Genomic DNA, 1,043,083 nt, shown 5'->3' on the forward strand with positions numbered 1-1,043,083 from the left:
CCATGTTCTCTCGCTGGGATGATGTCTCCCCTGGCTCCGCTTCACCAGACCACAGCACCTGCCTGCTTCAGACTTTGCCAGTCAGATTAACAAGCACCAAGGAGACCAAGAGGACCAGGGCACTGCCTTTACCCTGCCACTCTTTCTACAGTGTGGACTGCAGCCCTCCTCTGGCTCCATGCTGACAGGGCTATGGGAGGCTCAGCCTGTCTTTACCTAACCAGTGCTTGCCTCTCCCTGAGTGCACCTGCAATTCCCTTTGCCTAGAATGACCCCCAACATGGCCTTCAAGGCCCTGCACTATCTGTCCTTTATCCATCTCTCATTTATTTATTCAATCAACAAACACAGCTTGGGAAGACTGTGTGGCAGGCATTGTTCTAGGCACTGTCTACCAAGAGACAGCAGTGAACAAAACACAGACAGAAATCCCTGCCTTCATGGGACTTACAGCCTGGTGGCAGAGATAGAAAATAAAGCGTGTACGTAAGAGAAATACATAGCATATTAAGTGATAAGAAGTGCGATGGGGAAAAATAAAGCAGGGATGAGGGGTGGGGACACACCCTGGCCCCATCTAGCCTTACTCTCTCCCATTCCCACCATTCTGGCCTTCTTCTTTTTTTTTTTTTTTTTTTGAGACGGAGTCTCGCTCTGTCGCCCAGGCTGGACTGCAGTGGCCGGATCTCGGCTCACTGCAAGCTCCGCCTTCCGGGTTCCCGCCATTCTCCTGCCTCAGCCTCCCGAGTAGCTGGGACCACAGGCGCCGCCACCTCGCCCGGCTAATTTTTTGTGTTTTTAGTAGAGACGGGGTTTCGCCGTGTTAGCCAGGATGGTCTCGATCTCCTGACCTTGTGATCCGCCCGTCTCGGCCTCCCAAAGTGCTGGGATTACAGGCTTGAGCCACCGCGCCCGGCCCCTTCTTCTTGTCTCAAGGAGCACCAAGCTCCTTCCCACCTTGGGGTCTTTGTGCTTCTAGTTCCTCCATCTAGGAAAGTCTCCTCCTTCCCCTTCCCTAATGCAAAGATTGTTGCATGGCCGGATTCTTCTTACCATTGGGGTCTCAGCTAAAGTGACACTCCAGGGAGGCCCTGCTGGATCATCCAGTCCAGTGCCTTTTCCCAGTTACTCTTTATCCCATTACCTTGTTACACTGGTATGTTTTCTCCACGTCACCACTCTGAGAAATCCTTCTCTGTACTTTATGTGTTTACATGCTCAGTGCTTCTCCCCCTAGAATTTCAGCACCATGAGAGCGGAGGACTTTGTTTGTCTGGTTTGCTGCTGCCCCTCCAATGCCTGGAACATAGTAGGTGCTCAGTGAGTAGATATTGAGTTACTGATACAATTATTGCTCTTTTGTCCTCCCGCTACCCCCACCCCAAGTTCATTTTCTTTCACCTAAAGAACTCCTACTTTTCCTTTAAGACTAGTCTAGCAAGAGACTGGGCGCGGCGGCTCATGCCTGTGATCCCAGTACTTTGGGAGGCCGGGTGGGCAGATCGCAACATAGCAAAACCCCATTTCTACAAAAAATACAAAAGTTAGCCAGGCGTGGTGGCACATGCCTGTAATTCCAGCTGCTAAGGAGGCTGAGGTGGGAGGATGATTTGAGGCTGGGAGACAGAGGTAGCAGTGAGCCAAGAACATGCCACTTCTCCACTCCAGCCTAGGCGATAGAGCCAGACCTTGCCTCAGAAACAAAAACAAACAAAAAGACTACCTAGTGGAGAGACACCAGTAAACACTACAATACTGTATTAATTAAGGTAACCCTAGCTGCTATAACAAATAGGCCTTCAAAGGAATTATGTCTCAGACATAATCGAAGCAGGTGGCTTTCCTCTATACATTGATCCTGGGCGCTGGGCTCTGTCCACCTTGTGGCAGCACCATTCCTAAGAATCTTGTCATTGCCTAAATACAGCTGGTAGCAGGACATTGACGGTGTGTAGATGACACACCTGCTCCTTAAAGGCCTTGATGTGGAAGTGACACATATGGGTTCTATTCACATTCCTTTGACAAGAGCCAGTAGTATGACCATACCTAGATGTAAGAGGTGGTTGGAAATGGGGTGTCAGCTGGACAGCTGCTTTCCAGCAATATCCACATGCTGTAGAAGAGGAAGAATAAACTGTGCTTCAGAAACTGTATTTCTGGGCCAGTTGTGGTGGCTCACACCTGTAATCCCTGCACTTTGGGAGGCCCAGGTGGGCGGATCACTTGAGATCAGGAGTTGGAGACCAGCCTGGCCAACGTGGTGAAACCCCATCTCTACTAAAAATACAAAAAATTAGCCGTGCATGGTGGCAGGCACCTGTAATCTCAGCTTTTCAGGAGGCTGAGGCAGGAGAATCACTTGAACCTGGGAGGTGGAGGTTGCAGTGAGCAGAGATCACACCACTGGACTCCAGCTTGAGTGACAGAGCAAGACTCTGTTTCAGGAAAAAAAAGAAATCGTATTTCTGCCTCTGCCACAAATACAGCGTCTCTGCCACAAATACAGCGTGGTAAAGGAAGCAAAGGATCTAGGGTGGCCCAGAAGAGGCACTTAACATAGCCAGAGTCAGAGGAGTCAAGGAGGGCTTTCCTGAGGAGACAGTGCTGAGGCAGCTTGTGAAGGGTAAGAGTCTGTTGGGCAAAGGAAAAGGAAGGTTGTTGCCAGCTAAGGGACCACCATGTGCAGAGGTTTGGTGAAAAGAGAGCATGTCACAAATCGTCCCAGAAAGTGCTGATATATTCATTGTCAAAGGGACAGAGAGTGAAGGAAGCAGGAACAGCAAAGAAACCCAGACTTTTCCTGTTTTCCTGGTATTGACAATGGAGATCCAAAATTGATGACAAATAGTGCTGTGGACCTCACGCTTAAGGATGATTCAAAGCCTCTGTTGAGATTGAGGCAAGAACATGCCCCAGGTATGTACAAAGAGGTGGCAGAACCGGCCCTACTACCATCACTCATCCCTCCCCACCCTCAATGTGAACACAAGTGTGAGAAGAAGTGACAGAGGGAATCCATGCTAGTCACTGCCCACTGGGGAATGCTGGGGGTTTCTTTCCTTCCTCACTATTGCCACAATGAGGGGATTCTAGAAGACTTATTCTTAAAGCCTGGGGGGCAGTGCCATCAGCAGGGGAGATGGGCATCTCATTCCCCAGTGGAACCTCCAATGAGGCAGCAGATGGGTCAATCCTGCCCTCTGCCTCCCTGGAGAGGGAAGGGAGAGTGAGGCAGCTGGAGGGAGGGTAGAAGGGGGGTTACAGGGGGTGCATGGGGGGGCACGGGGGGTGACATGGTGGTGTGGAAGGAGACTGCAGGGGAGCTACCTGCAAAGCCTCAAGCTTCGGGGAAGTGAACAAGGAGGACTTTCCCAGAGTGTTGCACTGAGCTTCAGCCATTGTATTAGTTATCTATTACTGCAGTACAAAACACCTCAAAACTTAGTGCGTAAAACAATAGTCATTTATTATCTCGTGATTTCTGTGGGCTAGGAATTCCCACAGGGCACGGTGTGAATGACTTAACTCTACTACATGATGCTTGGGGCCTCAGCTGAAAATCTCAAGGGCTGGGGCCTAGAGCCATCTGAAGCCTTGTCTGGGGCTGGAGGGCCTGCTTCCAAGGTGGCTTGCTGGCATGGCTGGCAAACTGGTGCTGACAACTGGGCTTCTCTCCACAGGGTTGCTTGAATGTCCTCAAGGTAGGGCAGCTGACTTCATCCCAAAAGAACAAGCCAAAGGCCCAAGGTAACACCGCAGGGTCTCATATGACCAAGCTTCAGAAGTCATGTACTGTCCCTCTGACAGAATGCTGCTTGTCACCCAGGCTAGCTTTGATTCAGTGTGACAGGAGACTACAAATGGACATGGACAACGGTGGGTATGGACCTTTAGGGTCAACCCAGAGGCTGAAGATCACATGCATCTTGCTGGCTTCTCACCCAGGAGGACTGGCCCAGGAATGGGGAGCCCTGGAGAGGAGGTGAGGGAGCAAGAAGACATCAAACCCGAGGCAGATCTCTCTCTTTATGGCCCTGAGCTGGGGGAAGGCCCTGCAGAGTTCTGTGGATAATGTGCAGGTGCCCTGCGTGAGACTCCTGGGCACACAGAGGGTGCTGATGGCCAGTGAGCATAGCCAGAGAAGCAGAAATGACCCCGTATCATCTATGAAGAAGACCTCCTGGCCGGGCATGGTGACTCAGACCCATAATCCCAGCACTTTGGGAGGACAAGGTGGCCAGATGGCTTGAGCCCAGGAGTTTGAGACCAGCCTAGGCAACATGGTGAAACCTCATTTCTACAAGAAGTACAAAAACTAGCTGGATGTGGTGGCATGTGCCTGTGGTCCCAGCTACTCAATAGACTGAGGCAGGAGGATCACTTGAGCCCAGGAGGTTGAGGGTGCAGTGAGCTGTGATCATGCCATTCTACTCCAGCCTGGGTGACAGAGCAAGACTCTGTCTAACAAAATAAAAATAAAAAATTAGCTGACCATGGTGCCATGTGCCTGTGGTCCCAGCTACTCAGGAGGCTATGGTGAGAGGATCGCTTGAGCCCAGGAGTTTGAGGCTACAGTGAGCTATGATTGCACCACTGCACTTCAGTCTGGGCAAGAGTGAGACCTTGTCTAAAAAAAACAAAAACAAAAACACTCCTTTCCCAACTGCTGTCACCTTTGTCATAAATCAGATGACAGTATGTTAATGCGTCTATTTCTAGATTCTGTCCTGTTCTATTGATCTGTTTGCCTGTCCTTATGCCAATATCACACTGTACTATATTTACATAATATGTGTATTATGTTTACATAATAGATTCTAATATCTGGTGGTATAAGTCCTCCAACTTTTCTTCCTCTGACAGATTGCCTTGGCAGTCTGAGGTCATCTCCAGCCCTGACTGGGGAGGGATCCACTTTGAAGCTCAGCAGCTCATCCCCTGTCTCCTGGTTGGTATCTGGAGACATCAGTTCCTTGCCATATGGACCTCTCCACAGGGCTGCTCATGCTCACGACATGGCAACCGGCTTCCCTGGGGGGGGAGGATGCAAGTGACAGAGAGAAGGAGGGACCCAGAATCTCCATCATGGGAGCCATCGTGTCTTTTCACAACTTAATATCAGAAGTGACGTTCTATCATTTCTGCTGTATTCTGTTTGTTAGAAGTAAGGAACCAAATCTGGCCCACACCAGAGGGGAGAGGTTTACACAAGAGTGTGACTATCACAAGGTGAGAATTACTGGGGGTCATCTTACAGGCTGCTGACCTACCACATGTACAAAACAGATTGCTTCGTAAACTACTTTTTTTTTATTATTATTAAGATATAATTCAGCCAGGCGCAGTGGCTCACGCATGTAACCCCTGCACTTTGGGAGGCCGAGGTGGGCAGATCACCTGAGGTCAGGAGTTCGAGACCAGCCTGGCCAACATGATGAAATCCCATCTCTACTAAAAATACAAAAATTAGCTGGGTGTGCTGGTGGCTCCTGTAATCCCAGCTACTCAGGAGGCTGAGGCAGGAGAATCACTTGAACTAGGGAGGCATAGGTTGCAGTGAGCTGGGATCACGCCATTGCACTTCAGCCTGGGTGACAGAGCAAGACTCTGTCTCAAAAAAGAAAAAAAAAAAAAAAAGAGGAAGAAGATATAATTCACACTTTAAAGCATGCAATTCAGTGGTTTTTGGTATATTCGTAAGGCTGTGGAAATACCACCATTATGTTATTCCAGAATATTGTCGTTATCCCATAAAGAAACTGTGTCTGGGGCCAGGCATGGTGGCTCATGCCCACAGTCCCACCACTTTGGGAGGCTGAGGCAGGCAGATCACTTGAGGTCAGCTTGCCCAACATGATGAAACTTGGTCTCTATTAAAAATAAAAAATCAGCTGGACTCTGTGGCACACGCCTATAATCCCAGCTACGGGGGAGGCTGAGGCATGAGAATTGCTTGAACCTGGGAGGCAGAGGTTGCAGTGAGCCGAGATCATGCCTCTGGACTCCAGCCTGGGCAACAGAGTAAGACTCTGTCTGAAAACAAAACAAAACAGAACAAAACAACAAAACTGTGTCCGCTTTAGCAATCACTGCCCCATTCCCTTCTTCCCCTGCTCCTGGCAATCACTAATCTACTTTCATTCTGCGTGGATTTGCCTATTCTGGACATGGAATATAAATAGAATCATACATTACGTGGCCTTTTGTTTCCAGCTTCCTAGCAAAATGCTTTCAAGGTTCCTCTGTGTTGTATGATGTATTCATGTTAAATGATGTATCAATACATCATTCCTTTTAATGGCCAAAAAAAATTATATTGTTGGGACATACCACATTTTATTTATCAGTATCAGTAGATGGACATTTAAACTGTTTCTCCTTTTTGACTGTCATAAATCATGTTGCTAGGAACATCCATGTACAGGTATTTAGTGAATATATGTTTTCAGTTCTCTTGGGTTTAAACCTGAATGCTCATATGGAAACTCCACATTTAACTTTTTGAGGAACTGCCAAATTATTTTCCAAAGCTACTGCACTATTTTACATTCCCACTAGCAATATATAACAATTCTGATTTATCTGGCCAGGCGCAGTGGCTCACATCTGTAATCTCAGCACTTTGGGAGGCTGAGTTCAAGACCAGCCTGGGCAATATGGCAAAACCCCATCTCTACAAACAAAGAAAAAATTAGGCGTGGTCTACCGTTTGGCCGGGCGCAATGGCTCACGCCTGTAATCCCAGCACTTTGGGAGGTCGAGGAGGGTGGATCACCTGAGGTCAGGAGTTCGAGACCAGCCTGGCCAACATGGCAAAACCCTGTCTCTATTAAAAATTAGCCAGGCATGGTGGTGCGCGTGCCTGTAATCCCAGCTACTCGGGAGGCTGAGGCAGGAGACTCACTTGAACCTGGGAGGCGGCAGTTGCAGGAGCCAAGATCATGCCATTGCACTACAGCCTGGGCAACAGAGCAAGACTCTGTCTCAAAAAGAAAAAAAAAAAGAAAGGCCGGGCGCGGTGGCTCAAGCCTGTAATCCCAGCACTTTGGGAGGCCGAGACGGGCGGATCACAAGGTCAGGAGATCGAGACCATCCTGGTGAACCCAGTGAAACCCCGTCTCTACTAAAAAATACAAAAAAAAAACTAGCCGGGCGAGGTGGCGGGCGCCTGTAGTCCCAGCTACTCGGGAGGCTGAGGCAGGAGAATGGCGTGAACCTGGGAGGCGGAGCTTGCAGTGAGCTGAGATCCGGCCACTGCACTCCAGCCTGGGTGACAGAGTGAGACCCCGTCTCAAAAAAAAAAAAAAAAAAAAAAAAAGACTTTAAAAAAAAAAAAAAGGAAAGAAAGAAAAAGAAAAGAAAAGAATTCTGATTTCTCAGCATTCTGGCCAACACTTGTTATTGTCTGTTCGTTTTTTACTGTAGTCATCCTAGTGGGTATGAAGTAGTATCCGACAGTAGTTTTGATCTGTATTTCCCTAATGACTAATGAAGTAGAATAATGTGCTTATTGGCCTTTTTTATACCTTCTTATGAGAAATACCTATTCAAATCCTTTGTCCATTTTTAAAAATTTAATTATTTATTTTTTGAGACCAAGTCTTCCTCTGTCACCCAGGCTTGAGTACAGTAGTGCAATCATAGCTCACTGCAGCCTCAAACTCCTGGGCTCAAGTGATCCTCCCACCTCATTCTCCTTAAGTTTTGGGACTATAGGCATGAGTCACCTTGTGGACCAGTCTATTTTTAAGTTGGGTTGTTTATCTTTCAATTGTTGAATTGTAAGTGTTCTTTGTATATTCTGGTTAACAGACTTCTCTCAAATAAAGAATTTGTGCCGGGTGTGGTGGCTCAAGCCTGTAATCCCAGGACTTTGGGAGGCCGAGGTTGGTGGATCATGAGGTCAGGAGATTGAGACCAACCTGGCCAACATAGTGAAACTCTGTCTCTACTAAAAATATTAAAAAATTAGCTAGGTGTGGTGGCATGTGCCTGTAATCCCAGCTACTTGAGAGACTGAGCAGGAGAATCGCTTGAAGCCGGGAGGCGGAGGTTGCAGTGAGCCGAGATCTCCAGCCTGGCAACAGAGCGAGACTCTGTCTCAAAAAAAAAAAAAAAAAAAAAAAAAATGCCGGGGGCGGTGGCTCAAGCCTGTAATCCCAGCACTTTGGGAGGCCGAGACGGGCAGATCACGAGGTCAGGAGATCGAGACCATCCTGGCTAACACGGTGAAACCCCGTCTCTACTGAAAAATACAAAAAACTAGCCGGGTGAGGTGGCGGGCGCCTGTAGTCCCAGCTACTCGGGAGGCTGAGGCAGGAGAATGGCGTAAACCCGGGTGGTGGAGCTTACAGTGAGCTGAGATCCGGCCACTGCACTCCAGCCTGGGCGACAGAGAGAGACTCCGTCTCAAAAAAAAAAAAAAAAAAAAAAGAATTTGCAAGTATTGTCTTCCATACTATGGATTGTCTTTTCACTATTTTTATTTATTTATTTATTTATTTATTTATTTACTTATTTATTTTTTGAGATGGAGTCTCACTCTATTGCTAGGCTGGACTACAGTGGCACAGTCTCGGCTCACTGCAACCTCCACCTTATGGGTTCAAGCGATTCTCTTCCCTCAGACTCCCGAGTAGCTGGGATTATAGGCGCCTTCCACCACACCTGGCTGATTTTATTTTATTTATTTATTTATTTTTGTAGTAGAGACAGAGTTCCACCATGTTGGCCAGGTTGGGCTCGAACTCCTGACCTCAGGTGATCCACCCACCTCAGCCTCCCGAAGTGCTAAGATTACAGTCGTGAGCCACTATGCCTGGCCAAATAATTATTTTTTTATATGCTGCTGGATTCAGTTTGCTAGTATTCTGTTTGTCAGGATTTTCACTTACACCATCATAAAAAATACTAGTTTGTAATTTTCTTTCGATGTCTTTATCTGGTTTAGATATGAGGGTAATACTGGCCTCTTAGAATGAGTTGGGAAGTTTTCTCATTTTTTTGTTGGAAATTGAACTTTTTTTTTTTTTTTTTTTTTTTTTTTGAGACGGAGTCTCGCTTTGTCGCCCAGGCTGGAGCGCAGTGGCGCGATCTCAGCTCACTGCAGGCTCCGCCTCCCGGGTTCACGCCATTCTCCTGCCTCAGCCTCCAAGTAGCTGGGTCTACAGGCGTGCGCCACCACGCCCGGCTAATTTTTTGTATTTTTAGTAGAGACGGGGTTTCACCGTGTTAGCCAGGATGGTCTCAATCTCCTGACCTCGTGATCCCCCGCCTTGGCCTCCCAAAGTGCTGGGATTACAGGCATGGGCCACTGCGCCCGGCCAGAAATTGAACATTTTAATTTAATTGTAATTATAATGTGGCAGTTCTAAGATTTGTTGTCTTTACTGCTTGTAGTAGTGGTTTTGTTTGTTTAGTGACTTCCTGAACTAATTCTGTAAAGTTTGTATTATTTGTCATGTGAGACCACTGAAGTCTCTACTTGGTAGGTTAGCTTAGTGATGAGCTAATGATGGGACAGAGATGTCTTTAAACGCCTGGAACCATAGATCCCTCAGTCTTTGCGGAGGGGCTGTGCGTGCATGTTAGGACATGCTTTCAAAGTGTAGGTAGGCTGTTTACAACCCCACCTTAGCCTTACACTTCCTGCTTGTGCAATGCTTCAAATTCAACCAGAGATGAATTTAGGGACTTCTGAATGTTTTCCTGAGCACATGCACATCCGTGGGCTTGCACACTGACCTATGATGTGCTTGGCCTTTTGGATGCCCAGGAATCTGCCAGATATATATATATATATATATATATCTTTAAGATTAAGTCTTGCTCTGTTGCCCAAGCTGGAGTGCAGTGGCACAATCTTGGGTCACCGCAACCTCCGCCTCCTGGGTTCAAGTAATTCTCCTGTCTCAGCCTCCTGAATAGCTGGGATTACAGGCGCAAGCCACCATGCCTGGTAATTTTTGGTGATCTTTGTTTTTTTTTTTTTTTTTTTGAGACGGAGTCTCGCTGTGTCTCCCAGGCTGGAGTGCAGTGGCGTGATCTCGGCTCACTGCAAGCTCCGCCTCCCGGGTTCACGCCATTCTCCCGCCTCAGCCTCCCAAGTAGCTGAGACTACAGGCGCCCGCCACCACGCCCGGCTAGTTTTTTGTATTTTTTAGTAGAGACGGGGTTTCACCATGTTAGCCAGGATAGTCTCGATCTCCTGACCTCGTGATCCACCCGCCTCGGCCTCCCAAAGTGCTGGGATTACAGGCTTGAGCCACCGCGCCCGGCCGTTTTTTTTTTGAGTTGGAGTCTTGCTGTATCACCTACGCTGGAGTGCGGTGGTGCAATCTTGGCTCACTGCAACCTCCATCTCCCAGGTTCAAGTGATTCTTCTGCCTCAGCCTCCCAAGTAGCTGGAATTACAGGCACCTGCCACCATGCCAGGCTAATTTTTGTATTTATTTATTTATTTATTTATTTTTGAGATGCAGTCTTGCTCTGTCGCCAGAGTGGAGCGCAGTGGTGCGATCTCAGCTCACTGCAGCCTCCTCTTCCCGGGTTCAAGCGATTGTCCTGCCTCAGCCTCCCGAGTAGCTGAGACTACAGGCATGCACTACCACGCCCAGCAAATTTTTGTGTTTTTAGTACAGACAGGGTTTCACCATGTTGGCCAGGATGGTCTCAATCTCGTGACCTCGTGATCCGCCCACCTTGGCCTCCCAAAGTGTTGGGATTATAGGCGTGAGCCACCGTGCCCGGCCTAATTTTTGTATTTTTAGTAGAGACCGGATTTCACCATGTTGCCAAGCTGGTCTTGAATTCCTACCTCAGGTGATCTGCCCGCTTCGGCCTTCCAGAATGCTGGGATTACAGGTGTGAGCCACCGTGTCTGGCTTTGCCAGAGTTTTCAAAGCCCTTATGGACATCTATTCCCTAACTTTTAAGCTTTAAAAAAAATTTTTTTATTTTTAGTCTATTGCTTGATCCAACTGTTATCCACTGCCTCAGGCAGTCACAAAGTTAAAACTCTTGCCTATAATTGTTTAAAAAAAAATCCCCAGAGAAGACAAGTTTTCACACTGGATGAGCTCCAAGTCAGGCTAAATACAGACAGCCTTGCAACTGACATATTCCAGGGAACCACCAGACAGGTGAAATAATGACAATCACTTGTGAATGAGTCTTTGAAAAGGTTCCAGCTCCACTCTTCTTCCTGCAGCGGCTGCTGAGCTGCACCATGGATGCAGGTTATTATTTTTGAAGGCTACTGTGGGCCTGGAGGACAGAGGATGGATTTAGGGCAAGTTAAAATGTCACAGAGTTGGCCAGGTGTGGTGGCTCATGCTTGTCATCCCAGCACTTTGAGAGGCCGAGGTGGATGGATCACTTGAGCTCAGGAATTCAAGACCAGCCTGGCCAGCATGGTAAAACCCTGTCTCTATAAAAAATAAATAAATAAATAAAAAGAAAAAAGTGTGTCACAAAGCTTTCTCATTTTACTGAGATTCATCCACATTCTTGAATAATGTTCTCCAGGTTGTTGCCAGCCTTTTTTTATTTTGAAGATTAGTCTCACTATGTTGCTCAGCATGGAGTGCAGTGGCTTTTCACAGGTGCGATCCCATTAGTGATCAGCACCGCAGTTTTGACCTGCTCGGTTTCCTGTGTGAAACTGTTCACCTCTCCTTAGGCAGCCTGGCAGTCCTCCACTCCCAAGAGGTCACCATACCGACGCTGAACTTAGTGCGGACACCCGATGAACATAGTCCATCACAGCCCACCACAGCTCGAGTAGCCAAGACTATAGAAGTGTATCACCCTGCCAGGCTGCAAGACTTCGACTGATTTCCATAGTCACAGTCTTCAGAATGTGGATTCTGACAATTTTGGCCATTTTTCTGTTTGGTTTTCCGAGAAGACAGTTTTTAGAACCTTTACACTTCTTTACTTTTAATTTTCACTGACCTCACTCACTGCCACCACTGGCTTTTTTTTTTTTTTCCTGGTTTGAGACAGGGTCTTGCTTTGTCACCCAGGCTGGAGTATAGTGGCGCGAACATAGCTCACTAGAGCCTTGACCTCCCCGGCCCAAGGCAATCTTCCCACCTCAGCACCCCCAGGTAGCTGGGACTACAAGCGGGTGCCACAACACCTGGCTAATTTTGTATTTGTATTTGTAATTTGTGTGGAGATAGGGTTTTGCTATGCTGCCCAGGCTGGTCTTGAACCCCTCAGCTTAGGAGATCCACCTACCCTGGCCTCCCCAAATGCTGGAATTATAGGCGTGAACCACCAAGGCCATCTGCCACTTGCTTTTTAAGCTTGGAAATAAATTCTGAACTTTCCCCTCTCTCTCTCTGTTTTTGTTTGTTTGTTTGTTTGTTTGTTTGTTTTTGAGACGGAGTCTCACTCTGTCGCCCAGGCTGGAGTGCAATGATGTGATCTCGGCTCACTGGAACCTCCACCTCCCCGGTTCAAGCAATTCTGCTGCCTTAGCCTCCTGGCAAAAATGTTTACATCACAGAAATTGCACCAACACGCCCAGCTAATTTTTGTATTTTTAGTAGAGACGGGGTTTCACCATGTTGGCAGGATGGTCTTGAACTCCTGACCTCATGGTCCACCCGCCTTGGCCTCCCAAAGTGCTGGGATTACAGGCGTGAGACACCACACCCAGCCCTCTTTTTTTTTTGAATGGCATTATAACTAGATGAACTTCTTCAAATATGACTAATTATTCTACAGTATGATATTTTCATGGCTGATTAGGATTCCATGCTATGAATAAATTATTGCTTATTTAGCAACCACCTCCCCAATGTGCTGCTGAAGCTAGTTTGCACTGACTCTCAAGAGCTGCTTATGTATCTCTTTCCAACACTGTGTTAGTGAAATTCCATCGGTATCTTGAAATCAGCCTGGCGAAAATGTTTACATCACAGAAATTGGCAAAAACTCTAGGACGTTCATCCCCACCCACAACCAACAGGCAGCTATCAAATATTCAACTTGCTTTGTCATAGGAGGTTCCTGGTAAGAGTTCTAGGGGCAGGCACCACAACAGAGAGTCACATCAAGACCACACTTTATTCATTGTGTATCGCTGAGACTCAGCAGAAGGCCTACCACATATTAGGTGATAAGGACATTTTCTTCTTCTTGTGTATGTGTCTCTTGACATAGTTGGATTCCCAATCTGAGTACCATTTTATAATCTTTCTTGATTTAGTATTACTTCAAAGCTTCATATACATTGACACATAGTTGTCATTATTTTAATGACTGTAATTTTCCTTTGAATGAATAAGTCATTAGTTCTTTAACCCCTTCCATGTTGACTTACTCTTAGGTTGTTTCCAGTGTTTCACAGTGATGGACAACTCTACATAATGAGCTTCCTGAGTCTTGTTGAACTTCCTTAATTATTTTTAGAGATAGGGTTTCACCCTCTCGCCCAGGCTGGAGTACAATGGTGAGATCATAGCTCACTGGATCCTTGAACTGCTGGGCTCAGGGGCTCTTCCCACCTCAGGCTCCCAAGTAGATGGGATTACAGGCATACATGCCACCATACCCAGCTAATTTTTTTTTTTTTTCTTTTTGAGACGGAGTCTTGCTCTATCACCCAGGCTGGAATGCAATGGCGTGATCTCGGTTCATTGCAACTTCTGGCTCCCAGGTTCAAGCAATTCTCCTGCCTCAGCGGTCTGAGTAGCTGGAATTATAGACGTGTGCCACCACACCTGGCTAATTTTTGTGTTTTTAGTAGAGATGGGGTTTCACCATCTCTACTACTGTAGGCTAAGCTGGTCCCAAACTCCTGACCTCAGGTGATCCACTCACCTCGGCCTCCCAAAGTGCTGGGATTACCGGCGTGAGCCACTGCACCCAGCCTAATTTTATTTATTTATTTATTTATTTATTTATTTATTTATTTATTATTTTTATAGAGACGGGATCTCACTATGTTGCCTAGGCTGGTCTCGAACTCCTGGACTCACACAGTGCTCCTGCCTTGACCTTCCAAAGTGCTGGGATTACAGGCATAAGCCACCATGCCTGGCTGGAGCTCCTTTAAAGTTGGGAACAGGCTACTTTGCCAAAAGAGCAGTTGAGACAGTGTGAAAAATACATATGACCTCCTAAATCATTAATTCCTTCATATAGTGAGAGTCTGTTTTATGACTGAGTCTAGCATCTGCTTTAGGGCTCCAAGAAAAACATGGGCCTGGATCTCACAATCACAAAAAAGGTCCTACATTTGAAAGTTTAATGCTGTCTCCAAATGAGATTATACCTGCAAGACATGAGTGCTTATCATATCACTCCATAGTCCTGAACCAGGATCAATCAAATATATATTTGGCTGCTGTAACAGAGAATCAAAATACATGTGCAGGTGGACAGTCACTGGCACGTGTAATCCCAGCTACTTGGAGGCTGAGGCAGAAGGATCACCTAAGCTCAGGAGTTGTTTGGTCTTTTGGTTGTTTTGTTTTTGTTTTTTTTTTAAACAAGATCTCACTCTGTCACCCAGGCTAGAGTGCAGTGGCCCAATTGCAGTTCACTGCAGCCTTGACCTCCTGGGCTCAAGTGATCCTCCTGCCTCAGCCTCCTGAGTAGCTGGGACTATGTATGAGCCACAGCACCTGCATCATCATTTTTGTGTTAAAAGCATTAACCTGGCAAACTTAAACCTTTAGACTGTTCTAGAAACTTTAAAACCCTATTTCAATCTCCTTTTTTTGTTTTTTAATAATAAGCCAGGAGTTAAAAGGAATTGGTTCAGACTTTCCTCAGCCGTGATACCAAAGAGATGATCTCTGCCCTCTTAGTCAAGTGTGGGAGACACACATGTAAATATATCATTTAAAAAGGTACACACGAAAAGCTATAGGGGGCTAGAATATGACTTCTTCCCCATAAGGTAAGAAAAAGCTTGTAAGAAGAGGCAATTCATTCATCTGGTGGAAAAAGCAAGAAAGAACATTCTAGACAAAGGGAACAGCTTGGGCTGGGTGTGGTGGCTCATGCCTGTAATCCCAGCATTGTGGGAGGCAGAGATGGAAGGATCGAGTGAGGTCAGGAGTTCAAGACCAGCCTGGCCAACCTGACGAAACCCCATCTCTACTAAAAAATACAAAAATTAGCCAGTCGCAATGGTGCGTGCCTGTAATTCCAGCTACTCGGGACGCTGAGGCAGGAGACTCTCTTGAACCTGGGAAGCAAAGTGCCACTGCACTCCAGCTTGGGTGACAATCCAAGACTCTGTCTCAAAAAAAAAAAAAGGGAACAGCTTGAGCAAAGGTACTGAGTGTTGGAGGTACCCCAGTGTCTTGATCTATTTTGTGCTGCTATAGCAAAATACCTGAGATTGGGTAACTTATAAGGAACAGAAATTTATTTCTCAAAGATCTGGAGGCTGAGAAGTCCAAGCTTAAGGCTCCAGCAGATCCGGTTGTCTGGTGAGGGCTGCTGTCTGCCTCCAAAGTGATGCCTTGTTGCAGTGAGTGTCCTCTGGAGGGAAGGAACACGGTGGCCTCACATAGAGGAAGGCAGAAGGGCAAGAGAGCTGGAGGCTGCTGCACCAAGCCTCTTTTATAAAGGCCTTAATCCCATCCATGAAGGAGGAGCCTTTACAATCTAATCATCTCCTTAAGCTCCCTCCTCTTACTATCACTTCAGTAGCCATCAAGTTTCAACACTTAAATTATGGATGGGACACATTCAAACCATAGTACCTGACAATTCACCTGAACACAGAGTACATGTGGGTTGGATGAGTGGCTAGAGACCAGGCTGAAGAGGTAGGCTGGGCCCAAGTGTTGGAGATGAAGACTTTTTTTTTTTTTTGAGATGGAATTTCGCTCTTGTCCAGGCTGGAGTGCCACGGCACAATCTTGGCTTACCACAACTGCCGCCTCCCGGGTTCAAGTGACTGTCCTACCTTAGCCTCCCAAGTAGCTGGGATTACAGGCACCCACCACCACACCTGGCTAAATTTTTTTGTATTTTTAGTAGAGAGAGGGGTTTGTCCATGTTGGTCAGGCTGGTCTCGAACTCCTGACCGCAGGTGACCCACCCGCCTCAGCCTCCCAAAGTGCTGGGATTACAGGCGTGAGCCACCGCGCCTGGCTGAGGAAGATGTTTTATTTGTTAAATGGTGTATGTTACATTGGTTTTTATCATCTATGTCAGCCTCTTAGTGTGACTTTTTAAGCTGCAGAGATTAGAGAGCTTAAAAAAAAAAAATTCACAGCCAGGCGTGGTGGCTCACACCTGTATTGCCAGCACTTTGGGAGGCCGAGGAGGGCAGATCACGAGGTCAGGAGATCGAGACCATTCTGGCTAACACGGTGAAATCCCATCTCTACTTAAAAAATACAAAAAATTAGCTGGGCATGGTGGCGGGTGCCTGTAGTCCCAGTTACTTGGGAGACTGAGGCAGGAGAATGGCGTGAACCTGGGAGGTGGAGCTTGCAGTGAGCTGAGATCGCACCACTGTACTCCAGCCTGGGCGACAGAGCAAGACTCTGTCTCAAAAAACAAACAAACAAACAAACAAAAATTCACATTTCCCAAACTTTCTTGCAGTTAGAATTCTGGGTAAGAGTTAGCTTTATTCCTTAAATGCACTAGTGCATAACATAACAGCTAGGAGTGAGATGGGGGCCATTGTTCTGCTGCCCAAGTCCTCACTGCTTGCCAGCATAGACAGGGAGACACTAGGTTTCAGCATAGACCAGTTCTTCTGTTTAGTTTTGGGCACATTCTTTTTTTTTTTTGAGATGGAGTTTCACTCTTGTTGCCCAGGCTAGAGTGCAATGGCGCAATCTCGGTTCACCGCAACCTCCGCCTCCTGAGTTCAAGCGATTCTCCTGCCTCAGCCTCCTGAGTAGCTGAGATTACAGGCATGCACCACCACGCCGGGCTAATTTTATATTTTTAGTAGAGACAGGGTTTCTCCATGTTGGTCAGGCTGGTCTCGAACTCCTGACCTCAGGTGATCCACCTGCCTCGGTGTCCCAAAGTGCTGGGATTACAGGCGTGAGCCACCACGTCCGGCCTCTTTTTTCTTTTTGAGCCAGAGCCTCGCTCTGTCACCCAGGCTGGGATGCAGTAGTGTGATCTCAGCTCACTGCAGCCTCTACCTCCTGGGTTCGAGTGATTCTCCTGCCTCAGCCTCTTGAGTAGCTAGGATTACAGGTGAGCGCGCCATTGCAGCCAGCTAATTTTTGTGTTGTTAGTAGAGACGGAGTTTCACCGTGTTGGCCAGGCTGGTCTCGAACTCCTGACCTCAGGTGATCCTCCCATCTCGGCCTCCCAAAGTGCTGGGATTACAGGTGTGAGCCACCACGCCCGTCCAAGTTCTGGGCAATCTTGGAGGTCCACCAGAGCCCATTTCTTTAGGACCTCCAAGATTTTGTAAGCATCTAATCGCCTGTATTAAATCCCTTTCTGATGAAAATGGCTAGAATGGCATGTCTTCTGTAACTGAACCCTGATTAATGCAGAAGGTATGTGATTTGACTGCCCAGCTGCATTCCAGCTAAAACATGGCTCGAATTCAGGCTCTGGCCCACATTTTGGAGAGCCTGTTATGTCCACAAGGCAATGTGGACACCCCCATTAGAAAATTCTTCTGACCTGGTCTGCTGCAGTTGAAGACTAGACCATTCCTGAGGGCAAGTTAGGGCAAATATAAAAGCCTTCTCTGTAGGTATCTTGCTTCTGTGACACCATTGGTCCTGTCTTCCACACTTAAAGGTGAGGATTGTACAATCCTGTTCATGACCAGGGTCAAATGTCTGCAACAGTATACTAAACGAGTTAAAACGCCTGTCATCACTGAGATTTTGAATCTATTTCCCTATAAACAAAGCTGGAGACTGGAGGAGAGGAAGGGTAGTGGTAGAGGATTCAGAAAAAAGAGGAGGAAGTGAATATAGATGAACACTTTTAAAAATTATTTTAGCAATCATCTATTTTAAATAGAATAGGAAACAATAACCTGCAAAATAAACCCTATTTTTCAAGCAGCTTTGCTTCGGGACATGCCCATGTTTAAAAAGCAAAACAGTTAGAGGAAATCTTAGATAAACAATAGTATAATAGAACTGGCATGAAGGAATAGCACAGATTTGTGCAGATATTCCAATTTCTGACATTTGGAAAGCCCGCTGCAGGATTACATTAGTCATCATGACAACCTAGGAGCTGCTTATTTTGCCCCTACTTTAGAATGGAAACAGGGTTAAAGGTTGAAATGACCTGTCAGGATCACATGACAAGGTTGGGATTTGATCCTGGCCAATGTCTTCTTCACTGCCCTCCCACCCCCCACCTCCTTTGTCTTATATATAGACCCTGGAGCTACCAGGAACAATATCTTTGGAGAAGTGAAAAACTCTTCCAGGCCACTTCCTGGTGGCTGTGGTCATTTGCCAGATCCCAGTTCCCCTCTGGTGGAACTGGTCTGTTGCAGAGAGCACTCAGGAAATCTGCCAGGCCCTCTGCCTGGGCCCCCAACCTGGCCGCTTCCTCAATGGTGCAGGTTGGAGGAAAGCAGCTGCATTCAGGTTCCAGGGCACAGAGGAGAGATGGGCTGGCTGGGTCTCTGCTGCTTTTCCTTGTGCAGTCTCTGGCCTACAGTCTGCATTCCAGGAAGACAGTACAGAAAGAGCAGCAGGGATGGTGCAGGGGGATAGGATGCTGCCTGATGACAGGCCAAGAGTTTTTTCTCAAAAGCCAGTGGCCCCAGGACTCAGGCCAATGTTGTATGAAGCAGCAAACAAGAGATGGGTAAGGTCCAAGCCAGCCTTCCTGAGGAGCTAGAGGCCACTGGTGTGTCTGATAAGCCAGAGGTTTCCATACTTTCCCAGGATGTGGAATGGGGTCCTTCAGAAGCCAGCCAGGTGGGGAGAAGGTCTTCTGGGGGTGGCTGCAGCTCACTGCTCTTACTCCCACCAAAACAACTTTCCTTTTATCTGTTTTAGATCCTAAAACCTTTTTGAGAACCATTGCCCTTGCATCTTTTAGGCCCTAGGTTTGAAGAAATGCTCCTTAAGGCCTCATTCAGCTACTGGTTCTGAAGATATCCAGGGCAGAAATGGATGGGCTGGAGGAGAGCAATGGTAAGTATGACAGAGGGATCTGGGAACTAGGTGAGTGAGAGGAGAGTGGATCCCAGAAGCAAACTTTTACCAAACCCTCTTCCAAGGTGCCTCCTTTTCATTCCCCTACCTAGTTAAAAAACAACAACAGTCCGGGTGTGATAGCTCATGCCTGTTATCCCAGCACTTTAGGAGGCTGAGGTGGGCTGATCACGAGGTCAAGAGATCAAGACCATCCTGGCTAACATGGTGAAACACCATCTCTACTAAAAATACAAAAAAATTAGCCGGGCGTGGTGGCGGGCGCCTGTAGTCCCAGCTATTCGGGAGGCTGAGGCAGGAGAATGGCGTGAACCCAGGAGGTGGAGCTTGCAGTAAGCTGAGATCCCACCACTGCACTCCAGCCTGGGCGACAGAGTGAGACTCCGGCTCAAAAGAACAAGAGCAACCAACACCAACAACAAAAAACACAACAACAAAGTATGTTGGAGGCCAGGTGACGTGGCTCACGCCTGTAATTCTAGCACTTTGGGAGGCTGAGGCAGGTGGATCACCTGAGGTCAGGAGTTCGAGATCACTCTGGCCAACACTGTGAAACCCCATCTCTATGATAAATACAAAAATCAGCCGGGCCTGGTGGCATGTGCCTGTAGTCCCAGCTACTTGGGAGGCAGAGGCAGGAAAATTGCTTGAACCTGGGAGGCGGAGGCTGCAGTGAGCCAAGATCACGCCACTGCACTCCAACCTGGGCGACAGAGGGAGACTCTGTCTCAAAAAAAAAAAAAAAAAACCACGTTGGTCTCAAAGTATGTGTGTACGATTGTTAATTATAAAATAATAACTTGGCTGGGCGCGGTGGCTCACACCTGTAATCCCAGCACTTTGGGAGGCCGAGATGGGTGGATCACCTGAGGTCAGGAGTTCAAGACCAGCCTGACCAACAAGGTAAAACCCTATCTTTACTAAAAATACAAAAATTAGCTGGCCATGGTGGCGAGTGCCTGTAGTCCCAGCTACTCAGGAGGCTGAGACAGAAGAGTCACTTGAACCCCGGAGTGGGAGGTTGAAATGAGCTGAGACTGCGCCACTACACTCCAGCCTGTGCAACAGAGCGAGACTCCATCTCAAAAAACCAGTAAAATAAAATAAAATAAAATAAAATAAAAATAATAACTTTAGAGTGGAAAAATCTGGTAGACCCCACCTTAACCAAATGATCACATTTAACATTCTTAATATTGTGCTAAAGTACAATCATGAAGCCTGCAGGAGGGTCACATGCTTATAGTCCCAGCTCATTGGGAGGCGGAGGAAGGAAGTGTGCTTGAGGATAGGGGTTCGAGGCAGTAGTGTACGATAGCCACTGCACTCCAGCCTGGGTAGCACAGTGAGACCCTGTCTGGGATACTGAATGTTCTCAACACCAAGCTATAATCCCAGCTACTCGGGAGGCTGAGGCAGCAGAATCATTTGAACCTGGGAGGCAGAGGTTGCAGTGAGCCATTGCACTCCAGCCTGGGCAACAAGAGCGAAACTCCGTCTCAAAATAATAATAATGATAATAATAATAATAAATAAAATACAAATTTAAAAATCAAGATTAGAAAAGACAAAGGCTGATAAACTCTTCCAGATTAAGAGACTAAAGAGGTGTGACAACAAAATGCAATGCACCTTAATGGATCTTGGATGGACTAGGCTGTGAAAAGCCACGAAGGATGTTGTTGGGACAATTGAACAACCTGAACACGGATTGTGAATTAGGTAACCGTATTGTGTCTTTTTTTCTTTTCTTTTTTTTCTTTTGAGACAGAGTCTCACTCTGTCACCCAGGCTGGAGTACAGTGGCCTGATCTCGGCTCACTGCAACCTCCGCCTCCCGGGTTCAAGCGATTCTACTGCTTCAGCCTCCAGAGTGGCTGGGATTACAGACGCGCGCCACCACGCCCTGCTAATTTTTGTATTTTTAGTAGAGACGGGGTTTCACCATGTTGGTCAGGCTGGTCTGGAACTCCCGACCTCAGGTGATCCGCCTGCCTGGGCCTCCCAAAGTGCTGGGACTACAGGTGTGAGCCATTGCGCCCGGCCTGTACCGGGTTTTCTAACAGAATGCCTTTGTTCTTAGGAAATAAACCTTGAAGGTAGGGGTTCAGCAAAAAGATGTCTTTAACCTATCCTCAAGTGGTTCCGGGAGAAAGGGAAAGGTAAAGAAAAAACCTGAGGGGTGTGAGCTGCCCGGGGCTGGAGAGGGGAGGGCGCTGGGAGAAGCTTCTGCAGGTACCCTTAGGCGGCTGGAACAGCCTCCACCCCGCGGGCCCCTGTTGTCGGGGAAACGGCGCGGCGCTGTGGCGGCTCCCAGGGACCAGGCTGGGCCCTGGTGAGACAGGCGGGTGATTGTGGAGGGCAGAGGCTGGGAGCACGACCCCTGAGGAAAAAGAGACAGCTGGTTGGGGTGGGGAGAGGTGGTACCGCGCTTAGATCCTGGGCGAGGAGGGGGCCAGAACCCCGGATCAGAAGGAGGCGGCCGGAGATCAGGACCGTGGGTTCAGCCGAAGGAGGAAAGCCGCCAGCCCAGCGTTCCCCTCTTCATTTCTCCCCGCCAAGCATGCCGCTCCGCAGGAGGAGGATCCCGGGCATGTGGCAGTGGCTGAGCCGGTGGGGAGCCGAGCGGGGCCCGCGTGAGACACGCAGTTCTAGGTGCCCCGGGAGGCCTGTGGGAGGACAAGGCGGGAAGGCTGCAGTAGCGGACGGCTAAGCGGTCCCGAATGGAAGTCGCTCACGCGGGAGTGCAGGGGCCAGGGTGGCGGCGTCTGCGTACAGCATTCTGGGCGCTGGAAAGCCTGTCACTGAGGCAGCAGTGGGGAAGGGCGTGCTTCCAGCAATTTTTTAAAATGTGATTCGCGGCCGGGAGCAGTGGCTTACGCCTGTAATACCAGCACTTTGGGAAGCCGAGGCAGGCTAATCACGAGGTCAGGAGTTCGAGACCAGCCTGGCCAATATGGTGAAACCCCATCTCTACTAAAAATATAAAATTAGCCAGGCATGGTGGCGCGCGCCTGTAGTCCCAGGTACTCGGGAGGCTGAGGCAGAAGAATTGTTTGAACCCGGGAGGTGGAGGTTGCAGTGAGCCGAGATCGCACACTCCAGCCTGGGTGACGGAGTGAGACTCTGTCTCAAAAATAATAATAATAATAATAATAAAAAGGCCGGGCACGGTGGCTCACTCCTATAATCCCAGCACTTTGGGAGGCCAAGGTGGGCGGATCACGGGGTCAGGAGATAGAGACCATCTTGGCCAACATGGTGAAACCCCATCTCTACTAAAAATACAAAAATTACCCGGGCCTGGTGGCACGTACCTGTAGTCCCAGCTACTCGGGAGGCTGAGGCAGGAGACTTTCTTTTCTTTTTTTTTTTTTTTTTTTTGAGACGGAGTCTCGCTCTGTTGCCCAGGCTGGAGTGCAGTGGTGTGATCTTGGCTTACTGCAACCTCCGCCTCCCGGGTTCACACCATTCTCTTGGCTCAGCCTACCGAGTAGCTGGGACTACCGGCACCCGCCATCTCGCCCGGCTAATTTTTTGTATTTTTTTTTTTTTTTTTTTTTTTAGTAGAGACGGGGTTTCACCGTGTTAGCCAGGATGATCTCGATCTCCTGACCTCGTGACCTGCCCGCCTCGGCCTCCCAAAGTGCTGGGATTACAGGTGTGAGCCACAGCGCCCCGCAAGGAGAATTTCTTGAACCCCTGAGGCGGAGGTTGCAGTGAGCCGAGATTGGGCCATTGCACTCCAGCCTGGCGACAGAGCAAGACTCTGTCTCAAAAAGAAAAAAAAAAAAAAAAAGATTTGCTTCAGAATAAATGAGGACACAGGAAGTCCTATGTCCTCATAGGCAGCGAAGAAACAAGATTGGCCACTAGTTTATATTATAGAAGCTGGCGATGTGTACTTGGAGATTCAGTATTCTATCGTGGTTACTTTTTGTATTTTTTAAAATTTTTATTTTATTTTTAAATTGTATGTAGAGATGGAGTCTCACTTTATTGCCCGGACTGGTCTGTATCTTTAATTTTTTTTTTTTTTTTTTTTTTTTTTTAGACAGTCTCGCTCTGTTGCCCAGGCTGGAGTGTAGTGGCACTATCTCCACTCACTGCAACCGCCGCCAGGAATGGTTCAAGCGATTCTCCTGCCTCAGCCTCCCAAGTAGCTGGGACTCCAAGAGCGTGCCACCACGCCCAGCTAATTTTTTGTATTTTTAGTAGAGAGGGTGTTTCACCGCATTAACCAGGATGGTCTCAATCCCCTGATCTTGTGATCCGCCCGCCTCGGCCTCCCAAAGTGCTGGGATTACAGGCGTGAGCCACTGCACCTGGCTAAAATTTTAATTAAAAAAAAAATTTTTTTTTTTTGAGACAGGATATGGCTCTTTCCCCCAGACTGGAATGCAGAGGCCTGATCAGAGTTCACTGCAGCTTCACCCTCCTGGGCTCAAGGGATCCCTCCACCTCAGCCCCCCATGTCGCTGGGACCACAGGCATGCTCGACCACGCCCCATTAATTTTTCTTTTATTTTATAGAGATAGGGGCTCCCTATGTTGCCTAAGCTAGTCTTGAACACCTGGGCTCAAGCAATCCTCCTGCCTCGGTCTCCCAAAGTGCTGGAATTACAGGTGTGAGCCACTGCACCCGGCCTGTTTTGTTTTGTTTTGTTTTTTGAGACGGAATCTTGCTCTGTTGCCCAGGCTGGAGTGCAATGGCATGATCCTGACTCACTGCAACCTTTGCCTCCAGGATTCAAGCAATTCTCCTGCCTCAGCCTCCCGAGTAGCTAGGATTACAGGCACCCACCATCATGCCTGGCTAATGTTTGTATTATTGTAGAGACGGGGTTTCACCATGTTGGACAGACTGGTCTTGAACTCCTGACCTCAAGTGATCTGCCTGCCTTGGCCTCCCAAAGTGCTGGGATTACAGGCGTGAGCCACCGCACCTGGCCTGTTTTGTGATTTTTTGGTAACAGTCATCCCAATTGGTGTGAGGTGATACTTCATTGTGGTTTTGGTTTGCATTTCCCTAATGATTAGTGATATTGAGTATCTTCTCATGAGCTTTTGGCTATTTGTATTTCTTTTTTTTTTTTTTTTTTTTTTTTGAGACGGAGTCTCACTCTGTCACCCAGGCTGGAGTGCAGTGGCCGGATCTCAGCTCACTGCAAGCTCCGCCTCCCGGGTTCACGCCATTCTCCTGCCTCAGCCTCCCGAGTAGCTGGGACTACAGGCGCCCGCCACCTCGCCCGGCTAGTTTTTTGTATTTTTTAGTAGAGACGGGGTTTCACCGTGTTAACCAGGATGGTCTCGATCTCCCGACCTTGTGATCTGCCCGTCTCGGCCTCCCAAAGTGCTGGGATTACAGGCTTGAGCCACCGCGCCCGGCCTGTATTTCTTTTTGGAAGAAATATCTATTCAAGTACTTTGCCTGTTCTTTAAAAAAGATCTAAAAATTGTAGTAAAATATGCATAACAAAATTTGTAATTTAAACTTTTGTGTGTGGTTTTCTTTTCTTTTCTTTTTTTTTTTTTTTTTTTTGAGATGGAGTTTTGCTCTTGTTGCCAAGCTGGTGTGCAATGGTGCAATCTCGGCTCACTGCAACCTCTGCCTCCTGGGTTCAAGCAATTCTCCTGCCTCAGCCTCCCGAGTAGCTGGAATTACAGGAGCACGCCACCACGCCTGGCTAATTTTTTGTTTTTTTAGTAGAAACAGGGTTTCACCGTGTTAGCCAGGCTGCTCTCAAACTCCTGACCTCAGGTGATCAGTGCAATAGCTATTGCACTCCAGCCTGGGCAACAGAGCGAGACTCCATCTCCAAAATACATAAATAAATAATATATATGTACACACACATATATGTACACATACATATATACATATATACACATATATATACACACAGGTATATATATATATACACACACACACGTATATATATATACACACACACACACACACATTGGTCTCTGCCTTAGTTGCTGGCACAGACCCCCTAATACTCGTATAATTTTCTAAGCAGTAGGGGTGCTAAGACAATCTTTTGTTCTAACATTTGGTCTTTGACCCTGGTTGCTGACACAGAGCTCCTAGATCTGTTGGAATTTCCTGGGTGACAGGAGCGGAGCCCTTTTGTTCTAATGAGGGAACTCATGGCAGATCCCTGATATCCTCAGGATGGGGGCTGGTTGACAAGGGAACCAACCTGTGATTAGAGGGTTGGAACTTTCAGCAGCCCCCTGATTTGGGGGAGGAGAGAGAAGCTGAAGGTTGAGTTAATCACCAAAGGCCAATGATTTAGTCAATTGTGTGGGTCATGAAGCCGCCCTAAAAACCCAAAAGGACAGGGTTCAGAAGAGCTTCCCAACAGCTGAGCACAGGTAGATTCCTGGAGAGGGGCATGCCTAGAGAAGGCATAGAAGCTCTGTGCATCTTCCCCACACCTCATCCTGGGCATCTCGTCCATCTGTCTGTTCATCTGTTTTTTGTTTGTTTGTTTGCGACAGAGTCTCACTCTGTCACCCAGGCTGCAGTGCAGTGGCACAATTTTGCCTCACCACAACCCCTACCTCCCAGGTTCAAGCGATTCTCGTGCCTCAGCCTCCTGAATAGCTGGGACTACAGGCACACACCACCATGCCCAGCTAATTTTTATGTTTTTAGTAGAGACGGGGTTTTGCCATGCTGGCCAGGCTGATCTTGAACTCCTGACCTCAGGTGATCTGCCTGCCTTGCTCGGCCTCCCAAAGTGCTGGGATTACAGCGTTCATCTGTATTCTTTGTAATATCCTTTATAAGAAGCCAGTACACATCAGTAAGTGTTTCCCTGAGTTTTGTGAGCCACACTAGCCCATTAAATGAATCCTGGGAACCCCAATTTACAGCCAATTGGTCAGAAGCACAGACCACAATCCATGCTTGCAGCATCTGAAGTGGGGGGCAGTCTTGTGGGACTGAGCCCTCAACCTGTGGGATCTGATGCTATTTCCAGGTAGATGGTGTCAGAATTGAACTGGAGAACACCCAGATGGTGTCTACTGGGGAATCCACAGAATCGATGTTTGGTGTGCGGGGAAATAACCCCCACGTATCTGCTGTTGGCACTGTTGAGTGACTGGGTAAGAGTAGGAAAAATCACTTAGGTTTGTTCCTCTATCTCACACATATATTAAGTATGCTCACATTGCTGTGCAACTCTTGCTTATTCTGAAAGTGGGTTTTCTGTTGTTGAGTTTTAGGAGTTCTGCATGCATTATGGATATTAATCTCTTATCAGATATATGATTCACAAATATTTTCTCATAATATGTGGGTTGTGTCAAATAACACAATTTCAACACATTGAGTTTTAAAGATTTGGCTAGATGTGGTGTCTCATGCTTGTAATCTCCTCACTTTGGGAGGCCGGGGTGGGGGGATCACTGGAGCCTAGGAGTTCAAGGTTACAGTGAGCTAGGATTGCACTACTGCACAGTAGCCTGGATGACAGAGCAAGACCCTGTCTGTAAAAAAAATAAAGATCTAATTAGCTTTTATTGGTGATTCATGAACTGAGCAACATCCAGCCTACAAAATAGGCAAGAGCTCTACCAGGTATGGCAGAGCAGTAGGTTTTTCGAAGGCAGGCAGCTTGACAGGGAACAAGAAAACAGCATAGTGCAAAAAGGGGATTGGTTAACATTAGGTTCCTTCGGGTTACTTTTCTTGTATAGCTTAAAGAAGAGGGGACTTCCTTATCAAGTAGTTTAGGTTACATGGGCCCCTTTTGATCGGTTGCTGTGAATCTATTTTTTGTAAAACTGACCTATTGGGGATTTGACTATTGCCTCTCTCCTGATTTCTCAGGTCAGATTTTTTGGCTTTTTTTTTAGACAAGAGTTTTGCTCTGTTGCCCAGGCTGGAGTCCAATGGCATGATCTCAGCTCACTGCAACCTTTGCCTCCTGGGTTCATGCAATTCTCCTGCCTCAGTCTCCCAAGTAGCTGGGATTACAGACACGCACCACCACACCCAGCCAATTTTTGTATTTTCAGTAGAGATGGGGTTTCACCATGTTGGTCAGGCTGGTCTCGAACTCCTGACTTCAAGTGATCCACCTGCCTCAGCCTCCCAAAGTGCTGGGATTACAGGCGTGAGCCACTGTGCCCAGCCCTAAGGTCAGATCTTATAAGCAAACAGCTTATGTTTCAGTTTGGTGACATGGAACCTTAGCATGAGTGACTCTATTTTGGGTTGGCCTGTGGGGTCCTAGTGTAGGAGGAGCTTAGTACAAATCAACGGCCTCCATTTGGCCAGGCACTGTGGCTCACACCTATAATTCTAGCACTTTCAGGGGCCGAGGCGGGAGGATCCCTTGAGCTCAGGAGTTCAGCACTAGCCTGGGCAGTATGATGAGACCTCTTCTCTACAAAAAAAAATAGTAGTCCCAATTACCGGGGAGGATAAAGTGGGAAGATCGCTTGAGGCCAGGAGGTCAAGACTGCAATAAGCCATGATGGCATCGCTGCATGCCAGCCTGGGCAACAGAGTGAGATTGTGTCTAATAAAACAAACAAACAAAAAAACCCAAATCAGTGGCCTCCCATAAATACAGCAAAACCTTTTGTTTTTCTTTGACGCTGCTCAGGCTCAGAAAATGATACCCCAAAGTATGCTGCTTTGGCATGCTGAGTGCTTTGAACTAAAGGAGACTGAAAGGTTCCAGAAGCAAAGTCTCTCTCTGACCTTCTCCTGCCCTCCTATCTCCCATCCCTCTTTCTCCACTGAAGTGAGACTCAGAACCCTTCTTCCCAAGGCAGATCATAGTAACTAGAATCCCACTCCCCCAGAGCTAGCCACAAAATCTAGAAAAGTTACTCTGTGTAGGCTGGGCGCGGCGGCTCATTCCTGTAATCCCAGCACTTTGGGTGGCCGAGGCTGGCAGATCACTTGAAGTCAGGAGTTCGAAACCACCCTGGCCAACATGGTGAAACCCTGTCTCTACTAAATATACCAAAAAAAAAAAAAAAATACCTGGGCGTGGTGGCATACGCCTGTAGTCCCAGCTACTCGGGAGGCTGAGGCAGGGGAGGCTGAGGCAGGGGAGGTTGAGGCAGGAGAATCGTTTGAACCCAGGAGGCAGAGGTTGCAGTGAGCTGAGATTATGCCACTGTACTCCAGCCTAGATAACAGAACAAGACTCTGTCTCAAAAAAAAAAAAAAATTAGAAAAGAGAGGTTACTCTCCTCTTCTCCCTTGAGGACCCTCATTCCAGAAGAGTCCTGCCCATACCCCAGGGTGAAGAAATGCTACACTGACAGACCAAGAAGAATTTGAACCTTACTGGGTTTATTTCCCCCAGTGTATTACTATAAGATCACACCATTTTTGTCCAATCACATTTCTATGTGGCTGTCCATTCTTCATTCAACCTAAGCATACAAATAGTTTCCCCTTGGTCTTTGGGTCTTCATTTCCAGAAGCTCCTGTATTGTGTAAAATGTTGTAAATAAGTTTGTTATTATTTTCTCTTGTAATTCTGTCTTTTGTCATAGGCATGTTGGCCATGACCCTTATGATTGGTGAGGAAATGTATCACACCTTTCCACCCCTCCAATGCAAAAAGTTAATTTCAATGAAGTCTAATTTGTCTTTCTTTTCCCTCCCTCCCTCCCTCCCTCCCTCCCTCTTTCCTTCCTTCCTTCCTTTTTCTTTCTTTTCTTTCTCTCTTTCCTTCTTTTTTTTGAGACAGAGTCTCACTCTGTAGCCCAAGCTGGAGTGCAGTGACGCGATCTTGGCTCACTGCAACCTCCTCCTCCGGGGCTCAAGTGATTCTGGCCTTGGTCTCCTAAGTAGCTGGGACTACAGGAGTGCGCCACCATCCCCAGCTAATTTTTTTGTATTTTTAGTAGAGATGGGGTTTCACCATGTTGCCCTGGGTGGTCTTGAACTCCTGAGCCCAGGCGATCCACCTGCCTCAGCCTCCCAAAGTGTGTGAGCCACCACACCCTGCCCCAATTTGTCTATTTTTCTTTTGTTGCCCGTGCCTGTGGTGTCATAGCCACGAAATCATTGCCAAATTCAAAATCATGAAGCTTTCCCCCTATGCTTGCTTCTAAGAGTTTTATAGTTTTAGTTCTTTTTTTTTTTTTTTTTTTTTTTTTTTCAGGCGGAGTCTTGTTCTGCTGCCCAGACTGGAGTGCAGTGGTGCGATTTTGGCTCAATGCAACCTTGGCCTCCTGGGTTCGAGCGATTCGCCTCAGCCTCCTGAGTAGCTGGGATTATAGGCACAGACCACAACACCTGGCTATTTTTTTTTCAGTAGAGACAGAGTTTCACTATGTTGGCCAGGCTGGTCTCGAACTCCTGACCTCAGGTGATCCACCGGCCTCGGTCTCCCAAAGTGTTGGGATTACAGGTGTGAACCACCACGCCCAGCCAGCTCTTACTTTTATGTCTTTGAGAGTATATTGTGTAGCACAAACGCCCTGTAAACCACATCTTTCTCTACTGTCACATGACAATAATCATCAAGACTTCTGTGAGCAAATGTGTGGGGGAGTTTTCCCCACACACCAAGCAGTGGACACAAGGTAGGTGTCCTCTAATTCAGTTCTGACACTATCTGATAGTGTGAGATCTCACAGGTTAATTGCTCATTCTCCAAGACCACCTTCTCCCCCAACACCAGTGGCAAGTCCAGATCTCCAGAACCTTTTTTTTTTTTTTTTTGAGATGGAGTCTCGCTCTGTCACCCAGGCTGGAGTGCAGTGGCATGATCTTGGCTCACTGCAAGCTCCGCCTCCCGGGTTCACGCCATTCTCCTGCCTCAGCCTCCCAAGTAGCTGAGATTACAGGCGCCTGCCACCATGCCTGGCTAATTTTTGTATTTTTAGTAGAGATGGGGTTTCGCCATGTTGACCAGGCTGGTCTTGATCTCCTGACCTCGTGATCCACCCGCCTCAGCCTCCCAAAGTGCTGGGATTACAGGCATGAGCCACCGTGCCCGGCCTCTCTTGGATTTTTATGGAAGCTTCTCGCCATCAGCATTCCTTCCTCCTACAGAGTATAAGATGGGACCTTCTCATGGGAGGGTCTGACGACCCACAATCAGAGAGGTGGGGAATACTGGAGAACATTAAAGTGGAAGGAGGGCAGGGCAGGAGGTCAGAGGCCTGCCGTGAGGCCTAACATACCCAGCATTGTAACAAAAGACTGTAGCAAAGGCTATAGAGTATGGGCCAGGAACCGTGGACCAGTGTATATCAAAACATCACATATGTAGATTTTATAACTTATTAGAATGGTCTTTAAGAAACCTAAATCCAGATATGTCACTCTCTGCTCAGAAGTCTGAAGTTTCTCATCTTCTAAAAATCACTATCCAGGCCAGGCGCAGTGGCTCACGCCTGTAATTCCAGTGATTTAGGAGGCTGAGGTGGGAAGACTGCGTGAGCCCAGGAGTTGGAGACCAGCCTGGGCAACATAGTATGATGTCATCTCTAAAAAAAATTAAAACTAAATTAAAAAAAATCACTATCTTGGCCAGGCCCAGTGGCTCATGCCTGTAATCCCAGCACTCTGGGAGGCCGAGTGGGGCAGATTGCTTAAGCTGAGTTTGAGACCAGCCTGGGCAACATGGTGAAACCCCATCTCTTACTAAAAATACAGGCCGGGCGCGGTGGCTCATGCCTGTAATCCCAGCACTTTGGGAGGCCGAGGCGGGCGGATCACAAGGTCAGGAGTTCGAGACCAGCCTGGCCAACATGGTGAAACTGTCTCTACTAAAAAATACAAAAATTAGCTCGGTGTGGTGGTGTGCACCTCTAGTCCCAGCTACTTGGGAGGCTGAGGCAGAAGAATCATTTGAACTCGGGAGGCGGAGGCTGCAGTGAGCCGAGATCGCGCCATGGCATTCCAGCCTGGGTGACAGAGCGAGAATCTGTCTCAAACAACAACAATAAAAGAGAATTATCTGGGTATGGTGGCACACGACTTCCTAGGCTCCAGCAATCCTTCCACCACAGCCTCCTGAGTAGCTGGGACTACATGCATGCACCACTGCAGCCAGCTAATTTTTTTTCTCTTGTTTTTTGAGACGGCTCGCTGTGTCCCCAGGCTGGAGTGCAGTGGCGCTATCTTGGCTCACTGCTACCTCCACCTCCTGGGCTCCCCTGCCTCAGGCTACCAAGTAGCTGGGACTATAGGTGCGCACCACCACGCCCAGCTAATTTTTGTATTTTGTTGTTGTTGTTGAGACAGAGTCTCGCTCTGTCGCCTAGACTGGAGTGCAGTAGCACAATCTCTGCTCACTGCAAGCTCTGCCTCCCGGGTTCACGCCCTTCTCCTGCCTCAGTCTCCTGAGTAGCTGGGACTACAGGTGCCCACCACCACGCCCGGCTAATTTTTTTTTTTTTTTTGTATTTTTAGTAGAGACAGCGTTTCACCGTGTTAGCCAGGATGGTCTTGATCTCCTGACCTCGTGATTCGCCCATCTCGGCCTCCCAAGTGCTGGGATGACAGGCGTGAGCCACCGTGCCTGGCCTAACTTTTGTATTTTTAGGAGAGACGGGGTTTCGCCATGTTGGCCAGGATGGCCTCAATCTCTTGACCTCGTGATCCGCCCGCCTCAGCCTCCCAAAGTGCAAGGATTACAGGCTTGAGCCACCATGCCCAGCAATTTTTTTTCTTTGTAAAAAAATATGATAGAGATGGGGTCTCACTCTGTTTCCCAGGCTAAAGTGCAGTGATGCAATCATAGCTTACTGCAGGCTCAAACTCCTGGTCTCAAGGATCCACCTGGCTCAGCCAGTAGCAGGGTAGCAGGGACCACAGGTATGTGCCACCATGCCTGGATTTTTTTTTTTCTTTTTTTTGGTAGAGATGCATCTTGCCATGTTGTCCAGGCAGGTCTCTAACTCCTGGACTCAAAAAAATCCTCCCACCTCCCAAAGTTCTGGGATTACAGGTGTGAGCCACCATAGCTGCTAAGGCAAAGGTTTTGACCTCTCTTACTGTAGTAAGACCTTCAATTTATATCTGAATATATGAATGCATAGAATAAAGCCTTACATGCTGGCCAGTGGACCAGTAACTTCTTGGTTATACTTTTAAAAATGAGGCAGATGTGGCCGGGCACGGTGCCTCACGCCTATAATCCCAGCACTTTGGGAGGCCGAGGCGGGCAGATCCCCTGAGGTTGGGAATTCAAGATCAGCCTGATCAATTTGGAGAAATCCCAGTCCCTACTAAAATACAAAATCAGCCAGGTGTGGTGGCACATGCCTGTAATCCCAGCTACTCGGGAGGCTGAGGCAGGAGAATCGCTTGAACCTAGGAGGCAGAGATTGCAGTGAGCTGAGATCTCGCCATTGCACTCCAGCCTGGGCAACAAGAGTGAAACTCCAGGGCCAGGCGTGGTGGCTCACGCCTGTAATCCCAGCACTGTGGGAGGCTGAGGCAGGAGGATCATGAGGTCAAAAGTTCAAGACCAGCCTGACCACGATGGTGAAACCCCCTGTCTCTACTAAAAGTACAAAAATTAGCCAGGCATAGTGGTGGGTGCCTGGAAGCCCAGCTACTTAGTAGGGTGAGGCAGAGAACTGCTTGAACCCGGGAGGTGGAGGCTGCAGTGAGCTGAGATCACACCACTGCACTCCAGCCTGGGCAACAGAGCAAGACTCCATCTCAAAAAAAAAAAAAAAAGAGGGGCATGCCTTTTTTCTTCTCTTCCAGTTTCGCACTGGCTGGGATTGGATGTGGTAGTAACCAAATTTTAGACTATTTAGGTGACGGCAACTCCTTAGAGGTTACAAAGCAAAAGACAGATGGAACCTGGGTGCCCCATGATTTCTCAGAACAGAGCTGTCAAGAAAGCTTGCGGCAGTGTGCGGTGGGTCACGCCTGTAATCCCAGCACTTTGGAAGGCCGAGGCAGGCAAATCACCCGCAGTTAGGAAACATGAATAATGTTGCTTAATGAAGTTTTACTGTATGCTCACCTATCTACTCTACAATTTGTTCTTCTAACAGAACCCTGATTTGTTCAGGACAACAATGTGCCCAGATAAAGAACTTCATTTCTCAGTGTTCCTTGGAAGGAGAAGTGGCCAAGTAATACAATATGGTTCTAAGTAATGAAGTGTAGGTGGAAGTTGCTGGGTGGGGCTTCCTGAAAAGTTCATAAAAACCAGGGCTGACTGAGCTGGCAAATATGGTTTGCTATTTTTTCTTCCCTTCTACCCTGTCTGAAATGCGGATGTGATAGAGGAGGTAGCAGCCATTAATGACCCTGAGGTGACAAAAATGAGGATGATATCCACAGGGTAAGGATGACTGAGCAAAAGTACAGAAGTAACATTGGCCCAATGGCTCCATGATGTGATTTTACCACTCTGGACTTCTCGATCATGAGAAAATTGAACTCTATGCTTGGCTAAGGCATTTTATGTTGAATTTTAATTTTTTAAATTTTCATTTATTTGCTTTTTTGAGACAGTCTCGCTCTGTCGCCCAGGCTGGAGTGCGGTGTTGTGATCTCGGCTCACTGCAACCTCCACCTCCTGGGTTCACGCCATTCTCCTGCCTCAGCTTCCCAAGTAACTGGCACTACAGGCGCCCGCCATGGCACCCAGCTAATTTTTTGTATTTTTAGTAGAGACGGGGTTTCTTTTTTTTCTTTTTTTTTTTTTTTGAGACGGAGTCATGCTCTGTCGCCCAGGCTGGAGTGCAGTGGCCGGATCTCAGCTCACTGCAAGCTCCGCCTCCCGGGTTTACGCCATTCTCCTGCCTCAGCCTCCCAAGTAGCTGGGACTACAGGCGCCCGCCACTTCGCCCGGCTAGGTTTTTGTATTTTTTAGTAGAGACGGGGTTTCACCGTGTTAGCCAGGATGGTCTCGATCTCCTGACCTCGTGATCCGCCCGTCTCAGCCTCCCAAAGTGCTGGAATTACAGGCGTGAGCCACCGTGCCCGGTCTTATGTTGAATTTTCTATCAAAAGACAGAAGGGCTGACCGAGTGCAGTGGCTCGTGCATATAATCCAAGCACTCCGGGAGGCCGAAGTGGGCCCAGGAGTTTGAGACCAGCCTAGCCAACATGGCGAAACCCCAACTCTACCAAAAATACAAAATTGGCTGGGTGTAGGGGGACATGCCTGTAGTCCCAGCTACTTGAGAGGCTGAGACTAGGGAGGGTGGCTTGAGCCCAGGAGGCCAAGGCTGCAGTGAGCCATGATTGTTCCACTGTACTCCAGCCTAGGTGACAGAGCAAGACCTTGTCTTAAAAAAAAAAAATGCAGTAGCCACTTCACATTAAAGTATGAAGATGAGCCTCAGAAACAGTGGTTTATAGGCAACTGTGAAATGAAACAGTGCAGGTGGCTGTTGGCAAAGAGGCATCTCTGCAATAGCCTGCAGACCATATCCGCCTCCTGTGGAGGCCTTGCCTTTTCCCCAACAGAGACAGGAAGCCTGAGGCCCGAGGCTCTGAGGCCCATGGACCTGCCATCCCTTCAACTTCTCACTGTAGGCTTCCTGTGTTAACTGTCATCCTGCAGCAACCCACTCCTGCCTCTTTTTTTTTTTTTTTTTTTTTTTGAGACGGAGTCTCGCTCTGTCACCCAGGCTGGAGTGCAGTGGCGCGATCTCAGCTCACTGCAAGCTCCACCTCCTGGGTTCACGCCATTCTCCTGCCTCAGCCTCCCGAGTAGCTGGGACTACAGGCACCCGCCACCTCGCCCGGCTAGTTTTTGTATTTTTTTAGTAGAGACGGGGTTTCACCATGTTAGCCAGGATGGTCTCGATCTCCTGACCTCATGATCCGCCCGTCTCGGCCTCCCAAAGTGCTGGGATTACAGGCTTGAGCCACCGCGCCCGGCCTACACTCCTGCCTCTTGACCAGGGAAACTCTTCTGCCTGAGAGCAGTATTAATTAGTTCTTTACCTCTGAGGTTGAGATATTACAGAATTAAACACCACTTATTGAGTGCCTACTGCATACCTTGCACAAAGTGCTTTACATATATTATTTATAATTATTCTCACAGTGACCCTATAAAACAGGTTTTGTGATTCTCACCTTAGTTATATGGAGACTGAAACCAAGAAAGGTTAAGTATGACCAGGTGCGGTGGCTTACACCTGTAATCCCAGCACTCTGGGAGGCCAAGGCAGGTGGATCACCTGAGGTCAGGAGCTAAAGACCAGCCTGGTTAACATGGTGAAACTCCATCTCTACTAAACATACAAAAATCAGCTGGGCGTGGTGGCACACACCTGTAATCCCAGCTATTCGGGAGGCTGAGGCAGGAGAATTGCTCCAACCCAGGAGGCAGTTGAGCCAAGGTTGCAGTGAGCCAAGATTGAGCCACTGCACTCCAGCCTGGGCAACAGAGTGAGACTCCGTCTCATTAAAAAAAAAAAAAAGTTAATTAACTTACTGTAGGTTCCACAATAAGAATCTAAATTCTTTCCACGTGGCCTCTAAAATTATGAAAATAGTAAGAGCTCTACACAACTAGCATACTTTCAAGTCCCCATAAAGTCTCAGAGGCAAAAATGTACTTTATCAAGCAACTGAGGGATTCCCCAAAACAATTATAGCTAATATTTACTGAACATTTAGTACAGGTAAGTAACTTGGCTAAACTCTTATTAGCATATTTAATGCCTTCAACAACCCACAGTGCTATGTGTAATTATCCCATGTAAGAATGCCCTCTTGGCCTGGCGCAGTGGCTCACACCTGTAATCCCAGCACTTTGGGAGGCTGAGGAGGGCAGATCACCTGAGGTCAGGAATTCCAGACCAGCCTGGCCAACATGGCAAAACCCCGTCTCCACTAAAAATACAAAAATGAAGCTGGTGCGGTGGTTCACGCCTGTAATCTAGTACTTTGGGAGGCTGAGGCGGGCAGATCACCTGAGGTCAGGAGTTCGAGACCAGCCTGACCAACACGGAGAAACTCCTGTCTCTACTAAAAATACAAAATTAGCCAGCCGTGCTGGAGCATGCCTGTAATCCCAGCTACTCGGGAAGGTGTGGCAAGAGAATCGCTTGAACCTGGGAGGTGGAGGTTGTGGTGAGCCAAGATCGTGACATTGCACCCCAGTCTGAGCAACAAGAGCGAAACTCCATCTAAAAAAGAAAAAATTAGCTGGGCGTGGCAGGCGGATCACGAGGTTGGGAGTTCGAGACCAGGCTGGCCAATATGATGAGACCCCGTCTCTATTAAAAATACAAAAATTTGCTGGGCATGGTGGCGCGCACCTGTAGTCCTAGCTACTAGGGAGGCTGAGGCAGAAGAATCGCTTGAATCTGAGAGGTGGAGGTTGCAGGGAGCCATGATCATGCCACTACACTCCAGCCTGGGCAACGGCGAGATTCCATCTCAAAAAAAAAAAAAAAAAGAAAGAAAGAAAGAAAGAAAGAAAGAAAGAAATTAGCTGGGTGTGGTGGCACACACCTGTAATCCCAGATACTCGGGAGACTGAGGCAGGAGAATCACTTGAAGCCAGGAGACGGAGGCTGCAGTGAGCCAAGATCACACCACTGCACCCCAGCCTGGGCAACAGGAGTGAAGCTCTGTCTCAGGAAAAAAAAAAAAAAAAAAAAAAAAGGGCCGGGCGCGGTGGCTCAAGCCTGTAATCCCAGCATTTTGGGAGGCCGAGACGGGCGGATCACTAGGTCAGGAAATCGAGACCATCCTGGCTAACATGGTGAAACCCCGTCTCTACTAAAAATACAAAAAACTAGCGGAGCGAGGTGGCGGGCGCCTGTAGTCCCAGCTACTCGAGAGGCTGAGGCAGGAGAATGGCGGGAACCCGGGAGGGGGAGCTTGCAGTGAGCTGAGATCCGGCCACTGCACTCCAGCCTGGGTGACAGAGCGAGACTCCGTCTCAAAAAAAAAAAAAGAAAAAAAAAAAAAGAATACCCTCTTCTCCAGTGCCTGGCACACTAGTAAAGGGTCAGTATGGTTGTTGCTTTAGGATGGAGGACTAAAACTTCTTTCAAGTTCAAATAGGTGATTTCCAAAATCAATGCCAATTCTGAAACTGCTACTACTTATTTTTCAGGCAGTGAAAACCCCTTTCTGGATGATTCTAAGGCAGAACTTGGCTCACACTCTCAATGTTGCCACTGATATTAACCCGAAAAGCCTAAGATAAAACAAAATCAGAAGCCACTGAGTCTATGTATGCTCATAGTAGAAAGGCATTCATTCGTTCTATCAGCAAACAGGTCGAGTGCCTCCTGCTTCCAGGTCAAATTTTCTGACCCTCCTCCAACAAAAACTAGCTTTCAAGAGGGCTCAGGCTGTCACAGGGATTGACATTCTTTGCAGTAAGTACTACAGTATCGACCCTGAAATTTTTATCCTTGCAAGTTGAGTTTCATGAATGTTTATCAAATGTCTTGGTTCTAGGTGAAAAAAGTCTATTTTTTTTCTATGTGCTAGTCTGCCCTTATGATACCCTTATAAAAGAACTTGTCTTTAAGTCATAATTTAAATGTTTACCAAAAATTTAAAATTAACACCTGTCCATAGTACAATACTCAGAAGACTCAATGGTCTCAGATGAAAACTGTCTCCCCCCATCCCCGTTCCCTCTCTCTCCATTCCCTTCCTTAGGCTGGGTGATCGCTATTACGATTACCACTATACTATGCTTACACATTCATATCTTCATTTATGTGGGTCTTCTTGTTTAAAAACACAAAGGCATGTCTATACACATTTTCCTGGGCTTTGCTTTATTTCACTTATCTCAGAGCTGGTACATAAATTGCAGCTTTGCTCTTTTTAACGGTGGCAGGCCATTCCTCTGAAAGATGGCCTCTAATTTATTTCACCAGCCCCTGGTTTTGCGGCTCAGGATGGGAAAAAGGAAGTCTGAGTGAGTCGCATTGATGTTACTAGGAATTCCCACGCTGCCCATCTCCCGAAGTGTTAGGCGGTAACGTCGCCTCATCGCGCTTCAATGGATTGTCGCGAAGTTGCAATTCGGCCCCAAGGCGACCCGCACTTCCACCCGCACACAAAGGCGGGTCGCAGCCCCGCAGGCGGGGACAGGGCCAGCAAGGGGCGTGGACCCTCGGTGCCACCGCCTCTGGCAGCCCCGCGTGTGGGAGCCTCGGGTCGGGCCGCCATCTTGTGCTGCGGCCACCGCCCCCGCCAGGAGACACCTGGCAACTCCGCCCGGCCATCTTTTACGATAAACCTTCGCTGCAACCGCTGCGTCACATCACTGCGTCTCCGAGGGACAGGAAAGCCTCTCCGCGTTTGGTGAAGCTTTAGGGGAAGCAGTCATCCTGTCGTCTAGTACGGCAAAATCCTCCATTGCCGTAGCCGTTCGGCTGACGTGACGAGGGAGGCGCAGGCCAACACGGCGACTCCGCGCCCTCTGGCGGCAGTGCCGGAGCAGCGGCGCTGTCTTTGACCTATTGGTGATTCGGCTTCCGGGACCGCTCGGCGGCTGTGAAAGCAGACCTGGGGCGAGGTGGGGTCGCTTCCTGGGACTGGGTCTGAGCTTGCGCAGTGAGCGATGTGGGGGGTCATGGCCTGGCGTGGGTGCGTGGACGGGTGGGGCTGCTGGATTTGGTGCTGGAAAGCTGGGGAAATAAGCATGCATTTAAGAAGGGTGGGCTGGGTTCGCTGCCTAAAGCCGGTAATTCCAGCACTTTAGGAGGCCGAGGCAGGCAGATCACGAGGTCAGGGGTTCGAGACTAGCCTGGCCAACATGGCGAAACCCCGTCTCTAGTAAAAATACAAAAATTAGCCTGCGTGGTGGCATATGTAATCCCAGCTACATGGGAGGCTGAGGCAAGAGAATTTCTTGAACCCAGGAGGCAGAGGTTGCAGTGAGCCGAGATTGTGCCACTGCACTCCAGCCTGTGCGACAACGCGACATTCCGCCCCCTGCCCAAAAAAAAAAGCCGGGCTCGGTGACTTACTCCCGTAATCCCAGTACTTTGGGAGGCCGAGGCAAGGCGGATCACCTGAGGTCGGGAGTTTGAGAACAGCTTCACCAACGTGGAGAACCCCCACCCCATCTCTACTAAAAATACAAAATTAGCCGTGCATGGTGGCGCATGCCTGTAATCCCAGCTACTCAGGAGGCTGAGGCAGGAGAATTGCTTGAACCCAGGAGGCGGAGGTTGCAGTGAGCCGAGATCGCGCCATTGCACTCCAGCCTGGGCAACAAGAGCGAAACTTTGTCTCTCTCTCTCTCTGACACACACACACACACACACACACACACACACACACACACACACGCCTCCTGTGGTCTCACTTGGTCCTTTTTGTGACAGTGCCATTGTTACCATTTACAGGGGAGGAATGGAAGCTCACCGTTGAGCCTCTCACTTGCCCACTTTGCCAAACCCTGGTACGGATGGGATTAGAGCCCCTTGTCTTTCGTGAAATGAGACAAAAACGCTTACTCTGGGGGATTGTTGGAAGGATTAAAATGAGTATTCAAATTACAATGCTGGATTCTTAATAGTGTCCTCTGTTAATAAGAATAATAATAATAATATAGTAGCAACAGTCACGTAGTCTTTACAGTCACAGGCGCGTATGTGTAGATGGGTTCTCTGTATTAGTCAGGTTGGTCTCCAACTCCTGGCCTCAGGCTATCCTCGCATCTCTTCTTCCCTTAGTGCTGGGATTACAGATGTGAACCACTGCACCCGCCTGCAGTTTTTACTGCAACTCTGTGAGGTGGTTGGTACTAGCATTCCCTTTTGACAAATAAGGACACTGAGGAAAGCAGAAGTAACTTGGTTTGGCTGAGGTCACAGAACAGCTGTAGCAATTCCTGGGTGATGTGGAGTGGAAGGCTCTGGCCTTTAACTGCTACACATTGTCTTTGGTAACAAGGCCCTGCCTGAAGTATATTCTGGCTTCTAGAGGTTGCAAGGAAATGGACCACTCGTCAGTTCTTGCAGCCTCCTTATAATCTACAGTGGGACGTCGCAAAGGAAGGCCTAGTAGGAAAACAAAGAGAAGAGGGTTGGAAGAAGAGAAGGATTGGGACTCAGAAGTTATGAGGGAATGGACTAGAAAGGATAGAAACAAAGCTCTTGGCCAGGTGCAGTGGCTCACACCTGTAATCCCAGCAGTTTGAGAGGGCGAGATGGGTGAATCAACTGAGGTCAGAAGTTCTAGGCCAGCCTGGCCAACATGGCGAAACCCCATCTCTACTAAAAATACAAAAAAAAAAAAAAAAAAAAGAGAGAGAGAAAAAATGGGCAGGGAGCAGTGGCTCACGCCTGTAATCCCAGCATTTTGGGAGGCTGAGGTGGGCGGATCACCTGAGGTCAGGAGTTTGAGACCAGCCTGGCCAACATGGAGAAACCCCATCTCTACTAAAAATACAAAATTAGCCGGACATGGTGGTGCATGCCCGTAATCCCAGCTACTCGGGAGGCTGCGTCATGAGAATCACCTGAACCCAGGAGGCGGAGGTCGCAATGAGCTGAGATTGCGCCGTTGCACTCTAGCCTGGACAACAAAAGTGAAAGTCCATCTTAAAAAAAAAAAAAATTATTTGTGCTTAGTGGCACACTCCTGTAATCCCAGTTACTCAGGAGGCTGAGACAGGAGAATCGCTTGAACTTGGGGGGTGGGGTTGCAGTGAGCTGAGATTGTGCTACCGCACTCCAGCCTGGGTGACAGAGTCAGACTCTGTGTCAAAAAACAAAACAAAACAGAACAAAACTTAACCAGGGATTCACCGTGTTGCCCAGGCTGGTCTTGAACTCCTGACCTCAGGTGATTGGCCCGCCTCAGCCTCCCAAAGTGCTGGGATTACTGGCGTGAGCCAACGCGCCAGGCTCAATGGAAAACATTTTTCTAAAAAGAAGTGTTCTTATTTTATAAAGAAAAATAATTTTTGTGTAATTCAAAGTTTATTTAAAGATTATTTATGAAATGAAGTAAAAGAAATGAGTAAATAAGGGACATATAAAGTATGAATCAAAAAGTATTTGAGTCAAGTATCAATCAGTTTGGAAGTTTATTTTGCCAAGGTTAAGGACACACCTGGGAGACAGGTCTGTGTATTTCTCCAAAGATGAGTTTGGATTCCAAGTCTGGCATACTTTAAGTGTTATATCAGGAGCGTCTAACAACAAAGCCTGATATTTCAATAAGTGTCCTCCTGTCATCCACTGGTGTCCTTTAGCTTCTAAGGACTCCTTGTACTTGATGTGGGGTTAAAACCTCCAGATATTGTCCTAAAGCCAGTTTATTGGCTTCATCTACTAAAAGAGCAGTTGCTGCAACTGTCCTGAAGCATAAGAAAGTTGTGTGAGGAAACCAAAGTCCCTGAAGAACACCTTAGAGGATAGGTAAAATGCCCTCTGTGGGCTTGTCCATCTACCCTGTGACCATACAGTTTTGGGGTGACAGAGGCCCATTATAATGGGCCAAAACAGAATAAGCAGCCCAGAAGGAAGTTTGACCTGCCACAGTCAAGGGTTACCTGAGGCTCCTCCAGAGATATGGGTAGTTGTCTGATGGGAGCTGTGGTGGAAGGTCTTGGCCCTGTCACTCTTGGGCTTGCCTGGCTATTTTGTGGTTCTTTTTCTTTTTCTTTTTCTTTTTTTTGAGCCAGATTCTCACTCTGTTGCCCAGGCTGGAGTGCAGTGGCGTGATCTCAGCTCACTGCAACCTCCGCCTCCTGGGTTCAAGTGATTCTACTGCCTCAGCCCCTGGAGTAGCTGGGATTACAGATGCGTGCCACCACGCTGGGCTAATTTTTGTGTTTTTAGTAGAGACGGGGTTTTGCCATGTTGGCCAGGCTGGTCTCGAACTCTTGACCTCAGGTGATCCACCCACCTTGGCCTCCCAAAGTGCTGGGATTACAGGCATGAGCCACCATGACTGGCCTTGCCTGGCTATTTCAGCCATCACTGGTTCGAGTGCGGATGGCTCCATCTGGTGCACTGGGCAGTCCCTCTTCCAATGGCCAGTTTTCTTACGACGTGCACACTGATTCATGCCCAAGGCACGGTGACTGGAACACCCAGCTTTGGGCTTCCTGCCTTTCCACTTCCCTTGTTCAGTCCAAGAGCAAGGAGGGCAACCCCATATGGGAGGTGAGCTTAAGCCTGCAGCCAAGAGCTGCACCTTGTGGGAGGTCCTTCTTGCTCTTTCCGCTTCCTCTGCTTTGTCCCTATTATTAAAAACTAAAAATGCCGTATCCAAAGCTGTTCCATAGGAGTTTGGGGACCCATAACTGCTTTTTGTAGTTTCCTACGGGTATCAGGGGCAGACTGGGTTATAAAATGTACTCCCAAAAGGGTTTGTCCTTCCCTTGAGGCAGGATCAGTGTTACTGTAGTTTCTGATAGCCTCAACGAAACACTCTTGAAACAAAACTGGATTCTCATCTTTACCCTGAGAAACTTCCTTAACCTTTTCAGAGTTAACAGGCTTTTTCATCCCTTCCAACAAACAAGTGACCATATGATCTCTCCTCCCCAAGTCCTCACTGCCCCTTTGATAGTTCCACTCTGGGTCTTGATCTGGAACTGCTATACCTCCTGCCTGATATATATAATGGTTTGGGTTGTGAGCCAATACCTCGTCTGCATGGGTCCTAGCTGTCCCCAAAATGTGTTCTTTCTCTTCCACTGTACAAAGCAGAGACAACAAGACATGCAGATCCTGCCAAGTTAAACTATAGGTTGGAGTTAATTTCTCCAACTCATCTATGAATTTTCCTGGATCTTCAGAAAAAGACCAAACTTCTCTTTATATAGAGCCACATTAGGCAGAAAAGGGAACGTGTACTCTCACAGTGCCTTCTTCCCCATTTGCCACCTCTTTAAGTGGACAAAGGTTTCCTGTTGGAGGTTGATAGGAGGCTCCACTATGAGTGGTACTTGCTGGGCTAAGTTCCTCAGGGAGTGGTGGGTACAGAGTGGGACTAGACGGGTAAGAAGGAGGGAATGAAGGGTTCTCAGTACAGCTTTCGGGTGGACTAGAAAGAGAAATGACCAATGCATTGAACCTTCATAGCTGACAGAAGGAAGTTCTGCTCCACCCAGAAATGCCTGCTGTCCTTCATGGTCACCAGAAATATGTTACAGGACAGGAGTCCCCATCCAGGCCCCAAGAGAGGGTTCTTGGATCTTGTGAAAGAAAGAATTCAGGGCGAGTCCGTAGTGCAAAGTAAAAGCAAGTTTATTAAGAAAGTAGCCGGGCGCGGTGGCTCACGCCTGTAATCCCAGCACTTTGGGAGGCCGAGGCGGGCGGATCACAAGGTCAGGAGATCGAGACCACGGTGAAACCCCGTCTCTACTAAAAATACAAAAAATTAGCCGGGCGCGGTTGTGGGCGCCTGTAGTCCCAGCTACTCGGGAGGCTGAGGCAGGAGAATGGTGTGAACCCGGGAGGCGGAGCTTGCAGTGAGCCGAGATCGCACCACTGCACTCCAGCCTGGGCGACAGAGCGAGACTCCGTCTCAAAAAAAAAAAAAAAAAAAAAAAAAAGAAAGTAGTGAGCCCAGTGGCAGTGGCTCACACCTGTAATCCCAGCACTTTGGGAGGCCAAGGTGGGTAGATCACATGAGGTTGGGAGTTTGAGACCAGCCTGACCAACATGGAGAAACCCCGTCTCTACTAAAAATAAAAAATTAGCCGGGCATGGTGGTGCATGCCTGCAATCCCAGCTACTAGGGAGGTTGAAGCAGGAGAATCGCTTGAACCCAGGAAGTGGAGGTTGTGGTGAGCTGAGATCGTGACATTGCACTCCAGCCTGGGCAACAAGAGTGAAACTGTGCCTTAAATTAAAAAAAAAAAAAAAAAAAAAGGAGTCACTCTGGTTTGAACGCCTCTGACACTATCACTAAGTAAAGGAGAATTTATAATAAAGGAAAATTTACATCCTGTCTTTAAAGTGGCAAAGGAAGGAGGAGGATAGAAAGACCTTTTTTCTTTGTCCTGCTCTAGGCCAAGAGGGAAGGCAGAGAGCTCCCCTACATGTTCCTTATCTTTAATTCAAAATCCTTTATGTTTCGGGGAAAAATATTCTGGCTTCCTTCAATGACCATGCTAATAATGTCTATTTTGTAGCCTTTTTCTGATAAATTCAACTTCTGTCACTCTCCCAGGCAATTTCCTCCTCGTTTGTTTTCTTCCAGTGGATCATGAATACATTCCTGTTTCTTTGTATACCTTGTATTTCCTCAGAAATTGGACATTTTGGATAATATGTTGTAGGAATTCTGGGTCTTGACCTGCCTCCCCTTTAGGGTTTAATTATTTTCTTTTGTATTTGTTTAGTGACTTACTGGATTTTTTTTTTTTTTTGTCTGAGACAGAGTCTTGCTCTGTCCCCCAGGCTGGAGTGCAGTTATGCAATCTCAGTTTACTGCAACGTCCGCCTCCTGGTTTCTCCTGCCTCAGGCTCCCAAGTTGCTAGGATTACAGGCGCCTGCCATTACACCTGGCTAATTTTTGTAGTTTTAATGTAGCAGGACTAGCTGCAGACAAAACCTCTCAGACACTGAGTTGTAGAAGGAAGGGCTTTATTCAGCTGGGAGCATCAGCAAGCTACTGTCTTAAAATCTGAGCTCCTGGAGTGCACAATTTCTGTCCCTTTCAAGGGCTCACAACACTAAAGATTTCACATGAAAGGATTGTGATTGATTTGAGTGAGCAGCAGTACGTGACGGGGGCTGCATGCGCCGGTGGTCAGAGTGAAACAGAACAGAGCAGGGAATTTCACAGTGTTCTTTTATACAATGCTGGGAATCTATGGATAACATTGGTTTCAACCCAGTCATGAGTTGGTTTTTAACTACTAGGTTTAGGCCAGGTTTTGGGTCTGGCACCAGGCTGCCTATCTTTGGTTTCACTTCCTTGTTTTTTCTTAAAACAGGTACTGAGTATCAAACAGTATAAAACAATATGAGAGGATCTCTCTCTTCCCCATTTCCCCCCTTTGAGACTCTCACTTTTTGTTAGTGGGAGTTCTCACTCTTATTTTTGCTACTTGTGTCTTTTTGTGCAATAGATTGATAGTGATCCATATAGTACACTTGCGCTGAAGCATTTTGGTAAACTAAGGTAGCGATGAAGCTTTTTTTAAAAAATCATTTGAAGAAGTACAGGTAGCAAACAAGGGAACAGTAAGCAGGTTCTTATTACTATTATAACTTTTATTATAAGAGTTTTGAATCCTCCTGGTGCTGGGAACTAATTTTTAAACATGGCTTCAGGGTGGAATTCGTGCTACACTTATACGGGCACATGCATCAGTTTTGCCATATTTTTAATTCTGTCTTTAACTACTTGCCTTTGATTATCTATGTGTAGACAGTAATTAGTAAGGTTAAATTTCTTATAGATCTCTCTTTCAGCTGCTAGCAAGTAGTCGAGAGCCAATCTATTTTGATAGATAGCATTTTTTTTTTTTTTTTTTGCCGGTCTCAGTCTTTAATCGTGGCAGGGCCTCAGGCACGCGCGCGCACACACTCAGGCTTCAGATCTTGTTGAAAGCTGCGATATCGACACTCTGCACGTGCTCCTCAAACTTGGTGATCTCCTCCTCCAGCAAGTCTGTCCCCACCTTGTCGTCCTCCACCACACACTGAATCTGTAGCTTCCAGATACCGTAGCCCACGGGCACCAGCTTGGAAGCCCCCCAGACCAGCCCGTCCAGCTGGATAGATTGCACACAGGCCTCCAGCTGGGCCATGTCCGTCTCATCGTCCCAAGGCTTGACATCCAGCAGGATGGAGGACTTGGCCACCAGTGCAGGCTTCTTGGCCTTCTTCTCCGCGTACTGCCGCAGCCGTTCCTCCCGCAGCTGTGCCGCCTCCTTGTCCTCCTCCTCATTGTCGCTGCCAAACAGGTCAGTGTCATCATCCTCGTCATCCTCTGCTGGTGTGGCTGGCTTCTTGGCCGGGGGCTCCACTTGGCGCATGGGAGACACGTGCTGGGTCTGCGGGGCCGTGGCCTGGTGGCCAGGCGAGCTCTTCTCCAGCACGTTCAGCCGGGCCTCCAGCTTGGAGATGGCCTGCTGCAGCTCCTGTACCACGCCACGCAGGCTCTGGTTCTCCACTTCCAAACTGGCAATCCGGACGACAAGCTCGCTGTGGTCTCCGCTGGGGCCGCTGGAGGCCCCGGGGCCTGAGGTCTGGCGGGAGGCACCGGCCACAGGCCCGTTCATCTGCTCGTAGAATCTCCTTTCTGCATCGTCATATTTGAAGTTGTCAAACCAGATCTTCTCATGTACTAGGAAGTTTGTAGCCATTTTTACGCCAGCCAAGGATGCGGCGACCAGGGAGGAGGAATCGGCGGACACGGGATGCCTGAGGAAAGGGCGATAGATAGCATTTCTTATCTGAGTTTCTTGCCGGGCCAGAATAGTCAAGGCTTGACCGGTTTTATTAGTGATGATTTTTAAACCAGTTTGTAACCATATGATTTGGTTGAGCATGTAAATGGGGGTCCAGTATCCCCATGAGCCATCTTATGTCTAAGTGGCAGGCCTATAGTACTGTATAATTTTTTAGGAGGTCATTTATCATCTTTTTAATTACCTATGGCTATGCTTCGTTTTCCACAGGAAGCATAGACTGGGAAGCCCAGGAGTTTGCCTGTTTTTTACGGGCAGTAGGAATAAAGATGGTTTAATAGTGCCAATAACATAACTACCTGTGCACTGGTCAGGCAGCTTAGCGTAGGCTCTATGTCTACATATCTAGTATAACCTGGTGGGGGCAGTCCAGTCCCAGTGGAATTCTGGGCCCAGAATTGGAAATTTACTGAATGGATCTCTTTCTGTGTAATTGGAACTCCACCATGTAACTGTTTTCTTTGGTACCATTGTACAGTTTTTGCCCCAGATAACTAAGTCATCTTACAGAATGAGTGAATTTTTTCCTTTTTCTAGCTATACGATATTGTCCAATAATTGAGAGTTTTAGAACCTGGAGATGATTAGGGTGATTCTTTTGGGCCAGGAATTAATCAGGAACTGGGTTTGTAGGCACTAATTCTCGGGCTTCTTATGGCCATTGATCTCTGATTATAGTTTCTCCACAAACATAACATGAAGTGACATTTAGAGACTGGGCTACATGCTCGGCTAATTGCAAAAACAAATTTCTGGTTTTTCCTGTAGTCTCTGGTACTGGCACATTTAGTTTATCATAGAAAGTCTGAAATACTGGTTCCGGAGAGAGTTTATGAACCTCCTCTTTTACTAAGATGTTTGTTCTAGGACCTAGTCCTTTCCTATTGATGCCCAGAGATACGTGTTCTCCTTTTTTTACCTTGGGTTTAAGGGATTTGTAATTGTTAATTTTAAGGGGTTGCAGCTTCCACTCGTACAGGAGGGGCTGTCTTCCCCTTTTTGGAGCTAAACAGGATCTTTTTTTTTTTTTTTTTTTTTTTTTTTTTTTTTTTTTTTTTTTTGAGATGGAGTCTCGCTCTGTCGCCCGAGTTGGAGTGCAGTGGCCGGATCTCAGCTCACTGCAAGCTCCGCCTCCCGGGTTTACGCCATTCTCCTGCCTCAGCCTCCTGAGTAGCTGGGACTACAGGCGCCCGCCACCTCGCCCGGCTAGTTTTTTGTATTTTTTTTTAGTAGAGACGGGGTTTCACCGTATTAGCCAGGATGGTCTTGATCTCCTGACCTCGTGATCCGCCCGTCTCGGCCTCCCAGAGTGCTGGGATTACAGGCTTGAGCCACCGCGCCCGGCCTAAACAGGATCTTTTTCATCCTTTTTCTAAGTAGTCTACATGACACAAGACCAGTAATTACACACATTTGTACATTAGCTTAATTCATGGCAGATATACTTATTTCCTGCTGTGTAAACTTTCTTTTTTTATTTAAAGAACTGCATTTTATTCTATGCTGATTGCTATTGATAGTGCTACAAGCATTATATTTTAGGGTTATGTGCTTGGAGACCCTTCTTTCTTTTGTCCTAGCTATTACTTTACTTGTGTCGCCTAGAAAAGGACCAGTCCTTGATTTTATTTTAAAAACTTTGATCATGGGCGGCTTAAAATGGGTCATAACACACATCAGGTTGGTTATTTCCTGGGCTACGTACCTTGGATAGAATAGCATTATACAAACATGTTTCTTTTAGAGTCCTGGTACACTTATAACAACCATAAAATAATAGGACTGTAGCAATCTTTTGTCCTACCTCAGTGACCTGATGTATACACTGGGAACAGCCCTCAGTCTGAGGAAGGTCAGTTGAAGTACTTAGTGTACAAGTCCAAATTTTAAGGAAAATGAGTCCTGCAATGAGTTCCTCACGTTTCAGCCATGCATGGACCAGTCAGCTTCCGGGTGTGACTGGAGCAGGGCTTGTCGTCTTCTTCAGAGGCACTTTGCAGGGGTTGGCGAAGCTGCTCCCACCCACGTACAGCGCTCAGTCTACTGATGTTTAAGGATGGTCTTGGAGGTTGGGCCGACTAGAATAAACTGAGTCCAATGCTTTTACACAGTTATGTTTAACTGGGCTCTCTGATACCAGGAGCAAGGTGGTGGGGTTTAGGGTGTTGCAAACTTCAGTGGTTATGTGGGGATTTTCACGGAGCAAGCTTTGGTATCTAGTTAGTCTAGCATTCATTAGCTAATGGTGTCCTTTGGTATTTATTAAAATTACCACAGCATGGGGGGACTTTATGTTTAGGTTTTGCCTAAGAGTTAGCTTATCTACTTCTTGTGCTAATAGGGCTGTTGCTGCCAGGGCTCTTGGACATGGGGGCCAGCCTTTGGAAACCCTGTCTAGTTGTTTTGAGAGATAGGCCACTGGCCTTGGCCAGGGACCTACAGTCTGGGTTAGAACTCCAACTGCTATTTTTTCGCTTTCTGACACATAGAGTGTAAAGAGTTTTGTCAGGTCAGGTAGCCTCAGGGCTGGGGCAGACATGAGTTTTTCTTTTTAACTCATGAAAAGCTTGTTGCTGTTGGTTGTAATAGATGTAGTTTAATCTACATTTTTATTGACTGTCATCTACCAAAATATTGACTTAAATCCTGTAACTATTTGATTTCAAGCTTTAAATTGATCTGGTATTCCTTGCAGGGCTCCAATTGCATCTAAATAGATGTGAGAGTTGAAAGACCTATAAGGGGCTTCTCTCGCTTTACGATGTCTTATTATTTTATTTTATTTTTTCCTGTGGTTGATGAAATGCCAGGGTGAAAGGGATAGCCAAATGGACTAAAGCACAAGTGCCACTGTAGTTATTCGGCAGAGTGCCAAGTAAAGGTCCACCGCAATACCACCACACATCCTCTCGGGGATGAACAAGGGCTGACTGATTGAAAAGCTCTTGAAAATTCTTAAGCTCACTTCATCCCTTCAGGTCTCCAAGGAATGCTAAGTTTCCTCTCTGCTGTGAGAGACACAAAACGAACTTAGTGTTGGGAGATGGAAGCTGGATGGCCCTCGGGGGCTGACCCGCAGGGACTTTGGGATATAGCAGAGAGAGCCTGGCATGACTTATTACTCCAGGCTGTAGAATCCTGGAAAAAAGCTACCATGCAGCCTACGCCTGGTTAACTGGAGGACCACCTTAGTGGAAGGGGGACAATCAGGGCCTCTGGCCTGCCATGGGCACAAACATAACAATTGCTTTTGTTTAACATGCAGATGGAATATTTGATCCATTTTAACCAGGCATTTGCATCTGGTATGCTTTTTTTTTTTTTTTTTTTTTTTAAGATGGAGTCTCGCTCTGTCCCCCTGGCTGGAGTGCAGTGGCGCGATCTCGGCTCACTGCAAGCTCCGCCTCCTGGGTTCCCGCCATTCTCCTGCCTCAGCCTCCCGAGTAGCTGGGACTACAGGCACCTGCAACCGCGCCCAGCTAATTTTTTGTATTTTTAGTAGAGATGGGGTTTCACTGTGGTCTCGATCTCCTGACCTTGTGATCCGCCTGCCTCGGCCTCCCAAAGTACTGGGATTACAGGTGTGAGCCACCGTGCCCAGCCTGGTATGCTGTCTTAATTGCCAAAGTTTGTTTTAAGTTCTTAACTTCTATGATCCTCTAGTAAAATAAATGTTTCCTTTAGCACCTATCTTTATTAGTTTTTAGACCAAAGAAAGCTAAACACCATTTTATATTTAATAATGCTTCTTGTATGATTTTTTTTACCAGATAAGCTAAATTTTACCTTTATATTGGTGTGTTATTAATGTTAAACTTAATTTTAATAAAACCTTGTAGACATATTTATCCAATTTTTCATGTTTGACTATAAGATTTTATAGACTCTTTTTAACCTTTTATAATTTTTATTAAAGAGCAGGTTGATGCTTTAAGAAAAACCTGCTGCATTTTTTTTGTTTTTGTTTTTGTTTTTTTGTTTTGTTTTGATTTTTGTTTTTGAGACGGAGTCTCGCTCTGTCGCCCAGGCTGGAGTGCAGTGGCCGGATCTCAGCTCACTGCAAGCTCCACCTCCCAGGTTCATGCCATTCTCCTGCCTCAGCCTCCCAAGTAGCTGGGACTACAGGCGCCCGCCACCTCGCCCGGCTAGTTTTTTGTATTTTTTAGTAGAGACGGGGTTTCACCGGGTTAGCCAGGATGGTCTCGATCTCCTGACCTTGTGATCCACCCGTCTCGGCCTCCCAAAGTGCTGGGATTACAGGCTTGAGCCACCGCGCCCGGCCTGCCTGTCTTTCCTCTCGAAGTGTAAATCTCCCTTCCTTTCCCTTCCCTTCCCTTCCCTTCCCTTCCCTTCCCTTCCCTTCCCTCCCCTCCCCTCCCCTCCCCTCCCCTCCCCTTCCGTTCCCTCCTTTCTTTTTTGCTTGCTTGCCTTTCTTTTTTTCTTTCTCTGTCTCTCTTTTTCTTTCTTTCTTTCTTTTTCTTTTTTTTCTTTCTTTCTTTCTTTCTTTCTCTTTCTTTCCTTCCTTCCTTCCTTCCTTCCTTCCTTCCTTCCTTCCTTCCTTCCTTCCTTCCTTCCTTTCCTTTCCTTTCTTTCTTTCCTTTCTTTCTTTTCTTCTCTTTTTCTTTTTTGACAGTCTTGCTCTGTCGCCCAGGCTATAGTGTAATGGTGTGATGTCGGTTCACTGCAATCTCTGACTCCTGGGTTCAAGCAATTCTCATGCCTCAGCCTCCTGAGTAGCTGGAATTATAGGCGACCGCCACCATGTCCACTAATTTTTGTATTTTTGGTAGAGACAGGGTTTTGCCATGTTGGCCAGGCTGGTCTCAAACTCCTGACCTCAAGTTGTAGCAGGACGGGCCGCAGACAAAACCTCACAGACACCAAGTTGTAGAAGGAAGGGCTTTATTCAGCTGGGAGCATCGGCAAGCTACCGTCTCAAAATCTGAGCTTCCCGAGTGCACAATTTCTGTCCTTTTTAAGTGCTCACAACACTAAAGATATCACATGAAAGGGTCATGATTGATTTGAACAAGCAAGGGGTACATGACAGGGGCTGCATGCACCGGTGGTCAGAGAGAAACAGAACAGGGTCAGGAGTTTCACAATGTTCTTCTATACAATGTTAGGAACATTGGTTTCTAAGTCATGAGTTGATTTTTGACTACTGGGTTTAGGCCAGGCAGATCCGGGCCTGGTTCCGGGCCTGGTGCTCGGCTGCCTGTCTTTGGTTTTGCTTCATTGTTCTTCTTCTTCTTCTTATTATTTTCTAAGAACAGGTACTGAGGATAAAACAATATAAAACAATGTGAGAGGGTCTTTCTTTTTCCTCATTTCTCCTCTTTGAGACTTTCACTCATTTTGTTAGTGGGAGCCCTCACTCTCATTTTCATTATTTATGTTTTCTTGTGCAATAGATTGATAGTGACTTACGTAGTGTGCTTGTGCTGAAGCATTTTGGTGAACTAAAGTAGCGACAAATCTTTTTATCATCTGGAGAAGTACAGGTATCAGACAAGGGAGCAGTAAGCAGGTTCTTATTATTATTATTACTCCTATTATAAGAGTTTTAAATCATCTTATTGCAGGGAACTAATTTCTAAACATGGCTCTTGGATTAAGTCCGTGCCACACTTGCATGGGTACATGTGCCAGTTGTGTTATATCTTGATCACCTATGTGTAGACAACAATTAGTAAGGTTGAATTTTCTACAAACTCTTCCTTCAGCTGCTAGCAAGTAGTCAAGAGCTAGTCTATTTTGATAGATAGCATTTCTTTTTTTTTTTTTTGAGAGGGAGTCTCGCTCTGTCACCCGGGCTGGAGTGCAGTGGCGCGATCTCGGCTCACTGCAAGCTCCGCCTCCCGCGTTCCCGCCATTCTCCTGCCTCAGCCTCCCGAGTAGCTGGGACTACAGGCACCCGCCACCTCGCCCGACTAATTTTTTTGTATTTTTTTAGTAGAGATGGGGTTTCACCATGTTAGCCAGGATGGTCTCGATCTCCTGACCTCGTGATCCACCCGTCTCGGCCTCCCAAAGTGCTGGGATTACAGGCTTGAGCCACCGCGCCCGGCCTGATAGATAGCATTTCTCATCAGCGTTTCTCGCCGGGCAAGAACAGTCAGGGCTTGACCAGTTTTATTAGTAGTAATTTCTAAAACAGCTTGCAACCGTATGATTCGGTTGAGCATGTAGATGGGGGTCCCATATCCTCATGAGCCATCTTGTGCCTAAGTGGCGGGTCTATAGTATTGTATGATTCTTTCTGGGGGCCATTCATCATCTTTCTAATCACCTATGGCTATGCTTCATTTTTCGCAGGAAGCATAAAATGGGAAGCCTAGAAATTCACTTGTTTTTATGGCAGTAAGAAGAAAGATGGCTTAACGGTGCCAATTACACAGCTACCTGTCCACTGAGCAGGCAGCTTAGCATAAGCTCTGTGTCCACATATCCAATATAACCTGGTGGGGGCCGTCCAGTCCTGGTGGAATTCTGGGTGGGCCTAAACAGTCTGCAACTTTCGAAATTTACTGAATGGATTTCTTTCTGTGTAATTGGAACTCTACCATGTAACTGTTTTTGCGGTACCATTATACAGCTTTTGCCTAAGACAACTAAGCTGCCTTACAGGATGAGTGAATCCTTTTCCTTCTCTAACTATGCAATACTGTCTAATAATTGAGGTTTTTAGAAGTTAAAAATTGTCAGGGTGGTTGTTTTGGGCTGGGAACTTGTCAGGAACTGGGTCTGTAGGAACTAATTCTCAGGCTTCCTATGGCCAGTGCTCTTCTGTTATGGTTCCTCCACAAACATAACATGAAGTGACTTTTAGAGACTGGGCTACATGATCGGCTAATTGCAAAAACAAATTTTTAGTTTTTCCTGGAATCTCAGGTACTGGCACATTTAGTTCATCATAGAAAGTCTGAAATACTGGTCTGGGGAGCGTCTTTGAGCATCTCTTTCTATTAGGAGGCTTACGCTAGGATCTAGTCCTTTTCTATCAATGCCTAATGTTACATATTTTTCTTTATTCTATTTTGGGTCTGTGGGGTTTGTGATTACTAATTCTGAAGGGTTGCAGCTCCTACTCATGCAAGAGGGACTGGCTTCTCTTTTTTGGAGCCAAACAGGATCTTTTTCATCTTCTTTCCAGGTAGCCTAAATGACACAAGACCAATACTGACATATGTCACATGAATAGGATTCTTGACAGATATACTTATTTTCTGCTGTGTAACTTTTTTCTTAATCTAGAGAACTGCATCCTATCCTATGCCGCTTACTATTAATAGTGGCACAGGCATCAAATTTTAAGGTTACATTTTTGGGACCCCCCTTTCTTCTGTTTTAGCTATTACTTTACTTGTGTCTTTTAGGAAAGGACCAGTCTTTAGTCTTATTTCAAAGACTGTGATCTTTGATGGAAGGTTCAGAGGAGTCATAGCTGGTCATCGGGCTGGTCACTTCCTGGATCACATACCTTGTACTGGGTGTTATTATACAGACAGGTTCCTTTTGGAGTTTTTAGGCATTCATAATAGCTATAAAATAAAAAGATTGTCTTAACTTGTCCTACCTCAGTGACCTGATGTATACACTGAAGGCAGTCCTCTGTGTGGGAAGAAGCAGTGGAAGCTTTTACTACACAAGTCCATGTTATAAGGAAAATAAGTCCTACGATGATTTTCCTCATGCTTCGGCCATACATAGACCAGTCAGCTTCCAGGTGTGACTGGAGCAGGGCTTGTCGTTTTTCTCAGGGTTGTCCAGGCTTTGCAGGGATTATCCAGGCTTGGTTTGGCCTCCTAGGTCTCAGCAGCTGCAGGCTTCACGTGGCTATGGTGAATCCAGGCTGGGATTCCTCCCACCTTTACCGCTGTGGGACTGGTCAGGATAATGGTCTGGAGTCCCCTCCACTGTGGCCACAATGAAGCCACGTTCCAGTCCTTGATCCACACACGGTCACCTGGATCAAAAGGGTGAACTGGGGAGAAGAAGCTAACTGGGTACCTCTTATTAAGTTGAGATAGTCTGGGCAATTTTCTCTAAGGCCCGTAGCTGCCGCTGTAATTCAATCTCACCTAACTCTTGGGGAGTACCTGGAAGTCTTCACAGTATAGGAGGAGGCCTATGATACAGAATTTCATAGGGGGAGTATCCTGTTTTCTTAGAGGGGGTACACTTAATTTTAAACAATACTATAGGAAAGGCTTGCATCTATTTAAATCTTGTTTCCTGGCATACTTTCTTTAGACTATTTTTGATAGTTCAATTCATTCACTCCACCTTTCCGAAATTCTGAGGTCGATAAGCGGCATGTAACTTTCATGTGATTCTTAATACTTTTGCTGTCTTCTGTGCCGAGTCAGCCACAAATGCCGGCCTATTATCTGAGCTAACTCGTAGGGGCAGTCTAAACCTAGGGATGAGATCTTGAAGAAGCACACGGGTTACTTCACGAGCTTTTTCAGTTCGTGTTGGATAAGCCTCCACCCACCTAGAGTAAGTACACACTAGAACCAGTAAATACTTGTTACCTCCGCATTTAGGCATCTCTGTGAAGTCCACCTGAAGATCTTCAAAGGAGCTGCTCCATAGGCTTGTATGCCAGGAGGCACAGAGGGTCCTTGCTTTGCATTGTGCTGTTGACAGGTAACGCATCTCGCTGCGCTACTGTTTTAGCAAGTAGCTAACAGCTTTTCGAGTGATTCTTGGCCTAAATGGGTAGTTTCATGTACAGCCAGCACGACTGTGGCTCCTAGCAGCTGTGGCACAACTATTCTTCCATCTGATAACTTTATCTATCTTTCCTTTATTGTTTGTCCTCCCTCTGTTTGAAGAAAATCTTTTTCCTCTTTAGAATAAGTTGGCACCAGATCAAGCGTTTGAGGGAGTAGTGGGGCTGTGACTGATGCCCGGTAGGGAATGGATGCTGCTTTTCGTGCCTTGGTGTCCGCTCGGGAGTTTCCTTGGCTACCGAGGTGGAAACTCGCTGGTGTCCCCAGCAATGCATGACTGCCACCCTTTGTGGTTTCTACACTGCTTCTAATAATTGTAGAATTTCTTGTTGATATTTTATGTCTTTTCCTTCAGAATTTAACAGGTCTTTTTCTTTATACAATGTTCTATGTACTTGAAGGATTAGAAAGGCATATCGATGGCCGGGCGCGGTGGCTCAAGCCTGTAATCCCAGCACTTTGGGAGGCCGAGATGGGCGGATCACGAGGTCAGGAGATCGAGAGACGATCCCGGCTAACACGGTGAAACCCCATCTCTACTAAAAAATACAAAAAAATAGCCGGGCGAGGTGGCGGGCGCCTGTAGTCCCAGCTACTCGGGAGGCTGAGGCAGGAGAATGGCGTAAACCTGGGAGGCGGAGCTTGCAGTGAGCTGAGATCCGGCCACTGCACTACAGCCTAGGTGACAGAGCAAGACTCCGTCTCAAAAAAAAAAAAAAAGAAAGGCATATCGATAATCTGTATAGATGTTTACAGTATTACCTTCACTGAGTTCCAGAGCCCGAGTTAGAGCAATGAGTTCTGCTTTTTGGGCCGAAGTGCCCTGGGGCAATGGCTTAGGTTCAACAACATCATCTAAAGTTACTACCGCATATCCTGCACACCTTTCCCCTTGCGAGTTGATGAAGCTGCTCCTGTCCACGTATAACTCCTAATCTACCGATGCCCATGGCTGGTCTCGAAGATCTGGTCGGCTAGAATAGACAGAGTCTAACACCTCTACACAGTTATGTTCAACAGGGCTGTCAGATACTGGGAGCAAGGTGGCAGGGTTTAAAGGGTTACAGACTTCAGTGGTTATGCGGGGGTTTTCACATAACAAGCCTTGGTATTTAGTTAATCTGACATTTGTTAGCCAATGGTGTCCTTTGGTATTCATCAGAGTTACCACCGTATGGGAGGCTTTTATATTTAAATTCTGTCCAAGGGTTAGCTTATCTTCTTCTTGTGCTGAGAAGGCCGTTGCCGCCAAGGCTCTCAGACATGGAGGCCAGCCTTTAGAAACTCTATCTAGTTGTTTTGAGAGGTAGGCCACTGGTCTTGGCCAGAGCCTTACAGTTTGAGTTAAAACTCCTACTGCCATTTTTTCCTTTTCTGACACATAGAGTGTGAAAGGCTTTGTCAAATCTGGTAACCTTAAAGCTGGGGCCAACATAAGTTTTTCTTTTAACTTATAAAAGGCTTGCTGTTGTAGAGTCCCCTATTCAAAGGGCTCTTTGTCGCCCCCTTTTGTAACCCTGTGAAATGGTTTGGCTAGCACCACAAAGTTTGGAATCCATAATCTGCAAAACTTCACACGTAGAAAAAAATTCTCTTTCTTGCCTCCTGGTTTTAGGTTCCGGTAGGCTGCAGATGACCTGCTTTCTTTCTGACCTTAGGCTGTGCTCCCCTTTTCGAATAGTGAATCCTAGGTAACGTACCTGCTGTCTGCAGATCTGAGCTTTCTTCTTGGACACTTTATACTCACAGTCCTCCAGGTGCCGAAGCAGGGCATCCATCCTTTTTGCACACTCGACTGCCGTGGAGTGTCCTAGCAGAAGGTCGTCTACATACTGGAGCAGGATGTAGCCTAGGTCTTTAGCAGGAAACTTCTGGAGGGCTCCAGCCAACGCCTCCTTGAAGATGATGGGGGAATTTTTGAACCCCTGGGGAAGCCGAGTCCAAGTGTACTGAATGGTGACACCTGACCTCGGATCTTCTCACTGAAAGGCAAACAGCTTTTGGCTCTCAGGAGCTAGCCTGATGCTAAAGAAGGCATCTTTCAAGTCCAGGCAAGTAAACCAGCCGTCCTCAGCTGGCAACAATCCTAACAACGTGTAAGGGTTAGGAACTATTGGGTGCAGAGTCACTGTAGCTTGGTTTACCAAGCGTAAGTCTTGTACAAGTTGATAGTCTTTGGTCGCTGGTTTAGGGACAGGTAGAAGGAGGGTGTTCCATGGAGACTGGCAAGGAACTATAATTCCAAAGACTTTTAAGCTTTTAAGATGAGTCTGTATTCTTTTAAGGGCTTCCCTGGGAACTGGATACTGCTTTTGTCTGATTGGCTGGGCCCCAGGCTTAACTTCTCTGTGTATGGGGGCTTGATTGATTGCCAGCCCCGGAGGATTGTCTTCCGCCTATACTCGGGGCCATTGCTTAGCTAGAGCCGGTGTTACTTCCTGACCTGGCTCAGTTAGGAAAAGTCTCCACTCTTCTTCCCAGGGGACTGTAAGGGCCATGATGACTCCCGTTTCAGGTAACTCCAGCTGTAAAGAGCCTTGTGTTGTAAAGGAAATAGTGGCTGTCAGCTTGCTAAGCAAGTCTCTTCCTAACAAAGGCAAAGGGCAGTCAGAAATATACAGAAATTGATGAGTCACTTTATGTCATCCTACCGAGCAGGTCCACGGTAGGCAGAAAGCCTGCTTGGTGGAGACTCTTGTTGCTCTAATTATATCAATGGTCTTTTTAGATAAGGGGGCCACTGGAGTGGTTACTACCGAGTGTTCAGCTCTGGTATCGACCAAAAACTTGATGTCCTTGCCCCCTATTATTATCCTGACCATGGGCTCTTTGGGAGCATTTGAGCCCGGTCCTCTTCAGTCTAGCAGCCTTTCAGCTAGATTGAACAAAGTTCCTTCATCTTTCTTTGAGGTCTTTCGTTCTGCATCACTCTGTTTTTCTCTTAGTTGGGGACATTCGCCTTTCTAATGATGTCCTATTTCTTTACAATAGGTACATTGGTCATGTTGCAGACGTGAGTGATTGGACTGAGCATTCTTTCCGGAACCCCCTTTTCCTTCCCTTTCTGGGGGATTCTTTTAATTGCCGCAGCCAGCAAATCTTTTAATTCTTTTAATTGCCGCAGCCAGCAAATCAGTGTTTTGCCTGGCCTGGCGTTCGCCCTCCTTACGGCTTTCTCGGCGGCTTGTTGCATCTTTATTTACAAATACTTGATTAGCTATTTCCAGTAACTGCGAGGTATTCATTCCTGCAAACCTAGCCTGTTTTTGCAATTTTCTCCGGATATCTTCTGCGCTCTGACTAACTAAAGCCATATTAATCATACTCTGATTTTCAGGACTATCCAGATCAAAAGGAGTGTACATACGATAAGCTTCACACAGTCTTTCATAGAACTGGGCTGGGCTTTCTTCCTTTCCTTGGATGACTTCAGAAACATTATTTACATTGGTAACCTTTTGAGCCTCTTTTTTAAACTTTTCAATTAATGCCTCTCAGTACCATCTTAGCCTCTCCATATCTGGTCCTTCATTTGGGTCCTATTGAGGGTCCGTTCGTGGCAGCTGAATTTTTATATATTCCCGGGGATTTTGATAATCGGCTGGGATGTGCTCCTCTAGCCTTTAGCTGCCACCTGCAGCACCCTTCGCCTTTCATCTGTGTTAAAGAGGTACATGAGGCCGGGCGCGGTGGCTCAAGCCTGTAATCCCAGCACTTTGGGAGGCCGAGACGGGCGGATCACGTGGTCAGGAGATCGAGACCATCCTGGCTAATATGGTGAAACCCCGTCTCTACTAAAAATACAAAAAAAAACTAGCCGGGCGAGGTGGTGGGCGCCTGTAGTCCCAGCTACTCGGGAGGCTGAGGCAGGAGAATGGCGTAAACCCGGGAGGCGGAGCTTGCAGTGAGCTGAGATCCGGCCACTGCACTCCAGCCTGGGCGACAAAGCGAGACTCCGTCTCAAAAAAAAAAAAAAAAAAAAAAAAAAAAAAAAAAAAAAAAAAAAAAGAGGTACATGAGTAGCTGGTGGCAATCAGCCTAAGTGGCATTATGAGTCTGGATAATTGTTTGGAGCAAGTCAATTAGAGCTTGAGGCTATTCAGTGCAAGATGGAGTGTTATTTTTCCAATTGAGGAGGTCAGCAGAGGTGAAAGGGTGATACACAAAGGCACGCCTTTCCACCATGTGTCCGTCCTTATCTACCCTAGTATATCACTGCTCTCTTAGGGGCATTTGGATTCCAGTCTTGGGCCGTAAGCGGGCTGCCAAGGGAGGAGTTTTTCCTGCAGCTTCACTTTCTTTCTTGTCTACTCTGGGTGGTCTAGGGGCTTCAGGCTCAGGAGAAGGGGGCCTCCCTGCTTGATAAGGGGTGGGGGGTACTGTTGGTGCCATCTCCTGCCATGAGTCCTTGGGCTCTGGGTCAGATAGAACTTTAGGTGCCGGCTTCCCTTGTCTGGTGGAGCGAGGACTTTCCTTAACTAACTGTCCTTTTGCTACTAGTACTTCTGCTGCCTGTCCCCTTCACCGCTGCGGGGGATCTAAAACTAGCTGTAACCAGGAATCTGTATATGAAATTGATCTGGGTGTCCGGGCTTGCCTGTTACTTTGTGCCATACCTTTGAAACTACAGACCTGTCTAAGCTTCCTTCTGATGGCCAACCTACATCTAATGCTGGCCAGTCTATTTCACATAAAGTTCTAAGTTTTCCTGGAGTCATAGTGACTCCATAGTCTCTATTAAGTCTTTTCTTGAAATTTTTTAGCATAGTTCCTAAGGGGGTGGGCTTACTTTGCGCCTGACCTATGTTTTCCTAATACCACGCTCTCACCACACACACTCACTACAAAAACAAAGAACGGGTAAAGAGGGCACACACACACTTTTATCATTTATACTAAACTAAAATCAGAATACCACAAAATCCAAAATCCAACTACCAAGAACTTTAAGCCAAGTCAAAACCAAAACCAAAGTATCCAGCAATTCAAGTCAAGTCAAAACCAGAACAAAAGTGCCAATACAGGCACACCATGGGTGATCAGGCCACACTTCCACTCAGATGGAGTGGGCAAGTTCTAAAGACTAGTCTTACCAAGTCAAGTCAAAACCAGAACAAAAGTGCCAATACAGGCACACCGTGGGTGAGCAGGCCACGCTTCCACTCAGATGGAGTGGGGCAAGTTCTAAAGACTAGTCTTACCAAGTTTCAGATTTCCAGACTTCAAGTGCCAGTTCCTTCCCTGTGTTCAGCCACTGGGTTAATCCTCCGCCGGGGCCTGCTACGCGCTGCTCTGGTGAGGCGTTCCACCCGGGCAGTTGCCTACCCTGGAGCGCTCTTTGGATCGCATCACTCAGGCTGGCCGGAGTACCCCGCAGGGGGACTTAAGCCGCCTAAGCGGCTGCCTTGGCCATCCGTCAATTACCTCGCTTCCCGGTCAGGGAACCAAGAAATGTAGCAGGACGGGCCGCAGACAAAACCTCTCAGACACTGAGTTGTAGAAGGAAGGGCTTTATTCAGCTGGGAGCATCGGCAAACTACGGTCTCAAAATCCGAGCTTCCCGAGTGCACAATTTCTGTCCCTTTTAAGGGCTCACAACACTAAAGATTTCACATGAAAGGGTCGTGATTGATTTGAGCAAGCAAGGGGTACATGACAGGGGCTGCATGCACCAGTGGTCAGAGAGAAACAGAACAGGGCCAGGAGTTTCACAATGTTCTTCTATACAATGTTAGGAACATTGGTTTCTAAGTCATGAGTTGATTTTTAACTACTGGGTTTAGGCCAGGCAGATCTGGGCCTGGTTCCGGGCCTGGCACTGGGCTGCCTATCTTTGGTTTTACTTCATTGTTCTTCTTCTTCTTTTTTTTCTTCTAAGAACAGGTACTGAGGATAAAACAATATAAAACAATGTGAGAGGGTCTTTCTCTTTCCTCAAAGTGATGCACCTGCCTTGGCCTCTCAAAGTGCTGGTGAGAAAGGAGACCACCTCTCATATTGTCTTATGCCCAATTTCTGCCTCCAAAAAAAGAAGAAGTAAAAACTAAAAGGCAGAAATGAAATCCACATGCAGACAGCCAGGTGCCACACCCTGGGCCTGGTAGTTAAAGATCGACCCCTGACCTAATCGGTTATTTGCATATGAAAAGCACTGTGAAGATCCCTGTCCTATTGTTCTAATTACCGTTGTATGCAACCCCCAGTGAGGTACCGCTGCTTGCTCAATCGATCACTACCCTCTCACGTGGACTCCCTTAGAGTTGTGAGCCCTTAAAAGGGACAGGAATTGCTCACTCGGGAGCTCGGCTCTTGAGACAGGAGTCTTGCTGATGCTCCCTTCCTTCTTTTTTTTTTTTTTTTTTTTTTTTTTTGAGACGGAGTCTCGCTCTGTCGCCCAGGCTGGAGTGCAGTGGCGCGATCTCGGCTCACTGCAAGCTCCGCCTCCCGGGTTCACGCCATTCTCCTGCCTCAGCCTCCCGAGTAGCTGGGACTACAGGCGCCCACAACCGCGCCCGGCTAATTTTTTGTATTTTTTTTAGTAGAGACGGGGTTTCACCGTGGTCTCGATCTCCTGACCTTGTGATCCGCCCGCCTCGGCCTCCCAAAGTGCTGGGATTACAGGCGTGAGCCACCGCGCCCGGCCAGCCCTTCCTTCTTTAACTCGGTGTCTGAGGGGTTTTGTCTGCGGCTCTTCCTGCTACACTGGGATTGCAGGCGTGAGCCACCATGCTTGGCCAATCCTCCCTTTTTCTTTTTTTTTTTTTTGAGACAAAGTCTCGCTGTGTCACCCAGGCTGGAGTGTAGTGGTCAGATCTCAGCTCACTGTAAGCTCTGCCTCCTGGGTTTACGCCATTCTCCTGCCTCAGCCTCCCAAGTAGCTGGGACTACAGGCACCCGCCACCTCGCCCGGCTAGTTTTTTTGTATTTTTTAGTAGAGACGGGGTTTCACTGTGTTAGCCAGGATGGTCTCGATCTCCTGACCTCGCGATCCGCCTGTCTCGGCCTCCCAAAGTGCTGGGATTACAGGCTTGAACCACCGCGCCCGGCCTAATCCTCCCTTTTTCTTAAGGAGGTGCAGCTATGGGTAAATCCATAGTTGTCTTGAGATGGCAGTTGCCTTGAGAGAGGTATTGTCCTGTCTTTCCCTGACAACACCCTGCAGTTTAATTTAATTAAATTAAGCAGCTGACTGCTCAAGAGTTTTCAACAAGGCCAGGCGCGGTGACTCATGCCTGTAATCCCAGCACTTTGGGAGGCCAAGGCAGGCGGATCATGAGGTCAAGAGATGGAGACCAGCCTGGCCCAACATGGCAAAACCCTCTCTCTACTAAAAATACAAAAATTAGCCAGGCGTGGTTGCAGGCACCTGTAGTCCCAGCTACTCGGGAGGCTGAGGCAGGAGAATCACTTGAACCCAGGAGGCGGAGGTTGCGGTGAGCAACCTGCATTCCAGCCTGGTGACAGAGCAAGACTCTGTCTCAAAAAAAAAAAAAAGAGTTTTCAACAATGCCTGGGGCAGGGTGGGGGGGTGCATAAATTGCTCTTCAAAGTAATCCAATCAAATGTGCTCCTTTGAAGGAATAGTTTCTGATCTCAGTGTTTTGCATTTGTGCTAACCCTAGGAGGCCTCTTCGCACCTGTCTTGGTCACCATTCCCTCTTATAAACTAGCGGTCTTCCGGTTCTGCCTTTCACTTTAATTTTCATTGTTTGCACTCCATTGAGAGCACCCATGATCTTGCAAATGGGAGGAGATTAGAAGCTACCTATTTTACTGCCTGCTTCTCTTCCCAGGCAAAATCTCGGAGAACAGGGTAAAGACAATGGCAAGTTCTTGCTGAGTGACACCTGGACTCTAAGACCTAATCTCTCAGTGGGTGGGGAAGTATGGGAGGAGCCAAATATCTCTCCACTGGCCTCTCTTGAAATGCAAAGTGCTGGGACAAGGGTGACCAGGGCTCCAGTCTCCTCAGTGCACTATGCCTAAGGTAGCACCTTCATCCTGCAAGTTGGGACTGAATAGCAGAAGAGAAACTCCTACTCTCAGCTGTGCTTGCCTACTATCTTAGATTAAACAACAGGTAGCTGGGGGCAGGATGAGAAACGCTGACCTTTCCCTCATCCCGAAGATAGAGCCTTCTTTTTTATTTTTATTTTTTAATTTTGAGACGGAGTCTCACTCTGTCACCCAGGCTGGAGTGCAGTGGCACGATCTCGGCTCACTGCAACCTCCACCTTCCGGGTTCAAGCGATTCTTCTGCCTCAGCCTCCCGAGTAGCTGGGACTACAGGTGCGCACAACCATGCCCGGCTAATTTTTGTGTTTTTAGAGATGGGGTTTCACCATATTGCCCAGGCTGGTCTCAAGCTCCTGACCTCGTGATCTGCCCGCCTTGGCCTCCCAAAGTGTTGGGATTACAGGCGTGAGCCACCACACCTGGCCAGATAAAGCCTTCTGACTAGGAGCTGCAGGGAGAGGGAGCGCTGTCTGGCAGCAGCAATCTGAGGCAGATTCTCTGCCTTGTTGATCTGATAGGGAGGAGAGTGATGGCAGTTTTGGTTCACATACCTGAGACGCTTGCTTTTCCTGCAGAATATTCGTAGATTTTGTTGAATATGTTTCTGCATTTTCCTGAGGCCCTTATGACCATTTCTAGAGTTTTTGTTTGTTTTTGAGACAGGCTCTGCAGCCTTGACCTCCCAGGCTCAGGCAATCCTCTTGCCTCAGCCTCTTGAGTAGCTGGGACCACAGGTGCATGCTACCATGCCCAGTTATTTTTTAAATTATCTGTAGAGACAGGGTCTCCCTATATTGTCCTAGCTGGTCTCAAACTCCTGAGCTCAAGCAATCCTCCTGATTCAGCCTCCTAGAAAATTTTTTTTCTTTATCCTTTTGAGATGGAGTCTTGCTGTGTCGCCAGGCCAGAGTGCAGTGGCGCCATCTCGGCAAACTGCAACCTCTGCCTCCTGGGTTCAAGTGATTCTCCTGCCTCAGCCTCCGGAGTAGCTGGGATTACAGGCATGTGGCACCACGTCCAGCTAATTTTTGTACTTTTAGTAGAGATGGGTTTCACCATGTTGGCCAGGATGGTCTCGATCTCCTGACCTCGTGATCTGCTTGCCTCGGCCTCCCAAAGTGCTCGGATTACAGGCGTGAGCCACCACGCCCAGCCCAGAGAAGTTTTAAATGAAAAAATGGGCCTGGCACAGTGGCTTACACCTATAATCCCAGCACTTTGGGCGGCTAAGGTGAGTGGATCACTTGAGGTCAGGAATTCCAAACCAGCCTGACCAATGTAGTAAAACCCCATCTCTACTAAAAATACAAAAATTAGCCAGGCATGTTGGAGGGTGCCTTTAGTCTTAGCTACTCAGGAGGCTGAGGCAGGAGAATCGCTTGAACCTGGGAGGCAAATGTTGCAGTGAGCCGAGATCATACCACTGTACTCTAGCCTGGGCAATAAAGCAAGGCTCTGTCTTACTAAAAAAATAAAAATAAATAAAAAAGAGGGCAGGCTTAGTGGCTCGCTCCTGTAATTCCAGCATTTTGGGAGGCTGCAGCGGGTGGATCACCTGAGATCAGGAGTTCAAGACCAGCCTAGCCAATATGGTGAAACCCTGTCTCTACTAAAAATACAAAAATAGCCGGGCATGGTGGTGGGCACCTGTAATCCCAGGTACTTGGCAGGCTGAGGCAGGAGAATCCCTTGAACCCGGGAGGCAGAGGTTGCAGTGAGTAGGGATCACGCCACTGCACTCCAGCCTGGCGACAGAGCGAGCGAGACTCCATCTAAAAAAAAATAAAAAAATAAAGAAAGAAAGAAAAGAGAAGGGGCTGGGTGCTGTGGCTCACCCCTGTAATTCCAGCACTTTGGGAGGCTGAGGCAGGTGGATCACGAGGTCAGTAGTTCGAGACCAGCCTGGCCAACATGGTAAAACCCCGTCTCTACTAAAAATACAAAAATTAGCTGGGTGTGGTGGCATGTGCCTGTAATCTCAGTTACTCAGGATGCTGAGGCAGGGGAATCGCTTCAACCTGGGAGGTGGAGGTTGCAGTGAACTGAGATCTCGCCACTGCACTCCAGCCTAGGCGACAGAGTGAGACATGGTGTCAAAAAAAAAAAAAAAAAAGATTCAAGACAAAGTCCAAAATATTGAAGATGGGCAAAACCCAACAGTAAAATAAGAGGAATCCCCAAAAAAGACGATTTTCAAAAAGGTTTGAAACTACAAGCTGAAAGAACATAATGCATGCCCAGAACTATCACTGCTAAGATATATTCTAATAAAACGTTAAGACTTTAGGCCGGGTGAGGTGGCTCACACCTTTAATCCCAGCACTTTGGGAGGCTGAGGCCGGCGGATCACCTGAGGTCAGGAATTCGAGACCAGCTTGGCCAACATGGTGAAACTCCATCTCTACTAAAAATACAAAAATTAGCTGGGCGTGGTGGCGCATGCCTATAATCCCAGCTGCTCAGGAGGCTGAGGCAGAACTGCTTGAACCCAGGAGGTGGATGTTGCAGTGAGCCAAGATTGCAACTCTGCACTCCAGCCTGGGCAACAGAGCGAGATGCCATCTCAAAAAAACAAAACAAAAAAAACACACAAAAAAAGTTATTTACAGAAATTTGTGGCTTGCCTGCACATGGTAATTTGCAGACTCCTGCTCTGTAGGGAAGGAACATGCCCTCCTGCTTCCCTACTTCTCTTCTCATTAGATGGTGCTCTGATTTGCATGTTTTTGTACCCTCCAAAAATTCATATTGGAATTTATTCCCTAATGCCACAGAATTGGAAGGAGTGACCTTTGGGAGATGATTGAGTAATGAGGGCTTTGCCTTTGTGAATTGCGTTAAGTTCCCTTATAAAATGGCTTGATGGGAGGGAGTTCACTGCTTTTTTGCCCTTCTGCCATATGAACACCCAGCATTCCTTTCCCTGGAAGATGCAGCATCCAGCCACCCTCTTTTTTTTTTTTTTTTTTTTTGAGACAGAGTCTTGCTCTGTCGCCCAGGCTGGAGTGCAGTGGTGCAAGCTCAGCTCACTGCAACCTCCGCCTCCCGGGTTCCAGCGATTTCCTGCCTCAGCCTCCCGAGTACTGGGATTACAGTCACCTACCACCACACCCTGCTAATTTTTTGTATTTTTAGTAGAGACAGGGTTTCACTATGTTGGCCAGGCTGGTCTCGAACTCCTGACCTCAAGTAATCCACCAGTCTTGGCCTCCCAAAGTGCTGGGATTACAGGCGTGAGCCCAAGCCACCCTCTTAAAAGCAGAGAGCAGCCCTCACCAGACAGCCAGTCCTGCTGGTGTCTTTTTTTTTTTTTTTTTTTGAGACAGAGTTTCGCTCTGTCACCCAGGCTGGAGTGCAGTGGCACAATCTCGGCTCACTACAACCTCTGCCTCCAGGGTTCAGGGGTTTCTCTTGCCTCAGCCTCCTGAGTAGCTGGGATTAGAGATGTACACCACTATGCCCAGCTAATTTTTTGTATTTTTAGTAGAGACTGGGTTTCACCATATTATTCAGGATGGTCTCGATTTCTGGACCTTGTGATCCACCTGCCTCAGCCTCCCAAGGTGCTGGGATTACAGGCGTGAGCCACTGTACCTGGCCGAGTTTTGACTAATACAGATAATAACAGAAATTTGGAGTGTGAAGGAACTGTTCTGAACATTCTTCCATGTGCATTTGGTGGGCTCAGTGTTTTTGTTTCCTGTGATATCTGGTTAGTTCTATCTTTCCAAAATTAGAGAATAAGGACTTTCGCTAATCTGCTGATGTGCAGTGTGGTACTTCTCATGTTTACTTGACTATGTGGAAACACTTTTCTACAACTTTTTATTGAGACTTGCAACACCCCAGTCACTCTGGAAGTCATCAATGGGGAAGAAATGGATGGAGCCTCGGTGTTCTCCTTTCCCACAAAGAAAATCAGGTGCACATACAACCTATGAAGAGACATGGAGATAAGAAGGATTAATACTTGAAGAGTCAGTTATTTTGTAGAATTTTCTTCAATTTTGGTTTGTCTGATTTTATCTATTTTTTTTTTTTAATTATTACTATTTTTTGAGATGGAGTCTTGCTCTGTCACCCAGGCTAGAGTGCAGTGGCATGATCTTGGCTCACTGCAACCTTGCCACCACACCTGGCTAATTTTTTGTATTTTTAGTAGACACGGGGTTTCACCATGTTGGCCGGGCTGGTCTCGAACTCCTGACCTCAGGTGATCTGCCTGCCACAGCCTCCCAAAGTTTTGCGATTACAGGTGTGAGCCACTGCACCCGACCTCCTTCTTCTTCTTTTTTTTTTTTTTGAGACAAAGTCTCACTTTGTCATCCAGGGTGGAGTGCAGTGTCATGATCACAGCTCACTGTAGCTACGACCTCCCAGGCCCAAGTGATCCTCCCACTTCAGCCTCTTGAGTAGCTGGGACTACAGGTGCATGCCACCACACTAGGCTAACTTAAAATATTTTTTGTAAAGATGGAATGTCGCTATGTTGTCTAGACTGGTCTCAAACTCCTGGGGTCAAGCAATCCTCTTGCCTCGGCCTTCCAAAGTGCTGTGGTTACAAGCATGAGCCACCATGCCCAGCCTTGTTGGTTTTGTTTTTTTGGTTTTTGAGACAGGGTCTTGCTCTGTCACCCAGGCTGGAGTGACACGAACATGGCTTACTGAAGCCAAGATCTGTTGCGCTCAAGTGATCCTCCTGCTTCAGCCTCTCAAGTAGTTGAGACTACAGGTGTTGGAGGCATGTGAACCACAACAACTCCATCCTGAATAGGAGCTGGGTAAAATGAGGCTGAAACCTATGAGCTGCATTCCCATACAGTTAAGGCATACTAAGTCACAGCATAAGATAGGAGGTTGGCACAAAATACTGGTCATAAAGACCTTGCTGATAAAACAGGTTGTAGTAAAGGAATTGGCCAAAACCCACCAAAACCAAAATGGCAATGAGTCCTCACTACTACTCTCCCACCAGCGCTATGACAGTTTACAAATGCCATGGCAACGTCATGAAGTTACGCTATATGGTCTAAAAAGGGGAGGCATGAGTAATCCACCCCTTGTTCAGCATATCATCAAGAAATAACCATAAAGATGGGCAACCAGCAGTCCTTGGGTTGTTCTGTCTATGGAGTAGCCATTCTTTTATGCTTTTACTTTCTTAATAAACTTGCTGGCTGGGGGCGGTGGCTCTTGCCTGTAATCCCAGCACTTTGGGAGGCTGAGGCAGGTGGATCACGAGGTCAGGAGTTCAAGACCAGCCTGGCCAAGATGTTTAAACCCCATCTCTACTAAAAATACAAAAATTAGCCAGGTGTGGTGGTGGGCGCCAGTAATCCCAGCTACTGGGGAGGCTAAGGCAGAGAATTGCTTGAACCAGGGAGGCACAGGTTGCCGTGAGCCAAGATTGCGCCACTGCACTCCACCCTGGGCAACACAGTGAGACTCCATCTCAAAAAAAAAAAAAAAGAATAAATAAAATAAAAAATAGTAAACTTGCTTTCACTTTGCATTGCAGACTCACCCTGAATTCTTTCTTGTGTGAGATCCAGGAACCCTCTCTTGGGGTCAGGATCCAGACCTGGGATTGGTGGTATGAGCCACTGTGCCTGGCCTTGTCTATATTTATGACTAGATTGAAGTGATGGATTTTCTGTAATTTTGTGGCAATACCACAGAAGTGATGTGCCTTTCTCAAAGGATCCTATCAGTAGATACCTAATGTTACTATATTTTACACGTGGTGATGTTAACTTTGATCACGTGTTTAAAGTGGTGCCTGCCAGGATTCTCCACTGTAGACTATTTTTTCCTTTGTAATTACTAAACATTTTATTTTTATTTTATTTCTTTTTGAGAGGGAGTCTCGCTTAGTCGCCTAGGCTGCAGTGCAGTGGTATGATCTTGGCTCACTGCAACTTCCGCCTCCCGGGTTCAAACGATTCTCGTGCCTCAGCCTCCAGAGTAGCTGGGATTACAGGCGTGCGCCACCACGCCCGTCTAATTTTTTTTTTTTTTTTTGAGACGGAGTCTTACCCTGTCACCTAGGCTGGAGTGCGATGGCGCTATCTTGGCTCACTGCAACCTACGCCTCCGGGGTTCAAGCGATTCTCCTGCCTCAGCCTCCCGAGTAGCTGGGATTACAGGCGCCCGCCACCACGCCCGGCTAATTTTTTGTATCTTCAGTATAGATGGGGTTTCACCATGTTGGCCAGGCTGGTCTTCAACTCATGACCTCAGGTGATCCGCCCGCCTTGGCCTCCTAAAGTACAGGAATTACAGGCGTGAGCCATAGTGCCCGGCCTAATTACTAAACATTTTAGTAGAGATGTTTTGAAACTGCATATGTTTCGGCTTCAAGTTCTGCCTACTAATTTTAGCATCCATCGGTGGATGAAGAAGGCCGACTTTTACTTTCTCAGTCTGAGCAAAATTTCACTGCTTTAAGGAGCAAAACGAGCAGAATTATTGGACAGGAAGAATGGTAGGAGAGAGTAGAGACCTAGGCAAGTGCCGCTCCTGTAAAAATTAGGTAAGTGAAATCTAATAATAATAAGTGCACTGGCACTACAAACAGAAGGATAGCCCGGGCAGCTCTGAGAGGGGTTTGCAATCAGGCGCCGGGTCGACTTCCCGGTTGCCCTGGAGACAGGGTCCTTCCTTGTTGGGCGCCTCCATCTTGTGTCACCAGCCCTTGCCCAATGAGCGGCTGCTCAGTGGCGGGAGGGCGGGCTACCGCGGCGGGGCTCTGCCCGCCTTGGCCCTCTGCTCTTCTCGGTCATGGAGGCGCCAGTCGCCCGCTTATTTCTGCTCCTGTTGCTCGGGTCCTGGACCCCGGCGCCAGGCAGTGCCTCCTCCGAGGCACCGCCGCTGATCAACGAGGACGTGAAGCGCACAGTGGACCTAAGCAGCCACCTGGCTAAGGTGACGGCTGAGGTGGTCCTGGCGCACCTGGGCGGCAGCTCCACGTCCCGAGCTACCTCTTTCCTTCTGGCTTTGGAGCCTGAGCTCGAGGCTCGGCTGGCGCACCTGGGCGTGCAGGTGAGTGTGGGCCACCCCTCGCCGCCGCTCCCGGGGCCCTTCCCGCCTCCCTTCCTGCCGGTCCCCCGACTCCGCCCGCGCCCCTCTAGGCCTCAGGAAATGCGGAGACCTGGGCGGCGGGCGAGGCGCAGGGGTCGGTGGGATTGCCTCGGGGCCCCTGCGCCTCCGCGGCCGGTGCACGCGCACCCTCATGCCTGGGCCACGTCAGCACTGGCCTGCCCCCGCGCGGGTCGCTGCTCGCGTGGGCAGCTGCTGGGATTCGCAGCGGACCCGCCTCGGAGCTTGCCCTTGCGGGGGCCGTTCTCGGCACCGCTCGGGCGACCTCTGGCCGATAGAACGCATCTCCCTTCCGTAAGGCGAGCGCGGCAGCCACTCGGCCCGGTGCCAGCGGGCGCCGGACTTCATTTCTCACGGCCTGACGCCGTGGCCCAAGTGGAGGACAAATAACTGAATTAAAATGAATTTCATTCTCTTAATTCAGTATCTGGTCCGTTGTAGGTGCTTCTTTCTAGACATAGAGAACCATCAGAAATGTAACAGGTTTGGCATCTTTAAGTCAGTAATCACTTGAAATCCCTATTCATGTGACGCATTTCTTAAGGTTGCTAATGAACACTTTCTAAATGTTAAAACTCTTCTTAAAGTTAATTTTGAAATTCCTGCACGTAATATAAGTTTTCTTATGCCGTACAGAAAAGGAAAGTCCAGTTTTCTCCCGTCCCCCTACTGCTTCTCATTCTTAACCTCGGCAATAAATGGCTGTGTTTGGCTTAAGTGTTTCCAGGTATTTCAGTGATCACCAAAGAAAATGTTGGGTTTGGGAGTAGAGAGAATATACTTACACAGAGGTTTGTTTTTTATTACTATTGTTGTTAAACAATTTCATTAAATGATTACCTAATTATTTGTTGAGAGAATAGTCATTACAGTGTCACATTTCCCTCTAAGCAAACTTCGTTCTCTGACTGAATATGGAGCTATAAAGCTGGGTTTATAGAGATTACGTTTCTGAAATGACTCCTATTTTCTTTCATGCCTTGTCCGTGATGAAATAAAGTTTTACTCAAAGGCTTGTGGAAAGATAGATCAAAACTTCATGTAAATTTGCCTTGCCACCTTTGAATGTCTTGAATGTTAAATCCTATTCTTTATAGAAGCCAGTTGTGATTTAATGAGCTTGTTACAGTATAAGTGAACCACAGCAGGAGCTCGGCTATCCTGCCATCATGCCTGCGAGCTAGGTTAATGTGCTTATTTTATGTTGTTTTTATTTTTTCTCCCAACTTTATTGAGGTATAATTGGTATACAAAAAACTGCCTATTGTTAATATATTCAAAATACATATACACTGGTGTTACCATTACCACAATCCGGGTAATAAACATATCTATCACCTCCAGAAGTTTCCTTTTGTTCTTTGTTTTTGTGGTAAGATACTTTCTTACTGGGACTCTACTTTGTGTCAGATATTATGGTGGGTATTTTAAATATATTTTAATTTAGCCCTCATAGCAACCATTTAAGGGATAAGTCCTCATATAGCAGGCAAGGAGGCTGTAGTCTGGCAGATTAAGTTATTTAGCCCCCTACATGTGGTCTTACAGTGCAGAGTAAGTCAGGGCTCCAGCTTATTCCATAATTTGTGTATTCTCACACTGTATAATGTTGCCTCTTCTGGCTTTGATGGCTGTGAGGTAGGGTTGTATTGGGTATAAGACCTGCAGTCACATCAACAGATTTATTTAAAATCATTTTAAATTTTGTAGTCCAAGACACTAGTTAAATGGATATATGTGCTATTTTGTACTCTTATCCCAGTGGGAAACAACTGGATGATGAACTTAACAAGGAGGTGCGGCCGGGCGCGGTGGCTCAAGCCTGTAATCCCAGCACTTTGGGAGGCCGAGACGGGCGAATCACGAGGTCAGGAGATCGAGACCATCCTGGCTAACATGGTGAAACCCCGTCTCTACTAAAAAAATACAAAAAACTAGCCAGGTGAGGTGGCGGGCGCCTGTAGTCCCAGCTACTCGGGAGGCTGAGGCAGGAGAATGGCGTAAACCCGGGAGGCGGAGCTTGCAGTGAGCTGAGATCCGGCCACTGCACTCCCGCCTGGATGACAGAGCCAGACTCCGTCTAAAAAAAAAAAAAAAAAAAAAAAACAAGGAGGTGCATATTTTCCAACAGTTGTGTTGGAAACTGATGAGGTTGTTGAAATGTTTTTCAGTGGGTTCTTTTCTTTCTTTCTTTTTTGTTTTGAGACGGAGTTTCACTCTTGTTGCCCAAGCTGGAGTGCAATGGCCCTATCTTGGCTCACTGCAACCTCTGCCTCCTGGGTTCAAGCGATTCTCCTGTCTCAGCCTCTGGAGTAACTGGCCCATGCCACCATGCCCGGCTAATTTTTGTTATTATTATTTTTTTTTGAGATGGAGTCTCGCTCTGTCGCCAGGCTGGAGTGCAGTGGTGCGGTCTCAGCTCAGTGCAACCTCTGCCTCCCGGGTTCAAGTGATTCTCCTGCCTCAGCCTCCTGAGTAGCTGGGACTAAAGACGCGTGCCACCATGGCCAGATAATTTTTGTGTTTTTTTCATAGAGACAAGGTTTCACCATGTTGGCCAGGATGGTTTTGATCTCTTGACTTCGTGATCCGCCTGACTTGGCCTCCCAAAGTGCTGGGATTACAGGTGTGAGCCACTGCACTTGGCCTGGCTGGTTCCCATTGTGATAAGATTCTAGTCAAAGTCATGAAACTTGTTGTTTGTGTTAGACTGTACAGCTTTATTGAGGATGATTGTATGATTGTTTTAGACTTTTTGATATAATATTTTAAAAGTTCACCATTACAGCTTTTTGTATCCTACTGGGAATCACTACTTAAGTCCTAAAAGATAGCCTAATTTTTGTTTTTTTCAGTTGAGGGTGGGTTGGCAGAGAGATCAGTGGGGTATGTATACACTTCTCCCTTGCAGCCTGCTCCAGAGTCTTATGATTGGAGATAACTCCTCTTTCTCAGAAAACCCCTGCAGCCTGCTGGAGTGAACGTCCTTTTCCTGGTTACATAGCTTGTTGCTGTGAGGTACCCCAAACAGTGGTCATTGGCTCCTCCCCAAGGGATTTTTGCCAATGTTAACTTTTTTTTTTTTTTTTTTTGAGAGGGAGTCTCACTCTGTCGCCCAGGCTGGAGTGAGTGCAGTGGCACGATCTCGGCTCACTGCAACCTCTGCCTTCCAGATTCAAGCGATTCTTCTGCTTTAGCCTCCCAAGTAGCTGGGCTTACAGGTGCCCGCCACCACGCCTGGCTAATTTTTGTATTTTTAGTAGAGATGGGGTTTCACCATGTTGGCCAGGATGGTCTCGATCTCCTGACCTCACGTGATCTGCCTGCCTCGGCCTCTCAAAATGTGAATCACCGCGCCCGACCAACTTTTTTTTTTTTTTTTGAGATGGAGTTTCACTCTTGTTGCCCAGGCTGGAGTACAGTGGCATGGTCACAGCTCACTGCAACCTCCGCCTCCTGGGTTCAAGCAATTCTCCTGCCTCAGCCTCCTAAGTAACTGGGATTACAGGCGCCCACGACCACGTCCAGCTAATTTGTATTTTTAGTAGAGACGAAGTTTCACCATGTTGGCCAGGTTGGTCTCGAACTCCTGACCTCAGGTGATCCACCCCCCTCTGCCTCCCAAAGTGCTGGGATTACAGGCGTGAGCCACTGTGCCTGGCCAGTTTTAACTCTTATATTAGTGAAAAAACAGTTTTAAGCTGGGCATTGTATCTCATGCCTGTAATCTGTGGGAGGATTGCTTGAGCCCAAGAATTCAAAACCAGTCTGGGCAATATAGGGAGACCCTGTCTGTACAAAAATAAAAACCCCTGAGACTTTTTTTTTTTGAGACGGAGTCTTGCACTGTCGCCTGGGCTGGAGTGCAATGGCATGATTTCAGCTCACTGCAGCCTCTGCCTCCCAGGTTCACGAAATTCTCCTGCCTCAGCCTCCCGAGTAGCTGGGATTACAGGCACACACCACCATACCCAGCTAATTTTTTGTATTTTTAGTAGAGACGGGGTTTCACTATATTGGCCAGACTGGTCTTGAACTCCTGACCTGGTGATCCACCCGCCTTGGCCTCCCAAAGTGCTGGGATTACAGGCGTGAGCCACCACGCCCGGCCCCGAGACTTTTCTGTTACATCACTAATACATTTCTTTGAGTATGCTTATTTGAATATAAATGAGGAAGAAAAGCATCAAGAAAGAGGCCTTTGAGAAGTATATTTGGAAGTGTAATCTTTCTGTGTATATGTGTATTTCATCATTCAGGAAAATATGCATTTATAGAAGTTTTATGCCACTTTTATTTATTTATTTATTTATTTTGAGGCGAAGTTTTGCTCTTGTTGCCCAGGCTGGAGTGTGATGGTGCCATCTCAGCTCACTGCAATCTCCACCTCCCGGGTTCAAGCGATTCTCCTGCCTCAGCCTCCTGAGCAGCTGGGATTACAGGCATGTGCCACCATGCCTCGCTAATTTTGTATTTTTAGTAGAGATGGGGTTTCTCCATGTTGGTCAGGCTGGTCTCGAACTCCTGACCTCAGGTGATCCGCCTGCCTCAGACTCCCAAAGTGCTGGGATTACAGGTGTGAGCCACTGCGTCTGGCCATATGCCACTTTGTAAAAGTAAGTCTTTGACAATATTCTTGTGTTTCAGAGAAAAAAAATTGTTACTGAAAAGAAAATTCAATCTCTAAAAAGTTCTGGTAGTTTGACTACTTTAATGGGGATGTACTGAAGCACTTGGTTAATTATTGACTCAAAATTTAGAAGCCAAAAGACGTGAAGAACAAACTATCTTTTTCTGTTCTAGGTGAAGGGAGAAGATGAGGAAGACAACAATTTGGAAGTACGTGAAACCAAAATTAAGGGTAAAAGGTAAGCTGACAAACAATATACCTTGTCTCTTGTTCAAGGTTATGTCAGGGTTGGGCTCATACGGGATCATAAACTAGGCAAGTTGCTCAGGAAGTGCCTGCTGTATTACACATTTTTTTCTTTTCTTTTTTTCTTTTCTTTTTTTTGTAGAGAGGAGGTCTAGCTATGTTGCCCAGGCTGATCTTGACCTCCTGAGCTCAAGCCATCCTCCTGCCTTGGCCTCTCAAAGTGCTGGGATTACAGGTGTGAACCACTGCATCTGTCCTAGAGGATTTTTTTTTTTTTTTCTTGAGACAGGGTCTGGCTTTGTTGCCCAGGCTGCATTACTGTGGTGCCATGTTGACTCACTGCAACCTCCACCTCCAGGGCTCAAACCATCCTTCCACCTCAGCCTCCTGAGTAGCTGGGACTAGAGGTGTGTACCACCACACACAGCTAGTGTGTGTGTGTGTGTGTGTGTGTGTGTGTGTGTATGCATTTTTAGTAGACACAGGGTTTTGCCATGTTACCTAGGCTGGTCTTGAACTCCTGGCCTCAGGTGATCTGCCTGACTCGGCCTCCCAAAGTGCTGGGATTACAGGCGTGAGCCCCCACACCTGGCCAAGAGATCACCTTTAATGTAATAATTTAAGTCTTTTATTAACCGGACACGGTGGCAGGTGCCTGTAGTCCCAGCCACTCGGGAGGCTGAGGCAAGAGAATCGTTTGAACCTGGGAGGTGGAAGTTGCAGTGAGCTGAGATCGCATAACTGCACTCCAGCCTGGGTGACAGAGCAAGACTCCATCTCAGAAGAAGAAAAAAAATAATTTAAGTCTTTTAAGACAAATATCTAGCTGTTTCTTTCAGGGCTGTTTATAAATAGCAAGAGTGTAAAACAACATAAATGTTCAACAATGGAACAAAAGTTAAAAACATTCTAATAGGTAATCCCCAGCTACTTGGGAGGTTGAGGCAGTAGAATCTCTTGAACCCAGTAGGTAGAGGTTGCAGTGAGCCGAGATCGCACCATTGCACTGCAACCTGAGTGATAGAGCCAGACTCCATCTCAAAAAGAAAAAGGTGATCTCTTAAAGATAATTGCTTTTGTTTTGGGTTCAAAATTTTATTCTGAGTTTGAACTGCTACTAGTGTTTTCAGTATCCTCAGTCTCTCTTATTTCTCTTGCCTTGTTCTTCCTTTAGTGGGAGATTCTTCATAGTCAAGCTCCCAGTTGCTCTTGATCCTGGGGCCAAGATTTCAGTCATTGTGGAAACAGTCTACACCCATGTGCTTCAGCCGTATCCAACCCAGATCACCCAGTCAGAGAAACAGTTTGTGGTGTTTGAGGGGAACCATTATTTCTACTCTCCCTATCCAACGAAGACACAAACCATGCGTGTGAAGCTTGCCTCTCGAAATGTGGAGAGCTACACCAAACTGGGGAACCCCACGCGCTCCGAGGACCTACTGGATTATGGGCCTTTCAGAGATGTCCCTGCCTATAGTCAGGTAGGCTCAGGTGGAGTCCAGCCCATCCCTGTCTGCTTCAGAGAATGTCTTGCAGAGTGACTACTGGTTGATAGGCTTGGGTGGTGTGGGGTGGATGGAATCTGCAGTCATTTCTAAGGTCATTCCAAAAGTGTTTAACCTGCAGTGAAATGATTCCATGGGGGTCTTGTTTCTCCTTTGGGGATCACAGGTAGAGGCTGGGGGTAGCATTCGGAGAGGTGGAATGGGTGTTGGGGGAGATGGAAGCAAGACATTCCATGCAGAGGCAGTAAGGACTTGAGATAGTGTGGCTGGGCAGATACTGGGGTAGCAAAGCTGTCCGAGTGGTTGAAGGCCTTCCTTGAATGTTGGGCCTCGGTTGGAACTTGAAGGGAGAGGGCGAAATTAAGGCTTACAAAGATTTTGTTACTATGGCAAATTGCAAACATGCCAAAGTACAAAGACTAGTATAAACTCCCACACACATCACTTAGATTCAGTGGTTATCAGGTTACCATAATTAACCCACCTCTTTTTTTCTTTGGTGGAGTACTTTAAAAAAATTTTTTTTTTTTTTAAGAGACAGGATCCAGCTCTGTTGCCCAGCCTGGAGTACAGTGGCATAATCATAGCTCACTGTAACCTCAAACTTCTGGGCTCAGTCCATCTTCCCAGCTCAGCCTCCCATGTAGCTGGAATGACAGGCGTGTGTCACCATGCCCATTTAATTTTTTATTTTTGTTGTAGAGACATGATCTTGCTTTGTTGCTCAGGCTAGTCTCAAACTCCTGGGCCCAAGTGATTTTCCTGCCTTGACCTCCCAAAGTGCTGGGATTATAGGCATGAGCCGTGGTCCCTGGCCTCTTTGCTAGAGGAATTTTTTTTTTTTTTTTTGAGGCAGAGTCTCACTCTGTCGCCCAGGCTGGAGTGCAGTGGCACAATCTTGGCTCACTGCAAGCCCTGCATCCTGGATTCATGCTATTCTCCTGCCTCAGCCTCCTGAGTAGCTGGGACTACAGGCACCCGCCACCACACCAGGCTAATTTTTTGTATTTTTAGTAGAGACAGGGTTTCACCGTGTTAGCCAGGATGGTCTCGATCTCCTGACCTCGTGATCTGCCCGCCTTGGCCTCCCAAAGTGCTGGGATTACAGGTGTGAGCCACTGTGCCCGGCTGCTAGAGGATTTTAAAGGAAATCTCAGGAGTCATGTCTTTTTACTCTACCTACTTCCTTACCATTTCTAAAAAATGTGGATATTTTAGACGTTTAACATTTCTTTGCACTGGGTGCAGTGGCTCATGCCTATAATCCTAGCACTTTGGGAGGCCGATACAGGAGGATCATTTGTGACCAGGAATTCAAGACCAGTCTGGGCAACATAGTGAGACCTCATTTTTACAAAAAACATTAAGCTGGGCGTGGTGACACACTCCTGTCGTCCCATCTACTTGGGAGGCGGTGGGAGGATTACTTGAGCCCAGGAGGTTAAGGCTAGAGTTATCTATGATTGCACCACCCCACTCTTAAAAAAAAAAGATTGCTTTGCATCTCTCTGTGTGTTTAGAACATGTGTCACTAAGGATGTGCAACCAAAATACTTTGTTCTAATGCTACATGAAATAATAGTTTGTTTTTTTTGTCTTTTTTTGTTCTTTCTTTTTTTCTTTTTCTTTTTTTTTTTTTTTTTTTTTTTTTGAGGAGTCTTGATCTGTCACTCAGGCTGGAATGCAGTGGGGCGATCTTGGCTCACTGCAACCTCTGCCTCCTGGGTTCAAGCAGTTCTCCTGCCTCAGCCTCCCAAGTAGCTGGGATTACAGGTGCCCGCTACCACGCCTGGCTAATTTTTGTATTTTTAGTAGAGACGGGGTTTCTCCATGTTGGCCAGGCTGGTCTCGAACTCTTGACCTCAGGTAATCCGCCTGCCTCGGCCTCCCAAAGTGCTGGGATTACAGTTGTGAGTCACTGCGCCTGGTCTGTTTTTTTATGTTTCAAATGTCAGTTTGATACATAGTTAGGGCTGTTCATTTTGGGTTGTTTTAAACTTTTAAGAACTTTTTATTAACTTAATTTTTTGAATGTGAAAACAACATGATTTCATAGTCAAAATTATATAAAACAAGTTATACATAACAAAATTATATATAACAAGTTATATATAACAAGTTAAAAGGCCAGGTGCATATATATATATATATATATATATATATATGGCCTTATATATATAAGTGCACTTACATAAGGTGCATATATATACACACACACATATATACATACATACATAAGGCCAAGTGTACCATTTTAAGTTATATATATATCTCTCTCACAACTTATAAAGCCAGGTGCACTGGCTCATGCCTGTAATCCCAGCACTTTGGGAGACTGAGGTGGGGCAGATCACTTGAAGCTAGGAGTTCAAGACCAGCCTGGCCAACATGGTGAAACCCCATCTCTACTAAAAATACAAAAATTAGCTGGGTGTAGTTGCACTCAACTGTAGTCCCACCTACTAGGGAGGTTGAGGCACGAGAACTGCTTGAACCCAGGAGGTAGGGGTTGCAGTAGCCAAGATCATGTCACTGCACTCCAGCCTGGGCAACAGAGCAAGAGTCTGTCTCCAAAAAAACAGGCAAGTTATAGTCAGAGAATTCTTGCTTCCAATTTTCCCGTTCATTTGTTCTCCTTGGTAACCATTTATGTTAGCTTTTGGTTTATTCTTCTAGTGTTTCTTTCTAAATATATGCAGATTTGTAGTAAACATACTCATATTCCTCCATGTCTCAAAACATAGCTCCCTATGTATATTGTTGCTCTGTGGGGTTGTTTTTGGGGAGGGGGAGGGTCTCTGTGCCTCCTGTTGTGGTTGTAGAGTGCCCAGGGCCCATGTGCCCACTGTGAAGATGACAGCCTTGCCACTCTGAGCTGTGCTTTCTCTAACTGCATGATTTCTTTTACTTACTTAAAACTGAATGAGAGTTCATATTGGGACACTGATTTGATTTTCCTCTATGCAGGCTTTTAAAAATATAAAGGTTTTGGGTTTTCAAACTTGCCTCCATTTTAAGTTAATAGAACGTACTTGAGAGGCTGGGCGCGGTGGCTCACGCCTGTAATCCTGGTACTTTGGGAGACCGAGGTTGGCAGATCACGAGGTCAGGAGTTTGAGACCAGCCTGGCCAGCATGGTGAAACCCCATCTCTACTAAAGATACAAAAAATTAGCCAGGCATGGTGGCATGCGCCTGTAATTCCAACTACTCGAGAGGCTGAGGCAGGAGAATCACTTGAACCTGGGAGGTGGAGGTTGCAGTGAACTGAGATCACGCCATTGCATTCCAGTCTGGGCAACAGGGTGACACTTTGTCTCAAAAAAAAAAAATTAAAAAAAACGTTCATGAGAGACCATTTGGCAAATATAAAGGAAGATTTGAAGTCAGTTCACCACCACTATCGACACTATTGACATTTTAGTAACTGAGTCATTTCTAAGCATAGGGCTTTTTAATATATGTATTATGTTTAATGTCATATTATGTAAAAGTATTGTGTAATACCTTTGACACTTAGAATATTCTCTAAACATTTTACATGTTACTACATTACCTTTGTCAACCTTTTTTTTGTTTTTTGAGACAGGGTCTTACTCTTGTCGCCCAGGCTAGAGTGCAGTGGTGCAATCTCAGTTCACTGCAACCTCTGCCTCTTGAGTTTAAGTGATTCTCCCACCTCAACCTTCCCAGTAGCTGGGACTTACAGGCATGTGCCACCACGCCTGGCTAAGTTTTGTATTTTTCGGTAGAGACAGGGTTTCACTGTGTTGGCCAGGCTAGTCTCAAACTCCTGACCTCAAATGATCTACCCACTCTGGCCTCCCAAAGTGCTGGGATTACAAGTGTGAGCCACTGTGCCCGGACGGCCTGTAAACCGTGTTTTTTTTTCTTTTTTTTTTTTTTGAGACAGAGTCTTGCTCCGTCACCCAAGCTGGAGTGCAGTGGCTCAATCTCAGCTCACTGCAACCTCCACCTCCTGGGTTCAAGCAATTCTCCTGCCTCAGCCTCCCGAGTAGCTGGGACTACAGGCGCCTGCCAACCTGCCCGGCTAGTTTTTTTTGCATTTTTTTAGTAGAGACGGGGTTTCACTGTGGTAGCCAGGATGGTCTCGATCTCCTGACCTTGTGATCCGCCCGTCTCGGCCTCCCAAAGTGCTGGGATTACAGGCTTGAGCCACCGTGCCCGGCCTTTTTTATGTTTTTTTAAATTTTTTAAAATTTTTTTATTTTTGAGACAGAGTCTCGCTCTGTCGCCCAGGCTGTAGTGCAGTGGTGTGATCTTGGCTGACTGCAAGCTCCGCCTCTCAGGTTCACGCCATTCTCCTGCCTCAGCCTCCCGAGTAGCTGGGACTATAGGCGCCCACCACCAGGCTGGCTAATTTTTTTGTATTTTTAGTAGAGACGGGGTTTCACCGTGTTAGCCAGGATGGTCTCAATCTCCTGACCTCGTGATCTGCCTCCCGGGTTCACGCCATTCTCCTGCCTCAGCCTCCCGAGTAGCTGGGACTACAGGCACCCGCCACCAGGCCGGCTAATTTTTTTGTATTTTTAGTAGAGACGGGGTTTCACTGTGTTAGCCAGGATAGTCTCAATCTCCTGACCTCGTGATCCATCTGTCTCGGCCTCCCAAAGTGCTGGGATTACAGGCATGAGCCACCGCGCCCGGCCACGCCTGACTAATTTTTCTATTTTTAGTAGAGATGAGGTTTCACCATATTGGCCAGGCTGGTCTCAAACTTCTGACCTTGTGATCTGCCCGCCTTGGCCTCCCAAAGTTTACAGGCGTGAGCCACCGTGCCCAGCTGCTACACCATTTTTAAGTGGCTAACTCACTGATTTGATGTCCTAGAGCTCATTTGCCAAGTTTCTATAGTTAAACAGTTAGTTTTTTTTTTCTATTTAATATTATAATATACATCTCTGCACATAACTTTGTATTCTCAGAATTTTCTGAAGTAATGTTTTTCAAATTGAAGGATATGAACATTTAAAAATCTCTTGCTGGTTGGGCACAGTGGCTCATGCTTGTAATCCCAGCACTTTGGGAGGACAAGGTAGGTAGATTGCTTGAGACCACCTTGGGCAACGTGGTGAAATTCTGTCTCTACAAAAAATACAAAAAATTAGCTGGGCATGGTGGCATGCACCTGGAATCCCAGCTACTCATAGGGCTTGAGGTGGGAGGATTGCTTGAGCCCAGGAAGTTGAGACTGCATTGAGCCAAGATTGTGCCACTGCACTCCAGCCTGGGTGACAGAATGAAACCCTGTTCATTACAAAAAAAAAAAAGAGAGAAAAACCTCTTGCTGTAGTTTGCCAAGTAGTTTTTCAAAAGATTTAATCAATTTTTTAGGATTCCAGCTGTGTGAAACTGCTGGTTTCCCTATGCCCTTGCTTGTACTGGCATTAAATGCTATCAAATATGATTATGAGTGAATTGTACTTTTAAAAATCTAGTCATAGAATGAGTAAATAAACTAGTGAATAAACTAGCTGTAAGAGCTAACAAAATAGATTGTCTTTTTCATGGACTTTTCGGAAGCAAGGTGTGTTGGGCCTTATTGAGAGGTGATGTTTAACATATAGAAGAGTGAAATCAGGCTGGGCATGATAGCTGGCTGGGCGGTGTGATACCTCACGCCTGTAATCCCAGCACTTTGGTAGGCCAAGGTGGGCGGATCACCTGAGGTCAGGAGTTCGAGACCAGCTTGGCCAACATGGTGAAACCCCGTCTCTGCTAAAAATACAAAAATTAGCCAGATGTGGTGGTGCATTCCTGTAATCCCAGTTACTTGGGAGGCTGAGGCAAGAGAATCGCTTGAACCCAGGAGGCAGAGGTTGCAGTGAGCTGAGGTTGTATCACTGTACTGCAGCCTGGGTGACAGAGCAAGACTGTCTCGTCTCAAAAAGAAAAAAAAAAAAAAAAAAAAGCGAAGTCAGAATTTAGCAGACCTTGTATTGCTACTTAGGTTTATGACCTTGAACAAGGTAATGGAAACTGCTAGGCCTTGAGATTTTTATTTGTCAAATGGGGATAAGTAGTTCTTACTTCATCATATTGTCTTGAGAATGAAATGAGATAATGCACTTATTTAGAACTCATAAAACTGCCTAATACATACAATCAGCTCCAAACACATTAGTTGTTGTTTTGTGTCCTATTTTTTGAATAATATATCATGAACATTTTTTCCCATATGTTAGCAAGAAGTCCTAGTAAACATCATTTTAAAATGTTGCATACGTTGGATACATCATAATTTACCCATTCTGTTGCTGATACATAGGTTGTCTCCAATCAATTTGATTTAAACTAATGGTGATTTCTCTGTTGCCAAAATTTGGACTGTTTCCTTCCTTCCAGGATACTTTTAAAGTACATTATGAGAACAACAGCCCTTTCCTGACCATCACCAGCATGACCCGAGTCATTGAAGTCTCTCACTGGGGTAATATTGCTGTGGAAGAAAATGTGGACTTGAAGCACACAGGAGCTGTGCTTAAGGGGCCTTTCTCACGTTATGATTACCAGAGACAGCCAGATAGTGGAATATCCTCCATCCGTTCTTTTAAGGTATGGAATGTTCAACTTGGACATGTGAGAAACGAGGACTTCATCATAGCTACTTACTCTTTGCTTTTTGAAACTAGCTAAATATATAGGCAGTTGTTTAGGGTTGACTGATGTTCATGTTGTTGATTGGGAGTGTTAGAAACCAACAGAATCTTTAAAAATACCCCCCCCATGACCAGGTGCGGTGGCTCACGCCTGTAATCCCAGCACTTTGGGAGGCCGAGGCGGGTGGATCTCGATCAGATCGAGACCATCCTGGCTAACACGGTGAAACCCCGTCTCTACTAAAAGTACAAAAAATTAGTCGGGCGTGGTGGCGGGTGCCTGTAGTCCCAGCTACTCGGGAGGCTGAGGCAGGAGAAATGACCTGAACCCAGGAGGTGGTTTTTATTTATTTATTTATTTATTTATTTTTGAGACGGAGTCTCGCTCTGTCGCCCAGGCTAGAGTGCGGTGGCGCGATCTCGGCTCACTGCCAGCGCCGCCTCCCTGGTTCATGCCATTCTCCTGCCTCAGCCTCCTGAGTAGCTGGGACTACAGGCACCCGCCACCACGCCTGACTAATTTTTGTACTTTTAGTAGAGACGGGGTTTCACCGTGTTAGCCAGGATGGTCTTGATCTCCTGACCTCGTGATCTGCCTGCCTCGGCCTCCCAAAGTGCCGGGATTACAGGCGTGAGCCACTGTGCCCAGACTAATTTTTGTATTTTTAGTAGAGACGGGGTTTCACCATGTTGGCCAGGCTAGTCTTGAACTCCTGGCCTCAAGTGACCTGCCTGCCTTACCCTCCCAAAGTGCTGCGATTACAGGCGTGAGCCACTATGTCCAGCCTAAACCATATTTTTTAAATGAAAATTTGAATAGAAAAAGGAAAAGCATACTCAGTACCACGCCACCCAAACACAGCTGACATTTTGACCTATTTCTTTGTTCTTTTCTTTTTTTTTTGAGATGGAGTTTTCACTATTGTTGCCCAGGGCTAGAGTGCAATGGCCCGATCTTGGCTCATTGCAACTTCTTCCTCCCGGGTTCAAGCAATTCTCCTGTCTCAGCCTCCTGAGTAACTGGGATTACAGGCGCATGCCCCCATGCCCGGCTAATTTTTGTGTTTATAGTAGAGGTGAGGTTTCATCACATTGTTCAGGCTGGTCTCGAACTGCTGACCTCAGGTGATTCACCCGCCTCGGCCTCCCAAAGTGCTGGGATTACAGGCTGCTGGGATTACATGCGTGAGCCACTGTGCCCGGCCCTTTTGTAATGTTTTTAAAAAACATTTTTTCATATTGCATATAGTTTCTAAATCTTTTTTGTCTTATAAATGAAATCTGATAAACTTTTTTTTTTAACTTATGTATGATAGAAGGGGTCAGTATGTGAAGAAAGGTGTTATCCCTTCCTCCCATGATCAAAATACACTGACAGATTTGGAAGATACAATGAAGAATATCAAGTAGAAAAACCCTTTCTGTAACCCTACCACCTAGTAATTTGATGAAATTTCTTCCATATTCCATCTTTATTTGCAAAATAACTTGAAAGATTATTTTTACCTTTGTATCAAGTCTTCAGTGTTCACAAAGGTATTTGCAATTCCCTTAATTATTTACTGTTTAGAAGAATTTGGGTAGTTAGCACCCTTGATTGAGAGGTTGACGCAATTTCTAGAAATTCTGAAACCTTTGTGGGAAAGTTAGACTTTTTTAGGTTGTGTTTGGGGACTGTTTTAATTAAGTAGTACCATGTGAGGATCTTGGTGCAGAAAGTCTTCTGTGTTTAGGATCATTTCCTCTTTGAGCTGACTCCTGGAGTTATAGAAGGGCATATCTACTCTCTTGCAGACCATCCTCCCTGCTGCTGCCCAGGATGTTTATTACAGGGATGAGATTGGCAATGTTTCCACCAGCCACCTCCTTATTTTGGATGACTCTGTAGAGATGGAAATCCGGCCTCGCTTCCCTCTCTTTGGCGGGTGGAAGACTCATTACATCGTTGGCTACAACCTCCCAAGCTATGAGTACCTCTATAATTTGGGTCAGTCTTCAATAGCAAGGGAGGAACTAACCTTTTCTTTAATTTTGTGCATTTTTTTTCTTTCAATTACCAGTCTTTATAGATAGGGAGTGTTCATTTGTCATTCTTAGGAAGACTGGTTTATCAGGAACTTTTATTAAGTGGGTACAAGTTACTATTGTAAAAGTAATACATGCATTTGATAGTCAATTCGAACAGCATGTAAAAGTCCTCTCCTTGTAGTTCTGTCATCAGATGGAACTGCTTAAATTCCTTTAAATAGTTTTTGAGTTATTTAAAAAATAAAATTCAGAGAATAATAAAACACACTTTTATATGAGCACCCAGAACTAATGATTGTAAACATTTTGTCGTATTTTCTTCAAGTCTTTCTTTTTTTTGAGACAGAGTCTCACTCTTGCCACCCATGTTGGAGTGGAATGGTGCGGTCTTGGCTCACTGCAACCTCAACCTCCCGGTTGAAGTGATTCTCTTGCTTCACTCTCCCGAGTAGTTGGGATTATAGGCGCCCACCACCACGCTCAGCTAATTTTTTGTATTTTTAGTAGAGACACGGTTTCACCATGTTGGCTAGGCTGGTCTTGAACTCCTGACCTCAGGTGATCCACCTGCCTTGGACTCCCAAAGTGCTGGGATTATAGGTGAGAGCCACCATGCCCAGCCAAGTCTTTTTTTTTAAACCTTTTTATTGAAAAATAAGATATAGAAAACCACACAAAAATATATATAGTTCAGTGAATTATTATAAGAGGAACACCTTGTGCCACTCTCCACCCCCTCCCGTCAATAAACCAAAATTTGCTAGTTACTCAAAAAGTGTTCCATGCACCTCTTCCTTCTCCATAAAGTAATCACTTCCCTGACTTTGAGTAATCACTTTCTTGAATTTCTTTGTAGTTTTAACACCCAAGTATATGTCTCTATATACTATACCTTAGTTTTGCCCTTTTCAATCTCTTCAATTTGTCTTATCTATTAATCTTTTTTTTTTTTTTTTTTTTTGTTTTGAGACGGAGTCTCGTTCTGTTGCTCAGGCTGGAGTGCAGTGGCGCCATCTCGGCTCACTACAAGCTCCGTCTCCCGGATTCACGCCATTCTCCTGCCTCAGCCTCCCGAGCAGCTGGGACTACAGGCGCCCACCACCACGCCCAGCTAATTTTTTTTTGTATTTTTTAGTAGAGACAGGGTTTCACCATATTAGCCAGGATGGTCTCGATCTCCTGACCTTGTGGTCCACCTGCCTCAGCCTCCCAAAGTGCTGGGATTACAGACGTGAGCCACCGCGCCTGGCCTGTCTTATCTATTAATCTGCAGTTAACTCCTACATCTATTTTTCTTGGCGCGATCTCCGCTCACTGCAACCTCCGCTTCCTAGGTTCAGGCGATTCTCCTGCCTCAGCCTCCCGAGTAGCTGAGACTACAGGCACCTGCCATCATGCCTGGCTATTTATTGTATTTTTAGTAGAGATGGGGTTTCACTACGTTGGTCAGGCAGGTTTTGAACTGACCTCAAGTGATCCACTTGCCTTGGCCTCCCAAAGTGCTGGGATTATAGGTTGAAGCTACTGTGCCAGGCCCGTTTTTTCATTTAAAACTTTTCTGGGAGGCTGAGGCAGGAGAATTGCTTAAGCTCAGGAGTTTGAGACCAGCCAGGGCAACATTGTGAAAATGGGTTTCTACAAAAAAATTTTTTTAAGTGAAAAATTATCTGGCTCACACCTGTAGTTTTAGCTACTCGGGAGGCTGAGGCCAGAGTAACACTTGAGCCCAGGAAGTTGCCCTCTATCCTGGGTGACAGAGCAAGACTCTGTCTCTAAAAAATAATTAAAGTTGCTTTTCTTCGCATTTATCTTAAAGCATTATTGTTTGTTGTTATTCACTTTAATCCATCTATATTCACTCTATCTAGCTTAGCCTTAATTCCTAAAATGCTTTTTATTTCTAATTTATTTACTTATTTACTTATTTTTTTGAGATGGAGTCTCACTCTGTCACCCAGGCTGGAGTGCAGTGGTGCAATCTCAGCTGACTGTAACCTCCCAGGCTGGAGTGCAGTGGCGCGATCTCAGCTCACTGCAACCTCCGCCTGCCAGGTTCAAGAGAGTCTCCTGCCTCAGTTTCCCGAGTAGCTGGGACTACAGGCGCGTGCCACCATGCCCAGCTAATTTTTTATTCTTAGTAGAGATGGGATTTCACTGTGTTGGCCAGGCTGGTCTCGAACTCCCGACCTCAGGTGATCCACCTACCTCGGCCTCCTAAAGTGCTTGGGATTACAGACATGAACCAGCACGCCCAGCCTGAATTTTTCTAATTGTTTACATTGTTCTTGCATCACTTGTGTCATTTTTTAAATACCTTTAGCTTGTTTTGGAATAGCAGGAGCAGTCTCCTGGTTCATTTTTATGGACGTCTTTCTGGCATGTTTTCATTTTTCTTATAGGGATGTTCTCATTTCCATCCCATTTTTCTTATATAACTTATTGTTTTCTTCTTCCTTTTTTTTTTTTTTTGAGATGGAGTCTCGCACTGTCGCCCAGGCTGGAGTACAGTGGCACAATCTCAGCTTACTACAACCTCCACCTCCTGGGTTCAAGCAATTTTCTTACCTCAGCTTCCCAAGTTGCTGGAATTACAGGCATGTGCCACCACACCTGGCTAATTTTTGTAGTAGAGACAGGGTTTCACCATGTTGGCCAGGCTGGTCTTGAACTCCTGACCTTAGGTGATCTGCCAGCCTCTGCCTCCCAAAGTGCTGGGATTACAGGCATGAGCCACTGTCTGTTGATCATTTTTAATGTGACCTTTCCAAAGGAGGGATGGTGTAGGGTGGCTTTTGTACCTTCCCAGATCTCTGCTATTTTAGTGTGGTATACTGCAAAAACACGTGACTTGATTTCTGAGCTTTCACCTGCGCGGTTTTTGAGTTCCATTGTCCCTGTCATGCTCAATTTTGATTGTGTTGAGCGGTTTCTTATTGTAGGGCACTGTCCCAGAAGGGGAGTTCTGCTCTCAGGGACTAGACTGCTGCAGACTCGTGACCTTCTGCAGGCCTGTTTCACTCACCATTAGGCAGGGCATGAGTGCTCCGAGTTTCAGCCACTCCTCACATTGGCCTTCTGTGCTCTCTAGGGAATCCCGGTTGTGTGTTTTGGGGTTCTGCTGTTCTCAAGCACACCAGTTGCCCTGTTGCTTCTCTCTGCTTTCTCCTTTACAGACACTGATAACGTGAAGGTCTTGTGGCTGTCGGTGTTTTGACCCCCATCCCTGTCTCTGTGTTGTGTGGTTCAGTAGAGATACTTTGTTGCCTGGTTTTGTGGCCGTCGGTGTTTTGACCCCCATCCCTGTCTCTGTGTTGTGTGGTTCAGTAGAGATACTTTGTTGCCTGGTTTTGTGGCTGTCGGTGTTTTGACCCCCATCCCTGTCTCTGTGTTGTGTGGTTCAGTAGAGATACTTTGTTGCCTGGTTTTGTTGTAAACATGGTCCGTGGGTTTTTGGTTTTGCTGTCTAGTTGCTTTGTCTTTATGTGAGCCCCTGTACTTCTTTCTCTCCTGCCCATTTGATCTGTTTTCCACATCATTGCTTATGCTTGCTTGATCCTTCAGGTGACCAGTATGCACTGAAGATGAGGTTTGTAGACCATGTGTTTGATGAACAAGTGATAGATTCTCTGACTGTGAAGATCATCCTGCCTGAAGGAGCCAAGTGAGTGTGACTGTTCCTTTCCTTTGCACCTGATTTTTCTGGTTGTACCCTTGTGGTACTCTAATGGGAGCGTATGTTCTAGGGGCACAGTCTTTGTGTCACTTTGCTCTAGATTTACTTTATCAGGGAACATCTACTTGGCCTCTCTTGAGTGACATGTCCACTCTGACTGACAGAATGAGAGACCCCTTGATTTTCTTCCTGTGGAGAACATTCCATAGGGGAAGGATAGTTCCTCACGTAAATCCAGGTTGTGCTGTTTACCAGGAGAAGGGACAGTGGGCCTGGGGAGACAAAAGCAGGACATGTCCCCTGCCCCGTAAGAAGCTCTTATTCATGTGAAGAGAAAGAACATTCAGAACAGCCCGTGAGGCATCTGTTCAAGCCCCCGAGGGACTCACTGGGTCGGATGTACAGGAGAGCTGTGTCAGCTTTGTGACTCCAAGGAGTGGGGCCAGTATCTGTGAGAACTTGGGAGTGGAAGATTCAGAGGGACAGTTGTTGTCCCAGCAGACAAGGGCTTTAAAACAGAGGGCTCTGTGGCACTGGCTCCCCTGTCTCAAGAGAGTGGGTGTTCTCCATAGCTGGGAAGGGAGCAGAGTGGAGGAGTGTAAACTTAGTGACCTTGAAAGGCCCCTTAGCCTTGGAATTCTCTGATTCTAAACCTGGTTTATTGGAGTAGTTAGTTGGAGGCTATGTTTTATTCCCATCTTCTTCCAGGAACATTGAAATTGATAGTCCCTATGAAATCAGCCGTGCCCCAGATGAGCTGCACTACACCTATCTGGACACATTCGGCCGCCCTGTGATTGTTGCCTACAAGAAAAATCTGGTGGAACAGCACATTCAGGACATTGTGGTGAGTGGCTCCACTGTTTGCCTTCCATGTCATCTTCCCCAGACAGTGAGCTCTGGGGCCAAGAACTCACTCCCCATCCTTCCTTGGGCTGGAGTCATTTGAGCTCACAGCGTCTTCTGGTCTTAGGGTGGGGCAGCAGGTCAAGTGGGCCAGCCTGGGTGAGTCTAGGCTCCCGTGTCCCTGCAGCTCCAATGAAGCTGTCCTCTTGCTTCTCCCAGGTCCACTACACGTTCAACAAGGTGCTCATGCTGCAGGAGCCCCTGCTGGTGGTGGCGGCCTTCTACATCCTGTTCTTCACCGTCATCATCTATGTTCGGCTGGACTTCTCCATCACTAAGGTACCCTCTCAGCCTTCTTCCTACTTGTCATTTGTGTCCTTGGTAATATTTTGCCAGCTTGAGCACTGATCCTCACAGTGAGCCCAGGGCAAGACGCCATGGCCAGAAGACCTCTGCCTGTGCTCATCCTTGCCAGAAGGGTACTTTGTTTTTGTTGCTTGTGGTCACCAGCACAGGAGGTTAAGTCCCTGCTTCTGTCTTGTTTTGTCTCTGGAGACAGAGTAACTTGGATGCTCAGGTGAGGTAGGAAAAACGAAAAGATTGGTGCTTGTTGTTTAGCTGTTTTGCTTCTTGTTATTCAGTGGAACTTGGGAGGTGGAACTCCCCTCTTAGTCCCCTTGCCAGTGTCCCCTCTCCCTTCCCCTGTGGTGATCCCTTGTTGGGAGCAGAAACCACTAACCTGGCCCCATCAGCACCCTTCTCCCCACCCCCACTCTCTGCTCCCTGACAGACAGGCTCTGTGACTCCTTGGTCCTCCCCAGGCTGCACTGCCATTATCCTCAGGTCATCCTCTTGGTCTTTTCTTCCTTCTTTCCTCCATTTCTCATTCTCTCATTGTTCCTTAGGGCTCTTGGCACCATGCCCCAGGGTAGGTGCTAGTACCAGGCACTTATTGTAGTCAGGTGGGTGAGGCCTGGGGGAGGAGATGAGCATAGCTGGTGCTTGAGGACTGTGGGAATGTGATGACAGGCACAGGGTGTGCTTTTTTCTATTTTTTTTTTTTTGAGATGGAGTCTCGCTCTGTCTCCAGGCTGGAGTGCAGTGGCGCTATCTCCGCTGACTGCAACCTCTGCCTCCTGGGTTTGAGCGATTCTTCTGCCTCAGCCTCCTGAGTAGCTGGGACTACAGGTGTGCACCAAGGGTGTGCTTTGAATGGGGCAACCTGGCAGGCCCCAAGGCTACCCTGAGGAGGTGACAGGCAAAGAAGGTGGGGAAGGGCATTCAGCTGGAGGGGCTGATGTTTTTGAGACAGCAGGGAGGGGTTTTGGTGGGACCTGTGAGCAAAGATGTTGATCCAGCTGAACTGTGTGGGTCCACTTATATGTAGATGTTTTTATGTTTTTCTTTTCTTTTTTTTTTGAGACGGAGTCTTGCTCTGTTGCCCAGGCTGGAGTGCAGTGGTGTGCTGTCGGCTTGCTGCAACCTCCGCCTCCTGGGTTCAAGCAATTCTCCTGCCTCAGCCTCCTGAGTAGCTGGGACTACAGGTATGTGCCACCACACCCGGCTAATTTTTTGTATTTTTAGTAGAGACAGGGGTTTCACAGTGTTAGCCAGGATGGTCTCAAATCTCGTGACCTTGTGATCCGTCCGCCTCGGCCTCCCAAAGTGCTGGGATTGCAGGTGTGAGCCACTGCGCCTGGCCAGATTTTTTTCAATCAAATGCAGATAGGAAATACAATACCCAATACAGTGTTTGAGGGATCTGAAACCAAATATGTGGAGGGCTGACTTTTTGTATGCTTGGGTTTTGCAGGGCTGACTACAGGACTTGAGTATGTGCAGATAGTCGGAGAGTGGGGGACCTGGAGGAATAACTCTGTGTGTGTGTGTGTGCGCGCGTGTGTGCGTGCGTGCATGCATGCGTGTGGATGTGTGTTTAATTATTTTTGCTGAATCATTGGAGGTTAAGTTGTAGACATTGTGCCCCTTTACCCTTGAATAGTTGAGCATGTGTGTAGCCTGAGAGCAAGGGTATTCTCTTACATAATCACAATATAATGATCAAATTCAGGAAATGTAATGTTGCTAAAAATCTGGTAGAACAGCACGTTCAGAACTTTGTGGTAAGTGGCTCCACTGTTCTGCCTTCTGTGCCTTCTTCCTCAAAGAATGGATAGTGTAATTAATTAGTTAATTAATACTATTAATTGGCCAGTTAATTAGTACTGTTGACCAACATGGAGTCCATAATTTTGCTGACTGTCCCCTGATCAATCACAGCTCACTGCAGCCTGGAACTCCTGGGTTCAAGCCATCCTCCCACCTCATCCTCCCAGGTAGTTTGGGAGCATGCCATCATGCCCAGCTAATTAAAAAAAAGTTGTTGTCTTTTTTTTTTTCGAGACAGAGTCTCACTCGGTTACCCAGGCTGGAGTATAGTGGCACGATCAGGGCTCACTGCAGCCTTGACCTCCTGGGATACAGTGATCCTCCCATCTCAGCTCCCTGAGTAGCTGGGACTACAAGCATGCACCACCATGCCTAGCTAATTTTTTGTATTTTTATTAGAGACAGGGTTTTGTCATGTTGGCTAGGCTGGTCTCGAACTCGTGGACTCAAGCAATCTGCCTGCCTTGGCCTCCCAAAATGTTGGGATTACAGGTGTGAGCCACTGCACCTGGCCAACATTTTTTTTTGTAGAGATGGAGTCTCCTTATGTTACCCAGGCTGGTCTTGAACCCCTGACCTCAAGTGATCCTCCTGCCTCAGCTGCCCAAAGTGTGGGGATTATAGGTGTGACCCACCATTCATTCCTGGTCCTTTCTTTGTGTTTAATAACCTTGACATTTGTAGTGTAGAGACCAGTTTTATAGAATGTCCCTTAATTTTGGTTTATCTAATATTTCCTGCTGATTAAATGGGCAAGACTGCTGTAATGTATATGCAGGGCACACTGACATTATCATCCTTGTTCACATCTATCTGCCTGCCTTACTGGACTGTGAAGTAAAAAGTCTGCTTCATCTTTTTTTTTTTTTTTTTTTTTTTTTTTTTTTTTGAGATAGAGTTCACTCAGTCGCCCAGGCTGGAGTGTAGTGGCACAATCTTGGCTCACTACAACCTCCACCTCCCGGGTTCAGGTGATTCTCCTGCCTCAGCCCCCTGAGTAGCTGAGATTACAGGCGCCTGCCACCATGCCCGGCTAATTTTTTTTTTTTTTTTTTTTTAGTAGAGATGGGGTTTCACCATATTGGTCAGGCTGGTCTTGAACTCCTGACCTCGTGATCCGCTTGCCTTGGCCTCCCAAAGTACTGGGATTACAGGCATGAGCCACCAGGCCCGGCCGGTCGGCTTCATCTTTATGGCCCTAGTTTTGCCCATTGCTGAACCTGGTCCAGATTAGGTGTCAGTAGGGGTTTGACTCTGACTTTCCAAGAAGGTGGCATTTCTTTTTTGGATGGCTGGTGGTGGCAGATGTTCTTTGGGAGATAAGATCGGAGTGGACCCAAGCCTGGATGTTGTCACACATGGTGCCTCTCCTTCCTTCAGGATCCGGCCGCAGAAGCCAGGATGAAGGTAGCCTGCATCACAGAGCAGGTCTTGACCTTGGTCAACAAGAGAATAGGCCTTTACCGTCACTTTGACGAGACTGTCAATAGGTACAAGCAATCCCGGGACATCTCCACCCTCAACAGTGGCAAGAAGAGCCTGGAGACCGAACACAAGGCCTTGACCAGTGAGATTGCACTGCTGCAGTCCAGGCTGAAGACAGAGGGCTCTGATCTGTGTGACAGAGTAAGTGTCGGGCATCACTGAGTTGCTTGGCTTGGGGCTCTCCATGCCTCACTGCTCTGTCTAGGGCAGACACTAGGCAACTCTCTTGCTTACCTGCATGCTTGTGGGATGAGACTGCATCTGGCCATAGCTTTTCATGTGGTGCCAATCCTTGTGGAGGAACAAGGGATTTTGGGGTCCTGGTTGTGAGCTGGGTGTGGAGGAAGCTCTGCCAGCCTCCTCAGCACTGTGTGCCCATATGGCCAGTATTGAGAGTAGCTGCATCCTCTCCTGGAGGCCAGACTGTTGTAGGTCCCAGGCCGCTTATGTCATGGTAAAATGAACCTAGACTTTAGAATCAATAGGTTCGAATCCAGGCTCTGATTCAGAGTTCGTAAACCTGGCCAAGTCACCTAACTTCTGTGCCTCAGTTTCCTCATCTGTAAAATGGGAATGCTTTTAGCCCCTCATAGGGGTTGTGAGTGTAAAATGAGTTAATGCAAAATATTCAGAACCCTGCCTGATACAAGCTATGTAAAGGAGTTATCTGTAAATGAGGATAGTAACCTTTTCGCAGAGGTGCCCCTCAGAGTCACTGACTCCCTGTGCACTTCCTGGCATTCCCTCTCCTCACCCTATGTGAATTTCCTCATAGCGCTTACCACTTTTTTCTCTCTATCACCCAGGCTGGAGTGCAGTGGTGCGATCTCGGCTCACTGCAAACTCCGCCTCCTGGGTTCACGCCATTCTCCTGCCTTAGCCTCCCCAGCAGCTGGGACTATAGGCGCCTGCCACCACGCCCGGCTAATTTTTTTGTATTTTTAGTAGAGACAGGGTTTCACCGTGTTAGCCAGGATGGTCTCGATCTCCTGACCTTGTGATCTGCCCGCCTTGGCCTCCCAAAGTGCTGGGATTACAGGCGTGAGCCACTGCGCCCGGCCTCACTTTTTTTTTTGTTGTTTTTGAGACAGGGTTTCACTCTGTTGCCCATGCTGGAGTGTAGTGGCGCAATCTCAGCTCACTGCAAGCCCCACCTCTAGGCTCAAGCAATCCTACCTCAGCCTCCCAAGTAGCTGGGCTCACAGGTGCACACCACCATGCCCAGCTAATTTTTTGTATTTTTTGTAGAGGTGGGGTTTTGCTATGTTGCCCAGGCTGGTCTTGAACTCCTGAGCTCAAGTGTTCTGCCTGCCGTGGCCTTCAAAGTGCTGGAATTACAGATGTGAGCCACCATGCCTGGCCCACACCTACCACTTTCTGAAACAATTTATTCTTCTACTTAAGTGTGAATTATATGTCAGCATCTAAGGGCAAGATCCCTTATCTGTCCTTAGTGCTGTTTTCTGGAACCTAGAATTGTGCCTTGCGCCATGGCTTACTAATTTGTTGAATGTTGAATGAATGTGACTATACCAGTCCTCAATGTGACATACAGTAGGTGACAATGGCTGTCACCCCCCCTTCCCTTGCCATTGATCTTTTGCCTAATTGAATCCCTGGACCTAATTTGGCAAGCTGCAGGGAGAGAAGTGACGTTCATAGAGGAGCTGCTATGTGCCAGGGCGCGTGCCAGGTGCTGCCAAGTACTTTCACACTCAGTTCTCAGAGTCCTGGAACGTAGATGAGGCCCAGGGATGGTGCAGGGCTTGTTCACAAGGGCGTAAGAACAGGGCTTGTGGGTGGTGAAGTTGGCATTTGAAGCCAGGCCTATCTTCCTCCATAGCCAGCCCTGCTGCCCTGGGACACTGTGCTGTTGGCTGCATTTGTGGCTGATCCCTGTGGAGCTCTGGGGTCTATAAGCCTGGGAGATGGTGGGACCTGCCGAGTGGGGTGGGAGGATCGCTCACAAGTCCTGCCCTGCTCTTACCTCGGCCAGGTGAGCGAAATGCAGAAGCTGGATGCACAGGTCAAGGAGCTGGTGCTGAAGTCGGCGGTGGAGGCTGAGCGCCTGGTGGCTGGCAAGCTCAAGAAAGACACGTACATTGAGAATGAGAAGCTCATCTCAGGAAAGCGCCAGGAGCTGGTCACCAAGATCGACCACATCCTGGATGCCCTGTAGCCCCTGCCCGCATCCTCAGGGGGGCCCAGGGTGCCTGCACTTTGCAGTGGCAGGCAGAATGGGTGGTAGTGGGAGGTTGTGCATGGAGGCCAGTGAAGGCTGACATCTGTAAAAGGCCTTCAAGGAAGAGAAACCAGGCCCTGCCTCAGGCAGTGTGAGAAGCTTGCTGTTTGTCCTTAAATCTTTCCTTTTTTTAAAAAAAAAGAAAAAAAAACTCCAATTAAAAACAAAACATCTTTGTGTTTTGAACAAAGGAATTTTCAATATTTGATTGGTGTTCTGTTCTGAAGCTAGGGTATTTTTTCAGCCTATAAAGCCCCCTGTTTTATGCCCTTCTAATTCCTGATGTTTGGGTATTTTGTGAGTGCATGTGTTTTTTTTTTTTTTTTTTTTTTTTAAAGTGTGTGTGAACAAATGGAAATAAAGCAGGGACTGTGAACATTTGTTTTTGGTCTGTTGAAGATCTCTCATAATTCTTAATTTTGGGAATAGTGCTTTTATCAAGTGCTTTTTATTTACTAAATAATGGATTTGCTTCTCAGCAGGTTTGTAAGGCAAGTATTTACATTTTACTTATTAGAACACTGAGGTATTCTAGTACCAGAGTGTTGAAAGAGGTACCAGAGTGTTGAAAGAGGTGAAGTGGCTTAGGTCACAGAATGGAGTAGTGGAGTAAGGCCTCCGTTTTTGTAGTTTTTGCATCCTTCCTGTGAGTCATGTTTTACTCAGCATCAAGGCAACAGTGATGAGCAAAGCAGAGAGAGTTCCTCTCAAGGGGCAAGGGATTGAAAGGTCAGGTGGAGAATCAACAGTGCCAGTGAGTGCCAGGCTTTCTGCCCCTCTTTCCTCTCTGCAGGGGTTCACTCCCTGTCTCCACCTAATGAATTCCTGCTCAGCCTCATGCAACATCTTAAGGTTACTGTGTCAGGAAGCCATCCACAGCCTGCCACACTCAGTCGACTCCTGTGGTACCCTCTTGTTTTCCTTTGTACCTCTTCTCCACCTCATATACCACAGTTGGAATGTGTGTGATTACTGAACTAGCTTCAATAGGGCAGGAGTTTTATCTGATGTGCTCATCTTTATGTTAACAGCTAGGTGTTCAGACCAATCTATGACACGTAGTTGGGTTACTGAATGTTTGCATGAGTGGCTTACAAACAGCCTAAATATTGACAGGTGGGTTGAGGGATTACTGGGGAAGTCTGTAGAAGACCAGTTGTGAGGAACTGATACTGAATTCTGTTTCAGACATGGCAAAATGGAGGTGCTTGGGACATCCAAGTGGGAATGTCCCTGGGCAGGTGGATACTCAGGCCTGGAACTCTAAGGTCTGGTGTGACAGTGGTAAATGTGGGGTTGCTGGGCCTAGACAAGGTTATGGAAAAGGTGAGAAAGAGGCTGTGGCAGGGGACAGTGCCTAGGAAGGGTGTAGAATAAGAAGAGATCCAGAACTGAACATTAGGATGACGAAGTAATAGTGGCCACTTGGGTTGACAAAGACCAGGACTGTCCTCACCTGGGACGAGAAAGACCAGGACTACGTAGTGTCATGAAGCCAAGTGGAAAAATGTTTCCAGGAGTGAACCATCAGCGAATGCTGAAGAGACCGAGCAGTGCCTTTTGGCTATAGGGGTGGATCACTGAAGCCTTTTACGCATTGGTGACTTGAGAACTGTGTTGGTGTGGGGATGGGAATTGGACCGATGTGAGGCTTTCTTTGAATCCTGACAATGCATTTCGCAAACAGGCTGGGAATGGGATGAGTGAGGGCCTACAGAAGGATGTGCAGCTTGAATGTTCTATTCTAAGGTGGGAGACACCAAGTGTGTTGAATGCCACTGGGAAGGATCCAGTTGAAAATGAGAAGCTGAACATAGGGATTAAGAGATTGTGCAGGGGAAAATGGGGGATCCAAGGACAGTGGAAGAATGGGAGGAGCAAGAAGGAAGAACCTCCAGAATGGGGCTCTGCAGTAGGATCCCTGGATGGAAATCCCACGCCTGCCATTCCCTGTGACCTTAGGCAAGCCTTTCCGTGCAAAATGAAGCAGGGCTGTTACCTGCTTCCTAGGATGGCTGTATGCGTCACGTGCAGTCATAATGCAAGATGGCCTATAGCAAATGCTTGTTAAACAGTGACGGTCTCACCGAGCTCTGGCCCGAAAGCTGGGGGCGGAGGGTTGGTTCTGTCCTGGGGGTTGGAAGCCGTGGAGGCCACGTTTAACCAGTGTTCACAATGGTGTGCCCATGGACCTGGCCGCACGCACGCCCGGCCTCGGGAGCCCCTGCTGGAAGGTGCATACCCTGACCTGCCCGAGAGGCGTCCGCCGCAGCCCCTGCTTCCCTAGGGAACCCCTGGGCGGCTGCGCCTCACGGAGGGGGCCCTGTTTTACTGCGACTGCATACCACCTCGGGCCATTTGCCCAGCTGCTTCACCAGCTCTCTTCATCCTCTTACTCTCTCTGAAACTTTCTCTCCGTTTTTAGGAGCCGTCAGAAAGCTTGGCCGAAACCAAGAGAACTCGCTGGGCCCGCGTGCAGATTGGTGGGCGCCCTCTGCTGGGCCGGCGGGCCTCTCGCAGGCCTGAGGAGCCAGCTGCGCCTGCGCCCTGGTGTCCCTTCGTAACACTGCAGCGCGTCACTAGGGGTCGCCAGGGAGTATGGGCGAGCACGCAGGCGCAGACGGCGGGCTCTGGCTAGAAAAGTCGCGCATGCGTGGGGCTGCTCCTAATTTAAAGGCAGCGCGGCTCCAACATAACCAAAGCCAATTCTCCGGCTGTGGCGCCACCTACGGGTGTGGGCTCGTAAACGGCCGCCTCTGCCTGGACTAAGACTGGGTCTGGGGTCGGTGGGCTCAGGACCACTGGGCTGCTGAGGGGCTTAGCCATGGGGATCTGGGCTCTCAGCTGCCCTGGAAGGCCGCAGGGCTAGCTGGGTTGGCCAAGGCCGGTGGCTCCCCCAGCATCCTGTGCTGGGTGCATCCCTGGGCCCAGTGGGGCATCCAGCGCTGCCCTCCCCGCCTATGGCCTCACATCCGTTGCTTGCTGGGACGGAGCGCCCTAGGCCACGCGCAGCCCTGCGCTTCCCTGATCCTCGGTTTCCCCAGTTGTAAACAGGGCCTCAGTTTCCCCCTTGTAAATCTCAGAGAGGAGGTCAAGTGGGGCCCTAGGTGTAAAGCCAGGTTCAGGCCGGGCATCCCTTGGCTCAAGGTGACATGCCCCAGACACCTGACACCTCTCACTTAGTCTCAGACCCAGCGTACCTTCTCTGTGGCTCTCATGTGGCCGTATAGGAGTGACCCACCCACTGCCACTCCCATTCAGATCCCCAGGCCACAGTGCCTGTTGTCCAGCATTGGCCAAGATGCCTGACCCTAGTGGCCTGGTCCTGGCAGCCTCCATGGCTGCAGCTTTGGGATGTCCCTGTAGCCATAGGTGGCCGCATGGCAGGCCCCCAGCCTTGAACCTGAACCCTGGCTCAGGGAGGGGAAAACACGGCTGAAGAAGGGCTGGGTGTCACTTTCTCTCTTCCATTTGTCTTGGAGGCTGTCATGGGAGAAAACCCCAAAGGACTCAGCGCACCCTCACAGTTTCACCACAAGTATCCTGACCGGGCGTCTGGTGCCGAGCTGATAGTGCAGGCCCCGGCCGCAGCCCCGCCGGAAGCCCATGCTGCCAGCGGTTGGGGGCCGCAGGCTCAGACAGGAAATGCCCCCAAGTGTACCCCAGGGCCCTCTGCAAAGGCCTGATGCTTTGGATGAGGCCCGGCGCCATTTTGAAGCTGGGCCTGACTCTGGGACCCTGGCCTGGTTCTGGGGCTGGTGACCTGAGATCTGGGGACTGCTTTGTCACCTGCCTGGACAGGTATGGGAGATGACAGGGAAGGAAGAGAGAATATTCAAACTCGGCTAGCCCTGAAGCGAAAGCTGAATGATGCAGCCTGTCGCCTACCATGGCCAAACCCTTCATGGTGCCCCCAGCCCAGCCCTTTATAGTCTCAGCTTCCGTCAGGCCCTTGGTTCCATATGTGGTGTGACAGGTCCAGGACTAAATGCAGGGAACACAAAAGGGAGCAGACAGCAGAAGTGCTGGGCATCAGGAAAGGCAGGCCGGAGGGGAGGGTCATCAGGAGGGGCCATCACCACATCTGAAGGGTTTGCCTGTGGGGGATGGTGGGGAGGGAGGAGCCCAGACTCCTTTTTTGACTTCCACTCAAGAGATAGCATCCGGAAAGACTTAAGACGAGTGTCTCAGTCTGTTAGGGCTGCTGTAACAAAATACCATATTCTGGGTAGCTATAAATAGAAATTTGCTTCTTACAATTCTGGAGGCTGGGAAGTCCAAGATCAAGGCACTGGCAGATTTGGTGTTGAGAGGTCCTGCTGCTTGGTTCAAAGATGGCACCTTCTTGTGTCCTCACATGGTGGCAGAGATGAGGGAACTCTTGAAGGTATCTTATAAGGGCACTAATGTCCATTCATGAAGGCTCTACCCTCATGGCCTAATCACCTCACAAAGGTGCCACCCTCTAATGCTTCACATTGGGGGTTAGGTTTCAACATAAGAATTTTGGGGGGATGCAGACATTCAGTCTGTAGCAGTGGGAAGGACAGGAGCCTGTTCAAATGCTGATGGGAAGGAGGGAGGTAACAGGGACATAAAGGCAGAAGATCCAGGATACAAGGGGCCAGTGAATAGGTCCCAGTAGAGCAGGATTGGGTGGGACTGAGGACTTAAGGGAGAGATCTCATAGGAGAGCCCTGAGCGATCGTGCCTTTGTTAGTACTGAGGAGGAGATCAGCAAAGACCTGTTTAAGCTTTGCCTCCTGGGCGGCCTTCCCTATTCCCCAGGTGGGCTGAGATGTCCCTACCTTACACTACTGGACACCGCTCTCTGAAGTGGAATGGACTGTTTGCCTCCCTAGACTGGGTGCTGTATTCCAGCAGAGTTTAAACAGAGGCAGTGCATCAATTCATTCAACAAATATCTTCAACTGAGTGCAGTGGACTTCATAAATGTCCTCCAAACACTTTGGGAGGCTGAGTTGGGAGGATCATTTGAACCCAGGAGGTTGAGGCTTCAGTGAGCTATGATTACACCACTGTGCTCCAGCCTGGGTGACAGAGTGAGACCCTGTCTTGAAAAGAAAAACAATTTTTGTATTTTTTGTAGAGACATGGTTTTGCCACGTTGCTCAGGCTTGTCTCGAACTCCTAGGCTCAAGTGATCCTCCTGCCTTTGCCTCCTGAAGTGCTGAGATTACAGGCATGAGCCACCGTGCCTGGCCTATTTGCCATTTTTAAATAATGGATGAGGTTGGTCATTTTTCTTTGTGAATTTGCCCTCTTATGTGCGGTTTATGTATTGTTGAGGTTTTTGCCCTTTTCAAAGTTGAGTAGGAAAGCTAGTAACAGAAAAATGGGTGCTCTTTGTGATTTCTTTTTCTTTTCTTTTCTTTCTTTTTTTTTTTTTTTCTGAGACAGTCCCGCTCAGCCACCCAGGCTGGAGTGCAGTGGCGTGATCTCGGCTCACTGCAACCACCGTCTCCCAGATTCAAGGAATTCTCTCATCTCAGCCTCCCAAGTAGCTGGGATTACAGGCACCCGCCATCATGCCCGGCTAATTTTTGTATTTTTAGTAGAGACGGGGTTTTACCATGTTGGCCAGGCTGGTCTTGAACTCCTGACCTCAGGTGATCCACTCACCTTGGCCTCCCAAAGTGCTGGGATTGCAGGCATGAGCCACCGCACCCGGCCTCTTTGTGATTTCTAAAAGTCGGCAACTCAGAGGGTAGACAGGAGTATTCTAGAAAGGGCCCTGCCCTGGAAGGGACAGGAACTGGAAGACCAGAGGGAGGGCTGCTTCGTATTTTTACAAATAATGCAATTTGAATGGCTAAAAACAAACCAACCGACCATACAAACATCCACCAAAGAGAAATCCACTTTGTAGTGGGCACTGTTTTGGGCACCAGCAATATAATAGTGATCAATGCTATGAAGGAAATAAAATGAGTGATGTGATAAATGGATGTAGTCTGAGGGGTCAGGAGGCCATTCCTTGGAGGAGACTCCTGAGCTGAGATCCAGGACAGCTGAGAGCTGGGCAGGGTGATGTAGTAGGGTGTGGGCTGGCGGCCATAAATCCTGCAGCCTCTTCTCCTGGCCTCTTCCTCACCCCATCTGGGCCTCTGGTGGCTGCAGGACTTCTTGCCTCCAAATCAGGTCTCGTGCATACCTGCCCTCTAGAGCGCTCCGGCTTCTCAGCTTCCAGCTTCCTCTCCCCTAGACCTGGGTCCTAGTGCCTGCAATGGCCCCAGCACTCACGCCCCCTAGACTTTGCATCAAGGAGCAGTCATACCCATGCCAGGCTCCTGATGGGTGTCTGACCCACTCAAGGCTCCCAGCTTTCTGTTTCTCTTCTCTGAGCCTCACATTGCTCACCTGGAGAGTGGGGACCATAACGATATCAGGACTGGAAGGAGCTCAGAGCTATGCTGCCCGGGAAAGCCCCTGGCGCAGCACCGGCTCAAGGAGCAGGAGTCTATTCCTTTGACAGATACCAGGATGACAAGTATAACACTTTGATTTGAACTGAGCGTAGCTGTTTACAAAGTGCTTTCTTTATAAATGTCCCTTTATTCATTGGTTCAGACTGCAGATCGAGGTCTCAGCACACATTGGGTTGGAGCCCTAGGTGTGGAGGGAGAAGCCAGCCCTTGCCGAGACAGACAGACCTGGGACAGGTCCCTCTCTGCAGCCAGCACCTGTGTGAGCTTGGGCAAGTCCCTGACCTCTCTGGCCCTCAAGTCTTACTGCACAATGACAGATGTCCGAGGGCCTTCTAGCATTGATGAGTTGGGATTCTGGGGCCAGTTAGTGCAGGCGGAGTCCCAGAAGCAGCCTCAGTGGAGCGGGGGAGGAGGCACAGGTTTTTGTTTTTATTTTATTTTTCCAAATTCCTGTTTCTCCACAGTGCTGGGATGAGGCAGGTGTGAGGTTCCCACGGCGGGTCTCCTGGTTGTCTTGTCAGTGAATGCTGGGGGTGCTGTGATGCAATGTGGATCCTGATCCCTGTGACCTGTGCTAGCATGGTGGGCCTTTCTCTCTGTCTCCCTGTCATGTTTACCCTCATGGGGAGTGCGCAGAAGGCACATGGGCATGCACATGCAGCCCTTCCAATGCTCAGGTGTGCACCTGCCACTCTCACACCTGTGACTGTCACCGAGGCTCACAGACATGCACACACGAGTGAACACACGCAGGTGCACACCCGGCGCTAGGCAGATTCACACATGCCAGATATGTGCACTCGCCATGTCCCTGGCCCTGGGGATACAGTAGGGAGTGGGCAGAGTCCCCGCCACAGGGACCTTGTGCAGCCCATGGACATGCCTGCAGAGTGGAAATGATAAGGAGCTCACTCACGCTCTGCCAGGTACTGCTCTGGCCACCACCCTTGTCACTGAAGGAACTTGCACAGCATGTGAGCGTGGCGTGCCGGTCTCAGAGCCTGTGTTCTCACCCTCTGTCCTTTCCCACAGACTCTCCCCTTCATGCACACGTGCACAGACTCCCAGAGGCACGCAGAGGCACACAGGCTGCTCTGGGGCACATGTGTGTGCAGAAACACTTCGCATGGTTTGCTCACACGGTGAGTGCACCCTGCCGTTGTGTGCTACCACGCGCCTGTCTCTGGAGAGCACCTGTCTCTTCTTTAAAAAAATTTTAAATATAGGCTAGGCGCGGTGGCTCATGCCTGTAATCCCAGCACTTTGGGAGGCCAGGGCGGGCGGATCACAAGGTCAGGGGATCGAAACTATCCTGGCTAACATGGTGAAACACCCTCTCTACTAAAAATACAAAAATTAGCTGGGTGTGGTGGCATGCGCCCATAGTCCCAGCTACTTGGGAGGCTGAGACAGGAGAATTGCTTGAACCTGGGAGGCAGAGGTTGCAGTGAACTGACATTGTGCCACTGCCCTCCAGCCTGGGTGACAGAGCAAGACTCTGTCTCGAAAAAAAAGACAAAAAAAAATTATATACATATTTTTAAAATTGTAGAAATGGGGTCTTGCTATGTTGTCCAGGCTGGTCTTGAACTCCTGGTCTCAAGCGATCTGCCCACCTCAGCCTCTCAAAGTGCTGGAATTACAGCCATGAGCCATCATGCTGGCCACCTGTCACATTCCTAAGTCTCAGCCCCAGGTCCTGTCACTGTCCCCTCTGCCCCTTGAAGCCCTGAGGCCTGCCCACTTTCCTGACCACTTCTCTCCATCAGGATGGGGCCCTGGGCCTGGAGCTTGTGCATGGCACAAAGGCCTGGAGGAGAGGGGATGGGGTCCAGGCACACAGGGAGTACGTGTTGGATGGACATGGATGAAGGCACAGCCTCCCATCACCAACACCCACAGCTCTACCCGAGAGCCCAGGGTTTCCCTCTCCACCAGCAGAGAGGTGTGGTCTGTAGCCGAGCCACTGGGCCAGGTACTGGGAACCCTGGGGGAGCAGGACCAGAGGATGGGGTGGGGGGGATTTGTCAGAGATGGAGGCTGGCCTGAGGAGGAGACACTTCTAAACCTGACAGTACTAGAGAGGGGTGATTTGGGGAGGGAGGCTTGGGCTGGGGGAATCCATACACACTCGGGGTGAGGGGGAAGGAGAGGCGTTAGATCCAGGAAGGTGTTATTTTGGGCTATGGCCCTTGTGTGTGTATCCGTACGTCTCTGTGTGTGCATGTGTGTGTCTGTGTATATATATGTGTGTGTCCTTGTGCATGTTCATGTGGCTGTGCATGTGCACGTATGTGTGCATATGTGTGTGGGTTGTGTGTGGTGGGAGATAGCCTGGGGCTGTCAGAAGAGGGCAGGAGGTGGGATCAGGCCTAGCTGGACCTGGACCCTGCTTGTGCCAGCTGGGTGACTTTGAGGCAAGTCACTTAAGTTCTTTCTGCCTGTTTTCCCATTCAAAAAATGGACCAAATATTACCTGTGTTGTGAGGATGACAAATATGTGTGTAAAATCCGGGCACACACGATGTGCTTAGGACACAGCAGTTGTGATTGATTTGTGTGTTGTGTTTGTGGGGTGGGGGGAGGATTTGGAGTCTTTTAAGGACTTGGGAATTTCAGGTCTTGACAGAGCCAGTCTGGAAGGCCCATCTGGTGTGGCTGCTCTGAGGGACTGGGGACACTGTCCCCGTGTTTACAGAGACCCATAGTCAGACATCCATGGGCCAGGCACAGAGGCAACACAGCAGTCCTGCCCGCAGGGCCCCCAGCTGACCGACAGAGGCACAGATAACACAGTGACTGTCCTAGGGTCCACAGCTAGGTGTGGGGGCACTGAGGGTTAGAACTGGCCAGGCCCTGTGTGGGGCATTTGATTTTAGTCCATTCTATTTTTATCTTTTTCATCAGATCAGGGCACTCTGCCCTCTAGGCTCACTGCTTCTTCCTGCTTCCCAGTCCCAACTTCCCTCCCCTTTCCCACCGCCAGCGCATCTTGTGTGAGACGCATGGGGACAGGTATGTGTACACCCTCGGGAACATGTGTGGGTTTTCATGTACTTGTGTCCATGTGGATCAAGAGCACACACTTATGCTGGTGTCTTAGTCTGTTCAGGTTGTGATAACAAATAACAACAATCGGGGTACTTAGACCAACACACATTCCTTTCTCACAGTTCAGGAGGGTGGCAACTCCAAGATGAGGGTGGCAGCAGGGGCGAGCTCTGCAGAGGGCTGTCTTCCGGGATGCAGCCTGCCGGTGTCCTCACTGTGTCCTTGCAGGCAGAAGTTGGCACGCCAAGTGAGGGCTCTGCTCTCAGGGTCTGGAGCCCAATTATGAGCACTCCTCCTTTATGGCCTAGTCGCCCCAAAAGGCCCCACATCCTGATACCATCACTATGGAATTAGGACATCAACAAGTACATTTTGGGGGGATAACAGCATTCAGACCATGGCACCAGTTTCAGTTGTCATCTAAGTCACCACTCATATATCAAGGCTAACCCATGACCCTAGTTCTACGTGGGGTCTGCCCTCTACCTCACAGCAGAGATGGACACCCACACCACCATCTTCCCCGTGTCTCACCACCTGCACCCCAATGATGGACACCCATGCCTCTGTCTTCCCTGCATCTCTCAGCACTCTCCAGTGAGTGACACACACACCTTCGTCTTTCTTCCTTGCTTCGTGTTGCACTGGAGAGGCTGGGGGTTGGGAGGAGGTGCTGCTGGGGTGTGGGGAGTGAGATCTGTGCCGCAGTGGGGTGGGATTCAGGAGAAAACCAGGTAGTGCCTCAACAGTTCACTTGCTTGTAACACAGAAACCTCTTCAATGGAAATGGAGCCCTGTCTAGGATGCCAGGCTGTCTGCTGACCGTTCTCTATCTAGCCAAAACTGGATCACTTTATTTGATGTACATTGTATTTGATTGATTTTTTTGTTTGTTTGTTTGTTTTTGAGACGGAGTCTCGCTCTGTCGCCCGGGCTGGAGTGCGGTGGCGCGATCTCCACTCACTGCAAGCTCCGTCTCCCGGGTTCACGCCATTCTCCTGCCTCAGCCTCCCGTGTGGCTGGGACTACAGGCGCCCGCCACCGCGCCCGGCTAATTTTTGTATTTTTAGTAGAGACGGCGTTTCACCGTGTTAGTCAGGATGGTCTCGATCTCCTGACCTCGTGATCCGCCTGTCTCGGCCTCCCAAAGTGCTGGGATTACAGGCGTGAGCCACCACGCCCAGCCGATTTTTTTTCTTTTTTTAAGAGATGAAGTCTCACTATGTTGCCCAGGCTGGTCTCAAACTCCTGGGCTCAAGTGGTCCTTCTGCCTCAGCCTCCCAAAGTGCTGGGATTACAGGTGTGAGCCACCGCACTGGCCATAAATTGTATTTGATTTTTACAGCTACCTGTATTTAGCCATGTGAAAGTGATTTTTCACTTACGTCAGAGATACAAAGTTTCATTTAAGGATAAATTGTAAAAAAGAATATAGGCCTGGGTGGTGGCTCATGCTTTTAATTCCCGTACTCTGCTTGAGTACGGAACCAAGACTAGTCCAGGCAACATACTGAACCCCATTTCTTAAAAAAAAAAAAAAAAAAAAAAAAAAAAAAAAAAAAGAATGGCTTGAGCAGAGTAGAGCTGGGTTAGCTGGAAGCTCCACCTCGCAGATGCCGGGAGCTGGTGGCCTGAGTTGGGTTGCTGGATTTGATGCTGCCTGGCTGTGTGACTGTGGAAAGGTGCTCAGCTGCTCTGAGCCTCCATTTTCCATTCATAAAACGGGGTCATATTAATTTCTAACAAGAGTGTGGTTGTTGGTGTGATCCTCAGATGAGCTGACAGCGGTCAGGTGGTGCCCATGGTCAGCACTGCGTAGGCCTGGCGTTAGGATGTGAATATGAACGTGGGTGATAGGTGCGTCCTGCACACACTGCAAGGTGGACTTGAACGCTGGCAAAACACTGATCTAGTTCAGCTCAGGTTTCAGAGGGAAAATGGTCCCGTTTGCCTCATGCCACACTCTGCTGGCTCCAGTGGAACCCAGTGGCTGTTAAGGGGCTGTCTGGGGTCAGTCGAAATGGGTGGCTTTAGAGTCCGATGGGTCTCTGAGCCTCAGGGTCTCATCTATAGAATGAGATAACCCCTGTGGGAGGCTGAGGCAGGTGGATCATGAGGTTAGGAGTTCGAGACCAGCCTGACCAACATGGTGGAACCCCGTCTCTACTAAAAATACAAAAATTAGCTGGGCACGGTGGTGCATGCCTGTAATTCCAGCTACTCAGGAGGCTGAGGCAAGAGAATCGCTTGAACCTGGGAGGCGGGGAGTTGCAGTTAGCCGAGATCGCGCTACTGCACTCCAGCCTGGGCGACAAAGCGATTCCATCTAAAAAAAAAAAAAAAAGGGATAACCCTATGCTGGCGGTAGGAGGGGTCGTGGGACCATACCTGCAGAGCACACAGCAGGCGCTCCATAAATGCTGGAGTCATACCCCATGTCCGATGTGCCATCTACCTAGCAGCAAGTCTGGTCTCCTCCTCCAGTTCTCCCGTGGACGTGTTCCATAGTCCTGAACAAAGTCACCGCTCTAGGGACAGCCTTGGTTTCTCCATGGCAAAGTGGGGCTCTGGGTCCTGGCTAGAGCGCGGCTGTCCTGCCCCACGCCTGCGAGGCCGGCGGGGATCGGAGCCCGTGGCCGCCAGAGGGCGCCCCCGCCTAGGCCACGCGCGCATCCCGGCGGGCAGAGGGGCCGGTCCCCAGCGCGGTGGCAGTCTGAGCGCCCGCCCGCCACTCCCAGACTGTGGCACCTTGCCTGCCTCAGTTTCCTCAGCTGTGGCATGGGATTCTCCCCGGGATCGCCTCGCAGGGCTGCTGAGAGGCTCGATGAACGCCAGCGGTTGTTGCGGCGTTGCTGTTCCAAGCCTGGGGTGACGGGAACCCACGTCCTCGCGCCCTGGCTCCTCCCGGCTGCCCCGCGCGCCGGCAACTTCCCGTTCAGGAAACCGAACCTCGGGAAGGGCAGCGAAAGGTCCCGCGGCTGCGAGGAGCCCAGCGGGGCCTGGCGCCTGATGACCGGCTCCGGAACCGGCTGTCACCCTGCATATCTCGGCCTCTGCAGCGGCCAAAGCCGCCCGCTGACCTGGAGCACCTGCAGGCCCTGGGCAGAGGAGCCGGGGCTGTTCCCGCAGCTCTGGCCTGGGAGCTCCGGGCTTCTAGTGGTGGCTCCGGGTCAGGTCCTGTGGGGTCCCAGGGACATTTCCAGGCCGAGGTTCCTGCTCAGAGGCCATCCTTTGGTACCAGAACCATCCAGCGCGGCCTGCGATTCAGGGCCAGACGAGACAGCAGATACTGAGAGGCTGTCTGGCCCCAGCTTTGCAGAGCCTTTGCTTAGGGGGGAGAATGGATGCCCATTGGAGAGCCATGGCTCTTCCCAGCCTGTGTGGCAGTGGTGGGTGGGGCGGCCCCTCTCCTGGGCTGACTCTGCGCCAGGCAGTGAGGATCGGTGCCAACTCCTCACAGCCTGTGGGCAGTTCATTAGCTGTTCTCAGGTGCTTCTCATACACTCTTTCAGTAGGGCACAAGTTCCATGCTCCCATTTATTTATTTAGAGATGTGGTTTGGCTATGTTGCTCAGTGTGGCCTCAAACTCCTAGGCTCAAGCCTTCCTCCTGCCTCAGCCTCCTGAGTAGCTGGGACTACAGGCACACGCCATTGCGCCCTACTACACATCCCCGATTTAACAGGCATGCGAACGGGGCATGGAAAGGGCAAATTCAAGGCTTCACGCCAAGTAAGTGGCAGAACCTGGACTTGAACCCCGGTCCTCACCCCTCCCTGCCATCAGGGAGATAGCCTTCCTGGAGCCACAGCCAGATCCCACTGTCCCTGGCATTGTTCTGTGTCCATGCCTGTGCTACACTCCCCATCCTAACCCCCATCTCACTCCGATTCTCCCCTCCTTCAAGGCTTAACACCTCCACAAATGCCACAAAACATTCCCCGGTGATCCCCACAGCTACTGATGTCCTGGGTCTTCGAAGTGTTCCTTCTTGTCTGCCTGGAAAAACTCCTATTCATTCTCTAAAGCCCACCTCCAGTGTTACCCCCCGGGAAAGCTTAAGTGCTACTTTCCTTCTCCCTCTCATAGACATGGTTACCGCCTTGCTGGGCTCTCTGTGCACTGGGGTTACAATGTTGTGATGGTATCACCACATCTGTTTATATCCAGATTCATTAAAAAATGTTTCTGTGTTTTAAAAATTGTAAAAGTGGTGTGGGCCTATAGTCCTAGCTACTTGGGAGGCTGAGGAGGGAGGATCGCTCTAGCTCAGGAGTCTGAGGCAAGCCTGGGTGACATAGCAAGACCCTGTTTGTAACAACAAAAAGAGATTTTAAACATTGTAAAAGGCCAGGCATGCTGGCTCATGCCTGTAATCCCAGCACTTTGGGAAGCTGAGGTGGGCAGATCGCTCAAGTTCAGGAGTTCGAGATCAGCCTGCCCAACATGATGAAACCCCATCTCTACTAAAAATGCAAAATTTAGCCGGGCATGGAGTTGAGTACTTGTAGTCCCAGCTACTCAGGGGGCTGAAGTGGGAGGATTACTTGAGCCTATGAGGTTGAGGTTGCAGTGAGCTGAGATCACACCACTGCACTCCAGCCTGGGTGACAGAGTGAGATCTTATCTCAGAAAACAAAACAAAACAAAAACAAAAAACAAAAAAAACCCAACCAAGGCCGGGCGTGGTGGCTCAAGCCTGTAATCCCAGCACTTTGGGAGGCCGAGACGGGCGGATCACGAGGTCAGGAGATCGAGACCATCCTGGCTAACACAATGAAACCCCGTCTCCACTAAAAATACAAAAAAAAAAAATTAGCCGGGCGTGGTGGCGGCGCCTGTAGTCCCAGCTACTCGGGAGGCTGAGGCAGGAGAATGGCGGGAACCCGGGAGGCGGAGCTTGCAGTGAGCCGAGATCGCGCCACTGCAGCCTGGGTGACAGAGCGAGACTCTGCCTCAAAAAAAAAAAAAAAAAAAAAAAAAAAAACCCAACCAAATTGTAAGAGTTAACACATGTTCATAGTAAGGATCCAGACAGATCAGAAGGGTATACAGAGGCAAGCAGAATCTCCGGCTTCCTACCAGCTTCCCTTCCAGAGAAACACGGTGTTAGCAATTTCTTGTGAATTCCTCTGGAAAGTCTCCATTCATGTACGGGATGTCATACTATCTCTTTCTTTAATTATCCTTCTCTGTCCACTGCTCCATGCCTAGTTCCCCGAGGACCGGCTAGGATCTGACTTAGGTAGGTGCTGGGAAGCAGTCCTGGGCTGGGCTGGAAAAGATGATCAGAAAACTTTGCATAGGATAGCTTTATTCCCACCTGACACCAACTGACTAATAGCATGGGATCTGGTGAACCTTCTTGCTCCTGATTGGAGGCTGCATCTCCTAGCTGGCAGATGTATTTTCTTTTCCTTATAGAATATTATTATTATTATCATTCCTAAAGGGTGAATTCATTTTCAACGTTTAAAACACGAGAGATATTACTTAAAAAAATATAATTTTCCCATCTGGCACAGTGGTTCATGCCTATAATCCCAGAACTTTCAGAGGCCGAGGTGGGAGGATCGCTTGAGCCCAGGAGTTCAAGACTAGCCTGGCCAACAGACTAGCTTGAGCCCAGGAGTTCAAGACTAGCCTGGCCAACAGAGGGAGACCTCATCTCTACAAAAAATGTTAATAATTAGCCAGATGTGTGGTGTGTGCCTGTAGTTCCAGCTATTCGTGAGGCCAAGGCCAAGGTGCGATCGCTTGAGCCCAGGAGGTCGAGGTTACAGTGAGCTGATTGTACCACTGCACTGTAGCCTGGGCAACAGAGCAAAACCACTTAATAAAAAAAAAAAAAAGCACAATCGAATTTTCCAGATCTGTTGAAAAGGTTCAGAGGGTTCACCTGAGCACTCAGGTCTGTGCAGCCTCATGTGCGTCCACCCTCACTCCTGGTCCACAAGCCCCGGGGCCCCTAAGCCTCTGTCCCCTGTCCTTGGCAACCTAATGAGGAAGATGGACTTGCATGAAAATAGTCCATGAGATTTGTGATTGCAGCAGTTGAGTGACCCAGCAGAGGTGGGAGAATGATTGAGACCGACCCCAGGCCAGGGACCCTGCAGAAGCGTGAACCCCAGTGCTGTCCTGTGTGACACATACTCCTCCCGATCTGTGGGGTTCACACTGTGGATCCTGACTGTTCTGTTCACTACAGAGAGGAGCAGGGGCGGGAAGTGGGTGGGCCTGTTTCAGGGTGGCCCCTGCTCAGCTCCAGGCATGGGGCTGTGAAGGAATGTTGGCTCAGAGTGGCCAGAGCTTCCAAAGCAAAGCAGAAAATACAACCTGAAAGAATGGACTTAAAGAAAATAAAAACCTGGTAACCCATGCAGCAAGCTCAGTATGCTAGTGGCCCTCAGTTTGTGTCTCTGATTTGCTGGTACCTTCATTGCTTTAGAGAAAAGTTTCCCCCACCTAAGAAATAGGAAGTTCCTAATGGCAGAGCCCAGGACAGCCCTTTCAATGGCTGCATTTTGCTTTATAGAAAACCCAGCTTCTGGTTGTCCCATGAGGAGAGGGAGCTTCATCGGCTTGAGCCTGTCGACCATGTGTGGTCCTGCATGTGATGACCCCAGAGCAACCCCCAGCCTCCCCCTGCAGTCCTACTGTGCTCTGCCAAGTCCAGTCCTGGAGTCCCTGCCTGGCTGCGGAAACACAGGGACACTCCGCAGCACTGAGAGAGGTGCCTGCCAAGGAGAAACACATGTTTCCCTCCAGGGCAGCCACCCTGGGGGCTGGCAGGACCAGGGACTGGAGTGCAGGGTCCTGGGCTGGGAGGTTTGGAGTCAGCCCCGGCTTTGGGGAGCTTCCAGGCTGTGGGGGCTCAGCAAGCAGCAGCTCCCTCCCACCCTCCTGCACAGCCAGGGCCTTCTTGGGCATCAGACTGGCCCATGATACCAGCCTGGCCTCACACCTTGGCCTCTTCCCGCCCCAGGTGCCCAGAGCCTGGCCGGTGCAGGTGGGGCAGCCAGGATGAGGCTGCAGGGCAGGGCTGTGCTGTCCTCTTGCCTGTCTCGGGGTGAGGCCTCCTCTGTCCTTCCTTTCCCAGTGCCCACCCCACCCTGCTCCTCTGTGGGGGTGCAGCATGGGGAGGTTGTTGACAATTTGTGCATTAATCTCTCTGCCGGGGGCCTCCTGGTCAGGTGGTGCTTATCAGGGCCCTGCTCCTGTCAGATGGGCCTTCCGGAGCCCGTGGGCGAGGGGGGGTGGCAGAAGCCCCTGCTGCAGGGCCTGGAGGCTGCCTCACCATCCCTGGGCCTTCACATCCCCTTGCGCCCCCGCGGGCAGCCTGCTTTACCACATCAGGATACAGAACATTGCATGAATTCCGGTCTCAATGGAATTATTTCAGAATTCTGGTCAACCGCAAGCTCAGGGTATTTCACAAACTATCTATCACTGCTGTGCGGTGGGCAGAGTCTGGGCGGGGGGCAAGTAACGGATGCAGGGAGGCCCCGTCCACTGCCTGTGGGGGTGGTGTGTCCCCCCCAGTGGCACCCCTGCCTCTGCAGACAGATGGCGTGTCCCCTGCCCCCCATCAGCAGGGGAGCTCAGGCCCGGGGTGGGGGCTCAGGAGAGGCAGCGGGAGGCCAGGCTCTGGCTTTGAGGGTGCCTTCGAGAGAGCACCTAGGTTTGGGGCCCACTCCTACCAGCGTGGGGCCTTGGCAGGTGCTTGGAGTCTCAGTTGCCTCAGCTGTAAAATGGGATAATGATGCCCAGCCCCCATTTAGTAAATGTTCAGAGATCGGCAAGATCTGTGTGCCCTTGCTGATTCTCTCAGCATTTCAGGATTGCTACAGGGCAGCATCTATGAAGTGCCTGGCTAACAGTGGGTGCTCCATGACTGGGAGCTGTACCGTAATGAATCATTCCCCTGATAACACCTCCCCACCCCTCTCTACTTGGGATCATGCATAGAACTTGGGGGAAAGAAAGGCCCTACCTCCAGGGTGGCAGACATCTGCACACTGCCCGTCCTCCACTGTGGCGAACGTGGCAACATCTCCGAGGAGCTCCTTCCTTCAAGCGTGGATGGTGCCTCAGAATCCTCCTCATCACATTACCGACCCCTCAGAGTAGGCGCCAGAGGAAGCCGCTTAGTTATTCTGGCCCCAACTCGTGAGAGTGGTCTGAATTGGCAGGGCAAGGGGTCCCCCTCTGCTTCCTAAACTTTCCTGGAAGCTCCAGGTCCTTCCTCCAGAACCTGGCACCAGCCAGCTTTCCCAGAGGCAGGGATTGGAGGGCCAATCTCGTCTCTCCCTCTGCAGGCCTCCTGCTGGCCACGAGTGATTAGGCCCCGCACTGGGAGGAAGGAGATTGGGGCACACAGGCTGGCACAGGCTCCACTTCCCACAAGGGTCTAGGCCTCCAGGCCGTCTGTTCAGCAAGACGCTCTCAGGCAGCATGGCCAAAGTGGGGCTGGAGCACCTGGGGGCTCTGCTGGCCCAAGCCAAGCTCAGACTGCCCAGCCAGTGGTGATGGGCTCTAGGGCCTGAGTCTGGGATAGCAGCCCTGTCCCTCTTGGGCAGAGGGTAGGGGAGGACAAGGCCCTCACCCAAACATTTTTCAAGCCCACTTTGGGATCCCCAGCTGGCTGAGGGTATCAACAAGGGTAGGGGAGGGAACTTTTGAAATCAGGAGTCCTGAGAAACCCAGGGCTCCTGTCCTTGTGGTAAGACTGTGAGGGATACAGAGCTTGCGGGGGTTCCCCAGGACCACTTAAATCGTTCTCCACCCCAATGATGGCTTTTTCTTGTCCCTTTAATGAGATGCACCCCCTGCCCCCATGGCCATTTTGCAAGCTTTCCTGGGGTCTTCCGCACCTGTGGGCTGAGATCCGCGGCTGTGTGAATTCTTCCATAGATAGGACCAGAGTGCACAGCCATTCAGCCTGCGGTACCTGGGCTTCATCTGTTGTTTTGGAGATTGCATATATTGGTTATGTTTTTCTGCCTCATTCTTTTTTTTACTTTTAAACTTTTGGCCAGGCAGGGTAGCTCACATCCACAGTCCCAGCACTTTGGGAGGCTGAGGCGTGGGCAGATCACTTGAGCTCAGGAGTTTGAGACCGGCCTGGGAAGCATGGCGAAACCCCGTCTATACAAAAATCAACCAGGCGTGGTGACTTGTGCCTGCAATCCCAGCTACTTGGGAGGCTGAGGCAGGAGAATTGCTTGAACCTGGGAATTGGAAGTTGTAGTGAGCCAAGATCGCGCCATTGCACTCCAGCCTGGGTAACAAGAGTGAAACTCCATCTTAAAAAAAAAAAAAAAAAGCACTTTGGGAGGCTGAGGTGGGCAGACCACGACGTCAGGAGATCGAGACCATCCTGGCTAACATGGGGAAACCCCATCTCTACTAAAACTATAAAAAATTAGCCGGGTGTGGTGGCAGGCGCCTGTAGTCCAAGCTACTTGGAAGGCTGAGGCAGGAGAATGGCGTGAACCAGGGAGGTGGAGCTTGCAGTGAGCAGAGATCGCGCCACTGGACTCCAGCCTGGGCGATAGAGCGAGACTCCGTCTCAAAAAAAAAGAAAAAACAAAAAAACCCGGCTGAGTGCAGTGGCTCACGCCTGTAATCTCAGCACTTTGGGAGGCTGAGGCAGGTGGATCATCTGAGGTCAGAAGTTCAAGACCAGCCTGGCGAACATGGTGAAACCCTGTCTCTACTGAAAATACAAAAATTAGCCGGGTGGCAGTGGCACGTGTCTATAATCCCAGCTATCGAGGAGGCTGAGGCAGGAGAATGGCTTGAGCCTGGGAGGCGGAGGTTGTGGTGAGCCGAGATCATGCCACTGGGCTCGCTCTAGTCTGGGTGACAGAATGAGACCCAGTCTCAAAAAAAAAAAATTACAATTTTTAAATGTTGCCTGTCAGTTTGCCTGTGAACCAGCTATTAGACAGAATTGATTAATTATTTTGTCAGCGATGATAATGTGTTTTGACTATATAGAAAAAGTATTTTTTTAAACTTGTGCACTGGAGTATATAAAGGTGCATGAAGACATGATGACTGTGATCTACTGAGAAATATGTCAACATTAAACATAAAATGAATTAATATTTTCTTCTGCATAAAATGAATTAAGTTTAACTTCAGATCGGAGCTTCACATCAGCGTTCCAGAGATAAAGGTCATAAAGTTGAGGACTGGCTGAGAAAGAGGGTGGCTCTAGGGCAGGCCTGGGGAAGCTGAGGAGGTGAGGGGCTCGGGGAGGGAGGGGCCCAGGCGCTGGCAGGGGGCAGCAGGTGGAGGAGGGTGACTGGGGCTTCAGAAGGACTTGTAAACTGGGTGCTGTTCTAAGCACTTCTGCATGAACTAACTCATTTGATCCAAGCAATGGCCCGACGTGGTCGGAACTGTTATTATGCCCATTTTAAAAATAAGGAAACTGGCCAGGTGTGGTGGCTCACGCCTGTGATCCCAGCACTTTAGGAGGCTGAGGTGGTCAGATCATCTGAGGTCGGGAGTTCGAGACCAGCCTGGCCAACATAGTGAAACCCTATCTCTACTAAGAAGACAAAAACATTCAGCTGAATGTGGTGGTGGGCACTTGTAATCCCAGCTACTCGGGAGGCTGAGGCAGGAGAATCACTTGAACCCTGGAGGCAGAGGTTGCAGTGAGCTGAGATTGCACCACTGCACTCCAGCCTGGGTAATAGAGTGAGACTTTGTCTCAAAAAAAAAAAAAAAAAAGGAAACTGAGCCAAAAAGAGGGGATAGGACCCTGCCACAGACACTGGCAGGGGACTGCAGGAGTTGGGACAGGAGCCCAGGAAGCCTGTCTTTGCTGTTAACCACCACCTTCACGTGGAGTGACCACAGGTGGCCCGAAAGTTTTAAAGTTGCATTTATTTATTTATTTTCAAGGAGTTTTGCTCTCGTTGCCCAGACTGGTGGCGTGATCTCGGCTCACTGCAACCTCTGCCTCAAAATGATTCTCCTGCCTCAGCCTCCCTAGTAACTGGGATTACAGGCCCCCACCACCACGCCCACCAATTTTTTTTTTTTTTTTTTTTGTATTTTTAGTAGAGATGCGGTTTCACTATGTTGGCCAGGCTGGTCTCAAACTCCTGACCTCAGGTGATCCACCCGCCTCGGCCTCCCAAAGTGCTGGGATTACAGACATGAACCACCATGCCCAGCTCGCATTTATTTATTATTTTATTTTCTGAGTTAAAATCTCGCTCTGTTGCCCAAGTTGGAGTGCAGTGGCATGATAACACCTCACTGCAGCCCCAACCTCCTGGGCTCAAGCAATCCTCCTATCTCAGCCCCCGCCCCTCTGCCCCAGTAGCTGGGACTACAGGTGTGTGCCACCATGCCCAGCTAAGTTTTTTTTAAAAGATGGGTTCTCACTATGTTGCCCAGGCTGGTCTTGAACTCCTGGACTCAAGTGATCCTCCTGCCTTGACTTCCCAAAGTGTCGGGATTATAGGCATGAGTCACTGCTCCCGTCCTGTATCTATTTATTCTGAGAAGTGATATATCATTGCAGAAGTTTTAAAAATAACAAAACCAAAGTGAACAAACAAAACATTTCCTCACAAAACCGCATTCCCACCATGATCATTTGGGTGTGTCCTTGCCCGCTGGACATTTTCACGAACATAACTTTTTCTTTTTTCTTCCCCTCCCTTTATCTGTTTTTTTTTTTTTTTTTTTTTAATGACTTTCTAAGACTAGATTTCCAGAAATAAATGAACAGGGCAAGGGGGATAGGTTAAAAACTATATTTTAATGGTTCCTGGCAGCGATTATGTGAGGCCCAAACTGAAACTAGGGGACTCTCATTCGTGGACGTTCACAGATCAGAAGATGCATCTCAGATCACTTTCGGGAAGCTTCTGGGCAGTGCCGTTTGTCGGCGTCATCATTGTCCTTATTGCTGACGGCCATCTTTGCTGCATTATCTGCAGCCCTTTCGGGAAGTGCCGGGGGCTTGGTAGAGAGGACCCAGCCCCAGGCCTGGTCTGCCTTGGGGCAGATGCACACCACAATCGTGGAGCCCACGGAAGGGCACCCTCAAACCCAGGCAGTCCTATGTGCACGGCATGGGGAGCAGGGCTGAGGGCCTTGAGATCTGAGATCGCAGATGCCAAGCCTCCTAGGGCCCCTGCTGTGTAGGGGGTGGACGGCGGAGGTGCCATTCTCAAAGACCTGGCTGAACATTGTCCCCTGGAGAGGAGCAGTATGCAGCCGTTACCACGTTGAGAGGGGCCTCTGGCCCAGCGGCGCCGCGCATAGTAAACAGGACAGGTGTCTGCAGATGGACTGCACCTGAACATTCTGCATGTCCACAGAGGAAAACTTGAGGCCCTTCCATTTATTTTCTATTTTCCAATTTTTGATGGAGACATGGGTACCAAGAACTATGCCTCCACCATGAGCAGACCAACAGCATAAGGGCCCTTGAAAATGAAAACAGTAGGGTTGGTGTGGTGACTCACACCTGTAATCCTAGTACCTTGGGAGGCCTGAGCTCGGAAGTTCGAGACCAGCCTGGGCAACATGGTGAAACCCCATCTCTTCTTTTTTTTTTTTTTTTTTTTTTTGAGACTGAGTCTCGCTCTGTCGCCCAGGCTGGAGTGCAGTGGCCGGATCTCAGCTCACTGCAAGCTCTGCCTCCCGGGTTTATGCCATTCTCCTGCCTCAGCCTCCCGAGTAGCTGGGACTACAGGCGCCCGCCACCTCGCCCGGCTAGTTTTTTGTATTTTTAGTAGAGACGGGGTTTCACCATGTTAGCCAGGATGGTCTCGATCTCTTGACCTTGTGATCCGCCCGTCTCGGCCTCCCAAAGTGCTGGGATTACAGGCTTGAGCCACCGCGCCCGGCCCCATCTCTTCTAAAATACAAAAAATTAGCTGGGCATGGTGGCACGTACCTGTAATCCCAGCTACTTGGGAGGCTGAGGCAGAAGAATTGCTTGAACCCGGGAGGCGGAGGTTGCAGTGAGCTGAGATCGCACTGCTGCACTCCAGCTTGGGTGACAGAGCAAGACTCTGCCTCCAAAAAAGAAAGAAAACAGTAGTTCGGCTTCAGGTGGTGGGGACTGGGGCAAACTGATGCTCACATGTTTCACGCAAAGAGGTAGCTGCTGCTCAGCACCAGCTGACTGGGGCTCTGTGAGGGTATAGGCCTAGGGCTGGTCGATCTACTTTTTTTCCTAGAGAAATTTGAAATTTGGATTTAAAAAGTGCAATCCTTTGATATTTACATGTTGACTTAGATGTGTTTGAATTACCACATGGGCCTGACAAAACTTGCTGGAGGGCTGCACCAGGCGTGGAGAAGCAGCTGGGATAGCAACATCTGTCCCTGTTGGTAGGGCAAGGGCTGGGCACTCACAGGGGCCTGAGAAACAGCAGTGTCCACCCTGCCCACTTTGGTTGTGGGGGCTGGAAGAAGCAGCAGAGCCCTGCCCTCACCCATGAGTCTCAAACACGGCCCTTGTTTTGGAGCAGGGGACCTAGTGAACTGCTGGCTTTCTAGAATGTCCGCCCAGGGCCAAGGCCGCCACCCCCTGCTGGGCATCAGGCACCAGTGCCCAGGGCATGGAGGGGGCTGAGAGGACAGCACCAGCAGGGTGATGTTGTCTTCTCTCTCCAGGGCTTAGGCCCTGCAGCCAGGCAGACGGGCTCTTGCCTTAGCCCTGCACTCAATCCTGTGCGTGGGTCTCTGTAAACACTAGTCTCCCCCTTGTCACTCCTCAGTCCCAACTCGGTGAGCAGAGCTCTCCCTGGCCAACCTCCTGGCTCAATGATCTTTGGCAGGTGACTTACCCTCTGTGTGCCTCAGCTTTTCCGTCTGTGGAGTGGGAGGACTCATAGCAACTACCTTGTCAGGAGTAACGGGACAGTAGACCTAAGACCCTGCAAGCAGGACCACTGCCTCTGCTCCTCAGTGCTTCCTTTGATTTGCCATCTCAGTGAAGCCACTTATATGTAGGGATTAGGTGTTAGACTTCAGCTTTCTCTTTCTTTTCTCCTTTCCTTTCCTTTCCTTTCCTTTCCTTTCCTTTCCTTTCCTTTCCTTTCCTTTCCTTTCCTTTCCTTTCCTTTCCCTTCCCTTCCTTTCCTTTCTTTCTTTCTCTCTCTCTCTCTCTCTCTCTCTCTCTCTCTCTCTCTTTCTCTCTTTCTCTCTTTCCCTCTCTCTCTTTCTCTGTCTCTCTCTTTCTTTCTCTTTGTCTCTCTCTCTCTCTCTCTTTCTTGATAGAGTTTCACTCTGTCACCCAGGCTGGAGTGCAGTGGTGCGATCTTGGCTCACTGCAATCTCTGCCTCCTGGACTCAAGCGTTTCTCCTGCCTCAGCCTCCTGAGTAGCTGGGGTTACAGGCACCTGCCACCATGGCTGGCTAATTTTTGTATTTTTAGTAGAGATGGGGTTTCACCTTGTTGGCCAGGCTGGTCTCGAACTCCCGATCTCAGATGATCTTCCCACCTCGGGATTCCAGACATGAGCTACTGTGCCCGGCCTTATTTTCTTTTTAGATAAGATATCTGTCACCCAGGCTGGAGTGCAGTGGCACAATCTTGGCTCACTGCAACCTCCGCCTCCCAGGCTCAAGCAATCCTCCCACCTCAGCCTTCCAAGTAGCTGGGACCACAGGTACACACCAGCACACTGGCTAATTTTTGTATTTTTTGTAGAGACAGTGTTTTGCTATGCTGGCCAGGCTGTTCTCGAACACCTGGGCTCAAGGTATCTGCCCACCTCGGCCTCCCAAAATTTTGGGATTACAGGCATGAGCCACTGTGCCCGGCCCAGCTTTTCTTTTCTGTTTTTCTTTTCGTCTTCTGTGACTTGGGGACCAAATATTTCAGCTTTTCTGAATTGATTTTTTGTTTAGACAGAGTCTCACTCTGTGGCCCAGGTTGGAGTGCAGTGGTGCAATCTTGGCTCACTGCAAACTCCACCTCCCAGGTTCAAGCGATTCTCCTGCCTCAGCCTCCCGAGTAGCTGGGGTTTCAGGGACAGGTCACCATGCCTGGCTAATTTTTATATTTTTTAGTAAAGAAGAGGTGTCTCCATGTTGACCAGGCTGGTCTCCAACTCCTGACCTCAAGTGATCCTCCCGCCTCGGCCTCCTAAAGTACTGGAGTTACAGGTGTGAGCCACAGCACCCGGGCAGCTTTTCTGATTTTTGAAAGAGGAGAGGGCACTCCTGGGCACAGATAAATAACTCTTAAAAAAAAGGAATTGAGGTGAGTGTGCACGGTCAGAGGGCTGTCATCCACCACATCATGTTGACACTGGCCTCCGCCTTCCCAGTGGTCCCGCTAAGGCCCCAGAAGTGCAAACCTGGCACCAGATCAAGCTGCCACACTGCACAACTCAGGAATGCCAGGCCTGTTTGCGTCTTCATGAAAGGCGCCGCCCTGGCCTGTGTGTTCACATTAATCTCCTTAAACCAGACAGTGTGAATTTGGAACAAGAAACGGTGCCTCCACCACATGAAGAGCAACAGCGTAAGGGCCTTTAAGAAGGAAAACAGTATCTCAGCTTCCATGTCAGGTGGCAATAGGAAGTGGTGGGGACTTGGGCGAACTGGTGCACATGTGTTCCACGCAGGAAGGTGGCTGCTGCTTGTGCCTGCTGACTGGGGCTATGTGGAAAGTTTTTTTTTTTTTTTTGAGATGGAGTCTCACTCTGTCACCCAGGCTGGAGTGCAATGGCACGATCTTGGCTCACTGCAACCTCTGCCTCCCGGGTTCAAGCAATTCTCCTGCCTCAGCCTCCTGAGAAGCTGGGACTACAGGCGCTCGTGACCACGCCCAGCTAATTTTTGGTAGAGATGGAGTTTCACCATATTGGCTAGTCTGGTTTCGAACTCCTGACCTTGTGATCCGCCCACCTCGCTCTCCCAAAGTGCTGGGATTACAGGCATGAGCCACCACGCCCGGCTGGGAAGTTTAAACCATGTCAGTGACTTGATCTCTCTGTGCTTCATTTTCCTCACCTGAAAGTGGGGATCACCCCAGTAACCGCACAGTTGTTGTGAGAATCAGTTAAGCCCAGCACTTGAAGCTGTGCCCTGCTATGTAAATGTTACTATGACCATTTAATCTTCCCTCCACTGGAATATCGGTCTGTGCCCATAGGCGACAGTGGAGGGGAGATGTGTCCTGTAACCAAATGGATGGATAATAATACTATAATAGCAAGTAACTTGCTGTGTGCAAGGCCCTTTCATCTATATTATCTCATTTAATCTTCACACTCATCCTGGGAGTTCTCGACCCTAGGTTACAAAGAGGAAACAGGCACAGGGGGGTTGCAGAGGCCTGCCTGGAGGTGGCAGAGGCCGAGTCAGAGACTTGGAGCCAAGGCCCCCTGCCCAAAGGCATGCTGGGCTTTGAGCCAGGCCTGCCTCACAAATGGGAGACCCTGATATTTCTGCCGCACTTCACGGGGGTGGAGAGAGACCTCCTTGGCCAGTGCGCTTCTCCTGTGTGCTCCTGTTCCATGGGACTCGCCTCCCCGGATGAAGTCTTCCTTCTCAGGCCCAACTCCCCGTGCGCTGCAGGGAGGGCCCTGTGCTGGTTCCCTTTGGGGGACCCAGGAAGCAGCACCCAAGGACACATGTGGATCCTGAGTCTCCCTCACCCTCTTGCAGGGGCTCATCTCCTTTCCCCCGTCTCTGCTGTGGCCTCAACTCTTGAAACGCCTCATCTGATCGTGGCAAAGTTCATGAGGCTGCAAGTTGCTTCTATATTTTTAAAAACTGAAATCTTGATTGAGATGGTTGTAGATTCACATGCAGTTGTAAGAAATAATACTGAGAAATCCCATGTACCCTTCACCCAGTTTCCCCTGACAGTAACATCTCATAAAACTGCAGTGCAACACACAGCCAGGATATTGACATTAATGCAATCCTCCTATCTTCTGCAGGTTTCACTAGCTGTGTCTGCACACCCATGGTGCACCCGTGTGTGCGTGTGTATGTGCTGTGTATTTAGTTCTCTGCAATTCTATCGTCTGTGCCGCTGTGCATATCCCACTGCAGTGAGATTACGAGCACTTCCCACACCACAGCCTCCCTCCTGTTACCCTTGCCCATGAGACCTCAGTGCTGGGCTCCATGCTGGAGCTGCTCACACCAACCTCTTTATATGAGATTTATGGCAGCCCTGGAGGTTGGCACAGCTGCCCCATTGAGGGTTAGTTTGCCCACCATTGTGCTGTCTATCAGGGATGGCTGGGGCAGCAAGAGCCAGTATCATCTCAGGACCATGTGACAGCCACCAGGTCTTTCCTTTTAACTGCACCATTTCTGTATTACTATTATTAGAACAGTAATACATGCTTCTTAAAAAAAATGAAATATGACAGAAGAGGTTAAAAAAGTAAAAGATCTGTATTTTTCCATCTTCCCCAGCAGGGTCCTCTGTTTCTTAGTGTAATCTTCAAGTCTTTTTCTATATATTTACAAGTATATATGTGAATATCCTATTATCTCTTTCTGTGTTTTTTTAAACACATCGAAGTGTACTAGACACACTGTTATTCAACTCACTTTTCGTTGAATCACAGATCCTGTACATCTTTCCATGTCTCTAAGTAGAGATCTTTTTCATCCCTTTCCTTTTAAAATTTAAATCTATGTTAAAAGATTTATGTTAAATTCACGGGATTTAATATTCACAAGGCACAAAAGAGCATGTAATGCAAGCCGCCTCATCCCATGGCCTGACCCCGCCCCCAGTTATGTTCTGTAGAGAAAAGCATAGTCAGTTCCTCGTGGATTCTTACAGAGAGAGGTTTTGTATACACAAGCAGATATGTAGATACATCCTCCCCTTCCTTCTCATGCCCAGGGTTCTGCACCTTGATTTATTTTCATGGAACAGTGTTTCTTGGAGACCCATTGGTAAGAGTTTCTTCCCTCTTTTTAATTTAATTTTTTTTGAGACGGAGTCTCGCTCTGTCGCCTAGGATGGAGTGCAGTAGGGCAATCTCGGCTTGTTGAAACCTCCTCCCAGGTTCAAGCGATTCTCCTGCCTCAGCCTCCTGAGTAGCTGGGACTATGGCGTGCGCCACTGCACTGGTTAATTTTTGTATTTTTAGTAGAGATGGGGTTTTACCGTGGCTGCCAGGCTGGTCTCGAACTCCTGACCTCAAGTAATCCACCTGTCTCAGCCTCCCAAAGTGCTGGGATTACAGGCATGAGCCACCATGCCCAGCTTCCTCCGTCTTTTTCTTTTTTTTTTCACAGCTGTGTATGTTCCATTGTAAGTGTGTATCATAGATTATTTAAGCAGTCCCTCATTTATGCACATTTGGGCTGATTCCAGTTTTTTTTTTTTTTTTTTTTTTTAATTGTGTGTGCTCCAGGAGACAGACTCTTTCATGGTGGAATTCCAGACACGGACGAAGTATTTGGGATCAGGGGCTTCTGGGTGCTCTTAGGAGCACCTGTGTCCACCTCGAGGTCAGGAGTCCTTAAGACAGAAGGAGCCCTTGCCGGGTTGTCACGGGGCAGACCCCGTGCATGTGTGTGTCAGCGTGCTTCCTTCCCGTGGCGCCACAGGCCTCCTTGTGACATTTGCAGGTTGGTGACTCAGAATGCTGTTCAACATTGATCTCTGCCCTCACTTTTTCCTCTTCTCTTCTCCCTACACCCCTCCACCTGACCAATGGTGCCCAGTTGGACCTCCAGTGAGAATCTCTTGGCTTTAATGAGCTAAAAAGGTGGTCTTGAGCCAGGACAGTTAAAGCTTAGGTTCCTTATTTGGTTTATTTGTAGATAGACGGGGAGCTGAGAAGTCTGGCTAAGGTTTTCACTGCGATCTTACAGTCAGGGCACAGTGACAGCTCCTGTTCTTCCAGAACTGCAGTTCTGCTTTGACAGTTGACAAATTTTTGTGAAATTGGCAACATCTCAGGCCGAAAGAGACATTTGTAGGTTGGGCTCCTGCCTGATTTTATGTTTACCTCCTTGATTATTTTTGGTGTGTGGGGTTTGAAAAGGGAAATCAAATGCAAACAATCTCATGGATGTATCCTTAAAACGACTTCTTTTGTCAAGTCAGGAATTTTTTTATTTTTTGAGATGGAGTCTCACTCTGTCGCCCAGGCTGGAGTGCAGTGGCGCTATCTCAGCTCACTGCAACCTCTGTCACCTGGGTTCAAGTGATTCGCCTGCCTCAGCCTCCCCGAGTAGCTGGGATTACAGGCACCTGCCACCACTCCTGGCTAATTTTTGTAGTTTTAGTGGAGATGGGCTTTCACCATGTTGGCCAGGCTGGTCTTGAACTCCTGCCCTCGTGATCCACCCGCCTTGGCCTCCCAAAGTGCTGGGTTTACAGGCGTGAGCCACTGTGCCTGGCCAAGTCATGAAATGTTTAAGTGAAGGTTCTCTCTGGAATGTGACTTCCACAGGCTGGGCCCGAGGAATGGCTTAAAGTTGGATTGTAGATTTGAAAGGTCTTGATTTTCCAGCATGTGTGGCACAGGTGAGCACAGTGAAACCCGACATTCCCATTTGACCACTGGCCCTCTTAGGGCCTGACTGTCCCAAGTGTCAGGAACAACGGCATGTCCCACTTAGTGTTCCTTTGAGGGCTGGGCTGTAGGAGCAGCTCAAGAGGGACCCCTAGTGACCGCATGGAGCGCTGTCGCCTCTGCACCCTAGGCCAGGCTGGCTCTAGCATCTGCCTGTCCTGGCAAAGGAAGGTCCTCGGGGCTTGGGCCCACAGGACTTGCCAGCAGTGTCACCCCTGCCTCGGGGACAATGGCTTCACATGGCCTCCTCTTCCTAACGGGGCTCCTTTTCCCAGACAAGCTTTCTGCAACAGCCTCAGCTTCCTACACCCCTAAACGCCCCTTCCTCACACTTTTTTCCTCAGGGGGCCGGACTTTCCCCTCCGCAACTTCTCCGCAGAGGGAGGAGCCTCCACACAGGTTCTGGCCTGGCCTCCCTCCTGAGGAGGTCCGCCTCTTTCCTTCACAGGCCCCGTCTCTCTCCTTGGGGCACAGGACAGTGGAGGCCTGATCCATATTGCATGTGGTGAGTCTCAACTCAAGCCTTCAACATCCTCCTTGAAAGAGGGGGATATCAAGAGAATGAAAACATGGGCCGCAGAATGAGAGGAAATATTTGCAAAAGACATAGCTGATAAAGAACTGTTATCCAAAATATAAAAGAATGCTTAAGACAACAATAAGAAAACAGGTAGGTGCTGTAGCTCACACCTGTAATCCCAGCACTTTGGGAGGCCGAGATGGGAGGAATGCTTGAGCCATGAGTTCAAGACCAGCCTAGGCAACATGGTGAGAACTTGTCTCTACAGAAAATACAGGAATTAACTGGCATAGTAGTGCACACCTGTAGTTCCAGCTACTCAGGAGGCTGAGGTGAGAGGATTGCTTGAGCCTGAGAGATTGAGGCTGCAGTGAGCCATAAGTATACTGCTGCACTCTAGCCTGAGTGACAGAGTGAGACACTGTCTCAAAAAGAAAAAAAGAAAAGAAAAGAAAAAATCCCCAAATATCCAAATTTAAAAATGGGCAAAAGATCTGAACAGACACATCAACAAAGAAGATACACAGATGATGGCTAAGTGCATGTAAAAACATGTTCAACATCATATACCATCAGGGAAATGCAAATTAAGACAACAATTAAATACTACCACACACCTACAAGAATGGCCCAAATCCAGAACATTGACAACACCAAATGCTGGCAAGGATGTGGAGCAACAGGAACTCTCATTCATTGCTGTGGGAATGCAAAATGGCACAGCCACTTCAGAAGACAGTTTGGCAGTTTCTTACAAAACTAAACATACCCTTACCATACAATCCGGCAATCCCACTCTTTGGTATTTACCCAAATGAATTGAAAATTTATGTTCACACAGAAACCTGCACACATATGTTTAGAGCAGTTTTATTCATAATGCCAAAACTTGAAAGCAACTAAAATGTCCTTCAGTAGGTGAATGGATAAACTGGAGGTCATCCAGACAATGAAATATCATTCAGTGCTAAAGAGAAATGAGCTCTCTCAACCATGACAAGTCGTAGAGGAAGAATGCCTGTTACTAAGTGAATCTGAAAAGGTTACATACTAGATGATTCCTATTCTGTGACATTCTGGAAAAGGCAAAACTATGGAGACAGGAAAAGGATTAGTGGCTGCCAGGGGCTAGAAGGGGATGGTGGGGATAATGGATGAATAGTCAGAACATGGGGGAATTTTTAGGGCAGTGATAACATTCTATGTGATTCTAACAATGGTGGTTATGTGCCATTATACATTTGCCCAACCCCATAGAATGCACAATACCAAGAGTGAGCCCTCATGGGAATGAGGGACACTGGATGGTGATGATGGGTCCAGGCAGGTTCACTGATTGCGCTAAATGTACCACGCCGGTGGGGATGGTGATAGTGTGTGTGTGGGGAGGCTGGGCATGTGTGGGGCAGGGGGCACACAGGAACTCTGTACTTTCTGCTCCATTTTACTACGAAAATAAAACTGCTCTAAAAAATAAAGTTTATTTTAAAAACTGAAAATGAAAATGAAACAAAAGAAACAAAAGGTTGTATTTTGAACATACAAAGAGATTCACTAACAGAGCTGAAAGAAGAGGACATTTCTTATTCAGTGTAAATTCATGCTTCACTACTGTTCTCACTCCTTACAGTGACTCCAGATTAATATATGCACATGTTTATAGATCTTCTAATGATCTGGGTGAGTATAACTACATTGCAGTATTTTTTTTTCTTATAACAGCTTTAAGGTGTTAAACAGAAACACTTAAAACCTCCTGTAATTTGGGATTTAAAAAATTTTTAAATATTCTGCTGGGCATGGTGGCTCAAGCCTGTAATCCCAGTACTTTGGGAGGCCGAGGCGGGCAGATCACCTGAGGTTAGGAGTTTGAGACCAGCCTGGCCAACCTGGCGAAACCGCATCTCTACTAAAAATACAAAAATTAACTGGATGCGGTGGCAGGCACCTGTAGTCACAGCTACTTGGGAGGCTGAGGCAGGAGAATCACTTGAACCCTGGAGGTGGAGGTTGCAGTTTGAGTCGAGATTGCGCCATTGCACCCCAGCGTGGGTGACAAGAGCAAAACTTTGTCTCAAAAATTTTTATTTTTTTATTTTTTTTTATTTTTAATATTCTGGTGGCCCCACAAATGGAAGTAGTTATGGCCCCTCTCCAATGTGAAGAGCCCCACCCTTAATCCCTTTCACAGGCCAGAGATGTCTCACCCCTCAGGCCCTTCTTTACCCTCCAGGCCCTTCTTCACCCCTCACATGGTCTCCTACTCAATCCCAAGGTGGGACTCCTCCTGTTGTTCCCCTTGGTGACACTTCACGTTGCTTCATCTCAACTCAGCTGGCTCTGTTGGCCCTGAGGCCCCCGGCAGAGCCGCAGCCAGTGTGCAGAGCTTCCTCCTCAGGCACTCCAGGAAGCCCTGGAGTTTCTTTCGTGCAGCTTCTCTGTCACACCCTACGACAGCTCACAGGTCTGAGCTCACCAAGCCGGGGAAGACAAATGAGCAGATCTGGGCTATTGCAACTCGAGCACTCCTGATGTCATTGTGAACCTAGGTTTGTGGCATGAGAGAAAGGGGATACACCATGTGAGATGCAAAAGGTTAAATTAAAAATCCCAGGGTAGTGAATGTGATTTTTTTGTGTTTTTTTGACAGTCTCACTCTGTCACCCAGGCTGGAATGCAGTGGCACAATCTCGGCTCACTGCGGCCTCTGCCTCCTGGGTTCAAGCAGTTCTCCTGTCTCAGCCTCCCAAGTAGCTGGGACTACAAGCGTGTGCCACCACACCTGGCTAATTTTTGTATTTTTAGCAGAGACGGGGTTTTGCCATGTTGGCCAGGCTGGTCTCGAATTCCTGACCTCAGGTGGTCTACCCACCTCAGACTCCCAAAGTGCTGGGATTACAGGTGTGAGCCACTGTGCCTGGCTGAACTTGTGTATTTTGTGTTAAGACATTATGCGTATTTTTTCCTGGCTGTTCAATGAGAGGCCTGAAAACAAGGCCAAAGGTAAGCACCCTTATGTTTTGATTATGTTCTCTAAACACCATTCCCCACTGAAAGAAACCAGGGTTGGCAGAGAAATGGCTGACTCCAGGTCTGGGGCAGAAGAGGAACAAGATGAGGACATCTAGTAGTACTAGAAAGCAAGGACAGTATCCAGGTGATATAGGTTGGATGTCTGTCCCTGCCCAAATCTCATGTTGCAATGTAATTCCCAGTGTTGGAGGGGGGGCCTGGAGGGAGGTGTCTGAATCATGAGGCTGGATCCCTCATGAATGGCTTGGGCCATCCTCTTCGTAATAAGTGAGCTCTTCCCCTGAGTTTATACATGATCTGGTTGTTTAAAAGTGTGTAGTACCTCCTCCCCCATTCTCTCTCTTTCTCTCTCTCTCGCTCTCGCTCTTGCTCTCTCTCTTGCCTGCTTTCCTTCTCCTTCCACTATGACTGGAAGGATCCTGAGGCCTCCCCAGAAGCCAAGCAGATGTTGGCACCATGCTTCTTGTATAGAATTGTGAGCCAGTTAAAAACCCTTTTCTTTTCTTTCAATGTATTTGTTGAATACATTTTCTTTTCTTTTCTTTTATTATTATTATTTTTTTGAGACGGAGTTTTACTCTGTCGCCCAGGCTGGAGTGCAGTGGTGAGATCTTGGCTCACTGCAACCTCCACCTTCCAGGTTCAAGCGATTCTCCTGCCTCAGCCTCCCAAGTAGCTGGGATTATAGGCACCCGCCACCATGCCGGGCTGGTTTTTGTATTTTTAGTAGAGACAAGGTTTCACCATGTTGGCCAGGCTGGTCTCGAACTCCTGACTTCAGGTGATCCACCTGGCTCAGCCTCCCAAAGTGCTGAGATTACAGGTGTGAGCCACCATGCCCGGCAAAACCCTTTTCTTAATAAACTACCCAGTCTCAGGTAATTCTTTTTTTTTTTTTTTTTTTTGAGATGGATTCTCTCTCTTTTGCCCAGGCTAAAGTGCAGTGGTGTAATCTCGGCTCACTGCAATTTCTGCCTCCCAGGTTCAAATGATTCTCCCTGCCTTGGCCTCCTGAGTAGCTGAGATTACAGGCATGCACCACCATACCCAGTTAATTTTTTGTATTTTTAGTAGACCTGGGGTTTCGCCATGCTGGCTAGGCTGCTCTTGAACTCCTGACCTCAGGTGATCCACCTGCCTCGGCCTCCCAAAGTGCTGCGATTACAGGTGTGAGCCACGGCGTCCAGCCAATTGCTGCTAATATTATAAAAAGAGAGACAGGCAGCCATGATATGCCTTCCGATGAAAGAATGATTGCCACCTAGACAGAATCTTGCCACAAAAAAAATCAGATCTGACTCTAATCAAGCATCTATAGATCTAACTACCGATTTCAGGAAATACGAAGGAGAAGGAATGTGGGGCCCTGTTACTCTCAGATTTCCGTGTGGGTATGAGTCCCTGGTGGGCTTGCCGGGTGAAGAGTCTGGTCCAGCAGGTCTGGGTGGGGCTTGAGACATTCTGCATTGCTGGCAGGCTCCCTGGGGAGACCATGCTGCTGGCCCACAGACCTACTCGCCCTGAATCATGAGTTGTTAGATGATGCCATCATGGTGCAAATGGCAAAACCACACCAGGATAAACTCTAGGGGATGAACAACATGGTTTTCTTCAACAAATACATTGAAAGAAAGGAAGGAGACTGGGCACAGTGGCTCATGCCTGTCATCCCATCACTTGTGAGGCTGAGACAGGCAGATCACTTGAGCTCAGTAAGTAGTTCACGACCAGCCTAGGCAACATTGCAAAACCGTGCCTGTTATCTAAGCTACTGGGGAGCCTGAGGCATGAGAATCACTTGAACCTGGGAGGTGGAGGTTGCAGTGAGCCGAGGTCACATCATTGCACTCCAGCCTGGATGACAGAGTGAGACTTTGTCTCAAAAAAAAAAAAAAAAGAATGAAGGAAAGAAAGGAAGGAGATTAAAACAGTCTTAAGATACTTTAACCAGTTGCAGTGGGGGTCCTTGTTTGAATCATGATTCCAAAAAAAGTGACACAAAAAGTGACCAAAAAAAGTGAGATAATTGGAAATTTGAATACTGACCAGGTTAGTTAGCTAGGGCAAGGTACCATGAACTGCGTGGCTTGGAATAACAAAAATTTATTTTCTCCCTGTTCTGGGGGCCAGAAGTTAGATATCAGCTGTTGGCAGGGCCACACTTCCTCAGAAGACGCTTGGGAAGGTCCCTCCTTGCCTCCCCAGCTTCTGGTGGCCGCAGACGTCCCCTAGCATGTGGCAGCATCGCTTCTCATGTCACTTTGCTAGTCTTCCCTCTGTGCGTGTCTGTTTCTGTCTAAATTTCTCTTTTTGATAAGGACATTAATCATATTGCATCAGGGCCCACCCTAATGACCTCATTTAAACTTGATTACCTCTGTACAGACCCTTTCTCCAAATAAGGTCACATTCTGAGGTCCGGGGGGTGGGACTGCAGCATCGCTTTCTGGTGGGGGGTGGGGGGTGGGGAGTGTGGGGGACACAATTTAACCCATTACACCAGATTTCTGAGACTGTCAAGGAGATAGCACTAATTTTCTAAGGTGTCATAATGGTATTATGGTTATGTTTAAAAAGTGTCTTTTTTCTTTTAGATAAACATCCAAAAAACTTACAAATGAAATGTTATGATATATGCAGTTTGCTGTAGAATGATATGGGGGCGGCAAATGTGCAGCAGTAATAGATGAAGTGACCCTGCCTCGTGCCCGTAATTGTTGAACCCAGGGGAACCTGGTATATGGGGTCAGTATATTATTCTGTTTACTTTTATAAAAGTTTGATGTTTTTTCTAAAGAAGGTTAAAAAAAAAAGAAAAAATGAACAGCAAACAACAAAAATAAGAAACTTTCCACATAACTGACTTGGCCTCTCCCTTGACCCCCTTGTACCCCTGGAGAGGGTCCCCACGGGCCTCCCCTTTGCACAGCAGCCTGGCTGGGGCTTCCCTCCTAAGTCCCCCACCCCAGGCTTCCTTGTGCCCAGAAACTTCCCCTGCGCCCCGTTGCCACCAGAACTCCCTCCACGTGGTGTCCCCGCTCCCAGCCCACTCTCTCCTGCACAGGAAGAGCCAGCGCAGTCTTTGCCCTCATGGGGGCAGCCACCGCTCAGGGAAGAGATGCCCAGCCCCAGCACAGCAGCAGGCTGGAGCTCTGCCCCGGTGGGTACTGCCGTGAGCCACTCTGCTATGTCCTTGGCCAGCCTCATGGCCTTTGAAGGGACAGTGACTGGGATGTGCTTCTCTTGAGAGGGAAAATTCAGCCTGACTCCACTTTGGTCAGCTCTCCTCTCCTGGCTCTTCGAGGGGCTCTGGGCCAGGCCTCTGAGGCACGGCATTAAGGCCCAGAGATCCCCTGGGAGGAAGGCCCCATCAGCAGAGGGAAGGAGACTACCAGCCGAGTGCCCCCTAAGAACCCCTGTGATCTCTGTCCAAGGGCTCTTCCCCCCAGGGGGAGAGAGCCTTCTAGAACCATACACAATGAGGACAAGACAAACAGCCTTGTGACCAATGATGGGAGCTTGCAAGCGTTTACACTGCATAGATCAACACCTTTAAGAGAAAAACTTAACAATGAAGCAAGTCTTTGGTAAAATGTTCCCCTGACCTCTTTCGGGTCACACACGGCATCTCCTAGGCCTTTCTCCAAGGGCATCCTCCAAGGCTGACCCCTTCCCCACCATGATTCTACAGGGCTGGAAGGGTGGAGGGGAAGAAGTGTGGGGAAAAAGGATATAGCAAGGGTCTCATGCACTCCATCCATCGATGTGAATACCCCCACCTCCCTGTCCTCCATAAATAGGAAACCGTCCAGGCAGATGTTTTTTCTGCAAGTGTAGACTTTGAACTGCATGCTGCGGCCTGAAGAGTCCCACCAGCTAGTGACGCCCCGAGCACACCCTGTTCTCTCACCAGGGGTTACCACTCTGTCTACACCCTGGAATCACCTCAGAGAGTTTCCAAATGCCCCTCCCCAGCCGGAGGAGATCAGAATCACTTTCTAGTGTCCCCAGGTGACAGCAAGTTGCGGCCAGGGTGGGCAATCAGGAAGGTCTCTGCCCAGCGTGAGATGAGGTGCCAGAAAGTGATGGAAGGCAGGTGCCAAGGCACGTTTCCGGTGGATGGAGACTAGTAATAAAATGACAGGGCCAACGTTGGGGTAAAGGATCTTGGATTGGGGGAGGATGAAACCAGGGTGGAGAACTTGAATAATGGATGACATTCAAAAAGCACCCACTCTGCAGGGGCCTCTTTCAGGCCGCTCTTTGTTGGTGTGACTTCGGCTCCAAAATGGCCCAGGCGAGAGACACAGGGATGCGGAGGCCACTGCAACCTGCAAGGTGGGCGTTTCCAGGCAGAGGAAGCAAGAACAGTTAGTGGGTGGGCCAACAAGGACCTTGCATCCCGTCTCAGCGTCTGTGGACTTTGCCTCATTTATGAATTTTAAGCAGGATCAGACTTGTGCTTTAAAAAAATTGCTGCCATCTGAAGCGGGGATGGGTTGGGGAGAGACTGGAGTCAGGAAAACCATGTGAGGAGGCTGTTGCCTTGTCAGGAAATAACACCAGCATGCACTGCAGCAGGGGCTGGAGGTTTGGCACGGAGTGGCTAAGGTGGGGAGTGTGGATGGGATGCAGAGATGGGGAGATCCCCCTTCCCGGGAAGGCATCTGGATGTCCCCACAGCTCTACAGCTCTGGCAAGGAAGGTCAGCCCCTTTTTCTGAGATGGTCCTCGCTCCCAGCCTCTTTCTTCAAGGCTCGGTGCCGCCAGGCTGCTTGCCACCATTCATGCTGGTGGAGGAGGCTGCTTGTGGGTTGCTCTGAATATGTCAGCTCTTCCTAGGGGAGGTGAGAAACCTCCCGCACACAGGCTATGTTGCCGCCACTTTGTGTCACCAGAAACCACATCAGAAAATTCCCAAGATTTGATCAACATCAAATTGATAACACTTTGACCTGCAATCTGCCTTGGTATGTAAATATATCTGTTCTTTCAGATCAGATCGACAGGCTTCTATTTCTCCTGCACAATCACATTGGTTTGATTTGCTGTTTCAGAAACCATGTTCTTTACACCTGAGCCCCACACATCTAGTAATCCCTGTGCTTAAGAGAGAAAGCAAGAGTCCGGAGACATGAGTAAAGCCCAGATGGCCAAAGCCAGGATTCCTCTTAGGCAGGGAACCCCCATTACTCAAGAAACCACCTTCCTGAAGTATGCTGGAAGGGGATGAGTTGTGGTTTGGAAGGAGACGGGAAAACAGAGCTGAGCTGTCACGTGAAGAAATAAGCTGTGATTTGATAGCAGGGCGCCGTGGCTCACACTTGTAATCCCAGCTGCTTGGGAGGCTGAGGCAGGCGGATCGCTTGAGCCCAGGAGTTCAAGACCAGCCTGGGCAACAGGGCAAAACCCCATCTCTACAAAAAACACAAAAATTAGCCAGGTGTGGTGGTGCGCGCCTGTAATCCCATCTGCTCAGGACGCTGAAGCAGGAGTATTGCTTGAGCCCGGGAGGCGGAGGTTGCAGTGAACTGAGATCGTGCCACTGAACTCCAGCCTGGGCAACAGAGTAAGTCTCTGTCTTTAAAAAAAAAATAGTAAAAAACAAAGAAGCTGTGATTTGGTAAGGCAGAGAGCTGAAGAGAGGGGGAGACGAGGGAGGAAGGGGGCGCCAGGCCATGGAAAAGGGAGCCACGAAGGAATCTTGGTGATGGGGTTATTGCTGGGCTCCTAATTACTTTTGTGAAAAGAAAATAAAAACTTGGAATCCCAATTCTCTCCGCCAAAAGAAAAAAAATTAAGCTGAAAGCTGAGTTATGCAAGAAGCTGCCTTTCCTTTTGTTCCTAAGCAGATAGTGACAGATAAAAAGTTGAAGATCTCCACAGGTAGCTCCTCTCCATTCACCTTATCTTATAGTGAGCACCAGGCCAATTCGTTATTGACTATGCCCCTAACTGCTTCTTTTCTCTTGCAACATTTGGACCCAGTAAAGAGACCACACCTTCCCTCTGTCCCCTCCAGCCGGCTTTTCCTCTTTAAATATTGAAGCCCTCAAAATCATCTTTGGAAAAAGGCACAGATTTGTCTCCCTGGCACACATCCTTAACCCTGGCAAAATAAACTTCTAAACTGATTGAGACCTGACCCGGATCCTTTCTGGTTTACACTTTATAAATCCTTGTGAGTTAGGGTGTTCCTATTTGATGAAGGTTTACACTGCTGTCATTAAAGTGCCCCAAATCAGCAGTAAAATCCACTCAGGTGTCTTAGGTGAACCATCTTGGGAGCACAGGGTGGATTAAGGAGAAGTGGTGCAGTTCTACCTTCACGTTGGTGCAGAGACGAAGGACACGGTGGATGAGCAAGAACGTGGGTCCAGACGGAGTCACAGGTGATCAGAAGAGCAGCCACCAGGGCACCAGGAGAAATCTTGGAGAGAACCCTGGACAGGATGAAGGCTCGGTGGCATGGCCCAATATTGAGCTTCCAAGGTCAGGGCGATCCCAAGGAACACCTGGGTTTTATGTAGATATATGCAGAAGCCACCACATACACCTGCTGACCAGGATAAAACTACCCTGTTTCAAGGTACATATTAAATAAACTCAGCTCAAAGATAATTTCTGTAGTAGGACTCAGGACTTTCTTTTTGGTTTTAAGAGACTGACTCAACCCAAACTGACATAAGGAGGGAAAAATAATTTATTGGTTCTTTCATTTAGAAAGTCAGGGGTAGGCCGGGCGCGGTGGCTCAAGCCTGTAATCCCAGCACTTTGGGAGGCCGAGACGGGCGGATCACGAGGTCAGGAGATGGAGACCATCCTGGCTAACATGGTGAAACCCCGTCTCTACTAAAAAATACAAAAAAAACTAGCCGGGCGAGGTGGCGGGCGCCTGTAGTCCCAGCTACTCGGGAGGCTGAGGCAGGAGAATGGCGTAAACCCAGGAGGCGGAGCTTGCAGTGAGCTGAGATCCGGCCACTGCACTCCAGCCTGGGAGACAGAGCGAAACTCCGCCTCAAAAAAAAAAAAAAAAAAAAAGAAAGTCAGGGGTAGTTGCAGGTATGGCAGACTTAGGGGCTCATTGGGTCAGCAGGACTCCATGTTTCTCAGATCTGGGCTTCCTTCTGAATTCTTTCCTGTTGGCTCCATTTTTAGGCAGCCTGTCCCCTCCTAGTGGCAGGTAGTGACAATGAAATGCAGAATTTTGATGTGTCCAGAGGAAATTAAGCCACACATATGCACACACTTGCATGTGCATGCATGCCCACACACACACACACATACAGAAATATTGCTGAATAATGCCAACAGAAACTTGTTCACAGGGTGTAACTGGAGAGAGTTTCCATGAACAGAAATGGGGCCTGCCTTTGGAGAGAGTTCTCTTGTTTTAAGAGAAAACAAAAACTGGCAGTAGACTCGAAACAAGAGGAAATGTAAGCAGGTGGGAGGTCCTTTGGGTCAGAGTCTTCCTGGTCTAAGTCTGGCAGGACAACCTGCTTGCTTCCCAGCCTCCCTTGCAGCTAGGTTGGTCATGTGACCCTGTTCTGGCCAATGAGGCACAAGCAGAAGCCAACTTGGATGAATCCAGGCAGACTTTTTGCTGTCCTTGGAAAGGAGGACAGTAGCTGAGGCCTGGGCCGAACCTTCCCCTCTTGTCCTTGAGCACTTGAGCTAGGTTCACCAATGCTGCTTCTCTCCTCCTGGACCAAAGCCATGCCACAGAGTCCCAGCTTAGGAAAAGGTTTAGTTCTTGCTAAACCACGCCTATCTATCATCTATCTATCTATCTATCTATCTATCTATCTATCTATCTATCGAGTTAGAGATGTAGATATATAATAGATATACACAACATATACATATATACACACATATATTCATGTATTCTTAATTCTTAATTGATGTGGTTTAGCAAGAACTAAACCTATATATGCAACTCTCTCTCTCATATGTATATATATGCAACACACACACACACACACACACACACACACACATATATATATATATATGCAGAGAGAGAAAGTCTTGCTCTGTTGCTCAGGCTGGAGGGCAGTGGTGCCATCATAGCTCACTGCAGCCTCAAACTCCTGGGCTTAAGCAATCCTCTTTTTTTTTTTTGAGATGGAGTTTTGCCCTTGTTGCTCAGGCTGGAGTCCAATGGCATGATCTCGGCTCACTGCAACCTCCACCTCCTGGGTTCAAGTGATTCTCCTGCCTCAGACTCTCGAGTAGCTGGGATTACAGGCACCCGCCACCATGCCCAGCTAATTTTTGTATTTCTAGTAGAGACGGGATTTTACCATGTTGGCCAGGCTGATCTCAAACTCCTGACCTCAGGTGATTCACCTGCCTTGGCCTCCCAAAGTGTTGGAATTACAGGCGTAAGCCACCGTGCCTGGCGTCAAGCAATCCTCTTGCTCAGCCTCCCAAAGCACTGAGATTAGAGGTGTGATCCACCACAGCCAGCCAAGAATATATATATATTCTTCAATTACAAAAGCAATATGTACTCAATGTAAAAAGTTAAAATAATACCAAAGTATGTATAATAAGTGCAGTTCCCTCACCTCCCCTTGTCTCCCTAAATCCTGACATAGTAGCCACAGTTCATGCAGAGGTAGCCACTCTTCATGGTTTTGGGAGAATCCTCCAGACCTTTCCCTGTGCTATATACAAACATATATATATATATATATATATATATCCACATATGTATATATGCATATGTACGCGCCATCCTGCAGCTTTCCCCACTGAAGTCCGTGATGTCCACCCACATGAACGTATCTAGATCGGCCTCATTCTTTTGTGTGGCTCCAGATGGCCCCATGCTGGGTAGGTATTCCTCTGTGAGTGGACACTGAGGGCATAATTTCTTCCACGAGAATACTAGTATTTGTAACTTCATTGTCTGATTTTTCCAAGAAAAAAGAAGCCACTGTGATTGTTCTCATCAATGACATGTAGTGCATGGCCGCTGTGTACAGGACACTGTAGTTTACTTAGGGGTGTGGGACAGAACGGGATGGGATGCCCACTCCTGAGGGCCTGGCTGAGTGGTGGGGAGAAGTATGTCAAAAGGTAAGGTCACTGCCTGAGGACTGAGTGAGGTTGCCTGGGAGGAGAGGTGTTTGCTGGGGTGGGCCTCACGGCAGGAGAGGCCTTCAGTGTTGGCTCTGGAACCCTGGGGAGGAGTCCGTGGAGGGAGGGGTGGTGGGGTAGGGGTGCCCCGGGCCGGGGAACAGGGTGGCCAGAGATGCCCAGGCAGGAAGAATGAGCAGACCTGCTCTTCAGGTGTACCTAGGAAGCACCGTTTTTTCTGACAACGGTGAAATTAAGGTGCCAGAATTCATTATCTGGCCTTTCTCCGTGCTGCGAGGCCCATGCTTGCTTGTGTGATGGCATTCTCTCTCTCTCTCTCTCTCTCTTTTTTTTTAATAAAAATAACTATGAAGGGTTCAAGGCGCCTTTCTTTCACGACATCCCAGCTCTTAGGTCCCAGCGGTGCATCGGTGGCAAAGAATGTCCCCTGTCACCACGGCTGCTTGCCTTTATTTGAAGTGTCTGGCAGAGCTATCTCCCTGTGACATGCTTCTTTCAGAGCGAATTATTCATCCCCCCGCGGCCCCCACCTCTCCCGGCCTTGGGCTCTGTTCATCCCCGCAGGTGTGAAGACAGGCCCGGCCTTTGTGTGTGAGGAGCTTGCCCCCTCCTTGGCTCCCCTCTTGGATCCCCTCCAGGCCTGTCAAGGCTTTCCTCGCTTGCTCCGGGCCCTGCGGTGTGTGCGGGGCTGATGTCTCCTGTCATCCAGGGAGGGCTGCGCAGCCTCCAGCCCTCCTCTAATCTCCCCCTCTACAAAGGGCAGCCCTGTCACTCAGGGGGACAGCGGGGAACCTGGATCCGGGGCCACACAGTGAAGCATCCACCCTGCCTGAGTAGGAGGAAGCAGCCTAGCAGAGGTGGCTGTTGAGGCAGAGGGCAGGTGGGCAAGGGCCTGGGTAGAGAGAGTGAGAGCTCAGCTATCTTAAGCCACTGAAGTCAGGTAGCCAAGCTTATTTTAGTGGAGTACGCAAGTGGCAAGGGCCAGGCACAGTGGCTCACATCTGTAATCCCAGCACTTTGGGAGGCTGAGGCGGGAGGATGGCTTGAGGCCAGAATTTCAAGACTAGCCTGGGGAACATGGCGAGACCCTGTCTCTACAAAAAATAAAAAAAAACAAGCCAGATGTGGTGGCGCCCACCTATAGCCCCAGCTGCTCAGGAGGCTGAGGTGGGAGGATCACTTGAGGCCAGGAGGTGGAAGCTGCAGTGAGCTATGATTGCACCTCTGCACTCCAGTCTGGGTGACAGAGTGAGACCCTGTCTCCAGCAAACAAATAAATAAAACAAATGGCACAGAGCAAGCTGGCCAATCCTGGTAGTGCTGGCTAATGGTTAGTGCAGAGGGGGCAGTCTCAGTGGCTGTCTTGGGGCCATCCTACAAAAATGAAGGAGGCACCTACAGAAATAGGGTCAGCTTCCCCATCCTCCACCAGACTCCAGAATTCTTCCTCGGCCTCCTGCATCAGTAGTGATGAAAAACTGATGCAGTGAGGTGGGGTGGAGTGAGCAAGCCAAGACCAGCCTGGTGCCCAGGGCCAGGAGCCTGCTCTTTTGAGCCTCTGTCCCCTGTGTGTCCACAGGAAGCACAGTGCCTGCTGCCCGGGGGGGCTAAAGACACAGGATGGGTCCCGGTGGTGGAGGTGCCCGGGCAGCACCTGCATACAGCAGGTGTTCACTGTTGGTGTTGGATGGTGGCACAGAGCAGAGGCAAAGCAATGTGCTGCCTGCAGACAGGCTTTTGTGACCTACCCCGTGTCTAGAAATGTATCTTCTGAGTTACTAACAAGGAAAAATGTGGCCACGCAGGGCCCACCTTACTTCAAGGCAATAGCAGGCTGGGTAGAGCAGCGCTGCCCCTGGAGATGGCACAGGGTCCCCTCTGCCTGCACCCCAGGGTTCTCCTCCACCTCCCACCGCTCCCCCTCTGTACACCTCACTCGGTCACATGCTTTTGCTGGCTTCTGAGACATTGGAGGTTGAGAGCTCTGGGACCTGGAGCAGACTTGGGTTTGCATCCCACTACTTCATTCGCGACCTGTGTAGCCAGCCTTGCTGAGCCTCAGTGACTTCTTCTGTAAAATGGGACTCACGATCCTCACCAAATGAAAAGAGCAAGCATACATCACCTGCCCTTGAACCTGAAACAGAGAGCGGATTCCCAACCACAGAGAAGACACTGTGGCTGCCTTGCCATGGCTCACCGCTGACAGCACAGTGTGCACCCCACAGGGCTCAGCTTCCCGCGGGTGGGCAGTGTGACCCAGGCAAGCAGGCAGGGCTGCCAGGGCCTTGGCCAGCAGGGAGCTGGCCCAGCAGGGAGCAGGCAGGAGCTGTGGCCAAGGGTCTCTGGAGGAGGCTGCGTCTCTGCAGAGGGGACCCCTCCTGAAACACCCTCCAAGCTGGAAGCTGGCTCCTCAGAGGGGAAAACAGGTGCTGCGGGCGACTCTGAGCTCCCCACTGTAAATTAATCCACCCGAGCAATTGGGAACAGAAAGTGCTTCCTGTCCCGGCCTGAGACAATGGACAATAAACGCAGCCAGCCTGCTGGGCCCCGGCCCCTGACCCCAAGGCTTCAGGAAGAGGCTCCCACACACACACACCTGCGGTGTGCGAAGCTCGCATTGTTCTGGGCTCACAGCCCGAGCAGGGGCCCTTGCTCTCAGGAGCCTCCAGCTCTTTCTGGACCTGAGCCCCGGGAGCCTTCACTACGCCCAGATGTGCTTCCTGTGGAAGGAGACCCACAGATGACACAGGTGAGCAAGCGTCCTTGGGTTCGGGTTCATTTAATGCATATTCTTGAAGCCCCTACCACACACGGAGCCTGCACACCAGCGGCACATTACAAAGCCTTTCCAGAAAGGCTGTGGTCTCACACCGAGCACCAGACAGTGCCCGGACCTGCCCCTCTCCACCGAGCACACAGACAGGGCCACATACATCCTGCTGGGGAAGGCCCAGTTGAGGCGGCTCCTTGGAGTGAAAGGCCCGGAGATACCAGAGGCTCCTGGGACGTGAGGCTCCTTCTGAATTTCTGAGGCTGATAACCGAATACTCTTGACTTGAGTAGATGATGAGCTTGTGGAACATGGTATGCATGTGCACTCCACCATGAAGTTAGTAATCATTCTTGCTTGCTGGGGCCATGTGTGTGTCCACATTTTGTCTTTTAATTTTTTTTTTTTGAGACGGAGTCTTGCTCTGTTGCCCAGGCTGGGGTGCAGTGGCGTGATCTTGGCTCACTGCAACCTCTGCCTTCCGGGTTCAAGCAATTCTCCTGCCTCAGCCTCCTGAGTAGCTGGGATTACAGGCATGCGCCTCCACGCCTGGCTAATTTTTGTATTTTTAGTAGAGACGGGGTTTCACCATGTTGGCCAGGCTGGTGTCGAACTACTGACATGATTAGCTCGCCTCGGCCTCCTAAAGTGCTGGGATTACAGGTGTGAGCCACTGCACCTAGCCTCTCGTCTTTTAATTAATTTTTTGAGTTGGGGTCTCACTCTGCCACTCCGGTTGGAGTGCAGTGGTGCTGTCATAGCTCACTGCAGCCTCAACCTCCTGGGCTAAAGCAATCCTCCCACCTCAGCCTCCCAAGTAACTGGGACTACAGGCATGCACCGCTATTCCTGGCTAGGTTTTAAAAACTTTTGAAGAGATGGGGTCTTGGTATATTGCCCAGGCTGGTCTGAAACTCCTGGGCTCAAGCGATCCTCGTACCTCAGCCTCCCAAAGTGCTGGGATTACAGGCATGAGCCACCATACCCGCCTCAACGTCTTTTAATGTCATTAAAAGACACTCATTTTGCCTTTTTTTTTGAGATGGAGTCTTGCTCTGTTGCCCAGGCTGGAGTGCAGTGGCGTGATCTTGGTTCACTGCAAGCTCTGCCTCCCGGGTTCACGCCATTCTCCTGCCTCAGCCTCCTGAGTAGCTGGGACTACAGGCACCCGCCACCATGCCCATCTAATTTTGTTTTTGTATTTTTTAGTAGAGACAGGGTTTCACCGTGTGAGCTAGGATGGTCTCGATCTCCTGACCTCATGATCTTCCCGCCTTGGCCTCCCAAAGTGCTGGGATTACAGGCGTGAGCCACCGCCCCCAGCCTCATTTTGTCTTTTTTTTTTTTTTTTTTTTTTGAGACGGAGTCTCGCTCTGTCGCCCAGGCTGGAGTACAGTGGCGTGATCTCAGCTCACTGCAAGCTCCACCTCCCGGGTTCACGCCATTCTCCTGCCTCAGCCTCCCAAGTAGCTGGGACTACAGGCGCTGCCACCACGCCCGGCTAGTTTTTTGTATTTTTAGTAGAGACGGGGTTTCACCGTGTTAGCCAGGATGGTCTCGATCTCCTGACCTCGTGATCCGCCCACCTCGGCCTCCCAAAGTGCTGGGATTACAGGAGTGAGCCACCGCGCCCGGCATCATTTTGTCTTTTAATGATTAATGGACTAGCACAGTCTTAGAGAAGGAAAGAGCAGAGGTTCTATGTCCAGTCAGTGGGGAACTGGGAGATTCATTCAGAAAGGCTTTGGGCAGGAACCGGGTCCGGGTCACTCTTTGAAAGGGTGGATCTCCCATTTTCCTGCAGAAAATCTGAGCAGCAGGTGAATCCGAAGGACTGCCCGGAACCCCAGAGCATGGCAGTGGGTGAGCAGACCTCCCTGTCCTGGGCATCCCTGTGGCCATGGAGCTCCTGGGTGAGCAGCTGCTCTGAAACAAGTCTGGTGAAGAACACAGCAGGACTCCTGAACATCCTTCATTAAAATAAACATTTATCTATGGAAACCAGAACTGTCCTTGGCGCGTGGCTCGTGGACGTGCTGGGCAGCTGGGTGGGGAGGGTGCACGGGTGGAGCCTCAGCTCGGTTTCTTTCTCTGGGTGGTGTCCCCACTGCCGGGCTTCTCCCGCTCTCAGCTCTCTGGGGAGGTCCCCTGTGAAGGGCCTGTCTTTCCTGTCCCCTCCCTCGGATCATTAATGAACCACTCTCTCTCTCTTTTTCCTTTTCAGCGATTGGGCTGTTGGAATCAAAGAGGCCCTCCGGTGACTCAGGCGTTTCCCATTGCCCTATTCTAGCATCCTCTACTCTTAGCACTGAGAGTTTTTCACGTCCTATTTGGAACTGATAGGAAACCCTTTCATTGTTTCGCTACATGGATATTAGCACTGATGAAGGAAGCGCTCCATCAGATAGTCGTCCGCTGCAGTGAGCTGGTTTCCAGCACGAGCCTGCCTAGACTCAGCGTCTCCCGCCTCCAGGGACCCCCAGAATCTCAGCCCCTAGGAACCCTGGGCCAGGGTGGACGGAGGCTTCTAGGTATTGTGGGGTCTCTGGCACCAGAGACACTCAGGGGTCTGGGGACCGAGTTTGGCCCCTGTACCCACCCACTACCATTTGACATGGTGAGACAGAGATGACGAGCTCAGGCAGGGGATGGCTTCTGCAGTGCCCACAATGTGCCAGGACTCTGCTCTGCCACTGTGGACCTTTCCTCACCCCTCGCTCCCAGGCATCAAGCTGTGGTTTCCAGTTGTGCTCCTTGAAGCCCTCGGGCTCCCTGGTGACAGTCACAGAGCCTCTGAGCAACTTCCCTTTCAGCTATTTTCCATGACCTATTCCTGGGTAAGGCTTCATTTGAACGAAGGGTTCTGCTGCTAAAAAAAAAAAAAAAAAAAAAAAAAAAAAAAAAGTTGGAAAAGCCATCACCTGATCACAACTTTCTAAGGTAGATATTTTGTTTTGCAATGAGATATTTGCAGTGGTTTCACTAAAGCCTGATCTTCCCACCCGACTGTTTGCCTGTGAGGATGAGGACGTGTCTATCACAATCAGTATGCCCTGAATGAACCAGCGTCACCCTCCTCCCACTAGTGAGAGATAAGGACCTCAGGCTCAGAGAGGTTATGTGATTTTTCTCAAAGCCACACAGCAAAATTTGGAACCGCAGGTGAGCCTTACTTCTCTTCCTGGGCGAGCCTGCGGTCAGGGGCAAGGCTTTTTGATGATAAGAGTGAGGTGGAGCCAGCTCTAGATTGGGGGTGGCAGAGGGAAAAGGAGGAGGGGGGTTCCCGAAGCACCATTCTGCTTTCTGTGAGAAGGGGTTTCCCCTCAACAACTTCTGTCCCATTTTTCAGAGCTAAAGTGACAAGCCACATCCACGTCCCTGGGTAAAGGTGCTCCCCTTGCAGGAAACACATGTGCACTTGGGATGGAGCCCTCTGTGCGGGAGCGGCTTGCTCACCTCTCATCAGGCGCCAGCTGGGTGGGTCTCTCCCAGCTCTCGAATCCTAACTGCAACCACCATTTATTCAGCACCTGTTATGCACCAGGCACTCTATGTATGTTGTTGCTAACCCTCAAAACAAGCCCTTCCCAACATAACCGTTTTTGTGCCCAACAAAATGGTCTGAAACTGACACCCAGAGAGGCTGAATGACTTGCTCATAGTCACACAGCAGGCAGTAGCAGGCAGTGGGGAAGTCGGCTCTATGGATTATACACCTGGGCTCCTCCAGGCCTCTGTGCTGCCAGGCCTGACACCCTAGCATGTTGGGTGTTCAGAGGTGCCTGGGAAGCTTGTTAGAAGTGTAGATTCCAGGCCTCCTTACCCTTAAAGATTGTGACTCAGTAGCCCGGGGCAGGGCCCAGGCATCTTCATTTTGACAGGCCGTCCTGGTGGCTGCCATGCACAGGCAGGTTTTGGGAACATCATGGGTCGATGATTCCTGGTCTCCCCAGCCCTCTTGGCCTGGCCACAGAGAGCTGCCTTTCCAGCGAGGTCAGCCGAGATGATGCTGCTGGGAGAGCAGTCTCCTCTGCCGTCTCAGGACGGGACTCCTTGGAAGAAGGATGAGTCTGAGGGCTCCGGTTGTCTTGGCCTGAGACAACCCAAGGTCTTTTAACAGGAAAAAACCTCACCTATTCCCAGTGTTGATTTCATACCTTTATTTTATATATCTATTTTTATTGTGGTGAAATACCTATAACAATAAAATTGCCGGGTGCGGTGGCTCATGCCTGTAATCCCAGCACTTTGGGAGGCCAAGGTGGGTGGATCATGAGGTCAGGAGATCCAGACCAACCTGGCTAACATGGTGAAACCCCGTCTCTACTAAAAACACAAAAAATTAGCCGGATGTGGTGGCGCACACCTGTAGTCCCAGCTACTCAGGAGGCAGGAGAATCGGTTGAACCTGGGAGGTGGAGGCTGCAGTGAGCCGGTATTGCACCACTGCACTCCAGCCTGGGCGACAGAGTGAGACTCTGTCTCAAACAAAACAAAACAGAACAACAAAACAAAACAAAACAAAACAAAACAATACCATTTACCACCATAACCATTTAAGGTGTAGAGTTCATTGGCATGAAATATAATCACATTGCTGTGCAACACTCACCACTATTCATCTCCAGAATGTTTTTCATTGTCCCAAACTGAAATTCTGTACCCATTGTACACTGACTCCCCATTCTCCCTCTTCCAGCCCCCTTCTACTTCTCTGTGTCTGTGAATGTGACTGCTGGGGATCTCATATGAATAGAATCGCATAGGACTTGACTTTGTGTGCCTGGCTTATTTCACTCAGCATCATGTCCTCCGAGGTCACCGATGTGGCAGCACAGTTCAGAACCTCCTTCCTTTTTAAGGCTGAGTCCATTGTGGGACAGGCCGCATTCATTTGTCTATTCATCTGTAGATAGACACTTGAGGTCTCCCGCCTTTTGGCTATTATGACTTTGGCTTATTTTAACATTATATAAATATGAGGCCAGGCATGGTAGCTCACACCTGTAATTCCAGCACTTTGGGAGGCTGAGGTGGGAGGATCGTTTGAGCCTAGGAGGTTGAGGCCGCAGTAAGCTGAGATCAAGTCACTGCACTCCAGCCTGGGCCACAGAGAAAGACCCTGTCTCTAAAAAGTCAATCAACCAATCAATCAATCAATCAATCAATCATTCAATCAATCTGTGCTCACCTAAAACTAAACATTGGTACTTTCTACTTCTTCAACAAGATGAAAATGAAAGATAAGTTAAATCCAATCAAAATTACAAGACGAATAAAATTCAAGTGAATGGTATTAGTTTGTGCCAATGGATGATGTTGTCTTGCTTGAAACAGGAATGTGGTGCTGATGGCCTCAGTGCAGCTTCTGTGGAATCTGGCACATTCTCTAACCACTGTGACAACTCAATTTCCTCCTCCTTGTCTCTATTTGAACTACTGCAAAGCCTCAGTGTTTTAAAACACATCCAAGTGCCATTGCCCTTCTCTTGTCATGAGCATGTCATTTCCATCTGACATCCACCTTTCTTTCCTTAGTATCCTGTGGACATTAAAGTTTGATCAGGCCATGATCAAACTGAACATTGGGACTGGAATTTTGCAGATGTCCTTGGTTAAAAGGTCACTATGCAAATAATCATGGGAAATGACGTCCTAAAGTTAAAAACTCTTGGTGAACTAGCAGTCTGAAGACCATGACCACTGGCCCCAGCTTCAGAGGCGGTGGTCCAACCTCCTCTTCAGGTCGCTTCCACCTGCCTGTGGAGTTCTCTGTTGTCTGAAGTTACTCTATGGGCGCCCAGGGTATCAGGAGGCTTCAAGGCTGTGCTGACTGACTGCAGATAGCCTCTCAACCTATTTCCAAATCCGAGTCCCCATAAGGCACCTGTTGGTTTCTTCTCCACTTTTATTTATTTATTTAAAGACAGGGTCTTGATCTGCCCCTAGGCTGGAGTGTAGTGGTGCAATCACGGCTTGCTGCAGCCTCAACTTCCTGGGCTCAAGCCATCCTCCCGCCTCAGCCTTCTGAGTCGCTGGAGGCCACAGGTGTGCACCACCATGCCTGACTATTTATTTATTTATTTTTGTAGAGATGGGGTCTCACTTTATTGCCTACGCTGGCCAACTCGTGCCCTCAATCGATCCTGTCACCTCAGCTCCCCAAAGTGTTGGGATGACAAGCATGAGTCACCGCACTCTGTGGCTTTTTCACTTTTAATTCCCAATGCATCGCCATGCAGAGAGGCTGAGCAAGATCTGAGATCGGAAAAAGGAAAAATCCCCTCCCCAGATTATGGACCCTGCACCATGCCTTTGGCATTTGGGACCTCTCTTTCCCCATTTCTTTCTTCTTTTCTCCCCCAGGCATGGGCCTTGCAGAACTTTTATTATTATTTATTTATTTACTTTGAGATGGAGTCTCGCTCTGTTGTCCAGGCCGGAGTGCGATGTCATGATCTTGGCTCACTGCAACCTCTGTCTCCCGGGTTGAAGCGATTCTCCTGCCGCAGTCTCCCAAGTAGCTGGGATTATAGGCGCCCGCCACCACGCCCAGATAATTTTTTGTATTTTTAGTAGAGATGGGGTTTCACTATGTTGGCCAGGTTAGTCTCAAACTCCTGACCTCATGATCTGCCCTCTTCGGCCTCCCAAAGTGCTAGGACTACAGATGTGAACCACCGTGCTGGCTTGAACTTTTATTATTTTTAACAATACGAGTCACCATTATTGAGCACCAACTATATGCCAGAGACTGTGCTAAGTTGTTAGAACAATTTTTTTAGAGATGGGGTCTTGCTATGTTGTCCAGGCTGGTCTCAAACTCCTAGCCTCAAGTGATCCCTCTGCCTCAGCCTCCCACAGTATTGGGATTACAGGCGTGAGCCACGCTTCTGGCCTATACTAAGTTCTTGACGCCCACTATCTCTGTGTCCTCAGTGGGCCCCAGGAAGGACCGTAGTGCTTCTGCTCCCCACATGGGGACCTTCAGAGAAGTCCAGTAGCTCTCCTGGGACCAGACATGCAGGAAGCGGCAAGTCCAGGTCTGGCTCACCCCTCTGAGGCTCCACACCGTCCCAACATAGGGTTCATTCTTTGGGTAAAATCTTGGGTCGGGTGCTGTCTGGTTCTATCAGTGGGAGAGACTGGCTTTGAAGCTGTTCCCAGGCTGCCCCTGCCCCAGCGCGGGAAGTTGGCCATTCTCTTCTGGGCTGGCGCTTCCTGAGGCAGCCAGCGCTGGAGACAACAAACATCTTTCTCCCAACATCAGTTTTTCCCTTCATTGTTTAATGACTGTGGTTCTAACCTGACTCTGTTCTGTTCTCTTTCATTGTAAATGTGTGGGGGCCCTTCAGGTGGGATGGGCAAACCAGGCTTCGGGGGGCTAGTGGGGACACCCACAGCCATTTATAACATTGTTTATGTGGGAAAGCGGTTTAGTCATCCAAACAACAGCCTTACAAAAGAATGTTAGGAACACAATTAGTTTGTAAATTGGCCACTTCCTGTCTTTGTTGGGGTGGAGTGAGGATGGGCACAGTAGTTAGTTTTAAATACTAAATGAGATAGTACATGAACAAAAAAGCCCAAAACACAGTGATTAGGGCACTGGACCCTCTCAAAAAATATGTAGTTGCCATGGCATTCTTATTATTGTTATCATCGTTTCACATGAGGGTAAAATCTGTGTGGCTCAGGAAGGCAGAGCAGAGACCAGTGAGTTGCAGGTGGTGAACTTCTCCTCGAGTAAAGGGCTTCCTAATCCATCAAGTCCATTCACAGTGGAGCAGACTGGCAGTGAGCACCCCCATCCCTGAGGGTGTTTAAGCAGAGGCTTGGCCTGGGCAACAGCACCCTTGAAACTTCTATCCAAATGTCGAGTTCTAGCTTCTCTCCCTCCCTCAGCAAGCCCTCAGCTGGGGCCATGCTGCCCCCCGCCCCCCACAGCCAGCACACATCGCTGCTTTGGTTCTGCAAAATGGACCAAGCACCTGCAGTGGACTTGCCGGAGAGCAGAGTACAATTGCCAAGGGCAAGGACTCTGGAGCCTGGAGGTCCTGGGTTCAAATTTTGACTTTGCCGCTGCCCAGGAGTTTAAACATAAGCAGGGGGCTAACAGTTTCTGGGCCTGTCAAATGGAGCGAGTAGCACTGATCAGCTGGGTTCTCAGGAGGATTAAATTAGGTAAAATATGTAAAGTGCCTAGTTTGGAACAAGACTCTAGTTCCATCACTTGCCAGCAGGGCAACTCACTCAGTTTCTCTGAGTGTCACTAACTCCAGCTCTGAAGCCGGGTGGTGACATCTTCTGAGCACAAGGTCATGGTCATCGTGACGCTGGCAGCCACTCTGGGAAATACCAGGCACGGGGTGGACCCTTGGCAGGTGGCGATTATCCCAGCCTTAGCTAAATCCATCCCATGTGCCATGAAGCCTTCCTCAGTTTTTCTTTCTGGTAACAGCTAACACTGAGCATGTGCCATGGGCCAGGCATGGTGCTAAGCAATTTGAATACAGTAACTCACATCATTCTCAGTACAGCCTTGTGGAATGGGCAGTGTCACCACAGCCACAGCACAGAACAGGCAGGGGAGGAGTGCAGAAGTGTGCGAAGGGACTCACTCAGATTCACACAACCTGAGGTGAGAGGATCGATTGAGGCCAGGAGTTGGCCAGCCTAGGCAACAAAGTGAGACCCCATCTCTACAAAAATAAATAAATAAATAGTCAGGCATGGTGGTGCACACCTGTGGCCTCCAGCGACTGGGGAGGCTGAGGCTGGAGGATGACAGGGCCAGGGTCTGACTGCAAAAGTCTTACTCAGGACAGGATCAATCTGCAGACCCACCAGGCTGGCCAGCTAAGTGCCCTGTGTCCAGCTGTGTCCCCTTGCCGCATTGGAGGCGGCCCCAGCATGCCCTACTATAGTCTGGTTGGGAATGTAAGGTGCTCACGGGCTCAGGGAGGGCTTGGAACCTCCCTTTGTACTCACCAGCACCACACTCTGAGCCTCCGCAGATCCCATGTAGATAGTCTCTGGGAATTCAGTTCCTCAATGTCGACACCCCCGGCCCCGACACAGCTCAGGCTGCAAAAGCCCTGGCCTGGGACAAGATGGTGTGGCCAAGAGGCAATGTGGAGAGGGTCAGTAAGTCAGGAGGTGGCTGCTGTACCCAGGCCCTACAACCAAAGTTGTGACTTTGTGCGATTTAGCCGAGGTTCTCTGAATTTCCTTTCCTCTTCTTTCTTATTGAATATATATATTTAATACAGAATATATGTATTTAATACAATCTTGCCATGTTGCCAAGGCTGTTCTTGAACTCCTAAGCTTAAATGATCCTCCCACCTTGGCCTCCCAAAGTGCTAAGATGACAGGTGTGAGCCAGCACGCCCAGCCCCTTCCTCCTCTTTTAACATGAAGAGTCACTAGAGATTTCCCAATAGCAATTCCAACACAAAATTTCTCTCAGTTAGGACACGAGCTAGAAATACTATTTATGTTGATGGGAAAGTAGGTTAGGACAATACAATCAAGAAGAGAGACCTTGAGCAAGGCTGAATGTAGGAAGTGGCTAAAATATTGACCAAAATTCCTCCTGAGACCTTAGAGTTCCCCTTGTAAATAAGCTGTTCCCTACTGTGAGAACTAGGGGTGGGGAAAATGAGCAGATGGGCTGAGCTGGGGCCTAGGGCAGAAGGAAGAAAGGACCAGGGGCTGTACTGTACTCAGTCTCTCTTTTCCAGAATGTCTCCAGAATCTGTCTTCTAGACTGTACCTTCCCTGTCAGATTTTGAGGCAGAGGCTTGGCTCTCAAACCTCTGGTGGTGATGCTGTTTTAATCAGTGACTTGCTTTCGGGCCTTTGTTTCCCATTCCCTACAATTAAAGCACACTGTCACCAAGCGGCAGTGGTGTTTCTATCTTGTCTATGTGCTCGGAAGATTTAATGGTAGCTGTGAATTCAACCAAAACTGAAGACATTGGCTTAAATTTTATTTTATTTTATTTTTTTTGCGACAAGGCTTGGTGTATTACTCAGGCTGGAGTGCAGTGGTGTCATCATGGCTCACTGCAGCCTTGACCTCCCAGGCTCAAGCAACCCTCCTGTCTCAGCCTCCCAAGTAGCTGGGACTACAGGTGTGTACCACTATACTCAGTTAATTGTTAATTTTTTTAATAGAGATGAGGTCTCACTATATTGCCCATGTTAGTCTCGAATTCCTGAGCTCAAGAGATCCTCCTGCCTCAGCCCCCTAATATATTGGGATTACAGGCGTGAATCACCATGTCTGGCTTTTTTTTTTTTTGGTGGAAACAGAATTCTGTATTAGCATTTTGGCTGCTGTGAGTTGCCAGCTCTGTTCTTAATACTGCCTACCTTTAGGAGTCCACAGTCACACCCTTTCCCTCAGATTCTCATCACATTCCTGATGTAATATCATGGTAGAGATCTCTTTAGGAATTGAAAGGGGAGACTCCTGTGGAGTGAAAAGTTTGTCTTTTTCCTTTGAAAAACGAGGTGAGAGTTTTGATTTTTGCAAAGGCGCTAGGTGGTTTGTAGCAACCCCTCCACTGAGGACGCCCAGAGGAGCTGCACAAAACACATGCAATGGAAACGCGGGGAAAGGTGAACTCAGCATTTGGGATAACTTTTTCCTTGAGGGCGCTTGCCAGCATCAGAAGAAGTGGCTGAGGGCTGAGCGGGGCTTTCGCAGATTGTGAGGGTAATGGAGAGAAGGTGGTGGGAGCTGGTTCCTAGCTTGCATTTTTGGTTGGGACCATGCAGCAGGACACCTGGGCATATGGGTGGACTGGAGGAGACCTACATCAGTCCTGGCGAGACCTGCTTGCTCAGTTTCAGATAATATCAAACTCTACAGCTGGATTTAGGATTGCTCGTGCCCTCGGCACCTGGAAGAAGCCATTTGAATACCTTTCTGGAGGAAGATAGCAGCATTCTAGGTCTCATTATTTCTATTAACAAGGTTTAAAATTTTAATGTCAAGCACACAATAATAGTAGCTAGGCACAAGCAGAAACAAGAGTACACAAATGAACGCCAGGAGAGACAACAGGTAACAGAAAACAGAAAAGAAGAAACGGATGCTTCTCATTTTGGAAAACTGAAAAAGAAAAAAAAAGAGTGAGAAATGGACAAATCCACAATTATAGTAGGAGGTTTTTATATACTTCTTGCCTCTCTCACTAACTCATAGAACAAGCAGAAATACATCAGTAGGATATACAGATTTAAATAACATGATCAGCCAACTTCAGACAGATACAACAACTACTTAGGTTACACATTTTTTTTCAAGCCCACATTCGAAATTTACCAAAATGGATTCATACTGGGAAACAAGTCTCAAAAATGTTTCAAAGAATTGAAATTATACAAAATATATTCTCTGGCCATGATATAATTAAGTTAGAAATACTCATTAAAAAGATAACCAAGTCTTCAAATGTTTGGAAAGTAAACAGTATTCTTTTTTTCTTTCTTTTTTTTTTTTTTTTGATATGTAGTTTCACTCTCGTTACCCAGGCTGGAGCACAATGGTGCAATCTCGGCTCACTGCAACCTCTGCCTCCTGGGTTCAAGTGATTTTCCTGCCTCAGCCTCCTGAGTAGCTGGGATTACAGGCATGTGCCACCATGCCCGGCTAATTTTGTATTTTTAGTAGAGACGGGTTTTCTCCATGTTGGTCAGGCTGGTCTCGAACTCCCAACCTCAGGTGATCTGCCTGCCTCGGCCTCCCAAAGTGCTGGGATTACACGCATGAGCCACCACGCCCGGCCAAACAGTATTCTTAAAAAAACTCTCAGGCCTGAGAAAAAGCATGATGGCAATTAAAATTATGTTTTGAACAAACAATAACTAAAATATTAAATGTACAAATGTTGGAATGCAGTTAAAGCCATGCTTAGAGGGACAGTTATAGCCTGAATGCATATGTTAGAATTGAGGAGAGATGAAAAATAAATGAGCCAGGCAGTTGTTTCTCTCTTTATTGCTCTGGTTTGAAAGTTGTACTCGGGATCCTGACTTTACAGAGTGTGAAGTTATGCTATTTTTTGCATCTTGCCTGATCTACGTTTAACATTTTTGTGTGGCAAAATGTTACATCCATCACTGCAGAAGTCCTCAGCTAATTTGACATGTCAACAGCATTTAACATGGTTGGTCACTTTTCATGCTTGTAATTCTTTTTTTGTAACTCACTGTTTGCTTGGTTTCCAGGCAGTGGGGAGCAGGACAAACTCATAATAGTTTGCAAGAATTGACTATGTGCAAAGCTCCTGACTCCCTGTTCAGTGACGTCATGTTGGTAGCCTGAAATGGACCACAGTGAGAGTATTTACACCATGGAAATTGGCAAACTCGACAAATCAGTGCGTTTATTTCTTTATTTTCAGAGGGCAGGTTTACCAGCACACTCTGTATCTCCTCTCCTTTGCTGGTGTCTCTGAATCTGCCTTCAGTGTTGGTTCTTTCTCATCTCTGGGCTGCTGGAGTTTGGAGGGCCCTGGGACTCAGTCCTCCAACCTTTTCTATCTGCCCACTCCCTTGGTGACCTCACTCAGTCTCATGTCTTTAAGCACCGTCTTCACACTGATGACTTCCAAATGGATTATCTTCAGCCCCAATTTCTCCCTTGACTCCAGGCTCATAAATCCAACTGTCGACTCCAGCATTGTCAGGTTATATTTGCAGTGCCTGTTAGAAACCCAGGTGGACATGGGATGTGAAAGAGAACGCTCAGGGTGACTCTGAGGCTTTGGCCTGAATGATGGGAAGGATGGAGTTCCTGTCAACCAAGGTAGGAGATCTGAGGGAGGAGCAGGTTGGGAAGGTTGGGGAGAGAAGCAGCTGTCTCCCCAAGAGATGTCAAAATACACAGAAGCAGTGAGGTTTAAGTATATGATTTGAAGTTGAAAGTGTGGGAGGGGTGCTTACAAGGGTTTCAGGTGGGATACCAGTGGTCAGGGATACTAGTTTAAATGTGTCTTAGCATAAGATTTAAAGAATGATAGTGAAGTAAATGCTTTCTTTTAAAGTACTTTCATTTAAAAAAGCAAATCAATTAAAAGAATAAGTAGTAAGTAAACGGTAATACAGGTAGGCACTAGATGGATGAAGCAAAAATTGCAAAGGTGGCACGAGAAAGACTGAGGTTTGATGACTCTGAAATGGAGGAACTAAATACATTAAATAAAACTGAAGGAGGTGCAGGTACGGCAGCTAGGTTTTAGCTGACTGTCCAGCTCGGCTGTCCTGGTAGGCAGTCAACAGAGCATGATTTAAGTTGATACATGAAATAATGGTAGTTTTAGGCTTAGTATTTAAATGTATGGAGATGACTATAATAAAAAACTAAAATCAGAACTAATTAAGGTTGTCAGCTCCCAGGGAGAGGGATCGGGGCCAATGCTTTTTATTATAAACCCTGTGCTACTTGGTACTTTAAAAATTATTATTAATATACTTTATTGTTTAGAACAGTTTTAGATTGATGGAAAAATTGAGCACTTGGTACAGGGAGTTACCTTATACCTCCTCCCCTTACCCTACTATCAACCAGGTAACTCTGAGAAACTGTCACAGCCCAGAGGAGCCTCAAGCACGACTAATCGTAATGTGTATCCTGGAGGCAGTCCCAGGACAGAAGAAGGACACTAGGTGAAAACTAAGGAAAACTAAATAAAGTATGGATTTTAGTTAATAGCTCATTAATAGTAACAAATGCACCATGCTAACATAAAATATTAATAACAGAGGGCGCTGGCTGTATATCTCCTGGCTGTGGGATATACAGGAGCTCTGTGTACGAGCTTTGCAGTTTTTCTGTAAGATGTTAATAAGTGCTGGGGAGGAAGCCCACAGAGGTAAGCGTCCTTCTCATCACATCGTATCCGAGGTGGGCACTGGCACATGACTTACCACTGTGATGCTGGCCTTGACCGCCTGGCATAGGTCGTATCTGTCAGGTTGCTGTCCTGAAAGATTACCCCTTCCCCCTTTCCATCCTGAACACTTTCAAGGATGTCACTCTGGGTAGCCCACACTCAAGGGGTGGGGTTCTATCCTTGCTTTAGAATGGAGTAGCTTCATAATTTATTTGAAATTATTCCCTATAAGAGATTTTTTCTTATTTATGAATGTATTCAATCATTTATTGATATCAGTGTGGACTCAGACTCTCACCTGGGCTGGAGTGCAGTGATGCAATCATAGGTCGCTTCGTCCTTGAACTCCTGGGCTCAAGTGAGCCTCCCACCTCAGTCTCCTGAGTGGCTGGGACTACAGGTGCCTGCCACAATGCCCGGCTAGATATTTATTTTATACTTTGGGCTACTTGACAGTTTTTTATTGTGGTAAAATGTATGGAACACATTTATGATTTTAACCATTTATTATTTCATTTTAATTAATAAATTAGTTTTTTAATAGACATGGGGTCTTGCTATGTTTTCCAGGCTGATCTCAAACTCCTGGGCTCAAGTGATCCTACTGCCTCAGCCTCCAAAAGTGCTAGGATTACAAGCATCAGCTGCCATGCCCGGCCTGATTTTAACCAGTTCAGAGGCATTTAGTGAACTCACAGTGTTGCATTACCATGCCCACCATCTACCCACAGAACTGTTTCATCTTCCCAAACTGAAACTCTGTCCCCAGTCAACTCTAACTCCCCATTCCCTCCCCAACTCCTAGTGACCACTTGTCTACTTTCTAGGCTTCTGGACTTTTGAATCATGTAACTACATTAATGAAGATCTTGATGTCGGTTGAATTTTCCAGAAAACAAACTCTAGGGTGTGTCCTGGGGTGTCTTCTTGGGGACAGTGCCTCTGAGGAAGCAAAGGTAGCAGCATGGGCACAGACCTCAGTGGATCCTGGGGGAACTCTGGAGCTGGGCTTTTGGGTCCCCACTGGGACCAGTCATTCCATGCCAGCTGCACCCACAGGGAAGGGGGGAGAGGCAGCTGCATTCAGCTGACAGCAGTTCCTGGAGAGGGACACAGCCGAGAGTCAGGCCACCAGCCCTGCTGCCGCTGGGGACCAGGCCTCCATCCTGGGGGGCTCCGGGTGCCGCAGTGTGTGCCACACTTCTCTCTGTGTGTGGTGTTCTGCAGTTTCGCTGCGACGCATCCAGGTGTTGCTTTAGTTTTATTTATCGGGTTTGAGATTTTTGCTTCTCCATTTGGAGAATTTATATTTTCAATAGAGTCTGACTGGACAGTCTTAGCCATCGTTTTTTCAAACATATACTCTCCCCCGGCCTCTCAGTTCCCCCAAACGGGAATCCTGGTCACTGAGGGGGGAGCATTTTCCTTTTGCTGTCTGACGTGGGGTCTCTTTTCCATAGTTTCCATCTCCTCATCACGCTGGGCCTGTTTCTGTGTGCTGCACTTGGAGTTTTCAGCTGCCCTTCACTTATGTTTAGATAAACTTCTTATTTTAGAGCAATTCTAGATTTACAGAAAAGTTGCCGACATGGTACAGAGAGTTCCCATAGGTGCCACACTCAGTTTCCCCTGGTGTTAACGTCTTTTCTTACTGTGGTGCGGTTGTCACCGTTAGCCAGCCAAGGCTGATGCAGTGTAACTGAAGCCCATGCCTCATTCAGGCTTCTCCATTTTACTCAGTGGCCCCAGGATCCTGTGCAGGACTCCCCATCACATTTAGTCTTCCTCTTAGGCTCCTCTCTTGGCTGTGACAGTTTCTCAGACTTTCCATGTTTTGGATGGCCTTGACAGTTTGGGGCAGTGCAGTCAGGCATTCTGTAGTATGTCCCTCTGTCGGGATTTGGTGTTTTTCTCCTGGTTAGACCCGGATTGTTTGTTGGGGGAGGATGCCCACAGAGGTAAGTGCACTGCCCATCACATCCTAGCAAGGGCACCTGCTGTCAACATGACTCAGCGGCACGGGTGAGCCCGCCTTGGTCAGGTTTCTTGTTTACAAAGTTGCTCTTTTCTCTGTTTCCGTGCTGTGCTCCCTGGAAGGAAGTCTCCATGTGCAGATCACACTGAGGGGAGGTGGGGAGACGGAGGATGGGGTTGGGCTCCACCTTCTTGATGCCTCTGCCACTTTTGGCTCTAATGAATTTTTGTTTCTTTTCTTCTTTTTTTTTTTTTTGCAAGCCCTGCTGTATATTTAAAAAGATACTTAATATACTTTAACTATTTCTAGAAAATACAAGGCCACTCATGACTGTGTGACCTGGGCAGGCTACTTAACCTCTGTGTCTCAGTTTCATTATCTGGGAAATAGGGAGGCTGATATTCCCACCACACAGGGCTATCGCTGGCAGGCACATAGAATGTTCAGAACGGTGTCTGGTTGTAGTAAGTGCTACGTAAATGGCAGCTGTCATTAGAACGATGACTGCATATTGCCCACTATCCTTTTGCCGGAAATGGAATTCCCATATACTTTTTTGATTTAACATTATTTATTTATTTATTTGAGACGGAGTCTCACTCTGTCACCTGGGCTAGAGTGCAGTGGCACGATCTCGGCTCACTGCAACTTCCGCCTCCCGGGTTCAAGTGATTGTCCTGCCTCAGCCTCCTAAGTAACTGGGATTACAGGTGCCTGCCACTACGCCCAACTAATTTTAAAAATATTTTTAGTAGAGACAGGATTTCACCATGTTGGCCAGGTTGGTCTCGGACTCCTGACCTCATGATTCGCCCACCTCGGCCTCCCAATGTGCTGGGATTATAGGCGTGAGCCATGGGGCCTGGTCAATTTAACATTATTTTTAAAAGGATGGTGACGGCTGGTGCGGTGGCTCATGCCTGTAATCCGAGCACTTTGGGAGGCTGAAGCAGGTGGATCACGAGGTCAGGAGGTCAAGACCATCCTGGCTAACATGGCGAAACCCTGTCTTTACTAAAAATACAAAAAATTAGCTGGGCATGGTGGCGGGCACCTGTAGTCCCAGCTACTAGGGAGGCTGAGGCAGGAGAATGGTGTGAACCTGGGCGGGGGGAGTTTGCAGTGAGCCGAGATTGCGCCACCGCACTCCAGCCTGGGTGACAGAGCGAGACTCCATCTCAAAAAAAAAAAAAAAAAAAAAAAGGATGGTGACACCCCAGGGTTGTGTGCCTACACACAGAAGCCTGTGGCAACAGCAACACGGCAGCAGCCATGGTGAGGCAGAGGAGTCAACGCCAGCCCAGGAAGCATCAGGAAGTCCACCCATATCAGGGGAGTGAGATGGACAGGTTGGGCAGGTGGTCAAACAGCAGCCCGTTAGCCAGGTGCAGCCCAGATGGGCATGCTAGACAGGATCCCATGCCAGGAGGGGGCCAGCGGGAACCAGTGGGTCTCTTGAACACCGGACTGGACTTCTTTTGGGTGCCAGAGATCAAGGCAGGTGGAACATTCTAGAGGCCTGAGACCTAGTTGGCTGCTCTCACACTGGACAGACAAGGAAGTTGCCCTGTAACCCTCACCAGAAACCTGGAGATAATTTTTGAGGCCTGCCTGGAGTTTGAAGAACGCTCCTGGTATTGTGGGCTGAGCTCTCATTGGTTCTAGCACTGAGCACAGCTGTGTGCGGGCAGCTGGGGGCTCATTGCGCAGTGGAGCCAGGTGGGGCAGGGCCTTGGGTGACCCACAGCATCAATGCCAGATAGCTGCTGTGTAGGTTGTCCCAGCATCTCTCCCCAGCCTTCTGCTCCCTTGCTGCCTTTCACTGTACAGGCTGACAGCCAAATACTTCCCAGACTTCACTATAGCTGGGGGTAGCATGTGACTCATTTTTGGCCCATGATATATTAGCAGATATCTTCTGGGCATAACTTTTAAAAAGCCTTTCTTTCCTGACAGAAAGAGAGGGACTCAGCTGGTGCAACTCCTCCCCTTTCCTCTTTCTCTTTGCTTTGAACATGGATCTAATGGTGGGAGCTAAGGCAGTCATCTTGTGACCATGAGGAAAGAGACTGACAGCAATTTCAGTCGGGCATGCCTCAGCCATTGAACAGCACCTTAGATTTTTCACGTGAGAAAAATAAATTCCTGTTTGTTTAAATCACTAAAGTAGTTTTTTGGTTATTTTTTTTGACTGAAAACTATCTTAACTGTACCCTAGTCTGTAGTCAACCTGGCCACCATGATGACCCTCCTAACATACAGATAGGCATGATGTGCTCCCTCTTCTGCTCAAAATCCTTCCTTTGGAAGATGTCATTGTCCTCCATCAGACTGGCAAGGATACTCCCTGCTTGTAGAAGGTATAGAGAAGCAATTCCTAGCATTCACAGCTGGTGGTGCAACCCTTTGGGGAAGTAACTGGCAATAGCTTTGCAAATTAAGGATGCTCATAACCTTCTTGCCACTAACCCCATGGAATTGGCAGAGCAAAGGCTTCCTCACATGGGGCCCCAGCCCAGGGCTGCACCTCACATCGACTGGGGAAGCTGTGGGCCTGTGCCCACCAAGGTCTGCACTGTTGTGACCGGTGGCCATGGGTTTCCACCCAGCTGGACGGGGCTGCAGCTGGGCCCTCCTGACGGTAATAAAGAGCCTGGCGACCTGCTCACTGCCACAGCCCCGCGGCAGGAAGCATTCCAGGAGCACCTGTTTCCTGAGGACCCTGTCAGGGGCTCCCGGGCACCATCTGGGCCCTGCCCCACATGTTGTTTGCATTAGGACTTTAGAAAAACAATTCAACTTTGACTAATGGCGCTTTAAGTTTTTCAGGCGCATCCCAGTCTCACCCCTGCCCCACTCTCTAGTTCCTCGCCAGCTTTTCTCAGGAGGTTTCTAGACTGTCACACACACAAGACACACTCTCATACACACACACACAATCTACACACCGACACAGTCTTATAACTCACACACCACATGCACACACACTCAGTACACACTCAGATGCACATTCACACAGACACACTCTCATACTCTAACACACATGCACACCACACCGGCACGCAGTTTTGGGGAACAATCTACTTTCCTCTAAAAAGTGGGTCTTAAGAATGTGTGTGGTTCAGTGTCTGTGATCGTCGGCCCTGGGCCAAGATGCCAGGGTCTCACCCGGTTGTCAGTGACCTGGCTCTGGGCACCGTGTCCACCTCTCCCTGCTGCCTTCGCCCTCTTGTTGGAGAGGGCAAGGCGGCTGCTGCTGGCACTTGCATGTAGGTGAGGAGTTAGAGCAGTGCCCAGTGCAGATTAAGTGCTGGATGTGGTTGTTTTCAAAAATTCCAACCAAAGTAATAGCACAAGGCAGTACTGAAATTAATGTGCTTTCCCTTCAGATTGTTCTGGTTCCATCATTCCGCTTGGAGACAAAGATGAAAGGCTCTTTTCTCAGGGATGTTTTACTTTACTGCACTGAAGTGGGAGTCTCTGGCCTTCTTTAGAGCTGGCAGCTGAAGCCCAGAGAGGTTAAGCGGCTCTCCTGATGTCGCATGGTCTGCCAGGGCTGGGGCAGGGGCTGGGGTAGGGGCAGGTCTTCAGAGTGTCCATTGGGGGCCATCCAGGGACCACTCCCGCTCAGTGTCCAGTAGGTTGCCATTGAGGGCTGGGTGGGAGGGAGAGCGGGACTTGGTGGGGTGGTCTCTGCCGCAGACACAGCCCGCACGGCTGCAGGAAATGGGTGGCTTCCGCGAAGCCCCCCAGTTGGAGTTGACACAGCCTGTCCAGCTGGACCTGGCCCAGTTTCCAGGCGGCTCCAGGGGCGGGGGGCGCTGGGGGGGCTGTGGCGCCGGTGGGTGGGGGGTGCCCGGGGGAGGGTGGCAGGCATGTGGGGCAATGCCCAGCGCCGCAGCCGCTGCGAGCTTCCTGAGGCCTGGCTCTGGCCTGCCCCTGGGCCCCCCGCCCCCCCACCCGCACAGGTCCGATGGCTCTAGCAGCGCTGCCATCTGAGAACAAAGCGTCCTGCAGGAATTCCGGCCTGGTAAGGCGATGCATTGTGGAGCCGGGCGCCCTGCCCGGCCACTCCCCACCCCCACCCGGGGGCTTGGAGTCACCCCTAGCGCTGAGGATGGCAAGAAACCCCGTCCTCAGCCCGTCCCCGAATGCCACAGCTGCGTGGATGATCAGGTCACCTCTCCCCTTCCTGTCCTCAAAAGTGCCTGCCGCGGACGCGCCCCAAGGGGGCGGACGGGGCGCTTCCTGGTGGGGCGGCCGCGGGCCAGGCCGAGCCCCAGCCTGTTACAGGAGCGAAGGCTTCCTTCCTGAAAAACACGCCGGGTGCCCCAGCCTGCGCCGGTCTCTCCGCAGAGCCCGCGGCCGCCGCTCTCACTCCCTGCCGTCCGAGGCAGGGCGCACAGGATCGAGGTGGGGTACCGCCCGGCCCGCGTCCTGGGACGGCAGCCCCGCCTCGGCTCTAGACCCCCAGCTCTTTCCCATGCCCCTTCTGAGGCTGGCTCTGCGCTGAAAGCATCCTGAATCCGGCCCCTGAGCCCAATACCCTGACCTCCGGGTCCCCGTCCCCGCTGCCCGTCCGGGGTCTTCTGTCTTCAGCCCAGGCCACAGCCTCCCCTCCACACGCAGCCGACAGGGTCCCGTTCACACCACGCCTCCCCTCTACGCGAGCCCTCCCAAGGGTGCCAGCCCTCCCCTCCCGTGACCGCACTCCCTCACCGGCCACGGTGCCCCTAACCCCGAGGCTCCTCAAACCCGCAGGCCCTCTAGCTGTGCAAGGCTGCGTCCCCAGGAGTGATTCCTGGGTCCTTAAGTGCTGCCTCTAATTAAACCTTCCCCTGTCCTCCGCGGTCTCGGGCTCTTGGGAGGCACTCTCTGCCTTCACACCGTGGCTTATTTTGCCTGCTTCACTGGGGACGCCGGGACACTTAGAACAAGGGCCAGCGCTCAGAAGGTGCTTGATACACAGTCGTTGCCCGCATGGATGAGGAGTGCCCGTCCTGCAGTTGTCGGTATGGGCTGAGGGGCCACGAGTAAAGTGCTCAGTCCGACAGGAGCTCGGGGCCTCCGTGGCTGCTAATTCTTAGCAGCAGTGGCGCTGTGGTGTAGATGCCCCTTTGCTGTAAGTCTCTGGTGGACCAGCATCCACTCCCTCTTCTTTTGACATTCACCTTCATTCACTCACCCACTCTTAGCCTGTGTGATTTGACTGCGGCTGACCCCATCATGCCCTAGTGTGGGTGACCTCAGCCACATCTAGTCAATCCTTGCATTCCTTTGCCCACAGCAGCTGACTTGGAGATGGTATGACCATAGTCAACCAGAGGCATTCCCTGTTTCTCCATGGCCTCAGGGCTGAGCAGAGGTAAGGCCTGAACTGCTGCAGCCATCCTGCCACCAGGAGGAGAGTGCGGTCGTCTGAGGAGGTGGGCTGAGCTCCAAGACAGAAACCAGTGCTGGTTGACCAGTTGTGTTTAGGCCCCAGTGACTTGGGGCCTACCCGTGTCTGGGTTTTTCGGCTACCTATGTCAATACTGCTAATTTCAGTTAAGACAGTTCTGTTAGGTCACTGCCGCCTGCCACCAGAAATGTCCTGTTTGACCTAGAATCTGACCTAGAATCCTTACCTTCTCTCCGTCTTATCTGGGTGGACCTGCTTGGTCTCCTCTGGTCTGGTGTTTGGAAACCAGTGGTTCCCTCTGGTTCCCTCTCCTGTGACTCGCTTTTCATGCTTTTTGCCTGGTCCCTGGTGGTTGGTGTGTATAGTTCCTTCCTTTTTGGAAAACCAGAACTTAGGACATTTGAGTTTTAACACATTATTTACTCGTTTGCCAAATTAGAGGCAAGGCCTTGTTAGTGGACACAAGGTGTTCCACTGGAGTGCTCTGGCTGAACAGAGGCTCTGGTCATCAGGGAGCTTCTGTGACCTCTCCAGCTCCTCTGGGAGCCTGTTCCTCCCTTCCTCTCTTGTTTACTCAGCTTCAAGCCACACAGCCACACTGGGGCATGTAGCTGTGTCTGCTCCCTGGACAAAGCGAGTTCCTTACCACACCAAGGGCTTTGCCCTCTGTTCCCTCTGCCTAGACTGTGCTCTCAGTTGCCCACAGTGGTCTTCTTTTGCTCTTCATTCACTTCTTTTTTTTTTTTTTTTTTTGAGACAGAGTTTCACCCTTGTCACCCAATCTGGAGTGCAGTGTCTCGATCTCTGCTCCCTGCAACCTCTGCCTCCCGGTTCAAGCAATTCTCCTGCCTCAGCCTCCTGAGTAGCTGGGATTACAGGTGCCTGTCACCACGCCCTGCTAATTTTTAAAATTTATTTTCTATTTTTAGTAGAGACGGGGTTTCGCCATATTGGCCAGGCTGGTCTTGAACTCCTGACCTTAGGTGACCCACCCACCTTGGCCTCCCAAAGTGGTGGGATTACAGGCGTGAACCACTGTGCCCAACCTCTTCATTCACTTCTGAACTTCGTTGTCCCTTCTTCTGAGAGGCCTTCTCTGACCATTCATCCCTTTCTATTCCACTCTTCCTCGGATCTTTCTGCAGTAGTTGTTCCAAATAATTTTGGAAATTATTTTATCCGCTGGGTCATCCGTCTCCCTTGCTGGAATAGAAGTCCTATGAGGCCTGGGGGTGTGTCTGTCTTCCCCTTGCATGCCTGATGCCCAGGTCCCCCTACATACTCACATGCATGGCCTTATTTACCTCCTTAGATACATGGAATCTCCTTGGTCCCATCCACCTGGGTTGAGACCTCAAGGTCATTCTTCATGGCCTCAGGCAGGCAGTGGCCGAGTCTGGCTTATTCCTCAACCCCATCCTTCCTGCTGCTCCATCCAGTGTCCTTGCCCTAGTTCCTGCTCTCGTCACATCATGCAGTAACTCTGAACTAGGCCCTCACCCCTGCCTCTACCCCGCCCTCCTCCATCTTCGGTTAGGTGATTATACTCATGCCAGTGGCTTCATCTGGAACATTCTTTGGTGCCCTCTTTGTCTGATGTATTGGTTGTAGGAAACAGAAGTCACTCTAGGTGTTTTAAGTGGGAGGAGATTTAATACAGGGATTTGGGTGCTTCAATACCTGTGGAGAGGCTGGTGGACTGTGTCGAGGCTGAAGATGGTCCTAGAAAAACACTGCGGAACTGGCTTGTCAGGGGAGCTGCCGCCAGACCTCTGCTGTAGTTGGGGAGTAAGGAGTCTTGAGATCATTGTGGGAACTGCTGGTTTGAGGACGTAGCATCTGAGGCTATGCAGTGGCTCAGGCCTGTAATCCCAGCACTTTGAGAGGCTGAGGTGGGAAGATCCCTTGAGCCCAGGAGTTTGAGACCTGTGTGGGCAATGTAGTGAAACCCTGTTTCTACAGAAAATTAAAAAAAGAAAAAAATTAGCCAGGTGTGGTGACACATACACCTGTGGTCCCAGCTACTTGGGAGGCTGAGGCAGGAGGATTTCTTGAGCCTGAGAGGTCAAAGCTGCTGTGAGCTGTGATTGCACCACTGCACTCCAGCCTGGGTGACAGAGCAAGATACTATCTCGAAAAAGAAAAGAAAAAAAAGAATGTAGCATCTCAGCTGTGATCCAGGGATTAGAAGCCACTTCAACTGCTGCAGCTGCTGTTGGACACCCAAGAAGCTGAAGCCAGGATCCTGGATTGTCTTTGCAGAGAGACCCACCAACTCCATGCCTCACTTACCAGCAGAAAATCCCCCAAAGTCACGTGGAGATGGTGTCTTTGTTCTGTTTGCCTTCCAAATCACACAAGGGCACGTTATTGGCAGAACCTAACTTGAACTCAGTTGTGAAGGAGGCTGGGGAATGTAGTTTGTTAGTTTCCCAGCCTCTGCATTAGGGTCTGGGACACAGAAGGAGGTGGGGGCGGATGCTGAGGGCCGGCCACGTGGCTGAGCCCTGACCCTCGTCCTGCAGGTCCAGCCAGGGGAAGCCTTTCCTGGCCCCAGTGGAGGGATTGCCCGATGAGCTCCGTCTTCTCCACAGACTGCTTGCTCTGTGAAGAGGGGACCACACCATGTCTTCTTGTTCCCCTGTGCTGGGAAGGACCCACAGGGGAACAGTCTTCAAGCCCACACTGCTGCAGCAGCCCTCCCCTCCGTCCTGGGGCGTTTGCTGCCTGCTTTGCCTTCCAACAGCTCCCACAGGCTATCCTGGAGTCTTCCTGCCTCAGCAACAGTTGTCCTTTCTCCTGGGGCTCTTGTGGTCTCGACTTTTATCCCTGGTCTCTTCAGGTGCCTGCTAGGTTGCAGTAAGTCCATCCTACACAGATTTTTAAGGAAGAGCTTTTAAAAAATATTTTGAATCAGGTCAGGCGCGGTAGCTCATGCCTGTAATCCCAGCACTTTGGGAGGCCAAGGTGGGTGGATCACCTGAGGTTGAGACCAGCCTGACCAACATGGAGAAACCCCATCTCTACTAAAAATACAAAAAAATTACCCGGGCGTGGTGGCACATGCTTGTAATCTCAACTTTAGCTACTCGGGAGGCTGAAGCAGGAGAATCACTTGAACCCGGGAGGCGCAGGTTGCAGTGAGCCGAGATCGCGCCATTGTACTCCAGCCTGGGCAACAAGAGTGAAACCTTGTATTAAAAAAAAAAAAACAAAAAACCTATCTATCTATCTATCTTGAATCTTTCATAAGGCTGAGGGGGAGGATGCCCACTGGAGGGGAGAGCTTGGCTTAAACTCCAAGGAGGACGGGTGAGGAGGGAGACTTCTCAGGGCGCCAGCTGAAGAGACCTGAGCAGCGGCCAGAGCAGCAAGGACCCTGCCTTGTGTCCCATGTCAGACATGCTGGCCTCTGTGCTTGTGGTTGCTGAACTGGATGTGATCACTAAGCACGGATGATGCCCCGTATTGGTGGGCAGGGACCCCCACACACACCCACCACATGCTTCTTCCAGGGTCAGTTAGAAACGACACGGCCTCCACCTGCCTCTCTGATCAGCCCTGGCTGGCCAGATAGATCTAACAGATGGATCTTTTGGCCTGAGGTCGAGGAGTTCCTGTTTCCCACTGTGATGATGTCAGCGAGTTGGGTCCTGGTGAGATGGAGGAAGGGGCTGTGGGGGTGGGGCGGAGGCTGCCCCTACGGCAGGGCCAGTGCCCTCCCCCGCCCCCTCTGTGGCTTACCCCACTCTCCCTCTCACTCACCCAGTCCTGGTGGTGCTGTGTGCCTGCGCACCCTCAACTCATCCCTATCAGCCAGCATTCTTGGGTTGTAGACAACAGAACACCAGCTTCAAACTGGCTTCAGTGGACCTTGTTTTCTGGGTGTAGCACTTGCTTCAGGTGCAGGTGAATCCAGGCACTCAGACAGATCCAAGGAGCCAGTCTCTCCCCGTCTGTTGGTCTGCTCTCTTCTCTGTTGGATCCATTCTCAGTACAGTTCTTCCTGCAGGGGGACAAGTGGCCTCCAGCTGCTTTAGGGCCCTCATTCTCCCAGGTGTAAATCTTTGTCCAGGTATTGCCTGCCAGAGTCCTGATATTTGCCCCAATTGGGCCAACTGGGATGGCATTTCTACCCTAGGCCAGTCACTGTGGGGTGGGGCACAGGATCTGAAGGTGGCAGGACCTTCATGAATAAGGAGTGGGCAGCCTGGAGCTTACCAGTGGTTTTGGAGTGAACGCGCGCACGGACGAGTGGATGAATGAGTGAATCAACCACTCCACCATGAGAGAGAAACACTTCTACGCTGCTTATCCCACTTGCACTCTGGATTTCTGTCCTGTGAGTTCACTTGTGTGGGGAGGGAGCCCCTCCTGGCTAGATGCCATGGGAGCTACAGAAGTCTGAGAGAGGGCCCCCCATGGAGCAGCTCCGTCCCCACCCATCAGTGGGATTCTCTGCCCAGCGACCTCTTTAAACTGCCCCCCTCCTTTGTCCCCTCCTATTCCAAGTATCCTTCTGACTGAAAGTACAGGTCATACAGTGAGACCCCCAGCCCCAAGCACAGGCTGTAGGTGCGGCGGCCAGGCTCAAAGGAGTCCCTAGGGTACCTCCTCCAAGTTCATCCCACCCTCCCCTCTTTGTCCACAGCCACCCACCCTAGAGGCCTGTTGAGGAGCGGCCGACACCTCCTTCCCTGGCCTCCCGCCCCCACCCCCATGCCCTGGCATGTGCCAGGAAGTGCCAAGGATTCCCCATCTGTGAGAGGGGAGGCCAGTGCCCTGCCCTGAGAGGTCCACTGGCCTCCCCAGGCCCCTCCGCGCTGCCTTTCCAGAAACTCCCCAGCCTCTTCCTGCCTGGCTTCCTGCCCAAGCCCTTCCTGGAAACCAGGCCCACCCTGCCCCCAGCCCAGGGCGCCAGTATTTCCATGGGGTGATTCACACAGCCCTCCCCAGGCAGGGCGCCTCCTTCTACTCACGATACTGAAAGTTTGGAAAACAACCTGGGGGTGGGAAGGAGAGTCCGTCCAGCCACGGCCCCAACCCCACCAGACGACCCTGCAGTCACCATAGAGTGTGAAAGACAAGAAAATGGAAATAACAGGGTGTGAAAAGCAAGAAAACAGGAGATTTTCTATTGAAACATTCATCTAAAAAAATAAATGAATGCAGCTTTATTAAGACATGAAATGCAAATAGTGTTGCAAAGTATGTCATTTATAAAGAAATGGATGGTTATGGAGGTGCTTCCCTGTTTTTTTCCTGATAGGGCGCATGGTCCACAAAGGCCATCAGCCTGAGGCTGCTCTGCTCAGCCCCACCCCTGGAGCCTGTGTCCCCTGTGGGGAGTCCTGGGCCACCTTGGAGGGAGGATGGACCAGAGGACCAGACTGTGGGTGTTGAGGAAGCAGGGAGGTGTGGCCTCGGCTGCTGAGGAACTGCCATGTTATGTGTGGGTTGGGAGGGTGGTCAGATAAGGAGGTGATTGGACAGGCCTGGCAGGGAGACAGCAGATGACTGAAGTGATGGGTTGGGTGTGGAGGATTTTATTTCTTACTCGATGAGAAATGGGCATAGTTTATGCCTTGCAAAAAGTGATCCTGTTGGATACAATAAATTGTAAAAGTGAAGTCAGGGTTCCACTTGAGTGTATGTGGCAGAAACCCAACTCACCTTCAGGATACAAGAGAAATTATTGGTTTATGTACTTCAAAGCTCTACCAGCTTCAGGAATGGCTGGCTCTAGGGCTTCTGTGTTGGCTTCTTTCTCTGGAAACTTTCTCCTTGTGCTAACAGGATAGTTCCCAAAGGCTTCAGGCTCATAATTAACCAGCTCAATAATTCCAGTGGAAAGAAAACTTCCCTTTCCCATATGGGCCAGAAAAAATCACCAGACTGGCTGACTATTGGCTCAAACTGGGTCATATGCCCATCCCTGAAATAATCACAATGACTGTGATTGGCCCTGCATAGGCCACAGGTTGGATTCTGGTGCCTCTGTGAGAGGTGACGCCAACCCTCGTAAAATAGCCTAAGGAATTTCCCTTAGGAAAAGTCTGTTCTTCAGGGAAGGGGAAATATAATCAGGGCAGCTGGTGTCCCCCACATTAATATAGCCGATTCCAGGGACATCCAGTTGGAAATACAGGGTCATCTTTCAAGTGATCACACACTTGTTTTTCCTCTAGGATTGAAGGGAAGAATGCATCCCTCTTACCCAGTGACATGTTTGTGGGCAGCAGGACAGGGTGTGGGTAGGACCTCCGCAGAGAGCCAGGTACAGGCTCGGGGGCAGCTCTCCATGGTGTGGAGTGAAGTGAAGGGCAGAGAACACCTTGGGTGCCTAGGGAGCAGGGCAGAATGGTCCTCCCTTGACAACCACTGAGACTGGAAGATGACAGGCAGAGCAGCTGTGCAACCCAAAGGGAAGGTTTCCTTACTATTTAGATCTGTATTCAACCCCCAGCTCGGTCACTATTACAGGTGATGTTGGTAAGTGATGTCACCTCTCTGAGCATTGCTTTTTATCCCAAGTGGAATGGAACTACCCCTCTCTGCCCTGGTGGTTTTGAGGATTAAACAAGATGGTCTCTCTAACTGCAGAACACTATCCCTGGCTCCTGGTGGGACTGGTGACAATTGTGATTATTGTAGGCTCTGGGTCTGCACAATGTGTGCCAGGAAGGGTCTGGCCGGCCATGGGGGCCACTTTGCTCCTGTTGAGACTGATTCGGGCCTTAGTCATGGCTGGCCTGAGTCAGCAGGTGGGAGGTCCCTGCTGACATGGCTTAAATTAGCTGGAGTTTGAGGCCTCTAGATAGGAGCAGGCAACATGGAAGTCCTGCCTGTCTCCTTCCTTGTTGCTGCAGGGCTCACCTCCCTCCTTATGAAGCTCCTCAGCATGGGCGGACATGTTGGACTGGTGCTCAGCATCCATGTCACCACCTTTTGGGGTCCTTCCTGTACTGCAGAGGCTGGAAGGATACAAAGTACCTTTGCTGGACTCCCTTGCAGCTAGGGCTCTGGAAATTATTGAGATTTGAGCAATCAAATACTCATCTACCATCTAACCATAAGTCCCTGGGGTGAGGAGTTCAGACGATGTTTTCTGGACCAGAGCTTTGGGTAACACATTGGTGAGGGAAGCATGGGCATCTTGAAAGGCTGTGCCATGACTATTCTTTGCAGGCCAGTGATGATAGTGGGAGATGTCCCCATTGAAATGCACTCCCTGAAAAAATTGTAACAATGGCCATGCATACTTCTCTCATCCACTGCACTCTGCAGCTCTTCCCAAGTGGACTCTATTGCTCCACACCTTGTCTCTGGGTTTGAACATGTGACCTACTTTGGAACAATGGAACAGTAGGAAAGGTGATGCAGGGCAAAGCTTGGAAAGTCCTTGTGCATTGGGGTTTGCTTGCCTTTCCCTTTCCTTCTGCCTTTGGAGCCCAGCCCCAGTGAAGTCTGGCTAGACTGCTGGATGATGAGAGGCATGTGTGTCCAGTGCCCCTGCACTCTGGCCAGCAGCCAGCCAATTGCCAGATATGTGAGTGAGGTTGTCCTAGGTTGTTCAGCCACCAGCTGACTACAGGCACATGAAAGAGCTCAGAAGGAATCAGCCCAGGTTACCCAGAACACAAGAACTGTTCAGCACAGTTCTTGTGTCCACAGAACTGTGAGAAAAGATGAAAGTTTAGTGTTTAAGCCACTAAGTTTTGGGAAACTTAACCGATTTGAGGAAGCAGGAGAGTATGGGAGGCAGCCCCTTACTGCCAGAGATAAGGTGGACTGGAGCAATAATCAGGATGGCTTGGCCCGCAGAGATCTTCAGTGGTGGCTAATTGATCATGATGTCCTTGAACTAAGTACATGGCAGCCTACTAAAGTCTGACCTGATCTGCATGCCTCACAATTTGCTATGCCATATTTTCATTTGCATTTGTTCAAATGTTTTCTAATTTCACTTGCAGTTTTTCTCTTTGACTCATGGGTTATTTAGAAGTGTGTTATTTAGTTGGGGATTGACTTCCAATTTAATTCTGTTGTTGTCAGAAGAGATACTTTGTATGACTTTCACCCTTTAAAATATATTAACACTTGCATTATGGTGCAGAATACTGTCTGTTTTGGTCAACGCTCTCTGTATACTTGAAAGATAATGTATTCAGATGTTGGGTGGAGTGTTCTATAAATAGTAATTAGGTTAAGTTGATTGATAATGTTGTTTATGTTTTCTATACCAGAGATTGGCAGGCTGGGGGTGGTGGTTCATGCCTGTAATTCCAGCATTTTGGTAGGCCGAGGCAGGCGGATCACCTGAGGTCGGGAGTTCGAGACTACCCTGACCAACATGGTAAAACCTTGTTTCTACTAAAAATACAAAAATCAGCTGGGCATGGTGGTGCACACTTGTAGTCCCAGCTACTCAGGAGGCTGAGGCAGGAGAATCACTTGAACCCGGCAGGCGGAGGTTGCAATGAGCCAAGATTGTGCCACTGCACTCACACCTGGGTGGCAGCACAAGACTCTGTCTCAAAAAAAAAAAAAGAAAAAAAGATTGACAAACTTTTTTCTGAAGAGCCAGATTATAAATATTTCTGTCAGTGGAGGCCATACCATCTCTGTTGCAACTCAACTACTCAACTCTGCCATTATAGCATGAAGGCAGTCACCAACAGTACGTAAAAAAGTGTTTGTGGTTGTTTTCCAATAAAACTTTGTTTACAAAAACAGGGCTAATCTGTTTTCAGACCTCTGTTCTATAAGTTTATTGATTTTCTGTCTTCTTGTTCTATCAGTTATTGAGAGAATGTGTTGAAATCTCCAGCCATAACTGTGGATTTGTCTGTTTTTCCTTTTAGTTTTTGCTTCATGTATTTTGAAGCTATGTTATTAGGTGCATTAATACTTAGGATTTTTATGTTTTCTTGACCAAGTAACTCTTTATCATTATGAAATGTCCTCTTTATTCCTGGCAATAGTTCTTGTTCTGAAATCTATTTTATATGATATTAGTATAGTATCCCAGCTTTTCAAAAAGAGTGACTTCATGGTGTGTGTGTGTGTATTATATATGGAATATATATTATATATGGAATATATATAATATGGAATAGATAATATATGGAATATAGTATATATGGAATAGATAATATATGGAATAGATAATATATGGAATATGTACATTATATATAGAATATATAATATATGAAATTATATATAATGAAATACATATTATATATTATGTAAATATATAATATATAATAATATATACAAATGAAATATATATGTATTTACACTCCACTTAAAAAATTTTAACCGATCTGTAGCTTTTATATTTAAAATGGGTTTCTTGTAGACCGCATATAGTTAGGTCTTATTTAAAAAAGATGTGGCTGTGCGTGGTGGCTCACGTCTGTAATCCCAGCACTCTGGGGGGCCCGAGGCAGGTGGATCACCTGAGGTCAGGATTTCGAGACCAGCCTGGCCAACATGGTGAAACCCCATCTGTACTAAAAATACAAAAAAATTAGCCAAGCATAATGGTGGATGCCTGTAATTTCAGCTACTTGGGAGGTTGAGGCAGGAGAATCTCTTGAACCCAGGAGGCAGAGGTTGCAGAGAGCTGAGATCGAGCCATTGCACTCCAGCCTGGGCAACAAGAGCGAAACTCCATGTCAAAAAAAAAAAAAAATTCCATCTGATAATCTGTGCCTTTTAGTTAGAATGTTAGGGCATTTACATTTACTGTGATGATTGATATGGCTGAATTTAAATCTAGCATATTGCTAGTTGCTTTCTATGCCATCTGTTCTTTGTTTTTCCTTCTTTTCCTGCTTTATTTTTCTTCTGCAATGTCTAATATGCTGTTAATCCCATCCATTGTAGTTTTTATTTGTAGAAAGTTAAGTTTTGACTTTTTTATATGTTCAATTTCTCTTTTCACAATGTTCATGTTTTCTTCTCCCTTCTTGAATATGTTGAGCATTTTTATAATAGTTGTCTTAATGCCATAATCTAATAAATCTATCATTTGCATCATTTGTTGATCTGTTTCTATTGATTAATTTTTGTCCTTATATTTTCCTGTTTCTTTGCATGCCTGATAATTTTTGATTGAACGGCAGACATTGTAAGTGTTTCAATCCTGGGTGCTGGATTTTATCTGTTTGTGCTTTGTTCTGGGATAGCGTTTGATTCTTTTGTGACTTGCTTTTAAGCATTGACCCAGAATAGCCTTTAATCCAGGACTAATTTGGCCCTGTTGTTGAGTTAAGGGAACTTTCCATTCTGGCCAGTGGGAACATGAATGCTTCCTGGCCCTATGTCAACCCTAGGGATTGTTCTATCTGCTACTTGTCAGTGGTTCTTTACCTAGCCTCACAAGTTTCTTCACATACATGCAATGATCAATATTCCACTGACTAACTGAGGAGAGCCCTGTGCAGAATTTCAGTACCACCTACCCCCTCTCTGAAGCTCTCTTTCTGGTACTCTGCCCTGTTAATTCTATCTACCTTGTATTTTCTGAACACTATCTCTGTAAACCAGGGAGACCACAAGAGTCTGTTTAAGCCCCCCAGCACTGCAGCCTGAAACTCCCTCCAGGGATGAGACAGCACAGCAATGGGGCTCACCTCATTCGTTTTCATTCCCTCAGAGATCATCATCCTGCACTGTCAGTAAAATCTGAAAGCCATTGTTTTGCATATTTTGTTTTGTTTTGTTTAGTTGTTTAAGATGGGAGGGTAAGTCTACTCCCTGTTATACCATCATGACCAGAAGCAGAAGTCATATAATTTGATCTGTCTAAACACCAACAAAAAAGGTTCTTTAGGTCAGGTGACTAGAGCCCTGAATTGAATTGCCATAATAGAGAGTCACAGTCCCTTATCCAGTTCCCAGACCAGAGCTAGTTCCCAGATGGGTATCCCTTGAATAAAGGGGGCGCTGGAATCCCTGAGGAATTACCTTGTGACGCTGCCCCCAAGCCAGACCCAAGAGACTCAGGCATGGTATTCCTTTTAGAAGTGCTGAGAAAAGTTACTCTTTGTCTGCTGGGATTGCTCAGCTAGGAAGAGGTAAGGATAGAGATACTGTGGCCATTGTGAGGTGGGTCAAGACATATGGAGGAAATAAGAACCAAGAAATGGACACAGCCTGGTTCCTGAAGCCATCTTTTGAGCCCCCACACCAGCCTTGCGGGTCATGGTTGTTCAGTCTCATGAGCCAATGTATTGCCTGTTTTGCTTAAGTCGCTTTGAGGTGGGTTTCTGTGTTGGGTTGAGACCTGAGAAATTTGTATCAGGGCATGAGAGGAACTTCTTGAGAGAGGAAGCACTCCCAGGGTCTGGATCACATGAAATAGCCCAGGGAAAATCCAGGCAATGTGAGTCTGCAGATTCCAATTGGGAATACCAACTAGGGATACCAAGGAGCTCACCTAGCCCCAAGAAGATGAGGGGGGCAAACCAGGCATCCCAATTCCAGAGCTCAATCCTTGCCAGGATCCTAGCTGCAGCCCCTCTGGGACTTTCATGTCCTCTTTCTTGTCTCTACAAGCATATGTGACATCTGACTTGTGACAGGTCTGGGGCTAGTGCTCCAGTGGGGAGGTATATTTAGCTTTTCTTGCATTGCTGTAAAGAAATACCTGAGACTGGGTCATTTATAAAGAAAAGAGGTTTAATTGGTTCATGGTTCTGCAGGCTGTACAAGCATGGTGCCAGCATCTGCTTGGCTTCCGGGGAGGCCTCAAGAAGCTTACAGTCATCGTGGAAGGTGAAGCAGGATCAAGTACCTCATATAGCAAAAGCAGGAGCAAAAGAGAGTGGGAGCAGGGAGGTGCCACACACTTAAACAACTCGATCTTGTGAGAACTTACTATAGCGAGGACAGCACCAAGCCATGAGGGGTCCACCCCCATGACCCAAACTCCTTCCACCAGGCCCCATCTCCAACATTGGGATTACAATTCAACATGAGATTGAATTGTAAAACTATATCAGGAAGGGAAAGGGATGCACAGAGGGTTCTGCATTCCTTGAGGGTAAGGTCCAACCAGGAGGCTGGGAGCTGATTTTCTACACAGGCTACCCTGCCTCTTCTCCACCCTGTCATACTCTGGGTGGTGTCCTTAGATATGTGCATCTCCCCTCCCAGCCCCCAGACTTCTTCTCAGATATCACTGAGCCCCAGTTGCACTGAATCCAGTATCCCCCTCACCATGTACCTCCCTCACCCAGCCCTCTATCCATCCAGGAGCCATTCAGGGATGCATCCTTAGTTCTAGGCCCTGGACCAAGCTCTGGGGCTACAGTATTGCCAGATACGTCCTTTCTTTCTACAAGTGGAGGTGAAATTCAGTCAGTCCTGGAAAGCCCCAGCATGGCTCCACGTGGATGCATTGCCAAGAAGCAGCAGAAATGTGTGTGAGTTCTTACCCACTAGAATGGCTACAGTAAATTAGACAGACCAAAATTATTGTTGAGGGTGTAGAGAGATGGGAATGCTATACACTGCTGGTGGGAATGTAAGGTGGTGTAGCTGCTTTGGAAAATAATTCAGTGGTTGGCCGGGTGTGTAAAGGTGGCATACTTCACGCCTATAATCCCAGCGCTTTGAGATGCTGAGGTAGGAGGATCGGTCGAGGCCAGGAGTTCAAGACCAGCCTGGGCAACATAGCGAGACCTTATCTTAAAAAGAAAGCAAAAATAATTTGGTGGTTTCTCAAACAGTTAAACATAACACAACCATGTGACCCAGCAATTCCACTCCTACGTGGAATAAAATGAAAATAAGAGAAATGAAAGCATATGTCCACACAGAAACTTGTACATGAATGTTCTTAGCAGCATTATTAATAATAGCAAAAGAGTAGAAACAACCCAAATGCTCATCAACTGACAAATGGATAAACAGTATGTGGCATAATGGAACATTATGCAGTTATGAAAAGGAATGAAGCCCGTTTACATGCTCCAACATGATGAACCTTGAAAACATTAAACTAAGTGAAAGAAGTCAGTCACAAAAGGCCACATATTATATCTGTTACCACAAATTGTTGATTCTATACTTGAAATGGGTGAGTTTTATGACATGTAAAATACACCTCAGTAGTTTTTTCTTTTTTAAAAAAGTGTGTTAGGAGACTGAGGAGGAGTAAGGTGGGTGGACAGTGGAGATGAAAGACTCTCATTCCTGAGGTTTGTCTTTCTTAATAATTCTGAAATCTGCCCAATTCTCTCCATCCCTACTGCCACTACCCTGGACCAAGCTGCCATCATCTGTCTGTCTGTTTCTCTGACCACTGCCACAGTGTCCTCACTGACCTCCCCATACCTGCTCCTTTGCCCTCTCCATTTACTGGCCACACCACAGTCAGGTGGGGGTCTTTTTTGCAATGTGGCTTTGATTGGGTCACTGCTGCTTAGAAAAAAGCATAGGCACAAATCTCTGAGCTAGGCAAGGATTCGTAGATATGACACCAAAAGCACAAGCAACCAAAGGGGAGGAAAGCTAGATAAACTGTACTTCGTCAGCATTTAAAACTTTGTGTTTCAAAAACACTATCAATAAAATGAAAAGACAAGCCATGGAATGGGAGAAAATATTTGCAAGTCATATCTCTGATGATGGTCTAGTGTCTAGAATATATAAAGGATTCCTTAAACTCAACAATAAGAAGACAAATAATCCAATTTTTTAAATGGACAAAAGATTTGAATGGGCGTTTCTCCAAAGAAGATAGACAAATGGCAACAGACACATGAAATAATGCCCAGCATCAGTAAAATTATGTGCATCAGAAAATGCACATCAAAGCCACAGTGAGACACCACTTTACACCTGCTAGGGTGGCTGTAATAAAGATGAATGATAGCAATGGCGAGGATGTTGAAGCACTGGAACCCTCTCGCATTGCTTCTGGGGAATGTAAGATGGTGCAGCCATTTTTGGAAACAAGTAGACAGTTTCTCAAAAAGTTAAACATAAAACTACCAAATGATCTCTCTTCTGCTCCTAGGTATATATCCAAGAGAACTGAAAACAAATGTTCAAAGGAAATCTTATGTTCAAAGCAGCATTATTCCTAATAGCTAAAGGCTATAAACAGCCCAAATGTCCACCAACTGATGAATGGATGGGCAAAGTATGGAATGTCGATGCCATGTAATTATATTTAGCCATAAAAAGAGTGAAAAAATGATATGTAAATTATATATTTTCAGAGCACAAATATTTTAATTTTCTAAAATGATATTTTCTTTAAGAGTCATCTTCAATTCAAAGCTCACTTTTTCAAGTGTCACATCCGTCAACCTTTTAAGAGACATAAAAGTATGAGAAGATATCACCAGAAGCTACGTAAACATTTCAGCTAAAGGCAAAGAGAAAGTTAAGGGTGCTTTCACAAGGAAACCCAAAGAGGACAACCGGAAGGAAACAAGTTCAGCATGGTCATACCAATCTGGGTAAAAGAACTAGAGTGGAAACCCAAGCTGCCGAGAAGGCGGGAGAAGGAAAGAAAACTTGGTTCAAACAGATCGCACAAAGAAACCCAGTACAAATCCTGGCTTTGACGTTATCTCGGTAACCCTTATTTTTTGTCATAGGTGACTCTAATACTAGACCTATTGTTGCAAAACCAGTCCAAATCCTACCAGCTAAAAAGAAATCTCTCACTGACTTGTTGGGTAGGTGGTAACCATGTCCTCCCACACCAAGAGATCATTTCTGGCAAGAGGGCTCCATTGCATCTTGATGGTGCTGTTGGTAGGATGCCCAGTGATGTTCTGCTGCCTGAGATACAAGGTGGGAGGAGAGTGCACTTCATTCATTACTCAATCAACATCTTGGCGTTGAAGAAGCAACACGGGTAGAAAACCTGTCAGGTCGCTAGTCCAATGAAGCAGAACATTAAAGAGATACTGAAGTACAGGGCTCAAGTGTTTGTTGATTCATTGGTATCACACATCTCTCTTCTTCATGCAGCAAAATCATTAACAATAGATTCTGAGAGGTCTTCTAGGCATTGCAGTTCCACCTATAATGGCTTAAGCTTCTCGACTTTTGTAATCTCCTTGTAATTTTTTTTTTTTTTTGCCTCTACTCCATGCTTCATGTCTAGGATTATGAATTGATCAAGTATCTTCCCTGTTTCTTCACTCTCATATCATACTTCAAACATGTCATAATCTTCCAGGGTAAAGGTGAATTTCCCTTTGGTTGCATCCTCTTTGGAGTAGAGAATGTGGCCAGCAGAATCTGTGATCCTGAGGTGGCTGTGCAGGCTACCTGCACCCCTGGACTGGTTGGAGATTTCGTACACACCCATCACTAGCAGGTCCTTGTGGATCTCCTCACGGAGGCACTTTCAGGAGTTAATGGGCAGGTGGAAGGAGATGGTGAGGACCAAGCTGGGGTTAAGTGGAAACAAAAACAGCCATGCCAACATTGTTACTGAAAAAAAAAAAAAAGGAGTGAAGAGTGAAGAACTGATGTTTTCTATGCCATAGATAAACCACAAAATATGTTACATGAAAGAAGCCAGACACAGAAGGCTCCATGTGTAATTGCATTTACATGCAATGTCCAGCAAAGGCAAACCCATAGAGACAGAATGTAGATGAGAGCTTTCCAGAGGCTGGGGGATAGGGTGAGTGAGGAGTGACTGCTAAGGGGCACAGATATTCTTTACGGGGTGATAAATTATTCTGAAATTAGAACAGTGGTATTAGATAGGAGTGATGGTTGCAAAACTCTGGATATACTCAAAATGACTGAATCACGGAAGTTTTTAAGGTGAATTTATGGTAAGCGAATTATACCCCAACAAAAAATATTAACAAGTAATAAGACACTCCAAATTTTAGATATGTACATGGCCACCCATTTAGTGACCACATTTCCCAGACTGTTTGTAATCAACATGGTCATGTGATTAAGCTCGGGCCAATGAGACTCCAGGAGAAGTGATGAGCCCCAACAAGCTGCCGTCTCTGGAGTCCTCATTCTCCTTCTCCTGGGCTGGAAGGCAAACATGGAGGTGACCATTGTGCCACCAGGGGCTAAACAGAGGCAAAACCCAAGGATGGCAGAGCAACAAGATGGAAGGATCTCTGGATACGGGGTCTCCAGATATTGTTGTGGAGAAGAGCTGCCCTGCCAGCCCTGGGCTGCTCCTCAGCAGACTGCTTCCTGAGGGGGGAACAAGTCAAAGCCATGAAGAGACTCATTTTTCCCCTCTCTTTCCTGCTTTGACATGTCCCTCCCTGAGGCAATGAGTATAGAAACGACCTGATGACCTGAATGGGGAGGAGGTAAAAGAGGGCTTGAAGGAAGTCTGTGGGAAAAAAATTGATAATTTAAAAAACATCTTCCCACAGCAGTACTTCTCATGGCTCTTAGGATGAAGCTCAGAATACTAAATATGCCCCTTCCAACTTAGCGCAGGTTCTCCAGGTACTTGCATGGAATGGCTACTTCAGAACACTTTCCACTTTGTCTAATTATACGTTAATTTGTGTTTCCTCTTGGTTGATGTCTGTATTCTCCATGAGGCTGTGAATCTGAGGAAGTCAGAGACTGTGTCTGTTTAATAGACCATGGCTAGCACTTGGTGCATGATAAATGCATCATACCATTTGTTGAAAAAAAAATGAACAAGGGAAGGTGTTGTAAATTAGGGGCTTTTGTTAGTCTGAACTATTGACTTCAAGTGACAGAATTGCAACTCAAATACACAGGCAAGAACAAATTGGTATGGCTGATGTAACTGAGAATTATAAGGCACTAGACAGAGACAATAAAACCAGTCTCTCTCCATTACTGTCTCTACTCTCCTCTATGTGGGCTTCTTACAAGGTGGCACAGAAGTCCTTGGTACTCTCAGGCTCTTGAGCTACTTTGTGGGAAAAAAGGACTTTTAAATTTCCCAGTGATTCCAGCAAAAATCCCAGAATTTACTCTAATTGGTTGAATGTATGTCATGTGATCACCAATGATCCAATCACCAAGGCCAAGGACATCTGGTACTCTCTTATTTTTGAAGTGATGTTTGTGCCCATACTGACTCAGGATAGAGGAGATTTGTGAAAGTGGAGATGAGGAAAGGGTTTTTCTCGGCAATGTTTGAGGATAGGCACAGCGAGAGGGGCAAAAATAAAGCCTATATTAGGGGCATAGGTTCATGAGAAAGGCAGCCTAGAGTCCTGACTAGAACTCAAGATGTGGTGTTAACAGGCCTAGGTGAAGTGAGCAGAGGCTCTGCCACTTACTAGTTGGGGCATCTTGGTTGAGTCTTAACTTTGCCTTGACTTGATTTTCCCATCCATAAAATGGGGATTAAAAAAAATCCTAAGTGAGAGGGGTCTTGTGAGAATTTCATGAGACAAAGTACATGAAAGAACTTTGTAGTCAGGAAAGTGGACAAAGATAGAAGCCAACATGAAGCTGCAAAGGTGGGGGAATCAGATGGTGAAGTCCTTGAGTGCCATGAGAAGGTGTTAGGAGAAGGAATGTGTTCATTGGTTTCTGTCCATCACATGTGACAGATGATCAACTATAAGTCTCTTTGTCAATGATAATTATTTTTTCATATAACGTGAAGTCCAGAGGATCAGGCAGCTCCAAGTTTGGATAAGTTAGTGGCTCACAAATGCCAGCAGGAATGGAACCACATGGAACCAGGTGCCATTCATCTTCCTCTTACAATCCTCAGCATGTTCGTGGTCATGAGTTGACTGCTTTGGATCCATTTGCCGAGAGCAGACAAGACCACATTTGATGAAGAAGATGTGCACCTTCTCCATGTTCACAGGAAAGCTTTCAATTGGGGTTCTTGTTTGCAAGCAGTGCAAACTGATTCCATGTAACTTAAGCTTTTATCATCACCCTCAAAGGAATCTTTGCAATGATATATTAGTTAAAATTAGATTTTCTGCAAGTAATAGACAATCTCAAAATAATGGTGGTTTAAATAAGATGGGAATGTATTTCTTGTTTTTGAGAAGTCCATGGGTGGACAATCCCGGCTGCTGTGGATTTGCATAGCGCTAAGGACCCAGGCTCTTCCCAGCTCAACACTCTACCATCCTGGAGGAAGGTCTTCGTCCCATGGCTCAAGATGGCAGCTAGAGTTCTGCCATCATATCTGCATGTCAGGCAACAGGATGGGGAAAAGGAGAAAGAAGAGAGGGCAAATTCCAAATGAAAATGTACGTCCACACAAAGACCTATATGAGAACAGTTAGAGCTGCTTTATTCACACTGCCTAAGACTGAAAGCAACACAATTGTCTGTCAACTGGTGAATGGATGAACACATTGTGCTTTATCCATGCAATGGAATACTACACAGCAATAAAAGGGATAGAGTTATTGATACATGCAACAGTACAAATGAATTAGAAAGCATCATGCAAGGCAGAAGCTGCATGACCTTTATGACCTAGCCTTGAATGTCACAGCATAATTTCAACCACCATGATAGAACTGGTCAAAAATCTGTCCAGACTCAACGGGAGGGATGAAAGAGAGACAGTGTCAAGGAATTTGCATGTATGTTTAAAAATTACCACAGTGTTATCTTGGACCAGAGGTACAGATGGCTGGTTAATGGTGTTCAGTGATGCTGAGTGGACAAATAGATTGAGGCAAAGGGAGAAATTACTAGATTCAACAACTAATCCATCCCCATGGAATTCTCTCAAGAGCTTAAGTGGGAGGTGGGAAAGCCAAGACAACCAGTGTAGGCTGCAGAAATGCAGCACACCTAAGGTAGATGGCCTAGCAGAATAGAGATCTCCTGCAGACTCCTCTTAGGAACTTCTGAAAAGAGTTGTCTACACTCCTGTCTTCTCCTTCTTTAACTGCCTGCTCACTCCCTCAGCCTTGACCACCTGGATTCTGCTCCCACTGCCACTGAAACTTCTCTGGAAGGTACTCCTCTCCTCTGCTTGGGCCACCTGAAGCACTCGATGTGTGGATCCCACCCTTCTCCTTTGATTTCTTCTACTGGTTGTACTCTCCTAAATTCCTCCTGATTTCATGCCCACTCCTTCTCTGATGCCAACTGTCTCTTCTATCACCTCGAAGTCAGTATTTTCCAATGATCTTCTCTGGTTCCTCTTCTCTCTCGGCCTTCTCTTGTCCATCCCCTGGCTTTAGTCTTTACCTCTTTGTTGATAATTTTCAAATCTTGGTCTGAAGTGCCAGAGATAAGCCTTTGTTGATAATTTTCAGATCTTGGTCTGAAGTGTAGGCTCCTCTCCTGTACTTCAGACCTTGATACTGCATTATTTCCTGAACAGTATAATGCCACACAGGCATCTCAAATTTGGAATACCCAGAGTTGAACTCATGATCTCTCCTCATCATGCTTGCTTCCTCTTTCCGGGTCCCTGTCTCTGTGAAGGTTCCCACCAACCATGAAACTATCAGATAAAAATCTTCACATCATGCTGTTATCTTTCTTCTTCCTATATCCAATCAATCACTAGGGTCTCTTGGTTTCACCTCCTAAGTGTTTCTTCTGCTCATCTCCCTCTCCATCTTCACTGTTAGCCACTTCAGTTCTTACTTCCATCAATGGTAGATTATGTTTTCCAGACCAACCTTCCTCTGAGAATAACTAGAAAATCTGGACTAAATATTTTTTTAAATCTCTTTGAAGAGCTACTATAGCAATGAGAGATTGCAGGGCTAAGATAATTGGAGTTAAGTTAGTAAAAATCTGTGTAGTTCCAGCTACTCAGGAGGCTGAGGCAGGAGAATTGCTTGAACCCGGGAGGCGGAGGTTGCAGTGAGCCAAGATGGTGCCACTGCACTCCAGCCTGGCAACAGAGCGAGATCTGAAGTTGACGGTAAGCCAGATCAACCACTAAGGAGAGAAGGGACACCCAGAGATGGGTGTCTGGCAGATGGGTGTCTGGCATTTGGTACCATTTCCCTCTCAAGGCTGATTCTGAAAGGCTGAAAAGTTAAGAAGTAAACTGAACCCTTTTTTTTTTTTTTGAGACAGTTTGGCTCTGCACCCAGGCTGGAGTACAGTGGCATGATCTCGGCTCACTGCAACCTTCGCGTCCCGAGTTCAAGTAATTCTCCTGCCTCAGCCTCCCAAGTAGCTTGGGTTACAGGCACACGCCACCATGCTTGGTTAATTTTTTTATTTTTTCAGTAGAGATGGGGTTTCACCATGTTGGCCAGGCTGATCTCGAACTCCTGACCTCAAGTGATCAGCCTGCCTGGGCCTCCCAAAGTGCTGGAATTACAGGCGTGAGCCACTGCTCCCGGCCGTAAACTGAACTCTTGATAGACTCACGGGCCTGAGAATATAAGAAAAGGAGGTCGGAAACTTCCCAGAAGCAGGGGCCTTGATAAAATCCCCAGGTTAAGACCCCAAAGGGCACTGTACCCTGGAAACAAGTTTGTACTTCTGGCCTGACAGCATGAGGAGCTCTATGGACCCAGCCGCATTCAAAACTGGTAAAAAGTTATTCTAAAACAATCATTCTGTAAATGGTCCCAAGAACATACACAAATGAAGAAATATTTATTCAAGCAAATCTCCTAAAACTCAGTGATAGTTTGTGGTATTTGGACCAAGACCCTCTTTCCCATTGCTCCCAGCTCAGTGAGATAGTGAAACCCTGCACCGTGCTAGTACAGTCAAGGACACAGGACTCCTTTCCCCGCCACTCTGCAGCTTTCTGTTGAAGGGCTATCCTCCTGGGAGGGGCAGATCTTCAGATTTTTCTCATTCTGCCCATAGCTACCTGTTGCTGAGGCTAAATTCTGGGCAAGTGCATCTCAGAAGTAGAGGCTCCCTTGTGCCCAGCACTCCCAACTTGTAGGACAAAGGCTCAGTACAGGGCACAGTACCACCGAGAATCCTGGGTCCCCTACTGCTCACCGCCTGTCCTGTGGGATGAAGGATCCACGCTGGGAAAGGTAAGCTGAGGAGACCTGGGGCTGTGCCGTCCCCTCTCCACTGAGTGCTCAGCTCCTCAAACTGGGGTGTCACTCAGAGGACAGCATGCCATTGTTCCTGCCCCAAGCACCAGAGCCATGGCTCAGAAATTTTGCCCAAAGAGAGAAGCAAGCCATAAAATAGAAAACTCCAAATCTCTCCCCAGAGGAACTGACTTTACATGCAACAGAGTTTGGAGAAATTCAAGCCTAAGAGCACTCTGAAAATCAGTGGAGGTTGTGGTGAAAGGCTATGAGGGGGATGTTGCTAGATTCAGTGGAGAAACAGGCTAAACTGCAAGCTGGCTAGTTTGCCAAATAGAAATGGGGAAGAGATAACTGGGAGGGGCCCTCTTGGGAGTTAGAACAAGTTTCAAACACTAACCTTGGGAATTATTTGTGCAGTTTAGGCCAAGTGCAAAGTCAGAGGAGAACACAGTCCACATGAGACTGCCCTTACTTTTGATATTAATGGGAAGTTTGGGGGGTCCCCAAGTTTTGACAGTTCACTGGAAAGACTCACAGAACTCACTAAAAGCTGTCAAATTCACAGTTACAGTTTATTACAGGGAAAGGATACAGATTAAGATTAGTCAAAGAAAGAGGTAAAGAGGGCATAGTCCAGGAAAAGTACCAAAGCAGAACTTCAATTGTTTTTTTGAATCCACAGACACAAATTAAGAGAACCAGGAATGACAAATAACAGGGCTAATATAATAAAAACTATAAATATATAGTTGCTCTCCTTTCTCCTCAGTTTCTTTGAGACCTGAAGTTATATAAAGTAATAATTATAACACTGTAATGTTGGGTTTATAGCGTTCATAAATGTAATATATAAAAATAACAGTAATCCTATAAAAAGGGGGAAAAGTGAATAGAGCTATTAGGAGTAACATCTCATTGGAGTTAAGTTAGTAAAAATCTGAAGTTGATGGTAAGCCCTAGATCAATCACTAAGGAAATACCTCAAAAGGATATATTGAAAATAACATTACATAAATTTAAAGACTACATTAGAAAACATTTAATGCAAAGGGAAGGAGTAGAGTAGGAATAGAGGAACAAAAAAGACAGTAGACAGAGAAAAAAGTAAAATAGCAGATGTAAATCCAATTATATGAATAATAACATTACATGTAAATGGATTAAACAATCTAGTCAAAAGTCAGAGATTGTCACATGGGAAAAACAAACAAGACCCAACTATACATTGTCTAAAGGAGCCACACTTTAGCATCACAGATATAAATAGACTGAAAAAAAGAACTGGAAAAAAGCATATTATGCAAACAGCAAACACAAAAGGGCTGGACTGGTTATCCTAATGTCATGCAATTTAGACTTTTAGCTGGACTGAATAAGTAAAAGAGAGAAAAGACTCATATCTAGAATCGGGAATGAATGAGGGAATATTACTACTGATCTTACAGAAATAAAAATGATTATAAAAGAAAACTATGATCAATTCTGTGCCAATAAATTAGGTAACCTAGATGAAATGGGCAAATTCCTAGAAAGGCACAAACTACCAAAACTAATTCAAGAAGAAACAAACAATCTGAATAGACCTGTAACAAGCAAAAAGATTGAGTTAGTAAACAACAACAACAGAACTACTCCCAAAGAAAAACCCAGGGCCAGATGACTTCTGGTGAATTTTACCAAACACTTAAAGAATTTCACAACTTTTTCTCCAAAAAAAAAAAAGAAGATGAGAGAACAATTCCCAACTCTTTCTATGATGCCAGCAGTACACTGATACCAAAACCAGACAAAAAAAATTACATGAAAAGAAAGCTACAGAACAATATCTCATGATTATGAATGCAAAACTCCTACACAAAAACTGGCAGACTCAATCCAGCAACATATATAAAAATTATACACTATAATCAAGGGGGATTTATTCAAGAATGTAAGGTTAGTTAACATTTGAAAATCAATCAGTGCAATACACCGTATCAACAGAGTGACAGAGAAAACCAAATGATCATCTCAATAGATGCAGAAAAAAGCATTTGACAAAATCCAACATTTCATAATAAAAACATTCATCAAACCTGTAGTAGAAGGGAACTTCCTTTGTAGGTAAAGGACATCTACAAAACACCTACTGCTAACATCATACTGAATCGTGAAAGACTGGATACTTTTTCTCTAAGATCAGGAACAAGACAAGGATACCCACTCTTGCCACTTCTATTCAACATTATACTAGAGGTTCTAGCAGGCTAGTTGGTCAATTAAAAGAAATATACTGCATTCATATTGATAAGAAAGAAGTAAAATTATCTCTATTCACGGAAGACATAATATTATAAACAGAAAATCCTAAGGAACTCACTAGAGAAAGTATTAGAGCTAATAAATGAATTAAGCATGTTTGCAAAATACAAGATCAATATATAAAAGTCAGTTGTATTGCTGGGTGCAGTGGCTCATGCCTGTAATCCGAGCACTTTGGGAGGCCAAGGAGGGCAGATCACAAGGTCAGGAGATCGAGACCTTCTTGGCCAACATGATGAAATCCCGTCTCTACTAAAAATACAAAAATTAGCTGGGCGTGGTGGCAGGTGCCTGTAATCCCAGCTACTCGGGAGGCTGAGGCAGATGAATCACTTAAACTAGGGAGGCAGAGGTTGCAGTGAATGGAGATTGTGCCATTGCACTCTAGCCAGGCAACAAAGTGAGACTCTGTCTCAAAAAAAAAAAAAAAAAAAAAAATTCAAAAGCTAGCAGAAGGCAAGAAATAACTAAGATCAGAGCAGAACTGAAGGAGATAGAGACACAAAAAACCCTTCGAAAAATCAATGAATCCAGGAGCTGGTTTTTTGAAAAGATCAACAAAATTGATAGACTGCTAGCAAGACTAATAAAGAAGAAAAGAGAGAAGAATCAAATAGATGCAATAAAAAATGATAAAGGGGATATCACCACCGACCCCACAGAAATACAAACTACCATCAGAGAATACTATAAACACCTCTATGCAAATAAACTAAAAAACCTAGAAGAAATGGATAAATTCCTGGACACATACACTCTCCCAAGACTAAACCAGGAAGAAGTTGAATCCCTGAATAGACCAATAGCAGGCTCTGAAATTGAGGCAATAATTAATAGCCTACCAACCAAAAAAAGTCCAGGACCAGATGGATTCACAGCTGAATTCTACCAGAGGTACAAGGAGGAGCTGGTACCATTCCTTCTGAAAATATTCCAATCAACAGATAAAGAGGGAACCCTCCCTAACTCATTTTATGAGGCTAACATCATCCTGATACCAAAGCCTGGCAGAGACACAACAAAAAAAAGAGAATTTTAGACCAATATCCCTGATGAATATCGATGCAAAAATCCTCAGTAAAATACTGGCAAACCGAATCCAGCAGCACATCAAAAAGCTTATCCACCATGATGAAGTGGACTTCATCCCTGGGATGCAAGGCTGGTTTAACATACACAAATCAATAAACATAATCCAGCATATAAACAGAATCAAAGACAAAAATGATTTTCTCAGATATGATTATCTCAATAGATGCAGAAAAGGCCTTTGACAAAATTCAACAGCCCTTCATGCTAAAAACTCTCAATAAATTTGGTATTGATGGAACGTTTCTCAAAATAATAAGAGTTATTTATGACAAACCCACAGCCAATATCATACTGAATGGGCGAAAACTGGAAGTATTCCTCTTAAAAACCGGCACAAGACAAGGATGCCCTCTTTCACCACTCCTATTCAACATAGTGTTGGAAGTTCTGGCCAGGGCAATCAGGCAAGAGAAATAAATAAAGGGTATTCAATTAGGAAAAGAAGAAGTCAAATTGTCCCTGTTTGCAGATGACATGATTGTCTATTTAGAAAACCCCATCGTCTCAGCCCAAAATCTCCTCAAGCTGATAAGCAACTTCAGCAAAGTCTCAGGATACAAAATCAATGTGCAAAAATCACAAGCATTCTTATACACCAATAACAGATAAACAGAGAGCCAAATCATGAATGAACTCCCATTCACAATTGCTTCAAAGAGAATAAAATACCTAGGAATCCAACTTATAAGGGATGTGAAGGACCTCTTCAAGGAGAACTACAAACCACTGCTCAAAGAAATAAGAGGACACAAACAAATGGAAGAACATTCCATGCTTATGGATAGGAAGAATCAATATCATGAAAATGGCTATACTGCCCAAGGTAATTTATAGATTAAATGCCATCCCCATTAAGCTACCAATGACTTTCTTCACAGAATTGGAAAAAACTACTTTAAAGTTCATATGGAACCAAAAAAGAGCCCGCATTGCTAAGACAATCCTAAGTCAAAAGAACAAAGCTGGAGGCATCACACTACCTGACTATACTCAAGGCTACAGTAACCAAAACAGCATGGTACTGGTACCAAAACAGAGATATAAACTAATGGAACAGAACAGAGCCCTCAGAAATAATGCCACACATCTACAACCATCTGATCTTTGACAAACATGACAAAAACAAGAAATGGGGAAAGGATTCCCTATTTAATAAATAGTGCTGGGAAAACTGGCTAGCCATAAGTAGAAAGCTGAAACTGGATCCCTTCCTTACTCCTTATACAAAAATTAATTCAAGATGGATTAGAGACTTAAATGTTACACCTAAAACCATAAAAACCCTAGAAGAAAACCTAGGCAATACCATTCAGGACATAGGCATGGGCAAGGACTTCATGTCTAAAACACCAAAAGCAATGGCAACAAAAGCCAAAATTGACAAATGGGATCTAATTAAACTAAAGAGCTTCGGCACAGCAAAAGAAACTACCATCAGAGTGAACAGGCAGAATGGGAGAAAATTTTTGCAATCTACTCATCTGACAAAGGGCTAATATCCAGAACCTACAAAGAACTCAAACAAATTTGCAAGAAAAAAACAAACAACCCCATCAAAAAGTAGGCAAAGGATATGAACAGACACTTCTCAAATGAAGACATTTATGCAGCCAACAGACACATGAAAAAATGCTCAGCATCACTAGCCATCAGAGAAATGCAAATCAAAACCACAATGAGATACCATCTCATACCAGTTAGAATGGCAATCATTATAAAGTCAGGAAACAACAGGTGCTGGAGAAGATGTGGAGAAATAGGAACACTTTTACACTGTTGGTGGGACTGTAAACTAGTTCAATCATTGTGGAAGACAGTGTGGCGATTCCTCAAGAATCTAGAACTAGAAATACCATTTGGCCCAGCCATCCAGTTACTGGGTATATACCCAAAGGATTATAAATCATGCTGCTATAAAGACACATGCATACGTATGTTTATTGCGGCACTATTCACAATAGCAAAGACTTGGAACCAACCCAAATGTCCATCAATGACAGACTGGATTAAGAAAATGTGGCACATATACACCATGGAATTCTATGCAGCCATAAAAAAGATGAGTTTGTGTCCTTTGTAGGAACATGGATGCAGCTGGAAACCATCATTCTCAGCAAACTATCGCAAGAACAGAAAACCAAATGCTGCATGTTCTCACTCATAGGTGGGAATTGAACAATGAGATCACTTGGACACAGGAAGGGGAACATCACACACCGGGGCCTGTTGTGAGGTGGGGGAGGGGGGAAGGATAGCATTAGGAGATATACCTAATGTAAATGAAGAGTTAATGGGTGCAGCACACCAACATGGCACATGTATACATATGTAACAAACTGGCACGTTGTGCACATGTACCCTAGAACATAAAGTATAATAATAAAAAAACTCAATTGTATTTCTATACACTTGCAATGAACAATCTAAAAATGAAAGAAAACAGTTCATTAGCAAATAGCACCAAAACCCTAAAATCCTTAGTGATAAATTTAACAAAAGCAGTGTAAAACATATAATCTGAAAGCCACAAAACATTTCTATTAATCAATCTAAAGAAAATAGAAATAATTAGCCAGGCCTGGTGGTGCATGCCTGTAATCTCAGGTACTTGGGAGGCTGAGGCAGGAGAATTACTTGAACCCAAGAGACAGAGGTTGTAGTGAGCCGAGATCGAGCCATTGCACTCCAGCCTGGGCAACAAGAGCAAAGCTACGTCTCAAACAACAACAACAACAACAACAACAACAACAACAACAACAACAAAACGGTGGCTCACGCCTGTAATCCCAGCACTTTGGGAGGCCGAGGCGGGCAGATCACGAGGTCAGGAGATCGAGACCATCCTGGCTAACACGGTGAAACACCGTCTCTCCTGAAAATACAAAAAAAAAAAGAAAAAAAAAAAAAAAGCTGGGTGTGGTGGTGAGCGCCTGTAGTCCCAGTTAAGCGGGAGGCTGAGGCAGAAGAATGGTGTGAACCTGGGAGGCAGAGCTTGCAGTGAGCTAAGATTGGGCCACTGCACTCTAGCCTGGGCAACAAAGCGAGACTCCGTCTCCAAAAAAAAAAGGGAAATAGAAATAAATGGAAGAACATCCCATATTCATGGATCAGAAGTCTTAATATTGTTAAAATGACAATACTCCCGAAATTGATCTACAGATTCAACAAAATCCCTGTCAGAATCACAGCTGAATTCTACTAATGGTAAAAGAGAAAATCTGGTTCTAAAATTCATATGGAATTGCAGGGGATCAAGAATAGTCAAAAACAATTCTGAAAATGAAGAACAAAGTAGGAGGACTTACATGTCCTGATTTTAAAACTCACTACAGGCTGGGCGCGGTGGCTTACACATGTAATCCTAGCACTGTGGGAGGCCTAGGCAGGTGAATCACAAGGTCAAGAGATCGAGACCATCCTGGCCAACATGATGAAACTCCGTCTCTACTAAAAATACAAAAATTAGCTGGGCATGCTGGCCCGTGCCTGTAGTTCTAGCTACTTAGGAGGCTAAGGCAGGAGAATTGCTTGAACCCGGGAGGTGGAGGTTGCAGTGAGCCGAGATCGTGCTACTGCACTCCAGCCTGGTGACAGAATGAGACTCCATCTAAAAAAAAAAATTACTACAAAGCAACAGTAATCAAGACAGTGTGACATTAGCATAAGGATAGGTATAAAGACCAATGGAATAGAATAAAAACCTAGAATTAAACCCATGCATTGGTGGCAAACTGATTTTTCACAATGTTGCCAAGATGGGGAAAGAATAGTTTTTTCAACCAGTGGTACTGGGACAACTGGATAGCCATATGCAAAGGAAAGGAGTTGTACCCTTACCTTACACCATATAAAAAATTAACTCAAAATGGATCAAAGACCTAAATATTCACTTCTATACAGTTTATCCATATAACCAAAATCCGCTTGTACCCCTAAAGCTGTCAAAGAAAAAATAGGCCTAAAACTATAAAACTATTAGAAGAAACATAGGAATAAATCTTCAATACCTCAGATATGGCAATGATTCTTAGACTGAACACCAAAAACATGAGCAACAAAAGAAATAAATAGATAAATTAGAAATTTATCGAAATTAAAAACTTTTTGCTTCAAAGGATACCATCAAGAAAGTAAAAACAACCCACAGAATGGAATAAAATATTTGCAAATTATGTATCTGATAAAGGACTTGTATCTAAAAATATTTTTAAAAATCTTACAACTCAATAATTTTTTAAAAAACCAAATAAACGGCTGGGCGTGGTGGCTCATGCCTGTAATCTCAGCACTTTGGGAGGCCAATGAGGGTGGATCACGACGTCAGGAGTTCAAGACCAGCCTGGCCAAGATGGTGAAACCCCATCTCTACTAAAAATACAAAAATTAGCCAGGCGTGGTGACGGGCACCTGTAATCCCAGCTACTCAGGAGGCTGAGGCAGAGAATTTCTTGAATTGGGGAGCCGGAGCTTGCAGTGAGCCGAGATTGTGCCACTGCACTCCAGCCTGGGCGATAGAGTGAGACTCCATCTCAAAAACAAAAACAAAAACAAAGACAAAAACCAAATAAACAAATTCAAGTCCTTTGGCCATTTCAAAATGACCAAAGGCCTTGAACAGGCATTTCTCCAAAGAAGATACACCAATGTCCAATAAACATGTGAAAAAGTGCTCAACATTGTTAGTTATCAGGGAAATGCAAATCAAAAACAGGAGACACTGATTCACATCCACTAGGATAGCTATAATAAAAAGTCAAATAACAAGTGTTGATGAGGATATGGAGAAATTGGGACCCTCATACACTGCTGGTGGGAATACAAAATGGTACAGTCACTTTGGAAAACAGTCTGGCAGTTCTTCAAATGGTCAAGCGTGGAGTTACCCTATGACTTAGCAATTTTATTCTTGGGTATCTACCCAAGAGAAATAGAAACACATGTTTACACTAAAACTTGTACACAAATGTTCATAGAAGCACTATTCATAATATCCAAAAGGTAGAAACAACCCAAATGTCCATCAACTGATAAATGGGTAAATAAAATGTTATATAGCCATAGACTAGAATATTATTCAGTCATAAAGAGAAAGGAATACTGGCACATGTTACTACTTGGATAAAACTCGAAAACATTATGCTAAGTGAAAGAGCTAGTCACAAAAAGACCACGAAAAGAGCTCGTCACAAAAAGAATATAATCCCATTTTTATTGAATGTACAGAATAGGCAAATTATAGGGACAGAAAGTAGATTAGTGGTTGCATAGAGGTAGGGCATATAGGGGTGATAGTTAAAGGATGTGAGTTTTTTTTGAGCTATGAAAATATTCTAAAATTGATTTAGAAATGCTTGCATAAATCCATGCATATATTAAACACCACTGAATTTTGCGCTTTGAATGGGTGAATTGTATCGTGTGTGAATCATATCTCAATAGAACTGTTATTAAAAACCAAGCAAAAGTGAATCAGAAATAGGCCACCTCTCATCGGGATTGATGCTTAGTTTTGAATTAACTCCATGATTGGATTGAGATGATCGAAGACTGGTAATGTTTCTACCCTGGTTGTGCTCTAGAAGCAAATGTAAATCCTTTCTAAAGAAAGATACTATCATTCAGTACTTTATATTATCTCTATAGGTTTTCATAGACAATGTCTGGCATGCAATTAAAAATCACCAGGCAAATGAGAAGATGGGGTGTGATTGAAAACACAAGAAAAATGACAGAAGAAACAGCCTTCATTATTTTTTAGGTTTCAGCTTAAACATTAGTTCCTCAGGAAAGTTTTTCTGAACTCCCTGGAATTATAAATCCCTAAGTACATTTAGTTCCATTCCACCCTATGCTTCCCCTAGTTACTTGTTTAACGTCTATGAGAAAACTGTATAACCATGTTCAGTATATACGTTTCGCACAAATTAGAATTTAACTTGTTCTATTCACAATAGGAAAGACATCAGATCAACTTAGGTGCCCATCAACAGTGGATTGGATAAAGAAAATGTGGCACATGTACACCATGGAATATTATGAAGCCATTAAAAAAGAACAAAATCATGTCCTTTGCAGCAACATGGCTGCAGCTAGAAGCTATTATCGTAAATGAATTAATGCAGAAACAGAAAACCAAATGCCTCATGTTCTCACTTATAAGTGGAAGCTAAATCTTGGGTACATATGGACATGAAAATGAGAACAGACACTGGGGACTCCAAAAGGAGGGAGGGAGGGAGAAGGGCAAGGACTAAAAATCTCCCTATTGAGTACTATGTTCACTCTCTGGGTGACAGGATCAGTAGAAGCCCTAACTCCAGCATCATGAAATATATCCGCCCCTCTTTTTTTTTTTTTTTTTTTTTTTTGAGACAAGGTCTTGCTTCGTTGCCCAGGCTGGAGTACAGTGGCACAATCATGGTTCATTGCTGTTTTGACCACCTGGGCTCATGCAATCCTCCCACCTCAGCCTCCAGGTGCACACCACCATGCCTGGCTATTTTTTTTTTCTTTTTTGGTAGAAATGGGGTTTTACCATGTTGCCCAAGCTGGTCTTGAACTGCAGGCCTCAAGGGATCTTCCCACCTCAGTCTCCCAAAGTGCCAGGATTACAGGTGTGGGCCATAGCACCCAGCCAAAATATACCTTGAAACAAAACTGCACATGTACCCCCTGAAACTAAAATTAAAATAAAAAAGAATTTAACTTGTTATAGAGCTTCAGTCATCTCTCACATTTCCTCTGAAAAACATATATATATATATTTTTCTCACACATTAAAGTAAAATTTTACATGTAACATACATATAGAAAAGTAACATACATACAGAAAAGTAAAATACATATAGAAAAACGCACAACTCACAACTGGTGAATTTTCAGTAACAGAACACACTCTTGTAACCAGAACCAGAACATTCCTAGGGTCTTAGAGACCCTCTAGGGCCCCTTCCCAGTCACCAGCTTTTCCCCAAAAGATAGCAAATTTCTGTCTTCTAACACTTGTCTGTCAACATTTCCTGGATTAGTTTTGTTTGCTTTAGTTCAATGTATTTTCAAAGCTTACAAAGATGCATGTACAAGAACGCTCACTGCAATTTCATTTATGATAGCAAAAGATGGAAAAGAATGAAAATGTCTATCAACAAGAGACTGAGTAAATTTATTATAGTCCTTCTTATAATAGAATTCTATGTAACCATTAAAAGTAAAGATCCAGATATGAATCTACTAACATGGAAAGATGTCCAAGATATGTCAATAAAGTAGGAAATCAAGTTTTACATCTGTCTGTCTATATCTCATTTATGTAAAAAAATTCGTATTGATTTGTGTGTTTGCAAATACATAGCAAATATGTGTACACTGTTCACAGTTGGGAGAAGGGAATGGGCTAGGAAGGGAGAGAATTGTGCTTAAAAAGTATGGGTGTCTATTTTTTACAAGGAGCATGCATTCATTTTGCAATTTTAAAGGCAACTTAACAGTTAAGAAAAAAACCCACAACACCTGAAACTTGCCCTTGGTGTTAACGCGACTGAATTGAAAATTGTATTTATTTACTAATGAATTTTCACTGGCCTGTATCTATTAAAATGACAAATGTGCATCCTGTCTGACACAGAGATTCCCCTTCTTTGGGTATTCTCAAAGTAGCCTTTGTGTATACACACCAGAAGGCATCAGTGAAGATAGCCATTGTTTGTAAGAGTGAAACAATAGAAATAACGTCAGTGTCCAATCATAGAGGAAGAGCTAAGTAAACCATGATGTAGCCATTCACTAAATAATGCAGTAGTTAAGGAGAATGAGTGGCTCTATTTATTACCATGAATAGGTCTCTAAGATAAATCTTTGAGTGCAAAAAGCAAGGTGCCGAGTACCGTGCAAAGCATCATAACCCTCCTCTGGCTATGCATACATATGAAAACGTCTGGAAGGATGCATTCCAACCTGATGTCCATTTTATCAGCCCAGGAGGTGGTGAGTCTAATGTGTAAGGTTTCAGTGTGAGGGCTGAAGGCAGCCAGGTGTGAGCTTGAAATAAAATGAACTTTCCTTCTCCTGAGCATGGACTTCCTGTCCGTTATGGCATATAATCCTCAGAGGAGAAATCAGAGGCTCAGAGAAGGGAAGGGACTTGTGCAGGGCCACACAGAGGGTAGGTGGCAGAGCTGGGATCAGCCCCAGGTGGATTTGGTTTCTAAGCCCATGCTCAGCCCACTTCTCCCTGGGGGAGGTGCCATGGAGGCTCAGGGGAAGCTGGAGGGACTCAGTGGGGAGGGGAGGGGCCTCCTCCTCATGGGGTTCCCTGCTTGGTCTCCGAATTCCTCTCCTCACTCTGCTGAGCAGCCTGATGGGTGCAGGGCACTTTCAGGCCAGGGGCACAGACATGCCCGGGGTTCCCTTTAGGACATTCCTCTTGGCATTCCATCCCATCTGCGGAAGCTCTGGGCAGGAAGAAGTTCTTGTTGATATGGAGCTGGGATCTGCCTCTGTGGGACTTCCTCACAAGCCCCAGTGTTGCCATCTGGGCCCTGAAGGCCGCCTGCTTCCTTAGAGGGATGGTGACTGGGTCCCCAGCACTGCCCTTCTCCAGGCTGAGCCACCTCAGCTCCTCAAAGGGCGGGCCTCCAGCCACCTCCCTTTGCAGTTGTCTCCTCGAGACCCTTGCCCCAGGTTGGGCCTGTCCCCTCTGAGGTGGGCCTCCTAGGGAGCACTGGCTGCTGATCACCAGATGAGGCTGTCTTCTGGATTCTGTAGAATGGGAAGGAGATCCTTGGAGGAGAAGATGCCAGCACTGCCGGGGTCTCGTGGGTCATGTGCTCCCAGGGTGACTTCAGGGAAGACCTGTCATGGTTCTTGACACCCCACAGCCTGGGCCACTCTTCACACTGCCAACACAGAACCAGAGCCTGTGGCCAGCGTGGCCAAGCCAGCCACCTCTGCTAGCAAGGCACATCGCTTGGTGGTTTCCGTAAGTTGGTGGTGGTTGCATAACTCCTTCACCAACTGCCATGCCAGATATATTTTGCAACCCAGCCCGCTGTGCCACACACGTCGCGGGCACGGCCAGGCCTCCCACAGCGGCGGGAGGAAGTCTGAGAGTGAGACCCTGACAGCGCCTCCCAGGAGCCTTCCGCAGGACACCGCCTCTCCCCAGGCCCTGCATGCACCCCTGGCCGGGCAGCGCAGGAGGCTCCCGGGGCCCCGCTGTCCTCCGAGAGGCCACCTTCCTCTTGGGGATCAGGTGGAGATAGGCCCCAAAGTTCCACTGGAGGGAGACAGCCACCCTCAGTCCACAGGCTGGATCCCACACAGGCCACAAGCCTGGAGAGGACCCGCAGGCACATGGGGAAGCTCGGCATCGTTCCGGGAGGCATGGGAGGGGGGCTCCAGAGCGAGTCCCGAGGACAGGTGGACCCATGGCCACCCGAGAGGAGAGAAGTAGAGTTCACCCCGATGCAGGAAGAGACAGGAAACTGTGCCAGCCTGTGCGTCTCTCGCCACAGAGAGCTGTGAATGGCTGACCAGCGCTCAGGGCTTGGCTGTCTCCAGAGAACGTCCGAGCCCGGGGGGCATTTGTCCACACATTTGTCCACAGGCATTTGGGCCCCATCGTTCCAGGGATGAGGGTGATCCACATGGCTTCGTGGTGTTCCCAACCAGAAGTGAGGAATCCCTGGGGAAAAGGAGCCAAAGGCAGAGAGAGGACTGGGGACACTCCCATTCCTGCAAAGGTTGCTGTTGGAGTTGGGAGTATAGTGAGCACTGTGGTGAGTCTCACAGGTTCCCTGCTCAGCCCACCTGCTTTCTTGATGAGGTCTCAGAAATCATTGTCAGCTAAAGACAGCTGCTTTCACCAAGGACACTTAAAGGTTCAGTTCCTTGCTCTGACTCCAGAGAACCCCGAGGGCCATCTCAGCCCCCATCCCTCATGAGATTGGCTGAGCCTCGTGGTGGCCACAGCCCAACTCCTCCCTCTGCCCAATCCTGCCTCTTTGTTCCTGAATCAGATGCTGATTTTGAGGGCTCTTCAATAGACCTCGTGGAGCCTGCTCCAGAGGGAGCCCACTTAGCAAGTACTCGGACCACAGGGACACAGAGGGGCCCAACAAAACACAAGCAAATGCGTAGGATTCCAACCGGCAGATCCTCTGTTCCCCGATGCCAGTCTCTTCCAGCTTCTCCCGTTCCAGCATCTCCCATCTGGCTGCTGGTGTTGGAGCACTGTTTGCACTGCCTTAAACCAAGAAAGGCACCATCGGGCTGAAGGAGAGAGTGGCTGGCCATTACAGACAAGTGTGAAAGACTAGCGTCCAACTGAGGCTTTCTGGCCAGGACATTCCCACTCAGGTTTATACCAAAGGTGGATGGAGAGTTCACCTTTGGTATAAACACTTGTGAATTACTCTACTTTGGAAGATGTCTAGGTCATTTTTGGAAAGAAGAAACTTTCTGATTGCCTTATAACTCCCATAGCAAAGGTGAGCCTTTACCACACCATGTCTAGGCAGAGCAAAACTGGGACTAGCTGTCAGCAGTTTTGCTCACCTTTCCGGCAGGAGTGATTTCAAACACATGTCTAGGGTTGAACCATTTACCAAACGCCCTTCTGTTACTCATTGCAGCAGTAGGGATCCAAATTCTCTTAAAAAAAAAAATAGGGGCCGGGCAAGGTGGCTCACGCCTGTAATCCCAGCACTTTGGGAGGCCGAGGCGGGCGGATCATTTGAGGTCAGGAGTTCGAGACCAGTCTGACCAACATGATGAAACCCCGTCTCTACTAAAAATACAAAAAAAAATCAGCCGGGCCTGGTGGTGCATGCCTGTAATCCCAGCTACTCGGGAGACTGAGGCAGGGGAATCGCTTGAACCCGGGAGGAGGAGGTTGTAGTGAACCGAGATCGTGCCACTGTACTCCACACTGGGTGACAGAGCGACACTGTCCCCCGCAAAAAAAAAAAAAAAAAAAAAAAAAAAAAAAAAAATAGGGAAAAGAGGTGTGGCTGCATGTAACAGAAAAAAAATCTAAGGGTGGTCTTTAGGTATGGTTTGATCCAGGGGCTTAAATGATGCCGTGAAAACCTTGTTTGCTTTCTGTCTGTCTCTGGGGTCTGCTTCGTCTGCATGACTCCATTCTTAGGAAGCCTCTCCTCTGGTGTGGCAAATCAACTGAAGCAGTTCTGGCTTCATACCCCGCACTGTTAGAGGTGCGTGGGAAAATTAATATCTTTTCCAGCTGTTTGAGCAAAAGTCCTGGGACTCACTTTAATTGGCTTGAGTGACTTGGCTTTGGCCATCTCTGAACCAATCGCTGTGCCTTGAGAGAACTGCAGTGCCCTGATTGGTCATGCCTAACATTCCCCTGTAAACATTTCCTGAATATCTGGCTGGTGTGAGGCCATGCCACAGGTCTGTGGATTATATAGATATGATGGCCATTCATTTGCCCTCAAGAAATCACTCTTCTAGTAGGGTAAACTGACATACAACAAGCTTAGAAAATAATCCATTATCTGATTTGATTCACACAAAGATCTTGTAAGAGAGACTGTTATATGCATGAACTTAATCTGCAGATAAGGAAACAGAGGCTTGGAGAATTGAGTCCACATACAGCCTAACAGATGCCTGATGAATCCTGATGTTGGGAGGAGTAGAGCTTTCCCAGCTCTCAGCATGCCTGATTGCTGAGAGACGTGATGAGAACTGGCGGTCCCAGAAGGGTCCCGGCTCCTCGCACCAAGGCAGGAAGAATCCAAGTCCTGAAGCTCCCTTCCGCATTCAGCCCAGGGCAATTTTTGTTGAGGATGCATAAGCTCCTGAGGAGGCTCCCGAAATATTCTGTTACTTCTGCTGCAAGTAACAGAAAGCCTGGCGACTTCTGGCTTATGCATCAAAGAGTGGTTCTGTCCTGTCACAGGGAGTCTGGAGGCATGCATTCTCGGGCTGGTTTACACAGTGGACCAGGGACATCATCCAGAACCCCTTGGCTGTCCATCTTCCCCTCTGCCAACCTTGGCAGCTTAACCTTCCTCCCTAGGATTGGCTCTTCAAGGTCAGAAGGTGGTTGCATCAACTCCAGGATTCATATCACAACCATGTCCAAAAGCCAGATGAAGGCAGGGTCCCTTCCTGTGCACCTTTAGGAAGAGGAAAAAGTTCCCCCAAAGCTCACCAGAAGACCACCTCCCGTGTCCAGTGGCCAGAATTGTGGCACATGTTCATGCCTACTCAATATAGGACTCAAGTTCAGTGGCTATGACAAACATCCAGAAATGACAGTGGCTTAAACAAAAACAATGTCTATGTCTCTATCAAGGAAAAGCCCAACTTGGTGGTCCTAGACTGATTTGTGTGTCCACAATAAACAGGGACCCAGGTTCTTCCTATCTTGTGCCTCTGCCCCTTTCATCTGAGGCTTTTATCTTGTAACCCAAGGTGGCTGCACCAGCTCCTGTCATCACATCTTCATTCCAGCCAGTAGGAAGGGGAGAAGGGATGGAGACATGGAGACACACCACTCTTTAAAGGTATGACCTGGAGGTTCAGATGTAACTTTTGCTTATTTCCCCTTAGTTCAACTGAATCTTGTGTCCACTCTGAAGTGCAAGAGGCTGGGCATGTAGGCTTTGTCCTGCTACTAAGGAAAGAAGAAGGAAATGGATATTGAGGAAGAGTAAGCAGCCTCTGCCAAAGCATTGAACCATGAGGAGGATTAATCTAGGCTAGACTGAGCTTCTCCCTACCCGGCTGGGAGCAGGAGCCAGTTCTCAGTGTCACAATGACCATCATTTATGAGGCCTACCCTGTGCCGGGCACCGCAAAACACACGTTTTCACCTGGATCTCCGCCACTCAGCAGGGAGCAGATATTATTTGAGTGACCCACCCAAAGTCATGTGGTTACGAAGGGGTGAAGATGGGATTTGAACCCAGGTCTGTCTGATGTTGACGTCCAACTGTTTGTCCCCACACCACCCAGCTCCCCACAGCCACAGGAAGATCCTCTGGGGATGGGAGCTGGAGGAGGGGCAATAGACTTAAAAGCTCTATTCACAATGGTAGCTATTCCTTATCCAGGACCTTCTCGGTGCCAGGGACTTGCTATTATAGTTTGCATTATACACAGATTTTCTGTAAATTAATAGTATCCCATCTTACAGAGGTGGACACTGAAGTTCAGAGCAATTATTTGTCTTGTGGAAAAATCACATGGCCAATAAATGACAGTGTCAGAATCTGAACCCAGATTTGTCTGACTTCAAAATAATTGATCTCTCTGTGGCACCAGGAAATTAATGAAATTGCTGCGGCTGAGAGGGTCGAGGTGTCCAACATGAGAGTCACCAAAACTGCGAGCCCCTGCAGGTCCTAATCTCCACCTTATCCAGCCCCATCTTCCCAGTACGCAGCACTGGGTCTGGCACAAACATCTCCTCCCCACCCCCACACCCGTTTCAGTTTGCAAAAGTTTCAAAATACAGAAAAATAAGGAGAGCAATCTCATAAATACAGAATCCCCACAATGCACATTTTACCACATTTTCTTCAGTTCTTTTTTTAAAGAAACAAAATATTCCAGATGAAGCTGAAAAATCTTTTGTCCCATTCTTTTCTCCTCCGTACACTTTTTCCTTGTTATAAGACCATACTGCAAGGAGCATCCTTATATTCAGGGGAAACAGAATGGCTGGGTGGACGGGTGTCCCAATTACCACCCTCCTGGATGTTGTCAAGTGGCTCACCCAAAGGGTTCCATGGGTCTTCTGTTTTTCTTTCTTTAGTATTAAAATGCTAAATCAAAGCTTTACATATATAGATTGAAAAAGGGCCAATGGTTCTGCAAGCCTTTTTTAAAAAAATAGCATCCTCCTGCCCTGTGTGACTGTTTCCCCCTTCCCTTCCAAGTTGTCTTTCAAACTTCTTGGCTCTGTCTTGTACTGTTTACCCCATATCTCTCACCAGCATACCTGTCATGCTACTTTGGGATTTTCAGCTTCAAATCATTTTTAAGGGAGAGGAGGTGTCCCTGTGTGTCCCCACCCATGCTCTCTGTCTCCCACTCCAGCTAGGGCATTGCTCTGGTTAGATTCCTTCCAGCCAAAGTTGTGAGTCTTTGGATTATTCTCTCTCTTTCTTTTTCCCACTTAGCCTCAACTTGAAACTCAGTGTGCATCTCTGAATTAAAAGTCTCTACATTCTCAACCAGGATCACTACCAGGGGAAGTGCTCTGTGGATTCCAGGAGCTGGAATGTAGACCCCAACAATCTGCCTGCAGAGATGGCTCATAGGCGGGGAGCAGGCCTGTCCTTTTGGGAGGCTGACCAGGGACGGGAGGGTGGGGAGCGTTGGCCTTCAGCCTTCCTGAGCACAATGAAGACAATAGCACTGGCCCAGCGCTCCTGAAGTCCAGCAGGTGTGGCCAACTTTTCCAGCTTTTCCAAAGATCAGTTCACTAAAGGCCACATTTCTGTTATGTGTAAAGTACAGTTATAAAAAGAATACAGCTCATAAACATAGCCCTTAGAACAGTTTCCACTTCAATCTCTGCTACTCAGCAGGGAGCAGATATTATTTGAGTGAGACACCCAAAGTCACATGGTTCCTAAGGGGTGAAGATGGGATTTGAACCCATCTTCATTGGGTTCATAGATAAACTGGGAAAGTAATTGGCTTTCCAAAAATTGCCTTTTTTAGGTGGCTGATTGGCCTGTGCTGAGGGAGCATCGCCCTGGAAGAGGCCACCAGGGCAATCCTCTTCCCTGTCCTGACAGAGGCCCCACCTCCTTCCCTAGTCGGGGAGAGAAATGCCAGCTCAGTGGTTTCATGACCACGTCCACGCCTGGGCACATCTTGCCTCCTGGTGACAGGGAAGGATGCAGGTGGCTTCCTGATCCCTCTCCAGCCCAGGCCTCTCTCCTGAGCTCCTGCAAGTCCAGCAGCCTCACGGAACTCCACCACCAGCTGTCACAGGAACCACAGACCCTGCTCTTCCATCTCTCGTGGGGTTCCCCAGAAGCAGAGCCTGAGACGGGATTATTGTGGATGTGGCTGGTTGCGGGGGACCCTCAGGAGAGCCATGAAAGGGCCTGAGGGGAGAGGCTGGCAGCACAGAGCTAAACACATCTCACTATGTGCTCGCACTTGGAGTGGTGCCTCGGCCTGGTCTGGGAAGCTGGGGAGGAGTCATGGCACCACAGAGTCCAGCCGTCTTGAGGCTGGGGATTTGGCCTTTTGTACTGTGTCAGGTAGTCATTTGCACTGCACTGCCTAAGAGGGAGGGATGTAATCAGAGGAGGGTAATTCTGCAGAGAAGAGGCAGTGGGAGCAGTTAGCAGCCAGCACTCACAGCAGCAGGGTGCACTGGTTCAGGAAAAGGGGACTGTGGCGGGGCCCACGAAGCATCGGTGCAGCATCTAGCACTGAGCTAGGCTCCTTCCCTTCGGACGGACCTCCCTGCATCCCTGATGGTGCTGGCACCATCTTCAGGTGCCAGCAGGCCCCAGCTCCTCTCCCGTCACTCCCAACATGCTTCGGTGAGGCCTTCCTGCAGCAGAGGGCAATTCCCAGGGGGACTCAGCAGCCTACTCTCTCAGCAGCTGCAGGGATGAGGGCCTGGTCTCAGGGGGATCTAGGTGTACCCCAGTACCCACTGCATGTAGGTGTTGCTCCAATTATATAGAAACTGAGTCAGGGGAGGTTAGAGGACACATCCAAGGCCACACAGTTAGTATAATAAATATAATATAATATAATATAATATAATATAATATAATATAGTATAATAGTAAACAGTAGAGCCATGTGAGACACCAAAAAGTAGAGTTTCTGAGTCATATGCAGCAATGTGGTGATAGATGTTTAACAACTGATTCTCTGGGGAAATAAGAAGCCCGAGTTTGTAGTGAGCACCAATTTCTAAAGCTGATTCAAACTTCCCACGTGATGTCGCAGAGCACAGAGCTGGGAAGAGACGCTCAGTGCTGTGTAGTATTATTTCCCTCACACAGACATGCCAGGCACAACTCATACCAGGAGCATAGGTGACAGCAAACGACACAAAACAAGTCAAAAGGGATGCATTTGGAGTACTTACTACCTTGTTGTTAATATGTTATTTTATTATAAGTTTACATAATTTAAATTTTTTTGAGATAGGGTCTCATGCTGTCACCCAGGCTTGAGTGCAGTGGTGTGATCATAGTTCACTGCAGCCTCTTGCTCCTGGGCTCCAGTGATCCTCCCACCACAGCTTTCTGAGTAGCTGGGACTATAAGTGTGCACCACCACGCCCAGCTAATTTAAAAAATATTTTGTAGAGATGGGTTCCTGATATGTTGCCCAGGCTGGTCTTGAATTCCTGGCCTCAAGCAATCCTCCTGCCTCAGCCTCCCAAAGCACTGGGATTACAGGCATGAGCCATCATGCCTAGCCTATAATTTCCTGAAAATTTAACAGTAAATTCTGGTGAGTTGGTAAGAGCCAGCCCAGCCCAGCACTGGGCAGTTGAAGTTTTATTGGGAAGCGATCCTAATAAAAAGACAAATCTAATCATGCATTTCCCTCATTGAGTTACTGCCGGTGGCTCCCATTCCCTCAGGATCAAGTCAGAATCAACCTACTTTTCTAACCTCATGTCTACACCTTTGACTCCCCTGGTTCTCCCCGTGCTAGTCTGTGACCTGAAGCCCATCCCTTTGTTCACTCTGTTCCTCCCACCCTGCTTTCTATGTATTTACTTCTCCTCTTATTCATCCTGTGAGGTCCAGAGTGGACCCCCTCCCCTGAGCGTGCCTCTGAACTGCCTTGCAGGGACCACTGCCCTCTCTGAACACCTGCAGGCTGTCTATCTCCCAACACCATTGATCTCTGATTGGTGATGGTCACACTAGCTTCTCTTGGCTAGTGAAATGAAAGATGAAAGGTGAAATGAAAAGGTGAAAGGTGAAATTTCAGTTGCTTAGCATGATAGAAGTGTATGGTTTCCAATTGAATCAGTGGGAATTAGTCCAGACCTTTTTTTTTTTTTTTTTTTTTTTTTTTTTTTTTTTAATATCAACTATGTGGCAACTTTTGTTCTAGGCACTGGGAATGGAGCTTACATCAAATATATGAGTACATAGTGATACTCAAACAACAACAACCTCAATGTCACCATTGGAGAGCAGTAGGGAACGAACTCGTTATTTTGCAAAGTGGTAAATAAAGGGAAAGAAGCATTTATCCTGCCTTTCCCATGTGAACTTCCCCTTGGGACAATCAAATAGTTGGTGAATGAAAGTGTACATTAGCTAATGAAGGGGAGCGAATGACTGAATTAGAATACGGCAATTATGCAACCACTAATGAGACCATAGATCTTGGAGCTCTCATCAAGGTTGCTAACTTCACAAAAAGAGAGACAGCCAACCTCATCCGCAGGTGATGTGCCTCTTGATTGAGCAAGGTAGACACCATCACCCGTGAAAGGCTCTTGCCAAAATAGCCTCGAATCTCATCAGGATGTAATAGGAAATGGAGGACAGGGGAACTCGTTAAAAAGCACCACAGGGCTGCAAATCAGCAGAATCCAGAGTGTAGGATACTCTACAGATAGATAACCTGACTCTTTCAACAAGTAAATTGTAAGGAACAAAACAAGGGGTGGCATGGATTCAAAAAAACTTAGGAGACTTATCAACCCACTGCAGTAAGTGGACCTTATCTGGATCTGGTTCAGACAGAAAAGCTGTGGAATAACAGCCAGGAGCCATCAGGGAGATTCAAGCTATGAGTAAATCATTTATATTAAGGAATTATTGTTAACGTTTTAAAGTGTGATAACTTTATTGCGGTAATGTTTTTAAAAAACCTTTATGCTGGGCGTGGTGGCTCACGCCTGTAATCCCAGTACTTTGGGAGGTCGAGGCCAGTGAATCGCCTGAGGTCAGGAGTTTGAGACCAGCCTGGTCAATATGGTGAAACCCTGTTTATACTAAAAGTACAAAAAATTAGCCGGGCTTTGTGGTGCATGCCTGTAATCCCAGCTGCTCAGGAGGCTGAGGCAGGAGAAGTGCTTGAACCAGGGAGATGGAGGTTGCAGTGAGCTGAGATCATGCCACATCACTCTTTCACTCCAACCTGGGTGACAGAGAGAGACTCCATCTCAAAACAAAACAAAACAAAACAAAATAAAAAAGTCTTTACCTTCTAGAAATACATATTTAAATCTTTACAGATAATAGATGATACAATGCCTGGATTTGCTTCAGAATAATCCAGGGGGCTGGGTGCCTGTAATCCCAGCACTTTGGGAGGCTAAGGCAGGAAGATCCCTTGGCCCCAGGAGTTTAAGACCAGCCTGGGTAACATACGGAGACCCCCATCTCTACAGAAAAAAAAAAAAATTAGCCAGGTGTGGTGGCACATGCCTGTAGTCCAAGCTAGTTGGGAAGCTGAGATGGGGGGATTGCTTGAGCCCAGGAGATCAGGGCTGCAGTGAGCTGAGATGATGCCAATACACACCAGCCTAGGTGACAGAGTGAGACCCTGTCTCAAAAACTAAAACTAAAACTTAATAATGCAGAGGAGATCTAGGCTGGTGGGAGGTTCGTCCTGGTTGAGTTGATTGCCATTGAAGCTGAGCCAGGGGTGCAGTGGTGTGCATTCATTGCCTGGTGCTGCTGTAATGAATTACTGCAAACTTAGTGGCTTCAAACCACACACATTTATTATTTTTTTGCTTTGTAGGTTAAGAGTTCGACCTGGGTCTCACTGGGCTGAAATTGAGGTGTCAGCTGGGCAGCGTTCCTTGCCAGAGGCTCCAGGAGGAGAATCCATTTTCTGGCCTTTTCCAGCCTCTAGAAACCACTTGCAACCGCTGGCTCCTGCCCCTTCCTCCACCTTCAAAGCCAGCAACCTTGCATCTCTCAGACCTTCTGCCATTGTCACAGCTCTCTCTGACCACAGCCAGGAAAGGTTCTCTGCTTAGGATTTTTGTGATGACACTGGACCCATCTGGATAACCCAGGATCACCTCCCATCTCAAGGTTCTTAACCTTAATCACACCAGCAAAGTCCCTTTTGCCATGTAAAGTGACGTATTCCCAGGTTCTAGGATTAGGACGTGGACACCTTTGAGGGGGCATTATTCTGTCTACTGTCTCGGAGGGCACGGTAGGGAGTATCTCATTCTCTCTACTTTTGTGTAGGTTTGAAATTTTTCACAGTAATAAGTTAAAAGTGAGTTTGTATCATGCTATGCCCTGGGGGCTGTGATTCTAGGAAGGGTGGTTGGGCAGGTCTCTCTGAAGAGGTGACATCCAAGCTAAGATACGATGCACACTGGGTGCTCCATGAGTGGCCCCTGCAGCACAAGGAGGAGAAGCAGGGAGCAGGGACAGGTGGGAGGACTGTGAGGGCCCTGTTTCCTGGCTGTCTCAGCTGGGGTTAAGGGGCAGCCTGGAGCCCTGGACAGCCCTTGTGCTCTGAGAAATGGGGCACAGGAAGCTTCTTGCAGCTGGAAGCTCCTCAGCTCACTTTATTAGTACTCCCGGGGTCGCTGCCAGGATGGAGCTGCCTGAGGGAGCTGTGTTCTCCACCCCGCTGGAGCCGGCCTGCTGTGGTGCTGGTGGGACAGAGCAGAGCCTGGCCTGGCCACCAAGGTCATTATAAAATATGTTTTGTAGCCATTTTGTTCTGTAATGGTTATTTGGAGCTCACTTTGTACCAGGCATGATTTTAAACACCTTATTTATATGAGCACATTTCATCTTCGCTGCCATCCTATGGCGTAGGCCGTAGTGTCCACCACTTTCAGACAGTCTCTCGGCCAGGGTTCAACCAGAGAAGCAGAACCAGTGGGACATCTACAGCAAGATGTTTGTCGCAAGAAATTGGCTTTAGGGAGGGGTGGCACGAAGTTGCTGTCCACAGGCAGAACTTCTGGAAAGCCTCAGCTCTACCCTTAAAGCTTTCCAACTGATGAAGTCCAGCCCACCCCAGTGATCTAGGCCAATCTGCCTTACTTAAAAGCCAACAGATTATAAACTACTTTAATCCCACCTGTGAAATACCTTCACAGCAACACTTAGACTTATATTTGATTGAAGAACTGAGACTGTAGCCTAGCCGCATTGACACATAAAACCACCATCACTGCTGGGGAAACTGAGGCACGAGGCAGTGAGACCATCTGGCTGAGGTCTTGCAGTGGGTAAATGGCAGTACCAGGACTTGAACCTAAGGATCCTCAGTCCTCTTCCACACTGCCTGTCTCAGTTGCTTGCTGGTCAGGAAGTTAACCTTGTCCCTGGCTGCCTTCCGCTGTCTTGTCATATGGGGTGTGATGGATGTGCTGGAGCTGGAAGCGCGTCAGACCTAAAACGTGGGGGCTTCAGGCAGGCGGATGTCGTGGCTGGGAGCACCTGCTCTGCAGCTGGATTCATGTTCTGGCTCTGCTTATGATAGTTGTGTGATATTATTGGGCAAGTTATTCGACCTCTCTGTGCCTCGGTTTCCTCATATGTAAAATGTGCATAAAATAGTACCGGATTCATTTTGTGGGGATTACATGAGATCATAGACACTCAAAATAGTAAGAAGCCAATGAATATCAGTTTTAAAATTCTGGTCCAATAGCCCACTGCCCCCTCCCTCAACTGCCTGGGCTCAGCCCCAGGGCTTCTCCAGCGCTGGCTGCCTCTTTGCCCTGCAACCCCCCGGCCCATCAGGAAACTGCTGATCATGTTCCTTGGGAAGCTGCCCTCCTGAGGGTGGATGGGTGGAGGCAGCTCCTCCAGTCGCGGCAGCCCCCAGAGACATATGGTTTTGGCACTGCACTGCGTAGGGCTGTGCACTGCCAAGGAGCGGGCACAGAAACCTGGCCCAGCCTGGCCCCCCTTGGGCTCAGCAGGTGCTCCAGGCATGAGGGGAGGCTGAGATGGAGGAGGAAATCTACCGCAGGAGAAGGCAGGCTCTCAGGAGGCAGGACTGGCCAGGGAACCCTGGGGAGCATCAGGGATGGAGTGTGGCCCAGTTGGGTGGAGGCAACTGGGCAAGTACTCCAGGACAGAGATTCTGGCAACAGAGAGAGTGCCCCCTTGCAACCTTTGCTAAGGGAAGAAGGACCAGCCTGGCTCCCATCCTATCCTACTCCCGAGCCTCAGTCACTCTCACTGCCTCTGCTCCTGCAACCTTCTCTTCAAAGTTGGTCTCAACACCGAGCCCCTGGCACCACTGCAGGACTTCCTCCCTGCTGTATCAGTTAGCTACTGCTGCATAAGAAACCACTCCAAGGCTTGGTGGCCTAAAGTGACAACCATCTGTTATTGCTAATGAATTCATAGGAGCACCTGAGTGGTTCTACTGACCTGGGATGGGCCTAGATAATCTTGTCCCTGTCTCTGTAGTTTTGCCAGAATGTCATATAAACAGAACCACACAGTACGTGACCTTTGAGCCTGGCTTCCTTCACGCGTACAATTGAGGTGCATCCATGTTGTTGCATGTATCAGTAGTTCATTCCCTTTTATTGCTGTGTTAGTTTCCTCCTCCTACTTTAACAAATTACCATGGTGGCTTAAAACAATGCAAATTTATTATCTTACAGTTTTGGAGGCCAGAAGTCCTAAAGTCAATGTGTCGGGGTCGGGGGCAGGGCTGGTTCCTTCTGCAGGCTCTGAAAGGAAGATTGACTCCTTGCCTTTTTCAGCTTCTAGTAGCTGCCTGTCTGCCTGGCTCATGCCCTCTTCCTCTATCTTCTCTCCAGTCTCTGCTTCCAGCCTCACATGGCTTTCTCCTCTGACCCCACTTGTGCCTCCTTCTTATGGGAACGCTTGTGATTGCATGGTGCCCATCTGGGTAACTCACGATCATCTCCCCATATCAAGATCCTTAACTTGATCACATCTGCAAAGTCCCTTTGCCATGTGAGGTGACATAGTCACAGGTTCTGGTGATACGACATGAGCATCTGTGGGGCAACCATTATTCTGCCTGCTGCAATTACTGCTAGTAGCTCAACATGAGCTTGCAGCAGTGGGAGGACAAGAACATGCATTGAGATTCTCCAGTCAACCAACTTTTCTCCCAGCAAAAACTGGGAAAGCATACTGCACTGTAAGGTGAACTGAAAAGATTGAAAAAATATATTTTAAAAAGAAAAATAAAAACTCCTTTATTGGGTTTTAAAAATATTTATTTTTTAAAAATAACTTTATTGAGATATAATTTACATATGATAAAATTATAGTGTTGGATGAATTTTGATGATTGCTATACTTTTACATTTTCTAGAATTTCATTAAAAAGAATCATACAATATATGATCTTTTGTGTTTGACTTCTTTTCCTTAGCAGGTTTTTGAAATTGATTCTTGTCATTGTGTGATTTAATATTTCATTCCTTTTTATTGCTGAATAAGAATTCATACTATGGATATACCACAAATTTGTTTATTCATTCCCCCAGCTGGGGGCCATATGGGCTACTTCCTGTTTGGGGCTACTTTGAATAATGCTGCCATAAACACTTGTATACAAGTCTTTGCATAGATATGTTTTCATTCTCCTTATGTATCTACAGTTAGGAGTGGATTTGCTGAGTAACATGATATACTATGGTTAATATTATAAAACACTGCCATACTGTTTTCCAAAGTAGCTATACCAGTTTGCATTCCCACAGTATATGAAAGTTACAGTTGCTCCATGTTGTCTTCAACACTTGTTGTTGTCAGTCTTTTTAACTTTAGCCATTTTTTTTGTTAGTATCTAGTGCCTTTAATTTGCATTTCCTTAAAGACAAGTGATGTTGAGTATCTTGTCATGTTCTTCTTTTTTTTTTTTTTTTTTTTTTTTTTTTTTTGAGACAGTCTCGCTCAGTCACCCAGGCTAGACTACAGTGGTGCGATCTCTGCTCACTACAAGCTCTGCCTCCCGGGTTCACACCATTCTCCTGCCTCAGCCTCCTGAGTAGCTGGGACTACAGACGCCCACCACCACGCCTGGCTAATTTTTTTTTTTTTTTTGTATTTTTAGTAGAGATGGGGTTTCACCATGTTAGCCAGGATGGTCTTGATCTCCTGACTTCAGGTGATCCACCCACCTCGGCCTCCCAAAGTGCTGGGATTATAGGTGTGAGCCACCATGCCCCGCCAAGTATCTTGTCATGTTCTTACTGATCATTCATACATCTTCTTTTATGAAGTGGCTGTTCAAATAATCTGTCCACTAAAGAAAAAATCAGATAGCATGTCCTGTTATTGAATTGTAGGAGATTCATTTTTAGAAAAACTAAATTCTGGATATAAGCCCTTACCAGATATCTATTTTTTTCAAGTATTTTTTTCCAAGTTTGAGGCTTGGTCTGAATTCCAACATTAAGAATTCAGAAAAAAAGAACAAAATAAGTTGAAAAAAAGATGTAAAATTAACAGAAATCTATGAAATAGACAATAGAGAAATCATAGACGAAATCAGGGAATCCAAAATCTGGTTCTTCAAAATGAACAGTAAAATTGGTAAGCCTATAACTTGATTGCTCAAGAAAAAAAGATACAAATTACCAATATCAAGAATGAAAGAGGAGACATCATTAGAGATCCTGCAGGCATTTAAAGGATTATAAGAAATTGTGAACAAATTTGTGCCAATAAATTTGACTACGTAGATAAAATGGACAATTGCCTTGAAAGACATGAATTGCCAAAACTGGTCCAGAAGTAACAGAACTTTTGAATAGTTCTATATCAATTAAAGAAACTGATTTTGTCATTTAAAACGTTTCCACAAGAAAACATTCAGGAAAAAATAATATAAATCCTGGCCAAGTGCGGTGGCTCACACCTGTAATCCCAGCACTCTGGGAGGCTGAAGTTGGGAGGATCACTTGAGCCTAGGAGCTTGAGACCAGCCTGGGCCACATGTTGAAATCCCATCTCTAAAAAAAATACAAAAATTAGCCAGACTTGGTGGTGTGCACCTGCAGTCCCAGCTACTTGGGAGGCTGGGGCAGGGAAATTGCTTGCACCCGGGCTGCAGTGAGCCGTGTTCATGACGCTGTACTCCAACCTGGGTGACAGAGTGGAACACTGTCTCATAGTAATAATAATCATCATCATCATCATCATCATCATCACCATCCTACATGAACTATTTCAGGAAATGGAAGAGGAAGAAATACCTTTCAACCAACTTTATGAGGTAAGTATTATCCTGATAGCAAAAACAGACAAGAGCATCACAAGAAAAGAAAACTAGGAACCTAAATCCCTCATGAACATAGATGAAAAAGTCTTCAACAAAACATTAACAAATTGAATACAGCAATATGTGAAAAGGATAATATCATTACCGGGTAGGGCTTATTCTAGGGAGGGAAAGTTGATTCAATATCCCAAAATCAAAGAAATTCATTCCATTAATAGAATAAGATGGGGAAACCATACGATTATTTTGAAAGATGCAGATAAAGCATTTAACTAGATTTAACACTGATTCCCAGTAAGAATTCTCAGCAAAAGAGGAACAGAAGAGAGTGTCCTCAGTGTAATGAAGGATGTCCATGAAGAACCTACAGCTAACATCATCCTCAATGATGAAAGGCTCAATGCTAAGATTAGGAACAAGGTGCAGACATCTGCTCTCACAGCTTCTAGGGAACATTTATACTGAAGGTCCTAGCCAATGCAATAAGGCAAGAAAAAGAAATAAATGGCATAAATATAGAAAAGAAAGATGTAAAATTGTCTTTATTTTTAGACAGCATGATTGCATGCACAGAAAACTCTAAGGAATGGGGGCTAGGGAAAACTAGAACTATTAAGTGAATATACCAAGTTTTTAGGATTAAAAAACCAATATATAGAAATCTAGAAATCCATCATATTTCTATATACTATCAATGAGCAATTGGAAAATGGAATTTAAAGAATAACTCAGTTTACAATATCACTAAAGATAAAACACTTAGGAATAAATTGAGCAAAAGATGTGCAAGATCTGTACACTCAAAACTATGAAAACTTACAAAGAGAAATTTGAGATCTAACTAAATGGAGAGATATACCCACATGCATGAACTGGAAGCCTCAATATTGTTAAAGTGACAATTATCCTCAAATTGATCTATACATTCAAAGCAATCCCAATCAAAATCTTACATCTTTATTAAGAAGAGAAATGGACAGCTTAATTTAAAAATTTATATTGAATGGCAAAGGACCTAGAAGAGCCAAAACAATCTTGGAAAAAGATGAAGCTCAGAAGGATTACACAATCTGCTTTCAAACCTTTCTAGAAAGCTATAGTAATTGAGATGTGGTATTGGTGTAAGGATAAACCTTAAATCAGGCTGGTCTCAAACTCCTGATCAATGAAGAAGAAACCAAAAATAGGCTCACATTTATATGGCCAACTGATTTTTTACAAAGGTACCAAGGTACTACTGAGTTTTTACAAAGGTACCAAGGTACCAAGGTACAAGCAATGGGGAAAATATTGCTATTTAGGTATATGGTGCTCAAACAATTAAATATCATTATGGTAAAAAAAAAAATCTAACCTTTACCTTGCAACATTCTAAAAAAATTAACCAAAAAAGCTTATATATCTAAACACAAGTGCTAAAACTCTCAAAGTCTAGGAGAAAACATAGGAAAAAAATCTTAGTGACATTGGGTTAAGCAAAGATTTTAAAAATAAGACACAAAAGGCACAATCTATAAAATAATTATAAAATAGACTTCATTTTTATTATTTTAATCACATATTTATTTATTAATTATTTTTTTTATTTCGAGATGGAGTCTCACTCTGTCACCCAGGCTGGAATTCAGTGGCATGATCTTGGCTCACTGCAACCTCCACCCCATCGAGTTCAAGTGATTCTCCTGCCTCAGCCTCCTGAGTAATTGGGATTACAGGCGTCTGCCACTGTGCCCGGCTAATTTTTTTGTATTTTTAGTAGAGATGGGGTTTCACCATCTTGGACAGGCTGGTCTTGAACTCCTGAGCTCATTATCCACCCTCCTGGGCCTCCCAAAGTGCTGGGATTACAGGCGTGAACCACCGCGCCCAGCTCACATATTTATAATACATTCTTTTTCTGTTGTTGTTTTTAGACAAAGTCTCTCTCTGTTGCCCAGGCTGGAGTGTAATGGCACTATCTCAGCTTACTACAACCTCCGCCTCCTGGGTTCAAGGAATTCTTTTGCCTCAGCCTACCGAGTAGCTGGGATTATAGGCGTGCACCACCACATCTGGCTAATTTTTATTTTTTTAGTAGAGATGAGATTTTGCCATGTTGGCCAGGCTTGTCTTGGACTCCTGACCTCAAGTGATCTGCCCGCCTCGGCCTCCCAAACTGCTGGGATTACAGGGGGGAGCCACTGCGCCCAACCTTATAATACATTCTTTATTAGATTTTTAAGGTGTTTTTTAGATTATAAAATAATTATAATGTTTGTTATTACAATTCAAACAATGCCACTTTTAGACAAACAGGTAACCCTTAAAAATGGACATGTGTGTGTGTGTGTGTATATATATATATAATCATATACGGTTTTAAAATATGAATGGGGCCATAATATGTCTATTATTCTAAAATTTGATTTTAAAGACTTAATTTTTTTTAGAGCGGTTTTAGGTTCTCTGCAAAATTGGGAAGAAGGTCCAGAGAGTTCCCATATATACACCCACTGTCCCCCTACAGACATAGCTGTGGAGTGACTTGAAAAGAAATTGTGGAAAATATTCCCTATCAGCACATAAATGAATCAATTATTTAAAAAGGTGGATGAAAAGCCACGTTATGGTTATATCAAAATCTATTTAATCAGTCCATATTTATGGACTTAAAGATGTTCCTGATGCTTTTGCTATAACAAGTGATGTCTGTACATTTATTTTCTTATGTGCTAGTATTTCTGAACTGTATATTACTAAGGCTGTGATTGTACAATTTATATTAAGATAGATTCTAGGCAATTGCTCCCCCAAAAAGTTGCTTCAATTTATATTCCTGCCAATAGTGTAGAAGAATGCTTACTTTCCTGCAGGCTTGCCATTGGATGGATATTATTGCTCTTGTTATTTGCGTGAATTTTTTTTTTTGCCAGTCTGCTAACTGAAAAATGGTATCTCATCATTGTTTTAAGTTTTCATTTATTTGATTATGAATAAGGGTATACTTTTCATATCTTAATTGACCACTATATTTCTTCCTCTGTGAATTGCCTATTTTCCTATTGGTTTTTTGTCTTTTTCTTATTGTTGTTTTGGAACACTTTGCATATTGTAGATATTGAGTCCCTGTATATATTGCAAATAATCTCTCAATCTATTTATCTTTTAAGTTTGTTTATGGTATCTTCACTAGGCAGAAGTCGAAATTTTTACATAGTCCAAAGAATCCAACAAAGCATTCATTTTTTACAGCTTCTGCTTTCTGTGCAATGCTCAGAAAATCATCTCCCACCCCAAAGTCATAAGAAAGTTGTACATTCTATCTAGTATGTAGCAAATTTCAGTTACAACTATAGTTGTATTTTAACTACAATTTCAATTTCAATTGTATTCCTGCTTCAACTGTATTGTTGACATTTTAATACTTAATATGTAAGCTAGGTGTTGGGTATATAGGTGTTTTTTATATTATTCGATCTAATCTTTCGTGTGCCTGAAATATACACATGTATATACACACATCTACATATATATATATATATATATATATATATATATATATACACACACACACACACACACACACATATATATTTTTTGAGACAGTGTTTGGCTCTGTTGCCCAGACTGGAGTGCAGTGGTGTACTCATAGCTCATTGCAATCTTGAACTCCTGGGCTCAAGCAATCCTCCTGCCTCAGCCTCCTGAGTAGCTAGGACTATAGGCATGTACCACCTAGCCTCGCTAATTTTTTTTAATTTTTATTTTTAGTAGAGATGAGATCTTGCTGTTGCCCAGGCTGGTCTTGAACTCCTAGGCTCAAGCAAGTCTCTCTCTTCAGCCTTCCAAAGTGCTAGGATTACAGGTGTGGTGTGAACACGTCCAGCCTACAATGTGTATATATTTAAAAATAAAGACAGGGAAATGCCTAATAAATTTTTGATGGAGGCTGGGTGTGGTGGCTCATGCTTATAATCCCAGCACTCTGGGAGGCGGAAGTGGGCAGATCACTTGAGGTCAAAATTTTTTTTGATGGAGCTGCACTGCCCCAAAACTTCAAGTCTGGTCAGAAAACAAAAAACAAAGACAAAAAATTGTTTTCAAAAAGCCTGTGTGACATTATTTCCAAGCCCAAGTAATCTCTGCGGTCTGGAATCTGCACCATTAGGAATTGGCCACTAGAGAACTGAGATCCCCAATGCTCACCTCAGATGTGGGAGTGAAGAAGGGTAGGCAGGGGGCACTCCTTCCCCTCCCAGAGGGCAGGGCTGGGCAGTTGAACTGGCTGCCCAAGAAACTCAACATGGCATTTTTAAAAAAACATCTTTATTGATGTTAAACAAATCTTTTACATCTTTATATAATTCACATACTATAAAATTCACCCATTTAAGGTGAACAATTCAATGCCATTCAATGCTTTTTGGTATATTCACATAGTTGTACATCCATCATCACATCTAAGTTTAGAACATTTTCATTGTCTCCAAATAAACCGTGTTCCTATTAGCAGACACTTCCCATTCCTCCCTCCCCGCAGCCTGTAGCAACTACTAATCTCCTTTCTGTCTGGAAATGGAATCACACAAAGCCTTTTGTGTCTGACTTTTTCATTCCTTTTTAGGGCCATATAATATTCCATTTTATAGATATGCCATATTTTGTTTATCTAATCATCAGCTGATGGGCATTTGGGCTATTCTCACTTCTCAGTTATTATAAATAATGCTGCTATGAACATTGTGTGCAATTTTTTCTGGTGACACATGTTTAATTTGCCTTGGGTAGATACCCAGGAGTTGTAATCCTGGGTCCTGTGGTAGCTCAATGTCTAATGTTTCTCAGTATTTTTCTAGCAGGGCTTTGGATGTGCTGCAGGCTAGGGGTCTCCCATCCTCTGCCACCAGCCATGGAAAGTTCTCTGCTTTTAAGGGCCTGTGTGATCCACTGAGCCCACGTGGATGATCCAAGACACTCTCCCTATTTTAAGGTCAACTGATGAGCGGCCTTAATTACATCTGCAAAGTCTCTTTTGCTATGTGAGGTAACAAATTCATGGGTACTGACAGTTTCCAAGGATGAGGGTGGCATCTGTGGGAGATGTGCACACATCTGTGCTGCCTAGCGCACCTCCCCCAAAGGGAGCTCAGGAAGAAGCATGTGCATGGATATTGGATGGGCAAGGGCATAGGCTGGGGTGGGTTTCTGCAGTTTTGCCACCCAGCATCCATTTCCATCCTTCTGAAACTGCATCTCGATTTTCCACTGGGGGCACCGCTCTGCCCTAGCCAGTTGTGCTTTGTGAAGAGGTTGGACTTGAGGCTTGGGGCTCAGTCCTGGCCAGTCTGACCATGGTGCCTTCCTGGCCCCAGAGGCCAGGTCAGGGACGACACATGACCCAGCTGAAGCTAATGAGAATCTGCAGAAGCTTCTGGAAGAAGACCTCACATTCTTCCCACTGGACTTGGCCACAAAAGGGTCAAGCAGGGGCTGGAGCTGCTGCCACCACCTTGCAGCCACGAGGGCAGAATCTGTTGGAGAATGTCACCTCCGTGGCAGGGAGAGAAGCCTGTGTGCTCGTCTGGACATTGTCAGCACCCTGATTAAAGCTGCCTGAGGCAGTCCACCATGGAGTGTTCAGTTTTGTGTGCCCAAGAATTTTCTTTTTCCATAAACATGTATAGTCACATGAATGGCTCAAGTGTGTGTTTAGCCTTGAGGGTACACATCTGTGAAAATATATGACCTTTGGGTGTGGGTGCTAAGTGGGACTAAGACCCAGAGAGACAAGAACCAGAGCACGGATGCTGGGTGCCCCACGTGTGGGGACAGGTTGTGCTGGAGGGAGAGGTTGGAGGCTGTTTTTATAGAAGAACTGGGTTTTCTCCCCCATTTTCATAACTTTTAATTTTGATGCAATTTCTCATATACCCTTTACCTAGATTCACCAATTGCTTACAACTTGTCCCAAGGCTGTACCATCCTCCTATATTAATATATACAGAGACACATGCATATTTCTCCTGAACCATCTGAAAGTATGGTGGAGATGCCTCTCTACTATTGTATATTTCAGTGTTTGTCCCCTAAAAACAAGGACATTCTCTTACATAAACACATATGCTTATCTGAGCGAGGACAATTTGCATTGATATGATACTGTGATTGAACCCCACAATCCATATCTAAAAGTCATCAATTGTCCCAAGAATGTCTTTTATAGCTATTTCTGTCCTGCTCTAGGATCCAGTTCAGGACCCCACATTGTACTTAGTGTTCATGTCCCTTTAGTCAAGGAGGTGACATTTGAACATGGCTTGGAAACTCTAGTGGGTCCTTGACATCCTCAGGAGTGAAATCCAGAAGAGCTATTTGGCCTCATACACACTGTTCTTTGGTGACTTGCTTTTTTCCCTCACAGTATGGTTGGGAGGTGCATCTGCGTTGATGTGTGACACTGTTGTTCATCTTCATTGCTGTCGAGTATTCTATTGTGTGGGCATGATATGGTTCATTTATCCTTTCTCCTGTGAATGGACCTGAGTGACTCCCAGGCATTGTTACTGTGGTTGTGTTTATATCAATGGATGCTGGTGAGACTTTACCTGTTCAGGGAACTGCTAAACTGACCTGTGCACATCTCCTCATTAGTGTTGCCAAATTCTCTCACAAAGTGCACTTTCCAAAAAACACTCCCACCAGTGGCATGCAGAGCTCCTGTTGCCCCACCTGTCCACTCACATTTGGACCTGTCAATTAATTGAATTTCTTCCCGCAGGATGTGGATGAAGCCATACCCATGCATTTGTCAGACCACAGGAATATGCTTCCTATTCCTTTGCCAGTGGTTGGTAGCATCCATATACTTTGCACAGGTTTTGCCACAGTTAAGAGTGCACAGAGGGCAATGGCAGGCAGAGTCCCAGCCCTGGCTGCATGGCTGTTTCTGTCTTCCTGTCTCTCTGTCTCTGTCTTTTCTCTCCCCGGTGAGGACATGCCCACTCTCTGCCCTGGCAGGATAGGAGCTCATCATGGAGGATTCTGGGTGTTGATGGAGGCCGAGAGAGAGGCCAGGCTCCACTGGACAGGGAATGAAGCAACTTGGGCTAAATCCTCCAATTGGGAGGCTCTCTCGGATCCCGGTCAAGCAGAATGCTGTGGCCATAACGTACCTCCCTTTGTTGGCCTAGCACCTAGGAGCCCTCATAGGCACAAGAGTTGTTTCGTGGACTCTAAACAGCTTCTGCAGGTGCTAAGGTGAGTTGAGAACCCCAGTCTATTCATCCACTGTTTATGGAGGTCCTACTGTGTGCCAGGCTGTGCTTTTGAAGCTCCAGATGCAGAGGATAACAAGACAGATGAAGTCACCCGTGCCAGTCCCAAGCTAGTTTGCCCTCAGCTCTTGTTACCCCATCCCTTGGCTCTGTTACCCATCAGGGAGGGGAGCTTAGCCCCAAGGTGTGAGGCCAGCTGAATTCCTGCTGGATTCAGCCAATGAGAGGCCCTGGAGTGAACAAGGGAGGAGCCAGGATATTCTCCCCCTTCCTCTTCATCTCAGATGGCATTTCTGGTGTGGCTGTCTTTCCTACAGCTACAGCTCCCACCGGACAGGCCTGCTGAGCCTTCCTGCATCACCCAGGCCCTGGGCTCTGGTAATACCATCTCCTCCCATTGCCCCTCCAGCCCTGGGGAGGTAATAGCTTCTTGCTCCTAATTTCTGTGCTGCCTCACTGTCCCCTGTTCTTAGCAATTTCATCACCTGCACAATCACATCCCTGAATTTTAACTTTTAAATTAAGCTTTACACTTTTTAAGTGACTTCTATTTCCCTGGTGGGATCCTAGAGATACCCTCCCTCTCTTTGTGGTGTGTATATTAGAGTGTAGAGAGATGGATGATGAACAAATTAAGAAACAAATAGTTATGGTAAATGATGTGAAGAAAATGAAACAGGGTGTCCTCCTGGGGAGGGAACTCATCCTTGGAGGGTTGGGGCAGAGAAACGCCATTGAGGAGGGCAGCAAGGTGTACAGCTAGAAGAGCAAAGAAGGATGCCTTGTGTATTGGGTGCCTACTCTGTGTCAGCCCCTCTGCCATGTCCTTTACAAAAGACCTGATTATGTCTTTTGTAGTTAGTTTTGTGGGAACTGGCATGCAGCAGGGGTTCAAAACAAAAGCTCTTCAATCTTGTGTCAGTCATTACATAAACTCTTGACATAGATACTTGTTGCAGAGACTGTCAGGTATCTTCCAAAAGCTATTCTTCCTCCATAGAATTTTAGCTGAGCACATGTTTTCCCAGAGCAAGACTACATTGCCCAGCTTCCTTTGCAGCTAGATATGGTCATGTGACTGTGCTCTAGCCAATGGGATACAAGTGGATGTGTCAGCTTTCAGGGGACTTCCTTAAGAGACAACTGATGTGCACCTTTTGTTCTTTTATTCACTTCTTCCTTCCTGCTCCCTGGAATGTAGATACAATGGTGAGAGTGTGACAGCCATCTTGGAACGTGGGGCAATGAAAGCCAACTTTGGTCTCTGACGCCAGGGAGTGATATAGTAGCCCTGGATTGCCTACCTATGAATTTTCACATGACAGAAGAAAAAAAATTATATCTCCTTGTTATGTACAGTTGAATCTCATCCCAGCAACATAGTACTAATGTTTTTATTTGACAGGTGAAGAAACTGAGGCTCGAGGAGGGGAAATAACATAGCCCTGGGACTCAGAGCTGGTCTTACAGCAGAGCAGGGACTCAAATTCAAGGCTATCTGCTATCAAGACCCTTTTGGCTCCACTATCCTATTCATGCATCCTGCACTCATACGGGTGTGTGTAAGAATTCCCAAGGAGGTGAGTCCATCCTGCGCACGTTGGCAGCCCCATCTCTGTCTTGCTTCCCAATCCAATAGGTATATGTGGCCCTTTGCTCATTACTGTTGTTCCATCTATCTATTGCTGCTTTAAAAATGACCCCAAAAACAAATCTCACAAACTGGGTAAAGAATCTGGACAGGCCGTGCAGGGATAGCTTGTATCTGGTCTGTGATATCTGTGTCCTCAGTGGGGATGACTCAGAGAGCTGGGGGCTGGGGCAATGGAAACTGGTCGGGCAGCTCTTTCGCCACCGTGGCCTCCCCACCTGGCTCCGGCCTCCTCACATCATGGTGGCCTCAGGGCAGTTGGATTTTTAACATAGCAGCCCAGGACTCCCAAGGAGAGACTTTCAAGAAGCAAGAAGTGGGCGTTAATCTCTTCAGGCCTGGGCTGGAAACTTCAGTGTCACTGCTACCGTAATCTCCTGGTCGAGTCATCTCAGAGCACACCCACATTCAAGGCCCCAAGTATATGAGGGTGTAGCAAAGACCTGGTGGGCATCTTTAATCGGTCATGCCTATGACCGCCAGTACTCTTTCAGTTGTAAGAGGCAGACCGACTGGAGGGAGAGAATTGGGAGTTTTCGTTGGCTCATGTCACTGAAAAGGCCAGGGCTCTAGCTGGCTTCTGGGGCTGAGACGCTTGGGAGCCAGTCTGTCTCTATCTCTGCTGCTCTGTGCTGGCCTCACTCTCGGGCAGGCTCTCCTAGGTGGCAGTAAAGATGGCCACCCGCAGCTCCCAGTGCCACATGATCAGCCCATGACCCCAGCAGGAGGGCAGTCCCCGAGAATTCTTGCCAAGTTTCCAGGTTGGACTCTCCATGGATCCTCCTGAGTCATGTGCCCAGAATCAATCAGCCAGGATGGCTCTGATTGACTGGGCCAGAGGTGGGCGCTCCACATAGACCACCTTGAACTGAGAGTGGGAGGGGGTGGTCCCTCGAGGGAAAATCTAGGTGCGGCTATCTGGATGGACACACAGATGCTGCTGCAGTGACCCGCTGGGTGCCCAGTTCTGGGCCCCTGCCATGTCCCATGCAGGTGGCCTGGACAGGCACAGGGCTGACCTGTGGTCCTTGTATAGAGTCCCGAGATCCTCTCCTCTAACATCCCAGGCCTTGGCTCCGGATGGCCCCATGTTCCAAGCCTCAAGCATTCATCTCTGGAAGGGCAAGACTTCTGGGACCTCTTGCCGGGAGCTGCAAAGCCTGGAGACTGGCCTCTCAGGCTTGCCTGCTGGCCCTGGGTAGTCTTCACCCTGACCCCAGTCTGCAGGGCTTCCAGAACCCACCTGCACCCCAGCTGTCATCCACAGTTCATCGGGAGGTGGTCCAGGAAGGTGACCAGGCCTAAAGTATGAGGAAGCCATGTGGTATCTGGGTACAGGGACAGCTAGTAGCAATGTTCCGGGGTGGACACGTGCCAGCTGTTTGAGAAACAAGAAGGAAGCCAGTGGGGTTGGAGTGGAGCAAGCAAAGGGAATAAGACCAAAGAGGCCAAGAGGGACCCGGGTGCTGTGGGAGGGTATGGTGCAGATGGGACAGGTTTGACTTACATCTTTTTTTGTTTTTGTTTTTGTTTTTTTTGAGACAGGGTCTCACTCTGTTGCCCAGGATGGAGTGCAGTGACGCAATCACGCCTCACTGAAGCCGTGACCTTCTGGGTTCAGGTGATCTTCCCGCCTCAGTCTCCCAAGTAGCTGGGACTACAGGCATGCGCCACCACGCCTAGCTAACTTTAGAGTTATCTATCTTCTGTAGAGATGGGGTTTAGCCATGTTGCCTAGGCTGGTCTTGAACTCTTGGGCTCAAGCAATCCACCCACCTTGGCCTCTTCAAGTGCTGGGACTACAGGCGTGAGCCCCTGCGCCTGGCCTGACTTCTATCTTCACCGGCCCCCGCCGGCCACTGTACTCTGAACAGACAGTGGGGAAGTTGGGGACTTCCAGCAAGCAGGCTATTCCAATAGTCCAGGCGAGAGACACAAGCAGCTAGGACCAGGCCAGCTGCTTGTTGAGGTGGGAAGTGGTCAGGTTCTAGAATGACAGACGGGAGGCTGGTGTTTGAGGAGGGGGCAGGCAGGGCCCTAGGCCTGGACCCTGGCTTCCACCTCCTCATTTTCTAAGGAATAGACTTTCTGGTCACCTTCATGCTCACTCCGACTCCCTACCCATCCAGTCCCTCCTGCCCACAAGGTGGCAGGGCAACTTCCAAAATGCACATTGAGCCCAGCACACTAAGGTAGCTAATGCCAGACACTGTTTCCTTCTTCATGGTCGATGCATTTATTGCCATGTGATTCAGAAAATACATAACTAGCTCGCTGACCCTTGATTTTGGCAGTAATATAAATTTGCCTTTTCGAAATAATTTGGTTTATAAAGATGCGGACCGATTTAAAAAAAATGATTAAGGAATTGGGGGAGGAAGAGATGCAGCAGAAAGACCTGGGCAGAAACCCATGAAGATGGTGCTGGGAATGACTGGGCTTTGGGGGCTTGGGCCTGTGGCAGAGCACCAGCCCCTCTCTGTGCATTCCTGGCCCATGGGCCCCCACCCCTGTGCTCCCACACACCCAGGTCTCCGCCATCATCCCAGCCTTGGTGAGCCCTACCTTTTCCAGAACATGCTGGGCTGCTCCACCCCCTGGCCTTTGCATGTGCTCTTCCCACTCTCCAGATGGCACAGGTCGTCTCCAAGATTTTTTGCAGGACTGTTAGTCATTTATATTTTTTACATTCAAAGTTTTAATCCATCTGAAGTTGATTTGGATCTCTAAGGGGAGTGCAATTTTATTTTATCCCAGATGGATAGTCAGTTGTGGCTGGCACCACTTACTTCAAAATCTGCCCTTCTCCCACCGAATCAAAATACTACCTTTGGCATATATCTCATTCTGATATATCTTGAAATTTATTTTTGTATTCTACATTCCTTTCTATTGTCTCTGCCAATGCCATATTGATCTGATTGCAGTGACTTTGTAGTATGTTCTTATTTCCAGGAAGGCAAAACCCCCACAGCAGTCTTTTTCTAGTCTTCCCTGGTAATTCTTGGGCATTTATTCTGCCACATAATCTTTGAGGTCATTTTATCTAGTTTTTAAAAAAATCACCCTGTTGGTAATGAAATTGGAATTACATTAAATTTATATGGAGAAAATGGGAAAATTGACGTTTTTCTGGTATTAAGTTTCCACATCCAAGAACATGGCATGTCTTGCTCTTTTTTAGATCTTATTTTAAAATCTGTCAGAAGATTTAATTCCATCTCTGTTTCCAAACTTTTACTTCATATGCTTCATTTTCATAAACGATAGACAGTGCCCTTTTGTGATGAAAATCCTGACACTTCTTTCTTCAGCTGAAACACTGTGTGCCTTGTGAATATCAGCATGGATGCCTGCAAAGGAAGGGTCATGTGGCGTCCACCTGAAAAAGGTCCCAGCATCTGCTATCTGGTACGCTCAGGATGGGCCGTCTGCTGTGTCCAAAGTTTATTTCTGTTTCTTTTCCCTTCCTTCCTTCCTTCCTTCCTTCCCTCCCTCCCTCCCTCCCTCCCTCCCTCCCTCCCTCCCTCCCTCCCTCCCTCCTTCCTTCCTTCCTTCCTTCCTTCCTTCCTTCCTTCCTTCCTTCCTTCCTTCCTTATTTGAGACAGGGTCCTACTCTCTGTCACCCAGGCTGGTGTGCAGTGACACGATCACAACTGATTGCAAGCTTCTATCTTCTGAGCTCAAGTGATCCTCCTGCCTTAGCCTCCCAAGTAGCTGGGACCACAGGTGTGTATCACCATGCCCGGCTAGTTTTTAAGATTTTTATTTTTAGTAGAGACAGGGTCTCTCTATGTTGCCCAGGCTGGGCATTTCTTAATTTCTTTTTTTTTTTGTTTCAACAAATAGGGCTTCATGAATGTCTTTGGCCACATCTCTTTTTTGCTCATGTGTGAGGGCTTCTCATATGCCTGGAAGAGGAATGGCTGGGCCGTGTGGCATTCCAATCTTCAGCTTTGCCAGAAACAGCCAAATTATTCTGCAAAATTGTTGGAACAATTTACATTCCTGGTAATAGGGCAAGGGAATTCTTGCTTCTTTATGTTTTAGCCAGCGGCTGGAATTTTCCCCCGGCTTTTCTTCCTCGCAAACTTCTTTTTTTCCGTCTTTACTTTGTAGTCAAAAGTTTTCACTTTGCATTTTAATCTCATTTTCCTGTATAGGATATATGTAGATGTCAACCATTGTTAACAGCTTCTTTTGTTTTCCATCCAGAGAAATTCTGTAAATATGTAAGCAAATGTATATATTTTCTCTCCTTACCCCAGCTCTTAATCAAGTGGCAACACATTGGTGTTCTGTACCTTTATTTTCACACTAATTCTATCTTGGGATTATGCCATATCAGTATGCAAAGAGCTACTCTTTCCTTTTTCTCATCCTTTCTTTCTCTTTCTCTTTTTCTTTTTTTTGACAATGGCAAAACATTTCACCTGTAGACAAACATCTTTTGTTTCCAAACTTTTGCCATAATCTATGAGGCTCTGGTGAATTTCCTTATACATTTTACAGATGAAAATAATATCTATCAGATAAAGTCCTATGAGTGGAATTCTCAGCTCAAAGGGTAAATGTATTTGTAAGTTTGACAGCGTCCTGTTGACCACCCCAACCAGAGAGTGCATCAGTGGACGCTTGCCCCAGGCTGTCTCCCCCATGCCCTTAGGAACATAATGCATTATCCAGTGTTTTGACATTTGCTAATACCAACAGGTATAAAATGGTATCTCAAAGTGTTTTTATTTTTAAAATAGCCTTATTGCGATATAACTGACATACTATAAAGTTCATTTGTTTTAAATGTACACTTCAATAAGTTTTAGTAAATTTATAGAGTTATAACCATCACCACAATGTAATTTTAGAACACTTCCTTCACCCCAAGTATCTTGACATGGGTTAAATTTTCATTTCTCTGAGTGAGGGTATGTTTTCTTTCATTTAAGAGAGCCATTTCTATTTCCTTTCCATTGAATTTTCTGTTCATATGCTTTGCTCATTTTTTTCTATTTTATTTTTTATTGATTTGTAGGTACTCTTTATATATTATGCTTCCTGATAGTGTAAGTGCCTCTCCTCCAAAATTCACCTTGTGGTTCCAATTCTCACAGGCTGGAATTCATAGAACCTGTTGATGGGGCTGCTCCTTTACCATACAGTGAGCTGCCTGCACACAGTGACCATATTTGATTTTATTCCGCGTCCTCCGCTGCCTAGCACAGGGCCTAGCCAGCATAGATCTCTGCAAGTAAGCCTGGACTCAGCAGCAGTCCATCTATGTTCTTTCTTCCCTCAGCATTCTTCTCATAATTTGTGGAGAGTTTTCGATCAGTATGGTGAGTCATATCTGACTCCTCCACTGGACTGACTGCTCCCTGAGGGAAGGCACCATGGTTGTTTTGTTTGCTGCTGTATATCTGGGGTCCATGACAGTGTGGCGTAGCACGTTATTTAAAAGTGCTGATGAGATGAATTTATTAACTAATTAATTACTAAGTGGTTTACAGTACCTGGAAGGAGAAAGATATTGGAAAGCTACAGAGATGGAAAGCCAAAACCAGCAGAGCCACAGCACCTGGTATTTCCATGAGTGGCACATCCCTTACCCAAGGACCTGAAGCGGTTGGGAGGGAACCCTGGTGCACAAGTCCACAGGCAGTAATACTGCAGGACTCCACCATTATATTGCCATTCAGGAATACAGTCCCAGGGTAGCTCATCTTACAACTTTTCAAGAGAAGCTCGAAATGACGCTCTTTATGTGAAATCTCTCACTTTGAAATGTTGGCAATGATTAGTCACTGCACAGGCCCCTGAGACTTGGGCTGCCAATTTACAAAGCCTGGGTTTACAAAACAGAACTCTTTTTAAATGCATGCTCACACGTAATTCTGCCAGTAATCCTGGGGGGAAGTGGACAGAGGAAGACCCTGAGGCTCAGAGTAGAAAAATGACTTGCATATAGCCACCCAGCTGGTAGGGGTATGTGTGTGCGGAGGAGATGGAGGCAGTCCTGACCCCCTGGCCTGAGCTGTCACACAGCTCCTCTTCCAGGAGGGAATTAGGGCATTTCTGAGGGAAGTGAAGCTAATCCTTAGAGCTCCTGGCCAAGGAGTTTGTCACAAGCCTGCCTGGGCAGGTGAACCTTGGTCTGACACCTCTGAGTCCCTTCCATGGCAGAGATAGGCAGGTCGAGCTCCCACCTGGAAGCCCATTTGGGCTGTGGCCTTCTCTCCACTCTCTATACCTCGCTGTTTGTCGGTGCCCCACGCACAGCAATTAATCATCACTGCCTCATGACAACTCTGGTATAATTATCTTGTATTATGAGTGAAGTCTCACCAGCAGGCCAGCCCTCCCTAAAGAGGCCACGGCTCCCTGAGAGCCGGGTGAGAAGTGTTCTCTGCCCCCATGGGTACGACGGGTGCAGGGATGTGGAGGGGCCTCAGTGGTTCTCTCCCTCCATCCCAGACCCCTCTGGGATGGGAGCAGGTCGGTGGAGCTGGAGTGGCTGCTGAATGACTTACAAAAGTCATAGGGGAAAGGAGGAGTTACTGTAGTGATAAAGAGAAATGACAATGAAGAAGGCAGGTGGCTGGGCCCGTCCAGCCCCCTCTAGTCCTCATTCCCTCATTCCCAAAGTTGCGACTGATGCCAACCAATTGTCAGATATGATTCCAGTTGCTGAGCTGTAGCCACAAACAAAACAGATCCTGCCCCCTCCCCCGCAAGGATCCTGGCATTCTAGAGGGAGAGTCAGACAACACACACACAGGGGCAAGACTATTTCAGACTGTGTTAAGCACTATAAAAGAAATGCATAGACAGAGAAGAGTGGGGGACAGGGGAGCAACTTGGCTTTCGGAGAGTGACACTTGAATGGAGGCGGAATGCATTCGGGGTGGAGGGGACAGTAGACTGAAAGGCCCTGGGGTGGGGACACTCTGGAACAGGAAGAGAGTCACTGTGGCTGCAGTGAGGAAGAAGGAAATCAGGTCTGAGAGGTCAGTAAGGGCGACTACATAGGTTCTAAGAGTTTGGCTTTTATTCTAAATTCAGTGGGATGCATTCTCAGAATGCTGCCAACTAAACTGTAGCCTTTGGCAGTTTGCCCCCGTCTATAATTTCCTGCCCATCCATCCATCCATCCATCCATCCATCCATTCGTTCAACAAACACTTATGGAGCACCTACTGTGTGTTAGTCTGGCCCTGGGGAACAGTAGTGACAAAGCAAAGCCCCTGCTCCCAGAGAGCCCGCCTTCTGGAGGAAGACCCTCACCCCACTTCTGCACGGGAACCGGCTCCGCGGACCCCACCCGAGATCTCGCCGCCGCCAGGTGGCGCTCTGCGCCTGCGCTTGGGCAGCGGCCGGGGGTCGCTGGGCCGGGGCCGGGGCCGGGGACAGGGACGGGGCGGGGGAGGGGCGGCCGGGGAGTGGGGGCGGGGCCCGCGTCGCAGGTTGTGTGACTTTGGGTTTGACCTGCCTGGAGATGAGCTAATCCCGCCGTATAATAGACTCCGGGGAGATAGGGAAAATGGCTGCGGCGCTATCTGCGTCGCCATGGGGACCATCGCGCGCGCGCGGGCGGGACGCGAGCCTGGAAAAATACAGCCTTTGTCGGCGGCGCGTGTCACTCACGGCGCGGGGACCTCAGGCGGCGGGCTCGGGCTTCCTTGTCCCAGCTGCAGAGGCTCTGAGGCTCGGATGCCCGGGTGTCCCCAAACTCCACGGACGGCCCCTCTTCCTTCCACACTCGCACTTTCCGTTTTGGTCAAGAAAGTCTTCCGTGACACAGCATGTTCCACCCCATCGCTCTGGCGTCTGTCACCCCCGCACACACCATTCCCTGTCGCTTCCCCAGCCCGGAGTCCACCCACGCTGGCACATAGACAGGCCCCGACAACTGCCCTTCCCCCGTGCCCCTCTCGCAGCTCACCTGGGCACACCTGGGCAGAGATACAGCAGGACACACACAGCCTCACACAGACCCGAGCACACCCCAAAGGCACGCCGGGCGGGAGCGGTGACACTTGCACGCTCATGCCCGGCAGGCACAGGAAGCTTGTGTGCCCCGAAACACAACGTAGGGTGGGCAACTGCATGCACACAGCACATCCACCCTAGTGGCCTCCGGCGTGCGACCCTAAACAGCCACCTCCAGAGCAGACACAGTGAGGCACTCGCGGGATGCTTATCCGCTGCCCTCAGACACACGGGCTTGCACTCCCATTCCTCCACCACGTGTCCAGCCACCCTGGGCCGCATGCCTGCCCACAAGCTTAGTGTGGCACCGCCTCCTGTGTGGACCCTCCAACCGCCTCATCGGCCGCCTCTGGGCACTTAGCACACACGCATGAGTGTCTGAAACATGCATTTCAAAGATGTAGTCATATATGCAGTTGCCCACAACCCAGATACCCAGACACAAACACCCACTGCAACACACATCAATTCATACATGGAGCTGTACATAGACATGCAGACACACTCGGATACATCTCCTCCGGGCGCTCAGCACACACGCCTCCCATGCGTGTGCATGGATGGGCTCACGTACTTGCACTTTTTTGTGGTACACTTGTTTGGCACACCCGCACACTTGCATCGGCGTTAGCCCATGCACTGGCACACCCGCGTGTCCATCCAAACACGCCGGGCACACCGGGGCGCGCACTCAGTGGTCCTGGCAGGCAGGCGGGTGGTGCGGGCACGGGGAGCCCGCGTGCCCCCAGCGGACGGCTATCTGCCTGCCCATCAGCGCGCGGATCTGCGGTGGTAAATGATGCATTCGATGGCGGGCGCATTTGTTGTGCGCTCTCTGAAAGGGCTGCGATAATCTGGAAGGCAGAGATAAGGAACACCATTTATTCCGCGGCACTTTGGAAACAATTCCCAGCCCTGTACAACCCCATTCTCCGGCAGCCTTCGGGAGCCGGGCAGATAACGATTGGCTATTCATTATCTTCGCCGGGAACAAAGATTAGCCGGCCGAGATGAAAAATTACCCCGGACAGCGGCGCAGCCCCGCGCGGAGCCCCCTGCCCGCTGCCACCACCCGTGCCTTGGTGTCCCGCCCTGCCCGCGGCCCGCAGCTCATGCCCAGCCCGGCCTCGCCCGGCTCCCGGCCTCCGGCGCGTTCTTCGAGCTTGGTGGCTAAGCCCTGTCGGTCTTTCCATCTCAGTCTGTCCATCTCATCCTGCCCATCTTTCCTTTGTGTCCCCACTCTTCTCTCTGGGGCCCTTCCCATCCCTGTCCCTCTTCTAGCATTGGCTCTTTGAGCCTCTCTGGGGTTCTCTTCCCATCTCTCTATTTTTGTCGTATCTCTCTGTCCTCTCTTATCTCTCTCATGTCTCTGTCCATGTCTCTCTGGTTATCATCTTCTCTGCTTTTATTCCCATCTTTCTGACCCTTTCTGCCACTTTTTAGTTGTTTATTTCTGTCTGTCTCCGAGTGTCCGAAGTCCCAGGCCTGTCCCCACCAGTGCCTCTTCCTCATTGTTTTTAAAACATCTGTCCTTGGGCCTCCCATCTCTTTCCCCGCTCCTTGTCTCTCTGGATCTTTCTGTCACCGAATCTCCATTTCTCTTCATCCACCCCACCCTGAGGGCCCCACATCTCCAGGCCTCATACCTCCCGCCCTCTCAAGGCTGTGAACCTGGCCACAGACCAGAGACTGGAAGGCTCCAGCCAGCTCTGGCCTGGCCAGCCCAGCCCCGCCCAGTAGGCAGGAGGCAGGTGGGGTGGGGAGGTGCAAGGCCTGGAACCCCCTTTCCAAGGAAACAAGACAAGTAGAAAAGGCCCCATAGGCACCCAGGCCCTGCTCCTGTGCTTCAGACAAGCTCTCCCATGCCCCTCCCCAATGAGGCCCGGGGCCTTGGGATCCGGTGGTCCCAATGAGGACACCTCATTAGAGCAGTTATTCAGCATGGCGCTGGCGACAGCAGATAAGCCTTATCATCTCATCTCCCCTCCCACAGACAGACAGAAAGTGCCCGAGCAAATGGTACCCTGGAGCTCCACTGGCGGCCTGCCCTGCTGGTTAAGGAAGGTCTGGATGGTGGGTGATCCTGCAGGATGCACACCCTGCATGTCACAGAGGACACACTTTTCCACAGTCCACAGAACAAGGCAGTGCTGGCCACAGAAACATGCATTTCAAAGATATAGTCATATATACAGTTACTCACAACCCAGATACACAGACACAAACACCCACTGCAACACACATCAATTCATACATGGAGCTGTACATAGACATGCAGACACACTCGGATACATCTCCTCCTCCCCACCATCAGTTCAAAGATACAATGATATACAATGATACCTATGCTGTTAAAGACAGATGCACACACACACAGCCAAATGCATGTTCAAATACACAAACACAGGCCCCAACAGCCATCAATTAATAAACAGAATTATACATGGACATCCAGACACATGCAACATACCACACACACACCTACACATACACCAGTTCAAGGACACATGCAGATACCCAGGTACAAACTATTAAAGACACACACAGGCCAGGCACAGTGGCTCATTCCTATAATCCCAGAAGTTTGGGAGGTCGAGGTGGGAGGATTGCTTGAGTCCGGGAGTTTGAGACCAGTCTGGGCAACATAGTGAGATCATGTTTCTACAAAAATAAAAATAAAAAAATTAGCCAGGCATGGTGGCACATGCCTGTGGTCCCAGATACTCAGGAGGCTGAGGTGGGAGAACGGCTTGAGCCTGGGAGGTTAAGGCTGCAGTGAGCGGTGATTGAACCACTGCACTTCAGTCTGGGTAACAGATCAAGACCAGGTCTCAAGAAACAAAACAAAACAACAACAACAAAAATACATACAGTTTAACACATGCCTGGATACATGCACATACACAAACACACACTCCAAAACACGCCAGTTCATAGACATGCCACACACTGCTACAGACACACAGGCAAACACTTGGAAATCCCCACCCCTCTTTACACGAGTCTCTGACATGATGACCCCACAGACACAGAGCCAAAGGGACACACAACCATTTCCACAGACACACTCTCTTGTGCCAGCTTCCAGGGTCATGCTCTGAAATAGCCACATTGTGACCTACTGCCCAATACACAAACTCTCAGGAACCCACAAGAAGAAATGGACATACTAATACATCCAGTTTTGCAGACACTCCTGTGTGCTCATAAGTGTGCACAGACACACCTGGGCACACAGGACATAGACTGTGAGCCACACGCATAGAACACACAAACAATGCAATAGTCACCACCAGATTTGGAGAAAGACCTATAGACAGCAGGTGTCACAAAGACCAGGGGACAGAAACACTCCTCTGGGGCACACCTGGGCACAGAAGCACAGATTTCCCAGTCCTTCCAAGCCCAAGCATTTTCTCTCCGGGCCTAAGGTCCCCAGGTCACTCTTTGATCTGCTGGGATGGGAATCAGGGTCGGAGTGGGGGGACACTGACTGGCTGAATCCCTTAGTAAGAACTTTGGCAGCACAAGAACTGAACTCTCTTTGCCCACAAACCCAGGGGCCTTCTGGGGATGAGGACTCCCACACTCCCTTTCTCCCCTCCTCCTGCCCCCCACTTCTGTGAACAAGCCCTCTGCACCCTTCCTTGCTTCCCCCATTGTGAGAGTCTGCCCCAAGGAGATGGGCCAGGGGGACACCAGACAGTGGACCTCTAAAGTGCTCAGGGTCCCCCAGAGTTAGGAACTGGAGTGGGGGTGGGACAGGGAGAGGGGCTGCCCCTGCACTTAGCTAAACCAGCCTGGCAGTGAGGGCGTCCAGAGTGTGAGCCAGAGTGCCGAGTTGCATCTGATTGTGTGACCGTGTGTGTGCACATGTGTGTGTGCACACACCGTGTGTGTGCACAGCTGCGTGCACATGTGCAGGGATGTGTGCGTGTCCGTGTGAGCACTCCTGGAAGTGGGTTGAAGACAGAGGAGCGGGCGTCTGTGTACCATTGTCAGTGAGTGCGTGTGCCCACAGCTCCTGAGGGTCCCCAGGGAGAGTCTCCGTAAAGACGTGTCCCAAGCTTTCTGAGCGAGCATCCCTGAGGTCAGGGGCGCGCGTGTGCGCTCCGGAGAGGGCGGGAGCGGCCTGGAGTGTGGATGCGCAGGGTGTGCACGCCCTGAGTGCCTAGCGGCCCTTGGCTGGCCAGGCGGCTGGACCTGGTAGGCCGGGTGCAGAGCCCCGGGCACCCTCCTGCCCCCTGCGGCGCTCCCGCCCCCGTCGCCACCCCCTGCCCCCCCGCAAAGTGATGTCGAAATAAAAAGCCGCGTTGCGGCCGGTGGGGGAAGAGAGAGGCAGCGTGAGCACAAGGAAGGTAGGGAGGCCAGCGCCGCCGCCGGGGCTCGGTGCTCAAGTCTGTCCATTGCCTGCCGCCACCTCCATCCTAGCAGGGCCCCATCGCCCACCAGGCGGATAAAAGCAGTCCGCTGAACACCATGCGGCCGCTCGGCGTGCCGCCCAGGCTCTGCTGGTGAGCGCCGCCACCCCGCGCCCAGGTCCCTCGAGCCCGCCTGCCGCGCACCTCGCCCTGCTCCCAGCTCTGCTCCGGCCCCGTCCGCCCGGGGGCGCCGCCCACCGCGCCTCGCTCGGTGAGTTCCCTTCACTTCCATCTGCCCGGGCCGGGCCCTTTCCGCCCCTGGCCCGGCCCGGCCCGCCTGGCACCCGAATCTCTTGGTCCGTTTGCCCTGTGGCCCCTACCTTTGGGGCTCGCCTTGGCCCTGCCAGAGGCCGGAAACCCTGGTTATAGGGACTTCAACCAGAGGGAGTATTTGGTGACCTGGGCACAACAGGCCCGCCTCGGGCCTCCTGTCTTCCCATTTCTCCGAGCCACAGGCCACGAGACCCCGGCATTCCCAAAGCCTGGCAAAGCACCCCCGCCTCCTGGTCCCCGAACTGGGGGCCTTTGTCTCGGTCGCCCCCAACCCCCAGGCCGCGGCGGCGGATGCGTCCGAGCCGGGCCGCCGAGCGACGGCTGCACCTGCCGGCTGGTCCCGTGCGCCGGCTTTTCGCGGCTTAACCCAGCTCGCTCCTGTTTGCGCCCCCGCGCGCTGCGCCCCGCAGACCTTTATCCTGTGTGACTGGGGTGCGTGTGGGGGAGAGCGCCGGGTCTGGAAGTCTCCCCCCACCCCAAGCCGGAGTCTGAATCCGTTTAGTGGGATTTCAATAAGAATGGGGCCGCCGCGGGCTCGAAGATCTGCCGCTGGTAGGCGTAGACGGCGTTCTGGATCTGTCTCAAAACCGAGCATTTAAAATTATTCGGTGGCGGCCAGGCTTGAACTCCGGGTTGCTCCAACTCCGAGGGGAAAGGCCCCGCGTTCAGGGCCCCCATGTGTGGCGGCCGCTTCTTTACCGGAAAACAAGGAAGGAAATTCGTTGTTTTGGAAAAAGCCTCCTCTCCCGAGGTTGGGAACATCTGGTGGTGAGCTCCAGGTCTACGCAGGCACCCCGTACTGGGATTCGTTTATGAGCAGGCAGGATTCGAGAACCAGGTAGGGCTCGTGCGGCAGCCGAGGCGTCTGGAGAGCGTTTCCCAGGCGGGTTGACAAATTGCAGACAAATTGTGTCTAACGAAACGGATTTACCAGTTGTCAGGCCGCCGGCCCCTGTCGCTCCGAGTAAACCCTCCGAGTAAACCGTGGCTGTTCGTGGAGGAGGGAGAAGCATGGCCCGATTGTCTCCGGGTCTCAGCAGGGTCCCGCGGGAAGCCTGCCAGGCTTGAAGGTAGGGGTCAGAAGCCAGAAGCGATATCGAATCTCGGAGGCGCCTGGGTCCAGGGTGCCGAGACACCTAGGACGTGGGGGCCACAGACTCTACGATTCCCAAAGACGCAGAACAGGAATGGGGTGGGAGAGCCTGCACTGAGGCCGAGGGAGGGAGCCTTCTGCTTTGAGGGTCTGGAATTGAACCCCAAAGAGCAGGAGGGGCCGTTATAGCCGTAGTCCCTCCTTGGGCACACCCCCCCCCCCAGGGATGGCTGCTGGCCTGAGATCTAATGCCTCGGCTTTAAGGGAACTTCTGAACCCATCTGCTAAGGCATCCCACTTCCTCCCCGTACCTCTCAAGGTTTATTGCCAATGTGGGACTGGGAGGCTGCTGGGCTGCGAATTAAATTTCTCTATGGAAGGTAATCCCATAGCAAATGGGTTTCCTTGACACCCCACCCCCAGCCCCACACTGCGGGCCAATTAGCTGCCCATAAGGAAAAGGCGAGAAGAATTAGGTTACAAAGGGAGGGCAAACTTATGGTCCCAAAGGGGCCACCTCGGATGAGCTAAGTTTAAACAAAGGGCTCAGAGGGGAGGGGAGACCTGGGCAGCTCTGTGTCCCACCTGGGACCAGCGGCTTAGTAGAGGCCTGAGAAGCACTCTAGAACCGGATACCAGATCTGCTACCTCCCCAGCTCCCAGGCAGAAGCACCCAGGTCAAATTGTGGCGATCACCGCTGTGAGTTCTCGGGCCACTTGAAAAGGGTCCTTAGAAAATTCTGTTTCCAGACTGACCTTCTCCATTCCTCGGAGAAATCTTGTTCCCAAGTAAGGAAAGTGACAGCTTCTTAATGTGATCAAAGGCAGCGCCAGCATTTCCAGCTATGCTCCCGAACAAACAAAATACTGAAAAAGGGAACGTGTCCCTCTGAAGGTGTTCTGGGGACCCCAAAGTTCCAGCCCATAAACTGGAGTAAATCTGCTCTCACCAGGCCTGTAACAGCGCCGCAAGACCCCAGCCGATTCTGGGGGCTGCGTTGCCCCTCCCCGGGAGTTTGTTTGGGGCCCGAGGTGGGAGGACCATGTCTTCGGCCTAGTGGGGAGGGGCCCAGGTGGTGTCCCTCGGTCTGCCTGACCCACACAGATATTGACGAGCGCGGGTCCCCCTTTACTGTCCATCTGGGCGCCCTGCTACCTGGCGCCGCATTTCTCTTTCCCAGGCGGGTTCGTTTCCGCCAGAGAATGCAGCAGTCCCGCATCCTACGCAGGACCTGCAACCGATGTGGAGGCTTCGGTCAAGCCGTCCCCTGCCTGCGTTGTCGAGGACGGCAACCCCAAGGCCTGAAGGGACCTGGCAGAACTCCTCTTTCCTTTTTTTCCTCTACACCCGGATTGCGGGCGAGGAGGCAGGTTCAGGTCTCCCGAGGCCCCCGCTCAAGCACTCCTTAGCCGTCCTGCTAAGCCCCTCCGTGCGCCGATTTTCTGAGCTGCCGAGCGGGGTAATTAAATCCCCTCCCTCGCTCCGCTCTGTGCCAAGGCAGGCGGCAGTGCAGGGCTGACGTTTGGGCAGGGGACTCAGCCACGCTGGCCACCTCCACTACCGCAGTGGCCGGGACCCTGCCGCGAAGGGGTTAGACGTGGAGCTCGCTGCGCTGAAACTGGGGATACACACAGAACGGGGGAGGGGGTAGTTTTTACCGCGCCGGTGGGAGAAAAAGGAGAATTACCTGCTTTCTCGAGGGCCGCGCGTAGCCACTTCCCTGAGAGCCGAGGCACCGATCGCGGCCGGGCGGGAAGCTTCCGCTCGGCCCTGGCGTTCACAGCCCAGCGGCCAGCTGCCGGTCTGCCTTCCGCGCTGGGTCCCAGGGTTCGCGCTCGAGCAGGGTAGCTTTGCTGGACACGGGGAATTTTCCCTGGGGACGCGGTGTCTTTCAGAGGGTCTTGCTAGTCTCCGGAGACGCCAAATAGGCTCGAACTCCGCGGCGATCTCATTTTACGCATTGATGAAGAATCGTAAGCTAAAGGATGGGAAAAGTTGAGAGACAGACGGACGGAGAGACAGTGGGTCCCGGCGGGACCGCACGCGTTGAGGGGAGCACGAACTGGGAGACACGGAGACCGCTCACCTGCCCGGCCTGGCCGCGGAGGTCCGGCGCCAAGGGCCTTGCGCTCGGCCTCCCGCCCCGGGCGCGCCTTTCCGGGCTGGCGCCAGCCTCCGCTCCCGCGGAGTGGAGTTCCGAGCAGACTGGGCTCCACGCGCTCCAGAGTGGAGGGGAGCGGGAGGCTCAGCAGGCGGCTCGGGCAGGCGGGTTCCCCAAGGGCACGAGACGCGCTGGTTCCCAGCCCAATGGAGCTCTGCGCCCCCCAGCCCCGCGCTTTACCTGCGCTGGGGCCTTGGACAGACAAACGGACGCCAGACGCCTAGGCAGGAGGAGGCCTCAGCCTGAGCCCGCGCCCCCTTGGCGCTGCCCTGAGCTGGCCTGGGAGGGGGTGACGGGGGCGCGCCCGCGGAGCTGGGCCCAGCCGGGCGCCCCCGGAGCTGAGGGGACCGAGGGCTTTCCTCCCTCCTCGGATTATTAAAAAGTTCATTTCCTGGCGAATCGGGTGACGTCAGGGGCTCGGCGTCGCGGTGGCGGGGCCGCCCGGCCGGAGAAGCCGCCTCCAGTTACCCAATTACGGACTGTCAATCCCGCCGCCCCTCCCCCACTCTCCCGGGGGTGGCCGGGACCCCAGCCCTCCTCCTGCCCCCGACCCACCCAGGGGCCCTCTGGACATCTACCCCGGGAGCCTCGGGGCCAACAGGGAAGAGGGCTGGAGGACGCTGTTGAGTCCCCTCAGTACTCGGCACCTGTCTAGGTCCCCCCAAATGCCTTTGTCCTGGAACCCCTCCTCGGTCCGGGGCCCCCTTCGAGCCTTCGTCTCCCCAGTCTGTACAATGGGAGGGAGCAAGACTTGTGCGCCCGGCCCACTCGACTCATAGAGCCGATCTCCGGGCTGGAAGTGAGTGGGAAGCAGTTTCAGGTGACTTAGAAGACTGAGACCTCAGACCACCTCTTCCCCCTCACCAGAGGCCACCTCGGGGACCCCCGGAGGAAAAAATGCCACCTCCTGCCCGGGGGCGTCTCCCTCCAGCTGGCGCCGGCGCCAGTCCGGGTCTCCATGGCCTCGCCCCAGGCAATTGGGCCCGTTGGCCTGCGAAGGCCACGCCTGGGGAGGGGATGCCCCCTCCCCCTCTCTGGAGCCACCGGCCCGGCCACCTCCACTGGATCAAGCACAGCCCTGAGCGGCCGCGTGTCCGAGGCCCAGGTGCCCTCTAGAGCCCTGTAGTTCCTGCCCCTCTCTGCCCCTCCCGGCTCCCGCTGTTCCGCTGCTGTACTCCGAGCCCTCCCAACCCCCAGTCCACTCAGACACCGCCCGAGCTAGGGGAGGGAACGGTCTGGGTAGGTAACTGCGCTCTGACTGACCACGTTCAGCGGTGAAGGAGCGTGGCGGGGTTAGGGTCTCGGGGACAGGCAATCCAGAGGGTGCGCGGCCCGGGCTCCTGGGGAGGGGGCAGTTGGTTAGTTACTGCTAGTTACGCCCAGAGCGTCGAGGGATCTCGGAGTGTTCGCAAGAGGGGCTGCAGGGATCGGGCCTTGGGGTGAGGGTCCCTTAGTGGTGAGGCGCGTTGGCAGCAGGGGCCTCCAGGAGCGCACAGGGAGGGGATCCGCCGGCGGAGGGGGGGCTGGCCTGCGGGTCAGTCCAGGAGTCCAGCGGTTCGGGAATTGCGGACGCAGCCAATGGGAGGCGGAGGCTGGGAGGCGCGCGGCGCTGATTGGCTGGCGTGGGCTTCTTAGGCGTGCGCGGCCCCCGCTTCATGTCTGTGCAGGAGTCGGCAGCTGGCGCCAGGGCGGCCGGAGGATGCCGAGGGGCCGGAGCCGGGAGGGCCCGAGGCCGAGGCGCAAGCTACCCCCTGCTCCTACCCTGTAAGCCCCGCCAGCCTCTGGACGTGCTGTCCCTGGGCCCGTCGCCCCCGGGGCTCCCGCCGGAGCTCCTTCACTCTGAGGCCGAGTCCCTACCCTCCCCACGGCTGCGTGTGTAAGTTTGGGGTTCGAGAGCCGGCTGGGGGCCTGGGGCGCTCCTAGCTTTGAGGGGACTCTAGGGGGACTTAGGGCGGGGTGACCAGGCTGCGGGCTACTGCTTTGGTGTGCCTTGTTGAGCGGTCCTGATTGTGCCGCTTAGGACTGCACTCAGGGGGCTGCGTGTGCATGTTTTGGGGACTGAGGTCAGTATCTGGCGCCAAGCGTGGGTGTGTGGGTGTTGCTGGGATCAAGTGCCCCACTGGGTGCCCGGGTGCCTGTCTGCAACTTTTGAGTCTGTGTTCATGTGTTTGTCTACCGGGCGGGGGGGGCCTCAGTGTGAGTGTCCGACTGAAGTGCTGCTCTGTGCGTTTGTTGGGGTCACTGGTGTCGGGACCCGTCCCCGGGTGTGACCCCATGTGCACGGGTGTGTGATTCTGCATCCGCGGGTCACCACGTGAGTGTGCGTGGCTGAACCCCCTCCCCCGCCTTCCTTTCGTTTTGAGCCTTGGGCTTTCCTCCCACCCGGGACTGGTGCTCTTTCTCATCGGAGCTGGGCTGGGGCTCCGCGGCGCGCGGGACACCTCGTGGTGGGCTTTGGGGGTGTCAGACGCTGGCGGCACGCCTCACGCCCCCTTCCTCGCGCAGGGCCGTTGCCGCCTCCACCCAGACCCCGAGCCGCCGCCGCCGGCCATGGAGGTGGCGCCGGAGCAGCCGCGCTGGATGGCGCACCCGGCCGTGCTGAATGCGCAGCACCCCGACTCGCACCACCCGGGCCTGGCGCACAACTACATGGAACCCGCGCAGCTGCTGCCTCCAGACGAGGTGGACGTCTTCTTCAATCACCTGGACTCGCAGGGCAACCCCTACTACGCCAACCCGGCTCACGCGCGGGCGCGCGTCTCCTACAGCCCCGCGCACGGTGAGCGCTGGGCCGGTGGTGATGGGAACCCAGGCGCCGCGCGCCAGGCTAGGGAGGGGAGGAGGGCCCGGCTACTTGCTTCCCGGATGTGGGATCCGCAGGAATCGAGCTGCTGAAAAATCGGGGCGGGAGAGGTGGGGGCAGCGGCCGATTGGGGAGGGTCTGGGACCCACAGGGTTTCTGCCCACTTCCAGCTGGCCCGTGAGGGTTCCCTGTAGGGCCCGTCCGGTGGGGTTCCTTCTATGCCACTTGTCCTTCAGCTCGGACTGACATTCCTGATTATTATCGGTGGGGTTATGTTTCTGGTTTTTTTTGGGAGGCGATGACTGCTGGTTCTGGGAGTCGTGATCTCATGAGTCTGTCAGGGGCGTCCCTACCTCTGCCTACCCTGGTCTTTCTGCCCACCCTGACCCTCTCTCTCTTTGCCCGCAGCCCGCCTGACTGGAGGCCAGATGTGCCGCCCACACTTGTTGCACAGCCCGGGTTTGCCCTGGCTGGACGGGGGCAAAGCAGCCCTCTCTGCCGCTGCGGCCCACCACCACAACCCGTGGACCGTGAGCCCCTTCTCCAAGACGCCACTGCACCCCTCAGCTGCTGGAGGCCCTGGAGGCCCACTCTCTGTGTACCCAGGGGCTGGGGGTGGGAGCGGGGGAGGCAGCGGGAGCTCAGTGGCCTCCCTCACCCCCACAGCAGCCCACTCTGGCTCCCACCTTTTCGGCTTCCCACCCACGCCACCGAAAGAAGTGTCTCCTGACCCCAGTACCACGGGGGCTGCTTCTCCAGGCTCATCTTCCGCGGGGGGTAGCGCAGCCCGAGGAGAGGACAAGGACGGCGTCAAGTACCAGGTGTCACTGACGGAGAGCATGAAGATGGAAAGTGGCAGTCCCCTGCGCCCAGGCCTCGCCACTATGGGCACCCAGCCTGCTACACACCACCCCATCCCCACCTACCCCTCTTATGTGCCGGCGGCGGCCCACGACTACAGCAGCGGACTCTTCCACCCCGGGGGCTTCCTGGGGGGACCGGCCTCCAGCTTCACCCCTAAGCAGCGCAGCAAGGCGCGTTCCTGTTCAGGTAAAGGCAGGTGCTGGGGACTTTCGTGGAACAGGGGAGCATTTGCGTTTTTGTGGTGGAGGGCTGTGACTTGGGAGAGGGGCAATGTCGGTTTCCCAGATCTGGGAATGGGTGATGTCCTCTCTAATAGTCCCCAATAGATGTTTGAGACCCCTGGGTCGGGGAGAGGAGACTCTAAAACTTTTGCCATTTTCTTAAGTGTTTCCGGTGGACCCCCAAAGTTCAGTTCCTTGACCCAGGGTTGGTCACTGCTTGACCAGAACACAGAATGGGAATTCCCCCTTCCCCTTCCTGAATCCTAAGTGAAAATTCAAGCCACCTCAGGACTTAGCATGTGAAGCGAGGGAAGTGAGTCTGTATGTGCATGTGTTTGGGAGCATGCGTGCATGTGTGTACGTGTGTCTCTGTGCATGTTGTGTGTGCATGTTTCAGGCATTCTGGAGGTTCCAGACCCTTAAGGAATCTGGGTCTCCAACTCAATCAGTCTGATCTTGGGATTTCGATGGATCCCCCATCTCCTTGGGAGATTTCCCCCAAAGCAAAATTCCCAGGACCTGCTCCTGCTCCCTGCCCTGGCCAGGCCCTTCCCTCTCCCTCCCTGAGGGCTGGAGTGAGGGGATGAAGCTGCAGTGCGCCCGCCCCTTTTCCCGCAGCTGGCCAAACTGGGTTTGTCCAAGAATCTGGCCACAGAGCATAAACCCAGAAACTGGTGGCTAGTGTGGAGTTCCTGCTGTCCATGTCTCTTTACCTGGTCTCTTTGAGCCACAGAGCAGGAAGGTTTTTAAAACAGTTACTCCTGAGTGCAAGAACCACCTTCTTTTGCCAGTCTGTACTGCTCATTTAGTTTAAACTAAATCAAGAACAACTTCCTGGGGAACACGATGCCAGGCAGCGATCCTGCTCAACTTCGTCCCCAACCCCAGCCCCTGCTGGTCCCAGCCCCCGCTGAGCCCCGGCTCAGGATCCTAGTTCTGCTCAGGCCCTTCAGCTTGCGTTTTCTTGGTCCTTTTTCCCAAGTTTGTTTTGCATTTTATTTGAATTCCAGATGGCCTTTTAACTGGGAAAAAAAAAATTACAAACAAAAAACCGAGGCCACTTATCTAAAAAAGAAAGAGCTTATTATTTATTTTATTTTAAAGAACAACAACTTCAATCCATTTTTTCCAGGTCTCAGAAAAATTCTAGGGTTCGGTGGAAGAGGAGAAAAGTTGGGGAGAAAGAGGGAAATGATTCTGGACTTAGAGCAGAAAGATGGGGTGGGGCGGACACAGTTGGGTAGAAAGGAGAGGGACAAAAGAGGAGAGGGAAAGAGGCGCGCCGGAGCGGGAAGGAGAGAGCCTCCTGGGCCCAGCCAGGTTGAGCTGGGTGACTCCTGCCACCGCCCTACCCTCGGCAAAGTTTGCAGTAAATAGCTCCTGGTTGCTCCAGAACGCCTGGGGCCCTGGGCCCCTCCTCCCCTCCTCCTTCGTTTCCATCCCTCCTCGGGAGGATTGGAAGCAGGGGATTTGGCCTTAAAGGACTCTGGACCTGGGCCCCATCCCATGTAGGAAACCCTCTGGGTCCCTCTTCCTGCCCAGGCTGTCGCAGCCAGGCCCAGGCCAACCGCGTGCCTGAGAGGCACCGGCACTGCTTGGCCGGTGCTCGCGTGCCCTGGGTTCCCTCCAGAGACCTTGCCGGTTAAGCAGGCCCTGTGTCTCTCCCTGTCCCCCTGCAGAAGGCCGGGAGTGCGTCAACTGCGGGGCCACAGCCACCCCTCTCTGGCGGCGGGACGGCACTGGCCACTACCTGTGCAATGCCTGTGGCCTCTACCACAAAATGAACGGGCAGAACCGGCCACTCATCAAGCCCAAGCGAAGACTGGTAGGAGTGGGCACAGGTGGCTGGGAGGGGGCTTCTGGGCAGGAGCTGGCGGTTAATTAAGGAGAAAAAACTCCTTCAAATGCAGACACTTTGCCGCTTGAAATCCTCTTTTATCATGAAAAGCACTGGGATATCAGTTGGGTCATCCCTCTTTCTGGCCAGATTCTTTTGGGCCAGATTTCCTCCTCGGGTATAGGGAGCCCACCGGGTACCCTCGCGCCACGCCACTGTGCTCCGGGATCCCCAAAGTTGAGTGTCCACGGGCTGGACTCCTGTCCTCTGGCCTCTGCTTAGCTCTTTTTTAAAAATAGGGCCATGAAGTATTTTTCCTTGTGGCTCAGCCCTCCCCGACAGCCCCACTCACAAGCTCCTCGTGCTTATTTAAATAAAACACAAACTCACACCGGCCACTAAAAAAACCTGCCCTTTATTATTTTTCCATGGAGTCACCTATACTGTGTATTTTCATTTGAGTGATTTTAAAAAAATGCCCTTTCGGATCTCCTGCCGGAGTTTCCTATCCGGACATCTGCAGCCTGAAGATAAGGAAACTTCGTGTATCTGTTTCCGGACTCTGCGAGTTTTTAGAGTCTCCTCAGCTCAGTCCTGCCTCTTGCTGGGCTGTTTTGAAATTTCTAATAACCTCCACTCTGCAAATAATGCGTAAAATGCTAAGAATAATAAATATATTTTTTCAGGGCGAAGTGATTTATGAGGCTTAAATCGTTCCCTGCTTTGGGGGCCTTTTTTTTCCCCTGGAGCGAGGGCGGGGTGAGGCCCGGGTGGGGGTAGAGGTGGAGGACGCGGCGTTGGCCCCTGAGTCAGAATTCCAGCTTCAGGCTGCTTACTCACCCCTCCCTGCCCCCGCGGCTGCAGTCCCTCTGTCCCTTCTGTGACCAGGCTCGGGCCTGGGGCCGTTCCAGGCTCTGCAGGCCTCAGCCTCCAGCTCCCAACACTCGCCACCTGGTGCACTCCTGCCTGCGGTTCTCTGGGAAGTGTTGGGGGACCCCTTCTGTCACTGTGGGGTTGGCATTGGTGGAACCGGGAGAGGGGATCTGCTTTCTTGGGTAAAGCCTCCCTCTGGCTTCTCTCTCCAGGGACCAGGCGCTCATTTCCAGACCCTGCCTCTGCCAGGCGTTTCCTGAGGGACTAGGACTCAGAGGGGCTGGGGGTGTTAAAGCTCTAAGGGTTGGGGTATGGGTGGCTGCATAGATGGGGATCAGCATTCGGGTCAGCTGAAGAGATGGAAAAGTTCTGTGTCTGCACTGCCCACTGTGGTGGCCCCTGGCCACATGTGAATATTGATCACTTGAAATGTGGTTAGTGCAATTGAGGGAACTGGATTTTTAATTCTGTTAATTTGTAGTTAGATCTTATTTAAATGGCTCCCTGTGGCCAGCTGCTACGGTGTGAGACGGTGCAGCTCTGCACTCTGTAAACCTGTGCTGGCCTCAGCTACACTGGCTCACCCAGGATTATGGATTTTGAGCAAAGTTGTGCTAGAGGAGACACAGAATCAGCCCCAGATCCAGGGGCTCGAGGGGGACCAAGCCAGCTCGGCCTCAGGATGCCTGTGCTACTAGAGAGGCCCTTCTCAGGGCCTCAGTTTCCCCATTTATGGAGTTAGAGTGCAGGGTAGTTGGGGGAGGTAGCTAATGCTGCCCTCTAGCTCTTGCAATCCCATTGATTCTAACATCAGGCTTCTGAGAGTTCTTTATTCCAAAGTTCTGTGAGTCTTGACTTATTTCATTCTCAAATTCTGAAATTCCATGGTTCTGAGATGCTTTGATTCCCCTGTGAGATTTAGCCCTCCTTGACTGAGTGGGTGGGGACTGGGGCTGGAGCGAGGGTCAGGGAGGGAGGTCGAGGTGGGCGTGGGAGCCCAGCCTGCTGACGCTGCCTTGCCCTCCCAGTCGGCCGCCAGAAGAGCCGGCACCTGTTGTGCAAATTGTCAGACGACAACCACCACCTTATGGCGCCGAAACGCCAACGGGGACCCTGTCTGCAACGCCTGTGGCCTCTACTACAAGCTGCACAATGTGAGTGTGCCCCGCCCCGGCCGCCCCACCCCTCCCCGGGGACCTCTGCGCTTTGTGCTGCCAGGCAAGAGGCCCCAGCCACAATATCCAGCTTGGCTTGGCTTGGGAAGCCGCTGCCCTGAGCGAGCGCCAGAAGGGCTTCCCGTAAGAGGGGGCGCCTTGCCTCTGTTCAGGAGATGGAGCTGGCTAGGACAGGGTCTCGGAGGGTAAGGAAGTGGTTTTTCTACTTAAAAAAGGTCAGGGTGGAGGGGAGGACTTCAGTTGGCTGGGCAGTGCTGGTATGCGGTGGGCAAAGCCAGGGAGGGTGTGGATCAACCCCATACGCCAGAACCTGCCCTTCCTGGAATTGTAGCCATCTGGTGATGGGACTGTGAAGGTCGGGCACAATTCCTGGCTTCCTGGGACCCTCAGCTTGACCTGCCTCTGGTCCACGCTGTGGCAGGGGTGGGACATGTTGCTGGAGGAAAGAATTGGCCCTCTGAAAGCTGATGGTTGCCTCTAGGTTAACAGGCCACTGACCATGAAGAAGGAAGGGATCCAGACTCGGAACCGGAAGATGTCCAACAAGTCCAAGAAGAGCAAGAAAGGGGCGGAGTGCTTTGAGGAGCTGTCAAAGTGCATGCAGGAGAAGTCATCCCCCTTCAGTGCAGCTGCCCTGGCTGGACACATGGCACCTGTGGGCCACCTCCCGCCCTTCAGCCACTCCGGACACATCCTGCCCACTCCGACGCCCATACACCCCTCCTCGAGCCTCTCCTTCGGCCACCCCCACCCATCCAGCATGGTGACCGCTATGGGCTAGAGAACAGATGGACGTCGAGGACTGGGCACTCCCAGGATGGGTGGACCAAACCCTTAGCTGCCCAGCATTTCCCGAAGACCGACACCACTCCTGCCAGCCTGGCTCGGTCCAGCACCCCTTCTCCTGGAGGGTGCCCAGCAGCCTGCCAGCAGTTACTGTGAATGTTCCCCACCGCTGAGAGACTGCCTCTGCACCCGGCCGCTGCCCAGGTGGGGTTTCCTGCATGGACAGTTGTTTGGAGAACAACAAGGACAACTTTATGGAGAGAAAAGGAGGGGACGGGACAGACGAAGGCAACCATTTTTAGAAGGAAAAAGGATTAGGCAAAAATAATTTATTTTGCTCTTGTTTCTAACAAGGACTTGGAGACTTGGTGGTCTGAGCTGTCCCAAGTCCTCCGGTTCTTCCTCGGGACTTGGCGGGTCCACTTGCCAGGGCTCTGGGGGGCAGATTTGTGGGGACCTCAGCCTGTACCCCCTTCTCCTCTGGCTTCCCTCTCAGAAACAGCCGAACTCCAGGCTGGGCTGAGCCAAAGCCAGAAGGGCCACGGGCCCGGGAGGGTGAGCTGGTGCCTGCTTTGACGGGCCAGGCCCTGGAGGGCAGAGACAATCACGGGCGGTCCTGCACAGATTCCCAGGCCAGGGCTGGGTCACAGGAAGGAAACAACATTTTCTTGAAAGGGGAAACGTCTCCCAGATCGCTCCCTTGGCTTTGAGGCCGATGCTGGTGTAACTGTGTCCCCTTAGCGCAAGCCACAGCCCGTCTTGTTTGTCAGGTGGACCCTGTAAATACATCCTTTTTCTGCTAACCCTTCAACCCCCTCCCCTCCTACTCTGAGACAAAAGAAAAAATATTAAAAAAAAATGCATAAGCTTAACTCGCTGATGAGTTAATTGTTTTATTTTTAAACTCTTTTTGGGTCCAGTCGATTGTACATAGCCACAGAAGCCCTGCTATGAAAGGAGTAAACCCTACACACAAGGTTGGAGATTTGCAATTGTTTTTGGAAAAGAGCTGGGATTCCACAGCCCTAGTATGAAAGCTGGGAATGGGGAGGGGCCTTTACTGCCCTTGGTTTCCGGGGGCTGGTTGGCATTTGCTGGCCTGGCAGGGGGTGAAGGCAGGAGTCGGGGGTAGGTCAGGACCAGGACCCAGGGAGAGGCTGTGTCCCTGCTGGGGTCCCAGGTCCAGCTTTGCTGTGGCTGTCTGGATCCTTCCTAAGGTACAGCTGTATATAAATGTGTCCCGAGCTTAGATTCTGTATGCGGTGATGGCGGGGTGTGATGGCCTGCGAGGGGCCCCTGGCCCAGGAGGAGGATTGTGCTGATGTAGTGACCAAGTGCAATATGGATGGGCAGTCGCTGCGGGGAGCACCAAGGCCAGAAGTAACTTATTCTGTACTAGTGTCCGCATAAGAAAAAGAATCGGCAGTATTTTCTGTTTTTATGTTTTATTTGGCTTGTTTTATTTTGGATTAGTGAACTAAGTTATTGTTAATTATGTACAACATTTATATATTGTCTGTAAAAAATGTATGCTATCCTCTTATTCCTTTAAAGCGAGTACTGTTAAGAATAATAAAATACTTTTTGTGAATGCCCCTGGCCTGTCTTGTGGGCTCCCAGGGTGCCGAGTCCCAGGTGCGAATTTGGGCAGCCAGATTGCATTGCTCTTGTCGGCGGGGTGGCTGCGACGGGAAGGCCCCTGGAATCCAGGATGGGGCCCTGTTGGGCCTGGGTCTGATTTTGCCACTGACGTCCTGATGCTCCTCCCCTGAATTGCTCCCATCTGGATTTCCTGTCACTGCACCAGGGGTCCTAGTGAATGGGAAGATACTGGGGAGGCGCAGGGAGGCTGTGGTTTCTCCAGCCTGTGGTCCACCCCTGAGGGCTCAACGAGGCTCCTACAAACTCCATCTCCATTTGCTTCCTTCCAGGTGCTGAGCTTCCTCTCAGCTCTGGTTTCTGAGATATTTGGTCATCAATATTCCTGTTCATTGACTGACTTGACCAGCAGTGTCTGTGATCACTGATGTCATTGATTGCTGTCATCTTTGATCAGTGATGTTGGTCATCAATGATAGGCACCAGGACTGATATTCCAGATCAATGACATGTCTGATCATGAGAGCCTGCCATCAGAGACACCTGATGACTAACAACTGATCACCAATATTTCATCAATGCCTCTGCTCAACCATGAATTTGATCACTGACACCCACAAAATGTGATCACGAATGTCTCCAGTGACTGTCTTTGCTCACCAGTAGTATGCCTGATCATAGTATCTCTTCTCACCAATGTGTTGATCGTCAATGTGCTTTGTCACTAATGTTCTAGGCCATCAATAAGTATGACCACCAATGTAATTGATCAGTGTTTTTTTCTAGTGATAGATCAATCACTCACATGTGATCTCCAGTATCTCTGATCACACTGTTTCTTATCACCAGTGTTTCTTTAACAATGTCCTTGGTCAGTTGTTTCTGATCACCATTATTTCTAACCAGCGATGTGCCTGACAACCAATGTCCCTGATCATAGGATCCTCTCCCCATCAAATTTCCTATCAATGTAGTCACTAGTGTTTCTGGTTCCCAATACCCCTGAATGCTCAACACTGATCATCAAGATCTCTTATCACCAATGTCTCTGATGCCCAACATCAGTGATTGCTGAATCTTCTTCAAAGTCTCTGCTGACCAATGCCCCCATTTTCCAAAGTCCCTTATACCTCTGATCACTGACCTCCCTGATCATCAATATCCCTGGTCATCAGAATACCCAGTCACCAATGTCTCTGATCACCAAATTCTCTAATCATTGATGCCTCTGCTCACCAGTGCCCTTGATCCCTAATGGTCTGCATTTGGTTCTCTTCACCAAGATCTCTGGACCCCATGTCTCCAGTCATTGAATCTGGTCACTAATATCTCGTGTATCTTTGGCCACCAACGACATGGACACCCAATGCTTTCCCCGCTAATGCTCCCAGTTACTCACAGCTGAAGCCACCCATGGCCCTGATCAATGATTGATGACATATTTGATCAATGATAATTCTGGTTACCAAGACCCCTGAACACTGGCTCCTGATGGCCAGTGTGTTACACACCCCTCCCTGACCAGGTTGTGTTTGACAGACATCTTCTCTGGCTGACTCCACCATCCCTAATGACAAGTCACTCTGATTGTACATCCCTGGTCAGCCATGGCTTCTCTTCACCTTAGTTGTCATCATCTTTGACCAACAGGATCTTTATTCACCAGGGGCCCTGAGGACAGGTATTTCTGATTGCCACCATCCTTGTTTCTTGACAGCCCTGCTGTGCACCTGGTCCAGGAGATTTTCCTTTAATTTTTTCCAATACCAGGCTGCTGACACCTTCCTCGCTTAGAGCTGGGTGGGCCAAAGCACCGGAATGGTCAGCACCTTGTCCCAGCTGCTGCAGTCCATCAGGATAGACTCTGACCTCCAGACTCTGCCCTGGTGTGCCACCAGTACCCCCTCCTGTCTTTCCCTGTGAAGTTGGCACTGAGTACAGACAGGAGCCAGCCCGGGGTTTGGCAGGGTAGGCACGTGCTTCCTTCCTACCTGATGCAGAGTGGCCCTGGGCCCCCCTGGCCTCCACCCCCTACAACTCTAGGGCAGGAGGCCTCCTCTCTTCTTGCCAGCTGTTGCCACAGTGAGGGCAGGGTTGGTTCTCTCTCCTATGCCCCTAGATCGTGACAGCAGGATTGTGTGTTTCTGCGATGGGGTGTTCACGTGTGCACATCCTGTTGAACATCTCCTGTATGCCACGCACGGTTGTAGGCATGGGGCTACAGCAGGGAAAAAAACAAACAAGAATCTGTCCTCAAGGAGCTTACATTCCAGGCATGAAGCATAAATAATAACTCTACTTGGCCTCTGGCGAACCATCCTACTTGCTTGGCCCAGAGTCCATCCAGAACCCAGAGCCAGCCCTGGACTCCAGAGTTTAGAGTTGAGAACCTGCAGCCTAGATCCCCAAACCAGGAACGATAGCTCTAGGCCCCAGAACTCAGGAACCAGAGCCCAGAACATACAGCCCAGAGCTTGGACCCTTCAACCCAGAATTGGCAGCTTGGGGCTGAGAGCTCAGAACTTACAAAGACCTCTAAGACCGGGACCCAGAGCCCAGACCTCAGAATTGAGTTCTCAGAACACAAAGCCCAGAACCTGGGGCCCCGAATGTGGAAACCCAAATCTACAACCTAGAGCTTGGAGCTCAGAACCCATAACTTGGCATTAAGGACATGCAGCCTTGGGCCTAGAATCTAGGTCCCAGAACCTAGAACCATATCCGAACCTAGAACTTGGCTCAGGACTTAAAGGCCAGAATCCAGACCCATAATCCAGAACAGCCATCAAAAGAGGCCTCCTTGTTTCTCTGTTGCGCCCCGGCTTATTTCCTTCCTTCTGTCAACCAGCATTTTGGAGCACACAGTGCCAGGCGCTCTCATGAGTGCTGGGAGGTGGCCAGCCGGCAGAAACAAGCGGAGAAGATCCCCTCGTCCCGTGATGTCAGCTGCAAGAGAGCAGGGGCTGTGTCTAGTCACTCTTGTGTCCCCGATGCCCCCAGTGGCTGGTGTTAGGCTCTCCCCAGTCATCTGTAGACTAGATCCATTCACTTTCCCATAAATGTTCATCAGCCTTGTTTGTTCTTGGTGTTGGGTGGGGGGAATAACACACACAGAGACTCTTGCTACTATGACAAGCTCTCTCCACTCACTACCAGGAAACTCTCGGAAAGCACGAGCTGTTTCTTTTTTCTTTCTTCCTTTTTGGAGACAGGGTCTCACTCTGTCACCCAGGCTGGAGCGCAGAGGTGCTATCGTAGCTCACTGCAGCCTCAAATTTCTGGGCTCAAGCCATCCTCCCACACACCTAAGACTTTAGGTATGTACCACCAGGCCCAGTTAATTTAAAAAAGAATTTTTTTTTTTGGTAGAGACAGGATCTTGCTACGTTGACCCAGCTAGTCTCGAACTCCTGGGCTCAAGTGAACCGCCTGCCTTGGCCTCCTAAAGTGCTGGGATTACAGGCGTGAGCCACCGCATCTGAATTGCAGGGGCTGTTTCTCACAAGGAGGCAGCAGCCAGAGCTGGGGGAGGCTGGGGGGTGGTGTTGAGTAGAGATGGGGGTGAGAGCCTCAGATTCAAGTCCCAGCAAGTCACTTTAGAGCAAAGAACCGAGGCTCAGGGGCTACAGTTTACAGCTTCTCTTCCCTCCTTCATAAAACAATTCACTTCTAACAGTGACTCCTGCCTCCTCGAGTCACTGTGTATGGTAAACAGTTTGAATTTTGTGGCCACAAAGTGCCCAGGTATGGCCAGACACGCAGGCCAGGAGCTGCAAGTGACTGTCTTGAGTGGGTCAGGGTGGCCTTGATGATTCCCCAGGGCCTGGTGCCAGGGTGGCCGGGTGGGTCGGCCTTCTTCCCTCTGTTTGCACCCCGGTGGGGCTGGTGGGCCATGGACTTAGCTCGACTTGCCCGGCCCCTTCCTCCCTGCCTTGCACAGAGACACTTCCAGGCCTGGCTTTGATGCCCATTTGTAGGAAGAAACCAAGTGCCCTTTGTAACTCTTAGGGAGCAGTGCTGTTCTTCCCACAGCACCTCCTGCCCCCCTGGTGACCCAGTGCTAGGATGGGGAAGGGCCCTCAGGGCCACAGAAATGGACACTGCCCTTGGGGAATGCCTGCCATCCGTTTGACACAGGGACAGAATCACCTGAGCAGCGGGAAAGATGAGGGGCAGCAGGGGAGGAGGTGGGTAGATCCTAAATGAGTTATCATACAGGACGGTTTGATCAAAGCTCTGCTGGGTTTTTTTAAAGGCAAAATGGCAAATGATTCCAAACTTTATCTGGAAAAACTAACAAGATCAGCAGAAGTCAAAAATTAGGAAAAATAAACTGAGGGTGTGTGTGTGGGGGTGTGTGTGTGTGTGGGGGGAATGCTTTCTGATATTAAACAAGATTCTATTATCACGATCGTTCAAACCTTGTGGTTCCGCTATAAGAATAAACAGATCAATGGCACAGATTCAGTAAACCTGCAACAGACCCTATTGTTTACAAGATAATGGGTGATAAAGGAGGCATCCTGAATCAATGCAAAAGTGGAGGGTTACCCAATCCAGTGGTGTTGGAACAACTAGCTGGTTAGCATCTCACTTGGTGAATACTGACTGTTCTGTCCAGACAGCAGGCAAGTGTGTTTGGGCAGCGTGAGGCTTTACAAAGTTTGAATGAGTTGCAGATGATTTCAAATTAGGAGATTCACATAACACACTGTGGAAGGAAACAGGCAGAAGGATACACAAGAGGTCATCCTCAATAGCAATGTGAATCCACAGCCACCAGACATCCCGACAGGTGCTGAGTCTCACAAATGATCAGATCCATGCCCATTCCACATGGGGCACCACTTCCCTCTCTCAGCAGAAATGGAAGAGACTGGGCAGGTGTAGAGAAGCAGCCTGGAGATACCTGTATGGGCAGAAATGATCTAGGTTTTGCACGCTCTCTGGCCCAGCAAGCCTCTTCCCGTACATCTCACAGAAACACTAGGATACGTGAAAATAAGCAAGCTGGAAAACAACATGTAAAGCAGACTCTGTTTTTGTTTTTAAAATATTTGTGTAGAGGTAGAAAAACACCTGGGGAGACATGTACCTGGATGACGATAGTTGTGAGTTCTGAGAAGTGTGCTGCAGACCCAGGGTGTGGAGGCGTTACTTTTCCCTTTATAACTGTGGGCTGTTGTTTTGATACGTTCTGAGTATATGCCACTTGTGTAATTTAAAACATAGTCATTCACAAAAACCTGTCTTCTCTGCCTTGTTCCTAGCTGGTCTCTCTCCCTGGGATGTTCTGTGCTTCAGATCAGCCTGGAGAATTTCTCTTCACGCTTCAAAACCCTGATCAAGGATCGTAGGGAAGCTTTATTTGAGTTCTTTCCCTGGGGCCCTTCAGGGCCTCCCTGGTCCCTAACCAAGGTTGCTCACGGTAAAGCCCCGTCTGAAGGACAGACCTGACTCCCCCTTGCTGTGCAGCTTCGAGCAAGTGGCTTGGGCTCTCTGAACCCCAGCTCCTCATCAGTCAAGACCACATTTTTCAGGGTTGTTGGAAGGATCATATGAGGAAGACGGAGGTTTCTTGGAGAGGCCACCCAGCGAGGAGACACTTCTAACGCCATTTTATTCGTCCAATCTAGGCTCATCCTGGGTAGCCCAATGGGCTTCAGACTGAGCCCCCAAGCCCACCTCCACTCTTAGAAGACCAGGGTGTTTGGGGACCCTGGGCAAACTGCCTGCCTTTTCTGTTCCTCCTTCTCCCACAGAACCAAAGGCTGCCAGGGCCGGCGGGAGTGCCAGTGGGGTGCCCTAGGCTATTTGTAGGTGTTCTCATGTCTTTCTCTATCCCACCCAACTCAGGGGGGTCCTCACAGATCGTCTGTCCAGTATCACTAGGGAAACTGAGGACTGGTGGGAGCAAGGATAGGGGGAGGGTCTCACGATCTCTCCCACTGGTATGCGGGCTGGAGTTGGGGAGCGGGCATCCCTGGAGAGGGGAGCGGCAGCTGCTCCCTCCCACAGCCCCATCTGTCCTCCTCGCCTGGCCCCAGCCTATACTGCCAGGCTCCCCAGGGGACCCTGGGAAAATACTGCCTCTGCTCCTTCTCCCTGGCCCCTCCCCTGCCAGGTCTGGCTGTTCCGATGTTCTGATGCTGTGAGGCCGGGATCCAGGTTTCCCAGGTTTTGAGGGGATGCTGGCATGGCCCCCCCCCCTTTCCTCGGAATCTAGGGATGAAGGGGACTTTCTACACACACACACACACACACACACACACACACACACACACACACACCCCACCAGCCCTGACACCAGCCCATCCTGCTTCCTCACCTTGGACGGCATGGCCTGTCCCCTCTCCATTGTGCCAGCCTCCTCCTGGGCCTCCCAGCCTCCAGACCCATGCCCTGCACTCTGTCTCTTCTTCCTATAGGTGAGGCCACCACAGGGGCCTTTCTTAACCTCTTAATTATGAAATATTTCAGTTATCTAAAAATATAGCTAATAATATAAGCAACACCATGGTAGCCTTGGTATTGATTTTCTATGCTACATCACAAACCACCACACACCTAGCCCCTTGAAACCACACGTGTTTGGTATCCCACGGTTTCCATGGGTCAGGATCCCAGGCATAGCTCAGTCGCAGCCTCTGCCCAGGGCCTCGCCAGGCTGCAGTCCACCTGCCGACCAGGGCTGGCTTCTCATCAGAGGCTCAATTAGGAAGGGATCTGCAACCCAGCCCCTCCAGGTTACTGGCAGAGCTCATCTCCCTGCAGCTGTAGGGGTCTCGGCAGCTCACTCCTGCACAGAGCACAGCTGACGGAGGCGTCGAGAACTGGTGAAGCACGGCCCGATAACATTCCCCCGCCTTGCGTATGCTGTTGGCTGCACACAGGTCACGCTCCTGCTCACTCTCCAGGGCACAAACTCCAGGAGTTAGGACAGTGGAGGCAGCGTCAAGTCCCTTTGACACCCTCCCCAGCCCAGCTTAAGAGGGAAACACCACGGAGATCATAGAACTCTCCTGACCTTGTTGTCCCCTTTCCCCGCCTCCAGAGATAGCCAGGGCTTCATTTTCCCATGCATGTTGTTATACTTTTACTCTAGGTGTATAAATCCTTAATGCATTATTCTGCATGTTTGTATGTTTTTTATAAACGGTGTCACAATGATGCTTTCAATGACTGGCTTGTGTTGCTCACTGCTGTGCTGGGGCTGCTCCTCCATGCTCACATATGGAGTCGGTTCCTTCGTTCTCACTGTAGTGTCATAGTCCGCTGTGCAGCTGTAACACAATGTATTTGCTCATTCTGCTTAAGATGGATATTTCAGTCATGCCTGCCTGTTGCCACCATAAACAGTGCAGCAGTGAGTGTTCTTGTCTCTATTCCCACGTGTGAGGGTTTCCCTGGGGATATAAGCCTTAGAAGTGCAATTACTGGGACAAGAGACTTCACATTCACGTCTACAAGAGGAGGCCAAAAGGCCAGGCCTTGTGGCTCACGCCTGTAATCCTAGCACTTTGGGAGGCCGAGGTGTGAGGATGACTTGAGGCCAGGAATTCGGGACCAACCTGGGTAACATAGTGAAACCCCATCTCTCCAAAAAAATACAAAAAATTAGCCAGGCATGGTGGTGCACACCTGTAGTCCCAGCTACCCAGGAGGCAGAGGTGGGAGGATCACCTGAGCCTGGGAGGTCGAGGCTGTAGTGAGCTGTGATTATGCCACTGCCCTCCAGCCTAGGTGACAGAGTGAGACCCCATCTAAAAAATGAAAAAAAAAAAAAAAAAAAAAAGAAGGCCAAAGGATTTTCCAAATTGGTTGTTCCAATGTATGTTCCCACCAGCAGGGTGTGGGAATTTCAGTTGCTCCATTTCCTTGTCAACACTTGGCAATGTCAAACTGACATTTTTACCAATTTCTTGGGTATAAAACTGAATCTCATTGCTGCTGAGGGATCTTTCTAGAACATACTACAGATTCCATCCTCCCCTTGCTTTAAATCTTCTCAAGGTCTCCCCCTCCCAGGACACAATCCATGCTCTGTGGCCTGGCGTCTGAGCCCTGCCTGGTGTAGCCCCTGCCCCTCTCTGGGCTCTATTCCCATCATCCCTTCAGTCCCAGCTGCAGTCGACTACAGATGCCTGCTCTTTCCACTGAGCCACAGAGCCTGGTGCATGCTGTTCCCTTTGCATGGAACCACTCCCATGTTACAAGGCTTCTGCTTTATTAAGAAATAAATCACCAAACAGGTCACCTGTGTGTTTTAAATATTCACATTAAAGACATTAATGCCTTTGGTGCATCAAAAAGACATTGCATTATAATTGTGCTTGTCAAATGATAATTTCAGGGTTTAGAACAGAGTTCTCAACCTTGCTGCTGTTGACATTTGGGGCTGCATGATTCTTTGTGGTGGAGGCTGTCCTGTGCACTAGACAGGGATGCTCAGCAGAAGCCCTGCCTGGCCTCCACCCAGGAGATGCCAGTAGCAACTCCTCCAGTCATTGCCAAATGTCCCCTGGGGAGGGAGGACTGTCCCTGTTGAGAACCACTGATTTAGGAGATGAAATCCTCATGCGCCCAGGACAGGGTGGTCTGCAAATGGGCACATGATCATAGCCATGTGATGAACACCTTCTTCCCACCTTGAAATGTTCCATGACTGAACGAACTACCTCCCTGGGGAAGGATGTCCAGTGTCGACATCCAAGAGCCTTCATGTGTGTGAGGCTGACCCTGCTGGAACCTCCCTCTCCAAGTGCTGCCAAGGTGTCACCTCCTCTGACCAGCCTTCCCAGACACCCCAGACAGTGTCACCTCTCCTTCCAGCGAGTGTTGCAGCTGCATTCGCACATTGGTGTGTGTCTGCTCCTTCTCCCAGAGCCTGGGGTTGGGAGCTCCCTGCGTGGGAGGACAGGGGTGATGCTGCTGAATTCAACTGTTTCCAGCCCCCACTCAGACCAGCGCAGGGAAGAATTGTGAATCTGAATTGTTGGCTACATAAGAGCTGCCCAGGCCCTTTGCTAGCTGACCTAGTAAAACCCAGATGTGCCCTGGGCTCCAGGAAGCAGGCCTGACTTGGGTCATGGGAGGGCCCAGGCTGAGAGAGGCATGAGGCAGCCAGATCTCCCAGTGAGGGACAGCAGGGCCCACACTTTTGGAGACACAGCAGGGCTACAGGCCTCATGGAGGGCCTGTGTGCACATGTGGGACCATGTGTACAGGTGTGCTCACATGCATAGGGGCATGGGTGTCTCAGCATGCCTGTGGAGGTGTGGGGCACCCAATCTGACCTCCCTAAGAGCCCCAGCTTCCTGTAAGCCCCCATCTTGCTTTGTTTTCCCTCATGGCATCTATGACACCTGCCATCATGCTAAATGTTCATGCATTATCACTTTCTCCTATCTCCCCAACTGCATGTCAGTATCATAAGGGCAAGGCTCTGTCTAGTGCCTTCACTGACATATGGACCCCCAGACCCAGGGGAGCGCCTGGCACACGGCATGTGTGTGGACGAGTGCTCAGGAAACATGTGTGGGTGGCTGGCTGGCTGGGTGTGTGAGTGACTGGGTGTGTGGGTGGCTGGGTGGCTGAGTGGGTGGGTGGCTGGGTGGTCAGGCGGGTGGGCGGCCGGGCGTGTAGGTGGCCGGGTGGCTGGGTGGCTGGGCGTGTGGGTGGCTGGGTGGCTGGGTGGCTGGGCGTGTGGGTGGCTGGGTGGCTGGGTGGCTAGGTGGGTGGGTAGGTGGGTGGATTGATGGGTAGGTGCATGAGGAGATGGGTGGCTATCTGCTGGTGTAGATGTGTTCATATGCATGCACGCCTTTACTCTGGAAGATACTTCAGGCTTTTTTGTCCTACAAAAAAGACCCAGGAAACTCCACACCCCAGAAACTGCAGAGCCCTGTGGGTGAATGGAGAGGCTCTGGGGTTTGGATCCTCCTGGAGGCTTCGAGTAACTGAGAAACTCAGGGTCACAGCCCTGCCTAGGGTTGCTCCATGCCAGGGGAACTGGGAGCTGGGACCCTTGAGGAGGGGAGCTACCCTAACTGGTTGAAGCAACTTGGAACTCAGAAGGCCCCACAAATGATGCCTTCACTTAGGCAGTAAATCCCTACTTGGGGCTAGATCTGAGCCTCCAGAGACCACATGGGCCACCACCAGGAAGGGTATACTTGGGTTGGGATGGCAGGGAAGGAATCTGGGGAACCCACTGGGCACCTGTCATCACTGGCTTGGAGGACTGGGCAGGAAGGCTGCCTGAAGAGGTCTGAGAGCTGAGCTGAGATCGCCCTGGCACCACTGGGGAGGATGTGAGCTCACTGACCCTTCTATGGTTGCGTAGCCCACTACCTTCCCACCCCATCGGCCACCAATCTGCATGTGAGCCTGCATGTAAGCCTGACCATGGGGCTGTCTGCCTATCATACCTTCCAATGGCTCACCAGGCAGGCTGCCCTTTCATCTGTCTCTGCCCACCCATTATCAACACTGCCAGGATGCCAACACATGCACACACAGCTCCTTCTCCATTCTGACCTCCCCACAGTAACCCTGTGAGAGGGGACCATCATTACTTCCCTTTTACAGATGAGATGAGGATGCTGGGGCACAGCCAGGTTATATGACTTCCCCAAGGACACATGGCTGGGGAGTGGCAGTGCTGGGGTTGGAGCCCAGGCTGTGTCACCTGACAGGCTGAGCTCTTCCCCACTGTGGGATCTGCCTCTTAGCCCGTCTGTCTGTCCATCCGCCCATCCACTCTGTGGCTGCCCACTATTCAGCCCCTTCACTCACCTGCCACTCTGTCCATCCAGCCGCCCGTCCATCCATCCATCGCTGTCGCCCATCCATCCTGGAGCTAATGCAGTTAGAGGACCAGGGGCCCTGAGGGGAGAGAAGGCCCCAAACTGCCCATCTGGCCGGGCCAGGGTGGCCGGGGGTGGGGTGGGCTGCCCAGGCCAGGCAGGGCTGCAGGGGGCTGGAGGGAATTAGCTGAGTGACTGCCAGGATCATCTAATTAGGAACTCTAGTGATAAGCAGATAGGATCGGGGGTGATTAGAATCCTTTTAAAAAGCCACTCCATTAATTACAGAGACAGAGAGGGGCCTCTGGCTGCTCTGAATACCAATTGGCTGCTTAATCGGCTCCATCAGCTCGCCCCGGGGAGACCTTCCTGGTACTGCTGTGTGACCTTGGGTATGCTCTGCCCTCTCTGGGCCTCGCTTGGTTGCTGAAGGTCCTTCTCTCCCTGGCCATGGCTCGGGGTTGGCTTTAGGGTGGGCCTGAGATGAGGGACATGGGACATCAGAGGCCAGGAAGGCTAGGATGGCTCCCCGGAGAGGGTAAAGCCCTAAAAGCATCCCCTGGTGAATGGGGACAGAGAGGCTTGAAGAGGGAAGGTGGCCTGACAGCATCGAGGGTGGACCATGTGGGGCCTGAGTGTGCACTCACACCTGTGTGTCCCTGTCCCTCCAGCAGGCCCCATGGAGGCCTCAGAGCCCCTGCTGCTCCCCCTTGGCTCCCCAAACGCTGGCGTGGAAGGAGACTAGCCTGAACCCTTTGTAGAAGGGAAATTCCTCTGCACGCTGCCCAGCTCCACGGTCCACAGCAGCCTTCATGGGGAGCTCCCCACAGGGGCCTCCATCTCAGGATGGCATTGATGGTGAGGGGCGGGATCTGTTCCCAGGTGACACACCTGTTCCTGTAAGTCCTAACAAGTGGTCTGTTCTGTGTGCCCTAAGACAGCCCTGAATGGGCAGCAGTGAGGGGGTCTCTAGGCCTGTCTCCATCCTGGCTGACTCCCACAGACCCATCCCAGGAACAGGGGTCGGAGCAGGGCAGTGGCTGGAAGAAAGTTCCCCTGGGAGTACAGTGCAGACCAGAGCCAGAGTCTCCAACAGGGCAGGGAGGGCCGGGACAGGGAGGCGGCCACAGGATTCTCAGATGCCTTGTTATGCTAGGTCCCTTGTCTCTTAACATTGTTGTCACCACCCCCTCCCCCACTGTCCTGATTCCATCATCATGGAAACTTCAGGCTTCACCTTTGCAATGTCAGGCCACCAATACCCTCAGCAGTGTCACCATCACCATCAACACCGCAGTGTCCCGTCCCCATCTCCTCTACCACCGCCACCATCCCCACTATCACTATCATCTCCGTCACCGTCACCATGGTGCTGTCCACCCGTGTCAGCGTTGTGTCACCACCACATCACTGTCACCACACTTCCTCCACCTCCATCTCCACCCACCATCCCACCTGCGACATCACCTTATCAGCACTGCCATCTCTACCGCCGCCAGTACCACCACTCCCACCGCCTTCGCCATCACCACCGTCATCGCCTCCTCTATCACCACCACTGGGTCTGCCTCAGCCAGACCCACCACTGTCTCTAATTAGACTGCCACCACCACCACCGCCACCACCACTGCCCCTCCAATGCCTCCCTGATGCCACCATCTGCTTCCTCACTGGTATCCTCACACCCACCTCCACCACTACCACCAACTTCATCTGAGCTGCCATCACCCTCACAGTACAAAGCCCTCAAATGCGTACCAAGGAGGAGGACATTTACTACAAGCTGCACCCTGAACAGTCTGGGACCAGCGGTCAGGGAACAAGGAATTGAGATGGTCACCTGCAGCTTCCAGGTGAGCAGCTCTCTAGAGCTTGCCTGGGAGCTGCTGAGGAGCTCATGGTATTCCAGGAAGCCCCCCATCCATGCCTCAGCCTGTGGCTTGGAAGCAGGGGCTTCGCAGAAGATTGCCCTGAGCTGTTGCAAAGCTCTCCATTGTCACCTGCCTGCAACGGCCTCTCTTTTCCACTCTCCAAATCTCGTGTAATGGCAGGCTCTAACCTGGAACTATACTGGTGACAGGATTCTGGAAAATCCCTCAGATTTCTCCAGGATGCAAGGAGACCATAGAAGAGGTTGGTGTAATGCCAAGTTAGCAACAGAAAATACAGAGCCCCACACGTCAGTGCCATTACCATCGCCATCGGCATTCACATCAGTATTTCCACCACTGCGTCCTTCTCACCACTCAGCACCCCCCTCTACCATTGCCTCTTCCACAACCACCCTCACCACCATCCTCCATTAATAGCACAATTCCTGCCTCCTACCCCATCACCACCACTGGTGACCCCGGCACCAGCAGCACCGACACTGCTCCCAGCAAAGCCATCGTTACCATCCCCGGTCAGTCCCGCCATTAGCATCTGGCATATGTTGGAGAACTGCTCACTCCCTCTTCCCCATGGGAATCTCAGGCCTCTCTCCTTATTGCCCTGAGATTTGCAGAACCTTCCTGAAGGAAACATTCTTTGCCCCACAGATGCTGGCCTTGACCATGGGATGCAGCAAGAGTGCCACACATCATGGACCAACAGAAGCTTTCAGAGGCAGCACGTTCCTGCTGGCTCTGAGTGGCACCCTCATGAGAGAAGAGTGTGTGGGTCAGAGCTGCTCCTCCAGCCTGGGACCCGTAGTGAGAAGCTACGGGAGGCGGGGCCCTGGCAACTGCCTGCAGGCACCAGCGAGCGAAGTCGGGGGAACCAGATGCTTGTCGTGAACGTCGTGAACCACTGAGAGGTGAAAGCTGTCACTGTGGCAGAGCCAAAAAGATACAACCTCTGCTACTTCCACCATCTTCACCTTCATCGTCACCATTATTGTCACCACTGCCAACCACACCAAGGGCTCACTAGGAGCCATTCCCATCACCTCCTCATCATACCTGCACCATCACTGCCAACCACAACACAGGCTCACTATTACCATCTCCTCTGGCATGACCATCCCCACCACCACTACCATCATCAGTTACTCTCCAGCACAAATCTTGCTGCTGTCTCCACCAGCATCACCATCACCATGACCAAGTCCAGCATCACCCATAATTACTCTCCCCCTCACCCCCACCATGACCACTACCTCCACACCAACACTGCTACCATGGTCACCTCTACTATTTAATGACACCTTATCCATCTCCATGGACACCCACCGTGCCTCTCCCCACGGGCACCACAGTCAACAGCAGCGCCTCTCCCACTGCCACCGCCATCATGGAGAACTGGGCAGGGCAAGCATCTTTCTCCTGCCCCAGTGGACAAGCCTGCAAGGGACAGCAGGTGCTAACTAGTAACAGAGACATAGTGACAAAAATCCAGCCACAGAGATAAAGAACCAGGTTCATCTGTAGCTACATCCAGTAGAGAAGTTCTGCTCTTCAACTCCTCTGCCAAGCCACATGTGTCAGCAGGTGTAGGTGGGTGGATGCCCGGCACGGGGGGTGAGTCATGCTCTCGATAAGCTGCATGGAGAGACAGCGATGGTCACTGGAGGCTGGGTTTGCAAAGTGTCTCTACAGTCTGTCTCCATCCCTCCTGGCATTTGGGATTGGTTAGAACATACTATCCCCTGCTAGGAGCCTGAAACCTAGCACCCATGAGCATTGGAAGAAAAGAGAAAGAGAGAGGGAGGATAATAGAAAGGGATAAAGACTAGAAAAAGGAAGAGGAGAAAGAAGGGAGGAATGAAGGAAGGAAGGAGGAAGGAAAAATGCCAGGAGTGAAGAAGGGAGGGAAGGGAGAAGGGGGAAGGGAGGGAGGGAAGAAGGAAGGAAAGAAGGAAGGAAGGAAGAGGAAAGAAGGAAGGAAAAAAGGGAGGTAGGGAGGAAGAAAGGAGGGAAGGAGTGGGAAAGGGAGGAAGGGAGGAGGGAAGGAAGGAAGGGAAGGGAAGGGAAAGGAAGAGGGAGGGAGGAAGGAAAGAAGGAAGGAAGGAAGGAAGGGAGGAAGGAAGGAAGGAAGGAAAGAAAGCAGGCAGGTTATCTTTAGTTAAGACTTGGTGACCCCAAACATCTAGGCTCTTTATTGGTGTGGTTAGTAGGTGGTTTAGCATGGTTTTGATCTTAACCGGAGTGGGGTGAGGTGAAGGTAGGAACAGATATTAATCAGTATTGTGAATTGCTGTTTTTATATATGATCCAACACCAGAACAAGAATTAAAGGAATATAAATGCCTAAGAATATTTGGTTACCTCACTCACCTGATTCGTTTTCTAGGGCTGTTACAAATTATTACAAACTGGGTAGCTTAAAACAAAATAAATCTCTTCCCCCCAGTTCTGGAGGCCAGGGATCTGAAATCGAGGTGTTAGCAGGGCTGCACTCCCTCTGGAGGCTGCAGAGAGAGCCCCCCCTGGCCCCCAGCTTCTGGCTGCATCAGTGTCCACCTCCTATAAGGACATGTGTCACTGGATTTAGGGCCACTTAGATAATCCAAGATGATCTCATCTCAACATCCTTAATTTAATTACATCCGAAAAGATCCTTTTTCCAAATAAGCTCACATTCAGAGGTTCCAAGGATTAGGACAGGAACGTATCTTTTTGGGGGCCACCATTCAACCTGCTACACTCAGTAATCGATATTTATCATCAATCCCTATTTTTCTTACCAGAATTGAGCGGAACGCTTCTTTGGATTTGCTGTCCGCTGCAGCCTTGGCCCTGGTTTCACATCCCCTCCCTCACTGACTCGCTGTGTTACCTTGAGCACTGCGTGTCTCTGAGCCTCGTTCATCCAAGTGTTTACCGATGGCCCTCGTATGCCAGCCACTGTCCTAGACAGGGACAGACTTTCCTGCCTTTGTGGAGCTTACCGCGGAAGACCTGGCCAGATAATGGGCACGAGAAAAGCAGACTCTTTTCCCCACCCCAGCCTGCCTGAATCCCACCTTGGCCTCCTCTTGCCTTAGCCGCTGCCTAGCCATCGGCAGAGTGGACATACCCAGAAGGCCCTCGCCCACCTCCCCCACCACGGCCACGGACCTTTGTCACCCACCAAGGCTAGAATCTCATGGCCAATCCTGCCTCTGCCCTTTGGCTCCTGGGGCTCAGCTCACACCACCTGAGTCACAGAGCATCCCGTTCCCACCCACCGCTATGGCCGCCTCAGTGACAGGGGCAGGCCCATATGCCCAGCTTTGCCTGGTGCAGAGCTGGGGGCGGGGGTAGGCCACGCCCTGAGAGCTGATGTCATAAAGGGAGCTCTGGAGGGCAGCCCACCCTGACCTGGCCCCACAGCGGCAGTGTCCCTCCCCTCCCCCCACCCCTCTCAGTGGGGGCCCCTCCAGTCCCTGAGAACTGGTACTATGAAAAGGTGAACTCCCCAGCAGAATCTTGCCTGGAGCCTGAGGAGTCCAGCCAGGCCCCTGCTGAAGGGCCCCAGACCACCGGCCACCTCTCTCCACCGTCCATCTGACCAGCTGGGCCCCTGAGCCCACCTGGCCTCCACGTCCCCTCTCCTCTCACCCACACCCCTGGCCATGGCTAACTACTACGAAGTGCTGGGCGTGCAGGCCAGCGCTTCCCCGGAGGACATCAAGAAAGCCTACCGCAAGCTGGCCCTTCGCTGGCACCCCGACAAGAACCCCGACAACAAGGAGGAAGCTGAGAAGAAGTTCAAGCAGGTGTCTGAGGCCTACGAGGTCCTGTCCGACTCCAAGAAGCGCTCCCTGTACGACCGCGCGGGCTGTGACAGCTGGCGGGCTGGCGGCGGGGCCAGCACGCCCTACGGCAGCCCCTTTGACACCGGCTACACCTTCCGTAACCCTGAGGACATCTTCCGGGAGTTTTTCGGTGGCCTGGACCCCTTCTCCTTTGAGTTCTGGGACAGCCCATTCAACAGTGACCGTGGTGGCCGGGGCCATGGCCTGCGGGGGGCCTTCTCGGCGGGCTTTGGAGAGTTCCCAGCCTTCATGGAGGCCTTCTCATCCTTCAACACGTTGGGCCGCAGCGGGGGCAGCCACACCACCTTCTCATCCACTTCCTTCGGGGGCTCCGGCTCTGGCAGCTCGGGGTTCAAGTCGGTGATGTCGTCCACCGAGATGATCAATGGCCACAAGGTCACCACCAAGCGCATCGTGGAGAACGGGCAGGAGCGTGTGGAGGTGGAGGAAGATGGGCAGCTCAAGTCGGTGACTGTGAATGGCAAGGAGCAGCTCAAATGGATGGATAGCAAGTAGGCGCCGGCCACCTGGCTCTGCCTTCCTTCTGTCACCACCATGAACGGGGCAGCAAACACATGGGGCCGCAGACATAGCCCGATGGTTAATAAATGTGCCAAGTGAGTTCATGGAACAGCTTGCCCAGCTTTGTGGGGATGTGGGGCCAGCTCCAGCCTAGTGGACATGAAGGAGGGTGTGGATGCTGCCTCCAGGGCCTGCGCTGTTTCCATCAGGAAGCCAGGGGTGGTTCTGCATGGGGGTCTGTCATCTCTCCTGTGCCCACCATCTGGGTTGACAAATAACGTGGCTGCCCTGTCCTGATTACCTCAAACCCAACCCTGACCTGTATCCATTCTCTACTGCTGGCCCCTGCCATCTGCACAGGCCTTGCTGTTCCAGTTCTCAGGCTTCCCCTTTCTACCCACCCACATAGGTTCTTCCTGGGACAGCTGTGCCAAACTCACGTTCAATTGCATTGCCTGGTGGCTTTAAACCAGGCTCCCCCGCTCTAAGCATAAGGACTGCATGTCTCATCCTCACCATGAGGGCCTGGTGGCCTGGGCCCACCCATCTGCCTCTGGCCCTCTGCCTCTGACCTCCCACCGTGCTGGCTTCCCCAGTTGTTCCACTGCTCCACACACCCTGCAGCCCCAGGGCCTTTCTACAGGCTGCGCTCCCTGGTGAGTGCCCACTCATCTTCAGGCCTGGCATCCATGGGTGGGGGCAGGATCCCAGGGAGCAGATCTCAGCCATGTGGAGCCAGAGCTTTCCCCAAGTCAGAGCCAGGCTGACCCCCTCAGAGGGTGAGTGAGCTCCACATCATGGGAGGGTGCCTGTGCTAAAAAGGAAAGGGGACTCTGTTCTGATGACCTGAGTCCTACCGAGTGCCAATCTTTAAAAAGTATGCATTTTTAAAATAACATTTTACTTTGAGGCTGGGTGCGGGTGGCTCACGCCTGTAATCCCAGCACTTCGGGAGGCTGAGGCGGGCGGATCACGAGGTCAGGAGTTTGAGACCAGCCTGGCCAACATGGTGAAACCCCATCTGTACTAAAAATAAAAATATATATATATATAAATTAGCTGGGCATAGTGGCGAGTGCCTGTAACCACAGCTACTCCAGAGGCTGAGGCAGGAGAATTGTTTAAACCCAGGAGGCGGAGGTTGCAGTGAGCTGAGATTATGCTACTGTACTCCAGCCTGGGCAACAGAGCAAGACTCTGCCTCAAAAAAAGTAACATTTTACTTTGAAACAATCTCAAACTCACAGATGTGTCAGGCACTATTAATTGGATGCAATTCAAGAAATATTGATTGAGCACCTGTTAGATACTGGAGATACAGCTAGGAACAAAACAGGCAGACCCCTACCCTCATGCGGTTAGTATTCTAGTTGAGGGAGACAGATGAGAAACAGGTGTGCAGAACATGGTCCCCACTAGCAATGAATGCCGGAGAGGAAATGGGCAGGTGAGCTGACTGAGAAGGGGGCTCAGGGAGTGGGCAGGGGAGTGCTGAGTCACTCAACACCCAACAGAGTGGCCTCGCCGGACACGGTGGCTCACGCCTGTAATCCCAACACTTTGGGAGGCCAAGGCGGGTGGATCACGAGGTCAGGAGATCGAGACCGTCCTGGCTAACATGGTAAAACCCCGTCTCTACTAAAAATACAAAAAAATTAGCCGGGCGTGGTGGCGGGCACCTGTAGTCCCAGCTACTCGGGAGGCTGAGGCAGGAGAATGGCGTGAACCCGGGAGGCGGAGCTTGCAGTGAGTCGAGATCATGCCACTGCACTCCAGCCTGGGCGACACAGCGAGACTCTGTCTCAAAAACAAAACAAAACAAAACAAAACAAAACAACACACACAAAAAAAACAGAGTGGCCTCCATTTCTGAGGGGGTGACATCTATCAGGAACTGGAATGAAGGTGAGGCACTGGACCATGAGGCTATCTGGGGAAAAAGCGTTCTGGGCAGAGGGAACAGCAAGTGCAAAAGCCTGGGGCAGGAACAGGGCTGCCCCTGTTTGGAGAACAGCAAGAAGGCCAGGAAGGTGGCTATGCATGGTTCCATTCAATGCCCACAACTGTCCACAACCCTCCCAGACAGGGGTCATTGACCCCACATTATCCAAGAGGAAACTAAGGTCTGGAGAGGAGAGAGTCACACAGCTGGCAAGTGGCTGTGCTAGAATATCACCCCAGGTGTTGACTCCAAAGGACCTGCCTTTAAAATGGTGGTGATGATGATGATGCTGGCAGTGACAGCCCAGGGAGACGCGCTTAAGTGCTTGAGTGCGTCTATATAAAGGACCAGCAGGTGGCAATTCCTTGTTCCTTGGGGTTGGAATAGAAGCCAAAAAGGAGGTGATTCCAGGTTTGAGGGTTAAAGGATGGTCAGTGACAGGGTCTCTGGCTCCCTGGCTGCGGCAGGGAGGTGTGGCATGGCCACAGAAGGTGTCCTGAGCACCAACTGGACTAGGCTCTGGTCAGATTTTGCTCACTTCTGCATCCCAACTCCCAGCCCAGCTCATGGCATCTAGTAGGTGCCCAATAAATGATATATAATGAAAGAAGGTAGGAGCACTGTGCCAGGGAAGAGTGGGAACCAAGGACCATGCTCAGAGGACACTCTCTGGAGCTCAGGACAGGAGAAGACACTGGGAGGCCTTTAACCTAGAGGGGAGGGTGAGGCTCGATTGAATAAGGGGAACACCCAGTGAAGAACTCATCCCATTTCCAGATGCAGAGTTGGTCTGAGGGGCACTCACGAGGGATGCAGAGGCGGGGAGGTGGCCTGCTGCTTTTCTCCAAGGGGAGCCTGCTGAAGGCCTCTTCCAGGAAGCCAAGGGGCATCACCCCAAGATCTTTAGGGCTTGAAAAGCCTCCTTGGCTTCTGCATGTGTCTTGGCTTAGAGGACACAGTCGGCAACTTAGCGCTGTGGCTGTATCTTGAGGCTCAGGCCAAGCTGCAGCTCCCTGGGTTCTGCCTCTGAGAGCCCTGGGACAAGCCGGCAGCTGGAGGTCCCCTAACCACGTTACAGGCAGGGCAGGAGAGCCCCGTGACACACAGAAGGTCAAACCCCAGCTTCCAGTCCTTCCCTGGGACTAACTTCATCAAAGCCCCCACTACAGCATTAACCACCTGACCTCTGTCCCCGCCGACTTGCTAATTTCACCAATTACTGGCCAGCTGTGGCTGCGTCAAGTGGGCCTGCTTAGCACAGGCAGCTGCTGAGCAAATCCAGTTACAGCCCGGCAGCCCAGGAGGCCACAGTCCTGGCGCTGGGTGCACAGCAGAAACCTGGGTGCTGGCACGGCACTGGTCCCCAAACACCCCAGGACTCCTGGCTCTCTGCTTCCTTCTTGTCACCCAGCCTCACACCTGGAGCTGGCACCTGCTCTCTCCAACGCAAATCCAACACGGCATCCCCTGCTCAAATGCCTGCGGGGCCCCAGTCACTGACCCGCCCAGCCAAGCATGTGACACCTGGCGGAATCCCTGTGTCCACCCTTAGCCCCACTTTACAGACAGAGAAGCTGAAGCCTGGCAGCTTGAGTGACTTCCTCAGGAGCACATCTGGGGTAGAGTCCAACCCCCAGGCGGCACTCACTGCCTGGGGCCTGCCCCACAGCACTGCCGGCTCCGGGCCCTTTCTGCTGCGGCATCACACTGTTGCCCCTGCCTGGGCCGCCCTTCCCATCTCCTTCGGCTTGTTAAAGTCATCCCTGGAGGCCCCTACTCTGTGTCACTTTCTTGAGGAGGCCTTGCTAAGCTGGGCTGCTGCAGCAGGCCATTCTGGCCTTTCCCAGAGCCTCTTCTAGGCTGGGCTGTGTGTCTAGAGGCCAAGTCTGAAGCAGCGAGGTGTCCTGGGAGCCATTTTCAGAGCCAGATGGGGCAGTGAGAGGTCCGGGAGCCACTTTCAGAGCTGCACAGGGCAGCCAGGGGTCTGGGAGCCACTTTCAGAGCTGGGCTGAGGCTGGCCGCGCCCTGTGCAGTGGCATGCTGAGCCGAGTCTGCTGAGGTTCCTCTGCTGCCCCAGGGTTCAGCAGGGGGGCAGGGGACACCGCAGAGGGTAGCTCCCCACGAAGATGACGGCCGTGTCCCAGTTGGGTCATTGTCGTCCACTGGACATCACGCCAGCCTCCTCCCCGGCCTCCTCCCTTCCCTCTTTCATCCCATTTTTATCCCAGCAGCCAGAAGGGTCCTGTGAAAGCCTGAGTTTTTCGGAACACTCAGGAGTGGAGGCTGCAGTCCCCATGGCGGCCCTCAGGACCTTCCCCAGCCGGCACAGTGACGGCCCCGGCTTCCCCATCATTCTTTGCTCCAGCCCCCTGGCCTCCTCCCCTTCCTACTCACACTGGCTTGTTCCTGCCCGGGGCCTCTGAGCTGGCCGTGACCTCTACCCAGAGTCCTCCTCCGGATCTCACGCAGCCCTCCCTCGCCTCAGATCCAGGCGCACCTCCCTGCTCTCTCCTGCTCTCTGTGCTCTGGCCCCACCCTGCCTCCCACCTCCAGCTTTCGAACATGCTGACCCCATTGCCTGGGACCCACAGCCCACCCAGCGAACACCACCAGATGCTGCTTCCTTGGGAGGTCTCATACTGGAGCAGGTCTCCACCTTCTCCACCCTCCATTCCTGGGTCCGCACATTCTGTGAGGGCCCTGGCTGTCTGAAGGGACCAAAAGGCTGTGGGGGAGGGAGTGGATGAGATGGTATCTAAGCTGGAGCATTTTGCAAGTTAGGGTGTCAAGGCCCTGGGAGATGCACTGGGCTTGCAGAGCAGGTGGGGAGCCAGGTCTGTGGCCTCTCAGCCACGAAGAGCTGGTTTACTCAAATGGCCTTGGTCCCTAAGGCCTGGCCGGTCAGGGATTGCCCACCGGGGCTTAGGCTTCTGCATGGACTGGGTGGGCAGGTACAGTGTTCTCAGCCTACTGCAGAACCTCACCCACGCCTTGCACCTAGCCAAGCAAGAGATATGGCTGTTCACCCCCATTTTGCAGATGCAGAAACTGAGGCTCAGAGGACGAGAGATGTGGTCAAGGTCACAGGGCCACAGTGGGAACCAGTTCTGCCCCCCTCTTCCTCTCCCTCTGCACTGGGCCTGGGGCGGGTGGGTGGGGCGCAGGCAGCCTCCTGCCCGCCTTCCCTCCCTCTGGCCGGTCGATGTTATCGCAGCTGATTTAATTTCAAAGACGGATTGAGCTGCGGAGGGAGGGAGAGTGGCTAATCGCAGCCGCCATCTGCCCCGTTGTCATGGGGATGGGCTCCCAGCAATTGTGCGGGGCAGACCCAGATAAGGGCACCAAGTGGGCTGGAGGGGATTGTGGTGGGCGGGACGGGGAGGGCAGGAGAACTGGGAGCAATGAGACACGGTGACAGAGACAGGGAGAGACACAGAAGGAAGGGGAGATTGGGATTCCGGGGACCCAGGGACCATAGAGACACAGAGATGCCAAGGAGCCAGGGAGATAGCTTGAGGTGCCCAGGTGAGGGGTGGAGACAGAGCCCCTGGAGGGGGCTGGGGGAGGGTGTGAGACGGCTGCCTTCCCGCCTCACTGCCCACCCGGCCCCAGGTGGCCCGCCTGCCCCCTCTCCCCCGGCAGCCTGCCACTGAGTGGGAGATTCTCCTCTTGTCTGCTGGGGAAGGGTCTTGGTAGGGAGTTCAGGCCTCCCCAGTCTGCCCACTCTGCCATGCCAGGGTCACAGACCTCACGGCCCCTCCCTGGCTGGACAGGGTCCCAAGCTCCGCTCAGAGCTGGGGTGTCTGCTGCTTCCAATGACAACTCCCAGGGTCCTTGATCTGGCTTTTACAACAATCATGCCATCAAGATCTGCCAATACAGACTTCATCTTGTGGATGGAGGGTGGCACTGAGCACCTGCATTGGGCTTTGTCCACCCACTGTCATCTGTCTTCCAGGCAGCCCTACCCGGTGGGCATCCTTATGCCCATTTCACAGGACAGAGTCGTCTGACCCCTCCCAGAACAGGTGCCCGGAACAAGAGCCCCCATCTAACTTATGCCAGCAAGCATTTATCATCACCTCTGTGTGCTGGGACTTGGGAAGCTGCCAGGAGACAGCAGAGAAGGAGGCAAGACGTCTGGTCTCTGCTCTGCCAGCCACCACTACTCAGAACCCTTCACCAGGCTGGGGCTGGCAGGCCTCAGCCCTGCCCTTCCACCTTTGCAGATGCTGTTTCTCCCTGGAGCGACTCCCTGCCACCTACACTAACCTCACTGCCACCCTGCCTATTCCCCCCTACAGCCTGGTTCTGCCCGCCTTGCACCCACCAGGAGCTAGCTTGAGGCCCTGGGAGGTGGGCTCTGCTCACGGCTCTGTTCCCAGCTCACAACGTGGGCCTCAAAATACAGGCTATTAATCAGGGCTACACCTCTACTGGCAACCTCAGCATACGACTGGGACTCAGACTTCAGGTCTGCACAGCATCGTCCACTGGATGCCTCCCTGGTGGCCCCCGGGCTCTGCAGATGCTCAGTTTCCAACGCACCCGATCCCTGCCCCAGCCTCCTCCCTGGGCCCTGGGCACCAGCACCAGCCTGCCAGAGGCGGCCTTCCAGGGCCCGAGCCATCCTCTGACCTGGGCACATCCCCACCAGCCTTCAGAAAATGCCAAGGTGCTCTGCTTCTTGCTGAGGGCATGGATCATTCATCATTATGAGTCTGAAGTCCAAATTCCACAGAGTGGCTCGCAGGGAAATATTAAAATCCCCTCCAAGGCCTTCAGTACAAATTCAGACTGCCCACTGTGTCCGCAGGTGGACGCCTCCACACTCCTCACCAAGATCCTGGACAAAGTCCAAACCCCAGTTGGGACCCACAGGCTCGCATGGGGTCCAACCTCTTCTCCAGCCTCGTCGTTTACAACCTCCCACCTCTCTTTTACCGTGAATGGGCTATTTTTGTGTTTGTTTAATTGTGGTAAAATACCCACAATATGATTTCCCATTTCACCGTTTTGATGTGGACAACTAAGAGGCATGAAGCACATTGGCACGGCTCTGTTGCCCTCACCGTCATTCGTCTCAGGACTCTCCTCTTCCCAAATGGAAACAGTCCTCACTCAACTCTAACTCCGCACCCCCCAGCTCCTGGTGCCCCCCGTTCCACTCTCTGTCTCTGTGAAGCGGACTACTCCAGGGACCTCAGGGGCCTAGGGGCTGGGACAAGGGTGGGGGCAGCCCCCCTGCTTCCTGCTGCCTCTGAGGCCATGCTTGGGCTTTGCTTGGGTCCCTCCTCACCCCAGCATGTCCTCTCTTTTGCAATTCTCTTTCACTGTCTTTTGGGTTTTTCAGAAAAGGAGCCTGCAATCATCTTCTATTGCTTCTGTGGAAAATTACTACAAACTTTGTGATTTAAAGCAACCCAAATTTACTGTCCTACAGTTCTAGAAGCCAGAAGTCCCAAATGTGTCTCCTTGGGCTAAAATCAAGGTGTCTTCCTCCTGAGGTCTCCAAGGGAAGACCCGTCTCCTGGCCTTTTCCAACCCAGAGGCCACCTGCATTCCTTGGCTGGTGGTCCCTTCCCTCATCTTCAAAGCCAGAGGCACAGCATCCTCCAGTCTCCCTTCCTGACTCCGACCCTTCTCTTTCCTCTTGTAAGTGCCCTTGGGATTACATCTAGGGCCCACCTGGATGATCATGTATAGTCTTCTTGTCTCAAGATCCTTCACTCAGTCGCATCTGCAAAGTCCCTTTTGCAATCTAAGGGAACACGCAGGTTCTGGGGATGAGGACGAAGACATCTTTGTGGGGAGGGGACATTGTTCCACCCACCACAGAGCCTGCAGAGAGGAGAGGTGGTCTCCTCACAGGGCTGGACAGAGGGGCCGTTGAGAGTCCAGCTCAAGGCCACCTACTCCTCAAATGGCCTCCTGCCTGGGGGACCTATATTCCAGGTTGCTCAGGGAGGGGCACTCGAATGCCTGGACCCCTGGGCAGGACCTGCTCCTAGGGCCCGTCCCTGAAGGGGAGCCTCCTGGGGAGGAGGTAGATTGTGTCTGGGATGCAGAGCAAAGAAGTAGAGACCAGGAGGCTAGGGCTGAGAGGCAGGGCTGGGAGGAGGCCCGTGTGGCAGGAGCTTGGCAGCAGGACCTGGGAGGTGGGATATGGGGTCAGGGCTGTGGGTTCCTGAGCAGAGGAGCCAGTGCCTTCATGTGGCCAAGGCTGGGAGGGTGCAGGACCTGCTCAGCCCCCTTGCTGGAGACCTCAGGTTTGTCCCTGCCTCTCTCTGGGACTGGCTTTCTCTGTCTGTCAAAGCCCTCTCTCTCCCCTGGCTCTGGGGACACTCCCAGCTGTTCCTCCCCAAGGCTGTGTCCCTTGTCCCAGAGCCCTGGCTGTGGCATCTCGTCCATCTAGAGGCATTAGTCACCCTTCAGTTTAACCCTGGGAATGGTCTGGGTCTGGGTCCCCAGGAGGGCCCAGGATCACAGCTCAGAGCAGAGGAGGCAGAGGGGCAGCTGGCTCCTGGGGACCCAGGATGCAGACAGAGATGTGGGTCCACAGGTGGTTTTGTTTTGTTTTAAGAAAAGATATGATCACAGCCTCCATCAGCATCTCAGAGGGGTCCGGGACTCACCAAAGGTCGAGTATGACCTCAGGCGACATTGCTGAGCGTCCCTCCCCATCCCTGGGGCCATGTCCCCGGGCCCGACACTCCCTGGCTCGGTGGGGTGTGGCCTGGGGACAGGCCTGCCCTTCATGGGGCTTGGGAGCACGGGTGCTGGGCAGCGCGGGGCTGGGGCCGCCTGCCCGCCAACCACACTGCGCTGTCACACCCCAAAGCAGGAACCTGGCACCGCCAGCCACTCAAGCCCCCGGGCGCCGTGGTTATGCCTGCGGTCACCCGAGCAGCCGGTCAGGAAACCCCTGGGGTCGTGGGGTTCTGGGGTGGTGGTGAGGGCACGAGTCTCCTTCAGGTTCCTGGGTCGCTGCTGGCTTTGGCCACCTCCCACCACTTTGAGCCTCGCCATACTGACGCAGCCATCCCCCAGCCACTCGGCTTCCATCCCAGGAGCGTCCCTTCAACGCTTCCCTGTCAAGGCCGACTGGAGCTGGGTGTTTTCTGCAGCCTGTGGTTCCCCTGTTTCTCCCTCCCTGGGATCCCAGAAACAAGTCCTTCTCCACCTGCAGGTTCCTGAATATCTTCATCTGGCATTCAAGTTGCCTGGGTCTGGGTCCAGCTCTTGAGGGCAGGGACAGTTTCTGATCTGCCCCTAGTTTGCCCAGCAGAGAGCGGGGCTCAGATGAGCACTGGAGAAAGCTCTGCCCTTTGCGGCTAAAGGAGATCCGGCCGGTGGCCCCAGAATTCCTGTGGCCATAGGAGAGGGAGGAGCCAGTCCAGCATGGCCCTGCTGTGCTGCCGAGTCCCCCCGGCTCTCCCACAGCGTGGCTGTGGCATGGCCCCCCACCTGTGTGGCTCTGGAGCTGGGCCCTTCCATGCATCCCTCTAGGAAAGGCAGGCGGGAGCCGTAATTGCAAGAGACTGATTCTCATACTTGCTGTACATTTATATTTGATTAAAAAGGTAATCAGTAATTGGGCTTATTGATCCACTGTCAGCTGCCAGCTAGGCAGGGCTGGCTGTGGAACTGTCCCCCAGGAGAGTGGCCATGCTTCTCTCTGAACTGGGTCAGTGGTGCCAGCTCTGCTCACACCAGCTCGGCCACTGATTTTGCGGCCTACCATGGGCTGGATTCCCTAGCAGCTGGCAGATACTAGTGGAGTGTCACTACTGCTCACTGCAGGGGCTGCCCCAGGGGGTGGGGTGGGGGTCAGCCCTCTCCAGGCAGCCGCCGCCAGGTGGGGCATTGCCTCCCAGTCTGGTCTCTGCCTTGGGCTCCATGCGATGGATATACCAGGCAGTGTCCTGCATGCTCCGCCCTGGATGGCCCCTCTCTCCCTATGCCTCACACGCACTTGGCATCTTCCTCTCCAAAGCCAATCCCATCTCATGTCCCTTCCCAGGTGCCTGGGAGTCATCCTGAATGCCCCCTCTCAGACACCACATCCTGTGGGGTCTCCCTCCAGGCCCTCTGCCCCTGCCCTGCTCAGAGCCTCCATCACTGCCCACCTGAAGGCAGTGAGGAAGCAGGAGCAGCTCGGGGCAGCATTCCCTGTGGGGAGCACAGCTAGTTGCAAAGGCCCTGGGGCAGAAGTGCTCCTGAAAAGAAAAGCATCCCCTGAGCCAAACAGGTGAGGAGGTGTAGAAGAGGTGGTAGGGGCTAGACCATGTCAGAAGACTCATGGGTCCTTTGAAGGGCTGTGTTCCTTGTGGAGGAGATGGGCAGCCATTGGAAGGTTGAGGGTGGAGGAGGAGCTGGCCTCTGGTCTTTCTGGACTGCTCTGGCTGCTGCATGGAGGAGACTCCTGGGGTCCAGGAGGAGGCTGCAGTTGCTCTCCTGGGGCTAGAGGATGGCGGCGTGGGGAGGCACAGCAGTGCAGGTGGAGATTGGGAGGCTCCATCTGGAAGGTGAACTGATGAGGCTTGCTGGTGGATCGGATGTAGGGGCGAGGGACAGGAGTCAAGGATGGCCCCAAGGTTGCTGGTAGGACATGTTGTGGTTGCTGCTCACAGGGGTTGCAGAAGATCGTGCAGGGAGCAGGTGCCTGGAGGGAAGTCCCATGCATCACAGGGCAGGCTGAGTTTGAGATGTGACAGGCAGCCATGTAAGAAATGCCCTGTGAATTTGGCTTCGGGAGAAAAGTCAGAACCAGAAACATGTACTCGAGATTTATCAGCTTATAGCATGGTATTAAGGGGATGAGAATGGACAAGATCACCCAGAGAGTGAACAGAGACAAGGAAAGATCCAAGGACATTCGGAGGCCAAAGAGAGGAGGAGAGGCCAGCAGGAGGCGGGAAGGAATGGGCCCCCATCTCAGCTCACCCCACCATTCCTCATCCCATCGGTACCAGTTAGCTTTCTCTGGCTACAAGGGACAGACTTCAACCCCAGCCAGATTCAGTTAAAAGGGAGGAGGAACGCTATTGAATGGGTACAAGCTGAGCCAAAGGAAGAAGAAATCACAGGGGTATGGTGAGGCCAGGAGCCCAGGCAGTCCTGGATTGAAGGATGGTCTCCTTAGGTTGCTGCCATTGGAACAGATCAGCCCCCCATTTCCCTTCCTTACATAAATCTGCTCAACGGTCTGTCAGCCATGCTGGTGTGGAGGAAGGTGACCACCGTCACTAGCATCACCACCATCATCCGTGTCATCACCACCGTCATCCCCTCAGCCACCTCCCACACCACTGTTTCCACTGCCCTTGCATGTCGCCACCACCACCGTCACCTCCACCTCCACCAACACACCCTCATGGTTCATAACCATGCCAACACTACCCCTGCCCTGCCATCACCATCACTACTGTCACCAACACTCCAGACACCATCACCGAGCAAGATTTGAGTGTCCACTACATGACTGGCAAAACGTTAGATTTTGTTGACACCATAATGAAGATCGCTCCTACCTTCAAGTGGGTTACAGTCTAGTGAAGGAAATAGATTTGACTCAAATAGTCACAACAATAGTTGTGAAACTATGACTCAAATATGACCACAGGAGGCAGAGGGGAAGATGAGAAGAACTGCCCTGAGAACAAGCTGTCAAGATCTGAAAGGGAGCAGGGGTGATCCTGGAGAGGAGCATGTGGCAGGCAGAGGGCCCGCACCTGCACAGTCCCCACAGCAGGAGGGACAGGTGACGCCAGGGCTGGAGAAGGCCACTGTGGTTGGTGGGTGGTGGCAGGCACTGGGCTGTCAGGGACCAGATGGTGCAGAGGCTGTAGGAGTGTTGTCACCTGGATGCCAGGAGCAATGGGAAATTATGGGCTTGAAGCAAGGTGGCACTATTGGATTTGCACTGTGAAAAGATCATTCCGGCAGCCATGTGGAGAAAGGATGACAAGGTCAGCATGGCAGCAGGGACCAGTTAGGAGGAGTTCCATTCATGCAGGAAGGTGGCTATGGGGGAGATAGACAGAAGAGGATGGACTCAACACTTCTTTGAGAAGTGAGATCCCAGAGGTTGTGGTGATAGGTCAGAATCTGACTAAAGGGAAGGGACAGTTGAGGCAGACTGCCAGGTATTTGGTCCGAGCATCAGAATGAATAGTGGGGCTGTCCACTGAGATAGGGAAGGAGAAAAAGGACTGTGTTTGGAGAAAGAGCATGAGCTCAGGTTTGGACCTGCTAGGAACAAGGTGCCCTTGAGACCCCCAGGATATTTCAACGGGCAGTTGGAGCAGTGGTCCGGGCTCAGAGAGGAGCTCAGGTTTGAGAACACATTTCAGGGTCATTTGCATATAAGGAGTCAGTGACAGCTGGAGTGCACAAGGCCACTTAGGAATAGCCAGGCAACAGGGCCGGGAATCCTGTCCTTAGAGCCCAGCCGGGGAGGAGGGCCCTTCAGAGGAGACAGAGCAGGGGTCTCTGGAGGTTGGGACCGCCGGGAAGAAAACTAGCTTGGGGGGTACACCTGGGAGCCAGGAGGGGAGGGTGTTTCAAGAAGAAGGGAGTGTTAAACCACGCTGACCACTGCAAAGAGGGTCAGGAGTGACAGATGAGGCTTCAAGAACATTAGTTGGTTCTGGCAACACAGAGGACGTTGTTGACCATTGTGGAAGCTGCTTTTGTGGAGTGAGGTGGCAGCGATCAGACTGGGGTGGGAGTGGGGGTCCAAGGGAATGGGACTGCAAACATGGACAGCCCTGTCCAAGTGCTGGGAGAGGGAGCTGAGAAGTGCAGACAGGTGGGCCAGAAGCGGCCATGGCACCAGTCGGGCTGAGCTGAGCTGAGCTGTGCTGTGGTGCCAGCCTCGGGCCACACGCTCCTCTGTGTCCTGCACTTTCTGTGGACACACAGGCTTGATCCGATTCAGGCGTTAGGCCTTGGCAGGAACCTGCATAGGCAGATGTGCCTCCCGCAGCGGCACTCAGGGACACCTCGGGTCCACCCGCACCCTTTTGGTGAGGTCGAGAATGACCAGTGGTTCAGGGCTTCCAAGCCAGGCCCATCTGTGATAAAGTCCCCATCAGCTTCTCACTGATGACTTTGGTGGTCAGTGGTGATTATGCCTAGTTCATCATGAGGGGTTGTGACGTGGTGACATCATCCCTCCTTTCTTTTTTATTCATGAGCTGGCATTTTCCTAAAGAGAGCTTCCCTTGTTAATTAGTTACTCTGAGAAATAGTTCGTACAAGAAATGCATGATCGCTGGCCATTCTTTCCTTTTGTTTTACCATTTCTGGAATGATGAGGTGGTTTCCAGCATACCCAATGTTGATCAATGAGGTCTGAGCTCCATTGGGAACACATGGGTTTTTAGCATCTTTGCTCTCTTTCCATCTATTGACATTTTCTGACATTCAAGGTATCTGCTCTCTGGCCTGAGTGGAAGCCCCTACAAGCAGCTCCCACATTCTCTTTTCGTGGTTCCATGGTCTCTGATGGCTGCCCTTGTGTCTATAAGATGCTCCAGGTTCGTGTTGAATATGTCCTGACTCAGACCTGGTGCCTTTGAGTGGGACATGGTATTTAGAGACCATAGGAGTGGAGAACTGAGAGGGGCCTGGGAATGGAGAGGAGGAAAAGGAAGATGTGAACACTGCCGTCTGCTGTGGGAGTCTGGAGAAAGCAGCCAAAGAATAATGGGGCCGAGGGCACTGCAGATCCACTGGGAAGAACACAGTTGTGTGGAAGAGGAGGGCTATGTGTGGGAGAGAGAAGGGGCATGCATCATGTAAGGTCCTCGGAAAGGAGAGGGGCTGGGGCCACACACAGGTGAGCTCAGTATTGGAGGAAGCAGCAATCAATTCCTCTAGCAACAGCAGGGAGGAAAGAGAGAGAGATGTGTGCTCATGGCTTGGTCACAGGAAGATGAAGGACTTCCTGTAGCTTCTATTTTTTTCTGTAAAATTGGAGGTGAGGTCATTTTTCTGAGAATAAAGTAACAGAGGAGAGCAGGGGAGAGGTTAGAGATTTGGGGAGCGAGACGTTTCTTAATGTCTCTTTAGAGAGTGGGAGGGTTGAGTTGGGCGCGGTGGCTCACGCCTATAATCCCAGCACTTTAGGGGGACAAGGCAGGAAGATGATGAGGTCAGCAGTTCAAGATCAGCCTGAACAACATGGTGAAATCCCGTCTCTGCTAAAAATATAAAAATTAGCCGGGTTTGGTGGCACACACCTGTAATCCCAGTGAGTACAGGCAGAAGAAGGCAGCGGCCTCCTGGTGTCTATGCCCTGTAGAGCCCCTGCCCACACTATGTGGGGCAGACACAGATAACCAACAAGATGTTTTGGAAATGACAGACTGTAACTTTTGAAGCTCAGTCATCAAAGACACTGTGGGTTTCACTTTCTGCTCACTTGGGTTATTTTCTGTGGGGGAAGGCAGCTGCCATGTCATGAGGACTCTCAGATGGCTCTGTGGAGATGTCCCTGTGGTGAGGAACCAAGTCTCCTGTCAACAGCCAGCATCAGCTTGCCAGCCCCATGTGTACACCATCTTGGAAGCAGGTCCCCATCCCCAGTCAAGCCTTCAGATGATGATGGTCAATATCTTGACTGAGTCAGAACCACCCACCCATGCTGCTCTGGGATTCCCCACCCACAAAAGTGGCATGAGACCATAGTGTCTGCTGTTGTTGAAACTGCTGACTTTTGGGATAATCTGTTACATAGCAATAGGTAACTAACACTGATTGTGACCACAGAAAGACAGTGGGGCATGCAGTGGAGGGTGCTAGCAAGCATGCTATTACAATGCAGTCTCCAAGCTATTGCAACACAGACCCCAGGCTCTGACCGGTGGGGTTGGGGGACTGAAGGAAGTGAGGAGGCTGATGGAGTGAGGGAAGCAGAGGGGTGCACTGCAGGAGGGAGCCAGTGAAGGGGAGAGTGGCTGAACTAGGGGATGGCTGAACAAGGCAAGCTGGGCAGAGATAGAGGTTAGGATGTGGGGAGAAGGGTATCTGAGAGCACAGTAGGAGAAGGTCACTGAGGATGAGCCAGTCAGGAAACCAAAAGGCCAGGAATTGGACAGATTGTCTGAGTGGACATGAAACTCCTCCAGGAAGATGAGAGAGCTGGGATCAATGGGGAAGCCTGGGAGTCTCTTCAAATTCTTCAGTGAATGAGGAAGAGTGGCTAGGAGGTCAGGAGATGCAGCAACAAGGGTGGGAGTGGTGGGATGGCCTACTGGTGTAAGCCTCAAAGGGGAAGGCTGGACTTAGGGAATTTGCTTTTGCATAAGGAGGAAAAGGACAAGTCAGAAAGAAAATTAAAGAACAAGTAGACCGATTCAATTTCCTGACTCTGGGGTAAGGAGGATGGAGAAATTAAAGCCATTATCAGCACCACTGCCACCACCACCACCATGCCCATTGCCATTACCACTAACATTACTGTGTTAGGCCGTTCTTATGTTGCTATAAAGAAATACGTGAGGCTGGGTAATTTATAAATAAAAGAGGTTTAATTGGGTCATGGTTCTTGCAGGCTCTACAAGCATGGTACCAACATCTGCTCGGTTTCCAGGGAGGCCTCAGGAAGTTTACAATCATAGCAGAAAGCGAAGGGGGAGCAGGCACATCACATGGTGAAAGCAGGAATGAGAGAGTGTGGGGGAGGTGCCACACATTTTTTAAGCAACCAGATATTGTGGGAACTCTTTTACTATCACAAGGACGGCACCAAGTGGAGAGTGCTATAAGCCATTCGTGAGAAATCTGCTCCCATGATCCAGTCACCTCCCACCAGGCCCCACCTCCAACACTGAGAATTACATTTTAATATGAGATTTGGAGGGACAAATATCCAAACTATATCAGTTACCATCACCATTACAGCCATACACATTATACTGGTGTCAGCAAAAGCATTACCCTTATCATGAACATCAGCTTTACCACTAGCACAAGCACTACCAGCACCACCACTACCACCACCATCACCATCACCATCACCATGACTACCACCATCACTATCATCACCATGACCACCACCTCCATCATCATTACCACCGCCACCATCGTCACCACCATGATCACCACTATCACCATCACCATCATCATCACCACCTCCATTGCCACTACCACCACCACCACCACCTCCATCACCATCACCACCATGACCACCACCATCACCACCACCACCACGATCACCATTACCATCTCCATCACCACCATGACCAACACACCACCATGACTATCACCTTTACCACCACCACTGTCACCATAAACACCACCACTTCCATCATCACCAGCCCCACCACCTCCAGCACCACCACAACCACCATCGCCACCATCACCACCACCACCAGCACCACCATCATCATCATTACCACCACCACCACTATCATCACCACCACCATCATCGCCATCACCATCACCACCACTATCATCATCACCACTACCACCACCACCATCACCATTGCTACTATCACCATCACCACCACCATTGCCATCCCCACCACCATCACCACCACCACCATCACTAACATCATACCACAACCACCACCTCCATCACCATCCCCACCACCTCCAGCACCACCACCACCATCACCATCACCACCACAACCATCATCACTATCACCACCACCACCACCATCACCATACCCATCACCTCCAGCACCACCACTACTACCACCATCACCACCACCACCATCGTCACCACCACCACCACCATCATCATCACCACTACCACCGCCACCATCACCATTGCTACTATCACCATCACCACCGCCATCAGCATCCCCACCACCATCATCATCACCACCACCACCACTAACATCATACCACAACCACCACCTCCATCACCATCCCCACCACCTCCAGCACCACCACCACCATCACCATCACCACCACCACAACCACTACTATCATCACTACCACCATCATCACCATCACCACCACCACCATCACTAACATCATACCACAACCACCACCTCCATCACCATCCCCACCACCTCCAGCACCACCACCACCATCACCATCACCACCACCACAACCACTACCATCATCACTACAACCATCATCACCACCACCACCACCACCACCATCCCCATCACCTCCAGCACCACCACTACTACCACCATCACCACCACCACCATCATCATCACCACTACCACTGCCACCGTCACTATTGCTACTATCACCATCACCACTGCCATCAGCATCCCCACCACCATCATCACCACCACCACCACCACTAACATCATACCACAACCACTACCTCCATCACCATCCCCACCACCTCCAGCACCACCACCACCATCACCATCACCACCACCACAACCACTACTATCATCACTACCACCATCATCACCATCACCACCACCACCATCACCACCATCACCATTCCTACCATCTCCAGCACCTCCAGCGGCACCACCACCACCATCACCACCACCATCACCATCCCCATCACCTCCAGCAGCACCACTACTATCACCATCACCACCACCACCACCACCACCACCATCATCATCACCACCATCATCACCACTACCACCATCACCACCACCATCACCATCACTATCATCACCGGCACCACTATAATCATCATCACCACCACCATCACCATCACCACCACCTCCACCACCACCATCATCACTATCCCCACCATTATCACCATCGCCACCACCACCACTATCATTATCACCACTACCACCACCACTATCATCACCACCACCACCATCATCACCATCAACACATATATCAGCCTCACCACCATCATCCCAAATGTTATTATCACCTTTAGTGTTAGCAACATCATCACCACTGCTACAGGCTTCACTATCATTACTAACACAAACCCACACCACCACTGCCACTGTCACCTTCTATATCAGCAATATCAACATTGTTGCCATACACATCAGTATCACCAGCATCACCTCACACATCACCATGACCATGACCATCACCATCAATGAGACACTACCATCACCTCCACCACCACCACCTTCACCACCACCACCTTCTCTATCACCTCACATGCACCACCAGTAAATGGACCCCCCACCTTGCCAGCCATCATTGCTCTCACCTTCAGGAAGCCACCATGGTCATCACAAACATCCTCATTGCCACCCCTAGTGCCAGCATTGCCACTTCATTCCTACCACCACCTGTGACCTAACCTCTATCACTTCCAGCCTCATTGGCACCATCACCACCACCAAGTCTGAATCACAGTGGCAGATTGTCAACCGCACCTCAACCAAGCGGGGGAAAAATTATGGCATATCCCTGAAAAAATAAAAGAAAATGAAATCACACTGGCAGAGCCTCTAGATATCTGCTGCAATATCCATCCCCCTTTTCTTCCCTAGAAACAGAATGCCAGAGTCTTCCATGGCACAGGGGTGCTGGGAATAAAGATCACATTTCTTAGGCTCCCTTGCAGTTGGGTGTGGCCATGGGACTAAGTTCTAGCTGGAGGGCTATAAGTGAGAGTGTGAGGGACTTGCAAGAAATCTTAAGGAGGGCAGCCCCTTCCCTGCTGCGGCCCAGGCAACCACCCCCTCTTGCCCATGTTACCATGATCACCTCCTAGCGTGTCTTCCTGCTTTCTCCTTTGCCTCCTGACTCTATGCAGCAGCCAGTGTTCTGTGAAAATGTCAATTAGACCAGCTACTGCCCTCCTCAAAACCATCCTGCCAAGAATGAAATCCTTATCCTAGCCACAAGGTTCTGCCACCTTTTCATTCCCATCTCCCACCAGACTCCCTCTTGCTTGCTAAGCCCTATGTGGCACCGCTTTTGAAGCCCCTAATGAATGACTCTCCTGCTTACCACAGGGCCCTTGCACACACTGTTCCCTCTGCCCAGAATGTTCTTCAACCCCTAACTTCTATGGATTCTTTCAGCCTCTGCTAAATTTTTTTTTTTTTTTTTTTTTTTTTTTGAGACGGAGTCTCGCTCTGTCACCCGGGCTGGAGTGCAGTGGCACGATCTTGGCTCACTGCAAGCTCCGCCTCCCGGGTTTATGCCATTCTCCTGCCTCAGCCTCCCAAGTAGCTGGGACTATAGCCTGCCACCACGCCCGGCTAATTTTTTTTTGTGTGTTTTAGTAGAGATGGGGTTTCACCACGTTAGCCAGCATGGTCTCGATCTCCTGACCTTGTGATCTGCCCGTCTCGGCCTCCCAAAGTGCTGGGATTACAGGCTTGAGCCACCGCGCCCGGCCTTCTGCTAAAATGTTATTTGTTCCAGGAACCCTGCCCTGACCCCTAGTCAGGTGAGCATCTTGTATACTCTTGCTTCAAGGCCCTGTCCTTGTTTGTAACAATAGATCTGTGTGTTTCCATATTGCATTCATCCTCCCTACCAGGTGGGGCTGCCCTGGGGGCAGGTTATGTTGGGGGGCAGTTGGTGCACTTCTGTCTTCTCAGTACCAGAAACAGCACCAGGCACATGGAAATATTTGTTGAAAACATTGCATGGGTGAGGGAATTAAAGCTGACCCCATGTCCAGATCTAGACTCCTGCCTCAGTTTCCTTCAGGTAAGTATTAAAGTTTTCCTTGCCTCAGTTTCCACATTTGTAAAATGGGAATAACTATAGACCCTACTTATTGTGGTCGTTTGGAAGATACGAATAAGTGTTTAGAGCACTGTACGGCTGAAGGATCACATGAGTGTTTTCGATACTGTTTTTGTTCTCCTGTCCACTGGCCTTTCTCGCCTCCAGCCTGCTGGAATAGACATCGTCCCTGTCTCATCGTGTCAGCGCCTTTCCTGGGGTCTAGACCTGCTTCTGACTTCTAAGCTCCTGGAAGGTCCGGATGGTCTCCAACACCCTCCCTACCAGATCATGCCCTTTGTTGTGAACCTGGGCCTGGAGCACAGCCAGGTTTGCCTTCAGTCCACCTCCAGGGAGTCTCCCACCTATCTCCAGAGGAGCCCGGCTTCTAGTTCCCCCACTGTTCTGTTAGGTTGACCCTGGTTCCCATCGAAACTCACCCGACTCCAGCATTTTGGCTGAAATGATACATTCAGTAATTTTTACTGAATGTTTAAATGTTATTTAATGACAACTAAACTAGGTTACTCTAAAACTTAAATAATACAGAGAAATTTAAAAACAAAATTAAATCATTGCTCCCAAACCCCACTACCCAAAATAATCATCATGAACCTGAAAGAGTGTAATTCTATGTCCCTCTGGACCCCTAGATACCCAAGACCAAGAGAGGCCAAAAAATATGTAGCTGGAATCACTGGTGTAATAATGCATCACAGCATATGTGCAGTTTAGCAGTGTGAAAAGATTCCATTTAATCAGAGTTTAAAAAGCTTAATGTGCCACAGGAGGAACTAATGTGCCATGGAATGTCATGCTGGTCCACTCTGCTGACGAAGCTGTGCTAAGGAGGACTGGGAAGCAGTGTGGCATGCACCCTGGTTACCTTGGTAAGATGCATGGGACTTGCTGTATCTGTAGGGACCTGAGGGATCCCAAGCTCTGGGGAAGGCTGTGAAATCTCTTTTGGGGAAAAGGAGAAGCTATTACCCTTCACACCTCTTACCACAAAGAAAGAGGTACAGCATTTAGTGGGCCTTCTGGGACTGGGATGCAGCAGCTATCAGCTTTGGGGATACTGCTCTGTATTCATCAGGTGGCTCAAAGGCTACACGTTTTGAGTGGGGCCCAGAGCAAGATAGGCCCCTGCAGAAGGCTCTGACTGTGGTCAATCTGCCCTGAGGCCCGGCCACACAATGTGATGGCAACAGACACGCCTTCCTGCGGGGTCTCCGGCCAGTTCTGGTAGGAAGTTGCTTAGAGTCCTGCAGCGAGGGCGTGCCGTCCTAGAAGGAGCTCCTGGAATGCTGCTGGGCCCTGCAGAGCCCAGGACATCCAATGACCCTGTGACAGCAGCTGGCTGTGGTCAGATCCACTGAGTCCTGAGGTGGCTGGATGGCTGGCACAGTGGCCACCCATTGTGTGACAGAAGGCGGGGGTGTTCAGGTCCAGACCTGAGCAGGTCTGCGGAGGAGGCCCAGACTCCCTGTCACCCATCTCTGTTGCACTGACACCTATTCCTGGGATCACCTATGGCTTCATAGGAGGGTCCCCTAAGGCCACCTAATAGAAGAAAAAACAAAGGCCTGGCTCACAGAAGGGTCTGCAACCAAATATGGATCCCCATGCTGTTCTACAGTCCTCAGGAGCACCCCTGCAGAGGAGCAGTGCTTCGGGTAGCCCCATAAGCATTGCCCTCCATGGCTCCTGCTGTAGGGAGAGACCCTGCCCTGAGGAGGGGGTGGCATGAACTTGTGCAGCCAGGCTGGCTGGTCATGGACCCAGAAGGAGTGAGCATGGGAGATCTGAGGCCAGGAGGTCTGGGGTTAAAGGACAGGTTGGGCACAAAGTGTGTGCATCTACCACAGACAGATGTGACAACCGGGGGAGCCTGACCTGTCCCGTGGCTGCCAGTCAGCCTGTGTCCTTGGCCACTCCAGCGCTTGCACAAGGGGTTTATGGACAGAGGCATCAGGAGGGCAGGAGTGGAGCCATCGGTCTCTGCTACTGTTGCTGGGAAATAAGCAACCGCAGCGGCAGAGACAGATGCTGAGCTGGCAATTGGGGACATCCCTTGAGACTGACAGCTACTCACTGGTAGGTTGGTTACTTTGGACCCTGTCCCCCATGGAGGGGCAGCAGCTCACATGTGCACCCACCCTGGTTTGCCTTCTGGCTGCAGAACCTCCACTGACATCACCATCCCAGGGCTCACGGGGATCTGGTGGCAACATTTCTCCAGCAGGGCAGGAGGCTTCTCAATCAGTTTCCCATCTGAACCGAACACACAGAAAATGATTTGAGTGATGACTTTCTCAGTGTACCCCAGGATGATACAGAATTGGTACCATTCTTGATACCCAGGAGAGAAGTTAGTCCGTTATGTACAATGCAATCCTTGAGTTTAAAAGCTTACTTCTCAGGGAACCCTGGCATCCTACACAATTGCCTTGGACTAGGGGACTGAGCTACTATAAGGAGAGGGCAACAGGAATATAAGAATGGGTGCCCTGACCTCACTTTACTTCACATCACTTAGAAGCAGCTGGTCTAAGAGGAGTGGCCCATCAGAGACTCAGCTCAGGTGCCTGCCTGACTAGCAGCCCGAGGGCTGGGGTCTTGTCCTGCTGGCAGCAGTGTGTGCAGTGAGCCCAGGCTGGGCCCTGGAACCAGAATACACACCCGGAGTGTGGGGAGGAGGCCCACTCACCATCATTCCCTTTTGCAGAACACAGACTTCCTGCCCCACAATGTTTGGTTCTGCCAAATTGGAAGTCCTGGCTTGGTGGTGGGATGGGACACATGTCAAATATGCCACTGAACCTGAAGCCACAACCACAGCCCAGCGGTGAGCCTGCTGGTGACAGTGACCAACTTGGCCACCGTGAGAAGACTACTGCTGCTGCCCAGGGTGGACATCTAAAACTCAGGGAAGGCTCTGGGGCTTCTCCTGGTCCTTCCGTATGAGGGGATAATGACCAGTGGGCACCTGCAGCAACCTCGGCTGGACAAGGGCAAGCCAACTGAGGTCTCAGATCCCCCGAAGAAGAGCCGGCCACCCCACCAGACAAACACCCCAGAGCAGCTGACATGCGGGCCAAGGCAGGGGCTTCCAGAACAGGCAGTGAGGTGGGGGTGCTGCTGAGCATCAGTTCCAGCCCTGAGACCAGGTGCAGCAGGAGGGACTGTGACCCATCCATGACTTGTGTATCAACACTGAACAAAGATCCAGGCTGGCTGCCACCTTGATTTAAGCTCTGGACACACAGGACTCAGTGATGCCACAAGCAGGGCCAAGCTGGTCAGGGGTGGCGGGTGGCCTTGAGCAACCACCTCCTTCAGTGTCTTTGTTCTGATGCTTTGATACCTGGGGCCTTGCTGAGCCTGGAGGGACCACCTCTCTCAGGGTCGGCCAATCCATGGTGATAAGACATGACTCGCTCTGAGCTTACCTTTCAAAGTCAAAACCACCCAACCCAGTGTCCACACCCCAGCTACCTTCTTTTTTGTAATCTCACACTCCAGACCACCATCCCTCTCCCCTATCCCCCCAAGGGCCAGGACCAGACAACCAGGGGCAGCCCTGTGCCCCAGAGCCCTGAAATTATTCAAACAAATCAGCCCTACACCTGCTTACCCACTTCACCATTAATTCCATGATGGCGGCTCCTGCCCTCTGGTCCGCCCTCCCTCTGCCTCCTGGCCCACCCAGTGCCTCCCAGGCGGCCCCCTCCTCTAAAGAACTGTGAGTAATAAACTATCTTTTCAGCGGCAGTCGCTGTGTGATCTGTTGGCCTTGCTATACTTCAGATTTTCTATTTCACAACCATTATTTTCAACTGTGAACTGCATCAGATACCCCTGTGCCCACTTCATGTCCTCTTGACCTCCTGCTTGTCCCAGCCACAGTGCTATCATGGTCTCTTCCATGTGGTCTTTGCACAGCTTTGCAACTTGCCACTTGCCAGAGCTGGCATGCTGTGAGGACCGCCTGTGGGAACTGCTTGGCACTCACACGGTGCAACCCAGAAGCACAAGGTCACTGGGTGGCCCGATGGATGGATGGGAGCCTATGGCTGTGTGCCCCTCTGCCATCCCTGGGCCAGACAGGATTCAGCACCTCCCACAGGTTTCCATGGATATCCTCTTGGGGTGGAGTGCAGAACCCCACAGAGGTGGCTGGGTTGGCGGTGCCTCCTGCTGCTTTTCCTCCTTCCCTTCCTGGCTCTCCTGTGGCTCACTCACTCCTATCCCCTGCCATTGCTTCCCACCAAAACTTCCTGCACACAGACTCCTTTCTTCCAGACAGTCCTTTCAGGGGAGCTCAGGCTAAGGTGAGCCTTGGGTTGCCTTTCCTAAGGTCTGTGCTGAGAATGAAGGGAGATGGTGACCAGGTGAGCTAAGGGCTCCTTCCACTAGCATCCCTAGCTGGGGGTTGAGGGGGGCTTCTCCCTTGGTGAAGGGGAGAGGCATCTATAGAAAGAGAATGGAAGGCTGGCCACTGCCGGCTGTCTTCCATCCCTGGTCCAAATCTCGGAGCAGCCCTGGGGCAGGGGAGCGAGAGCCTCTGGGTGGATTGCAGATACCCACACCCTGCCGCTGCCCCTGCTGGAGGTGTGACCTGAGGCTGAAGTGAGAAGGCAGGGGAAAGGGCAAGCCACCAGTCTCCTCCTGCCCCACAGAGGCCTCATGCCCATTCTGGAGGCCAGAGCCCAGCTATAGAGACACCTGCTCCCCACCCGCCTGCAGTGTTCCAGGCACACAGTTGCAATCCTCTTAGCCTCTAGGGGGCTCTAGACTCCCTACCACCCCTTCCCCATCATTTCCTTGGGCCCTGAAGCTGAGGGGCCTTCTTCAGGGTTGAACAGCAGATCCGGTCAGGAAGGGCCCAAGTTTCAGTACAGAACCACTGGTCCTGAGCGCTGATGTGTGCCTCAGTTTCCCCACCTGAATAATGGAAATGACAAGGAGCAGTTCACAGGATGGGAAGGATGGCAGCAGAGAGTATAAGCTGGCTCGCGGGATGAGGCCTGGAGCCTGTCCCCTGGCCAGGGGTGTCTCCCTGCAGACGACAGATCATGGGCTGCCTTTCCTTGCATGGAAGTCAGCACTGGGATCAGGCTGGGCTGCAGCTGGGGGAACCCGGATGCCCCTGGGCGCTGAGGGGGCACCTCAGCTCTGAGCTGGGCCAAGGGCTGGGTCAGAGGCCTGCAGCAGGCCCCATGGTAGCCCGAATGCCAGGCTTTTTGGGGAGGTCATTCGTGGTTCAGCTCTTGGGTCTCATAAAGGAGGGCCCTGTGGGGAAGCGAGCTCTCTCTGAGCCTCAGTTTCTTTCTTTACTTTTCTTTTTCTAATTTTATTTTTAAGTTTTTTTAATTCAATAGGTTTTTGGGGGAACAGGTGGTGATTGGTTACATGAACAAGTTATTTAGCAGTGATTTCTGAGATTTTGGTGCACCCATCAGCTGAGCGGTGTACACTGTACCCAATGTGTAATCTTTTATCCCTCACCCTTTCCCCTGCGTCGCCAAAGTCCAATGGATCATTCTTATGCCTTTGCGTCCTCCTAGCTTATCACCCACATATGAGTGAGAACATACGATGTTTGATTTTTCCATTGCTGAGTTGCTTCACTTAGAATAATGGTCTCCAATCCCACCCAGGATGCTAAGAATGTCATTATTTTGTTACTTTTTATGGCTGAGTAGTAGTCCATGGTATATATATATACACCACATTTTCTTTATCCACTTGTTGACTGATGGGCATTTAGGCTGGTTCCATATTTTTGCAATTACAAATTGTGCTGTTATAAACATGTGTGTGCAAGTATATTTTTTGTATAATGACTTCTTTTCCTCTGGGTAGATACCTAGGAGGGGGATTGCTGGATCAAATGGTAGATCTACTTTCAGTTCTTTAACGAATTTCCACACTGTTTTTCATAGTGGTTGTACTGGTTTATATTCCCACCAAGAGTGTAAAGAAGTACTCCCTTTTTACCACATCCATGCCAACATCTATTATTTTTTGATTTTTTGATTATGGCCATTCTTGTAGGAGTGAGGTCGTATCTCATTGTGGTTTTGATTTGCATTTTCCTGACAATGTGTGATGTGGAGCATTTTTCCATATGTTTGTTGGTCATTGTATATCTTATTTTGAGAATCATCTGTTCATATCCTTAGCCCACTTTTTGATGGGATTGTTTATTTTTTCTTGCTGATTTGTTTGAGTTCTTTGTAGATTCTGGATGTTAGTCCTTTGTCAGATATATAGATTGTGAAGATTTTCTCCCACTCTGTGGGTTGTCTGTTAACTCTACTGATTATATTATTTCTTTTTTTCTTTTCTTTTCTTTTTTTTTTTTTTTGAGATGAAGTCTCGCTCTCTCGCCCAGGCTGGAGTGCAGTGGCGCAATCTTGGCTCACTACAAGCTCCGCCTCCCGGGTTCATGCCATTCTCCTGCCTCAGCCTCACAAGTAGCTGGGACTACAGGCGCACACCACTACGCCCAGATAATTTTTGTTGTATTTTTTAGTAGAGATAGGGTTTCACCATGTTAGCCAGGATGGTCGCGATCTCCTGACCTCATGATCCACCCACCTCAGCCTCCCAAAGTGCTGGGATTACAGGCGTGAGCCACCGCACCCAGCCTGATTATTTCTTTTGCTGTGCAGAAGCTTTTTAGTTTAATTAAATCTCATCTATTTATCTTTGTTTTCGTTGCATTTGCTTTTGGGTTCTTGGTCATGAAGTCTTTGCCTAAGCCAATGTCTAGAACGGTTTTTCCGATGTTATCTTCTGGAATCTTTATGGTATCAGGTCTTAGATTTAAGTATTTGAGCCATCTTGAGTTGATTTTTGTATAAGGTGAGAGATGAGGATCCAGTTTCATTCTACATGTGGCTTGCCAATTATCCCAGCACCATTTATTGAATAGGGTTTCCTTTGGCTTTATTTCTGGGTTCTCTATTCTGTTCCATTGGTCTATGTGACTATTTTTTATACCAGTACCATGCTGTTTTGGTGACTATGACCTTATAGTATAGTTTGAAGTTGAGTAATGTGATGGCTCTGGATTTGTTGTTTTTGATTCTGAGTCAGTTTCTTCATCTGTAAATGGGATGCCTCCAGCTGCCCTGTAGGGCTGTGAGAGTCCTGAGGTTTACTGATCAGATCCTGGCAGGAGAGGTAGCCTGTAAATTAGGGGAAAGGGCTTAATGAGCTGGCCATTTACCAGTGCTGTATAGAGGATGGTGACAGTACAGACAGCAGGAAGCTGCCATTCTTGCCTCTGGGGAATGGGAGCAGGGCTGTTACTGGAGCTCTCCCAAGCAGCAGACCGGGAGAGGGCCACCCTCCCACCACAGTGGTGGCTGTGGCTCTTAGTCAGGACATGGCCAGCCTCGACCCAGGAGGAGCTGGATGAGTAATTCTGGCCACTCTCTCCTTCCACCCTTCCAGTCTTCAGCTGGTGTCCCCATTGGTGAACCAGACCAGAGGCGACGGCAAGGGGACCGTGGCGGCAGAGCACACAGGGCACGGAGAGGGAGAGCTGTGGTGGTGGAGGAGGAAACAGAATGTTCAGTATAGAAAGTGAATTGCTGGCAGCCTGGGAGACTGAGCTGTGCTCTGCCCTGGGTCCCTGGGGCTACAGCACCTATGAGAGAGACTTGCTCTCTGAACCCCTGGCCTGAGGCTGGCAGGAACCACCAGGCAGAGGGCACCCCACTGATGAGGGACGGAAGTGGTACAGGCCTGAGGCTGTACTGATGGCTGGCAGCATGGCTTTTGTGATTGCGTGTGTGAGAACCAAACCCATCAGGGGAGCTGGCCCAGCCAGGCCCTGGGAGCTTCTGGAATGTCAGACAGAGACAGAGAAACCAAGATGGTGCCTACCTGCAATCCAGAATCCTGAACAACCTCACACCCAGGCAGCCCCAGGTCATGCTGTCTCTGGGCTTTAGAGCCTCATCATCTTCCTTGCAGCGCCCCCAGTGCTGGGTCACCTCGGACCTGTACCACCTCTCCCCAGGATCACCTCCTTCTGTGCCACCTCACTGCAGGCAGCGAAGGGAGGTTCTGAGAGGATACCTGGGTGCCTGGCCCCCAAAAGCTGGTGACAGAGGCTGGGACAAGGCAGGGGCAGCTCCTCACTCCACCTGTGAATCAGGCTGGGCCAGGGCTCTCCTGTCTTTGTCCTGCTTGAGTCTCCTGCCCAACCTGGCCAACCTGCACAGACCTTATCTCAGCCATCCATCGAGGCCACCTGGGCTAACCAGTCCTGCCAGAAACTGGATCTGGCCACAAATGCCCCTCCCTGGGGGAGAGGGTGGCGAGACAAGCCCCCCACCTTCCACTGGCCTTTCCTGCCGGCTGAGCCAGAGGGGCAGGGCCCAGGGGTAGAGGAGTTGGGCCTCTGGGCTCCCCTCCCCTCCCCCGCCCTCTCCTGTGACAGGCAAGGCTGGGTCTAAGCTGAGACTGATGCATGGCCCAACAGACAGACTGAGCCATGTCCCTCTCCTACCCAGCTACTCAGCTGCCAGGGAGTCACAGCCATGGCCAGGAAGGGAGGGGTCACTGCAGAGAGTCGAGGAGCCACCTAGTGAGCTCCCAAGACCAATTTTTCTTTGTTCAAGAGGGAAACTGAGGCCCAGAGAGGCTCTCCTTTATTTGTAAAGCTGTTTAATAATTCATCATATGGGACCACCAACTTTTTCCTTTATATAAATTTATTGTCTCTTGTGTGCCTAAAGGTAAGCATTCTACCCATGCAGCCTTATGCCCTCCTCAGATGACCCTGGAGGGGATGGGTATTGCCATGATTCCCACCTAACAGATGAGGAAACTGAAGTTCAGAGAGGTTAGGACAGTTGCCCAGAATCACACAGCTGGGCTGAGATTGGAACTCTCATCAGCTTGCAAAGCTGTGCTCTTAGGGTGGCTTCCAGGTTTCCCCATGACGTGACTAGGTCTTCTTTGTCCATTCATCTTATTCGTGCCCTTTAAAGACAAATTCAGCATGGGCAACATAGTGAGACCCCATCTTTCCAAAAAAATTTCAAAAGTAGCTGGGTGTGTTGGTGCACGCCTGTGGTTGCACTACTTGAGGGATGCTGAGGCAGGAGGATTGCTTGAATCCAGAGGTCGAGACTGCAGTGAGCTGCGATCAAGCTACTGCACTCCAGCCTGGGAGGCAGAGAGAGACCCTGTCTCAATAAATACATAAATTTAAAAATGAAGATAAATTATTTGAGGTAAGTCACTGGATCAAAGCTCCCGCAGAATTTTGAGTGTCATATTGACAAACTGCACACCAGAAGCAGGGTCCATGGGAGCTCCACCTGTCCCACAGCTGCCCGGCACTGCTTGTTGTCAGTATTCTTGCCTTTTACTCTAGAAATGAGGAATGATACCATGTGATTCCGTGCGCATAACCTAGACTTGAGGCATCTCGTCTGTGTTGGCCATTTCTGTACCTTCTGGCGTGAATCCCAGTCCTACGTTCTTTGCAGGAGAAGACAAGGGCAGGGAGGCCACAGGTTCCCACTGCTCTCTGGCCTCAGGCTGCTCACCTGCAAAATAAGGAGAGAGGGTGCTTCTGGGATGATACTAGCAGGTGACCCTGGCAGGGGACACCAGCTCCTCCGGCCTGATTCCAGTTGCAGGAATGTTTCTCCTCTCAGGTCTGGCCCCGGGCCTGACTCCTGACACCAGGCAGTAAATAACTTTCCATTTGATCACCCCTATTTTGGAGAATCTTTTGCTCTGGGGAAAGTGGGCATGTGCCCCAGTCAAGCCCCACCCCAGTTACCTAGGAGGAGCCAGGACCTTAGGGTTGGGTCAGGATGGGTGGGAGAGGGGTAGGCCTGGGAGGGTGGGGATCCTGGCATCCTAAGCATGAGTGTCATTGCCCACGGCCCTGAGCTGCGGGCATCCACATCCCCGGGCCAAATCCCTGCATGTGAGGCCAGATGTATCATCCTAAGGCCACCACGCCAGGTGGCTGCAAGACCAGGCAGACAAACCTGGCTCCTGCCTCCTCCTAAGCCCACCAGTCCTCTGTGCCCTGGAGCAGCCCTCATAGTACACATGGGAAGACTGGGGCAGGAATGGGCAGTGACTGGGTCCCAGCCACCCACAGTGGGCAGAGGTCTGGCTGGCCTAGGACCAGTTGGGAGGGATGGGGCTGCCCCCCACATGTGCCCCACACTTTTGGCAATGGCAAATCCCAGCCCCTGCCCCAGGGCTCCAGGTGTGTGGATAGCAGGTTCCTTTGCAGGGAGTGCGAGCGAGAACACAGGCCAGGGATCCCCAGCGACTTGAGTGGGTCACCTGGCGCCGGGGGAGGGAGGAGCTGGTGCCAGGGCAAGGACGACGCGGTCTTCACGGGAGCCTCGGCATGATGTGGGAGCGGAGTTGTCCCCCACCCCCCAGGTCAGCTGCCCCAGCGCCGCCGAGCGAGGCCGGCCGCCAGCGGGCCATCTGCATGACAAAGGCGCGTCCCGGCGGTGTGAGCGGGAGAGGGGCGCCCCGAGCTCCACCCGCCCGCAGGCCCGCAGCTGCCCTGCTAAGCCTCCACCCCGCGGCCTGGAGATTTGGGGGGCGGGAGCGGCACGCGAGCCCGAGCGCTCAGCTGTGTTTGCTCGGGGGGAGCCACGCGGGGCGGCGGGGCTGGGGCGCTGGACAAAGGCCCGGATCTGACCGACCCCGCAGGTGGCGCGGGGGAGGGGGCGGACGCTCCGGGAGAGGGCGATGGGGGAGGGGCGGCCTCCCGGCTGCCCAACCCGAGTGCCCAGAACCTGAGACCCCCTCCGGCGGCCGCAGTCCCCGAAACCTGGCCTGGGGATCATCTGGGTCTTCCTCCGGGTCCCCCGCCCTTTCCTGGAATTCCAAATGTTCAGCAAACGTGGCCACTGTCTGGGCGGGCTGCTTGATTTGTCCTCAGCTCCAACAACACTTTCTCCCTGGTGCCTCCTCCAGTGCCAGCAGGAGTGCCCAACGCCATGTCCCCGGACCACCCTATCCTGGGAGCCTCTCTCTTCACTTTCCTGCATGTCCAGGGAGCCAGCTGGCCTTTCCAGCCTCACATTCACTGCAACCAGCCCCTTCGCTTTTCCCACTCCAGGAAACAGTCCTTCCATACTCCCGCTGCCCAGGCCAAACCCGCGGCACCAGCCTCCACGCCTCTCTTTCTCCCCGCTGACTCCACCTTGGACGTCTCCCCAGAGACGTCTCCCCCTCCCAGTTCCGGCCGCTGGTCCCTGGACGAGTCAGCACCCCCTGTACCCGGCTCACCTGGATGAGTGATGTACCCGGCTCTATCCCGCTGCAGCCCATTCTCCTGCAGCAGCCGGAGGGTCGTTAAAGCCAAGTCAGAGATCCTCCCTCCTTTGCTCCACAGTCTCCCGTAGCTCCCACCTCACTCACGGGAAAAGCTCACCCCGCAGTGGGTTCCAGGCCCACCCGATCCCCCGACTGCCACCTCCCCCATCTCTGACCTGTGTTTCCACTCAGCCTCCCCGGTCTCCTTGGTTTCCCTTGGGCGGCCAGGCCTCCAGGCCTTTGCATGGCCGCTACCTCTGTTTGGAACAGGCCTCACCGGACATCTGTGTGCCTCACTCCTGCACTTGCTTCAGGTCTTTACTCAAATGCCTCCTCCTCAGTGAGGCCGTCCTTGGTTTAAAATGTCAGCACTCCTTCTTCAGCTCCTCTTGCTTTGCTCTCTGCCCTAGTTTTTCTCCTGGGCACTTCTTGCTATTGGCATTTCTGCACGTGGTGCTCATTCCCATTGCTCACTTTGTTTTTCTCTCCCATTGACTGTAAGATGCACCAGGGTGGAGACTGTCTCCTGTTGGCTGTTGTGACCCCCAAACCTAGCATGGAACACAGTAGATGCTCAGTAAATACGTGCTGGATAAATGAGTAAATCCTTTACTCCTCCGCAGCACCCTGTCAGGTAGGCCCTCTGTAAGGTAGACACCCTCCTCCCCTTTCTACAGATGACAGTGCTGAGGCACAGAGAGCAAGTAACTTGCCCAGGTCTCATGGCTAGAAAGTGTGGGAGGCAGGATTTGAATCCAGGGCCTCACTTCCCAGAAAGGTCTCACAATAGTGGCCCACACACTGTTTTTGCCTCTCAGAAAGGTTTTGTGTGGCTCGAACAGTTTCAGAAAAAATTGAATCAGCTGTGGCCATTTAAAAATCAGGAGGCCAGGCATGGTGCCTCACACCTGCAATCCCAGCACTTTGAGAGGCTAAGGCAGGAGGATTGCTTGAAGCCAGGAGTTTGAAACCTGGGCAACATAATGAGACCCCCCCGCCCGCTATCCACTCCCATCTTTACAAGAAATAAATATAAGCCTGGCATGATGGTACATGTCTGTAGTCTCAGCTACTTGGGAGACTGAGGCAGGAGGATCACTTGGGCCCAGTTTGAGGCTGCACTGAGCTACGATTGCACCACTGCACTCCAGCCTGGGCAACAGAGTGAGACTTCATTTCTAAAACACAATAAAACAAAAAAATCAGGATGCTTTGTGCAAAATTTCAGACCTCCAGCTTTTCTTGCAAAATTGGAACCTCTGGCCACACTGTGTCCCCAGTCCCACAAGGCAGCCACTGGCAGGGGCTGAGTGGCACTGCTCCTCAGGACTGGCATGGACTGCCCTCATGCCCAGTCTCCACCCCACTGCTCCTGCCCCTGCCCCAGGCCTCCCTCCCGTGAGCATGAGAGTTCTGTGCCTCTGCTCTTGCTGTTCCCTCCACCTGGAATCCTCTCCCCACAGTTCTTGGCCTGGCTGTCCCCGTCTTGTCACTCAAGGCCTAGCTCCTCAGGAAGCCCTCCCTGACCACTCTGGCTAAGGATCATGATCTGAAGTCACTTCATGAATGTATTTGGTTCCTGCACACTGTCTGTCTCCCCAAGGAGGATAGCAGCTCCAGTCGGCAGGAGCCAGTTCAGCCCGTCGCTCCCGTCCAGGGCAGCACCTGTGCCCACATCTGGCTGCATGCTTGTTGACTGACACAATGAATGAGCAGATGAATGAATGCAGGGCTCGCGGGTGGCAGCCGCTGTTCTGAGCGCTTCCCATGCATAGAGCACTGTCCTCTGTGCACAGCAGGCTTCTGTGCGAGCTGGGGCTGGGTCACACGCAGATCCCTTGCTGGGGGTTCAAGCTGTAGTGGCTTCTGTCTTCCCAGCCAGGGCCTCAGACTCTGTGACAACCTTGAGAGACATGGGGAACCCTGTACCCCACTCCAGTGCCCAGCTCCCCGGGGGCTCACTGCAGACCTGGAGCTCTGAGTCTTCTGGGTCAGCTGAGCTGTGCCACATGAGGGTCACCCTCCTGGTGTTGCAGGGGCAGTCCTGCCCCCTACTTGCCCAGAACTTCCCCCAGGTTTCAGAAGGAGACAGCTGTGTGAACTGGCTGTGTGCAGGCTGATTCCAGGCCCAGATCCTTTTGCTTCTTGCTGTGTGACCTTGATCAATTTATCTCACCTCTTTGAGCCAGTTTCCCTTTCTATACAGCGGGACCACTGCCCCTGCTTGAGACTTACTGTGAGAGCTCCTGGAGCCTGTGCACGGCCCCCAGCGCCAGTGCCCAGCAGGCACTCAGCACACAGGACGTGATCTGGCCTCCCCTCTGGCTGCCTGGGTGGAAGGCCCCCCATGCCGTCACTCCTGCACAGGGGCACCAGCAGCCAAGGGCCTGGGGTCTGTACCAGCCAGCTGGTGGTGGCCCTGTGTGCTCACTCGTGTGCGTGGTCTTGGGTAAGGGTATGACCGTGTGGATTGTATGTGTGCATGTGGCTATGACTGTGTGTCAGTGCCCACACATAGGACCACGTGTGTTGTGTGAGCCTGTGGTTGGGGATGACTGCTGCCCAAGCACTGGCTCTGTGTCATGGCTTGTCCGTGACTTTGTGTCCCGGTGTGTGACGGTGATGGTGTGGTTGTGGGTGAGACACTGGGCGAGGGCAGGGCGAGGTACCTGAGTGGCCCAGCCAGTCCTCGGCAGCTGGGTGGGCTGGGTGGGGACAGGCTTGCCTGGCTCTCCAGGCAGCCCTCAGGTGGGGAGTGCACTGGGCCCCAGCTGATCCGGGCTGGCTGGGCAGTCTGAGCCAGAAGGGGCCGGTTGACGGGGTTTCGGGAGGCCACTGCACCCTGGGCCATTTGTTCTCAGGACCTGCTCTGCTGGTCATGCTCTGGGTCCCGGGACCCGGGATGGGGGTAGGAGGCTGCCTTGCTCACTGCAGCCCTGGGAGCCCCTCCTCTGACTATGTGTCAGATACGGCCTCCTGCATGTGGCCTCCCTACTCACCCTGCCTCCACTGTGTGCCCTCATTGCCTGCCCAGCCTCCTCCCAGTAGCACCGTGTTCTGCACCCATCTGGCTGTGAGGTGAGGGCATGGACCCCCTCACCACTCACACCACGTGGCCACAGGGCCCAATATGTTCATCCAGCACAGACCCAGCTCCCTGGGGTTTGTTGATGGAATGAGTCAGCTGGAGGTGGTGGCTTCTTCCATCCCTGGCAGGGTTGGCCTCACTGCTGGCCCCTGTCGCTGGGGGAATTGACAGCTCCATGCCCCCAGCTTTCCAAGGAGCTCAGGGGGCTGTACGGCCCCTCCCAGGGACCTCCACTTTTCCCTGCCACGACTCCCGGCTCTGTGGTGGGGTCTGGCATGTACCCCCTCCCACACAGTTCCCCAGGGCCTCAGGCTCCCCAAGTGGAGAGACACCTGGCGACCTGGACCTGTCGGAGAAAACTAAGCCTCCATAGGGGCTCAGTTTCCCCGCTGGACTGGCTGGGGCTGCTTGCCTGAGAAAGTTTCCCTAGGTCTATCTCGGGTTCAGAGGAGGGCCTGGTTTGCCAGGGTGGGGGCAAAGCAGAAGCCCCCAAGAGAAGGCTGTCCACCTCTGCCTGCTCCCCAGGACCAGGAGGAAACCTACGGGTGAAAGCAGACTCAGTGGGGAAACACACCCAGCCCCAGGAGTTTGCCCGCCTGGTGGTGCCTCGGGGTCCTGAGCCTGGGACGGAGGTGCAGAGACAGAACCAACAGGTTAGGACAGGGAGAGAGAGAAGCAACAGACACGCACATCACTCACTCTGGGGCAGGGGTCACGCACCGGGGCCAGGCAGCTCCGGGGCTTCTTGGATCTGGACTTAGAATGCCAACTGTTGATGCCAAGCCCAGAATGGCTCCGGTTGTCAATTCCCAAATGGTAGGTATGTGACTGTGACTTTGTGTGTATGCACATGCATGCGTGAAGGTGCGTGAGCCTCTGCATGGGTTTTTGGGTCTGGTGGACATGTTCGCAGAGCCTGGCTGGTGTGTGTTATGGATGAGGGATGGAGGTTGCTACCTGCCTCTAGCGTGTGTCAGAATGCATGGGAGGCAGCCTGCTGGTCTCTGTGACCGTGTCCCAGTGTCCCTGGGCAAAAGTGTGTGTGATGTGTGGCCTCCCTCAGTGGCACTGCCAGAGCCAGGCTGGGGGCTTCAGTGGAGGACCTGCCCTCAGGGCCCCTAAGTACCCCCCGACCCTGGCCTCAGACCTGGACCCGAGTGGGAGCTCTGGCTGGCCCACATGGGGGCTTTTGTCCATTTCTGAAGTGACAAGAGACACACAAAAGGGCTTTTAATTAAATCAAAGGAGGGGGAAACGGGCCAGCCGGGCTGCTATTATGTTACCAAACGCAAAAATGAAAACTTATTTTTAAAGCTCTGGTATTAATTTGAGATTATTCAGATAGTTAATTAAAAGTGCAGCATGTGTTAAATATTATTTCAACAAAGATTATCATCAGGCCTCCATGTAATGTGATCCTCGGGCTTGGGAGCTTTATGCAAATGGCTGCAGCCAGGAGGAAGGGCCCTCAGCATCGGGGTGGCAGGCAGGAGCAGGGAGGGCAGGAGCTCCGGGTAGGCCCACGCCCCTTGAGTCTGGCTCCCCCAGACACAGATGAAGTCTCAGCCAGGTCCACCTCTCCAAGCCCTGGGTGAGTAGGGGACTGTCTGGCGGGTCCTGAGCCCACCAGCTAGTCAGCAGCAGGGCCCCATACAGTCTTCTGGATGGCTGTGTGGGCCATGAGGGAGGCTGGCCACACTGCCTGCCTCGAAAACCAGCACACCTGTAGGTGTGTGTGCATGGGTGTGAGCAGGGGGTCTGGGAACAGCAGTGTGGATGTGTGTGCTCCTGGCGCCATCACAAGACTGGGTGTGCACAGGTGATGCTTGTGCATGAGCTGGGAGGCTGGCAGCGTGTTTGTGTTCAGGGTGTCTCCATCTTACACGTGGACTCTGGCACTGACAATTTGGGCACCTGCCTGTGTTATGAATATTTGTGTGTGGCACACGTGGGCATGGGGTGGGCACTGCTGGGTGTGTGCCCATAATCCACCCTGGGCAAGTCACGTCACTGCTCAGCGCCTCAGTTTCCCCATCTGTAGAATGGGATGGGTAATAACAGTAAACGCCTCATTGGGAGAGTTGGACAGGATTACATGGGATAACACAGACAATCAACTTAGGCACTGTCCTGCAGAGACAGAATGCAAGTCGCAGGTGAGAGCCATCTACTTAATTTTATATCTTAGCCACAATTTTAAAAAGTGAAATTAATTTTCGTATTTTATTTAACCCAGTATATCCAAAATATTACGATTTCAGCTCAATACAAAAAGTGGTAAGTATGATTGTTTAGTCTTTGTCACAGGAGGCGTTTGGAAGCCACCGTATACTGGGCCCTGGGTACATCTCATCTTGGACGGCCACATTACGGGTGCTCAGAGCCACGTGGGGACGTGACGGCCTCTGAGCCTCAGGCCCTGCCCCCCCAGGCCAACTCTCCGCAAACCCAGGGCCAGCGCTCTCCTGGAGAGACCCCCGGGGCGCCGCGCAGGGCGGCAGGGACGGGCAGGGTAGGAGTGGGGTAGCCTGGAGGCGGGTGGGCCCAGGACCCCTCGCTAACCCCCTCCCCGACACCGTGCACTAGGTCCGTGTCCCTAGGTCGTGCGTCCCAGACAGTCCGACAGGTGTTTGCCGCCGTCCTGAAATCACATTCGGGCCCCCGCCCGCGCTGCGCCCCGCCGGGGCCGCCCCTGTCGGCCCTGCGGTGCGCTCTCGGGTCGCTGGGCGCGCTCCGCTCCTGCCCTCTGTCGGCGCCTGGCGGCAGCGCAGCCCCGCGACGGGCCGGGGAGGGGGCCTGGCTGGCTGCGGCCCTACGGGGCGGAATGGGTGTGTGTCCACTCCACCGTACCAGACCCCACCGTTCCAAGACATTTCCACACCTTATCCCACAGGATGCTTACGGCGGGCTGCAAGGCCAGCAGCGCCAGCCCGATTTTACAGGTGGGAAAGCAGAAGCTCAGAGAGGACCTGTGACCTGCCCAGGGCTACACAGCAGGACTGTAGGCAGGGATTGGGGAGCTGAGGTGGGAATCTAGGTATTCAGCGCACTTCCATGAGTCCCACTGGGTTCAAGTGCTGGCTCTGCCCCGCGTGACCTGTGCAGCGAGACAGGTGACAACCTCTCTGAACCTGAGTGACTCTGCTGTAAGCTGGGGGCGACAGTACCCCTCCTGCGTAGGACTGCTGTGAGGATTGAACAGAGGATGACTCTAAGGTTTCTAGCAGGTCCCTGGAACTCAGTAGTCATCCAAAAAGTCTCTGAGTCACAGCATAATAACCCGATTTGCCTACTTCAGGGCCTTGGCACCTGCTGGGCCCCCGCCTGGAAACCTTTCACCGGGATCTTGGATGGGATGGCCCCTCTGCCTTAATCTCGGTTCAAACCCACCTCAGCAAGGCCTGCCCCAGTCACCCTGTTAGCATTGCCCTAATTCATGCCCTTGGAGCCCTTGCCAACAGCAGGATGGTCCCTCGTGTCCCCAGGCTACCTGGTTTCTTCCCTGCTGCCCACAGGACAGGCGGGCCCAGGAGGTCGCTTATCCTGGCCATTTCTGTCGCTGGGAGCACCGCGCCTGGCCTGGGTGGGTGCCCGATGGGAATGTGTTGAGTGAAAGGTAAAACGCTCCATCAGGTGGGAATGCAGACCGCAGCTGGGGTGGGAAACTGCGTGGCAGTAAAACACACGCCACACAACACAGACCTTCCACGGTGAGGTGTTTCCTTACGGGAGAGAAGCACCAATGCTCACGCAAAACCACACAAAGAGTGTTGGGAGCAGCTTTAGTCACAGTCACCCAAACTGGAAGCAGCCCGAGTATCCTGCGGGTGAATCTGTCCGCCCGCCCACAGCCACACCTCGGGGCCCTGCACAGTGACCTGAGGAGCTGCTGGGAGGTGCAGCCACAAGCATGAATCCCAAGGCAAGGAAGCCTTGCTGGAAAGGCCACACACAGTGTGATCCCACTCATGTGACATTCTAGAAAGTGTAAAACAACAGTGATGGAAAAGAGATGAGTGAATGCTGGGGTTGGGCGTGCGAGGGGTGCTTATACAGGGGCATGAAGTGTGGGGGTGCACCTGTTCTCTCTTTGACTCAGGTAGGGGTTACACAACTGACTGTGTTTTTCAAAACGCGCAGAGCTACATATTTAAAGGGGTGATTTTTGTTGTATGTGACAAACAACAAATTTAAAAGCCAGTCACAGAGTTGCAGACTCTCTGAATCATGGAGTTGACCAGTCCTACCTGCTTGATAAGAGGCCCCGACCACCCCGCCACTGCCTCCCTGAGAAGGGCCACTTCTGCCACAGTCTCCACCTTAGACTGAACGAGCTCCAAAAGTGGCCCACAGACGATGAGAGGAGTCGGGGAGGAGATTGGGGTGAGGCGGGAGACACGGGCCTGGAGTTTTTACTTCCATTCATTTTGTTGTGTGCGTCAGTAGTTTGTTGTGGTGGGTGTGGACACATGGGGTGCACTGTATTATACCCCATGCACTTTTCATATGTTTGAACTATTTCCTTAATAAAAATGATAAATGGCTGGGTGCCGTGGCTCATGCCTGTAATCTCAGCACTTTGAGACGCCAAGGCAGGAAGATCACTTGAGGACAGGAGTTCACAAGCAGCCTGGGGAACATAGTGAGACCATGTCTCTACCAACAAAGAAAAAAAAAAAAAGCTACTATGGTGGTGCATGCCTGTGTAGTCTTAGTTACTCAGGAGGCTGAGGCAGGAAGATCATGAGAGCCCAGGAGTTCGAGGCTGCAGTGAACCATGATCACGCCACTGCACTCCAACCTGGGTGACAGAGTGAGACTGCCTAAAACAAAACAAAACCCCAAAACAACCCCAAGTCAGATAAGTAATACAATAATTTAAAAACAACAATAAAGTGAATTCCACCATAGAACCCCACTGGCCTCCTCTGCAGCCCTGGGAAGCAGGTTACTTTCTGCCCATTGAGAAGAGCAGACTGAGGCTTGGGGTCTCGGCACCCAGCCTGCTGGCGTAGGGAGCAGCCAGCAGCAGAAGCCAGGAGGCTGGTGGGTGCTTCCTGCAGCCTGCCAGAGGTGACTCTTGGGGCCAGGTGTCTTTGGGAAAGGCTGCATTTCATCCCCCAGGAAGTGTGCGTGTGTGCAAGTGCATGCATTTTGTGTGCGTGTGTGTGTATGTGTGGTGTTTCTGGATGTCACTTCTGTGTCTCCTGGGGCTCCAGGTCACACTCTCCCCAACACCCCCCAGGCAAAGGGCCTCTGTTCCCTACCCACCAAGGCTCTGGTGCGGAACCACCTGCTGCAAGGGTTGCCCCCAGGCATTGGCTGCAGGGCAGAGAGAATGGCTATGGAGCATTGACCAATTTTTAAAAACAACTTTATTGAGCTTACATGCTATAAAGCTCCCCCACTTAAAGTGTACAATTCCAAACTTCTGTATGTTTACAGAGTTGTACAACCATCACTACAATCTAAGTTTAGAACACTCTGTCTCCTGAAAAGAAACTGCCTCCACTGGCAGTCACTCCCCACTTCCTGCTCCCCCAGGCCCTGGTGAATCTACTTTGTGCATCTATAGGTTTGCCTCTTCTGGACATTTCACATAAATGGACTCACACACTATGTGGCCTTTCACGATTGGTTTCTTTCACTTAGCACAGTGCCTTCATGGTCCATCCATGCTGCAGTGCATAGCAGTACTTCATTCCTCTTATTATTTATTTATTGAGACAGGGTCTTGCTGTGTCACCCAGGCTGGAGTGCAGTGGTGCAATCATAGCTCACTGGGGCCTCTAGCTCCTGGCCTTAGGCGATCCTTTCACCTCTGCCTCCCATAGTGCTAGGATTTCAGACGTGAGCCACTGCACCTGGCCTTCATTCCTTTTTAATTTTTATTAGATTGTTGCCAAATACTATTCCATTGCTTGGGTAGATAGATATTTTGCGTATCCATCCATCAGTTGATAAACAGGTTGCTTCCACTTTTTGGCAGTAATTCTATAGTAAACTTTTGAAGAAACATCCAAGCTGTTTTCCCAAGTGACTGCCGTGAAGCATTTAATGAGCACCTGCTGTGTGCTGGATTCCCTCTGACCGCTACTCCATGAGAAGGAGGTCCTAATATTAATTTCATTTTGCTGAGGCACAGACAGGGTGAGACCCTTGCTGCAGGTCTCACTGGATCCCAGATCTGTTTGGGCTACTAAAAGCAAAGCTGCCATGGTTGGTGTGGCCCTGGGAACAGTCCTCTTGGTCACATGACCTCTGGGGGACTGGTAGCCTGCAGGTGGGGGCAGCATGACCTCCTCATTACCCAGTGCCCCCAGCAGGTCAGGCGGGCACAGAAGGGGGTCCTGAAGGAAGGCTCTGGTGACTGTCTGGGGCCAGCCTGGGACGGCTCTCCCTGGGGTGGGCAGGGACATCTGGGCCTCTGGTCGGAGTAGCAACTCTTCCACCCTCCCGGGCGCCCCCTTGTCAGGGGACAGGATGTTTCAAGCTTCCTCTGGGCCCTGGCCTGGATCTGGCCCAAGCAAGGGTTCAGGAAACTTTGGTTCAATGATGGGTCAAAGGGATCAATAAACCAATGGGCCAGGGCCAGCCGCCGAGAGCAGCCAGGGGGCCTCAGGGCCCGAGGAGTGAGAACGAGGTTCTCAAGGTTTGACCCCTGTGTCTGAGGCGTGGTCCTGCACACTTCCCTGCCTTCCTCTTGGGACCCCAACCCCCTGTACAAGGGCCCATCTGGGAGACCATCCCCCAGGCCAGGACCGGCATTTCCAGCTGCCCTCGAGCCTTTCTGGACAGAAGCGTTGCCCTCCATCCCCCTGACCCTGGGGAGCCTCAGAGAAACCGAGGCTCCATTCACTCCTGAATGTATGCAGGAGCCACCCCATGCCAGGCTACCCAAGGCCTGCACCCAGCTTTCCAGGGATGACAGTCCTGCACTGTTGGCTCTGCTAGAGTTCTAGGGATCCAGGGTTGGGGCTGAGACGCCAGCCTCGGAGCACTGGCCCAGGCTCTGCAGTTGCCCCAGGGCCATAGGGACAGGCAGTTCTGTAGGTCTGCAGGCTGAACTGGGACCCCCCAGAGGGTTCAGAGATGGCTCTGGCTGAGCGCCCGGCACCGTGCTGGGCAACTTGGTCTTCATGAATGCCCCAGAGCTGCTGTTTTTTTCCACAAACCATCTATGAGAGAATTCTTGCGCCATCTGAAATGGAGTTATCAGTCGGCGGGGGTAGTGTGGAGGGAGCTCCCTGTCCCTGGAGGAATAAGCGGAGGCTGTACTGGAGACACACGGCAGCCACTGGGCCCAGCCCAGCTCCAGGGTAACCAGGGCTGAGACCCCAATGTGGTCCCCTGGTCCTGGCCTCCTGGTGCCCACAGGTCAGCCAGGTCAGAGGTGGGCCGAGGCTCGGGGGGCCCCTCAGTCCTGTGGCAATGGTGAGATAGGCCCAGGCCACCAGGCTGACCTGAGGAATGTGCCCCGCCAGCTCATAAACCTGCTCTTCCTCCTCCCGGTGTGCACCAGGAGGTCGTCCAGAGGTCACCCTCGGGAAAAGTCGGCACAAGAGGCTGAATGGGCAGCTCCAGGCACTCACAACTGTGGGGCTGTGGCGCCGGCAGCTGACTTGGGAAGGCCACAGGTGAGGGACAGGCCCAGAGGCGGGTCTCAGAGACTGTGCACAGCCCAGAGCCCAAATCCCTGTTGTTGGGACCCCGAAGGCCCCGCTCTGAGGTTGCACAGGCAAGATCCGAGGAGACTGCAGGCGGGAGGTGCCGCTTCCTCCTGACCCCCCTGTTCACACTGGGACCCCAGGGCGAGTGCAGGGTCACCCCAGCTGGAGACGCAGAGCCTCTGCTGCTGTGGACAGGTTCACCTTGCTCAAAGGTTGTGCAGGCTCCAGGCCTCTGAGCCCAGACTGGTAACCCTGCCCTGCCAGGGCCTCAGCAGAGTGTGGGCCTGGAAGGGTGGCTGGCGAGGGGCCTTTGGCACACTTTGCTGGGGACAAGGCCCCGGGGACAAGGTGGGCGCTAGAAATGCCACAGGACAAAGCCGCCACGCTGGCTCCTGGGGCCCAGGAGAGGGTAGGCTCATGGTCCCGCCTGGCCCTGGCCGGCCCTCCGATGCTCCCAGGCTGGGCAGACCTCTGTGAGGCCTGAGAGCCTGCTTGTCCTGAGAGGTGGTGGGTCCGGATGGCAGGTCCTGGGCAGGTGCCAGGGCCGCTGATTCCGAAACCTGCATATGTTTCCGAGCCTGAGGCACCCCCAGAGGAGGGGGCACAGCGGGGCCTGGGCTGGAGAGGAGCACCCTGCTAGACTCCAGTGTGTACTTCCCAGCTCAGGGAGCCCAGCCAGGGTGGCAGGAGTAGGGGGCCCTGGAGGGAGGGAAGGGAAGTGTTGGGGTCCCCACTTCTCCCCTCCGGTACTGTCCTGTCATCTTCCACTGGGGCTCTGCATGTCAGACTGCTTCGGGAACTGGGGAGTCCTTCCTAGGAAAAGGAGCTGATGAGGCCTGCGAGGAAAGAAGGATGCAGAGGGCTTGTCAAAGGTGGTGGAGGCCTGATGGGCCCCGTCTCTCACAGTCCCATCCAACTGCAGGGACCCTGGGCTTGGAGGCCCGTGTCTGAGCAGGGCGCCCACACCTCTGTGCCAGCCAAGGAGGCAGGTGGTCCTGGGCCGTGCCCTCTCCTGGGAGGCTGTGGCCTCAGGTCCTGAGGCCCCCCCACCCCCAGCCCACCTGCCAGGGCTGAGCTTTCTTCCCAGCAGGGACCATTCTCACATGTGCAGTGAGGAAGGAAATTGCAAATTAATCTTTATTTCCATCTTGGAAGAAAACCTTAATTCTCTGCATTGAAATGATCCTCGTCATCCAAGGGAATCAATTATGGGCTTTAATTGCAGTCATTTCTGACCAATCCAAGCAGGCGGAGCCACGCGCCTGTGCGACAGCCTCCCACTCCTGCTCTGCCTGGGGCCTCTCTGACTGTCTGTGTCTGTTTTCTCTGTTTCTCCCCCTCTACTTCTTTTTCTCTCTGTCTCTCTTTGTGTCTGTCCCTTTCACTCTTTCTTCCCGTCTCCATGTCTCTGCCCCTCTCACTGTCTCTGGCTCTCCTGGCCTTTCTCTGTGTATCTGTTTCTCTCCCTTTCTCTCACTGTCTCTGGGTCTTGGCTGTCCCTGCTCCCCCCGCAGCTAGTACAGGGCTCAGGAATGAACTCTTAGGCATGACAAACCCCATGGGGGTGTCTGAACCCCAGGCTTCCTTGTGTCTCTGGCCCCAGAGCTACGGCTTTTGAGGGTGGGATCGAGGGCAGCCACAGAGACCGGGGCCTCACCACACAGGGCTAGTCTTTCATTAACTGACTAGAGACCTGGTCTCCAGGAAACAAGGGCTGGGTGGCTGTGAGCAAGCAGGCGCCGGTGTGGCTCTTATTCCTGCACACCTCTGGACTGCACAGAACCTTTCCCTCGCTCACCTCTAGTTTGTGAATAATGCACAGATACAGTCTCTGAACAAAATGAAAACATAAGGCTGGAGTGCCCTTTGCCCACCACTGCCCTTCCTAACTCCCCATGCTGGCAGCTCCTGGTGGTCAGTTTGAAGCACATCCTTGCATGCCCTTCTCCATGTGGTTAAATATCCATGCCTGCATTCACAGAGCACACAGTATCACTTTGTGAAGTTTTGGCTGTCAATGTAAACAGCATCATTCTGCATGTATCCTTTTGCAACTTTTTTCACCTGTTTTCAGGATTTATCCACAGGACACTCAGACTTCATTCCTTTACCTCTTGTTGAGTATTTCACTCTATGGCCACACAGCACTGTTTTGCTGTCCACACCACTACTGATGAACATGTCATTTTTTTCCCGTTTCAGGCAGGACTGCCACCAGCAGCCCTGCTCCTCTTCTCTGTGCACACATGTGAGTGTGTGCTTGTGCCCATGGGGCCCGTGCATTTTTAATTTAATAGACGTGGTAGCTGGCTCTCCAGAATGTTGTGCGATGTCCATTCCTAAAAGCATCAAATTCCCACTGCTCTTGCTCTTCTCCAACACTTGATATTATCAATCTGTAAAAATTTTTACCAGTTTGACCAATGCAAAATGGCACTTCCTAGTTGCTTTAATTTGTATGGGGATGAAGAGCATTACTGACTGGGATGGAGTCGGGAGGGACATGTGATGTCCCCTGGTCTTGAGGGGATGGCACAGAGGGGCCCAGAGAGCAGGGGCAGAGGCAGAGGTCTAGAGACAGGGTGAGGAATAGCAACTGATAAGTTGAGGGGTGACCAACCCCAACTCAGTCCCTGTACGTGCCTCATTCCAAATCATGGTAGCAGTGCTAGTCAGAGGTGCATAGGCATAGCTACTCTGGGGTGCAGAGTCAGGGCGAGGGCTGGCCACAGGGGTGCTGGGCAGTATCAGGGGTGCTCAGCACAGTCAGGGATACCGGGCAAAGTTGGGGGGTGGTGGGCAGAGTCGGGGCAGGGAATGGCCATCACTGACAGGCTCTCCGTAGCTGTGTGCGGACAGTCTGTGGGGCGCTGGGGGGATGCTAGGGTGTGTTCCCAGGGAGTGGCCTCGCCTGGGGTGGTGCAGCAGAATGGGGGAAGATCAGATTGGGATGTGTTGGAAGAAGGCCTGGGCCTTGCTGGTGTGGGCATGGGGTGGTGGGGCAGGAGAGGAGTCAGGCAGAGCCGCCTGCTGTTGGGAGCACAGAGGAGGCACAGGTGGGTGCGTGGAGTCCTGGGGAAACAGCCGGGCTGGAAAGGCAGATGTGAGCCTTGGCACAGACACTGTGTCTGGGCTGTAGATTTGGAGCAGGAGGTGAAAACTGCACTTCCCGAGGGGCCACGAGCTGGGTCGTGAGAGGGTGCAGACAGGTGAGGATGGGGTGCTGAGGGAGCAGGACTGGATGAGGGCACAGTGTAGGCAGAGGGAGGTGCAGGCTCAGTCTGGTCTAGGGACCCTAGTGGTGGGCACATGGTGGGGTTGGGAGGTTCCGGCCACATCCTAGAGTCCTGGAATGCCGAGCTGAGGGCTTGGATTTCACCCTTTGGGGTGCAGAGAAGTGACCCAATCAGATGGGAAGGCCCCTGGGGCCACAGGATGGGCTGGCAAGACTGGGGAAGGTTGGGAAGGCCCCTGGGGGCCTGGCTGGGGGCTGAGATGGGGCTGCTGCCTCTGTTAGGTCAGCAGGGAGCACCGAGCACAGGAGCTGGGGTGCAGCCTGGCACCTCAGCACGTGTGAACTGGAGTACACTTGCCCTGTCGCTGTTGATGAAGGTCACCGTGACAGTGTGGCCAGAAACAGTGACAGCAATAATGAGATCAGCTCCATTCATGGGGACTCTGCATGGACCAACTCACTTAATCCCCACTGGCCCCTGAGTGCTCCTGCGTGTGGAGTGCCAGGCATGTGCTGGGTGCTCTACCTGGCACTGGGACACAGCAGTGAGCAAAAGGACAGAAACCCCTGTCCCTAGAGCCCCCTTCCTGTGGGAACACTGACGGTAAATGAGGTCAATGGGCGAATGCTGAGAGTGGGAGAGCCCAGCTAGAAAGAAGGATGAAACAGAGGAGGGTGAGAATGTGGATTTTTACTGAGGGGCTGGGGGCAATGGAGCTGCTCAATGCAGAATGCGTGGGGAGCAAGCTGGGGGCAGCTGGAGCTTCATGCAGAGGCCCTGAGGCAGGAGGGAGTGCCTGGGGCATCCAGGAGCAGGGGCTCCCTCTCCCGAGGCTGGAGACCGGGGCAGAGCGGGGAGATGGGAGAGGAGGTCAGGGAGGTCGTGCAGGGCCTGGGGGTCATGGTGAGGACTCTGGCAATTGCCCTGGGGAAGGTGCGGGCCAGAAGGTTTACAACAGAGAAGAGGGGCCCTGACACGTTTCAACAGGATTCTCTGGCTGCAGCCGGCAGAGCAGAAGACCAGGGTGAGGCAATTGTGATGGTCCAAGCGGGAGGTGACTGGGTCTGGCTGGGCTGGAGGCTGTGGGGTGGGGGCTGACTGATTCGGGACAGGCTTTGAAGGTGAAGCAACAAGACCTGCTGCTGGTCAGGAACCCTGCTGGGTCGGTGAGAGGCACGGCTGACCGCACCCACCAGGATTACTCTCTGAGTCACAAAGCAGGACCCCGAGGCACCAGGCTTCTGCAACCAAGGGAATGTGTGGCCTCCATGACACGGGGGTGGGCTCCAGGCATAGCTGGATCCAGGGCTCAGATGGGACTAGCAGGAACCCATCTCTTCATTTCTCCATTGGCCTTTCTCGGCATGGCCATCACCCCTTTGTGCTGTGAACCTCATTCCCTTCGTGGGGACAAGATGGCTGCAGTGGCTTCAAGTTCATGCTCTCCAGCTCTGCAACCCCAGCAAGAAGAGAGAGCCCCAATGTCTCCAGCAAAAGAACCCCATGACATGCTGGGCCCCTTCCACAGGGACACGCCCACCTGCCCTGTGTGTCACCTGCCACCCCACTCCAACTCTGTCACAGCCCCAACTTCCCAGAACCCTCTCTCCTCGCTGGCAGTTCATTCTTTCAGGGAAAAGCTGTTGCGCCTGGAAGAAGGGGCAGGAGATGGGCATGGCATGGGGGTGCTCCAGGCAGGGGCACAGCTGCACAGAGGTGGAGGGGGACAGGGCCTGGTGTGCGAGGGAACCCTGAGGAGCCTGCATGTGGAGCTGGGCAGGGCTGAGGTGGGATTGGAGCTAGGCAAGGCCGCTGTTGGGAGGCCCTGCAGGGTGGGCCAGGCCAGGGCCCTGCTGCACTGTGTTGGCAGCTGCCCAGATGCCTTGGGGAGGGCTGTTGTGCCCCTGGGGGCAGGGTGGGCCCTGCCCAGAACCAGCAGCCTCCGTGTTCCCACCCAAGATGTGGGTGCTCCCCCGGTGGGCCCCTCCCCTACCTTCCGGCCACCGGGAGATGCTTGTCTGTCTTATCATTGGGGCCTGGTGACTCTGCAACCGTCTCTCCTTATCGGCAGCCCACCCAGCTGTCCATGGTGGGAGGCAGGGGTGGGTCCCAGCCCGGTCAATGTGTCCACACAGGCACCCAGACCCTGGTCCCCAAGTCCTGCTCTGTGCCGGGACCTGGCGGGCTTGAGCTGGTCCTTTCCACAGGCATCAGCTGGCAACAGCCACTTCCCCCCAAAGGTGCTGGGGGGCTGGGCAGAGGACCAACCCCTCCCCTGCCTCAGTTTCCCCTCTGTGAGGAACTCCAGGAAGCAGGGGTCCTAAAGCCACTCCTCTCCTTCCCACCCATCCATCAGAGGCCGGCCAGGAGACCTTCCTTGGAGCAGCACTGTCCTTCGGGCAGCACAGGGACCAGAACCTGCTTCTCTTCCTCCCACTCTGCCCATTGGGAGACATCTGTGCGAGAGCCCTGAGGTCAAGGGAGATGCGGGCTTGAGTGGAGTGTGGACCCTGGCGGGGAGAGCAGCATCGCCAACCAAGGCTTGGAGACAGAGCGGGGCAAGGTGGCAGGGAGACCTGGGGAGGCCTGGCCAGTGTGGGGGTGGATCCCTCCACGGTGAGCACTGGGGCAGTGAGGTGCTGCTGACTGTTGGCTATCTTCCACCCTATCGTCCGCTCTGCATCTGATTAGGAAGCAGGTTGCTTCATCTCACACCACACCCATCGCACAACAGTCCCGCCTGGTGCCCACCCACGGCCACCAGCCACCCAGAAGTGCCCTGCTCACTTCCGTAGGAAGCTCCACCCCACTGCCCTCTTCCCTGGGCCTGGCACCCATGGCTCATGGGCATCTCAAGCAATGCCCACCTTCCCCTTCCCCTGCCCTGCGTGTCCCCTTGTGCCCTGGCACCGTAGAGTGCTCCCTGGGCCCATCTCTTCTCTAGCTCTATCCCTCCCTGTGGCCTCAGGATCCCACATCCTTGCTGTACCTGTGTGCCAATGACCTATCTTTGTGTCCACCCAGACCCAAGACACAGCTGTCCAGGAAGAGGCTTTCCAAGCCAAATTCCCCAAGGGTATCCGAGTTTTGGACTCAGGAATTTTGCAGCAAAGCTTGCCAAGGCGTCTTGCCCACCCCCTCCTTTGCAGGGTTCCCATCTCTTGTGCCCAGCAACTCTGGGCAAAGGCTGGCCAGGGACTCTAGATCCTCTAAGTCTGGCCTCCCCTCGCTTGCCCAGTCAGTGCCAAGGCCAGCTGATGTAACTCTGGGATCATCTTCAAATCTGCCTCCTTCTCCTCCTCTTTACTGACTCCAGCCATGGCCCCACTCACACCCCATTCCCTCTTGCCTGAGCCTGGGCATGACATCTCCCTCCTGGCCAACTGCGTCACGCTCCTCCTTGTCGGCCTCCGGACAGGTCTTCCCCAAACCAATGTGAGAAGGTAGCTGGTGATGCTGATGATGATGGTGGTGAGGTTAGTTACGCTATGAGGTGATGATGGCATTGGTGTTAGTAGTGACGTTAAAGGATGGAGTGATGGTGAAGTTAGTGATGGTGGTGGTGCTGATGACAGTCTGGGGATGGTGTGGGTAACTGGCTTGGGAGAATCTTGGTTGGTAATTGACTGGGACAGGATAGGGAAGGGTCAGGAACTTGGCCTCTGTAGCCTGGTCTGAGCCCCAGCTCCAGAGTGTGGGAAATTTTCAGGGCCTCTCCCTGGGGTTCTGAGGAGCCTGGCTCCGCCCCGCATCTGCCTTTCTCTACTCCCAGTCCGAGGTCCTTTGGGTCCCTGGGTCCTCAGGTCCCCATAGAAGGAGTTGAAGAGCTGGGAGCAGGGAGGGCCCAGCAGAGAGTGGCTGCCATGGGGGCAGGCCCAGGGTGGAAGCTTGGGAGTGAGTGTGTGGGAGGAGAAAGCTAAAGAGACCCCCGGGGTCTGTCTGCAGGTAACCACACCTCACAGACCCTACCCTCCAGCCTGCCTCTACCTTGGCAGGTTGCCCAGGGGTCCTTGATAGACATCACTCAAGGGCTGGGGCCCCAAGCCTCAGGGCGTGGACAGGAAAGAGGTGAACTAGACCTTGGCAGGAGGCAGGGTTGTCCATAAAGGACCAGAGAGAGGCAGGGGAAGTGATGGGAGATGGCAGTGAAGACACAGGCGTGTCGGAGCTGGAGGGCCAAGCGGCTTACTGGAGACTCTGCCTTGGGCCAGTGGCCCCTCAGCGGCCCCTCTGCTGGGACACACTGTGCTGGCCACAGCTCTGTTGCCTCTGTGCCTCTTCAGGTGGCTCCACAGAACTGGCCCTGCTAACGGGGTCTCCTCCCACAGGTGATGTTGGGCTGTGCAAGCCTTGCAGGGGAAACAGATGCTAGGGCCTGCCAGGTGGTGGCTATGTGGGATGCTGGAGGCTTGGGGCTGAGGCTATAGAGTGACCTTGAGGGGTGAGGCCTGGCTGCGCCTGGCACCGTGCCCCAGGTCCGGGTCAGCCTGGGCTCCCAGCTGGGCCTTGACCTAGAGGCCCGCTGTGGCTGTGGGATGTGGCTGTTTCTCTCTGCTGCACTGTCTCCCTCATGAGGGCCAGTCATAATGTGGGGGGAGCACGTGGGGACTGAGCAACACCTCAGTCAGGGCTCCAGGGGTGTGGCCATGTGACCTTCAACTTGCTGGCCTGGGTGGGCCAGGGAGGCAGAGCCGGCCCGACAGCCTCCTTTGCAGAGGGGGCTGCAGGCCACACTGTGAGGTGGGAGGTAAGGATCTAGGCCAGGCTGTCCCTCCCACCGCCCTCTGAGGTCCCTGCACTGGCCCTGCCCCAGGGAGCAATGGGCTGGGATGTGGGCAGGGTCTCCATTTCCCCAACTGCTGCCCCCAGCACAGTGGCAGGGCCTGTACACAGGAGGCCTTGTAAATATTCAAGCACTCAGCTTGGGGCCTCTTCCCAAATGTACCTCTCCTCTCAAGTTTCACCTCCCTGTTTTCAATCCCGAGACTTCCCAAACGTCCTCTTCCTCCCAGGCCTCAGCTCGGACTGTCCCCGCCCCTCGGCTGCCACATCCAATCACCAACCACTGGTCCCAGGTCCTCTCCAACCCACATGGCCTCTGCCCCGTTTGTGTTGGGGGTGGGGGAGCCCTGATCTCCAGGCCCTGCTATTGGCTCCCTCAGGAGGCCAGAGGGGTCTCTTGAAATCCCAACTGGACACCACGCCCCACCCCCTGCCTATGCCCTTTCAGGGCTCCAAGGCCTCCCCACACCCAGCAGACAGCCTTCTAGGCCTCCCTGGCTGCCCGAGGTCTAGCCACATTGTTCATAGCGCCCCCAACACCTCCCTCACCATCACCAGCACTCAGCAAGGGGAGTGGAGCCCCCGTAGAGCTTTTCGAGCCCCACTCCCAGCACTCCCTGCTGCCTCCGCCCCAACTCCCAGCACCCTCTCTGCCTCCGCCCTACTCCCAGCACTCCCTCTGCCTCTGCCCCAACTCCCAGCAGCCCAGCCTGGTGCCGGCTGAGCAGGCTAATTAATGGCTCAAACCCGTTATCAGCCAAATGCTAATTACTTTTTAATCTGGGCTGCTTGTGTGGAGGCTCCTGGAGGTGCAGCAGGGGCTGGGGGGTCCGGAGCCATGACCTCATCCCTCCTCAGCAAGCAGGCACATGGGCCCCAGTGAGCGCTCCCTCAACACAGCCCTCACTCTGCTGTTCCCTCTGGTGAGTGCCACCCTTCCTTGCTCTGGCAAACTCCTACTCTCCCTTCAAGACCTTGCCCATGCAGCCCCTTGGCAGGAGGCCTCCCCAGTCTCAGCCTCAGAGGACAGACAAGGCTGAACTAGGAGCTGGGAGGCTGTCAGGGGACTGGCCTTGGTCTCTGGAAGGGAATCTGGAAATGCTAACCCCCACATGGAGGCTGCTCGGCAGAGGAGGCCAGGCCTGGGACCAACCCCAGAGTGAGCTCGGACCGACAGTCTCCTGTGTTCCCTAGACAGGGGTCTGGCCCTGGCATGCTTCCTGTAGAATGGAGTGATCAGCCTCCCTCGAATCCTACCCAGTCCTGGAGAAGAGGCCCCATCAACCTGCATGCCCTTTGCCCATGGGGCAAACTGGCACTGGATACACACATGCCACCACCCTGTGCATACTGGACTCGATCCTCCTTCACCCCACTCCCACACCCAAAGAGACACACACTGACAAACACCAACACCCAAAACACACACGGAGCACATGCAGACATGTCCGAGACATTGTGGATCCATATGCACAGACGCACACCCGGACGTCAGCACAGGCTCAGAGATGCCTGGTGCACCGATGCCCGTGTGCGCACATGCACATGCATGGCCAGGGCAGGAGGCCTGGGAACGCAGAAGCTGCCCCTTCTCCTGCCCCAGGCCCCCAGGGCTTCCCGTTTACGAGACATTATCTATCAAAAATATATTAACCCAGAAGCCTGTTTCCATCAGAGTCTCGATTCCAGGGACATTTCCAGATAAGCCTTATCTCCTCACTTGTGCATTAGCCCTGCTGGTCGGGGGCCTGCCAATCACTGCTGCCCCTCCTGCCCCAGCCCATGGCAGGATGCCGGTCCATGACCTCACTCCATGTGGGCAGGCAGGTGAGGAGACCTGGGGCACTGCTGTCCCATGCCCCACCCCACCCATCAGCCCACAGAGGGCACCTCTTTTCCAAGGACACGCCTGAAGCACTGGGGCAGCTGCAGGCAGCCAAGCCCTGCCCTGCCTGCACCCCTGTGAAACCGGCATGCTGCTGCCACACCACCGCTGTGGGTAGATGAGTAGATTCACTGAGTTTACCTGTGTCAGTGGCTGCAGTGAGTTTGGCCTACTGGAACCCTCTCCTTCATAAAACACGGGGACCTGGGGTTGCCCAAGGCACCCTGCGGGGCAGGGGAGCCAGGGAAGGGTACGTGCATGCCCACACCTTGGCCTCAGCCAGAACCGGGTGCTGGCTCTGGCTCCTGCCCACCGTCCCAGCTAGGCTGCACCTTCAAAGGCTGCGCGCCCTGGCCCGACCCCACTAATGGACGCTCGGGTTTCCACCGATGCCGGGCCTGATAGAGGCCTCTCCTGGGGCAGTCGGCTGGGCGTTTTCAGGCCACACAGAGCAGATCCGCCTCATTACACACTCAGGGGGCTCAGAGGCTCCTGGGAGTCGCCCTGGGCTGCCCCTCCTCCCTTCTGTGCCCCAATTCCTCCACCTGAGCCCCCTCCTTCCTGGGGCTTTGAGGAGCATGGTCTTCAGACCAGTGGGGAGGGGACAGGTGGGGTGGAGGTGGACACCCGCACAGAGTTCCTGGAAAAACGGCTGATTTGGGGATGGTATCACTTCCTGAGGGGTTCTGGGCCTTTTGCCTCTCAGTGGGAGATGTGTGGGGCCCACCCTAGGGCCGCAGGTAATGCGGGGTCAGCAATGTGCCTGACAAGTCTCCTAGCCCTCTGGCATGGCTGCTTTTCTTCTTCCATTTTATACATGGGGACACTGAGGCATGAGGTTAGGGAACTTGTCCAAGCTCACACCGCAGGCAGGGAGAGGCCCGAATCTGTGCCCTGGCGGCAGCAGCCATGTTCGCCCTGTGTGCCCAGCTTTCCTCCACATCTGATCTGGCCCCAGAGCCAGCTCCCATGGACTAAGTGCCCCCCATGCCTGGCACAGTGGGGGCTCCACTGGGTCACATGACCCCTCATTAGAGAGAGGCAGTGACACACCCAAGGTCACTCTGCCCATGCAGGCCAGGACCTGGGGCCGAGCTCAGAGCTTTCTGTCCCAATGTGCAGGGACCCTGAGGGAGCTGGGGAGGGAGGGGTCAGGGAGGGTGTGGCCTGGCCCCCAGTTCAGCCCCACACTGAGGAGGAGGGAGGTTTCCTCGCCTCAGAGGTGAGTCCTCAGAGCTGGGTTCGGACCCAGTGCTGGCCCTCACCAGCAGCTCCCAGATCTGCTGGGAGGTGACCAGCCTGGACAACACTGGCAGGTGCTCAGAGGGGCCTCTCCTGCCCCCGGGGACTGACAGGCTGGTGGCTGCGAGCCCAGCTCGGTGCTGACTGAAGCCCTCCCAGAGATCTGCTCCATTTTTGGGCTGCTCTCCTGAGGGACCAGCCGGCTAGCAGGGAGCCTGGTGTGGGCTCAAGGCCGCTGCCAGTTTCCTGGGCAGAGTGGCTTCAGCGAAGTGGTACTGCCTTTCTGGTGAAACAGTCTGCAGGGCCGGGTAGGGTGAGGAGGCCGTGGGGCACAGCACACAGTGGGGTGAGGCCCCAGGGAGAGGGGCCACTGCAGTCCCAGGAGGTGTCTGCTCAGGCAGCAGCAGTTGAGGGGGAGCCGGCTCCTAGGCAGAGGGCTGTCCTGATTCACGATGCAGACAAGCCGCCCTGGCACCCGCAGCCTGCAGCAGTGGAGGCCACGCTCACTGGGGCCACACTCTATCTCACTTTCCTACAGGGCCAGTCCCCTCAGGGGACTGAACTGGGAACCCCACTTCCCCATGGCTCTCAGCTGTTGCCCTTGACTGCTGCTCTAGCCCTGCTGCCTGGGTCTGGGCCAAGGTTGACCAAGGGTGGCTGGGCCATTCGCCATCGCTGGCATCCTTGCAGCACGGGGGCTTTGCTCTGCTGCTGGTGTATTTAATTAACTGCTTTCTCCCCAGCCACCACATGCACACGGGACACACACACACACAGACACACACACACACACACACAGACACACACATACACACACACACGGCTCTGGGGCTTAACAGCCCCAAGTCATTTGATCGAAACCTGCCCCTGTTAATATTTTTAATGCCATTTGCAAATTAAAGCATAATGCACCGATTACTGGGATAAAAGGAAGGCCTCTGCGTCTGTCTGGAGACCAAATAAAGGAACGTTTGAACATCTGTTCATGCTACAAATGTCTCTAAAAGCTTTGATTTCCCCTCAGTTGACTCCACCATCTCACCCTTTCCTGAGTATCCCACAGCCCGGGGCTACAGGGAAGGGTGGTCTGTGGGTGCAGGGGACGGCAGATGGTGCTGCACAGGGCACCCTCACCATGCTACCCTCCACTTTCTGGGAAGTGTGTGGTTCTCAAACTTGAGGGCAGGGGCTTAGGGACTCCTGGTGTTGGGGTGGAAGAGCAAGCCTCCACCTGCTCTGCCCGATGCCCTGGCCAGGCACCCTGCTATTCTCCAACTCCCCTGTGGGTGCCCTCCCTGGACCCAGCTGCCCAGAGAATCCCCATTCTCCCTCAAGGCCCAGAGTGTCCCAGGAGCTACCCAGTGGGGTTGAGAAGCGCAGACACTGCAGACTCCCATAGCCTACGGACTCTGAGTTTGGGTCCCTCCCCTGGCCCCTACCTGGGCAGGAACTCTTGGGATTCCTCTGAGATTCCCCTTGGAACACAGTTGGGGAGGGCGGGGGCCCTAGTGAAGTCAAAGAGAGAGACACCAGTAGAGTGGGCTGGGGCCATGGGACATTTATTTGTAGCCGTCAAGTGTCTGCCCACCTGGGGGAGGGGTGAGACAGGCCTGCAGGTGGCCAACAAATGGGGCAGTGGAAGACACTGGCTACCAGCCCTCTGCCCAAGGCCCTTTCCTAGTTGGGCTGGTGGCTGTCCTGGGTGGGAGTGTGCAGGGGCTGGAGGACAGACCCTCCTGGCCCCAGCAACACATCCCCCTCAGCTCCTCACCAGGGCTGAGCACCAATCCTGGGGGTGGGGGCTGCTGCTGCAGGACTGCAGGGAGAGACTGGGAGAGGTTGAAGCATGACTGGTTGGGATTTGGCACAGCACCCTGGACTGGGCCGGGCAAGGAGGCCCTGGGGGAGGTCACTGGACACTCAGGGAGACTGGACCATGCGCTTGTGGGTGTCGAAGACGTAACGCTTGAAAGTCAGGCTGAGTGCTACATGCTGTAAGGGCTCGCTCCGCTCAGCGCTCTCCTCCTGCCTGGTAGCCTCCCCGCGGCCGGCCCGGGCCCGCTTCTTGAGGGCGGGTGTCAGGATCTTCTTGGACTCAGGGCTGAGGCCACCTGCAAGGCACAGAAGACAGCCTGACACTCTGTCATACCCCAAGCACCTGTGGGCTCTTTGCCTGCCCACCTGCCACCTAGACTCACCCCTCTTTTGCCTCCCTCCGCAGCCAAGCAGCCCTGAGGCCTGTGGTCCATTCTGACATTTTGGTCCCTCTGGCGCCCATCAGATAGGTGTACAGCAGGGCACTGTGCCTCTTGGGGCCTCGGCTCACTGCCCCTGTGCTCAGGCCCTGGAGGGACTGCTGCCCTGTGCCGAGTGGTCCATTGCTTTCCAGTGTACTCATGCCAAGTCCACATCTGGAAACTAGGCATCTGAGGCTCCCTGGGTGGGGTGCTCCCTGATTGTCCCTGGAGACACATTATTCTCCACCCTCTTGTGTGCCTGAGAGGCTGACCCCTGCAGACAGCATGACCAGGTTTAGCAGTGGGAGCCCCAGCAGGCCAGAGTATGGGAAGAGAGGGTAGTCAGGGTGTGTATCTCTGGCTGCCTTCACTCCCACCTGCCCTCAGTGGGATATGCAGGCTGCATACCCAGCTGCCCCAGTAGCAGTCGCAGGAGCCACCACCCACTGGGGCTCCCTGCCCCATGCCATTCTTACAGTGTCCCCTCGGCTCAGTTTGCCACAGCCCTGAGAACTTGCTCCCGTCAGGACACCCCAGTGAGGCCATGGGGCTCACAGAGTCAGTGGCTCATCCCAGGATCCTCTGCCAGGGGTAGATGCTGCCCCACCCCCAGGCTTGGGTTGGTGCAGCCCCCACCGCTTTCCAGCCACCTCTATGAGCTGCTTTAACCAGCTCATGCCTCCCTAAAGACCTCCCTCCAGCTGAACGTCTGAGTGGAAATCTGTCTCCTGCTGATGCCCCGACTCGCGCTCACTCCAACTCCTCCATCTTCGCCATGCTCTGCAGCCCTGCTGATCACGGTCCATTCCTGGGCTCCTCATCGCACATGCAAGCCTCTCACATGCTGTTCCCTCTGCCTGGAACACCCTTCCCATCCTAGGCAATGGAAGTCCCACTCATCCTTAAACATGCTGCTGCAACTGCCCTTTCTCTGGGGCTTGTCTTTTTATTTTTAAATTGACAAATGACAAACTGTGTATATTTAGTGTTTTATATATATATATATATATAAAATATATATATAGTGTGTGTGTGTGTGACAGGGTCTCACTCTGTTGCCTAGGCTGGAGTGCAGTGGTGTGATCCTGGCTCACTGCAACCTCTGCCTCCCACCTCAGCCTCCTGAGTAGCTGGGACCACAGGCTCGTGCCACCACGCCTAGCTGAGTTTTTGCATTTTTTTGTGGAGATGGGGTTTTGCCATGTTGCCCAGTCTAACATGATGTTTTAATATATGCATACATTTTAGAATGATTAAATCAAACTAATTAACATATCCATCACCTCACATACTTATTTTGGTGATGAGAACATTTAAAATCTATTCTCTTAGAAATTTCATTGAATATTATACATTGTTATTAATTACAGTCACCATTCTGCACAGCGGATCTCCTGAATCGACTTCTCTGGTCTAACTGAAACTGTGAACCCTTTGACCAAGATCTCTCCATTCCCGCCCCAGCCTCCACCCCCAGACCCCTGCAACCACCCTTCTACCCTCTGCTTCTATGAGTTTGGGTTTCGAGATACCATGTATAAGTGAGATCATCAGCATCTGTCTTTCTGTGCTGTGGGGCTTGTATTCATGAGGAATCTCCTGGTGGCAGCATGCTGCAGCCTTCACGCGGGCCACTGGCCACGGTGAGGCCACTCAGCATGCTCCTCGGCATCTGCAGGAGTGGGTGGCCCAGGGCTTGGAGCAGTTCCGCCCCTAGCAGAGCACCCCAGTGTGAGCACTCGCTCTGTGAGCCTCATGGCCCCACTGGGGGGTTCGGGTGGGAGCAAGCTCATGGGGCACTGTGAGAATGGCATGGGACAGGGAGCCCCAGTGGGTGGCGGCTCCTGAGACTGCTACTAGGGGCAGCTGGGTATGAAGGCACTGAGGGCAGGTGGGGGTGAAGGCAGCCCATACCCTGCCTGCCAAGGAGGTGTCCCACCAGGATCCCCTCCCCATGTGCACAAAGGGCCTGTACAGGCTGGGGGCCTAGAGGTCCAGAGCTGGGGGGAAGCTGGGCAGAGGGCTCAGCTTCCTACATGCCGTGGGCACTTGTGCCACTGTACCTACTGGCAACTGAAGAATTTTTCCTCTTTCCCAGTCCTGCCCAGTACTAGCTTCCTTCCTGAGAAGACAAGGCAGCCACGAGGCTCACGCATCAAGCTTCAGTCCAGAAGGCCCTGGCCTGTCATCTCAGACTGGGAGAGCTGGCTAGTGGGGCTGTGCGGGTTATTTCTGGCTCAGTTTCCTGAAGATGTTGGCCACCCACTTTTTTATATGGATAAGAAAATGAAGGTCTAAGACGGCAGTGACTTATTGGAAGCCCCACAGTGAGCTCAGAAGAGCCAGGATTTGAGCTCCAGCCCTTACCCAATGGCAAAGCCAGCTTCTGCTCTCCACTCAGAGCGATGGGTGGGGGATCCAGCTTTCAGTGGGCTTCTGACAATGGTTCTCAAGGCTGTGAGAGTGTCATGTACTGGCCCTACAGCTCTAGATGTTTAAAAAGGTGACAAGGGCTCACACCTGTAATCCCAGCACTTTGGGAGGCCGAGGCGGGCAGATCATGAGGTCAGGAGATCGAGACCATCCTGACTAACATGGTGAAACCCTGTCTCCATTAAAAATATAAAAAATTAGCCGGGCGTGGTGGCAGGTGCCTGTAGTCTCAGTTACTCAGGAGGCTGAGGTAGTAAAATGGCATGAACCAGGGAGGTGGAGCTTGCAGTGAGCCGAGATCGCGCCACTGCACTCCAGCCTGGTCAACAGAGTGGGACTCAGTCTAAAAAAAAAAAAGTGACAAGGGTGCTGGATAAAAAGGCCATCTGTAGAGTCAGTCAGGGACAGCCTGCCCCACTGCACAAAGGGTCAGGTCTCCCTCTGGCAGGCGGAAGTGAGATTACTGGCCATCTAAAGCCTGAGTCCTCTGGGAAGACTGGGGACATGCAGCTGATATGAACGGGGCTCCAGGAGCCAGGCTGGCCATTGCACGCCTGCCTGAGGGACATGTGATACTGTGGCTGTGGGGACCTGTATTAAGGAAGTGCCCCCTGTGAGCAGCACACCTTACGTGGAGCCTGAGTGGTGTCTGCTCTGCAGGTTCCGTATGTAGGTGGTCTGCCCCAGCTTGGGATGGGGCACAGGGTGTGGGCATGGGGAGGACCCTGGCCAGCCCCCTCAAGTGAGCACCAGGCCTGTAGGTATCTGAATCCCTGAATCAGAGCCTGGCCTTCCTTCTGCAAACAGAGCAGGTAGCTGGCAGCAGACCCCGACAAATGGCATCGGCAGCCCGTCTCCCTCTGGTGCCAGGAGGTCTGGAGGCTGAGGAGGCGTGGGGCTCCCCGGCGTCGGTGCTGGGCTGGGGAGACAGGCGTGGCCCAATCGGCAGTCCATCTCGCCCGTGATGGCTCTCGTTACACACAATGCCGACCTTGCACTGCCTGGCGCAGGCAGAGCCGGAAAGTCTATCTGGCACTGGTGAAGATGTGGCCATTTATTTGCTCTTCTGAGATGGTCAGGCTCGTTTACCTCTGCTCTATTATGGACTGGCCGGGAAGCCACACCTGGAAAGCCTGACCAAAGGGAGACCCGGACATGGAGCTGCATGGATTTGTGGCAAATGTCACCAGGAGCTGCTTTGTTTTCCCAGTGGCCTTTTTAACATTTTATTTATTTTTTTTATTCTTAGCCATGTGGCAAACAGAGGGAGGTGAAGAGCACCCCAGGGTGTCACATGGTGAGAGCTGCTGCCCACCCAGCCAGACTCTGGGGGTCCCACCCTGTGCTTCTCCCAACCTGCCTCTGTGTCTTTTCACTTAAAAATATTCAGGGAACATGCCAGGACAGGGAGACAAATGGCGGTGAACACGCAGACCAGGGCCCGGCTCCCATGCAGTTCACTCATCTAAGAAGGCACAGCCAATGAACAAGGCAGTTAGATCTCCAGACAGCAGAAGGGTGGCCAAGGAAACAGCACCATGGTCACTGTGTGGGGACAGGGCTACTTCAGCGTGTTCCAAGGGAAGAGGAGGAGGAGGAGGAGGAATGCTGGACCCAAGGCCAGATGACAGGAACCAGTCATAGATATTGCTGGCACAGATCCACAGGCAAAGGGAATTTGAGTGACAATTCCTGGGGGTGGGTATGTGAGAGGCACTGAGGGCAGATGAAGGCATGTGCCATGCGTGGTGCAGTATGAGGGCCTGGCTCCAGGGTGACCACAGCTCACCATGTCCACACGGTGCCCTGTGTGCCAGGCCCCCCGCCCTGTGCACTGACTTGGGGTCAGAGTGTGTGGGAACGTGGTGACAAGACCATGTGCTGAGTGCTGACTGCCCATCTGCCTGGTGTCTACCTCCTGCAGGCCCTGGTGTCTCCAAGGCAGGCAGGACAGGGCCTGCTTTGCCACCAGCTCTGCTAGGACCTACGCTGTCAGGGAGGTGCAGCCCTGCCCCCATCTTCCTTCCTGCACTGGGGGCTGCTCTGGACCTCTGGTCTCTGCTTGCCCCTGGCTCACGGCCCTGCCCCTGTGTCAGCCTCCTCGCTGCCCTCCTGCACACCTGGCCCGTCTCTGCCTCAGGGCCACTGTCATTGCCAATCCCTCCGCCTGGAGACTCACCTGGGAGGCACACCTGGCCCGTCTCTGCCTCAGGGCCCCTGTCTTTGCCAATCCCTCCGCCTGGAGACTTGGGAGCTCCGGCAGCTGCAAGTTTACTTTCTTCGAGTCACTGTACAACTGTCACCTCTTGGTGAGGCCTTTGTGACCACCTTGTTTAAAACCACAACCCCCTCATGCTGCCCTGACCCCCTTTTACCCCACTATTTTTCCTATAGCTTTTATCACCTTCTAACATCCTCTATAATGTCCTTGTTTTGGTGTTTGTTGTCTGCCTCTGCTGAAGTGACAAGCTCCACCCTGACAGGGAGTTTTGTCTATTCACTGTCGTAACCCTAACACCAGCAGTGATTGCTGGTGAGTGGCGGATACTCAGAGAACACTCTCCGAATAAGTGTTGGAGGAGACCCTGCTGGGGCTGAGGGGCAAACTGCTCTGGTTTTCCAAGAACCTGAAGGGCAGCTGTTTAAGCACTGGCTGGTGACAACCTGGGAGGGACAAGGTCCCCAGATGGTCACAGTGTGAATTAAGAAAGGCACTTCTAGGAATTCAATCCAAACAAGTGGTTTGAGATACGGCAGAAGATGTCGACACAAAGATGTCACCACAGCATGGAGGTACTTAATCCTTGTAACACCGTGTTGAGGAAACAGGCACAGAAGAGTTAGTAGCTTGCCCAAGGTCACACGGCTATTTACAGGCAGAGCAGGAACACTGGGCTATCTGATTCCCAAGCCTGTGTGCTTACCCACTAAGGGAGCGGCACGTTTTTGAGAACTACAAAGGGCCTCTAAGACCAAGGGAGGCCAGTCCAGACCCATCCAGCATCTATTAGCCGCAGCAAAATGTTCTGTGGGACTAAAAGTGATACCTGAGAAGAGTTTAAAGTTACACAAAGAAAGACTTCTGTTATAATGTTGATTCAAAAAAAATGCAGCAATCAAAATTTTTGGAAGAGTTCTGCTGCAGTCCTGGGATGAAGGGAAAGAGACCGGAAGACTGCCCATTTGGCTGTCAGGGGTCGGGAGTGGGTTGCAAGCACTGTTCCTTCTTTCTTCTTTTATGTATTTCCCAAGGCTTCTACTGTGACCCTGGGTTCCTCATAGGGGGACGTCTGTCACAGGCCCCCCCTCACTGTGGCGTCCGGCATCCAGCTGGGAGCCCAGAGAAGGCACGGTGTCTACCAGTGCAATCTGGCTGGAACCTGCTCAATCCATGGCACACAGGGGCCAGGGAGGGGAGAGAGGGCCAGGAAGCTCGCTGATATCTCTAGGCCCATGGTGTCGTCTCTGCCACGCTCTGGGCTCTGCCCAAGAAGGATAGGGACAAGAGGTACGGTAGGGGTGGTGATGCTCATGACTCCTCCATGGCTGCTGGAAGTTCAAGGTCCCCACGCTGCTGCTCTGCTGCTTGCATCAAGAGCAATGACTGGGAGGTGTGGGCGCAGGAGTCCACCCTCCTCCAGCTCTGCCTCGCTGCCTCCTTCCTCATCCCACCTGGCTGTCCCAAGGATTGCTCTGGGGCCCGGGTCAGACATCTAGACCTGGCTCCACCAACAGAAGCGTCATTCTCTTTTTGGCCTCTCTCTCAGCCTCACCCCTCCTCCCTCTCTGACCCCATCATGTACCACGCTTCAGCTATGAGAAGCCAAGCAGGGCCTTGGAACTTGCGGTTCCCTCTGCCTGCCATGCTCACAGTCTGCTGCTGCCCCTTCGGAAAGCACCCCTCAGCTGCCCGGCTGAGTGAGATCCTCCTGGGTGCCCGGCCCAGCACCACTGTGGCTGTCATTGCCTTATGTGCCTGCCTCCCCCAGTGGCCTGGGAGGGGGGCACCTCTCCAGGATTGCGTGCAGGGCCTAGCACACGGGGCTCAGGAAGGTTTGATGAAAACAAAGGGAATGAGTATGGATTCATCCTCACAAGCACTCACAGCAGGGGTGCAGGACAGTGGAAGGAAGAAAAATGTCCCAGCAGGGCAGGACCCCTGCCTGCAGGACCAGAAAACACCTGTCTGCACTCAAGTGACCCAAGGGAGAAAGAAATCCAGGCTCAGGTGCCAGGCTGGCCTGGCCCCCTCTCCCATGTGCTGGAGGGTGGCTCTCTACCTGGCAGGGCGGGCTAGGGTGTGTGTGTGCTACACGTATGTCTGTAATTCAATAGGGCCTCCTTTTTCCCAAACCTCAGGATTCTCGGAGCCTAGGGCCCTGCTCCACCCCCTGACGAACCCAAACCCCAGGATGCAGTGGGGGCAGGCGGCCATGACCCTGGGGGCAACACTGCTCCTCATGGCTTCCCGTGGGGACACTCTCCCAGGGCCAGGCTGGCCCTTTCTCACCAAGCGCCAGCTCCACACAAAGGCACAATGGGCTGCAGGCTGCTGGGTCCTGGCTCGGGCTGGGGTAATCAGAGAAGAATGCGGGAAGCACAACTGTTTCCCAAGCCCTGGCCACGGTGCCGCCCTGACATGGCCATCAAAGGCCGGCAAATTGCCTCCAATTGCTGGCGTTGCTTTCATGTTGGGGGCCAGACTGGAAGAGGGGTCTCCACGCTGGTGGGTGGCTTGCATGCCCTAGTGGGAACGGAACCCTTGCAAGCAGCTTGGGGTCACTGGCCCCCTTTGTGGCCCTGTGGGGTTGGGGCCGCTCCAGTCACTTCAGCACTACCCACTGCTATAAACAAGCAGCTTTGGAGAGAGTTGGAAGAGAGCCAGAGTCAGGGGCAGGGGCTTTCTTTGGGGTCAGCATCCTGGTGATAACTGACAGCTGGGAGCCTAAATGGCAGGTGGGGCTGATATATGGGATGGCCAGGCTGGACAGCCACAGAGGGCCTTGGATTCAGCCAGGCTCGGGTCTGGACTAGATACTGGATCCTAGGAATAGGAGGGGCTGCCTAGCAAGGCCACCCCCCTCAGCAGGAGCCACGGGGCAGCTGGTACAGAGAGCCTGGTCCCTCAAGAGGGTGCTGGTGGGCTCCAATGTCAAGTTCCTTCCACCCCAAGGTAGGAAGCTGCCCTGCACAGGCCACAGGTGGTCATGGAGGTGTGTGGGTGGCACAGTGCTCCGATGAGACCTCTAAGTCAGGGCAGAGCTGGAGGCAGCCCTGGCCAAGAAGGAGCTGCCCCCAAGGCCAGCGGTGGGGAGACAGAAAGAAGGGGGAACCTGGCAAGGGCAGAAGTGGCCCTAACATGGGACCTGGCGGTCATGTCTGAAACGCATGGAGCTATGGTTGACATCAACACCCCCACATATCGGCGGCCAGCCAGGCTCATGGAGGTGCAATGACTTTCCCTGGCTTCCTGGCAGTTGTGGTGCAGCTGAGTCTGAATGCACACCCCTCTGCCTGCTGGCAGGGCAGGGTAGCCTGGGCCCGGAGGACAGGCAGAGGGGATGAGGGCTTAGCTCTAACACAGACCTGGCTGGGGACAGACAGGCCCAGAAGGACAGGCCTGGCAGGGCTGGGGAGAGCCAGGTGGGCAGAGAGAGCCAGTGTGAGCACAACCTGAGGGGGGACAGCCCTGACATCAGTCTCCTCTGTGAGCAGTGACAGTGACTCTGGAATTCTCCAGCCACCTCTTTGTCAGGCTGGGCTCTTCTGTTTTCCCAGGGAGCTAAAGCCTTTAACGTTGCTGGCTGGGGCGGGCCGGCTCCTTGGTTTTCTCTCCTTCCCTCCCTGCTATGGATCCCGTATGTAAACAAAGATGCAATTTGCTTTAAAAAGATAAGGTGATTAAGTTTTTATCAGACCTGTACTCCGCTGTCCCTGCAACAAAAGGAATTAGGGGGAGGCGGGCGGCAGAGCGGGCCCTTCGCTGGAGCCTCGCTCTTTCTGAGGCTCTCAAGCTCACACTTGACGGGCTCATGCGCCCCTTTGATTGGGCGGAAGCGGAGGCAACCAGCGCCCCGCACCCCCATTTTGATGTCTTAATGTTGCCTAATTCCTCCTTTAATTTATATTAAGCTTCTTAGCAGCAATGATGAATTCTTCAAAAACAAAAAAGGGCCCTTTGCAGAAATCTTTCCCACACCATGTAAATTGAAATTATAATGCAGTCAAAGCTGGGGAGATTGGGGTGTGTGGGGAGGGAACACCGGCGTATTATGCGGAAGGAAGCTTTTTTTTTTTTAAGGCAAAAAACAAATCCATTCTGAAATAGGCAGAAAATGACTTGGCCCTGAATCTCAATTACACAGGGAGGGGCAGCCTCTGCAGAGGAAAGTTTGTTGTCCTAAATTCTCAGTCCCTCTGGGACCGGCTGGACCAGCTGCCTCCTGGAGGGGCTGCTGCAGGGATGGCCCCCGTCCCTCATCAGTGGAGTCCCAGTCTACCCTTCTAGAACGGGATCCCCCACCCTGCAGAGTGGCCATGAGGCCTCCGTGAGGTGTGTTCATAGAGCAGCCAGCCCTGCCCCAAGGGTTACCCTCCTTGCTGTGCAGGCCAGAAGCTCAGGCTGGGGCTCACACAGCTGCGAGTGGGGCGCCTGCCCAGCCTCTTGGGACAGCTCAGAGGGTGGTTTGCCACAGGCTCCTTGGAGGCTCCTGCTCTAGGTGTCCCTGCAGGCCCAGCAGGAGCAGGTCCCTGCTCCAGGGCACGGGCATGGGGCTCCTGCACATGAGCAGCCAGGACCCTCTCCCACCGGCCTGTCCTTAATGCTGTTGCCAGAGATTCTTCTAGGACAAAAACCCAACATTCCTCTCAGTTCAGCTGTTCACTGAAGACCTCCTCAGCCCCTCACAACCACTCAGGCAGGGCCTCGATTCCTCTAAGGAGTCACTCAGAAGCTGCCCCCACAGCCCTGCACGTCCTTACCACACACTCCTCTCCCATCTCAGCACTGCTCCAGCCTCGAGACTGGCGCTCCCGCAGCCTGGGGAACCCATGACACTTGTCTACCTTGCCTGCTTCTGTCTCCCTTGGCTCCTTTGGCTCCCTCGGCACAAGGCTCTGTAGCATCTTGGCTTGGCCTTCTCTGATGCCTGCCCAGCCTTCCCCTAGGGCCAAGGCCCCCCACACTCTACCCTGAGTACAGATCCAACGCCCCCAGATATAGTCAGGGCCTGCAGCAGCCCAGCAATGCCAGGAAAGGGCAGTATTGGTGACCTCAGCCCGTGTGCACTCCACCTCAACTGCCAGTGGGGTCAGAGCTCCCCCACCCACCTCCAGGGCTGCTCATCACCCTCCTCCAGCCTGACAGCCTCCACAGGGTCCTGTCAGTGCACAGAGGCTGGGGGGTGAGCAGGTCTGCCGACCACCTGCCAGCTGGGCCGGTGGCAGAGGTGGGAGAACTGGACCGCACAGACTTTCCTGTCTGCCCGCCCAGAACTGGGAAGAGGAATCAGTGGGGAGGCCTGGGCCTGGCCCCTTCCCCTGGGGCTCATGTCCCCCACCCATGGGCCAGGGCAGTTGGGTGGATGCCCAACTCCTCCGTCCAGAGAGAATAAGACATGCACTTGATGAGTTGGGGCCAGCTGGGCCACAGCTGAGCTGCTTCAGTGGCAGAGTTTCCAGAAGGTGAGTCTGGGCAGCTGTGCTTCTGGGGACCCTTTTGGCTGGCCCTGGGTGGGGCTGAGGTTTGACAAGTGTCTGGATGGGAAGGACACTGGACTGCAGCCCTGGGCAAGCTGGGCTCTGCAGGTCAGCAGCTGGGATGTGGCTTGGCCAAAGGACCCTCTGCTGCTACCATTGCCACCCTCACAGTGACTGCCTTTCTAGTAGCCAAATGCCTCCCACCCAGCCAGGGGCTGCACAGACATCATTTTATTCCAGCCTCAGGACATCCTATAAGTCACTTTACTAAAGGCAGGCGCAATGGCTGCCTGGGGTCACACAGCCGGTAAGCCAGGAAGCAGCGATTCCCATCCAGGCCCCAGGTTCACAAAGCTGTCCACCATGCCACAGGCCTGGGAGTCTGGCTGCAGGGAATACAGCAGCCTGGATGGCAGTGCCATGGGTGGGAGGCGGCAGGGGGCTGCAGCCATCTCCTGTGGAAGGAGGGAGGATGGCAAGAGACAAGGGTGTGGGATCACCTGGGGACTTCCCCAACCAGACTGATGTTTCTTCCCACCCGGCATCTCCCAGGCCCAGGACAGTGGGGCTGGGCCAGGTGGGGCCTTGTCTCCAGACACTTCCAGGGCGGAGGCCCAGGGTGCCTCTGTGTTGTGGGTACCAGTCAGGGGACCACTGGCCACCAGGACTGGGGGCTGCGGGGCCTTACCACTGTGGAGACTGGCACTGAAAGCAGCCCAGATGGCCGAGAGGGGGCCTGACAGAAAAGACCATCTTGTGTGAGGGAGGTCTCGCCCAAAATGCCCCAAAATGGGCACCAGCCAGTTCTCATCACAGAAAGAACCCCAGTAGCAACCACAGCTCATGTTCACTGCACCTTTACAGGCTAGGCACCACTCCACATGCTCCACAGACAACAGCAAACCTCAGTTCACAATCATGCTATTCACACACACCAGGAAACTGAGGCACAGAGCACTCAGCAACTTGCCCAAGGTAACACAGCAAGAACATGGTGGGCCTGAGCTCAAACCCACCACAGCCCCATGCCCAGTAGGCCATCCACCCTCAGGAACCAGTCCCAACCCTCAGCAGTTGTGTGCCCAACTCCTGCACGGATGGGGGCTTTGGGAGGGCAGAGACTGGATCCCATTTGACAGCATGTCCCAGTGCCTGGCATAGGGCTTGGGGTAGGAAGGATCAGAAAAGTGCTTTCTGTGCCTCAACTCATGTGAGGAGGGTACATTATCCACTCCATCATTCAGAGGTAGAAATGGACGCCCAGGGACACAAATTGATGTGCCCAAGGTCACACAGTCAGTGGCAGAGAAGTGATCACATGTCCTCATCAGTAGTTGGAGAAGCCCAGGTTCCTCTCTAGCTGGAGCTAGAGGAAGGGGCTGTCTCTCTTCTCCACTAGCACCACCAGCTGCCACCCTCTCCCTGTACTGTTGGTAAGCCAGGCCTGGTCCATGACATACACACACACAACCCACACATAGATACACATGTGCCTCTAGAATGAGGGGGCCCCCTAGAGGGCAGGGCCATTCCTTCAGCAGGTTTTGTTTGGTTGGAATGGTGGCTGTCCAGGCTATCTCAGGTCACTGCAGAGGACAGTGACCATGCCTAGGGCCCTTCCTGAAGGCAGACCTCGACACCTGAAGGGCAGGCAGGGATGACAGTGGTGCTGTCGGAGCCTGAGCTCTATGCTTATGGCTGGGGTTTGGACACCAGGTTTGGTGACACAGCAGCTTGACTGGCCCGCTCTGAGCTTTGGTTTCGTCCTCAGTTGGGGTGAGGGATGGTGGGAACAAGACACATGGCCTGGCTCTCTCCAGGAAGCACTTGGTAAAGAGAGGCCACTGCCATTCTGATCATGGCTGTGGCTGAGGGTACCATATCATTGTGTCTCCATCAACTTGGGGCTAACCTGAGGCTGAGCCCTCCACTGGGCCCCGTTCCTGGCTGCTGCCTGGCCTGGGTGTGCTGGGCCGTGTGCTGGACAGACACTACCTCATTGCACGACCACGATCCCCTGTGAGGGAGGCCCAGCAGGAGTCCCACTCTGCTGGGAGGAAGCTGGGCCTGATGAAGAACAGGGGCCTCTGGTCAAATGCAGAGCTAGTTTTGTCCTCTTTTTGTTCTCTCACAGGCATCTTGAGGCAGAGGGAGACTTGGATGCAAACCACCTGTGACAGCAGTGAAAAGCCCTGGGAAGAAAGGGAGGGAGCCGCAGACAGACAGTCGCACCCAGGCATTCAGAGGAGGAGGAGGAAGGAAGCTGGGGTCAGGAAGACTGTGGTGGAAAAGGTGACATTTCCCTGGGCAGGTCTGAGTGAGGCAGCACGGCCTCAATGGAGCAGTGGGTCAGGCAGGAGTGGGCCACTGATAGCTGCCCTGCTGAGGCCCTGGCTGAGGCCCTAGGAGCTGACCCACTCCCATGGCTCCCGTTCCTCCTTCTGGCCTGGAGGCCTCACACACATGCTGAAACCTCCTGTCTGCTTGTGACGCAGGGATAACAGGCGCCTGACCTCCTGATGCTGTGAGGATGCTGAGGACGTGTCTAATGAGGGGAACAAGGCCTGCCTGGGGACATAGATGCTCTAGGGACATAAGGCCCCACACTGCCAGCAGCACAGGGAGGACACTCCCCCTGCTCAGGGCCGTGGAGACCACCGCTGCATGCAGAAGCCCTGGCGCACAGTGTGCTCGGTTAGTGGGCCTTTCCTTCTCTCCTTCTTTGTGCCCAAAACCCAATGGCTGGCCAAGGGGAAGGGCCTGCTTCAACCAAGGGTGCAAAGGCCGGGCCAGGATGCCCTTCTGACCACACAGCCATATGCTCTCAGGCCGTCCTCTGCTCCCCTGTGGGGCTAGGACTCACGCCAGCCTGCCCCTTCCAATGAAAGAAAAGGCTGTGTGGCCAGATGCAAGGATGGGCCCCTCCTGCAGGCGGCCCTCCTCCTCAGACAACCCCCCAAGTCTGGCCATTGCAGGAGCACGGTTCCTGGTGGCCTCCCACGGAGCTCCATCCCCACCAAGGGAGCTGAATTTTAATACTCCAAACATTCACTCCCTAAATGTGTATACTCTTTAACAGCAGTTAATCTTCAATTAAAATACCTAGAGCAGAAACTAAGATAACTGGTTTAAAAGGTAGAGCTTATTGACAATAAAAGTCTTCTTCATATTGCCTTTCTTTAAAAAAATCCACATATTAAAAATGTCATTTTTATGACTTGGTGGGAGAAAAAACCCATCTAGAATAATGAAGGCGAACAAAGGCCCAGGGAGCAGTCATTTTCCAGAGCCCATATGTAGCACCCTGATTACTATATCAGCCCTGTTCCCAGAGCAGAATGAGAGGCCGTGGGCAGGTGGCGGCCCTGGCTGTCCCCTCACTGACAGGGGAAGGGCAGGGGTGGCGCGGCATCTCTGGTCCCCATCCACCCTCCTGATTTGAAAGCTGCAGACTCCAACAGTCTATCCCTCCCTGACCTGCAGGGGCTGAGGCCCAGGGTGAGCATGGGTACAGGGGCTGGGGCCTGGCACCCTGTGTCTGTGCTGATGGCCATGTGCCCATACACTGTCCCTCGGAGGCAGATCCCAGAGGTAGCCTGTGGCTGCAAGGCCCAGGGGAGGCAGGTATGCCCATGGGCTGACCTCCCCCTCACTGCCGCCCACTGAAATGCCCACATGCTTTCTGATGCTGGCTGCACTCCTGCTGCACACATGTCACCCGCTGGCCATGTGTCCACCTCAGCTCTCAGGCCTATGTGACCAAATGGGTCCCTAACGCCCAGCACAGGGCCAGGTACAAAGCAGGTGCCCACAAGTGGCCACATCCTGGTCCCTGGCCCTGTACCTACCTCACAGCTCTCAGTACCTCCCACCGCAACTGCCTCTTGGCTCACCGGCCATGGCCTCGGGCTCTCTGCAGTAGCCCCCTGGCCCAGTACTGTCTGGCATTGCTGCTGAGGGGCTGAAGGGCCTTGTCTAGTGGCACTGTGTGTCCTTTCTTCCAAAACACAGTCTGTGCCTCTGCCCTGGGCAGGTTACATCTCTTAGTGGCCATGGGCTCAGATCCTGCATTGTGGCTGGGTGGGGGCTGTTTTACACCTGGGAGATGGTTCCCCTAGGTCTTGGAGTGCATAGGCCTCAGCTTGGAGCACCTCCAGCCAGGTGTCCCTCTACCCTCAGAAGCCTGGGCTCCAAGGGCTGGTGAGAATGGGTCTTGGGGACAGGGCCAACACCAGTGAAACAGAGCTGGTGTTTGTGTTTCTGCAGCAGTGTGAACGCCAGGACTCCCATCTGAGACATACCAGCGTGTGTACCAAAAGGACAGCTGTCAGGCCTCTTTCCCAGGTCTGGCCCTGCAGCAGCCAGGCCAGTACCCTGGGAAGGTGCTTGGCTCTGCAGGTGCCTGGCGGGTGGTGCACTGAACTTCAGTCTCCTTGTCTGTGAAATGGGTCCTGCTGTTATGATGGGGAGTGGGGAAGCCCTAAGAGAGGGCCTGAGATAGGGAGGGCCCTGGAAAGAAAGCCTCTTCTTTGTTTTTTAAAAAAAGTATGTGGAAGCCTTAAAGGCCAGGTGCCTGGGCGCTGGGAAAAGCTGCCGCCTCCTGCTCCTTCCCACGGACACCCGGCTGCCACATGTGGGCCTCTGATAGCAGGGCTAGGCTCAGAGGAAGCCACTGTCCTCTGAAGACCCTGAAAGGCCAAGGGAAACCAGGGCCACAGGAGACAGCAAGCACCAGAGGAGATCTGGGGAGGGGGCTGGACCCACCACGCCCTTCCCGGCTCATGGTGCCCCACACCAGCCCGAGGGTACATGGAGCTGGCAGACAGCGAGCCTAAGGCAGCACCCGAGCAGCCTGTGTGTGCTAGGCCCGGCCTCTGTCTTCCCTCACACACTCTCTCAGGTGGGCACAGGTGGGCTCAGAGGTGAGGTGGGAGCTGATGTGCACAGTGGCCTGGGCAGGATGCTGGGAAGGGAGCTTGGCGTGAGGGGCAGCCTTCTGTCACCTGCCTGGCTCTGCGTGGGGCCAGGGATGCTCTGGGTCAGGGCAGCAGTAATGGCACTGAGTGCCCATGGCTGCTGGGCCCTGAGCGAGATGCCACGTGCCTCAGCCCATGGAGGCAGACCCTGTCTAGAATACAGGTGGATGGCAGGTTCTGTCATGGGTGAGCTGAGGCACCCTGGGTCCCCTTGCCTATGATGAGGGGACAATGACCCTGCTTCCCTGGGCAGGCCCCATCTGTGCAAGACTGCGTGCCTGGTGGGCAGGGCCCACATGTGGAACCCTGCTCCCTGGTGAGGAGCAACCAAATGACACGGCATGAATGACTTGCGTCAATTCCCACAGCCAGGGCATGGGGGGCTGGGCTTTGAACCTAGGCGGCCGGCTCCAGAACCTGCATCTGCAGTGTCTGCTGCCCTTACTGGGGGCTGGTGCGGGTCTCTTCTTCCTAACTCCCACTCTGGGTCCCACATGCCCTGGCTCAGAGCCAAGAGGCTGACACTGGGCATGAGGGCTGCCAGAAGGCTGTTAGGAGCTGCAGATCCCTACCCCAGAGCACACAGCTCTGCCCTCAGCTGGCCACCTCACCCTTGCAAACTGGGTGAGGAGGAGCAAAGGATCACCACGCACAAAGAGAGGACCCAGGGAAGCCATGGCTGGGGCACACTCAGGCACTCGCCCTTCTGGAAGCGCTTGCCGACTCCTTCCCATGGCCTCCACAGGGTGTCCATGGTGCCGGGCACCTCCCTCTGGCACGGCACAAGCAGAACCTCACTCCTGCATTTGTTGCTTGTCTGTCCGCCCATTATTGCCTTCCGAGCACCCGTTGGGCACCAGGTGCTGTCCCAGGATCTAAGGACCGCCTGAGTGGGCCAGGTGGGGCCGCTGTGCTGGTGGAGTCCACAGTCCAGGGGGTGTAAGACCCACACACATGTGTAGATAAATTGCAAAGGAATGAGAGAGCACCTGATAGGAACGGGTGTCAGTAACCAAACTTTACAAATGTGCCGAGAGAAGAGCCCATCAGTGAGGGGCAGAGAACTGGGAGCACTGGTTGGCTTCAAAGCGCTTGCTCTATCACTCACTCCTGCCATGCCTGGGCTCCCCCACACCCTGAGCAGGCCTGGAGGGCACTACCATGACAGTTGTGGCCATGTCCTCCCTGCCTTCCCCAGATGGGCTTCCCCACTTGGTCACCAGCCAGGGCCTAGTACCTCAAAGTTGGAAACACCTTTGGGGGTTATCTGGGAGGTCACCCCAACCCAGGAGGTGTGGGGTTCTTCTGTCTGTGGGGAAACAGATGGGAGGCTGGTGTCCTGAAGAACTCTCCATAGCTCGGGGCGGGAGACCATTTCATTTCTTGCCTTTTGGAAGTAATGAGCACAGCACCAGTCACTGCTTTAGAGGGCAAGGAACTGTGGTTTGGAGAATGCCATGGCTGACCCAGGCCAGGGAGTCTGTGCATTCATTTAATCAAGAATGCCAGCAAGCGCCTACTCTGTGCAGGCATGCACTGGAGGCAGGGCTGCAGAGGTGAGGGAAACACGCAGGCCCAGTGTGGGTGTTCTGGCGGGAGACAGGCGATGCCAACACATCCATGTGTCGTACGACAGGTGGTGCCAGCTGCTTGGGAGAGGGGAGTGTCAAGAGGGTGTTTTGCTCCTTTAGACAGTGATCAGCAAAGGGCCCAGGGTGGGATGACATCTGAACAGGGACTTGTGAGGGATGAGGACACTGGGAGGGAATAACACCCAGCCCGAGGGCACCGAGTAAAGGCCCCAAGGGCCAGCGCTGGGGCCAGCATGTGGGGAGAGCAGGAGATGGAGCTGGGGTGATCATGGGTTATGCAGGTGTGTTTATGTGGGTGCCTGAGTGGTGTAGAAAGTGGGGGCCCCTGCTAGATCTGCAGAGGGGCTGGGTCTGGCTCCTGAGAGCAGGGGCCCTCTGGCTGCCTCAGGCCCTGGGCGCAGACCACAGCACGGAGCAGGGAGAAGAGCTAGATTGTGGCCACTGTGTCCTGCATAGCTTCCAGCCCAGGCCTGCAGGACCCACTCCAGCATGACCGTCTGTAGAGAACAGCAAGCAAGGGCCTCGCTCTTTCAGACACAGAAGCTCAAAGCAACCAACATTCTGGGTTAGGTTTTTTCATTTGGCAAAGCTGATTCACATCTGTTTCACCCCCTTCTATGGTGGTCAAAGCTCTAACCCCCTCTACCTCCCAAAATACAGTGGCAAAGAGGCAAAAAGGTCCCTTCCCCACACGTACCCCTCCTGAGCCTGGCTGTGCTTGTTCCTGGGCCCATGCCCATCTCACAGCAAGCTCTCCCCGGCAAACGCCACCTCCTCTAGAGAGTACACATTAGCTGAGCAGACAGGTGAGAGGATGAACGGGGAGAAGTGACTGCACAGATCACTCCACCGAGTGACTCCAAGTCCCACTTTTGTGTTAATCATGACTTTGAATTGTCACAACAACGTAAATTATATCCAGGAGGAACAGTCCCAACTATGGGACCGTTCATGAGTCAAAGCACTTTGACAAGACGCAGATACATGTGATGATACGATAAAAATTTAGGGCCAGTGCCTTCTATTTTAAAATAGGTTGTGTGGCGGTAGCATACCCATGACACGGGCCTCCCTGCCTCCAGGACCCAAATCCAAATCCATAGCATCTTACGGGTGCCACCAACACAGCCACCCCTGCAACCAGACTCCCACTTTCTGCTACCAACATGGAAAGAAGGTGGGACTGGATCCATGTGGGCTAGGCTTGACCGGCTAGGTGCTTTCTCAAGCTAGTTAGTTCACATCTGGGGCCTGCCCTGCCCGTTCCGTGGGAGCAGCCTCAGTCCACACCGTTGTCACTCTGCTGGCAGACGAGGCTCTCGGGGTTAAGCCAAGGTCTTCCTTTCCCAGGGTTGAGCATGCCATGCTCCCTGTTGGGGTGGGTCCGTGAAACAATCGTGTCCAGTGAAAACCAAAAACCCTCCCGATCTTCCTGTAACTGGACTTGTTTATAAATCAGACTTCTTGCAGCCAGGCCGCCAGCCCCACCTAGCAGTGTGGGCTCAAGGATGGTCGGGGGCTGTTCCCAAGTGCCCAAGGTGGGCCTCTTCTGGGGGATGGCCAGAAACCTGGGCTCTAGGCCTGGCTTTACCACCAATCACTGTGTGACTTAGGAGGCTGTGTGGGCCCTCTGGGTGGAGTCCTCATCTGGCAACCAAGGCTGAACAGAAAATCTGTGTCTGAGATGGCTGAGACGGTGCCAGGCAGGACCACGCTGTGGGGGGGGAACGTGGAATCAGATGACCTCCTGTGTTCTGTTATGCCCGCCCATCCCCAACCAAAATGCCTACCAGAGTGGCGGCGGCCTGACTTGTCTTCCTCCTCTGCAGGGCTGTGAGGTCCTCGGGTGAGTGTCAGCACCCTTGCTGTTCCAGGCATCAGCACTCTCTCCTTAGCTGGGTTAAGATGCCTTGCCGCAGTGCCTCTGCCTGCCTGCCTCTCTCCAGCCTCCATCCCCATGGCTCCGGCCATAGGGATACCGCAGGCTGCCTCAACCCAGGGCATGCTGGCTCCCTTGCCTGGAAGTCCTGCCCCACAGACTGCCCTTCAGGTGGCAGCCCCAGTTGACTAACTCTTGTGGCTCCTGGGTCCCAGCACCGCATGAGGCACAGGGACAGTCCAGGCAGTTCCTCAAGCTCCTAACCCAGAAATCAAGAGTGGGTGTCAGGTGAACTAGAGAGGCCCTGAAGACCTGCTGCTTGGGGACCCTCCACCTCTAGTCAGGAAAGCAAGACAGACAGCCCTTCTCCATTTCACAATTTCTGGACTGAGTTTCAAAGAACACCCCTGCAAGGGTTCAGGGGCTAGAGGCAGCAGTTGGCCTCTCTGCTGGACGCTCTGGCTGGCACCACTGAAAGCACACAGTTGACCAGGAGAAGGCCTCGAAGAGGCAGAGGGATGAGGGGTGCAGGCAGACTACATCAGGGAATGGGCCTCACACAGCAGTGGTCTCACTCAGCAAACTCAGGAGGCCCGGACCAGGCCAGTCCCTCACTGGAGAGCAGTGGGTGCTGTAGTGGAGACACAGCCCACCTGGGCAGACATATCACAGGCAGCCGGAGGCTCAGAGCCCACCTAAAGGGCAGTTACAGAGCGTGGACCCTGGCCAAGCCCGCTGCTGGTGGCTGGGGACTCGTGGCAGGCAGATTGTTCCCTGTTCCCCACCTTGGAGGAGCTCGAAGGCAGAGATGGACTGCAGACAAATTGAGGGGCCCGAGAAATGTTGTTGGGAAGCACTGGAGGGGGACTTAGCATGCAGGCGGCTAGCTGGAGTCAGAGGAGGTGGCGCTGGAGGCGAGGTAGTGGAGGCGGGGGCAAGAGGCTGCCAATAGGGCTGGGCCCCTTCTGTGGCTGTCCCCAAGGAAGGCGACCAAACTGGATATTTAAAAAGGGAAGATGACCCAGCCATCCCATTACTGGGTATATACCCAAAGGATTATAAATCATGCTGCTATAAAGACACGACACATGCACACGTATGTTTATTGCGGCACTATTCACAATAGCAAAGACTTGGAATCAACCCAAATGTCCATCAGTGACAGACTGGATTAAGAAAATGTGGCACATATACACCATGGAATACTATGCAGCCATAAAAAAGGATGAGTTTGTGTCCTTTGTAGGGACATGGATGCAGCTGGAAACCATCATTCTTAGCAAACTATCACAAGAACAGAAAACCAAACACCGCATGTTCTCACTCATAGGTGGGAACTGAACAATGAGATCACTTGGACTCGGGAAGGGGAACATCACACACCGGGGCCTATCATGGGGAGGGGGGAGGGGGGAGGGATTGCACTGGGAGTTATACCTGATGTAAATGACGAGTTGATGGGTGCTGACGAGTTGATGGGTGCAGCACACCAACATGGCACAAGTATATATATGTAACAAACCTGCACGTTATACACATGTACCCTAGAACTTAAAGTATAATAATAATAAATAAATAAATAAATAAATAAATAAGGGAAGATGCTATGAGCTGGAGCAATGGAAAGAGGAACAGAGCTCAGAGAAAGGACTTTTTCCTCAGGTCGTGGTTCTGCCACTGCCAGTTCAGAGGACCTGGTGGGTGTAGGCTCCGGACAGGGCTTCCCAGGGGCTGGCCGGGCCGCTAGGCCTCCTTCTCCCAGCACCCTCATGGCTGCACCTTACTTGAGTTTCCAGGTCTCTGCTGATGGCACCCTCATGCCTAAATAGCCATCCAGTGCCTCCCCACGCCCATCTAGAAAAGGCTGGCTGAGACCCACTTGCTCCAGGAAGCGTTCCATGCTGCCTGAGGCAGGCACATCAGGTGGGGGCTGCCAGGGCTCCAAACATGCAAGCGGGGCTCCACACACTTGCAGGGCTTGAGTGGGCCTCCATATGCACACAGGACTCCATAGGTGCGCATTCCTTTCCCCAGCCCCAGTGAAGCCCACAGGGAGGGGTTTTGGTGGTGCCACAGGGGCCGGCCCAGCCTGGCACTGCCATCCGATGCTGAGCACACGTGACAAAGACCCTTCTTCATGCCAGTCCATAGCCTCCTCTCCCATTCTGGGCTGAGCTGAGGAGAGGCCAGCAGCTGACTCAATCCAGGCTAGCATCTGTTCTCCCTGGGGTAGATTTCTTGCACCCTCAGAAGGCCCACCCGAGCCCCACTTCACGCATCAAAACTCTCCAACACCCCCTGGACTTCCCAGATCTTTCTCGGCATCATGACTTTTGCCAGCCTGGACTCATGCACCTTTGTGTCTCGCCACACAGCACCTTCATTTCTGAACTTTGAAGAAGGTGTGTACTTATCTTTCTTAAATAGTCAGAACTATTGAGAACTGCCAGGACATGTGGATATTTTTATGAAAGCAAAACTCAAGCATATGCTGGGCAGATGGGTCCGACCAGAAGGGACAGAACACTGCCTCTGTCCTCAGGAGCCAGTTCTTGAGCCAAAGCCCCCCTCAGTCCATGGCTCCCATACCCCTGTGACTCCTGCAGCCCCTGCGGCCAGATGCAGTACCAGTGGAGGAGCACAGGGCCGAGGAGGGTGGCTGGTGTTGCCAGTCCTGAGGGAGCTGCCCACGTGCCACCAGGCAAGTTGTCCATCCTCCTCACCTGGGCCCTGTGGCAATTCACAGAGCCAGGCCTATGAAGGCTGAGCACTCGGCAGCCCTGCCTAGGAGGAGGCTGCAGAGGCCAGCATATGATGTGGTTTGGATGTCTGTCCCCTCCAAATGTCATGTTGAAATATGACCCCCAATGTTGGAGGTGGGCCTGGGGGGAGGTATTAGGTCATGGGCACAGATCCCTCGTGAGTGGCTTGGTGCCCTCACCACAGTGATGAGTGAGTTCTTGCTCTGTGAGTTCATGTGAGAGCTGGTTGTTTAAAGGAGCCTGGCACCTCCTTCTCGCTGTCTTGCTCCTTCTCTTGTCATGTGATGCTTCTGCTCCCCCTTTGCCTTCCACTATGATTGTAAGCTTCCTGAGGCCTCATCAGAAGCAGATATGGGTGCCATACTTCCTGTACAGTCTATAGAACTGTGAGTCAAATAAGCCTGTTTTATATGTATATAAATTATCCAGTCTCAGGTGTTCCTTTATAGCAATGCGGACTCACACAGCATCCATGGGGCCTGGCTTTGCCACCATGAGGGCCTGGTCTCACTACCCTCAGCTGTGGTGTCACTTGTCACCGCATACCCCCACCACCTGTCTCAGCTGATACCACATCACACAGGGCTGGGGGCCCTGGGGAACTGGAGGGGATGTGCTCAGCATGGACAGAACACCCTGCTTTTCAAGAGAAACTGGAAATCTGGATTTTTACATGAAAAGTCCTGATTTTTGAGACAATTTTCAGGGCATAGGTAGCCTGCAGCCTGCTAGGGTACGGCCCCAGCTTGTAGGACATTCTTTCTCTCCCTGGGGTAGATTTTGTGCACCCTTGGAAGGCCCACCTGAACCCTACTTCACCCACAAAAACTCTTGAATCTCCCCCAGGACTTCCCAAATCTTTCTCAGCATCACTACTTCTGCCATGCCCATTGCCACCACTTCGACTACTTACTAAAGATTTCTTCAGGTCAACTGGTCAACTCATCTAACTCAATTAGAGAACATTCTATGCTGCCATAATCAACATGTAACTGTGAACATTCTTTGTGGGCTTGTTTGTGGACTACCTAGAGTCATCCTGCACACGCCCAGGGTGGATGTGAGCAGCCCACTTGGGGAACTGCTGCCCATGCTCCACCGTGGGACGTTCCCTCCCTTAGAACCAGGCCCCCTAGGACTGTTCTGGGCTGACCTGCCTGTCGGTGTTGTGCCCCAGGCCTCAGCCTCCTGCCTCTTGCTCCTCTGCCCAGATTCAGGCTAGGGAGCTGAGGGCTGTGGGCAGAGGCCCAGCCTCATGAGCCTGATTGTGAGTCTGGGTGAGGCCCTTGCACTCTCCAAGCTTAGCCAATGAGTGGTGGAATGGAACTCATAAGTCAATGAGGCAACTCATATGAAACAGTCAGCACGTGCCGGGCACGTAGTAAATGTTAGTGGCCACTGTTGTTCCCATCGGGGCTGGTGCATGGCACAGCTCACTGAGCTGTGTGTGGCAGGACACCCTGCAAGCCACAGCCGCACTCACAATCTGCTGCCTGTGGGTCAAAGTTGACCCTTAGGTATGTTTGGTTTGGCCTCTTCATGTGCTTTAAAAATTGTGGACTAGTTGTCAACATTTTAAAATGTGGGCCTGCATTCCCAGGCAGCAGGCAGCTTGAGGTGAGCACAGGCTGCCCCTTCAGACAGGACATGTGGTCCCCATACACCACACCCTGCTCCCCACTGCAGTCCCCCAGTCGGGCTACTCTCCTGCGCTGCCTGCCTGACCCCTGTGGCCAGCTCTGACACCTACAGGGTTGGGTATTATTGTAGGTCTGAGCTGTAGCAGCCACTGGGACTGCTCTGGAGAGCCTGGAGGCGTCCAGACTGCATGCCACACCTTGGGGTGGCCCAGGGACTTTCTCTGGAGGAGGAGGGAGCTGGGCTAGGACAAGGTGCCTGGCAGTTGTGCCTCTGCCACTCCTTGTCCTGGGCCAGGAAGCCTGACACCTATGGGCTTCGGTAAAATCATAATGGTAGGACAGTCTGCCTGTATTGCTCTTCCCACATTCAAACAAAACCCAGTATGGGCTTCCAGGAAGATAGCAGGGGGCAGCTGGGGGGTCTGGGACCTGTCCCACCACTGTTGCTTTTATGGGGGCAACCCGGGGCCAGCCCTGCACCACTTTGGTCCTCAGTAATTTCCTCTGTAGAAGGGGGATAGATAATACCACCTCCCTTGGCAGACAGTGAGGAGGAGTTAGTGAGGAAACCCCCATGCACTAGCCCAGCAAATGCCTGGGAAACAGCAGCTGAATGAAGTTAAAGCTCTGTTCCTCTGATGTGGTCCCTCAACGAGTTCTTGACCTTGGACATGTTCCCTCTCCAGCCTCAGCTGCATTCCCTGGGGGCTCAGGGGTACAGCTGCCTCAGGCTCTGTACCCTCCACTCCATCCCCAGCAACAGGCATGCTTGTGCATGCGTGCATGTGAGAATGCTGGGAGAGATGGGTGCCTGCCTACAGGGCTCTGGTGAGGCCCCCACAAGCTAGCAATGCCACCTGTGCAGGTTGAGTCCTGAGCACTTCACCCCCACACCCACTCTGCTCTGGTCTGCTCATCTCCATCCTGGGTCACCCCATTCTCCTGGCAGCTGGACCCCACAAATCACCTCTGAACCAGTCCACTCATAACATGGCCCATGAGGTCTTCTGGAGGCTCCATTAGGCTGCTGCAGGGGAAACCCTGACCTCTTCCAGCATTTAGGTATCTGGTTCCCTTGTGTAGCCCTCTACAGCCCAGGCACTCTGGGCAGCAGTGGCACCTTCTCTCCTGGGCAGAGCCATGGACCCTTCTGCCTGGAACAGCTCTACCCAGGCCGTCTCTCCACCCTCCTCCAAGATGGAACTCAGTACTGCCTCCTCTAAAAAGGCCTCTTCCTTAGCTAGGCTCTGTGCCTGTGCTTCCTGGGGCTCACCACTTTCACCAGAGATCAAAAAGAACTATATTAGCTTGGGAGTAGAATCTAGCTTCCATGGCATTTTTGAAATATTTGAACTACTAACTCACCTTTAAAATCAGGACATTTGACATACAGTTCTGAACTTCTAGTTTGTCTTGAAAAGCTAGAAGACCTCTCTTTGGATTCCTACCCTGCAACAGTGGGCTGGCGTGGGCCTGTGCTGCGCCCTGGGCATGCCAGCTACTCTCTGCCACCGCTCATGTGCTGCTTCTTGTACCCGAGACTGGCTCCCCCCTCATTTCTGTCACCTGCCTGTCCCTTGAAGGCATCTGTATCTGAGTCTGAGCCCCTCCTGTCCCAGCCCTATGGCCCCAGCACCTCTGACTCAGGGCCTGGCACGAGGCCAGGAAGGGGGTGGTGCCTGCCAAGTGCTGGCTGATGCCTGCCAGGCCAGGGCACAGCCACCTTGCTCTCTTCCTCCAGGAAACCCAGTGTAACACACAGCCAGGAGCTCAGGCTCTGAACCCAGACTGCCAAGATCCCGACCCCAGTCCAGGCACAGATCAGCTGTATGGCTTCATGAAAGACATATGACTTCTCTGCACCTTAGCCTCCTCGTCTGAAACATGGGAACAGGTTTGATGTAAGGTCCAAGTGAGTTCACATAACAGAAAGTGCTTAGAACAGCGGTTGGCATAAAGTGAGGTCTAAAGAATGTTCACTATTTTTATTCCTTACCCGAATCACCCCACCCCATTCACTGAGCACACCTTCCCCATATTCACGGAGCACTTATTGTGCCCTGGGCCCTGTTCCAGGGGTGGGGGTCCAGCATGGTGTGAGTTACATCTGCAACGGGGACAGGCTTGTAATAGATGAATACAGGAGAAAGTTTCCGAGAGCGCTAGATGCTAGGAAGGCAGTACAGCAAAGAGACAGAGGGACGGTGCTGGGTTCGGGGGTGCTCTTTTGGAAGGGGTGTTCAGAGGGGCCCAAGGAGGCAGTGTGGGAACTGGAGCCTCAAAGGCAATGAGATCTGAGGACCAGGGGGCAGGGCTCCACTCAGGTCTTCCAGGAGGCAGGGAGGGGCCAGGGGAATGGGGGCACCTCCAGCCAAGGCAGCCTGACATCTCAGGGAGGCAGCAGGTGACCGCCCAGCACAGACTCCTCTGCCCGCCCCCTTGTGTGGACAAATGAGCTGGGTTGAATTTCCCTCCAGGGTCGGGGGAGTCAGGGAACCTGGAGAGAGAAGAGTAGGGGTTACTTTTTCTTCTCTCTCTCCCTGTTTTTTTTCGGGCTCATCCTAGTATGGCTCTGAGACTACAGAGGGGAAAAGGGCAAGAGTTGAGAGTGGCAGGAATTTATGAGCTCAGAGTTCAGGCTGCCTTTGGCAGGGGTGGGGGGAAGAGGGCTCCTTTTGCCAAAACAATATTTAATTTTTTTAAGGCAGCTACAAAGCCATGATTAAGCTCGGGGTCCTGAAACAAGCCCATAAAATCGAAAAATATTTATCTGGAAGGGTGGCAAGTCCAATAAAAGTTTATGAATGTTTTACAACTGCCCTGTCAGGAAGCTGGCCTCTCACTCACCTCCCCCCCTGTCAAAAACACACCACACACACAAATGTGTGCACATGCACACACATACATGGACACACACAGACGCAGGCGCACCTGCATGGAGCTGAGCCCACACAGCTCCTGCTGGTGCCGCATCCGCTGGGCGCACACAGCCTGCTCTGAGACAAGGGCATAGGGCTGCCTCTCCCTGCATGCTCCCTGCTCTGCTGAATCCTGGCACAGCATGTCTACCCTGGGCTGGCTGGCACCCAATTTCCCATGACACTTGCCTCAAGGCCCAGGAGTCTGAAGGAAGCGTTTCTGATTTGAGGCCTTGGATTTCTCTCCACAAGCAGCCCAGAGGGGCTTACAGAGAGGCCATGATGGGCCCGGCTTTCTTCTTCATAACAACCCCAGGAGCTGGGCGTCATAGTCCCCATTCCAGAGAGGAGGAGACTCAGAGAGGAGAGAGCCTTGCCTGGGGCCACCTGGGAAGTGGCTTCACAGAACCACATTTGGGCTTGTCTCCAGGGTCTCCTCCCATCCCGAGGTAGTGGATGGCGTCCTCACGTGGCCCAGAGTACTTGCACTCCACTGTTCTTCCCCCTGCTCCCTCAGCCACAGGCCCTTCGGCTCTTTCCTTTCCCATCTCAGGGAAAGGAACATCTTTGTGAAGATCCCTCCCAGAATGCCCTCCCTGTTGCCCTGTAGACTCTAAACTCTGGGCCAGGTCTCCTGGCTGCTGCTTCCTTAGAAGTGCCCTGCATTTCCTGCAGGCCCTACAAAGATGCCCCTTCTGTGTCAGACCTGCCCTCTTCCTCCGTGGCATGCAGCTGCACGGAAGCTCATGCTCCTGAGCCTGACCAACTACCCCTTCTGTGGAAGCTCCAGGAAGCAGGCCCAAAGCTGTCTCTCTTGCCGCTGAGTCCTAGCCTGAGCTGAGGGTTGGCACGCACAGGCGATCGACACATGAATGCACAGACCTGGGGCTCCAGAGCCTGGTGCTGCAGACGGCCGCTCTGGCACTGTTCAGGCCGAATGGAACTCATCCTGGCCTTGACCCAAAGCCTGTTCTTGCCTCATGAGACATCATCCCACTCATGGGGCAAGGCCCAGTCCCCAAAGCCAGTTTCCAAATCTTTGACCTGATCATTTATTTCAAGCAATCGGCAATCATCCCTTTTTAACAACAATAAAGATGACCACTCAGGGAGAGGGCCAACTACACACCAGCCACCCAACCCATTCATCTCCACCTGCTTCCCATTTCCTCTTCACAGGCTGCAGAGCTATCAACAAACTGCCCGGGGGCACTTAACCCATGGTCCATTCAAACCCAAGGGTGTCTGACTCCAAGTCATGGACAGGAGGTGGTCTGCAGCAGGAAATCACATGGAGCAAGCCAGGGGTCTGGCTTTCCAACTAAATGCCCAAGTTTCCCTTCGCCCCACAGCAAAAGCCAATCAGAAATCCCAGTTCCACTCTGCTCAGGGGAGGCCCGAAGATTCCCTGTCAAGGCCTGATATTTTGGGTTGATCCTAGGCCTCCAAGAAACCAGGCTGAGCTTGAGCTTCTGGGGAGAAAGTGGCTCTGATAATCAGATGGCTGCATCCGTCACCCGGCGGGAAAGGCGAGTCAGGTAACACAGTGCTGGTGGTGGAGGGGCCGGTACCATGGCCTGGCAGGGCCCCTCCGCCCACAGGTGCACGTGTCCCAGCACCAGGCGACCCTACTTGCCTAGAGAAACCCTCTTATTCTTCTCTGCATTGTGGAGACGTGGACTCAACCCACCCGACAGGCCACAGGTGTACAAATTGGTTGATTTGGACTACGGGATAACATATAGCAGTCAAACGGAGTCAACCAGAACCGCTGACTAGAACGGCAAGTTCCACAAAGAAAACAGCAGTGTTCTAATAACACCTGGGTCAGTGTGAAACCAAGTGTGTAAAACGTAAAGCATGCACGAACCCTCCAGGCTTCTCGGGAGGCCACCCTGTGTAAGGAAAGTGTGAAAGCTGCGCATGTGTGTGAGTCCACCAGCCGAGGACAGCAGGGTGGAGGGCTTGAGCTGTACATTTCACATCCCCCAAACAAGATAGGGGAAGGGTGTGAAGAGAGATGAAGAGAGATAGAAGGATGTGCCAGAAAGTTCACATCTGTTTGATCTTGCTGGTTACAGGGCTGTCTACTGTACTCTGCATGGTGAAAGTTTTTCACAGTTCAAAACAAATTTTATTTTTTTAGAAAATCAAATAGTGATGAAAAGGGGATGGGAGAACAGGGGAGGTAAGATATAAAAGCCCCAGGTGTGCTCCTGGGCAGTCTCTGTCTAAGCATGAGGCTCTTGGGGCCTCGACTCTTGTCCAGTGGGGATCGGGACACCCACCTCAGGCAGTCATCACGAGAACTGGCACCAAGCACCTTGTACCCAAACCACCTAGAGTCCAGCTGGGGCTCTGTGGTCAGGCCCTGCTGTAGATACCCACTAACGACACGAGACCAATGATCACAACTTGCTCCCTATACCTCACATGCCGGCCTCAGAAGCCATAGGTCAGTCACCCAACACACAGGGACCGAGCCCCTACTATGTGCCGACACGAGGTGGAGCAGGGCCTGCAGTGTGGGCCCAGAGAGGCTGGCCACACAACTCATTTACCGGAGTCCCTGGGCATTCATCCACCTCTGTGATGGAAAAGCAGTTGGTGTGTGGGGACAGCTGACAGGACCCGACCTCATCTGGGGTGAAGGAGGGGCTCCTGGGAAAGCTCTGTGACCCCATGAAGACACTCCTTGGAAAGTCCTCAGTTTCCCTTTTGTTTCTGTACTTCCTTCTCAATCATTCCCAGATCACAGGGCCTCCGATTGCTGCAAGGAAAGATACCCCTAGACAGCCTCTTTCTAGGGGCCCCAGAGACATGACAGCCACAGTGAAGGCCCTGGCACTGCCCTGTGTGACATGGGACCATACCCAGGGAGAGGCCAGCCAGCAGATGGTTTCTGTCCATTAGGCTGTGTTTATGTTAATTGCAGATATTTTTAACGTATTGTGTTACTCCATCCATCTTTGTGAACGGTCCGTCTTGTAAAATTCTTTTAATTATGTTATTTTTTCTTGCCTATCTTTATCATCTACAATTATTTATAATATCATTGTCTTTGTTTCAAATGCTGGGTATAAACACTGTTGTAACAGTTCTTCGATGGGGTTCATATAATTTTTACAATTGCTTTGAAATACTTCAATGGCCAAAGGGGGAGGAGGCTGGCTATTCATCTGGGGAAAAAAGGACACCCCGAAGTGCTCTCTGAGCTTGGTAAAGGTACTCCTCTGTCAGGACGGCTTCCAGGAGAGGCTGGCCCTGTCAGGGCGTTCCTGCGCTGGGTGGGGGTTGGCAGCAGCTAGCTGGCTGCTGGATTAGGTTTCAGAGCTGCCATCCCTACAGACATTGGGGCAAGATCCACAAAGGGCAGTGGCGGGCTAAGACGCCCAGGAGAAAGATGGATGGTTTGTTTTCATTTTTATAGGGATTTTCTGAAACCTCAACTTTCACCCCTCACCTCTCTTCAACTCTTTTCTCCCAACCAAGCTGTTTTCCAGAGTCTCCCTGGCTGACCAGCCAGCCACATGGGACAGAACCCAGTGGAATGCCCAGGATTGCCTGTGGAGAGTTTGCCCTCATCTCGGGGGTCACAAGTACATCCACGCTGCCCTGACAAAGTTGGCTTCAGGCCTCCCTGTGGGGCGGGAGTGGGATGAGCTGTCTGGGAACAGCCAGCAACTTGGAGAAGTCAGCTGTCAGAGTCAGGATGGCCTGCAGCTGGGGCCAGCAGCCAGCCTGGGGGTGTCAGGCACAGGAGAGAGGGCTGCCTGAGTCCTGTGCCAGCTTTCCCACACTTGTCATGAATTCTCAGGGGCTCCTACGAGCAGCTCACCAGGCCCCCAGACCACTAGTACTACCACTGTCCACAAACACCCCTCCATCCTAGTTTCCTCAGGTCAAACACTCTCAGTGGCTCCCTGCTGCCTGGAGGTGGGCTCATCTCCCTCCTTGGTTGGGGTGATAGGCCCTGGGGATGCAGTGGCGCACAGATCCAACATGATTCCTGTCCCAGGCAGGAGGTCACAGGCTGCCCTTGGATCGAACAAAGACTGACTCTTCTTTTAAGGCTCCAAGAAACCTCCCCTACTCTTCTGGGTGGTGGCTCCCTCCTGCAGGGCCTCAGATGGAGGAGGACTGTTGGAGTGCCCACGCATGACAGGCCCTGGGTCTGGGCTCTGGGTTTGTGACTCAGCATAGGGCCAGGCACACAGGGCATCTGGATGAGAGATGCAGGTGCTGTGGAGGACAAAAGCCATCTTGGTAGAGATGTCTCTGGATTGCACAGGGTTGGGGTGACAATTATACACTATGGAGATCTGCAGGTCAGAATCCAAGAGGTACTCTAGTCCCCAGTGTAGGAGCTTGAAGTGGGAAATTTTGGCAGACAGTCATAAAGATGCCAGGCTGTGAACTGCACCCTTTTCTCCACTTACGTTCTTCTTCTGAATCTCTTTAAAGCAACTTGGATATGGCAAAATGGTTGACTTTACCAGTTATCAAAGAAATGCAAATTAAAGACACTGAGATGTCATTTGCCACGTAGGAAATTAGCAAAGATAAATAACACAGGGGTGCCTATGCTGGTGAGGGGTAGAGAATAGATACCTTCACTCACTGCTGACGGAAGTATAAAATGGCGCTGTACTTTTGGGAATCACTTTGCCAGGAACTCTCAATAACTTTTTAAATGTGATGTTTTCATTTTAAAAATTAGAACACTTCAGCTTCTGAGACTCCATCTTAAGAAAATACCCTACATATTAAAACAGAGATTTATAAACAGAGACGTTCTCACCAATGTTATTTACAAGAGATGGAACATCCACAGATGCTTAAGTAGCCCAATAAGGCCTTGGCAAGGTTGGTTACTGTTACGCTGCATTGAAAACAATGGCCGTATGACTGAACACAGCTCTCGCTATGTGCTGAGCATGTGCTGAGTGTTGCGTGTGGTTTTACATTTTACTGGACATTTTGACCTTGGAGCATCCCCACCTAGGGCACCTCCAGTATCCATTTTACAGGTGAGGAAACTAAGGCTCAGCGAGGTCTGGTTGGTTATCTGGGTTGCAGACCCGGTAACTAATAGTGCTGAGATTTAGATCAAGCTCTGTCCGAGCCCAGAGCCCAGGCTCTTAATCACTACATGGTTCAACTTCCGTTGAAGACCACAGAGTAAAACAGTAAAAGAAAAAAAAATCAGTTTGTGTAATAAATATTGATTGAAAAGAATCAGACACAAAATTGTATACACCATATAATCTCAATTACATAAAAAGATGGCTTTGCAGAGAAAAGACAGAAGAAACTAAGTCAAAATATTAATAAAGGGACTATGGGAGACTTCTTTTTATTTTTCTTTAATATGCAAATCTCCTTGAATGAGTATTACTATTATACATTTAGGTTATTAAAAAAACAGTTTGTGAGGTTTTTTCAAACAAGTTTGGATGGAAATAAACGTCTGGGGCCAGGCCCTGACTCCTGAGTGGGAGATTGTGCCGCTGCTGGGCACGAAGAAGCCATGGGGCCTTCTGAGGCCAGAGGCCTTCTTCCCCCAGGTGACAGAGGGAAATTAGCCCACAGGGTGAGGGTTCCCCAAACCCTTGGGTGCAGAACAATAACCTATTCCTGCCCTAGGTTCTGACATTAAATCTTTCCGCTTTCACAAGGATCATGACATACTGCTGACTCTGCTGAGACTTCTGAGTCCCAGTTAGGCACTGGTGAATCCTGATATGCTCAATGCTTGGCCAGAAGGATCATCTTTCCACCACACAAGTCAGTGTGCCAAGGCTGATGAGGATGAGTGACGTATTTGCAACTGGGATGGTCACTGCTACTGGGGAGAGGAACAGTTTCCAATGGCTAAAGGGACAGGGGTCCTTCAAATCCCACCATGAACATACCTGAGAAAACACAGTTTACTTGGGGCCTGACAGCCGATGGGTGGGTCCCTGGAGACACTGGGAGACTCAGTCCAGCCCTCAACCTAGAGAAGCTCACCTCTGGGGAAGAAGCCCCAGCAGTCCAGAGTGCTCAGGGAATGAAGCTGGTCCAGGATGCTGCGGGGCCCTGGGGAGGGCTGTGGCTGAGCAGGTTAGGGTGATGATGATGGTAAGGCCATGTCAGTGGTGAGGAAAGCCCGAACACAGTGCCTGGGCATTCCTGCTTGCAGCAAACACCTGCTGTTTCCACGTACTTCTAGTAACAGCCCCTGGTTTTCCTTGGGGATGCAGGGTTGCAAAAGGGTGAATCCTTGGTGCCAAGAGGAGCACATGACCCAGGCTGGCCAGAGAACTGTGCATGCCCCAGGCTCCCATGCTGGTTTGGGGATGGTGTGGGGCTCTAGGACTTTGGTGGGGTTGCTGGGAAAGAGGCACCCTACTCCACTGGACTTGTAGCTGGAAGACCACCTATGGAGAAGCCTGCCTGGGACAGCTGCCTGGAGGAGGGCAGGGCTGAGTCCTGGGATCAAGCACCCACCTCTGAACTTCAGGCACACGGGTCAATTGAGGTAAGGTTCTGTCACCTGCAACTGAGGCTTCAACTACCCCATTTCTCAGTCCCACCCAGCTTAAATAAAGGGTGGTGTTTATATAAAGGGTGTGTGGTGGAGATCACAGGAGTTTGCCCACTCACTCACTCATCCAACAGTGAGCAGTGAGCATGTGCAGGCCACAGACTAACACAGCAAAGACCTTCCCCTGGAGCACCTCCCAGCCCAGTCATGGAATGAGCGTGGACCCACCTGGGATTCAGAGCTCTCTGTGCAGGGAGTGGAGAGGCCAATGTGGCACTGGAAGAGGTGCACAGAGGAGGAGAACGTTGAGGACCTGCTCTGTTTGAGAAGGGCAGGGAGCCTTCCTGGAGGTGGCATCTGAGCTGAGGTCAGAGTACCCAGTGCAAGCGGCAGAATGAAGGAAAGCTACTGTGGGCTGCTACAGGGCTGGAGGGTGGCCTGCGGCACAGAGGGACAGAGGGAGTGAAGGCAGAGAAGGCTGGCCAACTGTGAAACGTGCCAAATGCCATACTAAGAGGGCACTGTCATGGCAGTTTCTGAGCGTAGTGCCTGGTGTGGATTTGTGCCCATGGCGAGGGTGGGCAGGAGGTAAGGGGCTAGTAAGCAACAGCCACAAGAAGTGAAGTACTCACCAGACAGACAGGTGCTGGAAGATGGCACGTGAAGAGGCAGTGCCTTTACCAATCCCCAGACAGATACAAATCCTCACTACCAGACCTTAGCCTATGCCTGATCGATTGGATTGCTCAGGCACTAAATAAACACCAGGTCACAGGAGCCCCAGTTAGAGGTTGCTCACCAACCAGAGGCTCGCTGCTGCTGTAGGTCCCTGGCTAACTACCTGGCAGCAGTGAAACACTCTGGCCCAGGGCTAGGTCCTGTGCGGGCCATAGAGGCTTCCTGGAGACAGGTTCCAGGAGTGGCCCTGGGTGCCTGAGCAATCCAATGGTTACCTGTAGCTCATCAAGTGCCATTCTAAACTCAGCTGGCTCTGTGGCCAGGTGAGAGAGCCCAGCTGGAGGAGACAGGCAAGAGCAAGTTGGGCCCAACATCCACACAGTGGGTGCCAGTTTCTCTCACTCATCCCTGCCTGCCTGGCTCCACATCGCACAGAACTCCACACTCCACTGGCTCCCAGTTCTCTTTCAGCGTAAAGTGCTGGGGCTCTGCAGTCAGACAAAATGGGGTAAAATCCTGGCTCCTCCTCCCTTTCTCAGCTGTGCGACCTCATGCAAGTCATTTTGCTTCTCAGGGCCTCATCTTGACATTTGTACAGGGGAGATCAGTGAGATGCTGTTCAGGAAACACTCAGCCTTGGGACTGCTCTGTACATGGTTCCTATAGGTACAATTACAGGTGTTATTGTTATTATTACTCCCCCGCCTCCTCCTCAGACAGGAAGGAAGCCAGGAACAACTCAGAGGTTTCACGGAGGTGACATCTACAGCAGCAGAGGCTGGTGAGCACCGACCCTTGCTAGGCACAGCTCTAAGCACTGCCGTGAATACCTTGTTTACATACACTCAGGGGCCCCGCACCCTTCACCCTAACCTGTTTGTCCCAGGGAGGGCTGCTGCGCTGTGGTCACCAAAGGCAGTGTGGTCTGACTGTCAGACCTTGGGTGAGTTACGACCTACTAATAGTGCCCACCTCAGAGGGTGCTGAAGGAACAAAACAGTGGATTTCTACACTGTAGTGGATTTCAGCAAAGCATGTCAGATAGTCTGGCACATAGAAGGAGCTAAATGAACATCAGCAGCAACAGTGGTAGTAGTGGCAGAACATGCTGGAGTACCCTGTCCTGCCCCAGGCCCTCTGCACCCCCAGCGCCTAGCCAGGAAGGGGTTTTCCTCCCCTTCCTAGTGACTGTGATGACCAAGGCTCTCTGAACACATAGTAAGTGTTGTGGTGAATCCAAATCATGGGGGAATTTGGGGCAGGGAGTTTCCTGCTGCTGGCACATGTCTTTGAAGGCTTCAGGGTTTTAGGCCCCTTGACCAGCTGCCATGGCAGTCCAGGGCATGGAGTATCAGACACAAGATCCACAGAGTTGCCCGAGCCAATATTATCCACGATAGAACATGGGCTGGCCTCTGATTTCTGGAACTTTCTCTCAGGTATCTAAGATTGATGGTGGTTTGCTAAGTCAAGACTTTCTGGAGAGACAGTACTTAGCCAAGCACAAGTTCCACTTTCCACTGCCTAAAATGTTAGTCGTTTTATCAGTTTACTCTGCTGACTTTAGGTAGGATAACAGCATATGGAAAAATACAAATTTTCCCTAAAACTACAAACTGGCAAATCTGGAAAGTTTTAGAGATTCCTAAGCAAAGAGAAATAATTCCCAAAGAAAAGTTGCATTCACTGTGTAAGGACCAGTAAAGATCCTGCACTTCTGGTCCACACCAGGTGGCTGGACAGAGCCACCTTCCTCTTAAGGCTGCTGGGCCCAGAGCTCAGGGCCCCCCACCACCAAGCACACAGAGGCCTCAGGATGGATGAGGTACTGCCCCCAGGCCTTGACCCCGGCAGGGCCACTCTGTCTTCTCTTTCCCCATGGCCCTGTAGGGCCCCTACCATGGGGCTGGGACTCTGGGGGCATGCCTAGGCCCTCCTTGTTGGCCAGAGACTGCCCACGAGGCCTGAGGTGGAATCTATTCTGGACATCATGCTCCTCATTCTGTACCCCAACAGGCTCTGGGGTACATCCTGCCCCTCTGCCCTCCTCCCCATGCACCCACTGCCCAGCCTCAGGCCTCGGCTTGCCCTCTCCAACCAGCTGCCAGACAGAGCTTTCTGACTGTGTTCCTCCCTGCACATCAACTACCAATTCCTCCTGCCACTTGCTTAGACCAGTGGTTCTCAATTGGGGGATATTTTGGTCCCCAGGGGACATTTGGGAACATCTAGAGAAGTTTTTCATTGCTGCAACTTCGGCAAGGCTGTACCTAGTGAGAAGAAGCCAGGGATACCCACAAACACCCTGTAGGGCACAGGGCAGCCCCACTGTAGAGGATGGTCCAGCCCCAGTGTCAGCAGTGTCGATGGGAACCTGTCTAGACAAGGGCCAGATACAAATGTGGAGGCCAAGGCCTTTCAGGAGTAAGCTGCTCCTCCCCTCCTCCCCACCCATCCGAGGATGAGCCTCAGGGCTGGAATTGAGGTGAACAGCAAGGAGGCTCCCGGGGGCCTCAGCTGGATTCCATGTAAGACTTTGGGTGAGAAAACAAAGAATTCCATTGCTTTTAAAAAAAACTGCTCCAAAACCATCATTTTAAATACATCAAATGAGTTAATAACATGTACAACACTGAGAACAATGTCCTACTCATTATAACAAGCAATGAATATTAGTTTCTATTCCATATTCCCAGAATATGCCACTCTTTCCATCCTCTGTGCCCTTGCACACTCTGTTCCTTCTGTCCTGAACACCTTTCCTCCCTTTTCTCCCTGGGGAAACCTCCTCACCTTCAAGACAAGCTCAAGCCTCACTGCATCAGTGAAACTTCCCACCTTCACTCTGGAAGGGAGGAGTCACTCCATCCTCTTTCCCCAAAGCCCTGCAGGGCCCCTACTATAGTGCTTGCTCCTTTCTGTAATCATCTCCACCCAAACAGTACCCCCTGGGATGGGCCTAGAGCTAGTCCTCTGTGCTCAGGTCTGATGCTGGTCACAGGGAGAGGGCAATAGCTGAAACAGAGCTGGGCTGGGGAGAGAGGGTGGGCGGTCAGGGAGTGGGAGAAAGAGAAGGCTTTGGGGGAAGTAGCAGCTCCTCTCCTCCCTCCACAGGCCCTGGTTTAGCTCCATGGGGATATGGGAGAGGGGTAGGATAGCCCTAGATCCGGCTCCAGAGAGTCAGCTCTGCCTCACGGCTGTCAGACCGGGGCCTTTACCATAACTTCCCAAGGGACCTGCTGGTGTCCCTCCTCCCAGGCCACAGAGGCATCCTGCATGGGGCACAGCTGCTGAGCTATGATATGGGTGGTGAGTGTGGGCCGCTGTACTCCCTCCACACAGCTATCTCTGGGCCTGGGCTCTGTTTTCATCACCTCATTGAACCTCCTAACAACCACCATTCACCAGTGGTCAAACCTAGCATTGCCTATGAAGGGCAGACATCCGGATGGGACACACTAAGGCCCCGAAATCATCTCTATAGAATTCCTTCCAAAAATGCACAGTCTGAACCCAGTCATGAAGAAATATCAGACAGACCCAAAGAGTGCACTGGGAAACAACCGACCTGGCCTCTTCAAAAATATCAGTGTCGTAAAACTACTGGTGACAGCACTGAGCACAAGTGCCACCTTTCACTGACTCCCCAGTCACGGAAAACTTCCTAAGACACTATTGGGACAGTTGGGGAATCTGAAAATGGACTGTATCCTAGACAATGTGGCATCAATGTCACATTTCTCCAGTTGTAACTGTGTTGTGGTTCTGCAGGAGAATGTCCTTGTTCCTCGGGGACATGTGCTGAGGGTGCAGGCACAGCAGCAGCACCAGGAGGAACCCTCAGCCAGCTCGGCGCACACACACAAAGCAGACAAGACAACACGGAACAACTGTTGAAGCCAAGGGAGCAACACTGCTCAATAAGCTTTCCACTCTTCTGTATGTTTGAAGTTATTTAAAAAGTTGGGAGGGAAAGTCCTCAAAATAACCCATCTTACCGATGAGGAAACTGGGATTCAGAAAGGGTAGCACTCTAGCCAGGATTCCAACACAGGTCTGGCTGCCTCCGAAGCTCTTGTTCTTTGAAGGTACCCTGCTCCCCACATCCCAGTGTGGGCCGAAAATGCCAAGTGTGCAAAATACCAGCCCTGCCAATGTCTCTCAGTAAAAGTTAATTTGGTCCTGGCAGGGGCTACTTTCCAGGCAGCTGGCTGGTGGTGCTAATGAAATCCCAAGGACAGGTTATTGGGGTTGCCCCAGAATCTGCTCCAAACAGAGCCTCTAGTTACAGCTGGGTGGTTGGAGAGAATACATTTTAAATAAGAAAACCAGCTTCATTTCAAACCCCAGAGGTACACACAGCCTCACAGCCCATTGTCTGAGGGCCTGTTATTTATGGGAACATAACAATACCCACAACCTCAGGGCTCATCGTGTCCTGTCCCTTTGGCACCAGGATGTGTTTTCACTTTTGCTCTATGCTGAGTTTCCAGAAGCTTCCCAGCTAAGTGGAACCATGAGTGATGTCCACTTCTATCGGGGACTCCAGGGTCTGGTGGGCCAGTCATCTAGCTCCTCTGAGCCTCACAGTACCTTTGGGAGAAACAGGGTGATGGCCTCCTCTTGAAGGCTGCAGCAGGAGGAAGAGGACCTGGTGCCAACACAGAGACCACACACTATGGCCCAACTGAGAATGGGAAGATTTCATGTAAAAATACAGATATCCAGGCTTTCTTGAAAAACTAGAAGTGCTAATGCCACCATGACTATAGCCCAGCAATACTGGCGTGGAGCTGAGCAGGCCCAGCCCCTTGAGTTTTCAGGCCTGGACTCCGGCATGTGTCAGGCTCACATGGTGCAGGGAGATGAGGGAAAGGGCTGGCAGCCCACTCCCAGAGCCTGCAACATGCTGGACATCCTTGCACACTGGTTTACTCCTCACAGTCCTTCAAGACAGGATTGTTACCCACCCCCACCCATTTTATCAGATGAAAACCAAGGGCTCCAAAGGCCCTTCAGAAGGATCAGCAACAGTGAGAAAGCTTCCGGGAAAGTGGCCCTGACCAGCAAGGCTCTCGGCTGAGCTACCACATCCAGGGAGTGATTTTAACATGCGCAGCTGTCATTGTTGTTTTATTGTTTTTTAAAACTCCTCTTTCTTAAAACAACACAGAAAACTTCATTTCTTGTTTGTGTTGTGGACTGTACTTTTTTTGTTGTTCTGTTTTTTTTTGTTTTTTTGGAGATGGAGTCTCGCTCTGTCACCCAGGCTAGAGTGCAGTGGCACAATCTGCTCACTGCAACCTCCATCTCCTGGGTTCAAGCGATTCTCCTGCCTCAGTCTCCCAAGTAGCTGGGACTACAGGCATGTAACCACCATGCCCAGCTAATTTTTAAATTTTTATTAGAGATGGGGTTTTGCCAGTCTGGTCTCCAACTCCTGACCTCAGGTGATCCGCTTGCCTCAGCCTCCCCAAGTACGGGGATTACAGGTGTGAGGCACCGCACCTGGCCTGTGGACTGTACTTCTGTGCCAAATGCAACCGCCATTTGCTATGACCAACTGCAGCTGGAGACAGGACATGCTCCAGCTGATCTTGTGCAAGGGGCTATACCCAGGATCTACGCTGTGGCAACACCATCCTGGTCCAGCCCAAGGGCATCAGGCTATGTGGCTGGCTCCGTGGAAGTCCTGAGGCACAGCTCTCCCAGTGGGTGGTGGGAGGAAGAATCATTAGGCAAGTGATTGCAGGAGGCAGCTTTTCAGCAGAGCCCTAGCCTGAGCTGGAGTCAGCACGTGTCACCAGTGCAGAGCTGCTTGGCATTCCAGATGAAATGGGTGACAGGAAAAGGCAGTTTTATTGTAGAGCTGGTTTCTTTAGAGGCCTGATGGAGCTAGTGATATGGCCAGGCAGGCAATGGGGCCACAGCACCAACTGTGGTGCTTCACTCATCTCTGGGTCTGGTTTCAAGGCTGTCTCCCTCCCTGTAAGGTGAGAGGGGGGCATAAGTCCATAATTGGCAGCCTAAGGATGGGTGCAGTAATGTTGCAGTCTCATGGCATCCCTGAGGTAGGCCTTGTGGAAACAGGATGTGGCTCTTGCTTATAGGCACAGGAGTCCACACAGCAGGTGGCTGGTTCAATGTGGAGGTGATACTCAGGGCCAGCAGGAATAGCCTGAGCAGCACCGCTGTGGCACCCTCACCTCCAGGGGCACTGAGACTCCAACTCATTCTCAGACTCCAGTGCAATGCCACTTCCGAGGGAAGCCTTCCCAAGCCCAGACTTGGTTGGGGTCCTACTGTAAGATCTCATGACATTGTGCACCTTCTGTGCGCAGCATGCATGTGGCTGCCAATACACAAATGCTCAGGAGAGTCTGCCAGTGCCAGTGTCCTAATTGTTACAGGCTGAACTGTGTCCCTTCAAATTTATACACTGGAATCCTAACCCCCAGACCTTGGAATGGGACTGTATCTGGAGGCAGGGCTTTTAAAGGTGTAATTAAGATGAAATGAGATCTTTAGGTTGGGTTCTAAACCAATCTGACTGATGTCCTCCAAAATACAGATTAGGACACAGACACGCACAGAGGGACAGCCATGTGAGGACATAGGGAGAAGGCAGCCACCTGCAAGCCAAGAGAGAAGCTGCAGGAGAAACCCACCCTGCAGACACCTTGATCTTGGACTTCCAGGCTCCAGAACTGACAGGAAATGAATGCCTATTGTTTAAGCCACCCCGTCTGTGGTATTCTGTTACGACAGCCCAAGTTGACTAGTACACCAACCCAACAGCCCCATGAGCACAGGGGTCATGTGGGCTGTGGCTCACTGTGGTCTTTCTAGAACCCAACACAAGGATGACATATAACAGGGGCTCAAAAGCACACTGTTGAACAGAGGAGTGATCAGCTGTGAATTGCCAGGGTGCAGGGACTGTGTCTTGTTTGAGCCATGTGCCCAGAACCTAACACTACGTCTGATACCGGGAAAACACTTGCCACACACAAGAGTCGGTGCTTGGTAAAGAAGAGTTAGCTAAAGTCAGGGTGACTGTGCGAGGCCAGAGCCCTCCTGTCTCTGACCTTGAAAATCAGGACCCCAGCTCCTCCTCCTCCTCTGTGCCCTCAGGCTGGCTGCCAGGGCACTGGGGTTGGTCTGATTTTCTTCTCTGCAGAACTGGGGTGATGACAGCCTGGCTTCCCTGGGTTGCTGGCAGGATTGAGTAGTCAGACTACACAAGGGTGTGCTGCCTGGCACAGGGCATGGGCTCAGGGGCAGCAGCTGGTTGTACTGCTGACATTGTCTCAGCTTCAGGCCCTGCCTGCTACCCCCGGGATGGCTATAGGCCCTCATGCTACAAGTCACCCAGGCCAATTCCATTCCTTCTGGTTGCCAGCCCATATGGATGGACCAATGTCCCTGGCCATTTCTTAGAACCAGAGTTTCTATTCCTAGAGTTACTTCTGGGACCTCACCAACACACTGGTCCCCCAAAACCACTGAAGGGGTGTGTCCCCAACTCCTGCAGGCCCGGCCCAGTCCACACTAAATGACCCATATTTCTAGCAAATAGAGCTTCTGGGACTTAGGCCCTGACAAATCTGCCACCTCGTGAACCTGGATCTGAGAGCCCCTGACGATCTGTTGCCTGGTCAGCAGAGAGGTGCGTCAGTTTCTGGGCTGAGCTGAAGCACTTGCTGCTCTGCTTTGTACTGGTCCCAGGAGAGACGTTGGCCATCCACCAGCTCAGGCAAAGCGGGGCATCTGGGGGATGCCTCTACAATTTGGCTTCTGTTTTCAATCAGGAGGGAAAGGTATAATTCTTGTTTTTGACCAAATGTAAAGTGCTTTCCAGGGTCAATAAATTGGAGGGGTCCTGGTGGCACAGCCAATCCCTGCTTGAAAGGTGGCTGGTTAATCTCCCGTGAAGCAGCCTGGCGTGAATGCAGCACTTGCGCTCCTACAGGCATCGTTCCCCAGTGCTCTGTGGTGGGGACAGTGCATGGGTGGGAGAATAACGTGGGGCCCTCAGTGGATATGTGAGCTACCCCACCAAGAGGAAGGGCCGACAGGTGAGGGGTGGGTGCACACAGAACAATTCCAGCCACCACTTAGGGAGCCCCTGCCACAAGTCAGATACTATAGGCAGTCCTCTCCAGGGATTCTATGATTACATTTTCAGCCTTCCTGGAAATCAGAATGACTAGCTCTGGGTTAGCACTGAAGAAGTTGAAGCGCAGAGTGGAAAGTGGCTGGTCCCAATCAGAAGGGAGCCTGGGATGCCCCAGGAGACCCTCCAGGTAACTGGCCCAGAGGCCCCTGCAACCCTGGCCTCGTCTGGCCCGTCCCCTCTCCTAAACCAGAGAGTGGTTTGCAGGAGTGCTGTCCCACTGGGTGTTGGCCCAGAGCTCTCCATCACTCAGGGAGCCCCCTCCCCACTCAGGCTGTTTTACCTTTGACCCCCTCCAGTACCTAGACAGGTCTGTACACAGAGGGCTCAATACACTGTGATGAGGGACAGAGGAGGATGGGATGGGATACCATGCTGAGCCCTGAGACACCTGATTCAGCACAGGGGCCACGGGCTACCAGCTGGAACCCCAGAGTCCTGGGAGAGGGCTGCAGGGCTAAGAGAGCAGAGCCAGCTGGCAGGGCTGGCACTGCCCTCAACAGCAGGTATGCTGTGCCCACTTACTCCTGCTGACCCCTCTGCTTGGTCTCCCTGGGGCAGACAGAGAACTCTTGGCCCATTCACTTACTAACAGTGTAGCTGTGAGCAAACGGCCTGTTTCCTCTCCTGTGGGATGGGGCCATGCTGCCATGCAGGCTGTGGAGGGCTAGACTAAATGGCAGCTCTGGGCCAGGGTTTGGGAGGTGCTCCTGGCCTTCCCAGCCCCTGCTTCCTGCCAGTGCACCCCCACAACAGTGCTGCAGGGCCTGGGGGTCAGGTGCACTCCACAGAGGAGGTACTTGAGCACTGGCAGAGTCAGCAGGAGATGAATGAGGCTGGAAGAGGCCCTGGAGGGGCAGCCTGAGAATTCACATGCCCACTGTATAGGTGAAGGAACTGGAGCTCAGTGCAGGTACCAGGGCCAGGTTCCTGACTCCCCATACCATGGCCTTTCCACTGTCCTGGCCTTTTCCTGACCCTGGTCATGAGGCTGGACCGACCACTGGCCACAGGGTTCTAGCGAAATCACACATCTGATTCTAGCTCTCTATACAGCCTTCTGCTCACTGCTCGCCCTTCTGCTCAGAAGGCTTCTCTTCCAGGAAGCTTGCTCTGGCTCTCCCCTCAGGATGGCCACTTTCCCCCATTCTCGGCCACATGTCCCAGTGGCCACTTGCCATGCTCACTGCGAATGGCTGCTCATGTCTCTGCCTGTCCCACAGGGAAAGCACCCTGGGACAGGACTCTGAGAAGGATCTCAGTATCCCCAGCCTGAGCCCTAAGTCTCAACTAGGTTTGCCGAGCTAAATCGACCGGCAAACCCTGGATTGATTAATTTATTTACTTTTTTGTAGGGATGGGGTCTCGCTTTGCTGCCCAGGCTGGTCTTAAACTTCTGGCTTCAAGCAATTCTCTTGCCTCGGCCTCCCAGAGTGCTGAGATTACAGAGGTGAGCCACTGTGCCTGGTCCCCTTGTTTTAAAGACCAGGAAACTCGAGCCCTCCCCCAAGCTCTGTTCCTAGGCAGCAGCTTTTGAGGGAGTCTGATGAGATTGGTATCTGCCCTCATTGCTGAGGTTCTGGGGAAGCCTGTGGCACATAAAGCACCAGGCTGTTTGGCCTCCACTGTGAGGCTGCAGAAAACAGAGCTGAGTGGCCCTCGTGAGCCTGGGTACTTCATTTGTTCATTCCAGTCCAGTCTATTCCACCAAACTCCTTCATTTATTCATTCATGCAAGCAACACTTCCTATCCCATGTAAATCCATCCCCTTCTGCATGGCACACTGATGGGCATAATTCAGTCATAGCCCCTGCAGCCCTGGGGGTGGGTACAGGGGCAGCGCTGGAGGCAGGATGGCCCAGGAGCCCTCCTCAGGACCCCCTTCAGAGGTGAGCAGCAGTGGCTTTCCTGACTTCCTCTCCCCAGGGGCCACACAGTAGTCATTTCAGGCCCTCTGTCCAAGGGCCCACTGAGCTGAATGACCAACCCTTCCCTTCTCCCACACACCCTGAGGAAGGGAGCTGCACTTCAGTGCCTCACCCCTAGCCTTGCCTATAAGGCACCATGGTGTGGGAAGTCTCGAGCAGAGTAGTTGAGGTGCTCTGGGTTCAAATCTCAGTGCGGATGTTTGCTACCTTTGCCCACGTGTCTGCTTTGTTCTGGCTTTCTTGCGCTGAGTGCCCACCTCTGTGGCTTCACACCTCACTGGGCACAGACTATCCTCACCCTGGCACACAGCAGAGCGGTTTGAAATGGTCTGCTTGTGCAGTGAAACGCGGCGCTTGTTGCAATGGGAACACCAACAACTGCACTGCCCATCCTGCCAGCCCCAGTCTCCTTAGCTGTACCATGGGCAGCCTGACTGCCATGTAGACATCATAGCCCACATTTTGGGGGCTTACTGTTTCTCCTCCTCCTGAGTGCTGGCTCCCCCTGATAATCAGTAAACAGAAGCTCCTTCTGGGGTCTTACCTGTAAGTATAGTTCTCCAAATTTTTTTTCTTTTTCTCATCTGGAATACATTAATTTGTGATTTGTAATAATCAAAAGGTTATTAAAGATCACCGAAAGTAAGATCTCTATTTTAGGGTTTGAATGAGAATTCCAGCTACTCACAAGACCAAGTGCCTGAGACGTGAGCACACTTTTGAGCTCCTGGCACATGGGCAGCACCCACTGCTAGGATGAGGCCACGGTTGTGGCCTTGAGTGGGCTATGTTCTCAATCATGGCTCTCTGGCTAGTATGAGGTAAGCACTTGCAGCTCTGTTCCATGGTCAGTGGTTACCTGGTGAGAATCAGTGACACACGTGCACGCGAGTGGTGATAGGGGCCTGGGGCTTTCCAGTAACAAGGCTTTAAGCTCCACGTGCCCCCAGTGCTAAAGCAGACACACACATGAACTGTCTCAAATCAGCTGGTTCAGGAGCACCCTGTGGGAGAGGGGCCACCTATCATGAATTTGGGCCATTCAAAAAGCTTGCCACATCTTGGCAGGTACACAAAACAACAGCCCTGGGAGATTTTAGATTTACAGAGCATTGTTTCAGGAGATAAGATCATGGGCACATGTGTACCCTTTCCTGTCCTGGAGTAAATGCCCAGTGACTCAGAGCTGTCATTAGGAACAAGTCTGTCTATTCAGCTTCTCACATGATTCTTCTCTAGTTGGGAGTCATTGAGGTGTTCTTTTCTCCCTGCAAAGTGGGAACAGGAGGGGCTGTGGAAGCTGTTGTCCCACCCCCTATCCAGCCTGCCTCTGTGAGTGAGTGCTGATGCCTGGCACACTGAGGCAGAGGGGAGGGTGGCAGCAATGGGACAGATGGCTTGCCAAGATGAGCTTTGGGAGCGTAGCCTCCCAAGCACAGTGCTTCTCCAAGCACCACACGGGCCTCCCAGCTCCAAACTCTTTGAAGACATGACCGCTCTCTAGGGGCATGAACAGAGCTGATGGAGAGGGGCGGGGTGACACAGACTGACCGTGGGCAAAGCCCTCAGGCTCTCCGCTACCCGGCTCCCACCTGTGAGATGGAGATAACAAGACCCACTCCACCCTGCGACCCTTGGGATTTACAAGTGATGCTATGACATGGACAGGAACCTCCTCCATGTCCAGCTCCTTCCTCCAACTATTCTCTCTCCACCAGCACAACTCCCCAGTAGGCTCCTACTGGCATCTTGCTAGGCCTTCTATCCTCCCAGGAAGTACAATTCTGCAAATGGCAAGGTCTTTGAAGGAAGATGTTTTGTAAATATGGGGCTTTCCAATCTTGAGATCCCCCAGGACTCTCTGGGAAGGCTCCTTGGGTATCAGGAAGGATGGGGCCGTTCCCCAGCCCTCTGATTTCCCATAGTACATTCTGGGAGTCAACAGCCCTAGCGTCAGGACCCTTGTCTCTGAGGCAAGAGTCTGTGGCTCCTTAAAACATACTGTTTGCATATTATGGTTCGGCTTCACCTCGTGAACCTGAGGGCCAAGTGTCCTTTCTAAAATTCAAACAGGAGTTATGAGTCGCTAGGGGTCAAACCAGGCCAAAGGCATGCTTTGCTTAGTACAGACAGTTGTAGTTTTTAATCAGGAGATATTACATAAAAATAAAATTAGATAAAATGAGACCCCAGGCCTACATTCCCATGTAGTGAAGAGTTGGCAGGACCCACACAGCAGCTCTCCAGGTCACCACAGTCCCCACCACTCCCTATCACTTGCCACCTGGCCTCTTCAACACCTGCTTGGCCTTGCTGGCATCTGACCTTGCAACCCAAGGTGAGAGACTGATGGGAGGAAACTCAGGGGACTCTTCATTCTGCCTTTCCCAGCCTGGATGCCCTGTAGAGCTGGCAGTGAGGCCCATGAGGTGCATTTGAACCCAGCCCTCTCCACGAACTGTAGGCCGGGAGCCTTACCTTGCCTGGCACCAAAACCCGGGCTTCCCCACCCTGCATGTCCAGGCTACAGCTAGCAATGCACTCTCTCTCCCTTCACCTGGCACTGGATGGCTCAGGCTTCCTGAAGATTCTTTCACAATTAAGGCACTTCAAAAAGGTTAAAAGGGAGGAATCAGCAGGGAGTGGGGGTGGGAGGGATGGAAGGTGGTGGGTGGGATGGAGGAATCTGACCAGTGATATTTAATAAAAAGCTTAAAAGTCACAAACAGGAAGCAGGCAGACTAAAACGTCAACATTGACCTGATGAAGGAATGTGAACTACAGTGGACTGAGGCAGTGCCCCTACACCCCTCCTCCCTCCATTCCCACCCCAGCACCCCGAGAGGCTCCCTCCACTCCCACCCCAGCACCCCAAGAGGCTCCCTCCACTCCCACCCCAGCACCCCGAGAGGCTCCCTCCATTCCCACCCCAGCACCCCAAGAGGCTCCCTTCACTCCCACCCCAGCACCCCAAACAAGACGACTCTTGGTTCTTGCCTGCCCTGGGAATACCCCAGCTCTTACTTTGCCTTGGCCTACAGGAAGAGAGCTCAGGGGAGGTCAGCATGATCCTAGCAGTCCCCAAAGGAGGAGACCATGAGCTCTTCCCTCCGCCTGGTCCAGCAGGGCCTCAGAGCTGTTTAGGGGAAGGATGAGTGCTCTGCAGTATGGCTCCCGACCCAGCTGAAGGAATCCCGGGATCCCTCCCTCCCAGAAAGCTCACAATAGCCGGGGCAGACACGAGGCCTTCGGGGACTGAGGTCTGGATGCTGGCCTGTCTGGCTCATGCCCCCTGCATGCGCCCTGGAGTCCAGAGAGGGGCCCTGTGGGCTCCAGTTTCTGAGGACAACCCACAACCAAACTGAAGGGATGCACAAAGACTCCTGTTTGGCTGAGGTGAGAACGCACAGCCACTGTGGAGCAGTGGGGAGGACAGGACAGAATTTTAGAGCTTCACCGCTGGAGGCCTCCCATGGCTGGGTACCTCTGCCTCCCCTGCCCCAGCCCCACCTTGACAGAGGCCTTAGGGGCTGCAAACAGGGAGTAAAGTGCCCTGGAGAAGCACAGCCTCTGTGACCACTGTCCTCACTCATGAGAAGGCAGATGCTATCTTTGGGCAGTGGAAGGATTTTGGAAGGAAAGGGTTCCCTGGCAAGGCTGTCAGGAGAGGGAAGGGTGATCATGCCACCTGTGAGCACCGAGGCAGCTCGGGTCTCTGTTTTCCAGCGGGAGCCACGGCACTACCTTCTCTCTAGGAGATCTGACACAAAATGCCATAAACCAACCTTGGTTGCTCCCCTGATCCAAACCTCCCCATGGCTTTCCATCCTCACAGGATCAACCTTGAGCCCTGGAGTTATGTAGAGGACAGTAACATGTCAATATAAAATCAGGAGTGGGTAAAGGTGTTCCCCGTAAAATTCTTCAACTTTGCTGTATGTTTGAAAATTTTCGTAATTTTTACTGTATTATGAAATACAACAGAATTGTACTGGGTTAGTTGTATCTGGTACAATTGTATAGGGGATAAAGGATAGTGGGGAGCTGGGGGTGGTGGCACACAACTGAGTCCCAGCTATTCAGGAGGCTGAAGCAGGAGGATGGTTTGAGACTGGGAGGTCAAGGCTTTAGTGAGCCTTGATTGCATCACTGCATTCTATTCCAGAGACAGAGTGAGACTGTCTCTAAAAAAAAGGTAGTGGCTCATGGCGCATTCGTAGGAACACAGGCTTCCGTCCTTCCCATGGCTCCCGGTGCACAGTATGAGCCCTGGCCTGTGTCCTGCACACCTCTCTGCTCAGTGCACTTCTGCCAAACAACTGACCTGCAAATGCACTTGGAGCTCACTGTCACCCCAGGGCCTTTGCCTTCACTTCCCCCTTTCTGTGGCATGCTCTCCCTGACTACCCATGTGGCTCCTTCCCTCCCTCTGTCCTTCCCTGATCACCCTATCCAAAGCAGCATGCTCAGCAATTCCATCCCATCCCTGCTTTATCTTTCTACGCGGTGCCTACTGCCATCTGACAGGGATTTCTTTAGTATGTTTATTGTTTGTACCTTCCTACAACTGTAAGCTCCATATCCCCAGCACCAAGCACAATGCCTGTGACTCAGAAGAACACGATGCATTGTAGGCTGAATAAATGCACAAGTGATTGAAGGATGAGTTCACTGACAAAATCCAAGGGCTCTCCAGCAGCAAACACACACCCTCTGACCCAGCCCGTGGACAGGCCCCAGCACAAACTCAGTGGGCAGTGCTGAGTCTGGGGGTCTGTGCTGGGCAAAGGAGGGTGACAATTCACATCCCTGGAAACCCTACCAGGTGCCAGGATGGTATGCTAGGCCCCCAGCGGTCTCCCTCAACTGCTCTCCTCCAAACTGCCTGTAAGCTCAGTCTTATTCCTGCCTCCACAGAGAAACCGAGGAGCAGGCCCAAGTCCCCCTCAGATGGTAAATGGTGCAGTGGGAACTCAGACTCCAATCTTGACCCTGCTCAGACCAGATCTTCACTCCACATCCAGGCTCTTCTCAGAACCCATACTGGCTTCCCAGCCAGAGGCCATGCCGCCATGCAGGCCAAGTCACCCCGTGTCTCGGTAAAGGCAGGATTAGGAACCTGAGCCGAGGAGCGCCGCCTTGGCACTGCCTCTGCCATCTCTCTGTGCCCCGCACGGTGTCCCTAAACTGGGAGGAAGTGGCTGCACTTACCTGGGATGTGGATCTTGAACTTGCCGCTCTGGCCGAAGGCACTGTCGATGATGCCCAGTTCTCCAGTGGACAGGTGCACCTTGAGCCCCACGAAGAGCTGGATGTTGGTCTCCTTTTTAAACAGGGAGCGGCCGATCACACTGTAGTCATCCATCGCCTGTCCCCACACACCCAGCCACAGACAGAGGGCGTTAGTGGTGCACACTGAAAGAGCTGTGACTGTGTGCCTAGCCCCAGCTCTCCCGGGCCCTGGGCATGGCTGGCTGCTGCCTGCTCTAGGAACCCTGGGGGTAGCAGGGCAATGAGCCCACCTAACAGATAACGAAATGCATGGGAGCAGGGCAGAAACCTGGGACTGACAACTGCCACTGTAACAATGGGCCCTTCAAAACTGGCACGCTGTGAGCACTTTCCACAGAGAGCACCTCAGTCCCCACAGCAGCTCTGTGGCGGCACTTTACAGATGAGGAAATGGAGGCATGGCACAGTTCTGTCATCTATCCAAGGTCACAGAGCACAGGGGGTAGAAGTAGCTTTGAATTCAAGCCCCTGTTGCAGGCCCCCCCACCCCCAGGGGGCCACAATGACCCAGCCTGTCCCCAGGGCACCTGCCTAGATAGCCAGCAGCACTCTCCTTGAAGCTGTCACAGTCACCCAGGCCACTCCTGAGCCTGCATCCGAGGCCTTCTAGAACTGGCCTCCTCATTCCAGTTTCCCCTCCCACAGGAGCCCTGGAAAGCCTGGCCTTTGTCTCCCACCCGCTGCACACACCCCTATGCACGTTGGCCCGAGGCTTTACTTTTGCTCACTCTAGCTGTGCGTGGAAGCCCGTCTTGGCCTGGCCCACTTTTCCTCCACAGGCCTACCTCCTTTCCTCCATGACACCCTCCCTCAGTTCAGGCAGAATTGCTTGTTTCCCCTAGCCCCTGTTGGCCATGGCCAGGCCTTTGCAGAGCTCGTATCTCCTGCTGGCCACGTTGGCCACTGCTGTCACTTTGTGGGTGCCCAGGCTGAGAGGAGGGACACACATGTCTGTGGAAAATGTCAGCTTGGTGTAGCCCTGATTTCACCATGAGCTATGTTCATCCTGAACCTTCTCCCCAGAGGCTCGATCAGCAACTGGTAGTGTCACTCCCTCCCTTCTGAGTCTCTGGCAGCTCCAGCCCAGGTACCGCTTTTGGGATGGCAGCATGGCCAGGTGGCCTTGCCTGCCCTGCCCAGCTCCTCACCCCACCCCTGCTCTGTAGATCCTGCCTCCAGTAGCAAACTTGGGCCCCATGATAAGAAAAGCCCACCAGTCTGACAGCTGCTATGGAAATGAGCAATGCACATACAATCTGCACCATCAATTTCACTTCTAGGAATGCAACCCACTGATGTGCTTGCTGGAGAAGATGTCAGGATAGGAGATCCACCCAAGGTCACTCACTGCAGCAGTGTTTACAGCAGCAAAAGTTGACAATGACTTAGAAGTCCAGCCTGAGTTCAACAAGTGGAGCACAGCCTCCAGAGGTGATGATGTGACCACAGAGAAGAGCAGGCAGCATGTACGGACAGATACAAAAACTCCTAGAGTATTGTGTTTCACGTTAAAAAGCAGAGTTCGAGGCATAGGGCATGTTGCAGGCTGTGTATGGATGGGGGCAGGGCAGGGGTGCATACACAGAAGTAATCAGGAGAAACTGATGTCTCCAGGAAAGGGAGCAGGGTGCCTGGGGACTTTTCACCATATACCTTTTCTATCTTTGGCTACTGAAATACATGAATGCATCACCTATTCACAAATAAATTAATAGAATTTAAAAATGTAAAAACAAACCAAGAAGTGCATTTCTTCTACCCACACCAGTCGGACCTCCCATCCTCTCCTGACATCTCCAAAGACAGAACATTTTCCTTTGATGGCCTCCGGTCTAGCAAGGGTGACAATTGCAACCCCTCGTCCCCACCCAGGCAGCTTTCATTGGTTCTCATGCATTGTGGTCACCCCAGAGAGCTACTACTCGGGCCTCTGCATAGCTAGGCCCTGGGGTTACATCTGACTGAGATATAAGACCTGCCCTCCAGCATTGCAGTGGCCAAGAAACAAAAAAGGCACAGTCCCTGGACTAAGAGCTTACAACTTTCTCAGAGAAACAGCTTGTAAGAGGCCCCACCAGGACCAAAGGGATAATACAGGCAGGTGTCCTTAGCAGAGCAGAAAGTTCTCAATAAGTCGATATTAACGTTCTTGTTTTACTCCTACAAGAGCCTACCATGAAACAGGCCTGTAGCTGTGAACAATCACATGTGCTAGAGGAACATAACAGAATTCTCCCTCCACCCCACAGCCCACAGCCTTTGCACTTCTCAGCGACAGATCCTATGAGTGCCTCATCTCTGTGCAGCCCCTGGTGCCCAGCAGCACCCGGCCCAGAGCAGGCTCAAATCAAGGCCTGGTGCCTACAGCATCCTCTGTGGCCCACGGCTCCCTCTTCCTATACTCCAGCCCCCACTCCTCTCCAATCTTCATCCTGCCCTGTCTCTCTTCAGAGCACAGATCGCCACCTGACGTTATGCCATTGATCTTATCTGTTTACTTGTTTATTGCTTCCAACCAGAGCACAAGCTCCAGGCAGAAATATGTCCCTCTCCTTCACAGCTACCTTCCCTGCACATGAAACAGGCGCTTACTATCTATTCCTTGAATGTGTGAGTAAATGTTGAAAGAATACATGGCTGTAGTTGTTGGTACATTTGCAAGGCTCACTCATGCCTGTAGGCTTTTTTTTTTTTTAACAGCTTCATTCAGCTATAACTGATATACAATAACATGAACATATTAAAAGTAAATAATTGGATAAGTCTAAATTTGTGTATACATATACATGCCTGTGAAACCATCATCATGATCAAGCTAATGGACGTATTTATCACCCCCCGGTCCTCATATCCCTCTGTTACGCCTCCCTCCCTGCCTGTGTGGCGCTCCTGTAATGCTAGTCCCAGCTTGTCCACTGGGGACTCTACTCCCACCTAAGGCCCACCTTGGGCATTTCCTCCTTCAGACAGCTTCCCGACATTGCAGGCACCTCCTCTCCCCTTGGCCCCCAGGACTGAGGCCAAGACCCCTCTGTTCTGAGAGCCTGGCCACTATGTCTTATCCCTGACAGCTGACCTGTCTGTCTCCCTCCTCAGACTGGGAGTTCTGCGGGGAAAGGGTTCCATGTACCTCACGTGGCCCCGACCCACCACAGGCTTGGTGAATGGGCGCTCACTGAGTGTGAGGAGGCCAACTGCACTAGTCCCATGCATGACATCAAGAAGAAGACGCCGGGGGGTAGAAATACATTACTCAAGTGGCTATCCCAAGGATATGTCCTTGGGAGACACGATTCATCTGAGAGTGAGCCAATAGCCCAGCCTGGGCTAGTTTCCTCCTGTCTACCTGGGAGAACACAGTGACAGATCACTGTGCTGGCACAGTGACAGTCCCCAGTGCTGGTTCCCTCATGCTAAACACAGCAGGCCCACTGCTCAGCCTCCCAGTGGGCCTAGAGGCCTGGCTCCAGGGTAATCAGAGCCTGGGATGGCAGGCATGCTACCTATTAGCCTTCCAGAAGACGTTTACTACATCTTCTCCCCTGCCCCCTCCTTTCTTTTGGTTATAAAATATTAACTTTAAAAAGCTAAATGCCACAAAGACAGCAGAGGATCCATCTTTCCCCAAGCCAGGGTCTTGCAATGAGGGCAGACTAATTTTATTAACTTCAGGGGAACTTCAAAAAGCTCCAGGGCTTTCATGCCAGACAGAGACGACCCCAAAGTTAGTTTAAGTGCTACATAAACAAAAGACTAGGGCCAGGGGAAGCTGAGGGCTCCAAGCGTTCCTTGTTTATGTTCTCATCTGACCTAGTGGGCCAGTGCACAGGCTGGTTGGCCCCCGGAATCCTGCTGGTGTGTGGTGCAGCTCGGTTCACTGACCTACATTCCCACAATATTGTTTTAAGCATCCGGGATAAGGTAAGGAGTGAGTGGGCTTTTTCTGACCTTCTGAGGAGGGCCTCTGGGGCTGGAGTGGCAGTTTAGAAAGGATTTCAAGTTCAAAGGGAGTGTCTCTGTCGCTCCTGCTCTCTTGTTTTATGGCTTGGCTAGAAGACACAATAGTGCTGAGTGGGTGAAGCATACTCTCCTGCGAACTTCTGTGTCTGCAATTCCATTTGTTGGGGGAGGCACTGTGAGGGCAGGAGCTGGACGTCTGCACAGTCAGGAACCCCGTGTGGTCTCGAGAGTGCTGGCAAGACTGCCTGCTAGTGGCCCCACACTGTCATTTCACAGCAGCTGGGTGGATCTTTGCATTTGTGTCGGTCCCACAGAGGACACTGGCACTCTGGGCATGGCCGCCCCAGGGGAGGGGAGGCTGGGGAAGCAGAGAAAAGTCAGCCATGTCATGGGTGAGGTGTCCCCATATCGTTATTTAATCTTTAGGAAAGCCCTGACAGGAACAGGAGGCTCAGTAAAGTGAAATGATTTGCTCAAAGTCATGCAGGTAGTGAGTGTGGCAATGCCCCATTCCACCTCAGACTATCTAGATCCAGAGGCTGGTGCTTTTCCTGCCGCAGGAAGGGCTAGGCTCTGTCTGCCGGGAGATGCCACAGCAGCAAATGGGCCCAGACGACTTTCTCCATCCTTTGGCTCACCAGAGCCATGCCATGACTGGCTGGACACAAATGGGCCTAGAAATCTGGCCCAGGGACACTGGGCAGCCCCATCCCTGCCAGTCCCAGCTATGGGAAACCCCAAGTCACTGCAGAAGACAATCCCCAAGTTCAGGGACCCCAGCCCCTCCCAGGTTATTTGGAAGGGAGGAGGAGAGGAGGGAAAGAGGGCAGATCCTGGCCCTCAAGATGCAGCACTTATAGTAGGGCCCAAATACGTCACTGTCACAAGAAGATGTTCCAGCCCAGTCAGCCCCTGCCGCACTGAGAAGGACTACACTGCTGTTGGAGGAAGGCTAAACTTTCCCCACCTATGGTTATAGGGGCCAAGAGGCAAACTGCCCTTCCCATGAAATCCAAATAGTCAATTTCCAGTAAAGCAAGTCCTTACTTCATGTCATCGAAAGTTCTTAGAAACTGTTACTTTAAACAAAATAATGCACAGCAGGCCCTTAAATAATGTTGCTTTATTCCAAGTTATTTGAATATATATCAAAGTTATTTTGTTATAACATTAATGAAAAAAATAAACTGGTTTTGTTATACATCCTTTCCCTTAAACTCATGGTTTCCAAGAAGCTAGTGACAATGTTAAGTGAGGATTTACCGTACAGGTCTCCATAACTGGAAAAAAAATGGGCACACTGGAGACAACAGAAGAAGAGAAAAGGCACGGCACTGCTAGCACCACAGGTTAGAACCTGGACTCTGGAGCCAGACCACCTGCATTCAAATCCCAAGTCTGGGTGCCTAGGGACTCTGGCCAGAGGCCTAACCTCTGTGGGTGCGGGCATCTTCATCTATAATATGGGGAAACAGAATTGCTGGAGGTTTAAATGGGTGCAGGGGAGTACTTGTAAACAGTTGTTTTTGGTCTGGCCTCTGCCTGCCCCATCCCTGGGCAGAGCACTCTCCCTCCCTTAGGACTCCCTCAGACACACCACACAGAACTACAGAGGCAGCAGATGTAGGGCCTAGACTCAATGGCCGCCACCTGCAGATCTGAGAAGACATCGCTGACTAATGGAAGGCCCCCTCCAAGAGACTGCTGGCCTCAGAATCGGACAGAGGGTTGCACTGGGAATTGGCTACAGAGAAGCCTGTGTGCCTGTCTCTCAGCACAGCAGTGGCTTATCTATACCAGCCTCACCAGCTGGATGCGGGGAGGGGAGGAAGGCAGTCCTGGAAGGCAGAAGCTGGGCTGACCACATTTTTGCATCTCCAAAACCTATACCTCCAGAAACTACCACTGTGTGTACTGGGGGCGAGGACTCAGTGATTGTCAGCTGCATGAAACCTCATTTAATCAGAAGGAAGTCTGGCTAGAAAGGGGGAGACAGCCCTTCCTACAGGATGCTGTGAGGCCTACATCTCTGGAGAACTTCAGGAAGACCAGGGGTCATGATCTGTCCTGGGGGTCAGGAGGTGAGGACGGGGAAACATGGCTTGGTCTGTCCTGTCCATCACTAGAAGGTGTGTGCATGCGTGTGTTATGGTTGGGTTCTTCACCAAATTATAGACTCTTCCAGCTAAAGGAGAGAGACCTCAGAGATCAGACACAAGCACATCCAATAAGGAAAGACCTTCAGAGAACAGTTGGAGGGTTTTCATTTTGAAATCAATCATTGTGACATCAAACCAAAGGCAATGCATGTGGGATCTGCTCAGTAGGCCTTGCTTCTAGGGAACAATGCTGAATCCAGGTCAGCACAGTTACAACAATGGCGCTAAGTGGGGATTCTCACTGTCTGCATGAATAATTTGCTCTATTTATTAGCCTTCAGTCACTGGAGGGACTGAGCTCCTAAGGAGCAGTCACTGTGCACATGGAAGTCCAGGTCTTTGCTTACACGCCAGGTGAGTCCCCATTGTCCCTGGCCTTTGAGCAGGGACTTGGCTGCCGGTGCACATAATTATGTCATTACATGTGTGTGTCTTTCTCTTTCAGGGCTTGGCTCCCATGATGAGGATTGGGAATTGCCCAACCTGTGAAGTGACCATTCTAATTCAAATTGTAGAAGTGATATGAAGGAAGGCAGGAAAACCTGCCATGAAATGGAGGCCTGTGCCGACTCCAGGTATGCAGTGAGGAGAACCACGTGCGCAGGACAGGAATGGCTTGGGAGGCCTGACTTCTGACTCTGCCTCTTACAGCTCTACGACCTTGAGCAAGGGATTTCTCTGAAACTCAGTTTCTTCCTTGAAAAAGGCTATTGTTAGGATCGGGGTGTTGATGTTGATGATAACACCTAAGACTTGACAGAGAATGATGACCCAGAGGAAAGAATCTCAATTAGTGGATGTCAAATTGTGGGACAAGCTGAAGAATAAGACAGCATTTGGTGCAGGAGATCTCAGATGCACAGAAATCACAAGATCCAGTTATCTAATCTGCCCGAGAAGCCAGAAGAACAGAACATGTACTCAACACCAACCACATGCTTGGAGCTGCCCACAGCTCTCTGCTTCTCTCCCTCTTACCCGCCCCACCAGCAAAGTCCTCTCGGAAGACAGAAGCCAGCAGTCCTTGGATCCAATGAGGAAGGGGAAGAACTCAGAGGCTGCCTGATTATGGATGAGTCCCTTAAAAATGAGGTGTTAACTCTTCTAAGCCACTTGAAAGCCACCAGGATTGACAAATTCTGGAAGGGGCCTTAGGATGATGGTGTTATTCCAGTATCATCAGAAAACTTTCCCCACGGATAGTGCCTCCTCCTCAGTGCAGGCCACGGTCTGGTGTGTTGGGAAGAGCAGAGGCCCTAAAGTAGCCCAGGTCTCATCAATGCCTGACCAGCTCTTAAAGAAGAAACAGGTTCTGGGGGAGAGTGAGTTGCCCACAGCCACACTGAGCTTGTGCCCAGCTCAGTCCATCAGTTTCTAGAACTGGCTCTTTCCAGCATGTCAAGTTGTCCTGCTCCTGTGTCTCTATACGGGCAAAAAAGCAATTTTCAAGGGGAGGTGAACAAGCACTCCAGCAGCCAAGCACGATGCTTAGTTATCACACTCTGACACTGGAAGTCAGAAGAAAGGCTGAGGATTTGGGTTGGGACCAGAATACGAGGGCAGCCATTTGATCATCTCCCTGGGAAAAGAGCTTCTCAACCTCTGTTTCAGGGGAACCTCTGTTTTCTCAAGTAGGCTGGGAGCCAGTGTGGCCTTCAACCCTCTGGCAGGGACCCAGGGGGTTGAGGGCCAACCTCAGGGGGCTGAGGGCCAACAGAACAGGTTGAGTGGCCAGCTAGACCACAGCATGGCTTCTGGCAAGGGCAAGGGGCCCTGCAGCTGATCCGCTAGGGCCCACCAAGCCTGCCAGACCATCCCTGCTCAGAATGATGGGCCCAAGTTGTGCCAGAGGCAGGTCATAAGCCAGCCTGCACCCCAGGCCAGCACGCTCCCTGGTGCCCTGGGCACATTTAACAAGCCGTCGGCAGTGGAGTGGGGCAGAGCCAGGAGCCAGGAGGCAGCGCCGCTTCAGACTTCAAAGCTGGTGAGTGCTCCTGATGGCATCTGCGTGTTTACACTTGGTTGGGCTGATGCTGCCAGCTCCTGTGGCCCAGCCCTAAGGCCTTCCCTGACCGGCGCCAGTGGGTGCCAGACCCAGGATGGCTGGCACACCTGGCCTTACCCCACCTCTGTGGGAGGGGGACAGCGTCTGCTATCACCCTAGCTGGGAACCCAGGCATCTGCATTTCCAGAGGAAAGGCCAAATAAATAGTACCGATAATACCCACTGTTTACTCAGGACCCATTCTGTGCCAGGTGGAGTACTCAGCATGTTACATATAGCACATATACCTGCCATGCCCTGGGACCCAACTGCCAGCCAGCTAACATGCTAAGGTTGGGTATTGTCTTTGTCCTACAGGTGGTGTAGACCTAAAACAGATTTCTGAGTAAGAGCTGGCAGGACCCCATTTGTTTTGCAGAAAATTACTGGGGTGGAGCTGTGCACGCTGCCAGGTGTAGGGAGGGCTGTGGTGAGACCCCCGAGAAGGTGGTACCTTGGGGAGGTGAGGAGGGCATCCTGGGGCGTGGTAACAGTGAGAAGTCTGCTGTGGAAGCCGGCAGGTATTGCAGAGCACTCACTGTCCTAAGCACCAGACCCTCACCTGCCCCACCTCCTTCATGTTCACACAGTCCTGAGAAGTCGTGATTGTTGCTAGTGGAGAAGCCTGGCTCCATAAGGTGAGTGGCTGCCAGACCATTGAGCTCTGCGGCTCCAGACAGACCAGATGCCCAGAGCCTCAGGGCGAGACTAGGATACAGAAGGGTAGGTGAGAGAGGCTGAGCCTCCCCTTTCCAGGCTGCCCGGGCTGGCCCTGCTCCAAGGATTTCTCTAGCACAGGTGACCTAGAACACCCCCCATAGCCCCCAACCTGCATCACTCCCCCTGCTGGGTGAAGGGCCTAGCTTCGATGGCTGGTCCTGCCTGTCTCTTTAAGCTCCTTGCTCCTGCCTTCCCAGATGCCCAGGGCTAGGCATTGCTTGGCCTCTATGCTTTACAGAAGCAGTCCCTGGACCTGGAATGCCCCTCCTCCACCTTCCTGTTTCCCCCCACGGTCCCTAGTGTCTGAGCAGTGAACCTTGCAGTCTTATAAGATACACTTAAAAGGTCACCACTTTGTGCTTTTCCCTCACCAGCCTACTTCCTCCCACCTTGGCAGAGTTCCTTGTTTCCTCTCCTAGCCCTTTGCATATTCCTCTGATGCAGGCATGAGTCTCTGTCCTTGACTAGAAAGACCCAGTTTTCTATGAGGCTTTGGATCACCAGAGGAGGAGCAGCTGGTCTGAATCTGCATGTGGCTGAGATGCAAGTGACCTCCTGGGGACATGGCCCAGTGGTTCCAGCCTCAGCTTTTATACATCCTTCACCCCACATCATTTTTGCTAGATCTTTGCATACCTGACCTACTATTTACCTAATATTTTTCTTTACATCTGCCTAGAAAGGAGACTTTATATAGTACCCTAAAGAAAAGAGTCACTAGCCATAAACAGAGGAAGCTAATGGTAAAAGTACATACAATACAAAAAAAAAACCTCAAAGAATAATCCTAGTTACATACTATTGCTACTATAAGGCTCTGGAATCTTGGCCTTGTTTTCTATTTGTTAAAAAGCAGGTTAGATGTAATAGAGGAGTGTTCAAGACACCTTTGAACAAATCTAAAGCTTTCTCTGCAAAGTAATCAAAAGATTGAAAGAACACTGAAAAAGAGAAAAATGTTATTACTAAGAGACTCAACATTCTATGATAGTATGAGAAACAGCCTTAACCAAATGAGGAGCAATTTACTGCTTGTTAATTCCCAAACCTAGAATATGTGAAAGAATGAACACACACACAGGCATACGCACACCTTGTATCTCTCTCTCTCTCCATATGTGCCTATATCTACATATAACTGCTTTATTTCTAATTTTAGTGGTTCATGATTTTACTTTTTAAAATCTATTAGGGTTTTTTTCTCTGTGGCCACAAATACAACTACAATCTAAGTTCCATGTGGGCAGAGATTTTTGTCTTTTTTCATTCACTGTTACATCCCTAGCCCTTAAGACAACACACAGTAGATGTTCTACAAATATTTGTTTAATGTCAACTGTTGAATATTCAGTTTTTGTAAATGTTCCATAGGCATAGAAAAAAAAGTGTATACTCTATTCAAGAAGTGTAAGAGTTTACATTTATCTAAAAATCAAGCTTATTGATTATATTCTGCCTCTTTGTCCTTATGTCTAGTAGGCCTGATTTTAAAATATGGACTCTGAAGTGCCACCCTATCATTATAATTCTATTTTTTATCAAGCTGTCCTTAGGTTTCCACTGTTTTGTTTTTATGTTTGGTGTGTACAAGCTTATAACTGAGCCTTTTGTCGTTACATGATGTCCTTCTTTACCTTTGTCAGTATTTTTAGTCTTAAATTTCACCTTGTCTGAATTTAATACTACCATTCATACTTACTTTTTGCCCATCTTCTTATTCTTAACCTTTGCTTTCCACTTTAAGTATATTTCTTATAAACAGCATATAACTAGATTTTGCACTTTAACCCAATCTCTCAGCCTCAGCATTTAAATAGAATTTGGCCATTCACATTTAGTGTAAAGACTAATACTTAATGTTGTTCCTTCTGTTATTATTATTATTTATTAACATTGTTCTTTTTTCCTTATTTTTTATTGGTTTAATCAAATTCATTCCAGTTTCTCCTCCGTGAATGTGAAAGTGCTATTACATTGTCATTGCATTCTTACAGTTTCTTTCCCTTTCTCTGTACTCAAAATCTTGCACATATTTCTATATTTTTACTTTGAAACAGGATACCAGCTATTTTCCTTAACACCATATGTTCTAGTAGTCTTTCCTAAACCCTCTCCCCAGAAAGATTAGCCATTTAGAACACTTTCACGTCTTTTCTTCTCTCGCTCAGGTGAGACCTCTGGATGTCTCTACCAATCTAAGCTCCCTCCTCTTCTTCTTTTTTTCTTCATTAACCCTTTATTACAAGTCACACTCTTACAGAAGTACATGTGGACTTATGTGAAAAAATCAAATGTATCCAAGAATAAAAAACACAGCACATAAAGTAGTATATGCATCCCAGTGTTAGCACCAGAGGCAGCGGGCGCCCAAGAAAAAGCCTAATTCCTAAGGACGCTGAGAGAGTTTAATGCTTTCAGCTGCAGATAATTATTAGGATTTTCCTTGCAGGATGCTCATTCTATTTCAAGAGCCCTATTAACCATTTATATCAGGGGCTGGACAACCGTAGCCAAAGGGTCAAATTTTTCCTGCTAAGTTTTTGTATGGCCTGTGAGCTAAAAAGGGTTTTTATATTTTCTAATGGGTTGGAGAATATCAAAAGAATATTATTTTGTTACATGTGAAAACTATATAAAATTTCAATTCCAATGTTCACAACAAAAGGTTTTATGGGAACACAGTCATGCCCATTTGTTTACATATTGTCTACGGCTGCCTTTGTGTCACAGTGGCAGAGTTGAGTACTTGGGTCTGAGACCTGATGAGGTGCTCAGTAAACTACAGATGGTGGTAACATAGTTATAACTTGCAGTACCTCACCCAGTGACACATTTTATTTATTTATTGTTTTATTACTGGTGCATATCCATCACATGAAAACAAGAAAAGTGGACTTCAAATGTCACACTTTTAAGGCTCAGTGGGTATGGATTATTATTTTATCAAATTACATGGCAAAGTACTGTGTTTGTTATTAGTTGTGTTAACAGAATACGAGATACACTGACATCACAATATTCCCAACTCACAGAAAAACAACGTCAAAAAAGAGAAAACTTAAAACAGTATATTTCATCATAGCAGATACGCAAAACAACAAAAAATGAGAATGAGGCTGCAACCAAACTAGGTTTCCGGGTGGCTCATTTGTCAGCCAAGCAAGGAAAGCCATTTACCAATGGTAAGTTAATTAAATTGTGTTTGATCGAAGCAGCTGAAAGAAGAATCCAGAGAAAATAGGCTTGTTTAAGATTATTAGATTTGGGGCAAGAGCAGTTGCTTAGGTTTGGCCCATGGGCCCTAGTTTGCTCTATGTAATATTAATGAGTTAAGCCACAACTGGTAGGGTACCTGACTACCTTCCAGTGTGAGCCAGTGATAAAGAGCACAGGAAATAAAAACACAGTCTGGAGAGGCTTGGAAATTAGCATCTTCTGTTTTCCAATAACTGTCCTCAGCATCACATATTTACATCATGCTGTTATTTTCTTTCTAGACCATATTACAAAGTGTCTAATTTACTGTTCACTACCAACCTCCCCTACGAAGACAAGAACTTTGTCTATCTTGTTGTATGCCCAGTGCCTGGCACAAACAAAGGAACTCAGTAAACATCTGAATATATGAATGAAGGATGCCTTTATGGGAAATGGGCTCAGAAGGCCTATATGCCTTAAGCCTCCCCAGTGGAAAGTGCTCACTCAGCACATAGGTATAGTGCCAGGGTCTCCCTTCGTGATGAACTGAGATAGCTCAGAGGCCCAAGCCCAGGTTCTAAGAAGGCTAACTGTGCTTGAGGAGTAATGTGCTGGCCTTGCCCCGAATCACAGAGCAAAGGCTGGGTGCTGGCTCACCATGGTGGTGGAGATTCTGTCCAAGAGACTAGATTTTACCTTTTCAAGATTCTCTGATCTCCCAGAAACTTCTTTGAATAGAGACATGACCAGGAAGCTGACTGGTAGCTGTGATGTGCCCAGGAATTTTTAGTTAGCCAAGCACGGTGGGGAAAGAAGAGCACAGGGCACTTCTCTGGCCCCTGCACTGGATAACCACACCCATGAGCCTGCCTGACTCTTACCCCTCCTCTTCAACCAATACTGGGTGGCTCCTGATAGGGACCAGGGGGATTGGCTCCTGTGCTTCAAACAGAAATAATGGAGTCCCAGGGAAAAGAGTGGACCCACGCTCCAGGCATTATTATTTTGACTCTAAGAGCTTAAACATGAATAATGATAAAACAATAAGGATGCAGTAGGAGACAAGCACTGATGTGAGAACCTTATGTGCAATCCCCCATCTCACCTTCATCTAACCCTGGTGCAGCACTGTGAAAATTCCCACTTAACATGGAAGTCTCACAGCCTGCCCAACTTTTCACACTAGCAGGTGGTAAGGCTGGGAGTAAAGCCCAGGCCTGCACATTGGACCAGTCTGTCAGATGGCTGAGCCCCTGGTCAAGCAAGATGATCTGAAAATCTCTGGGTGATCTGGGGCCTACTCAAAGCAAACAGGGCTGCCCCTTTGGAACAAGCCCAGCCGATCACTCATGAGCTGCACTAGCAACACTACCTTATTGCTTCACCTGATGAGAGTCGGCTCTTACATATGAAGCCACAAGCTATGATGTGGCTTTTCAAAACAACCTGATGAGGTCAAGACCATCCTTCGAAGGAATGAGCGATTGAGATTAAAAGGCTGCCCAAGGTGTACAGCTGTTTTGTGGTGCAGCAAGGGCTTGAGCCTACTCTGTGTGATCTCCAAGTTCAACCTCACCAGGAAGGAAAGTCTGCCATCAAGGAGATTCCAGCTTTTCAAGAGAACGCAGACTCTTTTGACACACTGGGCAAGAATCTGTCTGACAAAGTGAAACTTTCATGACTCAGAGACCAGCTAGTCCTGAATTCAAACTCCAGCTTTACTACCCTGTGACCTTGGGCAGGTCACTTCACATTTCTCAGGCTGGTTTCCAGTCTGGCTGCCTTTGGGGAGGGGGACCTGGGTTTGCAGGAAGAAAACTTCCTTACACTGAATAATTATTGCCTTGTTAGAAATTTTTTACCATGTGCACATATTACTTTTCCTAAATATTTGCACACAATTTAATTGATTTAATTGGGGAAAAATGAACATAGGAAAAATAATGACCTCTTCCTTAGGGTTATTAAAAGGTTTCAAAATAAAGTATGTAGCTAGTAAAGGCGCATCGTATATGCTTAATCAATAGAGTGGTGACAGGGTGGAGGGAGGTGGGAGGCAGGCTCATTCCTGCCCTGGGGCCCAGAGGAGAATATGTGGCACAGAAGTCCCAGCCTACAGCCAGCTCCTAGCATTAAGGCAGGTGCCCATTCAGCTAGAGCCTCAGGGGGGTGCGAGTTGAGGGAGCTGCTCCTAGCCTGGTCACCCATGCCCTTTCCTCTGTTGTGGAGCCTTAGGAAGCCCCTCTTCTCTGACCAAAGCCCTGGGCTCACAGGATCTCACCTCTGCACATATCCACAGTCACCCGGTGCAGCTGTCCCTAGTTGGAGGAAGCCTGTCTCTGCTCAGGGTTGTCTATGTGGGATTTGGACTCAGCTTCTGTGGACTGCCTGCAGTTCTTGTGCTTCCACTTCCAGGCTCCCTGGACTGAGCAGGAAAATGCTGGTGGTCCCAGGGATGCCCCAGGTTGGGGGCAGGACATAGGTCAGCATGTCTCCTGGCCCCTCCCTCAGCCCTTCAGGAGGCATGAGTCACTGTGGCCATATGTTTACTTGCTCCTCACAGACTCTCCCTCCCAGTTCTCAAAGGAAGTGACCGCTGCACCGCTGTTGACAGGCCTGAGTGGGAGCAATTAGACCCAGGAGCCACACCAATTGGGATATTACTCTCTCATAGATATTTTACTATAGAATAATTATACTCCAAACACTGCTAATAAATCAGGCTAGACAAACGAGTGACACACACTTTATCACCTTCATCTCCAATCAGCATCTCAGGGCTGGCCTAAGGCTGATGGAGCCCTGAGCAGGCCCCAGCGGCCCCACAGAGCTAAGGGTCCAAGCTCTGGGTCTGGGGAAGGGAGAGGAAGGGGTTGCTCCTCAATCCCCTACTTCAGGGCAGGTCTAGGTACAGGGGCAGGAAAAGAAGAGGGCCAGGGTGGAGCACCCAAGAAGAACCTAAGAAAAGGAGAAAGGGAGGGGAAGGGGCTGCAGTTACAGAATCCCAGACGAGAAAACCCGTGGATTTTTCTCCCAGAGGAGAAAAACCGTGGACGGAGACCTGGAGTGGAGGGTGGGCGATGGAAGCCCACCACATGTGACACTGTGGATGGGCCAGATTTGTGCTGGCACTTGCACTAAGCCTGGGGGACCTCATTAGGTTCCTGTGAGGAACTGAGGTGCTTGCTGAAAGCCTCAGGGCAGACCCTGAGGCTCCTGCTAGGAGCCTGAGCCCCCGACAGTGGGGTTGCCAGCACTCTGTGCTCTTCGAGCCAGTCAAAACTCAGTCATGTCCCAGTACAGCTACTGCTGATCCGCTCGGGCCCACAGCCAGGGAGCCAGCCAAAAGAGACGGTGAGGTTTGGCTGTCCATCCATCCCGCCTTCAAGGCCCGATGGGCATGGATTCCCACTCAGTGCTGTGTAGACAGCTGCTGGGGATGGATGCCCCATGGGAGGAGGTGATTCCACCACTTTGGGGGAGACCACCATGTTCTGTCCACCCTAGTGGCAGGCCCATCCCACCCAGCACCGGGCCCAGGTGCTGATGCACCACAGGACCAGCCAAGGGAGGCCTGGGGCCCAGTCTGAGTCTCCTGGGACAGAGCAGGCACCACCCTGAAAGCACAAGGCCAAGGGCCACCCAGCAAGGCACAGCCAGGGCCTCATCCTACCTCAACTAGACTGGCTCACTTACATACCTAAAGCCTGCATCCAGCGATGGTGAACTTCAGACACCCTAGGTAGCCAGGGCTGGACCTCCCACTGTGTCAGCTTCCTGTACCTTCCTTCCTTTTGCTCTCTGGCATCCTTAGCCCCTTCCCCTCAGTCCACAGGTGAGGAAAGACCTGGCCACCATTAGCCCCTTCCCCTCAGTCCACAGGTGAGGAAAGACCTGGCCTGGCACCACTGATGGGCAGTGTTTTCCCCCTGGACATGAGCAGCTTGTAGGGGCATGTGGGCAGAGCCCAGCAGGATGGAGGTACAGTGCCCACCAAGGGCAAGAGAGTGGGGCCTGGTCAGGGCAGCAGGCCAGGGAGGCCAGTGCTAACTGCTGCCATCTGGCACTGGCTGTGGGGGAGCCCAGACTTGCTCAGACCCATGGGGGCCACATCTATCACATAAATAAGCAGGGGTGGGAGAACCAGGTGGGGTTGGGTACAGTGGAGGTCCCCCTGCCTAGGTGTTGGCACTGGCTCTGTGACTGACCAGCTGAGAGAACTGTGGCCACTTGACCATTCTGGGCGTCAGATGCCTTGTCCAGAAACTAGAGGTTGGCACCAGAAGGTCTCTGAGGGCCTTTCTGGCTCTAATCACAGATGTCAGGCCATGGATCCCGGCTGCCCGAGCAAGAAGGAAAGGGGTGTGGGGCCAAGCAAAGGCATGCTCACCCGCTCCACGAGGCCATGCTTGTGCTTCAGCTTGTACACCTTCAGCCTGGGCAGGAAGCTGTCAGCATAGTTCCTGTCCTCCAGCCCATGGAGCAGGATGCCATGGAAGGCTAGCCGGCACGTGTTGGTGTGAATGTCCGCATCTAGCCTGGAGCCAATCACCAGGCACAGCCGAGGGCAGGTGACAGGCTTCTCAAACTCCACCAGGGCCCACTGCTGCCGAGGACAATGGCCCTCTGTGGCCTGGCCGGCCTTCTTGTCGGCCTCATCATTGTTTGTCACTGCTGGTGCCAAATCCTTGGATAGGTACTGCTCCTGGAAGAGGTATTCTTGAGAGAAGTCGAAAGAGTCCAGTATAGGCTCCTGGTCAAAGTTATCTGGAGCAGGGCTGAAGAACATCAACCGGCCCATGACTGTTTCATGGCCCACTGTAATGTGGAACTTGGCCTTGGTTTGCAGGGGCCCCCGGAAATATGGTATCTTTTCCACAGAGATGAGGGCCGCATGGACAGTATGCAGGGACTCAGGGGCACACACCAACCCGCGCTCCAGCAGCTTGGGGTCAAACTGGGTGACGCAGATGCCCAGCCGGTCTCCTTGCATGGCTGAAGTGATGGGCATGTGAAACATCTGCATGGACTTCACCTTCTTCACCACCTGATGGGGAGCAAGCAAGAGAGCACATGAAACCAACAAGCCTTGGGGCTGTGGGGAGGAGAGGGGAGCTGCAGCTAGAGAATCCTGTGCTTACCACCACCTGCAGGCACCATGAGGACCAGCCAAGGTGGGTCTGGGGCCCAGGTACCCTCTCCTGGATCAGAGCAGGTACCACACTGGAAGCACAAGGCTGAGGGCCGCCAGCAAAGGAGGGCCAGGGCCCCACTCTCCAAGTCTCACTGTTCTCCCGGGAGGAAGGCAGGGTTCACAGCAGCCAAATCTCTGAATACCTTAGTTCCCTTCACCCCGGCTCCAATCCAGGCTCCAGTCCCTCCAAGTTCCTCCCTTCCATCAATCACGCCAGCATTTTCCAGCCCTCTGTCCAGGTTTGCCTGCCTCCTCCCCCGAGAATGGCCTCCCCAGCTGCTTAGCCGGCCAAGCTGTGCCCATCTGCCCTCTAAAGCCCAGGACAAACACCACTGCTCTGGAAAGCCTGCCCCAACTCCCAGTGGCAGAACTTGTCCCTGACTCCTTAGTGGTAACCCAGCCCTTCTGAACCCCACAGCCTGCTACACGGTCACTGTCTATTGTGTATCTGCTGCCTGCTGGCCTGTGGGTAGCCTAGGGCAGGAACTCTCTTCATTCATTCAACACACATTCCCAGAGTGCCTATTGTGTGCCAGGCACTGTTCTAGGGGAAGAAATACAGTGATCTTTGTTTCCAAAGAGCTTAATATCTAGAAACAACAGCAACAACAAAATTACCTATATAGGAAAATTTATACATATTAATTCAATTCATATCAATATAAAATTAATATATAAATTACATGCATGTAATATATATTTATATATATATATATATATTTTACAGACAACATATGCTGTAAAGAAAACAATGCAGGGTGATGTGATAGAGAAGGCCTGGGTGGGGTGAAGGTCTCGCAGAAGTGAGTTTGAGCTAAGACCTTAGCATAAGAAGCAGGTGGCTGTGTGAAGACCCAAAGAAAGACAGCTCTAAATGGGGGAACTGATAAGTGCAAGCCCTAAGAGGGCAGTAGCTTGGTGAGTCTGGGAATACACAGAGGCAGGAGGGCTGCAGCAAGCATTGGGAGGGAGACAGCAGGGAGGGAAGTTGATACGGTTTGGCTGTGTCCCCACCCAAATCTCATCTTGAATTGTAGCTTTCTTAATTCCCACGTGTTGTGGGAGGGACCTAGTGGGAGATAATTGAATTGTGGGGATGCTTTCCCCCTTACTGGTAGTGAATGAGTCTCACTAGATCTGATGGTTTTATAAGGGGAAACCCCTTTAACTTGGCTCTCATTCTCTCTCTTGCCTGGTGCCATGTAAGACATGCCTTTTGCCTTCCACCATGATTGTGAAGCCTCCTCAGCCATGTGGAACTGTGAGTCCATTAAACCTCTTTTTTTCTTAAAATAAATTACCTAGTTTCGGGTATGTCTTTATCAGCAGCGTGAAAATGGACTAATACAGAGGTCAAGGCTTGGGCCCCACAGTAGAGTGCAAGGCCCGGAAGTCACTGGAGGAGTTTAGGCAAAGGAGTAACCTGATCTTATCTCTGTTTCTAAAATATCACTGACTACTATACTGGGCAGATTCCTGCATTCACAGTTTGTAAATCAGGAACAGACATAGAAAAGTCTCCAATAAAAGTTCCTGAAATGAACGAACATTCCTACCTATGATCCACTCTCTCTGAGATGACAGGAAACTGTATTCATGGATTTTTAATGAAGCAGAGAAATATGTAATGTATTTCAGAAAACCTGCCATCAAAAATAGTTAAACTAAAGAGAACGTTGAGACTTAGGTCGCAAGCATCCCTGTCTACCAAGTCGGGGTGTGCGAACACTCATTTTCTCCCTGGATAAAGGGAGAGTGTGTTGCTAATGGCCCATGAGCCCAGGACCTTTCCTGGAGAGCCATAATACTCAAGTGTTTGTTTAAAGATCATTAACTACCTAACCAGAGGTCAGGGGGCAGAGAAAGTGAGACGCACAGTGTCAAAAGCCACAGCCAAGATCAATCACAAAGAAACAGAAAACATCTCTGAAATGGTCTGAAAAGGCAATGGGAGAATGAGATTTTTGGGAACATTACTCAGAGTCACTGGAGAGTATCATCTTACACTAAGCGTCGTCTGCCCAGTGAGGTGGGGCCCAGGTCACAACTCTTCCCTCCCAGGCGCCTGCAGCAGCCTGTGCGGCTTTCTAAAACGTTTCTCTGATAAAGCAATTATTTGTCACCAGCTCCTCTGTGGGCTCCCATCGTCTACCTCATGGCTTTCAAAGCTTGTCATGGTTCTGCCATGAGCAGGAAGATCCTCTGGTCAGCTGGAATTCTATGGGGACTCCCTGTGATGGGCGGGGGTCTCCAGGTAACCCTGTCACCGCCCCACAAGGCAATGTGCTGAAAAGCCTCACTCACAGGGCTGAGCCCCCACTCCTTAGCCCAGCCACCAGGAAGCCTCCACCACACAGCCCAACTCCACAGCCTTTTCGGCCCCACATTCTCCCCAACCCTGAAACCGTAGCCAAGGGACTCTTGAACGATTCCTTGTAAACGCTGTGCTTCTGAATGTCTCTGTGCTTTGCCCCTGTGGCTGCTCCCTGGGATTTCTTCCACTGGCAAATTCCCATTCATCCATAACCCCTGCTCCCACAGACCTCCTAGAAGAGCTTCCCTGATAACTCCAGACACAGCTGACCACCGGAACCTGACTCACTGTTTGGTCACCACTACTTTACAGGTCAGCCCCTGCCTCTGTGTGCCGACAGATTTCAATCATATACTTAACACGCATGAGCTCACTGCCCCCTCTGCCCCTGAACTACATTATCGATAACTCATATCTACCTGTGGGGTCCTCCCCACCCAGCTCTCCCACTTGCGCCAGCGGGAGGGAGCCGTTGCCTTGAATTTGGCGCACAGTACCCTTTCTTTTTATACACACGTGTGTATGATTGTGTAGCGGCTCACTACATATGTAGTACACATTCCTAATCAGTAATTTGCTTTGTTGTATAAGTTTCTAAACTGTATGAATGAGGCATCGTGCCAGTTATGATACTAAAAATCTGTGCACACGGTGCGTGCACCTGCAGCTCATTTGCTGCCGATGCCATCTGCTGCACCCTGTGTATTTAGCACAACCTGGGCTCCTATTGATGTGCACTGGGGGTGTTTCCAGTTCTTTGCTGGAAAATGCTGCAATGAATTTCTTCTGTTACAAGGATCCTGCATGGGCACATGTGCAAGGGTTTCTCAAGGACACACTTCCTGAAGTTGAACTGCTGGATTGCAGGGTGAGTGGGTGTTCAACTTTGCTAGGTAGATAAATCAACTTCTACCAACAAGGCCCAAGACACCCCATTGATACACATCTGCTCCAACATTTGGCACTGCCAGATTTCTTAATTTTGGCCTATCAAATGTGTATCTCTTCCCTTCTAAATCCCAAAACAAGGACTGTGCTCTCCCTATGCTGCATCCTCAGTGCCCAGCACAGGGGCTGCTGAGAAACCTGGTTGTGACAGGTCTAGATAAATGCCCAGCCCCTCTGAAGAGAATGACTGCATCAGGTTCTGAAAGAGAAATGCCCCTTGTGGCAAAACCATACCTGGCAAAGCACCGAGCTGAGATTCCAGACCTGCCGGGGCTTGAGCGAGATCCTTGTGTTTATGAGCCTTCCTGTGAGAGAGGGCGGCCAGGGGCCTCATGCTGCCCTGACACCCCTCCCGCTCCTCCTCCCTATCAAGCTGAACGCCAAGCCGGCTTCATTCAAAGCATGTTCTCTTTTCAACAGGGCTTGTGTTCTCAGGACTGAAATCATAAAGAATGCCTTACCAGGGCACCATGAAGAGCACAAAGATAAATAACTGTGCAAATCAAGATTTTAAGGGCCTAGACAGGAAATTGTGAAGCAGATAAAGATGGGGACAGGGCGGCGTGGCACTCCCGTGGGTTCTCACAGGCGCATGCAGACAGCATCGCCACACGGGGTGGTCAGCAAGCCTACGCTCATTGAGGGATGCTTCAGAACAGAAGACCCATTTAGAACACCAGAGATAAAGAAAAGTAGATAATTTTACCAACCTAAGAATGAGAAAAACAGACTTTCCTTTCAGTCATTTATCTTCTAGCCAACTTTGAGGGCCTCTCTCCATCTACTGAATAACTCACTCCTCAGACATTCGCTAATGTCCACAGAGCGCAGCTGAGGTGGCACACACACATTCTCTCAACACGTGGGTAGCAACCTTCTCTCAGGTACCAGGCCCAGGCCCTGGAATGCCAGCAGGATGAGCAAAACAGTTTTAGACAGTTGGGTTCTATAAAGTCTGCTGGCGGCTAAGGAAGAAAGATGATAATTAGATCACCACTGAATACATGAGGAATTACAAAACTGTGGGAGGTACTATGAGAAAAAAGGACGAGGTTCCATGAGAGCGAACAACTGGGAGACCTAATTCATTGTGGGTAGTCAGGGAGGACTTCCCTGAGGAGGTGACATTGGGGCCAAGAGCAGATGGGTAACGAACCACCCACAGGGATTCCAGGCAGAGAGAAGAGCAGAGCAGGCCTAAGGCCCTGGGCAGGGAAAGAACCAGGCCCCCAATGGAACTGCGGGTGGCAGGGCTGGCTGGGGTGGGGTGGCCCAGGGAGACAGCAGGTTGGAGACATGGGCCAGCCACCATTGCCATGGGACAAAGCACCAGGAAGACACCAGTGGTGGGGCGCGGGGGATGGCAGAAGAATGACACTGCCAGTTTGCGATTTTAAAAGATGCAAAGTAGCTACACAGTTTGGGGAACAGATTCAGGGGAGGTGGAGAAATAAGAAAGGAAACATGGAAATTAGCAAGGAAGATACTCAGAGTTCAAGACATATTTTGGTGGTGACAGACTAGATGTGGGGACGAGGAGAGACTGGTGTGAAAACAGCTGGTGTGTAAAGAACAGCTAATGTGTAAAGAACAGCTCCCAGGTTTCTAGTTTGAGGATCTGCCTCATGCTAGGTGGGAGCAGGGAGGAGCCAGCTTCAGGGGAGGGGAGATGGGAGCTCTGCAAGTGGGAGCTATCTCTGAGGCTGCCGGAGAGACACAGATGTCTGAGTTCCAGGGGAGGTGAAGACTGGAGCTGGGAGCATACAGACTAACACCCAGCTGCCTCCTGGAATGGCTGATAGGCATCCCAGCTTACTACGCCCAGAACCTAAAGTCTCCTTCAGTCTTCTCTTTCTCCACGGCAACGCTACGATGTGAGGGGAAAAACCGGGGCTTCCACCCACCCAGACTCTCCTTGTCCTCTCGTAGCCGTAACCAGCCATCGGGAGATAGGGTCGGCTCTATCATCCAAGCAGGTCCAGTGCCTGACCCCTTCCTGTCCCTGCACTGCCTGCCCTGATCCCAGCCTCACCTGGCTTGGACTGTTGCCCTCTCCCCCGCAGCCTGTTCTTCCAAGAGCCTGTTCTCTGTAGCCTGTTCTTCCTGTTCTTGGAAGAACACAGATGATGTGACCCTGGGGTTTGCCTCCAGGCTCTCCACTGGCCTCCCATCTCACTCTGTAAAAGCTGAAGTCCTTTCCAGGACTCACAAGGCCACACAACCCAGACCCCATGATGTCTCTGACTTTATTTGCTGTGACCCCCGACCCACTGTTCACATCCCTTCAGTCATGTGGGCCTTGCTTCCCATTCCCTGAATGTGCCAGGCATGCTCCCGCCTCAGGGCCTCTGCACCTGCAGTTCCTCTCTTCCTTACTTCCTTCCCATCCCTGCTTGGATGCCACTGTATCAGAGCCCCTCCTCAGTCACCCAGCGAGAGATAGGCACTGGCCTATCCCTGCCACTCTGTAGCACCTTGCCCACTTGGTTTTTCATCATAGAGCTTTCCACCACTTGGCATCCCTTTGTTCACTGGCTGTCATTCCCGCACTGGAATGGAACCTCCATGAGGACCAGGCTTTGCTTTGTTTTTTTCCATTTCTATCTGCAGTGCCCAGCGCTATGCCTGGAATGTGGGAGGCCTCAATGCAAGTGGGAAGAGTAGCTGAAAGGAGCCAAGCCACATGGGTCCTCTCTTGGGGAGCTCCTCCTGGGCCTGAGCTCCACATCCACAGTTGCAGGAACAGGGTGGGCCTGGAGCTGGCCAGGCCCTTGGAGGCTCCACAAAACCCCAAGGGTAAAGAGTCTACCAAATGGGAGGATAGCGCTGGGGCCTGCTGCCCAGGGGCCCCCAGTGTCCCAGGCAGGGTACACAGTGAGAAGGGCAGCAGAGAAGGCTGGGAGGCGGAATGGGGAGAGGCGTTGCTGTCCTATACCACCAGGGTGGCCCCTAGGAGGCCTGTTCCCTGAGCCCAGCTCCCCAGAGGGCATGGGTGGTTGCAGAGGCTCTCCCTCACATCCTTCCCATCCCTCCAGCACCAAGCACTTCTGAGGAAGGAGGGAGGGAGGAACACATCAAACAAGCAAACACTTTTTAAAACTCAAGTTCATGCTTGCTAAGCAGTTTGGTCCTTTCTGATTAACAAAGAAGCTTTGCCATCCTCTGGGTCAGTTATTCTTCATAAAAAACCCCACAGGCGGGTCAGTATTTTGACATTCAATTTTATGGATGAAGAAACAGAGGTTTTTGATGTCTCCAAGGTCACAAAACAAATAGGCTGAGACTTGGGACAATAAACGCTGGGACTGCAAGGCAGGCCTGATGTTCCATGTCCTCGGCTCCGACAGTCGAGCAGAACCACACCTGCCCTGCCAGGCTCGGGGCTCAGCCAGTCAGGGTGCTGGCAGCAGGCAGCTGTGGCTCCTGAGTGATCGACCGTGTAGAGCCCACACAGCCTGTGCCCAAAAAGATGGCTCCTGGGGAAGGAGCAGAGAGGGAAGACTCAAGACAGGGGACTCCACGCCACCACCATGACTCCCACATCAATGCCAATGGGCAAGTGAGATGAGCCCCCTTTCTCAGGTGAGGAAGCAAAGCCCAGGAGAGTGAGTCCTGCCTTGAGACTCAGGTGTGGCAGAGGCAGGTTCAGTCTAGGCTGTCTCACCTGGAAGCTCAGGCTGGCAGCTGCCCTGGGGAAGGTCAGCAGCAGCCCTCTCCCTGCTGGACCAGCCCACGGAGTTTTCAGAGCTAACTCTCAGCTGCATCCCTCCCTCCCAGCCTTTCATGTTTCCTGTTTTTGGGTAGCACAATATGCCCAGTTTGCTGATCAAGTGGATGAGAGAACAAATGAACATCCCCTTCTGACTGCTCCCAGGCCCGATGAGCTCGATACTCCTTCTGGCTTTTCGACTGTCTGCAACTTAGTTTTCTGGTGTTTTGAGGATTCTGCATGGTAGTGTGCCCAGCATGATCTGGTCTCCCTCTACCATGCACTTTCTGAGGCTACCGAAAGCGTCCAGCAGGAACAGTTTGAGGTAGAGTCATCCTGTGCTCATCTCTGTTCTCCACAGCATCTTGCATGAAATAGTAAGCACTCACCTGACATGCACACGAGCTGCATTATGTTACCACAGGGCCGATACGGAAGACTGAGAAAGAGCTGGATACCTATGATGGGGAAAATCTTTACACACCTGATTCCATTCACTTCTAATGACAGTGGCTAATGATGATCTCACGTTACAGACAAGGAAATTGAAGCCCCCAGAGGTTAAGACATTTATTCAAAGCGTGCAATCTGCCTGTCATTGAAGCACATATTCTCTTACTACATCACACCACAAAAACACACTCACTCCACCACAGAAGTCCAAGATGAAACACAATTCAGCACAGCGATGTCACTAACATGGGCACTCCTTCTGTCAGGTAAGAAATGGACAGCCCACACCATCACAACAAACTGTAAAGGAACAGCAGTGTTGGGGGGGCGTCCCTCCAGCATTTTACAGAATCAACAGATGCTTGAGTGAAGCAGGTAACAGACTTGTGCTTAGCAGCCTTTCCGACGTGCAGAGATTTTGTAATAATGTACCAACTATAATAAGATTGGACCTCTATTATCCATTTTGTTCCACTAATGAGCCTGGAAGCTCCTGGTTGTGCCAAGGGCTAGGGTTGGGACCTTGCAACTTCATCATTGTAAATCGGACAGGAAAAGAAACACACAAGGTTTGACACTAATAAGCTTACAGCAGGATCAGTTACTTCAATTCAAAGAGGTTCAGACTGGAGGGGAAAAATGAAATAAGCTTTTAAAGATCAGTCTAGGTTTGGCTCCATCAGACCTAACCAATTTTGTTTAATAAGGTTTCAATTTGGCTGCTCTTATTTCTCCCTCTTCTTCCACCTAGGCTGGGTAAAGATAAGACATTTTCCCCTGCCTAATGCATTTAATCACATCTCACACACAAGAAGTCAAACCTAGGGCTGTGCATGAGGACAGAGCAGTGCCGCCCCTGCAGGTTGAGATCCCAGCTCCCCAGTACCACCTCTGGGGCTGCGAGAGGGAACCTCAGGTCACCTGTTCAAGACCAGCCTGGCCAACATGGTGAAATCCCATCTCTACAAAAGTATAAAAATTAGCCAGGCATTATGGTGGGTGCCTGTAATCCCAGCTACTCGGGACGCCAGGGTGGGAGAATCACTTGAACCCAGGAGGCGGAGGTTGCAGTGACCCGATATTGTGCCATTGCACTCCTGCCTGGGTGACAGAGCAAGACTCCGTCTCAAAAATAAAAAATGCTCAATGGAGCACTTTGGATTTTGGATTTCTGGATTTCAGATGCTCAATCTGTTAAGTATATCATGCTAATATTCCAAAATCCAAAACAATCTGAAATTGAAACACTTCTGGTCCCAAGCATTTTGGATAAGGGACATTCAACTTGTATAGACTTATTAGCGTATACAGTGGCATCATGTTTGTGGTTAACTTACTACTTGCCTCCCTCCTGCAGCAATATATTGGTGACATCTATTCATATTTGTGTGTATATACCTATGTATACTACCATACACATGTATGTGTATATAACATGTGCATATATATACACACACATATATACAGCTGTCAAAAAACATACAATAACATATATATGGTATTCTTTTTTTGACAGTTGTATAGTATTTCTTTATATAAAAGCTCTACCTGTAATTTATCCATACCCTTAATGGACATGTGAGTTGCTATTTATACTACTAGAATGATTTCACAGTGGTCATTTCTTTATGCATCAAATCGTATATATACATAGGGGTTTTCTAGCATGGATATCTGGATGAGAAACTGTAGTGCTGTGGGACACAGTTTCGGTTTTACTAGGTCTTGTAGATTTTTCTCTAAAGTGGCTGGTTACACTTCCACCAGCAGTACAAGAAATAACCTCTTCTCCACACCCTCCCCAGCACCTGAGGCTGTAGGCTTTAAAATTTTTGCAGTCTGATAGATAAGGCGTGCTGACCCATTGCTATCTTAGTGGGCAGTTTCAAATGACCAGGAACAAGCCCCTCCTAGAAGGGGGTCTCTGGAGTCTCTCCAACATCTAGTGTTCCACCCACAACTCCTAGGGGTGGCAAAGTGCATGTACCTCAGCCACTATGTGAGCCAGGTGCTCAGTGACGCAATTCTGAACCCCACACAACTCTTTAGGAAGGGGACATGCATGGAGGAGAAGGGAAGAAAGGAAGGGGGATGCATTGAGGAAGGGGAGGGAAGAGGGGAGATGTATTGAGGAAGTGGGGGAAGAGGGGAGATGCACTGAGGAAAGGGAGGGAAGAGGGGAGATGCATTGAAGAAGGAGCGGGAAGAGGGGAGATGCACTGAGGAAGGGGGAAGAGGGGAGATGCATTGAGGAAGGGGGGAAGAGGGGAGATGCATTGACGAAGGGGGAAGAGGGGAGATGCATTGAGGAAGGGGGAAGAGGGGAGATGCATTGAGGAAGGGGGAAGAGGGGAGATGCATTGAGGAAGGGGAGAAGAGGGGAGATGCATTGAGGAAGGGGAGAAGAGGGGAGATGCATTGAGGAAGGGGGAAGAGGAGAGATGCATTGAGGAAGGGGAGAAGAGGAGAGATGCATTGAGGAAGGGGAGAAGAGGGGAGATATATTGAGGAAGGGGGAAGAGGGGAGATGAACTGAGGAAGGGGAGAAGAGGGAAGATGCATTGAGGAAGGGGGAAGAGGGGAGATGCATTGAGGAAGGGGGGAAGAGGGGAGATGCACTGAGGAAGGGGGAAGAGGGGAGATGCATTGAGGAAGGGGGAAGAGGGGAGATGCACTGAGGAAGGGGGAAGAGGGGAGATGCATTGAGGAAGGGGAGAAGAGGGGAGATGCATTGAGAAAGGGGAGAAGAGGGGAGATGTATTGAGGAAGGGGGAAGAGGGGAGATGCACTGAGGAAGGGGAGAAGAGGGGAGATGCATTGAGGAAGGAGGAAGAGGGGAGATGTATTGAGGAAGCGGGGAAGAGGGGAGATGCATTGAGGAAGGGGGAAGAGGGGAGATGCATTGAGGAAGGGGGGAAGAGGGGAGATGCATTGAGGAAGGGGGGAAGGGGGAGATGCATTGAGGAAGGGGGAAGGGGGAGATGCATTTAGGAAGGGGGAAGAGGGGAGATGCATTGAGGAAGGGGGGAAGGGGGAGATGCATTGAGGAAGGGGGAAGAGGGGAGATGCATTGAGGAAGGGGAGAAGAGGGGAGATGCATTGAGGAAGGGGGAAGGGGGAGATGCATTTAGGAAGGGGGAAGAGGGGAGATGCATTGAGGAAGTGGAGAAGGGGGAGATGCACTGGGGAAGGGGGGAAGAGGGGAGATGTACTGGGGAAGGGGGGAATGCACTGGGGAAGGGGGGAAGAGGGGAGATGTATTGGGGAAGGGTGGAAAGAGGGGAGATGCATTGGGGAAGGGGTGGAAGAGGGGAGAGGCATTGAGGAAAGGGGGAAGAGGGGAGATGCACTGAGGAAGGGGGGAAAAGGGGAGAAGTATTGGGGAAGGGGGGAAGAGGGGAGATGTATTGGGGAAGAGAAGAAGAAGAAGAAGAGATGCACTGGGGAAGAGGGGAGATGCACTGAGGAAGGGGAGGGAAGGGGGAGATGCATTGAGGAAGAGAGGAAGAGGGGAGATGTATTGGGGAAGGGGGGAAGAGGGGAGATGCACTGGGGAAGGGGGAAGAGGGGAGATGCACTGGGGAAGTGGGAAAGAGGGGAGACGCACTGAGGAAGGGGGAAGAGGGGAGATGCACTGGGGAAGGGGGGAAGAGGGGAGATGTACTGGGGAAGGGGGGAAGTGGGGAGATGAACTGAGGACGGGGGAAGAGGGGAGATTCCTGAGGAAGCCGGGAAGAGGGGAGATGCACTGAGGAAGGGGGAAGAGGGGAGATGCACTGAGGAAGGGGGAAGAGGGGAGATGCACTGGGAAAGGGGGGAAGAGGGGAATTGAACTGAGGAAGGGGGAAGAGGGGAGATTTCTGAGGAAGGGGAGAAGAGGGGAGATGCACAGAGGAAGGGGGGAAGAGGGGAGATGCACAGAGGAAGAGGGGAAGAGGTGAGATGCACTGAGGAAGGAGGAAGAGGGGAGATGCGCTGAGGAAGGGGGGAAGAGGGCAGATGCGCTGAGGAAGCGGGGAAGAAGTGAGATGCACTGGGGAAGGGGGAAAGAGGGGAGATGCACTGGGGAAGGGGGGAAGAGGGGAGATGCACTGGGGAAGGGGGGAAGAGGGGAGATGCACTGGGGAAGGGGGAAAGAGGGGAGATGCACTGGGGAAGGGGGGAAGAGGGGAGATGCACTGAGAAAGCGGGGAAGAGGGGAGATGCACTGAGGAAGGGGGAAAGAGAGGAAATGCACTAAGGAAGCAGGGAAGGGGTGGAGGAGGTCTAGGCACCCTGCTATTCCTGCTCATCGGGCTCTCCTCCTGGGCTCTGCTGCCTTTGGAACCCTACCAAACATGGGTTCCTGGCAGCCCCTGAGACACTGCTCTGTCCACCTGGCCTGGTCCTTCAGGGCCCCTCCACATGATGGGGAGTTGTGCTGGGCAGGAGTCTCTTCTATCCAAAAATCCCATGAGGCCTCAGACAAAACACCAATTGTCCACTGGGGTGGGCACCAGGAAGACCAGTGTGCAGGTATTCTTGCATAGCCATGAGAAAGGCTGCTGGGCACAGTCACCTACAGATCAGAGATGACTGTCTGTCCATCTGATCCCTGCCCCTACCCCCTTGTGCCCAGGCTGGGCTTGGATTCCCAAGTGTCAGTAAGGCCCTTGCACACAGCATGGCTAGCGTTACCCAGAGTCCCATGGGAACACTGCTACCCTGCCCAGCTCTCCTCACCCCTGTGGCACTCTGTACCCAGCTGAATCCCACCCACTCTGAGACCTCAGGGGTCTCCCGACCAGCTCACGACACCTGCTCTAGAGTCTCCAGGCAGACCAGGATGTTCCTCAAGCCCTGTAACCCGTTAGCATCTGTCCAGCGTGTGCCTATGAGCTCTGTTGTTCCCTGGATGTCTCCCCCGCTGGGCAGACAGCCCTGGATAGACAGGCTGGGTTTATTTTGCTCACCACTGATCCCCAGCACAGTGCCTGCCACATGGGGTGCACTCTGGGAGGAAGAGAATGATCTGGCTTTCTACCATGTGGCCCAGCAAAGGCCCCTGCCCATCCGTGGTGATGTTACAAACAAACCCTCGTGATTAACCTCCCAGTCGCTGCAACAATGGAAAACCACAAAAGTGACAAGGGGCCTACCAAGGAGCTTCACCAGGGAGCTTTACGCTCCTCCTCCCAGCCACCCCATGTATTTGTCATCCCATAAAACTTTAAATGAATTACAGCAACGCTGGATTCTTCTGTTTTCTATACAACTGAGACTTTGTTTTTAATGACATCCCTGGGCTTTTTAGGGGGTAAGGAATCCTTAGGAGGTAAGCCAAGGGATCTAGCTCTGTTTTCAGGGCTGAGCCAGAAAAGCCATCACTGCCATGGAGTAGCGAACAGGACCTCACCTGTGGGCCCTGGACCTGAGTAAAGAGCCCAGGTGGGTCTGGGTCTTAAGGGAATGGATCCAAGGTGGACAGAAAGATCTCCACAATTCCAGGGCTACCCCGTCCTTCAGCCAGGTTTATGAAAGCCCAGCATTGGCCATATCCCTCCTATGTGTGGCTCCCACAGCTCCCACCCCTCAGGGCAGGCTGCTGGATGGTCACATAGGCCTGTGGCCATCTGGCTGGCTCCTGAGCACTCTTCAGCACTGCCCTCAGCACCCTATGCTTGGGCCAAGTCCAACTCATGGCCTAGATGCCTGATGGTGCCTCCCAGCCCTGTGCCTGGGCAGAGCTGGCTTCCTGACTGCCAGGCCCCTCCTTGTCCTTCCAGCCTTACTCCCGCTAGAGCAGGCCATGCTGCCCACCCACCTCAGCCCCCACAGTCCCCACCACTTGACCCCCACTTTACCTCTGACATTTGCTATGTAGCCATCCCTTTAGCTCCTGCCTCCTGTCCAGACTGAGAGCATCAGCGGGGGTGGGGGTGGGGGCTGAGTGGCACTAATCTCTTTCCTTGGCACAGAGGAGCATGCTCAGGAACGTACGTCAGACTCAACTGATGATCCCCTGCACCCCAGTGCAGCTGTGCAGGGGCAATATCACTTGGACTCACACCCTACAGGAGCACCAGCCTGTGGCTGCTGACACCAGAGCATCAGCAAGGCCAGACAAGGTGTGACCAGCAAGCTAAGGGCAGAGACAGGGGCCCCAGGGAAGCTGCCCAGCAGCTGAGCCTGGGCCTTACTCTCCCTCCGTTGGTGCTGAAGGGGGAGCAGTTGAAGGCATTCAGGCCCATGACAGCAATGATAAGAAGAAATAGGGAAGAAGAAAACAGAATGACCACTGTGACAGTGAGCGAGGAGGGTAAGAGGGGGGTGCCAAGGATCACACTGGGACTCAGTCACCCAATTGAGCTGAGTTGCCACTGCGAGCTTCCTGAGACACAGGTTATCCCATTCCAAGCCCAAATCCCAGGGACTGAGGTGGCTGCAAAAGGGGGCTGCTAGGTCTGGGATGTATTTCCAAATTCAACCTGCCACTATTTCTTGAGGTAGATCAAAGAAAAAAAGAATGCCATCTACATTGTCAATCCCTGTAAAATGGTGAGGCACTCTCACCTGGCACGGTGCTGTGGGGCCTCAATGGACACTGGATATAAGGCTCGGAGCCCCCACAAGGCCAGCCCCACCCCCGAGGGGCAGTTCCCTACGTGCCACCAATATGGCATAAAAAGCCCTTGTAATCCAAGGGATGTAAAGCAGTGGTGGCCCTAAGAACTGACTTTCTCTCTAGGTTTATTCTTTTGCTTATAATTTCTGTTTATTACAACTTTAGCCTTACGGACAAGAAACTACAACAGCTTTATGACATTCCATTGTTATCCTTATAAGTTGCTGGAAGGGCAGGCATGCAATGGGTTTACGGCCCGTTCCTTGGTCCTGGGGTGTACCAGGGCATCTAATTTGCACCCCACACCCCATCCCATGGTCTGGACCTTGCCCACCTGCATTCTGACATCTGGCTGGCACATGTGGCTTGAGGCTTGGGCTCCTTCTACTCTACAAGATGGCTGTTAGACTGTGATTCTGTTTAGAGCCAGAATCACCCCTGCACTCACCTCCCACCCCACTTAGGCCTGCCCCACTTCTGCGGGTGCCCACTCTCAGCAGTGAGCATGCTGGACTTGGGGCCAGATTCACTGAGGTTGGAGCTGTGGCTCCAGCTCTGAGCTGTGGGCAAGTTCTGTAACTTCTAGACTTAGTGTCTTCACCAGTAGACTGGGGATACCAGGCCCTAGCCACAGGGATTCTGTGAAAATTGAAGGAGGCAGTATGTGCCCAGGGTCTCCCTGAGCCCTGGTAAGTACCAGGTCCTCAGTGAACTGTGGTGGCCCCCAGCCCTCATTCATGGTTCAAGCCTCAGCCTTTAGCTCCTTCCTCATGGGCGACATTCTCATAGCCCATGAGCCAACAAATCCCGGAGTTCGCCTCCCTCGCACCCACAGTCTCTTTCTGGTCACCGGGCCTCACTTCTTGCTCAGATACCCATAGCAGCCACCCCCTCCTCCATGTACTGCCAGGTCACTTCCCTGGTATACAGCCCGGGTCAGGCTAGGTCCTCAATGAAACCTGCCAGGGCTCCAGGTGCCCTGGTGCTCACTGCCCTAGCTGGTGCTCACCCCTGGCCTTCCTCCTGCATCTGTGCAGTGCTCTCCGAGCTCACGGCTGGTCTCCCAGCACACTTCCTGCCTCTGTCCTGCTGTTTATCTTTGTGGAATGTCCTCCTGCTCATCTTTCCCAGAACTCAGTCTTCAAGGCCCATCTCCCTTATTCCTTCCATTGGCTTTAATTCAACATGCTCATGTAGCACCTACTCCATGGCAGGCCATGTGCTGGCCTTGGGATGTGGGGGAAGCCATGCCCTTGTCCTCTGAACTCCAGACTCACTGGGGAGACAGATGTATAAAGCATATTTAGAATACGATGTGTTGAGTACTATGAGGGAGCCAGCAGAGAGGAGGACATCTGAATTGGGTCTGGAATGACAATGACATACAAACGAGATTGGGAGAGAGGGGGACAACCTTGGGGGGGAATGGGAAAAGTGCAGAGAGGTGCCAGGGCAGGCCTGAGGCAGAGTTCTTGATACCTCCTAGGAGAGCCCTGTGCAGGTGTACACAAGAAGATTGTCAGTACAGCACAGGGAATACTCACAAAGACAGGGCAGCAGTCTGAAAGTCCATCAGTGGGGACATGGCAATGTGTGACATGAGGTGTCCACACTGACAAGCGCACATTGGGGGCAGGCAGTGTGGGAGCTCTGTGTGTAGTAATGAGGCAAGGTCTCTGAGAATCCATGTGGGGCATGGCCAGAAAGTGCAAACACTGCTCAGAATATGATGCCACACATTTACACAACAGTGCTGTGCATTTCTGTGAGCACAGTGCATAGAAAAGGGTTTGGAAGGATAAACCCAAAAGAATTAACAGGATCTCCTCTAGATGGGAGGCCGGGATGGGGTGTGATGCAACAGACCTCCATTTCCCTTAACTGAAAGGTTTCACTTTTGCTACAGGAAATTCATGAATTGGTTGTGTGATTAAAACTTAACTATTTAAGAATAAAAAGACAGATTTTCTAGTCAATTAAATGTAATAGAATCCAGTTCCAATCAGTTTACTCAATACAGACTGACAGTCTACTCTGAGGCAGACTCTGGGGGAGGCCAGCCCTGGGCTGAGAGGAGGAAATGGAGGGGTCAGGTGCTGTGAGGAAGAGAAGCACTTCTAAGTCTCCAGGCTGGGTCTGTCACACTGCTGGTTTGAGTCTCGCCTTCCCCAGCAACACCTGGAAGCCACCACCATAGGATGAGGAGCCAGAATGCCCAACCCACATGAGAAAATCGAGGTGCCCCTAGCTGAAGTCACTGGCCCAAGATGGGAGACTCTCTTTTCCCTCCACCTACAGAAACAGCTGTACTACCTGCCAAGACGGGTGGGCAAAAGAGATGGTGGGAGTCTCTCAGTTCTCCACAAAATAAAAAGGGCAAAGCAGTAAAGTGTGAGGTGCAATCCAAGCTTTACGCGGTGCCTGGCCCAGCAGCCAGAGAGCAGGAGGACACCCCAGGCTGGGCCCAGGAGCTAGGCACTCTGAAGACACCAATATGTTTTGTACTAAACTTGAGGGTACCAGCCCTAACTCTGAGGTGCCTGGGGGCAAGCATCTGTTCCTCACTGCAGTTGTCTGAAGACAATGACAAACCCCTCATGCTTCTATCCCTCAACACCCCCTCCAGATGCTCCCCCAGCACCAACCACTCAAGATCACACTGGTCCAGCCTTTCTGGAATGCTCTCATCATTTCTACATTTCTTGTCCAAGAATTCCACCTCTAGGAAACTCTCCAAAAGTCAAAGGTGGATCACTGAAATATTCACCTTAGTATGATAAAATATTCACCTTATTTAGGATAGCCGAAAGATGGAGACAATCTAGTTGCCCAACAATGGAGGAATGGCTAAATAAAACAGCAGGCAAGGTGTTACATAATAAAATAAATGAAGCACTTTTATGAGCATGAAAATGCTTTCTCTGTAATATTGAACCAATAATCAAGGTATAAAAATGTATTTAAAATACAGTCTTAACTATAGTTAAGGGGGAGGTTTTTTCTCAGTTTCTTTATACTCCACAAAAATGTCTAAAGTAATCATACACTGTTTTGATACATGAAGAAAAGGTTCAAAAAGAAATACCTAAACTAAAAGAGAAAGACTATCTCACCAGGTTGTAGCTCGGTATTGTGCCTGGCTCCTAAGGCTGCAGACTCTTAGGAATTCCTCCCCATGCAAACATCCTTCCTGGAGAGCCTGCTGCAGAACAGGCCTTCTACAGGGCACCTGAGACCACTCTCTCCAACCCTCACCACCACCTGACACCTGAGGAAACCGAGAGTCAGTAGCCTGCCCAAGGCCCCTCAGCTGGTAAATGGTGAAACTCGGACTCAAGCCCAGCAAGGCCTGACTGAAGTGGGAGCTCATTTGGCCACAGCACTGGCTGGGCCTGAGGCACAGAGGCTTGAGTCCAAATCTGGAGCAAAGTGAGGAAGCTGTCACAAAAGACAACTTGGATGTCCTCAGCAAGGCTCAAGAGGGGGATCACTCCCCTCTTCCCCCTTCCCCAGGAACAGAAGCCTGGCTGAGTCTGCAGAGACTGTATGGCACGGGCAGCAGTGACAGCTCTGGGCCCCAGGCCCGTCGGGGATGATGCGTCCCACCTTCAGGCAGAGAGTAGGCCAGCGAGGGATGCTGGGGGCCTGCCCTGCCTGTGTGAAGAACAAGTGCACGGACTGGCCGTTCTCTCTCTTTGTTATGAAGCTTCTTTCTAACCATGAAATAGAGGTCAAGGTACAGTCTGTCTGGGACGGAGAGGCAGCCTTGAGTTTGAGGTCTAGATACAGCAACAGGAAGGTCACCCTGTGCTAAGGATGTTTTTCTCCTATTTTTCTATTTCTTCTTCATTTTCGAAGTTTAGCCTTTAGTATTAGCATATTTAAAACTTAAAGGAAATATTCAACGTCTCCATTTTAAACTCAAACAAATCACCTGGTATTAACTGCACCAAACAGAATTGAGGGCCTGGTACAGCCAGACCATGCAAAGCCCCAGGCCTACAGCTGTGCCCCACAGGCGGGCAGAGCAGCTGGTAGAAAGTGCACTCTTCCGTCGTGCAGGATGGAATGGGTTGGAAGTTGGCTATCAAAAAATAAAAGAGCAACCAACTTTCCCCTCTTGGATCTCTCTCCCTCTTCCCTGGGATCTCTCAGGGAAAGGACTTAGCAACTCCATGGAGTAAGGCACCCACTGAACCACATGAAATCTGTATTTTCCATGGGACCTGGAATCCTCGAGTGCAAACAGTGTGCTGACATCCCAATACATGGAGGGCCAGGAAGTCCTGAAAGACAGCATGATGTGTTTCTCTTTCCCACAGAGAAGCCTCCCACTCCATGGCAGAGGCGAATAAATCCCTGAAGCTAACTGCTAGAAGCACAGAAATTCTTTGAAATACCAAGTTTTGGACTTTAAGATTCATGGAAACTTTGCATTCTATGCCATAATAGATTCATGTTTGTTTTAACATAAAAGTGGAGTTTGGAATTAACTGTCCTTGGGAAAACTGACACTGTAGAAAACTCATCTGCTGGCCCTTCGGCATTCAGTCCTGGGCACATGATAGCATTCACCCCACTCCCAGCCCCAGAACAAAGAGAATGCAAGGTGAGGATGAATTCAGCTGAAGGAACCCAGGCCGTGAGAGGTCTGTGTCCATGGCTACACATGCCTCCTTCCCCAGAGGGCATGGAGGCCAGTGGGGAGCCCACTGCCCCTTCAACGGTCTGGTTTCTGCAGCAAGCCTCTGCTGCACGGAGGGAGGCGCTCAGACTCAGAGATACACCCATACCTTCTGATCCTGCATCCTCACTCTGCTGAAGGAACACCAGGCTGCTCCAACACAGGCTGACCCTACTGAGAGAATGGGCTGGCATTCAACATGGCAGCTACCCAAGTGATTTTCCAGGGTCATGTTTACTCTCCATGATCTGCCCTGGGGGCTGGCTCCTTCAGGGGAGGAAGTGCTGCAGCTCTGGAATGAATCATGCTGGCTGGTTCTACTGCCTCCTGGCCAGCCAACTTTGGGCTCTTCACCCCTGAGTCTCAGCTTCCTTGTTAGTAAAAAGGGGATAATAACACCCGTGGGGCTATGGTGAGAAGTCAAGGCCAAGCACAGCACCTAACACTCAGGTAAGAGTAATTCTTGTTAGGATTGACAGAGTGAAATTAAAAGACTAGGGCTGGGAGGGCAGGGAAGCACTGCACCTGTGAGGTGAGGTGTGCTGTTTCCAGCACTTCAAATAACAAAGGTCAGTTCCAGGCCAGAGTCGACAGAATGGCATGGGCTCCACCACAGCCCAAGGAGGCTCCCTTCATTCCACTGTGTCTGACCCTCAAGGAATCCGCCTGGAGAAGATGGCTCCAAGAACTTGGGTGACCAGATGGACTCAAAAGGAGGCTCAGCTTCTGCCAGCAGTTCCCATTTCCCATATGCAAGAGATTCCTCCAAAGGTACAAGCAAAGCTCAGGACTGACAAGTGTTTTCCTGCTTATCTGGAGAGATTTAGTTAACTAAGTGTGTGAACTACCCCTAAGTGCAGAAATCAATATACACCACTTATGTGACAGCTCTTCCCAAAAGCTGTCATGCATTTAGCAGTCATTACCCTGAGGTTGGGGTGTCAATATTAAATATCTTAAAACTTTATCAGTTGTAGCTAAGGTTAATGGAAATACTTTAAACATATTAAGCAAATACTCTGAATGGGAAAATGCAAGGAAATACTCTGCCCCGGGGTGGGGTGGAAAAGCAGCCTCCATCAACCTGCAGAGTCAGAGGAAACTTCCCATCAAAGTGACAGCTGATGTCAGCCAAGCAAAGGAAGACCAGAGGACCAGCAGAGGCAAAGGTGGGGGCGGGTGGCAGCGAGGTCCAAACCACCCCTGTGCTTCGGGCTGCAGACCCCAGCTCTCCCACAGCTCCCACTGCCCCTGTGGCACCTCCTGCTCCAGATCCAAAGCCTTAAAGGGCCCAGGGAAGGTGACCAACCATTAAGGACCACTCTGAGTCTCTGCCCCATCAGCTCAGCTGCTACTCTCATGTCTGAACAGCTCATGATCTCACATGTTCTGGCAATGCATTAACAGATGGAACTTTTGGCCAAGGTGGGCCCATTCAGGCCACAGATGCCACAGGAAGCTGATGAGTGACCTTTAGAGTCTTTAGGTTCCCAAGGCCCAAGAGTAAAGCCTCGACACCCCACCAGCTGTCAGCCTTGCTTCCTTTGGGAGCAACACTTTCCCTGGAGGGAGTTGGTGACAATTGTGATGATTGTGATGATGATGTCAGGAGTAGTAATGACAGCTGCTCACACTGACTGAGCACTTGCCCCATGTGGGCACCACACTGAGGGGCTCCCAGGTAGGGACACGGTCCCTCCACAAGCTGTAAGGCACAGCCATGCTGGCTTTGGTCACTTGCCTGCCGTCACCCAGCCAGCAGGTGGCAGAGCTGGGATTTGAACCTGGACCGGCCATCATGGCAACAGCCCCAGGAGAGAAGAATGCAAGCTCCTTCCTTGACACATGTGGCCCAAGCTGGGCACTGAGGATTCTCAATTCATGGGGAAACTGCTCCTGCTATAGAGGGGTTCCAGCCTGGGGAAAGGCAAAGTAGCCCTAGAGTACCAGAATGGAAACTCAGTGAGGGGACAGAGAGGAGCGGTGCTGCTGTGTGAACGAGCACTGCCGCCCCCTCCCCCCCATGCTGGCCCTCACTCACTGCTTCTCCCCTCACTGCTAATCTGGACGTCCTCAGTTCCCAGCTCACTGCCTCGGGAGGCTCTCCGGCCTCCTCTAAATCCCTGCTGTCTTCTCACAGAGGCTGTTCCTCAGGGCAGCCTCACCACTTGTAGTGCCAGGGCCCACTGTTGTTTAAAGTCTGTCTTCCACATGGCACTGGACATTCCATCAGGGCAAGGATGGGACACCAGTGCAGACCCAGCAGGTAGCCCAGTGCTGGCACCTTATCTTACTGAATGGAATACATGCTCCTGGGAAGGCCCTTCCTGGGTGGAAGGTGGACGGGGGGCACAGTAGGCAGGGGAAAGCCAGTGCAGGGACAGGCGGGGGCCCATAGTGAAAGGCTAGGAGTGCCATGGCCTGGGCAGGCAGCAGGGGCCTCTCCGGCCTGTCAGGACAGTGTCCTAGCTAGCAGGATGAACCCCGTGTGGTCTGCCCAGAGACTGTCCTGGGGGCGTGTAGCCTGGGATGGAGGCCTGAACAGGAAGGGAGAGGGACATGTCATAGAGTCCTTGCCTGGGTCCTTCCCCCTCTCCACCCACTGTGACTGCCTCCTGAGGGCCAGCTCATGGAGGCAGAACTTAGCAGCAGCTGAGGCAGCTCTTCTTCCCTCTTAGAAAATGTGAGTCCAGCACATGAGAGCAATTATAAATCCAAAAACACACAAGCAGAAAGTCAGTTCCAAGCCAGCTCTGCCAGGGCCCCAGCTCAGCTCCTTGCCCCAACCCATCCCGGGAGCACAGCTCTCTCCCCTAGAGTTTCTCACCCGTCTCCCACCTTGGCCTGCCTGACCCTGCCTCTCCCAGTCTCTCTGAAGCTCCACTGCCTCTTAGCAGCCTTCCAAGGCTACCTGGTATCCCCAGGGCCTCCCACACCAATTTGTGCCATCCCTACTTTTGTCACCACCTCCACTCAGGCCATCAGCACTGGGCAGTGTTCTATAAGCTCACATGGATTAACCTACTGAATCATCACAGCAAGCCTAAGAGGTAGGTCCCGTTATGTCCTGCATTGTACAGGTGACCAAACTGGGGCCCAGAGGTTGGGTGAACAGCCAGAGGCCACTAGTCCAGCAGTGACAGAATGGTGCATGAGCCCAGGAAGCTCCCGTCCAGGAGTCTGCAAACCTCCCATCTTCCTCATAGGGCCAAGCCAGTTCTAACACTTACACAGGTGGAGTGGCTACCGCCTCGCTTGTTTGTCCTACAGGGACCTCCTCGAGAAAATGGTCACTCTAATTCATCTTTGCATCTGCCACACCCAGAAGGGGGCCTGGTACGCTGCCAGTGCTAACAACAGTTCAGGAAATGAATGAGCAATTGATGGCAAGCAACCTTTTCTCCTCATAACACAGTGGTTAGGAAGGCAGGTTTTCAAGTCAGACTTCTTGGGTTCAAATCCTTCATATTAGCTATGTGACCCCAGGCCAGGGATGTCACCTAAGTTCCCTTAAATGGAAAATGTACCTAACTCATTGGGCATTTGTGAGTTTACATTGAGATAATCCAGGTGAAACGATTAGCATGGTATCTTTAAAAATTAGAAGTTGTCCAATATTAATTAGTGATTAAAACTACTACAACTATTATTTTATCATCAATAAAATGGAGATGAGCATCCCAACTTCATTTGGATTATGGTGACAATAAAAGTAAAAGAGATAAACTGTGTGCTGCACTGGCATCAAGAAAAAACTCAGAGGAGTGGTGCTCTGCCCCAGTGCCCTTGAAGCCTACAGACCAGGGGCAACAAGCTCTCCTATAGAAGGTGACAGTAAGCAGTTTAGGCTTTGGAGGCCACACAGCCTCTGTTGCAACTACTTGACTCTGCCATTGAAGCGCTTTATCAAAACAGGTGGCAGGCTGCAGTGTGCTGACTTCTGCTGTGCACTGAGGCAGGACCCTGTAAACAATGTCCTATGTACAGGAACACTGACCTACCGCTGTTGAAGCCAGACACCCAGCCAATCAGCAGGGCCAAACCTGTGCTGCCAGCAGCAGGTGCCGTGCACATGCTGGGGGCCAGCGGCAGAGCTGAGTGTGTCTGCAGAGCAGGCCTGTAAGAGGGGCTACTCCCTTGGCAGCCATTTCATGAGCACCTATTATGTTCTGGGCACACAGGACAGAATGAGACACCATTCCTGCATTTGAGAGGATGGCAGCACAGTGCGGGCACAGCCACATAAACAGAACACGGTGTGGCATTCAGATCGTCTCCTCCTCTGTGACCTGGACGTAAGAATAGTGCCCACAGCTTGTAAGGCAGAGAGAGGAGTGCATGGAAATCCCTGGTTGGTCACTGGTGTGCTTATTATGCTGACCTGTTTCCTAGGAGGCAGAAGGCGAGGGGCAAGCCACTTGAGATGACTTTCAGAAGCTTAAGGGCATACGCTTTGTGCAAAGTCTGTTTAGGGTAGAACCTGTAACACACAGGCCAACGTGAGTCACGTTATATCGCAAATAAAAATCGGCCCATGAATATACATAATCCCCCAGGTAATTCTCTCAATCTCAGAACGGTAATGGAGCCACCCTCGCTCACTGAGGCATGAATATTTACCGTCCTCTGGCTTTACTGCTCTCGATCTGGCTTCAATTTTGCAAATTAAAATGAGGGCTGTGTGGATAGAGAGATTACAGGAGAGCCTCTGAAGCCTGCTGTCCCCTGGTGAGGCAGCAGGCAGGGTAAGCTGGCTCCTGCCCGCTGGCCTGCTACTTCTGCCTTGAGGGTCAGGAGCCACAGAAAGTGGGACAAGGGGTTGGAGGGGGGTCAGGACCTTGGAAAAACACAGTGGGGAAAGGAATGGCACTTAACATGAAACACGTTCCAGGCGGGACAGGTGTGAAAATCCCCAGGCTTTCTCTTTCTGATGGTTGAGAAGAATTCCCAAGTAGCCAAAAGGGCAGAAACTTCATGTGTTGCACCCTGTCTGAACCTAGATTCAGACCCTGTCCAGGATTTGCACATCGGCAAGTCATTTCTCCTCTCTGGGCCTCTGAGTCTTCATGGTACAATGAGGTAAGAACCGCCTTACTCCCACGGGTGATGTGAGGATAAGGAGCTGCTATATATGCAGGTGCCTGGCCCAGGTGCTCCCTCAGTGGCAGAGCCAAGCATCAACCGCTGCTCGTCTATACATCTGCCATCTGTTACCTGTTGGTACACGGCCACTCAGGAAGAGGAGTGGGATACTGCCTGTGACACTCCAGGCAAGACCAGAATGGCTTGCCAGGGGCAGCTATGCTGGCAAATAGGTGATGTCGACTTTGTTACAAAGGGAGCTGCTTGCAACCAGGGCCACCGGGGCAGCAGTCTGCAGTCTCGCTGGACTTACAAATGGCTGTGGAGAGGTCAGGGAGGGGCCTGCCATTTCTAACTGGGTCTCTGCCATTAATTAGAAGGAGAGAGAACTAAGCATCCTGTACCTTCTGCTGTCCTGGGAGGAGGGTGCAGGGAGAAGAGCATCAAGTGCTGGAGCAGGAATGGGTGGGACAGGGAGCTAATGGCTGCTGGCTGCTGGCAGACTAGGACATCTGTCCCCACCATACAACCTGGCTCCCTGGAAACCAAAAGCCAGAGACGGGAAAGATCACTCAGTCCACCTCAGTTAAAAAACCAACTGGAACACAGTCTATGAGAAAGTTGTCCCAGCAAACCTTTGCAAAGGACGGCACTTGCCACTAGTTGAGCAACAACCATGTTCCTGTCATTGGCTGAACCCTTGCTAACCCTTGTTGCCTCACAGCAGTCTATCACGGGAGGGCGCCATGCCAGCTTCATGCAGTCTCACAACCACCAAGTGCTGAGCCAGGGCGGGCGGACGGCCTGGCACTCCCCACTGTGCCAGATGGGCTCCTGTCCATGGAGCCTGTTGTATGCCCTGCACTATGCCATGTCTAGAGAAACAGGGGACCAGGCACAACTCCACCCTGCCTCTGCCTGGAGCGCACAGTCACCTAACAACCAGTTCCCATGGTCTATGTGGCATGGGCTGCCCCAGTGTGGCAAGGAGGACGGGGGAACTCTGAGAAAGGAACCATGGTTACCACCTGGCAGGGAACTGGGAGGAAACCTCACAGAGGAGAGGACATCTGTGCCGGGCCTGTGGATGGATGGAGCAGCTCGAGCAGAAGGCTGAAGGGGGCACAGGCCCTGAGGCCTGCAGAGGTCCCAACTGGTCAGCAGCCAGTGACAGTAGGGTACATGAGCACAAATGGCTATAGCTGAGGCAGGAACCAGGCAGTGCAAAGCCCGAGGGTCAGGCCAAGGAGCTGGAACTCTCCTCTGCCGGCAGATGAATACCATGAGATGCCACACAGGGGTGAGGACTGATGAAGTGAAAAGGTCAGAACAACCCCAGTGGTAGCCCGGGTGGAGAGAGAACTGATGGGGAAAAAGACTCTGGGCACAGAGCAAATTGGGGCAAACTGCAACGGCAGGAAGAGGGCGCCAGCCCCAGAGGGGCCCTTGCTGATCCCTGAGCATGTCCACAGTTCCTACAGTGTGCGTGGCATGCAGCAGCACCAAGCACACGCTGAGGGAAGGAAAGGCCAGAGTGAGCGTCTGAGCTCCAGCAGCAGGGCAGAGAACAGGCCAGGCTTACAAGTCTGGGGACACACTGCACATCAGCACACCATGTGTATGAAGGAAGAAAACGCATGGTTTCTCCTGGCCTGGCAGCAGACAGCCACTGACCTCCTGGGAATGTTGGCTCTCGTCCCCCAGCCAGCGGCACGCACTGCTTCTGCGGGGCCCTTGCTGCCCTATCAAGGCCTGGTACCAAAGGGTTACTGGCTCCCCTTGGAAAACTCTAACCCCCAGTCTGCCAGAACGTCTTCTATTTTTCTTTCTGCTTTCTTTAAGACCCCAGATGTGCTCTTGCACATCAAAAGAGAGCAACTTATAAAGTTAAACTAAATCAAGGGCTTTTGTTCTGAGGCATCGTGGCTGAACTAATTATTCCTGTATGTTGTTTAATGAAATAGTGGTGCCATATATTAAACCAGTTAACAGGATGAGCACATGAGTTACAAGGAAGGTCGGGGCTGGGATTATAAATTTAACTTTTTCTTAAGAAGAGATGAAACAAACCACTCAACTCCCTGCTGTCGTATGTCATGGGAGGGAAAAATGATGGCACTGAGCAGCACAGAGGGAGGGCTGTGCCCTGGTTCACGGTGCTGGCGGCACCGAGCTGGGCGGTAACCCCAGGCTGCTGGCTCACCGCCCCAGGTCCTCTGTGCTGAGCTCCAGGCAGGCTCAGGGCTCGCTCCTCATCCCCCGTGTGCCCTTGGTCCCCAGACCTTCAGCCCACGTGATAGTCCTCCGGAAATTCAGAAACAGCCCTAAACCACGTCATACATGCTGAGATGCTGTGCAGCACACTTTTCCATAGCCAAAAACACCAGAAACCACATGCCTGTCGATCACAAGAGGATGGGGTAAGAGTGCAGGAGTGCGCTTCTGTGGACCAGGACGCAGTGAGTGAAGAGAGGGGGAGAGCGGTAGGCATCGGTATGAGACGGTTCCACTACATGCTAAGTGAAAACACTGACATAACAAACAGTGCCCATGAGAGAAGCCTGTTGTGCTTTTTATTCCTAAGTGTGTATATTAGGGTGTGGTATATTTGTGTGCATTGTAAAAGGGTAAAAGGACACAGAGCATGCTCTTAACACTGGCTTTCTCTGGGAAGTAGAATTTTAGGAAACTTTAACTTTACCTGATAGTGAATTAATTATTCATAGCAAGCATGTATTTCTATTATGACTGAATAAAGCAATAAATAAATATCATACTCTTTGAAAAATAAATCCACAAACAAGCAGCAACACCTCTGCACCATAGACTAGAATTAGAAGGGTGATCAAAAAGGACTTGGTCTTTTATGGCAGTGCATAAAGTATCACAATAAAAATATATTTCATTTTTTTGCATATATATACTTGCATAATATATATAATACTTGCATAATAATTAAGAAAACATTTAATATTATGCAACCAATAAAATAGCAACAAGCTAAGAGCTTTCAAAGATATGAGGACATATGAAACAGTGGTACCAGAATGCATCAGAAATAGTGACATTGGCCGGGCACAGTGGCTCAAGCCTGTAATCCCAGCACTTTGGGAGGCCGAGACGGGCGGATCACGAGGTCAGGAGATCGAGACCATCCTGGCTAACACGGAGAAACCCCGTCTCTACTAAAAAATACAAAAAACTAGCCGGGCGAGGTGGCGGGCGCCTGTAGTCCCAGCTACTCGGGAGGCTGAGGCAGGAGAATGGCGGGAACCCGGGAGGCGGAGCTTGCAGTGAGCCGAGATCGCGCCACTGCACTCCAGCCTGGGTGACAGAGCCAGACTCCGTCTCAAAAAAAAAAAAAAAAAAAAAAAAAAAAGAAATAGTGACATTACATTTAGTAACAATTAAACATGGTGATCTCCACTACACAAATATATAACATATAATATAGGAAGGTGAAATAAAGGAAATTCATATAAAAGTTATCACTAGAATTATGATCAATTTCTTTCCTTATAAACCCTGCCAAGGTGACCTTGATGAGTATATAGGTTTCAAGAAATGGAGCCTCACCTTCCACACCACTGACAGTGTGCAGGGACTTCAGGCCCAAGGACAGCTTCTGACAAATAACTAACTGGCTATAACACAAGGTATCAATGGTAGACTCCCTCCCTCCCTCCTGGGCTTCCCCAGGAGCTCAGGCCCTGGCTTCTGGCAGAGGCCATAGCAGCCTCAGCATGGCCCTCAGGCACAGACGCTGCTCAATACACCTTATTGGCCATGTGGCCCTGAGCAAGGGCCTTACTCTCTCTGAGCCTCCATTTCCTGAGTATAAAGGCATGGAGAGTCCTACTGCCCATGATTACAAGCAAACTCAACTGCGGTCATCAATTCAAAGATCCTGGCCCACAGAGAGGGCTCAGCAGTCATTTTATTGTTCTGCTGATAATAATAGTGATATCTGACATGCATGGAGCACGTACCACATACCTCGCCCTGGGTCTAAGTGCTTTACATGTATTAACCCATTAATCTCCACTACCAATGAGGTAGGTACCCTTATTATCCCCCACTTTACTGCTGAGAAAAGTGCCAGCAGACATAAATATCTTACCCCAAGTCACATAGCTAGGAAGTGGTAGCATTGGGAAGTCTGGCTTCACAACCCATCCATAATACACCACACTATATTGCCTCTTTGATGTAAGTGTGGGCTCCTGTGTGTGTGTGTCAGGGAGAGACATCAGCTTCCCAAAGGCACACTAGAAAGCAGCCCTGAAGGGTAGGTGGTATGGATGTTGATGGCTCCAGGCGACCCCCACTCCTGCCTTCTCAGCCACAGGTCTGCCCCAGGACTAAGCTCCAGAACTACACATTTGTGCACAGCACTGCTCAGCTCTTCCAAATCCCACTGGAGCAGTGGTTCTCAACCTGGGTTGATTCCCCTACTTCTGGGAAAGTTGGCAATGTCTGGACCTGGACACATTTTTCGTGGTCACATGGCAGGTAGGGTGTTAATGACATCTACTGGGTACAGCCAGGGATGTTTCTAAACATCCTACAATGCCTTCATAGCAAAAAATTATCAGGTAGAAAAATGTCAACAGGCTGGGTGCGAAGGCTGATGCCTGTAATATTAGCACTTTGGGAGGTCCAGGTGGAAGGATCACTTGAGTTCAGGAGTTTAAGACCAGCCTGGCCAACATGGCAAAACCCTTTCTCTACAAAAATGACAAAAATGAGCCAGGTGTGGTGGTGCACACCTGTAATCCCAGCTACTCAGGAGGCTGAGGCACAAGAATAGCTTGAACCTGGGAGGCGGAGGTTGCAGTGAGCAGAGATCGTACCATGGCACTCCAGCCTGGGTGATGGAGTGAGATTCTGTCTCAAAAAATAAAATAAAATAAATATAAATAATAAAATAAAATAAAATAAAATGTCAACAATGTTGAGCTTCAGAAATCTTGCACCAGAGGGAAAAAAGAAAGAGTTCCTTATTTGCTAAACATTTTCTGGATAACTCCCTAAAAACTGCTCTCAAGGACACTGAGCCATTGAAACCTCAAAGCAGACAGGATACACACAGCTGTTCTTACCAACAGTTGGTTAACATGCTCACCAAATAACTACTCTATGCCTTAGTGGGAGGGAGAGAGAGCAGCATGTCCTTATGGTAGATTCCTAGGCAGAGGCTAAACAGACATCCACATGTACAGATGTAGAACCACCTTGCATCTAGAGTGGAGGAAATAAAAGCAAGGGGTAGTACACTGGGTAAGGCCTGGTGTAAGAAAGAAGGGGAGATACATAAGCTCCCACATGCAGAGGTGTCACCAGAATGGCAGCAGCAGTGGCTGCCTAGGAGGGAGGGACCAGGGACCCAAGACAGGGGGGTGTCAGGGAGACTTAACTCTAATCACTGCATAACTTCGGAATCTTTTGCCTTTTGAACCATCTGCCAGTATTACCTTTTCAAAGTAAACTAACAAAAATGTACTACATTCATATACGTCCACATGAGGGACCTTCTTACACAGCATCTCATGAGAGCCTGGGAACAGTTCTCTGCTATGCTCATGAAGATGCCCCGGTTACAAGTGCTCTGTTAAAAATGGAGACGACAAGAACCTGACTTGCCAAAGCCCCGTTACCAGGCAGCGGTGAAGTCAGGTTCCCAAAGTGGACCTCCTCATGCCTAGTCCTGGGTGTGGCATCCACAGACTCTAGGAGTAGAAGACCTACCTGCCAGACCTGGCTGGCTGACCACCTAGCTTAGATGGTGACAGGGATGCCTGGGCTCCGAAGATGCAGCCTGGTCACTAACTGAATGCAACATGCCACCTGTGGCTCCCGTATGGCATGGAAAGGCAAGAAGCACAAAGCTTCATCGATCAGAAACATGAGCGCAACCCTGTTGCCAGGAGGATAAACCCTTCCTTGCATCTCCATTTTGCCCTGTCCTTGGCTTTCACAAATGGTTACCCAGACAACTGCCCTTTTCCTGGACTCCCCCAGTTGGATGTTGGCAGGAGACATCAATTTCTCTTTGAGGGAGAGGCACACTATCAACTGGCTGGGAGGGCCAGGATGTAGCCTTTCCCAGAGCTGGCAGGAATAGGAAAAACCAGTTTCTACCCAGATGCTACAACATCCCAGGTGCTTCCCATGGTCATCCTCATCACAATGCTGTGGCATGGAAATAACTCACAGACAACGGGGCTGAGACCTACGGAGGCTACTTGACTTGACCAAGTTCACACGACCAAGAAATGGTAACCCTAGACTTTAACCAAGGGCTGTATGAGCCCAAAGTTAATACTCACCCTCAAACCAGACCATCTTCCCAGGGAACTATCTCTTTCCAGAGGTTTAGAATTTTCTATATATGGCAGTGCAGAAAAACTGTCTTCTGGGTACTCTTTTACTAAAAGATACAGCTAAATGGTTAAGGAAAAGAAAAGGGAAGAGAAAAGAAAAATTGCAAGGGGCCTTCTCCCTCCTCCCCACAGCCTGGCCCTGGTCCCTTCGCCAATCTAGCTAGAGGAAGCCACACCTGCTATACCCCTGCCTGTCATCTGTACCTTGACAAGCAGGTCAGGACACAGGGCCTGCCACAAGGATGGTGGCCCACCCATCTCTCAACTGTTTCTCATTAGCTGGAACATTCCGTTTTTCAACAACCATGGACGCCTCTGTCCTTCCTTGGAGGGTGAAGGCGGAGCCTCTTCTAAACACTGGTATTCTGAACCCTGGTGGGTGCTCACACCAAACAAAGGCTCCCCTATTCCAGCGCAGTCTGGTGACACAAAGGTGGTGGGATCCTGCTACTCCATCCTCTGCGCAAGGAAGTAGCTAGCAGTTGGACAGGGCCAAAACTCCAGGAGAGACAGCTGGCCTAGGTCCAGGTGCCTGGGGCAGCGGGGGGGGGGGGGGGGACCCCGCCTGTCTGAGGCCCAGCACTGTCCACTTCTGTTTAACTCAAGAGCTCTGGTTTTCTCATCTCAGAGAGAGATGATAATAGTCCCTATTTCACAGGGTTGTCTAGGGTTAAATCAGAAGAAAAGGCATGTAAAATGCTTGGCTTTGCATCTGCCACATAGTGGGGTCTTTCCCTTTCTCAAGTTCTGTCTCAGAATCTTCTCAACACGAAACTCTTGATGGTACAGCCAATGCATCAGAGGTGGAAATGGGATGAAGCTTTTCTTATCCTTCATGTGAATTCAGGGACAAATCAACATTGATGAGCACTGACTGTGGGCCAGGCACGGTACTAGGTGCTGGGGATTCCAACATAGAGAGATTGGGAGCCTTCTCTTAAGCAGCACAGAGTCAAGTGGGAAGAGGGGTGACTGGGCTACAAGGAGCAGAGCCCAACTCCATCCTCAGGACAGACGCAGCGCCCAGGAAGAGGCAGGACATAAGAGCTGGATTTTGAAGGATTTCTAAGAGTGTTTCAAATGGTCAGGGCTGGAAAGGGCATCCCTTGCTAAACAACAAGGAACACTCCTGAGTGCCCACTCCAAGCACATGAATAGTCAATGTATGCTCAGAAGCACTCTGAAAAGAGATGGAGGCACAGAAAGGTGAAGTCCTTGGCCCCAGGTCACAAAAGAAAGAGTGCTACCAAAGCCGGAAGGGACAAGGCAGCTGCTGGACAGGGAACCAAACTAGCTCCGTGGGCCTGAAGCTCCCCATGCCATGGCTGCAGAGGAAGACAGGCTGCCAGCTACACACTTGAGGTTTGCAGCTGTACCCTGAAGGTCATGGGACCATGCAGGCTTTCAGTGGGATGTAGAGGGCTAGCCCCATTAGCTGGCACTCAGAACACAACTGTGGAGCTAAAATTCTTCCCTCCTTCCCTACAGGAATCTGGTTTCCAAATCTTTAACATGTTCATGCTTCTTCTGACTACCTTTCAAATTCTCTCCTCTGTAGTAAAATGGCAGACCCAGAATGGGGCTCAGCGTTACTGAAGAGGAAGGTGAATGCTGTGAAAGGAAAATTAGTTACACTTCAGTTGGGTCCACAGTTGAAAACTGCGGAAAGGTCAACGTTCTGTAAAAATAACTACATTTTCAATGAATGAGGAGACCATGCAATTAGAGGGAATCTCATGGTTAGTCCTTTTCTAAAACACATTGGTCTAAATCTGAATTTTAATTTTAAATATTTTCTTAGAGGGATATCACCTGCATTAACTTTTTTTACTTTTCCAGTTCATTCATATTGTTATGTAGCTTGTTTCCTCAACTACACTCCTTTTAAGTAAAACCAAATGGTTTTATCAAGTGGGCCTTTCCCCACACAGAATGTTGCATCAATAGAAGGCCTCCCCAGCCACTGCCACTGTAATAGTCACCTGCAGCCAGTACTGCTGAGACCAGCTGCTGGGCAGAGGCCTCCAGACCTGCTTGTCAGGTGGGCAGGGTGCGGTAGCAGAGCACAGGGGCCTGACCTCCAGAGCCTGAGCTCTACTGCAGATTTCCAAACTTAGATGGCAGTGCAGTGCATTAAAAAAGACCAATGGTTTTTAAGTGAAAAGGAAGAGAAAAAATTGGAGTAGAATGCAATGCAATGGAAGTCAGGAAGTAAAGATACTGTTTTGTAAAGCCTTTCACTTTCTCCACCTGCATGTGCATTGGGTCACGATATAGTCTATCTGTAGAGTGGATTATGAGGAAAAGGTTGGAAAACAGTTTTGTTGTATACCTACAAAGAAAACAGCAGCATAACTCTCTCTGTGGGCCTCCTGTAAGTGTGGGAGACTGGGGGATAGGCACAAGGCCACTGGCACGAGGTTGCTAAGAGGCAATCTCTTGGCTGTGATCTTGTACAATTTTACAAACTCTCAAGAAGCCAAAGTGAAAGAGCGAGTAGAAGCCACAACCCCCAGGAGTAAAGATTACAGAGCAGGAGCAGTCCTGCCAGTGGTCTCCAGGGCAGGCCTAGCATCTGCAAGCACAGGCGGAGCTGTCAGAGCTGAAAGACACAGGAGATGGTTGTATGCAGCCCCTTGCTTCCAGAGGGAAAGGAGAGAAAAAGGAATTCCTGTGACTTTCTCCCTAACCTTAATTAAATACACAACTAACCTTGCCAAAAGGCTCATCACTAAGCCACAGGAAGATTCTCGGCAGTGCCTCAGATGGTCTAAAAATGCTGTGGCCAAAGGGCATCCAGATGCTAATGGTGACACCTGCTTTTCTCCCTGAAAAGCACAGATACCGCACCTGCCTTTGGTTCTGTTATGACTTCATTAAGCTGCACAAGGTGTATGTGACTGGAAAAGCAACTGTTCCTTTGTTTTGTTTTTCGATTTCCTTCTCCAAATGTGTCTATTTTAAACGGGTCAATGGATGTTAATGCTAGGAAAAGCTGACATTTGAACAAGATTGCAGCACCTCAGTAGGCCAAGCCAGGCTAGGTCAGGAGAGTGGGGAACTCTGAGGCCCCAGAATGGGTGCCAAGCATCGGTGTGTCCAGGTCCTTCCTGGGAAGCACCTCCACCCTTCTTGAGTAGAGAAGGGTTTCCAGAAGCTCTACACCTGAAGGAGTAGGGGTTTCTCTGGCTGGGCACAAAACTCCCAAGTGATTCTGACTTACGTCTTATTCCCTAGGCATTAGCCTTTCTCAGCTTGCTTCCACCCTCTGCCAGCATCCTCTAATTTGAATCTTCACAGCTAAAGTCACCATGACCTATAGCCAGAACCGATGGTCTTTTACTTACTGGTGTTATGATCCTGAGCAAGTTTCTCCTTTGAACCTCAGTCTCCCCATCTGAAAATAAAGGCTTAGGTACTACTCAGCGGGTACATGGTTATGTACACAGTCCCAGTAAGCGTTCAGCAGACAGTAGGGTCCTCTCTCCTCTCTCCAGCCTCTGTGCGTTGACCCCTCTCCTCCAGAAAGGACATTATCCTTGATTTTCCCGCTCTAGGCTTCCTTCTTTCCCATTTCTTCCTCTAACTCCAAACTCCAGCTGGCCCTCTCTCAGCTATCGCCTCCCCTCTGCCCTCTTTGCACCTGCTCAGTCTCCACCAGGTGCTGACAGTTGTTCAGGGCAGAGTCTCTGTCAGCTCTTCCTCTCCACTTCCACAGCCACCCACCGGAATTCAGGTCCTCTCCAAGCCATGTGCCAGGACTACATCTACAGTTTGTGACAAGCTGTTCCATCACCCTCTCATAAACAAATAAACCTTCACTTTCATACTCTTGCTCACAGGCAAAGGCAGTCTTTCCGAATGAGATCATGTGTACAAGCATCTAGTTGACTATCTGGCAGCCAGTAGGTTCTCAACCAATACTATTAATAGTTGAAACACCTCAATTTTCAGGTCAAAAGAACAAAACACAAAACAAAACAAACTCACCTCACTGACTCTGTTTAGCAGCCTGCAAGACAGGGATCAGTAGCTCCATTTCACAGATGGGGAAGCTAAGGCTCCGGCTCTATGCACCTGCAGACAGCAGGGGCCGTGTCTTGAGCTCTCCCATCCATGGTTCTAGGGCACAGGAATCATTTCCAAACTGGATTCCAAGGAGCCTTGTGTTCCCAGGGAGTCCTGGGGCTGCCACAGGTGTGAGGAGGGGCAGGAACAGAAGGGTCCAAGCCACCCATTTGCATTTCAGCCAGACTGGCTCCCTTTCTATAGGTTGTATTTGTGGGGGTTCTTCATAAAATTTGATATTCAAGTTCTTTAGCTAAAAATGTTTAAAAGCTATTGGCATGAGAGGTAAAGCTTAGGTTTTGGGGGGACTGGCTTACTGGTTCTCACACTCAATAGCTGTGCGATTAAATGGCATTTGGCTTCAGTTTTTCCAGCTGCAAAGAGGGGTAAATGTCCCAGCTTTGGAAGATACTTGAGAGGATTAGAAATTAGTACTTGGAAAGCCTAGCTCAGCACGTGGCACAGTAGGTACTCAAGGAAAGCTATGTCTTCTCCCAATTCCCCCTCCCCTGATACATCCTATCCAGCCTGGCACACACACTAAACTGGCACCCAGAAGGACTAAGGTCAGAGCCTTGGCCCCTGCCAGGATGACTTGGTTCTTCCAGTCTGAGTGGGCAGGAACCTGGGCCACTGGGCACCATATAACAAGAGCAGAGCTATGACCAAGCTTGGCCTCCAGCCTCTTCTCCTGAGGCCAGCTCCCAGGTTTGAAAGGCAGAGACCTGAGCTCACTGCTGAGAGCACCACTTTTCCAACTATACTTATCTGTGGGCACAGAGCACACGTACAAGTCGCTGTGAGTTCCAACTACTTAGTCTTTCACACTTAGCCACACAGTTCAACTGGCAAGATGGGCCCTGTTATGCCCAGGGGACCCCAGGGAATCATGCATTGCCTGGGCCTCACAGAGCTCCAACAAGCATGTGCTCTTGCCTGCCACAAAGCCCAGGAGAGGCCTACAGGGAGAGGGCACAATCAAAACCATCTTCATCATCCTTGGAAATGGCACAAGGTCAGGGCCAACTCCACAGTCAGCATCATCTCCAATTTACAGAGAAGACCCTAGGAGACTTAGTGATGGCCCCGCTCACACAGTTGAAAGTATTGTAGCTGGACTGATACCCTGCCCAATGTGTGCACAGGCTGAGCACTATTTTTCTTAATGCCCAGTGCCAGATGCTGCAGGACTTAGTCTAAATACACTTTCCTGTCTGTTCTTGTTGCGAATAAAGCAGCTCAGTCAATACTTTGCCCAGTTCATCCAGCCAATATTCACTGAACCCCTACTGGAACCACAGGCCTGGAGGAACAGAGACCAAGTAGACAAAGGGTATGCCTCTGGATATTTTATAAAGGCTCATCAGGCACCCTGTGGGAGCCAAGCCTTAACTTCCAGGAAGTTCTCATGCTAGCTGGGCCCCCCGGGTCCCTCTTCCTTACTGATACCTAGACACAATCACCGCAGGGAGAGGGTACAAGAAAAGCCCCTGCTAATTTCCACCCCTAACAATAAACCAAGCCCTTTCCTCCACATTCAACACTGGGATCTGGGCCCCAGGAAACATGGACTCTGAACTGGGTGTCATTTTTCTCCAAGTCTTTGGCTCCATCTGCTGTCTCTGACTGTCACATGGAGCTGAGGCTAGAAACAGTGCTCAGAGGGTGCCTGCCAGCCTTGGGAAAAGCTCGGAGAGGGCAGGGGCAGGCAAGGCCCCATGTAGGGCCAGGCCCCACACCCAGCAGCAGAGCTGCTGTCATTCTGGGAAGGTGGGGCAGGTAGGATACTGATGAGAAGACTGCTAGCCTGACCCTTGAGCCCCCTGCAGTCTGGTTCCAATTAAGTCCAAAAAAGTGAGCCTAGTTACCAGGTTTCCCTGCTTGCTACAACTTGTCTTAAAAGCTAGGAATCATTTCATGCAGGGTGACCTGGGGTTTCACCCATGGTGCGATGCTGCTGTATGAGCTAAGCAGAAAGATTTTAGATTTTAGAAAGCCTTGGATTGAGGATGAATCACAGCTCAACCAATTAGCAGTTGAGTGACCTTGGAAAAGTCACCTTACTAAGTCACTTTTCTCATCTGACAAAAAAATAAGAAGTACCTTGAAAGGATAGCTTTATGTGAATTAAATGAGATAATGTATGTAAAGTGAGTAGCAGAAATCTTGTCTTATCCAATAGGTACTTTCAACTACCCATTTTACAGATGGGGAAACTGAGGTTCAAAGAGTTTTTTAGAACTTTAAAAAATGATTTTGATTTAAAAAAGCTACTATGTATTGTAAACAAGAATCACATCTAAATTAACAAAATGACTCAGAAAGGTGAAAAGTAAAAAAAAGATAGATTACGTTAACAAATAGAAAACTGAATTGCCAAATTTAAATCTAACAAGCCTGAATTCTAGGCAGAGGAAGTTAAATGAGTCAAAGGGGCCGCTAATGGTTAATGAAGGGCTTAATTTACAGGGAGGATATGAATAGTAAATATTTATATATCAAAAGGCAGAGCAACAAAATATGTAAAGCACAAATTGTAGGTAATGCAAAAACAATTTATAAAATAAGTGATTAGTCTGAACTAAGACCTACATTATAAGTTGGGGGGTTTATCTCAAACTTTATATTCTTATAACAGAATAACTCTTCTTTTTAAGAGCTGTTGGATCATTTACAAAATCATATATTAGGCCACAAGGAAAACTCCATAAACTCCAAACAGCTGACATGACACAGACCATATTCTCCCCTTACAGGGCAATAAAAACTTTAAATGCATGACAAAACAAAGAGGGGAAAAAAACCAAACAACTTGGAAATGATGAAGATTTTCTCGTTAAATAACTCCTGAGTCAAAGAAGGATGCAAAAGAGAAACTGCAGGACATCTAGAAAGTAACATATAGTGATATAGTGAAATGCAACTAAAATGGTGCCCAAAGGACATTCACAACCTCAAAGGACATTCACAACCTTAAACACCTAGGTAACTATTATATGATCAATGTATTTAGTCTTTAAGTCAAGATACTAGCAAAAAGACAAATTACCCAATGAAAGAAATACGTAGCAAAGATAAAAGCACAAACTATTCTATTAGAAAATATGGAATAATAGAATTGATAGATAAATGCAATTGCAAGTTCTTAAAAACCAGTAAAGCCCAAATACACAAAGTTAGAAATTTTAAAAAAGAAAATTACTACATATAAAAAAAGTTTACTTTGCAAAACTCGATGCAAATGAATTTGAAGATATAACTTAATAGATAATTTTATAGGAAAATGTAATGCCAAAATTATCCCTGGCAGAGACTGAAACAAAAAAGACTAATAATACAAAGGGAAACAGTTTAAGTTATTGAAGTGCTACCCCCAAAAAGTATCAAATGCAGATGGTTTGAGAGACAAATTTCTTCAATCTTCTAAGGAATAAATAACTATTTTAACTGTTTAAAAAGAATAAAGGAGAAAACCTTCCAAGTCCTTTTTGTGAGGCTAGTGTACTAATACCAAGATTTGACATGATGAAAATTGCCAACCAGACATTTCAACTATGACATAAATATTACTGAAAGAATAATATAAATATTATTGAAAGACTGGAATACAACTAAGTAGGATACCTTCCAGGATGCAATATTAGAAAACATATTAATATAAACACAGCATAGTAAAAGGTCAAAAGACAAAAACCATAAATCACTCCAAAATATGCCATAAAGGTTTTTCCAAATTTAAAAATAATTCTTGATTAAAAAAATAAAAATAAATGAGTATTTCCTTATGACGAAAGAAAAGATAAGTGAGATTGAAAAGCCATCACCTTACTTAATGATAAAACATTCGCCACATTCTCATTAAAATTACACACAACAGGCTGGCATGGTGGCTCACGCCTGCAATCCCAGCACTTTTGGAGGTCAAGCCAGGTGGGTCACTCGAGCTCAAGAGTTTGAGACCAGCCTGGGCAACATGGCGAAACCTTGTTTCTACAAAAAATACAAAACCTAGCCAGATGTGGTGGTATACGCCTGTGGCCCCAGCTACTTGGGAAGCTGAGGTGGGAGGACCATCTGAGCCCGGGAGGTCAAGGTTTCAGTGAGTCCTGATCGCACCATTGCACTCCAATCTGGGCAACAGAGTGAGACCCTGTCTTGGGGGAAAAAAAAAAAATTACAAACAACAAAAAGATGCCATTTAACACTGTTCTGGAACTACTAAGCAATGTAATAAGATAAGCGAATAAAATTGAAGGTCTAAACATTTAAAAGGAAGAATGGAAATTGTCACTGTTTGCCAATGATATAATTATATACCTAGAAAACTCAAGAGAATCAGTGGAAAAGACAATAAAAACAATACTGAAGTCTGTTTTGGAAAGGTGGCAGGTTACAGGATTATATTTTAAAATCAACAGCTATTCTAAACAAAGAAAATTTTTAAACTATAATGAAAATAAAAATCCCATTAATAATAGCAACCAAAATGCCTAGATATAAACTTAAGTAATGTACAGGATCTATTTGAAAAAAACTCAGAAACTCTAAGTAAGTGGAAAGAAAGACAATGCTCTCAGGAAAATTAGATATTATAACGATGTAAACTCTCTTTATATTACATCTATATTCAACTCAATTCCAATTATAATACCAAAAATTATTTTTTGGGAATTAAAAGTAATATTAAAGTTCGTCTGAAAAATAAATATGCATCAGTAGCTACAAACACACTCAGAAAAAAACAAAAGGAGAAATAGGGAGGGTTGAGAGGCAGGGACTAGCCTTTCCAGAAAAAAAAAAAATACCCATTATGAAACTATAATAATCAAAAAGAAAAGAAATAGTGGCATGGGAGAAAAAATGTGAACAGATAAGACAACAATAAAAAAAGCTCAGAGATGGATTTAAATTCTTAACAAAGGTAGCATTTTAAATCGGGAGTAAAAGAAGGATTACCAACAAGTGGTGCTGGTGCTACTGGTTAACATGGGAAAATAAAGTTAGATACCATGTTTTCTCCTTGTAACAAAATAAAGGTAGGCTACATGCAAAAGAATGAAAACAATTTCAGAAGAACGTATGGATGAAATTATAATCTTAGAAGCCAGTTTAAGCAGGACAGAAAACACAGAGGTCATAAAAGAATGACAAATTAGTCTCTGTAAGTATGTAAAACTTCTACACGGATTAAAAAAAAAAAAAAAAGCCAAAAGTTTAATGAGAGAAGGTACAGTAGTTATTTACCACACAACTGACACAGAGCTCATTTCCTCACTCACAGAATTTATATTAATTAATGAGAAAGAAACAGCCTAGTATAAAAATGGGCAAAGACCATAAACAGGTAATTTATAGACAATGAAATGCAAATGAACAATAAACATATGCAAATATAATCTCATTCAAAAATTAAATGCAAATGGAGTAGCAAGGAAATACTACCTTGTTTGACCTATCAGGTCAGGTAAAAATTGAAATGACTGATAATCCTTAATTTGGGCAGAAGTCTGGGGACATGGGCCATCCTACATATTGTTGTAGGAATGTAACTTGATACCACCTTTCTGAAGGGAAATTAGGCAATATTTATCGACATTATAAATGCAAAGCAGTCGGGCGCAGTGGCTCATGCCTATAATCCCAACACTTTGGTAGGTGGGAGGATTGCTCCTGTTGTCCAGGAGTTTGAGACTAGCCTGGACAAAATAGTGAGACCTCCGTCTCTACAAAATAATAATAGTAATAATAACAATAATGTTTACAAAAATGCAAAGCAATAGATCATTTGATGCAGTAACCACAATTGCTAAGGATTTACCCATGGATATACTCATACAAGTTCATCAAATTATATACAATGGGATGTTTATGCAGCATCAACTGCATAAACTTTTTTTAAGAGGCAAGAGTCCATCAATGGCACTAAAATACCGGTTAAATAATATGGTACAGCCAAATAACAGGGTACTTGTGAAACACTGAAAAGTGAGACAGATGTAAATATACATGCTGAGAAATATTTGTAAGATCACAATGATAAAACCATTTCTTGTGAGTATAATTTTTTAAAAATAGCTTTATACAGTTACATACGTGAGTATATGCATAAAATTATTTCCGGGAAAATTCAGAAAAATTGTTAATAATGGTTATAAAGAATGGGTTTGGGGTAGAGGAGGAAAGGCTCTCACTCTTCATTTTGTGACTTTTGTGCTTTTAGAATTTCCTAACCATATATATGATTTACCTCCCTAAAAAAAAAAAAAAAAAAAAAGATTATCTGATTATTTTTTCCTTTACTGTATAAAAATTAAGAAATGTTTTTAGATATGTTGCTTATAAGCCAAACTTTTTTAAAAAAACTGTTTTAGGATATTTATTTCTTACATTTTATGACTGGCATATGAAACCTAAGCCAGAAATCAGGACATTAAATCAGTCTGCCTGCATGATCAACCTCTCCTACTATCTGAAGCACCAGACAAGGGGCATTAACCCAGCTCTTCCCTTCACCATCCTTTATTAATATGGTCATGGGTTTTGTCCTGCTTTGAAACCAGGCGCAGTTACAGCAAACTGCACACTAACGTTATAAGTGATATTAAAAATTAAACATTATTAAAATAGCATCTTTCTACCACAAGAGGAACAGGCACATCACTCCGTGCATTACATTCTTGCCCTCTCCCCAACCCCACACCCCTGACTGCCTTTGGACCAAGATGATAAATGTCATGCCAAGAAAGTTATCATTATAACCAATCCACTAGGAAGTGGAGGAAAATGATTTAATTTTGACAACTAAATGAGCTTTGACAAATGGCTTAACTAACACTCTAACCAATTTGCCCTGATAAAAATCAGCAGTTTTTCCACTTCAATGAGAAAAATTCATCTTCACTCCATTATGTAACTTTGAGCAGCACCCCAGGACCCTTCTGCGTGGCCTGACCACACTGGTCTGCCACCTTTCCAGTGGCGTCTTCTGCTGAGCCTCATTTCCTGACCCCCATGGGAATTCTTTCTCCCAGGAACTGCTGCTCTATCCCTCCTCGTTAAATATTGGGACATGTGTAAGTCCCTTCCGCACACCAGTCTCTTTCCTCCTACCCCATTCCCAGGCCCACTAAGGACTTCTCCCCTCCAATCTGTCAAGAGTAACTCTACAGTTCCAGGAGAGAAACAACATTGCCACCCAGGAAAAGGAGAGAGGGAAGAGGCGCCTAAGGAGGATACTGGACAGGTAGGGGGTGAACAGGATGGAGGGAGGGAGTTCCGAGTCTCTGAGAGTACATTTAGCAGGCCTGGAGTCCAACACCTGCCTCCCCTTGACATCCTGATGGCCTCCTGGGAACAACTTCCTGAGGGCCAGCTGAACTTACTGCACCAGTAAAGTCCCTGACCGGTTCACCACATTTCAGTTCTGCAGCCGACCCTGTGTCCCGCCCATGTGCAGAGTCCCAGGACCAGGAGAAGTTCACAGCCTAGGCGTGATCAGGCTTCGCAGGGGAAATGAGATGTACATTAATCCTTTACATACGGGTAGGAGCTCCCCAGGTAGAGGGAAGAGCTGGAACAAGCATGCACACTGGAGGAGCTGCTTGGGTACAGTTGGGGGCCTCCCAGCTATGTAACATTTCACCACCACTGGCAAGTCTCCACAGCTTCCCTGGCTGCTTCAACTCAGCAAAGACCCCTTTAAAGCATGATCCCCCCAGGACAGAGTGTTGCACATATTACACGCTCTAGACTGGGGCTGGTGAGTGCAAATAACCACATTACCATTTGTGCTGATAGGTTCTTCTCCATCCATGGAGCTTGTTTGAGGATAAAGAATTTTACATGTATCCCTATTTAACTACAATGATCAAGTGCAAAAACCTGAAATCAGCTTAAATAGACAATAAGAGAAAACAATTCAGGCATATGCAGGAAACATGCAAAAAAATACCCAGGCATAGAATAATAAGCACAGTATAGTCCTACTTGTTTAAAAAACACTATGTATCTATTTATGCTTATATATGCACAGGAATTATCCAGAAGAGTAAATTTTCAAATTGTCAAACTTCTTGGAAAAGGGTACTGAAAGGTATGAAAGTTTTATTTTTCATATTGCATTAGGATTATTTCTTCAATGCACATAGTCTATACATATGTATGTGTTGTTTTAAGCTACTAAATTAGTGGTACCAAAAAGTGGTAATTTATTATAGAAGCCATGGGAACAGAAATAAAAATACAAAATTAACATGATTGCCATTAATAATATATTAATAGTATATTATTTCATTGCATTGGTTTTTTTTTTTTTTTTTTTTTTAAGACAAGAGTCTTGCTCTGTCGCCAGGCTGGAGTGCAGTAGCGCAATCTTGGCTCACTGCAATCTCTGCCTCCTGAGTTCAAGTGATTCTCCTGCCTCAGCCTCCTGAGTAGCTGGGACTACAGGCACTCGCCACCACGCTCAGCTAATTTTTGTATTTTTAGTAGAGACAGGGTTTCACCATGTTGGCCTCCATCTCTTGACCTCGTGATCCACCCACCTCAGCCTCTCTAAGTGCTGGGATTACAGGCGTATACCACCGCGCCCGGCCCGCATTGGCTTTTTACCATCATTCCAGCCTATCAAGATCCAAGAATGAGATAAAAGGCCAGATTCCTGCTTACAGTGTTGGAGTCAAGAATGGGAGATTAAAGAAAAAAGTTAAGATGGAGGAAATTCTGGGACAAAGAGAAAGGCAGCTGAGGAGGTGGCCAGAACATCTGTTCCAGAATCTCTAGGCCAGTTCTAGCATACCCAGACTCAGGGAGACCACACACTCCTTTTCCAAGCTGGGGGTCTGCTCTGCTGGGGAGCTGACTACCACCAGTGAGCATCACCTGGGGAAGAAAACCCCTGACCAGGCCCAGACCCCAAACCAAAGAAAGCCACAGGGTTTGCATGCTGGGAAAGGGGCAGAGCCACAGTCAGGGCCACAATCAGGACACACAGGAACCACCCCAGGACTTGGATCACACCTCAAGAGTGCATGAGGTGCTCCTGACATTTTTGCCTTTTCTGATTTAATCCTCACAGTAACTCTATGAAAGCAAGGAAGAAGAAGGCTAAGGTTTATGAAATACGTGGTCATCTCTGAGGAGCAGGCATTACTTATAATCCTCATGCTGGGGCTGAGGGAAGAGCTGAACAGGACCAAGAAGACACAAGTGAGTCAGCTGTTGGCCTGGACCTGAACCCAGGTCTGTGCTCTGGGCTTCCCATGCCTTCCTCTGGGCCTTCCCCATGTGTCAGGTGGTCATGGACATCACAACAACATTTTTGTCTTCACAGAGCACTCAACACGTAGTTCCTGAGCACATGCTACGAGCCAGAAAACAGTGGTGCCTAGAAAACATTTGCAGGCTATCCATCTGACAAGGGATTAATAACCAGACTATATAAGGAACTCAACTCAACAGCAAAAAAACACAAATAATCCGATTGAATAATGGGCAAAAGACCTGAATAAACTTCTCTAAAGGAAGCACACAAATGGCCATCCAGGTATGTGAAAAAATGCTCAACATGACGGATCATCAGGGAAATGCAAATCCAAACCACAATGAGTTACCACCTCACCCTAGTTAAAATGGCTTTAATCAAAAAGACAAAAAGTAATGGATACTGCCGAGGATGTGGAGAAAGGGGAATGCTAGTATACTGTTGGTGGGAATTTAGATACGGCCACTATGGAAAACAGTAAGGAGGTTCCTCAAAAAAGTAAAAATAGAAGTACTATATGACCCAGCAATCCCACTGCTGGGAATATACCCAAAAGAAAGGAAATAAGTATATCAAACAGATATCTGCACTTCCATGTTTACTGCAGCACTATTCACAACATCCAAGATATGGAATCAACCTAAGTACCTGTTGAGAGATAAACGAATAAAGAAAACGTGCTATACATACTCAATGGAATACTATTCAGCCATAAAAAAGAATGAAATCTTGTCATTTGCAGCATCATGGATGGAACTGGAGGTCATTATGTTAAATGAAATTAGCCAAGCACCAGAAGACAAATACCATATGTTCTCACTCAAATATGGGGAAGTGGGTCTCATGGAGGTAGAGAGTTGATTGGTGGTTACCAAAGGCTGGTGGGCAGAGGGATGGGATAAAGAGAGGTTGGTTAATGGATACAAATACAGAGTTACACAGAAGGAATAAGATCTAGTGTTCTAACGTAGAGTAGGCTGACTATATAGTTAACAATAATGTATTGTATAGTTCAAAATAGCTAGAAGAACTGGAATGCTCCCAATATAAAGAAAAGATAAATGTTTGAGGTGATGGGTACCCCAATTACCTTAATTTGATCATTACACATTGCATAAATGTATCAAAATATTGTATGTGCCCCCAAATATGTACAACTATTATGTATCTACTTTAAAAAATGGCCAGGTGTGGCAGCTCACACCTGTAATCCTAGCACTTTGGGAGGCTGAGGCAGAAGGATTGCTTGAGCCTAAGAGATTGAGACCAGCCTGGGCAACATATGCAGACTCCATCTCTACAAAAAACTTTAAAATTAGCTGGGCATGGTGGTGCATGCCTGTGGTTCCAGCTACTCAGGAGGCTGAGGTAGGAAGATCGCTTGAGCTGGGGAGGTTGAGGCTGATGGCGCCACTGCATTCCAGCCTGAGTGAGAGACCCTGTCTCAGAAAAGAAAAAAACAAAAACAGTGGTGTCATAGATTGGTACAAGGGAGTAAGAGAAGGTGATCCAGGCATATGCTCCCATTTGTTCCAAGGGGAAAAGGTGATTTCTTCAAGCCTGTATCAGCTTATCTGGCAAAATATTGCTGTAAACTGGGAGGATTCCCACTCCCTGCCTGAGGGCACATGTGATGCACCCTCCTTGGCTATCCCAGGCCTACTGACTGGCTCCAGCTCCTGGACTGCAGCAATGTGTGTCCCAGAGGCATCCAGGAAGTACTTGGAAAAGTCAGCAGGATTGGCCAGGAGCCAACAGACTATTTCAGCAAAATTGAGACAACTACCTAGTTTTAACCTAAGATTTAGGAGTGTGGTGAGAGTAGCTTAGGCAAAAAAGCACCTAATCAACATAACATGTTGATATTTTCAATTTTTCAAAGAATGTCTAATTTTTAGCATGGGAGAGCCAGTAGGAATAAGGCATGCAACCGGAGTTCAGAATCAAGGGCAGGCTGCACAAGACTCAAAGTTCTGCTGGAGCCCTCCCATGAGGCTATGCGAGACACCAGAAAGAGGCAGGAAGCTCTGGGACACGTGGAGTAATGCAGAACTCAGCATGACCATGGGGTCCACAGAAGGGTGGGTGCCAGAGTTCCACAACCAGACACTGCTCTCATAGCCGGGATCAGGCTGGGCTTTCCCACACCAGCTCTTTTCCTCCTGATGGCATCTTGACCCACAGGAAGTTTGGAAGGTTCTTTAATCGCTCCTTCCACAAAGGAAACTACAGCAGTGAGGTTCAGGGGCTCAATCCACAAATAAACAAAGGGGCACTGGTAGAGCCAGTTCTCTAAAAGTTATCATCACACTTGATGGTAATCAAGAGAAGGGTAAGCATAAATCCTGGGCTAGACTTCTCCTGTGTTCCTTCGGCGAGCCCTCACAAGCTGTCCTCCCTTGGGGGACCAGGAGCCTTCACTTGGTGTTCTCTGTACACATCCCTGACCACCCCTCCCTGTCAGGCCCAAGTTGGCACCCCTGATTCTTACATGCTGTTCATCCCTGGTACGTGCCCATGGTCTCCCAGGAGGACAGAGGCCAGCTCTATGCTGCTAACTCATCAGTGGATTGTCACCACCTCAGATATTATGCTTCTTTATTTACTCTTAACAGAAAAGACTGCAGGGAGCTTTGCCAAACCTCTGGGACTCCAGGAGGTCCCTCCCTGTGTGACGCAGAGCATGAGGTGCAGCTCTGGTGTTCGCCAGCATTGGAGTAGCATTGACTACAATTCCCCCACCCCACTCCAAGGTCATAACCGTTTGACCGCCACCGGGGGCCTTCTGGCCAACACACGCAGAGTACTGACTGTAAACCACACCTATGCCGACTGGGACAAATCCAAACCGTGTCTTTCAGGCTATCTCAGGGGCACAAAGGCCAAAGGATAATTGCAGCAAGGTCACAGTGGTAGTCACATGCCAGAGAGACAGACAGAGGTGCATATGTGTAGGGTGGAGGGGCAGGAAGGTCAGTGAGGAGGTGACCTTCGAGCTGCTTCCTGAGGTGCCCACATGGATACACCCCTGTGTAGATGACGAGGAGACACAGGCCCTGCAGGTCTGTATATGGCCATGAAGGTGAGTATGCTGAGAAAACAGGAGAACTACAGTTTGCTTTATCAGTGGAAGATAAAGTTGAGGCTACAGAGGAAAGCCGGGGTCAGCACCAGGATGGCTTGCAAATGCCGGACTTGGTAGGAAGGGAAAGAGGAGACAAGAAAGGCTTATGGGTGGCCAGAACAAGGACAGAGTGGCATTGGACTGTGTTAGCTGCACGGGATGGCCAGCTCAGACACCGTCCTTCCTCCTGCCTCTACTCACCCTTTCTGCATACCAGGGGCATGAAGCCCTATCCTGCTGGTCATATTTCAAGATCCTATATGGATTACATTTTCCAGGAGAAGAGCTTTTAGGGTATTCCAAAATCGGGACATCCCAGTGTGGGCTCAGGATGATGAAATCTCATGCTCTACCAGGGCTCTCTCCCACCAAAGGCAGCCAAGCAAGCTCAGCTCCTAGTACCAGTGCCTGCATAATCTCTCACTCTCTATCCTTCCATCTCTTCTGGGATGAGTGGGTGATTTCTGGACCATGGCAACATGTGCTTTCTCAGGGGAAAGGTTAAACCTGCCCTGTAGGTCACTCAGTCACAAGAGCTGAGGCTGGGGCTGGGGACCAAACCCACCACATTACACTGGAAAGCATCCCTTTTTTGCTTTCCTGCTAGTGACTATGTACATACTTCCCATGAGGACTCTGGGCAGGAGGATGAATGGGCTGAGGAAGGTTCAAGAATTTCCTGGGTTCCCACCACTCCACTGAGACCCTCACATAAATGAGGAGAGCAGGGTCCAGGCCATGCTGGGGTGTCTGTCTCCCCAGCTGACTGCTGGGTCACCTACTTGGGACTCTGGCAGGAAGCAGGCATGGAACCACGTGACTTCTCCCAAGCTTGGGTCCTTCTCCATCTTCCCACCACAGTTCCAGCCCCAAGGAAGATTAAAAAAAAAAAGGAGCCTCAACTGTTGGAAGGCCCTGGAATTGTTTATTTTGTAAACAAACCAATGGCAATAAATTATGTTGAACTTTTAATAAGACACACATATTATACTAGGTCTGTATATTTGCCAGTAAAAAAAAAAAAAAAAAAAAAAAAAAAGGTAGGGGGAAGTAGAGAGAGAAAAATGCCTTGAAGTAAAGATCACAAAAGGGGTTTCCTGTTATGAGATACGGATGCATTTCCTTGACCAAAAACAGACTGATCAAAATGCCAAATCAAAAATGATGAAAACTACAAACAGGTGACAGATTTGAACTTGCTTCCTTTGCTTCCCAGGCCCCAAGAGACAGCCAGAGGGCCATCCCAGCTCCTGTAGTTGGACACCACCAAAGGCCAGGCTGAGGGGACATTGCACTGTGGTCAGTGTTAAGTAGAAAGCATTTTGGGGGTGCCTGGAATAAGTTGCAGCTTTTTGCATTGGCCTTTTTTGTTTCACCTGAACCTGGATGACCAAATGAAATAACTCCCCCAAACTGAGCACATTCCAGCGATAGACAAACACCACACATGGTGCAGCCAGTGAAATGTCCCATGCTGGTCTGTGGCTGGCACAGACATAGCCATTCTCCCAGGCATCGTGGGGACAGCCCTCCCTGACAGGCACAGCAGAGGCCTGGAGGTACACGCAAGAGATTGATTCTTCATCAAAATGGCAGCAACACACATTGGAGGTATAGTGTGTTTCTGCTTTTGTTTCATGACAATTATAATTCAAACAAAAATCTCAAATATCAGAACAGTCTGCCATTCCAACTGTCTGGAATGGCATCTTCCAATCTTGGCATATGCTGTTTCCTCTGATGGGAATGCCCTCCCCTTACCTTTTCCACTTAGTAAACCTGTTTCTTTCTTCTCAAAGCCCTCCATGTCTCCAAGAAAGTCAACCAGACCCTCCCTTGGGGTCCCTCCCTATCTCAAGTGCCCCCAATGAACAGGTGTTCTACTTCCTTGGCTCTGTCTGTCCCACAAGATCACAAGCTCTGATGGTGGAGCTAGTGTCTGATTTAGGTCTGGGTCCCTGCTTCTCAGTCCAGAGGGGGCACTTGGCACAACTTCTGAAACTCTCCTTTACCTGTTGTGCCTAGCAGAGAATTTATGTGTCATTTCTAGAGGTTCAATAGCTGACATTTTAAAAACACTCAGATATGACAGAACTTAATTCACTTTTCCACTCTAAATTTCCCTTCCCAGAACAAACTTTCAGGAAGAGGCGAGGCGGGTCTTCCTGTATGTACTTCAACTGTCAGCCCCTAACAGGGTCAGCAAACTCTATTCCTGGCAATCTTCAGGGGTAGGAAGGACAGAAGGTCCTCCTCCCTAGCCCTAGGGGACCCTATGGGAAGGAGGGATATCTGAGTCTCACCAGGCATCTGGCCTAAGGCACCCCAGTGAGGACCCCTAATGGCTCCCACCCACAATACCCCTGCAAGAGCATCAGCATGCCAGTCTACAGAAGCGCTGCTCTGAGCTGGCTGTCTCCTCTGGATCTCTGAGGGGCCAAGGGCACAGCTGTAGGTAGGGAGCAGCCTTCTCACCAAGAGTAGAACAAGTGCCTCTGACTACAGTCCAAAGGGGAGAAGCAGCCACCTTTGTGTTGAAGCTTCCCTAACTTCTTTGAGTACTGCTACTACTAAAAATATTTACCATTTACAAAGTCAAGAACTGTGAAAGGCATTTTGTAAAATTTCATTTAATTCTCCCAACAACTCCACAGAGAAGATATTCCCATTACCCTTTTAGAAAAATTAACTAAGGCTCAGAAAGGTGAAGTCATTCACCCAAGGCCACAAGCCAGAAAGTGACAGAGGGCATTCTAAGGCAGCACTTTCTGACTCTGCAGCTCGGGTTATTAATGTGATCCTGTAAGGGAAGTTTTGTTGTTTTTTTTTGAGAGGGAGTCTTGCTTTGTCACCCAGGCTGGAGTGCAGTAGCGTGATCTCAGCTCACTGCATCCTCCACCTCCCGGGTTCAAGTGATTCTCCTGCCTCAGCCTTCCGAGTAGCTGGGACTACAGGCACATGCCACCCTGCCCGGTTAATTTTTTGTATTTTTAGTAGAGATAGGGTTTCACTGTGTTACCGAGGATGGTCTCGATCTCCTGAACTCATGATCTACCTGCCTCAGCCTCCCAAGGGAAGTTTTTAAAGGCATTAGCAAATATAAATATCTACTACGAGAGGCAGCCAGAAAATTAGCAAAAGAAGGACAGGATGTCCTCAAAGGAAGCTTCTCTACTCTGAACTGATTCTCTATGCATCCACAACTGCCTTCACCTAGGCCAACACCTGCTATCATCTGCCTATACACATTTTCAGATTCATCTTATAGGTCTGTATTTTTGACAAAATCCATAGGCTAGACTATAAAATAACTGTCAACAAACTTCAGAGGACAGAAAACATAAAATGTGTATTCTCTGACCACCATGGAATGAGAGTATAAATCAACAACAAGTTAACTGGAAAATCCCCAAACATTTGCAAAGTAACAAGAACATTTATAAATAACCCATGGGTCAAAGGAGAAAGTCTATAAAAATTTTTGAAATACTTTTAACCAAATGATTAAAAAATGGCATATTAATGAAATAAAGCTAAAGCAGTACTTACAGGAAAATTCATAGTTCTAAATCTTATATTAGAAAAGAAGGCTGATAATTAAGGATCTCAGCTCTCATCTTAGAAGCTAAAGAACAGCAGAGTAAACCCAAAGAAGGTAGAAAAAAGGAAATAATAAAGAGGAGAAATCAATGGAATAGAAAACAAGAAACAAAAGAAAAAATCAACAAAACCAAAAACTGGCTATTTGCAAAGATTAATAAAATAAACAAACATCTAGCAAGACTGATCAAAATAAAGAGAGAAATTACAAATATTAGAAATAAAATGAAGATATCACTACAGATTCAAAAAACATTAAAAGATAACAAGAGTATATTACAATTAACTCTATGCCAATAAATAGACAAAATAGGCTAATTCCTTATAGAAACACAACAAAACACACACAAGAATAAAAATCTGAATAATCATATATAATATATAGCATATATATATATATTTAAATATATAAAAGACTCCTCTTAAAGAAAACTATATGCCCTCATGGCTTCATTGGTGAATTATTCCAAACTTTTAAGCAAGAATTGATATCAACTCTAAACATATCATTTCAGATAACAAAAAAAGAGTAAAAACTTCTCTTTTTATGAGGCCAGAATAATATTGATACTAAAACATGACACAGACATTGTAAGAAAGGACAATTAAGAGAAATATACCTCATGAATTCAAAATGAATTCAAAAATGCTAAAATGTTAAATCAAAATCCAGCAATATATAAAAAGGATAATATTTCATAACAAAATAGGATTAACCTTAGGAATGTAAGGTGGGTCTAACATTCAAAAATCAATAAATGTAACTTACTTAACAATAAATGTAACCTACGTAACAATAAGTGTAACTTAATTAACAGAATAAAGGAGAAAAACTATGTAATCATTTAATAGAAGCAGAAGAAGCATTTTAAAAAAATTCAATGCCCATTTATGATAAAAGCTTTCAGCAAACCAGAAACAGAAAAGAACTTCTTCAATCTGATAAACAATATGCACAAAAAATCCACAGCTAACATATTTAATAGTGAAATAGTAAACATTTTGCTCCTAACATCAGCAACAAGGTAAAGATATCTGTTCTCACCACCTATACTGAACATTGTACTGTACTTCCTAGCAAGTGAATTAAAGCAAGTGGGAAAAAGGGCAAAAAGTGTAGAAAGGAATTATTTCCAGATATCATGACTGTTTGCAAATTCACATCTATAAGCAATTTTAACAAGGATCTAGTAAGCAATTTAGCAGGAAAAGATTTTGCAGCATATATGTCTTAGTTCACTTTGTGCTGCTATAACAGAACACTTGAGACTGGGTAATTTATAATGAGCAGAAATTTGTTGCCTCACAACTCTGGAGGCTGAGAATTCTAATATCAAGGTGCTGGCATCTTGCAAGGGCCTTCTTGCTGTGTCAGAACCTAGCAGAAGGCTTCAAGTGGCAGAAGGGCAAAGAAAAGGTGAGAGCAAGAGCAAGAAAGGGGTAACAGCATTAGTCTATTCATGAGGGTGAAGCCCACAAGACCTAAACATCTCTTAAAGGTTGTACCTCTTATTATTGTTACAATGGCAACTAAATTTAAACATGAGTTTTGAAAGGGACAAACATTCAAACCATAGACAGCAACATGTGATCAAAATACATAAATCAATTGTATTTCTATATACTAGCAGTAAATAATTGGAAAATAAAAAATATTTTCAATAGTGTCAAATAATAAAATATACAGCCTGGGTGACAGAGCAAGACTCTGTCTCAAAAAAGTAAAATAAAATAAAATGCTTAGAAATACCTAGAAATAGGTTTAATAAAAGAAGTATAAAACCACACTTAAAACTATAAAACAGGCTGGGAGCGGTGGTTCATGCCTGTAATCCCAGCACTTTGGGAGGCTGAGGTGGTTGGATCACTTGAGGTCAGGAGTTCGAGACCAGCCATAGCCAACATGGCAAAGCCCCGTCTCTACTAAAAATACAAAAAAATAGCCAGGTGTGGTGGTGGGCACCTGTAATCCCAGCTTCTTGGGAGGCTGAGGTCACGCCACTGCACTCCAGCCTGGGCAACAGAACGAAACTCTGTCAAAAAACAAACAAACAACACAACCCCCAAAAATGATAAAACATTACTGAGAAAAACTAAAGACCTAAATCAATAGGAAGATATACCATGTCCATGGACTGAAATACTCAATACTGATATTAATAGTTTCCAATTGCAATCTACAGATTCCATGCAAAGCCAACCAAATTCCAATACTTAAAAAAAAAAAGAATTTAAGTTGATTTGGAAATTTATATAGATGCAAAGGACCGAGAAGAGCTGAAACAAAAGAACAAAGTTGAAAGATTCATAATACTTCATTTCAAAAATTATAAAACTACAGCAATCAAGATAGCATGAGAAGATAATAAAAGTAAACAGAGCACTAGCACAGAAGCAGACCCACACATATTCAGTCACTTGATTTTTTTTAAGAGATGCTAAGGCAATTCAAAGGGGAAAGACAAATTTTTTCAATAAGTAGTGCTGAAACATGCATACATATATGAGGAAAAGAAACCCTTCAATCCTTTCTTCACACCATACAAAAAAATTTATTTGGAATTGAACACAGACCTGAACATAAAAGCTAAAACTTTAATGCTTCCAGAAGGAAACATTAGCGACTACCGTCACAATTCTGGGATAAGCAAAGGCAAAGATTTCCTACAGAGGACACAAAAGGCATAAGCCACAAAAGAAAAAAATAATAAATTGAAGTTCACCAAAATTAAAAGCCTTCAAAAGACACCATTAACAAAATGAAAAGGCAATTTACAGACCAGGAGAAATCATCTCAGGATGTGTTATCTGACAAAGGACATGTTTCCTAAATGTACAAGAACTCTTACAAATCAACAATAAGACAAACAACCTAACATAAAAATCTGTAAAAGAATTTAGCAATCATTTCACAAAAGAAGATTATGGGATGGCCAATCCACAATTTAAAGGTGAGCAACATATTTCCATTCTACCATATTGGTGGCCCCCAGAGCAATGAGACAGATGTCCACCATCCTGCCTAGAGGAAAATCCTGAGACAGGACAGCAAGCCTCTGCAGAAAGATGGCTGGAAGGGCAGTGCAGAGAAGTGAGCAAAGGTCCCAAAGGTAGCCCAAAGGCAAGATCCAGGCTACAGACATGTTTTGTTTGACCCATACTGTGTGACAAAAAACCTCAAGCCTATATTTTAAAATGGGACATTTCACTTGAAAATCCAGATTTCCAGCTTCTCCTTAAAAATGGCAAAATCTAGGCATTCCAGTTTTGCATTCCCATGCACACTTGGAATGAGTGGTGGGTCTTCAGTGTGCCCAGGTCTCTGTTACTCACATAGTGTAAAGAAGTACAATTCTTCCCATGTGCTGCTTCCCTCCATCTGCCTCCTCCCAGCTCCTAAAAGGCACCTGAATTTGTGATATGGCTCTAGAACTTGCATCTTGGCAAGAGTCTGGAAGGTACTGAGAATGTGCAGGATGCAGAAAGAAAGGCATGAGACATGGTGGTGGCCTCCAGGTCTTGGTAAATTGGTTCCTATAAAGTAGGGGTGGGAAACCTATATTTGGAACTGTCCCAGGAATCAGCATTTAGGCCACTGGGGAGAAGCTCCACAGAGCTGAGTGGTGGTGTTGCTCTGTATTAGCAGTATTTCTCAGAGGGGCCCAACTGGCTAAGGCACAGCTGCCTCAGGAGGGAAAATGTGCAGATATGAATTGAAAAGCGTGTGCCCTATGCTGGGCAAGGAAGCTGGCACATATCCCTGTAGCTCCTTAGCAGTGCCAGACTCTGATCAGAGACAGTGATACTCTTAACTTCTGCAGAACATTACTCCAACTGCAAAGACCACCATTTCAAGGACAATCACAATAACCTCTGAATAGCCCTATATCTCCAGGTACCAACGGACCCATGATAAGCTGCAAATGTTTTCAAATAGGAAATGCCTTGACCAAAAATAACTTAACTGAAACTGGAAAATGCCTGTGGTGTCTTCATTGGCCCAGTCCAATAGCACAGGTCTTCGGGTCTGCCATCCAAGCTGTACTTCTTAAAGGAACACCACTTAAACTATAGTGATGAGGCAAGACATTTCCATTTGGAGACTTCTGGTGGTTAAGTCAACACTTCCACCTGCGAAGTATAAAGTACAGGTTCTCTACTCCAACCAAGGTACCAGCAGCTTACCATATCCTAGGAGCACTCCCTGAAGTCAATGGCCACTGTGAGCCCCAAATCTCAGGGCCCAGGGTGCACATTTGTTCAACAAGGGATTCCTGACTCCTGCTCTGGGCCCGGCCCTATCTTGGGGTCCCAGAGACAAGTCACAAAACGGAAAATCCCACTCAACAGACCCTGATTTGTAGATCACTGGTAAAGAAAGGCAGGAACACAGTCTTTTGCTGTGGCACATATGACTTATATGTGGATTTATATATTCTTTCTTCTTCTGGTCTAGAATACAGTGAAAGGGGCACTGGAAGTGCAGTAAGGAGACCTAAACTCAAGTTCCCATTTGGCAACTCTATGACCTTTACCAAACACATCATCCCTCAGAGCCCTGAGTTTTGTCTGCCAAAGCCATCTCCTAGGGATCCTGTGAAAACCAAAATCGCTTACTCGAAATAACTGAAAAAAGTACCTGTGCCAAACATTTACACTTTAAAAGAAGAAATACAGAAGTCAAGCAAAAGACTGGATGCAGCAGAAGTGTTCATCACTGGAAGACCAGTACAAATGAATGATGGTGTACCCGTACTACCACTAATGCAGCAGTGAAAAAGAAAGAAAGGCAAAGTCTATCTGTTCTCATACAGGAGTATCTTCTAAGACAGAGTTTTTTTAGGGGGGGCTGGGGGAAACAAGGTACAAAACAATGTGTATACTATTTTATCATTAATATACAGGAAAAAAAGGAGATAACGATATACACGAATATGCCTGAATACACATAGACTATTTCCAGAAAGAAACCAGAAATGGTAATAGGGTAGGAACTACACATCTTTTACAGAGTTTGATTTTTTTCCCCTATCTTGAGAATCCATTACCTATTTTTTTTAACAATTAAAAATTTAAGTTAAAGATAAATGCTGTAGTTATTGCATCCTCAACTGATGGTAACCCAAGGGGAACCCTACACTTACCGGCACTTTGATGTCTCTGGCCTACGGGCTTTCCCAAAGAGCAAGTCTCCCAGTCTAACTCCAGGAGACTCAGTCTCTGGGGTTTTCTCAAACTACAGCTCATCATATCACCACCTCATTCCTCCCTTTCTCTACAGCTAACCTTGCTTTGCATATTTAGAATCCAGTGCTTGTTGAGGCCTTAAGGAAGCCAAGGCTAGTAGGAAGAAAAGTGTAGCTGTTAAATATTTTCCATCCCCTCCCCAGCCTCCTCACTCTCTCCCATTTAGTGCAGTTTGTCATGCTGGGGCCCCAACTTCCCAGGGCCCCCAGATTCCATTCTTGATCTCATTCCTTCCTCGCCCCATGGCTGCACAAGCCCACCTTACCCCTCGGAGCTGCATCACTGTGAGTTCTTTCTGAGCCCATCTCCACCTCAGCCTGACAGCAGGAAGGGTTTCATGCTTCAAGATAAAGGGGGACATTTCACCACTTTATTTGCCAAATTGGCCCTCAGGGTTCACTCTTCCAAATAATCTGTCTGAACACCAACATTCCTGCTTCCATAGATCAGGGGCTCAGGGACCTGTGGACAACCACAGTAAAAAACCACCCTTGTTCACAGGCTTCACAATCCTGTGACAGTGGTAAGGGTGAACTGTGATGAAACAAATAAGTGAGTGAATGCTGGTGACAGGAGCCAAGCATCATACTGTTGGAGGGAGGTCACAGACAAGCAAGGAGGCAAGCCTAGAATGAGCCCTGTGTACTTGATTAGAGTCAGAGACAGAGCATGAGCTCATGTTCAGCCTGATGTAAATGCAGATAGGTAGATGCCTCTGTATCTATAATGATAGATATGCATGTATGGGTTGCTATATATACATTTATTTCCTAGCTCTATCTGCTAAAAGGACTTAGAAGCAATGATGCCCCAGGAGAAAGGCGTGTACACCCTGTGCTCAGATGTTGGTCTCTAATACCATTCTCCTATAGAAGGTGTCAGGTTCCTTGGACAAGTAGTTGATTCCAGATCTGGGGCAGGAAATAGGACGAGTCTGGAACATCTTATAGTGCCAGAAAGTGCTCAGAAAACAAAAGGATGGGCCATGTCAAGAGGACACAGGAGCTGGCCTCATAGAGCTCCCTGGTCAAGGCTGGAACCATTTGAGTAGCAAAATAATGTAGCATTGGATTATAACCCAAAGTATAAAATACATATCAAAAGTCCACCCTGATAAAAATACATGACTGAGTTAATAAATTGGGAGAAGAGACAAGTCTCCTGTAAGGAAGAATTCCAAATATTTACATAGATACTCCTTTCTCAAGGTGGTAGAGTTTAACTCCCTCCCACTTCCCACCTGGATCAAGCTCTGTGTGCAAGGAGACTCTAGTGAGGGAGGGGTAGTGGAGACAGATACTAAATAGATGACCAGTACGTGTGCCAGAGTCACAAAGGGAAGGGTGCAAAATGCTCTGGGAATGTCCCTCATGAATGGTAGTCAAGTCATGTAACAGGACCCAATACAGCAGTAAAAATTCATGAACTGAGACTGTACATATCAGCAAAGAGAAACCTGAAAATCACAGTGCTGAATGCGAAGAGTAAGCTTGGGGTAGGGCACACACAGAGTGTCACCATTTATATATAAGACAGAGCAAACAATGCTGTACACACATGCATGACTACAAACCCATGTGGGAGATGTACTTACATCAAATTCCAGATAGAAAAAATATAACTAGCAAACTCATGAGTTCGCAGATATTATCAAGTCCTCTTTTCACATAAATTTGAAAATGTTTTAAAGAATGATGGTTAAACTCCTAAGGTGAAGCACGCACAGCGTAGGTAACGCACAAGAGTGCAGCATAGACCTGGGGATGGCTGTGAAGGGGCGGGGAGTGGCAGGGTGCTGATGGCTCCAGGAATGTGGGACTGGCCTGACACTGGACAGGAATGGGCTAAGGGAGCGTGGGCCAGGGGAGCTGGGTTGGTGTCCATGATGGCTGTGCAAGGGAGGAAACCATGGCTAAACTTTTGAAAACAACTACAGATTGGGGAGGAGTAGGGAAGCACAGAGGGTAGACCCAAACACAGAGGATCCTGCAGGCTGGACAGAGGAAGCGGACATGCTATAGGTGGTGAGGAGGATGGGATACGGCAGTGCTCCAGCCCTGGCCCTCCTCACTGCCCTCTACCTCGCAGGTCCGGCCATCTCTTTCACAGGCCTGTCCCTGCTGCCCAGCCATTATGTGCTACAGTTCTCCAAGAGCAAGGCCTACTCCCAAGCTGATGTTCTCCAGCCCCACAGTGTCAGCACCTGGGGGCCACTCTCGACTCTGGCTCTGACAGCGCTGGGCTCTCCACCCCATGCCTCCCAGGCTCTGCAGCACCATGGCTCCCATGCCAGAGGTACCTTCTTCCCCACACATGATTTTCTGCATCCACAGCACCATCACCCATCTCATCATGTGAGCCAGAAATCCAGAAGTACCCACGACCCCGCCTCTGCATCTTGCCCTGTGCTCAAGGCATCATGAAGACTTGAGGCACCCTAGGTACCTCTCAAGCCCAGCCTATTCTGTCCCACTCTCCCAATACCTCCCTAGACCAAGCTGTCATCAACCCTCACCTGGACCCAGCCAGCTTCCCACACCCACTCTGGACTCCTCCAACCAGACTCCCGCCTGGCCAGGGGTCCTTATTCCCTACCTTCTTCCCCTGCTTAAAATCCTTCAGTGGCTTCTCTTTACATATTGCATTAAAAAAAAACCTGTTAAAACATGCTGGTTAAACGCTTAAGGTTAAGCACACACAACTCAGGTAAAGCACAGGGGTGTGGTGCAGACATGGGAACAGCTGTGTAGACAAGGGGGAGTGGCAGGGTGCCGGCAGCTCCAGAAGCATCCCCAGCGACATGTACAGTCTTAGTGCATGAATTTGTACAGCTGTATGGGGTCCTATCAAATGACTCGACTATAGTTCATGATGGACATTCCCAGAGGATATTTTACCCTTCCCTTTGTGGCTTTTGCACATAGCCCGGTCATTTGTTTAGTGTCTCTCAGGGGAAGGGCAAGTGGGCAGAGGCTTTCCCCTCATCACGTAACCCTGAGTGCCCAAAAGCCCACTCCGACCCTCTGCTTGCATCTTGGCCTCGCTGAGGCTCCAGTAACTGGGGAAGGAGCCTTGGTGGCCTGCACAGTGCCAGGAGCCCCGTCCCCCACCCCCAATCCCCAGCACTGGGCAGGTCCCCAAGGCCCTACAGCTTGCACAAAGCCGTTTAGTGGAGAAGCAAACAAATCATGCATTTCTATAGCTCCAATCCTATAAAATCAACTGGTTCATCAAGACAAGCTTTAGTCATCAAGAAAAGATGGAATTATATGCAGTATTCTAGGAAGAATTGTGTAGTTCGAGGAAATGGGGGAGTATGAAATATGTTTTAGAAAGATTCCCAAACTAAGATAAAACATAATTACTTTTGTGCTTTACAGTCAGCTTCATGACTATAGGATCTTCATTATTGAAAGAGGAGAAATATCCAGGTTGTGTGGGGGTGGAGGGCTGGAGATGCCACAGCAGCATGGTGGTGTGACTCTACGCTTATGCCATGGTGTAGCCGTGTCTGTTACCCATAGGAACTGCTGGAGGGAGGCTGATACATGGCAGTGTCTGTGCTCTCCAGCAAATGGGTAAGGGTACATGTACCTCTTTCTTAGTAGTGTTGAAGTTTTGAGAAGTATTTATCATTTTCTAAATCTGAAGAAAATGTTAAGATGTTAGATCTCCCTCTCCCATTTGGGCGGGGGTGGATTTAGCTTCCCCCAATTCCCCAGTGTGGATGCCTTTGTTGCTCTAAGAATGGAAACAGAACAGAGGTTCCTCCTGCAGGCCAGGAGTAAGGGCAGCTTCACACAAATGTCACCAGCCACAAGGGCACCCAGTTCTGCCAAGGTGTGGACTGTCCTATGAGCCAGCAGGGCTGGGGCTTGCACCTGCCAGGATACTAACAGTGACACCTGACTCCTAGGGGAGACAGTGCTGAGTGTCTATACCAATTCGGCCCCAGGACAAGGCTGGATCTCAGCACTTGCGCAGCATTGCTGGGCAGGAGGAGCTGGATGGAAGCACAGAGAAGGCCAGTCTGGAGTTGCCTAGGGTTCCACAGAAGGTGGGCTGCCTGGGGGATGGAGCCACACAGAACAAAGTAAGTGCATGGAAGGAGACAGTCCTGACAGCTTCCGAGCCCCAGACTATCATACTTGGAGCATGAGTACCCTGACTTTTCAATTGTGGAAGCAAGTAAATTTCCTTTCCTTCCTTATGCTCATCTGAGTTGGTTACTATCACTAGTAATAATCAAACGAACGAACATAACCACCCCTCTGGACACAGTGTCCTCCCTTCAATGAGACCTGGAGCTGAATCAGTACCCTCAAGCTTTCTGCTGGGCTGTCCTGGGATGGGAAAGAGGGAGAGCCTTAACCGCCTAGTCCCTTTGTGTGTTTCCAGGTACCACAGGGCCCCAAAGGGGCAAGGGAGCAATGCCCAAAGCCAGCGCCTGAAAGGGCTCCTCTGAGCAGCCTGCTTATACACAGCAGGTCCTGATGGGGAGGAAAAGCTGTGTTTTCAGAAGAAATCCACTGCAGGCCTCCTGGCAGGAAGCACCCAACCGTGTTCCCAAGAAAAGGCCACTCACTTAAAAGGGAGGCACAGCTGTATGGAGCCCAGCGCTCTAGTCCCTCGCTCTGGCTGACTTCCGGCCAGCCCTGCTTGCTTCCAGAAGGCCGTCAGCCACAGCCTGGCACAAAGCCTGTGAAGTTGGGAGATCAGTCACAGAGAAGGAAGCCAGGCCAGAGCAGGGAAGGCCCACGGGCAACCAGCAGCAGAGCCAGCCTAACCCCAAGGCACTCAGACTCACCAGGTTGCCTCTCCCAGGAGGTAACAGTCCCTAGTTTTTCCCCACCTGAAGTCTGTCAGTGCTGGCACCTAGATGATGAAAATCTTCACATACCAAGTCCCCGGTGAAATGGGCAGCTTTCCCAGTCCCCCTTCCTAAGCTGTGTACACTCTAGGGCTCACGATGAGATGCCTGCCACATATTCTGCATGTGCGCGTGTGCACATGTGCGCGTGCCCTGGCAAGCAGCTCCAGTGCGTGTCAACATGTGGGTCTGCTTTCAATTGCGCTGGAACAATTCTACCTGATAAACAAAAACAGATCCAAAATAACCTTTGGCAAGCAGCATATTTTTAAAAGAAAGAGAAGGTCCGAATGAACTGGCAAGAGCAATGCTTAAGCAAACAAATTTGGTCAAGCCAAACATCCATGGTGCACATCAAAAAGCCCCTCAAAGGGCTCCCTGTGAACCGAGGCCGGCAGCGGGGAAGGAGGCTGGAGCTGATGCACTCCTGGCCTGGAAGAGACCAGCCACCACTTCCCGCCACTAGTGGCTGGCATTTCATGTGGGTCACAGGGTTAGACTAAGTCGGGTCAAGAGGTCAGAACTCTGCTCACAGCAGGAGAGGACAGAGGCCCAGGCCAGGCACCCTTGCTCCAGGCAGCCCCTCCTCTGGGCCCTGGTGGGCAGGTAACTGCAAGGGCATGTGGGGAGCACAGGACCTGTGGGAGAGTCTCAAAGCTCCCACTTGGTGAAGCAGCCAAGTTCCCAAGGCAGGCTGGACAGCCTCAGCTTCTCCTGTCAGAAATCCATTCAGGCTCCAGAGCCAAAGCAGGATCAGGTCTGCAACTGCCTGCTCAGATCCCACGACCACCACTAACTCAGCAGAACGCCCCAGCTTCCCACACACTCTCAACTACAAAACAGCTGAGAACCAGAGAGTGCAAGTCGCCAGGCCCCCATCAGCCATAAGGCTCAAAACCCCCACATGGGGCCCAGAGGAGGACCCCTGAGTGCCTGCCTCAGAGGTTCCTCCCCTATCCGTCCTTAGGACATGCTTTAACCAGCCAGGCCCTGGAGCGGATCCCAGAGGTGGCATGCTAGTTCTGTCTTCCCCGGTCCATCCAGGAAGACAGTGAGACCCAGCCAAACCCCATCCTGGTGAAACTCTCCAGGAACTTCGTGGAGCCAGGCCCAAACCCCATACTGCCTGTTGTTTTGGGATTCTGGAACCTCCAAGAAGCTGTTATCTTCATGTCTCACATCCTTATCCACCCCACCCCCAACTTACCCAGGTTACCTCTGCATACAAAGTCGAGTTTCTAGAACATACTCTTACCAGAAGTGGGCTGGAGGCTGCCACACCACACCAGGCCCCTTCTCTCTGAAGGTCCCAAATCTCAGCAAAAATGGAAGGTGACCCTGGAGGGGCTGCAATCACTCCCAGGGACCCCAAGCAGCTGCATGTAGAAAGCTGGGCCATGGAGGAGCCAAATTAGGGGCCAGCTCCAGGGATGTTTTAAACCATTACTGCTCACAGGACAGGCACAGAAGTATGCTCAGAAGGAGGGTCCAATCCACGTTTAAAATATGTGACTTAACTTCTCTGGGCCTTGGATTCCCCTCACCTGTTAAAGGGAAGAAGATCCTGCTATGGTGCTGGGGGAAAAGCAGGCTTCCCATGGACAGGAAATTATCACTGTCATCACCTGCAGAGACCTGTTTGCCTAGGCTGAAGCAGAGGGGGTAATGAGAGTCAGAAAAGATGGCAGCTGCTGTGAAAGGAACGAAAGTATTTGTATATGATAATGTGCAGGCAGCCTGGGACAGCAGGGAAGGTCACCAAACAATGTGGCCTCAGCCTCAGGCTGCATCTCAGAGGAGGGGAGTGTGGAGGGAAAAAAACAGTGAGTAGGAGAAAAAGGGCTGAAAACTTCAGAGAAATGAGCAGAAACAGCTGGGAGGGGAATCAGGCAGGGCGGCTAATGAAGGAGAAGAGGGTGAGGGTTGGTGGCCAGAGATTCCCCAGTAGAGTAGAGGCTACCGCTTGCTGCGCGAACCCCTGCTTGGGGCCCCAGAGGGAAGAACGTACAGAGGCAAGGAGGGCACTGCCATGTGGAGGGCGAACGCCAACTGGTGCCAGGGAGCTGCTGGAGGGCTCAAGGAGGCCGGGGAAGCCCGGTAGTGGCATCCACGCACAGGGGCCGGGAGGAGGGGCCCATTGCAGCTTTCTGAAAAGGAGGTGGCCCTCAGCAGAACAGTGCCAGGCCAGACCCCTGGGCTCCCTACACAGAGGCCTCTCTAGCAGAGAACGACTTTCCAGGCCAAAGCGGAGTGAGGGCACAAGGGAGGTGAGAGAGAACAGGGAAGGACAGAACAAAAGTTGCTCTTTTCCAGTTCTTTATATTTTTTCTTTCATAAAAGCCACACAAGAAACAGATGAATACCAGCTCGTTGTAAAAGATTTAAACACCAATTAAATAGACTGAAACATGAAAGCTCTCTTTCAGCCCTCTAAATTCCACTTTCCCTCACTCCTCCAAGATGCAGCCACTGTTCTGTTTGCTGTCTCCTTCCAGATTTTTTGATGCATTTGTATACAAACATATGCAGAGAGTTTTCCTACATAATGGGACCAAATCATACATATTGTTTTGAGATTTGCTTTTGCAATTAGTATTTTATTTATTCACAAGACAACTTATTAAGTGCCTAGGAAGATGACTGACAAAAGTCTCTGTCCTCGCGGATCTGACGATTCTAGTGGTGGTCTTTCCACATAGATCTGTGCCATTGTGTTCAATGGGCACGTGGTATCACACGGTTTAAAGAACCAGACCCACTGCTGGACACTGAGCTCATGTGCGCTGACTCACGGTATAAGAACACTGTGGTTGACACCCGTGCCATGTTCCCCTGGGCAACTGCACGTTGAATAGGCAGAGAAGGTTGGCATAGGAATTAGTCCCCCCAGGAAGCCAGTCAGGGGCAGGCTGCACACCTCCCACTTAAAACCACAGAAACTGATGGGGGCCATGCCAGGGAGCAGAGGGACACGGAGGGTGTGGAGCAACACCAATCCTGGACCCTGGCTCCTACTGGCATAAAACTCTGGGTAGGTCTCATCTCCCCTCCGACCCTATGGCTGCCTGCTTCATGGGAAAACGACCGTCACATGCTCATCCCTGGGCAGCACTCTAAACATGGATGTGGTGTGTCTGGGGCAGGGCCCCTGAAGGGTGCAGGCCCATCAGAGTCCAGGCAGGCCCAGCAGCTGAGGGGGCTGCCTGTTCTAGGCCACCGGTTCTCCGCCAGGGATAATTTCCCCCAGGAGGCATTTAGAATGTCTGCAGACACTTGTGGTCATCACAGCTGGGAAAGGGTGCTATTGGCATCTAGTGGGTAGAGGTCAGGGATGCTGCTAAACATCTACAGTGCCCAGGACAGAGGATTATTGGCTGAAACATCAATGTGCTGAGGTGGAGGAGCCCTGCTTGTAGCTCAGCACCGGAAGGGTTAAGTGGCCGCAAAGCCCGAGCTGCCTTCCTGCCTGCCTGCACCCCTGCCCGCAGTAAGGGTTGTACTAAGCTGGGCGGGAGATGGCCGCCACTGCCCAACGTCACCGTATGGTTCGCATTAGCTGCGCTCTGCTTGGCAGCGTTCCCTCTGGCGGCCAGCCTTCCCTCCCTGCCCCACCACTCTCCTCCCCAACTCAAAAGAAAATACCAGGATCCACACTGAAAACCAGCTCACTCCCCTCCTGTCTTTTACCCTAGTCTTGAATCAAACAAGCTCTTAAACTCCTGACCTTCCGCCCAGTCACCCTGGTTTGTTTCGCAGCAGCAGCAGCAGCTGCAGCAGCAGCATTGGAGGCTGCAGGGGGGTGGGCAGAGGGCTGCCCTCTCTGTTACCTGGAGATTTTGCAGACTGGCACTAGCACCATGCAGGCTGGGCAGCTTCTCCCAGAGTGTCCCTAGAAATACCCTCCCTGGCACCCTAATATGCCAAAGCTGGAGCCACTCAGACCCTTACCTTTCACAACTAGAAAGGCTCCCCCACCATGAACAAGAGGGTTGGGAGCCTTTAAAATATCGGAATTATAACTTTAGATGAAACAGCTGAAGGTTGCTTTTTAACTTTTCTAGCCAGAGGCCCCAACTACCAAGGTTGGATCCACCACCAACTCACAAATATATATCCTACCCAAAACTTCGCTGAGCTTCAGACCTTATGTCAGCTTGCTTCCTAGACCTTTCCAAGTGGGTTCCCCAAACACCCCCAACTTAGTGAAGCCCAAACCATGCTCCTGGCTCTGTGTTCACTCTGCCCTCCAGATTGTTCCAGGTTTTCTCTCACCAACGGCTCCTCCACCTGGCCTGTCACTGAAGCCAGAGATCTGGGGTCCATCGGTAATACACCACTCCCCTTCACTGTCCCTGTATCTAGTCCATCACAAACTCTTGTTATTTCCATCTCCTGAATGCCTTTAATGCCCATTGGATTGCTGCCAGCTTGATCCAAGCCACCTCAATCTGCCTGGACTATGGCAATGGCCTCCCCACTAGTCCTCAGAAAGGTCCTGGCTCCCCTCAAATCTGTTGTCTCTCCCTTAAACAGACAAATAAATTGCACACACACTACACCACCCACCCTGCAAAACCAGCTGCGTCATGAGAATAGACAGAACTTGAACTGGCCTTGCATGGTCTGGTGCCATCTACCTCTACAGCACCTCTCACCCCACCTCTGTCTCTGAGCTCCAGTCCAGATGCCAAATGCCTTCCTTTTAGGTTTTCAAACACACTAGGCTATCTCCCACCATGGGGCCTTCGCATTTGCCGAGAATCCTCTCTACCCACACCTTGCTCATCTTCTCCTAGTAAGTCTTCCCCCTCCTTGGGCCCTGAGAAGCCTTCCCTGACTTCAGCCCAGGTTGGTTCCCTTGCTATCTGCCCTCAGAGATCTCTCTCCTGTACTGAGAAGGCCCCACCTCCGGCCATATGTGCACATGTGCTCATGTGCAGAGCTGTCTGCCAGGCAGTAAGTTCAGCAGGCAGGAAAATGCGAACACACCAATTGGATTCACCCTAATCTACACATCCACGATTGATATCTTCACAAACACCATAGCTGACAGCAAGCTACGGTGGCTGTGCTGCCCCAGGAGGGCAGGGGAGCCACAGCTGTCACTCACAGACAGCTCTGGTTGGCTCACTCTGTGAATCACCCTCATCTAGAATCATCTCATTTAAATACTTTTGAAAAGAAAAAAAAAAAAAAACACCCAAACTTTGAAAGGCTGGAATTTATTAATAAACAAGAACATATTATAATGAAGCATTTTAGCAAAACTTCAAACAAAAGCAGGCAAGTGCCTTTTTTAAATAAGGTATCTCATTGGCCCTTTCCCCGTGATGATTACAAGTTGATGCCTGTGAATAATTAAAGCAAGGTTTATGGTATTTTTATTATTGTTTTAGTTCTTAAAAGAAAGAATTATAAATACTCAATTTAAGTAGTACATTGGCTTTAAGCACACTCAGGAAACACTCAACTTTCCTTTAAAAACAAACAAGAAATCCCAGCAGAGCCCCAGAGTGATGCCAGGGCAGTGAGGGGCCCAACACAGACTGCAGGTGTGGTCTGCCCTCCCTGAGGTGCCAGATCAGAGGGTGAGAGGGGGCAGGCAGAGCCACTCTGGCCAGTAGGGTACTTGCTGTGCTTAGCCTGGACGCATGTCCTGGCCCCCGGACCTACTGACCTCCTGCCTGTCCCACAGTGTCTCCCCTTCTCTCCTGGTGGCAGAATGTCCCCAGCATTCCCACACTCTTCTCCCAGGCCTCTGAATGGCTGTACCCCTTTGTTGCTCAAGATTTTCATATCTCCACCTCCAAGAGAGCTCTCTTGACCTACAGAACCCCTCCCATTCTCAATAGCCTCACTGTAAGGTAAATAAGGTGATTCACCAACTCAGGTGAACTGTAAGAACAGAAATGGGACCTGCCTTACTCACTCTCTACTCCTATGACCTAGCCTAGCATCTGGCTCATAGTAGGTGCTCAGGACTATGTGCTGAATGAATATGTTGGACACTGATGTAAAATCATTATTTCCTTTTCCTTTCCACAATAACTCTACAAAGCAGACTCTGTTATTAACATTTCCATGTTTTGCGGATAAGAAAGCTGAGGCTCAGAGAGGTTAAGTCACTCACGTTGCACAGCACGTGACAAATCAGGGGCAGGATGTGAGCCAGGTTTGTCTAACTCCAGAGTCCAACCTCTGGCCCATGGTTTCCTCAAATTGCCGATAAAGGGGAATCCCTTTGGATGATTTCATTGTCACAAATGTTAATTCCTTGTTTCCTGCTGACTGGAATTCAGGGACCGAGGTGGACCAAGAATGTTTAACAAGAATCTCAAGCAACCCACCCTAACCCCCAGCTGAGTGTGAGAAACAATGAATTAGACCCTGCTAGGCAGCCCTAACTTCCACTGTCAAGGGCAGAGGCTGCCTACAGGATTTATTCCCATCCTGCGCAAGAGGCTGATCCTGGGACTGAGCCCAGGAGGGCGAGGAGGGCCAAGAAGGGGCCTGGGGAAAAGCTGGAGTGAAAACACAGGGTACTGGGACTTACAGGCTGGCAGGGCATGACGGGGAGGAGGGGGGAGCATCAGCGCCCGGGAGCCTCAAGACCCTGTGGGCCCCTGGAGGGGCTCTCTCACCTGATTCCAGGGTGCAGCTGTGCTTCCCCAACATGTGGCATGGCCTACAGGACCTGACTCCAGCTGGAACATCCTCTTCTAGATTTGGCCTTCCAAACATCCTTCCTACTTCCCTTTCAGAGATGACCACAACCACCTACCAACTACCCCACTTCTCAGACTCTCTGCAAGGAGCTCCATGTTTACCTCAGTCATGCCAGACACTCTCTCACCTCTGGGCTTTAGCACATGCTGTTCCTTCCGCTCAGAATGCCCGGGCAAAGCCCTCTGTCCTCTCTGAGACTCCGCTTCAGTCGCCTCTCCTGGGAAGCAGGGTTGGAGGCCCTTCCAGTGCCCCCACCACACTCTGGAAGCCATGTTCACCCAGCGCCTTCCCCATACGAAGGAACAGCTGCCTGCCTGACCACCCCAGCCCCACTGAGGGCTCCCCCAGGGCCAGCTTGGGCTCTGATACCTCTCAGGGACTCCAGTCCCCAACATGACACACATCAACAGTATCTGGAAAGGTTGTGGGCAAGGCTGGTTTCATGGGTGTGCAAGCTGAGGTCACACAGCCTCACATGGCCACACTTTCATCTGAACCAGAGCTTGCTTCCAACCTAGAAAGGCAGTGGTCTTCAGACAGCCAAAGACCAGATACTCTTCTGTGGACCAGACAGCACCCATGCTTGCATTGGGCACAACCTGGCACTGTCAATTGCCATTTACACAGCATTTTCTGCACCAAGGCCACTCCCAGCTGGGGCTCTGACCCTGGCTGGGCACCTATTTCACAGGAGAGGAAACTGCTGTGGGTCCCAGTGTCTAGATCCTGCCAGTCATCAGGTCACTGCTAGACCCCTTGATGACATGTACATCCTATTCCAAAGGCACCGCAGCCCACAGCTAAAGGGAGGAAATGACTGCACCCCCAGAGGCCTACAGGCATACAAGTTTCGGTAAGCCCAGCAAGCCCGCATCCATCTCACCCCCTGGTTCTGCATCTGACAATTCCACTGGCCTGAGTCACAGTTTTCCCTTGAAGCTTAACTGACCACTGAAGGTAAACAAGATTGTGAAAGCAAATGGCCCTCGGGAAGAACCATTCCCACCTGAAGGCTGTTCTTACTTATTTAAGAGGGTGGCCTGGCCATACAGAGGGGCGTGTCTTGCCACAGTCACACAGTTGGCCGTTTACGCCTGGGACCCAAGACGCTGTGTTTCTGCAGGGCACAGTGGATGGGAACCAGCCCTGGCATTCCATAGATATTGTTTCTAATCAAATCCCTATATTGTCCTAGGAAAAATAAAACTCATTTAATTCCACCCAAAAGCATGTATAAGTTAGAGTGGTTTTTCATATGACAACTTGTAGGGTGCGACAGCTGCCCTGGGAGTGTCCCACGGCCACCTGGGCCAGGGTCCACACCAACCTGGGCTCCCTCAACATGCGGCTTCTACAGGGGATGTCCAGAGGCCAGCCACACTCCCTACCTGCGCCACATTTGCCACCTCCACACCTGCTCCCCCAGCAGCCACTGAGTGCTGCCTGACCACCAGGGTGCCACCTAGAGGGTGCAGGGGCTGAGGCTTCCTGTGGTGATGGCGCCCATATGTGTGCGTGCTCTAGCAGCCTGCCTCTTTCCTCCTCCCCTTCGCTGTGACTTGGAGGAAGGCAGCGTGGTCATCCCCACGGATAGACAAGGACACTGAAGCTCAGTGCACTCAGGGAACTTGCTTGAGCTCACAGGGCCAGTATGCGGGTACAAACCCAAGCCCAATCGCTCTCGAAGCCCTGCTGTCACTTCTTTGTAATGCTGCCCCTCAGCTGGAAAGGGCAGGGTACGCTTAAGTAGTGGCTGCACTCAGGCTTTGGGGTGAGCAGGGGAGAGGCTGAATCCTAAGATATCTACCCGGCCTATGAGCAGGAAGCTGCAGTTGGGGAGCCTGGTTGGGCTGGGGCAGGGCTTAATTTGTGCTCTTGGGCACTAGAGCCCCATCAAAGGGTTGGGAGGCTACAGGTCAACCTGGGCCCAAGTGAGACTCCAGATGCTTACACCAGGCTTGAAACACACCAAGCAGGACCAGACTGAGCTGGCATCTCTATAAAGGGGGCCTACCTCAGCAGTGGGGCAGCACCACTCCTGCCTGTCCCCTTCCTTAAGAAAACACCACTTGGTTTACAGCCGCCATTTCTCCCCTGCTCCAGCCATGCCTGGGCCACCCAGTGCCATCCTTGCAGAAGACTGTGAAATGCTTAGGCCTATCAGGAGTGCAGACAGACCCACTGTCACAGGTCCAGGCCCCTCTCAGCACAAGAAGCTGGCTGTACCCTCTGCCTGGACAGCCGACTGTAGGTCAGGACTCTAGCCAGCCCTTAAATGAGGCTCCCTGGAAGCCATGAAGGATAAGGCAGCATAAAGCAGCAACTCTAAAAGCAGCTCCAGCAACCTTGAGTTGGAGGTGCCCTGGGCCATCTCCACAGCTGCTTCATTTCATGTCACACGGGCAGGTCCCAGGGACCTGCAGCCTCCTCACACCCACCCAGGGAGCTCAGGCAGGATCAAGAGCACATGCCTTGGACTCTGGCTGCCAGAGCTTGAATCCGGGTTCCTTCACTGATTAGCTTGAAGAAAACTTTTAACATCTTTGTGTTCCTGGGTCATCCCCTATAAAACGGGACAATCACACCTTCCGCAGAATGTTGTTGAAAGTCCAGAATGAACATACGTAACAGAGCAGAACCTGGCACACGCAAGAAAATGGCTAATAGACACTCCCCCAGCTACTGTCCATTCTGGGGCTCACTCCCTATGCCATGCAATCCCTGACTCCAATTCAGAATTCACTGCTCCTACAAACCATCAAATGCTAAACTAAGAGAATACTTGACCTCAACTAAGCCAGACATGGCAGCCTTCTTTATCCACCAGCATCTGAGAAATCAGGCCCCTTGGGCCCAGTGTGTGCAGTGGGTATCGGCACCATCTCTACAGATAGACACTCAGCATAAACAGCCATTCTCAGAAATTAAAGGAGACCCACACATGAAAGAACTAAAGGGAAACAGGTCTTCTGGAAGCACATGCTGGTAGCAGTTCGTCTAGCTGCAGCAGATTCTCAGGGGCCTGATGGAAAAGGGCATGCCATTCATTTGGGGTTTGGGGGTTAAGAACAAGCTCCAAGCTTCCACAGGAAAAAGGCCTGCAGAGCCAGCATCCTCCAACCTGCCAGAGCTTTAGAACACTGAGCATTGATCTCTGACAATAGCACCTACAGAGAGAAGCCTTCCTGAGTTCCCTGCCTCCTGTGAGGTCAACCTTCCATTCTCACCTGTCGAATGTCCTTCCTCAGCCGTGCCTCCTTAAGGAGACAACAGGATATTATAACTTGACTGCAGGTGTGATTCAAATCCTCAAGCCAGGAGAAAGGCAAGACCTCACAGAGGCTCTTCGGGTCCTGGGTGCGGGCAGGAAATGCACAGCTCAGACCACCTCACCCCGAATCTCTGCATTCCTTGGGCCAAGTAAAAAGGCCCATTAAAGAAAAGATGAGATGCAGAGTTGTACAGGGTGGTGATAAAGACAGCGAAGCCTACTTCAAGCCCTGCTACAAGCATGCTATGTGGCTCTTGTCAAATCCTCATGACAATCTCTGGAGAAAGCCAGGGGAGGTAACTGCCCCATGAGTGATGGGACAGGACTCAAACACAGTCTATCAGCGTCCAGCACCTGAGCTGTGATGGTGTGGACACCGGGAAGCACCAAGCCAGTGGATATTTCTCAGTTTTGCCTGCCTGACATCTATTCTGCGTTTCCTAGGAGTAACCCAACTTACTTAGTGAACCATCCCTCCCACCTTGTCCCTTCCAGCTCCAGGGGTGGATGTGTAACCCAGCCAGCCCAGTCAGAACACTGTACTCATTCACAGTGATGAGCTCCCGTCCAACCACGCCAGGGGCAGCCTGTTCCTTAACTGTGTTCCTAACAACTAGGAAAGAGATGCCATTTCACTTCTCTTATCATAAATGATACTTTGGTCCAAAAGTAACAGATAGCCCTGACTAGAACCATGTGGAGATAGAGCTATCACAAAACATGAAGTTCTGAGGTGGGATAGACACACAGCAACCTTCAGGTGCAGGCTCTGCTTCTGGGCAGCTCTCCTGCCTCCCAGCCTCTGCAAACCTCCAGGCTGGGAGTAAGGTGGCCGTTGAGCCCCCGAGTCCAGGTGTCATATCCTTCCTCCCTTCAACGTCCAGTGAAGGAGAAAAGCTGTCTTTTCCTGTTGAGTTCCAAAAAGCAGAAAAGCTTTTCCCCAAAACCCTAGGAGACGCCCCTTCACATATCATTGGCCAGAGGTAACAAGCCGCTGCCAGGGGAAGAGTGTTCCACTGCCAGAACAGATCCTTCGATAGTGTGATGTTCAGGAGTCAACCACAAGCAGCACTGTATCTTGGATTTGAAGGAGAAAATGGGAAGCCAGAGTTGTGAGGATTACGCCAGAGAAGGTGCCACCTGAGCGTGTAGCCCACACACAACAGGGCAGAGCCAGTTCTGGAGCCAGCCAGCACTCCTGATGACATCCAGACGTCTCCAGCCCTGAGCCTGTTTCCTATCCTGCTTAAGGCAATTGAAGTTGGGTTTCTGTCCTTTGAAACCAGAGTACTGCCTGATACACAGAGAGCAGTGGGAGATTTTATGAGGCTTTAAGACAAGAAACTGAGGCTGGAGAGGTGATAATGAAGAGCTATGCTCTGTTTTCCATGCCATGCACTTTTTAGTTTATCCTGGAGATAATGAGGACCCAAAGACAGATGAGCAGGACAGCAATGAGGCTTTTCTGTCAGCAGGGCTGGGCTGGACTCAAGAGGAAGACCTGGGAGGCAAGGGGAGGAGCAGCATGCCATAGGAGCGGCCCTGCAGGGCCTGAGAGGTTGAACTTGAGCAGTGGCCACGGGGCTGCAGAGGAAGGGCCTGATCTGCAAGGTCCCTCCTTAGGGTGACGACCAAGGGTGGGCTGGTCTGCTCAAAGGGCCTAGCATGGCTTCCTCTGGCTTTCCCAAAACCCTCCTGGTTTCCTTCTCTGCCTTCTCTCCTTCCCAGGGAGCTCCGACCCTGTGCATCTGGTGTACAGGCACATGTGGGCACAGAGAGCAGAATCCCGTAAGCTTCCAATGCCAAAAGCCAGACAACCATGAAACACCAAATGCACAGAAACTGCCTTTTTTTATGTATCTTCTGGAACAGAAAATACTTCAGGATAAAGGTCACTCAACATTTTCCAGATAAAAGCACAAGGCAGCAGAGGGAGCTCAGCCTTGAGAGCCGATGTTCACAGGTGTTGGAAAACCAGCTCTGCAGCCTCGGGCACCTGATTCACAGTGACTGCTCCCAGAATGAGGCAGCACAGGGACACAGGGAGCATCTCCACTGCTGCTTACTGATGGAGCATCAGGACACAGCCTAGAAGACAGGGGCACAGCCCCAGAAGGGAGTGGCGGGCTGCCCAGCTCTGGGTTTCTGCAACTGGGCCCAGGGTGGCAGTGACTCTAAACACAGCCCTCTCAGGTCACTCATTACCTAGTTCCAATCAAAATCATACTGAAAAACAACTTGTTTACTTGTTTTATTGGCTTTTTCCTACTATTTCTTTCACCAAATATTTTCTGGGGCCTACCTGGGCTGAGCCCAGGATGGATGCCGAGAATATAAAGATGGAGAAGACTCAGCCTCTGCCCGCAGGGAGACCAGGGTCCACAGGAGATGCAGGCACAAAGACAAATACAGCAGCAGGCAGCACAGAGGATGGGGCGCACCTCTACCCAAAGGATGTGAGCCCTGAGCTGTGCTGGAAAGTGAGCATACTGCAGGTAGGGGACAGCCCGGAAGGGCTCCAGGGAGAGAAGCAATGCAGCATTCCTCTGGGAAGGGGAATGCCAGGGTTGCTGGAGGTGGGGGAAGGGTAGATTTGGAAGAGTCAAGACTGCAGGCTTGTTTGAGCAAGAAAATGGATTCTTTCCAGATGTCATAATCTTATCTCACCCTTGTGATTAGCTTCAAAGACCAGAGGCAAAGTTTGTAAAAGTAAAAACACCTACCAGTATTTAAGATTTTCTTCTCCCTTTCTGGGGGTTTTCAATGAAGAAGAAAATAAATCTGAATATAGACTTGATTTGGGAGGAATATGCTATCAAATTCTGAACTCTTCCCTAAAAGCTTTATCAACTAAATAGGTATCCAAATATATCTAATAATGTTTGCCATCATTATCAGAACATTGATTGGATTCACAGTGGACCAGAGTGGGGTCCGCAAAGCATATTTGCATTTCAGTAACTCACTTAGTAGCCCTGAACAGGACCTTACACCCAGGAAGGTGCCCTGCCACTTACTACTTGTGGAACCCACAACAAAACTTCTACATGAGAATAATATCAAATGGCAACAATAAACATGACAAGAGTATCAGCTAATGCTTGTGTGTCTCCTAGATGCCAGGAAACTTACATACATTATCCCTAGTCCACACCACACCACCCTGACCCATCTTCCAGAGGTCCTGGACAGAGCCAAGCACACAGGGGTCATCCCAAGTTTGAGCTGAACCAGTGAAACATGAAGAGGTTGAGTGACTTGCCTGTGGCCACAGAGCGAAACATGAAGAGGCTGAGTGACTTGCCTGTGGCCACAGAGCTGGTACATGCCTGCCTTGAGTCCCTCTGCACTCCCAGCCCCTGCTCTCTTTCTCCACGCTCTGTGGCTTCAACAGTTTCTGATGTTACAGCCCCGATAGCCAATCACCACCAGAAACATCACTAGCCTGAACCCCCAATATCAAATCTTATTAGAGGAATTTCTCAGGCTGAAGATCAAGAGAGCCAAAATGCCTGAGCAGAAAGCTGGTGACTCTTAGGATGAGTGGCCTTTAAACTGTTCTAGGGACTAAATGGAATTTTTTTCTCCTTCACTCCCTGTTCCCCAACATTTTCTTGCTCAGCTAATTGGCCCCAGCTGGGAACAGACCTGGTCAACAGAAATGGGGGCCAGGGTATGGCAGGCTCCGCAGGCCAGCCCAGGCCGGGAGGGGAATGTGACTGTTTATTTGGAATGGCTGTGCCCTGCCTCCAAGGGAGTTCAAGCGGTCAGATGTGTCCAAGTCTATTAGTGAAATCTGACAGGGATGTCACTGTGTTTGGAAAGAGGGCCATGGCCCCCCATGTCCTGGTGCCCAATAGGCACTGGCCACCAATCATGGTTGGTAGAGGGCAGGGGTGAGAAAAGGTCAGGAGTTCTGAACCTCAGGCTCTGCTGTAATGGGCTCTCATACATGTCGCAGCCCAGGCAAGGCCTCAGCAAAGCACAGCAGCATGGCCACAGAACTGCCATGGGGCCTGCAGGCCCTGCTCTGGAGTAGAGGCACCACTATCAGCCCAGGCATCTCCTCTGGGGCTCCCGTGGCAGTAGGGCACACGGCCAGGGCTGGGTCTTCAGAGCTGGATGAATGACTTCAAGTCCTAGCTCTGCTGTCCAGTTAAGTTCCCTGGGTCTAGGTTCTCTCACTTGTGGGATGGGCATGCCAGGAAATAAAGGAATGGGCAGTGCTGGCCATCAGTATGCAACGGTTCTGACATGTCACCCCCAGAAGCCCAAGATGGTGAGCAGGGGCAGCATTTCCCTGCGGGGAAGCCAAAGCTCAGAGCTAAGGGACCTGACAGGATCAGAAAGGACTAAAGCCTTTTTCTGATTTCAGTCCTTTCCATGCAAAATTCATAAGTTTCCTAGGGCTGCCATAACAAATTACCACAAATTTGATATCTTAAAACAACAAAATATTTCTTCTCTCACAGTTCTGGAGCCAGAAGTCCAAATCAACGTGCCAGCAGGACTGGTTCCCATGGAGGCACTGAGGCAGACTCATCTCTATGCCTCTCTCCTGGCTTCTGGGGGCTTCCGGCAACCATGGGCACCCCTTGGCTTGGAACAACACAGCTCCAATCTCTGCCTTGGTTTTTATATGGACTTCTCTCTGTGACTCTCCATGTCTTCTCCTTGTCTGTCTCTTATAAGGACGCTGGTCATTGGACTTAGGGCCCACCCTAATCCAGGGTGATTTCTTCTTAAGATCCTTACCTTAATTACATCTGCAAGACCCTTATTCCAAAATGGTCATATTCTGAGGTTCTGGGTAGACATATTTTAGGGGATCACAATTTAACCCACTATAGTCTACCCTCTGGTACCCAAAATTTACATCCATCCCACATGCAAAATACATTCACCTCTTCAAACATCCCCCAAACTCTCAGTCCATTAAATTATTAACTCTAAGTCCAAAATCTCATCTAAATTATCATCAGCTCAAATAGTTCCTAATCTCATCATGTAAGTCATCTAATCAGGTAGGGGTGAGACCCTAGATATGGTCTATCCTGGGGCAAAATGCCTCTCCATCTGTGGACCTAGAAAACAATTTACCTACTTCTAACATTCCAAAAGGGAGATGATGGAAAAAATACAAGGGTCATTGGTCCCAAGCAAGTTTAAAACACAGCAGGGCAAATTCCATGAGGTTTCAATATCTGAGACTGACCTCTGTGGCTACTCCCCTAGCCTCTGCTTCTGTGTCCACAGCCCTGCTCTCAGAGTCATTCTTCCTTTTTTAGTTTTTGAAGGATAACATGTGTTTGTAGCTGAGTTGTTCTATCAGTCTGTTTCATGCCTGTAGAATCCCAGAAGTCTGACAGCTTTTTATTCATTTGTCAAGTCTCTCTCCCTTTCGGTTCAGTGTTTTTGCTGGTATAACATTCTCAAAATCCTTGAGGGTCTCTTATATACATCAAAGGGTCCATGCCATTAGCCAAGATGGCTCTCCACATATCCTTGCTATAGAAGTCCGTCTCTATTCCTGGCTGCTGCTAAGTTGCTTGGATCTGTGAGTCACACACCTCCTCTCTTCAACAGAAGGTTGTCCAGGCTCACCTTTGGCCTTCTCTCCAACGTATGCTTTCTCAGCAGTGAATTTCCTAATCTAAACATCCTTTGCAATCTAGAGGGACTGAGAACCTCCCAAATCATCAAGCGCTGGTTCCTGTTTGCTAACAGTTCCTTCCTCAATTCATTCCTTTTCCCTCGTGTTTTACTATAAGCATCAGTGGAGAAACAAGGCAGTATCTTTCACACTTTGCTTAGAAATTTCCTTAACAAATGTCTCAGTACATTCTTACAAGTTTTGCTTTTCCTGACTAGTAAATTAGATCATCAGGCAGTAGATACCAAAAGTGTTAAAAAGTAGGCTGGGGAAAAACAGGTGCACAAAAGTAAAAGGAGAATTAAATTTGTTATCTGTCAAGCACCTGCCATGTGCCCAAGTACTAGAGATCAGTAACTGGCATCCTGATAGGCAAGTTCCACCTTTATAAGGACAAAGAGGGTGGCCAAAAAGCCCAGAACAGAACCCCACTCGAACATCCCTGCCTCCTTACCACTGCTGACTTCTCTGCCTCAGCCCTTCTCCATGCCCTCGGCCCTAACATTGCAGCCACTGACTCTTATCAAAAACTGTTTTCTCCCTCTAGAACCTCAGGTACCCCCAATTCAGTCTATCCCGCCCCCCAGAGAGCCCTCTTTTGACATCTCTTTCATACTCCCAGCTCCTCTCCCAAGCTGCAAGCATGTCTTCTCCCAGAGTGGAAGGGATGCCAGGTCAGGGTGGCCCCCAGAGGTCTGACTTAGGAAGCAAAGAGACTGGAAAGAAATTTAGTACTGATTCATTTTCTGTTCTAGCAAAGAATCTGCAAACAGTCACCAAAGTAATCGTAATTTTGTTAATACAAACTGAGTCTACTTTTACACTTTTGTGCTTTATTTTTTAAGATTTGCACTTTTAGTCCCTGGCTTAAAGTAGATTTCATTCAAGTGGTCTTTTTCTGGGACCGATGGTCTTCAGAGGAGGATATGACAGCAGGTAGAGGAGGGGACTGTGAGTCACAGTGTCCAGGGGACATCCTAACACCCAGGGCTGGCCAAGTTCCAGGGCTCCTTGGATATGGTGGGGTCCTGCCATCCAACTCCTCCCACTAGATCCAAGGAGCTCTGAAAGCTGGCCAGAGCCGAGTCATTTCTTTTGTTTGGTCCTTTTTGGTCAGGAGACTCTTCCCTAATACCCCTGGCCCCTGTAGGAGGAAGTAATAGCCACACTGCTGTAAAATGAGCTGGGGGGTTGAAACCTCAGGTTGCCTTCACTTGGGAGAACCCTGTTCATGCCTACCCTCCATGAAATGCCCCTTCCCTATATCCGACCATGCTGCTCTAGACCAGGGATGGCACACACAAGGCATGGGTGCCAGCAGGGCCCCTCTCCACTTCCCTCACTCAGGCCAGGTGCTGCTATTACGGCCCTCTCACCCGGAGGGCAACGTGGTTCATTTTATGTGTCAACTTAGCTGGGCCACGGTGCTCCAACGTTATTCTGGGTGTTTCTGTGAAGGTGTTTTCAGATGAGATTAATATTTAAATTGGTAGATGTTGAGTAAAGCAGATGACCCCTATAATGTAGGTGGGCTTCATCCAATCAGTTGAAGGCCTTAAGAGCAAAAGGATTAACCTCCTCAGAGAAGAGGGGATTCTGCCAGCAAATGACCTTCAAGCTGCAGCTCTTCCCTAGGCCTCAATCCTGCCAGCCTACCCTGTAGATTTTGGACTTGCCAGGATTTATAATAGTATAAGCAAATTCCTTAAAAAAAAAAATTATCTATCTATTATCTATCTATTTATCTATCTGCATTTATCTATTTATCTATCTAGGTGCATTAGTTGGTGTTCTCCAGCAAAACAAAACTAACAGGAGATACAGATATCTAAATATTTACATCTATGTATCTCTATCTATGTATCTATAGATACCTAGATATCTGTATCTCCCATTGGCTCTGTTTCTCTGGAGAACCCTAACCAACACACCTAGTGAGCCAGACAACCTTAAAATGCCTCAACATAGCCTCCAGGTAGCCACTCCCAATTAACATGCAAATTGAAATCATGCAAATCCAAGCCTCTCTAGCAGCTAGCTGAGTCCACAGGGCTGAGACCCTCCACTTCCCTGTACTCTAGGCTCCTTCAAGGATTAGAGAACTGCCCTGGACCCCAGCATTCCCGGCAAGATCTCACACGAATTCTAATAGCCTGTGTTCCCCACCTTTATTCTTGTTGAAGGGGAGGGCAGTCAATGAGGCTGTAAGTTTCTCTTGTCGCATAAAGTAAAACTATTAAAAATGCCTTCTGAATAAGGGGAATATCAAGGCACTAGACATCTTTTAAATCAGAACCAGGCCATCGTAGTAGAAAGGAGGGGTGATGGGGAGGCACCAGCCATTCATCCTTCTCACAGGTCTTCAGAAGGATAATGCGGCATCTGCCGACGGCCACCAGGAGTGCAAAACCAACCTGGGTTTCTTCCAGATTCTATGACTGAGCACCACAAGATTCACATCGTGTTTAATTTGAAATTACTGTGGTTAAGAATAAGTACCCAGAAATAACTCCACATATATTTGTCACCCTGACGTACAGCCAGTGTCCAGAAAGGGAAGTTTCCCCTCCAGCAGCCCCACTTGTTAACCATGTGATCTCAAGCCCACCTCACCTTCTGGAGCCTCAGTTTCTTTATCTACACAGAACACCTACTTGGGAACACCTCCTTGTGGCACAACATAGGCCTCCAATAAACAGGTGCTATGAGAATTAGGGAGAGCAGCAGTCCTAGAATCCGAGGTGAGAGACTTGGAGCCGGGCGGGGCCAGGCAGCCACAGGGTGAGAGCGCAGGAGGGGAGGTGGGGCAGAGCGGGCAGTGGGAGTCACAGGGCAGGCACAGCAGGCTCAGCAGCTGAACAAAGGGACAGTCCCCCTCCCTTGCTGCCAGGGAGGAGGCCAGAAGGGAGGACAAGGTAAGACTGACCTTGAGGGCAGGGATCTCCACACTGTCACCGAGGCTGATGGAGCCTGAGAGGATGGTCCCTGTCATCACAGTGCCTTGGCCTTTGATGGAGAAACAGTGGTCCACAGACATGAGGAACGGTCCCGAGGGGTCTCTCGTTGGGATAGAAATCTGGGACGTCAGGAGCTAGAAAAGAGAAACTGGTGCCACAGTCTGTGGGGAGAGGAGCCAGATGGGGCAGGGGAGAGGAAGGCAGAGGATGTGGCTGACCAGCAGTTCATCAAGGCTGCCAAGGTGGACTCAGCTCAGAGGTCCATGCCTCAGCAAGGTGGCCAGAAGATCAAAACCACCAACTCTCTGACTGCATTCCAAGCCTCTGCCATGCTCTCAGCTCTTTCCACTCAGTCTGAAGGAAAGGGCACCTGCAGAACCCTCTTCTGTCTTCTCCCGTGGAACTGCTACAATGGTCTGTCCTGCCAGGCCCTCCACACTGCAGCAGAGTAGCCACTAAAGGACACCCTGTCCCATTGCTCCCTGGCCTCATGCATTTCCCCAGCCTCCTGATGCCTTCAGAATTTAAAACTCCTCATCATCTAGTCCCTAGGTACCTTTTAGGCCTCATCTTCCACCACTCCCCGACGTATGCCAGAAGCCAGCCACCAGCAGGCCTAGAGTTTTACCAGCTGGCTCAGCCTCACCTGTACTGCAGCAATACCTCCTCTGGACAGGCTTCTCTCTATGGCCACATTTCCCCTACCCCCATCACCACAGCTAACACTCTCCTGTGATCTTCTCTTTATTGTCTCCCCCATAGGGCTATGAGGGCCAGGTATCTCCAGTAGCTGGCATCGTGCCTGCGAGAATGACAAGTGAAAGAAGAAACAAGGGGATGTGGGGAGAGGGAGGAGGAAAGGGTGGTTCCCAGCGGCCTTCCTTCTCTGCAGATTCCACATGCCTCAGCCTCACCGGCCGATTTTCCTCATGCCACCTGTGTGCCAGGAGATGCTGTCAGGGCTCATCACCAATAAACAAATGAAAACAAAGACTAGGATTACTTGTGTTTGCTACTTTTTCACTTTGTAAGGGAACAGGCTGTCAAAAAAGTATTCAGTGGTGAATGTTCCAAAGTCTTAGTCTTGAGATAGCAATTCTTTTGGAAAAAGACTAGAGATTCAAACAAAACAGGCTTGGTCTGAGATTTATATAGAGGCTTCTTAAAGGAGTATACAAACATCTTTCATAGCAGCATTTTTGAGGATTTTGCTTTAACAAAAACAACTGTCCCAGGCTCCCAGACAAATGGTTTCAGAAGCCTGATGAAAAAGTAACAAAAGCCTCACCCAGAAAACATTTGTTTGGCTAAGCTGACAAGATCAGCATGTGTGAGTCACAGAAATGGTGGCAGTGCATGTACGTGGTCACACCTCATCTTGGCTCTGCAGAGCCAGATGCAGGTGGGCCGTGAAGCTGACTGCAACAATCAACCCGGGTCTGAATCCCAGCTCCACCGTGTAACTTGCTGTGAGATATGGGTCAAGTTATTTAACCTCTTTGAATCTCAGACTCTTCGTTGGTATATGGGGATAAATAATTTCAGCCTCCCTGAGTTTTTGTGAATGTCAATGATCCTGTACGTAAAGAACTTAGTACAGTGCCTGGCCTGTAAACATCAACATCACTGTAATAGGAAGCACTGACATGGCACTGTTCCAAGCACGTCATACACATTAACTCATTTAACCCTCACAACAACTCCATGAGGTATGTGCTATTATCTTCCAAGTGAAGGAACTGAGGCAAGAAAGAGTAGATCATTTGCCTGAGGTCAGAAAGAGTGGTGGTGGAGCTAGCACCTGAACCACAGTCCAGCCCCAGAGCCATGCACGTTGCTACTCCACCCCTCTGAACGGCCTGAGCACTCTGTGGAGGAACTCTGTGGCCCCATTCTCACTGCTACCTTCCTTAGTACCAGCACCACCAGCAGCCACACACACCCTTCCTGATGGATGACTGGGCTCCCTCCCTGACTACCAGCACAAGTTAGGAAGAACAACCTGGGCCTCAGCCCCACAGCTTCTGAAGATAAGCCTCCCATCTTTGGTGGAGGTGCCCAGGATGGAAGCTGCACTGTCCCTGCTGCTGGGCTCACGTCCTTCACCCCTGCCTTGCTGGCACCCAGCCCAGGTGGTGTACTGGAGGAGTTGATACAGTCTGAAGGACTGGAATGGATGTCATGGTCCCAGGGTTCCAGACAGGTAGGAGCTGCTTTGTCTGAGTGGAGGTATAACAAGAGAAAGGAAAAAGCGAGGCACAGCAAGGTGTGACGAGCTCTGCAGAGTCTCTGGCTGGAGCGTGAGTCATGGGCTTCAGGGAACCTTAGGAGCCCTAGTTTGGGTTTACCTTTTTGAGGGAAGTGGGGGAGTTGTACTAAGGTGTGAGCAGTTAGATTAATGGAACCAACTGAGTCCTCTTGCTAGGGCTGCCTCTCTTTCTCTCCCAGGGGAGAGAGGGACATAAAGCGGTCTGCCTGAGCAGCGCTGGGGCTAAAGGGCAACCTGGATTCAAGCTGACAGTACCTCAATGAGCTCTGGAATGCCCTGTGGAGCTTCAGTTTCAGGGGCCTCTGGTCCCCCTGGCTTGGCCGCCACGGGTATAATCGGTGCACCTCGGAACCTGAAATGGAAAATAAGTCCCATCACAGTTACAGAGATCAGCAACATGGACACAAAGCACATCCATGAAGCACCTGGCACAGTACCAAGTGCGATGAGCGTCCTCTTCTCTCCCCCCATCAACCGAGCCTAGAAGACAGCACCACTGTACTCACATGTGGCAGATGATGCAATGGAGGCCCCAAATTTCCCCCTTTGGGTGAAATGTCCCTGCAATGGACATCAGAATTTTAAAGGGCTCTCTTAGATATTAAGCTCCACTTTCAGAGCTCTCCCTAAGGAGGCAGCAGTGATCCTGGTTCCTAGGCTTCTGAATAAAAGACCTCCTTGAAGAGGACCAATAAATACATCTCAGCCTTCTGAAGAGATGCAAGAAATAATAGTGACCAAAAAGTCCTTGCAGATGTACCTGGAAGCACATCTCTATAATCTCAGTTTCTAAGGAGGAGCAATCCTGCCTAAACTCTACTGGGAAAGCCCCTGTATCTTTAAGAAGACATACTTAATCTGTGTGGACATTTATCTTTCCCATTTAAAAAAAGGAACACTGTTACGGAAAAAAAAAAAAAAAAAGAGGGAAAGAGAAAATAAATAACCCATAATTCCATCATTGTGGTGTATTTTCTTCCAACCATGGTTTTCCCATGCTTTGCCAATGGATTATTTTTTTCAGATTTTGGTTATAGTATGCATACAATTTCATATCCTGCTAATTTATTTATCATTATATCACAAATAACTTTCTGTTGAATAAGAGCAACAACAATAACAACTTACATGGCTGAGCCAACCTTATAATGTGAGGTTTAAACGAAAGCATCTACAACACATGATGGAGTTGTCACCATCTTATAGATGAGAAAATGAGGCTTAGGGAGGCTAACTGATTTGCTTCAAGTTGTTGGCTATGAACCTTAGAGCCAAATTTGAACCCAGCCCATCTGAGTCTGAAGCCAGGGCTCTCAGTCTCTTTGTAACACTTCTCCCTGCCTGGGCCTGTTCTTTCATTGTTGACACCTGGACAATGGTATGACCCAGAATTTACATGCTTGTACATGCTTTCCTCCATTACTTATTTGTGATATTTCAAATTTTTCACTACTATAAATTACACTGTGATAAACATGTCAGTGGGCATGAATGACTTTTTTTTTTTGCCTTGGCTTTGGGGTAAATTCATGGGGTACACATCTAAGAGTGAATACACACTAAAAGATCAGCAAAATGATAAAGCAAGGACATCTGAAAAGCCCTCTTCCATGGAAGCAAAGAACACTGGCAAAAAAGACCAGAATCAACTTGTTCAGAACTCTGGAATTAACCAAAGGCTTGAGCAAACTGTGGAGTGTTTACTCAAGAAGAGTCTCAGTAAAACCAAGTGAGTTTTTGATGTTTTAACTTTCCCTCTTCTTATGCTAACTCTGCAGCAGTCCTGAAAACCAATCGGTAGCCTGCCAGGCACTGAAAGGGGCAGAATGGGTTTGAGTTCCTTCAAAGCCCTTCTCCCAGAGAACGATCATGATTTTCCAGTCTGGTGGTTCCCTGGAAGGCCCTACTCACAATGCTATATTTATTTGATCTGCCTTGGAGCTTGCTCAGTGCAAATAGCCTTTACCCTGTGGGAGTTTGTTGAAAATAATCAGAGGCAATTGTTTAACACCACAGCTGCCTGAGGGAAGCTGTGATGTTTAATAACCAAAAACTTCTCAAATTTCATGGAAAATATGAATCTACACTTTCAAGAATCTCAATAAACTCTAAGTAGGGTAAACTCAAAGGCACCCACACCTGGCACATTACAATCTAACTGTTGAAGGCCAAAGACAAAGAGAATCTTGAAGCTATCAAGAAAGAAGCGACTTAACTCATGTACAAGGAATCCATAATAAGATTAGCAGCTGGTTTCTCTGGAAAAACCATGGAGGCCAAAAGGTATCAGGATAATATATTCAAAGAAGTGAAAGTTAAAAAAAAACAAAAACAAAAAACTACCAACCAAGAATTTTATATGCAGTAAAAAAATGCTACAAAAATGAAGGGAAACATGGGATCACCATATGATTCAGCTATTCCACTCCTAGATACATATCCAAAAAGAACAGAAAACAAATAAAGAAATACATATCCATACATGTCCAGAGTAGCACTATTCACAATAGCCAAAAAGTAGAAACATCTCAAATGTCTATCAACAGATGAATGGATACACAAACTATGGTGTGTATATATACACAAACTATGGTATATATATATATGCAACAGAATATTATTCAGACATTAAAAGACATGAAGCATCAATACATACTTCAGTGTGGTGAACCACAAAAACACTGTGCTAGGTGAAAGAAGTCAGACAAAAAAGGTTGCATATTGTACAATTCCATTTATATGAAATACCAGAATAGGTTTAAGTCCATAAAACAGAATGTCGGTTAGTAGTTCCCAGGCTGGTGGGGCATAGAGAATGAGGAGCAAAGGGCTTAATGAATACGGTTTCCTGTTGGGGTAATGAAAATGTTCTGGAATTAGACACTGGTGATGATGTACAATTATTTCCACACTGAAAGTATGAATTTCATGGTATGTGAATTCTATCTCAATTACAAAGAAAATAGATGGAAAGGTATGCTACTTTTTCCACTATGACAATGAACATCTAAGATGCCTATTTCACTGTACGCATAACAAAACAGTCTTTTAAAAATTATTTTTAATATATACTTCATTTTAATTTGTATTTCCTTATAAGTAATCCATACAATGTTGAACCACTTTCAACTGTTTGTACACCCAATGTATTTTCAGGAGACATTTCTGTAGCACTTCTAGTTCTGGAGTTTGTTTCCTCCAGGAAGAGCCACCCTTACCTTCCCGATACTGAGGGCTGCTCTAAGTGCTTCTCTGTATATACTCTAGCATGCAACACAGTGAGAGTGACAGAAAGAGACAGGACCCTTTACTGAGCACCAACGGTACAAGCAATTGTGCTAGAAGCTTTCCAATCCCCATCTCCTCATCACAATCCTGTAAGGTGGGTATTATTCTTCTTCCCCCTATTTCGTAGAAGAGGGTCCTAAAAGTTTGGCCAGCTTTGGTAGCTTGTTCCAGGCCACAGGCTAATGAGTGGTGGGGCTGTGATTTAAAGCCAACTCTGAGTTTACTTTCCACCTGAGACTACCATGAGAACAATCCTCCATCAGCCTAGGCTGGAGGCAGGGGCATGTGTCTCTTCTCAAATCCATATGAGAATTTGGAAAGTAGCTGATCTTCAAGGATCAGGGAACATATATTTAATTCCTGTAGCCAGATTAACAAAACCCTTGCCCTTAATTACATACATTAAATATATGTAATTTTAGTTCTCAAACCAGTGAAAAAATGATGATAGCTATAATTATAGTATCCAATATTATGATAGTTTGCTATCACTTTCAAATTGCAGACATAAATTTATTGAATCCTTAACAACCCTCTGAGGTAGGAAGAACTGCTGTCATCATTCCCACATTCAGAGTCATACATTCATTCTCCAAATAATGGTGAAGCACCCACCATGCACACAGCACCTGGCTAGATGCTTTCACATGACTCCATTTAATCCTCACAGCAATGATGTCAGGTATAACATTATCATTTTAGAGATGAGGAAACTGAGGCACAGAGGGTCAAATGATTGCTAAAGGGTCACTGGTGAAGCAAATGGCAGAAGCAAGGAGGAATCCAGAGCTCAGCACTTTGGACCCAAAAGCCCTATTCCAGAGCCCTGTCCTTCCCACAGTGCTGGGATCCCCAGAACGACCTCCAGCATCTCCTCCCCAGGGATACTGACCTGGAAGATGGCATCAATGGTCTTTCAAAACACGAGACCAGAAGACTGAGCCCAGTGCCAGCCTGGGCACAAAGAGGGGATGACAAAACGTCAAGGTCGCTCTGCTCCCTCCCCTCCTCCTCCTCTCTCAGGGCTGACCTGCACATAGACCAATTGTCCCACATCCTCTTCACAAGCTTTGTCAAATTTGTGTGCCACCTGAGCTATTCTTTACTCATTTATTTTCCTTAAAAGAATTAACGTTCTTACTTAAATATATTTATCTTAAAATGCAATTTCATGTCGCTATCTAAATGGAAAACCACCACATGCCACAAATAAAAGGTAGAGTAGAAGCCCTCCCACCACTGGCCCCTTTAAGGACATCCATGAGGCAATGCTCTGCACTCCCTCTGCAAAACCTGCTCCTGGCTCCTGGCACGCCAAACCCCCATGCTGGGGAGACAGCATGATGTGCACAGGTCACGCTCAAGAGGTGAGTACTTCCTGCACTTCTGCCTCCTGACCTTTATGCTGAAACTGGTTATGCTGTAAAGTTGGTAATGCCCATTATAAGTTTCACTGAAACAACATAATTTAATTTAGTATCATGAAACAACAGTGTGAAAATAGCTGTTTCTGTGAAAACTAAATTGAATGCTCTGGAAAGGTGTGATAAAGACAAATCTCCTTAAAATCTAGTGTTAAATTAGGTGTGGATAAGAAAACCAGAGAAGACTTGCAGGGAGGTTGTGTGAAAACAGAAAAATTCTGTACTCAGACTTTGTAAATCTTGCTTCACTGAAATTGTGGGCAGTGCACTGCATTCGGGAGTGATTTATAGATGAAAGGTGACTTGGAGCTCTAGTTAGTGGGCTCATCCTGGAAGAAAAGACGGGCTGGGCAGTACATATCCCAGCAAGTGACAGGTGGAACAAAGCTGTGGAGCCCCTCTGGAGAGCATCTGAGCAAAGAGAAGGAAACTGCTGCTCAAACACTCACAACAGAATTAAAGTCAGTCACTGAGGCTTTCTCTGGGAAATCTTACTAGAGAGCACCTCCACAACACTGAGAAAACCGCACAAACCTAGAAGATGTGACCAAGAGAAACAATCACATGCAAAGAAAAGTATGCCACACTTGGATAGAAAAAGCCAGAATGATCACAGTTGCTGCCCACAGTGATGCGACTGGAGACTGCACGCTACAACTTTTCCTTATTGCCAAATCAGCAAACTCTAAAGCTTTCAAAAACATAAATTCTGGGCCAGGTATGGTGGCTCACACCTGTAATACCAGCACTTTGGGAGGCAGAGGCAGAAGGATCACTTGAGGCCAGGAGTTCTACATCAGCCTGGGCAACACAGAGAGAACCCATCTATAAAACAAGTGTTAAAAATTAGCCAGGTGTGGTAGCGCATGCCTATAGTCCCAGCTTCTTAAGAGGCTGAAGCAGAAGGATCGCTTGAGCCCAGGAGTTCAAAGTTATAGTGAGATCCAGACTGAGCAACACTGTGAGACTGTGTCTCAAAAATAAATAAATAAATTACATACATACATACATATATACATACATACATACTGGCAAAGAAGAACATACAGAATATAGCTTACTTAACTGTACTCAGACCAAATGAATTAAAGATAACACATAGATTATAAGTGATCATGCATGGAAAATTGAAATTATAAATGACACAAAAACCAAACATTCTTCAAAAGCACAGCCTGAAGAAGAGGAGTCAGGCCCAAATTCAGAACTCAAATCCACATGCAGCCAAGAAGCCCCAGACCAGCCTGGCCTGGCTGCCAGTGTCTTGGTGCTGATGAGGAAAGGGAGGCACGATGCTGAGAATGCTGTATTTCTCCTGTTATAGCTTTTATTGTTGATTTTATTAAATAAATATGCATGTACATGTTTTAAGTTAAAATACTATGTTTAAGGCATGAATGTGTCATTTTTTATGATTCTCTGCTCTAAGGGACTTTTTTGATTAACCAACCACAACCCAATCTCAGGGGACAAGAAATCTTCTACTACTGTAGCTACAAAAATAAACACAAAGAAAACAAAATAGAGCTATTACATTCTAGCTAGATACTATTACCTGCTGAAGGCGCTGAGGCTGGTTAAAAAGTTAGGGAAATCTTTAAGACACAACAGTACCAATTTGAGACTTTTTTCTGACTTAATAAAAGAGATTTAAAGATAACTGAAGAAAGATTAACTTTCATTGCAATTTTGCCACATCCAAGCACAGTCCCAGATGGATCTTGTGTGACATGTGGTGCACATCCCTCACTCTGAGTAATACTGCCTTCGTCTTCCTCAGACCCTCGGCCACCCCTCACATTCCCCCACTGTGGCCCTAAGCAGAAGCCAGGCAAAGGATCCAGCCCAAGAAGAAGCACCTGAAGGGAAGAGCCCAAGCTTGCTGCCAGGTCTGTGGGGGCCTTCCAGGAACCCATGCGGACACCCCAGCCGCAGCCCCGCTCCCCAGCCCCTCCATGCTCTTCCCTGAACTCATATCTAGAGCCTCCTACAGCCCCAGATTTCTCTCCTCTTGGGACAAAAGCCCCCTTGCTTGACACCCCCACCCTGCCACTTTCAATCAATATCCAATTTCTCCTTCTTCTCATATTTCAAAACAAATCCCACTTCTGTTTACCCACCAGAGCTTATGGCTGATTTTCTTACAAGGTCACTTCTGTCTCCTTCTCTTTTAAGTGCAGGACGTTTACTAAGCACTTCCTCTGCGCCATTCTTCTTCATCACTCATGCGCCCACTGCAGGCTCTTCTTCATCACTCATGCGCCCACTGCAGGCCTCCCCAAAGAGTGGCCCGAGAGCCCAGCTCTTCCCCTGCATGCTGACCATGGGGACCACAGCCCCTCTGTGGACCATTCCCAAACCAGCATCTCCAGCCAAGCCCCCTTCCCAGCACTCTAGCTCTACCCTGCCATCTGCCATCAGGCTGCCTCCCGGACTCTAATTCCTGGCCTCTGATATAGGATAGTATTGCCCTGGCCTCTGAATTAGTCCTCTCTGACTGCATGGTCACCAATGTCTCTCATCAGTCACTGCATCTAATCGGTTCTCCTCTTAGGATCTTGCTCCAATCCATCCTGATTTTCATTCTTAATGGGTTCCACTCTGGGTCAGGCTCTTCTCACCCCAGGCCTCCCAACTGCTCTCCAAAGTGTGTGCACAGACCACAGCTGTGAGAACCTTCCAGCAGCACCACAGCTGTGAGAACCTTCCAGCAGCACCACTCTGAGGTGCTGGTCTTCTCCCCTCCCCACTCTCAGGACTCTGTGACTGTCCCGGGATGAAGCCTGGGCCTAGGGTGGTGCACAAGGCCCTCTGGGGTCTGCTCCAGTCTCTCCACACTGACTCATCACAGCAAAACCCCTGGGTATCTGGATTTTTAAAACTCAAGCTCACACTGTTGCCCTCACCTCCTTCCCTTCCTCTCTTAGGCAAACCTCACCCAGGCAATGGCAGCCTGACCTGAGGCAGGATTCCAGCAAGAAACCTAGGACTAATTTCCATTCCACAGCCGGTTTATGCGATTTCACCTCACTCAGCCCCCATTTCCCTGTCCAACAGGAGATGGTATGACCTAGATCACAGGGTTGTCTCCCAGACTGAATCGGTTAACATGTATAAAAGTGCCGTCTGGAACTCACGAGGAACCCTGGGAACTACTGCAACCACCAGCCGTCTGTACCCGCACACCAGTCACAGATGACGGCACCTCTTCCCAGTGACCAGTTCTGGCCTATGCTCCATATTTTGAACCTCACCCCTGCTTAGTTATCACATGCCCTTCTAGAGTTAGTCCTCATTCCTGACTCCCCAGCCAGAAGCAAACTTGCCTTCCTCAGAATCCCCTTGCTACTCTGAGGAGCCACTTCAGCTCTGGCATTTAACGCTGACACAAAGCAAATTCCCTAGCCTACCTCCACCATCGTCCAGGTACTCAGGATCTCCTGCCCAACTGCATGGGAGGCTCCGCAGTTGGGAGGAGCTTAATTCAACTGGCCTTTGAAACCTCACCCCACTGCCCTGGCCTGATTGGGAGCAAACCCTTGAAGAAAATCAGATTTTTTTCTTTTTTAAAGACAAGAGAAGTAACTTTGAGGAGGCTGGAGTTCCCAAAAGAGCAACTTAAACAATCTCAGGGGTCACTCATTGCTCCAAAGGTCGGTGTGACAAGATGACTTCAGTTCAGTAAGGAGATTCCAAACAGGGCCAGAGACCCACCGTCAATCAGTTCTAGAGTAGCTCAGACATGACGCACTGCCCCCACAGAAGTAGCAGGGCTTAGGTCTTTGCCTTGAGAAAAGCAATACCCAGGAGAAAAGAGAGCTTGCAGAAGGAACGAGGGAGGGAAAAATAATTCACAAAGGAAGGAACAGTGAGGAAAGGGAAGGAAAGAGGAAAAGGAGAAAATAACACTGAGGAACAGAGACAGAGAAGAAGAAAAGAAACACAGAAGAGAAAACAGGAAAGGCAGGAAAAGAACTCAGACTTCTCTGAGACCTGCTCTGTACCAGGCACCAGGCTTGGTGCTGTCCATACCATCTCAATAGTCCATGGGCAGGGGCTCAGGTACTATATTCAGAGAAGCTATGACTTGCCCAGGGAGTAAGTGGCTGGTCTGCAGGAGCCCAGAGTCCAGGCCTCTCCCATAGGAGAAAGAGACAGGTAGGACAAAAATCTATTCTTAGCACTAAACAGAGCTGATGGAGCCAAGACCCAGCCACGTACACTGGCTCTGCTTCCACGCCCTGAGCCAGAGGCTCAGAGGGACAGAGTCGTAGGAACGTGCATGGGGAATTCCAGAGATTACCCATAAAGCTTTTGGAAATTCAATTATCTTTATCCAAACCTTTTTGGGCAATGTATAGTAATAGAATATAACAGTGTGTTGGGCCAGGTGTCTGGCCCTTTCCCAGATTCAAGAGAAGCTGGCCTTCCTGACACCCTGAACATGCTACACACTAGGGCACCCTGGCTTCTGGCTGTACAAGGGAGACCCAGCCCCATGAAGCCCTGGGGAGTAGAGTTTAGCAGCCACTGGATTGGTGTCTGGGAGTACAAGGGGCTCCAGCCAGAGACAGCAGCTGCACAGTTCTGTAGTGCGGGCAGGAGCTGACCCAGAGCTCATTTAAGGACTTCTGTCTCTGTCATCCCACTGTCTCCTCCAGACTTCCCTGGCAGCTACAGTATGTTGCGGTGCTTGCTGGGCCTAGATGTGCTGACTGTGCATGCAGGCTGACGTTCATTAGCACACAAAAAAAGTTTCAGATAAATATATATGTGTATGTATGTGTGTGTATATATATGTGTATATATATGAATTTATAATCCATATAAAGATATATAAACAAATAGAATATAAACAAATTTTAGCTTTGGGATAGATTTCAAAGCAGCCAACATTTATCAAGTCTCACTTGATAGTCAAGTAGTCAAGCCAGACACAAAATCTACCTCTGAGGAAACTGTAAGGATCCGACTGATTCCATGAACTATGTATGGGAAACCCCTAGGACAGTGCCAAGTACACAGCAGTTGCTCCACATGTTACAGCTATTATTCTTACACATCCAGGTGTGCCAGGCTCCATGTCAAATGCTCCCTCATATTAAACGCTATAAGACTGAACTTTTCAGCGCCCCTTTTACAAAGGAAGAAATAGCAGCTCAGAGAGATGGAGTGAGTTGCCCAAGCACACACAGTTAGTCAGCCACAAAGCTAGTATGGAAAACACATCTAGTCAAAGTCCACACAGTAGCAGAGAAATTCCTTGAGATTGGCATTCAACCCATTCACAGGGAGGGAGGCAGGATCAATGGAGTCCCTGGTGGGCTCCAGACAGAGGGCTCTGGCTAAAACACAGAGAAGGAAATAGAAAGTATTTAAAAAGCAGGAAGAAACACAAAGGGAGTCTAGGGGAATGATGTATCAAGGATGCTGTCAGATGATAACATTTAGTGGAAAAATAAACAGAAAAGTCTAGAACACAGAACAGTGTCAATGTTGTGATAACAACTACCTCAAATTATGTACACGCAGGAAAGACTGACAGGGATCCTGGGGGAAAAACACTTTAATTTGATGCATTGAGAAGATTGTGGGTACATTTTTATCTTCTATTTTGATTTCTGTTAACATTGATAAATGCTTATGCAAGAGTAATTTTAAATACTTTCAGAGATAAAGAAGCACACAGAAAAACAATCAAAGAGTTTGACTACATAAAAATTAGAAACTTCTGTATGTCAAAAAAAGCAACTAAAATGGAAAGACAACAAATGCCAAAGACTTATGATAGGAGAAGGGTTAACAGCAATATCTTTACTAATATTAAACACTCTCAAAAATTAAAAAAAAAAAAAAACATTAAAATTGCAAGAGGCAAACAGACAAAATTTTTACATGGGCATAATTCACACATAGAAAAGCACAACTGTTCAAAACACTTAAGGAAATAAAGAACCACATATTAAAACAAGAATAAAATACCATTTCTACTAAGTTACCATTTCTACTAAAACACCATCTTCTACTAAGTTTCAAGTATACTTTAAAATTATAAACCAAAGTAATCTGCTGACACCTGTGTAAAATGGTAGAACACTTCCAGAAAATAATACGTCAATGCACAGCAAAAAGTTTAGAAATGTTCAGACCCTTTGATCTAGTAATCTCACACCTGCAAATCTATCATGAGGAAAAAAGTGAAAATACAGTTTAATAATGTACAAAGATGTTCACCTCAAGGCTTTACTTTTAAGAACAGAAACTTAAGCCAGTCTAGTAGGTCAACAGAGTGGTGGTTACATGAGCAAATGCTATATAAAATGTTAAGTAATAAAAGCAGAAATAAAAATGTACATGCCTCATGACTACAATTATATGTTAAGAAAAGGTGGGGGGAGGATTCAGCAAAGTTGCAGGGTACAAGTTCAAAAATCAGGTGTGTTTCTATCCACCAGCCATGAACTATCCAAAATAAATTAAGAAAATAATTCCTTTACAAGGGCCTCAAAAAGAATCCAGTACTTAGGAATAAATCTAAGAGACAAAAGCCTTGTATGCTAAAAACTACAAAACATTGCTAAAAAATAAAATTAAAGATGACCTAAACAAAAACATATCCTATGTTCAAGGATTAGAAGATTTAATGCTGTTAAGATGTCAATACTACCCAAAGAGATCTACAGATGCAATGCAATACCTATCAAAATCCCAACAACCTTTACACAGAAATGTTGAAAAGCAGATTCTCAAATTAATGTGGAACTGCAAGGAGCCCCAAATAGCCAAAACAATCTTGAAAAAGAACAAAGATAGAAGAGTCATACTTTCTGACTTTGAAACTTACTACAAAGCTATAGTCATCAAAGCAGTGTGGCACTAGCCTAAGGACAGCCATATAGACCAATGGAATAGAAGGGAAAGCCTATAAATAAACCCACACATATATGGTCAGTTGATTTTTTACAAAGTTAAAAAGGGAAAAGACAATCTTTTCAACAAATAGTGCTTGGAAAACTGGATATCCACATGCAAAATAATGAAGTTGAACCCTTAACTTACATTGTATACAAAAATTAACTCAAAATGGGTCAAAGACCTAAACTTAAGAGCTAAAGCTACAAAATTCTTAGAAAAAAACACTGGAGAAAAATCTTTATGACACAGGATTTGGCAACAGTTTCATGGATATGACTCCAAAAGCACAGGCAATTTAAAAAAATAGATAAATTAGACTTCATCCAAATTAGGAAGTTCTGTGTATCAAAGGACACTATCAACGAAGTAAAAAGACAATCTACAAAATAAGAGAAAATATTTGCAAATCATATCTCTGACAAGGGATTAATGTCCAGAATACATAAATAACTACTACAATTCAACAACAACAACAACAACAGAAAACAACCAACCTAAAAATGTGCAAAGGACTTGAATAGACATTTCTCAAAAAAAAGATACACAAATGGTCATTAAACCATGAAAAGATGCTCAATATCATTAGTCACTAGGGAAATGCAAATGAAAACTATGATGATATACCACTTCATACCTCCTAGGATATAGTGAGAGGAACTGAAAGCAGAAAATTGAACAAATATCTATACATCCATGTTCATAGCAGCATTATTCACAATAGCCAGGAAGCAACCCAAGTGTCTACCAACAGAAGAATGGATAAATAAAATGTGGTATATAGACATAATAAAACACTACGCAGCCACAAAAAGGAGTGAAATTCTGACACATGTTACAGTATGGATGGACCTTAAAAATATTATGCTAAGTGAAATAATCCAGACACAAAAGGCCAAATAGTATATTATTCCACTGATAAAAGGTACCTAGAACAGGCAAATTCATAGAGATGAGAAGCAGAATAGAGGTTCCTGGGGTGGTGGGAAAGGAAGAAAGGGGAGTTATTGCTTAATGGATATAGAGTTTATGTTGGGGGTCATGAAAAAGTTTGGGGTATATATAGTGGGGATAGGTACACAGCACTGTGAATGTGTTTGATAGCTCTGAATTATACACTTACATGTGGTTAAAATGATAAACATTATGTTATATGTATTTTACCACAATAAAAAAATGTGGAAGAAAAAGTGGGGGCAATACTACATATAGTAAAAAAAAAAAAAAAAAAAAGAAATGAAAAAACCCAAAAATGCCAGCAACTGCCATTTGAGAAAAGAAATCTTTGGGTGGGCTCTTCTTTCTTTTAACTACTTTTCTCTATTTTCCAAGTTTTCTTTCAATTACTCTTTGGACAGGAAAAAAATACATTTAATATTTTGAACACTTTTTGGGTTTTGATAGGTACATGGCTCACCAGTCCACATTTTCCCTTTATAGACAGAAAGTTTCTTTACATCTGGGCTGGCATTTATGAAGGGTTTACTTAACAAGGGACCATAAGAAAAGGAAATAGTCACTTAAAATAATTTAAAGTTCTTTGCTTCATGGAGGTAAAAGCTAATGTTCAGTAGGTCACATGCCCACTGATTACAACCCCTCAGGATAACAGTCCTCTCCTTTCCCTATCAGCCTGCTGGTGCTGGATGAGGGCAGGAGGGGCTTCTAAGGACCCTCGGATGGACAATTGCCTTTGGATGTGTGATAAAGTCCATAATTTGACCTTCAACCAATAAACTAAAATAGAAATCGTAATTTACACTAGCAAATGAGAATTTTCCTTAAATTTAATTAATCAAAACTGTTACTATTAATTAACCCTTAAACGTACCCTAAGCCCTTCCCTGAAGGTCCCATTTCTGTAGTAAATGATACTGAGGTTGTATCTGAGTACTGAAGTTGTACTGGGTTTTTATACGGGAGTCCAAAAGACCTGCTCTTCCTTTTCTGACAAGCAAATAAAACGACAGGGAGATCAAATAACTCACTAAAAAGAAGATATAATTTTTTATCTTCCTTTTTACAGTCTCATATCCACTTCCGTTGGGGATAACAAAGTCTGAATTCTTATGCAACACTTATCTAAATGTGTCGATTTTATCGGATTGATGAATTTTGCTAACAAAAGGCAGCGCTAGGAAATCTTTTATGACATATTTGGCCCATTCACAGGACTGGAGCTTTAATTTAACCAACTTGAGAATTCTGAGGGAGAGCTGCAGGTGTTGGATCTGAAAAAAAAAAAACATCATAAATGGGAAGGCATATCAATCTTTATGACAGGGAAACAAAAACGCTCTCTACTTGCTTGCCCTCCACGGGCAGAAGAAGGAGAGGTGGAAGTGGCAGGATATTGTCTCAGGCTGCATAGCAAAGAGGAAGCATCCCTGTCTCCCAGTGACCGCTATTTAGTATTGATCAAAAGGGACTGGCCCAGAGAGGAAGAGAGAAATTGATAAAACAATGAGGTCTGTCAACACTGTGCTCAACAAGGACATTTTCTCATTTTCTTGACCACATCAGAATTAGTCATTCCTGTGGCTGCTTGAGCAACCAGGTGGCTTTCTGTCTTATAGTCCCCCTGTGCCTCCCGCTCCCCTGCCCTTCTCAGTAGCACTGTCAGTTTTCTTCCACACTTACTGTGATCCTGGCCAATTACTTCACCAGGGCTGTGGATTCTCCTGCTAGGGATCTCCCCAAGCTACCTCCTCCCTCCATGCTCTGCCTCATCTCAGAGTAACAGCTTCTCTCCCTGGTAAAACCACTATAGTTCAGTAGCCTCTGCTGCCAACACCCCCTTCTCCTCTCTGCTGCCTCCTGGGTCCTCCTCACGCCAGCCTTCCACCTGCAGCCAGTGATCTCCTAATGAAAACCTCATCTAGCCACCCCCGGTATAAAATTCCTTAATAACTTCCTACTTTCCACAAGATCAAACTATAAACTACTCGGCAGGAGATGCTAAAAAGGTCCTTTGTGATTTGGTGTTCCCTAATCTGGCCACCAGCAGCAACAACTATCTGTCTGTCTATCCACCCAATTTTATAAGGTTCTGTAACAGAAACAACCAGTCATCCACCAAAATTCACCTTCCCCTTTTGACAATCAAGTTGTAGAGAAGCAGATAGCAAGAAAACACAGTCCTAGCCTCTCTTGCACCAAAGTATGGCCAATATATGTAGGCAGGACTAAGTTTTCACCAAGACAATCTAAGTAGAAAGGATCTGAACCCTTCCTGGTTCAGGCCTTGCACACTGGGCACAGAGTCCCTATGTTCCTTCTCCTTCCTGTGAGCTGTGCCTCATCAAATTCTAGTTTCTTTATGTTCCTGTGGTTTTTGGCCTCTTAAAAAGATGTTAGCCTTTACCTGATTTAATGCAGCCCTTATGTGAGCAAACGCCAGGTTGAGATTCCACTTACTAGGACGGGAGGCTGACACCTGCCTGTCCAATTCATGTTTGTGAAATGAACATGGGAGGCCCCAGAAGCCTTCTTATGCAGTGAACATTGCTCTCATGAGCAGACCTACTTGGTGTTCTCTAGGGTCTTCTGCATTTTCTTGGTCATTTTATCAACTGCTGCCTGTCTCTTTCCTTCAGCTAAGAGGTCTATTTTGTTCAGCACCACAACCAGCTTCTGGCAGGCAATCTGGCCGATCACAAGGCATTCCGCTGACTGGGTCTGCATCCCCTTGGTCACATCGATGACCAGCATCATCAGATCAATGATCTGGGCCCCTGGGATAAGAGAAGAGAAAGTTAGAAAGGGAAAAGGGGTGGTGAGCCCCACAGAAAGTTGCCCAATGCCCCAGGTCAAAACCCTGCAGTAAAAGTGAGCAAAGTGGAATAAATGGTGACTACACAGCTCCCAGCTGCAAGCCCTGTGCTAGGCACTTGGACCCGAAGCTTCAGAACTGCCATGACAGATGAGGAAACTGAGGCCCACAAAACACAGACAGCTTGCCCAGGGTCACACTGCTAACATGCAGCAGGGCTGGGTTTAGGTATGGGCTTGTCTAACTCCAAAACCCATGCCTTTCTATTGCACCAATCCTATCACTTTCATTCCATTTGACAGAGGAAGAAATGTCTCAGCAAGAAAGAAAAAAAAAAAAAAAGTTTCATGCTAGGCTTGGCAAATGGTTAAATACTTGCCCTTGCTAAGAAATGAGAGAAGGACTGAGAAAGTAGAGAGCGTGGAAGAGGGAGGATTAGGGAGTGGACAGTATCTTTTCCTCACAGTGCTATGGCTCACTCCTGTTCCTTCTGGGGTATTAGGAGCATCTAAGGTTCTGTGTCATAATCACTAAGTACTGAATGTGTGTGTGTGTGTGCGCTTATGAGCATCATCCTACCGTACAGCACACCTGAGCTGAACAACAGCAGGTAGACAGACAAGTTACAGAAAGTGAACGAAGGGAAACTGCTATAAATCATGTCAGGAACATAACATTAGCCAGTGAAGTGACTGTTTCCTTTTTAATGGGATTTGGAGTCATTTCAACAAGAAAGGTGTAACTTCGTACTGCAGGAATATACAAACATTTTCCCTATTAAAATGAAGAATAATTACATTTTGAGTTTATAAGAATGCCCATGAAGCATTTTTCAGGATCGGATTATGGTCATTGGCAATGCAGAGGAGACTGCTCTGTCAATGATTCTGATGATGCTGATTCTACCCCACTACTGGGGACAGAGGGAAGGCATGGAGGAGGGAGGACCTTTCTTTTTCAGGCACTCTGACTATGCACACTAGGTCAGCTTACTTAATCTCCAGTAAGCTTATGTTTCAGATGAAGAAAGGGAGACTCAGAGACATGGGTCTAGATCATGTGCTCTAGATCACACAGCCAACTAGTATTGAAGACACTAGAAATCAGGGCTCCTGACGCCACTGCTGAAGAATTCTTCCCACTGTTCCAAGAGGCCTCTTGGTCACCCCTGTCCTGTGATGCTCCTCTGGGCTCCCCCAGGAGAACGGTGTGTCTCTCTGACTTCAGGTGGGCCTAGGCATGCCCCAACCCTCCTGTCTCCCCCTCTGCTTCTCCCTGTCCAGCCTTCTCTCTCATCCTGCCAGCTGGGGCCACAGGACTAGGCCCAGATGCATGCAGCAGCAGCAGCAGCAGCAGCATCTCCCCTGCCAGGTCACGGGCAGGAGGGCCCAGGTCTCTGCTACAGCCCCAGAGAGGATGGACACAGACTCTATCATCTACCATGAACAGGATAGACTATTAAAAACAGACTCAACTCATCTGATAGACTCCCTCTCATAGCGATTGAATTACCAGCTCACCTCTGGACTCCTTCTCTGTTCCAGCTCCAGTTCCCATAGCCCACGGCAGGCTCATGTTGGCTAGTCTCTAATGGGCTGCTGCAGCTCAGATGTGGCCCTCCAAACTCCATTCTCCAAATAGCCTCTCCAAAGGCACTTTCTAAAAATATATAACTGATTCATATACTGCTGGGCAGGAGCAGGGGTCGGGGGTTAACTGGTATAACCTCTGCAGAGGCACATAATCATTGACCCAGCCAAGCTCACGAAATATCCCTGCAGCATGTTTGTAACAGCTAATGTTGGAAACCAAGTAAATGTCCATCAGCAGGGGACAGGTTGAAAATAAGTATATAATGCTATAATGCCATGATAGAATACTATATACAAATTTAAATGAATGAAGAAGCTCTTTATCTACCACTATGGAATGATATCCAAGGTGGAGTGAGTGAGAAAGGCAAGGCACAATGTGCAGAGTGTGATTTGTGTTGAAAAGGGGATAAGGTATGAGTGTGTGTGTGTGTGTATGTGTGTGTGTGCACGTGTGTGGGTGTCACATATTGAATAAGTATTGGCTTCCACACACATAAAATATTTCTGAGGGAATGCAAAATAAACTAATGACTTGGTTGTCTGCTGGGAGACAGAAGACGAGTAGGAAGGAAATTATCTGTATATTAGTCAGTTCCTTTTCATTTTAAACAGGGGTGTGCAGTATCTGTCCTAAAATAAAATTATAATTTTAAGTGCATAAATAAATAAATAATACAATAAAACACAGACCTGACCATGCCCTTCTCATGCTAAGAGCCCCACTGTCCCCTGAAAAAAAAAAAAAGACTCCCCAGTGTGGCTTTGGAGGATCCCTGTTTTTTAACTACCAGTTGCTTCCCACTCACCTTGTGCCAAGCACCATGCTATATGCTCCATAAACCCTTTCCTGGGCTTTTCACCCTCTCCCCACAGCCCCATGACACTCACGCCTCCCTCACACAAGCTGAGCCCAAGCCTTCCCTACCTGGAAGATACACCCAACTGTCTTCCGGCTTCTAACTGTCAGTAAATCTGGGAACCGGCCACAGGGCTGTGAGACTGGGTCTTGAGGCAGGATGAGATAAAGCCCAGCAGGGAACAAGGAGGGAGGAACACGTTGGGGGCCCAGCCTGTTTTCCAGCCTCCACCTTCATAGCAGAATGGATCCTGCACCGGCCCCAGAGGCCTACCTCTCTGGTGGGCGAAGCTGTGCCCACAGAACCAAGGCCACTCAGCCTCATGGGTTCCTTAAGGACTTCTCCAGAGTAATTCTGACTATCCAAGTTCCCTCTAGAACTTAAACACCCCCTACTACTTAGCCCCTACTTTACAGATGAGGAGGTCAAGGCTTTAGGGAAGTCTGTTGACTGCTCATGGTTATACAGCAGGCAGGTGGCAGAGAAGAGACCTGAACCCTGGTGCTCAGGCTCTTAACTCCCATGCCACACAGCCTGCCCTGCTCAGTGGGGACCCAGTCCACAATCTCCCCGCCTCCCCCCATCAACTCTCCCATTTCCCATCTAAAGATCAAGGTAGGACCCAGATAGACTCTTGCCCCTTTCCCTGCCTTGCTTTTGCCCCTGCTCCTGTTTTGCCCAGAACACCTGCCCCAGGTTCACTTGCCCCTGATCCTTGATGCCCCACCCAGCTCCACGCTGAGGGTTCATAACCAAGGCCTGGGTTTTCAATCTGTATTCACAGCACAAGACCCAGCTTGGGCACAGCTTAATACATTGTTGTTGGACTAATGCAGCAAATGTCCGTATCCCTGCATCTTCCACTTTATTCACCAGGAATCTGTTCCTCTTCTCCAACAGTCGATTTCCTATTGGTATACACAACTATCCAGTAGGGGAATGACTCATGTGCTCCACGCATCAGGCCCTCTTGCTTCTCACGCCTATTGAGATCCTGTGGATGGGAAATGAAACTGATTGACAGACCCAGAAAACTAAGCACAGATAGGACCCAAACACTCAGGAGCCAGTTGGGATTTCATCCGCAGCCTGATCCGGCATCCACAAGCTGTCTTTGTTCCAAAAGGCCAGACTCTTGAGCAGACCCTCTGCAGGGCAGCCAGCACCAGGGACTTCTAAGGAGCCCAGAGGTCAGAGGGACTTGACTGGCCACACTGAGAACCAGAGTAGCACTGGAAACCCGGCGTCATCACCAGGCAACTGCCTGCTGCCTGGCAGCAGCTCTCAGTTACTTTCTTTTCTTCATCAAACTTTTGATCAGACGACAGGAAGTGACACAACTGGCCCGTCTTGCCTTTTTCAAAATCCCTAGTATTTTCATAGAATGAATCAAACAGTGTCCTTCCCAATTCCCATGAACCCAGGGTAGGAAATCGCTCTGAGACTGGAGGGACATAGCAAGCGAGTGGGTGGGAAACACAGGACAAAAAAATTGAGGCTTATAAATGATCCTCTATATTTCCCAATCTATCAGAGTTTTTCATCTAGTTGTACTGACTACAGTATCCTTAAAAGATTTGCAGAATAATTATAATAGGGTTAAAGTTTCTCAGTACTTTTAAAAATTACAATTTCCAATTCTGCAAATTATATATCTTAATCATTTCAAAAATAATGAAAAACTTCCAAGGGTCAGCATTTAACAAAGTATAAGTTATCTGTAAGGTGTAATTTTCCTTTTGGGACTGAAGGAATAAAATATGTTCAGAAAAGAAATATTTCAGCTGGAGAAACTTAACATTATACTTTGAACATATTTTAGCAACCTCAAAATCAGATTTTTTAAAAAAATCAAAGCTTTGGGCATTATAAGAAGGAGAAATAATATTAAATTTAAAATAAATTTAAAAAATTTTTATTTCCAACTTATATTTTAAGTTCAGGGGTACATGTGCAGGATGACCAGGTTTGTTACGTAGGTAAATCTGTGCCATTATTTGTTATTTTTTTATTTTTATTTTTTTAATTTTAGAGGCACAATCTTATTGTTGCCCAGGCTGGAGTACAGTGGTGCAATCATAGCTCACTGCAGCCTTGAATTCCTGGGTTCAAACGATCCTCCTGCCCTAGTCTCCCAAGTAGCTGGTACCACAAGTGCATGCCACCATATCCAGCTTACTTTTTAAATCTTTTTGTAGAGGTGGGGTCTTGCTGTGTTGCCCAGGCTGGTCTCGAACTCCTGGCCTCAAGAGATCCTCCCACCTCAGCCTCCCAAAGTGCTACTAGGATTACAGGCATGAGCCACTGTGCCTGGCCAAAATTTGTTTCCAACTGGTGACTTTTTAAATATTTATTGAACAATGTAAATACATTTTATCAACAATATAAAACTGCAGTGGCAATTAATATCCTACTATTATTATGACCATTTGCCAAATACATCAACTCTCTCTGTGCCTTAGCCTGCTCATCTTATATGAGGACGATGATACTGCCTATGTTATTGGATTGCACTGAAGACTCAATGAGATCACATATATAAGGGGTTTAGAACAGTGCCTAGACATATGAAATCCTCAATTATATTAGCTGTTACCATAGTTTTTACTTCTACATCTGCTATTAAGACATGCACAGTGGTAGTCTACATGTCTTCATCTCCTCTTACCTGTATCTCAACACCAACTCTACAATATGGGCATTACAAATGGGAAAACAGACTGGGCCTGTAATCCCAGCACTTTGGGAGGCTAAAGTAGGCAGATCACTTGAACTCAGGAGTTCAAGACCAGCCTGGGCAACACAGTGAACCCCGTCTCTACAAAAATACAAAAATTGGCTTAGCGTGGTGGCATACGTCTGTAATCCCAGCACTCTGGGAGGCTGAGGTGGGTGAATCGCTTGAGCTCAGGAGTTTGAGACCAGCATGGGGCAACATGGAAACCCTGTCTCTACAAAAAAAAAATACAAAAATTAGCTGGGCGTGGTGGCACATGCCTGTAATCCCAGCTACTTGGGAGGCTGAGGTCAAGGTTGCAGGTCAAGGCCTGATTACACCACTGTACTCCAGCCTGGGTGACAGAGTGAGACCCTGTCTAAAAAAGAGAAAGAGAGAAAACAAAGGCTCAGAGAGGTGAAGTAACCAAGTCAGGTCAAGGAGCAAGGGTTCAGAGGGATTTACACTCAGTCTACTGATTTTGCTCTATGACAGTATCCTGAAACTCTGAGCAGCAAGATCTTATGTCCAGAACAAAACAAATGCTCTCTACAAGCCCCCTGTGAGTGTTCCAGGACAAAATGGGCAGGTTTCAGACATTCCCACCTCAGAACACAGCTCCTCAGACTCCAGGGTGAGAGCCTTATAATCACAAGATGATACCATTATTGCAGCTGTTTTTATTCATTTATTCAGTGTATTGCCTATCTCCCCATTGTATAGGTAAGAAGACTAAGGCTGAGGCAGGTTAAATAACTTGCCCAAAGTCACCCAACTAGGGACAAGAACCCAGGATTGATCAGGCTCCATCCAACACAGGTTGCAGCTGTCCCAACCCTGACTCTCTGCCAAGGGCAGGGGATGGGAGGGCAGCAAGATTTCAGCCACGTTGTAGCCCATTTTCTGAGAGAGCAAGGAGAAAATCAGTTTTAAGGAGAATTAGTTTTCCTCCTTCTGCAATTTTCCTGAAACAGGGTAAGCCTGGACTTTACTTCTCAAATTCCCACTGGTACCAGGAAGGTGTGGGACTAGCCTGTCCTCCTCAGCACAGGCTCAGAGGATTTGGAAATGGAAGGGGTTTAGACAAGAGGGTCATTTTACAGACCAAGGAAACGAGGGCCACAAACAAGAGGAAGTGGGGAAGAGCAGGGCTTGGAGGTCCCCAAGCTTGGGTATGTTCAAATCACAACCTTACCAGGAGCTTCAATTTCCTCATCCACAATCAGGACCTAAACAAAGATGCCTCCTGCAGAAGATTGGGAAAGACGGGCCGGGCGCGGTGGCTCAAGCCTGTAATCCCAGTACTTTGGGAGGCCGAGACGGGCGGATCACGAGGTCAGGAGATCGAGACCATCCTGGTTAATACGGTGAAACCCCGTCTCTACTAAAAAGTACAAAAAACTAGCCGGGCGAGGTGGCGGGCGCCTGTAGTCCCAGCTACTTGGGAGGCTGAGGCAGGAGAATGGCGTGAACCCGGGAGGCGGAGCTTGCAGTGAGCTGAGATCCGGCCACTGCACTCCAGCCTGGGCGACAGAGCGAGACTCCGTCTCAAAAAAATAAAAATAAAAAATAAAAAAAAATAATAAAAAAAAAAAGAAGATTGGGAAAGACTCAGCCCTAAGCACTCTCAGTAAGCAGGAGCTGGTACTAACAGCTGTGAGCACTGAACCTGGGCCCCACTACGCTTGGTCGAACTGTAACAAGGCCTGCTGTCCCCACTAGTCCAGGCAGACCCCAGGCAAACACAAGTGGACAAAGCCTGCTGATGGAGTTGGGGAAGGGGAAAGGGGAGGAGAGGAGGTCGGTGGTCACGACCAGGCCCCCCACAGTGCCTGTGACCTAGCACCCACCTGGGCACAGGGCAGCATGCCACACTCGTGCACTCTCTCTCAGCCTTTCTGCTCAGCCCTCTCCCTGAAGCCAAACATTCATGCTGCCCATGCTGCTAACAACCACCAGGTTACTCCATCGACTGCAGGAGGTGCTAGAAGTCTAACAGGCTGGAGGCTCCTGGCCAGGCCCAGACCCTCCAGTGGGGACCGGGAGGCCAAAGGAGGCCCCAGTCACAGGAGAAGGCTCCAGGGACCCTGGTCCTTGTTATCACCAGATAACCATTTTCATGAACAGTTTCAGACGGAGGGGAGTTTTGTAAAGCTATTCATCCTCTCTGTGCTCCATCTCCACATCTGTAAAACATAAATAATAACTGCATTTCTGTTTTCTACTGACAGTGGTGTCTACCACCCTAGTTGGAAACTCAGGTTCCTATAGAGGAGACAGCCCAGAGGGAGGGCATGTTTTGATCTGAGGCATGTGATCAAGGAATTCATGGAGAGGGATGCTGCCTGTGGGCAGGAGGAATGGGGCAGCAGCTTGGAAGCCCACCTCAAGTTTTGAGGCAGGTGGGGGCAGAGGGTAAGCATCTCACCCTGCCAGCTGCACAGCCTCAGGCAAGTACACCTCTTGACCTCTTGGAGCCTGGGATTCCTCCTTTGAAGATGCTGATGCCAGAGACAACACTGTAAGGTGGAGGAGGGCACCTCGCCCAGCACCTGCCACATGCTCCGGACTCACTAAATGTAAGCTGCTGTGAGTATCACGATGCCCAGCACAGCAAGAGCTCAAGAACTGGCCTCCTACTTCCTTTACGACTCACATATACCCAAAGGCCTTGTGCCCTCCAGAGGAGGAAGAGGAAGAGTATTAACAGCAGCATGGAGCGAATACAAACAGTGCCTCCACCAATTCCTGTGGACCCAGCAGCTGGCCCCTCATGGAGTTTCTTGGTAAGTGCCAGCCAACAGCCTGGAGCACTGTGTCCACAACTAGGCAGGACATCCTTACTGTTTGAACTGCCCTGCAAAGGTGGGCTCCTCCACAAACATCCTGGCCAAATCCCACCAGACTTGCAGGGAGACCCCCGAGCAGGAGAAGCTGACCCAGCAGAACTAGACATTGCTGTCCTGGTCCCATGAAGCATTAACAGTCAAACCCCGGCTCCTTGGTCTCCAGGTAAAGGATATGCCCTACCAAGTGGACCATAAGAAGTTTAAGGAACTCCAAGTACCGGAAGTAACAAGTGGGAACAGAGTTGACCCAGCATCCAGCAGGGACGCTGCAGTGTGCTGCCTGACTGACAAGAAACCCAAAAGCAGCAGCCACAATACAAATAACAGCCATTACACACTTTGGGAGGCCGAGGCGGGCAGATTGCCTGAGCTCAGGGGTTTGAGAACAGCATGGGCTAGCATAGTGAAACCCTGTCTCTACTAAAATACAAAAAATTAGCAGGGTGTGGTGGTACACACGGAGGCTGAGACACAAGAATTACTTGAACCCAGGAGGTGGAGGTTGCAGTGAGCCGAGACTATGCCACTGCACTCTAGCCTGCACAACAGAGCAAGCTCAAAAAAACCCCCAAAAAACCCCGAATAACAGCCACTGTGGATTGACAGCTGAATTGGAGCCAAGGACTTCACATCACTGGCTGCAAACTGACAACTTAAAGATGCCTGAGGATCTGGAATGGGCATTGTCTAGCCTGTGCAGTGCCTGTTAGAATATGCATGCGCTGCCAACATTTACAACTTGAGAAATGTCACATGAAAATCTCCATGAATTAGCAAATGTAGTTAGACCGGGCCTTTGTCTGATGTGGCTGAGGAGCAGCTGTCTCCTGGAGAACAGTCATGCACTCCCAACTTTACCCTGGTTCCTGCAATTCCCTGTTGCCTCACACCCCAGTATTTATACTACCAGCCTGGCTCCCAACAGGCACTTGAGCTTGTGACTTCTGCATTAGTTCTAATCCTCGCCACTATCCCTAGAAGAGGAGACCTCCCCTTTCCATAAAGAGAAATCTGAGGTCTAATTGCCCAACAGTTAACAGCAGAGGCAGCGCTAGAACCAAGGGCTGTTTGACTTCAAAATTTCTGCTTTTTCTATTACTGGCTGCCTCTTGGCCAGAATCATGCATTCCTGAGTGTTCTGGGAACCCTAAGGCATCCCAAAGAGCAGGTGGGCAAGGCCCTGAGGATAGAGAGGAAGGAGAACAAAGTACACAACCTGAGGCATAGTCGTGCAGGCGGGAACCAAAGGAGACATTCATCACCACCTGAAGAAAGGCCAGGGTGAACAATGAGAGCATGTCAGCAGTGGAGGAACAGGAGGAACAACAAAGAGAGTCCATGTAAGACATCAAGGCAAAAAATAAACAGCCCTGGACAAGACAGCAGACAAATAGAGGTGCTGGACCCCTGCCAAAAGGAAAGAAAGCCAAAAAAACAAGAAATGTTAGAGACTCGTGGCAAAACACCCACAGAGCTGGGAGAGGGGAGCAGGGCAGGATGCAAGTCCGTTTGCTGGCTGCACAATCTTGAGTGAGGAGCTTTCCCTCTCTGAGCCCCAAGGTGCACATCTGGAAACAGGGACAATCACATAATTGTGATAAAGGGACAATGGGTAGTCATCTAGATAAAAATAAAATTGGATGTCTACCATACACATGACACCAGAATAAATTCCAAATGGATCAAAGTTTCAAACGTAAGAACAGAAAACCAAGAAAGTACTGAAAGAAAGGGTGAGAAAAAATTTTTTTATAATCTTAAAAGTAAAAAGATACCTAGGTAAGAAACAAAACCCATAGAATAAACATAGAAGAAAGAAAAAAAGGAAACACTGACAAATTCAACAACATAATAACCAAATATCTCTATATAGGAAAATATGATAAAGTCCAGTGACAAGGGAGAGAAGCTTAAAATGCATACTACACACAAAGGACTGTTTTCCTTAATATCAAATTGGAAATACTGAAATTGATTTTTTAAAGAGAGCAACAGTCCAATCAAAAATGTAAATGGTATCAACAGCTAGTTCACATGCAGCACTTTTACTGAGCACTCCCTCATGCCAGACGTAGAGTTGGTGGCTGGCACATTTGAAAGGCCAGACAGACAACAGTCCCTACCCCTTGCAATTGGGAACTCACAGTCCAGTAGGGTAAAGCAAAAGCAAACATTAAAACACAGTAAGTGAATTTCACAGTAGGGTCAGAGAGGCTATGCATCCTGGGGAGAAAGAGTAGAAGTAGGCTCTGTCTGGGAAGCAGGTGGCCTGCAATTTTAAATCAGGTTGTCAGGAGAGTCCTCACTGAGAAGGAGCTATCTGGGCACAGACTCAGAGGAGGAGGAGTTGGTAGGCAACACAGGGAGGAGCCAGTGCAAAGCCTCCACATGTGTTTGAGGAAGAGGAAGGAGATGAAGTCAGAGAAATAAGCAGGGGCATAAAGAAATAAAAATAGCTCAAACATGATAAGACAACCCACCTCACCAGTAACAAAAAAAATGCAAATTAAAACCACTGTACACTGAAATTCTGTTTTTCACCTACTGGACTGACCAAATAATACTGATGATAATACAAAGAGCTAACATGTGTTGAGTGTTCAGCCTGCCTAGACCTGGCATTCTGGGAGCCTGCTGACACTGCGTCACTGCCGCCCCCCCACCCACCCCGACCATTTACAGATGAGGAAATTAAGTCACAGGTTGCAGAACTAGAAAGACAGGGAGCTAGAATTCAAAATCAGGCTATGTGGCTCCAGAACCCAAGTTTTACCTAGGAGGCCAAGTCACCTTAAACATTTGGTAACACTCTTGGCCAGGCACAGTGGCTCATGCCTATAATCCCAGAAATTTGGGAGGCCAAGGCAGGCGGATCATTTGAAGTTGGAAGTTTGAGGCCAGCCTAGCCCATGTGTTGAAACCCCATCTCTACAAAGAATACAAAAATTAGCCAGATTCGGTGTTGCGTGCCTGGTGTTGCTGCATAATCCCAGCTACTAAGAAGGTTGAGACAGGAGAAACACTTGAACCCAGGAGGCGGAGGTTGCAGTGAGGCGAGATTGTGCCACTGAACTCCAGCCTGGGCGACAGAGTGAGACTCCATCTCAAAACAAACAAACGAACGAACGAGCAACAAACAACACTTTGCCCCTCCACGCAGGGGAGACAGATAATCCTGCCTGTCACTGGGGTGGGGTTGGCGGTGGGAGCAGCACATGCTGGCAAATGGCCATCAGACACTTCTGGGGACTAGCAGTGACCCACATGCACACGGGGCACATATGTGGACACTCACTGCCACGTGTCTAGAAGAGCAAAAACTCAGAACCAGCCTGAGTGCCTGTTGGAAGGGAAGTTAACTAAACTATGATATATAACTAAAACAGAACATGACACAGCTATTTAAAAACACCAAGGTAACTATTCACCGAACAGAGCTCTAGCGGAGCTGGTGTGTTCACTGTGTGCACACTATATTGCCACTTCTAGAGAATCCATGGAAGAAAGAACATGCTTAAAAATCATGAAGTGTCTCTGGAATCTTTAGAAGAAACTGGTTATAGGCCGGGCGCGGTGGCTCAAGCCTGTAATCCCAGCACTTTGGGAGGCCGAGGCGGGTGGATCTCGTGGTCAGGAGATCGAGACTATCCTGGCTAACACGGTGAAACCCCGTCTCTACTAAAAATACAAAAAAAAAAAAAAAAAAAACTAGCCGGGCGTGGTGGCGGGCGCCTGTAGTCTCAGCTACTCGGGAGGCTGAGGCGGGAGAATGGCATGAACCCGAGAGGCGGAGCTTGCAGTGAGCCGAGATCATGCCACTGCACTCCAGCCTGGGAGACACAGCGAGACTCCGTCTCAAAAAAAAAAAAAAAAAAAAAAAGAAGAAACTGGTTATAGCAGTTTGCTTCCAGGAAGTAAACTAGGTAAGCAGGGGAATAAGAGGAAGATTTACTTTTTACTGTGTACATTTTTGTGCCTTTAAGATTTTGAACTACGTACATACATTACTGACTCAACAGCAATTTATTTTTAAAAGTAAAGCTTCAGGCTGGGCGTGGTGGCTCAGGCCTATAATCCCAGCACTTTGGGAGGCTGAGATGGGGGGACTGCTTGAGCCCAGGAGTTCGAGACCAGCCTGGGCAACATGAAGAGACCCCATCTCTACGAAAAAAAAAAAAAAAAAAATTAGCTGGGTGTGGTGGTGCGCACCTGTGGTCCCAGACATATGGGAGGCTGAAGCAGGAGAATCACTTGAACTCGGGAGGCAGAGGTTGCAGTGAGCCGAGATCACACCACTGCACTCCAACCTGGGCAACAGAATGAGACCCTGTCTCAAAAAAAAAAATAAAATAAAATAGTAAGTAAAAGTAAAGCTTCGTATCACTGGAAAACCAGCATAATTTACCATAAGTGAAAGGTTTAAAAAAAGAAGTACAATAAAAATAAAACACTCTTATTAAGTTCTAGCCAGACATGGTTACAGTAATAGGCACTGAGCTTGCAATGTTAAGAGAAGTATAAGAGCTCCCAGCACAAATCTGAGACCTCCTTAAAGTCATCAGAAGGACTTAAAGAATCTTGAAGTGGGAATAACTTTCTTACTGGGATCGACGTTCCTTAACACCATGTCTGTGCACACATGAAGTCATCTCAGACACAACTCTAGGTATATACCTGTCCTATCAGGAAACTTGTTAAGAGGCTGGCTTTGATCTACAAGTTAGACGATCCACCTAAGTCAGGGTGGGAGGGTAGAAGAGAGAAGAAGACACCCAGTTATGTCTGCTTAGTGGTCATAAAAATTTTCTGTTAATGAGGTTTCAGCCTTCTGCAAGACCAGTGAAGAAACCATGGCAATGTCCTCACGCCACAGTCAGCCATGTCAGCCTTGCTAGAGAGCAACCCCTAAGTCTCTGTCTGGCTGGACCAAAACCATGCTGTTGTATGCAAGCATGGTCACAAAGATGACTCAAGGTTGATGGGCATACGGGAGTCCTCTGTACTATTCTTAGAGCCTTTCTCTAAGTTTGAAATGACTTTGAAATAAAAAGTTTAAAAATGAAAAAAATGGGCTGGGAGCAGTAGCTCATGCCTGTAATCTCAACTCTTTGGGAGGCTGAGGTAGGCGGATCACTTGAGGTCAGGAGTTCAACACCAGCCTGGCCAACATGATGAAATGCCATCTCTACTAAAAATACAAAAATTAGCCAGGTGTGGTGGTGCGTGCCTGTAATCCCAGCTACTCAGGAGGCTGAGGCAAGAGAATTGCTCGAATCCAGGAGGCAGAGGTTGCAGTGAGCCGAGATCATGCCACTGCACTCCAGCCTGGGCAACAGAGCAAGACTCTACCTCAAATAAATAAATTAAATAAATAAATAAATAAATAAATAAAAAGATGACTACAGGTCAGGGAGTTGGGGACAGGAAGAAAGAGAATGAACACATATTGCAGGCCTAAGAATGCACCAGGCACATTATTTCAATTAATCTTAACAGCTCAGGAAGGAAACATTTATTATTATTCACAGGTGCAGAAGCTAAGACCTGAAGAGATTTGAAGGATCTGATGTGACTTGCCCTCAGTCACACAGCTAACAAACTGGAGGACTGGATTAGAACCCAAACTTCTAACTCAAGAGGAGAACTTGTACCATGATACAAAGCAGTATCGCCTGTCCGCCAGAGTCTAACAGCCTGCATGCCCACCATGAGGCTGAGGAAAGAGGAAGTTAAGGAGATGCTCAAGGTCAGAGGTAGGGACCTATCTAATGAAGGGTGTTCCCTATCTAATGAAAATACAAAATAAAGTGATCTTCAACAGAAGCACGAAGGAGCTCAGGTAGATCTGTAAGAGAACTTCCTGAGAGCAAGGGCTGGTAAAGATGTGGATGGATAACTGGAGACATGATTAAAGAGCTCTGTGGCTAAAAGTTTTCAAGACGGCTGATCCACATCAGGGAAGAAGTATGAATTAAGCCAGGGTTCTCCATCCATGAGCCATCTTCATGATTTCTGCCAGGCCCATGGATACTACCTCTACTATTATTTACTCACATGTATGTTTAAATCACATCATTTTACAAAATTCAAATGCACTTATATTAAAAACAACTTTACATGACCTAAGTACAATACTATTAAACTTGCATTAAGGAGAAATTAACTGTAAAGATAAATGAAACGTTATTAGATGTTAACTGGACAACACGGCCTGCTGAAGCACTGAGCCTAGAACTCACTCTCTGCTGAAAAGGGGTCAGCAAGAGGTAGGGAAAGGCATGCTGGCACTAAATTCAGGGACTGGAAGAGAACTGGAAAATGCATGACCTTCAGTCCTGCTAAGCCAGAGCATTAATGATGTGCCAGGCATCAGCTCATAGCATCCCCTTATCGTCAGCCAGGAGCGGCCCACCCCTAGGGAGGCAGTGAAGTAGACACCCATCACCGGGAGGACAAGAGGCAGAGTCAGCATCATACAGGGAGACACACAAAGAGCAGAGGTTTCCAAGTTCCTGTCAGGGCCAAGGAGTCCACGGGGTGATGGCTGCTTATGCCGCCTTTCCAGATGCAAGCAGACATGAGGGCTCTGTAGGGCCACAGGGCTCCCAACCTAACCAGAGAGTTTTGCCTTTTTGCTTCTTTAAGCTACTGTGTCTATCTGGGGTAATCTTTTTAGCTGACTTTGCACAACAGTACAACTCCTCTTCAAGAGCAGTGAAAAAGAGCAGAAAATGGAATTTGAAATGTAGAAATAAAATAATTGTGGGCCATAAGCTATAATTTGATTTCATGCTTTACAAGGAAATGAAAGAAGGCTTCCTTAAAATGTACAGTTTCTGCTCTCTCCCGCCTCAATCCCCTTCCCCCCTTTTTAACCATTTTAGGATTTCCTCTAGCACCGAAGAGAAAATAGGATTGTGGAAAATGTTCAGTTCTCAAGTGTCACTACCACTCAGGGCAAGCTCGATTTTAATGTGAACTTCCCATTCCGGGTAAGAGGAAATTCTTCAATTAATAAACCGGGTGTGCGGAGGCCAGTCTTTAAGGTTTAATCAATTTCATCTGTACTTAGGATAAAAAGACTGACTATTCTACTTTTTCTCCCTCGTTTTCCTTCTTTAAAAAAATAATAATATGAATGTTTTATTTTAAATTCTTTGAGGTTCGTATCTCCTGTTTCAGGAAATATTGTCTATTTCATGCAGTGAGTATGAAAACTTCCCCCTACCCCCTGCCCAACTTTTTTACTTTTCCTCCAAATCTTTATTCAAAAATAACTAAATTATCCTTTGCCCTTATATACTATAACAGCTTGGGAGATGATATGAGTTATACAGGATTTTGGCAGACACCTTGAGGGGAGCTTGGGGGTGGGGGTGGGAACAGACAGACGAATCACCAAATATGGATACAAGAACTTCTGGACAAAACAGTAAGAGGTAGACACAGGAATGTGAATTACGAAGAAAACCCTGAGCACACTTCACCATCAGCGACGCCTGAAATCTAAACAGAAACCTCGCCCACAGAAGAGCCCCTGCGCTGTGTGTCCTCATGTCTCTCCCAGTTCTCTCAGCTGGGGAGCAGGGGGAGATGCAAAAGGATGGCTTGGAATCTCAGAATTAAACCCAGGAGCTTTCCCAGCAGTGCTGAATAAACACTCAGACTTGCCAACCAACCAGGAACAAGAGGCCCTAACAGGGCACCGAGAACCCCTGACTCTTTCGTTACGTGACATGGACACTGAGTCTACCTCGGATCCTGGGGCAGGGTTGGGAATCAGGCCCCACAGCAAAGGGCTCAGGGCACAATCCCTGGAGAGGGCCAGCTTGAGTTGGAGCCCCTGCTCCACTTACCAGCGGTATGATCTTTCACAAAATGCCTGGGTTCTCCAGGCCTGTTTCTTCACCTATCATATGGAGATGAAACCATTACTAACCTTTTAGAAAGGTATATGATGTGCCTAGCAGACTGCTTAGAACAAAGAAGGTACCTGATCCATGAGACGGGAGAGCCAGAGTTATAAAGATCTGTGCAATTCAGTGTCATCTCAATTCTTCCCACAAGGTGCCTTAGGGAAAAGGCTATTTTTTTAAAGTCAATAAGTTTCACAAAAATTCTGGAACTCTGGGGCCCTGTCAATGTGATTTCCATTGTGAAACTGAGTGGAGGGCCTCATCATTCATAACAATGGCTACCAATTATCAAGGTCTTAACTGGGCTGGCCACAGTGCCAAGCAACAGCCCATCCAGGTATGAGAAATCTGAGGCTTGGAAAGTTAGACACAGAGCCCAGTCCACAATGAGGGCTCACTAAAATGAGGGGAAGGAGGCGAGGGAACACAGGAGAGAGGGGATGGAGGGGATGAAAGGGAGGAGAGGAGTGGGGGGACAGTGCAGTCCTATAACTAGAACATGGTGGAGCCAGGAGCCAACGCTAGCTCTGCCTGATCTGAAGCAACATAAATTAGTTCCACTGGCCACCTCCCTGAAGGTCAACAAAGAGGATTTCTCTTGAAGACAGCACCCAGTGATCTCCAAGGGAAACTGAAGGAAACTTCCTGGAGTCCTCCATCTCTAGATTTCAGGGCATGCCTATTGATGCACGGGCCACCTTGAGAGGGAGGGCAGGGTGTGTGGGGAGACAGACAGACTTTGCAGGGAACATTCTGGATTCTACTTCAGCTTCCCCAATCTGCTTGCTAAGTGAGAACTGTCTAAATGCCCTTACCTATTTAAGCCTCAGTCTCTCCTACCTGTAAAATGGGGATCATATACTATAAACAGAGCAGTGTGAGGCTCATGGATACTTGCTAACCAACCTCACTTGGGTCTGGGAGACAGCAGGTGCTTCATCATGAAAATGATCATTATGAGCGCTCTTGAGCCTGAGTTCCCATTCTCCCTAACAAATGCTATCATCTCACAAAGGCCTGTTCTAAAGTAAAGGAAGTGGAGAGCAGTTGTCCCAAATATAAAAGCCTCCAGTGGCCAAGTACAGTGGCTCACACCTGTAATCTCAGCAATTTGGGAGGCTGAGGAGGGAGGACGGTTTGAGGCAAGAGTTTGAGACCTGTCTGAGCAACATAGTGAGACCTCCATCTTTATAAAAAAATTTAAAAAACAAAAATTAGCCACGTGCAGTGGCACATGCCTGTAGTTCTGGCTACTCTGAAAGTTGAAGGAGAGATGGCTTCAGCCCAGGAGCTCAAGGTTGTAGTGAGTTATGATCGTGCCACTGTATTCCAGCCTGGGCCACAGAGCACGATCTTATCTCGAAAGAAAAGAAAGAAAAGGAAGGAAGGAAGGGAGGGAGGGAGGGAAAGAATGAATGAATGAAAAAACAAAACAACGAAAGAATGAAAGAAAGCGAGCGAGAAAAAAAAGAAAGGAAAGGAAAGGAAAATAAAAGAAAGAGAAAGAAAAGAAAAGAGAAAAGAGAAAAGAAAGAGAAGGAAAAGGAAAGGAAAGGAAAGGGAAAGGGAAAGGGAAAGGGAAAGGGAAGGAAACCCTCCAGGGCTGGTGGGCACCTCACACGAGCAACATGGGCTAGGCATAAGTCAAGGTGTGAGACCAAAGGGAACAGAAACTCCTGCACCCCATTTGGAGGGGACCGTTTCTCCTCAGCTCCAGTACACCATGGTCAGACAGGAATGTAGGCCTCAAGTTGCCAGATCCTCCGATTTTTTAAGAGATGCCAAAAATCTGGAATATTATATGAAATTCGCCAATGTTTAAATGTTGACAACCAATTGAAAAAAATGTTTAAACAGCATGGCCCAAACAAAACATGTTCATGGGCCAAGACTGGCCTGTAACTCCCTAGTGTGAGAACTCTGGAGTTTTCGTTAGAAAGGAAAGTTCGAAGAAACAGAATAAATATCCAGCCTCTTTGGCCTGTAACTATTGGAGTCAGAAAAGCACTCAGGAATCAGTCCGCTGCACCTGGGGTAGGGCAGATTTGACAGTCCAATCCTTCTTTCTCCCATGAGACATGTTTTGCCCTTGGTGGGCCTAGGGAAGGTAGATGCCAGGAGGGTCATCCTGGAGGAAAGGACAGTGGGCTCTCTGGGGTCCAAATGAGACCAGATGAATCTCACTCAGCCCCTGCCCCTCCAGCAGGGCCACGAGGGGAGAGCACTTCGCTCTCTGGCCTTGGCTTCTTCCAAAGCTGATGAAAAGGCCATGCGGAGTCTGCCAAACACTCGCTCCCTAACACTCTGGACCAAGGCCCCACAGCTAGTATCACAGCCACACTATACATATGCTGTGTCAAAACAGGGCCCACTTCGTAGACTGTTAGGACTGAAGGAGTTAACGCATGTGAAAGTTCCAAACAGTCTCCGACATTATTTTCTCTCTAGTGGGGATTTTCCCTAGAATTTCACACATAGGTTTTCATACTGAGTCTCAATATAGCCCCAGGAGGTAGAAAGCCCAGGAATAACCTAAGACAATTATTTCCCTGGATGATGAAGCAGGAAAACCTCAGAGATACCAGGCTGGAATTTCCTCTGGGACAGAAGTTATTCTTATCAAGCCCCTTCCACAAGAAATGAGCACTGTCTTTATAGGTGACATTTAATGTAGTGTTTACTATAACTAGGTTCTGATCTAAGTGCACTGCATACATCAGCTCACTGAACTCAGTCCTTGGATATAGGTACTATTACCAACACCCTCATTTTGCAGATGATCACATCAAGGCACAGAGAGTTTGCACTGCCTGCTTGCCCAAGGTAAAATTGTCAGGTAAGTGCAGGGACAGGATCAAACCCCACTCAGGCCGGGGACCTGGTATCTAATATTGCTATGTTGCCCTTTGTGCAGAAGAGAGTGAGGGTCACAGGAGGTCAAGGTGAGAGACTGACTCCCCAACCCTGACCCTCCTTCCTGGTTGGGCCCCTACCTGCACCACCTGACAGCCTCACGCCCACCACCCCCATCTCCTCACACTCCATGCTTCAGCTCCTCACTCAGCCATGCTCTCTATCACCCCAGGACTGTGACCCACGCACATGAGACTGGAGCATTCTGTCCACTTTGTCCTTTCTCTGGCAATCCAGCCTTCAAGTTTTGGCTAGATGTCACCTCCCAGGTATTTTCCAGGCTCCCCCTCATCTGGAGGTGACAGCCCCTCCTCAGAGTCCCACAATCCCACACTGCCCCAGGATAGTGCTGTTTGTGACTCCCAGGTTCCTCTGCAGCCTCACCCACTGGGACAGGGACCTGGGCAGCCTTATCCCACAGAATCCCTTGCACACGGCAGCAAAGAATAGGTGTTCAACAAATATGTATGAAGTAAATGAAAAGCACCAAAAGGTCAGAGACGACCGGGTCTGTTCAATTACTTAGAACACTCCCTCCAGCAACAATTAATCAACTCTTCTCTAGTCCTCAGTGGTGGCATCCTAGTAACACTTAAAAAGGTTATGTATGCTTGTTTAGAAACAGAAAAAAGGGGAGAAAAGCTGAACAACTGAAGTGGCCGTGCCAAGACAAAATCAAATACTATAAAGATCCGGTGGCCCAGGGCCAATACAGAGAGGACTCGGGCTGCAAGGACTGCGTCCACTTGGAGAAGACCCCAGGAATCTGAATGAGGGGAGGACGGGCCCTCACATATCCGCTTTACAGATTAAGAAAGTGAGACTCAGGTCAAGGAACTCTCATCCAAGGCCCTACTGGCAGCAAAGGCAAGAACTGGGACTGAACCCGGGCTCAATCCACCCACGGACCCAGACTCCTCCTCCCCTATCATGGAAGCAGGGTCTGTCCTCAGAAGGCCCTGAGGCAATGCCTCTCTCACCACCTCTCACTGTGGGTTCCAAAAAACAACAGTTGTCTTAGACACAAACATACCCTTGTAGAAATGAGTCCCCAAGCCCCAGAGAGCCCCTCCTCTGAAGCAGAGAAACCAAGGCAGGACATTCTTGACTAACCCTAAGTTGAAGGTGCTGGAAGGGCTTGGGCCAGTGCTCAGGGCCCTGACTCAAACCCATCAGGAGCTTCACCCCATGAAGCGTCCTGAGGGCACTGGGTCACTGAGCCTGCGAGAGTGGACCTAAGAAACTGTTTACTGGGGAGCAGGAGACCAAAAAAAGAAGAACGGAGTAGGGGGTAGGGAGAGGAGTCTGTCATAAAAAGTAAGTAAAATCAGCAGAATTCCTTCATGTAAAGGGTGGAATTAGCATATGGGCTCAGCTGCCAAGTGAGGCCATTGAAGCAAGCAATGTAAATGAGTTCAAGATACAATTAGACATTTTTCTGGATGGAGACAGAGGTACTGAAGAAGGCATGGCAGGTCACATTTCAGAAGGAGCAGCAGGAACACACTGCACTGTGAAGCAGGCTGCAGAGCCCACCATGTCCTGCAAGCCCCAAGCAAGCAACCAGAGGGACAGGATACAATGGCCCAAGAGGGGCCGGGGCAGCAGGGCCCCCCAGTGGAGGCAACAGGCAGGCCAGGCTAGCGGGCTCTCCTTCCCCACTATTAATTTCTCAAGATGCCTCATGCTGTACCTGCAAACCAGCTACCCTCTGTGCACCACACAACCCTCTGTGTACCACCATATCTGGGCACAGAAATAAAAGTTTGCTTCTGTTCCATTCTGTATGGCTGTCCCTAGGCTGAGTTCTGAACTTCAGAAATTAATCCAACCCAGTCTCTGCCCTCGAGGATCTTCAAGAGTCTTCTGGGGGAGACACACACACACATACAGACAACATCAACACAGCGAAGTATATAAAAGTTAAATGAGAAGTTTCGCTAAGATAGCATAGAAGAGGGGAATTTAGCAATTGGAGGGAGGGAGCAGGCTGGAAAGCTAAGGAAAGAGGCCGTTGAGGGCACAGGACACAGCAGGGGGCTACAGAAGCCCCAGCTGCCAGTGCTGCACAGAGGATGCTGAGCATGCATTTCCCTGGGATCTTTGGGGAGACGGCCAGATCACCTCAAGCTTTGTTAGAAAAGGACGGAATGACCAGAGGAGCCAACCGCTGGCCCCTGGACCAGATATGACTCAATGGCAACAACTCAGTACAGCTGTTCCCAATCTTCTCAAGAGCACAGCACATGTGGCCCACCCAAGGAACAGAAAATGCTGGGTCCTTGTGAGGGACACAATTTATTAGGCCCTCTCTAACCCAATTGGTTCTGATGTCCTCCTTTATGTGGCTCACGGCATGGGCTGTCTAGCTTCGTCAAGCTCCTGGGCCTCTTCCTGAAACATTCGTTTCCTTTAAGGTGAAATAAATGTTTACTCCCAGTCACTCTAAAAGGATCACAAGCATTTCCTTTGTGTTCTCAGCACACTTGCTGGCAACGAGTGTTTCCACAGCCCCTGAGCTCCTGCCCCGATTCTTACTGGGGTTCTGTTCTCCGGCATATCCTGAGAGTCAATCTCTTGCGTCAATGAACTGAGTGTCTTCAATTGAAACTAGAAATAACTGGTAACACTCTGAGAAGACAATAAGGCACATCTGCCTCTGTGCCCAGTACCTTGGTCTGTAAAGCAGCATGAAACCAGACCACCTGAGGAGTGATAGGACACTGAGCAAGTGCTCGGCAGTGTCCTTCCCTTCATCTCTCCGAAGCCGGCAGGTGCTCAGAGCTGGTGTCCTCTCAGCTCCAGCGCCCTGCCCCATAAAGCCTGGGTGCCTAACCATGCAGACCAGAGGAGAGAGGAAGGGGATGCAGAAGAGGTCTTGGGGCCAGGGGACAGTGCAGTAGAGATGGAGAGGTGGCTGGTGCTCTGTCCTCCTCCCTGGCAGAGAAAGACAACATTAAGTTTGCATTTATAAACAGCTACTACATGCCAGGCACGGTGCTAGGGATGCTTACACCTGCATTCACGTCATCTTCACAACAACCCTGCAAAGTAAGCACTCTAATTCCATCTTCCAAAGGTAGAAACTCAGTCAAAGAGGTCAAGTCCCAGGCTCAAAACACACAGTGAGTGCATGGCAGAGCGAAGATCCCAAAGGCCATATAGTATTCCATAACCTTCAGAACTCCCTGTAGCCAAGTAGCCTCATTGTAGGGGGCCTTGGCACTGCCTGTGTACCAGAAGCAGCTCCTTAAGAATAGACACAAAACCAAAAAAAGACACTGACGCAGGGCTGGGGCTGGACTTGCCTCACTGTGGCATCCAGCCCTGTCTTCCAGAAAAGAGCTCTTCTGTACTGGTGGGAGGCTTCCTGGAGCAGTGCTCATCTTCCTGTCTACTTCAGCCCCTATATCTTGGGCGAAACTTTAGGTTGAGGTTAGATGCTTCATCCTACTTGGGGTAAGCATGCCTGGGCAGTCAGATGTAGTACATAAAATGTAAAGCTCACTAAGAGGGGTGGGGATTCAAATCCTAATACTAGGGTCTGACCTGAGGAAGCCAATCTACCTCTCTGAGCCTCGGGCTCCTCATTGACATGAAGGACTTGGGGATGTATATGTTCTTATATCCTTTTGTGGAGGGAGGAGGTGAGGAACCATATTTGAAGAACAGTTTTTCAAGAAAATCAGGAAAATTCTAAATATAGATAGGGTATTGGACACCAAAGAATAGTTATTATTAGCTGTGTTAATGACATTGATTTATGCAAGAAAAAGTCTGTATTTTTTAAAGATATATACATAAGTATTCAGGGGTAAAATGACTCAAGATCTCATAAATTTGTTTAAAAATACTTCAGCAAGGAAAGCAGGGGAGAGAGATGAAACAAGCACGGTGAAATCTTAGTAACTGTTCAGTCTACCTGATGGGTACATGAAGGTTTGTTCATGTACTGTTGTACATGAACTGTTCAGTCTGCCTGAAGGGTACATGAAGGTTTGTTCTCTTTGTCCTGTGTATGTTTGAAACCTTTCACTTTTCACATAAAACTTCTTGAAGGCAGATCTAACAGGAACATGATAAATGTAAGTGAGAACCTGGGGATGAGGACACATGCATGAAAAGACCCAAGGGTGACCACAGGAACCATTTAAATACAGAATTAAGTCTGAAGAACTGTGACGTTTATTCTTCCAATAAAATGATGTGCCTCTTATATACCAATTGCATTTACTATCATTCTTGAAAGAAGAAATACATACTATGAAAATTATTTCACTAATGCTGACTAAAAAAAGTCCTGAAGCAGAACCTCCAAAAACAGGACAAGAGGAGGTGTCACAGAGTGGTGCTTCATTTCTCAAGGTGATAGCTTGGGAAATCCAGGCTTAAGCAGGTTCATTGAAGATTTAAAAGTAACACTTTGTAGAACCATTTTTAGCTCTAAGGCAAAAACAAAAACTGTAGACCTACACAAATGAAAAGAGAATGCGAAACAGAAGATCACATAGAAAATAACAAAAAGAGCGAAAAAGGATAGAAAATGTTTTTTTTTAATGGAACATGATGACAAAAGACCAAATATATAATAATAAATGTAAAAGGGATAAGCCAACCTATTTAAACAATGAGGTTTCCAAAATACAAAATATAATCCTGTTTTTATATCTTTGATGTCATTTCAAATGATTTCTTTTTTTGTTGTTTTCTTCGCTTTGTTTTCTGGTTTTCCTGCAATGCTCACACAACATGCATGCACATGTGCACGTGCTCATGGACATCCTATGACTGCTTTCTATGCACCAGGTACTGGTCCAAGGCACTTTACAAAGATGATCATACAACATCCCTGTGTTGTTGTCACTAAATTTCCCATTTCATAGATGAGGATACTGAAGCCCAGCAGTGTCAAGGTTACTTAAACGTTCACTCTTTTGTAATTTTGTATATAAACTTTACAACACAATTGGAAATACGTATCACAAGTTGTATACCATAATTCAATAGTGACACAAACCACCTAAAGTCAATGGTCAGACCCCATAGCTTAAGGGTACAGTCCCCAACAAGACTGCTTTCACTTCAGATACCAGCCACCAGTTCAGGGGTCCCTAGGCCACCCACACTTCTGACCAGCTGGCTGCAAATACAGGGGGTTCCCATGACCTCCTCAGGTTAGATAATTAACTAGAACAACTCACAGAACTCACAAAAGCACTATTCTTACGATTACAGTTTTATTATAAGGCTAAGAATCAGGAGCAGCCAAATGAAGAGATGCATGGGGTGAAGCCTGGGAGGGCCCTAGATTCAGAGCTTTGGTGCCCTCTCCCTGTGCAGCCAGGGAACATCACCCTCTGGGCATATCAATGTGTTTACCAATCAGGAAGCTCCCTGAACCTCAGTGTCCAGAGTTTTTGCTGGGGTTTCATTACATGGGTATGATTGATTGAATTACTGGCCATGAGACTGAACTAAATTTCCAGTCCCCCAAAGGTCAGGAGGTCAGCCTGATATCATACGGCCCATAGGCCTAACCCTCTAATGACATGGTTGGTCTTTCAGGCATGACCAGTCCCTATCCTGAGTCATCTCCTTAGCATAAACTCAGGTGTGCCCCAAAGGTCCACTATGAGTAACAGAGACACTGTTGTCACTCTGGAAATTCCAAGGGTTTTAGAAGCTCCAGGAACCTGGGACAAAGACCAGACAAATTCTTTATTATATAATAATAGTAAAGCTAAAAAATGTTCATATATTCCTGTCCCTTCCTTCCCTTACAAAATATAAGGCCCCACCCATAAATCAAGCCATCTCATTTTTGGTAATCTGCTCCGGGCGCGGTGGCTCAAGCCTGTAATCCCAGCACTTTGGGAGGCTGAGACAGGAGGATCACGAGGTCAGGAGATCGAGCCCTTCCTGGCTAACACGGTGAAACCCCGTCTCTACTAAAAAATACAAAAAACTAGCCAGGCGAGGTGGCGGGCGCCTGTAGTCCCAGCTACACGGGAGGCTGAGACAGGAGAATGGCGTAAACCCGGGAGGTGGAGCTTGCAGTGAGCTGAGATCCGGCCACTGCACTCCAGCCCGGGCGACAGAGCAAGACTCCGTCTCAAAAAAAAAAAAAAAGAATAATCTAAAGAATAATCTGAAATGCAAACAAATGTTCAACATGTTGTGGTTAAAGTAGGTAATATTGTACACAGTGCATACATTCATCAAGAGTAGACAGATAAAGTATGGCAGAGCAGGACAATAAAATACTACAGAGCAATTAAACATATTTTCAGAGAAAATTTAATTATGATATAGAAGAAGGCTCACGTTTCAAAACTTTGTTTAAATAAGGATCTAAAATTTTATACCCAGTAGAATCCCTACTAGGAAAAAAATGCCAAAATAGTTAACTCAAGAAACAGGTTAACAAATTATTCTTATTTCTTTCCTATAATTTGCTTTATTTTCCAGATTTTCAACATACATGAGTACTTCTATAGTAAAAAACAAACAAACAAACAAACAAACAAAAAAACTTTAAGCTGGGCACAGTGGCTCACATTTGTAATCCCAGCCCTTTGGGAAGCCGAGGCAGGCAGATCATTTGAGGTCAGGAGTTCGAGACTAGCCTAGCCAACATGGCAAAACCTCGTCTCTACTAATACACAAAAATTAGCTGGCTGTGGTGGTGTGCACCTGTAGTCCCAGCTACTAGGGAGGCTGGGGCATGAGAATTGCTTGAACCCAGGAGGGGCAGGTTGCAGTAAGCTGAGATCCAGCCTGGGTGACAGACTGAGATTCTGTCTCCAAAAAAAAAACTTTGAAGAAACACACAAAGAATAAAACTACCTACCCTAACTTCCATGAAGCATTAATAAGATAATTAATCTGAAAGCACATGGCAATGACTACATTTTTAATACTTAGAATTTCTTTTTGGTTTGTTTTCAAATTTACCTACTCTTTTTTCATAATGTCCTAATCTTGCTATAATTTCTATTCAGTTATTTGCATGTCAAATATTCTTATTTTAAATTCTCTTTCAGATTGTTTTATGGTTTCTAGTTTCTAGGACCTGAGTTTTCCCACTTGAGAATCTATAGATTCTCTTTCTCAAGGTGGTAATTTTCCCTGCATGCCTTGTAATTTTGTCTGTAAACTCATCTTCAGCAAAGGTTGTTTTCTATGGGGGCTCGCACATGTGTGCAACTGTAAAGGTGCCCCTATAGGGAGACCAGGGGCTATGGCAGCCCAGGGTCATAAGGTGTCACCGGTTTCTATGTTAATTTCTTGGCTCAGGATTTCCATTAGCACCAGTGATGCAGATATGAGGCCTGCATCTGAATCCACGCAATCTCAGGAATTCTGTCCTCTCCTGGGTGAGGGAAACTTTCTCAGCTCACCTCGCAAGGCAAGCAATTTAATCTCCACCAGTTAGAGGCAACTTCTTGGTCTTTTTTCTTAATTTACCAGGTGAACCTCACATATCCAATCTGGATACCCCTGCGAACAAACGGGCTTCCATTCATATTCTCTGCTGAGAATTTGACCTCCTTTTCTAGTCTAGCTCTTGAAGATACTCCTTTCTTGCTTCTCAACCTAGCTGCATATTTTTTCTTCTCTTACTGTTTCCTCACTTTATCCAGCATTTCAATGTGTTTGGGACACAAGGCAGCAGCATGGCCCACCATGTTAACTGGAAGTCTGAAAGAACATGGTAAATTGCAAGGTGCAAGTGTGGCACACCTGTGATGTTTCTCAAGTTCTCCTGTGAGGGATATGTACCATCATGTTATTTTCAGCACTCAAAACACTGATGGAAACCAAATGTACTGAGAGTAACTAGAATTCATTTTGGTGAACAGAGAAATATAAACAGAGTTCTGTTGTAGACTCTACATCAAAAAGACTTGGACTTGAACCCTGGCACTGCCAGCTGTGCCATCTGGGGCTACTCATCTGTCCCACCGCCCAGCCACAGGAATAGCATGAGAACTGACAGCAATGCACATACAGCACTGCAGAAGAAACACAGGCTTGAAGCAGGGTCTGCTGCAGGATGCTCCGGGAGGTTGGCCCTTCGTCGCCTGATCTGACAGCACACATTCAAGGACAGGCTGGCATCATTCTGTACCCGTTCCCTCAGGCAGGCACATAGTCAGGGCCTTAGAACAGTGAGTTAGAAGCGGGGAGCAGAAGGGCATAGCATCTCTACGGGATTGGCATGGGGGGGTTCTTGCATGTGGAGTAATCTTCAGACTGCATGGCGGGTAACATCCATAGCCATACTTCACCAGGGAATGGGGGAAGCTGGCCAGCCACACCTCTGAGAGTATATTGTGTTGTCTCTTGTTTCCTGTGACTGTCTCTGTGAAGCCCCATCATTTGACAGTAAAGACACTTTATGGTCTCTACATCTGCTGGGGCTTTGGTGTCAGTGATGGCACTGTCCACAATGAACAGCCACATAAACACCATGACAGAGCACTCAAGAGTGAGAGTAATTGAGATTATTCCTGGTTCCACCTCTAGAGAAGCAACGCGTTCAATTCATTTAACTCCAAAGATATTTCCTGAAAAGAACTCAGGCACCTTTGCTTGGGAGCACAGACTCTGGAGCCAGAATGACTGGGTTCGAGTCTCTGCTCCACCACTTACAAAGCTAATGATTTTGTTAAGTTACTCACTCTCTCTATCCCTCAGTTCCCTCATCTCCAGGAGTTGTAATCCTACAACTAGGCCTAGATTTGTAGTCCTTTCCACATAGAGTTGTGGTCAGAATTATCTGTTACTGCATTAAAGTGCAGAGAACAGAGCTGCCACCACAAGTGCAAAGTAAGAGTTTACCATTTTTATTACTGCTACTCATTCTTTCTGCTCATACATGATATTTAGGAACAATACTGTATTCCTTGGACACAACTGTAAGTATAAAAGGGATAATTTTTTCACTAATGACTTCAGACAGTAGGGTAGCACTGGGTCCCAGGGACACACTAGAAGGGCACTCTTTCAAGATTCATTTAGCCAAGAGTTTTGTTTGTTTTTTTTTTCCTAGTGTCTATTACATGTCAAGCACTATTCTAAGGGAATGCAGCCATTTAACAAAACAAATAAGGTCCCTGTCCTCACGGAGTTTACATTCTAGTGTGAGATACTGATAATGAATAAATATTTTCTTCATAGCTTTTACAGAGAGATAAAAGCTGCACAGAAAATAAAACAGGATTATGGGATAAAGTGGCGGGATGTGATGAGGGTATTATTCCAAAAAGGGTAGTCAAGAAGGTTCCCTTGGAAGAAAAAACAGATGAGGAAACAGCAAGAAGAAGGCCCAAGTGAGGAGCAGGTCTGAGGGAGAGAAGAAAGACCCAAGTGGCTGCAGACAGCAAGCCGAGTGGGAGTGACAGGAGTGGGCTGGCTCACCAGGAGCCTTGAAGGCTGCAGTATGGAGTCAGGATTGTATTTACTGATAACAGAAGGCCAAGGACAGTTTTTCAAGTGGGGGAGTGATATAACCTGATGGATGTTTTAAAAGGTCACTCTGTGCTATATGGACAATGTATATCAAAGGCCAGAAAGGCAACAGGGAGGCCAGAGGGCAGTTGCTGCCATCACTCCAGTGGGAGAGGTGGTGGCTGGGGCCAGGATAGCACTGGGGAAATGGTACCACTGCACCAAAGCACACTGCCTGAATGAGTCCGCTCAGCCAGAGAGGGAGGCAAAGGCTGAGCAGAGGCATCCAGCACAGAATGTCCACTCCTCTGCTCAGGCCTCAGCATAGCCTCCTCTCGTGGTATCTTCCAACGTCCATCTCCCCACTACACTGTGAGCTTTCCGACAGCAGGCGCTGGATATTATGTACAGACGTACATAATATTTCAATAATATTTCAGCACGTATTTCAATACGTGCTGCCCATGTATTGAAAGTTCTGAGGGAATGCCTAACTGAAGAAGGACATAAGAAAGAGAAGAATTCTTATGTTCCTTAGCAGGAAGTCTACAGATAATGTCTAAAGTCGAACAAAAAGTAGCACAATAAACATTGTGTAAAGATTATATAAAAATAATAAGCTAAGAGCTGCAAATGGTTGCCTTTGGGGCAGGGGAGGCTCTGTTCTTATTCACTTGCTTGTCCAGCTTCTTTACTAGCCCGTCAGCTCCAGGAGGGCCGAGACCCTGCTCCTGACGCATGCAGTACACGTAAATGCCGAAACAATGAACGAGCAAACCAACGGCCAGTCCAGAATCACTCCTTCAAACCCCAAACCCAAGCCTCTGGAAACATACCAAAGGAATGCCTGAATGGACACATCTAAAGCAAGAATTAAACATAAATCAAGACAGTTGAGCAGCTTGAGTAGTCCACTCTAAGACATGGACACTGCACTTGGCCCAGAAAGCTAGCCACATCTGTTTGCTTAAAGCAACTAAAACAAAAATTGTTTTAAGTTACAGCTGGTGTCTGGCCACTCTATCAAGCACTTAAGATATAGAGCTGATTATTTTCTGGCAACAATGAAGAAAGAAAGGCTGAAAGTACGGTGTCCTGTTACCAGCTGTTTCCGGAGTAGTTCTTACAGTCTATGTCTGTGTCAGGGTCAGAGCCAAATGAAGAGGCCTATACATGAAGTTTGTTGTGGTTTGTCTCTTTTTTTCTTTCATTTTTCCCCTTATTCACTTCACTTACTTGAATTGCAAAGAGTATAACCCTTTGGAGAGCACCTCCGTATACTCTCACTCCTAGTTAAAAAGCCCCTTAAAAGGGGACTTGAAAAACCAAGAAAAGAAATGTATCCACTGTGGTCTCTTGGTCTTTACCCATTTACTTGGATCTAGATTCCAACACACACTGTCCACTGACCTGCTGTCTGGCCTTGAGCAAACCTCTTAACCCCCTGAGCCTGTTTCCTCTTCTATAAAGCTAGGATGATGAAATGTACCTGAAAGAGTTGTGCAGCCAAGTGGAAAAATGTTCCCATAGTTCCAGGCACAAACCCTGAAATATAGAAGATGTTCCCTAATTAATATTTGATTCTTTCTCATGACTCACACCTCCCTACTGCCCACGATGCTGAGGTTTCCCCTGAGGCCTGTCCCCAAGACAATAATCACAGCAAGTGTGGAAAAGAAGACCACAGCCAAGGCAAGTTATGTACATGGGCAGTGGGGGACCAGAGGGAGCTGGTGCTATGCCCCAGGTGCTCATGTATTCCTTTAATTCAAACATGTCAAATTAATTTGAACATGTTCAGGCAGGCCCTGGGGAAGGGAGCAGGCCCAGAGGGTCTACGCCTTGGGTCCTGAGAGCCAAACCAATGGCCAAGGTGCATGTGAACACATTAAAGGGTCACGGGTCCTTAAGTTCTTCTGCTGGGAGGGTGAGGGAGGCAGGATCCTGTCTTTGCTGTCTTTGGTTCTGCTACGGTAGCCTAGGGTGAATGAACAGGACACCACTACTACCCAACCCCACTTCACCCTGGGATGTCCACCAGTGAGCACATGGTGGACCCTTGGGTGACATTGACCCAGGGCTTTATGGCAGCCCCATGCAGGCTAGGTATCACTTCATCCCTCCCCACCACTACCACTACAGACCTTACCTCTGTCCCACAGTGAGGGATGGGGATTACATTACTCTCCATCCTATTTCGCCCTGTTGCTGTAAGGATCAACAAGTACGCATAGAAGGCCCTTAGAAGGGTGACTGGCACAAAGCAAAAGCTATCAGCTCTCATCACCAGCATCTATAGAGGTGGGACTAAAGGGTAACTTTTATTTTCTTCTTTCTATGTTATTTTCCAAAATTGGGATAACAAAATTCACTTCATGATAAATATAAATACTTTTAATAAAAATTATTATCTACTATAACACTAACGTATGAATACTTGAGCTACATGTCCAGCCCAGGCAGCCAGAGTCTTCGTCTACAAGGTCAAGTATCTGAAAAGGTTTCAGGATCACTGCCAAAGCCAGGGAATGAAGACTGTCCCTGACTGCATCCCTTCCCAAAGTATTCTGTCCTACCTATAGCCCACTGCCCTCAATCAGTCACAACTATGGGGACCACATAGAGCTCTGTCCCAAGAGTGCTCTAGTCAGAAACTGACCAATGTCCTGTGACCTCTGTGAACGGGGCCAACAGAGCTCCCCTGAGGCTCTTGAAAGCAATTCACTGGGAAACAGGGCCAGTGAGCTGGGCACTGAGGCTGAGGGTGTGACAGAGACCCCATGTATGGGCAGCCATCAGAGGCCAGTACAGGCATGAGTGGGCTGGTCGAGGGGCAGAGGGGCATGTGGGTGGGCAGGTAACCTGGCTGAGGCAGGTGGAAGGCCTAGCAGGGACATCACTGTGGCTGACCAGTATGGACAACCACCTGCTCCAGCTTGGCCTTAGCATGCCCAGCCCAGGCACAGCTCTGCTGCTCCCAACAAATCCTTTTACTAGAGCCACCTTGAGCTAGTTTCGGCTTTCTACAACGAATCAAGCCTAAACTGCAGCTCCAGATCTGCAGACTGGTTCGTGGACATGAAGCCACCCCAGTGGAAACTGAGTTTGGTGACTGGCCAAGCTTTGATGTTCCTCCATCCCACAACTGGCCCGAGTCTCAGATTTGTTTATTTTTCCTGCATAACTTTTGCAGTGTTTCAACTAAACGGGACAGTTTTTATCAACAGTTTCCCGAGCAAGAAAAATAGCAGAATGCTTGGTTTGAAATGAAGACTGGTGGATCTGCTGGGCTGTGTGATGTATGAGAAATGCTCCTCCTCTGAGAGATTTGGAAACCCATGCAAGAACTATGCAACCCCCATTGTTATGGAGACCTAGCACTCCCCTGGCACAGGGTCTCTTTCTCTTTAGGATCGTCTCTCTCCCCTTCTCAGTCTCTAATGTTTAGACAGTAGGAACTCTAGTCCCAGCTCCAGGGATAGGCGTGGTACCTAGAGCTGGCCACTCAGTCTCTCCTGTGCTTTTTGCTGGAACTCCTAGGAAATATCTTTCTGTGAGAGGCGCAAACTTGGCAGAAAGCAAGCAGAATGAATGGCAGCTCTGCAATCTCACAGGAGCCGGGTGGCCTAAGAATTAATTAAGCCAGCATGAGGGAAGCAATCTGGAAAATGGGGCAGTGTCCTAACAATATCATTTGAGGCCCTGGATCCAGCTGTTTTTAAAGCTAGTCCTCATGAACTTCCTGGTTTTAAGAATCAGTTTGGGGTGGATTTTTGTCCTTTATAACCACAGATTACAGACTAATACAGTGTATTAGCCCATGTTTTAACAATGTAGTTCAACTCAAGCATCTTTATTTTAATAACTTTATAGCATGTTCCATGCCAGTGAACTGACTACTCACATCATCATCTCATGTGATCCATCAACGCTGTCCAAGGTGCACTATGACTACCCTTACTTCACAGACAGGGTCCTATGAAGTAGTTAACTTCTGCCATCACCATCATAATCATCATCATTTTATCCAAAGTCACACAGATACTAGGGAGTGGAGCCAGGATCCAAACCCATGTCCTCTGAATTCAAACCCATGTTCCTTCCCCCAGGGAAGGCCATGCTGCCTCTGTGTGCTCAATCTCATCCTAAATGCAGATAGAGAGACACAAAAGGAGCTTCACTCCCTAACATTCAAGTGCATGTAATCACCTTCAAATAAGACATATGTCCATGAACCAATTAGGGTTGCTGAAAGCCATAATATAATTGAGATCCCAAATGTGTGGATTCAGGTACTATTAACATGGCAGAAAGGCGAGGAGGTGAAGAGACTACACTTCAGGGCTAGATGTTGGTGTATAATCTCACCAACATTATCACAACCACAATAATGAAACCTACATCTTCTAATTCAATTCCTCACCAGCCACCTCAACTTTCCCACATCTATCTTCAACAAAGGTTTCTGATATTACATGATTCTGCTGTTTCCTCCTCCTCCTCAGGAAAAGCATTCCCTGGTATCAGTACACACAGAGGAATACCAGATTGCAGCTGTAAGTGCTGCCCACCACCATCTTCAAAGAGCCTTCCTTATAGCTTTCAGGTGGCCCAGAGCAAGATAATTTCCAGTTTCCCTCCGGAAATGAAGAGATCCCAGGTAATTCTATAATCCTATCATACATCATTAATATTCTAGTGTTAACTGATGGCCTCCAGGCCTGTACTAGGTCATTTTCTATTGAATACATATCTTAACTGGTGGCCGCCAATGGTTACTCAATGATTTCTGCCTCATTGAGACAAAAATTTCAGTTTAGCCATCTCATTTTATATAACGGAGAAAACTGAATTTTTTGATCTCATATCATATTCTAACTAAGTTACATTATATTAGTATGTGTCACTGAATGATTTCTCTTAGGTCAAAAATTTTTCTTATCAAATTATAATATAAAATTAAAGATATGTTCCAGAAATGAAAAGTCAGCAAGGACTTCAAAAGGACTTGAAGGAAAGTTCCAAAGCATAACAGTTCTCAAATGTTCATCATTCCTGGGCCACCATTACAAAATCAGCTGAAAGAAACAGAATGCTGAACACAGCACAGTCCTTGCCTCGCTACTGCCAGCTGTTAGCAGTATGCTACATTTGTGTGCATTCTTGCATGTTCTCATTCTCTTTCCATATACATATATGTGAATATATATAATGCTGATATATAAAAAGGATTCCCAAACCATTTTAAAGCAGGTTACAGTCACGATGACACTTGATTCCTTACCATCTGTCTTCTAAGAATTAGGACATTCCCCTACCCAACAAATTTAACGCTGACTTACACCATAATATTACTTAATCTATTGCCTATATTCAGATTTCTCTCAATTGTCCCCATTCTGTCTTTCAGAGGGATTTTTTATATCTTCCAGATTTGTTGTCTTTAGCTTCCTTTAATCTAGAAGCATCACCTGCTCTTTACTTGGCTGAGGTTGGGGCAGGGGGGTTAGTTCTTTTGTGACTCTGACACTGTTGGAGAGTCTTATCTGGTTTATTACTTACTTAATATTTTTCTTTAAATTGACTTTTTTTAAAATACTCAAACTATAAAACCAAAAAGAAAGCAAAAATATCCATAAAAAGTTCAGGTTTGATGTACTACTTATTTGATTTTTTTCTAACATACATTAAAATAAGTATGTGAGTTTAAAACATAATGTACCTGTCTGCTGGTCTTCCCTCACATGGCCCTGCACTCCCTGTGAGACATGACCTCAGCCCTGCTGGGTCCTGCCCAGCCTCACCTGACTCCCCCACAAGCAGGAGCTCAACACCCCCAAGCAGAAGCTGCACTGTGTAGGGCAGCTCCCAGGCTATAGAGCCCCTTCTTCCTCTGGATCATTTAGGACCTACCTGCTTGTGACCTCTACCATGTCTTGAATGGCACTGGGCCAGGTGTCTGAAGTGTCACATTCTTCATGTACAGACAAGAAAACAGGCTCATAAAGATTAAGCAGCTTGCCCACACTCTCCAAATCAGCTGGACTGCATTTCCTACTATGCCAACTACATGCCAAGGACATGCCAAGCACTTTCCTCCTGTCACAGCTAAGGCTCCCCAGACCCTTCACCTCTTATCACCAATCAGGGGTATCACCAACCCCATGCTCCAGGTGAGGAGCCTAACATACGGAAGACAAAAGGTTTGCCCAGGCCACACGGCCTGTAAGTAATGCAGCAACTGCCACAACCCAGGTCTCAGACATAGCGTGCTTGCTCTCCCTCCCACTCACCCTAGCCAAGGCTTCCCTTGGGAGAAATACCACCCACAAGGCAATGGAGAAGGTGTGGTGGGCAGCCAACCCCCACTCAGGGTCAATGAGAATTTGTCAGATTTGCTATTAAAACATGAGACCAAGGATGGAAGCTGGTGCTGCAGATGTGTGCTAGCAGAGGACTGTTGCTCCCTCGGGTGTGGCTGCTGTGCTCCTGGGAAGGCAGCCCTGGAAGGAGCTGGCTGATGTGGCAGCACCGGCCCATCACTGCCTGGGGAGGCTGGTGGCCAGCCTGAACTCCCAACACTCCTCCTGTTTATGCTTGCTTCATTTCATCATGTTGGCTTTGGCTCACTGTCCAAGCCCACAGAGGCTATCTGAATTTTGATTCTGCTATCTCAAAGAGGGTAGAAACTATACCTCCAAACATGCTTTTACTCTTCTTGAAAGTCATTTTTTAAAACATTGAACAGAAGGCCAAAGCAAAAGCCCTATTTCTAAACCAGATCTTCTCCATGTCGACATAGGGCTTTTAACCAATGTTCTTAGGATGTGACTGCTCAATCGGCTTTAAATCCTTCTCCTGGGTGGCCCTAACTCCATTACTTTATGCACTCAATATCAGGGAGAGGTACCAGCAGCTTTCCTGAGGTGAAGATCAAAAGCAGGGCTCTGAGTCCAACAAGAGCCCTCTGGGGCCCTTCCAGCCCAGAGCATTTCTATGAAGCTGAAGCCCAGAGGCTCGCAGGCCAGCAGAAGCAAGGCAGCTGGGCTCTAAGGAGCAACACATGAAGTTCACTCTGGTACTGAAGGCAGTGGCAGGAACACCTCTGATGAGGGTCAGCCCCTGTCCAGATACGAGCTGGGGCAGCTCCCCAGCCTCCCAGGGGCTCCCACAACCTTCAAAGAAATCATAGACATTTCCAAAGTCCCATTTCACACCAACATTCTCTGAGTGATAAGAAGTATATGTATTTCTTGCCAGGTGTGGTGGCTCACGCCTGCAATCCTAGCACTTTGGGAGGCTGAGGTGGGCAAATTGCCTGAGCTCAGGAATTCGAGACCACCCTGGGCAACATGGTGAAACCTAGTCTCTACAAAAAATACAAAAATTAGCTGGGTGTGATGGCATGCACCTGTAGTCTCAGCTACTTGGGAGGCTGAGACATGAGAATCACTTGAACCAGGGAGGCAGAGGTTGCAGTGAGCCTAGATCACACCACTGCACTCCAGCTTGGGTGACAGAGCAAGACTCTGTCTCCAGAAAAAAAAAAAAAAAAGAAGTATATGTATTTCTCTTTTGGTCTAAATTTTTACATGTTGTATTATCAAGTAACAGAATGTTATCTCTAGATACCTCATATTCATAACCGTCTTCCTAGAGCTTGGTGGGGTGGCTCACACCTATAGTCCCAGCCACTCAAGAGGCTGAGTTGAGAGGATCCCTTGAACCCAGGACTTCGAGGTTTCAAGGAGCTGTGATCATGCCACTGCACTCCAGCCTGGACAACAGAGCAAGGCCCTGTCTCTAAAATAAATAAAATAATAATAATAGCCTTCCTACATTTCTCTAGAGGTGAGAGGAGGTTAACACACAACAACTAAGGGCAATAGCACCCATATTTTAAGCATATAGTATACCTTGGGCTAAGGCAACTCCTTATGATCTCTAGTCCTCCCAATCACTCTGCAAAATGGATATTATTAACCCTGCTTTGCAAATGATAACATAGAGACTTAAGGACGTGCCACTGTACAGGCTTAAACAGCCAATAAGCAACAGAGGATGTCTGACCACCAAGCTCTGGCTTTCCCACTACTCCTTTCAAGGCCATTTGGCAGTTGGCGAAGTCAGTCTAACAGATTGGCAGGACACTTTGATTTCTGCTGCCTAGAAAGCAGACAGAAATGGGCAGGAAAGAATGTCAGTGATGCCCAGCTGGCCTGATGCCTAAGCCTCTGAACCCTGACAGCAGGAGCTCTTCTGCAGAAGACAAAAGGTCAGCAATCAGCACTTTCCATACCAAAATTCCCACCAAACACAAGAATGCCCAATGTCATGACACGTGTGAATCAAGGCTTCTTTCACTCCAGGGGAAATCCATAGGAATCGGCTGAATCCGAGGCTAGCTTTCTCCAAAAAATTCAGAGATGTAACTGGGAAGCTAGAAGGAACTTAAAATAAACATTGCTGATTCTGGGCTTTGCTCTGTGTCACAGCTATCCCAGGCACTCTACCTACTAGTAACCTTCCCAATCATCCGTAAGGCTGGGGTTTACAATTTTTCACCGTCCAAAAAGGAAACCAAGATCCTAGATGTGAGGGGCGAAGCCATGGATCACGCACAGATTTACCTGGCTCTAAACTCAATTCTCTTTCCACCCACCAGATCTGGAGTTACATACACATATTCCCCTGCTCCCATGGACACCTCCACACTGACTTCCTACAGAAGCCTAAAGTCAGCGTGCCTCTCTGCCAACTACTCAACCTGCCTCTCCGCCAACTACCAACCTCAGTTTGAGCCACTATGACCTCTCCAGGAGACCAAGCCAAGTCATTTTTGGGACCCCCTTCTCTGTTTGTCCCCCAGTCCTGGCATTCTCTCTACTAAATAATCAAACAGTCTTTCCTGCCATTCTATGGCCATTGCCCCAAAGCCCAGACCTCTGCATTTTTCCCCTGGCTTCTTTTTTTCTTAAACAATGGATTTCCTGCCTTCAGTCTTACCCATTCCGAACCACCACCATCCATAAAAGTGCACAAACTGGCTTTCTAAAGCAAAGAAAGGTGCTCCTGTTTACAAGCCTTCAGCCCCACTGCCCAGAGGAAAGTTTCCCAAAGTGGGAGATGTTTTTGATGGTACACACATCTGGCATTATTATTATTTTTTTTTTTTTTTTGAGACGGAGTCTTGCTCTGTCACCCAGGCTGGAGTGCTGTGGCCGGATCTCAGCTCACTGCAAGCTCCGCCTCCCGGGTTCCCGCCATTCTCCTGCCTCAGCCTCCCGAGTAGCCGGGACTACAGGCGCCCGCCACCTCGCCCGGCTAGTTTTTTTTTGTATTTTTTAGTAGAGACGGGGTTTCACCGTGTTAGCCAGGATGGTCTCGATCTCCTGACCTCGTGATCCGCCCGTCTCGGCCTCCCAAAGTGCTGGGATTACAGGCTTGAGCCACCGCGCCCGGCTCCCTTACGAGAACATAGGATATAAAATTAAATACCAGCAGGAATTGTGGACGCATTTATCCCCTACATCTTAGCAGAGATTCTGAAATCAACATTACATTGCATTGTAAAATACTTAAAGAGTCATTATTTTAACTTGAAAAAGGAGGACACAGACATGTTCCAAATGGGTTGCTACACTTGGGACACCCCACTCCCAAAATGCTGTACTGTCAATAATTCTTTACAAGAAGAGTTTTTTAAAGGCATATGATTGTAATGCACTAAAGAATTCCTTAGCAGGCCAGGGCCTCCTGAAGTTATCTAGCCCATCTCTTGGCTCCAGGAAAGCCCTCCCTTTCAGACAACTATCCCAGTCACACAAAGCAAGCCAGATCTGTGGGATGAGGATTCAAGATAAATTAGGTCAAAGAATAAACCTCTGGAAAAGCAAGAGTTTTCATAAAAATGGAAGCCTATGCTCAGCCTGCTCAGGCATTAGTAAATGTGGGAGAGGCTGACGGCAACTTAATGGTCTAATAAAGTGTTTACACAGGGCGAAGGATTCTTATAGACAAACATTGCCTGAGATCAGCAGACCATTTGCTGGGGTCTGGAGATCCTATTATTAGGCAGATTTCACTGTGATGGCATTAATTGTAGGAGGGAACACACCCTCACTCTCAAAGGCCTGGGACTCTTCCTCAAAGGCACGCCCACAGCAGGAGTCCAGCCTTGCTCTTCCCCCCACTAGGCTCAGCTTGGCACCCTCTTTCCCTCCCTCCATCTCTGCACTGCTCAGAGGCACTGAAAAGGGGGCTTCTGTGTTTGTCTCCCCAGTAGACTGGGCAGGGATCTTCCCAGATACATCTGAGTCCCTGAGCTCCACACAGGGCCTACCTGGCCCAGAGGAGGGGTCCAATAATGTTCAGGTGACCAGATGAGTGAGCACACAAATGAACAAATCAATACATAATTAAACAAGGGGATAACTGAATGAAGGAAGGGTACCTATCCCTCATTTTAATTAATTTTAACTAGTTCCTTCTACTAGTTAAAATTCCTTTAACTTTTTGAGCACCAACCTTTTATCAAGTCACACAGAATTAGGAAACAGTGAATCAAATCTGCCTTATAACCTACAACTTTACAACTTCAAGCTGAACAACTCTTCTAGGGAAGCCTGTCGTGCAGCAGACAAAAGTACTTAAAGGGGAAGTGTAACAACTCCTTTCTTTTTTTTTTTTTTTTTTTTTTTTGAGACGGAGTTTTGCTCTTGTTGCCCAGGCTGGAGTACAATGACGCGATCTCGGCTCACTGCAACCTCCGCCCACTGGGTTCAAGCAATTCTCCTGCCTTAGCCTCCCAAGTAGCTGGGATTACAGTCATGCACCACCACGCCCGGCTCGTTTTGTATTTTTTTAGTAGAGATGGGGTTTCTCCATGTCAGTCAAGTTAGTCCCGAACTCCCAACCTCAGGTGATCTGCCTGTCTCGGCCTCCCAAAGTGCTGGGATTACAGGTGAGAGCCACCGTGCCGGACCAAGGGCTCCTTTCTTTTGCATTATCATCCAGGTAAATACATCTTTTATAATTAAGTTTTGATCCATTCTGTCATTTGATCAAGCAAAAATGGCTGGGTGGGTCTCAGTGAAGCATCAACTTGGGAGGGTCTCACTGAGCTCGGGAGGGCCTCACTGACGCACCGACTGCTCAGCACACTTACCATGCCCTAGGGAAGGTGGCACTCCAGGAGGGAGCCAACACACATCCTGCTGCTGTCCTGGCGCTGTGCAACCTGGCTTTGAACGTGGAGATGCTCCCAGGGAAGAAGTGGCTGGGAGCGGTGTATTTGTTAACAAGAGATACTGATTCTTAAGAGCAACTCTAGGGAGGCCACCTGAACACAGAGTAGTTAGACGCTGTGACAAACAGCAAAACTCTGAAAGAACCCTACCTCAGACACAAGGAGAGGTAGGGAAACACCCAATCTTACAGCAAGCTAAAACGAGCGAGGAAATTCTGCCAAAAATTAATGCCATAATTAAAGCAATACAAATATTAGTAACCATAGCAATAATAACAGTTAATATTTATTGAGAGTTGACTATGCAACAGGCTTTGTGTTAAGTACTTTACATACTAATTCATTAATCCTTACAATGACTGTCATAAGTACATACAATATTATAATCCTTATTTTACAGATAAGAAGCTGAGGTAAAAAGTGGGTAAGTCACCAGCTCAAGATCCCAAAACAAGCAAGTGATGGAGCCAGGATTCCAGTAGTATGGTGCTAGAATCTGTGCTCTTAATATTTTTATTCCATGACACTGTCCAGAATCTTCTATGTTCCTTCCTTATAAAAGTTAACCACTGTTTACAAAGGTCTTGTTCCTTGGGAATGTATCACTTAATCTTAGAATATAAAAGTCACTGAGAAAATAGGACTCACTTCACAGAGCTGCTTTGCAGCCCACTTAGAGAACTATCTCTCTAATACAACACTCCTACAAATAACTCTAGTGTTTCATTTGCATTTGGTAACCATGTTGCCTGCTAAGGAACATGGTAATCCTGCTAATCTGGGATTACATCAATAATTCCTGCTGGGATAATTGATGTATTCCAAAATCAGGTTTCCTATCTAATGGAGTGCCAAGCTTGATATTCAACTGGCTAAGTATAACAGTGGCTCAATTATTAAATCAATAAGATAGGTGGTATCAATTAATAGATTATCCTAGAAACTTCTGTTACAACTTTATCCTCAAAGCTCACACTCACTCCAAAATGTAGATATCCTCATGTTGCATGATATAAAAAGGTAGATACTGCCTGGGAAAAGTCCACCAGCTTTGAGGGCTAGGAGACCTGGCTCCAGCCTCGTTTCTGCCCCTACTCACGTCACCTGCAGCAGATGATGTACTTCCTACAGATCACCATCTCCTCAGTGCTCTTGACTCACACCTAACACATGCAGGGGATCCAGGTCAGTGCCCGCACACAAGGGATGCAGCTGATAGTGCTGGTTGACATTCACCTTCCTTATTCCTGGACTTATGTCCATCCACTTACTATGCCATTGCCAACACTCATCATCTTCCTCTGCCCAGGTGGAAACAACAACATCACTTTAAGGAAATAGCCTATCATGATTTAAGATCATGAATTAGAACATACCTGAAGGGAAATGTGAATGTCTTGGACTTTGCCATAATATAAGCATCACTAAATGGCTAAAAATCAAATCACTTCCATCAACATATTCCATTAGGAAGTCATCGATGAAACAAAGACTTTGCCTTTCCTGCTGTTTCACAAATTGTCTCAAATTTCCAACATTTGGGTGTAACCATTCATTAATACTATCTACAATCGGTATTCTACCAACTGGTTGATCCATAGGCCAATTAATCCACTCCTGGAAAATAAAAATCTACATGAACATGTTAAAACCATGTTAAAAAATATACTGTCTGAGGATAAGGCAATGTTTAGAGGGAAATGTATAGCTTTTTATGTTTAATATTAAAAAAACTCAGTATAATTCCCTACACTAATGGAATGAAGAAGAAAAACTATAAAATTATTTCAGTGGATGCAGAAAAAGCACTTGATAAATTTAACAACCACTCCTCATAAAACATTCACCACACTAGGAACAGGAGGAATTTCCTCAATACAGTAAAGGATGTGTATGGAAAAACCCACAGCTAACACCATACTTACTAGAGAAACATGAAATGATTTGTCACCATGATCAGAACGAAGCAAGGATGTCCACTCTCATCACTTCTACTCAACATTTTACTGGAAGTTGTAGCCAGTGTAATAAGTCAAGAAAAGGTATAAAGAGTAGAAAGAAAGAAGTAAAACTATCTTTATTCATAGGTGACATGATTATTTATGTAGGAAATCCTAAGGAATCTATAAAACAACCACTAGAACTAACAAGGTTTAGCAAGGTTGCAAGATACAAGATGAATATACATAAACTAATTATGTTAATATATTAGCAACAAATTAAAAATATCATTTATGATAGCATCAAAATACATAAAATATTTAGAAATAAATTTAACAAAATATTTATAAGACCTCTACACTAAACACTTAAAAATACGTAAGTGAAGAGATGTGCTAAGTTCATAGATTGGAAAACTCAATATTGTTAAGAGTCAGTTTTCCCTCAATTGAGCTATAGTATAGATTCAATGTAATCCCAATCATAACCCCAGGATTTTTTTTTTTTGTAAAAATTGAAAAGTTGCTTCTAAAATTTACATGGAACTACAAAGGACCAAGAATATCCAAAGCAATATTGGAAAAGAACAAAGTTGGAGGACTTACACTACTTGACTTCAAAACTTACTTTATAAAGCTACAAAACTTACTTTATAAAGACAGTGTGATACTGGTATGAAGACAGACAAACAAATCAAAGTACAATAGAGTCGAGAAATAGACCTACACTTAAATGGTTATGTGATTTTTCACAAAGGCAACAAAACAATCCAAAAAACTTTTCAAGAAATGATGAACTGGAATAAATGAATAACCATATGGAAGAAAATCTATTTTGACCCCCATCTTGCACCACATACAAAAATTAATTCAAGATAGATTACAGGACTAAATGCAAATGCTAATGCCATAGAGCTTTTTAGAAGGAAACAGAGTAGAATGTCTTCATAACTTGGTGGTAAGGTTACGTAGAACATAGAAAGCAGTAACTACAACAGAAAAAAAATGATAAATTAGACTTCATCAAAACTTTTGCTTATCAAAAGACACCATTAAGAAAACAAATAGGTGAGCCATAAATTGTCAGAAGGTATTGACAACACATATATCTGACAAAGGACTGATAAGCAGGTTAAAGAACTCCTATAACTCAATAACAAAATAATGTTTTTAAATCTAATAAAAAATAGGCAAAATATTTGAAAGCTGCTTCACAAAAGAAGATCTACAGATAGCCAACAAACACATTAAAAAGTATTCAATGTTATTAGTCATCAGGGAAATGCAAAATAAAACCACAACTGGATACCACCACAGGATCTCTGCTATGAGATTCTTTTTTTTTTAAGCACACCCAGAACTCTGGGTCAGAGATGCCTCACTTCCCATCTCCTATCCCTGTCCCCTCCTGTACATGTACTCATCCCCTAGTACCCTGGCAAGAAAGTGGGTGTAGAGCAATTAGATAGAGCATGGTGTTGCCCAAAGTATAGGACATACCCTGCCAGATTTTAGGTGACACACACTTTTTTTATTGTGGTAGTTAGGTGTTTATTTTAATATGCACTGAAGGAAAATGGAATAACTATTTTAAACTCATACTTACGAGAAGGTTACATAAAGAAATTGATCTGTTTAAAGTAGTAATAGTAATAATAATAATAATAAAGGTGGTGCATGGATAAGATGAAAATTGCAAAGGTGGGGACTGTGACCAACTCAAGTCCGGGATCACCAGCAGCACAGATCACCAGCAGTTAACCACATAATCAACAGCAAACTGTCCCATCCCAGAGCTGTGGGGAACTTTAACTTCTCTCTTCATTGAGCCCTCCACTTGACCCTCTACAGTGTCACATTCACACAAGTGACCACAGATGTCCTGAAAAAAAGACATCCTAATGAGACAATCTGGGTGGTGTAAAACCAGCACTCTGACTGCAAAGAAAAAAGGCTTATTCCATAACAGTCTCACGATTGTTCTGTGGGAAACCTGCATCAAATTCATTTTTGCCCAATTCCATACTGCCAGACATAATTCTCCCCACCATTTCATTCTTTCCTTACCTGCCCAAGGCATGGCTGGGGATCAGTAAAATCATGGCCATAAAGAGATTCATGTTAGAGTTTGGAGAAAGATTTCCTTGTGTTACCGCCACAGAACTGGAGGTCTGGCTCATAGCAGACAGACAATAAATATATGATGAGTGAAAGCTGACTGATCTTGAAGCTGGACTTTTCAAATTCAAGTTTATAAGCCCAGGTGTGTATGATGGTGTCAGGCACAGAAAGTCATTAGATAAATGAAGCCCTGAGATTTTAGACAAAGCTTTACTTTTCCTCAGTGGTAACTCACTTAAAATAATATTTTTAGGCTGGGCACAGTGGCTCACACCTGTAATCCCAGCAATTTGGGAGGCCGAGATGGGTGGATCACCTGAGGTCAGGAGTTCAAAGCCAGCCTGGCCAACCTGCCGAAACCCTGTCTCTACTAAAAATACAAAAATGAGCAGGGCGTGGTGGCGCACGCCTGTAATCTCAGCTACTTGGGAGGCTGAGGCAGGAGAATCACTTGAACCTGGGAGGCAGAGGCTGCAGTGAACCAAGATCTTGCCACTGCACTCCAGCCTGGGCAACAGAGTGAGATCCCATCTCAAAAAAAAAAATTATTTTGATAAAACAGACAACCAGTATGACCTTTTGGCGTGAAGGGGCAATTTGACAATACTTATTAAAATGCAACTGCCCCAACAATTTCCAATTCTAAGACAGAAACTTGCAGAAACACTTCTACAAAGTGCAAAGAGATTATGTTCACCTAGCAAAAGACTGGAGACACCAAAAATATCCACCATTAAAAGACTGGTCAAATGGTAAATAGGCACAAGGGAATATCCTACAGCCACTAAACAGAGTGAATTTGAACTCTCTGAACTCATGCTCCAAGACATTGCTAAGCAGAGGGAAAGCAAAATGCAAAAAATAGCAGATGTAGTATAGCCCCACACTTAACTTTAAAAACAAATTTTAAAGTGACAATACTAATAGACTAACATATGCACAAATATACATATGTGTGGACAAAGTCAGATGAATAGGTACCAACCCTCTGTTAACACCACTGTAAAGGGGTGAGGAGGCTCTTGCATTTTCTGAAGGCATTTATAAAATGCTGGAGTCATGGAAGCTTTGTAGTGAGAAAAAGGGCTTAAAAACAAACAGGGTGTGTTCACATGTAAAAATGCACACATTAAAAAAAAACACACAGGCCGGGTGCGGTAGCTCAAGCCTGTAATCCTAGCACTTTGGGAGACTAAGGCAGGAGGGTCACCTGCGGTCAGGAGATGGAGACCAGCCTGGTCAACACCGTGAAACCCTGTCTCTACTAAAAATACAAAAATTAGCTGGGCATGGTGGCGCATGCCTATAGTCCCTGGTATTCGGGGGGCTGAGGCAAGAAAATCACTTGAACCTGGGAGGTGGAGGTTGCAGTGAGCCAAGATAGTGCCACTGCACTCCAGCGTGACAGGGTGAGACTCCGCCTCAAAAAAAGAAAAAAAAAAGTCTCCAAGAAAGAAAACACACATGTGAAAAAATGTCTCCTTCCTGGCCTTCAGATCTGCACCTCCACATCCAAGTGATAGGTTCCCTCCCTCTGCATTGTGTGACTCTTCACAGAAAGGTGCCAGCAGCACTCTTAAAGAACACTCTTTGTATGCAAGGAGCCTTCTTCAGAAAGCCATGTCCCCAGTGTCCCTGCAAAAGACAGGATGGTTTCCCAATGCTCCCTGCCAGCCAAGCTCATGGCCCTGTCACTGGTTTTTACATCCAGCATTCTCTGGCTGGCCTTTTGCAAGAAGACACTGAGAACCACATGTGCTGCCGGAAGAGTGCCCTTTCTGAACTGGAAGACGTTGTTGTGTTCTGAGCTTTCTGGTTGTGTTTTAAGGCGGCTGGGGTGAAGATCCTTTCTTGGGACTTTTGCTTTTATTTAGACACACATATACATAATTCAACCACAAGAACTACTTCTCAGGAAGAAATGCTAAGAGGCCACTGTAAGATGTAACCTTATTAAGCCTAAGCAACTCAGAAGCAGAATAAGTCTACCAAATTTGAAAATGGGGAGAGAATGGAACGGAGGCACTCCACTCCAGAGCTATGTAAAAATAGTTTTGGCAAAGTTCAAATGATTGCTGGAGGCAAGAAGAGCTGACCTCTCTTCTACTTCCCTTTCATCCCCCCCTTGCCTACCCTGAAACAACATCACTCAGGGCTACAACCATCTGTAGCTGTCAGGGGAAGCCACAGTACATTCAGAAAGTCTTGGACCCACATATCCCTGAGCTCGGAACTGCACAAACAAAAGGTTAAGGGAAGGGGGATGGGGTAAAGGGAATAAAGGCTTAAAGATTAAAGTCACAGGCAGAGACAGACGGCTCAGTTTTTTAATAACTGAAAACACGAGTCGGGTCTGAATGTGTCCATTGTTTAGCAGAGAGGGCAATCTATGCAGGCAGGACTGGCTGGCGACAGGACTGCCTTCCCATCAGAAATAAGATTTACCAAAACCAGGGGGCCTGGGGCAGATCTCAACCCTGAGCTCCATTTACTGATGATGATGTAGAACACAGCAGCCAGGTGAGAATCAGATTGTTGCTACCCTGGGCCATGGCAAGAAGCGGGGCTTGAAAGAGGCCAGTCATGCCCTGGGCCATGGCAAGAAGCGGGGCTTGAAAGAGGCCAGTCATGGAGTCAGTGGCACTGGTCTTCTCGTATAGGTGCTGGTGGAAGTGTAGATTGGTTGGTACAGCCTTCTGAGAAGCAATTGGATCAGAGATGTAAAAATGCATATTTCCGGCCAGGTGTGGTGGCTGATACCTATAATCCTAGCACTTTGGGTGGCTAAGATGGCTGGATCACTTGAGGTCAGGAGTTCGAAACCAGTCTGGCCAATATGGTGAAACCCCATCTCTACTAAAAATACAAAAAAATTAGCTGGGCGTGATGGCATGTGCCTGTAATCCCAGCTACTTGGGAGGCTGAGGCAGGAGAATTGCTGGAACCCAGAAGGCAGAGGTTGAAGTGAGCCGAGATCGCACCACTGCACTACAGCCTGGCGACAGAGCAAGACTCCGTCTCAAAAAAAGAAAAAAGAAATGCATATTTCCACCTCCAGGATTCTAGCCCCAGCAAATAATCCAACCTAGGACAGAACCTGATGCACTAAGATATTCTGTACAGCATGATTCACAATAGCAAGAAATCAGAAACAACCTAAACGTCCAACACTAGAGGGAATAGTTATTGTTTATTTATTAAAATCTGCCTTACTGCAAAAAGGATGTAAAGCAGCTTACAAAAGTACACAGAACGAAGAGGAAAAACGCAAAAGAAGAAATCACAGCAATAAGAGAAAAAGAAAGTATTCATTTAAAAAACGAGGCCAGAGTTTGGCTGCAAATTCTTAACATACTGTGAGCATCCAAACTCTTTCTAGAGGGACCACAAGACAAAGCTGCCACTGCCGTCACCAATAATAATAATGGCAACTATTTGCTGAGTGCGTGCCCCACACTGTGTGAGGCTCTTTGAAGCCTCTCAGTAACCCAAGGTACTGTCATTCAGTCTCCCTTCTGCAGACAAGGAGACTGAGGCTCCAGAGGCCATCCAGTGCCAGTAAGTGACAGACACAGGTTTGGGACACATTTCTCCAAGTCAGAGCTTATATGCTTTCCACACAACCACACACTTAAATTGTGTATTCATACAATGGAACTCCTGAAGGCATGAAAAAATGATGTTTACAGAAAGTGATTAATGGCATGGGAAAAATGTTTAGGATATAATGTTAAATTTAAAAGCAGCCAAAAAATTACATGAAATGTATAATTTCCATCAAGTAAACCAGATGATTATTATTTTCTTCCTGATACTGTTACTATCCAAAGTTTCCAAAATAGGTCTGTATTAGTTTTATAATCAGAAAAAAGTGACTTTGTATTTAAATATATATAAAGGGCCACTGTGTGTGTATCACAGTACACATCCCATGCTATGGCACTTATTCATTAAATAAAAATCTTACATACATAGCAGAATCAGAAAATACACATTCCAAATCTTGAGCAAAGGAAAATCTTGTGTTTCTTGTGTTCATGTCCATCATTCAATTGATCATAAACGAATAATTTCATTTGGCTCAGAATCTTGTCTTTGCACAGTTGTTTGGAGTTATATATGTCAGAAGACAATTATTATAAATTTGTTTCATTTCCTTTTTATTTTCCTCTTCACATACAGACTTTCACACAATCAAACAGCAGAGAGTCACAGACACACTGTTTCAGGCCTTCCTCCTGGCTACAGCACAGACCCACACACGTGGACAAGGGCCCTGTTTTCCAGGCCCTCGCAGAAGGGTGGTGGGGGCAATACCCACAGGGTCATGCCATTGCCCAAGTCTAGCCAGGCCATGGTTGCTCCTTGAAGAGCAGTTCTTCACCTTGGGTCCACACACTTCCTGAAACAGTTATATGTGTTCTGCTTGGGAGAAGGGCCAGAGCTCTCCCCAGTTTCTCAAAGAGTTCTCTAATCACTAATCTAGACATGCCAGTCTCACTCCTGCCATGAAGTCTGGGACAAATCCCTTGTCTCTACCATCTTGACCTCAAGCCCAAGCCCCAACCTATCTTCCAAGGATATTATATACGAAGGTTTAGCCATTGAAAACTATCAGAGGGAAACACTTATTTGATAACTACACGTGTGAATGGGAGACGCCTTCATGTCCATCACGGAGAGAGGAGACGAAGCTCAGCAGAGGCTCACAGAGCCTGGATTCCCCTGTGTCTGTCAGGTCCCACACACTCCACCAGATAAAATGCATCTCGTAGATGACAGTGGCTCCAAGTTTGGCTTTGGAGTATCCTTTTATCTGCTGATCACCAAATGCTGTGCTCAGCTGCAGACACAGGCCTGGTTTTCTATTATGAGACAAAAGAATAATGATTTTCGAAGACTTATTTAATTATTTCTTTAAAACTTGCCCCCTCCATTGCCATGGTGTTAATCACCCACATTGAGAGCTAGCTTTCAGCACTGCACAGCAATGGCAAGTCAACTGTGTTTTGGTTATCTGAAAGAAGAAAAAAATATTTTAAATCCTTGAATATTTAAACAAATAGAAAGGAGGCAGATTTCTTTCATGTTTCCTCAACTCCAAAAGCCATAGAACAGCCTGGGCCCTAAATTTCAAAATGAGTTTAGACTAAAAGAAGTATCTCAAACTACCACCAGACTTTAGGCGAAGATCGTGTAAAATATTAATTGTACTGCTGCTACTGGGAACCAGCCTCAGTGCTCAGGTGGGAGAAGGGGAGGGGGGGGGAGGAAAAGAAAAGCAGCACTGGCTGACCAGTTCCAAGAAGGAGGAGTGAGGAGGGAGGAGGGTAACTATTAAACTAATAATGTTCATTGTAGAAACTTTAGAAAATAACATTGGGAAAGAAAAAGCCTTGGGAAAAAAAAAATTCTTTGTAAACGGAAATTAAAAGTCACCTAGATTCCAGCCCCTAATGTTAGCTACTGTTAACATTTAACGTCTTTCTTTCTAGTCTTTTTCTTGTGCTTATGTATTTTGTATATTATTGAATTGAACTCAAAAAGAATTCCGTGCCCTGCTTTTTTTCACTTAACATATATAGTATGACTTTTCACATTTTTAAATTTTCTTCATAAATATTTTAAAGAAGGGTGCACAAAGTATCTTATTTTGCTTCATTTGGGTGGCTCCCAATTTTTTGCTCTTATAAATAATGCTGTGAAGAACATTTTTGTGCATAAAGCTCTGGCTCATTTCAGATTATTCCCTGAAAGAGGAATTATGAAATCACAAACCAGAACTTATTTCAGGATCCAGATAGATTTCCCAGAATTAGTTTCCTGAAAGGCAGGGCCAAGCTGAAGTTCTCTAATAACTTACTGTTAAAACAACCATCCCATTCTCACCCATCCACTGCTGCACCCTGCCACCCCAAAGGCATCTAACCTGCAGATGCCTCCCAGAGGAGCCTTTCCGTCCTGTGCTGGGAAAAACAGTGGCCTCAGGACAGCACAGATCCTCAATACAGGTGGGAGCTCAGCACCCTCCGGCTGGGAAGGCTATGGTGTCCAAGCTCTCTAGAAGCCCTGAGAGGCTCAGACACCTCCCAGCCTTATTGTCTCTTAAAAACACCATGTGGGCACCCTGTCTTTTTCATGAGCTGAAAGGACTTCATGTCCCAAGAAGGAAGAGAGGGGAAATTGGGGTGCAAAACTTACCCCCACACCAGGAATATCGGGTAAGTGCAGCCTTTGTGGCGACTTAGCTTTATGTCATTTTTGGTTGGGTTTTTTCTTCTTCACTCAAGTTGGGAGATGGGGGAAAGGTGCTCTTCCCCCTACCCACCAAGATAAGATTTTACTTGCACAGAAAACCACTACTCAGTCTTCATGGCTCATTCTCACTTAGATAACTGTACTGCTTCTCTTCCCTTCTGTCCTCCCATGCCAGAGGAAAAACACATCTGCTGATTAATTAGAGTCCCTCTTCCTCTGGAGGAAGGAAGGCAAAGAGAGGGACAGCAGAGCAACTAGGAGAAATGGCTTTGGAATTGTACAAGCTATGTCCAAATCCTGGCCTGTGGATTAGTGTGTGACCCTAGGCAAGTCACTTCTCCTTGCTGAGGCTCAGTAATAGGAACCGATGATGTGGTCCTTACAGGGTCATGGTAAGGATCACAGAAGGTGATGTTTGTAAAACACATAGGCATGGTGGCTGGTACAGAGCAAATAAGTCAATTCATTTTAAAATAATATTTTAGAATCATTATTACCACCCAAATGACCAGGCAAATGATCATCTGAAGGGAAAAAATTATGTAACTGGATAAATGAATGAATGCAGAAAAATGGGCCCTTGCCAATAGCCAGGCTACAGGCAGAGGGCAGCCCCCGCTTGAAGTGCCAGCAGGTTAGCTCTGTCACAGCCTCAGGAGCCTGATCTGTAGAGAGTAACACCCTCTCAGATGCACCCTGCTGGAAAACAATGCTGAGCCCTCGCCTCCTCTCCCTCCCTTGGAGGCTGGTCTGGAGGACACTTTCTTTCTGGGGTATGTGGCTATACAATAGGACCTATGTCTGGGCCCACTGGTTTAGAGCATCCCAATTCCCCCAAGTCCTGAGAGGGGAACTTCAGTGACACATAAGGACAGCATAAATGAGGTCTGGGGAGACCCACTCCTTGGGAGGACACAGTCACTAACAGCAAGGGCCCTGAGTGTGGCCACCCTGCAGCGCATTCATGCAAGCCGTCCCATTTAACCCTGAAGGGAAGTGATGGAATTCTCATGTTGTCATGTAAGATCATGTAGTTGGTAAGTGACAGTGCCAACATTTGAACCTAGGCTCTAAAACCCAGGCTCTTTTCTACCAGTGCTATACAGTCCCTATTTAAAGCAAGCAGGTGCCCCCCTGCCCTGAAGCTTGGATAGTCTCCAGAAAGAAAAATACCTGTTAGGATGCTTTACACATTATTACTACTATCCACCAATTTCAAGAATGTCTTTCTTTTCTACTCAAGTAGACTAAAAGTATTGGGGGTGGAAGGTGTCTTCTGTATCTTTTCTGTATCTCCTGCCTCAACAAATATACGCTCCACCTTCTAATATCACAGGTGTCCAACAAATATTGTGGAAAGAGTTAATCAATTAACTGAATGAAAGGGGTCAAAAGACAAGGAAGTTAAACAGGAGAGGGGAAGAAAAAGACAAGCTACAGATAAAATCGGCAGAAGAGCGTAAGCACTATAAAAATAAGTGTGTGAAGTCCAGGAAGAGTCCTGATCTTCTGGGGTTCTGTTCCAGGTGTCACAGTAGCAGGCAGCCAGGGTGAGAAGAAAGAAAGTGATTAGGAAACAGCCAGCTGAAGCTCAAGAGCCCAGCTCAGAACCCCACAGGCACAGCCTTGAATGAACCTGCAGGAGAAGAGCAGGTCAGGGCCTACTGCAGCCACCATGGTCTCTGAGCACACAGAGAAAAATCAGGAAAGGGGCACACCCGAGAACCAGCAGGCTTCTCACACCCAACCGTGTCAGGTTCCCATGGCAGCCCGGAGAGAAATGAGGCATCAGCCCTCTTTTACAGATGGATAGGCTGAGGCTTGGAGTGAAGTCACAGCCAAGGCCACACAGAATTCTGCCAGGCTGGTGAGACATTGCACACTGCACCAGCCACCACTCCAGGGTCAGCTCCATCATTTCTACTCCATCACAATGCCACACACAATATTACTTAATATTTTTCTTTAAATAACTAATTTTGCCCTGCCCTATTTTATAAAACCCACTTTTTTCCCTTAAAGGAACATTGATACCACTTTATCCAGTAATTCCTCTCCTAGGTATAGGAATTCTCAAAGGACTTGAAAACAAGAATCAAACAGATACTTGGACACCAATATTCACAGAAGCACTATTCACAACAGGCAAAAGGTGGAAACAAGCCAAGTGCCCATTAATAGATGGAGGGAAAAACAAAATGTGGTCTATCGATATGCTGGATTATCTAACCTTAAAAGGGAAAGAAATTCTGATCCATGATACAACATGGATGAACCTTGAGGACATTACGCTAAATGAAATAAACCAGTCACCAAGCCTGTATGATTCTGCTTATATGAGGTCCCTAGAGTAGTCAAATTTATAAACAAAAAGTAGAATGGTAGATGCCAGGGGCTGGGAGTGGGGAGAATGGAGAGGTAGTGTTTAATGGGTACAGAGTTTCAGTTTGGGGTGATGGAAAGTTAGAAATAACAGTGGTGACAGTTGCACAACAATGTGAATATACTTAATGCCACTGAATTGTACATTTAAAAATGAGAATGGTAAATTTACATATTTTTTACAATTAAAAAAATTGTAAAAATTTACACTGTGCCTAGGCCAGGCACAGTGAGCTGAAGTCTAAACTACTCACGAGGCTAAGGTACTAAAGTGGGAGGATGGCTTGAGCCCATGTTGCAGTGAGCTAAATGATCATGCCACCACACTCCAGCCTGGGCAACAGAATGTGATCCATCTATAAAATAAAATAAAATAATTTTTTAAATTTTGTAAACATAAATAAATTTAAAAATAAAAAATAACCCCCAAAAAAGGAAACTTTATATGGCTGCCACAAATGAAACCATGACATGGCAATATTAGAAGGCAATCATTAAAAATATGCATATTAAGCTATGTTAGCATACAACCATGCATTGCTTAATAATGAAGACACATTCTAAGAAATGTGTCATTAGGCAATTTCATCTTTGTGCAAACATCATAGAGAGCACCTACACGAACCTAGATGGCAGAGCCTACCACACACCCAGGTTGTATGAAATAGCCTATTGCTCCTAGGCTACAAACCTGTACAGCAGGTGACTGTACTAAATACTGCAGGCAATTGTAACCCAGTGGTATTTGTGTACTTGAACTGTATCTAAACATAAAAAAGGGACAGTAAATACACAACATAAAAGATTAAAAATGCTACCCCTGTGTAGAGTACTTAGCATAAATGGAGCCTACAGGACTGGAAGGTGATCTGGGAGAGTCAGTGAGTGAGTGGTTGAGTGAATGTGAAGGCCTAGGGCATGACTGTGCACTCCTGTAGGCTCTATAAACAATGGACACTTAGACTACACTAAATTTATAATAAAAACATTTTTCTTTAATAATAAATTAACCTCAGTTCACTATAAATTTTTTACTTTATAAACTTTAAAATTTTTTTAACTTTTTGACTCTTGTAATAACACTTAGCTTAAAACACAAAGACACTGTACAGCTGTACAAAAATATTTTCTTTCCTTGTATCCTTATTCTATAAGGCTTTTTCCATTGAAAACTTTTTTCTTTTACTTTGTAAACTTTTTTGTTAAAAACTGAAACACAAACACGCACATGAGCCTATGGCTACACAGGGTCAGGATCATCAACATCACTGTCTTCCACCTCCACATCTTGTCCAACTGGAAGGTCTTCAAGGGCAGTAACATGCATGGAGCTGTCACCTCCTGTGATGACAATGCCTTTTCCTGGATACATCCTGAAGGACCTGTCTGAGGCTATTTTACAGTTAATTTTTGTTGTTAGAAGTAGAAGGAACGGCTGGGTGTGGTGGCTTACGCCTGTAATCCTAGCACTTTGGGAGGCTGAGGTGGGTGGATTGCCTGAGCTCAGGAGTTTGAGACCAGCCTGGGGAACATGGTGAAACCCCATCTCTACTAAAATACAAAAAATTAGCCAGGCATGGCAGTGTGTGCCTGTAGTCCCAGCTACTTGGGAGGCTGAGGCAGGAGAATTGCTTGAACTGGGGAGGTGGAGGCTGCAGTGAGCCAAGATTGCACCACTGCACTCCAGCCTGGGCAACAGAGTGAGACTCCATCTCCAAAAAAAAAAAAAAAAAAAGAAAAAGAAAAAAGAAATAGAAGGAGGCTGGGCACTGTGGCTCATCCTAGCACTTTGCAATGCTTTGGCAGGTGGATCACTTGAGCCCAAAAGTTCAAGATCAGCCTGGGCAACATGGTGAGACCCCCATCTCTACAAAATAAATACAAAAATTAGCTGAGCATGGTGGTGAGGACCTTAGTCCCAGCTACTCAGGAGGCTGAGATGGGAGGATCACTTGAGCCAAGGAGGTAGAGGTTGCAGCAAGCTGAGATGGTGCCACTGCACTGCAGCCTGGGAGACAGAGCCAGACACTGGCTCGAAAAAAAAAAGAAAAAAGAAAAGAAAAGAAGTAGACGGAGTACACACTAAAATAATGATAATAAGTCTAGTATGGTAAATACATAAACCAGTCATTTATTATCATAATAGGTACTATAAGTAACTATATGTGCTATAAGACTGAGCACAGTAGGTTTGGTTACACCAGCATCACCACAAACACCTGAGTAACCTGCTCTATGAAGTTACCACTATAGCACTAGTTACCACTATAGCACTAGGCTATAGGAATTTTTTGGCCCCACTATAATCTTATGGGACCACCGTCATATATACCTTCCATCATTGACTCAAGCTGTCATTATGCAGTGTATGAATGGAGTTTTGCCTTCTGTGAGGCGCTTGTCAAGGAGGGGGATGAGCAATGTCCAGAGAGCCAGTGCTCACAGGCCTCCTCCTCGACATGGCCAGAGGAGCTGCCCATGGACTGAGAAAGGAAGGATTTGCTCTGCAGATGATTCAGTGTCACTTGATCTGGGCAGCCCCTAACAGCAGTGCCTGTATTGCTGTGCTGGGAGTATCTAATTTTGGGAGCTCCCCATGTAAAGGTACTGGGCACCAAGCCTGGGCTCCATCAGTGCCTGGGGGTCTACCCCCACCTGTCCAACTCCCCTACAGACTCACCAGGGAGGAAAGGCAGTCCTGCTGAACCATCCTTTGCACACAGTAGCCCCTCTATCAAACTCGCAGGTGAGGAGGGCTGGAGGACAACAGGTGGGTAAGGCTGGGAGGGGAATCCGGTAAGATCACCATGCCCCCTCAGGCACGGGGCTCCCGGGCAGAAAGGAACCAGGAACCCTGGGAAAGGACGGTGGTGCCAGCAAACTTTGCAGATGAGGCAGCCCCGGCAAAGAGGGGCTGCTGGAAACCCACTTTGTTTGTACAGTCAAAATATACAAGAACATTTAGAAATAGTCAATTAGATATGATACTGTGGAATAATAATACCAATGGTCCGGAGTGGAACGCATTAGCTATGCATTCCAAATACCTGATTCCAGGGCCTGGTCTGCAAGGCAGATACTTTCACCATCTAGTACAAAGGGTCAACAATACCAAGGCCGCCAAACTTTTGCCTGAGGGCAACATGGCAGCTAGCCAGGAATCCAAAAGCTGCACCTGATTGGCATAAAACAAAGTCAAATGGACCCCCTTTCATCTACCCCACAAAAAAGAAGCCCTGGGGCTGCTGGCACGCCTGCCACCCCCTCAGCCCGCCTGCCTGCCAGGCCTCATCATGATCGCAGCAGCATCCTCATCCCACTCCCATACCTCATACCTACTCTGTTCCAAGTACCTCTTTCATTCCCCGTCTCCTTGAAACTGCACTGTACCCTCTACATAGAGCTAGTCTCCCAGTCTGGAGAGTCTATTTCCTAACTTGGGTTTCTGCCTTCCTTCCTTTCCATCCCTCCCTCATCACCCTTACCACTGGCACTGCCCTCCAAAATGGTCTCCTGGCCTCTCTCCCCTCCAACCCATCAATGCCAGGGTAAACTCTGTAAACCACAGACCTTAACTTCCCTGCTTAAACTCTTTAAAGCTGTCTGCTGCCCCCAGAACAAAGTGTAAATGTCTTGGTCTAAGATACAAAGCCCTTCACAATCTGCTTCCAACCTGCTTCACCAGTTCACCATTGGCTGCTTTTACTTGTGACCAATTACACAAGCCTTCTCTGGATTGTCCAAACCCGCCAAATCCTTCATGCTTCTAGGCTCCCTGCAGACAATGCCCATTTTCTGAAACTGAATCTCTCATTGCTACCAGGCAGACTTTAATCATCCATGAGGACTCCACACAAACGTCACTTCTTCTGTGAAGCCTCTCCTGACTCCCACCTTTGAACCCCTTTGGTGTGTTGTATGGTCCTTGATGCATCTATCCCATATTCAGTACATCTGCGTTATGGTCTACCCCCTACCCTCCAACTCATTGAACAGTGAGTCCCAAGGGGCAGGGCCACCTTTTATCTGCCAGGTGTTCTCAGTGCCTAACATTCAGAATGTCCTGCTCTCAGCAGGTGCTAAATGTACATTTGCAAAAGAAAAAAATACAAAAATGACATCCACCCTTCACCAAGTGAACGAATTCATTGATGAAGAGTTTTTTTTTTTCTTACAAGTAACCAACTAGTTGGCTGAAGAACTGTAAACAAAAAGAAGGGTTTACAAGAAGGGTTCCAGGTAACTCACAGAAGCTCTGGGAAAGCCCAGAGGCAGAACAGCTCCCAGCCTTCTCTCTGGTCTAGCACACTATTTCTATCAACATGCTGATTTCCAGAACTCCTAGTATCCCTGCCTGTCTTTCCCTAGTTTCAAATTCCCAGAGAAGAACTTTTTTTAGTACATCTTGGCTCAGGTATCTATCCCTGAACCAATTAAGTATGAATGGGGCTGGAGGCAGTCAGGGTGTCCGGGTTCAAATGTGGTCCCTGGGTACCCACTCCTGTATAGCAGAGTATTCAGAGATGGGAGACTTGCAGGGTAGCTACACCTTCCCAATTGGGATCTCCAGCATCTCATATTCATGTTCAAGGTTTGAAATGTTAGAAGTTTGAAATGTAATGGCATTATCAGGCTGAAAACCTGCTTCTACCGCTCCTGTGGCCATGAGCCTCAGCACTGTCCCCAGACACTGTCCTAGGGTGTGCCATGGAGCTCACACAGGAAGACAGGCTGGGAAGGTAAGCACAGTGATATCTGAGGAGCTGGAGAAACAGCCCTCCCCATGGCTCAGGAGCAATCTATTATTATTACCTAGTCCCTAAACTGCTGGGGGAAAATGTCTTTCAGAATTCAGAACTTAAAAAAAAAAATAGTTCAGAATAAGGCTAGACATATAAATCAATGAAATATTGAGAATCTAGAAAGAGACCTTCACATTTACAGTCAACTGATTTTTGACAAGAGTGCCAACACAAGTCAATAGAGGGAATCGTTTTTTTAACAAAAACTGGGACAACCAGATATCCACAAGCTAAAGAATTAAGCTGGACCTCTACCTCATGCCATATACAAAAATTAACTCCAAATAGATGAAAGACTTAAACGGAAGAGCTAAAACTATAAAACTCAGAAGAAAACATACGTATGCATCTACGTAACCTTGGATTAAGCAGTTATTTCTTAGATATGACACCAAAAGCACAAGCAACAAAAGTAAATAAATAAACTGGAATGTTTCAAAAATTAAAGCTTCTGTGCTTCAAAGGACACTATCAAGAAAGTGAAAAGACAACCCACAGAACGGGAGAACATATTTGTAAATCATGTATCTGATAAGGAACTATCTAGAATATATTAAAAACTCTTATGAGTCAACAATAAAAAGCCAACTCAATTTTTAAACAAAGAGCTGAATAGGCATTCTCCAAAGAAGATATATTAACAACCACATGAAAAGACACTAAATACCACTCACTGTCAGGGAAATGCAAATCAAAATCATGATGAGATAGCACTTCACACCCACTAGGATGGATATGATCAGACAGATAGACAATAACAAGTGTTGGTGAGGATGTGGAGAAACCGGAACCTTCATACATTGCTGTGGGAGTGAAAAATAGTGTACTAGCTGTGAAAAAGTTTGGCAGTTCCTCATAAAGGTAACACAGAGTTACCATATGACCCAGCAATTCCTGGGTATATTTATACCCAGGAGAACTGAAACGTATGTTTACACAAAAACATGTACATGACTGCTCATGGTAGCATTATTTATAATAATCAAAAAGTGAAAACAATCCAAATGCCTATTAACTAATGAATGGATTTTTAAAATGTGGTATATCCAGGCATGGAGTATTATTCAGCCTTAAAAAGGAATGAAGCAGATTCTGAGGCTACGATATGGGTGAATCTAGAAAATATTACACTGGCCAGGCGTGGTGGCTAACATCTGTAATCCTAGCACTTTGGGATGCTGAGGCAGGAGGACTGCTTGAGCCCAGGAGTTCAAGGCTACAGTGAGCTATGATCATACCACTGCACTCCAGCCTGAGCAACAGAGCAAGACCTTATTTCAAAAAAAAATATATATTACACTAAGTGAAAGAAGCCAGACGTGAAAGGTCACCAAGTATACATAATTCCATTTAATTCACATCATTGCACTCTAGCCTGGGTGACAAGAGTGAAACTCTGTCCCAAAAAAGAAAAAAAAAAGTTTCTAAAAAAATATGATATGGTTGCAGACAAAAGAATATTCTATTATAAATTAACATCACAGAAAAAGTCTGTTTTATTGCTTAGTAAAGAGAAGCTATATATGAAGTGCTTCATAATATTAAATTATAAAATGAATAAAAATAATTATCCCACCAAAAGATAATTCTGTACATATAGAAATATATCACACATTATATAACACCCCAGCAGGGATGGGGCCATTCCCTATAATCGAACATTAAATATTCACACTAAATGGGAAAAATAAAAGATTCAGCCAGTTCAGATGGGGTTTTGCATCCAAACTCCAAAAAATTGCTTTCAGTTTACAGAGCTATTTGAATTTTCAAATTTATGGATAAGGTATGGTAGACTTGTATTTGGTTTTTCCTTCTTTCAGGATCTCGCTCTGTTACCCAGGCTGGAGTGCAGTGGCACAATCATAGCATACTGTAGTCTTAAACTCCTGGGCTCAAACAATCCTCTAGCTTCAGCCTCCCAAAATGCTGGGATTACAGGCATGAGCCATCATGCCCTGCCAGACCTTACCATGGTATTTCTTACCATGTCTGGGTAAGGTATAAAATACAATCACTGCTGCTAACTTATCCTGAAGAGTTTGTGATACAATTGAGAATTTCTAAATTGTCCCTTGGAAATGTCAATTCTAGAAATACGCAGAGAGTGTAATGTAGTGTAATGTAGTCTATAAGAGATAAGGAAAAAAATGTCCTTCATTTTAAACAGAATCAGAACAGTATGGCATCACTAAAAATACTCACAAAATTCAAGTAATAACATGAAAAATAAACATGTTAAGCCAAAGCAAAATACAGAACTAAAGAGATGGCTATAAATAAATATACTGATAGGTACTTACATACTTATCCTATACTTTTAAAACATGGGAAAATATATATACAAAGGAATATTATTCAGCCTTAAAAAAAGGAAATTCTAGCACATGCTACAACATGTATGAACTCTGAGGACATTATGCTGAGTGAAATAAACCAGTCACAAAAGGGCAAATACTGTATGATTCCACTTAGTAGTCCAAGTCACAGAGAGAATAGAATGGTGGTGGCCAGGAGCTGGTGGGACGGGGAAATGAGGAGTAGATGTTTAACGGATATACAGTTTCAGTTTGAGAAGATGAAAAGGTTCTGGAGATGGATAGCAGTGATGGTTGCACTACAAAGAGCATGTACTTAACGCCACTGAACTGTATACCTAAATATGGTCAAAGAGTAAATTTTATATTATGAATATGTTATCACAATTTTTTTAACTTGGAAGAAAATAGGAAAAAACACTAAAAGTAGTTGGTGGTGGAATCTGAGGGTCTTTGGAAGGCCAGGTCAATGAAATCTATGTATTGTTTAGCTTCAGTGCCTCTCCCTTTATTCTTACCATTCTCTGGAGAACTGAACACTGGGTCCAGGGCTACAAAAAGCTGCTCAGTGGTCTGCACTGCGTTCCTGCTGGTGGTCTACTATATCCTCTCAGGCAATGCAAAAAGCATGTTTTCACAGTCACACTCAACCTCAGAACACAAACTGTGCCCACACTCACCCAAGTTAATACTCCAGACCATCACTCCTTGCACAGACAAGTAATGGAAAGCAACTTATGTCAAGCCATTCTACGAACACTTGAGGAATCCTCAAATCTCTCTCCAGTAGTCTATGAATGAGCCAAATGAGGAAGAAAAAGACAACAGCACATTAACTGAGGATCCACCAGGCAGTTACTATGTGGGGTGCCCCGCATGTATCGGTTCTCACAATACCATGAGAAGGTAAGTATTGCTATCAGTGTTTTACAAAGATGGAAACTGACGTGCAAAGAAATGACGCATCTTGTTCCAGGTCACATTTCTAATAAGCACTGTAAGAAGCAATGCTAGGAAGAATGATGACCTCTTACATTAAAGTGCAGGAAAAGAGCTTAAGTGTCACTAGCAGTAGAATTCAATGATTAGACAAACATATAGTATACACTATCAACTCTGGCTGCATTTATGGGAGGCAGCATAGCCTAGTGCTCAAGATCATGGGCTTGGGAGTCCAACAGGTTGGGGTCAGATGTTTACTAACATTTTTAGATTTCAAGTCACATATAAGAGAAGGATAGGAACAGTGTCTAACTCATTAGAGGTTTATCAGGATTAAATCAGATTAACACAGGTTAAAGGGTTTAGGAAATACCTGACATAGTCAAAGCTCAACAAAGTACTAGCAGTAATATGTATTCTACCTTCTCGAAGCAACTCTAACAGGTAGATACTCTGAGCACCATTTTTACTCATGATAAGCCTGAAGTTCAGAAAGATTAAAAAAGTTGACAAACATCACTCAGCAAGTAACATGGTAGAACTAGAATTCAGGCCTGGATCAGTGGGATTCCAAAGAAAAACAAGATTATGGCATACGAAAAGAGGGTAAATTGAAAGGAAAGGCCTCTTCCTGCTCCTTCTCTCTGGCAACACCCCACCTCCACTACTAGACCAACCACCCCACCCCCCATCTCTGTGGCTAGTGGTAAGCAGGCCGAGTGCCAAAGCCACAGTGGTCACCAGGTCTCTGCCAGCAGCAGGGTTGGTGGGAGCCCTCTGGCTCCTAGGCAAGGGCAGCAACACTAACCTCTACTGCACAGGTCTGGGTGTGAGGACACCCAGGTTCCAGCAGGCACTGTCTCTAGGAATTGACCCTGTGACATGTAAACACAACCATAAAAGACAGAATAACCAAGGCCTTCCAGACACTACTGTTCGAGACAGCATAAGTCATCCTGAGAGTGGAACAGTATGTTGTCATTACAAAGAATGAGGGGAAACTATTATAAAGTAATATAGACCCATCTCCAAAATATGCTCACAAATGAAAACTGATGATGTGTGTTGGCAGTGCAGGGAGTGTAAGGAGACTGAAACACAGAGACAGAAGGAAGGCATATTTTTATCTGTATATCCTTTAACATTATTTAAGTTTCCTACCATGTACATATATAACCTAATCCAAAATGTAATACTTTTTTAAAATCCTGGATTGATCACCTTCTTACTACAGAGTTTTTTTGTTTGTTTGTTTTTGGAAAGTTACCTAACCTGTCTGAGTCACCTTTTCTTCATTTATTTAAAAAACTAAAACCAAAACAAAACTCTCCTCCCAGACTTGCGGGAGCATTAAACAAGATAATTTAATAGGCACTCAAACACGGAACTTGATTATCATTAGCTGTGGTCCATAAACTTAATCTGGGTACCTTCCCCCATAAAAGAAAACAAAAATAGGCCAGGCGCAGTGGCTCACGCCTATAATCCCAGCACTTTGGGAGCCCGAGGCAGGCGGATCACTTGACATCAGGAGTCAAGACCAGCCTGGCCAACATGGTGAAACCCCGTCTCTACTAAAAATACAAAAATTAGCCAGGCGTGGTGGCACATGCCTGTAATCCCAGCTACTCAGGAGGCTGAGGCAGGAGAATCGCTTGAACTAGGGAGGCGGAGGTTCCAGTGAGCTGAGATCCTGCCATTGCACTCCAGCCTGAGCAACAGAGCGAAACTTTGTCTCAAAAAACAAACAAAAAGAAACAAAGAAAAACAAAACAAAAACAAACATGGCTTGACAACATTAACCCTGCATTGCTCATGTTTCATTTCTTATTCCTCAGGACATTTCTGAAGTTAAAGACACCCAGCCTCAGTGTGATGAGGACCACCCCTCACCAGCCCAGCTGGGGCATGCACAAGAATCAGACATACTAGGGGAGCAGTACTCCAACAAGAAAGACCTTTCAAAGGAGAGACACTTCAAAACTCATTATCACCATCTCCACTGGCCAATGCCAAGTTCTACTTCCATTTTATATCATGGCTTCTCTTTTGTTTTTGTTTTGTTTTGTTTCTAAATCTGGATCAGGATGGAGGCTGGCAGTATCCCTTGAGAAATAAGGACCATGGCTGAAAACACAAAAAAGTGTTCAGAATGCTCACTTGTGTGCCAAGCACATGTGATCTGCTTAGAAGAATGTCGGCATAGGCTGTAGGTCTTGATGGGAGGACAGTAAACAAACAGACAAACTCAGAATGCTCTCCACACACAGAAAAGGATTTGGGAATGGGAACAATGAAAGTTATTATCTCGAGTATCTTATCCTTCATCTGAAATAAAGGCTGTCCCACTGGATGGAAAAGACGGGGTCCCTTAGGAAACTGTGGCAGCCCTTTGCCAGGGAGCCAGCCACACACCCACTCACACCCGGGCTGACTCCCTGCGTCACCTGCCAAAGGACATGGTCAGTCCCCATGCCATGTCCTGAAGTGCCCCCTGAAGCAGCCAAGGCTAGATGCTTCTAAGGGACAAGTAGGCCCTGGTAAAAGGGCAACTTGCTACCCAGGAGTGATCTCTCAAATTACCGAGGTCTCCAAACTCCTGAAATGAGGCAGATGGTCAAATTAAATACAGAAATAAAGGCCTTCAGGACTTCATGAGCCCCCACCTTTTTTTTTTTTTTTTTTTTTTTTTGGAGAAGGAGTCTTGCTCTGTCGCCCAGGCTGGAGTGCAGTGGCGCGACCTCGGCTCACTGCAAGCTCCGTCTCCCCGGTTCACGCCATTCTCCTGCCTCAGCCTCCCAAGTAGCTGGGACTACAGGGGCCCGCCACCCTGCCTGGCTAATTTTTTGTATATTTAGTAAAGACAGAGTTTCACCGTGTTAGCCAGGATGGTCTCGATCTCCTGACCTCGTGATCCACCTGCCTCAGCCTCCCAAAGTGCTGGGATTACAGGCGTGAGCCACCGTGCCCGGCTGAGCCCCCTTTTCTTAAATTCATTTTTAAGTCACATCTGATTTTCAAAGACTAAGCTTTCCTGCTGTACCACCAGGTTCCCTGTCTTCTGGAGTAAAGCAGCAATTCCCAGGCCTCGATGGCACGCTAGCTCGCAGGTTCTGGTGGCTCTGGACCCGCTGCTCTGCTCCTTTCACAGGCCTGCCTGGTCCCATCAATGCAGGGCCTGGAGTCTCTTGCACTGAGTCAAGGGCAGAGGAAGCTGCATCTCAATGGCACTGCACATCTGTAATTCACTGCCCTTGGCTCCCTCCAGCTGCTGTTCCACACCATCCTCACAACTCTTTAAGGTCTTACATTCTTACTTTTCGCATTTTAAAGTAAAGGAAATTGTGTTAAGTAACCTCTTCTCCCCAAGACTGCACAGCCACTGTGCACAAGGCTGAGTGCCACACAATAAAAATACACCTCATGCCTCTAAATGCTGCCTGCCAGGTGGGAAAACAGGTGTAAGGGTTCTGGCTGTGTAGAAGAAGAAAAAAGGTGTTGTCAAAGGAATAGCTGTTACCCTGGCCAGGTCATTATGGTCAGGAAATCATACAGCAATTCAGATGGAGCATGTCTAGATTCACAGAACACATGAGAGGTTAACCATATATTGAAGTCCTTCTTAGTTTTGTCTTAAGTACTCGATCTGATGAGACAAAAACAGCTTCATGTGTTTTCAGCAGTTCAGTGAATGATTTTTTCAAGACAGAAAATTAAGTTTCCTCTCAATCTATGTGAACAAAACAGCAAAAAAACAAAAGCATGAGGAAGGAAATTGGGGTCTCCTCTATCCTAAGCATAATGCAAATAACAGATCAGAGATTTTAAATGCAATTATTCCCTCCTCTGTGTTTTAGTGGTTAAAACATGGCAATTTGAGTTGGTCACTCCCAAACATGAATCTCAAACAATGGAGTTTTTATCTACCTCCAAAAAAGTATGGATCTTGGAAAAAGAATTTTTTTTTACTCTGATAAGACAGTAATCTTCTACCTTGCTGACTCAAATGTACTTGCATATTAATTGCTTCAGACCCCAAAATCCCTGCTGAACTGGCTAAATTGTGGGCCAAATTCAATAATCCAGCAACCTCCCATTCAATGCCTCACCAAGATAACTTTGCATGTTTAATTTAAAAGTACCGATCGCTTTTAAATGAAATGCTAACGCAAGCCCGTCTGATGGCCCAAGCCACCACTGCATCTTTGAGGGACAAGCTGCAAGCTGGAGAGCTGAGACTTAAGTCTGAGCAGCCTTCGGACAACGAGGTAAACACAGCCTACCATCTCTCTACTAAATGATATCTGTTTCCCCAAATTAGACTTTTAAAACATGCCCCTTTAGGTTCATTTCCCTGATACACAGGCAATGAGATCTAGCCTCAGATACTCAAATATTATCTGCTCCAATTGTATCTGATTAGCAAGAAATACACAACTAACCCTCTAGCCAATGCGAATGCCTATGCTATTCTAGCTGAACTGACCTAAGGCATTTTTTCCTTTCTCTTTTGCAACTGTGTTCCATGTTTGACCCTTCAAATTTATTTTAAGTAGTTTTGCAAACAGCTTCCTCTCCCCCTTCCTCCCCTATGCAGCCAGCATCTCACATTTCGCCTGCACAGAACATGTTTTGTCCACCTTGGGAAGTGGCACTTTGGGAAATGGAGAGACTGCTTCAGAAAAATAAGAATCAGAAATAGGTTCCATTCATTTAAAAGATTAAAACAGTATCAACGGCTAATTTTTATTTATTTTAGTAGACTAAATCAGAATTAAAGCTGTGATTCCCAAGTGTTAAAATTCACAGCAATCTTTCTAGCCTGTAAAAGCAAATATCTTACTCCCTATGATCACAGTAAAAAATGCCCTAAAAATATTTATAAAATCTCTGCGTTGCTTCACTACTTAGCTATGCACAGGCACTAGTCATCATAATCAAAATACTTGATTGAATCTTTTCAAACCAAACATCCAAAGCTTGTTCAATAGTAGTAACAACAATAACTGTTACAATAAAATAACAATTACAATAGTAGTAACAGGGATTTGGAGATTAAAGGAGTAAGGCACAGAAAACAGTGAGAAATAATTTCTGGTCTGTGGTAAAGTGAAAAGGTTTTGATAGACTGTACAGAAAAAGAAGTCAATCTGAATTCATTTAGGGTTCTGGGCTCCAGGACTCACAAATGTTTCATTGTAAAGATTCAGTATGAATTTTTGAAACAGCAAACAGCAAATGAGTTTAACAGAAAAAAACAAAGTGCCATTCTGTCCTTGGGTTTTATATATTACTTCTACCGATCTGCCTGCCCCAAAACAATGACCTTTAGGAAGTTTCATTTAGAAATTTCTTTTTTAAACTCACTTTGAGTCTAAACACAATGGTAGCAAAATGTGTTTATGGTTTAGAAAATATTCACATGATAATCTGTCTGGAGGCTATTGACATCTCATGAAGAATGATCTTTAGGAGCTGAATTTTCTAGTGCTTTTCCTCAGCCCCCAAAACACAAGTTACTTAACAAAACTACTTCCAGTTTCACTTTATATGCTAGAAATTTTCATGAGAAAAAAGGTATTTAAATGTTTCATTTTACATGAAAATAAGATGACTTTCATATTTCAAATTTTCCTAAAAGAGAGTCTTTTAAGGCAATTAAAAAGACCTCATTCCAAAATAATAAAACCTTCATTGAAAATTACTTAGTCCATGCATTTTTACCACATAACTCGACTCTGAACTATGTTTTATTTGCTGAACTTGCATTTATTATGGTACATTATTTTGCCATAAGTTTCTACATATGTACCAACATGCACATAAACTAATCCAAAAGTCTGAAATCCACCTTGAGGTCTATCATGTTTGTCAATAAGCATTTTTTTGAGAACCAGATGGTCTACTCATTTATATAAAGAATGTGTGTCTACTCATTCTTTATGGCTGTGGTTTCTCCAAATTCTAAATGTGCCACACGTCATCTCCTGTCTGATACTCTGCCTTCATCTCTTTGCAAATTGATTTTCCTATTTATAAAAGCAAACTTGAACTTGCTCCTCCAAGACAAATTTGACAAAAATTAGTATCTCTAAGTTTTAAAAAACTCACAGCAATTTCTCACTTGGTTTAAGCAATCTATGCTGCAGCAAAACACAAAAAGAATGAACGTGGGAGATTCTCTGGAGTTTAATGAACTCCTCAAATGGAGTTCTTTACAATCTCTAAACAGAGGTGCGTTCTGGCTCAGCTAGAGATGCAGAGAAAGCTTCCAGAAATTTCAGAGATCTACAAATCTGGGGAAACTAAAAGTCAGCAAGACTTTTTTAAAACCCCTGTAAAGGTCTAATGCTTCATTGATAGTTTTAAAACTTTAAAATGCATCATTTATATTTGATGTATTTGGAAACATGTATGCCAAAAAATAAACAGTAAAATCCAGAGGTGGGTGGGGGGTGGTGTCACTATTTCTCCAATTGAAAGGAGAATACCCCCAACAAGTCTTTAAAAAATCTAAGGCTTTCTGAATGTTTCCCTTTCTTCCCCAGGCCGACACATAGACCTGCCTCAGACCCTAAAAATATTAAGCTATTACAGCTTTTTTTATCCTGGTTTTAAGATAAGGAATCAACAAAAAAGAGCTTTCCAAAACTTAATCATGTAAATTCATTTATAAGCCTCTCCACGATATTGAATCAATAATCCAGTATGCCCTGTAATCCCAGCTACCTAGGAGGCTGAGGCAGGAGAATCGCTTAAACCTGGGAAGCGGAGGTTGCAGTGAGCCGAGATCACGTTACCGCACTCCAGCCCGGATGACAGAGCGAGACTCCATCTCAAAAATAATAATAACAATAATAAACTGGTATGTTCATTTAAACTACAGAAAAAAAATTATAGCATTTCAGGGAAGACCACCTTTATAGCTGGCAATGCAGTGTCATGCAAGGCCAGGAGTCTTTATTATCAGTAGTAAAATAGTGGTCATAATAATAATTATGTTTATTAAAAGCATATCATGTACCAGATATATATATTCTAATCCTTAAAATAGTTCTTTCTGATTTTGCAAACAAGGAAGCTGAGGCCTAGAGAAGTTAAGTAATCTACCCAAGATCATACAGCTAACAAATGTTGAAGCCAGGATTCAAATTCAGTTTCTCAGACTCTAAACCTCAAGCTTTTTCAATTATACCATGTTTGCAATTTATGCCGTTTTATGCATTTTTTCCTTTAATACTAAGGCATAAATTATTTCAAGAGAAGTTAAGTTCCTGTCATCACATATTTTTGGGTACATGTGCATGTAGCAGTGATTGGTACCTATCAGTTTGCAAACACAAAAAAAGCCAGTGCTTCCAGCAGACTGGTCTCTCCCGACAGACAAAGCGCGTGGCTTGCTAACACTCCACCCACATTTCTCTTCTGGTGTGTGTCCTCTGGTTGTGTCTTTCCCCTTCGTGGCCTTCCTCGTCTTAACTCTAACTGCACTCACAATTTTACAGCGATCAACACAGTTAAGCTCCAATACTCTGATTACTTCAAGTGTATTAATTTAGTTTCTCCCCAACTAGATTATCACCAATTTAAAAGTAGAGACAAAAATCATATGTTACACATGGTATCAGAGACCATCCATCTAGCCTGCTTTCCCAACCAAAAATAAGGAAAGTGAGATTTCTGACAAATGGTTCGTTTTTATATGAAGTCTCATAAAGATTAAAAATTAAGTCATATTAAATTATGATCACAATAGCTAACACCATTTACAGAGTATAGGTTCCATACACTGAGATAAATACTACACTTAGCTTATCTCATTGGATTCTCACACACACAAAAAAACACTTGTAAGTTTATTCTCCCCTTTTTTTTTTTTTTTTTTTTTGAGACGGAGTCTGGCTCTGTCACCCAGGCTGGAGTGCAGTGGCGCGATCTCGGCTCACTGCAAGCTCCGCCTCCCGGGTTTACGCCATTCTCCTGCCTCAGCCTCCCGAGTAGCTGGGACTACAGGCGCCCGCCACCTCGCCCAGCTAGTTTTTTGTATTTTTTAGTAGAGACGGGGTTTCACCGTGTTAGCCAGGATGGTCTCGATCTCCTGACCTCGTGATCCGCCCGTCTCGGCCTCCCAAAGTGCTGGGATTACAGGCTTGAGCCACCGCGCCCGGCCTATTCTCCCCATTTTGAAGATGAGAAAACCGAGTCTCAGAGCTGTGCATACTCACAAGCTGGTCCACCAGGATTCAAACCTGTACTGGCATGCTGAGCCTCAGCTCTTTCCATGACTCTACTTAACTGAGCACAGCAAAGGGTGTCAAAAACCTCTAACTGAAGGACAGGGTGCAAATCCAGGCCCCATGCTGAGGCCTACCTGAGGGCCTAATTAGAGGGCTCACTACTAAACCCATGTTCTCCCTCCGTCTGAAAAAGAGGCCCAGCAGGCTTCTCCCAGCACAACGAATTCCCCCATCAGCAGGGACCATGTCGTTTTCATTTGGGCTTTCCAAAGCCTGCACTCTGTTGGGCTGGCATAGCCCATGTATCTGGGACTCATTAAATGGTAAGGTGATGTTGAATTTTATCAGCCTCCCCTAGAGAACTCCCTCATCATCTGCCAGCCTTCATGTTGCCTGGGATCCCAGGCCAGTTTTACCGAGAAGGTCAGTCTACATTTTTTCCACCTACGCTCATCTTCCCCCAAACCTTGTTCACTCCAATGCCACTCTGTCACCACTCGCTGCCTGGGCTGCACAGCAGTGGGACTGCTGCACGCTGGTGTCACAGCTGCTTTATAGCATTCCTCAATAGCCAAAACTAGCCACAGGGCCAGCACCTGGCACCTCCCTTAGAAAGCAACAGGAAACCTGAAGGAAAGACCAAAGACCACAAAAGAGGAAATAATTCCTAGCATTAGAGTATCTCCGGAGCATGAGATTTAATCCCAGGCTCAGGACCTGGGGTTGACTTGGAGAAAAGCAGGGGTTTGTAGCAGTACTAGTTAGAAGAGGAGGGCAAGGAAGAGCGGGGGGAGGCGTGGGAAGAGAAGGGAGGAGAAGGAGTAGAGCAGAGGGGGAGGAGAAGGAGGAAGAGAAGAAGGAGAGAAAAAGAAAGAATGCCGATGATGACATTAAACAGGAGAGAGGCCAGCTTTGTCCTGCATCGTATTGAATAGCCAAGTAAAACAATAAATCTATTTTTCCCTCCTCTTCTTTGCCTTAAAAAAATTCAAGAATTGCCGGGCGCGGTGGCTCAAGCCTGTAATCCCAGCACTTTGGGAGGCCGAGGTGGGCGGATCACGAGGTCAGGAGATCGAGACCATCCTGGCTAACCCGGTGAAACCCCGTCTCTACTAAAAAATACAAAAAACTAGCTGGGCGAGGTGGCAGGCGCCTGCAGGAGAATGGCGTAAACCCCAGAGCCAGAGCTTGCAGTGAGCCAAGATCGCGCCACTGCACTCCAGCCTGGGCGACAGAGCGAGACTCCGTCTCAAAAAAAAAAAAAATTCAAGAATTTCATTTCCTTCTTTGAAACATAGCTCTTACATAATTGCAATGCTCTTTCCTGCTGTCTGCAATGCTGAGGGAAGAGGACTTCTGACTGCCCCAAGGACTTCAGAAGTGGTTACATTCTGGTGCCAAGCCGGCAGTGCACTAACAATATAGTAAGGCCTGCTTCCATTTACCAGGCATCTACCTTGCACCCAGAATGATGCTAACTGTATCATAGTTACTGCTAACTCTAACAGCAAACCCGAAAGGAGGCATTATTCCCTTTCTCTCCTTTTTTAAACAGGTGAAGAAATGAAGGCTCAGAAAAGCTACACGTACACAGTAATACAATAAGCCAGCAGAAGGGCCAAGATTCCAATTTCAATCTTCCTGACTCCAGAGCCCAGGCCTGTTGTGCTGCAGCTTCTTCACTCTCTGGGAAGTTCTTTGAGGCAGTCTGAAGCCTCCTCTGCATTTCCCAGAGGCAACTATTAATTAGGCATAATAAGCAAAGCACCAAAGCTTACAGAGTGTTTGCAAACACAAAAAAATTTACTGGCTCCAAAATACAAAAAGAAAACTACAAAAACTTAAATTACTCAAAGTTCAATTAAATGCCTACTACAATGCAAGAGAACGCCACCTAGTACACCGGCATTCACCTCTGATGTAGGTATTGTAAACTGTATTTTCTGTGTGATGGCAGCACAGTCTATTTGTGTTAGTCTGCGTTCCAGGCTGCAGTGAAGGCCTTAAACCAGCCCTGGGTTTCATCGGTCTTTTTCACCAAAGGGCATTCCTACCAGGCCATGGCAGTCAGAAAGCCAAGCAGGATCTGCAGAAACAGAAGGGAGGGCCTCTGAGAGCAGCGGCCAGAGCAATGTTTCCTCCTCCAGGTGGCAAAAATAGCTTTTCTAGCCTTGTCATAGTGCCCAACCCTAAGAGATCGCCTTGCAGTTGGGTCCCCACCATTCCTCTCACTTATCTGTGCGAGAATGTGGATAGGGCTGGAAGAGAGCAGGCCATCCACACGGCAGGCCAAGCCCCTGAGGCACTCTGCCATTGTACACACAAGGCCACACACAACCCCTCCCTATCTTCACTTGGGGCACCATTCTCTCAACAGTATTTACTCCATTTTCAACTCTTCCCCAGTATTGGTAAATATTGATAATTACCTCCAAACGCAAAAGTGAAGAAGTTTGTGTTTTGAAATATGATCATAATTCAAACTGGAAGTTGACACTAATCATTTGATGTTCACTTGAAAAGACCAGATAGGCTGTACAGGAACATTTCAGTAGGGGAACCGATAAGGAGAAGGGAAATAAAAATTATTGGTATTTACTCAGCCTGCAATGCTTGTGGAAGGAAACTCTTTTAAAAGGGGAGCACTTCAGAATGGTTATTCAATCTGAATTTTACAGATAGCACTGGAAATATTTTCTCGCAGAATGCACCCTATCTCCACCATCATATCTCTCTGGTGCGCCGTTCACGTCGTTCATTGCACGAATTCTCACTCAATTTTGCTCCATTATAAGCTGACGGTGACCCAGAGTATACAAGCCATTCAAGAATCTGACTGGAAATTACTACCACAAAACATCTGTCCCATTCCCCGCTTGCCAGCCCTGCCTTAGGGAGTGAAGATGGAAAACAACCCAGAATCCACACGCAGGAACAACTTTTCATTCCCCTCACAAACCAGGCTCCTTTGGAAATTGACGGTTCCAGCATTTTTCAGAAACTATGTTCCTGGAAAAACATGGCGTGGGCCTCTTTTGAAAGCCTTCAGCTCAAAACCCTTCTTTTCCTACCCAGACCCTTCTAATAAAAGCCAGGACAGGAGCTTCACAGGGAAGCAAACAAGAAGGCCACCCAGGGTTCTCCCTACTCGGTATGGTCAGATTCAAATTTTGCATTAAATGCCACTGATCAATTAAAAGACCACAGGGATGTCACACATACTAATACATTCCACAGCTTATGTGGCATCTATCTTATAGACACACTCCCTTTGGAAGATTTATGTTGCGATTACAAAAGATTAAAAGAAGACATCTGATTTCATATAGGGCTAAGCCTCGGAACCCAGCTTTTTTCCTCGATTGCTATCAGAGGATCGAGGCAGCAGCACGGCACTTCCCAGCTAGATTGCATTTCACTTTGCTGCAGATGCTCCAAAGGGCCAAGCAATGGACTCAATGAATCAATGAATCAAATAAATGAATAATCTGGAAAGAACTGGTTTGTCTGCAATCAAGAATCAGTGTCTGTGTCTCCATCCTCATGTCCAACAGTGCCCCATCACCTCCATATGCTTATAATTGGTCAGGGGTCAGAGGGATCATTGGCACAGTAACTGCTCCCAGCCAGTCACAGTGGCTCACATCTGTAATCCCAGCACTTTGGGGAGCCAAAGCAGGAGGATCACTTGAGCCCAGGAGTTTGAGACCAGCCTGCACAACACAGCAAGTGCTTGGCTCTACAAAAAATAAACAAAACAAACAATAACTGCTCCCTATTATGTGCCTGAAGCTTTATTTATGGACATCTTTGATGCAACCACCCTGTGAGATAATCACCTGGATTTGAGGTGCACAGACAGGCTCAGAGAGGCCCGGTGGCATTTCCCCTAGACCCAGGCCACCCCTATGCGTGGGTTCCTTCGGCCTGACCATCACTATGTCCTTAATGTGCTGGGTCTTGCTACCACTGCTGTTTTCAGTTAAACTCTCTTGGGTGCTAAAGTTATGGAGGCACCTGAAATCAGCAGTTCCAGGTTTGAGAAAGAGGAAGCAAAAGATATGAGATCCCAGTTCTTGCATAGGCTGGAATCTGGTGGGATAGGAGTTGCAAACCCATGCTGCTGTCCTTTGTTACCTGTAGGGGGATTGGTTTGAGGACCCCTGAAGGACCAAAATCTGAGGATGCTTAAGGCCCTGATATAAAATGACAGAATATTTTCATATAACTTATGCATATCCTCCCATATATTTAAATCATCTCTAGATCACTTATAACTAATAAAATAAAAATGCTATGTAAATAGCTGCTATACCGTATTGTGTTTTTAAACATATCATTTTGTTGTTGTTGAATTGTTATTTTTTATTGTTTTCTTTTTTTTTCCAAATATTTTCAATCCTCAATTGATTGAATCCACAGATTTGGAGGGCCAGTTGTGTCTTTCTGGCTTAAAAGTCTCTATAGAAAAACACCATGGAAGAATTGTAAATAGGCAAATCATCATACAAAAGCAGACATGGCCTATTTCAGATAGAACATTGTGCCTCTAGGAGGCAGGGAGATCTCCTTTTTTTCTCCTGGAAAGTCCCTGCTTTGGTTAATACTGTGAATTTGCAGAAAAAGAAAACTGAGTACAGAAGGGTTGATGACTGAAGCCCACATCTTCAAATGCTTTAAAAGTTAAGTCAGATAATCTTTACACTGATGTGAAAGGGGGAGAAAATACATTTGACCCCTTGCTTCAAACAAAAATCTTCCCATCTGGTTTTTAATTAGAAAGCAGTTGTTTTGCTTTTGCAACACTTTTTAACCTCTGCCATTGTAGGTACAAGCCTGCAAACCATATTTTCATTGATTAAAAAACAAAATTAAAAATAAATGTTGAAAGAAACAATATTTTTCTTTTTAAGGAAAAAAGATAGCAAGCAGCAATTTTTTTGGAGGGATCAGGCACTTAAAAGGCATCTATGGGAAGCCATCATGGCTGTGGCCTACAGTTTATTTTGTCTTGAAAAAGTCAGAGGTCTTTTTAACTATGCTGACCTGTGAACCTACACATTGATCATCCCGATCCAAGACTGTAAGCAAATACTGCCCTCTTGTGCATCAAATAGTTCCGGAGTCGGCATGGAGATGATTTCCACCCCACCGCCCTGTGGACAGCTTGCGATTGTACAGCTGGGTCTCCAGGGCCGGGAGATGTGTCAGGAAGAGGATGACACACATCTGTTACCAGAGTGCTTGCTAAAGTGTCCCCAGATTGCCTTATGAGATAGATTTCAAGATAAGAGGAAGAGGGAAAGATTCAGCTGAAGAAATCAGACCAAACATAACTGACTCTTATCTTTCCTAGAAAATATTCATTCCTCGAAAAGAAACTTTATTGGTTGCCATAACAAGTTTTCTTATTATGTACTTTTAAAAACTTTTAGAAACTATTAACGAACCTACAAAAATGACTAAGTAGTACCTCTTTTTATCTAGGAAATCTTTGCCAGGAAAAGAGATTCTATTTGATTCTAGAGGGAAAAAAAGCAGGGAGTTGGGGGGATGCCAGGTTGCTGTTTCTCAGACAAATCCTCGAAAGTTGGCAACATGCCCTTCTTTCTGAGAGTCCCCAAGCTGGGGGTGTTACTGTAAGTATTATTTCCTCTAACCTGTGGACAAGGTTCTGTCACCAGAAGACCAAACTGGCATCTTAAGAAAGTTTTTTTTTTTTTTTGAGACGGAGTCTCACTCTGCCACCCAGGCTGGAGTGCAGTCTCATGCCTCAGCCTTCCAAGTAGCTGGGATTACAGGCGCTCACCACCACGCATGGCTAATTTTTGTAGTTTTAGTAGAGACGGGGTTTCATCATGTTGGCTAGGCTGGTCTCGAACTCCTGACTTCAGGTGATCTGCCCGCCTCCATCTCCCAAAGTGCTGAGATTACAGGCATGAGCTACCATGCCCAGCCTCAAGAAAGCTTTAAAGGATGTAAACTACTGTTCCCTTAAGAATTTGAGAAAATCAACAGCAGAAAAACATGCATGCAAGTCTGAGGCTAGGCCATACCTGCTCAGCAGGAACCTTGAGTGGTAGGGGGAGGGGGTGGTGAGGAGCTGGTCTTCCCTACAGTGAGTGTCCAGTTCTGGTTCTGAGGTACACAAATCATCCCAACACCTGCACCCACACCTTCACACCTCCAGGCACAGATCAAGACTGACCAAGTCCCATGCCAAACTTGTTTCTGGAGGAAAAAAAAGGCAAAATATGCCACCTGCCCCACCGCCACGCATTGCCTTCAACCCAAGAGGCAGCCCCGCAGGAAAGGGGATGGAGGAAAGCATGTAGGGCCTATGCTCTGTGAGGTTATGCAGGGAAAGAAGCACTGACCAGGAGTGTGAGGAGGTGTCAGGGGAATTTTATTTACAATTCTATGATGTTAGATACTTAGTATCTCAGATGTCTTGAGTTAGTGGTTCAGGAATGTGTCCTTAACCTCCACGTGGCCTTCCAGTCATAAGCAGCCTGTGGGCCAACATTTAATGATCAAACACAATCACAGAGTTGTGAAAAATGTCTAATTTACTTTCTGCCAGGTTTGCCTGCCAACCCTGATTCCACATCAGCAGCCCATCCCTATACCATGGAAAGAAGGGGTTACAGTACCAGAAACAAGACAAAGGACAGATGAAGGCCAACAGGATAGCCATGCTGAGACCAGACATCTCCAGAAGGCTGGCCTGCCTTCTGTCTCACTCTGTCCTATTTCAGAAAGATAGGACATGCCATGCTTATCTTTCAGCAAAATTGGGACTTCCAGAGAGTCCAGATATATACATCTGTCCAAATATACCTGCAACACCAGGTCTGCTGGGTGAAAACCAGCTAATACCCTCTCACTTGTAGCTAGCCCCAGGAGACCTCCAGCCTCAGGACCCTCATGTGTGCTATGCCTTTGGTCTGGAACACCTCCCAACATTCCAGGGGAGGGTTCTTGTGCCATAGTTTAGCTCCAACTTTATTGCTTCAGAAAGGCCTTCCCTGGCCTCCAAACTAAAGTAGATGCCCTACATCCATTAGTCCCTATCTGGGTATCCTGTCTTGTCCTGCTTAGCACTTACATAATTTATAATTCTGCACATTTTGTTTCTTCTGTACCATCTGCCTCCCCCACAAGACAGGAAGCTACATGAAAGCAGGAGCCACTTCTGCTTTGCTGACCACTGGAAACTCAACCCCTGGCAAGCAGTAGTTGCTCGGGGTTTGTTGAATGAATTAATGTCATGATCCACCTTTCCTTCTATACCGTCTGAGCTTAAGGAGTAAGGTCGCCTAGCCAAATCTTCAGGACACTAAGAATCCTGGGAAAATAAATCAAAGAAAGCCACATAACCAAGCCAGGTGTTCAAACAGCTCTCAACCTGTCGCAAAGAGTAAGTGACAGAACCAGCAAGGAGCTTCCTGGGGAGGTACCAGAGGGCCTCCCCTCTTAGGGTCCAGTCTCAAACACTGCACACCCATGACAACAGCCTTGAAGCCCCAGGGGGCCTATGACTGTGACATTTCACATTTATGGGTGTCTTGGGCTTCCTGTGAGAAGACACAAGAAGAACTAAATGGTGAAACTGGCTAGCTGATGGAGGTGAGTGACCTGGTCTGCAGAGGGACACTCACTCAGAAAGTCTCAGGCCAGCACCAGGACAGCAGCAGAGTAAATCTCTACTATCTTGCCTCAGGGAGCCTTCCTCTCTCTCCCCAGAAAGTTTCTTATCACGCAAGCACTTGGTAATGGTATATGGACCCCAGGTTCACCTCTGGCCTCCCAGGTTCCTAGCAACCTGGCACTCCAGGAATTTTACATTCAGGAGGAACTCTGGACCCAGAACCTGGTGATCAGAGACAGTGACCTCTTTTCCTCATGTAGTCAACAAACCCTGGGCAAAGCTGTGGCCTCCCACTGGACAGCTGGCACACCCCTGTGCCTCTGGAGGGCCTCTTCTCCCTTCACCCTGACAGACTATTTGCAGAACAATTACTGGCATCAGCCACAGGCTTGCATTACGCTCATTTCCCCATCCCCAAGCTCTGGGGCAAGTTTAAAAGTGCTCGTCCTGTCTCAGAATCAGGTCTGAATTAATACCCTTCCTCAAAAGAACTCCAGTAGCAAAGTGAAAACAGACGCCCTAGACAATGCCCTTTGAAAAGCCCCAGCAGGGACGACTGGTGACAATGCAGCCCTGGCTCGAAAAGAAACCCTAAGGTTAAAGGTTCACAGAGGCAGAAGAATTACCAAAGTACAAGTTTGTTCAAATTTCCTCCGGCAGATTTAAACAACCAGGGTCAAGCTGAAGATTGCCGGCAAAAACCTATGAGACAACTGAGGCCCTTTGAACTGCATGGAAAAAGGAAAATATACGATCTGGGAGGGATCTATGTTATAGCTTTTAAAAATGTTCTTGAAAGGGTCACCCCTGTTAACTCAAAATCAGAGGGATGTTTGAGAACTGCTTCTCTAAAACAACAGGGCCGCTGGGCCCTCACTGTGTGCGGTGAGCTGCACTGAGGTCGCCGTGTTCCCGGCATTAGTGTGCTGACCCTCTGTGGGCCATGAAATTAACCATCAGCACGGCAGAAATCTGCTATGAGTTAAACTACTTTGCTACGCAAAGTGGCCTGAAAATGAAATATGAGGATTGAATTTCCATTGAAAGATTAACTTGTCTAACCTCAAGGCAGGTTTCCTCCACTGTTGAACTCTATTTGGCCAGTTGTTTAAAGCACCATAAGAGCATGGGTAATTGGTGCAGGCAGTGGGAAATGACCTCTTCATTAATTCATTCATTCCGATATGCATGCACCAAATATTTACTCTGTGCCAAGGCCTGTCCTGGGCCCTTGGACATAGAATTGAATGGTAACAGGTCCCTACCCTCAAATGGATCAAGTCCAGTGGAAAACATAATCCAGTAAACAGAAAAGGGCATAAGATGAGGAGAAAATGAGATCATAGGGGTATGTGTAGGATGTTACGGGCCCTCAAATGAGGGTGACCTTATCTAGACTGAGAACGGTGGACAATGATTCTTCCCAGAAAAGTGCACATAGCCAGAATATGCAGCATGAGAAAGCACGGTCTGTCTGTCCAGAGACCTGCAAGTGGTTCATTCAGCCTGGAGTCCTGAGATCTCAACCCTTCAGGAGGGGCCTCGTCAGCCAGCTAAGAAGTTCAGCCTTTATGCCAGCAGAGAGCAAACAAAGCCTTCTACACAGGGAAGTAGTTTTTAAACACTCTTCTATCCCTATACCTTCTGCAGGGGGTGGAATCAAGGAGACTATGTGAGGGAATGCTGTACTCATCCCGCCAGGAGCTAGCAGAAGCCTGTCTTCAGGTCACAGCTGCGGTGACGGAAAATGCCAGGGCAGAGAGCAAGCAGGAGGGAGAAGGCGTGGTGATGGATCCAGAGGCAGGTGAAGGAGGAGGACACACTGAGGAGCATTTCAAGGGCCACACCTTGGGAGAGTGGAGGTGTCCTTCACTAGGAAGGTGATGAAGCTGAGAGGGTGGAATCTGAGGACCCGTGGTAGTCATCCCAGGCCAGGATGTCTCAGGAAGGTGACAGTTCTTATAACCAAATCACATGTAGGGGACAGCTCAAACCCAAATCTACAACAGGGACACAGAACCCAGCCGTTCCTCAGTCCATCCAGCCCTGCACTGTCAAATACAGCAGCCACTAGCCACCTGTGCCTATTTAAATTTAAATAAATTAAAATTAAATAAAACTAAAATTTCAGTCTTTAGTTACACTAGCCACAGTGCAAGTGCTCCAACAGCCATGAGATTCACGGCTGCCATGTTGGACTGTGCCACTGTAGAACATTCCTATCATCACAGAAAGTTCTGCTGGAAAGTACTGATCAAGCCACTGCAGAAATTTTTTCAGACACTGTTTTTCGCAGCTGAAGTGTCTGTCAGCCCTCTCTGCAACGGCTGGGTGCTGATGGGAAACATGGCGTGCTGCAAGCACCTCAGGGCTCCCTTCCAGTCTTCCTGTGGTCTACTTGTCTGTGAGGTCAGGCAGCAAGTGCTAAAGAAATGGAATCCTTCTTATGTAAAGTCTTTCCTCTCTAGAGCGTAAGTTCTGAAGATCATTTCTGAATGTGCCCTGGATCATCTTTTTAGAACACAGAGGATGCTAAGAACACACACCCGAGGGCCTTTACTGTTCATGGCGAAAGATCCTGAAACTCACCTGGAAATGACCACAAATAGGGCAATTTTTTCCTCAAGTGTCACACCGTCATGTACCTGGGAAGACTGAGCTCTAGTGCCAATGTCAAATGACCAAGGACAAGCCACTGACCCTCCGGAGTTCTAAGTAACCCAAATAAATCTATGGTAAAGGATGTAGCCACAAGGCCAAGCAAGGCAAGTTCCTGCTGCCAGACAGGTCAATGCTAACAAATTTCAAGCACTAATTTTAAAAGAAAAAAGTCAGGTTTATCTTTAAGCAGCACCTGTGCATGGCACCAAATAAATATCCTCAGGAAGTAGGTTAGAGACAAAGGAAATTATTTTAGTCTTCCTGAAGGCCTCAAGACAAGAGAGGAATCATCACAACACAAGAGATATGGAAAGAGGGAAAGTCAACTTCTCTCTCAACAGCAAAAGTTGTTTTTTCTCCTGCCAAGAGAGGATCACCCACATTAACTAAGTCCTCCCTACCCACCCAACAAAGGCCACTTCAAAGCAGCAGGAGCCTAATCACACAGCACAAGAAAATAAAAGACCCAATTAACAAAAGACAAAAACTCAAATAATCCAGGGGAGAATAGAAGCAGAAATCTCTATTTTTGACAATTTGATTTATATATAAAGTACTCCTCAGGAGCCACAATTTTCTATGGAAGCAGGCATGTGCTAAGGTCTGAGAGCAGCTCCTGGGTAAAGCCAGGGCCTCTGAAACCAGAGCCTGGCACTGGCTACTTGTGTGCCCTGCAGCAAACTGCCTACTGCTCAGAGCCTCAATTCTAGTAGCTGAGCAATGTAGATGGAAATGCCTCCCTCGGAGACTGGTTGGGAGGATGCAGCAAGAGCCACGGGTCTAGAACAGTGTCCAGCAGACAGCAAGCGTTCTTCAAAAGTCCATTCTTTCCTCTCCCTCCGAGAGGCAGAACTATCCCTTGGCCACTGCTCAGCACTGCCACGTCTGCAACCCCAGAGCCCCATTTTCCCTGCTGATGGTGTCCGCCTTGCCTGCCTGAGGTGTCCTTCCTCTTCTCCCTCGGCCAGCTGGGCCAGAAAGCTGAAGCTGGAATGAGGAGAGGAATGCCAGGCCCTAGGACCACTTGTCACAGCCCTCTCCTCAGACTCACAGGGGAGCTCACTAAAAGCTGCCAGAAGGATCTCCCAGCTTAAAAACCTACCAGTCTTCCTCCCAGAAGAGACTCTCCCAGCTTCTGAGATCTGGTCCTGGCCACCCTCTGGAAGCTTGGCCTGACACCCCACTCACACTCCAGCCCTCCCTTTGTCTCTGGGTCCTTGTTTACTCTGAGTCCTCTAGCTGGAATGCCTCCCATCTTCTAAAATGTAAAATCTCAACCATCCTTCACAATTCCCACAAGCCAGTTGGACTGGCCTGTGACCCAGTCAACCTGGCCTCACCTCCTTTCACGCCCGCTGTGTGCAAGTGCCAGCCACCCTGACCACTTCCCTTCTTTAGCCAGGGCTGCTCCCATGCCTCTGGACTCTGCTAAGGCTGTTCCCCGGATCTCTCAGTCTGGAAATCCACAAGTCATCCTTCCAGGCCCAGCCGTGTGTCTCCTCCAGCAGGATTCCCTATCTGCCACCCCAGGCAGGTACTCACATCTCTGTGCCCATCTTGATCAAGGCCCTTACCACTCCGCATCTTAAACTGATTGCAGGCACTGCCTGGCTTCCTCCTCCCTACTTGGGACTGTGAGCCCCTTGAAGACAGGCACGACTGTGTATCTGCCCTCACGTCCAAAACAAAGCCAAGCAACATGTATGTGCAGAATCTCTGAGTGAGTAGAGAAAAACAGCAAATGCAGCTCCATCTGGTCCTCTCCCACCATACAAGCTGCCAAAAGCCCTTAAAACAAGGCCTACCAGCCCAAATGTCTCCATGGGCCAGGGACATCAGAGAAAGAAGCAGCAGCCTGAGGAGCACATGCCACACACCATACACGTAAGATGGCAAATTGTACGTTATATGTACTTTACCACAAGTAGAAATCAATAGAAATAGGTTTTTTTACAAAAAAAAAAATGCAGTACTGGTTTACACTACAGCGTGAATGAACTTTAAAAGCATATGCTCGCTTTGGGAGGCTGAGGCAGGAGGACAAAAGAATGACAGAAAGGGGAATATGTCTTTGGGCTTAATTTATGGGTTGCTTCCTGGGATGCCTGCCCAAATCCTATTCCAACCTGGATGGAATGATTCCGAAGACAAACCCAAGAGACATGCTGATAGAAAACAAAGGGGATGCTCAGTGAAAAGTTTAAAAGCAATTAATTTTAAATGATTACAGCTTTACCAAAAGCTATGACTATGATTTCCTTCTGACTTTGATTATAACCTTCCAGCAAAATATTTGCCTCAAGAAGGCAGAGTCTTTGCATTATTTTCTATTCCTAGCATGACTACAAAAATATTCTTTGATTTAACATTTGATATGTTTTGTTCTCAAGGGCAAGCCCCATGAGAAGAAAAATGTACCCCAACAGAATGAAATATGACTACCTGCTTCCATTTTTCTTTCCTGTTGGTTTCTGCTCAAATATTCTGCATTAATTTAAACTCAAGGCTGTCTCTCTGATGTTGTGGTACTCCCACACTGCCACCCAAGCTAAAGCAAAGTCACCCACTGTCCAGCGCCAAGAGAAAGTGCTGCAGACAAAGCTCAACTTGAGTCTCCTGGAGACAGTTAAAGGCACTCCAGCGTATGGAGAGATCAGGTGGGGTCAGAGAGCGATAAGGTACCAGGTAAAACAAGAAAACTTGTACTTGAATAGTGGTACACTTTAGTGCTGACTGAGGCAGGCTTCCTATTGAACTTAAGAGTCTTTGAAGCAAATGAAGGCAAGCAAGTCCAGTGTCAGCCTCAGCTTTAGTTGGTGGTAGAGGATGTCGAAGAAGCAGTACTGGAGAGTAGAATCTTCTAGTTATGGTGTGTACCTTTCAGTGAAGAAGAGAAAGAAACAGCTCTCACTGGATGGGCACAAAGAGACAGGGAACTAAGGCCTGACAGATACTAGGAACTAAAGAAGTAAAGCTGAAGGAAGCATTTCCACTTAGAACTCCTTCAAATATGCCTCAGTATTTTAGGACAAACATACATAATTACCACAATTTCACATACTATATTCCTACACAGATTCTCATGAAAAGACTAGGGGTAAAGAAAACCAAAAGTGACCTTTGGTTTGTTTGCTTTTGTATTAGAGTAACACCCAAATTCCTCAAGGACACCAAGGCCTACCTGGCCAAGCCCCCAGGATGTTATTTCTGCCTGGAGCAGGTTGCTTTCCTGGAGCAAGATATGTGCAGATGCTTAATGGGTATCATAAAAAAATCTGGTTGAAATTCATTCACACACATGAACCCCTTGTTTCATTTATGAGTCCAGAGAGGGCATCTGCAGAAAGAATGAAGGGCACACACCTCAATAAAATAGATAAAAGGAGAAGAGCCTTCTCTACATGGGCACCAAGAACACAGAAAGCTGGAAAAACAGAAAAAGCAAAGTAGCTTAAGTTTTACAAAGAATGTTCTCCCCAGGCTGCAGAGACAAAAATCTCATAGGCTCTTGGATATTTCTCTCCAAGGAGAGTAACCTGAGTCAGACTTAGAAGTCTTTTGCAGCCCTCCTCAGCTCTGGGCAGGGAGGGCTCAGAGAGGGTCAGAGACACACAGGAGACACTGCTAAAATGGTGTGTACAGAAGGCAAGAGGTCCAGGCGACAAGTTGCAGTGCTGTTCATTAACAACCGAAACAAAAGACTGGGAGACAATACACTGTTAATCCTCGCAGCCACCAGAGGACTATAAATTGCCAAGCCAAGATACCAGCATTTTTCAGCCCTCCTCTGTCCTGCCAGAGTTAGATTGAGGATGAATCTAAGTCCCTCACCCCCACCCAAGTCTTTAAAACATACATTACTGAATCTTTTTGAAGTTGTAACCCTGAAAGATTTATACTCTAAAATGGATTCAAGAAAAATACTGCTCTGAACCACTACAGGGGGCTGGAATGGACGGGTACACTTTTTCATTCGCACTGAGAATGCCAGCGTATGGGCTGTGTAGTCAGATCAATGTGGGTTCAAACCTAGTTCTGACACTTATTCACTGGGTTCCCTGACCTCTGAGTCATGGTTTCTTTCATCTGTAAAATGGGAATATCAACTATTACCTCCCAGGAATCATGTGAAAATTAAACAAACAAATCAAAAAAACAGCATACGGACAAGCACTAAATAATGGTAAGTACTATTATCACTGTTAACCCCACAGCACCACTTAGTTTTATCTGTGGCCACATGGATCAAGGGAGATAAACCCCAATTTTCTCTAAGATAGGATTCGTGTGTGTGTGTGTGTGCGCGCGCGCACGCGTGCACACAGTGGAATTAGAGCCAGCTTTAATTTAAGATACATTAAACTTCAGAGATATCATCACAGAACTCAGACAACTGTTAAAATTTCCTTCTCCTGGAGATAACATATTCCACAGGGGGGGTCTAAGTCTTTCACAGTAGCAAGGAACTCTTAACAAGAGCCCAATCTCCCAGGGATGCCAGGTGCAGGTGCAGCAAGAGAAAATCACACCTGCTGCCAGCGGGAATCCCTGCCCAAAAATCCTGCAACTTTCTATCAAAAGCTCAGCCCAGTCATGTCACACACCTGCTTTAACAGGCTTCCAAAGAGCTCCAGGACCCTGAGGAAAAATCTACACTAAGGGCCATTCTCTAGGGTCTGGCCCTGCCAACCCTTCTAGCTTCATCTTTAGCACACCTCCCACACACCACGCCGATTTCCAGCCATGCCTAAATGCTGGCAGTCATCTCTGATGTTGAGACACAATGGCATGTTTAAGGCTCAGAGCCTTGCCCTCGCCTAGGAAAGGTCTCCTTTTCCCATTTGCACCCTATACTCCACCCCCCAACAAAGTGAGTTACTCCTGCTTTTGCCCTTGTGCAAAGAACTCCAGAAGATCACTTTGTACACAGCAGTGTCCTCTCTTGGGTTCTGCTGTAAGCTCCTAAAGGGAGGGACAAAGAACCAACCTGCATAATTCACTACAGGCCAGGCCCTAAGCTAGTTGCCTTCTGTCCACTAACCCACAAAGAAGGTTCTCTGCTCACTAAAACTGACTAGCCCAAGAGCTGGTACACAGGCTTCATTCATCCAGAACTTACTGAATACCTATCCTATGCCAGGCTCTGGCCCAAACGCTGAGAACACTGGTGAATGAGACAGATAAGGTTCCTGCTCTGGTCTCATGGAGCTCACACTCTAGCAGAGGACAGACACTCGACAAGTAAACACATGAAGAACATCAGGTAGTGAAAAGGGCTGCTGGAGCAATGAAACAGGGACATGAGAAAGTATGAGGGGGTGAGGGTTGAAGAGACAACTTTAGATAGGTGGGGCAGGAGAGGCCGCTAAGGAGGTGCCATTCAAGCAGAGACTTAAGGAGCCAGACATACCAAACAGAGGCATCAACAGGTGCAAATATCCTAAGGGAAGCAGCCGCTGGGCCCTCTGGAGGAAGAGAAATGAGGCCAGTGTGACTGAAGGTCAGAAGGGGGAGGAGTCGTTGATGGGATCCTTGATGGGATTGGAGGAAAGCAGAGCCAGACCATTGTCCTATCGGCCATAAAGAGGCTGGATTTTACTCCAAGCACAATGAGAACTCACTGGAAAGTCTTGTCAAGTGTAGGGTTGACATGATCTGATGAACACTTGTAAAAGGAGAGCAATGCCCACTGTGCAGAGGATGAATCAGAGGGAGCAGAATAAGCAGGCAGGGGGCAGAACTGTAGAAGTCCAGGTGCCATAAGCCAGGATGGCCTTGGGGGTCATTTCAAGAAGGCAAAGATGCCCACGAGTTTGTGGACCATGAAGTGAACTGAAGGTATTAGCCAGATCCAGGTTAGGGGTGGCAGAGTTAGGTTCCAACACCAGTCCAAGGCACTTTGCTTGGGTTTCCTCATCTGAGAAGTAAGGCTAACTAACACTCCCATCACGCAAGGTGGTTGCATAGATGCAAGTTCCTGGCAACAGGCCTGGGCCAGAGCAGGCACTCAATGGGGAACACTTTCCCTTTACAAGAAAAAATTAGTTTTTTCTCAATTCCCTGAAAAGGAAGGTGGACCTCTGATCTATTCAAGGAAGAATGGTAGCAGCCTTGGTCTCAGCATTCCATTGCACTCAGGCCACATTTTAAGAAGATAAATCTCCCTACTCCGGAGATGAGACAAAAGATGAGCAACAATGTACATACAAAAATAAGTTCTTCTTCTACAGTTTTAGTCTAAAGAAAAAACTTGCCAAATTCTTTGGGGAATTACAATTGGTTATATAGGACCAGGCAAATGCTGAAACTCTTTGCAATATGAAGTTTCCCTATAATTGAAGCACACCTCAAAGATATTGTGCATTCAGTTCCAGACCACTGCAGCACAGTGAATATCACAATAAAGCAAATCAAATTTTTTGGTTTCCCAATATGTATAAAAGTTATGTTTACATGACATTTCGTCAATTAAGTATGCAATAGCAGTATGTCTCAAAAAGCAATAAACATTCCTTAATTTTAAAATACTTCATTGCTAAAAAATGCTAATGATTGATGAATCTTCAGCAAGTCATAATCTTTTCGCTGGTGGAGGGTCTTGCCTCAATGTTGATGGTTGCTGACTGATCAGGGTGGTAGTTGAAGAAGACTGGGGTGACTGTGGCAATTTACTGAAATAAGACAATGAAGTTTGCCACAACAGTTGACTCTTCCTTTTATAAAAATTTATCTGTAGCATGTGAAGCTGTTTGATAGCATTTTACTCACAGAATTGCTCTCAAAACTGGAGTCAGTCCTCTCAAATCTTGCCACTGCTTTATCAACTAAGTTTACATAATATTCTAAATCCTTTGTTGTCATTTCAACAATGTTTACAGCATCTTCACCAGTAGATTCCATCTCAAGAAACCACTTTCTTCGCTCATGCACAAGAAGCAACTCCTCATCCACTCAAGATTGATCATGAGATCTCAACAATTCAGTCACATCCTCAGGCACCACTTCTCATTCTAACTCTCTTGCTATTTCCACCACATTTGCAGTGACTTGCTCCACTGAAGTCTTGAACCCCTCAGTTCAAGACTTAAGGGTTGGAATTCCATAAGGGTTGGAATCAACTTCTTCCAAATTATTGTTAATGTTGATATTTTTACCTCCTCCCATGAATCACAAATGTTCTTTATGGCATCTAGAATGATAAATCCTTTCCAGAAGGTTTTCAATTTACTTTGTCCAGATCCATCAGAGGAATCACTATCTAGAGCAGTTATGGCCTTATAAAATATATTTCTTAAATAACAAGACCTGAAAGTCAAAATTACTCCTTGACCCATACACTGCAGAATGGATGTTGTGTTAGCAAGCATGATAACAAATTAATCTCTTTGTATATCTCCATCAGAGCCATTAGGTGACCAGGTGCATTATCAACAATCAGTAATATTTTGAAAGGAGTCTTTTTTCTAAGCAGTAGGTCTCAACAGTGGGCTTAAAATATTCAGTAAACCATGCTATAAACAGGTGCTGTCATCCAGGCTGTGCTGTGCCATTTCAAGAGCACAGGCTGAGTAAATTCAGCATAATTCTTAAGGGCCCTAGGATTTTTGGAATGGTCAGTGAGCAACAGCTTCAGCTGCATTAGCCCCTAACAAGAGTCAGCCTGTCCTTTGAAGCTTTGTACCCAATCATTGACTTCTCTGTAGCTATGAAAATCCTACATACCATCTTCTCCATATAAGGCTGTTGCACCTACAGTGAAAATCTGTTTAGTACTCACCATCATCAATGATCTTAGCTAGATCTCCTGGATAACTTGCTGCAGCTCCTCTATCAGCACTTGTTGCTTCATCTTATACATTTTTTGTTGCTTCATCTTATACATTTATGTTCTGGAGATGGCCTCTTTCCTCAAACCTCATGAACCAACCTCCGTTAGCTTCAAATTTTTCTTCTGCAGCTTTCTTACCTCCCTCAGCCTTCACAGAATTGAAGAGTTAGGGCCTTGCTCTGGATTAGGCTTCAACTTAAGGGAATGTGGTAGCTGGTTTGTTTTTCTATCCAGACCACTAAAACTTTCTTTATAAAAGCAATAGAGCTGTCTTGCTTTCTTATCATCTGTGTGTTCACTACAGTAGCACTTTTAATTTCCTTCAGGAACCTTTCTTTTGCATCCAAACTTGGCTGTTTGGTGTAACAGGCCTTGCTTTCAGCCTATCTCAGCCTTCAACATTGCGTTCGTCACTAAGCTTAAATCACTTCTAACTTTTTATTTAAAGTGAGAGACTTGCAACTCTTCCTTTCCCTTGAACACATAAAGGCTATTAACTGGATGAATTTTAATATTGTTGTGTCTCAGGGAATAGGGAGGCCTGAGGAGAGAGAGACAGACAGGGGAAAAGCCAGGAGGTAGAGCAGTCAGAACACACACAACATTTATTAGGTTTGCTGCCTTACATAAGCATTGTTTGTCGCACTTCAAAATTATAATAGTAACATCAAAGATCACTGATCCCAGATCACCATTAACAGATAACATGTATTTGAAATCAAGTGAAATGTTTGGTGCTTAATATTTGATGAAAAGTTTGAAATATTGTTAAAAATAACCCAAACGTGGCATAGAGACACAAAGTGAGCACATGCTGTTGGACTATCTGCAAAGTACAATCAAGTGAAGCACAATAACATGAGGTATGCACGTATGTTGGAAGGGGATGGGGAAACTATAGGGTAACCTGGGGAAGCATGCAAAGTACTCCAGCTTTGGAGTCAGGCAGACCTGGACTGTTTCACTAACCAGCTGCCTCCCTAAGTCCCAATTTTCTCAACTATTAAATGGTAACCACCACGCTCCTTGCAGGGTTTGCCTGGTAAGTAGCAAATACACAAGAAAAGTCAAGCCAATAAATAGTTGTGTGGTTACCACTATCTTCCAGTTGAAGCAAGGTCCAGAATTAGGTTCAAAGGTCATACAGCTAAGGAAGAAAGCTAGGCTTCAAGCCCAGTTTTGTCTGACTCCAAAAGTATGTTCTTCACCACTCATCTACCCTATTTACTAGAAAACACTAAAAACTTGCCGTCTCATTTTTTAACCTCTGCCTTCCACCTCCAGTCTGGACTGGCTCAGAGTCCATGTCCTAAAATGTATTTTGATGTGACCAAACAGAATTCAGTTATAAGGGGATGGGGAGGAATGGGTAGAGAATCGTGTGCCCCTTAATATTCACCTGACCGAAACATGGATTGAGGAGAAGACTTTAGATACTGTGACCCTGGGCAAGTCCCTTTACTTCTTCAAACTTCTATTTCCTCTACTGTAAAATGGGGAAATGATCTCAGACTGCCTGTAACATGAAACAGTTGGGAGGTAACAAAGATGAAGTACTATACTTAATAAGCTCATCATTATAGCTGGGACCCAGAATGCCCAGTGACCAATGAGGCCATCTGCCACCAAGCCAATTACCACCTGCCCGATACATATTCCCATGTGTAGCATACAGAATATTGCTGGAAGGAAACACAAGGAAATGGGAATAGAAAGGTAATCGGGCACTGGGGTCAGCAGTAAAAAGTATACTTCTTTAGCTATATACCCTTTTATACCACGTGTTTATATTATCGTATCTTTTTTTCTAAAAATATGTTTAAAATTCTATCCATATATTTAAGTGGAGTTAATGGGCTTGGAAAAATCATCCACAAAGGTCTAATAATGGTCTTTTCAGCCAGGTGCAGTGGCTCATGCCTGTAATCCCAACACTTGGGAGGCCAAGACAGGTGCATCACAAGGTCGAGATCAAGACCATCCTGGCCAACATGGTGAAACCCCATCTCTACTAAAAATACAAAAACTAGCCAGGCATGGTGGCACACACCTGTAGTTTCAGCTACTCGGGAGGCTGAGGAAGGAGAATCGCTTGAACCTGAGAAGCAGAGGTTGCAGTGAGCCGACATCACACCACTGCACTCCAGCCTGGTAATAGAGCGAGATTCCATCTCAGAAAAAAAAAAAAAAAAAAATAGTAGTCTTTTCATTTGCAGAGATGGAAGGGGTGCAGAATTTAGGACAGAGGAGTGGGTAAGGGAATGTTTGCCTTATTTGTGATATTCTATTTCTTCACAAGTGGCATATATTCATGTATTACATGCATAATTAAAAATTAAGGGTACCTCTTTGTAGGGCATTTTGGCAGTACCCACCACGACCAAAAACACACATGCCCCTTGCCCCAGCCAGTTAGTTCTATTACCCTACATATATACGAACATACCAAAGACTTCTGTTCTAGAATATTCACTGCAACATGGTTTGCAAATACTGGAAACAACATAAACGTCCATCATTAAAAGATTAGTTTAGAAAATGTTGGTACAGGCCGGGCGTGGTGGCTCATGCCCGTAATCCCAGCACTTTGGGAGGCCAAGGTGGACGAATCATGAAGTCAGGAGTCCATCTGACCAACCTGACCATCATTGTGAAACCCGTCTCTACTAAAAATACAAAAAAATTAGCCGGGCGTGGTGGCGCGCACGTGTAATCCCAGCTACTCAGGAGGCTGAGGCAGGAGAATCGCTTGAACCCAGGAGGCAGAAGTTGCAGTGAGCCGAAATCGTGCCACTGCACTCCAGGCTGGGCGACAGAATGAGACTGTCTCCAAAAAAAAAAAAAAAAAGAAAAAAGAAAAAGAAAATGTTGGTACAAATGTGCAATGGAATCCTATGTGAGCTTTAAAAAGAATGACGTAGCTTTATGTGTACAGATATGGGGCACTCTCCAGACACAGTGTTGAGTGAAATCGTGTCTAAAAGAAAGACGGAAAGAGGGATTTATACATATACAGAGATATGCTTGTATTGACATGGAGCCTTTCCGAAATGATATACAAAAACTGGTAGCAGCGGTTGGCTCTAGGAATGGTAATCAGGAGATCAAAGGACAGGTGAATGGAGACAGCCTTTGTATGCATACCCTTTTTGTAGCTTTTGAGTTTTCTTAATTTTGAGTTTTCTTTACTTGACCATGTATGATAAACACATTTGGTAGGAATTTTTTGAATTTTTTTTTTTTTTTTTAAGGAAAGCACCTTGCAGCTCGGTAGTGCTGGATGGGAAAAGCTTCCATATCAGCTGGCCTTGAGTTCGAATCTCAAAGCCTCCGCTCGCTTGCTGCGGGGCCCTGGGCAAGTCACGTCCGCCTCTTGGGGCCTCAGGGGCCCCACCAATGAGGTGGGGCGATTTCCCTTCCCGGCATAGGCTCGAGAGAATTCGGACACGGAGCCCGGCCGCTCCGCCCGCGTCCCTGAGCCCGGCTCCCGCCCCGGCCCGCGCTCACCGCCGATGATGGTCCGGATGAGGGAGGCGTGCCCGGGGCAGTCGACCAGCGTGACCTGAAGCAGTGGCTCGCCGGCCTCGGGCTCGGCCTCGGGCGCTGCCTGGAACTCGGGCAAAGACGACCGCAGGCGCGCGGGCAGCGGCACCGAGAAGCAGGAGAAGCCCAGGTCTAGCGTGATGCCGCGCTCGCGGCTCTGCGGCTGCTTGTCAAAGGCGGCAGTGGAGGCTGTGGTGCTTAGCGCCCGCGCCAGCGCCGTCTTGCCGCTGTCGATGTGGCCCAGCACGCCCACGTTCACGTTAACTCGCCGCCCTGCCATGCTGCCGCCGCCGCAGCCGCCTCGGACACCCGCCCGGCCCGCCCCTCACCTCCCTCGGTAGTCGCCGCGGTCCGGCCCGTTAAGTTGCCCCCCCCGCAACCGGCGCGCCGTGCACACCCGTTCCGTCCCTGAAGCGTCCGCCCTCCCGAGGCTCACGGGCACCGCCAGGTGTGGTGCCCCGGGTGGATGGTCTAGGAACGGGGAGGTCACCGCAGGCAAGGTTGCTCTCTCACATAGCTTCTGCTGCCTGAAGCCTCCAAGAGCCCGAGATGGAGGGATCCTTCTGAGAAGTGAAGCCATTGGACTTCCTGGGTAAGTGGAGACTTAGAGAACTTTTCTGTAGCTAGCAGGAGGATTGTAAAATGCACCAATCAACACTCTGTAAAACGCACCAATCAGCAGGATCCTAAAAGTAGCCAATCAAAGGGAGGATTGAAAAAAGGGCACTCTGATAGGACAAAAATGGAACATGGGCGTGTACAAATAAGGGAATAAAAACTGGCCACTCCCACCAGCAGTGGCAACACTCTAGGATCCCCTTCCACACCGTGGAAGCATTTTGCTCTTCACAGTAAATCTTGCTGCTGCTCACTCTTTGGGTCCGTGCCATCTTTAAGAGCTGTAACACTCATGGCGAAGGTCCACGGCTCCATTCTTGAAGTCAGCGAGACTATGAACCCACTGGAAGAAACCAACTCCGGACACGCTTCCAATCATTCATGCATTGCAGCAAGCTCTTACCAAGTGCCTGATGGGTACTGCTGGGCTACAGTGCCTGCTAACATTACATTCTAGGGGGTGAGGGCTAAGTCAAACAATAAAGCCTGAACCAGACCATTTCAGAGAGCGAGAAGTTCCCTAGGGAAAATAAAAGCTGAGATAAAAAAGAGCGGGAGAGGGAGGATGGACAGCTATGGGTCAGGGAAGATATCTCGGAGTTGCTGTTTGAGTTGAAACTCCAGTGTTGAAAGGAGCCAACCATGGGAAAAGACTATTTGAAGATGCAAGAGGACAACATTTGAAGATGGAAGAGGACAACATTATCTCTGACTCAGAAATTCCCACCCCAAGAGTCTGTAGCCTGGGCATAGGAGAGGCCACAAACCTCTAAATTGAACACACAATGAATGTGTTGTGATATGCTCTTGCTAGAGAGAGGGTCCACAACTCTCACTAGATTATGAAGCGTCTAGAACCACAAAAAAGGTTGTCAGCCACAGTCACCAACCAGAGGTCACAAACCTAAGTCTCTGCTCTGGCCAGGTGGTGGGTAAATCAAAGAAGAGAAGTTAACAAAGTCTAAGATGACAGGGAGTGGTGGGGACCTGGGAGAACTGGAGAACCGTTTTCCTGTGCAAAGAGGGAAGCCACTGCTCAGCCTCAGCCAATGATACCAGGCAGGAATGGTAGCCCAACGTTGCCTCATCCTTCCATTTTTCTGGAGAAGAGAGTGTTTCTGTAACACTGTGGCGGTGGAGCACAAAGTCACTGAATCTTACTTTTGCCCTGTGTGATGAGCCAGGCCATGTGCTGATGTATTCATGCTTACAGTAACTGCCTCCTTCGTTCCACCACTCTGCACTAGGAACAGAGTCCATGTCATAGACTGAATTGTGTCCCTCTCAAATTCATATGTTGGCACCCTGACCCGCAGTGTGATGGTATTTGGAGATGGGACCTTTGGGAGGTTAGATGAGATCATGAGAGTGGATCCTTGTGATGGTATTAGTGTCCTTACAAGAAGAGAACAGAAACTTTGTTTCCATTTTTCCATCTTGCAAATAGGGAACAGTAAAAATACGTCTTCCATTTTAAAAATCTAGTAGTAAAAGCAGTAAACATATTTAAAAGGGAGGGTTAGTAAATAGGTAATAAGAGCTTTAGAGGCTTTATGTACCTCTGAGAAACATTTCAACTAACAAAAGATTTTGTAGAGGGCCTGGCTTCAAATAAACCTCATTTCTTACCTCTGTTTTAAACAGAATCCTGAAATGGTAATGAAAAGAAAAAAGGTTTGGCTGAGTGTGATGGTTCATGCCTGTAATCCCAGCACTTTGGGAGGCTGAGGCAGGCAGATCACTTGAGGTCAGGAGTTCGAGACCATCCTGGCCAACATGGCGAAACTCTGTCTCTACTAAAAATACAAAAATTAGCCTGGAGTGGTGGCAGGCACCTGTAATCCCAGCTACTCAGGAGGCTGAGGCAGGAACATGGCTTGAACCCGGAGGGTGGAGGTTGCAGTGAGCCAAGATTGCACTACTGCACTCCAGCCTGGGAGATGAGCAAAACTCCATCTCAAAAAAAAAAAAAAAAAAAGAAAGAAAAAAAGTTTGTGTTTTAACCCTTTAATGTATTGTTCTCACAGACTCAATAGTGAACTTCATACATTGACCTCTGAAGTATTGGTTGAAATGTGGGACAATGCTAAGCCTTGGGAGATGCAGTTTCTACTCTCGAGATGCCCACAGTCGAATATGAAAATGGGAGGGGGACAGTCGATATAATAATCTGGTATTTACAAGGCAGAGAAGTGCAGGTTTTGAGTGGGAGTGAGCTGTGGGCATGGGGGATGTGGTCAAGACACTTCTTAAAGGTAGTGACACCTAATCTAAACTGGAATAAAGTGCAGAAGCAGAGGGAGCTGCCTAGCAAAAGTCGGAAGGGGTGTGATAGCATGGGATAGGGGCACTGAACATGGCAGGGAAGGGAAGTGATAAGAATGGAATTGAAGAGGAGACTTCAAAGTTACTGTCCCAGGGCAAAACTAATCTGAACAAGACTAGAGGGTGCTTCTGAGGGGTAAGGGATTGGTGGCGGTTGACTGGAAAAGGGCTTAAAGGCCTTTTCTGGGGTATGGGTATGGTCTATATCTTGACAGAGGTTTGGGTTTAGTGAATATACACTTAAGATTTGTGCACTTTACCGTATGGAAAATTTATATGAAAAGAAAAAACTATTAACAAATATTGAACTCTAGTTGACAGTACATGTACTAGAGTGTTCAGGGGAGTGTACTGGTTCTGTACCTTACTTTAAAATGCATCTGAAAACCTAGATGAACTGATGGGTAGCTAGAGGGATGGCTCGATGGCCATATGCATGATAAACAAATGTTATTGGCAGAATTCATGTGATGGATGTATGGGTGATCCATGTAAAATTATTTAAACATTGCTATACTTTTGAACATTTTCATAATATAATAAAATATTGAGAAAGAATGAAACAATCCTCTAAACTAAAAAAAAAAAAGAAGTTTCTGTCCTACAATCTCTTATCCACAGTATTTCTAAAATCTAAAAAGCTCTGAAAACAGCAAGTTTTCTGGAACTTTTTGTCAGTAAACCATGACCTGAACTGAGAGGAGGCTAGCTGTAGCTATGTAACTGCTTTTCACAAGCATGCTCATATTTCACTGCAGATGTTTGACTGCGATGTGCTGCCCATACTCCACTGAGGGAGTCATATGGTATATAGTTTATCCTCTGTATTGCCTCTCAGAAATCTGAAAAATTCCGAATTCTGAGAAACACTTGGTCTCAGGAGCTTCAGGTAAGAGGCTAGAGTCTCATAAAGATTTTTCAGTGACAAGATTTTGTGACTAATTGGATGCGCAATGGGGGAGAAGGAGGACGCTGGGACGATCTCTAAATTTCTAGCTATAGACCTTCATTTTTTCATTTTTCATTATTCAGTCTTGTGATGGTTAATACTGAGTGTCAACTTGATCAGGCTGAAGGATACAAAGTATTGATCCTGGGTGTGTCTGTGAGGGGTTGCCAAAAGAGATTAACATTTGAGTCAGTGGCCTGGGAAAGACCAGATTAAGACCCACCCTTAATCTGGGGGGGCGCAATCTAATCAGCTGCCATCGCAGCTAGAATATAAGCAGGCAGAAAATGTGAAAAGAGAGACTGACCTAGCCTCCCAGACTTCATCTTTCTCCTGTGCTGGATGCTTCCTGCTCTTGAACATCAGACTCCAAGTTCTTCAGTTTTGGAACTCGGACTGGCTCTCCTTGCTCCTCAGCCTGCAGATGGCCTATTGTGGGACATTGTGATCATGTGAGCCAATATTTAATAAACTCCCACATATATATATATATATATGTGTGTGTGTGTGTGTGTATATATATATATGGGATTCTCTAGAGGGACAGAACTAATGGAATATGTGTATATATATTCCACATGTCCATGGCTAAGAAGCACAGAGCTGCTAACTATATATATGTTATATATATATGTTTAAAAAATAGAGAGCCACTCATTATATATATAATTTATAGAGAGCCGCTCATTATGTATATGTATAATGGAATATATATATGTTTATTCCAAGATGGAAGAGGACAACATTATCTCTGACTCAGAAATTCTCACCCTGAGAGTCTGTAGCCTGGGCTTAGGATATATATATGTGTGTATATATACACACACACATGCACACACACACACACACATATATATATTCCGTATATATTCCATTCGTTCTGTCCCTCTAGAGAATCCTGACTAATACAAATCTTCTAACAAATATTGATTGAACACCTGCTGTGTGGCAGACATGATATTTTGGAGGGATACAATGATGGATGAATAAGGCAAATAACGATGAAGTGTTTTGGGAGAGACAAGGCAGCATTGCTGAGAGTTACTGGTGCAAGGGAGGAGGATGCTCATTAAGGGAGAGGCATTTGAGCTGACAAAGATGCAGGAGAAGGGCCAGGCTGCACAGAACCTAGGGAAATTTATGAAAAAACGTGCTGCACAGAGGAAACAGTAGGCTCAGAGACAGCAGCAACCGGAGCCAGGTGGCATGTGGCGAGGTGGGGCTGAAGAGAAGAAGCTGCATGCTAAGCATATCCTGAAAATGTCTTTCAGAGTATGGTTTAGTCTGGTGGTGTGGCCTTCTGAAGCATCAAAGGCAGAAGCTCTGGAAAGCTGGCCGGAGGCCAAAGCCAGACTTCCCCAGAAAACAGGATCTCACCAATGCTGAGATTGGTGTTGCAACATCACCCAAGTCTCCCTCCCTGTGAGGGCTCTGGTTGTGTGGCTGGCCCAAGAGTCTCAGAAACAGAATGCTCTTGAGACAAACCATTAAGACTCACTCCTTCTTCCAGACAGTTACTCTGGAAGCATTTAAGGCCCCAGCCTCTTGTCCTCTTGGGCCCCAAGGAGAGTAGTCTTCATGAAAAGGCATGTTCTAGTACCAAGTATTTCTTTTCTATATTGTATGTAGTAGCCAAATATTATAAACAAAGTAAATGTCCTTAAAAAGAATAATTATGGTAAGTTTGAAATTATATGAAGACAAAGACCAGGCATAGTGGCTTACATCTGTAATCCCAGCACTTTGAGAGGCCAAGGCGGGCAGATCATTTGAGACCAGAAGTTCGGGACCAGCCTGGCCAACATGGCAAAACCCTCTCTCTACTAAAAACACAAAAATTAGCCAGACGTGGTGGTGCTTGCCTGTAATCCCAACTACTCAGGAGGCTGAGGCACGAGAATCGCTTGAACCAGGAGGCAGAGGTTGCAGTGAGCCGAGATCGCACCACTGCACTCCAGCCTAGGCGACAGAGTCTTGCTCTGTCTCAAAAAAAAAAAAAAAAGAAAGAAATTATATCAGGACACAAAGCTACCAAAAATCATAATTTAAAAGAAGAGGAGTGTATGGCAGTCTAGACTGGCCCTGAGTTGCTCATCGTTGGGTAATGGGTCTTGGGAGTTCATTATTCTGTCTACATTTTTGATATGTTCAAAGTTTCCCATGATAAAAAAACTGTAAATAGAAAAAGAGAGATGGTGGTCTGTCTATACTGTGGAATATGATACAGACTTTGAAAAGAACAAAGAAGCTGTTTGTATACTACTTGGGAACAATCTCTAAGATATATTGGTGACAGAAAAAATAGGGTGCACACTAGTGTGTATAGCATGTTTGCATTTATGAAAAATGCACTCTCTCTATATATGTGCTTGTACAAGTATAGAATAGCCCTACAAGGATACATAAGATATGGATAACAGCAGACACAAGAAGGTCCCAGGGCTCAGCCCTCCAATTTTCTCTCTATATATTTACTCCCTGGTGATGTCTATGTCTCTTGGCATTACAAGCCATTGACTCCCAAATTCAGGTTCTGTGTGTGAGGCTACAGCTAGGAGCCTCCCCCTCCTAATTGCAGGCTCACATATACAACCTGAATGTGTAATAGGCATCTCAAACTTACATGTCAAGGTCAGAATTTCTGGTTTTACCCTCCACTCCACTCCACTCCACTCCACTCCCATCACAGTGAATGAGAACCGCATCCTCCCAATTGTTTAAGCAGCAAACTGTGGCTCAGTTCTTGACTCCTCTCTTTCTTTCATACTCCACATCCAATTCACTGAAAAATTATGTTGGTTTGCCCTTAGAATCCAACCCCCTCTGAACATCTCTACCATCAGCACTTCATCTAAGCCATCATCTCTTACCTGGATTACCGCAGCAGTAAAATTCACCCTTGTTGGTGTATGGCTCTATGAGCTTTGGCCAATGCATAAAATCAGGTAATCACCATCACAATCAAGATACAAAACAGACTTATAACCCTCAAAAAAAAAAAAGAAGGAAAGAAAGAAAAAAAAACCTTTGTGATCAACCCCTCCTACTCCTTTAACCTCTGGCAGCTACTTATCTATGTTCTCTGTCTGTACAAGCTTTGCTTTTTCCAGAACATTATATAAGTGGAAGCATACAGTAGGTTACCTTTGGAGTCCAGCTTCTTTCACTTAGCATAATGCATTTGAGATTTATCCATGTTGTTGTGTGTGACTGCAGTGTGTGATCCTTTTTATCACTGTGTAGTATTACATTGTATGGATGCATCATCATTTGGTTGCCCAGTCACCTCTTGAAGGCCATTTGGGTTGTTTCTAGGTTTTGGCTATTATATAGCTGTTCTAAAGACTCATGTATAAGTTTCTATGTGAACATAAGTTTTACTCGGGTAAATACTAAAAGTGAGATTGTTAGGTCATATGGCTAGTGGGTTTTAACTTTATAAGAAACTGCTAAACTGTTTTCCAGAGTGGCTATATCATTTTACATTCCTGCAGCAATGTATAAGAGTTTCAATTGCTCAGCATCATCAATTGTAGTTGGTATTGTTGAGTGTCTTGTTTTTGTTTTAGAGATGGGGTCTCACTCTGTCGCCCAGGCTGGAGTGCAGTGGCACAATCATAGCTCACTGCAGTCTCAAACTCCTGGGCTCAAACCGTCCTCCCATCCCAGCCTCCTGGGTAGCCCAGCCAATTTTTAAAATTTTTTGTAAAGATGGAGTCTCGCTATGTTACCTAGGCTTTTTTGTTTTTAATTTTAGCTTTTCTTGTAGGATGTGGTGGCTCATGCCTGTAATTGCAGCACTTTGGGAGGCCAAGGTGGGAAGATCATTTGAGCCCAGGAGTTGGAGACCAGCCTGGGAAACACAGTAGGGCTCCATCTCTACAAAAAATACAAAAATTAGCCGGGCATGGTGGCACATGCCTGTGGTCTCAGCTACTTGAGAGGCTGAGGTGCACAGATCTCCTGACCCCAGGAGGTCAAGGCTGCAGTGAGCCATGATCGTGCCACCACCCCAGCCTGGGCAACAGAGCAAAACCTTGTCTCAATAGCAATTGTAATGTTGTCCTTTCCAATAGGTGTGTTGTGGTATCTCATCGTGGTTTTAATTTACTGAAGCTGTTCTTTTACTAGGACTCCCTGCATCTGCTCTTGTTCTCCTACAGCCTGTTCTGCTTACAGAAGCTGGAGTGAGCCTTTGTCTCTTCATCTCACTTGGAGGAAGAGCCACAGTCCTTACAGCAGCACAGTGGCAGGCAAATGGGGCCATGCACACGCACAGAGACACACACACACACGTGCGCGCACACACACAGATGCAGGCACACAGACACACGGACACACACGTGCAGATGCACAGAGACACACAGATGTATGGACACACGTGCGCACAGCGGCAGGCAAATGAGGCCATGCACACGCACAGAGACATACATGCGTGCACACACACAGAGATGCATGCGCACACACATGCACACACACGAGACACACATGCACACATGCACGCACACACATATGCACACAGCGGCAGGCAAATGAGGCCATGCACACACGTAGAGACACATAGACGCACATGCACACACCCATGCACACGCACAGAGATACACAGACGCACACACACACGTGTGCGCAGCAGCAGGCAAATGGGACCATGCATAAGCACAGAGACACACACGCACGCACACATGCACATGCACACACACAGACACACGCTCATGCACAGAGACACACACACGCACACATACACACACCATGCTACCTTCCTGAACTCATCTCCTGTTTTCTTCTGGCTCCAGCCACACTAACAGCAAGGGAGTAGCCCCCTTGCTGTTACTCAAAACCCCCAAGCAAGGACCAGAGCATTTTTCTCCCAAACCTCTAAACAGCTCACCCCTCACCTCCTCCAAGTTCAACTGTCATGTCCTGCATGAGCCCTGCCCTGGACAGCCTCTCTAAAAGTACAGTCCCCTCCCTACTCCTGATCCCACTTATCCTGCTCCAGTTTTTCCTTTGCGCATATCACCTTTGAACATACGTGTATGGTTTATTTCCTTATTATGTTCATTCCTCATTATCTGTCTCCCCCTGGGTTTAGCACAGTGCATATAGGTGGTGCTCAATAAATGTTATCTCCAGGGAGGGGAATAGGTGGGCTGGAGGGAAGACGGGAAGACATTTTACTTGAAACACATTGGCATTTTTTGAATTTTAACTCATGTGAAAGTATTACCTATTCAAGAAATACATTTTTCAAAATTTTAAAAAATGTCCTAAAGGCACCAGTGGGACTAAGTTTCCTTAGTTTGTATCCCCAAGGGAAGAGTTACAAATGCTTTATCACTGTCCCCTGTGGACAGACTGACTCCTCACCCCAGCCCAGCCCACCCCGCCATGCTCCTCTCTGTTTCTCTCCCTGTGCCTGGTGACCTTGAACCTGTGCAATCCTGCACACACACCGTGCTCATCCACCCCACCCCAACACTCGCCCGCGGTCTACTTCCTTGGACTGGCACGCCCTCTGGAAGCTTCCTTGAACCTCCAGGGACTGGACTGGTTGCCTCCATGTCATGTTCTGCACAGTCATGCTTTTTGAGGACAAATGACAGAAAGTCACAGTGAAACTGACTTAAGCAAAAAAGGGAACATGCTGGCCCATGGTATAGTGAAAAGCACAGACACTGCTTGTGTCCAGTCCTGCTCCCACCAGCTGGAAATTGTGGAGCCTTGGGCACATTACAAAACTGCTTTGTGCCTCAGTTTCTTCATTTGTCAAAAGGGGCATAATACTTCCTAACTCACAGGGTAGTGATGATTATATGAATTGGTATGTCTATAGCACTCAGAGCAATTCCTGGTATATTAATAAGTGCTATATCAGTGTTTGTGAATTTAAATAAATAAACCTAGCTAAAAAGTCTGGGGGAAGAGCTTGCTTCATCCAGGGGCTCAGATGACAACATGAGGACACTGACTTTGTCTCTTTCTCTCCGTTCCTCCTTCCTCTGAGTTGTCTCCATTCCCAGACAGGCTCCCCCCTCACAATGACAAAGTAGCTGTCAGCAGCACCACAAAGTCCCCAAATCAAGTCTCCTTGACCCTGATGAAGTCATGTGCCCCTGCACCAAGAGAGAAATCCAGTGCTTTGCCTAGCCAGGTGTGGGTCATAAGCCCACCCCAAGAACGGGGATAAGGAGGAGCCAGGGGATCCCCTACAGGAAATGGAGAGCTATTCCCAGCAAAATGCAGGTTGCTTCACGCCTCCTATAGTGTACTTTGTTTCTGTCCTACCTCCCTCCCACTAAGCCAAGTTTGCTTTACACCAGGCAGGTACTCCAGAGCTCTTCCCCTTCCTGGTAGCTGAGCATGCCTAGAGAGCAAGGGCCTCACCTTGCACATCTTTGATAGCTCTGGGCCTGGCACACGCAAAACCCCACATCTGCTTCTTGAATGCACTCACCCCCAAACCTCTAGCCCACGAAGACATCCTCCTCTGCAAAAGACTCCCTGGGCCCCCTACAGTTCCACAGGCTGGACACAGTCCCTGGGAAAATTAGTGACGGGAAACAGCCTGCAGAACTGCGATTATTTGGGATTTGTTCTTCATGTTAATGCGATGCTGGTTCCTTTCTGTTTCTTTAATGCCATTTTGTACTAAGGTAGTTCAAAGTTCTTTACAAACAGCTAGTAATTAATTCAACTTCATTAAGGCCAATTAATCCAGGATTAATTATAAATTTGCCCAGAGGAAGTTATTATACTTTGCTCTTTGATTTGAGTTTTGGCTTTAAAGAGTCTTTCAGGAGTGAAATGGAAATTTCCCTTTTCTCTGAGGGTATCTACCTCGCCAGTAATTGTGTTAACCATGTGCCTTCCTCAGTAGGTCCCATGCCAACCTCTAAGGAGGCTGCCACCCAGGTCAGCTGAGCTACATAACATTCCAGCATTAATCAGATCTGCCAATGCCACATTTAGCTGGGGGTCAAGGAGGCCTGATATAGCGGCAAGAACTCCTCCACGCGGGTTCAAATCATGGCTGGACCTCATGTGTGACTTCACCATCTCTTCCACCTGCAAAATGGGCATCACAGTGTTTCACAAGATCATTGTGGTTGGTAGTGGTCAGCACCTACTCCCTCTTCTTTTGTAAGACCTCCTTAATTCTCCTTGGAAACTTCTCCCCTCCTTTCTTCCAGGTCATTAGGGGGCTGACCCCAATCTCAGTTCCAGGGATGAACCTGAGACTTAGTACTAACCAAGCAGCATGGTCCATCCCGCTGGCTGCAGTGACTGGATTGTTAGTGAGCCTAACGACCCAAGTTGGCCTAGTCACAGCCAACCCCGGCGTATTTCCCAGGGCAAGCAATACAAAAGTGTACTCTTTGCCACTGGACTGAAATCTGGAGCATGCAGGCCTGGGCTATGATGGGATCTCAGGAGAGGAGCCAGGCCATGGCAGAATAGTGGTCTCCCAAAGATGTTCACATCCTGGAGCCAGTGAATATGTTACCTTCCATGGCCAAAGGGTCTTCACAGATGTGATTAAGATAAGGGTCTTGGCGGGGCACGGTGGCTCACGCCTGTAATCCCAGCACTTTGGGAGGCCGAGAAGGGCGAATCACAAGGTCAGGAGTTCGAGACCAGCCTGATCAACATAGTGAAACCCTGTCTGTACTAAAAACCCTGTCTGTACTAAAAATACCAGGCATGGTGGCACACACCTGTAGTCCCAGCTACTCGAGAGGCTAAGGCAAGAGAATTGCTTGAACCCAGGAAGCAGAGGTTGTGGTGAGCCACGATTGTGCCACTGAACTCCAGCCTGGGCAACAGAGCAAGACTCTGTCTCAAAAAAAAAAAAAAATCGATAAGGGTCTTGAGATGAGGAGATGATTCTGGAGTATCAGGGTGGGCCTGATGTTATCATGAAGAGACCTTATAAGAGGCAGGAAGGTCTGGGCGCTGTGGCTCATGCCTGTCATCCCAGAACTTTGGGAGGCTGAGGCTGAGGTGGGTGGATCACCTGAGGTCAGGAGTTCGAGACCAGCCTGGCCAACATGGTAAAACCCCGTCTCTAATAAAAATACAAAAATTAGCTGAGTGTGGTGGCGTGCGCCTATACTGCCAGATACTACTCAGGAGGTTGACGTGAGATAATTGCTTAAACTCGGCAGGTGGAGCTTGCAGTGAGCCAAGATCGCCCCTCTACACTCCAGCCTGGGTGACAGAGTGAGACTCCGTCTCAAAAAAAAAAAAAAAGGAGAGAGGCAGGAGGGTCAGAAGCAGAAAGATGACACCATAAGAAAGACTCAACCGGCCATTCCATTTTTGGCTTTGAAGGTGGAAAGGGGACTTGAGTCCAGGCATGTGGGCAGCCTGGAGAAAATAAGAAAATGGATTCTCCCCCAGAATCCCCGGAAAGGAATGCGGCCCTAACAACACGTTCATTTTAGCCCGGCGAGACCCACTTTGGACTTCTGGCCTCCAAAACTGTAAGATTATTGATTTGTGTTGTTTTAAGCCACTAAATCTGTTGTGGTAGCAATAGGAAACTAATACAAACATTTAACTGGAGTGTCAAATCTATGTTTGTATTTATTGATTAAATGGATGGCTCCTCCTAATTCCACCCCACCTCACCAGAGCTCTGCAGGGTCTTTACCAGGCTTATTCCACATCCGAGACCCAGGACCACAGTTTGACAGTTAAGATCTTCACCGGAAGAGACCTCAATGCCTGCCCTCTTGTCAGACCGGCTGCATTTGTCCAGGCTACCCTGACTGACCTCTGACCCCACTACCATGTGCTCTAGACAGGGCCCATGGGAGACCCAGGCTGCCCACGTTCCCAGGCAGACTCTGGGAGTCAGCGGATGTGGCCAGGTTTACCCATTGCAGTGGGACGTGCCTGCTGAAACGGAAGCACTGCTCCCAGCAGAGGACTTTATGCTGGGAGGCATGGGCTTTGCCCTTGCTAACCCGACCTCTGTCCCCAGCCCAGCTTCCCATCTCTAGGTTCCAAAGGAGTTCCTGTGAGTGCCCAAGGGTACTATTTCCATTTAAAAAGTATGGCAAGTACTCTCTTCAGCAGCACCTATACTAAAATTGGAACGAGACAGAGACAGTTAGCATGGCCCCTGGGCAAGGATGACACACAAAACAAAAATTAATTAAAAACATAATCATGAAGGGGGAAAAGCATGACAAAATCTACTGCTAAGGACAGGACACACAGAGAGAAGGCAACTATTAAGAAAAGAAAGTCAGGCGTGGGGGCTCATGCCTATAATCCCAGCACTTTGGGAGGCCAAGGCGGGTGGATTGCCTAAGGTCAGGAGTTCGAGACCAGCCTGACAATATGGTGAAACCCTGACTCCACTAAAAATAAAAAATTAGCTGGGCATCGTGGTGGGTACCTGTAATCCCAGCCACTCAGGAGGCTGAGGCAGGAGAATCGCCTGATCTGGGGAGGCGGAGGTTGCCGTGAGCCAAGATCATGCCACTACACTCCAGCCTGGGTGACAGAGCAGACTCCGTCTCAAAAAAAAAAAAAAAGAAAAGAAAAGAAAAGAAAAAAGTCGCCGGGCGCGGTGGCTCAAGCCTGTAATCCCAGCACTTTGGGAGGCCGAGACGGGCGGATCACGAGGTCAGGAGATCGAGACCATCCTGGCTAACACGGTGAAACCCCGTCTCTACTAAAAAATACAAAAAAAAAAAAAAAATAGCCGGGCGAGGTGGCGGGCGCCTGTAGTCCCGGCTACTCGGGAGGCTGAGGCAGGAGAATGGCGGGAACCCGGGAGGCGGAGCTTGCAGTGAGCTGAGATCCGGCCACAGCACTCCAGCCTGGGTGACAGAGCGAGACTCCGTCTCAAAAAAAAAAAAAAAAAGAAAAGAAAAAAGTCCATGTCTTCACACTCAAAGGTGCTGACACCATGCGTTATGCCCCTCCCAGTGCTAGAGTCCCTTGTTAAGATCTCATTTAATTATCTTAATAATCCTGTGAATGTTGTCATCGCCGTTTTACAGCAGAGGGAAATGAGAGGTAACTTGCTCAGAAAAAGCAGGATTTGAACCTGGGTCATTTTGTGAGCTAAAGGCTACCAGGCCACCTGGAGCATCAGGACAGACCCGTCTGTTCCCAGCTGAACCTTGGTTTATGTCAGATTTCCCCAACCTCAGTGATATGAAAAACCATCTTCAGAATTTCTGTGCTATCTAGGGAACACCTATGACTTAATTATCATTTTTCTTTCAATTGACCTGCTTTTTTTACTTAGTGAAGTATTTCCCCAAACATAGAAAACCATTATTGCTTACCAGAAATAGTCAAAAACCACAAAAATAAATACAATAAAAACAACAGTAGCCTTTCCAAAGAATCTTTAATAAAAAGGAAGTCTAGCAAGTACAGTCATGCGTCTCTTAATGCCAGGGATACTCTTTGAGAAATGTGTCTTCAAGTGATTTTGTCATTGCATGAACATCATAGAGTATACTTATACAAACCTAGATGGTATATATACTAGTACATGTACATTTTTTTAATCTGGAAAACTAAGTGTCCCATCATCTTTACTGAATATTGAATATCAATCATTTCCCCTACTTGATCTGAAATGCTAATATCAAGTTCCATATATCAGGTTTTTATATATGCTCCATGATAATCTTATGGGACCCCTGTCCTATATGTGTCCTGTCATTGACCAAAATGTTGTTATGGGATACATGACGGTATGAGGAAGGAATTAAAAGCACACTCCAGCACACTAAAACTTACTAAAAGAAAACTAAAAAGGCAATAGTGTTCTCACTACATAAATCAATGTTAGTTACTTTTATGACTTTGTACCACCTATAAGGTGTCAGCAAAATCATCTGTATCCCATTTGACCCCAGAAGGCAGCCTAGGTCTGAAATAATAAGCATGCCCATTAGCTTACCAATAATTAGAAAGGTGGATAAGTCCAAATGCTGCTGAGGATGTGGGAGCAGTTGCAGGCAGTGTGCCTATAATCTAAAAGCCAGCAGCCCCAACCCTGAGTGAGCTTTGTTCTCAGGTCTATTAGCACACAAGGATGAGGATGTTCATTGCAACTCTGTTGTAATTGCGGAGAGTTAGAGGCAGTGGAAGGTCTAACACTGGGAGGAGAATCAGATGTGGTGGATGCTTAGGGTGGGACTTGGACAACAGCAGGGATTGCCAATCTGGTGGGGAGCAATGAGAAATGGAGAGATTGTATACACACACACACACACACACACACACACCATACATATACATCACACCCTCGGTGTTGGGTGAAAAATGTAAGAAACAGAATGAGATCTGTAGTACAAGGTCATGTATGTACTTGTTTATATAAATGAATGCCACTTATTTACCAGGGATAGAAAGCCACCCAGGACCTGGACCAAATGTATTAGAGTGGGCACCTCCATGGGGAAATGAAATCAGAGCGGAGATTAGGGGTGGAGAGGGGAAATATTTAAAATAAAATAAATCAAGAGAGCTTACTGGCTGGGCATAGTGGCTCAGGCCTGTAATCCCAGCACTTTGGGAGGCCGAAGCGGGTAGATTACTTGAGGTCAGGAGTTCGAGACCAGCCTGGCCAACATGGTAAAACCCCATCTCTACTAAAAATACAAAAAAATTAGCGGAGTGTGGTGGTGTGTGCCCATAATCCCAGTTACTCTGGAGGCTGAGGCAGGAGAATTGCTTGAACCCAGGAGGCAGAAGTTGCAGTGAGCCGAGATCACACCACTGTACTATAGCCTGCGTGACAGAGCAAGACTCCTTCTCAAAAAAAAGAAAAAGAGCTTACCACTGGCCCACTTACCCAAAATGATAGTGACTCATGAAACTGAAGGGAAGATGAACTCAATTCTCTGCATCTGAGATCCGGAAGACAGAGAAAAATAAAATAGACATAGGCAAGGACCTATGAATGGGGTGATGTGGCTGCAATGCAGGGTGTCAAAGGGGTGGGAGATGAGGCTGGAGTGATAGAGAGCCAGGCCATCCCCAGTGCTGGGTTGAGAATTTGCACTCTCTTCTGAAAGCACAGGGAGTTGTTGAAAGTTGCTAAGCAGGGGAATGATCTAGTGGGGTGGTCTCTCTGGTGGCCAGGAGGGAGGAGGGTGAGAGAAGGGGTGGAGCCTCCAAGCGAGTAGACCATTTACTCATTGAACAAATATTTTCTGAGCATCTTATATGTGCCCGACACAGGCCTGGAAACCGGGGGTTCCGCAGTGAAAAGAACAAACAAGAATCCCTACCTCGGTACACACCCAGTTATGGTAGGGAAGGCAGGCAATAAACAAATAAGCAATAGATGTATAGTGTATGTTATGTGGTGATGAATGCTGTGGGAACAACTAAGACGGGGGAAGGGGAAAAGCTGGTTTGGGTAAGCAGGAAGTTTCAATTGCAAATGTGGCCAGGGAAGGCCTCCCCTGGAGAGAATCCTGAAGAAAGTGGGGAGTGATTATATAGTAATTACCGGGGGAGAAATGCTGAGGCCTGATCAAGGGATAGGGCACCAAGCCACTGACTGGAGCACCGGGCCCTGTAGGTTTCAAAATGTTCTAGAATCACATGGGAAGGTGGTGCCACCTAGGTTTCCACACATGACTCCACACTGAATCTGCAAAATGTCAGTTGCTCTTGTTACAGTATCTAGCCCCCTCAGGTGGGAATTGTAAAATCACTCCTTGCCAGCACCAACTATTCTTTTGGTTTTGTTTTGTTTTGTGTTTTGAGACAGGGTCTTGCTCTGTCACCCAGGCTGGAGTGCAGCGGCACGATCATGGCTCATTGTAGCCTCCGCCTCCCGCACTCAAGCCAGCTTCCCACCTCAGCTTCCTCAACAGCTGAGACCACAGGTGCGTACCACCACACCCGCCTCATTAAGAAAAAAAAAATTGTAGAGACGGGGTATCACCCTATTGCCCAGACTGGAAACCAACTATTCTTGTTTCCTCTTTAGAGAGCTCTTTGAGATTATCCTATTGGAAGTAGCCTCCCATCCCCGCTCTCCTCTGTCACAGCATCCTGCTGCAGAGTCTTCTGGTGTCACCAGTTAGAACAACCTGCTTAGTTGCTTACATGTTAATAAACCCTCTCCCTCACTTGAAGGTAAACTCTGTGAGGGCTGTTGCTTCCTGCTGTATCCTCGAGGCCTAGAGGAATGTCCAGCTCATAGAAAGCACTTCATAAACATTTTTGAATGAATGGACAAATGTGTCTATAGCTCAGGCGTTGGGTCCAGGTAGAAGTTATGTGTGTGTTTGGGATTCCCTGATGAGGGATGGTAGCTGAAAGCAGGGGCTGGGAGGTGCCTGGGCTCAGGGAAAGTACCTAGAATGAAAAAGGAAGTGAGCCGAAGTCAGAATGTGGGGAAATGCTGAATGGTCAAGGGTGAGCCACAGGAAACATTAGTGAGAGAGCTGGAGAAGCCACAGTCAGGGACCAGGCACAGCCCCGAAGCCAGGGAGCAGCCTTTGCCAGTGGCCTCCTCATTCTCCACTATTCTTTCTTCCTTTCTGACAGAGCTCCATTTAGATTTTGGGAAGAGGTGTGCTCAGGTAAAAGCCTTTTCACACTCCCATCCTGCTTTGCCATTAGCAAGGGGTATGTGACCCAGTTCTGGACAGTGAGATGTAAGTGGGCATCACTGGTTGGGTTTCCTAGAAAGCCCCTTAGAGGGGACAGTCTTTGCTGGCCAGGATCTTCAGCATTTAGCCAATGGCTCTTTCTCTGTCCTTATTTTTCCTGCCTGGGATGTGGAAGTGAAGCCTGGAGGTGCAGCAGCCATCCTTGAATCACGAGAACCAAAGCTGTATGCTAAGGGTGAGGGAGCATGAGACACAATCCCCTACTTGCTGAAGCTACTATGTGTCTTGTTTTTTGTTACTTGAAGTCAAAAGCATTCCTAACTGACACCCTAAGTGAGCTGAGAGTTTCCCGATAGGGTTGGTGGTCAGTGGTGGTAAATGTTGCACAGAAATCCTATAAGCTTGCAAGATGTCTGGAGAATTTGGCTCTTGAGAAGTCAATTTTACCTTTTTTTAAAAAAAAATTTCTGGTAAAATATATATAAAATCTTTTAAGCTATGGTTAAGTGTACAATTCAGTGGTATTAAGTACATCCAAGATGTTGTGAAACCATCATCACTATCTATTTCCATAACTTTTTTATTATCTCAAAAACAAAATCTGTACTTATTGATAATAACTTATCACCTCTCCCAACTCCTGTTAACCTCTATTCTACTTTCTGTCTCTATGAATTTGCCTATTACAGGTATTTCATATAAGTAGAATCATACATATTTGTTTATACCTATGTGTCCTTTTGTGTCTGGCTTATTTCACTTATCATAATGTTTTCAATGTTCATCCGTATTGTAACATGTGCCAAAAGAATTTCATCCTCTTCCTCTTTCTTTTGAGATGGAGTCTTGCTCTGTTGGCCAGGCTGGAGTGCAGTGATACAATCTCAGCTCACTGCAACTTTTGCCCCCCAGGTTCAAGCAATTCTCCTGCCTCAGCCTCCCGAGTAGCTGACATACAGTTGTTCATAGTATTTTTAGTAGAGATGGCCATGCTGGCAAGGCTGGTCTCGAACCCCTGAACTTGTGATCCACTGGCCTTGGCCTCCCAGAGTGCTGGGATTACAGGCGTGAGCCACCGTGCCTGGCCTAATAATGTCATCCTTGTTATGGATGAATAATATTCCATTGCATGTGCAGTTCACATTTTGTTTGTCATTCATCCACTGATGAACACGTGGGTTGTTTCCACCCTTTGGGAATTGTGAATATTGCTGATATGAACATGGGTACAGAAGAATCTGTTTGAGTCCCTGTTTTCAATTCTTTTAAACATTGAAATAGTAGAGGAATTGTTGGGTCATATGGTAAATCTACGATTAACTTTTTGAGGAATCAAGACATTTTCCACAGCAGCTGCACCATTTTACATTCCCACCAGCACTGCACAAGGGTTCCAATTTCCCCATATCCTTACCAACACTTGTTGTTTTCCATTTTAAAATTATAGCCATCTTGGGGGGTATGAAATAGTGTCTCACTGTGGTTAGTATTTTCATTTCCCTGATAACTAATGATGTTAAACATCGTTTCATGTGTTTATTAGCCATTTGTGTGTCTTCTCTGGAAAATTGTCTATCACGTCCTTTATCCATTTTTAAATTGGACTGTTTGGTTTTTTGTTTTGAGTTGTGGGAGTTCTTTATATATTCTAAATATTAAACCCTCATGGGATATATGATTTGCAAATATTTTCTCCCATTCTGTGAGTTATCTTTTTAATCTTTTAAGTGTCCTTTGATACACAAAATTTTAAATTTTGATGAAGTCCAACATATTTAGTTTTTCTTTTGTTACATGTGCCTTCGGTGCCATAGTTAAGAAACCATTGCCATGACACAAGGTCACGAAGATTTGCTCCTTCATTTCCATCTAAGAGTTTTGTAGTATAAGCTCCTAAATTTAGGGCTTTAAAAAATCCATTCTCAGTTAACTTTTATACACTGTGTAACATAAGGCTCCAGCTTCATTCTTTTGCATCCAGTTATCCAATTTTTCTGCCAGCATTTGTTGAAGAGACTCTGCTTTCCTCGTTGAATGGTCCTGACACCCTTGTCAGAAATCAGTTGGTCATATATGTGAGGGTTTATTTCTGGACTCTCAATTCTATTCACTGGTCTACATATCTATCTTTATGCCAGTACCACACTGTTTTGATTAATATTGCTTGTATCAAGTTTTGAAATCACAAATTATGAATACCCCACCTTTGTTCTTTTTCAGGATTATTTTGGCTATTTGGGGTTCCTTGAAATTTCGTATGAATTTTAGGATGAATTTTTCTGTTTTTGCAGAAACACGCCATTTGGATTCCAGTAGAAATGTGTTGGTTCTGCAGACCACTGTGGATAGTATTGTCATCTTAACAATATTAAGTCTTCTAATCTATGAATCCAGAATGTCTATTTATTTAAGCCTTCTGTAAATTCCTTCAACAGTGATTTGCTTCCACCTCCTTTGATGTACAAGTCTTGCACTTCCTTAGTTAAATTTATTCCTATTTTACTCTTTTTGATACTGTTGTAAATGGAATTTTTAAAATTTCTTTTTTTAGTGTTGTTTTTTGCTAGTGCATAGAAATATGATTGATTTTTATGTCAATTTTGCATCCTGCAACTTTGCTCAGTTTGTTTATTAGTTCTAAAAGGGTTTTTTGTTGTTGTTTGTTTGTTTGTTTTAGAGACAGAGTATCACCTTCTCGCCTAGGCTGGAGTGCAGTGGCACAATCATAGCTCACTGCAGCCTTGAACTCCTGGGCTCAGGTGATTCTCCTGCCTTGGCCTCCCAAAGCTCTGAGATTGCAGATGAGAACCACTGCTCTTGGCCTCTAACAGTATTTTCTGGATGGATTCTTTAGGGTTTTCCACATATAGGATTATGCCATTTAAGACAGAAGTAGTTTTACCTCTTCCTTTCCAATTTGGATGACCTTTAATTCATTTTCTTGCCTAATTGCTCTGTGTAGAACTTCCAGTACCATCTTGAGTAGAAGTGGCAAAAGTGGACATCCTTGCTTGTTCTTGATGGGGGGAAATTTTAGTTTTGCTTGTTTGTGTTTTGTTTTGTTTTTAGCAGAGGTTTACTAGGCAGAAGAGAAGAAAAAGAAAAACAGGCCAGGCGCGGTGGCTCGCGCCTGTAATCCCAGCACTTTGGAAGGCCAAGGCAGGCGGATCACGAGGTCAGGAGATCAAGACCTTCCTGGCTAACACAATGAAACCCCGTCTCTACTAAAATTACAAAATTTTAGTCGGGCTCGGTGGCGGGCGCCTGTAGTCCCAGCTACTCGGGAGGCTGAGGCAGGAGAATGGCGTGAACCCGGGAGGCGGAGCTTGCAGTCAGCCGAGATCGCGCCACTGCACTCCAGCTTGGGCAACAGAGCGAGACTCTGTCTCAAACAAACAAAAAAAACAGAGAAACAGCTCTCTCTACAGAGAGGAGTCTCCGAGTGGAAAGAACCAGTGGGTGGTGGATGCACAGGATTTTACAGTCAGTTTTGAGGAGGTGTGCCTGATTTATATGCGGAACTGTCATACACAAAGAGTATAAGAGATATGGCGGTCACAGATAGGAAAGGAAGAAATTACCGTAGGAAAGTTTGAGACCCCGTTGCCGACACTCCATGGTGTTCAGAGGACGGGGTCAGTCCAAAAGCCTTTGGATAACACCGTGGAGTAGCCCCGCCAGAAATCCTCAGTTGCTCCAAAACCTCCTCCAGCCTCATGCCACAGCTAAGTCCTCCATGATAGGAAGCTGATTCAAACACAGCCAATATGTTGTGTGTGTAACATATTGCCCAACAACCCATGTGTACTGGGGGATTCTCCATGTTCTCCCCAGCAAGCCTGTCCCCCAAGTCTTGTAAGGCTGGCAGCCACGCTCATCGTTTTTAAATGGCTGAAGGGGGCCCAGTATTTGGTTTGATTTAATTCTAAAATGGAGGCTGAGAGCCTTGAAATGAAAGGACAGAGTTGGAGTCTGCTACTCTACTCACTGTTTCCATGAATGTTGTACATTGGTATCCCAGACAAGGTCCCCAATATGAAGCAGCTACGTTGTCTGGGGTATGTACCCTGGGATTTGTTGTCTTGTGCCAGGAAAATTTAGGACATGGACATACACAAGGAATTTAGGAGCAGAGGTTTAATAGGCAGAAGAGAAAAGAAAGAGAAATAGTTCTTTTTGTATAGAGAGAAGTGTCTCAGAGCGGAAAGGACCCGGTCTCTTACCATTAAGACGTTACCTGTGGGTTTTTCATAAAGAAGTTTGTATCATTTGAGACTGGGCACGGTGGCTCACGCCTGTAATCCCAGCACTTTGGGAAGCCTAGGCGGGCAGATCACCTGAGGTCAGGAGTTTGAGACCAGCCTGGCAAACATGGTGAAACCCCGTCTCTACTAAAAATACAAAAATTAGCTGGGCATGGTGGCAGGTGCCTGTAATCCCAGCTACTTGGGAGGCTGAGGCAGGAAAATCACTTGAACCCGGGAAGCAGAGGTTGCAGGGAGCCCAGATCAGGCCACTACCCTCCAGCCTGGGCAAAAGAGCGAGCCTCTGTCTCAAAAAAATATAAATAAATAAAATAAAAAATTTTTAATTATATGGGTACATAGTAGATACATACATTTATGGACTACATGAGATATTTTGACACAGGCACACAATGTATAATAATCACATCAGGGTAAATGAGGTATTCATCATCTCAAACATACATCATTTATTTGTGTTACAAACAACCCAATTATACTCTTTTAGTTATTTTTAAATGTACAATAAATTATTGTTGACTATAGTCAGGCTGCTGTGCTATCAAACACTAGATCTTATTCATTCTAACTATAGTTTTGTACCCATTAACCATTTCCACTTCCCATTCCCACTCCCTTCCCAGCCTCTTGCAACCATTATTGTACTCCCTATCTCCATGAGTTCAATTCTTTTAATTTTTAGCATTGACAAATGAGTGAGAACATACAAAATTTGTCTTTCTGTGCCTGGCTTATTACACTTAACATCATGACCTCCAGTTATATCCATGTTGTTGCAAGTGACAGGATCTCATTCTTTTTTATTTTCTTTATCCATTCACCTGTTAATGGACATTTAGGATGCTTCTAAATTGTGGCTATTGTGAATAGTGCTGCAGTAAACATGGGAGTACAGATGTCTCTTCGATGTACTGATTCCTTTTTCTCCAGATCATCACCAGCATTTTTTATTGCCTGCTTTTGGATGAAAGCCATTTTAACTGGAGTGAGATTATACTCATTGTACTTTTGATTTGCATCTCTCTGATGATCAGTGATGGTGAGCACCTTTTCATAAACCTACGTGCCATTTATATGTCTTCTTTTGAGAAACACCTATTCAGATCTTCTGCCTGTTTTTTTTTTTTTTTTTAATTGGGTTACCAAATTTTTTCCTATTGAGTTGTTTGAGCTCCTTATATATTCTGGTTATTAATCCCTTGTCAGGTGAATAGTTTGCAAATATTTTCCCCCATTCTGTGGGTTGTCTCTTCACTTTGTTGAGTGTTTCTCTGTTGTGCAGAGGCTTTTTAACTTTATATAATCTCATTTGTCCATTTGTGTTTTGGTTGTCTGTGTTTATGGATATTACTCAAGAAATCTTTGCCCAGACGGATGTCCTGGAGAGTTTCTCCAACGTTTTCTTTCAGTGGTTTCATAGTTTGAGGTCATAGATTTAAGTATTTAATCCATTTTGATTTGATTTTTGTATATGGAGAGAGATAGGGGTCTAGTTTCATTTTCCCTTGTATGGATATCCAGTGTTCCTAGCACCATTTATTGAAGAGGCTGTCCTTTCACCAGTATATGTTCTTGGCCCTTCTAATGAGTTCATTGTGAATGTATGGATTTGTTTCTGGGTTCTCTATTTTATTCCATTAGACTATGTTTTTGTTTTTGTTTTTAATGCCAGAGACATGCTGTTTTGGTTACTATAGCTTTGTGGCAAAATTTGAAGTCAGGTTATGTGATTGCTACAGTTTTGTTCTTTTTGCTCAGGATGGCTTTGGCTATCCTGAATCTTTCGTGGTTGCATATAGATTTTAGGATTTTTTTTTTCTATTTCTGTGAAGAATATCATTGGCATTTTTATAGGGATTGCACTGAATCTGTAGATTGCTTTGGGTAGTATGGACATTTTAACAATATTGATTTTTTCAATTCATAAACTCTCTTTCATTTTTTGTAGCCTCTTCAACTTCCTGCATGTTTTATAGTTTTCATTGTAGAGATCTCTCACTTCTTTGGTTGTTTATTCTTAGTATTTTATTGTATTTGTAGATATTGCAAATGGGATTGTTTTCCTGATTTCTTTTTCAGATTGTTCACAGTTGGCATATAGAAATGCTACTGATTTTTGCATGTTTACTTTGTATCCTACAACTTTATTGAATTTGTTTATCACTTTTAACAGTTTGTGTGCGCGCGTGTGTGTGTGTGTGTGCGTGTGTAATCTTTAGGTTTTTGTAAATATAAGATCTGCAAAGAAGAATAATTTGGCTTCTTTCTTTCCGGTTTGAATGTCTTTTATTTCTTCATGTTGTCTGTTTGCTGTAGCTAGGACTTCCAATACTATGTTGAATAATAGTAGTAAAGGGACATCCTTGTCTTGTTCCGGATTATAGGGGAGAGTCTTTCAGTTTTCCCCCATTCAGTATGACACTAGCCGTGGGTCTGTTGCATATGGCTTGTACTGTGTTGAGGTAGGTTCCTTCTGTGACAAGTTTTTTGAGGGCTTTTATCATAACAGGATATTGAATTTTATCAAATGCTTTTTCAGCATCAACTGAAATGACCATATGGCTTTTGTCCTTCATTTTATTGATATGATGGATCACACTGGTTGATTTGCATATGTTGAAACATCCTTGCATCCCTATGATAAATCCCACTTTGTGATGATGAATGATCTTTTTAATGTGTTGTTGAATTCACATTGCTAATATTTTTTTGAGGACTTTTGCAGTAATGTTCATCAGGGATATTAGCCTGTAGTTTTCTTTTTGTTTTTTGATATGTCTTTGTCTGATTTGGGTATCAGGGTAACACTGACCTCATAAAATAAATTTGGAAGTATTCCCTCCTCTATTTTTTGGGGTAGTTTGAGGAGGATTCATATTAGTTCTTCTTTAAATGTTTGGTAAAATTCAGCAGTAAAGCCATTGGGTCTCAGGTCTTTCCTTGCTGGGAGACTTTTTATTACAGCTTCAATCTTGTTACTTGTTATTGGTCTATTCAGGTTTTGGATTCCTTCATGGTTCAATCTTGATGGGTTGTATATGTCATGAACTTATCTATTCTTCTAGGTTTTCCAATTTATTGACATATAGTTGTTCATAGTAGTTGCTCATGATCCTTTGAATTTCTGTGGCATCAGTTGTAATATTTCCCTTTTCATCTGTGATTTCATTCATTTGGGTCTTCTCTGTTTTTTTCTTAGTCTGACTAAAGATTTGTTGATATTATCTTTTCAGATAACCAACTCTTCATTTCATTGCTTTTTTGTATTTTTTATTTCAATTTTAATTACTTCTGCTCTGATCTTTTCTTTTACTAATTTTGGATTTGGTTTGTTCTTGCTTTTCTAGTTATTTAAGATGCATCATTAAGTTGTTTATTTAAAGTGTTTCAATTTTTTTCATGTGGGCACTTACTGTTTTGTGACTTAACATGTGGTCTATCCTTAAGAATGATCCATGTGCTGAGGAGAATAATGTGTATTCTGCAGCCGCTGGAAGAAATGTTCTGTAAATATCTATTAAGTCCATTTGGTCTATAGCAGTTTAAGTCCCATGTTTCCTTATTCATGATCTTTTGGTCTAATACTATTTGCTTTCTATATGTGGTGCTCGAATGTTGGATACATATATATTTATATATGCATTGTTATATCCTCTTGCTGAATTGGTCCCTTTATCATTATATAATGATCTTCTTCTTTGTCTCCTTAAAAAGTTGTTGTCTTGAAATCTATTTTTTCTGCTATAAGTATAGCTACTTCTGCTTTTTTTTGGTTTTCATTTGCATGGAGCATATTTTCCATCTGTGTGTGTCTTTATAGGTGAAATACGTTTCTTATAAGCAATAGATCATTGGTTTTTTTTTTTGACAGGGTCTCACTCTGTCACCCAGGCTGGAGTACAGTGGCATGATTATTGCTCACTGCAGCCTTGACTTTCCAGGGTCAAGTGCTCCTCCCACCTGAGCCTCCCAAGTGACTGGGACCACAGGTGCATGCCACCATGCCTGGCAAATTTTGTATTTTTTGTAGAGATGGGGTTTCGCCATGCTGTGCAGGCTGGTCTCAAACTCCTGGGCTCAAGCAATCCACCCACATTGGCTTCCCAAAGTGCTGGGATTACAGGCATGAGCCACCACACCTGGCAGGTCTTGTTTTTTCAATCCATTCAGCCACTGTGTGTCTTTTTATTGGAAAGTTTAGTCCATTTACATTCACTATTATTACTGATAAGTAAGGGCTCACTACGGTCATTTTGTTATTTGTTTTCTGATTATTTGTGGGCTACTCTTCCTTCCTTTTTTCCTTCCTTCCTGTTTTTCTTTTTGTGATGGTGATTTTCTCTGGTGGTATCTTAAATTTCTTGCTTTTTCTTTTTTGTGCGCGTGTTGTAGGTTTTTAAATTTGTGGTTACCATGAAGCTTGCAAATAACATCTGCATAGTTTATTTTCAACTAATGACAACTTAACAACTAATGCCAAAAAAAAAGAAGAACAAAGAGAAAACTAATTAAAAATTCTGCAGTTTAACTTCATCCCCCTGCTTTTTAACTTTTTGTTGTTTCTATGATATATATCTTATTATACTGTCATGTCTTGAAAAGTTATTGTGGTTATTGTTTTTGATAGGTTCATCTTTTATTCTTTCTTCTTAAGATATGAATAGTTTACACACCACAATTACAGTGCTACACTGCTCTGTGTTTATCTGTGTACTTACTATTACCAGTGAGTTTCTCACCTTCAGGTGATTTCTTATTGCTCATTAACATCCTTTTCTTTCAGACTGAAGAATTCACTTTAGCATTTTTTGTAGGACAAGTCTGGTGTTGACGAAATCCCTTAGCTCTTGTTTGTCTAAGGAAGTCTTTATTTCTCTTTTATGTTTGAAGTATATTTTTGCTGGATATGCTATCCTACTATAAAAGGTTTTTTTTTCTTCAGCACTTTATTTATTTATTTACTTATTTTGAGATGGATTCTTGCTCTGCAGTCCAGGCTGGAGTTCTGTGGCGCAATCTCGGCTTACTACAACATCCACCTTCTGGGTTCAAGCGATTCTCCTGCTTCAGCCTCCTAAGTAGCTGGGACTACAGGTAGTAGCATGCCACCACACCTGGCTAATTTTTGTTCTTTTAATAGATATGAGGTTTCGCCCTGTTTGCCAGGCTGGTCTTGAACTCCTGAGCTCAAATGATCCACCCGCCTCGGCTTCCCAAAGTGCTGGGATTACAGGCATGAGCCACCACGCCCAGCCTTCCTTTAGCACTTTAAATATGTCATGCCAATCTTTCCAGGCCTGTAAGGTTCCCACTGAGAAGTCTGCTGCCAGATATATTGGAGCTCCTTTGTATGTTATTTGTTTCTTTTCTCTTGCTGCTTTTAGGAGCCTTTCTTTATTATTGACTTTTGCAAGTTTGATTATTAAATGTCTAGATATAGTCTTATTTGGGTTATATCTGGTGTTCTATAACCTTCTTATACTTGAATATTAATTTTTTTCTCTAGGTTTGGAAAGTTCTATTTATTATCCCTTTGAATAAACTTTCTACCCTGATCTCTCTTTCTATCTTCTTTTAAGGTGAGTAACTCTTATATTTACCCTTTTGAGGCTATTTTCTAGATTTAGTAGACATGCTTCATTCTTTTTTTTTTCCCCTCTTTGCATTTTATTTTCCTTTTCTTCTTCCTCTTCTTCTTCTTCTTCTTTTTTTTTTTTTCTCTCTCTCTTTTTTTTTTTTTTAGACAAAGTTTCTCACCCAGGCTGGAGTGCAATGGTACAATCACAGCTCACTGCAGCCTTGACCTCCCAGGCTCAATTGATTCTCTCACTTCAGCCTCCCAAGTAGCTGGGACTACAGACATGTACAACCACACCCAGCTAATTTATTGTTATTTTAATTTTTTTGTAGAGATGGGGTTTCACCATGTTGCCCAGGCTGGTCTCGAACTTCTGGCCTCAATTGATCTTGGCCTCTCAAAGTGTTGGGATTATAGGCATGAGCCACCATGCCTGGCCACCTCTGTGTATTTGCAAATAGCCTGTCCTTTTTTTTTTTTTCAACAGAGTTTCACTCTTATTGTCCAGGCTGGAGTGCAGTGGCATGATCTCTGCTTACTATAACCTCCGCCTCCCAGGTTCAGGTGATTCTCCTGCTTCAGCCTCCTGAGTAGCTGGATTACAGGCTTCTACCACCGCACCTGGGTAACATTTGTGTTTTTAGTAGAGATGGGGTTTCACTATGTTGGCCAGGCTGGTCTCAAACTCCTGACCTCAAGTGATCTGCCTACCTCAGCCTACCAAAGTGCTGGGATAATAGGCGTGAGCTGCCACGCCTGGCCAAAGAGCTTGTTTTCAAGCTCACTAATGCTTCTGCTTGATCAGTTCTGTTGTGGACTGATACATTCTTCGTATATCAACTGAATTTTTCAGCGCCAGAAGTTCTGTTTGATTCTTTTTAATTATTTCAATCTCTTTGTTAAATTTATCTGATAGGATTATGAATTCCTTCTCTGCATTATCTTAAATTTCATTGAGCTTCCTCAAAAGAGTTATTTTGAATTATCTATCTGAAAGGTCACACATCTCTGTCACTTCAGGATTGATCACTGGTGCCTTATTTCATTTGTTTGGTGAGGTCATGTTTTCCTGGATAGCCTTGATGATGTGGATATTTGCCAAAATCTGGGCATTGAAGAGTTAGGTATTTATTATAGTCTTTGCAGTCTGAGCTTGTTTGTACCCATCCTTCTTGGGAAGGCTTGCCAAGCATTCAAAGGGAATTGAGTGTTGTAATCTGTCTTTGGTCACTGCAGCTGTATCTGCACTAGGGGGCACCCCAAGCCCAATAATGCTGTGACTTTCAGCTGCACAGAGGTACTGCCTTGGTGGTCTTGGGTAAGATCTGGGAGAATTCCCTGGATTACCAGACAGACTCTTGTTCTCTTCCCTTACTTTCCCAGGAACAGAGTCTCTCTGATAGGCTGCCTGAAGCTGGGGGAGAGATGATACAAGCACTTCTGTGGCAACACCACTGGGACTTTGTTGGGTCAGACCCAAACCCAGCACAATACTGTGTCTCACCCAAGGACCATGGTGACCACTGCCTGGCTACTGCCAATGTTCACTCATGGCCTGAAAGCTCTAAAATCAGCATCTGGTGAATCTAGCCAGGCTTGTGTCCTTCCCTCAGAGTGATAAGCTCATCCCCCAGCCCACAGCAAGTCCAGAAATGCCAACCGGGAGCTGGGGCCTGGGGTCAGAAACCTTAGGAATCCATTTGGTGCTCTATTCTCCTGCAGCTGAGCTGGTGCCCAAACCGCAACACAAGTCCTTCCCACTCTTCCCTCCCTTTTCCTCATACAGAAGAACTCTCCTTGTGGTCACCACCAACCCAGGCCCATAGCAAGAACTGCCTGGCTACCGCTGATGCTCACTCAAGATCCAAGGGCACTTCACCTTGTGTTGAATACTGCCGGGCCTGGGTTTCTCCCTTCAGGGCAGTAGGCTCCCCTCCGGCCCGAGGCAAGGCCAATAATGTCATCCAGGAGCTAAGGCCTGGAATTGGGAACCCCAAAAGACCACTTGGTCCTCTACACCACTGTGGCTGAGGTGGTATCCAAATTGCAAGACAAAGTCCCTTTTACTCTTTCCTCTCCTTTCTTCAAACAGAAGGGGTTTCTTTCTGTGGCCATCACAACTGGGAATATCCTGGGTCACCTGAAGCCAGCATGGCACTGGGTCTTACCCAAGGCTCATGGTAAATACTGCCTGGCTACCACTGATGTTTATTCAAGGCCCAAGCCCTCTACTCAGCAGATGAGGAATCCTGCCAGGTCTGGGTTTTTCCCCTTCAAGACGGTGCATTCTCTTTTGTCCCGGGGTGTGTCTAGAAATGTTGTCTGGGAACTATAGGCTGAAATAGGGGCCTCAGGACACTACCTGGTTCCCCATTCTACTATGGCTAAGCTAGTATCCAAGTTGCAAGACAGAGTCCCCTTTACTCTCCTCTCTGCTCTCCTCAAGCAGAAGGAATGAGTCTCTCTGGGAGCTGCAAGCTGCACTGCTTGGCTTTGCAGGAGTGGTGATGCAAGCACTCTCTTGACTGCCCTGGCTATTGTCTTGCTAGGTCACATGCACCCCACATTTACTGGCTCCAAGCCTAGCAGAGCACCAAGATTTGCCCAGGAATTGCAGTCCTTGTGGCCTAGACTGCCTTCCAAGTTTCTATAGAACCCCAGAGCACTTTAGCCTTCGGTGATAAGGCTGGCTGGAACTCAGGTTCTGACCACCGGGATGGATGATTCCCCTCTGGCTAAGGCTGGTCTAAATGCTGTCTGCATGGGTGCTGGTTGAATTCTGCCTTGTGTTGTTTTCTGCTGTGACAGGGCAGCACTGAGTTCCAGTACAAAGTCCCACAATCTCTCTGCCAAGTACATAGATTCTGTCTCTGTGCCATGAGGCCGCAGGCAAGGGATGAGAGATGGGTAGTGCGGGTGAGTCAAGACTGTCTTTCCTACCCTCTTTAGTGCCTCTTCCTTTGATGTGATGTTAAAACCAGGGACTGTGACTGCTCACCTGATTTTTGGTTCTTATGGAGGTGCTTTCTTGTGCAGATAGTTTTTCAATTTGGTTTTCTGCTGGCGGCAGGTAGGGGCAATTGCTGGAGGCTTTATTTGGCCATCTTGCTCTGCCTCCCTCTCATAGGCAACTCCTAGTTGTTTTTTGAATCATGAAAGTATATTGGATTTTGTCAAATGTTTTTTTCTGAATCAATTGAGTTGATCATGTGGGGTTTTTTCCCTACATGATCTATTAATATGGCATATTAATTGTTCTATTAATATGGCATATTACATTGATTTTTGTATGTTAAACTGCCTTTGTCTTTGTAGAATAAATCCCCCTGGTCATGGTGATAATCCTTTAATGCGCTGCTAAACTGGGTTTGCCAGAATTTTGTTGAGAATTGTTGCATCTACATTCATACAGGATCTTGATCTGTTTTGTTGTTTTTGTTGTTGATTTGTTTGTTTTACAGTGTTTTTTTTTGTTTATTTGTTTTGTTTTGTTTTTTGAGATGAAGTCTCCCTCTGTTGCCCAGGCTGGAGTGCAGTGGCGCAATCTCGGCTCACTGCAACCTCTGCCTCCCAGGTTCAAGTGATGCTCTGCCTCAGCCTCCCGAGTAACTGGGATTACAGGTGCCCACCAGTACGCCCGGATAGTTTTTGCATTTTTAGTAGAGATGGGGTCTCTAACTCCTGACCTCAGGTGATCCGCCCTCCTCGGCCTCCCAAAGTGCTGGGATTACAGGTGTGAACGACCACACCCACCCTGTTTTATAATGTTTTTATCTGGCTTTGTTATCAGGGCAGTGCTGGCCTTATAGAATGCATTGGAAAGTGTTCTCTTTAGTTTTTTGGAAGAGTTTGAGAAGGACTGGTGTCTTACTTTTTCACCCAAGCTAAAGTGCAGTGGTGTGATCACAGCTCACTACAGCCTCAAACTCCTGGGCCTGAGTGATCCTACTGCCTCAGCCTCCCAAGTAGCTAAGACTACAGGTGCGCACAACCATGTCTGTAGAGATGGGGTCTTGCTGTTTCCCAACCTGGTCTTGAACTGCTGGCCTCAAACAATCCTCCCACATTACCCTCCCAAAGTGCTGGGGTTACAGGCATGAGCCATTGCTCTTGGTCTGGTGCTAGTTCTTTAAATGTTTGGTAGAAATCAGTAGTTAAGCCATTCAGCTCTAGGCTTTTCTTTATAGGGAGACTTTTGGTTACTGACTCAATCTCCTCACTTGATTACAGTAAGATTTTCTACTTTTTCTTGAGTCAGTTTTGGTAGTCTGTTCATAGTTTGTTTGTTTCAACAAATTTGTCTATTTCATCCAGATTATCCAATTTGTTTATAATTATTTATAGTATTCTCTTATATTTCTTTTTATTTCTGTATAGTAAATAGTAATGTTCCTGCTGTAATTTCTGATTTTATAATTAGTCTTCTCTCTTGTTTTCTTTTTCTTTTTTTTTTTTTTTGAGACGGAGTCTAGCTCTGTCGCCCAGACTGGAGTGCAGTGGCGCGATCTCGGCTCACTGCAAGCTCCGCCTCCCGGGTTCACGCCATTCTCCTGCCTCAGCCTCCGGAGTAGCTGGGACTACAGGCGCCCGCCACCACGCCCGGCTAATTTCTTTTTGTATTTTTAGTAGAGACGGGGTTTCACCGTGTTAGCCAGGATGGTCTCGATCTCCTGACCTCGTGATCCGCCTGCCTCGGCCTCCCAAAGTGCTGGGATTACAGGCTTGAGCCACCGCACCCGGCCCTCTTGTTTTCTTAGTAAATCTAGCTAAAGATTTGTCAGTTTTGTTATTCTTTTCAAAGAACCAACTTTTAGTGTTTTTTTATTTTCTTTGTTTTTCTGTTTCTCTATTTTGTCTCCATTCTAATCTTTTTAAAAAATTGTGGTAAAAGATACGTAACATAAACGATACCATTTTAACCATTTTACGTGTACAGTTAGGCGGCATTAAGTACATTCACATTGTTGTGCAACCATCACTATCATCCATCTCCGGAACTTTTTCATCTTCCCAGATGGAAACCCTGCACCCATTGAATTAGCTCTCTATTTTTCCTTTCCCCAGCCCCTGGCAACCATCATTGTACTTTTTGTCTTTATGAATTTAACTACTTTAGGGAGCTCATATAAGTGGAGTCATACTGTACTTGTCTTTTTGTGACTGGCTTATTTTACCTAACATGATGGCTCAATATTCATCTATATTGTAACATGTGTCAGAATTTTCTTCTTTTTTAGTGCTTAATAATATTCCATCATATGTATATACCATCTTTTAAAAATCAATTATCTGTCAATGGATGCTTAAATTGCTTCTGCCTCTTTCCTCCTGGGACTACTACTACTCTCTAATTTTTATTGTTTCTTTTCTTTTGCTGGTTTTGGATTTAGCTTGTTCTTTTTTGTTGTTGTTATTGTTTTGTTTTTCCTGGTCCCTGTAGGTGCACAGTTAGGTTATGAATTTGAGATCTTTCTTCTTATTATAGATGTTCATAGCTATAAACTTCTCTCTTAACACTGCTTTTGCTGAATCCCATAAGTTTCGGTACATTGTGCTTTTGTTGTCATTCATCTCAAAGTATTTTCTGATTTCCCTTATGATTTCTTCTTTGACCTATTAATTGTTTAAGAACGTATTGTTTAATTTCCACATATTTGTGAATTTTCCTTCTGTTACTGATTTCAAGTTTTATTCCATTGTGACTGGAAAAGTATTATGCATGATTTCAATTTTTAACATTTATTAAAACTTGTTTTGTGGCACCCTGGACTTTTGAGATAGCAGATTCAAGGGAGCAGCAAGAGTAAAAGCTATGTTGCACCAGACTGAAGACTGGGAAGGGAAAGGGGGGCACTTGGCAAGATGAGAACTGTGCTAGGACAGAAATGCAAGTGATGACATTGGGAGGGGGAGGGAGGAGAAAGACTGCACATATCCTGTGGGAATGATCAGGGAGAATAGATGGAAATACAGGAAAAGGAAGGTAATGGGTGGAGCAAGGCCTTTGAGAGATGGAATGGGGCCCAGGTTGTTATCTGAGACCCAGATAGTAGAGATGCCTTGGCTAGAAGGAAGGTCATACCTGCCTTTGAGTCAGCATACAAGGAGAATTCAGCAGTGCTTGGCACACAGTAGAAGCTTAGGGTAGAGTCTGAGAGTTGTTTTCCAATCTATCTTCTCCTCTCTTTACATAGGAATTGAATTTTTAACTGGACACATATCCATCCAGTGTAAGACATCCAGTGTAAGACTACATTTCTCAGCCTCCTTTGCAGCTAGTTCTAGCCATTTGATTAAGTGCTGGCCCCTGGGATATGAGTAGAAATGATGGTGCAACTTCAATGTAAAGGTTAAAGGGAAGGAGCATGTCCTCTTCTTTCCCTTTTTTCCTTCTAGTTGGTGCAATTTCAGCCCTTTTGGGAGGAGTTTGAGCAGCTGTCTTGGACCACATGATAAACGGTGTGTGTGGGAAGTGGCAGAGCCACATCATAGAAGGACCAAGGCCCTTACTGATTGTAAAGCCAGCCCACCTGCTGGCATGCCTGCTTGGACTTTATGTGAGATAAAGTGACTTTTCTCTTGTTTGATCCACTGTTATTTTAGATCTCTCTGTTACTGCAGGTGAACTAATCTTTTAACCAATATAACATTTACTGCTGGGTGTGATGGCTCATGCCTGTAATCTCAGCATTTTGGGAGGTCAAGGCAGGAGGATTGCTTGAGTCCAGGAATTCAAGACCAGCCTAGCCAACACAGCAAGACCCCGTCTTTACAAAAAATAGAAAAAATTAGCTGGGTGTGGTGGTGCATGCCCAGCTACTTGGGAGGCTGAGATGGGAGGATCACTTGAAGCTCCCCAAAAAACTAATACATTTATTTATTTATTTATTTATTTATTTATTTATTATTTTTAAAACAGGGTCTCACTCTGTCGCCTAGGCTGGAGTGTAGTGGTGTGATCTCGGCTCACTGCAACCTCTGCCTTCTGGGTTCAAGCAATTCTTCTGCCTCAGCCTCCCGAGTAGCTGGGACTACAGGTGTGTGCTGCCATGCCTGGCTAATTTTTGTATTTTTAGTAGAGACAGGGTTTCACCATGTTGACCAGGCTGGTCTCGAACTCCTGACCTCAAGTGATCTGCCCGCTTTGGCCTCCCAAAGTGTTGGGATTACAGGCATGAGCCACTGCACCCTGCCGAATAACACCATTTAATCATTACTTGGGTTGCTCCAGTTGAGGCTGGAGACCATGACTGTGCAGTGTTTCCAGGGCACCACTGGGTAACTGCATCCTGCCACACACAGAGCCCTCAGGAGGCAGCGGAGAAGGCAGAGGGAGGCTTGATCTGGGCTTGTGGGTTCAAAGGTCAGGTGTGATAGAAGTCAAGGTAAGGAAGGAGCAGAAGGGTCAGGAAACAAGTGATTGAGATAATCAAGCTTGGGCTGGAGAAACAGAGGTCAAAGGCCTGGAGGTGAAAGAGCAAAGGTCATGGGAGTAAGGGAATAAGAGGGTCATGGGAGTGAGGGAATGAGAGCTGGCAGGTCTAGGGTTGTCACAGCACAATTCTGGAATGTAGTAGTCCACACAATTACTTACATATGTGTCACTGCATTGATATGGATTTTTCAGTACCCACAGATAGAAATCTAACTGAAACATCTTAAGCCCCAAAGTAAATGCCATGTTACACTGCAAGTAACGCGAGGATGATGCAGGAATATAAAGGATTTCATCAGGAATCTCTTTCTGTCAGCTTTCCTTTCCTCTATCTTGGCTTCATTTTCAGGTACAGTCTCCCCATGAAGTAGCAAAGAAGACCAGCCTGCAGATCCATGACCTATGTTTTCTCTCCTGATATGTCCAGTAAATTGCCAGGACTGACTGTCATTGAACTAGCTGCTCACATTTCTGAGCCAATCACAGTGTCTGAGAGGATGGGATACTGATAGGTCAGGCCAGGGCCACGTGTTTACCAGTGAAACAAACACGGGGTGTGGGGTCAGTTCGTCCAAATTACCTGGACTCAAAGTGGCAGAACGGTCATTTCCTGAAAGAAAATGGGAGTGATGGTGCGCAGAAGTGGGATGGACGCTGGTCAGGAATAACCCTGTCCACTGCAGCAGGCCTCACTTGCTGTTTATTGGACTTGTCTAGCTTGGATACTAGCCTGCCACATTACTTTCTGTTGAAATGAAAGAAATCGTCTGACTTTGCAGCCAGGTCCAGCATCTTTGCACACTGGATCTGTGTCAGGCATTTGCTCGATTTGTGACCTTGGACAAATCCTGTCACCCCTGGGGTCTCAGTTTCATCACCTATAAAATGAGAATGCTAGGCTAGATCAGTAACTTTTCTTTTTATTTTTTTGAGATGACTCTCGCTCTGTTGCCCAGGTTGGAGTGCAATGGCACAATCTTGGCTCACTGCAACCTCCACCTCCCGGGTTCAAGTGATTCTCGTGTCTCAGCCTCCTGAGTAGCTGGGGTTACAGGTTTCTGCTACCACGCCCAGGTAATTTTTGTATTTTTAGTAGAGATGGGGTTTTGCCATGTTAGCCGGGCTGGTTTCGAACTCCTGACCTCAGGTGATCCACCTGCCTCAGCCTCCCAAAGTGCTGGGATTATAGGCGTGGACCACTACACCTGGCCCATCAGTGATTTTTTAACTGTTCTTTAGCACTAAAAAAAAAAAAAAAAAAAAAAGAAGGAACAACTCTGGTGGAAGTGGGGGCATGGAGCTGGTATCCCACACTCTTAGCATTCCCTTTCCCCACCTGTACTGGCCACAGAAAGATTCCACAACTGCTGGGAATGTGGTTTGAAAACCACTAGACCAAGTAATCCAGGGGATATTCCTCTGTGCTCTAAAATCCTCATTCTCCCTTCCTCTTTTTGGGCTAGAAGGAAATCCTTCTCTTTGTGCCAAAAGATACAAAGATTAGGGCCAAAATAATAAGTGTAAAAAATGGTTTTTTCCCTAATTGGACAATACACAAAGAAGTCAGTCCCATAGAATGCTTCACTTTGACTACTAGTTGGTGGAAAATTTTCCTTCTCCATACAGAAAAAGGAATTGCTTCTTATCTAAGAGTAATGACCAGGAACAAGTCAATGAGGGGCTAAGCAACTTTGTGAGGTGCTGTCTCTAGTGCTGATGAACCACATGCCACTAGTAACAACCTCAGCCTTCCAAGGCCGCCTGAGCCTCTGTTCTTTTGGGCCCTGAAAATGCCAGAAGATTCCATTCTCTGATGGAAATCATTACCAAGACCTACAAAAGCCACCGTATAAAATACATGCAGCAAAACTGATAAATTCAAGTGTATGTGTTTGTGTGTGGTCTAGAACATTAATTGAATTCATGAGAAGCCTTAATTGTGAGCTGTGTTTTAGGCTGTGTGCCAGGCACTTAGGTTAAAATGGTAAACAATCAAATGTGGTCTACACCCTCAAAAGGCCTGCAGTTTACTGGGAGAGACAAACATTGACCCAGTAATTATGCAAATCACTAGAAGCCTAGATTCAAAAGAAAAGAAAAAAAATATAGAAACCTAGATTCAAAACTTAGAATCAAGATGTACAAGGAAGTGTGATTTCAGGTCTGTCTCAATTCTAATATAAACTCTCCTGCACTCTGGGCAAGTCCTTCCCTTCCTCTGGATGTTAGTATCTTCTTCTGTAAAAATGGTGTCATACCATTTGCTTCTGAGGAAATCTCGCCCATTTGTCAGAATTCAGCCAAGGCAACATCACCTTCATGGTGCTTTCCCTGGCTCTCCAGGCTGTTCCTGGGGCTTCTGCTCTGGTCTTCTTGCCACCTGGGTGTACCTGTCTCACCACATCTCATGTTACAAGTTTTCTAAGCAAGGAGTAAGCTCATCAAGACTTTTATCCCTGTATCCCCAGTGCATTGTGGTGTCTGGCTCGTGTTTGTTAAATGGATGGATGGATGGATGGATGACAAGTACAATTGTGGTGCAGGTTGTGCGAATATCATTATGAAACCTGAAGGGACAATTTGCTGGCTGATTGTCTCAGCTGAAATAATGGGACAGTATGAGCATTATTATATAGGTTTTGAAGCCTGAAGATTTCTAGTTCTGATTCTTTGTGGTGCTTTCTTGGGCGGATGGGCCTCTTTCTGCTTGTCTGTAGCTGCATTCGTAATTACACTACCTTACAGGGCTGTAGAGTTTTGAAAACTGCAAAATGTTATTTACAGTCAACTGAACTGAACTTAGCAGGAACCTTATCTCTCGGCGGAGGATGGAGATTAGAAGCAGGGGAAGACAATTCCACGGAAGGAGTGGTGGGTTGCGCTGGGCCTTTCCAGACGAGATGCAAAGGTCTGGGAGTCAGAAAACATTGGTTAGTAACCAATCTCAGTTTAAGCTCTGAACCTCAGTTCTTCTATTTCCAAAACGGAAATAATAACTTGAGCTTCGCGTAAGAGTATGACGTTCAAACGTGATAATGGATAGGACGGAAGGATTAGGAGTGGTACCCGGGGGCCACTACCTCGTGCAACGCCCCAGCCCGAAATCAAATCCGGGGCGTGGTCCCACTGTGCTACCGACCCCAGCCTGGGCAGGAAGCGCCGGCTGCGGGGGAAGCCAACCCAGAGACACAGCCGGAAGTGAGTGACTGGAGCTCCAGCAGCAGCCGCGATGGGCGCAGCCGTGAGCCTATGGAGAGCGGAGGCGTTCCCGCTTCCACCAATGGAAGGCCAACCTAGGCGGGCCTTTGCAAATTGCCCTAGTAACGGCCGCATGGTAACTCGGGCGCTGGGCGCACTGTCCTATCTGCTGGTTTTCCACGCTGGTTTTAGCTCCCGGCGTCCGCAAAATGAAAATTGAGGAGGTGAAGAGCACCACGAAAACGCAGCGCATCGCTTCCCACAGCCACGTGAAAGGGCTGGGGCTGGACGAGAGCGGCTTGGCCAAGCAGGCGGCCTCAGGGCTCGTGGGCCAGGAGAACGCGCGAGAGGTGTGGCCAGCGGACCAGGGAGTTGGGGGCTCCGAGCAGGGCTGCTGCGGCGAGAGAGCTGCTGAAGTCGGTGGCTCGGGGCGGGATGCGCGCGCCAGGGGTCTCCCGCCATAGTTGCCTCAGGGAAGTGAAAATAGGCCAGGGGCTCGGGGAGGGGCGCCGCCCTGGAGCTGGGTGAGGGGCCGCCCCAGGAAAACTAATGACCACCCACTGGGGCCAGTTGACGGTTTGCTTCAACTCATGGACAAGTACTAATGGAAACCCACACAACCCCGTCCCCTTAATCCATGCTGAGCTCTATTCGCGACACTTATTTCCCGGGATACAGCGGGAGATAAGATAGGAGGTTACATTTTAGTGTAGTGAGAGACGATAAACGTGTACATCAATAAACAAAAATGATTATCTTGGTGGGGTTAGTTACTGCAGAACTTTGTCGGCCACGGTAAGGAAATTGGATTTTATTGTGAACGCACTGGCAGGCCGTGGGACGGTTTAAAGTAGGGAATTGACTAAACTTTAAAAGCTCGTTTTGGTTCCCAGGACCCGGGAGCTGAGGGAGAGAAGTGGGAATTAGGGAGAAGAGCAATCTGGTTTATTTATCCCTCCAAGCATCCTTTTTGACCATTCCAATTAAATCTCCTTTTTCTGAGTGCTAGTGATGCCAAGTACTTTCACATACATTATTGGTTTTTGGCAGGTGAAAATATTGAGTTGGGGAGAGGGCACTTCACCATATACTTGACACTCGTTTTAGTAATGGTAAAGCGGGGATTTGCGCTCACATGTATTTCTGACTCCCAAATCAGTGCTCTATGATGACATAGCCACTCTCTCTGCCTGCTGTTGTCTGAGGTCACAGCCATGCCCCTTGGCCTTTGCAGAGCCTTAGCTTGTACAAAAATCTTCACTTAATACAAAGTTAAGCTACTGCCTCTTAGCCTGATTTTTCTAAATAGAAAGGGCTCAAAAGAAAAACCTCGGGTTTCCATTTTGAGCATCATCTTTCCAAAAAGGAAGTGTTTGACCCTGTCTTACTAAGCAGCTATTACTGCAAGTAGCTAACATTGGTTGAGTGCTTTCCATGTGCCAAGCACTGTGCTAAGTAGCTGTGTGTCCATTGCCTTGTCATATCCAACGAATTAGTTGTCCCTTCCCTGCGTTAGTATGACAGTTTTCAGACATACAAAAAAAGTTGAAAGACTTGTATAGTAAGTACCTGTGTACCTAAATTCTATGATTAACATTTTACTATGCTGCTTTATCATATATCTTTCCATGTGTGCCTCTCCCAATCCACTTTTACATTTCAAGGTGAATTGCAGGCATCACTACACTTCACCCCTACACCCTTTAACATGTGTGCCATTGACTAGTATGAACTCTGTTCAAGTGAGGAAATTCTGGTTCATAGAGGTCAAGTAAGTAGGTCCAAGGTTACTCATCTGGTAAGTGGGAGAGTATTTTAACTCAAGTCTATGTATTTAATCCCAGAGTCCATGCTCTTAACTGATGTTGTATGCTTAAGACCCACCTCAGCTACCAGGTTCTTGTGTGATTCTGGTCACATCAGTAACCTGAAAAATGAGAGTTAGACTAGGTGATCATTTAAAGACCCTTCCAATTCTTTTTAAATGTTAGAATTCAAGCTTATCTCACCTGAGAGAAGTTGGAGTGGAAACTGAGGGAGAATAGATGGAAGAGGTCCTGGTCTGTAAATAAAAGCACATATCCAAGGTTTGTAAAGTCTCTTCTACCTTGAGTTTTCCAAAGAGCTTCAGTGCTGAGGATTATATGACAAGGTTGTATGGAAAGATCATAGTAGGTTTTTTTGTTTTTGTTTTTGTTTTTGTTTGAGATGAAGTTTCGCTCTTGTTGCCCAGGCTGGAGTGCAATGGTGCGATCTCGGCTCACTGCCACCTCTGCCTCCCGGGTTCAAGTGATTCTCCTGCTTCAGCCTCGTGAGTAGCCATGATTACAGGCGCCCACCACCATGCTCGGCTAATTTTTGTATATTTAGTAGAGACAGGGTTTCACCTTGTTGACCAGGCTGGTCTTGAACTCCTGACCTCAGGTGATCCACCCGCCTCGGCCTCCAAAAGTGCTGGGATTACAGGCATGAGCCACCGCGCCTGGCTAGGCTTTTTATCTGTTTAGAAATATAGCATCTGGGCTGGGCGCAGTGGCTCACACCTGTAATCCCAGCACTTTGGGAGGCCAAGGCAAGTGGATCACCTGAGGTCAGGAGTTCGAGACCAGCCTGGCCATCATAACAAAATCCTGTCTCTACTAAAAATACAAAAATTAGCCAGGTGTGGTGGCATGTGCCTGTAGTCTGAGCTACTCGTGAGGCTGAGGCAGGAGACTCACTTGATCCTGGGAGGCGGAGGTTGCAGTGAGCTGAGATTGCGCCATTGCACTGCAGCCTGGGTGACAGTGAGACTCCATCTGAAAAAGTAGCATCTGAAGAATATCTTCTAGGTTCTATTAAGGGCAGTGTGCTTTGGTAACTGAAGTGGAAATGGGATGGATATAGCATACACACACATATTCCTTACTTTTCTTTTTTTTTTTTTTGAGAGGGAGCTTTACTCTGTCGCCCAGGCTGGAGTGCAGTGGCGCCATCTTGGCTCACTGCAAGCTCCACTTCCCAGGTTCACGCCATTCTCCTGCCTCAACCTCCCCAGTAGCAGACGGATCACAAGGTCGGGAGATTGAGACCATCCTGGCTAACACGGTGAAACCTCATCTCTACTAAAAATACAAGAAATTAGCTGGGTGTGGTGGCAGGCACCTGTAGTCCTGACATATTTTTTGAGGGGCTGCTATAAGTGTGAGACCAAGGTACTTCACTGTCCATGAGGAATAGAGGTAGAAGAGGTAAGATGTATTCACAAGACTCTGGCAGTGTGGTCACTGCCCAGAGAGAAGAGCACCTTTTAGATAGTCACATATTCAGTTATTAAATCAGTGTAGCAAACCTTATATTATGCAGTCTTGAGATATAGATGCTCAGCTAGTGTAACTTTCTCAGTGTTCCCCCCTTATAGTCAAATATTCTAAAATATATGATGGTCCGTAGCCCATTTATGGAATATGTGTATGTATATATACACACGTGTACTGCAAATGGTTAATAAAATTCAGAGATTTATAATGTATTTAAAATATACTAACAGATGATAAAGTAATTTAATCTTGAGGATTCAAAACATATTCAATGGATCTAATAGTGCCATAGGCTTAACTTCACAATCAGTATTTACAGTGTTCACTGATGACCAGCTAGTACTCTATGTCATTGATTCTTACCGCTTAGTAGGTTACTTTGGGAATTTGATGAAATCTATGGATCCTTTCCCTGGAAAAAAATGTATATGAATATAAACACAGTTTTGTTCCCAAATTCAAGAGGTATTTGGGCCCCTGGTGTCTATCCCTGTACCCTGGGCCAGAAATCAGTGTTCTACTTGTACTCATACTGTGCATTCTTCATACAGTAGCCAGCACCATGTTTTAAAAACAAATTATAACATGACATGTAGTCTTCAAGACCTTTTCAGTGGCTTCCTATTATTTATGTAGAGTAAAATCCAAACTCTACCACAGACTATACGTTCCTGCTCTGCATTCTGGCCGCTGCCTACCTCTTCAACCTCATCTTCGTGGTCTTTTTCACCATGCTTTGGTCACTGCAACCTTTCTATCCCTTGGATACGCCAAGCTCGTTTCTGCTTTGGATTTTCTGAATTTGCTGTTTTCTTTGCCTGTAACACTGACTCCTGCTTCTCCCAGAGGTTCACATATCAAATTAAATGTCATCAGAAAGACATTTCAGGATCACTTTCTAGCCACTGATTCTCTCTCATCATCCCTTTTTCTTCATAGTGGTAATGAAGATCACGTGTGCAATGTTTGTATGTTTGTCTCCCTCACTAAAACATGAGCTCCACAAGTACAAGGCTTTTCTGCTTTGCCTCCGTTACCCTCGGCACCTAGAATGGTGTCTGCAGTGCACCGGCACTCAGTGTTAGTTGGATGAGTGTGTGAATTGTATAGGCCAGGGACTGAGTTTTTTCCCCCTGTGAAATATTTTAATACTGATTTATTCTTTCCACTGTGGCGTGTAGGCATGTGGCGTCATAGTAGAATTAATCAAAAGCAAGAAAATGGCTGGAAGAGCTGTCTTGTTGGCAGGACCTCCTGGAACTGGCAAGGTACTCATTTTCTCTCATTTTTTAAATCTACCCAAGAGAATGATCCTAGTGTCTAAGCCAAATTGAATTCATGTCTTAACTAGTCTTTGTTTAGCTAAATGGGTTATATGTATGTTTTTAAAACTAATGTGCAGTAATACAATTGTGTATCTAAAATCCCTGCTTCTGAAATTCAAATTATCCTGGCCTACCTCCAGAGAAGAGAGAATGAAGTCCTTGAAGGGGTCTTATTGTCTCTAGAATTTGTCCTTTATCTCTTTCAAGTCTCCTTTGCTGTGGAAATACATTTCTGTTGGCCTAGGGCTTCATAAAGATTTTCTGAGTGACATCTTATTTGAGGGGACAAAAAAATGAGTCAACAAGTGTTCTTCCAAATGCTAGCTTTACCCATTGCTATTGTGGCTGTGTGAGAGATGAAAAAAAGAAAAACGAGAATTAGAGACATGATTTTTATCTTCAAGGGGCTTACAGTCTCTCCAGGGCAGAAAGAAAGGAAATCATGACAGTACAAGAGGACTCAGTATGAGTGCTCAGCTTTGAGGTATTGACTAATATTAAATGCAGCTGGAATTTGAGCAGGAGGCAGCACTGCGGGCTGGTACAGCTGGAAGGGTTGAGACTTGACATTTTCCCTTCAGAGCTAGGAGAGGATTTGGCTTTACAGGGAAGATAAGGGCCTTTAAAGGCAGAGGACACCGTGTGACTTCTTGGGATTTGTGAGGGGACTGGCCAGATACTTGAAATTCACCAGAGTTCCCAATCTGAGCTTGCTTATTCTTCAAAAGGGCCGCTTGATGTGAGCAAGTGGGAGCTTGGGGTTGTGTGTGAAAAGAGATGGGCTTTAAATTCCAGCTCTGGTATTGACTCGCTGTGAGACCTGAGGCAGGTCCCTTTTTTTTTTTTTTTTTTTTTGAGACAAAGTCTCGCTCTGTCGCCCAGGCTGGAGTGCAGTGGCGCAATCTCGGCTCACTGCAAGCTCCGCCTCCCGGGTTCACGCCATTCTCCTGCCTCAGCCTCCTGAGTAGCTGGGACTACAGGCGCCCGCCACCGTGCCCGGCTAATTTTTTGTATTTTTAGTAGAAACGGGGTTTCACCGTGGTCTCGATCTCCTGACCTTGTGATCCGCCCGCCTCGGCCTCCCAAAGTGCTGGGATTACAGGCGTGAGCCACCGCGCCCGGCATTAGGTCCCTTAACTTTTCTGAGCAAAAGCATACTCTACCTATTTCAAGCAGTTATTAAACTGATCGGTTGTAAGATAATGACTTGCATTATAATTTGGAAATGATTATTGATCATGTATCTTATATTGGTGTCTTACAAGGGGAAGAAGTGTTGTATTTGTGAACAGTTTTTTCTCTTCCTATATAAAAGCAAATTGTGAACAGTTTTTTTAAACTGTAAAGCGCCATACAGATGTGAGCTTCAGTTACCTCTCTCCAGGCAACATTAGCTTGTCCAGCGCATTTACCATTTATTTGCTTGCAATTCCTTACATCTTAGACCTCTTTCCCTCCATTTTTCTTCTTCCTAAAGTAAATAATTTAGAAATTCCTTCTAGAAGTTTGTTGGTGGAAAGTCTCTCAGGTTTGCGTTCATTATGTTACCCTTGTTTTGAAAAAGAGTTATGTTGGCTGTATAATTCAGTTGACAGATACTTTCTTCTGTGCTATTTCACAGTACTCTCTCAATGTTATTTGCTCCTTTGGCTTCTGTTGTTTTTGAGAAGTCTAATTTTGAGGGTTTTGACTCTTCTTTCTGCATGTTTTTGAGATGTTTTTGGTTTTGATGTTTCACTATGATATGTCAGAGTGGATTAATTTTTGTTTATCCTGCTTAATGCTAATTATGCTTCCTGAATCTGAGTATTATGTCTCTGCTCAATTCTGGAAAATTGTCAGCCTTAGGAGAATCGCTTGAACCCAGGAGGCGGAGGTTGCAAGGAGCCAAGATCGCGCCATTGCACTCTAGTCTGGGTGATAGAGCAAGACTCCGTCTTAAAAAAAAAAAAATGTCAGCGTTAATCTCTTCAGCCATTGCCTTTCCTCATTCTTGTTGTTGTCTCCTTCTGGAACTCCAGTGAGATGAGGTTAAGATTGCAGTGGTTTTCAACCTGGGGCAATTTTGCCTTTCCAGGGGCCTTTGACAATGTCTGCAGACATTTTTGGTTCTCACAACTTGGTTGGGGGTGCTACTGTCATCTAGTGGGTGGAGGCCAGGGATGCTACTAAACATCTTACAGTGCACAGAGCAGTTTCCATAATAAGGAATTATCTGGCCACAAACATCATAGACCCAAGCTGAGAAACCCTGGACTAGAGCTTCTTGTTTTGGCCTCTTTGTCTTTTGGCCTCTCATATTTGTTACCTTTTTGACTCTGCCAAATTATGGGTAATTTCTTTTAGATCTTTGTTTCGGTCTAATTGTCTCTTAAGCTGTGATTAAGTGACTGATTAATCCAGTCTGTTGAGTATTTTTTTCCTTTTCATTTTGAAAAGTTTGGAACCTACAAAAAAGTTGAAAGAATAGTGTGATGAGCCCCTTTATACCCTATAACTAGATAGCCAGTTATAAATATTTTGTGACATTGGCTTTTTCTCTAGTTTATTTCTGAACCACTTGAAAGTAAGTTGTAAGGATGTCTTCCTACATGACCAGGATGCCATCATCAGACCCACCTTGCTAATGCTATTATATTCCCCCAATTTTTGTCAATTAAAAATTAAATTAATTAATTTTTAAAAAATGAGGAGCAGAGCCAGGCAGAGAATAGTGTCTCAGGAACCAAGGAAGGAGAACCTTTAAAGAAAGGAGTAGGTAACCATATCAACTGCGGTAGAGAAATCACAAAGATGAAGGAGTCTGGCAGCTCATCATATGATTCCATGAGCAGTTAACAAATGTGCTTTCAAAGACAACGAAGTTAAATTGTTTTATTTATTTATTTATTTATTTATTTTTTTTTTTGAGACGGAGTCTGGCTCTGTCACCCAGGCTGGAGTGCAGTGGCCGGATCTCAGCTCACTGCAAGCTCCGCCCCCCGGGTTTACGCCATTCTCCTGCCTCAGCCTCCCGAGTAGCTGGGACTACAGGCGCCCGCCGCCTCGCCCGGCTAGTTTTTTGTATTTTTTAGTAGAGACGGGGTTTCACCGTGTTCGCCAGGATGGTCTCGATCTCCTGACCTAGTGATCCGCCCGTCTCGGCCTCCCAAAGTGCTGGGATTACAGGCTTGAGCCACCGCGCCCGGCCTAAATTGTTTTAATGAAAAGAAAATATAGATGATAGAAATTAGAAAACATCTTTCCAAGTTGTTTCAGTTTTCGGCTTTTTGAAAAACACCAGAATATCAAAATGCAATCAAAGGTTACACACTGCATGAATTGTTATAATGTCTTTTCTTTCTTTAATTCTTCTTTTTTTTTTTTTTTTGAGATGAAGTCTCACTCTCTTGCCCAGGCTGGAGTACAGTGGCGTGATCTTGGCTCACTGCAACCTCTGCCTCCCGAGTTCAAACGATTCTCCTGCCTCAGCCTCCTGAGTAGCTGGGATTACAGGTGCCTGGCTCATTTTTGTATTTTTAGTAGAGATGGGGTTTCATCATGTTGGTCAGGACTGGTCTCGAACTCCTGACCTTAGGTGATCCACCTGCCTAGGCCTCCCAAAGTGCTGGGATTACAGGCATGAGCCATCGTGCCTGGCCCCCAGGTGTATTTTGTTATGGCCCACCTTTTCTACTTATGTGTGGCCCTTCAAGAGTCCTCTTTTTATGTTTGTTTTTTTAATTGTAAGGTTTCGTTTGTTTGTTTGTTTGTTTTTTGAGACAGTTTCACTTTGTCACCCAGGCTGGAGTGCAGTGGTCTGTTGCCCAGGCTGGAGTGCCGTGGTCTGTTACCCAGCCTGGAGTGCAGTGATCTCGGCTCACTGCAGTCTTTACCTCTTGGGTTGGGGTGATCCTCCCACCTCAGCCTCCTGAGTAGCTGGGACTACAGGTGCACACCACCATGCCTTGGCTAATTTTTGTTATTTTTGTAGAGATAGGGTATCGCCATGTTGCCCAGGCTGGTGTTGAACTCCTGGGCTCAAGCAATCCACCTGCCTCGGTCTCCCAAAGTGCTGGGGTTGCAGGTGTGAGCCACCGCACCCGGTCCTGGTTTTATTCAGGGGTTTCTATCTAAGTGCTATATCTTCTTGAGCTTTCCTGTATCCACAGTCTCCGAACTTTCAAGGCAAGTGGTTTACTGCTCTGAGTGTTATTATTTATTCGATTCTATGAACAGGTCTATGCAGCACGCTGTAGTAGGTGTAGGAATAGTAGCCATGTCATATACTTTCTCTCTGGAAGCCTTTAAATAGAGGAAACGAGACACACGTGTTTTGTAAGAGGAGAGGTTTTCAGTGGACCCAGTGTGCCATATTGCTAGAAGCATATGTCCTTCATTTGTTTTGGTAATATTGTATCGCTTTCCTCTCAGGGAATATGAGAAGTGCTCGGTGTGGTATTACCTTATAAGTTTGTCCACTCCCTTCCAATGTGTATGAAGGAATTTGGTGACTTCTGCTTAATGGTTTGCTGCAGGGTCCCAAAGTTTAGCCAACTTAACTGAGTGGCAGGCAGGAATACTGCTTATTTTAGAGATGCAAATGCATGGTTCATATGCATTTCCACTCTTGAGGACCTCACACTGTTAATAATGGGTTTGGGTTTTAGAAAAAGGAGATATTCAGATGAGATTGAAAAATAGAGATTTCTTCAACCTTCTTTAGGAAACCTCTTTTTTTTGTGCCACTTGTCACTCACATGGGGTGAGTACAAAAAAATAATGGCTTTGGAGACTGGGGTTTGCATCCTAGTGCTGCTGCTTGTGGTTTGCCCTCGGGTGTGTTGGTAATTTTTGAGTTTTGTTTCTTAAAGTACAGACTAGATGATCAAGGTCATAGGCTAGTTGGGGAGATTCGATGAGGTCTGCGCAGCACTCTGTAGTAGGTGTAGGAATAGTAGCCATGTCATATACTTTCCCTCTGGAAGCCTTTAAATGGAGGAAATGAGACACATGTGAAGCTTTTTTTTAAACCAAGTATTTATCATATTTTAATGGAAGTATGTTTATCTCTTCTGTATTAGGTAAAGGGAGGGAGAGTGCCATTTAGTTGGATGTGGTCACTGTCTTTGAAGTTGAAAACCGAGGGTAGGGAATTGGGGCTGGCAGGGATACAAGGAAGAGAAAGAGGAGTGACTGGAAAGGGGGTGGAGTTTAGTTAGATGGTGGTCCTGTCCAGCCTGTGGCCCCACAGGGAGTCTGCTGTTAGAGTGCTGCTCCTCTCATTGTGCCCTTTCACATTCCAGAGATTTTTTTCCTTTGCTCTTAGAAGAATACCAGTTTTTAAGGTGTCAGCCTTGGGCTCACAAGTGCGGATGCCTAATGAGGCAGGCAGCGGGGATGCGGAAAGTGGCTGGGTGCGCTGTGGCGCGGCTGCCATGAGCCCCTGGTGCTTGGCCTTGCTGAAGGTCACCGTGCGACTGCAGGCCAAACAGAACCAGGCTGTGAGCAACGAGTTTGCCACTTGTGATCTAGCATGGCACTTTAGTACTTTCATTTGACAGATGAGGAAATCGGGCACCTGAGATTTGCCGACTGCCCAAGGTCACACTGAAAATTAGTGGCAGAACCAGCACTAAATCTTTCTGTTCCTGGCTAGTGCATTTTATACTATGCTATATACTGATTCTCCACCAGAGCTTACTACCTCAAAACTATCAACAACAGGGCATGGAAAACAAAATCTGAGAGGAATCTTGACTGTTAATTTTAAGACACCGTCTCAGAGTTTCACTTTGTTCTTCAGTAACAAGCTTGTTTTCTTTCTTAGCCCATATACCTGGGGAGCTGGCCTTACTTGTGCTCCTGTTTCAGAGATGAGGAAAGATGAAAATGGCATTCAAAGGCCATGGCCTTGCCCAGTTCTGTACCAACTTTAAAGCGTTTGCTTGCCATACTTGACATTTGACCATACACCTGTGAAGTCTGGTTCTGTTTAGCATTTGTCAACTGTAATTATCTTACCAAAAATCAATTTGTAGTTTATCACAGGGCGTGTTTAAGTGTAACTTGTTAAGACCAACTCATAGCTTCAAAATCCTACTTGAGATATCCTTCTTCACTCTTTATGGGCTACATAACATAAAATGAACAATCAGTTCATTCATTCCTTCATTATTTCTGATGGGTTGTAGATTGGTGTTTTCCTGTATTTGTAAAAAGGGAAAGCAGGTATCTCAAAGATCCAGTGGTGTATTCTGAGCAATTAGGTCAGAGCCACGTATTGATATTGAGGGAACAATTTTGGATGACTATAAAGTTCGCCCTTCCTATCTGTGGGTTCCATGTGTGTAGATTCTGCCAACCACAAATCAAAAATACTCAGGAAAAAAAAATAAAAGATAAAAATACAATAATAAAAATAATGCATACTTAAAAATACAATATAATTATTTACATAGCATTTATATTTTATTAGGTATTGTATTTAATCTAGAGATGATTTAAAGTAGCAGGAGGATGTGCATAGGTTATATGGAAATACCCTGCCATTTTATACCAGGACTTGAACATCCATGGATTTTGGTATCCCTGTGGATACTGAAGAGTAGACTCTTCTAATTATGACATGATCTTTGGAGTCCTGCTGCCAGAGATTAAATCTGCACTGCCATTTTCTAGATTATGGTACTTACATTGTGTTATTTAATGTCTCTCGGTTTCTCATGTATAAAATGGGGAGAATACTAGTGTCTATATCATAGGCTGGTTGTGAGGATCATGTGAGGCATTTGGAGTTGGGCCTGTGCTGGATAAGTCTGAGTGATTGATAGCTTGTAATTATGGGGAACATTAGAGATGCCATTTATGATTTAAATTGACTGTCCACAAAAGTCATCAAACATTTGTGAAACATGCTGTTCCTAGTTCCTCGTGGTTCTGTAGCATGTGCTTGTGAATTGCTTATGTTTTCAGGACTGTGAACTGTGTTTCCGTTGCTTTCTTCTGTAGACAGCTCTGGCTCTGGCTATTGCTCAGGAGCTGGGTAGTAAGGTCCCCTTCTGCCCAATGGTGGGGAGTGAAGTTTACTCAACTGAGATCAAGAAGACAGAGGTGCTGATGGAGAACTTCCGCAGGGCCATTGGTAAGTAGTGTCACATTTGTGGGAGGAGTTGGTCTCACTTCCTGAAGCCTGTGCACCGAAGCCTCTTTGCAGTGAAGATGCCTTTATGTCTGGTATTCGTGGCACTGCTATCTTTCTTTTGGCACTTAGTGCATTATTTTTCAAATGAAACAAAACCCCAGCTTTTCTAATTGAAGTGCCTTAGCAATTGGAGCAACTATGGACCCTAGCTGTGAGCCTGGGCTTCATGCAATAAGTAGATGTGTCTAAAAGTGTGTTTTTTTAATGAGTCGTATTTTCCTGGAAGCCTTATTTTGCCATTAGAGATGACTATCCACTTAAAAGGTTTTGGATTCAAGCCAGAATCTTTGTGTGCCATGTGGCCAGAATACCCCTGGTCCTGGATGGCGAGCCAGAAGAGTTGTGGCCTGTCATAAAGTGAGGAGACTGTATGGGGACTGGCAGATCTTAGAGGCTTATGGCGCCAAACTCTTAGGGCCTCAGGCTGTCATAGTAAGTGCCAGTGATGAGCCAGGCCTTCCCTCCCCTGAGGGGAGATTATCAATCTACATTTCGCATTTGAAGAAACAGTCTCAGAAAGTTGTGAGAGTAACTTGCTAGTGACCCAGTTAGTAAATGGCAGAACTAGTTTGATCCGACATCTGTCTCATTTCTAGAGCCGTTGCTCTGAAGATTTTCTGTGAGAAGAAAATGGCTTCTGTCTTGAATTTTTGCCTTTTGCTAGCTGGGACTTCTGGGGTAGTCTTTTGGCCCCATTTCTGCTGGTACAGCACTGGGCAATTCCTGGTTTCCCTCAGATCTGCTTATAGAAATAGCTTATTTCTTTTAACTGTTGCATAAAAGTCCAGTTATTAAGCCATTTCTGTTTTTTGAACATTTAGATTTATTTTCAGCTTTTACTCTTAAAAACAAGGCTACTAGAAACATCCTTTTATGTGTCTTTGTGCACATGTGCGAGTATGTTTCTAGGATTTGCCTGCTGAGTCGTGGGTTATGAACACTGGTCAGATTGCCTGTACCAGTTTCCAGGTCCTTTCATTGTCAAACCAAAGTAAGTATTCTTAAGAAGGAAATTTACCAGAAAACTTTGAGGAAATGATGAAACTTTAAGACTGATGAAGTTTAGTTTCGGAGTGAGATCAGGTAGGACTGTAGGCCATGGTTATGGCTTTGGATTTTACACTGAACAAAAGGAGAAGTAGTTAGAGAGTGCTGGTATCCCTGTGCTCTGGTTTTGCTTTTACCAGACCCCTCCGGCTAGGGTGAGAGTGGGAGTGGATAATAAGGGGGGTGAGGACAGAGAGGAGTCTGAGCAGGACAAAGTAGTGGCTCGGACCAGGGTGGTGGCAGTGGAAGTGCAAAGTGGTTGGATTCTGGGTATGTTTGCATGGTAGAGCTGACAGAATTTCCTAAAGGGTTAGATATGGGGCTGAAAGAAAGAGAGGAGTCGAGGAAAATTCCCAGGTTTGGCCATTTTTGGAGATGGGGAAGAATGGGAGGGAGCAGTTGGGTGTTTACTCGGTGTCTTCTGGGGATACAGTGGTCAGTGTTTGTCTCTGTAAACACAGTTCCTGGCACATAGTGGGTGCTCAGGAAAGTTCTGAGTGAGTGAGAAAAGTGGGTAGACTTTGAAGCAGTTAGAAAACAGAGGTCTTTTTTTTTTTTAGAGAGTCTGTCGCCAGACTGGAGTGCAGTGGCGTGATCTCAGCTTACTGCAACCTCCGCCTCCGGGGTTCAAGCGATTCTCGTGCCTCAGCCTCCCAAATAGCTGGAATTACAGGCACGTGCCATCACACCCAGCTACTTTTTGTATTTTTAGTAGAGATGGGGTTTCACTGTGTTGGCCAGGATTGTCTTGATTTCCTGACCTCATGATTCGCCTGCCTCGGCCTCCCAGAGTGCTGGGATTACAGGCATGAGCCACCGTGCTCAGCTGAAAACAGAAGTCTTTAGCTAAAAAATATGCTATGTTTGGTTTATGAAGTATTTTTTCTAAATTTGGAACTAGTTGTCAATATTTAGCAATAAGGAAGTGTCATAAAGTGCTCATTTCTGCCTCCTTGAAGCAGCTTTCATTCCCACAGCAGGCGGAGCTGAGCAGGTCCCTCTGACCAGGTCCCCATAAGCATTGAAGTTTGTGACTATTTTTCTAAACCAGAGAGATTATGAACTGTGTTCAGAGGCTAAGTTTTGTGTTACTTAGAATAGATTTATTTTTATTTTATAATTTTAACACTTCCTCAGTGCCGTGATTTGAATATTTTTAAAACTGCAAAGTATTTCTGCCTGGAAATATATTATTTTTACCATAAAATATTGGATTTTTTGGTGCTTATTTTAATTATTTTATTTTGTTTTAGTGCCATGCCATGGTCTCACTCTGTTGCCCAGGCTGGCCTTGAACTCCTGGGCTCAAGTGATTGTTCCACCTCAGCCTCCCAAGTAGCTGGGGCTATAGGTGTACACCATCACGCCTGGGTTTGGTGCCTATCTTACTTATCTATTTTTAAAACATTTGTCTCTTTTTAAATTTTTTTTAGAGACAGGATCTTACTCTGTTGTCCAGGCTAAAGTGCAGTGGTGTAACCATAGCTCCCTGCAGCCTCAACTCCTTGGGCTCAAGAGATCCTCCTGCCCCAGCCTCCCGAGTAGCTAGGACTGCAGGTGTACATCACCACGCCCAGCTAATTTTTTTAAATTTTTATGTAGGCCGAGTGCGGTGGCTCACACCTGTAATCCCAACACTTTGGGAGGCCGAGGCCGGTGATCACCTGAGGTCAGGAGTTCGAGACCAGGCCGGCCAACATAGTGAAACCCCATCTCTACTAAAAATACAAAAAATTAACGGGGCATAGTGGCATACGCCTGTAATCCTAGCTACTTGGGGGGCTGAGGCAGGAGAATTGCTTGAACCCAGGAGGCGGAGGATTGTGCCATTGCACTCCAGCCTGGGCAGCAGAGAGGCTCTGTCTCAAAAAAAAAAAAATATACGTAGAGAGGCCAGGCATGGTGGTTCCTATAATCTCAGCACTTTGGAAGGCAAAGGCAGGCGGATTACTTGAGCCCAGGCGTTAGAGACCAGCCTGGGGAACATGGTGAAACTCCGTCTCTACAAAAAATACAAAAATTAGCTGGGTGTGGTGACGTGTGCCTGTAGTCCCAGCTACTGGGAAGGCTGAGGTGGGAGAATCACCTGAGCCTGGAAAGTCGAGGCTGCAGTGAGCTGAAATCACACCACTGCACTTCAGCAGGCAACAGTGAGACCCTCTGTCAAAAAAAAAAATCGGAAGACTGAGACACGAGAACTGCTTGAGCCCAGGAAGCGGTGGTTGTAGTGAGGTGATATTGCACCACTGCACTCCAGCTTGGACTGCAGAGTAAGACTCCTCTCAAAAAAAAAAAAAAAATTGTTTTTGTAGCGATGGAGTCTCACTGTGTCAGGTGGTCTCGAACTCCTGGCCTCAAGTAATCCTTTCGCCTTGGCCCGGCAGAGTGCTGAGATTACAGGAATGAGTCACTACACCCATCCCAGTGCTTGTTTTAAACGGAGATATTATAGACTTATGGAGAAGTATGTAAAACATTAATTATGAAGTAAAGGCTTATACAGTCACCACTGAAAGAACAGAGCATGGCCAGCACCTCAGACGTGTGTCCCTCCCTGGTCACAACCCCTTCCTCTCCCAGGTGGGACTCACAATGTGCCATAATTGTTTGGGAATGGTTTATGTGATCACCATAACCTTGTACACACATGTGTGTATTTCTAAACCATGGGGCTTAATTTTGCCCTTTTAAAACTTTATCTAAATCATACTTTATGTGTTCCTTGTGTCTTGCTTCTTTAGCTCAGCGTCTGTATCTGTAAGGTTCAACCCATGTAATTACATGCAGTGTACTTTGTGGATTTTTTACATTATATTTGGAATAGCAGTGGAAATGATTCGCAGGACTCCTTTAAGGTTTAAAATCTTCTGAGTATTTTTTTTTTTAAACATGTGCCCATGATTTTATTTAACTCATAATAAAGATGAGATGAACAGTAAGATGTTACAACTAGTTCAAATATCTGAGTACTTTTTTTTTTAATTGAGACAAGGTGTCACTCTATCACCCAGGCTGGAGTGCATGGCACGATCTTGGCTCACTGCAATCTGTGTTTCCTGGGCTGACATGATCCACCTACCTTGGCCTCCCAAAGTGCTGGGATTACAGGCGTGAACCACCACGCCTGGTCCCTGAGTATTTTTTTTAAATGTTCTATTTACTTAAAAAATGTTTTTCTGATATTGATAAAATCTGTGAAAACTGTCTTCACATGGGTGTATGTATGTGTTTGCATTGCTTAAAGGTAACAAATGCTTTAAAATTCAGAAAAATAGAGATAAGTTCCTTGGCATCTGTTTTGTAATTTGCCATTTCTGAGGGGAGGGGACAGTATCATTCTTTTGATGGCAGCAAGGTGAAAAGAAATTTCTTGATCCTACCAGAGAATAAAAAGGCAGGCCATTGACTATCTTTAAAAAGGAACCCTGCCCATCTTCCTCTGCCTTTGAATTCTGTGAAGTTGGGAGAGGGGGTGGGGAGGAAGCAATAAGCTGACCAGAAATAAAAAGCAGGGAGTCTGTGCTATTTCCTTGATGTGATGAAGGTCCCTGTCAGGGATTTAGAAACCTGAGCCAGCAGATGAAACCTGTGTCATTTGTGTTGTCGTTGCCAGAGACAGCGCCAGCTCAGCCCCTTTCCTGGCTAACAGCAGGTTTCATTGTCCGTCACCCACGTCCCCCGCCTGCTTGTCAGCACAGAGCAACTTCTAAACAAATGTGGGGGCTAGTGAGAGACGGGAATGTCTTTCTTCCCCTCCTTGAGGAATTTCATGCCACATTCATCTAACAGTAAATATAAGTAAGCATTCCATTTGAAGGAATTTATCACTGTGGGATATAAAAGGTTTGATTTTTAAAAAATCAAAGTTCACTTTTAAAGTACAGGATTTTCCAAGTTTACCACAATGTTCTGATATATTCATGTTGTTTGGAGAATTTTTGTCTCAGATTGATGTTCAGGAACTAAGAATTTGGTAAAGCACAAATGAAATGAGTCCTCTCTTTTGGGGCTATTCCAAAACTTCCATTTATAGGCTATTAGATGGAATGAAGGTAGAGTAAAACTTTTCCTTAACTTTAATATCTGAGAGTCTTTGTCCTGACTGGGTTTCTGGGGTAAAGAAGGCAAACGGCCCAATGATAAGATAATGACCACATTTAAAAGTGAGAAGTTACTGAGTGTACCTGACACCATAGGTAGTGTTTTTTAGTGCCGTTGGAATATTTCCATATCAGAACAGAGGTAGCTTAATGGTGAGAACACCAAGTCCTTATCATGCCACCCTGCCGTCAGAACTAGTTTATGTCTCTACATTTGTAAGTTGAATAGTTTTTCATTTATTCTTTAGATAACTGGATCTCAACTGTGTCTGTACTTTGGAATCAAGGGCAGAGTTTTAAACTAATAGTGATGGCAGGGGCCATCCCCTGGGATTTGGAAGCAAGTGGTCTGGGTACAGCCAGGGCATGATTCATTATAGGGACCCCTCAGGTGGACCTAAAGGTTGACAACCATGACCATAGGCTCCAGCAGAGGTTTAGAGTAGTATTTCCTAAACTTAGGCCATCAGTGGTCTTACTTCACTGGGTCTCACTGGTATTATTTACTTAAAATTTTTTTTAAAGTAGACTTGGTAATTTTGTGCATATGTACAGAAAAATGTGCAGAACATAAATGCATAACTTGGTGGATTATTGTAAAGTAAAAACCTATGAAACCAGCAGCCAATAAAAAAAGGGAATGTTGCCAGAACTCCAAAGTACCCTTCATGTCCACTCCCGGTTGCCATCCTTCCTTACCCAAGTTAATGGTAGTCTTGATTTCTAACAGTATAGTTCAGTTATGCCTGACTTTTAGTGCTGAGGTTGAGGGTGTTACGGTGATACAGGCTATAACATTACATGACTGACTCCTTAGAGTTCTCAGGCCATTACGATATAGAACATGTAAATGTATCTGCAGGTTCGTTTCTTGGGTATTACTAATAGGTGGTCTGCCTAATGACAACCTCTTCACTCTTAGTGACTTCATTCATTCATCCATTCACTCTACCTGCCAATGTGCTAGGCCCTCAGCTCAGGTGTGGGCAGTCTACAGAGGGATAGGCAAGGTCTGCAAGTTACGGCATTGCCGTGTGCTGGTGCTGTGCCAGTGGAAACACAGGTCACCATGGGGACAATTTGGAGGATGAGGAAGAAGGATGTGTGAAGGGGGAGGGGATAAGTTTTAAACTGAGTCTGCAAAGAGGAGTTGCCTAAGCTTAAAAGAGTGGTTCAGGAAGCAGAGCCATTATATGCAAAAGTATGTAATGAACATAGAGATCATGTTCTAAAAATTAATTTAACAACGATTCTTGGATAATGAACAAATGTTTATTAAAGAGCTAATGGGGATGATGTTTAGAATTTGGAGAGAAATTTACCTTTATTTGCAATATTCTAATGTGTTATGGACTTAGAAAATTGTAGAGCAACTGGGCCTGGTAGCTCACACCTGTAATCTCAGCACTTTGGGAGGCCGAGATGGGTGGATCACCTGAGGTCAGGAATTCAAGACCAGTCTGGCCAACGTGATGAAACCCTGTCTCTACTAAAAGTATAGAAAAAAACCCAAAAATTAGCCAGATGTGGTGATGCACGCCTGTAATCCCAGCTACTTGGGAGGCTGAAGCAGGAGAATCACTTGAACCCGGGAGGCGGAGCTTGCAGTGAGCCAAGATCACACCATTGCACTCCAGCCTGGGTGACAGACCGAGACTCTATTTCAAAAAAAAAGAAAAAGGAAAAAAAAGAAAATTGTAGAGCAACACATTGCAAATAATGCATGACAGCTGGGTATTTCTTCTTGGAGTACGCAGTGAGCCAGAGGCCATAACACCTGGCAGGGTCGAGTGTTACCCACTGTTGACATAGATACCTAATTATTTTATTATGTCCTGCTCAGGCTTGATAGTGTCAGAGGGTGTGTAGTGAGTTATTCCATTGGTTTTAAGATTTCCTTTGAGAGTCAAAAATTCAGGAAACAAGGCTACAGGAGTTTTGATAGCCACTGTTCTGGTGGAATAGAATGGTGTGGGTTCAGAGACTGGATTAAAGGCTAGAGGTAAATTTCACCCCCTTGGAAATGGAGCAGACAATTTTGAGAATTATAACTTGTCTATCTAGTTCTGGATTTGAACCCAGAAAGTTCCCTTAAAAAGTTGCATTTCTAGGCCGGGCGCAGTGGCTCACGCCTGTAATCCCAGCACTTTGGGAGGCCGAGGCGGGTGGATCACAAGGTCAGGAGATCGAGACCATCCTGGCTAACATGGGGAAACCCCGTCTCCACTAAAAATACAAAAAATTAGCCGGGCATTGTGGCGGGCGCCTGTAGTCCCAGCTACTTGGGAGGCTGAGGCAGGAGAATGGAGTGAACCCAGGAGGCGGAGGTCGCAGTGAGTTGAGATCGCGCCATTGCACTCCAGCCTGGGCGACAGAGCAAGACTCTGTCTCAAAAAAAAAAGTTGCATTTCTAATAGTACCTCTGATTTACATTGATATGGCCTTTTTACCCATCATGACACCCTGGTATGTACATTATTGAAGTTGATTTGTCAGTTCTGGTGACATGGAAGTTTTGGGCTCTCAGTGTGAGAGAAAAGATTCTGCTTCTCACCATGACCCCTCTGCCACCTCTTCCAGGGCTGCGAATAAAGGAGACCAAGGAAGTTTATGAAGGTGAAGTCACAGAGCTAACTCCGTGTGAGACAGAGAATCCCATGGGAGGATATGGCAAAACCATTAGCCATGTGATCATAGGACTCAAAACAGCCAAAGGAACCAAACAGTTGAAAGTGAGTACATGTTTGTGGCCTCTTTTCTCTTGACTCTACCAGCACTGTGGCTTTGGGCAGGTGCTGTAGCCTCTCTGCATCCGGTGTCCTGACCTGTGCACTGCAAGTGTTGATTTCTCACAGAACTGGTTGAGGATATTGTGTGTATAAAGCAGTACCTAGCACAGGGCTTGCACATGGGAGAACTCAAGGAAGATAGTTCTTTTCTTACTTACTATCTCCTAGGAAACTCTTCATGTTAAAACATGAGCTGTGTGATTAAGTCAAGAAACTACCTCTGCCATTCCATGTCCCATATTATGACCATGTGTCAAATACGCTGGGCTGGGTCTGAACCTGGGCTTTAATTTTTCCAGTTATCAATGCCCATGCTCATAGAAAGAAACAGCACTGAGTAATCAAATGAGAGTTGTATAAAGATGGTGGATGGACTTCCCAGGGGCCACATGCAGAATCCTGACTGCAGTTGCTTGTGTCAGGAACCTGTGGTCGCTTCAGTGGCTGGTTCTGCTCAGTACAGGGCTTTGTGGAGAGGCCAGAATGGCGACACTGGATAGCCCTCGAAGACTCCTCAGCCACCTGTCCTATAAGTCTTTAGGATGGAGGCAATAGAGTTTCTAGGGGAAGAGCATGAGTTTTGGAGTCTAAGTCCTAAAGGAATCCCTGACTTTGTAAACTTACAACTGTGTAGCATTAATCTCTGAATAGTATTTTCTTTATCTGTTGAATGGGAATAATAATTGCCTGTCTTTCAGGGTTATGGCTTTGGGTGTGGCACCGAGTTACCTAATGAATGATAGCTGTTAATGTTATCGTGAGAGCCTTCACTTGGAGAAATGAAACAGTACAGATTTTAGGCTTTGCCTTATTATTGTTAATAAATATTATCGTTGTAGCTCTCATTTATTGTATGTGCCAGGCCTTGGACTAAGTGCTTCAACAAACATTTCATTTATTGTCATTCATAATTTTATATGTATATATATTTGTGTGTGTGTGTGTGTATAATTTCCCTCATGTTACAGATGAAGGCTCATAAAGAGGTTACATGGTTATCCTGGGATCATCCAGCCAGTCAGGTGGCAGAGCTGACCCTCTGAGCCCTAACTGTTGTGCCTTCTGCCCACCAGCTTGCTGTGTGACCTTTGGAAGTCAGTTGAGCTCTCTGGGACTCAGTTTTCTCATCTATAAACTGCAGGAAATTGACCATATAATTTCTCCATCTTTATTCTGTTCTACGATTTTATGGTTCTTTGATTCTCTAAGGTTGTTTCTTGGTCACTGCTTTATGGAGATCATAAAAATGTCACTTCTTCAAAGGGCCATTTTTCTTTTTCCTAACAGGGTTTCAATCTCAGGAGCTTGCCTCTGCAAATATCTCTTTTATACCTACCCCTTGTCACTTCCATTCTGAATTAATTAGATTTCTCAGTAGCATCTGCCACCTTTCCAGTAATTACATCTTCAGTCAATTCATTTGGGAAATTAACCGGTATAAAAATGCTTGAGGCAAAAAAGAAGTATATTCTCCAATGTAGGACAGATAAAATAAGGCATACAGTTTAAATTTCAGCTATTTGTAACGCTGCTTTGTACAGCTTCTTTACAAAAATAATGTAGAGGAGAAGATGAAATTTTTCTTCCAAAATGAATACTTTTAGGTACTTTTAGAATATGTGCAAGATGTTTGGATAGAAGGTGCTCAAATACTTGGTGGATATTCAAGTCTGAAGGAGTCTTCTGAGTCCTCGCAATGAGAATGCCGTTAGTACTCCTAACCCCTTCGTACCAGGCCTTATCTGAGGGCCTCACCCACTTTTGTCCTTAGGCGCACAGGCTCACAGCAGTTCTGCCAGGGGCTGCTGTCCCCAGCCAGCCAAGGAGAGGCAGAGCCCTGGGTTTGCTGCTGTGGTGGTAGTTTTTTAAAAGCTTTATTGAGATAGCATTTTAAATAAAACTCACCCATTTTAAGTATACAATTTCAGGAATTTTAATGTATTTTCACAGTTGTACAATCACCACAATCTTAATTTCAGAACATTTTCATCGCCCCAAGAAGAATCCTCCTGCTCATTTACAGTCATTCCCCATTCCAATTATAGACCTCGGCAACTACTAATCTACTTTTGGTTGCCTTCTTTTGGACATTTCATATGAATGGAACATACAGTGTATGTCTTTTTTTGTATCTGGCTTCTTTCACCAAGCCCTGGGTTGTTACTTTTTAATTTTGTTTGGGGCAAAGCCCAAGTTTTTTTCCACCATAGTTACATTATATCACATAGCTCTCCATGAAGACCTCAAGAAACTTATGTTTAACTACAGAATCCTTACAAAGGCAGCTGTCCTAGAATGTTAATCACTGAGGGTCACCAGAATCTGGAGAAAAGCAACAGTTCCCCAAATCTGCTTATTTCCTTTCCTGGAGATACAAGCAGGCAGACCCAAGGGCACAAACACTGGGATGTGAATCAAAAGGCTTGGGAAAGATTCTCATTTATGCTTTTCTTTGAATTACTATATACATCTGTGATTGCACCAGGGTGCAATAGATGAGGAAACTTAGAACTGAGAACCTTATCCAAAATCATAGGCCCTGCAAGATGCCAGCCTTGAGATTGGTAAGCAGGTGCTGGCAGGTACTTCAGTTGCAGAAAGTTCCACCCCACCTGAGGTGAGGCAAATGAAGGAGTGAAGCAGGGATGATGATCTCAAGGGGGTGATAGGGCCTGTGGTCCTGTGGACAGTGGGGGCCGGGCCCACCCATCTCAGGGCAGCCAGGACCATCCTTATAAAAACGCTGCTGCCAGTTTACAGCCTTTGGAATCAAGGGAAAGAGAAGAGTAGGTGTCCCATGTGTCCCTCTCATGCTTGTTACACAGGGATGCAGGTATACTGGCCCCCCTATTCTCTCCCTGATGTGCTTAGTCCCTGAGCCAGTCTCTTGTGTGGTACTCATGCATTCACATTCCTGCAGGTCCCAGTATACATGCACATGCAGAACAGCCTTTCTCCATGCACTTGCTAGCTACCTCAGATCCCTTATGAAAAGGTACCTTACATGGTGTCTGAAGGAAATGGAATATGTATTACACTTCTGATTTACATTTTTTTTTTTTTAGCTGGACCCCAGCATTTTTGAAAGTTTGCAGAAAGAGCGAGTAGAGGCTGGAGATGTGATTTACATAGAAGCCAACAGTGGGGCTGTGAAGGTAATGCCTTCCTTGGGACACAGCATTGTCCCTGATTTGTTTGCCATGAGAATACCTACGTGACAAGGGAGTTGTTTTCTTCAGAGGGTATGGGGTGTGTGGGGAGGGGCTGGTGTCTGTTAAGAGGCTGATGGAAGGTCAACTAGTGGCCCTTTATGTATAATAAAGTTTGCCTTCCTTTTATCTTCATTCTTTAACCTTCTCACGATTAAAACAGGCAGTCTGTTAGAAAAAATACTAAAACCTGTTCAGAGGGGGAGGACAGGGTGAGAAACCAAAACAACTTTAGTCATTTTCAAATTGAAATGTGCAGTGTATTTAATCTTCCTTTTATCTCTTTGGTATTTTCTTCCCAAGATATATGCATGTGGGAAGGAACGCTGCATTCGTTGGCATTCTTTTCTATCTGATTTTCAGGGTCCTGTACAGTGTTCCTCACTGTTTAATGGATGGGCATAATACTTCATATCAACAATAAATCACTCACCTACAAAAGAGTCTGAGCAGCTCCTCCGCCTCCAGTTAATCTACTGGATTTGCCCTTTATCAGGAATTGCATACAGTTAAAAGAAAGAAGGGAAAAAGGATTTTGGGAGAAAGTATCAGGTGTTTTTCAACCCAGTTTTTGGAGCCCAGGTGATGAGCAGATAACTCCCTTCTCTTGGCAGCAAGGGAGTGGGGCATATTTGGAGTTTGTCAAGTAGGCTGTCAGGCCTGCAGTGGGAACTGAGACCTTTATCTCACTTAGCCCTGTGCCATTTGGGGACTTGGCAGTGAAAACTCACCAGGCACTCATTTTTCTCTCTTTTTGCAGAGGCAGGGCAGGTGTGATACCTATGCCACAGAATTCGACCTTGAAGCTGAAGAGTATGTCCCCTTGCCAAAAGGGGATGTGCACAAAAAGAAAGAAATCATCCAAGATGTGACCTTGCATGACTTGGATGTGGCTAATGCACGGCCCCAGGTACTGCCTCAATGCCTGGGTGACCTGGCACACTAGCCCTTTTGTATGTGCGTGGAGGTCTGAGAATGAATTGTCAGAGTCTTGCTGCCTTTCTTGAGGCAGACGGTCCTTTTCTATCTGTAATGTTCAGCAATTAACATCGACATGAGCTACGAGGGACTCCTTTGTTCCCATTCAAATGCTCTAGTCACAGATGATTTCATGTGTATTGTTTCTTATCCCAGCCAAGCCTCTGGCCCTGAGCTAGCCAGCTTCCTCCATGGCTTTACTCCAGCAGTGGGCTCACGCCTGGGATTCTCTGGGTGTTAATGGCAGGAGGGCAGGAGTGTTCTGTGAGCCCGTTACAGGATTTCAGAAAGCCTGACAAAGCTCTTTCTTTCCCCCTGCTTAGCAAAAGCCACAGTGTTTTAGCTTTGAGCTGGTACTGTTGTCTGCTTCTCATGCAGATGGATACTTATGCCTTGACTAGTAAAATGTAGGAAAGGATGTTATCACTTTACAGCATTTGTAGGAAATATGTGATTAAAAGAAACAAGACACCACTGTTTCTTGTGATGGTCTTGCAGTTTGGTTTCCTCTTCATCCTAAAAAAGACCTCTTCACTATTAGGGAATAGTTTGTTTTCTGACTTGAAATTTGATCCGTGGGTGTTTTGTTCCTTGGAGCTTTGGTCAAGAGATTACTGAAGACTTATTTTGGAGCAACAGGTCCCCTCGGTTGGTGAAGTGGCCATCCGCAAACTGAACTCCTGGGAGCCCTTGACCTGAGAAGAGTGTTGGGCTGGGAGTCAGAAGTCAGGAACTGTGTTGCTCCATCACTGACCAGCTTGGTTAATTTGTCACTTTGGGTCTCTGGGTTTTCTGTGGTTTAGGGTTCTGATTTTGAGTTTTCTCCTACCTGGCAAGGCAGTTTTGAGGACCAGACAGGAAACATTTGCTGCCTTTAGCTATTCAGCATTTAGTGAGCACCTCTGTGTCTCAGGGCCTGGTAACTAACAGGTGATCACTAAATGCTGAACAAATGACCAAACACCAGCCTCTTCCTCTTGCTGACTGCACTCTTAGGAGCCCATAGGAGGATGCAGGTGAGTGGTGAACCTGTTATGGAGTCAGCCATTCCACAGGGAGGGGCCCATAGACTGAGTAGCTCTAGGTTAAGTAAGGACTAGGCTGATGCAAGCCTGTGGTCAAATCTAGTGAGAGGAGGCACAGCAGTATAATCATGGTATATTTATACTTACTCTTTATACTTACTCTTGTAGTCCGTGTGTCCCCAAAGGCACAGAAACATTGGGAGGAAGTCATGAGTCTGGTTAGGGTCAAATGCCCCCTAGAGGGCATTTGACTTGAACTTTAATGACTGGGAACTTCCTAGGAAGGAGAATGGCATTCCTGGCAGATGGAATAGACTCAAAAGCATCGAGTCATAAAAGAGCTTGCGGGTGTCCAGGGCAGGGCTGGTAGTCTCATGTGGCTAATCAAGGAACAAGGGATTGGAAAAAGATAGGGCTGGAGAAGGAGGCTGGGCAGGCCCCACGGAGCTTATACTTACCATGAAAGGATTTTGTTTGATTCTTACAGGTCAAGGGAACCTCTAAAAATTCCTCTGTGTTTAGAAGCTCCTCAGGCTTTGAGGAGGGGTCTCCTTACCTCAGGATCCCATGTTGAGTTGATGAGTGGGATGCAGGGGGATGAGGCTTCTGTAGTCACCTTACAAAGCAGCACTGACTCTAAGTCTTCTCTTATGCAGGGGGGACAAGATATCCTGTCCATGATGGGCCAGCTAATGAAGCCAAAGAAGACAGAAATCACAGGTAGGAGAACCAGCGTGGCCTGCGAGCAAGGGGCAGGGTGGAGGGCCCTACATTCTGAGATGCCCTTGCGGCTCTGTGAGCACATCCACCCTGAGAAAATGCCTCAGAACAGTTCCTTCTTCCTCATAGTTCAGAGCTTGACTCTAGCCTTAGTCTCTGGCATTATTTAGGCAGCCATACAGCAAGCACACTGTGTGGTCTCTGCCCCACTGCAGTCACAGTTTCTGGTCCCTATGAGGCCCCAGAAATGTGGATTTATTTCGCCCAGCTCTGCCCGAGCACAGACTCTGGAGCCTTGGTGCTGTCAGCCCCTCCCTAGTAGAGCACAGGGCAGCTTCACAGACCAGCTCCACGCACTGCCCTGCCCAGTTCGTGGGCTCTTCCTAGAGCTCCACAGGGGACACTGCTGCTGCTCTCCTGTGAACCTTTATTTTACCCTGCGGCTCTTCCCAGCTTTCCTGTTGCTGTTTTTTTCTAATTCTACCTACAATTTCGTCACTTTAAGATGTTAGTTAAACATTAAAGCAAATATTATCTTTAAAGTTTTAGCCAGGGCAGCAATCTGAGACCTTTCTGTTTGAGTTGTCAGGAGCAGTTTCTTTCTTTTCACATGATTTTCAGTGTGCATCCTCTTCGGACAATCCCGGCCTTGTGCCTTTGGTGGAAGACGCTGCCTCAGATCTTCCAGTTTTCTGTTTGTGAGCTGCTCCCTCCTGACAATAACACAGGAGCTGGTTTGGAAAATGAGCACTGAGACCTTAGCTGGGTTATGTAACTTTTGAGAGACTCATCCCTCTAGGAGCTCTGAGATTGGGCCTTTCTTCAGAGCCTTTCATTCCTCGAAGGTTTCTGCTCGGGATTCTAAAAGCACCCACTTCCTTATTCCAGGCACTTGATTGAAAGTTAATTAACCTAAGCATTGTTGTATGGGACCAAAAGAAAGGGTCATTTACTGAGTATAGAATAGGAAAATTTGCATGTGAAAACTCATTTCACTCAGGGCTCCTAAACTCCAGTGTCTCCCAGATCAGACAGAGCTACACTGGGTGTGTGGGAGGTGATAAGGCATGGTAGGGAGTGTGACAGCAGTGAGCATGTGCTGTGAAGGGATTCCCATGCAGAACACCCGTGCTACCTTTTTACATTTAACCAAACACATCTTTTGGGGGAGGCTACCAATTTTGTGACCTTTAGGTGTGATTATCACTGTGTTCAGATGATGACACTGAAGCCTGGAGTGGGGGGACACACCCTGTCAGGGATCACATAGCTAGTAGGAAAACTAGGCTCCCAGCATGGGTTTGGATTGAATTCAGGTGGAGGAGAAAAGGCGATAGTCTCTCCCAGCCCTGTGCTGACCTTGCCTGCCGATCCTTGCATCTCCTAGACAAACTTCGAGGGGAGATTAATAAGGTGGTGAACAAGTACATCGACCAGGGCATTGCTGAGCTGGTCCCGGGTGTGCTGTTTGTTGATGAGGTCCACATGCTGGACATTGAGTGCTTCACCTACCTGCACCGCGCTCTGGAGTCTTCTATCGCCCCCATCGTCATCTTTGCATCCAACCGAGGCAACTGTGTCATCAGGTAGGATGGCTGCCTGCCAGCCACAAGGCTTTTTTACCTTCCAGCTGGGCTCGTTTGTTCCTCAGGATCTCGCTAAACCCCACGAGGTGGAATGGGGATGAGGGGAGGTCACGTTGTTTTTGAAGGAAAACGTGCCAAGTGGCTTGCCTCTGGTCTCATTTCCCTAGTCACCAAAGGCAGCAGCTGCCCTTTCACTCATGATGAGGGTCTCCCATGTGATCTCTGGGGTGTGATACTACAATCTGGTCATTCAATTGGCGTGCACAAAGGTGAGATCAGACAGGGCTAGCCTTTGGTGACATTATACACATGAACGTCTTCAGGCTTCACCTGCACTCTGAGAGGTAGGCATTATTGACATCATTTTTCAAATAAGGAAACTGGAATCATAACTTGTCCCTCATCAAAAAGACAGGATAAGAACCCAGCTCCTTCTGATAACAAAACCAGCATTTTCTTTCTATCCCAGACCTCTGAACCACACTGGTTCTTTCCATCCCCCCGCTCCACTCCTTCCCATCCCTTTGGCTGCCTTTGGGCAGGGCAGATGTTGACCCCTGAAGACAAGTGTTCCTATGGTGCTCATCCTGCCAAGATTGGCCCAAAGCTGGGTCAGGGACCTTCCTGGGGTTGCTTTTTCTCCTAAGCACTCTCCAGGCTCGTGGTCCTAGAGAACATCCCATTTTCCCATCTCTCAAGCCCAGTGTCAGTATTCCCAGTACCTGGTAGTTTTATTACTCTTTTGGTTTTCTGTCATCCTGTTTAAACATTAGTGCCTGGTCCCTGCGGTGCTTGGGGCACAAAGGTGGGTAATGAGGGGCCTCTTTTCAAGCCTGCAATAGAGTAGTGTGCGGACAAAGTCCCTGAGGCTGCATGCTCAGGGCAGTGGAGGCGGTGGGAGTTGGATAGACACCCTGTGGCCCATGAGTATCTCAGGACACAGCTGGAGCCAAACTGAGTTTGAAATCAAAACTGCTGATTTACCTAACTCAGCTCTGAATGATAGTGGGCCCTATCTAAGATTTTAGTTTGCTCTTAATAGAGAAGCTTTATTATTAAGACTGTCCAAGCTGGGCACAGTGGTACACTCCTGTAGTGTACTCTTAGGGAGGCTGAGGCAGGAAGATGGCTTGAGGCTGGAAGTTTAAGGCTGTAGTGTGCAATGATTGCACCTGTGAATAGCTGTTGCACTCCCACCTGGGCAACAGCGAGACCCCATCTCTAAAAATAATTAAAAAAAAAAAAACATGCAAACTCTGGTGTTGCTGGCTCTGGGTAGGCCCCACAGAGGGGGTTCTGTAGTGCTGTGAGCACTGCAGTATAGCAACAGGCCTTCCCACTCATGTGGTTTCTTTCACTTGCAATTAGGAATCAAATGCATGATTCAAGTCCATGTGGCAGCATCTTGCAGCTACTCTGAATCCCCGTCCATGATGCTCTCTGGACAAGACCACTGTCATAAGTGCTTCCTAAGTCTTGGAGAGAAAGTGTATGCCAGATCCAGCATGGCTGGCTACCTGGGCAGCTTCTGGAGACAGATACATGTGGGCCTTCTGCCTGGTATGCCTGGCATGCCTGTGGCTGGCTGGACTTTCTTAGCCTTGGCCAGGCCAGGCTGAAGCCTGACAGTGCAGCTGGTGAAAGGGCTCAGCCTTGGACAGATGGTGCCCCCTGCTGGGGAGCTCTGCTAATAGGCTTCCCTCCCTCCACAGTAGGGAACCCAGCCCAGCAGATGCCTACAGAGCCTGGCATCTCTCACCCCCAGAAGTAAGGTCTCTCAGTCCCATCCCACTCAGGACTAAGGTGCACACAAAGGTGGCCTTGATCTCAGAACCTGCTCAGTGGAGACAAAGCTCTGGTCAGCCTGAAACCTGGGAGATTTGACCCCAGCCCCATCTGGGCTGATTTGATCAAGGGCTGCTAGAGGTTGTGGAGACTCCTTGCCAGACTGCAGTTACCCAAGTGGAAGAAAGGCGCTCGGAACATGGATCTTTAGGCAGGTCGGTTCAAGCAACCCAGATTCGGTTGTTTGCTCTGAAAGAGAATTTTGGCACTGTGTTCTAATAGGAAATTTGTTGTAGTGGTGATAATAATGTCAACATGGTGATGAGAAAAGTAATAGCCAACAATAATAGCCATCTGACGTGCTTCCCACAGACTCCACCCCTAGAGGGGAACTACAGGGCTTCCTTACCCGCCAGACTCACATCTGCTCTCTAGAGCTCTCAAGGAAAGGAAGGGGGAAGGGAGGTGACTAACTGAGGGCTTCCTCTGTGTCAGAAACTATCCAGAGCGCTCTACATGGGCCATCTCATGTCCTCCCAGGACACCCTGACAACCCTGTGAGCAGCTGAGGTTATCTCCAGACTCAAATGGGAGGTTACCTGCCCAGGCCATAGGCTAGAAAGTATTGCCACTGGAACCTGAGCCCAGAGGAACGTCTGGATCCAAACTCCATGCTCTCACTGCTCTCCCACACTGCTTCCCAGTGGTCCCTGGGCTGTGAGCGGGGATGGAGCTTTGATGGGGTACTGCCTGGAGATGGCAGTGGGAAACTGTTGAATGCTGACAACAGACTGCTGTGAAAATGCAGCCTCTAGGAGTGTTCTTTTCCAGGTGGTGTACGCTCCCTCTCAGCTTCTTGCCGCTCACCCCTCCCTGTGTAAATGACCCTTGTGGATTGAGCCTCAGAAGTGAGCCCACTCTCTGATGGCTGTTGTGTTTTATGGAGCATGAATTCCAGCACTAGCCTGGTTCCCACATGGAAAAATTACAGGCATTGGAGTCATGTGGAAGCTCATGACCCAGGCGAGTTCCTTGACCTCTCTGAATCTTACCATCCTCATCAGGAAATGGGAATATCAGCACCTGTTTTGCAGAATTATGTGAAGAGTAGAAAAAGTGAGTGCAAAGTTGTCACCCAGGCCAGTCCTAGAGTATTGCCCTCTTGGAAGCTGATTTCATGCCCCTGCCTGGTCTGCCCTGTGGACATGGCTTGGCCTCAGGGATCTCTGAGAACCCAGAAAGGCATGAAGCCTCTTTATAGCCCCTCCTGACCTTGACAAGCAGCCCCCAAATCCTTTAGGTCACCTCTCCCTGTGGACAGCTGATGTGGGAGCCGTTCTAGAAGAAGCACCTGTCCCTGGGCCTCTTGACGCTCCAGACTCCTTCTGGGAAAGGTCCATCCATGGATGACAGGGAGGCAAAGCTCTGTTGCCCGCTTGCCTGGCTCTTCCCTAACTTGACACCGTAAGAAGTGCCTTCCCTTCCAAGCTCAGGATCCTGAACTGTTAGATGAGAGCCCAGCACTGATCCCAGCTTGCAAACTGGGAGATTTTCTTTTCATATTGAGGTATAGCCCCTGGGATTAGGAGTTCTTGTAGGAGTTTCTCACTGAAAGTCACTTTGTTGCACCAAAGCATCAAGACTTAAGAAACAGTATGGGGAGGCTGAGACGGCTGGATCACGAGGTCAGGAGATCGAGACCATCCTGGCTAACACGGTAAAACCCCGTCTCTACTAAAAAATACAAAAAACTAGCTGGGCGAGGTGGCGGGCTCCTGTAGTCCCAGCTACTCGGGAGGCTGAGGCAGGAGAATGGCGTAAACCCGGGAGGCGGAGCTTGCAGTGAGCTGAGATCCGGCCACTGCACTCCAGCTCGGGTGACAGAGCGAGACTCCGTCTCAAAAAAAAAAAAGAAAAAAGAAACAGTATGGTCTCTGTTCAGTGTAACCCTGTGGCAGATAGTGTTTCAAAAACAAACAAACAAACAAAAAAACCAAAAAACAAAAACAACTTTATGGAGACATAATTCATACAAAATACAATTTTTTGTGTGGTTTCTAGTGTATTCACAGAGTTGTGCAGCCATCACCACAATCAATTTTAGAACATTTTCATCAACCCAAAAAGAAACTGTACCCATCAACAGTCACCGTCCCTTCTGCACCCTTACCCCCCATCTACCGGCAGCTGTTAATCAATTTTGTCTCTATAGATTTGATTTTTCTGGAAATTTTGTATAAATAGCACCATATAATCTGGTCTTTTGTGACTGGCTTCTTTCACTTGGCGTGATGTTTTCAAGGTTCATCCATGTTGTAGTATGCGTAGTACTTATTTCTTTTTCCAGCTGAATAGTATTCTATTATATGGAATATTTAATAGTGTATCTTATTTAACCATTCATTAGTTGATGGACATTGGGTTGTTGGGTTATTATGATAATGCTGCTCTGAACATTTGTGTACAACTTTTTTTTTTTTCTTTCTTTCTTTTTTTTTTGTAAGTAGAGATGATGGGGTCTCACTTTGTTGACCAGGCTGGTCTTGAACTCCTGGGCTCCAAGGATCCTCCTGGCTCAGCCTCCCAAACTGCTAGGATTACTGTGAGCTACCACACCCAGCCTATGTACAACATTTTTAAGTGGACATGGTTTTTATTTCTTTCAGTTATGTACCTAGGAGTGGAATTGCTGGGTCCAGTGGTAACTGTTTAACCTTTCAAGGAACTGCCAGCTGTTTTCCAAAGCCATCTGCATCATTTGACATTCCCACCAGCAATGTATGAAGGTCCCAGTTTCTCCACATTCTTGCCAGCACTTGTCTGTCTTTTTGATTATAGATATTCTAGTGGGTAATGAAGTAATATCTCATTGTGGTTTTGATTTGCATTTCCTCAACGACTAAGGATGTTGAGCGTCTTTTCATGTGCTTGTTGGCTGCTTATATATTGTCTTCGGAGAAATGTTTATTCACATTCTTTGCCCATTTTTTATTCAGGTTCTTTGTCTTTCCGTTGTCGAATTATAAGAATTCTTTATATATTCTGGATACTAGATCTTTATCATTTATATATGATTTATAAATATCCTATTCTTTGAGTTGTCTTTTCCGTTTCTTGATAGTGTCTTTTGACACACACAAGTTTTAAATTTCAATGAAGTCCAATTTATGTTTTTTCTTTTGTTGTTTGTGTTTCTGGTTTCATGTGTAAGAACCCATTGCCTAATCTAAAATCACAAAGGTTTATGCTTGTGTTTTCTCCTGAGAGTTTTATAGTTTCGACTTTTATGTGTAGGCTTATGATCCATTTGTAGTTAATTTTCATGTAGGGCATAAGGAAGGGGTTGGTCCAACTTCATTATTTTGCATGTGAATATCCAGTTGTCCCAGAACCATTTGTTGAAAAGACTGTTCTTTTTTTATTGAATTGTTTTGGCAGCCTCATCAGAAAATCAAATGGCTGTCTTTTTAGCACTCTTACTGTGTGCCCACTGAGCCCAAGGTTAGGTGGATATTAGGTGAGTTACCCATCACATTACCCAGAGAGGTGTTTTTACTGCGCTTTCTGTCAGCAGAAAAGCTTTGTGTTATCTGTGTCCCTGTAGTTATAGGATTACATAAAGAAGCATTTATGTAGTGATTCTCAACCAGGGGCAGATTTGTTCCACTGGGGACATGTAGCAATGTCTGGAGACATTTTTACTTAACACGACTCAGAAGTGCCTGGCATCTAGTGGGTAGAGGCCAAGGATGCTGCTGAACATCCTGCAATGCATAGGACAGCCCTTCAAAAAGAATTAATTTGGTCCAAAACATCCACAGTGTCACAGTTATTGTAAGAGTTATTGTAAGAGGAAAGTAGTCACAAATGAGTCAGCCATGTTGCACATGTGGTGGTGTATCTGTAGGATACATTTCTAGAAGTACATTTGTCTTGCTCCTATAGATAATGCTGTATTGGATTCCAAGGAGATTAAGTTCTGTGGCTTCATAGCTCCAAACTGTCTATCTGGAGGAAGCTCACTTATGGCTGAGTTTGGACAATTGCTGAATGGTAAAATGTTAAAATTAATAGTAGACTGAGGCCAAAGCCAGAAATGAACTTCTAAGATGCAAGAATAAATCTGCAGATTTACCATAATGTAATTATTATCCAGCTTCTTATTAACAGTTTTATAACATTACCATTATGGCTGCCTTGTTAAACTGTGATCCTCCCCACTCCCCGCCCCCTAGCTCCTGCTGAGGTCAGCATACGGCCCAGCACTGCTGCTGGCACATGGGGGCTCCACTCAACCAGCCCACTCAGCAGCATCACCAGTTGGAACCATCTCCCACTAATACAGTTTCTAGAAGAAACTTTCTACTTCAGATTCATAGCTTGGACAAATCTCAAAAATGTTTGGTCTTTAATTCCTGAAAAATGCTTAGCAGTCCTCAGCAGCCTTTTCTTTTGTTTTTCTCCTCATCAAACTCCTTTTTACCACTGGGCAGCCTTTTAATAGACTTTGAAAACTATAAGAAATGTTATTAATGCATTTCTATAAATTCTGTCCTTGTGAAGTTTGATTTGGGACTACTTTATTTTTCTCTAACCTTTTCTTCTTTAAACTTTTTATGTTTGTTGTGATTTATCGTGGGTGGTGTAGAATGTTGGATATTTTTGTTCTTGGGATATTTTAATGTGGCAAAATTGAGATCTTACAATTTCCTCAGAATTCCCAAAAGAATTCTCAAATAAGACTTAAAAAACACTTATGGCCTAAATAGAATTAAAAAATAAAAATTAAATGTAGTTTTAAAAGGTTATTTTGCTTAATGTGAAGGTTACAGGTACACCAAATACTGAGATTTGAATCATGACAGAATTTCATCTTTATAATTCTTCCTAATTTTAAAAAGACATTTGTTGCTGGAAAAAGATAAGTTTTTTCTAAAGTTAACTAATATTTGTATTTCCTATTAGTTTGTTTCCATATTTAGTTTGAAGATTTTAATTTTTTTGCATTGGACTTAACAATTCATTAATGTAGCATTTTATTCTCTTTTTGAATTGTTTTTATTGTGGTAAAATTTGTGTAACATAAAATTTGCCATTTTAACTATTTTTAAGTGTATAATTCATTGGCATTAATGACATTCACAGTGTGGCATGACCATCACCGCTATTTCCAAAACCATCACCACTATTTCCAAAACTTTTTCATCATCTCAAAAACAGAAACTCTGTAACCATTAAGCACTAAGTCCCAATCCTACCTCCCCTCAGATCCTGGTAACGTCTCATTTATTTCTGTCTTTTTTTTTTTTTTTTCTTTTAATACAGGGTCTCACTCTGTCACCCAGGCTGGAGTGCAGTGGCTCACTGCAACCTCTGCCTCCTGGGCTCAAGTGATTCTCATGCCTTACCTTCCGGAGTAGCTGGGATTACAGGCACATGCCACCAGGCCTGGCTAATTTCTGTCTCTATGAATTTGCCTACTATAGATATTTCCTATAAAGAAACCATAAAATATTTGTTCTTTTGTCTCTGGCTTATTTCACTTTGCATGTCTTCAGGGTTCATCCTGTGCTAGCATATATTTTGTTTGCATTTTATTTTTGCAGTCATAAATACGTATTTTTATACCTCAATTAACTGGATAGAATTTAAACAATTAGATTTTATTTTTGCTAAAGTTAAATTTTTAGCATCCTTACTTGTTTTTGAAACCAAATATTCAGATACTAACAAATCCAGTTGACATGACTAATTCTTTGTTATATTCATTACTTATAACCATAGACTGTACAATCCTGCACGAGTTTAAGAGTGCCAGAAGTGTAGCCTTTCTGTTGTTATGACCCCCAGAGGCCAAGGCAGAAGCCCACAGCACATGGGGCTTCCAAACACCAGCTGAAGGCTGGCCCCGTGTGCCACCAGTGACTGCCCAGTGCACCTCAGGGTCTGGTGGGTTGGCAAGGTTCCTCCCCTGGGCTGTTATTCCTGTGGCTTGGCTAAGGGTTCAAGAGAAAAATAGGCAAATGATGGGATTGGATCCTTCTCAACAAGAAGTAAAATAATATATATATATGGGAATACATTCAAATGCTTCATTAGTAATCAAAGAAATGCAAACTTAAACAAGGTGTTACCTTTCCCTCTTTTTCTAAACTGTCAAAATAGCAAAATGTTTCAGAATGAGAATACTTGGTAGTGGCTATGATCCTGTGAGATTAGATAACTCATGTAGCTGAATAAATTAGGATAGTTATTCATTCAAGTAGCTATTCAGGGTTCTGTCAGGCACTACAACAGTTGCTAAGGAAATGCTTATGACTGTATGCATCAAAATATCAATAAAAATAATAGCAACAATTGAGAAACTACCTAAATGCTTAACGATTTGGGTTAAGTAAAATATTTAATGGATTGTTAAGTAAATATTAAACATAAGTATTAAGACTGATGCAAGCCAGGTGCAGTAGCTCACACCTGTACTCCAAGCTACTCGGGAGGCTGAGGTGGGAGGAGCCCTTGAGCCCAGGAGTCTGGGGCTGCTGTAAGCCAGAATCATGCCACTGCACTCCAGCCTGGGCCATAGAACAAGACCCGGTCTCAAAAACAAAACAAAACAAAGCAAAGAAGACTGAAGCAACATGGACAAAAACAAAAAAATATGTGCATACTTAGTATAATTTGTAAAATTATGCTATAGAGTATTATATATAGTATATAGTTATATATGTACATATATGTACTATATGTAATATATAGTACATACTATGTATTATACTACATAATTTGTATATATATGAAAGTTTGGCAGATATCTAGATGATTATTTTTGAGTATGATTTTAGTTATTGTTTTTTCCTGTTTCCCAGTTTTCCTATGATACTGATGATTACCAAGATAATGAAGTTGGTTTTTTTTTTTTCTTTTTGGGACAGAGTCTTACTCTGTCACTCAGGGTGGAGTGCAGCGGTACACTCTCAGCTAACTGCAACCTCTGCCTCACGGGTTCAGGTGATTCTCATGCCTCAGCCTCCCCAGTAGCTGGAATTATAGGTGTGTACCACCATGTCCAGCTAACTTTTGTATTTTTAGTAGAGACAGGGTTTTAACATGTTGGCCAGCTGTTCTTGAACTGCTGACCTCAGGTGATCTACCCGCCTCTGCCTCCCAAAGTGTTGGCATTACAGGTGTGAGCCACCGCGCCCAGCCTGAAGTTGTTTTTATGCCACTGGAGGTTAGTCTGTTTACTGTGGTCCTGGCTCTGATTCTTAGGCTGCCTAGCCAGCTGCTTGTGTTGTGAATGCTGGATCTGTATTTCCAGTGTCCTTTCTTGTCTAACAGAGGCTTAGGTGATGGGATTAATTTTGCCCCTTACAGAGGCACTGAGGACATCACATCCCCTCACGGCATCCCTCTTGACCTTCTGGACCGAGTAATGATAATCCGGACCATGCTGTATACTCCACAGGAAATGAAACAGGTGAGCCTCCCTTCTTCCCTCCTGCTGTCTTCTCTCATTTGCTCCCAGTGTTCACTGATGGCTGTGCAGAACGGTATCTGCGGCTTGGATCTGGCTGCCATTCACCATCTCACCACTTAGCTACTGGCCTCGAGCAATTCACATTACTCCGGAGTCTCAGTCTCCCCATCTGAAAGATGGATTGGGCTAACTAGACATTGCCCCAAGTGTCAAAAGAAGCTCAGTTCCCTGTCTTGGCTGTTTGCTTTTCTGCTGTTCCCCCTTTGATAAGCTTTAGGAAAAGGTTAGTGAAAAAATCAATTTGATGATAGCCATTAGGGAAGCTACCAGCTCTATAAAAAGGAGGCAATAAAATATGATTTAGTGATAGCCTTTTGGTGACCAGGCCAGACTATGCCTGTGGCCTTTTTTACTCGGAGGACAAGGCCAGGCTCACTGTTCCACCTGAACCAACAGCAAGCCAGCTCCAGCAGGGTATAGAATGTAGCCACCCTGACCTGGAAGAGGCCAGTGCCTGTGTCTTAGCAGAGCCTGTCTGTTGTAAACAGCATGACGAATGACAAGTTTCTCAGCAGCTTTGGAGGCCGCCCCTGGGCAGGTCTGTGGCTTTGCAATAGAGTCCTTGAGGGCCTCTGCCAAGTCCACAGAGGTGATGGCGAGACAGCATCATACAGCTTAGAAGAGCACCTGAAGATAGAGTTTGTGAAACTGATCGTATAATAAGAGGCTTCATTGAAGGACCCCTGGAAGCATCTAGCTCCGTGGCTGGCACACAGTGCATGCCCATAAGTCTGCGTGAGCTGAATCTGGGTTAGGCTTGGAGTTGGGAGACGACAGGAATGTATGAGCGTGGGCTTTATCCAAAGGGCCACAGTCCCAGTGGTCTCTGTAGGAATTGCCTCTTGCTTGATGTGCAGCTCGAGCACAACTAAGTGCCAAGCATTGGAATCATTGGACTAGGAATTTCTAGTCACCTTAATGGTATTTTCAGGTATTCCGTATGATCACCATCTGTTTTATTTTTTACATTTGAGTCACGGAGCTGTAAGTCCAGGATGCAAAACCAGGCAGTGCCCTGCAGAGCCCAGGCCATCTGTTCAGTGGTACATACCCTGGATTGGTGTCTCAGAGGTGGTATGTGCTGCGCTCTTTCCTCTGCCCTGCCCACCCTTGCCCCAAATGTTCTCTTCTGGTGGACTCTGGTGTGCAGCCATGGTTGGAGATGCTGAGCAGGCTGGGGCTGCAGTGACATCTCGATGCACTTTGCCTGGACCTTGTCTTTTCACCAGAGCATGGCACTCTGTTAAGCATCGTGTTGAACAGGACATGCCTGGCCAGTTTGATTCCATTTGATCCCCAGTAACCCATGAGGCAGGGAGAACTACTGTCATTACCCAGTAGTTTTAAAAGATGAGGACATTACCTAGGCATGGTGACTCACACCTGTAATCCCAGTACTTTGGGAGGCTGAGGCTGGAGGGTCACTTGAGCTCAGGAGTTTGAGACCAGCCTGGGCCACATAGCGACACCCCTACTCAACAAAACATAAAAAGTTAGCCAGGTGTGGTGATGTGTGCCTGTAGTCCCAGCTACTTGGGAGGCTGAGGTGAGAGGATCGCTTTAGCCCAGGAGGTCGAGGCTGCAGTGAGCTGTGATGGTGCCACTGCACTCCAACAGAGTGAGACCCTGTCTCAAAAAAAGACAGATGAGGACACTGAGACCTAGGGTAACTAATTTGCCCAAGTTCATAACATTAGTCAGTGACTAGCAGGTAACAGGACTGGCTGTAATTCAGGCTTTCTGATCCAGAAACCTGTGTTCTTAATCACTGTGCTACTCAACTTCCCTGCTGCTAGAAATCTCTCATGTCATTGTCATCAGGATTCGTGAGGTGGCTTTCCTCTGGCAGTTTGTGAGCAGGATCTTTCCTTTGGAGCAGTCAGGGCCTCTCCTTGGGGTGGGCCTTTCCCAGCACTTCAGCTACTCTCCCATGGCTGGAGGTCCAGCGTGGACCTGCCGGCATCTCTTATTGACCACATGCAGGAGTGCTGTAGGGATGCATCAGGAGAGTCACGGATCTCCCTTCGTAACCAGCACTGGCAAATTACTGAAGCAGTTATGGTTCATAGTAGCAATTGTATATGTTATTTAGGAGATGGTGTCAATGACCATCTCATCTTGGCCTCATTGCCAAGTAAGGGTGTCTTGCTCTTGGGTGACTGCCAGGTTGAAGCCAAGGCATTCACTGAACAGAAGCAGAAGCAGAAACAGAGTCCTAGGCAATTCTTGGCCCATTCTTACTGCAGGACATAGCACCTTACTTTTGGGTCTAAAACCCCGTGTGTCCCGCCAAAAAAGGCAGCCCAGCACAGATGTGGTCAGGACCAGAGACACCAGGAGTATTTTGAGGCCATCATTTGCCTACTGAATGACTTGAGCAATTTGGTGCATCTCACTGAGCCTCTACCTTCTCTGTTAAGTGAAAGATCTGCTCCCTCCTTTGCAAGATTGTCATTAGAATTCGTGAGGTATTGGCAATAACGGGCCCTCCCATCCTTCCCATTGCTGTTGTTATTACTGTATTCATAGCTTTGTGTGCTTCATAGGTACCCTCTAGGGTCCTCTACGTACAACGTACAACAGCTTCGCAATAGCCAATGTTGGAGGCTCCAAGAATGAGGGTCCTGTGGCCATGTGGAGAGTAAGCAGCAGAGTCAGGACCACCACTCAGAGCTAATTCACCCTTGCTGCTGCCATTCGAACCCAGAGCTCCTGGCCCAAGCAGTCTGGAATGTTCTGCACTGTGCTTCTAGAACAGTGATTTGCCAGGCCAGCTCTGGGCTAGGGCTATCTTGGCTTAGTCAGGAGGGCCTCTCCTCAGGCTTTCTGTCAGGACTCGTGGCTTTGTTCCCACTGGCCCAGGCAATAACCTCAGCATTTTTACTGGAGCCTGGGCTAGGTTTTTAAACAAACTCGATGTAACTTGTGTACTCTGCAATCCAAGCCGACACCCTCATAAACTATCCCTGCAGGTTATTAAATGATTAAAGATCTCATTTATGAATTGTCCGTTTTCGAGCAGCTTGAGACGGACGCTCTCACGATTGCTTTGACCTGCTCTAGTGAGAGAGAGAGCAGAGTGTCCCTGACATTCTGGAAGCTGAGCCGCAGATTCAGTGCAGCTCACTGAAGGGGAGACGCTTAGGCTGAAGCTGTCTCCTGTGACCAGGCTCCAGGATTCAATATTTGCATCTCCCTGGAGTTTCAGAAGGTCCTCTGGGGACATTTTTCTTGGCAGGACCTGGCAGTTTCCTCAGTCCCAGCTGTGAGTAAGAAGCCTTTTTTACCTTGAAGCTGTGTTCAGAGGGGAGTTTTGTTGATGGAGCAGGGAGTCACCCCCATTTCCTTTTCTTGATTGTCCTTGTACCATCCAGTAACTTCAGAGGGCCCCTCTCTGCCCAGCTGCATTTAGCTTTGAATCTCAAACAGTGGAACTCCTCCTGCACAAGCTAAGATTGTTTCAGTGGAGCTCACACCCTGGCAGTTCACCCATGAGCCCAGCAGATAAGTTTCATGTGGCCTATGCAGTGTTTGTGAAATATTTGAACAAGTTGCTGACATCTAGAAATCAGGACCTTTTTTTTTTTTGGAGACGGAGTTTCTCTCTTGTTGCCCGGACTGGAGTGCCATGGCACAATCTCAGCTCACTGCAACCTCCACCTCCCGGGTTCAAGCGATTCTCCTGTCTCAGTGTCCCAAGTAGCTGGGATTACAGGCATGTGCCACCACACCCAACTAATTTTTGTCTTTTTAGTAGAGATGGGGTTTTGCCATATTGGTCAGGCTGGTCTTAAACTCCTGACCTCAGGTGATCCACCTGCCTCGGCCTCCCAAAGTGCTGGGATTACAGGCGTGAGCCACTGCGTCCGGCCAAAATCAGCACATTTTGTACAAAGATCTGAGTTCTGAGCCCATCTTGACAAAAGGGAAGACTTCAGACAGCACCTTGTAGCAGTGGTGGCTGTGGGTGGAGGGGCTGCCTCCCCAGAGTGTTTGCTGGCCAAGCACTTCACCCTCACCCGGCTCATTGCAGCCGCTCTTGCCTGCTGGTGCTTTCCAAGGCCTTTCCCATCTATGGGCAGCCGACGTGCTGTCCCCCCAGCCCAGCCAGGATCATCAGAGACTGGGCTCCCCACCCCTGCAGCTCCTGCCCGCAGGGTCCCAGCCTGGAGAGCTGACAAGCGAGGCTTGATGTGGCCACCTCAGTAAAGCTCTGGCTCTCCTCCCTCCTGGAAGGCTGAAGCTGGGACTCAGTCTTTCCCAGCTCCTGTGCCTCTACACTGGGTGTGCTTTTATGGCTTTAATTTCAACAAGGGCTTCTTGATATCTTGTTTACGAAGCTGCCAAAGTGAAAAATTCCTGTATTATATGCGGCTCGAAGTCCTGCAGTTATCTCAGCTCCACAACACACAACATCATTATCCCGGCTGCCCCTTATCACTCAGTGCTGGTACGCCTGCAGGATCCTGGTCCACCGTGTTACAGCATCCCCGCCAACAGCCTGCCTCCCCTCCAACTCTACCAAGATCTTCAAACTGCAACAAGCGTCAGCCTCTTCTTGATAGATTAGATATCTCCCGGTGATGTTATGAGGCCTGGTAAATCTTTAAAAGTAACTTTTTTGATTTATTTAACCATCATATTTATCAAGCAAATAAAAAATGTCTCTTCTTGCCTGAGTGCTTGTAGGTGGTAGTGCCCATGCTGGAGAGGTAGGTTAGAGCCCTTGTGGGAGCCCAGGGTAGGTTAGAAGAGGCCCCAGTTCTCTGCCTGGTGACAGGGGAGGGAAGGACATGGAGGCAAGAGTGAGCCACTTGGAAGCTGCACACCTCCTGGGGCACCAGCCACACTTGAGTCAGTTGAACACAGCATACTGGCTGTGATGCTATTCATGCATACTGTGGGGCTGCACATGCCCCCTGGAGGGTGCCGGGCCGGCAGTGCTGGGCAGGCGTTTGCTTCCTGCCCACCAGCCCAGGTCTTGATTTCTCTTATGCTGCACAGTGAGAAATACTGAGCAACATTGTCTTTAAAGCACTTTAGAAATGGGACACTTGAGGTCAGTCACTGTTGATCATGTTTTTTCTCCTTTAAAAGATCATTAAAATCCGTGCCCAGACGGAGGGAATCAACATCAGTGAGGAGGCACTGAACCACCTGGGGGAGATTGGCACCAAGACGACACTGAGGTGAGCCAGTACCCTGGGCCCGCCGGGGCCTCCCCAGCACAGCCAGGGCTCTCACTGGGGTCATTCTGGACAATAAAGGCAGATCCCTTCCTAGGGCACAGGACTGTATCCATCTGCTCTTCCTGGCGTGATGGGTGCCAGGGCACTTGAGTTTCAAATGCAGAGGATTTATCTGATGGTGTTTAACAAGCTAGAGTAAGGGTGAAGTCCCTGTGGCCTGCAGCAGATGCTCCCCTCTGGTGGGAGTGCTTTGACCCTGGGCCTTCTTGTGGCAGAGAAGATGCATAGAATTAGAGAGTAGGGACCATGTGGCAGCTAATTAGCCAGGGCCCTGGCTCCTGTTCTCCCAGTGATGTTATGAGGCCTGGTAAATCTTTAACTTTTTTGATTTATTTAACCATCAAGCAAATAAAAAATGTCTGGGTGGTGGGTATGGAGAGCCAGGGAGGAGCGCAGACATAGACAGTTCTCCAGCAACTCAAAGGCAGGACCTGCAGAGCATGTCCCTTCACAGTGGCCTGACTCATTGTAAAATCATTGCTTCACAGTCCTCAGCCCTTCCCTACATCCCTTTAGTCAGTTCTTGTTCCTGAGGTTGAAGGCAGAAATGCAAGCTATGAGGTTTGGATGAAGGGGTACTTTTTAAAAACGGCAGAGTCTTCATGCCTTTGGATGGGCATGTACTTCCAGCTGGCTGTGTTTTTGTTTCCCTGCCATGTTAAATATCCCTATCTGTTGGACACCTGTATACATTTAAGTTTGCAGTCCTTTTCCAGTAGCAGTGATGTTACTTCCTATTGGAGGATTTGTAGACTGTACTAAAGATTTGGGGAATAGCACTTATGTCTTCTTGGTGGCTCCTGGCCCCTCTCTGATGGGGTAATGACTACAGCTCTCTGAGAAGTGACAACTTTGTCTCCCCTTTTCTGTGCTCATATCAGCTGGCACAAGCCTAGCACTGGGCTCTGCTCCTGGTGTCAGTGCTGCCTGCTGATTTGGGGGAAGGGGCTTCGGTGGCCCCAGTTTCACTCCAGCCCTGGCCTCTGTCCACTCTAGGTACTCAGTGCAGCTGCTGACCCCGGCCAACTTGCTTGCTAAAATCAACGGGAAGGACAGCATCGAGAAAGAGCACGTCGAAGAGATCAGTGAGCTTTTCTATGATGCCAAGTCCTCTGCCAAAATCCTGGCTGATCAGCAGGATAAGTACATGAAGTGAGATGGCTGAGGTTTTCAGCAGCAAGAGACTCCCCAGGTGTGTCTGGCCTGGGTCTGGCCTGTGGGCGCTCGCCCCTGGGCTTGGGGCTGCCGTCCCCACTCAGGGCGTGGTCTACAGCACTGTCAGTTCAGTGTGGAAAGCATTTCTTTTTAAATTATCATAACTGTTCCTGTGGTTGCTTTGAAAGAACCCTTCCTTACCTGGTGTGTTTTCTATAAATCTTCATAGGTTATTTTGATCTCTCTCTCTCTATTCTAAGTTTTTTAAAAATAAACTTTGCAGAACAGTTTTAGTTGTAGAGTCATTGTGAACATACCATAGGGAGTTCCCATGTATCTTGTACCCAGTTTCCCTTCTTGTTAACATGTTACATCAGATAGCACATTTGTCACGGTGAATGACCAATACCGATGCATTATTATACTGCATTCACATTTTCTCAGTTTTACCTAATGTCCTTTTTCTGTCTCAGGATCTCATCCGGGATAACCCATTACAACTAGTTGTCATGTCTCCTTAGATGCCTCTTGGCTGTGACATTTTCTTACATTTTTCTTGTTCTTGATGACCCTGACAGTTTTGAGGAGGACTGATCAGGTATTCTGTAGAACATCCCTCAGTTGGGGTTTGTCTTGATGCTTTTCTCGTGAGTAGACTGGGATTGTGGGTTATGGAGAGGAAGATACAGAGGTGAAATGCAGTTCTCATCACATCATACCATGTGTGGTTCTCGTCACATGCTAACAACATGACTCATCGTTGATGGTGACCTTGACCCTTGATGGCTGAGGTCATGTTTGTGGGGTCTTCTCACTGTAAAGTTACTCTGTGCTGCCTTTCCATACTGATTTCTTTGGAAGGAAGTCACTATGTGCAGCCCACACTTAAAGGGTGGCGGTTATGCTCACCTCTAGAGGACTGAATATTTACCAAAATTATTTGGGATTCTGCATGGAAGATTGTATCAGAATGGACTCATGGAAGTTCATCGTATACTTTAGTAGATTTATTTTGTTGCTCAAATTGAGCCAGCTTTGGCCAGTGAGAGCTCTGTCAGTTGGCTCGTGTGTCCCTCTGATGTGTCCCCATCTCTCTGGCCGCATCTCTGGGTTCACCCACTAAGTAAGCAGCAAGGGCAAGTGCAGCACTGGGCAGTGCACTTGACTGGAATGTGCCTTCCCAGTAGGATGAGCGCTGCGTTCTTGCCCTTGCCACGCCTGTCCTTCCCTGCCGGCTCTGTGGTGCCTGAGGTAGGGCTGAGCACCCGGACACTGTTCCTACCACTTGCCCCTTGTGCAAGTTCAGACTGGATCTCTGTGCTGTTATGATATGGGAGGCAGGGCTGACCAGGATGGTCATCTTGGTTCAGTGCTTTAGTCCAAACTAACAATGAGCTCCTTGTGGGGCAAGCAGCATTGTCCTTCCATTAGGGACAGTCCCCTGTAGTCATGTCAAGGGGACAGTGGGAGGGGGCGGAGATGATGCTGGGGATCCCACCTAGCCTGAGAGGCGCCAGCCTGTCCCTGCTGCCAGTGTGAATCTTCTCCCTGGGCCTGGCCCCTGAGGACCCTGGCATGCACAGCAGTGGTGGTAGGACCCTTCATGGAGTCAGCTGTGCATGTGGCCCATGCTGGCTGCCAGTGTCCTCTGAGGCTGCACTTGTCTTTAGCCTCCCCACTCGAGCCATGTTAGACAAACAGAGAGAGATGCAGCAAGAGCTTATTGCACCAGGGACTGTGTTCACACTCTGCGTTCCATGTTGCCTTCACGGTAGCCTGTGAGACTGGGATAGGTGTGCTAGCCCACTTCCAAGTCCACTTCCATAGAGGAGGAGGGGGCAGTTCAGGCAAGTCCCTTGCCCAGCTAGTGAGAGACGGAACCAGGATTTGAAATCAGGCTGTTTGGAACCTGTGTTCCTAACACCTGGGGGCCATACTGCCTCTTTCTGTGTTGGCATTTAGTGGCAGCTAGGAGCTGTCAAGATCTGACCTTTCTACCAGGCAGGTGAAGGAAGCGGGGTCCAGTGTGGAGAAGGTGACCCACCTAGAGGACAAGAACCAGGCAGGCCTCTGCTCCAGCGGGGCCTCTCACTTGGGCCCCAAGCCTTTCATGGTGTTTAAGGAACAGGATGGAAGTGGTGCTGACAGCAGATCTCCCAGCCGTGGGTGGGGACAGAGTCTTCTTCGGCTGCCCAAGGTACCAACATCCAGAGCAGCCAGGTGAGGAGGGGACCGTGGTCTCGCTCTTCCCAGGCCACAGACCTTTGGTTCCTGCTCCTCAGGTATCCTAGCTGAGGTGGTGCCCAGAGAGCTGGCCCAATTCGCTGGTCTATGCTCCAAAGTGAGGGAGATGGTTCTGGATAGGTAGGAAGGTGAGATTATTTTAATTTTCCTCCTAGTTTTTCCAGCAAGGTCTGTGATTATTACATTAATCTTCTAGGCGAAGTTTTTACGACTGATCCCTCGCCGACTATGAGAAGTTTCTCCATCCATTACTAAGAGGGAAACAGACCCTGGTGGGGAGGAAAATATTTGTTACATCTTATCAGGCTGACACACAATCTAACAACAATTACAGCAGCCCCATTTTTTGCACTATTTCAGCTCCAGTGTGAAAAATTGTTGTAATATTAAAGTGAGGCAGGGTGGGGGCTGGTCATTGGAAGTGGTTGAATATTCCAGGCTCTCAGCCCAGGCTCTCTTGGGTGCCACCCAGGGAGCCGATTGGGTGGCTGAGGAGAGGGAGGGAGGGATTTTCACATAAATCCCAGCACCCTGTCTCGTGTGCTAATGGCCCCAGAGATACTTGTGAGACTGGGAAGGGCTCTTGAAAGACGCGTCCCTGGCCGTGGCAGGGAAACCGCCTTGTGCCCTGCCTCATTTTCTCAGTGCAGACACCTTCTTACTGCAACATGTCTTAGGGTTGCATCTGCCAGATTGATTGGTAGGACAGTTTGTTTTTTAGGACTAAGTGGATCGTGCTCTCACACTAGAAAGTGACTTCTTGGTTAGCAAACCTTTCTTAGCCATTTGTATAATAAAATGGGGGTACAGAATGGGGGTGGGGTTGCACTCCCAGTCGACCTCTCTCTCTCAGAAACTGTGGCCAGCCCTGGGCAGAGCAGCTGGGGTACCCCCCTGCTCTGGGAGGGCTGTGGGCAGAGGCGCAGTGGATGGGGACCAAGCGGTTCTGGGGCTCAGCAGGGCATGGCATTGATTGCATTTTCCTCCTCTGTGTGGCCCTTGGTCCTAGCCTCGTGAGTCTTTGGTTTCCTGATGTGAGAGTGGGAAGTTCATATGCCATAGACCCATGTGAGGACTTGGTGAAGTGACCCACATGTGGCTGCATCAGGTACCCAAGAGACTAACAGGCAGTAAAGAGTTCCTGATCCCTGGCCCACTTGGAAAGAGGTCACAGTTTGTCAAACTGGAGCAAACAGCCTGCTAGGCCTGCCCCTCCCTTTCGCAGACAGCTGGCACTTGGAAGGACCCTTAGGATCCCCCTGTGTTTGGAAAAAGCCCTGCAGCCCAGAGGGGCCAGCACTGGCTCAGGGCCACACAGCCCAAGAGCGGAGGGGATAGCACGGGGCAACTGCCAGAAACAACGCACTGCTTCTCACCGGGGCCCTGGCATCCCATCCTGGGTGAGGCTCAGCTAGGGCTGAGGCAGCCAGAGGGGGCGAAATGACCACCCCCTTGCCGCGACCAGCGCTGGTGTTTGTCAGGTCAGACCTGCTCTCATTTGGTGTCTGGAAAAGAGGTCCCTCGGGAGGTAGAACAGTGTTCACCCCTCCATTCATGGTCATCCATTCATTCTCCACACAGAAGTTCCTCTTCCTTGCTTCCTCCAGTGTGCGGCCACTCCCCTTCCATTCTGGGGAGAGCAGGATAGGGGGTGAGGGAGTCCTGGGCAGCGGGACTGGGGAGCTCAGGGCGCAGGGTGGGCCACGCAGTGGGGCCCCAGAATGGGGAAGGGGTGGGCCGGCCGCGGGGACTGCCTGTCGGCCCCTGCTGCCCTGCCGCCCCTCCCCGTCACTTGGCGGCAGGCACGGTGATTAATGGCCGGGCCATGCAGGCCGGGCCGCCATCAGCGCGCGTCTAGGCGATGGATGCGGCTGTCAGGCCGGCCCGGCCCGCACTGACCCCCGGGCAGGGGCCCGGCGCGATCAATGGGCGGCGCGCGGCGGGCGGCGGCTGGGCCGGCGCGATAAGATGGGCCGATGGGCGCCCGCCGATTGCCCGCTCCGTCACCCGCCGTCACCGTCACCGTCACGCCGCCAGCGCGCAGATCACTGCGCCGTCAGCGCCGCGTGATTAATGGGGACGCCGGCAGCTGCGGGGAGGGCGCGGGCACGCGGACCCCGCACCCAGAGGGACACGGTGGGGTGCGGGGTGCGCGCTGGGACGCCACACACAGCACACTGCACTTACACTGGAGCCACGTGCAGGGAACGGGGGACACGGCTGGGTGCGGGGTGCATGCTGCAGGTCTGCACACGGGGCACACGGTGCAGGTTTTCACTGGGCTGCGTGAGCGCGTGTGTAGTGGGTGGAGGTCCCGGTGCAGCCGTAACACAAAGGCCTGAGTTACTTAGGCCTGAGGGGTGGGAGGAGGAGGGACCACACCTGCTGTGACCTCTCTACCCCAACCCCTGCCTGGCCTAGGCCTCAGCCACCAGGTCCACCAGCCTCTTCGGCCTTTACAAGCCTGCCCACTGTCCCAACCATCTTTGAGAACCCAGACTTGACTGTCAGGACCCCGACCAAAACCCTTCCACAGGTCCCATGGCTAAATCCCAGGTTCCCCACCCTCCGGGCAGACCCGCAGGAATGCCGATCCTCGCCCCTCCACGCCGGCCCGCCCTGCTGTGCTCCTTTAGCAGACATCGCAAGTGGTCCCATCCCCCAGAGCTTCGTCCCTGGGTCGGGTCATGCTGTTGGGGACGCCCTTAGCGCTCTCAGTGCACGGTTGGCCCTGCTCGCGCCCCACTGGGTGACGGGGGCAGGAGCCGTCTGCCCCACCCCACCCACCCCCCGCCCCAGAGCGCACAAATCCCCACTCGAAGCGACCCGCCTCTCAGGCACTGCCCCTCCAGAAGAGCCCTGGGCCGCCGGGACCCCCTCGGGACTCGAGAGGGAGAGGCTCGCCCAACCCAAATACCCACATGGCGCTAGGGAGGAGCCGCGTGCCAGGTGTGCAGAGAGGGGGCCGGAGGGCTTCCCAAAGCCAGTGACAGGAGCGCAGCAGGGACAGTTGGGCGCGAGTGTGGGACTGACCCGAAGCCCGAACTGCCAAGGGGAGCGAGACAAGGGGAAGGGTGGGGGGCCCGGCTGGGTGGACTGGGGCCTATCCCATGGGCGGTGGGGGTCTCAGGGCCAAGCGGCAGCCGGGACAGTGCCAGCCGCTCTCCCTTTTCCCCTCGAAAACCACAGCCTCCCCAGGGCCGCGCGGCGCCCAGCGGGAGCTTGCGAGGACACAGCGCCCCCGCGTGGGTGGACACGCACAGAGCCGCGCCCGTGGCGTTTCAGTCCCAGGCTCCGCCCCCGCCGTGCTGCCCCCATGGGGGCGTGGTCAGGCCTAGCCCGGGGTTCCGAGATTCCAAGTCACACCTAGCATGACTTGGGAAGTCGCGACGGAAGTGTGCGACTTCCCAGCAGGAGAGGTTGAAGTCCTGGCAGGCAGGGAGGAAGGCGTGTGTGTCCCCACGTGCATGCGGGGAAGGAGCAGTGGGGGAAGGCTGAGTTGGGCTTTCTTTTTTTTGTTTTTTTGTTTTTTGTTTTTTGAGACGGAGTCTCGCTCTGTCGCCCAGGCTGGAGTGCAGTGGCGCGATCTCGGCTCACTGCAAGCTCCGCCTCCTGGGTTTACGCCATTCTCCTGCCTCAGCCTCCTGAGTAGCTGGGACTACAGGCGCCCGCCACCGCGCCCGGCTAATTTTTTGTATTTTTAGTAGAGTCGGGGTTTCACCGTGGTCTCGATCTCCTGACCTTGTGATCCGCCCGCCTCGGCCTCCCAAAGTGCTGGGATTACAGGCGTGAGCCACCGCGCCCGGCCTGGGCTTTCAATTAAATGTACATACACTTAGTTTTTTGATGGAAAATTGCCAAAGGCGTGTAGCGTGAAAAACCTCCCTCCACACCTGCCCCCTGCCTCCTGTTCCCTCTCCAGAAGTGCCTGTCTTACACCGGTGTGTTCCTCTAGAGATGGCCAGGACATGCGTGGGGCAGCACACACTCACAGCACCTTCTCAACACTCATTATGAAACATGTCACATGGAAAACTGCAAGAATTACAAGCGATCGCCTCTCAGCCTTTGGCTAAGATCAAGTGTAGTATGTGTTCTTATCAGTTTAATATCTGCTGTCTGAGGACAGTATATTAAATGGATTTTTGGAGCAGGGAGATGGAATAGGACCTTGCTCCTTCCACTCCATGTGTCCACCTGGTATTGCAGTACCTCCAGGAATAGTGCACCTTCTTTGGGGGAATGAAAAAAAGGATTTCAGGTGAGCCCCCATATCCCTGTTGTCTAGGCACTGCCCATCCCTGTCTGCCTGCCAGTCTGCCTTGTCAGTCTTCTGTGCATTTCAAAGTGAGTTGCAGACACAACCACCTCCGTAGTCAAGCACGTGTATCTTTACCTAGAGTTCAGTACTTGATTACAGTTTTTTAATTTTTTTTTTTTTTTTTGAGACGGAGGTTTGTTCCTGTTGCCCAGGCTGGAGTGCAGTGGCGCAATCTCAGCTCACTGCAACCACCCCCTGCTGGGTTCAAGTGATTCTCCTGCCTCAGCCTCCCAAATAGCTGGGATTACAGGCACATGCCACCATGCCCAGCTAATTTTGTATTTTTAGTAGAGATGGGGTTTCTTCATGTTGGTCAGGCTGGTCTTGAACTCCTGACCTCAGGTGATCTGCCTGCTTTGGCCTCCCAAAGTGCTGTCATTACAGGTGTGAGCCACTGTGCCTGGCCACTTATGGTTATTTTTAAATGTAAAAAATACAGTGAAATGCACAAATCCTAAGTGGAGCATTCCATGAGTCCTGACTAATGAAACCAAACTCCAGTGAAAGATATTACTATTGCCCAGAAAGTTCCTTGTGCCAATCTCTAACACACTAGAGGCAACCACTGTTAGATTTTTTTTTTTTTTTGCCATAGATTACGTTTTCCTGCTTTAGAATTTCATGTAAATGAGATCATACAACATGACTTGTTTCTTTCACTTAGCTTTTGAGCTTCGTCAATGTTGTGTGTATGGGTAGTTTGTTCTTTTTTATTGCTGGGTAAAATGCCACCGTGTGGATCCACCACATGTATCCATTGGTGGATGGTCATCTAGGCTATTCCTTATTTTTCAGCTATTATGAAATTCTGTACAAGTCTTTGTATAGGCATACATTTTCATCTTGGGTTTCAATACCCAGGAATAGAATAGCTGGGGGTAGGGTGTGTGTCTAGTTTTATGAGAAATTGCTACGCCTTTTCCTGATGTAGTCTGTTAGTTGCTTCCTACCCCGCTTTTAAACACAAATAGGAACATACGCTGTTTCTTGCTTTCTGTATTTTTCCTTGACAGCATGTCTTGGAGATTCTTCTAACTCAACATATAAAGAATGTCCTCCTAGTTCCTTTCCACAGGGAGGAGCTGCTGTAATTTATTCACCCCCCTCCGATAGGCATTTAGATGTTTCTAGCCTTATTGAGCTGTGCTTTGAAGGATGAACAGGAGCTTGTCAGGCAGACAGCAGAGGGAACAAGGCCCACAGGTTAGACAGACACTGCAGAACCCTTTCTGCTGGGGCATGAGCTTTCGAGGGGAGAAGCACCTTCTGTTCCATTTCCCCATGGGGCTCAATAATGTTTGCTGTGTGGAAAGGAGTGGGTGATGTGGCCCTAGAACGGATTGGGGCAGGGGAGTGAGGTGGGCACTACCACTTAGGGGCACACCTGGCTCTCCAGAACCAGGCATTGGTGGGTGCTGAAGTTCAGGTTGGGGCTTCTGCTGACTCTCGGACAGTGCCACATGCCCAACTCCTGGCCCTTGTCAGGAATCTGTTGCTCTTCCCCAGGCCATGGGGCTCAGACCCCTCAGGAATGAGATGGGAGGCTCATACCAGCCTTCCTGAGGACTTCATGCTGGCCTGGCTTCAGCAGGAGCAGGCTGGGGAAGTACCTGCAGGCAGGACCAGCAACCAGACAGGGACTTGGGGTAGGAAGTGAGCCTTAGGCTTTTTGTCCTGGCTCTGGAGCTAAGTGACTTTTGGCTGTACTCTATTTCCCTAGGCCTCAGTTTCTTCACCTATAAAATGGACAGACTTGTTTCCTCCTGGGCCTCTAGTGGGGTGAAGTGAGAGCACATGTAGGAAGTGGCTGGGACAGTGCCTGCCCCAAGGGAAAAAGAAGAGTAAGCCTTACCACCCATCTCTGAGCATGAGTTCCCTTTGCACAGGAAGAGCCAGGTGGAGAGACGCCACAGTAAGCCACACCAGGGCCTGCCATCTCGAAGCACGCGTGGCTGCTGGAATGTGGGCTCTGTTTGCCCTCAGGTGAGAGGGGCCACGGCCACAAGTGCAGCCAAGTACCTGAGGCACGAGAGATGGCCTACTGCTTCCCTGGGGCGGCAGGTTTTCTAACATATTTATATTGGCAAGCACCCTGCCTGCCTCAGCATTTCACAGCGCCTGGCTGGTCTGGAGCCTGAGGCCACGTGCTGTGCTCCTGTCCAGGGCTTCCCTGAGCCTGCTCCTGGGGCCAGCAGGTACAGAGGGAGCGCAGGGCAGACCTGGCTGCACATGTGTCCTGGCAGTCTCCAAACAGTGCTGAGGTGTGGCTTCTGCAAGGCCAGGCCCACACCTGTCCATCAGGTGGTTTCAGAGGGACCATCCTGCTCTGACCCAACTCCCCTTGGAAATCAGTTTCTAAGACAAGGTCTAAGACTACAAGTAAATACTGAGGCTGGAGCCCACCTAGGAGTAACGACCTCCCACAGCCCTGGTCAGGCCTGCCCTGGGGCTGCCCTCCCACCTACCCCTCAAGTTCCTGAGGAAGCACCAGGCCCGGGTGGTGGGGATGGCAGGTTTGGGGTGAGGCCCTGTCCAGGATTGGGGAGAGTGGAAATGTGGCCTACCACTGGGGGCTTGGTGTGGAAACAGAAAGACTTTTAGACACGTTCTAGGGGAGCAGCCACAAGCCTGCCACTCCTACTCACATAACAGTGGGTCCTTCTGGCTTGGCTACAGGTCAGGTCTGAGGCCAGCCTCACAACCAAGGTAAGACTTCTCCAATCACCAGCTGGGTACTGGAGCTGAGGCTCGAAGGGCTTCGAGTTATGGGGCGCTAGGCTCCTGCTAGAAGGTTCCCCCTCTTCCACAGGGTGGCAGGTGCCCTGGCTCAGCGGAGGCCTCTGCATTCTCACGGGACAGCTGGTGCATTCTGCCTCACTGGCAGAGCCCTGCAGTAGCGCCACATGTGGCCCAGCAGCCATTTCACTTTATCACAAATGTGAGCACCAGGCTGACATGACCACTAGAAGGGAACTTTTCCAGGCAAAATGCCTGAGTGCCCCAGCCAAGCCTTTGACACACATAAAGTTGCACTCAAGCTTTGGGCCTCACTGTCCTTTTGGGGAATAAAATATAATTTAAAATTAAGAGAACATGACCAAGTACCTTGTAAAAAATTGGCTTTATTTGTCACTTATTCACCTTGTCTCAGTTATGCCATTTTGGCGTCCACAGTGACAGTCCCCTGGAAGCTGGGGTCAGTCCCCACCCACCCACCATGACCATCACCCACAGGGTGTGAGTATGGGCCTTGCAGGGCCCAGCCGATGGTTACAGGCTGCAGGCAGGACTATGGGGCTCCTCCTGAGGCCTGGCGCCCTCCAGTCCCCAGCCCACCAGGTTGGGTACAGCTGCCTGCCTGCAAGAGGCCAAGCATTCCTAAGCATGGGCTGGGGAGGTCCTGCCCCTCTGTAGCAGCAGAGTGGACAGGGCAGCGGGAGAACCATGTGGGTAGGAGGGCATCAGGTCTCAGAGCCTCTCCCCTGCTCAGGACTGGGTCTAGACAAGGCCACGTGTGATAGGGTGGTAAGCCCTGGAACATATGGAGGAGCCTGGGGCCCATCTTGGTTCTGCTGCTGAGTTGCTGGGTGGCTTTGGGCAAGTCCCTTCTTGTCCCTTGGTCACTCTGTTTCCTGGCTAGCACTGCCAGCGAGGTCTCCAGACAGAGTGTGCCCCTCTGCCAGGCTGTGGTGGTGGCCCTGTGCTTCGCAGGCTGCCGTGTGCCCACTGTCAGTGTGGAGTCTCCCCGATAGGCTGCATGCACCCCCAGGACCCCTTCTTAGGATTGGGGCATCCAGCAAAACATTCTTGGTCCCACCAATGTCTAAAGCCAGCTCGAAACCTCAAGCTCCTCAGGATCTCAGTACCCAACTCTGCTGCCCTTGCTGCCAGGCAGTGCCTGTCCTAAGAGGGGACTCCCTCAAGGACAGAGGGATGGTGCCCATCCCCAGGACCTGGGCCACCTGTCAGCACAAACAGAACTTATTCCAGATATAAACATGAGTCTTCTTATTTCAAACACTGGAGCAACTGATCAACACCACCACAGCCCACGCACCCCGAACCTGACTTCACTACCGACCTTGAGCCTGCACTGTCCTCTCTGCTGACGACACTGGTGATGCAGAAAGGAAGTTGGTGGCGTCTGCTCACTTGTGTGCAGTCCTAAGCATGGTAAAAAAACTGAAAATACAGCTGGGTGATCTTCAGCCCAGAAGGTGTAGTGGCTTGTGAGCACTAAGTCAGTTTCTGTCCATGTCTGATAGCCACCACAACGTCTCCCCTTGCTAGGGCAGCCGCGAGGAGATGCATCCAGTGATGACTGGCAGAATCTAGACAAATGGACATCACTGCAAGGGTCTGTCCCCCTAGCTTGGCCAGGCTCAGTTTGGTAGAGCTGATGACCCAAGTGGACTAAACATGGAGCTAGCAGAAACAGGCAAACTCTAAGTCCAACCAGAAGAGTCAGCTAGAAGAGCCAACAGGTGCACACAGACAAATCCACAGACGGCCGGGAGTGTCTTCTGGGAAAGCCATCCCTCTCTTTTGGAAGAAGTTCTGTCCTTAAAAAAATCACTTTTAAAATAGGGGAAAACAATGGTGTCTTAAAGAGAAAAACAGTCCTAAGCCAGATATTCCCACACCTGATTGTGAAGGAGACATGCCAGCAAGGTCCCACGTCTCCGGGAAATACATGATCCGGTCCCAGCTTCACACCCTACTGCCAAAATGAAACGTAGACATTTCAGTTTTTGTGCTTCCAACCAGAGTGAGAAATTCCCTTCGTAGGGAAACAGGTGAGACTGCTGCAGCCGCATACGGCACTGAGAAGGTGCAAAGGTTAAAACAAAAGTTACATGGACACTTGGGGACAATCCTATACCATTCCCACTTCTCTGGCAGTCGGCTGAATAAAATTTCACTTTCACAGTTCTTTTTGCCAATGCCAGGATAAAAAGCAAAATTTTAAATTGGAAAATGTCTAGCACTTTACACAGTGGAATGAAAGAATACGAAATTCAAAAACATTATTAAACAAAAGTCCATATGCCGCAGCAGCATGCGCCATGATGAGAGCCCCCCTTCCGAGGCGCTTCTGGAGCAGCTTCCTCAACCCGTCCGGGAGACGGGCTCAGAAGAGCAGGGCCCCCATGCTGCCGACCTCGCTCTGCTCCTTCACGAAGATCTCAAAGTACTGGTAGATGATGGTGACCGCGAGCAGGATCCCAGTTCCAGACCCAATGGCACCCAGGAAGTCAGCCAGGACCGAGAGGGCCCCGATGCACAGCCCACCGAAGGCCGCGGCTGTGGGGATGTACCTGGGGAAGGGGACACAGTCAGCTCCGGGACACCCACAGAGCCCCCCTGTGAGCCAGGTGGCCAACAGGCTCACCTGGGACTTTGGGACCTAATGCCTCAAAGGCCCCTCTGCTGTCTCCTTGAAAGTCATCTACTATATCTAGTGCTCCAGGCCAAGGCGCTGCTGTCCAGGCAGCGGCCACACTGGCCATAGTAGCCAGGGGACTGTAACTAGACCAAACTGAGATGTCACATGAGATTTTGGAGATTTAATTTGAAGACAAGGATGTAAAATATCTCATCATGGTTTTTCTTACATTAATTATAATGTTGAAATGATACTTTGGATATACTGGGTTAAATATATTAAAATTAATTTCACCTGTTTCTTTTTACTTTTTAAATGTGACTTCTAGAAATTAAAAAAATTACATGTGACTTGAATTATATTTCTACTGCAGAGTGCTGTAAATTCAGCAGCTTAATATTAAGAGAATGAATTAAATTGCCTACCATCCCTGCTAGGGATTAGAAAATCATGTGAAGTTTGCAATTCTGGCTTTTCCTGTGGTTGCTTCCTTTAGGTAAGGCCCATAGGACAACCCGGTCTGCAGCTGACTTTGTAGACAGCTTTGTAGGAATACAGCCATGCTCATTTGTCTGTGTCTGTCTGGCTGCTTGTGAGTGATGATGGAAGAGATGAGTAGTTGTAATGGAGACTGTGCAGACCAAAGAGTGCTGTGGCAGCATCTAAGGTCACCTGGACTTTGCCCTTCCTCACCTAACTGCTCCATCCCCAAGGGGACGGCTATATCTGGCACCATCACCTCTGGCCCAAACTCTTGCCACAGCCCAGCAGGTATGTGGCCTCCCCCTCTCCCTCTCTAGCGTGGTTTCATGTATTAGCACTGACCTTCCTAAGAGACTGCAGGCTCCATCCCTTCTGCCCTGCTTCAAACATAAATCAACCCCTTCCGTGCCCAGCCACTGCCAGCTTCTCTAGCCTTACCGCCATCTCAGGCCCCAAAATGCACTCAGACGCCAGGACCTGCCTGCTCTGAGCTCAGAGTGACCCTCCTCCAGGGCGCTCTCTTCAGCACCCCACCGGCATGAGCCAGGGTGAATGAGGGTCCCGCTGCCGCTCACAGCTGTTGCTCTCAGAACCCTTACCACACTGTCTCCCACCCGCCTGGCCACATGCTTCCATCTCCTTACCCAGTGGCTACCTCTGGAGGAGAGGGGCTGTTAAAGTGTTTATCTTTACGTCTCCAGTGTCCAGTACTTAGCAAGTTCATAAATATTTAACATTTAGTTCTGTCCTATAACCCAAGGATAAGATTTAGTGACCCAGTAAGTGCTAGGGCCTATCAGGATGCCCTGCGTGGAAAGAAACAACACATGTCCAGAGATGGGAGGTTGGGGACCTGGGGCCGCCACTCACCGATTGAGTTCATGGACCATGGAGGTCTCTCGGTGGCCTCTCATCACCATCTGCTGCTCCTTCAGCTGCTTTGCAACCTGCAGGGTGCCCACAGGGGAGAAGTTGGAATTGGAGGTTGAAGGGGAAACAGGCATTCCAAGTGGTACTAAACAGTACCACTTCCAGCATTTCCAGCACTGACAATAGATCGCCTCTTCCAGCACTGACAATATTCATACAGAGAACTTTAAAACTGCTGCAAGGAAGTCGTATGACAAAGTCTAACTTTACAGTGTGGATTCAGATTCTCATACCTACAGCTGATCTACTGGCTGAGCTCCATCTGTCAGCCCTTAAAGGAGGACGATCTGTCTGCATGTGTCACAGACCACTATTTATGATGAGGTGACAAATCCGCACCCCTTATACTAGCCACACTTTCATCACCCATCTAGAAGGTTTTGCTTCTACTTACATCTTTGGCAGAGGAACCTGAGACCTCAATCCACGTTTTGGAGAAGAATGCACAGGAGCCCAGCATGAACACTATGTATACAACTGCATGGACCGGGTCTTCTAACACAGAGCCAAAAGATTCTGGAGGGGACAGGTAATAGCAAAGGCCACCAACTGGATAAGCACGTGCGGGACCCCCAGAAGACGTGTCCTGGGGAAGAAGAAACCAAACGCGTGTGAGTGCTCCTCATTTTACTTTAGCATCAGGGCAAAAATAGTTCTGAGCAGATGAAAGAATGCAATTTTACTCGGTTCCCATGGTACAATTTTCTTACTGAAAAGATAATTTAATGTGCTGAATTTGTAAAAGTTCAATGGAAAATATCTTTGGATGAAATATCTGTTCATGAGCAAGACACACTGACAGAAACCACTCCAACTAGCTGCATTGCTAGCTCATCTTCGAAGAGCCTACTTACCGACCAGGTGCCCAGCAGGCTGACCAGCAAGTTGCCACTGAAGCGAGCTGAGAGCATTTGGGAGATGACATAAAGGTTGGACACCAGGGCAGACTGCAGGATGATGGGGATGTTGGACGTATAGAAGAGCTTGATGGGGTAGGTGTTGTACTGGCCGCGGTAGCGGGCCGACTTGATTGGCAGGTCCACTCGGAAGCCCTGAGAAGCCAAACAGAACCAAATCCCCTTCACTGCTTCATTCCAGCCTGCTGCACAGAAGCACAGTCCAGCCAGGGACTATCCAGTGGGCCACAAGGGAGGAAATCCTGTGTGCTGGTTCTGGGGCTCCCAGTTCTGAGAGCTCGTGCCCATTCCTTACCCACCACCGTACTCCTGCACTTTGGGGGAACATCCAGAACGGGCCCAGAAAAGCTGGTTTAAAAATACACCGAAGGCTAGGTGGGGTAGCTTACATCTGTAATCCCAGCACTTTGGGAGGCCGAGGTGGGAGAATTGCTTGAGCCCAGAAGTTCGAGACCAGCCTGGGCAACACAGTGAGACTCTATCTCTACAAAAAATAAACAAAACTAGCCGGGTGTAGTGGTGCACGCCTGTAGTCCCAGCTACTCAGGAGGCTGAGGTGGGACAATCACTTGAGCCTGGGAGGTCTAGGCTGCAGTGAGCCAAGATCACGCCACTGCATTCCAGCCTGAGCAACATGATGAGACCCTGTCTCACACAAAACAAAACATGGAAGTGAGCACGCTGGAATTATCCTTTTTTTCCCCCCCCCCCCGCCAAAAGACAAAGCCTATCACATTACATCCACATCTGTGTGGAATATGGAGAAAAGCCTGGAGGCCACACACCCAAATCCCAACGGCGTTTCTCTCTAGCTGGTGATGTTTCCTGAGCTTTTACACTGGCTCTGAGGCAGGGCCACTACAGCAGTGGCCTCACACCTTGCAACAGTTCCTTACGGTGTTTTTAATCATAAACAGCAAAGCTAAACTTTTCTAGGAATACCACCTCTCCCTCTGAAACACTTGGAGAATAGAAAGGGTTTATTTTTAGGAACTCCCAGTACCTATAACAGGGCTCAGAATACAGAGGATTTAAAAATTAAATACTTAAAGCTGGGAGCGGTGGCTCCCGTCTATAATCCCAGCGCTTTGGGATGTGGAGGAGGGCGGATCACGAGGTCAGGAGATCGAGACCATCCTGGCTAACACGGTGAAACCCTGTCTCTACTAAAAATACAAAAAAATTCACCGGGCATGGTGGCAGGCACCTGTAGTCCCATCTACTAGGGAGGCTGAGGCAGGAGAATCTCTTGAACCTGGGAGGCAGAGGTTGCAGTGAGTTGAGATTGTGCCACTGCACTCCAGCCTGGGCAACGGAGCAAGACTCCGTCTCAAAAAAAAAAATTAAATTCTTAATGATCTGACTGCAAATTCTGGCAAAGCCCCTAAAGAGTTAGCTTTTTATTAAGCAGGAATCTGGCTTAGTCTCAGAAGGAACAGGAAAAGCATGTAGCTGGTATAAATACCTTTCACAAACATCAAGCTACCTTTTATCTCTGTCCCTTCTTTTTAATAAACACCAAAAATACAAAGTGGACCATCAAAAAATACAAAGATCAATCCAATTACAGGGAAACAACTAGCAGTTCAGGTTTCTTACTCAGAAGCAAGTTTAAAAGATGGAATACTTTTAAAGGTAAGACAGCTCAAGAAGATAGGCCTTTTCCGAGATGCTGAAGTTACCTACAAATATACAAACTTTCTATAAGAGAGCAATGAGGTTTCAGAGCTCGAGTACTTTTTGCTTCTCTTGCACTAAGAACTTAGAAATATATCTTCTTACCTGTTGATAGGCCCAACCCAAAGGAACATGATTTCACAAATGTTAGAACTGCCTTCATTTTGTTTCGTTAATGGCAGGTCCCATGACTCAATGAACGTGCTTGTCCAGCTCATCTGGAAACCTGCTGCCTTCAAATACCATCTCATTGTTTCAACACAATATGATGACAGTGCACCCCATAGAGTAGGGGACTGCACACAAGGCATTCTGACACTTAAATCCAGACCACGGAAACTCCCTGGGGTTGGATCTGGACGCACCTGGAAATAGATGACCACTGCAAAGACAAAGATGGTGGCGATGAGATTCATGAGGTTGGGGAGATTCTGGCGGTAGAACGCCTCCCGAAGGGCTCGGACCTTGTCTGTGCGTGTGGCCAGCAGATGGAAAAGTGCGATGATAGCACCTTCGAATTCCATTCCTGTTGGCAAAGGAGGACACAAATGTGAAGGAACAACCAGGCAACTCAATTTGCTTCTAGGCTTCTTAGCAGAGAAAATAAAAAGAGGAAAACAAACTTAAGTTATTAGACACATGGTGCCCATAGCCACAGGGATACAACATGTATTCTACTCATCCCTCACTTCTCTTCTGTAGAGAATTCAAACTACAGAAACGGGCTATTCTGTTTTGTTTTGTTTTCTTTTTTGACAGGGTCTCTCTCTGTTGCCTAGGCTGGAGTGCAGTGGTGTGGCAGCACCTCACTGCAGCCTCAACCTCCTCCTCCTGGGCTCAAGTGATCCTCCTATCTCAGCCTTCCGAATAGCTGGGACTACAGGCGTGCTACCACACCTGGCTAATTTTTTATTTTTTATTTTTGTACAGTTGGGGTCTCACTATGTTACCCAGTCTGGTCTTGAACTCCTGACCTCAAACGATCCTCCTGCCTCACCCACCCAAAGTGTTGGCATTACAGGTGTGAGCCACACCTGTATTCCACTATTCCACTTTTCCACTTTTTAAAATTAACTAGTCTCATTTCTTAGGCACATGAGTCAGTGGCCACCAGAGGTGTGGAATGATGATAATTTACAAAAATAAAAGCAGACTCTGCTGAACTCTAGCTGGAAGGGTCATCCACTGAAGAGGGGACTCAGAGCCGGCAAATCTACTTTCCTGGAAAATCCTGAGAAGCACAAGTACCCATTCAACAGCTCTGAAGTGCAGGCTGCCCCTGGCTGGTGAGTGGGGAGGCTCCAGCTCTCTGCTCCTTACACCAAGGGTACAAGTACAGAGGATGTGCTTGCGTCCACCATGTGGCCCCATCCAAATCACACCCTGCCAGGAGATGCTCCTGAGGGAGGCAGGCCTAGGGGTGGAGTGAGCTTACTGAGGGACTGAGGAAAACGGGAAGGGGACCCAACCTGAGAACGAGACAACGGAGTAATAAGTGAGAGGAAGGCGGGGAGTGTGGTGCATTATCAAGGCCTAAGTTTTAGACATTAGCAAGAAATTTACTTAAGCTAAAAAACTAAAAAGCGAAAGAAAGAAACAAGTGGTAACCTCTGCCGTTCCAGGACGGTGTAACCATCCCATAATGGAAGCCTGGCAACTCACTGTACTTCTACTGGCAGGAAGCTGGCATTACTTCCAGAAACAGGGTCTCTGTGGGCAGTGTGGGGTCATGGTATCAGTACTCTGAGGAGCACTTTTTAAAAAGTCAAATAGGAGTCGGGCACGGTGGCTCACGCCTGTAATCCCAGCACTTTGGGAGCATCTTCCTGGACCATTCAGAGATGACATGTCAGGCAGATCAGCTAACCAATGTGACCACTGACCTCCTCTGCTGTGGCTTCTGTGAAAGAGACACCATGTCCTAACTGGCCATCACGTCCTCATCTCACCCTGTGGTGGTCTTTCGTCAGTTCCCATCCTTTCCACCTTTTGGTCCTGTGTGACAAGGCTGGCCTGTTTCCCCACGGTATCAAATTTGGGACTAATTCCCAGTTCTGGATTGTTCTTGCTGCCCAGGGAAGCAGTAGTGATTACTCTCTCTGCCTATAGAATCTCATTCAACAGCCTCCCCCATCCCAAGCCAAGCTGCAACGTCTCCAGGCACAGCTGCAAAGCTGCCGTCCCAGCTGTGCCCTCTGTGTGGCTCTCCCTCCAGCACCACTCACTGCCCACATGCAGGCCATGGGGCACAGCCCTTCCTGAATGCATCTCGTGTCAGCCAGGTCCCAAACATGAGCAACTGACATTTAGACACATTGACTTCAAGGCCAGACAAACCCACCTTTGCTTCTTAGTTTTCCCCCACCTTGAAAGTGCCTCTCTGGCCCCCCGTCTTACTTGCTTCCTCCAAATGCCCTGACACAATGCTCTCCTGTAGGATGGCTTGGTTGGGGCTGGATTACTGCTGTACACACCTAGCTGCTCTCTCTGCCTTTCAGTGCAGAGCAAATCACTCCTTCCAAACTCTGGCTCCCATCACTCAATACCCTGCTGTAGAATGGAACATGAGCCTCTGGCGGCTACTACTGGGCTGCTAAGCCCTGACCAGGGCCTTCCCCTCTGACTTTACTTCCTTCCCACTCAGGCGCTCCCCAAAGGCCAGTCACCATGATGGTCTTGTCAAATACCTGAACTCCTACAATGCGTTCCCTCTCCTGCCTTTCCACATCCTGCCAAACTTTGCCTTCCGGACCTGCTTCTCCCAATTTACCTTGGATTTCCTAAAATTATACAAAGTACCTAAGGAAGCATCAAATGTGATCTTGCCCAGTTTTCTCTATGGCTCCCTACTTCAAGCTCCACTATCCTTTGTAACCTGTTAGGCATATGCAGCCTTCACTTGTCTGGGGACCAGTTTTCCATCTCATTAATGAGATAATATGGTCTCTGGAGGCCAAGGACTCCGTTTCCAACATAAAACTCTCAAATAACGCATGATTATTTCTCCTGGAATGCTCCTCAGTGAAGAAGATATTTAGTGTCAAAAATGTTTATTTCCTTTCCCTAAAAAGTCACACTCTCTAAGGCTTCCCTTATATGTTTTGACCTTTTTATTAAAAACATGCTCTGTTATAAGATTTCTGTGGCACTTAGTGGATGTAGCACAGCATGCTAATATTTGATATGCATCTACCAGGAGCCAGGCATCACATAATTTCATGCTGCTTCTCATTTCATCCTGGTAACCAAGATTCAATGGTGAGGGAATCTGCCCAAAGCCACCTATGTACAACTAACAGGAACAGCCAGGATTTGAACACAGGTGCTAAGCTCCAAGTTCAGGCCTTTTTCAGAAAGCTGCCCCTTGCATGACCAAGTGCTTTGCTTTAGGAATTTCATTTTTAGAAATTTATTCACTGAGAGCAGCTGCCAAAATATACAAAGATGAACATATAAGGACGTTCACTGTTTCAATGTTAACAATAAAAACACCTGGAAATGACTTAACACTGTTTTATCGTTGCAATGTAAGGTTATACTGTGCTAAGAAAAGTGAGGCAGGATTGTGTATTCTGACATGCCAAACGTCCAGGAGATATTTTTATATGAAAAGTGCAAGTTAGGTATCATTATAATTATAAGCCTATTTGTGTTTTTAAAACTTTGCAGTTTTAAAAACTTTTCTGATTTTAAAAATCAGAAGAGATAAACCTAAAACTGACATAATTTTTCTGTGGAACGGGGGGATTTTTGTCTTCTGCTTTGCATTGCTTAATCGTTTTTGCTGAAAGCTGTCGCCACTAGAGGAGCACAGGGCCCTTACCTCGGCCAGTGTTGACAGTGGTGGGGCTGAATGCCTTCCATACGATGGTTTCACAGATGTTAGTTGCAATGAAGAGGGAGATACCAGAACCAAGGCCATATCCTTTTTGCAGGAGTTCATCCAAAAGTAGGACAATTAAGCCAGCAACAAAGAGCTGTAAAAATTTAAAAATACAAGACTATGTGTTACTGCTCCCCATGGACATGGTTCCATCCTTCAGTAATTGGGTTCTCTGATATAAATGCTGAAGACAGAGTGAGATCACATCCTCAGTCCCAGACAGTGGTCAGTAAAGCCTTTCTCTGCTGAATTCCGGGGGCTAACCCAGAGTCTGAGGCTTCTGCTTCCTTTCAGTAGGAGTTCCTTTTAGGTGTGGTTGATATTCGTCATGTGAGAACTGTAGGTAAGTGTGAGGGGCTACTCAGAGGGAGATGTTAGCATAACAATTACCTGAATGGTGATTAGCAGGCAAATTCCAGCACCCATTTCAGAAGGGTCCCCATACATCCCGGTCATCACATACACGATAGACTGGCCGATAGTAATAATCATGCCAAATACTAGAATTGAAAGGAAGAAGTGTTTTCCAAGTGGGTCACTACACAGAGCAAAAGAAATAGTTCAGAAACACCCACTCAACGCCAGGCACAGGGGAGAACAAAGATGAAGAGCAGTGATACGACCTCCAAGGGGCTTGACTGAGAACATGCTAAACCATCACATCAGCAAAGTACATGATGAATCAAAAGCCTTTTAACAAAAGCACACTTGTTCTTTAGTTTCACCTTTTCCTAGATTCACTTGCTTTTTAATCATGGGAGGAGTAAAAGTGATACTTGGAAAATTTGTTCTATTCAAAGAAAATCAGGGAGCAGAACCTACTCCTGACAGCATCCGGAGACAATCTGGAGATGTCACACCTGCAGCACCCAAACTCAATTGTCAGGCACTTGGGGTCTGGATGGCTCATGAGCTGAACTACAGATATGGGCCACCTCTCTAGGCTCACCATCCAGATCTGGGTCCAGAGGACAGAATTACTAGCTTTTGGGTAAAGTGATCCCTTCTCAAGTTTTTATTTAATATGCTTTTAAAAGGAAAACCCCACATACCATCAATTTGGTTACTCTTCCCATTCCCTTAGCTACCAAGCTATTTCGGTCTAAGAGAAGCTTTCCTTTTTTTTTTTTTTGAGACAGAGTCTCTCTCTGTTGCCCAAGTAGGCTGGAGAGCAGTGGCGCGATCTCGGCTCACTGCAACCTCCACCTCCCAGGTTCAAGCGATTCTCCTGCCTCAGCCTCTGGAGTAGCTAGGACTACAGCACGTGCCACCACACCCGGCTAAGTTTTTGTATTTTTAGTGGAGACAGGGTTTCACCGTGTTAGCCAGGATGGTCTCCATCTCCTGACCTCGTGATCTGCCCGCCTCGGCCTCCCAAAGTGCTGGGATTACAGGCGTGAGCCACTGCGCCTGGTGAGTGAAATTTTTTTATAAAACACTTGCCAAATAACTACTATGTGCCAGGCATTGTGACAGTGATTATTTAATCCTTACGACAGCTCTGAAGTAGCCATTACTTCCTTCTAAGTAATAATGAAATGGTGTCCAAGGGTGCTAAGACCTCCAAGCTCTGATCCTTCCACTCCATTACACGGCCTCAGGGGCACTCCAGACACTCTCCCCTGCCTTGCCCGGCCCATCCCCAGCACCTAGCACCTCTGCTCTCCCAGAAGTGCTCATGCTAACACAGGCCATGGAGCTCCTACAGGGTTGGCAGGCCAAGGAGGTTGCAGCACAAAAGAAAAAACTGTTTGGGCTGGGCATGGTGGCTCACGCCTATAATCCCAGTACTTTGGGAGGCCGAGGCAGGTGGATCATGAGATCAGGAGTTTAAGACCCCATGGCCAATGTAGTGAAACCCCATCTTTACTAAAAACACAAAAATTAGCCAGGTGTAGTGGCACGCACCTGTAATCCCAGTTACTCGGGAAGCTGAGGCAGGAGAATTGCTTGAACATGGGAGGTGGAGGTTGCAGTGAGCCAAGATTGCATCACTGCACTCCAGCCTGAGCAACGGAGTTAGACTCCATCTGCCCCCTCTCAAAAAAAAAAAAAGAAAACCTGTTTGTTGCCATTATAGCAAATACAAATTCTCCAACTACAGACATCAGATTATTCACAATCTTTCTTACACTTTTGGGCCCCGTTGAAGAGAGCTCGGTCTTTTGGGGTGTCACCAACTTCAATTATCTTGGCGCCGGCCAAGAGTTGCATTATAAGGCCAGACGTGACAATGGGAGAGATCCCCAGCTCCATCAATGTGCCTTGAGGAAACAGAGAAGCAAAACAGTCAATATTAGCTTGGAAACATAGTACATTATTTTAAAAATGAATGAGCAAAATTTGACTGAGTACCCCTTATATGAAACTAATGTGTTTCAGTTTCCTAGCTGCATTTAATTTAGAGAACCCCAAAATATCAACGATTAGTGTATAATTCAATTCATTCCGTTCAGCCTGCGAGGCAACATCTTATTCTGTTTAGGAAGTCACATGGTGTCTAAACAGATTGCTGCATTTAAATTCACCATAAACAGATTCATTCTGGTTTTAGAGATAAGAAACGTTTGTCTCTTCATCAGTTAATAAAAAAAGGATAACATTCAAATAATTCCCAGAGTCTAGAAAGGGAGCCTGTACAATTGTATCTAGTTGTGAATAAGCCTCTACTTCCCATTATGTTAAAATGAGCTATACTTCCAACTGATTTGGAATTTAATTCAACCATGTTTTTAAAATGAGTTAATCAAATGCAGTATCAACATATACATTCAGAATCCTCCCCAGTCCCATAGGTAACTGATTAAAGGATACAAAACACTGTTACATATTTTTTGACAATATATGTAACCTATAGATATGAAAAAGATACAGCTGAAAAACAAATTACATATTCTGAAGAATGTTATCAATGGAAATGTCATCATTTCAGGTATTCAAAAAGTATTCTAGTTGTTTTTCCATGTTTTTTATTCTCTCTATAGCATAGACTTATCTTGTCAATACAAGTTTTGTACTGCACTCAAATACGATTCCAAATATGATGGTATGCCTTGGTGCTGAACTCAGCATTTAATAAGGCTACTCAACACAGCACACTAACATTCTTCACTCTATTTTCCAAGTCACTCTCTAAGTTCCATATAAAGCCAAAGCCTATAATTTAACTAAGTGAAGCTAGGTAAGCCCACACTCTACAGAGAAAAGACAGAGAGAGCCAGAGTCCTACCTCTGTTAGAAGCTAGAATCACTCTCATCCAATAGAAAGGGTCAGCTGAATCTGAAGACATGATCCCAAACAAGGGAATCTGGGAACAGGCAAAGAGCAAAACAGTCAGCAAGCACACCTGTTTCCAGCTACTTTTATCCCCCTCCCCAATACGAAATACAAACCTTAGCTTACCTGGCAGCACACTAAGAAGATAAAGAGGGTGATAGCGGTCCACAGCACTTTCTCTTTAAACTGAATCTAGAGTAGAAGCGAATGAATTAAAGCAGGGGTTACTTTCAAAAGCAAATTAATAAAAATGGACTCCAATCAGACCCCTTTCTCTAAAAATGGACTCCAACCAGACCCTTTCCTCTGTTCAGCAGAGAAGCTGAACCATGTACCAAACATAAGCACCATGTACTGCGTAACTTCCACTGCACAGAGCACAATGCAAGGACCTACAGGCATCCCCCCAGCTCACCTCACACCACAGAGAGTTATCTTTATTTTACAACTCAGTCTTAGAAGACTAAATAATTTGTCCCAAACCGCAATGCTAAAGTGAGTTTGAGTCCCAAACTGTGCTTTTAACCATCAGCATTAACAGTTAAGACTCAAGATCGAAGAATGTCACAATAGAACATGACTTGTAAAACACACGAGCAACCACTTTTCATTTGAGTGTAAGTCACAAAACCTTGTTATTCTGGAGCCAAGTAATTTGGAATTGCTCAATAGTGTATTTTCTATGAATTAAGGGTAAAACAGTGTAATAAACAATATTGGGGAAGGGCAGGAGAATTGCACGTTTAACCTATTAGTAACATCTGTTAAGGATTTTCACATCTTCTCAGGTACAAAGGTTGCACAGGTGACAAGAATCGCTGAAAAGATGACTATTACGTATCATAAGAAAGGTTTAGACCTTCCACCCAAAGCCTCTGTCACTAAAGAGTAGAGCGGGAACTCTTCCAGGTTTTCTGCCTCTGAAACTGAGTGTCTTCACTAGTGTCTGCTGCCTACACTAGACTAATGGCTTTAGAGGGCTTAACAAATATGAATTATTGTACAGACGGAAGATTCTGAGGTTGAAATACCTTGTGAGAGACTGACAGTATTAAGTGAACAAAACTGTGTTCTTTAAAAACACTTCTAGGCAGGCACTGAGTCAGCATTCCCGGCCCTCTGGCCAGAACAGGAGTCACAGTCCTCTAACTATACATGCAGGCAAAGTAGGACACAGTCATACAGCCACACAAGGGTGTTGTGAATTAGTGTTCAGATACTTCATCCAAAGCTGAGGGCATTCACAGGACTCTTCTTCTCTTGAGAATGCTCCTCTTCCCACCTACCATCCCACCACACTAAGAAATTAGAAAATGGCCGAGAAAAGTCAACGCCATTTCAGACTAACCTGTCTGAAATGAATCTTGACGGGAAACAAAGAGCAGACAATTTTTTCAAGACTTTTTAATCACCAAGTCCCCTCTCCTGGTTACAATCAAATTTAACATCAAAACCCCAAAAGCTCTTTTTCCAAGTCCTGTCTCCTCTGCCTCTTAGTAGCCCCTAAATCCATTCTTACTCGGTACCACAGTTCATCCTCTGATGTGAAAAGCCTCTAAACCAACTCTAGTCCTCTCCCTTCCTTCCAAAGTGACATTCTCATGTCTGGCCCTTCTATTCATCTCCTATTGTTCCCCACCTTCCATTATGTTCTATCAATAGGAACTACATCTAACAACCTCTCATCCAAACATGCTACACTCTTGTCACCAATGCCTTTGCAAACGATATACTCCTTTTACTTGGAATTCCTTTCCATCCCTTCAAGGAGACTTCTATTTGTCCTTCAAAACCACCGTAAGACATCATGTCTTCCAGAGTTAATCCCTTCCTGAGCCACTGCTATACCTTGCACATATTTCCCTGGTTCCATCTACCACACTGAGTTACAAGGCCAATGTCACATAGCTACTAAGGAGCGATGTAAAGAGTGGGACCTAGGCTTGCCTGCCTCCAGAGCCATACCCCTCCACTACATTGGAATTGAGGGGTAAAGTTTTACAAATTCGTCCATTAAAAAAAGCACATGGGCATTTCTATGAAACTATTTTAAGTAAAAAATGAAAGTGGATTCCAAGAACCCAAGTGTCCATGTGAATGCTTTAACAACAGTTTGAAAAATAATCTGAGGACACAAACATTTTATTCCCCACTCTCTAACCTAGGAACCTAACGAAACTTTTTTTCGTTATTTGATAGCTGCACTTATACTGGCAACACTCACTCCACACAATTTCGGATTCAACACAGTTCTACATTTAATCTTTCCTTGTTTTAATACACTGGCTGCGAAAAGCAGCAGACTTCACAAAAGAATAGCCTTTATTCTCGCTATTGTGACAGCCTACATAAAAGGTACAAACTCATTTGTAAATACTAAAGTGACAGCCCTTCCCTTTAGCAGATGGATACAAAGGGCATCTCCTGGAAAAAAAAAACCAACCCATGACCTGCTCCCGTTGGAGGTGAAAAAGGGAGGGTAACTCAATCTGCTATCCTAACTGAGGTCTTATTCATTCACGGCTCGGATCCATTTTTGGGACAGGGCAACCGGAGGCTTTGTTCTCGGAGCAACTTCCACCAAAGATGCTCCAAATACAGCACGATGACTTCGGTGGAAATTTCCACACAACCAGGTCACCTTTCGACAGCTCTCCGGAATAACAGAGCAGACTACACTCCAAGACAAGGGAAGGGAGAGTTTCCATTGCCGTGCTGAAGCCATTTTTAATCATACTGTAAACTTTCAGAGTCCAGACAGTTTCCTGAAACCTTCTTTGTTGGCAATTTGGGGTACTTACCTTCCTCTCCGGCTTCTGAATTTCCGGCAGGATGACACAGAAGGGTTTGATGACTTCCAGAAATTTGACTTTGATGAGAGAAACAAAACAGGAAGAGTTAGAACACAGAGAAGTAACCGTCCGCGCTACCCAGGGAAGCCTTCTGCCCAGGACGAGTGAGAGCAGTGGCCAGGGGAGCCGGCCGCACCCGGGACTCGTGGGGATACTCGAGAAGGGTCGGGGACACCGGCCGCGTTCTGCAGGGGGCCGGGCAGGGCTGGCCGGCGAGCTCTCGACCGCACGGGTGAGTGGAAGGGGAATCTGATCCGTCCCGGCCTCGGTAGAGCTGTCCCTGCAGGACTCACTTGCCATGGCGGCGGCTGCTCAGGCTCCGGGTCCCGCTTCGGCTCAGCTCTGCTCCGCGCGACGCGACGCTGCCCGCGGCCCAGTCTGTTCCACCGCACAGCACCTCCGCCGAGAGACACGTCAGTTCTAGCCCGGCGGCGAGCGGCACGGCGAGGCGCGGGGCGGGGCCGGGGCCGGGGCCGGGGCAGGGCCTCGGGTCGCTTCCGCTTCCTGCCACGCGCGTCCGCCGGCCGCAGCGCCTCGCCGCGCCGCGCCGCTTACGCCGAGACCACAAGCCCCGGCATGCAGCGGGACTCCTGGGGCCTGTCGGAAAGGAGCGTGGCGCGCGGGGGACGCCGGGACTGGCGGTGTGCGGCTTCGCAGACTTGGTAACGCGAGAGCGCGTGGCGAGAGTGTGTCGCGTCTCTGGAGACGGGGACGGTGCGGTCCCACGAAGAAACAGGCAGGCGCGAATCGTGGAGTGCGCCCGTGGCCCTGAGGGCAGGCGGAGACCCTGGTGGCTCCCATACGCGTAACAGCACTCACTGCTCTTTGACGTTAGTGAATAGAACGTAAGCTACCCGGAGCAGGGACCTTGTCCCAGCGTCGACCGCGGCGCCCGTCACCTCGTAGGTCTCAATCATTACCAGCTGAGTAGGGCGCGTGCTGGTGGGGCTTACCGAGCACCCTCGCTGGTTGAGTCATTAAGCAAACCCGGAGGCCTGTCGTGGGTGTGGGATCCCTTCCATCTGAGAACAATGGGATGAGTTTCTGGAGAGACTTGGCCCGAGAAGGGCCGGGGCAGCTCGGGAAGCAGTCTGCCTCACGGAAGAATTCAGGAAGGCCTCCTGGGAGAGTACCTTTGTGCCGAGCCTTGATGGATTCTGGCGAGAAGGAATGAGGGAAAAGGGTGTTCCAGGTTGAGGAGACTGTTGTGGACAAGGCATGGCGGTGTGATTGCCAAGATGAGTGGGAAAGGGGGATAAGGGGTAGGTCAAGGGATGCTGGGGCTGGGGGTTGGAATTTACTTTCAGGCATCTGTAGTCAGTAGGTATGATGTCATCTAAGAGAAATAGACTTCATGCTGTGAGCGTTTAGCGGGGAGAAGGTGGGCATGCCTTGTGGGATCAGGCAAGGTTTCATGGAGCTAAACCTTGACCAGGACAGGTAGAGTTGGAGGTACGTATGTGGCAAGATGCTTTTTTGCTTTTAATTTAGGTGTCAACTATTTGGATTCTTCCATTCTCTCCCATTTCTAGCAGATAACCAGGTTTTGTAAATCCTTGGCTCAGAAAGTTGGACAGGACAGGAACTCTTTTTTGGAATACAAACCCACTGGTGGAAAAATCAAAGGACTACTGGAAACAGGCTGGTAACTTCAGTGAAGTGGTCTAGGTGTGACATCACTTGATATCCATCCCCCACCCAAAAGGGGAAAAAGAAGACATTGACTGTTTATTCAGAGTCTGAAATGCAACCCATCTTCACTTCCAGGACCCACTGATGATCTCTTCTGGAGTTTTGGCCTGAAGCTGAAACTGGCAGCCCCTGGACTAAGTTCGGCATATAGACTAGATTCGATATTTAGCCATTATGTACCCTGCACCATATTGATGGTTACAATGTTGAAATATTTCGAGGGTAAATAGTATCATGGTAATTACAATAAATGTTACAATTAATAGAAATTTTAATATAAACTCATTGGTTTGTGTTAATAGTTGTAGGATGTCATTACCATTGACAATAGGCCTCCTGTTGTTTCCACATTATGACACAATCTGGCCTGTGTCACTGCAGGGACTGCAGCCGAGTTACATGTGTTAAAACACTAACTGCTTTAGGAGAGTCACTAGTTTAAAATACTTTTATTGGACTGGGTGCAGTGGCTCACACCAGTAATCCCACACTTTGGGAGGCTGAGGTAAGAGGATCACTTGAGCCCAGGAGTTCAAGACCAGCCTGGGCAACATGGCAAAACCCTGTCTCTACAAAAAAATACAAAAAAAATTAGCCAGGCATGGTGGTGCATGCCTGTAGTCCCAGCTACTGGAGAGGCTGAGGTGGGAAGATACCTTGAGTCTGGGAGGTCGAGGCTGCAGTGAGCTGAGATCTTGCCACTGCACTTCAGCCTGGGTGACGACAGAGTGAGACCCTGTCTCAAAAAATAATAAAATACTTCTATCGTAAGCACATACATTAATTCTTCAGAAAATAGGTATGCAGTATTTTATATTTATATATTTAAGATTTTATTATGGAATATCAGAAACATCCACCTAGAATGAGAAACAAAAATCTGGATGAGTTTTCAATACTTTTAAGTATGATAAATGTAAATCTTGATATCTGCAGAAGAACGAACAAGAAATTTATTATAATAATGAATCCCAGCCTGGAACTTCTTTTGATACTGTTTAAGAATCAGCACAAAATAAAATTTATTATTTATAAGATAAACTTTATTACATAAAATCTATAGTAATCCCAACTACTCAGGAGGCTGAGACATGAGAATGGCTAGAACCCGTGGGGGTGGAGGTTGCAGTAAACCGAGATCTCATCACTGCACTCCAGCCTGGGCAACAGAGTGAGACTCTGTCTCAAAGAAAAAAAAAAAAAAGAGAAAAAGATTTGGAAGCTACTGTCAGAATTTTTAGCACCACTGTATAGTTAAGCGTAATTGAGCATTTCACACACATTTCCTAGAATTTCAAAGGGATTACTATTGATAAGAACACGCCATTCTCTTGTGGACACACCTGTTAAACACCGGATGTACCCGAGTGAGAAAACAGCTTTTTGAAAAATATGTAAATCAGAGGTATATTTAAAGTCATCATTTAAGAAGCTTCATTTTTTATGTATGTTTTAATAATTAAAATGCAAATTTAAAGGTTTTTGAATATGATGGTTTTTGTTGATCTTATGACACTGGGAAACATTTAGTACACTGTATTTTCTTTATTGTGAGTGGACAAGAAAGAATTATATTTGGGATATAGTTCCATAAAGATGTAACATTGTACCAAATAAGAAGATTGTCATTGGATTTTATACAGAAAGTGCTAATACAATTCTAGAGAGAGTACGGAGTTTCAGCCAAAAGTTTAAAAACAATGTGGATGTTTTAATTTGGCACTAAGTTATCAAATTCAATTTTGGATAAGTCAATAAGAGAACTCATGTTTTTCTTGATAAACTATATTTACTACCACACACCAAATAAATAGCAGAAATAACTAAATTAAGTAATGCAAATTGAACCTTGACGGACAAGCCTGCAGTGCTAGATCTGCAAAAGCAATGTGGAAGTCAGTAAGTTCTGCATTCAAATGCTCCACCCCTGAGCTATACCCCTTGTGGTGGAAGTCAGTTCTGTATGTTCACTGTAGTGGACACAAATGCGTTTGGGCCTTAATGAATGATAGTTTAATGGAGACATCAGTATTTATTTTAGAGTTTTTTTGTTTTGAGCTGAAGTCTCGCTCTGTTGCCCAGACTGGAGTGCAGTGGCGCAATCTCAGCTCACTGCAGCCTCCATCTCCCAAGTTGAAGTGATTCTCCTACCTCAGCCTCCCGAGTAGCTGGAATTACAGGCATGCGCCACCACACCTGGCTAATTTTTGTATTTTTAGTAGAAATGGAGTTTCACCATGTTGGCCAGGCTGATCTCAAACCTCTGACCTCAAGTGATCTGCCCACCTCAGCCTCCCAAAGTGCTGGGATTATAGGTTTGCGCCACCGTGCCTAGCAGTATTTATTTTAGCTTTATAAGAAAACATGTTTTAGCTATTAGAGCTGACATTATTTCAATAAACTGTAAAGCAGTTGGACATGTAAACAAAGGGAAGTTTGAAACAAGTGGAAGTTATTATGGATAAGAAAAAATAGGTATCCTGTTTAAAAAAAAAGTGGAGTATCAATTCCAAGAGAAAAATTATTAGATTTTCTAATAAATCAATGTATTTGATGACAACAGTGAAACATGTAATAAACTTTTAAGCCCTTTCAATTTGTTAAATCTTGACATAAAGCCTCCTGGTTTGTGAAGCTCCATGAATTGAGAGTGAACAGAACATAGTGAATAAGCCAGTAAGTTAAAAGATATTTCAATAAGTGATTTTTGTGAGTTGGTCAATAGCAGAGATATTGAATCAGTTCTATATGTTCTTAGACTGTATTATAAAGTCTATAGAATGTTTAATTGCTATTGATAAGAAACTGAGGATTCCACACTAAAAACAGTATCATTGATGTTAAGGAAATTCTCTACTTAATTCATTTAATGATTATCCATTTAATGAGGAAGTTGTTGGAACAATTGCATGTTGCTTCCTATGTCAAATCATTACCCCATACGGGGTCAAAATCTAGTGACAACTGCATCAAAAGATTCATAACTTCCAAAAATCAAGAAATGATTTAGACATATTAGATCTGTCAAATTATTTTTGCTACAAGTTACATTGTCATTTTATGATATATGTTATTTATTTAGAAATATATATGTTTTTAAATCTTTGATTTACATTTTGACCAGTTCAAGATGGCTTCTTATTTTGTTTGTAAAATCTAGAGAGATCACATAAAACATAAAATCTAGATTTTTTACTTCTCTTGAAAGATCAGAAGACCCAACAACACTGGGCTAATATTCCTACATGCCAGAGATCAGCAAGTTGTGGCTACTTTTTAAAGACTGGTCAGCAGCTCTTTCTCTCCCCACAGTTACCACTTGTCCCTTGCCTCTTGCCTGGTCTCTAAGCATTTGAATTTGTGGCCTCTGCTGTAGTTTTAAGCCTGGGTTCTTGGCAGGATGGTGGCATCTTTTATTTCATTTACCTAAATAAGGAAATCAAGAAGAGAACAGGTTGCCTACTCACCCCCATGGTGAGTGTGTGTGTTTGTGTGTGTGTGAGAGAGAGAGGAAAGTGAGTTCTATTTTAAACATGCAGAGTTTGAGGTACCAGCAATTGATCAATCAGAAGTCCAATAAGCAGACCCGGTGCTGAGAGATGAGTTAGAATTAGAAGCATGTTAAGTCATTTTCCATGAGAGTAGATGAGATTTCCAAGGGAGAAAGCATAGAGAGACCAGATTCAAGGAAAGACACGGTGGGAGAGGGGGTCAACCATATTTAAGGGTGGGAAGGAGGAGGAACAGCCAGGTAACAAGACAATCTGATATAATAATTAGGTTGGGGAAGACAGTGGGTTGGGGGAGCTGGTTATTCTTTTGGCCAGTTTGGTGGTGTGTTGGTTAGGATATAAATTTCGCTGTTGGCCAGGCATGGTGGCTCATGCCTGTAACCCCAGCATTTTGGGAGGCTGAGGCGGGCAGATAATGAGGTCAGAGTTGGAGACCAAAAATTAGCCAGGTGTGGTGGCACACATCTGTAATCCCAGCTACTCAGGAGGCTGAGGCAGGAGAATTGCTTGAACCTGGGAGACCGAGGTTGCAGTGAGCTCAGATTGCGCCACTGCACTCCAGCCTGGGTGACAGTGCAAGACTCCATCTCAAAAAAAGAAAAAAAGAAAAAAAAAATTTTGACTGTTGCTGCAGAGATTAAAAAAAAAAAATCAGTATCATAAACCAGATGGAAGTCCAGGTAGCAGTATAGGTATGAAGCTTTCTCTCTCTTATTTCTCTACTCCCTTTTGGGTGGTGCTGTGGCCCACAAAATCCAGTATGGCCCATCGTCGTGTCTATATTTTGGCCATTTGGAAGGTGAAAAAAAAGGGAGAGGTGGGACTACCTTTCTGTTAATGTACAACTTGGAAGTTGGACACATTGCATCGATTCTGTTCCTTGGGCTGTAACCTAGTCCCACTTACCTGAAGAGGAGTTTGAAAAATCTGGTCTTTATCCTGTAAAGTCACGGGCTGGCTACTGCCATGAAACAAGGGGAGAATGGGTATTGGGAGACAGCTCTCAGTCTGTCTAACAGGTAGTGAAGAGAAAGTGGGACTTGAAAAGGAGAAAGGGGAGGGAATATGGTAAACTGGGATTGGACAAAGATAGCTCCCTGTGACCAAAAGAATAAGGCTAGCAATAGAGCTATCGTTGGAGAAACTAGGCTTCATCACAGTTGTTAATATGTAGCAAATGCATGACGAGCTAGACAGATGAAGGAAAATGGTGCCCTTCAGAGATAGAGGCCTTCCAGATTTCTGAGGTAGAAGCCTTCCAGGAGGAAGAAAACAAAGGAAGGCAGGCAGGCAGGCATGTGGAAGCCTGACTCCCAGGGAAGAATTCAGGAGGCTTTTCCCCCCAGGGATCAGAGAATACCCAAGAAATATCCAGGGCATGGCTGATTGTGTCAGTCAAGGTTCTACCACAAACAGAACCAGTAGGAGATGCGTATAGTCGTCCCTTAGTATCCGTGGGGTTTTGGTTCCAGGACCCCCCAACCCTAGCAGCCCCATCCTCTGCAGATACCAAAATCTGCGGATGCTCAAGTACCTGATATAAAATGATGTAGCATTTGGTTGTAACTTAAACACATCCTTTTGTATACTTTAAATGATCATTACTTACATCTAACACAATGTAAATGCTATGTAAATAGGTATTTGTATTTATATTATGTTTTGTTATTTTTCATTGTTTTTTAAAAAAACTTTTTTTTTTTTTTCTTTGAGACAGTCTTGCTCTGTTGCTCAGGCTGGGGTGCAGTGGCATGATCTCAGTTCACTGCAGTCTCCACCTCCCAGGTTCAAGCAATTCTCCTGACTCAGACTCCCAAGTAGCTGGGATTACAGGCACCTGCCACCATGCGTGTCTAGTTTTTGTATTTTTAGTAGAAACAGGATTTCACCATGTTGGCCAGGCTGGTCTCAAATTCTAGACCTCAGGTGATCCACCCGCCTGGGCCACCCAAAGTGCTGGGATTACAAGCGTGAGACAGTGTGCCCGGCCTAAAAAATATTTTCAAACCATAGTTGGCCGAATCTGCAGATGCAGAGCCCACAGATATGGAGGACCGGCTGTATATGTATCAGAGAGATATATATGGTAGAGAAATAGAACAAGAGAGAGAGAGAGAAAAAAGGTGTATTTCAAGGAATTGACATAATATGATTGTGAAGTCTGGTTGGGCATATCTGAAATTTCATGCAGTAGGTCAACAGTCTGAGAAATTGGGCAGGAGCCGATCAGGTGCCCACAGGAAGAATTTCTTCTCCCTCAGGGAAACCTCCATTTTGCTAAGGCCTTTCAACTGATTGGATGTGGTCCACCCATGTTATTGAGAATAATCTTTTTTAAGGTAATTGACATCTACAAAATATCTTCAAGGCAACACCTAAGTTAGTGTTTGACTGAGTAACTGGTTACTCTAGCCTAGCCAATTCGACACAAAACTAACCATTACACTGCTTAACCCAAGTAGGAAAACCTGCGGCACAGGGTGTTAACGTGGGAATTACACCAGATACTCATCCAGGTATTAGGTTTTAGATCTGAGAGATACCGAACAATTTATTTTTTTTCCTTTTCTGTTCTGGAAATTATCTGTTTTTTTCAGTGCTGTTTTCATTACCTCTTCTGATCTTCTTATGAGGTTAAAAGTACAGAAAAGTTTAAAGATTAATAAAATGAACACTTGTATTCCCACCACACAGGATTAACAATAGTGAACAGATCATCTGTAGACAATGCTTGGTGCTTATGTGAATTTAAGAACTGGCTGTGTTAATTTTGTAACTCCTCTTTCAATTGTACATTGCAAAAGAATTACTTTGAACATGCTTGAGAAAAAAATACTGGAATTTTTTGGCTCCTGTAACTGAAAAGTCAAAGGGTAGATCTAGCTTTAGGCAAAGGTGGATTTAGGCAAGGCTCAAAAACTGTTGTCAGACTCAATTTCTCTACACCTCTTTGCTTTCTTTCATATATGGGCTTCCTCCTTGGAGGGACCCTCAGAAGTCCCAGGTGTCATAGTTTCAAGTTCAACAGAAAGAGCAGTTTCATCTTTCCACAGTTCTTAGAAAAGTCCTGAGACTGAGTTTTATTGGGTAAGTGTTCACCCCTGAAACATCTCTGTGACTGTATAAGATAGAATGAACTTGCCAGGCCTGAGACTAGCCTTACCCAAATCACATGGATTGAGAATGTGGGAGGGGTAGCTCTATCATGGAAAACTGATGTGCTGTTTCCATAAGAAGGAGGAATACACGCTGGTGATAGCGACAGGAGGCAGCCATATGCCCCGACAGATAGGGATGGGCACCCAGTGAAACCCCACCTCCAAGCCAAAGACAGCTGGAAGACTGAAAGCCAAGTTACAAGTTAAATCCTTGGACTGGATTGAGAACTTGTCTTTCTGTTTGGCGTACTTTCCTCTGATTGATCATCATCCTTCACCTATTTTACACATATCTACCCTTTCCTAATTGGTTTTTTACACTGTCATGCCTACATTCGAGTGATGTCTTCGTTTTAACCTTTTTTTGCTTACTCACAAACCAATCACCCTGCACTTCCCATCTTGTGCCTATAAAGACCTAAGACTCAGTTGGTAGAGATGAGATGGCCTGACTTCAGGGAAGACAACCTGCCCTTCCTGTCCCCTCTCCAGCTCCCCTCTCTGCTGGGAGCCGTTTTCACCGCTCAATTAAATTCTCCATCCTTCAGTTGTCCACCTGACCTCATTCTTCTTGGATGCTGGACAAGAGCTCCGGACTCACCAAATGCCAGTACCCAGAAAAGCTATCACAGCAGCCCTTTGCCCTCACCAGTGGAGGGCAGCTGCTCTACACAATGGGGCAAGGGGCTGAGCTGCTCACACACCCCAGTCAATGGATGGCAAAACTAAAGGAGCACTGTAATGCCCCCTCTGGGGCTTCGGGGTCACAGGCACCCTCACCTGGGCGCTGCCACGTTCCCCTTGAGATGACATGCCTGGTCAGGCTGTGGCCTCACATAGAGCTTGCTCTTGTGTTGGTGCCTGGAGCATCTGCAGGACCTACACTCGCTCACTCACATGGTCCCTCCCACCAGGGGTTGAGTGGGGTCAGCCAATTAGAGGGGGTGCCCCTTCCACAAGTCCAGCAAAGGGGCTGAGAAAAATCCTGCATCACCGGGTGAGCACACATTCCCACCATTGTGGGAACAGCAATGGATTTGGAGTCCAGCTGACTCACAATCCTTTCTGGCTTGAATATTTAATAGTGACATAACTTTACTCATTTAAAATCTCTGAATCTTAGGCCAAGTACAGTGGCTTATGCCTGTAATCCTAGCTCTTTGGGAAACCAAAGTGGGCGAATCATGAGGTCAGGAGTTCAAGACCAGCTTGGCCAACATGGTGAAACCGCGTTTCTACTAAAAATACAAAAATTAGCCGGGTGTGGTGGCACATGCCTGTAATCCCAGCTACTCAGGAGGCTGAGGCAGGAGAATTGCTTGAACCTGGGAGGTGGAGGTTGCAGTGAGCCGAGATCACACCACTGCACTCCAGTCTGGGCGACAGAGCAAGACTGAGTCTCAAAAAAATAAAAAAATAAAATCTCTGGGTCTCAGTTTTCTAATCTGTCAAAAGGAGGTAATAATATCCTTTTGGAGATATGAAGAATAAATTAAATAGCACATATAAAAGCACCTAGAGAAATGCGTGGTCCAGAAAGCTCAACTTTGCTAATTTCTTTTATATTGTTAACCCAAGCCTCTTCGTGGCACTCAGAGGGAAGTCCACCTTTCTTGCAAAAAAAAGTGACTACTATACTAACAATAATTATAACAGCTACCACTTGACTGCTGGGTACCATGTGTGTTGTTAGGTTGGACCTTTCTGTGGCCACGCCAGCTGCACAGCTCCAGGGGGCCAGCCACACAGACAGCAATGCACATGGCACACTAGGGAATGTGCCAGCAATCCCGCTCCACATGCACTCACTGACTATTCTCACACTGGCACTGTGAAGAAGGTCCTGTAATTTTTTTTTTTTTTTTTTTTTTTTTAGGTGGAGTCTCACTCTGTTGCCCAGGCTGGAGTGCAGTGGCGTGATTTCAGCTCACTGCAACCTCTGCCACCTGGGTTCAAGCAATTCTCCCATCTCAGCCTCCCAAGCAGCTGGGACTACAGGCGCATGCCACCACACCTGGCTAATCTTTGTATTTTTAATAGAGACGGGGTTTTGTCATGCTGGCCAGGCTGGTCTCAAACACCTAACCTCCAGTGATCCACCCGTCTCTGCCTCCCAAAGTGCTGGGATTACAGGTGTGAGCCACTGTGCCTGGCCAGAAGGTCCTGTTATTAACCCCATTCTACAAAGGAACCTTATAACCTAGGTTCAGGAATTTGCCCAAGGTTTTTTAGCCATTAAGTAACATGAACAAATGGGAACCATACCCTTTGGGGATACTTCGCTGTGGCATTTTAAAAGTAACTAGTCGTAGGATACAGAATTACTGTAATCCTGCAATGGCAGAGGGCAGGGAGCTGTGAGGGAGGATAGACCATTTCATTTTGAAAAACTCTCTAACCACACATCCCCGGCTCCCACCCACCGCCATGTAAAATGCTTACCAGAACCCCAGAGCTGAGAATATGACCAGCTGTCTCATTTACTATTCTTACCCTCTAGGAAAGGGGCAGAAAAGTAAACAGTCTGGAGTGTATTTTAACTCCAAATAATTTGAATCAAATATAGCAATTGTGAAATGTGTCCTATTGGCAAGCTTTGGAACCACATGGTTTGTTTATTTACGAAGTAGATATGGTCTGAATGTGGTGGCAGAAGTTTCTTCTAGGGACCTGTCAAGGTACAAAGGGACTGTTTCTTGGATTTTTTTCCTATGAAATTAAATAGTGGTAATACTATGACAAATGCTTATTATTCTGGAAGGACTTTGGGCTCATTTGCTGCAATCGCCTTGGCCTCATAGAGCATTAGTAGTCTGCTGTCTCTTACTGTAGGATGTTTTTGCGACATTGGAACATCTCTCTAAAGGCTAAGAGCCCTCAGAAAGTTGTTTATTTCAAAACTATGAATTTTAGATACTTTAAAAGAAATTTGATAAATCACAAACCCCATTTTCGATAGGCTTTCATGATAGGTTTTGCCAAAACTTGCAGTGGTTGTCTGTGGTCTTGGGCATTTAGATTTGGGGAGGCATTTATTGTCACTATGTCTGAGCCAGGTCACTAGGCCGTGTGTGGTAACTAACATTATTCTCATAAGATATTCAGTACTCCTTGCTCAGCTTAATGGCAACCTCAGCTATCAAGAGTACAGCTGAGAGGAAGTCAGAGGAGATGCTCTGTAGCTTCCCAGGGCTCATACCCTTTACTCTTGAAAAAATTATTTCAGAACCTATTTGCTTCATAGAGGCACAGTTGAATGTATGTATAGACTATTTTCTGAGAAATAATTTGAATACCATCAAATTCACCAAAAGTGCACAATTCAGTGGCTTTTAGTATAGTCACACTTTTTTTTTTTTTTTTTTTTTTTTTTTTGGAGACGGAGTCTCACTCGTCTCCCGGGCTGGAGTGCAGTGGCATGATCTCGGCTCACTGCAAGCTCCTCCTCCCGGGTTCATGCCATTCTCCTGCCTCAGCCTCCTGAGTAGCTGGGACTACAGGCAGCTGCCACCATGCCCGGCTTATTTTTTGTATCTTTATAGAGACGGAGTTTCACCGTGCTAGCCAGGATGGTCTCGATCTCCTGACCTTGTGATCCACCCACCTTGGCCTCCCAAAGTGCTGGGATTACAGGCATGAGCCACCACGCCTGGCTATTCACTCTTTTGTACAAACATCATCACTATCTAATTTCAAAATTTTTTGATCAACCCAAGATAAACTCCATATCCATCAGCAGTCACTATCCATTCTTTCTCCTCCCATCCCAATTTTCTGGCAACCACTAATCTACATTCTCTCTATGCATTTTCATTTTCTGAACATCCCAGACAAATGGAATCTCATAATATGTGGTTGTTTTTCACTTAGCCATTGGTCAGGCTGGTCTCGAACTCTCGACCTCAGGTGATTTGCCCACCTCGGCCTCCCAAAGTGCTGGGATTACAGGCATGAGCCACTGCATCTGGCCTAATTCCAGAATTTCTATTTTTAAAATATCTCTTTCTTGATATTCTTTATTTAATAAGATAGTGTTCTCATACTTTCCTTTAATACATAGACATGTTTAACTTTAATGCTTTGTACATATTTAAAATTGATGATTTAAAAATCTTTTCCTAATAAATCCAGCACCTAGGTTTTCTCAGGAATAATTTCTGTTGATTCTGTTGATTTTTTCTCCTTGTGTATGGGCTGTACTTTTTTGGTTTTTATTTATTTTTTGCATGTTTAATAACTTTTTGCTCAAAACTGGACATTAATAAAATAGTATGTCAACTTTGGAAATCAGATTTCCCCCCATCCCCAGGGTATATTTTTGTTGCTGTTTGTTATTTGTTTGTTTGTTTAGTAACTTACCTGTACAAATTCTGTAAACTCTGTATTCTTTGTTCTGTGTGGCTGCTGAAGTCTCTGTTTTAATAGCTTAATGTCAGCTAATGATTAGACAGATTTCCTGAAACACTTGAAACCAATAGGTCTCAATGTTTGCTGAGAGGCTCTGTGTATGTGTTCAACACTCAGCATGCAGTTGACAACTCTGCCTTAGCCTTCACTTCCTGCTGGTGTAGATCCTCCAGGTCAGCCTGATGTTAGAGTTTAGGGTGTGCTCAGGTTATCCCAACCATGTGCACAGCCATGGGCATAAATATGTGCTCTACCAGTACAAATGGCCTTCTAGATTCACAGGAATATTTTGGAGCTTTTCCAAGCCCCTGTGGATGCCCATTTCCCAGTTTTAAAAAAAAATCCTTTTGGGTAACCTATTAATGGTCCCAAACATTACTCACTGCCTCAGGCAGTTGTGAAATTAAACAATTCCCTCTCAATGTTTTTGAGAAATGTCCCCGGGAAAACGCTTTTTGTGCTGGGTGAGCTCTGAGTTTCAACTCAAGTCAAATAAAGACAGCCTTGCAAGTGGGATCTTCCAGAGAACTTCCAGACAAGTCAAATAATAGGACTTCTGTTGGAATAGAGCATTGAAGGAACTCTGACCCTATTCTGCTTCCTCTAGAGACTGCCAGGCTGCTGGTATTCAAGGTAACTGCAGAACTAGGAAACAGGGAGAGGGAGAGGATAAAGCAGGACAAAGCTCACAGTTTTCATCATGGCTCAAATGATTTTCCAGAATAGATGCTCCTAGAGTGCTGCAAGCCTTTGGTTACTTTTCAGAGTTCTGAATATGTGAATTTGACCATTTTTGCTAGTCTTCATGTAGCTTTTTTTTTTTTTTTTTGAGACGGAGTCTTGCTCTCTCACCCAGGCTGGAGTGTAGTGGCGCATCTCGGCTCACTGCAAGCTCTGCCTCCTGGGTTCACGCCGTTCTCCTGCCTCAGCCTCCAGAGTAGCTGGGACTACAGGCACCCGCCACCACGCCTGGATAATTTTTTATATTTTTAGTAGAGACGGGGTTTCACCATGTTAGCCAGGGTGGTCTTAATCTCCTGACCTCATGATCTGCCTGCCATGGCTTCCCAAAGTGTTCATGTTGCTTTTATGGAGGAGAGAATTATCAGAGGTCATTACTCTGCTAATTTCACTGATGTCACTAAAGTTACAGTTTTAACTTTTGTGGGTATCTATCTTTTCAGGCAATGTCAGTTTAGTAATAGGGACAGGACGTTAGCCAAGGAAGACATTACTAGCAGTAAGAAGTGATAGCTGCCATGGGCTAATGCGGCGAATGCAGAAATAGCCTGGGCTGTTCCGTGCAGGGGTAAATGGTGGCTGTATATGAATTGCTCTTGAGTGTACTCATATTTAACCCAGGTTATATTTGTTTGCTAGGGCTGGGGTATTTTCTTACAGTTCTGGAGGCTCAAAATCTATGATCAAGGTGTCTGTGGGGTTGGTTTCCTCTGAGGCCTGTCTTTGGCTTGCAGATGACCCTCTTGCTACCTTTTCACATGGTCTTCCCTCTGTGCACATGTGCCCCTGGTGCCTCTCTGTGGTGTCCAAATTTCCCCTTCTTATAGGGACACTAGTCATATGAAATTAGGACCCACACTAATAGCCTCATTTTAACTTAATCACTCCTTTAAACCCTATCTCCAAAATACAATCACATTCTGAGATACTAAGGGTTAAGGCTTCAACATATGAATATTATGGGGGCAAAATTCAGCCTGTAATACCAGTATATAATACTTACTCATATTGATGTCCAGGTTTCAGTTTGGTACAGCTTGAAGGGAATTGTAAGGTGTATTTTACACGTATGCCATTCTCATTATACAAAAGTATATAATGATCATGGGGTGGACTCTGGGCTTCTAGAACAGCTAGTCTCAATAGTTTTTTCCTGCAGGGATGTCTGTTATGGGTGACAGTTATATGTGCAAGCAGTCCTTTGGGCCTCTGTACCACCTTCATTCCCTTTTCAGGAAACCACTTTAAAAGGACAAATGAGAGCTCAATCAGATTTCTACAAAAGAAAACCATTACTATGAGCTTACTCACAGTGCACTTGACTATGATCTAGTCACGTATATGATTTTATGTATTTTGCAACATATAGTTAAATACTATTGGTTGGCTGGGCGTGGTGGCTCATGCCTGTAATCCCAACACTTTGAGAGGCTGAGGTGGACAGACCACTTCAGCCCAAGAGTTCAAGACCAGCCTGGGCAACATGGCGAAACCTGTTTCTACTAAAAATACAAAAATTAGCTGGGCATGGTGGCATGCGCCTGTCATCCCAGCTACTTGGGAAGCTGAGGCACAAGAATCACTTGAACCCAGGAGGTGGAGGTTGCAGTGAGCTGAGATTGCACCATTGCACTCCAGCCTGGGCAATAGAGTGAGATTGTGTCTCATAAAAAATAAAATACTGTTGGTTTAGAAATTATACATATTAGAAAATCTTGGCTGGGTGCAGTGGCTCATACCTCTAATGCCAGCACTTTGGGAGGCCAAGGCTGGTGGATCACCTGAGGTCAGGAGTTCGAGACCAGCCTGGCGAAACCTTGGCTCTACTAAAAATACAAAAATTATCCACGCATGGTGGTGCACGCCTGTAGTCCCAGCTAGTCGGGAGGCTTGAACCTGGGAGGCAGAGGTTGTAGTGAGCTGAGATCGTGCCACTGCACTCCAGCCTGGGCGACAGAGCAAGACTCTGTATCAAACAAACAAACAAAAAAAAAAGAAAAAGAAAAAGAAAATCTTTATATTCCTATATTGAGAGATAAATGAATGACTCAATGACTTGTACCACCAGAGCTGTTTTTGATAAACCATGGTGTCAACTTGTATCTGCCTTCCAGGAGTTCAGCTCAGGTGGGCAAAACCAGACAACCAACGTGAACAGTGGAACAATCAGTGAATCAGTGCAAGGGTTAAATAAGCTAGCAATTAAAAACTGTATCACTGGTCTAAAGATAGAAGATCAAGTAGAAAATCAGTGTAAGAGGAAAGATATATGGAAACTAATGACCTTCAAGGATTGGTTGAACAGCTGAACCGCAGGATGGATGGGCATGCTGTTGGATCCTTAGGAGGTCTAGAACCAGAAACTTGGCCATTGCTGAGGTTCACTGCTTCTCATCGCTGCCACTTTATACACACAAACTGCATTCTCTCCCACTGTTTTGTCTTCCTTCATAAAGCAGGAAATATAGGTGCTCATAATTTGTGAGTTTTAAGTCTTACTCTAGAGTTTACAAATGCAAATGCCTCTAGGTGCCAGGAAAGTGACATAAATAAGTGAAGCAAGCTGAATGTGCCAGTTCTGAGTGGTGGGGACTCTGGCAAACTGGAAACCCCATGCCCTGTCTCCAGAGTCAGCCATGACTCACTGCCTGTCTATTGCCAGGTAGGAATGTGGGCTTAGACTTTCAGATTCTTCCAAAGAAACCTGGCATCTAGATTTTTATGTGAATATTCTGATTTCTAATGCTGGCAATGAATTCAAACTAAAAACAAACACTGTGTTGTCCAAACAAAACACATTTGTGGGTTACATTTGACCTCTTGATCATGTGTTACTTTTGGAGTTAAATAACTCGAGGTCTGAAAATTGACCACTGAGTTTGGCCACATCAAGCTTATTAATGACTTTAACAAAGCCAATTTCGGAAGATGATGGGGTGAAGCCTGAGTAGAGAGGGTTCAGTAGAGAACGGGATGAGGAAGCAGCTATGACCTATATGGACAGCTCTTTAAAGGATTTGGCGTAGAGAGGAGCAGAGAATTGGGGTAAGAGCTGGAGAGCACAGGAAGTTGCTAGAGGATCTTAAAAGATAGGACAAATGACAGCATGTCTGTCAATGCTGATGGAAATAATCCACTACAGGGTGAAAACTGGTGCAATGAAAGAGGAGGATTATGCTAAGACATGAAGAATTTCATAGGCAGGAAGAAATGGGGACCGGTTTACAAATGGAGGGGTTGACCCTTGAAGGAGCCCTTGAAGCTCGTGTGTTGGAACAGGGCAGCAGAATATATGGGGGCAGATGCCTGTAGATTTAGTGGCAGCAAGATGAGGGAATTCTCTTCAGATTGCTCTAATTTCTTGTGAAAGAAGAGGCAAGATCACCATCAACTGAGGGTGAAGATGGAACAGGAAGGGACAGGAGAGGGTGTGATTCTGTCATCTTGGAGTAGGCCCACCTCTGGGGGGCTATCTTGGGGTGCTATGCCTTACTCCTCTTTTCTGAACATCATTAAAATGTAATTTTGTATTTTTGCATTTAATGCTATCCCATAGGCCCTGAAAGATGCCTAAAAGGCAGCCCTACCTCAGGTACCATTGTGCTGAGGTTTGCCACGCGCATCTTCTTGAGACAGCCCCACTAAGACAATAAGAGCGTGTCCTGACCCATAAATGTGCCCAGGTTCCCAAACACCTCTGTCAGCCTGTGGTCTTGACTTTGAAGTAAAACCAGTCACCTGGTTGCTATTTCCCCAGCAACATTAACTGCTGGGGTGCAGAGTGAGGCAGGAGAAGAGTTAGACTTAGCCAGGGTTTGAGTTGTACCAGTCAGGTAGTGTAGAGGAAGGGGGACAAGTCATACTTTCCTACTTGTAGAGTAGTGTTTACTTTGCAGGGTACCTGTGAAGATTTGTAAATGCACACTTGGCTTCTGGCCTGGCACATAGGTATCCAGTCATTACTTGTTGAAGGACACGAATAATATATGTGAAATATCTGGCCATTAGAAGAAGCTCGGAAGGGCTAACAGGATGTGTGAGAGACTGCTGCTGAGTCTTAATGGCCAGGCATTGTGCTGAGGCTGTGGGCAATGGAGGAGCTCCCGTCTTGGCACAGGAGAAAAAAATGTGGACACACTGCTACCGTGTAGTGTGATGATTCTAGGAATTAAGATATAGCAGTGGTAATTTAATCTCAAAATAATAGTGTCTTAACAGAAATAAACCCATGCATAAATGGTCGGTTGACTTTGACAAAGTGCCAAGTGCACACAATGGGGAAGGACAAGGGTGCTGGCACAATTGGACATCCACATGTAGAAAAAGGAAGTTGGATCCTATCATACCACATATAAAAATCAACCCAAATGGAGTAAAGACTTAAATGTAAGACCTGAAACTATAAAACTACTGGAAGAAACATAGTAGAAATGCTTCATGATACTGGTCTAGGCAATGCTTTTTTTAGATTTGATCCCAGAAGCACAGGCAACAAAAGCAAAAATTGACAAATGGGATTATATGAAACTAATAAGCTTCTGCACAGCAAAGGAAACAACAGAGTGAAAACATAGCCTATGGAATGGGAGAAAATATTTGCAAACCATATATCTGATAAGGGTTAATATTCAAAATGTATAAGGAACTCAATAGCAAGAATAAATGACTCTATTAAAAATGAGCAAAGAAGGTGGCTCACACACCTGTAATCTCAGCACTTTGGGAGGCAGAGGAGGGAGGATAACTTGAGTCCAGCAGCTGGAGACCAGCCTAGGTAACATAGCGAGACTCTGTCTCGACAAATAATAAAATGACTAGCCAGACGTGGTGGCATGCACCTGTAGTCCCAGCTACTCGGGAGGCTGAGGCTGGAGGGTTGCTTGGGGAGGTTGAGGCTTCAGTGAACCATAATTGTGCCACTATCCTGCAGCCTGGGTGACAGAGAGAGACCCAGTCTGGAAAAAAAAAAAAAAAGACACAGGACATGAATATACATTTCTCAAAAGAAGACATACAAATGGCCAACAGGTATATGAGAAAATGGTCAACATCACTAATCGTCAGGGAAACGCAAATAAAAACCACAATAGTATATTACCTCACATCTGTTCAAATGATTATTATCAAACAGACAGCAAGAGAAAAGGGAACTCTTGTACATTGTTGGTGAGAATGTAAATTAGTATGACCATTACGAAAAACAATATGGCAGGCCAGGCACAGTGGCTCACGCCTGTAATCTCAGCACTTTGGGAGGCCAAAGTGGGCGGATCACCTGAGGTCAGGAGTTCAAGACCAGCCTGGCCAATGTGGTGAAACGCTGTCTCTACTAAAAATACAAAAATTAGCCAGGCGTGGTGGTAGGTGCCTGTAATCCTAGCTACTCGGGAGCCTGAAGCAGGAGAATCGCTTGAACCCGGGAGGCAGGGTTGCGGTGAGCCAAGATCACACCATTGCACTCCCGCCTGGGCAACAAGAGTGAAACTCTGTCTTTAAAAAAAAAAAACAACAACAATATGGCAGTTCCTCAAAAAACTAAAAATAGAACTCCCTATGACCTACCAATCCTACTGCTGGGTATAGATACAGAGGAAATGAAGTAAGTATGTGCAAAAGATATATCTGCACTCCCATGTTTATTACAGCACTATTCACAATAGCCGTGGCCGGGTGCGGTGGCTGATGCCTGTAATCCCAGCTGTTTGGGAGGCCAAGGTGGGAGGATCACTTGAGGTCAGGAGTTCAAGACCAGCCTAGCTAACATGGTGGAACCCCTTCTTGCACTAAAAACACAAAAAGTAACCAGGTGTGGTGGTGCATGCCTGTAATCCCAGCTACTCGGGAGTCTGAGGCAGGAAGATCGCTTGAACCCAGGAGGCAGAGGTTGCAGTGAGCCGAGATCATGCCACTGCACTCTAGCCTGAGTGACAGAGTGAGACTCCGTCTTAAAAATAAAAAAAGTAAGTTCACAGTTGGCAAGATACTTATATGCAGAATCTAAAAAGTCAAATTCACAGAAGCAGAGAGTAGAAGGTTGGTTGCCAGAGGCTGGGGAAGGAATGGGGAGATGTGGTCAAAGGGTACAAAGTTTTAGTTAGACAGGAAGAATAAGTTTTTGAGATAAATTGCACAGGATGGTGACTATAGTTAATAATAATGTATATTTCAAAATTGCTGAAAGCAAATTTTAATGTATACTCACCACAAAAAATAAGTGAGGTGATGAATATATTAATTAGTTTGATTTAACCATTCCACAATTGTTATCAAAACACCACATTGTACCCTATAAATGTATACAATTAAAATTTGTCAAAAACAAAACAAAATCATAGTATCTTGGACAAGAAAGAAATTTCTTTCTTGGGCATCAGTCTGGATATGAGAAATCTCAGGTTGGTATGGCAGCTCCATGATTATGAAGCAGCTCCTTCTAATGTCGCACCACCATCCCAAAGGTTGCCCTAAGGTGTCCCTGAGGCATCCCTAAGGTGTTACCTTCTTGTGGCCGAAAACAGCTCACCATCACACGTGCATTCCAACCAGCAAAGAGAAGAAAAGGAGACACCTGGCACAGTGGTTCCTCGCACTCTGGACATCACCCACGCACATCTCTTTGGCCAGAACTTAGTCCACTTGGCCATAAGGGAGGTTGAGAAATGTAATATTTATCCTAGGCAGCCATGTGCCCGTCAAAAAATGGCAGGTTCTAGAACTAGGAGAAACTGGATATTTGGGGACAACCAGCAGTCTCTGGTAAGCTATAACAGTCGTGGGAACAAAGTGATTTGGGAAAGTGGGGTGCAGAACTGTGGAGAGGGAGGAGAGGAAGATTAGGAAGACCTTGGAGAAGAGGGGAGGGTGAGTGCTAGTCAAGCGTAGAGAGCCATGCAGTCTAAGAGAGGAGGTCCAGAAGATTGCAGCATGTATGGTTCTGTGGTTCTCCCACAATCCCTGAATAGACTTCTGCTACTTTGCTCCCGGTGCTCCTTCTGTCTGGAATAATTTGTTTCCACACATGGAAATCCTTCAATGCTTAGCTCACAAGCCACCTACTCCATGGAGCCCTTCCTGATCCCTGACCACTGGGATCGCTTTCCCTACTCTGAATTCCTGGCGTTGGGTTTCTTTTACAGTTTTTGTCTGATTTTTGCCATACTGGTCTCTTCATTCATCCATTCACTTATTTATTTATTTATTTAACCTTCCCTCTCTTCAACATTAGATTTAAACTCCTTTTTAGATGTCTATAATAAATGATCACAAAGACACCGGGGCATCCCCAACGCAAACAGGGAAGATTCTTTTGGGTCAAGGCCCAACTCTGGTCTGACTTCCCCATGGCTCTTCCGTGAAGCTGTAGCACTTTTTCCCATGGAGAGGTCAGGTCTCGTGTGTAAGTCCAAAACTGCGTATTGTCCTGCGTTACTTCCTGTGTCTTGCCTTGTTTGTGAATCTCCCTAGTCGGGTCGTAAGCACCCAGAGGGCGATAGCCACTGCTTTCTTACACTTCTTTTCTACTGCCCCAGCACCCAGGGCACTTCCAGGCATGCAGCTTTTCTGGAAAAGGGCCTTGGTGAGGGCAGCACGGAAAGGAGGAGAAAGTCCTGACTCAGTAGGTTTAGGGCGACGCTCAGGAGCCTCATTTTGTTTTGTTGGTTTTTTCCTCCCTCCAGAGTCTCTGTCTCAATCTCTCCCTTCCTGCCCTGTGTCTAGTTTTTCACTTTCTCCTTTTTTTGGTGATAATATACCCACAACATAAAAATAGACTATTGGGGCTGGGTGCGGTGGCTCACGCCTATAATTCCAGCATTTTGGGAGGCTGAGGCGGGCAGATCAATTTGAGGTCAGGAGTTCAAGACCAGCCTGGCCAATATGGTGAAACCTGATCTCTACTAAAAGTACAAAAATTAGCCAGGCGTGGTGGTGGGCGCCTGTAATCCCAGCTACTTGGGAAGCTGAGGCAGAAGAATCCCTTGAACCCAGGAAGTGGAGGCTACAGTGAACTGAGATCATGCCACTGCACTCCAGCCTGGGTGACAGAGTGAGACTCTGCCTCAAAAAAGAAAAAAAAAAAAGGGTCTACAGTTCTGTGGCATTAAGTGCATTCACATTGTTGTGCTGCCATCACCACCATCCATCTCCAGAACTGCAGCCTCCAACTCCTGGGCTCAAGCGATCCTCCCACCTCAGCCTCCTGAGTAGCTGGAACTACTGGCATAGGCCACTGAGTCTAGCTAATTTTATTTTTTACTTTTTGTAGAGACAGCGTCTCCCTGTGTTGCCCAGGCTGGTCTCAAACTCCTGGCCTCAAGCAATCTTCCTGCCTTGGCCTCTCAAAGTCCTGGAATTGCAGGTATGAGTGCCCAGCTGCTTGTTGTCTTATTTTTGAGCTTTAAGAGTTCTTTATATATTCTGGTTACAGATTCTTTATCAGATATATATGTCATCATTTCTCTCAGTCTTGGACTTTTCTTCCATTTTCTAAACAGTGCCTTTTGAAGAGCGCAAGTTTTAACTTTTGATGTCCAATTTGTCCAATTTTTTTCTTATGTGAATTGTGCTTTTGGCATCATATCTAAGAAATCTTTATTTAATGCAAGGTCTCAAAGACTTTTCTTCAATGTTATATTCTAGAACTTGTGTAATTTTAGCTTTCACATTTAGGTCTATGAAAAATCTTGAGTTAGTTTTGGATTATGCTATAAAGTCAGTGATTTTATATTTAATTTAGTTTAATTTTATGCAATTCATACATTTACAAGGCTTGAAAAGTCGATGTGTCCTAAAATGAAAAGCAGCAATCCTGTGCTCTAACTTTACTTCACACCCTCGCTGCTCATATGCAGTCATTATCAACTCACTTATATTTTTTCTTCTGGTATTTACCTCCAAGTAAACTACTGCTGACTGATTTCTAACTTTAGACATTATCTACTGATTTCCTACCATTGAAGAGTAGCTTGGTTTTCTAACACCTTCCCACAGTCTCCCCAACCCTACCATGATCCCAATAGAGATAACTCACAAATCTCAGCTAATTCAGTGTTTAGTGCTTATGTTACTATGATTATGTACAGATTAGCCACAGTGAGGCAAAATAGCACATTATACTGACATTTCCTTCTTTAGACTTTTTTTTTCTCCTATAGTTAATAATTCGCTTTTCAATTTGCTTGACTTTGTAAGCGCCAGTCACTAAGTTATTCCATGTTCTCTGACAAAACTCTACAGTACCTCCCAACGTAGTGAAAACAATCAGGCTGTCTCTAAGTGTGTCTGTTCTTGTGTGTTTGATTTTTGGATCCTCTCTTGCTTCTTTGGCTCCTGTCTGGACTGGTGCCCTCCATGCCCGCAGCCCACATGCCGTTCTGGTACTCTCTTCACCAGGGATGTTCTTTCTCCCTGTGTGTTGAATCTTGTTTCTTGGACATCATGTCTTCTTTTTTCTCGGTGGATTCCGTGTTTTGGTGGAGAACTTCCCCTATAGGACCCTAAAGCATGGTGCATGGAAGGGGAATTTTCTAAGATCTCGTTGACAGAATTGTCTTTATTCTACTTCCAACCTTGTGTGAGAGTTTGGTCGCATATAAAATCTAGGTTGGAAATCATTCTTCTTCAGAATTTTAAGGTCATCACCCATCATCATACAGCTTTGCTGGTGCTGTTGAGATGTCTGAAGCCATTCTGATCACCAGTTCTAGGCGTGTGTGTCTTCTCTTTTCCTCTGTGGAATCTTCCTCTGTGAAGCTGTGGAGGGTGATGTGCAGGCCTGGCTACCATGGTCTGGGAGTTGCGTGGGGAAAGAGTCTGGGAGTTTCTACTTTCACTCACACCCTCTCCCAAACACTGCCCTGTCTTCAGCTGGGCCTGAGTGCCCCGTACAGCGTCTCCTGGTTCATTTCTCTGGATGTAGGGTTGCCTACTGATAAAACACAGGACCCCTGGTTGAATTTGAATTTCAGATAAGCAACAAAGAAAGTTTTAGAATAAGTGTGTCCCATTGCAACATTTGGGATATACTTTTACTAAAAAAAAACTGTTGTTTATCTGAAATTCAGATTTAGTTGGGCATCCTGTTTTGTTTTTTTTTTTTTTTTTCCAAGACGGAGTCTTGCTCTGTTGCCCAGGCTGGAGGGCAATGGTGCAATCTTGGCTCACTGCAACCTCTACCTCCTGGTTCAAGCAATTCTTCTGCCTCAGCCTCCCAAGTAGCTGGGATTACAGGTGTGTGCCACCACGCCTGGCTAATTTTTTTTTTTTTTTGAGTCAGAGTCTTGCTCTGTTGCCAGGCTGGAGTGCAATGGTACGATCTCGGCTCACTGCAAGCTCCACCTCCCAGGTTCATGCCATTCTCCTGCCTCAGCTTCCCGAGTAGCTGGGACTACAGGCGCCCGCTACCACACTTGCTAATTTTTTGTATTTTTAGTAGAGACGGGGTTTCACCGTGTTAGCCAGGATGGTCTCGATCTCCTGACCTTGTGATCTGCCTGCCTCGGCCTCCCAAAGTGCTGGGATTACAGGCATGAGCCACCACGCCTGGCTAATTTTTGTATTTTTAATGGAAATGGGTTTCACCATGTTGGTCAGGATGGCCTTGATCTCCTGATCTCGTGATCTGCCTGCCTCTGCCTCCCAAAGTGCTGAGATTACAGACGTGAGCGCCTGGCCCCAATGTCAGATTTAACATGCAAAGTTTTCAAAGCAGCCATTGTAAATATGGTCAAAGAACTAAAGGACATCATGCTTACAGAAGCAAAGGAAGGTATTATGATGTTGCCTCAAATAGAGAATACAAATAAAGAGGTAGAAATGATAAAAATAACCAAGTGGAAATTCTGGAGTTGAAAAGTACTGGGAAAGGGGCCATGGGAGTGTTGCTGGGCAGAGTCAGCCCTCCATGGTGATGGGAGAGGTATAGCAATGAGTGAGCTGGCCTTGCTCCCTGGGACTGTGCCCCTAGCCTGCCTTGATCTGACTTGCTTGTCAATCTTTGGGGTGCGGCTGTCTTGGGTATCCAATGGGGACAATAATTCCTTACCTGCCTGAGGGCCAGGGCTGGGGCTGGATCCCCGCACTGGGTCCAAGTCTGCATTCCAAATGGCTGTTGGGTTTTCCTGCTCACGGGGTTACTCTTCATCCTTCCTAATTTGTTTGTTTGTTTGTTTGTTTGTTTTTGAGACATGGTCTCACTATGTTGCACAGGCTGGTCTCGAACTCCTGGGCCCAAGCGATGCTCCATTTCAGGCTCCAAAAATGCTGGGATTATAGGCATGGGCCACTGTGCCTGGTTCCCTTCCTCATTTTAAATGAACCAAAGAGCAACCCTGGCAGCATGACCTGTCTCCCTGAGAGCTCCTGATGTCATTAGAGTTCTTGGCTCTGGAGTTCTAACTCCCCTTGAGTCCCACATCCTGCAGGTGGCTGGCTCTCATCTGACCTACAGCTGCTGCCTGCAGAGCTGGACTGAGGCCAGCACCTGGCACGGGGTAGCCAGGCAAGTCGAAACACCAGACAGTGTGGCCTGGTTGGGAGTGGCTCTGAGCAGACAGCCTGGGGTGGAGGACTGCAAACTCACCAGAAGCCAGCGGGGGCTGCTGCCAGGCCACCCCCTCACTTGGACTCCTAGGTTTTTAGGACAGAGGAGGGCTTGGCCTCGAGGCACATCTGTGTGTGAGCCCCACCCCAGTGTACTTCCACTCTGGTGACCTGGGGCAGGCATCTGGTTTCCTGTCTCTAAGATGGGCGCGATCATAATAGCCTCAATCTCCTCGCAGGGCAGGGCAGGGCAGGCTGTGCCGGGCTATCCCAAGGGCGAAATGACCTCATGGATAGGGAGTATGGGGCACAGTGCTTGGAGCTGGGCTAGTCGCATTCACTGCTGTCATTATTAATGATATAGAGAAAATCCTCCAGCAGGCACTGCAAAGGGATCCGGAATGAAGTCTTTTCTATAAGATGATACAGTCATGTGTCATATCTCTGCTAAAAGAAAAACTTCAGCCAAATTTGGGCAGCCCCCAGAATCACAGCAGGCTCAGAGAGACTCCAGGGGTGCCTCGTGGTCAGAACAAATTTATACGCAAAAAAGTAAAGTGACGTACAGAAATTGCAAGTGAGGTACAGAACCGCTGGATTGGTTACAGCTCGGTGTTTGCCTTATTTGAACGCAGTTTGAACACCGAGTGGTGTATGAGTGGTTAAAGTATGGCCACTGGGATTGGCCAGGACTCAGCGATTGTTACAGGCACATACTCCTAAGTTAGATTTTCAGTCTTGTCTACCTATTAAGTTAGATTGCAGTTCATCCACAAGGACTCAAATATAGAAGTATGGAGTCCTTCTCAGGCCATATTTAGTTCGCTTTAACAATTTCCCCACGTTGGTTCATTTTCTCAATTTTGCGAGAGTGACCAAAATTTTAATTATTGATGTTACTATCACCATTATAAATGTACTTATTTGGTTTTGAAACCCACTGGGAAACAATGGAACAGTGGGTTTCCATCTGGAAGGTGGGAAAAAAGACTGAGTAGTGGGTACCGCCTTATGCTGGAATGTCCTGTTTACAGGAGAAAAACAAAACCTGGTCTGTTCTAGGATCTATGTGTTTCCTTAAAGTCTTAGTTTGATTATGTTACATTTTGCATGAGCAATGCCATTTTTGTTTGGTTTGGTCTGTTGTGGCCTACTGCATCATCTCAGTATAAAACAATGGTCTCCCATAATTTCATTTTTAAAAATTCCCCCTTTTGGGCCAGGTTCTCACTTAGCTGAGAGTATGACCAAAACTTAGGGCCTTAGCACCACTCTCAGTTATCATCATTTTGAGTTTCTGGTCTCAGCACATCATTCATAGGTTACAGTGTCCTCTTGGTTGCACATTTCTTTCAGCTCTTGACGTTCCAGTTGAAAAGAGACCATTTGACATTCTAGAGATGGCTGCTTGCAAACATTTAAAACGTTTGAGAGAATGTAGCACACCAGGGAGACTATTATTATGACTATTGGGAAAATAATACCAGGAGTTCGGAGTATGTGCCTTATCAGGGTCCCCACAAACCAAACTACCTAAAATCAAATAGATCAAAGAATGAGTTAAAGAGTCTACTCACTTAACTAGGCAGTCTCTTCATTAATCCCCTACAACTGAATCTCTATAATACCAGACGTTTTTTCCATAGACCATAAGTGCCAGCAGCTTCACAGATACTTTTCTGTTTAGCCAATTCTATTACCTAGCATAATTTACTTTTTTTTTTTTTTTTTGAGACAGAGTCTGGCTCTGTCGCCCGGGCTGGAGTGCAGTGGCATGATCTCAGAGGCTCACTGCAACCTCCGCCTCCCGGTTTCAAGCAATTCTCCTGCCTCAGCCTCCCCAGTAGCTGGGACTACAGGTGCATGCCGACACACTCAGCTAATTTTTTGTATTTTTAGTAGAGATTGGGTTTTACCATGTTGGTCAGGCTGGTCTTGAACTCCTGACCTCATGATCCACCTGCCTTGGCCTTCCAAAGTGCTGGGATTACAGGCATGAGCCACCACACCAGGCCCTCTAGGGTAACTTTCACAAGAGAATTTAATTGTTGTGTAACCATAGCCTTTACAGTAGAATCTGCTATAGAACCTATTATGAGGGATACATTTCTGATCATTACCTCTTTTATTCTAAACCATGGAAAAAGGACCTAACACAAAATGGCCTTTTATCATAGAAGAGTGAAGGCCTCCTAGCAATGTTCTCTTTAACCCACGATGTGGGTTAAGAGGAGTGAATCAGTGTTCTGTTTCTGACTGATTATGAGGCAACGTATGTACCATTAAAATTTCTCATCTATGTTGGACCTTCATCTTTTACCTGTCAAAGTGTAAGGTTATCCCTGCATAAGGCTGGCTGTAAAATCCTTCACAAATAAAAGTATACCTAATAAGTGCGCACAACAGACCCCCTTTTCATTTCTATTGTTCATAAAGGCATAAACAAGAAAAAATATTTAAAGTTAAGAGTCTCATGATACTAGAAGTCTTGATCCCTGATCTTAGGAAAAGCTGTTCACATCAAGGATGCCATCTTCTTCTGGGGAGAGACTTTCCTGGCTAGTTTTACCTTAAGAGTTCCGATGGGCATACAGTTCCAAGAGTATGGAGGGAGGCTTCTCAGTTGTGAGATTATGAACCCAAAGTTCAAGGTTCCAAAGTTTTGTTGCAGTGTGGATGGCAAGGACAGTCTTTCTCTGATGTTCTCAGAAGATCCAGTCTTCAGGTTCTAGATTGTGAAGGGGTTGATTGTCCTCAGTGAACATAAAAAGCTTTCTTTGGTGAAAATACACTGTAGCATAATAACTTAGTGTTATAACATCAGCCTTCTTGCATGGGAGAGCTTTTATACAACCAGAAAACATGCATTAAAAATCACAGTGGATGGCTGGGCGCAGTGGCTTACGCCTGTAATCCCAGCATTTTGGGAAGCCTAGGCGGGTGGATCACCTGAGGTCAGGAGTTTGAGACCAGCCTGGCCAAGATGGTGAAACCTCATCTCTACTAAAAATACAAAAATTAGCCAGACATGGTGGCAGGAGCATGTAATCCCAGCTACTTGGGAGGCTGAGACAGGAGAATCGCTTGAACCGGGAGGCAGAGGTTGCGGTGAGCCGAGATTGTGCCACCGCACTTCAGCCTGGGTGACAGAGTGAGACTCCACCTCAAAACAAAAAAAAACAACAAAACAAAAACAAAAACAAAACAAAACAAAAAAACAATGGAATGAAATCCTTTCATAAACTGTTTAAATGGTCCATCATCAGGTAACCAAATGTCCCTGAAGCTTTGATTTTTATCTCAGAAATATGAGACCAAACATTGGTTATAAACTATCTTAGCAATTTATAAGTCACCACACCAATATATTCAACTTGGATCATTTTATCTTTTCCATGAGGAGTCATGGAATGCAGAACTTTTAATAACAAAAGCTTTGAGGACTCAGGGAGGACAAGGCAGCCGTCCTGGTTCTCCATGAGTCCATGCTTAATTAACGTTCGACTTATATCCTCTTGAATACCAGTTGTTTTTCCAAATTAGGTGCATAGCACTGATAACCAATGGGTTATCATAGGTCATTTGACTTAGACCATGGAGTTCTTTCAAATTGTCTAAACAATGTCAGTATTAGCTGATTTAGCATGAAAATCTGGCAAAGTATTTTCTTGGTATTTAATTAATTTTTGTTCTACTTGGGTTAGCAGTTTTATAACTCAGTCTTTTCATGAAAGTTCCAGGAATTCTTACCCAGTACAAATGATATGATTCTAAATTTATTAGAAACCTGTATGCAAGAGTGTTTTTTAGGGTTTCATGGACGTCCTAAAAGACACCACATTCTAGGATTCTGCAAGCTTGTGAAGTTTTCAGAAACTGCATCAGTATTAACATTAAGCAATTAACTGTGGAAGTGAATTTAAATAGTTACAGTTTTTTTGTTTGTTTGTTTGTTTGTTTGTTTGTTTTTTGAGACAGAGTCTCACTCTGTTGCCCAGGCTGGAGTACAGTGGCACAATCTTGGCTCACTGCAACCTCCGTCTCCCAGGTTCAAGCAATTTTCCTGGCTCAACCTCCTGAGTAGCTGAGATTACAGGTGCGTGACACCACCACCCGCTAATTTTTGTATTTTTAGTAGAGACAGGGTTTCACCATGTTGACCAGGCTGGTCTTGAACTCCTGACTTTAGGTGATCTACCTGCCTCAGTCTCCCAAAATGCTGAGATTACAGGCATGAGTCACCCTGCCCGGCCAAATGGTTATAGTTAAAAACACAATTGACAAGGAAATTTGGATATTTCTGTGGCTTATAATAACTTAATATAACCATAATTATTATTGATAACATATACTAAAACATATTAGAATTTTAGAAATCCCTTATAATTTTGGAACATATATTAATATCATTCACTAAAATATAAACTGAAGTAGATTAAAGATTTTTTAAAAAATTTTGACAGTGTTTCCCATGTAATGAAACATGTCAAATAATCCTGTTTACCTCTCTTTTGGATGCTTCAGGGGCCCTCTATAGCCTCTTAAAGCTAGAGGTCAGAAAAGACCATTTTGAAGCTGAAATTTGATTTTGGGAAGGCTATCAAATATGTTAAAGGTTTAAAACACTTGATATTATAAAATAGAATTCTAGGTTTCCATAAGTCATTCATTTAGCCACAATGATGATTCAAATATTTTTTTAAAGGCAAAACCTTTACTCATTGATAGAGGGAAGACTTAGCTTTCCAAACAATCTGTCTCTTGTCTTCCTTTCTTTTATTCAGTAGTTTAAAGGCAAATAAAAAGCTTTCATTATCTGTTAATATTCATGAAAATCTTGTTCAAGAGAGAAAGCTAAACTTCACTCTTGCATTAGTGTACTATGAATGTTAACCCCATTTTTTAAAATAAAACCTTATAGACAAATGTTTCCAATCTTAATCAGTTTGACCATAAGATGAGATTATCATAAACCTTTTGTAACCCTTTACAAATTTTTGTTAAAGAGCAGATCAGGCAGGGCACTGTGGCTCACACCTATAATCCCAGCACTTTGGGAGGCTGAGGTGGGCAAATCACCTGAGGTTGGGAGTTCGAGACCAGGTTGACCAACGTGGAGAAACCCCGTCGCTACTAAAAATACAAAATTAGCTGGGTGCGGTGGCACATGCCTGTAATCCCAGCTACTTGGGAGGCTAAAGCAGGACAATTGCTTGAACCCAGGAGGCAGAGGTTGTGGTGAGCCCAGATCTCGGCATTGCACTCCAGCCTGGGCAACAAGAGTAAAACTCCGTCTCAAAAAAAAAAAAAAAAAAAAGCAGAGCAGATCAGTGATTTAAGGAAACCCTGTTTGTGCCTTTATTTTGATGTTCAATTTATGGAAAATACTCCTTTAAATTTAGTCAATATGTTAATAATTTTTTAAACAACATTAATTTTTACAAACCTTCCACAACTTGTTCAACCTTTAGCTTATTCTTATCTAAAACAATCCTTTAGCTCTCTAAACTACGCAAAAATTTACATTCCATGCCTTCTTAGAATCTTTTACCAAATACACATTTCATTCTCCTCACATACCTTGCATGTAAAACTATTTCTTCAGTAGTCTCAATCACATGTTATAATGGTAACTCTTAGCAACTTTTACTTTTGGCGCATAAATTTCCTTTCACAAATCCTTTCACAATGTACACAAACCATCTACAACATATATGGACTTTCTGACTTGTCCTAAATGTTCCTCTTTTTAAACAACAAGTTATTTTACTGGTTGTCCCCAGGCCTTATTTGGAATTTTTTTTTTTTTTTTTAGACGAAGTCTCACTCACTCTATCACCCAGGCTAGAGTGCAGTGGTCTGATCTTGGCTCACTGCAACTTCTGTCTCCCAGGTTCAAGTGATTTTTCTGCTTCAGTCTCCTGAGTAGCTGGGATTACAGGTACATGCCACCACACCCAGCTAATTTTTGTATTTTTCATAGAGACGGGGTTTTGCCGTGTTGGCCAGGCTGGTCTTGAACTCCTGGCCTCAAGTGATCCACCTGCCTTGGCTTCCCAAAGTGCTGGGATTACAGGCATGAGCCATGGGCCTGGCCCTTATTTAGAATCTAATGCTCCAAAGTAGGTAAACTGAATAATTTTCAAAAGCCTAAGAAGCAGTTTTTGACCTTAAAGCATTTAGCAAATCAAATATCTAACCTGCCTAATTTAGACCAAATGTCTTTATTTTGCCAATAATCTTTAAAGCTGTTTTTATTTCCCCAAGATTACTAAAGTTATGTGAACTAAGACATTACAGTTTTTACTTTTCTGCCAAAATATTTAAGTGCTTATTTTTCTTAAAGCCAATTAATTAGAACTCTTTTATATAAACATCACACACACAGCACATATATAACTACACAGACAAAGTAGTTGTAAGATTTCTCATTTGCCAATTTTTAAGTTGTGTGTGTGTGTGTTTTGTCTTGAGACAGAGTCTTGCTCTGTCACCCAGCCTGGAGTGCAATGGCACAATCTTGGCTCACTGCAACCTCTGCCTCCTGGATTCAAGAGATTGTCCTGCCTCAGCCTCCTAAGTAGCTGGGATTACAGGCGTGTACCACCATGCCAGGCTAATTTTTTGTATTTTTAGTAGAGACAGGGTTCCACCATGTTAGCCAGGCTGGTCTCAAACTCCTGACCTTGTGATCCACCTGCCTCAGCCTCCCAAAGTGCTGGGATTACAGGCATAACTCCCCATGCCTGGCCAATTTTTAAGTTTTTTAAGTTGGATTACTGACTTTAGAGTGGAGTCCTAGGGTGGAAGAACAGGGCCAGGAAAGCCTGCAATTTCTAGGGCCTAATAAGCAGGCACAGTTGGAAGGGAAAAACAGATTCCATTTTTATACCAGATCCTGGATCCTAAAAAGAACAGAGCCTTAGATTTTGAGGGGGATCGATCCATTTCCAATTCCTGGGGTTCCATGAGGAAAACAGATTTTTTTCCAAAACAGGTCTCTGGAGCCTCCTGTTTTTCCCAAGGAGTCCCAGGCTGTTAGAGCTTTAATATCCAGCTTTAATTAAGCTGACTTTTAACTACAGTGCTCTTTTTAAAAAGTCCTTTTAAATCTTTTATTATGCAACCTTGCCTAGGCCAAATGCATAATATTTCTGTGCTCAGAGAAAGGAAAATGTAAGATCGTTCGTGGAGGGGAAGGGAATCAACAAATGGCAAAGATTACACAGACATCAAACCAGAAAGTACTTATTTCCTAAGGGAATTGAACCCTGAACCTGGGCCTCCATTGCGAAAAGGGAAAGCACGGCCACATGGTATAAGGTCAGGCTCCCAAGGACGTGACTGACCAGTCTTCTGGGCCATCTTGAACAGTGGGTTTATGGGGTCCTAGACACATGCTTTATCCTAAGGTACTCCCTTTCATGACAGAACAATACAGAAAGACACATAAAGCACACCAAAAGCTGGAAAAAATTGAATTAAAAAAAAAAAAAGCACACCAGGTTCACTACGGCTTAAGACCACCCTCAGAATTCTTTTTTGTATTAATCAAAACTTTAGAGAGGAGATAAACAGTGATTTTTAAAATTTATTTAACCAGTTTTCACAAAGAAAGGCCAGAGTCCGACTGGTAATAAATTCTTACCCTTTTGCTGGCATGCCAGTCTCCTGAGTTCCTTTTCCCTAAGTGACCCTAGTGATCTGCTTGCCACTATAGCCCTGGGGGCCAAGCCACATCATAAAGGAAAATCATCTTTTTTTGTTTTATGGAACCACAAGCAAAAGCCTCTTAATTTTGCAAGTTGCTGCTCAAGGGGTTGCATGGAGTAACCCAATTAACATTTTTCATTCTGGCCAGAGGAAAATATGAGTCACAAAACATAGACATTAGCCACTCTGTTTAGCACCCAATATTGAACTGGCAAAGCTTGCCCTCACTTGGACCCTGTCATCTTTAATCCATTTTTAACCAAGAGGGACTTTACTGAGGGGAGGCCTCTAACCCAATCCCATCCTTTACTCAAGTAAAATGTACCCCATTACTTATCTGAAGTCAGCCAGTTGGTGCTGCAGTGTTATTTCCTTTGGATTGGGATTCCTGTGCCTAATATATAAACTGGAAGGAACTCAGTTTTTCAGAAATTAAGAATCCCGGCTGGGCATGGTGGCTCACGCCTGTAATCCCAGCACTTTGGGAGGCTGAGGCGGGTGGATCACCTAAGGTCAGGAGTTCAAGACCAGCCTGGCCAACATGGTCTCTACTAAAAATACAAAAATTAGCCACGCATGGTGGTGAGCGCCTGTAATCCCAGCTACTTGGGTGACTGAGGCAGGAGAATCACTTGAACCCAGGAGGTGGAAGTTCCAGTGAGCCGAGATGGTGCCGTTGCACTGTAGCCTGGGTGACAGAGTGAGACTGTCTCAAAAAAAAAAAAAAATTGTGAAAAGGTACCCCTGTAAAGGGCACTCACCAGGGATGGAGGTTGTGGGACTAGAAGTTGCCCTGGTGAGTCGGTGAGTGAGTGGTAAGTGAACGTGAAGGTCTAAGGCAGTACTGTGCACTGTTGCAGACTTCATAAATGTGTATACTTAGGCTACACAAATTTATAAAATATATTTTCTTTCTTCAATAACAAATTGTGCTTAGCTTACTGTAACATTTTTACTTCAGAAACTTTTCAAATTTTTTAACTTTCAACTTTTTTTTTTTTTTTTTTTTGAGGCGGAATCTTGCTCTGTCGCCGAGGCTGGAGTATAGTGGTGCAATCTCGGCTCACTGCAACCTCCGCCTCCAGGGTTCAAGCAATTCTCCTTCCTCAGCCTCCTGACTAGGTGGGATTACAGGTGTGCACCACTACGCCCGTCTAATTTTTGTATTTTTAGTAGAGATGGCGTTTCACCATGTTGTCCAGGCTGGTCTTGAACTCCTGAACCTGTGATCTGCCCGCCTCAGCCTCCCAGAGTGTTGGGATTACAGGCGTGAGCCTACGCGCCCGGCCACTTTCAACTATTTTGTAATAACACTTAACTTAAAACACAAACACATTGTACAATCGTACACAAGTATTTTTTCTTTATATTCTTATTTTATAAACCTTTTTCTACTAATTTTTTTTGTTTATTTACTTCTTAAACATTTTTGTCAAAAACTAAGACACAAACGCACGCATTAGCTGAGACCTACTACACAGGGTCAGGATCAGTGATATCATTACCTTCCACGTCCAACTCCTGTCCCACTGGAAGGTCTTCAAGGACAGTAACGCCAATGGAGCCATCACCTCCTGTGATGACAATGCCTTCATCTGGAATCCCTTCTGAAGAACCTGCCTGAGGCTCTTTTATCGCTAACTTTTTTTAATAAGTAGAAGGAGTATGCTCTAAAATAACGATTAAAAAGTAAAATATAGTAAATACATAAACCAGTAATGTTACTGGAAAGGGGTCATGATCCAGACGCCAAGTGAGGATTCTTGGATCTCCGGCAAGAAAGAATTCGAGGCGAATCCATAGAGTAAAGTGAAATCAAGTTTGTTGGAGAAGCGAAGAAATAAAGAATGGCCACTCCGTAGGCAGAGTAGCCCTGAGGGCTGCTAGTTGCCCATTTTTATGGTATTTCTTGATGATACGGTATACAAGGGATGGATTATTCTTGTCTCCCCCTTTAGACCATGTAGGATAACTTCCTGATGTTGCCATGGCATCTGTAAACTGTCATGGCACTGGTGGGAGTGTAGCAGCGAGGACGAACAGAGGTCACTCTCACGGCCATCTTGGTTTTGGTGAGTTTTGGCCAACTTCTTTACTGCAACCGGTTTTATCAGCAAGGTTTTTATGACCTGTATCTTGTGCCTACCTCCTAATTTATCCTGTGACTTAGAATGCCTTAACCGTCTGGGAAGGCAGCGCAGTAGGTCTCAGCCTTATTTTACCCAGTCCGTACTCAAGATGGAGTTGCGCTGGTTTAAATGCCTCTGACAGTAACACGGTTGTTTATTAATAGGATCAAGTATTACATTATGTACATGATCGCATGTCCTGGGCTTTCATCCGACTGGCAGTGCAGTGGGTTTGTGTACACCAGCATCACCACACACAGAGAGGAATGCGTGTGCGATGATGTCATAGCTGATGTGACCTCATTAGGTGAGGGGGATTTTTGGGTCCTTTTTTTTTTTTTTTTTTTGAGACCGAGTCTCACTCTGTTGCCCAGGCTGGAGTGCAGTGGCGCGATCTCGGTTCACTGTGACCTCCGTTTCCCCGGTTTAAGCGATTCTCCAGCCTCGCCTCCGAGTAGCTGGGACTACAGACACACGCCACCACACACAGCTAATTTTTGCATTTTCAGTAGAGACGGGGTTTTGCCATGTTGACCAGGCTGATCTTGAACTCCTGACCTCAGGTGATTCACCCGCCTCAGCCTCCCAAAGTGCTGGGATTACAGGAGTGAGCCACCACGTCCGATCCCATTATCATCTTATGGGACCACAGTCATAGATGCAACTCGTTGCTGAGTAAACTGTGATGCAAGGCACATGTACGTGCTTAGTTCTGTTGCTACACAGAGTGTATAGGAAAAAACTGGTTTGTCCCTCCCATCCCCGATTCCAGCTTCAGTTCCACCAGTCCTAGGGGTGTGCACTGAACCGGCTTTTTAGGATACTCTCCCGCTCCCACCGCCGCCATAGACACATGTTTTAAACACACACACATCATTGGGGAAATGATTAAAAACAAAATCTGTCAACCCAGAAAACCTCTCCACAAAGGTAACAGGAAGTTAGTTTTGCTACAACTAGACTGCAGTGTGCATCACAGACAGTCGGCTAAGGAGATTGCAGAGAAAAAGAGCTTTCATAGCCTGGCAGATACCACCCACTCCATACGTGCTAACTTCCCAAACGTCTCCTGTCTTTTGACAAGCAAGAAGTTTACCTCCTGGAGCGAGCACCTGGGCCTCACACTCCTGAGGCTGGGGGAGATCCGGCGCCACCTCCTGGCTGTTTCCACGGCGGAGAGAAGGAGCCCGGGGATGCAAAACGGGTCAGAGGATCCCAGACTGAGGAGGACTCAGGGAGGTTTCCCATGCCTACGATTTCATCCCCAACCAATCAGCGATCTCCACACTTCGGCCCGCTCCAAAACCCTTGAAAGCCCTCCCCCAACTCCTCAGCGAGATTGAGTGACAACCCCATCTCCAGGGTAGCCGGCCTCGGGTCATAAACTATTTCTTTACTGCGATAATAAGAATACAATAAAATAAATTTACATACACCTCAAGGAGACAGAGATAGCATTTACAATTTCAGCTTTATTAAAGGAAGTACAAAGTGGGGAGGGGTGCCTTGTTCCCTTTTTTGGCAGCAGAAAAAATTCAAATTTTTTTCTCTATAGATTTGTATTTACCCTAACAACACACACACAAGCTCATATACACACATATGTACATATACCCCATTCACATACACACACATACACAATATATTCACACTCATGAACACACACACATATGCATACCAGTTTGGGCCATAATCCCAAAAGACATAGTCCCAAATTCCATAATCCTGAATGCTGAAATCCTGAAACATCAAAATCCCTGGAGTATAGAATCTTGAAAATCAAAATTTCAAAAGATAAACATCCCCAAAACATAATTCTGGAAAAAATAATTTTAGAATTCTCTAAAACACGTTTATTTACATTTTTAAAAGGGGGATTTATCTGAGCAATAAATACATGTGCCTGTTTACACCGAGAGCAGATCTTTCCCCTGATCTACTCAAACTCACACACTAGTCTCCCCTGGAAACGCCCTCACAGACACCCTAAAATAATGCTTACCAGGTTTCTCAAGTCTCCAGCAGACCCAGGTATGTCGACTTGGTACCCAAACACATCTCCTTAAACCACACTGAATTTCCAAACAAAGATAACAAGGTAATAGTTCCACCCAACATGCAACTAACATGATGCAATCATCCTGCCTACAACTGGAAATGCACTAATCCTTTTCCTAGAATCTGACTTTCAGGATTTCAACATCTGGAGTTTTGATCTTTCAGGATTTCAACACTTGAGGTCATGGCATCTGGGATTGTGTCATGGGAGATTATGATTGTCACCGATACATACTCACAACTATACATACACACATATACACACCTGCCACACACAATGCGCATCTGCCACACACAATGCGCACACACTCATCCATATAGCGCCCCCTCATACATTCACACATGGATGTGCGTGTTCAGGGCCTTGTCCACATCTCACCAGCAGAGCCAGGGTGTGGGCTGAGTTCTTCACATGCCTTTGGCACTGGGCATTGCACCATGGAGGCTGTCTCTCCTCAGTGGAGGGGAGGAGGATGGTAATGAGGCACTTTATCTGTATTAATGCAGGGGACCCTCACGCAGCCCACAAGCACTAGCACGGCCTCATTTTACAGATGGGGCAACAGGTTCCAAAGGAACTCAGCTAGCTTTGCTTTACTGTCTGTAGGCAGGCACGCATTCCACTGTGTGTGTGCAACAGGGCGTATTTCACCAGTCCCACTCTCTGCTGTGCAAGATTCCGGCACTTACACCTGTAATCCCAGCACTTTGGGAGGCTAAGGTGGGCCGATCACTTGAGTTCAGGAGTTTGAGACCAGCCTGGTCAACATGGTGAAACCCTGTCTCTACTAAAAAATACAAAAAATCAGCCAGTGTGATGGTACATGCCTGTAATCCCAGCTACTTAGAAGGCTGAAGCACAAGAACCACTTGAACCCAGGCGGCAGAGGCTGCAGTGAGCTGAGATCATGCCACTGCACTCCAGTGTGGGTGAGGGTGACAGAGTGAGACCCTGTCTCAAAAAAAAAAAAAAAAAAAAAAAGATCCTGACACAGAAGGGATATCCTGAGGTCCCCAGCCTCCCTGGCCCTCTGAGCAGGCCGGAGGAAAGAGGACCAGACCTGGAGGCAGGGTGGGTTTGCATCTGGTTCTGCTCCAGCTCCAGGTGTGGTCTTGCACAAGCCTTCTTTCTTGGGCCTATGGTATGTGAGGCTGGGCTCCAAGGGCTGCTGGCTCAGATGCCCCTGAACTGGACAGCCGTCAGCACCCAAACAGCCAAACAGCGGGCCACCCAGCGTTGCCCTCAGTGGCTCAGGAGGCCAAGAAATGTTCCTGTCACAACTGAGGGAAGCCGTTGGCCTTAGGAGCATGGAGGGCCTCTGCTTCCTGAGGATAGTTTGTTCTTGGCCCTCCCTTGTCCTGGTCCCTCTCTCCTTTTAGTTATTAATTCTGGCTCAGAGTTTATATTATCATAAACCAGTGTAAACACAAGGCACAGCTGCGCCATGTGGTAATCTGTGGTTACTTTCCCTCTCCTATGTAGCATTTTCTTTTCTCTGGGGTTAATAATCATATGATGATGATTATTTTTCTTTGCACTTCACCTCTGTGTTCCGAGAGACTCTGGATCTGTGCCTGGAATTCGGTAGATGCACAGCAAAGGTGTGTGGCAAAGAGGAGCGAGTGCTGGTGTCGGAGCTGAGCTGGGGCACGCAGGTGACTGGATGCTGCTCTCTGTGCATCTCCAAATGCATCTTCTCCACAACAATCTGTGAGACACTCTCCTCATCCCTTTTTTGTTTTGCAGAGGAAGAAACTGAGGCACAGGGAGGACCAAGGTCACACAGTGAGTGCCTGGTAGAGCGGGTGGTACTGGGTGTGGTCCTGCCTTAGTCTCCCAAGTAGCTGGAACCACAGGCACGTGTCACCGTACTGGGCTAGTTTTTGTATTTTTGTAGAGACGAGGTTTCGCCCTTGCCCAGGCTGGTCATGAACTCCTGGGCTCAAGTCATCTGCCCGTCTTGGCTTCCCAAAGCACTGGGGTTACAGGCGTGAGCCACCGCACCCAGCCTTGTTCCATTCTTTTTAACGGGTCTACAATAGTCTGTGAAATAGGACAACGTGACTTGTTTAGCTGATCTGTTATTGATGCTCATTTAGGCTGGACAAATTCTTTCAAAGGTAGCTCAGCCCAAACTCATTAGCAATTAGAGAAATGCAAATCAAAATAACAAGGAGGTGTCATTTTACAGCCATCCTATTGACAAACATTAGAAAGGTGGGTAATGCAGAAAGTGGAAGGGTGTGGAGCCAGTGGGACCCATATGTCCTGAGGGCGAGTGTGGCCAGTGCAGCCGTCCTACAGAGGGAGCTGGCAAGCCATGGCCAATTAAGTCTGAGCCAGCCACCACTGCCCTGGAGGCGTACCCAGGAGAGAAACAAATTCACATCCTAGTCTTCCAGGAGGCATGTGTGAACATGTCACTGCTGCATTGTTTAGCGGGGAACTGGGGACAATGTGAGTGTTGGTTCACAGGGGACTGAGCTCTTGAGATGTGGTTTATCTGAAGTGAGATGTGCTGTGAGTGTAAAATACACACTGGATTTCAGGGACTTAGTATGAAAAAGAGAATGCATGATATCCCATCATATTTATATATTTTATGTATTTATTATATGCTTATATATTTATATTGGTTATGGGTTCAAATGACAATATTTTGGTTATATTGAGTCAGATGAAGTATATTATTTATAAGATATAAGTATGTAAATTAACTATAATTAATATAAATTAATTGCACTTATTTCCTTTTACTTTTAAAAATGTGGCTACTGCATACTTTAAAGTCGCAGACGTGGCTGGGATTCGGCTTTCCTGGACAGCACTGCGTGAGAACTCCGCCCCATGAGGAGCCCGGTGAGACTGATCATAGGATCCGTGGGTGGAGCTTTGACAGGCAGGGAGCAGGGACCCAGCCAGAGGCTGGGCAGGTCTGGGCCCTCCTTCCCCAGGGAAACCGCTAGGAACAGCCTGAAATAGCTACTGGGCACTCTGGAAGGTAGTCACTGTGTGGGCAGGGGATGGACCCTGCTATGGAGAAGAATACACCAGCGGGAGGGAGAGGACCTGCAGCATTGAATCCTGGGCGCACCCGTGAGGAATGGCCCCGAGAAGGGGGAAGGACTTGGAAGAGGTGCAGGAACTGGCATTGGGATGTCTGGGGGAAGAAGGTTCTAGAGAAAGAACAGCTAAGCCGCACATGGCAGCGGAGGAACAATGAGAGGAATCCAGAGAGTGGGGTCAGGTGGGGCCAGAGTGCTGAGGGCCTCACACACCTCCTTAGGGACCTCGGCCTCTGGGAGCCGGAGCCCTGGGACCTGCTGCACCGTCCAAGATTCCTTCTGGCTGCAGTGTGGGAAACCAGGGAAGGTGGGAGGCCCCTGCCATGGCCCAGGCAACAGACAAAGGTAGCCGGGGCCTGGCTTTGAACGGGCCCTGGGGATGCTCCACCTGGCGCCCCCTTCAAGGAAGGTTTGTTGCCCTGCTGTTGGCAGGCTTCCCCCAGAGGTCAGGGCTGGTCCTGGCTCAGGACCCATCCGGAGCTCCCTGAGGGGCCACAACCCTGTTCATTCCTCCCTCAGCCCATCCCACCTCCTCCCCAGCCCTTCTGCAAGCTCCCTGCCCACCCAGCTCCATCCCAAAGAGGGCTTCCCAACCCCTCTTCCAAGTGCCCAGGGGGCGGGCGGTGGCAGAAAAGGAGGTGGAGTGCCTGGGAAGAGGGTCAGGGTGATGCCGAGACTTTGTCCTGAGCTGCCATCAGCTGAGCTGCCTGGGGGCCTCTCCTCCCGCCTGCCTCCCAGCTGGTGATGAGGTGCCCTCAGCTCCTTTCTTCCACTTGTATTTATCACAGAGGCTCGATGGCCCCAAGGCTGACATCGTGTGTACAGCAAGGGCTGGGGACTGTGTCTGCCTGAGAGGAGAGCCAGGCATGGCTGGGTTTCTCAGCAGGTGTGTAACACTCCTCAGCAGGCTGGGCTCTGTTTTGTTGTGTTAAAGGGTAAAGCCCGATGCAAAAGGCTCCAGTCCCTCTGGTCCCAGCATTTGGCCCTTGCAGCAGGCAGCAATTTGGGTGGGCTGCTTCTTGGAGGGTCGCCAGGAGGTGCCCCTCCCCTCAGTGCACCTGGGAATCACAGTGACAGCATCAGTCCTCTGCCTTTCAACCCCAACCCCCATTGCCAGAGGGCAGAAAGCCCAGGCTGTGCCCAGGTGTTTTTTTTTTTTCTTTTTTCTGGAGTTTGTGATCCTTGTTTCCTGACCCAGTAACAGGGGATGCCTCATTCCTTTCTAGGTTTGCTTAGTGTACAGAAATGCAAACAAATGGGGCGTCCTACCCCTTTTTCTGTGTCCCCCCTCCCTGGGAAGGAGCCTGCACTTCCTTCCTCTCCCTCGCTTCATCTTCCAAGGGTTACAAACTGATGCCCCATGGGCCAAATGTGGCAAGAGGGCTGTGTGGTATTAAATTTGTAAGAATTCATTGTTAACACTTAAAAATTGGAATGTTTGGCCAGGCGGGGTGGCTCATGCCTGTAATCCCAGCACTTTGGGAGGCTGAGGCAGGCGGATCACTTGAGATTAAGAGTTCGAGATCAGCCTGGCCAACATGGTAAAACCCTGTCTCTATTAAAAATACAAAAATTAGCCGGGCATGGTGGTGGGCGCCTGTGATCCCAGCTACTCGGGAGGTTGAGGCAGGAGAATCGCTTGAACCCAGGAGGCGGAGGTTGCAGTGAGTGGAGACTGCGCCACTGCACTCCAACCTAGGGGGCAGAGTGAGACTCTGTCTAAAATAATAATAATAATAATAATAATAATAATAATAAATGGGAATGTTTGCCTTGGGCAATCCCATCTTGGGGTCAGAAACCTGGAAATGGGACCTTCTGGGACAGACCTAGCCATGGTTTCCAATGAACATATGGGCGTGGCATAGCGTGGTGGGTCAGGACTCCGATCCCGGAGTTTGAATCCCGGCTACAGCAATGCTAGCAAGGGACGTGATCTCTCTGTGCCTCCATCTCCTCACTTGTGACTTGGAACTGTTGTTAGAACGGCCTCTTAGAGTTCTGAAGATCAAATGAAACAACCCCTGCCCCAGGTGTTTCATGTAGCGTTTCATGTAGCGCAATTGCTGCTGCATGAACCTCAGCCGCAGGCGTGCCAAGGCTGCTCTGAGCATGCAGCACTGCCTTCTCGGCTCGGCCCCTGTGGCACCTGCATCTCTGATCCCAGGCCTAAGTGTCTCCTAGGCCTATCTCTGTCCATCCATCGCCGCTGCCTGGTTTCGAGGTGGCGCTGACCCCAGGAGGGGGCTGGATAGAGGGCAGGCTGGCCCTCCGGCAGCAGCCGTGTGTGTTCAGTCCTGGCACTCGGGCTCTGGTCCAGCACCTGTTCTTGCCTGCTGTGGGTGCCTAACTGCCCTTTGCTTGAGAAATCCAGTGTTTTAGGATTTAGGCTAAGAAAAGCATCAGAATTGGAGGCAAAGCTTTAAACATAAAGAAGTTTGCTGTGGTGTTACTTGCAAGTGCAGAAAACCAGAAACCAGCGAAACAACAAGCTTGAGGATGACCATGACGAGGGCGATGGTGGTGACGACGGTAGCATGCCGGAATGCACTGTCAGCTCCCCTCTCCAGGAGCCAGCCCAGGCGCTCTAGTGTAGGACCTTTTGAGTCCTCACAACAACCCTAGGAGGCAGCTCTGTGTCACAGATGAGGAAGTCGAGGCACAGAGAGGGTGAGTTGCCTGCCTAAGAACCTCAATCCCCAACCACCCTGCCCCCCACCTCTCTGAATGTGGCCGGATTCCAAGAACCCACACGAATCCACGAGGCGGTCTATGCAGCTGTAGAGAGTGCTTACGAGGAGGGGAAGGTGCCTAATGTGATGTGGAGGCTATATTTTATGAAATTTTCAATGTACATAGAAGTAGAGGGACTGTATAATGCGTGTACCCAGCATCTGGCCCCTAAAGTCATCATCCTCGGCCAGTACTGTTTTGCCCGCACCCACCCATGTTCAAGCATTCCAGTCCATGAACATGGTGTGTCTCTCTATTTAGGCCCTTAGAAATCACTCTCAGTAATACTTTGCAGTTTTCAGTGAATAGTTCTTACTCTGTTGTTAAATTTATCCCTTATTATTTTTTGTGTTTTTGATTCCACCTAAGGGCTATAAGTTTTAAATTTCATTTACCAATGGGTCATTTCCAGTTTACAAAAATACATTTCTTTGTAGATAGATCTTGTATTTTATGATCTTTCTAAATTTATTAACTGGTTTCACTAATTTCTGGCCCTTTTCTAATATAAGCATTTATTTATTTTGAGACGGAATCTCGCTCTGTTGCCCACGCTGGAGTTCAGTGTCATGATCTCAGTTCACTGCAGCCTCTGTCTCCTGGTTTCAAGTGATTCTCCTGCCTTAGCCTCCTGAGTAGCTGGCGTTGCAGGCATGTGCTGCCATGCCTGGCTAACTTTTGTATTTTTAGTAGAGAAGGGGTTTCACCCTGTTGGCCAGGCTGATCTCAAACTCCTGGACTTGTGATCCAACCGCCTCGACCTCCCAAGGTGCTGGGATTATAGGTGTGAGCCACCGCACCCTGCCACGATATAAGTATTTAAACTTGTAAAGTTCACTCTAAATACTGATTTAGCTGCTTCTCATGAATTTGATAGGCTATGTTTTTATTTTCACAGAGTTAAAAATATTTCTAATTTCTCCTATGATCTCTTCTTTGACCCATGGGGAATTAAAAGTGCTTTGTTCAATTTCCAATTGTCAGGGATTTAAAAGATGTCTAACTGTTAAATTGATTTCTTTTTAAACTGTGTTTTAGTTAGAGAACATACTCTGCCTGTTTTTAACGTTTAACATTTATGGAACTTGTTTTGTGGTCCAGTGTATGGTTTATTTTGATGGTGGCTGTATGTGTGCTGAGAAGAATGGACATTCTGCCATTGTTAAGCATGAGATGGTTAAATTGGCTGACTGTGTTCAAATCTTCTGTGTCCTTATTTGCAAAGGAGTGTGGGAATCATGCATGAGAACTGTGGATTTGCCTGTTTTTCCTTTAAATTCTGCATGAGGATCACGCATGAGAATTGTGGGTTTGTCAGTTTTTGTTTCATGCATTTTGAAGCTTTGTGATTAGGTAGATGCACATTTAGGATTACGATGTCTTTGTGATAAAGTCACACCTTTATCATTAGGAAACATCTCTATCCCTGGTAATATTTGCCCTGAAGTCTACTTTGTCTGGTAAGAATATAGGCACTCCAGCTTTTGAAAACATGACTAGTGCTTGCATGATGTATCTTTTCTATCTTTTTGTAGTTTATTTGTGTTTTTATATTTAAAGTAAGTTTCTGGTAGAGAGCATACAGGTAAGTCTTGCTTTTTTTGTCCAGTCTGATATCTGATTTTCCAAGTGCCTCAATTATTTATACTGAATGCAGGCATCCTTATGTCTGTATTTACATCTGCCATCCTGCTGTTTTTTGAGACAGAGTCTCACTCTGTCGCCCAGGCTGGAGTACAGTGGCATGATCTCGGTTCACTGCAAACTCCACCTCTCGGGTTCAAGAGATTCTCCTGCCTCAGCCTCCCAACCAGCTGGGATTACAGGCACGTGCCACCACGCCTGGCTAATTTTTGTATTTTTAGTAGAGATGGGGTTTTACCATGTTGGTCAGGCTGGTCTCGAACTCCTGAACTCTTTGGCCTCCCAAAGTGCTGGGATTACAGGCGTGAGCCACCGCACCTGGCCCCCAACAACAAATTGTTAACAGTTTTACCTTCCATAGCCGATTATGTTCCAAAGAGATTCAAAATGAGAAAAAGATTTTCTTTTTTTTTGAGACGGAGTCTCAGTCTGTCGCCCAGGCTGGAGTGCAGTGGCCGGATCTCAGCTCACTGCAAGCTCCACCTCCCGGGTTTACGCCATTCTCCTGCCTCAGCCTCCCGAGTAGCTGGGACTACAGACGCCCGCCACCTCGCCCGGCTAGTTTTTTGTATTTTTTAGTAGAAACGGGGTTTCACCGTGTTAGCCAGGATGGTCTCGATCTCCTGACCTCGTGATCCGCCCGTCTTGGCCTCCCAAAGTGCTGGGATTACAGGCTTGAGCCACCGCGCCCGGCCCGAGAAAAAGATTTTCATATGAATGATGCATTTTCTGTTTCCCAAACTCTTCATTCTCTCCTGTAGTTCCAGGCTTTTCATCCAGTATCATTCACCTTTGGTGTGAAGAACTCCCATCAACATTTCCAGTATTGCAGGTCTGCCGCTGGCAAAATCTCTAGCTTTGGTTTGTTTGGGAAAGTCTCTATTTTGTCTTCTGTGGTTGCAGGATATAGATTGGTAGACCCCCGGCTTTTTCTTGCAGATGCTGTTTCATTGTCTCCTGGCCTGCAGAGTTTTTGAGGACATGGCCATTCTTGCTTCTGTTTCCCTTTACCCTGCATTCTCAGCCATTTCATTAGGATGTGCCTTTGCTAGTTGTCTCAGGCTGGCTTCCCTGGAGGCAGATGGAGGAGTGGAGTCTGGGGCACTAGGTGTTTCAAACTTGTGACTGGAGGAGGCAGAAGCAGGCTTGGCAGTGGAGTTCAACCTCAGTCAGGCCTGCCCACCTCTGCCCATCTGGTGGGGACTCCAGAGCAAGGCCTTCCATCAGCATGTTCTGCGCTGAGCTGAAATGGCCAGATCTTTACATTCCCTGCCTGCTCAGTCATCTGATGCAGGCTGCCTGGGAAGGTGTGGCCTTTAGCCCGTGGCTCTCTCTGCAGATGAGGGACCGGGAGGAGCTGGTGTCTGAGGGCGTTCTGCAGCCTGCACTCCCCACAGCCTCTAGGCAAGTTCTTCCAGGAGGGGATGCTGAGCGGCAAAGCTTCCTGCTTCTCAGACGGGGTCCTTGAGCTCCCTGGAACTCCGCATCTATGATTTTCATCAAATTTAGAAGATTGTCTTCTAATATGTTTCTTGTCTCCTTCCTGGTACCCTAGTGATACATGTATCGTTTGATAGTATCTCACAGGTAACATTTACAGTTCTGTTCATTTTATTTCAGCTTTTTTCTCCCAGTGCTTCAGTTCAGTTTCTGTTGCATTGTGTTCAGGTTCATTGATCTTTCCTTTGTCAGCGTGTGATACACTGTTAATCTCAGTCAATACATTTCTCATTGCAGGTATTGTATGTTTCACCTCTAGAAATTCCCTTAGGTTCTTGATTATATTTTCCATATTTCTCCTCATTATGTTCATGTTTTTCTTTAAATTCTTGAGCATATTGAGCATATGTATAATAGCTTCTTATTTTATTATTATTATTATTGTTATTTTTTGAGACGGAGTCTCACTCTGTTGCCCAGGCTGGAGTGCAGTGGTACAATCTTGGCTCACTACAAGCTCCGTCTCCCAGGTTCGTGCCATTCTCCTGCCTCAGCCTCCCGAGGAGGTAGGACTACAGGTGCCCGCCAACACGCCTGGCTAATTTTTTGTATTTTTTTAGTAGAGACGGGGTTTCACTGCGTTAGCCAGGATGGTCTTGATCTCCTGACCACGTGATCCACCTGCCTTGGCCTCCCAAGGTGCTGGGATTACAGGTGTGAGCCACCGCACCCGGCTATTATTAGTTTTTGAGACAAGGTATTACTCTGTCACCCAGGTTGGAATGTAGTGGCATGATCATGGCTCACTGCAGCCTCAATCTCCTGGGCTCAAGCAATCCTCCCACCTCAGATCCCCAAGGAGCTGGGACTACAACCACATGCCACCACTCCTGGCTAATTTTTTTAATTTTTTTTTTTTTTTTGAGACGGAGTCTTGCTCTATCGCCAGGCTGGAGTGCAGTGGTGAGATCTCGGCTCACTGCAACCTTCACCTCCTGGGTTCAAGCAATTCTCCTGCCTCAGCCTCCTGAGTAGCTGGGATTACAGGCACACACCACCATGCCCAGCTAACTTTTGTATTTTTAGTAGAGATGGGGTTTCACCATGTTGGCCAGGATGGTCTCGATCTCTTGACCTCGTGATCCACCTGTATCAGCCTCTAAAAGTGCTGGGGTTACAGGTGTGAGCCACTGCGTCTGGCCAATTTTTAAATTTTTTTTGTAGAGATAGGGTCTTGCTCTGTTGCCCAGGCTGGTCTCAAATTCCTAGCCTCAAGTGATCCTCCTGTTTCAGCCCTCCAAAGTGCTAGGATTACAGGTCTGAGCCACTGCACTTGGCCAATAGCTGTTCTAAAGTCCTTGTTTCCTAATGCCATCATTTGTGCATTCCTAAGTCTGTTTCTACAGACTGGTTTTTCTCCTGGTAGTGGCACACACTTTCCTGCTCCTTTGGACATCTGGTTATTTTTGAATGGCCATTGTGGTGAGTGCTACATGCCCTTGTTTTTCTTTACACATGGCTGGGCTTGGTTCTGGCAGGCATTACATTTCTTGTGAATCAGGTTGGCCCTTTCAAGGCTCTTTTTTTGTCTCCAATACAGTGGGTTGAGAGTGGCCTTTCCTCTCTGGCTTGTCTCCTAACCCTGCACGATCCATGGGAAGTTTTCAGCTTAAGTTCCTAGCAGTTCTTTGTCCAGCTTGGCAGAATTTGCCCTATGCACACACAGCTTAGCATTCAGCAACAGACCCAGGCAGACCCCTGTGCAGAACGGGCAGCTCCATGTCTGCCCATTCTGTGTCTTCCCTTCTGTGCTCTGTCCTGCAGACCCCAGCTCGTCACCTTCCCCGGTGCCAGTCCTTGCTGTGCTTGGGCTCCTAGCACCTGCACTGAGGCAGAGAGCTGGGGCGGCCATTGGACCATTCTGTTTGCTTCCCTTCTTTCAGGGATCACAGTCCAGAGACTGTGCCTGTTGTCCAATGTCTAAAAACAATTGTTTCAAATAATTTGTGCAGTTTCTAGTGTTTACAGCAGGAGGGCCAGTCTAGTACAGATATTCTCACATGGCTGGAGGTGGAAGCCCTTTAAATATATAAGTTTTTAAAATCATGCTAAGGAAGAATCCATGTTTTTCTATTTTATTAAGAGTTTTAAAAATTGAGAATGTATGCTGAATTTCTCAAAATCTCTTTTTGCTATCTATTGAAATGATCATGTTTTTTTCAATCTGTTAATATGATGTTTTACATCATTAAGATTCCTAAAATTTGAATATTTTACTCCCAACTGTAAGGCATTTCATATACATTTATTTATTTATTTTCTTGAGACAAAGTCTTGCTGTGTCACTCAGGCTGGAGTGCAGTGGTGCAATCTCGGCTCACTGCAACCTCCGCCTCCCAGGTTCAAGTGATTCTCTTGTCTCAGCCTCTGGAATAGCTGGGATTACAGGTATGTACCACCACGCCTGGCTAATTTTTATATTTTTAGAAGAGATGGGGTTTTGCCATGTTGGCCAGGCTGGTCTTGAACTCCTGACCTCAGGTGATCTGCCTCTCTTGGCCTCCCAAAATGCTGGGATTATAGGCGTGAACCCCTGTGCCCAGTCTACATTGCTGTTTTTGTTTTTTTGTTTTTTTTAAATCTACACCATAATCCTTAAAGTGGAGTCATTTTAAGGATGAGATGAGATGTTGTTTTTCTTCATTTAGAGACAAGAAAGTGGCCCGGGAAGGGCCTGCAATGAGGTGGTGGCAGGGACACGCAGACAGGTGTCACGGGCAGCCCGCCTTTAGAGCTGCACTCTCCCTCCTGGGCCCCTAGGACAGCTTCCACAGCCAACCTTAGGAATCTGGGGTCCTAGAAGGCTCTGCCAGTTACTGCCCCAGAAGGCTTCCGTATGGGGACAGCCTTGACTCCTGGCAGATCAACCGCCCATTCACATGGGGTTGGGGGTTGGGTGACCTTTTCTTTGGAGCTTGTTCAAGACCCAGAGAAGGAAGCCTTCTCGGTTCAGTGGTCACCTCCAGGCTGAAACAGGGTTCAAGGACCTCTTCAGTTAAGAAGGGAGACAATGAAAACCACATTTGCAGGTTTTCTAGCCACTTTTGGCTCAGTAATGCATGTTGGGAAGACATCCAGGTGACCGGGAAGACTGGGATTGTGAAGTCACGGCTGGTGCACTTGGGCAGACAACCTCGTCCTTCTAAACCCTGGTCTCTCCATTTGTAAAATGGGAATAATTACCCCAATCTTACGTGGGCAACTGTGATGGCGGCATGAGCCCACACATGTGGCAACTCCAGAATCCTGCTTAGATAAGAGGCATTTGCCATCTACAGAACAAGGACACCAGATCTCCATCTCTGCCCTCTGCCTGGGCCTCCTCTTCCCTTCCAGATCCCCAGTGGCTGATGAGCAGAAGCTGACATGCACCGATGTGTCGGTTGCCTCTGTTAAGAGTGCTGACTCAGTTGAGTGCAGACACAGCAAGCCTATGGGGTCAGCAGGGAGCCAATGCCTGTCTGGCTCACCGGTCATGGCAGCACTCCTGGGTGCTGAGGGACAGAATAGTGCTCAGCTCTGCAGTTGTACAGGCAGTGGCTTGTCCTCAACAGCTGCTGTCCCTGGCTTGCTTCAGGGACAACAGAGGACTCCACTGCAAATATGTAAGTGGCCAGGTCTTAGGCCTCACGGAGGGAGCAGCGGCTTTTCTGTGGTGGAAGCTATGGGTTCCCAGAATCATGAGTCTTGGCTTTGGGGGAAGAAGGAGGCCATCCTTCTGCCATGGAGACTGGGCTGCCTCAGGCGGGAGGCTACCCTGGAGCGGAGCTCCTAGCTGGCCTCCAGAATTGCTCAGGAAATGTATCAGCGAAAGACTTTTTACTGCAGTAAAATACACAAAACATAACATTTACCGTCTTAACTATTTGAAATACATAATTCAGTGGCATTAAATACGTTCACATTGTTGTGCAGCCACACCACTGTCCATCCACAGAAGTCTTTTCATCTTGCAAACCCCATGTCCATTAAACAACAGCTCCCCATTCCTCCTCCCCAGCCCCTGACACCCACCATTTGCTTTCTATCTCTCTGAATTTGACTACTCTGCGTACTTCATACAAGTAGAATCATATAATATCTGTCCTTTTGTATCTAGCTTAAGTTTCATCCATGTTGTAGCATGTGTCAGAATTTCATTCCCTTTTAAGGCTGAATCATATTCCATTGCAGGGACAGGCGCATTTTGTTGATGGAGGTGGAGGCTTGGTGGCTTCTCCCTTTTGACTGCTGTAAATAGTGCAGCTATGAATACTGGTGTACAAATCTGTTTGAGTCTCTGCTTTCAATTCTTTTGGGAATACACCCAAAGTGGAATTGCTGGAACATATGGTAATACTAATTTAAGTTTTTGAGGAACCGCCAAACTAGTTTCCACAGTGGCCGCAGCATTTTACATTCCTACTGGCAGTGCACAAGGGTTCCAATTTCTCCACATCCTCACCAACACTTATTTTTTAAAAATTTTATGTGCACGTTAAAAGGCCAGACAGTTCAAGTGGATGTACACTGAGAAGTAAACCACCTTCCCACCCCTGTCTGTATCTATCAGTGTCTTGTTTCTTGTGTGTTATTCTAGAAGGTTCTGTGCATACAAAAGCTCATTTGCACATATATCTCCTACCTTTTTACACAAATGGTAGTTTCCTATACAGACACCTCCTCATCCTGTTTACCAGACTTAACAGCTTATTCTGGAGTGAGTTCCACAGCTCTACCCATCAGCCTTGTCTGTTTTAGTTCCTGCAGGGTATGTATGGCACAGCTATGGCATCATTTGTGGATGGGCACTAAGCTTGTTTCCAGACATTGCTGGCATGTTTTGGTGATGCCTTTGTGTGCCCGTGGGAGTCTGTCTGTAGGATGCTTTTACAGAAACACCTGCTGGGCAAAGGGTATGGGTGTTTAAAGTGTATACTGTTGTCATATTGTCCCCCAGAGGTTTTGCCAATTCCTACTGCACCCATGGCGTCTGAGAGGGCCTGTCTCCCACCCCCAGCCCAGCCTCTGCCATTTCAGCCCCTGCCCTTTCAGCTCCTCTATCTCGGGGCAGATAGCAGAGCCTAAATGATCAAGACCATGCCTGTTTCCCCAGCTTGGGGGCAATCCTGAGCCCCCCTGGGACCCCTGTGCCAGCCCCGTGCTGAGAAGAGGCAACAAATATTGTCAAATGAACTGGCAGTGACGTTTGAAGCTATGGAGGAAAATGGCTTCTGGGAGCCAGGTCAGTTGCAGGCTTTAAATACAAGGGAATGGAGGCTTTACATCTCAGCAGAATAAATCAGGCTTTCTGGGAACAGCCAACCCTGGGGCCCCAGGACAGATGGGGGTAACTCACACCCACTCCCTGACCAAAAGTGACAGTGAACTGGCCAGGTTATGCAGGCAGCAAAGCCAGGAGAGAAGCGACCCAAGGCTTAGGGACCAGACTCCTGCTTTCAGAGTGAATGATGGCTCAGCCTGATCTGGCTATCTGTCCCACAGGCAGCAAGCATCTGATCAATAGGTCACTTCATGGCTAATTAATTACACTCCTTTTTCTCTGACCTTTGGTCTTCCTAGCCATGTGGGGCCATCTGAACAAACATCAGGGGTTGATCAGGACACACTGTGGGTTCAGCTGCCATCAGCATTGCAGAGATGGGCTCCTTGTTAGCTCCAGTGGTCTCACGCCGAAGTCCCTGTCCAGTCCCCTGATGCTGGTGAGGCTGGCGACCTCCCAGGAGAGCATCTTTAAGGTACTGTCTGGCCCAGAGAATCTATTATGCTAAGGAACCAACGAGACCCTTTAGACACCCCTTTATTTTAACACATTTTAAATGTCAAACACTTAGCATTTTACAAATCAGTACATGCGTGCAAAAATTCCAAAAAGCTGATAATTACACAATTAGCCCCTGCCCCAGCCTCTGTCCAGGCCCGTTCCTCAGAGGCAGCCGAGTGAAATGTTCAGCTGGGTTTGTTGTTGTTGTTGTTTGGTTAACCATGTTTCTAGACAACAGGTTTATGTTGCTCTGTCTTGGTTTGTTGATCTCGGGTATTACAGGTTGGTTGGCTGAAGATTTCTTTCTTTACACCCCTCTCCTCCTCCACCCTCTCCAAAGAGTTAATTTTTTTTAAGAGTTATATGGTGCTTAGATATTATGGCTATGTAAATATTCATTGCAGACCCAAGTGGTGCACTTCCATTTGTTTACCCCCATTTTTTTTTTTTTGAGACAAGCTCTCACTCTGTCACCCAGGCTGGATTGCAGTGGTGCAATCATGGCTCACTGCAGCCTTGACTTCCTGGGCTCAAGTGATTCTCCCACCTTAGCCTCCCAAGTTGCTGGCACTATGGGTGTGCACCACCATGCTCAGTTGATTTTTGTATTTTTTGTAGAGACCTGGTTTTCCCATGTTGCCCAGGCTGGTCTCAAATTCCTGAGCTCAAATGATCTGCCCACTTTGGCCTCCCAAACTGCTGGGATTACAGGTATGAGCCACCGTGCCTGACCCTACCCCGTATTTTTTTTTATTATAGTCATAATTTGCCTCATGTTTTCACTGCAGAATTCTCTCTATTTACATGCTTAATTCCTTTCCCATCTTCTTTCATTTCATCAATAACCCATCTAGCCTCTAACTGTTTTTGTTTTTGCTTTTGTATTGAACTCCTTCTTGGAGTTCTTTCTCTTTCTCCCACCCGGAGTGGGTGCTCTCTGGCCCACAGTGAGTTGGTCAGCCTGGGACTTCCCAAGACTGTCCTAGTAGGATCCACTAGTAGGATCCATGTTTCCTGGTCCATGTCTTCCTTTTCCTTGGTTTACTACCTTATTCTGCTTGAGCACATCCTCAAGGAACCTCTTAAGAAGCACATGAATGGTAGACGTGGCAGGTTTGAAACATGGCTGCATATTTGTGCGTTCTTCTGTCATTGAGAGGTGGGTCTGTGTCCTTCCTCTTGAGTCTGAAACTTGTGACTGCTTCAACTAATAAAGTACGGTGGAAGTAACATTAAGAGACTTCTGAGGGTGGGTCATGCAAGGCCATGCTACTTCTGCCTTTCTTGCTGGAACACTTACTCTTGGACCTGTGTATCTGCCATATTGGAGGGCCACACAGGGACCCAGTTGAGCTCACCAGGTTAAAGAGCCATGGGGTGGCAGTTAAGCCCACCATGTTGGAAAGCCAGGGGTTCCAGCTGAGCTCACCATGGTGGAGAGACTTTGGAGTTCCAGTTAAGCTTGTAATGTTGGAGAGGCCATGGGGTCCCAGTTGAAACACCATAATGGAGAGGCCATGGGGTCCCAGCTGAGCCTGCATTGTTGAAGAGGCCATGGAGTCCCAGTTGACCCTGCCATGTTAGAGAGGCCATGGGGTCCCAGTTGAGCCAGCCATGCAGGAGAACCATAGAGTTCCAGTTGAACCTGCCGTATTGGAGAGGTCATAGTGTCCCAGCTGGGTCCAGCCTTCTAGCTATCCTCCCAACTTACCAGACCTGTGAGGGATGCTAGGCCTGAAAGCCACCGAGGACCTCCGTCGATGCCATAGAGAACAGATAAATCACCAGGATGAACCATATCAAGGTTCCTGGCTCACGAAATCATAAGATGTGATAAAAGGGTTGCTGCTAAGTTTGGGTGTAGTTTGTTACACAACAATAGACAACTGGAACAAAATGTTTTCTAATTTTTGCATGTCTAAAAATGACTTTGCTATGCTCTCTTTCTTGTTGAATGGTAAGACTGGGAATAAGAATATAGTTGGAAAACGAATTTCCCACAGAATTTTAAAGGTTTATTTCCTTAATCTCCAGGATGTGTTAGCTTTTTTTTTTTTTTTTTTTTTTAAATAGAGTCAGGATCTTGCTTTTTCACCCAGGTGCTGGAGTGCAGTGGTGTGATCACAGCTCACTGCAGCCTCAAACTCCTGGGCTCAGGGGATACTCCTACCTTAGCCTCCCAGGTAGCTGGGACTACAGGCACATGTGCCACTGTTCCTGGCTAATTTTGTTTTTCTTTTTAGAGTTGGAGTTTTTGTCATCTTGCCCAGTCTGGTCTTGAACTCCTGGGCTCAGCCATTTCTCCTGCCTCTACCTTCGGAAGTGCTGGGAGTGTTAGCTTTTGAGCACCTGATGCCACTCCAGTTCTCATCACTTAATTTAATTTGTTAATTAAATTAACTTTATTTTGACAAGGTCTAGCTCTGTTGTTCATGCTGGAGTGCAGTGGCACGATCATAGTGCACTATAATCTCAAAGTCCTGGGCTTAAGCGATCCTCCTGCCTCAGCCTCCTGAGAAGCTGGGATTGCAGACATGTGACACCACAGCTGGTTAATTTTTAATTTTTTGGTTGAGATGGGGTCTCACTATATTGCCCAGGCTTGTCTCAAACTCCTGGCCTCAAGTGATCCTCCCACGTTGGCCTCCCAAAGTGCTGGGATTACAGGCCTGAGTCACTGCACCACGGTCCAGTTCTCATCCCTTTAAACGTTACCCACTCTACCCACCCAACAGTATTAGGGCTTTCACTTCATCTGGAAGTTCTGAAATCTCCCATGAGGAGCCGCGTGTGGGCTACTGCACACTTGCTGTGAGAGGTGAGTCCTGCGGAAAGCCTGCCTGCCTTCTCCTGGGCCTTTTCCTTTCTTTTGGTCACTGTCCTCTTTTTAGACTCCCAAGTGCTGGCTGTTGGTCTCCTGGGTTGATTCTCTAGGTCTTTTCTCTCTCTCTGGTCTTGTCTTTTCACTTTCTGGGCCATTTTCTTGCACTTTATTTTCCTATTCTTCCATTGAAACTTTTATTGTGGCTCTCATGTTAAAACATTTCTGGTAGTTATTTTTCTCTATTCTTTTTCATAATTCATTTTTGTTTGTTTTAGGGAGGAAATATCTTCTTGGAGGGTAAGACTTATCTGGGGCTGCAATATTATCTCCTGTGGAGCCCCCCCATTTTTGTTTCTACTTTTCCAGACCTTTAAATTATGACGGCCACTATCGTGACCTGACATTCTTGGGCACTTACTATGCTAAGCACCATTTTAAGATGTAACATGTATTATCTCATTTAATTATCATAATAACCCTATTAGGTAGTACCATCATTATTCCCTTTTTGTAGATGGGAAAAGTGAGGAGCAGGGTGTCTAAGTTCCCCAAGGTCACATAAGGAAAGAGTGGAGCCAGGTTAGGAACCCAAGGGCCCAGGCTACGTGATCTTAGTTAACATGTTCCTGCCAGAATCCCGAAGGGGTCAAGGGTCTGTTTTTACTATAGTCTGTAGGTAGAAGGGGCCGGGAGCTGTTTTACTATAGTCTGTAGGTAGAAGGGGCATCTCTCACTCTCCTTCTAAAAATTAATTTTTTAAAAAAATTAAAATAGTTGTAGATTCTCATGCAGTTATCAAAAATAATACCAGAGAGATCCTGGGTAGCCTTTACCCAGTTTCCCAGGAAAGGCATCTCCTACTAAGCATATTTTTTTTTTCCTTCCTGTTTTCTAATGGACCACTTTCAAAGTAGCTTCTTTCTGCTCCATAGGGCCTTATTGGAGGTCCCGTGAGACAGACAATAAGGCCCCATGAGGCAGCCTCACGCTCCAACATCAGGAGTCTTTCTCAACAGGCCCTTTTGAATGTTAAGCCTCCATCTGCAGTGGGCCTCGTCCCAGGTGCAATGAACACAGCTCAGCCCATGACAGCACAGTCACAGAGCCTGGATGCCAGCTTCTCAGCCTGGAGTGTGGCCTTGGGGCACCCTCCACCCTGCTCCCTGCATCCTGCCTATAACATCCCACTTTTTGCACCATCCTCAAGATATCTTGGGATGTAAGAAACAACAAACCTACCCACAAGGGAATGTGATGTGTTGGCTTGAAACCTGGGAGGGCCAGAGGTACAGCAGGCTTCGGGCCTGGTTTCATTCAGGGGCACAGTGATATCGTCAGTGGCCTGAGTTCCTCTTGCTCTGCTATTTTCCTTCCATGTTGTGAGCTTCATCTGCGGCTGGAAGAGGGCCGCCGCCAGCCCCAGGCCTGCGTGCTTCCTCCAGCTCCTCCACGGAGCAGAGGATCTCCCAAAACCTCTCAGCATGCCCTTGCCGGTCACGGAGGTCCCAGGGCAGTGTGCTCTAAGGACCAGGCATCTGTGTGTGTGCTCCTCTTTCCCTCCTCGCTGGGTTCCCAAACTTGGTGTGTATGTGAACTCCTATAGACGCTGCATGTGCACATCTGTGATGACCGCACTTTATGGGGATTTGGGGGTTGTGGTAGGCAAAATAATGTTTCCCCTAAAAGGTCCACAGCAGCCAGAACCTCCCAAGTGGGTGGCATCACACAGCAGGGGGGCTGGGGCTGCCGATCAGAGAGAGCATCCCGGGCTGTCCAGACAGGCCCAGTGTAACCCCAGGGTCCTGAAAAGTGGAAGAGGGGTCAGAGAAGAAGGTGTGATGAAAAAGCAAAGCTGGGTGGCTCAGCTGCTGGCCTGGAAGGTGGAGGACAGGCCACAAGCCATGAAATGGCGGCGGATTCCAGTGGTTGAAAAAGGCAAGGAAGTGGATTCTTTTTAGAGCTTCCAGAGGGAACGCGGCCCTGTGGACACCTTGATTTTGACTCACGGAGATCTATTTTGGGCTTCTGAACTACAGAACTTCAAGAACATAAATTTGTTTTCAGCCACTAAATTTGTGGTCATGTATTCTGGTGGTGGCAGGAAGTGAACACAAGTGAGGACAGTGTGGCCTTCTGCCTGCTGTGTAACCTCTGTGTCTGCACATTCCCTCTCCTGCAGAAAGCGAGCAGGATCAGAGCAGGGCCTTGTGTCTCATCTTTCACCTCCCTGCCCAGTGCGGTGCTGGTACTGAAAAGGGCTCAGAAAATGCTGAGTGTGTGACCAGTGCCTTGAGGTCATCGCCATGACTGTCCTCCCCCAGACCATCCTCCATGGCGAGGTGGCCTCCTGCTTTGTTCTGGGAGTCCTGATCAGCACCAGCACATGCTCCGCAGAGCTGGAGAAGGGGGAAGGAGAGGCCTGCCCCTGGAGCTAGGCCTGCTGGTTCCCAGCCTTGGGGACACTTTGCTCCCTGCCATTCCGGGGCCACCCTCATCATGGCTCAGCCCTCAGACGCTTCATCCTGAGGATGCCGGGCGCCCTGCAGGCCGGTGGCCGAAAGAGGGCGGACACGAGGCTGCAGGCACACTGCGGGCTGGCTGTGGGTCTTCCCTCTGCCTCCACCCATGTCTGGCCATGGAGCTGGAGGCTTCGGTTGCGTTTCGGGCTGTGAGATTCTCAGCTGCTTCACGGCTGGTAGAGGATCATGGGCTCCTGAGTGTCTCAGTGCTGCAGGGCGAGTGTGGCTTCCAAGCTCTCCTCTCCAGGCTGGCCGTCCACTCCCTCCCTGGGCTCCTCTCTGCAGTGGAGACCAGGCTTCGTGTGAGGCTGGCCTGCCTCCTCACTTGGCTACCACCTGCCACATCTCTCAATAAGCCCAAGTGCCTCCAAGTGGCTTGAAGCCACTCACAGCACAACGGGAGCCTCCCAGGGCTGTCTCTGGTGCTCCTGAGCACCCACAGAAAACCTAAGTACACTGTAAAGGTCACCTTCTAAACAACTGCCAACCCCTAGCAAAAGAGGGGATGGTCAGACACCCCTACGCCTGTGGCCCACCAAAGCAACAGCTATGGGAAACAACAAGAATTTCCAGCTCTTGGTGACTTGTTAACAAAATTCTGCTACACCCATGATGGAATACTGTGCAGGTGTTAGAAACTGGCAGATCCACACGCTCCCATATAGAGCACTGTCTTTAAGAGATATTGTTGGTGAAAGAATAAGTTAGAACCATGTCTTGTGTGTGTGTGTGTGTGTGTGTGTATATGCATGTGTAATTATCATAAAGGAATATGCATATATATTCCTTTATAGTACATATACTCCCTTAATACAGTATTTTTCTTCCATCAAAAGAAAATTTGATGGAATACACCAGAAGTTGGCAAGCTTTCTCTGCAAATGGCCATAGACAATACAGAAAGCAGCCATGGATGATGCAGAAATGAATGAGCATAGCTGTGTTCCAATAAGACGTTTACCAAAATGAGTGTCGGGTGGGACTTGTAGTAAACAAACAAATATGTTGAAGATCTGAGAGAAAAAGCAATACTGGATAAATAGCTAAGAAGTGACTCAGGTTCATAAACCATCAGCTTTCAGTAGCCCTGAAGAAGCTACCCTACTGCAGTGAATGACAACCTTGTCACCTGACATCCCAGCCTCCTCTTTGGCAGGGGTAACAAATGCCATCCTAAGAGAAGGTGGCATTGTGGGGGAAGGTTGGAGTACTACTTAGGAAATGCTGGGCTACAAGTAACTCCAGGTGGCCTGAACAATAAGAAACATTTATTGTAACAATTAGCACCTGGCAAAAAGCCTCCCACCTGGTTGGTTTAGTGGTTCAATTACATCACCAAGGCCCCGGATGCTGCAGGGCCTGTCCCCCTCTGTGGATCACCTGCAGCCGTCTCCAGCCACCTCTGTTACTACTGCAGGGCGGTGGCTGCAGGTGCAGGGGGCAGGCTGACTTGCTAAGCAGCAAATAGCCCATCTCTTCCTCAACATCGCTTTCAAAGGTGAGAGAAACTTTCCCTAGCCCCTCTGCAAACTTGCCTTTATGTCTCTTTGGCCGGGATTGTGCCACATGGCCATGTCTAACTAACCCCTGGTAAAGGAATGGGATTGTTACGTTTATTGTTATGCCTGGGTTGTGCTGGGCACATAAACTGGGTCAGGGTCCTTGTGTCTATAAATGAGGAAGAACAGGGACACACTCGACTGTCTGCTAGGTAGACAAAGTGGGTGACAGGACTCTACACCCCAGGGCCTCCTCTCCTGTCTCTTGGTGCCCTGGGTGGGCCAAGGGTGAACGGCCGAAGCCACTGGGTAGTGGCTCTGTTTTAGGAACACTGATGGAGAGGCAGGTCCCCTTGTCAATAGGGTACTCCCTGAAAGATTTTCTGGTCTTTTATTTTGGCTGACTGGCCATTCTTTTCTGAACAAAATTCTGGCCTGTCCCTGCTCTCTGAATCTGACAGCAAACACAGACATCCTCCATCCTGGGCTGCACCCAACCCACACTGTTGTTCTGATCTCACTGCCCAGGTTTGCCCAGCCTCCCCCTACCTTGGCCCCCAGTACACGTCTCGCCAGGCTGCCGGGCCTGCTCCACCCTGCTCAGTGGCTCTGGGCTGTGGATGATGTTCTTAGAAGACTTCTTTGCCTGAGACCGTGTTGCTGGGGTGTAAAGACCCAACTCTTGGTGTGGCCTCCAGGTCTTTTGTGAATGGTGTCTACCTTTTTGATTTTTTTTTTTTAGATGGAGTTTTTATTCCTGTTGCTGGAGTGCAATGGTGGGGTCTCAGCTCACTGCAACCTCTGCCTCCTGGGTTCAAGTGATTCTTCTGCCTCAGCCTTCCAAGTAGCTGGGATTACAGGTGTGCACCACCACACCCGGCTAATTTTTGTATTTTTACTAGAGACAGGGTTTCATCATGTTGGTCAGGCTGGTCTCGAACTCCTGACCTCAGGTGATCCGTCTGCCTAGGCGTCCCAAAGTGTTGGGATTACAGGCGTGAGCCACCGTGCCCAGCCTCTCCCCAGTTTCCTGGCTGCCCTCTTGTGCAGCACCCTGGGGATGCCCCTGCTGCCCCAGCCATCTCGCAGCCCTGCCCCGGGCCTGCTGCTGCTTGTCCCCTGGCTGCCACTCCCCAACTCAAGGGACCCTCAGCATCTCCTGGAACTGCAATGTGAAAAACAAAATGAAAGTGATCTTTTATTAGTAAAAATTTATTCTGTAAGTTCAAATGTGAAGCATTTGCTCATTATGAAGTCAGGGAGAACAATGCTACCGTGTTGAACACACTGGGTTGACAGCTGCAGGCTTCTGCCAGCCTAGCATCCCAATTACTTCCTTATTGTGTTTCCTTGCTCAGTGTCAAACAATCCTGTCACAAAGATAAGAATTAGCAGATAGTAGAAGTTTTATAAGAGCCCATCGTGCGGTACTGCAACAGCCTTCTATTAAAGTGAAAACAGGAGTGATGGGAATATATTTCAAAGTTGAATTTCTAACGGTATCTGGCTGCAGGTGGGGAGGGTCATGTTGTTTTTAATTGCAAATACAGAAGTCAGACAAGAAGCACCAAGAACTTAAAATAGGCACTAACCCAGGCAAGCAATCTGTTGTATGGAATCAAAGAAAAATCAAGATCAGATATCTGAAATCTGTGAAGCACCAGTTTCAACCTCAGGGATTCCTCAGAAGAAGTTTGAGAAATCCTGCCCTGGATGCCTGCCTCCCTTCAGTGCTAAGCCAGCTCCTGGTCACTGCGATCCTGGCTCCAGCAGAGGTCATGCCCCTTCTCGGTCCTCCCTCAGCACTCTCTGGAAAGCTCCACTCTGCCCAGACCTCGCATTCGACAGGAATGGTGTTTACCCATTTATCTTGCCTCCCACAGGCGGGTGATGGTCTCACCCAGTGTGACCCTCAGGTGTCTCTGCTGAGCTGCCGCAGGGCTCTGAATGTGTCCATTGAGGACATTAGGGGCCTCAGATCCGAGTAAACCCTTGCTTGACTCTCAGCCGCCAACTGGAGGAGCCAAGCAACAGGGTATGGGAAATTAAGAACCATCTCAGCCGGGCGCAGGGGCTCACACCTGTAATCCCAGCACTTTGGGAGGTCGAGGCAGGCAGATCACAAGGTCAAGAGATCGAGACCATCCTGGTCAACATGGTGAAACCCTGTTGTATTTATATATATTTATATTTATATATATAACTATATATATATATATAGTTATATATATAACCCTGTTATATTTATAAAAATATAAAAATTAGCTGGGCGTGGTGGTGGGTGCCCGTAGTCCCAGCTACTTTGGAGGTTGAGGCAGGAGAATCACTTGAACCCAGCAGGTGGAAGTTGCAGTGAGCCGAGATCGTGCTATTGCACTCCAGCCTGGTGACAGAGAGAGACTCCATCAAAAAAAAAAAAAAAAAAAAAAAGAAAAGAAAGAACGAACCATCTCAAGCCATATGCACATCTGCCCCTAAATCCCAAGGGACTGCACTAAAGCACTGAGTCTGTTTTGGGCACCTTACTTTGGGAAGTGCTGACTGCAATGATAATGACAGTGATGATAATAATAGCAGCTAAAACATGCTTATTATTTCAGGATTTCACAGACACTTTGCTCAGCGCTTACTCAATCCTCACACCAACCCTATAAAGTATGTATTAATATTTTCCTTCAACTCTGCATATGAGGGAAATGAGGCTTTAGAAAGGTCATCTTGCCCGAGTTCACATGGTTAGCTAACTAGCAGAGCTGGGGCTGGAGCCCAGATCTTGAACATCTAGGAGATGTGCCATGACGTGCCAACAAGGCCTCCTCGAGCCAGGGAGATGCGGCAGCTTTCTGGACTGTTCTAGCAGGTGGAGTAGGTCCAGTGACTCTGTGAAGAGGAATGCAGGGAAGTGGAGGCCCTGCGGAGGCCATCCTCAACCCTGGGCGCCAACAGCCAACACAGCAGCTAGGAGGAACATCTTTGTATCAAGAAAAAGAACGCACAGATCAATCATGACCATCCACTGGGGAAAGAGTAAGCTCACTTTAACTCAGATTCCTGGACATGCTCGGGGCCCAGGCCCTCTGGCTGAGAAACACTGCCCCATGCTGGCCATCCAAAATGTCACCCACATGCCAGGTACTGTGAGTGCACGTGGGGCACAAGTGCGAAGAGAAAGGCGGGGCCCCCACCCTCCCAGAGTCGAGCCTACTTGGGGCCAACCTACGCTGGGTCTCCTGGTCCCTCTCCTTGGTGGCAGAAATAGGTTTCCAACAGCCTCCAGTTTTGGCAAGACCTGCTCGTCCTGCCTGGTGGGCAGCTGGAACCTGGGGGCACAGGCTAGCGGCCATCACAGTCACACAGCTCAGCACCAAACAAAGCTGTCTCTACTTAGGGTTTGTCTCCCTCTGAATTTAGTGACCACTCCTGCTTCCAAAAGAGCCTTGTACAATGTGAAACTTTTTGGAGAAGTTGCTGAAGAACAGCTATGAAGATGCACTCATTGACTCCACTGTGCTTCCAGAATTAGAGATGGGAAGTAAGATAGACGGACTTCCCATGTGTCATTTAAATGTCGTTTCTAACATATATTTTGGGAGTGACTGTCTTCTGATTATGCTCAATTGTGGGCTGAAGTGGGTGGCTCCATCTTTATTGCACAGGCCGGGCCACAGGGGTGGCAGCAGCTGGAGGAGATGCTACTTCCCCTGTCCTCAGCCAGAGCCTGCTCTGTCCCTGGCTTGGGTGGCTTGGGCCAGTCCTGTTCAGCCAGGACTACCCTACAGAAGGTCGTATGTGTCTGAGAGGTGGACAAAGGCAGCCTGGGTAAGCCCACTCCAGGATACCCCCTGCCAGCCCCGGAGAGGACCAGGCTCCACCTGGAGTGGACAGAAAACCCCACATTCCCGTCCCAGACAGAGTCAGCCCAGGGCAGGATTCTCTGGCCACTGTGGTCTGGCTTGAGTGTCTCGGCTGTTAGGGGCTGGTAGCACAGCTAGCGCTGGGCTGGGTGGCGTTGCTTCAGTAGAAGGAGATTCTGAAGGAGAATGGCCAGTGTTTATAAGACTGAAGCTGGAACAGAGCACAGAGAGAAGTCTCCCTTAACTCACTATTTTGAGACAATTCCCTGGCTTACAGACCAGGTCCAACTCCTCATTCTTTCAGGCATTGGTCATCTAGCTACAACTTATTTTTCCAGCCTTGACCGCAAACCCTGTGTCCCAGGCAATCTGGCCCAGCCAGGGTGCTGCAGACAGGTACGAGCTTTCCATATCTGGGCCCTTGCTCGGCTGTTGCCATGAACTCATCATCGACTGCCCCCATGGGACTGCTTCCTCCTCATCCTTTTGGGGCCCCAGTCAAAGGTCTACTCCTTGGCAATGCTGTTTGTGAGTCCCCAGCAGAGTGAGAGCCTCCATCTGTTGCCCTCCTGTGGCCCTGTGCCCCTCCTGTGGCCATGATCACCTCTTCCTTGTAGTGTCTCATTTACCCTATCAGACTGGGAAGTCCCTGAAGGGAGACTCCCCATGCTCCCTGCCCAGTGCCCAGCACACACTGCTTCTTCACACACAGGCCACTACGCATGCAGTGCATATGACTGGCATGACAGAGATGCTGTGGGCCCTCTCCGTTCTGAAGGCCTTGTCTGCAGACACAGCAGGAGGTCCTCCAGCAAGGTCACCTCAGTGCTCATTGCCTTCTTCCACCAAATCTGAAGGCGGGGGGATGAGGTCTCGGGGATTCATCCTGGCCACTAGGCAGACATCATAGCTGTCATGCATGAGGACGTTGATGGCTACAACATTCCACTGGTTTTCCCATGGGTCCAGTTCCAGTATTTCTTTGGAGATAACCTCATGGCGATCTGAAAAACAGCAAAGTGGGAAGACAAAAATCTTATGTGGGTATTAAATTCAGAGGCCATCAGCACCATACTGAGTAACTTCCTCCAAAAGGCAATGTCTTAGTCCACTTGCTGTTACTGTAACAGAATACCTAGGACTGGGTAGTTTATCAAGAAAAGACATTTATTTGGCTCACAATTCTGGTGGCAGGAAAGTTCAAGACTGGGGATCTGCATCTGGTGGGTGCCTTGGCTGTTTCAACTCATGGCAGAAAATGGAAGGGGAGTGGGTGTTTGCAAAGAGGTCACTGGGACAGGGAAGGAGTAAAAGAGAGAAACCAAGAAAGTCAGACTGTTGTTGTTGTTGTTTTTTTTTTTTTTTTTTTTTGAGACGGAGTCTTGCTCTGTCACCCAGGCTAGAGTGCACTGGCACAATCTTGCTCACTGCAACCTCTGCCTCCTGGGTTCAAGCAATTCTCTTGCCTCAGCCTCCTGAGTAGCTGGGATTACAGGCACGTGCCACCATGCCTGGCTAATTTTTGTATTTTTAGTAGAGGCGGGGTTTCATGATGTTGATCAGGCTGATCTCGAACTCCTGACCTTGTGATCTGCCTGCCTTGGCCTCCCAAAGTGCTGGGATTACAGGCGTGAGCCACCTCGCCCGGCCACCAGACTGTTTTTAACAGCCCCCTCTCCCAGGAACTAATCCATTCTTATGAGAGCCCAAGTTCACCCCCAAGGGAGGGCATTAATCTATTTGTGAGGGATCCATGACCAGACACCTCCCACTGCCACACCGGGGACCAAATTTCAACATGAGTTTCAGAGAGAACAAACTCAAATCACAGCAGGACGTAAGCACCAAAAATTAATTAACAACTGAATAAAGATACTTTAAATGGAAGACAGTGTTCCTACTTCTAAGAAATGAAGAAAGGCCACGTTCACAATTCAGTCAAAAAGTATTCAAGAAGTTCTGATAGGGCATGCCGTTGTCTCCAGATGAAAAAGTGTTCCAATGCCATACAAATAATTAGCAATGATGCAAACAAGGGTTGAAACTGCCCTATTTCCACCCCTATAGAGGAGGCGTGGCTGGAGTCATGTGGTCCTGGGCTAGCGCTGCCCTCTGAGCTTGTGTTTGAGATAGGGACGCTGTCAGCTGGGGTCCTGTGGAAACACAGCACACTCCACCTGGGCAACATGAACGGTTCAGTCAAGGGACCTTTAGAATACTGTGAGCAGGGCTTAGGAAGGCTCATGGGGGATGGCACAGTACCCAGGACTAATCACAGCAAGGGGCTGTCACTGTCCCTAGACCTGGAAGGCGAGGGAGGGAGTGAGCACTGGAGCTGCAACAGGGGACCTGTCTGGGGAGCAGCACCTGGCTTGGGCAGAGAAAGATGGACATAGCCATCCTCAGCAAGGAGGCAGCAGGGAGGGCAAATACCCTGCATTTTTTCTCTTTTTATGTGAAAGTCAGGTGCAGGCAAGGGAGAGGCTCAGGAAAGCAAGGTTTCTTATCCTCACAGATCCCAGAGGCAGGAGGCAGAAGACAGGAGTGAGGGGAAGGTAAGAGTCCAGGCAGGGGAGAGTGGACACCTTAGGACTGGCTGGTTTGAATAATTTCAGTGGGTGTGGGACAGGAGTGGTCTCTGGTTACCTGGTGCCTGGCCCTGGGATGACTAAGGCAGAGGCACACTGTCTCCTGGGGTGTCGGGGCCAGACAGAGGAGGTGTGGCTCTGGGCTGGCTCGTGTGCACAGCAAAGATGTGCTCTAGGCAGAGCCCTTTCTTGTCCTTAAGGACTGTCCAGCCTGGGGAGGGCAATCATTCCCCAACCAGAAAGGTCTCTTAAGATGTCAAAGCATCACAATCTACATAAAATTTTAAATGTTTACAATATACCCTGACTCTCCTTTCTTTTCACCTGATAATTTCCTGCTCTTTCCTCCTGCTAACTGAACCAACCGGAAGCCAGAGAGGAAAGAAACCATTAATGCTGTCTGTAGAGGCCATCCTGGAAGGACACAGCGAGAGGTGGGGAAGGGTAGCGGGTGAGTGTGGAGGGACAAACGGAAGATTTCCAGCTTGGATGCCTATTTAACAATTTTATGATAACTAAAGAACATAATGTGTGTAAAGTGCCCAGCCTGGTTTCAGCATGTGGAAGTCAATTTTTGAAAATGGTCCACGTGTGCTCATAAAGGATGCATATCCTGTAGCTGTTGGCTGTGGTGTTCCACGTGTTCATTAGGCCTTGTTATTCAACCCTTCCACATATTTGCAGGCACCTGCCACCACTCCCCGCTCATTTTTGTATTTTTATTACAGATGGGGTTTCACCATGTTGGCCAGGAGGGTCTCAACCGCCTGCCTCAGCCTCCCAAAGTGCTGGGATTACAAGTGTGAGCCACCGTGCCTGGCCAAAAAGACAATCTTTCTCACATCTGGGTATGTATCACAAACATGCTGGAGAAAAAGTGGGAACTTTTGAGGAAAACTGGCAGGACACTGGATTACAGAATTTGTTTCCTCCAAAACCTAATGAAATAAATCCCCCATCCCCAAATATACTTGAACCCACTAACCAATCTCAGCAACATCAAAAGTGGGATAAACTTTTTAGAAGTAATTCTATTTATATCAGAATCTGTTATGTTAAAAATAATGACTATTGGATAGTATTAGGTGCTTTAAATGTATGATCTCATTTAGTCTTTTGAATAATCATCTGCAAAGGATTTATTATTTTCTCCATTTTGTAGAAAAGGTAACAGGTCCAGAAAAGCCAGTTAACTTGCCTCAGGATTGACAACTGATACATGGCAGAAGCAGGCTCTGAAGAAGCACATGGAACAAGCTGTCTTAGAAAGTCTAGAATCTGGGATGTATATCAGACAATAGTAAGGGATTATGTGCATAGGTGTGAATTTCGCACAGTACGTATATTAAAATATCCATCCAGTTAGAGACGGATATTAATGTATTTTTTGATAAAATGACCTGATTATTAGATTTGTTTTAAAGTACTCCAGTAAAGAAAAGTAAAAAGAAGAAAAAAAAAAGTACGTTTGGAAATAAGAACAGCAAAATTGTTGAAATTGGTGTGGTCAGATTGGCTTAATTGTATTATTTTAATTTGGTATATAATGTGAAATTTCTAAAAGTGAAAACCAACCAAAAATCTAAAACAGAATTTGTATGATTTTGATTGGATTTTTATTAAATTTATAAATCAGATTGGGAAAGGTAACATCTTAACAGTTTTCTAATCATGCAGCATGATATATTTCTCAATTTTGGGAGTCGGAGAAATGTTTTATGTCTTTCAGTGTAATTTATTTAAAATAACCCATTGGCTGACTCAGAGTACTGCATTCTTCCTGGCCACAGAAGGGTGGTTTATGGATGGAATTATAATCCAATCAAAGACAACTACACTTGGCCGGGCATGGTGGCTCACGCCTCTAATCCCAGCACTTTGGGAGGTCAGGGTGGGTGGATCACTTGAGGTCAGGAGTTCGAGAACAGCCTGGCCAACATGGTGAAACCCGGTGCTACTAAAAATACAAAAATTAGCTGGGCGTGGGGGCGCCAAACTATAGTCCCAGCTACTTGGGAGGCTGAGGCAGGAGAATTACTTGAACCCAGGAAGTAGAGGTTGCAATGAGCTGAGATTGCACCACTGCATTTCAGCCTGTTCGACAGAGCGAGACTCCATCTCAAAAAAAAAATAAATAAATAAAATAAAGTAACCCAATGATTACACTAGCAGTGCCAAAACTAGGGAATTCTGTTAGACCTCTTACTTCAAACCAAAAACTTTGAAATGTGCTAGAGACAGATTAATTTGAACCAAGCTTGTTTTATCTTCTCTTGTTCTATCTTCTTGAAATGGATGCTTAGTTCCTTTTTTTTCATATTTCAATGTCTTCTAACATGTGCACTTAAGGCTATAAATTTCTTCCGAGTACCTCTTTTTAGATTTCTGGTGCAGTTCACATTTCTCCACAGTTTGCAATCTCAGGCCTAAGTTCTGCTTTAACCCAAGACTTACTTAGGAAAATGTTTTAACCTCTCCAGCTGAGTGTATGTGTTAGTACACGCATGTGCACTTGACTACCCTTTCACTGAATGCTTCTAATTTAACTGCATTATGGACAGCACATATTGCTTCTATAATTTCTATTTTGGGAAATATATTGAGATTTTCCTTTGTCCTAATTTTTTGTTGTTGTTTTTCGAGACGGAGTTTCGCTCTTGTTGCCCAGGCTGGAGTACAATGGTTCGATCTCGGCTCACTGCAACCTCCGCCTCCCAGGTTCAAGCAATTCTCCTGCCTCAGCCTCCCTAGTAGTTGGGATTACAGGCATGTGCCACCATACCCAGCTAATTTTGTATTTTTAGTAGAGACGGGGTTTCTCCATGTTGGTCAGGCTGGTCTCGAACTCCTGACCTCAGGCAATTCACCCGCCTCAGTCACCCAAAGTGCTGGGATTACAGGCATGAGCCCCCATGCCTGGCCTCTTTGCTGTAATTTATGGTTAGTCAATGTATGTGTTCTATAAGTGTTTAAAAGGAAGGTATAGGTTTTGTTTGCCTGGCATAAGGTTCTATATTTCTATGACATTTAAGTTGCTAATTATGCTATTTAAATCCTTGATAACAGTGCTGTCCAAGAGAACTCACTGTGATGAGGGAAATGTTCTGTAATCTGTGCTGTCCAATAGAGTAACCACTGGCCATATGTGGTGTGGAGTAATTTGAAATGTGGCTAATGAGACTGAGGAAGGGATTTTTCCATTTTATTTAATTTGAATTAGCTTAAGTTGAAATTCAGATAGATGTAAGTGGCTGCTGACCATTGTGCTGTGTTGGGCAGCTCAGTTCTGGATCTCTTTTTGCTTTAGCTTTAAAAAATCAATTAGATCCATGGATTTCTGAAAAAGTCCATGCAAATTTTGTGGATTTATCCATTTACGTGACTGTTTCCAATAGTTTCTGCTTTATATGTTTTAAAGTTGTGTGTTAAATGCACAAGGGGTCATGCCTGTTATTTCAGAGTTCTTGGTAGCAACAACAGAAACCAATGTTGGCCGGCTTTAGCAAAATGGGGATTTGTTGGAAAGAATGCAGTTCTCCAGACTGAGGAGAGCTAGAGGCCCAATCTGGCCAGAGAGCCACCACTGTTCCTTCACACTGCCTGCTGCAGCTGGTGGGCACAACTGCGGGACACACTGCTGACCCCTCTGGCTCCTGGAGTGAGAAGCTGCTTGGCACAACACTGGTACTGTCTGTCAGAGGGTAGCTGAGGAAGGCCCCGCTCCTGGCCTTCCAGTGGGAGCAGGGCACTGCATCCACTGTGAAGGGAGAGGGCTTGGACAATGGATGGCCCAAACAATGACAGGTGTCTGGTACAATTGTGACATCTTCTCAATTATCTTCCCACCCAGGTGAAGTAGCCTTTCCCATCTCATTCACTGCACATGTCTTGGAGTGCATCTTTTACCATTGCCATGGCTGGGTTTTGCTTTGTTTTGTTTTAGTTGGATGAAGGCTTTCAGTGTCCTTATTCAAATTAACGCAGGCTGGACCTTTTAAAATTTCAGAATAGATGGATTTTCTGCATTAATTTGTTTGTTTCAGTGTTTATTAGGGAGGCTTTTTTTTTTAAACCATGTATACATATCACATCTTTCTTAGAAATCTCTTATTTACAGGGATGAAAATCATCACATTAATGCAAAGTAAAGAAGCTCATCAGTGAGTTTTCTGAACTGTGAATGAGATTGTGCTAGTTGGCAGATCTCTCCTATGGCCCCAGAGATGAACTCTCAGGAAGAACACACATGTCAACATTTCACCCTGAAGACTTTGTGCATCTTCTTGGGGTCATTCTTGGTGCTCTCCTAAGTTTTCACTCTAGCAGAGTTCCTAAAGCTCTGCTTTAGGAGAGGAGGCCAACTTTAGGAGAGCATACCAACTTTATCCCTGTCTTGCTTAACTTATTTTTCTGTGTTTATTTTCCCTTCATCTTGTTTCCTGATTGACTTTCATTTCTATCTGGCTGTGTTTGATGCTATGTGTGTTGTATTTGACCTTATTGTGTTGATGATGTGATGGCCCATGATAAGCCATCTTGAATCTCATTCTGTCTTGCATGAGTGGGTATAAGAATAAATCACTTTAGGAGAAAGCGATTGGTATTTGTAGCCACCTATTTATGTGGGTTTGGGTTCTTGAGGTATCATCCACTAACAAGGAAGAAGAAACAGGAGGATGAACCCGTGTTAGCGCCACTCAATTCAGTTAACTTTCCAGAAACAGGCACACTTAAAGCACTCATTAAGGCAGTCAGGAAACTCTCCTGCACCTTGCCACCCCAATAGTAAGCAACTTAAAACACTGTTTTACAGGAAAACAGGCACAGATACATTATGGAATAAATAAGAAATTGACATGTTTTCTTAAGGTAAATAATAAGGCGTCATAGAAATTCCCTGTGTATGGTAGGCTGCCGTGGGCCGCACCTCATGCTTTTTAGGGGGTGCTCTCTGTTGCTGGAGGTACTTCAGTGGGGAAGTTTGAGAAACAACGCTTTAGTTTAAATTTCATCCTTGAACTCAGACTAGTCTATCAGAAAACTGAAGCCATCGGGTGCTTTTTCATCCCATGTAGATTTCCTCTGTCTTGCTCTTTGGTGAAATACTAACTTGCTATTTTATTTATTTTAGGAATATTATTGAGGACATTTCCCACTACCCTATGTGAGGCTATGGGGAGAAGTTTCTCTCATGTTTAAAAGATGTGTGTCCTCTAACAAGGGATTTGTTCTTCCCTGGAGGATACTGCAAATCTGTAACAGAACATTCTTTTCCTTTTTGCTCTGGGCTCTCGTGAGATCAGAGATAAACTGGTGGTCTGTATATTGCCAGTGCATAAGAGCTTTAGGGCATACTTGCATACCAACTTTACCTCTGTCTTGCTTAACTTTTTTTTCTGTCTTTATTTTCCCTTCATCATTTCTATCTGGCTGTGTTTGATGCTATGTGTGTTGTATTTGATCTTATTGTGTTGATGATTTGATGGCCTATGATAAGCCATCTTGAATCTCATTCTGTCTTGCATGAGTGGGTGTATGAATAAATAATAAACCATACAGTGAGTAACTGACCCCAGGCTAACTTAGCTAGCCCAGCTGGTTGGCTTGTCTTTGAGTAAGGGGTGGTACCTACCCTCTCTAGTGGTGAAGGAGCTACCTGTCAGTGAAAGAGGCAATTTAACAGCCCCTGACTCAAACAAAAAAGGGAGCATCATGACTGTCACAAATGGGCATGACCAGCAGACGGCCCTGGCCAGTGGAGGAGGCTGATCATCCGCCAAGTGGGCAAAAAAAGAAACAAATGAATGTCTGTATGTATGTAGTTGCTTACCTGCAAAAGAAGTGGAACAGAGGAGCAGAGTTCTTTATTGTTCTCTAGCGTATACAAGCATAATTATAAAAGGCTGCATAGCAACATTCTCTGTGTATGAATTTAATTAATCACAGATTTTATATTTCTATCAAATTAAAAAAATGGATATGTAAAGTCACTTTTTATTAAGGGATAATTGATATTCCATGTAATAGATTATAAATGAACTCTAACTATTCTGGGTTTATTTATAAGACATATAGAGTGTTTTATGCATCAAGTCACATGTAAGAGTTAAAACAGGTAATGGTTCTTAGACATTTTCAGAAAATGCATTAAGCTTTCTTTAACCACAAGTGGAAGGCCTATGCGATGAAATTATCTGACAAAGGGTTAGGCCCTTGATCAGCAAGTTTGGAAGAGTGTGGTAGTCTACCAGTGTGGTTCAAAAGCTCAGCCTACACATATGTATGTAGACACAAATTCCGGAACTGCCATTCTAAGTACCTAGGAGGGTACGTCCACTCAGCTTTTTATTATTTTAAAAATTCACATACAGTAAAACTAACTTTTTGGGGAGTCTAGAGTTGCCAGAGTTTAACACATGTGTAGATTTCTGTAGCCACTATCACAATCAGTTTCATTCCTCCAAGAAACTCTATTCTCTGTCCCTGTAGTTTTGCCTTTTCTAGAAAGCCACATAAACAGAATACCGTATGTAAACTTTTGAGCCTGGCTTCTTCGACTCAGCAGTGTCTCTGATATTCATCCACATGGTGGATGTTTTATTAGTCTGTCCCTTTTTACTGCTGAGTAGTATTCCATTGTATGGTTGTACCACAGTTTGTTTATCCATTTATCTGCTTAAGGACATTTGGATTGTTTTCAATATTGGCAATTATAAATAGAGCTATTGTAAATATTAATGTATCAGTTTTCATGTTAATACAAGTTTTTTTTCTTGGGTAAATACTAATACCATGTGCTGGGTCATGTGGTAAATATATTTTAACTTCATAAGAAATTGGAAACTTTTTCAGGGTGGCTGTACCATTTTGCATTCCCACTGGTAATAACTGAGAGTTTTTGTTGCTCCACACGCTCATCAGCTCTTCATGTTGTATTAAAAACAGCCATTTGAATAGTTGTGTAGTAATATGTCATTGGATTTTAATTTGCATTTCTCTAATGACTAATGTTGTTGAACATCTTATTTCACATCTATATATCTTCTTTAGTGAACCGTCTGCTCAGATCTTTTGCCCATTTATTCATTCCCGTGTTTGTTTCCTTACTGCTGAGTTTTGAGAATTCTTTCTATGTTCTGGATAGAAGTTTGTTGGACGTGTGGTTTGCAAATAGTTTTTCAGAGTCTGCAGTTATTCTTTTCATTCTCATCTGTCTTTTGCACAGCAAAAACTTTTCATTTTGATGAAGTTCAATCTATCCATTTTCCTTTATGGATCATGCTTTCAGTGTCACATGTTAGAACAATTTGCCTAATCTAAGGTCATGAAGATTTCTTCTGTGTTATCTTCTAGAACTTTTAAAGATTTATGTTATATTTAGATCCATTACGAGTTAGTTTTTGTGAGGTATGGGCTATGGTTCTTTTTTTGCATATGGAGGTCCAAATGTTTCAACATCATTTGTTCTTCATAGGTGAGTTTTGGTACTTCATGGCTTTGAGGAATTTGTCCATTTTATCTTAGCTGTGAAATTTATCTATAGAGTTGTTTGTAGGATTCCCCTTATTAGCCTGCTGATGTCTGTGAGGTCTGTAATAATATTATTTCTTTCATTCCTGATTATTGGCAATTTGTGTCTTTTCTACTTTTGTCATTTTCAGTTTGGCTAGAGGTTTATTTATTTTATTTTATTTTTTTTAGAAAAAACAGTTTCTGGCTCATTCATGTTCTCAATTGTTCCTTTGTTTTTAATTTCTGCTGTTATCTTTATTATATCCTTTCTTCACTTGCTTTGGATCTTTGTTTCTCTTTTTTATCGAGTTTTTTATGGTAGAAGCTCAGATTGTTGACCTGAGACCTTTATTCTATTTTTGTTTTTGCTTAGTTCAAAATATTTTCTAATTTCCCTTGAAGCTTCCTCTTTGGCACATACATTATTGGAAATGTGTTGTTTAATTTCTGAGTATCTTCCTGTTATCATTCTGTATTTGATTTCAAGTTCAATGCCATTATGGTCAGGGGGCATTTTTTTTGTGTGTGGTTTTAATTCTTTTAATAATTTAAGATTTGGTTTATAACTAAGATATGGTCTATCTTGATGACTATTCTGTGTGCCGTTGAAAAGAATATGTATTCTGCTGTTGTTGGATGAAGTGTTCTATGAATGTCAATAAGATCCAGTTGGTTGGTGGTGGTGTTCAATTCTTCTATGTCCTTGTTGGTTTTCTGGCTACTTATTCTATTGTTTAATGAAAGAAGAACATTGAAGTCTCCAACTATATATATGAGTTTGTTCATTTCTTCTCCTTTCCATTCTATCAGTTTTAGTTTCATGTATATTGAGGCTTTTGGTTAGGTGCAGATACATTTAGCATGGCTATATCTTCTAAGCAAATTAATCATTTTATCACCATGGAATGTTCCTTCTTACCCCTGGTAACTTACTTTGCCTGATATTAATACAGCCACTCCATTGTTCTTTTGATTAGTTTATGCATGGTATGTCTTTTCCCCTACTTCTACTTTTACCTTACTTATGGCATTCTATTTAAATTTGATTTCTTGTAGACAGTATATAGTTGGGTCTGGTTTCTTTATCCATTGTAACAATCTTTGTCTTTTAATTAATTTGTTTAGACTCCAGATGCAAGTGAATGGGTGTAGGTGTTTTCCAATAAAATTTTATTTATAAAAATATTTATTTTTAATAATATTTTATTTTATTTACATATTTTATATATATTATGTATTTATATGTTATATATTTATATATTATATAATATATTATATATTTTATATATAATATTTTATTTATAAAAATTCACCTGTGAGCTATTATTTGCCAATCCTTGGATTAGACCATTATATTTAATAAATATTAATAAATTTGGACTTAGGTCTACTATTTTATTATTCAAAAAATTTTTCCCAGCTGGACACGGTAGTTCATGCCTGTAATCCCTGCACTTTGGGAGGCCAAGGTGGGTGGATCACGAGGTCAGAAGTTCAAGACCAGACTGGCCAACATGGTGAAACCCTGTCTCTACTAAAAATACAAAAATTAACCGGGGGTGGTGGCACAGTAATCCCAGCTACTTGGGAAGTTGAGACAGGAGAATTGCTTGAACCTGGAGGCAGAGGTTGCAGTGAGCTGAGATTGCACCACTGCACTCCAGCTTGGACAAAGAGCAAGACTCCATTTAAAAAAAAAAAAATTTTGGCTGGGCGCGGTGGCTCAAGCCTGTGATCCCAGCACTTTGGGAGGCCGAGACGGGCGGATCACGAGGTCAGGAGATCGAGACCATCCTGGCTAACACGGTGAAACCCCGTCTCTAATAAAAAATACAAAAAAAAACTAGCCGGGCGAGGTGGCGGGTGCCTGTAGTCCCAGCTACTCGGGAGGCTGAGGCAGGAGAATGGCGTGAACCCGGGAGGCGGAGCTTGCAGTGAGCCGAGATCTGGCCATTGCACTCCAGCCTGGGTGACACAGCAAGACTCCGTCTCAAAAAAAAAAAAAATTTTTTTTCCCTTTGTTTTCTCTTTCCTGCCTTCTTTTTGGATTACTTGAGTATTTTAAATATTCCATTTTAATTTGAGTTTTTGACTATACTTCCTTGTATAGTAGTTGTTCAAAGCATAATATACATACTTAACTTTTAACAGACTACTTTGGTATAACGTTTTATCACTTCAAGTGGAACGTGTGACTCTTTCCACCACGTAAGTCCCTTACCCTCCCCCTCTACGTTGTAATTGTTGTCACAAACATGGTCCAAGGAAATGACCCTTGCTATGTAACATAAACATGCATTGAAAATATCACTAGAAAATGTGAACATTTTTGCTATCAACAGTTACACGTATTCTAGAGAACTGAAGACAAGAAAAACAGTCCCTTATATTTACCCAGGTATTTGTCTTTTCTGTTTCTTTCCCTTGACTCCTGAGGTTCCAGGTTTCTCTATGGTATCATTTGCCTTCCATCTGAAGAATTTCTTTAGCTTTCTCTTTATGAGTAGTTCTGCTGAGAATAAATTATCTTAGTTTTTCTTCACCTAGGAATATCTTATCTTAATTTTGCCCTCATTCTGAAGGATATTTTTGCTGGATATAGAATCTAGACAGTTCTTTTAATTAATGCTTTAAAAATTCTGTTCCACAGCCTTCGGGCCTGCATGGTTTGAGAAATTCAGTCATTCTAATAATTGTTCCCTCATTGTTATCTTTTGTTTTTCTCTGGCTTCTTTCAAAAATTGTTTTCTTTATCTTTGGTTGATTATAATGTATTTGTATGTGGGGTTTTCCAAGTTTATTCTGTTTTTAGTTTTGTGGGCTTTTAAAATCTATAAATGTATGTCTTTCGTCAAATTTGGCAAGTTTCAGCCGTTATTTCTTCAAATATTTTTATGCACCCACACCTTTTCTCCTCTCCTTCTGGGATATGATGACATTAATATTAGACTTTTTGGTATTGTCGCTGAGGTATGTTCACTTTTTAAATTTTTTTCTCTTTGTTATTTAGATTGGGTAATTTTCATTTGTCTGTCTTCAAATGCGCTTGCTCTTCCCTGCCATCTCCATTGTGCTATTTTGAGTCCATTCAGCCATTTAAAAATCTCAGTTATTTTCTTTTTCAGTTCTAAAATTTCCATTTGGTTTTTTCTTTTTTAAAAACATAACTTCTATTTCCTGCTGAGACTGATTTTTCTGTTGAAACTGAGACTTTATATACCTTTTTTTTTTTTTTTTTTTTTTTTTGAGATGGAGTCTTGCTCTGTCGCCCAAGCTGGAGTGCAATGGCGTGATCTCGGCTCGGCTCACTGCAATCTCCACCTCCCGGGTTCAAGTGATTATCCTGCCTCAGTCTCCTGAGTAGCTGGGACTATAGGTGTGCACCACCATGCCTGGCTAATTTTTGTTTTTAGTAGAGATGGGGTTTCACCATGTTGGCCCAGGGTAGTCTCGAACTCCTGACCTCAGGTGATCTGCCCATCTTGGCCTCCCAAAGTGCTGGGATTAAAGGCATAAGCCACCGCGCCTGGCCTATATCCCTTTCAAAAGTGGTCACTCTTAATCCCTGGAGCACTAAGTCTTAGAGATTTCTTTAAAGTCTCTGCCTAGTTATTTCAAAATCTGTGCCATCTTGGAGTTGGTATCTGTTGATTGTCTTCTCTCTTGTATGATCTGATTTTTTTTGGTTCCTGGTAAGTCAAGTAATTTTGGATTATATGCTAGGCATTTTAAATATTATACGATTCTAGGTCTTGTTTAAATCCTACGGAAAATGTTGATTTTTTTGTTTATTTGTATTAGCAAAAAATCAAAAACTGACCCCGTTGGGTAGGCCACAAGTTCCTGGCTACCTTCTGTGTGCTGTGTTTCCCATGTCAGCTCAGTTTTCAAAGGCTTTGGTAGACAGTTTAGGGCTAAATCATGTGTGTGTGGCCCAGGAGCTCACATCCAACTTTATGAGATCACTTTCTTGAGCTCCCTCCTGTCTGCAATCTTCCTCACATTTTCCTGATTCCAGGAACATCCTTATGCCCCTTCCTGGCCTTCGAGCTAAAGAGCTGGAGCTTTGGATTCTTTCTTCTGCTGCACACTTTCCATGAATATGCATGCCTCCAAGGTGACGTGGCCAGTGGTCCAAGATGGAAAAGCAATGGGGACTCTACTCAGACTCTTGGGATCAAAGTTTCCCTGGTCAGGGAAAAGGGGGCCAGCCCAGCCCCTGTTGCTGCTACCACCTGGGAATGCCTGAGGGCTTGGGAAGGGGGTGGGGTAAAGAATGCAAAAAAGAAAAAAGGAAAAAAACCTCCCTCACTCTGTCTGACCCATGGGAGCCCTCTTTCTTCCTCCTTGGAACAGAAAAGGAGGGGTTTTCTTAGAGTTTCTGTCCATACTTGGTCTGAAGTTCCAGGCTTCAGGCTGTCTTTGAGTTCAGGCCAGGAGATATCAAGGAAAAAAATGAGACAATGATTGTTGATTTGGTGGTATTTTAAGTTCTGACTTCCTTCCCCAATCTGCCCACTAACATTTACTTTTCAGAGTTCTCAGATTGCTGCTCGATGCATCTGGCCAGGAGGTTTAGTTGCCTTTAATGGGACAGACAGGGTGGAGTGTGCTGACTAGAACCCAGTATTCCAGTCTGTTGTTACAATCAGGGAATGGCCTTAGTTTTTGACCCAAAGAGATGTTGGGATGTTGTCTCAGCAAAAGGTAAAGAACAGAAGTTGTAATGGAACAGAATAGAGAACTCAGAAATAATGCTGCACACCTACAACCATCTGATCTTCAACAAGGTTGACAAAAAGAAGCAATGGGGAAAGGACTCTCTATTCAATAAATTGTGCTGGGATAGCTGGCTAGCCATATGCAGAATATTGAAACTGGACCTCTTCCTTACAGCGTATACAAAAATCAACTCAAGATGGATTAAAGACTTAAATGTATAGCCTAAAACTATAAAAACTCTGGATGATAACCTAGGAAGTACCATTCTGAACATAGACTCCAGCAAAAATTTCATGACAAAGATGCCAAAAGCAATTGCAACTAAAATAAAAATTGACAAATGGGACATAATTAAACTAAAGAGCTTCTGCACAGCAAAAGAAACTATCAACAGAGTTAACAAACGACCTACAGAATGGGAGAAAATATTTGCAAAGTAGGCATTGGCAAAGGTCTAATATCCAGAATCTATAAGGAACTTAAGCAAATTAACAAGCAAAAACCAAAACAACCCCATTGAAAAGTAGGCAAAGGACACAAACAGACACTTTTCAAAAGAAGACATACGCACAGCCAACAAGCATGTTAAAAATGCTTAATATCACTAATCATTAGAGAAAGACAAGTTAAAACCACAATGAGATACCATCTACCATCTCACACCAGTCATAATGGCTATTATTAAAAAGTGAAAAATAACAGATGCTGGCAAATTTGCAGAGAAAAAGGAATGCTTATACACTGCCGGTGGGAATATAAACTAGTTCAGCCATTGTGGAAAGCAGTTTGGCACTTTCTCAAAGAACTTAAAACAGAACTATCATTCGACCCAGCAATCCCATTATTGGGGATATACCCAAAGGAACATAAATCGTTCTACCATAAAGACACATGCACGTATATTCTCACTATTATTCACAGCAGCAAAGACCTGGAATCAACCTAAATGCTATCAATGGTAGACCAGATAAAGAAACTGTGGTAGACACCATGGAATACTATGCTGTCATAAAAAGGAACAACATCATGTCATTTGCAGCAACATGGTTGGAGCTGGAGGTCATTATCCTAAGTGAACTAACACAGGAACAGAAAACCAAATACTGCATATTCTCACTTATAAGTGGGAGCTAAATACTGAGTACACATGGACACAAAGAAGGGAACAACAGACACTGGGGTCTACTTAAGGGTGGAGTGTGGGAGGAGGGTGAGGAGGATGAGGATCAAGAAACTGGATGATGAAATAATCTGTACACCAAACTCCTGTGACACACAATTTACCTAGATAACGAACCTGCACATGTACTCCTGAAACTAAAAGTTAAAAAAATAAATTAATTAAAAGTGTAACGAACTAACACACACAAAAAGAACAGAGGTCCTGTGGTACATACACACAATGGAACAGCATCCACCCATAAAAATGAATAAGGACAGCCTCTACTACTTAACATGGAAAAGATTTCTGGGAGACAACTTAAGTGCAAAAAGTAAACTGCATAGTTTTACGGGATCTCTTCCACATTTTCTACTATTTGCAAAGGAAAAACAGTAACTATACAATGATGAAATTAGATCATATCTTGACTAGGTAATTAAAATGAACTTTGCCAGCAAGGAGCAGAAAGACACAGTCTGCCTCCAGATGTGATGTCCTGAGATGGACATATATCAGTTAAGTAATATTCCAGCCAGGAATGTATAAACTGAATTTAATCACCAGAAACATCGGATAGATCTCAAGAGAGGCAGATTTTATTCTAAAAGGGGGAAATTGTGCTAATTAAACATGTTAATGTTGTAAAAAGCAAAAAAAAAAAAAAAAAAAAGATGTGTTAAAATGTTCCAGATTTAAGAAAACTGAGAAGACACGTCAACAAGCACAATACTTAGACTGGCATGGAGAGAAAAGGTGCTATAAAAAGAACATTACTAGGTCAACTGAAAAAAATCAGAAGACTAAGAGTAGAATAAATAAAAATATGGAATCAATGTTAAAATTCCTAAAATTGTTAGCTATCTGTGTTTATGTAAGAAAATATTCAGATTCTATACACTGGGTAATTAGGTGTAAATTGCCTGATGTATGCAACTTACTCGCATATGGTCAGAACAAAATTATGTATCTGTCTATATGTATGGGTATTTTATGATTGAGCAAATGTTAAATAATGCAAATGAGGAAAAACTTTAGCAATAGATGAATCTGTGTATTCATTATACCATCTTCTTTTTTGTAACTTTTCTGTAAGTTTAAAATTATTTCAAATAAAAAGTTTAAACAAGAAAAGAGTTCATCAAGATTCTATTCTCTCATGGTCGCTGTAATGTCAATGTTGCAAACAGCAGTAACCAGTGCCAGGCTTAAAGTCCAATGCTGCCTAAAGTCCAAAGCCAAGAGCAGACCTCTTTAGCCTTTTCTAGCTTGCTAGAGTTCAGAGAGAAAATTCTATCTCACGCTAACAAATCACTGTCAATTTTTCAAATTTGCAAAAACTTATAAAACATAGAAAACTTTAGGGATCTACAGATCTGCATGTCAGCTTAGCACAGAGCACACAGACTGAGTTCCTATTCTTGGATGCATTCTAGGAAAAGGAGAACCGATGACTACGTGGTAAGAAGAAGTTGGTGCAAGGTGAGACAATGACAGCCTGCTATCACTGCAAGCTGAAGTTGTCTTTGCTGACCCATACAGTGCTCCTGATGTCATGGGTATCTTCTTGGTTAAAAGCAAAAAGCCTTCTTTGTTTAAAGGCAGGTGGTTAGGATGCCATAGAAGAGACTGTCAGAAGTATCAGCTGACATACCAGATGTCAGCCATATCTCCTCTGTGATCCCTGTTCCAGAACAGGCTGACTACATCCATCTGCTACTCTTTGCCTGAGGATTTTCTCTTAGCTCCAGGGGGTCAGAGAGGAAGTTAGTCTGAGGATGCACACCTCCAGATCCTTCACACTTTGGGTGAGACAGCTGCGAGGTGTGTTCTACACTGCCCCCCAGAGTTTCTCAGTGGGACTGACCCCCAGTGGCCCACAGTGGTAACCTGTCAGGTCACTCTGCTCTCCTGGTGCCCCTCCTTTCCCATCTTACTCTTCTCCCCTCTTAGTAGCCTCCTGGCAGCACCTCCCCATCAAAAAAACTGTTTGCACCCAGAGCCTCGTTTCAAGGTAGGCTTTGGGGGAACTCAAACTAATTAAGACAGACGATTATTTTTATACTTGGAAACTGAATTGGAAAATAAAGCTGAGTGGTCTGGAGGGGAAAGAACAGGTCAGATGTATGGAACAGGGAACTTGGCCCTCAGCAGTCAGGTGGTGAATGAATGTGGTGAGGCTCCAGGATTTGGGGACAGGATCTTAGCTTCTCACTCTTAAGGGACAGGAGGTTCCTGTCAGTTGAAGGACATTCCCTTCCTGATGGCCCATACAAAAATCTGTCCACAGTCTGCTGCTCTGGCATCAAAGAGAGCAGTGCTGTCAGGCTGGAGGGACAGTGCAGGATGAAACTGATGGCTGTGGAGCCCTCTTTCCGTATCATGGAAGCCCCTGGGAAGGACACAGTCAGAAGACAAAGGAAAGCATGAGGCAGACTTAGGAAGGGAAAGCAGCAGAAGCAGAGAGTCAGATGCCTCCCACAAAAGCTTCAAAACCCATCATTTTTCTTTCTTCGCTTTGGCGACTAGGAAGCTGGGCCAAATTCTGGAAATGTTTCTTAGCTTAGGTTTGCTAATATAATTGCTCTCTGCACTTACTGCTAAGCATGTTTTTAGTTTTATTCTGTCTATGCCTGTTTTGTAAATTGTCTCCATTCCTTGTGGAAATAGAGGGTTTTATATATATATATATATATATATATGATATAGACAGTGTATGTATGTATGGGTATATGGTATATATTGTAGGACGGATATGAAGTTGAAAATGAAAATAGTAACTCTCCTCCAGGATATCGTAAGTTCAATACAATTTCTCCAGGATGGGGCTGGGGGACACAGGGATGCCAAAGGTAAAACAAAGTACTTCCATCATACCATCTTTTTCTCTGTAGACGTTGGTACTAGGATAAAACAGACTTGTAGTATAGTGGCCACCATAGCTAGTGTCTACCAAAGCTTTGTTCCTTTAGCAGTTTTTTATTTTGAGAAATTTCAAACACACAGAAAAGGTGAAAGAATAGTACAATGAATACCGGTGTATTCTGCATCTAGAGTCAATAATAGCTAGCATATTGCCTTATTAGCTGTACATCCCCACCCCGTACACACACGTCTTTTTTTTTTTTTTCTGAAACCTTGAAAAATCAATTACAGACACTCCTAAATACTCAGCATACTTCTTCTAAGGATGAGGAAATTCTTTTATATAATCACAAACCATTATCATACCTAAGAAAAAAATAACATTAATTCTATAAAATTGAATAAAATCCTGTTCATATTCTAATTTCCCCAGTTGCCCCCAGAATAACTAAATAGCTGTTATTTTCAAACCGTCATCCAACCACCCTTCACACATTATATTTTGTCATTATGTCTCTCTGGTCTCGTTTCATTTAGGAAGGCCCCCATCTTGAGGTTCCCCCCCGTGACATTAATTTTTTTGAGTCAGGGTCAGTTTTCTCATACAATGTCCCACGTGCTGAATTCACCTATCTCCTCATAGGGTCGTCTACTTTGTTCTCCCTCTATTTCCTATCAACTGGAGGTAAAATGTAGAGGTTTGATTAGACACAAGTTAAGTATTTTGGTGGTGGTGGGGACATGAGAAGACTCTATACTGAATGACATAGGAAGCAAATAGTACAAAATTGTATCATTATTAGTGATGATTATTTGGTTACAGCGGTGGCCATCCAGTTTCTCCATTGTAAAAGTACATATTTTTTCGTGTTGTAATTAGTCTGTGATTTATCAGGTAATACATCTTCAGTGCCATGTGACTATCCTGTTCTTTATAACCTTTCAACCGATGCTTTTGGCATCCGCTGCTGATTTCTGACTGAACCAACTATTACACAAATTAGGATCTTGGCTATCCTTCTGTCATGACTTCTACATTTATTACCTGGCTTTTGATTCAATATGTTTCAGTCAATTATAGTCAATTATGATTTTCGATGTTTGAATTATTTTAAATCTGGCCACTGACTGCCCTTTGAGGCTGGCTTCTCTGTCTTTTCATGACTCCCTTAAGTCTTTGACAACGTACCTGCTTTCTGGTATAACAGGATATCCGAACCTACCTTGCAATTTCTGTGCTCCAAACCTAGAATCAGCTATTTCTTGAAGAAGCACAACTACATTCTAAGCAGCTAGCTGAGTCCATCATCCCACCAATACAGCAGCTTCCTTACTTTGCCTTCACTTAGCTCTGTTAAGGCTGGAAGCAAACATGTTTGTATGTGTATCTTTGGGGTTTAGCATGGGCTTACTACCTAGAAAGGCATTCAATAAAAGTTTGTTGAATGAAAACCCAACAGACATCAGCCAGTGCAGTGGCTCTTAACCTGACTGCATGTTAGAATAACCTGAAGACTTAAAAAAAATATTGATGCCCAGCCTCCATAACCAAATATTCTGATTTGATTTGTCTGGTATGGAGAGACAGTTTAGCCTACTTCTAAAAATACAGACTTCGGGGCCAGACTATCTAACTTTGAATCCCAAATTCAACATTTACCCTCTGTTTGACTTCTTTATACGGCTTCAGTTTCTGCACCTTTAAAATAAGGGAAATAATAGCTGCAGGTTGTTGAGAGAATCAAATAAATTAACACATGCAAAGTGCTTAGAATTTTCCTTAGCACAGGGTAACCAGGTAACTGTCAGCTGTCAATTTTAATCTGCATTGGTTACTAAAAGAATTCATTTTTGAAGTACTTCCCAATGTGCATTTTCTCTTTCTGATAATTCACATTTGTCCTAGAGAGGCTTTTCACCATTAAGACTGTGCCACAATGCTAAACTAGAGGAGGCAGAGGGGTGATTTGAGGGAAGTTCTTGCTGGACAGATAGGGGAGGCAGAGAGCCTTTCCAGTCCTGGGTGAAGGAAGGAAGACTTGGAGGGGCTGATACCGAGGTGAAAACGTTGCTTGGGTCCCCTAGAAGTTAGCCAAACAAGATGATGAAAATGGCTCAGATGGGTTGAAGGCAGAAGGGACTTAGCCTGGACTCTGGGAAGAAATCCCCCTGCCCAGAGCGGGTCCCACTGGCAGCCAGTGCAGAGTTGAAGTGGAGAAACAGACCTCCCTGCTCCCTCAGCCTGCTCTCTGAGCTCCCCTGCCATCCTGGCGGAAGGGAAGACAGCCGCAGGTGGCAAACAAGTGTGTGTGCCGATGGGCTGCCATAGCAGGGAATGCGGGGACCCGGCACCAGAGTTCGGGGAAACAGACAGAAACCAGAGCCTGGCAGGAAGATGCAGTTGAGTCTCAAAGGGCCAACAGCTGGAACAAGAGCCAAAGTAGGGGCTTTGTCAGCAGGGACAAGGCTGAGCCCTCTGGGAGCAACTCCTCTTTGTGAGATATACAAGAATCCTGAGGGTACACTTGAGCTAGAAAACATGAGAGTGGCTCTTCAGTATTCAGTTCATTGTGGTTATCACCAAGATGCCCTCTGTCCAAGCCCACGGGGTCCCTTAAAAGGCAGGATTTCTGTGTGCCAACCACAGGAATCTTTTGCAGGTACCTAAGGCCACAGTGCTGTTATCCCTTGGATGTTCTTATAGCAGGGAATAGTTTCCTGCCACTAGGTGTCATCTGCCACCACTGTCTTCTCTGTCTCAGGAAGCCTGTCTCCGGAATGGGCCATTTCTGCCTCTTTCACTCAAGGAACCTGCCTCCAAGCACCCTCCCCATGGGCAGTTCAGCTTAATTCTCCTCGTTAGTGTCAAACACCAAGCTGATTACTGTGAGGGAAATAAGAGAAAGAGTTCTGACTTTCTCACTTTAACAACAGGTTTATTGAGGTATAGTTCATATATTATAAAATTCACCCCTTGAAAATGTATAATAAAATGGTTTTTAGTATATTCACAGAGCTGTGCAACCATCACCACTATCTAATTTCAGTCCATTTTCATCACTCCCAAAATAAATCCTCTGCACATTAGCAGTCTCTACCCATTCACCCTTTCTCCAGTTTCTGGCAATCACAAATCTACTTTCTGTCTCTATCCATCTGCCTTTTCTGGACATTTCATATAAATGGAATCATGTGATATGTGGTCTTTTGTGATTGCCTTTCAGTTAGCATAATGCTTTCAAGGTTCATCTATGTTGTAGCATCTATTAGTATCTCATTCGTTTTTATTGCCAAATGATCTTCCACTGTTAGAACAGACGGTATTTTACTTATCCATTCATCTGTGGACAGACACTTGGGTTGTTTCCACTTTTTGGCTGAGACAAATGCTGCTGCTGTGAACATTCATGTACAAGGGCGGGCATACATTTTCAATTCTCTTGACTGTATACCTAGGAGTGGGATTGCTGCATCGTATGGCAACTCTGTGGTAACCTCTTGAGGAACTGCCAGACTTTTCCAGAGCAGCTGCATCATTTTATATTATCACCAGCAACATATGGTGGTTTTGATTTCTCCAAACCTTGTCAACACTTGTTATTATTTATCTTTTTTTCATCATAGTCACCCTTGAGGATATGAAGTGTATCTCATCATGGTTTAGATTTGCATTTCTTCATGGCTAATGATGTTGAGCACTAGATCATCTGTTTATATTCACTGGACAAATGTCTATTTAGGTCCTTTTTCCATTAAAAATGTTATCTTTTTATTATTGAGTTATAAGATTTCTTAATGTATTTTAGATACAAGTCTCTTACCAGATATGATTTGCAATTATTTTCTCTCATCCTGTGGATTGTCTTTTCATGTTCTTGTTGTTGCTCTTTGAAGCACAAACATTTTAATTTTTGATGTACAACTTATCTACTTTTTTTTTTGGTATGTGTGCTTTTGATATTTCTAAGAAACCATCACCTAATTCAAGACTTCAAGATTTATGCCTACATTTTCTTCTAAGAGTTTTAGGTTGTATGTTTAGGTTTTTAATCTACTTTGGGTTCCTTTTTGTACATGGTGTGAGGTAGGATTCCAACTTCATTATTTTCCATGTGGATATCCAATTATTCCTGCACCATTTGTTGAAAAAAGGATCCTTTCCTCACTGACTTGTCTTGGCAGCCTTGTTGAAAATCAGTTGACCAAAATGGAGGGATTATTTCTGAACTCTCAAGTCTATTCTACTGATCAATATGTTTTGTCTCATTATGCCAGTACCACACCATCTTGACTACTATAGCTTTGAAGTAAGCTTCAGAATTAGGAAGTGTGGGTCTTTCATCTTTGTTCTTTCACAAGATCGTTTTGGCTTTTCTGGGTCTCTAACATTTCCATATAGATTTTAGGATCATCCTATCAATTTTCGTATGTAATATCTTACCATTTACATAGAATTTTAATTCCTTTTAATGATGTCTTGCAGTTTTCAGTGTACAAATCCTGTACTTTTTTGTTAAATTTACTCCTATTTTATTCTTTTTGATGATATTGTAAATAGAATTGTTTTCTTAATTTCAGTTTTTAATTGTTCATTAAAAGTATATAGAAACACAACTTTTCGGCATATGATCTTATGTCCTGCACTCTTGTTGAACCTGTCTATTAGCTCTAGTAGCTTTTTCAAATAATTCCTTAAGATTTTCTAAAAAAATATTATGTCTTATGCAATTAGTTATTACTTTCCAATATGGATGCTTTATATTTCTTTTTCTTTCCTAATTTTACTGATTAGAACCTCCAGTATAATGCTGAAGAGAAGTGGCAAGAGTAGGCATTCATGTCTTCTTCCTGATTTTAGGGGCAACCCTTTCAGTCTTTTACCATTAAGTATGATGTTAGCTGTAGATTTTTCATAAATACCCTTTATCAGGCTGAGGACGTTACTTTCTATTTCTAGTTTGTTAAGTATCTATATCATGAAAGGGTACCTCTATTTTTTTTTCTTTGAATCTATTGAGATAATAATCCTGTTTTTTCCCTTTATTCTACTAATATAGCATATTACATTGATTCGTTTTCTTTTTTTCCCTTCAACTTTTATTTTAAGTTCCGAGGTATATGTGCAGGATGTGCAAGTTTGTTACATAGGTAAATGTGTGCCATGGTGGTTTGCTGTACAGATCAACCCATCACCAAGGTATTAAGCCCAGCATCCATTAGCTGTTCTTCCTGATGCTCTCCCTCCTCCCACACATTGATTCATTTTCAAATGGTAAACCAACTTTTCATTTCTGGGATATATCCTTCTTGGTCATGGTGTATAACTCTTTTTGCATGTTGCTGGATTCAGTTTGCTAGTATTCTGTTGTAGATTTTTGCATCTATATTCATAAAGGCTACTAACCTATAGTTTTCTTGCAGTCTCTGCCTAGTTTTGGTATCAGAATTCCACTGGTTTCAAAGAATGAGTTTGGAATTGTTTCCTCTTGTATATTTTGTAAGAGTTTGTGAAGGATTGGTGTTATGAGTTCTGACCTTTTTGAAACACAATATTGGCTCCCTCATTCTGTGTTGGAGGTGGAGAACAGAGCCTCCTGGTGAGTGCCAGGACTCTGTCAAGAACTGCAAAGAGTCAGAGATTTTATAGGTAAGCTTGCTACAGTTTCATGGATGCTAATAGAAGACATCAGATTTCTGGGTCAGAGATGAAAGACAGTGTTACAGCAATAGTGGCAACTAGTATATCAGCATTTTTATGCCAGTTATTATGTCAGTTTTTTGACCTATTCTCACAGGACAATATGCAGAGTGCCAGCTGACACCTGTACAATCAATGGGTTGCATTACTGGAAAGAAATGCTGAGCTTAGGGAACCTGAATTTTTCATAATGACCAGTGAGCATGCCTGCTCTTTGCTATGGAGATACTATATCTTCTAAGGCTATATGCTATCAAAGATGCTTGAAGAAATAGTCCAGAACAAAAGCAGTCAGTACCTCTGCTCATAAGACATGCATAAACACTTGAGACCCATGGAAAATTATCTCCCAAAAGACTCACTTGTTCATATTTTTCTTAATACTCTTGTTATTCTTCTATTATATGCACTATATTTACATATTTTAAATTTAGGTTTTGTTTTATTAGTTACACATTTGCATGATTTAAAGATCCGCTTTACAAGTCTTATTCCTTAAAAACAGTTGTTCCCTGACCTGCTCCCCATTCACTGCTTCTCTTTCCACTCCGGCTGATTCTGCTGACACTGACCATGGTCTCTATAAATAACACTTTTTATATTACTTCCGCCTCTTGCTTTGTCAGATGAAGGCATTAACTCTTGACTTCCACTGTGAAGAATGTGGACTTGGCTTCCTCTCACATTCCTACCCTATCTACCTATGGTCTGTTTCCACATTTTCCAGTACAGTTAAGGCATAGTTTTGGTCAGCTCAGTATCGAGTATTTTTATTACGATATTGTTATAAATGCTATTCACAAATGGACTGTGTGGCATACTTTTCCTTTTCTGCACAACTTACTGTTTTGTCTCATTTTGGTTTTGCTAGTTTTCATTGCTCTTCTCCAAATGTTGGAATCTTGAAGGCATCTCTCACAGAGCCCTTTGACCAGCTCCATTCCATTCCGGCCACTCTTTCAGCCTGCTGTGCAGCTTCTTGAATCTCCCCTCAATATCCTCCACTGATTTCCTTTTCTGTCTATTATGTTTAATTCTGTTTTTGGGTTCCATGTCTATCTTTCTTGGTTTACATGTTCATTTTTGGTGAAGCATGTCCTGATAAAAGGGCACACAGGAGAAAAAATTTTGGAGGCACTGGGTGTCTGAAAATGTACCCTCACACTTAATAGTTCAGCAGGCATAGAATTGTAGGTGGAAAGTAATTTTCTCCATAGAAATTTAGACAGCATTTGCTTTGTTTTATTCTAGCTCCCAATGTTGTCATTCAGAAGGCTGATTCTTGGCACTTGGTGTAAAACTATTGTTTTTTTCTCTTTAGGAACTTTTACGACCTTTTATTTTTTCCCCAGTGTTCTGTAATGTCACAATGATGTGCCTTAGTTTGGGTCCATTTTCATCCTTTGTCCTTGGCATTTGTATATCCTTTCAATCTGATGACTTTAGTTTGGGGAAAATTTTAAATGTACTTCATGGATAATTTATTTCCCTCTGTTTTCTCTGTTTAGCCATTAACCAACTCCTGTCGGACCTCTTGGCCTCAATTTCTCTTTCTTTAATTTTCCATACAATTGTTTTTTGTTCTGCTTTGTGAGAAGTTTCCTCTACTACACTTTCCAAATTTTCCATTGTAGATTTAATTTCTGCTATATTTTCTAATCTCCAAGAAATGTTTTAAATATCCTTTTCTTGTTCTATTGATGCAATATTTTCTCTCATCTCTCTGAGGACAGCTCTCCTGGCATAGCCTCTGTTTCCTCCAGTTTGCTGTCTATCTTTCATCTACGCACTTCCTCAAATGTTTGGTGATCTTTAGTTGTTTGTTCATCTTTTAAGAGTGGAATGCCATAAAAGACTTTTTCTGTGAGATTCTCTACAGGGTATTTTGGTTTTGCCTTAGTTGGGGGCTGGTCAGACCCCCAAAGAAGAACCTCCCAATCTCTTGCTAAGAGGGTATGGCTGTGCATATTATAGGAGCCAGAGAAGGAAGGAGGCTGAGGACCTCAATATTCAATATACAACATTCCACTCTATCTCTTTTTAAATTACTGGATGCCTGACCTTAACTCCTGTCCTCAACCTTAGCCTTTGTTAGGGTGAAAGGTCTTTGTCTCACTATCAAGAGTAGGGCAGGAAATTAGGGGTCTTCCTGCCTTTCAGCTAATATTCATGTTTTCAGTACCATTTTCATTTCAATGTCCAGACTTACCTTTTGTTGCCAACTTCTGAGATTATCTGGGGTTCCAGGTTACAAATCAGGGGGTTTGTTTGTTTTTTGTTTTTTTCTGTTGCCAGTTACGATTACAATTTCTCAGGTCTACTTAGTTACTACTCATACATCTACTTTTTAGCTTCCAATTTGTTGTTGCTATTTTCCTCTCTCTTCTCTTTGTCTGTGTTTATTCCACTTACTGTCATTTTAGTGGGGCTTGAAGATAAAATAGAGGTGTTCAACCTACCTTTTAACCAAAAACAAATTACTATGTTTATTACATGTTTATCCATCTGTCTTTCCCACCAAATGTTGAAAATCTTGTTCTATTTTGTATAAAATCCCAGTGATGATTCATTCAGCGAATCCCAAACAATCTACCATCTTAGAAACAAATAATTAAAATGGACTCTGAGAGCTCATATAGTAAGTCCCTTTGACTGAAAGCATTACCAGTCCATTAATTAATAGTACCAAGAAGACAGGTTAGCTCATAGTATGAGTTTTTTGACATGTTTGAAAAACTGGAGGATATCAATTCTCTAATTCAATATTATACAAAGAAAGATAAAGAAGCAAAACAAAACAGAATGTCTTCTAGATCCTTAGACGTGAATAACCACCCTTCCCTCTGGAGGCTAACCCTCGGATTCTCTGTCCTTCTTTTCTTGTCAAGAGAAAGTCAAAGGTCAGAAGATGGGAGGTGCTCATGTAAGCAAGCTGGAGGACAGCACTGCCACACGAGTGAGCACAGCACCAGGGCTCTCCCTCCTGGCTCCTCAGCTCCCTTCTTACATGCAGGGCTTGAGCAAGGGGCCCTTATTAGGACTCCTTGCTGGGCCAGGTTTCTTACTACTATGATAGATTACAATCTTTACCCAAGCATGGCACGTAATGTTTAATGTAAAAGAGATTAAAACAATTTTTTAAAAACCTCTTTGAAAAATGTTTTGAAGAACAAATAGAGAAAGAAAAAGTAAAGTTTTTATTATGGCAACTTTCAATGTATTCCTGCCACCTCTTGCCGTTAAAAACAATATTTGCTGGAATAGATTAAAACAAATTTCAGACAGTATATCATTTTCATCCACAAATTATTTTTTCTTTTTCTTTCTTTCTCTTTTTTTTTTTTTTTTCCTATGGAGTCTTGCTCTGTTGCCAGGCCGGAGTGTAGTGGCACGATCTTGGCTCACTGCAACCTCTGACTCCCTGGTTCAAGCAATTCTCCTGCCTCAGTCTTCTGAGTAGCTGGGATTACAGGCATGCACCACCACACCCAGCTAATTTTCGTTTTGTTTTTTTTTTAGTAGAGATGGGATTTCACCATGCTGGCCAGGATGGTCTCGATCTCCTCACCTCGTGATCCTCCTCACCTCGTGATCCACCTGCCTCAAGCTCCCAAAGTGCTGGGATTACAGGCGTGAGCCACTGTGCTCGGCCTTCACCCACAAATTCTTCAAAACAATCTCTATTATTCAGGCTTTTTCTTTATCTTTTATATAAAACTACAATGCAACTATTATTCCCAACAAAACTAATAATTCTACAATGTCATCTAATACCCTGGTCCACATTCAAACTTCCTAGATTATCTGTTTGAATCGCACCACTGCATTTGGTTCCTCTATCTCCTGAGTCTGTTTTAATTTGTAATAACTGACTTATTCTTTTTTTTAATTTTTCTGGAGTCTCGCTCTGTTGCCAGGCTGGAGTGCAGTGGCGCAATCTCCGCTCACTGCAAGCTCCGCATCCTGGGTTCATGCCGTTCTCCATTCTCCTGCCTCAGCCTCCCAGGTAGCTGGGACTACAGGTGCCCGCCACCACACCCGGCTAATTTTTTGGTATTTTTGGTAGAGACGGGGTTTCACCGTGTTAGCTAGGATGGTCTCAGTCTCCTGACCTCGTGATCCACCCGCCTCGGCCTCCCTAAGTGCCAGGATTACAGGCGTGAGCCACCGTGCCCAGCAACCGTCTTATTCTTTAACATATCATGTGCTTAAAGAGTGAAGGCAGGCTTGCAAAAGGCTCTGCTTTGCTGCAGTATCAGCTTTACTTTAACCTGGCATTCTTCCAAAATTCTAAGTGCTCTTGAGGCACATGTTTCATAGGTATGTACTGGCCTTGTGCTTCTGTTAGTGAGAATGTAATTCAACAGTTAGTCATTTTTAATGTAATTGCATTCTGCCTTATTTACTTGTGCCACTAATCAAACTTTGGAGGCATGTGCCTACTAGATTTATGCATAGTTTGGAATCTCATTGTTACATTAAAAAATTATGAATCCATACTGTAGAAGGCAGTGATGGTACAATTAGATATATGGAAAACAAGTTTAGTAATAAATACATGGATTAGGTATTATTTTAGAAATGCTTTCAAGCCATTTATTTCAAGTGCTAGTCATGGTGTAGGAATAAGAGAGTTTTCTGAGTCTTGATCAGATAAAACCCAACACTTCTGGTCACTACTCCACTTTCATCTACTCTTCCCATTTTAAAATCTCTCCTTTAGTCTCACCATAAGCATGAGGCTACCTCTCCCATTTCTCTTCTCTTCACACTCAGCTATTATATAGTGAGTGTCTGCTATGTGCTAGATGCTGTACAAACTGGATTCCCTTTTAATTCTCCCACCCAAGTAGTAACCAGGCCCAACCCTGCTTAGTTTCCAAGATCAGGCGAGATCGGGTGTGTTCAGGATGGTATAGCTGTAAACTAGATTCCATTTAATTCTTACGACAGCCTATGGATGTGCCAGCTTCACTTTGTCCATGTGAAACCCAGGCCCAGAGATTTTGCACAGGGTCCCTGACTCTAAAAGCCATGCTTTTGCAGTGCTCACGTTGCTCTCAGGAGTATTAGTGATGATTGGATCAGTTAAAGAAGGTCAAATCAACACCAAAGGAGGTAACAAAATGTTTAAAACTGGACCAATACCTGCTCCATGGAATCCCCCGCAGACGTAGAGTTTCCCATCCACTGCCCCTGCATTGGTGGAATTGGTGCGGAGTGAGAGGAGGGGACTTGGCATGGGAGGGCCCTCTCGCCAAAAGTCCCCATCTGGGTTGTAGATCTCCACCACGTCAAGGCATTTTCGAACCTGGCCCTTGTCTCGACCTACACAGCCAATGCCCCCTGCAGAGAATGATGTGGAGAAATGAGAGGATCAGGAACTGAAACTCAATTGTGGACAGCACCGCCCCCTGCAGTGGTTTGTATCAAAGGTTTATGGGACTGTAACTTTACTCTTTCATGCCAGGTGCTACCTTGAAGACAACTTCTAAGCAGTAGTGATGTCTACTATGTACTCCATAGTCACATTTAATGTCATTTTTATTCATAGTGTTCCCCTTGTTTGTGATCATGCATGAGACTGAGTCCACCACTGGATTATATTCTACAATATCCAATGCTGGTTCACATCATGAGCATCTCCTTTATAATAAGAATTTCAGGGTTGACTGTAAAGGTAATCTGACTTTGACATCTGCCTTGCTGTTGATGGTTAGCAATGCTTTTGCTGATGGGGCTAGCTTGGAACGTGTTCTTCCCATCACTTATCATTGCAAGCTGGTTTCTCCCTCTCTTCTTAAGTTGCATGATCTTTCCCAACTAGGGAAGGACTATTCTTCGGTAAATTTCAGGAAAGGCCCTAAACCCAAATGCCCCATACATCTTCCAGTTTTGGATGATATAGTTCATTCATCAGATAATTATTAAGTGCCTATTATATGTAAAGCAATGTGCTAAGTTATAATAAGGAGTTCTGAAAGATGCATAAAGCATATTTCTTGCTCTTAAGAAATTAATGGGATGGAAAGGGCCATGTTTGCAAATAAACAAAATAGAGGACATCAAGACAGGTGTCTTAAAAGAGATAAAAATGAGATTTAGAAGTCCAGGGACTGTAACAAGGAATATAAATAATACTTAAAGAATCATGACTTTAAGTACAACTCTCCATTGGAAAAGTAATTGCATACAAATTTCCTATCCACTGTTATAAGAAGCACATTTCTATGCACTGTTTTTGTTTTCCCCTCCCAAGTCCACAGTGAAAGGTCATCAAGGTCAGGGCCATATTTCCTGATCTGAAGGATGGCTCCGGAGACTGAGGTAAACCCCCCAGAAGGAGGGACACGCCTCCTTATTTGCAGACACGCCTCTCATCAATGACCTCATTCTATCCAGACTCACAGCCTGGTCTGTGTGACTAATCAAAAAGCCTATAAAGCACTGGCCTCAGATAAACCAGCTGTCCTTCACATAGAGAGGGTCCTGGAAGAGTCACTGCACAAACTGCATATGTGGAGTGGTGACTGATACTGGAGTATATTGTTGACAGCGATCTCAAAACCAAAATTAAGAACTCTGCTTTGATCTCATGGCTTTTACTATATGTATCACTTACTGAGAAATTAATCTGATGTGTCTCCTGGCCCGTCTTATCTCAGTGTCACTTTACACCCTTTGCCCATCACTGCATCAGTCAGGTGTTATTTTCACCATCACCTGCTTTCCTATCTTGCTCACTGGCCTGTAGTTTTCCATATTGCATCCCCAGTACCTAGCCCAGTGCCTGACATGTTGTGTATATGGAAATGAAGAATGAGAAGCTTAATTTTGCATATGCTTTCCCTGCCTGTCCAAGTGAGTGTGCTACTGGGAGCAAAGGCCACTATTCTGCATCTTTTATATTACAGGGCCTGCCACACAGTACTCAATGAATCCTAGAAGATTGATGGGAACAGCTTATTTTCACCATGGATGGGGCTTATGCCAGGCATAAAAGCTGATGGAAGAGCACTTTGAAGGAAAAGTCTTTTTTTCTCTTTGCTGATGTAAACTGGCCTGTTTCCTGTCTCAGTTTGAATCCAGGGACTGAGGCTATAAACTAACTCAGGAGGCTCTTAGTGGCCTTCTCTCTTATCCGACTGGATAAATAATTTAGCCCATTACAGTGCCAAGTCCGAGCTGCAGCGTTTCCAAGGAGGGGACACCCTGGCCTCGGTTAACAGCATAGCTCTGCTGTTCCTGGGCCCTCTTTCAATGTGGCACTGTGGTAGTGAGAGCTTTCTCAGCCTAACAAAAAGTGGAGTTTCCTACTTGTAGGGCAAGAAGGACTTAAAGAAGAGGATTTATCCATAGGAGTTGAACCGAGCAACCACCCATAAGGTAAGAATAAGATGATCTAGTTGTCTGTTTTTGTGAGATCCAGGAGAAATGTTACTAGGCTGGTTTGTATTACAACTCCTCCAGAAGACCAGCAAGTGGAAGCAAAGAGGTCAAATGCAAGTCACTGGAGTTGGGTTAGGGCACACGGAGCAACCAGCATCCTGAATCTAGCTCACAAGTTTCACATAAAAGCCCATTAGAAGACTTCCGAAACATGATGCATATACACAATGGGTATTATTCTCTTGATTTTTGCAATAATTAGTGTGTCGTCACTTTTGTTGCTCTGTTACCAAGTGTATTTAATTATAATGTTCAGCCCTTACTCTACAAAACTAGCCGTTTCTATTTGGTGGGCAGGCAGTTCACACGCTCCACTCAAGGGGTGACATGAGCTTACAGGGTGCTCTGTCTTTGTTTCTGACCATTAATGCCTGAACACATTTCTGTCTCGCGTGGATGTAATTCCACCATCAAGTACACTCTATCAGCAGCAGACTTAATGAGCTTAAGCTGAAGGTGAATCCTGATTAGGTAGATAATAAAATGAAAGCATGATCTTTATTAATAAGTTAGCACCAGCACTACAAGAGAAATCTTTTGATGAGAGGTGTCCTGGGGTAGGATCAGCACATCAGTAGAATTTCAATGAGATACTTCCATATCTTTAATTTATACGAACCTCTGAGCATGACTTTCCTTTATTCAAAAACAGACAGATGAATAGAAATTATCTTTGCAAATCATATCCAAATGGACCTAAATGCAAAATATATACCCTGGTTTTTATTTATTTATATTTTTTGGTGCGTGTGTAGTGGAAAGGGGGAAATTATAGAAGAGGATAATGCCTCCCTCTCTTCTTCATCATTTCTATAAAGACTCCCTCCTTCTTGTGGGTGTGGCTATTTTAGATTCTTTCCCTTCTGGGGGAGTGCAGGAGTGAACCTCTCCTCCCACACAAAGCCTGGCAGGGAGCTGGCTGAGGCAGAGGGGAGTGGTACTCGCTGCCCAAGGTGCCCTTGAATGCAGCGATGCTGGCTCCCAATGCCCTCTGCCTACAGGGTCACCTCAAGGTGGCAGGCGTATTCTATTTTCCTCTGGGTTTGATCCAGAACAGGAAGGGGGTTTTGTAATCCTTCGGATAAGCTCCCAAAGTTACCTGTCGTGCTAAACCAGACTTAGGGGAAAAATATACATATATTTATATTTACTATTGTCAGCACCCATATGCCCTGGAAAAAGTATGTGGACCTTGGAAACACAGACCCTGGTCCCTATGTATGTCACCATTTGCTAGCTAGACAAAGTTGGTCAATTTAATTTATCTCAGCCTTTTCTCATCAGTAAATTAAGGATAATGACAGCAATTCCATAACCTGTTGCAAAGATTAACTTATTAGGCAACCAGGTAAAGGCGGAGAAGGGTAAGGAAGAACTCACATTTGTTGTATACCTATTCACAAGTATTGCCACAGGAATTTTCTTTTAATATCTATTCTCACGCACGGTGTGTAAACAAAATGGCTAGCATGCAGGAAGCACCCAAATGTTAATTCTCATCCTCTTTCATGTTCTAGGATGTTGCATGAGTAACCGGTGTTTATTAAAGTTGCTGAAATCCTACCTTTGATTACTCTCAATTTAATTATTTGCTATGTCTATAATTGATAGTTTACTGACTGTATGGTCAAATTGACCTTAATAGTTTCTTTTGGGGTTGGAGAGAGAGATTCAGAAGGCCAAAGGGCTGAGGAATGGGCAGAGCCTTCCTCTCAGCCTTCAGGCAGAGGGAAAAGCTCCCTGACATGACTTAGAGTAACTCATTTGGTCATAAACGTTTGAGAGAGGTAGGAGCTGTCGGTGGACATAACAATAAAAAGGATTTTGCAATCCATAGGCTTCTAGGAGTTAAACTGGCCCATATATCTGAGTGGATGGGCTACTTTCTGACTCACATGTCAAACATGATCTATTCACTGCTAATATAATGCTTGTGATGATTTGTTTTATTCTCACACAAGTTGTCAGCTCTCTGATTTTTTTCCAAACCTCGTATCAGAATTCTAGCTTTGGTGCTAAAACCCTAGAAAACATGAACCTAGCTTCTTGCCACATTCTAAAGTCTGACACAGGAGACTCTTGTGTATTTTCAGAATGAAGCCCTTCAGTACAAGGCTGACAGCTGCTTACCTGCCTTCTACGGGATTCCGGTTGATACTGTGCAGTGCTCGTCAACAGGGTGCCTGGGCTCACAGAACGGGGCTGCTGGGCCCCCCTGTACTGTGGCCATTCTCCATTCTCTCTATCTGCTGGCCTTCATGGCCCTTGACCAGCTTGTTCTTGTCAGGCCAGGAAAACACGATCATCTGTCTGCTTTTTGTCTGCTACCCCACACAAATGACTATGAAAATCAAATAAAAGAGCTTCAAGGGGAAGACCAAGTTCCATTTGTTACAGCTTGATTTTGCTTCATTTTGGAGGGAAAAATCAAGTGTTGGGATTGTCTGATAACTTCCAAGTGGACATATAGATGGTTTAATAGAACGTTCTGGAGCTGGGCCCTGAGTGCCAAATAAGCTGCAATTACACAATGTTGTCCCACCTGATCCTGAGTGATCCCTGGGCTTTTGTGTCAACACAGCACTGTGTCATAGTGGATTTTCAGTCGGTCTGGGCCTTTCAAACCCTGGGCCCATCTTTTCCCTGTCTCTTCTCCATCCCATCACCAGTTTGTCCTGCAGGGGTCCCAGCAGGTCTAAAGCCTGGGCCTGTAAGGGGAAAAAGCACAGAGGGGAGAACCTGGACATGGTGGGTGGGAGTGAGCTTAGGGGATGGCCTGTAGATGCCACAACAGGCTAGAGGTGCCAGTTGCAGATTAATGTCACCACAGCCCTCCTCTCAGCAGTCACCGACTCTGCTGACTACCTCCTCAGTGCCTCCCATACCCATCCCCTCCCCTACAGACACCAAGTCTTGGTGACCCAGCTGCTCCTAACTCCTCATATGTCAGGTCTGCCCTTTTCCCTCCTGCACCGCCCCTGCACCTGAGGCTCTAGAACACTCAACCATTCCCCAAATAAGGGAGGCTGTTTTTCTCTAGGCCTAGGCTTGGGCTGATCTCTCTGCCTAGAATGGCCTCTTCTTCTCCTCCTCAACTTGGCAAACCCCTACTCCTCTTTCAAGGTTCAGCTCCACCTTCAACCTCTCACAAAGCCTATTATATCTCTACACAGAATTGGCCATTCCCTCTGTCCTGAACAGAAATCAAGGTTTCTATGAAAATACATTGCTCTGATTTATCTTCCTATATGCCTCCTTGTTAGATGAGACTGTAAGTCCCTTGAGGGTAGATGTCTAATCTGCTTTTCAGAATGTGGCAAGTCCTAAATCCAAAGAGCTAAAAGTTGGCCGATTATAAAAGTCATCTTCCTAAGAATATAGGAATCTAATCTCATATACAGAGAAAAATGACTGCTGTCTGTTATTGGGCTGATCTTTTCCCCCAGATTTGCCTGCCTAATACTAATACTTCCATGAAATGGTCCTGCAAAGAGCTGTTAGTCAAACCTATTCCGCAGCTTAGAAGTGAAAGAGACACAAAATGTAAGTCCTTGAAGGCAAGGTCTACATCTTTATATTCCCTGAGGTGCCAAGCATAATATCTTCTAAAGGATGCTTGACAGTATTTGTGAAATAAATATTAAAGACAGAAAGATCGTAATAAGTCTTTGGCATATTTATCTTGTGTCTAAGTGAAATGTTTTATAGAAAATGATAGTTTGTGTTCATTTCCATATTTAACCAAGAAATGGCAGAGGAAGGGAGTGATAAAAATATTGATCACATGTATGAATTAAGATAAAGGAAGAAAGATAGTACATTTTACTCCAAATGACAGTTTTTTGGTAATCGATACTTTCCTCTTTAAAGCACAAAAATTTTCCATTTCAACTCTTTATACTGTTTTAAAATGTGTATTACGTTCTTCTCTGCCTTAGTGAACTGAAGACACCAAATATAGTGGAATATTTTCTTAAGGACTCAGGAGTAACAAAATGATCTGCTGTGTATAATATGCCATGGATATAGATGGTTCTACATATTAAGCTTCACAAAGACATGCCTAAGATTTGCTTTCTTAAACAAATCCTTGTTATTGGCATGGTTTTTTTTCTTTAACAATTTACCTCTTTTTCATAAAAGCAAAGCACAGATTGTGTAGTTGTACAACTCTTTGCCTGTGTAACATTAAGCTTTCCTGCAGACACACACTGGTAGATCAGAACCCGAGACAGCATTCTCCTAGGATATTTCTCATCTACCCGCAGTAACATGAGCACTGTCCTGTGGGGCTTTCACACTGTAGAAGCTTCTAAACATTCTAATTTCAGAATCAAACACATTTTAAACTTGTAGTTAATTTAAGCAATCTAAAAGTATATTTTGGATACCCACTCATGTTTGTACTAGGTGTCACAGAATAACAAGTTTGAGGATTTTTTTTTTTTTTTTGGTCCATAGGACACTCAGAGTCTACTGGGAAATAAAGGACAAATATGAAAACATATATAATACAGGATTATAATTACACACGGATGGAATAAAGTGTAATTTCTAACTCACTGTCCCAATAATACATAGACTGCTAACTCTCTGTGAACTTGTGGGATATCAATGATAAAAATTACTATAGCTAAGTTGCAATTTGGGAGCCACAGGTAAACTGTTGTCTTTTAGAGTACTTATTTCTGAGTTACTCATTGAGGGTGCCAGATAATAAAGGTTTAAAACCCCTCAGGTGCTTAACTGGAATTATATTTTATAGATACTTATAGCAAAAACATAATGAACCATTCACTCCAGCTCAGAGCTACTGAATCTCTAAATCCAAGTCTTTTTTCAGAACAAGGAGGCATGAGGAATATCCTGTCTGACTTCTTTGGCCATGGTAAAGCATTCCTTTCCTTGTTCATCATGAATGTATGAAATGTGTATCTAAGCCCAGAACACTATTGCAATTAGAGCAGAACATAACTGACAGCCTATTTTGGCTTATCAGTGCCAGGACACTTCGACCAAGTAACTTTATCCAACTTCCTAGAATATTCAAGTACAAACGATGCTGTCTAGAGGAAGAGATATTGCCTTATTCAGCTGTATCTCTTCTAAAAGCCAGCCCAGGGCCTGGCTTGTGTAACACATGCTTAGCAAATATTTTGAGCATATAATACGTCCATTAATATGATATTACCTTTCCACTTTCCTCAGAACATCTGGGTTTTTCAAAGTGCAATCCTGTGATTTTTTTTTACACCAGAATTGCCTTTGTATTTCCTACAATTCAGATTCCTAGGTTTCATTTTAGACTTACTGACTCTGAATTTGCCAATAGTGAGGGCCAGGGATCTGCCATTTTGGTAGGCAACCTAGGTAACTTGAGACTTACACTTTTTAAAAATTGCTTAGAATTTTATCAAAAGAAAAGGGTAAAATCTTACCACAATGAAGCTTGATCCTCTCATTTCATAAACTAATTCACCATTAGAATGATCTTTGAAATGCATTTACTGTAATAATTTGAACCTTTTATGTAACTTTTCCCTTCATTACTCTTTAATGGCATTCAAGCTGAGAATCAGACTTGGACAGTGCTGTTATGTTTTCAGTAAACCAATGAGGCACAAAATGGTTTCCTGGAGAAAACATTGATAGTTTGGGACATTAGCTATGTGGGAAAACTCCATTAGCTGTCTCCCTAGAGAGGGAAATAAAAAGTCCCCATTTCAAAACATTCTCCATAAGACCTGTAAAACTCTTGATAATTTCTGTGGCATTTCATATGATAGAAGAATAGGACAGGTTACAGAGATGTGAAAATGCATTTCAGTAAACAAATACTTACTGAGCATCTATAACGTAAAGCCAGGTCCTGGGCTGGCTTTCAGAGGAGACACAGAGATGAGTAAAACAATGTCTCGTCCCTTAGACAGTCTGAGTACAGAGTGACAAGGGCAGCAACTGGCAAAGCAGCATGCGGTTCATTCTGGCCAAAGGGTTACATAAACCACTACAAGGAGATGGGATTTTTGCCAGATTTTGAGGATGTTGAGTTAAGCCCTACATGCAAAGGGAACAGGGTAAACAAAGGCACAGGAGGAAAGCATGTTCAGGAAGTGACCCCGAGTCCCTGTGGCTGGCACCAGGCTTCGTGGAGTGGAGGAGTAGCAGGAGGAGCTGGGGCTACAGGGGCAGGCTGGGGTCATGTGTGAAAGGTCTACTGCCTCCATAAATAGATTCTGGCCTCACTTTCTATATTTGATTTTGCCTGACCCATCAAGCTGAAGCAACTTTTGAATGCAATTTGACATTTTAAGAACACTTGATGGAAATCCAAAGCATATTCATGAATATACATTTTCATTTCAGAAGGAAGCATAATTTATTCAAAAGCATAACTAATAGTATGAGATCTAAAATGCTTGCCAGTTTATCTTACATGCAAATTTCTTTTCAAAGAGAGAGCCCCGGTACCATATTTAAATCAGTATTTTATAACAGAAGCATTCACCAAGGACTCATAACGAGATTTCAATGAGGTTGAACCCAGAATGTTCTACCTTCCCCCGAATTTTACTAATAGGAGTCTGTATTTGATTCATTTTCTACTTTATTATTCATAAAATGGATATAAAACCTTGAAAACAATGCATTAATATTTTCTATAGCAATATGATATGTTAACCTAAATTTTCAGGACTACCTTTTAGGAAATTAGGATGTACTTTGGATTAAAGAAGCTTAACTAGCTCTTATAATAAGCTTTCATTGTACAAATGGCAAAAGATTTTTCTTTAGAACTAAGGCACCTTAAAGTGCATAGCCTTAAACGGCACCCTTCCCTTTGGTCTCCTCCTGCATGGCAGTGGTTCTGTCATTAAACAACAGACCACTCCTTTCTGTACTTCCTAACAAAAATAGTTACGTTCCTGAGAAGGGCCTCAGGAAAAAAAAGTCAAAAGGAAAGCTGGCTGGTTTTAAATACCTGTGTTTCCACTTAGGGTATCATTGACTCATAAGGCTTATATAGACTAAATTATTTTAGACTTTCTAGGAAGTTATCCAACAGAAAAGCCAATTACAGTGTGGCAAAGCTGACAAAATGCACATGTAACCACATGAGCCGTGGAGTCGCTTGAGCAATCTGGCCATATCTATTCCTTTATTTTTAAGTTAAGAAGGCAATTTATAGATTTCCAGGAAAAACTATCCAGTATATGACTAATATGCCCCTTGGCTAGTTCGCCATAGTTCCAGAAGCTGTTTTCATCTAAATCCAAATTATTCATGGTATCTGTGACAACACACTTTTTAAAGACAAACATTTACACAAGAAAAATTCAGCACAGGTTTTAGCTGAAGCCCATATTCTAAAATCTTTACAACTCAAAGCAAACCTCCAGGGTCAGTGCTAGCCACAATGCCCAGTAGTATAATGTTTTCATCTTTAATTCCTATTAGAAGAATACATTCTGGACAATATTTTCAAAGAGTTCCTTACATGAAAATGTGTACCTGGCTCCATACAGAAAAGCAGGCTGTGTGAATGTACAGTAAGTATGTTATCAGCGCATATTTACAATGGGAGAAAACGAAGAAAGTAGAAAGACTCAGTCCTTTGACTCCCAATGCATGAGGACAGAACGACCTCATCTCAGTATGCCTCCTCATTTGGGCCTGGCAGGGCACTAACAATAAGATGACGAGCTGAGCATTATTAGGACACTAAAGCATAGTGGACTCCTTGCCACTTATTATAAGCAATAATGATTGTTATAACTACCATCTATTGAGCATTTTTCGTATGCCAAGCACAGTGTTCAGCATTTGACATAATACTCTCTTAAGCTTCGCAACAACTGCATGAGTTAATAATGTATTATTATCCTCCTTATTTTATGAATAAAGAAAACAGATTTAGCAAAATTCAACAACTTGCTCAAAATCACATGGTGCTATTAAGTTGCAGAGATAAGATTTGTCTGCAGAAGGACCTTTCCTTTCTATGACTTATTTCAGTTAGAGAAGATACCTGGGAAACCTTTGTACACATGAGATTTACTCAGAAAATTTATAAAACACGTAATCAGGTAAAGGCAAGGGCCATTAACCAAATGATTCCAATTATCCCTCTTGCCTAAATATTTCCCTGTGGTGATTAGATGCTGCCTGTTACAGTAACTCCTCATTTAACAGGAAGTCAGACAATTGCCAGTGCCCAGAACACAAGTGAAAACCCTGAGCAATGTAAAACAAGTGTCTGAGTATTGGTGCTGTGATAAGAGACCTTGAATTTTATTCTGAAAAAACTGGAGACATTGTTAATGACGCAAGGTCTAATGGCCTAACTGTATGTATAATCTACACATATGTATGATTGCCTGCATATATAGTCTTGTATGTAAAATCTATTTATATGTATGATTGATGTATAATCTTGTATGTACAATCTGGTAACATAAGAGGGAGAGAGCAACAAGAAAAGAAATGGTAACCAACAGCAGTGGGAAGGAGAGGAAAAATCCCACGAAACCCTGTAATTTGTGGCCTTCTAGCCTAGATACAGTAGTACTACATTACTCAATGGCCAATGGACATCACTCACATACAGAGAAGCACAATTTTTGATGCTCTTAATGACTGAGATATTTTAAAAATTTATTTTAACCTTAAAATTGGACAGATTTGGGTTTGAACCCTGGTTTTATCACAGTATTTGTGTAATAAAAATAAAGAATTTACCTTTGTAGGATATTGTGAGAATTGAGACAATACATGAAATCACCTAGAATGTAGTAGTTCTTCAAAAAAATATGATTTTCCTTCAAAGAACTCTTTCAGAAGGCAAAGAAGAGTGTGATAACTTGGGATACGTTCTTCCTTGTTAAAAATGTAATCATATTTAGCCACTTAAAGGGGCTGGCATGAATTGTTGGGAAATGTAACTATATAGAATCTTTCATTTTCCAACAAAGCCAGGAAGACAGTGTTTGTACTACTCAGAACTCAAACTGTCAAGGTAGCTTATCTACTCAAGAGTATGTCAGACCTTGGAAAATCTAGATCATGCCTTTAGATTGCCCTCTAATCCCTTCTTGCGCTACCTTTGTTATACTTTGTTGCACAGTCTGATATGTTTATCCAGAGTCTTAAATCCACAGAGCCACTGTCCTAAGAAATGTTTCAACGAACAATTTAAAGACAAAATTAACAATGGTGGTGAATACGGGGACAATCCCTGATGGTCTGTCTTGCTGCTTTGGCTGATTGAAGATGAGAAAGGGAGGGGTGTGGGATACAGAAAAGTCCCATGCTCCTGGGAAAAGACTAATTGTTCCCGAGCCATGACAAGTCAACATTAGAAGTGGTTTTCAACCTGATTAATCAATCAATGACAACTTGCTTCAGTGACCATGACTCTGGAATCAACCAGTCAGAGACAGACTCACACTCTGGAAGGCAGCCAATCAGAGGCTGACTCACTCCACTGAGTCCTCTTCTAAGGCTGACCTGACCCCCTCCTGCCTCAGTAATGAACAAACATAATCCGCACTTCTGAGGAACAGCAATCTACTCTTGCCTTTGTAACCAACACTAAACCAGACTCAACTCCTGCCCACAATCCTATATAAAATCATCAGTTTGCTTTGTTCAATGAGAATCTCTCTCACCAAGTAACCATTCCTACACTAAGTAATCAATAAATTCAGCTTTCGTGGTTTCATATAATGAGTGTGGTCTTATCTCTTAACAATAATTGACATTTAATAAAAAAATAGACTAAAGATTCATTCATGAATACTAGTGAATGAAGACATTAAAACATTAAAGCAACTCAACCTAATCTTTCTCTACCATACTTTGATATATATTGTTCCTGGTGTAAAGTACAAGCAACTTTCTCATTTTTCTTTCTTTTTTCTTTTTTTGGAGACGGAGTTTCGCTCTTGTTGCCCAGGCTGGAGTGCATGGGGTGATCTCGGCTCACTGCAACCTCTGCCTCCCAGGTTCAAGTGATTCTCCTGCCTCAGCCTCCTGAGTAGCTGGGACTATAGGCACCTGCCACCACACATGGGTTTTCGTATTTTTAGTAGAGACAGGGTTTCACCATGTTGGCCAGGCTGGTCTCGAATTCCTGACCTCAGGTAATCCACCTACCTCAGCCTTCCAAAGTGCTGGGATTACAGGAGTAAGCCACCGTGCCCGGCCTCATTTTTCTTTATTTGACTAATTCCTCCCTGTGGAGTGAGTTAGCTGATCCTCTGTTACATGCACTTAACTATATGCACAGTTGATCTGTCTTGCCCTAGTCTCTGAGTTCCTTCTGGACATACAGCGTGTCTTTCATCTCTGGGTCCTTAGCACCCAGCCTAATGTTTGACGTATTCTTTGCTGCAACAAGTACTAGTTGAGTCAAATCACGGTATGATAAAAAAAAAAATCCAGTATCTCTTCAAAGGACATTATTAGTCTATTTGACATCAAAGTTACTCAATTAAATTTTACCTGTTATTAAAAAGGTTTACTTTCCACTGAATTATTTCTCCCTTCAATTCTGAGAGGCCAAACTTTGCTTGTTTTCACTCATCTAGTTCCTAAGAACTACTTTTGTCTATAAATCTCTGGATGTTTGTTCCTCTCCGTTAGCCTAGGGCCCTTCTACCTCCTTCTTCCCACTTCCCTCCCTGTGATAATTCTGAATTTCTATACTATATCTTCTTTCCCCTGCATGTGTGTTCTCTTCCTCCCTTTACATCTTTTATAGCTCAATGGCATGTTTTGTAATTTTAATTTTTAGGTACATTGCAAATATTACTATGTCAAGTTCAATTACTCAAGAGCAAAATTCAAAAACTGAAAAAGTAATAGGAGTCACATTACATTCTTATTCAAACCCAGTGGGTCAAACCATAAAGCCAACTCTTAAATTCTCATATTCTAAGAGGGAACAAAGAAAATGTAGACAAGAATGTACCCTTCATCTAAGCAATAATTTAGTGATTACCCTATAAACTATTTATAAATGCTATTAAGTCAGAGGTCAAAATCAGCTAATTTGATTTCCAGCTCCTTCCCCTTTGATTTCCAGCTCCTTCCCCTTCTCTGGCTCATCACCTGGCTTACACGTAAAGCCGCAAAACGGGGACTAAATGTAGAAATAGAGAAGAGCAGCAGCCTCATCTCCTTCAGTCTCTAGCGACCAGGAATTTCAAGACCCAGCTACTTCAGCTTCAAAATTTCATCCATTCTGTTTCGCAACTTGGATTTTGTGAAAGGGCCTTACAGAGTCTGTTAATTCAGGATACCAGAGATGGAGTTCTTGCCCATCTGTCCACCCAAGAGCTATATTTAGGGCAAATACCTGGGGCAGTGAGTGAACTCTAGGACAATCATAGTCCCCACACTTAATAATTCTGAATAGGCAATCCCTTTTACTCTCTTGAATCTGTGTGTAGGTAGAATTGAGGTGTCTGGTCCTTTTAATAAGCACTAATTTGTCGTTACTTTACTGTTGAAATCCTTCAATGGCTCACCATCATTTAGAGATAAATTATGAATTCCAAAGCATGGTATTTGAAGCGCTCTGTGAGCTGGCTCTTGTCTAGCTCTCCAGGTTCACCTCCTGCTACTGCTTCATTGTGCAGCTGGTGTTCCTGACACTCAAAACTACCGTCAGGTAACATGACATGCAATTGGTATGTTAACGACCAAGGATTCTCTCCTTGTGCTATTCTGTTGGGCAAATCCCAGCTTCTTGAAGTAAGCCCAGGGTCAATCTCTCTGTGACATCTTTTCCGAATCCCTAGATTTGTATAGGCCTCTGTAAGTAGCAATCATCGCATGTAATTATTTCTGTTTGGTGTGTCTTCCCTGCCAGCTTTCTTGAGGTTAATCTGTGCAGCAACTGTGTCCATTATATCCATGTAATAATGGTTGTGGGCAGGGAAGGGAAAATTTACCCCTACTAGTGTTCTGTCAGAAATGTTTATTGAGTATTTTTTATATGCCAGACAGGTATTAAGCTAGAGTGGTTGAATGTAGGAAAATTTCTAATCAGTTTTGCAGCTGATGTTAGTTCCCTCTTTCCTCCCCTTTCACTGTCTTTGCTTGTTTTGTGATGATTTTGCTATTAAATCCTAATTTGAGTACAAACTATTTCATAAGATAATCTTAGGCAAATGGATCTAACAAACGTGACTGAATGTCCACCTGCTTGCTGGGAGGAAGAAGACACTTTGTAGATGGGCTCAGGAGCCTAGCCCAGAGCTGGAGGCTTACCTAGTACACCAGGGATTCTCACTGCTACCATGAGGGCCATCTGTACTTTGAAAACCACCTTTGCAAAATGAGCATTTACAGAGGAGATGCTGATCTTGACTAGGGTTTGTCTGTGCTTTATCCCACTCTTCTAGTTATGGAAAAACTTCACAGAATGATATGCTTACATAATGTGAACCAGTTTCCCTAAGCCACCCCATGGGGGAGGGTCTAGTTTATGATCTTTGGCAAGATATAAGGAAATACTGTAATTCTGAAGTCCAAATCCTGAAAGCAAGAGTACCAGAGAGTACGGGGCCAGCATCAACCAATACATAACTCATCAGGGCTACTGGCTCCACCCTCAGCTGCCTCAAGGTAAAGACAGAACTAGGGGCTCCCCAAGGCCTCTGCTAACTGCTTAGGATGGCACTGAAGTGACTTCAGTGGAACAGCAAGACAAAAGTCCATGATCTTGAGGTCAGGAAGGAATGCATGGTAAAGGTTTTGTTGTCAGATAACCGGCTTTGATTACTGCTATGCTACTTAGTAACCATCAGTTTGAATAAGGTTCTTAACCTCTTTGAGGTCCCATTCTTTTCCTTTTTCCCTTTATAAAATTATAAAACAAATATACAAAAAGAAATGTGTCTAAAACTTAACAAGTATGATAACCATTCTTCCACTTCTTTATAAGATGGCATGGCAGGTCAGTGATCGTAATGCAGTGATCATTACGATCATGGATGTATGGAAAAGTCATATGTTGAAAGGCATCAGAGAGGTGGGGAAACAGTAAGAACTAGATGAGCTAACATTCCAGAGAGGGAAGGGCTTCTTCTAGGCTGTTTTCTGCCCTTGAGGGATTTTGCTGATTCTGGACCAAGGCTAAGAACTGGATTTAGCACAGACAGAGGAACGCTGGTGAAGGAAAGTGAGACCAGGGAAGTTTTTGGCAGTTGTGTGGGGCTGTTGTGACAGAATGGTAGCTAGAGGATCTGCACAGAGGAACCTCAAACACGTTGCCAACTTTCTCCTCAAAAGCACTGATTACTGGGGCAATCTGGATTCTGGACCAAATGCTTTTAATGGTCAGAGAGAAATCTCTCGCAGCTGCATGGTATATAGGTGATCAAGTCTGGCTTAAGTGAGTGGCTTGCCACAAACACACATGTGGTCTCCATCTCTAGATATTTGTTAGGTTTTGAAGTTGTTCAGGGAGGCTAAAAAGCTAAGCTAAACAACTCTGAAGGAAAGAACAGAATCCCCACAGCCTTCCAGGATAGAGGAGACAAATCCTTCCAGTTCACCATCCAAAGTCAGGAGTGGCGGGGAAGAGTGGCCCATGCCCAAGGAACAGGGCCGAATCACAGAACACTGAGCCTTATTAAGGCTGCAACTTACCCTGGCCCGGTCCAGGCCCTGATTGGACTGAGGGAATCAGTCCCTTGCTCTGACTTAGCAAGGAAAGGCAGAATCCTCTCAGGGAGGAGATCATCAGGAGCCTCTGGTTCTTTCCCACAGTTCAGTATACAAGAAAAAAATCACCAGACATGGGCATAGGCAGGGAAATATGGCTGATCAAAGACAAAAATGTAACAGAAGCTGACTTGTGAACTATCTAAATATTGAAATAACTGATTAATAATAAGATAAATAAAATAGAAAAAAACATAGACAGAATGGATGAGAAAAGTAGAGAAATTCACAAAATAAGTGGAAGAGAATAAGGTGGACATTCTAGAATTAAAAAATACAGTATTTGAAAAGAAGAAGAAAATGGCTGGGTTAACAGCAGTCTGAATACAATGGAAGACAGGGTAAGTGAACCTGAAAATACTTCAATAAAAAATATTCAAACTGAAGTATGGGAAGATAAAAGTATGGAAGAATTCAAGTAAGACCCCAAGAGACACAGAGCACATAAATAAAGGTCTAGTGTACAGGAAATGAGCATCTCACAAGGAAAGAAGAGAGAACAAAATAGAAACAATATTTAAAAAGACAAAAGCTGAGAATTTCCCCAAAACTGATGAAAACATCATTCTATAAATTCCAAAAGCACAGTGAACCCCAAGTAGAAAAAAAACAAAGAACCTACACGTAGGCAGATCATAGTCAAATTGCTGAAAACAACAGTGAAAAGAAAAATCTTATATGATGTCAGAGAAAAAAGGACACATTACCTTCAAAGGAACCACAATGAGACTGACATTTGCTTTTTAAATAAAAACTATGAAAGCCAGATGAAATAGACTGACATATTAAAGTGTTGACATATATTGCCAATATAAAATTCTATAACCAGCAAAAAATATACCTCGAAAATGAAGACAAATGAAGACATTTACAATCAAAAGCCAAGAGAATTAATTACCAGAAGACTTGCACTACCGTAAGTATTAAAGAAAAATATTAAAGCTAGAGACATTTCATTGAAACGTTGGAAGCCTGTAACTTTAGGAAGGAATGAAGAATGCTGAAAATGGCAATTTTGTGAATAAACATAACAGGTTGTTTAAAGAACCACAACCACAATATAAGGGTATATAAAATATATGACAACAAAAGTACAATGGGTGGAAGGAATGAAATTAAACTATTGTCAGGTTCTTACACTGTTTGAGAAGAGGTAAAAGTAAATTAACTTAAGGTAGACTGTAATAAGTCAAGACTTCATATTGAAATCTCTGGGGCAACTAATACAAAATAATATAAATGGGCCAGGCGTGGTGACTCATGCCTATAATCCCAACACTGTGGGAGGCCAAGACAGGCAGGTCACTTGAGGCCAGGAGCTTAAGACCAGCCTGGCCAACATGGTGAAACCCCATCTCTACTAAAAATACAAAAATTATCCAGGCATGGTGGCACATGCCTGTAGTCTTAGCTACTCGGGAAACTGAGGCAGGAAAATCGCTTGAACCTGGGAAGCAGAGGTTGCAGTGAGCCAAGGTCGCACCACTGCACACCAGCCTGGGCGACAGAGCAAGACTCTGTGTCCAAAAAAAAAGTAAAAATAAAAAGACCAGTTCAGACTCAACAAAAACATAACCCAAATGAAAACTAGGGTAAGGACTTAAACAGACCTTTCTCAAAATAAATACAAATAACCAACAAGCATATGAAAAGATTCTCATCATCCCTAGCCATTATGGAAATGCAAATCAAAACCACAGAGATATCACCGTTAAGATAGCTACTATTAAAAAAACACACACACAGAAAACAACAAGTATTAGGCTAGCCTGGGCAACATGGCGAAACTCCATCTCCACAAAAAAAAAAAAAAACAAAAACAAAGAAACAAACAAAACAAATACCAAAATTAGCTGGGTGGGTTGGCATGAGTCTGTGGTGCCAGCTACTTAGGAGGCTAAGGTGGGAAGAGCACCTGAGCCTGCCTGGGAAACAGAGCAAGAAAATAAAATAAAATAAATAACAAAAATTAAAGTAAAATAGAATAAAATGTAGAGAAGACCATTTCCCCAACACAGTAAAAGCCAAGTAGTGAGTTCTCTCTCTGGGCAGACTGGATTAGTTCTCATGAGAATAAATTAGTTCATGCAAGAGTCTGTCGTTATAAAGCCAGGATGCCCCTGGGTTCTGTCACACAGGTCAGCTTCCTCTTTGACCTTCTTTGCCATGTTATGGTACAGCAAGAAAGCCCTTGCCAGAAGCCAAGGTCATGTCCTTGAACTTCCTGGTCTGCAGAACCATGAGCTACATAAACCGCTTTTCCTCGTATATTACCCAGTCTCTGGTATTCTGTTACAGCAACACAAGATGGACTAAGAGATATATGCACTCTCATCTTCGTTGCAGCATTCACAATAGTCAAGATACAGAAACAATCTAAATGTCCATTAATGGATGACTGAATAAAGAAATGGAATATTATTCAGCCTTAAAAAATGAGAGCATGCCATTTGTAACAACATGGATAAACTACACATTACACTAAGTGAAATAAGCCAGACACAGAAAAATATTGCATGAGCTCAGCTATACGTGGAATATATGTAGAATTAATAAGCCTAGAGATCCATAGTACAGCATGATGTGATGACTACAGTTAATACTGTACCATATTCTGAAAATTTGCTAAGAGTAGATATCAGGTACTCCCACATACACATAAAAGGTAACTATGTGAGGAGACGGATATGTTAATTAGCTTGATTATAGTAATCTTTTCACTATGTATATCAAAATATGTTGTATGCCTTAAATATATACATTTTAAAAAAGTAAATGATTGACCTTTTGTATCTGCTGACTACACTAAGCCCCTTTATTAGTTCTAGAAATTTAAAAAATAGGCCCTTTGAGATTTTCTACATAGATGATCATGTCATTTGGAAATAGGGACAAGTTCATTTCTTCCCTTCTGCACAACTTTATCTTTCTTTATTGTACTAAGACTTCCACTATGATGTTGAATAATAGTCCTAAGTGTATTCTTGCCTTTTTCATGAACTTAGGGGGAAAGCATATAAATTTGCCATTACGAATGATATTGGCCGGGCATGATGGCCTGTAATCCCAATACTTTGGGAGGTTGAGGTGGTTGGATCACTTCAGATCAGGAGTTCAGGACCAGCCTGGCCAACATGGTGAAACCCCGTCTCTACTAAGAATACAAAAATGAGCTGGGTGAGATGGCAGGTGACTGTAACCCCAGCTACTTGGGAGGCTGATGAGGATAATTGCTTGAATCTCAAAGATTCCATCTGGGAGATGGAGGTTGCAGTGAGCTGAGATCACACCACTGCACACCAGCCCGGACAACAGAGTGAGACTCCATCTCAAAAAATAAAAATAATAAAAAATTAGAATGATGTTACCTGTAGATTTTTCACAGGTGTCCTTTATCAGATTGAGAGGTTGAGGAAATTCTCTTCTCAGTTTGCTGAGAATTTTTCATCATGAACAAATGTTATACTCTTTCAAACGATTTTTAGGCATCAATTGATATGATTACGTGGCTTTTCTTCTGCAGACTATAATATGGTAGCTCATATTGATCGATTTCTGAATATTGAACTAATCTTGCATTCTCAGGAAAAAACCCATTTGGCACAGTGTGTTCTTTACATATATTGCTGTGTTGAACTTACTAATATTTTGTTGAGGATTTGTGTGTTTGTGTTTATGAGAGATATTGATCTGTAGTTTTCTTTTTCTGTACTGTGTTGTCTGGTTTGGTATCAGGTAATGCTGGCCTATAAAATGAGGTGGGAAGTGTTCCCTCTTCTATGTTCTAGAAGAGGTAGCAGAATTGCTGTTATTTTTAAATGCTTGGTTAAATTCACCAGTGAAACCATTTGGACCTAGGTATTTATTTTTTTGAAATGTTTCAAACTAAGAATTCAATGTATTTAATCATTTTGGGGTTATCTCTTTTATCTTGGGTGGCTTTTAGTAGTTTGTGGTTTTCAAAGAATTGATCCATTTCATCTAAGTTGTCAAATGTATTTCTGTAGAGTTGTTTGTAGTACTGCCCTATTATCCTTTTAATAATTACAGAGACTGTAGTAATACCTCCTTCTTCATTTCTAATATTGGTAATCTGTACCTTGTTCCTCTTTTTATTAGTTAGTCTTGCTAGGGTTTACCAACCCTATTGGCTTTTTCAAACAAACAGCTTGGTTTCATTGATTTTCCTTATTTTTTCAGCCTCTAATTGCCCTGTTTTCTGCTCCTATCTTTATTTACTTTCTTCACTTGATTTTTGTGGTGCTTTTTCTAGTTTTTAAAAGCAGGGGCTTAGACTATAGATGTGAGAACTTTCTTCTTATCTAATACAAACACTTAATGCTATAAATTCCTTCTAAACACTGCTTTAGCAGCACTCTTCGAACTTTGATATGTTGTGTTTCCATTTTCATTCAGCTTAACATATTTTTGAATTTCTCTTGAGATTTCCTCTATGATCCATGGATTATTTAGAAATGTGTTGCTCAGTTTTCAAGTGTTTGAAGACTATTCAGTTATCCTTATGTTCCACTGTGGTCAGAGGATATGCTTTGTATGATTTTACTTCCTTAAATTTTGTTAAGGTTTGTTTTATGTCTCAGGATATGATCTATCTTGGTGAACATTCCATGTGCTCTTTCTGGGTGGAGTGGGCAATAAATGTCAGTTAGATCCAGTTGGTTGATGGTGTTATTGAGCTCTTTCTATATACAGGTACTTGTTGTTTTTCTATCTACTGGTTCTATTTATTACTGAGAGAGGAGTGTTGAAATCTTCAATTATAATTGTGGAGTTGTCTATTCCTCCTTTCAGATTTCACTGCATATAATTTGAGGTTCTGTTGTTAGGTACATACACATTTAGTATTGTTGTGTCTTCTTAGTGAATCAATCATTTTATCATTATGTAATGTCCTTCTGTATCTCTGGTAGCTTTCTTTCTGCTGAAGTCTACTTGATTTGATCTTCACAAAGCCACCTCAGCTTTCTTTTGATCAGTGTTTGCATGGCATACATTTTCCAGCCTTTTACTCTTAAACTACCTATATCATTATAGTTGAAGTATGTTTCACATACACAGAATATTTTTAGGTCATTCTATTTGTAAGCCATTCTGACCATTTCTGTCTTCTAATTGATGTCATTAGAACATCTGCATTTAAGGTAATTATTTTTGTGGCTAGATTTAGATCTACTGATTTATTGCTTGTTTTGTTTGTTCTCTCTGTGGTATTTTTTTCACCTTGTCTGATCTCTTTTAAATTATTTAAACATTTTTCAGTCTTCTATCTCAATGCATTTATTGTGATTTTTACTGTATCTCCTTGAGTAGTGTTTCTTTTGGGATTACAAAATATGTACTTATTTCATAGTCTACTTAGTATCAGTGTTTTATCACAGTAACTGGAATGTTGGAATCTTCACCTTATAGTTCCACTTACCCTCCCTCTTTCACGCTATGTAAACATATGTCTCATAGATTACACCTAAATACATTGAAAAACCCTCCCTGAGATCTCCCTGGTACTTTTAGTTCCCAAATGTTCCCTTTTTTGGTTCTCTGGCTAGAAACTTGAGGCTCTAGTTACCCCTCTCTGCCACACATTTCTGTATTTGAACTCTTGTTGGGCTCAAGTGACAGGACAAGGGAGAAAGGAAAAGGGGAAAGCAATGTGGGTTGACCACACCCTCTTGGAACTGCAGCTTGACTAAATGGAGAGGAAGTTTCTTCTCCCTTTGAGTTTTGGCTCTTGCTGGTCATCATTGTCATGGGATTGTCTAGGTATTGAGATGTAAGAGTACAGAGAGAAAAAAGTGAGGGGATATCTACATTCTGATAATTATAACCTCTCTTTTCAGTAACTCATGCCAAAACTAGACAGATTTTCTTGGTGCTCTCTCTATGAATAATGCCCACTTCTGGGTTTCTAGCTGCATTGACTTCAGGCTAGGGGCTATCAGAGGAGAGAACATAGTAAGTCATATGGTGGTGGTACTTAAAATTCTGGTGTTCTTTCTTGATGCACCTACTTCTGTTTACAGAGTCTTCAAATACCTTTTCCATGCATTCTGTCCATGTTTTATAGTTGTAGTCAGTGGGAGAGAACGTGAAGTGTGCTTACTCCATTTTACGTGGAGCCAGAAACTCTATTAATTGATTTTGCTTTAAAGTATATTTTGGCTAATATTAACAAACAGCTATACCAGCTTTTTTTTTTAGTTAAAATTTACCCAAAATGTATTTTTCAATCAAGTCATGTTTTAAACAGAATATGGTTGGTTTTCTTTCCAACAGACTGATAATCTTTGTCTTTTAACTGAAGCATTTAGTGCATTTTCATTTAATATAATTGTTGATACATTTCACCTAATATCCAGCTTTTTATTTCATATTAGCAGTTGTCTTGTTTATTCTATTTCTTCTTTCTTATTTATTGCATTCTTTTGCACTGATTTTTAATTCTATTTTTCCCATTTGTAAGTTTAAAATTTGTATACTCTGTATTCTCTTAGTGGTAAGCCTAGAAATTTAACATGCATACTTAATGTCTGCATCAAATGTTGCAAATTTAATCCCTTCCTTGGTCCTCCTCCTGGATAATAAGGGGATCTTAAGACACTTTCACTCCACTCACCTCTGTCCCAACTTGTTATTATAATTTTGATTTCATTTATTTTACTACTATTTTATCACTGTTTAAAAACTATTATTATTTTTTATAAGTCAATTTAATATTTATAACTGATATTAAAAGTCTATCTTAAATATTTAAGTGTGAAATGTTTCCATTTACCCATCTGTTTACCACATTCTTTGCTCTTCATTTCATCTTGCATTTTAGACCTTCAATCTGGGATCACAATTTTTGCTTAAAAACATACTTTAAAATTCCTTTATGGTGGTCTGCTTTCAGTTTTACCTGCTTATGGTGGTCTGCTGGTGGTGTGCTTTCAGTTTTACCTCATCTGAAAATGTCTTTCTTTCATCCGTGTTCTTGAAAGACCGTCTCATTAGGTATAGAATTCCACTTTAGCATTTATTTTCTGCTAGCACATTAAACATGTAATTTGACTGTCTTTTGGATTCCATTATTCTGTTGATAAGTCAGATGTCAATCTGTCACTTCTTAAAAGTAATCGGTCTGTTTTCTTAATCTGCTTTTAAGATATTCTCTTTTCATTGGTGTTTTTCAGTTTCATGATAACTACAAATGTATGTATATATTTCTTGTTTGTTGTGCTTGGCATTCATTATTTTTGTTTGTTTGTGTGCATTAGTGCCTTTCACTGGTTTTAGAAAATCCTCACCCATTTTTCTTCAAATATTGCCTTTGTCCTGTTTTCTTTTTCCTCTCCTTATAGAACTTTGTTAAACATTATTAATCCTCTCACTCTATTGCCCATCTATCTTAACTTTTCTTCTGTTTAAAAAAAATCTTTGTGATATACTCTGGGCAAATTCTTCAGAACTCTCTTCTATTAACTAATTTTCAGAACTCTCTTCTATTCACTAATTTTCTCTTTATATTTGTGTGATCTGCTCTCAAATGTACCCATTGGGTTTTAATATTGTTATATATTTTTACATTCCTTGCAGTTATAAAGTCACTTCTTACCCAAACATTTTTTATCATTCTCTATCATTTTCTATTTTCTGATGATATTGTAAATTTTATCTTTTATTTCTTTAAACAGAATAAGCACACTATTTGTCTGATACTTCCAGTATGTGAGGTCTCCACTGGTTTTTTGTTGTTGTTGCTTGTTTTTTCTACTGGCCATTATTTCCATGGGTTCTTGCTCAAGTTGTCTTGCTTCATTAACTGTGGAATGCTTGTTTTCCTTGGAAAATTATTTGTGGGGGATTTTTGAGGTCTAGGATAAAGATACATTTCTTGAGAGAATGTGAATTTGTTTTTTCCAGGTACCTGAGCACACTATCAGTCTGAGGCATCTTAAACTAAATTCATGATTCAAGCTTTGTCTTTTCTTTTTTCCCACTTGGGTATGCGAATTTGGGTTGAAATTCCACTCAAGAGCTTATTTATGATTATTACTTCTCAGGGATGTATGAGCCTTTCGTCAGTAAGTTTCTCAGTGCCAAGATGTTTCTTTGAAGTCCTCTGAGATGAGAGATGTAAGGCAGGTTTACTTCTAGAATATGGTTACACAGAGGCTGTAGCTCTTTGAAGTACCAGCTTTATGTGCATAGTAACTCTAATTAGATTTCCCACCTGGAGTAATTTTGGTAAGCTGCAAGCCTGGGAAACTAAAGCTTACAATTTTCCAGGCTTGATAAGTGATTGGGTGCCCTGCACATTTACTTATTGAGACAACTTAGACACCACATTATACACCCATTGTGTGTACAATTTAGTGATTTTTAGTATATTTACAAAGCTATGCAGCTGTCAGCACAAGCCAGTTAAGGTAAGTAAAGTTGGTTGATAGTGCTGTTTAAATCTTCTGAAACCTTGCTAATACTCTGTCTAATCCTATCAATTCTTGATAATAAATCTCCATTGATGATTGTTTGATTATTTCTCATCTCATTTTTTTTTTTTTCCCCTGGACTCCTGGGCGGAGTCTTGCTCTGTTGCTCAGGCTGGAGTGCAGTGGCATGATCTCAGCTCACTGCAACTTCTGCCTCCCGGGTTCAAGTGATTCTCCTGCCTCAGCCTCCCAAGTGGCTGGGACTATAGGCATATGCCACCATACCCGGCTAATTTTTGCATTTTTCATAGAGATGGGGTTTCACCACGTTGGCCAGGCTGGTCTTGAACTTCTGACGTCAAGTGATCCGCCTACGTCGGCCTCCCAAAGTGCTGAGATTACAGGCATGAGCCACCGTGCACAGCTTCATCACTTCATCTCAGATTTTGCTTCATGTATTTTAGGTCTCTCTTTTTGGGTATGACACATTTATAATTGATATATTTTCCTGATATTATTGACAATTTTATTATCATGAAATTTTTCTGTTTATCTGTAGTAAAAGTTCTACTCTATTTTGTCTAATGATACAGTCACTGCACCTCTCTTAATATTACTTTTTGCATTTTATGTCTTTCTCTATTGTAAAATGATAGTAAATATTTGTGTATTTGAATGCAAAATGTGTCTCTTATAGAGAGCATATATTTGGTCTTAATTTCTTATTCAGTATGAAAATCTCTGCCTTTTGATTAGGGTGTTTGGTCCATTCCCATTTCATGTAATTTTTGATAGTGACTGGCTATATATCTGCCATTTTGCTATTTATTTTCTACTTCTTGAAACTCTTTTTCTCTGTTCCTCCTTTGCTGCCTTCTCTTGTATTTAACACATTTTTAAGTGTACCATTTTCTTTTGCAGCTTTCTTTGAGCAGGAGGCTTACTATATGGCCCAGGCTGGTCTTGAACTCTTAGGCTCAAGTGATCCTCCCACCTCAGCCTTCCAAGTAGCTGGGATTACATGTGCATGCCACTGTGCCTGGCTTCTTTAGTTGACTTTTAAACTACTTTTTAAAATTTCAGTGGTTGCTCTAGAAAGTCTAATGTGTGTTTTACTTTATCATCCTCTATTTTAGGTTAATACTGAGTTGGTTTCATTACAAACAGCAACTTTGTTCCAAAGTAACCCCATTTTCTCCTCCTCTACTCTGATATTGTCATATATATTACAGCTGCATATGTGAAAAAACCAACTATATAGTATCACAATTGCTGCTTTACAGATGGTCCTCAACTTATGATGGTTTGACTTAAGATTTTTCAACTTCATGATGGGCTTATCAGGGCATAAAACATATTTTTTACTTTCTATATTTTCAACCTATGATGGGTTTATTGGAATGTAATGCCTCTGTAAGTTGAGGAGCATCTGTATTCTTTTATATCTTTTAAAGAAACTAAGAGAAGAAAAAAGAAAAACATGTATTATGCAGCCCTTTATATTTCCTTATATATTTACCATTTCTTGTGCTATTCATTTCTTCCTGTGGACGCAGGTTACTGTCTAGCATCACCTCCTTTCAGTCTGAAGGATTTTAGTGTTCCTTTAATATTTCTTGTAAGTCTGCTAGCCACATATTATCTCCATCTTTATTCATCTGGGGATGTCTGTTTCACCTTAAGTTTTGAAGCACAGTTTTGCTGGATACAGAATTCTTGATTGATCATTTTTTTCTTGTAACACTTTGAATATAATATTCCACTGTCTACTTGCCTCTAAGCTTCTGGTAAGTCTCATCTGTTAAGTATACTCTTGTTTCCTTCTACATGATATGGCATTTTTATCTTGCTGCTTTTAAGAATTTTCTGTCTTTAGTAGTTCTTCTATTATGTATTTACGTGAGGATCTCTGGGAATTTATCCTATATGAGGTCTGATAAACTTCTTGGATCTGTAGATTAATGTTTTCCCATCAAATTTCAGAAATTTTTGATCATTACTTCTCTCTCTCATTTCCTTTTGGGATTCCCATTAAACATCTGTTCATAGGTTTGATATTATTCCACCTGACTCTGAGCCCTGCTAATTTTTCTCCAATTTTTTCTCTCTTCTTCAGATTATATAATCTCTATAGATTTCAAGTTCATTGATTCTTTTTTCTAACATCTCAGATGTGCTACTGAGCCCCTTCAGTGCACTTTTATTTGGTTTATTGTACTTTACAAGTTTAAAATTTTCATTGGTTCTTTTAGATAATTTCTATTCTTTATCAATATCATAGTGGACTCATTGTCATATTTTCCTTTAATTCTTTAAAATTGGTTTCCATTAATTCTTTGAACATATATTTGATAGTCACTTTGAAGACTTTGTCTCCCAAATCCAACATCCAGGCTCACTCAGAGACAACTTCTATTGAATACTTCTGCACCACCCCCACCCCCAAATGGGTTATGCTTTTCTGTTTCTTTTCCTTTGCATGTGTTGTAATTTTTTGTTGGTACTGGACATTATGGATAATATATTGTAGCAACTTTTTATCCTGATTTTCTTTGTTTTTCCTTGAGGGTTTCTTTCTTTTCTGTTTTTTTGACTGCCTTTTGTTGTTGTTTTTAAGTAATTTACCTAAACTGAATATGCCTCTTCTACTGTTTGCTGCGGTTTCCCCTCTGTTTTCAGAGGGGAAATCTTATACATTTTTATATTTTAGCCTATGAGTTACCCTTATTTCTGCATAGCTTAGTCTCTGTCAATGACTGGTGGTTGTAGTCAAACACCAGTAAGGCTTCCACTCTCTCCTGGTGGATCTGCATGGGAGTACCTTAAAAGTTCAGATAGTTTCCAAGTCTACTATGACTTTCACTTTCTGCCTGGTCCTCTTGGATCTGCTCTGTACATGTGCTCAACCTACCAGTCATCTAGGAATGTGTGGAGAGCTTGGGCTCTCTATGGGGCTGCATGTTTATGCAGCTTTCTTGGCCTCCAGGGGATGAGTTTATCAAGTCTCTCTGTGACTTTCTGATTTCCAGGATCTTCCTGTTAAATTTCTGGCCAGTTCTTTTGTCTGCTGTTGTACCAACCAGGACTAAGACCTCAGCCTAGAACTGTAGGCTTTTCCTATTTTCCACTGTGAGTGTGGGTTTTCCACCCTCTACTCACAAACATGTCAGCCCCCTTTGGCAAAAAAAAGCTGCTAGTTTTTGTAGCCAGCCCCACTCTAGCAGTATTATCATGTTGAATGACCTGGGGTAAGCAATAGAGCCTCACAAGAGAATGCTGCAGACTGCCTGAAGTCTTACTTCAAGCTCAGTATTGTTTTTAAACAAAGAAACTATTCTCAATTTGTTACTTACGATTGATTTCTGGAGATCTAAAATGGTTGTTTTTGACAAATATGTCTGGTTTTATTTTATTTTTAAGTATAGAATGTTGACTTTTTCAGTTTTTCATAGTTGGAAATCTGCTTTCATTTGGCTTTTGGTCTGCTAAATTCTTACTGGCACGTCAGCTCTTAAAAGGTTTCTAAAGATATGCTTTACAACGTTTTTAGGTTTTTTTCAGTCGGAGAATGAGTCTAGATATCTAGCCAGCTATACAGATCAGTTAATAATTTATCTGCTTTTATGACCATTAAGTGAAACTTTAAGCAAAGAATTTAGCAAAGTGTCTGTAACAAAGGGGCTCAATAAACAGAAGTTACAATATCTGAACACTTATATTGTAGGAATTATACATATATTATCTTAATATCTCAAAAGAGGTAGGCATTCCCATTTTAATATTAGCAACAACAACATAAAAATATTTACCAGACCAAGAATATATAGGTGGCACATCAGGATTTCAATCCAAACACACTCAACTCCAAAGCTAGTGCCTTCCCTACTTTACCATGCTGCCTTCCTGGTGAAGGAGGTTTCAGTGGCTGCTTTTTGGAAGATACCCGTAGACTATCTAGGACATAGTAAGAAATTAAATCCATTATAGGGATTAGAAAGAGGGCTCATTGTTATACTAATTGACAGTGACCCAAAACACAGTGGGGGTACATATAGATTCCTAAAAGCAGACAGGGCTTTTGCTAAGATAATGTGAGTCACTGAAACTAATAAGGTTTTAGGATTCTATATGATACTTGCCCAAATTCCAATTATATATACAGTGAACAATTAAATATGAACTAAGACTGCTACAAAAATACCTAAACAACTGAACTACCTTCCATTTCAAAGTTTATAAATATATTTGGGAATTAAGTAGCAAATGTTGAGGAAGTTGACTCTTTTGGGCTGAATCTTACAGGGTGGTAAAGCTTACTGGGGTGATCATGAATCTGTTCTCCAGTTCTGAATATTCAGAAACTACAGCGTAAGCTACTGTAAAAACCTTCCTAATCAGTCTCTCCACTTCCAGTTTCTTTTTGTCTTTGCTGTGTTCTTTACATGCTTATCTCACCAGTTTTTCTAAAACATTTTAATCATGTTGCTTCTGTGTGGTTTCTTACTGTTCACTAGTATTTCCTGAATTCTTCATCCAAAGGCCTCTATAATCTGCTTCTCAGTTTACTACTCAGCTCTTTCTCTCACAACTCCCTGTCCCTGGTGGACTCATTTACGCTCTTTTTATCCTCTACTCTCACCACTTTCATCCTCACCTCCAAACCACTGCTTATTTCATTCTCCTTATTTGTTCTTTTTTGCCCCCTCTCATTGCACCCTTTCCTGGAGCATACTCTTTTCTAGATTTCATCCACTCAAATCTTACATGTTCTTTTAAATCTACCTCCTTTCATTCATTCAATGGACAGTGTCCATGCCATGAAGTGTAAGCTCCCACAAGTGCCTTTCCCATGTAGTTTATCAAACAATATACTATCATTTAAATTCCACATCTAGCATAGTTGTGGCTCCACATTAGGGGGAAAACTTATTCTGGTCCAACTGATATATCACTTTTATCCCACTTTTGGCTGCCCCCAACTTTAATATGTTTAGTAGAAAGGCCCTTCATCCCCTTGAGTGATACACCTATCCTAGGTGATCTATCATAGGTTAGGGATTGTCTCTTCTGGGCCTGTGACATAATATATGGTTATAACAAAGAAATACATATCAAGAGAAAAAACTTAATTATAAGTGAATCTCATAACTGAGGTAGTCATAAATTATGTTGCATAATGTTCTTGTTCTTAAAATCATAAAATAACTACTAATGCTTGAGTGCATTAATTATTTTCCTTCATGCTGTGCAAACAGCTAAGAGATAATGGCCTCCCTCTAGTAAAAAAAAATCATCATCATAATACTTTCTATTTAAATGCTTAGTTTGCTTCCATCCCCTATTTCGTATTTCTTCCTTGCCATTTCTTTGCTATCCATCATCTTTTCCGTGTTTTTCCCATTAGCCATCAATGCAGATTGGATGAAATAAAGAATTGGCATAGGTATCATTTCATCAGTCCAGTCAACCTCCCTGCCTCAGTGTTTCTTTCCCATACTTAAGGAAGGTGAGGGAAGGTGACAGAGGATAATGTTAGGTAGATGGAATGTCCTTAAAAGAGCTAGGGACTTAACATAACAGGAAAAGTCAAGGAGTGGAGAAGGATAGGGGATACATAGGGCATGTTGTGGAATTGTTTTTATTGTACCCACCTTAGTGGAACTGAAGTCTTTTACCAATTCTTACTAGTTATAGTTAGTACAAGACCATACATATAAGAAGTACAAGACACACATAAGAAAAAAGTGCATTCAAATGAAAATTGCTTGATAACACCTGTCTAGAAATTTGGTGGGTTAGGCAAAATGAGGATTGGCACAATCTGTGGCACAGTCTTACCTATGGTGGCTTTCTCTTCTAATGGCACAGATCCATCACAGTTGGTGCAAAGCCCACATTTCATTGACTAAAAGTGGCCCAAGGCTTATTCCTATTTCAAAGTATATTACTTGGTAGTATATATAAGGATATATCATTACTGTTTTTACATTCCAAGGCACTTATAAATGCCATAAAAATAGTTTTGCTCTCAATGTCAATGGACTTCCTTTAATCTTATTTGACTGTGCTCTAGAAAACAAGAAATAAAAGACAAAGTTCAGCTCGTTGTATATAAATTTGAACTGGGATACAAGTGCAAAGGAGAACATTTCATTTTTGCTGAGGCAAACTGCTGAGGAAAATAAAAGTAGTTATACTGTTAGCAATCTGCTTCTTCTTACCCAAAACATAAATCTCACTGTTGACTACAGCTGTACTGAATCGGTATTTAGAGTACTTCATGGATGCCCGCACACTCCATTGATCTTGGCTGGGGTCATACTGCAACAGTTTGTTGCTTAATCGATCAGGTTCTTCATCAGGAAGATCCATCTGTATGAAATATGACAGCCAATATAACAACATACCATTTAGCGATCTTTGTGAGTACATGAATGCAATTAATCAAAGCAGACAGCCAAAGAGATAAATAGAGGTTAACTGCAGTGACTCATACTCACAAACCCACCAAACCCCATGACGGGGGTTATAAGTCTACTGTCATTATCAGAGGAATTTATATTCTGAAATAATGGGCCAAAGGTGTTCGGGTATAGCAAACAATCTGTGATCTTAGCAGTGAGACATTCATTACAGCTTTTTTTTTTTTTTTTTTTTAAAGAAGCAACTGCAAAGCCTAAAAAAAAAAAAACAAACAAAAAAAAACCAAGCTCTCTTGAATAGTATTTAAAGTGTAATTCTATTTTACCAAACTTCATAGTTGTTGATTTTAATATTTGTGAGAAACTAATTTTAATAATATAGAAGGCATTTTCTTTATATTTTTCTAATCCATATGAAACAAAGTTGCCAAAACATTTTAGTGTCTTCATAATTATTTTTACACCATAATTATGGCCTATATAGGAATGATGTGAATTCAATTTTCAAGACTTATGGACTAATCTAAATTATTTGCAGTTATTTTAACACACTTATTTTATATTTTTTAATGACTAGAGAAGGTACAAATTAAACAATTTTACTCTTACACAGAAGTGGCTTTTCCTATTCATAAATGTTAGGTGAAATGATGTCTTTTGTATACATGTATGTGGAACTTTATATGACTTCAAGCTAAGGATTCATGAGTGTCATTTTTTTGGGTGATACAAGTGTTCAACAAAGAAATAACTGGCATACTTACGAAAGCTTATGCAATTAATTTTAGTTAACTACTTTAAATATACCAAGAGTTATGCTCACCATGACACACGCACAACCCTGTGTGATCTTGCAATTGTTATACAAGTACTCAATTGGGTAGCAAAGCCTTTCCTCTATGAGGTAAATGTTCATGTTATCTGTTCAGAAACTTTATAAATTAACAATCGTTGACTTTATGGTTTTAATTTTCCTTCTAATTTAAGTATTTAATCTCTATTTTAGTGAAAGAAATGCAAAGAAAAGCTTCTAAGTTGTTTTTGGAGCTTATGCATGCAAAATTAACTATGTAAATGGATAATTTTGAAAAAGTTTAATTACAAATAATCTGTCAGGTTTCTCCTGCTAGCTGTGATGAAATCTGTACTACTTTCTGACATATAGCAGAAAAAATTAAATGTGTTAAATGTGAGGTTTAAGTTTACAAAACAGGTATGATATACTATAAATAAATGGCTTCTGAAATGAATGCAAATAGCATCAGTTTTATCCTGAAGCAAATTTGGAGAAACAAAAAATAATACAGGCAAAAATAAATTTACTGTATGCTATGAGGATGACCAATGAGCTAGTGAGATTAATTTTTATTAGAAAGTCTGGTTGGTCAGGGCATGAGGCAGCTGAAGTGGTCCTAAGAAGAGTGCGCCAAGGCAACAGGAGAGGACATCCAGCAGGGAGGGAGAAGGCCACTATGGCCACACACCCCTGACTTTTCATTCTGGTTTGCCATCACTTCACTGGACTTCAACAGAAACAGCATTCTGGGTTCTCTGCCTGCTGATGCCCAATAAAAATATCAAGTGTTACAATCACAATATGCTTTCATAGAAATGATTGTGCCATCACAGATCGGTATTTTGGTGTCTCACTTAGGGTAAGAATTTTAAATATGGAAAAGGCCTATGAGTTACTTGCCTCAAGTCACAAAGCTATTAGACACACAGAACTGGATGAGGATCCAGCTTCTCTTACCCCTAGTTAGATGCTCCCTACAGATAATCCCTCAGCACAAATAGTTTTCATAATTAGCAAGAATGGGAGGATTATGAAGAGCACAGCATGAATACTGAATCAAGTCACGTCTATGAAAACACACTTTAAAAATCTATTCTCCTAAATTGCTTTAACACTTTAAAACCTTGAGTTATATTCTATAAAACAGAAAGCACTTTACCAAAATGTAAGTCACACTCTTTTAGTATTCAACAACTACAACAATTTTTTAACATAGCAGCCAGACTCGGTATTGCCATGCCAATTATGTATACAGGAAATTTCTTAACCTGAGGGGTCCAGCCTCCAATCACATAAAGTTTATTATTCAATGTCACTACAGCATGACACGCCAATTGCAGTGGAAGGGGAGACACCCTTTTCCAGTTGTCGCGTTCTACAGAGTACTTATCCACACAGTTTGTAATAAGATACTGGTTTTTAATTTTCATCTGTCCTCCTATAACATAAAGGTCATTATGAATACTGCCCAGAGCATAGAGTTCTCGAAATTCAGCTGTGCATAACTTTTCCCAAAACTGGTTTCCTCTATCATGATACCTGCAAAAGAGAGAAAGAGTATCCAGGATTAGAGGTAACATGAAAGCAATTTACCCAAGAAATACACTTATTTATTATCTGACCAAAAATAATGAGATATGATTCTTCCAATTGGAGGACAAAAAACATTAATACAAGAAAGTGATACAGGTTTGCTTTTTTTTTTTTTTTAAAGGAATGATGAACAAAATATAATGTGCTTTAAAATAATTAACCACATATACCTGAAGAGTTTTAGGAAAAATATAGAGAAAAAGTATAGACTATCCAGGAGTAGCCTTCATTTTATAATTCTGGGAAAGAAAATCAAGAATGAATAGTAAGTTTTTTGGCAAATCATTTCTAATTTTACCATAAAAGTAAGCAAAAATACAAGAATGCCTTATTCTGTGGACAAGAAATATCACTTTAACACGAACATTAAAGAAATCACAGTTTTAGGGCAGATAATCTAAAAACATCTCAATTCATACATTTCTCTCAGGATGATTTAGAATATGTAGAATTTTAAGAACTGTTGTAGTTCCAGCTGGCTTACAATTGGGTTAAGAGCACTGTATAAAAACCTACCTGTAGATGTCTGCTGGGCACTTAACATCTATTTTAATCTACTAGATGTGGCAATTTCAGTAATTTCTTCCAGAGTATCACTCTAAGAAGAGTCTTAAGAGCTATGGACAATAGTATATATGGTCTCTCAATGCCTTCCAGAATCCAACACATTAACTGATTATGTGTGTGATGGGGCATTGTATGGTCACTGGGTAGATGAGTTTGTAGCTATCCTTTGTGTTGCATCATGATAACGGTAAATCTTTATCTCCAATCACGATTGAAGATACACAGTCTGAGAAGGACAAAAGTACTTCATGGGGACAGAGGGATAAAATATGTGAAAGTAAATGTCCCAGAAAATCTAGAAAGTATATCTGGAATTCAAAATTACACACACACAAATTAGGAACTTATGTGTGTTTTATACAGAGTACAATTTTTAAGTATAGACTACTTATTTTGCATTTAACACCTGCCAGTTAATTCTATGATAGGAATTTTTCCCAGTTGTCCAGGCCAACTCTTAACGTTCTTTCCCAAAGAGACATCTTTACTTGAGGCTTGACAGGGAAGTTAGAAGGCATGCTCCTTTCTAAGAGGGTATGTCTGGCTTGTCACAGCTGAATGCAGACATTTATCAAACCTTATGATGGCTGTCTTCTATGTAATTCTAGGCGGAGAACCAAAGTCTCTGGAATCACAGGCGATATTTTCATCACTATTTTTAATTGTTTGAATTTTAGAAGAGAAAGGAGGAATAGGTATCTGTAATATATGTGCGGGCTGCCAAAGTAAAGCCAACTGAATGAATATATAAATGAACTTTAAAAAATGGGTTTGGGTTTTCTGAGACATAGTTTAAGAAAATAGGCTAGGAATGAAGTACATCCTGTAAAGGTTAGGAAGTAGATGTTTGCTGGGTGACTTCCTAATCTGATTTTTGTTTTCACATTTAGAACTGAAAACAGGGAGAGAAAATGCTCAGATAAAACTCTAAAATTTACTATTAAGTGGATATGACATAAAAAAGAAAACAATAGCGACAAAGGCCTTCATTGCTAATAGAGATTGATAGTTTAAAGGCAAATGGAGATAAGTGAAGGAGATGGAAAGGTACATCTTTTTTACAAAGAAATAATCTTCCAGAGGACTAGTCTACTTCCTCTTTTAAGTCAAGGAGAAATATATCTGCATGGAAATCTATGAGTAGAGGCAAGCTGAAGCACATCTGGACGAAGATAAAAAGAATAAGATACACAAATAATATAACAGGGATGTAGCACAGGATGATAAATTTCTTATGCATATCACAAAACTGGCACTACAGTGACCTCCAGTAATGCTAGGAGATTTTAACTACACAGAACATCAGCTGGAAGTCTCATTTAAGCCTGAAGCAATGCTTCTGACAATTTCATTATTGGAGGAAATGATGGGAGTAACTAATAACTTTAACTCTGACCAATGTGGAGGAAACAGTTGGTGGTGAGAACCTCGTTGAGTTCAAGATAAACAGGAAGGAAAACATGGGGTATAGTTAGACATTTGCTGTTGGAAAGGGAAATGGGCTTTCTTTTTTTTTTTTTTGAGACGGAGTCTCACTCTGTAGCCCAGGCTGGAGTGCAGTGGCCGGATCTCAGCTCACTGCAAGCTCCGCCTCCCGGGTTTACGCCATTCTCCTGCCTCAGCTTCCCGAGTAGCTGGGACTACAGGCGCCCGCCACCGCGCCCGGCCGGAAATGGGCTTTCAACAAGTTAAAAGGAAAGATGTCTGAGGCCCAAAACTGAAAGACACTTTGACAGGGTTGGAGGTTTATTAAAAATACGATGTGATGGCAGAATTGTAGACTATCTTGAGGAGGAAGAAAAAAAACAATGTAAAGAACCTGAAGTACGGGGTCAAGAGGTTCTAAGGTGGAAAGAAGGGCACCCAACCAGGAGCAAGTGTAAAACGGGTGGCATGGACCCGTGAGAACCACGTCGGGAAGCCAAGGCTTCCTCTTCCTGTGGGGATCTGCTCTCCTGGCTCGGTAGTCTCTCCCTGATAATTCTGAAGAAGGCTGCTCCTGTGGCTCAGGGACATGCTTGGTCACCATGGGCATGGGTCTAGGTCACTCAGCCAGGGCTCTGCATTCTCTCTCCTACTAGGGGAGATTAGACATGTCTTCAAAGTATGAATGTGGAAAAGGGACAGGTCTATGACTTGAGACAGATAATGTAATGCTAGGAGATGACAGAAAAATAGTAGACCTCTTCATTCCCTCTTTTGTTCCATCGTCACTGCTAAGAATTACTTTCTGACTGAAAAGTCTGAACAAACCCTGGTAAAAGAGAACTGAGAGGAGAAAAATATTGGGGGGAAGTTTTACTATCTAGAATGTATTCCATGTGCATATTTCTAGCTTTCTCACTTACATTTAATTGCCAAATACTCATTTAATACTGGCTGAATAAATAGTAAATAAATGTATGTGTTCTCATAAGCAAAACCTAGATGATATGCTACTTCTTAGCAGGCATTCTTTCCTCTTACTACAATTGTAGGATTAAAGCATTCTTTGGCTACAAACATTTTACAATGTTGGAGATTTAAGCAAAATCCACAAATTAAGGATGCAGAATGAAAGCTGACAGATTATTAGTAATTTATGGTTAAGGAAAAAATTACTAATTACTCTAAACTATGAACTAAAAAATACATTCAAAGGAGTCTGTGTTAATAAACTTTCCTTCTTGTTATATTAGGATCTTTAAAAACAAAGCAGTATATTAAACCCTATTATGGATAAATAAAGCTAAGAGTGAAAACTAAAATGGGATCATAACAAACACATTTAACTTATGCAAATTCAACTATATGTTAACAATTAAAAGAACAGAAAAAATAATTTTAAAGTGTTGGTGATTTAATTATGAAAGTTATATGTGCTACATTTATATTTTTATATAATATACATGATATATTTATAAATTTTTATATATACTATATTTATATTTAGAGTCATAGATTATATATATATATAAATGTATACACAGACACGCAAAAGCATGTTCTGTATACTATTCCTTATGGGAGATGTATATGGTAATTTTGACTACAAATAATTTAAGATGTGATGACTTTTTGCAGTTCTTTCTTCTACTGCTGCTAGTATCAAAACAACATAATTAAGCAAATTTGCTGCTAGATACAAACCTATAAATTTCAACATTCTTGTTCTTTTGTCTAGAGAGTTTAGAGGCACTTGCTTCTCCAGCCACAATTATAGTATTATTTTCCATGACAACACCAGTACACACAGTTCCTAAACCCTCTCCATACTTGGGAGATGAGATGAAATAGGTTTTCCGTGATACAGGATCATAACAAAAACTGGCATCCCCATAGCTCCTATGTCTTGATCTGATTCCTGAAGAATTGTTGCCAATGCAAAGCAGAAGACTGGTAGTCTCCATGCCATAGCGCAGATTTAGAGAGTGCTGTTGGGGTGTCTTGATGGCTTTGAATGCATTTTGAATTATGTCAACGCAATCTGCATCACACAGAAGCATTGTGTTCCTTCTTAGGGCTTGTCTTAAAAAAGAAGGATTTACAAGTTCCAATCTGACTTGCTTCAAAAGCTCAACAAGATGCTCTGCACGCAATTCTTTGTTATGATTTACCCATCTCAGAACTAAGTCCAGAATGCTCTCTTCTCTGGATATGTTAAGATCATCTGATTTAATAAGTGTCAAAAATTGGTGCACTTCGATTTCTAGTATTTCTTCATGTAAGCTGACCTCGGCAAAGTGCTGATATAAATATTTCTTCGATTGATCAGATAAATCTTCAGCTCCAATCTGCTTTGCAAAATAATAGATACCTAAACAGTTGGAGGCATCCATGTGGTCCATCATATATTTTTGACACACACTGAAGACTTCTTCCATCTGCATAAAATAGGCAGCCATAGCTACAGTCTGTACATTGGCATTATTGATCTCCAAGGCTGCATTGTACATGTAATTTAATAACACCAACACACTTTCTGCTGTGATGTCATAAAGTACGACTTCCCTTTGATTACATTCAAGTAGTCCACAGGTGAACATAGCTTTGAAATAAGGGCTAAAGGCAGCCAGGACCAGTCTGTGGCAAGGAAATTTCTCTCCTTCTGCTATGAGTACCACGTCAATCATTTCTGCTAATTCTTTCATGTTCTTAATTTTGTTCAGTAAATTCAAGCTATGTTGGTATTTTTCTTTTCCCTCAATCTTGCACTCCATGATCTACTCTCCAAAGTTTCCAACTAAGTCTTCTTTAAGTGTAGCTTGATTCCTGAGGGGCTATTTGCATGTCTGATTACTCACGAAGCTACAGAGATGTCAGGAAACATTTCTAAGGGAAAGAAAAAAGGCAGTTTTCTTCTAAGAAAAAATTCTCTATAATTTAGATATGCAGCGTTAGTTCTAAAAAGTATTTATAAACAAGTATTATTCACTCCAAGCAGAGCAGTTTAAGACAACTACTTTTGTATCTGAAAATATTAATTTTGATTATGTAAACAGTAACAAATTAACTGCTGTCACAAATTCTCCTAATCGGTGGCAGAGATTTTTCTAGGACTGCAAAGACTTCCCTCCCAACATGTATGGAAAGAGAAGTGATAAACTGGGCACATTTGCAATTCCATTTCCAGTTACCAAATGCAGTTGACCTGCAGGCAGAAGATATAGGGGCATCAGTTAATATTCTCTCCGAGGAGATGCAAAATCACCCCAAAGGTTATATGCATCCCCTCCAAAAAACACACCCAACTGTTATAATGGTCAGTCCATAAATTCATGACTGGGGCCTTGTACAATATACCCCAGAAGAGGAAAAATGGAAAAAAAAGTCCACTAGAATTCTGCTCAAACTTTAATGTGGGGCATGTAATTCAAAGCAGTAGATAACACAGAGATCATATCTACTGGGCTTTGGAAGGCAAATGTCAGCTGATCTGAAAATCACAATATTTAAAACACACAACTAAATCACCCTCAGCTGCCTAAAATCATATGATTTCTCTATCCTCCCTCCTTGCTCAGCTTTTATTATTTCCCCAGTTCATAGTGGCAGAGACTGAATCTCTCTTCACCTTAACAAGCACTGGTCTGTTTTTTAAAGCTAGCTGTCTCATCTTCACTTTCCCTGGATACATGGAAATGGGATGTTTCAAGGAAGTTGATTTAAATTAGCTTTTGTTTTAAAGAAGGACATTCCTAGAGTCAGAAACCTTAATGTTAGAAGAGGATCTCAAGTCTCTACCACCTTTTCCAGTTCTAACTTGGTTGTAAGTTGCAAGCAGCAAGAATAACATTGATGGGAAAAGTCAAGAGTTAATACATTTCTAGATTACGAGTAAGATAATATCCTTTTGGGGTGACTATTCTCTACTTCTCTGCTTAAACCCAGCAGAAGAGTTTTGAGAAGTGAAATATCCGTTTTAAAAAGAACATCTGGATATCCCCAGATTCCCAAACATAAATCAACTTCTTGAATAAATATTTTGCTTGGATGCAGTTTCTCTGTCTCAAAAACATTGGTTTTGACAACAATCACAAAAAACAATTTATTTTAAAATGGAAATAACTGGCCTATATATATTTGTTTTATCCCTTCCTTCCAACTGCAATTTATACAACTCCTGAAAGTTACTCTAATTGTTAGGGGTTTACAGACCAAATGAATTTACTGATGGAAATCCAGAAAAATACCTGGGCAGTGATATTTGCCACTACACCTCAAAAAACATTCTCAGCACTGTTTCTTGTACATATAAGGTACACAGAAGACACTGGCATGGCACATGGGGGCTTTAAAGTGAGAGAGCCCTGGTTTGGATCCCAGTTTAGCCTCAACCTTGGCTTCTTCATCTTAAAATGGGAATAATGTACATAAATAAAGTAGCTAACTTAGTCTTTGGCATCCAAATGATCAATAAATGGACATTATTGTTAGTTTCCAGTGATATAGCATAGTAAACTCAAAGGTTAGGAACACAGATTCTGGCTTGGGTGACCGAGGCGTGGGTTTGAATCCTTACTCCATTATCTAGCAATATGAACACGTTCCTTTGCCTCTTTATGTTCTAGTTTTCTCATCTGAAGTTCGTTTTGAGAATTCCATAAGAATATTTGGGAGAATTAAGTAAGGCCATGCATGTACAATATACAATTTTCTTGGTAAAACTTGCTTGGTAAAACTTGCTTGGGTACAGACACAGCTCCTAAGTGAAGAGAGCTGACAGTAACTTTCCCTTGTAATGAGGGCAGAGTACATTCTCCTTTCATCAGCAAAACAAAACTGTATAAATGTTCTCGGTGATATAAATGGGAAGTTACTCACTGCTTCAATTTATAGAAGACTGAACTGGTGCATTCATAATAATAGTACCCATAGTAATAGAGAAAATGGAGTAGCAAAGATGCATATAAATCACAAGAATAAACTCTAATTACTTTGCAAGTCCAAAAAGCAGTTATACTCCTGTCCACTATATTTCGTTTTGAGAAATGGACCACTGTAAATGTTAGTGTGGTACAAAAATGTCAATTTCTTTAAGCCACGAATGTTTGACAGTGCTTAATTTTATAATCTTTACATTATCTTTAGTATATTATTTTTACTGCTTAAGTTGCTACTTTCTCTAAATAATGGTTGATATATGACTATACCTTCTTTTCTAGGAAACTATCCATGCTCTGCTGAAGTTTCACTAGTTTAAATTCACAGCAGCACAGTTTGAAATAGCAAAAGTTTGGAAATAACTTAAACATTCATTAATAGGAGATCAGATTGTAGTATATTCACTAGAGAATACAGTACAGCAAAAAAAAAAAAAAATGAACTAGATCTACATGTGTCAACATGGCTGTATCTCACAAACATAATAATGTGTGAAAAGGACTGTAGAATATACATGCCACTTACCATTGATGTGTTTCTAATATGCAAAACAATATTAAATATTCTAGTAGAGTGAATACTGATGATCGATTCCGACAAAGTAAGTATGAATATTTGGTGAATCTGGCATAGGTCCTATAGGAGTTTTTTCTACCATTCTTGGAACTTTTCTGTAAGTTTGGAATTATAAATTCTTTAAGGATCTGTACAACTGCAGTGGAATATAAAAACATGAAGGGTAATTATAAACCCCAATTTCAAGACAGTGTTTCCCTTCAGGAGTTGCAGAAAAAGAAGGATGCAAGCAGGGAAGGATGACAAGGAGTTTCAACTGTATAAATGTTTAATTTATGCAGCTGTTTGGTGGGTATCCAAGACATACTTTATTATTCTTAATGCCTCTTTGTATATCTTAAATATTGTATAAGTTAAAAAAATTTTAAAACTGCATTAGAGTCACTTACAGCTTTTGAAAAACCTAAATGTTGTAAACCATGTAAACCATGTGTGCATTATCAGATTTACATATATATATGTATATATATGAATGACAGAGATAATAGATACATCATGAATTTTCTTTTTAATGTGTCAAGGTGTAGGTAGCCCAATTTATGAGTGATTGGAAAAAACAAAAAATTATGACCTCCTTATCCAGTCTGAATGAGGACTGCTTTGAAAACTGTGGTTATAGCCCTCCCTCCACCTCAATATCCCTGGCATCAGCCTGCATGAGAGAGAAGGGCAAATACAATTCCTAATCCTCCTTCAGTGGAAAAGAAGTTACTGCATTCCTAAACTGGCATGTATTTTTTCCCATAAAAATGTTCAGTATACACTTTGGGAGGCTGAGGTGAGTGGATCACGAGGTCAGGAGTTCGAGACCAGCCTGACCAACATGGTGAAACCCCGTCTCTACTATAAATACAAAAACTAGCTGGGCGTAGGGCGTGCGCCTGTAGTCCCAGCTACTCAGGAGGCTGAGGCAGGAGAATCGCTTGAACCTGGGAGGCGGAGGTTGCAGTGAGCTGAGATCGCGCCACTGCACTCCAGCCTGGGCAACAGAGCAAGACTCTGTCTCGAAAAAAAAAGTTCAGTATGGTGAGTAGCTTATAATCATGATAGAGTAGATCAACATGAAACCCTTGATTTTTATGGAGGAAAAACTGAAGACAAGAGAAATGATTTGGACAGGGCTAAATTCCACAGTCTGTTTAAAACTTCCAACAGACTTTGGTTGGCAAACCAAGGAACATCAACATTATGATGTCAGAAAATGATGTCCCAGTTTCAATGTTTAAAACAAAACCATTTTTAAGGGTGGGACCCTTTTGTACATTGGCTACCACCATGTATAAAGTTACTACCCCATATTAAAAAAACATCCCAGGCTGATTTTCACCAACACTACCCCTCATTCAGGCATTCTGGCACTTCCCAACCTTTCCTGCCTCATCTCCTGACTTTCCTTCCTTATATTTTTCAATCTTTGAGTAGTACCAAACTACTACAGTTCTAATGCATATGGGCCTTTAACATGCTGTTCTGTCTTTACACGTGTAAACCTGTGTCAGAAATATCTCCCCCATCCACCTGAAAAAATATAACCGGGTCTTCAAAATTCAGCTCAGATATCACTTCCTCACTGACACACCCCTTTGCCTGTGTTGTGTATATGCTGTGGTTGCTGCACTGCTATTGCCATTCACTTTTGCAGATGCTTGCCTCTCCTGTCTATGATGAGCACAGTGCGGGTAAGGGATTTGTCTGCATCACTTCTGTATCCTTTAAAATGGTTACTTATTTATTTTAGAGACAGGGTCTTGCTCTGTTGCCCAGGCTGGGACCTCAGCCTCCCCTGTAGCTGCACCACTACATGCACCACTACACTTAATTTTTTTTTTTTTTTTTTTTGTAGAGACAGGGTCTTACTGTGTTGCCCAGGTTCATCTCAAACTCCTGGCCTCAAGCAATCCTCCTGACCTGGCCTCCCAAAGTGCTAGGATTATATGCTTGAGCCACCATACCTGGCCACTTCTGTATTCTTGTCTGTGATGACACCTGGCACACAGGAGTTGCTCAATATGGTTTGTTCAATTAAACTAATGCGTTGTTTAGTGCTAAATTACAAGTTAATGATAACCTTTTTTTTTTCTAGGTTTTATACATGTTAATAAAACATTATATTCAAGATTTTTTTCTACATATAAAATGTATTGTGATACTATAAAATATTTATTTGGTGTTTGACCTTTTCCTGACATACAACTCCTAAAATCCTTGGAATCTCCAAAGTGATAAATACCTTTCTGTACACTAATGAGTTGACTGAGGACTGGCAGCCTCTAGAGCTTCAGGATAGGAGCTGGTCACCAGAAAGAATAAGGCAGGATTAGAGCACTGGGACTTTCAGTTCCATCACCTGACCTCCAGGAAGAGGGGCAGAAAGTTAAGTTGATCACCAATCAAGCATGCCTATGTAATGAAGCCTTGATAAAAACTCCAAAAGGACAGGGTTTGGAGAGCTTCCAGGATAGCTGAACATGTGGTGGGTTCCTGAAGAGTGGTGCCCCTGGCTGAACCCCTTCCCCCATATCTCATCCTATATATCTCTTCATCTGTATCCATGTTAATATCCTTTATAGTAAACTGGAAAACTTAAGCGTTCTTCTGAATTCTGTGAGCTGCCCTAGCAAATGAAACCCAAAGAAGGAACCCCAACTTGAGGTGGGTCAGTCAGAAGCTCTGGATGCTGGGACTAGTGCCTGAAGACAGTGGTGGCCCTGTGGGACTGAGCCCTTAACCTGTGGGATCTGACGCTGTCTCCAGGTAGATGGTGTCAGAATGGCGCTGAGTTAGAGGACACCCAGCTGGTGTCTGCTGCAGAACTAAGTGATTGCTTGCTGTTGGGGAGAAATCCCCACATACCTCTTGGTTAGCAGAGGTCACAGACATTTTCTGTGTTGATTGTTGTGTGACAGCAGCGGAAAAACAGTTCTGTGTTTTTTCCTACTCATCAATGCTTAATGCTTCAAGTTGCTATCCTCTTGTCCCAGTCAAATAAATCATTCAGAATCGTGAAGTGAAGTGACTCCCTTGCTTACAGCTTGCACTATGACACCCACTTTTCACTTGCACCCTCAAAATTAATTCCCAGTCATCATCTGCTTTCTGGGATTTGGCCCCATTCTTAAGGAACAACTGAAGCCATGTATTGGCTTCACTTACGCCTGAGATTACAAATTGGCTGCTCAGTTTTTTTTTGTTTTTGCGTTTTGTTTTGTTTTGTTTTTGGTAAATTAGTTGTCAACATGCTAAGCTGAAATATTCCAGCATCTACTGAAAAAAATGAAAGCTATGGCAACACTGAGTACTTAATTCCCAAGCGGCAACAATGTGCAGGACTTGAGTACCCAGCTGCCACCTCTCAGTTGGCACATCTACTGGGCCCCATTATCCCCTTTGAGACCTGAGTGACGGTCATTATTTGTAATTCTTACGCTGTTGCTTTTCTCTTTCCTGTCCATTTACATTATCCTACAGCCATTTAAGTTTGTGACTCCCAGTTTATACGATTACGTCTCCACACCCTATTTTGTTTCAGCAACACCATCTTGCTCAAATCCTACACTTGGAGAGGCTGGTAGGAAATGGCTCAGAACACACGCACCACCCTAAATGTACTCTGTGTTTCTCACTAGCGGGGAAAAAGACCTGATTCATTTCATAACAACCCATCCTACACAACGGGCATCCAGTAACAGCCAGGCACATGGATGATAAAGACAAATAAGACTACTTTTCTTTTCTTTGCTGAGTTCACACTGTTTTGCATTCTCACAGTGTTTTTATACTTTTCAAAGTGCTTTAATCTGCATTATAGCTCATTAGTTCCTTTTAAGAAGCATTTGGGGGAAAATGTAGGGCAATTATTCTCCTGGCTTTAAAGTTAAGAGAGTTGCTCAGGGATACATTCAGCATTTACTAAACTTAAACGAACCCTTCTAAGTGCCCGGCACTATCCTAGGTTCCGGGAAGACAAACAGGAACAGAGAAGTGCCCCTACCTTTGTTGTGCTTACAGTCTAGTGAGCGAAGGCACAGTAACACATTGGTCAGGTAATTCAGAGGATGATACTACTATGAAGACTACGAGCCTGAACAACCCGAAGGGGAAGGGCGGAGACCCCTGGCCGGGCGGAGATGGCCTGGAGGGGAAGCTCCTGCTGAGCCCGACCTGACGCCAGGCGCCGGCCCACGAGGAAAGTCACTTAGAGAAGAGGCTGCAAGTGCCGGTGGCCCCAAGCCGGAGCCCTGGTTCAGCCTCGCCCGGAGCTGAGGCAGGACTTGTGACTGGGGCCGCGTTCCCTGGGACGTTACCCCTACTTACGAAGGTGCTGCCTGGTTCGGGGCGCGTCCCCACTCGCTCCACAGGGGCCCCGCGATGGGCCACGACCTGGCCTGGACGCTACCGGATGGCAGGGCGGCCAGCGGGCCTGACTGACGCCACTGCCCAATATGGGGCTGTGCCGGCTGAACGATATAAATAGAGGTCCCGCGCCCTGCGGAGGAGCAGGGAGGGGGCTGGCAGCGCCTCCGAGGCGACAGGTGCTGCCCTCAGCTTGGAGGTGGCCGGAGACCACGCCGCCGCTGCCCAGCCAGACACTTTGCGCCTGCGCACCTATTCCCGCGCTGGTTCCAGATGGCGACTACAGCCCCAGTGTTGGCTTTATGCATGCACAGGGTCTCCCCACGCGCGTCCCAGACCCTACTGAGCAGCCCCCTGCGGAACGCTGTGCGCCTGCGCAGGGTGTTCCCACGCTGGCCCGCGTGCCAGAACTACTGAAGGCCTGCGGGGAGGGGACCGGGACAAGTGTTTAAAGAGGGTTTGGAAATCGAGCTTTGAAAAATGCCGGTGTTCCCTTTAGTCTTTTAAACTTGCAAAATGACCAAAAGACCCCATGTGTGGTCTCACTGTGACCTGGGGGTAGGTTTGCCAGGTAAAATACAGGGGCCCAGTTAAAGGTAAATTTCAGATGTACAACCAGTAATTTTTAGTGTTAAGTTTGTCCCCAATATCGCACGGTCAATTCACGTTTAACTCGGTGTTCCGGTTGGGTTTCATTTTGGTCTTGTATTTTTATTTGCTACATCCTGAGCCATCGGCTTGTGATTTTTTGCCCTACACCTCTCTAAGTGGGAGGTTTCCAGGACTCCTGAGAAAAGACTGGTTAGCCCGGAGCGGTGCAGGTATGGGAAGCCTTCCTTAGGCAAGTGTCACAAAATATGGCAGCTGTATTAGCTCAGTTAGCTTAAACCAAAGCAAAATAAAATTGTTTTCAGTGGTGGCAACATAACTTTATTATCTTACTATTATTTTAGCTCGATAGGTCAGAAGTCCAAAATATGTCTCACTGGGTTGAAATCAAGGTGTCAGCTGGGCTGTGTTTGTTTCTGGGGCTTCCGGGAGCGAATCTGTCCCTCCCCTTTTGCAGCTTCCGGAAACTGTCTTCATTCTTTAGCTCCTGGCTCCTTCCTCCAGCTTCAAAGTCAGAAAATAGGGCTGAGTCTTTCTCACATGCATTGTGTCTGGAGTTGGTTCCTTTCAGTGGGTTCGAGGTCTCCGTCTTGCTGACTTCAAGAATGAAGCCATGGACTTTCACAGTGTTAAAGCTCTTAAAGGTGGCACGGACCCAAACAGTGAGCAGCAACAAGATTTATTGTGAAGAGCAAAAGAACAAAGCTTCCACAGCCTGGAAAGGGACCCAAGCGGGTTCCCTCTGCTGGCTGGGTGGCCAGCTTTTATTCCCTTATTTGTTCCTGCCCATGTCCTGCTGATTGTTCCATTTTACAGAGTGCTGATTGGTGCATTTTACAAACCTCTAGCTAGCCACAGAGAGCTGCTTGGTATGTTTTTACAGAGTGCTGATTGGTGCATTTTACAAACCTCTAGCTAGCCACAGAGTGCTGATTGGTGCATTTGCAATCCTAGCTACAGAGTGCTGATTGGTGCATTTTACAATCCTCTTGTAAGACAAAAAAGTTCTCCAAGTCCCCACCCAACCCAGAAGTCCAGCTGGCTTCACCTCTCAGCATCCCTTTGACACTAACTCTTCTGCCCACCTCTTCCTTTTTTTTTTTTTTTTTTTTTTTTATTGTGGTAAAATATACATAACATAACATTTACCATTTTAATCATTTTTAAGTGTAGTCAGTGGCATTATGTTAATAATGTACAACCATAACCAGTACCCATTTCCAGAATTGTTTCATCATCTCAAAAGAAACTTGGTACTCCTTAAACAGTAACTTATTTCTCCCTCCCCTCTAGCACCTGCTAATCTCTAATCTACTTTTTGCCTCTATGAATTTGCCTATTCTAGGTGCCTTATATGAGCAGAATCATACAGAATTAGTCATTTTTGGGGGGAGGGGGGCAGGGACGGAGTCTCGCTCTGTCGCCCAGGCTGGTGTTCAGTGGTGTGATCTCAGCTTATTGCAACCTCTGCCTTCCCCGTTCAAGCGATTCTCCTACCTCAGCCTCCCTAGTAGCTGGGATTACAGCTGTGCTCCACCACGCCCAGCTAATTTTTGTATTTTTAGTAGAGATGAGGTTTCACCATGTTGCTCAGGCTGGTCTCAAACTCCTGACCTCAGGTGATCCACTCGCCTCAGCCTCCCAAAGTGCTGGGATTACAGGGGTAACCCACCACGCCTGGCCAGAATTTCTCCTTTTGTAATTGGCTTATTTAACTAAGTATAATGTCCTTTCTTTTCTAAAGGATGAATAATATTTCTCTGTGTATATGTGTGCATTTATATGCCACATTGAAAACAAAACAGATTTTATATTGGTAAGTAAAGTCCCTTTAAACATTTTAGAAGGTATTCATGTCAATGAAGAATGCTTGCATGCATTTGTATTTACACTTACTTTTTTTTTTTTTTTTCCTTTTTTAGTGACAGGGTCTCATTTTGTCACCTAGGCTTGAGTGCAGTAGTGCAATCATAGCTCACTGCAGCCTCAAACTCCTGGGCTCAAGTGAACCTTCCACTTCAGCCTCCCCAATAGCTGGGATTACAGGTGCGTGCCACCATGCCTGGCTAATTTTTTTTTTTTTTTAGAGAGATAGGATCTCACTATGTTGCCCAGGATGGTCTCAAACTCCTGGGGTCAAGCCATCCTCCCGCCTCAGCCTGTCAAGCATACACATACATACTTACAGTTATTTGAGGAAATTCCTGTGTCCTTTCCACACAAACATCCCTTGATCCAGTTAGTCCTGGTTAGATCCTTCTGCAACTATTTCCTTTCCTGCTTCTGGTTTTGTTTACAAGATGTTTGTGTGAACCTAATGAATCTTTCTCAGTTTGAGTTGAAGGCCCTGTTCAATTTCCTATTGGGCTACTTTATTTTACCTTTTTCATTTGTTTCAGGAAGAAGTGGAATATGCTATGAAGAGTCAGGGCTTGGGGTCTGGAGGCTAATTTAGATGCTGGGCCATATCACTAAGTGACTATAATTGATTCTCAAAACATCCATTTGCCAAATGATTAATGAAGTATTAATATTTACCAAATCTACTGATTTATCAATAACTTGATTTAAGGAATATGCATCTGGAATATATCATATATGAATATGTACTTCTTTACCCAGCAGTAACTTACTATTCTTTTTCTATTTACTGCTCCTTCCTACTGGGTGTCTCTCTCTCGCTGTCTCTCTTTCGCTCTCACTCTTGCTCTCTGTCTCTCTCTTCTTGAGGCATTTTCCCTCCTCTTTCTATTCAAAGCTTTATTTTCAGTCTTTGCTTTCTTACAGCGTTGAGTTGTTTATCTGTATTCCTGTGTACAGATTTTGTTATTTTTATATAATTTATTCCTTTATTCTGGTCCTTTGTAGCTGGTCTACCTGTGTCTGGCTCCCTTTTATTTTGACTAAACCCCGGGCAGCTTTTTCTTGACACAGAAACCATTTTCTTTCCACACACCCACTCCCACCCCATATCATTCCTACGTTTTGAAGGAGGAATACACGTGTCTGAAATAGTACTTCTCACACAGTGCAGCCTGATTCTTGTCTTGAGCCAAGTCTGTAACTTGGCTTAAGCAGTTTCCTCATTAGGTAAACCTGGCTCTTAAATGAAAAACAAGCAACTTCATTCAGTCCCCCAAACAGCCTGCCGCAGCACAAGCAGCGGTCACAACCCAGTGGTGCCAGCTTTCTTCTCTTTTTTTTCCATGTCTGCCCTCTTACTAGCTTGCACCAGTCCTGCTGCTGCATCATATTGTCTGTGGAGCCATTTTAAAAAAAGTATCAGCTGCTTCTTTCCATCCTCCTTCATCATGTATTTCCTTAGGAGACTTTGATCCTCTAATCCGTTCCAAAAAGTGAAACTATTCCAGGCTCATTGCCTCAGGGGGAGAGTCAGGACAGTGAAAAACAGGGAGAGAATGGAGGAAATCGTTTGCTCATGACACTTTCTATTCCAGAAGTCCAGGCCCTTTCAGGAAAGCCATGCATTACTGGCATGCATGAAACATTTGGGAGACAACCTAAATTTGAGCAGTGCATCCTCTTGCCATATCCCCTTCCCCAGCTGAGGAGAGGAGTGGGTCTCTGAAGGGCAAGGAAGGAGAGCATAGGTTTTCCTAGGCTTTGAGGAAGAAGACCTGCGTCCTGTTTGGCTGGACTAATTGTAGGGAGGCTTGTGGGATCTGAGGAGAGAAGGAATGGCTGTCTCTCTTGCTGAGAAAGGTCACAGGGAGGCAGCCAGAACCCAGTGGGCAGCAACGACTTCATAGTGTGACTGAACAGCAAGGGCTCCAGATAACCTTTCCAGAGGCCTTGGTGTCCCCAAGGCTCTGATACAGTAGATAGAACCACTGAACCAAGGGGGCCCATGCAGACAGGCACGTGGGGAGTCCTCACACAACCAAGAACAAAGGACAGTGGACCTCTCTGTGGATGTCAGTGCAGACAAATGGCAGACGTCGAGTTCCAGAAGGACGTCCCTTCCCCTGACTCTGGTGTCTTGGTAAGAGCACCCCCCTGCCGCCCAAACTTAGAGGTGACCCTGGGAAAGCGGAAGGATTGGGCATCCTGGTGGCCTGAGGGCTTCAACTAGAACTTGTTAGCATAATCAGGTTCTATCTCACACACACATTAGCTTGTGGACTGTCAAGATGGAAGGCTTGACATAATACAAGGTCTGGCCTGGAGAATGAACCCTCGCAGAAGTGGGGAATGGTAGCCCTCTGGGGTTTTTCTTTCAACCTTAGTTTCAGCATGCTACAAAGAGCACCTTGAAAGAGGGAGAAGAAACAGGAGCTAAGCTAATTACCACTATATCAGTTGTTGATTCCTTTCGTCTTGTCTATTCACTCCCACGCCCAAATGTGAGCTCCCTGAGGACAGGGATTACATCTGTCTTGTTCACTGCTATATCCCCAACCCCTGGGAAAGTGCCTGGCACAAAGTAGGTACTCAGCAAATGTCAGCACAGTGAATGAACAAGTGAGTGGGTCAGAGTCTCAGTTACAGAGTGGAATTCATTCTGGCTTGTCTGGGAACACCACACAATCGGGCTCAGATGTTACAGCCCTGGGAGCGATGGCTCTTCTTTGGCCAAAAGAAATGCCCCTGCCCCATGCTGCTCTGCCCCTGTTCCAAGACAGAACTCCAGAAGCTTCCACAGCTGCATCAGACTCTCCCCTCGGAGTGCCTGCCAGATGACTGTCTCTCTCAGGCTCCCGCCTCCCCTCCACCTCCAGGTCTCCTGGGAGGGCCTCTGATGACAGAGGCAGGTCACAAGTCTGCACCCTGACTTTGGGATGGTCCAGGAAATGTAGCTTAATCATTTCTTTGATCTGTTTCAGCTTCCCTAGTTGGAGGGTTGGAAGGTGTATTGCCCCTTGCCCCCTCAGCCTGAGGTTCGTGACCTGTGAGAAGCTAAATCACCACCACTGGAGAGGGCCAAAGGTGAGCGGCATCCTAAAGAGAGCTGGGGTGGCCACATGGGGGACAGTCCGGAGAGCACAGAGGAAGGGCTCAGAGAAAAGGAGGAGTGGAGAACAGGACTAAAAGCAGCACGTAAAAAACACTAGATGGTGACGACGTGGTGGAGAGCAGAGGCCAGAGAGCCTGAGCTTGAGTGCTGACTTCCAAGAACAGGCTGGCAGGCCTGATGTGTTTAGTCTCACCCACCACAGTGTGTGTGTGTGTGTGTGTGTGTGTGTGTGTGTGTGTGTGTGTATGTGTGTGCATCAGTGCCTACAGCTTCAGGGTCAGCACCTGTGGGAGGGTGGGGCTTCCAGCAGTCACAGTTCCTTCATTTTTTGTCCTTCCTAACTGTCCTGGTTTGAAGGACTTGGAGCTCGGAGCATTGTTGCCAGTGCCCATTACATGATGCTCGCCCTACAGAGCTTCACACAGTGGCCATGTGGACATATCTGTCCTGTTTCCCTGTCCAACCCCATGAGCTCCTGTAGGCCAAGAACTCTGTCCTGTTCACCTTTATGGTTGACTCACCTGCCTAGCTCAGGCCTTCAAGAGAACAGAAGATCAGGAAATGTTCACTGATTTGAGGTTACTGAGAGGAAAAGCAGGTAAGCAAAGAGGAAGGTGGACCTGGGGATGAGACCCCTGGGGCCCTGGCCCAGCTCTGCTCCCTAAGACTTCTTGGCCTATGGAAGTCACTCAGATTCTTGGAGTATGATAGGCAAATGATAATGGGTCTGTCTCTCATCCATGTTGTTAGGAGGATGAAATAGGAGAGCTAATGGGTGTGGAAGTGCTTTGATAAACTGTATAGTAACACGAAGTCATTTTCCCTGATAAGGCATGCGTTATTAATAGAAACTCCTTTCCTAAAGATCTTTTTTTTTTTTTTTTTTTTGAGACGGAGTCTCGCTGTGTCTCCCAGGCTGGAGTGCAGTGGCGTGATCTCAGCTCACTGCAAGCTCCGCCTCCCGGGTGGGTTCATGCCATTCTCCCGCCTCAGCCTCCCAAGTAGCTGAGACTACAGGCGCCCGCCACCACGCCCGGCTAGTTTTTTGTATTTTTAGTAGAGACGGGGTTTCACCATGTTAGCCAGGATAGTCTCGATCTCCTGACCTCGTGATCCACCCGCCTCGGCCTCCCAAAGTGCTGGGATTACAGGCTTGAGCCACCGCGCCCGGCCCCTAAAGATCTTTAAAATGGGACGTAAAGCTTTCTCTTATTGCAGATCTTGATTTCATCCTGTCTTGAGGCAAGAGATGGACTATATTTCTTTTGGAGGCTCTTCCGCTTTAAGAGTGCATCTCAGGGAAGCATGGGGAATGGAGTTACTATCTGTCTCCTCAGCCACATTCTTCCATGCCCATGATGATAAGTCATGCTCAGACTTTCCATCCTTGGGGTATTTGAGGTTGCACACAACTTAATCTAGTAGATATCGGGTTTTTAAAAGATCATGAAACCCTCTGGAAGCCAACATTCTCTCCATATTTCAAGATAATTTCATTTCCACCCACAATTAAATCCTCGAATCCTGAATATATAAATATGCAACTTCTGTTTTAGACAGGATCCAAGTAGTTTCTTAACACAGGCAGGACTAATTGTTATTGTTTGTTACATTATTAAGCAATGACCAGTGATCTTGTATACCGTATGAATTAAGATATATAGGCTTGGCTGCTCTAACAAAGAATTAGAATGAGGGTTCCCTAAACCAGAGAGAGGTGAATTCTCGTTCACACAACTGCTAAGGTGGGAGCATTCCAAGGCTCTAAGGTGGCTCCAGGATGTCACTGACTGCCCCGCGAGGTTCCTTCTCTCTTCTTGTTCCACCTTCCCAAAAGTATTGTTCTCATCCACATGCTCCAAGATGGCTTACCCTACCTCCAATGGGAGAAGAGAGGGGAGGGGGAAGTTAAAACAGGAAGGAGAAGATAAACCCTTCCCTTTAAGGGCACACCCGGAAATCACACGTGTCACTTCTGCTCATACCATTGGCCCTAACTGAATCACATGGCAAACCAAGGGGGTTGGGGCTGGGAAATGTAGTCTTCCTGGGTGGCCAGCAGTTCTTTTATTCAGAAGAAGGAGAGGACAACATTAAGATATAGGGAGCACTCTTTGCCATGCACACTTTCTATAAATGCACTGGTTTCTATAGATTCTACGGATTCACGCAAACCTCCTTGTCACTTCTCGTAAAGCCTTGTGCCTCTCCTTTCAATCCCTTGTCTCAGGTTTACTTTTGCCTTGGCACATGTTACTGTGTGATTAATGACTCTTCTCCCAACTAAGCTGTAAATGCTGTGAGGGCAGGGATGGTATCTGTCTCTGCTCATTCATCTGTCCCCAGAGCCTAGCACAGTGCCTGGCACAGATTAGGAGCTCAATAAATAGTTGCTGAGTAAATTAATAAATATAGTTAGGAAACTTCTCACTATCTCCCAAGCTCGAACATTACCTCTTCTTGTATCTTTCCTGGAACACATCACTGTGGAGTTACTGATGCCGTCATCTGTGTTCCCAGAGCACTCTGTCTTGCCCTGGTAGATGGCCTTTGGCCCGTGGCATCACAGTAGTTTAGGGTCTTGTGCCCTGTTTACTGCTGAGCTTCTCCAGGGCAGAGAGTGGTCGCATCATCTCTGCATCCCAGGGCTCAGCACATGGCTAGCACATACGAGGCCCAAAAGGTGAATTGATTTGTGTTTGAAAATGAACAGCTTCTATGTGGAGCAAATATAAGTTTTTGTTTTCCAGTCATGTGCTTTCACCTACTATTGTTGTTACAGCTCCTCTCCCAAATAATTCTTCTTTAATAATGTTCCAGCCCTTTCCTTCCACCTGCTAATGCAGAGAAGCATGGGAGAAGTGTAGGAGCAGAGAACCTCACACCATGTTGCATAAGAAAGGTTGGGACCATGCAGCGTATGATCCACCAATGTGACCTGTGGGACCCCAGCCTCTCTCTAAACTCTCACCTGAACTATGGATGTTGTATTTTCCTGTTATCAGAGTAACTTGGCATTAATGTTGAGAGGGTAATACCTCCCTCTCCATCTGTCCACCCTCTAGTCATTTAATAGATATTTATTGAGCACTTATTTTGTGCCACATATAGGTAGGTACTATGTCTAGATATAGTAGTGCCTGTGTTTATTTTTTTAATGTTTATATCTTTTTTATTATACTTTAAATTCTAAGATACATGTGCAGAACGTGCAGGTTTGTTACATAGGTATATATGTGCCATGGTGGTTTACTGCACCCATCTACATTAGGTATTTCTCCTAATGCTATCCCTCCCCTAGCCCCCAACCCTCTGACAGGCCCTGGTGTGTGATGTTCCCCTTCCTGTGTCCATGTGTGCTGACTGTTCAGTTCCCACTTATGAGTGAGAACATGCAGCGTTTGGTTTTCTGTTCCTGTGTTAGTTTGCTGAGAATGATGGTTTCCAGCTTCATCCATGTCCCTGCAAAGGACATGAACTCATCCTTTTTTATGGCTGCATAGTATTCCATGATATATATGTGCCACATTTTCTTTATCCAGTCTATTATTGATGGACATTTGGGTTGGTTCCAAGTCATTGCTATTGTGAACAGTGCTGCAATAAACATACGTGTGCATGTGTCTTTAAAGTAAAATGATTTATAATCCTTTGGGTATATACCTAGCAATGGGATTGCTGGGTCAAATGGTATTTCTCGTTCTAGATCCTTGAGGAATCACCACATTGTCTTCCACAATGGTTGAACTAATTTACACTCCCACCAACAGTGTAAAAGCGTTCCTATTTCTCCACATCCTCTCCAGCACCTGTTGTTTCCTGACTTTTTAATGATCGCCATTCTAACTGGCATGAGATGGTATCTCATTGTGGTTTTGACTTGCATTTCTCTAATGACCAGTGATGATGAGCATTTTTTCATATGTCTGTTGGCTGCATAAATGTCTTCTTTTGAGAAGTGTCTGTTCATATCCTTCACCACTTTTTGATGGGTTTGTTTGTTTGTTTCTTGTAAATTTGTTTAAGTTCTTTGTAGATTCTGGATATTAGCCCTTTGTCTAATATAGATTGCAGTGTCAGATGGATAGATTGAAAAATTTTCTCCCATTCTGTAGGTTTCCTGTTCACTCTGATGGTAGTTTTTTTGCTGTGCAGAAGCTCTTTAGTTTAATTAGGTCCCATTTGTCAATTTTGGCTTTTGTTGCCATTGCTTCTGGTGTTTTAGTCATGAAGTCTTTGCCCATGCCTATGTCCTGAATGGCATTGCCTAGGTTTTCTTCTAGGGTTTTTTATGGATTTAGGTCTTATGTTTAAGTCTTTAATCCATCTTGAGTTAATTTTTGTATCAGGTGTAAGGAAGGGGTCCAATTTCAGTTTTCTGCACATGGCTAGCCAATTTTCCCAACACCATTTATTAAATAGGGAATCCTTTCCCCATTGCTTGTTTTGTCAGGTTTGTCAAAGATCAGATGGTTGCAGATGTGTGGTGTGATTTCTGAGGCCTCTGTTCTATTCCATTGGTCTATCTATCCCATGTCTTATAGCTAGATCCAGCTGTGTGAGTAAGACAGACATGGTCCCTTAGAGAATACAATCTGGTGAGGTGCCGGGTAATCAGTCACTCACATATTAATTCTCCCTTTCTTTTGTTTTCAAACATAGAAACGATTTCTTAATCTTAAAAAAATTCCATAAACCTCTTAGCTACTTTTGCTACCCTTCCTAGCAACTTTCTCTCATCTTTCCTTTTCACTGGCAAAGTGTAAAATGTGTAGCTTGAACTGGTGCTGTTGATTTCCTTGCTACTCATTACCTCCCTGCTTCTGCACTCACCACTGTGCTGAAATTGCTCTCTTCATGGGCACAAAAGGTCCAAGAAACCAATGCCCTGTTCTCAGGCTCATTAGCAATAGATTCTCCCTTCCTTCTTGGAACTATTACATTCTTTATCTGACAGTGATTTCATGTTATAGCTTTTGCCTGGGCAATTTAAGAGATTTATTTTCCCCTCGAAGGAGTTGAGCCTCAAAATAAATCCGGACATAAAACATAATATTTTAAAACTCTTTTTTACTGCAAAATACATAATGCAAGTAGTAAAGATTCATGCCATTCAAAAGCATATGCAGTAAAAAATGTACCCCAGATCCCCCAAATCCTAGTTTCTCATCTCCAAAGGGACTACTATCAGTTTCTTGGATGTCCCTCCAGAATTATTCTAGGAACTTAATATTTAGAGGTCACCAAGATACTTTCTATGGAACTGAGGATGGAAGCAGGAAGATAACAAAAATTTATCTTGGGAGTCTAAGGTGAAGTGTTGGAATAGAGGCAAAGATAAGCAAAGAGATTCTACTTAGATGATAAGGAGGATGAAGAGTCAAAGACAGCTACAGGTTTAGCAGCCTTTAATGTGGGAGACTGGAAGAATAAAGGATCAGTGATAGAAATGGAATCAGCAAATGGCGACGGACAGTGCTCCTTTTTAGAAATTGTGAGTTTGAAGTGATTTAAGATGATCAGGCAATGGAAAGAGCACAGGATAGGGGTCAGAAGAACTGAGTGAAGTCTAAACGCTACAACTAACTATAAGACTTTGAGCAGAAGAACCTTTGAGACTAAGTTCCTTCAACAAGGTTTTATTGAATACCTGCTAGTGTCAGGCACTGTTTTAAGCACCAATAATACAGCAAAAAATGAAAGCCCCTGCCCTACAGAGCTTACATTCTAGTGGGAGAGACAGACCACAAACAAGATTGGAATATATTTCCATGCAGTGATAAGTGCTGTGAGGAAAAATAAATCAGGATAAGGGGCTAGAAAAGGTGAGGGTGATACCATATATAAGACAATCAGAGAAGGCCTCTCTGAGGAGGTGATCTGAAGGACAGAAGTGAATTTCAGGGAATTCAGTGGACCGTCTCCATGGTCACTTCCACTGTATGCTCTGTGATTCTAAGTGAAGACATCCTATAGTAACAGAAATTAGGAACTGGGGCATAGCTGTCAGGTTAGGGAGAGAGATATGGATCTGATGAGCTGCCTCAGCCTTGAGCCCTGAATGACTGCATGGATGAGATGATAGAAGCCATGAGATCAGAGATGAAACTGTGTTAGAAAAGCAAGACCAAAGACAATGAGCAGAGGCACACCGAAAGCTGGGGAAAGAGTGGGGGAGGAGAAGATAATGAAGGAGATAAAAAGATTAAATATTCTACAGCCGAAGAAGAACAGACAGAGACAACGTGGTTGCAGATACCCAGCAAGGAGGAAGTGGTGGTGAAGAGGGTCAGATTATGTAAAGAGGTAAAGAACTGGGACAAGGCCTCAGGATTTGGCTAAAAATTCACTGACAATGTTCCTAGGCTGTGTCAGTGGCAAGACAGAGAGCAGAGGGTAAATTACATGGAGTAAAGGAGAAAGCAGGCAGTGTAGAGTGAGGCTGAGGAATCACCGGCCTCAGCGTGCTGTGGCTTACCACACTAGAAGCTTATCTTTTGCCCAGGCAGCAGCCTCAGGCAGGTGTCAGCTATCAAGGCAGCTTCCTCCGTGACCGCTGGGGCCCTGGCTGTTGGTGGCTCTGCCATGACCTCCTGCTCACTCAGAAGGGAAAGGGTGTGGAAAAGACCATGTGGGAGATTTGTGTGGGTCAGGCCTACAGGAGGCACGTCTCATCTTGCTCACATTCCACTGGGAAGAACTAGGTTACATGATCACATCGAGCTGCAAGGAAGTTTGGGAAACTAGTCTGACTTTGGGTCCAAGAAGAAGGGCAGAAAGGATTTTTGGTGAACAGTTAGCCATCTCTTTCACAGAACAACAGGAAGTGGGGACGCTGGGTCCAGATCAGCACTTGTGATAATGGGACATCAGTCCCTCAGGATATTCAGGAGGACAGAGTTCTAAGAACAGTTTGGAAAATGCCAAGTTCTACGTCCCTTTTTGGAGAATTAGAATGCAGTCTTAAAGATGCTAGTGATCTTGTGGTTAAGAGACAAAGCATTTCCTAAATGTCCTTGACTTAGGGACCTCTGGATTTCTGATGTGACTGTGGGTCTGGGTATGACGCAGACTAAGATCATGTGAGACAAACCTGGGAAACACCATTGAGGCCTGAGAGGACCTCATGCTAAGGAAGGACGTGTTAAGATAGAAGGGCAAAATCTTGTATAAAGGTGAACACCAAGACCCCTTGGTGAGGGGGATATTCTAAACCTTAGAGGAGGAAGGAGATTGTGGGGTTAAGACAGGGTGAGCAGAAGGAATGGCAGCCGAAGCAGAGACAGGAACATCAGCCGTCTCCATGGCGGTGTGGAGAAATAGACTTTTACTGTAAAAGTCAGACTGGAAGAAATAAGGGGGCTCTGGATGGCCCCTTAGGGTGACTGGGAGGGGAGATGGCATGAGAAGTCTGAGAAGAAGGCGTCTAGAGGGAAGCTGTGAAGAATCAAAGGACTGAATGTTTAAACTCTTCTGAAGAATGGAGATGAATGGAAGTCTGAATATGTTTTATGAAAATGCACATAATTGGATTTGAAAATTAGTAAATCCCTGTCTTCCAAGTCCACTCAAGACAGTTGTAGAGGCAGTGACTGTTGGATCCAGCTGACCAGTTGTCATCTCAGCAGCTCCTAGTAAAGCCTCCCAGCAGGCGGCAGTGCCTGTGATTAGTGGGTTATTTGGGCTCACAGTTTGCATAATGCCTTTTGCTCCTTCTCTCCTGTAATCCCCACGCCACCCAGGAAGATGTGAGTCTCAGGATGGAAAACAGCGACCTCCAGGATGGCACAGCTCTTGGGAAGGGAGCTGGCCATGGGCCCCATCCTCTAGCTCCCGACCTGTTCCCTGCTACATCATCTACTTGGTGTTTTCCCTTTGCATCTTCATACGGTCCCCAAATGGGATCGGTGGGTCCTCTCTTGTCTTCTCTGGATAGAGTTTAACAGAGCAGGGCTTTGTGGCACTCTACTAGAGGGTACTCCCCTGTTAAGGGTTGAATTGTGCACCCCCTGCAAATTCATGTGTTGGAGTTCTAACCCCTGGTACCTCAGAATGCAACCTCATTTGAGAGAGGTTGTGTATATAGGCGATCAAGTGGAAATGAGGCCATAAGAGTGGGCTCGAATTCAGTCTGGCTGGTGTCCTTGTAAGGAGGGGGATTTGGAGACAGGCACACATATGGGGGACACCACATGAACATGAAGGTGGCCGCCTATAAGCCAAGGAGAGGGACCTAGAACAGATGCTCCCTCACAGCCCTCAGAAGGAACCAACCCTCCCAACACCTTGGTCTTGGACATGCAGGCTCCAGAGCTGTGAGAAAATAAGTTTCTATTGTTTAAGCCCCCAAATCTGTGACAGCAGCCTCAGGAAATTAATATACTACCCTAAGCAAATTCAGCCCATTTTCTCTGAGTGATGTTGAAGTTGCTGTAAAAATGCCCTCAAGTGTTGTGTTGGCTTATTCAGGAAGATGTACAAACTACTTAGCTAAAAACAACTAAAATCAAGCCAGCATGTGGTAGCACACAACTATAGTCCCAGCTTATTCAGGAGGCTAAGGTGGGAAGATCACTTGAGCCTAGTTAAGGCCAGCCCAGGCAGCAGAGTGAGACCCATTAAAAAAAAAACACAAAAAACAGAAAACAAAAAAACTTTGCCAAAATTAAGGTTCACTTTGATGATGATCATTTGTAAAAATTTATCTTAGAAAAGAAAATAAGGGTAGTTTGATATAATTTGCATATATTTATTTATTTACTGTTGTAGAGGAGATCATATTGACCCATAGAGACCCTCACAATTTTTTCTAAGTGTTAACAAACTATCCATTAGAGAATACATACCAGAATTTGTTCATGAAACAAGTTCAAGCTTACCAATTTACAGTGATCATAATCCACTTTCTGTCAACTGCAACGTTTGCCCATCAGGAGCCTGTGTTGTCAGATCTGAGTTCCTTTAGAGTGGCTGAATACTCTCATCCTACTGGCTCTCCTGCTTTTGGAATATATTTCTCTCTCCTTTCATTTTGAAAAATTTCGGCCAGGCGCGGTGGCTCATGCCTGTAAGCCCAGCACTTTGGGAAGCTGAGGTGGGCAAATCACCTGAGGTAGGGAGTTCAAGACCAGCCTGACCAACATGGAGAAACCCCGTCTCTACTAAAAATACAAAATTAGCCAGGTGGTGGTAGCACATGCCTGTAATCCCAGCTACTCAGGAGGCTGAGGCAGGAGAATCACTTGAACCCAGGAGGCAGAGGTTGCAGTGAGCCGGAGATCGCACCATTGTGCTCCAGCCTGGGCAACAAGAATGAAACTCCGTCTCAAAGAAAGAAAGAAAAATTTTCAAACATACAAAAAAGTTGCAAGACTATTTCAGGGCGTCCTCATATAACTTTCACCTAGATTGACCAGTTGTTAGCTTTTTACCATGTTTATTCATGTGTGTGTGCATACACACACACATTTATTTATATTTATATAATTTTATTTTTTCTAAATATTTGAGAGTCAACTCCAGACACTGTAGCTCTTCAACCCTAAAGACTTAAGTGGCTGGGCATGTGACTCATGCCTGTAATCCCAGCACTTTGGGAGGCCAAGATGGGAGGATTGCATGAGCCCAGGAATTCAAGACCAGCTTGAGCAACATGGTGAGACCCCGTCTCTACAAAAATACAAAAAATTAGCCGGGCATGGTGGCATGTGCCTGCAGTGCCAGCTACTCTGGAGGTTGAGGTGGGAGGATCACTTGAGCCCAGGAGGTCAAGGCTGCAGTGAGCTGTGATTTCGCCACTGCACTCCAGCCTGGGTGACAGAGCCAGACTCTGTTCCCCCAACCCCCCACCCCCCCCCCAAAAAAAGAAGATTTAAACATGTAATTCTAGAAACAGGTATATTCTTTTACATATCTATGGTGTAATTACCAAAACTGAGACATTTAACATCAGTAACAAAACTATTATTGTATATACAACCCATATTAAAATTTGCCTAAGTCCTAACACCATCCTTTACACAGTCTTCTCCAATCCGGGAGCACACATTCCTTTTCTTATCATTTATCTTCAGCCTCCTTTCATCAGGAACAGTTCTTCAGCTTTTCTCTGCCTTTCCTGACCTTGACATTTTTGAAAAGTGCAGACCAGTTATTTTATAGAGTTATTCGATTTGAGTTTGTCTAGTGATTTTTCCTGCTTAGATTCAGGTTACGCACTTTTGCCACACGTTTAATTTTAAAACCAGTGTCTTTCCTGAGGGAGATTTGAAGAAAAATAGTAGCTGCATGAAGTGGTTTTGCCTTCTATTATTAATCTACTTACACTACTCTTCCCTTACAGCAGAACTTTCACTTCTTTGTTCTTGTTGCCCGCGTGGTTTTAAAGGCCTTTTTTGATGCTGTTAGCAGTTTTCATCCTAGTCAATCCAAACAAGGCCTCAATTTTTGTGACTTAATGCTGGTGGTAGCAGAGGGCTTTGGAGAAAGATGTCCCTGTCTGGGTTTGAATCCTGATTCTATTATTTACCTACTGCCTCTTCTTAGACAGATTTTACTAACATCCTTGAACTTCAGTTTCTATACATATAAAAATGGTGAAATGGGCCGGGCGCGGTGGCTCAAGCCTGTAATCCCAGCACTTTGGGAGGCCGAGACGGGCGGATAACGAGGTCAGGAGATCGAGACCATCCTGGTTAACACGGTGAAACCCCGTCTCTACTAAAAAATACAAAAAAAAAAAATTAGCCGGGCGCGGTGGTGGGCACCTGTAGTCCCAGCTACTCGGGAGGCTGAGGCAGGAGAATGGCGTGAACCCGGGAGGCGGAGCTTGCAGTGAGCTGAGATCCGGCCACTGCACTCCAGCCCGGGCGACAGAGCGAGACTCTGTCTCAAAAAAAAAAAAAAAAAAAAAAAAAAAATTGGTGAAATGAAGGATTCATCTTGCAAGACTATTGAGAAGATTAAATAACACAGAGTGACAAACACATGGCACATAGTATGTTTAAGAGAATGTTTCTCACTTTCCTTTCCTTCCTTCTACCAGCCCCAAGCCATGCCTTTGTATCTCTACCCCTGGCATTGTGGCTGCAATGGTGCCCACCCACATGCCCCCTTCAGCATGGAAATGCATTCCACCAGCGGAGTGCTAGCTTCTGAGGGCTTCTAGTTCAGTCCCCTCCGGGAATTGCCCTGGGCTGAAGGGAGCTCTCTTGTCTGAGGTTTCTTCCCCTCCTAGAGGTTGTCTGCAACAGGTCACAGAGGTCCTGAATTTGGGATAACTCCAAAGGGTCATCTTAGATGCAGAGCCCCCAGGAGGTGAGCTGAGGCCTGGATTGCAACTGCATGGCAGACCAACTTCTCTCTGGCCAGTTGTGCTTCCAACCCCCTTACAGGTGTTGATCCACGTGCACTCCCTAGTAGGCCACTTATACACACATTTCAGACTCAGAGACTGTTTCCTGGGGAGCTGACCTGTGACGCCTGGTGACAGTCTCTGGCTCTAGATTTAATCTACGTTATTCATTTTGGAAAAAATAAAGCCATACTGAAAAATATGCCCATTATATAAAATTCAACCAATACAGAAAGTTCAAGGAAGAAAATAAAAGTTACCCAAAGTCCCAATATTTTTAAAGTATCCTCAAATCCTTCAAGGTGCCTGTGTGTTGAGTGTAGGGGTATATTTTATACAGACAAGGTTATGTACTACATGCTAAGCTGGAATTGTGGCAGAGTATGTGGGCCTTCAATACCCATCCTCCCCTATTTCCATAGTAACAGAATTTATACACCTGACTGCCTAGAATAAAGACGATGTTCCCTCGTCCTCCTTAGAGCTAGATATGGCCATGGCTAGGTCAGGCCAATGGTATGTAGGAGGAAGTCATGTGGGCAACTTCTGGGTCATCCTCAAGGACAAAGGGACATCCTCTTTCCTTACCCTTTTCACTGATGAGAGTACTAAAAAGGCTTTTAGCAAAAAAATAGCAAACCCTGTTATTTCTTGATTTATCCATTTTAAAAGTTCTATATTGACTTCATGTTTTGGCACCTGAGGTTTAGATGTCTCATATCCTCTGTGTGTGTAGGCACCAAGAGTTGCATTGTGGTTGGATAGTTTGAGAGCCTATGAGACACCCAGGTGGAGATTTTGGGAATGCCATTAGATAAGTGGGTCTGGCCCCATGTAGCAAAAGGTTTGCTTTCCTTCTCATGCCTTTAATTGTGCTCAGAAAGTCCAATTCCCCACTCCTGTTTTAAAATTTTTTATAAACAATTCTCTTTTCTTTGGTTTTAATTTTTTAAGTGTTTCTGTTTTTATGAAAATATTATACTCAATGATAAAGAAATATGAAGCATTGTAAAAAAGAAAATAAAGATCACCCAGAGATAACCATTGTTAACATTTTGGTTCTCTTTCTCCAGGAAGACTTTGTTATATTGATTGTAAATATTGTATTTTTCCTTTTGTAAGATTTGTGTTTTAGGCTGAGTGCAGTGGCTCACCCCTGTAATACTAGTACTTTGGGAGGCCAAAGCAGGCAGATCACCTGAGGTCAGGAGTTTGAGACCAGCCTGGCCAACATAGTGAAACCCTGTCTCTACTAAAAATACAAAAAATTAGCCGGTCGTGGTGGCATGTGCCTGTAATCCCAGCTACTTGGAAGGCTGAGGCAAGAGAATCATTTGAGTCCAAGAGGCAGAGGTTGCAGTGACAGTGAGCTGAGATTGTGCCACTGCACTCCAGCCTGGGCAACAGTGAGACTCCATCTCAAAAAAAAAAAATTTTTTTTTTGTTTTAATTTTGTTGATGGTGCTTTTAAACATAGAATTTAAACTTTGTTATTCAATCAGATTTATTTATCTTTTCTTTTTAGGGCTCCTGGGTTTCATACTTAGATACTTAGGAGCCCCCTCCCTGAACAGATGCAACTAAACATTATAAATTGTTCTGTTGTGTTTCCTAGTACTCTTTTGCATGTAGTTTTTACATTTGAAATTTTAATCCATCTTGAATCAATTGTAATGAAAGAAGAGTATTCCTCTTCTTCCTAAATAGTACAGTAAATCCATCATTTATTAAATAATTTATCTTTTTCCTAACTTAAAATGCCACCTTTATCATAAACTAAACTCTCATATGTAATTGGATCATTTTCTGGACCCCCTGTTCACTCTTCACTTCAAATTTCTTCCTGCACTTCTATCAGTAATACACTCTTCTAAAGGTTGCATCTTTATTTATGTTGTTATTATTATTATTATTTTTATATATTTTTAGTCAGGGTCTCACTCTGTCACCCAGGCTAGAGTGCAGTGGCGTGATCAAGGTTCACTAAAGCCTTGACCTCGTGGGCTCAGGTGATCCTCCCACCTCAGCCTCCTGAGTAGCTGAGACTACAGGTGTGTGCCACCACACCCAGCTAATTGGTAGAGATGGGGTTATTGGTAGAAATGTGGTTTCACCATGTTGCCCAGGCTGGTCTTGAACTCCTGGGCTCAAATGATCCTCCGACCTGTCCTCTCCAAAGCACGGAGATTACAGGTGTGAGCCACTGAGCGTGGCCTAGTCCTTTACATCTGTACTCTTCTGTTAGTCAAAAAATGTTATCTTATTTTTATTTTCATTTTTTATTGTTGGTACAGTTGTAAATCTTTTCACATGGTTTTGCCCATTTGTATTTGTATTCTTTCATAATATTTCTCATTCTACTTTGCCCATTTTTCTCTTACAAGTTTGCTTATTTATTATTGGTTTATTTGAGGTTTGAGATATAAATGATATTTTAAACATTAGCTTTTTTTTCCTGTAGTGTATTACAAATACTTTCATCCTTTTGTCTTCTAACTCTGTGGAGTTTTAAAAATATTTGTTGTTGGTGTTTTTTGGGTGTTGCAACATGATTAGAAATGTTTTTTCCCATCCAAGTTGCTATGGATTGAGTTGGTCCTCACCAAAACTCATGTTGAAATTTGATCCCCAGTGTGGCAGTGTTGCGACGTGGGGCCTAGTAGGAGGTGTTTGGTTGGTGAGGATGGTTCCTTCAGGACAGTTTGGTGCTGAACTCCTGGTAATGAGGGAGTTTCCTGGGAATGGATTAGTTCCCACAAGAGAGCACGTTGTTATAAAGCAGGTGCCTGTGGGTTTTGCCTCTTCGTGTGTTCTGACCCAGCATGTGGCCCTCCCCAAAACCTAACTCATGTGGTGCCATGCTTCTTGAACTTCCCAGCCTGCAGAACTAACAGCTAAATAAACCTCTTTTAAAAATGAATTCCCCAGTCTCAGGTATTCTGTTATAGCAACACAAAATGGACACAAGTTTATTACAAATGTACCAGTTTTTCTTCCAGTGGTTTATGACTTCATATATTTATCTTTAAATTTTAACCCATTTGGAATTTATTTTGTTCAACAGAGTAATATGGAGATCCAGGTTTCTTTTGTCTCTTCCAGGTATTGAGCTAATTGTTCCAATCCCGTTTATTACATGATCCATCTGATTTGAAATTATTTCTCCTATAACAAATTCCCTATTTACTTCTGTCCATTTATGCACTCTTTTTTTTTTTCCTGCTATGCTATCTGTTTGTCCTGGCTCAGTAACGTTATACTTTCATCCCTTTAACTTTATAATATTCTTTAATATGTGCCAGGGTAAGTTTCTTGTCTTTCTCAAAATTTTCTTGGCTATCCTTATGCATATGTTTTTTCAACTTCAGTTTTTAAAATTTTCTAAGAAAAATCTTTTTGTAATTTCATTTGGAATTGCAAAAAAAAATGTATTTGTTTGTTTTAGCCTTACCCTCCCTAGAAAACCTAAACAGGGGCAGTTATGAGTCTTTCCTTCAGCTCCTTGACTTGATGGACTTACTCAAAAGTCCACAGGAGACAGTTAGACTTCTCCTGGGCAAGTTTTTGATAAGCTCATATTTAGGTCCCACCTCTAAATTTATCAAGGGCTCCTGGTGGGACTCAAGATGAAAGAGACAGAGCCCCAGACACCCCTATTCTTCCTTGAAAGTCGTGAGTGGAAGGGCTTCTTTCTCCTTTCTTAGTTTGGGACATTCCCTCTTGAAGTGGTCTGTTCTTCCACATCTATAGCGCCTATCTTGCCCTTCCACTCTCTTAGTTCTGGGATTCTTTAACCCTGCTCCCCCATGCTCTTTAGGGGGCCTGGTGCATGAGGACCTTGGCCCTTCAGATGGAGGCTGGGGTCCTTTAAAGGAGGGTTTGGACCCTTTATAGTTTCTGGCTCCCTGGAAACTCTGTATAGAAGTACCTGGTTTTGGAGCCATCTGTTGGAAGGTGGATAACATAACTTTTGTCTTTTGTTTCTGTTTTTCTTCATCGCTTCTCACGTATACTTTCTGAGCTTTCTTGAGAAGCTCACTTAGGGGACGGTCTTCCCAATTGTCTATCTTTTATAACTTTTTTGAAATGTCTGGCCAACTTTCAGTGACAAATTGGAGTTTCAACATTCCTTGCCCAAGAGGATCGTCCAAACTGAGGGCTGTATGTTGCCTCATTTACTCCATCAGCTTATCTAGAAATCTCATAGGCCCTTCATCCTTTTTCTGTTGTATATCAAATGCTTTAGGAAGATTTCGGGTTCAGAGTACTGATTCCCGAATTCCTTTTATTATTATCTCCCTTAAGTACTGCATATTTTCCCAGTGGTCTGCATTGTTATTGTCCCACTGGGGGTCTCAGGTGGGGAATTTCTGGTCCATGGTGGAATGTTTTCACCAGGCGGATGCTCACATTCCCAAACTATCATAGCAGTCCTACGAATCATACTCCTTTCTTCCCCTGAAAAGAGGATGCCCAAAATAGACATTAACTCAGGTTATTCCTCACACTGGGTGGGTTCTGATTTCTCATGCCTGAGGCCTCCACAAGGGGGCGGGGCATGCTTCCTCATGATAGAGAACCAGAGACCCCCACCCAGAGGGAATGTAATCATGGCTGAGCCCCCAAATTGTTATAAATAAAGTTTTGGTGCCACAAAAGAAATAGCACTTGAATATAAATATAACTTGACCCAAGTGTATAACTGAGGTCCTAAGAATTGGTCAATTTGATCTGCCACTTCGTAATGGTCATCTAGTAGTGGTTTAAGCTCCTTTATTATTATTATTTTTATTATTATACTTTAAGTTCTAGGGGACATGTGCACAACATGCAGGTTTGTTACATATGTATACATGTGCCATGTTGGGGTGCTGCACCCATTAACTCATTATTACATTAGGTATATCTCCTAATGCTATCCCTCCCCCTTCCCCCCACCCCACAACAGGCCCCAGTGTGTGATGTTCCCCATCCTGTGTCCAACTGTTCTCATTGTTCAATTCTCACCTATGAGTGAGAACATGCAGTGTTTGGTTTTCTGTCCTTGCAATAGTTTGCTCAGAATGATGGTTTCCAGCTTCATCCATGTCCCTACAAAGGACATGAACTCATCCTTTTTTATGGCTGCACTGTATTCCATGGTGTATATGTGCCACATTTTCCTAATCCAGTCTATCATTGATGGACATTTGGGTTGATTCCAAGTCTTTGCTATTGTGAATAGTGAGTGCCACAATAAACATATGTGTACATGTGTGTTCATAGCAGCATGATTTATAATCCTTTGGCTATATACCCAGTAATGGGATGGCTGGGTCAAATGGCATTTCTAGTTCTAAATCCTTGAGGAATTGCCACACTGTCTTCCACAATGGTTGAACTAGTTTACAGTCCCACCAACAGTGTAAAAGTGTTCTATTTCTCCACATCCTCTCCAGCACCTATTGTTTCCTGACTTTTTAATGATCACCATTCTAACTGGTGTGAGATGGTATCTCATTGTGGTTTTGATCTGCATTTTTCTGATGGCCAGTGATGATGAGCATTTTTTCATGTGTCTGTTGGCTGCATAAATGTCTTCTTTTGAGAAGTGTCTGTTCATATCCTTTGCCCACTTTTTGATGGGGTTGTTTGATTTTTTCTTGTAAATTTGTTTAATTCTTTATAGATTCTGGATATTAGCCCTTTGTCAGATGGTTAGATTGCAAAAATTTTCTCCCATTCTGTAGGTTACCTATTCACTCTGATGGTAGTTTCTTTTGCTGTGCAGAAATTGACCACATAGTTGGAAGTAAAGCACTCCTCAGCAAATGTAAAAGAATAGAAATTATAACAAACTGTCTCTCAGACCACAGTGCAATTAAACTAGAACTCAGGATTAAGAAACTCACTCAAAACCACTCAACTACATGGTTTAAGCTCCTTTTTAAAATCCTGGACTTCTAAACTGGTTAAAGGAGCATTTATGAAGTCAATGGCCTCCCCTCCTTGTGGCACTTCTTTCAAAGGGAAGAGAGTCGGGGCTGGCCCCTTACGTACAGAAGGAAATGGGAAATTCTGAATATCTTTTTTACACTGTTCTACCTCACGCTGGAGTCCTTTTAGATAGGGGTATTTAGGTTGGGAGGGAACAGGCTGGTGGGATGGCAATTCCCAAGAGTCAGGGTTATAAGGAGGAGGGATAACATGAGCAGAGGAAGGATTTGGAATGGGATCTGAGGTGGCAGCGGCTGCCTGAGGGAAAGGATTGGGGACACTGAGCAAAGGAAGATAGTCTAGGGGATCTCATGCACTGGAGTCTTTAGGCATGAGGGCTGGCTTCTCTGACTTTTCATTTGAGGTGCCAGATTGGGTTTTTCCCTATTTGTTTTTAAGGGAAAAAAGACCTGTCCTTGCCTCCTTTCATTATCCTTCCAGTATTTTAACATGAGACCTAGAGAGCTATCTGGGGGGATATCCTTGTTACCATCTTTATCCCTCCCATCTTGATGGTTTTGGGGTAAGGTTCAATTTTCCTTACTGGAAATTTCTCACCTTTTGGGATGAGGCTCAACTTCCCCTACTGGAAATGTCTTGCCTTTTCTCCTACTGGAGGTTTGTGTGAAGTTCAATCCCGTGAAATTTGCAGAAGTCTCAATCCCTCAAACCAGGAGTGTCTTGCCTTGCCTGTCCTGGAAGGCAAAACCCCTCAAACCAGCGAGTGTCTTGCCTTGCTGCCCTGGAAGTTTGACCTGTTTCCTCCCTTTCTCTCTCTGAAGGTCCCTTGCACATTTCCCACTCATGTTGTCCTCTCTGGCTGCTCCCCCAGTGGAGAATTAGGCCTGCTTAGCGTTGGTGTACCAGTATAAATCCCACAGCAGGATCTGTCCTAAGCCATATGAGGTAGCTACAGAACCAGAGAGGACCTACTCACTCTGTCCAGCAGTAGGACTTGTCACCATCCACATGAACAACACCACCAGTAGGGTTGTTTGTGATCATTTGTGCACACATACATTTAGCCTTCCAGAATTTGACCACCAAGGAAGTACTTTACCAGGTCTTGTGGCTTCTCCTTCCTTGTCCTGTGCACAGAGCCATTGCCACAGTGTGTGAGGATCCTTAACTCTAGGTTGCTGGACAGTTTCTTTCCACGTTGCTGAGAGCTCGGGTTATTCCTTGCACTGGGGGGGTCCTGATTTCTCACCCCTGAGGCTGCCACAAGGGGGCAGGGCGTGCTTCCTCACGAGAAAGAACCAGAGACCACCCGCAGAGGGAATGTAATCATGGGCGAGCCCCCAAATTGTTATAAAGTTTTGGTGCCGCAAAAGAAATAGCACTTGAATATAAAATGTTCTTTTATTTCCTTCTCAGCAAGGCAATTAACTTCTATAGAAGGGTGTGCCCTCACAGATGGAGCAATGGTGAGCACACACCTGGACCATGGAGGGCAAGGGGGTCTTATTCCTGACGCATGTGGCACCTGCTGCTGTGTCTATTGGCTGGGGTTAGACTACACAGGCTAAACTAATTCCAGTAGGCTAACTCAGAGTGACAGGGTGAGTGGTTTGGCGGGAAAAATGGTTATGGCAGAGCAGGAAATCGGAATTGGAATGAGTCAGGATGGAGCAGGTAATTGAAATGAGTCAGGGTGGAGCAGGTGATCAGAATGAGTGAGGGTGGAGCAGGTGATCGGAATGAGTGAGGGTGGAGCAGGTGATCAGAATGAGTCAGGGTGGAGCAGGTGATCGGAATGAGTGAGGGTGGAGCAGGTGATCGGAATGAGTCAGGGTGGAGCAGGTGATCGGAATGAGTCAGGGTGGAGTAGGTGATCAAAAAAGGTTGCTTTACGAGGAACAAGTTTAAAAGTAGAAGGCAAAGAATTGAACATACTGATATGTTGATTCTTTGGAGAGAAATTTAGAACTCATATCTAACATACACAAGCTGATGGAATCATCTACTCCATTGTGGGAGCCCCCTTGGCTGAGTGTATCTCACTAAGGGGCAGCACAGCAGACACAGGCCATGGTTGTACACCATGGAGAAAAGTTAAGAGAGGCCCTTTTGACCGTCACTGAGTTTCCTGTACTTTCAGACTTTAAGAACTCAGTCCATGAGGTCCTGTATAACGACATTCCAGTGCCTGTGGAGGGCCAAGAGGGCTGGAAGCATTTTTCTTTTTCTTTTGTTTTTGTTTGTTTTGAAACAACTCTAAATTAAGCAAGATGCAATGGAGAAAACCAGGGATTATTTTGACGTCATTTCATCATGACTTCCGTATTTCTGGCGCTGTATAATTTGCATGATTGGCTCAGCAGTCCCCCTCTGGGAGCTCACTGCAGTACTGTGGTTTCTGAGAATAGGTATGCTGTTGTATTTTGCAGTTATGTCACTTTGTTTTCTTACAAGTGAGTCCATATGCGGCCACAGCTCTGATCGGGCCATGAAATTCCAGACAGCTTATTACCAATAAGAGTTAAAGGGAGTGGTGTTGTGGCAGCCAGGGCCAGAAAGCAGTATTCTCTGGACTGCTTCAAAACGTTCTCTTATTAGTGCAGGCCCAGTCACCAACTTCTATTCAAGACCCGGTTTTGCAGGGTGAATAGTGAGATAACCGTGGATTCTTTTGTAGACCTGTGAGACTTTGTTGTTTTCATTGCAATTACTTCTGACTTGTTTAGTGGCTTTCCAGCCCCTTTCTGCCCCCTGCCTTGATTCTTTCAGTCCCCTCCAGTGTGCTGTAACCACAAAAAGGTTACCAACCACTGGGGTAGTCAATTTAGGGCCAGGAAGGTGGGATTCAAATATAACTGTGTAACTGACAGAATGATTCATTACCTTGTAGGTCATTGGAAAAGACCAGAGTTTCTCAAACTGCGTTCCATGGGCTGATATGAATCATACAAATGTCCTAAGCACAAAAAGTTCTCAGGGTTCTGGGGCCAAATTGGCCTAGGAAATGCTGCATACTAATTCCCCCTCTCAAAGCTGTACAATGTACATTAGCATATTAAAAGTTCTGAGAAGTACAGCAGTAAAGAATCCAATTTTAATTCTGCTGAGTGATTAAGCAAGTTTATTGGTACAAGGAACAAGTTTATTTTAGGCCAACAGGTTTCCCTTAACACCAGTTTTGGAAGGGTTAGAAGAGATTTAATGAAATTTTACCTGTTAGGTCATGGGGTCCCAGCATCCCATTTAAATGTGTGTCAATGTTGAATTATTAGAACTAGATTTTAAATGAAATGCAATCAAAACCAAATTCTCTGCATAAATGTAATTTTCCTTGTTTGTTCAGAATGTCATTGGTGTATTTCAATGCATTAGATACTCTAAGTGGTGGACCTTTCAACTCCCTTGGGCTCCTTATCACTCTCAGCAAATGACCTTCTAATGCCTTCACTGATTAATCTATTCAAGTAATAGGTATTAAGGGACTCCTGAGTCTACAGCTAAGTGGGAAGAAGCTGGAGACATTTTCGATTCTAGGAGTGGTAAGGGAAAAGACAACCTGGAGTGTACAAGAAGCCCTGTCATTCATGTGGCGCCCCGCCACACTGTCGGCAAAACTCTGTGATCAGCGTTGGGGGGCTGTGGGAGGAGAATTTCCAGTCTGAGCCTGGGAGGGGCCGTGGCTCAAGCCAGAAAGTAGGTCATCTTTTCATTTGGGGCCCTTGAGGGTTTTGCCAGGGACGCCGACACTCACCCACTAAATTCTGACAAGTAGCAGTTCACAGTGGCAACAGTGTGTAACAGACCACCTCAACACTCAATTGCTTTAAACAGTTCTCATTGGATGTTGCAGGTTGACTGAATTAATCTGATCTAGGCTTGGTGGGGTGATTCTGCTTTTCACTTCAGATCTGTGGGTCAGCTGGGGTGTCTCTGCTCCACGTGTCTCTTATCCTCCTGGACCTAGCCAGGAATGCTCTGATGGGAATGATAGAGGCAAAGATGGTAAGCTCAGCCAGGCAAGTACTTTCAAGCTTCTGCTTGCATCTCCTCTGCTGACATCTCATTGGCCAAAGCACAGCAAGGATGGGGAAGTATACCTCGCCCCTGCGGGTGAAAGCTACATGGCAAAGCCTGTGGATGTCTCCTCCCACAGCCTGGGAGCCAGTAATCCAGTCTGCCAAACTGTGTGATATGCCCCTTCCAGGAACTATGGAACCACGATGCCGCCATCCCTTCAGGGTTGTAAATTCCACCCAAAGTGTCTGAGAACTCAGCATTGGCTCTTGGATATGAGGAAGTTCTTTCTGGATCCAGTAATAACTGAGGGCTGGCTGCTGACTTGGAATAAAAAAACAGCAGCCCAGATGTGATTGTTCATTTGTGTGTCAACTCGACTGGGCTAAGGAATGCCCAGATGGTTGGTAAAACATGACTCCTGGATGTGCATGTAAGAGTGTTTCCGGAAAAGGTTAGCATTTGAAATGGTAGACCGAGTAAAGAATGTCTACACTCCCCAAGTTGGACATCACCTAATCCATCGAAGGTGTGATAGGACAAAAAGGCAGAGGAAGGGGGGATTCACTTCTTCTTGAGCTGGGACATCCATCTTCTCCTGCCTTGGACATCAGAGCACCTGGTTCTCAGGGCTGTGGACTTGACCAGGAGTTCTACCATCTGCCCTCCTCATTCTCAGGACTTCGGGGCTGGGACTGAATTTTACCAACAGATTTCTTGGTTCTCCAGCTGCAGACAGCAGGTGATGGAAGGGCTTCTTGGCCTCCGTAATCATATGAGACAATTCCCATAATAATTCTCCTAGAGAGCTGCATCTTCCTATCTTTCCTGTCTTAGTCTCTCCCTCTCTTTATCCGTCTATAACTCTATATCTCCTGTTGGTTCTGTTTCCCTGGAGAACTTTTTTGTTTTTAGGCAGTCTCACTCTGTCACCCAGCTTGGAATGCAGTGGCATGATCTTGACTCACTGCAACCCCCACTTCCTGGAGAACCTTGACTAATACACCAGGGATTGAAGTGTGGTCAGGTGAGCAGGCTGATCTCCCAGCCTGTGCATTCCAGCCACATCCTCCTTCTTTGTAGACTCAGGCTGTCACAAGCTGATGGGTTCTTCTTGCCTGTTGCCCACTGCCCTGCAAAAAATGAGAACAGCAGGTGTTGCAGCAAAGAAAGAGTTTAATAATTGCAGGGCCAGCCAAGCATGGAGAACAGGAGAAACTTCTTAAGCCTGTCCCCCAGAGAATTCGGAGGCTAGGGTTTTTTAAGGGTACTTTGGCAGATGGGGCTGGGGAACTGGAACAATTGTATGGGTGGGGACAAAATAATAGGTGTGTCTAAAACTGTCTTTTAGTAGCTGAGTCAGTTCCTGGGAGTTGGGGAGTGGATCTTAGGACCAGGTGGCATCTGTTGGTCTGTTGAAATGCTAAATCTAAAAAATATCTCAAAGACTAGTTATTTAGGTTTCACAATAGTGTAGGAGTATTTGGGAAACTTTTAAATCACGTAACCCTTGGTTACATGATGCTGGGGCAATAAGCAACTTGTAGAAAACACACTAAGCAATGGCAGGTCATTGTTTATGCCTATTCTTTAGCAAAGCTCAAGCACCTGCCATAATTCTAATCTTATCTTATTAATGCAACTTCAGTCTCTGAACAAGGAGGTGGTCAGTTTTCCTTGCCTCAAACTTTAACTAAATTCCTCTTATGGTTATTTTGGCCTCTGGCTAGAATAAGCAAAAAACAATTTAACCTGTGAGGTTAGAATCAAAATGGAGTCCATCATGTTAGATTTCTCTCATTACTTACAATTCTGCAAAGGCACTTTCAAGGCTGTCTACAGTATAGCTGAAGGTCAGGGCTGCAGCTAGCACATGCAGTGCTTTTATGCAAATTAGAAGACGACATTTCCACCCAGTCCCTGTTATCATGAGGATGAACTCCAACCAGCCGGGAGATGACAGGGGAAACCTCAGAAAAGGATTAGATGCTGAATACATTTGACAACAGACCTAAGGCAAAAACAAAGAAAGGGAACAGATGAATGGCATAGAGTGGCGCAGACTCTTTGTGAAATGGCCTTGTTCCCACATGACTCTGGACTTGGCCCTTGTCTGGTCACTGGAACAACAGTAGATGAATGCAGGTGGAGACTTGAGCAGCGCTTGTGTGTTGGGGCTCACCCCTCCATGCTGCTGCAAGCCCTCCTGTGCCCATGTGAACAAGCCCAGGCTGGCCTCCTGCTTGATTACAGACATATGGCTGTGGCCTCAGCTGACATCAAGCCAGACCTGGCAGTCAGGCCCCTCAAGACCAGCCACACTGCCGCCTCCCGAACTAATGATGTGAAGAGCCACTGAGCCAACCCACAAAACTGTGGGAAATGATGACTTCATTGTTTTAAGCCACTAAATTTAGGGGTGTTTTGTTAAACAGAGAAAGCTAAATGATGCAGGATGCCAGTGTTATATGTGCCATGGCAATGTCTAAATCAGGTAGAGACCAGAACAAGCTTGTGCATTACCTTGTCTGTAAAGCTGACAAATCATATTGTCCAAATTTAAGAACACTGAAGAATGAAAAGATCCCATTACGCAAAAACAGTGTTATTGCCTAAATAACAATGGAGTTTGAGACCAACCTGGCCAACATGGCAAAACCCTGTCTCTACTAAAAATACAAAAATTAGCCGGGTGTGGTGGTGCACTCCTGTAGTCCCAGCTGCTCGGGAGGCTGAGGCAGGAGAATCATTTGAACCTGGGAGGTCGAGGTTACAGTGAGCCAAAATGAGGCCATTGCACTTCAGCCTGGGTGACAGAGCGAGATTCCATCTCAACAAAAACAAAAGAAAGAAATGTAAGAAGAAATGAACAAAAACACACCAATAATAGACCTTAATTTACATGTTTCTGTCTAACACAGATAAAGTTGACAAAAATTGTTATATCAATTTCACTATTTTGTAGGCATTATAAATAAAGATCATATAGTTGTAAGGGAAAAGTGTACACTGTATGAGAAACAATAGATCATGAACGTGTGTGACTGTGTATCTGATGAATCCAGGCATGCTGTGTGTTTAGAGGTGCGTAAAGATCAAAGAGCCTTAGGGACATATGATAAGTTGTTTAAGTGAAAATAATTGTAAGTCTATAAATTTTAGCAAATTGTTTTGATGATTTCAGCCTTTTAAGAAATATGCTAATTAATTATTTAACATAAATCTATACGGGCTGGGCATGGTGGCTCATGCCTGTAATCCCAGCACTTTGGGAGGGTCGAGGCAGGAGGATCGCTTGAGTTCAGGAGTTCAAAACCAGCCTGGGCAACATGGTGAAATGCCATCTCTACAAAAGATACAACAAAATTAGCCAGGTGTGGTGGTGCACACCTGTAGTCCCAGTTACTTGAGAGACGGAGGTGAGAGGATTGTTTGTACCTGGAGTTCGAGGCTGCAGTGAGCTGAGATCATGCCACTGCACTCCAACCTGGGCAACAAAGTGAGACCTTATCTCAATAAATAAATAAGTAAAATCTATATGTTCATTTAGAGAACAGCCATGGCAACACTAGCCTGTGCCAGGGCCCATATAGGGACATCCAAACTGACATGTAGTCATTTATGAGTTAATTCATCAAGTGACTAGCCTCAGAGCATCTGGTTTAAAACAATTTAAAAGGTTAGGCTTGACAATAAGAGTATAGCCAGGATGCCGAGTAATCCATATGCTGTTTTCTATGCTCTAAACATCACCCTTACCATGGAAAAAATATTTCTTACCATTCTTCCATCGCAATCCTTGGCACTTAGCTAAAAGAACAGAAGTATCTGAAGCAGATACATTAAGTTTTCAGAGAATTCCATCCTACTGGGGAGGGGAAGAAGGAGGATAAAATAATAAAATTCTGAAGAATTGTTTGGTTTCAAATAAAGAAACCGAGGCTCTGGTTGTTTAAATAGTGTTGCACAGCTAGATAGAAGGATGACTGAGATTAGAACAAAGTTTACTGCTTTCCAGGAAGAAAAATGTTCAATTTCTTCCAGCTCTGCCATCTGAATATTCATTAGACTTAGAACCATGCCTAATTTAAGATAAATGTTATCTTTCATATGATACGTTTATATGTGTCAATCTATCTATGAAGTGTTGTCAATATATTTATAATTTGCCAGGCCTTTAAGAGGTATCTTCTGGAAGCTTCATACCTTGGCATTTTATAATCTTTAAGATGATTAGTTGTTCCACGACATCACATTAATACATTAGCAGATGCTCTTTCATTGGTTCTCTCTCATGGCCACTGGTCCCTTTTCCACTATTGCAGCTGTTTTGCTGACCTTATTTTCTCACTGCGAATGTGCCCAGTCAGCTGTGGAAAACAAAACCCAAGAAACACAAAATTTAACAGTTGCATACATTTATTTAAAAATAACAATGAATGCAGGGCTTCTTATGTTAAAAATCATCTATACACATGTTTCAAAGCCAAAGTGCACCAAATTTCCAAAACAAAGCTTTTGGAAACATTAGCGGGCGTGAGTGGACTTGGTAAGCTGATGGTCCCCAAGCCAGATGTGAAGATAAAATGCAGTGGCGAGATGCAGCAGTGTTTTCCATGTTAAACACATTTTCAAAACTAATAAACATGGTGACTTGATAAGACCTCGAATCAATAAAGGGACTCAGGGTAGAATCTAAGCATGTTTTACAAATGGAAGTCTGTTATGATGAACTCTTAAAGACTTAGGTTATATACATGTAGTCAAAAATATTTTAAAGTGGCTGGGCACAGTGGCTCATGCCTGAAATCTCAGCATTTCGGAAGGCCGAGGTGAGTGGATCATTTGAGGTCAGGAGTTTGAGACCAGCCAGGCCAACATGGTGAAACCCCACTTCTACTAAAAATACAAAAATCAGCTGGGTGTGGTGGTGTCTGCCTGTGAGCCCAGCTACTCGGGAGGCTGAGGCAGGAGAATCACTTGAACCAGGGAAGCAGAGGTTGCAGTGAACCTCCACCACTGCACTCTAGCCTGGGCAACAGAGTGAGACCCTGTCTCAAAAAAAAAAAAAAAATATATATATATATATATATGCATCTGTAGTGTGCCCAGTATTGCATATAATAGATTGTTAATATTTATTATCTTTGTGTTTCTTTCCATTTCATAGATTATTTGTGATAAATCTTGAATCCTATTCTTGGCAGCTACAGCAAGTGCCCAGAATATTCCTGGGATCCTCCTGACTGCCCACCTGGAGCATGCCTTCTTATTTTTATTTTTAGCCTCAGCTGGGATTGTGGGGGCACGGTGTGGGGCGGATATCACTCATTACCATTTCAAATGCAAGAGACTAATATATGTAAAAAAAGCTGTCTGTTTTGAGTTGTCATTGCTATTCCTCCATTAGGGCGTATTCTCAAGATCTTCTGTCTTTTTAAAATGCAATACAAGCCAACAGCTATTCAAAGGTCTCTAATTTCTCCTGTATTTGGTCTGTAGTAGAATACATTCGTATGTTTAAAAGCCATTGTCCTTTTTTATTATATAATCTATTGTATTTTTGAGATCCTTTGAGCTTTTTTGTTGAATTATGCTTTCCTTCCAATAATGGCAATTTTGTAACTCCTGTGTCTGAGGAAGGGTTCAGAATGAGAAGAATAGGGTAAATGAATAGAATGTCAGCTTAAATGTGACAGGCTGTAAGACCTGTCACAGGGAAAGAGGAGGAAACAGAGGCCTGTGCTGGGGACCAACTCAGCTACAGGGTAGGCTCAGAGGGAGACAGGCAATAATTGAGTTTTTAATATTCCATTGCATTAGGTAACTTTGAATCATCCTCTTGTTTATGTGGATATTCACTAATTCAAAGACTTCCAGTTCGGTTGTGATGGAGTAGCATTAGACTTAACCGTCCTATCATGAGACTATAACAAATGCAGAAAATATATGAAACAATGGTTTTCAGGCCTTGGACAGTGGCTTAAAGCCTTGAGCCGCCTTGAACCAAGGGAGGCACTTGATATTTATCCTGGCTTTCTGCTTGAAGTTCATTTCCAAACCACAGTGGGGGAAAATTTAGTCAAGCAAAGAGAGCAGCAGGGAAAGGAAGCTGGGCAGGGAATCAGGGAATATTGCTTGTGGCTTCTGTGACAGTGGCAATTTGTGTGTCAGGGTACCAGATGAGAGACAGCAGCTGAGAGATTGTTCTTTAACGTTGTATAAGGCCTCCCTTCAGGTCCTTGGCTAAATCTTAAACTGAACATGTCTGGGGCAAGACACTATGATGCCTAATGGAGAATAGCTCCTAGGAACAGAGAGTTGATCAGAGATTTCAGCGATAACTCATTGTTGAAGAATTTCAGCCAGTCAAGTCATAAACCTTGGTGGGCATCTCTGGCATTTCATTAAAACCCCAGAAAGGTCATTTCATTAAGAGTAAGAACCATGCCGTAGAAGTAAGGGCTGTGCCTGATGACTAAGGGAGACATTGAAATAGATGTAAAGAGAAGCCCAGTCTCAGCAAAATTGAAGGGATTCCCCAGCCTCCCTGAACAAAACTTAGCCCGCTTTAGAGAAAGGTAGCAAAAGTCAGAGTTTCTAGGAGTCACACAATGTCTGGCATATGCTGAAAAATCAGTTCTATGTGTGAAGAAGGAAAAAAAAATGTGATCCTTTATCAAAAGGAGGAAAAATGGTCAGAAGAGACAGACTCACAGAGGAATCAGATGTTGGAATTAGCAGAGAATAGTCTTTAAATAATTGTTATAAATATGTTAAAGCAGAGGTCCCCAACCCTTGGGCCACAAACCAGTACTAGTCCATGGCCTGTTAGGTAACACGCCACACAGCAGGAGGTGAGTAGCGGGCAAGTGAGCTCTGTATTTACATCTGCTCCCCCTCACTCACATTCCTTCCTGAGTTCCACCTCCTGTCAGATCAGCAGCGGCATTAGATTCTCATAGGAGCATGAACCCTATTGCGAACTGTGCATGGGAGGGATCTAGGTTGCACACTCCTTATGAGAGTCTAATGCCTGATGATCTGAGGTGGAGCTCAGGCAGTAATGTTAGTACTAGGGAGTGGCTGCAAATACAGATTAATATCAGCAGACAGTTTTCACTGCACAGAGACCATAAGACCACAATAAATCCATTGCTTGCAGACTAGTATCAAAACCCTATCAGTGAGTGACAAGTGACAATTAAGTTGCATCTGGTGGTTGGCAAGTGAGTCAATGTACTTTAGTTGTACAGCTGCATCTGGTGGCCTTAACACGTTTGAAACAACTTCAAATCCGCATACGTTCTGGATTAAGGTCAAGGCAGAGTATCCTGAGATTGTCAAAAGCACTGAAAAGTCTGCTTCCATTTCCAGCATCCTCTCTTTGTGAAGCAGAGTTTTCTGCAATGACAGAAACCAAAATGAGATACTGGACAAAATGAGAATAGACTGGATATAAGCAACGCACTTCGGGTGTCTCTTCTCCCATCACCCCCAGATTGGACTATCTAGTTGCAGGAAAACAAGCTCAGGGCTCCCACTGATTCTTCATTATGGTGAGTTGTCTAATTATTTCATTGTATATTACAATGTAATAATAATATAAATAAAGTGCACAATAAATGTAATGTGCCTGAAACATCCCAAAACCATCTCCACCCCTCACCCTCATCAGTGGAAAAATTGTGCCAAAAAGGTTGAGGACTGCTGTGTTAAATAACTTAGTGGAAAAAGTTGATGAAATAATGGAAAATTTTAGCAGAGAAATGGAAACTCCACAAAAGAACCAATTAGAAATTATGGAACAGAAAAATATCTGAAATGATGAACTCATCAGAAGGGCTTAACGGCAGGCCAGACACAATAAATGAAAGAATAAGTAAACACAAAACAGGTTGTAGAAATTACCTAAGTAAAGCATGGAAAGGAAAAAGAATTTCAGCTGGGTGCAGTGGCTCACTCCTGTAATGCCAGCACTTTGGGAAGCCGAGGCCGTGGATCACCTGAGGTCAGGGGTTCAAGACCAGCCTGGCCAACATGGTGAAACCCTGTTTCTACTAAAAATACAAAAATTAGCCAGGTGTGGTAGCATGTGCGTGTAATCCCAGCTACTCAGGAGACTGAGGCAGGAGAATTGCTTGAATCTGGAAGGTGGAAGTTGCAGTGAGCTGAGATTGTGCCATTGCACTCCAGCCTAGGAAATATTAAAGGAAGTTCTTCGGGGTCATTATAGATTGAATATTTGTGTCTCCCAAATTCGTATGTTGACCCTAATCCTCATTTGGATCATATTCAGAGGTGGAGTTAATGCCCTTATAGAAAAAGGAAGAGACATGAGATCTCTTCGTGTACATGCACAAGGGAAGGCTGAGGGAGGGAGGACATAACCTGGAAGAGAGCCCTCACCAAAGACTCGGTGTGGCTGGCACCCTGACCTTGGACTTCCAACCTCCAGAACTGTGAGAAAATAAATTTCTATTGTTTAAGCCCCCCAGACTATTGTATTCTGTTATAGTAACCCGAACTAAGACAAGGGTGAGGATAAAAAATCCCAGTTGGAAGCTCATATCTTCCAGAAGGAATGAAGGCCACTAGAAACAGAAATGGTTAGATAAATAGAAAAGAACAGTTCAAAAAATACATTTTAGAGCCTACTGACTGCTTGAAATAAATAATAACAGAGTATGGGCAGATTTATGTAATAAGTAGAGGTAAAATATATAATAGGTAACCTAAAGGGGAGTGAGTGGTTAAAAGAAATTAAACTGTTGTAAGTTTCTAGCATTGTACATGAAGTTGTGTATCAACTCAAGGTAGAGTATAAGTTAAGGAGGCATATTATAATCCCTAGAGCAACAATTAGGTATGAAATAAAGAGTTATTACTAATTGAATGGAAAAGATAAAAAGGAATAATAAAAATGCTTGATTAATTCAGAAGTCTGGAAAGGAGAAATAATGGATGAGAAGGGACAAATGGAAACAAAATAAAAAGATGGCAAACTTACACACAACCATATGAGTAGTTCAAAAAGTAAATGGAATAAATCCACCAATGAAACAAGAGAACTTCTTTGTTTGGACAGAAAAAAAGAAAACTTGACCCTATAATGTTTACAAGAGACTATCTTTAAATATAAGGATACAGAAAGGTTAAAAGTAAAATAATAGAAAAAGAAATAGTATAAGAAAGCAGACGCAGCTATATTAATATCATTGCTATACTGATATAGTTGATGACCTACATTAATATTTCCAGAGATAAGGATGTACTTTTCATCCTAATGATAAAGGGTTAATTCTTCAGGAAGTGTTAACTGCCCTAAAGTGTATTCACCCTGTATGCGTCGGTAATTTATAGAACTAAGGTAAAAAAAAATTGTCAAATTCACGTTATATCATTTCTCTTTCAATAACTGATAGAATAATAAGCAGACAAAAAATGGATGAAGATACATAAGACTTGAACCACACTATAAACCAATTTGACCTAATTGGTCAAAATTTGAGAATATTATACCCAACAACTGCAGAATATATATTCTTTTCAAATGGATATGAAACATCACCAGAATAGGTCGTATTTTGGACCATAAATAATTTTGGATAAATGTCAAAGGTTTAAAATCAAAAGGAGTGTGTTTCTTAACCACATGGGAACCAAGAGGGAAGTCAACGACAAAAAGATTATCAGATAAACTGTTCAGAAATTAATCTACCTAATATATGGGTTTAAAAAGAAATCACAAGAGACATTAGAAAATGCTTTTAACTGAATGATAATGAAAATACAACGAATAAAAAAATTTAGGATGGCTCATGCTTGTAATCCCAGGGCTTTAGGAGGCTAAGGTGGGAGGATCGCTTGAGTCCAGGAGTTCAAGACCAGCCTGGGCAACGTAGTGACACCCTGTCTCTACCAAAAAAAAAAAAAAAAAAGAAATTAGTTGGCACAGTGGTACATGCCTGTGGTCCTAGCTACTTGGAAGGCTAAGACAAGAGGATCATTTGAGCCCAAGAGTTTGAGGCTGCAGTGAGCCATGATCATGCCACTGCTATCCAGCCTAGGCAACAGAGCGTGACCTTGTCAAAAAAAAAAACCAAATTTTTAAAAAGAAGGAAGATTTAAAGCCAGTAGTTTAGTTATACCCCAAGAAGCTAGAAAGAGAGGAATAAGCTAAACCACAGAAAAGTTGAAAGAAGAAAATAAAGGGACGGGCATGGTAGCTCATGCTTGTAATCCCAGCACTTTGGGAGGCCGAGGCAGGTTGGGTCACCTGAGGTCAGGAGTCTGAGACCAGCCTGGCTAACATGGTGAAACCCCATCTCTACTAAAAATACAAAAATTAGCCAGGCATGGTCGTGGGCGCCTGTAATCCCAAGTACACCGGAGGCTGAGGCAGGAGAATTGCTTGAACCCTGGAGGTGGAGGTTGCAATGAACCGAGATCACGCCACTGCACTCCAGCTTGGGCGACGGAGTGAAATTCTGTCTCCAAAAAAAAGTATTATGAAAAATGTATCATTAGATGCTATTGGCTGCAGTTAACAGAAAGCATAAAAGCATAATTTGGATTTTTTTTGTTGTTTTTTTTTGAGACAAAGTCTCACTCTGTTGCCCAGGCTGGAGTGCAGTTGTGCAATCATAGCCCACTACAGCCTTGAACTCCTGGGCTCAGGTGACCCTCCTGCCTCAGCCTCTTGAGTAACTAGGACTACAAATGTGAGCTGCCTGTCTTTTTTTTTTTCTGGTAGAGATGGGGTCTCACTATGTTTCTTAGATTTCCCGGGTTAAACAAAACAAGACTCCCACATTGAGCCCGGCCAAGACAGTGATTCTGATTTATCTGCCTCTCTAAGACCTTTCTACTTGGTCTTCTTTCTGAATTGACAGACTTTTCTCAGTCCCTGGGTGACAGGCAGAACTTCTGTAACTGACTCAATAAATTGTGTTATCCTTCAAGTAAGACCTGGTCTACAGGATACAACTCCAACAGGTAACAATACCTACCCATATGCACCCACAACATCCACACAACAGACATTACACATACCTCACAATGGTGGGTCCTTCTGCAAACATCTCGCGCAAAAATATGAGACCATGAGGTGTATTTGCTCAGATGTTCTCTGCTGTTGTCTTAATGGTGTTTCAGTAACAAGTCACCCTGAAACAGTGGTTTGAAAAGTAGCAAAAGTTGATTTTGACTGTGAGTCTGGAGTTAACAGGATCAGCTGAGCAGTCCTTGCTTAGTGTTCCTTATGAGGTCGTAACCCATGACTGCCTGGGGCTGGGGTTAACTTGAAAGGTTCTTTAGTCACATCTGGCACCCTGACTGGGGAGATGGAACAGCTGGGGCTCCCCAGGCATCTCTCTGTGTCTGTCTTCTGCCTTTCCATCGGTGGCCTCTCTAGCACGGCCGCCTCAGCACAGCCGGATTCCCGACATGGCACCTGAGGCCTTCAGCCACGGGCGGCCTGCGAACCTCTGCATCTGCTCTTCAGTATCCCATGGATGGAAAGAGGAAAGGAAACTTGTGAATGCTCAGGTTAACGGGACGGTGGAGACCATGGCAGTTGAAAATCCACATAATGAATTTGAAAGCCTTCAGCGAGGCATCCAGTGTATACGATGTGAGGCATCTGCGTCGTCGGGTTTTCATATTGACATGCTACTTTTTGAGGCATGAGCCCCGACTTCTCCTGGCAGGTTTGGAACGGGGTAAATCTGGGCCCCCTGAGTATTTAGGAGCTGACGATGACCACAGGGGGAGGCAAGATGGGAAGTGGTGTGGGCTCCAGCTGCCTGAATCTCACTCCCAGCTCAGCACTATCTCTGTGGCCTCTCAAGGAAATTTCTCAAACCCTCTTAGTCTCCTTTCTCTCCACTGAAAAATGAGGGTCATGGTAGCACCTACCTCATGGTTTTCATGAGGAATACATTAGGTATCTCATCAAATTACTTAGAACATTTTTATCACAGAGTAATGCCCCCAAAACTGTTAGTTATTATTAACATTTGTTTAAGATCTTAAAATTTTTGCCATGAAGCATAGGATTTTTATTGACAAGATTTTGGCCTAATGTTCCCAACTTTCAGAAAGCATTGATGTGAGTATCCATGAGTAGACACGAATAGAGAGAAGAATAAAAATGTTCAGATCGGTTCGACACAAAGACAATTCTCCTTTAGCAATTATGAGGCTATAAAAAGAATGAGAGCAGCATTAGTCTTCTCAACACATTTCCAAAACAAGTTGGCTCAAGGATAAATTACAGTACAGACAAGTACTAAGTACCCTGGAAGCTAGCTCCTTTGCACATCCCTATGAAAGTTTCAGGGCTGAATGCATTTTTTGGCAGCAAGAAAATCTGCCAAGCAGGAGTGTGAAAATTGGAATTACCAAGACTGGAATAAAAGCAAACACATTTCACCATTTTAAGGAGGCATCAAGGTTGAGCTTTGCAGCTATTGTCCTGTATAAAAGAAAATACCAGCCCCTGGCTAGAAAAAAATGGAACGTAATTATGTTATGATGAGCTGGGGGGAAATGGAAAAGGAAAATTGTAATGCAAAGCATGATGGATGCTGTTTTGTCGATCTGAACTGCTGGAATGCAGCAGTGGAGCGAAGCGGCATAACGACTCTTTCTTCACTTCCAATTTGGCAGGCAGAAAAGCAGCAACACACCACATCATTTTGTATTTTTTTTTTCTTGTCAGGTTTGTAGAATGGCTCGTAGGGTCATCGGTAATGAAAATAAAAGGGATATACCACTCTGAGGCAAAAAGCCATAGTTCTCTTGAGTAGAGGTTTCCTGTTGCTTATTTAGATTTTGAAAATTACATGGAGGTCTTCTCTTAAGGTCATTTACACGATGGCAAACTATCCATCTTTGAGAACATGGCTTCTAGGTAGTATGGATTTATTTACATCAAGTCAGGGCTAATCACATTTTAAATCATGATTTATTTCACAGTCGGGAAGACTCAACTCAAAGCATTAATCAAGGAGACTCAATTTGCTGTTTGTTTTTCTGCAGCGGGTACAGTCTAGTGGTCTGGTTTTGTGGCAAGTTAATGGGTGTTCTTCACAGAGTAGAAGATGTAGTCTGTTTTATGCACTCTGTGAATTAATATATTTTCTGCTAATAATCTTACAACTGAATCAGAAATCTGAGTGATGATTCAGATATTTTAAACAAATTATTTGAAGCACATGCTTTAAATTTTAATTAATGGGGGATTAATCATTTCTAATTTAACTGATAACTAATAACCATGGATATATGGAGAATATATTTGTCATGCCACATTAAACAAAAACAAGTAATATCCCAAATAAGGGGGTATCTGAACCATTTTTATTTAACAGAAATAACAAACAAACATATATTAAATTTGCAGGTTTAAAGAGTAACTTTGAAGTCAAGCACGTGGGGTGAATTGGCAGCTAAAAGACTGAGGCACAGAGAACAGTTAGGACATTATTTCAATGGTCCAGGAACAAGTTAAGGAGCACCTGAGCCCAGGCAGTGGCAGTCAGTTGGAAGCAACAGGACAGCCTTGATGGACAAAGAAGAAAGATGTCAGAGTAGTGCAGGTGGTGAGCGCTGGAAGAAGTCTTTGTATTTAAGACTGGATGGGATGTAAGACTGCATTCAGACTAAACTTTGTGTCTAATATCATTTTTCTTCATAACAGCTTCTACTGCACTTAAAACTGAACTCATTATTATGACAGTACTTGAGGATTCTGAGTGTCCAGTGCCCGTTGTTAATACAGTCTTTACTGAGTGCTTCTCCCCCTTCATGCGAGGTCTTTTATCAGTTCATTTAGAATGGTAGACTTTTTAAAAAATCATATAATCATAGTTTTATTGACTCTTTGCATATAAATTACTCATACTTTATATGTATACAAAATGCATTTGCATATAAAACATGGCTGGGAGAAATTAAAGATCTACATAAATGGAAAAATATACTTATGAGTTGGGAGACTTGATGCAAGTTAAAATGTCAGTTCTCCCAAAATTGATCTGTAGATTTAATCTGATCCCAATCAAAGACTAGTAGACTCTTTTGGCAAAAATGGATGAATTCTAAAGCTAGAATTAGTGAATTCTTTTTTTTTTTTTTTTTTGGAAACAGAGTCTCACTCTGTTGCTCAGGCTGGAGTGGGTGGTGCAATCCCGGCTCACTGCAACCTCTGCTTCCTGGGTTCAAGCAATTCTCATGCTTCAATCTCCCAAGTAGCTGGGATTATAAATGTGCACCTCCATGCCCAGCTAATATTTTGTGTTTTTAGTAAAGATGGGGTTTTGCTATGTTGACCAGGCTGATCTCAAACTCCTGGCCTCAGGTGATGCTCCTGCCTTGGCCTCCCAAAGCTGAAAGACTCACACAATCTGATGTCAGGATCTCCTACAAAGCTAAGTAATCAGGAGACAGCATGGTATTGGTGTAGGCATGAACAAATAGATTATTGGAATAGACCAAAGTCCAGAAATAGACTCACGCATAGTCAATGAATTTTTCAACAAGTGACACTGGGATCCGATTTTGAAAAATAGGCAAAAGACTTAGACACTTCAAAAAGAATAAATACAAATGACCAACAAGCCCATGAGGAAATGCTCACTTCATTAGTTGCCAGAGAAATGCAGTTTGAAACCACAATAAGGCTCCATTCTACACCCAACAGAATGACTAATATTAAAAAGACCTACAAAACCATGTTGACAAGGATGTGCAGCAACTAGAACTCTCATAAATGTTTTGTGGGAGTTCTAGTTGCTCCACGTAAATGTCATAAATGTCTTATACCATCAAATGGCATAACCACTTTGGAAAACTGATGGTTTCCTAAAAGGTAAATATATATCTACCCAGAGATTCCACTTGTAGGTTTTGCCCAAGTGAAACAAAAATATATGTTCACAATAAGACACACACAAAATAGTAAAAAACTTGAAACAACGCAAATGTCCAGCAATAGAGGAATAGACAATTTGCAGCAGATCTATACGATAGACTACTAATCAGTAACAGAAAAGAACAAACTACCAACATATACAACAAACTACTGATGTTGTGAATCTAAAAAATACTATGTTTAGCAAAATAAGCCAGACACAAAAGAGCACACCTTGTATGATTCCATGTATATGAAGTTCTAGAATAGGCAGAATGATCTATAGTAACAGTATCAGAAAAGTGGTTGCTTGGAGTGGGAGGGTTGACTGGAAATGGGCACAAGTGAATTCCTGGGGTGATCAAGACATTCTGTACCTTGATTGAGTGTTGGTTACATGGGTATAGATATTTGTCAAAATGTGTTCAATTGCTCACTAAGATCTGCACATTTTACTGTATGTAAAATTTACCTCAATTTAAAAAAATGCAAAATTCCCCAAGGAATCATAGTTGCTTCTAATATTTACATATAAAATGTCTTTAGAAGTCTTCTAGTCAAAATCTCGCATTACTAATTTAGGGAGCACTAATACAATTCCATGTATAAAAACTAAGAAAATGTGGGTGTGGCCGAGGCTGTTATTTCAAGGAAATTTTGTAAATGTTGTTAGTAATCATTTGTAAGTATATGTCAATATCTTCCATTTGGCTGGTGAGAAACCTTAAAATCTCACTTCTCCCAGCCAGTATTTCCAGGGTGTAGTAAGGGAGCAGGACTTAGAATTCTCTTGGTCATTGCTGACTTTTTAAGTCCCTGCTTCCACTGATCTTTTGATCTGTGTTCTAGAACACAGATCTAGATTTTGCTTTCTTTGCTTTGTCCACACTGCTTCTTTTCTTAGGGCAATACTCATAAAACCAGCATGATGATTTCACTTTTCCAAAGACCACTGATTCAAGGTCCAATGCAGAGACTCTTTGATGAAATGTTAAGCAGTGGGGCAGTTTAATATTGCAGCGTAGCACATTGAATCATAAACATACTTCCGTGGAGCTTTTATTGTCTTTTTTCTCCTTTTTTTGAGACAGGGTCTCGCTGTCACCCAGGCTGGAGTGCAGTGACGTGATCTTGGCTCACTGCAACCTCTGCCTCCCAGGTTCAAGTGATCCTTCCACATCAGCCTCCCGAGTAGGTGGGATTACAAGTACACACCACCATGCCCAGCTAATTTTTTGTATTTTTAGTAGAGACACGGTTTTGCCATGTTGCCCAGGCTAGTCTTGAACTCCTAAGCTCAAGCCATCCTCCCACCTTGGCCTTCCAAAGTGCTAGGATTACAGGCGTGAGCCACCATGCCCAGCCTCATTTTTTACATTTGATACCCAATCTCTGGCCACATAGCTGGGCCCCCTCTTCTCTACTTTGAATATTTTTCCCATCTCTTCTTTAGCTTGCGGTAATTCCCAATGCTCCTTCTTATTTCGTGGTTTCTCTTTTCACTAATCTGGGATAGGCTCTGAGATCTGACTTTCAACATATCAAATAGTCCACTAAGGTATTTTGCTGAGACCCCTGAAAGGAATTTTAAGCTAATAAATATCCTCCTCTTCATGTACTCCTATACGAGGTAATACAGAGCATTCTCACAAAGACCTTCCCATTTGAAGGAGAATGGGTGGAGAGTGTGAATAATGCAGCTCTGGGGAGAAAGAAGGAAAACTTTGAGAATGGAAAATCTCAAAGAAAAGAGGCCAGAAGGACTTTCTAGGATTCTTTCCTATGTGGAGACAATGACTTACAGCCCATAGGAGTGGAGCACACCCTGTGAGGGTGGGTGTTCCAGACATGACAGTGATGAATGTTCAGAAGAGACAGTAGGGTCCTGCCCCCAGCGGGCTCAACACCCCACCCCATGCCTTCAAGTCACTTGAAATTTAGTAAAAGGCAACTCTTACTCTACATATTGGGGCTCAGGGGGAAGACAAATGAGTGTCAGATTAAGTGGACAAATATCAAGGAGAGACTTCTCCATGCAAGAGCAGAGTAAAAAGGAGATCCGGGCAGATGTGAATCATCAGAAGCATGTGTAAGATAAAAAGAAATGGCACACAAATATGAAAGCCCATAACAACAAAAATGCATACAGTATTGCATAGAAATAACAAAAAATTCAATCTGCACGAAAATACAATCTAAAAAACAGAAGTAAATTCCAAGTGTGTTTCATGATATGAAAGAACTAAAAAGAAGTATATGAACTGAATAAACTAGCTTAATGCTGCAGTGAAATAGAATAAGCAGAGACGAGAAGGAAAGCTGCAGAGAAAAGGAACAATAAAGAAATTTCAAACACAGTTAGGGATTAATAAATAACACAGGAAGGGCAAGAAATCGAATAGACATGGCTGGGAAAAAAAATCCTGATAGAGAAAAGGTTTCAGAAAATCACAGTAATCGCAGAGGAGAAATACCAGGAGACTAAAGCAATTAAGGAAAAGATGACAGATTTGAAGGGATAACGACATAAGGATAATTAGAGTTCTGCAAATACGGAACCCAAGACATTGACCAGAAAGAATATTCACAGATAAAAATGAGTAAAATATCCCTGTAATGGAGGAAAAATAAAACCCGTTTAAAGGGGTACAGTGTTTGAGGGAAAACAGAACAATCAATACCTTTAACCTGGTTAAGCTACTAAACTTTAAGACTAAAGACAGAATTCTTCAGGCATTCAGGTAGATAAACAAGTAATTTATAAGGGACAAAAATCAGCCTTGGATTTCTCTACAGCAGCATTCAATGCCAGTAAACATTGCAGTAGAGTAATACTGGTAATGTTCTGAGGGGCAGAAAGTGAGATTCAAGTAATTATAGCCAGCCAAAGCGTTCTTCAATAGAAAGGAAACAGGAAGTCATACTCAAACATGGAAGAATCTAAGAAATATCACATATGGCACTTGTTTAAAAATGACTTGACTATAAATAGAACCAATGATGAGATTAAATTTTCTCATTAATAATAGTGGATAAAATGCAATTAAAAAGAGAAGGCCATTGCTATGTCATATAATCACAGAAATAGTAAACTCATGAACACAACAAAAACTAAGCAACTGGGCTGGGTGCAGTGGCTCATACCTGTAATCCCAATACTTTGGGAGGCCAAGGCGGGCAGATCACTTGAGATCAGGAGTTTGAGACCAGCCTGGCCAACCGTGGCGAAACCCCGTCTCTGCTAAAAATAAAAAAATTGGCTGGGCATGGTGGCACATGCCTGTAGTCCCAGCTACTTGGGAGGCTGAGGCAGGAGAATCACACGAATCCAGGAGGTGAAGATTGCAGTGAGCCGGATTGCATCATTGCACTCCAGCCTGGATGACAGAGCAAGACTCCATCAAAAAGACAAAAACCAAAACAAAAAATTCAGCAACTGGAGAATGTTTATTGAACTAAGTGTAAATGTTATAAAACTTGACAAAATAGAAAATTAAATATAGCTAATAAAAATGTTCGTGAAGAAAACAAGTGTAAGAATATAATTTCACATTTCATAGCAGAGAATCAATAGTTTTGGGGTCTTTTTTTTTTTTTTTTGAAATTGACAGCAGTGAAGAGAGGTGACTTGTTCCATCAAATGCTAAAACATTAAAATGCCTCTACAGAAATTAAAACAATGTGCTACTGAAGGAAGAATGGGCAACTAATTCACTGGAACAGAATGGAGTCTGTAAACCAACCTATGTTTATATGGGAATTGGGTGTACATAAGGTATGTCATGTTAAATCAATGGGATTATTTAATAAGTTATTTTAGAAAAAAGTCTAGATGTTAAAAATAAGATAATATCTCAGAACATATAACACAAGAAACCCTTAATATTTTAAAATTATAAGAGTTTAAAAAGGGGAAATAAAAGAAAAAGTAAAAAGAAATTATAAGCAGTTTCTGAGTAGGTAAAGGACTTTATCATATGACACGTTATCATACGAAGAAGAAGAAAAATAAAATGGTGTTAAAAGTGACTACTTGAAATTTTAAATGTTTGTATGTTAAAAACCACCAGAAAAATGATTAAAATTAAATACGGACTGGGGAAGTTTTGCATCATATACAAAATTGACAACTAATATCTTCCATATGTGAATAACTTCTACAATTCAGTAAGAAAATGAAGGAATAGGCCAGGCACGGTGTCTTATGCCTGTAACCCCAGAACTTTGGAAGGCTGAAGCAGGTGGATCACCTGAGCTTAGGAGTTCGAGACCAGCCTCCACAAAAAAAAAAAAAAAAAAAATTAGCCAGGTGCTGTGGCACATGCCTGTAATCCCAGCTATTTGGGAGGCTGAGGCTCAAGAATCACTTCAACCCAGGAGGTGGAGGCTGCAGTGAGCCTAGGTGGTGCCACTGCACTCCAGCCTGGACGACAGAGCAAGACCCTGTCTCCAAAAAAAAAAAAAAAGAAAATGAATGAACAGATCAGTAACAAAAAGAAGGAACAACAATAGTTTCTTTTACTTGAAGATAAATGCATATTTAAAAATACCAGCGAACCACCTTGGCTAACACAGTGAAACCCCGTCTCTACTAAAAATACAAAAAATTAGCCGGGCGCAGTGGCGGGCGCCTGTAGTCCCAGCTACTTGGGAGGCTGAGGCAGGAGAATGGCGTGAACCTGGGAGGCGGAGCTTGCAGTGAGCCGAGATCGCGCCACTGCACTCCAACCTGGGCGACAGAGCAAGACTCTGTCTCAAAAAAAGAAAACAAACAACAACAACAACAACAACAACAAAACCTGTGAAATACCAGGTCTGTTTAGTTTTATTCCATGATTTTTTTTTAAATTGGATAAAACACAAGGTAGGTGAAGTTTCAGGCAATAGGCACTACAAAGTAGCATAACTTTTTTTATTGTTTTTGTCGTTTTGAGACAGAATTTCGATCTTGTCGCCTAGGCTGGAGTGCAGTGGCGCCATCTCGGCTTACCGCAACCTCCACCTGCGGGGGTTCAAGCGATTCTCCTGTCTCAGCCTCACAACTAAGTGGGACTACAGGTGCCTGCCACCACGCCTGCCTAATTTTTGTATTTTTAGTAGAGACGGGGTTTCATCGTATCAGTCAGGCTGGTCTCAGACTCCTGACCTCAGGTGATCTGCCCGCCTCGGCCTCCCAGAGTGCTGAGATTACAGGCGTGAGCCATCAAGTCCAGCCATTAGCACAATATTCTGGGGGGAAACAATATGGCAGTTTATTGTATCAAAACCTTAAAAAGTCCGGACGCGGTGGCTCATGCCTGTAATCGCAGCACTTTGGAAGGCCGAGGCAGGCGAATCACGTGAGGTCGGGAGTTCGAGACCAGCCTGACCAACATGGAAAACCCCCATCTCTACTAATAAGACAAAATTAGCGGGGAGTGGTGGCACATGCCTGTAATCCCAGCTACTTGGGAGGCTGAGGCAGGAGAATCGTTTGAACCATGGAGGTGGAGGTTGCAGTGAGCCGAGATTGCACCATTGCACTCCAGCCTGGGCAACAAGAGTGAAACTTCATTTAAAAAAAAAAAAAAACCTTAAAAACTATACAGACCCTTTATGCAACAATTTTACCTTCAGGAATTTATCCTAAAGAAATAGTTGCTGAGGCAAGAGGATCACTTGAGGCTAGGAATTCAAGACCAGCCTGGGTAACATAGAGAGACCCCATCTCTACAAAAAATCAAATAAATTATCTGGGCAATTATCCAAACATGGCAGTGCATGCCTGTGGTCCCAGCTACTGTGAAGGCTGAGGTGGGAGGATTGCTTGAGCCCAGCATTTGAGGCTGCAGTGTACTATGATAGCACCACTGCACAATACTCAATTATTTGTTATTTTTCAGATTTTTGCCAGTCTGATAGTTGAGAAATATCAGAATTACATTTTCTTCTCTATGGATCCACTCATACCACTTAGTGTATTCATTTATTCAATAAATATTTATTCAAACATTTATTGAACATCTACTATGTACAAGGACGCTGTTCTCTTCTAGGCTTTTGGGCTATATCCATTACAACAGAGATGAAGGTCCCTGCCTTCTTACAAAAAGCTTATAAAATAACAGCAATGTTAAAGTGTTTTAAACTGACTTTTATTTATACCTTTATCTCAAGAGATGCAAGCTACTGTTGATGAAGTGGAAAAGGTTTTTTATGATAGCTGACTATATGGTATCATAAGATGGACACTGAACTTGGAATTAGGAAACTTGGACCTGAGCCTGAGCCTTGCCTTTCACTAGCTGTGTAATGTTAAGTAATTCACTTAAATATCACTTGGTTTTATTTTGCCATAAAGTGGGGGGTATTGGACCAGATGGTTTGGGCAGTTCTTCTGCTCTATTAGGATGTGGCTCTATGTTAAACTGTTGTACCCCGAGACCAAAATGATTAAACTAAGATGTGACCCCAAAAGATATGTAAATGAGTTGCCCACTGATGAGAAATAAAGACCCATTTGAAGGTGAGGGATCTTGATTTGAACCTCAAAGTCATTAACAGTACAAATGCTACCTTCCTATGTTTCTCCTGTGCTGTGGGTCACACTGCCTCTTATCTGAGAGGGTCAGCTTCTGAGGACTGTCTGTGACCAGGGTCTGTTTCATCACTACTATGCTTTACTTCAATGAGACAAAGGTATCGAATATATTTTCAAATGTGAAATGAAAGAAAGCAAAAAATTATTTTTGATATAAAATAATGTTTTATTTCCAAAAAATTCTCCTACATGGTTTTTTAAATGTAAAATCTTCTAGTCATTTTTGTAAAATTAAACAAGATACAGTTTACACACAGCTTTTCCTGGAGGTGATAACTCTGCTCAGAGGCTGTATGATTTGGCCAGATATTGCCAAACTCCCCTCCATGGCGGGCAGTAGTATTTTGCACTCACACCAGCGATGTCTTAGTGTGCCTGTCTCCCCACAGCCTCACCACAGCATGCATTGGTTTCCTAGTGTAGTTTCAATTTGCACCACTCGTGTGATGACCAAGGTTGAGGTTCCAGACCCTTTTTGTTGGTTCCTTATTAGATCACTTCGGATGGAGATGGGGAGTTTTACTTGCTCTAACGGGGGATCTTGGCCTAGTGTAATAACTCATAGGTGGGCCTGATGCAGACCAGTGTGCAGGTGAGTAATACTTTGGATCCTGAAGAGTCATAGAGAATTATGGTTTTGTTCATGCTGCTTTTTGGGGAGTGGGTTGGAATACTTTTGCTTTTTCTTCCCATCTTACCATGAACAAATTCTCCAATCCTTTGAGGCACACCTCAACTCTCACTCCCTCCATTTAAACTCCTCATCACCCCTTTCCAAATTAGTCTCTCTTTCATGAAACACTCGACCTTGACCTTTCTTACGGCTCTTACTGTTGTTCCATGGAGTCTCCTTTTCTGGACACTTCTCATCTCTCACCGGCTGTGAGCTCTGTGAGGGCTGGGGCAGCCTTTGCCTATTCAGCTGTTCCAGAGCACCCTGCATGAAGCAGGAGCTCGAACTGTTGGGGCAGGGACTGCAGAAAACAGGGAGGGGCTGAAATGTCACAGCCGTGTCTGTCTGGGGAGTCCTGTGTGGTGATAGCTGCATCTCAGGCATGCATTTGTTCTCCTAAGCAGTGAGAATATCCACTAACATCTACTGGAAACATATCATTAACTTTACAGGGGAAACCCCCTCTGAAGCAAGCAGAAAGCCCCCTGCTGGGAACGGCACACAGCATGGGGCTGAAGAGGTGTGCGAGGTTAGGAATATAGGAACTAGAAATCTGGTCTATATGGAAAATAGCAGCTCATTAGCACGTGTTAAGCATGGGCCAGGGTGGGTCCCCTGTCAATGCTGCTGGGTGTTTGGTCACTGGGCAGGACTCACCCCACTGTGACCAGGCTTGACAGGCTGTCGGCTTGGCCATCCGGTTTCCTCAATGATAAAATGACACCGTCTCTTCATTCTCACCCATGCATCTTCAAATTCCTTTTTCTTGGAACCCATATTCGGCAAGAACACCTCTGGTTTTTACTGTTTTTCAAGCAGGCTTCCCTGCCGGGAAGAAAATTTGGCAACCCGTTGACAGGAACACTGCTGTACACTTGGCTATTACATTCAGTTAAAATAAAAATAGTGCTTATTTTTTCAATTATAAAAATAATACATACTTATAATAGAAAATTGGGAAGCATTAAAAACTAGGAAGGAAGAAATAATTATCCATGACTTCACTGCCTAGAACACCTACTGTTAACATTTTAGTGGATTTCCTTCCAGTCATTTTCTATGAATATTTATGTCCTTGGATTCATTTTCTGGGTATACTCTTCACCATGCACTTTTTTTTTCTTTTCTTTTCTCTTTTTTTTTTTTTGAGATGGAGTCTTGCTCTGCAGCCCAGGCTGGTGTGCAGTGGTGCAATCTCGGCTCACTGTAACCTCTGCCTCCCAGGTTCAAGTGATTCTCCTGCCCTAGCCTCCTGGGTAGCTGGGATTACAGGAGCCCGCCCCCACACCTGGCTAATTTTTGTAGTAGAGACGGGGCTTCACCATGTTGGCCAGGATGGTCTCAAACTCCTGACCTCAAGGGATCTGCCTGCCTCTTACACTTTTAACTTCAAGTTGTAGCATGAGCATTTGTCCAGAATGGATAAACTTTGGAGATATTTAGTATCTGGCATTTTACATAAATTCTTCAGACATCAGTACAATGAAAAGTATTTCTATTCACAACAATAGAGACTCATTGTAACAAAAAAGCAAAGATCGCAGGAATATGTAATTTAGAAAGCAAGTTCCTTGTACTCCTTCCTCCCCAGATATAATCACCATTATTGGTTAAGGTTTTCTTTACATATATTAATATTTATATATGTAAATGAATGAGCAATTTTTTATTTTTCTTAATGGTTACATTATGAAGTCATCAGAAGATAGGGAAGTATGCAGAATAAAATGGGGACTGCTCCCGGATTCCCAACCTCGGCCTCCACTCCCTTCTCTAGAGGAAATAACAGTGAAGGATTTGAAAAGTATTCTTCCAGCTGTGTTCCAAGGCCTTTACGCACATATGTACACACGCTGATATGTGTTGTTGATGCACATATTCCTTCCATGCTGTGGCTGTGTGTATTCCTTTGCATGTTGTCAATGGCTGCTTTTGCACTGGAGGAGCAGAGTTAAGTATGTGTCACAGAGACTGTGCTGCTCTCAAAGCCACATGACCTTCGCCACCTGGTTTTATGCCCATGAATGTGTTACTTTACATGGCAAAGTGCCTTTGCAGATTAATTAAGGTAGATGGACTTTAAAACAGGGAAGTTATCCTGGGTTTTGAGAGTGGGTCCAGTGAAATCACATGGGCCTTCACAAGCGGAAGAGGCAGGCAGAGAGATTTGAGGCCTGGAGGGCTTGTGCTTGAGGGGCCAGTGGTGGGAAGCAGGGCTCTCAGTCCTATAGCCACAAGGAGCTGGCTTCTGTCCACAGCCTGAATGGTTCTTCCCCAGAGCCTCCACACAAGAGCCCAGCCAACCAATACCTTGATTTCAGGCACGTGAGACCTAGAGCAGAGAATCCAGCCATGCTGTGCCATCTTTCTGACCTGGAGGATGGAGAGAAAAGAGATCGTGTTGTTTTAAGTCACTGTGTTTGTAGTGATTTGTTATGCAGTGTAGAAAACTAATACAGGTTTGTTTGTTTACTATTGTAGATGTTACTATCTGGCTCTTTACAGGCAAGGTGCTGGGTTCCCTTATTTCCTTTTTAAGGGCTTCTGAACACTCCATGGTGTATTTCTATCGTAATTTATTCGACCACTAGAGGACAAAAGTTTTCTCAGACATCCAAGAAATACAGCAACAAAGTCTTTGTGCACATGACTAAATACCTCTTTAGGACTGATTTCTAAAACACAATTTCTTTTTTTATTTTTATTTTTTATTTCTTGAGATGGAGTCTTGCTCTGTCGCCCAGGTTGGAGTGCAATGGCATGATCTCGGCTCACTGCAGCCTCCACCTCCAGGGTTCAAGTGATTCTGGTGCCTCAGTCTCCACAGTAGCTGGGATTACAGGTGTGCGCCACCACGCCCAGCTAATTTTTATATTTTTAGTAGAGGTGAGGTTTTGCCATGTTGGCCAAATTGGTCTTAAACTCCTGACCTCAGGTGATTCACCTGCCTCGGCCTCCCAAAGTGCTGGGATTGCAGGCGTGAGCCACTGTGCCCGGTCTCGAATGATGATTTCTGATTGAAGGAGCATACTGATTTTAAATTTTGTTAGACACTGCAAAACTACCCTCCAGAGAGGTGACAGATAAGCTGAGGTGTGTGAGGTGCTGCTTAGACAGCAGGTACCAGGATGGCTGGTCAGGCTTGGGAAAGCTCTGAGACTTAGAGCCCTCCAGAAGGCTACAGAGTCCATTAACAAGGCTCTCTCATGGACCTGGAAGATGGCAGAAAGTTTGCATCAAGAGCCCTCTCTTGAAGCCTTCCAGCATCACTATCAAGTCTAAAGCAAGTCTGCAGCACAAAGTTAAGTGCTGACTGTAAGTGGATCGTTTCTGTTCACTTTAATTCATGTGATGCTCATAGCTAGTGGGTGAGGAAGGCCTTATCAGCCCTGTTTCAAACGGTATGTGCCACGTGCAGTGGTCTGTGTCCTGAAAGTGGCACAGATGAGCTTTGAACCCAGTTGCGTGAATCTAAAATCCAATCTCCACCACCCCACCAGAGGGGCAAGTCTCTCTCCTGTCCCTTCTGAAACAGCCTGCCCTTCAGAGCAGGCTTTTGCTGAGTGAGAACCGAGCTCAAGAGTGTTCCTGTTCTATTTTCTGGTTTGGATGCTGGTTGTGGAGGTGAACTCTGTGTGAGGATTCACTGGGCCGCCCCATTGGTGAATGTTTTGTATGTATACTACACTTTGATTTTTAAAATTTGCTTTAGGAAGCAAATTGAAAGACTGGATTGTCCACCTCATACAGCAAAACAAAGCATCTGCCCCCAAAGTCTGTGGTGGGAAATGATTTCCTTCTGAGACAGACAGCACCAGCAAAAAGGACTATAGCGTTCTCTTCCACCCATGTCACTAATTTTCTAACATAGACCATGCCACATGGCTGCTCTGCTCAGCAACTCCTCACTTCCTAGGCCCCAGCCCTGGCCTCTTGGCCTCTCAGTACTTTCCAACAGCCTTCCTGCCTCAGCCAGCCTTCACTTACCAGTTGCTGACCTCATGGAGCCATCATATAACTCTAGGCCTTCATCCACTTGGGATCCTCTACCCAAACACCCTAGCTTTGCTAAGAAAGTTCCAAATCTAACAGGAAACCAAGTACCTACCACAGGTTGCCACCTATGAGTGGTTGCTAAACAATGAGAACACATGGACACAAAGAGGGGAACAATAGACACCAGGGCCTACTTGAGGGCGGAGGCTGGGAGGAGGGGGAGGATCAGGAAAAATACCTATTGGATACCATACTTATTGCCTGGGTGATCTAATAATCTGTACGCCAAACCCTCATGACACAATTTACCTGTGTAACAAATTTGCACATGTACCTGTGAACCTAAAAGTTAAAAAAAAAATGTTCCAAACCTTACACAGTACCTGGTACATACTAGCCACCTGACATTTGATGACCAAATGAATGAATGAACTGTTACTCTGAGTCTAAACAGCCTTCAACAGACCCCCTCCCTACAAGCCTGTTCGTGAGCTCAGTTAGATTTCTTATATCAACTCGATCCCAAATCCTTGACCCACTGGCTTTGTTTCTTCACAATGAGGTCACATGCACCAGATAACCACCAGTTCACCTTCCCAAGGAAATCTCTTCTGGAATCTCCTGAACCACCCCAATCTGGATGGCATCACAGCTTTTCTTCTAGAATCTCTTCAACGTCATCTTGATGATACCCTTTGCGTCTCTCTACATTGGACCTACTATTTCTTGTATCCCCCATATTGTCTTCTCACTTGATTTAGTCTCTCATTTTGTTTGAGAACATCCTTCAGGAGTTTCTTGAGAAAGAATGTGTGGGACGTAAATGTTTTGAGAACTTACAACTGCAGGTGTCTTTATTTTACCCTTGCCCTCGGTTGGTAGCTTGACTGAGGAGAGAGGTCATCTGGGCAGGAGGTGGTTTTCGTGCAGAATGGAGGGCATGTTACTGCTCCTTTGCCAGCTGGGTTCTACCGTTGCTCTTTAGAAGCCCCTAAAACCTTCCCCCTCTCTCTCATTCCCTCTGTCACTGTGTGACTTCTGCACAAGCAGGCTCCCCTTCACCTTTGCCATGAGTGGAAGTTCCCAAGGCCTCCCCAGGAGCAGAGGCTGGCACCGTGCTTCCTGGGCAGAATGCAGAACCATGAGCCAAATATACCTCTTTCCTTTATCAGTTTCCCAGCTCAGGTATTCCTTTATCACTAAGAAAGACACCTATGTCATAACCTCTGGAACCTGTGATCATGTTACTTTACATGACAAAAGGGACTTGGCAAATGGGACTAAGCTAAAGATTTCAGAATTGGGAGATTATTCTGGACTATCTGGGTAGCTCAATGTGATCACAAGGATCCCAATAAGAGAAGCAGAAGGGTCAGAGAAGGAGGTGTGAGGATGGAAGCCAGGGCTAGGGTGGGGAGAGGGAGAGAGAGACATGACAATGTTAACCTGCTGGCTCTGAAGATGGAGGAAGGGGCCACGAGCCAACCAATGCTGGTGGCCAGTAGAAGCCGGAAAAGGCAAAAAATAGATTTTCCCCTGGATCCTCCAGAAAGGAGCACTGACCAGCCAACACCTGGACTTTTTTTTTTTAATTTATTTATTATTATTATACTTTAAGTTGTAGGGTACATGTGCATAACGTGCAGATTTGTTACATATGTATACTTGTGCCATGTTGAACACCTGGACTTTTAGCCTTGTGAAACTCATTTTGGATTTCTGACCTCCAGAGTTTATAAACTTACGTTGTTTTAAGGCAAAAAATGTGTAGTTCTTTTTTAATAGCAGCAATGGGAAATGAGCACAAACGCATTCTGTCATTCTGGTTCTTGATCTTTTCTTCTCTTTCTCTGTCTCTGCATGCTTGTGGGGCCTCTGTTTCCAGCGTCCTGAGGTTGCAGGATGATGTGCCTTGGTGGGTCCTTTCAATGTGGACACTCATCTTCTAGTTGCCAGAGTCCTCCCGCTCTGTCCCCATCCACCTTTGGGCTTCCTCTATTCTCTTTTTCTGAAACTCTTATTATTTGGATACTAAACCTCATGGACCAGCCCTTTCAGGTTCTTAACTTTTCTCCTTTATTTTCCAACTCTTTCTCTTTTTGTCTACCTTCTGCCCTTTTATCTTCTAAAGCTTCTTTTGAGCTTTTCATTCCAGCAATCATGATTTTAATTCCCACAAATTCTTTTTGGTTCCCTTCATGTTTATTTCTATTACATTCTGCTGTGTTTCATGGTTGCAATATCTTTTTTTTTTTTTTTTTTTTTTATCTTCCTGGGGATATTAATGACTTTTTTTAAAAAAGGCTACTTGTGAAAAGCTCTTCTCCAAATTGCCATTCTCTGTTTGTCTTTATCCTGGTCCACATCCATCTCCATTCTAGTCCCACCTTTTGTGTTAGAGCTTTTCCTCTCATGGTCTCCACGTACCAGGATACTAACACGCGTACTGGAATCTGCAGGCGTGACTGGCCTGCCAACCTGGAACTTCGCTGGAGGGTGCTGTGCTGAGTCATCCCACTGGGGTAGTCCCTGTGCTATCCCTCAAATTCCATCCAGAAAGATCCTCCAGTTTGTGGCCTCAGGGTGAAAACTTCCAAAAACTGATTGGGAAAGATGGCTAGAGACTTCAGCATCCAAAATACACATCATCTTTTACTTAGATGTGTTGGTATGACAATGCTGACCTCAGCTGTGCTGCTGTTCCCAGTGCAAAAGACTCACTTTTTATTCTCTCCCCAAAATAAACCTCTCATCTTCTGCTAGGTTGGGAGAAGAACAATCACCAAAAATGCAGAGTGGGGAGCGGGCCTGAGTGTTGGACATCTCCTTAAACAAACCTTCCTGCAGCCTCCGGGTCACCATGCTTGTCACCTCTACTGCCAGAGACATTGAGTGCCTTGAAGTCCTGGGCTCTCCGGGGATTCTGGGGGGTAATTCTGACTGAGTTTCATCTTTCTCCACCGCCAGCTCAGGGCTTGGTCTTCCTGGGACTGCCAGTTGTGTCATTTCCATGCTCCCTCTGCATTCCAGCTTCCAGGACTGTGCTGCAATGCCTCCTCTCCTTTAAAGCAAGTCTTCTATCGTCACCAGCAAGGGGCCATGGAAGGAACAGATTAGACTACTCAATCTGCTCTCTCCGCCTGGCGGACCTACCATGTGATTCACCTACAGAGAGTTGGTTTGTTTTGGGTTTTTTGTTTTGTTTTGTTTTTGTTTTTTTGAGACTGAGTTTCGCTCTTGTTGCCCAAGCTGGAGTGCAGTGGCTTGATCTCGGTTCACCACAAACTCCGCCTCCCGGGTTCAAGCGATTCTCCTGCCTCAGCCACCCGAGTAGCTGGGATTACAGGCACCCACCACCACACCTGGCTGATTTTGTACTTTTAGTAGAGATGGGGTTTCTCTATGTTGATCAGGCTGGTCTGAAACTACCGACCTCAGGAGATTCGCCTGCCTTGGCCTTCCAAAGTGCTGGGATTACAGGTGTGAGCCACCGCCCCTGGCCAAGAATTGGTTTTTAATATTTCCTTCCTCCATACAACAGAATTCTTTTCAACAATGATCATTAAACAAAGGAGTAATAATAATGTCTAGAAAAGAACTGCTGTAGATAGTGAAAATTTTCTATTAAACTTTGTATATGTAATCATGCTGGCACATATGTTAAAAAAAGGTTAAAAAGCCATGGATTAATATTTTTTAATCATAATTTTTAAAGGGGATTATTTCACTGCAGTTCACACACTGTTTCATTGTTTCACATTTTAAACAGAAATAGCTGGGCACAGTGTCTCACACCTGTAATCCCAGCACTTTGGGAGACTGAAGCAGGCGGATCACCTGAGGTCAGGGGTTCGAGACCTGCCTGGCCAACATGGTGAAACCCCATCTCTACTAAAAATACAAAAATTAACCAGGCATGGTGGCACTCGTCTATAGTCGCAGCTACTCGGGAGGCTGAGGAGAAGAATCGTTTGAACTGGAGAGGCAGAGGTTGCAGTGAGCTGAGATTGTACCACTGCACTCCAGCCTGGGCGACAGAGTGAGACTCCATCTCAAGTAAATAAACAAATAAATATTTTAAATAGGAATAAAAACTTCAAGTTACCTATAAAAGAGTAACAGAACTGAAGTAATTCAAGTTCTGTTTCTTCCCCTGCGGAATCACTGTTAGCATTGTTTATTTTGAATCTACTGCCTAAAAGCAGGAACACGTTGTGTGCAGACCATTGACAGGTTGGAAATAGGAGTTCAGAGAGAGCTTACCTGATTCCAAACTTACAAGCAATGTGTGCAGCTGTCTGCCGGCACTGGGGGCCAACTTTGTAACTGGGAGTTCTCTGAATTAACTTCCAATAGCATGCGTTGTTGATTAAAGAGTAAGAAATAAAAATGTGCTAACTCAAAGTGTGCATATACACACTGAAAATTTAGCATGTTTTATTACATATTGATTTTATATATTTCCTTAAATATACATTTATTCTATATATAAATTTGAAATACATGTATAATTTGAATGTGTGTGTGTGTTTATATATATATATATAAAATGTCTCCATTGTCGGTGCCTCCTCATCCCTGAATCTGGGGCAACTGTTTCCACTGCACTGCCCTTAGGACATATGTCACATTCTGGAAATTCTAAAAAACCATTTTTAATGAAAAATTATTTGACCACCCACTATCCTCCAGATAGCAGTAGGAAGTTTTTACCTGTTCTCTTAATATACATATTTAACGGAGTCCTCTTCTGGGTCATGTTGGCTCACTGCCACTAGGTCAGGCAAGTCCCTGTTACCAGCACCTTCAGTTTAACGCTGAAATCAAAACCCCTCCTCTGATGAAGTTCAGGAGCAGCTTCCGCTCCCATCCAGCTCCATGAGAGTGGATGATTTCCCTGGCCATATGGCAGGTGGAGGGAGTGATTAACCCCCTGTGAGGCCTCTGTGTTCCTTGGCTCTGCCGGCTCCTCCCTCCTCGAGCAGCCCGAGGCCCACCTGTGAATCTTGAGCATCTGCCGGCAGGCCCAGCCTGGTCATCAGCAGCTCTATGGCTTTTGATCTCACCCACGGAAATTCACGTTTGTGTGACTGTATTTTACAAGACAGCTGCCCCCTTACTTTTCTGCCTCAGCGTTTGCGCTTTCCTTTGCACGTTGTCACCAGTGATAAAGCTGATGCTGTCTCCAAGGGTGGGTGAAGCTGATAGCCCTCTCTCCCCTGGCTTCATCCAAGGCCCACCCACAGTGCTGGGCCTGCGTGAGCAAGGGACCCTTGCTTTTTTCTTTTTTAAATGTAGATGTGCAACTATATGTTTTATTTTCTCTACTGTCCTGGAAGAAGCAACAGGTCAGCCAGACCAGAGACCCTCTTGAATATGTAGCCTCAAGTTAACCCTCTTACAGAAAACTCAAACTCTTTCCCTTCATCATTTCATCTTTTTCTCCTACAACTTTTATTTTGACAAACTTCAAATACACCCCAAAATTAAAAGAATAATATAATGAAAAATGATATAACATGTCAATTCACCAACTGTTAACAATCTATCACATTTTATTTTAGCATTTTCTCTCTTCATATACACACACATACACACATATACATTTTAAAAACTCATTTGAAATTAAATTTCAGTCATATTCTACCTGTAAATACATCAACATGTATTTCTTAAGAGATATTCTCCTGCACAACACTCAGCAAATTTAACATTATTGATACACAGTGTTGCTTAATATATAGTTTATATTCAAATTTTCCCGATTGTACAAGCAACATCCTTTACAGATTTGTTTGATCAATAACTTAATCAAAGATGGCTTCCATTTGCTGTACTTCTTCATCGCCTTTAAGTTAGAATAGTTACCCTTCCTTTATGTGCACCTGTGTATGTGTTTCATGACATTAATATTTTTAGAGCCCAGGCTAGTTGATTTCCAGAATGCCCTGGATTTGAGTTTTCCTGAAGCTTATATGTGATTAAATTTGGGTTATATGTTCTTGAAAAGAATACCAGAGAAGTGATGCTTTGTCTCCAGTGCAACTCAACAGGTGGGACATGATGTCTCTTTGCTCCTTTATTGCCCAAATTAGGATTGCTCTGGCTGGGCATGTTGGCTCACACCTGTAATCCCAGCACTTTGGGAGGCCAAGACAGGCAGATCACTTGAGGTCAGGAGTTCGAGACCAGGCTGGCCAAAATAGTGAAACCCTGTCTTTACTAAAAATACAAAAATTAGTCAGGTGGGGTGGCACATACCTGTAATCCCAGCTACTCAGGAGGCTGAGGCAGGAGAATCACTTGAACGCGGGAGGTGGAGGTTGCAGTGAGCCAAGATCATGCCAATGCACTCCAGCCTGGGCGACAAACCAAAACTCTGTCTCAAAAAAAAAAAAATTAGGATTGATCACTTCATTAAGGTATCGGTAGAGATAGAGATGGCCCTCCCTCTTTGCAAGAAACCAGGCTTTTAAATCCTTTCTTGCATTGTAGTTTCTATCCAAGTGCTGTGCACATAGTAACTGACAGTCAAATTAGAAGAAAAGCAAACATCCGTTGGGCTTTCTCTGTTTTGTTTTTTTTTTCTTTTTTTGGAGACAGAGTCTCACTCTGTTGCCCAGGCTTGAGTGCAGTGGCACGATCTCGGCTCACTGCAAGCTCCGCCTTCCAGGTTCACGCCATTCTCCTGACTCAGCCTCCCGAGTAGCTGGGACTATAGGCACCTGCCACCACGCCCGACTAATTTTTTGTATTTTAGTGGAGACGGGGTTTCACCATGTTAGCCAGGATGGTCTTGATCCCCTGACCCCGTGGTCTGCCCACCTTGGCCTCCCAAAGTCTTTTGGGCTTTCTCTACAGGTCACATATAGTATCTCACTTAATTCTGTCAACCTGAGAGTCATCGTTATCCCCATTTTACGGATGAGGTAGTTAAGCTGAGAAAGATTAGGTGGCACCCTAAGAGGTATACTGGGAGTCAGACGCATGATCTGTTTCATTTCCCTGCCCTGCCCTAATGAGAAGTCTGTTTCCATCTCCTTAGTCTGAGGCAGTGGAAATGGTGCCTGACTTGTTTCTGTCAACTTTGGCAATGGGGCTCTGAAAACCTCCACTGGCCAGACATGGTGGAAAGTGTCTTTAAAACCATGTCAGAGCTCCTGCTTCCAAAGCACATGTTTGGGTCAGCATTCATTGATTACTTGCTAACATCAAGTAACCTCTTAAATCCTGAAAATTTTAGTGAGAAATCAGACAGTCACTAACAAGTCAGCATGTCAGAATAAATAAAGCAGAAAATTGAAGCACGTTACGTTGGCTTTCCCAAAGGCATTCTAGAGATCACTCGTAGAGCACTCAGAGGCACAAAAAGGCGGGGCTGCTCGTGGCCTCTTGGCATCCCAGCTCCCTTTCTTTCACATGGAAATAGGACCTCCCATTTTTAGCTGGGCAGATGGCTGCCCATATGGCGGCCCAGAATAAGAACTACATTTCCCAGCCTTCCTTATAGCCAGGCTCCATCCCGTCAGCACACCATGTGAGCCACATGTGAAATTCCCAGCTGCACCCATAGGGGAAAGAGGCCTGTCCTTCCTCTCCCGCTTTCATCTGGAGCGTAGAAGGTGGACGAGGTGAATATAGACTGTACTGTGAATATAGCAATGGTGGAGGTGAATAGGGATGCCTTGTGACTAGGGATATGGCTGGGTGGAACACAGATGTGCAAGGGTGAGTGGGCCCCACATGGGACCATGTGAATGAGGCCGTGTCCTGGGATGGCTAAAGGAGCTGGGGTCTCTGGCTGAAAACCCTCTTACCAGCCCTGAACTGCTCATGCCTATACTATTATGTAAGAGAAATACACATCTTTCTTTCTAAAGCCACTCTGATTTGGGAACATTGTTTAAGACAGCTGAACCCATGTCCAAACTAACACCCCAGGCCAAATCAACTTCATCTTCCCCCAACTCTCCTTGTCCACTTACACTGCCATTCTAAGCACAGCTGGCACCTCCACACATGCTTTTGCTGATGAGCCTTGCATAGGCCATCTCCCCTCTTCCCCTCTTTTCCTCTGCCTGGTAAACTCCTGCTCAACCTTCCACACTCCACCCAGATACCCACTCCTCCTGGAGCCTTCCCTACCTCCCATCCCTTGCCAGGCAGGATTCATTACTTCTTCCTCTTTGAGCCTATATGAAAGTGTCTGTAGCTCTCTTAGCATTTACCAGGCGGTGCCCTAATTATTTGCTGCTGTGTTGATCTCTCAAACTAGACTGAAGTTTCCTTAGAATCAGGGACCTGATTTTCTTCAGGTTTGAATACCCAGCACTAACTTTGTAAAAGGCACTAGGGCTGGATGAATGAACACAGATGATATAATTACATGTGTACCCATACAGATCCTCATTCGTTTAAAAAGTGTTTCCTTCTTTGCTAAGACAACACTTGTAAATAGCACACCTATTCCTCCTACAGAAACTCAATGAGCACACATCTACTATTACATAATGTATAAGCCAGGAGATTCATCATACATTGCATGAAAACCTGCTTTGTAGATTTGTCAGGTCTCCTTAACAAAACAATCCTGCCATAGACTCACCCGCCCTAGTATTGCAGCAACTGCAGGATTTTAAATCAAAGCCTTTTCTCAGTCTCTCTCTGTCTCATTTCAGCTCAGAGCAGGCAATCTGGACTGCAGTACTAGCAGTTTCCAGAAAATGCTCAGGCGTGCTCACAGCTAACAAAGAGCTGAGCGCTGTTTCCTGCCCTGGAACACTGGAGAGTTCAAGGGCTTCTGAGGCTAGAGTGTTCTGATCCAGTGAGTGTCATGCTTTGCTTTGATTCTGTGTCAGATATCACACCAACTCCAGCAAGTCTGCAAGTGCATTTTATACTAATTTTGTAATTACACTAATATTGTTATTCAAAATTAATTGTCCCTGTCTAGAAATAGAATTCTAGCATTTTCTAGGTTTTGACACAACTTGTGTGCAAGTCTTAGAACCCTTCCCTGCCCATGGCATGCTGCTGGATGTGTCTCAGAACTCATCTGGAAACCCTCTGAGACTGAATCTGCCCCATTTTAAACACTCCTGTAGATGGCCTCTCTGTTCTCATGTCGAGCATGGATTTTATTTTTATAGAGGTTTATCTTAAATATCCTTAATTTGTAAAAATCCTGATATTATTCTCAGAAAAAATTCCACTGTCCAGCTCATCCCTCAAACTGAGAATTTTTAAAATCAACTGAGAACACGGATTCCCTCCTCCGGGCATGCACTACTAAACTATAGAATGCCTATATGATCCATTTATGTGCTTTTTTGCTTATTTGCTGTCTCCTTGAGCTAATACGTAAGCTTCAGTGAGAGTGGGCACCTGTTAATTCTCGCTGTATCCCCAACACCTGGCACGTGGGAGGCACTCGATGGATCTGTGAAGTGAATGCATGATTGTGTCTTCTTGTGTAGATGCATTTGCTGCCTCAGGTGATCACTCAAGTGGGCCATGCCTGGGCTACTGGAAAAGCAGAGGCTTGTTTTGAGTGCTTGTCGCCCTACTGTCTTCACTCCTCCTCCTTCCCCCTGTCAAGCATGTGGCACCAGGCTGATCCCCAGGCCTCTGCTCTTGCCACCAACACACGCTGTCTCCCTTTATGGTTCGTGATTTTTGTTTTGTTTCCCTGATTTCCTTCAAGCACTCCCTCAGGTTAATTAGATTAACCAATTTGTCCATAACATGGATCATTTTAAACGCCTTAACTACTCTGGACAAAAATTAAGATTGGCTGGGCGCAGTGGCTCGCACCTGCACTCCCAGCACTTTGGGAGGCCAATGCGGGTGGATCACAAGATCAGGAGTTCAAGACCAGCCTGGCCAAGATGGTGAAACCCTGTCTCTATTAAAAGTACAAAAATTAGCCAGGCATGGTGGCGGGTGCTTGTAATCCCAGCTACTCAGCAGGCTGAAGCAGAGAACTGCTTGAACCCAGGAGGTGGAAGTTGCAGTGAACTGAGATCGTGCCACTGCACTGCAGCCTGGGTGACAGAGCAAGACTCCATCTAAAAAACAAAAAATTAAGGTTATTTTCAGAAGATAGTGACAAAAATATGTTTTTCTATTCAAAAGGGACTAAATGAGGACAGTCTTAAGTAAGCAGACAAGGAAGGCTGTCAGTTTCTTATGTAACAATGATATCAGGGGACAAGGATATCATTGATACAATGATACTATTGTTACATAAGGAGAGAGAGAGAGAGAAGAGGAGAGAGACTGCATACTGCCAAGTTTTCAACAGACACAGAGTCCCATTCAACAGATATTTATTAAACTTCTACTCTGCACCAGGTGCTCTTCTAGATGCTGAGGACAAGACAGACAAGATCCCTGTTCTCTAGGAACATCCATCCTACATCACCACTGTCCAGTGGAAATAGAGTGGGAATCACAAATGCAAGCCACATGGCATTCTAAAACTTTCTAGTAGGCCTGGACAGCATAGCAAGACCGCGTCTCTACAAAATTAAAAATTAGCCGGGTGTGGTGGCATGTGCCTATAGTCCCAGCTACTTGGGAGACGGAGGTGGGAAGAACGCTTGAGCATGGGAGGTCCATGCTGCAGTGAGCTGTGATTGTGTCACTGCACTCCACCACGGGTGACAGAGCAAGACTCTGTCTCAAAAAACAGCAACAAAAATTCTAGTAGACACATTAACAAAGTAAAAAGAAACAAACAAAATTAATATTAATGATACATTGTGGTTAACCCAATATATCCAGAACATTCTCATTTCAACATATAATCAATATGAAAATGATTAAGATATTTTACATTCTTGTTTTAGGCTAAGTCTTCAAAATCCAGTGTGTATTTGACACAGCACATCTCATTTGAAACAAGTCATACTTCACGTGCTTATAGCCATGAATGGCTAGAGGTTACCATATCAGACAGTGCCATTCTAAACAATAAGCAAGTCAGTAAATACAGATATAGTACATAATAAAGATATATATAAATAGGCCAGGAGCAGTGACTCATGCCTGTAATGCCAGCACTTTGGGAGGCTGAAGCAGGTGGATCACGAGGTCAGGAGATTGCAGCCTGACCAACATGGCGAAACCCTGTCTCTACTAAAAATACAAAAAATTAGCCAGGCGTGGTGGTGGGCGCCTGTAATCCCAGCTACTGGGGAGGCTGAGGCAGGAGAATTGCTTGAACCCGGGAGGCAGAGGTTGCGGTGACCCAAGATCACACCATTGCACTCCAGCCTGGGCAACAGAGCGAGACTCTGTCTCAAAAAAAAAAAAAAAAGAAGGGACAGGGTCTGGCTCTGTCACCCAGGCTAGAGTACAGAGGTGAGATAATAGCTCACTGCAGCCTCAAACTCCTGGGCTCGAGCAATCCTCCTGCCTCAGCCTCTCAGTAGCTAAGACTACAGGTGCACACCACCACACCCAGCTAATTTTTAAATGTGTTTTGTCTTGTTATGATGCCCAGGCTGGTCTCAAACTCCTGGCCTCAAGCATTTCTCCTGCCGTGGCCTCCCAAGGTGCTGGGATTATAGGCGTGAGCCACCATGCCCGGCCTGGTTTCCTTTTTTATATCTAGATCTCTGATCCATTTGGAATTTGCTCATGTAGTAGGAAGATATGAAGTGTGGACCTTTTCCCAAAGATCTTTTTCCAAAAAACTTACCAGTTGTCTGGAGTTATTTGTTTAAAAATCTAACTTTGACTCAGTTGATTTGAGATGCCACCTCCATGAAATACTGAATTTCTATATGAGTGTGGGTCTATTTTTAGACTTTCTATTCTATTTCACTGGTCTGTTTGTTTATTTATGTGCCAGTAGCACACTGTTTAAAACGTATGCTTTCATGTCTGGTAAGGCATTCTTGCCTACCAGACATTAAAGGCTCTTCTTGCATTTTTAAAATAAGAGCTTTAGTATCAATGACCTAGCTCCACAAAGGAGCTTGTTGCTATTTTTATTGGGATTGTTTAAAATTTATAAAGTAACTTAAAGAGGACTGGCATCTTTCTGATGTTGTTATCCTGTCCAAGAATAAAGAATATCTTTCCATTCGTTCATATCTTTTTCTGTGTCTTTCAGGGGGTTTTAATATGGGTTTTGCATATTTCTTGTTAAGTTTTTTCCTAAATATTTTATCTTCTTTGTTGTATTGTAAAGGAGATTTTCTCTCCCTTAATATCCTCTAACCAGTTATTGTCCAAACATGAAATTCATTTATGTTTCGTTTCTACTTCATACACATAGCCTGAAGGTGATTTTACACAATATTTGAATTTTTTTTTTTTTTTTTTTTGAGAGGAAGTCTTTCTCTGTCGCCCAGACTGGAGCGCACTGGCATGATCTTGGCTCACTGCAACCTCCACCTCCTGGGTTCAAGCAATTGTCATGCCTCAGCGTCCTGAGCAGCTGGGACTACAGGCGCGTGCCACCACACCCCACACCCCGCTCATTTTGATATTTTTAGTAGAGATGGGGTTTCACCATGTTGGCCAGGCTGGTCTTGAACCCCTGGCCTCAAGTGATCAGTCTGCCTCAGCCTCCCAAATGCTGGGATTACAGGCGTGAGCCACCATATCCGGCCAATATTTGAAATAATTTTGTGCATGAAGCAAAGCGTGCATGCCTTGAACCATCAGAAAGCAAATGGGTTACTTTCTCAACCACCCATATTGACAATCTGCAGCGTCATGGTAGAACTCAAAAAGTTTTGAATTTTGGATTTTTGGATTAGAGATGTTCAATCTATATCTTACAAATTTTTATTTCTTTATTTTTGAACCTCAGTGTTTTCAACCTGTGAGGTTCCTAAGAGACACCTGAGGAGTATCTTCAAATACAGATTCAGATACTGCCTTCCCCGTCCAAGGTGGCAGGAACATGTCAGGGAAGAAAGAGAGTTTTATGTGCTCCCCTTCTCTGGTCAAATCCCATTGGTTAACACCCAGACTGCAAACAGCACAGATACAGGAGTCACAGAGAGTGGGGCTAGGCTGAGCAATGGGCTCAGCACCCTGTGAGTTATTGGATTGCCTGCCTGAGGGGACCAAGGAGAGAACCACCTCTCAGCAGTAGAAGCAAGGCATAGATATGCAAACTGCACAGAGACTGGGACTGCAAATGGCAATAGCAGCCGTGGACAACAGAGCTGGAGCTCCAGAGCGGAACTGAGCACTAGGAAGTGAGATCCTTAAGGTAAGCCCCCAAAGGTGTGAGGACAGTGACTTCAGATCCCTGTGGTTGCTCACTTATTTATTTATGGAGACAGAGTCTCCTCTGTTGTCCAGACTGGTGTGCAATGGCACGATCTCAGCTCACTGCAACCTCTGCCTCCCGGGTTCAAGCGATTCTCCTGCCTCAGCCTCTGGAGTAGCTGAGATTACAGGTGCCCGCACCACGCCTGGCTAATTTTTTTTTTGAGACGGAGTTCTGCTCTTGTTGCCCAGGCTGTATAGTGCAAGGGCTCGATCTGGGCTCACCACACCCTCCGCCTCCTGGGTTCAAGCTATTCTCCTGCCTCAGCCTCCCGAGTAGCTGGGATTACAGGCATGCACCACCACACCCAGCTAATTTTGTATTTTTAGTAGAGATGGGGTTTCTCCATGTTGATCAGGCTGGTCTCGAACTCCCGACCTCAGGTGATCCACCCACCTTGGCTGCCCAAAGTACTGGGATTACAGGTGTGTGCCACCGTGCCTGGCTGCTTATTTACATATTCACATGTTTACTCTTGGACTTCAGGTGCAGAGGGCTGAGCAAATTACCCTCCTAATTTCGTGCCACTTCATGTGGTTGGCTCAGGGATGGTTATTTTCTTCTTTTATTTTATTTCTATTTTTCTTATTTCTTATTTACTTACTATTTTATTGTCTACTATTTACTTAGTACTCTCATTTTTATTATCCTTTTATTATTTAGTGTTGTTGCTATTTTTTACTTATCATTTTCTGTATCTCTCCATCCCTCTCCCATGCTCCTTCCAAGCAAATTCAACCCATCTATTCTGTTTATAGTTCATGTTCTCCATAAAATATGTTTTGTTTGGGATGCCTATGTTTTTAAGTACATGTAAGTGGACTGTGTTGTAGATTTCATTCTGTGTTTCACTCTGTCCCCTGGCACCCTGTCTATAACATCCATCCTATTGTTTTGGGTACCTCTGACGTTTGCTTCCAATTCTGCATGACTTTCCATGGTGTGTCTAGCATATCATACCTTCCACTCCCACGAAGATGGACGTTCAGGACACATGGACATCCAACCACAAAGAATGTGCTGCTCCTCTGGACCTGTGTGAGCTGGAAAGGGAGATGCCAGCCATGGGGTGTGTGCACTGACCTCCACTGAGCCATTGGCTGCCCACCCCCAGAGAGGCAGGACCTTTCCCACAGTGCCCACCTGCCAGCACTCCCACTGCTGAGCTATCCACGCCCCGGTCCAGTGCAGCCTAGCATAGTCTGCTATAATGTGATGTGCCCGTGCTATTTAATTGTGCCTTTCTCTGACTGCTAATGATTTTGAGCCTCTCTTCAATGAGCGTATTGGCTTTTTGAGACTGTTTCTGTCAATTCCCTATTCATACCCTTTGTCTTTTTTTTTTTTTTTTTAGACGGAATCTTTCTCTGTTGCGCAGGCTAGAGTGCAGTGGCGCGATCTCGGCTCACTGAAACCTCCACCTCCCAGGTTCAAGAGATTCTCCTGCCTCAGCCTCCTGCCTCAGCCTCCTGAGTAGCTGGGATTACAGGTGCCCACCACCACACCTGGCTCATTTTTTAATTTTTAGTAGAGACAGGGTTTCACCATGTTGGCCATGGTTGACCAGGCTGGTCTCAAACTCCTGACCTCAGCTGATCTGCCCGCCTCAGCCTCCAAAAGTGCTGGGAGTACAAGTGTGAGCCACCACACTTGGCCTTTTTTTTTTTTTTCCTGTTAGGACCGCTATTCTAATTACTCCTTCTTGTTGATTTTCAAATGTTCTTTATACCCTTTATAAAGCAATTTCTGTTTGTATTTGGCAAATATTTTCACCTCTTCTTTGTCTTCTCCCAGGCCCATGGTGTCCTTTGTAGGAAGGACATTCTTGATTTTTATGTAACCAAATTTGTTTATTTGCCTTATGGTTTTTGTTTTTAAATTTGTTTTAAATTTATTTTTAACCGACAAATAATAATTGTGCATTTCGTTTTGTTTTGTTTTGTTTGAGATGGAGTCTTGTTCTGTCAACCAGGCTGGAGTGCAGTGGTGCAATCTCAGCTTACTGCAGCCTCTGCCTCCCAGGTTCCAGCGATTCTTGTGCCTCAGCCTCCTGAGTAGCTGGGACTATAGTCGCATGCCACCGTACCCGTTTAATTTTTGTATTTTTAGTAGAGACAGGGTTTCACCATGTTACCTAGGCTCGTCTCAAACTCCTGACTTCAAGTGATTAGCCTGCCTCCACTTCCCAACGTGCTGGGATTACAGGCGTGTGCCACCATGCCCAGCCAATAATTGTGTTATTTATGGGGCACAATGTGATGTTTTGATCTATGTACACACTGTAGAAAGATTAAGTCAAGCTACTTGACATATCTATCACTTTACCAACTTATTTTTTGTGATGATAAAAATCTGTTTCTTAGCAATCTTGAAATATACAATGCATTACTACTAACTATGGTCACTGTGCAGTGCAATAGATCACTAAAGCGTATTCCTCCAACCTAACTGAAACTTTGTACCCTCTGATCAACATCTTCCCTCTCCCTATTCCTCCCTCTCCCCAGGCCCTGGAAACCACCATTCTGCTCTCTGTTTCTATGAGATCAACTTATTTAGATTCCACAAATAAGGGAGATTATATAGTATTTGTCTTCCTGTGTCTGGCTTATTTCATTTAGTGCAATATCCTCCAGTTCTATCCATGTTGTCACACATGACAGGATTTCCTTCCTTTCGAAGGCTGTATAGTACTCCATTGTGTGTATGTACACATCACATTTTCTTTGTATGGCTATGTACGTACTGTACGTACATATCCATTCATTCGCTGATGGATACTTAGGTTGCTTCCATATCTCAGTTATTGTGAATAATGCTGAAATGAACACCGAATGCACATATCTCTTTGACATACCTTTGGATTTAAATTCTCTAGGACATATACCCAGGGATGAGACTGCTGGATTGTAAGTGTTTTTAAATTTTAATTTAAGAAGTTCTTCCCTTCACCTGAGTAACTAAGGTATTCTCTTTCATTCTCCTATATCAACTTTTCAAGTTTATCTTTCACTTTTAGGTCTTTAATCCATATGGTGTTAGGTAGAGATTCAGCTTTATTTTTCCAATACCATTTACTTAACCACCCGCCACCTCTGGTTGTTACTCTTTTGTGGGGAGATATTAGTGATTCAACTAGATTCATATATGCATTGAAAATATTGGAAAAAATTGGCCGGGCATGGTGGCTCACGCCTGTAATCCCAGCACTTTGGGAGGCCGAGGTGGGTGGATCACAAGATTGAGACTGAGACCATCCTGGCTAACATGGTGAAACCCCATCTCTACTAAAAAATAAAAAAAAATTAGCCAGACATGGTGGTGGGCGCCTGTAGTCCCAGCTACTTGGGGGGCTGAGGCAGGAGAATGGCATGAACCCGGGAGGCGGAGCTTGAGGTGAGCCGAGACTGCACCACTGCACTCCAGCCTGGGCAACAGAGCGAGACTCGATCTCAAAAAAAAAAAATTTTGGAAAAAATTATACACATGTCCCCAAGTTAATTTGCTTGGCATGCCTAAATGTAAATCATCCATTCAATTCTTTCAGTTATTCTTCATTAATCCCTTTATTTTAATAGCGTCAAGCCCTTTTAGATGTTGTGAGGTAACACCTACATCCTGGTAAACTAAGATTGCCAGATTTAGCAAATAAAAATACAGGATCCTCAGTTAAATGTGAATTTCAGAAAAATAATGAGTAACTTTTTTAGTATAAGTATGTCCGTCAGGCGCGGTGGCTTATGCCTGTAATCCCAGCACTTTAGGAGGCTGAGGTGGGCAGATCACCTGAGGTCAGGAGTTTGAGATCAGCCTAGCCAACATGGCAACACCCCATCTCTACTAAAAAATACAGAATTAGCCAGGCATGGTGGCACATGCCCATAATCCCATCTATTCGAGAGACTGAGGCGGGAGAATTGCTGGGACACAGGAGGTTGAGGCTGCAGTGAGTCGACATCACACCACTGCGCTATAGCCTGGGCAACAGAGCAAGATTCTGTCTCAAAATAGTAATAATATTATAAGTATGCCCTATGCAACATTTGGGACATACTTATACTAAAAGGTTATTGATTGCATATTTGAAATTCACATTTAACTGAGCATTCTGTATTTTGTCAGGTAGCCCTATGGTATATCCAACCCAAAGGAACCTGTCCTGCTCAATCTTCTCGCCTTCCCCAACCCCTGCACCATTGCTCCCAGTTCCTGACCTTAGTCCTTCCAAATAACCTACCCTTAAATGAATATCTCAGTACTTCGCTAAGGGTTTAACTAGTGAAGTGCTTTTTTGCTAGCATCAATCTTCACACTGATGCTCTCAAATGTTAACCTGTTTACAGGTCACCTGGAACCTTGTTAAAATGCAGACTGTGATATAGTGGGTCTTGGATGCGGCCTGAATTCTGTATCTCTAACAAGCTCCTAGGCGAGGTCTATGCTACTGGTCTGGGGCCTACAGTTTGGTAGGAGAGTTTTGCACATATCCCTGGGGGCCCTGGCTGTCAAACCTGCAAGCTGTTGGGAACCAGAGCAAAGCCCAACTTGGCTCCCTGTGCTCCTTTCCCTGACACTAAAGCCCAGAATGAGACAAGAGCCAGAGTTAAAGGAAAGTGACGCTGCTGCGCACATGCAGGCAGCTCTCCTGGAGTCCTCGCAGGCCCTCCTCCTGCTGTTGGAGCTGGATGCTCCCACCACTTAGCTTCCTGTGGGAACCATTTCTTTACCTTTGTGTCCCCTCCACACCCACTAACCTGCCTCTCTGGCTGTGATGATTTTGCCTTCTCATCCCTCTTCCTTGTCGGATGGCAAATAACGTGGGGGGAGGGACAGTAGTGTGATCTCGGTACCTAGCATCTAGCTCGATGTCCAGCCTATGGCAGGTGCTTAGCAGATGCATGGAAGCTGAATGAATAAAGGAAACGGTAAATTAATACTGACTTCTACTGTCCAGACTGTCCTGGAAACAATTTTTGTTTCACTTTTAAGGGGTGCCTTAAAGTATTGTTCTGCTCTGACCATTGGTGGAGCCCCTACTGAGTCCTTGGATGTTTTTCTTTTTCAGTTTCTCATTTTTCAGTTTCCAAATCCTCAAGTACAGAGCAACATCTTGTCCTATTTCCTTGACATCCCTTGCCCCCTTAGGGACTTCAATGTGCCAACTGCTTGGCTTGATGGAATCCCTATTTCCCTTTCTTCCTGCTGCTGAGCCTTGCTTTTGCTGGTCCAAAAAGATCCCTTAGTTTTATTCACCTCACAGCTCAGGGCTTCTCTTCTCCCAGACGGGCCCCTCTCTTCAGCAGGCCTCTCTACTAACATTCTCCACTGCCTCCCGCCATCTTTCTACCTGCCAGGAGCTTTCACAATGGCTAAGTCAATACGTAAGTGACAGAATCAAAGCTGGCTATCTTAAGCCAAAAGAGACTTTATTGTAGGCCTTTTGTGTAGCTCATAAAGAAGACTGTAAGACCAGGCTCAGAAACAATAGCGCAGGGCTTAAGACATGCAGCAGGCCTCCCTCAGCAGGAGCACCTGGCCACCTCACCTGGAACACACATTAAAATGGGGGAGCTCTGCCTGTGCCCTCAGGTCACAGTGCTCTGCTCAGCAGTCCATGTGAGAGGGAGTCCTGTCGGTCTTCTCAGGCCCTGGGCCACCCCTAGGCTGGGAGAGTCACTTTGATTGACAGTTGAACCAGGAACACGCAGCGATGTAGAGTTCCCTAAAAGGAAGTACAACTGTGGTTAAGAAGAGAGAGAGCGTTGCCCAGTGTTTCAAAAACAAAGAAAACAAATGTTCACATAGACCTGCTACAGATTTGAAGGCTAGGAGGGAGGCCTGTGGCAGAGTGTGAGTGAGTGAGAGATCCCAAGCATCCTAATTCCTGGTTTCTAATTTCTTTTCATACCTGAAACACTAAGAATCCATTGAGAATGAAAGGAGGTAATGTAAATAGTACACTTGTTCTCATCTGGATTTGGCCACCAGGTTACAACTTGCTCCATAGCTCTGGACAAGTCACCTCACCTCTCTTGTCTCAATTACTTTGTCTACAAAATGACACTTTTAGGCTAGATGATGTCCCGGACACCTTCCAGCTATAAAGTTCCTCCCAAGCCTTTCCAGTTTTGCTTTAACATACAAGGGAATGTGCACTTACCATTGCTTAAGGTAGCTTGGCTTTGTAAGACACATGTTATCAAGTACATGGTGTTTCCAAAGCAGTTTAGAGGGAAAGGTGATGCTGTTTCACAGATAAGAATATAGTTCACACATAAAGCATTTACTATACGGAAAGTATTGCTCTAAGCACTTTAATATGTTCATTCATTTAACCTTCATGATAATTCTGTGAATTATATACTCTTATTACCTCCATTTTACTGATGAGGAAATGAAGGTGCAAAAAGATTAAGCAACTTGCTCAAGGCCACAGAACTTGTAAGTCCAAGAACTTCTTCAGCCCCTAGGGTCAGTACCCTTAACTAGCACACACCGTGTAGCTTCTCTGACTCAGAGTAGTCAATTAAAAAACAGACCATACACATACAAATGCTGTTGTTTAGAAAGGCTGTGTAGTTTCCTTCCCTCCCCAACAACCTTGCTTAAATTATCTGGAAATATCTATATATATGTAGCAGTCTCTGCAGTTACCCAACCCTTCACAGGACTTTCCCCACCTAAACATAACCACCACCTCATTTGCCTCTGAAGGTGAAACTTTAGTATGAGGTCAAGGGCATCTATTTCAAAAGAAGTCTAAAAAAACTTTTTTTTCAAAAAATAATGTAGAAAGATACACATATGTGACCCACCACTTTTATTTGTGAGCAGAGGCTATTTCATTTGTACTTATAATGACCTTAGTGGAACATTTTTCAGTGTGTGCAACTTTGAACTGCTTCACTAACCTGATTAGTCAGGGGAAGAATTTCTCCTTCACTGGTGAGTCCAAATCTCATTACAGTGCTTGGGCCCGGTTACTAATTGCTGACATTCTGGACTTGCCAAATGCATTTAAAGAAGGTGGCATGTGGGTGGGAACCTATATTTTCATCTTGGTAGATTTGATTGTACTTAATGGCCTTTCCCAATAGGCCTGGCCCTTGTGCTTAAATACAGAGCAAAAATAGCTGCTCACAGCATGACTGTTTCTAAGAGCTGGGAGGACCCTTGGAGACCATCTGGGCCAAGCTTTATCTTGACCCCCAGGACGCTGAAGCCCAGAAGTGAAAAATCATGCTGGTATGTAGGGTGCCTCAGCCAGGAGGGGCTGTGGGCAGGACAGGCAGAGTGGGGGTCACACCCAACTTTCCCTCCTGGACTCCTCCCTGTGTGTCTCCAGCCTCGGGAAGGCCACACTACTTACATGATGGCTTACATGATGGCTTTGCCATATCTATGACCCACAAGGTATTTAGGTAATACCTTTCTTTAAATCAACCCGTGTTTTAAACTTCTTTTATTATGAAAGATTTCTTTAAATAGAAAATGAACACTTCCCACACAATAAGGTCGCCCTACAATGGAGAAAGCATGAGAGGTGGACGGATCGGGTTCACAGACTGGTTCTGCCATTTCCTCGCAGGGCATTGGGCAAGCAAAGGAAGTTCTTTGCTGTGCAATTCCTCAGCTGTAAAATTCATGATAGTGCTGACCCCATAGGATGATAGGGGCATCACTGGCATGGGCACCTGTTAATTTACTTCCCTATTTTGATTCCCATTGATGCAATTTCTGCAGGAACTACACTAAAAATACTCAAAATGTTCTGTTTGGTTTTTCCCACATGACCTTTAGTGGTCAAAGAAAGGCAGGAGAGTGCCTTTGACTGCCACACCTGCCCTTCCAATGACATCTACAACTGTGTCCTCATGGAAGAAGAATTTGATGGCCAAGTCAACTCTCAGGAGCATTCAACGGGAGAAAATGAGCTTTTCTGCACCCACACACATTGTTTAAGAGTTTATGTTCACATTTAATACCTAGCAGTTTGGGGGGCCGCTAATGACTATAGTTCCTTTCTCAACCATGCTCGTTAATGGCCCCAAATCTCCTATGCAGAAAGAATTTATGCAGAAAGAACTAAAGTCTTCATGGAAAAATTGCTAAAGTGTGCCAAGGTAGAAATGATTTGGGGAAATTTTCCTACACATTTCAACAAGGTAGAATAATGGAGTCAATAAATCCTGCCATATCAACATTAAGAACATTTATGATCTCTAGTTATAGCACCGAGTACATCCTATTTGATTAATTTGATTGTTCTGTCTGTCATGTGTAAACTTTCTTCTACAAGATATTATATATCATACAAAGTACTTCTTTCCTTTCTCTTCTTCTATCCAAATTTTCAGTAATTTTAAACATCTTTTGATTTAGAACTGTTGAATTCCACCTCCCAGGTCCCACAGTGATTGTAGAGATGGGATAACCGTAATGTGTGAGATGGCAAATGCAATGCACAACCTGCTGCACCAGCTAGCAGCTGCAGCATAACGTCACCCCAACACTTAGCAGCTTAAAACAATAACCACTTATTTATCTCATGATTCTGTGGGGCAGCAACTTGGGCCGGGCTCAGCCGGGTGGTTCTTTTGGTCTCTGCTGGGCACCCTTATGCATCTGTGGGCAGCTGCAGGTCACAAGGGCAGATCTGCTTCTGGGGATTGGTTGCTTGTCTGATGGAGAGCCTTGGCTTCCTCCATGGGCCTCATCACTCCATCAAGCTAGCCCGGGCTGGTTTACATGACAAAGGAAAGGGTTGGGGTGAGTGAAGAAAGACTGACACGTAAGGCTTCTTGATGCCTTACATCAAGAACTGGCACAGTGTCATTTCCACCACACCCTGTTGGCCAAAACAAGTCAAGGCCAATGCAGGTTCAAGGCATGGGAACTAGACTTACCCTCTTGATGGGAAGAGCTTCCAAGTCAGTACAAAGAGCATGGGAACAAGCAGGCCATTTACTGTGGCCACTGATGCAACAAATCTCCACCCCTGCTGAGGAGATGTTTCTCGAGCTCTCTCCAGTTCATGTCTTGCCTCTTTAAGCAGCCTGGCTACTGGAGTCTCCAGGAAGCCAGTTACTTTCATTCCCCTGATGCCTTTGCATCTTACTGTCTCCTGGCTTGCTCTTTCTCCCTTTCTCTTCACAGGTATTTCCAGTGAAGTCCCACTCTCCTCAAACCTCACAGGATCTCTGGAAGGCCACACAGAACCTGGGACAGGAACCAAGGCACAGGGATGGGATGGAGACTCAAAATTCACTGTTAACATTTTGGTTCTCATTTGAATTTTTAACACATGCATCTATCACCTTAAGTTAATAGCAACAAAATTTTATTGCACTCTTCTTACCATGTGCCAGGCGTTGTGCTAAGTACTTGACCAGCATTATTCCATTTAGTCCCATGAAATAGACAATAATCTTAATTCCCCTTGTTTCATAGAGATATACAGAGGGTAAGTGACATGCCCAAGATCATGTAGTTAAACATTAGCAGAGCTGGTATTTGAACCCAGGCTGTCTGCCTCGAATGTCCATTGTCCTTGCCACTGCATTCTTACCTCTACTCCACAGAAGATATCTTCAAAGGGTTATCTACACTTGCTGTCTCCACTTATTGTCCACTCACTTCATACATCAGCACAAGCTGATCTCTACCCTGATTAATCCATGAACTGGGTTCTCTCCAGGGTCAAAAATGACCTTGTCATTAAGTCAATTGCACATTTCTCAGTTTGTCCTTTGCTTGACTGCTGGGAGCTATTAGACTCTTTTGGCCACATCTTCTTCTTGGAACATGCTGCAATTTTGGATTCTCTGCAGTCACACCTTCTGGATCATCCACCTCTGTCTCCATCACCTTTGCACTCTCCTCCTCCTCACGATGATCTCTCCTAGGCCTGCTTATCCTTCCAGTCTACATCCCCTGGGCAATTGAATTCATTCCCATGATTTCAGTGCTAATAAATGGCCAATGGCTTCCAAACCTTCATCTCCATCTTGAGCATCCTGCTGCATCTTCCATTGGCAATCAGGCCCCTCCACTTAGCTGTCATGGAGAACTCAGAAAGCCTAGAATGAATTGGACATCACACCTCTGCCTATCACCATCAAAACTTCCCCTTCTTCCTTCATGTTTCACAAATCAGAAAAGCTCCACCCAGTAAAATAAACCAGAAATCTGAGAGTTAGCTTTTTTGGAGGTGGGCCAGGCAGAGCAGTGGGCCAATAGACAGATGCATGCACCGCCTGCAGGGGGCAGCCTCCCCCCAGCCGCAGTGCAGGCCACTGCCAGTCCAGATGGAACCCCATGTTGCCAGACCTTTGGCCTTTTACACAACCAGCGTTGCTATGTGAAATGCCATGATTTTCAGAAACTGGCTACTAATTCAACCAAATATCAATAAAGCACTGTGCAGGCCAAATCTCCTGCTGACCAGGTGCAGTATGCAGGCTGCCGGGTCACACCTCTACCTGCCCACTCTCCTGGGTCAGCACACTCTCCCCCACAGCCGCAAGGGCCATTTCTGGCCAATGCCCACATCTCTGTCTCCAGTCTGACCTTCTTCTTCAGCTCCAGATCCTCAAATCCAGCTGCCCCTGCAGGCACTTTATGCTCAACCCATCATCCAACACTAACAGACCAGTGTAACCATATCCTTCAGCTCTTTGAGAAAAGCTAGGAATCTGGATTTGCATGTGAAATCACCAATTTTTAAAACCCACATTTAAAAAACCATTTCAGATATAGAAATAATTTTTATTGGGTCAGACTTAACGTGAAGGCCCCCAAGCTGCCACCCTTGACTTAATGCAAGCTGACTAGCCACCAAGCACCATGTTGATTTCTCCCTAGACATGTTCAGTCCTTCTTGGCCAAGGCCCTAGAGAGGGTATTCCTATCCACATTCCCCTGTTTCAGGTGAGGAGGCAGGCTTAGCAAAGTATAGTAACTCACCAGGAAGTAGCACCACTAGTCAGTGGAACTTGCTTCTGAAGCTTATGTATTTTTGCCCAACTTTATTTTCCCTTAAGTTTGATGGCACAGTCTTGCTTTTTCTCTATCATTCACTTTCCGTACCATTTTCATTCCCAGCCTCCACTCCTTTCCCATTAGAAGTGGTTTATAATTGAAGTATACAACCACCCAAATTCTTGTGCAATATTCACATATATTAAAACTGCTAATAAGAGAAACTCTTGGTCTTCTTACTGTCTCCTAGCTTGCTCTTTCTCCTTTTCTCTTCACAGGTATTTCCAGTGTGTTCCACTCTCCTCAAACCTCAGAGCATCTCTGAAGGCCACACAAGAACATTTGTGTTTTAGCCCATTCTCATGCTGCTATAAAGAAATACCTGAGACTGGGTAATTTATAAAGAAAAGAGATTTAATTGAGTCATGATTCTGCAGGCTATACAGGAAGCATAGTGGCTTCTGCTTCTAGGAGGCCTCAGGAAACTTTCAATCATGGCAGAATGTGAAGGGAAAGCAGGCACATCCTACATGGTCAGAGTAGAAACAAGAGAGAGGGAAAGGTGCTACACACTTTTAAACAACCAGATCTCACAAGAACTCACTCACTATCACCAAGACAATACCAAGGGGGAATGGCACTAAACCATTCATGAGAAATCCACCCTCATGATGCATTCACCTCCCACCAGGCCCCACTTTCAACATTGAGGATTACAGTTCAAAATGAGATTTGGTGGGGACACAGACCCAAATCATATCAACTTGTGGGGGCAGAAAGATGCCACCTTTACTTGAATTGCAACCCTTACCTTTTCATCCCAGGCTGTAGGAGCAGAGCCTGACAACCAACACTTGTCTTGGAGATCACTGCATCTAGAATAATCCTGCCCTAGAGATCTAGGTGGACACATGGGCAAGTAGGGGCCTGGTGGCCCACTGATTTCCCTACTGAAGTAAAAAGCCAGATACAAGACTTCTACATCTGCAAAGGTGGAGTAGATGTGCTTTTCCCTACTTTTCCCACTAAGTATGACTAAAAACCCTGGACATTATGTATAAAACCAATGTAAGAGGATGCTGAAAGGTAGAGATAAAAGCCAAACCTGCTGTGGACCTCAGGACCTGAGGAACAACATAATGGTGAGTTCCTTGGGTTTTTTGTTTTGCCTCACACATCTGTGACTCTAGAGAAAAACAGGTAAAACAAAAGGTTTAAATAAGATCCAGAGTTTGATGACATAATACAAAAACAACCAAATTTCAATAGAAAATCATTTATCTTATCAAGAACCAGAAAGATCTAACACTGGATTAGAGAAGACAATAGATGCCAACAGAAAAACAAACAAACAGATTTTTAAAGCAGCCAGAATAAAAAGTGCTCCAACAGGCAATTATAAACATGCCTGAAACAAATGAAAAATAAAAAGTCTCAGCAAAGGGATAGACATTCTTAGCAAAGAAATAGAAGATATAAAGAACCAAATGGAAATTTTCGAGTTGAAAAATACAATAACTGAAATAAAAAGCTCAATGGATGGGCTCAAAAGTGAAATAGAGGGGACAGTTCAATAAGCTGGAACATAAGACAATAGAAATGACACAACTGAATAACAGAGATAAAATAGTATTAAAAAAAAAAAACACCAAAAAACCCCAAAATGAACAGAGCCCTCAGGGACCTATGGAACTATAAGAAAAGCTCAAACATTCATGTCATCAGAGTCCCAAAAAGAGAAGAGAAAAGAGGGTGAGGCTGAAAAAGTGCTCAAATAAGTAATGGCTGAAAATGTCTCAAATTTGTCAGGAGACCAAAAAAAAAAAAAAAAAAAAAAAAACTATAAATTAAAAAGCTGAATGAATTCCAAATAAAATATACCCAAAGAAACCCATAGCAAGAAACATCATAGTCAAACTTCTGAAAACTAAAGACAAAGAAAAAAGTCTCGACAGCAGGGAAAGATAAATTGCATGTTTCCTATAAGGAAAAAAAATTTGAATGACAATGGATATCTTATCAGATAGCATTAAGGCCAGAATGTAGTGGCACAATATTTTTCAAATACTGAAAGAAAATAATTTTTAAACCAGAATTCTTTATCTAGTGAAAATATGCTTCAGGAATGAAGGGGAATCAAGATATTTTCAGACAAAGCAAAACTAAGAAAATTTTTGCCAGCAGACCCATCCTCAAAGAATGGCTGAAGGAATTTATCTAAATGGAAAAGAAATGATAAAAGAAGAAAACTTGTACTATCAGGAAGAAAGAACACAGTGAACAAAACTATGGGCAAATAAAATAGACTTTTATTCTCCTCTTTTCTAAATTATATTTGATGGTTGAAGCAAAAATTTTAATACTATCTGATGTGATTCTCAGAGTTTGTAGAGAAAATAGTTAAGGCAATTAGAGTATAAATGGTGCAGAGTAAAGGGACATAAGATATTAGGTTTTTATATTGCATTAGAACTAGTAAAGTGACATCAGTAAGATATGATACATAAAATGCAGTACATAGAGCGACCAATAAAAAGTCTGTACAAAGAAATACACTCAAACACAGTCTAAATAAATAAAACTGGAATTTTAAAATGTTCCTGGCCAGGCCTGGTGGCTCATGCCTATAATTATCCAGCACTTTGGTAGGCCAAGGCAGGCAGGCTCAGAGCCTAGGAGTTTGAGAACAGCCAGGGCAACATAGTGAAACCCTATCTTTGCCAAGAAAAAAAACAATTAGCTGGGCACAGTGGCACACATCTGTAGTACCAGCTACTCAGGAGGCTGAGGTGGGAGGATGACTTAATCTAGAAAGCTGGGGCTGCAGTGAGCTGTGATCACATCATGGCACTCCAGGCTGGGCAACAGAGTGAGACCCTGTCTCAAAAACAAAACAAAACAAAACAGGCTGGGCATGGTGGCTCAGGCCTGTAATCCCAACACTTTGGGAGGCCAAGGCCAGTGGATCACCTGAGGTCAGGAGTTTGAGACCAGCCTGACCAATATAGTGAAACCTCATCTCTACTAAAAATACAAAAATTAGCCAGACTTGGGAGGCTGAGACATGAGAATTGCTTGAACCCGGGAGGCAGAGGTTGCAGTGAGCCAAGATGTCTGCCTGGGCGACAGAGCAAGACTCTATCTCAAAACCAAACCAAATCAAACAAAACAAAACAAGAAAAAATTCCTGTGCAAGTAACCCAGAAGAAGAAAAGAAAAAGAAAACAGATTAAAAAAAATTAAGAGAACAGAAATAAAAATAAAATGGCAGACTTAAAACATAACAATACGATAATTACATTAAAGGTAAATGGTCTAAATATACCAACTAAAAGACAGACATTGGCAGAATGGATTTTTTAAAATGATACAAGTATATGTTGTCTACAAGAAACTCACTTCAAACATAATGATGTTTTATGTAGAAAACCCCAAGTAAGCTACAAATAAAACCAAACACCAAAAACCCAAACCCTCCTGGATTACAGAAGACAATAGATGCCAACAGGAAAAAAAAAAAGTACGCTATCTCTGTATTTAATAAGTGAGTTCAACAAGATTACAGGATACAAGATCAACATACAAAAATCAATTTTATCTCTATATGCTAGAAATTAACATGTGGAAACTGAAATTAAATATACCTAACATTTGTAATTACTTATTTTTAAAAAGGTATAAATTTGACCAAATGTGTATAGAACTTGTATGCTGAAAACTATGCAACATTTATGAAAGGAATCAAAGAACAACTAAATAAACGGACGTATATACCCATGTTCATGGATTGGAAGACTTAATAGTAAAAATGTCAGTTCTTGAAAAATATACATGTTTAATGAAATTCCTATCATAATCCCAGCAAGATTTTTAATGAATATAAACAAGATTATTTTAAAATTTATATTGAAAGGTGAAGGAACTAGAATAGTTAAAAGAATCTTATAGACTGAGTGTGGTAGCTCATACTTATAATCCCAGTGCATTGGGAGGTCACAGTGGGAGGGCAGCATAAGGCCAGGAGTTCAAGACCAGCCTGGACAACATGGAGAGATTTCTTCTCTAGCAAAAAAAAAAAAAAAGGTCTTGTAAAAGAAGAATAAAGTGAGAGCAACCAGCCTATTCAATTTCAAGATTTATAGAGAACTTCAATAATCAAGACTGTGTGTTATTGGTGGAGGAATAGACACAGACCAAGGAAACAAAATAGAGAACCCAGAAACAGACCTGTACAAGCAGGCCAGTTGAATTTTACAAATGTGCAAAAGCAATTCAATGGAGGAAAGGCAGCCTTTCAAACAAACTGTGCTGGAGCAATGGGACATGTAGAGACAAATGAACCTTGATCTAAATCTCACACTCCAGACAAAAAGTAATTCAAAGTAGGTTACAGACTTAAGCATAAAATGTAAATCTATATAACTTTTAGAGAAAACCAGGAAAAAATCTCTTGAGGTAGGACTACACAGAGTTCTTAGACTTGACATCAAATGCATAATCCATAAAACAAAAAATTGATAAATTGTTTCTGACCAAAATGAAAACTTTTACTCTGCAAAAGACCTTGTTAAAAGGATTAAAAGACAAGTTACAGACTGGAAGAAAATATTTGCAAATCACATATCTAGTATCTCATAGACCAATGTCTAGAATATACCAAGAACTCTCAAAACTCAACAGTAAAAAATCAACAAGCAAACAATTAGAAAATAGCCAAAAGGCTGCAGTAAGAGATCGTACACTGCACTCCAGACTGGGTGACAGAGTGAGACCCTGTCTCAAAAAAAAAAAAAAAAAAAAGAAAAGAAAAAAAAAGAAAGAAGGAAAGAAAGGAAGGAAGGAAGGAAGGAAGGAAGGAAATAGCCTAAATGATGGGCACGGTGGCTCATGCCTGTAATTCCAGCACTTTGGGAGGCTGAGGCCAGGTGGATCACCTGAGCTCAGGAATTTGAGACCACCCTGGACAACATGATGAAACCCCATCTCTACTAAAATACAAAAAATTAGCCAGGTATGGTGGCCTGCACCTGTAGTCCCAGCTACTCGGGAGGCTGAGGCATGGGAATTGCTTGAGCCTGGGAGGTGGAGGTTGCAGTGAACCAAGAAGGCGCCACGGCACTTCAGCTTGGGCTACAGAGTGAGGCTCAGTCTCAGAAAAAAAAAGGGGGGGGGTGGGGGGGGCAAGAAAATAGCCAAAAGACAAGAAGAGACATTTCACTGAATGGGATATATAGATGGCAAATAAGCACATGAAATAACACTAGCCATTAGGCAAAAGCAAATTAAAGACCATAGTGAAATATCATCACTACACACTTAACAGAAAGATTAAAATTTTTAAAATGGTGACAACACTACATGCTGACGTGAATGCTGAGAGACTGGATCTCTCCTACACTGCTGGTGGGAATGTAAAATACTACAGTCACTCTGGAAAACATTTTGGCATTCTCTTTAAAAACTCACAATTTCCATCCCAGCACTTTGGGAGGCCGAGACGGGCGGATCACGAGGTCAGGAGATCGAGACCATCCTGGCTAACACGGTGAAACCCCGTCTCTACTACAAAATACAAAAAAACTAGCCGGGCGAGGTGGCGGGCGCCTGTAGTCCCAGCTACTCGGGAGGCTGAGGCAGGAGAATGGCGTGAACCCGGGAGGCGGAGCTTGCAGTGAGCTGAGATCCGGCCACTGCACTCCAGCCTGGGCGACAGAGCGAGACTTCGTCTCAAAAAAAAAAAAAATAAAATAAAATAAAATAAAAAAAACTCACAATTTCCATACAGCTCAGCAATTGCACTCCTGGGCCCTCATCTCAGAGAAATGAAGACTTAGGTTCACACAAAAACCTGAACATGGAGGTTTACAGTAGCTTTATTCTTAATCATCAAAAACTGGAAACAACGCAGATATCCTTCAGCAGATGACTTGTTAGGCACACTGTGGTACTTCCATACTGTGGACTGCTACACCCAACCACCTGGAATTACGCTGAATGAAAAGGTGAATCCTAGAGGTTATGTACTTTATGATTCTATTCATAAAATATCCTTGAAATGACAAAATTTTAGAAATGGAGAACAAAATAGTGGTTGCCAGGGGTTCTAGGGAAGTGAGGATGAGAGGGAAGTGGATGTGGCTATAAAAGGGTGCCACTTTGTGGGATGGAGACGTTTTGTAGCTTGACTACAGATACTGCATCAGTGTCAGTATCCTGTTGTGATATTTACTGTGGTTTGTGAGAAGTTGCCACGGCAGGAAACTGAGTAAAGGGCACATAGCATCTCTCCGTATTATTTGTTACAACTGCATAAGAATCTACAATTATCTCAGAATAAGTTTAATTACAAGAAAAAGCCAGATACAGAACAATAGGATCTGTCTCTTAAGTCCCAAATTCCCAGTTGGCTGGCCACACACCACAGTCTCAGTTCTGTCCATAACCAAGTTTTGGGGATCTCTTCAAGTTTGCAATGTCACTTCTACTGAGATCCCTCTGACAACTTCAGTTAAGGCTCTCCTCAAAACCTTTTTTTTTTGAGACAGAGCCTTGCTTTTTCACTCAGGCTGGAGTGTAATCACCGCAACCTCCGCCTCCTGGGTTCAAGTGGCTCTCCTGCCTCAGCCTCCTGAGTAGCTGAGATTACAGGTGCCTGCTATCACACCCAACTAATTTTTGTATTTTTAGTAGAGATGGGGTTTCACCATGTTGGTCAGGCTGATTTCGAACTCCTGACCTCAGGTGATCCACCCGCCTGGCCTCCCAAAGTGCTGGGATTACAGGCATGAGCCACTGAGCCCGGCCTCTCCTCCAAATTTTCAAGCTGTGTATTTTAAATCATGAAATGTTAGAGCCAGGGACATGTGAAATAATGGCTTGATAAAAGCATCCATCAGACCCCCAACCACCCTTCCTTTCAATGAATTATAACCCACGGAAATCCAGTGCACTTAGCGTGTCCAGCTTTGAGTGAAGCCCCCAAGCTTCCTGCCCCTGAGACTGCTGCCCCTCAACCTCTCTTGCATGGATTCTGTAGAGCTGCCCGGACCAGAAGTCACTTGGCCACTCCTCTGCTCCAGGCGTGGTGGCCTGCCAGAGGCCAGACAGTGGGTGAGTCACGCTCAGCAGTGCCTACAACTCAAGCCACTGCTCAAAGGCTGTTGTTTTATTTCTCGAGTTAGACCACAGGCTCTACAACAACCTGGGCCTCATTGGACACACACAGTGTGATGCTGAGACACAGTTCTCAATGCTGCTATGGTGTAGAATTTTTTGCAGAGGAGGAAAGACAGGAAGGCCTCTTGAGGTCAGTGTGAGTCAGGGACACTTCACTGGGGCATAGGTATATCACTCACAGGTTGAAGGTGGTAGACTGAGGCTCAAAGAGCAAGCGGAAGAGCTAATGTTCAACCCAAGTGGTCTGGAGTCTCAGTCCAGTGGCCGTATCCTCCACGGCCACGTTGCTAGTTATACTGGACAGAGCTCAGACTGTGCCCTGGCCTGTGTAGATGCACCAGAGGTTTTATCTGGGGGTCACAGCCACTGGGCATGGGAGGGTTGCTGGGGATTGCCGGGAAGGGATAAGGCATTTGTAGGCATACACCATCTGCTTTTACACTACCAAGAGTCACGTGGACCCCCTCCAGCATTTTTTTTCCCCCGAGATGGAGTCTCACTCTGTCACCCAGGCTGGAGTGCAATGGCGTGGTCTCCGCTCACTGCAACCTCCGCCTCCCGGGTTCCAGCGATTCTCCTGAGTAGCTGGGACTACAGGCGCGTGCCACCACGCCCGACTAATTCCCCCTCCAGTACTGTATGTGTCTGACTGCATGAGGTGTGAGTGTGTCTGTGTATGACTGCGTGTGTATGATGTGTGTGTATCATTGCAGGTGTATGATGTGAGTGTGTCTGTGTATATGTGTGGGCCAGGTGTGTAGTCTGCAGATGTCTGTGCACGTCTGTGTCTCTGTGGGTTGTCTGTGCCTATGTCTCTGCATTACTTTCTATGTGAATCTAAGTGAGTTTGTGTGTCTCTGTGGATGTCAGGTGTCTTTGTGTCGCTGGGGCTGTGTGTGTGCATGCATGTGTGGTCTGTGTGTGTCTGTATGCATGTAGGATCTCTGGGATGTGTGTCGGTATGTCCATGCAGTGTAGTGACTTTGGGAGTGCACATGTGTGCACGTGTGGTATGTGTGCGGCCCTGCGCGCGTTGTCTGTGTACGTGCGGTGCCTGTGGGTATGTGTGCGCGCGTGTGCCCGGGGATGTGGTGTGTCCTCCTGCGCTGAGGCTCCGATGAACCCAGCTCAGTTCAGACCTCCCTGATAGTCCCCGGGCGGCCACCCCGGGGCGCGGCTGTCCACGAGGCGGGGAGGAGAGGAGTGCGTGGCTGGGTCGGCGGGCGGCGCCCCCGCTCCTCCCCGCGGGCCGGGCACACGTGGGCCCCGGGCGCCGCCTCCCCGCGCCGCCCGCCGCCCGCCGCCCGCCGGGTCCCGCGCGTCCCCACCCACCTCGGGCCGCCCCCGCCGCCGAGCCGGCCCGGGGATAAAGTGGCGGCGCAGACGCCGCACCCTGTCGCCGCGAAGCCGGTCGCGCGCAGCTCGTCCCGGCCCTAGCCCGCCGCAAACGAAGATCCGCGGCGCTCGGGGAACGCGACAGCGGCGCTCGTGGCCCCGGTAACTGCCTCCCGGCCCCCGCCCCAGCCCGCCAGTGCCGCCGTCAGGGGTGGGGAGCAGCATCGGGGTCCCGGAAACACCCGGCGTGAGCTCCCGCTACCCATGTGTGCGTGTGTGTGTTCACGGTGTGTGTGCGCGCGTGTCCTTGTGTGCGCGCGTGTGTGTGCGCGCGCGCCCTCCCTGCTCCCTCGCACCAGCCCCCAAACCAACTTGTCCCCATCAACTCCATCTTTCTAGTCCCCACCTTCCCCGGTGTAGACACCGGCGAAGCGCCCCCCGGTTTTCCCAGGGGCATTTCCGATGACAGCTGCGGGGCTACATGTCCTGTACTGTCGGAGACGCGCAGGAAGCAAAGTTTGTGAGAAACCTTGGGGGCGACTTTGCCTCGGGCACCCGCATTTGTGCGTCTGCGAGGTGCCTCGGTGTGCGCCGAGCTAGTTTCCCAGTTTGCCGGGCCCCTCCCTGCTCCGAGCCCCTCCAGCGATTTGTTTAGGAAAAGTGATGACATGAACTAGTAGTGGAGATTCGCAGCGCCGCTCCCCGCCCTGGGGAGGGAGGGGAGCCCCGGAGAGCCTGCCAGTGGGAGCTGGAAGCAGGCTCCCGGCTGAGCGCCCCAGCACGAAAGGCAGGGTCTGGGTGCGGGAAGAGGGCTCGGGAGCTGCCTTCATGCTGCCTTGGGGCCGCCTAGATGAGGGAACAGCCGGGTTTGCCTGGTTCTGATTCTCCAGGCTGTCGTGGTTGTGGAATGCAAACGCCAGCACATAATGGAAACAGGTTTGTCATGTATCCTTGGAATTTCAGATGGGAGGAATAATCTGAGTATCATCCACCTCATTACTGTGCCCACTTGAAACTGTTCCTTGGAGATTTTAAGATAGATGGGTCTTCTTGCAGCTGGGTCTTTGTACCCATAGAGCCGACTGTAATTTCCACTTGATTACAGCTAAAATAGTCTTTAAGATGAAGTTTCCTGAAATGATTTAAAATAAACACAGATGGGAAGGGGGAAAAGCTGTAATGAGGCACTTAAAAAATAAAGTGAGCATTTTCTTAAGAACAAATGGGATTTTTCAGTCTTGGAAAGGTTTGCAAGAAATATATGTATTTTTTAAACCTTTGAAACGGAGGGGTTTTTAAAACTGCTTTTAAAAAAATGTTACTGACTCTGAACTAGGCTTTTCTCTCCTATCCATACATGTTCTTGAGATATTTCTGACTTTGGAATATGTCACTTTCCTTCTAGGATCTGAAGACCCTTCCAGAATGCCAGAGGAAAGTTCCCCCAGGCGGACCCCGCAGAGCATTCCCTACCAGGATCTCCCTCACTTGGTCAATGCAGATGGACAGTACCTCTTCTGCAGGTACTGGAAACCCACAGGCACACCCAAGTAAGTCTTCCTTAAAGAGTCACCCCAGGTGACAGGGGAGCTTGACCCCTGCTTCTCCTCTGGTCGTTATCATGTGCCATCTGGGGCGGGGCCGCTTTCTCTATGACCTACTTCCCCTGCTATTTTAACGTTAGGCTGAGCAATGTTAACAAAGCTAAAATGTATACTTTATAATTTTTAAATTAAGAAGCAGGAATTCTTTTTCCATTATAACAACTCAGATATGGATCCTACCGTATGGCAATTTTCAAAAATTCCACGTGACTTTATTTTTTGTACTGGAGTTGATTTCCTGTTGTACAGGCATTCATTTAAAATCAAACCCAACAATTAAAGAAAATCCCCTAGATGGATGAGAAACCCGAAGTAATACATATATCTTCACCTTTGCTCTCTTTTCCTGCTTGTTTCTGAGCTTCAGAAGATGGCATACATGTGTCACCAGGAAGACAGGGGCCTGGGTATTTCCTTCCGATTCCTTGCCTGCTCAATTACTTGGTACATTTTCCATCAAGGATTTGTCTTGCTATTAGAAGCAGGCATTGGGACTACACGCAAGACAGTTGGTCTCCTGCTGCTGCTCCCTCCTCTTGGATGAAGCAGGAAAACCCTGCTTGTGTGTGTTATTTGGAAAAAGAATTTATTTGTGGTAACCAGTTGGCCTGGTGACAAGTGAACATTTCCTGTTCCAGGGACATTTTACCTGTTTTGTAGGCCTCTTGTCTCCTAGGGATCATTGTGTGGTTGGATCATGTCTCTCTTTGTGCTCCAGTAATCACCCAACCCTCACACAGGTGTAAAATTTCTTCTCTGTCTTCATCAAGGTATGATTCAGGGAGCCTCACATCAAAAACACAGAGATACAGACTTTTAAAACCCGGCGTAGAGTCACAGCTTCAGGGCAGCTATACATACTGACTATGGTTTCTCTCTAGTGTTTTGAAGTGTGTAATGTGCTGAGAAGGGTTCCTACCAGTTCTGGTAATACATTTCTTAAAGAATGTGTCTGTACGTGCATATGCATTAGAGGAAGTGTGGGGGGTTGTCGAGCATTATGATGCTAATTAATCATTAATTCTCTACTCTGTCTTAACTGGCTGTAGAATTGCTCAATCTTGGATTAATTTCTAACAGATTAGTGGTTTGTGGTAATTTGATCAATATACAGAAAGAGGACAAATAATTGAAAATAGAAGTTTTTAATCTGAGTCTCAGACTTGGGGGGCTTTGTTGGTTAAGTAGTGAGGTTGTCCTAGTTCGAAGTCAACAAAAATAAAGAGGTTCTGCAGTCCTGGCACAGGGGGAGGGCGGTGGGTGAGTGTGTTCGAAATGGTCAAGTTGGCTGCCCTGCCCTCTCCTCGCCTGCGAGTGGTTTTCACAATCTCTGTGCTGAAGTTGCATTGCAGGGAGCTCTCTCTGCTCCGTTGCTTTTGCTCTAGTTAGAAATGATAACTCAACTTCTGAATTTAAACTGGGCTGCCTCTTGGATGTCAGCGTCCGCCTTATGGTGGTTGCTGATGGGCTTAAGAACAGGGGTGGATGGCTGGGGCAGTTCAGCCCCAGAATTTGGAAGAAAAGTATGGGTCTAGAAAAGGTAAAGGGAAAAAAATATTGAGGGCAGGAGTACTGAAATAGAAAGAGCAACAGAACCATGAGCATGTGCGGCTCAATGAACACTTTCTGTTGTGTTTTCCTCAGTTTACCAAAGAGGAAGGGGCTGGCTAAGGTCCTACCTGCCCTGCCTCCAGCCCCTGGAGATGATGCAGAGGTCCTGGAGGCCCCTTGTCATGACTCATGTTAACCCTGTGCTTGCTGGATCTTGGGGCAGCCTTGGGGATCCTAGCGTGGGGGCTCAGGGCAGACGTTTGTGCCAGCCAGCATGAAACACCTCTGTATCTTCATAACCGAGAGCAGCTGCTCAGCATGCCTGCCCTCTTGCATGATCTGGGAGACCCCCGCAGCACCATTATAATAAGTATTATTATTATTGCATGCACAGAATCATTCATTCTGCTTTTAGGAAGAGGGAGGGGACCTCAAATCACCAGGGCTTCAATCTTTCCCCCCAGTCTCTTTACCCCTCTTCAGCAAAACCAGGGCCTGGCTTTGTGCAATCCTGCCTCTTCCCAGTTAGGAAGAAAGAAGGGAGGAAAAGCAAGGGGCAAAAAAAGAGGAGACTGAACCCTCCCCCACTACTCTAGCAACTGTGGGCAAAACCTGGGTTAAGAGCACCTCATCTCCAGCCCCGCCTCTGCTCTCTTTCTCATAGAGGCCCTCGGGACCTCAGAAGCCACCCCGGGGGCCCGTGGATATCTTATTATGCAGAAGGATCTGTGCCAGCATCAGTTAGTCAGTACTGGTTTGGGTGGATTTTCTGGCCAATCAGTTACCTCCAGCTCCTGGAGCCTGCCATGAGCACCTACAAGGACATATTGCCCTCAGAGGACCTGCTGGGTTCCAGGACTGGCTCTGCAGGTGGCTCAGAGCAACACCAAGCCACAGGTGTCAGTCGCTGCACTGGGAACCTGGCTTAACCCGCTTTATGGAAGCAAATTCTGTCGTACAAACACCAGCCTCCTCAGACTGGACCCTGAGAAAGAGAAAGCATGTCTTGGGTTAGTTAGCCTTTACCGTCAGTGCTGTTTTTAACATAGCAGGCCAGAGTCTCTGTATTTCATCATCAGGAATCAGAGCTTAAACTCCATTTGGCAGTGCCAAGGCAAATTCATGCTGTAGTATTTACAGTAATAACAAATCTTATACTTAAGGCATGGCAGAATTATCTCATATTAATTGAGTGCCAAGTATGTTCTAGGGTCTGGACTAGATTCTGTGCACACATTATCTCATTTTACCTTCACATCAATCTGTGAGACAAGTATTATTATTCTTACTATTCCCATTTTTACAGATGAGGAAACAGAAGTCCAATGTTACAAAGTATCTTTCTACAAATGACCCCTGCTGGCAGTGGGGGAAGGCGGGGGGATTTGGTCCACATTCTTCTGACGTGGACCAAATCCAGTTGTTCTCCTTACACCACCAAGCAGGACAGATTTTGTGTTTATAGTTAGTATTTTCCTGATAAATTTTTAGATTTTGAGTTGGGGTAAAGATCACTTCCTAGGGTAAAGAGGAAGAGAATAATGAATTCTCCCTAATCGTTTGCTCATGATATATTAAAAGTGGGAAATGCCTGGGTTCAGTGGTACACATCTGTGGCCCAGAAACTCCAGAGACAGAGGTGGGAAATGCCTTGAGACCAGGAGTTTGAGACCACCCTGGGCGACATGTTGAAATTCTGTCTCTTAAAAAAAAAAATAGATCAGAGATATGTGTCTATTCTGAAAACAACAACAACAACGAAAAAGCGGAATTTATGCCCTTGGCTGACTAGCTGCCTCATCCAATTCAGCATGCTGGAATTTAAAAATATTGGCTGGGTACAGTGACTCACACCTGTAATCCCAACACATTGGAAGGCCGAGGTGGGTAGATCACCTGAGGTCAGGAGTTTGAGACTAGTCTGACCAAAAGTGGTGAAACTCCCTCTCTACTAAAAATACAAAAAATTACCCAGGTGTGGTGGCAGACGCCTGTAGTCCCGGCTACTCGGGAGGTTGAGGCAGGAGAATCGCTTGAACCCAGGAGGCAGAGGTTGTAGTGAGCCGAGACAGCGCCACTGCACTCCAGCCTGGGTGACAGAGTGAGACTCCATCTCAAAAAAAAAAAAAAAAAAGGGTACTGGATCATGAGCAAATGTCCACTGATGCTATCACAGGGTGATGGAGACTGGCCCATGGGTGAGGGCGAGCTGCTTTGTGGGCTCTTGAGCTAGGAAGTCACGGTTGCTCTTGTGCCTCTTTGAGAAATATTTAGCACCTTTGAATTCAGCCCACCAAGTGGCTCTCAGTTCATAGAAAGGACACCTGGAAGTTAACTGTGAGAATTCCTTACCCATGAGAATGACTGAATGGCAGTGCTTGGGTGGGGGAAAGGGTGTGGTGTGAAAACAATGTGCAATTTGATGACTTAGACTCCAAAAATATCCTCATTTGACACTGGAATGACCAGGAAGGCTGGAGAGCAGGCTGTAATTATATGATTGTACAACTCTGACCCCTCCCAGGCAGTGAGTTCAAGGTATGGAGCAGACCATATTTGCTGTTCATCTGCAAGGACCGGCGTGAAGGAGGTGCTGAGTAGAGGGGTACCGAGTGGACACATCTCACTCCCATCTTTCTCTAGCGCTAGTGCACCCATCCGCTCGCGCACTTGGCCTTCCTGGCAGCCCCTCAACTCTGAAGAACTGGCCCACTTTCTTTTCTGTAGCTTCTGTTAAGATGATAACAACTGGTGTATTGAAGGAACTGGCTCAAAGTTTGATTGTCCCTCCCTCGCTGGTGTCCCAAGGCACATCTCTGGGAGGCCAGCCCTCCCCACTTCCTCCAGAGCCCTGCCCTCAGGCCTCCAGCAAGTGCTTCCTCCTTTAAATCTCTGTTTTGCATTTTGTTCCCAATTTGCCTGCATTTATGGAGACCTTCTGGAACAGAAGCCCTTTCTCTGAACCTTATTGGCCTTGCCTTCTAGTCCTTTCTCGCCTCAGACCTCGGTCACGTGGCTTTTTCCCTCCAGGAACTTTGTAACCACCCCCTCCCCATGGCTCCCTCCTCTCCCACCTGGTCTGCTCCACCGGTCTGAGCTGCCTCGGGGCCAGGTGCAGCCTGCATGGTTCTCAGGAATTTCCTGCCAGTGACGTGGAGCTAGGTGCTGCAAGGGGAACACAGGCAGGGGAGGGACTAGCAAGGGAGATCTGGCATCGTTTCTGGAACCTGCCCAAGTTCTCAGAACTGTGGCCGCTTTCAGTGGATCTACAACCAATAAGACAGGGCTCCCCACTCCTGCTGTTCCTTCCCTTGCTCCTGGAGTGGGGCTCAGTGATGGCCCCCATCACAGCCCTCCCGTTCCAGGCCCATGTTGATCCCTTTCTCCATGAAGTCTTCACTCCCTGTGTGTGTCTGCAGCAATGGGCAGTGCCATCCTCAGGCACTTCCACCACCTATGCCAGTTTACCTGGAGGAGAGGCCGTGCCCTGAGGCCTGGGTAGATTTAAGTGGTATAGAACATCCCCCCTTCTTGCGTCCTTGTAATGTCCTCCTCACATCAGCCCCCAGTCAGACACGGGTGTGGCACCTGTGGCTCTAGGAAATAAGGGCCCCTCCCAGCCATCTGGATCCATCCGGAGGTGAAGAATTTTCACCATCTGCTTGGACATAATTCCATCCCCACGGCCTTCCAGAGACTTTGTCCTCAAAGGTGTGACTGGCTTTTCTTTCCCCGCCCTTAGGTTTTCTAAGCAGGTTGTCAGCCGGCTGTTTAGTGCTTTCTCTCTCGCACCCCCTGCTTTGGGGGTTTGTTCAGTGTTCTGGGAAGCCTTCTGCACGTCCTGTTTTCTTCTTTGAGCGTAGAAGGGAGTGTGAATTTCCATCTCCCCAGACCGCAGCTGCTGAACCCTGTGGCCCTTCTGAACTCATGCCACCTGCGACCAGGTGTTCCCGCATCACCAACCAGCTGGTGTAGCACAGATGGTCCCTGGGGTCAGCTAAATCACACAACTTATTGTCCCTTCAGGTGGCCATTTTGAACTCCGCTCTGTCAGTCTCTGCAGGGGTGAGGACGGCCTGGCTCCCACTCAGCGCCCCTCGCATGCAGCTCTGTGGCTCCCCCATACGGCTCCTTGCTCTCCTCTCCCAGGATCCAAAGCAGCAATTCATTCAGCAAATACTTCCTTATTGATGTCTACATGGTCCTTGGGTGCCAGGGTGGGGAAAGGGTGGCAAAGATCATGTATCTGATGAAGGGGTGGGGATGGACCAACACGTGGATAATTATAATATGATGCAGCCAGGACCTAGAGGCAGGGCTGCTGCTATGCCATGCAGAGCCTTTGTGCAAATCAGACAGAAGTGCCCACTGGGCAGAGGCTGCCCCGTGAGTTGATGAGCAAAGTGTGGGCTGGGTCGCAGCTCCTACTTGCCCTTCTGTCCCGTGGCCTGGATGGTGTTCCACCCTTGGAAAGGGCACGTGGGGGAGAGGACCCAAACACAAAAGCATGAGCCAAAGGGTGGGTGTAGGGGTCCCAGCTTTGTATCTCAAATAACCAGCCAGATGGAGAGGTTCATAGTAATCTAGGTGCAAGGCGAAGAAGGCCGAGTCATGGCAAAGACATAGCACTTCGTGGTAGCGGGGGATGGAGAGATGAACAGGGACCGTGCCTGAGGATGCATGGGCAGCAGAGGGAGAAGGAAGGTGACTCCCAGGTGTCTCTGGTGTGATGGCAGAAGGAGCTGGTGTTATTGAGGGTGTGGGAATGTGGGATTCTCCTTCACAGCACACACCTTTAGCATATTCTCAGCTCAGAACACGGTGGGGCTGCTGTGTGGCAAGGAGGACGCATGGGATCGCCGCAGGCTGCGGGTCATTTGTTGGCACAGCCCTGGGATAAGCCAGGAGGGGAGTGAGGAGAAGGAGCAGTGGCCAATGAACTGATTACATTTCAGACGCCACCATACAATATGAATCAATATGAATCACAAGTGACTGTGCTGAAGGGAAGGAAGGAATCAGCTTACACTCTCTCCCTACAAGGAGGAATCAAAAGTGAAGCACCTTTGACTTATGTCTGTTGTTCCATAAAATTTACTCTTAAACTCTGAGAAAATGGGCCCTACCATGCATTTTCTAGCAATGACATTATTTTTAGTCAGATTATTGCATTTTAGTAGCACCTGTATGTTATTTTGTCCATTTTAAGAATTTTCAGAAGTTTCTTTTTCTTGTATGAAGCTGTTATTTCTCCTTCTGATGCTTCTGCTTTTGTGATAGCATAGCAAATTGTTTTATTTTTAAACAGGGCATTTCTTTAGGGCTTTTTAAAAATACTGTTCAAATAGAAAAGATCTTTTGATGGCAAGAGGCAAGGCCGGCTGCTATTCTTGCAGTTGAGTTTTTCAACAGCTTCGTTAAGGGATAATTTCTTCCAGTTGCTGTAAGAATGTTCTGCTGATACAAATCTGGCTTTATTTTGCAGTAGAGTCGAAGAAAAAAAATAGCAGAATAAGCTGCTTCCTGAATAGCAACCTTTGTCCACCATTGTCTATTTATTGGCACCTTTTGGGTTTAGATCTTAATCCCAGATGCACTTTGTCCATGAATGCAAACCAAACTATTGGTCATTGTATACACGGAGGAAATGGTCTTTACTGGTGCAAATTTTTACAGCTGAGATGACAAGATGACCCTTGTCCCATATTGCAGGGTCATCCAAGGTTCTTGTTGGTAGGAGGTTCTTTTCATTTCACATAGCCTTGTTCATTAGGGGATGGGGGTGGGGATGCAGCGGTGGTCGGCGAGTGAAACGGGGTGACATTGTTCTCTGTGTGTTTGAAGCTGTAAGAAGAGCTGTGTGCTATGTGTCCCTCCACTTGCAGCTGGCCCAAGCTGACCTTTGTGGCTGTCTGCTAACATGCCTTGCTCCCAGGCTAACGCTGACCATTTGTTCCTGTCCATGGTGTTCCACACAGTCTCTTGTATATGATGATGAGAAGGTATGCCTCACCTTCCCCCAAAAAGATTCAAACCACATGCTTCTCAGGGAGTCATAGCTCTAGTGACAGTCTGAAGAGAGGATGGGAGAGAGGGAGGGAGGCAGGGAGGAAAGGAAGGAAGGAAGGAAGGAGGGAGGGAGGGAGGGAGGGAGGGAAGGAAGGAAGGAAGGAAGGAAGGAAGGAAGGAAGGAAGGAAGGAAGGAAGGAAGGAAGGAAGGGAAGGAAGGAAGGAGAGAAGAAAGAAAGAAGAGAAGAGAGGAAGGAGAAAAAAGAAGGCAGAGGAAGGATAGAGGACAGAAAGAAGGGTGGGAAAACAACAGACTGAGCACTAAGGTATCTTTAGACATCAGCAGCTGTCCCTGACCTTGGGGACTTACAGTAGGTTCGTGGATAGTTTTAGGGGGTTAGAGTCTGGGGCTTTTGACCTCAAAGTGGTGTATACACTTCTCTAGAAAAGGAAGATGGATCACAGGCTCCACGAGACTCTCAAAATGGGGGTCAGTGATCCCAGAGTTCTTTGCTACCTTCGTCATTTCATAGAAGGAAAGACTGAGGCCCGGGGGTGAAAGGAGCTTCTCAGGCTGCCACAGGGCTGGCTCAGGGCTGCAGGGCAGCCTCCTGATTATGCATTGCTTCTGCTTTGGGCTCTTCCTCAGAAGTTTCCCCCATGCCTTCTTCTGATCAATTTAAACTACAAGTTAGCCCTCCCCAGGAAGGACTTGAGCAAATGTCCGGTTTGGAGCAGGGCTTGGAGAGGTACCAGCTCCCTATCTCCCATGGCCAGCCTCCATTTTGCTGGGTCTGTTGACAGTGGTTAGCAGTATTAGGGCACTTAGGTGATGCCCACCGAGGCTGCTAATAAGGGCAGATGGACCTCAGAAGAGATGACCAGAGACCTACTTAGAGCATACAGGAGATAGGTGGGAGGAGGGGAGAAACTGTGGGAGGAACAGGAGCCCAGGAGGCCTCTGGGAGAACAAGAGTCAGAAGAAAGTGGCAGACTCTTATGAGGGGGCCCCAAACAAAAAGGAGGGAAGGAGGGGAAAAAAGAATGAAAAGGGAAAGAGATGGAAGGGCACAAAAAAACTGCACATGTGGCCACATACAGCCTCTGGTTAATGTCTCCTTATCAAGGCATGTCAATTTTCCCAGGTCACTGACAGTCTACTGGATTAGAGATTGAAAACCTTTAGTTAGGAAATTGCTGCCTTTAGACATTTTAGAAGTTCCCCTCTGTTTATCCTGTTCCGTCAATCTTAAAGAAACGTGTTTCAGGGAAACATTGCCTCTCTGAACAGCAAAAGCCAATGGTGCATGGAGAAGAGCGGAGGTCCTGGGGCAGGACTGCCAGGACCACACCCTGGTCGACACTGGCCAGGTATGGGCCCCCAGAGACGCTACTGACCCATCACTGCAGCAGTTTTCTCATCTTTAAAACGAGAACTAATAGCACCTTTCCCACATGGGTGGTGTGGGTGAGAGAGAAATGTGGGCTCCCTGAGGGGTCAATTTAAACTCTCCTGATTCCTTTGTCCACTTCATCTCCCTGCACCATCGTTCTGGGGACTCTGGACCTGTGCCAGGCTTGTCGATTGCCCACCATTACCCCTTACTTCCCTCCATCCTCATGGCAAGCACCAGTCACAGAGGACCCAGTGTGAAAGCAGTCATGCTTTTGACAGATTCCAACCTGACTGCTGCCCTCACCACACCAGGCCACAGGCTTTCGCCAGGGCTCAAGTTACTCACCTTTTTTTTTCTTAACTTTTTTGTTTCTTCAAATGAAACTCAGTTCTATGTCAAGGAGATTTCAGGCTCCCTAATAGACTTCTGCAGTTGCTGGGTGCTTCTTTTACAAAGTAAACAAAACAAAAAAGCCACAAGGAAGCCGGCCTTTGGTGGCGAAATTCTTTTTGAGATAACACATAATAAGGTTAGTTCAACACTTTTCTTTTATGTGGAGCTCAGTACAAGATTTGTGGCATAACTCTTGACTGGAAGGAGAACCAAACAACCCTTAGCTATTATAGCTGGAAGTCAACTCAAATAAACCTTCCTTAGAGCATCCAATTTTCAGAGCATCCAGTCAAATTTCAGAAAATTAAGAATACCTTAATCCATGTCTTAAGGTACTCTGGTCTTTGGCATATGTTTTTCCTTTGGTCCTGATTACGTTATCATCGTTGGTGGAAATGTTTATGCTGCAGAGAGTGAGACTGTTACTACAAGGGCCATGTGCTGGATCCAGAGTGGACAGGATAGTCTAGGGTATGTTAGGAATCTATTGCTGTTACTCAGCCCTTGATTCTGTGGGTTGGCGATTAGTGCTGGGCTCAGCTGGGTGGGTCTTCTGCTGCTCCCAGCCAGGCTCCCGCATATATCTATGGTCAGTTGTGGATCGGCAGGCACTGGCAGGCCATCTAGAGGCTTGCCAGTCTTGGATGGCCTTACCCACGTCTGGTGTTGGCAGGCTGTTGGTAGGATCACCTCAGTTCTTGTCCATGTGGTTTATCATGCTTTCTCAGACTGGCCTGGATCTGTTCTTAAGTTGGCAGTGTTTCAAGAGCAACGAGAACAGATGCCAGTATTCGAGTGCTTTTGAAGTCTCTCTTGTATCACGTTTGTGAATGTCCCACTGGCCAAAGCACATCAGGAGGTCAGCCCAGAGGCAGTATGTGAAGGCATGTCCAAGGAGCGAGGATGGAGGAGAGAATATTTTGTGGTTATTTTTGAAATCTACTGCATGGGGGAAAATATATTTGTATTAAGAGTTGGGACCAGGGTTGAAGTCTTATTACTACCTCTGCCTCTGAGTAACTTTAGACAAGGTACCATCTCTAGACTGTCCAGCAAGTTCCCAGAAGTTTTCTCTTTTGCTGTAACTCTGGGATAGTTTGCATCTCACAGGAGTAGAACAACCTATGAGCAGAATTCATGTTTAGCTTTTTTCTATCTTCTCCAACCAGGGCAGAATTCATGTTTAGCTTTTTTCTGTCTTCTCCAACACAGGCCTCTTGTAGAGTTTCATACCTGGCACAAAATAAGGGATCAAAACACATTTGTTGCATGGATGATTCAACTTCCTCATATTTACAATGGGATGATTGAGAGAGGATGATTCCTGAAGTCTCTACTGCCATAGTTTTCCAGGAAAAGAATAAAGGCTTTTCGGTTGTATATGGGCTTCAAGGCATTAACCTTTTGTGCAGGAAAAGGAGGAGCTAAATCCATAAGTATCACTGAAGGAGTTAGCGACACCTGGAAGAAGAATATTCCCTGCAGGTTACCCCTTGAGATACTGGATGACTGTGCTTTCACAAGTTTAGTTAGCTGTGGTGTAAAACTCTGTGTGAAATGCATCTATGAGTGGGAGTTGCAGTATGGCAGGTGTTTTCCATTTTAGCACAGAAGTTGCCGTGGATGTCAGAATCTGGAGGGTTTGCATCCTTTTTTGATTGGGTGGGAGAATGGTTCAACAGGTATTAATTGTGCTCCAAATATAAACTCAGCACTGTGCTAGACAGCAATGGAGGGTCCACAAACAGCTTGGAGATGTGGCCCCTTTCACTTCTGACCTCTCCATGGCACTAGCTCTTGCTGAACACCTCGTGTATGCCAGGTCTCATTCCAGTTTGGAGACACAGAAATGAAGTCGCCCTGCCCCTGCCTTTGAAGGCATCTCCATACATTTGTCAGGGAGGCAGTGCCACACACCATGGGTGTTGTCTTGTGAAGGCTGTGGATACTGTGTTTGGATTTCAGAGAGATGTTTAGGTGACTTTCGGCTGGATCTTGAAGGTAGAAAGGGACATTCTGGGCTGAAGGGAATCACTCTCACAGGCATGGAAGTGAGAAAGGATACAGTGTGCTCTGAAAATGACAAGGATTCTTTGGAAACTGGAGTCTGAACTGCATGGTAGAATGTGAGTTTGGAATGGCGGGTTCAGGAGCCTGGATTGGAATGGCTGTTGTCTAGTCTGCTAGGACGACTATAACAAAATACCACAGACTGGAGGCCTTCAACAACAGAAATTAATTTTCTCGCAGTTTTGGAGCCTAGAAGTCCAAGATCAAGGTGTCAGCAGGGTTGATTTCTGCTGAGGCCTCTCTCTTTGGCTCACAGATGCCAACACTCTTTCTGTGTCCTCGGGTGGCCTTTCCTTTGTGCACTCAGTTCAGTTGGCAATGGCCATTTTGACTTGCTAAGGAATTTGGGCTTCATTGTATAGGCTGTGCTGGGAACCATGATAGAGTCAGGGGCCATGTGGGTTGGTAATTGTTTACAGTCTAGTCCATCCAGAGCAACTGAGAAATTCCTGCAAAGATTTTATGTGGCTAAATGTCTAGAATTGGGTGAGGATCCCATATTTTCACATCTGTACTTCTCTGTGGTTCCATGGTGGGTGCCCCAGCCTGCATGAAGTTGCTGTTGGTTTATCCTTTGCCTTGATGTCTTTTGTCCAAGACCATCTAGTCTCAGCAAGCCCCACAAGCCACCTGGCTCAAGGGCAGAGCCAGCACAACATGGGAGCGTGCCAGGAATGAACTCTGTCATTACAGAGTAAGGGCACCATGCAGAGAACTGTGGCCATCCTCACTTCTTTCATGCTGATTTTTGTCCTCAGGGATATCACTCATGATTAGTCTTTTTTTTTTTATTGTTGTTTTAAGAGACAGGGCTTTGCTCTGTCACTCAGGCTAGAGTGCGGTGGCTTAATCATAGCTCCCTACAGCCTCCAACTCCTGGCCTCAAGTGATCCTCCCGCCTCAGCCTCCTGAGTACCTGGGACTACAGGCATGTGCCACCATACCCAGATAGCTTTTACATTTTTTGTAGACACAGGATCTCACTATGTTGCCCAGGCATGTCACAAATTCCTGACCTCAAATGATCCTCTCTCCTCAGCCTCCCAAAGTGCTGGTATTCCAGGTGTGAGCCACCGCACCTGGCCTCATGATTGGTCTTAATCAGACATGGCTATCCCATTCTTCTCTCCCAGTGACATTGCAGCTAGGGCTGGCTATAGGATTTAGTGATGGCTAATGAGACACAGAATAAGTTTCTGGAGGATTTTAGTTCCATGATAAAAGGCAAGAGAGAGCAAGATGAGAAGATCTATCTCTCTCTCTGCCCCAGTTCCCCTCACTCCTACATTCTGCCTTTGTGGGCATAATGCTTGCAGCTGCAGTAGCCATGTTGTAGTCATGAGATGGAAAGAGATGCCAACAGAGAGTGAAGGAGAAAGCTGGGAAAATCTGGGTCCTTGATGGAATAGCTGAGGCAACCTTGGATCTGCCTATAAATATACTTTGATTGATAGGACAAAAATCCACACTGATATGTCTCAACTACCAGGTGTGTTCTGATTCTTTCAGCCAGATGCATCCAAATGATGGAAGATCCAAATGGTGGTGAGTATTTGGGCTGCCGATGCTTGAATTGAGTCTCAAAATGGCCCAAGACAGATATGGAGGAGCATGATGAGAAGGAGGAAAGGAATCCTAGGCATATGTCCAGCCTGAGTAGAGGCACTGGAGATGGGAATGAGCAGGAGAAGAGAGGCTGATGTTGGAGAATAGTGGGAGATGAGCTTGGAGCCTGAGTAGACGTTGGTTGGTTGTCTCCCCAGTATCCATTTCCTTCTTCTTCCACCCACAATGCCTTAAATTTAAGAGGCATCTCTCCTCTACTTTCAGCTCATGTGTTTCTGATGGTGTTGACACCACCCTGGTGAGAGGTTGATCATGTGACAAGTTTAGCCTATCATCATTTTACATTCTCCCCAGCTACAGTGATTGGTTCAGGGATGGGCAAGTACCCAGTGCAAGTTAGTGATCAATAAGATTTCCCCTGGGACTTTTGGGAAGGAGACTGTCACTCTTCTCTTCTGAAGTTGACTCTGGAAGTGTGAACCCTGGGAACTCTGGCAACCATTTTGAGACCACAAGGGGGAAGTCTGACCAAGAATGGAACCTACCTCAAAAAAGCAAAGCTAAGAAATGTTGAAAGAGAAACTAGTTCCTGGTCATGTTGCCAGACCCCTTGAATCAAACCTAACAGCACTGAGCCCAACAATCACATAAGCCAATGAGCATGGGAATCACTTTCTGTCACAACTGAAAGAATCATCATGGATCTGGAAATGGTCACATTGGAGGCTATGGTCATGTTGGAGGTTGTAAACAAAATTTTTGATAAGAAAGCTAGACTCTGGAGCAGAGAAAAAAGCAGAGTTTTCACAGTGTGTCTAAATTAGCCAGAGTAGGTGTCAGAAAGCATCATAAAATGAAGTTCTGAGTTACAGCCCCTGTTCTTGTACAACTGTGACTTTGGAGGCCAACAGACCTCCCTTCTCTCTTCTCATCACTGACAGAATCTACCAACCAGAGATTCACTTAATAAAATTATCTTTTAAGATGCAAATATCTTTTCACCTTAAGACACTGAAAAAAGAAGAGCAAACTAAGCCTAAAGCAAGCAGAAGGAAGAAAATAATAAAGATCAGAGCAGAAATTAGTGAAATAAAGAATAGAAAAACAATAGAGGAAATAAATCCAAAAGTTGGTTATTTGAAAATACCAATAAAATTGATAAATCTTTAGCCAGATTCATTAAGAAAAAAAGAGAGAAGACTTGAATTACTACAATCAGGAATGGAAGAGGGGACATTACTACCAAATTTTCAAAAATAAAAAGGGTTATAAAGGAATACTATGAACGATTGTGTCCTTATAAATTTGATAATGTAAATGAAATGAACAAACTTTAAGAAAGACCCAAACTTCCCAAACTGACTCAAGAAGAAATAAAAAATCTGAATAGACTTAAAACAAGTAAAGACATTGGATTAATAAGCAAAACAAAAACAAAAACAAAAAAACTACCAACAAAGAAAAACCCGGGCCCAGATGGTTTTGCTGTTGAAATATACCAAACATGTAGAAGAATTAATATCAATTCTCACAAACCTTTCCAAAAAATACAGGAAGAGAAAACACTTCCCAACTTATTCTAAGTGGTCAGTATTACCTGGATAACAAAAGCAAACAAAGACATCACAAGAAAAGAAAACTAAAGGTCAGTATTTCTTATGAATAGAGATGCAAAAATACTTAATAAAATACTAGCAAACTGAATTTGGCAACATTTAAAAACGTATTGCTGGGCGCAGTGGCTCATGCCTGTAATTCCAGCACTTTGGGAGGCCAAGGTGGGCGGATCACCTGAGCTCAGGAGTTCGAGACCAGCCTGGACAACATGGCAGAACCCCATCTCTACTAAAAATACAAAAAATTAGCCAGGTGTATTGGCGGACACCTGTAATCACAGCTACTCGGGAGGCTGAGGCAGGAGAATCACTTGAACCCAGGAGGCGGAGCTTGCAGTGAGCCAAGATTGCGCCACTGCATTCCAGCCTGGGCAACAGAGCAAGACTCCATCTTAACAAAACAAAACAAAACAAACTATATATATATATACACACACACACGCATACATACATATATATATACATACATACATATACATACACATACATACATACATATATACATACACACACACACACCATGACTGAGTGAGATTTATCCTGGGAATGTAAGGGTGGTTTAATGTCTAAAAATAAATTAGTGTAATGCATGAGATTAGTAGAGTAAAATACAAAACCTACATGATCATGTCAGTTGATGCAGAAACAGTATTTGATAAAATTCAATACCCTTTCTTCAATACCATAATTTTGTCACTTAAAAAACAAAGAATAGGAAAGACCTTCTCAATCTGATAAAGAACATCTACAAAAAACCTAAAGCTAACATCATACTTAACAGATGCTTTTCCCCTAAGATTAGGAGCAAGATAAAGATATCTAACTCATCACTTCTACTCAACATTGTACTGGAGAGACTAGAACCTCCAACCACACTGTGCTGGAGGTTTTGTGATCTCAACCATATTAAAATTATAATCATGGAAAAAAAGACTACAAATATGAATAGTAGTAATCTCTAGGCTTCAGAATTATAATGGGTAATTTTCATTTTATTATTCATATTTTTCTGTACTTCCAACATTTTCTAAAAAGAGCAGTTTGGGGGAAGACTTTGGAGAACATTATACCTAAGCCACGTATTGAAGGATGATGGGATTTGAATAAAAAGTAAAGTATGTTCTAGGCAGAACTGGACAGCATCAGAAGGCCTGATGGGGAATAGAGCACGTGGCTGGAGCACAGGGGACGAAACTAGAAAGGGCCTCATGTGCCTTGTTTGGGCTTTATCTTGTGGGCAATGGGAGGCCTCTGGGACTCCTTTGGTGGGGGGTATGTGGGAGTTAATACAGGGAGAATAGTAGAGACCCCATTGCTGTATCAACAGCAGATCCAGCATCAGGAAGCATGTAAAGGAGAGACCAAAAAACAGTAGAGAGGAGAGAGCACCAAAAGAGAACACTGTCACAGGAGGGGCAATGGGGGACTGTCAGAGCACAGTTGCTGTGGGCCTGCAGCTAGCCAGGCAGTTTCCTCCTCTCCCTAACTTGGGCTGGTCCCAGCTACAAAACAAGAAGTATGGGAGGAGATTGCTAAGGGGATGGCTTCATCACAACACTCCTCCCTATAGTTTTTCCCTTGAATGATTTAAGGACTCCCTGAAGAGAGATGGGTGTTGGATGTTAACAGGCTGCCAGCTTCCAAAAGGCCTGGATGTTCTGCAGCATCTACAAGGGAAGAGGCATGTGTAGCTATAACCATCCATCTATCCATCCACCTATCCATCCATCCACCTACCTACCCATCCATCTACCCATCTACCTATCCAGCCAGCCAGCCAGTCAGCAGCCAGCCAGCCATCCCTCCACCCATTTATCCATCCATCCATCCATCCACCCACCCACCCACCCATCAGTTTACCCATATACCCATCCATACATGTATTCATCCTTCCATCCATCCAGCCACATGCCCATGCATGCATCCATCTACCCATCCACCCATCTATCCATCCATCTACCTACTTTTTTAAATTTTTTTTTTCTCTGAGACAGAGTCTTACTCTGTTGCCAAGGCTGGAGTGCAGTGGCGTGATAGCTCACTGCAACCTCTGCCTCCCTAGTTCAAGCAATTCTCCTGCCTCAGCCTCCCAAGTAGCTGGGATTATAGGCACGTGGCACCATGCCCAGTTAATTTTTGTATTTTTCGTAGAAACAGGATTTCATCATGTTAGCCAGGCTGGTCTCGAACTCCTGAGCTCAGGTGATCCACCCGCCTCGGCTTCCCGTGCGGGGATTACAGCCACCGCATCCGGCCCTGTCTACCTATGTATACGCCCATCCATTCGTTCATTCACCCGTCCATCCACCAACCCACTCATTCATCCATTTACCCATCTACCCATCCATCCATCCATCCATCCTTCCATCTATCTACCCACCCATACATCTACTCACACACCCACTCATCCATCCACCTACCATCTACCCATCCATACATTCATTTATCCTTCAATCCATCCATCCATCCATCCATCCATCCATCCATCCATCCATCCACCCACCCCATACATCCACCCAGCCACCCCATTCATCCACCCTTCCACCCATCCATTCACCAATCCACCCATCCATCTATCCATCCATTTATTCATTCATCTACCCATCCACACATTTACTTATCCATACATCCGTTAGTGTCATTCAGTAAATATTTACTGAGCACAAACTTTATGGCAGGCCTTGTGCTGGGTCTTGGGTGACAGAGAAACCATTAAAACCCCATGGTCTCTGCCTTCCAACAGCTCACAGCACAAGGAGAAAGGCAGGCAGGCCAGCCACCAGTGCATGTGCCAGGGTCTGGAGTCTAGACTGGGTGATTTGCCTGGAGAAGCTAGAGAGCTTCCCAGAGGAGAGGACCCTCATAGTCCCATGCTTATGCCCCACCTGGCCATTCAGTGTGTTTAGAATTCTATGCACCAGATCCAAGATGGGCATTGTCAGGCTCTATCTCCACTGAGGCCCCAGCCAAGAATGGGGGAGACAGCCTGCTGATCTCCATGGCTTAACCTCAGAGGGCTGCAGGGAAGCATTTATTCCTTGAATACATGACTTTCTTAAAATTCTTTTGTAACCACTTTTTATTTGCATCACCGTCAGAAAGGGGAAGGAAACCAATCTCTTAGGAAGGCCCAAACCTGTGTCTGACACGTTGCTAGATACTTCTCTGTCTTTACCTCCCTGACTTTCACAGCACCCATGAGATGCCTAGCCTCATTCTTGCAATTTTTTTTTTTTTTTTTGAGATGGAGTCTCGCTCTGTCGCCCAGGCTGGAGTGCAGTGGTGCAATCTCGGCTCACTGCAAGCTCCACCTCCTGGGTTCACGCCATTCTCCTGCCTCAGCCTCCCAAGTAGCTGGGACTACAGGCGCCCGTAACTGCGCCCGGGTAATTTTTTGTATTTTTAGTAGAGACAGGATTTCACTGTGTTAGCCAGGATGGTCTCGATCTCCTGACCTCGTGATCCGCCCATCTCGACCTCCCAAAGTGCTGGGATTACAGGTGTGAGCCACCGCGCCCGGCCATTCTTGCTGTTTTATTGCCATAGACAGTGTCAGCCACATGCTATTAAGTGGAAGGGCCAGGATTTGAACCCAAGTCTGCTTGCTTTAAAAGCACCATTGAAATTCCAACACCCAGTTATGCCTTGTAAAACATTGCAGAACCATGCCTGTAACTCAGCTGTTTGTACAGATGTTATTTAACCCTCACAAAAACCCTGAGTGGGGCGGGGGTGGGGGGGGGGTGGGCGTGATAAGCCCATTTTACAGATGAAAAGACTGAGGCCCACAAAGGCTCAGTGGCTCTGATGATGTCTCACAGTTAGGAATGCCAGGTCTGTGGTATGAGCCTGTGGCCCATGCCCTGTTTACCCTCCATAGGTGTTCAGCTCCCGCTCCCGCTGATGATGCTGGCCTGGCTGCAGATGCCCCTTCAGGTCATAATGGAGCGCAGAGGCCTCATTGTGCCTTTGAAATTGTGACCATTTTCCTTAAATTCATCACTCGACACTCATCTCACCTCTCCTGCATTCTCAATAAATTCCTGATCATTTATCGCCATCCGTTTGGCATTTCACCACCCAGAGGAACTTGGAGCCATCTGCAGCCTTGGAAAGTTCAAGCTGTTCTCCTTCCAGGAAAGAAAAATGAATGTTACATAAGATGGAGCCCAGCACATTCTTATAGAAGATCAGGAAACCACTTCTCTGACTAAAACAGCTCCCTGTTATCTCTGCCTCTTGCTTCCTATTTTATCCAGGTCCACAATCACACGGCAGCTGCCGTTTTTAAACATTCTCTCTTGCAGAGCCTTTAAAAAGAGCTCCATACTGTCCCTGTGTTCACATAGAATGGCTCTCTCTCCAAGACCCCCATGGGCTCTGTGAGGAAAGTCTTCTCCCACTGCATTGTCCCCAGCAGAGCCTGTGCTGGTGGCCTTGTCCTTTGTCCTTCAGGTGTGGGTGGGAGACCTCTCCAGGGGTCGAGGTATCTGCAGACCCCCAGAGGACCCTGGCCCACTTCCTCCTAGTGCCTCTCTGGGGTGGCAGGCCTGGCCCAACTATTACCATTTTTTCTTCATAGAACAGGCTCTTCTTCTACTTGCTCACCTTAGGTTATTTTATTTGGTTATTGTCAATACAACTGGCTCTGTGTTTTGGGGAAACATGTTCATTACAAAACCTTGAGAAACTGAAGTAGAAATATATGACTACTGACCGCTCCAGGACAATTAATGTTGATGTGCACAGGCTCTGAGGAGTTGGAAAGCACCCTGAAGATGATCTATTATAGTTCGACCTGGGGGCTCTACCATGGGGAAACTGAGGCCCAGGGGACTTACGCTCACTCATTCCCTTGTAGGTGGCCATGGCAGGAGTTGGGAGTCCTACTCAGGGAGTCACTGTGGGACGGGGGACAAGTGAGCAGAAGCGATCAGTGGACTCTGCCATGTGGCCAGGATGGCTTTAAGCAGATGTGACATTTGAGCCGGGTCTGGTCTGCCCCGCGGCCCTGCAACCCTCTGCTCACTGCCAGCCTCCTGGGTGACACTGCTTTCTGGCTCCATGGCCCCATCCTCCTCCCACTGATGTTACCTCCTCACCGGCCACCTCACATTCTGGGTGGTAATTCCTGCTAAATGGCTCCAGGTCAGCTTTTCCCAAACCTTGATTGTTTAAACACCACGTTTGTGATTTTCACAGTGGCTATTTAAATTTCTTACTATTTCTTCATAGTTTTTTAAAAATCAACTTTCTTTTTTACTTTAAATCTATTTTAAGAGGAAACTTTATTGTAACACAAGAAGTAGAAACCAGTGTCAGGGGCTGTAAATAGGTGACCACAAGGAGAAAACAAGACGACAGTGTATTCCAGCTCTGCACTGGGGCGCACTCAAGAGCCCTGAGCCACCCCGTCCCGAAAGTGGTGGAGAGCTAGTGCCTGAGAGGTGCTTACAATGGGACAGCACCTAAGTGAGTCTCTCTCTTATGTACTCAGAGGATTGGAATGGAATGAACTAGGGAATGAGTAATGTTTTCCTGGTACAAGGTGATGGCATTTCATGCTGTGACCTCAAACTTCCCTAACTCATCCCAGGCACAGCCAGCTGTGGGAGTCTTACAGGCTGAGAGACTCATGCTTTGCACACTCAGGGCTCATCACACCAGCTAGTAAATGTGCAGGGTTTTTAACAACCCTCTATGTGATTTAGAATGTAGCGTTCTTCAATTTTTTTTTTGCCCTAACATATATGCACATCATTCAAAGCCATCCCATAAATAAGTGTACTGTTCCCCTCCTATGGAACATGCCTGTATAGTAAAAGCATCCCATATGGTGTGAGCGCACCAGCATTGCCCATGGTTTGCTGTGAGGCTGGTTGGCACCAAGGAGAATTAGAAGAAGCAGATGGGGCCAGAATATCTTCACCCCCACCCCACTGCTTTGTCCTTCAGGTGGCTTGGAGGTGGTGCCCACTGCCAGAACAAGAGCAAACACAGGCCCTCCCCATGCAGCAGTAAAGAGACTCAGGCTTGGGCCAGGTGCGGTGGCTCACATCTGTAATCTCAGCAATTTGAGAGGCCAAGGCAGGCGGATCATTTGAGGCCAGGAGTTCGAGACCAGCCTGGCCAACATGGCAAAACTCCGTCTCTACTAAAAATACAAAAATAAACTGGGTGTGAGGGCACATACCTGTAATCCCAGCTACTTGGGAGGCTGAGGCAGGAGAATCACTTGAACCCAGGAGGTGGAGGTTGCAGTGAGCCGTGCCATTGCACTCCAGCCTGGGTGACAGAGCAAGACTCCGTCTCAAAAAATAAAATAAAATAAAAGAGAGAGAGAGACTCAGGCTTGAAAGACAGTGCTCCAAGCTCTTGCATAGAAGCGAGGTCAGTCATACCAGCATCTGGTCCTTTTCCGAAATCTTGGGACAGCTGTGGAGCTCTTCACTAATGGACTGCTCTAAAAGTCACACCATGTGCCTTCCACAGACCATCAGTGATTTCCCAGAAGGGCAGTTCCAAATATTGATCTAAATGTCGCCTCAGAGGAGCCCTTTGGCATAAGAACCTTTTCAAAACCGGCCAGGGCCCCGGCTGGCCTGGAAGAGGCATCTGAAGAGATAGCACATGTTAATAACGGTTCTTAATCTCTTGGCCTCCTATAATGCAGAACTGCTTTTTGATTAAAAATAAATCACTCCTGGAGCTTGCATCCCCAAAGCATATGAAATAATTTTGAGGCAGTAGATATCTGGTGTTGGAGGAGTAATAAGGGCCATCTAAGTTTCCAGCCTAGTACAAGGGGGGCGATTATCCATGTCACCCCACTGGCACTGACATATTTCTGCACCTGTAGGAGATTACAGGCGGATGGGAAGGTGTGGGAGGGGCTAATCAGGCTTAATTAGGGAATGCAGGATGTCAGTTCTGCTTGTTATTGCACCTGGGCACCAGGGCTGTCAAGCTCTGACCGCCCTCAGTGGGCCTCCACACTTTGGTCCTGTTTGCATTTTATGAGCAGCAAACAAGTATGCACCTAAATGAGTGAAGTTCAAGACCAAACGCTTGAACCTAGTATCTCTTACACTCCACAACTCCAGTGTCTCCAGTCCTGTAGGTAGCAGGCCTGTGCTGTGTGGTATGGAGCGGGTGTCACCTGTCCCCTGACCCTGACATGCTTGGCTCAGGGTGCCCAACCCAGCCTGGCATATGCTCATCTGCTAATTATTCTCGGTCCACACTAGACTGGAAGTTCCATAAGGGTAGGGACTTGGTATAACTCAGATGTGTCCCCAGAGCCTAACCCAGTGACTAGCCAGACAGAGCTCTCAAGGACTCTCTGTTAAAGAAGAAATAGAGGGCTGTGAGCTGTGTGGGCCTCTGGTTGGTGACAAGCATGCGTTCCTCCTGTTGGGTTACAGCTGTGGCCACAGCAGCCTTCCAGCTACTTTCATAGGGCTTCATCTTTTCTAGAAAAAAATTATATATGTGTAAATATATATTATAAAATATATATTATATTATTATAAATACATATTTAAAAATCCATAACATATACATATATTTTTTTTCTTTCTTTTTTAAAGGAAATAAATGCTTTAGGGAGTACTCCAGAACCTTGCATGCATCTGAACTTTTCTTGGAAATGTCACCCTTTTTTGTTTTGTTTTATTGTATTTAATTTTTGAGACGGAGTTTCGTTCTTGTTGCCCAGGCTGGGGTGCAGTGGTGTGATCTTGGCTCACTGCAACCTCCGCCTCCCAGGTTCAAGCGATTCTCCTGCCTCACCCTCCTGAGTAGCTGGGAATTACAGGCGCTTGCAACCAGGCCTGGCTAGTTTTTGTATTTTTAGTAGAGACAGAGTTTCACCATGTTGGTCAGGCTGGTCTAGAACTCCTGACCTTAGGCGATCCACCTGCCTTGGCCTCCCAAAGTGCTGGGATCACAGGCGTGAGCCACTGCACCTGGCTCATTACCTCTTTTTAATTAGTAACATTGCTCTTCTCTCTCTGACTGTACGTACTCTCTCTGACTTCTAAATTTATCAGCAGCTTTTTCTGAAGCTGGCCTGGTACCTGGTGAGCTATGGGACTCTGAGCTGAGCTTAGAGGAGGAAAAGGCAGTTGAAGGGATTTCTTGTTGGCTACAATGCTTAGACACCTTAGGGGGTGAAGCACATGCTTTCAGACTGTTACCAGTAAGTTCCCGGGCCAACCCGTGGGTAGTTCTTACTACCACACTTGGCTTGCTAGGGCTTTTGCATTAAAATGGATGTGAGGACATAAGATCAGTTGTGGCAGGAAGACACATAACTAACCACACAGGGGACCAACATAAAAGCTATTTCCTCTGGTACAGGCTGACTAATGCACAGGTAGCCTGGCTGGGGCTCCACAGGCAGGAAAACATTTTGATAAGATGATGATAACAGTAGCCATAACAGTAGCCCACTTTATTGTGTATATTCTATGTTATTTAATTCTCACTATAGGTCCCGTGGTTCTCCCCATTTCACAGATGAAGAAACAGTAGTTCAGCAACTTGCCCAAACTCACAGAGGTAGGAAGTCACAGAGTGTAGATCGGAACTCAAGTCAACTGGCTCTTCCCTATGTAAGGGGTCTTATTTTGTCTTCATTTGTTAAGGTACAGGCTGAGCACAGAGACCTCAAAATTTAGTGGCCAAAATAAGAGAGAGGTTTATTTTGCTCTCGCGTAGCAGTCCAGAGGTGAGCAGTCCAAGTCGGTAGGGTCACTGTGCTCCACATGGCCATCCAGGGACCTAGGTTCCTTCCATCTTGTTGTCCCACCACCACTTAGAGTGTGCTTCAATCACCAAAGCTGGTCATTGCCGTCTCTGTGTTCCAGACCATGCTGGGGAGAAAGAGCAAGTCTAAGGCAAGCAGATTGTTTCAAGTAGTTGTTGTAGAAATTGCATACATCACTTCTATTCGTATTCCATTGGCATAACTTTGTCATATGGCCACACCTGGGTGCAAGGAAGGCTGGGAAATATGATCCTTATCTGGGCAGCCATATGAACAGTTAAAATTCTATAAAATTCTGTAACTATGGAAGAGAGAATGCAGTTTGGGGCAATCAGTTTGCAGTCTACCATAAAGACCATCTTCTCTTTTGTGAATGTTAAGACTGGGCTACCACAAGGACAGTGTTAAATGCATTCATTATCATATGCAGACATGGGGTCATCTATTCATTTCATAAATATGAAGCCCTTCCTTTGCTGGTACTACTGTAGTGAGCTGCTTGGGGGCTGCCAAGAAGCCTGATTCACTCTCTTCCTGAGGCACAGCTGGGAGATGACACATCAGCCAGGATACAGGAAAGAGGAAAGAGAGTTGACTGGTGGATTTCATTCATTCATTCAACCTGGTTTATTTACACACGTCTTGTGCTGAGAAAGGACTTGAGGTAGCCCACTTGTAGTAGGATACAGCTGGCAAAATGCTGTTCATGTGCGTAATCTCTTTCACCTTCTCACCCACCCTGAGGGAGGCAGGGTAGGTTCAGAGGAGTTCTGGAAGCACCAGAAATCCCATGACTGGCGAGCGGCAAGGGCAAGATTCAAAGCTGGTCATGAGGGCAGTAGAAAGAGCAAAGCGCAGGTTCGAAGTTGGGAGAGTCCACATTCAAGGCCCAGCTCTTCTGATCCTAACGAATAGCTACACTCACCCCTGGAAGCCTCAGTTTCCCCATCTGGAAAACTGGTGCTCAGGCTACTTATGTCAAAGGGCCATGAGGAGGACCTGCTGAGACAATGGGTGAGTCTCTGGGGCATGTGGACACTCCATAGCCATGAGTGTCCTTCTCCCTGGCTTCCTAAGAGCACTTGGTCCCTGGCAATTTGCATTGCATGTTCCATGATGTCCCAAGAATGTGTCCTCGAGAGAACAATGAGTCCATGGACTCGACGCTGGGCAGAGGGCCCTGTCTAGGCCTTTGGTGTTTGGCTCCAAGTTCTCCCTTCGTCATGGGAATCCGGCTGCAGGCTTAAAAGGCAGTGCTCCTGAGACTGCTCCCCTGCTCTGCCCTCGGCTTCCCTCGGATGCTCTCCAGCTTGGCCGCACCGCCTGTGACCTCACTTCATTGTACACACCCTGACCAGGGCCCCAGTGACTGGGGTACCTGGGAAGGCTGTGGAGCCTAGCCTCCTACCAATAGGAACCTTCCTGCAGGCGAGGAGGACGGGAAGGGCATCCTGAGCGGAGGAGAGGCCACAGCAAAGGTGCGGAGAGATGATGTAAGAGCAGAGCCATCAGTGATTTTGGCTGTTGACACAACAGGAATATGGCGTTTGTGTAAGCACAGATTTGAGTGGGGGAAATGGGGGCAGGGTGTGGAGTTGGGAGGCTGTTGGGATTGTTCAGGCTGTTGGGGTAATAAGGGCCAGGAGTGACAGCAGAGGGAACGGAAAGAACAAATCCAAGAGAAGTGAGGACTCAGCAAAGGTCCTGTCCAAGGAGGAAGTCCTGGAACCCAGAGTCCAGGAGCAGAGTCCAGGGGCAGGAGGACAGGCAGGGGCCACAGAGGCAAGAACAGGGCCCTGGGGTCCCAGCTGGGTACTTCGGAGCCCCAGGACTGTGACTCAGAGCAAAGCAGAGGCTGAAGCTAAAGGTGGGAGCTCAGAGAGATGTGCTGCCTGTTTTATGGCACCCCAAGAATTCACTTCATGGGCTAGTCTGATGCATAGAGAACCTGAACAGGCTCCTGCTTTCCTACATACATAGATACGAAGAAAAGCAAAAGAGTGATTCTCACAAAACCCTGGATAGTGGGTTGCTCCTGCAGGGAGAAAGGTATGCACTGTGCTTGCAAGGTGCTGGCATGTGCTTTGTGTCTTCGGCTGTTAGTAGGTACGTGGGTTTCCACCTGTCATGATTATTTGACCTGCACAGATGAGTTGTTTGTACTTTTTAATACCTATATCTATTTCACAATGAAATGTCACACACCTTTTGCTGTTCTGGATGACATCAACCTGGGCAGAGTTGGAGATGAAGGTTGGAGATACATTGGAGAGGTATATGCTATATGAAGAATTTTGGGCCAGGTACAGTGGGCCAGGTATGGTAGGCCCACATGCCTGTAATCCCTGCACTTTGGGATGCCCAGGTGGGAGAATCACTTGAGCTCAGGAGTTCAAGAACAATCTGGGCAACATGGTGAAACCCCATCTCTACAAAAAATAAAAATAAGCCAGGCAGTGGTGGCTTGTGCCTGTAGTCCCAGCTACTGAGGAGGCTGAGGTGGGAGGACTGCTTGAGCCTGGGAGTTTGAGGCTGCAGTGAGCCATGATTGCACCACTGTACTCCAGCCTGGGTGACAGAAGAAGACCAAGTCTCAAAAAAAAAAGTTGATTTTTATGTTGTTTGTTTTTCTAATCTGGAATATTTGAGGATTCTAGTGACATTCTGGATATATAGTTTTAGGCATATAAATAAGGAATCATAGACAGCCATAATAAAAGGATTGTGTTCCATCTCCATCTTTTCACCCTGAGTTTCTATTTTCAGGAGCCTTCCAGCTCAGAAAATAGGCTGCATGCAGAGCAAGACTAGCCTGAGTCTTGACAGGTGGAGAGGAATATTACTTAGGAGACATGGTTCTCTTATTTGCCTCAGGAACATTTTTCTTTGCCTGCAAAAAGCCAGGAGGATTCTCAGCTTTGCCCCGGTGTTCTCAGGGACAACCACACAGAATATCCCAGAAGCGGAGTGGAACGCAGTCCTGGGATATACCCTCTGCAGAGGGATGGTGAGAGACAACTGGAGAGACGATTTTGATGTGGTCACTCAGCCAACAGTGACAGTCATGTGTGCGGCACAGCATGGCCTCTTGTGCCTGGGGACCACACGGCATCACAGGCTTCTGCTCTGCCACCCTGGCCTCAAGCACACCAGTGGATTGCAGGCCTCCCACGGGGCTCTGCAGAGTGGGTAAGGCATCCGCCTTCCAGAATCTCTCAGCTTAGCAGGCTGGGTAAGGCAGGCACTGGCCCCGGGGGAGTGTGGTAAGTGCCCAAAGAGAGATGTTAGCAGCATGATAAATTAGGTGGTAAATGCACCAGGCTGTCCGTCCCGCTCTGTTTCAGGCTGGTGGATGCTGGATTTGCTTTTGCACATTTATATGGAAATACATCTTTGCTGTGGCTTGTAATTTTCTAGTTGAATAACTTCAGGGTAGGCCTACTTTAGAATTTAATTATCCTTACGCTGGGAGAGCTTTGCTGAGGTTCAGTGCACGATTCTAAACATCTCGTGACACTCACCATAGGGCACCATTGGCTGCAGTACATCACTGTTTTGAGGGTTGTATGATAGTGTTCTTATGTCCTGCTGACCCAGGAGTCAAGATGGACTGGTCTCAAACTAAATTCTGCCCTGCCACTAATCACGCAGCAGGGAGGTTTCTCATCTGCTGGATACTTAACCAGGAGTTTCTGAAGCCAGACTGATTTTGGCAACCCTAATGCATTGGCTTCACAGTGCTTTTTTAATGACAGCCCAAGCTAAATATGAAAGATCCAACTGCAGATTCATTGTGCACTAAAGGCTTGAATCTCTAAGTAGTGGTGACATAGTCCTGCAGGGAAATTGTGAATTGAAGATTGTCTCAGAGTTAGGCTTCTCAAAGCCAAGCCCCAATGTAGGAAGATAGTATGTGACTGTCTAGAGTGTGGTGCTGAAAAAGGGTCAGAGGGCTTCTGGGTTCCTCAGAAAAGGGAACTGGGATTGGTTAGTAATGTCTGCTTTGAGTTCGGGAGCAGGGACAGTGGCCCAAATGCCATGTGTTTGTAATTAGCCATTTTCAAGATACCGCCCAAGTTCTGGGCTCTGTGCAGGGAGCTGTGGGGCAGGGAGGGGCTTTCTCCAATGCTCTCTCCATTCAACCTCACTGCAACTCTGGAAGTAAGTGTTGATGCTATTTCCATGGGAAGATGTTCATGGAAAGATGTTATGGAATCAAAAGCGGGATTTAAAAGAAACATATAATGTATAAATAATTATAAATGAATTTTAATATATTTGGAAAAGAAGAACCTGGAAGGAAATACATCATAATGTTCATAATTATTATCACTGGGTGATAAGATTGTGGATGGAGTTTGCTTTTTCCTTTATGCTCATCTATATTTTTCTATTTTTCTGCAATGACCCATATTCCTTTTTAAGCACACATAAATTATATGTGTGAGTTGGTGTGTGCATTCTTCAATATTACATATGTGCAGATTTGGTGGCATACTTTTTTCACTTTATAAATTCACCAGGAACATTAATTACTCCTCCTCAACATAATTTTTAAGTCACTACTTAGGGTAATTCTAAGCCTTTTGCTTCATCTGGGCTGAAAGGTCTGGACAGCAACCTCATCATCACCTCAGTTTTTTTTTTGTTTGTTTTGTTTTTTAAAGTATCAACTTTTATTTAGATTCAGAGGATACATGTACATTGCTATTTGGGTTTATTGCATGATGCTGAGTTTGGGGTATGATTGATCCCCTCACCCAGGTATTGAGCATAGTGCCCAATAGGTAGTTTTTCAATCCTTGCCCCCTCCCTCCCTTCTCCCTCTAGTAATTCCCAGTGTCTATTTTTCCCAACTTTATGTCCATGTGTATTCAATGCTTAGCTCCCACTTATAAGAACATGCAAAAACCCGCCATGTTTGGTTTTCTGTTCCTGCATTAATTTGCTTAGGATAATGGCCTCCAGCTGCGTCCGTGTTACTGTAAAGGATATGATTTTGTTACTTTTTATGGCTGCATAGTATAGCGTTGCATATACGTACCACCTTTTCTTTATCCGATCTACTGTTGATGGGCACCTAGGTTGATTCCATGTCTTTGCTATCATGAATAGTGCTGTGATGAACATACAAGTGAGTGGAGGTGTCTTTTAGGTAGAATGATGTATTTTCCTTTGGGTATATACCCAGTAATGGGATTGCTGAGTTGAGTGGCAGTTCTGTTTGTAGTTCTTTGAGAATCAATCTCCAAACTACTTTTCATAGTGGCTTAACTACCTCAGTTTCTAATACTAGACACACATTAACTTTCTTCCAAAAGGATGAGCAAAAGATCAAAACTCAACAGAAATCTGAAAGACTCTGTAGCCCAAAGGAGATGGGTATCCTTCTGAGGAGGCCTACATACGACGCATAGAAGAGAATCTCACATCATAGAAGGCAGTGTTACATCATAAGACAGTCTTACATCAGAGAAGAGAATCTTACATCATAGAAGAGAGTCTTACATCATAAAAGAAAGTTCCACATCATGGAAGATAGTCTGACATCATAGAAGACAGCCTGACATCACAGAAGACAGCCTTATGTCACAGAAGACAGTCTGACATCATAGAGGACAGCCTTGCATCATAGAACACAGCCTTACATCATAGAAGACAGTCTGATGTCATAGAAGACAGCCTTACATCATAGAAGACAGCCTGACGTTATAGAAGACAGTTTGACATCATCGAAGACAGTCTGGCATCATAATAGAGGATAGTCTTACCTCATAGAAGACAGTCTTTTTTTTTCTCCCGCCTCAGCCTCCTTACTAGCTGGGATCGCAGAAGCATGCCACCATGCCCAGCTAATTTATGTATTTTTAGTAGAGGAAGGGTTGTGCCATGTTGGCCAGGCTGATCTGGAGCTCCTGACCTCAAGCAATTCTCTCACCTCAGCCGCCTGAGATGCTGGGAGTATAGACACACGCCACCATGCCCAGCTAATTTTTGTATTTTTAGTAGAGACAAGGTTTCACCGTGTTGGCCAGGCTGCTCTCAAACTACTGGCCTCAAGTGATCTACCCACCCTGTCCTCCGGGAGTGCTGGGATCACAGGTGTGAGCCATCACACCTGGCCAGAAGACAGCCTTATATCACAGAAGACAGCCCGACATCATAGAAGATAGTCTTACATCATAGAAGACAGCCTTACTTCAAGATGTTTAGAAAATTTCCAGTAACTTCCAACACACTTCAAGAAGACTTGGCCAGGTGCGGTGGCTCACGCCTGTAATCCCAGCACTTTGGGAGGCCGAGGCAGGCAGGTCACCTGAGGTCAGAAGGTCAAGACCAGCCTGGCCAACATGGTGAAACCCCGTCTGTACTAAAAATACAAAAATTAGCTGGGTGTGGTGGTATGCACCTGTAATCCCAGCTACTCAGGAGGCTGAGGCAGGAGAATCGCTTTAACCCGGGAGGCGGAGGTTCCAGTGAGCCGAGATCGCTCCATCACACTCCAGCCTGGGGGACAAGAGCAAGACTTCGTCTCAAAAAAAAAAAAAGAAGAAGAAAACTTGTCATCTATAAAATAAGACCCACTTATGCAGAGGGGTAGAAACTGACATCTGAAAAGATTCCGTGGGATCTAGAGCTTCTCTAATTATGGGGAAGGAGATTGTGAATAGAGAGCCCTTAGCCGGGTGCCTGGCCCATAAGCTCTCAAAATATGTTACTGTTATCATTCTTAAAATAAATTATATTCACACACAACCTATTTTTCTAATGTTTTGATTTATTAGGGTTTATGCCAATTGGGGATTTTTAACTTCCAGTTTGGGCAATTCTGACAAGCTAGGCCCTTCGCTGCCTCTCCCTAGACTCATGCAAGTTACAGAGTGAGACCTGAATGTGGCCTGGGAACTGCTGAGTCAGCCAAAGTCCAGGGCGGCTGCCATTCTGCCAGGTGCCTGGGTCCACTCCGATTGCTTTATTTCTCTGGTGGAGCCACTGTGGTTCACATGTTGGAGCTGGGAAGAGTTCCATCTGGCTCACAGCCAAGGAGGAATGGAGAGTTCCTTCAGACTTAGGTAGGCTGACAATCAACATCACTGCTCCCAAGAAAAAATGTTTTGAGTCATGGCCCCTGGGTGGGATTGGAACCCGTCAGTTTCTGCCCAGATGTGCCTGCTTCATGGGAACCAGATGTGCTAAAAAGCAAAACACAGGCCAGAAAACCTGCCATGTGTCTAAAGAGGCTGTCTGGAGCGGTCTTCCCAAGGGCCCACATAGCTTTGCATGTTCTCCAGTGGCTTGACTGAGGAAACCCTAACATGCACACGCAGGAGAGGAAGCCAAGAGAAGTGAACTGGTACCTACCAGCAGCTTTTTATCTTCAAAGCTTTTCTGCAAGGCAGGGATTTCTTTTTTTTTTTTTTTCTTTTGCGACAGAGTCTCGCTCTGTCACTAGGCTGGAGTGCAATGGCGCAATCTCGTCTCGCCGCAACCTCCGCCTCCCAGGTTCAAGCGATTCTCCTGCCTCAGCCTCCCGAGTAGCTAGGACTATAGGTGTGTGCCACCACGCCCAGCTAATTTTTGTATTTTTACAAAATACATGGTTTCACCATGTTAGCCAGGATGGTCTTGATCTCTTGACCTCGTGATCCGCCTTGGCCTCCCAAAGTGCTGGAATTACAGGCGTGAGCCACTGCGACCCACCAAGGCAGGGATTATTATTCCTGTTTTCCAAGTGAGACACTTGAGGCTGTGAGTGACTTTCTCAAATAACAAGGCAGGGTTCATCACACAGCAAGCCCGTTGCCGTTACTCCAGCCTTTCTTGAACCCCTGTCCCTCAGATCTTAGAAGTGCATGTGTGGACCACAGCAATGGACTTCTGCCTGTAGTGTTGGTCTGGGCATGAAAAAAAGTGGATGTGTTGATTTAACACAAGAATCTGAAAACCAGATTGATAGACGTAAACTTCTAGAGAGAGAGACCTAGACATATAGATTTGAACTTAGTGAGTGACCTCTGAGGGTGGGGACGCTGCATGTTTGTTCATTTGTTTTTTGAGACAGAGTCTTGTTCTGTTGCCCAGGCTTGAGTGCAGTGGTGCCATCTCGGTTCACTGCAACCTCTGCTCCTGGGTTCAAGCAATTCTCCTTTCTCAGCCTCCCGAATAGCTGAGACTACAAGCACTCATCACCACGCCCGGCTAATTTTTGTATTTTTAGTAGAGACAGGGTTTCACCATGTTGTTCAGGCTGGTCTCGAACTCCTGACCTCAGGCGAGCCACCCGCCTTGGCCTCCCAAAGTGCTGGGATTACAGGTGTGAGTCACTGTGCTCAACAGATGCTGCATATTAAAGGATTCATGCTCCTCTTGCCTTGAGGGAGCCAGTGCAGTTCAAGGAATTTCCATAAAAGGCGAGGAAGGAACTCCTGGCCTCAAGAGTTTAAAACTGAGATAAACAGCCCATGTTAATATTTGAGCATCCTGTTTCACAGTTTTGGGAGGAGGCTGGGGATGATATAATTACGGAGTTCAGTCCACGGCATGACATATGTAAAGCACTTAGCTCAATAAGCATTCCTCCCCTTTTCGGGTAGGGGTCAGGGTAGGGGGAGCTTAGAGATGCACAGATACTCCCAATATACACAAAACATAATCAACTGCAACCACGTAGAATCATCAGGACACGAAATGTGAGCTGGACTGTGGTTAGCCTGGAGGCTGCAGATGCTTCTCAGAGAGCTTTCAAGCAGTATGGCTCAAAGACAAGCAAGAAATGAGAAAGAAAGGAGGGAGAGAGGAGGCAGGGTGGCCCTCTAGTGCCCGGGACAGAGGGGTGTGCGGGAGGAGCTTTCAGGCTCCTGTAGGATTCTGATCTTTCAATGATCTGAAGAAAGCTCATACTGAAAGGTAAAGCTCCTGACACAGGGAATTTGGGAGTCAGGCTCTGCAGTTTTCTTCTATTTCTGGGAGCACTTGTTTCAGCAGGACATTTGCACCAAAGGAAGAGGAAGCCTCCCCAGACACTGGGCTGGCCACACCCTAACTAAGCCCGCACTTTGGGCAGGCACAGTGCAACCTCAGCTGCAGTCTCAGTGGCACGGGTGACATGGAGGACTGGGTGACATGGAGGACTGGGCCTCGCCGCACTGGGGCTGGCTACCCCCTGGGATTTCCATCAGAGCAGGTTCACACACCAGCCCGCGGGGGAAATGGTGGGATCTGTCAGTGTGAGCGGGAGAAGGATCAGGCCCCTAGACTGGGGTCCCTCAGGAAGTGGACAGACTGGCTGGACTTGAGTAGGAGAGCTGAGCTAGAAATCCAGGCATTCCAGCGTGGGGGAGGCAAGAGGCTGCGGGGCAGGCTGGTGTCAGGCTGTGCTAATGGGAAAATAGGGAGTCAGGGAAATTATTTCCCATGCGACTTCCTTAAGGGCAGGGGACCAGGTCTCATTCAACTCAGGATTCTGAGGTGGCTTCACAAAGTACACTTAGTAAACCCCTGACGGACGAAGGAAGGAAGAAAGGAAGGACTAACAGTGCCTTTATTTCAGGATTGTCCAATCTATCACCCCTCTCTCCATCTTATCTCCTGCTGCCATGAGGTCACAGTGGGCGTAAATTGTCCACGACAGGCAATGTAGTGTACTGGTTAAGAAAGGCGGTCTTCAAATCAGATCTCCCTCCCTCCAAGCTTGGCATGTGTGCATTTTTGGCTAAATACTTAACAGCTCCATGCCCAATTCCTAATTTGTCAAATGGCTTAGAATGTTACGTAATGCTGAGATCACATCCGGGGAGATGATGTTAGCTCATGTGGGTTGAGTGCCCCAACGCACACTGGGCTCATGTTTCACTCATTACCAATGTAATCGTCACGGAGCCTCTGGGAGGTGGGTGCTACCATAAGTACCCACTTCACAGATGAGGAAACTGAGACACAGAGTGATTGAGTCACTTGTCACCTAGGCCTGCAGCCAGTCAGGGGCAGATCCAGGATTCAAGTCCAAAGAATCTGATTCCAGGGCCCCAGCCCACAGGATACTGCTTCTTAATCAACAAGCACACTTACCACTAATCAGGGTGATTGTCACTTTACCCACCTTGGCGTAACCAAGGGCTTCTGATTTGTAGTGTTTTATGATAGTAAAAAAAATACATAGCTTGAGGTGGGTGCAGCATTTGTGCTAAAATATGCTGGATGCAAAGTTGCTCTGGGTCTGAGTTGTGCCCATTCTGAAAGGAGTATTAGATCAAAGAATGCTTACCTGTGCCGTGGCTTTGTTTTATTATGGTTACAATTTTGTTCTCTTCTTGGAAAATGCCTCTATTAAAGGTCTGCTTTCTCTCTCTCTCTCTTTCTTTCTTTCTTTCTTTCTTTCTTTCTTTCTTTCTTTCTTTCTTTCTTTCTGTCTGTCTGTCTCTTTCTTCTTTTTTGAGACAGGGTCTTTCTCTGTCACCCAGGCTGGAGTGGAGTGCAGTGGCATGATCATGACTCACTGTAGCCTCAATCTCTGGGGCTCAAGTGATCCTCCCATCTCAGCCTTCCAAGTAGCTGCGCCACCATACTCTGCTAATTTTTAAAATGTTTTTGTAGAGATGGGGTCTCACCATGTTGCCCAGAGTGGTCTCAAACTCCTGGCCTCAAGCAGTCTTCCCCCACCTTGGCCTCCCAAAATGCTGGGATTATAGGCGTGAGTCACCTCACCCGCCCCAAAATATGCCTTTTAAGAAGAAGCTAAGGTTGTGTTGGGTGTCAGGGATGATGAGTCTAATTCCCATTGTGTTCCCAAATCTCAAAATTTCCTTCCAGCCATAGATGGGTCCTGGGCCTTTTCACATTCTAGCCCAGGTCTCCTGAAGCTGAGCCCACAGGGGATGGTCCACAGCGGCTCCTCCTACCATGGCTGGGCTTTGCTCACACTCACACCCAGCTCCTCCTGGCCACCACGTGCCTCAGGGCCTTGTGTCCCTTGCCATTCCACCCCCTCCTGCCCCACCTTTAATGCCCTTTTCACATCCCCCCACACCTCTTGAGCCCAAAAGAGTTCCCACCTCTCCACTGGAGCATTTGGATAACCAGGTTCAGCTGCAGGTACCAGAAGCCTCTCTAGCCAGGCAAAGCAAAAAGGGATTTAACCTGGGGCATTGAGTGCTTTCAAAACTGTTGGGCACTGCGGGAGTGGTCTGTAGGCCTCCAGGAATGCTTCATGACTGTTCCAGTCCACAGTTGTCTCTCCTCTCTCTGATGTATTTCATTCATTCGTTCGTTCAGCATTCATGGAGCAGAGGCAGTGCCGGCTGCTAGGGACAGGACACCAGGATGAATGAATAAAACATGATCTCTTCTCAAAGAACACAGGGTCTACATACCCTGGACAATGAACTCTGGATACGAGCCATGAACAGAGTACCGCAGGGCCCCAGGAGGGTGCACATAACTCAGTGCTGGGGAAGCGTGGAAGGACTGCGGAGTGCACAGAGGGCAAGAACAGGCCTCTGCCCAATCATGGGAGCATAGACAGAGGCAGGGTGTGGAGGAACCACACGTCCTTCCCTGTGGTTGGAGTACAGGGTAGGGTAGGGGTGCCGGGGCAGGCAACCAGAGAGAGGATAAGCTGGTCAGGGTGAGGGGCCTTCGGGGCACAACCTGACCATTACATGGTGTTGTCTTATTATTTAATTATAGTGATCAAGAAGGCAGACTTACCAGCCAGCCTGGCTGAGTTAAAATTCTGCTGGGCTCAAAACCTACTGGCTGTGTGACCTCAGGCAAGCTGTCCAGCCTCTGGACCTCACTTTTCTCATCAGTAAAATGGGAAATAACAGTACCCACATCATGGGGGTGCTGTGAGGGTTAAATGAGTTAATATGTAATAACACACTTTGACCTGTATCTGGCCGAGGTGTCAGCTGTCAGCCCTGGCTGTTATTTAATGCCTAACTCTGCACCAGGCAGCATGCTGGTGATTTTCCATAAATTCTCTCAATCAGTCCTCTCCAAGGCCCTCCCTGGGAGGCAGGCGTTATTGATCTGTTTTATTATACAAAGAAGTCTATTTCTAGTTTCCTCTGTGAGATTTTAGCTCCTTCACTGGCTCTGTTCTATTTCTGTCCCCCGCGCACTGTCGCTGTGGGAGCCCTGCCAGAGACAGAGAGGAACCAAAGCCCCCTGGAACTCCAAGAGGAAGGACAAGTTAGATCTGGGCTTCCACAGAGCCATCATGCTCCTGCTTTAATTACTGGAAAGGGATCCAACTCACTCTCACAAGCCCACACGCAGCCCCGACGGCAGACGTGCTGGTCAAATTTGTCAAAGTCATAAAATTTGGCAGGAAGGAGTTTGGTAGAAGTGGAAGATGAAGTGAGGGATCCAGTTGAATGAGTGGGATGCTCTGGAATAAGCAAGAATCAAGAACAGGCACTGCCCTGGAGAGGCAGGCAATGCTCCCGCCCCTCCAGCGAGGACATCCCAAGGGTCGTGGGACTAGTGTCCCCGAGGCTCCCCTCGCCCAGGACTGACGGCATCCCCACCCACCTAGTGGCAGGAACAAACACTGTATCCCTCTGACCATACATTTCCTCCAACAAAACGTTCATTTTCCTGATTTTTTCTAAGAAAATGAAGGGAACATTCCTTCCGCTGGGCATTCCGTTCTTCCTTTAAGGGAGCCTGGCGTTGCTTCCACAAGGTCAGGCAGGAAGGAGGCTAGCGTTTTCCCCTCAGTGCTGGCCGTTCCGCATGCTCTAGGGGACTGTCCCTTTAATTCTCTTGGCGGCCTCCTAGGGAGGCACCGTCATCCCCACTCTGTGGATGAACAGTCGAGGGCCAGCAAGTCCAGCCAAGTCCAGAGTCTGGCCAGAACAGGCCAGCCTCTTCGGTGGAGGTGAACCCCTTTCATCTCAGCTCTGGTCTCTGCCTTTCAAGGCAGTGGTGGCTGCTGGTGTATTGCAGGCGTCTTGCCCATGGGGCTGGCAGTGACCATGAGAATGTGAGTTGTCCCTGGCCCCGAATCCTCCTCCTCATGCAGGAGGCAGGTGAGGCAGAGCAGATGGTCATGAAGGCAGAAGCCTGGATCCTGAGCTGCAGGGCCTCGGTGCACTTGCACACACGTTGTCTCATTTTACCTCCAAACCCCTGGAGGCTGCAGTGTTCCTGTGTCTCAGGTGGAGAAACTGAGGCCCACAGAGGTCTAGGAACTAGCTCATGGGAGGGCCAGAGCTTCACCCCACACCTCCAGATGGCGAGTGACTCACCTGGCAAGTGGCTCACCTGTGCCATTGGAGCAAAGGGCTTCCTAGCGGACGGTGATGGGGGCTTTCGTTAGCCCAGACAAGACCCCTGCCCCATCCGCATTTCCTTATTTACCTCGTGACGTCATTCTCCGAGGCGGGTGGTGTTGGGATTATCCCCACCTCACAGGTGAATGAACTGAGGCACAGGTGAGAGGTTAGGTCACCTGATTAATGAACAAAGGCAGAAAGGGGGCATTCGTTTTTCGATGGAGAGGATAAAGTAGCCTGGTTTGTACATTCTGAGAGGCTCTGCGGCTTGTTCATCTCGAGGGCTGTGTGTGCTTTATTGGGAGCTGCCCCACCTCCCGGGGCTGGATGCCAGGCAGGCCATCTGCTTCTGGGGCTGGGCGCCCCTCCCACAGTCATTGCCTTCTCCCTGAACGACTGGCTCCCAACTGGCTGCAGCCGTTAAAGAAGTTCCAGGAAAAAGATCTTAGCCAGCCTCCTCTGCAACCTAATTTCTGCTGCTGTGGGTATTGCCTTGTCTGCATAAATGGCTCTGCTAATTTTCTGCTGCTGCGTGTTGTTGAGGTTGCAGAACGGCAAGGGAGGAAGGGCAGAAACCAACCACTTTCCTTGGCACCTGTTCAGGGCCCTGTCAGCCCCTTGATGAATGTTGTCTCTCATCTCCCACTCCATTCGCAGCAGCCCTGGAGTCCTCACAAAGCTGAAGTCAGATCAGGTCGCTGCCCTGCTGAGTACCATTCCCTGCACAGAGGAGAACTCCAGCGCCTCATTGCTGCCCCTGGGGCTGTGGACCCAGCCTTCTGTGCACCTCTCACCTTCCTCCTCCACACGGTGTTCTGGACTCAGGGCCTTCCTTCTGTGCCTGGAGTAGGCACACCTGTGTGTCCCCAGCAGGACCTCTGCACCAGGACAACTCCCAGTCACTCAGACACTCAGGGGTCTTCCCTGGCGATTCCCTGGAGTCTAGGTCAGGCTCCCTTATCTGTCGACCCTCTCGTGGTGCTCACAGTGCTCCTCACAGTACACAATCACACATGTGTTCTCTGCTGAGTGACTGCAAGCTGTGTGCGGGCAGGGACAACGTTGTTTGTTCATCTCAGTGTCCCGGGGACCTGGCACGTAATAAGCTCTCATTCACATTTGCAGACTCAGCTGAAGGAAAGTAGGACCCACTGTTGCTGCCATCCCATTCTTTCTATTTCAACACCAAGGAGACAGGCTGAGGGCCATCAGGCGACTTGCCCAGGGTCCTGCGTGGTCACACTGGGAGTCCAACTAGGTTGTTCTGGCTGAACTTTGCTGTCTGTTCACAGCCTCCCAGCAACTGGGATGTGCATTTCCTCCACATCTGGGTTTCTCAGTGCTCGGTCATGTATGTTTTTAGAGCAGAAATAGAAGCACAATGTTTTGTAAAACCCTGAAGGGGAAGCTTCCACGCAGCACCCAGCATCCAGTGGTGAATGTGACCTTCCATCAGGAAGCCTGGAGCTGGGGTCTGTCCATTTACCCAGAGAGACAAATGCAGACACACATAGCTCAGGATATGGCCGGCTGTCTTCATGGCAACAGGGCGGGAAGCTGGGAAGGGCTGGGCCAGGCTGGGAAGAGGTCTGAAGAGAGGAGGGAGCGGCAGCAGTGGCTCCACCTGCAGCAGGTGTGTGGGGAAGGAGGCGGAAGGTCTCGCAGGAGGAGGGGTGTGCTCACAGGGGGTGAGGTGAAGCACATGGAAACCCTGGTGCCAGTAAGCACAGCACAGGCGGGCTTCCAGGAGGCTCTGCCCTGGGCACTGCAGTGGGCGGAGGAACCCTAGAACCACCCCACACCCAGTTGTTAAACATTTAACAGCACACCATTGCCTGGCACATCTGGGCACCAGAAAGGAGGCCTCGGAGCTTGGGAGCAGGGCAGAGGGGAAGAGGTGTTTCAGAGGCAGACAGGCTTTGTTCTGTTGCAGTGCAAAGTCTCTGGAAGGCTTAAAGCAGAAGAGTAACGTGATTTGATTTCACTTTGCTGGACAGATTTACAAAACACACTAAGGTCCTGGGAACATGTAAATGTGGCAGCCAGGGGGAAGGGGAGATTGAGTTATCAGAATCGGGGTCCAGGCAGGATCTGAATCCAGGCACTAAGGAGAAACCTACTTACCACAACAGAAGCTGAAGATCAGAATGAGTCCAGGTGTCCAATGATGGGTTCTCAGGGTGCTGACCAGGCCTTGGGGGTGGAAGTGTGGGGCTGTCGAAGGCTGAGCCTGCAGGTGCTGCCAACGGGCTCTTCCTGTGCAGAGAGAAGGGTGGCAGTGGTCCCCACCGCCTGCAGTGGGATGGCTATATTGGTCAACCCTTATGGCTAGAACCCGTGGTCTACCCAGCATACCCCCCAGGGAGATTGGTGGCTCTAAGCATGCTCTAAGTTTCCACGATGGCTGCATTCTCACCATGCTTAAGTTCCACTTAGCCTCTGAGCAGCACCATGGCCTAAGCTCAACACTGTGATGAGAACAGGTGCTTCTCCACCTTGGCTGTACATCGGAGCCACTGTGGAGCTTTTCTAACCTCAGACCAATTAAACCCAGAGGTCCCCTGGGGGTGGGACCCAGGCATCAGCCTTTTTGAAAGCTCCCCAGGTGACTCTAATATGTGGCCAAAGTTGAGAACCTCTGGATTAGAAGGAATTGCTGTAGAGTAAGAGACCACGTGTTTTTGCACATATTGACTTGGTGCTGGATTCTCTTGACAGGCAATTCCAGGCATGATGGCAATGTCTTGTGCCATTTCTTTGGTTGCTAAATGGAACCCCGAAGTCCTTTTCTGCTGGGTGGCCCCTGGCTGTGGTGAGAGGCCGGAGAGTTGCATGATCCAGCTCAACGACTTGTCTGTCTGCATTAACAGTAGCCTGAATTATGATAGCAGTGGCTGTGCTCCCAAAGGGGGTTAAAGGATTTAAGCTATCCCTTCTGGAAGCACAGCCCCTTTTGAAGACGGAAGATGCTGACTAGTTAGAGGTTCCAGCCATGCTCCTCAGTAGCCAAGGGAAATGCAGGAAAGAAATCCCATCAGCCAACCCCAGAAATGTGAGGCGGGCAGGTGTCATTTACACAAGTACACATCTGATCGAGTGGAGGTGGCTGGGCATTCCATGGAGCAGTGAAGAAGGCGTGAACATTCCTCTGCTGTTTTTAGGAAAAAGGAAGGAAAAAGAAAAAGGACAGATGGCAAAGGTGATTTGAAAAATGGGGCTAATTGAAGTACCATAAAACAAACTGGTGCCATTCTGCCCTTACACAGCCTGGCCAAAAAGAGTCATAGGAAGAACACAGTTGTAGAATGAGGTGTCTGTGTCCTCAGCTGGGACCCTGTTCATGTCGCTCGGCTGGGATACAGCTCTGGGGTCCAGTCCTCAGAGGGTTGTGGGCTGATGTCGAGGTAGGGGCATTAGGAAGCAGGCAGGCAACAGGGGAACCAGAGTGACGGTCAGCGGGGGTGTGCGGAGAGGCCAGGGCCAAGCAGAAAGGCCCAGGAGAGGTTGCCAGATCAGGCACGGGGGGCCTCTGCCAAGGCAACGTCTGTCCTGACTCCATGGCTTGTGTTCTGAGCCCTACAGCAGCTTCTTGGAGACCAGAAAGCCAGTGGTAACATACTGTGAATGGCGTTTTGCCAACTTGCTGTGTGACTTGGACAACTTACTTAACTTTCTTTTTTTTTTTTTTTTTTGAGACAGAGTCCCATTCTGGAGTGCAGTGGCACAATCTTGGCTCAACTGCAACTGCAGTCTTAGCCTCCTAAGTAGCTGGGATTACAGGTGTGTGCCACCACGCCTGAATTTTTGTATTTTTTATAGTGATGGGGTTTTACCATGTTGACCAAGCTGGTCTCAAGTGATCTGCCTGCCTCGGCCTCTGTAAGTGCTGGAATTATAGGCATGAGCCACCTTGCCTGGCCCAACTCACTTAACTTCTACGTGTTTCACTCTCATCTGTAAAGAAGATAAATCATCTGATGACTGGAGGATTAGAAATCTTGCATGTGGAGTTGCAGAGGAACGGGTGTATAGTAAACGCTCAGGAAGGTGGCAGCTTGTTCTCCTCCTCCTCCTCTCTCCCCCCATCACCATTAGCAGCAGCAGAAGTTGGTGGGTATCCCTCATGGCATTTACTCCATGCCTGAAGGAGACTCTAGCTCTCCATGGGTCTTCTGCTAAGAATATAGGTCTTGAAAATTGGATAGTTTGGAATCTAAATGTCGCCACATTCGCCCCCGAGGGAGGAAGCAGACCCTGGTGGAGGACCTGCCTGCCCCGCGCCAGCACTCTGCCTGGGCCATTGACATCGATTAGCTCCCATGAGCCTCACAAGCACCCGCAGAGTGATGCTATTCTTACCATGTTACAGGCGAAGAAATGAAACTTCATGGGACCAGAGCTCTGCCCGAGGAGCCCACAGGAAGAGCGGGGATTTGGGCTCCATTCTGTGTGACTCTGAAGTTCAGCATTTTAACAGCAAACTCCTCTAATTTGACAACGCCTGGAGCCCGTGGTGTGGCTCCTGGTGTTGCTGAGGTTGTGTAAACTCTGGTGCTGCTGCAGCACAGTGGCAGCCATCTGGGCTTTTCTTTTTTGGAGACGGAGTCTCACTCTGTCACCCAGGCTGGAGTGCAGTGGCACCATCTTGGCTCACTGCAACCTCTGCCTCCTGGGTTCGAGCAGTTCTCCTGCCTCAGCCTCCCAAGTAGCTGGGACTGCAGGTGCACACTGCCACGCCCGGCTAATTTTTCTGTATTTTAGTAGAGACAGGATTTCACCATGTTGGCCAGGCTGGTCTTGAACTCCTGAGCTCAGGCAATCTGCCCGCCTCAGCCTCCCAAAGTGCTGGAATTACAGGCGTGAGCCACCATGCCTAGCCCCATCTGGGCTTTCCTAACCAGGCTCCCTTCTCGTCCCTCCAGGGCCCTCATCTTTGTGTCCCATGGAGCTGGAGAGCACTGTGGCCGCTATGAAGAGCTGGCTCAGATGCTGATGGGGCTGGACCTGCTGGTGTTCGCCCACGACCATGGTGAGTGTCCCAGGGCGCCGTCAGAGCTGGCCGGGCCCTGACAATTTGGAGATCTCCCTCTCTAGTCCATCTCACCGCCAGCATCCTTCCTTCTCAATTCTTCTATTCCCCATGGATGTTTCTAAGTAAAAAAATGTAGTTACATAAACAAAAAAAAATGTCTGAGGGGCACATTCTGTAGCGTCTGAGACTGAATGCAGGCTGATTAGAAACCTCAACTGGAAAACAAAGTCGGATATGTTTATCTCAGAACTTACCCGAGGCCAAGGAATTCTTTCCTGCATTTATAAAGTGCTTTCTCTCAAAATGGGCCCTAGTTTTTCTCCAAGTGCCCTCAAATGGACATGATGTAGTCAGTTCAAGTGCAATGTAAATCCCGGTTTAACCACACGAGGTTTACCAAGCATTTCAGACCAGGAGAATAGTAGAATCCTCAACAGGCCATATTGGTCACAAGAAAACCCAACACACATACATATACAGGGACACACACACACCCATGCATATAGTCATACACACATGTGCACACACATACACATGCACACATACATACACCCACACATGCACACCTGTACCTATACACATACACATAAAACGCACACACACACATACATACACATGTGCGTGCACACACACACCCCTACACACATATACACACATTCATACATACATATAGACATATACATGCATACATAAACATACATCCATACACAAACACACACACACAACCCCAGGCCAGGTCTTTGATTCTTTGTCCTGCAGCAAAATCCACAACTGTCAAAATCCAGTGTTCGTTGCCTGAGTCGGTACGTAGTTTCATAATCATGTTTGCAACATTCTCTATGGCTGGGAAGTCTCCCAGTTTAGTTCTTTGCCTAACACTTTTTAAAATTAAGACTTCCCTGTGACTAAACACGGTGATTTCCCCACAGCTTCATTGTAAAATTCTATAATTGTGACCCAGATCCAGAAATGTTGCTTCTGTTTTATCTGATTTGAAAATTGATAATAATTAAGTGATGTCTCTGAAAAGAGGGACAGGGGAGCAGTGACAAAGGCCTGGGAGTCCTTGTAAATGCGGAAAAGCCTTATCTGTACAGAGAAGCTGCACGGGAGGTGAAAAGCTTGCTGGGACATTCTGTAGGTAAAGAGCTGCAAATGTGATTTGCCAGGAGCTCTTATTCAGCTGGATATATACAAGCATCCTCATAACTGACAGTATTGACTAATTCTTTCTTACCATAGTTGTGACATTCTTTAGTGCTTTGCAAACTGTCCCAGTAATATTTGTGAGACTGTTTGAGGAATGATATTTGAGGATTATCTCTGAGGCTTTTAGTATGGGGACTGTGTCATTATTAACTTTGGTACTTCTTACATGTAAAAGCCTCAGATAGGAATTTTTTTTCCTATTGCATTTGCGTCCTTTAAAATTTGTTACACTCATCATCATTATGTTCTAGAGACATCCTGAAGGCAAAGAATATTTGTACTATGCAGCTAGAGTCCCAAGAATCTATTTTGTATCTTAGCACCAACCACCTTCTTATCAGATAAAACTTGGCCAAATCTGTGGGATTAAGTAAATGTTGCTCCTTGTTTATTTTGTCTGACTGTGGCACTTTGAGAAACAATTTTAAAAGCCTCCTTTTTTAGAATAAAGGGAGAAAAGAAACAGCCCACCTTTTGATGTTTCCAGAATAACATCTAAAGCTGAGGCAGAGCTCTCTGTGACATTCTAAATATAGTACGAAAGTGGTTGTTGGTGTTCACCTGTTTCAAGCTCTTTGAATGACTCATGGAAATCTCCCTGGCAAGTGTTTAAGGAAAGTGTGTAATTCAAGAAATGAACCCTGTTGGCTTGTGTGTGTGACTTTTGTTGTCTATGGATGGAAATGACTGTGGCTTGCTTAGTAGAAGGAAGCCAAGTAAATGGGCTGCCATTTCAGGGATCTTGTGCAGGCTGGCGATGCAGGTACTGGTGGCTTGTGATCTTGGCTGTATTTCCTTCTTGCTGAGAAATGTGCTAGTAAGTGAAGAAGGAAGGATTTGAACCCAGGTCAAAACTTCCTTAGAAGGTTGGGGAGGGAGAGGAGCAAATGGATGCTAAATCTGACACTAACTACCATGGATCTCGTTGCTCAATGCATTATAGTATTTCACTGTTCAGCATTTTAACAGCAAACCCTCTTATTTAATAAGGTCTGGAATCCACGATGTGTCACCTGATGCATTGCTGAGGTTATGTAAGTTCCTGAGCTGCTCCATTACAGCCACAGCTGTCTAGACTTTTCTAAGAAAAAAATTTATTACTGTATACAATGTTTCCAGGCACAAATGCCTACAGAGATCTATGCAGACTGCATTCTTTCCAACATAGCTTTTATTTTATTTATTTATTTATTTATTTTTTGAGATGGAGTCTCGCTCTGTCACCCAGGCTAGAGTGCAGTGGCGTGATCTCAACTCACTGCAACCTCTGTCACCCAGGTTCAAGCGATTCTTCTGTCTGAGCCTCCTGAGTAGCTGGGACTACAGGCACCTGCCACTATGCCCGGCTAATTTTTGTGTTTTTGGTAGAGATGGGGTTTCACCATGTTGGCCAGGCTGGTCTCGAACTCCTGACCTTAGGTGATCCACTCTCCTCGGCCTCCCAAAGTGCCAGGGTTACAGGCATGAGCCACCGTGCCCAGCCCAACATAGCTTTTCAATTTAAATAAAATAGGCCAGGTGCAATGGCTCACACCTGTAGTCCCAGCACTTTGAGAGGCTGAGGTGGAAGGATCACTTGAGGCCAGGAGTTTGAGACCAGCACAGGCAACAGAGTGAGATCCCGTCTCTACAAAAAAACATTTTTTTAAATTAGCTGGTCACTATGGTATGTACCTATAGTGCCAGCTACTTAGGAGGCTGAGGTGGGAAGATCACTTGAGCCTGAAAGTTCAAGGCTGCAGTAAGCCATGATCACACCATTGTACCCAGCCTAGGGGAAAGAGCAAGATTCTGTCTCAAAAAGAAAAAAAAAATAAATAAAGCAAATATTGGGAGACTGTCAGGGCATTTGTTGTGCCCATTGGAGATACACTGAATACTAAAACAGAGCTGAAAACACTGCTGCAGGGCCCGTGGCACCTCCGGGCTCCAATGTCCAAACCTCCCATGTCTTTAGCCATGTTGTCATCTGCACTCCAGGGTGTCGCTGGAAGCATGCCACTGCAGCTTTCATTCCAGACAGCAAAAGGGCTCAGACACTAATACACCCAGTCCAGGGCCCACTCAACAGGGAGTTCAAGCCGTGATCTGGACCTTTTTTAACTATCACCAGTCTTGATGTTCTCATCTACCAAATGGGCAAGATAATGCTGTCCTATGGCAGAAGATTGGGGGACAGAGCAAGATCCTGTCTCAAAAAAAAAATTTTGAAATAAAGCAAATATTGGGAGAATGTCAGGGCATTTATTTGACAGATTGCTGTGAGATAATGCATCAAGGGCCCAGCAGTGTGTGCTGCGTTCTTCCCCTTCACTCTACCCTGTCCAAGTCCCCTCCAGCTACAATGTAGACCGGCTGCTGTGCTGTGTACCCAGGTGGGCGTGACCCCAGGGCTCTGAGCAAGACCAGCAGGACTGAGGCTGGGAGTTAGGTTCTTGTCCCGGTGTGGCTGCCCTGAGTGGGCTGGGTCACCCCTCAGGCCTGCACAGGCTGTTCTGAAGATACAGTGAAGCAATAGACAGGAAAATGCTTTACAAAGTAGACAGAGCTGCCTACAGTGGTTTCACTGCCAGTTTCTATGACACGATTTATGGAAACACTGGCTTCTGTAAATCTGACGCTAACTGATTTTACTACCATGGGTCTCGTTGCTCAATGCATTACAGTATTTCACTGTTCAGACAGAAACCTCTAGGCGCTGTGGTTGTGGCAGTCTGGCTGTGTCTCCAGCATGCCTGGTAGATTGGTGGGCTCACAGTCATGTTCAGTAAGCATCTAATTTAACTTTGTTTTCCATTTTAACCTCAGAATTTGTACAGAATGACCTCATGGGTTTGAACAGCTTGCCAGCAGTGAAAATTGTGATTCCTGTCATTTATTCCGTGTCAACAGCATGCCAGGCTCGGTACCTTGCAATTTTCTCATATGATCTCTAATTTCTCATAACAATTAATCTTATTATCCCCATTTCATAAGTGAGGAACCTGTGGCTGTATAGTCAAGCAGACTCATTCTCACTGCACATGTGTTAGCAAAGGGAAGTTTCATGTTCTTCCAGGGCACGTGACGTCTGAGACAGGTGCAAGGACTCCATGGCACCATCAATGCCCAGGGTTCCATCTGTAGTTTGCTCAGCTGGTACTACTTAGCATGTGGCTTTCATCTGTGTGGGCACTACCTCCGGCCTCATGTTCTAACAGGTAGATGAAGCAGGAAGTGACAGAGAAAAAGGGCTGGGCTCCTATTGGGAAGGCAAACCTTCTTTAGAAATCCTAGAAGGCTCTAGCTACACCACATTGACCAGCGCTGTTCACAGGGCTCTGCCTAGCTGCAAGGGAGGCAGGAACTGTAATTTGTTAACTACTGAGCTAAACAACAGAAACTTCTGTTGGTAAGGTAGACACAGAGAATGGACATTACTGATGGCTATCCATCTCTGCCATGCCACACTCCCGGGTTTATTATTAAATGAGCATTTCCCCAGTTGTTTCTACTTTATGTATTTTCTGGGCATTTCAGCTCACTCACTGGGTTTCCTTTCTTCTCACCCATCCTTGTGTTCTTTCTGAAGGTTTTGGTGTGAAGGCTATTAGTATTGACATCATTAATAAGTATTGATTGAAGTTCCTAATTGGGTGTTTGTTCTGGGTGAGATGTGAAGCAAGGAGAAATGCATGGACACAGTAACTGTTGTCCTAATGAGAACATGACCTGTCTTCCCCAGAGAAAGCAAGCAGTCCCTCTCTAAGGGCATAGCTTTTTATAGCATGTATTATCCTGTGTGGGAACTATTCCTTTAGGCCAAGGCAACCACTGCAGGCAGGCAAAGACAGTGTCTTACACTGTGTTGTCCATTCACTTGTCTCCCTCCCCCAAGAACCTTCTCGTCATCTTTGCACAGCGCAGTCCATTCCTGGACTGAGCAGGAAGTGGAGGCATCACCAGTGTTTGTTGACGGACTGGAAGAGTTTATAAGCTGAAATAGATCAGACCAGAAATGCTTTAAATATTAAGGGTAGAGCATCCACATTAAGGTATCCACATAAGCGGGGCACTGCTGGTTCCCCTCAATGAGGAGAGGGTCCAGGAACGTGGCCACTGGACCTGAGTCTGGTGACCAAGCAGGTGGAGAGCCTGTAAGTGCCGTGGAGGCACTGCTGGGACAGAGGCGCCACCAGGCCAGCAGCTTGGACAGGGGTGTGGCACCTCCGGGGCTCAAGGCATCCTCAGTGCCTGGAGGGCCGGCAGGGTGGCCAGGTCTTGTCGGGAGAGTGGAAGCTTGTCAGCAGGAGGAAGGGCTCCGATCATTGAGAGCCATGGTTCTCACCTTGGCTACAGTCAGGATCACAGGGGAGTCAAAAAATCCTGAAGCCTGGACTCCCCCTCCCCTACCCCTCAGAGATCCTGATTTGTTGGTCTTTAGTGTGACCTGGGCATCAGGATTTTAAAAGATACACGAGGCGATTCTCATGCGCAGCCCAGGTTGAGAACCACCACCAAGCAGAGGAGGCCACACAGGCACGGTTTGGAGCCAGTGAAGACAGGATTTATTGGGAAGGACTCTGGGGCCTGGAAGGATGGAAGGCCACCAGGAGACTTTGGAGATTCTCAGGAGAGGGGCCCCAGAGCAGGGCCCATGAGGGAGAGGTGCATGGGCAGACAGAAACAGAGGGGCTGCTGCCATGTGTGAACAGGTGGGGACACCAGAAGATGGGATTTTCTGCAACATTCTAAATATAGCAGGGAGAAAACCAGGGCTGGCGTTCTCTTGGTCCCTGGGTCTGCCAGCTGCTGCAGTGACTCACTGGAAACCCCTCGGCCTTCCACGCAGGCAGAAGGGCCGGTCTCACCCCTAGGAGGCCAGGAGGACTCCGAGAGAAGGCCACACACGGCCCCACCCGGGAGGTGCTGCTGCGAGAGACGGCGGGAATCTGAGGCCCATTTCACCTTGGAAGGCGCCAGCAGGCCCGCTCCCTGCAGTCCTGCTGGAAAGGGCCCTTCCCCAGGGAGCAGCCCCCTGACTTCCTAACACACACGCTCAGCTCCAAGCGCACTTGCTGGGGCCAGAGACGCCTCCTCTGTATTTACAGAGTATAAAGGAACCATCCTCAACTGATTAACAGTGAATTAATTATCTGCAAATATTTGAGGGAAAGTGTTAAAGAGGGCTTTCTCTGTGTGTGTGTGTGTGTGTGTGTGTGTGTGTTTTAACTCAGCTGGGGCACGTGAGAAGAGGAAGTTTTGAGGTAATGTCTGTGGGCGGCAGTTAAGCGCGGTTCTTTTTGGCGGGTGGGTCCTACCCAGTCAGAAGAAGAGTATTTAGGAAATTCAGGGGGAATAATTGTATACAAGTGTTTTTCATCCAGGGAGACAGATTTGAGTCAAGGTCTCTTGCTGGAAGTACTCTAAAATAAACTGCCATCGGTTACAAGTAATATATTTTTGTTTGAAACGTTTGAAAAATGTGTTAACCGTTTTTCTTGCCTTAGTAAATACGAGAATTAAAATAACAGAGTGAGTTGCCCTTTAAGGCTTCAAGAGTTCATGGGGGCCCAACTCCGAGGGTGGGTGACAGTGAACTTGCTGCAACTGGTAGAGTGTGGGAGAGTGGACCATGCCACCCTGAGACCCGCAGGGTCTCTGCTGTTGCCAGCTCCTTCCCTTCCTCTCCCTGCCTCCTCCTCTTCCCTCTTCATTCACTGTTAAGCATAGTGAATGCTCCACCTTTGATGAAAGTCTGTTGAGTTTATTTGGTGTAAACCTCGGATCTGAGTTTGTGTGCCCTCTCTGATATGAGGTCATTTGTCTCTTTGTTATACAAAACAAAAACCTCCATGCAGCTCAGTTGCTCATTTGTAAAATGATGACCGTGATAATAACAAGGTTGCTCTGTGGCCGTGGAGACGAAATGAGATAGCACAGGGTCTGAAACTCCAGTGGCAGCAGCATCCCCAGGAAGGCCTGTTGAAAGCCAGATGGCTGGGCCCGCCCTAGGATTCAGATTCAGTTGGTCTGCTGTTGGGCCCAAGAATATGCTTTTCTAACAGGCCGCCAGGGGTGATGCTGCTGCTGCTGCTGCTAAGGACCCCTGAGAGAGTGTGTGTAAAAAACCATACACAACGCCAGGCATCTATTAGACATGCAGCACCTGCCAGCTCACCTGCAAAGCAAGGTTCGGGGAGACATTGCAGCTATTGAAAGTTCTGGCCCAGACTTCAAAAGGATGCTTCCTCAAGGAGGTGAGATTGAACAGGGAAATACGGAGAAAGAGCATTCAGGTGAAGGAACTCTTCTTCATTCATTCTTTGATATTCACTGAGTGCCCAACTGCACTCCTAACTGTTCTAGGCACAGAAGTCCAGCAGTGAGCCAGGCAGACATGAGTGAATAAGGAGAAATGTTATGTCCTGCCCAGTGCAGGGGAGGCAAGAGGCAGGAGGCTGCCAGGGAGAGGGGCTCCCTCTGCCCAGCAGTTCGGGAAGCCTTTCAAGAGGCTGTGGCAGTCAGTTGGACCCGTTCTTGCCAAGGTCCAGGTGGCAGAGGGAGTCTAGGCCCGGGGGCGGGGGCTAGCAGGGTGCTCCCAGGTCGCCAGCAAGCCAGGATGGCCACAGCTTAGACAAAGCAGCCGGTGAGCAGTGGTGGATAGGGGCCTTATGGGCCCAAGGAGGAGGAGCAGAGGCTGCTCTGGGATGTTGGAAGCCACTGGAGGGAGGGCTGCAAGCAGGGGAGCAATATGCTGTGACGTGTGTGGCTTCTGAACGACCCAAGGCTGCTGCGTGAAGACAGATTGCAAGGCGAAGGCAGGGAGTGTGGGGAGGACTTTGGGCTGCCAGGCTGGGAGGGACTTGCCGTGTGCTGTGTGGCCGTGTCAACGAGACCTCTCTGAGCCATGAACTTGGGTGGTGACCCTAGGAATAAAGAGGCCTGAGCAGAGTGGAGAGACGCAGAGATAAAAGCAACAAGATTTGGCAGAGAGGTGAGAGACAGGGAAGGCCCAACAGTGGCGAGCCTGAGTCTCTTTGTAATGACATCTGCCTCTAGAAACGGAAGGCTGAGTTCTAGTCTGCATCATATTGAACGATGTCTCAGGGTCCCTCCCCCAAGTCCACATGTTGTGGATGCCACATAAGGCAGTGAGATAAGAGCAGGTGCACTCCTTTAACAAGTCCCCATCACGCTGTCCCGGTCCAGAGCCAGCCCGGCACAGCCTGTATCCACCCCACCTGCCTAGGCCTCTTCTGTCTTGTGGTGACCCCCATGGCCTGTCCTAAGAAGACACAAGTACTGAGCCCCCAGCATGTGCTCAACACTGTGTTTATGTGTTCCCGCCTTATCTGACTTGTCCTCACAGCACTACCAGGAGGCAAGACTGTTGTCCTCCTCTTACTGTTGAGGAAGCTGAGGCACAGACAGGTTAAGCCACTGCCCAAGGTGGCACGGCTGCTATGTGGCAGACCCTAGATTCAAGCCCAAGCTGTCTGGCTCTAGAGTGCAAGGGGTCTAGAACTTGGCCCCCTGGGGGGACTCTGGTCTCTAAGCAGCAGCCCACAGCATTCTTGGGCCCCTCAAAAATAACAATAGTCACAAGCACAGAACCTCACAGTTTATAAGGGGCTTCCTCAAGCATCTCATTCCATCTCAGTAACCCTGGGAGGAAACCAGCCCAGGCTGGAGCCCAGTTGTTGCCTTCAAATCTGCTGAGAGTGCCTTAGTGCGCCCAGGCTGCTGTAACAGAACACTCTAGACTGGGTGGCTGGGAAACAGCAGGGATCTATTCCTCACAGTTCTGGAGGCCGGGAAGTCCAAGGTCAAGGTGCTGACAGATTCCGTGTCTGGTGAGGGAACCACCTCCTGGTTCATAGATGATGCTTTCTCACTGTGTCCTCACATGGTGGGAAGAGGGCTAGAGAGCTCTGCAGCCCCTTTAATAAGGCCTCTAACCCCATTCATGAGGCCTCTGCCCCCATGACCTATCACCTCCCAAAGGCCCCACCTCCCAACACCATCACCTTTGGGGTTGGGATTTCAACATGAATTCCGAGGGGAGACAAACATTCACACCACAGCAGAGAGCAGAGTTTTGGATGCATACAGAGCCCCCTGCATATCCAGCCTCTCCCTAGTTGCTGGGTCAGCTGGAGTCCGTGGCTTTAACCCCACAGGAACCTCAGCTTTCCTGCTTGTAAGAGGAGCAGCCAGACTACTCCCTCAAGAGTGCCGTGGGAACGCTTGGCATGCAGTAGTGTGCAGGACAGTTCACGTGACCTTCCTTCCACCAGCCTTTGCACAGATGTGAAACAGGCTCAGCTTTAGAGAGACAGACCTTGGCTCTAATTTGCTCTGTGGCCTTGGCAAGTTACTTGACTTCTCTAGACTTCACACTCCTCATCTGTTAAATGGGCTAACAATACCAGCCTGTGGGGTGCTGTCAGAAGTGAACTACCAATGCAGCATGCTGTCTGCACTTAGAGGTTGGGGGAGCAGGAGCTCTGGAACCAGACAGACGAGGCCTCGAATTGTGGCTTCATCCTTTACTACCTGTGCGGCCTTGGCAAGTCTGCACAATCCCCTAAGTTGAAAAATAGGGCTGATAAGGCTTGCTGGGGTTATCCCAGGGATTCAGTGAGGTGAAGTATGTAGGGTGCTTGGTTCGGAGCCTGGGGTTTGGTAAACACAGGTTTTCTTTCTTCCTCCCATGACACCTCTTTTACTTTTTGAGGGACGGTAGGAAAGTGCGAGGCTCAGATGCCCTGAGAGACGTTGGTGTGAGACCCACCATTGCACCACTGTTGTGTTGAGAAACAGAACCTCATGGAGGCCAGGAGGCGTCCTTCCCAAGACAGCCAGGACTGTTGCCACCAGGCTGAGGTCCCCCACCTGTCTGCTCCCCACATACATCCTGCCCCTGGTGTTCTACTACCCTGGATTAAAATTAACGTAGGGCTTCTCTTTATAATTTTCAAATGCCCCTTGAGTTAACTGCAGATGGTAAGTATGGCACTAAGTCCTAGAATGATGCAGAGCCAGTGGTGGACATTTGTCTTCTTCCTAAGGCAGATGAAAACCTTTCAAGATAAATGGAGGAGGTTGGGCGTGGTGGCTCACACTTGTAACCCCAGCACCTTGAGAGGCTGATGGGGAAAGACTGCTTGAGCCCGGGGGTTTGAGACCAGCCTGGACAACTGTCAAACCCTGTCTCTATAAAAAACACAAGAATTAGCAGTGCTTAAAGGTGCATGCCTATGATCTCAGCTACTTGGGAGGCTGAGGCGGGAGCTACTTGGGAGCTACTTGGGATCGCTTGAGCCCGGGAGGTCAAGGCTGCAGTGAGCTGTGATTTCACCACTGCACTCCAGCCTGGGCAATAGAGCGAGACCCTATCACAAAAAATAAAATAAAATGCATAACTGGAGGAAGGCAGAAATAGTAAAGGGTTGCCTTGTGATGAGCAGGACCAGAGGGAAGATGGTCTCTGGGACCACAAAGCTCGCGGTGAGCAGAGAGCAGCTGCCTCTGCTCCTGTTGGACCGGTTGCCAGGCCTTCAAGGAGGCAGGATTGGGAGGGTAACTGCCTGAGGCAATGAGCAGTTGTGGTTCCTGCTTACATGGGCTTGACTAGCACAAATCGTAGGGTTGAGACATAGGCAGATGGGGGTTTAAGTAGGCTTCTGGGGCCTAATTAGGGACAAGCAGCATAAAGGGAAAGAGGAAATAAATAAATCATTCAGTCTTGTGACCTTGGACACATATCCTTGTGACCCTGGGCACCCTGCCTGTGACCCTAGATACCTAGCCTTTCCTTGGGCTCTCAACCTTATGACCTCAACATTCACCCTTGTGACCTTGAGTACCCAGCCTTATAACCTTGGGTGCTCAGCCTTGTGACCTTGGGCACTCAGTCTGTGACCCTTGGCATTCACCCTTGTAACCCTGGGCAACCAGCCTTGTGACCTTGGGCAAGTCACTGAGCTTCTCACTTTGGATCACAGGCCAAGTGGTTAAAGATGTTTAAAGACTCCAACAGGGTTTTGTGACCTGGCTTTGCTCCATACAGCCCTGCCTCCTGGAGTCTATTCCATTATTCTTAGATATTCACTGTTCATTTGTAAGACTCCCTCTGTGCAGCTGCACCTGGCCCTCACGCCTTAGTTCTTTGACCAACCCACGCCATGGCTTGGACATGGCACTCTCCCTCCTGCTCTCTTGGTTCTTTCTGAAAGGTGAAGAGACCTGGAGTGGATGAGACCTGCCCTGGAGAGTCTATATCCTCCAAGGGGCTGTGGGGAGTGTCCCCGAAACCGAGAGGGCTGGGCACTGCCTTCTTTCCCACCTTATGCAGGGCCACTCAGCTCTTTTTCTATAGAAGATTTCATTTGATTAAAGGATTCACTTCAAAAAAATTTTTTCAGGATGAGGCGCAGTGGTTCACATCTGTAATTCCAGCACTTTGGGAGGCTGAGGTGTGAGGATCGCTTGAGGCCAGGAGTTTGAGACCAGTCTGGGCAATAGGATGTGACTCTGTCTCTACAAAAATAATACAAAAATTAGCTGGATGCAGTGGCGTGCACCTGACCCCATTACTTGGGAGGCTGAGGTGGAAGGATCACTTGAGCCCAGGAGATTGAGGATTTAGGAAGTTTCTTCCACTTCTAGAATTCTCTGATTCTAAATGAGAAACTAGCTATGAAAGCTCTTTGTTAACCACAAGGGCGGATAGTTATGAAGAGAAGCACCTTATTGCTGTTGTGGCAGAGTGGCCTGGGGAAGGGCTGGCTGATGTCGAGATGATGGGTGGAAGAGGAAAGCAGTCATGGCGCATGCCAGGCACTGAGCTGAGTGCTCACAGGAGCCCCGCTCCATCCTCAGGACAGACCCCCAGGACTCTGATGGTGCTTCAGCGGTGGGGTGATGTGGGGTGGAGGCAAGGAGGCTGCTCTGCTCTCCCTCCACTCAGCAAGTATTTATTGAAACTCACTATGTGCCTGCACTGTCTGGGCACTGGAGAAATGCTGAACCAAACAGATATCAACTCGCAGCCTCTTGGAGCTCACTTGCTACTTAAATATGTTCAGTACCTGGGGGCTAAGCCACCCGGGCCAGCAGTTCAGGGTCCAGTACTCTGAGTACTGGACTCCTCAGTACTCTGAGGAGAAGACCTCAGCTGCGATGGCAGCCTCCCCCTCACCAGCCTCCCTGGGCCTTGCTGTCTTCATCTGAGAAATGGGGAAGATGCACTACCTCTGTCACAGGGTTTTAGTGTGGACTATGGCACTAAGTGAGGGCAACGTCTAGGTGATGCAGGTTAGTTGATCTTTTGAAATGCCAGTTGTTTAAAAATTGATTTGTAGGAAGCCTATGGTCAAAGACAATCCAATTCTTTTTTTTTTTTTTTTTTTTTTTTTTTTTTTGAGACGGAGTCTTGCTCTGTTGCCCAGGCTGGAGTACAATAGCACGATCTCAGCTCACTGCAACCTCTGCCTCCCGGATTCAAGCGATTCTCCTGCCTCAGCCTCCTGAGTAGCTGGGATTACAGGTGCACGTCACCATGCCTGGCTAATTTTTTGTTTTTAGTAGAGATGGGGTTTCACCATGTTGGTCAGGCTGGCCTCAAACTCCTGGCATCAGGTGATCTGCCCACCTCGGCCTCCCAAAGTGCTGGGATTACAGGCATGAGCCTTCACTCCTGGCCTGACAATCCAATTCTTTTTAGCAGAGTTTTACCCAGAGACTCCATATGCTGAGCTGAAAGGAACCATCTCTAGATGTGAGGGGCTGTGAGTATGGTAGTGGTTCTCAAAGTGTGGTTCTGGTCAAACCAGCAGCAGTAGGAGTAGCAGCAACACCACCCAGGGATTTGTGGGAAGTGCACACTCTCGGGCTCCAGGGTAGGACCAGCAGTCAGTGTTTAGCAAGCCCTTAGGCAACTCTGATGGACACTACAGCCTAGAATCACTGCCTAGGGGTAGACACATGAGTGATGCACTAGGTTCCCTGAAGGAGGTGAGCATCGGGGCTTGGAGAGCTGGAGGGATGGACAGGACAGGGAGCTTCAGTAGGAAAAAGAGAGGAAAGGATATCTCAGTACGGGGGAGGGGGAAGGAAATGCCAAAGGGAGAAGGGAGAGTCAGAGTCAGGAAACTATTGGGAAATACTCCCTTACTTAGTTGTCTTGGATGTCAGAGTAATGTAGGTCAGGCCTCGGTTCTTAACATTTTATTTCTAAGACTCCAGTAGTCATTACACATCCCCAAAATGAGGGCTGTGATCCTTAAACCACACATCAGCTATACAAAAGCAACTGGCACAGAAAGTGGCAATGTGGTGTGATGGTTAAACACACAGGCTTTGGCATCAGATATGGGCTCAAATCTTGGTTCAGTCATTTACTAGCTGCAGGGCCTTGGTCTGCAGTCTGTTTTTTGTTATGTCCTTCTCCAGGTTTGGTACCAGGGATATTCTGGCTAATAAAATGAATTGGGAAGTGCTCCTTCTTAGTTAGTTCTGAAAGAATTTGTGTAAGATCATTATTATTTTTTCCTTCAATGTTTGGTAGATCAGTGAGGCTATCAAGACCTGGAGTGTTCTTTCTGGGAAGGATTTTAATTATAAATTCAGTTTCTTTAACTATTAATAGGACTATCCCAATTTTCTTTTTCTTTTTGTGTCAGCTTTAGTAGTGTTTTTCAAGGAGTTTGTGTATTTCATCCAAGACGTCAAATTTATTGGCATACGCTTGTCCATAATATCCTCTGTTATCCTTGGACAAGTTACTGGAACATTACTGAGCTTTGGTTTCCTCATCTATGAAATGAAGGTATTGAAATTTCTACCTCATAAGTTGTTGTGAGGAGTAAACAATAATTTAGGTGTAGTGTTTTTCAAAGGTTCTGGCATATAGCATGTATTCACCTGCTCATTATTATTACTGATGGCCTCACCACATTCCAGTTACCTGCCAGAGACATGTACTGAAAAGTGTTTGAATTCTATTTCTAAATAGCTAAAACCTGGCCACATTGGATATTGTCAAAAGCATCATTCTGAGACTTTAAGTTTACAAATTGCTATTCTGTTTCTAGAGTTAAACTTGCTTCAAAATTTATTTGAGAACATTTTACACTCTTATGGAACAGAGTGCCCCAGGGCTCTGATAGTCTGTAATTTCTTAAATAATCCGTTCATTCGGACCCTTTTCACAAGATGGCGCCGAAAGCGAAGAAGGAAGCTCCTGCCCCTCCTAAAGCCGAAGCCAAAGCGAAGGCTTTAAAGGCCAAGAAGGCAGTGTTGAAAGGTGTCCACAGCCACAAAAAAAAGAAGATCCGCACGTCACCCACCTTCCGGCGGCCCAAGACACTGCGACTCCGGAGGCAGCCCAAATATCCTCGGAAGAGCGCCCCCAGGAGAAACAAGCTTGACCACTATGCTATCATCAAGTTTCCGCTGACTACTGAGTCTGCCATGAAGAAGATAGAAGACAACAACACACTTGTGTTCATTGTGGATGTTAAAGCCAACAAGCACCAGATTAAACAGGCTGTGAAGAAGCTCTATGACATTGATATGGCCAAGGTCAACACCCTGATTCGGCCTGATGGAGAGAAAAAGGCGTATGTTCGACTGGCTCCTGATTACGACGCTTTGGATGTTGCCAACAAAATTGGGATCATCTAAACTGAGTCCAGCTGCCTAATTCTAAATATATATATATATATCTTTTCAAAAAAAAAAAATAATAATAATCCGTTCATTCACTCTTTCAAGAAGTGCTTACCATGTGCTTTCACTGTGGGATAGAAAGAGGAATGAGACCATACTTCTGCCCTTGAGACTCTCACAAGCTAAGGTCCAGCCCCAAATGTGTTTTTGAATTATTTGATCCTTGCCACAAATCATGAAATATGGGATTTTATGACTGCCCCATTGATTAGTGAATTGTTTACAATCTTTGGAACCAGGCAGGCAAGAATGTCACCTTGACTTTGCCACTGACTGCTTATGTGACCCCTGGGAAATTTCCTAACCTCGCTGAGCCTCCATTGCCTCATCTAACATGATGGGTGCAATAGTGCAAATATTGAGGGATCAAATAAATCCAGGCTCCATGACAGGCACCCATAGATGGTGATGGTGATAGTGATGGTAATATTGGTGAGAGTGATGGTGATGGTGATGATGGAGAATATAAGGAAGGTAAGCCTTAAAGGATAATTTCCTAACTAGTTTTTTTGTTTTTTGTTTGTTTTGTTTTGTTTTGTTTTTTTGATAGAGTCTCGCTCTGTGGCTCAGGCTGGAGTGCAGTGGCGCAATCTCGGTCCCCCACAATCTTCCTCCTGGGTTCAACCAATTCTCCTGCCTCAGCCTCCTGAGTAGCTGGGATTACAGGGGCATGCCACCACACTCGGCTAATTTTTGTATTTTTTGTAGAGATGAGGTGTCACCATGTTGGCCAGGCTGGTCTTGAACTCCTGACCTCAAGCGATACACCCACCTCAGCCTCCCAGAATGCTGGGATTACAGATGTGAGCCACTGCGCCCGGCTGTAACTAGTGTTTTTAAAGAGGTAAACTAAGGCTTCATATTTGAAAGAGAAGATCTCATTACAAATATCTTTTGTCACAAAAATTTATGTCATATGGTTTTACATTGATTATGGCACAACTGACTTCCAGAATCCTCTATAACGAACCAACAAAGCCACTGTCTTCGGAGTTCTTTGATGCTGTTTTTAAGGACACAGCACCCTTCGTAAGAGTGCTTCTGCTTGACTGATAAACAGGCCAGGAAGGCACAGTTGGGAGGCGACCCTGTGTGCAACTGAGGAAGTGGATTGGGGCTCCCGCTCAAGAAAGGGGTTTGGCAGATTCTAAGGAGAAAAGAGCCAGGGGCACTACGAGTGTTTTCTGGGTACGATTTACTTTCAATAAGGCGTGTGTCTACATAGTTAAAATGGGAAATATACACACAACATTTGCAATAAACAGATTCAACAGCTATTATATGAGAACCTGTTGTGTGCTGGGTCAATGCTGGGTATGGAATTAGGAAATCACACAGACCTGGTTACTGCCTCGGAGAATCCATGGAGACAGACGTACTTCAAGAGCAAAAGTAGTTGGTGGGGGGCCATTATGGGGGTCTGGCAGAAGTGTGCATGGGACGTATGGGGGAGGGAGGGAGGGCCCAGACTACCTTGGGGAGTGATCATAGGGTAACATTTGTGACTTTGGACAAGCTACTAAACCTCACTGAGCCTCAGTTTCCCCACTTGTAACTCTAAGTCATAGTTTCTACCCGGTGAAGATTAAATGAATATCTTAGCTGCTGGCAGAGTGGCTGCTGGGCATATAGTAGGTGCTCAACAAGCCCCCATACTGTCCTCTTTCCCAACACACAGATCCCTGCTCTCCTCACCACACATTAGTCACTGGCTGAGAAGAGAAACTTTTTTTTCAGTTCCCTGAAATTAAATAGACAGCTCCCATCTTTTCTATAAAAAGTTCATGCTTCCCGTGTTAGCTAATCTGAAGTGATGCGGCCCACAGTGTGGCTGCTCCTGCAGGAATGCTCTTCATCAGCCTTCAGCGACGTTGGGGGTACATGTTTCTGTTCTTTTACCCACTGTTGAACTGTTTTTAAAAATTTGCAAAGTGATTGCTGTGGCAGGTACAATGTGAACCCCGAGCTAGTCACACGGGAATCGGGCACGTTGTTCACTCAGCTTCACTGAAGTGACAAGAACACGTGGCTCTTCTGAGGGCCGCAGCAAGTGTGCCGTCTGAATGCCGAATTGCAGTTCTGTGTTGGAGGCTTTGGAAGCCACATGGACGCTCCTGGAGACCCAGCACCGTCTCTTCTCATTCCAGTGCCCAGCGGCCTGATAATTTGCCACCTGGTTATCTTTCAGAAGGAATTTACCCCAAAAGCGTAGTTATTCATTCAAAATTATTCATATGGTCTCTCAGATGAAAATATTTAAGGTTTCCTGGTGAGAAGAAAACAGACATCACTCTAGGTCCCCAGAAGAAGCCGTTTCTGAAGTGTTTGAATGAGTCACTTGTTGGAGGAGAAAAAAAGTCAAATTACTTACACGTGATCCTGTGTTAAAAAGAAAGACTGAATAATTCTAGGAAAGGAAATTCTTCTCGGCACCAGGGATGCTATTTGCTGTGGTTCAGGAGCTGAGAAAAGATGTAGCTAATTATAACAGATATGTAGGTTATATTTGGGTGTAGAACAAATACATAGTCCTTGTTGTCTGAAAGGCCTGAATTTGAGTCAGTTTAACCACTTATTTGCTATGTGACTCCAGGCAAGTTACTAACCTCTCTGCACCTCAGTTTTCTCATCTACAGTAAGGGATGAGTCAAAGTCTCTTTCTACCCCATAGGTTCAGTAGGGGGATTAACAGGGAATTAAATGAGCTCCTCTATGTAGGGGGCCTGGCCCACAGAGAGTATTCCATAAATATTGGCTATGTTGGGGTGACTGCTTTTTCGCCTTAGGAAAACCTGATTCGACGCCAGTCACAGCTTCATGCTAACTAGTGTGGCTTCCAAAGTTGGAAAGTGATGTAATATTACCTATGTCATAGAGTATTGATAAGAATTCTCACAGAGAGAGATGATACTCATATTAAATATTAATTAATTTTTATTATATGCCTGATTATCCATGCAAAGCTTTTCAAACATTGCCTTGACCCTCATTACAGCCTTGGAATAGGTGTGGTAATTATTATAGATGAGGAGAGCACGTGAGCTTCCCAAACATGCACCTCTTCTCACCCACAGCAGAGCACAACTGCGGCCCGGGCCTCTCCTGGGGACTTTCTGTTCTTCTCTTTTATTCCGCACCACAAGTATATGGCCTTGATATCTGTATGCCCATTCTGCAGGCAGGGAGACATAGTAAAGTCATAAGGTGCTGAGAGGCCAGTGGGACCTCTTCCACTCCAGGTCTGCTGCCCCGTTCGCTCCAGCACCACTTCTTCCCCGAATGAGACACAGGGTTGCCCTTCGTCCTCAGGCTGTTAGGCTTCCTAGAGCCCCAGGAGTCTGTGGTGGGAGCAGATGCTCACAGAGGAGGGTGTGTGCCCCTCCCAGGGCCCATCTTTATCATGTCAGAGGTGGGTTCCTGAATCTGAGAGGAAAGGGGAGCACAACTGGGGGTGGTATTCAGGCAACTTCAGCATCAGGCATGGGGTGCCACCCAGAGAGGCCACGTGATGGGCATTGGGGATTTGCAGCTTAGATGGTGACATACAAGCTCTGAGAAGCCAGAGGAGCGCCTGAGAGCCGGGAGGGAGGAGGGTGGAGGTGAGCCTCTTATTTCCACCCATGTTGAAACCTGGATCTTCCTTTCCTATCTTCTCAGCACGCAGCTGAGACTGCATACTGAGGTGGGTGTAATGACTATGGCGACATCAGTAAACTTAGTTGCTCCTTGAGGACAAGTCCCATCTGCAATTTAGCCCTACGTCCCCCTCCCCCGCACAGTGGTTCTGTCTCTGGGAGAGTTTGAGGACAAGAGGGCAATAGGAAAAGGAGAGGCGGCAGGGAGGGGAAGGAAGGAAGCTCAGTGAGGTGGCACAGAGGGAAGGACCCAGTGGTCGAGCTTGGGGCACAGGCAGAGGTTCACTCCAGCCAGGGTCAGGGGCTGGGTTGGCCTCAGGACAGGTCCAGGTGGGGCTCCAGGGAGATGTCCCCACCCAGGTTGCTTGGGCAGGGTCTGAGATCCAGATGGCCGTGGCTGCTGCGGCACACCCCTTGGCGAACAGAAGCCACACCCCTGGCATGCTTGTGAGGCGCTACCGTTCTGCTGAGGCAGAGCTGGTCTTGAGCCTGAGGAGCCCCTGCTACCACAGCAACTGGGTACAGTCCAGTGTTTTCTGTGTCCAACCTGGCTTCATGGGACCAGAGGGTGAGAAGAAAACAGACATCACTCTAGGTCCCCAGAAGAAGCCGTTCGATCTTTAGCAGTAGTCTCTATCACCCTCAGACTGGCATCTTCAGATCCATCTTGGAGATGATATACCCTCTGGAGCCTTTTCTTTCTAGCACACCTGTCCCCTGGCTGCTGGGGCAGCCTGGACCTGCCGGTGCATGTCAGTGCATGCACACTCACCACACACCTGACACCCTATGAAGCCACACCGCTGCACCCTGCCTAGGTAATAAGGACCTTGCATGGTTGGTTTTTTTTCTATCTCCAAATACTGAGTATTTCCCTAAAGACATTCAAGGAGGGTCGATCACCCATCTTTCCCCAATCAGAGTGACACACTGTGATCCAGCACACATGGAGATCAAGGGCAAAGCTGGGGAGGCTGCCATGGAGGGAAGGCAGAGTCTGGAGTGACACTGGGTTCCAGTCCCAGCTACAGGGCACAAACACAGACCTGGCCTGAGGCGTCCCCATCCCATCTCCTATCTGTGAAGTGGAGATGGTAATAATGGTACCTAGGTATACAGCTCCCATCTGTAAACTTCCCAGTGATAAATTGCTTAGAACAGGCCCTGGCCCAGAGCAGCATGCAGCAGGTGCACCTGTTACTATGTGCATACTCATAACTGAAGCTGCAGCAGTGACCAGAACTGCTCTCATCTGATGGTCACTGATAGAGCAGTGGGCCGCAAGGAAGCCTCCATACCTTCCTTTCTCACTGTACAAGGGTCAGGGACAGATTATGAGGTCCCACCAGTTGGTGGCAGGTTTGGACCCGGATCTCAGGCCCCAGCTCCCAGAACCAGGTTCTGTGCACCTCTCCCCACACATGGAAACAGCTACCTTGCCCATTTCGTAAATTAAACTTCAAAATCACTCTGGCTGCAAGTGGGCCAGAAGAAAGGGCTCCTCAAAGGAACTTTAAAACAGGTAGGGCCGGGGCTGGCTTCGCTTTGACACAGCCCTTGAGAAAGGCTGAGGGGTTGAGGATGGGCAGAGTCTGTCTTGTGAGCTGAGCCTTTCTGAAGTGGGAGCTCAAACAGCATGTGACCAGGAAATGGCTGGCCCACCAAGAACTAAAAATAAACGGCTGTAATGCTGCCAACCGTCAGGGCAGGCGGGGAGGATGCGGAGAGCTCGCGAGCAGAGCAGTGCCCAGCGGGCACCTCCTCACAATGAAAAAAGAACCGCATGCCGGCAAACAAGGTGCTTCACGTGTCACTAATGTGGAAGTAATAAACCACCATGCACTGTCAGGCTGCCCTTTCCGAAGGGCTTCATATTCTTTATTTAATTTAATTTCATTTTCCAAGGCAGGTAAAGCCATCGTCATTTTCATTTTACAGGAGAGAGAACAAGCTAGGAGTGGTAGAGCCAGGATCAGAATTCCAAATCACAGCTGTATTAAGCTGTGTTCTCAGTGTCTAGGTTTCTCCCCTGTTAGAGATAAAGGGAGAAATTAAAAAGCAAATGGAGGACTCAAACCTTGCATGGGATCCTCAGACGCAGTCACAACTCCCTGGCAAGTGCGCTGGGTACACTACGCATATTTAGTGCTTGTCTGGGCATTTGAGAATGAAGCTCTGCCTGGAGTCCCTCCCCGGAGAGCTGGGCTCCCAAGGGCCTGGCTGGTGAAGCCAGGAACCGGACATGCCGGGAGGGAGGCAGCCTGCGTGGTAGTCCAGCTCTGCCTACGGCCGGCTGTGCGCCAGCCCTCTCTGTGCCTCCATGTCCTCACCAGCCAAAAGAGGAAACCAACAGTAGCTTTGTGATAGACTGGTGTAGCCCAGTTGCTTAGGGGAACACGTGGACACACACACAGAAGGCACTTGAAATGCAGCTTGAAGGGCAGTTTGCAGTCTCTGGTCCAGGCGGTAGAGAAGTGGCCTCTTTGACTGCTGTCTCTGAGTGTTCTGTGGCTTCTACCCTGGCTGTGGAGGTTAGTACTGCTTACTGGAGAAGGAGAAGCCCTGGGGAGGCCTCCACCTGGTGCCTCAAAGCTTCTCAACCCCACCCTAAACTAAGCCAGCACCCGCAACACAGTGGCTCTGACAAGACACAGCAGCAGGGGAGAAGCCCAGTTTGCCCAGTGGGCCCCGGAAAGCGAAGCAGTCCCGTCATCAGCACCCCCAGAACTCCCTTCCAGGCGGTAGGCCCCTTGCTAGTGCGAAGGGTCCGGATGGCCACAGGGAATTGTAGGTTCTCTGAACACAGCAACCGGGGCCTCTGCTCTGCACATCCATGTGGCACCTTGCTCATAGCAGCTGCTCAGTGAAGGCTTGCAGAATTACAAGGCATTTCACAGAAATGACAATTTCTTTGGATATGCTCAAGTTCACACTCGTGAATCTTGTATGTGTGGGTATGAATTTGGCCTGGAGGATGGGCCCTGTTTAAAGAAAATCAAGTCTAACGCTTGCCGAGCTGGAAAAATCCATGACTTCTGTGCTAATAATTTTTTTCCATGGATCACCCCATTTAATCCTATGGCAGCAGAGCGAGGCAGGCAACGTCCCTATGGAGGAAACAAGCTCAGAGATGCTGCGTGATTTTTTCAAGCTCACACACTCATCAGGGGGCAAAGTCGGACTGAAATTCTTACACTCTTGCACGTTGCTACAGTTTTAACTTTTGGGAAGATGCTTTGGGGTGCAGAGCCGCAGGTTCTATCAGACCAGCCCCCCAGTCAGTGTTGTGCCTCTGAGCAGCCTGGCGTGGGGCGCAGCCCCCAGGCGAGTGGCCCTGGGGTTTCTGCATCATCTGACAGAAGTGCCGCAGCGGCTCCAGGAATAGCTTGCGACGCGCAGTCTGTCGGGGGTGCCGTGCCAGCTCCTCACCTCGCCTTCTGCCAAGGCTCTGCTAGGAGATGCTCTGACTCCCAGAGGTGGCGCCTGAGCCTGGCCAAGGGACAGAGCCAGCGTCAGGGCTGACTCCAGGGGGAGAACAAGTTGCTTCCATCTTCATTCCTCAGCACCCGTGTGCCCTGTGTGGCATGGTGTGAGCCCAGAGGGGTTGGTCCCCTGTTGACAACTGGAGCTTAGCCCAGAGAGTTCTGTTATGTGAACCTGCTGGGCAGAGGCAGAGTGGCCTGGCCCACTGTTTGTACCTGTGTGGCCAGGACGGTCACTTGACCTCTCTGAGCCTCAGGTTTCGCATCTATATGTTAGGCCTGAGGCTTCCTATGGAAACGTTAGCTCATAGGACCCCACACAAACTCAGTGTCCCATAAACAGACGCTTCCATCCCTGTGTGGCTCTGCCCTTCCCTCCTGTCCGCTTTCCTTTGCTTTTCTTTGAAAGCTGTGTGCACATCCAGCGCCCTCCCTGCTACACCACTGGCTTCCTTTCTCCAACACAGAAAACCAAGCCGTCTAAGCAGGGCCTGCCCGCAGACAGTCAGTGTGAGAGGCAGGGGCCAGCTGCCTCCTCCCCAGAGTCGTGGAGAAGTGCTGGATCATTCAGGCCCCATAATCATAATTATTTCTTTCCTCAGTTATTGTGCAGATGCCACCAGACTGGAAAAATCACTTAAAGGTTTTATTTAGTGGAAGCTTTCTTACCAAAAAAGGAGGATCATCTGAAGGCCAAAGGGACGGATTCCAAGGACCCTGTGTTGAGTGAGGGAAAAGGAGCTGGGCTGATCTGAGCAGGTGGGAGCTCTACATCAGACCCCTCCTTCCTCCCAGTCCACACAAGAACCAAGAATCTCTGAAGTCATCGGGATCCCTGGGCTCAAAGCATCTCTATAAAGTGGCACTGCTTCTGTGAATTACATTCTCTCTTCCCTTCCTTGGAAAATGACCTCTAAGCAGGCGAAGGTGCAGGGAGACATAAGAACTTGCCCACAGCCGAGATTTTTAAATGACTGCGGGTGAACACAGACATCCCTCTTGAGCACGTGATTCAGAAGAGACACACCCACCTCCACTGAGCATCTACTGTGTGCCAGGCATGGTGCTGAGAGCCTTGGTCACATCAGGTGTGGTAGGGGACCACGGGAGGGGTAAGGACAGTCCCGGAGAGGTTGGAGACGTTAGCCAGGGTCACACGTAGCAGAGAGAAGGACTGAGAGCCGCCTTACTCTGTGTGTCTCAGTTGCTGGGGTCGCACAATAGGAGAGCTGGTTTATAATAATGGATGCTGTTAGAAATAGCTGCCAGGGCTGGGCGCAGTGGCTCACGCCCGTAATCCCAGCATTTGGGAGACCGAGGCAGGTTGATCACTCGAAGTCAGGAGTTCGAGACCAGCCTGGCCAACATGGTGAAACCTCATCTCTACTAAATACAAAAATTAGCCAGGCATGGTGGCAGGCACCTGTAATCCCAGCTAGCTACTCAGGAGGCTGAGGCAGGAGAATCACTTGAACCTGGGAGGCAGAGGTTGCCGTAAGCCTAGATCACACCATTGTACTCCAGCCTGGGCGACAGAGCAAGACTCTGTCTCAAAAAAAAAAAAAAAAAAGAAAAGAAGAGAAAAAGAAGGAAATAGCTGCCAGGAGCCCCCAGAACATCCTGACCTGTGAGGGTCATATTTACAACTTACAACCATTGCACTTTTGCACATTTTCAAGAATGATATTTTTCTCCCTAGCAATTGCTTGTCATGACATGATAAATTGACCAATTCTCCTATTGTTTGTTATAACACACATCTGATTTTTAAAGGCCCTTTAAAAGAGCAAGAGAGAAAAGAAAATTACAGGTGGCTTCCCCCATTCTCCTTGCTTGGTACAGCCGAATTGTTGGGAAAGGAGACTGGCAGTTTGTCAGCACTAACAACAGAACACACCGTTTAATTATACAAGGCTCAGGGGCTGCTCTAAGAGGGCCAGGCCGACCTAGGCTTCTGTCTAGCTTGAAAAACTTCTAGCTATTGACTTTTTACAAGCTTTTTCACATCACCAAGCTTCATTCATGTATTTATTCATTTATTCAGTCTATAATGTATTAGCTTGATGCCCAGTTACCAACACCACACATGGTGCGAGGCACAGGAGATGCAGCTGTGAACAAAACAGACACAAGCCCCTGCCCTTGGCAGACCATGAGCAGCAATAAATGACTTTAGGGTATGTCCATGGGAGATAAGTGCCACGAAGCAAAATAAAACCTAGGAGGAGGAGGGTGGGGCAGTGGGGGCAGGGAGCCACGCTCAAGCTGCTGGCCCCACTGAGAAAGTGGTAGTTGAGCAAAGACCCAAAGGAGGCAAGGAGGAGCCTCACAGATGACTAGGGGAAGAAGGGGCGGCCAATGCAAAGGTTCTGGGGCAGGAGGGTGCCTGGCTCATGAAGAACAATCAGGAGACAGGAGTTGAGGTGAGAGGAGGGCACCGTAGGAGAGGAAACAGAGGTGGTGTGCAGCTGGCCACGCGGGGCCCAGAGATCCTCAGTTTTATCCTCTATAAAACAGGAACAGAAGCCCCCAGGCAGCTGCCATACAGATTTGATGAATAACATCAGCCAAGTACCTGCGGGTGTGCTAGGTTCCCCACCAGTGTGAGCAAGTGTGCGTTCCTTCCTGGCGCTCCCATATCAGCAATCCGTTTACAAGGTGTTGGTGACACGTGGCTGAACACGACTGGGTCAGGAGGATTCAGATCTCCTGAATTCTTGGATTCAGATCTACCCTGGTTGGGGTCAAGAAACGCTCTCTCAGAGGCAGGTTCCCCCAGCTTCATGACACTGTCATGGCTTTGTTCATTGTCCCCAGGGCTCGTTGGGTGCTTTTTCTTTTAGGGAGTTCAATGAAGAGTTTCTTTCTCTGGTGTAGTCAATTCACTTGGAGTTAAATTTCCTGCTGGAGTTGGCAACTGGGCATCTAGCTAATCTCAGTGGTCTTTGAAAGCGGAGAGTTCCAGAGCTAAGTCATCAATTTCTTGAAGTCAGAAGCCATCTCACTGGTTATATACATATATGTGTGTATGTGTGCCTGTGTGTCTGTGTGTATTATATATTATATACAGGTGCTGGGATATGCCTAAGGCAGTTTCTAATTTAAAAATTAGAGATCAATAAATATATATAGATTGCTGCCTTCCCGACTGAGCCAGTAGTTACCACAATAATGCTGCATAACAAATACCCCCGAAACTCAACAGCCTAAAACAACAACTGATGCTTTCTCCTGTGTCTGTAGGTCAGCTATTTTAGACTGGGCTTGGCTGGGTGTGGCTCCAGGCCTCAAGTTGGTTTAGCTCTCTCCATGTGTCTCTCAGTCTCCAGCAACAGTGGGCTAGAAGAGTCATGTTCTTTTTGAGACAACATGAGGATGGTGATGCTTTTTAAAGTCTGCACTCAAACTTTCTTGCCATCACTCTGTCCACCTTCCATTGACCAAAGCATGTCACATGGCCAAGCCCAACATTTATTTACAGGATGGGGACAGTGGGGACAGGTATTCCTCGCCTGGTGGGAGGACCTGCAGGGATGTGTGGCAAGAAGCATGGATGGAGGAGGTCTTCCTAGGAAGACGAGGGCCCGTCCTGCTACTGACCTAGGCCTGCGTCATCAAGGGTAGCAGCCATAGTGGTTTTAGATAGTATGTAGGCAATCACTTTTTTCTTATGTATATGTATTTATTTTACAATTTCTATATCAGTAAGGAATTCAGTTTGGCTGCTAGAAATAAAGACTAGTTGTAACAGTCAACTACACAAGAAGAAGGTTTATTTCTCTTCTGAAAAGAAGTCTGGAGATGGGCCACACCTGTGTTTGAAAATGTAGGTTGTATTGTGATTCAGGTATATTAAGGCCAACACATCAGGAGAGGCTGCCATTGAAAAGAGAGTTTGTTCTTCTCAGTTCCCAAGAGAAGGGGCCACAGCATGCCACGGGGGCTTGTGGGGAAGCACCAGGGCTAATCAGGAGGCAAAGGGAACAAAGAGAAAAATTGGAAAAAAATCTTTATTGTGGTTTCCATGGGAAGGGATGGGTGAGATGGGGTGAGCAGGCTTAGAAATAGCCAGATTGAATAATTTTGTGGACTCTAGGGTGTAGGGGCTGTCTGGCATCTGGCCCTGGCGTGATGAAAGCAGAGAAATATTGGCCTGGAGTGGAGGTGTGGGCTCTGGACCAGTTAATTTGCATAGGAAAGATGTGCTTCCCTGTAAGAACTTTACTATCTCTAGTAATTGGCTAGCCCTAGAACAGGTAATTTCCCCAGTCAGCAAGGCCTTAGATCTCAAAATATCAGAATAAAAAGACATCCTTAATGCTTGGGATAACAGCTCCATTATTTTATCAAGAAACCAACTTCTTCTATCTGCTGCCCAACCTTTAGAGCACCCAGCTTCATTTACCTCTTTGCCCAAGATGGCTGTAAGAGTCCCAGCCATCACATTACATTCATATTTCAGATCTAAAAACTGATACCTATCTTCCACTTAAGAAGCCTTTCTGGAAGTTCCATCTATCCATGTCATCCTGTATCTCAGTGGCCAGGAGTTAATCACATAGCCACACTGATTGCTCGGGAGGCTGGGAGGTAGAGTGCTCTGCCCAGGCACGTTGCCAGTCTGAATAGTATCAGGTTTCAGTTACTAAGAAGAAAAGAGAGAGTGGATATTGGGTAGACAAATGGCCATCTCCACCAGTTACTCTGTGTTTACAGGAAGTGACAGATTTTCTACAAACAATAGTCATAGAAAGTGTCTTTGATAAATACATCAATTTAAGGGGGCGAGGGAACATGAGTATGTAATTAAGAAGTATATTAGGTAAATAATAATACAGGGGGTGTGCGAAGATTGGGTGACTCTGCTCCATATGTTTGGGGAGATAGAAGGTTGGATGCATTCTCTAGGGCCCGCAGTGGGGCCACTTGTCCTGGTTCAGAGCAACAGGCACATGTGCCAGTGTCCTGGTGGCACTGAGTCTCGCCGCGGCATGTGGTCCGCCCTTGTGACCATGCACCTCCCACCCACACTCATTCAGAGGCAACCTTCTCCTTGTCCTTGTCACTGAAATACCCACTGACCTACAACTGGCATATGTGTCTCCCATGTTTGGGGGCCTGCAGCAGTGAATTGCTGGGTAGGGGAAGGAGCTGAGACCCCAGAAGGCAGGGTGGGTGGGAGAGGCATGTTATCCTTTATAAAGCTGTGAGCAAATGTTTAAACCCTTCTATTTCTTTAAACACCCTCTTCCTCCTTCTACAAGAACATTGAGTCTAGCTAACGTGAACAGTTTCATCTTTGGTTTTTCCCTTGTTCCCAGGTCACAGTAGCTAATGAGAAGTGAAATCATTTGAATTCAGGTTTTATCTTCTCCTTTTCTCTCTGGGGTTGAGCAATGCACGGGGCATCCCCTAGTTGACGAGGCTGTGTGGGCAAAAAGAGCAGCCCCCACATTGGCAAGGACCTTTCCCCCAGGGATGCCACAGCTCATGACTGCAGAACCACAAAATGCCAAGAAGACAAACATAAAACATCCCTACCATCTCGTGGAAACCCGTGTTCCTCCCACACGATCCCTTCGCTGAGGCGCTAGGTGAATTTGAAAGGGAATGCCACGTACCTAGGGAACGCTTCCCTCTAAAGAGCCTGGGACACGTTGGCATGAGCACACACACCTAGAAATACAGCTCCCAAGACACATACCCCACACCCCTCTCTGATGACATTCTCGCTCTCTGGTTTGGTTTTCTCAGCAGCTGAGTGGGAGGCACATGGGGAGGCCACTGAGGCCTGGGTGGAGATCCAGTGTGAAACCTACACTTTCTTGCCCTCCGACAAGAAAAACCCGTCCTCCTGCCCGACCCAGCCTCGGGAGCACACCTGTAGGCGCCCCCGACTGGCACCAACAGCCTGAGTGGTGAGAACAGACCTAACGGCTGTGGATCCCGGCCCGCCAGCCCCCTCTCCTCTCTGTGCCTCAGCGTCCACCCTGGAGAAATGGACACAGGCAGTACTGCTGCCTAGTGGGGCCGTTGCAAGTACTCATCCAGTGAATGTCGGTGAGGGGTGAGGCCCTGTGTAGAGTTGAGGCGCGTGGAGCAGAAGGGGAGGCCACTGCCTGAAGAACGGCTTGCAGTCTTGGAAGGCACTGGTGTGGAGCTTTTGATAGATCTGGGTTTTTTTTTCTTTCTTTCTTATTTTGCCTTTTATGGCTGTGGGGGTGATAGCAGGACTGATTCCCTAAAAGGGAGAGATTTTCTCACTTAGTCTAAGCACCTCCTTCTTTCCAGGGGAACTGGGAGTGAGCTTGGTGGGGAGTGGGTGGCAGTGCTTGGCAGGTCGTGACCTCTGAGTTCACAGAGCGAAGCCCCTGCCAAGGAGGAAGCTGCAGAGTGAAGCCGGGGCCTGGGTGAGCGGGAGGCTGTGGCCTCCTCTGTAGAGTGCAGTGTCAGGCCCCAGCGGGCCACCACCCAGAAGTGATCAAAACAGAGCAGGGTGCCAACAGAAACAGCTACTGCAGCTACAGAATGGGCTAGGAGTGCAGGGCACTGAAGGCTGTGATGAGGCTCGTGGGAGGAAGTGACCCCTGAGGAAGACAGGGCTCACATCTGGTGCCTCCCATGCCAAGTCAAGGGTGGGAATGGAGACTCATCACCAAGGACGTGTGTTGGGGTCCTGTGGGACTGGGGGAGACCTGCCTGTGCTCTGGACCAGCCTCCTTTGCCATCTCTAGTCGTGTGGCCTTGATTCAGTCATCGGGCTGTTTCTGAGCCCAATGCAGAAGGAACATTTGTAGATGGAGCATCTCCTGCTCCCTTTACCCCCTGTAGACTGTGTGCCGACCTTATTAGTGTGGCCATTTTAAGCGAGGAAAGTGAAGGCCACAGAGGTTATGTTGTCTGTGCACAGCTACCCAATCACAGAGACAAAGCTCAGGCCCTGGAGTGCCTGATGCTGATTCGATGAGGCAAGGTCTGCAGAAGTGCCCAGCACGTCAGTTGACATGCTGGTAGAATCCATGGAATGTGACTGCGGGAACAAAGAGCTATGCCAACTTGGAAACCCATGGGCAAGGGCCATTTTGTGCTGGGACAGATGACCTCACACCTAACCCCTGAGAACATCCCTGGGTTCTGAGACTACGTTAAAAACTGGTCACATCAAGGACCCAGCATCAGCAGGGAAAGGGCACATTATCATCAATATGGTCTGCTTTGGGTGAAGGGAATTCACTGTTCACACCTGCAGCCCCTCACCTTTCCGGAATACTCGCCATCCCGGTTGCAGGAGAGTGACTGAGTGATAGGCTCCTAGAGACGCTGGGGAGGTTGCTCTGCAGCTTTCCCTGTGTCATTACTTCTCTTCTGGCTTCTTGTTTTCTTTTGGGGCTTCTTTTGTATTTACACCTTTGACTATTGTGTCTCCCATTTTTGTAATGATTCCTCTTATAGCCTTCTGTCCATACGAATCAGGTGTTCCTTTTATAATACAACAGTAGAAAATCTTTTTTTTCCCCCTGTGCAGGACCATTGACTCAGAAAAAAAATCAATCAAGGGCACAACAGAATGACTAAATGGAGGGTAATTTCTTTCCCCTCTTAGAAAAATATAGCCACTTCCATGCACATTCACTTTAGATTAAAGCAGGAAAACTCTACCTGACAAACCCCATGCTAGGTACATTTCAGGTTGTGGGAAGAGACGGTAAGGAGGCAGCCTGAAAGTGGTGGAAGGTGAAAGACCCGGGGCTGGGGAAGCTCAGCCGGTTTTGGAAAGGGTCAGTTATTGGTCTGTGGATTTTGGAAAGGCTCCATCTGCCACTGTTTTCCTTTAAATGCTCACTTGACCAGGGATGCCATATCTCTGCTTGCTCACTAAAGGGATCCGCCACATGTGTACAGAGAGATAAACCTCATTATCATGAAAAGTTGGGAACAACTCACATGGCCATGAGCACAGGAAGAGTCAGATAAACTAAGGTACTGTCATCCTTTGCCATGATTAAAAAGAAGGAGATAGGTCTATAATTCTGGCTATGGAAAGGCCTCCAAGACCTGTTGTTAAGGGAAAAATATAAAGTGCTGTTTATGGAAAGAAAAAGAAGACCATAAAACAAAATGACAGCCTGGCATGGTGGCTCACGCCTCTATTTCCAACACTTTGGGAGGCTGAGGGGGGGTGGATCACTTGAGGTCAGGAGTTCGAGACCATCCTGGCCAACATGGTGAAACCCCATCTCTACTAAAAATACAAAAATTAGCTGGACGTAGTGGCGGGTGCCTGTAATCCCAGCTACTTGGGAGGCTGAGGTAGGAGAATTGCTTGAACCTAAGAGGTGGAGGTTGCAGTGAGCCGACATTGGCCATTGCACCCCAGCCTGGATAAGAGTGAAACTCCATCTAAAAAAAAAATTGACACAGAGCTGAGACATGAGTGTGAGTGTGTAGGAAAAAGTCTAGAATACACATCAAAGTGAGATAATTGGTCACCTGAGGGAGTAGTGAGACTGCGTTCATGTATTTTGTTACTTTAAATAACAATTTGTAAAGCAGTAGACGTAGTGCATGTTAACCAAGCATCATTTATGGCTTTTCACCTGCCACAGTTCTTGACCTCTGAAAGGCCCACCTTAAATTGGAAAGCCCAGATGCCCATCATGGTAGAACCACCCTTTTGGCAAGAGCCACAGATTCTAAAATGAAATTCTCTGAGGGACAGTTTCAATCAAGCCAAAGGTTGGTTGGTTGGTTGGTTGGTTGGTTTTTGCTCAGGTACATCTGTGACAGTAACCAGTTAATCAATTAGCTACAGCTGTGTAACAAACCACCCCAAAACTTACTGGCTTCAGACAACAGCCATTTATCTAGCTCATGATGCTTCAAGCCAGTGCGTGAGTCTGGGCTCAGCTGGGCGGTTCTCTCATCTCAACTGGGCCCCTCACACGTGTGTGGTCAGCTGCAGGTCGCATGGCAGCTCTGTGTCTGGGAATCATCTGGCTGCTGGCTGAGGTGACAGATGCAAGAAAGTTGGCTGGGATGTGTCTCTGATCACCCAGTCAATTAGCCTGGGCTTATTCACCTGGTGGCAGCAGGGTTTCAAGAGACCAAGCAAAAGATGCAAGACCTTTCAAGCCCAGGCTCAGGCCTGGCACAGCATCACCTTTGCTGCATTGTGTTGGTCCGAGCAAGTCACAAGCACAGACTCCAGCCTTGCTGGGAGGAGCTGCAGGACACTTTGCAGAGGGGCATGGACAGGGGCAAGGGGAAGGAGAAGGGAGAATTGAAGCCATTTTTGCAGTCAGCCTACCGAATGACTGAGAGCAGTGTGTTTCAGAGAAGGCAACAATGGCGGAAGATAATGAAAACCATTCCTGGGAGCTATTTCTGATCACTGCTTTTCTCCATTCCAGGGATGTCTCAGTGATAGTTGTGGTTGTCTTGATGCTGTAATCCAGACCCCCAGAAACACCACTGCTCTGGCAGGGCTCTGCCAGATCAGTGATCCTCACCTCTGGTCCCTCCACACACACAACTCATTCATTTTCACATTCTCAACTGCCAGCCTTGCCCCTGGCACATCCATTTAATGCATGAAGGCACTAACTCCAATTACAGTGGTTTCTCAAGACCAGATATGACTGTGGGCTGATTCAGAGCCAGCTGATTTTGTTTTCATGCTTTCTGTACTGTGCATATGTACAGTTGCATTTTGTGGGTGGGGAAGTCTTTTTCCCCTCATGACAAAATACCAGTTCATTGTAGAAATCTTGGAAAACCCAAAGGACAAAAAAATTAGCCTTAACTCAATTACCCAGAGACAAACAGTACCCCATTTTGTGGCATATCCTTTCAGTGGTGTGTGTGTGTGTGCCAGTGTGTGTTTGCCCGGGAGTGGAAATGACTGAAACCTGTGGTTTGCCAACAGAATGGACATCTGTTCCCTGTGAGTCCCGGAGGGCCTGGCCTCCACCTGCTGTTTGGGGCTTTCTCAGTTTTCTCCACTGCGGTTCTCTCTCCCTCGTTTTTGCACTACCCTCTGTTTTTTAATAAGCTGCTTCTGAAGTTAGAGAATGAGAGTGCAGCCTTTGAAGCGTGGCGGGAGAAGATGTGGAGACCATCTTCTTGACTGCGCAGATGAAGAGGCAAGTGGCCTGCCCAAGGCACCCAGCGAGCTGGGGGCAGAACTGGATCTCAGTTCCTAGCCCAGTGTCCCAGACTACCTTTTATGGCCTCCTTGTCACTCAGATGCCTTCTCCACAGCAAACCCAGAAGAAACGGTGCCCTGATTTCACCAGGAGGCGAACGGGACACAGAAGTAGCTTTCTCAGCAGGGAGGCTGTACCCTCACCCCCACAGTCTAGTCCCCACACTCGGGCAGAGGAGTCCCTTCAGCCCAAGTGAGACCATGGCCCTCCTCAGCTACCACCCCCTGTGGCTCCCACCTCCCTCGGGGTCAAAGTCAAAGTCCCCAAGAAGCCTAAAAGACCCCCGTGACCTGGTCCCATCTCTCCCTGTCCTTGGCTCCAACTCACTGGCCTCCCCTCTGTTCCCACCTACTGGGCCCATTGGAGTCTTCAAACTTTCTGTCCCCTTTGCTAGGAACATGTGTCCCAAATGTCTGAATGGCTTGCTCTGTCACCTCCTTCTGGTCGTTACTAAAATATCACCTTCTCAGCTAGGCCTCCTCTAAAACAGTAAACCCCCTCACATAACACACATACACACGCACCCCATACCCGCTCCCTCCAGACTACCAGTGGTCAGACCCACTTTAGATTTTCTGTGTTTCTTGTCTGACCCCCATCATGACGAAGATCTGTGCTCATCTTGCCGACTGCTGAATGCCAAACCCATCCCCCCAGCACACAGCAAGTGCTCAGTGAAGAAAGGATGAGTAAAGGATGGAATGTGGAATGCAGGAGGGCTAGAAGTAAAGGAGTACAAGAGGGCACTGTGCACTTTTCCTTTTATGATGAACGGTATCTGAATTTGTAAATTCTAAGTCCTTACAGCAGAAAGCTCTGGGAAACATTTGCTTTATTTCTTTCCATCAGAAAATGGTGTTTATTTGGAGATCTTGGCTGGATGCTGCACTTCCCAGTTCTAATGAAAATGTTCTTTATTTCAGAGTGATAGGGAGGTTCCAGGATGAAGTTTTCTGATCCAAAGTCAAGACAGTCACTAATAAATAAATAGAAGAGTTGAGAATTTGAATGAATACATGGAGAGTCTGTGGCACGCCAGGCCCTGTGCCAGCCCTAGAGAGGAGTCCTCATTCCGGTGTCGAGAGGCTCAGACTGCCCAGATCACAGGCATCTTGACACATTGCCAAACCCAGGCTTCAGCATGCTTAGTAAGAGAGTGATCAGGGTTGTGGACACAGAGAAGAGGGAGCACTCCCTGGGGAAGGGGGCAGAGGGCAAGGTGAGGCTGCACAGAGGATGTGCTATCTACAAGGGGTTTTGAAGGTTGAATAGAAGTTTGTGAGGTGGGCAGAGGGGCATCATTCCAAGCAAAGATAATTACATTTGCAAAAGAACGGAGTCACGTGGCAGTGAGAGGTGTGGAGGGAGCTGCACACCACCTGGGGCTGTTGGAGCATAAATGGAAAAACTCCATGTGTATGAGTCGGCTAGGGCCAGCATAACAAAATAATCTACAGACTGGGGAGCTTCAACAGCAGGGATTTATTTTCTCACAGTTCTGGAGGCTGAAAATCCAAGATCAACGTGTTGTCAGGGCTGGTTCCTTTTGAGGCCTCTTTCCTTGGCTTATAAGTGGCCGTCTTCTCCCTGTGTCCTCACGTGGTCCTCCCCTTCTAGTGTGTACCTTTGGGTTATAATGGATTAGGGCCCACCCATATTAACTTAATTACCTTGGCAAAGACTTTGTATCCATTCGAAGGTACTGGGGGTTAGGGCTTCATTCAGCCTGTGAATCTTGGGAAACAGCTCAGCCCGTAACACTGTAACGGGAATCTTTCTCTCTCTCTCTCTCTCCCCCTCCCTCCCTCCTCCCTCCTCCCTCTCCCACCTCTGTCGTGTGTTCTGTCTCTCTGGGGTATGATCAAGGACGGAACAATGTCAACAGACTGTGATGTGTAACCCTGAGTTGAGAATGACTCGGATTGAATTCGGATGGTCCTCGGAGTGCCAGGCGCCTCTTTGTGGTGTGGAGGGGAGGCCACCCGAGTCTGGATAGGCATGCTTTTATGGAAAAGCATTAAAAAAGCACAGCCCTGCCCCTGTTAGTCAGATCCAGTGAGGGGAGTTGTAAGTTGTTGTACAGTTGTTTGGGATTACTTTCAACACTTGTCCTAGAATGCTTCTGAGTCTCTTGCTAATGACTTTTCCTTTACTTAAACCAGATACTGCGGCTCCTCCCCACGTGAAATCCCACGTGGACTTGGGAAGAAAGAACATCTGTCCCCATTTGGCTCATTTCAACACCAGGTCCCCGAGTGCCAGGTTGTGGCCAAATCCTGTTCCAGTGGGAGGACCCCCTTCCCTAGGATGTGGCTGAGTCACCTGTTTGTGCAGGCTCAGGAGTCTGGGAGCCACCCCAGGGACAACAGGTGTGGAAGGAGAAACCCGCTCCAATCACGGTTTCTGGGCATCACCTTGGAGACAGCCGCTGAGGAGCTCAAATAGGTGTTACCGTGGAAGCTCGTGTCCCGAGGGAGTCTGAGATTTTCTTTCCCAAGTCTGTAGACAGCCACTTGATGGAAGTGATCGTTCCTGTGCCCATTTGGGTTGGGCTGGACCGGAGACCCTGGGCTCACAAGTCTCCGTTACCTCTTAGCTGCCCTGGAGGGAATCTCTTGTTCTGTGACTTAAGAAACCACAAGCTCTTGTCCTGATGAGTTCTCTTATTCTTGAGAATCTGTGAAGGGCCTGGCACTTTCTAGGTGCTGGAGATACAAAGACATCACAAGGCACCCTGCCCCTCAGGAGCACACAGTCCAGTGGGGGTCTGTAGTAGACCCTGATTATGCCATCCTGTGATAACACTGGAGTTAGACCTCTAGACGCACAGGAGAAGGCTGGGGTTTTTCTAGGGAAGAGCTGAGAAGTGCAGATGTTCCACAGGGTGAAGGGGTATTCCAGATGGAGCAGGTGTGTGTGCAAGGCCCGGGGTGTGCAGGAGTGCAAGGATGGGTGAGTGGGTGCTGCCTGGAGGCCTGGGATAGTGGCCTTGGGTCACTTCCCCTGAGTCCCAGACCAAATCTCCAGATGTTCCCAATAGCCCATCAAAGAGCAGGCACTGAAGAGGGGACTGAGGAGCTCCTTACGTCCACTTAGGAGGGACAGACACAGCACGAGAGAAGGGAACATAGACAGGGACACACAAAGGCAGACACAGAATGACCCACTTGTGACCTCAGGTGACTCCATCAGCAATCGAGAACAGGGCTGAGTCACTTGTTTGTGCAGGCTCAGGAGTCTGGGAGCCACCCCAGGGACCAGCTTCCTAGACCCCATCGCCTGAGGAAAATTCAGGAAGGAGGAGGAAGGGGCAGGGTTATCTCCTCCCCAGGCCCACAGACTGAGTGGATCTTGTGGAATGCACTGGGCTGGAGGGAGAGTGGGGGCTGGGGGTGGGGAGAAAGGCTGGAAGGCGGGGGAACCAGCCCCAGTAGACGAGAGGGAGACTTCCTACAGGAGTGGCAGAAGACAGGAAGGATGGCATGCATGCCTTTGGAGGGAGTGGACGCAGAGGGAGACGGAAGAGTGGAATGTGAGCCTGCAGTTCTACCCCCATAAAGACTAGAGGGCCAGGTTGGGAGGGGACATAACTGGTTCCAGACAGGTGGGAAACATGGGGGTGGGATCCAGAGCCAAATGACACAGAAACCAGCCCAGGGATCACACCAGGGTGTCTTTAAGTGTTCCATGTGGATGAGGCCTCCAGGGCCAGAGAGAAAAGGATGGGCAGGGTGGAGAAGGGAAGATCGTGGGAGTAAAGGGAGACCACCTGGGGGCAGATGAGGCAGGGTGGATCTGTGAGCCCAGGACAAGAGAGTGCTGTGAGCAGTGCAGAGGGGACTGCCATCTGCCCAGGAGCCATGAACGGCTTGGAGGCAGCCAGAGCCGTAGGAAGGACGCTGTGCAGAGCTGCCATGTTAGAAAACTCAGGGGCCATGGCCACATGTTTGGGGCTTGTTTTCTCCCTGCAGGAGAGTCCGGAGGATGTGCTCATTCCTGCTGGCCTCAGTTCCATCCTCACAATCCCCGGCGTTCTCGCAGTCTCCTCTTCCCCAGCCCGCCTGGCCGGTGCTGTTGGTTTCTCAATCTTCCATCTCTTCCATTTCCACCTTCCTTGTTTCTCTCTGGGCCCCCATCTCCCAAGCTGCTGTCTCTCATTCTATTCAAACTCTGTTCTTCACTTCAGTAAAGTCAAAATAACTTTTGTTAACATGGTGCACAAAAATATAAAGTTCCAGCGCCAGTCTTGTGAGGGGTCAGTCTGTTGTGCAGCCTTCCCCTTCCATGCCCCGCCCCTGTGCCATCTGTCCCCACTTGCAGGGATGGCAGGTGTGACATCAGTACAGAGGCTGGGACTCTTTCAGGGCACAGCTTTGGGAAAGGCCTGTGTAGCCTGAGCAGGGCGGCTGCATCCCGGAGGATGGATGGACACTGCATCAGGAACCCCAGCATCCTGAAGCAGGCTTTCTTTTTTATTATTGTTATTCATATAAATGTATGGGGCACAAGTGCAGCTTTGTTACATGGATATATTGCGTGGTGGCGAAGTCTGGGCTTTTAGTGTACCGTTCCCCGAGCAATGTACATTGTACCCACAAGTCATCTCTCAATCCCCCACCCCCCATCCTTCCAGCCCTCCAGTGTCTGTCATTCCACCTTCTATGTCGATATGTGCACCTTATTTCACTCCCACTACAGGTGAGGACATTCGGCGTTTGACTTTCTGTGCCTGAGTCATTTCACTTAAGATAATGGCCTCCAGGTCCATCCACATTATTGCAAATGACAGGATTTCACTCCTTTTGAGGTCCTAGTAGCATTCGATGTATAAATGCACCACCACATTTTCTTTATCCAGCCATCTGTTTATGGACACTCAGGTCGATTCCTGCAAGGATGAAGTATGAAAGGTGGAGGAAGGAAGAGTAGCATTTTTTGGGCGCCTACTGTGTGACAAGTACTTTCATTTGCCTCCTCATTTAACCCTTTCAGCAACCCACTCAGGAAATACCCTGGCCCCTGATGGCGACTTCCATTGATGGGGAAACCAAGGATCATAGTGGTGAAGTCATTTGCAAGGTCACACAGCTACAAAGTAGCAGCTGGGGTCTGTCCCCGGATCTGATGCCATTGCCTGTGTGCTTTCTGCTGCCTGCCAGGGACTCTGCCAATCAGCAGGTGTATGACAGAAGCATATATATTAGTCAAAACACAATCTCTGTCATCTGTTTCCTAACCCAGTTAGAGGTGATCTTAAGGACGTGGACAGCGTAGTTTAGGATCAAATGTTCCGCAAAATCTGAGTCAGGTCAGGAATTTGCCTAATTTGACATATTGTTTCCGGCCCCTTTGACATTTCCCTTCATTTGGTTCTAAACATACAGTATGGGAGATTTTTTCCTATTAAACCTTTTCCTGGGCTGTAAAAGCTCGTGGGGTTGCTGATCTTGTGGAGCTCTGCAGTTTGCCTCAAGCATTCTTTGGACTTCACAGAGCATCCTGTTATTTTGTTACAGACTTAATTCCTTGATCTCATGCATCCTATCCTGGAAGTTTCTAGTGGCAAAAGCCTCTCCCCACTCCGCAGCTGTCACTTATTTATAAGCCAGAGGCACTTTCTGTATATTCAACTTTCATCAGAGAGCTCTGAGAGAAAGGTCTGGCATTTCTGGATGATTCTGGCCAACCCAGAGCTGCACAGAGCCCTAACATTTCATGAGAGAGAAAATCAACAGGAGAATGGCCACTGTGGGCATGACACGTGGCAACGTGATCACTAACCCCACAGAACCAGCCTCCTGCCACTCCCTGAAACCCAGATCGTCATCCTGCAGCGTGATACAAAAGGAAGATCATCTTGCTAGATGCCAAGAACTGTAGTTATGACACTTTTTGTCATGCTGTTTCCTCTTATTTATACAGTGGAGAGTAGGATGTTTTCAAATAAACCTTCTAAATATGAAATCCTGAGAATGCATTACTTCGAAAATGCTGCACCGTTAGCAGCCTTTTAGTTGGTTACATTATAAAGCATGTAGTAACAGCTTAAAAAAAAAAATCTGAGTCGAAATGTGTTTCCAGAGCCCATATGCTAAATTCTGGCATCTTTATACCTTTTTCAAGCTGTTGTCAATTAGTAAAGAAATTAATTTCTGCCTTTATCTTTCTTGTAAAGCCGAGCTTGTGCTCGGATGCTGCAGAAAGCCACAAAGGGAGACATCCTTCCTCACTCCAAGGTAACTCAGTGCAGTGGTAGTGGGGGCACGAAACATGTGCTCAGTGGCCGTGGATTGAAACTGGGACCATCAGCAAACAGAAGAGAAGGAAATGGCTTTTGTTGAGGGAAACAAACTGTTCTCCAGGCCAACAAGCTGTGATCTTGGACTTTTTGCCATCTGTACATTTTTTAGAAAGCGAGAGAAGCAGAGCCCCCATGGTCATATGCTCTTCCTTGCCCTGGAGAGGGAAGGGCGGCATGTGGGGGTGGCACGCAGTTCTTGTCTAACACATCACCTCTCCAGCCCCTTCTACCTGTGACTTTGAGCCTCCCTTTGTTCCAGTATTCTCTGATTGGAAGGTTTTTGCTTTTGTTTTTGTTTTTTAGCATTAGTGGAATGTGTCAGCTGATGGCCAAACATAGTTTTGTAGTGGCAGCAAAAATTGATAGACATATGGCCTTTCATCTAAGGAAGTGGTTCCTTTGCTTTAATTTGTCATTTGTCTTATTTCCCTATACTTTGGTATATAGTGTCAAAGCTGGTGGAATTTCTGCTATTACATGTCACACAAGCACAGAAAATAAACCAGGCTTTCATTAGGAAACTGTGCTTGAAACAACGATAGCTAAGTTTTTTTAAAGCATAATCAAGTTGCAGCCTGAAGTAGGAAGGAAATATGGGGATGCTGGCATCCTCTCTCCAATAAAGGATCGAGGTTAAAGAATGGAATCTGAAAATACACAGCGATTGCAGGGGAATCTACTGAAACTGGAAGATTGTTTCTTGGCATGTAGGTGGCCACTGAGCTGGTTTTCTGTCAAATCACTTTTGGGTGCATTTGAAATGGCTCAAACAGGCTGGGTGCGGTGGCTCACGCCTGTAACCCCAACACTTTGGGAGGCCAAGGCAGGCGGATCACCTGAGGTCAGGAGTTCGAGACCAGCTCGGCCAACATGGCAAAACTCCATCTCTACTAAAAATACAAAAATTAGACGGGCTTAGTGGTGGGCACCTGTAATCCCAGCTACTCGAGAGGCTGAGGTAGGAGAATCACGTCAACTTGGGAGGTGGAGGTTGCAGTGAGCCGAGATCGCGCCACTGCATGCCAGCCTGGTGACATAGCAAGAAATGGCTCAAGCAGCCCCATGGTCTCTTCCTGTAATCAGGGCTTCCAAATCCACAGGCTGAAAGCCCAGATTATGTTCTGATCCACCGTTTGGGTCATGTATAATAGTGATATGGCTCTCTCTCTCCCCACCAAAGGTAGAGAAAACAGGTTGCCTTAAGAAAAGAAGCAAGGAGAAACACATAACTTGAGCTGCATGTTCTTCAGACCAAAACAATGCCTTCTGTAGCATGGTTTTTTTTTGTTTTGTTTTCCTTTTTGAGACAGAATCTCGCTTTGTCTCCCAGGCTGGAGTGCAGTGGGGCCATCCCAGCTCACTGCAACCTCAGCCTCCTGGGCTCAAGCAAGTCTCCTGCCTCAGCCTCCCGACTATCTGGGACTACAGGCACCCGCCACCAAGCCTGGCTGATTTTTGTATTTTTAGTAGAGGTGGGATTTCACCATGCTGGCCAGGCTGGTCTTGAACTTCTGACCTCAGGTGATCCGCCCACATTGGCCTCCCAAAGTGCTGAGGTTACAGGCATGAGCCACTGCGCCGGGTCTGCTTTCTGTAACTTTTATCTGTAAACCAAGTACTATAGTAGAAAGAAGGTGGGTTTTGCCCCCTATTATATAATAAGGACATTTTTTCAAATGGTAACTGCTGTGCTGACAAGGATATGGCAAAACTCAAACTTCCATACTTTGCTGATGGCAATGAAATGTCAAGTTGAAAAGCATTTTTAGTTTTATGTATTAGGACTCATAAAAATATTGGTATCTTTTGATCTAGAAATCCCATTTTGGGAAGTTTATCTTGAGAATTCCATAGACATCTGTAAAAAGATGTTCATTTCAGTGTTATTTATAGAAGTAAAAAATCGAAGTCACTCTCAATGCTCCACAATAAGTAGTTGAGTCTTGATGTATCCCCCGATGGGATATTATGCAGTCAGTGTAAGTCATGAGTACAAATGATGCAACAATGTGCAAAAATATTCACAGATTATGTATGTGAAGTTACAAGTCAACTCTAAGCCCCCAGCATCCAACCAAGACCTGACACAAAACAGGTATTTAGGAAATGCTTGTTACATTGAAAGTGACCTGCTTGCACGATCTTTCTGTAGCAGCCAGATAGAAAAAGGCTTTGTCTAGTGGAAGGGCTGACCTTGTCCCCACCCAGCCCCTAACGCACACCCTGGGAACCATGAGACAAGGGGATGTTGACTGAGCAAGAAGGCAAATTACACTCCCTGGCTGTTCCTGCTGGAAGGCTCGTCTGTAGCCGCTCCCCACAAACCTCTGCCCCTGTGTAACACATGTGTTGTGGTGTCCTAGCGCGGGCCTCGGGCTGACAAAGGAGTAAGCCCACACCAGGCGGCTTTGTCTTTCCTGGGAGATGGGGTCTGGCTGGGAAGAGCCTGAGAGGGCCATGCCCCCTGGGAGCACCCAGCCTGCCCTGGCATCCAGAGCCACACTCGGGGCCACCCCACAGTCTGCTCTGGACAGGTCCACTCTCCCCCGCAAGAAAGCAGGAGGAGTGGGCATGGCCTCCAGCTGAGGTCATCATACACACCGTGTTGTATGTTTCCATTCTCATTCAGTCCGCCCCACTGTGTCTCTGGATGTCACATCCTAGGTGCTGCTGGGTATGTTTCCTGTGATGAAGAAGAACATTCTATCCATAGAATGTAGAGGAAACACAGAGACCTGGTTGTCCTGTATCTCTTTGGACACAGCCGCGCTCAGGCACCTGGCCACAGAGAGGCTGTCACTATTCACTGTGGCCGAAGGTCCAGTGGTTAGGACTACCAGGTCAGGCTCTGTGCTCACTGGGGGTGGCCGTGGGGAGCAGCATTTTCCCTGAGGCTGGGGCCAGGCATTGGTACCTGCAGCCTGGGCCAGTCCAGCTCCGGGGAAAGCCTGCACTGCTGTGGGGGTGTTCTGCTCTCCTGGGACCTACCTGGCTGAACAGAACATTTTTCCCGTGCTGTGTTCTTGTATGAAAGTGGAGGTCCAGAATCCAGCCCTGGGAGGTCCCCACACTACGTCGGCACAGCCACATTTTGTCCTCTCCAAGCCTCACCTCCACCCTCAGCGTGGGGAGCTTTCCTTCCAGGCCAGCGTCACACCATTGGCCCTGCACTGGTGACTTCATCCTCCACCTGGCATATATTTTCATCCTGAAGTTTACGTGACTCGGACCACAGGCCACTTCCTCTGGGGTGTACCCCCTGCTGCCCTGCACAATCCCCACAGAACTGGAACCTCAGGGCCCCCGGAGAGCCCCTGCCTCCCTTTCTCTTGAATTCTCCAAGCTGAAGGGTGAGGCCGGCAAACGGCGACCTGGGTCCCGGCAGTCCTCAGGGGGGTTTTTGCAAAGTCCACTCAGACTTTTTAAAACTGGAACTGATACAGACAGATACTATATGATTCCACCTACATGAAGTCCTAGGGCAGTCAAACTCATGAAGACAAAAAGTCAGTGGTGGTCGCCAGGGGGTGGGTGCAGGAAAGACAGAATTGCTGAACGAGGACCGCGTTTCAGCTGGGGAGGATGGCAGGGTTCGAAGCTGGACAGTGCTGGTAGCTGCATGTCTGTGTGAACGAGCTTCATGCCGCAAATGGTGACTTCGGACAGCGAAGACGGTCAATTTAGGTTATGCACATTTACCACAAGTTTTTAAAAAGAGAACTAGGAAATGACCTTAAAACTGGATTTCTAGCTTCTCTTGAACATTTGGAAGACTGGGCCACACTGGACCCACATTCCTGTGTGGCCTGGACCTGCCAATGCCAGGGCTTTCCCCGTCAGAGCTGCCTACCGGCTCCGCAGGCCTCTGAGCGGGCTCCCCACACACGCAAGCGGACTTGCTGTGTGTGTGTCTGGCCCTAGGCCCACACCTGCGTTTTATGAGTCTCTGTATGTGCTTCACCTAGACACTGGCCAGCATACAGCAAGCGCTTAGCAAAGGTGTGCTGGGGGCTGGCTGCGTGCACACTTGGAGGATGGTAGAAAGCATCTCCAGGAACCCCCAAAGCCTCAAAGAAGCAGCACAGTACCACTGGTCCACACCCCTGTGTGGCATTCAGTTGTCCATGTAAGAGTTCCATGAATGAAATCTCAGGCCTGCTGCTCCAACCCAAAGCCCTCCATAAGGTCACCAGCATGGCCGGTTTGCAGTATAACCTTCCAGAGCTTTCTTTCTGCTTTGATATCACGTATGAGCCACAGGAAACAGTAGTATTTTGTGGGTTTTTAAAAGCATCAGTGGTGAGCTACGTAGGCGTCATTCAGCAGTTTAAGCTTTTTCTATCCACAGTGGGTCTTGGAGGTCTTCCCAGGCCAGTTCACACAGTTCACGTTGGCAACTTATTGAAAGGAGACCAAACTAATAATACTTAATTATTTCTGGTTGGCAGGAGTGGTTTGACTTTTAGTTTTTATTTCTACAACCAATATTTACTGCCCACTTATTCCTTGTCTGGTGCTGCTCCAAGCACTTTATAGCAATTATCTCAGTTGAACTCACTAACAAGCCAAAGAGGTGGGGACTTGCACTACCCTCAATTTGCAAAGGAGTCGACTGAGCCTTAAAGAAGTTGAGCCCCCTACAAGAGGCCTCCCTGTGGTGGAGCCGGATTTGATCTGAAGAAGTCTAATTCTGGGGTCTTTGCACTTAGTGGCTACTTGAGGCTTTTCTAGATTTTTCTGAGGTAGCTCCCTTGAACATGTTTTACTTTTTCAATCAGAGCAGAGACGCAGTGTGTATCATTTAAGATGCAGGCAAACTGACACAGGCATTTTCTTCATTCCACCTGGTGCCTCCTGAATCGAAGGCATCTTCAATACTGTCTGGTAGAATTTTCTGCGATGGTGGACATGTTCTACCTCTGCCCAACCTGTGTGGAAGTGACTGGTTGCATGTGGCCATAGAGCACTTGCAGGTAGCTGGTAAGACTACAGAACTGAGTTTTTCCATCTTTTTCATTGTAATTGATGTAAATGTAAGCATAGCTGACCTGTGCGGCTGGGGCAGATTGGGACCTCTGCTTTATGCAGTCACACTGTCTGTTGGCATCCAGGGACTCTGTGCCCTGCTGCAGAAGCCCCCATACCACCCTGCCACTTGGTACTCAGGAGCGCTCACTCCTGCAGGGGCTGGACTGGCCCTCTCCCCTTATGCTGGAAGCTGAGGAGTGTGCCCAGATGGCAAGGGTGCATGGAGAGTGCCAGATAATCCCTTTCTAACCTCTCTGCAGGCAGGCCCAAGGGCTGGGACCCAGGCTGCAGGGTGCTCCAGCCTGGCAGGTGGCTCCTGCCCAGGGCCTCCCTCTGTCTGTCCATGGTTGTGAGCAACCCAGGGCTGAGTGGGTGCTGAACACCGGAGGCCTGACCAGACTCCACCCCTCCACCAGCAGCATCTGGGAGGTAGAGCTGTGATTCCAGAAATAAGGCCTCCCAAGGCGTGGCTTGCTCCTGTGTTTGCTGGAGGATTCAACAAGAAAGATCTAGGTTACCATTTCCTGCTTCCAGGAACCAAGAACACTTTTTTTATTTTAAAGAGACAGGATCTTACTGTCACCCAGGCTGGAGCGCAGTGGTAAAATCATGGCTCACTGCAGCCTCAACTTCCCGGGCTTAAGCGATCCTCCCGCCTCAGCTTCCCGAATAGCTGGAACTACAGGCGTGTGCCACCACGCTCGGCTAATTTTTTGTATTTTTTGTACAGGTGGAGTTTCAGCATGTTGCCCAGGCTGGTCTCGAACTCCTGGTTTAAGCCATCCGCCCACCTTGGCTTCCCAAAGTGCTGGGATTACAGGTGTGAGCCACTGCGCCCAGCCACACGAGCACTTCTTACGTTATTCTTACTTAGATAATATTACCATGTGCCATATGTGAATGCATAATTAATGCCTGTTTTAAGAAGCAGTTGATGGGCGGTCGCTCATGCCTATAATCCCGACTGAGGCAGGGGATCACCTGAGGTCAGAAGCTCGAGACTAGCCTGACCAACATGGTGAAACCCAATCTCTACTAAATACAAAAAATTAGCCGGGTATGGTGGTGCACGCCTGTAATCCCAGCTACTTGGGAGGCTGAGGCAGGAGAATTGCTTGAACCCGGAAGGCAGAGGTTGCAGTGAGCTGAGATTGTGCCATTGCACTCCAGCCTGGGCAAGAAGAGTGAAACCCTGTCTCAAAAAAAAAAAGAAGCAATTGATGATTTCACTATATCCTGGAGGTGGATAGTGATGTCCCGGAATTGCAAAAGACCCGGGCAGATGTTCCAGTGTGGAGAATACAGGGCCGCTTTGGTCTGCAGCCTCAATTTTCATAATGACCCTTATCATGGCAGTGAGCATTTATTGAGTGCTTCCTGTGTGCCCTGCTCTGTGCTAGCCACCATCCATGCCCTCCCTCACTAATCCTCACAGCACCTTCTGATGTGGGCTTGTGAGTGCCCCTTATTGCAGGTGACAAGGCTGAGCCTTCAGAAAGTGAAGTCACTGCCCAAGGTCACACAGAGGTGACCTCCACCTTACTACAGTCACACGTCAGAGGGTGCTGTGAGGATTAGTGAGCAAGGGAATGGATGGTGGCTAGCACAGAGTGGGGCAAACAGGAAGCACTCAGTAAATGCTCAGTGCTGTGATAAGGGTCATTATGGAAATTGCGGCTGCGGACCAAAGCGGCCCTGTATTCTCCTCACTGGAACATCTGCCCAGGTCATTTGTAATTGCTGGCCACCTCCAGGATACAGTGATGCTGGCCTTAGCCTCCTCATCTTCCAACTGGTGGATGGGGACCCTTCCCTCCCAGCTTGGGTTGTTATTAAACAAGAGGAGGGCCGGGCGCGGTGGCTCATGCCTGTAGTACCAGCACATTGGGAGGCTGAGGCAGGTGGATCATTTGAGGTCAGAGTTCTAGACCAGCCTGGCCAACATGGTGAAATCCTGTCTCCACTAAAAATACAAAAAATTAGCTAGGCATGGTGACATGCAATTGTGGTCCCAGCTACTCAGGAGGCTGAGGCAGGAGCATCATTGGAGCCCAGGAGGTCGAGGTTGCAGTGAGCCGAGATTACACCACTGCACTCCAGCCTGGGCGACAGAGTGAGACCCTGTCTCAAAAAATAAATATAAATAAATAAATAAATAAACAAGAGGAGTAGCAGGCCCAATGGCCTGGCGTGGGGCCAGGCATACCGCAAGCCCTTAACAAATGAGACTCTTTTCTGTTTGCCTTCATAACATCTTAGCTGAATTTAAATTTGGAATAGTGCTTATTCATTCATTAAACCCCAGTGAAAGGAGCCCTTCCCCTCACCCAGCCCTGCCTGCGCAGGGATGCATGAAGCTGAAGTCTCCAGGGCAGCGGAACCATTTCTCACATGTGTTCTCTCTAGGACCAGACTCATTTACTCTTTGTGACTCATGACTCTTTCGCTGACCTAACTGCTGCCTTTTCTGGAAGCTCTGGGATCCTGACTTCAGTTGTTTTTAGTTGCATATTGCCCAGCCCTTCTAAAAGTTTCACTTCTTAATTGTTAAAAAATATAGCAGGCCGGGCGCGGTGGCTCACGCCTGTAATCCCAGCACTTTGGGAGGCCGAGGCGGGCGGATCACAAGGTCAGGAGATCGAGACCACGGTGAAACCCCGTCTCTACTAAAAATACAAAAAATTAGCCGGGCGCGGTTGTGGGCGCCTGTAGTCCCAGCTACTCAGGAGGCTGAGGCAGGAGAATGGCGTGAACCCGGGAGGCGGAGCTTGCAGTGAGCCGAGATCTCGCCACTGCACTCCAGCCTGGGCGACAGAGCGAGACTCCGTCTCAAAAAAAAAAAAAAAAATATATATATATATATATAGCATCTCACATCCTGGAGTAATGAATGTCCGTTTCTTTTTAAAGCAATTTGCTTTTCCTCATACAATTTTCCTTGTTTTTTTAAAGTGATACAACAATTTCAGCAGAAGTGAAACTTTGGTTGCCACGTGTCTGTACTTTTATTAGGTTTGACTGACCCTAAGCTCCAAACGATGGAACTAGCACTATTTGGGAACTTCTGTAATCTCACGGAGGACAACAGATCTAACTGAATGCTTTTAAGTGAAAATAAAAAGATCTCTTCCATGTTAAACCTGGGAGTTTTTAGTGTGAAGGAACTAAGCCAAAAGATGGCTTAACGCTCGCACTCTAAGAAAGTCAGGATTCTAACTGAAGGTGCAGACCAGCTGCCCCATCTCTTTGCAGAGTTGAACAGGAGAAAATCCTTGTAAGTGGGAGAGATACAGACTAGATTTTTCAGAAGGATCTCCCCCTGGAAGGACGTAAGCACCAAGAGAATGCCAGAACTTATACATTTTTCTCCTCTGAAACTATACAAAGGGAGAGAATGGGAGAAGGCAGGGAGCGAGCGCGTGCTAGAAACCCACCTTTTGCCGGGTATGTTGTGCTGTTTCATTTATTCCCCCAACAACCTGAAGAGGAGACAGGCAGGGAGGTGACAGGAGATAACTATAATCTTGGAATTTGTGTTTCATTCCCTTGCTTTTTTATTTTATGTGTTTATCACATAAGTATGGGTCTCTAAAAATATGTATATTTGCTTTTGCTTGTTTTCTTAACATTATAAAATGGCGTCATACTTACCGCAGTCTTCCATGACTTGCTTAACACTTTGTATTTCTTTTCTACAATTCATCAGTGCTGCTTTGTGCAGCTCTAGTTTATTTGCTTTTCGCTACTGTGTGATAATCCATTTGCCACAATGTATCCATTCTCTAGTTACGACAACTGGACTGCTGTGAACAGTCCCATTCCTGTGTCTAAGAACTTCTCTTGGACATATATCCTGGTGTGGAATTGCTGGGTTGTAAAGTATAGAAATTCAACCTTACTGGATACCAAATTGTTCTCCCAAGGAGGTTGTACTAGTTTCTCTCCCTCCTGTTGCAACATGTATGAGTTTGGGACTTCCTTTAGATCTAAAAATGGGGACTAAGGCAATTCTTCCTTTCTGCTCCTAAAACAAAGGCTTGTTCCACTCTGGTGTTCATCAACAAATGACTTTAATTCTTCCTTTGGGTCTGAATGAGCCAAGACTCCCACATTGGACTCCTCCAGATCCATTGTGTGGTTCTTGAGACTAGAGGCCCCACAGTGATGGTCTGTCTTATTGCCCTGACCACACATTCTGCAAGATTCCTCCTTTCTGGTGCTGGCTGACCTCCTGTGGGTTGGCCAGGAATGCAGGGCAGACAGCCGAATTGTAAGGGAGGGAAGTGTCTGTCCTCTTCACAGTCAGGTGCTCCCATCTCTCCAGAGCCTCAGCTGGTGTGCCTCCTGTGACTGGCTGCCTTAGTCACCCGAGGAGAGATGACCAGGAAAATCCACAGAGAAGGCATTTGCTGGACTGAGGGGGATAAACGGACCGTGGAAAGGTGGATTGCTCCTTGGACCTCTTCACCTGGGGGCTGTCAAGTTGGGACAGAGCCAAGACAAGAGCCCTTTTTCAAACGTGTTCTTTCATCTTTTAATGGAGCTGGTTTATTTGGCAGGCTAGCAAATCCTGCAGGGCCCCTGTGCGGCCACTCTGGAGGGTCAGGGAGACACTGTGTGGCCGGCACCTGCAAAGGAGCAGGGGTGAGAAATGAGGAGAAGTGTCTGTCTGTGCAGAACCCCCAGTGGAGAGCGTGTGGGCTCAGAGTTAGGGTAAATGAAGGCACAGGCACACTGCAGACCCCGATGGGAGAGGCAGTGGGCGATGTTTCCATGGTGAAATGGAATACTGGGAGCCGGGTGCCCTGGCGCCTCGTGGCAGCCCCTCCTTACTCTAGGCTGGCCTCGCTGGCATTCGTCTTTGAGCTGATGAGGGACCAGACCAGTCCCAGGTTAGCACCTGAATCCACTTTCCTGCATTTTGGATAACACATATTGTGTCTTTCCTCTGGTTATAAAAGTGAGACCTGATCAGGGTAGATTCAAGGGAAAACAGCACTGCCTCAAGGCAGCCATGGAGCCCACAGGGTTAAGGGAGCAGGTTCCAGAATTAGACTCCTTAGACCAACCCGGCTCCACCACAGGAAGGGCTCCAGCAGGGTTTTCTACTTCAGGCCTGGGCCTCCTGCTCTGCAAGGAGCACCCACTTTCCTCTGCAGGGCCGCAACACCATTCGACTGGGAGGCAGGCTGGAGGGGCTTGGCCGCCCTGCCCTCTTTACTGGGCTCTTCGGTGACTTGCTCCACATCAGCACACCCAGCCAGGTGCAGCTGCGCACCCAGCCACTCCATCCCTCTGCTCAGAGGCAAAGCTTCCCCCTCTGAACCCTGGAAGTCAGAGCGATGGCTGCATAGGGTCCTTTCTCCCCAGGGAGGCACGGAGTTGGTGGATGAAGCTTTTGACAAGACTTTTCTATAATGGTCTTGCGGAGACAGTGATATAATGAGGCCAAATTAAAAAAAAAAAATGCAAACATCCCTCTTGTGCCTAAAACTCTCCTCAGCCTCCCCTCTCTCCAGGCAGAGGCCAGCATCCTTACCATGGTCTCAGGCCACGTCCTCCCAAGACACTGACACCTCTCCTCCCATGCAGGGGCCTGCATCTGCCTTGCTTCCCAGGCCTGAATCCCCCTCACTCTTGTTACCGGAAGGGGGTCCTTATCCAGACTCCAAGAGAGGGTTCTTGGATCTCACGCAAGAAGGAATTTAGAGGGAGTCCATAGAGTAACATGAAAGCAAGTTTATTAGGATGGTAGAGGAATAAAAGAATGGATACTCCATAGACAGAGCAGCCCTGAGGGCTGCTAGTTGCCCATTTTTATGGCTATTTCTTGATGATATGCTAAACAAGGAGTGGATTATTCATGCCTCCCCTTTTTAGACTATACTGGGTAACTTCCTGACGTTGCCATGGCGTCTGTAAACTGTCATGGCTCTGCTGAGACTGTAGCAGTGAGGACAACCAGAGGTCACTGTTGTCGCCATCTTGATTTTGGTGGGTTTTAGCCGGCTTCTTTACTGCAACCTGTTTTATCAGCGAGGTCTTTAGGACCTGTATCTTGTGCCAAGCTCCTATCTCACTCTGTAACTTAGAAAACCTCCATCGTCTGGGAATGCAGCCCAGTAGGTCTAAGTCTCGTTTTATCCAGCCCCTGTTCAAGCTGGAATTGCTCTGGTTCAAATGCCTCTGGTACTCTCACCCTCCTTCCACCCACCACTCCTCCCAGAACTCCCTGGGCTGGAGAAGTCACTGAACCTCCTGAGACCCAGTCATGGTGTCCGTCAGTGCACTCGGTGGCCTCATAGACATGAGGTCTCCAGTGGACATTTGCTGCCATTTGTTGTGGTTACTTCCAGGGTCAGGGTCAGCCTCTGCCCAGCCCTTCTGTTCCCATTGTATCTCACTCTTAGAAATTTGTGAAGTCTTCAAAAGAACATTTCCCAGTGGCCTCCCTGTTTGCACATCTGCAGGTGCTGGTGAGTGTAAACAACCTGTCCCTGCCTGACACGGAGCCAGACCCTTCTCAGGACTCACCTGGGGTGAGCAACTGCAGGCACATATCACCAAGAAATCCGGGCGGGCTTGTAGGGAAGATACCAGCCCTGTGTTTTCACAGTGGGTTCTTTATCTTGTTGAGAAGGCTTTTCTTTCCCTCCTCAATCTTCGTCCCCTGCTTCCTGCTGTGTTTTGCCCTGAGCTGTAAGAGTGACAACCCTGGGTCTGGAGTTCACGCCCTGTACTCAAGCCCCTTCCCTGTGGCTCACTCACTGGGGGCTGAGCTCCACCGTTTAGTCTCTCCAGGGTCAGTTTCCTTTGCTAGAAAATGGGAAAGGAATCCCTACCTCACAAGCTTGTGGGGATCAAATGAAACAAACTCTGGGAAAAGTGCTTTGTGGGTTATGAACTCTCACACAAATACCACGTGCTGTTTTTACTGCTTGTTAAAGGCTTCACCTCGCTTTCCTTATGCAAAGCTATATTTTACCAGCTTTTTCTTCTGTAAGAAAATGAATGCTAAGTAAGCCTGGTTCCCTGAAAAAAGGGAAGTGAAGTGAGAGGTCAGCTCTTCCCATTCCAGCAGTAACAGGATCACCAGCTTTCTGTAGGTTCCCGGGGGACTCTTTGCTCATGGTAATGACATGGAAAGTTATTTTCAGACAGAAATATTTTGTAGGAGACTATTTAATCATTCAACAAAGAATTATCATGAATTTATTATACTTTTCATCAAATGCAGCACTGGGGTGTTTAAGAGTACCTAGGATCTGTTTTAATTGGGTGTCGTAAGACACACAGACATGAAAATGACTGTCATGAGGGGAGAAGTTTATTCCATTAACAGGTCCCTAGAAACAGATGGCAAAGCACTCCATGCAGGGCCCTGCAGGGGAGCACTGGGCGGGTCAGGGGCCAGAGGGAGAGGGGACTGTGGGCCGGGGCTTTTATTATGGCTTCCAAAGGGAAGAACAGGTGAGGTGCAGTGAGCAGGTTTAGGTTTGATTAGTTTGAAGAATTTCAGGGCTCCGAGATGCAGGGCTGTCCTTAATTGTCTGGTGCCTGGCCCTGAGGTGATCAGGACAGGGGGACAGTGGCCTGGAGCGGGAAAGTCTGATAAAGGTGGTTGAAGTCCCATCCACTATGGGGTGGGGCTGTCTTTCCAGGATCAGCAAGGCCTGAGATGTTAAAGCATCAAAGTATAGAAAATTTAAAAATATAGTTAATACATAGAGACACAAAACTAAAAATATCTTAAAGTCTGCAAAGCAGGGTTCTTTAAAAAAAAAATAATAATAATAATAATAATAATAATAATAAAAAACACCAAGAGAGCAGCCAGGCATGGTGGTGCGCGCCTGTAGCCCCAGTACTTGGGAGGCTGAGGCAGGGGATTGCTTGAGCCCAGGAGTTTGAATCTACCCCGGGCAACATAACAAGACCTTGTCTCTAAAACAAATATGTAAATACATAAATAAAACCAGGAGAAAAAGAATTCTCATTGCAGATGCAAAGCTACTTCTCAACAAACTCTGTTTCCATGGTGGTCAAGGAAACATATGCATCAGCTATAGCTAGAGTAATGGAATTGAGTTTCTTTGGTAAGTGGCCATTATGGAAACATTGCCGACAATTCATTTCAATTCATTTGATCAAACACCCACCTTCTGCTAGGCCTGTGCCAGGAACCTTAGGGAATGCACAGGTGAATAAAGTATGATCCTTGCTCTCCAAGGCAGACATGGGCACGTGCACGCTGCATTCCCTTCCTGAGTCCATGCAGACATCATTGTTCACTCAGGACTTTTTTGCGCCCCATCCAACCACACTCGCCTTAGAAGTCGCTGCAGCACAGAGCAGCAGGCAGCCTCTGCCACCAACCAGAGTCATGTGGCACCCCTGCTCTCAGGACCCTCCATCTGTAGGGTGGGGGGTGGTGCTGGAGGAGGACTGTGATCAACTCACATGTGACAGGGGCAAGAAGTGCTTCAGGGGTATGAAAGGGGTATGTTGCCTTTGAACTTGCAGTAGCTTCTTCTCCAATCTGCCTGCCCACCCCAAGCTCTCCATGACCCACCTCCTCTTCCGGAAGCTGCACCTGCATTGAGGGAATTACAGTGGATGCCGTGGATGACAGGACTGAAAGGGCCTTAAAGGACTGGGGCAGGGTGATGACATCAAGGAGAGGCTGCCCGTTCAGAGGCACAGGGCAGGAACATGTGCGCATGCTTCAGGAACTGTGGGCAGGTGGGTGTGCACGTGGCTCAGAATGTGGCAGAGGAACCAGTAGGAGCCTTCCTGGGAGGCTGGGAATACTGGGCTGGGATGTGCAGGCTGCATTCTCAAATAGTGGGGGCTGTTGGACTACAACACCATCAGAGCAGCTTCCAGAAGAGGAGGTGGGTCATGGAGAACTTGGGGTGGGCAAGGAGATTGGAGAAGAAGCTACTGCAAGTTCAAAGGTAACAAGGGTCTCCACCCCTACCAGGATATGATGTGCAAAGAAGGAGACTGGATGTAGAAATCTAGAAGGACTTGGGGACCAATTGGATGTGGAAAGAGAATTAAAGTCAAAGATGACAGCCCTGTTTTGAGCCTGAATAATTTGGAAGGCTTACTGGGCTGTTAACTACTATGTGAAGCCCAGAAAGAGAGCCAATTATTTGCAAGCAGTCTGAGGAACTGTGGAACAGCCAGGAGAGTCTGACCATGGGTTGGCAGGGTGGATCTGTAGCTCTGGAAAGAAGCCAGAGTCAGAAACGGTTTATCCAGGAGATGCCTACATTACCATCAGAGTCAAAGCATGGGAGTGATACACTTGGACCAGGGAGAGCTCGCAGAGTGACCTGAGGCGTCCTGCACGTAACGTGTGTCAAGGGCAGGATCCTATAATGCCTCAAGAATATGGAGGCTGACTTATGAATAAGCAAACTGGCGGAGCTGAGCGGAAATCTGGAAATAGACTGGGCTTGAGTGAAAAGGGAACTTTAACACATGATAAGGATGACACTGCAATTCAGTGAAGCAGTGAAGGACTTGCTCATAAATTCTGCTGCGACAATTACGAACCATCTGCATTTTGGAACTTCCTATAGAGATGGTGGTTGCAACCACATTGTAGATACACTAAATGCCACTAAATTGGTACACTTTAACATGGTTCATTTTATGTGTGGTGAATTTTCTGAATTGAAATAAAGTCTGGTAAAAGATGGCTGTCTCTTACCCGACACCAAGACAAAATCCAAATGGGTCAAAGATTAGAATGTAAAACAATGAAACTATATCTAGAGATGGATGGTGGTGATGGCTGCACAAGAATGTGAATGTATTTAATACCACTAAACTGTACATGTAAACTGGTTAATGTTTTAGGTCATGTATATTATACTGCAAAAGAAATATAAGTCACAAAAAATATGGCTGAATTCTTTTGTAACTGCGGAGTGGGGAAGGCCTTTATCACCAAGAATCAAAATTCAGAAGCCATAAAATGAAAAGACTGATAATTTGACTATTCAAAAATAAGAATCTCAAAAGAAACCAAAAGTAAGAATTCTTCTGCTTGGCTAAATACAACGTAAACAAAGCCAAAAGACAAATGACCAACTAATGTACAAAGAGCTCCTAAATGTCAAGAAGAGATGCAAAACCCCCACAGAAAAAAATAAGCAAGGATGTGAATACTCAGTTTACTAAAAAAGAAGTAATGGCTCTTAAAATCTGAGATGTTCAACCCCACTTTGTCTCCTATCATATGAGCAAAAACCTAAATGTCAAACACACAGTCTGCTGGTCACACCAAGAGAAAGAGACCCTCTCCGACATCTCACTCACAGAGTGAAATGCGACACTCCCACACGGAGGGGAATTTGGTAATACCTACAAAAATTGCATATGCATTTACATTTCAGCTAAGCAATCCTGCATCTAGGCACATACCCTGAAGATACACCAACATGCAGATGACATAAAATAGTCCGAGTTTATCCACTGCAGCCAAGTGTTTAATAAATAAGAGCCTGGATACAATCCAAATGTTTCCAATGAGAGAGTGCTTGAAGAAACTACGGTTCACCCCCACAGAGGCGTACTACGCAGCAGTAAGGCAGAATGGAGGCAGGTCTGGGGTCTTTGGCACAGAGTGACCTCCAGAATATGTTAAACGTGGGGGAAAAAAAAGACCTGGTAGAAATCCAGAAATAGAAAAGACTGTTTCTAGAGTAGGATATGTGGCGTACTATCTTTTAACTAAGAAAGGAGGAAAAATAAGAATAGATGGGTAGATGGATAAATAGATTAGACAGAGAATAGATAGATGATAGACTAGATGGATAAATGGATGGATGGATGGATGGATGGATGGATGGATGGATGGATGGATAAACAGGTAGTTTTCTTATTTTTGCAAAAAGAAATGATTAGAGAAAAAAACAGAAAATAATTAGAATGATTAACCCTAGGGAACAAGCGGGGAAATGGAGGAGATGGGGTGGAAGTGAGACTTCACTGGAAGAATTTTTTAATATATTTCTGACCATTGTATCAGGTAGATGTTCTCATATTTGGAAAAGAAAATTAAATTGAAAAGCAAAAAGGAAAAACCTATAATTGGAAAGAAATTTAATTTGAAATTAATGCATCTAATTATCAAATTAGTAACATAAGCACACAGAGAAAATAATTATAACCTGTTTATAAGAATTTGAACTTCAAACTGAATACTCTGGTCATTTATTATTGAACTATATTCTAAAGACAAAAAAATGCAAAGTGATTCTAGCTTCTTGCCATAGGCTTATTATTGGTGGCAATATTGGTATTGTAATTTTGACACTATGCTACAAGTAAATATGTTAATGCTATTAGGAACCAAGATTTTCAGTGCCAAAGAAAATAGATAAAATACAAAATCATAGAAGGTAAGAGAAAACTTTAGAACATTGATTTCTACTTCTTTGTTTGTTTGTTTGTTTCTTTGTTTGTTTGACAGCCTTGCTCTGTTGCCCAGGCTGGAGCCCAGTGGCACGATCATGGCTCACTGCCGCCGTGACCTCCTGGGCTCAAACGATTCTCTCACTTCAACTTCCTGAGTATCTGGGACTACAGGTGTGCACCACCATGCTAGGCTAATTTTTTGTATTTTTTGTAGAGATGGGGTTTTGCCAAGTTGTCCAGGCTGGTCTCGAACTCCTGGGCCCAAGAGATCTGCCCATCTTGGCCTCCCAAAGTGCTGGGATTACAGGCATGAGCCACTGCGCCTAGACAGAACATTGATTTATAGTTGAAAATATCTATATGGACACATGTTTTTTAAGAATTAAGTTTTCTTAAGTCTCACGTAAAAAAAAAAAAAAAGAATTAAGTTTTCCAGCTCTGCCTAATGAAGGGCATGAAAGCAAGGGCACCTCGATTGCACTGGACACTCCCAACTTTAAATCTTGATTTTTAAACACTGAAAGGAACTGGAGCTCCCTGGAGAAATGGTTAATTCCAAGTCTGGGACAAGGAAAGTATAAGGTGAGCCTGGTACATTTGTGTTGAGGAAGAGGGGAAGTTCTTGATAATGAATGGGAACACAGGAACAAGCCAAATGACACCATGAGGGGAAACAGTCAGATACAGGATGTGGGGCATTTACTAGCCTGGCCTCTCTAAGACTAAAGAAACATAGCAAACAAATACAGCATATGAATTTTGCATCCTGGTTCTAAAACACCAGCTGTAAAATACTTGCAGACAACTGGGAAATTAGAATTTAGATTGTATATTAGATGATATTAGAGAGTTATTGCTAATTTACTTAGGCAGGAAAATGGTATTATAGTTATGAAGAGAATGTCACTAAGCATGCTGAAGTGTTTACGGTGAAATGTTATAGTACTTATGGATTATTTTTATAACACTTTTTTATTCGGAAGTACCTTCAACTTCAAAGAAAGTTTGCAAGAATAGTATAAAGAACCCCTGTAGATCCTTTACCCAGATTTGTCCATTGTTTCTTCCTTCCTTGCTTGCCTGCTTCCTTCCTTCCTTCCTTCCTTCCTTCCTTCCTTCCTCCCTCCCTCCCTCCTTTCTTTCTTGCTTTCTTTTCCTTCCTTCCTCCCTCCCTCCTTTCTTTCTTGCTTTCTTTTCCTTCCTTCCTCCCTCCCTCCTTTCTTTCTCGCTTTCTTTTCCTTCCTTCCTTCCTTCCTCCCTCCCTCCCTCCTTTCTTTCTTGCTTTCTTTTCCTTCCTTCCTCCCTCCCTCCCTTCCTTCCTTTTCTTTCCCTCTCTCTTTCTTTCTTTTTCTTTCTTTCTGTCTTCTCTTTCTTTCACTATCTGTTTTTCCTTTTTTTTTTTTGAGATAGGGTCTCCCTTTTGTCCAGGCTGGAGTGCAGTGGTGCAAACACAGCTCACTGCAGCCCCAACCTCACAGGTTCGAGTGATCCCAAGTAGATAGGATTATAGGTGTGCACCACCATGCCACCGATGCCCAGTTAATGTTTTAAATTCTTTTTTAGCAACAGGATCTCTCGTTATATTGCCCAGGTGGGTCTTGAACTCTTGGGCTCAAGCGATCTTTCCACCCTGGCCTCCCAAAGCACTGGGACTATAAACATGAGCCACCTTGCCCAGCCTGCAACTTACTTTTACAAGATTCAGCCATTTTTATATTCATAAATGTGTATATATACAGCAAATAAAATGATAACGTATTCTTTCAGTGTTTCTGTTCATTTGAAAGTTTTGTAGTAAGAAGCTGGGGAGGAGCCCTATTTCAAACGTTGGAAGATCAGGATATAGTGTTGAGTGAACAAAGCCCCACACAGAGCAGGATCTGTTTTGTGTTTCTTTGTGTTTAGGACTGGGGTAAAAATCAGGAATTGTATTTGTATTTGCATTTGCTTATAAAGAGGCTGAGACACTAAGAGAAGAGTTTAGGGGAAGATGGGGAATTGGGTGGATGGGAGGAGGTGGGAAAGGGACCGTCAGTGTACACCTTTCATATCACTTTGATTTTGTACCATGTGAATTGAGTGTCTTTTAAGATGCAATTTTTAAATTAAAAATGAATGAATGAATGAATGAGTACAGAAATTAGCCAGGGAGGAAAACAGACAAAGACAACACAGCCAGATGAGAAGGAGGAGAGCCAAGGAAGTCCATTTCCAGGCGCACCCCATGACAAGGTCAGCAGGAGCATGTGGTGCTGAGTGAGCTCAGAAGAGGATGGGGTAAAGGCCCACTGGGGTGGACTCAGCTGAGGGTTGCATGGAGCCTCTAGGGCTGGAGAGAGAATGTAGGTGGGGAAAGGGCCATGAGTGTGAATCACCCCTTAAGTGGGAGGGGAAGAGGGAGGGAAGAGGGCGGCTTGAGGGCTGTGGATGAAGGAGGGAGGACAGGGATGTAGCTGACACGGGGAGCAGGCTGGGCTGGGAGTGGTTGGAATCAGAAAGGGGGATGCTTCCAATATAGAGGGCCGTTTTGGACTGTCCCCTTGTTTTCAAAAAAGATGAGTGATACTATGTCCCCAGGATTATTAGGTAGCATTGCAAGTTTTGGGAGCATAGAAACATACGGAAGAGATGCCCAGATGAACTTGTTTGGAGACCAAGCCTGTGGGAAGAGGGAGCCTGTCACTGGGCAGCCCTGGTGTTGCCTTGGCTCAGCGTTTGTGTGCAGCCAGGCCTCAGGCTTTAGAGTGAGAGCAGCAGCCCCTGCGGAGGAGTAGGGGCTGTGTGCAGAGAGATGTTCCACATGGATGTGGGGGATCATGCCTCAAAAATTCAACACAGAATCACCATCTGACCTAGCAACACCGCTTCTGGGTATTACCCCAAAGAATTGAAAACTGGGACCTGAAGAGAGATTTGCACACCCATGTTCACGGCAGCATCATTTGCAATAACCAAAAGGTGGGAACAGCCCAAATGTCCGTCGACAGATAAATATATAAACGCAACATGGTCCATCCACAGAATGGAATATGATACAGCTTTATAAAGGAAGGAAATTCTGACATACATGACTACATGGATGCACCTTGAAGATACCGTGCTATGTGAAATAAGCCAGACACAAAAAGGACAAATATGACCTGATTCCACTCAAATGAAGTCCCTAGAGCAGTTAAATTTATAGAAGCAGAAAGTGTAATAGAGGGTGCCAGGGGTGTGGGGGAAGAGAGAGTAAGAAGAAAATGGGAGTTGGAGTTTAATAGCTAGTATGAGTTTGCCAGGGCTTCCATAATGAAGGACCCCAGACTGGGGCCTCGACAACAGATATTTATTGTCTCACAGTTCCAGAGGCTGGAAGTCCAAGATCAGGGCACCAGCAGGGTTGGTTTCTCCTGCACGCTCTCCTTGTGTGGTAGATGGCTGCCGTCTCCCTGCATCCTCACATAATCTTCCCTCTATCTGGGTTGTAATCCCCTCTCCTTACAGGACACCAGTCATTTGGATTAGGGCCCACCCTAAGGACCTCATTTAACTTAATCATGTTTTTTAAGACCCTGTCTTCAAATAAGGTCCCATTCCAAGATCTTGGGGGTTAGAGCTTCAACATATGGATTTGGGGGACACAAGTCAACCCATATCAATTGGTGTGGAGTCTCAGCATGGGAAGGTGAAAAAGTACAGAGTTGCACAATAATGTCCTTGATGCCACTGAACTGTACATTTAAAAATGGTTCAAACAGCAAAATTTATGTTATGGATATGATAGCACAGTAAAAAGTAAAAATAAATTTTAAAAGAGAAAACTACTCAGAAGGGCAAGGAAAAGGGGAATGTTGCCGAGAGGGTAGTGGGACCCTCGGGCCCAGTGGGATGGTCAAAGAGACCATGGGATGGTGGCTGGGAAGGTGGGTGCGGGGGACGGGCCAGTGGGAAACACGGGAGCTCGGGGCCTGACAGCAGGAGGGTCTCCAAGCTGGAGGTCTGGGCAGCCTGTCAGTTCCAGGTGGTGGCCGTTATTAGTGCAGCAGCCTCCCCAGAGGTGGCAGAGGCTTAATGAGTGCTTCAGGCTCTCAGCAGGGAAGGTCTGGGCAGCCCCTCTGGCTGTGTGGTCCCAGTTCTCCAGAAGCGCTTTCTTTTTTGCAATTTTCAAACCATCACAGCTGCTTTCAGCCTGAATGTGAAGCCACAGCCAGTGAGTTGTTTCTATAGCGACTGATGTCCTTCAAAGAGGGAGAAAGTGGAGGGCCCTGAGGAAAGAACAAGGGGGTGAACAGCACAAATAGGTGACAGATTAAACCCAAGAGGGAGAGAGTGTGACCTAGTTTCACTGCAGCTTCGTCGAGAGCTTTCTGGCAAGCACACCCAATGACTGCATATTATTTTATGTCCGTCATGTTATCTTCACATAAAGCTGTAAGATGAGGGGCTAAGTGTACCACTCTACCTGGTGAAAGGCCAATATTCAGGCACAGCTGCCAGGGGCAAGGAACAGGGAAAACGCAGGAAAATTCTGAGCCGTCTTCGTCTTACTCCTGGCCACTTTGCAGAAAACTGGGCATGCTGAGGCTCTCTGTGCACCTATCCTTTTTCCCTTCCTTGGAAACCAACCCCAAGGGAGGCTTTGTAGTATTTACACCCTGGCTCGTCGCTTCCTAGTGGTGTGATCTTGGGCACGTTCCTCAACCACTCTGTGCCTCAGTTTCATAATCCATAAAAAGTGGGAGAGAAGAATTCCAACATTCAAGAGTGGCCGGAAATAGTTAAAATGAGGTGACACGTTCAGGCGCTCAGGAGAGAGAGGCGGGTGACTGCAGTGAGGAGACCTCTGGGCTTGGGCAGGAGTCAACCTGGTAACTGCAGCTCTCTCTCATCTCCCATTCCTTTCCAGTTGGCCACGGACAGAGCGAAGGGGAGAGGATGGTAGTGTCTGACTTCCACGTTTTCGTCAGAGATGTGTTGCAGCATGTGGATTCCATGCAGAAAGACTACCCTGGGCTTCCTGTCTTCCTTCTGGGCCACTCCATGGTAAGCAGACCACAGAAGACCCACATCACATCCACCCTGGCTTCCAGCCTTGCAGGGGGAAGGGGGTGGCCCTGACTCCCCACCCCTCCCCCCGCTCTCTGCCTGCTGGCATGATGTCTCCCTTTGTGCCCTGCACTTGGAGTTCCTGGGCGATTCCGTGCTTAGGAAACAAGGGAGGCTGCCAGCCGGTCCTGACTGAGCAGCTTGAGTATGTGGCCTTTTGGAAAACTGATCTTTTTCTCAACGCTCTTTGGCCCACTTGGTGCCATTTCATAGTGAGGCTACTAAGAGCCACTTCTTGGAGGGGGGAATAGCTCCTTCATCAATAAGAAGCACACGAAATGTCCCCAAACCTTGTGTGCTTTTTTCAGAATTGAATGATAACTAGGGACAAAGGGTCCCCTTGGAAAAAATTCCTTAAAGCTTACTCCAACTCCTTCCACCTTTTAAATACGTAAATCGAGCAAATATCGTCTTAAAATGTAACGGAGCAAATGTAATCTTAAATCAGGGGCCTTAAACTGGCAGCCTCCAGGTCAAATGGAGAAAAAGTAGGCTGAAAAAGTAGGCTGGTTGGCTGACCAAGAGGTATCGAACTGCTTGAATTTATATCCCTGGGGACATTTCACCAGGGTAGGCGTTGCCTCTCGCCCCTTGGTCACTGCCTGGCTCTTACCTGCCCAGCCCCTGTGAGCATTTGCAGTTGCAACCCTTGCTTTTAAGCACCTTTGTGCTTTAGCAAACAGGTGAGGCCTCTCTCCAGCACCATCCACATTCACTCCCATTTTTCTTGGAATTTAAATTTCTAGGACCTTTACTAAACCAGGAAAAAGTATAGTATAGCAATCTATTATTATGATCACATTACCCCCCACCAAAAAAAAAAAAAGAAAGAAAACAACCCTCCTATTAAGCCTGTCGGGATGATGAATTGGGGTTCCGCCAGCTTTGGGCTTGAAATGAAGTGGGAATGTGTTATTGTTTAACTTGCGGCCCACAGGCAGGAACCTTATTTATAACTCTCTGAAATGTTTGCTCTTGGAAAACCCAGAGAAAAAAACATGTGTAATAAAATAATTGCAGATCTAGTTGATCCAACATTTGATGGTGCCTCTTCCAAGGTAGTCCTCCTCAGGGCTCTTGGCCAGGACTGCAGCTTAAGAGGACTGCATTGGTCATGTTTATTAGAATTATGGCATTGGTCATGTTTATTAGAATCGTGTGCGCTGTTGCAAGCCGAACACAGCAGCTCTGCCCGTTCTGCATTACAGGGAGGTGCCATCGCCATCCTCACGGCCGCAGAAAGGCCGGGCCACTTCGCCGGCATGGTACTCATTTCACCTCTGGTTCTTGCCAATCCTGAATCTGCAACAACTTTCAAGGTAAAAGGACCTTCCAGTCTATACGAATTCCTGCAGGTTTCCCGGGACATGGGGCTTCCATTTGTAGCCTGAGTCTGTGTAAAAGGGCCAAAGGCCATCCTTGGACCTCAGACAGTATTGCGTAAGGGTTTGGACAAATATCCCACACTGTTGCCACCGGGGTTCTGTAATTTCTAAAGGCAGGTGCCATTTTCCCCCAAGACAAAGGATAATGCCTTCCTGTTTGTGCATGTTTTGTTGATGAACTTTAAAAGGAGAAGAGGTTAGACTTGTTATTAGTCCAGCAAAGTCACATTTGTTAACAAGTCACACTCAAGGCCTGGGCTGTTTTTCATTGACTGTTTGCCAACTTCAGCAGAAAGTGAGCAGTGAGAGGAACTGCAGGTACTCCTAACTGCAGTACGGAGTCGCATTCACTGCCACGCTCCTCCGCCCCAGGCACTTTCGACCTCTGACTGTGAGGGATCCGTCATTTTGTTCTCCTGGTTGGAATGACCCACAGGAATGACATACCCCGTTAGGTGCTGGGACTCTGGGCTGCTTTTGCCAAGGCAAATGAACCAACCAATGATACCTAGAGGTGGAGCAGGCACTTTCTCTCCCTGAGAAACGAGATGAAACCAGTGGCCTCAGCAGGGCTGCTTGCTTGTGACTCTGGCTTGTTGACAAGGTATTGGTTTAGACCCGGCCTTGAGGGCATCAGACTTAAGGTAGATGCATAGCCCCAGTGAGGGTGGAGAATCCATGTATCCACAGGGAATCCTCAGTCTCACCCCAGTGCTGGGCAGGGGCTGCTGCCTCCTGAGCCAGTTCCAGAGACTCTCAAAAGAGAAAGAGGGGAGGCAGTAGGTCATGGTGCCAGGTGCGCTGGGCAGCCATCCTCCACAGGCTTACCCTATGGACTATGGGATCATTTAAATAATGACATTAGCTCTTATTCCCCCACCCCACTCTCCTCAACACAGCACAGGGAATGAAACCTTATAACAACATCCTCAAAGGGTTTCCTTCAGCCCATGACCACAGACTTGCTCCTGGCTCTAGAGACAGTCTTTCAATTAAATACAGAAAATCTCAGCCATCTGAAATGGGGCTGGGCTTGGCAAAAGAGAAATCAGGGACTATCTGATAGTTTAGCCAGAGAACGATGATTTATTTAGTTTGCAAGAGAGATGGATGATATCTCATTTGAATTTTACTCCAGTTTAAGGAAATCACGGACTTACTGAAATCGACTATCATGAGTGAATTTCAGTGCAGTGTGGGACAGTACCAGGGGTCTGTCACAGAGTGATCGAGGTCCCTTAGCATCACAATGCCTGGATGTGCACTACCTCATCATTGGAACATGCCGGGGGAGGCATGACCTACTCAACATCTCCCGTGACTATGGTTCTAATTATTTAAGTAGAATAAGCAGGCCCAGACTCAGCATCAAGGGCGTTCCTGCTGTGTTCCATGAGATTTGCTGTATGCAGGTCTGCAAAATTCAGCCAATGCCAGGCATGCACTATGCTCCTCTCCCAGGCATTTTCTCACTTAACTCCCCTCCAGCCCAGGAGCAGGTTATAGCAGCACTTTCTGGATGGGAAAACCTGGGCTTAGGAAGGATGAATGGCTGGTCAGGATTGTGCAGCCCTTGTGATGGGTTTGAATCCAGGGCTGCCCACTCCACATCTAGGATATTTCCCCAGGGGAGAAAGTGGATGTTTCTGCAATCAGTGTTTTCCCTTACAAAAAAGCCAGGGACTGCAGGACTTTTCAGATAAAGTGCACCATGGGTACCCTGGCAGGTGGTCCTGGAGGTGGAACGAACAAGGTTTCCTCCCAGAGCCTCCTGGGCTCCATACTGACCAGGGGAGGGGGCACTTCTGGGCAAGGCCACCTCTGTGACCTTTCAAAGCCTTGTGCTAATGGATCACCTTGTGACATCAGGAGCCAGCTGCCCCTGGGGGAACACAGGTCTCCTCTTATTAACAAGACAAATTAGGTTTCCCTTTGCCCCAGACTTGAGGGCCCAGCCTCCACTCCCTGAAATCTGTTGCTGCTCCTGCATCTCTGGCAATTTTGGCTGACAAAGTCCATGATGCATTCGTCCACCCTGCCCCTGGAAGGCTTCATCACTCTTGGCACATTTTCTAGTCTTGTCTGACAACCTTCCTGAAAGTCTCACAGGATCTATTTTTTAATGTCATTTAAAAGTTTTAAGAATAAGACGTTTCTATGGTTCAAAATTCAAAAGATATGAAAGAGGATGCAGGGAGAGTCTCTCTGCCCGTTGGCATGGGCAGCAACCCATGGTACCAGCGAAAGTCTCTGCATCTCCCGTCAACGCTCACTCCATTTGTTCTTCTTCTTCACACAAATGGGAGCTTGCGCCATGCATGTCGGGGGTACTCTGTGTTTGCTTTTGTTCTTTTGGTTGGTATGTTTGTTTTTGTGGGTTTTGGGTTTTATTTTGTGGTTTTACTTAGCAACCTTTTGGTGCTCCTTCCCCATCAGGACCTACCACGGGTCCCACTGCAGGGATAGGTCCTGGTTTAGGGAGGGTGCCCTGGGGTCATTTCCAGTTGTTTGCTCTTATGAGCCTCAATGATGGAACAATTCCTAGAGCCCACCTCCTCCCTCCTACGTTCTGGATGGGAAATCTGTTTGGTGGTGGGGGTGAGGGGCTTCCCTGAGTGTGGCTGTGAGTAGCAGCAGAGCAGAGTCAAGTCCCAGCCTCCTGACTCCTCAGACAGTGCTCAATCCCTCAAGCCGTTCAACAGTTTCCCGGCACCAGGCGCCTTCTAGAGCAACTCCACCAGTTAGTAAGGGGCAGCATGAGACGCCCAGTCTATGAGTACAGCCTGGCCTGTGGAAGGCAGCCAGCCCCCACCCCCTGCAATGTGAGAACGCCAGATCGCCCCCACCCTCCTAAATCTCGCCACCATCTGGTTCTTATGTGGATGCTGGTTTTCAACAAGCTGGGATATATTTAGCCTGGAGATGAGACAATGAGGACGGATGGGGGGCCCCAAACATTGTCTCTGCTGAGAAAGTGGTTTCGCAGAGAAAGTGGCAGAGGCAGAAATTCAGAAACGAACCCTCCACGCATCAGAACAAATCTGGCTATTTGTGAAGTCACTCCGTGGGGTTTTCACCGTGGCTCGCGGCTCGTGCCTGGCTACAGAGGTGGAACTGTGGCCCCCCAGCTGGAAGAGTGTCAAGCTCCAGGCGCCCCTCGAGATTTCCCACCCTTACTTGTCTGGGACAGCACTCAGGAGCAACTGCAGGCTGCAGGGCCCCTCCTTTCTCTGGGAGCCTCTTGGGAGAGAAAAATCCCCCTGGGCTAAGCTTGAGGGATGGGGGTCTCAGCCTATGGGAGTAATCGTTCTAAATGACCTCTCGCTGTTTGCCAAGGTTGCCCTTGGGTTCCCGGGGCAGCGATGCAGGAGTCAGCCAGTGCTTCAAGATACTTCCACTCCCCACCAAGAAGGGCACTTCGCCCAGTAGGGAGAAGGGGATTGCCACTGGGAGCCCAGTACTCGGTGCCTGACATGCATTGTCTCCGTTCCTCTCCAGCACTTCCCTGGAAGGAGGAGAAATTATTCCCCATTTACAGACAAGGAAACGAGGCCAAATGCCTTGCTCAAGGTCAGCTTGAGCACGAGCTCAGGCCAGCGAGCGTGCCAGGATACTCCCTTTCACCCCAAAACACACCTGAGATCAGCTTCCCTTGACAGAGCCCGCTCCCATCTGAATGTCACTCATCTGTTTTTAGCCATAGAATCCAGAAGGCCCTTGGGGCAGTGGGAGGTTGCAGGGATGGAGGGGAAATTAGTTCAACATGGCCACTCTTTCAAGCTTCAGGTGAATTTGGACCCAGGATCCCAGAACTTAGCTATGCACTGGCCCTTTGGGCAGCAGCAATGAGCCGCCATGGGGGTTAGTTCTCCTCTGTCCTGCGGGCACCTGCTCTCTAATAGCTAATAGCTAGGTGTTGGGCTTTCTAGACACCTGTGCTTCCAGGAACCAGCTGTCTTCCTAGCAAGCCTCCTGCCACACATCTTTGGTGAGCCCCTGATCTATCAGAAAACAAGTATCCTGGCCTTCCCAGCGAGGGTCACTGGCAAAGGATCACAGCACTTTGTATTTTATGACGGCCTTAAGGTGTCCTCTCGCTCTCAAGAAAATCTGGTGCAACCCCGAGGGTCCCTGCTGTGTCCCCCGCATGGCCGTCCCATGACCCTTGTCATAGTGCCGCCCCGTGGAAGGCGGGAGGGTCCTAGCCTCCTGTGCACAGGTCAGCCTGGGGGAGCCACTTAGGAAACAGCATCTGTAATTGCCTTCCTCATGGCAAGGCTTTCACTGGCAGAAGTGAAATTCACTTAGAAATGATCACAGGGAGCCATTAAAACCTTCTGGATCAATAAAAGCATTTGTGCCTGTCTCTAGTATTTAAAGTGACAGGCACGATGGTGCAGCAGGAACGCCCCTCAAGCCTCTTGCTCATCAAGATGTTGACTTCAGCTGTGGGAGAGTTGCCCTGTTTGTGGGTGACTACATCATTTGTTGCAAAGCTGCATGTCACGTGCTTTTCCTGAAGCCTCTACTTTGAATGACATTTGCTCACTCGTTCAGTCAACCAACACCTATTTATTGGGCCTCTCCTTAGGGCCAGAAGCCAGGAAGAGAGTTAGGGACCTGCTCCAGAGCAGTGGGGTCTCATGCGGCTCTCCCGGCATCCCATCAGAATTAGTTTAATTATCCCTGTCTTATAGATGAAGAAACTGAGATCATAGACTTTCTCAAGGATTCAGGATCAAAGTTCAAATCCAAATGTGCCTGCCTCATGTCTCCAAGTCTGGTTTCTCCATTTCATCACCTGTCTCTTCCAGGGTTGGGGTCCGGTGACTGTGTAGCCATTTGTCATGGGTTTTGGTCCCAGTTTATCCTCAGGCGATGACCCTTGGGGTCTGAGTTGAGCTGGCATAATTGGGAGCTGTGTGGTTGCACAAACCTGGCTTTGCCAGGGTCATGGGGCAGGTGCAGGGGGTCTCACCTCAATGGGGGAGCCATGCAGGGGCTCCTCTCTCCTGAGCTGGATCCAAGGCTCTCTCAATGCTCTTGTAGGATTATTCGGGGATTTTGAAATATTCGATGGAAAAGGCATCAAGAACGTTACAGTTTTGGATTCCAAATCCTTTTTGGGTGAGCAACTCCCCTCTGAGGCTTCCCTGGTATGCTCACAGCTCAGGGTGGAGGTTGTGGGAGAGCGGGAGCAGTAGTCATCTGATCAACCTTGGCAATGCCATCCATCCAGGTGTGGGACCTGCCATGACTCCTTCCTTCCCCGCTGCTTCCTCGTCATGTGACCTCAGTGTCCCCTGCTCAACCATTCTGCCTTCCTTCGTGCACAATCAATCTACTTCCTCTGCTTAGCTCTTTCTACTCCCATCCTACCCTTTCCTCCTTCAAGAGAGATTAGGCTCATGAAATCAACAAATATTAAACGAGCGGCAGGGAAAGGGGATCTCTTTTGCGGTTGTTCAAAGCATCCTGCCCCTGAGTGGCAGCTCTCCTCTTTCTTGGGGCTTTTGTGGGGAAGAGGCTAAACACTTAATTTTTTTTTAAGCCATGAAGTTATCATTAAAAGTTTTGCCTCTACACAATTGAGTCTTGTTGGAATGTGGCTTGGAACTTACTATGCAATTTTAGAAAAAGAGCTGAAGGTCAGGGCATGCAAACATCTCTTATGGTGGCTCCTTTGAAAGGGCAGCTTGCCCTGCATGAACATGTGCACCCCCATCCTAGCCAGTGCCTGTCAGAAGCACTTCTGCTCTGGCTGCACACAGGATCACTAGGGAACTTTAAAAAGGCACTGATGCCAGGTCCCCACTTCGGCCAATACAATCAGAGTCTCTCAGGGCGGCACTGGGAGGAGGTGTTTGTGGTGTTTCATGGACACACACACTGCCAGCCCCTGAAACTTCACCACGCACACGAATGCCCAGGAGCCCTGCAAAGCTACAGACCCTGACCCAGAAGCCGGGTGACCCTGGAGCCACTGGTGCTGCTGGTGTGAGGACCACACTGAGCAGGGAGGCCCTGGGATGTTGGGATGGGTGTGCTGTGCCCGCTGCCATATGCCAACTGGATTGAAGGAACAGAACAGTACAGACGGTTCCATCTTCCTGGGAAGACAGGGAATTACAGATCGTTTTAAGGGAATCCCAGGACTCTAGAAGTCTCCTTCATGGGTTTCTCTTTCTGTACCTTTCCTGTGAATGGTATATCCACCTGGGTCCCCTCCTGCCTCTTTGTACACTCTCTCTGGTGTAATTTGCACCCAGGGCTTCAGCAACCATCTATGCACTGAGATCTTTCTGTTCTTGGGGTGGCATTCCTAGGGATTTAGTGCCAGGACACGCCTGTGTGCGCATTCACTGGGAAAAGTCTGCAGAATCTGCACCAGGCGTTCCTGGAGGGCGTGTTCCTCCGTCTACATTCGTGATAGAACAACCAGTTATTATCACTAGGACACCAGTGCCTCATCTACACTATCAGCCACAGGAGTTTTACTGTTACAAGCTTGTCCTTTTAGGCGCATTCCCTCATCCTGAACCTGCTGGCAGCAGCTCCTTTAGGGGAGCAAGGTGGCTGCTTGCCCCATCAGTCCTTGGGCAGCCAGCGCTCAGCTGGATGCATGCAGCGGAAGTCACCTTCTGCCTCCACTCCTGAGCAGGATGTGCTCTCCCCACATCTCCTGTTTGCGCTTTCAGCAATAGATCATTCACAGCTATAGGAAGGGGAGGCCCCCGGGCCTTGGCTTTTTGTACCTGGAAGGGGATGGTGAGGCATTCCGCTGCCAGGAATCGCTTCCTTCCCTCCAGGGAGCAGCCCCTTGCATTGTTCATTTTCTAAAGCAAATACGTCTCAGGAAGTGGCTCTCCTCTTTTTTTTTTTTTTCCTATGAAGCTCTTTTCTTAAAAGCTTCCTTTAACTGCAAAAGTTCCTCTGTTCATGGAGGAAGAAAATCAGGCTTGCTGGGTGAGAGGACAGAATAGGGCTTGCTGTAATTCTCTCCTGGAGGCAGGCTCTCTCTGGCTCTCTGTTCCCCCTTCCCCATCCCCTGTGAAACCACTTCAAGGATGGCTCAAGCTGTGCTGATCCTTGAGGCGCTGATCCTAAGCTGTCAGCATCTTCTCCAGAGCCTGGAAGTAGAGGCCTTGTTGCTTTTTGGTATAAAACTTTTGAGTTAAAAGGTGCCAGCTGCAGAAACATATGTTCAAGGATGAAGGTAAGTCTGTCTTCACAAATGACCGATCTTGAAAATGGACCGGCACCTCCAGGCCCAGGTCCCCGCAGAATCAGGTGATGGGTCCCCAAAACACAAATGGTGGCACAATGAGAAATCTGGTGGTGGGCTTGAACGAAATGGCGTGGATGCTGGATGGTCTCTTGCTTTCACCTCTGTGGCAGGCACTGCTGAGGTGCTGGGTCCCTGGGCCTTTTCTTGGCTCTGAGCCATCTGGTCAGGGAATGGGTAGGAAGCTGGCTTACATAAAACGGCCATGTCCCTGAGAAGGCTGTGCGGGCCCCAGCAGGCAGGTGGGCTGACCTGGGAGCAGCGCCTGCAAACCTGGCATTTGCACACCATCCTGTCACACAGAGCCTTGCTGCAGTTCCTGAGCATGGCGGGGATCCCCCCACAGCTGGCAGCCCCATGTCTGTCCTGGCTGCACACAGATTCACTAGGGAATTGTTAAAAGGCACTGATGCCAGGGCCCCACTTCAGCCAATACAATCAGAGTCTCTCAGGGCAGCACTGGGAGGAGGTGTTTGTGGTGTTTCATGCACACACACACACTGTCAGTGTCAGGCAGAAGTGATGGGGTACTGAGAACAGCAGAATATCTAGAAGTGAGTTCTTCATAACTGTGGAACACAAAAGTCTTCCCTCACAGTGTGGCCCTTGATCACTACTGCTGGAGGAGAGAGCTGAGGCCCTGGAACACTCGTCCTTACACAGCCAGAGTCTAGTGAAGGCCACAGAGCCACAGCCCACTGCCTTTATGCACTGATCCACTCCATTTTCTCATTTTTAGATTGTTTTAACCTTTGAAAGCACAGATCCCAATGCAGATGAGCTCCCAATTCTTGGAGTTCACAGACATTTGATCCGTGTTTGAAAATACCCTAATCCTTGTGCAGAGTTCCCAGAATTCCAAGTTTTCCTTTCCCAGGCTTGTTCTTGGAGCTGGCCCATGACACCAGCTGGACTCTTGAATGTTCCCGACCCATCATGGCCACGCTGCAAGGCTTCTGATTGTGCAGACACACCATGCCCCTGCACAGTGATCAAAGTCAGGCTGCCACATGCTTCTACACTGGACGGTCAAAGTCAGACCCCAGGGCTCAGCAAAGCACCTGGCACAGTGGCAGCTGCAGAATGAGATCTGCTTGCCTGGATGCCAAGGCTGGAGGGCAGTGAGCTTCCTCCTCAGAGGCAGGGGGCTGCCACCTTTGCACTAAGAAGGAATTACTGATTTCCAACATTTGAGAAAAGGGGAGTTGACCGCATGGAACTCTGAATAGGTTCATGCACGTGGAGCAAAGCCCTTTAGGAGAAAAGCCCGTTTTTTGCTGTCTGCCTGATACTGGATGGTTGAGAAACAATCGTGGTGGGCGGTCATGCCGCACTTGTGCAGGCCAAGGACACAGGAAGGTTTAGCCCTGGCCTACAGGGAGGGTGGGCAAGCACAGCAATCTTGTCCCCCAAAAGAACATCAGCGGCCGCTGATGTTGAGACCCACGGGAAGGTTAGAGCTCTGGGTCACATTTGTGGAGAGAGACACAGACAGCGACAGAGACAGAGTAATCCAGGCCATGTGGCATAAGAACATAAAGTGGCCCCCCAGCCCGGGGCCCCTCCCATGGACCTCGTGGTACTGAGCCTCCATTTTCTTACCTGTTCAGTGGAGATGAAGCCTCACCTCCCAGGGTTTTTATAAAGATCGGGAGACTGGCCGGGCACCGTGGCTCACTCCTATAATCCCAGCATTTTGGGAGGCCGAGGCGGGCAGATCACAACGTCGGGAGTTTGAAACCAGCCTGACCAACATGGTGAAACCCCGTCTCTACTAAAAATGCAAAAATTGGCTAGGGGTGGTGGCGCATGCCTTTAATCCCAGCTACTCAGGTGGCTGAGGCAGGAGAATCACTTGAACTGAGGAGGTGAAGGTTGCAGTGAGCCGAGATTGTGCCATTGCACTCCAGCCTGGGCAACAGAGCAAGACTATGTCTCAAAAAAAGAAAAAAATCGGGAAACTGTGCCCAATGCACCAGAAGGTGCTTCCTCGGTGCCCATGAGTGCCCTTGCCCTCTGCCAAGGGTACTGAGCATGGGCCCTGTGCCCTTGATGTGCACTGAGAATTCACTGCTTGCCACCTTCCGTCCGATTCTAATTTCAGCATTTCACGGCTCAGTTTTGAAATAGCATCTTTCATCCCCAAATGTCTGTGCACATTGCAGAAATGAAAACTGTCCCTCTCTGAAGGCAGAAGTGTGAGATCTGGGTTCTCTGTTTTCCTGGGAAAACAAGAGATCCAGAAGGAGAAAAGGGGGAGGGGATGGGAAGGTTTGGGCCTGAATCAGGCTCAAGTTCAGTGAGCATGTATTAAGCTCCTGCTGTGTTCCCTGGGCTTCTGCACACAGGGTGTTATTCACCTTCCCCGTGGTCCTCTGGGGGAGGGTCAAGGTCCCACTGGCAGCTGAGGAAATGGAGGCTCAGCGATGTGGAGATTCCAGCCCATGTTCACGAGTCAGCAGAGCTAGGAATCAAACCCAGCTCTCCTTCCCTCTGCCACACAGCCTTCTCATCGGGATGGTGCTATTTCTACGTCCGCCCGAGAGAAATGGATGCACAGATCCTCTGTGTGGTTCCTGTGGGCCCTCACGCGCTGTCCTGCTTCGTGCTCAGCTGATCTGGGTGATTCTGCGCCTGCCGTGTATTTTCAGTACCCCAGAGAAATGGCCTGGGTACCAGAGCTCAGCCCGGACAGCTGTTGCCAGTGATGCAAAATTACAACCCATGAGCAATCATGGGGAGGTATAGAGCAGGCAAAACTCAGACGCGACTTCCCACCTTGGGCGTGGTGGCTGCCTGGCCAGCTCTCCCAGGTGGAGCAGAGCCAGGCTGAATAGAGGCTGAGTCAGAAGGGAGAGTCCTTGGGCATGCAGGCTTGAGGATGCAGGCTTGGGAGATGAACCTGGCTGATGTTCAGTTTGGGCGTCACTCTTTTTAATGTACTGTAAACTGTCACTGCGGAAGAGCCGGGCGTGGATGCCACTTGTACTCACAGCTCTTGTTTTCCCTCCCCCGCTAGGTCCTTGCTGCAAAAGTGCTCAACCTTGTGCTGCCAAACTTGTCCCTCGGGCCCATCGACTCCAGCGTGCTCTCTCGGAATAAGACAGAGGTGAGAGGCTTTCCGAAACCCCAGGGGTAGCTTGGGTGGCTGCCCCCATAGGGAATCAGAGTTTTGGCTCCAGCCTTGGCATTCTCTACTGCCCTTTCACCGAGGCCCCGTGCAAAGTGACGGGCACACAGTGGTGCGTGAGACATGGTTGGCTTCAGGTTTGGGTGAAAAGGGTGGGTTGGCTATGATGCCTGAGCTGTGTTCTAAACATGAAAGGAGCCGACAATGGAAGTTGAGTGTGTACCAGTCAACTCTCTTGGTTGCAAGAGACAGAAACCCAAGTCAAAGTGATTTAAGCAAAAGCAGGGATTTTGTGGTGAATGGAACTGAAGGCTTCAGACATGGCTGAATCCAGGGCGTCGAAAGTCTTATTCTCCATCGGTCTCTTCCCAGCTCTCATCTCCCCTGGTTTGGCTTCATTCCCAGACAGGCTTTCCCCCAGTGAAGGCCAAGAGGGCCACCAGCAGGTTTATCTGAGCAACCCCAGTGGAAAAACAGCACCTCTTTCCAGCAAAAGTTTCAGGGCTGATTCTTACTGACTGATTGTCCAGGCCTAGATTATTTGTCCAGGAAAGGAGGGTAGTATTATCCCCACCCACTGAGAGTAGAGGAAGGGGATCCCTGGGAGTAATTCAGAATAGTGGCAGCAAAGGAAGGATAGACCCATATTGCAGATGAGCGAACTGAGCCCCATAACGTGGGAGGACTTGCCTGGGGTCAGCCAGTGGTGAGGCTAGCCTGGGAACTTGGGTAGGTGTGGTCTCCAGCTGTGCTCTGTCTAGGTATGGGAGAGGGTTCCTGTGGGCTTGCAGCTAGTGGGTAGGAAGCATCCAGAAGACACCAGAATAATCTTCATGAATAAGCAAATAAGTTTGCCACTCTTCTGCCTTAGTTGCCCTCTTGCTTTAGGAGTTTGAAATCATTGAATCACTGGCTCCCTAAAGGGCCCTGGGAAGTGGAGTGCAGTGCTCTGGCATTCTAGGGATGTTCCCAAACTTCCGTGGGCCGTTGGACTCTAGCTTCATTATAAAATGTGGCCCCCTGGCCCTCTGAGTCACTTAGAGAGTGGGCAACTCAAGAGGAATAGCCCGTGGTGTGCAGGAAAGAGACTTTCTAGATCAGGGGTTGAAACTCCCAGGCCTCTGAGGGCCAACTGCTTAAAAATCAGACTGGTGAGAGACTAGCGAGCCATGAGGCCTGTGCGGAGCCAGAGGGCATCCGATCTGTTCAACCCATCCACGTTAATTTAAAATTCTAATATAATTTGGTTTCTAAAGCCCACAGTGCTTCCCAAACCCACATCTTGGGGCCAGGTTGGGCCCATCAGGGGCCAGTGTGTGGCCCCTGGTCTTTCTGAAAGAATATCTGAGTAAAGGAAAAATCTTTAATTCCAAAAAGCAGATTCATACGGTGAAAGAGCACAACTTTAGGACCTAGAAAGACCAAAGCCAAATATACACTGTTTGATTTAATCCTGACATGAATGAGATAGACATTAACCCCATTTCACAGATGAAGAAACTGAGGCTTGGAGAGGTGAAATAACCTGTTCAAGATGGCACAACTAGTCAGGGGCAGAGGTGGGATTTTAGCCCATTTTATTCAAAAGTCCATGCTTTGGTGCCTCCCTCAAGCTAGTAATTATGATAATTAAGCTCTGTTTCCTGTTTTACAATTGATTGCTGGTCCACGCATCTCATGGCCATTGCTCTGTGTATGGGACCCACTTTGTCAGGGAAACTGAGTGTGGGGTGGGGACTCCTGCTTGAAGGCGTGGTCTCTGGTAAAACCAGTGATCTTTGTGGCAGCGGTGCCAGGACAACAGTAGGTTTGAGAAAGATGGATCAGGGAGGGAGGGGCCTCCCTTTGAGACAAAGCACCCAGGTGCAAATCCAAGTTGTTTATCTGAACACCTGAAAATACATGGGCAAAGAGGAAGAAAAAAAGAGGTACTAAAAAGAGATTCCAAACCCTCTCTGTTCAAAATCATCCAATTTCAGATCTTTTCTCTCCTTTTTGCAATAATGAGATATTCCTCAGCCTTACTCAGGACAGAAGCGCCTGGTGGGGCTCCCCTCCTCTGTTCCTGCCCCACCCACAGCCCCCTGTCTGAGCCCTCCTGCCTCAGGTTTCTGGCTGGCCAGGTCATCACTTATTTAGAAACACTAATAAATGTCCCTGCTGAGAAGACATGAGGAAGGGAGGTGGCCGGTCAGCCCCAAAGCTGGACTGCAGTCGGAAAAAATCAAGAGCACGCCTTTCCCTCCCTCGCCTGCTGCAGCTCTGCATCTCCCTCTGAAAGTTCTGCTGAGCTTTAAAAATAGCAACGCCGAGGGGAAAATGTGTTGGGAAAGGCATCTAACATCAGGGTGTCTTGAAGCACATCTTTAGCTAAGACATTTCCCATGGAACCCTGCAGCTATAAAAGCCTCAAACCGCAAAGAAATGTTTGCCTAACAAGCTGAGTGAGCAGGACTACGGGGGATGGGCCACTGGCCAGCAATCGAGGGTGCAGGGGCCTGGGACTGGAGGGTGCACAGGTCCCAGGGAAGATCTGGAATTCTCTCTGAAGGGAATCAGGTTGGCTCTGTTGCCAGAATGTCAAAAGCAGAATGTTTGGTGTTTGCTGTGACAAGCGTTCTCACAACCCACCCAGCACTGCTAGCAGGCTCTCCTCACTTGCCTTGCCCCGTAGCTGCCACCCTATAGAGCCACATTCTCCCTGCATGTGTGAAGCCTTCGGGAAAAAAGGCATGAGAAGACTTTTTATTGTCTCAACACTACCCAATGCACAATGATGGCATCATTCTTCTTTACCAGACACTAGAGCCCTTCTGGTCTCACCATGACCCCAGGAAGTCAGTCTTGTTACCAGTATTTGTAGTTGTAGAAGTGTGGGCCCAGAGAAGGCAAGTCACTTGCCCAAGAACACACTCCGGGCCAAGTGCCCTTGGCACTCAAACCCAAGGAACAAAGAAGTTGCTACACAGACATTTACTATGTTTGTCAATGCATTTAGGGACCCCGATCAGAACATCAGAATACTGACATGGTAATCATTCCCCCCAAAAAAGGCTTTATCAGAATGTGATGAATCCCCTCCTACTCTGAGAAGCCTTGAATGTGATTCTAAAGAGTTCTATGGCCAAGGACGCTGTGGGAGGAGGTGAGGAGGAGAGGTTGCTCAGCATCTGCCCATGCCCTCAGCCATCCATATACTCAGGGGAATGCACTGCTTCCTCTCCCAGGCTGTGGAAGGGGTGGAGGCAGGAGGCAAAGAGGCCATGATTCTGAGCACACCTTGTGCTAGGAACCTCAGCTGCTTGTCTCTTGAGGCCACTTGTCTTCTAGAGCCCAGTCTCTGTTCTTTATAAATACCCTGGCGGCCCTCCCTGTGCATCTGCCAGTTTATATTCCCTCAGACAGGCCACATGCTGAGTTCTGAGCACCCAGGTGCTGTAAGGAGTGGTCACTCAGCTTCCTTTCTTGTCTCCCCTGCCTGGTGTTTTGGATGTGCCCAATGTCGGGGAGTCAGCTCCAGGTCCCCCTGTTGCCTGCCTGTCTTGCACCCATGCTGCCCAGAGGCCCTCAGAAGGCTCCTGCCGGGTCTCGGAAAGCTCGGCCGTGCTGAGGCCTTTGACTTAAACGTAACCACAGCTAAAGATGGGCCTCAGCCTCCCACCCTGTCCCCAGGACACAGCCTCCCATGGGAGTTCCCTCCGAGAACAAGCTAAGAACCTTCTAGCAAACTCGGTTTGGCTAGCAGATTTTATTTTGTGGCTCTCCATCGTTCATCACTTACATTCCCCACAGCATACTTGTCTATTTGAGACAATCTTATTACCAGTATTTGCAGCTAAAAATTTCCCAATGCTCTAAAAAAACAACAGGACTAGAAAGTCTCTTGGGCATATGGCTCCATGTGGGGTGGTGGCGGGGGAGCGTGTGAATTGCGCTACGTTGCTTTTGCGCCCTGCACCACCCTCTGTAGATGTTCCAGCTCCGGACCTGCTCCCAGCCCCACTCCTGCCAGCCACCAAGGCTGGGAGAAACGGCTCTGAGCTCACGAGGTCCTGGAAGTTGGATGCTTTAATGGCAGCAGAAAACCAGGGACTGCAAAGACTGTCAGGGAAGCCCCAGCTGCCAGCAAGATACAGGACACACTGAGGAGTTCTCTGTGTCCAGCAGGCCCATCTGAGCTTCTTTCTCAAGTACCTTTGTGGGTACATGGGACATGCACATTGTAGGGCCTTGGCAGTGGAGGAAAGAAAGAAGATGTGGGCTCAGTTGGGCTCCCGCGGGAACATAGCCTAAGCAAAGCTCTCCCAAAGACACTTCTTGGCTGAGAGGTGAATAACACTGCTGTGCCCGTGGCGGTGCAGATATCGACTCCAGACCCTGCTTCCATTCTTTTGGGTATGCATGTGCCCAGAAGTGGGATTGCTGGGCCATATTCCGCTGGTAATTTTGGAGGAACCACGCTGCCGTTTTCCACAGTGGCTGTGCCATTTCACATTCTCACCAATAGTGCTCAAGGGCTCCCTACATCCTTGTCCACATCTGTTAGGTTGTGTTTTTTGATAGTAGCCATCCTAATGGGTATGTAGTGGCATCTCAGTGTGGCTTTGATTTCTATTTCCCTAATGGTTAGTGATGCTGAGTGTCTTTTCAGGTGATTTTTGGCCTTTTGTATATCTTCTTCTTCTTCTTTTTTTTTTTTTTTTTTTTTTTTTGAAATGGAGTTTCTCTCTCATCACCCAGGCTGGAGTGCAGTGGTGCGATCTTGGCTCACTGCAACCTCCACCTCCCAGGTTCAAGCAATTCTCCTGCCTCCGCCTCCTGAGTAGCTGGGATTACAGGCGTGTGCCACCACACTAGGCTAATTTTGTATTTTTAGTAGAGACGGGGTTTCTCCATGTTGGTCATGCTGGTCTTGAACTCCTGACCTCAGGTGATTCGCCCACCTCGGCCTCCCAAAGTGCTGGGATTACAGGCGTGAGCCACTGTGCTGGGACCTTGTATGTCTTCTTTAGAGAAATGTTTGTTTCAGATCCTTTGCCCATTTCTTTTCTTTTTCCTATTTCTTGTCTATTGTTTTTCTTTCTTTTTAATTTAATTTAATTTTAAGTTCCAGGATACACATGCAGGATGTGCAGGTTTGTTACACAGGTAAACACATGCCATGGTGGTTTACTGCACCCAGCAACCCATCACCTAGGTATTAAGTCCCACATGCATTAGCTATTTATCCTGATGCTCTCCCTCCCCCTGTGCCCCTCCCCCTGACAGGCCCTGGTGTGTATTTTTCCCCTCCCTGTGTCCATATGTTCTCATTGTTCAGCTCCCACTTATAAGTGAGAACATGTGGTGTTTGGTTTTCAGTTCCTGCATTAGTTTGCTGAAGATAATGGCTTCCAGCTCCATCCATGTCCCTGCAAAGGACATGATCTTGTTCCTTTTTATGGCTGCATAGTATTCCATGATATATATGTACCACATTTTCTTTATCCAGTCTATCATTGAATGGCATTTGGGTTGATTCCATGTCTTTGCTATTGTGAATAGTGCTACAATAGACATATGTGTGCATGTATCTTTATAATAGAATGATTTATATTCCTTTGGGTGTATACCCAGTAATACCCAAAGGGATTGCTGGGTCAAATGGTGTTTCTGTTGTCTTCCACAGTGGTTGAACTAATTTACATTCCCACCAACAATGTAAAAGTGTTCCTATTTCTCCACAGCCTCACCAGCATCTGTTGTTTCTTGACTTTTTAATAATCACCATTCTGACTGGCATGAGATGGTATCTCATTGTGATTTTGATTTGCATTTCTCTGATGATTGGTGATGTTGAGCTTTTTTTCATATGTTTTTGGCCACATAAATTTCTTCTTCTGAAAAGTGTCTATTCATATTCTTTGCCCACTATTGGTGGGGTTGTTTTTTTCTTGCAAATTTGTTTAAATTCCTTGTAGATTCTGCATATTAGACCTTTGTCAGGTGGATAGATTGCAAAAATTTTCTCCCATTCTGTAGGTTGTCTGTTCACTCTGATGATAGTTTCTTTTGCTGTGCAGAAGCTCTTTAGTTTCATTAGATACCATTTGTCAATTTTTGTTTTTGTTGCAGTTGATTTTGACATTTTCATCATTAAATCTTTGCCCGTGCCTATGTCCTGAATGGTATTGCCTAGATTTTCTTCCAGGGATTTTATAGTTTTGGGTTTTACATTTAAGTCTTTAATCCATCTTGAGTTAATTTTTGTATATGGTGAAAGGAAGGGGTCCAGTTTCTATTTTCTGCATATGGCTAGCCAGTTTTCCCAGCACCATTTATTAAATAGGGAGTCCTTCCCCCATTGCTTGTTTTCATCAGGTTTGTTAACCATCAGATGGTTGTAGATATGCAGTCTTATTTCTGAGATCTCCACTCTGTTCCATTGGTTATGTGTCTGTTTTTGTAACAGTGCCATGCTGTTTTGGTTACTGTAGTCTTGGAATATAGTTTGAAGTTGGGTAGCATGATTCCTCCAGCTTTGTTCTTTTTGCTTAGGATTGTCTGGCCCATTGTTTGCTTTGCTCATTTCCTAATTGCGTTGTTATTTGTTGTTAAGTTGCAGGAGTTCTGTATATGTTCTGGATATTAACCCCTTATCTGGATATTAACCCCACATACAAATATAATTTGCAAATATTTTCTCCTATTCTGTGGGCTGCCTTTTCCCTCTGCCGATAATGTCCTCTGAGGCATAAGGGTTTTTTTCTTTCTGACGTAGTCCAGTTTATCTGTTTTTCTTTTGTTGCCTGTGCTTTTGGTGTCATGTCCAAGAAGTCATTGCCAAATCCAATGTCATGAAGTGGATACCGTGTTTTGGCTGAACCATGTGGAAGTAAACTGCAGACACCATGATCCTGAATGCGCCTGAATACTTCAGCCTGGGTTGCCCAAGAGGAAGGACTCAAAACAGAGGCTTTCACACAGGACCCCACGCCATTTTTACATTTAGGAAAAGTAACAGTCATTCCTCCTTGTTGTCCTCGATCTAGTCCATGCTCCAATTTCCACAGTTGTCACCGTTTGATTTTAAGACTCGAGATTGCATGATTTTGCTGTTCTGTGATCAGTACTTATGAACGTGATCCTGCAAGACCCGGGAATTCTTTCTTGTTTCTCTTATTATTCCTCAAATCCCTGAGCCTGTGAGAAGGTGGAGAATGTGGTGGCTGCTTTTTCCTTTCCCTTGGTGGTCATCCAGGAGCACTTCTGTGTTCAGAACCACATTCCAGGGCCCTCCACTCCAAAGGACAAAGAGAGGTTGACTTTTTGCGTCACTTCTGGTTGTGAAGACTCTGGAGCCCTGCAGAAGGAATCCTGGGGGAGCAGACAGTGGTGGCGCTGGGCTATGCAAACAGCTTTCCCCATTTGCCAGGGCTGCGACCTCCAGAGCCATTCCTAGCTCACTGCTCTTAAAAGCAGATGCTAGGACCGGGTGCGGTGGCTCATGCCTGTAATCCCAGCACTTTGGGAGGCCGAGGTGGGTGGATCACCTGAGGTCAGGAGTTCGAGACCAGCCTGGCCAACATGGTGAAACCCCATCTCTACTAAAAATATAAAAATTAGTGGGGCATGGTGGCGTGTGTCTGTAATCCCAGCTACTCAGGAGGCTGAGGCAGGAGAATCATTTGAACCTGGGAGGCAGAGGTTGCAGTGAGCCGAGATTGCACCACTGCACTCCAGCGGGCGACAAGAGGGAGTCTCAAAAACAAACAAACAAACAAATGCCAGGATGTCCAGAAGTTCAAACCTTCATAGTAAAAAGTAATTTGGAGGAAAGAATGCTCATTAATTTGCACACCCTTGATTAAGTGGCAACTCAGAAATGTAGGCTGATCCTTGATTATCCTCTTTCTGTCCAAAATGGCACTGCAGCTTCCAGGAGAGGAGAATGTGCAGCAACATCTTCTTTCCAAATGGCCCTGGTCTGGTTCAGGAATTTCAGCCACCGAGGCTGGCTGCCAGCTAGGGCTGGCCCAAGGCAGGGTAAGGTCATTGTGGGGACTCAGGCCTCCTGGTAGGCAGGGCTTGCTTGGGTCTATCAAGCCGGAGGGGCTTTCTGCTGAGTCAGGCAGGGCCTATCTCCCCTCTGGCACCCTGCAGGCAGCTCACCACACCAGCAAACTTTCTCAGGGCTCCCACTCCGGCCAGGCTAGAGCTGGAGGCTGCGACACCCCATAGGCTGCCCTGTTGTCCCTGCCGGCCAGGCCCATCAGCTGCGGTGGCGCAGAGGGGAAAGGGGCGGTGGGCTCAGTGGGAAGAGCACAGCCTTCCAAAAGGACCTGAGTCTGGACCCTGCTCCATCTCTTCAGTGTGACCTTGGAAGCCACACTCAGTCTTGCCCTTCCTTAGATCCCTCCAGATGACTGCACAGCCACCTAGCACAGTGTGGACCCTAGCAAGTGAGAGCTGTTGCTATCACAGCTCTGAGAGAGGCCCACTGAAGGAGGTGTTGGCAAAGATACGGGAGCCCGGGGAGAGAAGCGTGGATGTCAGCAAGGGTGTCTGGGCACCTGTCCACAGGAGGAAACGCTTAACCTGGGCCTTGAAGAGAGGGAACAGGGTTGCTGGCAGATAAGAGAAAGGGCATGGAAGGGGATGGTGGAAATGGAGGTGTCGGGGCCAGTCTGTAGTGCAGGTGACAAGCACATGAGGAAAGGGGTCCAGGGATGACACACATGGGACCAGGGAAGGTTGCCTGGAGGAAGGGCAGCTGAGCCGAGGGTTGATAGGGAGGGAGAAACTCCACCGGCAGCCAAGGAAGGGGTCTGAAGGCTGAGGGGACATGCTGTGCAAGTGCCCTGGGGTCAAGGGGAGTGGGGAGTGTTAAGGGAGGGCAGGGATGGCGGTGTCGCAGGCCATACCAAGAAGTTAGGACTTTGCCCTGCAGCCCCTGTGGGAAGTACTACAGGGTTCTTCACAGAGGGGGACAGGTACAGATCTGTGAGTCTGAAATGGGACCTACCTCTGCATGACAGGGACCCACCTCTGCTTGGCAGGGACCCAATGCCGTGAGCCCTCTGGGAGCTGACAGCAGTGACCAGGGTGCTACAGGCTTGGGAGGGGATGTGTGGGAGAGGAAGCACACCAGAGCCACGCCAAGCACAGCTGTTTCCAGCCTTCAGCATGTTCCAAATTCAGGCCAACTTCCACAGGACATTGACATTGTTTTTTTTCGTTGTTGCTGTTTTTTTGTGTTGTTGTTGTTTCTTGTCTTTTTTTTGAGGCAGACTCTCACTGTCTTGCCCAGGCTGGAGTGCAGTGGCATGATCTCAGCTCACTGAAGCCTCCACATTTTGGGCCCGAGCAATCCTCCCACCTTAGCCTCCCCAGTAGCTGGGACTACGGGTGTGCACCACTACACCAGGCTAATTTTTGTATTTTTTGTAGAGACAGGGTTTTACCATGTTGCCCAGGCTGGTTTTGAATTCCTGGGCTCAGGTGATCTGCCCCCCTTGGCCTCCCAAAGTGCTGGGATTATGGGCATGCACCACCACGCCCAGCCTACAGTACATTCTTATTTGTGTTTAGGATATTCCATGGGCCTGAGGTTCAGCACGATGCACTGAAGGAAAGCAATGCCAAGCAGCTCCAAAAGCATGCTGTCGGGGTTTTCCATGTGTGCACGCAGAAAAGTCGTTCACTGAATGAAATGACAAGGGCCTCTGCTTTCGAGGGTCCCAAGTCTCATTCCCATTGTGGACACTCGCTTGGCCAGGAGGCGGCCAGCAGTTCTCAGCTGCCATGAGTGAGGTCTCTCAGTACCCAAAGGTGCTACTTCTTGGGCTGGATTAGGGAATGGTTTGCCTCTTCATCCATTGCACCAGAGTTTACCAAGGGCTTTCCCTGTGCCAGCCACTGTGCAGGACATGCAGAGGGCAGGACAGAGCCCTGACCTCAAGTGGGGCAGACATGTGGGAAGAGATGCGCTGATTGCAGACCAGGCCAAGTGCGGCATGGGAGAAGGGCTTTGGGGCAGCAGAGTCTGTGGGGGTGTGGGAAGGCTGAGCTGAGGCCTGAAAGTGGAGTAGACAGTGTTAATTAAGCTAAGAGCAAGGGGCTGAAAAGCCGTTTGTGATGGGAGACAGAAGCCATCACAAGAGGATTCTCTCTCATCCAGCTCTTTCCACCACAAATTATGTCTCCGGTCATTCAAGACAAAGGTGGGAAATGAGGCATCGTCTCTACAAAGACCTGCCAGTTCCTGTTAGGGTTCCTGCAGGTTTCTAAATTTCACAGAGATCACTCAGGTAGAGTTGTCGTGCACTCTTTCTCTATTATGCCAGAGAAGGCTAGCTGAGTTCCCTGTATTGGAAAGGGATGGATTAAGAGAGATCTAAACAACGGAGGAAGAAGGTGGGAATTCTGGGATGGGCTCTAAAGCCCAGATGGAAGGGTGAGGCTTCCATAGGAAAAGGGAGGAGATTGCAGAGAAGGAGAGGCAGGAAGAGCCAGCTGTGGACAGATCTACAGGGATGAAGCCTGCTGGGTTGTCTTTCTCTGTGATTAGGGGTTCATCCAGGGGGACACATGCCTGTCTGTGCCCAGAAGGGCTCCCCTATCCCCTCTGGCTGGCTGTGAAGGGCGGTAACCCCTGGGCCCCACCAGATCACTTCACCATCTCTCAGGCCCATCTGCTTATGGTCCTCATCAGGGACCATTCTTGCCTTTTCTGAGAGCACTAGTATCCCTGCCACCTGCACAGCTCCTGGCTGTCTATACCCCAGCACTGACCTTCACCTTCTCCTCTCGAGACAGGCAGCAGAGCATGGTAAGTGGCTAAGAATGCTGATGGCAGTGGCAGAGTGCCTAGTTTCTTACCTTGGCTCTGCCTCTTACTTGCTGTGTAATCTTGGGTGAGTCACCTAACCTCTCTGAGCTTGTCTCCTCATATGTAAAAAGGTAATAATAATAGTTCCTACATCACAGGGTTCCTGTGAAGATTAAATGAGCAAGTACGAGTGAAGCACTTACTACAGCACCTAGTAAAGAGTCAAGGGCTCCACGCATGAGTTATTTTTCATAGTATTCTAATTAAACTGCGATATTGCATTTCATCATGGAATGGTTTAAAAAAAAAAAAAGGGTCAAGAGATTTGACTGCAGGGGTTGTGTCTCGATTTTGCTCAACCATAAGTGTAAGAAAACTCCCAGCTGAGGATTGCAGCTGTATTTACTGCACTTTAGTGCAAAGTTTCTTCCCACAGTGAGACGGTGCTGGAAATTCAGAAGCCCCAGCTGGTGTATTCCTGGCTGTCAAGCTCAACAGGAGGCCAGCTTGTGAAACTTAACACCCAAGAGGAGCCTTTGGGGTCCCCTGATGGGGAAACTGAGGCCCAGGAAGGAGTAGAGCCTTACCATACTCCAACCCCACCCCGGGGGAAAAAAGACTTCAGCTCTCAGCCAGTGGGGGCTCCCCAGGAAATCAGTTCTCTAGAGCCACGGTGGAGTGGTCACTTGGACCTGGGTCCCCAGCTTGGGCTCCTGCTTCCAGCTGCCATGTCCCCAGCAGACCCTGGTCTCAGCTGGTGGGAGCCATGGTGAGCTAAACATGGGCCTTTGCTATTAGTTTTTAGTTAAACTTTTCATTTAAGATCACTGTAACTCACAAGCAGCTGTAAGAAATAATACAGAGTGATTCCATGCATCCATTACCCAGTTTCCCCCAGCAGTGACATTTTGCAAAATGACAGGACAGTATCACAACCAGGATACTGACCTTGACACAGTCAAGTCACAGATGGCTCCATCCCCACAAGGACCCCTCATGTTGCCATTTTGCAGCCGCATCCACTCCCCACTCGCCCCACACCCTCCTCAGCCCTTTGAGCTGTGAGTCTGGTCTCTGTTTCTCTAGTTTTGTCACATGAAGAACATTACATCAGTGGAATCATGCAGTGTGGAATCTTTGGGGACTGACTCTTTGGTCCATATTGAATGAATGGGCTCATGTTCTGGGCTTGGGCCTGGTTTGGGAGGAAGGGGCCTGGCTATCTCCTTCCTGGGAGCCACAAGACACATTCCTAGGACTTTTGGTGGATTGAGATCTTAAGCTGTCAAAAAATCAAGGCCATTGTGATTGGGCCAGAACTGCCACTTGAGGGGAGGGTTTGGCCCCTCTGTGCCTCAATCTCCCCATGTGGTACAGCCCTCCCCCGCCTCCTGGTCCCAGTTTCCCTCTGCCCCTCACCCCCAGTCCGGGCTGTGGTTCACATGAGGGGCCTACCCTTTCCCTGACACATCTGGTGGCTGGGCCCCAGGCCCAGAATAGGCCATTGTGTAAACAGGGCCTACGTGATCAAGACATGGAAAATGAAGCCAAGAGCAGGAAGCCGCTTGGCCATCAGTGCAATTAAACTCAGAAGCAGAGTCCCCAAGGGCCTGCTGTGCCCAGGACGCTCGGGGTCAGCAGGGTAAAGCAGCAGGCCTGCTGCAGGAAGAAGGCGGTTGTAAGACTGCTGGCAGCAGGGTCGAGGGTGTGGCCCCCACCCCACAGATCCCACAGAAGCCCTGGAGACAGCATGGGATGGGGTGGTGGCCCAGCCCAGGGCATGGCCAGCCTGCTGGAACCCATACCCCCAACAACAGCAGCTTAACCAAGAGACGGTGTGACTTCTCGGCATCAGGACACCCATCTTGTTGCTCTGGCTTCCAGGGGCGAACCTTGTCCACATGGCCCTGACTCCTTCTATGGGGCAAGGAGAAAATAAGACCTAGACCCAGAGTGTGCACACAGCCCCTGCCTGCCTACTTTCTATTGGCCAGAACTTGGTCATGTGACCACAAGTCACATTGCTAGCTGCAAGGGAAACTGGGAAATATAGTCTTTATTCTGAGCAGTTGTATACCCAAAGAAACATCAAGGTTCTGTAGGGGAGAACAAGAATTGGGGCAACTAACAGCAGGCAGGTTGACAAGCCTCTCTGTGCCTTAGTTTCCTCCTCTGTGTAATGGAGAGAATGAGAGCAATTCCTTATACAGGGGAGTTATGGAGGCCCAGTGAGTTACTGCACGCAAAAACACTTAGTGCTGGGCAGACAGACAGAGCTCAGATGTAGCTATTATTACTTTTATTACTCAGTGAGACCCTGCATGTCACAGCCCAGCACAAGCTGGTAGATGGCGCTGCTGTTGGGGACTCCACTGACCCCAAGCCCCGGGCTCTTTTGCAGGCCCTACAGCCCTCCTTCCCTCATGGCTCCTGGCTGACCCTGGGGAAGCACCCCCTGTGGTTGGGCCTGGCCATGGGCCCCCATGAACTGCCCTGCCAGTCCCGTGTCCTCTCAGGCTCCAAGCAGATGGCCTGGCCCAGCAGGACTCATGCCAGCTCAGCTGCAGGAAGTGGCTAATCTGCCTCGTGTGGCTTTACACAAATGGTCTGGTTTTTGGTGCTCAGTCCCCAGCATGGGAAGGAATCCAGGGATGGCAGGGGTGACTGCAGGACAGCCTCTCCCACTTGGTGTGGTCCGGAATTCTGGCCAAGGCCTTGTAGGGGTGGTAATGGAAGGGGTGTAGCCCAGTTCTTGGAAATGCTGAGTCCTGACACAGTGGGCACCCTGGTTGCCCGGGGAGCAGCTGGCAGCGTGTTCCTTCCTCGTCCCCACATGCTCTCTGACCCTCACCCAGTCCTCACCACGTGGACCCTCCCCAACCCACCAAGAACCCACTGGCAAGGATGATGAACGTGAGTGAAGAAGCATCATGGGGCCGGGCTCAGTGGCTCATGCCTATAATCCCAGCACTTTGGGAGGCTGAGGCGGGTGGATCACCTGAGGTCAGGAGTTTGAGACCAGCCTGGCCAACATGGCAAAACCCTGTCTCTACTAAAAATACAAAAATTTGCCGGGTGTGGTGACCACCACCTATAATCCCAACTACCTCGAAGGCTGAGGTAGCAGAATCACTTGAACCCTGGAGGCGGAGGTTGCAGTGAGCCGAGATTGTAGCACTGCACTCCAGCCTGGGTGACAGAGCGAGACTCCTTCTCAAGAGAAAAAAAAAAAAAAAAAGCATCGGGGCTCACTCCTGCCCCCTATGGGCCTGAGAGAGACCTAGAAACTTATCCCCTGATCCTGTGGGGCAGATGCTAGAGATCAGGGCAGTGGAGCCTGAGCTGTCCCTGCCGAGGCGGGAAGACTGAAGCCAGAAACCCAGACAGGCCAAGGAGAGCAAGGACAGGGGAGAGAGCAGCCCCTTGAAAGGCAAGATCCACAGGCTGGTGGTTGAGGAGGGAGGACTCACCGTCCTGTAGAGGGGCAGAGATGGCCTTGGGCACAGCCAGGGCCCAGGCCTCCCTGTCAGAGCCTCTGACCATCCTGTGTAGCCTTAAGGTTCACAGAGACTGAGCCCACCACAGCCAGACCTGCCCTTGGGTGTCCCTCACCCCAAAGCCCGTCATCAGTGCCTGGCTGAAGCCCCTCCGGGGGCTCCTAGCACGGGCCCTCGCTTTCCAGCACAGACCCCAGTAAACTGTTCCTGCAGTTTACTGTTTGCCCCTCATCCACTCCACCAGGTGGACACCACATCAGTGGAGACAGAGAACAAAAATCAAATGCTAAAACAGCTGCAGAGCTACTTTTTAATAAAATAATTGATGTGAACAATATGTTGTCGCTTATATTTTTAAAAATACAAATTAATACTTGAAATTTTATTTTCTTTTCTTGACCGAGTCTTGCTCTGTCACCCAGGCTGGAGTGCAGTGGCACCATCTCAGCTCACTGCAAAGTCCGCCTTCCAGGTTCAAGGGATTCTCCCACCTCAGCCTCCCAAGTAGCTGGGATAACAGGAGCCCGCCACCATGCCCAGCTAATTTTTGTATTTTTACAAAAAATACAAAAAAAAAAACCCCGTAGAGACATGGTTTTGCCATGTTGGTCAGGCTACTCTGGAACTCCTGACCTCAGGTGATCTGCTCGCCTCAGTTTCCCAAAGTGCTGGGATTACAGGTGTGAGCCACCACACCCGGCCAATACTTGACATTTTCTACAGGCACCCGTGTGTATGTGAAACCCTCAAGCCTGAAAGGAGACGCACGGCCAGTGGTGCAGATGAAGTCTGTGGGTGAACACAGCTGGCCCTCAGAGCCACACCCAAGCCCAGCTGACCTGAATGGAATCAACCCTTCAGGCCAGAGCAGAAGGAAATCTACCAGGAAATAGGTCTGGCTTAAGGAAGTGAGCCCTGCCCATGCTGATGGAGCCCTCTCCTTCTTTCTCCAGGTCGACATTTATAACTCAGACCCCTTGATCTGCCGGGCAGGGCTGAAGGTGTGCTTTGGCATCCAGCTGCTGAATGCCGTCTCACGGGTGGAGCGCGCCCTCCCCAAGCTGACGGTGCCCTTCCTGCTGCTCCAGGGCTCTGCCGATCGCCTGTGTGACAGCAAAGGGGCCTACCTGCTCATGGAGTCAGCCAAGAGCCAGGACAAGACTCTCAAGGTGAGTGGCTGCCACTTGCCCATTTCCCCCAAAGGTGGAGGGAGGGTGGTGAGGCAGCACCCCTTGGGGCACATCTGCCAAGACCCCCGAGGACCACCTCCCAGATCTCAGGATAGGGAACAGCCTGCTTGACCGAGAGATAAATAAATAAAAGGAATCCCAGGAGCCTATGAATTTCAAGAGAACACACGAGTCATTTGCTAATTGTTTTGCATGAATGAGCCTCAAAGGAAAAAAGAACAATCAAAAGATGTTGTAGGCAAGAAAAGAATCTGCAACTGGGCACTGAGCAAATAAATATCCTGAGAGAGAGGCATGTCCAAGCTCCAAGGACACGTGTAATGCCCAAGCCTCCCTCTGCACCAGCGGTGGCTGCAGTAGCCCGCGAGCCATGGCCACCAGAGGGCTCAGAGCACACAGGTGCTGGCAGGACTTGGCAGAGCCTGCTCTGTGAAGGGAGCTGTCAGAGCTATCCCTGCAGACAGGGACCCTGAGGACAGGCCCTGCGGGTTGCAATATTAGACATAAAGACTATATATCTTTTTTGGGTTTTTTTGTTTGTTTGTTTTTGTTTTTGTTTTTAGACAGAGTATCCCTCTGTTGCCCAGGCTGGAGTGCAGTGGCGCCATCTCGGCTCACTGCAACCTCTGCCTCCCAGGTTCAAGTGGTTCTGCTGCCTCAGCGCCCTGGGTAGCTGAGATTACAGGCACCTGCCATCATGCCAGGCTAATTTTTGTATTTTTAGTAGAGATGGGGTTTCACCATGTTGACCAGGTTGGTCTCACTCCTGACCTCAGGTGATTCTCCCGCCTCAGCCTCCCAAAGTGCTGGAATTACAGACATGAGCCACCACACCCAGCAAAATAGATTTTTTAAAAGCCACAGTGGAACACTGCATTCATCTGTGAGAGCATCACTCAGACCTCCCTTACACCAATGTGAACCCTTGCAAATCCCTGCAAAAGGAGTCCACTAAGATTAGTCATTCATTTACCCAGCTAGCCATTCATCCCTTCTTTAATTCAAGTATTTATGGGGCCCTAAGTTTCTGTCAGGCCCAGAGAACAAGACAGGCAAAGGCTCTGCTCTGCCCCCCCGGAACCTGAATCCTGAAGCAATCAACAAATAAATGAAAAGGATGATGATGGAGAGAACTCAGTGCCCCTAAGGAAACTCAGCAGAGTGTAGTGTAGGGATAGAGGGGGACAGGGGGGAAAGCAGCACTTTAGATGGGACGGCCAGGCCTGTAGTCTGCTGGTGAGAAGAGCCAGTGGAAGAACCTTCCAGACTGAGGCAAGAGAGAGATTGAGGATCTGAGGCTGGCATAGGCACGCAGCCACAAGAAGAGCAGCCAGTGAGGATGCACCAGGCAGGGAGGCTGGTAGGGGGGCAGGGGAGCCCCACCACCTGGGAAATCTAGACTTCATCTCTGGGTTAGATGAGAAGCCACCTGAACATTTCGAGCCAAGAAGTAACATGCTCTGATTTTCATGTTAAAAGCATCCCCCAGTGGCCTTGGGGAGACAGGAGCTGGGGTAAGAAGGAGGTAGGGGACAGTGACAACCAAGGCAGGGGAAGCCAGGTAGGACGGCAGAGAGTGAGATCACTGTCATGAAGGATGAACCCTGGGTTCAGGCTTGCAGTAATGAGGAGGCTATAATGAGACGAGAAACGCCAGGCAGAGAGACTGATGTGAGCAATGGCTGGAGTCCACCTGGAGATGCCCATTAGCATTGCACTGAAGTCTGGAGGTCCCTGCCAGGAATTCAGATGGAGATGGCAGGTCAGCCGTCTAGAGGCAGAAGGGAGGTCTGGCTGGAGATGTAAATTCCAGAGTCATCAGCCCAGGATAGATTTTAAAACCACTGGACTGGACGAGGTGACCAGGGAGAGTGAAGGAGGGCACAGCCAAGCCCGTAGTCCAGCTGCCTGCAGAGGCCAGTGGGTGGGATAAGCCTGAATTGAGAAGGAGTTGCTGGCGAGGTCGAAAGAAAATCAGAAGTTAAAGCCATGGAACCACAAGAAGAAAGTGTTTCTAGAAGGTGAGAGTGAGCAGCTTATGAATGACCAGCGCAGTGTCCCCTGCCACGGCAATAGAGGTCCCTGGAGACCTCGCCAGGATAGCCACTGTGGGTTGGCAGGGGTGGAAGTCAGCTTGGGATGAGCTGAGGACCCCGTGGCGGTCAGGATGTGAGGCCAGGAGTGGAACCCCCTCTTTTGAGAAGGTTGCCTGACTCAGGCACAGAAACGGGCCCAGGGATGGGGAGAGATGTGGAGTAAGGGAACGTTTGCATTTGAGAGAGGAAGTTCGGGAACATGTTGGGACATTGTAACGCATTTGAACCATCATCTGATAGAAAGGTGTTGGCCTCCTAATAATGGGAGGTCAGGGCCAGGTCCTCGGGCATAGGGAGAGGGTCTGGAGAATGCTCCTAACCCTGCCCACTGCGTGCGGTCTCCACTCCCCACACCTGCCTCTGATGGTGCAGCTCTGATTCCATGTCTCTCCTCATTGCAGATTTATGAAGGTGCCTACCACGTTCTCCACAAAGAGCTTCCTGAAGTCACCAACTCCGTCTTCCATGAAATAAACATGTGGGTCTCTCAAAGGACAGCCACGGCAGGAACTGCGTCCCCACCCTGAATGCACTGGCCGGTGCCCGGCTCATGGTCTGGGGGACGCAGGCAGGGGAAGGGCAGAGATGGCTTCTCAGATGTGGCTTGCAAAAAAAAAAAAAAAATCAGAAATTGGAGAAATCTCTAGCACAATTTACTAAAAAATAACAAAAAGACATTTTTGTTATACATTACGCTATCAGACACTGGATCTATCTTAATGGGTAGACACTTTATGCAAAAAAAAGAGAAAGGTCCCAGGTAATTTTCCACAGAGAATGTGCTAAAATGTCCACTGAAAACAAAGCCAAGCCTCTGCCCGCCTCTCCCAGCTCCCACAGGGGTTCCAGGAATTCCTGATGTTCCCAGAACACCAGACTGCAATAACTGGAGGCACCTCCCTCCTGCCCACCCTCACTCGCGCCCCAGCGTCCTCTCTGACCGGCCTCCACTTGGTGGCCTTCCTCTGGCTGTGTGATGAGGTGGCTGCTGTCTCCATAGGGGCCAGCTCCCTGGGGCAGACTCACGTGCCCCTCTGAGGCTCAGAAAATGCCCAGCCCTTCCTCAAAATAAGCAGCCACTCATGACTTTGTGGGCTCCTTGTTACCTTGAGGCCAGGCTTTGCAGAGGGGAGGGGGGTGAGGCTTAGCCCAGAAATATAACTGAGCAGGAAACCGAGCCTCTTCTCTGCCCTCTGCCCTTCCTCTCCTGCCAGGGAGAGGCGCAGGTTGGCCCCTGAGTGCTGTCTGTAGTCACAAAGGCTGCCTTTCCTCTGGAGTCACTAATTTTACCTGATGCTGTTAGAGAATCGTATTGAAGATGAAATGTCTAATATATAATATATATTTTAAAGCAGAGACTATTTTGGTGGGTAGGTGGGAGGGAGCAAGGGGAGTTTGAAGGAATCAGAGCTTGATGCTACTGTACAGAACTGGACAGGTTAGGCCGGCAGTGGTGGGGCCAGAGGGCCCTGTGCTCCAGGAGCTAAGCCAGCAGCCCCCAAGAGGGGACTTGGCTGGGCCTTTCCTATGGGCAAGGCCCAGTGCCCTTCCTGTGCCACCCCCTGTCCCCCGGGGACCATGGAGCAGTGGCAGCCTATGGGGCTGTGATCCCTGGGCCTGGGCCAGGGCCTGCCTATGGCCCAGAGCTACCCTGGGAGTGTCAGTGCTAGCAGCACAGCTACCTCTGGTGGCAGGAGAAGAGAGGCCCCGCACAGTGGCAGGTCAGGCCTTCCTGCCCAGGTCTACATGGAGCACTCGGTGACCCAGAGCAGGGACTGGAGGCACTCCCAGCCCTGCCCCAGGCCACAGCAGGACAGGCCAGGACAGGCCTCACCCAAGGCCAAGGCTGGCATCAGCCAATCTTTCGGAGTCGAGGCCCTGGCCCTAGCCTGCCCATCTCAGGTGCCAACACCACCCCAGCCCTGCCCTTGGCCTCACTTGGTCCCAGCAATAAGTGGGGGTCACTACCCGCCTGGGGAATACTTTCACCTTCTAAATGGGACTTGCTGTTACCTCAGGAGGCTCCTTAGTGCAAACGTGACCCTAGTCAGGGCGTTGCCACCGTTGAAGCCCTGCAGAAGGTGCAATCTAGGGGTTCTGGGGCCACAGAGGAGGGGGCCACTTCCCACCAGGACCCCCAACATGAAGTCTAGGCATTGGGGGCTCCCGCCCTTCTTCCTCCAGCAGCGGGAACTGCCACTGCTCTCCTAGGCCCTGTTCTGGAGGCTAACCTTGGTTCCTGGAGCGTGTGCCCCTCCACCCTCCCTCCAGCAGCCCTGATCACACCGTGACAGAGCCAGGAACGGGTCACCCTGCTGAAGATCACTCTGTGCCCTGGGGGAGGAGCCAAGCCCTCACCCAACAAGGGGCAGGTGGGGGCTCTGGTGCTGACCCGGCCCACGTCCCCACAGAGCGCCTTCTGTAGCTCCAGCTTGTCTCCCTGGCTTCTCTTTGAAGGAGAAAAATGTAAAATATGCACTGAGAGAGAAAGCCAGCCCCGCCTGCTCGGTCAGCACCGGCAGCAGGGCAGCCATGGGAGCTCAGGAAAAGCAGGAACCCTTTCCAAAAGCCAAGAGACGCCCTGGGCTCAGATCTGTAATTCTCCCAGGAGCTGTGACAAAGCAGGTCACACAAAGTCCCTACGCCTCCCTGCCACCTCCCCCAGACGCATGTGATGGCATCGCCATTCCCCAAATTAAGTATCGGCATGCGGCCTGACCAGGGACTCTTTAGATGCATGAATTTATTTATATGAAGGCTCTCACAGAGACACACACAGCACTTCAGTAGCATTTGCATTCCTGGTTAAAGAATCACCAATATTTAAAAGAAAAACTTTCCTGAAATTGGGACTGTTTCATGTTATCCGGAAGGGCTGGTACATCCGCCCACCGTGTCCCCCTGCTGGGTCAGGAGCCAGCACAGGACCCTGTGCATGAGCGAGCCTGACATCTCACGCATGGCCACTCCAGAGCTGGTCCCCGTCCTTGGAAAGCTGTGAAGTCTTGCGTTGAGTTCCTTCTCGATATTGACGGCTCTGTGCTGACATTCTGAGCTCTGGAGTCGCACTGGCGCAGGGCCGTGGAGGAACTGAGGTTTGGAAGGGATGCCAGGTCTCACATAGCTTGGCCTCGAGAAGGTGAGAGGAAGGCCAAGGTCAGGGAGAGGACCCAGAGAGGTCTGGCACACAAGGCCCAAGCACCACCGTCAACACGGCCCAGTCCATACAGAAATGGGTTTCATGCCTGAAAAATATTTTACAGAAAGATGCCGCCTGTAGCCGGTGACAGCCGCAACCCTACAGGCCTCAGTTCCTTGCAGAGGCGAGGAGTAGAGAGTCAGCCTCCCTCCCTTCCAGCAGCGACCCAGCTTCTCCCGCTTCCAGGTGGTGCTGGGCTCACCGAGGGAGCACTGGTGGGTCCTCTGAAAACCCACAGGCTCTGCTCGGACTCCACCCCCAGGCCCACCTGGGTCCTATCTCACTCTCTTCTCTCACCAATTGCTAACATAGACCTTGTTGGGATCACGACGGCTTCACAAGCCAGCTGTTGGGTTTGCTATGTCACTGTGGCTCAGTCACATCCCTGTGTGTATACTGTCTGCGGGGCACATATGTATCCGTTTAGAGCTAAAGGAATCAGTGTACACTACAGCTAATCCTAATAAATCCGATGTTTTCGGAATGGCGTCCGTCTGTCCGTCACAGCAGCCTCTGACCCTGGATGGCAATCTTCCTTGCTGAGAGCACAGCAGGCCCTTTTTCAGACAGGCTAATCCCTGCCCAAGCCACTCCTGTCACCTGATACCAACTCCAGCAGTGCTTCCCAGCCTGGGTCAGCGCGTGTGGAATTTATCTTCTCCCATCCACGCTTGAAGCAGGTTTCTAAACACACACATCCACTTGCAGACCCTGCCCCACCGCTGGGGCGGACGGAGCCCAGGCCACCCTCCCCGCGCCAGCTTCAGGTGGATTGTGCTTTCTCCAGGGCCCCATGTAGATGCCAAACCTATCCCCACACAAGCTGGGCTCTGTCCGAACTCAGCCCTCCCTCCTCAGCATAGGGAACCCAGCCTCCTGCTGCTGGGCATCCTCCACGCCCCTCTCCGTTCCACACCCACACCTGGCCCAGCCACTCTCCCTAAGTGTGACCAAGATCTTGTAGCTTCCTTCCAGCTGCACAGCTGTCACCAGCGTCTGAGGGACGGCAGCAGGGGCCTCATTGGCAGGCCCCGCTTTCTCGCCTGCACCCAGTCTGTTTCCACATGGAGGCGAGAGGGCTGTTAAAGTATGAGTCAGACTGTGGCCCTTCTCTGCTCAACATCCTCCGGTGGCCACCATCTCACCTAAATAAAGGCCATAGTTCTTGCTGAAGCCTACGGGCGCTGGGCCTTTAGCCTCCTTGCCTCCCCTCTCCCAATCCTCCACGTCCACTCGGTCCTCATCATGCCAGCCTCCTCGCAGGCCATCTTCTCAGTGAGGCCCTCCCCCAGGCACTGCCCTACCTTCTCCTCCTCCAGCACATTTGTTGACATCTGACATGACAGATCTTCTGCTTGTCTGCTTGGTAGCACTCTGTCCCCTCCCATGTGAACTGCAAAAGGGCATATCCCTGCACTACACCTCTGCCTGCTTCCCAGAGGGTCCCTGGAAAGACCTGCCTGATAGGGTAGGGAGGGAAGGAGTGGGTGAGGAAGTGAATAAATGAGTGAGTGACAGAATGATGTGTTCTCTTTGTCCTCTCCCTCAGGAGGAGCCAAGCCCCCATCCCATGCAGGGCAGGTGAAGGCTCAGGTACTGACTGAGCCTAGGTTCCCGCAGAGAGCACCTACCATAGCCCCATATTATCTCTCTGGTTTCTCTTTGAGGGAGAAAAATGTAAAAAATGCACTGACATGAGTGAGTGAGGGACTGTGCAAGTGAGTGAATGAATGCGAAAATGAATGCATGAGGGATTGAATGAGTGAGGAAATGAGTGAGTGAATGAATGAGCAAGGGAATGAATGAGTGAGTGAATGAGTGAGACAGTGAATGAATGAGCAAGGGAATGAATGAGGAAATGAGGGAATGAATGAGGAAATGAGTGAGTGAGAGAAGAATGAGTAAGTGAATGAGGGGATGAATGAATGAAGGAATGAGTGGTGAGGGGATGAGAGAATGGATGACTGAGGGAATGAATGAATGAGGAAAGGAGTGAGTGAGAAAATAAATGAATGAAGGAAGGAATTAATGAAAGAATGAGTGAGAATGAGTGAATGGGTGGGGATGAATGAAGGAATGAGTGATGACGGAGTGAGTGAGAATGAATGAGTGAGGGCATGAATGAGTGAGTGAGATCATGAGTGAATGAGGGGATGAATGAATGAACAAGAGTGAGGGAATGAGTGAGTGAGAAAATGAATAAGTGAATGAGGGAATGAGAGAATGGATGAGTAAGGGAATGAGTAATGAGTGAATGAATGAGGGATGAGTGAGTGAGGAAATGAGTGAATGAATGAAAGCGAATGAGGGGATGAATTGAGGGAATGAGTGGGTGAGGAAATGAGTGATGACTGAGTGAGAGAATGAATGAGTGAGGGAATGAATGATCAAGTGAAGAAATGAGAGAATAAATGAGTGAATGAGTGAGTGGATGAATAAATGAAGGAATGAGTGAGCGAGGGAATGTGTGATGAGGAAATGGATGGGTGAGGAAATGAGTGAGAGAATGCAAGAATGAGTGAATGAGTGAGTGAGAATGGATGAGTGAGGAAATGAGATAATGAATGAATGAATGAGGGGATGAATAAAGGAATGAGTGAGTGAATGAATGGGTGAGCGAATGAGTGAGGGGATGAGGAAATGACAGAATGAGTGAATGAATGAATGAGGGAATGAGTGAGTGATAAGTGAACGAATGAGGGAATGAGTGAAGGAGTGAATGAGCAAGGGAATGAATGAGGAAGTGAGTGAATGAATGAGTGAGGGATTGAATGAGTGATTGAAGGAATGAGCGAGTGAGAGAAGAATGAGTAAGTGAATGAGTGAGGGGATGAATGAATGAAGGAATGAGTGGTGAGGGAATGAGAATGGATGAGTGAGGGAATGAATGAGGAATGGAGTGAGAAAATGAATGAATGAGGGATGGAGGGAATTAATGAATGAAGGAATGAGTGATGAAGGAATGAGTGAGAATGGATGAGTGAGGGAATGAATGAGTGAGTGAGAGCATGAGTGAACAGGATGAATGAATGAAGGAATAAGAGTGAGGGAATGAGTGAGTGAGAAATTGAATGAGTGATGAGTAAATGAATGAGGGATGAGTGAGTGAGGAAATGAGTGAATGAAAGTGAATGAGGGGGATGAATTGAGGAATGAATGGGTGAGGAAATGAGTGATGAATGAGAGAATGGATGAGTGAGGGAATGAATAAGCAAGTGAAGAAATGAGAGAATAAATGGGTGAATGAGTGAGGGATGGATAAATGAGGGAATGAGTGAGTGAGGGAATGTGTGATGAGGGAATGGATGGGTGAGGAAATGAGTTAGTGAATTAATGGGTGAATGAGTGAGAGAATGGATGAGTGAGGAAATGAGAGAATGAGTGAGTGAGGGGATGAATAAATGAGGGAATGAATGAGTGAGTGAATAATGAATGAGTGAATGAGTGAGGGGGTGAATAAATGAAAGAATGAGTGAGATGAATGAGGGAATGAGATGAATGAATGAGGGAATGAGGGGATGAATGAATGAGGGAATGAGTGAGCGTGGGAATGTGTAATGAGGGAATGAATGACAGGAAATGAGGAAGAGAATGATAAAGAATGAGTGAGAGAGAATGAATGATGGAATGAGTGAGGGGTTGAATGAATGAGAGAATGGATGAGTCCATGAGTGAGGGGGATGAATAAACGAGGAAATGAGTGAGTGAGAGAATGGATGAGTGATGGAGTGATGAAGGAATGAATGAGTGGCCGAGGGAGGGAGAGAGGGATGGAAGGAGGGAGGAAGGAGGGAGGAAGGAGGCAGGAAGGCTTTATCTGGGCCAGGCACTGAGCTGGAAACTGGGTGTGGATGCAAGTTGGCCTTGCAGCCTGGCCACCCATGCAGTGACCCAGGCCCCACACTAGAAGGTCCGTGCGTTTGGGTGAATGCTCTACTGTTGCTCTCTGGAAATTCTTAATGCTCTTTGAGCAAGGGCCCTACGTGCTGTTTTGCAGTGGGCCCTGCAAACCACTTAGGCCCTGGGTGGGTGGCACCTGGCCTCTGTGCAGAAGGTCCCCCAAAGATGCACAGACCTGAAGGACAGCCCCTTTTCTCCAGGCCCTCATGCTTTATTTACGGCCAACCAAATTCTGCCCGGAACTTCACTGTATCAAACCTAGAGTCAACAATGTTTGCACTTGTTGGCTTTTCCAGCCTCCTCCATGAACACTCAGGCTCATCACAAGCTCCTTACTGGGCGTCTGTGATGCGCCAGGCACGGTGTCCAGTGCTGGGAGGAACAGTGACCAGGGCAGAACAAGGTGGGCCGCCCTCACAGAACGAGGACCCGGGCAACACAGACTCTCACCCCAGAGCCTAACAGTGATGGGCACCCAGTGGCTGCCAGCACAGCCCTCCAGAAGCTAAAGGTGAGCAGGAGCGGGCCAGGGTTGGGGGCACAGCAGAGGGGTCGGGGGGGGGGAGTTTTTGAGGTGCAGAGAGCTCAGGGTGGCCCCGAAACTGAGAGACTCTCAGGATGGCTGGAGCACAGGGGTGAAGGGCATGTTCATTCGGGGCCATGGTTGCACCTAATCGAGGATGGTGTCACTAAAGGGGTCAGCAGGGGATGACACAGCGTCCACGAACAGCCACAGCAGGGAGTGGAACCCCACAGCAGCAGTTGCTGTGGGAGAGGGCAGCCTGTCAGGGTTGGGGCTTTAGGTAGAGGGCTGCCCAGCTCCACCTTCACTCCTCCTCCTCTTCTGGTGGGTCAGTAAGCCATCCCTACACTACCTTTCCTGTGCAAAATGGAGTTTATTTCCTTTCCATCATTGCTCATTTTGTCATTGTTCAATTGATTTTTCTTTTTCTTTCTTTTTTTTTTTTTAAGACAGCATCTCACTCTGTTGCCCAGGCTGGAGTGCAGTGGTGCAATCACAGTTCACCGCAGCCCCAACCTCCTGGGCTCGAGCCTCTAGAGTAGCTGGGACTACAGGCTCGTGCCACCATGCCCAGCTAATTTTTTATTTTTTGGAAAGACAGAGTCTCACTGTGCTGCCCAGGCTGGTCTCAAACTCCTGGGCTCACACCATCCTCCTGCTTCAGCCTCCCAAAGTGCTGGGATTACAGGCGTGAACCCCCACGCCGAGTCTATTTTTCTATCTGTTAAAAATTTGGGGGTATCTTGAGTTGAGAGAGCACACATATAATTTTTCCAATAACACATGATGGAAATATTTTTCATTCAACAATAATTTTTTTTCACCTGGGAGTAGGAATGAATTAAAGTAAGAGATAAACGTGGTTTTTATTTTTATTTTTTTTAATTTTAAAGGTAGCCAAGCTACATTACAGAAACTAAACAGAAATCAGATCAAATATCCCCAGCTCTCACACAGTAACTCTTCCTCTGGTTTAGGGATAATGGAGGAGTCTCAAACCCAGGGCCTCTGTGTCAAAATGTGTCTTCTGTTAGTCTATTTTAATTTTGTCAGAGTAGGGCACACTTCTGAATTTAAATCAACCCAATTTTAGAACCAAGTATTAGACACTAAATTTCAAATTCCATGGTTGTAGTTCACTACTCCTGTGTGGCTGTCTGTGCCACAGGTTTCTCATATAAGCCTGGGGAGCACCCCTTAGTGCCTGAATGTCCTCCACCTTTTCCTTGTGGATGCAGAGGCTGCACTGACCACCCTCATGGCTACAGGAAGCTCTGCACGTCCATGCTCTCTCACTTCCTTCCCCACTTGCTGCTCGCTGCGGCTGCTGGCAATGTTTCCTGTTGATTTGCAATACCGCATTGGACACCTTCCTACACAAGTGTCTCCCCATCGCGCTGGCTTCTCTGCCTGAGGCTAAAGTGAGGAATGGGGACGCCGTGGCTCACGCCTGTAATATCAGCATTTTGGGAGGCTGAGGTGCACGGATCACTCGAGGTCAGGAGTTCCAGACCACCCTGGCCAGCATGGTGAAACAATGTCTCTACTAAAAATATGAAAATCAGCTGGGCATGGTGGCAGGCACCTGTTGTCCCAGCTACCCTGGAGGCTGAGGCACGAGAATCATTTGAACCCAGGAGGTGAAGGTTGCAGTGAGCCGAGATCGTACCACTATACTCCAGCCTGGGTGACAGAGCTAGACTCCATTTCAAAAAAATAAATAAAATAAAGTGAGGAACGGTGTGGTGTGGCTGGGGAATGCTGCCCCCACAACCACACAGCCTAGCTCCTGAGGGGTGGCAGTTCTCAGATTGCAGCTCTCTCCGAACAGATGCCATAGCTGGTACACCTGGCTGTATCCGCTGTATCAGTGAACCACTAAAATACCCCAACTCCAGATAATTTTTCCTTAAACTGCCCTCTCACTAGGGATTTTATTTAAAATTTGTTCAAGATTGGAAACTTTCATGATTTCAAATAATAACATCTGTAAAAAAAGGTTTCATGTAGTAGCTCATTTTCTCCCCTAACGCATATGAAAAGAAATGCATAGGAAATAAAACTTTTTCTTTAAATATTTAAATATCTCTTGGCACACCAGAATTTGTGTGTGCTCTGAGGTGAGACCCGCTGGTGTTAGGCCACTAGCCTGGCCTCACCCTTCCCTTCTTGTATGCCCCAGGGCAACCAGAGTGAGCCCGTCACTCCCCTGCTCCCACCTGCCACCCACCAGGTGGACTCAGCTTTTGTTTAACAAACACACCAGGCTCAGGATAGGTCAAACACTAGTTAAGAGGGAGTTGCCATAATCACCCCCAATTTGTGGGCAGGCAAATAGGCAGAGCGGTGGCCAGCAGTGAAAGGCAGAGCAGCAGCAGGGATTGGGCCTCTGGCTGCAGCTCAGCTCTGGCAATGCGCAGACCCCGCCCAGCCCATCCCATCTCAGGCTGTTTTCAGGCTCCCAGGCCCTTGCACAAGCTACAACCTACACCCACAGGCCCTCCCGGGGACTCCTTCCCTCCTCACCTCCCTAACACACTCATCACCTCCTGCAGGCTGCACCATGACTTGTCCCAGCTCATCCTTCACTAGTGGTCACTTCAGACCTACAACCTCCCCCATGCGATGATCAACATGCCAGTGCAACACGGCTGAAAATGCGCTGGAGAGGAAAAAGGAAAAAAATCTAAAAATAACTAGTAAAAAGGCATGAAGAGGCCGGGCGCGGTGACTCACACCTGTAATCCCAACACTTCGTGGGGCGGATCACCCGAGGTTAGGAGTTCAAGCTCAGCCTGGCCAACATGGTGAAACTGTGTCCACTAAAAATACAAAAATTAGCCGGGCATGGTGGTGTGCACCTATAATCCTAGCTACTTGGGAGGCTGAGCAGCAGAACTGCTTGAACTCGGGAGGTGGAGGTTGCAGTGAGCC

At 47.3% G+C, this 1,043,083-nt stretch overlaps 10 protein-coding genes, 15 long non-coding RNA genes, 1 other non-coding gene and 2 pseudogenes across 75 annotated transcripts; 13 read left to right on the plus strand and 15 right to left on the minus strand.

The window, feature by feature from the left end:
- Window positions 1–45,540: 45,540 nt before the first annotated feature.
- On the minus strand, window positions 45,541–46,464 carry LOC705310 (elongation factor 1-delta). Its single transcript, XM_001097290.5, has one exon. The coding sequence runs from the start codon at window positions 46,392–46,394 to the stop codon at window positions 45,621–45,623; it is 774 nt and encodes a 257-aa protein (XP_001097290.2). The 5' UTR covers window positions 46,395–46,464; the 3' UTR covers window positions 45,541–45,620.
- Window positions 46,465–70,019: 23,555 nt separating this feature from the next.
- On the plus strand, window positions 70,020–96,178 carry RPN1 (ribophorin I). Of its 4 annotated transcripts, none has more exons than XR_013413381.1 (10): window positions 70,020–70,297; window positions 75,158–75,222; window positions 76,405–76,711; window positions 83,101–83,310; window positions 85,149–85,341; window positions 88,944–89,043; window positions 89,764–89,902; window positions 90,121–90,266; window positions 93,412–93,696; window positions 95,552–96,178. XR_013413381.1 is itself a non-coding variant. In XM_077990626.1 (10 exons), the coding sequence occupies exons 1-10, from the start codon at window positions 70,037–70,039 to the stop codon at window positions 95,732–95,734; spliced, it is 1,872 nt and encodes a 623-aa protein (XP_077846752.1). In that variant the 5' UTR covers window positions 70,020–70,036; the 3' UTR covers window positions 95,735–96,178.
- A 23,571-nt stretch (window positions 96,179–119,749) lies between these two features.
- On the plus strand, window positions 119,750–324,652 carry LOC144339354 (uncharacterized). Its single transcript, XR_013414328.1, has 2 exons — window positions 119,750–120,046; window positions 319,729–324,652. It is a non-coding gene; the product is annotated as an uncharacterized LOC144339354 (long non-coding RNA).
- LOC114676156 (uncharacterized) lies at window positions 140,131–142,290 on the plus strand. The gene is made up of 2 exons (XR_003727006.2): window positions 140,131–140,268; window positions 142,094–142,290. It is a non-coding gene; the product is annotated as an uncharacterized LOC114676156 (long non-coding RNA).
- LOC144338959 (transmembrane emp24 domain-containing protein 10 pseudogene) lies at window positions 175,961–177,038 on the minus strand (annotated as a pseudogene).
- LOC114676400 (uncharacterized) lies at window positions 223,401–235,425 on the minus strand. Its single transcript, XR_003727424.2, has 3 exons — window positions 234,891–235,425; window positions 234,492–234,782; window positions 223,401–227,870 (listed from the first exon to the last, which is right to left on the minus strand). It is a non-coding gene; the product is annotated as an uncharacterized LOC114676400 (long non-coding RNA).
- On the plus strand, window positions 231,136–245,115 carry GATA2 (GATA binding protein 2). Of its 12 annotated transcripts, XM_077993707.1 has the most exons (8): window positions 231,211–232,548; window positions 232,645–232,780; window positions 236,633–236,841; window positions 237,471–237,744; window positions 238,177–238,818; window positions 240,533–240,678; window positions 242,592–242,717; window positions 243,220–245,115. In XM_077993707.1, exons 4-8 carry the CDS (start codon window positions 237,516–237,518, stop codon window positions 243,517–243,519), a joined length of 1,443 nt encoding a protein of 480 aa, XP_077849833.1. In that variant the 5' UTR covers window positions 231,211–232,548; window positions 232,645–232,780; window positions 236,633–236,841; window positions 237,471–237,515; the 3' UTR covers window positions 243,520–245,115. The 12 variants fall into 12 exon arrangements, with proteins under 12 accessions (XP_028700355.1, XP_077849837.1, XP_077849838.1 ...); XM_077993712.1 differs by lacking the exon at window positions 232,645–232,780 and having other exon boundaries at window positions 231,156–231,648; window positions 242,634–242,717; XM_077993704.1 differs by lacking the exon at window positions 232,645–232,780 and having other exon boundaries at window positions 231,208–231,648.
- On the plus strand, window positions 261,468–262,166 carry DNAJB8 (DnaJ heat shock protein family (Hsp40) member B8). Its single transcript, XM_001097989.5, has one exon. It carries the CDS (start codon window positions 261,468–261,470, stop codon window positions 262,164–262,166), a length of 699 nt encoding a protein of 232 aa, XP_001097989.2.
- EEFSEC (eukaryotic elongation factor, selenocysteine-tRNA specific) lies at window positions 316,473–570,105 on the minus strand. 13 transcript variants are annotated; one of them, XM_077993680.1, is made up of 9 exons: window positions 569,763–570,105; window positions 479,323–479,530; window positions 464,428–464,524; window positions 461,873–462,037; window positions 461,560–461,562; window positions 382,896–383,045; window positions 382,145–382,801; window positions 365,593–365,749; window positions 316,473–317,045 (listed from the first exon to the last, which is right to left on the minus strand). In XM_077993680.1, the coding sequence occupies exons 1-9, from the start codon at window positions 570,076–570,078 to the stop codon at window positions 316,855–316,857; spliced, it is 1,944 nt and encodes a 647-aa protein (XP_077849806.1). In that variant the 5' UTR covers window positions 570,079–570,105; the 3' UTR covers window positions 316,473–316,854. The 13 variants fall into 13 exon arrangements, 10 of the variants coding, with proteins under 10 accessions (XP_077849806.1, XP_077849807.1, XP_001098682.4 ...); XM_077993681.1 differs by lacking the exons at window positions 382,896–383,045; window positions 461,560–461,562 and having other exon boundaries at window positions 365,593–365,704; XM_001098682.5 differs by lacking the exons at window positions 382,896–383,045; window positions 461,560–461,562.
- Window positions 483,645–491,472, plus strand: LOC144339350 (uncharacterized). Its single transcript, XR_013414324.1, has 2 exons — window positions 483,645–484,087; window positions 486,968–491,472. It is a non-coding gene; the product is annotated as an uncharacterized LOC144339350 (long non-coding RNA).
- On the minus strand, window positions 490,469–509,511 carry LOC144339344 (uncharacterized). The gene is made up of 2 exons (XR_013414317.1): window positions 509,357–509,511; window positions 490,469–491,912 (listed from the first exon to the last, which is right to left on the minus strand). It is a non-coding gene; the product is annotated as an uncharacterized LOC144339344 (long non-coding RNA).
- LOC144339349 (uncharacterized) lies at window positions 510,185–528,193 on the minus strand. Its single transcript, XR_013414323.1, has 3 exons — window positions 528,136–528,193; window positions 524,567–528,041; window positions 510,185–523,671 (listed from the first exon to the last, which is right to left on the minus strand). It is a non-coding gene; the product is annotated as an uncharacterized LOC144339349 (long non-coding RNA).
- RUVBL1 (RuvB like AAA ATPase 1) lies at window positions 570,078–667,439 on the plus strand. Of its 5 annotated transcripts, none has more exons than XR_013413383.1 (11): window positions 607,883–608,123; window positions 612,254–612,340; window positions 619,388–619,520; window positions 627,308–627,459; window positions 630,582–630,671; window positions 631,486–631,635; window positions 633,385–633,448; window positions 634,836–635,034; window positions 644,194–645,776; window positions 648,140–649,545; window positions 650,602–651,049. XR_013413383.1 is itself a non-coding variant. In NM_001266990.1 (11 exons), exons 1-11 carry the CDS (start codon window positions 607,983–607,985, stop codon window positions 650,759–650,761), a joined length of 1,371 nt encoding a protein of 456 aa, NP_001253919.1. In that variant the 5' UTR covers window positions 607,904–607,982; the 3' UTR covers window positions 650,762–651,036. The 5 variants fall into 5 exon arrangements, 3 of the variants coding, with proteins under 3 accessions (XP_077846770.1, XP_077846769.1, NP_001253919.1); XR_013413384.1 differs by having other exon boundaries at window positions 644,194–645,768; NM_001266990.1 differs by having other exon boundaries at window positions 607,904–608,123; window positions 644,194–644,296; window positions 649,454–649,545; window positions 650,602–651,036.
- LOC114676511 (U6 spliceosomal RNA) lies at window positions 582,756–582,862 on the plus strand. Its single transcript, XR_003727582.1, has one exon. It is a non-coding gene; the product is annotated as a U6 spliceosomal RNA (small nuclear RNA).
- Window positions 607,907–639,467, minus strand: LOC144339346 (uncharacterized). Its single transcript, XR_013414319.1, has 3 exons — window positions 638,687–639,467; window positions 610,544–610,716; window positions 607,907–609,219 (listed from the first exon to the last, which is right to left on the minus strand). It is a non-coding gene; the product is annotated as an uncharacterized LOC144339346 (long non-coding RNA).
- On the minus strand, window positions 651,118–655,108 carry LOC106996808 (uncharacterized). The gene is made up of 2 exons (XR_013414322.1): window positions 654,381–655,108; window positions 651,118–653,273 (listed from the first exon to the last, which is right to left on the minus strand). It is a non-coding gene; the product is annotated as an uncharacterized LOC106996808 (long non-coding RNA).
- On the plus strand, window positions 657,058–657,238 carry LOC114676652 (U2 spliceosomal RNA; annotated as a pseudogene).
- SEC61A1 (SEC61 translocon subunit alpha 1) lies at window positions 660,428–680,744 on the minus strand. 6 transcript variants are annotated; one of them, XM_077990766.1, is made up of 12 exons: window positions 677,684–680,744; window positions 676,680–676,747; window positions 674,005–674,070; window positions 673,831–673,909; window positions 672,734–672,865; window positions 670,992–671,101; window positions 670,542–670,695; window positions 667,084–667,244; window positions 664,979–665,176; window positions 664,519–664,710; window positions 664,065–664,141; window positions 660,428–662,643 (listed from the first exon to the last, which is right to left on the minus strand). In XM_077990766.1, exons 1-12 carry the CDS (start codon window positions 678,039–678,041, stop codon window positions 662,457–662,459), a joined length of 1,782 nt encoding a protein of 593 aa, XP_077846892.1. In that variant the 5' UTR covers window positions 678,042–680,744; the 3' UTR covers window positions 660,428–662,456.
- LOC144339342 (uncharacterized) lies at window positions 677,386–681,018 on the plus strand. The gene is made up of 2 exons (XR_013414315.1): window positions 677,386–678,901; window positions 680,714–681,018. It is a non-coding gene; the product is annotated as an uncharacterized LOC144339342 (long non-coding RNA).
- Window positions 681,019–727,981: 46,963 nt separating this feature from the next.
- Window positions 727,982–773,454, plus strand: LOC114676402 (uncharacterized). Its single transcript, XR_003727434.2, has 4 exons — window positions 727,982–728,359; window positions 742,398–742,517; window positions 770,540–771,011; window positions 773,168–773,454. It is a non-coding gene; the product is annotated as an uncharacterized LOC114676402 (long non-coding RNA).
- On the minus strand, window positions 736,424–814,516 carry KBTBD12 (kelch repeat and BTB domain containing 12). Of its 4 annotated transcripts, XR_013414310.1 has the most exons (8): window positions 813,872–814,510; window positions 805,748–806,929; window positions 801,727–801,997; window positions 799,462–799,612; window positions 768,774–768,971; window positions 739,903–740,085; window positions 737,462–738,107; window positions 736,424–737,393 (listed from the first exon to the last, which is right to left on the minus strand). XR_013414310.1 is itself a non-coding variant. In XM_077993687.1 (7 exons), exons 2-6 carry the CDS (start codon window positions 806,815–806,817, stop codon window positions 739,904–739,906), a joined length of 1,872 nt encoding a protein of 623 aa, XP_077849813.1. In that variant the 5' UTR covers window positions 806,818–806,929; window positions 813,872–814,510; the 3' UTR covers window positions 736,424–736,597; window position 739,903. The 4 variants fall into 4 exon arrangements, 3 of the variants coding, with proteins under 3 accessions (XP_077849813.1, XP_077849814.1, XP_028700357.2); XM_077993687.1 differs by lacking the exon at window positions 737,462–738,107 and having other exon boundaries at window positions 736,424–736,597; XM_077993688.1 differs by lacking the exons at window positions 736,424–737,393; window positions 737,462–738,107; window positions 739,903–740,085 and adding an exon at window positions 742,784–743,533 and having other exon boundaries at window positions 768,679–768,971; window positions 813,872–814,516.
- Window positions 771,795–787,998, minus strand: LOC144339352 (uncharacterized). The gene is made up of 2 exons (XR_013414326.1): window positions 778,761–787,998; window positions 771,795–776,198 (listed from the first exon to the last, which is right to left on the minus strand). It is a non-coding gene; the product is annotated as an uncharacterized LOC144339352 (long non-coding RNA).
- Window positions 814,517–840,679: 26,163 nt separating the features above from the next.
- LOC144339347 (uncharacterized) lies at window positions 840,680–845,739 on the minus strand. Its single transcript, XR_013414320.1, has 3 exons — window positions 845,005–845,739; window positions 842,607–842,809; window positions 840,680–841,931 (listed from the first exon to the last, which is right to left on the minus strand). It is a non-coding gene; the product is annotated as an uncharacterized LOC144339347 (long non-coding RNA).
- A 4,665-nt stretch (window positions 845,740–850,404) lies between these two features.
- LOC144339345 (uncharacterized) lies at window positions 850,405–873,487 on the minus strand. Its single transcript, XR_013414318.1, has 3 exons — window positions 873,226–873,487; window positions 857,030–865,341; window positions 850,405–850,637 (listed from the first exon to the last, which is right to left on the minus strand). It is a non-coding gene; the product is annotated as an uncharacterized LOC144339345 (long non-coding RNA).
- Window positions 873,488–899,809: 26,322 nt separating this feature from the next.
- On the plus strand, window positions 899,810–1,036,210 carry MGLL (monoglyceride lipase). Of its 12 annotated transcripts, XM_077993722.1 has the most exons (10): window positions 899,810–899,911; window positions 901,155–901,299; window positions 942,928–943,034; window positions 989,866–990,057; window positions 1,002,935–1,003,071; window positions 1,004,343–1,004,453; window positions 1,009,569–1,009,646; window positions 1,014,824–1,014,913; window positions 1,030,195–1,030,410; window positions 1,032,929–1,036,210. In XM_077993722.1, the coding sequence occupies exons 4-10, from the start codon at window positions 989,958–989,960 to the stop codon at window positions 1,033,052–1,033,054; spliced, it is 858 nt and encodes a 285-aa protein (XP_077849848.1). In that variant the 5' UTR covers window positions 899,810–899,911; window positions 901,155–901,299; window positions 942,928–943,034; window positions 989,866–989,957; the 3' UTR covers window positions 1,033,055–1,036,210. The 12 variants fall into 12 exon arrangements, with proteins under 12 accessions (XP_077849848.1, XP_077849841.1, XP_077849843.1 ...); XM_077993715.1 differs by lacking the exon at window positions 989,866–990,057 and having other exon boundaries at window positions 899,810–900,685; XM_077993717.1 differs by lacking the exon at window positions 989,866–990,057 and having other exon boundaries at window positions 901,155–901,327; window positions 942,907–943,034.
- LOC144339343 (uncharacterized) lies at window positions 925,285–943,192 on the minus strand. The gene is made up of 3 exons (XR_013414316.1): window positions 942,625–943,192; window positions 926,957–927,257; window positions 925,285–925,891 (listed from the first exon to the last, which is right to left on the minus strand). It is a non-coding gene; the product is annotated as an uncharacterized LOC144339343 (long non-coding RNA).
- LOC706606 (60S ribosomal protein L23a-like) lies at window positions 957,435–957,932 on the plus strand. Its single transcript, XM_015130095.3, has one exon. The coding sequence runs from the start codon at window positions 957,447–957,449 to the stop codon at window positions 957,915–957,917; it is 471 nt and encodes a 156-aa protein (XP_014985581.2). The 5' UTR covers window positions 957,435–957,446; the 3' UTR covers window positions 957,918–957,932.
- Window positions 1,019,613–1,028,976, minus strand: LOC144339351 (uncharacterized). The gene is made up of 2 exons (XR_013414325.1): window positions 1,022,644–1,028,976; window positions 1,019,613–1,019,675 (listed from the first exon to the last, which is right to left on the minus strand). It is a non-coding gene; the product is annotated as an uncharacterized LOC144339351 (long non-coding RNA).
- Window positions 1,036,211–1,043,083: the final 6,873 nt, after the last annotated feature.

This window comes from Macaca mulatta, chromosome 2 (genome assembly GCF_049350105.2).
Source record: "Macaca mulatta isolate MMU2019108-1 chromosome 2, T2T-MMU8v2.0, whole genome shotgun sequence".
In the NCBI taxonomy this organism is placed as follows: Eukaryota; Metazoa; Chordata; class Mammalia; order Primates; family Cercopithecidae; genus Macaca; species Macaca mulatta.

What these genes read in the sequence shown, in the direction of transcription:
- LOC705310 (XM_001097290.5), bottom strand. Translation starts at nt 46,394, where the DNA reads ATGGCTACAAACTTCCTAGTACATGAGAAGATCTGGTTTGACAACTTC.
- RPN1 (XM_077990625.1), top strand. Translation starts at nt 70,037, where the DNA reads ATGGAGGCGCCAGTCGCCCGCTTATTTCTGCTCCTGTTGCTCGGGTCC. An exon ending in ATGTCCCTGCCTATAGTCAG is followed by an intron (nt 76,712 to 83,100) that starts GTAGGCTCAGGT and finishes CCTTCCTTCCAG; the next exon opens with GATACTTTTAAAGTACATTA. An exon ending in ATCCTGCCTGAAGGAGCCAA is followed by an intron (nt 89,044 to 89,763) that starts GTGAGTGTGACT and finishes ATCTTCTTCCAG; the next exon opens with GAACATTGAAATTGATAGTC.
- GATA2 (XM_028844522.2), top strand. Translation starts at nt 237,516, where the DNA reads ATGGAGGTGGCGCCGGAGCAGCCGCGCTGGATGGCGCACCCGGCCGTG. An exon ending in CTCCTACAGCCCCGCGCACG is followed by an intron (nt 237,745 to 238,176) that starts GTGAGCGCTGGG and finishes CTTTGCCCGCAG; the next exon opens with CCCGCCTGACTGGAGGCCAG. An exon ending in CAAGGCGCGTTCCTGTTCAG is followed by an intron (nt 238,819 to 240,532) that starts GTAAAGGCAGGT and finishes GTCCCCCTGCAG; the next exon opens with AAGGCCGGGAGTGCGTCAAC.
- DNAJB8 (XM_001097989.5), top strand. Translation starts at nt 261,468, where the DNA reads ATGGCTAACTACTACGAAGTGCTGGGCGTGCAGGCCAGCGCTTCCCCG.
- EEFSEC (XM_077993680.1), bottom strand. Translation starts at nt 570,078, where the DNA reads ATGGCAGGGCGGCGAGTTAACGTGAACGTGGGCGTGCTGGGCCACATC. An exon ending in CATGGTGCCTGCAGGTGGTG is followed by an intron (nt 382,802 to 382,895) that starts GTAAGCACAGGA and finishes GCTCCCCATCAG; the next exon opens with GTGGTGAAGAAGGTGAAGTC. An exon ending in AGCATGGCCTCGTGGAGCGG is followed by an intron (nt 365,750 to 382,144) that starts GTGAGCATGCCT and finishes GTGTGGGGACAG; the next exon opens with GCGATGGATGACTACAGTGT.
- RUVBL1 (NM_001266990.1), top strand. Translation starts at nt 607,983, where the DNA reads ATGAAAATTGAGGAGGTGAAGAGCACCACGAAAACGCAGCGCATCGCT. An exon ending in CGAGGCAACTGTGTCATCAG is followed by an intron (nt 635,035 to 644,193) that starts GTAGGATGGCTG and finishes TGCCCCTTACAG; the next exon opens with AGGCACTGAGGACATCACAT. An exon ending in CTCCACAGGAAATGAAACAG is followed by an intron (nt 644,297 to 649,453) that starts GTGAGCCTCCCT and finishes CTCCTTTAAAAG; the next exon opens with ATCATTAAAATCCGTGCCCA.
- SEC61A1 (XM_077990766.1), bottom strand. Translation starts at nt 678,041, where the DNA reads ATGCCTGAAAGTAAATTCCAACCCCCAGCCCCAGCATCCCTTGACCTA. An exon ending in GATTCTAGCTTCTAACAGAG is followed by an intron (nt 672,866 to 673,830) that starts GTAGGACTCTGG and finishes TGTTTCCTCAAG; the next exon opens with GCACATTGATGGAGCTGGGG. An exon ending in CACTGTCAACACTGGCCGAG is followed by an intron (nt 667,245 to 670,541) that starts GTAAGGGCCCTG and finishes CTTTGCCAACAG; the next exon opens with GAATGGAATTCGAAGGTGCT.
- KBTBD12 (XM_077993687.1), bottom strand. Translation starts at nt 806,817, where the DNA reads ATGGAGTGCAAGATTGAGGGAAAAGAAAAATACCAACATAGCTTGAAT. An exon ending in TTGGAGGCTGGACCCCTCAG is followed by an intron (nt 799,613 to 801,726) that starts GTTAAGAAATTT and finishes TATTTCATACAG; the next exon opens with ATGGATCTTCCTGATGAAGA. An exon ending in CAGTGAGATTTATGTTTTGG is followed by an intron (nt 768,972 to 799,461) that starts GTAAGAAGAAGC and finishes CATTCTCTGCAG; the next exon opens with GGGGCATTGGCTGTGTAGGT.
- MGLL (XM_077993715.1), top strand. An exon ending in GGTGTTCGCCCACGACCATG is followed by an intron (nt 943,035 to 1,002,934) that starts GTGAGTGTCCCA and finishes ATTCCTTTCCAG; the next exon opens with TTGGCCACGGACAGAGCGAA. An exon ending in GCCAGGACAAGACTCTCAAG is followed by an intron (nt 1,030,411 to 1,032,928) that starts GTGAGTGGCTGC and finishes TCCTCATTGCAG; the next exon opens with ATTTATGAAGGTGCCTACCA.
- LOC706606 (XM_015130095.3), top strand. Translation starts at nt 957,447, where the DNA reads ATGGCGCCGAAAGCGAAGAAGGAAGCTCCTGCCCCTCCTAAAGCCGAA.